General features: G+C 49.9%; 3 protein-coding genes across 9 annotated transcripts; 1 reads left to right on the forward strand and 2 right to left on the reverse strand.

The window, feature by feature from the left end:
* Window positions 1-80,666: 80,666 nt before the first annotated feature.
* Window positions 80,667-670,412, reverse strand: LOC140405340 (centrosomal protein of 128 kDa-like). Of its 5 annotated transcripts, none has more exons than XM_072493651.1 (23): window positions 670,270-670,412; window positions 660,655-660,818; window positions 659,677-659,763; window positions 651,628-651,730; window positions 648,188-648,309; window positions 646,986-647,077; window positions 640,696-640,768; window positions 631,378-631,494; window positions 568,489-568,572; window positions 555,764-555,838; window positions 530,429-530,552; window positions 510,971-511,131; window positions 445,711-446,712; window positions 433,049-433,213; window positions 385,271-385,447; window positions 379,978-380,037; window positions 364,084-364,276; window positions 152,961-153,022; window positions 150,702-150,725; window positions 137,611-137,688; window positions 116,025-116,138; window positions 92,469-92,577; window positions 80,667-84,743 (listed from the first exon to the last, which is right to left on the reverse strand). In XM_072493651.1, the coding sequence occupies exons 2-23, from the start codon at window positions 660,802-660,804 to the stop codon at window positions 84,622-84,624; spliced, it is 3,294 nt and encodes a 1,097-aa protein (XP_072349752.1). In that variant the 5' UTR covers window positions 660,805-660,818; window positions 670,270-670,412; the 3' UTR covers window positions 80,667-84,621. The 5 variants fall into 5 exon arrangements, 4 of the variants coding, with proteins under 4 accessions (XP_072349752.1, XP_072349744.1, XP_072349734.1 ...); XM_072493643.1 differs by having other exon boundaries at window positions 152,973-153,022; window positions 651,613-651,730; XM_072493633.1 differs by having other exon boundaries at window positions 651,613-651,730.
* Window positions 670,413-705,929: 35,517 nt separating this feature from the next.
* Window positions 705,930-819,891, forward strand: tshr (thyroid stimulating hormone receptor). The gene is made up of 10 exons (XM_072495002.1): window positions 705,930-706,096; window positions 752,322-752,393; window positions 762,819-762,893; window positions 769,442-769,516; window positions 774,970-775,044; window positions 786,227-786,304; window positions 798,216-798,284; window positions 809,184-809,261; window positions 816,812-817,000; window positions 818,484-819,891. Exons 1-10 carry the CDS (start codon window positions 705,930-705,932, stop codon window positions 819,889-819,891), a joined length of 2,286 nt encoding a protein of 761 aa, XP_072351103.1.
* A 34,286-nt stretch (window positions 819,892-854,177) lies between these two features.
* gtf2a1 (general transcription factor IIA, 1) lies at window positions 854,178-986,795 on the reverse strand. Of its 3 annotated transcripts, none has more exons than XM_072493742.1 (10): window positions 986,776-986,795; window positions 904,470-904,571; window positions 902,910-903,102; window positions 896,679-896,761; window positions 888,334-888,424; window positions 887,163-887,311; window positions 886,008-886,112; window positions 884,956-885,186; window positions 882,892-882,981; window positions 854,178-856,148 (listed from the first exon to the last, which is right to left on the reverse strand). In XM_072493742.1, exons 1-10 carry the CDS (start codon window positions 986,785-986,787, stop codon window positions 856,041-856,043), a joined length of 1,164 nt encoding a protein of 387 aa, XP_072349843.1. In that variant the 5' UTR covers window positions 986,788-986,795; the 3' UTR covers window positions 854,178-856,040. The 3 variants fall into 3 exon arrangements, with proteins under 3 accessions (XP_072349843.1, XP_072349851.1, XP_072349861.1); XM_072493750.1 differs by lacking the exon at window positions 986,776-986,795 and adding an exon at window positions 955,700-955,950; XM_072493760.1 differs by lacking the exon at window positions 986,776-986,795 and adding an exon at window positions 950,261-950,423.
* Between the last annotated feature and the right edge of the window lie 51,032 nt (window positions 986,796-1,037,827).

Raw genomic sequence — 1,037,827 nt, forward strand, 5'->3', positions numbered from 1 at the left:
CCATATACAGTAAATGCAATTCTGGATCCAGGGCCAATTGGGTCGAAACAGAACCTGTCTAGTTTGTCGAAGCCAGCTCCTGCGTGAATTGGGTGGGGGAGTGGACCTCGGTAGGACGCTCTTTCGGAGGGTGAGTCAAGACTCGATGGGCCAAATGGCCTCCTTCTGCACTGTGGGGATTCTATGACTTCCCAACCTATCACACATCTTCTCAAAGCACCCCCTGCTTGACAGGTCAGGCTGGAGGTTTGGTAATAACGCACAGTTCGAATTGCGGAGCAGTTGGAGGGGACGCAATTCTGGTGCATTTTCTGGTGGCAAGGAGAATTACAGGGGGGCAGCTTCTGACAAGCCGGAGGCCACCCCGGCCATTCTGCGGCCGTATCCGCAGGTAAAGCCGGGGGCTTTACACTGCACGGCTGCTAGCCCCCCCCACCGGATCGGTGCGGGGACGCCGCCGACTTTCTGGTCGTAAGACCAGATGGTTCCTGCGGACATAAAGCCGCACGATCGGAGGATCCAGCCCCTTGTGCTCAGAATGCAGGTTGATGTTTTGTACTGAGGGAGAGCTGCACAGTCAGAGGTGCCGTGTTTCAGAATAGATGACCCTGTCAAAGCCGGACATTAAAGATCCCGTTGCACCAATCAGCAGCAGAGTAGAAGGATTTCCTCTGATGCTCGAACCAACATCACTAAAAACTGGTGATCCCGTCATTACCATGCAGACTGAAGGTCGTGGAGTATTGGTAACGTCTCAGAATTGTTATGCTGCAGCAGGAGGAAATTCAGCCCATTGCCTCGGTGCTAGCTCTCTGAATGGGCATTTCGCCCAGTGCCACTTTCCCACCTTCACCCCGTGACCCTGCACATTGTTTCTTTTGAACTAATCATCTCATGGGGTGTGAAGTTTCAGTTGGGGCGATGGATAGTTACAAGGTAGCGAGGAAGGATCTAAAGAGAGAGCTAAGACGAGCAAGGAGGGGACATGAGAAGTATTTGGCAGGAAGGATCAAGGAAAACCCAAAAGCTTTCTATAGGTATGTCAGGAATAAGCGAATGACTAGGGAAAGAGTAGGACCAGTCAAGGACAGGGATGGGAAGTTGTGTGTGGAGTCTGAAGAGATAGGCGAGATACTAAATGAATATTTTTCGTCAGTGTTCACTCAGGAAAAAGATAATGTTGTGGAGGAGAATGCTGAGACCCAGGCTAATAGAATAGATGGCATTGAGGTACGTAGGGAAGAGGTGTTGGCAATTCTGGACAGGCTGAAAATAGATAAGTCCCCGGGTCCTGATGGGATTTATCCTAGGATTCTCTGGGAGGCCAGGGAAGAGATTGCTGGACCTTTGGCTTTGATTTTTATGTCATCATTGGCTACAGGAATAGTGCCAGAGGACTGGAGCATAGCAAATGTGGTCCCTTTGTTCAAAAAGGGGAGCAGAGACAACCCCGGCAACTAAAGACCGGTGAGCCTCACGTCTGTAGTGGGTAAAGTCTTGGAGGGGATTATAAGAGACAAGATTTATAATCATCTAGATAGGAATAATATGATCAGGGATAGTCAGCATGGCTTTGTGAAGGGTAGGTCATGCCTCACAAACCTTATCGAGTTCTTTGAGAAGGTGACTGAACAGGTAGACGAGGGTAGGGCAGTTGATGTGGTGTATATGGATTTCAGCAAAGCGTTTGATAAGGTTCCCCACGGTAGGCTATTGCAGAAAATACGGAGGCTGGGGATTGAGGGTGATTTAGAGATGTGGATCAGAAATTGGCTAGCTGAAAGAAGACAGAGGGTGGTGGTTGATGGGAAATGTTCAGAATGGAGTTCAGTTACAAGTGGAGTACCACAAGGATCTGTTCTGGGGCCGTTGCTGTTTGTCATTCTTATCAATGACCTAGAGGAAGGCGCAGAAGGGTGGGTGAGTAAATTTGCAGACGATACTAAAGTCGGTGGTGTTGTCGATAGTGTGGAAGGATGTAGCAGGTTACAGAGGGATATAGATAAGCTACAGAGCTGGGCTGAGAGGTGGCAAATGGAGTTTAATGTAGAGAAGTGTGAGGTGATTCACTTTGGAAGGAATAACAGGAATGCGGAATATTTGGCTAATGGTAAAGTTCTTGGAAGTGTGGATGAGCAGAGGGATCTAGGTGTCCATGTACATAGATCCCTGAAAGTTGCCACCCAGGTTGATAGGGTTGTGAAGAAGGCCTATGGAGTGTTGGCCTTTATTGGTAGAGGGATTGAGTTCCGGAGTCAGGAGGTCATGTTGCAGCTGTACAGAACTCTGGTACGGCCGCATTTGGAGTATTGCGTACAGTTCTGGTCACCGCATTATAGGAAGGACATGGAGGCTTTGGAGCGGGTGCAGAGGAGATTTACCAGGATGTTGCCTGGTATGTAGGGAAAATCTTATGAGGAAAGGCTGATGGACTTGAGGTTGTTTTCGTTAGAGAGAAGAAGGTTAAGAGGAGACTTAATAGAGGCATACAAAATGATCAGGGGGTTAGATAGGGTGGACAGTGAGAGCCTTCTCCCGCGGATGGAAATGGCTGGCACGAGGGGACATAGCTTTAAGCTGAGGGGTAATAGATATAGGACAGAGGTCAGAGGTAGGTTCTTTACGCAAAGAGTAGTGAGGCCGTGGAATGCCCTACCTGCAACAGTAGTGAACTCGCCAACATTGAGGGCATTTAAAAGTTTATTGGATAAACATATGGATGATAATGGCATAGTGTAGGTTAGATGGCTTTTGTTTCGGTGCAACATCGTGGGCCGAAGGGCCTGTACTGCGCTGTATCGTTCTATGTTCTATTTCCAAGGAAAGCCTCGATTGAATGTGCCTCGCCGCATTTCCAAGTAGTGCATTACAGACCCAAGCCTTTTGCTTCTTTTTAAAACCAATTGCCTTCAATCTGTCCCCTCTCATTCTCAACCCTTCCACCAACGGGAACCGTTTCTCCCTATCTACGCTGTGCGGAACCCTCATGATTCTGAATACATGTGTCAAATCTTTCTAGTTGTAATACCTAATAGTGGCCCAGAGAGCCAGGCTATTGCTGGAAGTTAATGGCACCGGGAATTGGAAAGCTAGTCTTAGTAATGGTGACCATGGAACCATTGTCGATGGTCGTAAAAACCCATCTGGTTCACTCGTGTCCTTTAGGGAAGGAAATCTGCCGTCCTGACCCGGTCTGGCCTCCATGTGGCTCCAGGCCCACATCAAAGTGGTTGACTCTTAACTGCCCTCTGAAATGGCCCAACAGGGCCCCTCAGTTCAAGGGCAATTAGGGATGGGCAATAAATGTTTGGCCTTGCCAGCGACACCCACATCAAAGAATCACAGAATCTCTGCAGTGCAGAATGAGGCCATTCAGCCCATCTGCACCGGCCCTCTGAAAGAGCAGCCTACCTAGGCCCACCCGCCTGACCTAGCCCCGTAACCTCACTTAACCTGTAGGTTCCTGGACACTGAGGGGTCATTTTTCTTAGCACGGCCAATCCACCTAACCTGAACATCTTTGACAAAGAGGCGTCCAGACTCGAAACATTAGCTCCCTTCCCTCTCCCCAAAGCTGCGATTGTCCCGCATTTTCTGTTTTTACTGCACATCTTCGGACTGTGGGAGGAAACCGGAGCACCCGGAGGAAACCCACGCAGACACGGGGAGAACGTGCAGACTCCGCACAGACAGTGGTCCAAGCCGGGAATCGAACCTGGGACCCTGGAGCTGTAAAGCAACAGTGTTAACCACTGTGCTACCGTGCTTCTTCCTTAGCTGTTCCCAGGTTGCTCCTTGACTTGGTATGGAGAGGAAACTGAAGGCTCCCTCCTTTGGAACCCGCACAGGTAACATTCCTGCCAAGCTGATCTTTGTTTAAACCTCACCACCTTTCCCAATCGGCCAGCACTACGGTGCAGGTAAGCCGATTTACTCTGTGCACCCTGGCAGCTACCTCTTTCTGTGTTGCCTTGGGCACCAGTCCACATTACATGTTGACACAGCGAAATCAAACATATACTTTCCAAGCAACCTGATTATTTATCAGCCGCTGGCGGGTGATGGAGAACAAAGAGAGGTGAAGAAATGCTGCGCAGGGAATGAATACATCCTGCATCCTCTGGGAGGAAACCGGAGCACCCGGAGGAAACCCACGCAGGCACGGGGAGAACGTGCAAACTCCACACAGCCAGTGACCCGAGGCCGGAATTGAACCCTGGCTTTGTGAGGCAGCAGTGCTAACCACTGAGCCACCGGGCCGCCCACCTTAATTATCAGATCGAGGATACAGTGACGGGAATTCTCCGGCTGTTGGAATTCTGTTTTCCCGCTGGCCGTGCACCCAAGCCCGTGGGTGTCCCGGCCGCACGGGGTGGCTTCAATGTGCGAATGGCTCGCCACCGAGAAACACGCAGCAGGGGGTTCTCCACCTGTTCACCCGACCCACGCCCCTAATCATTTTATAAACTTCTATCCAATGCAGAATGCCAACTGTCGCAGTCCAGTGCACAGATATCCTACAGGATGGGGACAATTGGCGGGGCAGGGGGGGGGGTGGAGGTGAGCGCGTCCAGATCGGTGGCATGTGCGTCACAGGGCTGCTTCTGACCGTCACGAAGCTGTTGCCTCTTTTGTAGGACCAGTAGGTGATCTGGGTTGGGAAGGTGTAGGGCTGGAAGTGTTGTCCTCAGGTACCTGTTCATCAGCAGTTGAGCTGGTGACATGCCAGTTGATAAGGGAGTCGCCCGGTACGCTCGTAATGCAAGGTGTATGTCAGAGGCGGAGTCCGAGGCTTTGTGGATGAGTTGCTTGACGATGTGCACCCCCTTTTTCGACTTTGCCGTTGGACTGCGTGTAGTGCGGACTGGAGGTAACGTGAAGTTGTAGCCTTTAGCAAACGTGGTACATTCTCGACTGTGGAAACACGGGCCATTGTCGCTCATGACAGCATTCGGGATGCCATGCCGCGAGAATGTCGCTTTGCACGCTTTGATGACGGTCTTTGAGGTGAGGTCGGACAGCTTCAGCACCTCAGGATGGGTTGAGAAGTAATCAATGAGCAGGATGTTGTCGCGACCATTCACGTGGAATAGATCAATGCCGACTTTGGACCATGGAGAGGTTTACCGTCGTGTTGTTGGAGCGTCTCCTTTCCCTGTGCTGGTTGGAACTTCTGACAGGTTTCGCAGACCAGGACCATGTCCGTGATGTCCTGGTAGATGCCGGGCCAGTAGATGGCTTGTCGGGCCCTGCGTCTACATTTTACTATGCCCAGATGTCCCTCATGAATTTGCCGCAGTACCATGTGCTTGAGACGCAGCAGGATCACTATTCTGTCCATCTTTAGCAGGATTCCGTTGATCAGCGTTAGGTCGTCTTTGACGTTGTAGGATTGAGGGCATTGCCCTTTCGGCCACCCATTGTTGAGGTTGTGGATGACTCGCTGCAGCAGGGGGTCTTTGGCCGTCTCTTCTCTGATGAGAACGAGTTTTTTGCCTGTTGCAGGGAGGTTGCTGGAGCACATTTGTACCTGCGATTCAATGTGCTGGATGATCTCCAGTGGCTCACTCGGTGAGGTGACGGAGCGGGACAATGCATCGGCAATGATGAGCTCTTTGCCAGGCGTGTACACAAGATTGAAATAGTTTGAGCAGAATTCTCTGCAATCGAGGCGTCATGTCGGTCAGGTTCTTTTGGATGATGTGAACCAGAGGCCTGTGATCCGTCTCAACGGTAAATGTTGGCAGTCCGTAAACATAGTCATGGAATTTGAGGATGCCGGTGAGAAGACCTAAACACTCCTTTTCAATCTGCGCGTGCCTGGTCTCAGTCGGTGTCATTGCCCGTGGCGCGTATGCTACTGGGACCCATGATGATGTGTCATTTTTCTGTAGCAGTAGTGCGCCAATGCCATCCTGACTTGCATCGGTCGAGATCTTAGTTTCACGATCTGGGTCAAAGAATGCAAGGACGGGTGCAGTGGTGAGCTTAGCCTTCAGCTCCAACCATTCTGTCTGGTGTTCCGTCTTCCACTCGAAGCGGTTGATTTCCTGATCAGCTTTCTTAGGGACGTTGTGTGTGTGGCCAAATTCGGGATCAATTTGCCTGGGACGTTTACCACTCCAAGGAAGTGCAGCACTGCTTTCTTGTCCTCGGGGACTTTCATGGCTTTTATTTTGTCCGTGTCCGGGCGTACACCGTGTTTCGATATCTGATCACCCAGGAACTTCAGCATGGATGTCCCAAAGCAACACTTGGATTTGTTTAGCTTGAGGCCATGCTCATGAATGCATCGGAATACTCTCTTCAGTCGCGACACATGTTCCTCCGGAGCTGAAGACCAGATTATGACATCGTCAACGTAGACACGAACCCCGTCTATTCCTTCCATCACCTGTTCCATGATGCGGTGGAATATTCCTGATGCCGAGATGATGCCAAATTACATTCGGTTGTAGCAGAATCTGCCAAAAGGCGTGTTGAAGGTGCCTTCTGCTGGATTCTTCAAATTGAATTTGCCAGAATCCTTGGGATGTGTCCAGTTTTGTGAAGAAGCGTGCGTGTGACATTTCGCTGGTGATTTCTTCCCTTTTTGGGATTGGGTAATGTTCCCGCATAATGTTTTTGTTTAGATCCTTGGGGTCGATGCAGATTCATAGGTCCCCCGAAGGCTTCTTGACGCACACCATCGAGCTGACCCAGTCGGTTGGTTCAGTGACCTTAGAGATGATGCCTTTCTTTCGTAGGCTTCTGAGTTCTGCTTTCAGTCGATCCCTCAGTGGAGCAGGGTCTCTCCTTGGTGGGTGGACCACTGGTTTTGCGTCAGGCCGCAGTAGAATCTTGTACTCGTATGGAAGTGTGCCCATTCCGCTGAAGACATCTGGGTATTGGGTCAGTATGTCATCGATGCTGGCCTGAAAATCCTGATGAGATGGCGTCATGGTGTAGACCCTTTGGATGAGGTTCAGTTGTTTGCAGGTTTGCGCATCTACAGGGACGCCCTGTCTGGTTGGACAATCTCGAATCTCAGGCTTGTTTCTATGTGTCAGTTGGACACTGTCAGATGGAATGACCCCAGTGCCGTAATTGCATTGCCATTGTAGTCCTGGAGTTGGCAAGCAGCTGGAAGGATTTTGGGAGCCTTCTTGATTATCGCGAAGTCCAACTTCGAGATCAGGTTGGCGGAGGCACCGGTGTCCAGTTTGAACTGGATTGGGCATCGGTTGACATCCATCACTGCGTTCCATTCGTCCTCGGAATCAACGGCAAGGATTGATTGGACTTGCGAGGTGTCCGGTGTGGCGTATTCGCACTTCATGATGGTGCCTACTTGGAATGTTTTATCCAGATAGTCATCGTCTGGATCTGTTGCACTACCTTGATCAGAGTCATGCGTTTGGTGTGGCACACTTCTGGTGCGGTTCTGTTTGAACTGTGGTCGCTGACCCCTGAATTGTGGTGCAGATCTGCCCAGGGCTGCCTAGTGGTTGAGTTTCCCACAGTGGAGACATTGTTTGCCTTTTGCAGGGCACTTTTTCTTAAAGTGGGCAGTTCCACAGTTTGCACACGTCATGACATCGGCATCATGACGTTCCGTGTGTCGTGGCGCATGCGCGGTTCTCGGCCGTTTGCGCATGCGCAGTGCGGTTCTCGGCCGATTCGTATTCCCTGTCGTACTGCGGAGGCGTTGCGTCCGGGAGATGGCCTGAACACTCTCCACCTCATGGGAGGTTTGTTTATCACTCTCAGCGTTTTTGTATTGTGAGTAGCGATTTTTTTGAATGTTCATTTACAGTGCACGTTTCAATAGCGATCTTTACGGTCATATGTTTAATTTTTAGCAATTGCTCTCTCAGAGCATCAGAGTGGATTCCAAAAACGATTTGGTCTCTGATCATGGAGACAGTTATGTCACCAAAGTTGCAGGATTGCGCGAGCAGTCTAAGGTTAGTGAGATAACTATTGAAGGATTCATCTTTACCTTGCATCCTTTGTTTAAAGATGTAGCGTTCAAATATTTTGCTCGTGTCAACCTTGCAGTGGCTGTCAAATTCTTCCAGGATAGTTTGGTATTTCGTTTTGTCCTGCCCTTCTGTGTATTGAAACGAGTTGAAGATCTCTATCGTGTGGTCACCCGCAGTGGTCAGTCGGAGAGCTATCTTCCGAGCATCGGTCGCGCCGCTCAAGTCGGATGCTTCCGCATATAGTTGGAATTTTTGTTTGAACGAACGCCAGTTAGCACTAAAATTACCGGTGGTCCTGAGTTGACGAGGAGCCTGTATCTTGTCCATCGTGCCTGGATTCGGAAGCTGTTTGTGTTGGCTCTGTTGTCAAAGAGCTGTCTGAGTTTGTCTCTGACCTTACTGAGTTGAACTAGGTAGCTTTAGTAGCCACTCCTGTACCTTGTGTTATTATGTTACTTTGAGTAACATAAGCCGCTACTTGGTGTATGCGTTGCTGAAGGATACTCCAGACCTTGAGGTAAGTTGAACGTATTTATTGAGCGATTAACAAAGCTCCGAAATGAGTTCTACACTCTACTAATCTGACTCTAGTAACACAGTATACTCTACTGACTATATGAACTTGCTCTGGACCACATGCTATGGTGTGACGGTGCTGCTAACCACACACGTCTTGCTCGCTAGGTTTCTGCCTGTGTGCCTTGTCCTTTTTATAGTGGTCATGTGGTGCCCTCTGGTGGTGATGCCACCGCTGGTTGTTCTGATTACCCATTGGTTGTGCCTGTTCTGATGACCCATTGGTTACGTGTCTGCATATCGTTACACCTGAGTGTGAGTCAGTCTGAGGGACTGTACATGAGTGTGAGTCAATCTGAGGGACTGTAGCCAAGTGTGAATCAGTCTGAGGGACAATACCTGAGTGTGAGTCAGTCTGAGGGACTGTACCTGAGTGTGAGTCAGTCTGAGGGACTGTACCTGAGTGTGAGTCAGTCTGAGGGACTGTACCTGAGTGTGAATCAGTCTGAGGGACTGTACCTGAGTGTGAGTCAGTCTGAGGGACTGTACCTGAGTGTGAGTCAGTCTGAGGGACTGTACCTGAGTGTGAGTCAGTCTGAGGGACTGTACCTGAGTGTGAGTCAGTCTGAGGGACTGTACCTGAGTGTGAGTCAGTCTGAGGGACTGTACCTGAGTGTGAGTCAGTCTGAGGGACTGTACCTGAGTGTGAGTCAGTATAAAAAACTAGCTTCAAGAACACCAACGTTGCCCCTCCTCTACGTAACAGGCCCGCCTTTCTTGTCTCCTAACTAGTGCCAAAGTCTAAGCAATACATGGGAACCATCTGGAGAACCACGTTCCGTCCTTGGCATTGTTCCTCAGTAAGAATATATTGGGTTAGTTTTACGAGAACCATACTGGGAATAAAAGAGCTAAATTATGATGACAGGTTACATTGACCAGACTTGTATCCTCTTCATTTTATAAGATTTTAAGGGGTGGTCGAATTAATGTGTTTAAGCTGTTGAATGAAGTTGAGATGAAATTAAGAGAATCTATTTCTTTTGCTGAATGGAGTCCAGAACAAAGGACCATAACCTTCGAACCTGAATATCGTCAGGAAGCATCACTTCACACAGAGAGGAATGGAAACTGCAACTCTCTCTCCCAAACAGCTTGGGGTCAACTGAAAATGTCAAAACGAAGATTGGTACGTTGCAGATTAATGTGGAAAGCTGTCACTCTGCTTTTTCCAACCTTGCGGCCGTTTTCCATAAATTTGCCTTTTAAATATTTGCTTTCTAACTTTTTGCGTTCAAAGTTTGATGACCTTTTATCTGCTGGTAGCACATCCACAAGGTTCGAGCAACTCAGGAGCGAAGCCAACGTCCCTGACACCAGCTCAGTCGGCAAAGAATCCCTTTACCCACCAGTCAGTGGAGTAATGAAAAAAAGAGCGTGTGTGGTAACTCCGCTTCCTGTCACTGCCATCTCAAAGAAACAGGAGGTTCCCTTCATCCCTCTCAAGTCTCTTCCGTCAAGTGACTGGATCCTGGTGGGCCCATCTCCTCACTCTGCCAGCCTCGCATCCACCGCCCCCCCCCCCACGCCCCCCCCCCCCCCTGCAGTTGAGCAAACAAGTTAAAACGGGGATCTCCAAAACACATTGGGTGAGTTTGTAAGCTCTGGAATTCCATCCCTTCTTCCCCCCGCCTCTCTCCCCGCCATTGTGGACACGATCCAAACGGCCACACTGCGCCAGAAAAGCAGCTCGCCGCAGCGCAGTGTGGCCGTTGAAAGCCGGGAGACCCCGCTCCCGGGATCTACCCGGTTCGCAACGCCTCGTCAGGTTCAACGCGGTCTCGCGAGACGTTGCGATGTGAATTCTGCCCCGGCCGCCCATAAGGCCCACCCCCCCCGGTGCTCTATCCCCCCGCTCCCCACCAGGACGGCCGCGGACTGAGTCCGCATCCGCCGGGCGAGCATCCCGACCGGCAATACTATGTTAGTTCCAGGCCGTCGGGAACTCGGCTGGTCGGGAGCGGAGTGTCACTGGGTGGGACTCGTGCAATGGCCCCTCAAGCCGCATGGCGTAATTCGCGGATGCCCGTATATGCCGGGCCCGATTCTGTCGGGAACTTCGATTCTCCGCCCCCCCCGCGCCGAACGCGATTTCGGCGCGGGGCTGTGGACAATCCAGCCCAGGATCTCCATTAGATCCCCCAGCCACACCGAGGCACTGGGGGGAAAAGCTGACCTCTACCCCACCGGTCTGCGAGCGACCAACAAGACGAAGGCTAAAACATCTGCCACCGCACCCACCTGCAACACTGGCGGTTTTGACTCCCTGAATATAGCCTCCAGGGTACCCGGCTCCAAGTCCACATGCAGAACCTCGGTGCTGAAAAAACAACCCACAATATTTCTCCAGTTTCAGGTAGAGCCAGAACAGATTGGGACATGATTGTCCCAATTGACTGATTGACTGGGCACCTCCCAACCATCCACCTCCCGCTCAAACAGCCGGCTCGTCCTTGCCTTTGTTAAGTGCATCCTATACACCACTTTGCACAAAATTAACCCCAGCCTCCCACATGAGGTCGAGGCTTTAACCCTTCGCAGCACTTTGCTCCATAACCCTGCTTCCAGCTCCATCCCCAACTCGTCCTCCCCCTTGGCCTTAATCCGTACCGTAACTCCTTAATCCCTCTCCATAATCCTGCTGCGGGTGGCTGAAACCATCCCACTCTCCAGCCTCCCCCATGGACAGCACCTCCTCCAAGATCGAGGAGGATGGAGCCACTGGGAAGCTTGGGAAAACCTTGCGAAATTCCGTACCTGCATGTACCCAAAGCCCTCCTCATGCTCGAGCTCACTCTTCACCCCCAGCTCCTCCAAATGTGTGAATTTCCCCTCCAGAAACAGATCCCTCAACTCTTTTACCCTTTTCAAGAATGTCACGTTGAGCAACTTTTAAATTTTTGGTATCAAAGTATCACTACCTGCCTCAGCACATTAATAGAATATCCTGTGATTTAGGGGATCACAACTGAACGTAGGAATAAGAGGCCATGAAGGGCTTTGAGGCTGTTCCTCATTGACCTAGATTGTGGACAATATACCTTAACTCTATCTAAACACTCCCCCTCCTCCCCCGTACCACTTGATTCTCTGACCTTGTCCAACAACAACCCATCAACCTCAGTTTTAAAACCTCCGATTAACCCCCAGCCTCTATTCGTGGGGAGGGTTTGCAATTTCCATTACCCTTTGTGTGGAAAACGTGCTTCCTGACATCGTCCCTGAACGCCCTCGCTCTAATTTTAAGGTTACGCCTCCTTGTTCTGGACTTACCCGCAACCCCAAAAGAAACTAGTTTCGTGACAGCTAACCCCACACAACCCTTACATCAGCTTAAATGTCACCATTAGATCTTAATGCACCCCGGTGAAGGGAACGCAAGCTTAGTCTACGGAACCTGTTCTCATAATCTAACCTGTTCAGCTGACACAGCGTTCCAGGATCATTGAGGAACATTCTGTCAGCATTGTATCTGGATAAGAGAGTACACTGATGTGATATAAATCTATATATTCAGGGTGGTGTTTGTATCTGACCCCAACCTACTCACTTTCAGTATCCTCGGTGATAGCTAACTGAGGTGCTGAGAGTAGACTGCACAAGGAGCTCAGAGTGAGAATACAAAAGGGTTTAATGAATTCAGACATATCAAGCTCCGATGGAGGGACATCATCTCCTGTCATCAACTTCACCACTCTTCACAGAAGACTGCAGTACATTAATAACCCTCTGCATCTTCTTAGCTCGTGAAGGCAACTGAAGTCACTGTGCAGGACTAGGGGCAGGATTCCCCGACCCGCCACCGGGTCGGAGAATCGCCGTGGGCCGTCGTGAATCCCGCCCCCGCCGCCCGCCGAATTCTCCGAAGGGAGAAAAGTCGGCGGGGCGTCAATCGCGCCACACGCCTCGGAGAATGGCACGGGCGGGCGCGAGGCAATGGACTTCGGGGCTGCCGCTATTCTCCCGTCCGGATGGGCCGAAGTCCCGCCGACATGACCCGTGGTCACGTCGGCGTAAATCAAAACACCTTTAAATCGGCGTCAACCAGTGCTCAAGGTTGACGCCGACCAGCGTGGAGGTGGGTGGCGGCCTGGGGGGTTGGCCGCTGGAGAGGTGATGGCGTGGCCGCAGTCTGTGTGTGTGGGGGACAGGTGTGTGTAGGGTTGCGTGTGTCTGTGTGCAGCGGGGGGGGGGGGGGGGGGGTTAGAGTGGGGTGGGCTCCGGGGGAGTACCGGGAGGGGGGGTGAGTGCTGGGGGACGGGAGGATGACTGCCGGGGATGGGGACGGGGACGGGGGGTTCCGTGCCAGGGAGGGGGTGGTGCGTGCCGGGGAGGGGGACGGGGACGGGGGGGTGCGTGCCGGGGAGGGAGACGGGGAGGTGCATGCCGAGGAGGCGGACGGGGGGGTGTGTGCCGGGGAGGGGGACGGGGAGGTGCGTGCCGGAGAGGGGAACGGGGTGGGGGTGGTGTGCCGGGGAGGGGGACGGAGAGGTGCGTGCCGGGGAGGGGGGCGGGGAGATGCGTGCCGAGGAGGGGGTCGGGGATATGCGTGCCGGGGAGGGGGGCGTGGAGGTGCGTGCCGTGGAGGGGGATGGGGGGGGGGGGGGGGTCCGTGCCGGGGAGGGGGGCGTGGAGGTGCATGCCGGGGAGGGGGGCGTGGAGGTGCGTGCCGGGGAGGGGGACGGGGAGGTGCGTACCGGGGAGGGGGACGGAGAGGTGCGTGCCGGGGAGGGGGGCGGGGAGATGCGTGCCGGGGAGGGGGGCGTGGAGGTGCGTACCGGGGAGGGGGACGGAGAGGTGCGTGCCGGGGAGGGGGGCGGGGAGATGCGTGCCGGGGAGGGGGGCGTGGAGGTGCGTGCCGTGGAGGGGGACGAGGGGGTGCGTACCGGGGAGGGAGACGGGGAGGTGCGTGCCGGGGAGGGGGATGGGGGGGGGGGGGCGTGGAGGTGCATGCCGGGGAGGGGGACGGGGAGGTGCGTACCGGGGAGGGGGGGTGCGTGCCGGGGAGGGGGGGGGGTGCGTGCCGGGGAGGGGGACGGAGAGGTGCGTGCCAGGGAGGGGGACGGGGAGGTGCATGCCGGGGAGGGGGATGGGGGGGGGGGGTGCGTGCCGGGGAGGGGGATGGGGAGGTGCGTGCCGGGGAGGGGGGGGGGGGATGACTGCCGGGGAGGGAGACGGGGTGGGGGGGTCCGTGCCGGGGAGGGGGGGTGTGAGGGCAAGTGAGTTTGTCCGCCTGGCCAGGTGCCAGCCTCCAACAGTCGCGCCCATGCGGTCCATGCCACCTGGCTGGGGTGAGGAGGGGCAATGATGCCATGTCGTCGTTCCACCCCCCCCCCCCACCTCCCCCGCAGGCCGTCATGTTTTCTGGTCAGCCAACGATGTTGCCCGCCGTGGCGGCAGCCGCTAATGACCATGTTGCCCTGGATGAGGAGGAGGAGTAGGAGCGTGCCAGAGAGGCGGCGCAGGCTGCCGCAGAGGGGCAGGCGGCAGCCGCCCAGGCTGGAGGGACACCCGCCCGACAGGACGAGGAGGGGGAGGAGGGCGTCGCGGCCCCACAGCAACGGAGGCACCCGAGGACGCCCCGTGTGTACCGGCCCCGGCTGTCGTACCAGGACCTCACGGACCGGGAATGCAGGAGACTCCAGATGAACCGGGAAACCGTGGCACACATCTGCCACCTGCTGGCACATCTGGCACCTGCGTGGCACTGGCAGGGGACACCCTCTCCCCGTGTCCGTCAAGGTTACGGTGGCCCTGAACATTTATGCCACAGGGTCACTCCAGGCACCGAGTGGGGTCCTGTCCGGCATATCGCAGACATCGGTGCATCGGTGCATCCAGGCAGTGACAGACACCCTATAAGCCATTGCGCACCGCTACATCCGCTTCCCTGTGGACCGGGACAGCCAAGATGCCCGGGCCGTGGGCTTCTCTGCCGTGGCCGGGTTCCCCATGGTCCAGGGCGCGATTGATGGGATGCACGTCACTGTGCGGCCACCTGCAGATAACAGGGCCGTGTTCACCAATAGGAAGGGGACCTATTCGATGAACATACAGGTGGTCTGTGACCACCGCATGATGATCCTGCACGTCTGCGCCCGTTACCCGGGCAGTGTACACGACTCATACGTGCTGTCGCGGTCATACATCCCCGGCATGTACGAGGGACGCCATCCCCGGCTGAGGGGCTGGTTGCTGGGCGACAGGGGCTACCCATTGCGATCGTGGCTGATGACGCCTATACGGAGGCCACGCCATGAGGCGGAGAACCGCTACAATGATGCCCATGTAGCGACAAGGGGAGTGATCAAGAGGTGCTTTGGGCTGCTGAAGATGCGTTTCAGGTGCCTGGACCTCTCTGGGGGCGCCCTCCAGTATCGGTCAGATAGGGTCGGCCGCATCATTGTGGTGTGCTGCGTCCTGCACAATATAGCCCAGCAGAGGGGCGATGTGCCGCAGGCAGAGGACGGCGGAGTGGAGGAGCAGCAGGAAGAGGCGCAGTCCTCCCCAGATGAGGGGGATGGGGGCAATGGTCAGGGCAGACGGGCTAGACATGGGCGGGTGGCTGTCCACCGTTACCGGCTGGGCCAGCGGGCACGGGACAGGCTGATAGACGCCCGCTTCACTGACTAGATGGGTGTGGGAATCTGGTAGTATGGCCACAGACCGCACACCATGGCAACACCCGACCACCCACACCCCCCACCCATCCACCCACCCAGCACCCTCACCCCCCTCCCCCACCCCACCCACCCCACCCACATGCACACCACCTCCCCATTGCCGATCCACCTGCGGCCGGGCTCACACAGTTGCGGGTGGACGCGTGTCTATTGCAGGCCATGGAGGATGATGACAACCCGCTCTGCGATGAGCTCCTGGCTCCACATCGTTGGACGATGTCTGACCCATGGCCACAGTACCACCATCCACCCGGACCATCCCTGCATGCGGCTGTGACACTGCAGTGCACGGTCCCGTCCTCTGCCCGGGGGGGATGTTGAGGGTGGCCCAGGGGGAAGGGGGCAGACTCACCTGGGGCTGAGGTAAGACCACCCCTCACACACACACTTGTGCTCAACGTACATGACACCCCCGCACGCTTTGGACAGAGCACAAAGGCAGCTTCTGTAGGTGTAACATTGACTTTAATAACCAAAGGAGTTCATGCACGTGCCCTAGCCCCTAAAACTCATCTGTGCCCTGCTCCCGTGCCAACTTACTCAATGTCTAATTGTTTGGCCTTACGGGCCCTTTGACTACACCTAGGTGTTTCCCCAGACGGTACAGCAGAACTGGAGGTGGACTCCTGTGATTCCTGCCCTCTGACACGGGATCCCTTTAGCGGCCGTTTCCTGGGGCGTCCTGGCCTAGATGGGCCAGGCTGCGGCCCGGGCGACTGGGATGGTGAGCTGCCAGCCTGTCCTGCCCGTTGCCCACGGACGGAAGCGGGGGAGCCCGAGGTGTTGTGGTGTGGAGGACCTCCCCTACAATGGGACCCGGAACGGGCCCCAGCACCTCCTCCTCCCTCGGGGTGCCCGATGGCCCCCGGGCCTCTACATGGGTGGGGGATGCTAACGGACTGGCCATCCGACGCCCCCCCCCCCCCCCCCCCCCCCGACATCTGGCGCTGCCAGTCCTGGAGGCCCGTGCTGGTATCGACAAGGGTCTGCAGGTTTGCAGCCATGGAGCTCAGGGAGTTGGCAATCCCTGTCTGTGACAGTGCGACGCCGGCTCGCACATGGGCAATGGCGCCGATGCCCTCAGCGATGGCCTGCAGGGATTGGACCATTGCCTGCTGAGACTGGGCCACGGAGTTGAGCGCCTCTGCCATCTGCCGCTGGCGCTGGCTCATGGCCTCCTGTGAGAGGGAAGCCATGTCCTGGGCCACAGACGCCGCCTGCACGGAAAGCCCCAGGCCTCGCAAACCGCTCCCCATGTCTGACACCATCGCACCCATTGCCTCCACCGCGGACGCCACCCGTGCGGTGTTGGCCTGGGTGGCACGCATGACCGGCACCACTGCCAGCTCCTGGTCGCGGGTGGACTCCTCCAAGCCGGCTGTCACCCTCTTCGCTCGACCCAGGTTCGGTGGTTGCATCGGACCTATGGGTGGGTGTGGAAACTCCAGGAACCCGGGATCCAGATGTTCGCATGCGCCAGGCTGCCCTCCGACCGCCCGGCCCCTCTGCTGCTCCTACCTCCACCTGCTGTACCGGGACGGCTGTGTTGTGCGCACCAGTGAGTGTACCAGACGCCTCATCACTAAAGTGCCCAACCGAGGTGAGCGTCTCTGCGATGGTGGAGGGTGTTAGTGACAGCAGTGGCGTTGTGTCGTGCGCATCGTCCGACTCTGAGTCCATGGCACTTTGGGGTGGCAGTTCGTCTCCGCCCAACCAATCTGTGTCACTGTCCGGTATTTCTGTTTCCTGGGTAGGGGTGTCCTGGGTAGTGGTCTCCTGGGTAGGGGTCTCCTGGGTAAGGGTGTCCTGGGTAGGGGTGTCCTGGGTTGTGGTCTCCTGGGTAGGGGTGTCCTGGGTTGTGGTCTCCTGGGTAGGGGTGTCCTGGGTTGTGGTCTCCTGGGTAGGGGTCTCCTGGGTAGGGGTGTCCTGGGTTGTGGTCTCCTGGGTAGGGGTCTCCTGGGTAGGGGTGTCCTGGGTTGTGGTCTCCTGGGTAGCGGTGTCCTGGGTAGGGGTGTCCTGGGTTGTGGTCTCCTGGGTAGGGGTCTCCTGGGTAGGGATGTCCTGGGTTGTGGTTTCGTGGCTCGGCTGCGACGGGGGCCTGTGGCTGCCCCTCTCATTGCTGGGTGGCACACGCCCGCGTCGCCGCACCCGCATGAGACGGGGTCGTCGTCTCCCTGTTGCTCCAGGTCTCTCCGTCTCCCATGGTCTCCGGGGGGCATCCTGCGGGCGTCGCATGCCAGATGGTCCGGGTCTCTCCGTCTCCCGTGGTCTCCGGGGGGCATCATGCGGGCGTCGCGTGCCAGAGGGTCCAGGTCTCTCCGTCTCCCGTGGTCTTCGCGGTGCATCTTGTGGGCGTCGCGTGCCAGAGGGTCCGGGTCTCTCCATCTCCCGTGGTCTCCACGGAGCATCATGCGGGCGGTCTGCATCTGCGGGGATGGGTGCACGCCATCGGTTGCGCGTGTATTGCAGAGGCTAAGGTTAGGGCTGGATTCACTTGGGGATATGGGGGAGGGGGGGATATGGGGGAGGGGGGATATAGGGAGGGTGATATGGGGAGGGGGGATATGGGGAGGGGGATATGGGGAGTGGAGCTATGTGGATATGGGGAAGGGGGGATATGGGGAGGGGGGATATGGGGGAGGGGGGATATGGGGTGGGGGATATGGGGAGGGGGATATGGGGGAGGGGGATATGGGGGAGGGGGGATATGTCGGAGGGGGGATATGGGGAGGGGGGATATGGGGAGGGGGATATGGGGGAGGGGAATATGGGGGAGGGGGATATGGGGAGGGGGATATGGGGAGGGGGGATATGGGGGATAAGGGGAGGGGGTATATGGGGGAGGGGGATATGGGGAGGCGGGATATGGGGAGGGGGATATGGGGGAGGGGGGATATGGGGGAGGGGGATATGGGGGAGGCGGGATATGGGGAGGCGGGATATTGGATTATGGGGGAGGGGGGGATATGGGGGATATGGATATCGGCCGGGGGGGGGGGGCTCACCCTGCCTGCTCTGACGAGGTCGTTCACCTTTTTGTGGCACTGGGTGCCTGTCCGTGGTGTCAGGGCCACAGCGCTGACAGCCTCTGCCACCTCCCTCCACAGACGCCGGCTGTGGCGTGGGGCGACTCTGCGGCCGTGTCCGGGATACAAGGCCTCCCTCTTCTGCTCCACCGCGTCCAGGAGTGCCTCGATGTCGCGGGACTGGAACCTCGGGGCTGAGCGGCGGGCGGCCATCCGGTTGGGTGTTCCGGTCGGGTGGGGGGAGCAGCGCGTCTTTTGAGCCGTCACGGCGTGAACCACGTGAGCCAGCGCGAATAGCGTCACGCCGCTGCTAGCCCATTCCGGGTGTCGGAGAATTAGCGACATTTGGGGTGGCGCGATGCAGGTGGGATTCGCGCCGTTTTTGGCACCGGTCGGCGGACATCGCGCCGAAATCGGAGAATCCCGCCTTAGATCTGTACAGTCACGTATAACAAGAGAAATAACCATTAAACGCGGGGCAAAAACAAACTTAATTTGCCCTTGTTATGTCGGAGGTTGAAAACGCCGGCAGATGGTAAACATTTAGGGAGAGGCTTGAGAGGAACTGTCCAGTGTTCACAGATTTCTCACCCTTGTGTTCAAACTGTCCGTGACCTCACCTCTCTGTGGCCTCCTCCAGCACCACGACCCTGTGAGAGCTTGTTCCTCCTCCACTGCTGGCCTCTTGCAAATCCCAAATTTCCGTTGCTCTATAATTGGTGGCCAAGCCTTCAGCTGTCCAGGCCCCAAACTCTGGAATTTCCTCCCTAATCCTCCCCGCCTCTCCCTCCTCCTTTATGAACCTCCTTGAAACCTAAATTCGCTGTGTTTAAGGTGCTGTGTCCAAGTTGTTGTTACACTTTTGCAACGTATGAGGATGTGGGTTGGGTAGGTAACGGATTAACAGCCCTGCAGTGAAATGTACTGCTGTGACATTTTTTGTTGTGGGGTGTTGGTAGGTCTTAATGAAGTCTTCGTAGTCTTAAGTAGGTTACCTGTCAGTGTTTAACAAAAATGATGAACATAGGCGTCACAGTAGCACAGTGGTTAGCACTGTTGGTTCACAGCTCCAGGGTCCCGGGTTCGATTCCCGGCTTGGGTCACTATCTGTGTGGAGTCTGCACTCTCTCCCCGTGTCTGCGTGGGTTTCCTCCGGGTGCTCCGGCTTCCTCCCACAGTCCAAAGAAGTGCAGGTTAGGTGAATTGGCCGTGCTAAATTGCCCTTTAGTGCCCACAAGGTTTGGGTGGGGTTACTGGGTTACGGGGATAGGGTGGAGGTGTGGGCTTGGGTGGTGCGCTCTTTCCAAGGGCCGGTGTGGACTCGATGGGCCGAATGGCCTCCTCCTGCACTATAAATACTATGAATATAGAAGTGAAGGGTTCAAGCTGAGAGCTGTCTCCATGCTTGCTTATACACACGCCTCTGTCCAATACTAGACTGGGCCCGAGGTGCGAGCCATGTGTTCTCTTACATCACTATGTGGGCAGTCCTATGTTAATATTATCCCACATGTTAATACTGCACATGTGGGCATGAGGTACTTCCCTAGGAGGAACGAAGACAGCATGGGTAGAACGCTAATGAGGTCGGTTAACACCTGCTATTAACACGTGAAGGTCGAGGATGAGACGGAGGAGAAACTCAGAAAAACATGTCAGAGCGTGAAATGTGGTCTGCTGGGTGAAATTGGTTTGAAACTAAAAGAAGGGCACTGAGCTTTTCCTCAAACCCGATTCAAATTTATGCAACGGACGTTTTTAAAAAGCCTATAATTCTAAAGTATTTCAAGAGCATCTTCAGCAGTCAATATCGTCGCTATTTTATAACACATCAGCTAATGAGATAAACCCTCATAAACAGCACTGAGATAAATAAGCTGGCAATCTGTTTGATTGAGGAATAAACAGAGACCAGGAAACGTGGGGAGGATTTCTCTATTGTTCGTTGAATAATGCCATGGGACATTTCCCATTTATTTGGGCAAACAGATGGGGACTCGTTGGAAAGATGTTAGCGCTGTTGTTGGAGCTGCACTCGTCCAGGCAAGTGGAGAGTATTCCATCAAACTCCCAACTTATGTGCAGAGGCAGGTACTGAATTGAAATGTCAGTCCTACGTATATGATCAGACTTGCTCTGGGACTGGGTTCAACTCAGCTGGGGCCTCCCTCACTTTGCCTCCCGTGAACAGCCTGGAGCTTAGCATCAAGGGCCCACACACGAAAAGCAGGCCCTGGGTGAAGTTGGCAGGTTGAGGAAAGAAAGGTAGCAAAGAGAAAAATAATGTATATTATACCGGATATAAAAAAGAAAGAAATGTTAGAACTTTATAGTGAGGAGGAATTCAAAATGGATTACTGAGCTATAGTGTGAAAAACATAAAGCAGATGTGTTTTTCCCACGGGTGGGGGGTGAGCCGCCTTCTTGAACCGCTGCAGTCCCTGAGGTGTAGGTACACCCACTGTGCTGTTAGGGAGAGTGTTCCAGATTTTGACCCAGCGACATTGAGGGAGCAGCTGATACGTTTCCAAGTCAGAATGGCGTGTGGCTTGGAGGAGAACGTGCAGGTGGTGGTGGGGATTTGTCATTGATTCCTGGCAATTTGGACGTCGCTAGCAAGGCCAGCGTTTATTGGCCATCCCTAATTCATCTTGAGAACACTGCAGAAAGCAGATAAAACTCAACCCACATTGCGGCGAGCCTGGAATTTACATAGAGCTCAGACCGGGTAAGGATGGCAAATTTCCTTCTCGAATGAACTAGATGCAACTTAACAACAATCCAGTTTCATGGTAACCATTACTGACACTGACGATTTAATTTATTTTACAAATGTAAAGTGTCTAATTCTTTTTTTTCCAATTAAGGGATAATTTAGCGTGGCCAATCCACCTATCCTGCACGTCTTTGGGTTGTGGGGGCGAAACCCACGCAAACACAGGGAGAATGTGCAAACTCCACACGGACAGTGATCCGGGGCTGGGATCGAACCTGGGTCCTCAGCGCCAATGGCAGCAGTACTAACCACTGGGCCACCATGCCGCCCTTGACGCTTGCGTTTGAACTCAAAATCTATTTAATTAATTGAATTTAAATTCCCCAGCTGCCATGGTGGGATTTGAACTTATGTCTGTCGATCATTAGCTCAGGCCATCATGTCATTAGCCTCTCTACTCTATCCCATGCACATGCTTACCATGTCCTGCTAGAGGTAGAGATTGTGAGTTTGGAAGGTGTTGTCAAAGGAGTCTTGGTGAGTTCCTGCAGTGCATCTTGGAGATGGTACACAAGGCTGTGACTATGCATCAATGGTGGAGGATGTAGTGGATGGTGTACCAATCAAATGGGCTGCTTTGACCTGGATGGTGTTGAGTTGCTTGAGTATCATTGGAGCTGCACTCATCCAGGCAAATATTCCATCAGACATCTGACTTGTGATATGGGCCAGGGTTTCGAGAACCCCAAAGTGCATCATGGAGTTCACCTGACCCACAACTTTTACTAGATTGTGGTATGGGGAGCACACGGCCCACTCTACAGGTGTGGTACAGCAGAAATGGAAATGTATTTTTTTAAGCAAAACAATGTTTATTCTATGAATTCAAGTTAACCTTTTTAAAACAAACAGTGAACATCTTAGCAACCATCAATTCAAATACAACCCCCAAAGAATACAACACTAAGTAATCCTTTAAGCTTTCCTTTTAACATCCATAAGATTTAAAACACCTTTTACCAGAAGCACACCAGGTTAAAGTCACTACTGTTATTCGTTTTAAATCACCAGGATCGATTTACAGTCTTTAGGTTACAGAGAGAAACTCTAATATACCGTCTGGCTGTGACTGCAGCTATCCAGCTCTGAAAACCAAACTAAAACACACCCTGCAGCAAACAGCCTAAAACGAAAGGAAAAAGCTGACAGACAGCCCAGCTCCACCCACTCTCTGACATCACTGCAGTAATAAACACCCATTTCTTAAACGTACTCTCACTACAGATACTTATATACACACCCATTTATAAACAACAATTTCTTAAAGGTACTCTCACATGACACTTGTGCCTTGTAGATAGCAGACAGGTTTTGGGGTGTTAAGTTAACTTGGGAATTTAAATCTCTCCTCAGGTGGAGTGGGCCATTTAATCGCCGTCATGGCTTTCCTTCATTAAGTTGTGGGGGGGAAGATCGAGGACGGCCTTCACCCCCAGTGATCACTCAAGGTCTATAATTATGCAATAAATAGCCAAAAGGGCCTCAATCTACCACCACTGATATTCTACCAGTGGTGGTGGTGGTTGTTGTGGGCTTGGTGTGTAGGGGGGCCCCACCAGATCAGGCATTCTGTGGCTCACAGAGGGTTCACCCATCAGCAAGGGCTGCCCCCCGTGAAAGAGCCCCAGTGCCCTCATCACCAATCACTCCAGCTGGCGGGGCCTTCTCAACTAGTCCTGGCGAGTCCCACAAATTTACCTTCACTCCAGATCCTCTCCCATGTTGCAGTACGAGCAGTGGCCACCGTTCCCAGTGGCAATGTTGGGTTGATTAGCTGTCAGCCCTCTGATTGGTCGACAGCTCTTGGAGGCCGGACCCTGGAAGCCCCAAAGGCAGGCTGTTAATCACCTGTTTGACATTGAATTTTGTCAGGGTTTCTGAAAACAGCTATTGAAGGATTGGCCGTACCTTTCCAGCTGACTGACAGGGGGGGGCGAGATTCTCCGACCCCCCGCCGGGTCGGAGAATCGCCGGGGGCTGGCGTGAATCCCGCCCACGCCGGTTGCCGAATTCTCCGGCACCGGAGATTCCGCGGGGGCGGGAATAGCGCCGCGCCGGTTGGCGGGCCCCCCCCGCCCGCGATTCTCCGGCCCGGATGGGCCGAAGTCCTGCTGCTAGGATGCCTGTCCCGCCGGCGTGGATTAAACAACCTACCTTACCGGCTGGACAAGGCGGCGCGGGCGGGCTCCGGGGTCCTGAGGGGGGCGGGGGCGATCTGGCCCCGGGGGGTGCCCCCACGGTGGCCTGGCCCGCGATCGGGGCCCACCGGTCCGCGGGTGGGCCTGTGCCGTGGGGGCACTCTTTTCCTTCCGCCTTCGCCACGGTCTCCACCATGGCGGAGGCGGAAGAGACCCCCTCCACTGCGCATGCGCGAGGTGCCATGAGCGGCCGCTAACGCTCCCACGCATGCGCCGTCCGGAGATGTCATTTCCGCGCCAGCTGGCGGGGCACCAAAGGCCTTTTCCGCCAGCTGGCGGGGCGGAAATCAGTCCGGCGCGGGCCTAGCCCCTCAAGGTTGGGGCTCGGCCCCCCAAGATGCGGAGGATTCTGCACCTTTGGGGCAGCGCGATGCCGGACTGATTTGCGCCGTTTTTGGCGCCGGTCGGCGGGCATCGCGCCGATACCGGAGAATTTTGCCCAGGGTCTCTGTTTTGGCTATAAATTAAGGGCATCTGTTGCTTGTGTTAAAATCCTTATGTTTACATGCCAACCCGATTCTCACCAATCAGAATGTTATACACCTGTGCAAGAAATTGAGGTCAGTGGGTAATTTAATAATAATAAAAATTATCTTCTTTTATTGTCACAAATAGGCTTACATTGACACTGCAATGAAGTTACTGTGAAAAGCCCATAGTCACCACATTCTGGCACCTGTTTGGGTACACAGAGGGAGAATTCAGAATGTCCAATTCACCTAACAGCACTTCTTTCGGGATTTGCGGGAGGAAACCGGAGCATCCGGAGGAAACCCACGCAGACACGGGGAGAACGTGCAGACTCCGCACAGACAGTGACCCAAACCGGGAATCGAACCTGGGACCCAGGTGCTGTGAAGCAACAGTGCTAACCACTGTGCTACGTGCCGCTCCACGGTATTTTATAGGATTTCCTGAGCAGCATTGATTGTCTCTTTGCAAAGAAAGTTTCTGAACACATTGACCTCTAAACGATCTTAGTTCAGGCCACCATGTTGATATACCTAAGCTGTTGGATGGTGTTCTTTGCACCCCTCTATCTATGCAATTGTCTGGGCAGGGCCAGGATATGACCCTCAGCATGATGTGAACTAAAAATCTGACCTTGAAAAGGGTGACACACAAGGCGGGCGATAACCATCCTGACATTTTGTGTACCCATGTGGTGTCCATTCGTCAGAATACTTTCAACAGGTGATTGGCATTGGATAATCTACCAGCAACCCCCCTACCCCCCACCCCCGCACACACACAAATACACCCCACCAAAGTTGTATATGGGAAGGTGGTGCGGTAGAGTTGGGGAGGTGGCAGCTGCCTGCTTCAGATGGAAGATAAACCGGAGGAGAAAGAGGGAAATAGAGGGAAGAGTTTCCTAACACTTCAACTGAGATCAACAAACTGCGCCAACGTCTCTGGACTGATTCTATAGGTTGGTTACTTTGTCTGTCCAATTAGTTACCGCATCATATCTAAACTGTTGTTACTTAATAAACCACCTTAAAATTACTTAGAACTTATTGACTACCTGTTTAGCTATCTGTGGCCCCCAAACCCCAGTAGATCTTACACCTGGCATGATATCTATGTGCAAAGTCTTGCAGAACCTCATTTGAACCCTATACAGGAAACTGGAACCTATGTACTTAGACAAAATCTGGGTCCTTGTCTTATTTCAATAGGTCCAATCAAATTGGGTGTTCAAAATTGGGCCTTTATAGTTTATCCTGCTTTTTGAGTACAGTGTCATGTTAGGCACACTGGTCTAACACTGGCTGCAACTGGATGCAGCTTAGATAAGAAAGATACTCCAGACCTTGAAGTTAGTTCAATCAGGTTTATTGAACTAATAGCACAGTTGGCACAGTTCTCTGTGAGTTCGACTCTCTGCTAACTTAAGTGTGGTTACTCTGTCTGACTGAACCAGACTAGCTCTTAGCCATGTGGTGGAGGTGTGAGATTGTAACAACACCCTTGACTGACTCTGTAGATGTTCATCAGTGGAAAGAGGCGGAGTGTGAGTGCCTCGTGTCTTTTATAGTCAGATCCCACCCCTGAGTGTCCTGCCTGCTTATTGGTCATGTCCTGTTCTCTGTGTCCATTAGCTGCTTGTCTGTATATCATTATGTGTGTGTCTGCATATCATGACATACAGGACATACCGGGACAGTTTTTCCCCATCGCCAGGTAGATGCCATGTTGTAGCTGTATTTGAATAGCTTGGCTAAGGGTGCGGCAAATTCCGGAGCACAAGTTCCTGGGACCATTGCCGCAATGTTGTCCGGGCCCGAGGCCTTTGCAGCAGCCGGTGCCTTCAGCCATTTCTTGATATCACGAGGACTGAATTGACTCAAGTGGCTGACGACTGAAGCCTGTGGGCGCAGCAAAACAAAACCGCTCAGATAATGAATTGGACATTGTAGAACTCCATTTCGCCAAAGTCTCAATTCATTTCACCTGGAATGCAACAGGATAATGCGCTTCCTGTGCTAAAACTACTGCCTGCCACAGTGCAAATGTGAATTGCATCCTGCGTTGTTTCGTCCTTAAACTTGGATCATGAGCCACAAAAGGTTCTTCAGAGATAAGTGCGAACCTCGGCCTTTGGTTATAAAGCACCTCATGCCAGACTGCCTGCCGAATGGATCCGCTAATTACGTTTTAATGAGTAACTAATGTTGAAGAATGCAGCAAAGTAGAGTATTCCCACACTGCAGGGTGCCCCAAGGTTTAACAACCATGCTGGAGGGAGGGGGGCGCACCGCAGTTTATTCACACCTGTGACCTGTGTCTTTCTCCACGTTTACCCAGAGGCGGATTTACTATGAAGCACACCATGCTGAGGCATAGGGCTCCGATCAATGGAGCAGCCCCTCGCTGGCCAGTGTCTGCTAACTATGATAACTCTGCATTTCCTGATAGGCTCAGTGACCCTACCCGCAGGCAATACAGTGTGGCATCACGCTCTGATTGGTCGAGTCCCCTTAGAGCGGGAAAACAGACTGGTCTGTTGAGGCGGGCGCGGGAGGACTGAGAGGTCACTAGGTGAGGCAGAGGCAGATGATGCTGTGTTTTACCTTTGTGAGAAAGGGCACAGCCAGCCGGTTCCTCGACCCAGGGCTATGGGTAGGCCACCCAGAGACAGGGAGGCGAGGCGCGAGACATCGGGTGAATACCACGAGCCAAGGTGAGCCATCCGGTCAGCAGCCGTCGAGCAGCGAGGCGAACAGGCAAAGGGTGACTCGACACAGTCAGGGCTGAGGGCAGGCTGGCCAGCAAAAGCCAGGTGTTGATCCAAGCCTTACCAGCACGAGGAAACAGCGAATGAAGTAGGAGGCTGCTCGGCGAGCAAGGTTAGCGAAATTTTGAAAATGGGAGAGTGTGAGGAGAGACTGTGAGGGGGAGGGGTAAGAGTGTGAGGGAGAGGTGTGTGGGAGGGGGAGGGTAGCCAGGGTTGCCGACTTGCAGGGAGGGAGAGTGTGTAAAGGCCAAGTTGCATTTTGGAGGGAAGGGAAGTTCGTGAGGGGGGAATGGACACCGTTTACTTCAAAGAATTAATGCCGTCAATAGAAATGCCATCAGTAAATCACTGAAAAATGTTGATACGACTTTATTGCATGTTGCACAATTGTTAGCCTCAGTTAAAAGTTTTGTTATGGAACTTCGAAATGACTATAGCTCAGAGGAAACAGTGGCACTAACATTCGCAAAAAAATGCCGTTAATGCGAAACGTACAAGATGCAGGAATTTATTTTTCATTGTAACTGGAGACAATGAAATAATTTTCCTTGGGGAAGAGTATCACCGTTGAGACTGTCAGTGTTATTTATGACGCAATAATGGTGCAATTGCAGAGTAGAAGTAAATCTCTGAAGAAAATAGTTGATTTATTTTATGTGCTTTTTGACAGAAGATTTGATGAGAATTCTAAAAGTCACCACAGTGAGAAATTAAGTGAATTCTAGCGGAAGGATATAGACACAAAGGTGAAGTGAAACAATTCATTCATTTCATCGCTAATGATGAGCTCTGTCCTTCAAGATTACCAGCTGATTTATACAGACTTTTACCTGATGGTTGTACCTTTCCAAATGTGGAAATCATTCTGAAAATATTTTTAACAATACCTGTAACAAATTCTTTTAGCGAACATTCTTGTACTGCATTGAAAAGAGTTAAAACTTATTTATGAAGTACAATGAGTCAGGAACAATTAAATTCAGTAATATTGATGATTGAAAGTGTGTCTTTACAAGATTTTACCCACGATGATGCAGTTGATGATTTTGTGAAGAAAAAGTACAGAAATAGGCCATCTAAGTTGCCATATTAACAGGGGAAGGAGCACGAAAATCTTAAAAGTTTGTCCATCTTCTATATTCTCTTGTTTAAATTGCGTCTTTCAAAATGGACCTTTGCTGGTCTGATATGATGGCTGCAGTTGGTCACATGCATCGTTGTCAAGACTGGCCTTCACAAAGTCTCTTCTAGGTCAGTGTTTACCAACTTCTTTTCCCCCAAGACCCACATTTACCCACCGGCTGACCTTCATGACCCACGCCGGCCGACCTTAGTGACCTACACCAGCCGACCTACGTGACACACCATTATTGCTTACCTTTAATGTGTCAGCTGAGCCTGCTTGGTTCTCACACTCTCACTTGCTTTGTCATTCAATGTCGCATTTCTGCTAAGGGCTTCAGCTGATGGTTTAAGTTCTCGCTGCACCTTTTGATAAAAATCAAGAGGCTTTTCCTCAAACGCGCCATGCTTAGTCTTCAAATGCCTTTGAAGTTTTGATGGTTTTAAACTTTCATTTGCCAGTACTTCCCTGCACAAAACACACATGGGCTTTGCACCCTGATTTGCATTGGCATAATTAACAAAGCCAGGCCTCAAGAAATCATCTTTATACTGCTTTGTTCCTGATTTCAGTTTCTTCTTAATTGTTTGCTCACCAGAGGCCCTGGAGCTCTGCATACAGCTCACACCAGCACTGCTTTGTCCTGCCGTGGACTCTCCTGTGAAGCTCTCTCCAGCAGATTCAGTGATGAGATTTTGACCTGTTTTGTGTATCGGGTTCTCTCTTCCTTTATTACAAATGATCCATCCTTAGTTCTTCACACAGTCCTGTTGCTAGCTCACAGCTACAAAACGGAGGAATCTCTCCTTTGTGATTTCACGCCCAGAGCGTGTGGCATCAGTGTACTTGACATCCTCACTGTCTATAGCATATCCCTCACCTGTATATTAATCAGCATGGAGCACAGGAAGATCCCAAGTTTGTTCCCAACTGTTGTGCTATGATTTGGGGGGGGGGGGGGGGTCAGTTAGATTAATTTGCTAGATGTCTAGCATGGGGTTCAGAATAACACCACCAGCCCAGGCTGGATACCCAATCCAAATGAGGGATCTGCTTCCTCAACCTTCCCCCCCCCCCCCCCCGAGTGGAAGTTCGGGGGTGGGTGGGAGGGGAAGGTGAATAAACCAATGTTCCAATTTCAGGTGAGTCCCCAGCGACTCCTGCTGGCCATGAGTGATTGGACTCAGCTGTGAAGGCACCCAAGGTTAAACAGCCGACCAACGCCACCGATGAAGGAGCTGGGACTCAGGTTGGTATCAGAGCTCAGCTGAGACCCACTGAATGCAGCCCATGGAATGTAATCCAAGGATAACGCCGCTGAGAGGGGACGTGGCACAGACCATCGAGAAAAATCATCTTTTCCCCTGCTACCTATCAATATGTGTTTCGTTGCTCCTCATGATGTGGATAAATCGTTACAAACCGACTAATAACCAAGACTAAACCAATCAAATCTGTTCGGTCAATTTGTGTGGTTTGTTACTGTGATAGGAAGGAGCAGGTGGCAAAGTTCTAATGTTCTAAAGACAAATAAACTCTTAAAATTAGGATTTTCAGGCAGCTTTTAAAATACTCAGCTTCACCCTGCTGGAGTCTAAAGCAAGAACCTCAATTTATATTGCGCCTAGATAGAAGCATAGAAAGTAGGAGCATGAGGGGAATATTCGGTCCTTCGAGCCTGCTCTGCCAGTCAATACGATCATCCAACTATGTAACCTGTTTCTGCTTTCCCTCATATCCCTTTAGCCCCAAGACCTATATCTAATTCCTTCTTGAAAACATACAATGTTTTGGCCTCAACTGCTTCCTGTTGTAGCAAATTCCACAGGCTCGCCGCGCTCTGGGTGAAAATATTTCTCCTCAATTCAGTTCTAAATGGCTTACGCAATATCCTTAATCTGTGGCCCCTGGTTCAAGACTCCCCCACCATCGGGACTGTCCTTCCTGCATCTACCCTGCCTAGTTCTGTTAGAATTTTATTGGTTTGTATAAGATCCCCCCTCATTCTTCTGAACTCCAGCGAATATAATCTTAACCAACTCAATCTCTCTTCATATGTCAGCCCCGCCTGTGATAATTGTAGGAAATTGTTATTTATTATATTTTGTTCTGGTAATGTTATTAAAAACCCTGGGTTCAAATATATACAGGCAGTATGTCTGCTAAAGCTGTGATTAAGGAATTGTAAAGGTGAGGTGATGATTGATTTTCGCCATTCATTCATTTACAGAGAGATGGCTAATGGAACATTGTTGATGTTTAGGAGCTTCCCTGGGGTGTAGATAACTTCTGAGGTCATGAGACATCTCAGTGGGAGGAGACTGGAGAATGATACATGCTTGGGATACAAATAGTGTAATTAATGGGAGGAGCCAGGCTTGAAGGTAGTTTTGCAGTTTGCCATAGGACTTTAGTGTGACAAGACAGAAGGATTTTCAGGTTGTTCCTGAAAGGGTCTTTCTGCAAAAGATCTGCAGAGAGAAGTAAGTAACCATGAGTGTTAACTTTATTTATAAGTGGCATTTGAATTGTATTGGGTTGTTTAATTGGAATTTTTGTTGCAGGTGTAGATAGGGAGTTGATTTTTTTTTCCTTTTATTTAAGAAATGTCTGAACTTAATTGGAAAGCTATTACTGTGTTGCTAATGTGATTGATTCTGTCTTTAAATTAAAGTGTGTTTTAACATAAAGGAGACTAATTGGTCAGTGTTATCACTCCTGCGGTTAATAGGCTTACCTCACGGTCACTGTCCGTGTGGAGTTTGCACATTCTTCCCGTGTTTGCGTGGGTTTCGCCCCCACAACCCAAAGATGTGCAGGGCAGGTGGATTGGCTACGCAAAAATTGCCCCTTAATTGGAAGAAATTTGTCTTTTTTAAAATCTTTATTGTTTAAGGCGGGAACAGGAAGTTCGACCCGCGGACTTCTGGGAAGTCCCTCACCAATAAATTCTGGTGGAGAGGAAACCCGAGACACTACACGTGTAGTGTCTCCCACCCGCCCTCCTCCTCTAACCTAATAATAAAACCCATTGGTGTGAGGTAAGTACCATATTATATTATTATTATTATTTTTTTTTTTTAATTTAATTTAGTTGTTAGCCAGATCTTGGTAGAATGTTAGAGGGATGGCAGGGAAGGGAGTGCAATGTTCCTCCTGCAGGATGTTTGAGGTGAGGGATGCCGTTAGTGTCCCTGCTGATTTTACCTGCAGGAAGTGCTGCTATCTCCAGCTCCTCCAAGACCGAGTTAGGGAACTGGAGCTGGAGTTGGAAGAACTTCGGATCATTCGGGAGGCAGAGGGGGTCATAGATAGCAGCTTTAGGGAATTAGTTACACCAAAGATTGGAGATAGATGGGTAACTGTAAGAGGGACTGGGAAGAAGCAGTCAGTGCAGGGATCCCCTGCGGTCGTTCCCCTGAGAAACAAGTATACCGCTTTGGATACTTGTGGGGGGGGGGGGGACTTACCAGGGGTAAGCCATGGGGTATGGGCCTCTGGCACGGAGTCTGTCCCTGTTGCTCAGAAGGGAAGGGGGGAGAAGAGCAGAGCATTAGTAATTGGGGACTCGATAGTCAGGGGCACAGATAGGAGATTTTGTGGGAGCGAGAGAGACTCACGTTTGGTATGTTGCCTCCCAGGTGCAAGGGTACGTGATGTCTCGGATCGTGTTTTCCGGGTCCTTAAGGGGGAGGGGGAGCAGCCCCAAGTCGTGGTCCACATTGGCACTAACGACATAGGTAGGAAAGGGGACAAGGATGTCAGGCAGGCTTTCAGGGAGCTAGGATGGAAGCTCAGAAGTAGAACAAACAGAGTTGTTATCTCTGGGTTGTTGCCCGTGCCACGTGATAGTGAGATGAGGAATAGGGAAAGAGAGCAATTAAACACGTGGCTACAGGGATGGTGCAGGTGGGAGGGATTCAGATTTCTGGATAACTGGGGCTCTTTCTGGGGAAGGTGGGACCTCTACAGACAGGATGGTCTACATCTGAACCTGAGGGGCACAAATATCCTGGGGGGGAGATTTGTTAGTGCTCTTTGGGGGGGTTTAAACTAATGCAGCAGGGGCATGGGAACCTGGATTGTAGTTTTAGGGTAAGGGAGAATGAGAGTATAGAGGTCAGGAGCACAGATTTGACGTCGCAGGAGGGGGCCAGTGTTCAGGTCGGTGGTTTGAAGTGTGTCTACTTCAATGCCAGGAGTATACAAAATAAGGTAGGGGAACTGGCAGCATGGGTTGGTACCTGGGACTTCGATGTTGTGGCCATTTCGGAGACATGGATAGAGCAGGGTCAGGAATGGATGTTGCAGGTTCCGGGGTTTAGGAGTTTTAGTAAGCTCAGAGAGGAGGCAAAAGAGGGGGAGGTGTGGCGCTGCTAGTCAAGAGCAGTATTACGGTGGCGGAGAGGATGCTAGATGGGGACTCATCTACCGAGGTAGTATGGGCTGAGGTTAGAAACAGGAAAGGAGAGGTCACCCTGTTGGGAGTTTTCTATAGGCCTCCAAATAGTTCTAGGGATGTAGAGGAAAGGATGGCGAGGATGATCCTGGATAAGAGCGAAAGTAACAGGGTAGTTATTATGGGAGACTTTAACTTTCCAAATATTGACTGGAAAAGATATAGTTCGAGTACATTAGATGGGTCGTTTTTTGTACAGTGTGTGCAGAAGGGTTTCCTGACACAATATGTAGCCAATCTTGGAGGGGATTATAAGAGACAAGATTTATAATCACCTAGATAGGAATAATATGATCAGGGATAGTCAGCATGGCTTTGTGAAGGGTAGGTCATGCCTCACAAACCTTATCGAGTTCTTCGAGAAGGTGACTGAACGACTTCCGGGTGCGGCTATGCAGAGCTAGGTCGCATATTCGGCAGCTCCTGCTTGGAACGGACTTTTGGGCTCTTTTACAGGGCCCCCACGGCATTTGTTTGACATTTCCCGGTGTGGCAAGAAGGCTGCAATATTCCCCCGACAGTGTCCCCCAGGAAGGGTATGTCTCTGGGTTGCCAGACACGGCAGGAACAGTAAAAGATTTGGCTGCAACTGCAGGATAAACAGGGCCTCTCCCAGCATGCAGGCGGGGGAAGGGCAAGCTTAAAGCTGCAAGCTGACATGAGGGCCTGTATCAAAGGTGAATTCTAGCAGCAGAGGGAACAACTGTGAAAAGACCTCATCAAGGCCACTGAAGGGGCTTCCGGTTGTGGTGATGCCTAGCTAGCCGCACGCTTCGGCGGCTCCAGCTCCGACGGACCTTCGGGCTCTTTTAAGAGCCCCAACGGGGAATTTTTCGACGACGCAACCCGGTGTGGGGCGTGTGAGAAGGGAGTCCCCCCCAAACGAAGGAGGAAAAAACCGGCGGCGGCGGCTGCAGCACGAGGAATCGTCGACCAAAGGGTCAGAAAGAGAGAAGTACAAGATGGCGGCGGAGAAAGCGCAGGCGACATGGGAGCCTGAGCAGGATGAAATTGTGAGATGGTGCGTGGAGCTGCTGAAGAGGGAGGTGCTGACCCCGTTGCTACAGGCAATTGAGGGGCTCAAGGAGACATTAAAGACCCAGGAGACAGAGCTCCGCGTGGTGGAGCAGAAGGTGACAGATATTGAGGACGAGATCCTGGGCTTGGCGGTTAAGACACAGACGCACGAGGCACTTCATAAAAAGTGTACTGGAAGGATCGAACCCCTAGAAAATGGAGCGCGAAGGAAGAACCTTCGGATACTGGGTCTCCCTGAGTGTGTGGAAGGAGTGGACTGTGGAGCGTACGCAAGTACGATGCTGAGCTCACTGATGGGTGCTGAGGCCCCTACAGGGCCCTTGGAGGTGGAGTGGGCAAATCGGAATCCGGCGAGAAGACCAAAAGCGGGAGAACCACCCAGGGCGATAATCGTGCGATTTTACCGCCTTAAGGATAGAGAAGAGGTCCTGAGATGGGCTAAAAAGGTGCGGAGTAGCAGATGGGAGAATGCAGTGGTACGGGTATACCAGGATTGGAGTGCGGAGGTGGCGAGAAGGAGGGCGAGCTTCAACCGAGCCAAAGAGGTGTTGCATAAAAGGAAGGTGAAGTTCGGGATGCTGCAGCCGGCAAGACTATGGGTCACGTATCAGGAGAGACACCATTATTTCGAGACGGCGGAGGAAGCATGGACCTTCATCAAAGAAGAGAAATTGGATCGGAACTGAGGGACTGATGCTGCAGGAAATGTTAATGTTATGGTTGAAGTTAATTGAGAAGTAAATTGGGAAGGGGGGAGACATTGGGGAAATGTGGGCGCCGGTGAGGGGGGAAAGACGGGACATAGTTGGAGAATGGGGAAGGGGAGGGGGAGGGGAAAGGGAGCTGCGCCATAAGAGGCGGGTCAGGTAAAGGGATGTTCCCGCGCCAGAAAGAATAAGGCGGGAAGACAGGCGCAAGGCGGATGGGAGTTCCCCACCCGGGGGGGTCGAGGAGTGAGCAGGAGTAGCCGGGGTCAGTTGAAGTCAGCTGACTTACGGAAGTAATATGGGGGGAGCAATCATGCTAGAAAGAGATCTAGCGGGGAGGGGGGGAGGGAGGGGGGACAACTAGGTTGCTGCTGCGGAAATCCAAAAGGAAATGGCTAAAGAGTGGGTGGGCGGGGATGGTGTGCGACGCTGGGGGAGCGAGCGGGAGCGCGGAGGCGGGATATGGGACTGGCCTAGAGAAGGTAATGGCTAGTCGACACGGGAGGGGGGCAGGTAGCCCCCTAGTGAGGCTGATCACGTGGAACGTGAGAGGCCTGAACGGTCCGATAAAAAGGGCCCGAGCGCTCGCACATTTGAAAGGACTAAGGGCAGACGTGGTTATGCTCCAAGAGACGCACCTAAAGGTGGCGGACCAAGTTAGGCTAAGGAAAGGATGGGTGGGACAGGTGTTCCACTCAGGACTGGACGCAAAGAATAGAGGGGTGGCCATTTTGGTGGGGAAACGGGTAGCATTTGAAGCAAAGAACATCGCAGCAGATAGCGGAGGTAGATATGTAATGGTGAGTGGCAGGCTGGAGGGAATGGAGGTCATGTTGGTTAATGTGTATGCCCCAAACTGGGACGATGCGGGATTTATGAGACGGATGCTGGGGCGTATACCGGACCTGGAGGTAGGAAACTTGATTTTAGGAGGGGACTTTAATACGGTGCTGGACCCGGGGCTAGATAGATCCAGCTCAAGGACCGGAAGAAGGCCGGCAGCGGCCAAGGTACTTAAGGGGTTTATGGACCAAATGGGGGGAGTGGATCCATGGCGATTTCTTAGACCTAGGGCTAGGGAGTTTTCCTTCTTCTCCCATGTCCATAAAGTGTACTCCCGGATAGATTTTTTTGTTTTGGGAAAGTCGTTGATCTCTAGGGTGGAAGAAGCTGAGTACTCAGCCATAGCGGTTTCGGATCATGCCCCACATTGGGTAGACCTGGAATTAGGAGAGGAAAGGGAGCAGAGAACACTCTAGCGATTAGATGTGGGACTGATGGCGGATGAGGGAGTGTGTGCAAGAGTGCGGGGGTGTATTGAGAGATACCTGGAGGTCAATGACGACGGCGAGGTCCCTGTGGGAGTGGTATGGGAAGCACTAAAAGCGGTGGTCAGAGGAGAGCTGATCTCCATTGGGGCCCACAAAAGGAAAACAGAGGCCAAGGAAAGGGAAAGATTACTGGGGGAGATTTTAAGGGTGGATAGGGAATTTGCAGAGACCCCGGAGGAGGAATTGTACAGGGAGAGGAGACGACTCCAGACGGAATTTGACCTTCTGACCACCAGAAAGGCGGAGGTACTGTGGAGGAAGGCACAGGGGAGGAGGTATGAATATGGGGAAAATGCTAGTCGCCTGTTGGCTCATCAATTGCGAAAGAGGGCAGCAGCGAAGGAGATAGGAGGAATTAGAGACGAAAGGGGAGACACGGTGCGAAGGGCAGGAAAGATAAATGAGGTGTTCAAGACCTTCTATGAGGAACTGTATAGGTCTCAACCCCCAGAGGGAGAGGAGGGGATGCGGCAGTTCCTGGACCAATTGAGGTTCCCGAAAGTGGAGGAGCGGGGGGTGGTAGGCCTGGGGGCATCGATTGGGGTGGACGAGGTTATTAAGGGACTGGGAAGCATGCAAACAGGGAAGGCCCCAAGACCAGACGGGTTCCCGGTGGAGTATTACAGAAAATATGTGGACTTGTTGGCCCCGTTGATGGTGAGGACGTTCAATGAGGCCAGGAAAGGGGGGACTCTACCCCCGACGATGTCGGAGGCGACGATATCGTTAATTTTGAAGAGGGATAAAGATCCGTTGCAGTGCGGGTCCTATAGACCCATTTCATTATTGAACGTGGACGCCAAATTGTTGGCAAAGGTACGGGCATCGAGGATAGAGGACTGTGTCCCGGGGGTGGTGCACGAAGACCAGACAGGGTTCGTAAAAGGGAGACAACTGAATGTTAACGTGCGACGACTATTAGGGGTGATAATGATGCCCCCAGTGGAGGGGGAGGCAGAGATAGTGGCGGCAATGGACGCAGAGAAGGCATTTGATAGGGTGGAGTGGGAGTATTTATGGGAAGTGTTAAGGAGGTTTGGGTTTGGGAACGGGTTTATTAGCTGGGTTAGACTTCTTTATGGGGCTCCAACGGCAAGCGTAGTTACAGGTCGACATAGATCGGAGTATTTCCGACTATATAGGGGAACAAGACAGGGATGCCCGCTGTCTCCATTGTTGTTCACGTTGGCAATTGAACCTCTGGCCATGGCGTTGAGAGACTCCAGGAAATGGAGAGGGGTGATTAGAGGGGGAGAAGAACACCGAGTCTCGTTATACGCGGATGACCTATTGTTATACGTGTCGGACCCAGCGGGGGGGATGATAGAGGTTATGCGAATTTTGAGGGGTTTGGGGATTTCTCGGGGTATAGGCTAAACATGGGGAAGAGTGAATTATTTGTGATACATCCAGGGGACCAGAGGAGAGAGATAGAAGGCTTGCCTCTAAGGAAAGTGGAAAGAAACTTCCGATACCTGGGGATTCAGATCGCTAGGAGCTGGGGAACCTTGCACAGACTTAATCTGACACGGTTGGTAGAACAAATGGAGGAGGACTTCAAGAGGTGGGACATGCAGCCTCTATCGCTGGCGGGCAGGGTGCAAGCAATTAAGATGATGGTCCTCCCGAGGTTCTTATTTGTATTTCAATGTCTCCCTATACTAATCACCAAGACCTTTTTTAATAAAATAGACAGGAGCATCACGAGCTTCGTGTGGGCAGGGAAAGTTCCGAGAGTAAGGAGGGGGTTCCTTCAGCGTAGTAGGGACAGAGGAGGATTGGCACTACCGAACTTGGGCGATTACTATTGGGCCGCCAATGTGGCAATGATACGTAAATGGATGATGGAGGGTGAGGGAGCGGCGTGGAAAAGACTGGAAAGTCCTGTAAAGGGACGAGTTAAGAGGCGCTGGTGATGGCGCCGCTACCGATCTCTCCTAAAAGGTTTACCACGAACCCGGTGGTGGCGGCAACATTGAATATCTGGGGACAGTGGAGGCGACAGAGAGGGGTGCGGGGAGACCTGGTGGGGTCCCCAATAGGAACAACCATAGGTTCGCCCCAGGAAGAATGGATGGAGGATTTCAGAGCTGGTACCAGTTGGGAATTAGGAGGGTGGGAGATTTATTTATAGATGGGACTTTTGCGAGCTTGGGAGCATTGGAGGAAAAGTATAAGTTGCCCCGGGGAAATTTCTTGAGATATATGCAGGTGAGGGCGTTTACTAGACAACAGGTGAGGGAATTTCCGTTGCTCCCGACACAGGGGATACAAGACAGGGTGCTTTCAGGGGTGTGGGTCGGAGAGGGCAAGGTGTCAGAGATTTACCGAGAGATGAGGGAAGAGGGGGAGGAGTCGGTGGGCGAACTAAAAGGAAAGTGGGAAGAAGAATTAGGGGAGGAGATAGAGGAGGGTATGTGGGCTGATGCCCTAAGCAGGGTAAATTCCTCTTCCTCATGCGCCAAGCTTAGCCTGATTCAATTTAAGGTGCTACATAGAGCACACATAACGGGAGCAAGATTGAGCAGGTTCTTTGGAGTGGAGGACAAATGTGGGAGGTGTGGCGGGAGCACGGCAAACCACGCACATATGTTTTGGGCGTGCCCGGCACTGGAAGGGTATTGGAAGGGAGTGACGGGAGTGATTTCGCGGGTGGTGAAGGCCCGGGTCAAACCAGGCTGGGGGTTAGCTCTATTTGGAGTTGCGGAAGAGCCGGGAGTGCAGGAGGCGAAAGAGGCCGACGTTGTGGCCTTTGCGTCCCTAGTAGCCCGGCGCAGGATCCTACTCATGTGGAAGGAGGCGAAACCCCCCGGACTGGAGGCCTGGGTAAATGATATGGCTGGGTTCATTAAACTGGAGCAGATAAAGTTTGCCCTGAGAGGATCGGCTCAAGGGTTCACCAGGCGGTGGCAGCCATTTCTCGACTACCTAGGGGAACGTTAGAGGGAAGACAGATGACCAGCAGCAGCAACCCAGGGGGAAGGGGGGGAGGGGGGAGGGGGGGGGTTTAGTTTAGTTTAGGTCAAAGATAAAGGGGTTTTGTTACTTGTGTATTGTTAAAAATTTCTGTATTGTTATTGTTGCGTTTGCTTTTTAAGAGGGGAAAAATTGTTGTTTGGGAAAAATATTTCAATAAAACATATTTTAAAAAAAAAGAGAAGGTGACTGAACAGGTAGACGAGGGTAGAGCAGTTGATGTGGTGTATATGGATTTCAGTAAAGCGTTTGATAAGGTTCCCCACGGTAGGCTATTGCAGAAAATACGGAGGCTGGGGATTGAGGGTTAGAGATGTGGATCAGAAATTGGCTAGCTGAAAGAAGACAGAGGGTGGTGGTTGATGGGAAATGTTCAGAATGGAGTACAGTCACAAGTGGAGTACCACAAGGATCTGTTCTGGGGCCGTTGCTGTTTGTCATTTTTATCAATGACCTAGAGGAAGGCGCAGAATGGTGGGTGAGTAAATTTGCAGACGACACTAAAGTCGGTGGTGTTGTCGACAGTGTGGAAGGATGTAGCAGGTTACAGAGGGATATAGATAAGCTGCAGAGCTGGGCTGAGAGGTGGCAAATGGAGTTTAATGTAGAGAAGTGTGAGGTGATTCACTTTGGAAGGAATAACAGGAATGTGGAATATTTGGCTAATGGTAAAGTTCTTGGAAGTGTGGATGAACAGAGGGATCTAGATGTCCATGTACATAGATCCCTGAAAGTTGCCACCCAGGTTGATAGGGTTGTGAAGAAGGCCTATGGAGTGTTGGCCTTTATTGGTAGAGGGATTGAGTTCCGGAGTCAGGAGGTCATGTTGCAGCTGTACAGAACTCTGGTTCGGCCGCATTTGGAGTATTGCGTACAGTTCTGGTCACCGCATTATAGGAAGGACGTGGAGGCTTTGGAGCGGGTGCAGAGATTTACCAGGATGTTGCCTGGTATGGAGGGAAAATCTTATGAGGAAAGGCTGATGGACTTCAGGTTGTTTTCGTTGGAGAGAAGAAGGTTAAGAGGAGACTTAATAGAGGCATACAAAATGATCAGGGGGTTAGATAGGGTGGACAGTGAGAGCCTTCTCCCGCGGATGGAAATGGCTGGCACGAGGGGGACATAGCTTTAAACTGAGGGGTAATAGATATAGGACAGAGGTCAGAGGTAGGTTCTTTACGCAAAGAGTAGTGAGGCCGTGGAATGCCCTACCTGCAACAGTAGTGAATTCGCCAACATTGAGGGCATTTAAAAGTTTATTGGATAAACATATGGATGATAATGGCATAGTGTAGGTTAGATGGCTTTTGTTTCGGTGCAACATCGTGGGCTGAAGGGCCTGTACTGCGCTGTATCGTTCTATGTTCTATGTTCTATAAATGAGTTGGGTACTCTAAATTTAAAATATATATATATATAGTCTTCCCTCACAGTCTTACAAATTGCAAATTGTTGGGATTCGCGTATGGGAGTCCGAACACACCATCCCAGGAATCAGTCTGCTCAACCGTGCTGCACTCCCTCTGTAGCATCCTTCCTCAAATAAGGTGATCAAATTTGCACACAATATTCCTGTTGTGGTCTCACCAAGGCCCTGTATAATTGCAACGAGACATCCCGGCTCCTGACATCAAACCTCCCATCAGTTCCACTTCAAGAAGATTAGTCTGAAACTGAACTATTCCTGCTCTTTCCACAGGCCGGTATACAATGTACACCCCAGCATTAATGCTAATCTCTCTTTCCAGAGCAATTGGCCCCGTTCTACGAGGCAATTGGAAAATCATTTGAATATTCACCCATCAGAAATCTCAGCAAGGATTTGATGGTGGTGGTTCCTGGGACACTTGCTTCTGCTAAGAGAGTCTAAACACAGCACTCCCACAAAGAATAAATGATCAGATTGTCTGGTTTGGATGCTGATTGAGAGGCAGGGAGGTCTTGTGGCTAGTGTCCCGGCTTCTATGTTAGAAGCTGTGGGTTTGAGTTCCCCTCTGAGACCTTTTGGCCAAGGAAAATGTGCTGAGAAAATGGCCAAACAGATTAACTATCAACCTGTAAATCCTTCCAATCCATCAGTGGTGAGTGAGAGAGTCTCTTGATCAACCAGGAGAATGTGGTCGCTGCAGCACAACCGCCTCCCTGCGTCGAAAGACTCCATGTGCAAGCTCTTGCCACGATCTGTAACCATGAAAAGTGTCCTCATGGCTTCAAGGCTGATGATGATTGGAGAATAAAGATTGGCCAAGACAGAAGAACTCACTGTGGTAGTATGTATTGGGGGTCATGTGGGACTGGAAGCCCTAATGTCATTGGCTGACAGATCCCGGGTCCTGGTTGGCCGTTGACCTCAAGCTCCGCCCTGAAGGCGAAGTATAAGAAGCCGGTGTCTTCCCCCGCATGCCAGTTTACTATCGGGCTGCTGGGGAACAGACACGCTTAATAAAGCCTCATCGACTTCACTCTATTCGTCTCATGGAGTCTTTGTGCGCTACACTCACTAATTCTCTTTGGAAAGGTAGCTGGGGGAGCCAGTGAGGACTGAGCTTAAAATCTCATCTGAAATATAGAACCTCCTTCAGTACTGCTTTGGGAGTGTCAGTCTGAGCAACATGCTCAAGTCCCCAAACCCCCAACCTTTTAACTCTGAGACAAGAGAGCGAACATCTGTCCTCTACCCCCAATTCATCTGAGGATTACAGATGGTCATGTTATCATGTTTCTTGGTCATGTTTTATTCAGTCCGTATTTAACATTATAAGTTGCTATGTCAAATGTCACAATGCAATCTCTGACCATCAGAGAGCTTTGTGGACCGAGTCACTAAAGACACTGCCCTAATGCTATTACTACATTTAAAAGGAACCGACATTCACCGAAGACTCGTTTGTTAGATATTAAGGGATTACGTTCGAACATTGATTCTGATTAAGTTAGTTTATAATGAAAGTCTCAGATCAAAGTAGGCTATTGATGAAGCTATTGATCGATAAGTCCCTCAAAGCAAGGAGCACATCCCCTGGCAAGAACCTGCCTGTGGAGTTTCTCAACGCGGGGAGACTGTTGTCCAGCAGCTACCACACACTTCTGGCTGATCGGGAAACTCTTACCACCTCTAACCCCAGGAAGGGTTTACAGGCCGACACTCAAACCTGTTTGGCCAGATTACGAACGCACCTTCCGTGGCCACCGAATCCTGGAATGGGACTCAAACCCTGAGCTTATGGCTGAGAGGCAGGTAGAAGCACCACTCAACCTCCCTCAGTAAACCATTGCAGCCTCCAGAAGGATTCAATGTTAAGTACGGATAAGAGAATTTCCAATCCCCTCAGCCAACTCGTTCTCTGGATAGCTGCTCCAAATTGATCAGGGCCACTGAACAGTCGATGGCTAGCCAACTCTCAGCAAAAATATCAATGGTGTCAGTGCTATTAGCCTCACCACCACCGATAACCCAGCAGCTCTGTGGTAGCACCTTGGCCACAGGAAATCTCTGCAGGTCACGATGGTGAGGGTGTTACAATCCCAATTGGTGTTATAACTGGATGGAAAGATCCCAGGATGCCTCAAAATGCCGTAACTTTTACTTTTTGCTTTAGGGAACTTGGAAGAACTGAGTCACAGGACCACTAATTAGTTTAGTTTCTTTTAAAAACTTTTTTCCAATTAAGGGGCAATTTAGCGTGGCCAATCCATCTACCCTGCACATCTTTGGGTTGCGGAGGTGAGACCCACACAGACACGGGGAGAATGTGCAAACTCCACGCGGGCTGTGACCCGAGATCAAACCCGGGTCCTCAGCGTCGTGAGGCAGCAGTGCTAACCACTGCGCCGCCTCGCTAATTAGTTTTAACAGGAAAAAAACATTTATTAAACATGAAGAAAGTGATTATGATACGACACTCCCTTACTCCCCTCTTAGCTTAACAATGACACACAGAAACTCCTGTAAAACGCTCCCATGGCGAGCGTACGGACCAACAACACCAACTCCCGATACTTCCAACTGGACAGGGGCACCAGACAAGGATGCCCCCTGTCCCCGCTGCTGTTCGCTCTAGCGATCGAACCACTAGCAATTGCACTCAGAGCAGCAAAAAGCTGGAGGGGGATACAAAGGGGCGACAGAGAGCACAGAGTCTCACTCTATGCAGATGACCTGCTCCTCTACATTTCGGACTCACAAAGCAGCATGGACGGAATCATCGCGCTCCTGAAAGAGTTTGGCGCCTTCTGGGGGGGGGGGGGGGGGGGGTAGAACTCCCAAACCTACAATTCTACCACTGGGCGGCGACGGCCGAGCGATTAAAGGGATGGATCAAGGAGCCAGAAGCCGAGTGGGAGCACGCGGAAGAGGCCTCCTGCATGGGGACCTCCCTCCGGGCCCTCGCCATGGTGGCGCTCCCATCCCCACCCAAAAAACACTCCAGCAGCCCGGTGGTGATAGCCACCGTCCAGTCCTGAAACCAACTACGGCAGCAATTTGGCCTGTCCAAAATGTTGGACAAAGCTCCCATCTGCAACAACCATAGGTTCACATCAGCGCTGACTGACGCTGATGCATTGGGTGTTCTGGATCACATACTGGTCACCAACACTTGAAATAGTGCAACACTATCTTATTGAATCATTAACTGTTTAAACATACTTAGACTGTGGGTTAACACGATATTAGCTTTAACTAAAGACCTCTGCCTTGTCCTAACCAGTCGATGCACTCAGCACATGGTGAATGTCTGTGTTGCAGGCTGTGAGCTCGGTCCTCCTAGCTAGCTGCTACTCGAATGAGCGGGAACTCTGATGCTCCCTGTCTTTATAGTGCGTGTGCTCTCACTGGTGATTGGCTGCGGTGTTGTGTGTGTTGATTGGTCCCACTGTGTGTCCATCATGTGTGTCTGCACCATGATATACTGGTGTATATTATGACAGACGCCACCTTCAAAATGTGGGGACAGGACAGAGGGACATTGACAGTCAGGGATCTATACACAGACGGCAGGATCGCAACATTGGACGAACTGACAGAGGAATTCCAGCAAGCCAGGGGGAACGAGCTAAGGTACCTAAACTAAAAAACTTCCTACAATCGGAGACGGGGACATACCCACAACCACCACGACAGACACTACTGGAAGAGTTACTGGACGCAAGCATACTAGATAAAGGAAACTGTCGTGACATGTATGACCGACTGGTAGAAGGGGCCGACACCGTACTGGACACAACAAGAAAGAAATGGGAGGAGGAATTGGGGATCGAAATAGGGTGGGGACTCACCCGTATGAGTAGGTTCTTCCCGGAGGTGGAGGACAGATGTGAGCGGTGCCAAGGAGGCCCGGCCAACCATGCCCACATGTTCTGGTCCTGCTCCAGACTTGCTGGGTACTGGACAGCCTTCTTCGAGGCAATGTCCAAGGTGGTGGGGATGAGGGTGGAGCCATGCCCGAAAGTGGCAGCCTTCGGCGTATCAGACCAGCCAGATCTATTCCTGGGGAGGAGGGCGGACGCCCTTGCCTTTGCCTCGCTGATCGCCCGCCACAGAATCCTGTTCAGCTGGCGGTCAGCAGCACCACCCAAAGCTGCAGACTGGCTGTCCGACCTCTCAGAATCTCTCCAAATGGAGAAAATCAAATTCACCATCCGAGGGTCAGACGATGGCTTCCACAGAACATGGGAGCCAATTGTTCCGAGACCTGTTTGTGGCCAATGAACAAGCAGAAGAATAGCCAGGTAGCCAAGAATCAGGGGAAAGTAGCCAAGGCATGAGAGGGAGAGATGGACCGGGAAGGGGGGGAGGAAGGGGGGGGGGGCGGAAAAGGGGGACAGCTTTACCGAAGAGGAAAGAAAGGCGAACCACAGGAGTGGGGGGAGGGGGAAGAAGGGGGGAGGGGGGAAGGAGAGGGGGGAGTGAAGAGACAGGGAACAAAAGAGGAGAACCAGGGGTGTGGGGGTGGGGGGAGGCGGGGAAATGATAGCCGGAAGGAGGGCACTGGAAACGATAACAAACTTGGCATCTCCAGGAACAGAGAGCAAGGAAAATCCGGGTGAAAGACGGGACGAACGGCTGAAGCGGAGGTGAGCGTGAGACGACAACGGCAGCGAACCCCATCCGGGAGAAGCAAGCGACAACACCAACACCAGACCCATTCAAGTCTGGCCCTCTGTAATTGTTTCTCCGGCACCCAAATGTATATTTACCTCCCCAGTCTCCCTCCCACTCACGCCACCCCCCCCAACAAACAGATGCCTACTTATGTGTTGTAAATAATATTGCCAATTGTACAGAGTTGCTGCTGTTGAGCTGATGAATAATACCTTACCAGTTACTTTATTTCATTTATTTATTTATTTTTTATTATTACTTTTTTTTGTTTTTTGGAATGTTTGTGTGTGCCCTTCTCTTATATATATATATATATATTATTCTGTGTACATAACGGTAAATATACTTCGTTCAAAAACCCAATAAAAAACATTTATTAAAAAAAACAATTACACACAGATTGTAAGCTTAACGCGGCGTACATAAGAACATAAGAACTAGGAGCAGGAGTAGGCCATCTGGCCCCTCGAGCCTGCTCCACCATTCAATGAGATCGTGGCTGATCTTTTGTGGACTCAGCTCCACTTTCCGGCCCGAACACCATAACCCTTAATCCCTTTATTCTTCAAAAAACTATCTATCTTTATCTTAAAAACATTTAATGAAGGAGCCTCTACTGTTTCACGGGGCAAGGAATTCCATAGATTCACAACCCTTTGGGTGAAGAAGTTCCTCCTAAACTCAGTCCTAAATCTCCTTCCCCTTATTTTGAGGCTATGCCCCCTAGTTCTGCTTTCACCCACCAGTGGAAACAACCTGCCCGCATCTATCCTATCTATTCCCTTCATAATTTTATGTGTTTCTATAAGATCCCCCTTCATCCTTCTAAATACCAACGAGTACAGTCCCAGTCTACTCAACCTCTCCTCGTAATCCAACCCCTTCAGCTCTGGGATTAACCTAGTGAATCTCCTCTGCACGCCCTCCAGTGCCAGTACATCCTTTCTCAAGTAAGAAGACCAAAACTGAACACAATACTCCAGGTGTGGCCTCACTAACAGCTTATACAATTGCAGCATAACCTCCTTAAGCTACAATGGTCTCATTAACAAACAAAGTCCCTTTCAAGCACACAAGATGACTGTGGTAAGACACACTCCTCGCTGAACCCAAGTTAATGTCTGTGAATTTCTCCACGAAATCCCCCCAGATGATTCTTAGACCGTGAGCCACCTTGCCTCACTGAACTCCGGCTTCCACACCTGGGATTTAAAATTCTGCTTTCAAAACTCACACTTTCAAATCTTCTTTTAAATTATGTTTTCCCTCTGTTGCTTCCATCAAAGTTTCGCTTTCAGGTTTTATACTTCTCCCTTCAGATTTCCTTTGCTGTAAAGGCTTTTACACAAACTCCGAGGTCCTGCCACCAATTTCCACAATTAGTTAAAATAATGTCTCCCAAACTGTGGTAATTTATCACAACCCTAATCACTAGTGCAGATAACTTTCTGGCCTCTCACAATCCAATGCCTTTTCAACTCTCTGAGACTTTACTGAACAGTAATCAGTTCTGGTTTCCATTTTCCTTTGTTCTGTTAATTTAAGATTTCTTGGAAACTTCTCCCCCTTTCTCTAGTTTCCTTAACTCGCTGGACTTTAGATGTCCGGCATTTGCTCTCATAATCATTACTCCATAGTATGGCTTTTCTTCTAGCAAGGCTGAGAGAGATGTTCCTTCTTTAGCCTTCTGAAACCAACGGCTTCTAGCAGAGCTGTGAGAGCTGCCTTCTCTCTCACTATCTGTCTCCAACTGCCCTGACGTCCAGTTAAAATTAAGAACAAAGGAAAGCACTTCCCTCTGGAAAATGGTCTCTTGTTGCTAAGCAATGACTTACTTCTTTTTACTCTTCATGCTATAACCCTCTCTAAGCACAACAGAATCACAGTTGGAATTGAAACCATGCCCCACACATACAAATACCTCAATCCAGCATGAATCTAACTATAGGTTTTACCCTTCCAGGAACAGAAGCATTAGATTAAACACACATAAAACTATTTCTTATTTCTAATGTTTACCAATATAAAAATAAATCCCTTAAAACCATCTTTGTTTTCCTAACAGAGGGGCTCACCACCACCTTCTGGATGGTCACTGGGGAATGACAGGTCAGTGACTCCTGAGAATGGGGAAATAATTTCACCAGATTTTACCCTGATCACTATCCATACACTGCATGATGCCCGCAAAGTCAAAACCCCCTGACAAGGCTTACAAATGATTAATTCATTGGAAGGCTGGCTAAGGTGAGATTGGGGGAATTCAGGTTCCTTCTATTTTCAAACAAGAGGGTTTTGATATTAAAGCATGAAAAGTGAATCGCTTGCTCTGTTTTAGAATCTATTTCGTTTGTTGGAAATGCATTTCAACTCACGACAGGTTTTATAACTGAAAGGAAAAATAGGAAGAACTGCTTTTCCCCAGGGTAGAGGGGTCAATTACTAGGGGACATAGGTTTAAGGAGCGAGGGGCAAGGTTTGGAGTAGATGTACGAGGCAGGTTTTTTACGCAGAGGGTAGTGGGTGCCTGGAAGTCGCTGCCGGAGGAGGTGGTGGAAGCAGGGACGATAGTGACGTTTAAGGGGCATCTTGACAAATACACGAATAGGATGGGAATAGAGGGATACGGACCCAGGAAGTGTAGAAGATTTTAGTTTGACGGGCAGCATGGTCGGCATGGGCTTGGAGGGCCGAAGGGCCTGTTCCTGTGCTGTACTTTTCTTTGTTCTTTGTTCTTTGCATTTAGAAAGTGAATTTCACAACCTCCGGCTGTCTTAAAGCATTGTACAGCCAACGAAGTACATTTTGAAGTGCAGTGGCTGTCGCAATGTAGGAAACATGGCAGCCAATTTGTGCGCAGCAAGCTCCCACAAACAGCAATGTGATCATGAGCAAATCATCTGCTTTAGTGACATTGATTGAGGGATATATGTTGGGTAGGCCATAACTCCTCTGCTCTTTGTCAAAATAGTGCCCCTGGATCTTTTCCCTCTATCTGAAAGGGTACATAGAGCCTTGGTTCAACATCGCGACTGAAAGACAGCACCCCCCTCAGTGCCGTCTTTTGTTTCTATTCTCAAGTCCCGGAGTGGGACTTGAACACATTACCTCCCAAATCTGGGGCAGAAGTGTCACCCATTGAGCCCCAAACAGCAGACATTAACAAGCATTCCGCTCTCTGCTATTGCTGTAGGCTTGACCATGGACGCTTAGCGAGAGCTACTTGATGTTACATATAATAAGAGAAGCAGAATCTTTTGGAAGCTGAACACATCCTTCAAAAAGGACAGACATGCATTGACACAACACCTCAAGTCAGGTCTCAAAGCACTCGACACGCAACAAAAAATACTTTGAAATGCACAGGCAGTTAAAGCAGGTAAACGTGACAACCGGTTAACACAGCAACCTGCCAGAAAAACAAGATTAATGAGCCTTTGAAGTTATTTTTTTCCTGCTGGAGTCGTTTTAGAAGAATATTAGCAGGGAAAGTGGGAGGATTCCCTTGCTCTTTTTCAACAAGGCACAGTGAATCCTGTCACGTCCGATTGGAGAGTTGGTGTAGCGTTCCCCCCCCGAACCCATTCCTCACTCAGGTACCAGTGCAGCCTCTGTGCCCGAGTCCTGATGTGGGGCTCAGATCTCGTGGCTCTGCAAGAGGAATGTAAACTACAGGGACCCGGCTGCCACATGACATATTGAGAGGGCTGAAGATTTATTCTTTGCCTGTTCGGTCCGATTTCCCCATGGCTTTCTGCAGGTCTCATTTACATTTAAATTACTTTCAGTGGTGCTTTTAGGCTCCTTTTGTCTGTTTCAAATGAATCATTAGGCAGGACCGGCATGTCTCCGAAGCCAAGTGAACCCCAGGGACCCGAAAACAAACAAATTGCTTCAACCTTTGAGCACATGTTGCTCCGGGAGCTGGGAACGATCGCAGAGAGAAGCCTTAATGGGCCATCCGACATCGCCTGCAAGAGCCACATGTACAGGGGCTCGCGAAACGAGTGGATAGAAACTTTTAGCATAACTCTTGAAGAGAATGGGTTAGAACTTAGAACATTACAGCGCAGTACAGGCCCTTCGGCCCTCGATGTTGCGCCAACCTGTGAAACCACTCTAAAGCCCATCTACACTATTCCCTTATCATCCATATGTCTATCCAATGACCATTTGAATGCCCTTAGTATTGGCGAGTCCACTACTGTTGCAGGCAGGGCATTCCACGCCCTTGCTACACTCTGAGTAAAGAATCTACCTCTGACATCTGTCTTATATCTATCTCCCCTCTACTTAAAGCTATGTCCCACCTTGCTAGACATCACCAACCGAGGAAAAAGGCTCTCACTGTCCACCCTATCCAATCCTCTGATCATCTTGTATGCCTCAATTAAGTCACCTCTTAACCTTCTTCTCTCTAATGAAAACAGCCTCAAGTCCCTCAGCCTTTCCTCATAAGATCTTCCCTCCATACCAGGCAACATTCTGCTAAATCTCCTCTGCACCCTTTCCAATGCTTCCACATCCTTCCTATAATGCGGCGACCAGAATTGTACGCAATACTCCAAATGCGGCCGCACCAGAGCTTTGTACAGCTGCAACATGACCTCATGGCTCCGAAACTCAATCCCTCTACCAATAAAAGCTAACACACCGTACGCCTTCTTAACAACCCTCTCAACCTGGGTGGCAACGTTCAGGGATCTATGTACATGGACACCGAGATCTCTCTGCTCATCCACACTGCCAAGAATCTTACCATTAGCCCAGTACTCTGTCTTCTTGTTATTCCTTCCAAAATGAATCACCTCACACTTTTCTGCATTAAACTCCATTTGCCACCTCTCAGCCCTGCACTGCAGCTTATCTACGTCCCTCTGTAACTTGTAACATCCTTCCGCACCGTCCACAACTCCACCGACTTTAGTGTCGTCTGCAAATTTACTCACCCATCCTTCTACGCCCTCCTCCAGGTCATTTATAAAAGTCCCAAAACAGATCCTTGTGGTACACCACTAGTAACTGGACTCCAGTCTGAACATTTCCCATCAACCACCACCCTTTGTCTTCTTCCAGCTAGCCAATTTCTGATCCAAACTGCTAAATAACCCTGAATCCCATGCCTCTGTATTTTCTGCAGTAGCCTACCGTGGGGAACCTTATCAAACGTTTTACTGAAATCCATATACACCACATCAACTGCTTTACCCTCATCCACCTGTTTGGTCACCTTCTCAAAGAACTCAATAAGGTTTGTGAGGCACGACCTACCCTTCACAAAACCATGTTGACTATCTCTAATCAAATTATTCCTTTCCAGATGATTATACATCCTATCTCTTATAAACCTTTCCAAGATTTTGCCCACAACAGAAGTAAGGCTCACTGGTCTATAGTTACCGGGGTTGTCTCTACTCCCCTTCTTGAACAAGGGGACAACATTTGCTATCCTCCAGTCTTCTGGCATTATTCCTGTAGACAAAGATGACTTAAAGATCAAAGCCAAAGGCTCAGCAATCTCCTCCCTAGCTTCCCAGAGAATCCTAGGGTTGCAGAGTTTTGGTGGCTGGGTGGGTATTCGGGATAGAAACATAGAAAATAGGTGCAGGAGTAGGCTATTCGGCCCTTCAAGCCTGGACCACCGTTCAATATGATCATGCCTGATCGTGAAAATTCAGTATTCCGCTCCCGCTTTCGCTCCATACCCCTTAATCCCTTTAGCCATGAGGGCCACGTCCAGCTCCCTCCTGAATATATCCAACAAACTGGCCCCAACAGCTTTCTGTGGGAGAGAATTCCACAAGTTCACAACTTTCTGAGGGAAGAGGTTCTTCCTCATCTCAGTCCTGAAAGTTATTCCTGTCACAACTTCCAAGACCTGTACGTCACACAGAGACTTTTACATGAACAATGCCACAGAAACCGCCAACAACCTGAAGGAGGCAATCTCCATATCACTTACCACAAATGGACGTGGGAAGCACAAGATTCCTTCCTACAGGATGCCAATCGGCTGGCAAAGTAAAAAGAGGAGCTGGGGCATGCCAATTGATGCATTGTTTTTATTTGTTCTTGGGACTGTAGGAATTGCCGGCAAGGCCAGTATTTATTGCTCATCTCTAATTGCCCCTGAGAAGGTTACGGTGAGCTATCTTCTTGAACCGCAGTAGTCCATGAAGTGTAGGAAGGGAATTCCTGGATTTTGACCCAGCGACAATGAAGGAACGGCGATATGGTTCCAAATAAGAATAGTGGAAGAGTTGGAGGGAACCTGCTGCTCTTGCCCTTCTGGGTGGTCGAGGTTGTGGGTTTGGAAGGTGCTGCCAAGGAGCCTTGATGAGTTGCTGCTGTGCATCTTGTAGAGGGTACACGCGGCTGCCACAGTGCATTGGTGGTAGAGGGAATGAATGCTTATGTGGGCTGCTTTGTTCTTGATGGTGTTGAGCCTCTTGAAGCTGCACTCGTCCAGGAAGTAGAAAGTATTCCATCATATTTCTGACTTGAGCCTCACAGATTAAAAATAAATAAATTTAGAGTATCCAATTCCTTTTTATTCCCAATTAAGGGGCAATATAGCATTGCCAATCCACCTACCCTGCACATCTGTTTTGGGTTGTGGGGGTGAGACCTACGCAGACACAGGGAGAATGTGCAAACACCACGCGGACAGTGATCCGGGGCCAGGATCGAACCTGGGTCCTCGGCGCCGTGAGGCAGCAGTGCTAACCACTGCACCATCGTGCCACCTCTGTGTGTCTCACAGATCAGGTATTGTCAAACTCGGAGGCGCGACCCGTGGGTGGGTCGCGGGCGGGTGTCGGGAGGGTCGCGGAGCCGTCCGTCGCGGCGCTCCCGATCGCGCAAATCTGCGCGCAACAGCCGACTGTTAATAACGCCGGCTGCAAGCGGCCTTCAAAATGGCCACGAATATGTAACAGAAATGCGGCCGCACTGCGCATGCGTGCCAGATCATCGACGCGCATGCGCAGGGAGGCTGCTTTTTTTAAACAAACGGTCACAGCTTTTTGTTTTACAAGTTCAGGGGGGATTTATTCATTTATTTTATTCATTTAATTTTTATTTATTTTATTCATTTTATTTTTTTTACAAGTTCGGGGGATAAACGTTTACAGGAAAAAATTGCAGAACTTTGGACAGATGGAGACTCCATACTTTACGACACCGGAAGGCTTCACCTTCAACCAACAGGTTCCATTGGAGGAGCGTGTACGAGGGCCAAAGGGACCCAAAACCATTTTTGCCTGCAGCAAACAAGGTAAGAGAAAATGGTGGGTCGCGCAGATCGGCCGGCGTGGGTCTCAATGGTCGGCCGGCATGGGTCGCGCAGGTCGGCCGGGTTGGGTCCCAAAGGTTGGCTGGTTGGTAAAACTGGGTCCCCGGAAAAAAAGTTTGAAGAACACTGTCATAGATGGTGGAAAGACTTTGGGGAGTCAGGTGAGTTACTCGCTGCAGAATTCCCAGCCTCTGACTTGCTGTTGTATCCACAAGTCTTGGAGCATATATTTCCAGCATTACAGCTAGGATGTTCGCAAGGTCTATAGCCTTTACAGTATCCAGTACCTTCAGCCATTTCCTGGCATTACTTGGAGTCCCAATCTCCTATCTGGCTGCATCGCAGCCTGGTATAGCAACTGCTCGGCCCAAGACCGTGAGAAACTACAGAGAGTTGTGAATGCACAGGAGTCTTAGCACGTAAACATAGAACATACAGTGCAGAAGGAGGCCATTCGGCCCATCGAGTCTGCACCGACCCACTTAAGCCCTCACTTTCACCCAACCCCCGTAACCCAATAACCCCTCCTAACCGTTTTGGTCACCGTTTTATCATGTCCAATCCACCTAACCTGCACGTCTTTGGACTGCGGGAGGAAACCGGAGTACCGGGAGGAAACCCATGCAGACACAGGGAGAACGTGCAGACTCCGCACAGGCAGTGACCCAGCGGGGAATCGAACCTGGGACCCTGGCGCTGTGAAGCCACAGTGCTATCCACTTGTGCTACCGTGCTGCCCCTAACACAGCCTAGTCCATCACCCGAGCCCGCCTACCATTCATTGTCTCTGTCTACACCTCCCGCTGCCTTGGGAATGCGGGCAGCATAACCAAAGACCCCTCCCACCCGGCTTACTCACTCGTCCAACTTCTTCCATCGGGCAGGAGATACAAAAGTCTGAGAACACGCACTAACAGGTTCAAAAACAGCTTCTTCCCCGCTGTTACCAGACTCCTGAATGACCCTCTTATGGACTGAACTGATCTCTCCACACATCATCTCTACCGAGTAGTACTACACTCTGTATGCTTCACCTGAAGCCTGTGCCTATGTATTTACATTGTGTATGTATCGTATGTCCGATGGTGTTTCATGTATGGAATGATCTGTCTGGACTGTATGCAGAACAATACTTTTTACTGTACCTCGGTACACGTGACAATAAATCTAATCCAGACTCAGATCTGGCATATATATCCTTCAGGCTTTAGCTCACTCAGACAGTAGCCGTGCTGAGCGACTCTGGACATTGATATCCTCACCCAGAGTACATTGTGTTCCCTTGTCACCCTCAGTGCCTCCTCCAAGTGGTGTTCAACATGGAGGAGTACTGATGCACCAGCTGAGTGAAGCGGCAAGTGGGAATCGGCTGTTTTCCTTACTCATGTTTGACCTGACGCCAGGAGATTTTGTAGGGTCCAGAGTCAATGTTGAGGTCTTCCAGGGAAACGCCTTCCCAACTGTACAGCACTGTGGGTGGGTCTGTCCTGCTGGTGGGAATATCCAGGGATAGTAATGGCTTCTGCCTCATCGGAAAACCATGCCGGAGCTGTGCAACACAAATCCAAACACGGGGTGCACCTCTGCTTTAAAAGGTGTACCCCTACTTTCAGGGGACATGTGTGGAGGACAGCGTGTGCCGTGTGGATGGGCTGGATTCACCACGTGACTCAGATTTTAGCATGTCAGTCATATCAAAATACAGCCCAAATGATAAACGTGTCTGGCCTCACACCGATGATGTCACGTGGAGCGTTTTGCCCGTCCAATTTGCCGGAGTTAAAATTGGGAATCGATTTCACCTATTGATCACTGTCGGGGTGAAGAATAACTTCCTAATAGCAGTTCTAAAGTACTTTTTAACTGCTTTCAACCCATGTCCCCTTGTTGTATTCTCACAATCAATGTTGAAGTAAAAACTCTAATAACTTTTTCTATACTGTTAACTACTTATACTTCTCCAGGAATGTTGCCTTTCAGATTGAAATGCTCGCATTTCAATTTTTTGTCTCATTAATGCCAATCGTTGGCATTGGGGATAAGTCTGCACGGCCATCAACATCCCCCCCCCCCCTGCAAATTAGTGGCCAGAACTGGACATTGCATTTAAGCTGGGGTCTGACCAAAATTCTCTGCATGACTTCACTCTTAATGGTTTAACATGAAGGACTTCTGGTGGTGGCCATGAGCTGAGAGGTTGCATGAAAGGTGGTTCTCGTCTGAGAACTTTGACTACGGACCCTCACCCTCGGAGCAGGGAACCGCACGTGGAGGCACAGAACCGGTGAGGGTCGACCCCGCAGACCCAGGCATCGATGGATAAATTGGCCGGCTTCGTCACCTCCGAGATCCAGAGATAAAGGGAAGAGTTGAGAAAGGGTTTCCTGGCAGCCATCGAGGCAGCAGTGGAAGTCATGCTGGCCCCCACGAAGGAGGCAATGGACAATATGGAGCGGAGGCTGGAGGCCCAGGTAAAGGTGGCACGGGACCTCAAATAAGCCGCCATGGACCAAGGGGACCGGGTCACAGCACTCGAGGCCGAGGTAGCGAGTGTGGTCAAGACCCAGAAGGGGTCTGAAGGATAAAGTCGACAACCAGGAGAAGCAATCACATCGGCAAAACCTGAGAATCGTGGGGCTGTTGGAGGGAACAGTGTGGGTGCGGGGCGGGGGGGGGGGGGGGGGGGGGGCAGGGGGACACCACAGAATACGTGGCAGCGATGCCCGGGTAGCTGGTCGGTGAGGAGAGCTTTGCCAAACCCTCGGAGGTTGACCACGCCACGGGTCGCTTCGGGAGCAGCCCAGGGCGGGGGAACCACTGTGGGCGATAACCGTGAGGCTCCACAGGTACCAGGATAAACAGCGAATCCTGGGGTGGGTGAAGAGCGTCAGAGGGTGCAAGTGGGAGAACCATTCCATCCGCCTGTACCAGGACATTGGGGCAGACCTGACCAAGTGCCGAGCAGAATTCAGCGGGGCCAAATCCGCGCTGCACAAAAGTGGGGTGCAGCCCGGCCTGCTCTACCTTGCCAAACTGTGGGTCACGTACCAGGGTAAAGAACACCACTTTGTCGCCCCGGAGGAGGCCAACAAGTTTGTTTAGAGGACTGGACAATGGCCAGAATGCAAGCTGCAAGAATTGGAGAGGGGGCAGGGGCAACCACAGGCAGCTGCATGGAGGGGAGGTGCGGAAGGGGGGAAAGAGGAAGACAGGGGTTAAATAGGGGAATCCGGCTGTCCGGGCAACCGCTGCACTAGCGAGCAGGCTAGTGTACGGGGGTACAGTGAAGGAGGAGGCCGCAGCAAGCCTCCCGGGAGGGAGGGACCGGCTGGCAGAGGGGGAAGGGGAAAATAGAACTTCAGGGGAAACAAAGGGCAAAAAGGAGGGAGGCTGGGGCAGGTGGAGAAGGGGGTAAAGAGGGGCACTGAGAGTGAAGGACATGTACATGGACGCTAGACTAGCATCCCTGGGGGAACTCTGAGAGGCTCCAACTCCCGAAAGGGAAGGAGCTCAGGTACCTGCAGCTGTGTGCCTTCCTCCACAAGGAGACAAAAACATTCCCCCAGAGACCCGGACACATTCCTGAACACCATGGTAGGGCTGGACTGGTTAGGGGACGACAAATGTGGTGATATCTACGGACGAGTCATAGAAAAGGTCAGGACCCCACTGGACGAGACCAGATGGAAATTGGAGGAGGAGCTGGGCATGGAGATAGGGAGCGGACTCTGGATTGAGGCGCTGCGCGTGATCAACTCCACCTCCTCCTGCGCCAGGCTATGCCTGCTGCAGCTCAAGGTGCTGCACAGAGCGTGCCTTACCAAGACATGCATGAGCGGGTCTTCCCGGAGGACATGTGCGAACGGCATCAGGGGGCCCAGCCAATCACACCCACATGTCCTGGTCCTGCCCCAGACTCAGGGAGTTCTAGATGGCCTTTTCCGAGGCCATGTCCAGGGTGGTGGGGGTCGAGATGGAGCCGTGCCTGTCTGTGGTGGTCCTCGGGGTGTCAGAGCACCCAGAGCTCTGGACAGGGAAGGGGGGGCGGATGCCCTGGCCTTCGCCTCTCTGATCACCAGGTAGAGACTTCTGCTGGGATGGAAGTCGGCAGCACCACCCAGGGCCCCGGAGTGGCTCTCAGACCTGTCCGAGTACCTGAAACTCGGATCAATATAAGAAATTCACAAACCTCTTTGCAGACCCGTTTGCAACCAGCTACTGACTAGAGGGGGAGCAGATAGAAATCGGGAGGGGGGAGCATGGTGGCAGCTTTGGATACTTGTGTAGCTGTTGCTATTGTTTCGGTTATTATTATTGTTTATATATTGTTCGGCAAAGTTTTGATATCAAGTGCTAAAATTCCAATTAAAATATATATTTTTTAAATGGTTTAAATTAAGCTTTGCTGCCATATCCTAACTCACACTAAATCCCTTTCACTAATCAGCCCTGTGCTTCCTTCCCTACATTGGCTACCAGCCACCAACAACTCAATTTCAACATTTACATCCGTATTTTCAGCTCTGCAACTTTCTCCAGCCCAACAAACCTCCAAGACCTCTTCATTCCTCTGCTTCTGACATCTGGGACATACCCAGTTTGCATCGCTCCATCGCTGGCTGCCACGCTTTCAAACCCTGGGCCTAAGCTCTGCAAGTCCTTCGCTAAAGTTTTCTGACTCTCCTCCTTCAAAATGCTCTTTAAAATCTATTTCTTTCACCAAAGAGGTCTCCCTACGGCGGCCCGTTGTCAACTTTTGTTTGAAAACACTCCCGAGAAGCGGCTGGGAATGTTTTACACTATTATAGATGCTATGTAAGTGTAGGATGTTATGGCATTGAAAGTCTCGTTGGTCTCTTTCACCTGAATCATTAGTTATTTCCCTTCAGTTTTGTACCAAATAATCATTATCATTTAGGCTTCCAGTGGGAAAAGAAAAGATTCCTCTTCCAGAAAGGAACTAAATCTGCCCTCTGCATATTTGTAATTATCTCAAAGGCTGGTGAAGTTGATGTAACATGACTGAACCATTCATGCATAACTTTGAAGTACTAATAAAGGTGTTTCTTTTCACATTGCTTCTTCTGTTGAAAATCCACTTCCAAGAGTGATGTACAGGCCACGAGGAAGCCTGCAGCAAGGAATTTGCAAAACGTGGGATTAACAAGATAAATCACAATTGACATGCAGATGGAGTCAGGATGCAAGGACTTGGTGAGGCTCAAACTGGTGATATGTAACATACAGTACTGCAGGCCAAGAGTTATTTGATTCATCTTTCTATGGCCCCCTGTAGCTGCAGTGAAGTGAACACTGGTTTCGTGGCAGTTCCAATCACAGCACATAATCATAGACTTTACAAATATATCGGCCGTTCCTTCACTGTCGCTGGGTCAAAATCTTGGAACGCTCTCCCTAACCGCACTCTGGGTGTACCTACACCACATGGACTGTAGCAGTTGAAGAAGGTAGCTCACCACCACCACCTCAAGGGCAATTAGGGATGAGCAATAAATGCTGGTCTGGTCAGCTGCCACCTTCTCAAGGGCAATGGGCAATGACTGCTGACCTAGACAGAGATGCCTACAGCATACCAAGTCCTATTAGTTAATTGTACATTAACTGTTTCTAATTATATTTAGTTTCTGCAGACTGTGAGCACTTACTGGGGACTCACTTTGCCCCTATATATTTTGTTCATCTGCCCTGAAACCTCCTTCTGAGGCTCATTGTCACATTTTCCTTTATAGATCTCCTGTGAAGCTCCTAGGCATGTTTCAGTGCATTAAAATGTGCTATATAAGTACAAGGAGGTCTTGTAGCACAGTGGTAGTGTTCCTAGCTCTGGGTCAAAGTGCCACTCCAGGACTTGATGGCCACTGAATGTTCATCACATGGCCCCAACAAGTTGATTATTAGCCTGATCATCAGGTCATAAGAGTGAGAGAGTTTCTTGGTCAGCCACACTGCACAAGGCATCAGAAACACGGACAAATTCCATGGCCATTCTTAGGGTGTGGTACCAGGAGAAGGAGTATAAACGCACGCTATTGCTGGCAAAAGTTTGAGGGAGTAATGCAAGCCAGGATACTAGATGCAGTTCCTCCTTTTTAATTTAAAATCATGAGACAGGATAATGAATGTCCCACGGGGTTAACCGATTGACAGACCTTGGTTTAATGTTTCATGTAAAGGGCAGTAGTCCCAGTGATGCAAAGTGTCACCCAAGACTTGATGACCAAGTCTCAAAGGGAGTCTGGATCCACAACCTCCTGATTCATTGTGGAGAGTGCAAGCAACTGAGCCAAACTGACAATCAGAACAAAACAAAGCAATTTAAAACTTTTCATTCAAGAATAGCTACAAGAAGTTGCACGTAGACAGCAACCTTAATCAGACTAGATCGACAATATGGGGGTGGGGTGGGGGTGGAGATCTTCAGTTGAAGTTTTGGGCTTTACTTTTGTAGAATACAATCATACAGCACAATACACTTGGAATAGAAATCGGGGCAAGTGTTAGAGAAAAGAGATTGTGCGGAATAATTGAACAAATTGTTGGATACAGCAATAGAAGGTATGTTTCGGATAGATAAATTCAGATGGGCTGAATGTGGCCTCCCTCATCCTTAAGTATCGTGTAATCTTGTAACGTGGCTATTTATGTGTTCTCCCTTTTCCCTTCCAATTTAAATTTATTGTCAGGTGTACCGAGGTACAGTGAAAAGTATTGCTCTGCGTACAGTCCAGGCAGATCGTTCCATACGTGAAAACATATAACGTATGATAAATACACAATGTAAATATATAGACATCGGGTGACGCATATGGAGGGGCAGCACGGAGTCACAGTGGTTAGCACTGCTGCTTCACAGCGCCAGGGACCAGGGTTTGATTCCCGGCTCGAATCACCGTCTGTGCGGAGTCTGCACGTTCTCCCCGTGTCTGCTTGGGTTTCCTCCGGGTGCTCCGGTTTCCTCCCACAAGTCCTCAAAGATGAGCTTGTTAGGTGAATTGGGCATTCTGAATTCTCCCTCCCGTGTACCCGAACAGGCGCCGGAATGTGGTGACTGGGGGATTTCCACGGTAACTTCATTGTAGTGTTAATGTGAGCCTACTTGTGACAATAATAAAGATTATTATTAGTGCTACAACTGTAGAGAAGATGTGTGGGGAGATCAGTTCAGTCCATAAGAGGGCCATTGAGGAGTCTGGTAACAGCGACAAGAAGCTGTTTTTGAATCTGTTCGTGCGTGTTCTCAGACTTTTGTATCTGCTGCCCGCTGGAAGAAGTTGGAAAAGAGAATAACCCGGGTGGGAGAGGGTCTTGATTATGTTGCCTGCTTTCCCAAGTCAGCGGGAGGTGTAGATAAAGTCAATGGATGGAAGGCGGGCTTGCCTGATGGACTGGGCTCTGTTCACGACTCTGTAGTTTTTTACGGTCTTTGCCCGAGCAGTTGCCATACCAGGTAGGATGCTTTCTATGGTGCATCTGTAAAAGTCGGTAAGAGTCAATGTGGACATGCCGAATTTCCTTAGTTTCCTGAGGAAATATAGGCGCTGTTGTGCTTTTGAGAGAGATCAGCTGACTAGGAACAAAAGGATAGAACCACTGACCTTCTTCCTCAGGATGACTCAATTCTTCACTGGATAAACTCCACATGTCAGAGGCGATGCATTTTTCTTCTTTATTTATTTGTTCTTAAGGGCAGCACGGTAGCATTGTGGATAGCACAATTGCTTCACAGCTCCATGGTCCCAGGTTCGATTCCGGCTTGGGTCATTGTCTGTGCGGAGTCTGCACGTCCTCCCCGTGTCTGCGTGGGTTTCCTCCGGGTGCTCCGGTTTCCTCCCACAGTCCAAAGATGTGCGGGTTAGGTGAATTGGCCAATGATAAATTGCCCTTAATGTCCAAATTGCCCTTGGTGTTGGGTGGAGTTGTTGAGTTTGGGTGTGGTGCTCTTTCCAAGAGCCGGTGCAGACTCGGGGGGCCGAATGGCCTCCTTCTGCACTGTGAATTCAATGATAATCTATGATTAATCTAGGACAAAGGTTCGGCACAACATCGTGGGCCGAAGGGCCTGTTCTGTGCTGTATTTTCTATGTTCTATGTTCTCGGCTTAAAAGACATTCCGTTGAGAGAAGACCGAATTGCATTGGGAAAGTTAGGAGGTCTGCCTGTTCTCTGTGATCCTGCCTCCAACCATTTAATAAATGAAACAGGACTGTCATGTCCATCAGATCTTTCAATTTATGTGGAACATGAAAAGAAAACTAAAGTGCATTTGCTAACAGAGAAACTTGTCCCACTGCCAAATAGGAATCTGTTTCCACTTGGACCAAAATACCATGGAGGCAGGGATCAAACAGCTCAATATTAGAAAGACAATCAAATCCAAAACCTTTGGTCGATTGGGAATGCTGTTTTAGTTCCAAAAGCCCCCAGACAGATTTTTTAAGGCTATATACATATAGGAAATAGAATGGTTGAATTGCACACTCAAATTGGAGTCAGTGAACCAGGTTTTTGATTTACACGTATTTAGGTTGCACTCACTTTGTGTCCAATTGCAGTGGAAACTGCACTGTCACATACCATGCCTGGTACTGGTCTATTAAGCTAAAAACTAAGGTTTGAAATATCAGAAAAACAATTATTTTGCAAAGTTCCAGAAAACCTGGGCTGGATTCTCCAAAAATGGGGCTCCCCATTGGCGTAAAAAGGCTGGCGTTTCTCGCCAGACTTTCCATATAAAAATTTACAGTGATTCCCCTGCCTGCAGGGGGCTGGCAGGGTCCCGGAGTGCTTCTCGCAGCTCTGGCTGCGGATACGGGCCCCCCCACTTCCGGTCGGGAGTCCGCGCCGTGCGCCATGACGTACTCGGACCGCAGACCGACATCGACAATGTAGGCCCTCCCGAGATGACGCGCGCCCGCGGATCCGAGCTGCCCGATCACTGCCCCAGCCGCCAACGAAGGTATGATGTGCTGAATGGTCCCCTGTGCTGTATCATTCCTTGATGGAAATTGAGATATTCAAACCAGCAAAGTCAAAGTGGGAAATCCAATGGAAAACAATAAGCAATGAAAATTAATGCTACCAACTACATGTTGATTTGTTGATTCGAAGATCCAATGGGGTCCCATCAAGTATTGTTCTCACCACAATATCATATCATGCAGACGAAACATGACATTGGGCACGATTTAATGGTGTAGCGAGCGGGAACTGTCACAAGCTTCCCTTGCACCCGGCCCAGAGGGACTGTCAGAGCTATAAAACATTAATTGGTCCACTTAACGAGGCCCTACGGGCTTCATGCCAGGAATGACTGTCCCGCCGGCTGATTTGCCGAGACGGTGCTCGCCAGCCCCCTGTCAACGCGGGAGAGCAGCACTTAAACCGTTACTGCAGAGCCAACCCCACAGAGCCCACAGCCATGCCACTGAGCCCCACGATTCGGGGATGCCGACCTGGGAAGACTGTTGGGCGCGATCGAAATCAGACGAGATGCCCTGTTTCCCCGAGGATCTCGGAGGGTCAGCCACAGGCTGGCCAGTGCCACATGGGAGGAAGTGGCAGCAGCCGTTAGGGTCGGGGAGCGTCTCCAGGAGGACTGGAACCCAGTGCGGTAAGGTCAACAATCTCCACCGGGCCTCCCCCACAACGAGCATGCGACTGGTACTGCCCCCAGACAGCACCGTTCTGTGACCCGGTACACCCATGGCTAGCAGTGCTGCCCACGCCAGCCACCCCAAACTCCCCATTCCCCCTCAAACTTCCCAAGCCCCCTATCCCCCCATACTCTCCATCCTCCCCTATTCCCCCATACTCCCCACCCCCCTATACCCCCCAAACTCCCTATCCCCCCCCATACTCCCCCACCCAGCGATGAACGATGTGTGCAGCTCATGATGCCCCCTCTGAGTCCCCGCAGGAGAAGTTGCCCCACATCCACCAGGAGAGGGCTCAGACGGGCAGCGGGGTGCCAGACATCAGAGTCCTCAACCCCTATGAGGAAGGGGCCCTGGAGGTCGGGGAGGTGGCCGCGGCCAGATCTGTCACCGACATAGCGGTTGGCGCACGGGGCAGAGGTGAGGTCCCACGGACCCCAACCCAGATGGCCTGTCACACATGAGTTGTTAATGCCAGAGACGGACCCATTGCAGGATCTCCATCTGATGGTGCCCCCCACCCTGGGTGGTCCCCCCCATCCTGGGTGGTCCCCCCACCCTGCCTCCCATGAGAACACCTCGGAGGGGAGCTCCGAGGAGACCACTGTACTCACGGCACAGCTGTCATCCCCACCCTCCACCAGCGCAGAAACGCACACCTCGGTGCACAACAGTAGTGGGCAGGCTTCTGGGGTACAATCTGGTGAGCACCTCACATTTGCCAATGCACTTCAGGTGGAGGCAGTAATGCCCTGGCGACAGAGCAGTCAGAGATCTGTAGGATCCCAGGACCCAGCTGGGTCCCAGTCAGATGCTGAGCCTGTGGAATAGGTTTACCCGGAGCCGATACAGATGCTCGGGTGTGGCCGCCAGATTCAGTCTCAGGTGGGCATTGTCGAGGCCCTCTAGAGCACACCTTGGTAGCTCGAGGAGGTGTCCCAGTCTCAGATGGGCACGGTAGAGGTGATGTGGAGCTTGTCCCAGTCGCACTGGATGGGCATTGCCGGGACGCACCAGAACATGTCCCAGTCACTGAGGAGCGTCGCAGAGGAGGTCGACACTGTGCTGCAGACATTGGGGAGCCACCAGGGTTGGCAGAGCATTCAGGGGAAGCCGGGGCTCGATCCAGCTGCCCCTCCGTCACGAGGTGAACCCCAGGGCCCTATGGGAACTGACTGAGAGGATGGGATGCTGGGTGCCAACCCAGAGCCACACCAAGGAGTGGCGACAGCGGCCACCAGCTCCCCCGAGGCCCACCCCCCTGACAACAGACTGTGCTGAAGACGGAACAGGGTGACACGACAGGGCATGTGGCACCGGCCACAGGTGTTGAAGGACGTGGTAGGCAATCCTGGGGACACACCTAGGCTCAGTGATAGGGAATGGAATACGAAGCAGGTTGGCAGACACTGAGCGGGCACAGAGGTTCGGCAATTGGGGACACATATGTATGGCATTAAAAAAACATTGCGCTCGAGAAATATGACGCCTCTGGCACTTTCTTCCGCAAGGCAGACTGAGCACCAATCCCCTGCCCCAAGTCCCAGTCCCAGCCCCCCCGGCATGGAGGTCCTGGATACCTCTCCTCCCCCCGCCCACCCCCAGGCACACCACGTGCAGGCGATGGGTGTGAGGGAGCATGTAACGGACAGGCAAGAGTCAAGACTATGGCATAGATTGAGGAGCACCAGCGCACAGCGGGTTATCATCATCCCCCCACCCTCCACAGCGTCCTGCTGACTGCACTGACACAGTCCCATTGCCCTCCCATCACAGACCCTGGGTGGGTGGAACAAGGTTGGGGGTGGGGGGGAGGAATGCGGCGAAAGGGGAGGGGGCGTACGAAGGGTAAGAGGGAAATGATAGACGGGGCCATGTCCTAAATGAAGCGGGTAAGGATGAGACCCTCCCTGGCCCACCGGGCCATTGCCGCTGCCGCCTGTCCTCCAGTTGGTCTTGCGGGTCCTCCCGGGCCCATCCTCCAGCCCTTCCTGGTCCGGCACTTCCCCTTATTATCCAGCAAGGGCAAACCAGCTATCCTTGGGTTGTCCTCGAAGAGGCAATCTCTGACTGCCCCAGGGTGTAGCTCTCATGCACACTCCCTGGAAAGCGTGCACACAAGTGCCTGATCTTCATGTGGTGGTTGCACACGAGCTGGTGGCTCACAGAGTGGACCCCCTTCCTGTTGATGTAGGGCGTTCCCTGACGGCCTGGTGAACGCAAGGCAACATGCGTCACATCCACTATCCCCTGGACCTGGGGTATCCCAGCGATAGCGAAAAATCCTGATGCCCGAGCATCCTGTTGGACGTGGTCCATGTCAAGGTTTATATAGTTCGCTGCCAGGGCACACAGGGCATTCGTGATCTCACCCTCAACCACCTCCCACCGATGGCAGGCCACCCCGACCAGGATTGCCCCCTCCCGCCCCCAGGTGCTCCCCCACCCCTCTCTCCGAGCACTGGGGCAGCAGTACCCCAGGTTCATTGTGCGGGAGCGAAGCTCGCTACTCACCTCCTTGGGACCCCACAGCAGCCCTTCCACCAGCTCCACGTTTTTACAAAGGTGTACTAATCGACGCCCGCGTGACCACTTACTGAGGAGGTGGTTAGATCACAGGAGGCCGTTAGACAGGGGCTCGCTCCCGTTAATTGTCTGGAGATTGGTCCTAAGTGATGATTCTTGTTTCCCGCCACACTACGGCCGGATTCTGATTTCGCCAACGGGAGCGGGCTGGACAGATCACAAACCGATCGGTGCCCGGTGCGATTCTCGTTTTTGGCCTTTCCCGCGATCTAACAGCCTCATCGCGCTCTTGCTTAAGTGCAACGCGGCCATCAAATCGCGCCCATTGATTTTACAGCTAATGAACCAAATGGCACAGGCACAGATATCCAAAACCCAGTACATTTACTTACTTCCCTCTCTAAACCGTGAGACCACCGACATTAATGAAGTGACTGTGTTGAAAGGTTTGCAAGCTATGCTTTGCAATGAACAAAATTAGCTGCCATTTTATTGTAAAGGAATTACAGTGTTTCTAGGCATTGCAGCCACATTTACTTACTTCACCACCTCACTTCAGGGGCTCGGCCTGGACTCCTGGCCACCAGCCTGCTGGATTACTTGATTTGGCCAGTTCCAAGCAAGTGCGGGTGAATGTCACAGAGCTGATCAGCTCTCAGTGAATTCAGCGACACTTGCTTGGTGAAGGGTACAGTAAACAATAAACATCTGTCCCTAAAATAGGCTGCGAAGGGGAGGGGGCTTTGAAAACATCCAGGCTAGGGGCTGAATAGCACACATGCCCCACTCTCAAACTATGGGCTGCCAGCAATTATTAATGTTATCCTTCTTTGCAAGGTTAATCCGTTTATATTATTTTACTGAACATCTGACTTAACTCAATTGAATGTAAAGTCTGAATCAATTATTGAGGGGGACGAGGAAACTTTTGGAGTGAGGTAATGGAGTGGAAAGGGAATGTTTGGGATCAATGCAGCTGGTGTTTTCCAACATATTTTATTCCTGATAGTCTCTTGAGAATGACACCGGCTGGAGTCCCCAAATATTTTTGGGATTGAGGCACGATTAATTGGACAAAAGACGATAGTTGAATCCAACTGAGGCTTTATTGCTATCAGATGTGTGGCCTCCCACAGCAGCTGGCGAAATGGCTGCTGGCTGGAGGACACACATATTTATACCTCGCCTCCTGGGCGGAGCCAGCAGGCAGGGACACCGCGAACCTGTAGTACAGGTCCTACCGTCCATCACCTTATACAGGTGCAACAGTGGTTTACCACATTCACCCCCTGTTAAAAATTGAGTCCGGCGGGGGTGGTGGATAACTATATACAACAATGAGTTAATATTTACAAGATTTGAGCAAGCAAATGGCCTTTGATGTCTGGTGGACCGGTCAGAGGTTTAGCTGGTCCGGGGCCTTGATGTTCTTCTGGGAGCGACGCAGTGGTGTCGGCGATATTGCTGCTGATCTGGTCGATGGTGACTCCGGGAGCGTGCCAAAATTCTCTTCATCGTCCGGCATTGGCAGGGGGGGGACGGATGGTCCTGGAGGGGTTGCTGTTGGGAGCGACGGGGGAGGGGAGGGTGGCGCTGGGGGCGGAGGAGGTGTGGGGGTGGAACCTGCTGGTGCCAGGTCCCTGGGGGAGACAGTATCCTGGCGGCCGTCGGGGAATGCCACATAGGCATACTGGGGGTTTGTGTGGAGCAAGTGCACCCTCTCCACCAACGGGTCCGCCTTGTGGAGCCGGACGTGCTTACGGAGAAGCACGGTTCCCGGAGCTGCGAGCCAAGTCGGGAGCGACACCCCGGATGTGGACTTCCGTATCCGGTTGTATGAAGTTTTCGGCGCTCCCAGAGTCCAGCAGGCAGGAAGTTATGTTACATGTCCGTCGACTTTCACGCTGGTGGATGCATTGGTCAGGTTGTGCGGACGAGACTGGTCGATTGACATGGAGGTGAGTCTTGGTTGGTCGTCGGGTAATGGGGCGGCTGGTGAGCCCGGGTCCTGGAACGCTGGTGGTGCCCATGTGTTGAGGGGTAGACAAGATGGCGGCGCCCGAAGATCTTGAGGGTTACAAAATGGCGGCGCCCGATACACCAGTTAGTAAGTTTCAAAAGCAATGCTCATTTATTTACACAGTCAAATCTACTCATGCATAAACCTCTACAACCTAAACTATCACTATTACTAAAGCCTATACTTAGCTTCGGGTGCCCACTCAGTCAGAGGAACAATGGCCGTTGTTCGGTTCTAAGGCTGCTGGGTTGAGCCGTTTACAGGATAGCAACTAGGAGCGTCTATCTCGTAGCGTGCGTTGACTTGGAACTTACTTGGTCTGGCGTAGCTGCTGGGCTGGTCTCTCTCTTTGCTGAGAGCCAAGGCCAAAGAAGAAAGATTCCCTCTTGGGGAATACTTTTTATACCTAAAAGGGCTTTGCGCGCTTTTAGGCGGGCCTTGAACTTGGCCTCAATTAATTGGGCCTTTCCCATCATTCTTATCGATCTTCCTCCAATAGAGGGGTGGGTTCCCTGGTTGCTGGGCATGGTCCGAGGTGGCCGTTGGTTTGCTTTGTTTGAGTCTCCTCTGGCGCCTGCCTTAACATTGTTTATCTAAATGTTTCCCTTTTGTCCCCGGAGATGGCTCATTAGTATGTAGGTGGCTTAGCAGTTTCTGTCCTGTCTGAGAGCCAAGGCTCTAATCAACAGACAGACCTTGCACCTGCTTGTTTTTCAGTATTGTCCAATTTTTCCTGCATTCTTTGCAAGTGTCCATTTTGTAATCGCGACGTGGCCATCCAAGATGGCTACAGAAATTGCTTGTGTTATATCCGACTCACGGGTACGGACACTTACTGTGCGCCAAAATTAGAAAAATAAGATCATTACCATCCCTAGTATCAACTTCATCTTCCAACTTTAGGGCACAAAATATTCACCTCGCAGGAAATTAAGCACGAGCTCCACAGAGCACAGGGTTTATATTTCCAGCTTTGTAAAGGGATGTATTCAGATCTCCCAGGTGAAAAGCAAACAAGAAGGATACGAAGCTCACTTCTGAGTCCTGCTTTAAAAGGAAGTAAGTTGTTTCAGTAAAGCTTTCCAATGGATTTTAGTGAAGATAATAAGCTTGCTTTAGGCATGGTTTTTTTTGGTCCAGTGTTAAACTGCTATTGTGGGTGTTCTGCTGACACACCAAATCAACACAAATATAAATCCTTAATCAGGTCAACAAACCAGAGTGGTGCTTCATGGGATTAAACAGCAATATCTGAAAGAAACTGGTTTCACATGACTGAGCCGAGCGAAACATAACCCAGGATTCTGCCAACTGCTTGTGATCCAAGGAAGTGCAGTCTCTGCTCACCTAGCCCAGTCTTCAGGCATATAGCTTGCCTTAATCTGAAGTAAATCCCCTGCTCTGCATTACTCGGTGGTGAAGGTGCCCAAAGTGCATTTGTTAAGAGTTGGAAGGCCACCTTGAGCAGTCCAACTTCGCACTGCGCTAGTGCTAAAGGGTGGGTGAAGCAATCAAGTCCGCGGCCTGATGATTTAATGAATCAGGGCACCACTTGGTCCCACATTACGGCAGAGCGACTCCGGTTTCATCCCTGCTCTCTGTTTAACAAATGGAGTCAAGAAATACAGGTACACTGTGAGAAATGGAGTTTAGGTAGGGGGTTGCCATGATACATGGAAGATAGGAGCAGGAGGAGGCCTTTTGGCCCTTCGAGCCTGCTCCGCCATTCATCGCGATCATGGCTGATCATCCCACTCAATAGCCTAATCCTGCTTTCTCCCCATAGCCTTTGATCCCATTCTCCCCAAATGCTATATCTAGCCATCTCTAGAATATATTCAATGTTTTAGCATCAACTACTTCCTGTGGTAATGAATTCCACAGGCTCACCACTCTTTGTGTGAAGAAATGTCTCCTCATCTCTGTCCGAAATGGTTTACCCTGAATCTTCAGACTGTGACCCCTGGTTCTGGACACACCCACCATTGGGAACATCTTCCCTGCATCTACCCTGTCTAGTCCTGTTAGAATTTTATAAATCTCTATGAGATCCCCCCTCATTCTTCTGAACTCCAGCGAGAACAATCCCAACCTAGTCAATGTCTCCTCGTATGGCAGTCCCGCCATCCCTGGAATCAGTCTGGTCAACCTAATGATGCTGTTGAATGGCAGTGCAAGGGTGAGGGGAATTGGAATCAGGCAAAGGAAGTTTCAGCTCTTGGGAAAGAGACTGAAGAACAGGTCATTATTGCCACTGCTGTCACATGATAATTGATGTAGGATTAATAAAATTCATGAGTCACTGCAAGCCAACATGCAGGGGCAGCAAGCAATTAGAAGGGCAAATGATATGTCGGTCTTTCGATCAAGAATATTTGTGTACTGGAGAGAAGAGGTCTTGTTGCAATTGTGTAAAAGCTTGGTGAGACTGCATCTGGGTATTATGTACCGGTTTGGTTCCCTTACCTAACTTGCCATACAGGGAGTGCAACAAGGGTTCACCAGAGTAACCCCTGGGATGGTGGGATTACCCTATGAAGAGAGATTGAGGAGACTGGACCTATATTAAGCCCATAAGACATAGGAGCAGAATTAGGCCACTTGGCCCATCGAGTCTGCTCCGCCATTCAATCATGGCTGATATTTTCTCATCCCCATTCTCCTGCCTTCTCCCCATAACCCCTGATTCCCTTATTAATCAAGAACCTTTCTATCTCTGTCTTAAAGACACTCAGTGATTTGCCCCCCCCCCCCCGTCTTCTGCGGCAAAGAGTTCCACAGATTCACCACCCTACAGCTGAAGAAATTCCTCTTCATCTGTTTTAAAGGATCGCCCCTTTAGTCTGAGATTGTGTCCTTTGCTTCTAGTTTTTCCTACAAGTGGAAACATCCTCTCCACATCCACTCTATCCAGGCCTCGCAGTATCCTGTAAGTTTCAATAAGATCCCCCCATATCCTTCTAAACTCCGACGAGTACAGACCCAGAGTCCTCAACCGTTCCTCATATGACAAGCTCTTCATTCCAGGGATCATTCTTGTGAACCTCCTCTGGACCCTTTCCAAGGCCAGCAATTCCTTCCTTAGATACGGGGCCCAAAATTGCTCACAATACTCGGGGCTGACCCGAGCTTTATATAGCCTCAGGAGTACATCCCTGGTCTTGTATTCTAGCCCTCTCGACATGAATGGTAACATTGCATTTGCCTTCCTAACTGCCGACTGAACCTGCACGTTAACCTTAAGAGAATCATGAACAAGGTCTCCCAAGTCCCTTTGTGCTTCTGATTTCCTCAGCATCTTCCCATTTAGAAAATAGTCTATGCCTCCATTCCCCCTTCCAAAGTGCATAACCTCTCACTTTTCCACTTTGTATTCCATCTGCAATCCTTTAAAACAGAGATGAAGAGGAATTTCTTCAGCCATAGGGTGGTAAATCTGTGGAACTCTTTGCCGCAGAAGGCTGGGGAGGCCAAATCACTGAGTGTCTTTAAGACAGAGGTGGATAGGTTCTTGATTAATAAGTGGCAGATGGAATACAATGTGGAAAAGTGTGAGGTTTGCCCACTCTCCTAGCCTTTCCAAGTCCTTCTGCAGCCCGCCTGCTTCCTTAATACTACCTGCCCCTCTGCATATCTTTGTATTATCTACAAACTTAGCAACAGTGCCCTCAGTTCCTTCTTCCAGATTGTTAATGTATATCGTGGAAAATTGTGGTCCCAGCACCGACCCCTGAGGCACACGACTAGTCACCGGCTGCCATCCTGAAAAAGACCCATTTATTCCCACTCTGCCTTCTGCCAGTCAGCCAATCCTCTATCCATGCCAGGATCTTACCCTGAACACCATGGGCTCTTAACTTATTTAACAGTCACCTATGCGGCACCTTGTCAAAGGTCCCTAGAGTTCCGGAGAATTCGAGGCAATCTCACTAAACTGTACAACATTCTTACAGGGCCTGAAAGGATCGATGCAGGAAGGATGTTTTACCTGTCTGGTAGGTTAGAACCAGGGGACACAGTCTCAGAATAATGGGTAGTCTGTTTAGGATTCAGAAGAGGAATCCCTTTGAAATTCTCTACCCCAGAGGACTGTGGAAGTTCAGTCATTGAGAATATTCAAGACTGAGATTGTTAGATTTCTAGATATTAAGACATTGAGGGATATGGGGATAGTGCAAGGAAATGGCATTGAGGTAGATGATCAGCCAGGATCGAGTTGAATGATGGAGCAGGCTTGAGGACCAAATGGCCTTTTCCTGCTCCTAATTCCTATGTTCCTATAAATGGACAGAGGATACAGGAAGGGAAGTCTTCATGTTTCAAGGACATCGCATGGGCTAGTGTTGGGGGAAGACTGGCCTGTAGAGGGTGAATGGGTTTGACCTGAATGAGGCTGGGAGCAATGCCTTCATTGAAAGAATAACTACTGCTGAGGTGGCAAGTTAAATTTTAATATAGGAAGAGGTAATAAAAAGCAGGGAACCAGAAGAGAGAGCAAGGGAGAATAAATTTCTCCTAAGAGTTCAATGAAACTAAGTACAGCAAAGTAACTCCTGAAGTATAATTTTTGGGCATGAGCACCCAACATTAAACATTGAGACAAAATTCCACACTTGCGTACTCAAACGGCTGCTCAAGTGTCATGATTAAGTGTTTGCTAGTCAGCACAAATTTACACAAGATTATGTACGTAATTGGCCAGGCCAAACATCACAGGAAAATGACCACGAGAGCAGCGAATCATGTCGTGTAGAAGCACTGAAACTGGCCACTGAACCTGATCGCTCAATGTTGGAGATTATGGCCAACACGTTGTGCTTACCATCTATAACGTACGTCAATTAATTAACCGGCTAGTAGGTCAAGATGGCTCAATGTGGAAGCACCAAGTAAATGGGGTACAACAGCTTCTCAATGTCAAACAGCTAAAATTGTGTCTCTTCTTATAAATTTGTTTTACTGCATTTTGAGTTCAATGTGAATATTTCAGCACTCACTCCCCACTCCCTCAGAGACTGAATTACACAGGTTCCTCGTCTTCCACACTGCACTCGCCTCTTGATACTAAATGTACGTTACTCAGTTTAAATTTATACTATTTGATCAATTTTGTTACTCTATACATTAACCGCTGTCTGCAAGGTAAAAGGATCTTAAATAATTTATTATATGACCTCATCTCATGAAGTGTGTCAGTCTGCTTTCCCGTAAATTGGAGAAGCGCAGGACACGTTGGAAAATCAACTCAAATGCCAACAGTCCCGTTGTCACACCCACCGGGTTTCACGTTTCACACTGGTACTGGACAGTATGTGCGCACTCCTAAAAGCTCAAAGAGCCACCGGAACCTCTGTATGTATCTGCGTGAGGACTAAAGTGGGCCTAAAATTTGTATCTGGACCACGGATGAAAGGAAATCGTAGGACAAATGTGAGGCAAACTTCTTGATCCCCAAAAAATAGTCAGCACTTGCGGACTGGAGATGCCAGTCAAGAGTCAAGTGGAATGATGTGATTGGTAACATATATTTTATTCTGATTGATTGCAGTGAGATTGGCCTCCCTCATCTGTATCTAGCCGGTGATCATAACAACATCTGTTTTTATAAAGGTAAACAACCCAAGACCAATTACAGACATCTCCACAGATAGCCAACTTTTTCTAACCTGGTCATTACCCATTGAACCAGCAGCAAGGGAGGCAAATAAATGTGTTTCCGACAGGGCGTTACCCTAAAATAGCCTCCTTCAAATTTGCTTCCCTAATGCTTTCACCGACAATAAGGAAGCATATATATTTCAGAAGAAAATCAACTGGAAATAAAGTGCTTAAGGTCGATAACTCTGATTTATATTTAATAAATGCATTTTATAGCATGGTTACCTTGAAATGTAAATCAGAAAGACAGGGACGTAGAAAAGTGAAGGTATGGTTAGCATTGAGGAGGATTGCAGCAGATTCGAGGTAGGTATTAACAAGCTTGCAGAATGGGCATAAAAGTGGAAAATGAATTTCAACATAGACAAGTGTGATGTATCAATTTTTAGAAAGGAAAATAAGGTTACGTATTACCTGGAAAATAAGAATCTAAACAGGGTAGAGGCACAAAGGAATCTGGAAGTACAAATAGACCAATCACTAAAAGTTGCAACACCGGTTAACAAGGTCATTAAAAAAAGAGCAAAGCAAGCACGGGGCTTTATTTCTGGAGGGATAAAATTGAGAAGTAAGGAACTTATGCTGAAGCTGTATCACATCTTGGTTAGGCCACACTGTGTGCTGTTCTGGTTGCCATATTGTTAAAATGTAGAGAGGCACTGGATGCAGTGCGAAAAATATTGACTAGGCTGATACCAGAAATGAGAGATGAACAGGTTTGATTTCTTGAAGAGAGAAGGCTAAGGGGTGACCTAATATAGGGCTTTAAAATTATAAAGCGCTTTGATAGAGCCGACTCAGTGTGTTTACACTATTGGGGAAGAGCCAAATGAGAGGGTGTCAAGATAAGACAATCATCAAGAAATCAAATAGGGAAATCTGAATGAAGAATTCTGAATGAAGGGAGCGGTGAGAATGTGAACTCGCTGCCACGGGGAGTAGTTGAGACAAGTTGTATAGATGCAATTAAGGGAAGGTTAAATAAGCATGTGTGGGACAAGGGAATAGTTAGAGGAAGAAAAACAAGAGGCTCACGTGAAGCAGGAAAATCAGCATTCAGCAGTTGGGCTGAATGACCTATTCCTGTATTGTAGATTCTATGTCACCAAGTAAAATAATTTATAAATAAAAGTACAAGAATCGTAGCATAGTGGATAGCACAATTGCTTTACAACTCCAGGGTCCCAGGTTTGATTCCCGGCTGGGTCACTGTCTGTGTGGAGTCTGCACGTTCTCCCCGTGTGTGCGTGGGTTTCCTCCAGGAGCTCCGGTTTCCTCCCAGTCCAAAGATGTGCAGGTTAGGTGGATTGGCCAAGCTAAATTGCACTTATTTTCAAAAATTGCCCTTAGTGATGGTTGAATGGGGTTACTGGGTTATGAAGATAGGGTGTTGTGGGCTTGGGTGGGGTGCTCTTTCCTAGAGCCGGTGTAGACTCGATGGGCCGAATGGCTTCCTTCTGCACTGTAAATTCTATGATTCTAATTTTCATCAAAACCTCATGAAGCATTCATACATTCCCTTAAAGGTTACTTCAAACTTTTGACCAACTAACATCGGGTTAGCTACTTCCAGAGAGTAACATTTAAAAAATATTTGTATTAAAACTAAGACACTGTATTCTCCAATATTGCATTGCTTTTTCCAGGAAAGGTGGGTCAAACTGAGGTACTTTCCAAACTCCCAGCAACACTGAGGTGGGAGGGGGGGGAATTCCCAAAGGTTTGGATCCTAAGACTGGAGGCTGAACTGGAATAGACTGGTTGAGGCTCACAGCCATTTTAAACAAAAATATTTGGGCTGGATTCTCTGACCAGCGAAGCCGGAATCGGGAAACGCGATCAGGTGGAAAATCAGGCGTCAGCCAACAATCGAGGTTAGTGCCAGGTGCCCGAAGGAATGCCATTCTGCGGTGTCTCGACAGCAGCGCAAATGCATTCCACACCGCATGCCGGCGTGAAAATTGTACAGTAAACGGCGTTGGCATATTAACGGGCCCGACCCGGCAATTTTCGGGCTCCCGTGGTGCTCCACCTCCGAATCACCGACGACGAGGTTCACTTGTGGTATTTAAAATCGGGAAACAGACTGAGAGAGAAAGGGGACAGAAAGTGTCCAACATCACCATAGATGCTTCTGTCAGGGCCAGGGGGAGTAGCACAGGGCGGCCGGAAGGTGGGCCATCGGGGTGAACGGGCACAGACCACCATTGCTGCAGCCTGCAAGGCAGCCATGCGCATGCTGTTGACTGCCCACTGTGAACTTAGCGGCACAGGCCGTATGGGTGCCTCCGCAGGCCACACCCCTAGGTACCCTCTGGCCCCAGCTGACCCACCAATGGGATGGGTGTGCTCCAGTACCATCCTCTTGGCTCGGATGAGGGCTTGTGGGGAGTGGAGAGCCTATATGCAGCTTCTGCTCGTCAGTGCCAATCCCGGCCCTGCGTATCGCACGCCGGCATGCATTGGAATTGCACTTGTCCCGCGTGATAGTGGCGCTAGTCCATTAGGAGTACCCAAATCGATCCAGGACCGTCGCCACTATCGTGCACGTAGAACACTCGCCATTCAGTCCTGGCATCAGCACTTAGTTTCTCAAACGGAGGATCCAGCCCATTGTTTTTAATTAAAACTTGCTTTCCCAAGTAACAGAATATCTGCTCAAATTGAGGGAGTAAACTTCAAAATCAAATTGTGTGGAATCGTATAAAGACGGAGTAAAAGGTTCCAAAAAAGACTGTGTAACCACCACCCAACCCCCCCAAAAAATGTGTGAAAAACCACTACCCTGCATACTATGAATTCCTCCCTCTGCAAGGTACTTTGTGTTATCAGGATAAGGGCACTTTCATCATGCAAAGTCTAACAAAGATCCCATTTTACTTAGTGGCCAGAGGGCAGGTTTTGATAACTAGGTTATGTCTGCTATGCTAAATTGGTAACTTTGGTTTAATCACAGTAAAAGGAAAATGCTTCTGCTGCTAAAAGTCACTACATATTTATTCACAGGCTGGTTTAACGATCTACTGCTCTTAATTACAATGGTTTCTGTGCAGGACCAAAACTGGATCTGGACTATATAACACAAAGTGTTTAAAAAAAAAAGGAAAGAAAGAGCTTGCAGGATTCCCAGGGAGCTGTGCAGCCAAGTACCGCCCCGGGACGCAAGGATTGCATTCCCCGATGGGACGGACAATTGGCAGTCGGGACAAAATCGGGATCGACGCTGGGCGCCCACCCGATTACGAAGCTCCCGACCCCCGCTAGTGGCAGGATCGAGGTCCACGCCCGTGCGCCAGTGGGAACATTTAAGTTAACGCAAATGGGTCCAATTAGCAGGCCCGGCACCCTATGCTTCGGCCATCCATGATTCTCGGGTTCCCAGGAATCACGAGGGTGCGGATCACTTGTGGTCTCTAGCAGCACAGCCCTGGCATGGTGGACCACATGGTGGGCCAGGGAGGCATCCACCCCAAGGAGTTACTCCCTTGGCCCACAATGCCAGGGCCATGCTGGGAGAGACCATCCGAGCCCAACCAAGGGCCACCATCCCGTCCCCCACCCACAATGTACTGCCCCCGTCTGTAGTAGGGAGAATCCTCCAGACACTTGTAATAGGGAGACCCCCCTCAGTGCTGTACTGAGGGAGTGGTGCATAGACGGACAGGTCATGGCACCATGATCATAACTCATACCATCCTAACTCACCTGTCATAATATACACCAGTATATCATGGTGCAGACACACACAGATGGACACACAGTGGGACCAATCAACACACACAACACCGCAGCCAATCACCAGTTAGAGCACACGCACTATAAAGTCAGGGGGCATCAGAGTTCCCGCTCATTCGAGCTGCAGCCTCCTAGTAGGACAGAGCTTACAGCTTACAGCACAGGTCCTCACCATGTGCTGAGTGTATAGACTGGTTCGGACAGGCATAGGTCTTTAGTTTAATCTAACATCGTGTTAACCCACAGTGAAAGTATGTTCAACAGTTTCTGACTTAATAAAATAGTGTTGCACTATTTTAAGTGTTGGTGGCCTGTATGTGTTCCACGGATCCAGAACACCCAACACATCATGATACCAGGAGTTGAGAGATATTAGAACTTCTTAGACCTACTTGCAAGTGATCTGCCTTCCACCAGCATACAGTCATCCTGCAAAATGGACAGCGTCTGCCCGCCGCCGCCGCTCCGCATCACCGGTAACCTGGGGGCCAACTGGAAGATATTCAAACAACGCTTCCAGCTCTACCTGGAAGCCACAGACCGGGAGGATGCCTCGGACACCAAGAAGATCGGTCTCTTCCTATCCACGGCCGGGGAACATGCCATCCACATTTTCAATTCTCTCACCTTTTCTGATGATGAAGATAAATCAAAATTCAAGACGGTCCTCCTCAAGTTTGACACTCACTGCAGCATAGAGGTGAATGAAAGTTTTGAGCTCTATGTATTCCAACAGCGTTTGCAGGGTAAGGAGGAACCTTTCCAGTCCTTTCTCACCCATCTCCGCCTCCTTGGCAATCCTGTAATTACGGGCCCACCTCCGACTCCATGATACGCGACCAGATCGTTTTCGGTGTTCAGTCGGACCCCCTACGCCAGCAGCTCCTCAAGGTACAGCAGCTCACCCTAGCGACCGCCATCGAGACCGGCGTGCTACACGAACACGCCATTAGTCGGTATTCCTACATCCAAGTGGCTGAAACGGCGCGGCAAGGTCCCCACGAGGCAGAACAGGTCCAAGCAATCGAGCAACTCCAGGGCCTCAGCCGGGATGAGGGCGGCCATTTGGCGCGTTTTCGCGGACTCCTACGCTTATGCGCACCGAACGAGGGGACGGCGACGTCGCCGAACGTACTGCACAGGCTCGCACCACGTACGGCCGAACTGCGCATGCGCGGTGTTGCAGCGAAAGTACTGACGCTACAACGTGCGGCAACTGTGGCTCCGCCTATTTAAAGCGGCAATGCCCTGCCAAATCCCGACAAAGCCTGAATTGTGGCAAACTTGGATACTATGCTGCTTTATGCAGATCAGCTCGGCCTGCCAATTCGCAGGAATGTGTGGCCATTCAACCCACGGTCACCGAGTCCGATGCGGACCTACTACCCGATATTGACACCGAGGACCCGAAGACACCTTATCGAATCGGTATCGTTACAAAAAACAGGGTGTCCCCGAAGCGAACAATCCGGCCTCTATCGGTATACAGCATTGATCCAGACGATGAGTGGTGTGCCACCCTTACGGTCAACCGGTCCCAAATACGATTCCGCCTGGACACTGGTGCCTCCGCCAATCTCATTGCGCGGTCTGACCTCCAAAGCCTGTGTGTCAAACCAGCCATCCTCCCATCAGCCTGCCAGCTATTAGATTATAATGGCAATGCCATTGCTGCCAGCGGCTCGTGTCAGCTCGAAGTGAAGCACAAGTCACGCAAAGCAATCCTTCCCTTTGAAATCATGGGCTCCTCAAAAGCCTCCCTGCTTGGCGCGCAGGCATGCAAGCTGTTGAACCTAGTTCAGAGAGTTCACTCTCTCTCTCCTGCTCTCGCGTCTGCCTTTCAGGACACCGACTTCAGGGCGCAGCTCGACGCCATCATCAACCAGTACCACAAAGTCTACGAGGGCATGGGCACGCTCCCGTACGCCTACAAGATTTTATTAAAACCAAATGCCATGCCTGTGGTGCACGCACCTCGCAGGGTACAGCATCCCTTAAGGACCGCCTCAAGCAGCAGCTGCAGGACCTCCAGAACCAAGGAGTGATTTCCAAAGTCACGCAACCAACCGACTGGGTCAGTTCCATGGTATGTGTAAAAAAGCCTTCCGGCAAATTGAGAATTGGCATTGATCCCAAGGATCTAAATCACAATACCATGAGGGAGCATTATCCAATTCCCAAGCGCGGAGAGCTCACATGTGAGATAGCTCGCGCCAAGCTCTTCACCAAACTCAACGCCTCAAAAGGATTCTGGCAAATCCAGCTCGATAAATCCAGCAGGAAACTTTGCATATTTAATACCCACTTTGGAAGATATTGTTACAACAGGATGCCGTTCGGGATCATATCTGTATCAGAAGTGTTCCATAGGATTATGGAAGGCATTGAAGGTGTTCACGTCTATGTCGATGATATAATCATTTTGTCCACCACCCCGCAGGAGCATGTCAGTCGCCTCCAGCGCGTATTCAAATGTATACATGAGCATGGCCTCCGTCTCAACAGGGCCAAATGCTCTTTTGGTCAGACGGAACTCAAGTTCCTCAGGGACCACATCTCCCAATTGGGTGTGCAGCCGGATGCGGACAAGGTAGCTGCCATCACAGCTATGAACACACCAGAGGACAAGAAGGCGATCCTCCGATTTCTGGGCATGGTCAATTTTTTAGGGAAATTTATCCCTGACCTCGCCTCTCATACCACGGCTCTCAGGAACCAGGTCAGGAAGCCGACAGACTTCCAACAGCTCCCTGCCCACGAGCGCGAATGGAGAGAACTCAAAGCAAAACTGACCATGGCCCCGGTCTTAGCCTTCTTTGATCCAGCAAAGGAGACCAAAATTTCGACCGATGCCAGTCAATCCGGCATTGGGGCAGTGCTCCTGCAACGCGATGAGGCCTCATCATGGGCCCCCGTTGCATATACATCACGTGCGATGACCCCCACGGAGTAGCGCTACGCGCAGATAGAAAAGGAGTGCCTGGGCCTTCCGACCGGTCTGGTTAAGTTTCACGATTATGTCTACGGACCTCCTCAATTCACCGTCGAGACCGACCATCGCCCGCTGGTCAATATAATACAGAAAGACTTGAACGATATGACGCCTCGCCTCCAGCGTATTCTTCTCAAGCTCCGGCGATATGACTTCCAGCTGGTATACACCCTAGGCAAAGACCTCATCATTGCTGACGCTCTCTCCAGGGCAGTCAACACTCCATGCGACCCAACGGGATTTGTCTGCCAGGTTGACGCCCGTGTGGCATTCGTGGCCTCCAATCAACCTGCCACGGATGAACGCCTCGTCCAAATTCGCTGCGAGACGGCGGCTGACCCTTTGCTACAGTGTGTCTTGCGCCACCTAACGGATGGGTGGCTCAAGGGCCAATGCCCTCAGTTCTATAATATCAGAGATGATCTGGCGGTAATAGACGGGGCTCTTCTAAAACTGGACCGCATTGTCATCCCGAATAGCATGCGCCAACTTGTCCTGGAACAACTACACGAGGGCCACCTTGGCGTGGAAAAGCGCTGCCGACGGGCCCGAGAGGCAGTGTACTGTCCCGGCATTAATGAGGACATAGCCAACACAGTGCTCAACTGCCCCACTTGTCAGCACTTCCAGCCGGCCCAACCACGTGAGACCCTGCAGCCCCATGAGTTGGTCACGTCACCATGGACCAAGGTGGGCATCGACCTGTTCCACGTGCTGGGTAGAGACTATGTCCTGATCGTGGGCTACTTTTTGAATTACCCGGAGATGATACGGTTGCATGACATCACCTCGTCTGCCGTCATTCGTGCATGTAAAGAAACATTTGCTCAGCACGGCATCCAGCTCACGGTTATGTCGGACAATGGCCCCTGCTTCGCCAGCCAGGAATGGTCCAACTTTGCCAGGTGGTACAACCTTGCCCATGTGACATCCAATCCCCTGTACCCCCAATCCAACGGCAAAGCGGAGAATACATATAGTCAAACGGCTCCTATGCAAGGCTGCCGATGCTGGGTCCGATTTCCACCTTGCCTTGCTGGCCTATCGCTCCGTCCCGCAGTCCACTGGGCTGTCGCCAGCCCAGTTACTCATGGGTCGTACCCTGAGGACGACGGTGCCGTCCATCCATGTCCCAGACCTCGACCACGTTCCGGTCCTTCGCCGGATGCAGCTGTCTCGTGCACAGCACAAGGCGGCTCATGACTGCCATGCAGCTGATCTCCCTGCTCTGGCTCCAGATGACAACGTCCGCGTCCATCTTCCGGATGGGGGCTGGTCTGCAACCGCTGTTGTCCTTCGGCAGGTGGCCCCCCGCTCGTTCCTGGTTCATCTACCGGATGGCTCTATTCTGCGCTGCAATCGACGCGACCTTCGTCTCGTTCCACGCTCGCCACGTGATCCTCCACTGTCGCCTCGCCCTCCTGCTGACCCTGCCACGGACTATGCAGAGCTCCCTATCATTCTGCCTCCCCCTGACTCTGACGCAGTCCAGCCCGCTCCTGAACCGGCGTCTCTCGACCCACCCTTGAGGCGGTCAACCATAATTCGTCGCCCACGTCAGAGACTTAATTTATGAACTTTGCGGACTTATAGACTCTCTGAATTGTTTTGTTGCTTTGTCTGATCGTTTCCCTGGCTTGCATTTAGTGTTGATCTCGTTATTCTTGTTGCATACTGCTTCTCTGCACCAGGCACCTTCCCATGTAAATAGCTTAGTTCTTATGTACGTAGTCCTGTCTTCGCACCCCACACGTAGTTAGGAACAGTCTCACCATACATTATTTATTGCCACACACATACATTCTTTTATAAAAGGGGGGATGTCATGATATACACCAGTATACCGTGGTGCAGATACACACACACTGATGGACACACAGCGGGACCAATCAACACACACAACACCGCAGCCAATCACCAGTTAGAGCTCACTCACTATAAAGACAGGGGGCATCAGAGTTCCCGCTCCTTCGGGATACAGCCTCCTACAAGGACAGAGTTTACAGCACAGGTCCTCACCATGTCCTGAGTACATAGACTGGTTCGGACAGGCATAGGTCTTTAGTTTAATCTAACATCGTGTTAACCCACAGTGAATGTATGTTCAACAGTTTCTGACTTAATAAAATAGTGTTGCACTATTTTAAGTGTTGGTGGCCTGTACGTGTTCCACGGATCCAGAACACCCAACACATCACTGTCCTTCTCCATCGTTGAGGCAAAATCCTAAATGTCTGACCCAACACCACTAAACTTCTCAGGAAAACTCTAATGGCCGATCAGCACGGCTTCACCCTGAACCCAAGAAACAAAATCAAACCTCGGAGGCTATCGGAGTAGATTATTTGGGGATATGTTCAAACAAAATGAATGAGGGAGGAATGTTTTGAGCCAAGTATTTGGTCCAAAATGATGGGTATTTTACCTGACTTGGGAATTCTGGATCTGGTACTGAGCAACAAAATTGGCCAGAACATTAACAGTCTTCATCTTGACGAGAAGATCACTCCCCTAACCATTATCCATGTGAGATCCTTTAGGAAATAAACACGTTTACGCAGTCAGCAAAAGTTGTAAATATAGCATTTATTAAAATTCTTTTCATCTCAGCCATTTAAAAAAACAAACAGTATTACAGCAATCATTAAATCAATCTGCACAGTGATTTTATTCGAATGGCAAGCCTGTATGCCTAAAAAACCTGAGTGGCATATTCCAGCTCAATCCAAATAATCCGCAAGGAATTACATATTAGGATCAGGATGTCCCGGTCAATTCAGATGAAAGATTAAATATTTATATTTTGTGCACCTGGGCTCTTCAAATTCTGAAACCAAGGCTTAATTTGATTACTTTATTAAGTAAAATGCAGGTTATATGGTAAGTAAATAAATAAACTTGCATGAATATAGTGCCTAATCTCGTTGAGCTACCTCAAAGCACATTCCACAAAGTCATGTGAAGTGCAGGTTCTACAAGTGGGAAGATGCACCAGTCCATCTCTCCCCCAAATAGCCACGATGCACATAACCTGTTGACGTTTTTTAGGAGGTGTTAAATGAAGATGAATTCCGGCCAGGGTCTCGAGAATAATTCCCAACTCTTCTTCAAAAAGTATCAGAGGGATTTTTGACGTCCTACTGCTCAATCAGAATGGGCAGTTCAGACCTCAGATGAACATCTCATCTTGGAGGGTGAGAACACAGCATTTTATCATATGTAATATAAAATTAAAATAGAAAGTGCTGGAACACTCAGCAGGTCTGGCAGCCTCGGGAAATGGACTCAGAACGTTAACTCTGCTTCTCTCTCTCCACAGATGCTGCTAGGCCTGCTGAGCGTTTCCAGCATCCTCGGTTTAGATTTCCAGCAACAGCGGTATTTTGCTTTATTACAGAGCATTTCACATCTGGGCTCTGTACGTATTGTGGTGGAACATGGTGTTGCCATTTGGAGCTTGGTGGTCACATGGGGCAATGTTGGGCAACAACGTGCTCCAGCAAACCCGGAGCAGGATTGCACACAGAATTCGACACCTTGGAGGGTGTTGAAAATGGTGGTCCAGTAAAGAGGAGCTATAATCAATGGAACCGATAATGGCACAGGAGCAGGCCGCATATCTACGGGTTGGATAATCTGTTCTCATGCTTGCACCATCATGACCATATAGAGTGCAGACTCTGACCAGCAGTACAGTTAAAAAATGCTTGGAATAAAGCATCACTGGGGTTTCTGACTGGTGAGCAGTTTCTCACTGAGGCTAGGTATTGCTGGTGAAGTGAAACATTGGAAATGAATCATCTCTCAGGACATTTAGTCTGTAAGGTAATTTAAGCACTATGCAAGTGCTTATAGCACCACAAGGAAGTTAATTAGTGAGTTGGAAGTGAGCCTTAGGCAAATTGGAATTAAGAAACCTGGGAATGCATAGATAATGGTTGGATTACAAATAATGGAAGTGAATAGATACTGGGTTAGTCCACTAGAATCAAATAGAATATCGCAATGTGATGCATTTGCTATATTGAAAGTTTTTGCTGAAATGAGTGACACATTTATTAGAAATCAACTCTAGTTTAAAAAAATTCCGATATGTTAAAAATTACAGTGAAATTTATCAGTTTATTTTCCTCCATCCACCCTTCCAATATTATCTGCCCAGTGAGTAAGGCATTCCAGCTGATTTGGAATAAATTGGGTGATGCTCCTCTTAAACCACATGAGCAAAAATGTCAATGGCACGGAATCCATCTCTAGCTTGCCTGCCTAGGAGATTGTGTAAGGAAGACAGTGACTGTATCAAAAGATGCCCTGACAATCATTCGGATTCAGTATTGTATAAGGGGCATCACTGATGAATAGAAAGCCTAAGTGCGGCCTCTGTCTCTGTAGGCCAGCTTCAGCCATCCCGCTCCCTTATTACCAGGGTAATGAAATTGCTGTTTCACACATGCACAATACTACCTTTATCCTCCAGTTTCTCGGAATCTTTGGTGCATGCACCAGCTGAGCACTCCCCACTGCCGTGTCTCTCAGTATGCTTTCCCATTAGGGCGTTTAAGTGCAAGATTTCTGATGAACCGCATGAGACTCGGGAGACTCTTTATACTCAGTACAGTGTGGCAGCTGCAGTTCCTTCTAAGAAGCTAAATCAACCTAAACGGGTTCTGGAATTACAGCTACTGAGATATATGGGATCTTGTATACATAATGACTTTGGCTCTCTATGAACTGCAATATCATCTTCTAAAATTGGTTACAGTCTCTGTGATTTTCAGCCACCAGTCTGAAGCAGAACAGCTCTCCTTCACTTGCCATCTAAAATCAGGTCCCTCCAGATGACTGATGTGAGGTTCATCCAGGAGGTTAATGAATCCTGACAATAAAAGTAACTAGTAGTTATGGAATTCGCAGCAATGCGCAGACTTGCTGACGCCCATTCACGAAGACTCAGTTTAGCTGGTATATGTTGGCGCAGCCAAACCTGGCGCATGCAGCACATCATTGATCCAACTGGAAACATTGTAGGATGGGAAAAATGAAAGGGATATTACCCCAGCTGAGGACCATATCGATCTTCTCGGACTGAATTTATACAAGGCATAATTCATTTTATTACACAATCCAAATACTGCAGACTTTGGCATCAGGACCACATGAGGGCCACGAGTCCGCTCTTGCCAGTGGCACCACCAATGGGCGCAATCTTCCCAGAGGTTCCCTCAAACGTGTGGGAACAAGTCAAGGAGCAAGAACCCAAAGCCAATCCGTACCTGAAGAGAGGAGAGCGAACTGCCCTGCAGGAATCGTTTGGGCAATGGATTCACAGGTTCCGGTCATTGGAGAATCATAGAATTTACAGTGCACTGGCCCTTGGAAAGAGCACCCCACTTAAGCCCACACCTTCACCCCATCCCCATACCCAGTAACCCCGCCAACCTTTTTGGACACTAAACGGCAATTTAGCATGGCAATCCACCTAACCTGCACAGCTTTAAACTGTGGGAGCAAACTGGAGGAAACCCACGCAGACACGGGGTGAGAGTGCAAACTCTGCACAGTGACCGAAGCCAGAAATCGAACCTGGAACCCTAGAGCTGTGAAGCAACTGTGTTAGCCACTGTGCTACCGTGCTGCCTGGAGAATCGACGCTGCCGCCATTGAGCTGACGGTCTCAGCACATGTTCCAGGAACGAACCACTCGCTGCATAAAAATGTTTTACTTGACATCTCACCTTTGGTTATTTTGCAAATTACTTTCACCTGCTTCTTGACTCTCCCACCAATGGGAACAGTTTCACTCTATCTGTCGAGACCCCTCATGATTTTGAGCATCTCTGCAAATCACTTCTCAAACTATCTTCTCTAAGTAGAACGGCCCCAGCTTCTCCAATCCGTCCACGTGGCTTAAGTCCCTCATCTCCGGAAAAATTCTCCTAAATCTTTTCTTCACCCTCTCCAATGTCTTCACCACTCCCCCCCCCCCCCCCCCCAAAGTGTGGCACCCAGAATGTGGGGGGGGGGGGGGGGGGCAACCAATCAGTTTCCCATCCTACCACCACCTCGCCCCAGTCCTTTATGTTATCTTTAATGAAAGAGCTTAACACCAGAAGCTGAAGAGTAGTTCCTTCTCACACATTATCCGCTGTTACATTGCTTTGAGGGATCATTTTTAAAGCTTACATGTTTGAAGCCGAGAGCCTCTGGCCAATATCCTCCTTGAACTTCGCTGTGTCAAACTGTTAGTTTAGACTTTTTACAGCTTTCAAAAACGGTGGCATCGAGGAGTTGTTTTTTTTTTGCGATGTTAATTTCGGCACACACTTCTTGTGTTGGTAATACAATGGAAATAAATGGAAAAGACTGTGCTTTTAGAAGCACTTAAGTGCCTGCTGCTACCATGCGTATAATGGATGGGAACGTGTTTCAGTAAACGCTCACAGCCATCCTGCTTGATACAAGGCAAGCGTCATCCATTAACGCTGCTGGAAAAACATACAACGTAGCCTGGTCTTTATGGCCTAATACTTGTCTTTTTCTGCAGGAGACCGTCTTCCATTAGCAGCCCTGCTGAGCTCCCGTCCTCGGCTTGCATCTCCCTTTCCGGAAGGCAGTTTTCTGTGCCTGCCGGTGCCATCTGGTGCTGTGAGGAAAGATAATTACAACGCTAAGTGATTTGTCTGGAGAAGAGAGTTGGATTGGATTGGATTTGTTTATTGTCACGTGTACCGAGGTACAGTGAAAAGTATTTTTCTGCGAGCAGCTCAACAGATCATTAAGTACGTGAGAAGAAAAGGGAATAAAAGAAAATACATAATAGGGCAACACAACATATACAATGTAACTACAAAAGCACTGGCATCGGATGAAGCACACAGGGGTGTAGTGTTGATGAGGTCAGTCCATAAGAGGGTCATTTAGGAGTCTGGTGACAGTGGGGAAGAAGCTGTTTTTGAGTCTGTTCGTGCGTGTTCTCAGGCTTCTGTATCTCCTGCCCGATGGAAGAAGTTGGAAGAGTGAGTAAACCGGGTGGGAGGGATCTTTGATTATACTGCCCGCTTTCCCCAGGCAGCGGGAGGTGTAGATGGAGTCAATGGATGGGAGGCAGGTTCGTGTGATGGACTGGGCGGTGTTCACGACTCTCTGAAGTTTCTTGCGGTCCTGGGCCGAGCTGTTGCCATACCAGGCTGTGATGCAGCCTGATAGGATGCTTTCTATGGTGCATCTGTAAAAGTTGGTAAGAGTCAATGTGGACATGCCGAATTTCCTTAGTTTCCTGAGGAAGTATAGGCGCTGTTTAACTTTCTTGGTGGTAGCGTCGACGTGGGTGGACCAGGACAGATTTTTGGAGATGTGCACCCCTAGGAATTTGAAACTGCTAACCATCTTCCCCTCGGCCCCGTTGATGCTGACAGGGGTGTGTACAGTACTTTGCTTCCTGAAGTCAATTACCAGCTCTTTAGTTTTGCTGGCATTGAGGGAGAGATTGTTGTCGCTACACCACTCCACTAGGTTCTCTATCTCCCTCCTGTATTCGGACTCATCGTTATTCGAGATTCGGCCCACTATGGTCGTATCGTCAGCAAACCTGTAGATGGAGTTGGAACCAAGTTTTGCCACGCAGTCATGTGTGTACAGGGAGTAGAGTAAGGGGCTAAGTACGCAGCCTTGCGAGGCGCCGGTGTTGAGGACTATTGTGGAGGAGGTGTTGTTGTTCATTCTTACTGATTGTGGTCTGTTGGTCAGAAAATCGAGGATCCAGTTGCAGAGTGGGGAGCCAAGACCTAGGTTTTGGAGCTTTGATATGAGCTTGGCTGGGATTATGGTGTTGAAGGCGGAGCTGTAGTCAATAAATAGCAGTCTAATGTAGGAGTCCTTGTTTTCGAGATGCTCGAGGGATGAGTGTAGGGCCAGGGAAATGGTGTCTGATGTGGACCGGTTGCAGCGGTATGCGAATTGCAGTGGATCAAGGCGTTCTGGGAGTATGGAGGTGATGCGCTTCATGATCAACCTCTCGAAGCACTTCATTACGACTGAAGTCAGGGCCACTGGTCGGTAGTCATTGAGGCACGTTGCCTGGTTCTTCTTTGGTACCGGTATGATGGTGGTCTTCTTGAAGCAGGTGGGGACCTCGGAGTGGAGTAGGGACAGGTTAAAGATGTCCGTGAATACCTCTGCCAGCTGGTCCGCGCAGGCTCTGAGTGCACGACCAGGGATCCCGTCTGGGCCCGTCGCCTTCCGAGGGTTCACTTTCAGGAAGGCCAATCTGACTTCGGAAGTTGTGATGGTGGGTATGGGTGAATTATGGGCTGCTGGGGCACTCGCCAGCGGACTGTTGGTTACCTGCTCGAACCGAGCATAGAATGCATTGAGTTCATCGGGGAGGGGTGCGCTGCTGCCAGAGATACTGTTCGGCTTTGCCTTGTAGCCCGTTATGTTGTTTAGCCCTTGCCACAACCGCCAAGAGTCTGTCTGTGACTCTAGCTTGGTTTGATATTCTCTCTTGGCATTCCGGATGGCTTTGCGGAGGTCGTACTTGGAGTTCTTGTATAGGTCAGGGTCGTCTGCCTTGAACGCCTCAGATCTGTCCTCCAGTAGGGAGTCAATCTCGCGATTGAGCCATGGTTTCCGGTTGGGGAACGCACGTACTGCTTTCTTTGGCACGCAGTCGTCCACACATTTGCTGATGAAGTCTGTGACGGTGGTGGCATACTCATTTAAGTTGGTCGCTGAGTTCTTAAATATGGACCAGTCCACTGTCTCGAAGCAGTCACGTAAGAGCTCTTCTGTCTCCTCGGACCAGCATTGCACAACCTTCTTAGCTGGATTCTCCCGCTTGAGTTTCTGCTTGTATGCCGGGAGAAGGAGCACCGTCTTATGGTCTGATTTTCCAAAGTGCGGTCGGGGGATGGAACGGTAGGAGCCCTTGATTTTTGAGTAGCAGTGGTCAAGAGTGTTGTCGCCCCTGGTGGGACAGGAGATGTGCTGGTGGAATTTTGGCAGTACACTCTTGAGTTTGGCCTTGTTGAAGTCTCCGGCCACGATGAACAAGGCCTCCAGGTGTTCTGTTTCATAGTTGTTTATTACTGTGTATAGTTCCTCCAGCGCCTTCCTCACTATTGCCTGGGGTGGGATGTAGACCGCTGTGATAATGGCTGAAGTGAACTCACATGGAAGATAATATGGGCGGCACGTCACGGTCAGGTATTCCAGGTCTGGGGAGCAGTAGGTCGCCAGAGTCGCCACATCCAAGCACCAGGAGGAGTTGATGAGGAGGCAAACCCCTCCACCCTTCGCTTTGCCTGATGATGCCGTGCGGTCCGCCCGGTGAATTGAGAAGCCTTCCGGTTGTATGGCACAGTCCGGTGAGGCAGGGGTGAGCCATGTCTCTGTGAAACAGAGCACACAGCAGTCTCTTACTTCCCTCTGAGAGGTAAGTCTGGCGTTAAGTTCATCCAGCTTGTTTTCGATCGCTGGACGTTTGCCAGGAGTATGCTGGGGAGAGGGGGTCTTGAAACCGCGTTGCTTCAGTCTAACCTGCAGACCTCCGCGTTTCCCTCGCTTCCTCGGTCGGCGGCTGCTGCTGGATGATCCTGGGATCCGATGGCCGATGTCAGCTCTTGTGGAAGGTCGGTGGTTGCGTCTGGCGGGGTCCAGGGCGCTGTTTACGTATCTGGGGTCGCATCTGGCAGGGTCCCGTGAGCTGGTTGAGGTAGAGGAGTTGCTAGGGGGGCATGTTTGCGATCTGGATGGGTCCTGGCGTTCTGTGGGCGCGGGAATACCTTGCAGCACGTTCGGGTCCTCGCGCGGGGTCTCCGCCGTTTTGGGGGTCCTGGGTCGTGGGCAGGGGCATCCTGAGGCAGGTTGGGCTGGGTCCCGTGGTCTGTTCCCTCCCTGGGCGCTCCTGGGGTCGGATCTTGAAGTAGGTTAATGACACTGATACCCTTCCCTCCTAGGGATGCACATCTCCAAAAATCTGTCCTGGTCCGCCCACGTCGACGCTATCACCAAGAAAGCACAACAGCGCCTATACTTCCTCAGAAAACTACGGAAATTCGGCATGTCCACATTAACCCTTACCAACTTTTACAGATGCACCATAGAAAGCATCCTATCGGGCTGCATCGCAGCCTGGTATGGCAACTGCTCGGCCCAGGACCGCAAGAAACTTCAGAGAGTCGTGAACACCGCCCAGTCCATCACACAAACCTGCTTCCCATCCATTGACTCCATCTACACCTCCCGCTGCCTGGGGAAAGAGGGCAGCATAATCAAAGACCCTTCCCACCCGGCTTACTCACTCTTCCAACTTCTTCCATCGGGCAGGAGATACAGAAGTCTGAGAATACGCACGAACAGACGCAAAAACAGTTTTTTCCCGCTGTTACCAGACTCCTAAATGACCCTCTTATGGACTGACCTCATTAACACCACACCCTGTGTGCTTCATCCGATGCTGGTGCTTATGTAGTTACATTGTATACCTTATGTTGCCCTATTATGTATTTTCTTTTCTTCCCTTTTCTTCCCAAGTACTTAATGATCTGTTGAGCTGCTCGCAGAAAAATACTTTTCACTGTACCTCGGTACACGTGACAATAAACAAATCCAATCTACCTTCCAACCAATGCTTTTTTTTAAGCTGCACATGGTCACCTTGAATGTATCATTCAGTGCATCAAACAAGCTGCACACGTTCATCGTACACGTGAATTTAAGACATGCACGGCCATTCAGCATTCTGGAGTTTGTCAGCACAGTGCAGTAGAGGAGTCACACACAACAAAGAAAAGTTAGAGGGCACAGTGGCATTGTGACAACATTACTGGACTTTTAATTCAGAGGCCTGGACTAATACTCCAGAGACAGGAGTTCAAATCCCACTATGCCAGTCCCGGGGGGGGGGATTTCAATTCAAGTAATTAATAAATCTGCAATCAACTGCTAGTCTCATTAACCATGATCAGATTAACTGCTCGACTGTTGTTCAAATGCACTTGCTTCACTAATGCCCTTGAGGGCTCAATTTGCCATTCTTACCAGGGGTGACCAACATGTGGCTCCAGACCCACAACAATGCAGTTAACTCTTTAGTAACTTCTGAAAAGGCCTAGCAAGGCAATCAGTTGCACCAAACTGCAACAGAAAAAGAGCTGTGGGTTACCTGCACTGCAGCAGTTTAAGAAGCAGATCACCTTCTCAAGGGCAATAAATGTTGGCCTTGCCTGTGACACACACATCCCAAGTTTAAATAAAGGCATTGTGAACCTCCTACAATTCAAACAGCAGCTAGCTGTGTCCCTCGCCTCCTCCTTGAGAGAGCATCCACACTGGGAGGCATACTAGCGGGCAGAAAGGGTATCTAGTAAATATTTGAGCGAGATAAACGATGGCCAAATCTCTCAAGTTGAATTCTTTTCCGAAATCCCTTCAAAAAGGTTACAGTTTCTTTCTGCCCTCCAGCACCCTCCGAATTTCTCTCCTCTTGGTTTACAAGCTTTTGGCGAATGCCTTCCATAACCTGGTCATTCCTCATATGTGAACCAGCAAAGCAAGTCCAGTTGGACTATTCCACCACAGGAGCATCACAGCCAATCCCAATTCTGCCCTCTTACCCTATGTCGACTAGGGGATCAGAGGGTTGCAAATCGAGAGCGGGGTCCGAGGCAAACATGCCATCACTAGCACAGTGCTGCTGAAGCCAACTGTACGCCTTCTACTGTCAGCATTGGCAGCTAACTTAACACCAAGTGAACGCTGAAGAGGGGAGCAGGTTGAAATTTTGCCTGTGCCTTCGCTCTGAGATGGATGTGAATGTCAACTGTGGTAAAACAGAGCAACTGGACACAAACTGAACCAAAAACAAACAATGGCAAATTTCAGGTTAAACATCGAACGGCTGAAGAATCCTTTCACAAATCCTTGGCTCTCCAGTGCCACGTTCTGTGCAATGTTTCACAATCTCAGTGGGAATTCTCATTTATCCTCCTACTTCACCCTGTCATGTCCAATTTTTTTCTGTACAGAAGACTTTTAGAGTAAAAACAATTTCCCATATTTAAATGCTCTCAGTTTTCTCTCATTCATTCTGTCTCCACTTGGCAGTGATGTGGAAGCTTTGCGACACACACCACAATGAAAAAGGCAAGTTAACAAGCCCATTAAAATGCAAACAAAGCGCTGGGAACGATTTCTAAATGGATAGTATTGAAAAGTAGGGAAGTTACATTAAACTTTTATAGGGCCTTGGTTAGGCCATATGGTAAGTCATTGGTTAATGTTACAGCTTTGTTTCTGAAAAATGCAACTTTAAGTGAATCAAGGTGAAGCAAATTAGATTTTCCCAATTACAACCAATGTAAAAACTGGAATTAGGTTCTCTAGGGAATTTCTCCTCTAAAAGATCAAACTATTATATCTTGTAAGTTGAAATACTGTAATTGATAAATTTCTACACTTGTAAATGAAATAACTTTCGAATAAACTACATTTAAAATTATAAAATAAATAGGCTAACTCTTTGTGCTCACTTCCAACGTACCAACTCTCCCTGATCAGCCTGGTTGCTGCCGATCTTGCTTGCCAAACCTCCCACTCACTGCTCATCATGGTCATCGAACTTCCCAGTTCCTGGCCAACCTTCCCCCAATTGCCACTTTGCTCTCTCAAACCCCTGCTGCTGTGAGTGAGGACTTGGGAGGCGAGTGGTAAGAGGCAGGAACAGCAGCTTTGCAGCGAGAGCAGCTTTGAATTGTAGGTCACGGCGGTAAGCCGTAAAAGGGAAGGTTAGCGAGAGAATGGCTCGGCCAGAGGTCAGAAGGGTGCGGGGCAGGGCGGGGGGAGGGGTTGCCAAGAGTAAAGGCGGGCGAGTTGGGGACTGTGATGGTCGGGGAACGGGATGGTCAGGGAGCTGGAGAAGCTGCTCCAAAATAGCACCAACTGGATCACACAACCAATGTCACACCTGCCATGAAACAATGTTAAAACACAACTCCCAACGCTAAATGTGAATTCCCCCCCTCATTAACTGACCCCATTAACTGACCCATGTTAAATGAAAAAAAACTTAAAACAGTGCAACTTAAAGGGAGGATTTAATGTACTTGGGTGTGCTCTAACCAGCTCTGGTCTCCTCAAAAGGCTGTGGTGAAGGTGCAAAAAAGATATGCCACAATGACATTAGAACGTAGAAGCTAGAACTATCAGGGAAGATTGAACAGGCTGGATTCTTTTCTTTTGAAAAGAGAGACTGACGGGTGATGAAATGGAGGTTTTTAAATTAGGAAAGGGTTCGACGGTGGACATAGAAAAAATGTTTCCATCTGTGGGGAATCCAAAACCATCTTAAATTTATGCCCCCTAGTTAGCAATAAGTTCAATGAAGAATTCAGGATTTAACTCTTTCCTAGGAAGTGGTTCAAATACTAATAGAAGGAACAATACAGATACAATTAAGAGGAAGCTGGGTCAGTTCACAAGGGAGAAAAATAGGATAATCCAGGGCCAGGTGGGGTAGGATGACAGGAGGCACATCATAGAATTTACAGTTCAGAAGGAGGCCATTCGGCCCATCGAGTCTGCACCGGCTCTTGGAATGTGCACCCTACCTGAGCCCACATCTCAACCCCATCCCCATAACCCAGAACACTACCTAACCTTTTTTGGACACCAAGGACAATTTAGCATGGCCAATCCACCAAACCTGCACATCTTTGGTCTGTGGGGGGAAACCGGAGCACCCGGAGGAAACCCACGCAGACACGGGGAGAATGTGCAGACTCCTCTGCACAGACAGAGACCCAAGCCAAAGATGCTCGCACCCAATTTTGGTCTCACACCACTGGTCATGCTTTATATTAGACCTTCAGGAAGTTGCAGGGCCGATACAGGGATGGCAGTCCATGCCAACACCTGCCGTGGCAAAATTTTTACCTGCATCACCACAGTTTCCTGTGCATTGGCAGGGCTGACGTCTCTACAGATACATTACGTGCCACATCCCCCTCACATCTGCCAGTGAATTAAAAATGGCAGCCCCTCCATTTCATGTAACCATTCAATCTGCTGCAATCATGACATGTGTGCAGAAATAAAGGAAACATTTTCATTGGGGTACGTCACAGAAGGCAAAATATAGATAAATCTATCCCCTGTAATGAACGCACAAGTGTTTTGCAAAGGTTACGGTGGGATTGGCACCATGGGTATCGTGCAATAAAACCAAACTTTTAGACAGCTTTGTAAATGGGGACGTTCATCAATACCAGAATGCTTGCCAGAATCCAGACCCTATATTTACTGTATCACCCTGTCAATGCTACAATTAACACAACAGCCTGCGAGTAGGGACGACCCATTGTATACTCACAGCCTGTGTCTGTAGTGAAGCAGCTGGAAGGGGAACCGTTTTGATCACGCAGTGTAACAGGCAGACCGTCCAACCTCTCATTCGGCAAGCTAGTGTCAGAGTCTTCTGCCTGATTGCCAGAATTTAAAAAAAACTTTAAGAAACGCATCAGAACCTTAAGTTTAGGAAGCTTTGATTCAATACTTGAATGAGCACTGCCTCACATTGGTGGTAAATTGACAACGTCGTTCAGAGATTGCGGGAGGTGGTGGCACGATGGTAATGTCACTGGATGAGTAATCGAGAGGCCCAGACTAATGCTCTGAGGACTCAGGTTCAAATCTCACACAGCAGCAAAAATGTAATTAATGAAGCTGTAATCGAAAGCTAGCCTCAGTAATAGTGACCATGAAACAATCATCAATTGTTGTAAAAACCCATCTGATTCACTCATCCCTTAAGGGGAGGAAATCTGCCATCCTTACCTGGTCTGGCCTACATGTGACTCCAGACCCACTGCAATGCGGTTGACTCTGAAATGGTCTCAAAAACCAATTTGTACCAAACACTTTCTCGAGGGAAATTAGGGCTAGGCAATACTGGCCTTGCCAGTGAAGCCCACACGCCCATGCAAGAATTAAAGAAAAGATGTGATACATTGGCTGGAGGAGCAAACGGAAAAATGCCCCACTGATTTAGTCGGAATTGCTCTTCTGAACTGTTGGATAAAGGTACATGGTGTAAATTACAGCATTGTCTCAACCTGGTTTGGGTGTGAGCTTGCAAGCCTTTAGTGTCCAAATGGACAAGTGCCTGTATCTAACGTAGGCCCTCAATGAGCACAACATTAACAAAAATTAAATAGACACTCAATACAGATTTTTGAAAAATCCTTTCTTTTAAACAACCAAACCATCAGTCGCTGTTTTGCCCCAACATCTGATCATTGGAACTATTTGTGAATATGCATATTCATGTTTCTATTAAGTTATTTTTATTTTGATTAATGGGATGCGAGGAGGGTCACTGGTAAGACCAGCATACATAGCCTGTCCCCAGCTGCCCTGCGGTGGTGGGAGTGGGCCTTCATCCCGAACCTCTGATGTGGGCATTCGATACAACTGAGTGGCTTGCTAGATCGCTTCAGAGGACAACCTCATTGGTGTGTGACTGGAGTCGCATATAGGTCAGGCCAGGTAAGAACCTTGAGTTTCTTTCCCTGAATGAAGATTAGTGAACCCAGCTGTGTGTTTCATAGTCACTTTTACTAAAAACCAACTTTGTTTCTATTTCTAGATTTTTTTAAAAACGAGATATCATTCTCAGGGTCCCATGGTAGGATTTGAACTTCGATTCACTGGATTATTATAACCATTGCACTGCAATACCCACCTCACGCGACTATTTAGTATATAAAACCAACAATTTAAAAACCGTCAAAAGAAAAAATTGTACCAAAAATAACCTTGGAGTAGAAAACAGCCTTTTATGTTACAATTGTGATTGTTTCATATTGCATAACAGCACGTACAATGTGATAGTCACATTAACTAGACTTTAGGAATAACACAATCAGGAGATGTGAACTTGCAACAGTGACATTTAGAATAAAGATGTTGTACATGTTACAGGTTTTTGTGGTAATGGACATACTTTAAAGAGTTGCCTTGTAATTGATACCTAAATCAAGTCTGTCTCAGGTAATATATATGTAAAGAGAATAAAATAAGTCTTCCACAGCCTTTCCATAACAGTGGAAAAAGTAACTATTTTTCTTGGTCCTGCACTTTTCCTCTACCTATGAGTGAGTTAGTGCATATTAATGGGTATCTGCTTACACCCATTCAGTAACTCAATGCACACATTAATTTTTCCTCCCTGTCACTTGGTTACAATTAGCAGGAGAGTTGAATTCTTGCAGGACTGTTGAATTCAGGGCAGAGAGAATACAATGCGAGTCACTTTCATTGTCCTCCTCCTCCTTCAGGAATATTAGGGAGCAGATCATTCAGCCCTTTGGCTCCATTTACCTGTCTTTTCTCCAAATCCCTTGATCCCCTTACCCAATAGCAACCCCCCCCCCGTCCCCCCACGTCCCCCCGACTCAAAAGAAAATCCAAATTAAACTGGAAGTCTGAAGAGGTATGACAAGTGATCTCACAAACGCCCTGCTTCATGGCTGATGAAAACTGATGGAATTACACAGCCATTTGGAAAGATGGCACATCACCTTGGATTGAAGAGCTGGGGGAAAGAGGGTGGAACTGCAAGCTGACAACATTAGAAAATTTTCAACCAAGCTCTTTTGTTAGCTTCCCAATTCTGTTGTGACGTTGAACTATAAAGATCAGTAAGCCCTAAATCTATCCCCGTTCTGTTCTGAGTTTTCTGATCTCTGCAGAGATGGCCATTGCAATTGGCTTCAATGGGGGATATTTTATGCCCTCCCCTGAGGTGAATTTGGAGGCGGGCAATGTCATGTTCTACAGAACATGTAATCTAAAATAATTTTATAGAATCATAGAATTTATCATAGAACAAACTGTGTGGTAAGATAACTAGGATAAATTAACGAACAAACAACTAATATTAAACAACTCTCGTGGAACTACTGCAAATATGTCTATCTCCCAGCACAACCAACCCCTGGATCACATTGTCATGTGAGTGTACTTTTAAGAAATGGGTGTTTATCAAATAACTGCGGTGATGTCAGAGTGTGGGTGGAGCTGGGTTTTGGTCTGTGGCTTTTTACTTTCGCTTTGAGCAAAAAGCTGGTGTGTGTCTGTGTTTTAGTTTCGTTTTCGGAGTTGGGGCTGCAGCCAGCCAAACAAGGTGTAATTTTGATCTCTCTCTTCATGAAAAAGAATATCTTCAGATCACTTGCTAATTTAAAAGTGATAACTTGCTCCCAGTAGAGAATTTAAACCTGCTGTCTTTGTTAAAGAGGGTATTATCTTATGGATGTTGCTAGGAAAGATTAAGGGTTACTTATAGAGTACTGTATTTTGTGGGGGAGTATTTGAGTTGATAGTTGCTAAAATGTTTACTGTGTGTTTATAAAATGTTAACTGGATTCATAAAATGAACATTGTTTTGTTTTAAAAGTACTTTGATCTCTGTTGCATCACACCTGTAGAGTGGGTCCTGTGCTCTGCATAACCAAAATCTATTAAAAGTTGTGTAAGGTGAACTCCATCATACTCTTTGATGTTCTCTAAACCCTGGCCCGTAACAAATTGGGGGCTCGAGGGATAAAAGTCTATCTTTCGTGATTGGATTGGCTTAGTGAACTTAAAGACAGTGAGGGGTGAGCATAGTTGTGGTTGCTTTTCAGGTGTGGTATTTCCGTTTAAGTAGGGAATATGTTGTGGACAATGGTTCTTTCAGTGGCTCGGAAGTTTTTGGGGGTGGAGAAGGTCACACGCAGTACCTTACGGACAGAAACTAAAACACAGTCACACACCAGCTTTTTGCTCAAAGCGAAAGTAAAAAGCCACAGACCAAAACCCAGCTCCACCCATACTCTGACATCACTGCAGCTATTTGATGAACACCCATTTCTTAAAGGTACACTCACATGACAACATGGTGATGTGATGGGTTTACAATGCCACCTAGTAGTCGGAGGTTGTGCATAATATAATGTACAACTTACATTATGGATATCATCAAAGGCATGACATTTAATCAAGAAGGAAGGTGGCGGATGGTGGCACTGCCAGCTTCCCACTTCCACCCAATTAAATCTGTGGCAAGAAGGATGGTCTCCCTGCCCTGCCACCAACTAGGGGCCTCATCCTGCCTCTGATACAGATACATGGAAGATAGGAGCAGGAGGAAGCCTTTTGGCCCTTCGAGCCTACTTCGCCATTTATAATGACCATGGTTGACTATCCAACTCCATAGCCTAATCCTGCTTTCTCCCCATAGCCTTTGATCCCATTCTCCCTAAGTACTATAGATGATGGTAGTAACTCAGAGAACATGACAAGCAAAACCATGAGGGTTGCTTGTGGTCTCCTGGGCAGTTTCTTGTTCTAAGGTATGCAGTGCCTGATCAAAGGACCTGGTATCAGGAAGAGGGCACTGAGAGCCGCCCCTCCCCTTGCTGTCAATCCCCTATGTTACATATATATATAGAGTTACTGTAGATGTGTGCAATGTCTCTTTAAGAATGTGACATGTGTGACATGATCAGCTACTTCATGGGCTTTAGCCCTTAGTCTAGTACCAGCTTTTGTACCGTGAAGGCCTATTTAATAAACTTCTGCAAATGTTGCATTCAACCCACTTGCAACAGCAACCTATTTATTTTGTGCCGTTAGTCTGAAGTACAATACGCTGCACCTACGCCCCCCACAAATCTCCATCCCTGCTGTCATCACTTACCAGGATTGCTCCGTGATCCTGGGCCTACTCTGATTGGCCAGCATTTCTCAGTGGGTAGGACTGCTCACCGCCAGGAAAGTGATCCCATGTTGCATGAATGGTGAGTGTTTGGCGCCGCCCTCCTGAGTGTTGGCGGGGAATGCACCCCTCGCGGCTCAGACAGGCCCACTGCCATTTTACGCTCAATTGTGCATTGATTGCCAGCAGGCGGGACCTTGGCCTGCTCTTGGACAGAAGTCCCGCCTTGGAAATCTGTTGGCAATCTGGAGCTCGCAGATCCCTGAGGGGGAAATCTGAAGAGGCCTTCAAATTGAGGCACCGCCTCACCCCTTCTTCTTGCCGGAGATCGAGATTGCAAACTTTTTCTGTTTCACACCCTGTTCCAGTTGGCACACACCAGCCTAAAAATTGAGGGTGGGTGGGAAAATCGCCTTAAGTGGCATTGCGTCTGGGTCAGGGTAGGCTGGATCCTGGAGGAAGCCCATCAATGCAACTTTACACTTCCCCCATGTCTCAGAACCTGCGCGGGAGGGGGGTGAACGTATGGGGTGAGATTCTCCACTCCCGCGCCGGTTGGGAGAATTGGCTGGGCCGCCGAAATTTCCCGCGACGCCGGTCCGACGCCCTCCCGCGGGAACGACCCCGTCGAGTTCCGCGGGTCGCAGGCCGGAGAATCGCCGGAGACACCCAAAATGGCGATTCTCCGGCACCCCCGCTATTCTCAGGCCCGGATGGGCGGAGTGTCCAGGCCAAAATGGCGGGTTCCCCCCGGCGCCGTCCACACCTGGTCGCTGCCGTCGGGAACAGCGCGGGAACGCTGGGGGGGGGGGGGGAGACGGCCTGCTTGGGGGGGGGGATCCTGCACTGGGAGGTACCTCAAATATGGGATGGCCCGCGATCGGTGCCCACCGATCGTCGGGCCGTCCTCTCTGAAGGAGGATCTCCTTCCTTCCGCGGCCCCGCAAGATCCGTCTGCCATCTTCTTGCGGGGCGGACTCGGAGAGGACAGCAACCACGCATGCGCGGGTGACGCCAGTTATGCGGCACCGGCCACGTCATGTATGTGGCGACGCCTTTACGCGGCGACAAGGCCTGCCCTGTGTAGATGACGCGGCCCCGCTCCTAGCCCATTATCGGGGCCTGAATCGGTCGGGATCGGGGTCGTTTCGCGCCGTCGTGAACCTCGACGGCGTTCACGACGGCATTGGCACTTCGGCGCGGGAGTGGAGAATCCCGCCCAAGGTTCTGGCCATGGAAATCCCAGCGAGACCCTCACCACCTGAATAAAATCCCCCCCATGTAACTGGACTGAAAAAAATGTCACTCAGCATTCCCACTTCTGAAAGCTATCAAGTGAATATTGTACATAGGCAACAAGTGAGGACAGGATGCATAGAAGACGGGCTTTGGCCCAACTCTTTGAAAAAACTATCTAATTTTACCACTTTGCAATTATATATCAAATTGCCTTTTGTAAAGTGCCAATTGAATCTGCTTCCAGCATGCTTTCACACAGTATATTCCAGATCATTATACCTCACACTAAACAAATGGTCCCTTGGCTCTTTAGTCAATTATCTTAAATTTGTGTTGTCTGTTTACCTACCCTGTCATCAGTGGAGAATTAGGCTCAGTGATTAGTCTGACAACACTCACTGAAATACCCCGATACAAACTACCAGCATTCTGTGGGATGGAGCAGCCATATAGATACTGTGGCTACCAGAGCTGGTCAGTGGCTTGGAATTCTGCAGAACTCGTCTCCTGACTTCCCAAATCCTGTCCATCATCCATCTATAAGGCTCAAGTCAGGAGTGTGGTGGAATACTGTCTACTTGCCTGGATAAGTGCAACTCCAACAATACTCAAGAAGCTCGACACCACCCAAGTGAAAGAAGATTGGCACCCCACCCACCACCGTAAACATTCACTCCCTCCATCACCAGCACATAGTGACAGAAGTGTGTACCATCTACAAGATGCACTACAGCCTCTTGCCAAGGCTCCTTCAACAGCACCCTCCAAACTTGTAACACCTGCAAATTTCCCTCCAAGCCACACTGTCCCAAATTGGAACTATATCACCATTCCTTCCCTGTCGCTGAGTGAAAATCCTGGTACTCCCATCCTAACAGCACTGTGGGTGTACCTACAGCGGTTCAAGAACCAGCACCTTCTCAAAGGTAGTTAGGGATGGGCAATAAATGCTGACTATGCTGGAATCATCCATATCCAAAAACAAATATAATTTAACATCTTCATGACAGGTTGGAAGGGGAGGCCTTGTTGCAATACAGCGATCAGCTCACCTCGATGGGTGTGGAGGCCAACAAAGGTGGAAGACCTTAAAAATAGATCGAGACGGTAAAATTCGAGAATCGTGGGCCTGCCTGACGGAGTGGAGGGCCCGAAGCCGACGGAGTACTTTGTCAAGATGTTGGCGTTGCTGTTGGGAGAGGGGGTAAGACCCCTCCGGGTATGAACTGGATCGGGCTCATCGGTCGTTGAGGCCTAAATTGAAAGCGAATGAGCCGCCAAGAGGGGTAATTGTGTGTTTTCACAGGTACCATGTGAAGGAGAAGGTCCTGAGTGAATGGGAGTGTGGTGGGGGGAGGGGCCGTGGTCATTGGAGCCTGGTCAAACAGGTTTCGATGGGCCTAGGAGATGTGAAAAGTGGGGGGAGGGGGCCGATACTGGGTGAGGTGTTTTCGAGAGGAATTGGATGGGCGGGGGGGGATTGTGGGAATGGAGGAGGGGTTCAATGGCAACAAAGGCAACTATTCTGACCGGGAGTAGAACCCCCTCCCCACCCCGGTCAGAATAGTTACGTGGAGCATGAGGGGTTTAAGGGGGAGGGGTGAAGAGGTTGAGGGTGTCTACACACCTGAAATGCTTAAATGTTGTTATGCTACAAGAGACTCACTTGAAGGTGAAAGACCAGGAAAGTCTTGGGAAAGGCTGGATGAGCCAAGTATTTAACTCGGGGATCGACAGTAGGACCCGGGGGGGGGGGGGGGGGTAGCGGTTTTGGTGAGCAAGAGTGAGGTTCCAGCATGGTACCACAGTGGTTAGCACTGTTGCTTCATAGCTCCAGGGTCCCAGGTGCAATTCCTCCCAGGGTCACTGTCTGTGTGGAGTCTGCACGTTCTCCCCGTGTCTGTGTGGGTTTCCAGCGGGTGCTCTGGTTTCCTTCTACAAGTCCCGAAAGACGTGCTGTTAGGTAATTTGGACATTCTGAATTCTCCCTCAGTGTACCCGAACAGGCGCCGGCGCGGTGTGGCGACTAGGGACTTTTCACAGTAACTTCATTGCAGTGACCATGTAAGCCAACTTGTGACAGTAAAGATTATTATAGTTGGAGAATGTGGGGCTGGATGGGGGTGTAGATATGTAATAGTAACGGGGACGTTGGAGTCTTTGGCAAGTGTGTATGGCCCTAACTGGGATGGTGCAGGGTTTGTGAGGAAGGTGCTTGGGGCCATTCCGGACTTGGATTCGCACAAGCTAATAGTGGGAAGGGACTGGAATCTGGTACAAGAGCCAAGGATGGATAGGTCGCAGCCGCGCTCGCTTGCCCAGTCGGGGGGGGGGGGGGGGTTAACTGGACCTTTGGGCGGGGTGGACACGTGGAGGTTCTTGCACCCGAGAGAGCTGGAGTATTCGTTTTTCTTATCGGTGCACAAGGTCTATTCGAGGATAGACTTTTACGGAGTTGGGAAGGCATTGTTGGCTGGGGTTAGGGGATCAGAGTATTCAGCAATAGCATTGGGTGGACATGGTTCTGGACAAGGGGTTAGGTCAGAGGCCGGGGTGGAGAATGGATGCAGGGTTGCTGGAGGACCAAGGTTTTTGTAAGAAGATCAGGAAAGTTATTGAGGAGTACGTGGGCTTTAACTGTACAGGGGAAGTATCGTAGGCGGTGGTATGGGAGGCCCTGAAGGCGGTAGTGAGGGTAGGGGATGATATCGTTTAAGGCCAAGATGGATAAAGAGAAGAGGGAAGAGCATCAAAGGCTTATAGAAGAGATGTTGAAGGTGGACAGGGTGTATAGATCCGGCCCTTTTGGACAAAAGGAGGGAGCTACAGGCTAGTTTTAATCGGTTATCCACGGGGAAGGCGGTGCGCCGACTGAGGCGGGTGAGTGGAACAATTTACGAATATAATAATAATAGGGAGAAGGCGGGCGCATGCTCGCAAGCCAACTTTGGAGACAGGCTGTGGCGAGGGCAATTGTCCAGGTGCTGGATAGGACAGGGAAATTGGTGATGGCTCCGGACCAGATTAATAAGTGTTTGATGAGTTTTATGAAACATTGTATAGATCGGAGCCACCGGGGGAGAATCAGGGGATGGGGGAGGTCCTGGACAGATTGGAGTATCCAAGGTTGGAGGAGGAAGACAGGGCCAGATTGGTGGGGGAACAGGAGGGGAAGGTGGTAGGGCTGGATGGGTTCGCTGTGGATTATTTCAAGAAATGTAAAGACAAATTGGCTCCGCTGATGGTGGGGATGTTCGAGGAGACAATAGGGAACGAGGTGCTACACAAACATTGGAGTATGCCTTCATCTCCCTGCTGTTAAAGAAAGATAAGGACCCGGCGGAGTGGGTCGTATAGGCCTATAACGCTACTGAATATAGACTCCAAGATACTTGTGAAGGTGCTGCTGGCTAAGTTGGAGGGGTGCCTCCCGAAGGTTATAGGGGAAGACCAGACGGGGTTTATGAATGGACAGCAGTTATTTTCAAATATTAGGCGATTAAATGTAATCATAACGCCGGCTGAGGGGGAAGGAGACATATATGGTGGTTGCGCTAGACGCGGAAAAGGCATTTGATCAAGTAAACTTGGGGTATTTGTTGCCGGTTTTTGAGAAGTTTGGGATCGGGCCGAGATTTACGGAGTGGGTAAGGCTATTATGTAAGGAACCGAGAGCGAGCGTCTGCACAAACAACATGAGGTCGGGGTACTTTGCTCTACACAGGGGGACCAGGCAGGGGTGTCCTATGTCCCCTCTGCATTCGTGATCACTTTGCATTAGTGATAGAGCCTTTTGCCATCGCTTTAAGGAGTTCGGGACTGTGGAAGGGAATAATACTGGGGGCACGGAACTTAGGGGGCACGATTCCCCGTTTCTTAGACCAAGTGTTGACGTCAATGCAGAATTGATGGACTTTCACGACAACAAAACTGGCGCCGCACCTGGAGCGATTCTATTACTGTTCAAGGGCGAGCACCGTCGCCAAGTGGAACACAATCGATTGCAATGAAAAACGGTGTGGGATTTGGGAGCCCGTGATTGACACTCGGGAGGCTGACAAGCTGCAGCCACACATACACATTACAATCTCCACACACACTCATCCCAGCCAACAAGGTGGCACCGATTATGCTAGAGCGCGTCCATACAGCTGATGGGCCTACTGGGGCCAGAGGTCAACTAGGGGGTGGCTCGGGACTGACACCTATACAACCCGTGGCACTAAGTTCACAGTGGGCAGTCATCGGCATGCGCAGCTGCTGTGCCGGCTACAGCAATGGTGTTCCATGTCCGTCCACGTCAACCCCACAGTCCACCTCCTGGCCACCCCCTGCTACTCCCCCGGCCCTTGCAGAAGCCCCCTGGCCCACGGCACAACTGTCAGCAAACTATGGTGATATTGGACACTTTCTATACCTCCTCTCTCTCCCTCAACAGGCACCACGCCGGTTTCACGATTTTTAAACGCACACGTGAACCACACCGTCGGGAACTCGGCACATCAGAGGAGGAGAATCACGGAGGCCCCGGAGAATACCGGGTCGGGCCCGCTAATGATGTGCAAACGATGTTTACCGTACGTGCGTTCAGGAACGTATTGGCGTCGCTGTTGAGGTGACAAAGAATCGCGATTTGGCGTAAAATCGTCACCTGCCGCGATTTCGGCATGGGAAACGATTCTCCGCCCAATTGCGATTTCGGCGTCGGCCAACGGAGAATCCCGCCCAGGATGTCTTTGTTCGCGGACGACTTATTGTTTTATATATATTTATATATATTGGCGCCGAGTGCGTTGGTGGGGAACATAATGGGACTCTTCCAAACATTTTTCAGGATATAAATTAAACCTGGAGAAGAGTGAATATTTTGTGGGGTCCCAGCCGGGAGTGGGGGGGCTGCCATTTCGCAGGGCAGCAACCCACTTCAGGTACTTGGGGGTGCAGGTAGCACGGGATGGGGGGGGTGTGGGGGGTGTAGGTACAATTTCACTAGCTTGATGGGGAGGGTGGCAAGCGGACTTGGCAAGGTGGGACAACCTCCCTCTGTCATTGGCAGGTTGGGAACAGGTGATTAAAATGATAGTGCTGCCACGATTTCTTTTTTTATTTCAGTGCCTGCCGGTCTTTTGGCCAAAGGCATTCTTTAGGGAAATAGACAAGTTGGTGACCTCATTAATTTGAGGGGGGGGGGGGGCGGGTAGCCTGGGTCAGGAAGGTGGTCCTACAGAGGATGGCTAGCGGAGTGGTTGGGCCTCCCGAACCTATTATATTATTGGGCAGCAAATGTGGAAAAGGTGAGGAGTTGGGTTGGAGGGAGATGGAGGCTTAGGATGGAGGAGAGCCTGTGTACGGGGTTGGGGCTGAGGGCCCCGGGCAAATACTCTGGGAGTTCGGTAGTGGTGACAACACTGAAGATTTGGAAGCAGTTGAGGCAGCACTTTCAGCTTGGTCAGGGGAGATGCCAATCAGGGGAATCATAGGTTTGAGCCGGGAGGCTGGGTGGGAGGTTTCGGAGATGAGAGGAGAGGGGGATTAGGGTTTTAAAAGACCTGTTCCTGGGGGGATGTTTTGCGAGGCCGAAGATCTGGGGGAGAAATATGGACTGAGGCAAGGGGAAGGATTCAGGCACCTGCAGATTTGCTAGGAAAGAGGTTCTGAGCTTCCTGTTGGCGCCGACCCCTTCACTGTTGGCAGAGGTAGTATTGACGGCAGGGGTAATGGAGAAGGGAGTGGCAGCGGCGATTTATGGGAAGATTCTGGAGGAGGACGGTGCGTCCATGGAGGGGAATAAAGCCAAGTGGGTGGAAGAGTTGGGGGAGGTCATGGAAGACGGTGTGTGGTATGAGGTGCTCCGGACAGTGAATGCCTCAACCTCAAATGCGAGGCTGGGGCTGATACAGCTGAAGGTCGTGTATAGGCCGCACCTCACGAGGGCGACAATGTGCTGACTCTTTGAGGGAGTGGAGGACGTATGTGAGCGTTGTGGGAGGAGCCCTGCAAACCATGTACATATGTTTTGTTCCTGTCCGAAGCTGGAGAGGTACTGGAGGGAGGTTTTCAGTATCATCTCAGGGGCGGTGCACATGAATTTGGAACCAGGTCCCCTAGAAGCCATTTTCCGGATGTCGGATCGGCCAGGGCTGCAGGCGGGTGCGGGGGGCAGATGTTTTAGCCTTTGCCTCGCTGATTGCCCGGAGGCGGGTCCTGTTGGGAGTGGAAGTCAGCTTCTCCATCCTGTGCCTTGAATTTCTGACCCTCGAGAAGGTGAAATTTGAGCTGAGGGGGATGAAGGGATTCCACAATTCATGGGGACTATTTATTTTGCACTTTCGGCAACCGGTTGCCATTGAATTATTATTGTCTCGTTCACTGTTTGAATGTTAACTTTTACCGGGAATGCACAAATGGACGTACTGGATTGTATATTGAGGGGGGTGTTATTTCTGGGGGATCGTTATTGTGGATGCTCTTTTTTGTTTGTTTTTCTTTTGTTGTTTATTTTTTTCTTTTAATGTTTTTTATTGGATTTTTGCACGGACTATATTTTGCCGTTATGTACACAGGATATGATATATCTATATATATGTAAGTAGGCATCCGTTCGTGCCGGCGAGGCACTTCCGGAGGGCAATCCTTGAGTGGGTCTGGTGCCGGTGTTGACCCTCGCTTCTCCCGGTCGGATTTTGCCGCCGTTGTCTTCTCGTGCACGCTGCCGCTTCATCCGGCCCTCCCATCCTCCGCCTGTGTTCTCCTTTTTCTCTGTTCCTGTGGATGTCAGGTTGGTTAACGTTTCCTGGCCCACCCCCCTCCCCTCTATTGTTCCCTGTCTCTTCCATTTGATGAAAATGTTGAAAATGTGGCGAATAAAAAGAATTTTTTTGAAAAAGAGGACAGGTTGGGAGGATAGCGGGCAAAACGAGAAAGAGCAGGGAATGTTTAAATATATTTCCAGTCAGCAGCTCCACCTGACTGTCCAGTGTATGCAGACAGCATGCAGGCAGCCATTCGTAACCATCCTGCAAGGATTAGCAGACAGAATTCATTGATGGGGAGGAAGCGGATCTTATCAACTGTTTTTATTCAAAAACGTTACCAATTTTTTGTTGTGTTGGACTTGGAAAACATATTGGTAATTTCTCCCTCCCAATAGAGCCTTTGTTACATGTGGTATGCAACTAAGTGGCCAGAAAACCAATGTGACATGGGGCACCTTCAGCATGGGCCAAACTGTGAGGCGTAATCAATAAGCTGGATTTATTTCCAGCAGAGAATGCAGTGAATTGTTTTTTTGTGGATAATCTGCCACAAAAATTTTTTTTAGACCATTCAGATTTTCCCACAAACAAAAACAACATTGATTGTCTCGCACCTAGCAGCACTGTACAAAGTAGGCCGATTATTGTACAATGGAACTTTAGTTCCCTGACACTGGGTGAATCAAGTCCGCAGTTTTATAGGCAAAGGTTGACGGACGGAAATAAAAAAACAAGTATATCCCATCACTGAGATGTGCAGGGTTACCAGAGACAGCTAAATTATAGGAATAAAATGAGGAGCTGTTCTCAGTTATTTACTTGTCAGCCCTGGTAACGCTCTGAATCGGGAGGTCGCCGGCTGAAGCCCTACTCTACGCATATAATTTTGTGGACTGGCCGACGTGCTATCATTTAGTTGAGATATTAAACCCCAGTCCTGCCTGTCCTTCTAAGTGAATGTCAAGATTCCAGGGCATGGGAGTTCTCGGCAGTGTCCTGGCCAACATTTATCCCTCAATCACCATTGTTAAAAACAGATTATTTGAAAAGAAAGACGTATACAAATGCCTCAAGGTGTTCCAAGATGCCTTACAGTCAATGAAGTGCTGTTTGAAGTGCAGTCCCTGTTGTAATATGGGAAATGCAGCAGCCAACTTGCACACAGAAAGCTCGCACAAAACAGTGACGTTTGTTGAGGGACAATTATTAGCCATTTGGCTCATTGCCATTTGTGAAATCTTCTGTGCTTCAATTGGCTGCCACACTTCCCTACAATTCAAAAGCATATCACTGTAAAGCCCTACAGGATGCCCTGAAGACATGAAAAGTGCTAGATAAATGCAATATCTTTTCTTTATTATATCACATTTGTGTCAACATCAGATCACTAAAGGAGCAAAAGATCTCCTCCTACTGTATCATGGTAATGATATTGATAGGATATAATGATAATAATCGCTTATTGTCACAAGTAGGCTTCAAATGAAGTTACTGTGAAACGCCCCTAGTCGCCACATTCCGGCGCCTGTCGGGGAGGCTGGTACGGGAATTGAACCCGAGCTGCTGGTCTTGTTCTGCATTACAAGCCAGCTGTTTAGCCCACTGTGCTAACCAGCCCCATATATATCGACTAGGGGCGCGATCTTCCGGCCTCGTTACGCTATCGCTCAAACAAAATGAGGCTGGAGAATAGCTGGAGAGGCAAAAAACGAGAACCGCGCCAGGCATTCAAACAGTTTGCAATGCACCCATTCTGCTCTCGTAGGCGAAATCGAGATCTCGGCGTAGCGAGGCGAGGCAATTATCACCACTTAAACCCAATTTCATAAAATTAACAGGAGCCACCCCATATCCAACAGCCTCCGGTTATTCAGCAGCCTTCCCAGCAAGTGGTCACGCTGGCACCAATTAGTACTCCATTGAAGGGCTTATGTGGGAGCTAAGGAGGGAAGTAGCCATCTTTGCTCACAGGCAAAGAGCCCGGGGGTGCTGGGCTTGCCACCTCAGTGCTCGGCGGAGGGCGAGGGACCCTTGGCTGAGGGTGTGGGACCCTCCGCAGAGGTGGGCCGGGGGGGCGCTAGTGGACAACCGCTCAAGGAGCCACCATGCCAACCCCTGGATCGTTCACCCGTTCTAGGGGCAGCCCTTGTCCCTGCCCGTCTGCTGCGACGACCACCCATAACCCCCACCGACTGCCAAGGTCTCTGGCCGTGCGACTGACGGCTATTGCGAATAGGGAATTGGCAACCATGGTTAAGTGAGCACTTCACACATCCCAGGTGGATTCCAATGGATGGGCGGGCCATGTGGCATGTGGGAGTCATTGCCTAGCCTGTGAGTGACATTGCCTAGTGTCCCAATCAAACCTTGATGCCTGGACACGGTGCGAGGCAACACCACATACGCAGCAGTCAACATCCCAACACCCAGGGATGGGATGCGACACAGCTCCGGGACATTTCCATGGCCGGAGGGTGGTTGGGTGCCACAGGGAGGGGGGAGCCTGGAGAGACGGGTCAAAGGTTCAAAGGTCAGCTCGCACTGCGGAAGAAAGTGGACAGTGGCGTCATACTGGTTGTGCACAAAGGTGTTTATTGTTTTTACAAACCCCCCTCTCCCGATGGTGCCACACCCCAACCTCCCCCCCACCCACCCCACCACCTACCATCCCCCCCCACCCCATACGCCCTCAGTGATCCTCAACGTGCTTGGCCCCCTTACCTATATCACTACGTCTAGGTGTGTCCCCAAGATGCACATCTGAGGTGGAGGCAGCCAGCTGCTTACCTCATCCTGTGGCCTTCGATGTCCCTGGTGAGCATCCTCTGGGGGCTTTGAGGCTGGAGGGCCCTGGCTCGCTTGTCGGCAGCATATGTACAGCCCTGTCCCGTGTGCTGACTTTGAGATGCGGCCTCATTAGAGAGACGGAACTCGGGGGAGCTGGTGGCCACTGTCGCCACTCCAAAGGACGGGTCCGGGTTGGTGCCCATAGGGCCCTGGGTTCACCTTGGGTCGGAGGAGCAGCCGGTTTGAACCCCTGCATCATCTGGGCCTGCCAGCCCTGGCGGCTCCTCATGGTCTGCACCATCGTGTCAACGCCCTGGGCGATTCTCCTCAGTGACTGGGACATGCTCTGCAGTGCCTTGGCAGTGCCCACCTGTGACTAGGGCAAGCTCCGCAGCACCTCGGCCATGCTCTTGTAGAGCGGGACATGTCCTGTAGAACCTCATCATGGTCACCCCGGTACTGGGTGACATCTCCCAGCGAGTATGGCATTCTGCCGAGGCTTTCAGCCATGGCCGTCACCGACTGCGCGACGCCTTGGACACCTTCACTAATGGTGCCGGCGTCGTGCACCAGGTTTTCTACTGTGGTCGCCACTCCAGCAGTGTTGGCTGCGGTGTCACGCATTGCTGGCGTCAGCTCCTGCGCCCATAGCCTGTGGGACTCCACCAAGCGGCTTGGATCTGCTGGTGTCACTGACATCTCCCTCTGAATGTCCCGGCTGCATCCTATCGTCTCCATCAGCTCTGGGTAACCCTGTACCAGAGGCTCGGCATCAGGCTTAGACCCAGCTGGGTCCTGGGATCCAGCAGACCTCCGACTGCTGTCTCGCCTGGGCGTTCCTGCCTCCACCAGATGTGCATCATCAGCGCTGTGGTGCTCACCAGATTGTGCCCCAGAAGCCTGTCCACTAACATGTCCCATTGAGGTGCATGTATCTGCGCTGGTGGAGGGTGGGGATGACAGCTGTGCTCCAACTATGGTGGCATCCTCGAGGTGTTATCCTCGGAGTCAGGAGAAGGGGCCGCCCGGGATGGGCCGGCGCGGTCGGCTGGAGGACCTGCAGGTGAATGGACATGTGGTCAATGGGAGGGTCGAGTCAGTCAGTAAGGTAATAACAACTCATGTTTGACAGATCCTCCTGGTGGCGCCTGGTGGTTCCTCACGTCTGCGGCGTCCGCCAGGCTCCGCATGGGTGATTGTCCTGTCCTCGGCCACCCCAGTCACCTCCAGGGCAAGTTCCTCGAAGGAGGTGAGGATTCTAGAGTCCTGCACCCCTCTGCCAGTCTGGGCTCTCCCCCAATGTTTTGGGGAGAGCTTTTCCAGAGGAGACACCGAGAGGGCATCGTTAGCCACACGCCTGGTTCACAGTGGTGGGAGGGGATGATGTGAAGGGAGGGTTGGGAGGTTAAAGGGGGAGGGGGTACAGGGAGGATGGGGGGGGGGGGGTGGTGGGGGTGTTCGTGTCTACTCACTCGTGCTGCCCGGTGTAGGTCATTGACCTTCTGAAGGCACTAGAGGCCATTCCCCCTGGTCACACTCCCCAAACACACAGCTGCTGCCACCTCATCCCTGTCAGCACTCGCTGCCTTGTGGCTGACTCTCCAGGACCCTCGAGGGAACAGGACGCCTCCACGGCGTCGAGCAGACTTCCCAGATCTGCATCCCCAAATCTTGGGACCAGTCTCCTCGGTGCCATTATTGCGAGTTGGCTGGGGTTGGCTGAGCAAGCGCAGCTTAAGTGCTGCTTGACCTTGTTAGCAGGGGACTGGCGAGTGCAGTTGTGGCAAATTGGCTGGCGAGCCTTCATTTGCACCCAGGTGCCCGTGGGGCCTCGTTAAGTGGACCAATTAATGTTGAATTGTGTTGCCGGCCTCACTGGGTCGAGCGCCGGGAAGAACAAAATGTAACATCTCAAAGTTTGCAGATGATACCAAATTAGGTGGGAGGGTGAATTGTAACGAGGATGCAGGGATCCCATAGCAAGATCTGGACAGGTTGGGTGAGTGGGCAAACCAATGGCAAATGCAGTATAATTTGGATAAGTGTGAGGTTATTCATTTTGGAAGCAAAAACAGGAAGGCAGATTACTACCTGAATGGTTGTAAATTGGGAGAGGGGAGTGTGCAGCAGGACCTGGGTGTCCTTGTGCACCATTCGCTGAAGGTAAGCATGCAGGTGCAGCAGGCGGTAAAGAAGGCTAATGGTATGTTGGCCTTCATTGCGAGAGGTATCGAGTACAGAAGCAGGGATGTGTTGCTGCAATTGTACGGGGCCTTGGTGAGGCCACACTTGGAATATTGTGTGCAGTTTTGGTCTCCTTCTCTGAGGAAGGATGTTCTTGCTCTCGAGGGAGTGCAGCGAAGGTTTACCAGACTTATTCCAGGGATGGTGGGACTGTCATTTGAGGAGAGATTGACTAGGTTGGGACTATTCTCGCTGGAGTTCAGAAGAATGAGGGGGGATCCCATAGAGACTTATAAAATTCAAACAGGACTAGACAGGGTAGATGCAGGGAAGATGTTACCAATGATAGGTGTGTCCAGAACCAGGGGCGTCATTCTCCGACCCCCCGCCGGGTCGGAGAATCGCCGGGGGCTGCCGTGAATCCCGCCCCCGCCGGTTGCCGAAGTCTCCGGTACCGGATATTCGGCGGGGGCGGGAATCGGGCCGCGCCGGTTGGCGGGCCCCCCCGCTGGATTCTCCGGCCCGATTGGGCCAAAGTCCCGCCGATAAATTGCCTGTCCCGCCGGCGTGGATTAAACCACCTTTTGAACGGCGGGACAAGGCGGCGTGGGCGGGCTCCGGGGTCCTGGGGGGGGCACGGGGCGATCTGACCACGGGGGGTGCCCCCACGGTGGCCTGGCCCGCGATCGGGGCCCACCGATCCGCGGGCGGGCCTGTGCCGTGGGGGCACTCTTTCCCTTCCGCCTCCGCCACGGTCTCCACCATGGCGGAGGCGGAAGAGACTCCCTCCACTGCGCATGCACGGGAAACTTTCAGCGGCCGCTGACGCTCCCGCGCATGCGCCGCCCCGACATGTCATTTCCGCGCCAGCTGGCGGGGCAACAAAGGCCGTTTCCGCCAGCTGGCGGGGCGGAAATTCCTCCGGCGTCAGCCTAGCCCCTCAATGTTGGGGCCCGGCCCCCAAAGATGCGGAGCATTCCGCACCTTTGGGGTGGTGCGATGCCCGGCTGATTGGCGCCGTTTTGGGCGCCAGTCGGCGGACATCACGCCGTTTCGGGAGAATTTCGCCCCAGGGGTCACAGCCTGAGGATTCAGGGTAAACCATTTCGGACAGATATAAGGAGACATTTCTTCACACAAAGAGTGGTGAGTTTGTGGAATTCATTACCACAGGAAGTAGTTGATGCTAAAACATTGAATATATTCAAGAGGCGGCTGGATATAGCGCTTGGGGAGAATGGGATCAAAGGCTATGGGGAGAAACCAGGATTAGACTATTGAGTTGGATGATCAGGCATGGTCGTGATGAATGGCGGAACAGGCTCGAAGGGCCAAAAGGCCTCCTCCTACTCCTATCTTCCATGAATCTATGTATGTAATTCTCGCGCACTACCACAATTCGACATTTTTCCGGAGAATCACGCCCTGTACATAGTTTTTGATCAATTCTTACTACTTGAAGTTGGGATGGGGTGAAATGGTTCTACTCCTCCAGGTTCCCCAAGATGGGGCTCGGGGCACAAGAAGATACGCGTGCGCAACAGCACATCTTCTCTGTATCAATCTCTTCACCTTCACCCTACTCCCTCCTCAAGCATCCCGACTAAACCCTCCCCTCAACTTCCTTAAATTTATACCGCAGAGAATGGGACTGAGTAAAGAGATATCCTCAAGTTATGTAGCCCTGCCTCTCTCTTAGTCTGATGACTATGTTACTGTAAGGCAGTAACATTTCAGTAACAGACTCGAGTGATAAAGAGAAAAATATGCAAACGTTGGAGAGACACAGCAGATCACTCAGCACCTGAAAATAGAAAATATAGGTCGATGCTTTGAGCGTAGATCCTTTTGCAGGATTGCAAACTGACAGATGAGCGAGATATTTTATCGGACATGGACAAACGAGGGGAAGTAACGGTCGAGTGCCACTCACGAAGAAAGAGGCAACATGTTCAACAGGCTGTGAGCAGGGTTTGAGGAAAGCCGAAGCCTCTCCAACTTCTTGCAAATCAAATATAAAAACCTTGTCCATTGACTATGAAATTACTGCAGCCTCAAGAATTAATAGAAACATAAAAATTTACAATGCAAAAGGAGGTCATCATGCCCATACTGTCTGCGCCAGCCAAATAAATCCAGTTTAATTCCCCTTTCCAGCCCGAGGTCTGTAGTCTAGTAGGTTAATGCTCTCCAAGTTCATATCCACTTTTCAGACAACAACTTATATTGATATGGTGCCTTTAACATAGTAAAGACACTTCACAGGAGCAATTTAAATGTGACACCGAACCTCATTGGGAGATATCAGGTCAGCCAAAAACTTGGTAAAAGAGGTAGGATTAAAGAGCACTGTAAAGAGGGAAAGTGAGGTGGAGAGGTGTAGGGAGAGTATTCCCGAGCTTGGAGCCGAGCCCTGAAGAGGGAGGGAAGCTCATCTGGAGATTGAGGCACCCTTTCAAAATGGCTCGGAGTTCAGCTCCCCAGTGCTGAAACAAATTCTAAGTGTGGGCTAAACCGGTGAGAAACTCCCCAGGACCCAATCAAGTGACTAAATGTCATTGAATAGGGATGGGGGAACTCGCCTGCAGCAAACCCCGCCACAAATGAACGTAGAATTTGTTCCGTTAAATTCTGCACCATGTATTGCATACCTTGGCTAATATAGGAAAGTATTCTGTCTGCTTTTGTAACCATTTTATCTAACTGCTACCTTCAGGGATCTGTGGATATGCACTCCAAGATTGCCCTGTTCCTCTGCATTTCTCAGCATACTACAACTGATTGTGTATTCCTTTCCCTGGTTTGTTCTTCACAGGCGCATTATCCTGCATTTCTCGAGATTGAACTCCATTTGCCACTTTTTTCTGCTCTTCTGACCGGTCCATTGATACCTTGCTGTAATCTACAGCCTTCTTCGCTATAAACCAAATCTGCATCATCTTCAAACTTTCATAATCATGTCCCCCGAATCTAAGTCCAAATCACTGATACCACAAACAAAATACAAGAGGCTGAGCCCTTTGGAACCCGACTGAATATACCCTTCCAGTCACAAGAACACATCGACCCTTTGCTTTGCCTTGGATCCCTTGGGTTTTTACTTTTCTGACCAATTTGCCAGATGGGGTCTTGTCAAAAGCCTCGCTAAAGTCCCTGTAGGCCAAATCAAACCCACCATCTTCACTGACTTTGTTAACACTTCAAAAAAAAAATCAATCAAGTTTGTCAAACATGATCTTCCCCCAACAAATCCATGCTAAATCTCCTTGTTTAATTTGTACCGTATTAAATTATGACGAATACTCTCCCTCAGATGTTTTTCTAATAATTTGCCCACACCAAGGTTAGGCTGACTGGCCTGTAATTATTTGGTCGACCGGTTTCTCCCTTTTTAAGCAACAGTGCAATGTTAAGAGGTCTCCAGTCCTCCAGCACCATGTCTGTAGGCAGGGTGGATTGGAAAACGACCAGAGCCTTCACTATTTCCTCCCTTGCTTCTCCTTACACCTTGGGATTCTGTCCAATCAACTTTCAAAGATGCTAAAACCATTCATCCTTCTCTTTAACTACGATGTCTGCGACACCTCCCGCTTTTGTGATGTACCAGACGCTTTGGCCTGGATTTTCATTCCTCAGTCAGGTAGTGGGAGTCAGGAAATTTCCTGCCTTGGGTGAAACCTGCCCGAATAGTGGGATCTTTGCCCTGCTATCAGGCACAAACCAGAGGCGGCCACAGGGACAGCCGAGTGTCAAGGTGGGTTCGTTAAAAGGCTTACTTCAGTTCTCTGAGAACAGTTGTTTTGTTAAATATTAGACCATAAGACCATAAGACATAGGAGCAGAAATAGGCCACTCGGCCCATTGAATCTGCTCCGCCATTCAATCATGGCTGATATTTTTCTCATCCCCATTCTCCTGCCTTCTCCCCATAACCTCGATCCCCTTATTAATCAAGAATCTATCTATCTTTGTCTTAAAGACACTCAGTGATTTGGCCTCCACAGCCTTCTGCAGCAAAGAGTTCCAAAGATTCACCATCCTCTGGCTGAAGAAATTCCTCCTCATCTCTGTTTTAAAGGATTGTCCCTTTAGTCTGAGATGTTGTCCTCTGGTTCTAGTTTTTCCTACAATAGGTAACATCCTCGCCATGTCCACTCTATCCAGGCCTTGCAGTATCCTGTAAGTTTCAATAAGATCCCCCCCTCATCCTTCTAAACTCCAATGAGGACAGACCCAGAGTCCTCAACCGTTCCTCATACGACAAGCTGTTCATTCCAGGGTTCATTCTTGTGAACCTCCTCTGGACCCAGGGCTCCAAGGCCAGCACATCCTTCCTTAGATACGGGCCCAAAACTGCTCACAATACTCCAAATGGGGTCTGACTAGAGCCTTATACAGCCTCAGAAATACATCCCTGGTCCTGTATTCTAGCCCTCTTGACATGAATGCTAGCATTGCATTTGCCTTCTTAACTGCTGACTGAACCTGCACGTTAACCTTAAGAGAATCGTGAACAAGGATTCCCAAGTCCCTTTGTGCTTCTGATTTCCGAAGCATTTCCCCATTTAGAAAATAGTCTATGTCTAAATTCCTCCTTCCAAAGTGCATAACCTCACACTTTTCCATATTGTATTTCATTTGTCACTTCATTGCCCACTCTCCGAGCCTGTCCAAATCCTTCTGAAGCCCGTCTGCTTCCTCAATACTACCTGATCTACAGATCTTTGTATCATCTGCAAACTTAGCAACAGTGCCTTCAGTTCCTTCTTCCAGGTCATTAATGTATATTGTGAAAAGTTGTGGTCCCAGCACAGACCCCTGAGGCACATCACTAGTCATTGGCTGCCATCCTGAAAAATACCCCTTTATCCCCACTCTCTGTCTTCTGCCAGTCAGCCAATCCTCTATCCATGCCAAAATCTTACCCTTAACACCATGGGCTCTTAATGTATTTAACAGTCTCCTATGCAGCACCTTATCAAAGGCCTTCTGGAAATCTAAATAAATCACATCCACTGGTTCTCCGTTGTCTAACTTCCTTGTTACCTCCTCAAAGAACTCTCACAGGTTTGTCAGACATGACCTCCCTTTGCAAAGCCGTGCTGACTCAGTCCTATTTTACCATGCACTTCCAAGTACTTTGCGATTTCATCTTTAATAACGGCCTCTTACCAATGACCAAAGTCAGGCTAACTGGCTTATAATTTCCCGTCTTCTACCTCCCTCCCTTCTTAAACAGTGGTGTTACATTAGCCACTTTCCAGTCCTCTGGAACCTTTCCTGCCTCCAGTGATTCCTTCCTTGTCAACTTAACAGCCCCCATGCCATGTCTCACTGACACAGGCAGGTTGTTTTTTAAAATATTTGTAAAGGGCTGGCAATTGACAGTTCTCCGATCTTACTCACCCTTCGAGAGCATTGATGACTACTCTAAAAATTTGGAGCTCCCACATTGCAGGTTAAGGCCCTTGTTACCGCAAAAATGGGGTCTGTTTGAACTCACACTCAGTTCGGACATCCCGGAGTGTGAGTCATGTCCCGACCCAGCGCAAATGGGATGTCAGAAATGTGGGCAGAATTTTCAGATCCAGGTCCCGTATGCCATTTTTAGAGGTCTGTGGATTCTCCACGACTTTGGGAAAATTCCGGCCGTTATCTTCTATTTGCCTGGGAGGGTGGTCGAGGCGGGTTGCCTCACATCCTTTAAAAAGTATCTGGATGAGCACTTGGCGCGTCTTAACATTCAAGGCTGTGGGCCAAGTGCTGGCAAATGCGATTAGGTAGGCAGCTCAGGTGTTTTTCATGCGTTGGAGCGGACTCGATGTGCTGAAGAGCCTCTTCTGCACTATTATTCCGTGGCACTGTAATGTGGCGATTGGGGGATTTTCACAGAAACTTCACTGCAGAGTTAATGTAAGCTGACTTGCGACACTAATAAAGATTATTACTTCCTTTATTTGTTCAGTCTCAGTTTCTTGTTCTGACACCTGAAATATTAACCTATCTTTTCTTTTTGCATTACCTCACAAGCCTATTTTCAGCATTTGCTTCTTTTATTTTAGGTACTGACCTCAACTTAGCTGGCAAGGTGACTTCACGTTGGAAAGATTTCCTCGGGAGTAAAATTTTTGCACCAGGTGTTCTTGAGCTAAATTAGACTGAAAGTCACATCGCTATGAAAGAAAAGCTGTTCCTTTCTTACCCGGTATTCCTGAATCCTCTTTGTTGAGTCTCTCAGCTGCTGTTGCAGTGAACTCACTATCTCTTTGTACTTGGAGTATCTCTCTTCTATCATCTCTCGGTGATGCTGGGAATCCTGAAAATGCAGAATATTTTAGTGCGGGGCACGAACATCATTAAGGTGCAGAAATATCCCAGCCAAAGTACAAGAAGAATTCTGTGTTAATCCTTTAATTTTATTTAAAATGGCGCATGTTAAGGTGAGGAAGCAGTTTTGAAAAGCAGACAGTTTTGTATGTGCGAAACGTTCTCAGTTCAGGCATGGTCAGCAGAAGGTACAACATGGCACTAAAAATTAAAAATACTTAAGTACACATCAGATCTGTCAGAGACCGTGTAAAGGTGGGCTAAGGTTTCAGGTCGAGCCCGTGGCTGAAACTCCGATGAGACTGGCAGCTTTGGTGACCCCCAGAGCTCACCCCCATCGAGGTTTGCACGGCTGAGGGCATTTAATTAGCATGTGGCAGGCGGGTGGGTGCTTCCATGGTGTCCATTTGCCATGCTGGGAGTGAGGAAGGGATAGGAACAGTTGATCCACTTCCACCGAGGCAGAGAGTTCCAAAGTCACACAACCCTCCGAGAGAAAAGGATTCGCCTCATCTCTGTCCTAATGGCATCCCCCAAAACAGTGCCTCCTAATTCTGGACATCTACAAGAGGAAACATCCTTTCAAAGTCCTCCTTGACAAGACCATTCAGGATCTTATATACTTCAATCGAGTCAGCCCTCACTCTTCTGAACTCCAGTGGAAACAGGACCAGCCTGTCCAACCTTTCCTCGTAAGACAACGTGCTGATTTCAGGTATCAATCTAGCAAGCCTCCTCTGAACCACCTCCAATGAGTTTACATCCTTCCTTAAATAAGGAGACCAACGGCCACCCTGCGCCGTAAAAGCAGCTCGCTGCAGCGCACCGGGTGGAAGCCGAGAGACCCTGCCCCAGGATCTACCCGGCTCGCAACGCCTCACGAAGTCCAACGCAATTGCGTGAGACGTTGTAATGTAAATTCCGCCCATTACAGTAAGCCTCACTTTAATGTGCAGATTCCCGAATTACCTGAGACTTTGGGATTCATCCCCTTTGCCTCAGAGACCTCAGGTGAGCGCTGTTCAGCACAGGTCCCCACAAACAGGAACCAGACGGTGGGGGTCTCCCTCAGGGATCAGAGACACCCAGCTGCATGGTTTTTGGGCAGTGTGGTGCCCTGGCACTGCTAGTGCCACCTGGGCACCCTGGCTGTGCCAGGCTTGGCATCCAGGTGGCACTGTCAGCTAGCATGAGCTGGCCAAGATGCGAAGCTGGCATTTTTTTGTGTGCACGCAGGCCAGGTTTTCCCACCATGGGTGTTGGGGGGAGGGGGGAGAGAGAGAAGGTCAGGGATTGTTTCAGGGGTGTCCCGATCTATCGCTGCAATGGAGAATTCCAGTGAACAGAACTCCCCACTGTACAAAATGGGTCATGTGTGGCCTTCGCCGGGCGTTCCCCGTGCAGGCCACTTTTTCAAAGTGAGTCATGTTGAATAGCCATGTGTTTCTCAGCACTGAGAGTGTCCGGAAACACGTGGCTAAAAGCACTTGCTCGGGGTCTCTGTTCCCTTTTGGGAGAATCGCACCCCAAAATTGCACCGAGTGTTCGAGGTGTGGTTGCACCAGTGACCTGTATAACTGAAGCATAACAATCTTACTTTTCTGCTCAGCTCCTCTTGCAATAATAGACAGCATTCCATTAGCCTTCTGGACTGCATACTGTGCCAGTTGTTGTGTTTGGTCCTTTATACCTTACGAAGGAATCCACCAAACACTTCGACTTGTCCAAACCAGTCTTGTGTGGTAAGATAACAATCTGATACAGAGCACATTTTCATGCAGTCTGCTTATTACTCCTCTGTAATCTGCACCTAGCACTGATCATTCACATGTACGTCTTATTACCCTCCCAATCTTCTTTTCAAGATGGCCGGATGTATCTCCCTTTATATGGGAGTCACTGGTCACCTGACCTTGGTCTAGGGGACGCATAGTGTGTCAGCACCGCCACCTGCTGGTTGGAGGCCGCGCACCATCCATCCATGATATAGCCCATAGGCATATCACCACACCTGTATACTAACATTTTGTGACTCATGCACAAGAACACCTAAATCCCTCTGCACCTCAGCATTCTGCTGTCAGTCCCCATTTAATACTCTGCTTTTTTATTCTTCCTGCCAAAGTGAACAACTTCACACTTTCCTCCATTATAGTCCATCTGCAGTTTTTTGCCCACTCACTCAACCTATTGCTATCAACCTGCAAACTCTGTGGCCGACCCGGCGGGGGGTCGGAGAATCCCCGGGGGAAGGCGCGAATCCCGCCCCGCCGCCGGCTGACCTATTCTCCGGCGCTATTTGGGCGACGACGGGATTCCCGCCACGCTGGTCGGGGGCCGTTGTCAGCGGTCCCCCCCCGGCGATTCTCCGGGCCCCGGTGGGCCGAGCAGCTGTCCAGTTTTGGCCAGTCCCACCGACGTGAATTACACACCTCACGCACAGCGGGATGTGGCAGGTGAGTGTGCGGGGGCGGTCCTCGGGGGGGGGGGAGGGGATCCAACCCCAGGGGGAGGGGCCCACGGTGACCTGGCCCACGATCGGGGCCTACCAATCTGCGGGCGAGCTTGTTCTGTGGGGGGACTTCTTTCCTCCGCGCCGGGCCCCTGTAGGGCTCCGCCATATTGCCCGGTGGCCGGCGCGGAGAAGAGAACCCCCACGCATGCGCGGAAATACGCCAGCCGTTCCGTGTATGCGCAAACTCGCACCGGCCCTTCGGCGCCGGCTGGAGCTGCGGGGACGACTCCGGTGGCAACCTAGCTCCCTAGAAAGGTGAGAATTCCTCATCTTGGGGGGCCGTTGACGTCGGAGTCATTGGCGCCGGTTTTCCCACCGGCGTGGGGACATACCCCCATTTTCAGAGAATCCCGCCCTGTATGTCTTTGTATTCTCTCCACCTCTCCGTCCTCCTTTAAGGGTGTCTTTCAAACCCACTCCTTTGGCCAAGCTTTTGTTCTGCCTCTCAATATCTCTTTCTTTGAATCAGCACTATTATCCTTCCGTGAAGCGCCTTGAGACATTGTTCTGTGTTAAAGGTGCTAGCGATTTGATACCTGTGCTCAAAACTGGAGTGTCAGTATTGGATAATGTTCTCAAGTATCTGCAGTAGGAGTTGAACCCATAACCACCTGACTGAGAGGCAACTCTCCTACTCACTGAGCCACAAAAATAGCAATATTCGGAGAGGCAGAGTTTTCTGCAACAGCAGCTTCGAGGCTCAACAAGGAGAATTTAGGAACAGCAGATCAAGGATCTTCTTTCCTTCCAGAGTGATGTGAATTTCTGTATACTTGGCCAATTCTTGTTGAACCATCTTAAACACTGAAATGTTAAGGTAGAAGGCTGGCAGGTTAAACTAATTTGTAATATGGACACATTGCGAGTCCGTATTTTTCATCATGGTGCCCAAGTGGCCCCTCGTCGGTTTTAAATCACAATGCCGGGAATGTTTGATCATTGCACAGATTTACGTTTCTCAGGTATCTTTTAAATTATCTCCCATTTAATTTTTGCGTTCCCCCACTAAAGCTGTGTGAAACAACACCCAGGCAGCACTGGCCTAAAACTGAAAATTTACCTGAAATTAATATAGTCCATCATCTGCGTGACATTTCAGGATCTTGATCACCATAAAACTGATGTGGTTCAACAAATGTGTCCAGAACAGAAACATATACGTTCAAGCAACAAGTTAGTCTCACAGGAGAGTATGGTGTGACCTGCCCTGTGGGTCCTCTTTAATCTTCATGTTGTACAACATCCTGCAATAAATCTCCTCCTCCTAATTTCATATAATTTCTCTTGGGTATTTTTCTTCTCCCAGGTCTTCTCTTTCTGTTTCGTCTGCCTCTTTAGTCTAATGAAGATGAAGATCTGTGGGTCCTTGCTATAGTATCACACCCAACAGACCTACTGAGAACCCAGTTACGACAGTGCTTCATGTATAAATTTGATGGGACTCAAAATCAAGGCCCCTGTCTGCCTCATCTTGTGGGTGCAAGGAATCCTGCGGCAATACTTGCAGACCAACATTCCACAGTCCTTCGAGAATCCTGGGCGTCATTCTCCGCCGGCGGGAGTCTCCGTTTTGCCGGCGCCCGGGGGTTTCCCGACGGCGTGGGGCTGCCCCACAATGGGAAACCCCATTGACCGGCCGGTGTTACGGAGACTCCCGCCGGCCGGTCGGGGCAGAAATGTGGCAGGGCGGGTAGGAGAATTTCGCCCCCTGTATCTATACATCAGAGAACTGTGGGGGCTGAATCGAGAGGAGGAAAATCAGGTGGAGGCCAAGATCAGATCATCCAGATTCTCACTGAATGGTGGAGCAGGTTCAGGAAGGAGTGGGGGGCAATGGCCTATTCCTATTTCTTATCTTTTTACAAGGTGCCCACTTAGGTGTCCTGAACCTGTATTAAAAAAGTATTAAAATGTGGCGGAGGGGCACTCTTGACAAGAATCCACAACCTCATCACCCTTGTCCGGAAGGAAGAGAGCCATGCCGGGTGATCGCAGAGACACCTTAATTGTGACCATCCTCAAAAAAGGAGACAGGTCCGACGGCGGAAATTACAGGGGGATTTCCCTCCTCTCCGCCACGGAAAAGGTCATTATGAGAATACTCCTCAATCGCCTCCTCTCAGTGGCTGAAGAGCCCCCCACGAGTCTCAGTGCGGCTTCCACCCAACAAGAGGCCAATGGACATGATCTTCAGCACACAACAAATCCGGGAAAAGTGCAGGGAGTAGCATCAACCTCTGAACGTGGCCTTCTTCGATCTCGCAAAGACCTTAAATATGTCACTCGTGAGGGACTGTGGAGCATCCTCCTCAAATTCAGCTGCCCGTAGAAATTTGTCACCATTCTCCGCCTGCTCCACGATGACATGCAAGCCATGATCCTCACCAACGGAACCACGACAGACCCAATGAGTGTGCAAACTGAGTTCAAACAGGGCTGCGCCATCGCACCAATGCTCTTCTCCATCTTCCTTGCAGCAACCCTCCACCCCGTCATCCTGAACTCCTCACTGGAGTGGTGCTAACGTACTGGACAAGCGGGAAACCGTACAACCTCGGACACCTCCAGACCAGCATCAAGACCAGCCTAACCTCTGTCAGCGAGCTGCAGTATGCAGACAATGCTCGTTTGCGCACACTCAGAGGCTGGGCTACAAACCCCTGTCAACGTATTCACTGCCGAGGCATAGAAGAGAATAGGCCTCAGACTAAACATCCAGAAAACAAAGATTCTCTACCAGCCCACTCGTGCCAGACAAAACTGCCCCCCGACCATCAAGGTCCACGGTGAGCCCCTGGACAATGTGGATCATTTCCCAAACCTCAGGAGCCTCCTCTTGGTACGAGCAGACATTGACGATGAAATCCAACATCGACTCCAATGCACCAGTGCAGTCTTCAGATGCCTGTGGAACAGAGTGTTCGAGGACCGAGACCTCAAACCGAGCACCAAGCTCATGGTCTTCAGAGCAGCCGTGGTCTCCGCCCGCCTGTATGCATCAGGAAATTGGACAATGTACAGCAGACACCTCAAATCCTGGAGCGATAAAGCCAATGGTGCCTCTGCAAAATCCCCAAAATCCACTGGCAGGACAGTCGTACCATCGTGAGCATCCTCTCCAAGGCCAATATCTCCAGTATCGAGGCACTGGTCACGCTCGGCCAGCTGCGATAGGCAGGCCACATTTGCCGCATGCCCGACACAAGACTCCTAAAACAAGTGCTCTACTCCGACCGCCGCAATGGCAAGCGATCACTAGGAGGGCAGAGGAAACGCTACAAGGGCACTCTGAAAGCTTCCCTAAATAAATGTAGCAACCCTATTGACAAGTGGGAATCTCTTGCCTTAGAACGCACAAACTGGAGAAGAAGCATCCGTGAAGGCGTCAAGCACCTCGAGCATCGCAGGGTGGCTCACGCGGAGGCGAAGCATAAACAGCGGAAGGAGGGCGCAGAATCCAGAGCGTCCCACCCACCCACCTCATCAAACACCACTGACCAAACCTGTGGCAGAGTCTGTGAATCCAGGATTGGACTAGGCAGCCACTGCGGAACCCACCTCCCCCGAGTGGAAGCAAGTCATCCACGACCCTGAGCGACTGCCCAAGAGAGAGAGAGAGAGAATATTTCAAATATAGACTGGATAGTGGGGCTAGTTGTCGATTGCACAATGTTCAGTTCCATTCACAACTACTCAGATACTGAAGCAGTCTGCACACCAGAGGATCTGGACAACATTCAGGTGTGGCATGAAAAGTGGCAAATGATATTCATGGCACACAAGTGCCAGGCAATGATCATCTCCAACAAGAGATAATTTAACAATCTCGAATTGACATTACAATCACTAAATTCTCTACCATCAACAGCTGGGCTGGTTTAGCACAGTGGGCTAAACAGCTGGCTTGTAATGCAGAATAGGACAGCAGTGCGGGTTCAATTCCCGTACTGGCATCCCCAAACAGGCGCCGGAATGTGGCGACTAAGGGTTGTTCACAGTAACTTAATTGAAGCCTACTTGTGACAATAAGCGATTATCATATTATTATTATTATGGGTGGTTACCACTCACCAAATACTTAACTACACCAGTCACATAAATACCACAGGTACAAGAGGGGGGGGGATTCTCCGACCCCCGCCGGGTCGGAGAATCGGCAAGGGCTGGCGTGAATCCCGCCCTCGCCAGTTGCCGAATTCTCCGGCAACGGAGATTCGGCGGGGGCGGGAATCGCGCCGTGCCAGTTGGCGGGACCCCCCCGGCAATTTCCGGCCTGGATAGGCCGAAGTCCCGCTGCTGGAATGCCTGTCTCGCAGGCGTGGATTAAACCACGTCTCTTACCGGCGGGGCAAGGTGGCGCGGGCGGGCTCCGGGGTCCTGGGGGGGGGGGGGCGCGGGGCGATTTGGCCCCGGGGGGGTGCCCCCACGGTGGCCTGGCCCGCGATCGGGGCCCACCGATCCGCGGGAGGGCCTGTGCCGTGGGGGCACTCTTTTCCTTCCGCCTTCGCCATGGTCTCCACCATGGCGGAGGCAGAAGAGACCCCCTCCACTGCGCATGCGCGGGGATGCCGTGAACGGCCGCTGACGCCCCCGCGCATGCGCCGCCCGGCAATGTCATTTCCGCCCCAGCTGGCGGGGCACCAAAGGCCTTTCCCACCAGCTGGCGGGGCGGAAATCAGTCCGGCGCGGGCCTAGCCCCTCAAGTTTAAGGCTCGGCCGCTCAAGATGCGGAGGATTCCGCACCTTTGGGGCGGCGCGATGCCGGACCGATTTGCACCGTTTTTGGCGCCGGTCGGCGGACATCGCGCCGATTACGGAGAATTTCACCGTTGGTCAGAGACTGGGAATTTTGCGATGAATATCTCACCCCTTAGCCCCATCTGTGTCCACTCTCTGAAATCAGGGGTCCAATGGATATTCCTCACTTTCCCGAATGCGGCTCCAAAAAAGGTGCTCAAATCCTCCAGGACAAATCAGGCCAAGCTTTTGGCACCCTTGCCATCACCATAAACATGAATTCCCTCCACCACCGACGCTCAGTTGCAGCAGTGTTTACCTTCTACAATGTGCACTGCAGTAACTCGCCATGGCTCCTTTGACAGTACATTCTAAACATGAAACTGCGTTCACCTAGAAAAACAAGGGCAGCAGATGTGTGTAGACATCAACATCTGGAAGTTCCCCTCCATGTCACTCACCATCCTGACTGGGTCGCTGGGTCCAAACTCTGGAACTCCCTTCTGAACAGCACTGTGGGTGTACCTACACAACATGGACTACAGCAGTTCAAGGAGGCAGCTCACCACCACCTCAAGGGATATGAGAGATGGGTAATAAATGCTGGCCGTGGCAGCAACAACTATGATGAAAAATACTTTTATAAAAACCCTATTGAACATTTCCAAGTGCTGAAGAAATATTCTTGAATGGAGAAAGCCAGTCTCAAGAGCAACAATGAAAGCTCCTAAAAGCCAATGTTTTTCCATAGATTTTAGCATGGGTAGGAATACCGAGCCTGAAAGGGCTGCATTCTTCTAGGTTCCAAGTTCAAGTCCCACTCGAGGGCTTGAGCATCAGAACTCAAGTCTGATATTCCAGTGCTGCACTCTCAGAAGTGCCATATGGGCGGCACGGTCGTTAGCACTGCTGCTTGACAGCGCCAGGGTCCCAGGTTCGATACCCAGATGGGGGTCACTGTCTGTGCGGAGTCTGCACGTTCTCCCGTGTCTGTGTGGGTTTCCTCCGGGTGCTCCGGTTTCCTCCCACAAGTCCCGAAAGACGTGCTTTTAGGTGAATTGCACATTCTGAATTCTCCCTCTGTGTACCCGAACAGGCGCCGGAGTGTGGCGACTCGGGGATTTTCACAGTAACTTCATTGCAGCGTTAATGTGAGCCTACTTGTGACACTATTAAAGATTATTATCTTTCAAAGAGTCTTTCTTTCTATCTATCTGCTTTATGGTCCACTGAAATGTTTTAATCCTGGCGAAGGCCAAATAGTTAACGAGGATAACGCAAATTGATTCTGAGATTAAACTGCAGCTGCTACTTTGATTGTTTCCTGAATCTTATCTGTACTATGATCCATTATCCTTTGAGACATTGTGCCACCCATCTCGCCTCTTAACTCGTATTAATGTATTGTGAGGGGATGACAACCATTTTTCCTTCCATTACAATTGTTTCCTCCAGTCAACAATCAGTGTTTACGGCAAGCTTTGAATTTCTTTTCAATTCACAAAGGAGACAAACCCCAGAATACTACTTCAATGCAAAATCAATAAATTAAATTTCAATCGATCCAGCAGCTCTGAAACTATATTGTTTTTAAAAGTTCTTTCCGTGTTGATGAATAAAATTGGTGTGTGCAGAGAAGAGTGTTATCAGTCAACGTCAAAGCAGGAAAACATTAGCCTTTCAATTATATGGCAAATCTCAATAATCTTACAAGTAATGTGTAAAATGTTCTCTCGTGGTAAGGAGTGCAATCGTGATGGTCTAAAATTGGTCCCAGAAAGCTTCAATGCAAACGGCATTATTTTGTCTGTTGGGCATATGCAATTGCGTAGAATTGGAAACAACTTAACAGATGTGGAAATTGTGTTGCTGACAAAACATATCTATGAATTTATGAGCAATTTGGAACAAGCAGCTACACATCAAATTATACGGAGCGGTGAGCCAGCCACAGCATAACTTTGCACACCGCCGTGTTGGCAGTGTTGTCTGGTATACCAGGCAGTGACTCACCGCTGGGACGGAGTGCAGAGCATGTCCCCACAAAAGGTGAGTGAAAACTAGGGCAAAACATTACGTAACTTTGACACACCTACACCAGTGTCTGATCGCAGAGCAGCATGAACGGAGGCCTGAGAGCAGGGAATCTGCCTTTTTAAAAAAAAAATAATTCACGGCACTGCTGGCTGGGCCAGCATGTATCGGCCAGCCCAAATTGTCCTTGAGCTGAGTAGCTTGCTAGGCCATTTCAGAGGGCAGTTCCACGTTGCTGCAGGTCTGGAGTCAGGTGTAGGCCAGACCAGGTAAGGGCGGCAGATTTCCTTCCCTAAAGGACATTAGTTTGGATGGTAATTCTAAGGGAGCATGGGATGGCATGGTGGTTGATAAGTTTGGGGGCCTTTGAATGATGTTGATATCTAAGCTGTTGTGCTGGACAATCAAGACATGCCTTCTAATCGTCCTGCCTCCGCACCCAAACTCCTCACGAACTCCATAGTAGCTCACAAAATGCATTGCAAATCTGACCGCTGTATGAAAAGACAGACGTCCTGGGCAAAGTTACACATGGGTTGTGTGTGCATTTCTGATGCCATAAAGTATTCAAGATCAGGTTTCCTGATCCCACGGGAGAATCCTGTTCTTGACCTCTAAGAATTGTGCTTTCCCTTTTATTGTGTGTCAGTTGCAGAGTCAACATCTGCTCATGAGCTCCACTGAATGTTGGATCCCAGGTGTCCCAGAGGCACAGAGTTTGACTTCCTTATAATGACAGAGGTATTGTGCATCCACCACTAACAATGCACCATCAATATAAGAGTGTCTTCTAATGCTGAGTTACATTTTACTGAGCCCCAGGTCATTGTCAACTCATTCTTCGAAGCATATTAAAAACTGAGTCTTTCACTAAACGCTGGGAAAATGAAGGTCCTCTTCCAACCAGTTCCAACAGCACAACACGCCCTCCGCCAGCGATTAAGATCAATAGCAAGATCCTGGAAAATGTGGACCATTTTCCATCTCTTGGAAACCTCCTCTCGTTGAAGGCAGACTTCGATGACAAAATTCATCATCACCTCCAATGTGCCAGTTCAGCCTTTGGCCAGCTAAGGAAAAGATTATTTGAGGACCAGGATCACAAATCCAAGGTTGAGGTCATGTTTACTGGGTAGCAGTGATCCCCATGCTCCTGTATGTTTCAGAGACTTGGAAAACCTACAGCAGGCCCCTCAAAACACCGGAGAAGCCACAATAGCGATGCCTTCACAAGATACTCCAAATCTGGGGCGAAATTCTCCGTAATCGGCGCGACATCCGCCGACCGGTGCCAAAAATGGCGCAAATCAGTCCGGCATCGCGCCGCCCCAAAGGTGCGGAATCCTCCACGTCTTGAGCGGCCGAGCCCTAACCTTGAGGGGCTAGGCCCGCGCCGGACTGATTTCCGCCCCGCCAGCTGGCGGGAAAGGCATTTGGTGCCCCGCCAGCTGGGGCGGAAATGACATTGCCGGGCGGCGCATGCGCAGGAGCGTCAGCTCACGGCATCCCCGCGCATGCGCAGTGGAGGGGGTCTCTTCTGCCTCCGCCATGGTGGAGACCGTGGCGAAGGCGGAAGGAAAAGAGTGCCCCCACTGCACAGGCCCGCCCGCGGATCGGTGGGCCCCGATCGCGGGCCAGGCCACCGTGGGGGCACCCCCCGGGGCCAAATCGCACCGCGCCCCCCCCCCCAGGACCCCGGAGCCCGCCCGCGCCACCTTGTCCCGCCGGTAAGAGACGTGGTTTAATCCACGCCAGCGGGACAGGCATTCCAGCAGCGGGACTTCGGCCCATCTGAGCCACCCATTATTTTAAAACAGTGATCCCAAGTTCTAGATTCTCCCACAAGAGGAAACATCCCTCCATTCACCCGGTCATGACCCCTTAAGATTGTGAAGGTTTCGATCAAGTCGCCTCTTACTCTTCTAAATTCCAGTGGATAAAAGACAACCTGCCCATTCCTGGTATTAATCTAATGAACCTTCTCTGAACCGCTTACATTTACATCTTTAACAATACTGTACACAATACTCCAGATGCAATCTCATCAATGCCCTGTACACCTGAAGCATAACCTCCCTACTTTTGTAATCAATTCCTCTCACGATAAGCAATAACATTCTATCAGCTTTCCTAATTACGTGCTATACCTGTATACTAGGGCAGGATTTTCTGCACCATTACCCCCCCCCCCCCCGCGGTATGGTGCGCAGGCAGCCCACCATTGGCCAGGTCTTCTGATACCGCCACTGTCAATGGGTTTTCCCATTGTTCACACCATCCACAGCCAGTGAACGCATGGCAAGGGGTTGCCATCAGCTGGACAGGAAGATCCCGCTGGCACGAGTAGCCGGAGGATTTCATCCCTAGCCTTTTGTGAATCATGTACTACGGCACCCAGACCACTAAATCTCAAAGCCTGCAATCTCTCACCATTTGGATAACAAGCTTCTTTTTCATTCTTCCTGACAAAATGGACAATGGTCACATTTTCCCACATTATACTCCAAATGCCAGATCCCACTCACTTAACCGATCCTTGTCCCTTATGTCCTCTTCACAATTTACTTTCCTACCTGTCTTTGTATCGTCGGAAAATATAGCAACCATACCTTTAGTCCCTTCATCCAAGTAATTTGTCTTAATTGTAAAAACGTGAGGTCCCAGCAGTTATATTATTACCTTTTTAAGTTACAGAGCAAGCCACTGGCACTCTGTGTGCACTGTCTTTGGATTTGGAGTAGGGGCAGGTCCGCTTGGCCCTTGAAACCTGCTTTGACATTTGATAAGATCGTGGCTAATCTGTTTGTGTCCTCAAGTGCATTTTTCTGTCTATCCTCTGTACCCTTTGACTCCTTTCTCAATCAAGAATCTTTCTAACTTGGCCTATTCTGCGCTATTCAGTTCTATGATTCCATTAAGATTATCCATTCTTGTAAACAGTCTGGCTATCTTCTAAAAATAGTAAGTTTTCAACAAAACATGCTTCCAACAAATTAGAAGGAATAAGTGACAACCAATTAAAAATAACAGATTCTCAAATGTGCAAAGAACATTTTCCAGCATTCTCAGGGAGTTTTAATGAATATAGTAATAATAATATGAAAATATTTCTAAAAGTGAGGGCAGCACGGTAGCATTGTGGATAGCACAATTGCTTCACAGCTCCAGGGTCCCAGGTTCGATTCCGGCTTGGGTCACTGTCTGTGCAGAGTCTGCACATCCTCCCCGTGTGTGCGTGGGTTTCCTCCAGGTGCTCCGGTTTCCTCCCACAATCCAAAGATGTGCAGGTTAGGTGGATTGGCCATGATAAATTGCCCTTCGTGTCCAAAATTGCCCTTAGTGTTGGGTGGAGTTACTGGGTTATGGGGACAGGGTGGAGGTGTTGACCTTGGGTAGGGTGCTCTTTCCAAGAGCCGGTGCAGACTCGATGGGCCGAATGGCCTCCTTCTGCACTGTAAATTCTATGATAATCTATGAAACCATCATTACAATTTTCATGCTGGTTTGAAGCACCTTATTAATGGAACATTATGACCACTTATTTTCTCTCCTATGTCATGGATTCTATGTATTATAAGACCAGGTATGATCTGACACTTTGTGAACCGTTTGCTCATGCACTCTGGATTTTCGTGGAATGTCTAGTTCATCTTACCCTCTTGCTATAATGTGATTTAGATTCCGTTCTTCTATAGAAGAGGAATGAACGAGGCTTGTTTGGTGCAAAGGAGAAGAATGCGTTTCTCATTGAAATGAGTCAACTCAAATTAACTACCTGGCTAGCTATATGGTCAAGAAGGAATAACCTTTATTTATCTCAATAGCTTTAGCTTCATCCCTCAGAATATTAAGTTAACACTATGTTTTGTTGCACATGTATATCTAAGCAAGGTAGGAGACTGACAGTCTGCTTAAGCACCCAACCTGTTGGAGGATCCTCTTGTACTGGAACAGTTGGATAAGGCTGAAGTGCCTATAAACTATATCACAAACAACCATGACAAGTTCGGGGCAGGTGTCAAAATGGGATAAGCATTCAGATCCACGTTTGGACAGTCAGCATAAAGAAATATGTTCGCCGTTAGCAAAAACTAACCAAGCTTTAAAGTAGTGGAGGCGGATTCCATAGAGGGTTTCAAAAGAGAGCTGGATATATATGTGAAAGTGATGAATTTAGACAGCTACGGAGATAGGGCCGGGGAAAGGGATTAGCTCTTTGCCGGTGTGGACACAATGGACCGAATGGCCTCCTTTTGTGCTGTAAAAGTCTATGATTCTAACTAAATGGAGTTTGCATTCATTTCGCAGGTTAAGGATCACAAAGGGCAATTTGTCTGAATAGTTTCTGTTGTGACAGGATCAACGTTGCTCTTTACCCAGCTGTAAGCACCACCAGCTTTTGAAAGAGGTGGCAATTGCGGCTGAAACATCAAGGGAGACTCAGTCGTGCAGTCTGGACCATGTCGGTCTAGTTATCAGACTTCATGCGCCCACAACATCAGAGTGCACAGATTGGCAATCGCACCACAAACACTCCATGTGCAAAAGCAAGTTCACACTGCTACATTAGAAGATGTTCATAGGGGTTGTTGTGCAAGGCATATTTTATGCTGGGCAGAGTAATGGGAGCTTTGCTCTGTGGATGGTTGCACCACACCTGACCTTTGTATGCCCAAGTGCTGCCTGCCAAAGTAATTCACATGTGTTCCACTGCTGGCACAGTTTGATAGTTTTAAACCTGATGAACACAAGTTCACACAGAAGTTAAAGGGAAAAATTGAAATGAAACAACCAAGAGAATGCAACCAAATGGGTTATTAATGAAAGCTCCTGGGGTGAATTCTAAGTAGAACCTATCTCATAAAAAGTAATGACAGATGTAACCTTTTCCATTTTAAACAGCACTAAACAGCTGCTAGTTCTTTAATAGGTCAAAGCGCACTGCAGATTTATTTTGGTGCATTACCGGGAATCTGGCGACCGAGATTGGGTTATGTTTTAGGTTGCTGCAATTCTTAACTTAAAATAAAGACTGTTTTCATAGATTTCATAGAATTTACAGTGCAGAAGGAGGCCATTCGGCCCATCGAGTCTGCACCAGCTCTTGGAAAGAGCGCCCTACCCAAGGTCAACACCTCCACCCTATCCCCATAACCCAATAACCCCACCCAACACTAAGGGCAATTTTGGACACGAAGGGCAATTTATCATGGCCAATCCACCTAACCTGCACAGCTTTGGACTGTGGAAGGAAACCGGAGCACCCGGAGGAAACCCACGCACACACGGGGAGGATGTGCAGACTCCGCACAGGCAGAGACCCAAGCCGGAATCGAACCTGGGACCCTGGAGCTGTGAAGCAATTGTGCTATCTACAATGCTACCGTGCTGCAAGTGTTGTTGGAACACTTTGCTGGTGGCATCTTGCGTTTAACAGTAAGGGCAGCACGGTAGCATAGTGGTTAGCACAACTGCTTCACAGCTCCAGGGTCCCAGGTTCGATTCCCGGCTTGGGTCACTGTCTGTGCGGAGTCTGCACGTTCTCTCCGTGGGTTTCCTCCGGGTGCTCCGGTTTCCTCCCACAATCCAAAGATGTGCTGGGTTAGGTGCATTGGCCATGCTAAATTGCCCTTAGTTAGGTGGGGTTACTGGGTTACGGGGATAGGATGGAGGTGTGGGCTTGAATGGGGTGCTCTTTCCATGAGCCAGGGCAGACTTCTGCACTGTAAATTCTATGAAATCTATGAAAAGTAAGTGCATCATTCAGCAGCAAACAGCAGTAACTTTGTGCATCATATGATAGATCCCAAAACTTCTACTGAGCAACTATTATACCAGTAGTGAAATAAATGGATGAGAATGTCCAGAAATTATAATAGCTATTCCCCCAACGCTATCTATGAAAAGGCTGACCTTTAAAACTTCCCGAGGAAATAGAAACATCCATCAACAACAGTTGCGGATGGTAATTGTCCATCTTGCCAATTTAACTGTAGGCTTGACATTTGAAAAAAACAAATAGTTAGAGAGTCAGTCGTTCTGCAATCCATTGCCTTGTTAAACCTGTTAGTTTTGGACTTGGGTGAGCTTCCCCCCACACTCTCAATGTTTCAGTTTTGCTGTATTCACCATTTTCCTTCCCCATCCCTCTCCTCTACCAAAACATAATTCTCCCCAGTATGTTCGACGTTTGAGGAAATGTGTTGCCTGAATTGCTTATTTGTTCAACAAAAATTGCATTAAAAGGGAGAAAAATATCACACGAAAGCTAACCTGTAATTCAAACAACAAACAGGCAGAGTTGCTCATTTCAGAATTTTCTACTCCCTCTCGGGTCCTGTGCCCGAAGGCAGGTCTGGTCCACAGTGTCATGACCTCCACCATGAGTTAGAATAGGGAGACAGGTCCCAAATTCACCCCAGCTAAATAGGAAGCAAGCCTCACGTTGTTGACACCAATCTGAACCATACTAGCTCTCTCCCCCTCCCCCACCCCCGCCACCTCCAAGTCCAGGCTGCTGTGGCAACATATGCTTTTACATGTATGTTGTAGCCTGGAGCTATGAATTTGTTTCCATCTCGTGGAATCTCTCCCACTCATTCCGCCTGCCATTGATGAGTACTGAAAGGATTTACAAGTTGATACTCAAGACTGTTTGGCTGTATTATGAACACAATTTCCGTGGCCATCAAGTCCTGGGGTGGGTCTTGAGCTCCGAGGCAAGGCTGCTATCCACTGCACCACCAGACCTCCCATTTAAACATTTAACGTTTTGAAAGAAAATTCCCTTTTTTTTTTAAGGAACATTCATGACGCAGTTCAGCAGGTTGATAATACGCCTGCTAATCGTTCCTAAACTTTAGTTGCACTGCTGCTCCGACATGGCCAGGAAGCTAACCCACGGCCTATAAATCCTGTGTACAGGATTGCGCCTTCTGGTTGCAGCCCTACGACCATTCCCTCTGCCCTGTCCAGATGCCTGACCTGTTGACCAAGTTCCTTTTGCTGAAAATTATTTAATGTATTTACGTAACGGAGATACTCTTGTCAGCTCTAGCCTTTGCCTGAAGTTGACTTATTGCCTATTGTATTCCATTTTATACTACTGAAACCACGCCAATTTCAGTCCTTGAGGACTTCCCACTGTGCACCTGGGGGAGAAGGTGGGTAGAGGTAATGTGATTGGAATAGTAATCCAGAGGCCCAGGCTCATGCTCTGGGGACATGGGTTCAATTCCCACCGCGGTGGCTGGCGGAATTTAAAATGTAATTAATACATTTGAATCAAAGGCTAGTCTCGGTAAAGTGGACGATGAAACTATGATAATAATAATCTTTATTAGTGTCACAAGTGGGCTTACATTAACATAGCAATGAAGTTACTGTGAAAATAGCCACACTCCGGCACCTGTTCAGGTACACTGAGAGAGAATTCAGAATGTCCAATTCACCTAACAGCACGTCTTTCGGGACTTGTGGGAAGAAACCGGAGCACCCGGAGAAAACCCACGCAGACACGGGGAGAACGTGCAGACTCCGCACAGACAGTGACCCAAGCCAGGAATCGAACCTGGGTCCCTGGCGCTGTGAAGCAACAGTGCTAACCACTGTGCTACCGTGCCGCCCATCGATTGTTGTTAAAAGCCCATCTGATTCATTGATGCCCCTTAGGGAAGGAAATCTGTCATCCTTATCCAGCCTGGCCCACATGTGACTTCAGGCACACACTTAATGTGGTCGACTTTTAAAAAAAAAAAAATGTTATTCAAGTTTTCACAAAATATCAACAAAATACAGAAAGAAAAGAACAACCCCCCCCCCCCATATATAAATAATAAATTAACAGCCTTCATCAACACAAAGGTAAATATACACGCCCCCTCAAGAAAAAACAAACCAACCCCCCCTGAGCCACCCCCCGTTCTGCCAGGAAGTCTAGGAACGGTGCACCAATCCCCTTGAGGCAAATTTCACCCTCTCCAATTTAATAAACCCCGCCATATCGTTGATCCAGGATTCCACGCTTGGGGGCCTCGCATCCTTCCGCTGAATAAGAATCCTTCGCCGGGCTACCAGGGACGCAAAGGCCAGAATACCGGCCTCTTTCGCCTCCTGCACTCCCGGCTCCCCTGCAACCCCAAATATTGCGAGCCCCCAGCCCGGTTTGACCCTGGAACCTACCACCCTCGACACTGTCCTCACGACACCCTTCCAAAAGTCCTCCAGCACTGGGCACGCCCAGAACATGTGGGTGTGATTTGCTGGGCTCCCTGAGCACCTAACACACCTGCCCTCGCACCCAAAGAACCGGCTTATCCTTGCCCTGGTCATGTGAGCCTTATGCAGCACCTTAAATTGTATGAGGCTGAGCCTCACGCAAGAGGAGGAAGAGTTCACTCTCCCCAGGGCATCCACCCAAATCCCCTCGTCAATCTCCTCACCCAACTCCTCCTCCCACTTACCCTTTAGCTCCTCCACCGAGGCCTCCTCCTCCTCCTGCATCACCTGATACGATGCCGAGATCCTCCCCTCTCCAACCCACACCCCCAACAGCACCCTGTCCTGGACCCTGCGTGGCGGCAGCAGTGGGGACTCCACTACCTGCCGCCAAACAAATGCCCTTACCTGCATATATCTGAAGTTGTTCCCCGAGGGTAGCCCGAACTTCTCCTCCAGCTCACCCAGGCTCGCGAACTTCCCGTCCACAAACAGGTCCCCCATCCTTCTAATACCTGCCCTGTGACAGCTCAGGAACCATCCGTCCATCCTCCCCGGGATAAACCGGTGGTTCCCCCGAATCGGGGACCTCACCTCCCCCCTGCGACGTCTCCAATGCCCCCATATTTTGAGGGTTGCCGCCACCACCGGGCTCGTGGTATACCTCGTTGGAGGAAGCGGCAGCGGCGCCGTCACCAGCGCCTCCAGGCTCGTGCCCACACAGGACGCCATCTCCAGCCTCTTCCATGCCGCCTCATCCTCCTCCATCACCCACTTACGCACCATCGCCACGTTGGCGGCTCAATAATACCCACAGAGGTTAGGTAGCGCCAAGCCCCCCCCTATCCCTGCACCGCTCCAGGAACACGCTTCTCACTAAGAACACCCTTCTCAAATGTGGTTGACTCTTAACTGCCCTTTGAAATGACCCAGCATGACACTCAGTTGAAGGGAAATTAGGGATGGGCAACAAATATTGGCCTTGGCAGTGAGACCGTATCCCACGAAAGAAAGCAGAACTAGGGGGCATAGCCTCAAAATAAGGGGAAGTAGATTTAGGACTGAGCTTAGGAGGAATGTCTTCACCCAAAAGGTTGTGAATCTATGGAATTCCTTGCCCAGTGAAGCAGTAGAGGCTCCTTCATTAAATGTTTTCAAGATAAAGATAGATAGTTTTTTGAAGAATAAAGGAATAAAAGGTTACGGTGTTCAGGCGGGAAAGTGGTGCTGAGTCCACAAAAGATCAGCCATGATCTCACTGAATGGCGGAGCAGGCTCGTAGGGCCAGATGGCCTACTCCTGCTCCTAGTTCTTATGTTCTAATACATTTTTAAAAGCTGCCTTCACTAACCCATTGAGCTGCCAACATAGCGGGTGACCCATACGTCCGTTTGAATTGCTTCAACTATCTGCCCTCACCAGAGGGGTTCCTGATTTCACTGCCAACTTGCCCCTGGGAAAGCTGAAGGGAGGCAGGAAGAAGTCGGGTCTGACAGCATCTTTCAAAATGTCCCCAGACCCCTCCCACCAACCTGGAAAAATCCCACCCACTGGTTCAGATTGCACATTTTTGTGAGTAGACACATAGGCACGAGTTAGAATAGTAAACTGGAATCAATACAAACCATCAAAATGTCCATCAGCTTTTCTATCACCAACTGAACTAATCTTCAACATTGAAATACGTTTAGAAAAAAAAACTTGTGCTATATGGTGACTGAAACCTTTCAGAAATCTCTCAAAGCACTTAACATACGATCAATTACTTTGGATTGCAGTGACTGTAATGTAGGTAGGCTGAAGAAACAATGAAAGATAGGTAGATAACTCTTATGGTACTTGAGAAAGAGCTTTCCTCCTCTCAATGAATGCAATGAGAATGCAGGATCAGGCGGACTGCACTGTGCTCCTGTGCACCAACTCAACATTCAAATTAAGGCCATTCTTCAGCCGTGTAGATAGCTCAAATGCACAGCCACCGGTGCTCGTACATGGCTGATCCCCAGAAAAACACCAATGAGGATCCAACAATGGCTACATCATTCTTCCTGGGCGTCAAGAAACAAGGTGCTAGAGTGAAGCCCTTTACACATTTCAGTTGTGCACTTTTTAAGGCGTCAGTCAGGCGGCTTCCTCCACCGAGGGAACTCCATCCTAAGAGTCAGCGCCTTCAGAAGCGATGGGAAGGTGAGAAGGAACAAACATAAGGAAAGTCCGCCCCTCTTCACAGCCGCGTGTTTCTCCGCAGCGGGAGGCGGCGCGCTGTTCGTTGGTGCCAGAATTCCCAGATCCCGCCGCTGTCAATGGGATTTCCCACGGAAACCACCCCTATTCACAGTATATATTCAGGATTTAGATGAGGGAACAAAATGTCATATCTCAAAATTTGCAGATGACACCAAGTTGGGTGGAAGGGTGAGCTGTGCGGAGGATGCAGAGCTCCTTCAGTGTGATTTGGATAAGTTGTGTCTTGGGCAAATGAATGGCAGATGCAGTATAATTTGGATAAAGGCGAGGTTATCCACTTTGGTAGCAAAAACAAGGCGGCCGTCTATTATCTAAATGGCCAATAATTAGTAGAGGGGAACGTGCAACGAGACCAGGCTGTCCTGGTACACCAGTCACTGAACGTAAGCATACAGGTACAGCAGGGGGTAAAAAAGGCAAAATGGTATGCTGGCCTTCATTGCGAGTACAGGAGCGGGGATGTCTTGCTGGAATTATACAGGGCTTTGGTGAGGCCACACCTGGAATATTGTGTGCAGTTTTGTCTCCTTATCTGAGGAAGGATGTTCTAGCTATAGAGAGAGTGCAGTGAAGGTTTACCAGACTAATTCCTCGGATGGCAGGACTGACGTACAAGGAGAGATTGAATCGGCTAAGATGGTATTAGCTGGAGTTCAGAAGAAACCTATAAAATTCTGACTGGACTGGACAGGGTTGATGATGCAGGAAGGATGTTCCCGATGGTGGGTGTGTCCAGAATCAGGGATCACCGTCTGAGGATATGGGGTGGGCCATTTAGGACAGAGATGAGGAGAAATTTCTTCACCTAGAGAGTGGTGAGCCTGTGAAATTCGTTACCACAGGGAATGGTAAAGTCCAAAATGTTGTATGTTTTCAAGAAGCATTTAGATATAGCACTTGGAGCGAAGGGGAGCAAAGGATATGGGGGAAAAAGGGATTAGGCTATTGAGTTGGATGATCTGCCATGATCATAATGAATGGCGGAGCGGTCTTGAAGGGCTTATTGGTCTCCTCCTGCTCCTATTTTTCCTATGTTTCTCTGCCACCGGGAAACCAGTGGGAGGAATCAGATAATCCTGCCACCAGTGAACAACCGGAAAGCTCCGGCCATTAATTCTGTTTCACTCCTCAGACGCTGCCTGATCTGCTGAGTAATCTCAGGATTTTAATTATCGTTCAGGTATGGGAAACATTAATCTATCTTTTTATTTTTCAGCTGTTGATTTGCTTCCAATGTATTTATGAGATTTTCTGCATTTATTTCTGGTTATAATTTGTCAAATTATTTTTCTTTTGATTCATACTATACAATTCCAAATGCACCAATTGTAGTCATTCCCATTAAAGGGAAGGTCTAATTAACTGATACAATATTTTAGCAAATTCACAATCCATTGATCAAGATTGAGTTGTCCTCCATAAACCAATGCTAAATCTTCACTAGCAACATCTAGAGTTTGAGGTATAGGGCGAGTACAAAGCACAACATTTTTGACCTACAGGTCGAATACATTTATTTTTTCTAAACAGTCTATTCCTGGAGATAAATGAGTTCCAAATACTTTCAAAATATGTCTTAAACTTTCACTGTAAGATTTAGTGCTTTAAGCTTTATAACATCACCATAAAATGTCATCAAATTTCAACTCAATGCTTCCACGTTTTGTCTCACGAAAATGGGCCATGAAAACAACCATTGAAATGTCTTTACCTCCAGATCTCGGATGCCGTCTAGGATACTCAACCTCTCTGGCACTGATTCAAGATGGTCCAAAGCCATCCGGGTGCTCTAAATTCAAAAACAAAAGTTCAAACATGTTTATACTCTATCCCGATTTGTTGAAATCGATCACAGGACTGAAAACAACATGAATTTGGTCTAACAGCACAAGCGGGTCAATTTTCTCATGAGCAGCACACAAGGTCAAAATCGTCCTTAATAATAGAACACGCGAGTCAACTTTCTCATTAGTAACAAAACACATATGCCAGTGTTCTCCTTCATAACAATACATGTTTCAATGTTCTTTTTTGCTGATGCTGGAGGTGATCGAAAGCACTAAACATTCCACAAGCATTCTAACTGGTTATTTTGATAAATCAGCCTTTCGTTTTGTTGGACACTTTTGTGTTGAAGAGCGAGGGTTGGCCAGGGGGGAGCTGTGGCAGGGAACAAGATGCAAAAGGCTACTGAGATTACACTGCAAACAATTTTACAACAGTCTTTCCTATTCATTCCCCTCCTTTCCAGAATGGGTTGATTCTTGCTGGGCAAAGGTGCCACGGCCATACTCTGGTATCTTAGCAGGGCTACCCCCATCCCTGACAAATCCTATCAGTATGCTTGCATTTTCTAAACCAGGCTCACTGAACAAACGGAAAGGAATAGGCGCTTAACTCATTTGTCCCTCACCAGTCCAAAAGAACTGATGGACGCAGGATTATACTCTTTCGCCCTCGTTAACTGTGCACAGGCGGGGGAACAAATCTGAGGCCTTTTCTTTGAATCACTCATTTCCAGGACCGGTGTGCGTAACACCTGAAGTATCACAATTGCAGAACATTACAAAATGGCAGCGACCTGAGTCTCTGAAGATCATGACAACATCACTTGCTGCTGATGGCGTGACACTTTGGCCACTGAATTAGGAGAATTGTACACCTGTAATTGCTAGGATTTTATATTTCGCCTGCACAGATACTGCACTTTAGTTCCTAAACATACGTGGGCGGAATTCTCCCAAAATTATTCTCAGTGTTATCCCCAACTGGAAAATCAGTGAGTTCCTGCTAGGTGGTTTGGGGCGAATCAGTTCGCAATTCGACCACACTTTAGAATTTTTGAGGGGGCATGGGGAGATTCTCACCGAACTTTCCCACGCTGAAGAGATTCTTTTTAACGAGTGGAACCTAAAAGAGCTGGCAAGACCGGCTCCTCAGAAATCGCCTCTTTAGGGGGCGACCAAATCTCAAACTTAAGTTGAACGTCCCCTCACGCAGCACCCCCCCCCATCACTAATTGTTCGGATCGCCACACAGGCATGAGGGTGATCCGCCAACACATCACACCCCCATCCATCCTCACTGGCATCGGGGCATCACCAATTCCCACTGATGTGTTGGGTACTCTGGATCTGTGGAGACTGCGTTTACCTTAGCGGTAACATAGACAGGCTACCAGTACTTGTAATAGTACAACTCTATTTTATTTAATTAAGAGCTGTTAAACATACTTGCACTGTGGGTCGACACTATGTTAGATTGACTGAAGACCTATGCCTAACCTGACCAGCCTATACTGCTAGCACATGGTAGATGTTTGTGCTACTGACTGCGGGCACTGTCTGTCTCAGAGGCTGCATCCCGAATGAGCGGGAAAACTTGTGCCCTCTGTCTTTATAGTGACCGTGCCCTAACTGGTGATTGGCTGCTGTCTTGTGTGTGTTGATTGGTCTTGCAGTGTGTCAGTCAGTGTGTGTTTCTGCACCATCATATACTGATGTGTATATTATGACACCCACCTCCACCCCCCGCTTAAGTGAGCGATGCTCCACTATGAGGTCACGCAAGGCCTGGGCCTCCCCTTCAGGTTCTGCCCCTTGCCAGGTAGTCCCAACCATGTTGTCATAGGCAGGTTGCCACTGCTAGGATGTCAAGGGACAGTACCAGGGCACTATACAGCCATTTCCCCCACCACCTGGGGGCTTCAACGACTTCTGAGCCCCCCCCCCCCCCCCCCCCCCCCGCCCCCCACCCCCCCTCCGCCCCGGCACGGCCATCACGACTGGTTTCTGTTTCTGGAAACCTGTAGTGATTCTCACTGGGTTCCTGCTGCCCCTGAGGGTCGGAGAATTTGGGAACAGGGAGAATCCGGCTTAAAACTGGCCAGAGTGGCCGATAATCATGCTAGCATGAGTGTACGGATCCCAGAACCGCCCAGGAAACCCGAACATCTCCCTGTCACACCCTTAAACACAGGCTCTACATCACACTGCAGCCAAGCTCCCAGCAAAGGTACATATCCCTCAGTGTCCCCCATCTGTAGGACATGCCCACAGACCAATCCCTTCACATAAAGCCGTATGCCTGCTCAGTAGATACGTCTCCACCACACAAATAGCTGCCACCATTCTAGCAGGAAGGCACAAGGTTCACTCAATGAGGACACCCATAGTGGACCCCACTGGGAGAACCAGGACAGGGGCTACAGAGCCCATCGCTAACACCTATTGTGGCAGCTACTAGTACCCCATTTGGCACAGAGGAGTGGTGAGGACAGAGGGGTTGTACTCAAGGGCCAGGTGCAAGTCACTGATGGGGACTGGACTGCAGTGTCAAGTACATAGAATCACAGAATCCCTACAATGCAGAAGGAGGTCATTCAGCCCATAGAGTCTGGACCGACCCTCTGAAAGGGTACCCTATCTACCCTCACTCCCCATCCTATCCCTGTAACCCCTCTGATCATGGCCAATCCACCTAACCTACATATCTTTGGACTGTGGCAGGGAACCGGAGCACCCGGAGGAAACCCATGCAGACATAAGGAGCAAGTGCAAACGCCACACAGAGTCACCCAAGAACATAAGAACTAGGAGCAGGAGTAGGCCATCTGGCCCCTCGAGCCTGCTCCGCCATTCAATGAGATCATGGCTGATCTTTTGTGGACTCAGCTCCACTTTCCGGCCCGAACACCATAACCCTTAGTCCCTTTATTCTTCAAAAAACTATCTATCTTTATCTTAAAAACATTTAATGAAGGAGCCTCAACTGCTTCACTGGGCAAGGAATTCCAGATATTCACAACCCTTTGGGTGAAGAAGTTCCTCCTAAACTCAGTCCTAAATCTACTTCCTCTTATTTTGAGGCTATGCCCCCGAGTTCTGCTTTCACCTGCCAGTGGAAACAACCTGCCCGCATCTATCCTATCTATTCCCTTCATAATTTTATATGTTTCTATAAGATCCCCCCCTCATCCTTCTAAATTCCAACGAGTACAGTCCCAGTCAACTCAACCTCTCCTCGTAATCCAACCCCTTCAGCTCTGGGATTAACCTAGTGAATCTCCTCTGCACACCCTCCAGTGCCAGTACGTCCTTTCTCAAGTAAAGGAGACCAAAACTGAACACAATACTCCAGGTGTGACCTCACTAACACCTTATACAATTGCAGCATGACCTTCCTAGTCTTAAACTCCATCCCTCTAGCAATGAAGGACAAAATTCCATTCGCCTTCTTAATCCCGTTGCACCTGTAAACCAATTTTTTGCGACTCATGCACTAGCACACCCAGGTCTCTCTGCACAGCAGCATGTTTTAATAGTTTATCATTTAAATAATAATCCCTTTTGCTGTTATTCCTACCAAAACAGATAATCTCACATTTGTCAACATTGTATTCCATCTGCCAGACCCTAGCCCACTCACTTAGCCTACCAAATCCCTCTGCAGACTTCCAGTATCCTCTGCACTTTTTGCTTTACCACTTATCTTAGTGTCGTCTGCAAACTTGGACACATTGCCCTTGGTCCCCAACTCCAAATCATCTATGTAAATTGTGAACAATTGTGGGCCATTGTGGGCCCAACACTGATCCCTGAGGGACACCACTAGCTACTGATTGCCAACCAGAGAAACAAGGCCGGTATTGAACCCGGGTTTCTGGCACTGTGAGTCAGCAGTGCTAACCACCGTGCCACCGTTCGGCCCACATGATCTAGAACGGGCCTGGGGGCGTGAGGAATGTTGAAGTTAGCTGAACAGTCAAACTCAGGATGACCATTTAAGTTGGGAGGTTCGGATGGTCAAGGGAAGCATCACCTTGCTTCTGTCTCTCTCCCCTGTTCCGCACAGGAATGGAATTTGAAACTCAGCCGGCTATGCTAGCTATATACCTGACTGTGCTGCCATAGCTGATGCACACCAGCCCAGGGAAGAGCTGCACGACAGGAGCCTGCCCCAGAACAGTAGGGGCCAGCCGGTCAGGCTCAAGTGCCGGACGAGCACCAGGCCAAGGAAGGGGTACGCAGGCGCCGCCACATCAGACCATGTTTCTACCATCAGTGCTCGCCCTTCGAGGAGCTGCCAGACCGAGTGTGCTGCCGTCGACTCTGCCTCACCAAGGAGACCGTGCACTACCTGAACTAAATGGTGGCGGACCTGGTACCACGAGGGCTAGGAGGAGGACATCAGTTCCCGGCGACAGTCAAGTTTTTAAAAATTAATTTACAGGATGTGGGCGTCACTGGTTCAGCCAGCTTTTATTGCCCATCCCGAGTTGCTCTTCAGAAAATGATGGCGAGTTGCCTTCTTGAAGCGCTGTAGTTCCTGAGGTGTAGGTACATCGACAGTGCTGTTAGGGAGGGAGGGAGTTCCAGGATTTTGACTCACTAACAGTGAAGGAACTTCGATATAATTCCAAGCCGGGGTGGCGAGTGACTTGGAGTGGGCTATTCTGATATGCTTTTTTTGTTCCTTGCTTATGGCGGTGTTATTTTGTAACTTTGTCGTGTCATTCTCCAAAATGTAAAATCTTAATAAATATACTTTAAAAAAAATAATACATGCTAATCTTGTTCACACTCTTGCTGGGCGTGAACCAGATCACGTTGGGGCTGGGAAAATCCCAGGGGGGCTCTCCCCAGCGCGATTCTCCGGCCCCAGTGTGATCTGTGCGGAGACCCAAGCCCCCCCCCCCCCCATGTAACTGGTCTTCCAGATCCATGGAATACAAAAGCTGCTATTGTTGGGGCACAGGAGGTAAGCTTCACTATGGGTCTAATCGGTCCATACCTGACCTTGCTCGATCGTGACAAAGTTCCTGAAACGGAAAGTGTGCCAGCTCTCAGTATTCTGATGAGAACATAAAATCAGGTTAATAAGGCTATAAAAAAGTTTTAAAAAGCAAACAAACCACTAGCAATTCATCTCTCGAGGGATGGAACTGAAAAAGCTGTATGTTAAACCTGCACAGAACTTTGGATAGACAACACTTAAAATACTGTTAACAGTTCTGGCCTATTTAGCATAAAAAGGATGTAGAGGCACTGGAGCAAATGTAGAACAAACTTACTAGTATGATAACAGAATAGACTATCAGGAAAGACCGAACAGGCTGGGGCTGTTTTCGCAAGAAATGTTAAGATTGAGGGGTGAAATGAGAGGCTTTTTACATTATGACGGTTTGACGGGGTAAATATAGATGTTTCCACTTGCATTTGCGACCAGAACTAGAGGCCGTTAAGATAAGACAGTCATTTATAAGTCTGATGGAAATTCAGGACAAAGCTTTTTAACCCCAAGAGTAGTTTGAAAGTGGAGCCCACAGGGGATAACTGCGGTGAATAGCATACATAGATCCATTTTAGGGGAGGCTAAACAAACAGGAGAGAAAGGAATAGAAACTATGTTTATGTGATTAGGTGATTAAGAGTGGGAGGAGGTTCATGTGGAGAATAAACACTGGTGTGGACCTGTTGTGCTGTAAATACTAAGCAGCACTATGTATGTAGCATTCAGTTAATAATCTCATGCAACTCTTTTACGTTGGCCACCTCCTTTGTTTCAGCAAATAGTTGCAGGACAAATTTAGAGGTCTCTGTACACAATGCAGGAAATCTGGAACAAAACCAAAAAATATCACAACTACTCAATGGGCGAGACAGCATCTGTGGGGAGAACGCTGGGCCAATTGATGTTTTAGGTTGGACCTTTCGTTAGAATCAACACGATCAGCTTGTCAATAAGTGTTTCTCGCATTTTCTCTTTTTGTTTGGGGAGTTTCACCATTTACAGACAGCACACCTGGGTTCCCCCTCAGATGCTTGGTGCGTGCCCAGAATATCGTCTGGTGCAAAATTCAGAGTAATGCCACCTCATTCCACAAACTCAGGGGCCGGGAGGGGGAAAGAGGGCCACTGTGGCATATATAATTGGCATGGTATAACACCACTGAAATAAGACCGTTCCAATTGGCTCCTCGCCTTTCAGAGATTATTTGCGAGGAAAATACACAACTCAAACTCAGATATAAGACGACATCAAGAAAAGGCCAGTTTTGCCAAGAAAGCAGACAGCACACACAAAGGTTATGAAAGGATACATAGCACACTCAAGGAAAGTGCTAGCACCGTCTTGTTTGCAGGGCAAGAAAACACCTATTAAAGCTTTTCAAGCTATATTTACATCGATACCACATTACAAATACCAGACTTAATTAAATTAACCTGTTTGAATGGCTCATGTCCGAGCATGAATTTCCGACATAGTTGTGGTGATTTTCTTTTTAAAGATGTTTTAATAATAATAAAAGCAAATGACTGCGGATGCTGGAATCTGAAACCAAAAAGAAAGTGCTGGAAAATCTCAGCAGGTCTGGCAGCATCTGTAGGGAAAGAAAAGAGCGAACGTTTTGAGTCCAGATGACCCTTTTCTCGCCCTACAGATGCTGCTAGACCTGCTGAGATTTTCCAGCATTTTCTTTTTGGTTTTAATAATAATAATCTTTTTAATAATCTTTATTAGTTAACACTGCAATTAAGTTACTGTGAAAAGCCCCTAGTCGCCACATTCCGGCACCTGTTCGGGTACACTGAGGGAGAATTCAGAATGTCCAATTCACCTAACAGCACGTCTTTCGGGACTTGTGGCAGGAAACCGGAGCACACGGAGGAAACCCACGCAGACAGGGGGATAACGTGCAGACTCCGCACAGACAGTGACCCAAGACGGGAATCAAACCTAGGACCCTGGAGCTGTGAAGCAACTGTGCTAACCACTGTGCTCCCGTGCTTCACTTCCTGGAGCTGTGAAGCAACAGTGCGAACCACTGTGCTCCCGTGCTTCACTTCCTGGAGCTGTGAAGCAACAGTGCTAACCACTGTGCTCCCGTGCTTCACTTCCTGGAGCTGTGAAGCAACAGTGCTAACCACTGTGCTCCCGTGCTTCACTTCCTGGAGCTGTGAAGCAACAGCGCTAACCACTGTGCTCCTGTGCTTCACTACCTTCAGCCGGGTCTGATAGCCAGTGGACATGCCAGTCCAGGGGAGAAAGTCTACTCTTACACTTTTCGCTCCACCTTTCTACTGAGTCCACCAAATACACAGGTGAAAAAAGCCAAAACCAACGCCTCTGAGCCAGAGCTATTGTGTGTGTGAGACCACTCACTCCATGGCCACCACCGGAAGGCCAGTTGGGGTGATTATCATCCTCACTCTCGCTTCAATGGTAAACCAACATGGCACAAGGTACATTTTATAGACACACCTTGGAATTTATGGTAAGACATGTGTGACAATGCCAGGCATTCTGCACTGTACCACAAAAAGGAGCAACTTAAGAGTCATAGAGTCATAGATGTTTACAGCATGGAAACAGGCCCTTCGACCAAGCTTGTCCATGCCACCCAGTTTCCATCACTAAGCTAGTCCCACTTGCCCGCAATGGCCCATATCCCTCTATACACCTGCCCACGTAACTATCTAACTGCATTTTAAATGACAAAATCGTGCCCTCTTAAAAATTTGAACCTGATTGGTTGCTGAAAGAATAGAATAACTTAAGAGAAACTGCTGTTACAATCTCCGTGGAGACTGCTAACTTTTGAAGAGATTTAAACTTCCAAGTTAGGAACGGAAAGAATGACACAAAATGTCACATTTTTAAAGCTTTTACTTAATAAAAACTGAACAAAAACACTATTGACTGAACTCTTTTGTTTTTGTAGGGAGCTTATACTTTAAACTACAGAGAGGAACATTCCGCTTTTCTTTTTATCGCCCATCTCACTCTCCACTGATTTACACTCCTTTTAGGAATCAGTCCACCGTTGCTCCTAGCTGCCAATAGGTTCCTATGAGCCACTTCACCGAGTAGTAACTTCAAGCAAACATCTCCAGATGCTTCCCTCAGTTTCTAAGAGTTTTTTAATTCACCACCAGCAGTAAAGCCTGTTCCAATAGTTCTCCTTCCCCCCAGCCATGTCAGAATGAATCTCCCAGAATCCGTAGATGTTTTCAGGATTTGTCTCTTCAACTAGAACCCGCCTACCTCCCATATCTGGCTTAGGTAGCTCGCAAAGTCAAACAGCTTCTTCTCTTGGCTGAACTCACAGAACTGTTGTCTTTCTGTTATACTCATTTTGTAGGAATCCTGTAGCCTGATATTATAAATGGCTTCCTCTGAGCTTTTCTTCATGGCAATGTGAAATATGCTAGCCTTGCATCCAGGTAGAAATGCAAATTGGCTATGCTTGATTCCAACTCACTTGCACCCTAGAAATAGTGGTGGCATGGTGGTCAGCACTGCTGCCTCTCAGCGCCAGGGATCAGGGTTCAATTCCGGTCTCGGGTGACTGTGCGGAGTCTGCACGTTCTCCCCGTGTCTGCGTGGGTTTCCTCGGGTGCTCCGGTTTCCTCCCACAGTCCAAAGATATGCAGGTTAGGTGGATTGGCCATGCTAAAGTGCTGCTTAATGTCCAAAAGTGGGGTTATGGGGATAGGGTGAAGGCATGTAGGGATTCTATTCTATTCTAATAAATGGGTAGTTTACAGCACAGCTGTTTACAGCCTGATACCTACAACACCTTTCCAGGACTTTGGGGAGTCAAAGTTTACTCATTGTAAACTCAAAGACTGTTGCCATTGTCTCCAAGTGTGTATTTCACCATCCCCTCAGCAGAACAATCTAAGCCTTCCTTTGATTTGTACCAATCAAATCACCCAGGCTGTTAGGCAGACTTCAGAACAGGCAACATGATCCCCTTTATTTAACCTAAATTTATAATAATCTTTATTGTCACAAGTAGGCTTGCAATGAAGTTACTGCGAAAAGCCCCTGGTCGCCACATTCCGGTGCCTGTTCGGGTACACTAAGGGAGAATTTAGAATGCCCAAATTACCTAACAGTACATCTTTCGGGACTTGTGGGAGGAAACCGGAGCACTCGGAGGAAACCCACGCAGACACAGGGAGAACATGCAGACTCCGCACAGACAGTGACCCGATCCGGGAATCGAACCTGGGACCCTGAAACGGTGAAGCCACAGTGCTAACCACTGTGCTGCCCAGATATATTTAAAGGTACTTAAAGATATATATTTAAAGATAGTCCCAAAACATTATAATCTCATAAATCTCACAATTGCAACACCTGGAATACAATAGGCACAGGATTCCCATTTCAAAATCAAAAGCTTACTTCAACGGCCCTCTCAGGTTAGTGCGGAAGAGTTTAACACTGCACCTACTGGTTCAAGCTGAGCTGGGAGCTGGGGAAGCTGTTAAGAGCAGAGCTGCAGGCGGGCAGGTGTTGGCATGAACTGAAGGGGCTGAGTTTCATTTGGCTGACATTAAGCTAAAGATTTATTTATTTTCGCTAATTGTGAGATGTGAGTTTGAGAAAATTGTCAGACTAGGTGATAATAGCTTGGAGTCATGGGTGTTGGCAAAGAAACAAAACAAGGTCGGGGCCATCAGCACAAATATGAAAATTCTTGCATTGATGGATAATCTAGTCAAAAGAACAGCTTTAAATGACAACAATTCGTACTTCTAATCAATATTTCAGCATAGCAAACCTCCTTAGACAGATCATGGATGCAAAGATTGAATCACAACTATAGATCACGGATTAAAGTGGTCAAAGGCAATGATAGGTTTGAGGTGGCTTCAGGAGATGAGGGGAGAAGTAATGAGGCAGAAGGATCGATAGAATTGTAGAGTGAATAGCCAACATGGCTAAAGGTTTTGCCACTGATGGCAGATTGGGGACAGGGGCATTGATAAGAAGGTCAGAGTTGGAATAGCAGAGGGCTGGACAAGACTGCAATGATACATTGGTGTGGGTTATGCAAATAAGGCCAAGAATTTTGCATTTAACATATTAGGGACATGGACCTTATGTGAGGGTTGGATCGGTAGCTAAAGGAGCAGTAGGACTGTGTGGGGAGCGGAACACAGGTAGTGTTGTTTTGGACAAGTTTCTGCTTACGTAGAGTGAAATATAGGCTGGGGCAAAGGCAAGCAAAGATTTGTAGAAATCGTGGCTGGAAGTTGGATGAATAGTGTTGGGGTTGAGCCTGTAGTGGAGGTGGGTATTGTTCTACAGGTGGACATAGGATTTAAAGCTTAGCTCAGGATGAAGCAGGACTCTAAGGTTGCACAGTACCAGATTTACCCTGAATGGGCACCCAGGAGGATGAACAAGGTATAAAGTGTGCAGATTCAAGTTTGCACAGGTTCTTTTACTTGTTGTTTGAGGCAAGGGTGGAGAGCAGGTGTTGAAGGAGTTTATGAGCTTCCAGGATGATCCTGAAGTTGTTCTGTCAGAGGGTTGCAAAGTCCAAAAATGTTCAAAGTGGCTTAGCCAGATTCGATGACAGATGGAAAAAACAGATGTCCACCACATACACTCATAAGTCCCCCCATATAGTTGAAAATGGGAGCAGCACCAGGTGGAAAAACCCGCGTGGGTTTTACAAGATGCTGCTGTAGAAATATTGTGGTGAATGGAAGGCCAAAGGCCGATAGTTAAAAGTTAAAAAAGTTAATCTTTCATTAAGTTTCTTTCAGGTATCGATGCAGAAGAAAATGCCGTCGGAAGGGGAAAGGAACATGTGAGTGGAAGTTCAGAGTTGGCCTTATCTGTGATTGCAACGGTAGGAGTAGAAAGATTAGGATTGAGGGTGTAGTTGTGAATATTGATCGGGCAGCTTTAATGAAAGAAAGGCAGGGTCAGGAGAGAAGTTCCTGAAAATTAATAGTGAGGAACTGCAAGGACAAAGTCTTCAGTGATGCCTATAATGTTTTTAGTAAGAAGTCTTACAACCCTAGGTTAAAGTCCAGCAGGTTTGTTTCAAATCACTAGCTTTCGGAGCACTGCTCCTTCCTCAGGTGAAAGTTTTATAATGATTTTAAGAGGACATCCAAAGATGTGCAGGTTAGGTGGATTGGCCATGATACATTGCCCTTAGTGTGTCCAAAAAAGGTTAGGTGGGGTTATTGGGTTACGGGGATAGGGTGGAGGCATGGGTTTAAGTGTGGTGCTCTTTCCAAGGGTCGGTGCAGACTCGATGGGCCAAATGGCCTCCTTCTGCACTGTAAATTCTATGATTATTGATCTTCGCAGTCTCTTCTAAAGGACAATTCCACTCAAAGGTGCCTGCATTTCCATGCAGTGTTCCCCTGGGCAAGCTGCAGACTGCCATCATTCTTCAGGATCAATGCAGCTCCAGATGGTTGAAAAGGAAGAATGTGTTGAGACTCACTGCATTATATTTTCTTCTGGGTTAGGCTGATGGTTTCAGATAGCAAATTTCTTAGCGGTGCTTTGCAAATTCCATTTGGTGCCAAGCTGAAGCAAGTTACTGAAAAAAATTACTAAACTATCACCCACTGTTCTCCAGCAATCTGCATTAACTGCACACCTGGACTAGCCCTCTGACACACTGCGGTGCTAATATGATTAATTTTGTATCAGAAACAGTTGAACTCAAACTTTAATGCCATATAATGGCCACGTGTACTACAAGCTCGTGGTTACTAATTTATTATAATTATGAGATGTTTGGACAGAGTGAAACCATTCAGCCCAGTCAGTAAAGGGAGGATTTAAGGTAATTGGCAAAAATAAAAATAGGCAGATGGGTGGATGAGATTTTGTTTTGCTTCAGTGTGTTGTGATGATCTGGAATGCGTTGCCTGAAAGAGTGGCGAAAAGAGATTGATTGGTAACTTTCAAAGAGGAATTGGGTGTATATTTCAAAGATTTGCAGGGCCATGGGGAACAGTGAAAAATAAGTGGATAGCTCTTTTCAAAGAGCCAGCACAGGCACAGTGGGGCTGAATGGTCTCTTCCTATGCTGTAAGATTCCATGATGCGGGAGAGAGATTTCATGCAATACTGGATAAGTTCCGATTTCGGCTCATCATAAAAGACATTGCTCAGTTCCACCAGCCAGCTTTGCTAGTCCTCAAATGATCTGTTCAGTCATTGTTGACTTCATTCAGGTTGAGAGGGTTGTTAAGAAGGCGACGGTGTGTTAGTTTTTATTGGTAGAGGGAATGAGTTTCGGAGCCATAAGGTCATGTTGCAGCTGTACAAAACTCTGGTGCGGCCGCATTTGGATAATTGCGTGCAATTCTGGTCGCCGCATTATAGGAAGGATGTGGAAGCATTGGAAAGGGTGCAGAGGAGATTTACCAGAATGTTGCCTGGTATGGAGGGAAGATCTTATGAGGGAAGGCTGAGGGACTTGAGGCTGTTTTCGTTCGAGAGAAGAAGGTTAAGAGGTGACTTAATTGAGGCATACAAGATGATCAGAGAATTGGATAGGGTGGACAGTGAGAGCCTTTTTCCCCGGATGGTGATGTCTAGCACGAGGGGACATAGCTTTAAATTGAGGGGAGATAGATATAGGACAGATGTCAGAGGTAGGTTCTTAGAGAGTAGTAAGGGCGTGGAATGCCCTGCCTGCAACAATAGTGGACTCGCCAATACTAAGGGCATTCAAATGGTCATTGGATAGACATATGGACGATAAGGGAATAGTGTAGATGGGCTTTAGCGTGGTTTCACAGGTCGGCGCAACATTGAGGGCCGAAGGGCCTGTACTGCGATGTAATGTTCTATGTTTCACGGCCCTTCTACAATTCGGAACAGTTGTATGAGTGGTGTTAAATTACATGGCTGACTCTATTGAGGATTATTGTACATGAAACAGTCAATCCTAAACATAGGTACACCAAAAGAAAAGCTCTATGTACGTACGCCACGCCAAAAGATTTTCCACAAAGAATTACTCACACTTTCCAAGTCCGCAATCCGATCCTGCATAAAATGAAATAAAGATGCAAATCAGCCTACAAACTCTTCAATAATTGTCGGGCACTAACACGTATCCATCAGGTGAACCTTTACAACTCAAATTAAAACAAGCGCAGTGGAAACTCACAGCAGTTCTGTCAGCATCTTTAAAAGAGAAAACACAAGAGAATGTTTCAGATGTATATGGATGGAGTTGCTGTGATCAGGAACACACTGCCTGAAAGGGTGACAGAACAGGAGGTTCAAATGTTACTTTCAAAGGAGAATTGGAAAAACTCATCTGAAAAGTATAACTTTACAGGGTTATGGTGAAATGTCATACTAAATGGATAGCACAATAAGCCGAGTGGCTTCTTTCTATGCTGTATGATTCTACCTAGGGCCTTCCTACTGGGAACTTAGTCGCGGCAGGAAATTCCCAGGAGGATAGAGGAAGTGCTTTAGGGATGCTCAAGGCCAAATATGTCTCCTGACTCATGGGAGACTCTGGCTTCTGACTGACCAAAATGGAGAAGGCTCAGCTAGGAATGCAGCAAACACACAGGGCGCTATTCTCTCCCCCCCCCGCCGGTGGGCGAAACGCTGGGGCGCCGCGTGAATCGCACCACGCCGCCCCGACCCCCGCACGGGTTTCTCCCACTCCCCTGGAAACCAGCGGCGCGCGATTCGCACCGGGCCGCTCGGAGAACCAGCGAGCGGTGATTCTCCGGACGCATGGGCCGAGCGGCCGCTACGACACGAAAGGTTCCCGCAGGCGCCGTCCACCCCTGGTCACTGCCGGCGGGAACTCTCGGGAACGCTGGGGGGGGGGGGGGGGCTCCTTCACCGGGCTGGCCTCCGATGGGGTCTGGCCCGCGATCGGGCCTATTAGGATTAGGGATGGAACGATGGCCTCGCCAACGACGCACACAACCCGTGAAGGAATGAAAAACACATCGACCATTTCGAATTGGCACTACCTGGCATATAGTTTGAAAGTAAACCCACTTCAGTGTTTTTCTTCCAAGATTCGTTGACATAAAATTTTCACCATGGTCTGAGGAACATAGGAGTAAATATATATATAATTTTTATAGAACCCGACAGTGCAGAAGGAGGCCATTTCGCCCATCGAGTCTGCACTAACTACGTGCCACTTTTAGCATTGCTGCCTTACAGTGCCAGGGACCAGTGTTCGATTCCAACCTCGGGTGGTTGTCTGTGTGAAGGTTGCACATTCTCCCCGTGTCTACATGGGTTTCCTCCGGGTGCTCAGGTTTCCTCCCACAGTCCCAAGATGTGCAGGTTAGGTGGACCGGCCATGCTAAAAATTGTCCCTTATTGTCCAAGGGTCTGTAGGTTAGGTTGGATTACGGGGGTAGGTCGGGGGAGTGGGCCTAGGTAGGGTGCTCTTTCAGAGGGTCGGTGCAGACCCGATGGGCCGAATGGCCTCCTTCTGCACTGTGGCACTCTATGGTGCATATTTATATGATGTAAGAAAATCAAAGACCTTCTGATACTTTGATCACATTTACACAGTTTATGAAGAATAATTCCTGACTTTCCTCTCACTGGCAACTTATTTTGTGTTTTTTATTGTTGATGGGATGTTGGCATCACTAGCAAGACCAGCATTTATTAACCATCCCTACTTGTTCTTGAGAATATAGTGATGAACTGCTTCAGTACACGTAGTGTGGGTACACCCAAAGTGCTGTGTTAAGGTGGTGGTGTTTCCATGGATCTGCTGCACTTGTCCTTTTAGGCAGTAGGGGTTGTGGGTTTCAAGAGTGCAGTCGAAGGAGCCTTGACAAGTTGGTGCAGTTCATCTTGTAGAAGGTACATACTGCTTCCACAGTGGAGGTGGTGGTGTTTAAGGGCTTTTCCAGTGGTCTGCTTTGTCTTACAGATCATTTTTTGACTGCTTAGGTTAAGAGTTCAGTACATACAAAATTAAAAGAAAAAGGACTGAAATGGATAATTTCCATGACCTATTATTTAAATTAAACAATTACTGTTGCCTTCAATATGTTTTCCCCCTCCACCACAAGAGAGCAAGAATTATGATAGTAAAAATCAGTTTTGCTGATGTTACTGAAATGGTCCATAAAGTCTCTATTGATTTACAACATGAATGGAAGCTCCCCAGGTGGAAGCGTACGTCTCCTAACAGACATGCATTGTGCAACCGCTTTGCCACACTACCTTCCCAGTTATACAAAATGTCGCTTCCGGATCACTAAAAAAAGTTATACTCACATCATATCGTACCTGCAAAGCTCTCATCTCTTCATCCTTCCGACACATCTTTTGCAGCAAATCTGTTAAAGAACAATACACAAACCAATATTCATTTAGGACATCAAGGAGATACAAACCTTTTATTATCACTCAGAATGAATCTGTCATGACTTTGGTAATCGTTAAATTTGAGCTCATCCAAAATTCTGCGATCCATACCCGAACTCACACCAAGGGTTGGTTTTCACTGGTCACAGTTCATCCCTGCCCTCTCACCAGCTAAATGGTCAGGGTGGGGGTGAAGCGTGCCCAGGATCCCAATGGCCGCAACAATTTAATGCTGGGAGTAGTGGTCCATCTACGGTCTCATTCCTCTCTATCTCTGTAACTTCCGACAACCTTGGAAGATCTCTGCACTCCTCCAATTCTAGCCCCGTGCATGTAGTTGATTTTAATCACTGTGCCACTGGTGGCTGTGCCATCAGCTGCTTAGCTCTTGAGCTCCGGCATTCATTTAACCTCTCTGCCTCGACACCTCGCTCTCCTTCTTTAAGACACTCCTTAAAACCTATCTCAGTGACCAAACATTTGATCACCCACAATATCGACTGAAGCAACAAAGTCCATATGGATGGGCTTCTGATGCATTGATCCTGACGGGCTGGGCTGGACTGGCTTTATCCTGCTCTGGGCACTACACAAAATGACTACCACATGGCTGGGTTTTTTTTAACTTGGAAGTGGGTGTAACATAAATGGTCAGCTGAAGAGTCTCATTGCACACTAATAAAATGAATGCTCAGGGTGCATTGTGAAGACAATGGGGCAGAATTCAAGAGCCAGCACTCCAATCAAAGATCCTCCACCAAGCAGGAGTACCCATTGGGAATTCTTGTGCAGAAGTCAGAGTGGTAGGCTCACAACCGACATCATTTTATACCCTTAATGAATAGAAAATCCAGCGGGTCGCAAACCAGGCATACTGACTTCACACTCAAGTTCCAAATATGCCCATGAGGGGCAGGAAATGATCCGTTCGTCTATCGCACCTCCCCAATACCATAATAGCCGTGGTATTTATGAAATGAAAATGAAATGAAAATCGCTTATTGTCACAAGTAGGCTTCAAATGAAGTTACTATGAAAAGCCCCTAGTCGCCACATTCCGGCGCCTGTTCGGGGAGGCTGTTACGGGAATGTAACTAGGCATTTCCACCCTCTCCGTTACCCCAACTCCACTCCATCACATATCGTTTTGACACATATAGCCCATAGCCAATTTTGTCTTTCCCCATCTTTTCTTCCTTTGTCACTATTTATAATTCTCAATCCTGCAACCTTTATCGAACTATTTTGTAATTGGAATGGATTGTGGTACAAAACCAGGCCAGGCTTTTATGGGACTGAATCTCATGTCTCTGTCTGCTGTTAGATTCTGGCAATAATTTGACTTTGGGAACTGCCCAACAAGTCTATTAAAATTCCAGAGTATAAACGTGGTCATAACTGGCACTCTTTTGGCAACTTCATTTCAGCTAAATGATGATAAATAGAAAAGTGTGACTGGCGAGTGGACGGTGTGAGGTGACAGTGAAGCACAATACTACAAGTAAGCACATAAGAAATAGGAGCAGGCCATTTGGCCCCTCGAGCCTGCTTTGCTATTCAATAAGATCATGGTTGATCTGATTGAGGCCTTAATACCACTTACCTGCCCCCCCCCAGCTCCCATATCCTTTAACCCTTGTCAATCAAAGATCTAACTCCGCCTTGAATAAATTCAATACTCCAGCTTCCACTGCTCACTGAGGGAGAAAATTCTAAACATTAGCAACCCTCCAAGAGAAGAAACTCCTCCTCACCTCCATCTTAAATGGGATACCGCTTATTTTGAAACTGTGACCCTAGTTCTAGATTACCCTGCCGAGACCTCTGAGAATCTTAGATGTTTTAATAAGGTCACCTCTCATTCTTTTGAACTCCAGTGGGTACTGGCTCAACCTTTCCTCATAAGGCAAGCCATTCATCCCAGGAATCTGCCTAGTGCACCTTCTCTGAACTGCTCCCAATGCATGAGAGAAGGAACTTCAATTTACACAGCAGCTTATTATGTCCTCAGGACACTCAATGTGCTGCTCAACCAATAAATTACTTTTGAACTACAGTCAGTGTTTATACAGGCAAGTGCAGCAGCCAAGAGTAAAGCAGTGAATGAGCAATTAATCTGTTATTAATGCTGGAGATTGAAGGGTGGATGTTGGTCAGGACACAGGGAAAACTTTGAATGGTGCCGTGGGAGCTTCAGCACTCAAGCAGACAAGACTTCACTTTAATATCTTGCACAAAAGACAATACCTTTGACAATGCAGAACTGAAATATCCGTGCATGCATTCACATACCTGCGCGCACACATGCACACGCCTATTGATTTAAAGCTGGCAAATTGCCACTGGTTTCTGATATGCCAGTCTTCATCACCCAACATCACCAAAGTTAACTACCAGGTTCCCTGAGGCTGCAGCCATGGGAGACTACTTTTCTTTTTGCAATCGACTGTTGCAAATCCTACCTTGAAGTTGCCACCTGCCACATGGGTCCCGCATGTTAGGATCCAGTAGCACCAGCAAGGCACTACATCAGTAGAATAGCAACCACAGACACACTAGCAGCCCTCTCTGAGTCAGCCATGAATCAGTTGGTAGCACTCTCACCTCTGAGTCAGAAGGCTGATCCGATTAGAACCCCATATTTCCACCTACCCCTGATAACCTTTCACCCCCTTGTTTATCAAGAACCTATGTGCCTCTGCTTTTAAAAGACGCTGCTTCTACTGCCTTTGATGTGGAGATGCCGGCGTTGGACTGGGGTGAGCACAGTAAGAAGTCTTACAACACCAGGTTAAAGTCCAACAGGTTTGTTTTGATGTCACTAGCTTTCGGAGCGCTGCAACGCTCCGAAAGCTAGTGACATCGAAACAAACCTGTTGGACTTTAACCTGATGTTGTAAGACTTTCTACTGCCGTTTGAGGAAGTGAGTTCCAAAGACTCACAGCCCTCCGAGAAAACATTTCTACTCATCTGTCTCAAATGAACAACCCTTTAGAATCTCCCACAAGAGGGAACATCCTCTCCACAACCACCCTGTCAAGTTCCCTCTCGATCTTAAAAGTTTCACTCAAGTCGCCTCTTACTCTTCTAAACTCTAGTTAAAACGAGCCTAACCTGTCCAACCTTTCCTCACAAGACAACTAAATCCGAGTTGTGATTATGCCTCACACTAACCATCTCCCACTTTACTTCATCTCATCTGAAATGCAGACGCTTCTAATCCCTTCTCTCTCATACACTTGTCCACCTGCCCCTTAAATACATCTATGGTATTCAACTAAACAGTCCGCGTGATTATGAGTTCCACTTACTGGCTAAAGAGGTTTTTGCTGAATTCCTTATTGGAATTATCAGTGACTATTTTATATTTATGGCTAAGAGCGATGGACTTCCCCACAAGTGAAAAAATCTCCTTTATTTGTACCCTCTCAACCTCTACTTAATTTTAAAGCCCACTATTAGATCTCCCCCTCAAAGGCTTCTCTTTTCTAGAGGAAAATATCCCCAGCCTGTTCTGCGTTTCACGATAGTTTTAATCCCTCGGTTCTGGAATCATTTAAAATTCATTATACAGCTTAAGTGGAAGGATACAATTTTGCCTAAAATCCCATTACCACATGCATTCACTTTCGTGCAGCAAAGAAAATCTTTTGATTGTCATCCTGCGTAGCTTATTTTTACGGTCTACTGAACAAGGTAATCTCCCAGCAGGGCCTTGTGCACTATTTCATTCTTAATCTCTCTCTCTCTCTCTCTCTCTCTCTCTTCCCCCCCCCCCCCCCCCCCCCGCCCACCACCACCGATCTGCTAGGTTAACCTGCATCTCAGCAATCAAAGTTATCTGCTAGCCTGTATTTTTAGCATAACACAAAAACCATCGCTTTGGTCTGTAAAGCCCCAGCTTTATGTGCAACTCGTGTCCATCACTATGAACGAGACAAATTTAAATACCTTATAGATTAATATCTTTCCATTAATATGGGCCATGTTATATGCAACATTTGTCACATACCCAATACCAATGAGTGCTTTTCAAGTTTCTCAAGTTTATAAATCAGGATTTTATGGCACGCTCAGATTGCTGCTCTGACACTGTGTCCCGTGTTCCAGGGTAGCTCTCAGGGACCACCATCAAGTGTGAACGATTCAGCACACACTATCCCGGAGTTTGAAAGCTCCCTTCAGAAGCACTTGGAACCTGGTCCAATTTGATCCCCCCACCCAACAATGCACTTAATCTGGCTTGACACTTTGAGGAACCGGTGTGTTGTGAAGTGGCTATTTAGTAGGCAGATGAAGCAGCCATTTTATACACATCAACAGCGTGACCAGTTAATTTGTTTTGATTCGGCTCGGTGGCACAGTGGTTAGCACTGCTGCCTCACAGCTCCAGGGACCTGGGTTCAATTCCAGCCTCGGGTGACTGTGTGGAGTTTGCACTTTCTCCCCGTGTGTGCGTGGGTTTCCTCCGGGTGCTCCAGTTTCCTCCCACAGTCCAAAGGTGTGCAGGTTAGGTGGATTGACCATGCTAAATTGCCCCTTAGTGTCCAAAACGTTAAGTGGGGTTACTGGGTTACAGTATAGGGTGGAGGCCTGGGCTTAAGTAGAGTGCTCTTTCAGTGGGTCGGTGCAGACCCGATGGCTGAATGGTCTCCTTCTGCACTGCAAATTCTATTCTACAATTCTAAGAGAATGTCAGTCAAGGCACTTGTAGATGTCTTTGCTCTTTTTTAATCGTACCAATAATTTTTTTATTCCACCTTAACTGACAGATAAGACCTCAGTTTCACATCCCATTCAACAGGAAATATGGCTGGCAACACACCGGTTCCTCAAAGTGTCAAGCCAGATTAAGTGCTCAAGTAGGATTTGAAGTGCTCCTAGCTGAGCCAAGCATTCTGGACTGTATTGAAAATGTGTTTCGATTGAAAGGTGAATGCTAGTCAAGACACCAGGGAGAACATTCCCTGTTCTAAAGTTGTGCCAAGACTACGATTTAACATGTTGTTTGAAAGACGACATCTCCAATACTACAGCACATGGTTCTGTGATGAAGTGTCAGCCTGGGTTAGGTGCTGCACTTTCTGGAATTGAGCTTAAACCTCCAGCTTTCTAACCCAGAGGCAACAATGCTACCCACTGAGCCACGACTGACACCTTAGTGAAAGCCAACAGTGCAGTTTAGGCTCTCTTCCCGTAAAGAACCTGCTGTGATACCAGGGAAGATCCAAAACCAGAACGAGCAGGCCAAGCAGCACTTATACACCCGATCATTCTGGTGCGGCTGGTTCAGCACAGACCAAGTAAATTTCTCATCAAAAAAGCCAGCAGGCAGGGACTGGGTATTTAACTAATCTGATATATAAGCAGCAGAAAATGCTACAATCAATTAGCAGGTCAGGAGAAAAAAGCGGCGAGAGAAACAGTTCATGTTTCAGGTCGATGACCTTTCATCAGAATCCTACATCTTTCCAGCATTTATTTTTATTTCAGATTTCCAATTTTTTTTTGTTAACGTACTCTCCTGGCTGAGCAAAACGAAATTAGAAACTGCAGACTTGGCTGACTGGTGATCTTCAGCTGAGTGTCTGGGTGAGTAGGTTTTCACCTGTAATTTGTTGTATTAATAAATCTGTTTTGCACATAATTAAACGGACCATACTTCTGCCCCAAAAGTAATTATTGCAGAATTGCCACACAAATTCTGCACTCAACCTCTCCAGGCCTGTTGATCGAAGGGTTTTTGTCCCATGTGCAATAACCTCCTCCAGAGATTCGGCTTTGTTGACCGAGAGCGGAACTCTACCTGCGCTTCCCACTGCTCTCCCTGGTTTAAGATGTAGCTTGAGGTTCCAAGTCATAGGGGCTAGGCAAGAGGCATGTGTGGTCTCAAACAGTTAACCGTGCCAATCTCCGGCACCTTCAACCTAGCATCCTACAAAACCTCTAATCTATTTAAGTAAGGTGGAGTGGCACGGCAAGTCTTCAGAGCCCAGTCTATCACGTGGGTAACAGGCCTTTAAATCTTGCAGCCATGGTCACAGGCAGTGGCAAAAAAACATTCTTCTTCTTTGTCCGCCTGGAGCTTTTTCTTTTCACCACTTTTATTCAGTCCTGCTGCAGATTGGGAATAACAACCCCCGAGGTCTGTGGATGGTGATGGCATCATCTCATGCTGACCTAGTTGGAGGTTTAGCCTTCCCCACCTCTTATTGAATTCGAACAGCGTGCGAGAGAATTTATTTGCTTCAGGCCACAATTGCAGTCAGCATATGTTATCATATTACAACCTTGAATATAACGCATATTGGTTTGCTTTCCATTTCCCCCCCTGTTCCACTGACTGCCACCCCTGCCCCCCTCTAACACTTTACACCCATCAATACTACCCCCACCCCCACAGTGTTTAAAATCAACAATTAAAATAAAAATAGTAAATAAGCAGATTGCCATGTTTTAAGAGGCATGGCAGCACAGTGGTTAGCACTGTTGCTTCACAGCCCTAGGGTCCCAGGTTCAATTCTCGGCTCGGGTGACTGACTGTGCGGAGTCTGCACGTTCTCCCCGTGTCTGTGTGGGTTTCCTCCGGGTGCTCCGGTTTCCTCCCACAGTCCAAAGATGTGCAGGTTAGGTGGATTGGCCATGCAAAATTGCCCTTTGTGTCCAAAAAGGTTAGGTGGGATTACGGGGATCGGGTGCTCTTTCCAAGGGCTGGTGCAGACTCGATGGGCCGAATGGCCTTCTTCTGCACTGTAAATCCTATGATTTTTTGCTCCATCCCAGGTGCTTTTCTCCACGTTTCCCAAAGCCTTTTACAACTTGGTTATCTCTTACTATTTGATCAGAATTGTGAAAGTGTTTCATTTTAAAAACTGTCCCAAATGCTTCTGCAGTCCTGACCCCATTTCCTAAGCTATGACCCCCACCCGCCCCCCGCCACATCAACAAAATGTTAGACTAGCCAAAGAAAAACTGTGGGTTTTCTTCTCTTAAAGTCTCTTAAAAATTGACCTTGTTGGAACATTGAACTCAGCAAATCAATCCCGTTTCCAGTACTACGTCAAGTCCTTGAAACACAATCTAGTGATGACACCTTCAAATGTCACTAACCCAAAATTGACGGCCCTCCTTACGGCCCTTATTTAAATGTTTCCCACTATCTTTATTATTTATCAAATACACGGTGTTCAACTGGATAAACCGCTCGGCTCGCCAACAACTGTGTCAGTATTTCTTCCTTGGTCTTTTCCATAGAAATGTGCTTGTAGAATACAGCTGATTTTGGAAGCAATAATAATCTGTATTATTGTCACAAGTAGGCTTACATTTACACTGCAATGAATTTACTGTGAAAAGCCACATTCCGGCGCCTGTTCGGGGACACAGAGGGAGAATTCAGAATGTCCAATTCACCTAACAAGCCCGTCTTTCACGACTTGTGGGAGGAAACCGGAGCGCCCGGAGGAAACCCACTCAGACACAGGGAGAATGTGCAGACTCCGCACAGACAGTGACACAAGCCGGGAATCGAACACTGGTCCCTGGCGCTGTGAAGCAACTGTGTTAACCACTGTGCTACCGTGCCGACATTGCCAGCATCATGCGTGTTAGAAGTGTTGGTTCAGTCGGCAGCACTTCGTGCTGGACTGACTGTGGATTCAATGCCACAATATAACATGATGCTGCATTGTTGTAGGGCATTCTGGTTCCATTGAACATTAAACAGAGGTCTTCTTTGTGAGATCTAGTGGTTCAAGATTACCGTCCGAGGGTCACCTCTACCTCAACCGAAACTACCAAACAAACAAAATTAATTGGTTATCATTGCAGTTTGTGGTATCCACATCTGCACAAAGCAACTGCTACATTTGCACACATCATGGAAGCTGCACTTACTCACTAAATGGGAAATACCACACAACATTTCTGAGGTGTTGTGGGTGCTTTATGAATACGTATATTAAGCATTGCAGAAGAATATGGATGGGGTTTTCTGGCCATTCACATCGGTGAAGTTGAACCCTGCGGTGAGTTCCTGCGGGGCAGGCAAGACATGTAAATACCTATACACTTTGGCGGAACAGGAAGACACTAATGGTGGCCAATGACTTGCTGCACCCGCCATGGGAAAACCTGCCAAGGGAGGCCAGTAAATCTTGGCCCACAAGTTTATTATCAATGAAGTCCACCAACATCTTGATTTTACAATGTTCTTCCTTTAGTTGAAATCCCTCCCCATCTCTTACCCTTCAACCGCCTGAGTATCTGCACTCCTTCAATCTTGGTCCCACTTGCTTCTCCCATTTCTTCGCTCCACTACTGGCTTCATTGTTTAGGCCCTGGGCAATGCAATCCCTTCCCTAAAACTCCCTGCTCCTCTGTTCTTCATTAAGATCCTCCCTTAGCACTCTCTTTGTCAAGCTATCAGTCCTCTTTCTGAATATGTACTCATGTGACTGTGTCAGATTTTGCCCTTTAAAACTCCTGTGAAGGATCTTGGCATGAATGGCCACTTTAAAAAGTGCTCCATAACTGCAAGCTGTTCTTAATCAGTTTGAACTGAAGCACGCAACGGTTCCTAAAGCAACCTCTAACTGAAGTAAAAAATATCAGCATAGCCAACGAAGAACGTTTCAAAGGAGTACGAGATAACAGACACGAAAGGGAGATTCACAAGAAATAAAACCCTTAAATCAACCAATACAGATGCACTGAAAATGTTGGATCAGAGAGATACTGCAGCTGCTGTTCATCTGAACAGGTTTATAAAGGATATACACAGCAAACCTGAAGTGATATGAAAAGCAAACTATAGCTAGGACGGCGGATATCCTGAGACAGATCTTGCGAGTCTTGCAACTTTTACTTATTTGTTCAAGGGGTGCAAGCATTGCTGGCAACGTCAGCATTTATTGCCCATCCCTAGTTGACATTGAGACAGTGGTGGTGAGCTGCTGAATTGGACCATTGCAGACAATGTGGTGTAGCTACATTCCCTGTCCTGTTAGCAAAGGGGGTTCCAGGATTTTGACCCAGTGACAGGGAATAAATGGCAAAATGGTTCTAAGTCAGGATAATAAGTGACTTGGAGGGGAACTTTCAGGAGGTGGGTGTCCCCATCTGTCTGCTGGCCTTGTCCTTCTAGGTGACAGAGGTCATGGGTTTTGTAGGTGTTGAAGCTGCGGTGAGGTACTGCAGTGCATCACGTCAATGGTGCACACTGCTGCCACTATGCACTTGTGGTGCAGGGAGTGAATGTTTAAAGTTGTGGATGGGGTGCTAATCAAGTGAGGCAATTTGTCCTGGATAGCATCGAGCTTCTTGAGTGTTGTTGGAGCTGTACTCATCCAGGCAAGGACTCCAGACTTGCGCAAATTGTGTCAAGCCTAGTTTTCCTCGTCAACACTTCTTTTGGTTAGTAAAAGTCTGGATTCGATTAGGAATAATGGCATGTTGTAATCTTTCTGCCACAGCTCTATCGTTCTCTGCTGGGCAATGGCTGCTTGCTAAAGCAAATAGGTGCTGGGTGCTCTTGGTTACCTTGCAGAAGCGGTCTTTCTTCAAATGCAAGCTTCAGCAACCATAGGCAAACCACTTGATTGTAGGAGACATCACAGGCATCAGGATACTCTTTGGTTGCGTTGCTTAGTGACACTTACACAATCACACTGTTCCCAAGAGCAGCAACCCTGACCAATTTTCCTTTCCCTAACTCAAACAAAAGTACATGAGGGTCTCAGATTTAATATCTGTTGTGAGAATGAAAGCGGGTTCAAAGGCAGATATTTATGCTGATGGGAGATTTGAGCCATTAAATCTTTCCTGGATATACTGAAGCAATAAGAAAAAGTTCGCTAGAGAGCAGGCACATGAGAAAAACTTGAGGAATCAAGTCAAATCTGGTGATAACAGACCAACCGTCCAGATATCACACGTGCTCCAAAGAGTCTTGAGAAAATGCAGGTGGCTTTATATGTAATCTGCTCATATCATGTGGGCAACGTTGGCAAGGTGAGCTATTGTCCATCCTTAGTTGTCCTTGAGAGGGTGATGATGAGCCACATTCTTGAAACAATGCAGTCCATGTGGTGTAGGTATAGCCACAGTGCTGTTAGGGAGGAATTGAGCCAACAAGTGAAGGAACAGCGAAAAAATTCCAAGTCAGGATTATGTGCGACTTGGAGGGGAACTATCAAGAAATGAATCGGCAGAATGAATACAGCAAAGGCTAAGCAACCCAACAACCTTTTGACCATAGTTCTGAAGACTTGTGCTCCAGAACCTGTCATGCTTCTAACCATAACTGTTCCAATACAGTTATTGGCACCTACCCAACAGTGTGGAAAACTGAATGGCTATGTCCTATTCCCAAAAAGCAGGACAAACCCAATCCAGCCAATTACTGACCCTGTCTACTCTCAATCATCTGCAAAATGATGGAAGGGTGTTGTTAAATGTGTTATTCAGCAGCACTTAATCAGCAATAACTTGCTCACTGATGCTCATTTTCGGTCCTGTCAGGACAACTTGGCTCTGACCTCGTACCAGCCTTTCTGCAAATATGGGCAAAAGAGCTGAATTCAAGAGGTGAGTTCAGAGTGACTGCCCTTGACATCAAGGTGTTTGACTGAGTGCGGTATCAAGCAACCCCAGCAAAACTGAAGTCAATGGGAATCAGGAGGAATACGCTCACTGGCTGGAGTTAGGTTGTGGTTATCGGAGGTCAATCATCTCAGATGTAGAAGACCACTGCAGGAGTTCCTCAGGCCAGTGTCCTCGGTTCAACCATCACCAGCTGCTTCTTCATAAAGTTTCTGCAGTGCATAAGGAGGCCATTCGGCCCATCGTGACTGTGCCAGTCCTACGAAAGAGCATCCTACCTAAGCCCATCCCCCAGTCCTATACCCGTAACCTCACCCAACCTGCATATCTCTGGACACTTAAGGGGCAATTTAACATGGCCAATCCACTGAACCTACACATCTTTGGATTGTGGGACAAAACCGGAGCACCCGGAGGAATCCCACGCAGACACAGGGAGAACATGCAGTCACTAAAGCCCAGAATTGAATCCGGGTCCCTGTGCTGTGAGGCAGCAGTGCTAACTACTGTGCCGCCTTCTTCGATGACCTTGCCTCCATTATAGTAGAAGTAGAAAGTGTTTAGTCCCATTCATAACTCCTCAGATACTGAAGCATTCCGTGCCTAAGTGCAATAAGATCTTGATGACTTTCAGGCTTGAGTTGATAAGTGGCAAGTAACACGCGTGCGACACAAGTCTCAGTGAATGACCATCTCCTTTAAGGAGAGAATTTAACCATCTTCCCTTAATATTCAATAGCACTACCATCACGGAATCCCCCTTCCAACAACATCCTGGGGATTATCATTGACAAGAAACTGAACAGGACCAGCCATATAAATATGGTGGCTACAAGAGCAGGTCAGAGGCTGAAATTTCTGTAGCGAGAAACTCACTTAGTGACTCCCCAAAGACTGACCAAATAATATCAGCACAAATGTTACAATCCCCATAGACACTTGTAACTTTTAAAAAGAAATTTGCATGCCCAGAGACCAATGAAAAGAATCGCTCAATAAGATTTCACATTTTAAGACTTATACTGAAACAGAAGAACTAAAATCAACATCAACTCAACATCACTTAGTGCGCAATCGCACACAAAAGGTATACCAGAAGGCACAACACAGGGCTGGCTAATTTCAAAATCATTTGCATTTTGTTCCTGTCTTAAATAATGTGATACGTGCACCCCATGTGCTCATTGAAACTTCCAGGTTTTCCTACCTCACTGCTGATGAATGCGAATATAGTACTAGTATGGCATTATTCCAGAAATACATGACTGTCGTTCTGAAGACTTGTGCACTTTAAACTTCAGATCATTTCTGAGAATCAGCAGGACATCAACCACAGTTCCTAGATATATAGTTTCACAGCGGTATTTCTGACATGGTTATCGAGTTCATATCTTGGGCAATTCATTTATAGCATCCTTCACTGACACTGTCACGGACAACCTCCAGTGACCAGTTCCCCATTTGGTTGCTCGCAAAATGGCCAAAGACGCCTCGTTTCCTTGTGCTGTTTGCAGGTGATTACAAAAAGCAGCACAGTGATAAAACGCAGAGATGCCCTAGGAAGATGTGTCAATGTCAACATGTAGCCGACTGTGAAAGGATGAGGGAAAAGGAGAGTCTTCCCTTTGACAGTCTCATCCATCAAAGAGCCTGCAAGGTGTAAAATGGCTCCAGTGTTTGATTTTAGACTGCCAGCGAGCTAAATTGCAGAGTACAGCAAGATGCCTGAAGCAGAATTTGCTCTCATTATGCAGTCTCTGTGCTGAGAATGCTTGTTTATCAGAACTCAAACTTCAGGAATAGAAGGGGTAGGGTGGGGGTGGGGGGTGGAAAAGGCCGCAAAAGGAAAAAAAGTACATCTTTTATTATTAGAGCAAAAAGACCTACTCGTGTATGCTTACCTCTGATTAACACTGTTGTGTTATCGAGTAACATAAGCTGCTGCTTGATGTAGGCTTTGCTGGATGCGCCAGACTCTGAGATACGTGCAACGTGTTTATTGAGCGATTAATAATGCTCCTGAATGAGTTTGATGCTCTGCTAATCTGACTTTAGTATCTCAGTCTACTCTGCTAATGATACAAGCTTGCTCTAGACCACATGCTAGGGTGTGATGTTGCTGTTCATCAACCCTGTCTTGCTCTCTAGGTTCCTGCCGGTGGAAGAGGCAGAGCCTGTGTGCCTTGTCCTTTTTATAGTGGTCGTGTAGTGCCCCCTTGTGGTAATGCCACCTCTGGGTGTCCTGATTACCCATTGGTTGTGTGCTGTTCTGATGACCCATTGGTTGCGTGTCTGCATATCATGACAAACACCACAACCTTTTTAGGTCTTTCATTGAAATCTCAGTTCTCTGGACCATCAGGCTAATTAATCCTAAATCCAATAAACATCAAATAAATGGCCAGTAAGGGCAAGTTCCAGACACATGAACAAATAGAGGTTGGTGGTGTGCCACTGGCATTAAGGGTGGATTTCCTGGTGTTCAAACTAAGAACCAAGAATGGGTCCCTTTTAACTTACTGACTGACCCGTAGCTATTCTGTAAAACACATTTATAAAATCCTCAGAAAAACTGAGACCCGGGAAATGTTAACAGCAATACAGATGTTAGAAGTACATTGGGTCAGTTGTGCTGTTTCACTTAATTGGCTACAAAGTGCTTTGAGAGTATGAAAGGTACTATATAAATGCAAGTCTTCTATTCCCTCCCAAATCCACTTCTCACTTGCCCGGCTGTGCTTTTGTGTCCATTCCTTGATCTCTCATCTCTTGCTTTTCCGACTGTCCTCACCCTTCTCTTGTTCCTCCATCCCCCACAACAGGTATTTTTCTACAGGAGGGGTATTACACGCTACTATTTCCAAAATAACATCAATCATTATCCTTCAAAAGCGCTCCACTGATTGTAAATTGCATTGAGCTGCTCTGAGATTGCTATATTCATTTTTCTATATATCGATGAATGCAATGTATTCCACAAAAATTAATGGGGGAACAACGTGTGCCATTTATGTATTACACAGTACTGATATGCAACATTCTGCAAAACTTGTACTTACCAAACTCCTTAGAAAGAGGTTGTAAACCATGATGAAATATTTTTTTTAAATAAATTTAGATTACCCAATTCATTTTTTCCAATTAAGGGACAATTTAGCGCGGCCAATCCACCTACCCTGCACATCTTTGGGTTGTGGGGGTGAAACCCACGCAAACACGGGGAGAATGTGCAAACTCCACATGGACAGTGACCCAAAGCCGGGATTGAACCTGGGACCTCGGCACCGTGAGGCAGCAATGCTAACCACTGTGCCACCGTGCTGCCCGAGCCATGATGAAATCTACGCCTTACTGCATACCTATCACCTCTGAGCTTGCTAAACTACACTACCAACATGTGTCCCGGCCAACTGACTTCAATATTCTGTCTTCAAGCGTGTCTTCCATCCTGACTGACCTTCTCCAGCCCTACATACATTTCCCATTCCCGATATTGAATCATTGCTGTTCCTTTTGTCCCAGCTCTCGGAAATCCAGATCCCATAGTCCCTGAAAGCCTCCTATATATTCCCTTCTCTTAATGTACCTTTACCTCTCCCTCCATCGACCCGCCAGTTATTCTTTTCCTGCTCATGTCCACCTTCTCTTACTGAGGGTCCACGGCAGGCTTCTTTCACAGGAGGGAATTCTATATAAAGGCAAGCCCTTACTTACAATAAATAGTGAGCAGCATCAAATAATTATGAAACGCATCTGAAAGTTGGTTCCAGGAAGTGACTGGGAATGCATGATGTGACCTAGAAGTTCTTGGTAAGGTTGGGACTGAGGGCCTGATGTGAGTTGACTGGGAGTCAGCAGCCATTTCTCACTATGTGGGATGCTGACTGAGCCATGGTACATTATCAACTTCTTTTCTGTCCTTTCCTTTCCTCATAAAATATGATAATAAAGTTTGAGAATTCTACCCAGACGCTCAGAGCATTTTACTCCTTAAATATGTCCCCATTAGCTTATTCTCTAACGCATTACTTACATTTTATGCACAGTAAAATAAAGTATTTATTTCATTAATGATTTGAAGTTTTGTGATCTACCGCAAGCAATTCCTTTTTGCCCACACTCATTTTAACCAAAGAATATGAAGGAAAAAAAAGACTTGTGTTTCTTTGAGTTTTTCACAAGCCCAGTCCTAGAAATGCGTTACAGCCAATGGAATAATCTTTCTGAGGTGTGGTCATTGTTGTAACATAGGAAACACAGCAGCATACAAGTGCCCATAAACCATAACGCGACGGATGTTTTTAGTATGCCGGTTGAACAATAAATGTTACCCAGGGCTACTCCTCATCTCTTCATCAAACCAGTGTTATGGGCGAGGCATTTTCAGAACCCCAAAATGTATCATGGAGTTCAACCTTTAACGCTATTGTTGCTTTTCCGAGCACACGGCTTGTTCTCCAGGTGTGGGATTACAATTATGGACACGTGGGCTTTTAAACACAAAACAATATTTATTCCATGAACTCAACTTAACCTCTTAAATAAACATTGGATCTCTTAACACCCCTTACTTCAAAGATGACCCCGAAAATATTACAACACTAAATAATCCTTCAGTTATTCCTTTCAACATCAATGAGACTTAACACCTTTAAACAGAAACACATCAGGTTAAAGGCATTACTATTATGAGTTTAAATCACCTAAATGATCCAGAGATAGTCTTTCATGGCAGAGATCACAGCAGATCCAGCTCACTGCAAACACAGACGCACACTCAAGCTCTTTTCAAACTGAAACTAAACACTGCAAAATGGCTGATCTAAAGCGCAGCTCCACCCACACTCTTGACATCACTGCATTTCTTAAAGGTACATTGCTTAAACATCCATTTCTTAAAGGCACTCTCACATGACACCTCCCCCCAAGAAAAAAAAACACCATCAACTTCAAGATGGTTTCATTTTTGCACCATCCACTAAGAAATGCACACAGTAAATAGACATTTTCATTTTTTTTTAAAAACACACGCAAACAGGTATAATAATATAGTCCATTTTTCTTTGTTCTTCTTCCTCCAACCGAAATCCTTCTCGATTGACAGTCTCTTGGAACAAGGTCTCTGCACGATACATCGGCATTTCTCTTTAGAATCAGATACTTTAGTTCAATCTGACCACAGAGTCCCTTGCAATTCTCCAATACAAGAGTATTGGTGATCACAGCTTTCCAGCAGTCAAATGCCTGTTGAAAGTCCGCTGTCCACTGAATTTTTAAAAGTTTCTTCAGCAATTCCATCAGGGGAGTAATCACGCCACAAAACTGTTGCACAAATGTTCGATCAAATCCACTCATGCTAAGAAATCGCATTATTTCCCTTTGTCTTGAGGGTATCGGAAACTCCGCAAGGAAAGTGATTCAGGCTTCTCCAAATTCACTTTCGGCTAGGTTCATCGCCAAACCCGCCTCCTGAAGTCGATCGAAGAACGCCAGACGATGTTTTAAATGTTCCTGCCATGTCTGGAAGTTGGAAATAAAAGCAGATTGTCCCACTTTCTCAATGCAATCCTCCAAACGTGGGATAGAATAAGAGTCCGTTCTTGTAACTGCATTCAACTTTCGATAGTCCACACACAACCGTTGGGTACCATCTGGTTTACTCTCACATGACACCAGTGCCATGGGATCTTTTACGCCCACCTGAGAAGGCAGTCAGTTTAGTATCTCATTCAAAAGACGGCACCTCTTGACAGTGCAGCACTCCCTTCAGCACTGCACCGGGAGTGTCACCTACAATTTTGCTGTCAAGTCTCTGGACCAAAACTTAAACATCTAACTCAGGGGCATCAGTGAGAGCAACTGAGCCACGGCCAACACCAACAAGGCCCATCCCAGTTTCCAAATATGGTTTTACACTGCATGACGACAATCTGCTCCTCTTTGCAAAATGGTGCCAGTCTATATATTAAGGATAAAATTGTGGCTTGAAAAACACTTGTTGAAGAAACAGGCATGCTCTCTTACTGCTCCAGACGTCCCAAATGTAATCTACCATTTTAGTACCACTGATGCGTGTTGAATCCTGTGATGCAAAGGTTCGAATTCAAAATATCATAACTAAATTCGAAGTAAAATCGTGAAGAGTTCTGGATTTTCTGCTATACTCATCAACTGCAAATCAAAATTGCAGGAGTTTCACAAATCGTAGCTGAAATTGACACTATTCAAAGACAAAATAGCAATTTTTTTAAAAGTCAAGATTTAAATTCACTGCACTTAAAAAATCAAATGGAAAAGTTTGCCAAACTCATTTAAAGCTCCTGGCCATCTGGTTTATCATTAAATGGCAGATTGAAGGATTAAAGCCACCAGGTGCAGATTGAAAAACAAAGTCCATGTCATAATATTCTCAATTACTTCCTGAAAGCTTATATGGGGACTGGGGATGAGGTAGCTCTACTTCAGAAAAAAAAGAGCACTGGATGGTGGATGGTACTGACAGCTGGCATCTCAACATACTATCCTCCCCTTTACTATCTGCAAGATCGGCAGCTCTCGTGACAAGCCAGTGCTTGGATTTAATGAATGGCAAGATGTAATGAGTGACAGGAATCAGTGCTGGGGTCTCAACTTTTTACAACTTTTACAATTTACATAAATTACATGGATGCGGGGACCTAAGGTATGGGGCGGAATTCTCCATTATAGTGGTTACGTGCAGGCACCAAGGGAGAATCCACAGGTGGTTCACAACAGGAAAATCGGCACGGACCCCTCACCGATCCCGGTACCGGTGAGGGGCTAGCACCAGCGCCGCGTGAACAATCCTCAGATTGCACCGAAAACGGCCGGAGAAAGGGCTGACGGCCTGCACCGGTCACTGGCGATGTCAGTGCTCGAACCCTAACCCTCCCACCCTCACCCCACAGCCCATCCCCTTGGCCACCCCTGGTCACACCCCACCAGTCCCCCCAGCCCTAGCAGAAGCCCCCACGGCCAGTGGCACGGATCCTGGATGAGTGTGAGGCGCTGGACATGGTCCGCAGCCAGCATGGCGGACCATGCCGTCGGAAACCCGGCCCATCGGGGCGGAACACCGATGAATCGCCAACGGCCTTGCAACTGCATGCGCCGCGCATCCCGATGACGCCTGTTTGCAGAGGGCTGATCATCGCAAACGGCTGCCTGCCCCAGATCCGCCATCGGACTCCATTCTCCACCTGATCGCCGATCCTGATTTCAGTGTCGGGCTATGGAGAATCCTGCACATGGTTGCTAAATTTGCTGATGACACAACGATAGGTAGGAAAGTAAGTTGTGAAGAGGGGTTTGATGGACTACTCTCCACTTGCCTGGATGAGTACAGCTCTGACAATCACGCAAAGCTTGACACCATCCAGGCCAAAGAAGCCCATCTACAAAAATTCACTCCTTCCACCACTGACCCACGGTGGCAGCCGTGTGTGCCATCTACAAGATGCACTGCAGGAACTCACTAAGGCTCCTTAGACAGCACCTTCCAACCCCACATCCTCTACCATTTATAAGGAAAGGACAACTGACACATGGGAACACCACCATTTGGAAGTTCCCCTCTAAGCCACTCACCATCCTGATTTGGAAATATATCCCTATTCCTTCTCTGAGTCAAAATATTGGAATTCCCTCCGTAACCGGGTGTACCTGCACCACATGGACTGCAGCGGTTCAAGAACACAGCTCACCACCATCTTCTTGAGGGAAGTTAGGGATGGGCAATAAATGCTGGTCTAGCCGGCAAAGCCCATATCCACAATGAATATAAAAATAAGGGGCTACAAAGGGGTATGGATATGTTAAGCAAGTGGGCATGGACTGGAAAATGGAGCATGATGTGGGAAAATGTGAAATTTTGGCAGGGAGAAACAAAAGAAGCACATCATCCCAATGATGAGAGATTGTACAGCTCTCAGATGCAAAAAGATCTGGGTGTCCCGTGTGCATGGACCACAAAAGGTTAGAATGCAAGTCATGAGAAAAGCTAATGGAATGTTATTGTTTATTGTGAGGGGAATTGAATAAAAAGTAGAGAGGTTATGCTTCAGTTATTCAGGGCACTGGTGAGTGTTATGGGCCAGGGTTTAGAGAACCTCAAAGTGTATCATGGAGTTCACCTGACCCTCAACTTTTAATAGATTGTGGTATGGGGAGCACAAGGCCTACTCTACAGGTGTGGTACATCAGAAATGGAAAAGTATTTTTTAAAGCAAAACAATGTTTATTCTATGAACTCAAGTTGACCTTTTTAAAACATACAGTGAACACCTTAGCAACCATCAATTCAAATACAACCCCCAAAGAATACAACACTAAGTAATGCGTACACTGTCTTTTTAACATCCAGAAGACTTACAAAAAACATAACCTTTAACAGGGCAGCATGGTAGCACAAGTGAATAGCACTGTGGCTTCACAGCGCCAGGGTCCCAGGTTCGATTCCCTGCTGGGTCACTGTCTGTGAGGAGTCTGCACGTTCTCCCCGTGTCTGCGTGGGTTTCCTCCGGGTGCTCCGATTTCCTCCCACAGTCCAAAGACGTGCAGATTAGGTGGATTGGCCATGATAAAATGCCCTTAGTGACCAAAAAGGCTAGGAGGGGTTATTGGGTTACGGGGATAGGGTGGAAGTGAGGGCTTAACTGGGTCGGTGCAGACTCGATGGGCCGAATGGCCTCCTGCTGTATGTTCTATGTTCTAAGAAGCACGTTAGGTTAAAGTCAATACTCAGAACATTTATAATTCTGAATTCACCAAATGATTAAGAGACAGTCTTTTCATGGCAGAGAGAACAGCAGTATACCTGCTCTGCCTGGCTTCAGCTCCAACACTGAAAACAAAACTAAAACACACCCTGCAGCAAACAGCCTGAAACGAAAGTAAAAAGCTGACAGACAGCCCAGCTCCACCCACACTCTGACATCACTAATAAACACCCATTTCTAAAAGGTACATTACTTAAACACCCATTTCTTAAAGGTGCTCTCACATGACAGTGAGACCCCATCTGGAGTACTGTGTACAGTATTGGACTCCTTATTTAAGGAAGGATGTAAATGCATTGGAAGCTGTTCAGAGGTTTGCCTGGCTAATAGCTGGAATGAAAGCAGAGGGTGCTGGAAAAAGTCAGTAGGTCTTCCAGCATCTATCAGGCGGGAAACAGAGTTAATGTTTTCAGGATTCTGTACTGATAGATGCAGGCAGACTTGCTGAGCTTTCCCAGCATCTGCCGTTCTTGTTTCAGATTCCAGCATTCACAGTATTTTGCTTAATGGGGAAAATTGGGACAGGTTAGGCTTGTATCCGCTGGAGTTCAGAAAAGTAAGAGGCAGCTTGATTGAAACCTACAAAATCCTGACAGGGTGAATGTGGGGAGGATTGTTTCCTCTTGTGGGAGAATCTAGAACTAGGGGGTCATTGTTTAAAAATAAGGGGTCTTTAAGACAGGGGAAGTCTTGTGGTGCAGTAGATTAGCGACCCTGCCTCTGAGGCAGAAGCATTGTGTTTGAGTCCCAACTCAGGACTTGGACCAAGAAAGATCCGTTAGTAACACAGCCAACAGGTTGAGTATCAACTTGCAAAATCCTTCTAACGTGCCCATGGCAGGTGATCAGAGTGGGGGAGAGTCCTGATCAGACATGCTGGATGCGAAGAGACATCCTTCAAGTTAAAAGCCTCTGGCATGGAAAACCGTGCCATGGGAACAGATGAAAGTCTGCCTTGTGAACCACTAAGTGCGGGAAGGGAAACAAACAACATTTAAGACAGAGATGAAGAGAAACCTTTTCTCTCAGACGGCTGTGAGCTCTTGGAACTCTCTTCCTCAAAAGGTGGTGGAAAGAGTCTTTGAATATTTTCAAGGATAGATTCTTGATAAGAAAGAGGGTGAAAAGTTATTCAGGGTAGATGGGAATGTGGGGCTGAGGTTACAATCAGATCAGCCATGATCGTATTAAATGGCAGAGCAGGCTAGCAGGGCCGAGAGGCCTACTCCTGCTCGTAATTTGTGTGTCGTAATTACGTGCTCAAGTTTCATACTTTGCACAAAGCAGTTGTACAGTACTACACATCATGGGGCATTATCCGTTCAACTCCCAGTTTGTGGAGAGCTAGCAGATTGAACCCAGACCGTTACAATTCGGCTAACTGGCTTGTGAACTACCTCAGGGCACAAGGAAGGGGATGAAGAAAGACAGCAGTGTTAAAGGTTTCTAGTACTGGAAATTATCCAATGGGATTTGCAGTAAGGGAAAGATGCATGTGATAAGGCAATCTTGACCTTCAGGGTCAAACGGCCTGCCAATAATCCTTAAATTCCTACAGAGGACAATGGCTGTTTGGACATGGAAACGTATCTCAATGAGAGCCAAAAAACATGTCTAGAGAAAATGAAGTTAAATGAAATACAAAGCAATGTGGGCTGGGAATTTCGTACTACAGTGCGAAAGAGTTTCACTACCCCCTGCTTCTCGATGTTTGGAAGGCCAGCATTCATTGCCCAGCCTTATTTGCCCTTGAGAGCTGTCTTCTTAAACTGCAGGGGAGAGTATTCCGTGACATTCCTGACTTGTGGCCGGCAGATTGTGGACAGGCTCTGGGGAGTCAGGTGAGAGGTACCCTCCCCAAAATTCCCAGCCTCTGACCTGCTCTTGAAGCCACAGTTCTAACATTGCTAGTCCACTTGAGGTTCTGGTCAATGATAACCCCCAGAATGTTGATAGAGGCGGATACAGCGATGGTCATGCCATTGAATGTCAAAAGCTGATGCTTGGATTCACTCTTGCAGGAGGTTGTGATTGCTTGGCACTTGTGTGGTATGAATGTCTCTACATTTATCATTCTCTTTTCTGTTCTTTTATTCCTCATATAAACACTCAAGAATTCTACTCCAACACACCCTTGAATACATCTCCATCGACCAGTTTTCTTAACATATTGCCTCCATTTTATACACAGTAAAATAAAAAATTTATTCCTTAAGTGACGTTTTCCATTCACGATTTGCATTTGTCACCTACTGGAGGCAATTTCACTTTCCGCACTCATTACAACCAGTGATTATGAAAAGAAAGACTTGCATCTCTGTGGCGCCTTTCACAATTTCAGGATATCTCAAAGCACCTCTAGCATCAAGTACGCTTATTTATTTTTTTAAGCGTAGTCGCAGTTTGTAATGTAGGAAAGATGGTGATCAATTCTAAATAATGATATCCTCCCGCCCAACAATTTCAACAACCAACCTGCGAATATGAAAACTGCCATCCAACTCACAATCGGGGAGGAGCACAAAACTGGAATGTATTGTTATGAATAGTGACAGGAGGCTGACACAGCCTCGTTCAAATTATTCGTCATATATTCTGCGTTGACTCATTGTTGCCAGGGTATGAATAGGTTACTGTACCCGTGGTCCAAATCTCAGCTCGCTCAAATGGAACTTGCTCCTGACAGATTTCAGTTTAGGGAACGTGTGCTCCAGCAGGAGCTTTGCTTGCCTTCTCAAAATGGAAGCCTCTGCCAAACACGGCCTGATTAGCCAGCCATTCCCGACACATGTCTGGTCAGGTATTATCTGCTGATGATTAAATCAGCATGTCAGATTATATTCCGGTTTTCATAAGCTACCCAAGTTCATTAGGCCACTTTAAGTATTAAGATATAAGCATCGGGCAGCACTGTAGCACATGGGATTAGCACTGTGGCTTCACAGCGCCAGGGTCCCAGGTTTGATTCCCTGCTGGGTCACTGTCTGCACGTTCTCCCCGTGTTTGCGTGGGTTTCCTCCCACAGTCCAAAGACATGCAGGTTAGGTGGATTGGCCATGATAAATTGCCCTTAGTGACCAAAAAAGGTTAGGAGGGGTTATTTGGTTAAGGGGATAGGGTGGAAGTGAGGGCTTAAGTGGGTCGGTGCTGACTCGATGGGACGCATGGCCTCCTTCTGCACTGTATGTTCTCTATGTTCTATATCTCTTCTCAAAGAGTCAAAAACTAGAGGCAATAGATATAAAGTAGTCACTAATTAACAGAACCAGGAAGAAACATAGGAAATGCGGAAAATATGTAACAGGTCTGGCAGCATTTGGGAGAGAAAAATAGAGTTAACATTTCAGGACTGTTATCTCTCATCAGAACTGGCGGAAGTTAGAAGTATAACATAATGAGCAACTGGAATATGATTGAATTTACCCTGCAGTTTGAGAGGGAGAAGCTGGAATCAGATATAACGGTATTACAATTAATAAAGGTAAGTACAAAGACCAGAGGGAGGGGCTGGCCAGAGATGATTGGAGAAGGAGCCTAGCAGGGAAGACAGTGGAACAGCAATGGCAGGGCTTTTAGGGGGTTATTCAGGAGGCACAACAGAAATTCATCCCAAGGTGGGGGAAACATGCTAAGGGAAGGACAAGGCATCCATGGCTGACGAGGGAAGTCAAGGACAGCATAAAAGCAAAAGAAAACACATACAAGGTGGCGAGGATTAGTGAGAAGCTAGAGGATTGGGAAGCCTTTAAAAGCGAGCAGAGGACAAATAAAAAAGCAATGGTGGGGAGAAGATGAAGTATGAGTGCAAGCTAGCTAGTAATATAAAAGAAGAGAGCAAGAGTTTTTTTCAACATATAAAAGGTAAGAGAGAGGCAAAGATAAACATCGGACACTGGAAAATGAGGCTGGAGAAGTAGAAATAGGAAACAAAGAAATGACAGAGGAACTCAATAGTTAATTTGCATCAGTCTTCATGGTGGAAAGACACCAGTGGGATACCAGAACTTCTAGAGAATCAGGAGGCAGAGGTGAGTGCAGTGATCATCACTAAGGAGAAGGCTCTGGGGAAACGAAAGGTCTGAAGGTGGATAAATCACTTGGACTGGATGGACTGCACCCCTGGGTTCTCAAAGAGATAGCTGAGGAGATTGTGGAGGCTTTGGTGATGATCTTTCAGGAATCACTGGAGGCAGGAAGGGTCCCAGAGGACTGGAAAATGTCTAATGTAACACCCCTGTTCAAGAAGGATGGGAGGCAGAAGCCAGGAAATTATAGGCCAGTTAGCCTGACTTCGATCATTGGTAAGATTTTAGAGTCCATTATTACAAATGAGATTGCGGAGTATTTGGAAGTGAGTCAGCACGGCTTCGTCAAGGGGAAGCCATGTCTAATAAATCAGTTAGAATTCTTGAGGAGGGAACAAGGAAGTTAGACAAAGGAGAACCAATGGATGTGCTCGATTCAGCTTTCCAGAAAGGCTTTGACAAGGTACCGCATAGGAGAATATTAAATAAGTTAAGAGCCCATGGTGTTAAGGGTAAGATCCTGGCATGGATAGAGGATTGGTTGACTGGCAGAAGGCAAAGAATGGGGATAAAGGGGTCTTTTTCAGGATGGCAGCCGGTGACTAGTGGTGTGCCTCAGGGATCTGTGCTGGGACCACAACTTTTCACACTATACATTAACGATCTGGAAGAAGGAACTGAGGACAGGCACTGTTGCTAAGTTTGTAGATTATACAAAGATATGCAGAGGGACAGGTAGTATTGAGGATGCAAGGGGGCTGCAGAAGGACTTGGACAGGCTAGGAGAGTGGGCAAAGAAGTGGCAGATGGAATACAACGTGGAAAAGTATGAGGTTATGAACTTTGGCAGGAAGAATGGAGGCATAAACTATTTTCTAAATGGGAAAAGACTTAGAAAATCAGAAGCACAAAGGGACTTAGGAGTCCTAGCTCAAGATTCTCTTAAGGTTAACGTGCAGGTGAAGTCAACAGTTAGGAAGGCAAATGCAATGTTAGCATGCATGTCGAGAGGGCTAGAATACAAGAGCAGGGATGTACTCCTGAGGCTGTATAAGTCTCTGGTCAGACCCCATTTGGAGTATTGTGAGCAGTTTTGGGTCCCGTTTCTAAGGCAGGATGTGCTGGCCTTGGAAAGGGCCCAGAGGAGGTTCACAAGAATGGTCCCTGGAATAAAGAGCTTGTCGTATGAGGAACGGTTGAGGACTCTGGGCCTGTACTTGTTGGAGCTTAGAAGGATGAGAGATTATCTTATTGAAACTTACAGGATACTAAGAGGCCTGGGTAGAGTGGACGTGGAGAGGATGTTTCCACCAGTAGGAAAAACTAGAACCAGGTGATGGAAAGTATAAAAGGGATCAAGCTGAGAAAAGCCCTGGGGCCGGACGGTTACCCGGCTGAGTTCTATAAGGAGTTCACAACAGAGTTGGCACCACATTTGCTGTAGATGTTTAGCGAGATGCTGGAGAAGGAGGAGCTACTGGGAACCACTGACCTGGGCGTCGATCACACTCATCCTGAAGAACAGGAAGGACCTGCTGGAGTGTGGATCATACTGGTCGAGATCACTGTTGAACACGGATGTGAACTTGTTGGTTAAGTTAATGGCAGGGAGGATGGAAGGGTGCGTCCCGGGATGGTTAGAGAGGACCAAACGGGTTTTGTAAAGGGAAGACAATTTTCCAGTAACATTAGGCAATTATTAAACGTGATCATGACCCCGAAGGGACAGGTACTGGAGATAGGGGTCTCTATGCGCGCGGAGAAGGCTTTCGAACGGGTGGACTGGAGGTACCTATTTGAGATTATGGGTCGAAGTTTGTGGCATGGGTGCATCTGCTGTACGTGGTTCCAGTGGCGAGTGTACAGACAAACAAGATGAGTTCACGGAGTTTCGGGTTGCACAGGGGAACTAGGCAGGGCATCCGCTGTCACCGCTGCTATTCCCGCTGGTGGTAGAGCCCTTGGTGATGGCCCTTAGGGGGTCAGCAGAGTGGCAGAGAATTGTGTGGGGTAGTAGGGAACACTGGGTGCTGCTGTACGCATACGACCTGTTGCTGTTTGTGGTCGGACCTTTTGGAGAGTATGGGGAGAATTATGGATATACTGGAGAGGTTCGGGGCCGTCTTGGGCTATAAGCTGAATTTTGGAACCGTGCTGCTCCCGGATGTGGAAGGGGAGGGGAGGATTGGGTGGCTGGGGGAATAGGTGGTAAGGATTATGGAGAAATCGGAGGAGGAGCTGGGGGGTGGGGAGATAGGAGGGGGGGCGTGGAGAGAGGCGATTGTGAGTGTAGAGGCCGGGTCATACTCTCTGGTGCCGATTTTTGGGGTGTCGGAAATGCTGGAATCAAGGGGATCAGTGGAGGGCTTGGAGGTACGTTGGGGACTGTTCATGACCATATTTGAGGAATTATTCATCCTGCTGGGGGAGGGAGGTCAAAAGGGGGAAATACTTTCAAAAACTGAGAACTGTGAGGTATGGAGAACGTCTTCTGATTTATCGATGCTTTTGTACTTTTGAATATGTTTGGAATAAAATACATTTTTAAAAATGGAAAAACTAGAACCAGAGGGCACGGCCTCAGACTAAAGGGCCAGTCATTTAAAACAGAGATGAGGAGGAATTTCTTCAGCCAGAGGGTGGTGAATCTGTGGAACTCTTTGCCGCAGAAGGCTGCAGAGGCCAAATAACTGAGTGTCTTTAAGACAGAGATAGACAGGTTCTTGATTAATAAGGGGATCAGGGGTTATGGGAAGAAGGCAGGTGAATGGGGGTGAGAAAAATGATGGAATGGCGGAGCCGACTCGATGGGCCGAGTGGCCTAATTTTGCTCCTGTGCCTTATGGTTTTGGAAAGGGGCAGGAACATAGAACATAGAACATTACATCGCAGTACAGGCCCTTCGGCCCTCGATGTTGCGCCGACCTGTGAAACCACTCTAAAGCCCATCTACACTATTCCCTTATCGTCCATATGTCTATCCAATGACCATTTGAATACCCTTAGTGTTGGCGAGTCCACTACTGTTGCAGGCAGGGCATTCCAAGTCCTTACTACTCTCTGAGTAAAGAACTTACCTCTGACATCTGTCTTATATCTATCACCCCTCAATTTAAAGCTATGTCCCCTCGTGCTAGACATCACCATCCGAGGAAAAAGGCTCTCACTGTCCACCCTATCCAATCCTCTGATCATCTTGTATGCCTCAATTAAGTCACCTCTTAACCTTCTTCTCTCTAACGAAAACAGCCTCAAGTCCCTCAGCCTTTCCTCATAAGATCTTCCCTCCATACCATAAGATCTTCCCTCCATACCTTTCCAATGTTTCCCCCCACTTTCATGATGGCATGACAGGGTGGTGGTGCCATGTTCATCGGCATCCCACCTCCACTGGTATTTTACCAGCAGTGTTCAGATTCACGGTCCACCACCCTTAGGCTAATTGAGACCCTGAAGTGTCGAAGTAATGTCCACTTAACGACCTCTTCCTGCCACTGCTGGTATTTTACCACCAGCGGACGGGCACTTTGCCACCTGGTGGCCTCTCAGGGGGCTCAGGGACAGGTACGGATGGTGCAATCTGATGGGGCACCATGGAGGGCCCCTTCAGTGGGCACAGGAGCATCCCGCTTGTCTTCCCCACCCCCCATCCCCCAATCTCGCCAGAGTCTGCCTGACTGGCATCGGCATTCTCATGTCCCATTTACTCACGCTCTGGGTCTCCTCCATTGTGGCTGCTCTGGGCCCTGCAGGCACAGCAGTGGATGGGAAACCAATATACATTGAAACTTCTTATCTGAATCCACACTGAAGGTCACTGGCTTGGACCGTCTGGGCACAGACCCGCCCCATTATGAAAACATGCACTCACTGGCTTCTAATCATGGGCTGGATACACATTTATGCTGCCTTGTTTCTACTACAGAGAACCATCAAATAAACAGCACAGAAAGAGGCCACTCAGCTTCTCATTCCGCTGTTGGCTGGTAGTGTGGGTTCTATTCCCGTACTGGCAGAGATTGTTCAAGAAGGCCCGGCCCCCTCAACCTTGTCCCTCGCCTGAGGTGTGGTGACCCTCAAGTTAAATCACCACGAGTCAGCTCCCTCCCTCAAAGGGGAGAGCAGCACTATGGCCCTCTGAGAGTGTGACGACTTTTATTTCGGTTCTAGCCTATAGTCCCACGCACTCCACTCCCTTTTCCCATTGCCCTGCAATTGTTTTCCTTTTCAAGTATATGATCCACTTCGCTTTTGTAAGTTACTATCCAATCTGCTACCGCCATCCTTTCAGGCAGTGTGTTCCAGGCAATATGATGAAGTAAATTTGCTCAAATTTAAACAGCATTGAAACAAAAGGGAGATACGATCACTCAGCTCTGTTAACATATTGATGAGACCAGAAAAACATAGCTTCTATTGAAATCTGTGCATAAGTACAAAGGCCCTGAAAAATATTGACGGGCGCGTTAACGGAAACATCTCGAGTGTCATTTTGGGCTGGATTGGCGGGGTTTTCATGACGGCTGCACTGGCGAGATCGCAGCCCATATTTAATGGCACTTGGTGCCGCAACTGAGCCCCCACGAGTCTCTCGCCGTGTGATTCGCTGGACTCGCGCCGCAGCTTCTCGCTGTGTACAAGAGGGAGCTGTTTTTAAACGCTCCCTCACCACTCACTCCCAATCAACACACAGGCACGGCAACGCTCAGACCTGCTCCTTCCCTGGGCGATGCCGATCTAGCCAGGTTTCGAAACTCTAATGCGAGATGGGACATCCTGTTCCCCTGAGGGGGTCGGAGGGGCAGCAGCAGGTTCACCAATACCAGCTGGGAGGTAGTGGTAGCGGCTGTCCGTGCGGGCAGCATGACCAGGTGGACCACTGTTCAATGTTGGAGGACGACCAAAAACCTCTAACAAGCTGCAAGGCTAAGTTACCACCTCTCTCCTGGCATCAGTTCCGCCTGCCACCCCAAATTCCCAGACCCCCCACCGCACGCCGGCTGACACCTCGCACTCTCCCATCTTCGTGCTTGTTCCTCAGAACCCCTTGGCACTCACCAGCACAATCCCTTCATGTCCAGGTGTGGTGCCCACACATGCCACCTGCTTATAGACAACCCTGACCCATCAAGCGTGCGGCTCACAATGCCCTCTCTTTGACCCCACAGGAGAAAATAGCCCATAATAAACGGGAAAGAGCCAAGACAAGGGGGAAGGGGGGGGGGGGGCAGAGTCTCAGAGATCAGAGTCCTCACCCTTTATGAGGAATGTGCCCTGGAAATGATGGGGTTGACCAAGGAGAGAGCAGTCACCGACAGCCAGGTTGGCCTGTGCCAGAGAGGTGAGGATCCACAGACCCTTCACCCAGATGCCATGTCTCAAGTGAGTTGTTCATGTCAGACAAAATGATCCTCCTCTCTCACTGACCACATGTCCATTGTCTCGCAGGATCTCCATCTGATGAGGTTCGTATCTCCCCTGCCACCCAATGGACTACCTCGGGGGAAAGGACAAAGAACAATACAGCACAGGAACAGGCCCTTTGGCCCTCCAATCCTGTACCGGTCATTATGTCAACCTCGGCCAAAACTCTCAACACTTCCTTGTGCCTTATCCCTCTATACCCATCCTATCCAGGTGTTTGTTGAGATGCCTTTTGAACTCCGTTAATGTATCTACTTCCACAACCTCCTCTGGCAACGCGTTCCAGGCACTCACCACCCTCTGCGTAAAACGGCTACCTTGCAGATCTCCGCTAAACGTCTTTGGTTGTGGGGGTGAGACCCACGCAGACATGGGGAGAATGTGCAAACTCCACAGGGACAGCGACCCGGGGCCGGGATCGAACCCAGGTCCTCGACAGCATGAGGCAGCAGTGCTAACCACTGCACCACCATGTCGCCCAAGGAAATGTCAAATATTCATTATCAAAACACGTCACACCTCATACAAGTGATGCCTCCGTCACGTTAATCTTCATAGTGAGCATGCCTACACGGCCACCCACTGTTGCCCTTCGCCCCCCAACCACACAAATTGGATGGGGAAGGAGGGATAGGGGTAGGGATGGGGGGAGGAGGGGGGAAATGAGCTGACGGACAGACAGCATCATTCTATAAGAATATGGTGAGGTTGAGGGCCTCCCAGGACCTCTGGGCGTGTCGGATTCTTCACGCCTATCCCCCTTCCTCAGACTCCTCTGTGGCTCCCCCCCGGCTCGTCCTCCAGCCCTTCCTGGTCCACTTTCTCCTCAAACGAGGCCGCATATCCCTGCTTCACCATGTCACCCCGCTGCTGTACCAGGCTGTGGAAGGCACAGTAAACCATCACAAAGTGGTAGAATCTCTGGGAGGTGTACTGCAGGGCACCATTAGAGTGGTCCACAGCACAGAGAGACCAACTTCTGCCTGCTTTGATCTTCAGGACTTCTCCTGTGCCCCCATTACTTCAAGTCTGCCAACCTCAGTCCTCTTTCTGCTTGGAGCTCTTTTGCTGTTCCCCACTTGCTCTTCGTAACTGGAAACTCTCCTTGTTCCCCTCTTTTCCTCCCGGCTGGGACTTCCTTTGGGACCCCACCCTGTCCAGGACTCTTCTCTGAGTATGACGCCCCGCTCCTCAGTCACTTAATCCGGTTTTCCCACCATTTTCTTTTCAGGCAGGTGCATTGGGGATCTCGGCCTGAAGAACTATAAAAGCCGGACTGCACAGGCACACCTGCTCCTGACTCCCGTGGCATGCCAGGACCTATAGTTACCAGCCTCCGCTCCACAATCAGGTAAGCCAGGATTCCTTGACAAGGAAAAAACCAGCATGGTGTAGCTGTAATTTCCATGTGGTTCTATGTAAGAGCCAACAATCCATACACACTAGTAGCCTGGCGAAGGATCTTGCTAATGTAGAAGGAGGCGAAGCCCCCCAGCCTGGAGGCCTGGATAAATGATATGGCTGGGTTCATAAAGTTGGAGAGGATTAAGTTCGCCTTGAGAGGGTCTGCGTAGGGGTTCTACAGGCGGTGGCAACCGTTCCCAGACTATCTCGCGGAGCGTTAGAGGAAGGTCGGTCAGCAGCAGCAGCAACCTTGGGGGGGGGGGGGGGGGGCGTCCTGGGAGGGGGGGAGGGGGGGGGGAAGGGGGGACTGCCTGGGAGGGTGGATGAGCAAGAGATAACATGAAGGGTTGGGGAAACTGGCATGTACGGGTGAGGGCCAGTGTACAAAGCTGTGTAAATATATCATTTTGCCATGTATATATCTTGCTCTGCGCGATTTCTCGGTTTTTTTTTTTGTTACGGGGGGGGGGGGGGTTATTGTTTGTAAGGGAGAAAAATTGTGTTAAAAAACTTTAATAAATATATTTTAAAAAACAAAAACAATCCATACACACATTTTGTGCATTATTATTGCACATACTTAAGAACACTTTTCAGGTACTAATTGTGCTGGTCATTTTAGCTCACTGAAGTACAATAATTGTATTAGCAAATTATGTACATGTATTGTATTTCATCAGCAAACAGCCTTGTACGATCAGAGGTTTTTGTAAAGAACAAGCTGCCGTGTGCAGCATTTTTACAGAAAGAATGTGTTGAATTTACAAATGTTTTGGCTACTTAATGCAAATAACATTTTACACAGCAAATGTGCTGCTGCCATATGTTACCCAGAAATCACAGAAATGCATTTAAAATAAAACAGCGCCTACATCTCCAAAGGGATTGCTGGTACAGCACTGCAGCTACAAAAGCTGCTAGATATAATTCCCCTTCCTCTGGCCTAAATGACAAAATAGCAATGCAAGCTCAATATAATTTTTTTGCCCTTTCCAAATTGAAATTGCATTCAATGAAAACCAATTTACAACAATACTTTGCGCAATCGTCAACTGAATACATAGACATAGAATCTACAGTGCAGAAGAAGGCCATTCGGCCCATCGAGTCTGCACCGGCCCTTGGAAAGAGCACCCTACCTAAGCCCACACCTCCACCCTATCCCCGTAACCCACCTAACCTCTTTTTTTTCGACACTAAGGGCAATTCAGCATGGCCAATCCACCTAACCTGAACATCTTTGTACTATGGGAGAAACCGGAGCACCTGGACGAAACCCGTGCAGACACAGGGAGAACGTGCAGACTCCGCAGACAGTAACCCAAGCCGAGAATCAAACCTGGGACCCTGGACCTGTGAAGCAACTGTGCTAACCATTGTGCTAATGTGTCGCCCTGGATTATTAGCTGAGCCTGGTGAAAATTGACATAGAGTAAATAAAATTAAAGAGATGAATGCGTGGTTCAAAGGTTGGTGTGGGTGAAGTGGGTTCCAGTTCATAGGGCACTGGCTCTGAGGAAAGTTGTACAGTTCTGATGGTCTTCACCTGAACAGTGCTGGAAGCATTGTTCTAGCAAGTCGAATAACTAGTGAAGACGAGAGGTTTTTAAAACTAAATACTGGGGGGAAAGGATTATTGGCAGCATGGTAGCATAGTGGTTAGCACTGTTGCTTCACAGCGCCAAGGTCCTGGGTTCGATTCCCGCTTGGGGGGTTTGCACGTTCTCCCCGTGTCTGCGTGGGTTTCCTCCAGGTGCTCCGGTTTCCTCCCACAAGTCCCAAAAGACGTGCTGTTATGTGAATTGGACATTCTGAACTCTCCCTCTGTGTACCCGGATCGGCGCCAGAGACTAGGGGATTTTCATGGTAACTTAATTGCAGTGTTAATGTAAGCCTACTTGTGACACTAATAAAGATTATTATTAAGGGAAAATAAAGCAAATTAAGGAGAAACGATCAAGGTTGCAATAAAGGTAACGGAAGTCAGAGTATGGCAGGAAGGGACACGGATTGCAAACCAGTGTGTGCCAGCAGGTAGGGCCAGACTTTACAAAAGACAATTTTAAAAAAACAGGCGGCACAGTGGCTAGCACTGCTGCCTCACGCACCGAGATCTGGGTTCGATCTCGGCTCTTGGTCACTGTCCTTGTGGAGTTTGCACATTCTTCCCATGTCTACATCCCAAAAGATGTGCAGAATAGGTGGATTGGCCATGCTAAATTGCCCCTTTATTGAGAAAAAAAAAGAATTGGGTGCTCTAAAACTATTTAAAGAAAACAATAAATAAATTGAATTAAGTGCTCTATCACAGTGCCCACAGCATTCACAACAGAACACATGAATTGTTAGCTCAAATAGAAATGAATTTGTATGACTTGATAGTCATCACAGAGATATGGCAATCCATAGCTGAATATCCAAACCTATATGACAGTCAGGAAGGACAGAAACCGGGAAAAGGTGGTGGGGTAGCTCTGTGAATTAAAGTGGGCATTGTATTGTCGTGAGAGATAACCTTAGTTCTATAGGTCAAGATGTAGACTCAGTTTGGGTGGAACTAAGAAACAGCAAGGGGCAAGAAAATACGGTGGGAATAGTTTAGAGGCCACCAAACAGCAGTGATAATGTAAATCACAGTCTAAAATAAGGAAATTAGACAAGTGTAACGAGGGTAATCAGTAATTATGGGGATTTCGATCTGCATATAGGCTGGTTAAACCTAATTAGTCCAAATGTTGTGGAGAACAAATTCATGGAATGTATGCAAGATGGTTTTCTCCAGCAGTATATTGAAGACCCATGGGACAGGTTATTTTAGATTTGGTATCGTGCAATGAAAAATGGCTAAATAATAATCTTGTTGCAAAGGAGGCTTGTAATTTATGACTATAATGTGATAGAATTTTACATTAAGTTTGAAAGTGATGTCGCTCAATCGGAAACTAGGGTCTTAAAAAAGAAAGGAAACTATGAAGGTATGAGGAGCAAATTGGATTGGGAAACTACATTAAATGTTATGACGGCAGTCAGGCGATGGCTAACATTTGAAGAACTAATAAATAGTTCAAACAATAAATTTACAACAATAACAGTAAATACATTCCTTTAATACACAAAAACCCAGCAAAGGAAGTGTTCTAACCATAGCTAATGAAATAAATCAAAAATTGTGTCAGATCAAAAGAAGAGGGACATAAAGTTGCCAAAAAAATGCTACGCCTGAGGATTGGGGACATTTAGAATTCTGCAATGGAAGACCAAGAAAAAAATTAAGAAAGGGAAAGTAGAATATGAGAGTAAACTATCAAGAAACAAAAAACGACCTACAGTTTTTATTGGTATCGGGTCCATCACAAGCACAGGCAGGATGATTTATAATGGGGAATAAGGAAATGGCAGAGAAACGAAACAAATACCTCCTGTCTGTCTTCACAGAGGAAATACTTAAAAAACTCCCAGAAATAATGGGGAATCAAGAGACTAGCGTCCTTGGATGGAGTGATGGAAAATGCACCAGTTTTAGTCAGAAAGAATACGTTCACACATTGCGCCTCTTTCAGCTAAACAAAATAAGTGATAGCCATTTGCTGGTTCATTCCTCAGGGCAAAGTCTTGACCAGGCTCAAGCTGCCTGGTTTAAATTTTCAAACAATACTTGGCAGTTAACTGGTGCATTCTCCATGGTACATGTCTCTACCAGTCATAGTCCACTTGCCAACCAATCAGCGCTCACTTCTCATATAGTATAAATTTGTTCTTTCCCCTGACTTTGGTATTATTGCAATTGTCCTGATGAGTGCAAAACAAAAAGCTTTGACAAAATGTATTTTTTCAACAATACTCAAGGAACAGTGTAAACAAGGAAGTGCAAGATATTATTAGCGCAAAATAGTACTAGAGAAATTAATGGGACTTAAAAGTAGATAAATCCCCTGGGCCAGATTAATCTACATTCCAGAACATTGAAAGAGGTGGCAGTAGAGATAATGGATGCATCGGTGGTCATCTTTCAAAATTCTATAAACTCTGGAAAGGTTCCTGCAGATTAGAAGGTAGCAAATGTAATACGTCATTTAGGAAAAGAGGGAGAGAAAAATAGGGAACTGCAGACCTGTTAGGCTAACATCAGTCGTAGGGAAAATGCAAGAATCTAAATTGAGGTATGTGATAACAGGACACTTGGGAAATATTGATAGGACTGAGCAGAGTCAATATGGATTTATGAAAGGGAAATCATGTTTAACAAACCTGTTGGGAGTTTCCTGAGGATGTAACTAACAGAGTAGATAAGGGGGAACCAGTAGATGTTGTATATTTAGACTTTCAGAAAGCTTTTGATAAGGTCCTACACACAAGGTTAGTAAACAGAATTCAAGAACATGGGGCGGGATTCTCCACTCCCGCGCCAAAGTGCCCACGCCGTCGTGAACGGCGTCGAGATTCACGACGGCGCAAAACGGCCCCTATCCCGACCGATTCAAGGCCCGATAATGGGTTAGGAGCGGGGCCGCGTCATCTACACGCACCAGGCCTTGTCGCCGCGCAAAGGCGGCGCCGCATACATGACGCGGCCGGCGCCGCATAACTGGCGTCACCCGCGCATGCGTGGTTGCTGTCCTCTCTGAGTCCGCCCCGCAAGAAGATGGCAGACGGATCTTGCGGGGCTGCGGAAGGAAGGAGGTCCTCCTTCAGAGAGAACGGCCCGACGATCGGTGGTTACCCCCGGTGCAGGTTCCCCTTCACCCCCCCCCCCCCCCCGCGTTTTGGGCCGGCCGCTCTGCCCACCCGGGCCTGAGAATAGCAGGGCAGCTGGAGAGTCGCCATTTTGGGTGTCTCGGGCAATTCTACAGCCTGCGGCCCGCGGAACTCGACGGGGCTGTTCCCGCCGCTTGGGAGAATCGCGGGAGGGCGTCGGACCAGCGTCCCGGGAAATTTTAGCGGCCCAGGCGATTCTCCCAACCGGCACGGGAGTGGAGAATCGCGCCCATGGGGTTAGGGAAAATATACTGGCATGAATTGAAAACTGATTCATAGACAGAAAACAGAGAACAGGTATAAACAGATTATTTTCAGGTCAGCATGCCATTACAAGTGGGGTACACCAAGGATCAGTGCTTCATCCCCAGCTTTTCACAGTCTATAGCAATGTTTTGGATGTGAGGATTGCAGTATTTAAGTATAGGAGTAAAGATGTCTTACTGCAATTGTATAGGACGCCCACAATGGGCAGGACCCAGAATTGCAGAGTTAAGCGAGTTTAAAAACTCACTTAACTCTGCAGACGCCAGATCGAACCTGCACCCGGGATCTATTGGCCTCGCCAATTGGACCCCAGCCAGGTCCCCACAAACGAGAACCAGGCGGAATGGACCCTGGGGGGGGGGGGGTCTTCCTGGTGATCGGAGGCCCCCGGATGGTAGGCTACTGGGCAGGGTGGCACCCTAACACTGAGGATGTCACCCAGGCACCTTGGCACTGCCAGTTTGACACTGCCAAGGGCGGTACGGTAGCACAGATGTTAGCACTGTTGTTTCACAGCGCCAGGGACCAGGGTTCGATTCCCGGCTTGTGTCACTGTCTGTGCGGAGTCTGCTTGTTCTCCCAGTGTCTGCTTGGGTTTCCTCCGGGTGCTCCGGTTTCCTCCCACAAGTCGTGAAAGACGTGCTTGTTAGGTGAATTGGACATTCTGAATTCTCCCTTCGTGTACCCGAGCAGGCGCCGGAGTGTGGCTACTAGGGGCTTTTCACAGTAACTTCATTGCAGTGTTGATGTAAGCCCACTTATGACACTAATAAAGATTATTACATTACAAGTTGGCAATGCCATGTTAGCAAGGTGCCCACACCGTAAATTGGGCCCGGGGGTGCCCTGCCCATATGAAATGGGATGCGGGGGGCTCAAGTACCCCCCCCCCCAACAGGTGTGTTGGGGGGTCTGGATGTTACGTCGGGGGGGTATCAATGGCACCCTGGTCACTTGCTGCACTGAGGAGCTCCAATGCGACTGACCGAGGCCTCGTTGGGGCGTTCCCCGTCGAGGCCCGGGGAAAAAGAAAACAGTACCATTAAATAGCGGGATCATTCCTGGCATTTAACCCCTCTAATCTCCACCCAGAACGGATTTTGTTTTCTCGTTAGAATCTTGATGGGACCACACCTTGGGTTGTGTGTACAGTTTTGATCTCTTTACCCAAGGAAACATATACTTGGCATGTAGTGAGTGTAACAAAGGTTCACCAAACTAGTTCCTGTTTGGAAAGACTGTCATTTGTGAGGAAAGATTAAATAAACTGGACCTTTATTCTCTGGAATTTTGCAGAAAGAGCGGAGATCTCATTCAAACGTACAAAATTCTTACAGTGCTCAACAAGGTCGGCGCCAGAAGGATGTTTCCCCTGGCTGGGGCAACTGGAACCAGGGAACAGTCTCAGAATAAGAGGCAGCCAGTGGCTGGGGAGGCTGTGGCGTTGTGGTATTGTCACAAGTAGGAATCCAGAGACCCAGGGCAATGCCCTGGGACACAGGCTAATCTCACCATGGCAGGTGGTGAAATCTGACTTCAATAAAAATCTGAAATTAAAAGTCTAATGATGACCATTGTCGACTGCCGGAAAAGCACATCTAGTTCACTATATCCTTTAGGGAAGGAAATCTGCCACCCCTTAACTGTCTGGCCTACATGTGACTCCAGATCCGCAGCATGTAGTTGACTCTTAAATGCCCTCTGAAATGGCAATTAGGGATGGGCAATAAATGTTGGCTCACATCCCTTGAACGAACAAAAAATTAAGGACTGAGACAAGGAAGAATTTCATCACTGGAGGAATATTCTACCCCAGAGGGGAGACCAGCAGATTTCTACATAATAAAAACACCAAGAAATACGGGGACAGTGCAGCAACATGATGTTGAAGTAAAAGATCTCAGTAATTGGTGATGCAGGCGCAAAGGGCTGAATGGCCTACTTCTGCTCCTTAATCTTATGTTCTTATATTATGAATACATTAAAATTAAACACTAAACAACAAGACAGATAATAAAACTACACAGATAACAGAAAGCAAGCATGTGTACCCTGAGGTACTTTTTCAAAAGAAATATGCATATTCCTTGTAGTCGGGTCACTCCTGAATTTAGGGTGTGTTTGACAACAGAAGTGAAATATCGTCACAGTCCATCAAGTATAGTTCCTTGGCTAGCTTACAATAACCATCGAGTATTCTTTGATTGAAACTCAACGATTTCCTTTTAATTATCTGCCGGTACATAAAGCCGATGAAACCATTTAAGCGAATTTGCTGAGGTTGTAATTACAGAGGGAGCTTTCAGCCAGCAAATTGATAATGCCGTTTTACATATGGCATGCAGGGCATTAAAATCAGGCTTGATGTGGTCAACATATCATGTTGCTTTACATCAAGTGAATGTGCTTGCTAAAAGAAGCCAAAATTCAAACTTCATCTTTTTATTTTTCAGCAGAGAATTTCTTTGATTAAATGATGGGGAGATTGAAACCATTGTCCTCAGCCCCCAAACAGAAATGTCTTTTCTGAACCAGTGTCTAAGACGAAGTCAATCCCACATCCCTTTCACCTCCAAGACTGCCCACCTTCAATACTGCAATAACACCTGCCCTGACCCACACTATCTCCTGGTCGGGCAAAAGGTTTACAATCCTCAGCCTGCGTTCAAATCCTTCCCCTCGCTGCTCTGCAACCTCCTCCAGCCTGACAACCCTGCGAGGCCTCTGCACTTTTCCAGTCATGACTTCCTGCGCATCTTCGATTTTCTTTTCCCCACTATTATTCGCAGCTGTAGCTTCACCTGTTTATGAGCCAAGCTTTGGAAATCTCTCCTGAAAATTTCTACCTCTCACTTTTCATTAAAGCGTTCCTTAAAGCCTGTGACTTTGACCAGGATGTTGTTTCCTAATTTTTATTTTACTCGTTAATGGGACGTGGGGGTCGCAGGCTGGGTTCAGTGGCAAACCTTTCTGATAACGCTCTTGTGAAGTACCTTGGGACACTTTGAAATGTAAAAAAGCTGCAACATAAATGTAAGTTGATGATGTTACTATAACTCCAGGAAAGAAAAGTTAAGCTTTTAAATCATGAAACAAGCGGCCTTCAATTGAACTTATTTCAAAGTCTAACAACAAGCTCTTACTTGAGAAGAAATCCAAAAGTAATAATGTCGGGTGTGTATTGTTTTAAGCATTTTTGTTAAAAACCGTATTAGTCAGAAGAGTTTGTCTCATCTCAATAATGCTGCTTATAGAATGGTCAATGTTACTGCACAATAAACTGGCGGTCTTTTCATCAAACAGCCCAGAAGTGGGGTGAAGAAAAAATTCACTGGACAAATACATAAAGCACGCATCAGCCAACAAAAACTGGGAAATAAAACTATCCAAGACAACATTGGCATCAAAAACAAAAATAAATAATAGGGGCAGCACGGTAGCACAGTTGCTTCACAGCTCCAGGGTCCCAGGTTCGATTCCCGGCTAGGTCACTGTCTGTGCGGAGTCTGCACGTTCTCCCCGTGTCTGCGTGGGTTTCCTCCGGGTGCTCCGGTTTCCTCCCACAGTCCAAAGGTGTGTGGGTTAGGTGGATTGGCCATGCTAAATTGCCCTTAGTGTCCAAAAAATGTTAAGTGGGGGTTACTGGGTTACGGGGATAGAGTAGATACGTGGGCTTCAGTAGGGTGCTCTTTGTAAGGGCCGGTGCAGACTCGATGGGCCAAATGGCCTCCTTCTGCACTGTAGATTCTATGAATCCTATGAATCCATGATCTATAATCAGACTTTAGTTATTCATCAATTTCCTTTTTGGGAACAGCAATTGATAATATGACCCTGGAAAATACATTTTAATTAAACATCTGTCTTGATGTGTCAATAAGCAATTACTTTCACGGATTCGAACTGAACTCTTTCATAAAGATCTGAGTTTATTTAAAAAGAGCATTATGCCTTAAGCAAGGTCTATTAGCCATTGAACAGCACATACAATGGCTCTATTTCAAACTTCACTCTGCCTTGCTCGAACAGGATAGATTCCAATGAGAAAAATACACAGCAGGCTGGTCAGCAGTCGAGGGAGAACGATAAGCACTTCTCAGAAGGGCCACTTCACAGTTGTAATTGCTTGCATTGCAGGATTTGTAGAGGCGTAGAAACTGCTGCCACATTCACCATTCTTCTGAATCATAACTCAGTTCAGTCAGTAGTGTGACCAATGAAGAGAGGTACCCATGTCCTCAAAATAGGAAAGGCTGTCATTTTCATTGAATCTACCTTATGTGGAATCCCAAAGATCTTCGCATACAGTGCCTTGAAGTTCAGTGACTTGTATAAAATGCAGCAGTCGCCTTGGATGTAGCAAGATTCCACAACACAAATTAGATAAATGACCAATTGAAATCTGTTTGGGTACTGCGAGAAATTCCTTCCCCTTTCGAAATAGTGACATGCGTCAGAAAAATTAGTGTCTTAATATTTTATCTTTTATAATATCACCGTCAGGCTCTCATGTGCACTGGGCAGCGTGGTAGCGCAGTGGTTAGCACTGCTGCCTCACGGCTCCGACGACCCGGGTTCGATCCCGGCCCTGGGTCACTGTCCATGTGGAGTTTGCACATTCACCCCGTGTCTGCGTGGGGGCTGGTTTAGCACAGTGGGCTAAACAGCTGGCTTGTAATGCAGAACAATGCCAGAAGCGCAGGTTCAATTCCCGTACCGGCCTCCCCGAACAGGCGCCGGAATGTGGCGACTAGGGGCTTTTCACAGTAACTGTATTGAAGCCTACTTGTGACAATAAGCAATTATTATTATTAGTATTTCACCCCGACAACCCAAAGATGTGCAAGGTAGGTGGATTGGCCACACTAAACTGCCCCTTAATTGGGAAAAAAAGAAGTCGGTACTCTAAATTTTAAAAATGTATATATCTTCATGTACTGAAAAAAAGTATGCTAGGGTGCGACTGGTTTGATTGGGTTAGAGACAGAAAGATTGCAACGGTCAAACATCAATAAGGAAGGTGTGAAGACAGCTGGTTTGATATGGTGATGGGCAGAGGTAACCAGAACACCTTGAATAAAAATTTACAAAAGGCAACGGAAGAAGCGCTTGGAAATAGGCTGTTGTATTTCAAGGGAAACACGTACCATTTGGAGGATTGTAAATTGATGAAGAAAGATAGTAGAGGTTTACTTTTAAAATATAGGAGCCATATGTGCTGATATGCATCACTGTAAGTACACAAGGGGTTAATGTAAATACACGTGGACTAGCTAGACACTAGAGGGAGTACCAGAGACATGACACACAGACAGTCAACCAATAGGTCAGAAAGATAGGACACGACCAATGGGCATTCAAGATACACACAGAGGTGACACTACCACAGGAGGGCATTATACCAACCCATATAAAAGGACACGGCACACATGATCTTCCTCTTTCCAGTGGAGACACTCAGTGAGTACAGACACAGGGTTGATTGAACATCACACCCACCACGTGGATTGTAGCAGACTGGTTTGTCAGTCTGAGTAGCTATAGAAGGATTAACAGTAGCGTTTAATCCAAGTAGGAGAATCGTTAACAGTAATAAATGTGTTAAAGCTATCTCCAAGTCTGAACCTTCCTTTGTCAGAGTGCACATCAAGGAAGCAGCTTATGCTACGTCAAGAGCATAACAAAACATTGTAAACTATAAAAAGGAGTGATCATATCTGGGAAAAGGAAAATTCTAAAGGATTGTAGGAAACAATCGAGGGCAAGATAAAGTGCAAAAACAGTTTTAAGAAAATATTGGAGTCAGTGTGTGTTTGGTAGCTGGTGACATCTCAATGAAGACAGAGATGTGGCAAAGCCAGACCTTTTTTTTTAACAGATACTTTATTCTAAACAAACACAACAGAATACACAGTCCATCAAAGCATAGTCAACAGTTTGTACAGTTTTTTGTCCTCTCTTAACCAACCCCCTTTCCTCCACCTGCCCCCACCACACACAACACACAGCTCCTGAAATAAGGAAATGAACACCCTCCACCCCACCTCAAAACCCTCTTCAGACCGCCTCAACTCGAACTTGATCTTCTCCAGCCAGAGAAAGTCGTACAAGTCCCCCAGCCAGGCTACCGCTCCCAATGGCGTTTCCGACCTCCAATTCAACAGGATCCTTCGCCAGGCAATCAGAGAGGCGAAGGACATGACCTCGGTCCCTTTTCCCCCCAGCAGCCCCGGCTCCTCCGAAACCCCAAAGGTCGCCACCATAGGGTCCGGCCTGACCTCAGCCCCCACTATCCTAGATAACCTCACAAACTCCCAAAAGCTCTCCAGCGTCTCGCAGCCCCAGAACATGGGAACATGATTTGCCGGCTCTGCCCATATTTCTCACATCTGTCGGTCAGCCACCGGAAGAACCCACTCAACCCCGCCCCAGTCATGTGTACCTGTGCAACACCTTGAACTGAATCAAACTCATCTCGCGCAGGAGGAGATTGAGTTCACCCACCGCATTGCCTCACTCCAGAGTCCCCAACTCATCTCCCTCCCCAACTCCTCCGCCCAATTACGCTTTATCCTCACCACCTGTGCCTTGCCCTGCTCTCCCATCCACCCATTTATATTCCCAATCCTACCCTCCCCCAAATCGTCAGGGAGCACCAGTTGCTCCAACAACATGTACTCCGCTAACTGGGGGGAACATCTGCCACTCCATTTTTAAAAAATAAATTTAGAGTACCCAATTTATTTTTTCCAACTAAGGGGCAATTTAGCGTGGCCAATCCACCTACCCTGCACATCTTTGGGTTGTGGGGTGTGAAACCCACGCAGACACAGGGAGAATGTGCAAACTCCACACGGACAGTGACCCAGGGCCGGGATTCGAAACCCGGTCCTCAGCGCCGTGGACAGCACTACTAACCACTGTGCCACGTGCCGCCCCAACATCTGCCACTCCTTTCGAGTGAAGTCCCTCACCTACATGTACCTAAACTCACTGCCTCTCGGCAGCTCAAACCTATCCCGCAGCTCATCCAGCCCCACAAACATCCCCTTCGCAAACATATCCTTAACCCGCTCCAACCCCGCCTCCCTCCACTTCCCACACATCCCATTCATCCAGAATTACACCCCCGAGGTCATGTCTCTACCTCTGCAACAGAGCCCTCTTCGCCCGCGGTACCTTCCCTGCACATATAAACTCAGAGATCAGTGCCTCCACCATCTGGAAGAAGGCCTGAGGGAGAAAGGTCAGGAGGGTCTGAAAGACAAACAGATACCGTGGCAGTACATTTATCTTTACCACCTGCAGCGTCCTTCCCAATGACAAGTGCATAGTGTCACACCTCTTGAGACCCCCCCCCTTAACCTCCTCCACTATCGCTGTCAAGTTCCACCTATGCATCGCAGCCCACTCATGCATTACCCGAATCTCAAAATATCTAAACCGTTCTCTTACCACCTTAAATGGTAGTGCCCCCAAACTGGCCCCCTGCATTCACCAGAAAACCTTGCTCTTTCATATGTTCAGCTTGTACCGGGAGAAGGCCCCAAACTTCTCCAACAGGCCCATAATTCTGCCCATACTCTCCAGTAGATCGGACACAAACAACAACAGGTCGTCTGCGTACAATAACACCCGGTGTTCTTGTCCCCCCCCTCACAATCCAGGGTTCCTGAATCTCCACGGATCCACCATTGCCATGCTCTCCCTAAACCCTCCCAGCTCCTCACCATCCTTGACCTTCCCATCGACTTGGGACTCGACCTGTCCACCTTTGGCTCCAATACACAGTTAAAATTCCCTCCCATGAACAGCTGGTGTGAATCCAACTCACTTTGAATCCAAAACTTTGTTTTCTTGCTCAACAAAATGGCCCCTACGAATCAAATCCCGAGTGAAATACTTGTCTCACCCATCACTTCCTCAGCCCAACCGGACCCTTCACCTGGAGATGTGTCTCCTGCAAGAAAATCACCTCTGCTCTCAAACCCCTCAGGTGTGCAAAAACCCAGGACCACTTGACCGGTCCGTTTACCCCACGGACGTTCCACATCACAACTCTTACCGAAGACTTGTGCTTCCGGCCCCGTCTATCGTCTACAATCGTCCCCCTTCGGTTCTGCCTTGCCCAATCTCATTCTGAACCGGGCCCATCCAAGATGGCCGCCCTCCCCGGCCATGATCACACTCATCCTCCAAACCTGTCATGTCACTTTCTCCCCTTCCCCTCCCCTCATCCCCCACACTGCCTTCCTCCCCCACACCCCTTCCCTCTCCTCCCCGACCCCTTCCCTTCCATCCCTCCGACCCCTGCCTTCTTCCACCTGGCCATCTCTTGTGACCTCGTCCCCCACCACACATCTGCTCACTAACACTGCTTGCTAGCGTGGCAACTCCGAGTCGAAGGCCCCCTTACAGACCCTCCTACCTCTCCCCCCACCAGCCCCACCTTAGCCTGCGTAACTGGCTCCCAAACCCCTGAATAATGACCAAACCATCAACGCCACCCAAAGGGCCCCATCCAACTTACCCCTTACACGGAAAAACACCAAAATTCACAAATAACCTCCTCCAAAAGAAAAGGTGGGAGGTGGGAAAGACCGCCCCCCCCTTACAAACTTACAGCATCTGTAAATCCCTCCCTTTCAGCAAAACAAAACAGCAGGAGCTCCCAGCTTATGCGCACTTAACTCCTCCATTGCATACCACCCCTCAATTCTCCCCCAACTTATGGTCCTTTATAAAGTCATTTGTCTCCTCCGGCGTCGCAAAATAAAACTCCCAGCCGTCATACGTCACCCAGAGTCTGGCTGGGTACAGAACCCGAACTGAATCGGACATCTGTACAACGCCACCTTGGCCTTGTTGAAACCTGCACGCCTTTTTGCCAGCTCCGCGCCAATGTCCTGGTAAGTCCAGACTCGATTACTCTCCCATCCACAGACTTGCTTCGCCCTGGCCCACTCCAGGGTCTTCTCCTTGTCCAAGAACACGTGCATCTGCACAATCACTGCTCTTGGCTTCTGCCTCAAGGTCCTATGGACCCAATCCAACTATGGGGCCATGACCAACACCTTCTCCTCCACCAACCTGACCAACATCCTCAAAGCGTACTTTGTGGCGCTCGTTCCCTCCACACGCTCCAGCAGACCCACAATCCACAAATTCTGTCGTCTACACCTGTCCTCCTGCTCCTCTACCTTCGACCGCAGCAATTTGCATAGAACCCCCAGGATCCCCACCTCTGCCTCAGAGATACAATACAGTCATTCTGGTTGGACACCAACTTTTCCACCTCACAGGTCCTCGCCCGTTGCGCTTCAAATCACTTTTCCACTTGAACCAGCGATCCGCGAAGTGGTGCCACTGCTTCCTCAATCGCCTTCGACCAGTTACTGAGCATCTCCTTCCTCTGCTGTCGAAATTCCTCCTTGATGAAGGTCACCAATTGCTCCATCTGAGGCTCGCCCACCGACGACGACCCTTCCCCTCCACCATTCGCACAATTGGTGCTGCTCCACAGATCTCCTCTAACCCCTTAGCCAGTGCCTTCACGGCCGTCTGCTGGGTCTGATAGGCAGTAGACTTGCCAATCCAGGGGAGAACTTCTTCTCTTACACTTTCCGCTCCACATTCCGCCCAAAACTACCCAGCTAATGCGTAAAAAATCCCAAAACCAATGCCTTCGAGCCAGACCTGCCCTGTGTGCAGCCACTCACTCCGTGGCCGCAACTGGAAGTGCTCGTGGCAAAGGCAGACTTGAAGAACCAGTTTGCTGTCAATCTCAGAGAACACCCTAAGAGCAGCAAGGCATTGTGTGGTAAAGTTACTGGAATTTAATAGGTTAGAAAATCTATAATGACTGTTGTCATCCAAAGGTGGTGGAGGGGGGAGTTTAGTTCGGAGCCATTTAAGTCAAGTTCTGCTCAGAAAGGTTTAAAAAAAACTGTTAACTGTGTCAAGGTAATCTTGTGTTTTATGGGTAATTTTCTTTTCTTTATTTTTAATAAATGTTTTCACTTCATTGCAAGACGGGGCGGCACAGTGGCACTTCTGCCTTACCCGTGCCTGCCTGGGTCTCACCCCCACAAACCCAAGATGCGCAGGGTAGATGGATTAGCCATGTTAAATTGTCCCTTAATTGGGAAAAATAAATTGGGCACTTTAAATTTTTTAAAAATAAGATGATTACAACTGGTCCGAGAAGTAACTTCCAGATTTCAGGAAATCGCCTCTTAATACATAAATTGCAAAACCGTTCAGGCAGCTTTTTCAATTTCTCCTTTGGGATTGGGGCAGTTTAGCACTTACCATCACACATGATGGTTGACACCTATTTGAATCATTAAAATAGCTACCTAGTGGGGTTATGACCCATGTGGACTTCTCCAGTACCAAAAATCCAGAGTCCAGACAACGAGAAATAGCCTGCCCATACCACAGCCTCATGATGAGAGTAGAAAATTATCCAATAAAGGATTTAAGTTGAGGCAGAGCAAGCTCACTCTCGCCACTAACTCATATCTACCCCGAAATGTTGGTTACTTTCAACAGAGCGCAAAAGGTTATTTCACTTTTAATTCCAATTTTGAGCCAGCCTGGAGCACTAGTGCTGCTCTGTATGCTGAGGGTTAGTGATTAACACATCCAGGCACTCATCATAAACAGATGAGATAGTGAGCTCAAGGATAGCTCGGTGAGATTCCTCATGTTATTAAATTCCATATATTATACAATACAGGCACAAATCTGCTTTGACTGAAATTGCTGATGGATATGGCATGGATTAAACCCACCTCTCAGGCCAGGAACTGAAGTCTGGTACACAGAAGGAGATTTGCAAATACATCAATGTAAATTCCAAACAGAAGCTGTCACTTGCCATCACTGTTGCAAGCAAATCCAATGCACGGACCCAAGTTGGTAAATTACTGCCACCCACCACTTCATCTGAATCAGAGGCAGTATGTAAATGCTTCAAAGATGCACAATGCTTTGAAATCCACCTGTTCAGCAGGAAGTATTACATTATAGTGGTCCCAACACATTGTTGGTCAGTCTTCCTAAGAGGTAATCAAGTGAAGACTTCAACATTGATTTCTTCAACCTGCCACACGTAATTAGACGTATAGGTACAAAGTCAAGTTCATTCTGCTTTTCCATTGCATTTGTGCCTCTTCAATTCAAAAAAAAATTAACACTTGTCTACCAGTAATTTAACAGGATTTGCTGGTTGCCTGTGAATCTATTACATTCCTAACAATTAACTACCTTCAGTGGATTTTAAGAATATCTTTGACAAAGTAAGGGCGGCACGGTAGCACAGTGGTTAGCACAGTAGCGTCACAGTGCCAGGGTCCCGGGTTCGATTCCCGGCTTGGGTCACTGTCTGAGTGGAGTCTGCACGTTCTCCCCATGTCGCGTGAGTTTCCTCCGGGCGCTCCGGTTTCCTCCCACAAGTCCCGAAAGACGTTGTGTTAGGTGAACGGGACATACTGAATTCTCCCTCTGTGTACCCGAACAGGCTCCGGAGTGTGGTGTCTAGTGGCTTTTCACATTAACTTCATTACAGTGTTAATGTAAGCCTACCTGCGACAATAAAGATTATTGTATTATAAACGGTTGAATTCAAACGAGTTCAAACCTCGATTCTTTTAAACAGGACTGCAGCAGTCGAACACTAATCCAGGCTTTTAGCCCTCACCTGAACCAAACACCTGTAATATAATACATTTGTCACACTGGAAATCAACCTGACATGAAAAACCACCAGCAGGTCATCTGGAATCACGTCTGTGCTCAACCAACAAGGACAGAGGCAAGTGCAGCTAATCCTCCTTCCACCAAGTCAAGAAACAGAGCAGCACTGCCCCCACCCACCTGGAGTAATGTAGTAATCATCATATCACTTGCTTTAATGATGGTGGTCGAGGAGTAAATATTGAGTTTCCTCCGGGCGCTCCGGTTTCCTCCCACAAGTCCCGAAAGACGTTCTGTTAGGTGAATTGGACATTCTGAATTCTCCCTCAGTGTACCCGAACAGGCGCCGGAATATGGCGACTAGGGGCTTTTCACAGTAACTTCATTGCAGTGTTAATGTGAGCCTGCTTGTGACACGAATAAAAATTATTATTACCTCGTAAAAGGCTGGCTAATAACATTGAAGCTCCTGGAATAGGAGGGTCGTGCTCAGCTTGGATAAAGAAATTGGCGGAGGGCAGAAAACAGCAAGTTGTGGTAAATGGTTGTTTTTCAGATGGGAGGACACTCGGCAGCGTTGCTCCAAGTGCCAGGAATTCTCCTATTCTTGATATAAATAAATGATTTGGATATTGAAATCCAGAGTAAAATTTCAAAATTTGCCAGTAATGCCAGACTTGGAGGTGTGGCAAACAGTGAGGATGACACCAATCGACTGCAACAGGATACAGATAGGCTAGCAGAATTGGTAGACAAGTGGAAGATTTAATTTAACAGAGATGTGATGTATTTTGGCAGAAGGGAGAAGGAGAGGCAACATATACTAATGGCACAGTTCGAAAGAGAGTGCTTCGACAGAGGGGCCTGGGAATTCATGAGTGTAGATCTTTGTAAGTGGCGGGATATCCTGGGAGAGTAGATAGCAAACCACGTAGATTACATAAATTAAAGTATTGAGTAAAAAGCGGGGGAGTCATGCTGAACCTTTATTAAGTTCTAGTTATGCCACAACTAGAGTATTGTGTTCAGTTTTAAACACAATACTCTAGTTGTAGCGTAACCAGAACTTTAGGAAGGATATGAAGATGCTTGAGAGGGTAGAGAGGGGATTTACCAGAATGGTTTCAGGGATGAGATTTTAGCAACAAGGTTAGGTTGCAGAAGCTAGGGTTGTTATCTGTGGCGCAAAGGAGGTTAAGAGGAGATCTAAAATAGGTGTCCAAGGTTATGACAAGTTTAGATAAGATCGACAAAGAAAAAGCTGTTGCCATTGGCTGATGGTACAAGGATTAAGGGGAACAGATTCAGGCAAGAGATACAGCGAGGACGTGAGGGAGAATGTTTTTACCCAGCGAGTCGTTATCACCTAGCATTCACTGCCCACAAGGGTTGTCGAAGCAGAGATGATCAATAATTTCAAAAGGAAAGTGGATAGGGAAATAAACCTGCAGAGCTGCGGAGAATGTGATTGACTGGGCTGCTCCACAGGGAACCAGCATGGAATCGACGGGCTGAATGGCGTTCTTCTGTGTCATAATGACTCTCTCCCCTGCTCTAGTGAAGCCCAACTCCCTGGATACACTGAATAACATTATCTGCCCCAGAACCAGCCACGTTATGCTGGCTACAGTAATAATATCAATATCAGGCAGTAATATCAGGCAGAGCAGCTTCAGCCAAGCTATCCCACCCATGTCCTTGTTGCAATTCTAATAACCTTGAATCCCACTTTCTTTTGACAAGAACCTGTTTATTTCCTCAAGCTTAAGGTTTCTAGTTCCAACACCCAGGCCAATGAATCTATTCCACCTTTCTAGTTGTGCAAATAGCTCCTCTCTGCTTTCATCTTGCTGTCCATTATATGTTTAAATTCTACATGACAGAAAAGGTTACTTTGGATCCAGGTTATCTGAGCCCTTCATAACCTCTGAATGAAGAAGCATGATACATTAACAGACAAATGTGCCGCAGCTCGCAAATGGTGTTGAATAAACAGCAGCAGCATTAAATGGATGTCACACCGCAAGTATATTTCCTTCAAGTCCGCGATGCTGAAGGCGACATTGGGATGGAACACACTGACAAACCTCTGCATCCCGCAATCCTAGCACTTACACACCAGTGTTCTCCAATGCTTACAGATAGATTTTCTCAGCTGAAATTTCCCAAGCAAGTTAGGGGTCAGACTATCTTGGTCCCCCCAACTCAGCATTTGGTTGGACTTCCACTGGAGTTGCAGCAGCCATCCGGTCTAACGTCCACAGAAATCATGGTCCATTGGGCCAGTTCTGGCTCGACTGGTTGCTGACAGGACACCACCGCCAGGACCCGTCTCTGTACTTGAAGTTTCAACCACATTTACATCATCAGATGTAGATATTACACAAAAAAACTTCTCCACAATGATTTCCCTATTATGTATTTTCTTTTATTTCCTTTTCTTTTCATGTACTTAATGATCTGTTGAGCTGCTCGCAGAAAAATACATTTTACTCTACCTCGGTACACGTGACAATAAACAAAATCCAATCCAGATGCCCAGTGGCAACTCACCAATGCGCCTTCAATAGCATCTTCAGCAGTCAAGGGCATTCAGCCTCTGATCTCCGGGTAAACGTTCTCCAAGGCGGCCTTCAGGACGCGCGTCAACGCAGAATCGCCGAGCAGAAGCTTATAGCCAAGTTCCGCACACATGAGTGCGGCCTCAACCGGGACCTGGGATTCATGTCGCACTACATTCATCCCCCACCATCTGGCCTGCAAAATCCTACCAACTGTCCTGGCTTGACACAATTCACACCTCTTTAACCTGGGGTTATCCCATCTCTGGATCTGTAAAGATTTAATCACCTGCTAATGCTCGCATTCCAAGCATTAACATAGAATTTTTTTGCATCTTTGAATCTGTCTATATATATGTTTCTGGAACATACCTCTGCATTCACCTGAGGAAGGAGCAGCGCTCCGAAAGCTAGCGACATCGAAACAAACCTGTTGGACTTTAACCTGGTGTTGTAAGACTTCTTACTGTGCTCACCCCAGGCCAACGCCGGCATCTCCACATCATCTTCCAAACAAGCAGCATCTACCACTGGGACCTGGAAGGACAAGGGCAGCACTCTATATTCACATGGGAATGCCACTACTTGCATGCTTCCCTCCGAGCCACTCGCCAACCTGACTTGGCAATACTGGGCGGGATTTTCCGACCCCCCGCCGGGTCGGAGAATCGCCGGGGGCTGGGGTCAATCCCGCCCCCGCCGGTTGCCGAATTCTCCGGCACCGGAGATTCGGTGGGGGCGGGAATCGTGCCGCGCCGGTTGGCGGGCCCCCCCGGCGATTCTCCGGCCTGGATGGGCCGAAGTCCCGCTGCTGGAATGCCTGTCCCGCCGGCGTGGATTAAATCACCTCTCTTACCAGCGGGACAAGGCGGCACGGGTGGGCTCCGGGGTCCTGGGGGGAGGGGGGGGGCGCGGGGCGATCTGGCCCCGGGGGGTGCCACCACGGTGGCCTGGCCCGCGATCGGGGCCCACCGATCCACGGGCGGGCCTGTGCCGTGGGGGCACTCTTTTCCTTCTGTCTTCGCCAAGGTCTCCACCATGGCGGAGGCGGAAGAGACTCCCTCCACTGCGCATGCGCGGGGATGCCGTGAGCGGCCGCTGACGCTCCCGCGCATGCGCCGCCCGGCAATGTCATTTCCGCGCCAGCTGGCGGGGCACCAAAGGCCTTGCCCGCCAGCTGGCGGGGCGGAAATCAGTCCGGCGCGGGCCTAGCCCCTCAAGGTTAGGGCTTGGCCGCTCAAGATGCGGCGGATTCCGCACCTTTGGGGCGGCGCGATGCCGGTCTGATTTGCGCCGTTTTTGGCGCTGGTCGGCGGACATCGCGCCGATTACGGAGAATTTCGCCCACTGTCACCGAATCAAAATCGTGAAACTCCCTCCCCAAACAACACTGTGGGCGAACCGACTGTGAAATGCAGCAGTTCAAGAGGCTAGCTCACTGTCATGTTCTGTACTCTGGGATAACACAGGCTGCAACTGGATGCAGCTTTAACCAAAATATACTCCAGACCTTGAAGTTAGTTCAATCTGATTTATTGAACCTGTAGCACAGTTAGCACAGTTCTCTATGAGTTCGACTCTCTGCTAACCTAAGTGTGGTTACTCTGTCTGACTGAACCAGACTAGTTCTCAGCCACGTGCTGGAGGTGTGATACTGTACATACACCCTGCCTCATTATGTAGATATTCGTCAGTGGAAAGAGGCGGAGTGCGAGTGCCTCGTGCCTTTTATAGTGAGATACCACCCCTGAGTGTCCTGCCTTCTCATTTGTCATGTCCTGTTCTCTGTGTTCATTAGCTGCCTGTCTGTATATCATTATCTGCATGTCTGCATATCATGACATCTCCCTTTTTTAAAAATGTTTTGTTGGCACATGGGAACATACTTACATGTGGTGGCAGATATTAACATATCTACAAGCGGTGGCATATGTGAACCTATTTACATGTGAAGACAGCTGTCTAATGTGAGAAAACAGAACACAGCAAACAAAACAAATGTTCATAAGTCCAGTCTCTGGGGCTTGCGGCTGATCCTTGTCGACCGCCGGAGAGGGACGACGGCGCCTTGACAGGCGGGATGGAAGCCTGACTGGTGGCCTCGTAGTTCGAGGTATCAGGAGGTGGCAAAACAATGGATGGAAACGGAGAAGAAAGCGGTTGCGGGCAGGCAACTTTGAGCAGTGCCCGTCTGTTTCGGCGCATAACAGAACCATCAGCTATACGTACAACATACGAGCAGGGCGCAGCCTGTCGAACAACGACAACTGGAACAGACCAGCCACCATCCGGTATCTTGATCCTCACAGTGTCTGCCGGGGATAACACGGGCAAATCGATGGCATGAGCATCATAGCCCTGCTTTTGCTGGTTTCAGAGCTGCTGCACCTTCTGCAGCACCGGGAGGTGATCCAGGTTGGGCAAGTGTATGGCTGGAAGTGTCGTCCGCAGGTCCCTGTTCATCAGGAGTTCAGCCGGCGACATGCCACTGGACAGTGGGGTCGCCCTGTACACAAGCAGCGCGAGGTAGATGTCAGAAGCAGAATCCGCGGCCTTGCAGATGAGCTGTTTCACAATGTGCACCCCTTTTTTCCACCTTCCCATTGGACTGCGGATCGTGTGGACTGGAAGTGACATGTTTGAAATGGTATGACTTGGCAAACATAGACCACTCGTGGCTGTTGAAGCACGGGCCATTGTCACTCATGACAGTGAATGGGATACCATGCCTGGAGAACGTCTCCTTATAGGCCTTGATGACAGTCCGAGATGTGAGGTCTGAGAGCTTCACGACTTCAGGGAAATTGGAGAAATAGTCAATAATCACCACGTAGTCACGACCATTCGCACGAAAGAGGTCAATGCCAACCTTGGACCACAGGGAGGTCTTGGTTTCATGCTGCTGGAGCGTCTCCTTGCTCTGCGCTGACTGGAAGCGTTGACAGGTCGCACAGTTGAGGACCATGTTCAAGATGTCCTGGCTAATACTGGGCCAGTAGACAGCCTGCCTGGCTCTGCATCTGCACTTCTCGACGCCCAGGTATCCCTCATGGATTTGGCAGAGCACCAAGCTCTGGAGACTGAATGGAATGACAATCCGGTTCAGCTTGAGGAGGATATTATCAATCACCATCAGGTCGTCCTTTACATTGTAAAATTGAGGGCACTGCCCTTTCTGCCAGCCATTGGCGAGGTGGTGCATGACACTCTGCAAGAGGGGATCTTTGGCTGTCTCCTCGCGGATATGAAACACCTTCTCATGGTGCTAGCACACAGCTGCACCTGTGATTCAATCTGCCAGATGATTTCCAGCGGTTCACTAGGCAATGTGACGGAGCGGGACAATGCAACAGCGATGATGAGCTCCTTGCCAGGCGTGTACACTAAGTCGTACCTTCTGAGTTTGAGGAGGATGCGCTGCAACCGAGGCGTCATTTCGTTCAGGTCCTTGTGGATAATGTAGACCAGAGGCCTATGATCCGTCTCGACAGTGAATGTCGGCAGGCCGTAGACATAGTCGTGAAACTTGAGAATGCCAGTGAGACGACCCAGGCATTCCTTCTCTATTTGTGCATACCTTGTTTCGGTGGGCGTCATGGCCCTCGATGCGTAGGCTACCGGTGCCCACGATGAAGTGCCATCGCGTTGAAGCAGCACCGCACCAATGCCATCCTGTCGAGATCTTCGTCTCCCTGTCTGGGTCGAAAAATGCCAAGACGGGTGCAGTGGTGAGCTTAGCTTTCAGCTCCAACCACTCTGCCTGATGTGCTGCCTTCCACTCAAAGGCAGTGGACTTTTTTACCAGATTTCGTAGGGCCATGGTGCGTGAGGCCAGGTTTGGGATGAACTTGCCCAGAAAATTGACCCTGCCCAGGAAGCGCAGCAATGCCTTCTTGTCTTCGATGGCCTTGTCTGTGTCCGGACGCACGCCCTGCTGAGAGATGTGGTCACCTAGGAACTTGAGTGTTGACATGCCAAAGCAACATTTGGACCTGTTCAGCTTCAGGCCATTGGCATGGACACGGTGGAATACCTGCTGGAGATGAGAAACATGCTCTTCAGAGGTCGTGGACCATATGATGATGTCGTCCACGTACACAAGAACCCCTTCAATGCCCTCCATCATCTGCTCCATGATGTGATGGAAGATCTCCGATGCCGGGACAGTGCCAAAAGGCATGCGATTATAGCAGTATCTGCCAAACGGTGTGTTGCAGGTGCAGAGCCTTCTGCTGGACTCATCCAGCTGAATTTGCAAAAATGTGACGTATCTAACTTGGTGAAAAAACGTGCGTGTGCCATCTCACTGGTATGTTCCTCCCGCTTCGGGATGGGGTAGTTTTCACGCATTATATTCTTATTGAGATCCTTGGGATCAATGCAGATGCGCAGGTCTTCCGAAGGCTTTCTAACACATACCATCAAGCTGACCCAGTCAGTCGGTTTGGTTACCTTGGAAATGATGCCCTGTTGCTGAAGATCCTTGAGCTGTGCCTTCGGGCGCTCCCTCAGCGGAGCCGGGACCCGGCGTGGTGCGTGGACCACTGGCTTGGCATCAGGTCGTAGCAGAATCTTGTATCGATATGACAGCGTGCCCATCCCGTCGAACAGATCCGGATACTGAGCGAGGATGTCGTCAATGCCGGCCTGAAGATCCACATTGGAGGATGTCGTTGTGTAAACCCGTTGCACGAGGTTCAGCTGCTTGTAGTTCTGCGCGCCAAGTAGGGATGCCCTGTCTGGCTTGACAATTTCAAAACGTAACCGTGCATGGGTGCTCCGGTTGGAGACGAGTAGATGGCAGGAATCCAGTGCCGTGATGGCATTTCCGTTGTAGTCCAGGAGCCTGCAGGCTGCTGGAAGGACCTTGGGGGGCTTCTTGATGCGTTTGAAGTCTGCCTGTGAGAGGAGGTTGGCAGAAGCACCTGTGTGCCGATTGAACTGGATGGAGCAGTGGTTGACATGCATCACCGCATGCCATTCGTCCGCAGAATCCACAATGAGGATGGATTGATTTTGTGATGAGTTGGATGTGGCATATTCACATTTGGTAATGATGCCCACACAGTAGGCGGAGTCCAGGCATTCTTCCTCTGGATCCATTGTGTTGCCAGGATCAGAATCGTGTAATCGTTGTTGCACACTCTGAACGCGCCGTCATCGGAATTGGGAGCGCTGGCCTCTGACTGGTGCTGCAGACCTGCTCAAGGCTGCATAATGTCCAGGCTGCCCGCAATTTAAACATCGCCTGCGTCTTGCAGGGCAGTGGTTCTTTAAGTGGCCGTTGCCGCAGTTTGAGTACGTCATGACGTCAGTGGCCTGACGCTCCGCGCGTCGTCGCACATGCGCAATGCGGGTGTCGGACGCTTCGTTATCCCGTTCGCATGCGTGGGGTCCCAGGAAAACCGTGTGAAATGGCCGCTTTCATCAATACTGAGGCGCTGCATCCGGGAGATGGCCTGCACACTCTCTGCCTCGTGGGAGGCACGTTTCTCATTTGCAGTCGATTTGTACTGGGCATAGCAATGTTTGGTGTGCTCATGCACTGTGCATGTTTCTATCGCGACTGGCAGAATCATATGCTTGATTTTCAGTAGCTGCTCTCTCAGAGGATCAGAGTGAACTCCAAAAGTGATTTGGTCTCTGATCATGGAGTCAGCAATATCACCAAAGTTGCAGGACAGCGCTAGCAGGCGGAGGTTAGTTAAGAAGGAGTTGAAAGATTCATCTTTACCTTGTAGACGCTGTTTGAATATATAGCGCTCGAAGATTTCATTGGTGTCCACTTCACAGTGACTGTCAAACTTGTCCAGGATGGTCTGAAATTTTGTCTTGTCCTGGCCTTCGGTGAAGTGAAAAGAGTTGAAGAGTTCGATGACTTGATCACCTGCTGTTGAGAGGAGAAGCGCGATCTTCCTTGCATCAGACGCACCCACGAGGTCTGAAGCTTCGATGTACAGCAGAAACTTTTGCTTGAATGTCCGCCAGTTGGCACTGAGATTGCCGAAGGTCCTGAGCTGGTGAGGAGCCTGAATCTTCTCCATGGTGCCGGGCTACATTTGCTGGTCGGAACGGAACGGACGGACGTAAACCATCTAGATTAAGCAGTCTCCTGGTTACATGTGTACTCTGGGATAACACAGGCTGCAACTGGATGCAGCTTTAACCAAAAGATACGCCAGACCTTGAAGTTAGTTCAATCTGATTTATTGAACCAGTAGCACAGTTCTCTATGAGTTCGACTCTCTGCTAACCTAAGTGTGGTTACTCTGTCTGGCTGAACCAGACTAGCTCTTAGCCACGTGCTGGAGGTGTGATACTGTACATACACCCTGACTCACTCTGTAGATATTCATCAGTGGAAAGAGGTGGAGTGTGAGTGCCTCGTGCCTTTTATAGTGAGATACCACCCCTGAGTGTCCTGCCTGCTCATTAGTCATGTCCTGTTCTCTGTGTTCATTAGCTGCCTGTCTGTGCCTGTCTGTATATCATTATCTGCATGTCTGCATATCATGACACTCACAACCACCTTCTCAATGGCAATTAGAGATGGACAATCACTGCCAGTCCTGTAGCAATGCCCGCATCCCATGGTTTCATTCATTACTTTTTTGATTTTACAATAACAATGCAGAAAGATGCAGCTAAAAGAAAACGGACTTTACTTAAGCCAGGCAACTTTGCAATCATAATTCTTTTTTTATGCTCACTCATCATCTAGAAAGAATGAAAACAAACTAGGTGGCTGATAGAATTGTGCGAGTTAATTGCAACCTTTAAAGAACAGATTTAAGATGACTCTAACCTGTGACAGCTGCAAATAATTGATCCATCAGGTGGAAATATGAAAGATCACTAGACCAGTGCTTCACATAAAATTCCTGGGTGAATGGCATACTTCAAGTCTGACAGTGACTAGGTGCTCAATTAAAACCCATAAATCAAAAGTATTTTCAAAATTAATTCACAGGGGGTTGGTGTCACTGGCAATCGTTTATTGCACAACCCTAGTTGTCCTTGAGAAAATGGTCTTCGACTTGAACCGCTGCAGTCCGTGTAGTAAAGTTCTTCCTATAGTGCTGTCAGGTTGGCAGTTCCATGATTTGACCCTGCAATTGAGGATGGAATATGACTTGGAAGAGAACCTGAACAGGGCTCCCATGCTCCTGCTGTCCTTCTCTTTCTAACTGATCAAAGTTGCAGTTTAGGAGGGCTGCTATCAAGTAGCCCTTGGCGAATCGCTGCAGTGCATCCTGCGAATCGTGTAAACTGCAGCCTTGGTGTGTGGGTGGTGAAACGGGTGGATGTTTAAAGGGACATTTGGGCAGCTGATCAAACAGAGCGCCTTGCTCGAATACTGTCGAGCTTAAGTGTTGCTGCACGGTGGTTAGCACTGTTGCTTCACAGCTCCAGGGTCCCCGGTTCGATTCCCGGCTTGGGTCATTGTCTGTATGGAGTCTGCACGTACTCCCAGTGTCTGCGTGAGTTTCCTCCGGGTGCTCCGGTTTCCTCCCACAAGTCCCGAAAGATGTGCTGTTATGTGAATTGTACATTCTGAATTCTCCCTCCGTGTATCCAAACAGGCGCCGGAATGTGGCAACTAGGGGCTTTTCACAGTAACTTCATTGCAGCGTTGATGTAAGCCTACTTGTGGCAATAAACATCATTATTATTATAGTTGCACCCATCCAGGCAAGCGGAGAGTTTTCCATCACACGCCTGACTTTGATCTTGTAGGTGTTGGAGAGGCTTTGGTGAGTCACTTGTCACAAAATACCCATCCTCTGACCTTCCCTAGTAGCCACCACAGCAGTAATAGGCTGATCCAGTTAAGCTGTGGTCAATGATGATACCCCCCACAACCCCCCCCCCCCCCCGGAGGACATTGATGGTGAAGGTGCCTGCTATGGTAATGTCATTACAAGTGATTATGAAGGTGCTTATGCTTCCTCTTGTTGGAGATGGTTAATGCCTGACACTTTTGTTACTTTCCACTTAGTAACCGAACACGGAATGTTGAGCAGATCTTGCTGTGTGCAGACATCAGCTTTCTTATTATCTGAGGAATTGCAAATGCAGCTTAAATTTCTTACTGTTCAAATTAAGATGCTTCCACTGATCCCCATTTGTTAAAAAAAAAACATTATTACCAATTAATGCAAGGGTGCATTGTGAAATTGTCACCTCACTGAAAACAAGAACAGATGCACCAATCTAAAAACAGATACACCACTCTAACATAGCCAAGAGCACATCGTCAAAAATCTATCACCTGCCAGGATTTTAATAATTTTGGGTGAAAATGAAATACTTTCAAGCTGAATCAATTACAATTTGTTTCACCTTATTTAAAAAGTCTCACTGCTTGCGAAAGAATTTCTGAAAACCTGGAGATTCCGGAATTCTCCACCTGACCGCACACCCATCTCAAGCCAGAGAGGCTTGAAGAAGGTTATTTCTGATCCTCCGACTGCAGTCCGACTTCCCGGGACTAGTTTTCGCCACTGGCTCGCTTTTCCTGAAGCTGCTGGATGCATTGATACAGCTGTTCAATGGTCCATGGGGATGATCCTGGAATAGCCTATTTAATATCCCCTAGCTCTGTACTACTTAAAAACTGTTCATCCTGACCATCCTCCAGTTCTGATGAAAGCCGATTGACCCGAAATATCAATTCGGTTTCCCTTTCCATAGATATTGAAGGTTTTCCTACATTTTGTTTTCAGTTTGCATTTCCAGAATCCATAGTTTTTTACTTCTGCAATGCTGCTGCATTACATTGTGGGGAGGGGGGGGGGGAATCTACCCCCTGCATCAGCATTGTCTCCTGTGCACGTCCCGATACCCCTGGAGAATAGAGGAGGCACGGAGTCTCCGCCGTGAATCAGTAGTGGTTTCCAAAAACAGAAAACCAGTCTTGATGGCCACTGCGGGGGACTCAGAGGCCATTAAAGCACCCGGGTGATTGGGGCAGATTGGCGTTGCCCAGGTGCCAAGCGACACTGCCGAAGGGCAGGTCCTGAGAGGGCCATGACCATGAGAGGGAGAGGGTGAAATGGGGCATGAATGGAGTGCATGGGGGGGCTGAAAAGAGTGGGGGCTTAAAGGGGATGATGTGTTGGGTGCTTTGGATCCGTGGAACACATACAGGCTACCAACACTTAAAATAGAACAACACTATTTTACAGTAAGAAGTTTTACAACACCAGGTTAAAGTCCAACAGGTTTGTTTCGATGTCACTAGCTTTCGGAGCGCTGCGCCTTCCTCAGGTGAATGCAGAGGTATGCTCCAGAAACATGTATATAGACAGATTCAAAGACGCCAGACAATGCTTGGAATGCGAGCATTAGCAGGTGATTAAATCTTTACAGATCCAGAGATGGGGTAACCCCAGGTTAAAGAGGTGTGAATTGTGTCAAGCCAGGACAGTTGGTAGGATTTCGCAGGCCAGATGGTGGGGGATGAATGTAATGCGACATGAATCCCAGGTCCCGGTTGAGGCCGCACTCATGTGTGCGGAACTTGGCTATAAGCTTCTGCTCGGCGATTCTGCGTTGTCGCGCGTCCTGAAGGCCGCCTTGTAGAACGCTTACCCGGAGATCAGAGGCTGAATGCCCTTGACTGCTGAAGTGTTCCCCGACTGGAAGGGAACATTCCTGCCTGGTGATTGTCGCACGATGTCCGTTCATTCGTTGTCGCAGCGTCTGCATGGTCTCGCCAATGTACCACGCTTCGGGACATCCTTTCCTGCAGCGTATGAGGTAGACAACATTGGCCGAGTCGCACGAGTATGTACCGCGTACCTGGTGGGTGGTGTTCTCACGTGTAATGGTGGTATCCATGTCGATGATCTGGCACTTCTTGCAGAGATTGCTATGGCAGGGTTGTGTGGTGTCGTGGTCACTGTTCTGAAGGCTGAGTAGTTTGCTGCAAACAATGGTTTGTTTGAGGTTGCACGGTTGTTTGAAGGCAAGTAGTGGGGGTGTGGGGATGACCTTGGCAAGATGTTCATCTTCATCGATGACGTGTTGAAGGCTGTGAAGAAGATGTCGTAGTTTCTCCGCTCCGGGAAAGTACTGGACGACGAAGGGTATTCTGTCGGTTGTGTCCCATGTTTGTCTTCTGAGGAGGTCGGTGCGGTTTTTTGCTGTGGCGCGTTGGAACTGTCGATCGATGAGTATATATATATATATGTTTCTGGAGCATACCTCTTCATTCACCTGAGGAAGGAGCAGCGCTCCGAAAGCTAGTGACATCGAAACAAACCTGTTGGACTTTAACCTGGTGTTGTAAGACTTCTTACTGTGCTCACCCCAGCCCAACGCCGGCATCTCCACATCAACATTTTATTAAGCTAGAAACTATTGAACATACTTTCACTGTGGGTTAACACGATGTTAGATTAAACTAAAGACCTATGCCTATCCTAACCAGTCTATGTACTCAGCACATGGTGAAGATCTGTGCTGTATGCTCTATCCTTCTGAGAGGCTGCATCCCGAATGAGCAGGAAAACCGATGCCCTCTGTCTTTATAGTGAGTGTGCTCTAACTGGTAATTGGCTGCGGTGTTGTGTGTATTGATTGGTCTTGCTGTGTGTCCATCAGTGTGTGCGTCTGCACCATGATATACTGGTGTATATTATGACATCCCTCTTTTTATAAAAAAATGGATGTGTGTGGCAATAAATAATGTCTGGTGATAATGTTCCGAACTACGTGTGTGGTGCGAAGACATATTTACAGGACTATGTACGCGAGAACTAAGCTATTTACATGGGAAGGTGTCTGGTGCAGAGAAGCAGTATGCAACAAGAGTAACGAGATCAACATTATACACAAACCAGGGAAACGATCAAACAAAGCAACAAAACAAATCAGAGAGTCCATAAATTCGAAAAGTTCATAAATTTAGTCTCTGAGGTGGGCGACGAATTCTGGTTGACCGCCTCAAGGGTGGGTTGAGACTCGCCGGTTCAGGAGCGGGCTGGACGGCGTCAAAGTCAGGGGGAGGCAGAGTGATAGGGAGCTCTGCATAGTCCGTGGCAGGGTCAGCAGGAGGGCGAGGTGACACTGGTGGATCACGTGGCGAGCGTGGAACGAGACGAAGGGCGCGTCGATTGTGGCGCAGAATAGAGCCATCCGGCAGACGAACCAGGAACGAGGGGGGGGCCACCTGCCGAAGGACAACAGCGATTGCAGACCAGCCACCATCCGGAAGATGGACGTGGACGTTGCCATCTGGAGCCAGAGCAGGGCGATCAGCTGCACGGGAGTCATGAGCCGCCTTGTGCTGTGCACAAGACAGCTGCATCCGGCGAGGACCGGAACGTGGTCGAGGTCTGGGACATGGATGGACGGCACCGTCGTCCTCAGGGTGCGACTCATGAGTAATTGGGCTGGCGACAGGCCAGTGGACAGTGGGGCGGAACGATAGGCCAGCAAGGCAAGGTAGAAATCAGACCCAGCATCGGCAGTCTTGCATAGGAGCCGTTTGACAATATGAAATCCCTTCTCTGCTTTGCCGTTGGATTGGGGGTACAGGGGACTGGACGTCACATGGGCAAAATTGTACCGCCTGGCAAAGTTGGACCATTCTTGGCTGGCGAAGCAGGGGCCATTGTCCAACATAACCGTGAGCGGGATGCCGTGCCGAGCAAAGGTTTCTTTATATGCAGGAATGACTGCAGACGAGGTGAGGTCGTGCAACCATATCACCTCCGGGTAGTCCACGATCAGGACATAGTCTCTACCCAGCGCGTGGAACAAGTCGATGCCCACCTTGGTCCATGGTGGCGTGACCAACTCATGGGGCTGCAGGGTCTCACGTGGTTGGGCCGGCTGGAAGCGCTGACAAGTGGGGCAGTTGAGCACTGTGTTGGCTATGTCCTCATTAATGCCGGGCCAGTACACTGCCCCTCAGGCCCGTCGGCGGCACTTTTCCACGCCAAGGTGCCCCTCGTGTAGTTGTTCCAGGATAGGCTGGCGCATGCTATGCGGGATGACAATGCGGTCCAGTTTTAGAAGAACCCCGTCTACTACCGCCAGATCATCTCTGACATTATAGAACTGAGGGCATTGGCCCTTGAGCCACCCGTCCGTTAGGTGGCGCAAGACACGCTGTAGCAAAGGGTCAGCCGCCGTCTCGCGACGAATTTGGACGAGGCATTCATCCGAGGCAGGTAAATTGGAGGCCACGAATGCCACATGGGCGTCAACCTGGCAGACAAATCCCACTGGGTCACATGGAGTGTTGACTGCCCTGGAGAGAGCCTCAGCAATGATGAGGTCTTTGCCTGGGGTGTATACCAGCTGGAAGTCGTATCGCCGGAGCTTGAGAAGAATACGCTGGAGGTGAGGCGTCATATCGATCAAGTCTTTCTGTGTAATATTGACCAGCAGGCAATGGTCGGTCTCGACGGTGAATTGAGGAAGTCCATAGACATAATCGTGAAACTTAACCACACCGGTCAACAGGCCCAGTCACTCCTTTTCTATCTGCGCATAGCACTGCTCCGTGGGGTCATCGCACACGACGCATATGCAACGGGGGCCCATGATGAGGCCTCATCACGTTGAAGGAGCACTGTCCCAATGCCTGATTGACTGGCATCGGTCAAAATTTTGGTCTCCTTTGCTGGATCAAAGAAGGCTAAGACCGGGGCCGTGGTCAGTTTTGCCTTAAGTTCCATCCATTCGCGGTCGTGGGCGGGGAGCCATTGGAAGTCTGTCGTCTTCCTGACCAGGTTCCTGAGAGCCTTGGTATGCGAGGCAAGGTGAGGGATGAATTCCCCTAAAAAATTGACCATGTCCAGAAATCGGAGGATCGCCTTCTTGTCCTCTGGTGTGTTCATAGCTGTGATGGCAGCTACCTTGTCCGCGTCCGGCTGCACGCCCAATTGGGAGATGTGGTCCCCGAGGAACTTAATTTCTGCCTGACCAAAAGAGCATTTGGCCCTGTTGAGGCAGAGGCCATGCTCATGTATACGTCTGAATATGTGCTGGAGGTGACTAACATGCTCCTGCGGGGTGGTGGACCAAATGATTATGTCATCGACATTGACGCGAACACCTTCAATACCTTCCATCATTTGTTCCATAATCCTATGGAAAACTTCTGATGCAGAGATGATCCCAAACGGCATCCTGTTGTAACAATATTTTCAAAGGGGGTGTTAAACGTGCAGAGTTTCCTGCTGGATTTATCGAGCTGGATCTCCCAGAAACCTTTTGAGGCGTCGGGTTTGGTAAAGAGCTTGGCGCGAGCCATCTCACATGTGAGCTCTTCGCACTTGGGAATTGGATAGTGCTCTCTCATAATATTGCGATTCAGATCCTTGGGATCAATGCAAATTCTCAATTCGCCGGAAGGCTTTTTTTACACATACCATGGAACTGACCCAGTCGGTCGGTTCCTTGACTTTGGAAATCACTCCTTGGTTCTGGAGGTCCTGCAGCTGCTGCTTGACGCGGTCCTTAAGTGGTGCTGGGACCCTACGAGGTGCGTGCACCACAGGCGTGGCATTCGGTTTTAATAAAATCTTGTGGGTGTACGGGAGCATGCCCATGCCCTCGAAGACGTCGTGGTACTGGTTGATAATGGCGTCGAGCTGCGCCCTGAAGTCAGTGTCCTGAAGTCAGTGTCCTGAAAGGCAGACCCGTCAGCAGGAGAGAGTGAACTCTCTGAACTAGGTTCAACAGCTTGCATGCCTGCGCGCCAAGCAGGGAGGCTTTCGAGGAGCCCATGATTTCAAAGGGAAGGATGGCTTTGCGTGACTTGTGCATCACTTCAAGTTGGCATGAGCCGCTGGCAGCGATGGCATTGCCATTATAATCTAATAGCTGGCAGGCTGATGGCAGGATGGCTGGTTTGACCCGAAGGCTTTGGAGGTCAGACCGTGCAATGAGATTGGCGGAGGCACCGGTGCCCAGGCGCAATCGTATTTGGGACCGGTTGGCCATCAGGGTGGCACACCACTCATCGTCCGGATCGATGCTGTATACCGATAGAGGCTGGATTCTTTGCATCGGGCACACCCTGTTTTTTGTAATGATACCGACTGGAAAAGGCGCCTTCGGGTCCTTGGTGTCAATATCGGGTAGCAGGCCCGGATCGGGCTCGGTGACCGTGGGTTGAATGGCCCGCACATTCCTGCGAGGCAGGCTGGAGCGACGAGAGTTGGCAGGCTGAGCTGATCTGCGTAAAGCAGCATAGTTTGCCACATCGCAGGCATCGTCGGGATTTGGCAGGACATTGCCGCTTTAAGTGGGCGCAGCCACAGTTGCCTCACGTTGTAGCGTTAGTACATTCGCTGCGCCACCACGCATGCACGGTGCGGTCATACGTGGTGCGAGCCTGCGCAGTACGTTCGTCGACGTCGCCGTCCCCTCGTTCGGTGCGCACCAGCGCGGGCGTCCGCAAAAAGCGTGCAAAATGGCCGCCCTCATCCAGGCTGAGGCCCTGGAGTTGCTCGATTGCTTGGACCCGTTCTGCCTCGTGGGGACATTGCCGCGCCGTTTCGGCCGCTTGGATGTGGGAATACCGACTAATGGCGTTTTCGTGTAGCACGCAGGTCTCGATGGCAATCGCTAGGGTGAGCTGCTTTACCTTGAGGAGCTGCTGGCGTCGGAGGTCCAACTGAACACCAAAAACAATCTGGTCGCGTATCATGGAGTCGGAGGTGGGCCCGTAATTACAGGACTGCGCAAGGATGCGGAGATGGGTGAGAAAGGACTGGAAAGGTTCATCCTTACCCTGCAAACGCTGTTGGAATACATCGCGCTCGAAACTTTCATTCACCTCGATGTCGCAGTGACTGTCAAACTTAAGGAGGACCGTCTTGAATTTTGATTTATCTTCACCATCAGCAAAGGTGAGAGAATTGAAAATGTTGATGGCATGGTCCCCGGCCGTGGATAGGAAGAGAGCGATCTTCCTGGTGTCTGAGGCAGCTTCCCAGTCTGTGGCTTCAAGGTAGAGCTGGAAGTGTTGTTTGAATATCTTCCAGTGGCCCCTAGGTTACCGGTGATGCGGAGCGGCGGCGGCGGGCGGACGCTGTCCATTTTTCTAGGATGGATGTATGCTAGTGGAAGGCAGATCACTTGCAGGTAGGTCTAAGAAGTTCTAACATCCCTCAACTACTGGTACCATGATGTGTTGGGTGCTTTGGATCCGTGGAACACATACAGGCTACCAACGCTTAAAACAGAACACTATTTTATTAAGCTAGAAACTGTTGAACATACTTTCACTGTGGGTTAACACGATGTTAGATTAAACTAAAGACCTATGCCTATCCTAACCAGTCTATGCACTCAGCACATGGTGAAGATCTTGACGAATGTGATATAAAATAGTTACTTTAGAGGTATTAGTTACTGTAATGTAGAGATAGGCCAGTCTCATTCTGGTGAGTTCACAGACAAAGGATTTCAGACCGCATGGCAAAGCAAGGAGGAGGTGTGTCCACCAAAGGAGGAGAAAAGGATGCTGGGTAATAAGGGGGCCAGAGGAAGGGATGAGAAGTGAGCCAATCAGAATGTCTGGCCAGGTCAGGAGGGGTATAGGATGACCTATGGGAATCGTGTATGTGAAACTTGATACCATTTGAATTGATTTGCAGAGATCCCTTTGTCTCTTTGTTCATTCGCTTTCCGGGGTGTAGGAGACTAGATGTGTCTTATGCCTTTGTGAAATGAATCAGGCTTGCAAGCCAAATAAAATAACTAATGCTGTACCTGCAAATCCATCTCGACTTTTATTGAGGCCAGACTGACGGGTAAAGAAATTTGGGATTTGTCAATCTGTGCTGTAAGCGCTATCCTTCTGAGAGGCTGCATCCCGAATGAGCAGGAACACTGATGCCCTTTGTCTTTATAGTGAGTGTGCTCTAACTGGTAATTGGCTGCAGTGTTGTGTGTGTTGATTGGTCCCACTGTGTGTCCATCAGTGTGTGTATATTATGACAGGGGGAGGGTTAAAATGGGGGGCTGAAAGGAGGAGGGTTAGAAGGGGATGGCTGAGAGGGGATGGCAGAAGGGGGGGGGAGGAGGGCTGATGTGGAAAGGTTGAAAGAGCACGGTTGAACGAGAGGGGGGGGAATGGCTGAAAGGGGTTGGGAGGGCTGAGGGAGGAGGGTTAAAAGGGGGGAGGGCTGAAAGGGGGGGGAGAAGGGTTGAAGGGGTGAGGGGGCTCTGAAAGGGGAGGGGTGGGCTGAAAGGAGGGGAGATGGCTGAAAGGGTGGGGGTGGGGGAAGAGCCTGAAAGGGGGGGCGAAAAGAGGAGGGCTGAAAGGGGGGTTCGAGATGGGGAGGGGGAGGAAAGAGGGCTGAAAGGGGGGGCAGAAATGGGGGGGAGGGGGAGGGCTGAAGTGGGGAAGAGGGCTGAAAGGGGGGGCAGAAATTGGGGGGGGGGGGCTGAAGTGGGGAGAGGGCTGAAAGGGGGGCAGAAATGGGACCGGTCTCCTCGACGCCATTGTTGCGAGCCAACTGGGGTTGGCTGAGCAAGTGCAGTTTGAGTGCTGCTCGACCTGGTTAGTGGGGGGCTGGCAAGGGCGCTGCCGGTGAATCTGCCGTTGAGCCTTCATTTGTGGCTAGAGGCCCGTGGGGTCTCCTTCAGTGGACCATTTAACTGTGAATAGCCTTCCCGGCCTTGCCGGGTGAGCACCGGGAAGCTTACGGCAGTTTCCGCTCGCTACCACACTTAAAAATCTTTCCAGAGAATCGCGCCCATTGTCACTAGAGTAGTAATCCAGAGACCCAGCGTTATGCTCTGGGGTCCCGGGTTCGAATCGCGCCACGGCAGATGGTGAAATTTGAATTCAATAAAAAAATTGGAATTAAGTCTCTTGATGGCCATGAGACAATTGCAGATTGTCGTTAAAAACCCATCTGGTTCACTAATGTCCTTCAGGGAAGGAGATCTGCCGTCCTAACCTGGTCTGGCCTACATGTGACTCTAGACCCACACAGCAATGCATCTGACTCTTAACTGCTCCTCTCTGAAATGGCCTAGCAAGCCACTCAGTTCAAGGGCAATTAGGGATGGACAACAAATGCTCGCCAGAGTTAAGAAGCCATAACAGGATTTGCATCTGTGATGGGCGGGGCCAGAAACACCCCCCCTCCCCCCCACTGAAGCAGTCAATATCCAAATGCAGCAAGACCTGGAAAATACCCAGGCTTGGGCTGACAAGTGGCAAGTTACATTCGCGCCACACACGTGTCAGGCAATGACTATCTCTTCCAAGGGAGAATCTAACCATCTAACCTTGACATTCAATGGGATTACCATCGCGTAATCTGCTTATACACTGATGGTGATCAGCAGATATCAGAGTGTTGCTACCCTATGCATTTAGTGACTTTCTAGCTTCTGATTGATCTGGTTAAGGACATAGGTTCAATGGAGAAAGTACAAAAAGATTTACACGGATAGCACCACAGACGTTAGAACTGACAGAAAGACTGAATGCACAGAAAAAATAAAGGCTATGGGGGGGGGGGGGTTGACCAGTCGGAGACTTTAAAATAATGGCGGGGTTAAATAGGTTAGACATTCCTACATGTGAGGTTTTCAAAGACTTGGACTCATACATATAGGATACTCACTCAAAAATCAAAAAAAGGAATTCAGGAGAAACATCTTCACCCAGATCGATGAGAGTGTGGCACCTTCTACCATGTGGAGTAATTGAGGTGAACAGTGTTGATGCATTTAAGGGCTGGTAGTTAGATGAAAAGAGTGGCTTTATTGGAGCATGACGCTTGAACAGACCAGTTGAGTTGCTGCGTTGTAAATTCTATGTATTCTATGTAAATTATTTAATCAAGGTTCCAACAGAAGATGATCAGAAGAGGTATTTTCCAATTCAGAAGTAAGATACATTCTCCCAAAAAAGAAAATTGCTACCAGTCCAAGTTCCACTGAATCAAGCCAACGATGACCTAAAATTAAATGTCAAAAGCTGCAGGGATGGTAAATTCCACCGAGTACTGGATATCCAAATAACAACTATTTAACCAATAGATCAAGAATCCAGGACGTGAAAAATCAATTTAAAACAGTCAATTGCTTCTTAGCTGGTTTATGCAAAATAAAAGCCAAACTTCTGTGAAACGTTTTGCAGATAATTACAAGCCTAAATAGGTGAGGTTCCATCGTACTCCGGAAAGCTACAATGCTGGAATGCTGCCCTGCTAAATGGAAAGTTAGGATTGGAGATTCAAAGGGGACATGGCAATATTGCTGCCAATTATACTTTGAGATATGATGCAAATATACCAAGAAATGTAAAAACTAGTATTCATGTATCAACCTACACTTTTTGTTTTACACATATTTGTATGTGCATATAGAGGATTCACACACATACATACATCTATGGGTGTGTATGTACATATTGCATGCTTTACATTATTCAAAACCTGTTTAAGTGACTCACACATTCTTTATTTCACGCCCCCATTACAATGTCCTAAGAGTCTTCAAGAATTTGCTAGATTAATTCCTGCACATTGCTGTAAGCCAGCGCTATTCAAACGTTTTTACCCAGGACCCATTTTTACCAGCCGGCCATCCTTTGGGACCTATATTGGCCAACCTTCGCAACACACATCGGCTGACCTTTGTGGCTCACACCGGCTGACCTTCGCGACCCACCATTTTCACTTACCTTTAATGTGACAGGTGAGCCTGCTTGGTCCTCACGATCCCATTTGCTTTGTCATTCAATGTTACGGGCGGGATTCTCTCAGCCCGGGGCCGGGCCGGAGAATCCTGCGACTGGCACGAATCGCGCCACGCCGCCCCAACGCCGGCACGCGATTCTCTGCAGAGCGGATAATCGGCGCCATTGGTGCCGGCGTGATTGGCGCGGCGCTGGTCGGGGGCCGCTCTACGCGGCCGGCCCGCCAATTCTCGGCCCGATCGGCCGTTGTAAAAACGCCGAGTACCGCCAGCGCCGTCCACACCTGCTCTCAGCCGGTGGGAACTCGGCGTGGAAGGGTCGGGGGGCAGCCTGTGGGGGAGCCAGGGGGGGTCCGACCCCAGGGGGGGGCCTCCGATGTGGCCTGGCTCGTGATCGGGGCCCACCGATCGGTGGGCCGGCCTCTCTGGCTGGGGGGCTCGTTTCTTTCGCGCTGGCCCCTATAGTCCTGCGCCATGTTGCGTCGGGGCCGGCGCGTTGAAGGAAGGCCACTGCGCATGCGCGGATCCCACGGCGCCCAGTTCACGCCGGGATCAGCAGCTGGAGCAGTTCACCGTGCTGGCCCCTTTTGCAGGCCAGAATTTGTCGTCGGGTCGGCCCGTTCATGCCACTGCAGAACGCAACGGCGTTTACGATGGCGTGGACACTCTGCCGCGGGATTAGAGAACCCCGCCCTACATTTCTGATAATGACCAGCTGATGATTTAAGATCTCACTGCTTCCGTTGAAAAAAAAAAAGGATTGTCCTCAAACTCGCCATGTTTAATCTTCAAATGTCTTTGAAGTTTTGAGGGTTTTAAACTTTCATTTGTCAATGCTTCCCTGCAAATAGCTGACATGAACATTGAATCCTGACTTGCATTGGTACAATTAATAAACCCAGACCTTTATGCTGCTTTGTTCCATTTCAGCTTCTTCATCATGGTTTGTTCACCAGAGGCCTTGGAATTCACACCAGCACTGCTGGAGGAAGCTCTCCGCGTGCCCAGAACACGTGACGTCAGCTCTATGCAGTGTTGCTGCATCTATACAAGGTGATGCACGATCAATGACCACTAAAGCGAGGTTGTAGTCCAACTGAAGGCTTTAATAAGCTAGATGTTTCCCCCAGCAGCTCAGGTACAGAATGAAGGCTGCTGGAGCGGCACGGGCTCTTATACCCCGCCTAGCAGGACAGAGCTACCATACAGCTTGACCAATAGGAATCCTACAATATCTACCAATGGTGTTCCAGCATTACCAGGTACCGTAATACCTGTTGCGTCGGTGGGTGGGGGGGCCTAGACGAGGCCGGCGGGAGGACCGATCCTCCTGTAAGGTGCACTGGTGGAAGGGAGGGTGGGACTGGTGGCTGGGGTGTGCGTGGGGCTCCGGCGGGCGCCATGTCTCGTAGGGAGACCGTACCTTGTCAGCCGTCGGGGTTCGCCACCTAGGCGTACTGGGGGTTAGCGTGGAGAAGATGGACCCTCTCGACCAACGGGTCCGACTTGTGCGCCCGCACGTGTTTTCGGAGCGGGATGGGTCCGGGAGCTGCCAGCCAGGTCGGGAGCGAGGTCCCAGAGGAGGATCTCCTGGGGAAGACAAGGAGATGTTCGTGAGGTGTCTGGTTGGTTGTGGTACACAGCAGTGACCGGACGGAGTGGAGGGGATCTGGAAGAATTTCCTGCCAGCGGGAGACTGAGAGATTCCTGAACCGTAGGGCCAGTAGGACAATCTTCCAGACCGTTCCGTTCTCCCTCTCTACCTGTCCGTTACCCCGGGGATGTAACTGGTCGTCCTGCTCGAGGCGATGCCCTTGTTGAGCAGGTATTGACGCAGTTTGTCGCTCATAAAGGAGGACCCCCTATCACTATGTATGTAAGTGGGGAACCCGAACAGTGTAAAGATGCTATGGAGGGCCTTGATGACGGTGGTTGCGGTCATGTCGGGGCAGGGGATGGCGAATGGGAACCGGGAGTACTCATCAATCACGTTCAGGAAATACGTGTTGCGGTCGGTGGAGGGGTGGGGGCCTTTGAAGTCCATGCTGAGGCATTCAAAGGGACGGGAAGCCTTTGTCAGGTGTGCTTACTCTGGCCGGTAGAAGTGCGGTTTGCACTCCGCGCCGATTTGGCAGTCCCTGGTGGCTGTCCTGACCTCCTCGATGGAGTAGGGCAGGTTGCGGGTCTTGATAAAGTGGAAAAAGCGGGTGATCCTCGGGTGGCAGAGGTCCTCGTGGGGGGCTTGGAGGCGGTTCACTTGTGCGGTGGCACATGTGCCGCGGGACAGGGCATCAGGAGGCTCATTTAGCTTCCCGGGACGATACAAGATCTCGTAGTTGTAGGTGGAGAGTTTGATCCTCCACCGCAAGATCTTATCGTTTTTTATCTTGTCCCGCTGTGCATTATCGAACATGAAAGCAACCGACCGTTGGTCAGTGAGGAGAGTGAATCTCCTGCCAGCCAATTAATGCCTCCAATGTCGCACAGCTTCTACTATGGCCTGGGCCTCCTTTTCGACTGAGGAGTGGCGGATTTCAGAAGCATGGAGGGTACGTGAGAAGAAGGCCACGGGTCTGCCCGCTTGGTTGAGGGTGGCCGCCAGAGCTACGTCAGACGCGTCACTCTCGAACTGGAAGGGGAGGGACTCGTTGATGGCGTGCATCGTGGCCTTTGCAATATCTGTTTTGATGCGACTGAAGGCCTGGCGGGCCTCTATCGACGGGGGAAAAGCTGTGGATTGGATCAGGGGACGGGCCTTGTCCGCATAGCGCATAGTTGGGGACCCACTGGGCATAGTAACTGAAAAACCCTAGGCAGCGCTTCAGGGCCTTGGAGCAGTGAGGGAGGGGGAACTTCATAAGGGGGCACGTGCGCTCAGGGTCGGGGCCTATAACTCCATTTCGCACTACGTAGCCGAGGATGGCTCGGCGGTCGGTGATAAACACGCATTTGTCCTTGTTGTATGGATGGTTAAGGATCTTTGCGATCTGGAGGAATTTTCAGAGGTTGGTGCCGTGGTCCTGCTGGTCGTGGCCGCAGATGGTGACATTATCGAGATACGGGAATGTTGCACGTAAACCGTACTGGTCAACCATTCGGTCCATCTCGCGCTGGAAGACCGAGACCCCGAAGGAAACCCTTAAGAAGTGATAGAGTCGCCTATCTGCCTCGAAGGCAATGTATTTGCGGTCACTAGTGCGGATGGGGAGCTGGTGGTAGGCGGACTTAAGATCCACCGTGGAGAAGACCTTGTAATGCGCGATCCTGTTTACCAGGTTGGCTATGCGGGGGAGAGGGTACTCGTTCAGCTGCGTAAACCTGTTGATGGTCTGACTGTAGTCGATGACCATCCTGTGCTTTTCCCTGGTCTTTACCACCACTACTTGAGCTCTCCAGGGACTGTTGCTAGCTTCAATGACTCCTTCCCTCAGTAGCCTTTGGACCTCTGTCCTAATATAGATCCGATCCTGGGCACTGTACCGTCTGCTCCTGGTGGCGACGGGTTTGCAATCCGGGGTGAGGTTCGCAAACAGGGAAGGCGGATCGACCTTGAGGGTCGCGAGGCCGCAGACAGTGAGGGGGGTATAGGGCCGCCGAATTTGAAAGTTATACTTGGAGATTACACTGGAAGTCTAAACCTAGGAGTGTGGCTGCGCAGAGGTGGGGAAGGAGGTAGAGCCGGTAATTTTTAAACTCCCTTCCCTGGATTGTGAGGTTTGCTACACAAAACCCCTTTATCTCTACTGAGTGGGAACCCGAGGCCAGGGAGATTTTTTGATTAACGGGGTGGACGAGGAGAGAACAGCGCCTCATCGTGTCAGGGTGTATGAAGCTCTCCGTGCTCCCAGAGTCGATTAAGCAGGACGTCTCGTGCCCGTTGATTAGTACTGTCGTTGTAGCAGTTGAGAGTGTTCGAAGCCGGGACTGATCCAGAGTCACCGAGGCTAATCTCAGCAGTTGAGTGTTCTCTTCGGGCGGTGTGTGGTCAGCCGAGCTGGGGTCCTGGGAGTCCATCCAAGATGGCGGCACCCATTGGTCGCACATGGCTGGGGGTGCACAAAATGGCGGCGCCCATCCATCGAACGTGGCGTCCGCGGGACAAGATGGCAGTGCCCGTGGGCTGCACGTGGCCCTGAAGTAGGAAGATGACGGCGCCCGCTGGCCGCACGGGGACCGTGGAGAGGTTTGTGGTCGCGGTCTGCATTCGCCGCCGGAGACCGCGGCGACCGCACGGGCCTGGCATACCACCACGAAATGGCCCTTTTTACCACATCCCTTGCAGGTGGATGCGCGGGCCGGGCAACGCTGGCGGGGGTGCTTGGCCTGCCCGCAAAACTCGCAGCGGGGCCCCCCGGGTTTGCCAGGCCGCCTTGCAGCACAAGCTTGTGGGGGGATGGGGGATGTCTCGGGGTCGGCTGCGGAGGGGTTCCACGCTGCCCAGGGGGCTGCTGCGTGGTCGGGAACGTAAGCGCGGGCGTTTCTGGAGGCCACGTCCAGGGAGCCGGCAAGGGCCCGTGCCTCCTTGAGGCCTAGGGTGTCTTTTTACAGCAATCGCTGGCGGATCTGGGAGGACAGTATACTTGCCACGAAAGCGACCCGGATCAAGAATTCTGTGTGGTAGCTCGCCGAAACTTGCAGGTAGCTGCAGTTTCTCCCCAACACCAGGAGTGCACAGTAGAATTCTTCCAGCGATCCTCCAGGGATTTGTCGCCTCGTTGCTAGCAGATGTCGGGTGTAGACCTGGTTTACTGGACGGATATAATGTCCTTTTAGCGGCTCTATTGCCGCATCGAAGTCCTCCGCGTCCTCGATGAGGGTGTAAATTTCCGGGCTCACCCTCGAGTGCAGGACTTGCATTTTCTGTTCTCCTGTGGGTGTGTTTTCGGCCGATCCGAGATATCCTTTAAAACACGCCAGCCAGTGCTTGAAGATTGCCGCAGAGTTCGCCGCGTGGGGGCTGAGTTGCAGACACTCGGGCTTGATTCGGAGCTCCATCCTTTTAAATCTAGCTTATTAAATTGATGCACGATCAATGACCACTAAAGCGAGATTGTAGTCCAACTGAAGGCTTTAATAAGCTAGATGTTTACCCCAGCAGCTCAGGGACAGGATGAAGGCTGCTGGGGCGGCACGGGCTCTTATACCCCGCCTAGCAGGGCGGAGCTACCATACAGCTTGACCAATAGGAAGCCTATAATATCTACCAATGGTGTTCCAGCATTAACAGGCACCGTAATACCTCTACATAAACTACCACACAAGGCATTGGTGAGACCACACCTGGAGTGTTGTACACAGTTTGGATCCTCTTATTTGAGGGACTGGCATTGGGGGCAGTTCAGAGGAGGTTCAGTAGATTGATTCCAAAGATGAGGGGCGGGATTCTCCGTAATCGGATGTCCGCCAACCGGCGCCAAAAACGGTACGAATCAGTCCGGCATCGCGCCGCCCCAAAGGTGCGGAATTCTACACATCTTAAGGGGCCGAGCCCTTACCTTGAGGGGCTAGGCCCGGCCGGACTGATTTCCGCCCCGCCAGCTGGCGGGAAAGGCCTTTGGTGCCCCGCCAGCCGGCGCGGAAATGACTTTGCCGGGCGGCGCATGCGCGGGAGCGTCAGCGGCCGCTCACGGCATCCTCGCGCATGAGCAGTGGAGGGGGTCTCTTCCGCCTCCGCCATAGTGGAGACCATGGCGAAGGCGGAAGGAAAAGAGTGCCCCCACGGCACAGGCCTGCCCGCGGATCGGTGGGCCCCGATCGCGGGCCAGACCACCGTGGGGGCACCCCCCGGGGCCAGATCGCCCCGCGCCCCCCCCCCAGGACCCCGGAGCCCGCCCGCGCCGCCGTGTCCCGCCGTCCCAAAGTTGGTTCAATCACCGTCGGCTGGCGTGGGTTGACAGCAGCGGGACTTCAGCCCATCGCGGACCGGAGAATCGCCGGGGAATTCCCGCCGACCGGCGTGGCGCAATTCCCGCCTCCGCCGAATCACCGGTGGCGGAGAATTCACGACACGGCGGGGGCGGGATTCACGCCGGCCCCCAGCGACCGGGTCGGAGAATCGCGCCCGAGGTGTTTGTCGTATGAAGAGAGATTGAACAGTTTAGGCCTATACTCTCTGGAGTTTAGAAGAATGAGGGGAGATCAAATTGAGGTATACAAGATGATAAAAAGTATGGATAAAGTAGACGTGAAGCGGATGCTTCCTCGTGTGTGGCATTCTAAAACGAGAGGCCATAATCTGAGGATAAAAGGTAGCAAATTTAAAACGGAGTTGAGGAGTTGTGAATCTGTGGAATTCACTACCCCAGAGTCCGGTGGATGCTGGGACAGTGAGTAAATTTAAGGAGGAGTATGCAGATTCTTAATTGGTAATGGGCTGAAGGGTTATGGAGAATGGTAGGACGGTGGAGTTAAGGCCAGGATGAGGTCAGCCATGATCGAATGGCGAAGCAGACTCGATGGGCCAAATGGCCTAATTCTGCTCCCATATCTTTTGAACTTATATTTGACATTGAAGGCAGATGCCTCTCTCCTCTGGGAATACATCTGTTGTAAACAGCTGGGAACAGGACATATGTGGTACTAATTACAGGAGCATATCAGCAGGTTGCGGATGAGAATTGCCAGCAATCCTTATGTTTGTACACTGCTCGTGGTAGAACTGCTTTATTTGCACTTCTGCCAATAATGAAGAACTTATCCTTCCTACATCCTTCCAGTGACAGTACTAGCACAATTTAAAGAGGCAGATTCGCCCACATCTCTCACACCTTTGCTCTCAAGTTTCTACTCAACAATTACTTGAACTTCTGCTTGCAAGATTACGAAGATGTGTGAATTATTCTGAACAAGGAGAAAAGAACTGTTACAATTATAAATTTATGTTTGACTAACATAATTAATTTTAACAAAAATGTCCTTTTTTAGGAAAAGTTTTCTTTATTATTAAATTAATTGATTTAGACTTCCGGTGGTGGTGATGTGGTGAGCAGTGGAACAGGCGGTGGCTCCCGCCAGGATACTTGGTTTTTGGCCCTTGCTGCCCAGTTTTTGGACGCTTTTGGAAATTGATGTTAATTTGATGCCATAAGGCCCTCTCGTTCGAGTAATAATAATCTTTATTAGTGTCACAAGTAGGCTCACACTGCAATGAAGTTACTGTGAAAATCCCCCAGTCGCCACATTCCAGCACCTGTTCGGGTACACTGAGAGAGAATTCAGAATGTCCAATTCACCTAACAGCACGTCTTTCGGGACTTGTAGGAGGAAACCGGTGCACCCAGAGGAAATGCACGCAGACACGGGGAGAACGTGCAGAAGCCCAAGCCGCGAATCGAACCTGGGTCCCTGGCGCTGTGAAGCAACAGTGCTAACCACTTGATTCCGTGGGTCCGGCAGCAGTTGTTCAAAGCAGAATTCGGGCAAGGGAGCGTTGACAAAATCAAAAGTTCCTCGATCCCCAGCAGGGGGAACATGGGGGCAGTTGCTGTTTGAGTTTGAGGCCCCTCAATGGACGACTGAGAAGTTGGTTAGCTTCCTGACCGACAAGTTTAGGAAGCTGCAACAGGCGGTCACTGAGAATCTGGAGGAGGCAATGGAGGGGGCTTTGGCTCCAATTCAGGTGACCATGGACAAGATGGACCGGCATATTGAGGTACATGGGGCGACAATGCACAAGGTTGAGGTGGCGTTGTCTGACCACAGCCATTGGATTGCCTCCTTGATTTGGGTGGTTGGAGATTTTATGTTTCACTGTTGAGTTATATTTGGGGGTGGGGTGGGGGAGAAAGACTGGGTGTTGTTTTTCCGTGTTAAATTTTGGTTAGGGCGGGTGATGGGGGGTGGGGGGCTGCGGTTGTTGATCATTTATATTGTTGTATTGACTTAGATTTTTACCTTGTGTGGGGGTCACCCTGCTAGCAACATAGCTACTTAACGGGAGCGGAAGGGGGGGGGGGGGGGGGGGAATGTCTGCAGCTTGTTACCATTGGGGTGTTTTTTTTCTTTTCTGAAGATAATGAGCTCAGGCTTTTTGTTTCTGTTTTGTTTGAGCCTGGGGAAAGGGGGGGGGGGAGAAAGAGAGGCTTTTGCTCTTCTTTTGGTTGTTTTGTTGGTCTTCAGGACGGGGTGGAGTTGGAGGGGGAGGGGACCGGGTAGCGTTTCCTTTGTCTTGGGACTGGCTTTATGGGGGGGGGGGGGGGGGGTGGCAGCCATCTTGGAGCTGGTGCAGGTTGAGGCACTGCCGGATTGCCTCACACGGTGGTTATGGTTAATCCTGGAATGGGATGGCATGGGGCCGGAGGCCCCCAAAACAGTTGATAACCTGGAATATGAGGGGGTTAAGTGGCCCAGTAAAAAAGTCCTGGGTGTTTGAACACTTGAGAAGTTTTCAGGCGGATGTGTTTTATTTTTTTTACAAGAGGCACATTTAAGAATGAAGGGTCAAACGAGGTTGTGGAAAGGACGGGTGGGGCGGGCGTACCACCAGGGTGTTGATTAATAAGAGAGTGGCTTTTTCTAGGAGCAATATATTGGTGGACTCAGGTGGGAGGTACGCAAGAGTCAGTGGGTTTCTGGTGGGCACGCGGTGGTACTGATCATTGTCTATCCAACGAACTGGGATAACATTCATTAACCAGGTGCTGAGGGCCCTGGTTACAGTGCCACTTTGAGGATTTGGAATCAGTTTAGGCAGCATTTTAAGCTGGGTTCCATGTCTCTGTTGGCTCTGATCTGCAGAAGCCATGGGTTTGTGCTGCCTAGCTTAGATGCGTCGTTTGGGGCATGGGAGGGGAAGGGTTTGGAGAGGTTTAGAGGCATGTTTCTGGGGATAGGTGCGTCGGCCTGGGAGTTGTTAGAAAAGTTCAGCTTCTGAGGGAGAGTGTATTTAGGTACTTTCAGGTGTGTGATTTTTTACGCAAGGAACTACCTTCATTTCCTCCGGTTCCGTTGCCTTCACTTATGGGCAGGGTTCTATCCATGGCCGAAGTGGGGGAGCGCAAGATTGCGGAGGTTTATGGTCAGATGTTGGCGACTGAGCAGGCTTTCAAGAGGTAAAGAGGAAATGAGAGGGCGAGCGGGGCTTGGTCTTTGCGGGGGAGTGTGGGTCTTCACAGGGTCAACTTCACATCCCCATGTGCGAGGTTAAGCCTGACCAAAGTGGTTCACAGGACGTACCTGACCAGGGCACGAATCAGTGAGTTCTTCTCGGGGGTGGAGGATAGGTATGAGCAGTGCACTAGGGGACCAGCAAATCACATGTACATGTTTGGTCAAGATAGTTAGGTTCTGGGTCTGCTTTTTTGATACAATGTCGGGGATTTGGGGCATTGAGGTGGAACCGTGCCCGTTGGTGGCCATTGAAGGAGTATCGGACTCGCCGGTGCTGCAGACGGGGTTGAAGGCGGATGTTCTTGTCTTCGTCTTCGCCCTGCTAATAACCCGAAGTTCTGCTTGGATGGAGGTCCCCGGTGCCGCTTAAGGCCTCGTCTTGGTTGGGGGACCTTATGGAATTTTTGCACCTAGAAAGAGTTTGAGTGGAAGAGTTCTACTCGAGGTGACAGCCTTTCATCTCCTTTTTCAGGGAACTGGTGACCGTCAGCTGTTGGGTGGGGGCGGGTTGTCTTTTTAGCTGAGTTTAGGGTTTGTTGGTGTTTTGTTTTCTTAATGGGGGGGTGAGAGGGGAGGGGTGGGTGCATTTTGCGAATAGGATGGGGTTGAGGTTGGTTGTATTGTTGTGTTTGTTATAATGAAGATTTTGTTGGACTAAAAATCAATTGGTTCTTTAAAAATGGCATCGTACCATCCCACTGAAGCAAATACTTAGTAAACTGAAAGGGATTCACTAGAATAATAGATAAAACTACATTTATACTGGCAACTTTCCCTGTACCATAACACAGACTTTGACTGCTATGTCACAGTACAGTGACCCTGGCATTTCCAATGAATAGGATCCATTTATCATACTGCACACTTATGAATCTAAGCTGCAGAGTGGATTCCTGGAACAGGGTTCAATACAATCAGACAGATCACATTGTGCATTATTGTCTGGAGATCAAGCCAGTTATCGATCATCCACTTCCCCCAGTGTTCTTTAACAGTAAAATACATGTTGTAAATCTTATATAGAAAGGACGATCATAATTCTTGGACATAAACTAATTACTACAAATAATCAGCTGTTTTTGCAACTTCTGGATAATTAGTCACTGTTGATGATTTTAGATGTTGAAAGTGCAACAATCCAGGCTCGGTCTTTTATTAATCTTTTTTTGGTAATAGAACAGAATGTATTGCATAAAATTATCACACACCAAATCTGATCATGGTGTACTCCTCAGAAAATGATAGAATATCCAATTTATTACAACTCATTCACTAACACGAGAGCATCAGATTAATGGCCTCCACCGAATCAGTCAGAACAGCTTGACTGCTTTGGCGTACGAAGCTATTCCAGGGTTATCACAAAAACAGCAAAAAGAGCAAGATTGCCTTTCGTGATATCATGATATCCCAAACTGTTTCAAAGCCAACTGAGTACTTTTGAAGTGTCGCCCACTGTTGTATTTTAGGAAAAAAGACAAGTAATTTATATATATATATATATATACATATCAACACCAGTTGATTTTTATAAACTCCTCTGGCACGTAACTTAAATAATTACAAGGAAAAAACAGACATCTTTACCAGGTCATACTAAATCTTGTGTTGACACAATCAGCTACGTTTGATGTGATCTTGACAATTGCCCATCTGAAATGTTAACTTGTCCAATCTTATTGCTACTTCTTGAATTACCCATCTTTCTCTGCTTTTCTAGATGATGCACTGCTCAACAGGTCATGGTTCTCACTATTTTCAATCAGTAGACTAAATAGCAATCAAAATAATTTTGAAGAAATAAGAGATCCTTGTATCCGGTATCAGAAATGAATAAAAATCTCCTGTAAATACCAGGAGATGCCAATTAAGAACCACAGTTCGGCAACAGTTTACAATAGAGGCTGCGATTTTCTGATTCCTCCGCAGCGTGTTTTCCAGTGGGGGAGGCAAGTTGCTGTTAGCCACCAGCGGGATCTTCCCGTTCCGCTAATTTCAATGGCCGGTTGTGTTCCTCACCGGGGAATCTGCCGCGGGGGGTAACCTTTGACTGGACCAGAAAGTCCAGCCAGCGGGAAGGGCCGGGAAATCCCAGCCAGAAGGTGATTTGGCCCCATGTCTAAATTCTTTACTTATGAAATCCAAAATGAATGCCATTGCCTAGATCCCTCCCAATTACCCCACATCTTCCTCTACTCTTGCTATAAAAGATGAAACCTTAAATACTTGTGGCAAGGCATTCCATGCCCTACAAACCCTACATCTACAGAAATTCCTCCTGGCCTATCCTTACTTTCTTGACTTTAATTCCTTTTCACAAACTCCTCCACCCAGACAGAAGACTTTCTGAATTAATCCCGTTGAAACCCGTGAGAACATCGAAACTCGCTATTAAATTTCCTTTTAGCCGCTTCTGCTCCAGCGGAAATAGTCCCAGTTACCTCAACAGTCTTCACATAACGATGGTATCATGTTGGTGTATTCCAAATGCTTTCTGTAGCTTAAATGCCCTTTCTATAATGGGGCATTAAAACTGCAGAGTAGCCACTGGCTTGACAGACACGACGTTTAAATCAAAACATAAATTACAACTTGTAATTCCACACAGGGGCTGGTTTAGCACACTGGGCTAAATCGCTGGCTTTTAAAGCAGACCAAGGCAGGCCAGCAGCATGGTTTGATTCCCGTACCAGCCTCCCCGAACAGGCGCTGGAATGTGGCGACTAGGGGCTTTTCACAGTAACTTCATTGAAGCCTACTTGTGACAATAAGCGATTTTCATATCCATATTTATGACATTACTGAGTTCTCTGGTTTTATTTACCCGTGCTTTCAGTAAATTATGTACGTACAACCTTCAGTGTCTGATCCTTCACACCCTTGAACATCTTTCAGGTAAGTGCAAGCTCCCATTTCTGGCTTTTCCTTAGTTAATGCAATAATTTGGCAGAGTTCTGTGTTTTGTTCTAAACTACTTCAGATGGGCAGTTAGCAGCATTTTAAGAATAATTTTCACCAGCTGGAGCTGTAAAGGAGTCCCCATGTCCACTTGACAGGAAAGTAGTCAAAACGCAAAGCTGACTAGACTCACCCACATATTCAATCAGAAATTGATAATCTTTTCTGTCAGTGAGACTCTGTACCCAGAACCATTAGGCCAAAGTTTGGCTTGTGGCTGGGCTGTCTCTCTTTGAGCTGTTTGTGTATGCAAGTTCACAGGCTGGGGAAAGCAGACAAATTATCTCCAACAGCCAACTCATCAAGGCACAAGTTTGCTAAGACGATTGTTGATGTCTCTGCATTAGCAGCTGTCACACGATAGACTTCTCTTGGCTTAGACACAGTCCCCTGGCTGCTCAACTTCGGAAATCAACCGATACAGTAAATCATTTGGTTCATTTGCGTCACATCGAGAAGTACGTGTCTATCCTTTTCGAAAATTCTAAAGTGCACATTTTAAGTCCTTGTGGGCTTACTCTGGTTTTTGTTTTCTAAGTATCTGTAGCAATAGTAATGTGCCTTACTGCTTCTACATATTACCAGACTTAAGTAAATTTGAAGTTTGGATGGAGAATTTCAGAACGTAGGACCTTGACAACAGAGCCAGCAATGGCGGAGGGGTGAAAATTGGGATTGCAAAAGTGTTGGGAGAAATTCTGAACGGAACATTATGTTAATTTGTAAATCTGGAGTGCTTGTGAAAATCAATTGGAGGCCTTCTCAGTCATTTATAGGTGCGGAGTATTCCATAAATGTTGAGGTTGGAGATGGGGAATAGTGATAGAGTCACAGCACATAGTTAACGTAAAACTAGGAACAAGCAACGGCAGAATGATTATCGTGGGACAGAGTTTATTGTGAAAGGGACTGAAATGGAAAAATAGTTCATTCTCCATTTACAATACCAATACCATCTAAAGGTGTATTAGTATACTGAATGCATTGTCAATGAAAAGTAGAGCAAGACTATTAATAGTCATAGAACAAGGCTATAGACTACATGTCTGCACCTAAAACATTTAAACAATTTGACATATTAATAAAGATTCCATGATACAAGTTGTTTGACATTGTAACGTTGATCGAGAGTTAAAGGATATTCCAGGAGGCTGTGTTAAGACAGGATGTATATGGATGGAGATTAAAAAGTATGAACAAGTACTAGTTCATTTACTAGGTACCTGATAAACTGACCAACAAGCTGTCCTACATTCAGCAAAGGATTCAGAATTACTTCTCTAGATCAAAGCAACTGAGATGAGTTTGGAATTTTCATTACTGCTGCCTTTCTGCTATTCACACAGGGAACCTGTATATGAATTTGATTTTTGCAAAGGCAGTAAAGTACAATACTGCAATTTCCTAAAAGAGAGGGGAGGACCAGGGAAACAAGGCGAGTAAGAGAAAGGAAAGGTACAGGTCTCTCACTGGCATAAATTAATTAACTTAAGAGAAGCTGAAGAGAAATATATTTGATAGACACCTGAACTGTCTTGAGGGATGAAGCATTCGTGTAGTAATCAGTTTAAGATTAGAACCTTTACGAACAGGATTAATAAACCGCTCTTTTTCAAAGTTCAACATAACTTTTGTCGTTACTCAACAAATTGCTTTTGTACAGAATCTGTATCGTAGCAAAGCATCCCAAGGTTGTCCACTGGGGTGGAGGTGGCCTAATCCTAGCTCACTAATTATTATTCTATTATTCAGCCCAGAGTGTACAATTTCACAGAGTGTATTGCTCACCTGGCTGGACAACTTGTTCGTGATGCAGAGCAAGGCCAGCAGCGCAGGTTCAATTCCCATACCGGCTGAGGTTATTCATAAAGGCCACACCTACTCAACCTTGCCCTTGCCTGAGGTGTGGTCACCCTCAGGTTAAATCACCATCAGTCAGCTCCCTCACTCAAAGGGGAAAGCAGCCTATGGTCATCTGGGACTATGGTGACTTTACCTTACCTTTATTGTATCAATTCCAATCATCATTTAGACTATGGCAATGCTTTCTCTGCTCTTCATAACTTACATTCAGGTTTAGCGGAAATCTTCTGACACTGACCTCAATATGTTCTGGAAGGGCAATACCTTTTCTATGACTGGGCCACCAAAATTGCAGCCAGTACACACAGAGTTCACGATCTTCAGGAAGCAAAGTATTGTACACACCCCTGTCGGCATAAATGGTGCCGAGGTGGAGATGGTTGACAGCTTCCGAGGTGTGCACATACCAACAATCTGTCCTAGTCCACCCACATCGACACCACAACCAAGAAAGCACAACAGTGCCTATACTTTCTCAGGAAACTAAGGAAATTAGGCATGTCCACGTTGACTCTTACCAATTTTTACAGATGCACCATAGAAAGCATCCTCTGTGGCTGTATCACAGCCTGGTATGGCAACTGCTTGGCCCAAGACTACAGAGTCGTGAGCACAGCCCAGTCCATCATGCGAACCCGCCTCCCATCCATTGATTCTGTCTACACCTCCCCCTGCCTTGTGAAAGTGGGCAGCATAATCAAAGACCCCTCCCACCCAGGGTATTCTCTCTTCCAACTTCTTCCATCGGGCAGGAGATACAAGAGTCTGAGAACACGCACCACCAGGTTTAAAAATTGCTTCTTTCCTGCTGTTATCAGACTCCTCAACAACGCTCATATGGACTGATCTGATCTCTTGACACATCTTCTCTATTGATAGTACTGCACTCCTGTATGCTTCACCCGAGGTCGGTGTCTATGTATTTACACTGAGTATTTATGGACGTCCTATGTTTTTTTTTCATGTATGGGCTGATCTGTCTGGGCTGTACTCAGTTATCTAAAAAGATCTGAGAATTTGGTTGTGCTATTCCTTTTACTCTTAATTCTGTTTTGGCATTATCTGTTTGTCGTATTAACCACACCCCTGGTCATTAATATAAATTAAAAAACAGTAAGGATCCAAAGATTTCGCCCGAGATACACTTGGTCATAACCTCTTTCCAACCTGAAAGCTTCCATTTACGGGCACCCTTTGGCTTAAAAACAAGAAACAATATTCTACCCAGCTGCAAACTTCACTTGCTATTCCAAGATTCTTAATCTTTAGCCATTAATCAACGCTGTGAGTGCTTGGCAAAAGCTATCTGAAATAAAAATCAATTACATGTCTCTCAGTTGATAGGTTAGAATGGACCTATCAAAGAGCTTAAAAGTAAGTAATATATATTTCAGAAAGCTTTAGCTATTAATCACCAGTTTAGAATCTTGGCAAAGGATTAAGAGCTTGGAATAGCATGTGAAATTTGCAGCTGGGTAGAATATTGGCTGAAAAACAAGGAGCAGAGGGTATCCATAATAATCTTTATTATTAGTGTCACAAGTAGGCTTACATTAACACTACAATGAAGTTACTGTGAAAATCCCCTAGTCGCTTGTTCAGATACACTGAGAGAGAATACAGAATGTCCAATTCACCTACCAAGCAGGTCTTTCGGGACTTGTGGGAGGAAACCGGAGCACCCGGAGGAAACCCACACAGACACAGGGAGAACGTGCAGATTCCGCACAGACGGTGACCCAAGCCGGGAATCGAACGTGGGACCCGGCCGCTGTGCAGCAACAGTGCTAACCACTGTGCTACCGTGAGCTATTAGCTAACAAAGAGCTTATGAACAGGGTATCTCCAAAGTAAATCTCAAGAGCCTTACCTGGTCTCAGAGGGTAGCACTCTCACCTCTGAGTCAGAAGGTCGGGGGTTCAAATCCTTGACTTGAGCACAAAGATCAAGACTAACACTTCAGTGCAGTACTAAGGGAGGGCTGCAGGGTTGGAGGTGCTGTCTTTTGGGTGGGACGTTAAACTATGGACCCTCCTGCCCTTCAGGTGTATGTACAAGATCCCTGGCATTATTTCAAAGAGGAGCAGGGAAGTTATCCCTGCCAGCCTGGCCAATGGTTTTGCCCTCAAACAGTGTCATTATCACACTTCGAGGAGCCAGCTCTGCATAAATATGGTTGCCTCATTTCCTATATACATGTTATAACTGCCTGCTTACCACTGGCTGGGGACTAATGGCAGTCCCACAATCCTTTGGGAGTATGAGCTTCCCCAATGAGGGGGGGGCGGAGAAATCATTAGCAGATTCCCTGCATAAATAAAGTTGGTCAGTTTGGAACCGGCTAGAGGAGAGTGAGCAGTAAGGCGTTGCTGCTGCTGTTGTATATATATATGTTATTGTAAATAAATGTTATTTCTTTCTATCCTTCAACTCGTGCTGGATTCTTCGTGGCCCTCAGAAAAATACAACAATGACCACACTTCAAAAGTACTCCATTGTCTGGAAAGCACTTGGCGATGTCTGGTTGTGATGATATGCAAGACTTTGTTTCTTTAATGATCTCGGTGAGGGTATGTTAAATATTACTCAGGATGTCCTAATGTGTTTTACAGCCAACAAAATGCTTTTGAAGCGAAAGGCAGCAACACATTTGCACATATCAAGGTCCCAGAAACATTGGGATGAAGAGGTCATGAAAGGTGCAATGTAAATGCAAGTCTTTCTTTCTTTCAAATTCTACCGTGACTTGATGCCATGATAATTAAGTCCCGGGACAGTGCAGTGCCAAACTAATAACAGTAAGAAGTCTCGCTTTGATCCAGTGGATCTTGCCTTACAGCAGGTGAAGGCTATCATGAGGAAACCTAACAGTCTCTACATACAACCAGTGGCTATAACACACACAAATCCCCTCCTTTTATTTTGTTCAAATCCAGACTAAACAATCTCTAGATGAAAAGAGGTTTTTCTCCTCTGAAGTTTACCTGTGAACAACAACAAAGGTCTACTTGCAGCTACCTTGCTCATCATTTTGACGTGGGCAGGCAGGTGGATAGGATCACCACTTTAATCCCCCTTTACCATGTGGGAAAGGGAATTAGAGGGACAAAGAAAGGTTAACGCACAGGATCAAACTGCAAAGCTTCCTATAGTTAATTAAACTAAGGAAGCTTAAGGAAGCAGCAAACAACTGCAGTTCAACAGCTGATTTCATAACCAGGGGCTGGGTGAAATAAGTGTCAACTAGTCATCAAACTACGGAAATCTCTTGAATAGGTTTTTATATTTCACAAGTAGTCATATTGCAGCTGTTTCATGATTGGTGAAGCAAAATTTGAAAAATGAAATTATTTCATTTACTTGAAGATCGGAATGCAGCTGATCAGGAGATTGAAGTCAGGCACTGGGTTTTTTTAAGCAGCTGCAGCTTTCGTTTGGCTAAGAAGAACTGACTTGTCCATTGTCAACATCAATTCATTCACACAGACTTAAGGAAAGTATTCATACCTTCCTGGGTATTTGCCATTCGATTTGTGGCATGTGATTAAAAGCAGGGACGTGGAAGAGACCGGAACTGGAGGAGTACAGAGACTCGCGGAGGGTTGTAGAGCTGTAGAAAATTGAAAATGAAAATCGCTCATTGTCACAAGTAGGCTTCAAATGAAGTTACTGTGAAAAGCCCCTAGTCGCCACATTCCGGCGCCTGTTCGGGGAGGCTGGTACGGGAATTGAACCGTGCTGCTGGCCTGCCTTGGTTTGCTTTCAAAGCCAGCGATTTAGCCCTGTGCTAAACAGCCCCTGCAGTTATGGGGATAGGGAGGGGCGAGACCATGGAGGGATTTGAAAACAAGGATCATAATTTTAAAACGGAGGCACTGCCAGACCAGGAGTCTATGTAGGTCAGCAAGCACAGAGGTAAATGGGTGAACAAAACATGGTGCGAAGTGGGATAGGGCAGGGTGAGCTCGAGTTCATGGCAGGTAAAGATAGGAGACCAGCCAGGAGGAACATTCAAGTTTAAAGGTGAGAAAGGTATGGAGGAGCGTTTCATTAGCAGATGAAGTGAGACAGTGGAAGAGTCGGGTGATGTCATGGAAGAGATCTTACCGAAGGAGCAAATATGTTGTCAGAAGCTCACCTCAAAACATCGAATGCAAGGGGCGCAATTCTCCCATCGGGAGACTAAGTCCCGACGCCGGAGTGAAAACCGGAGTGTTTCACTCCGGCGTCGGAGGCCGCTCCCAGCCCCCTATTCACCCGCCCCCGGGGGCTAGGAGCGGCGTCGCGTCATTTACGCGCGCCGGGCCTTGGCGCCGCGTAAATAACGTCAACCGCGCATGCGTGGTTGCCGTCCTCCCCGAGGCCACCCCGCAAGAAGATGTCGGATGGATCTTGCGGGGCGGCGGAGGAAAGGAGGTCCTCCTTCAGAGAGGCCGGCCCGCCGATCGGTGGGCACCAATCGCGGGCCAGACCCCTTTTGAGGCCCCCCCGGTGCAGGAACCCCCTTCCGCCCCCCCACCACAGGCCGCCCCCCCAGCGTTCCCACGTTGTTCCCGCCAGCAGCGACCAGGTGTCGACGGCGCCGGTGGGAAGCCGTCGTGTTGGGCAGGCTGCTCGGCCCATCCGGGCCGGAGAATCGCCGCTCGCCCGTTACAAACGGCGAGCGGCGATTCTCCCAGCGGCCAGCCGTGATTCTCGCCGCGCCGGTTTGGGGGGGGGGGGTGGGAGAATCGCCCCTCTCACCGTAAACCTATGCCCCCTAGTAATTGACCCCTCTACCCTGGGGAAAAGCCTTTGACTATCCACTCTGCCTATGCCTTTTGTAGACCTCTATCAGGTCGCCCCTCAACTTCCGTTGTTCCAGTGAGAACAAACCGAGTTTATTCAACCGCTCCTCATAGCTAATGCCCTCCATACCAGGCAATATTCTGGTAAATCTCTTCTGCACCCTCTCTAAAGCCTCCACATCCTTCTGGTAATGTGGCGACCAGAATTGAACACTATACTCCAAGTATGGCCCAACTAAGGTTCTATACAGCTGCAACATGACTTGCCAATTCTTATACTCAATGCCCCGGCCAATGAAGGCAAGCATGCCGTATGCCTTCTTGACTACCTTCTCCACCTGTGTTCCCCCTTTCAGTGACCTGTGGACCTGTACTCCTAGATCTCTTTGACTTTCAATAATCTTGAGGGTTCTACCATTCACTGTATATTCCCTACCTGCATTAGACCTTCCAAAATGCATTACCTCACATTTGTCCGGATTAAACTCCATCTGCCATCTCTCCGCCCAAGTCTCCAAACAATCTAAATCCTGCTGTATCCTCTGACAGTCCTCATCGCTATCCGCAATTCCACCAACCTTTGTGTCGTCTGCAAACTTACTAATCAGACCAGTTACATTTTCCTCCAAATCATTTATATATACTACAAACAGCAAAGGTCCCAGCACTGATCCCTGTGGAACACCACTGGTCACAGCCCTCCAATTAGAAAAGCATCCTTCCATTGCTACTCTCTGCCTTCTATGACCTAGCCAGTTCTGTATCCACCTTGCCAGCTCACCCCTGATCCCGTGTGACTTCACCTTTTGTACTAGTCTACCACGAGGGACCTTGTCAAAGGCCTTACTGAAGTCCATATAGACAACATCCACTGCCCTACCTGCATCAATCATCTTAGTGACCTCCTCGAAAAACTCTATCAAATTAGTGAGACACGCCCTCCCCTTCACAAAACCATGCTGCCTCTCACTAATACGTCCATTTGCTTCCAAATGGGAGTAGATCCTGTCTCGAAGAATTCTCTCCAGTAATTTCCCTACCACTGAAGTAAAGCTCACCAGCCTGTAGTTCCCTGGATTATCCTAGCTACCCTTCTTAAACAGAGGAACAACATTGTCTATTCTCCAGTCCTCTGGGACATCCCCTGAAGACAGTGAGGATCCAAAGATTTCTGTCAAGGCCTCAGCAATTTCCTCTCCAGCCTCCTTCAGTATTCTGGGGTAGATCCCATCAGGCCCTGGGGACTTATCTACCTTAATATTTTTTAAGACACCCAACACCTCGTCTTTTTGGATCTCAATGTGACCCAGGCTATCTACACACCCTTCTCCAGACTCAACATCTACCAATTTCTTCTCTTTGGTGAATACTGGTTCAAAGTATTCATTTAGTACCTCGCCCATTTCCTCTGGCTCCACACATAGATTCCCTTGCCTATCCTTCAGTGGGCCAACCCTTTCCCTGGCTACCCTCTTGCTTTTTATGTACGTGTAAAAAGCCTTGGGATTTTCCTTAACCCTATTTGCCAATGACTTTTCGTGACCCCTTCTAGCCCTCCTGACTCCTTGCTTAAGTTCCTTCCTAATTTCCTTATATTCCACGCAGGCTTCGTCTGTTCCCAGCCTTTTAGCCCTGACAAATGCCTCCTTTTTCTTTTTGACGAAGCCTACAATATCTCTCGTTATCCAAGGTTCCCGAAAATTGCCGTATTTATCCTTCTTCCTCACAGGAACATGCCGGTCCTGAATTCCTTTCAACTGACACTTGAAAGCCTCCCACATGTCAGATGTTGCCCAGCTGGGTATCGCGGGGTGGGCCTCAGGCCATTGCCTGTGGCAGTGGACAATCGGAGGGCCTTACTCCTAGAATACGCCGCTTTTCAGGGGGCGGAGAATTCAGAAACTGGTGTCGCTCCTGATTTTGCCGCCAAAACAGATTCTCCGCCCCGTTGCTGAACACAATTCGGGCGTCGGGAGGCGGAGAATCCAGCCCCAGAACTGTGCTCAGAAAAAATAAATTGCAAGCAGCCCAGACATTTAGTAAGGGTAACAACCCTAATATAAAGTTTCCCATTCTATTATGTGCATTATAATATTTATATATGCTGATTATCAATACCACTCAGTGCTGAATAAACATATCACTTGCTATAAATGATTAAGGAGCACAGACGGTCGTCGGGGGTTGAGGCTTGAGGCCCGGCCAGCCGTGCAAGAGCCAAGAGGTTGAGCAGAGCAGCAGTCGGGAGGTGTGAAGAAGACCAAGCAAGTGCCGGGAAATCGGGGAGCAGCGGCCAGCAAGAGAGGGTCGACTCAACCATAGCCAGAGGCCAGCCCGCAGAGCTGAGAGGGCTAGAGTGGGCAGAAAGCGGACCGGACACCAAGGGCGAGAGAGAGCACAGAGGTCAGGCCAGATAGCCGCCAGCAGCAGTCAGCCAGGAGCATACGCAGTCACAGAGGGTCGAGGTTCGAGACCTGCCCACCCAAGCGAGCGGGGCAACCCAACCAGAGCCAGAAGCCAGCCAGGCAGCAGAGCTGAGAGTGGGTGGGTTGGGCTGGGCCGCAACTGGACTGGGCAATGAGGGCGAGGTTTTGGGTTTCTGTGCCTTGCATTGTGTGAGCTGAAGGTGGGTAGGGTCAGGGCGGCATTGCTGTCATTCAGGGTGGGACTTGACATCATTGTGGGCAGGGCTCAATGTCATGGGGACAGGCGCTCAATGTCATGGGGGACAGGCTGCCATGTCACCAGAGTGCGGGACGTGACGTGAGAGCCCCCCCCCCCCTCCCCCCTCCCCCCCCCCCCCCCCCCCCCCCCCCCCCCACACTAAAGTGTAAGTCGGCCTCTGAAGACAGCCTATTTCTACCTCCATATTATTGCCTGACTTCACCCCGGTCTTAGCTCTTATGCTGCTGAAACCCTCATTCATGCCTTTTGTCACCTCTAGACTTGACCAATGCACTCCTGGTCGTTCTCCCACATTCTGCCCTCCAGAGCTTAGAGGTCATCCAAAACTCAACTGCTGGTGTCTCAACTCGCAGGAAGTCCCATTAACTAACAGCCTTGTGTTCACGGACCTACAATGGCTCCTTCCTGGCCAAGCAACATCTTGATTTTAAAATTCTCATCCTTGTTTTCTAGTCCCTCCATGGCCTTGCCCCCCCCCCCCCCCCCCCCCCATCTCTCCAGCCTCCAAGAGATATGCATTCTTCTAACTCTGGCCTATTATGCATTCCCAATTCTGATATCTCCACCATCGCTGGCCATGCCTTCGGGTGCCCAGGTTTTGGAATATCCTCCCTACACCTCTCTGCCTCTCTACCTTGTGATTTTCTTTTCATTTAAGACACCCCTGAAAACCTCTTTCACCAAGTTTTTGGACATCTAACGTAATATCTCCATAATGTGGTTGAGTATCATAGTCGATTTTGTAATCTCCTGTGAAACGCCTTGGGACCTTTCATTACACTAAAGGTGCTATATAAACGTAAGTAGTTGTTCTTGTTGCTTCAAGACAGTAAGTATACTTACAAAGACTGTTGAGGTATGTTTCCACAAACTCAGAACTTAACGTACGTAAAACATATCCCAGGAGGGACCAATAACCTAGAATTAATATTTTGTTGTGACAACAGTACGACAGTGTTTGCAACCATATATCTCAATTGATTCTGGCAGAAAATTGCTAATTTACTACACAGATTTGAAAAATGATAATTTGTAGAAAACAGTTTAACAAATGTGAGTCGATAATATAAGCTTGTCCACTCAAAGGAAAATGCTAATTAAGCATTACTGCTTCGACAATGCACTAAATCTAAATTTGTCATATGTGAAAACTTGAAAACCCAATTTCCATGGAAACTTCCATTTTGTGAAATGAGGTCACGAAAACATACCATCACCATCCGCAATATCCAAATTGGGAAAAAACCTTATTACATTCACTTTACTGAACCGCTCTGCATTAGTAAGTGATGCAATTCTTCAGCATTGCTGTCAGGTAACTACAACTTTCAAGTGTGACATCTTTATAGATGTGGTAAATTTATCCAGGAATATAGCTTTTAAGAAATAGTAGGTTGACGTTTGAAAAATAGGCTTTTTAAAAAAAATAGAAGAATGTATGTAATTGAGGAATTCAAAATTTCAAAGGGCCCGTAACTTCCTGGCTCCCTAGCGCACGATTTGGGAGCTACCCAAAGATGCACTGGGAAATCTCAAGTTCCTAGGTAAGGATTTATTCATCAATTGTCCAAAAAGGGTAACTTCCACTGGACAACTGCACTGCGCTGGGAACCATCTAACAAAGCGATTTAAGGGGGTCAAAGGCAAAGGGAGAGAGCTGGCTTTCAGCAGCCAATCCTTTCCTGATGCCTGATCCCTCAATCAGGCAGAGAGCGCCTGGTAGCAGGGATTCACTACCCACCACAGCAGCTAGGAGGTCACTGGAAAACCCACTAGGTTTTGGTGGATGGCCTTCCGAGGGTGCAGGAGATCCATGCAGCCTCCATTTAATCCCTGAGCCACCACCAAATGTGCAGTGGGCCTCAGGGATAATGGGTAGCAAGAGGCTCATTAGTGAACTGAATTAACATCCCACCATTGCTGGTCAGAAATCCTGCAGGAGTCCCTTCCAGCCTCTGACTTTATTGGGGGAGGCTTTGCTTGCAGCCAGGAGACTGACGTGGGTCCTCTCTTACTGTTAATCATGAAGGCTCGGCCTTCTCAACCTCGCCCCTCGCCTGAGGTGTGGTGATCCTCAGGTTAAATCAGTCAGCTCTCCCCCTCAAAGGGGAAAGCAGCCTATGGTCATCTGGGACTATGACAACTTTATTTACCTTACCCATGGTTGAGTGGACTGTGCCTCTGTCGTTCACCATGAAGAGCAGCATTAAATCCAGCCCATTAGATAGAATAACTAACGGTCAAAATGCAGATTTTAAGAGGTCATAAAAGGAGAAACAGTGGGAGAACACCAGGAGACAGTTCCCGAGTTTAGGCCTAGATGCCTGCAGGCATAGCCACTAGCAACAGGGTGAAGGGAATAGGGGATGTGCAAGAGGTGAAAGTTGGAGGAATATAATTCTTGGAACATTCACTTTTACAATTGGTGTCAACCAATTCAAAATCAACTCCATTTGCATTGTGAACTTAACTACCGTTTAATATAAAAGTATTTTACATTCATAAGCACTTGCAAAGCCCTGGTTGCTGCCTGTAACTTTTCAATGTATTGACAGCATGGGCGGGATTCTCCGACCCCCCGCCGGGTGGGAGAATCCCCGGGGGGCAGCGTGAATCCCGCCCCCGCCCCCCCCCCCCCCCCTCCGGCAATTCTCCAGGCCCCAATGGGCCGAGTGCCAATCGTTTCCTGGCCAGTCCCGCCGGCGTGAAATGGACATGGTCCATTAAGATGGGACATGGTTTGTAGGCCGGCTAGGTAAGTCCTCAGGGTGGGTGTGGGGGGTTCGGCCCCAGGGGGGCCCCCCACGGTGGCCTGGCCTGTGATCGGGGCCTACCGATCTGTGGGCGGGCCTGTGCCGTGGGGACACTCTTTCCTTCCGCACTGGCCTCTGTAGGGCTCCGCCATGGCCGGTGCAGAGAAGAAACCCCTGCGCATGCGCAGGAACATGTCAGCCGGTCTGCGCATGTGCGGAACCACGCCGGTGGTTCTGTGCATGCGCCAACTCGCACCGACCTTTTGGCACCGGTTGGTGCAGCCCCAACCCCTCCGGCGCCAGCCTAGCCCCCGGAGGTGCAAAGGATTCCACACCAGCCTCCCCGAACAGGCACCGGAATGTGGCAACTAGGGGCTTTTCACAGTATCTTCATTTGAAGCCTACTTGTGACAAGAAGCGATTTTCATTTCATTTCATTTTTTTCACCTTCCAGTCGGCCTGACGCCGGAGTGGTTCGCGCCGCTCTTGGCGCCGGGTCATCCGGCCAGTTGCGGGAGAATCCCGCCCCATGTATCCACATGCTCAGAACATTGAAAATCCTATGCCTCAGTTTATGAAGTGCCCAGGGAACCACAACATTCCACCCAACTATGCAATTACCAAGCTTGGCTCAGCATCACACTGGAGTTATACACTGTGCTACAAAAGGAAGACTTGTATTTATATAGTGCCTATCGCCACCCCAGGAAGCCCCAAAGAATTTTACAGTCAATGGAGTACTTTTGAAGTGTTTTAATGTCGGAAACAAAGCATCCAATTTGCACACAGCAAGATGTCAAAAACAGCAATGAGGTAATCTGCAGGTAATCTGTGTAACCGATGTTTAATTGAGGGCTAAATATTGCCCAGAACAAATATTGAACAAAAGTGGTTTGAGATGGCTTCTCCTGGGAACTCTCACCATTTCATTCTGCAACTAGTTTGGGAATCACACTGCAATGGCTCAATGTGACAGCATTACTGCGTCCTTAAATTACTTTGCTCTAACTGGCTTAATTTACATAGAAGAGAGCTGAAAATCCCTTTCTCCTGTTTCCCGCTCAGTACTGTTATACCTGCACTTTCTACTAAGCACTAATAGCTTTTCTTGAAAGGTTAATAATTGAACAGATTCATGTACAAGAAATATTACTTCCCCCACTCAGAGTTCAACAGGATCCAAGGGACATAATTAGTTCTTGCAGGCAATTTTATAAAACATGTAACAATTCTAAAGATATCATGTTTAGATGTTAACCCAATTGCTGCTCAATTCAACCTCTCTGACAAAGAAGGGCAAGAGATGTGTTACAGCTCTGGATTTTCATCCATCACTTTTCTCATTCACACCACCTCACAACACTTTCCGTAAGCAGGCCATGTCTTCAACAAACTCAAACCTCTGCCTTTTTGCCTTCTGGCATAATGTAGTAAAGGTCTAACAATTAACCCCCAATTGTGGTAACTTGCTTGAGTTTATGTAGCAATCTCACTTTGGTTTTAGTGAATCTGATGACAAGAAACGCTGCTTGCTAATAGTCACTGTTTCCAAGTATGTGGCCATCACTCACAAGGCCAACATATTGTCCTTGGGAAGGTAGGCAAGTCTTCTTTCTGAGCCCCGGCAATCCACCTAACAAAGATATTCCAGAGTACTATTAGTCTGGGAGTCCAAACCTTTCACCCAGTGATGAAGGAACTGTGATATATTTCTAAATCAGGATGCTGTGTGATATGGAGAGGAACTTGGAGGCATTGAGTTGCCTGCTGCCTTTGTCTTTCCAGGTGTTGTCAAAGAGGCCGTGGCAAGTTGTTGCTGTGCATCTTGGAGATGGTACATGGTTCAAAGTACAGACAAAGTAGGCCAGTGCTGGCGGAGGTGGATATTCAAAGTGGTGGATAGCCTGCCAATCAAGCAGGTGGCTTTGCCTTGGATGGTGTCGGGCTTCGAATATTGGTGAAGCTGCAGTCATCCAGGCATGTGAAGAGCATCCTTTTCCACTCCTGACTTGTGCCTTGTAGGTGATGGAGAGGCTTTGGGAAATCAGGAGGTGACACACAACACCCAGCCTCTGAGGACGAATGTCTATTGATTTATCGCAAGAAAATCATTAAGCATAGAATACAGCACAGGGAGTACTAGTAAATAAAAACACATACGACTGGAATACCTACTAAAAATGCTGTTTCAGCTTTCCTTCTAGGCCTAAACTCTGGAATTGTCTCCTGGTGTTCTCCCACTGTTTCTCCTTTTACAGCCTCTTAAAATCTGCATTTTGACCGTTAGTTATTCTATCTAATGGGCTGGATTTAATGCTGCTCTTCAATCAAGGAATGTCCAAAGTGCAGGTTAGGTGGATTGGCCATGCTAAACTGCTCCTTAGAGTCAAAATATGTGCAGGTTAGATGTGGTTATGGGGATACAGGGATAGGGCGGGGGAGTGGGCCTGGGTAGGGTAGTCTTTTGGAGAGTAGGTGCAGATTTGATGGGCCGAATGACCTCCTTCTACACTGTAGAAATTAAATGGAATGCCTACTAAAAATGCTGCTTCAGCTTTCCTTCTGCCTCTTAAAACAAACTACTTCTTGCCATAGATGGCAAGCAGGTCATCCATTTGAAAAGTGCAAATCAAATTCTGAAGAAGATTCCTGTGTAAATACTAGCAATCCATAAGGAACTGAGCATAAAAAGATTCACTAATTTTAATTCCCCTAATATCTTTCCACAATAGGGCTCTCAACCATGACCAAAGGAACAATACTATTTTGACACACACTGCAGATTCTCTTAATTATTCTACAAAACTGCTTCACAATTTCATGAAAACAGGCCTGTGGAATGCCAAGATTATAAACACATACTGTTTGCACTTCTGTTGTTTTCACACTTTAATGCTGATAGCCACAGGGAGCACTCGCTGGCATGCTCAACTATTGAGCTCAAAAACTAAAATTCACCATTATAAATGCAAGTCTTTCTTTTTAATTGAGTAGACACCTGGATCCACCAGTTAAGTGATTCTAAGGCAAAAATTTCCAAGCATGTTGTTAGATTTAATAAAGCTTGTGGAATCCACTATCGATTTGGACTAAATGGCTGATTTTCCTACCCTTTGAACTATGACCATTTTCCAAACTGTCAAGATACTAATTTGCTGGATGTTTTCAGGATGTAAGATTTCACAATACCAAGCAAAATTCATTACCTTCAAAGAATTAATTAACTGAGCTGCTTTGAAGCATCGCTAATTAGTGCGACAAATAGTAACCTGGAACAAACCAATCATAGAATTTACAGTGCAGTGGAACAAACCAATCCTCTTAACTTGCCACCACTTTTGTTTTTACAATATACAAATACAGCACCAATTTCACAATAAAAACCCATTCCACATTTTATGAACTATTCCAATTTCAAGAGACGCTCCTTTCTCTCCCCCCCCCCCCCCCTCCACCCCCCAACACCCCCCCCCCCCCCATCACTAATCTATCAAATTTCTTACTGATGTAAATTTGCTGACTGAAGGTTACCAGGAAATGCAGTCACCCAGTTAAAGCCAAAATTCCAAGTAGAATTTGGGACAAAAACATTTGATGTCCCATATCACGAAAATTGCTAATACTCTGATTGTCTAGACTGGTATCTGGTCTGGAAGGGTATAAATTGCACCAGGCATTGCACTACATTCCAGGAGGCTCTCAGCTGGAAGATATGAAGCCAAGGCCACAGAGAACCAACAAAAGGTTAATAATTTATTCACAACACCAGCCAATAATAAACTCATCTGATCTGGAGAAAAAAAATGATTTTTAATTTAAATTGTTTAAAAACTGCACGAGAATGAGGAGAGTGAAACGCTCCTTTTAGGTTTCTTACAACTGGCACTGAAGTTTGGGATCTGGATCGTGTTGCCTGAAAGGAAGCAGGTTCAATAATAACTTGCAAAAGAGAGTTGGATATATACTTGAAGGAGGAAAATGGCAGGGCAATGGGGAAAGGGCATGGAGGATGTGACTAATTGGATAGTTCTTTGAAAAAGCTGGCAGACTCAAATCGCTTAAACGGCCCCTGCCGTGTGTCATGATATGCAGACACACACATAATGATATACAGACAAGCAGCTAATGGACACAGAGAACAGGACATGACCAATAAGCAGGCAGGACACTCAGGGGTGGGATCTGACTATAAAAGACATGAGGCACTCACACTCCGCCTCTTCCCACTGATGAACATCTAGAGAGTCAGTCAAGGGTGTTGTTACAATCTCACACCTCCACCACGTGGCTAAGAGCTAGTCTGGTTCAGTCAGACAGAGTAACCACACTTAAGTTAGCAGAGAGTCGAACTCACAGAGAACTGTGCCAACTGTGCTATTAGTTCAATAAACCTGATTGAACTAACTTCAAGGTCTGGAGTATCTTTCTGATCTAAGCGAAATCCAGTTGCAGCCAGTGTTAGACCAGTGTACCTAACACGACATGATACCAGGAGACTACTAATTTAACGTGGCTTACCTCAATCCATTCCGTGACGACCAGAAAATGTATCCCGGCACCATGGAGACGATTCAGGCTCCTCACCAGCTCAGGACCTCCGGCAATCTCAGTGCCAACTGGCGGATATTCAAGTAAAGGTTCTGCTTTACATTGAAGCCTCAGACCTCAAAGGTGCGTCTGATGCAAGAAAGATCACGCTTCTCCACTCAACAGCGGGTGATCAAGCCATCAAACTCTTCAACTCGTTTAACTTCACCGAAGGCCAGGACAAGACAAAGTTTCAGACCACCCTGGACATGTTCGATAGTCACGGTGAAGTGGACACCAATGAAATCTTCGAGCGCTACATATTCAAACAACGTCTTCAAGGTAAAGATGAATCTTTCAATGCCTTCTAAACTAGCCCCCGCCTGCTAGCGCTGTCCTACAACTTTGGTGATATTGCTGACTCCATGATCAGAGACCAAATCGTGTTTAGAGTTCACTCTGATCCTCGGAGGGAGCAGCTCTTAAAAATCAAGCATATGACCCTGCCAGTCGCGATTGAAACATGTACAGTGCATGAGCACGCAAAAAATCGATATTCCCAAGACAAATCGGCTGCAAATGAGAAACGTGCCTCCCACGAGGCAGTGAGTGTGCAGGCCATCTCCCGGATGCAGCGCCTCAGCATTGAAGACAGCGGCCATCTCGCGCGCTTTTCCCAGAGCTCCACGCATGCGCGATGCGAACGGGATAATGAAGCGGCCGACACCCACACTGCGCAGGTGCAGACGTCTGCCGACCGAACTGCGCATGTGCAACGACGTACACCGCGTCACGATGCCGACGTCATGGCGTGCCCGAACTGTGGCGACGCCCACTTAAAGGGACACTGCCCTGCAAGAGGCAGGTGATGTTTAAACTGCGGGAAGCTTGGACACTATGCAGCCTTGTGCAGGTCTGCACCACCAGTCAGAGGCCAGCGCTCCCAATTCCGACGACGGCGCGTCCAGAATGTGCAACAACGATTACAGGATTCTGATCCTGGCAGTTCAACGGATCCAGAGGACGAGTGCCTGGAGTCCGCCTACCGAGTGGGCATCATTACCACACGTGAACATGCCACACCTAACTCATCTCACATTCAGTCCATCCTCTCTGTGGATTCGGAGGACGAATGGCATGCGGTGATGCAGGTCAACTGCTGCTCCATCCAGTTCAAGCTGGACACAGGTGCTTCTGCCAACCTCCTCTCACAGGCAGACTTCAAACGCATCAAGAAGCCCCCAAAGGTCCTTCCAGCAGGCTGCCAGCTCCTGGACTATAACGGTAATGCCATTAAGGCACTGGGGTCCTGCCATCTACTCGTCTCCAACCGGAGCACCCATGCATGGCTAAGGTTTGAAATTGTCAAGCCGGACAGGGTATCCCTACTGGGCGCGCATGCCTGCAAAAAGCTAAACCTGGTGCAGCGGGTTTATTCAATTACATCCTCAAACGTGGATCTTCAAGCTGGCATTGACGACATCCTCGCTCAGTATCCAGATGTGTTTGACGGGATGGGCACTTTGCCATATCGGTACAAGATCTTACTGCGACCTGATGCCAAGCCAGTGGTCCATGCACCACGCCGAGTCCCAGCTCCGCTGATGGAGCGCCTGAAGGAACAGCTCAAGGAGCTGCAGCAGCAGGGGATCATTTCCAGGATAACCGAACCGACTGACTGGGTCAGCACAATGGTGGTGGTTAAAAAACCCTCTGGAGACCTGCGCATCTGCATTGATCCCAAGGATCTCAACCAGAATATAATGCGTGAACACTACCCCATCCCGAAGCGGGAGGAACTCACCAGTGAGATGGCACATGCACGGTTTTTGACGAAGTTAGATGCGTTACATGGATTCTGGCAAATCCAGCTGGATGAGTCCAGCAGAAGGCTCTGCACTTTCAACACACCGTTTGGCAGGTACTGCTATAACCGTATGCCGTTCGGCATTGTCTCGGCATCGGAGATATTTCATCACTCATGGAGCAGATGATGGAGGGCATCAAAGGGGTTCGTGTGTACGTGGACGACGTCGTCCACGACCCCCGAGGAGCATGTTTCCCATCTCCAGCAGGTATTCCACCGTGTCCACGGCAAGGGCCTGATGCTGAACAGGGCAAAATGTTGCTTTGGCATGTCGACACTCAAATTCCTAAGAGACCAGATCTCTCAGCAGGGCGTGTGCCTGGACACAGACAAGGTCAAGGCCATCGCAGCCATGAAGGTCCCGGAAGACAAGAAGGTGGTCTTGCGCTTCCTGGGCATGGTCAATTTTCTGGGCAATTTCATCCCAAACATGGCCTCACACACCACGGCCCTACAAAACCTAGTGAAGAAGTCCACTGCCTTCGAGTGGAAGGCGGCCCATCAGGCTGAGTGGTTGGAGCTGAAAGCCAAGCCCACCACTGCACCCGTATTGGCATTTTTCAACCCAGACAGGGAAACGAAAATCTCGACAGATGCGAGCCAGGATGGCATCAGTGCGACCCTGCTGCAATGCGATGACACTTCATCCTGGGCACCGGTTGCCTACGCATCAAGGGCAATGACGCCCACTGAACAAAGGTATGCACAAATCGAGAAGGAATGCCTGGGCCTTCTCACTGGCATTCTCAAGTTTCACGACTATGTCTACGGCCTGCCGACATTCACAGTCGAGACGGATCACAGGCCCCTGGTCCACATTATCCACAAGGACCTTAATGACATGACGTCTCGGTTGCAGTGCATCCTCCACAAACTCGGAAGGTACGCCTTTGACCTGGTCTACACGCCTGGTAAGGAGCTCATCATTGTCGATACACTGTCCCACTCCATCACCGTACCTAGTGAACCACTGACCGTCATCCGGCAAATTGAGTCACTGGTTGAGTCACATGTGCTGCTGTGTGCTAGCACCCTCCCGGCATCTGATGAGAAGGTGATTCGTATCCGTGAGGAGACAGCCAAAGACCCCCTTTTGCAGCGTGTTATGCAACACCTAGCCAATGGCTGGCAAAAAGGGCAGTGCCCTCAATTTTTCAATGTACAGGACGACCTGACGGTGGTTGACGGTATCCTCCTCAAACTGGACCGGATTGTAATTCCACACAGTCTCCAGAGCTTGGTGCTCCGTCAAATCCATGGGGGCCACCTGGGCGTGGAAAAGTGGAGACGCAGAACCAGGCAGGTTGTCTACTGGCACGGGATCAGCCTGGACATCGCTAACATGGTTCTTAACTGTGCGACCTGTCAACGCTTCCAGCCAGCGCAGAGTAAGGAGACACTTCAGCAGCATGAAATCGAAACCGCTCCGTGGTCCAAGGTTGGCATCGACCTCTTTCATGCAAATGGTCGTGATTACGTGTTAATCATTGATTACTTTTCCAATTACCCTGAAGTCGTGAAGCTCTCACACCTCACATCTCGGACCGTCATCAAGGCCTGTAAGGAGACTTTCTCCAGGCATGGAATCCCACTCACTGTCATGAGTGACAATGGCCCGTGCTTCAGCAGCCAAGAATGGTCTCTGTTTGCCCAGGCGTATCAGTTCAAACACGTCACTTCCAGCCCACACTATCCGCAGTCAAACGGAAAAGTTGAGAAAGGGTTGCACAGAGTGAAGCAGCTCATTTGCAAGGCCGTGGATTCTGCGCCTGACATTCACCTTGCGCTGTTTGCGTACAGGGCGACCCCACTGTCCACTGGCATGTTGCCGGCTCAACTCCTGATGAACAGGGACCTGCGAACGACACTTCCAGCCATACACTTGCCCAACCTGGATCACCTCCCGGTGCTGCAGAAGGTGCAACAACTCAGAGACCAGCAAAAACAGGTCTATGATGCTCATGCCACCGATTTGCTCAGGTAGACTGGGAGCAAAGACTTAATGGTGAAACAGTTGAGGAACAGTGGAGAACCTTCCAAGTGATTTTTCACAGTGCTCAGCAAAGGTTTATACCAACAAAAAGGAAAGACGGTAGAAAGAGGGAAAATCGACCGTGGATATCTAAGGAAATAAGGGAGAGTATCAAATTGAAGGAAAAAGCATACAAAGTGGCAAAGATTAGAGGACTGAGAAATCTTTAGGGGGCAACAGAAAGCTACTAAAAAAGCTATAAAGAAGAGTAAGATAGATTATGAGAGTAAACTTGCTCAGAATATAAAAACAAATAGTAAAAGTTTCTACAAATATAGAAAACAAAAAAGAGTGACTAAGGTAAATATTGGTCCTTTAGAGGATGAGAAGGGAGATTTAATAATGGGAGATGAGGAAATGGCTGAGGAACTAAACAGGCTTTTTGGGTCGGTCTTCACAGTGGAAGATACAAATAACATGCCAGTGACTGATATAAATGAGGCTATGACAGGTGAGGATCTTGAGAGGATTTTTATCACTAAGGAGGTAGTGATGGGCAAGCTAATGGGGCTAAAGGTAGACAAGTCTCCTGGCCCTGATGGAATGCACCCCAGAGTGCTAAAAGAGATGGCTAGAGATTGCAAGTGCACGAGGGATAATTTAACAAAATTCACTAGACTCTGGGGTGGTCCTGGCGGATTGGAAATTAGCAAACGTGACACCGCTGTTTAAAAAAGGAGGTAGGCAGAAAGCGGGTAATTATAGGCCAGTGAGCTTAACTTCGGTAGTAGGGAAGATGCTAGAATCTATCATCAAGGAAGAAATAGCAAGGCATCTGGATGGAAATTGTCCCATTGGGCAGATGCAGCATGGGTTCATAAAGGGCAGGTCGTGCCTAACTAATTTAGTGGAATTTTTTGAGGACATTACCAGTGCGGTAGATAACAGGGAGCCAATGGATGTGGTATATCTGGATTTCCAGAAAGCCTTTGACAAGGTGCCACACAAAAGGTTGCTGCATAAGATAAAGATGCATGGCATTAAGGGGAAAGTAGTAGCATGGATAGAGGATTGGTTAATTAATAGAAAGCAAAGAGTGGGGATTAATGGGTGGTTCTCTGGTTGGCAATCAGTAGCTAGTGGTGTCCCTCAGGGATCAGTGTTGGGCCCACAATTGTTCACAATTTACATAGATGATTTGGAGTTGGGGACCAAGGGCAATGTGTCCAAGTTTGCAAACGACACTAAGATGAGTGGTAAAGCAAAAAGTGCAGAGGATACTGGAAGTCTGCAGAGGGATTTGGATAGGCTAAGTGAATGGGCTAGGGTTTGGCAGATGGCATACAATGTTGACAAATGTGAGGTTATCCATTTTGGTAGGAATAACAACGAAAGGGATTATTATTTAAAGGATAAAATATTAAAACATGTGGCCGTGCAGAGAGACCTGGGTGTGCTAGTGCATGAGTTGCAAAAAGTTGGTTTACAGGTGCAACAGGTGATTAAGAAGGCAAATGGAATTTTGTCCTTCATTGCTAGAGGGATGGAGTTTAAGACTAGGGAGGTTATGCTGCAATTGTATAAGGTGTTAGTGAGGCTACACCTGGAGTATTGTGTTCAGTTTTGGTCTCCTTACTTGAGAAAGGACGTACTGGCACTGGAGGGTGTGCAGAGGCGATTCACTAGGTTAATCCCAGAGCTGAAGGGGTTGGATTACGAGGAGAGTTTGAGTAGACTGGGACTGTACTTGTTGAAATTTAGAAGGATTAGGGGTGATCTTATAGAAACATATAAAATTATGAAGGGAATGGATAGGATAGCGATGCTGAGGAAGTTGTGGAAAGCACATTCAGTGAGTTGGTCACACCGCAGATTAAAATTACTGAGGCAGATAGGGAAAGGGTGACCAACAGACAGAGGAAGAGTAGGAAGGCAGTGCAGGGATCCCCTGCGGTCATCTCCCTCCAAAACAGATTTACCGTTTTGGAAACTGTTGGGGGAGATGGCTCACCAGGGGAAGGTGGCAGCAGCCAGGTTCATGGCACCGTGGCTGGCTCTGCTGCACAGAAGGGCGGGAAAAAGAGTGGCAGAGCTATAGTGATAGGGGATTCAATCGTAAGGGGAATAGACAGGCGTTTCTGCGGACGCAAACGAGAATCCAGGTTGGTATGTTGCCTCCCTGGTGCAAGGGTCAAGGATGTCTCGGAGCGGCTGCAGGGCATTCTGGAGGGGGAGGGTGAACAGCCAGCTGTCGTGGTGCATATAGGCACCAACGATATAGGTAAAAAACGGGATGAGGTCCTACAAGCTGAATTTAGGGAGTTAGGAGTTAAACTAAAAAGTAGGACCTCAAAGGTAGTAATCTCAGGATTGCTACCAGTGCCACGTGATAGTCAGAGTAGGAATGACAGGATAGCTAGGATGAGTACGTGGCTTGAGAGATGGTGCAAGAGGGAGGGTTTCAAATTCCTGGGACATTGGGACCGATTCTGGGGGAGGTGGGACCTGTACAAATCGGACGGTCTGCATCTGGGTGGGACCGGAACCAATGTTCTCGGGGGGGTGTTTGCTAGTGCAGTTGGGGAGGGTTTAAACTAATGTGCCAGGGGGATGGGAACCGATGTAGGAAGTCAGTGGGGACAGAAACAAAAGGCAGGAAGGGAGAGTGTGTAAAGCATGACCAGAGAAAGCAGGGCAGAGAGCAAGGAAGGTCTACATTAAACTGCATTTATTTCAATGCAAGGGGCCTGACGGGCAAAGCGGATGAACTCAGGGCATGGACGGGCACATGGGACTGGGATATTATAGCTATGACTGAAACATGGCTAAGGGAGGGGCAGGACTGGCAGCTCAATGTTCCGGGCTACAGATGCTATAGAAAGGATAGAACAGGAGGTAAGAGAGGAGGGGGAGTGGCGTTTTTGATTAGGGAGAACATCACGGCAGTACTTGGAGGGGATATATCCGAGGGTTCGCCCACTGAGTCTATATGGGTGGAACTGAAAAATAAGAAGGGAGAGATCACCTTGGTAGGACTGTACTACAGGCCCCCAAATAGTCAGCGGGAAATTGAGGAGCAAATATGTAAGGAGATTACAGATAGCTGCAAGAATAATAGGGTGGTAGTAGTAGGGGACTTTAACTTTCCCAACATTGACTGGGACAGTCATAGCATTAGGGGCTTGGATGGAGGGAAATTTGTTGAGTGTATTCAGGAGGAATTTCTCATTCAGTATGTGGATGGACCGACTAGAGAGGGGGCAAAACTTGACCTCGTCTTGGGAAATAAGGAAGGGCAAGTGATAGAAGTGCTAGTGAGGGATCACTTTGGGACAAGTGACCATAATTCCATTAGTTTTAAGATAGCTATGGAGAATGATAGGTCTGGCCCAAGAGTTAAAATTCTTAATTGGGGCAAGGCCAATTTTGATGGTATCAGACAGGAACTTGCAGAGGTAGATTGGGGGAGACTATTGGCAGACAAAGGGACGGCTGGTAAATGGGAGGCTTTTAAAAATGTGTTAACCAGGGTGCAGGGTAAGCACATTCCCTTTAGAGTGAAGGGCAAGGCTGGTAGAAGTAGGGAACCCTGGATGACTCGAGATATTGAGACTCTGGTCAAAAAGAAGAAGGAGGCATATGACGTACATAAGCAACTGGGATCAAGTAGATCCCTTGAAGAGTGTAGAGATTGTCGAAATAGAGTTAAGAGGGAAATCAGGAGGGCAAAAAGGGGACATGAAATTGCTTTGGCAAATAATGCAAGGGAGAATCCAAAGAGATTCTACAGATACATAAAGGGGAAAAGAGTAACTAGGGACAGAGTAGGGCCTCTTAAGGATCAACAAGGGCATTTATGTGCAGAGCCACAAGAGTTGGGTGAGATCCTGAATGAATATTTCTCATCGGTATTCACGGTGGAGAAAGGCATGGATGTTAGGAAACTAAGGGAAATAAATAGTGATGTCTTGAGAAGTGTGCATATTACAGAGGAGGAGGTGCTGGAAGTCTTAAAGCGCATCAAGGTAGATAAATCCCCGGGACCTGATGAAATGTATCCCAGGATGTTGTGGGAGGCTAGGGAGGAAATTGCGGGTCCCCTAACCGAGATATTTGAATCATCGGCAGCCACAGGTGAGGTGCCTGAAGATTGGAGAGTGGCGAATGTTGTGCCCTTGTTTAAGAAGGGCAGCAGGGAAAAGCCTGGGAACTACAGACCGGTGAGCCTAACGTCTGTAGTAGGTAAGTTGCTAGAAGGTATTCTGAGAGACAGGATCTACAAGCATTTAGAGAGGCAAGGACTGATTCGGGGCAGTCAGCATGGCTTTGTGCGTGGTAAATCATGTCTCACAAATTTGATTGAGTTTTTTGAGGGAGTGACCAAGAAGGTAGATGAGGGTAGTGCAGTAGACGTTGTCTACATGGACTTTAGCAAAGCCTTTGACAAGGTACCGCATGGTAGGTTGTTGCAGAAGGTTAAAGCTCACGGGATCCAGGGTGAGGTTGCCAATTGGATTCAAAATTGGCTGGACGACAGAAGGCAGAGGGTGGTTGTAGAGGGTTGTTTTTCAAACTGGAGGCCTGTGACCAGTGGTGTGCCTCAGGGATCGGTGCTGGGTCCACTGTTATTTGTGATTTATATTAATGATTTGGATGAGAATTTAGGAGGCATGGTTAGTAAGTTTGCAGATGACACCAAGATTGGTGGCACAGTGGATAGTGAAGAAGGTTATCTAGGATTGCAACGGGATCTTGATCAATTAGGCCAGTGGGCCGACGAATGGCAGATGGAGTTTAATTTAGATAAATGTGAGGTGATGCATTTTGGCAGATCGAATCAGGCCAGGACCTACTCAGTTAATGGTATGGCGTTGGGGAGAGTTATAGAACAAAGAGATCTAGGAGTACAGGTTCATAGCTCCTTGAAGGTGGAGTCGCAGGTGGACAGGGTGGTGAAGAAGGCATTCGGCATGCTTGGTTTCATTGGTCAGAACATTGAATATAGGAGTTGGGACGTCTTGTTGAAGTTGTACAAGACATTGGTACGGCCACACTTGGAATACTGTGTGCAGTTCTGGTCACCCTATTATAGAAAGGATATTATTAAACTAGAAAGAGTGCAGAAAAGATTTACTAGGATGTTGCCGGGACTTGATGGTTTGAGTTATAAGGAGAGGCTGGATAGACTGGGACTTTTTTCCCTGGAGCGTAGGAGGCTTAGGGGTGATCTTATAGAGGTCTATAAAATAATGAGGGGCATAGATAAGGTAGATAGTCAACATCTTTTCCCAAAGGTAGGGGAGTCTAAAACTAGAGGGCATAGGTTTAAGGTGAGAGGGGAGAGATTCAGAAGGGCCCAGAGGGGCAATTTCTTCACTCAGAGGGTAGTGAGTGTCTGGAATGGGCTGCCAGAGGTAGTAGTAGAAGCGGGTACAATTGTGTCTTTCAAAAAGCATTTAGATGGTTACATGGGTAAGATGGGTATAGAGGGTTATGGGCCAAGTGCGGGCAACTGGGACTAGCTTAATGGTAAAAAACTGGGCGGCATGGACTGGTTGGGCCGAAGGGCCTGTTTCCATGCTGTAAACTTCTATGATTCTATGATTCTATGATAGATGCGGGCAGGTGATTTCCACTGGCGGGTGAAAGCAGAACTAGGGGGCATAGCCTCAAAATAAGGGGAAGTAGATTTAGGACTGAGTTTAGGAGGAATTTCTTCACCCAAAGGGGTGTGAATCTATGGAATTCCTTGCCCAGTGAAGCAGTAGAGGCTTCTTCATTAAATGTTTTTAAGATAAAGATAGATAGTTTTTTGAAGAATAAAGGGATTAAGGGTTCTGGTGTTCGGGTCGGAAAGTGGAGCTGAGTCCACAAAAGATCAGCCATGATCTCATTGAATGGCAGAGCAGGCTTGAGGGGCCAGATGGCCTACTCCTGCTCCTAATTCTTATGTTCTTATGTTTTTATGATCAGTTTCTTGCCAGAGAAACGCCTGCAGTACTACGTTGTGGACAAATTGGTTCGCTTCCAAGCATTTATTTTTGCAGTCACTGGAGGGTTTCCCTGTGAACCCCATTGACCTCGATTTTGCATGGGGTCTTTAATCCTTTGCTCAGTCAAATGCTTCCTTCATGTTGAGAACTAGTCTCACCTTTCAAACTCTATCTCAACGACAGCAGGCTTCAGTAGATAATCCAAGAGGATCTAGGTTTGAGAGGCCTTGTAAGATAGCGGCTGTGGGTTTCTCGTAAAGATAGGCTCCAGTAGACCAAACAAAACCTGCCAATGGATGGTCATGCACCTCTCTTTGGTTGAAGCAAGCTTCTTGAAATACATTAGCTGACCTCTTCACTGGAGAGGTGTGGTTATGTCAAACGATGTGAACAGCTATCCACGGACCGAGTACTTGGTCGGAGGGGGGGGTGCAAACAAAACTTTAAAAACCTCTTCACTTCAACTGCAGAAATGAACGGTGATAGTCCAATTATAGATCCATTTCAGGTTCCATTTGTGCTGAATTTAAAATATTCTAAGTTCAGCAAAATGTTTAAATATTGAAAATTATTCTGTTCCACTCGCTACTGAATAAACTGGATGATCTGATAGACTTTGGAAACCTATTCCAAAGCACAGAAAGTGCTTTAATCAACCTTCTGTAATTTGATTTGCCAATATTAACAGGTCACAGATGTATTGGGAAATTAATTTCACATTGTCTCATGCATACAGTCTAAAATAGATCAGAGTTAATTAAATATCACCTATATGCCTAATTTTAACCTTCATTTAAATCTGGTGATGAATGGAGGGTAGCCTTACTATAATTGACTATTAAAAGTAATTGAAAGGTGGTTTGTTTAGCAGTTGGATCCTTAGCTCATTTTCCTAATAAATTGTCTTAATGATTTTCATTTATACTTTTATCCCACATTAACAGAAATGATAGAAACCAGAGGCTCAACTAACCATGCATCAAATGAAAGGAACAGGGATAATAGTTTGTAAATTGAATTATTTGTACCCATGATCATGAGGCCAATTTTTAAATTAAAAGAGATAGAGATAAGGCCAGAGAATTAAAAAGGGAAGACAACATCCGCAGAAACCGAGAAGGAAAGAGGAAATAGAGACAACACAGGGTCAGTTAAGGCAGAGACTGGAGAAAGAGAAGGGCAATGATGACATGAAAATGGAAAGGATGAGAGACGGCAAGGAGGGGGTGGTAGGGAGATGGGCAGAGACGGCAAATGGGAGGGGGTGGAGGTGGCAAGTGGGGGGGTGGAGGACGGAGGTGGCAAGTGGGGGGGGGGTGGAGGACGGAGGTGGCAAGTGGGGGGGTGGAGGACGGAGGCAGAAAGTGGGGGAGTGGAGGGCAGAGGTGGCAAGTGGGGGGTGGAGGATGGAGGCAGAAAGTGGGGGGGTGGAGGGTGGAGGCGGCAAGTTGGGGGGTGGAGGGCAGAGGTGGCAAGTGGGGGGTGGAGGGCGGAGGTGGCAAGTGGGGGGGTGGAAGTGGCAAGGGGGGGTGGAGGACAGAGGCAGTAAGTGGGGGGTTGGAAGGCAGAGACAGCCGGGGTTGGGGGGGGGGGGGAGCCGGCCGGCCGGAGGGCGGAGACAGCTCGGTGGTTGGGAGGGGGGGCCGAGACGGCCAGAGGAGAGGAGTGCGGAGACGGCCAGAGGAGAGGAGGGCGGAGACAGCCAGGGGAGAGGAGGGCGGAGACGTTCAGGGGAAAGGAAGGCGAAGACGGCCAGGGGAGAGGAGGGCGGACACGTTCAGGGGAGAGGAGGGCGGAGACGGCCAGGGGAGAGGAGGGCGGCGACGGCCAGGGGAGAGGAGGGCGGAGACGTTCAGGGGAAAGGAAGGCGAAGACGGCCAGGGGAGAGGAGGGCGGAGACGGCCAGGGGAGAGGAGGGCGGAGACAGCCAGGGGAGAGGAGGGCGGAGACGGCCAGGGGAGAGGAGGGCGGAGACGTTCAGGGGAGAGGAGGGCGGAGACGTTCAGGGGAGAGGAGGGCGGAGACGGCCAGGGGAGAGGAGGGCGGAGACGTTCAGGGGAAAGGAAGGCGAAGACGGCCAGGGGAGAGGAGGGCGGAGACGGCCAGGGGAGAGGAGGGCGGAGGCGGTCAGAGGAAAGGAGGGCGGAGACGGCCAGGGGAGACGAGGGCGGAGACGGCCAGGGGAGAGGAGGGCGGAGACGGCCAGGGGAGAGGAGGGCGGAGACGTTCAGGGGAGAGGAGGGCGGCGACGGCCAGAGGAGAGGAGGGCGGAGACGGCCAGGGGAGAGGAGGGCGGAGACGGCCAGAGGAGAGGAGGGCGGAGACGGCCAGGGGAGACGAGGGCGGAGACGGCCTTGGAGAGGAAGGCGGAGACAGCCAGGGGAGAGGAGGGCGGAGATGGCCAGAGGAGAGGAGGGCGGAGACGGCCAGGGGAGAGGAGGGCGGAGACGGCCAGAGGAGAGGAGGGCGGAGACGGCCAGAGGAGAGGAGGGCGGAGACGGCCTTGGAGAGGAAGGCGGAGACAGCCAGGGGAGAGGAGGGCGGAGACGGCCTTGGAGAGGAAGGCGGAGACAGCCAGGGGAGAGGAGGGCGGAGACTTTCAGGGGAGAGGAAGGCGAAGACGGCCAGGGGAGAGGAGGGCGGAGACGGCCAGGGGAGAGGAGGGCGGAGACGGCCAGAGGAGCGGAGGGCGGAGACGGCCAGAGGAGAGGAGGGCGGAGACAGCCAGAGGAGAGGAGGGCGGAGACGGCCAGGGGAGAGGAGTGCGGAGACGGCCAGGGGAGAGGAGGGCGGAGACTGACAGGGGAGAGGAGGGCGGAGGCGGCCAGAGGAAAGGAGGGCGGAGACGGCCAGGGGAGAGGAGGGCGGAGACGGCCAGGGGAGAGGAGGGCGGAGACGGCCAGAGGAGAGGAGGGCGGAGACGGCCAGAGGAGAGGAGGGCGGAGACAGCCAGAGGAGAGGAGGGCGGAGACGGCCAGGGGAGAGGAGTGCGGAGACGGACAGGGGAGAGGAGGGCGGAGACGGCCAGGGGAGAGGAGGGCGGAGGCGGCCAGAGGAAAGGAGGGCGGAGACGGCCAGGGGAGAGGAGGGCGGAGACGGCCAGAGGAGAGGAGGGCGGAGACGGCCAGAGGAGAGGAGGGCGGAGACGGCCTTGGAGAGGAAGGCGGAGACAGCCAGGGGAGAGGAGGGCGGAGACGGCCTTGGAGAGGAAGGCGGAGACAGCCAGGGGAGAGGAGGGCGGAGACTTTCAGGGGAGAGGAAGGCGAAGACGGCCAGGGGAGAGGAGGGCGGAGACGGCCAGGGGAGAGGAGGGCGGAGACGGCCAGAGGAGCGGAGGGCGGAGACGGCCAGAGGAGAGGAGGGCGGAGACAGCCAGAGGAGAGGAGGGCGGAGACGGCCAGGGGAGAGGAGTGCGGAGACGGCCAGGGGAGAGGAGGGCGGAGACTGACAGGGGAGAGGAGGGCGGAGGCGGCCAGAGGAAAGGAGGGCGGAGACGGCCAGGGGAGAGGAGGGCGGAGACGGCCAGGGGAGAGGAGGGCGGAGACGGCCAGAGGAGAGGAGGGCGGAGACGGCCAGAGGAGAGGAGGGCGGAGACAGCCAGAGGAGAGGAGGGCGGAGACGGCCAGGGGAGAGGAGTGCGGAGACGGACAGGGGAGAGGAGGGCGGAGACGGCCAGGGGAGAGGAGGGCGGAGGCGGCCAGAGGAAAGGAGGGCGGAGACGGCCAGGGGAGAGGAGGGCGGAGACGGCCAGGGGAGAGGAGGGCGGAGACAGCCAGGGGAGAGGAGGGCGGAGACGTTCAGGGGAGAGGAGGGCGGCGACGGCCAGAGGAGAGGAGGGCGGAGGCGGCCAGAGGAGAGGAGGGCGGAGACGGCCAGGGGAGTGGAGGGCGGAGACGGCCTTGGAGAGGAAGGCGGAGACAGCCAGGGGAGAGGAGGGCGGAGACGTTCAGGGGAGAGGAGGGCGGAGACGTTCAGGGGAGAGGAGGGCGGAGACGTTCAGGGGAAAGGAAGGCGAAGACGGCCAGGGGAGAGGAGGGCGGAGACGGCCAGGGGAGAGGAGGACGGAGACGGCCAGAGGAGCGGAGGGCGGAGACGGCCAGAGGAGAGGAGGGCGGAGACAGCCAGAGGAGAGGAGGGCGGAGACGGCCAGGGGAGAGGAGTGCGGAGACTGACAGGGGAGAGGAGGGCGGAGACGGCCAGGGGAGAGGAGGGCGGAGGCGGCCAGAGGAAAGGAGGGCGGAGACGGCCAGGGGAGAGGAGGGCGGAGACGGCCAGGGGAGAGGAGGGCGGAGACGGCCAGGGGAGAGGAGGGCGGAGACGTTCAGGGGAGAGGAGGGCGGCGACGGCCAGAGGAGAGGAGGGCGGAGACGGCCAGGGGAGAGGAGGGCGGAGACGGCCAGAGGAGAGGAGGGCGGAGACGGCCAGGGGAGAGGAGGGCGGAGACGGCCTTGGAGAGGAAGGCGGAGACAGCCAGGGGAGAGGAGGGCGGAGACGTTCAGGGGAGAGGAGGGCGGAGACGTTCAGGGGAGAGGAGGGCGGAGACGGCCAGGGGAGAGGAGGGCGGAGACGTTCAGGGGAAAGGAAGGCGAAGACGGCCAGGGGTGAGAAGGGCGGAGACGTTCAGGGGAAAGGAGGGCGGAGACGGACAGGGGAGAGGAGGGCGGAGACAGCCAGGGGAGAGGAGGGCGGAGACGGCCAGAGGAGAGGAGGGCGGAGACGGCCAGGGGAGAGGAGGGCGGAGACGGCCTTGGAGAGGAAGGCGGAGACAGCCAGGGGAGAGGAGGGCGGAGACGGCCAGAGGTGAGGAGGGCGGAGCCGGCCAGGGGAGAGGAGGGCGGAGACGGCCAGGGGAGAGGAGGGCGGAGACGGCCAGAGGAGAGGAGGGCGGAGACGGACAGGGGAGAGAAGGGCGGAGACGTTCAGGGGAAAGGAGGGCGGAGACGGACAGGGGAGAGGAGGGCGGAGACAGCCAGGGGAGAGGAGGGCGGAGACGGCCAGAGGAGAGGAGGGTGGAGACGGCCAGAGGAGAGGAGGGCCGAGGCGTTCAGGAGAGAGGAGGGAGGAGATGTTCAGGGGAGACGAGGGCGGAGACGGCCTTGGAGAGGAAGGCGGAGACAGCCAGGGGAGAGGAGGGCGGAGATGGCCAGAGGAGAGGAGGGCGGAGACGGCCAGGGGAGAGGAGGGCGGAGACGGCCAGAGGAGAGGAGGGCGGAGACGGCCAGAGGAGAGGAGGGCGGAGACGGCCTTGGAGAGGAAGGCGGAGACAGCCAGGGGAGAGGAGGGCGGAGACGGCCTTGGAGAGGAAGGCGGAGACAGCCAGGGGAGAGGAGGGCGGAGACTTTCAGGGGAGAGGAAGGCGAAGACGGCCAGGGGAGAGGAGGGCGGAGACGGCCAGGGGAGAGGAGGGCGGAGACGGCCAGAGGAGCGGAGGGCGGAGACGGCCAGAGGAGAGGAGGGCGGAGACAGCCAGAGGAGAGGAGGGCGGAGACGGCCAGGGGAGAGGAGTGCGGAGACGGCCAGGGGAGAGGAGGGCGGAGACTGACAGGGGAGAGGAGGGCGGAGGCGGCCAGAGGAAAGGAGGGCGGAGACGGCCAGGGGAGAGGAGGGCGGAGACGGCCAGGGGAGAGGAGGGCGGAGACGGCCAGAGGAGAGGAGGGCGGAGACGGCCAGAGGAGAGGAGGGCGGAGACAGCCAGAGGAGAGGAGGGCGGAGACGGCCAGGGGAGAGGAGTGCGGAGACGGACAGGGGAGAGGAGGGCGGAGACGGCCAGGGGAGAGGAGGGCGGAGGCGGCCAGAGGAAAGGAGGGCGGAGACGGCCAGGGGAGAGGAGGGCGGAGACGGCCAGGGGAGAGGAGGGCGGAGACAGCCAGGGGAGAGGAGGGCGGAGACGTTCAGGGGAGAGGAGGGCGGCGACGGCCAGAGGAGAGGAGGGCGGAGACGGCCAGAGGAGAGGAGGGCGGAGACGGCCAGGGGAGTGGAGGGCGGAGACGGCCTTGGAGAGGAAGGCGGAGACAGCCAGGGGAGAGGAGGGCGGAGACGTTCAGGGGAGAGGAGGGCGGAGACGTTCAGGGGAGAGGAGGGCGGAGACGTTCAGGGGAAAGGAAGGCGAAGACGGCCAGGGGAGAGGAGGGCGGAGACGTTCAGGGGAGAGGAGGGCGGAGACGGCCAGGGGAGAGGAGGGCGGAGACGTTCAGGGGAAAGGAAGGCGAAGACGGCCAGGGGTGAGAAGGGCGGAGACGTTCAGGGGAAAGGAGGGCGGAGACGGACAGGGGAGAGGAGGGCGGAGACAGCCAGGGGAGAGGAGGGCGGAGACGGCCAGAGGAGAGGAGGGCGGAGACGGCCAGGGGAGAGGAGGGCGGAGACGGCCTTGGAGAGGAAGGCGGAGACAGCCAGGGGAGAGGAGGGCGGAGACGGCCAGAGGTGAGGAGGGCGGAGCCGGCCAGGGGAGAGGAGGGCGGAGACGGCCAGGGGAGAGGAGGGCGGAGACGGCCAGAGGAGAGGAGGGCGGAGACGGACAGGGGAGAGAAGGGCGGAGACGTTCAGGGGAAAGGAGGGCGGAGACGGACAGGGGAGAGGAGGGCGGAGACAGCCAGGGGAGAGGAGGGCGGAGACGGCCAGAGGAGAGGAGGGTGGAGACGGCCAGAGGAGAGGAGGGCCGAGGCGTTCAGGGGAGAGGAGGGAGGAGATGTTCAGGGGAGACGAGGGCGGAGACGGCCTTGGAGAGGAAGGCGGAGACAGCCAGGGGAGAGGAGGGCGGAGATGGCCAGAGGAGAGGAGGGCGGAGACGGCCAGGGGAGAGGAGGGCGGAGACGGCCAGAGGAGAGGAGGGCGGAGACGGCCAGAGGAGAGGAGGGCGGAGACGGCCTTGGAGAGGAAGGCGGAGACAGCCAGGGGAGAGGAGGGCGGAGACGGCCTTGGAGAGGAAGGCGGAGACAGCCAGGGGAGAGGAGGGCGGAGACTTTCAGGGGAGAGGAAGGCGAAGACGGCCAGGGGAGAGGAGGGCGGAGACGGCCAGGGGAGAGGAGGGCGGAGACGGCCAGAGGAGCGGAGGGCGGAGACGGCCAGAGGAGAGGAGGGCGGAGACAGCCAGAGGAGAGGAGGGCGGAGACGGCCAGGGGAGAGGAGTGCGGAGACGGCCAGGGGAGAGGAGGGCGGAGACTGACAGGGGAGAGGAGGGCGGAGGCGGCCAGAGGAAAGGAGGGCGGAGACGGCCAGGGGAGAGGAGGGCGGAGACGGCCAGGGGAGAGGAGGGCGGAGACGGCCAGAGGAGAGGAGGGCGGAGACGGCCAGAGGAGAGGAGGGCGGAGACAGCCAGAGGAGAGGAGGGCGGAGACGGCCAGGGGAGAGGAGTGCGGAGACGGACAGGGGAGAGGAGGGCGGAGACGGCCAGGGGAGAGGAGGGCGGAGGCGGCCAGAGGAAAGGAGGGCGGAGACGGCCAGGGGAGAGGAGGGCGGAGACGGCCAGGGGAGAGGAGGGCGGAGACAGCCAGGGGAGAGGAGGGCGGAGACGTTCAGGGGAGAGGAGGGCGGCGACGGCCAGAGGAGAGGAGGGCGGAGACGGCCAGAGGAGAGGAGGGCGGAGACGGCCAGGGGAGTGGAGGGCGGAGACGGCCTTGGAGAGGAAGGCGGAGACAGCCAGGGGAGAGGAGGGCGGAGACGTTCAGGGGAGAGGAGGGCGGAGACGTTCAGGGGAAAGGAAGGCGAAGACGGCCAGGGGAGAGGAGGGCGGAGACGGCCAGGGGAGAGGAGGACGGAGACGGCCAGAGGAGCGGAGGGCGGAGACGGCCAGAGGAGAGGAGGGCGGAGACAGCCAGAGGAGAGGAGGGCGGAGACGGCCAGGGGAGAGGAGTGCGGAGACTGACAGGGGAGAGGAGGGCGGAGACGGCCAGGGGAGAGGAGGGCGGAGGCGGCCAGAGGAAAGGAGGGCGGAGACGGCCAGGGGAGAGGAGGGCGGAGACGGCCAGGGGAGAGGAGGGCGGAGACGGCCAGGGGAGAGGAGGGCGGAGACGTTCAGGGGAGAGGAGGGCTGCGACGGCCAGAGGAGAGGAGGGCGGAGACGGCCAGGGGAGAGGAGGGCGGAGACGGCCAGAGGAGAGGAGGGCGGAGACGGCCAGGGGAGAGGAGGGCGGAGACGGCCTTGGAGAGGAAGGCGGAGACAGCCAGGGGAGAGGAGGGCGGAGACGTTCAGGGGAGAGGAGGGCGGAGACGTTCAGGGCAGAGGAGGGCGGAGACGGCCAGGGGAGAGGAGGGCGGAGACGTTCAGGGGAAAGGAAGGCGAAGACGGCCAGGGGTGAGAAGGGCGGAGACGTTCAGGGGAAAGGAGGGCGGAGACGGACAGGGGAGAGGAGGGCGGAGACAGCCAGGGGAGAGGAGGGCGGAGACGGCCAGAGGAGAGGAGGGCGGAGACGGCCAGGGGAGAGGAGGGCGGAGACGGCCTTGGAGAGGAAGGCGGAGACAGCCAGGGGAGAGGAGGGCGGAGACGGCCAGAGGTGAGGAGGGCGGAGCCGGCCAGGGGAGAGGAGGGCGGAGACGGCCAGTGGAGAGGAGGGCGGAGACGGCCAGAGGAGAGGAGGGCGGAGACGGACAGGGGAGAGAAGGGCGGAGACGTTCAGGGGAAAGGAGGGCGGAGACGGACAGGGGAGAGGAGGGCGGAGGCAGCCAGGGGAGAGGAGGGCGGTGACGGCCAGAGGAGAGGAGGGCGGAGACGGCCAGAGGAGAGGAGGGCGGAGACGGACAGGGGAGAGAAGGGCGGAGACGTTCAGGGGAAAGGAGGGCGGAGACGGACGGGGAGAGAAGGGCGGAGACAGCCAGGGGAGAGGAGGGCGGAGACGGCCAGAGGAGAGGAGGGTGGAGACGGCCAGAGGAGAGGAGGGTCGAGGCGTTCAGGGGCGAGGAGGGAGGAGATGTTCAGGGGAGAGGAGGGCGGAGACGGCCAGGGGAGAGGAGGGCGGAGACGGACAGAGGAGAGGAGGGAGGAGACGGCCAGGGGAGAGGAGGGCGGAGACGGCCAGGGGAGAGGAGGGCGGAGACGGCCAGGGGAAAGGAGGGCGGAGACGGACAGGGGAGAGGAGGGCGGAGACAGCCAGAGGAGAGGAGGGCGGAGACGGCCAGGGGAGAGGAGAGCGGAGATGTTCAGGGGAAAGGAGGGCGGAGACGGCCAGGGGAGAGGAGGGCGGAGACGGCCAGAGGAGAGGAGGGCGGAGACGGCCAGGGGAGAGGAGGGCGGAGACGGCCAGGGGAGAGGAGGGCGGAGACGGCCAGAGGAGAGGAGGGCGGAGACGGACAGGGGAGAGAAGGGCGGAGACGTTCAGGGGAAAGGACGGCGGAGACGGACGGGGAGAGAAGGGCGGAGACAGCCAGGGGAGAGGAGGGCGGAGACGGCCAGGGGAGAGGAGGGCGGAGACGGACAGAGGAGAGGAGGGCGGAGACGTTCAGGGGCCAGGAGGGCGGAGACGGACAGGGGAGAGGAGGGTGGAGACGGCCAGAGGAGAGGAGGGTGGAGACGGCCAGAGGAGAGGAGGGCCGAGGCGTTCAGTGGAGAGGAGGGAGGAGACGGCCAGGGGAGAGGAGGGCGGAGACGGCAAGAGGAGAGGAGTGCGGAGACGGACAGGGGAGAGGAGGGCGGAGACGGCCAGGGGAGAGGAGGGCGGAGGCGGCCAGAGGAAAGGAGGGCGGAGATGGCCAGGGGAGAGGAGGGCGGAGACGGCCAGGGGAGAGGAGGGCGGAGACGGCCAGAGGAGAGGAGGGTGGAGACGGCCAGAGGAGAGGAGGGCGGAGACGGCCAGGGGAGAGGAGGGCGGAGACGGCAAGAGGAGAGAAGTGCGGAGACGGCCAGGGGAGAGGAGGGCGGAGACGGCCAGGGGAGAGGAGGGCGGAGACGGCAAGAGGAGAGGAGTGCGGAGACGGACAGGGGAGAGGAGGGCGGAGACGGCCAGGGGAGAGGAGGGCGGAGGCGGCCAGAGGAAAGGAGGGCGGAGACGGCCAGGGGAGAGGAGGGCGGAGACGGCCAGGGGAGAGGAGGGCGGAGACGGCCAGAGGAGACGAGGGTGGAGACGGCCAGAGGAGAGGAGGGCCGAGGCATTCAGTGGAGAGGAGGGCGGAGACGGCCAGGGGAGAGGAGGGCGGAGACGGCCAGGGGAGAGGAGGGCGGAGACGGCCAGGGGAGAGGAGGGCGGAGACGGCAAGAGGAGAGGAGTGCGGTGACGGACAGGGGAGAGGAGGGCGGAGACGGCCAGGGGAGAGGAGGGTGGAGACGGCCTGGGGAGAGGAGGGCGGAGACGGCCAGGGGAGTGGAGGGCGGAGACGGCCAGGGGAGAGGAGGGCGGAGACTGCCAGGTGAGAGGAGGGCAGAGATGGCCAGGGGAAAGGAGGGCGGAGACGTTCAGGGGAAAGGAGGGCGGAGACGGCCAGAGGAGAGGAGGGCGGAGGCGGCCGGAGGAAAGGAGGGCGGAGACGGCCAGGGGAGAGGAGGGCGGAGACGGCCAGAGGAGAGGAGGGTGGAGACGGCCAGAGGAGAGGAGGGACGAGGCGTTCAGTGGAGAGGAGGGAGGAGACGGCCAGAGGTGAGGAGGGCGGAGCCGGCCAGGGGAGAGGAGGGCGGAGACGGCCAGGGGAGAGGAGGGCGGAGACGGCCAGAGGAGAGGAGGGCGGAGACGGACAGGGGAGAGAAGGGCGGAGACGTTCAGGGGAAAGGAGGGCGGAGACGGACAGGGGAGAGGAGGGCGGAGACAGCCAGGGGAGAGGAGGGCGGAGACGGCCAGAGGAGAGGAGGGTGGAGACGGCCAGAGGAGAGGAGGGCCGAGGCGTTCAGGGGAGAGGAGGGAGGAGATGTTCAGGGGAGAGGAGGGCGGAGACGGCCATGGGAGAGGAGGGCGGAGACGGCCAGAGGAGAGGAGGGCGGAGACGTTCAGGGGAGAGGAGGGCGGAGACGGACAGGGGAGAGGAGGGCGGAGACGGACAGGGGAGAGGAGGGCGGAGGCGGCCAGAGGAAAGGAGGGCGGAGATGGCCAGGGGAGAGGAGGGCGGAGACGGCCAGGGGAGACGAGGGTGGAGACGGCCAGAGGAGAGGAGGGCCGAGGCATTCAGTGGAGAGGAGGGCGGAGACGGCCAGGGGAGAGGAGGGCGGAGACGGCCAGGGGAGAGGAGGGCGGAGACGGCCAGGGGAGAGGAGGGCGGAGACGGCAAGAGGAGAGGAGTGCGGTGACGGACAGGGGAGAGGAGGGCGGAGACGGCCAGGGGAGAGGAGGGTGGAGACGGCCTGGGGAGAGGAGGGCGGAGACGGCCAGGGGAGTGGAGGGCGGAGACGGCCAGGGGAGAGGAGGGCGGAGACTGCCAGGTGAGAGGAGGGCAGAGATGGCCAGGGGAAAGGAGGGCGGAGACGTTCAGGGGAAAGGAGGGCGGAGACGGCCAGAGGAGAGGAGGGCGGAGGCGGCCGGAGGAAAGGAGGGCGGAGACGGCCAGGGGAGAGGAGGGCGGAGACGGCCAGAGGAGAGGAGGGTGGAGACGGCCAGAGGAGAGGAGGGACGAGGCGTTCAGTGGAGAGGAGGGAGGAGACGGCCAGGGGAGAGGTGGGCGGAGACGGCCAGGGGAGAGGAGGGCGGAGACGGCCAGGGGAGAGGAGGGCGGAGACGGCCAGGGGAAATGGAGGGCGGAGACGGCAAGAGGAGAGGAGTGCAGAGACGGACAGGGGAGAGGAGGGCGGAGACGGCCAGGGGAGAGGAGGGTGGAGACGGCCAGGGGAGAGGAGGGCGGAGACAGCCAGGGGAGTGGAGGGCGGAGACGGCCAGGGGAGAGGAGGGCGGAGACTGCCAGGTGAGAGGAGGGCAGAGACGGCCAGGGGAATGGAGGGCGGAGACGTTCAGGGGAAAGGAGGGCGGAGACGGCCAGAGGAGAGGAGGGCGGAGACGGCCAGAGGAGAGGAGGGCGGAGACGGCCAGGGGAGAGGAGGGCGGAGACGGCCAGGGGAGAGGAGGGCGGAGACGGCCAGGGGAGAGGAGTGCGGAGATGTTCAGGGGAAAGGAGGGCGGAGACGGCCAGGGGAGAGGGGGGCGGAGACGTTCAGGGGAAAGGAGGGCGGAGACGGACAGGGGAGAGGAGGGCGGAGACGGCCAGGGGAGAGGAGTGCGGAGATGTTCAGGGGAGAGGAGGGCGGAGACGGCCAGGGGAGAGGAGGGCGGAGACGGCCAGAGGAGAGGAGGGCAGAGACGGCCAGGGGAGAGGAGGGCGGAGACGGCCAGGGGCGAGGAGGGCGGAGACGGCCAGAGGAGAGGAGGGCGGAGACGGCCAGAGGAGAGGAGGGACGAGGCGTTCAGTGGAGAGGAGGGAGGAGACGGCCAGGGGAGAGGTGGGCGGAGACGGCCAGGGGAGAGGAGGGCGGAGACGGCCAGGGGAGAGGAGGGCGGAGACGGCCAGGGGAGAGGAGGGCGGAGACGGCAAGAGGAGAGGAGTGCGGAGACGGACAGGGGAGAGGAGGGCGGAGACTGCCAGGTGAGAGGAGGGCAGAGACGGCCAGGGGAATGGAGGGCGGAGACGTTCAGGGGAAAGGAGGGCGGAGACGGCCAGAGGAGAGGAGGGCGGAGACGGCCAGAGGAGAGGAGGGCGGAGACGGCCAGGGGAGAGGAGGGCGGAGACGGCCAGGGGAGAGGAGGGCGGAGACGGCCAGGGGAGAGGAGTGCGGAGATGTTCAGGGGAAAGGAGGGCGGAGACGGCCAGGGGAGAGGGGGGCGGAGACGTTCAGGGGAAAGGAGGGCGGAGACGGACAGGGGAGAGGAGGGCGGAGACGGCCAGGGGAGAGGAGTGCGGAGATGTTCAGGGGAGAGGAGGGCGGAGACGGCCAGGGGAGAGGAGGGCGGAGACGGCCAGAGGAGAGGAGGGCAGAGACGGCCAGGGGAGAGGAGGGCGGAGACGGCCAGGGGCGAGGAGGGCGGAGACGGCCAGAGGAGAGGAGGGCGGAGACGGACAGGGGAGAGAAGGGCGGAGACGTTCACGGGAAAGGAGGGCGGAGACGGACAGGGAAGAGGAGGGCGGAGACGGACAGGGGAGAGGAGGGCGGAGACAGCCAGGGGAGAGGAGGGCGGAGACGGCCAGAGGAGAGGAGGGTGGAGACGGCCAGAGGAGAGGAGGGTCGAGGCGTTCAGGGGAGAGGAGGGAGGAGATGTTCAGGGGAGAGGAGGGCGGAGACGGCCAGGGGAAAGGAGGGCGGAGACGGCCAGAGGAGAGGAGGGCGGAGACGTTCAGGGGCCAGGAGGGCGGAGACGGACAGGGGAGAGGAGGGTGGAGACGGCCAGAGGAGAGGAGGGTGGAGACGGCCAGAGGAGAGGAGGGCCGAGGCGTTCAGTGGAGAGGAGGGAGGAGACGGCCAGGGGAGAGGAGGGCGGAGACGGCCAGGGGAGAGGAGGTCGGAGACGGCAAGAGGAAAGGAGGGCGGAGACGGCCAGGGGAGAGGAGGGCGGAGACGGCCAGGGGAGAGGAGGGCGGAGACGGCCAGGGGAGAGGAGGGCGGAGACGTTCAGGGGAGAGGAGGGCGGCGACGGCCAGAGGAGAGGAGGGCGGAGACGGCCAGGGGAGAGGAGGGCGGAGACGGCCAGAGGAGAGGAGGGCGGAGACGGCCAGGGGAGAGGAGGGCGGAGACGGCCTTGTAGAGGAAGGCGGAGACAGCCAGGGGAGAGGAGGGCGGAGACGTTCAGGGGAGAGGAGGGCGGAGACGTTAAGGGGAGAGGAGGGCGGAGACGGCCAGGGGAGAGGAGGGCGGAGACGTTCAGGGGAAAGGAAGGCGAAGGCGGCCAGGGGAGAGGACGGCGGAGACGGCCAGGGGAGAGGAGGGCGGAGACGGCCAGGGGAGAGGAGGGCGGAGACAGCCAGAGGGGAGGAGGGCGGAGACAGCCAGAGGAGGAGGGCGTAGACGGCCAGGGGAGAGGAGTGCGGAGACGGACAGGGGAGAGGAGGGCGGAGAGGGCCAGGGGAGAGGAGGGCGGAGACGGCCAGGGGAGAGGAGGGCGGAGACGGCCAGGTGAGTGGAGGGCGGAGACAGCCAGGGGAGAGGAGGGCGGAGAATGCCAGGGAGAGGAGGGCGGAGACGGCCAGGGGAAAGGAGGGCGCAGACGTTCAGGGGAAAGGAGGGCGGAGATGGCCAGGGGAGAGGAGGGCGGAGACGGCCAGAGGAAGGGAGGGCGGAGACGGCCAGGGGAGAGGAGGGCGGAGACGGCCAGGGGAGAGGAGGGCGGAGACGGCCAGGGGAGAGGAGGGCGGAGACAGCCAGGTGAGAGGAGGGCGGAGACGTTCAGGGGAAAGGAGGGCGGAGACGGACAGGTGAGAGGAGGGCGGAGACGGCCAGAGGAGAGGAGGGCGGAGACGGCCAGGGGAGAGGAGGGCGGAGACGGCCAGGGGAGAGGAGGGCGGAGACGGCCAGGGGAGAGGAGGGCGGAGACGGCCAGGGGAGAGGAGGGCGGAGACGGCCAGGGGAGAGGAGGGCGGAGACGGCCAGAGGAGAGGAGGGCGGAGACGGACAGGGGAGAGAAGGGCGGAGACAGCCAGGGGAGAGGAGGGCGGAGACGGCCAGAGGAGAGGAGGGTGGAGACGGCCAGAGGAGAGGAGGGCCGAGGCGTTCAGGGGAGAGGAGGGAGGAGACGGCCAGGGGAGAGGAGGGCGGAGACAGCCAGGGGAGTGGAGGCCGGAGACGGCCAGGGGAGAGGAGGGCGGAGACTGCCAGGTGAGAGGAGGGCAGAGACGGCCAGGGGAATGGAGGGCGGAGACGTTCAGGGGAAAGGAGGGCGGAGACGGCCAGAGGAGAGGAGGGCGGAGACGGCCAGAGGAGAGGAGGGCGGAGACGGCCAGGGGAGAGGAGGGCGGAGACGGCCAGGGGAGAGGAGGGCGGAGACGGCCAGGGGAGAGGAGTGCGGAGATGTTCAGGGGAAAGGAGGGCGGAGACGGCCAGGGGAGAGGGGGGCGGAGACGTTCAGGGGAAAGGAGGGCGGAGACGGACAGGGGAGAGGAGGGCGGAGACGGCCAGGGGAGAGGAGTGCGGAGATGTTCAGGGGAGAGGAGGGCGGAGACGGCCAGGGGAGAGGAGGGCGGAGACGGCCAGAGGAGAGGAGGGCAGAGACGGCCAGGGGAGAGGAGGGCGGAGACGGCCAGGGGAGAGGAGGGCGGAGACGGCCAGAGGAGAGGAGGGCGGAGACGGACAGGGGAGAGAAGGGCGGAGACGTTCAGGGGAAAGGAGGGCGGAGACGGACAGGGAAGAGGAGGGCGGAGACGGACAGGGGAGAGGAGGGCGGAGACAGCCAGGGGAGAGGAGGGCGGAGACGGCCAGAGGAGAGGAGGGTGGAGACGGCCAGAGGAGAGGAGGGCGGAGACGGACAGGGGAGAGAAGGGCGGAGACGTTCAGGGGAAAGGAGGGCGGAGACGGACAGGGAAGAGGAGGGCGGAGACGGACAGGGGAGAGGAGGGCGGAGACAGCCAGGGGAGAGGAGGACGGAGACGGCCAGAGGAGAGGAGGGTGGAGACGGCCAGAGGAGAGGAGGGTCGAGGCGTTCAGGGGAGAGGAGGGAGGAGATGTTCAGGGGAGAGGAGGGCGGAGACGGCCAGGGGAAAGGAGGGCGGAGACGGCCAGAGGAGAGGAGGGCGGAGACGTTCAGGGGCCAGGAGGGCGGAGACGGACAGGGGAGAGGAGGGTGGAGACGGCCAGAGGAGAGGAGGGTGGAGACGGCCAGAGGAGAGGAGGGCCGAGGCGTTCAGTGGAGAGGAGGGAGGAGACGGCCAGGGGAGAGGAGGGCGGAGACGGCCAGGGGAGAGGAGGTCGGAGACGGCAAGAGGAGAGGAGTGCGGAGACGGACAGGGGAGAGGAGGGCGGAGACGGCCAGGGGAGAGGAGGGCGGAGGCGGCCAGAGGAAAGGAGGGCGGAGACGGCCAGGGGAGAGGAGGGCGGAGACGGCCAGGGGAGAGGAGGGCGGAGACGGCCAGGGGAGAGGAGGGCGGAGACGTTCAGGGGAGAGGAGGGCGGCGACGGCCAGAGGAGAGGAGGGCGGAGACGGCCAGGGGAGAGGAGGGCGGAGACGGCCAGAGGAGAGGAGGGCGGAGACGGCCAGGGGAGAGGAGGGCGGAGACGGCCTTGTAGAGGAAGGCGGAGACAGCCAGGGGAGAGGAGGGCGGAGACGTTCAGGGGAGAGGAGGGCGGAGACGTTAAGGGGAGAGGAGGGCGGAGACGGCCAGGGGAGAGGAGGGCGGAGACGTTCAGGGGAAAGGAAGGCGAAGGCGGCCAGGGGAGAGGACGGCGGAGACGGCCAGGGGAGAGGAGGGCGGAGACGGCCAGGGGAGAGGAGGGCGGAGACAGCCAGAGGAGAGGAGGGCGGAGACAGCCAGAGGAGGAGGGCGTAGACGGCCAGGGGAGAGGAGTGCGGAGACGGACAGGGGAGAGGAGGGCGGAGAGGGCCAGGGGAGAGGAGGGCGGAGACGGCCAGGGGAGAGGAGGGCGGAGACGGCCAGGTGAGTGGAGGGCGGAGACAGCCAGGGGAGAGGAGGGCGGAGACTGCCAGGGAGAGGAGGGCGGAGACGGCCAGGGGAAAGGAGGGCGCAGACGTTCAGGGGAAAGGAGGGCGGAGATGGCCAGGGGAGAGGAGGGCGGAGACGGCCAGAGGAAGGGAGGGCGGAGACGGCCAGGGGAGAGGAGGGCGGAGACGGCCAGGGGAGAGGAGGGCGGAGACGGCCAGGGGAGAGGAGGGCGGAGACAGCCAGGTGAGAGGAGGGCGGAGACGTTCAGGGGAAAGGAGGGCGGAGACGGACAGGTGAGAGGAGGGCGGAGACGGCCAGAGGAGAGGAGGGCGGAGACGGCCAGGGGAGAGGAGGGCGGAGACGGCCAGGGGAGAGGAGGGCGGAGACGGCCAGGGGAGAGGAGGGCGGAGACGGCCAGGGGAGAGGAGGGCGGAGACGGCCAGGGGAGAGGAGGGCGGAGACGGCCAGAGGAGAGGAGGGCGGAGACGGACAGGGGAGAGAAGGGCGGAGACGGCCAGAGGAGAGGAGGGTGGAGACGGCCAGAGGAGAGGAGGGCCGAGGCGTTCAGGGGAGAGGAGGGAGGAGATGTTCAGGGGAGAGGAGGGCGGAGACGGCCAGGGGAGAGGAGGGCGCAGACGGCCAGAGGAGAGGAGGGCGGAGACGTTCAGGGGAGAGGAGGGCGGAGACAGACAGGGGCGAGGAGGGCGGAGACAGCCAGGGGAGAGGAGGGCGGAGACGGCCAGAGGAGAGGAGGGTGGAGACGGCCAGAGGAGAGGAGGGCCGAGGCGTTCAGGGGAGAGGAGGGAGGAGACGGCCAGGGGAGAGGAGGGCGGAGACAGCCAGGGGAGTGGAGGGCGGAGACGGCCAGGGGAGAGGAGGGCGGAGACTGCCAGGTGAGAGGAGGGCAGAGACGGCCAGGGGAATGGAGGGCGGAGACGTTCAGGGGAAAGGAGGGCGGAGACGGCCAGAGGAGAGGAGGGCGGAGACGGCCAGAGGAGAGGAGGGCGGAGACGGCCAGGGGAGAGGAGGGCGGAGACGGCCAGGGGAGAGGAGGGCGGAGACGGCCAGGGGAGAGGAGTGCGGAGATGTTCAGGGGAAAGGAGGGCGGAGACGGCCAGGGGAGAGGGGGGCGGAGACGTTCAGGGGAAAGGAGGGCGGAGACGGACAGGGGAGAGGAGGGCGGAGACGGCCAGGGGAGAGGAGTGCGGAGATGTTCAGGGGAGAGGAGGGCGGAGACGGCCAGGGGAGAGGAGGGCGGAGACGGCCAGAGGAGAGGAGGGCAGAGACGGCCAGGGGAGAGGAGGGCGGAGACGGCCAGGGGAGAGGAGGGCGGAGACGGCCAGAGGAGAGGAGGGCGGAGACGGACAGGGGAGAGAAGGGCGGAGACGTTCAGGGGAAAGGAGGGCGGAGACGGACAGGGAAGAGGAGGGCGGAGACGGACAGGGGAGAGGAGGGCGGAGACAGCCAGGGGAGAGGAGGGCGGAGACGGCCAGAGGAGAGGAGGGTGGAGACGGCCAGAGGAGAGGAGGGTCGAGGCGTTCAGGGGAGAGGAGGGAGGAGATGTTCAGGGGAGAGGAGGGCGGAGACGGCCAGGGGAAAGGAGGGCGGAGACGGCCAGAGGAGAGGAGGGCGGAGACGTTCAGGGGCCAGGAGGGCGGAGACGGACAGGGGAGAGGAGGGTGGAGACGGCCAGAGGAGAGGAGGGTGGAGACGGCCAGAGGAGAGGAGGGCCGAGGCGTTCAGTGGAGAGGAGGGAGGAGACGGCCAGGGGAGAGGAGGGCGGAGACGGCCAGGGGAGAGGAGGTCGGAGACGGCAAGAGGAGAGGAGTGCGGAGACGGACAGGGGAGAGGAGGGCGGAGACGGCCAGGGGAGAGGAGGGCGGAGGCGGCCAGAGGAAAGGAGGGCGGAGACGGCCAGGGGAGAGGAGGGCGGAGACGGCCAGGGGAGAGGAGGGCGGAGACGGCCAGGGGAATGGAGGGCGGAGACGTTCAGGGGAAAGGAGGGCGGAGACGGCCAGAGGAGAGGAGGGCGGAGACGGCCAGAGGAGAGGAGGGCGGAGACGGCCAGGGGAGAGGAGGGCGGAGACGGCCAGGGGAGAGGAGGGCGGAGACGGCCAGGGGAGAGGAGTGCGGAGATGTTCAGGGGAAAGGAGGGCGGAGACGGCCAGGGGAGAGGGGGGCGGAGACGTTCAGGGGAAAGGAGGGCGGAGACGGACAGGGGAGAGGAGGGCGGAGACGGCCAGGGGAGAGGAGTGCGGAGATGTTCAGGGGAGAGGAGGGCGGAGACGGCCAGGGGAGAGGAGGGCGGAGACGGCCAGAGGAGAGGAGGGCAGAGACGGCCAGGGGAGAGGAGGGCGGAGACGGCCAGGGGAGAGGAGGGCGGAGACGGCCAGAGGAGAGGAGGGCGGAGACGGACAGGGGAGAGAAGGGCGGAGACGTTCAGGGGAAAGGAGGGCGGAGACGGACAGGGAAGAGGAGGGCGGAGACGGACAGGGGAGAGGAGGGCGGAGACAGCCAGGGGAGAGGAGGGCGGAGACGGCCAGAGGAGAGGAGGGTGGAGACGGCCAGAGGAGAGGAGGGTCGAGGCGTTCAGGGGAGAGGAGGGAGGAGATGTTCAGGGGAGAGGAGGGCGGAGACGGCCAGGGGAAAGGAGGGCGGAGACGGCCAGAGGAGAGGAGGGCGGAGACGTTCAGGGGCCAGGAGGGCGGAGACGGACAGGGGAGAGGAGGGTGGAGACGGCCAGAGGAGAGGAGGGTGGAGACGGCCAGAGGAGAGGAGGGCCGAGGCGTTCAGTGGAGAGGAGGGAGGAGACGGCCAGGGGAGAGGAGGGCGGAGACGGCCAGGGGAGAGGAGGTCGGAGACGGCAAGAGGAGAGGAGTGCGGAGACGGACAGGGGAGAGGAGGGCGGAGACGGCCAGGGGAGAGGAGGGCGGAGGCGGCCAGAGGAAAGGAGGGCGGAGACGGCCAGGGGAGAGGAGGGCGGAGACGGCCAGGGGAGAGGAGGGCGGAGACGGCCAGGGGAGAGGAGGGCGGAGACGTTCAGGGGAGAGGAGGACGGCGACGGCCAGAGGAGAGGAGGGCGGAGACGGCCAGGGGAGAGGAGGGCGGAGACGGCCAGAGGAGAGGAGGGCGGAGACGGCCAGTGGAGAGGAGGGCGGAGACGGCCTTGTAGAGGAAGGCGGAGACAGCCAGGGGAGAGGAGGGCGGAGACGTTCAGGGGAGAGGAGGGCGGAGACGTTAAGGGGAGAGGAGGGCGGAGACGGCCAGGGGAGAGGAGGGCGGAGACGTTCAGGGGAAAGGAAGGCGAAGGCGGCCAGGGGAGAGGAGGGCGGAGACGGCCAGGGGAGAGGAGGGCGGAGACGGCCAGGGGAGAGGAGGGCGGAGACAGCCAGAGGAGAGGAGGGCGGAGACAGCCAGAGGAGGAGGGCGTAGACGGCCAGGGGAGAGGAGTGCGGAGACGGACAGGGGAGAGGAGGGCGGAGAGGGCCAGGGGAGAGGAGGGCGGAGACGGCCAGGGGAGAGGAGGGCGGAGACGGCCAGGTGAGTGGAGGGCGGAGACAGCCAGGGGAGAGGAGGGCGGAGACTGCCAGGGAGAGGAGGGCGGAGACGGCCAGGGGAAAGGAGGGCGCAGACGTTCAGGGGAAAGGAGGGCGGAGATGGCCAGGGGAGAGGAGGGCGGAGACGGCCAGAGGAAGGGAGGGCGGAGACGGCCAGGGGAGAGGAGGGCGGAGACGGCCAGGGGAGAGGAGGGCGGAGACGGCCAGGGGAGAGGAGGGCGGAGACAGCCAGGTGAGAGGAGGGCGGAGACGTTCAGGGGAAAGGAGGGCGGAGACGGACAGGTGAGAGGAGGGCGGAGACGGCCAGAGGAGAGGAGGGCGGAGACGGCCAGGGGAGAGGAGGGCGGAGACGGCCAGGGGAGAGGAGGGCGGAGACGGCCAGGGGAGAGGAGGGCGGAGACGGCCAGGGGAGAGGAGGGCGGAGACGGCCAGGGGAGAGGAGGGCGGAGACGGCCAGAGTAGAGGAGGGCGGAGACGGACAGGGGAGAGAAGGGCGGAGACGGCCAGAGGAGAGGAGGGTGGAGACGGCCAGAGGAGAGGAGGGCCGAGGCGTTCAGGGGAGAGGAGGGAGGAGATGTTCAGGGGAGAGGAGGGCGGAGACGGCCAGGGGAGAGGAGGGCGCAGACGGCCAGAGGAGAGGAGGGCGGAGACGTTCAGGGGAGAGGAGGGCGGAGACAGACAGGGGCGAGGAGGGCGGAGACAGCCAGGGGAGAGGAGGGCGGAGACGGCCAGAGGAGAGGAGGGTGGAGACGGCCAGAGGAGAGGAGGGCCGAGGCGTTCAGGGGAGAGGAGGGAGGAGACGGCCAGGGGAGAGGAGGGCGGAGACAGCCAGGGGAGTGGAGGGCGGAGACGGCCAGGGGAGAGGAGGGCGGAGACTGCCAGGTGAGAGGAGGGCAGAGACGGCCAGGTGAGTGGAGGGCGGAGACAGCCAGGGGAGAGGAGGGCGGAGACTGCCAGGGAGAGGAGGGCGGAGACGGCCAGGGGAAAGGAGGGCGCAGACGTTCAGGGGAAAGGAGGGCGGAGATGGCCAGGGGAGAGGAGGGCGGAGACGGCCAGAGGAAGGGAGGGCGGAGACGGCCAGGGGAGAGGAGGGCGGAGACGGCCAGGGGAGAGGAGGGCGGAGACGGCCAGGGGAGAGGAGGGCGGAGACAGCCAGGTGAGAGGAGGGCGGAGACGTTCAGGGGAAAGGAGGGCGGAGACGGACAGGTGAGAGGAGGGCGGAGACGGCCAGAGGAGAGGAGGGCGGAGACGGCCAGGGGAGAGGAGGGCGGAGACGGCCAGGGGAGAGGAGGGCGGAGACGGCCAGGGGAGAGGAGGGCGGAGACGGCCAGGGGAGAGGAGGGCGGAGACGGCCAGGGGAGAGGAGGGCGGAGACGGCCAGAGTAGAGGAGGGCGGAGACGGACAGGGGAGAGAAGGGCGGAGACGGCCAGAGGAGAGGAGGGTGGAGACGGCCAGAGGAGAGGAGGGCCGAGGCGTTCAGGGGAGAGGAGGGAGGAGATGTTCAGGGGAGAGGAGGGCGGAGACGGCCAGGGGAGAGGAGGGCGCAGACGGCCAGAGGAGAGGAGGGCGGAGACGTTCAGGGGAGAGGAGGGCGGAGACAGATAGGGGCGAGGAGGGCGGAGACAGCCAGGGGAGAGGAGGGCGGAGACGGCCAGAGGAGAGGAGGGCCGAGGCGTTCAGGGGAGAGGAGGGAGGAGACGGCCAGGGGAGAGGAGGGCGGAGACAGCCAGGGGAGTGGAGGGCGGAGACGGCCAGGGGAGAGGAGGGCGGAGACTGCCAGGTGAGAGGAGGGCAGAGACGGCCAGGGGAATGGAGGGCGGAGACGTTCAGGGGAAAGGAGGGCGGAGACGGCCAGGGGAGAGGAGGGCGGAGACGGCCAGGGGAGAGGAGTGCGGAGATGTTCAGGGGAAAGGAGGGCGGAGACGGCCAGGGGAGAGGGGGGCGGAGACGTTCAGGGGAAAGGAGGGCGGAGACGGCCAGGGGAGAGGAGGGCGGAGACGGCCAGGGGAGAGGAGGGCGGAGACGGCCAGGGGAGAGGAGTGCGGAGATGTTCAGGGGAAAGGAGGGCGGAGACGGCCAGGGGAGAGGGGGGCGGAGACGTTCAGGGGAAAGGAGGGCGGAGACGGACAGGGGAGAGGAGGGCGGAGACGGCCAGGGGAGAGGAGTGCGGAGATGTTCAGGGGAGAGGAGGGCGGAGACGGCCAGGGGAGAGGAGGGCGGAGACGGCCAGAGGAGAGGAGGGCAGAGACGGCCAGGGGAGAGGAGGGCGGAGACGGCCAGGGGAGAGGAGGGCGGAGACGGCCAGAGGAGAGGAGGGCGGAGACGGACAGGGGAGAGAAGGGCGGAGACGTTCAGGGGAAAGGAGGGCGGAGACGGACAGGGAAGAGGAGGGCGGAGACGGACAGGGGAGAGGAGGGCGGAGACAGCCAGGGGAGAGGAGGGCGGAGACGGCCAGAGGAGAGGAGGGTGGAGACGGCCAGAGGAGAGGAGGGTCGAGGCGTTCAGGGGAGAGGAGGGAGGAGATGTTCAGGGGAGAGGAGGGCGGAGACGGCCAGGGGAAAGGAGGGCGGAGACGGCCAGAGGAGAGGAGGGCGGAGACGTTCAGGGGCCAGGAGGGCGGAGACGGACAGGGGAGAGGAGGGTGGAGACGGCCAGAGGAGAGGAGGGTGGAGACGGCCAGAGGAGAGGAGGGCCGAGGCGTTCAGTGGAGAGGAGGGAGGAGACGGCCAGGGGAGAGGAGGGCGGAGACGGCCAGGGGAGAGGAGGTCGGAGACGGCAAGAGGAGAGGAGTGCGGAGACGGACAGGGGAGAGGAGGGCGGAGACGGCCAGGGGAGAGGAGGGCGGAGGCGGCCAGAGGAAAGGAGGGCGGAGACGGCCAGGGGAGAGGAGGGCGGAGACGGCCAGGGGAGAGGAGGGCGGAGACGGCCAGGGGAGAGGAGGGCGGAGACGTTCAGGGGAGAGGAGGGCGGCGACGGCCAGAGGAGAGGAGGGCGGAGACGGCCAGGGGAGAGGAGGGCGGAGACGGCCAGAGGAGAGGAGGGCGGAGACGGCCAGGGGAGAGGAGGGCGGAGACGGCCTTGTAGAGGAAGGCGGAGACAGCCAGGGGAGAGGAGGGCGGAGACGTTCAGGGGAGAGGAGGGCGGAGACGTTAAGGGGAGAGGAGGGCGGAGACGGCCAGGGGAGAGGAGGGCGGAGACGTTCAGGGGAAAGGAAGGCGAAGGCGGCCAGGGGAGAGGACGGCGGAGACGGCCAGGGGAGAGGAGGGCGGAGACGGCCAGGGGAGAGGAGGGCGGAGACAGCCAGAGGAGAGGAGGGCGGAGACAGCCAGAGGAGGAGGGCGTAGACGGCCAGGGGAGAGGAGTGCGGAGACGGACAGGGGAGAGGAGGGCGGAGAGGGCCAGGGGAGAGGAGGGCGGAGACGGCCAGGGGAGAGGAGGGCGGAGACGGCCAGGTGAGTGGAGGGCGGAGACAGCCAGGGGAGAGGAGGGCGGAGACTGCCAGGGAGAGGAGGGCGGAGACGGCCAGGGGAAAGGAGGGCGCAGACGTTCAGGGGAAAGGAGGGCGGAGATGGCCAGGGGAGAGGAGGGCGGAGACGGCCAGAGGAAGGGAGGGCGGAGACGGCCAGGGGAGAGGAGGGCGGAGACGGCCAGGGGAGAGGAGGGCGGAGACGGCCAGGGGAGAGGAGGGCGGAGACAGCCAGGTGAGAGGAGGGCGGAGACGTTCAGGGGAAAGGAGGGCGGAGACGGACAGGGGAGAGGAGGGCGGAGACGGCCAGAGGAGAGGAGGGCGGAGACGGCCAGGGGAGAGGAGGGCGGAGACGGCCAGGGGACAGGAGGGCGGAGACGGCCAGGGGAGAGGAGGGCGGAGACGGCCAGGGGAGAGGAGGGCGGAGACGGCCAGGGGAGAGGAGGGCGGAGACGGCCAGAGGAGAGGAGGGCGGAGACGGACAGGGGAGAGAAGGGCGGAGACGTTCAGGGGAAAGGAGGGCGGAGACGGACAGGGGAGAGGAGGGCGGAGACGGCCAGAGGAGAGGAGGGTGGAGACGGCCAGAGGAGAGGAGGGCCGAGGCGTTCAGGGGAGAGGAGGGAGGAGACAGCCAGGGGAGTGGAGGGCGGAGACGGCCAGGGGAGAGGAGGGCGGAGACTGCCAGGTGAGAGGAGGGCAGAGACGGCCAGGGGAATGGAGGGCGGAGACGTTCAGGGGAAAGGAGGGCGGAGACGGCCAGGGGAGAGGAGGGCGGAGACGGCCAGGGGAGAGGAGTGCGGAGATGTTCAGGGGAAAGGAGGGCGGAGACGGCCAGGGGAGAGGGGGGCGGAGACGTTCAGGGGAAAGGAGGGCGGAGACGGCCAGGGGAGAGGAGGGCGGAGACGGCCAGGGGAGAGGAGGGCGGAGACGGCCAGGGGAGAGGAGTGCGGAGATGTTCAGGGGAAAGGAGGGCGGAGACGGCCAGGGGAGAGGGGGGCGGAGACGTTCAGGGGAAAGGAGGGCGGAGACGGACAGGGGAGAGGAGGGCGGAGACGGCCAGGGGAGAGGAGTGCGGAGATGTTCAGGGGAGAGGAGGGCGGAGACGGCCAGGGGAGAGGAGGGCGGAGACGGCCAGAGGAGAGGAGGGCAGAGACGGCCAGGGGAGAGGAGGGCGGAGACGGCCAGGGGAGAGGAGGGCGGAGACGGCCAGAGGAGAGGAGGGCGGAGACGGACAGGGGAGAGAAGGGCGGAGACGTTCAGGGGAAAGGAGGGCGGAGACGGACAGGGAAGAGGAGGGCGGAGACGGACAGGGGAGAGGAGGGCGGAGACAGCCAGGGGAGAGGAGGGCGGAGACGGCCAGAGGAGAGGAGGGTGGAGACGGCCAGAGGAGAGGAGGGTCGAGGCGTTCAGGGGAGAGGAGGGAGGAGATGTTCAGGGGAGAGGAGGGCGGAGACGGCCAGGGGAAAGGAGGGCGGAGACGGCCAGAGGAGAGGAGGGCGGAGACGTTCAGGGGCCAGGAGGGCGGAGACGGACAGGGGAGAGGAGGGTGGAGACGGCCAGAGGAGAGGAGGGTGGAGACGGCCAGAGGAGAGGAGGGCCGAGGCGTTCAGTGGAGAGGAGGGAGGAGACGGCCAGGGGAGAGGAGGGCGGAGACGGCCAGGGGAGAGGAGGTCGGAGACGGCAAGAGGAGAGGAGTGCGGAGACGGACAGGGGAGAGGAGGGCGGAGACGGCCAGGGGAGAGGAGGGCGGAGGCGGCCAGAGGAAAGGAGGGCGGAGACGGCCAGGGGAGAGGAGGGCGGAGACGGCCAGGGGAGAGGAGGGCGGAGACGGCCAGGGGAGAGGAGGGCGGAGACGTTCAGGGGAGAGGAGGGCGGCGACGGCCAGAGGAGAGGAGGGCGGAGACGGCCAGGGGAGAGGAGGGCGGAGACGGCCAGAGGAGAGGAGGGCGGAGACGGCCAGGGGAGAGGAGGGCGGAGACGGCCTTGTAGAGGAAGGCGGAGACAGCCAGGGGAGAGGAGGGCGGAGACGTTCAGGGGAGAGGAGGGCGGAGACGTTAAGGGGAGAGGAGGGCGGAGACGGCCAGGGGAGAGGAGGGCGGAGACGTTCAGGGGAAAGGAAGGCGAAGGCGGCCAGGGGAGAGGACGGCGGAGACGGCCAGGGGAGAGGAGGGCGGAGACGGCCAGGGGAGAGGAGGGCGGAGACAGCCAGAGGAGAGGAGGGCGGAGACAGCCAGAGGAGGAGGGCGTAGACGGCCAGGGGAGAGGAGTGCGGAGACGGACAGGGGAGAGGAGGGCGGAGAGGGCCAGGGGAGAGGAGGGCGGAGACGGCCAGGGGAGAGGAGGGCGGAGACGGCCAGGTGAGTGGAGGGCGGAGACAGCCAGGGGAGAGGAGGGCGGAGACTGCCAGGGAGAGGAGGGCGGAGACGGCCAGGGGAAAGGAGGGCGCAGACGTTCAGGGGAAAGGAGGGCGGAGATGGCCAGGGGAGAGGAGGGCGGAGACGGCCAGAGGAAGGGAGGGCGGAGACGGCCAGGGGAGAGGAGGGCGGAGACGGCCAGGGGAGAGGAGGGCGGAGACGGCCAGGGGAGAGGAGGGCGGAGACAGCCAGGTGAGAGGAGGGCGGAGACGTTCAGGGGAAAGGAGGGCGGAGACGGACAGGGGAGAGGAGGGCGGAGACGGCCAGAGGAGAGGAGGGCGGAGACGGCCAGGGGAGAGGAGGGCGGAGACGGCCAGGGGAGAGGAGGGCGGAGACGGCCAGGGGAGAGGAGGGCGGAGACGGCCAGGGGAGAGGAGGGCGGAGACGGCCAGGGGAGAGGAGGGCGGAGACGGCCAGAGGAGAGGAGGGCGGAGACGGACAGGGGAGAGAAGGGCGGAGACGTTCAGGGGAAAGGAGGGCGGAGACGGACAGGGGAGAGGAGGGCGGAGACGGCCAGAGGAGAGGAGGGTGGAGACGGCCAGAGGAGAGGAGGGCCGAGGCGTTCAGGGGAGAGGAGGGAGGAGATGTTCAGGGGAGAGGAGGGCGGAGACGGCCAGGGGAGAGGAGGGCGGAGACGTTCAGGGGAAAGGAGGGCGGAGACGGACAGGGGAGAGGAGGGCGGAGACGGCCAGGGGAGAGGAGTGCGGAGATGTTCAGGGGAGAGGAGGGCGGAGACGGCCAGGGGAGAGGAGGGCGGAGACGGCCAGAGGAGAGGAGGGCAGAGACGGCCAGGGGAGAGGAGGGCGGAGACGGCCAGGGGAGAGGAGGGCGGAGACGGCCAGAGGAGAGGAGGGCGGAGACGGACAGGGGAGAGAAGGGCGGAGACGTTCAGGGGAAAGGAGGGCGGAGACGGACAGGGAAGAGGAGGGCGGAGACGGACAGGGGAGAGGAGGGCGGAGACGGCCAGAGGAGAGGAGGGCAGAGACGGCCAGGGGAGAGGAGGGCGGAGACGGCCAGGGGAGAGGAGGGCGGAGACGGCCAGAGGAGAGGAGGGCGGAGACGGACAGGGGAGAGAAGGGCGGAGACGTTCAGGGGAAAGGAGGGCGGAGACGGACAGGGAAGAGGAGGGCGGAGACGGACAGGGGAGAGGAGGGCGGAGACAGCCAGGGGAGAGGAGGGCGGAGACGGCCAGAGGAGAGGAGGGTGGAGACGGCCAGAGGAGAGGAGGGTCGAGGCGTTCAGGGGCGAGGAGGGAGGAGATGTTCAGGGGAGAGGAGGGCGGAGACGGCCAGGGGAAAGGAGGGCGGAGACGGCCAGAGGAGAGGAGGGCGGAGACGTTCAGGGGCCAGGAGGGCGGAGACGGACAGGGGAGAGGAGGGTGGAGACGGCCAGAGGAGAGGAGGGTGGAGACGGCCAGAGGAGAGGAGGGCCGAGGCGTTCAGTGGAGAGGAGGGAGGAGACGGCCAGGGGAGAGGAGGGCGGAGACGGCCAGGGGAGAGGAGGTCGGAGACGGCAAGAGGAGAGGAGTGCGGAGACGGACAGGGGAGAGGAGGGCGGAGACGGCCAGGGGAGAGGAGGGCGGAGGCGGCCAGAGGAAAGGAGGGCGGAGACGGCCAGGGGAGAGGAGGGCGGAGACGGCCAGGGGAGAGGAGGGCGGAGACGGCCAGGGGAGAGGAGGGCGGAGACGTTCAGGGGAGAGGAGGACGGCGACGGCCAGAGGAGAGGAGGGCGGAGACGGCCAGGGGAGAGGAGGGCGGAGACGGCCAGAGGAGAGGAGGGCGGAGACGGCCAGTGGAGAGGAGGGCGGAGACGGCCTTGTAGAGGAAGGCGGAGACAGCCAGGGGAGAGGAGGGCGGAGACGTTCAGGGGAGAGGAGGGCGGAGACGTTAAGGGGAGAGGAGGGCGGAGACGGCCAGGGGAGAGGAGGGCGGAGACGTTCAGGGGAAAGGAAGGCGAAGGCGGCCAGGGGAGAGGACGGCGGAGACGGCCAGGGGAGAGGAGGGCGGAGACGGCCAGGGGAGAGGAGGGCGGAGACAGCCAGAGGAGAGGAGGGCGGAGACAGCCAGAGGAGGAGGGCGTAGACGGCCAGGGGAGAGGAGCGCGGAGACGGACAGGGGAGAGGAGGGCGGAGAGGGCCAGGGGAGAGGAGGGCGGAGACGGCCAGGGGAGAGGAGGGCGGAGACGGCCAGGTGAGTGGAGGGCGGAGACAGCCAGGGGAGAGGAGGGCGGAGACTGCCAGGGAGAGGAGGGCGGAGACGGCCAGGGGAAAGGAGGGCGCAGACGTTCAGGGGAAAGGAGGGCGGAGATGGCCAGGGGAGAGGAGGGCGGAGACGGCCAGAGGAAGGGAGGGCGGAGACGGCCAGGGGAGAGGAGGGCGGAGACGGCCAGGGGAGAGGAGGGCGGAGACGGCCAGGGGAGAGGAGGGCGGAGACAGCCAGGTGAGAGGAGGGCGGAGACGTTCAGGGGAAAGGAGGGCGGAGACGGACAGGTGAGAGGAGGGCGGAGACGGCCAGAGGAGAGGAGGGCGGAGACGGCCAGGGGAGAGGAGGGCGGAGACGGCCAGGGGAGAGGAGGGCGGAGACGGCCAGGGGAGAGGAGGGCGGAGACGGCCAGGGGAGAGGAGGGCGGAGACGGCCAGGGGAGAGGAGGGCGGAGACGGCCAGAGTAGAGGAGGGCGGAGACGGACAGGGGAGAGAAGGGCGGAGACGGCCAGAGGAGAGGAGGGTGGAGACGGCCAGAGGAGAGGAGGGCCGAGGCGTTCAGGGGAGAGGAGGGAGGAGATGTTCAGGGGAGAGGAGGGCGGAGACGGCCAGGGGAGAGGAGGGCGCAGACGGCCAGAGGAGAGGAGGGCGGAGACGTTCAGGGGAGAGGAGGGCGGAGACAGACAGGGGCGAGGAGGGCGGAGACAGCCAGGGGAGAGGAGGGCGGAGACGGCCAGAGGAGAGGAGGGTGGAGACGGCCAGAGGAGAGGAGGGCCGAGGCGTTCAGGGGAGAGGAGGGAGGAGACGGCCAGGGGAGAGGAGGGCGGAGACAGCCAGGGGAGTGGAGGGCGGAGACGGCCAGGGGAGAGGAGGGCGGAGACTGCCAGGTGAGAGGAGGGCAGAGACGGCCAGGTGAGTGGAGGGCGGAGACAGCCAGGGGAGAGGAGGGCGGAGACTGCCAGGGAGAGGAGGGCGGAGACGGCCAGGGGAAAGGAGGGCGCAGACGTTCAGGGGAAAGGAGGGCGGAGATGGCCAGGGGAGAGGAGGGCGGAGACGGCCAGAGGAAGGGAGGGCGGAGACGGCCAGGGGAGAGGAGGGCGGAGACGGCCAGGGGAGAGGAGGGCGGAGACGGCCAGGGGAGAGGAGGGCGGAGACAGCCAGGTGAGAGGAGGGCGGAGACGTTCAGGGGAAAGGAGGGCGGAGACGGACAGGTGAGAGGAGGGCGGAGACGGCCAGAGGAGAGGAGGGCGGAGACGGCCAGGGGAGAGGAGGGCGGAGACGGCCAGGGGAGAGGAGGGCGGAGACGGCCAGGGGAGAGGAGGGCGGAGACGGCCAGGGGAGAGGAGGGCGGAGACGGCCAGGGGAGAGGAGGGCGGAGACGGCCAGAGTAGAGGAGGGCGGAGACGGACAGGGGAGAGAAGGGCGGAGACGGCCAGAGGAGAGGAGGGTGGAGACGGCCAGAGGAGAGGAGGGCCGAGGCGTTCAGGGGAGAGGAGGGAGGAGATGTTCAGGGGAGAGGAGGGCGGAGACGGCCAGGGGAGAGGAGGGCGCAGACGGCCAGAGGAGAGGAGGGCGGAGACGTTCAGGGGAGAGGAGGGCGGAGACAGACAGGGGCGAGGAGGGCGGAGACAGCCAGGGGAGAGGAGGGCGGAGACGGCCAGAGGAGAGGAGGGTGGAGACGGCCAGAGGAGAGGAGGGCCGAGGCGTTCAGGGGAGAGGAGGGAGGAGACGGCCAGGGGAGAGGAGGGCGGAGACAGCCAGGGGAGTGGAGGGCGGAGACGGCCAGGGGAGAGGAGGGCGGAGACTGCCAGGTGAGAGGAGGGCAGAGACGGCCAGAGGAATGGAGGGCGGAGACGTTCAGGGGAAAGGAGGGCGGAGACGGCCAGAGGAGAGGAGGGCGGAGACGGCCAGAGGAGAGGAGGGCGGAGACGGCCAGGGGAGAGGAGGGCGGAGACGGCCAGGGGAGAGGAGGGCGGAGACGGCCAGGGGAGAGGAGTGCGGAGATGTTCAGGGGAAAGGAGGGCGGAGACGGCCAGGGGAGAGGGGGGCGGAGACGTTCAGGGGAAAGGAGGGCGGAGACGGACAGGGGAGAGGAGGGCGGAGACGGCCAGGGGAGAGGAGTGCGGAGATGTTCAGGGGAGAGGAGGGCGGAGACGGCCAGGGGAGAGGAGGGCGGAGACGGCCAGAGAGGAGGGCAGAGACGGCCAGGGGAGAGGAGGGCGGAGACGGCCAGGGGAGAGGAGGGCGGAGACGGCCAGAGGAGAGGAGGGCGGAGACGGACAGGGGAGAGAAGGGCGGAGACGTTCAGGGGAAAGGAGGGCGGAGACGGACAGGGAAGAGGAGGGCGGAGACGGACAGGGGAGAGGAGGGCGGAGACAGCCAGGGGAGAGGAGGGCGGAGACGGCCAGAGGAGAGGAGGGTGGAGACGGCCAGAGGAGAGGAGGGTCGAGGCGTTCAGGGGAGAGGAGGGAGGAGATGTTCAGGGGAGAGGAGGGCGGAGACGGCCAGGGGAAAGGAGGGCGGAGACGGCCAGAGGAGAGGAGGGCGGAGACGTTCAGGGGCCAGGAGGGCGGAGACGGACAGGGGAGAGGAGGGTGGAGACGGCCAGAGGAGAGGAGGGTGGAGACGGCCAGAGGAGAGGAGGGCCGAGGCGTTCAGTGGAGAGGAGGGAGGAGACGGCCAGGGGAGAGGAGGGCGGAGACGGCCAGGGGAGAGGAGGTCGGAGACGGCAAGAGGAGAGGAGTGCGGAGACGGACAGGGGAGAGGAGGGCGGAGACGGCCAGGGGAGAGGAGGGCGGAGGCGGCCAGAGGAAAGGAGGGCGGAGACGGCCAGGGGAGAGGAGGGCGGAGACGGCCAGGGGAGAGGAGGGCGGAGACGGCCAGGGGAGAGGAGGGCGGAGACGTTCAGGGGAGAGGAGGGCGGCGACGGCCAGAGGAGAGGAGGGCGGAGACGGCCAGGGGAGAGGAGGGCGGAGACGGCCAGAGGAGAGGAGGGCGGAGACGGCCAGGGGAGAGGAGGGCGGAGACGGCCTTGTAGAGGAAGGCGGAGACAGCCAGGGGAGAGGAGGGCGGAGACGTTCAGGGGAGAGGAGGGCGGAGACGTTAAGGGGAGAGGAGGGCGGAGACGGCCAGGGGAGAGGAGGGCGGAGACGTTCAGGGGAAAGGAAGGCGAAGGCGGCCAGGGGAGAGGACGGCGGAGACGGCCAGGGGAGAGGAGGGCGGAGACGGCCAGGGGAGAGGAGGGCGGAGACAGCCAGAGGAGAGGAGGGCGGAGACAGCCAGAGGAGGAGGGCGTAGACGGCCAGGGGAGAGGAGTGCGGAGACGGACAGGGGAGAGGAGGGCGGAGAGGGCCAGGGGAGAGGAGGGCGGAGACGGCCAGGGGAGAGGAGGGCGGAGACGGCCAGGTGAGTGGAGGGCGGAGACAGCCAGGGGAGAGGAGGGCGGAGACTGCCAGGGAGAGGAGGGCGGAGACGGCCAGGGGAAAGGAGGGCGCAGACGTTCAGGGGAAAGGAGGGCGGAGATGGCCAGGGGAGAGGAGGGCGGAGACGGCCAGAGGAAGGGAGGGCGGAGACGGCCAGGGGAGAGGAGGGCGGAGACGGCCAGGGGAGAGGAGGGCGGAGACGGCCAGGGGAGAGGAGGGCGGAGACAGCCAGGTGAGAGGAGGGCGGAGACGTTCAGGGGAAAGGAGGGCGGAGACGGACAGGGGAGAGGAGGGCGGAGACGGCCAGAGGAGAGGAGGGCGGAGACGGCCAGGGGAGAGGAGGGCGGAGACGGCCAGGGGAGAGGAGGGCGGAGACGGCCAGGGGAGAGGAGGGCGGAGACGGCCAGAGGAGAGGAGGGCGGAGACGGACAGGGGAGAGAAGGGCGGAGACGTTCAGGGGAAAGGAGGGCGGAGACGGACAGGGGAGAGGAGGGCGGAGACGGCCAGAGGAGAGGAGGGTGGAGACGGCCAGAGGAGAGGAGGGCCGAGGCGTTCAGGGGAGAGGAGGGAGGAGATGTTCAGGGGAGAGGAGGGCGGAGACGGCCAGGGGAGAGGAGGGCGCAGACGGCCAGAGGAGAGGAGGGCGGAGACGTTCAGGGGAGAGGAGGGCGGAGACAGACAGGGGCGAGGAGGGCGGAGACAGCCAGGGGAGAGGAGGGCGGAGACGGCCAGAGGAGAGGAGGGTGGAGACGGCCAGAGGAGAGGAGGGCCGAGGCGTTCAGGGGAGAGGAGGGAGGAGACGGCCAGGGGAGAGGAGGGCGGAAAAGGCCAGGGGAGAGGAGGGCGGAGACGGCCAGAGGAGAGGAGGGCGGAGACGGCCAGAGGAGAGGAGGGCAGAGACGGCCAGAGGAGAGGAGGGCGGCGACGGCCAGAGGAGAGGAGGGCGGAGACGGCCCGAGGAGAGGAGTGCGGAGACGGCCAGAGGAGAGGAGGGCGGAGACAGCCAGGGGAGAGGAGGGCGGAGACGGCCAGGGGAGAGGAGGGCGGAGACGGCCAGGGGAGAGGAGGGCGGAGACGTTCAGGGGAAAGGAAGGCGAAGACGGCCAGGGGAGAGGAGGGCGGAGACGGCCAGGGGAGAGGAGGGCGGAGACGTTCAGGGGAGAGGAGGGCGGAGACGGCCAGAGGAGAGGAGGGTGGAGACGGCCAGGGGATAGGAGGGCGGAGACGGCCAGAGGAGAGGGCGGAGACGGCCAGAGGAGAGGAGGGCAGAGACGGCCAGAGGAGAGGAGGGCGGCGACGGCCAGAGGAGAGGAGGGCGGAGACGCCCAGAGGAGAGGAGTGCGGAGACGGCCAGAGGAGAGGAGGGCGGAGACAGCCAGGGGAGAGGAGGGCGGAGACGGCCAGGGGAGAGGAGGGCGGAGACGGCCAGGGGAGAGGAGGGCGGAGACGTTCAGGGGAAAGGAAGGCGAAGACGGCCAGGGGAGAGGAGGGCGGAGACGGCCAGGGGAGAGGAGGGCGGAGACGGCCAGAGGAGCGGAGGGCGGAGACGGCCAGAGGAGCGGAGGGCGGAGACAGCCAGAGGAGAGGAGGGCGGAGACAGCCAGAGGAGAGGAGGGCGGAGACGGCCAGGGGAGAGGAGTGCGGAGACGGACAGGGGAGAGGAGGGCGGAGACGGCCAGGGGAGAGGAGGGCGGAGGCGGCCAGGGGAGAGGAGGGCGGAGACGGCCAGGGGAGAGGAGGGCGGAGACGGCCAGGGGAGAGGAGGGCGGAGACGGCCAGGGGAGAGGAGGGCGGAGACGTTCAGGGGAGAGGAGGGCGGCGACGGCCAGAGGAGAGGAGGGCGGAGACGGCCAGGGGAGAGGAGGGCGGAGGCGGCCAGAGGAGAGGAGGGCGGAGACGGCCAGGGGAGAGGAGGGCGGAGGCGGCCAGGGGAGAGGAGGGCGGAGACGGCCAGGGGAGAGGAGGGCGGAGACGGCCAGGGGAGAGGAGGGCGGAGACGGCCAGGGGAGAGGAGGGCGGAGACGGCCAGGGGAGAGGAGGGCGGAGACGTTCAGGGGAGAGGAGGGCGGCGACGGCCAGAGGAGAGGAGGGCGGAGACGGCCAGGGGAGAGGAGGGCGGCAACGGCCAGAGGAGAGGAGGGCGGAGACGGCCAGGGGAGACGAGGGCGGAGACGGCCTTGGAGAGGAAGGCGGAGACAGCCAGGGGAGAGGAGGGCGGAGACGTTCAGGGGAGAGGAGGGCGGAGACGGCCAGGGGAGAGGAGGGCGGAGACGGCCAGGGGAGAGGAGGGCGGAGGCGGCCAGGGGAGAGGAGGGCGGAGACGGCCAGGGGAGAGGAGGGCGGAGACGTTCAGGGGAGAGGAGGGCGGAGACGTTCAGGGGAGAGGAGGGCGGCGACGGCCAGAGGAGAGGAGGGCGGAGACGGCGAGGGGAGAGGAGGGCGGAGAAGGCCAGAGGAGAGGAGGGCGGAGACGGCCAGGGGAGAGGAGGGCGGAGACGGCCTTGTAGAGGAAGGCGGAGACAGCCAGGGGAGAGGAGGGCGGAGACGTTCAGGGGAGAGGAGGGCGGAGACGTTAAGGGGAGAGGAGGGCGGAGACGGCCAGGGGAGAGGAGGGCGGAGACGTTCAGGGGAAAGGAAGGCGAAGGCGGCCAGGGGAGAGGACGGCGGAGACGGCCAGGGGAGAGGAGGGCGGAGACGGCCAGGGGAGAGGAGGGCGGAGACAGCCAGAGGAGAGGAGGGCGGAGACAGCCAGAGGAGGAGGGCGTAGACGGCCAGGGGAGAGGAGTGCGGAGACGGACAGGGGAGAGGAGGGCGGAGAGGGCCAGGGGAGAGGAGGGCGGAGACGGCCAGGGGAGAGGAGGGCGGAGACGGCCAGGTGAGTGGAGGGCGGAGACAGCCAGGGGAGAGGAGGGCGGAGACTGCCAGGGAGAGGAGGGCGGAGACGGCCAGGGGAAAGGAGGGCGCAGACGTTCAGGGGAAAGGAGGGCGGAGATGGCCAGGGGAGAGGAGGGCGGAGACGGCCAGAGGAAGGGAGGGCGGAGACGGCCAGGGGAGAGGAGGGCGGAGACGGCCAGGGGAGAGGAGGGCGGAGACGGCCAGGGGAGAGGAGGGCGGAGACAGCCAGGTGAGAGGAGGGCGGAGACGTTCAGGGGAAAGGAGGGCGGAGACGGACAGGGGAGAGGAGGGCGGAGACGGCCAGAGGAGAGGAGGGCGGAGACGGCCAGGGGAGAGGAGGGCGGAGACGGCCAGGGGAGAGGAGGGCGGAGACGGCCAGGGGAGAGGAGGGCGGAGACGGCCAGGGGAGAGGAGGGCGGAGACGGCCAGGGGAGAGGAGGGCGGAGACGGCCAGAGGAGAGGAGGGCGGAGACGGACAGGGGAGAGAAGGGCGGAGACGTTCAGGGGAAAGGAGGGCGGAGACGGACAGGGGAGAGGAGGGCGGAGACGGCCAGAGGAGAGGAGGGTGGAGACGGCCAGAGGAGAGGAGGGCCGAGGCGTTCAGGGGAGAGGAGGGAGGAGATGTTCAGGGGAGAGGAGGGCGGAGACGGCCAGGGGAGAGGAGGGCGCAGACGGCCAGAGGAGAGGAGGGCGGAGACGTTCAGGGGAGAGGAGGGCGGAGACAGACAGGGGCGAGGAGGGCGGAGACAGCCAGGGGAGAGGAGGGCGGAGACGGCCAGAGGAGAGGAGGGTGGAGACGGCCAGAGGAGAGGAGGGCCGAGGCGTTCAGGGGAGAGGAGGGAGGAGACGGCCAGGGGAGAGGAGGGTGGAAAAGGCCAGGGGAGAGGAGGGCGGAGACGGCCAGAGGAGAGGAGGGCGGAGACGGCCAGAGGAGAGGAGGGCAGAGACGGCCAGAGGAGAGGAGGGCGGCGACGGCCAGAGGAGAGGAGGGCGGAGACGGCCCGAGGAGAGGAGTGCGGAGACGGCCAGAGGAGAGGAGGGCGGAGACAGCCAGGGGAGAGGAGGGCGGAGACGGCCAGGGGAGAGGAGGGCGGAGACGGCCAGGGGAGAGGAGGGCGGAGACGTTCAGGGGAAAGGAAGGCGAAGACGGCCAGAGGAAGGGAGGGCGGAGACGGCCAGGGGAGAGGAGGGCGGAGACGGCCAGGGGAGAGGAGGGCGGAGACGGCCAGGGGAGAGGAGGGCGGAGACAGCCAGGTGAGAGGAGGGCGGAGACGTTCAGGGGAAAGGAGGGCGGAGACGGACAGGGGAGAGGAGGGCGGAGACGGCCAGAGGAGAGGAGGGCGGAGACGGCCAGGGGAGAGGAGGGCGGAGACGGCCAGGGGAGAGGAGGGCGGAGACGGCCAGGGGAGAGGAGGGCGGAGACGGCCAGGGGAGAGGAGGGCGGAGACGGCCAGGGGAGAGGAGGGCGGAGACGGCCAGAGGAGAGGAGGGCGGAGACGGACAGGGGAGAGAAGGGCGGAGACGTTCAGGGGAAAGGAGGGCGGAGACGGACAGGGGAGAGGAGGGCGGAGACGGCCAGAGGAGAGGAGGGTGGAGACGGCCAGAGGAGAGGAGGGCCGAGGCGTTCAGGGGAGAGGAGGGAGGAGATGTTCAGGGGAGAGGAGGGCGGAGACGGCCAGGGGAGAGGAGGGTGCAGACGGCCAGAGGAGAGGAGGGCGGAGACGTTCAGGGGAGAGGAGGGCGGAGACAGACAGGGGCGAGGAGGGCGGAGACAGCCAGGGGAGAGGAGGGCGGAGACGGCCAGAGGAGAGGAGGGTGGAGACGGCCAGAGGAGAGGAGGGCCGAGGCGTTCAGGGGAGAGGAGGGAGGAGACGGCCAGGGGAGAGGAGGGTGGAAAAGGCCAGGGGAGAGGAGGGCGGAGACGGCCAGAGGAGAGGAGGGCGGAGACGGCCAGAGGAGAGGAGGGCAGAGACGGCCAGAGGAGAGGAGGGCGGCGACGGCCAGAGGAGAGGAGGGCGGAGACGGCCCGAGGAGAGGAGTGCGGAGACGGCCAGAGGAGAGGAGGGCGGAGACAGCCAGGGGAGAGGAGGGCGGAGACGGCCAGGGGAGAGGAGGGCGGAGACGGCCAGGGGAGAGGAGGGCGGAGACGTTCAGGGGAAAGGAAGGCGAAGACGGCCAGGGGAGAGGAGGGCGGAGACGGCCAGGGGAGAGGAGGGCGGAGACGTTCAGGGGAGAGGAGGGCGGAGACGGACAGGGGAGAGGAGGGCGGAGAGGGCCAGGGGAGAGGAGGGCGGAGACGGCCAGGGGAGAGGAGGGCGGAGACGGCCAGGTGAGTGGAGGGCGGAGACAGCCAGGGGAGAGGAGGGCGGAGACTGCCAGGGAGAGGAGGGCGGAGACGGCCAGGGGAAAGGAGGGCGCAGACGTTCAGGGGAAAGGAGGGCGGAGATGGCCAGGGGAGAGGAGGGCGGAGACGGCCAGAGGAAGGGAGGGCGGAGACGGCCAGGGGAGAGGAGGGCGGAGACGGCCAGGGGAGAGGAGGGCGGAGACGGCCAGGGGAGAGGAGGGCGGAGACAGCCAGGTGAGAGGAGGGCGGAGACGTTCAGGGGAAAGGAGGGCGGAGACGGACAGGGGAGAGGAGGGCGGAGACGGCCAGAGGAGAGGAGGGCGGAGACGGCCAGGGGAGAGGAGGGCGGAGACGGCCAGGGGAGAGGAGGGCGGAGACGGCCAGGGGAGAGGAGGGCGGAGACGGCCAGGGGAGAGGAGGGCGGAGACGGCCAGGGGAGAGGAGGGCGGAGACGGCCAGAGGAGAGGAGGGCGGAGACGGACAGGGGAGAGAAGGGCGGAGACGTTCAGGGGAAAGGAGGGCGGAGACGGACAGGGGAGAGGAGGGCGGAGACGGCCAGAGGAGAGGAGGGTGGAGACGGCCAGAGGAGAGGAGGGCCGAGGCGTTCAGGGGAGAGGAGGGAGGAGATGTTCAGGGGAGAGGAGGGCGGAGACGGCCAGGGGAGAGGAGGGCGCAGACGGCCAGAGGAGAGGAGGGCGGAGACGTTCAGGGGAGAGGAGGGCGGAGACAGACAGGGGCGAGGAGGGCGGAGACAGCCAGGGGAGAGGAGGGCGGAGACGGCCAGAGGAGAGGAGGGTGGAGACGGCCAGAGGAGAGGAGGGCCGAGGCGTTCAGGGGAGAGGAGGGAGGAGACGGCCAGGGGAGAGGAGGGTGGAAAAGGCCAGGGGAGAGGAGGGCGGAGACGGCCAGAGGAGAGGAGGGCGGAGACGGCCAGAGGAGAGGAGGGCAGAGACGGCCAGAGGAGAGGAGGGCGGCGACGGCCAGAGGAGAGGAGGGCGGAGACGGCCCGAGGAGAGGAGTGCGGAGACGGCCAGAGGAGAGGAGGGCGGAGACAGCCAGGGGAGAGGAGGGCGGAGACGGCCAGGGGAGAGGAGGGCGGAGACGGCCAGGGGAGAGGAGGGCGGAGACGTTCAGGGGAAAGGAAGGCGAAGACGGCCAGGGGAGAGGAGGGCGGAGACGGCCAGGGGAGAGGAGGGCGGAGACGTTCAGGGGAGAGGAGGGCGGAGACGGCCAGAGGAGAGGAGGGTGGAGACGGCCAGGGGATAGGAGGGCGGAGACGGCCAGAGGAGAGGGCGGAGACGGCCAGAGGAGAGGAGGGCAGAGACGGCCAGAGGAGAGGAGGGCGGCGACGGCCAGAGGAGAGGAGGGCGGAGACGCCCAGAGGAGAGGAGTGCGGAGACGGCCAGAGGAGAGGAGGGCGGAGACAGCCAGGGGAGAGGAGGGCGGAGACGGCCAGGGGAGAGGAGGGCGGAGACGGCCAGGGGAGAGGAGGGCGGAGACGTTCAGGGGAAAGGAAGGCGAAGACGGCCAGGGGAGAGGAGGGCGGAGACGGCCAGGGGAGAGGAGGGCGGAGACGGCCAGAGGAGCGGAGGGCGGAGACGGCCAGAGGAGCGGAGGGCGGAGACAGCCAGAGGAGAGGAGGGCGGAGACAGCCAGAGGAGAGGAGGGCGGAGACGGCCAGGGGAGAGGAGTGCGGAGACGGACAGGGGAGAGGAGGGCGGAGACGGCCAGGGGAGAGGAGGGCGGAGGCGGCCAGGGGAGAGGAGGGCGGAGACGGCCAGGGGAGAGGAGGGCGGAGACGGCCAGGGGAGAGGAGGGCGGAGACGGCCAGGGGAGAGGAGGGCGGAGACGTTCAGGGGAGAGGAGGGCGGCGACGGCCAGAGGAGAGGAGGGCGGAGACGGCCAGGGGAGAGGAGGGCGGAGGCGGCCAGAGGAGAGGAGGGCGGAGACGGCCAGGGGAGAGGAGGGCGGAGGCGGCCAGGGGAGAGGAGGGCGGAGACGGCCAGGGGAGAGGAGGGCGGAGACGGCCAGGGGAGAGGAGGGCGGAGACGGCCAGGGGAGAGGAGGGCGGAGACGGCCAGGGGAGAGGAGGGCGGAGACGTTCAGGGGAGAGGAGGGCGGCGACGGCCAGAGGAGAGGAGGGCGGAGACGGCCAGGGGAGAGGAGGGCGGCAACGGCCAGAGGAGAGGAGGGCGGAGACGGCCAGGGGAGACGAGGGCGGAGACGGCCTTGGAGAGGAAGGCGGAGACAGCCAGGGGAGAGGAGGGCGGAGACGTTCAGGGGAGAGGAGGGCGGAGACGGCCAGGGGAGAGGAGGGCGGAGACGGCCAGGGGAGAGGAGGGCGGAGGCGGCCAGGGGAGAGGAGGGCGGAGACGGCCAGGGGAGAGGAGGGCGGAGACGGCCAGGGGAGAGGAGGGCGGAGACGGCCAGGGGAGAGGAGGGCGGAGACGTTCAGGGGAGAGGAGGGCGGCGACGGCCAGAGGAGAGGAGGGCGGAGACGGCCAGGGGAGAGGAGGGCGGAGGCGGCCAGAGGAGAGGAGGGCGGAGACGGCCAGGGGAGAGGAGGGCGGAGGCGGCCAGGGGAGAGGAGGGCGGAGACGGCCAGGGGAGAGGAGGGCGGAGACGGCCAGGGGAGAGGAGGGCGGAGACGGCCAGGGGAGAGGAGGGCGGAGACGGCCAGGGGAGAGGAGGGCGGAGACGTTCAGGGGAGAGGAGGGCGGCGACGGCCAGAGGAGAGGAGGGCGGAGACGGCCAGGGGAGAGGAGGGCGGCGACGGCCAGAGGAGAGGAGGGCGGAGACGGCCAGGGGAGACGAGGGCGGAGACGGCCTTGGAGAGGAAGGCGGAGACAGCCAGGGGAGAGGAGGGCGGAGACGTTCAGGGGAGAGGAGGGCGGAGACGGCCAGGGGAGAGGAGGGCGGAGACGTTCAGGGGAAAGGAAGGCGAAGACGGCCAGGGGAGAGGAGGGCGGAGACGGCCAGGGGAGAGGAGGGCGGAGACGGCCAGGGGAGAGGAGGGCGGAGACGGCCAGGGGAGAGGAGGGCGGAGACAGCCAGGGAAGAGGAGGGCGGAGACGGCCAGGGGAGAGGAGGGCGGAGACAGCCAGGGGAGAGGGGGGCGGAGACGTTCAGGGGAAAGGAGGGCGGAGACGGACAGGGGAGAGGAGGGCGGAGATGTTCAAGGGAAAGGAGGGCGGAGACGGCCAGGGGAGAGGAGGGCGGATACGGCCAGGGGAGAGGAGGGTGGAGACGGCCAGGGGAGAGGAGGGCGAAGACGGCCAGGGGAGTGGAGGGCGGAGACGGCCAGGGGAGAGGAGGGCGGAGACTGCCAGGTGAGAGGAAGGCAGAGACGGCCAGGGGAAAGGAGGGCGGAGACGTTCAGGGGAAAGGAGGGCGGAGACGGCCAGAGGAGAGGAGGGCGGAGACGGCCAGAGGAGAGGAGGGCGGAGACGGCCAGGGGAGAGGAGGGCGGAGACGGCCAGGGGAGAGGAGGGCGGAGACGGCCAGGTGAGAGGAGGGCGGAGACGTTCAGATGAAAGGAGGGCGGAGACGGACAGGGGAGAGGAGGGCGGAGACGGCCAGAGGAGAGGAGGGCGGAGATGGCCAGGGGAGAGGAGGGCGGAGACGGCCAGGGGAGAGGAGGGCGGAGACGGCCAGGGGAGAGGAGGGCGGAGACGGCCAGGGGAGAGGAGGGCGGAGACGGCCAGGGGAGAGGAGGGCGGAGACGGCCAGAGGAGAGGAGGGCGGAGACGGACAGGGGAGAGAAGGGCGGAGACGTTCAGGGGAAAGGAGGGCGGAGACGGACAGGGGAGAGGAGGGCGGAGACAGCCAGGGGAGAGGAGGGCGGAGACGGCCAGAGGAGAGGAGGGTGGAGACGGCCAGAGGAGAGGAGGGCCGAGGCGTTCAGGGGAGAGGAGGGAGGAGATGTTCAGGGGAGAGGAGGGCGGAGACGGCCAGGGGAGAGGAGGGCGCAGACGGCCAGAGGAGAGGAGGGCGGAGACGTTCAGGGGAGAGGAGGGAGGAGACGGCCAGGGGAGAGGAGGGCGGAGCCGGCCAGGGGAGAGGAGGGCGGAGACGGCCAGAGGAGAGGAGGGCGGAGACGGCCAGAGGAGAGGAGGGCAGAGACGGCCAGAGGAGAGGAGGGCGGCGACGGCCAGAGGAGACGAGGGCGGAGGCGGCCTTGGAGAGGAAGGCGGAGACAGCCAGGGGAGAGGAGGGCGGAGACGTTCAGGGGAGAGGAGGGCGGAGACGGCCAGGGGAGAGGAGGGCGGAGACGTTCAGGGGAAAGGAAGGCGAAGACGGCCAGGGGAGAGGAGGGCGGAGACGGCCAGGGGAGAGGAGGGCGGAGACGGCCAGGGGAGAGGAGGGCGGAGACGGCCAGGGGAGAGGAGGGCGGAGACAGCCAGGGAAGAGGAGGGCGGAGACGGCCAGGGGAGAGGAGGGCGGAGACGGCCAGGGGAGAGGAGGGCGGAGACGTTCAGGGGAAAGGAAGGCGAAGACGGCCAGGGGAGATGAGGGCGGAGACGGCCAGGGGAGAGGAGGGCGGAGACGGCCAGGGGAGAGGAGGGCGGAGACAGCCAGGGAAGAGGAGGGCGGAGACGGCCAGGGGAGAGGAGGGCGGAGACAGCCAGGGGAGAGGGGGGCGGAGACGTTCAGGGGAAAGGAGGGCGGAGACGGACAGGGGAGAGGAGGGCGGAGATGTTCAAGGGAAAGGAGGGCGGAGACGGCCAGGGGAGAGGAGGGCGGATACGGCCAGGGGAGAGGAGGGTGGAGACGGCCAGGGGAGAGGAGGGCGAAGACGGCCAGGGGAGTGGAGGGCGGAGACGGCCAGGGGAGAGGAGGGCGGAGACTGCCAGGTGAGAGGAAGGCAGAGACGGCCAGGGGAAAGGAGGGCGGAGACGTTCAGGGGAAAGGAGGGCGGAGACGGCCAGAGGAGAGGAGGGCGGAGACGGCCAGAGGAGAGGAGGGCGGAGACGGCCAGGGGAGAGGAGGGCGGAGACGGCCAGGGGAGAGGAGGGCGGAGACGGCCAGGTGAGAGGAGGGCGGAGACGTTCAGATGAAAGGAGGGCGGAGACGGACAGGGGAGAGGAGGGCGGAGACGGCCAGAGGAGAGGAGGGCGGAGATGGCCAGGGGAGAGGAGGGCGGAGACGGCCAGGGGAGAGGAGGGCGGAGACGGCCAGGGGAGAGGAGGGCGGAGACGGCCAGGGGAGAGGAGGGCGGAGACGGCCAGGGGACAGGAGGGCGGAGACGGCCAGAGGAGAGGAGGGCGGAGACGGACAGGGGAGAGAAGGGCGGAGACGTTCAGGGGAAAGGAGGGCGGAGACGGACAGGGGAGAGGAGGGCGGAGACAGCCAGGGGAGAGGAGGGCGGAGACGGCCAGAGGAGAGGAGGGTGGAGACGGCCAGAGGAGAGGAGGGCCGAGGCGTTCAGGGGAGAGGAGGGAGGAGATGTTCAGGGGAGAGGAGGGCGGAGACGGCCAGGGGAGAGGAGGGCGCAGACGGCCAGAGGAGAGGAGGGCGGAGACGTTCAGGGGAGAGGAGGGAGGAGACGGCCAGGGGAGAGGAGGGCGGAGCCGGCCAGGGGAGAGGAGGGCGGAGACGGCCAGAGGAGAGGAGGGCGGAGACGGCCAGAGGAGAGGAGGGCAGAGACGGCCAGAGGAGAGGAGGGCGGCGACGGCCAGAGGAGAGGAGGGCGGAGACGGCCCGAGGAGAGGAGTGCGGAGACGGCCAGAGGAGAGGAGGGCGGAGACAGCCAGGGGAGAGGAGGGCGGAGACGGCCAGGGGAGAGGAGGGCGGAGACGGCCAGGGGAGAGGAGGGCGGAGACGTTCAGGGGAGAGGAGGGCGGAGACTGCCAGGTGAGAGGAAGGCAGAGACGGCCAGGGGAAAGGAGGGCGGAGACGTTCAGGGGAAAGGAGGGCGGAGACGGCCAGAGGAGAGGAGGGCGGAGACGGCCAGAGGAGAGGAGGGCGGAGACGGCCAGGGGAGAGGAGGGCGGAGACGGCCAGGGGAGAGGAGGGCGGAGACGGCCAGGGGAGAGGAGGGCGGAGACAGCCAGGGGAGAGGAGGGCGGAGACGGCCAGGGGAGAGGAGGGCGGAGACAGCCAGGGGAGAGGGGGGCGGAGACGTTCAGGGGAAAGGAGGGCGGAGACGAACAGGGGAGAGGAGGGCGGAGATGTTCAAGGGAAAGGAGGGCGGAGACGGCCAGGGGAGAGGAGGGCGGATACGGCCAGGGGAGAGGAGGGTGGAGACGGCCAGGGGAGAGGAGGGCGAAGACGGCCAGGGGAGTGGAGGGCGGAGACGGCCAGGGGAGAGGAGGGCGGAGACTGCCAGGTGAGAGGAAGGCAGAGACGGCCAGGGGAAAGGAGGGCGGAGACGTTCAGGGGAAAGGAGGGCGGAGACGGCCAGAGGAGAGGAGGGCGGAGACGGTCAGAGGAGAGGAGGGCGGAGACGGCCAGGGGAGAGGAGGGCGGAGACGGCCAGGGGAGAGGAGGGCGGAGACAGCCAGGGGAGAGGAGGGCGGAGACGGCCAGGGGAGAGGAGGGCGGAGACAGCCAGGGGAGAGGGGGGCGGAGACGTTCTGGGGAAAGGAGGGCGGAGACGGACAGGGGAGAGGAGGGCGGAGATGTTCAAGGGAAAGGAGGGCGGAGACGGACAGGGGAGAGGAGGGCGGAGACAGCCAGGGGAGAGGAGGGCGGAGACGGCCAGAGGAGAGGAGGGTGGAGACGGCCAGAGGAGAGGAGGGCCGAGGCGTTCAGGGGAGAGGAGGGAGGAGATGTTCAGGGGAGAGGAGGGCGGAGACGGCCAGGGGAGAGGAGGGCGCAGACGGCCAGAGGAGAGGAGGGCGGAGACGTTCAGGGGAGAGGAGGGAGGAGACGGCCAGGGGAGAGGAGGGCGGAGCCGGCCAGGGGAGAGGAGGGCGGAGACGGCCAGAGGAGAGGAGGGCGGAGACGGCCAGAGGAGAGGAGGGCAGAGACGGCCAGAGGAGAGGAGGGCGGCGACGGCCAGAGGAGAGGAGGGCGGAGACGGCCCGAGGAGAGGAGTGCGGAGACGGCCAGAGGAGAGGAGGGCGGAGACAGCCAGGGGAGAGGAGGGCGGAGACGGCCAGGGGAGAGGAGGGCGGAGACGGCCAGGGGAGAGGAGGGCGGAGACGTTCAGGGGAGAGGAGGGCGGAGACTGCCAGGTGAGAGGAAGGCAGAGACGGCCAGGGGAAAGGAGGGCGGAGACGTTCAGGGGAAAGGAGGGCGGAGACGGCCAGAGGAGAGGAGGGCGGAGACGGCCAGAGGAGAGGAGGGCGGAGACGGCCAGGGGAGAGGAGGGCGGAGACGGCCAGGGGAGAGGAGGGCGGAGACAGCCAGGGGAGAGGAGGGCGGAGACGGCCAGGGGAGAGGAGGGCGGAGACAGCCAGGGGAGAGGGGGGCGGAGACGTTCAGGGGAAAGGAGGGCGGAGACGGACAGGGGAGAGGAGGGCGGAGATGTTCAAGGGAAAGGAGGGCGGAGACGGCCAGGGGAGAGGAGGGCGGATACGGCCAGGGGAGAGGAGGGTGGAGACGGCCAGGGGAGAGGAGGGCGAAGACGGCCAGGGGAGTGGAGGGCGGAGACGGCCAGGGGAGAGGAGGGCGGAGACTGCCAGGTGAGAGGAAGGCAGAGACGGCCAGGGGAAAGGAGGGCGGAGACGTTCAGGGGAAAGGAGGGCGGAGACGGCCAGAGGAGAGGAGGGCGGAGACGGTCAGAGGAGAGGAGGGCGGAGACGGCCAGGGGAGAGGAGGGCGGAGACGGCCAGGGGAGAGGAGGGCGGAGACAGCCAGGGGAGAGGAGGGCGGAGACGGCCAGGGGAGAGGAGGGCGGAGACAGCCAGGGGAGAGGGGGGCGGAGACGTTCTGGGGAAAGGAGGGCGGAGACGGACAGGGGAGAGGAGGGCGGAGATGTTCAAGGGAAAGGAGGGCGGAGACGGCCAGGGGAGAGGAGGGCGGAGACAGCCAGGGAAGAGGAGGGCGGAGACGGCCAGGGGAGAGGAGGGCGGAGACGGCCAGGGGAGAGGAGGGCGGAGACAGCCAGGGAAGAGGAGGGCGGAGACGGCCAGGGGAGACGAGGGCGGAGACGGCCTTGGAGAGGAAGGCGGAGACAGCCAGGGGAGAGGAGGGCGGAGACGTTCAGGGGAGAGGAGGGCGGAGACGGCCAGGGGAGAGGAGGGCGGAGACGTTCAGGGGAAAGGAAGGCGAAGACGGCCAGGGGAGATGAGGGCGGAGACGGCCAGGGGAGAGGAGGGCGGAGACGGCCAGGGGAGAGGAGGGCGGAGACGGCCAGGGGAGAGGAGGGCGGAGACAGCCAGGGAAGAGGAGGGCGGAGACGGCCAGGGGAGAGGAGGGCGGAGACAGCCAGGGGAGAGGGGGGCGGAGACGTTCAGGGGAAAGGAGGGCGGAGACGGCCAGGGGAGAGGAGGGCGGAGATGTTCAAGGGAAAGGAGGGCGGAGACGGCCAGGGGAGAGGAGGGCGGATACGGCCAGGGGAGAGGAGGGTGGAGACGGCCAGGGGAGAGGAGGGCGAAGACGGCCAGGGGAGTGGAGGGCGGAGACGGCCAGGGGAGAGGAGGGCGGAGACTGCCAGGTGAGAGGAAGGCAGAGACGGCCAGGGGAAAGGAGGGCGGAGACGTTCAGGGGAAAGGAGGGCGGAGACGGCCAGAGGAGAGGAGGGCGGAGACGGCCAGAGGAGAGGAGGGCGGAGACGGCCAGGGGAGAGGAGGGCGGAGACGGCCAGGGGAGAGGAGGGCGGAGACGGCCAGGTGAGAGGAGGGCGGAGACGTTCAGATGAAAGGAGGGCGGAGACGGACAGGGGAGAGGAGGGCGGAGACGGCCAGAGGAGAGGAGGGCGGAGATGGCCAGGGGAGAGGAGGGCGGAGACGGCCAGGGGAGAGGAGGGCGGAGACGGCCAGGGGAGAGGAGTGCGGAGACGGACAGGGGAGAGGAGGGCGGAGAGGGCCAGGGGAGAGGAGGGCGGAGACGGCCAGGGGAGAGGAGGGCGGAGACGGCCAGGTGAGTGGAGGGCGGAGACAGCCAGGGGAGAGGAGGGCGGAGACTGCCAGGGAGAGGAGGGCGGAGACGGCCAGAGGAGAGGAGGGTGGAGACGGCCAGAGGAGAGGAGGGCCGAGGCGTTCAGGGGAGAGGAGGGAGGAGATGTTCAGGGGAGAGGAGGGCGGAGACGGCCAGGGGAGAGGAGGGCGCAGACGGCCAGAGGAGAGGAGGGCGGAGACGTTCAGGGGAGAGGAGGGAGGAGACGGCCAGGGGAGAGGAGGGCGGAGCCGGCCAGGGGAGAGGAGGGCGGAGACGGCCAGAGGAGAGGAGGGCGGAGACGGCCAGAGGAGAGGAGGGCAGAGACGGCCAGAGGAGAGGAGGGCGGCGACGGCCAGAGGAGAGGAGGGCGGAGACGGCCCGAGGAGAGGAGTGCGGAGACGGCCAGAGGAGAGGAGGGCGGAGACAGCCAGGGGAGAGGAGGGCGGAGACGGCCAGGGGAGAGGAGGGCGGAGACGGCCAGGGGAGAGGAGGGCGGAGACGTTCAGGGGAGAGGAGGGCGGAGACTGCCAGGTGAGAGGAAGGCAGAGACGGCCAGGGGAAAGGAGGGCGGAGACGTTCAGGGGAAAGGAGGGCGGAGACGGCCAGAGGAGAGGAGGGCGGAGACGGCCAGAGGAGAGGAGGGCGGAGACGGCCAGGGGAGAGGAGGGCGGAGACGGCCAGGGGAGAGGAGGGCGGAGACGGCCAGGGGAGAGGAGGGCGGAGACAGCCAGGGGAGAGGAGGGCGGAGACGGCCAGGGGAGAGGAGGGCGGAGACAGCCAGGGGAGAGGGGGGCGGAGACGTTCAGGGGAAAGGAGGGCGGAGACGGCCAGGGGAGAGGAGGGCGGAGACGTTCAGGGGAGAGGAGGGCGGAGACTGCCAGGTGAGAGGAAGGCAGAGACGGCCAGGGGAAAGGAGGGCGGAGACGTTCAGGGGAAAGGAGGGCGGAGACGGCCAGAGGAGAGGAGGGCGGAGACGGCCAGAGGAGAGGAGGGCGGAGACGGCCAGGGGAGAGGAGGGCGGAGACGGCCAGGGGAGAGGAGGGCGGAGACAGCCAGGGGAGAGGAGGGCGGAGACGGCCAGGGGAGAGGAGGGCGGAGACAGCCAGGGGAGAGGGGGGCGGAGACGTTCAGGGGAAAGGAGGGCGGAGACGGACAGGGGAGAGGAGGGCGGAGATGTTCAAGGGAAAGGAGGGCGGAGACGGCCAGGGGAGAGGAGGGCGGATACGGCCAGGGGAGAGGAGGGTGGAGACGGCCAGGGGAGAGGAGGGCGAAGACGGCCAGGGGAGTGGAGGGCGGAGACGGCCAGGGGAGAGGAGGGCGGAGACTGCCAGGTGAGAGGAAGGCAGAGACGGCCAGGGGAAAGGAGGGCGGAGACGTTCAGGGGAAAGGAGGGCGGAGACGGCCAGAGGAGAGGAGGGCGGAGACGGTCAGAGGAGAGGAGGGCGGAGACGGCCAGGGGAGAGGAGGGCGGAGACGGCCAGGGGAGAGGAGGGCGGAGACAGCCAGGGGAGAGGAGGGCGGAGACGGCCAGGGGAGAGGAGGGCGGAGACAGCCAGGGGAGAGGGGGGCGGAGACGTTCTGGGGAAAGGAGGGCGGAGACGGACAGGGGAGAGGAGGGCGGAGATGTTCAAGGGAAAGGAGGGCGGAGACGGCCAGGGGAGAGGAGGGCGGATACGGCCAGAGGAGAGGAGGGCGGAGACGGCCAGGGGAGAGGAGGGCGGAGACGGCCAGGGGAGAGGAGGGCGGAGACGGCCAGAGGAGAGGAGGGCGGAGACGGACAGGGGAGAGAAGGGCGGAGACGTTCAGGGGAAAGGAGGGCGGAGACGGACAGGGGAGAGGAGGGCGGAGACGGCCAGGGGAGAGGAGGGCGGAGACGGCCAGAGGAGAGGAGGGTTGAGGCGTTCAGGGGAGAGGAGGGAGGAGATGTTCAGGGGAGAGGAGGGCGGAGACGGCCAGGGGAGAGGAGGGCGGAGACGGCCAGAGGAGAGGAGGGCGGAGACGTTCAGGGGACAGGAGGGCGGAGACGGACAGGGTAGAGGAGGGTGGAGACGGCCAGAGGAGAGGAGGGTGGAGACGGCCAGAGGAGAGGAGGGCCGAGGCGTTCAGTGGAGAGGAGGGCGGAGACGGCCAGAGGAGAGGAGGGCGGAGACGGCCAGAGGAGAGGAGGGCGGAGACGGCCAGGGGAGAGGAGGGCGGAGACGGCCAGGGGAGAGGAGGGCGGAGACAGCCAGGGGAGAGGGGGCGGAGACGTTCAGGGGAAAGGAGGGCGGAGACGGACAGGGGAGAGGAGGGCGGAGACGGCCAGAGGAGAGGAGGGCGGAGACGGCCAGGGGAGAGGAGAGCGGAGATGTTCAGGGGAAAGGAGGGCGGAGACGGCCAGGGGAGAGGAGGGCGGAGACGGCCAGAGGAGAGGAGGGCGGAGACGGCCAGGGGAGAGGAGGGCGGAGACGGCCAGGGGAGAGGAGGGCGGAGACGGCCAGGGGAGAGGAGGGCGGAGACGGCCAGAGGAGAGGAGGGCGGAGACGGACAGGGGAGAGAAGGGCGGAGTAGTTCAGGGGAAAGGAGGGCGGAGACGGACAGGGGAGAGGAGGGCGGAGACAGCCAGGGGAGAGGTGGGCGGAGACGGCCAGAGGAGAGGAGGGTTGAGACGGCCAGAGGAGAGGAGTGTCGAGGCGTTCAGGGGAGAGGAGGGAGGAGATGTTCAGGGGAGAGGAGGGCGGAGACGGCCAGGGGAGAGGAGGGCGGAGACGGCCAGAGGAGAGGAGGGCGGAGACGGCCAGGGGAGAGGAGGGCGGAGACGGCCAGGGGAGAGGAGGGCGGAGACGGCCAGGGGAGAGGAGGGCGGAGACAGCCAGGGAAGAGGAGGGCGGAGACGGCCAGGGGAGAGGAGGGCGGAGACAGCCAGGGGAGAGGGGGGCGGAGACGTTCAGGGGAAAGGAGGGCGGAGACGGACAGGGGAGAGGAGGGCGGAGATGTTCAAGGGAAAGGAGGGCGGAGACGGCCAGGGGAGAGGAGGGCGGATACGGCCAGGGGAGAGGAGGGTGGAGACGGCCAGGGGAGAGGAGGGCGAAGACGGCCAGGGGAGTGGAGGGCGGAGACGGCCAGGGGAGAGGAGGGCGGAGACTGCCAGGTGAGAGGAAGGCAGAGACGGCCAGGGGAAAGGAGGGCGGAGACGTTCAGGGGAAAGGAGGGCGGAGACGGCCAGAGGAGAGGAGGGCGGAGACGGCCAGAGGAGAGGAGGGCGGAGACGGCCAGGGGAGAGGAGGGCGGAGACGGCCAGGGGAGAGGAGGGCGGAGACGGCCAGGTGAGAGGAGGGCGGAGACGTTCAGATGAAAGGAGGGCGGAGACGGACAGGGGAGAGGAGGGCGGAGACGGCCAGAGGAGAGGAGGGCGGAGATGGCCAGGGGAGAGGAGGGCGGAGACGGCCAGGGGAGAGGAGGGCGGAGACGGCCAGGGGAGAGGAGGGCGGAGACGGCCAGGGGAGAGGAGTGCGGAGACGGACAGGGGAGAGGAGGGCGGAGAGGGCCAGGGGAGAGGAGGGCGGAGACGGCCAGGGGAGAGGAGGGCGGAGACGGCCAGGTGAGTGGAGGGCGGAGACAGCCAGGGGAGAGGAGGGCGGAGACTGCCAGGGAGAGGAGGGCGGAGACGGCCAGAGGAGAGGAGGGTGGAGACGGCCAGAGGAGAGGAGGGCCGAGGCGTTCAGGGGAGAGGAGGGAGGAGATGTTCAGGGGAGAGGAGGGCGGAGACGGCCAGGGGAGAGGAGGGCGCAGACGGCCAGAGGAGAGGAGGGCGGAGACGTTCAGGGGAGAGGAGGGAGGAGACGGCCAGGGGAGAGGAGGGCGGAGCCGGCCAGGGGAGAGGAGGGCGGAGACGGCCAGAGGAGAGGAGGGCGGAGACGGCCAGAGGAGAGGAGGGCAGAGACGGCCAGAGGAGAGGAGGGCGGCGACGGCCAGAGGAGAGGAGGGCGGAGACGGCCCGAGGAGAGGAGTGCGGAGACGGCCAGAGGAGAGGAGGGCGGAGACAGCCAGGGGAGAGGAGGGCGGAGACGGCCAGGGGAGAGGAGGGCGGAGACGGCCAGGGGAGAGGAGGGCGGAGACGTTCAGGGGAGAGGAGGGCGGAGACTGCCAGGTGAGAGGAAGGCAGAGACGGCCAGGGGAAAGGAGGGCGGAGACGTTCAGGGGAAAGGAGGGCGGAGACGGCCAGAGGAGAGGAGGGCGGAGACGGCCAGAGGAGAGGAGGGCGGAGACGGCCAGGGGAGAGGAGGGCGGAGACGGCCAGGGGAGAGGAGGGCGGAGACGGCCAGGGGAGAGGAGGGCGGAGACAGCCAGGGGAGAGGAGGGCGGAGACGGCCAGGGGAGAGGAGGGCGGAGACAGCCAGGGGAGAGGGGGGCGGAGACGTTCAGGGGAAAGGAGGGCGGAGACGAACAGGGGAGAGGAGGGCGGAGATGTTCAAGGGAAAGGAGGGCGGAGACGGCCAGGGGAGAGGAGGGCGGATACGGCCAGGGGAGAGGAGGGTGGAGACGGCCAGGGGAGAGGAGGGCGAAGACGGCCAGGGGAGTGGAGGGCGGAGACGGCCAGGGGAGAGGAGGGCGGAGACTGCCAGGTGAGAGGAAGGCAGAGACGGCCAGGGGAAAGGAGGGCGGAGACGTTCAGGGGAAAGGAGGGCGGAGACGGCCAGAGGAGAGGAGGGCGGAGACGGTCAGAGGAGAGGAGGGCGGAGACGGCCAGGGGAGAGGAGGGCGGAGACGGCCAGGGGAGAGGAGGGCGGAGACAGCCAGGGGAGAGGAGGGCGGAGACGGCCAGGGGAGAGGAGGGCGGAGACAGCCAGGGGAGAGGGGGGCGGAGACGTTCTGGGGAAAGGAGGGCGGAGACGGACAGGGGAGAGGAGGGCGGAGATGTTCAAGGGAAAGGAGGGCGGAGACGGACAGGGGAGAGGAGGGCGGAGACAGCCAGGGGAGAGGAGGGCGGAGACGGCCAGAGGAGAGGAGGGTGGAGACGGCCAGAGGAGAGGAGGGCCGAGGCGTTCAGGGGAGAGGAGGGAGGAGATGTTCAGGGGAGAGGAGGGCGGAGACGGCCAGGGGAGAGGAGGGCGCAGACGGCCAGAGGAGAGGAGGGCGGAGACGTTCAGGGGAGAGGAGGGAGGAGACGGCCAGGGGAGAGGAGGGCGGAGCCGGCCAGGGGAGAGGAGGGCGGAGACGGCCAGAGGAGAGGAGGGCGGAGACGGCCAGAGGAGAGGAGGGCAGAGACGGCCAGAGGAGAGGAGGGCGGCGACGGCCAGAGGAGAGGAGGGCGGAGACGGCCCGAGGAGAGGAGTGCGGAGACGGCCAGAGGAGAGGAGGGCGGAGACAGCCAGGGGAGAGGAGGGCGGAGACGGCCAGGGGAGAGGAGGGCGGAGACGGCCAGGGGAGAGGAGGGCGGAGACGTTCAGGGGAGAGGAGGGCGGAGACGGCCAGGTGAGTGGAGGGCGGAGACAGCCAGGGGAGAGGAGGGCGGAGACTGCCAGGGAGAGGAGGGCGGAGACGGCCAGAGGAGAGGAGGGTGGAGACGGCCAGAGGAGAGGAGGGCCGAGGCGTTCAGGGGAGAGGAGGGAGGAGATGTTCAGGGGAGAGGAGGGCGGAGACGGCCAGGGGAGAGGAGGGCGCAGACGGCCAGAGGAGAGGAGGGCGGAGACGTTCAGGGGAGAGGAGGGAGGAGACGGCCAGGGGAGAGGAGGGCGGAGCCGGCCAGGGGAGAGGAGGGCGGAGACGGCCAGAGGAGAGGAGGGCGGAGACGGCCAGAGGAGAGGAGGGCAGAGACGGCCAGAGGAGAGGAGGGCGGCGACGGCCAGAGGAGAGGAGGGCGGAGACGGCCCGAGGAGAGGAGTGCGGAGACGGCCAGAGGAGAGGAGGGCGGAGACAGCCAGGGGAGAGGAGGGCGGAGACGGCCAGGGGAGAGGAGGGCGGAGACGGCCAGGGGAGAGGAGGGCGGAGACGTTCAGGGGAGAGGAGGGCGGAGACTGCCAGGTGAGAGGAAGGCAGAGACGGCCAGGGGAAAGGAGGGCGGAGACGTTCAGGGGAAAGGAGGGCGGAGACGGCCAGAGGAGAGGAGGGCGGAGACGGCCAGAGGAGAGGAGGGCGGAGACGGCCAGGGGAGAGGAGGGCGGAGACGGCCAGGGGAGAGGAGGGCGGAGACGGCCAGGGGAGAGGAGGGCGGAGACAGCCAGGGGAGAGGAGGGCGGAGACGGCCAGGGGAGAGGAGGGCGGAGACAGCCAGGGGAGAGGGGGGCGGAGACGTTCAGGGGAAAGGAGGGCGGAGACGAACAGGGGAGAGGAGGGCGGAGATGTTCAAGGGAAAAGAGGGCGGAGACGGCCAGGGGAGAGGAGGGCGGATACGGCCAGGGGAGAGGAGGGTGGAGACGGCCAGGGGAGAGGAGGGCGAAGACGGCCAGGGGAGTGGAGGGCGGAGACGGCCAGGGGAGAGGAGGGCGGAGACTGCCAGGTGAGAGGAAGGCAGAGACGGCCAGGGGAAAGGAGGGCGGAGACGTTCAGGGGAAAGGAGGGCGGAGACGGCCAGAGGAGAGGAGGGCGGAGACGGTCAGAGGAGAGGAGGGCGGAGACGGCCAGGGGAGAGGAGGGCGGAGACGGCCAGGGGAGAGGAGGGCGGAGACAGCCAGGGGAGAGGAGGGCGGAGACGGCCAGGGGAGAGGAGGGCGGAGACAGCCAGGGGAGAGGGGGGCGGAGACGTTCTGGGGAAAGGAGGGCGGAGACGGACAGGGGAGAGGAGGGCGGAGATGTTCAAGGGAAAGGAGGGCGGAGACGGACAGGGGAGAGGAGGGCGGAGACAGCCAGGGGAGAGGAGGGCGGAGACGGCCAGAGGAGAGGAGGGTGGAGACGGCCAGAGGAGAGGAGGGCCGAGGCGTTCAGGGGAGAGGAGGGAGGAGATGTTCAGGGGAGAGGAGGGAGGAGACGGCCAGGGGAGAGGAGGGCGGAGCCGGCCAGGGGAGAGGAGGGCGGAGACGGCCAGAGGAGAGGAGGGCGGAGACGGCCAGAGGAGAGGAGGGCAGAGACGGCCAGAGGAGAGGAGGGCGGCGACGGCCAGAGGAGAGGAGGGCGGAGACGGCCCGAGGAGAGGAGTGCGGAGACGGCCAGAGGAGAGGAGGGCGGAGACAGCCAGGGGAGAGGAGGGCGGAGACGGCCAGGGGAGAGGAGGGCGGAGACGGCCAGGGGAGAGGAGGGCGGAGACGTTCAGGGGAGAGGAGGGCGGAGACTGCCAGGTGAGAGGAAGGCAGAGACGGCCAGGGGAAAGGAGGGCGGAGACGTTCAGGGGAAAGGAGGGCGGAGACGGCCAGAGGAGAGGAGGGCGGAGACGGCCAGAGGAGAGGAGGGCGGAGACGGCCAGGGGAGAGGAGGGCGGAGACGGCCAGGGGAGAGGAGGGCGGAGACAGCCAGGGGAGAGGAGGGCGGAGACGGCCAGGGGAGAGGAGGGCGGAGACAGCCAGGGGAGAGGGGGGCGGAGACGTTCAGGGGAAAGGAGGGCGGAGACGGACAGGGGAGAGGAGGGCGGAGATGTTCAAGGGAAAGGAGGGCGGAGACGGCCAGGGGAGAGGAGGGCGGATACGGCCAGGGGAGAGGAGGGTGGAGACGGCCAGGGGAGAGGAGGGCGAAGACGGCCAGGGGAGTGGAGGGCGGAGACGGCCAGGGGAGAGGAGGGCGGAGACTGCCAGGTGAGAGGAAGGCAGAGACGGCCAGGGGAAAGGAGGGCGGAGACGTTCAGGGGAAAGGAGGGCGGAGACGGCCAGAGGAGAGGAGGGCGGAGACGGTCAGAGGAGAGGAGGGCGGAGACGGCCAGGGGAGAGGAGGGCGGAGACGGCCAGGGGAGAGGAGGGCGGAGACAGCCAGGGGAGAGGAGGGCGGAGACGGCCAGGGGAGAGGAGGGCGGAGACAGCCAGGGGAGAGGGGGGCGGAGACGTTCTGGGGAAAGGAGGGCGGAGACGGACAGGGGAGAGGAGGGCGGAGATGTTCAAGGGAAAGGAGGGCGGAGACGGCCAGGGGAGAGGAGGGCGGATACGGCCAGAGGAGAGGAGGGCGGAGACGGCCAGGGGAGAGGAGGGCGGAGACGGCCAGGGGAGAGGAGGGCGGAGACGGCCAGAGGAGAGGAGGGCGGAGACGGACAGGGGAGAGAAGGGCGGAGACGTTCAGGGGAAAGGAGGGCGGAGACGGACAGGGGAGAGGAGGGCGGAGACGGCCAGGGGAGAGGAGGGCGGAGACGGCCAGAGGAGAGGAGGGTTGAGGCGTTCAGGGGAGAGGAGGGAGGAGATGTTCAGGGGAGAGGAGGGCGGAGACGGCCAGGGGAGAGGAGGGCGGAGACGGCCAGAGGAGAGGAGGGCGGAGACGTTCAGGGGACAGGAGGGCGGAGACGGACAGGGTAGAGGAGGGTGGAGACGGCCAGAGGAGAGGAGGGTGGAGACGGCCAGAGGAGAGGAGGGCCGAGGCGTTCAGTGGAGAGGAGGGCGGAGACGGCCAGAGGAGAGGAGGGCGGAGACGGCCAGAGGAGAGGAGGGCGGAGACGGCCAGGGGAGAGGAGGGCGGAGACGGCCAGGGGAGAGGAGGGCGGAGACAGCCAGGGGAGAGGGGGCGGAGACGTTCAGGGGAAAGGAGGGCGGAGACGGACAGGGGAGAGGAGGGCGGAGACGGCCAGAGGAGAGGAGGGCGGAGACGGCCAGGGGAGAGGAGAGCGGAGATGTTCAGGGGAAAGGAGGGCGGAGACGGCCAGGGGAGAGGAGGGCGGAGACGGCCAGAGGAGAGGAGGGCGGAGACGGCCAGGGGAGAGGAGGGCGGAGACGGCCAGGGGAGAGGAGGGCGGAGACGGCCAGGGGAGAGGAGGGCGGAGACGGCCAGAGGAGAGGAGGGCGGAGACGGACAGGGGAGAGAAGGGCGGAGTAGTTCAGGGGAAAGGAGGGCGGAGACGGACAGGGGAGAGGAGGGCGGAGACAGCCAGGGGAGAGGTGGGCGGAGACGGCCAGAGGAGAGGAGGGTTGAGACGGCCAGAGGAGAGGAGTGTCGAGGCGTTCAGGGGAGAGGAGGGAGGAGATGTTCAGGGGAGAGGAGGGCGGAGACGGCCAGGGGAGAGGAGGGCGGAGACGGCCAGAGGAGAGGAGGGCGGAGACGGCCAGGGGAGAGGAGGGCGGAGACGGCCAGGGGAGAGGAGGGCGGAGACGGCCAGGGGAGAGGAGGGCGGAGACAGCCAGGGAAGAGGAGGGCGGAGACGGCCAGGGGAGAGGAGGGCGGAGACAGCCAGGGGAGAGGGGGGCGGAGACGTTCAGGGGAAAGGAGGGCGGAGACGGACAGGGGAGAGGAGGGCGGAGATGTTCAAGGGAAAGGAGGGCGGAGACGGCCAGGGGAGAGGAGGGCGGATACGGCCAGGGGAGAGGAGGGTGGAGACGGCCAGGGGAGAGGAGGGTGGAGACGGCCAGGGGAGAGGAGGGCGAAGACGGCCAGGGGAGTGGAGGGCGGAGACGGCCAGGGGAGAGGAGGGCGAAGACGGCCAGGGGAGAGGAGGGTGGAGACGGCCAGAGGAGAGGAGGGCCGAGGCGTTCAGGGGAGAGGAGGGAGGAGATGTTCAGGGGAGAGGAGGGCGGAGACGGCCAGGGGAGAGGAGGGCGCAGACGGCCAGAGGAGAGGAGGGCGGAGACGTTCAGGGGAGAGGAGGGAGGAGACGGCCAGGGGAGAGGAGGGCGGAGCCGGCCAGGGGAGAGGAGGGCGGAGACGGCCAGAGGAGAGGAGGGCGGAGACGGCCAGAGGAGAGGAGGGCAGAGACGGCCAGAGGAGAGGAGGGCGGCGACGGCCAGAGGAGAGGAGGGCGGAGACGGCCCGAGGAGAGGAGTGCGGAGACGGCCAGAGGAGAGGAGGGCGGAGACAGCCAGGGGAGAGGAGGGCGGAGACGGCCAGGGGAGAGGAGGGCGGAGACGGCCAGGGGAGAGGAGGGCGGAGACGTTCAGGGGAGAGGAGGGCGGAGACTGCCAGGTGAGAGGAAGGCAGAGACGGCCAGGGGAAAGGAGGGCGGAGACGTTCAGGGGAAAGGAGGGCGGAGACGGCCAGAGGAGAGGAGGGCGGAGACGGCCAGAGGAGAGGAGGGCGGAGACGGCCAGGGGAGAGGAGGGCGGAGACGGCCAGGGGAGAGGAGGGCGGAGACAGCCAGGGGAGAGGAGGGCGGAGACGGCCAGGGGAGAGGAGGGCGGAGACAGCCAGGGGAGAGGGGGGCGGAGACGTTCAGGGGAAAGGAGGGCGGAGACGGACAGGGGAGAGGAGGGCGGAGATGTTCAAGGGAAAGGAGGGCGGAGACGGCCAGGGGAGAGGAGGGCGGATACGGCCAGGGGAGAGGAGGGTGGAGACGGCCAGGGGAGAGGAGGGCGAAGACGGCCAGGGGAGTGGAGGGCGGAGACGGCCAGGGGAGAGGAGGGCGGAGACTGCCAGGTGAGAGGAAGGCAGAGACGGCCAGGGGAAAGGAGGGCGGAGACGTTCAGGGGAAAGGAGGGCGGAGACGGCCAGAGGAGAGGAGGGCGGAGACGGTCAGAGGAGAGGAGGGCGGAGACGGCCAGGGGAGAGGAGGGCGGAGACGGCCAGGGGAGAGGAGGGCGGAGACAGCCAGGGGAGAGGAGGGCGGAGACGGCCAGGGGAGAGGAGGGCGGAGACAGCCAGGGGAGAGGGGGGCGGAGACGTTCTGGGGAAAGGAGGGCGGAGACGGACAGGGGAGAGGAGGGCGGAGATGTTCAAGGGAAAGGAGGGCGGAGACGGCCAGGGGAGAGGAGGGCGGATACGGCCAGAGGAGAGGAGGGCGGAGACGGCCAGGGGAGAGGAGGGCGGAGACGGCCAGGGGAGAGGAGGGCGGAGACGGCCAGAGGAGAGGAGGGCGGAGACGGACAGGGGAGAGAAGGGCGGAGACGTTCAGGGGAAAGGAGGGCGGAGACGGACAGGGGAGAGGAGGGCGGAGACGGCCAGGGGAGAGGAGGGCGGAGACGGCCAGAGGAGAGGAGGGTTGAGGCGTTCAGGGGAGAGGAGGGAGGAGATGTTCAGGGGAGAGGAGGGCGGAGACGGCCAGGGGAGAGGAGGGCGGAGACGGCCAGAGGAGAGGAGGGCGGAGACGTTCAGGGGACAGGAGGGCGGAGACGGACAGGGTAGAGGAGGGTGGAGACGGCCAGAGGAGAGGAGGGTGGAGACGGCCAGAGGAGAGGAGGGCCGAGGCGTTCAGTGGAGAGGAGGGCGGAGACGGCCAGAGGAGAGGAGGGCGGAGACGGCCAGAGGAGAGGAGGGCGGAGACGGCCAGGGGAGAGGAGGGCGGAGACGGCCAGGGGAGAGGAGGGCGGAGACAGCCAGGGGAGAGGGGGCGGAGACGTTCAGGGGAAAGGAGGGCGGAGACGGACAGGGGAGAGGAGGGCGGAGACGGCCAGAGGAGAGGAGGGCGGAGACGGCCAGGGGAGAGGAGAGCGGAGATGTTCAGGGGAAAGGAGGGCGGAGACGGCCAGGGGAGAGGAGGGCGGAGACGGCCAGAGGAGAGGAGGGCGGAGACGGCCAGGGGAGAGGAGGGCGGAGACGGCCAGGGGAGAGGAGGGCGGAGACGGCCAGGGGAGAGGAGGGCGGAGACGGCCAGAGGAGAGGAGGGCGGAGACGGACAGGGGAGAGAAGGGCGGAGTAGTTCAGGGGAAAGGAGGGCGGAGACGGACAGGGGAGAGGAGGGCGGAGACAGCCAGGGGAGAGGTGGGCGGAGACGGCCAGAGGAGAGGAGGGTTGAGACGGCCAGAGGAGAGGAGTGTCGAGGCGTTCAGGGGAGAGGAGGGAGGAGATGTTCAGGGGAGAGGAGGGCGGAGACGGCCAGGGGAGAGGAGGGCGGAGACGGCCAGAGGAGAGGAGGGCGGAGACGGCCAGGGGAGAGGAGGGCGGAGACGGCCAGGGGAGAGGAGGGCGGAGACGGCCAGGGGAGAGGAGGGCGGAGACAGCCAGGGAAGAGGAGGGCGGAGACGGCCAGGGGAGAGGAGGGCGGAGACAGCCAGGGGAGAGGGGGGCGGAGACGTTCAGGGGAAAGGAGGGCGGAGACGGACAGGGGAGAGGAGGGCGGAGATGTTCAAGGGAAAGGAGGGCGGAGACGGCCAGGGGAGAGGAGGGCGGATACGGCCAGGGGAGAGGAGGGTGGAGACGGCCAGGGGAGAGGAGGGTGGAGACGGCCAGGGGAGAGGAGGGCGAAGACGGCCAGGGGAGTGGAGGGCGGAGACGGCCAGGGGAGAGGAGGGCGAAGACGGCCAGGGGAGAGGAGGGTGGAGACGGCCAGAGGAGAGGAGGGCCGAGGCGTTCAGGGGAGAGGAGGGAGGAGATGTTCAGGGGAGAGGAGGGCGGAGACGGCCAGGGGAGAGGAGGGCGCAGACGGCCAGAGGAGAGGAGGGCGGAGACGTTCAGGGGAGAGGAGGGAGGAGACGGCCAGGGGAGAGGAGGGCGGAGCCGGCCAGGGGAGAGGAGGGCGGAGACGGCCAGAGGAGAGGAGGGCGGAGACGGCCAGAGGAGAGGAGGGCAGAGACGGCCAGAGGAGAGGAGGGCGGCGACGGCCAGAGGAGAGGAGGGCGGAGACGGCCCGAGGAGAGGAGTGCGGAGACGGCCAGAGGAGAGGAGGGCGGAGACAGCCAGGGGAGAGGAGGGCGGAGACGGCCAGGGGAGAGGAGGGCGGAGACGGCCAGGGGAGAGGAGGGCGGAGACGTTCAGGGGAGAGGAGGGCGGAGACTGCCAGGTGAGAGGAAGGCAGAGACGGCCAGGGGAAAGGAGGGCGGAGACGTTCAGGGGAAAGGAGGGCGGAGACGGCCAGAGGAGAGGAGGGCGGAGACGGCCAGAGGAGAGGAGGGCGGAGACGGCCAGGGGAGAGGAGGGCGGAGACGGCCAGGGGAGAGGAGGGCGGAGACGGCCAGGGGAGAGGAGGGCGGAGACAGCCAGGGGAGAGGAGGGCGGAGACGGCCAGGGGAGAGGAGGGCGGAGACAGCCAGGGGAGAGGGGGGCGGAGACGTTCAGGGGAAAGGAGGGCGGAGACGAACAGGGGAGAGGAGGGCGGAGATGTTCAAGGGAAAGGAGGGCGGAGACGGCCAGGGGAGAGGAGGGCGGATACGGCCAGGGGAGAGGAGGGTGGAGACGGCCAGGGGAGAGGAGGGCGAAGACGGCCAGGGGAGTGGAGGGCGGAGACGGCCAGGGGAGAGGAGGGCGGAGACTGCCAGGTGAGAGGAAGGCAGAGACGGCCAGGGGAAAGGAGGGCGGAGACGTTCAGGGGAAAGGAGGGCGGAGACGGCCAGAGGAGAGGAGGGCGGAGACGGTCAGAGGAGAGGAGGGCGGAGACGGCCAGGGGAGAGGAGGGCGGAGACGGCCAGGGGAGAGGAGGGCGGAGACAGCCAGGGGAGAGGAGGGCGGAGACGGCCAGGGGAGAGGAGGGCGGAGACAGCCAGGGGAGAGGGGGGCGGAGACGTTCTGGGGAAAGGAGGGCGGAGACGGACAGGGGAGAGGAGGGCGGAGATGTTCAAGGGAAAGGAGGGCGGAGACGGACAGGGGAGAGGAGGGCGGAGACAGCCAGGGGAGAGGAGGGCGGAGACGGCCAGAGGAGAGGAGGGTGGAGACGGCCAGAGGAGAGGAGGGCCGAGGCGTTCAGGGGAGAGGAGGGAGGAGATGTTCAGGGGAGAGGAGGGCGGAGACGGCCAGGGGAGAGGAGGGCGCAGACGGCCAGAGGAGAGGAGGGCGGAGACGTTCAGGGGAGAGGAGGGAGGAGACGGCCAGGGGAGAGGAGGGCGGAGCCGGCCAGGGGAGAGGAGGGCGGAGACGGCCAGAGGAGAGGAGGGCGGAGACGGCCAGAGGAGAGGAGGGCAGAGACGGCCAGAGGAGAGGAGGGCGGCGACGGCCAGAGGAGAGGAGGGCGGAGACGGCCCGAGGAGAGGAGTGCGGAGACGGCCAGAGGAGAGGAGGGCGGAGACGGCCAGGGGAGAGGAGGGCGGAGACGGCCAGGGGAGAGGAGGGCGGAGACGGCCAGGGGAGAGGAGGGCGGAGACGTTCAGGGGAGAGGAGGGCGGAGACTGCCAGGTGAGAGGAAGGCAGAGACGGCCAGGGGAAAGGAGGGCGGAGACGTTCAGGGGAAAGGAGGGCGGAGACGGCCAGAGGAGAGGAGGGCGGAGACGGCCAGAGGAGAGGAGGGCGGAGACGGCCAGGGGAGAGGAGGGCGGAGACGGCCAGGGGAGAGGAGGGCGGAGACAGCCAGGGGAGAGGAGGGCGGAGACGGCCAGGGGAGAGGAGGGCGGAGACAGCCAGGGGAGAGGGGGGCGGAGACGTTCAGGGGAAAGGAGGGCGGAGACGGACAGGGGAGAGGAGGGCGGAGATGTTCAAGGGAAAGGAGGGCGGAGACGGCCAGGGGAGAGGAGGGCGGATACGGCCAGGGGAGAGGAGGGTGGAGACGGCCAGGGGAGAGGAGGGCGAAGACGGCCAGGGGAGTGGAGGGCGGAGACGGCCAGGGGAGAGGAGGGCGGAGACTGCCAGGTGAGAGGAAGGCAGAGACGGCCAGGGGAAAGGAGGGCGGAGACGTTCAGGGGAAAGGAGGGCGGAGACGGCCAGAGGAGAGGAGGGCGGAGACGGTCAGAGGAGAGGAGGGCGGAGACGGCCAGGGGAGAGGAGGGCGGAGACGGCCAGGGGAGAGGAGGGCGGAGACAGCCAGGGGAGAGGAGGGCGGAGACGGCCAGGGGAGAGGAGGGCGGAGACAGCCAGGGGAGAGGGGGGCGGAGACGTTCTGGGGAAAGGAGGGCGGAGACGGACAGGGGAGAGGAGGGCGGAGATGTTCAAGGGAAAGGAGGGCGGAGACGGCCAGGGGAGAGGAGGGCGGATACGGCCAGAGGAGAGGAGGGCGGAGACGGCCAGGGGAGAGGAGGGCGGAGACGGCCAGGGGAGAGGAGGGCGGAGACGGCCAGAGGAGAGGAGGGCGGAGACGGACAGGGGAGAGAAGGGCGGAGACGTTCAGGGGAAAGGAGGGCGGAGACGGACAGGGGAGAGGAGGGCGGAGACGGCCAGGGGAGAGGAGGGCGGAGACGGCCAGAGGAGAGGAGGGTTGAGGCGTTCAGGGGAGAGGAGGGAGGAGATGTTCAGGGGAGAGGAGGGCGGAGACGGCCAGGGGAGAGGAGGGCGGAGACGGCCAGAGGAGAGGAGGGCGGAGACGTTCAGGGGACAGGAGGGCGGAGACGGACAGGGTAGAGGAGGGTGGAGACGGCCAGAGGAGAGGAGGGTGGAGACGGCCAGAGGAGAGGAGGGCCGAGGCGTTCAGTGGAGAGGAGGGCGGAGACGGCCAGAGGAGAGGAGGGCGGAGACGGCCAGGGGAGAGGAGGGCGGAGACGGCCAGGGGAGAGGAGGGCGGAGACAGCCAGGGGAGAGGGGGCGGAGACGTTCAGGGGAAAGGAGGGCGGAGACGGACAGGGGAGAGGAGGGCGGAGACGGCCAGAGGAGAGGAGGGCGGAGACGGCCAGGGGAGAGGAGAGCGGAGATGTTCAGGGGAAAGGAGGGCGGAGACGGCCAGGGGAGAGGAGGGCGGAGACGGCCAGAGGAGAGGAGGGCGGAGACGGCCAGGGGAGAGGAGGGCGGAGACGGCCAGGGGAGAGGAGGGCGGAGACGGCCAGGGGAGAGGAGGGCGGAGACGGCCAGAGGAGAGGAGGGCGGAGACGGACAGGGGAGAGAAGGGCGGAGTAGTTCAGGGGAAAGGAGGGCGGAGACGGACAGGGGAGAGGAGGGCGGAGACAGCCAGGGGAGAGGTGGGCGGAGACGGCCAGAGGAGAGGAGGGTTGAGACGGCCAGAGGAGAGGAGTGTCGAGGCGTTCAGGGGAGAGGAGGGAGGAGATGTTCAGGGGAGAGGAGGGCGGAGACGGCCAGGGGAGAGGAGGGCGGAGACGGCCAGAGGAGAGGAGGGCGGAGACGTTCAGGGGACAGGAGGGCGGAGACGGACAGGGGAGAGGAGGGCGGAGACGTTCAGGGGAGAGGAGGGCGGAGACGTTCAGGGGAGAGGAGGGCGGAGACGGCCAGAGGAGAGGAGGGCGGAGACGTTCAGGGGACAGGAGGGCGGAGACGGACAGGGGAGAGGAGGGCGGAGACGTTCAGGGGAGAGGAGGGCGGAGACGTTCAGGGGAGAGGAGGGTGGAGACATTCAGGGGAAAAGAGGGCAGAGATGACCAGGGGGAGGAGGTCAGGCGGGAGGAGGCCCAGACGGCCAGAGGACAGGGATGGTCAGGGGTGAGGAGTGTGGAGGCAGCCCAAGGGGCAGGAGGGAACAGATGGCATTGGCGGTTTAGAGAAAGGTACATGAATACTAGATTTTAATAGCTAGAACTCTTCCTTAAGGTCCTTGGTTGCATCACAACCATGGAAACAGAACGTCTGTGCACATACAGTTTGAGCTAAATCTGTAAAGTGGTTAAAGGAGGCTCACGTCGTGTGTCTGGACACAAAGCTGATCAGATCCATGATTGGATATAATGGCAGTTATGGAAGATACACGGTTCACACAGTCCCAGGTTTTATATCCTTGTGGATTTGGGGCATTCACAATGGAATAGTGCCAAGAAAGACATCAGACAGATGTAGATGAATATGGTGAGTAGAATCAAAGGGAAGTGGCTCTGTCTACTTACTCAAGGACGAGAACAAGTAATACAATTCTCAATTGTTCTTTGCAAAATGCTGCTCGTATACAACACTGTACTAAGTCTCAATTATGCTTAAATACAGTCAGAATTTCGACCAACATAGAGACAGCTTCAAACCATTGAACAAACAGTCCTACAGAGACTTTTCTAACCAGAAAGGTTGGATTCTTCTAACCAGAAAGGATCTTGCTGGAGCAGATCTAGAAAAAACAGAGCTACTGCACCGAAAATACGCTACACAACTTGTTTCACTTTGTTTCCCTGTACACCAAGATCAGGGCAAACAATCCAGGTATACCAACATGACCCTGTTATATTTTGCCAAGAGGAAACATGGTGCAGTGGCTGCCGGTGACAGGCCAGAACCCAATTTCCCATAACCGCCACTTGCACATTAAACCCCTTATGTTAAATGATACAACCTCGATAATGCCTGCTTACATCCGCTGACATATTCTCTCATCTTTGTTTCACTCAAAATTATAAATGTCCCACTTGTATATCATCAAAACCTGACAGCTGCTTATTAATAGGATAGCAGGATGCAATTTACCTCACTTTTGCAGCCCTATAGGATTGTCAGCTATCCTAGTCTGTCCAAGATTAGCTCTTCCTATGGAACACAGAAATTCTCAGATGAGCGCATACTGATTACATTAACAGCATGAATCCCATTGGAAAGGGAAAGATAAGTTGAGGATTTTGCATGTTGTGTGCTCTTCCTCAATGAATCAAAATGGTTACAAGGGGCTTTTCACAGTAACTTCATTGTAGTGTTAATGTAAGCCTACTTGTGACACTAATAAAGATTATTATTAAATTACACCTCATGAATACTGCCACCTAAATACTCGACACATAAGAGCATAAGAAATAGGAGCTGAAGTCGGCAGCTTCACCCTTCGTGCTTGCTTCGTCATTCGACATGGCTAATCTTCTTCCTCAACTCCACCTTCCTGTTCTCTTCCCATGTCCCTTAATATCCTAAAAATCTATCAACCTCTATCTCCAGTGTACTCACTGACTGAGCGTCCACAACATTCTGTCATGCAAACTGGTGGAGTGAGCTGAAATAGGATGGGATGAGGCCGTGGCGTAACGGTATTGTCACTGGACTAGAAATCCAGAGACCCAGAGTAATGCTCAGGGGACCCGGTTTCAAATCGCACCATGGCAGATAGAAATCTGGAATTGAAGGAGCCGAAGATGATTGATCAACCATTGTTGGCTGCTGCAAAAACCTACCTGGTTCACTAATGAAGTTTAGGGAAGGAAACCATTGCCTGGTCTGCCTTTCATGTGACTCCAGATTCAGAGCAATGTGGTTGACTCTTAAATGCCCGGTGAAATGACCGTAGGGATGGGCAACAAATGCTTGCCTAGTCAGCGATGCTCACGTCCCCTGAATGAATTTGAAGAAACGGAAGCTAACATGGAATATAAACACTGATAAAGACCTGCTGGGTTGAATGGCCTATATTTGTGCTGTAATTCACTTGTTTGCCAGTTGATATTTGCCTACTAGAAAATGTCCAACACTTGTCCAACAGGAATGATGGGCGGAATTCTCCCCCCCCCCCACGCCGGATGGGAGAATCGCCCGGGCGCTGCACGAGTCCCTCCATGCCGCCCCAACGCGATTCTCCCACCCTCCCCCAAACCGGCACGGCGAGAATCACGGCTGGCCGCTGGGAGAATCGCCGCTTGCCGTTGGTAATGGGCGAGCGGCGATTCTCCGGCCCAGATGGGCCAAGCGGCCTGCCCAACACGACAGGTTCCCGCCGGTGCCATCCACACCTGGTCGCTGCCGGCAGCAACAGTGCGGGAACATTGGGGGGGGCTCAAAAGGGGTCTGGCCCGCAATCGGTGCCCACCGATCGGCGGTCTGGCCTCTCTGAAGGAGGACCTCCTTTCCTCCGCTGGCCCGCAAGATCCATCCGACATCTTCTTGCGGGGCGGCCGCGGGGAGGACGGCAACCGCGCATGCGCGGGTGATGTCATTTACGCGGCGCCGGTCGCGTCATTTATGCGGCACCGCTTTTACGCGGCGCCAAGGCCCGGCGCACGTAAATGACGTGGCTCTGCTCCTAGCCCCCCGGGGGTGGGAGAATAGGGGGCTGGGAACGGCCTCCGTCGCCAAAGTGAAACACTCTGGTTTTCACTCCGGCGTCGGGACTTAGTCTCCCGATGGGAAAATTGCGCCCGATGCCTTCAGAATGTCTCAGGCCAGTGAATTACCTATTGAAGTTTAGCTGCTGTCACTGTACAAGGAAACACAGCAACCAATTTGAGCACAGCAAGTACCCACAAATATTAATGAGCATTAATGGGGTGCCAATATGGTGAAGCCTCAGCTTGCTAATCAGCAGAAACAGCATTCTATAGACAACCCAAGAATCAGGTCAAAGCTCTGCTGTGCTGCCGCATCCATGAATGGTGGACATAACTAAAGAATCAACCAGGGCAGCACGGTGGCACAGTGGTTAGCATTGCTGCTTCACGGCGCCGAGGTCCCAGGTTTGATCACGACCATGGATCACTGTCTGTGTGGAGTTTGCACATTCTCCCCGTGTATGCGTGGGTTTCGCCCCCACAATCCAAAGATGTGCAGGTGGATTGGCCACGCTAAATTGCCCCTTAATTGGAAAAATGAATTGGGTACTCTAAAAAAAATTTTTAAACTAAAGAATCAACCAGAGGAGGGCACTCCAAAATGTCCCCACCCTCAATGATAGACAAGTCCACCATGTGAGCACAAACGACAAGGCTGCAGCATTCGCAACCATCTTCAGCCAGAAGTGCCGAGTGGCACATCCATTTCAGCATCCTCCTGAAGGCTCCGACCTGCAAACAATTCGATTAACACCGTGTGACATCAGCAAGTGGCTGAAGACAGTGGATAGAGCAACGACTAGGGAACCTGACAATATCCCGATTATAGCATAGAAAACACTTCCAGAACTAGATGAATCCTTAGCCAAGCTACAATATCTACCCCACAATGTAGAAAACTGACCATGTATGTCCTTTCCACAAAAAGCAGGAGAAATCCAATCCAGCCAATTTACGTCGCCATCAGTCCACTCTAAATCATCAGCAAAACGATGAAAGAGGTCATCAACACTGCTATCAAGCTGCACTTACACAGCAATAACATGCTCATCAATGGTCAGTTTGAGATCCTGGAACTCCCTCCCTAACATGCACTGTGTTGGTTCAAGGCGGCGGGCGGCTCACCACCACATTCTCAAGAGCAATTATGGATGGACAGCACATGGTGGCCTTACCATTGCTACTCATATCCCAAGATATAAGCAAAAATAGTGACCAGTTAATTTGTTTGGTTCTGTTGGTTGAGGGGCAAGTCTTGGTGACATTAAAATCGTGACCTCAAAATGATTGGCTGAAATATGCTTTGGGACATCCGAAGGTTACAAAAGGAATGATGTAAATACAAGTTTTTTCTTTCAAGTGGCATCAGGTAAACTCCCCATGCTCGTCCTCAAATAGCAGCACGGGATCCTTAACATGCACCTGCACAGACAGGTGGGGTCTCATTTAATGACTCCTCTGAAGAACAGTGGAGAACTCACTGTTCCATTCGGAAGGAATCGCATGTGAACATATACAGATGTCAATCTTTGCACAGAATGATTTCAAGACCCAACGTCAATGGCATTGAATTCATGCGTTGCTATAAATAGATGTACAGCTGCAAACTAGCACGAACCAAGGAGACAGAATCATCACGTAACGAACAGCAGGTATTTGGGTGAACTCTTCAGAAGGTTAAAGAAATTAAACATGTTCCCAGATGGCTCATTGAATGTGTACATTATGTGTTTTTGAACTGAATTTGAACATGTGTAATGTTCAGCCCTGGTTTGTGTCGAGTTTGGAGTTTTCTGCTGAGGCATTGATGAGAGGGCTGCAATCAACGTCTGTGTCTGTGAGCAAGGACGGGTGACAGGGAGAATAGAAACGAAGCAGGGCTCCACTTTCTCATTATTGCCCAGAGACCTGCGCCAGAATATGTACCAATTGACAACATGACTGATGGCGAATAAATCTGCTAATGTTCACACTCCACATTGCTGCACAACATCTGGCTAGAAATAGACAACAGGGCAGTCAGCATCTATTAAAGATCGATCATGGTGCTTTGGGCACGTGCTGATGTTTCTGATTTTTACAGGTTTCCAGCATTTGCAGCTTTTCCCTTTCATACTGCAGAGCTGCAAGAACTGGTGCACGTTCACCTCAACACATGCCATCATGAGATGAGAGGAACCCTGGAACAGGGAAGCAAAGAAGGCAGAAGAAAAATGAAGCCACCAACCGTCTGAAACCTTATTGAAAGTGGGTACATTTCCTGAAGTAAATACAAATGCACACAATGATGATTAGGAGGTTATGGTAAGATCAAAATTAAATCTAAATCTATTCATCGCATCCTGCCTGCAAAACCGAGCCACAGCATTACACAAATCTACAGAATAATTGGTGTTATTACAGCTAAGCTCCCATCTCTGAATAAAAAACCCTTCAGCAAATCCATGGTGTAATCCACAGGTTAACTACTGAATTGCAAGCTGAACAAATTCAATCCCCTACAGAATGCTTCATTCCATGTACCCATTTGACAACAAAAGTCCCAGTATGCTGGCAGCAATGACATTCAACCACAATATGCTATTATTCAGCATCCTCCACGTTTAACCCCTCGGAAGCCTGACGGCCAAGGGTACTGCAAGGACCGAACACAAGCTGCAAGACATTCCCCAATAATGAGAAATTTATTTTTGGTCTCTTTGTTGAAGAAAATATGTAACAAACTAAAAGTGACTTTCCAATAAAATTCCAAGGATGAAACAGCTCTAAAAAAAAAACCTAAACCGTTTTTTTCCCTCCCAAGACACAAATTTCACTCACAGCCTATTTCTCGAAGAATTATAAACTAAAGTGTTGAGACACAGATAGTTCGATCTTTAGTTTCAGCATATTGCTGCTCAAAGCATAAATGAGTTCATTGGTGCCGTTCGAACATGTCATAATATGCACCCATGCACATCATGAGTTAAAAACAGGCAGTGACAGACGCCCAGGTTAGCCCATCAACATACAGGAAAGAACACAACCAATCACCAGACAGAACACCAGAGGGGGGCTTCCAACTATAAAACACACGAGGCATCAGCAGTCCGCCTCTTTCCACTGGTGACAACTGTAGTGACAGTCACGGTGTATATATCAGTCAGCACCTTCTACACGTCAGAGCTAGCCTGGTCTAGTAAGTTAGAGTTAGCACACTTAGAGTAGTAGAGTGTCAACCCACAGCCAGCTGTGTGCATTGTTACAGAAGTTCAATAAATCGTATTTAACCAACGCCTACGTTTGGTGTATGCTTTACCGTTCATCTGCATCCTGTTGCAGTCCGTGTTACCCCAGTGTGAATAACAAGACATGATACCAGGAATCTACTTTATCTAAGTAATTTACCTTGAATAATTCAGTGACGACCAGCAAGTGCCTTCCAAGCGGCATGGAGAAGATCCAGGCCCCTCCACAGCTCCGGATCTCCGGAAATCCCGGCGCCAACTGGCGGGTCTTCAAGCAGAAATTTAGTCTATACATTTAGGCCTCGGGCCTCAAGGATGTGTCCGGTGCCAGAAAAATCGCGCTGCACCTATCGACTGCGGGGGACCAGGCCATCCAAATCTTCAATTCGCTCACTTTTGCCGACGGCGAGGACAAGACCAAGTTCCAGACCGTGTTAGCCAAATTCGACAGTCACTGTGAAGTCGAAACGAACAAGAGCTTTGAGCGCTATGTCTTCCAGCAACGCCTTCAGGGTAAGGATGAGCCGTTCCAATCCTTTCTAACTCATCTCCGCGTAGTAGCGCAATCCTGCAACTACGGTGACACCGCTGATTCCCTCATCAGGGATCAGATCATGTTTGGGGTCCACTCCGATGCCCTGCGCAAGCAGCTCCTAAAAATAAAAAACATGACCCTGCCAGTAGCCATCGAGGCATGTAAAGTGCATGAACAGGCGAAACGTTACTACTCCCGCCCTAAATCGGCAGAACAGGACCAACTTGCCTCCCACGAGGTAGAGTGTGTGCAGGCCATCGCCCGAATGCGGCGCCTTAGCATCGGTGAAGGCGGCCATTTTGCGCGCTTTCCCCCGGGTCCCACGCATGTGCACCGCGGACGGGAGAATGAAGCGGCCGAAGACCACACTGTGCAGGTGTGAGTGGCGGCTGACCGCGCTGCGCATGTGCGACGACACACGGAGCGTTACGACGTCAATGTCATGACGTGCCCGAACTGCGGCACCGCCCACTTAAAGCGGCAATGCCCTGCAAGAGGCAGGAGATGTTTAAGTTGTGGGAAGCCTGGCCATTATGCAGCCTTGTGCAGGTCTGCACCTCCGATCGTGGGCCAGTGATCCCAGTTCCAACGAAAACGAGTCCGAAGTGTGCAGCAAGAGCCGGATTCGGAACCTAGTAACACCACGGATCCAGAGGACGACTGTTCCGGCCGTTCATTTACCTGCCCTGGATCACCTCCCAGTGCTGCAAAAGGTGCAGCAACTCAGAAACCGGCAAAAGCTGACATACGATGCTCATGCTACTGATTTGTCTGTGCTCCCTCCGGAAGATGCTGTTCGCATCAAGTTGCCTGGTGGAGGCTGGTCAGCTCCAGCTGTTGTTGGTAGACAGGCTGCTCCCAGGTCGTTCGTGGTTCGCATGGCTGATGGATCCATTGTCAGGCGCAACAGACGGGCACTACGCAAACTTGCCTGCCCACCACGGGATCTCACGTTCCCAGCTGTCGTTATGCCTTTTCCGGACACCTCGCTCCATGAGGCCACCAATCTGGCTGCAATCCCGCCTGTCAAGGCGCCATCGTCCCCACCTCCAGGCGGTCGACAAGGATCCAACGCCAGCCCCAGAGACTGGACTTATAAATATTTCCTTTGTACATATTGTTCTGTATCTGCACGCTAGACACCTTACATGTACATATGCCTTCACTCGCCATTTGCTGTAAATAGTTATATCTGTAAATATGTTGTTTATACTCTAAGAAACCGACAAACTTTTTTTTAAAAGGGGGGATGTCATAATATGCAACCATGCAGATCATGAGGTAAAAACAGGCAGTGACAGACACCCAAGTTAGCCAATCAACATTCAGGAAAGAACATAACCAATCACCAGACAGAACACCAGAGGGGGGCTTCCAACTATAAAACACACGAGGCATCAGCAGTCCGCCTCTTTCCACTGGTGACAACTGTAGTGACAGTCAGGGTGTATATATCAGTCAGCACCTTCTACACGTGGATCAGAGCTAGCCTGGTCTAGTAAGTTAGAGTTAGTACACTTACAGAGTAGTAGAGTGTCAACTCACAGCCAGCTTTGTGCATTGTTACAGAAGTTCAATAAATCGTATTGAGCCAACGCCTACGTTTGGTGTATGCTTTACCGTTCATCTACATCCTGTTGCAGTCCGTGTTACCCCAGGGTGAATAACACGACAGAACAGACATGTGCCTTACATAAATAATTCTAAATTGTTTGCTCTGCAAAGTTCAATCGTCTTCTATTTGAGCTGCAGGTACCAGGTGCTGGATTCTCCGCACCCCGGCCGAAACCGCGTTCAGCGACGGGGCGGAGAATCTGTTTTCATGCATGAAATCGTGACCGCAGCCGGTTTCGCTATTCTCCGCCCCCCCCGAAAATCGGCGTACTCGGGGAGTATGCCGTGCTGAGTATCCACCGCCTCAGGCCATTGCCTGAGGCCCGTCCCGCTATTCTCCGTCCCCGTCCGGCCGAATTCCCGACGGCATGGATCTAACATGGTCCTGCCGTTGCCGATCGGGAACCTCACGTGGCGCTGTGGACTCATCCCGGGGTCACCACAGTCAGGGGAGTGCCGATCGGAGACAGGGGTGCTTCATCTGGGGCTGGGGGTCGTGTGCGCGGGCGGTTCCGGGCGTGCGAGCGGCCGATGCAGGGCACCATTTCTGTGGTCCAGGTCCGCGGGCGGAGTCTGCCATGGAGCATGCCGCGGCCTCTGGAGGCCGACGCCGTGCGCATGCGCGGCCTCTGACCCGGAAGTGCGGGGTGCCGTATCGGCAGCTGCAAGCTCTGTGACAGCTTACTGCTAGCCCCCTGCAGGACGGTGAATCTGTGGTCTTTTGACGCCAGTTTTCCTCGCATAAAAGACAAGTTTTCACGACAGCGCGAGGACATAATCCCAAAAAACAGAGAATCCGGTCCCAGAACTCTCTCCTCCTCAAAATGTTTTATCCGATTTATTTTCGACAGAAACATCCAAAGCGTCCAAGCCATGGAAAGGAAACGATCACCTGGTCCAATCAAGCCTCCTATACTCATCATGCCAAGAACAGGAGCAGACACTTGGCACCCTAACAGATGCCACGTGATGTCCAGGGAGGGTCAAAGAAAACAGAAGACAGCAACAATTGTCTGCTTCTGCGCTCTATGTTTAATCACGAGTGCGAGGGCTCAACAACCAACAAAGACCAAGTAGTGATCACAAGTAGCACATGCAGTCCAAAGCCGCCCACAATGACTACTCTACATTTCCTCAAAGTCTCAATTAATAAAAGCCACCAGGTAATTATTTTAAAACAAAAACATGAAAAGACTTGGAGAGGATTAGGTAGACCACAATGTTCCTCAACATTAGTTGCTGTCAGATTACAAGGAGTGCATTTATAATCTGTGCAATGGAGCAAAAAAATAACAGCTGGAATTATCTGATTTTACAAATTGGACCGTAAATACTCTGATTCAAAAATGTAGATATTCTTCTGCCAAACACCAACTCCCAGCCATTAGGTCCAGATTTCTCCTCTCAATCATATGGCTCATATTTTCTCTTGCTTCTGTAGATAACTGCCCAACTTTTCCTTGCCCCATCCCTATAATGGCAGGATCAAGATTTCAGGTGAATCACAGGGCATCAACCATGCATTCCTTATTCAAAAAAATAATGGGCTGGATTCTCCGTTTGAACAAAGAACAATACAGCACAGGAACAGGACCTTCGGCCCTCCAAGCCTGCGCCGATCCCGTGTCCTATCTAGACCAACCACCTGTATCCTTCTATATCCCATCTGTTCATGTGCCTACCCAGATAAGTCTTAAAGGTCGCCAACGTATCTGCCTCAACCACCTCACTTGGCAGTGCATTCCAGGCCACCACCACCACCACCCTCATGTAAAAAGCTTTCCCCGCACATCTCCACTGAACCTGTCACCCCTCACCTTGAACTTGTGCGACCTTGTAATTTCCAATTCCGCCCTGGAAAAAAGCCTCCAACTGTTCACCCTATCTATACCCCGAATAATTTTATAAACTTCTATCAGGTCGCCCCTCAGCCTCCGTCTCTCTAGGGAGAACAATCCCAGTTTATTCAATCTCTCCTCATAGCTCTCTCCAAAGCCTCCACGTCCTGCTGGTAGTGTGGTGACCAGAATTGGACACAGTATTCCAAATGTAGCCAACATTCTGTATAACTGTAACATAATTTTCGAGCATTTATACTCGATACCCCGTCCTATGAAGGCAAGCATGCCATATGCTTTCTTTACCACCATTTCCACCTGTGCTGTCTGCCAGTTTTAAGGATCTGTGGACCTGCACACCCAGATATCTCTGTGTCTCTATGCTTCTGATGGTTCTGCCATTGATTTTATAGCTCCCACCTGAATTAGATCTACCAAAATGCATCACCTCACATCTGTCCGGGTTAAATTCCACCTGCCATTTCTCCGCCCAATTTTACAGCCTATCTATATCCTGTTGTATTCTGACAATCTTCATCACTATCCACAACTCCTGCAATCTTAGTATCATCTGCAAACATGCTAATCAGACTTGCTATGTTTTCTTCCAAGTCACTTATATATATTACAAAGAACAGAGGAATACGGAACACCACTAGTTACAGACCTCCATTCGGAATAACATCCTTCCATTGCTACCCTCTGTCTTCTATGGCCAAGCCAGTTCTGAATCGATCTAGCTAGTTCACCCCTGGCCACATGTGATTTAATCTTTTGCACCAGCCTGTCATGAGGGACTTTATCAACTGCTTTACGAAAGTCCATGTAGAAAACACCGACAACCCTTCCCTCGTCAATCATTTTTGTCACCTCCTCAAAAAACTCAATTAAACTGGTGAGACATTGACCTCCCTCATACAAAACCATGTTGTCTGTTTGGGAGACTAAGTGTTCTCGCCGGGACTCAATAACGTGCAATTTGCGTTTCCGTTGAGGAGGGGGAGGGGGGGCGCTATTGATTTCGCGAACAGGACATGCAAATTGGCCATCACCCTGCCGCTACAAAGACCCAGGAATCCAAACAGTAAGGTGAACGTTGATTCATTTATGGTCACAAATCGTCTGCCCACGGCAGCGAATATATTTACAGAGTACAGTCCCGTTAGGACAAACAACATGCTGGTCCCTGTCCGGGCCGCCTTTATACTAAGTTCTTCCGAGCCCCAGCTGGGCGGGCTTCTACCCACTAGTGGGGAAGGTCATACTCCACCAGTCCCACAGGGCGATCAATCAATATATTATATCTATATCCCCATGGGTCTTGTGGGTGTGCAAAGGTTCCCCCTCTGCATCAAACTGAGGAGGTCTTCTGCGCCACTTTGCTTCAGCCAGTGGCAGGTTTGGGTCAGGGGGCATCTGGCGGTTTGTAGACAGCCTTTTTCAAAACTATCTGCAGAGGGATACTGTTCCAGACACAACATCGTTTGTGAGTGCGCACCCTTCGGTGTCCATCTCAGAGCCGGAGTCTTCGTCACCTTGACGGTCCGGGCTTTGAGCCACGGCGGGTTGCACGCCTTGGCTAAGGAGTGGTCCATGACATGGTGGAGGTACTGACCTCCCTGGCCAGGCGTCCTCTCAGACTAACTCTCATCTCTTAAGATGGTCTATGTGTTTATGCAGGATCTTCCCTTGGGTCTTGACCTTATAAGATACAGACCCTGTATTCTCCAACACAATTCCTGGGAGCCAAAGAGCACCACCTCCAAAGTTCCGGACATAAATAGTGGCCCCCAGTTGTAGCTTTCTCTCCAGCGTCCTGCGGTCATTATACTTTATTTGCATGTCTTGTTGCAGCTTGATTATTCTGCCCAAACATGGGAAAGTCAGACTTAAGCAGGTTCGGAGGTGCAGGCCCATCAGTAGCGCAGCCAGTGCTACCCCTGTCATAATATGCGGCATGGTTCTATAATGAAAGTGGAATCTCGCCAGTCACGTGTCCAGGGAGCCCCTTGTTTGTTTCCGCACGCCCCACGTGAATGTTTGCACCGCCCATTCAGCCAATCCATTTGAGGACGGATGGTACGGGGAGGGTCGATGTGTCTTATTTCATTTGTGGCGAACTCCCCATTTGTAAATAGGGTTCCGGTCTGAATGACCTGCACCTCTGCAATCCCTTGGTTGCTAAACGATAACTTCAATTTCTCAACAGTGGCTCTCGATGTGGTGGAGCTCATCCTACGTATATTCAGTCACTTGGAATGGGCGTCCACCAGAATTGAGAACATCGACTCCATGAAAAGCCCAGCGAAGTCAGTGTGCAGCCTTACCCAGGGGCATCTTGGCCATTCCCAAGGGCGAAGGAGGGAGTATCTGGTGTTTTTGACACACCGGACATCTTTTCACTATCTGCTCGATGTCACCATCGATCCCTGGCCACCACACATAACTCCTAGCCAACATCATTATCTTTGAAACCCTTGGGTTATACAGATCCTGTAGGATCAATTCCTGGCCTGGGTGTGGGATAACCACACGAGCTCCCCACGGGCGGACGCTGTTCTCGACGCTCAGCTACTGTTATTTCAAAACATAGGGCTGTGGGGCTGCCGGGGGTGGGAGGGCACCCCTATAATCCACCATGTGGTAAAATGTGGTGAAGCTTCACCAATGTGGGATCTCTTTGCGTCCATTTGCATATCTGTGCGGCTGTTACCGGTAAAGATTCCGTGAAGTTTAAAGTCACCACGACTCTGCGTCCCACTGGGGGCTCACAGGCAGCAGAAGACGGCTGAGGGCGTCGGCATGTTCTATCTGGACCCCTGGGCTGTGCTGAAATGTGTATGCAAACGTCTCCAGCAATAGAGCCCAGTTCTGAATCCGAGCTGAGGCTGTGGGGGGGGGGGGGGAAATACCCTTGTCCTTCTTAAAGGGCCCAGTCGTGGCTGGTGAGAACAAAAAGGTTCCGCCCACAAACATACAGATGGAATTTTTTTTACTACGTATATTCTTTTTTGATCTGGACAGGGTGGCGTTCCGCATCTGCCAGGGTTCTGGAAGTGTATGCAATGGGGCACTCTGTACCATCGTCCCATCTATGGGATAGCCGTGTGGAGAGCCATCACAGGTGAGAACGAGCAGCCGGGATGGATCATAGTGGGCCAGCAACTGGGAGGATCACAGCTGTTTTTCACGCCAGCTCTTGGGGAGCTCCCCAAACTTACTTCTGGTTCTATTCCAAGAAAAACGTTTTATCCTCATCTATCCAGTCTGGATATAAAGCTTCCAGAAGCAAAAGGGCTGGTGTACAATCCCTTATCTCACCAAGGCCCTTGACAAGCGACAAAAAATTATAATAATAGAACATTTATTTAAACACTATAGCCTCCATATTTTATACAGGATTATTGCGTCACTGGAAAAGGTGAAAACAAGATTTACTAGAATGAGACCAGAGGAGAGTGGAATGAGTCAACAGGCTGAAGTTATTTTTATCTAGAAAAGGCCTAAGAGTGACTTGATAGGAGGTCTTTATGATTCGAAAAAGGTCCAATAGGGTGAATGTAGAGGTATTGGGTTGGATTTTATGTGAAGGCATTGGTTCCACAGATTGGCTGAAAAGTTGAGGAAGGAAGGAGTTCACCTCTGCTGGCCCCGATACCCAGGCACGTAACTGCCTACGGTCGTGGCTTCTGTTCTCGCGTATGACGATGTCCCACCTTCATGATTTGCCGGTGACTGGGGTAGGTGGAGTGGCCTCACCGGGGACAGCAGGCAAGTCCGGCGAGGGAATGGGCTGCAATTGTGAGACTGAAAGGCTAGGGGTTAGATTGGGGAGGGGGTGAAAGAATTTGGTCAAGTAGGTGCAGCAGGTTCCATTGGGGGGTTGGATTCCTCTAGGCTGCCATTAATTGGCCACTTTAAGACCTCATTACCCCAAAAGCAGGCAGACGATCAACACCGAACCCAACACTGGCAAAATACCAATGGAGGCATGTAGGCAGAGGGCATGGCATCACCTGCCAAACCTCCTGATTTACCCCACCCAACCCCCACCACAATGCCCATTCCACCTGTCAGCCAATTCCAAAGTGGAAGGGGTTGGGGTGCAAACTTCCTGTATATAGAACATAGAACTTAGATGTTTCCATATGTGGGGGAAGTCCATAAATATGAGTCACCAACATATTCAATACAGAATCCAGAAGAAATTTCTTTACCGGGGAGTCGTTAGAATGGGCAGCACGGTAGCACAGTGGGTAGCACTGTTGCTTCACAGCTCCAGGTCCCAGGTTCGATTCCCGGCTTGGGTCACAGTCTGTGTGGAGTCTGCACATTCTCCCTGGGTCTGCGTGGGTTTCCTCCGAGTGCTCCAGCTTCCTCCCACAAGTCCCTAAAGACACGCTGTTAGGTGGATTGGACATTCTGAATTCTCCCTCAGTGTATCCGAACAGACACCGGAATGTGGTGACGAGGGGCTTTTCACAGTAACTTCATTGCAGTGTTAATGTAATCCCACTGTGGCAGTAAAGATTATTAAAATTAATTATTATTGTAGAGGTTATTCATGCCTTCTCAACCTTGCCCCTTGCCTGAGGTGTGGTGATCCTCAGGTTAAACCACCACCAGTCAGCTCTTCCCCTCAAAAGGGGAAAGCAGCCTATGGTCATCTGGGGCTATGGTGATGTTACCGTACCTAGAATGTAGAACACCCTAGCACAAGTAGTTGAGAGGCGTCTAGTTAAGCATGAGGGAGACAGGAATGGAAACGTATGCTGATGGAGTTGGATGAAAAACTGGAAGAAGACATGTTTAGGGCAAAAATATCAGGATGGACTTTTTCAGCCAAATGGCCCGTATTTGTGCTGGAAACATTTTGTAATAAATATCAAGCATAAAGGATGTACTCATCAAAATGCCCATTAATATGAAGTGTTATTTTTTCAATAATAATGGGCATTAAATTTATGGACTGACTTAAAACTGCTGAGTTTTAAGTGGGACAAAGTGGAAACCACAATCCTGATGCTAATGACCCCACATATCGATCACTACTATGTCACTTGCTGGCACACACTGCTATTGCACTGTGCTCCTCACTACGTGTAATCTGCCTGCGTGTACACCACAGATACATAGGGCGCAATCGTCCTTTCTGAAAATTAAATGTGGCGACGAGTGCGGAGGTGAGAGTGATTGCCGCTAAGAGGCGGGATGGCTGACCACTAGCAATCTTGAGCTGTTCAGCTCATTGCCTTTGCAGCTGTGCAGAGACTGCCGAATCTCATGATGCGGACAGGCCATCAACCATGCCGTTACCTCATGGGGTGAATGGTTCGGGCCCCATATTTAAAGGGCACCTTAACACCCATTTACCCAGGCCAGGAGCTCCAGATTATGCCGAGACCAGGATGTCCCAGAAAAGAATGCAGTGTGCGGCCTTGAGGTTCAGCGAAGCCTCCCTGGAGGCTCTCTTCCAGGCCGCCAAGGCAAGGCAGGAAGTGCTGTTTCCCAGGGATGGCAGCAGACGGCCCTACCATCTGGCCATGGCGGGCTGAACGAATGACACAGAGGAAGTTAGCACCCATTAGGTGCAGCACAGAAATGTCCAGCAGCGTCACAGGAAGATGAAAGATCTATTGCACCATCTACCCACTGCAAACTGACACACGAGGGCCTCAGGCCGTCTAATTCTGCGGGTGTGTATAGGGATGTCTCACAGGCATTTGGTTGCAGCACCCACCAACAGGTGGGACATCTGCACTAAATGTGTGCTAGTCATATCATACTCAATCTTATATCAGTTACAGGACATCCTGCTGCTTACTCATGCACTGGGGAAAGCTCAGCACCTCTGATAGGCATGCATGCTCTCCAATGGCTCGTGCAGCCACTGGGATGACAATTAATCCTGTGTTTCTGCAGGAGATGAGCACCCACAAGCGGAAGCGCTCACAGACTGAAGGCAGAGTTCTGCATATTCAAGTCCTCACTCTATATGAGGAGTAAGCCATAGAGATAGCGGGAGAGGAGGACTGTGCTGAAGGCAAGTTACGACACACCCCTCCACCCAAATGGAAGCCAGTAAGTATGCCTCCAGTCTATTTTGTCAGCTGCGCCCATAGGACAAGACATTTATTTAATTAAAGAGCCTGCTTGGTCAATCACTACATTTTTCTTTTCTCTGTTCCAGGAATGAATAAGAAAATGGAGAGGCTATCACCCTAGACAAGCCATAGTTCCATGTTCAACACCAGCTCTGAAGAAGATGCTTTAGCAGCCTCAGAAGATGCACTGTCGCACCATCAAGCTGCATCCTCCATCAGCGCGTACAGTCACCTGGGCAGGTTCACATTCTAGAGTGGGTTCAGGGTCACAGTCTGGTGTGCAGATCACTGACACGGGTGCACAGCTGGCGGAGAAAGTGACAACCAAGGTTTCTGACACTCTGTGGAGACCAAGTTCCTGTTCAGTCCCATGCAAATGATGGGCCTCTGGATTCGGCCCAAAGAGACGTGTAGGAGATTCAGAGACAGGCAGGGGAATATCAGAGAGAATCATAGAATCCCTATAGTGGAGAAGGAAGCAATTTGGCTCATTGAGTCTGCACCGACTCTTCAAAAGACCACCCTACCTAGACCCAATCTCCTGCAGTGTCCCTGCATCCCCACCCAACATTTGGACACTTGGGGGCAATTTATCATGGCCATTCCACCTAACCTGCACATCTTTGGACCGTGGGAGGAAACCAGAGCACCCGGAGGAAGCCCACGCAGACACGGGGAGAATGTACAAACTCCACAAAGGCAGCCACCCAAGGTCAGGCCTGAACCTGGGTCCCTGGCGCTAAGAGGCAACCTTACTAACCACTGTTGCCAGAGACCATTCGTAGACTGGACCAAAGGCTGTAGGAGTCCTTCCATGTTCTGTCTGATGTCATGGCTCCACCATGCGAATGCTTGGCTGCCTCCATCAAATGGGTGGGAGCATCGTGGAGATCCAGGTCCGGAGAATGTGCAGTGGCTGCTAGATTTGTACTCGCAGCCACACTCTGTCGCTCTAGCCATGGGTGCATGCAGCAATAGATGGGTGAGAGGAAGTACCCCTCCTCCTCAAGGAATCCAGGAGGCCCCTTTGGAGGAGAGCACCAGCCAAGACCCAGGATGGAGCTTCAGCCTGGGACTCTCCAAGGGTGCCCAGGTATCCACCTTGCCTCTGCCCCATCACCTCCCGCAGGTGAGGCAGAGGCAGATGCTCCTGCACCTGAGCAGGAGACCTCTGGGCCTCGGGCCATCCGAGGACACCCACCAATGTCATCGCGGTCAACAGGGCATAGCAGTCATCAGGTTGCGTCCACATCAGCTGTGGATGTCAGGGCTGCATCTAGACATAGCAGTAGGCAAAGAAAGTTTCCTGTCGCACCTGGCAATGGATCAGAATGTAGACATTTGAGAACTTCCTGGGTACAGAAACGTGCAGGGTTTGCCTTCTGTGATCACATATGAGCCGCACGTGCAAACAGTGGAATATTTTCCTAATGGTGAAGGTAACTGGCTGTTGGGAGGGAGCTCTCAGGGCCATAGATGTACAGTCAATTCAATTGAGCACAACCCAGTCTTCCCTCTGACTGTGACTGTTCCTTCCGATGCCCAGTGTCCTCAGTTCAACCCCCAGGATCACACTGCCAACAGCATCGACACCACCCTCGAAGCTCATCTCTCTCCCATCAGCCTTGTCCATAATCCCCCTTTTCCACCCTGCCACAGAGCCAACACAAAAGGCCTTTTCCTCCAACCCATATCGCTGCACCCCCACCCCTTGCCAGTCTCTCCTCCCACTTTTCTGGGCACACTCTTCCTTCCCCAGATGCTCTTCGCTCCTTCCAGCCATCTCCTGCCTCCCATGTCCAACTTCCCCTCCACCCTATCGCCCACTTACAACCTTCATCTGTCTTCCATGTCCAGCCTGTTCCGCCCCATCCCCCACTTCCACAATCAGTCTGCCTTCCATGTCCAGTCTTTGCACAGCTTGTCCTATGAGCACCTGATGTGCGTCAAGTTGAGTGGGTCCTCAGAAGGTGAAAGCAGCTTCTATTCACGTCAAAGCCATGGAAGACGTGAAGCTCGCCCCGTGCATGCCACTTATATATAGTCGGAAAAGTGTACTTTATAATTTCTCACTGGCGGGGAGCTTAATTTGGAGGGAAAACTTAATTCCGGCGAGGTGGCCTTTTCATAAGTATACATGAGATGCTAACATATGTAAAAGGGCTTCTTGATGTTGTTCATTGGGAAGCTCGACCCACCTTTAATGTTGAGAGAATAGATATTCTGCAATTTATCCCGCCGTCAGGAAATTGATTTTTGGCCTCATGCCAAATTAAGTTCTCCTGCCCGCCAAGCTTCCCGCTGCTGGTTTGCCTGAAAGATTCCACCCAAACATACATCACAGCTCAGCAGTTTCAGAGTCAGTGGGTATATCTGCTGGCCGTTAACTTTCTTTAAGAACAGGAACTAACTATGCCAAGCTCAATGAGGTTGAAAGAATCTCATAAGGACATACTCATTTTGAGAGATTCGGCATCAGGAGAAAATGAGTCATAGCTAAGCTCACGGTGTGATTTTGTGTTCAATAAAAATTAAATAAAAGGGATTTGGATGTAAACTTGAAAGGTAAATATTTGCAGGACTATGGAAAAATAGGAGAGTGGTACAAATTGGACAGCTCTTTCAAAGAGCCAGCGCAGTTAAAATGGGCCAGGTGGTCTCCGTTTGTGTACCATGATTCTAAAAAAAAGCAATTCACATTACTAATTAAGAGTTATCAATTACTTAACAGTTACTAACTTAGGAATGCAAAATGAAGAAAAATAACTCAGACAGACAGTAAACTGCTCAATCTACCACCAACACAAAGTATTGTGAACCTTTTATCAGGTTAAACATGCTCCTGGAATACGTAGAATAAACATACAAAGATAATATATGGCAATCACCTAAGCTCACAAATAAACTTTGCCAAAGATGATGAAACTACTTTGCTGAAGTGAACCCAAGCAGATAAAAGATTGCAGAATAGGGAGATCAAGGAGGTTGGGATTTCTATAACACCACAACTATAGCATCTGCAAGGTATGTGCTTCGAGTTACCATTGATCCATTACCACCGATCACAAAGCTCTGGGAAAAAAAATCTAATTTTGCCCTAATCTGGCACAATGAAAAGAATGACGGCCAGTGATGGGCCCTCACTGCTAATGGTTCTGTTTAGTATACACCATTGTATTAGGGTTAGGGTTAGGGTGACGCCACAGTTGCAGCCTTTGATTCACTGTAAGGACAATGTTCTGCAAAAAAGCAAGATAACACTTCACAGTATTGTGGCGAGATGGGAAACTTGCTTGGGCCTTGTTCATTTCATGACAAGTATGTTTTATTGGCTACTAATCCAGGATTCCGAATTGCCCAAAGAACTGATGTTTTTGTATTATGGGTTGGAGGACATTTTGGCTATTACTGAGATCATAAAGATGAGCACCAATTAGAAAGGGCGTTCTACCTCAACTACCTTAGACCATAACATAGGAGCAGAAGTAGGCCACTCGGCCCACTGAGTCTGCTCCGCCATTCAATGCTCCGCCATGGCTGATCTGATATAATCCTCAATTCCACTTTCCCACCTTATCCCCATAACCCTTGATTCCCTCACTGATCAAAAATCGGTCTATCTTAGCCTTGAACATACTTAACGACCCAGTCCCCACTCTGCAGCAAAGAATTCCGCAGATTTTTGATTTTATATATTTATTTTATTTATTTATTGTCACGCGTACCTAGGTACAATAAAAAGCACTGTTCTACTGACAGTCCAGGCCGATCGCTCCAAACATGAATACATAGAACATACTATAAATAAACAATGTAAATACATAAACATAAGACATCAGGTTCAGCATATGGAGTATAGCGCTACAACTGTAGCGAAGATGAGTAGAAAGACCAGTTCAGTCCATAAGAGGGCCATTGAGGAGTCTGGTAATGGCAATTCACTACTCTCAAAGAAGAATCTCTTGTTCACCTCTTTCTTAAATGGGTGACTCCTTACATTTTGATTATGCCCTCTGGTCGTAGTGTCCCTAATTCCCTCCGTGCTGCAGTTTTATGGACTCTTTTACCATTTAAATAATTTTCAGCTCCTTTATTCTTTCTACTCAAGTGCATAATTTCACATTTTCGTACATTACCTTCCATCTGCCCACTCACCTAACCTGGCTGTATCCCTCTTTAGACTGTATCATCCTCACCACTTTCCTTCCCACCTATTTTTTTGTAATCCGGAAACTTGGCAATAGTACATTCACTTCCTTCCTCCAAGTCATTTATATTGTGAGTGGTCCCATCATGGATCCCTGTGGCACCTCACTAGTTACAGGTGGCCATCCTGCAAATGCACCTCTTATCCCAACTCTCTATCTTCTATCAGTTAGTCAATCCTCTATCCATGCTAATTTACTACCACCAACACCTTGGGCTCTCACCTTATTAAGTAGCTTTTGGGTATCGAACGCTATCGAACGGGTTAAGACCCAGGAAGCCAGGCGGTAAAGTGAACTTTGGTCACACAAGTCTGCCAATGGCAGCAAATTATTTACATGGCATAATCCTGGTGGGACAACCAAGATACTGGTGCCTGTCCGGGCCAGCCTTTATACAGGTTTCCAACAAGCCCCAGCTGGGCGGGCCTCCGCCCATTCAGCAGGAAAGCACATATTGCACGGGTGCCATGAGGAGATCAATGTATCCTTGTGGGGGTTATTACACCGTTCCTCCAAAGTCCGAAAGTTCCCGTTCTGCCACCATCTGCGGGACCTTCTGTGCCGCTTTGTATACAGCTGTGCCAGTGGCGGGTCTGGGTCGGGTGGCATGTAGCGGTTTGTAGATCGCCCTGACTGAAATGATCTCCTGAGGGCTATGGCCGGGGGGGGCTCGGTCCCAGACACGATGTCATCTGTCAGTGCAGACATCTCGGTGTTCGTCTCTGAGCCGGAGTCGTTCTCATCTTGCTGAACCGGGATTCGGGCCATTGTAGGTTGCCCCCCTTGGCGAAGGAGGTACCGACGTCACTGACCAGGTGTCCTCTGCTGCGGGGTCTTGTCTCTTACGGTGGTCAATCTATTTGCAGCCAGTCATCCCTTGGGTCTTGACCATGTAGGATATGGGCCCTGTTTTCTCCACCACAATCCCTGGGAGCCAAAGAGCACCATCCTCAAAGTTGCAGACTTAACAACGTCCCCCAGTTGAAAATTCCTCTCTTGCGTCCTTTGGCCATGATGCTTCCCCTGCAAGCCTTGTTGCAGCTCAAGGTTTCTTGCCCAAGGTTGGGAAAGTCAGGCTTAATCGGTTTCTGTTTTTAAAATAATTTTTATTGAGGTTTTCACAAAATATCAACAACAAAATGAAAAAGGAACCCAATAGAATTAAATACAGAACAAAATTTTTTTAAAACCATGCCCCCCTCCTCCCTATACATAAATAATAAATTAACACCCCGAATTAACACATAGCAAACATATACACCCCCTCAGATCCCCCAGTGTAAACAAACAAAAATAAAATAGAACCCCCCCCCCCCCCCCCCGGGTTGCTGCTGCTGACCATTGTCTACCGTTCTGCCAGGAAGTCCAAGAACGGTTGCCACCGCCTGAAAAACACTTCCACCGATCCCCTTAAGGCAAATTTCACCCTCTCCAATTTAATAAACCCCGCCATATCGTTGATCCAGGATTCCACGCTTGGGTGCCTCGCATCCTTCCACTGAAGAAGAATCCTTCGCCGGGCTACCAGGGACGCAAAGGCCAGAATATCGGCCTCTTTCGCCTCCTGCACTCTCGGCTCCCCTGCAACCCCAAATATTGCGAGCCCCCAGACCGGTTTGACCCTGGATCCTACCACCCTTGACACCGTCCTCGCTACACCCTTCCAAAATTCCTCCAGCGCTGGGCATGCCCAGAATATATGGGTGTGATTTGCTGGGCTCCCTGAGCACCTAACACACCTGTCCTCACCCCCAAAGTACCGGCTCATCCTTGTCCCGGTCATGTGTGCCCTGTGCAGCACCTTAAACTGTATGAGGCGCACGAAGAGGAAGAGTTCACCCTCCCAAGGGAATCTGCCCACGTCCCCTCCTCGATCTCCTCCCTCAACTCCTCCTCCCACTTACCTTTCAACTCCACCACCGAGGCCTCCTCCACCTCCTGCATCACCTTGTAAGTTGCCGAGATCTTCCCCACTCCCACCCACCCCCCCGAGAGCACCCTGTCCTGTACTGTGCATGGCAGGAGCCGTCGGAATTCCACCACTTGCCGCCTGGCAAACGCCCTTACCTGTAAATACCTAAAGGTGTTCCCTGGGGCGAAGCCCATACTTCTCCTCCAGCTCACCCAGGCTCGCGAACTTCCCATCCACAAACAGGTCCCCCAACCTTCTTATCCCTGCCCTGTGCCACCCCGAAAACCCTCCATCGATTCTCCCTGGGACAAACCGGTGGTTTCCCCCGTATTGGGGTCCACACCGAGGCCCCCACTTCCCCCCTGTGCTGCCTCCACTGCCCCCAAATTTTGAGGGTAGCCGCCACCACCGGGCTCGTGGTATGCCTCATTGGAGGGAGTGGCAGCGGCGCCGTTGCCAGCGCCTCCAGACTTGTACCCTCACAAGACGCCGTCTCCAGCCTCTTCCATGCAGCGCCCTCCACCTCCATCACCCACATGCGCACCATCGCCACATTGGCGGCCCAGTAGTACCTACAGAGGTTGGGCAGTGCCAGATCCCCCCCCATCCCTCCTCCGCTCCAGGAACACCCTTCTCACCCTTGGAGTCCCTCGCGCCCACACAAACCCCGTTATGCTCCTGTTGACCCGCCTAAAGAAGGCCTTTGGGATAAGAATGGGGAGGCACTGGAACAGGAACAAAAACCTTGGGAGCACCGTCATCTTGACTGACTGCACCCTACCCACCAGGGACAGCAGCAACTAGTCCCACCTCTTGAACTCCTCCTCCATTTGCTCCACTAGCCTCGTGAAATTAAGTCTATGCAGGGCCCCCCAGCTCCTGGCCACCTGGACCCCCAAATACCTGAAGCTCCTCTCCGCCCTTTTTAGTGGGAGCTCGTCAATACCTCTCTCCTGGTCCCCTGAGTGAACCACGAACAACTCGCTCTTCCCCATGTTGAGCTTGTACCCTGAGGAATCCCCAAACTCCCTGAGGATCCTCATTACCTCCGCCATTCCCCCCACCGGGTCCGCCACATTTAGCAGCAAATCGTCTGCATAGAGCGACACCCAATGCTCCTCCCCACCCTGCACCAACCCCCTCCTGCTCCTCGACTCCCTCAGTGCCATAGCCAGGGGTTCAATCGCCAGTGCGAAGAGCAGGGGGGACAGGGGACACCCCTGTCTTGTCCCTCGATGCAACCAAAAGTACTCAGACCTCCTCTTGTTCGTGGCCACACTCGCCATCGGGACCTCGTACAACAGCCTAACCCACCTGACAAACCCCTCCCCAAACCCGAACCTCTTCAGCACCTCCCACAAGTACCCCCACTCTACCCTGTCAAAGGCCTTCTCAGCGTCCAATGCACCACTATCTCCGCCTCCCCGTCCCTCGCCGGCATCATAATAACATTCAGGAGCCTCCGCACATTCGTGTTCAACTGCCTCCCCTTCACGAACCCCGTCTGGTCTTCGTGGATCACCTGCGGCACACAATCCTCAATTCTCGTGGCTAAGACCTTCGCCAGCACCTTGGCATCTACATTTAACAACAAAATCGGCCTGTAAGACCCACACTGCAGGGGAGCCTTGTCCCGCTTCAGGATCAAGGAGATCAGTGCCCGGGACATCATCGGGGGCAACGCCCCCCACTCCCCTTGCCTCATTTAAGGTCCTAACTAGCAACGGGCCCAACAGGTCCACATATTGTTTGTAGAATTCGACTGGGAAACCGTCCGGCCCCGGTGCCTTCCCCGCCTGCATGCTCCCTATCCCTTTGGCCAGCTCCTCCAGCCCAATCGGGGCCCCCAATCCCGCCACCAGTCCCTCCTCCACCTTCGGAAACCTCAATTGGTCCAGAAAGCGGCCCACCCCTCCCTCCTCCAGTGGGGGCTCGGACCGATATAGTTCCTCATAAAAGTCCCTGAAGACCCCATTGATGCCAACCCCACTCCGCACCACACTCCCTCACCTATCCTCAACTCCCCCGTTCTCCCTAGCTGCGTCCCCCTTCCGAAGCTGATGCGCCAGCATCCGACTTGCCTTTTCCCCATACTCATAAATCGCCCCCTGGGCCTTCCTCCACTGCACCTCCGCCTTCCTGGTGGTCAACAGGTCAAATTCGGCCTGGAGGCTACGCCTCTCCCTCAACAGTCCCTCCTCTGGCACCTCCGCGTACCTCCTGTCTACCCTCACCATCTCCCCCAGCAGCCTCTCCCTCTGCTCTCTCATCTCCTTGTGGGCCCTAATGGAGATCAGCTCTCCCCTAACCACCGCCTTCAGCACCTCCCAGACCCGCCCCACTCGGACCTCCCCGTTATCGTTGGCCTCCAGGTATCTCTCTATGCTTCCTTGGACCCGCTCACTCACCTCCTCGTCCGCCAACAGCCCCACCTCCAAGCGCCACAACGGGCGCTGGTCCCTCTCCTTCCCCAGCTCTAGGTCTACCCAATGCGGGCCGTGATCCGAAATGGCTATCGCCGAGTACTCAGTATCCTCTACTCTCGCTACCAGCGCCCTATTCATAATAAAAAAGTCGATCCGGGAATAAGCCTTATGAACCTGCGAGAAGAATGAAAATTCCCTAGCCCCCGGCCTTGCAATTCTCCAAGGTTCCACCTCTCCCATCTGGTCCATAAACTCCCTCAGCACTTTAGCCACCGCCGGCTTCCTACCCGTCCTGGAGCGATCCAGTGCCGGATCCAACACCGTGTTAAAGTCCCCCCCCCCATTATCAGGCCCCCCACTTCCAAGTCCGGGATCTGACCCAACATGCGCCGCATAAAACCCGCATCGTCCCAGTTCGGGGCATACACGTTGACCAGCATCACCCTCTCCCCTTGCAGCTTACCACTTACCATTACGTACCTGCCGCCATTGTCTGTCATAATGCTCGACGCCTCGAACGACACCCTCCGATTTTTGGCATCTAGCCCCGAGTGAAACACCTGACCTACTCACCCCTTCCTCAATCTTACCTGGTCTGGCACCTTCAGGTGTGTCTCCTGGAGCATGACCACATCTGCCTTCAGCCCCTTCAGGTGCGCGAACACCCGGGCCCGCTTGACCGGCCCGTTCAGTCCCCTTACATTCCATGTTAACAGCCGGATCAGGGGGCTATCCGCCCCCCTCGCCGCCGACTAGCCATAACCCCTCCTCGGCCAGCCACACGCCCGCACCCCACGCCCGGCCCGTTCCCCACGGCGGCAGACACCCCGTCCCAGCCCCCTCTACTCGCTCCAGCTCCCCCTTGACCAGACCAGCAGCAACCCGGTGTGTCCCCCCCCCCCACGTCCCGTCCCGTCCCCCCAGCTAGGACCCCTCCTCGCTGATTTGCTCCGCCATTGCACTCCCGCAAGTTAGCTGACTCCGGCCACTCCCGACATACCCTCCTCCTCCATTACCCATCCACAGGCTCTCCGCCTCCCCCTTCCATCCCACGCGCGGGAAACAACCCTCGCTTCCCCGCCCTGGCCCCGCCCCCTCCAGCTTTCAGCGCGGGAAAAAGCCCGCGCTTTCCACCTGACCCGCCACCTCTGTCGCCGCTCCTTTTGCAGGCCCAGTCCCCTCACCCCCGACTCGGGCCTCGCCCTCCCCCGCGGGGCCCCATCCCCCCTACCGGCCATCCACCCCTACTCCATTTACTTACCCCCCTCCAAGAGCCCACCCGACAGACTTACCCAAAACAGTGCCCAACCCACCCTAACCACCCACATCGAACCAAAATGAAATGAAAATCGCTTATTGTCACAAGTAGGCTTCAAATGAAGTTACTGTGAAAAGCCCCTAGTCGCCACGACATTCCGGCGCCTGTTCGGGGAGGCTGGTACGGGAATTGAACCATGCTGCTGGACTGCCTTGGTCTTCTTTAAAAGCCAGCGATTTAGCCCAGTGTGCTAAACCAGCCCCAAAAAGAAACAAGAGGAAAGAACCCCCCCTCAAAATGTAACACACCAACAGCAATCCCCGACCACCCATCCCGACCCTCAGTTTGTGTCGCTTCTCGACCTGAACAAAGGCCCACGCCTCCTCCGGGGACTCAAAATAATGGTGCCGGTCCTTGTAGGTAACCCACAGTCGCGCCGGCTGCAACATGCCAAACTTCACCCCCTTCCTGTGCAACACCGCCTTCGCCCGGTTGTACACGGCCCTCTTCTTCGCCACCTCCGCACTCCAGTCCTGATATATTCGAACCTCTGCATTCTCCCACGTGCTGTTCCTCGCTTTCTTGGCCCACCTGATCACGCACTCCCGATCAGCGAACCGATGAAACCGCACCAGCACCGCCCGCGGCAGCTGGTTAGCCTTGGGCCTCCTCGCCAGCACTCTATCGGCCCCTTCCAGCTCCATGGGCCCCTGGAAGGACCCCGCTCCCATCAGCGAGTTTAACATGGTGACCACATAGGCCCCCACGTCCGACCCCTCCAGCCCCTCCGGGAGGCCCAGGATCTGCAAATTCTTCTGCCTCGACCAATTCTCCATCTCCTCGAACCGTTCCTGCCATTTCTTGTGGAGCGCCTCGTGCGCCTCCACCTTTACCGCAAGGCCTAAGATCTCGTCCTCGTTCTCGGAGATCTTTTGTCGGACCTCGCGGATCGCCACCCCCTGGGCCGTCTGGGTCTCCAGCAGCTTATCCATAGAAGCCTTCATCACGCTCCTGCAGGTCCGCTTTGAGCTCCCTGAAGCAGCACTGGATAACTTCCTGCTTCTCCTGTGCCCACTACATCCATGCTGCCTGGTCCCCAACCGCCGCCTTCTTGCTCTTCTTCCCTCGCACTTTCTTTGGGTTCACCACCACTTTTTTTACTCGTCCCGCTCCTGGTCCAAGCCGTACACTGTCGGGGGAGTGTTACAATCTTCTTCCCACACCGGGAAATGTCGAAAAAATTCTGTTGGGTGCCCTGAAAAGAGCCCAAAAGTCCGTTCCAAGTGGGAGCTGCCGAACGTGCGACTTAGCTCTGCGTAGCCGCAACCGGAAGTCGCTTAATCGGTTTCTGAGGCGCTGGCCCATCAGCAGCCCCACCTGTGCTACCCCAGTCGTGACATGCGACATGGTGCTATAGCATAAAAGGAATCTCACCGGTCGCATGTCCAGGGAGCCGGTGGTTTGCTTCCACAGGCCCCGCTTGAACGTTTGTACCGTCCATTCGGCCAAGACATTGACTGGTGGTACGGGGTGGTCCAGATCTACCTTATTCCGTTCATATGTGGGAGTGTGGAGAACTCCTCGCTCGTGATCGGGGCCCCGATATCTGTGACCAGCGTGTCAGGCAGCTTAATTTTTCAATGGTGGCTTTCGATGTAGTGGAGGTCATTCTACGTGCATCTAGAGCCATTGGGAGTGGGCATCCTCGGTAGCACAGTGGGAGCAGCACGGTAGTTAGCACAGTTGCTTCGAAGCTCCAGGGTCCCAGGTTCGATTCCCGGCTTGGGTTACTGTCTGTGTGGAGTCTGCATGTTCTTCCTGTCTGCGTGGGTTTCCTTCGGGTGCTCCGGTTTTCTCCCACAGTCCAAAGATGTGCAGGTTAGGTAGATTGGCTGTGCTAAATGGCCCTTAAATGTCCAAAAAAGAAATTACTTGGGTTACGGGGATAGGGTGGAGGTGTGGGAATGGAGTGAAGGTGTGGGCTTGGGTGGGGTCCTCTTTCCAAGGGCCGATGCAGACACGATATGCCGAATGGCCTCCTTCTGCACTGTAAATTCTATGATTCTATGATTAAACACGTGGACCCCATGAAAGATCCAGCAAAATCTGTGTGTAGCCTTACCCACTGGCGCCCTGGCCATTCCCAGGTAGAGAGAGGGAGAAGGAGGGATCTCTGGTGCTCTTGACATGCCGGGCATCTTCTTACCACCCGCTCTATGTCCCCATGGGTCCCTGGCCACCAGACATAACTGCGTGCCAGCATCTGGGTGACCACCCTGCAAGTCCTGCTGGATCAATTGCTGGCCTGGCTGCGGGATGACCACACAAACTCCCCACAGGAGAATGCAGTTTTTGACATTCAGTTCCTGTTGCTTCAGGACATATAGAAGCAGGACCGCTGGAGGGGGATGTGGGGGGGGGGGGGGGGGGGGGGGCGCGTCCCCCTGTAATCCGCCATGTAGTAAAATGTGACAGAGCTTCGCCAATGTGGAATCTCTCTGCGTCCACATCCGTATCTGTGCAGCTGATACCAGCAGACTGTTCATGAAGTTGAAAGTCGCAATTTGTTCAGCACTCGTGAAGACAGGAGGCTCACAGGCAGCGAGAAACGGCTGAGGGCATCGGAATGGGCTTTCTGGATCCCTGGGCAATGCTGAAAAATGTATTCATATGCCGCCAGTAATAGAACCCAGCGTTCAATCCGCGCCGAGGCTATGGGCGGAATCCCCTTGTCCTCCTTAAAGAGACGTAGCAGTGGCTTATGTACGGTGATAATAAAGTGCCACCCGTAAATATATTGACGGAATTTATTCACGCCGAATATTACCGCCAAGCCTTCTGTTTCATCCGGGTATAGCGGCGTTCCGCATCCGCTAGGGTTCTGGAAGCGAATACGATGAGGCACTCTGTGCCATCGTTCGATTAGGTGATAGCACCGCTCTAATGGCGTACATGGGGCCAGGATGGATTGTAATAGGCCAACACCTGGGTGTATGACAACCGTCTCTCCACTCCTGTGAATGCTTCCTCGTGTGGAACTCCCAAAGCCCACTTCTGGATCTTTTTCAGCAGGCCGTGAAGAGGTGCCAGTAGGGTTACCAAGTTTGGGATAAACGCTCTGTAATAATTCATAAATGATCGCAATTCTGTGACATTTTGTGGAGTTGGGGCCCCTTTTATGGAATGGACTTTCTCCTCCACCAGGTGCAAGCTGTCCTTATCCACCCTATAGCCCAAGTATGACACCGCCTTTGCTTGGAAGACACAATTGCTTCTCTTCAGGTAGATACTTGGGAAAAGGCCTTAGGACTTCCTCCAGGTTGTCTATGTGCTCTTTTTCAGTGGCCCCTGTGATAATCACATCATTTAAATATACCACCACTTTGGGTAGCCCCTGGAGGATGCCTTCCATCATCCTTTGAAACCTCGCACAAACAGAGTAGATGCCAAAGGGAAGGCGAGTGTACTTGGATGGACCCCTATTGGTATTTATAGTCACAAAGTTCTTCGATGCAGTATCCAATTCTAACTGAAGATATCATGGTTCATGTCCAGTTTGATGAATGAGCATCCACCAGCCAGTTTCGCATACAAATCCTCTACGCGAGGCATAAGGTAACAGTCCAGGAGGAATGTACTGCTTATCATCAGTTTATAATCCCCTCAGAGGCGAACTGGTTTCATCACTGGGACCACAGGTGTAGCCCATTCCGTAAATCGCATGGGGCACATAATGCCCAAACTCTCCAGGTGCAGCAATTTGGCATCCACTTTTGTACGTAAGACGTATGGGACTGGTCGTAGCTGGAAGTACCTGGGCTGGGCCTCTGGATTCATGTAAATGAGTGTCTTGGATTCTTTTATTTTGTCCAGGTCCTCCTGTAATATCTCCGGATGCTTCCCAAGGGCCTCATACAGGTTCCCGGTATCCATTCGGAAAATCTGCTGCCAATCGAAGCAGAGTACTTGCGGCCAATCACAACCCAAAAAGTTAGGTCCCGATCCTTGGACCACAACCAGAGGTAGCCTGACCATTTGTTGTCCATGGGTCACTGGGGTTACAGTGGCACCCCAGTGTACATCACCAATCTGGCCCTAGTGTTGCACAGATACAATGGCAGGATGCAAAGCCGACAGAAGGTCTACTGACTGATGATGGAGACGGCCTCCCCTGTTTCTATCTCCATCTTTCTGGTTGTCCATTCACCTGTAGTGTGACTTGGAATCGGTGCACCCTTCAGGGCTGTGATGCATCAGATGGGGCCATGTGCAAAGCCCTGGCATGAGGCAACCTCAGTTCATACAGGGCAGCGGGCTCTCTGCTAATTCTGACGGCCTTGGTCGCCGAGTGTTCTAGGCCCACATGCCTGGCAATGTTGCCGGAACTCCCCCTCTTCCTCAGGGAAGATAGCTCTGTGGCAGCCCCTGAATACTGAGCCTGGACGCAGTGTTGTACCCTTGGTTGTCGTTATGGATGGGACCTGGTTATTTGAACATTAACCACTGGAGTCCAATATGGAGGTTGATTGCAGTCCATGGGAGTGCCTGAACTCCTTTTTCTGCATTTTTGCAGAACAGTGCCAGCTCAATGGCAATTAAATCCAGCATAGGCTCTGCCAAAAGCTTCCTCTGTGCGGCCCCGTTGTTAATTCTGCAGACCAGCCAATCCCTCAGCATTTCGGAAAGGGACGGCACAAGCTCCAATGCTCAGCCAGCCGTTGGAGTCGAGTCAAGAAATTCGTAACTAACTCCCCTAGAATCCACACAGCAGTGTTGAACGGTAACGTTGCATGATTGCTGTCGGTTTTGGATCATAATGGTTGGACACCAGCTCTACCAATTCATCGAATGAGTTTGAATCCAGAGCAACTGGGTGCGTGGGGCTTTTTAGAATGTCGAAGGTTGGGTCAAACAGGTGGTCTGGAGTATTACCTTGTGTCGCTCCCTTTCAAGGCTGCCATTGGCCTGGAAAAGGTGCCTGCTCTGCTGTGCGTACTGAGCCTAATCCTCCAGGCCCATCAAAAGCCTCCAGTTTTCCAAAAAGCAGCATTTTTAAATGTCAGTTCCACATGTTGCTGTACAGCAATCTTCCGGAATAGCTTGGGACGTCCAGAATTGGAGCAGGATTTCTTTAACCTCATCACCAGTATTAAGGCCCAGGAAGCCAGTCGGTAAGGTAAACGCTCATACTATAAGACCATAAGACATAGGAGCAGAATTAGGCCACTCGGCCCATCGAGTCTGTTCCGCCATTCAATCATGGCTGATGGTTTTCTCATCCCCATTCTCCCCATAACCCCTGATCCCCTTATCAAGACCCTATCTATCTCTGTCTTAAAGACACTCAATGATTTGGCCTCCACAGCCTTCTGCGGCAAAGCGTTCCACAGATTCACCACCTTCAGGCTGAAGAAATTCCTCCTCATCTCTGTTTTACAGGATCGTCCCTTCAGTCTGAGATTGTGTCCTCTGGTTCTAGTTTTTCCTACAAGTGGAAACAGCTTCTCCACGTCCATTCTATCCAGGCCTCGCAGTACCTTGTAAGTTTTAATAAGATCCTCCCTCATCCTCCTAAACTCCAACGAGTACAGACCCAGAGTCCTCAACCACTCCTCATATGACAAGCTCTCTGTTCCAAGGATCGTTCTTGTGAACCTCCTCTGGACCCTTTCCAAGGCACATCCCTGCTCTTGTATTCTAGCCCTCTAAACATAAATGCTAACATTGCATTTGCCTTTGTTACTGCCAACTGAACCTGCACGTTAACTTTAAGAGAATCTTGAACTAGGACTCCTAAGTCCCTTTGTGCTTCTGATTTCCTAACTATTTAGAAAATAGTCTATGCCTCCATTCTTCCTACCAAAGTTCATAACCTCACACTTTTCCACATTGTTTTCCATCTGCCACTTCTTTTCCCACTCTGTGAGCTGTCCAAGTCCTTCTGCTGCCCTCCTGCTTTCTCAATGCTACCTGTCCTTCTGCATATCTTTGTGTCATCTGCAAATTTAGCAACAGTGCCTTCAGTTCCTTCTTCCCTTCATTGCAGTTGTAATGTAAGCTCACTTATGACACTCATAAGATTATTAACATTGTTAAAAGTTGTGGTCCCAATACCGACCCCTGAGGCACACCACTAGTCACCGACTGCCTGAAAAAGACCCCTTTATCCCCACTCTCCACCTTCTGCCAGTCAGCCAATCCTCTATTCATGCCAGTATCTTACCCTCAACACCATGAGCTCTTAACTTATTCAACAGCCTCCAAAAGGCCCCTTGTCAAAGTCCTTCTGGAGATCGAAATAGATCACATCCACACGTTCTCCTTTGTCTAACTTCCTTGTTACCTCCTCAAAGAATTCTATCAGATTTGTCAGACATGACCTCCCCTTGATGAAGCTGTGCTGACTCAGTTCCATTTTATCATGCACTTCCAAGTACTCCGCAATCTCATCTTTAATAATGTACTCCAAAATCTTACCAATGACCGAAGTCAGGCTAACCGGCCTATAATTTCCCGTCTTCTGCCTCTCTCCCTTCTTAAACAGGGGTGTTACATTAGCCATTCTCCAGTCCTCTGGGACCCTCCCTGCCTCCGGTGATTCCTGAATTTAAAAAAAATAAATTGAAATACTTTTTCAGAGTTACAAAGCCAGGGCTCAGAGTGTGGTCAGGGCGAACCCCTAATCCAGCTCCTTGCCTGCTCCATAAACCAATTCAAATTGAATCCAATTCATGGTCCCCACAAGAGAGACATACCAGATCTGAGCCAAAAGGCTCAATCTACACTACACTTCATCTTAGCCAAAAGGCCGAGAAGCGATCAATGATTCCTGAATGATCACCACCAATGCCTCCACAATCCCTCAGCTATCTCCTATAGAACCCTGGGGGTGTAGTTTATCCGGTCCAGGTGATTTATCCACCTTCAGACCTTTCAGTTTCCCCAGAGCTTTCTCCTTAGTGATGATCACTACACTCACCTCTGCCCGCTGATTCTCCTGGAGTTCTGGTATCCCACTGGTGTCTTCCACCATGAAGACTGATGCAAAGTAACTATTCAGTTCCTCTACCATTTCTTTGATCCTATTACTACTTCTCCAGCCTCATTTTCCAGTGGTCCAATGTTTATTCTTGCCTCTCTCTTACCTTTCATATATTGAAAAAAAACTCTTGCTATCTTCTTTTATATTATTTTATAACACTATCTTCTCCACTCCTATTGCTTTTTCACTGAGTCCCATGGGGCGATCAGGCAATGTATCCCAGTGGGGGTTATTACAGAACGCTTTTTCGAAATCCAAGTATATTACATCTACTGGTTCCCCTTCATCGATCCTGCTTGTTACCATCTCAAGGAATTATAATAAATTTGTTAGGCACGATTTCCTCTTCATGAAGCCATGCTGACTCTGCTTGATTATATTACGCCTTTCTGTATGGTCTGCCATTATATCCTTCATAATGGACTGTAACATTTTCTCCATGGCAGAAGTTAAGCCAACTAGTCTTTAGTTACTTGTTTTTGTCTCCCTCCTTTTTTGAATAAACATGTTACATTGGTAGTTATCCAAACATCAGGCACGTTTTCAGAATTTAAGAATTCTTGGAAGATTACTACCAGTGCATCCACTATCTCTGCAGCTACTTCTTTAATATCCTGCGATGCAACCCATCAAGGAATTTATCAGCCATTGGCCCCATTAGTTTCCCTAGTACTTTACTCTGGTGCTAGTTATTGTATTTATTTCCTCCCCACCCTCCTTCTGCTTGATTATTTACTTTTTGAACCATGAAGACTGACGCAAAGTATTTGTTCAACTCCTCAGCCAATTCCTAGTTCCCCATTATTGATTCCCCAGTCTCATTCGCTAAGGGGCCTATGTTCAGTATGTTTAGTGCCTCAAAACAGGTGCTTTGTAGGGCAGCACCGTGGCGCAGTGGGTTAGCACTGCGGCCTCACGGCGCCGAGGTCCCAGGTTCGATCCTGGCTCTGGGTCACTGTCCATGTGGAGTTTGCACATTCTCCCCGTGTTAGCGTGGGTTTCGCCCCCACAACCCAAAGATGTGCAGAGTAGGTGGATTGGCCACGCTAAATTACCCCTTAATTAGAAAAAATGAATTGGGTACTCTAAATTTATGTGTAGAAGATTGTAGTTTAGTCGGGCAGTATGGTCGGCACGGGCTTGGAGGGCCGAAGGACCTGTTCCTGTGCTGTACATTTCTTTGTTTGTTCTTTGTTCACATTGGTCCTCTTCTCCTTTCTATGTATTTAAAGAACTCTTGCTGTCTATTTTTATATTGTGCTATCTTCTTCCTCTTTTTTTTTTGGTCATCTTTTGTTGGTTTTTAACACTTCCCAATCCTCTGGCTTGCCACTAATCCTTGCCACATTATATGCTTTTTCTTTCAATTTAATAGCTTCTTTGGCTAACCATTCCTAGAATCTTTCTTCCTCACTGTTTGTTGCGAGTCAAGTTCTACTTTCAGAAAGGTCTGCCATCGATGATCAACCACTTTTCCTGCTAAATTTCTTTCCCAGGCCATTCCAACCAACTTTGCCCTCATTCCTATCTAATTATCCTTTCTGATCCAAGTTTTTCACTCTCAAATTGAATGTTAAATTCTATAGTTATGGTTGCTGCGTCCGAGAGGATCTTCAATAATCCTGCCTCATTACACATTACCAAACCTAAAATAGCCTGATCTCTGGTTGGATTCACAACATATCGTTCTGCAATATTGTCCCGAATACACTCGATGAATTCTTCCGCATGCCTACCTCTTTTGAGAATTTGATATTCCCAATCTGCACGAAGATTGAAGTCACCTATGATTAAAGTACACCTTTTTACATGCCATTATTGATTTAATCCGCATCCTACAGAATAGATACTGTTTGGGAGCCTATAAACTACTCCCACCAGTGTCTTGTTCCCCTTACTATTTCTTACCTCCACCCATGTGGATTTTACATCTTCCGATCCAAGATCATTTCTTGCTATTAATTTATTCCATCTCGTACTACAAAGCTAACCCCACCGTTCCTTCCTTCCTCCCTGTCCATACGAAAAGTCACATATCCCATAATATTTAGTTCCCAGTTTTGATTTCGCTGTAACAGCTGTAAGATCATACCCATCAACCTCAATTTGTGCTGTTAATTAATTTATTTTGTGCCTAATGCACAATATTGACATTAAATAAAGAACCAGTAATTTTGCCTTGTTACCATTTTTTCTCTTTTTGACATTATATGTTGCGACATTTTTCTGTTTGTACCCTTTCTGTCACACTCTGGGCATCATTATCTCAATCACTGCCTTGTAATGCTGCCGTTTGTTCTGTAAGCTAAAAAAACATCCCATCTATAGAACCCTATATTTAGCCTAACGCCCTCTCTATCTCCTAGTTATGTGGTTTGCCAGGACACTGGTCCCAGCACAGTTCATATGCTGGCTGTCACACGGTATAAACCCCACTTTCCCCAGTACTGATGCCAGTGTCCCACAAACCGAACCCCACTTCTCCCACACCAGTATTATCTCTCACCTTTTATGTACCCTATGCCACATTTGCACACTCCTCAGGTAATAATCCAGTATTATAACCTTGGAGGTGCTGTTATTTAATTTTGTGCCCAGCTCCTCAAACTATGCAGAACAAATTTTCTTTGTTCTACCTGTGGGTGGCACGGTAGCACAGTGGTTAGCACTGGTGCTGCACAGCACCAGGTTGCAGGTTCGATTCCCGGCTTGAGTCACTGACTGTGCACCGTCTGCATGTTCTCCCCGTGTCTCTGTGGGTTTCCTCCGGGTGCTCCGGTTTCCTCTCACAAGTCATGAAAGAAGAGCTGTTAGATGAATGGGACATTCTAAATTCTCCCTCAGTGTACCCAAACAGGCGCCGGAGTGTGGCGACGAGGGGAGTTTCACAGTAACTTCATTGCAGTGTTAATATAAGCCAATTTGTGACACTAATAAAGATCTTCAATCTTCTACCTATGTCGTTGGTACCCTCATGGACAACGGGATCCTCCCCCTCCCACAGCAAGTTTCTCTCCAGCCCGCATCAAATGTCCTGAACCCTGGCGCCAGGCAGACAATACAACAGTCGGGACTCTCGACCCCGGCTACAGAGAACATGTCTATTCCCCCAACTATACTATCCTGTAGAAACCTACGGTGCTTCCATCAAGGGATCAAACTATTTATAGAAAGAGTCTGCAGTTTTGGTCTCCATTACCCTACTCAGATTATTCTTCTACAATCTATGATTCTTCTGTAGTTCTTTGTCCAACTATTACAACAGTTGAATCTTTCCAATCCTATTCCTCAGCTCGATGCCATTTGCGAATTTGTACAATTTGCACCTTGTTCCTGAATCCTGGCCTCACTCTGCTGATCAATGCCAGCTCCTCTCCTTCTGACAATTTGTCACCCAGCTTCTGGGTTTTAACATCAATACTCTCACTGCCCTTCATGAAGAATTTTATCAAAAGGAGGATTATCTGTCCACGACAGACACCTGACAAAGCAAGAACAAAAATTGACAAGAATACAATTTTATTACTTCCATTTCTTGTACAGAATGTGGGAATATGGTAATTTTAAAACATTTTTTCTTCCTGGTTTTTGCTATTCATATCTTTCTGACTTCTTGCATAAAATTTTAATCTTGCGTTACATAATCTGGGGTCATCACTCTGGAACAAGTTATTTCCTTGTATATGAAGCAACTGCATTGACAGGGATACCTGGTTTTCAGACCACTACCTGCCAAGTGCGATTGCAGTTGATGTCTCAATCAATTTATGTGAACTTTAGAGTTGTTCCCATCGCACTAGGGGTCAACACTCTACGCAGATGGAAATGCAAATAAAGCCTTGTGCACTTTTCACTGCATTTTAACACTTACATTTCCTCTGCAGTCTTAACAGTTTTAAAATGCTGCACTCAAATAAAAAAATATCCTGCAGGTTGGTTAAACAATGTTCAGAAAACACTAAGAAACACAATATACAGAAGGTAGGTTAGTTCCCAGTGACATTTTAATGTTTGTGTCACAGTATCTTTAACATCAAATGTATCTTTCCCAGCTGATGGACAGAAGCATAATCAGAGAGAATGGATGCTAAGCCAAAGTAGGACAGGTTCAGGAGGTGAGTTTTCCGGGTGAGGGGTCGGAAAGCAGGAGAAAGAAGCAGAGAGGTTTCAGGAGGGAATTTTGGAGCTGTAAGGCACCTTGGTCGTTTATACATTTTTTGTATTCATTCACGGATGTGAGTGTCATTGAATAGGCCAGATTTATTGCCCCCACTCCTATTTTTAAAAAAATATACTTCAGTTATAAAATTTGTATCGTACATCATAAAACATTTCAACTTGAAAATTACAGAAAGTGCCATAAAATCTGACTGGTCTCCCTACAGTATGGTCTGCTCTAAACAATCGTAATTCTCTTGATATTTTCCTGGGGAGGAAAACATTTCAAATTCAGGAATTAGAAAAAGTGTAATCGAATTCAACTCTCCTTCATACAGCAAGTTCTTCTTGGAGGTACCTCAATACAACTTCAATACTCGTATGCGGAAAATACATTCAATGTCAGTCATACAGATCAAGGCGTTTTACAAATTTCCCACCCTCTCCCTCGCTGTACTCTGGCTGAAAGACAGACAGTGACCTTTCCCCATGGTACCTCTGGGCCGGTGCCCCAAGCTTTAGTGCATCCCTCAGCACACAGTTCTGGACTTTGGAATGTGCCGGTCCACAACATTCAGTTGAGGACAGCTCTTTGCACGAGAAGACCAGCAGGCTTCGAACAAACAAAAGAGTATCTTTCACCCAGTTGATGGTCCTCTAGCTGCAGTTGATGCTTATCTTGGACTGCAACCCTGGCAACAATGAATCAATCTTGCAAATTTTAGTAGGTGTAAGTTATCAGAATCCTACAATGAACCACTATTGCAAGCAATATTGGCATTGGAAAAATGGATCTTTGTCTTTTCCAGACAATGCTCCAGTCACAGTTTTACATCCGGGTATAGCTAATAACCACTTGTCCCTCTCCTACCATGCCTCTACAGCCCAGTCCCTCAGGATCGTCACCCAAAGCAGGACTTTAACAAAGGAACAAAATGCTGTAGCTTATGTGCTTGAGTATTAAAGTGGCAATTGGATTTCTACCAGATTGTAGTTCCTTTGAGATCCACAATTACCCAATTCACTGATCGCACCACGAGCTTTTTAAAGCTGCAGTATTCCAAACTAATTGGTATAATGCAATTCCAATGCCCTCCAGAATTCTAATACTGCATAATCTCCATTTTAAATGCTATTCACTACACTGACAGCAATAGGAAGGCATGTGAATCTGAGTAACACATTTGCAAATGACTTGCATAATTTGTATTGCACATTTAAGAACATGACAATACTATTCCATCATTCACTAATGGCGCAGTCACTATGGGCAGGATTTCACAGCCATGTTATCAGGTATTATCCCCTCCACGAATATAAAATAGGGTGCGCTGAGGTTGGGTGGGCAATATAAGGTCCTCATGACAGTTTCCAAAATTATGGAAGGTGAGTGGGTGTGGAAATCTGCAGCCCAGCCATCCCAACAGACTACATCCTTCTGTTACCCGCTGCATTTTTTGGGCATCCAAAGTTTAGGAGTGTTTTACAGTAGCTCTGATGAGGCAGCTTTAGGGCAGAGAAAAAGGCCTGTCACTCGGGCCATGGCAGAATGTACCAGCAGAGCCTGTTGGTGAAAGTGGCAGGGTCAGCATGGTTTTCTTTTTTAAATCTCATTTTTGTGCTTTTCTGAGTCTTCAATAAAAATAAACAAACATTCAGAGACCAGGGGGCCTTTAAACTTGCAGCTGTGGCCACCTTCCTGTTCACATTGCCCCTCTGTCACTCGCCGTCCCGGCCTACAATCCTGATTGTGTGCAGGCTGGCTTTGCATCTCTAATTGGCCTGCTGCCTGCCAAATGGCCACCAACTGGCCATCCAACACTTGATTAGATGAGCTGAGATGGTGAGGGGGGGGGGGTGGGGGCAAGCGGACCACTCGGGTTCCATTCCAACTCCCTCACCTTGCCGAAAAACTTAAAATCCAGCTCTAAATTCTACTTAAGAGCTTAAAGTGGTCTTATTATGTATACCCTACATAAGTACACAGGGAATGGAAAATGCAGAAATAAATGACAAATAGTTCATTGACCTTAAAGCCACACATTGGTATTAATACTCTTTGTGGTGATATACATCACTGTAAGTACACAAAGGGTTAATGTACATACACTACACCTAGCTAGACACTAAAGGGAACCCCAGAGACATGACACACAGACAGTCAGTAAGATAGGACTCGACCAATGGGCTAGTAAGATAGGACTCGACCAATGGGCAGTCATGATACACACAGAGGTGACACTACCACAGGGGGACATTACACCAACCCATATATATGGACACTGCACACATGATCTTCCTCTTTCCAGTGGAGACTCTCAGTGAGTACAGACACAGGGTTGATTGAGCATCACTCCCACCACGTGAATTGTAGCAGACTGGTTAGTCAGTCTGAGTAGCTATAGCAGGATTAACAGTAGCATCGAATCCAAGTAGGAGAATTGTTAATAGTTTAATAAATGTGTTAAAGCTATCTCCAAGTCTGAACCTTCCTTTGTCAGAGTGCACATCAAGGAAGCAGCTTATGCCACGTCAAGAGCATAACAAAAGACTCTTGATATGGAGCAACTATTATGGATGTCTAATGTAACCACTGACCCTCCATACAGTGACTCGTCCAAAGCCAAAACTGCAGCTGTCATGGGAGTGGACTTGCAGCCAACAGACATCATTCTTATCACTTCTACCTTGCTACAACATCCAGTTGCTCCAGCTTCCAAGAAGTGCAGCACGGAGTCTGTGACTGTGGGACTGAATTCTGCAGCGGTGCTTCCCTGGGAATGGGATAAATTACAAGCTGAAAGTTCAATCTGCAGAGGACTCAGGATAATAGCGTGTTCCTCGTGGGCATTTATGGGGGACAAAAAACTGTTAAGAGATGATCCGTTGCAAAAAAGGCTTTTTCATCCGTGTCCCCTATGGGGCTCGTAAATCTGAGTGTGCTGCATCAATAGTACAAACTACAAGCTGCTGAGACAGGGATTATTTAACTTCTATTGCAGACTTCATCAGTATAAAAGAATTTATTGGACTCTCCCTCAGGATGTACAGTGCTAAGATTACGAATAATTAAATAAAGTAAAATAGTTAATGCCTGAGGGAGGTACAGTGATTAAAGTATTAAATGTATCCAATTTACGTATCCACAGTGTCAGTCATGTCTCAGTGAACAGTACTCTCTCCCTTTGGGTCAGAAGGCCGTGGGTTCAAGCTTTCACTGCAAAGACATGGGGTTCGAACTAACGGTTGCGGCGTGCCCGACTCGGGAGGCAACGCGGCAGGTAAATCTAGCGGGTTCGTGATCTGGATTCTGCCCACAATGGGCAGGGCCCAGATTGGCATATTCAAATGTGCAGTCAAGTATTGCCAGGGTGCCAGTGCAGAGATGCCTAGGTGGCATCTTGGCCGCGCCAGGGATCGGGCCCGGGGGTGTCCTGCCGTTATAAGGTGGAGTGCGGGGGGCTTCCAGACCCCCTTCATTGGTAGGTCGGGGCACTGGGAGGCCAGAGGCCATGGTGGGGTGTTCAGAGATCGGGGCGCCCTCTGAACCTCCCCACCGTGGTTCTACACCCAACCTCCTCCTCCGCCCCCCCTCCCCCTTCCCCCAAACTCTCTTCCTGCACTGATCAGCGGAGTTCGGTAGTGCAGGAAAATGGGACTAAGTGCGGCTTCGGCGGGGCGCGCATTCCTCGCTAAGGCCCAGAAATGAAGCAGAGTCCCATTTAATAGCGGGGTCGTTCTCGGCACTGCGAGAGCTGGCAAATACCCAGCTGAACCCACTCGACTTGGGACTCTCTTTAATTTCCATTAAATCCCACCCTTGAACACAGAATGCAGGCTAACACTCCCAGTGCAGAACTGAGGCAGCACTCATAATTCTAATGGATGAAACATTAAACCAACCATCTATTCTACCCTCTCAGGTTGGTGGCACGGTGGCGCAGTAGTTAGCACTGCTGCCTCTGGCGGCGAGGACCCTGGTCGATCCCGGCTCTGGGTCACTGCATGTGTGGAGTTTGCACATTCTCCCCGTGTCTGCGTTGGTCTCACCCCAACACAAAGATATGCAGGTTAGGTGGTTTGGCCTCGCTAAATTGCCCCAGAATTGGAAAAAACATAATTGGATACTCTAAACTCATAATTTAAAAAAATACCCTCTTAGTTGAATATAAAAGATCACATGGAACTGTGGAAGAAGAACAGGGGAACTCTCCCCAGTGTTCTGGTCGATATTAATCCCTCAGCCAAAAAAACTAAAAAAAGATTATCTGATCATTATCTCACTGCTCTTTGTGGGACTTGGCTGTGTGCCAATTGGCTGCCATGTTTCCTACATTCCCCCAACAGCATCTTCCAAACCTGCGGCCTGTACCACCTAGATGGACAAAGGCAGCAGATGCATGGAAACGCCACCATTTGCAAGTCCCCCTCCAAGTCACTAACCATCCTGGCTTGGAACTAACAATTTCATCGTTCCTTCACTGTCACTGGTTCAAAATTCTGGAGCACCCTAACAGTGCTGAGGGTTGCAACAGTGTTGCATGTACAACAGTTTGAGAACTGAGATCTGAAGGGCATTATGGAACGGTTTGGCTTTCTTTATGGAAAGGACCTGTAAAAACTATTCCTCACAACAAACCTGACATGATTTTTAGATTGCCCATCAACCATTCTGCTTCTTCCCCGCTAAGTCCCTCTCCTTGTGCTTGTGCAGATCTAGTACTCCCCATTAGATACGAGAGTAGAGTTTAATCGAGGCTTTATTATGCAGAGATGTGTAGCCTCCTGCAGCTGCTGCCGAAATGGCTGCAGCTCGGAGAGCCCACACATTTATACTCTGCCTACTGGGCGGAGCCAGCAGGCAGGAATCTATTCACGTACCTGTAGTACAGAGGCCTTACCCCTCGTATGCGGTATATACAATACAACAGTGGTGACTACCACAGGTACTTTCAGCATAAGACCTCTTCCAACTCAATAGATTTGCTTTCTTCTAAACCGCAGGTATAGCCAACAAAGTCTGACTTATGATGTACTCCTATTCAGCACTGGCAACAGTGGGAGGTCAAAGCCATTACAATCATTCTAACCTCACATTCGAACCACAGCTGGAATTCCACACTGTGTCATACCTGGTCAGCTTTCCTTTTACTGCTCGTTTTGTGCAGGTACCTCAAAACAGACCGGCAGCTGTGTTCAGTATAGCTCAATTCATACACAGACCATCATTGATATTAATTGAAAACACTGAACGCTTAATCCCGTGCCAACCCGAGAAAGTGAACTGGTGCTGGTCAGAAATATCTTACTGTGGCTCCCAGCTGTATGCCCCATCTCAGCAACGAAAGAGTTTCCGACTAACCTCTTTTTTCCCTGTGAATTTCCTCCAGAAGGTGTTCTTGTTTTGTGATTTGCTCCAGGAAAAGCTGGCTCTCTGAATCCTTGTCCTGGAGGAGTTCCTTCAGCTGCCCTCGACACTGTCGGAGATGGTATCGCAGTTTGAGCTCTCGTCCGTCTCGTTCCTTCACTTCCTCGCATAGCCACTGTAGCTTGGTCTAAAGAGTAATATGGTGGGTCAGTTTCAAAGTACCACTTGTGTCAAAGACTGATCCAAATCAATCTGAACTTTTGAGTTGGGAGGAAAGAACAGGGAATTAAAATCATGCTAACGTTCACAGGTAGCATTGAATTGTGCCAGTGTCCCCAGCATCCCACTGTATTAGAGTAGAGTCTTTTTGAATGCGAGAATTCCGCTAACATCTTGGGCAGGATTCTCCGTCCCGCCTGCCCCGTTTACTGGCATGACGCGCCCCCAGTCGCCGGCAGGATTCTCTGTTCCCGCAGTCGGCCAATGGGCTTTCCCATTGTGGCCACCCCCACGCTGTTGGGAAAACGGCGGGCGTGTGGGTGCGCTACTGGCGAAGCGGAGGATCCCGCTGACGGAGAATCCCACAGCTTGATTTACACTCCCAGAAGGCAAATAAATGTGTTGACCAAAGTTTTGTAAAAAAAAAGGTTTGTTAAGGCAAATGTGATGTGACCAAAAAGGAGCTTAAGGTCTGCAACATACCAGCGGTCACAAATGTAATCCAAAGTTGCTTACATTCAGGAGCTCGGCAAAAGTTAATTCAATTTCAAGAGTGGGATAGCTTTGAAAAAGGAGTTATCCCACACCCAGTGAAGCAGTCTGCATCTTTGACTGCCTTTGTCTTCCAATTTTAGCTTCGCCCAAGCACAATGATTTTTGCTGTTAACATAAGAATTAGGAACAGGAGTAGGCCATCTGGCCCCTCGAGCCTGCTCCGCCATTTAATGAAATCATGGCTGATCTTTGTGGACTCAGCTCCACTCTCCGGCCCGTAAACCATATCCCCGAATCCCTTTATTCTTTAGAAAGGCATCTAGACAGTGAACTCGGAGAAACTGAACCCGAAGAGACAGTGAAACCGGAGAGACAGTGAGAACGGAGAGACAGTGAACCCGGAGAGACAGTGAGCCCAGAGAGACAGTGAACCCGGAGAGACAGTGAACCCGGAGAGACAGTGAACCCGGAGAGACAGTGAGCCCAGAGAGACAGTGAACCCAGAGAGACAGTGAGCCCAGAGAGACAGTGAGCCCAGAGAGACAGTGAGCCCAGAGAGACAGTGAGCCCAGAGAGACAGTGAACCCAGAGAGACAGTGAACCCAGAGAGACAGTGAGCCCAGAGAGACAGTGAACCCAGAGAGACAGTGAACCCGGAGAGACAGTGAACCCGGAGAGACAGTGAACCCGGAGAGAGACAGTGAACTTCCAGAGAGACAGTGAACCCGGAGAGACAGTGAACTTCCAGAGAGACAGTGAGCCCAGAGAGACAGTGAACCCGGAGAGACAGTGAACCCGGAGAGACAGTGAACCCAGAGAGACAGTGAACCCAGAGAGACAGTGAACCCAGAGAGACAGTGAACCCAGAGAGACAGTGAACCCAGAGAGACAGAGAACCCGGAGAGACAGAGAACCCGGAGAGACAGAGAACCCGGAGAGACAGTTAACCCAGAGTGACAGTGAACCCGGAGAGACAGTGAACCCAGAGAGACAATGAACCCGGCGAGACAGTGAACCCGGAGAGAGACAGTGAACTTCCAGAGAGACAGTGAACCCGGAGAGACAGTGAACTTCCAGAGAGACAGTGAGCCCAGAGAGACAGTGAACCCGGAGAGACAGAGAACCCGGAGAGACAGAGAACCCGGAGAGACAGAGAACCCGGAGAGACAGTTAGCCCAGAGTGACAGTGAACCCGGAGAGACAGTGAACCCGGAGAGACAGTGAACCCGGAGAGACAGTGAACCCAGAGAGACAGTGAACCCAGAGAGACAGAGAACCCGGAGAGACAGTGAACCCAGAGAGACAGTGAACCGGAGAGACAGTGAGCCCAGAGAGACAGTGAGCCCAGAGTGACAGTGAGCCCAGAGAGACAGTGAGCCCAGAGAGACAGTGAGCCCGGAGAGACAGAGAACCCGGAGAGACAGTGAACCCAGAGAGACAGTGAACCCAGAGAGACAGTGAACCCAGAGAGACAGTGAACCGGAGAGACAGTGAGCCCAGAGAGACAGTGAGCCCAGAGAGACAGTGAGCCCAGAGAGACAGTGAACCCAGAGAGACAGTGAGCCCAGAGAGACAGTGAGCCCAGAGAGACAGTGAACCCAGAGAGACAGTGAACCCAGAGAGAGGGAACCCAGAGAGACAGTGAGCCCAGAGAGACAATGAACCCGGAGAGACAGTGAACCCAGAGAGAGACAGTGAACTTCCAGAGAGACAGTGAACCCAGAGAGACAGAGAACCCGGAGATACAGTTAACCCAGAGTGACAGTGAACCCGGAGAGACAGTGAACCCGGAGAGACAGTGAACCCAGAGAGACAGTGAACCCAGAGAGACAGTGAACCCAGAGAGACAGTGAACCCAGAGAGACAGTGAGCCCAGAGAGACAGTGAGCCCAGAGAGACAGTGAGCCCAGAGAGACAGTGAACCCAGAGAGGCAGTGAACCCAGAGAGACAGTGAACCCGGAGAGACAGTGAAACTGGAGAGACAGTGAAACCGGAGAGACAGTGAACCCAGAGAGAAAGTGAACCCAGAGAGACAGTGAGCCCAGAGAGTCAGTGAACCCAGAGAGACAGTGAGCCGAGAGAGACAGTGAGCCCAGAGAGACAGTGAACCCAGAGAGACAGTGAGCCCAGAGAGACAGTGAGCCCAGAGAGACAGAGAGCCCAGAGAGACAGAGAGCCCAGAGAGACAGTGAGCCCAGAGAGACAGTGAACCCAGAGAGACAGTGAACCCAGAGAGACAGTGAACCCAGAGAGACAGTGAGCCCAGAGAGACAGTGAACCCAGAGAGACAGTGAGCCCAGAGAGACAGTGAGCCCAGAGAGACAGTGAGCCCAGAGAGACAGTGAGCCCCGAGAGACAGTGAGAATGGATAGACAGTGAACCCGTAGAGACAGTGAAACCGGAGAGACAGTGAACCAATAATGGTTTTCTTTCAATTGTATTTACCATAACCATAGGGGCAGGCAATAAATGCTGGCCCAGCCAGCGACATTCACGTCTCATAAAATGAATTTTAAAAAACCAAACAGGGAGCATCAGTTGACTGTAGAACCACTACATCCACAAGCTAAAAGCTTCCTGCGTTAATATTCGCATGTTTGGACCATCAAAGGGGCTTAGAAGCATTTAGTTTCACCCAGAAGATTATTGAGGCAGCTACACCACCATTGGAATCTAGGGAGCACTTCCTCAGTGTTTGCTAATGGTGTCATTTCAGAAAGAGGTGAAAATGTTTTCCTACTGAATGGACAGCGATGATGATCTAGACTGTCTCATTAGCCGTCCTGTGATCAGCTGTAACATGCTCTGCACTGGAAAAAAAATGTAACGACCTGAAGCATTTCAGCTTATTTGCTCTCATGTTTACATTTGGTCTACTTTCAAAGAACGATTCCTGGCAAGAGATGGTGCATCATGTGAAGCTAACCTATTGATTTCTGGTGCTTTAGGGTATTTGGAAGCAAACAGCAAAGCATTTTTTTTTTTACTTTGAGCAAGAAAATGGCCCATAATGATATAAAGGAGCTTTTGACAAAACTTTGATTCAAAATAAGTGTGAAAAGCAAAGCTTAAAATCCACCTACAGCTAACAGTTGCGGACAGGAGAAAATAAATAACTGGGTCTATTAGTGTTGGGTGGGGTTACTGTGTTATGGGGATAGGGTGGAGGTGTTGACCTTGGGTAGGGTGCTCTTTCCAAGAGCCGGTGCAGGCTCGATGGGCCGAATGGCCTCCTTCTGCACTGTAAATTCTATGATAATCTATGAGCAGTGCTCTTGTACAATATGGGGAGTTGGAAGGGGAAAGAACATATAACAATCTTTATTAGTGTCACAAGTAGGCTTACATTAACACTGCAATGAAGTTACTGTGAAAAGCTCCTAGTCGCCATACTCCAGTGCCTGTTCGGGTACACGAGGGAGAATTCAGAATGTCCAATTCACCGAACAGCACGTCTTTCGGGGCTTGTGGGAGGAAACCGGAGCACCCGGAGGAAACCCACGCAGACACACGGAGAACGCACAGACTCCGCACAGAGTGACCCAAACCGGAATCGAAGATGGGACCCCGGCGCTGTGAAGCAACTGTGCTAACCACGTGCTACCGTCCGCCCTACACACTGAAGGTTTGAAAGCAATATAATTCCCCTGGCGAGATGTCACCCACAACACCACCACCTGCCCAACCCCCCTCACCCCCAAATACAATAGGGTTTTGATTTGATTTTTGGGATTCTCGCCTATCACTGGTTGAATTCCAGCACTGGTGGAATGGGGCTCCCTGTGGATATTAGTTGTTCACTGAAGGGCCTCAATTGGGATGGGAAAACTGCCATCGGTCTTCCTTCACAGAACGTAACTGAGCAGAGACAAGGAGGAGACGGGGTCGCTACCCGCCACCCTCCTGCTGAATTAAATGCCCTCTGCCTCCAAACCTGCCTCAAGGGAGGGCATTAAATTCTGTCTCCATGACTTCATTTCTTTACCCGAGAGCGAGGGCCATCTATGTTTATCCTCAACACACCTTCTCCACTGGGTGGTTCCTTTAACGAAAGTATCATCACACAACTTCCTAATACAAGTTTACAAACCAAATGTAACAGCAATTTAACACACAAATTAAACATATCTAATATGTGACTAATGAGTACAAAAACATCTTTGCAAGAAAACAGAATAGCCACATAAATAACAATCAGGGTTTTTCCAAAAACCTTTGCTGACTGGAGTTAGTCCAGCCCAACTGCTACTTATCTAAAGCAGCACATTTAGCCCAAGCATAATTTCTAAAGAACATCACAAAAGGATGAAGGAGAATGGACATTAAGGCCGAGGTGAAAACTATGAGGGGTTGCTTAACGTTTAGGCAGACAGGTGGGTTTTGATGACGTTTGCAATGATGACGAGAGCAGCGGAGAGGTTTAGAGAAGATAATGAAGCGGCCGCATACTGTCACCAATGATGGGGCAAAGGGGGCAGAAAATGCACAGAAGTCCCCAGTCAGGTGAACAGACCACTCAGCGGGGAGACAATATTCCACAGATATTGTAGGGAAAGGCGATGAAAGGGGTTGCAGACACCATGGCCGGGATTTTCCACACCCCTTCCTGTCGGGCTCGACGGACGGGAGTGGAAAATAACACGAGAGAATGGCAAGATTGTCACCTACTCCTGTCAGTGACCTCCAGACGTTCAATGTTGGAAACCTCATTTGAATAAACTAACTTGTAATTTGAATAAACATCCCCCCCAACTCCATCAAAAAAATCGAGCGGTGTGATGCCCGAACGGTGGGGGGGGTGGGGGCTCAGAGTTAATCGGTGTGGTTGCTATGCGCTGCGGCAGCCTTTAAAAATGGCACCCCAATCCTTTGGTTGCTGGCGGGGCAAGCGAATCAGAGGCCGCCCCCGCCTGCGATAAGCTGTGCGACCCGTCTCTTGGAAGTTTTTTTTCTAAGTCCCAGACTACGTGGCGGAGGAGGCTACCGACTGCTGTCTGCAGCTTCATCGCCGCTTTACCCGTCCAACATCGGCCTTTGCCGATATCCAGGAAAATCTCAGACGAAGAATTTCAAATGCATTATGCGGGGTGCCATAAACAATGTTGATCAGCAAGGACAATGGTTAGAGGGAACTGCAAGAGTGGATCTGTACAGTAGTGCTATGAACAAGATAGAGTGGCGAATGGAAGGCCAGCCAAAAAAACAATCTTTAGTTGATCTGTCATGGCATTATGGATGAAGGCATCGATGAAGATTTTGGAAGCGTGAGGCAGAGGTGGAAATAAGCCACCTTGGTGATGTGTAAGATATAGGTTTAAGGTTAAGATAACAGGATTAAACTGGTAACGAGATCACAGATGTTCTGATTTTACCTAGCGGCTGGGAAAAAGGGTACTAAGTCAGAATAGTGCAATCCAAACACTTGATACATTCAAATGTAAATAAAGACGAGACCAATAGCATAAAACATAAGAAATGCAGAAGTTTACAGAAAATGCATACCAGGTTGCACTGTAATGCTGAGTGATCTATAAGTTCAGTATGAATTGAGCGGGAAAACAATTTAAAAAGACTCCAACACAAAACTGATGATTATATTTTATTCTAAAGAACCCAGACAGGTTTAATGTTAATAAAAACAGCCACATTGCAAAAAAAATTAGGCTGTATTCATGGCCCCATTTAAAACATAAAATATTAAAGACAAGCTTTTGTTAAAGGGTGCAAAAATTCTACGGATGTTTTTCCACGGACATCAGTTCACCATCAGGAGGTCTGCAGATTCGTCAAATCTACACATAGGGGTAGATTGGCATCCATGAACTCTGGTAATGTTTAGCTCTTATTTATATTGGCCCTGTGAGAGCCAATATTGGCATTAGGGCTGGCTGAAATGCAGTTTTCTATTTCTGTATAAAGTACTGGTCAGGCCTCATCTGCAGCGCTATGCACTGTTGCAGTGACTGCCACAGACAGCTTCTTACTGTGCTTGAGAGGATCCAGGAAGGGCAATAAATATGATATTAGGTATAGTTAAGAGATGAAGGAAGGAAAGCTTGCTTTCTTAGGATAGGTGACACTATGGAGGTGACCTAATGGAAGTTTGAAGATTTTGAAGGGAGCAGGGTCAGGTAAATTGGCCACGATTGTAAAGACCCCGTCACACCAGGGGACAACTAGTTACAAGAAATCAAGTCAGCCAGAATGCTTTCCTTCGAGACTAAGGGAAAGAATTGAAGAAGTTAGCCGAGAAGATCATTGAAGTAGATAACAAAGTTGGGGCATTGAGGAATAAATCTAGACAAAGATAGCATTGTGGAAGAGAGTACAAAGTAGACTGGTAGAGTCAATATAGGAAAATGGTGCAGGAATTATTGGGCCGAAAGACCATTTCCTGGTCCTAAAGATTCTTCTTTTAGTTTACGGTCAATGATGTTGCTTCCAGCAAGAATTTCCCGAATAACTAGACCTCCCTCTTGACACGAAGAAGTCGTCTCTCCCCCTCCAAGGGATCACGAGATGTGCCAATAACTACGGAAAGAAGAAACATATCTGGCTTAATTGACATTGGATTATGTCAACCTAAGTATAACACAACAAAACTTTGCAAGAATTTCGATTAAGGGTGCATCAGCTTCATGCATGCACCCCCCCCCAAAAAAAATTAGCTCATTTAGTTCTAAAGTGCTCATGGTTAAATGATTACAAAGCACATTACATAATCTGCATTCATAATTGCTGAGCTATCCATAAACAATAGGAACATGGAATAAAGCTATGACGCACTCACCAGAATCAGTGGACTCAGGTTCCCCACAGGTTGGAGCATTTCTTGGGGTCTGTGGTATTTGTAGCCTTTTGACACATCAGCTTCTTGTACTGTTGTTTTTGTTTTATCAAAGGTCATTTTGTGGACCATCCATCAGAGCTGATCAATGCATTTCTGAGTGCCCTCAGGAATACATCCAATCTTTCATTCATTCTCTTTTAAAAGGCAACATAAAACAAAAAGAGATAATTTTTCCACCATTCTGGAGTGCAGAATTAATCTTTTACCGTAAATATTGTTTCAGCCCGATTTTCTCAGTTTATCTGCGAGGAGTAAGGGAAAGGCATTTGTGCAAGTCGGAATGGTTTATTTTAAGGGGCACGAGTGTATTTAAACAAATGACATCTGATGAGGTTTCTTTCTCTTCCTGCTGGAAGAATTATTAGTCTCACCATGCTGGATGAGACAGATTTAAAAAATCCTCTTTAAAATTAATCTGCTAATCACAAAACCTGCATAATACCACATTTATTATGAGAATGAAAGCATAAGTGTATTTTCCAGCTGGGGGGTGGGCAGGGCAATTCTGAGACTTACGGCCTAGTATTCTATCATCCAGTATCGTTTCCAGTCAACGTGGGGTTCTAAAAATGCATGAAAGTTTTCCCACTGCATTTAAAATAAACTTTTACATGCAAGTTTAAATTTAGGATTTGGCCTTGGGCTCATTAATCTTTTTTAAGATGAACCACTGGATGGTCTACTGTTTTATGATGCACTCCAAAGGAAAACTAAAGTAATCTAAATACTACTTAAGTAACTTGCAACAGACTCTTGACAACAAGGTATTTTTTAGGAAAAGGACTAGGTTACAGCACGATAGCACAGTGGCACAGTTGCTTCACAGGTCCAGGTCCCACATTTGATTCCGGCCTTGAGTGTCTGTGCGGAATCTGCACGTTCTCTCCTTGTCTGCGTGGGTTTCCTCCGGGTGCTCCAGTTTCCTCCACAGTCCAAAGATGTGCAGGTTAGCTGGATTGGCCATGATAAAATTGCCCTTAAGGTCCAAAAAGATTAGGTGGGTTTTGTGAGGGCCACGAAGAATCCAGCACGAGTTTGAAGGATACAAAGTAAAAACATTTATTTACAATAACATATATATATATAACAGCGGCAGCAACTTCCCTTGCTGCGCACTCCTTGCTGCACAGTTTGGTTCCAAACTGGCCAGCTTTATTTATACTTGTAGTTTACTAATGGTTTCTCCGCCCCCCTCATTGGGGAAGCTCATACTCCCACAGGATTGTGGGATTGTCATTAGTCCCCAGCCAATGGTAAGCAGGCAGGTTATAACATCCCTCCCCCCCAAAGTCCAAGGAATCCACCAAAGATCCTGGCGAAGGAGGGCGTCGGACTCGTTTTGCTGCAGGCCGGTCACCATTTGCACGCGGCGATGGATCAGGCGGCGTGTAACGAGATGGAGACCGGCGCTTCCGTGATGAATGGCGCAACGGTTGTACGTCCACGGCCCATGGACCCGAGGATTCCCCCTCTGATGCGTCCTGTGTCTCCATCTCGGAGTCAGAGTCTGCTGCCTCCGTCAGGTCAGCGTCTCTATCTCCATTCGGTTCTGTAACGACCTGCGCAGGCTTCGAGTGAGGCACCAGTGGAAGATTGTGAGGACTACATTCCCTTGTCTCTGGTCTCTGCGGCTGTAGAAATGAGCTCCGGGGGCGGGGAATCTTTTGAGGGGATAGTCTTCTGGACCGAACGTGGTCTACATGTTTGCGCTGGAGACGACCCTGGCCTTGCACCTGGTAAGATATAGGGCCCGTTTGGTGAAAGATTACACCAGGAACTCACTGGGCACCACTAGCAAAATTCTGAACGAACACTGGGTCACCGGGCGCAAACTGCCGAATCGGCCGATGCCGAGAAAATCCCTGTCCCTGCCGTTCTTGTGTGCGGCGTACGTTTGCGCCAATGTCCGGGAAAACCATACTAAGGTGGGTGCGAAGTCTCCGGCCCATTAGGAGTTCTGCGGGAGCTACCCCAGTCACCGCATGGGGGGTGGTCCTATACGTAAACAAAAAGTGAGCCAGTCTCGTGTCCATTGATCCGGAAGACTGCTTCTTTAGGCCTCTTTTGAATGTCTGCACTGCGCGCTCTGCCAACCCATTTGAAGCCGGGTGGTAAGAGGCAGTGCGGATATGGCGTATGCCGTTCATCTTCGTGAACCTCGCAAACTCCTCACTCGTGAATGGAGTGCCATTATCCGTGACCAGCACCTCGGGGAGGCCATGCGTACTAAAAGACAAACTCATCTTCTCAATTGTTGCGCAGGACGTTGTCCCCTGCATCTTATGCCCCTCTAGCCATTTAGACTGGGCGTCAATTAATAGAAGGAACATGGATCCTTGAAATGGCCTGCAAAATCTGCATGCAAGCGTGCCCAAGGCCGCCCTGGCCATTCCCAGTGATGTAGGGGCGCGGCCGGCGGAAGCTTCTGATGCTCCTGGCAAATGGAGCAGTTTTGGGCCACCTTCTCAATGTCGGTGTCGAGGCCTAGCCACCAGACATAACTCCGGGCCAACATTTTCAATTTGGTCACACCTGCTAATCCATTGTGCTTCGCACACGTGGGTTCAAATCCCATCCTCGTCGCCAGTTTTGTGAGGGCCACGAAGAATCCAGCACGAGTTTTAAGGATACAAAGTAATAACATTTATTTACAATAACATATATATATATATATAACAGCGGCAGCAACTTCCCTTGCTGCACACTCATAGAACATAGAACATAGAAAATACAGCACAGAACAGGCCCTTCGGCCCACGATGTTGTGCCGAACCTTTGTCCTAGATTAATCATAGATTATCATTGAATTTACAGTGCAGAAGGAGGCCATTCGGCCCTTTGAGTCTGCACCGGCTCTTGGAAAGAGCACCATACCCAAACTCAACACCTCCACCCAACACCAAGGGCAATTTGGACATTAAGGGCAATTTATCATTGGCCAATTCACCTAACCCGCACATCTTTGGACTGTGGGAGGAAACCGGAGCACCCGGAGGAAACCCACGCAGACACGGGGAGGACGTGCAGACTCCGCACAGACAATGACCCAAGCCGGAATCGAACCTGGGACCATGGAGCTGTGAAGCAATTGTGCTATCCACAATGCTACCGTGCTGCCCTTAAGAACAAATAAATCTACACTATATCATTTTACCGTCATCCATGTACCTATCCAATAGCTGCTTGAAGGTCCCTAATGTTTCCGACTCAACTACTTCCACAGGCAGTGCATTCCATGCCCCCACTACTCTCTGGGTAAAGAACCTACCTCTGATATCCCTCCTATATCTTCCACCTTTCACCTTAAATTTATGTCCCCTTGTAATGGTGTGTTCCACCCGGGGAAAAAGTCTCTGACTGTCTACTCTATCTATTCCCCTGATCATCTTATAAACCTCTATCAAGTCGCCCCTCATCCTTCTCCATTCTAATGAGAAAAGGCCTAGCACCCTCAACATTTCCTCGTAAGACCTACTCTCCATTCCAGGCAACATCCTGGTAAATCTTCTTTGCACCTTTTCCAAAGCTTCCACATCCTTCCTAAAATGAGGCGACCAGAACTGTACACAGTACTCCAAATGTGGCCTTACCAAAGTTTTGTACAGCTGCATCATCACCTCACGGCTCTTAAATTCAATCCCTCTGTTAATGAACGCGAGCACACCATAGGCCTTCTTCACAGCTCTATCCACTTGAGTGGCAACTTTCAAAGATGTATGAACATAGACCCCAAGATCTCTCTGCTCCTCCACATTGCCAAGAACTCTACCGTTAACCCTATATTCCGCATTCATATTTGTCCTTCCAAAATGGACAACCTCACACTTTTCAGGGTTAAACTCCATCTGCCACTTCTCAGCCCAGCTCTGCATCCTATCTATGTCTCTTTGCAGCCGACAACAGCCCTCCTTACTATCCAAAACTCCACCAATCTTCGTATCGTCTGCAAATTTACTGACCCACCCTTCAACTCCCTCATCCAAGTCATTAATGAAAATCACAAACAGCAGAGGACCCAGAACTGATCTCTGCGGTACGCCACTGGTAACTGGGATCCAGGCTGAATATTTGCCATCCACCACCACTCTCTGACTTCTATCGGTTAGCCAGTTCGTTATCCAACTGGCCAAATTTCCCACTATCCCATGCCTCCTTACTTTCTGCATAAGCCTACCATGGGGAACTTTATCAAATGCCTTACTAAAATCCATGTACACTACATCCACTGCTTTACCTTCATCCACATGCTTGGTCACCTCCTCAAAGAATTCAATAAGATTTGTAAGGCAAGACCTACCCCTCACAAATCCGTGCTGACTATCCCTAATCAAGCAGTGTCTTTCCAGATGCTCAGAAATCCTATCCTTCAGTACCCTTTCCATTACTTTGCCTACCACCGAATTAGACTAACTGGCCTGTAATTCCCAGGGTTATCCCTAGTTCCTTTTTTGAACAGGGACACGACATTCGCCACTCTCCAATCCCCTGGTACCACCCCTGTTGACAGTGAGGACGAAAAGATCATTGCCAACGGCTCTGTAATTTCATCTCTTGCTTCCCATAGAATCCTTGGATATATCCCGTCAGGCCCGGGGGACTTGTCTATCCTCAAGTTTTTCAAAATGCCCAACACATCTTCCTTCCTAACAAGTATTTCCTCGAGCTTACCAATCTGTTTCACACTGTCCTCTCCAACAATATCGCCCCTCTCATTTGTAAATACAGAAGAAAAATACTCATTCAAGACCTCTCCTATCTCTTCAGACTCAATACACAATCTCCCGCTACTGTCCTTGATCGGACCTACCCTCGCTCTAGTCATTCTCATATTTCTCACATATGTGTAAAAGGCCTTGGGGTTTTCCTTGATCCTACCCGCCAAAGATTGTTCATGCCCTCTCTTAGCTCTCCTAATCCCTTTCTTCAGTTCCCTCCTGGCTATCTTGTATCCCTCCAATGCCCTGTCTGAACCTTGTTTCCTCAGCCTTACATAAGTCACCTTTTTCCTCTTAACAAGACATTCAACCTCTCTTGTCAACCATGGTTCCCTCACTCGACCATCTCTTCCCTGCCTGACAGGGACATACATATCAAGGACACGTAGCACCTGTTCCTTGAACAAGTTCCACATTTCACTTGTGTCCTTCCCTGCCAGCCTATGTTCCCAACTTATGCACTTCAATTCATGTCTGACAACATCGTATTTACCCTTCCCCCAATTGTACCTATCCCTCTCCATTACTAAAGTGAAAGTCACAGAATTGTGGTCACTATCTCCAAAATGCTCCCCCACTAACAAATCTATCACTTGCTCTGGTTCATTACCCAGTACTAAATCCAATATTGCCCCTCCTCTGGTCGGACAATCTACATACTGTGTTAGAAAAGCTTCCTGGACACACTGCACAAACACCACCCCATCCAAACTATTTGATCTAAAGAGTTTCCACTCAATATTTGGGAAGTTAAAGTCGCCCATGACTACTCCCCTATGACTTCTGCACCTTTCCAAAATCTGTTTCCCAATCTGTTCCTCCACATCTCTGTTACTATTGGGGGGCCTATAGAAAACTCCTAACAAGGTGACTTCCTGCTGGTTCCAAACTGACCAGCTTTATTTATACTTGGAGTTTACTAATGGTTTCTCCGCCCCCCTCATTGGGGAAGCTCATACTCCCACAGGATTGTGGGATTGTCATTAGTCCCCAGCCAATGGTAAGCAGGCAGGTTATAACATCAGGGTGACGGGGTTACTGGGTGAAGGCGTGGGCTTAAGTGGGGTGCTCTTTCCAAGGGCTGGTGCAGACCCGATGGGCCGAATGGCCTCCTCCTGCAAGGTAAATTCTATTTATTAGGCGGGACCCTTCTGATCAAATCTGCCCAACTATTCCTAAAATTGCACTGAACTGACAGCTTAGAAATAGGCCCTTTGACCTAATTGGTCTATGCCAGTGTTGGTGCTTCATAGAAGCTTCATCTTACTCTCAAATCCTCTAACCCTATTTGCAGATCCTTCTATTCTGTTGTCCTTCATGAAAATTATGCAAGGGTTCCCCCCAAGAGTCAGTATGAGAACCAAGAAAAGCAATGGTCCTAACACCAAATGTAAGGAGTACAATTTCAAAGTTTGGAGTTGACATAAAAACTTGGCAACGCAGCAGGATAGCAAGCAGTGTAGTAGCAGACTTCAGGAGGACAGACAGACTCACAACATGGGCAGGAACATGGCAGATGGAATTTACATGGAAAAGCGTGAAGTAATGCATTTCGGGAAGAACGGAGCAGGAATATAAAATAAATGGTACAATTTTAAGAGGTGATGCAACAACAGAAAGAACATTCACAAATCTTTGAAGCGGGCAAATTAAGTTGATAAGGCGTTTAAAACACAATCGTGGGTTACTTAACTTCGTAAATGGGAGAACCGAATATGAAAACAAGCAAGCTATGCTAAATCTTTGCAAATAACTGGCTAGTACTCAGCTGAAGTCCTATGTACAATTTTGGATGCCACATTTTAGAAAGAACGTCAAAGACCATGGTGAGGCACAGAGGGCGGTTTACAGAATGATAGCAGGATTTAGATTGTCTGGAGACTTGGGCGGAGAGATGGCAGATGGAGTTTAATCCGGACAAATGTGAGGTAATCCATTTTGGAAGGTCTAATGCAGGTAGGGAATATACAGTGAATGGTAGAACCCTCAAGAGTATTGAAAGTCAAAGAGATCTAGGAGTACAGGTCCACAGGTCATTGAAAGGGGCAACACAGGTGGAGAAGGTAGTCAAGAAGGCATACGGCATGCTTGCCTTCATTGGCCGGGGCATTGAGTATAAGAATTGGCAAGTCATGTTGCAGCTGTATAGAACCTTAGTTAGGCCACACTTGGAGTATAGTGTTCAATTCTGGTCGCCACACTACCAGAAGGATGTGGAGGCTTTAGAGAGGGTGCAGAAGAGATTTACCAGAATGTTGCCTGGTATGGAGGGCATTAGCTATGAGGAGCGATTGAATAAACTCGGTTTGTTCTCACTGGAACGAAGGAGGTTGAGGGGAGACCTGATAGAGGTATACAAAATTATGAGGGGCATAGACAGAGTGGATAGTCAGAGGCTTTTCCCCAGGGTAGAGGGGTCAATTACTAGGGGGCATAGGTTTAAGGTGAGAGGGGCAAGGTTTAGAGTAGATGTACGAGGCAAGTTTTTTACGCAGAGGGTAGTGGGTGCCTGGAACTCGCTACCGGAGGAGGTAGTGGAAGCAGGGACGATAGGGACATTTAAGGGGCATCTTGACAAATATATGAATAGGATGGGAATAGAAGGATACGGACCCAGGAAGTGTAGAAGATTGTAGTTTAGTCGGGCAGCATGGTCGGCACGGCTTGGAGGGCCGAAGGGCCTGTTCCTGTGCTGTACATTTCTTTGTTCTTTGATAACAGGTGAGGGTGGCACGGTGGCATAGTGGTTAGCACTGCTGCCTCACAGTGACAGGGACCCGGGTTCAATCCCGGCTCGGGTAACTGTCTGTGTGGCGTTTTCAATTTCTCCCTGTGTCTGCGTGGGTTTCCTCCAAGTCCAAGGAGCTGCAGGTTAGCTGGATTGGCCATGATAAATTTCCCCTTAGTGTCCAAAGGGTTAGGTGTGGTTACTGGGTTACAGGGATAGGGTGGGTGCAGACTCAACGGGCTGAATGGCCTCCTTCTGCACCGTAGGGATTCTATGAATAACCTCTATGAATGAGGTAATTCAGTTATGTGGAGAGATTGGTCCAGCTGGAATTGTTCTTCTTCAAGCAAAGAAGATTATTCAGGGGGGGGGGGAATCAAATTCAAAACGAACAAAACTCATTTGCAGGGTTATGGGGAAATAAATTGGTCCGTTTTTTCAAACAGTGGGCCAAATGGCCTCCTCCGTGTTATTAGAAGATATACTATTTCGCTTCCCCACAAATGGATCGCTGCTATGCTCCTGAAATACTCCATGTTGAATTGTACATTCTACCAACTCTCTGGTTAAAGAAGTGTCTCCCGAGTTCCTTTTTTGAATTTATTAGCGATTATCTGACAGTGGCTTTGGATTCTGCACATGGAGATATCTTCTCTATGCTTACCCTCCAAAATTTTAAACCTTCATTCGGTCTTCTGGTATTATCTCATCACAAATCCATAACTCCTTCCTTTAAAATATTTCCACTGAACTGATTCATACCGTTGTCCTCCGTGACCCTGGGAGCATTGCTGCCAGTGTGCCAAAGGCCTTTTTTGCAAATTTACCATCACTTTAGAGGCCCTGAAGCAGTTAATCAGACCATTGCCCTGATACGTACTTTCATTTCAGCCAGCCAGCGATGAGGATCATTTTCTAATCCAGGTGTAAGTGTTATTGCCTGCAAAGAAAATTAGATTGTGGTTGGTTTGTTAACAGAAGAGATTGCATATGGAAAGAATGATTGCTCAAAAAAAACAACTACTTTCCAGATGGCAGTTTCATGCAATTTATAAAGGAAATTAATTAGGCCCATGATTCCAAAGCATGAACCTTGATTGATTTCCTGCCGAAGCCCTGAAACACAATCTCTGGGAAGCTTGTACACAGAAGAGCAGTTAGGAAGTCACCAGCACTCAACCTCTTACCAACTCCAGTTAGTCACCAGTCATCTTTCATCATTTGCACATTTCTTTATGCAGAAAACTAATGCGATTTGCAAGTAAGCCTGTCACAAGTTATTTCTGCACTCCAAGGTCTTATTTGCATCTTATAAAAGACATTTAGCTCCGTTTGCACCACAACAGCTGTGTGCCTGTCCTCAAAAACATACAGTACTGCGCACTGGCTAAAGGCAGGGAGCTCCGGGAGGGGAGTCCAGAGATTCTCATGGAACCACAAAATCAAGAAAAACATTAAACGCGCATGTTACCGCATCTCTCAAACACCTTCAAATTCAGCGATTAACTTTTGAAATGCAACTGTCTGGTGGACAGACGGCAGTAATTTCACGCACAGCAAGATCACGCATCAGCAAGAAGACGAATAAGCAGCCGAGGTTTGGCCAAAAGCAGCCGGTTGGAGCTGTCCATGAACGGCAACTGAAATCCAAGGTAGTCATTGCCTGGAGATCAGTTAACCAATTGTTTTATCCTCCATGACACATGTTGGGAATTCATCAGAAGTATTTTTTACCCCCTCACATAGATGCACTTAGATAGGAGCAAGATATGGAGTGGTGCTGGGTGCAGGTTCATTACTCTAGGCAACTGGCATCGCAGTAGGATTTGAATGAGAAAATTGCAGGGAAATCTGTTTCGGAAACTGGCAGAATTGTAAATAGTTAAGGATCCTACCAATGTAAATACTTAACTGAAATTATCCATTCCTCAATGCCAGTATAATGATAGCAAGGTGTCAGCCGCTAAAATTATACGGTGACTGTTTCTGTGCTTCAAGCAATAAATTACTTTTGGGTAGGATTTAGGACTGCTGTGTTGCATTAGTCCTGTAGTTGTAGTTAAGATTGCTAATAATGACAGTGCTTAAGCAAAGTTAGAGACTGAATATTGTAATAAGAGATAATTTAGCACCCTCTTCTGGAAAGGACTGATGAAGCATCAATGCAGAGACAATTCTACAGGAGCTCAAAGAGAAACACTTGTATTTAAATAGCACGCACAGAGCAGGTCTGACAGCAGCTGTGGAGAGATTGAAACAGAGTAAACATGCAGCCTAATACGACTCTCAGTTCCACAGTCATAGTGGCCTTGAAACTTTGGGCCTAATAGTGGCCTAACGAAAGCAAGGGGGGGCAATGTGGAAGGAGGGCTATGCAAGAAGTGGGGGGGGGGGCTCACGATGGCATGCAAGGTGGTGAATGAGGATGATGAACAATGAAAGAGGAAAGACCAAGGGGAGGGAAGCTGGACCTGCATGAAAAGCTCACAAACGAGGGGTCTATAGAATCCCTACAGTGCAGAAGGAGGCCGTTCAGCCCATCAATCTGCACCAATCCTCTGAAAGAACACCCTACTTAGGCCTACTCCCTCACCCTATCCCCGTAACCCCACCTAACCTGCACACTTTTGGACTGTGGGATGAAGCCCACAGGAACCCAGAGGAAACCCACGCTGACACGGGGAGAATGCGCAAATGCCACACAGACAGTCATCTAAGGCTGGAATTGAACTCGGGTCACTGGCGCTGAGACGCAGCAGTGCTAATCACTGTGCCACCGTGCCAGGTCAAAGGGATACACACTGTTTATTGGAAGGGGATTTACGACAACCAACTGCGTATGGGTGAGCAGGGTAGACGTCCAAGCGAGGTATGGGTATTTCACAGTAGATGAGCTTGGGAACGAAGGCAGTTGAATCAAGGAATAGACTTCCTCTTGAAGTGGCTCACGGTGGAAAAAAAAGGCTAAGAGGAGATTTGATAGAAATGTTTAAAATCACAAGGGGGCTGGACAGAGTAGACAGGGAGGAACTGTTCCCACTCCTAAAAGGATCGAGACTGAGAGCACAGATTTAAAGGGATCGATTCTCCAAGCCCCGCGCTGGGCCGGAGAATCGGCGCAACTGCACCACGACGCCCCGACGCTGGTGCGCGATTCTCCGAGGTGCGGAGAATCGGCGCCATTTGCGCCGGCGCGTTTGACGCGGCATCGGCCACGGGCCGCTGGAATCGGTGGGGACGCCGATTCTCCGGCACTGATGGGCCGAGCGGCCGCGCGGATAGGACAGAGTCCCGCAGGCGCCATTCACCCCTGGTCGCTGCCGGCGGGAACTCTGCACGAAGGGTCAGGGGGCGGCCTGTGGGCGGGAAAAAGCACTCCTTCAACGGGGGGGGGGGGGGGTCTGATGGGTTCTGGCCATCGATCGGTGCCCACCGATCGGCGAGCCGGCCTTTTCCCCCCCCCCCCAGGCCAACCTTGTTGCGCGGCCGGCCCCTGAACCCCCATGCCATGTCGCGTAGGGGCCGGCGCGCTGAAGAAGTCCCCCGAGCATGTGCGGGTTGGCGCGGGGCCCATTTGGCGCCGGGAAGGGAGGCTGGAGCGGCGTGAACCACTCCAGCGCCGTGCTGGCCCCCTATGGGGGACAGAATCGGTCATCCCCGTGCCCGTTTCGCGCCGTCGTGAAACGCGACGGCGTTCACGACGGCGCGAACACTTTGTCTCCATTTTGGAGAATCGCCCCCAAAGTGTTGTGAGAAAAAACCTTTTCATAAGACGAGTGGTTTGGGTCTGGAATGCACTGCCTGTAAGTGTGTGGTGAAGGCAGGTTTGTCAGTCATTCAAGAGATGATTTTTTTGAGTAGAAACCATGTGCAGGGTTGCGGGATATAGGCAGGAGATTGGCATCAAGTCATAACGCTCAGTCGGAGTGCCGGTGCAGACACGACGGGCCAGGTGGCCTCCTTCTGCACTGAACAATTCTGTGAAATTTGAGAGGGCAGAGCTGGCCTTGGTTTAAAGCCTCATCAGAAAGAGAGAGCCCAGTTTTGCACTGGAGTGGCAGCCTCGATTTTTGTGCTCAATTCCTGGAGCGGGACCTGAACACACAACCGAGTGATTGAGGCAAGGGAACCACCCACTGAGTCGTGGCCAATCAACAGGAAAGATTGCATAGTAGAGGGATCAATTGAATGCAATTTATCTGCCTATAGAATTCAGATTCACAGAATTCACAGTTCACGTTGAATAAAAGCAGCAATATAAAAATCTTTTACTTCAATTGTCATTCACGATACTTCAATGTCTCTTAACTCACTCATGGTGCAGTGCTGGGATTGAAAAAAAACATTCAAAAAATAGATACATAAGGGCAATGTATTGTTCAAAGAATGAAAGCAGCAAGAATTATCATCTGCACTTGAGTCAAATGGAGTTGAAATAAATGGTCAAAATGGTGAGACAGACAGAAAGGAGGACGATAAACAGGAGTTCATTTTCCATATGAATCTGTACCCTCATTCTTCAAACACGTTCTCTGAAATTGAACTTACTATGAGAAATATGATAAAGGAAATATATTCTGAGGAAGTGTTTTTGTATGAAATCGTTCTATTGATGACCAGTGACATTATTGGCTAGTGTCAGCTGGGCCCAGTAACAGGGCTCTTGCCTCTTGGAAGTTACGAGCTCAAGCCTCACTCCAGGGAGTTGGGCATATAGACTGCACTTCAGTGCACTGCTGAGGAAGTGCTGCATTATTGGAAGCACCTCCTGTTGGTTGAGATATTTTTCCAAGGCCTTGTCTGCTCTCTCATGTATTCAAAAAGAAACGCAGGGTGAGTACATCACCTGGTATACTGGCAATACCACACAAATAAAGGCTGATAGGTCTCACTGCTGGATTTGGCACCTTGCTATGTGCAAATTGGCTTGCTTGCAAAACAATAGTGCCTACATTTCAAAAGCATTTCACTGTGCAGGAGAGGCATTGTTTGAATAAAAGTTTTTTTTCCCCTCTGCAACAACTTGCATTTATAGAGCACATTTAAAGTATCATGAAGGCCCGAGGAGATCTATAAAAGCGACATCAAATAAAACTCGACACAGACGCTATTGGGAGAGGTGAATGACAAGAGGTAAAGTTTTAACCAGTTTCTCAAAGGATAGGGAGTGGTGGCAGAAGGTTGGATAGTGGCAAATGTGACTCCCTTATTCAAGATAGGGTATAAGGAATTGTCATGTGAGAGTACCTTTAAAAAAATGGGTGTTAAGCAAATAGCTGTAGTGGATGTACCTTTAAGAAATGGGTGTTTGTCAAATGGCTGCAATGTCAGAGAGTGGGTGGAGCTGGGCTGTCTGTCTGCTTTTACTTACGCTTTGGGCTGTCTGCTACAGGATGTGTTTTAGTTTTGTTTTGAGAGCTGGATAGCTGCAGGCAAAGCAAGAAGCTGTATAAGGATTTCTCTCTGCAACCTAAAGAATGTCTCCAGATCATTTGAAGATTTCAAAGTGCTGACTGCTCTCAGGAGAGAATTTGAATCTGATCTCTGTGTAAAAAGGGTTTTTTGTCTTATGGATGTTGCAAGGCAAAATTAAGGGTTACTGAGAGAATATTGCATCTGTGGGGATGATTGGTGTTGATAGTTGTTAAGATGTTTACTGTGGGTTTATAAAGTGTTAACTGGATTTCATAGAATAAACACTGTTTTTGTTTAAACATACTCTTAGTTCTCTGTTGCACCATACCTGTAAACTAGGCCTGTGTGCTCCCCATAACCACAATCTATTCAAAGTTATGGGTCAGGTGAACTCCATGATACACTTTGGGGTTCTCTAAACCCTGGCCCGTAATAGAATTCAGTGGTGGGTAAAGTTTTAGAAACCACAATCAGGGAAATAATATTGTTTCAGTATGGTTTGGGAGTTGCAAATCCAAATGAGCAGGGAGAAGGGGACTGGTGAAAATCTCAGTGAGTCAAACCAAGCTGCTCTCGCACATCGCCACCCGTTCTCGTCAGCAGTGCATCATCAACAAAGACTTAAATACAGGTCACCTGCCTGTGGTCTTTGCTGAAAAGTGAAACACAGATGACAGAGATCAACACAGCAGGTGGTGGGAGGGAGAAAACAAACTGAAGTTAGTCGCGTAAAGTCAATAAGAGTTCACATTGATTACTTTGAACTTGTCGCCAGGATCCCTGGAGAGGAAATCACACGCAGCATCAATTTCTTTTCCGACAGCACAAAGGATCGTCTCTTGCTCTGTTTGGACTCTTCTAATCTGATCTTTAAGCTGAAATGTCATTTGCTCCAGTTGCCTCGCACATTCTTCACCGTTAACTGCCAGTTTACCCTGCAAAAGCAACAGAAATGATCATTGTTGCGAGCTTCTGAACTCACACTGTATTTAATGCTTCAGTGCACAAAGACAAAGGGAGAAAAAAGCAACTTGGATTCATATTGTGCCAAGACATTCACAAAACATTTCATATCTAAAGAACTTGCGAAGTGTGGTCAGTTTTGTAATGTAGGTAAACACAGCCAATATGTACGCAGCAGGATGCAACAAATTGTGGTCGATCGAGAATTAGACAAAGGATTAGATCATTTGTTCAAATTTCCAATGTCCACAGTCTTTTGCTTTTCTTTCAGGTTTAAGCAGCAATTTGACAGAGCTGTTCAAAATTACCAATGGGCTTTGATAGAGGAAGCAGCGAGAAACTATTTTCTCTGACAAGCGGTTTGATGTGCAGTGTTATACGCCTGATGGCCAGATGGTGAAGGAAGAATCCAAAGCTAGTCTTTACTTGGGATAAATGTATTTGCAGAGTACGTTTCACATAGATATATCTCCCAACTCCACTCAACTTTGGTGTCACTATGTGTCTCTTTATGTTATTTTGGGGAATCAGTAAACCTAAATTAACAAATGATGCATCTCTTTATAGTGTTCAGTAGCCATTCAATCAATGCCCTCCACCAACACGTACTTAATTCAATGTACTTAATTGTCGACAAAATTATCAACCAGAGGCTATAGATTTAAAATAATTGGTAAGAGAACCAGAGGGGAAGCAAGGGAGAATGTCTTCACATAAAAGTTTGTTAAGATCTGGCACACACTACCTGAAGGGCTGATGGAATCAGATCCCATAGGAGTTTCGAAAAATACGTTAGCCATGTACTTGAAGAATCATTGCATTATAGAATAGTACAGCATTGAAGGGGGCCATTTCATAGAATAGAATTTACAGTGCAGAAGGAGGCCATTCAGCCCATCAAGTCTGCACCGGCGCTTGGAAAGAGCACCCTACCCAAGGTCAACACCGCCACCCTATCCCCATAACCCAGCAACCCAACCCAACACTACACTAAGGGCAATTTGGTCCATCAGGCTTGTGCCAGCTCTTCAGTAGAGTCATTTCTCATTGCACTAATTTTTCTAGCATCACATATTTCTCAAATTATCTTTTGTATGTTGTTATCAAGTCCAAAGAGGATTAATATGAAGGGTTATGCGGCAAAAGATGGGATAGAGTGTTGACCGTCACCACACTGATTTTTCTCTTTTCCCAGTGCTGCAATTCACTTACCACAAACACATTACTCTGACTGTATTCGGTGTTTGCAACACTCCTGGTTTCCCTCAACTTTTACTTCAATCATCTCCATGAGCCAAGATGTAGAAATGGTGGCCTTGGACTGGGGTGGGCACAGTAAGAAGTCTTACAACACCAGGTTAAAGTCCAACAGGTTTATTTGGAATCACTAGCTTTCGAAGCACAGCTCCTTCATCATGTGAGTAGCTGAGGAAGAAGCTGCGCTCCGAAAGCTAGTGATTCCAAATAAACCTGTTGGACTTTAACCTGGTGTTGTAAGACATCTTACTGTATCTCTATGGGCAGCATTTATTCCAGTTTAGGATGCCAAACTAAAGCTTCATACACATGATTAATTCTTTGCACAACCTCTGAGCACAAGATGAAGCAGATTATCTCAATTTGCGCAATACAATAACCACGATAAACGGTGTTGCTCATACTAATTCTGAAACAATATTTTGCTATGAGTGTTCCTTTTAAATGGCTACTACGCATTTGTGTACACAAGAAGATGAAGTTAATGCGGATGCGGGGGGGGGGGGGGGGAGTAGAAGGAGTAGATAGCATGAAAAAGAAAAAGAAAACCACTACAGATGCTGGAATTCTCAAAAAAAAACAGAAAATGTTGGAACAACTCAGCAGGTCTGGCACCATCTGTGTAGAGAGAAAGAGGTTTTTTTGAGTCTGTACGACTCTGGTTTAGCACAGGGCTAATGAGCTGGCTTTTAAAGCAGACCAAGGCAGGCCAGCAGCACGGTTCAATTCCCGCACCAGCCTCCCCGAACGCCGGAATGTGGCGACTAGGGGCTTTTCGCAGTAACTTCATTTGAAGCCTACTTGTGACAATAAGTGATTTTCATTTTCATTTCTTCTTTCAAGCTCTGCTGAGAAAGGAAACCTGCCATTGTTACACCTCACCTGGCCTATATGTGACGCCAGACCCACTGCAATTTGGTGGATTCTCAAATGCCATCTGAAATAGCCTAGCCAACGTCTCAATTGTATCAAGCTGCCACAAAGCCAACAAAAAAAGAATGAAACCGGACAGAACAACCGCCATTGACCGAGACACCGGAAATGACAACGGCACACCCAGCTCTGTCAACTGTGCAAAGTCCTTCTGAAGGCTTGTGGGAGAGCTGTCCCTCAGACTAGTCACCCAACAGCCTGACATTGTCATGCTCACAAAATTATACCTTACAGACAATGTCCCAAACACCATCATCACCACCCCTGGTGACTGGGGTACAGCACGGTAGCAGTGATTAGCACCGTTGCTTCACAGCGCCAGGAATCCGGGTTCGATTCCCGGCTTGGGTCACTGTCTGTGCAGAGTCTGCACGTTCTCCCCGGGACTGCGTGGGTTCCTTCCGGGTGCTCCGGTTTCCTCCCACAGGTCCCGAAAGACGTACTGTTAGGTGAATTGGACATTCTGAATTCTCCCTCTGTGTACCCGAACAGGCGCCGGAGTATGCAGGCGAGGGGGCTTTTCACAGTAACTTCATTGCAATGTTAATGTAAGCCTACTTGTGACACTAATGAAGATTATTATTATTATTGCTTTGGGCGGAGGGCTTAAATGGCCATCACCAAGTGGCCCAGCAGTACCGCTGCTGACTGAGATTTCTGAGTCCTAACAGACATGGCTGCGAGACTGGATCTGCGGCAGGGGTGAAGGAGCCAACAAGAGAGAAAAACCTACTCAACGTTGTCCTCACTAATCTACCTGTCGCAGGTGCATCTGTTCATGACAGTATTCGTAGGGGTGACCACTGCACAGTCCTGGTGGAGACAAAGTCCCTTCTTTGCATTGAGGATACCTTCCATCGTGTTGCGTGGCACAACCACTGTGCTAAATGGGATAGATTTTGAACAGATCTATCAACGCAAAACTGGGCATCCATGAGACGCTGTAAACCAGCAGCAGCAGCAGAACTGTCTTAAATGGCTACCACGCATTTGTCTTCACAAGAAGATGAAGTTAATGCGGATGGGGTTGGGGGGGGGGGGGGGGGGAGTAGAAGGAGTAGATAGCATGAAAAAGAAAAGGAAAACCACGATAGATGTTGGAATTCTCAACAAAAAAACAGAAAATGTCAGCAGGTCTGGCACCACCTGTGTAGAGAGAGAAAGAGGATTTTTTTGAGTCTGTACGACTCCGGTTCTACTTCTACAACCATAATCTGTAACCTCATAGCCCGGAATATCCTTCACTCTCCCATTACCATCAAGCCTGGGGATCAAAGAAGAATGCAGGATGGCATGTCAGGGACAACACCGGTCATACCTAAGAATGAGGTGTCAAGCTGGTGCATGCCAAACAGCGAAAGCAACAAGTGATAGACAGAGCCAAGCAATCCCACAACTAACAGATGAGATCTAAGCTCTAAAGTCCTGTCACAGCCAGTCATGAATGGTGGTGGACAGTTAAACAACTAAATGGAGGACGCTAAACAAATATCCCCATTCTCAATGATGGGGAAGCCCAACCACATCAGTGCAAAAGATAAAGCTCAAGGATTTGCAGCCATCTTCAGCCAGAAGTGAAGGGTGGATGATTCATCTCAACATCCTCCTGGGGTCCCCAACATCAGAAGTGCCAGTCTACAACTGAAGGAATTCACTCCATGTAATATCAGGAAACGTCCGAAGGCACCGAATACTGCAAATGCTTATGCTCCAGAATTCACCGTGCCCTAGTCAAGCTGATCCAACGCAGCTGCAACACTAGCATCTACCCAGCAATGTGGAAAATTGCTCAGGTACATCCTGTACAAAAAAAGCAGAACAAATTCAAGCCAGCCAATTACTGCCCCATCAGTCTCCTCTCGATCATCAGCAAATTAATGGGGGGGGGGGTCATCGGCATCAAGCGGCACTTGCTCAGCAATAACCTGGCTCAATGACACGCAGTTTGAGATCCATCAGGGTCACTCAGCTCCCAATTACATTTCAGCCTTGGTCTAAACGTGGATGAAAGAGCTGAATGCCAGAGGTGAGAGTGACTACCCTTGACATCAAGGCCACATTTGACTGAGTATGGCATCAAGAGGCCTTAACTAAACTGGAGTCAATGGGAATCAGGGGGGAAACTCTCCACTGGTTGGAGTCATACCCGGCGCAAAGGAAGATGGTTGTGGTGGTTGGAGATCAATCATCTTAGTCCCAAAATATCACTGCAGGGCTTCCTCAGGGTACTGTCCTAGACCCAACCATCTTCAGTTGCTTCTTCAATGACCTTCCCTTCATCATAAGGTCAGAAGTAGGGATGTTCGTTGCTGCATGCATAATGTTCAAAACCTTTCGCGACTCCTCAGGCATTGAAGCAGCCCATGTCCATATGCAGCAGGAACTGGACAACATTCAGACTTGGGTTGACTAGTGGCAAGTAACATTAAAACCATACAAGTGCCAGGCAATGACCATCTCCAACAAGAGAAAATCTAACCATCACCCCTTAACATTCAATGGTGTTACCATCACTAAATCCCCTACCACAGGGGCTGATAGAGTCTAGTTTTATTTCATGTAGGGGCTAGTTGAATGCATATAACTAATAAGCAAAATATTAAAAGTGTCTTGACTGTGGGAACGCAGTCATTTTCTCATATAATGAATTAATGAATTGTATTCCACTATATTCAATACTGAGAACAGAATGTTCCCTGTGTAATCAATTAATCAATTTTAGTTCGGTCTCCATCAAGCTATGAAAAATGGCAAAGCGGGAGAAAACATACCCAGTATTTTTCTGAAGACTGCGCACTTAAACGCTAAGCTAGTTTTCATAGACACCAGTCAATCTCATGTAATGTCCAATGTTTGATTCACAAGTTATCTAAGTAACAGACATTCATTTGAACAAACCGGGAGATCCCAGCGAAGACTTAGAAACCAATGAACGCAAGTGAGGGGTTGAACCAGATATAAGAATTCCCCTAAAAATAGGACCTTGTGGTTGAGGTTCTTTGTTCCTGAATTCTTCATTCATCTATCTGTTTGTTTGTGTTTAGTGATTTATTTTGTGCTTATGCTTTCGCCATGTGCTAGACTTTTTCTGTATTGTTTGATATTTCCTTTCTAAGTTTTATTCAGTTCTTATTCAAGTGTATACCAGTGAGTAACTAACAATAAAGTCGTATTTTTGACACCTCCGTCAACCGGACTACCGATTCATATTAGAAGAGAAAAACATGAGTCCCCACAGGGGCTTACCATTGACCAGAAACAAAACTGAAATCAACCATATAAATGCTGTGGCTAAAAGAGCTGGTCAGAGGGAGGTCTGCTCATCTCCTGACTCCCCAAAGCCTGTCCATTATCTACAATGCACAAGTCAGGAGTGTGATGGAATACCCCCCCCCCCCCCCCCGGGCCTGGATGAGTGCAGCTCCAACAACACTCAAGAAGCTGGGCACCATCCAGGACAAAGCAGCCTGCTTGATTGGAACCCCATCCACCACATTAAATATCCACTCCGTCTATCACTGACCTACAGTGGCAGCAATGTGCACCATTTATACGATGCACTGCAACAACTCAGCAAAGCTTCATCAACAGCACCCACAAACTCTACCACTTACAAGGACAAGGATATCAGGTGCATGGGAACACCATCTGAATGTTCCCCTCCAAGTTACACACTATCCTAACTTGGAGGGGAACATTCCTTCACTGTCGCTGGGTGAAAATGTAGGATCTCCCTCCCTAATAGCACCGTGGGTGTTCCTACACCACAGGGGCTGCAGCGGTTCAAGAAGGCAGCTCACCACCACCTTCTCAAGGGCAGTTAGGGGTAGGCAACATCCTGCAAAAGAATTGAAAAAGTTAATGTGTCAGCCAGCCCAAGGGGATACTGAAGGAATCTAGGGCAGAGATGCCAGAGGTTCTGACTACAATCATGCAACCCACCCTGATTTTTTTTCTTTTATGGGATGTGGGTCTTGCTGACAAGACCAAGTATTTATTGCCCATCTCAATTGCCCTCAAGAAGGTGGTAGTGAGCTGACCTCTTGAACCCCTGCATTGGATGTGGTGTAGGTACACTCATAGTGTCATTAGGAAGTGAATTCCAGGATTTTAACCATGTGACAGTGAAGGAATGCAGATATAGTTCCAAGTTAAGTTTGACTTGTTAGAGACCTTGGGTTTAGAAGGTGCTGTCGAATAAGTCTTGCTGAGTTGTTGCAGTGCGAGGTATAGATGTTATACGCTGCTTCGGTGATGGAGGATGCCAATCCAACAGGCTGCTTTATCCTGGATAGTGTCAAGCGTCTCGAGAGTTGTTGGAGCTGTACTCATCCAGACAAGTGGAGAGCATTCCATCACACTCCTGACGTGTGCCTTGTAGAGATGGTGGACAGGCTTTGGGGAGTCGGAGGGGGGGGGTTACTTTTTGAAGAATTCCCAGGCTCTGATCTGCCCTTTTCACCACAGCATTTATATTGCTAGTGCACTTCAGGTTCAGATCAATAGTAACCCTTGAGATGTTGAGAGTGGAGTATTCAGTCATGGCAATGCCATTGAATGTCATGGGGAAATGGTTGGATTCTCCCTTGATGGAGGTGGTCATTGCCTGGCACTTGTGTGGCATAAATGGTACTTGCTGCTTATCAGCTCAATATTGATATGGTTACAGAAGACTGGAGAATTGTAAATGTGCACTGCTGTTCAAAAAAGGGGAGAAGGATAAACCTAGTAACTCCAGGCCAATCAGACGAGTGTCAGCGTGGGGAAACTGCTAAACATCACAAGCAAGGACAAAGTAATTCTCACTTGGAGATGCAGGAGTTAATAAATTGAGACAGCCAGCATGGATTTGTTGAAAGCAAATAAATGTCTGACGAACCTGACTGATCGCTTTGAAGAAGGCTTGATGATGGCAGCAAAGTACATTTTCACTTTCGTCCACTCCCCACCTTTTTCCACTTTACTCTGCAAATTAGTTCTCCATTACTTCATCAAAGAATTTAATCAGGTTACTCAAACACATTTTGCCTTTTAAGAAATCCGTGCCCTTACATTTCCAGTACTTGAACACTGCCACAGAATTCTGGACATAAACGCGACTACTAAAAAACAGAAAGCAAGTTCTGCATGAAGTATATCAGTCACTTCAATTATTATTAAAAAGACCACTTGGAGATCAGTTCAGATCAAACCTATTTCAAGAGGACGCTCCATCAGTACGCCTTTTTTCCAGATCAAACCTTTGCAAAAGGCCTGCACAGGATCACAATTAATTTCTTTCGATTCTGCTATTCACTTGGTTGAAACCATTGGGCAGACGCAGCATGGGTTCATAAAGGGCAGGTCGTGCCTAACTAATTTAGTGGAATTTTTTGAGGGCATTACCAGTGCGGTTGATAACGGGGAGCCAATGGATATGGTACATCTGGATTTCCAGAAAGCTTTTGACAAAGCCACACAAAAGGTTGCTGCATAAGATAAAGATGCATGGCATTAAGGGGAAAGTAGTAGCATGGATAGAGGATTGATTAATTAATAGAAAGCAAAGAGTGGGGATTAATGGGTGTTTCTCTGGTTGGCAATCAGTAGCTAGTGGTGTCCCTCAGGGATCAGTGTTGGGCCCACAATTTACATAGATGATTTGGAGTTGGGGACCAAGTGCAATGTGTTCAAGTTTGCAGATGACACAAAAATGAGTGGTAAAGCAAAAAGTGCAGAGGATACTGGAAGTCTGCAGAGGGATTTGGATAGGTTAAGTGAATGGGCTAGGGTCTGGCAGATGGAATACAATGTTGACAAATGTGAGGTTATCCATTTTGGTAGGAATAATAGCAAACGGGATTATTATTTAAATAATAAAATATTAAAGCATGCTGCTGTGCAGAGAGACCTGGGTGTGCTAGTGCATGAGTCGCAAAAAGTTTACAGGTGCAACAGGTAATTAAGGCGGCAAATAGAATTTTGTCCTTCATTGCTCGAGGGATGGAGTTTAAGACTACGGACGTTATGCTGCAATTGTATAAGGTGTTAGTGAGGCCACATCTGGAGTATTGTGTTCAGTTTTGGTCTCCTTACCTGAGAAAGGACATACTGGCGCTGGAGGGTGTGCAGAGGAGATTCACTAGGTTAATCCCAGAGCTGAAGGGGTTGGATTACGAGGAGCGGTTGAGTAGACTGGGACTGTACTCGTTGGAATTTAGAAGGATGAGGGGGGATCTTATAGAAACATATAAAATTATGAAGGGAATAGATAGGATAGATGTGGACAGGTTGTTTCCACTGGCGGGTGAAAGCAGAACTAGGGGCATAGCCTCAAAATAAGGAGAAGTAGATTTAGGACTGAGTTTAGGAGGAACTTCTTCACCCAAAGGGTTGTAAATCTATGGAATTCCTTGCCCAGTGAAGCAGTTGAGGCTCCTTCATTAAATGTTTTTAAGATAAAGATAGATAGTTTTTTGAAGAATAAAGGGATTCAGGGTTATGGTGTTCCGGCCGGAAAGTGGAGCTGAGTCCACAAAAGATCAGCCATGATCTCATTGAATGGCGGAGCAGGCTCGAGGGGCCAGATGGCCTATTCCTGCTTCTAGTTCTTATGAAACGGGGAATGGTGATGGCATAATCAAGGAATCGACTTTAGAGGAGCTAAGCTGCTCCACAGTGTGGGAACTGAATCAATGCCATTCGTTAGTTGCTAACCTTGGGGTACTTCATCTATCATGTCACTCCACCAGCGCGTGTTAATTTGCATCCCTCACCATCAGCTGCAGTACCTCGCACTGCTTTTGCAGAGGCACAAGAGGAACCAAACACAAGCATCCTTTACTCCTGTGCCACACTATTTCCTTTAAATAAAGCCAATCAAAGCTATATTCTCAAACAAGAAGGCCTTGTGCCTCTTTAAAGTTTCCTCACTATACACGCATGCACATGCGGCAGAGGCTGCTCTATGCTCCCCAGGTTCAACATAGAGAAAGCCCAATGTCAGGAAATTGGCCCATCTCATTTTGAGTAAAGCCACTGTTAACTATCTGCCGTTAACTGGGAAAATCCAAAGGTAAACTCTGAGATCAAGCAACTTCAACTTTTCAAATTTTTAAACAGAATTTAGGAAATGATTTAATAGCATATTAGTCACAAAATGCTAAAAGGTTAACCTATCGACAAGGATCTCTAACCCTGCAGCTCTTCAACAAAGATGTCATACGGTATATTACAAAACCATAGAATTGTGCAGCACAGGAGGCCATTCATCCAAACATGCCTCTGCCAGCTCTCTGAAAAAGTTATCCAATTAGTCCCAATTCCCATAACCCTGTAAACGCTTCCCCTCCAGGGATTCATCAATTTCCTTTGAAAAGTTACTATTCAATCTGTTTCCCTCATCCTCTCAAACACAGCATCTAACTCATAACTTGCTGTGTAAAATAATTTGTTACCTCCCCCACCAGCTTTTTTGCTAATTACCTTGAAACCAGTGTATGCTGGCTACCAACCCTCTGCCAGCGCAAACAGCGCCACCATTTTTACTCTTCAAAAAAAAACCTTCATGATTTTCAACATAGCCATTCAATCTAACATTTAACAGTCTAAATGCTAAGCAGAATAATCCTAACTTCTCCAGTCTTTATAATTAAAGTTCCTCATCCTTGGTATCCTTCGAGTAAATCTCGTCACAGCATCACCCCCCCCCCCCCCCCCCCCCCCCCACACAAGGCTTTGCCATACTTCCGAAAGTAATATGTCCACTTCTTTGTATCATAATCCAGGTAAGTGATTTATAAAGATTAAGCATAACTTTCTTGCCTTTGGACTTTATGGCGATTGATTAAGACCAAAGTGACATAATTCACAAAAATTCAAGCACGCAAGAAATGATATGATCTCAGACCAAACACATTACAGCAGCATCTAGAAGGAATGCTGGACGAGAATCATATTACTTAATGTTCTTGCCAGTAATAAGCTGCAATGATCCTCCATGTTATTCTCTCTGCAAACTTCAGAATACACGTATTTCTAATTCCGGTTAATGATTGCAATAGCCCCCAAAAAACATTTCTGTGCATTTAAAAAAACGTAGAATTCAAACAAAAATTTGGATTTTAATAAATAACTCCAAAAATAGAAGTGGCTTTCCTTAGTTACATAGTTACATAGATACATAGATGATAGGAGCAGGAGGAGGCCTTTTGGCCCTTCGAGCCTGCTCCGCCATTCATCACCATAAGACCATTAGACCATAAGACATAGGAGCGGAAGTAAGGCCATTCGGCCCATCGAGTCCACTCCACCATTCAATCATGGCTGATTTCAACTCCATTTACCCGCTCTCTCTCCATAGCCCTTAATTCCTCGAGAAATCAAGAATTTATCAACTTCTGTCTTAAAGACACTCAACGTCCCGGCCTCCACCGCACTCTGTGGCAATGAATTCCACAGACCCACCACTCTCTGGCTGAAGAAATTTCTCCTCATCTCTGTTCTAAAGTGACCCCCTTTTATTCTAAGGCTGTGCCCGCCCAGGTCCTAGTCTCCCCGCTAATGGAAACAACTTCCCTACGTCCACCCTACCTTGTAAGTTTCTATTAGATCTCCTCTCAACCTCCTAAACTCCAATGAATATAATCCCAGGATCCTCAGACGTTCATCGTATGTTAGGCCTACCATTCCTGGGATCATCCGTGTGAATCTCCGCTGGACCCGCTCCAGTGACAGTATGTCCTTCCTGAGGTGTGGGGCCCAAAATTGCTCACAGTATTTTAAATGGGGCCTAACTAATGCTTTATAAAGCTTCAGAAGTACCTCCCAGCTTTTATATTCCAAGCCTCTTGAGATAAATGACAACATTGCATTTGCTTTCTTAATTACGGACTCAACCTGCAAGTTTACCTTTAGAGAATCCTGGACTAGGACTCCCAAGTCCCTTTCCACTTCAGCATTATGAATTTGGTCACCGTTTAGAAAATAGTCCATGCCTCTATTCTTTTTTTCAAAGTGCAAGCCCTCGCACTTGCCCACGTTGAATTTCATCAGCCATTTCTTGGACCACTCTCCTAAACTGTCTAAATCTTTCTGCAGCCTCCCCACCTCCTCCATACTACCTGCCCCTCCACCTATCTTTGTATCATCGGCAAACTTAGCCAGAATGCCCCCAGTCCCGTCATCTAGATCGTTAATATATAAAGAGAACAGCTGTGGCCCCAACACTGAACCCTGCGGGACACCACTCGTCACCGGTTGCCATTCCGAAAAAGAACCTTTTATCACAACTCTCTGCCTTCTGCCTGACAGCCAATCGTCAATCCATGTTAGTACCTTGCCTCGAATACCATGGGCCCTTATTTTACTCAGCAGTCTCCCGTGAGGCACCTTATCAAAGGCCTTTTGGAAGTCAAGATAGATAACATCCATTGGCTCTCCTTGGTCTAACCTATTTGTTATCTCTTCAAAGAAATCTAACAGGTTTGTCAGGCATGACCTCCCCTTACTAAATCCATGCTGACTTGTCCTAATCCGACCCTGCACTTCCAAGAATTTAGAAATCTCATCCTTAACAATGGATTCTAGAATCTTGCCAACAACCGAGGTTAGGCTAATTGGCCTATAATTTTCCATATTTTTCCTTGTTCCCTTCTTGAACAGGGGGGTTACAACAGCGATTTTCCAATCCTTTGGGACTTTCCCTGACTCCAGTGACTTTTGAAAGATCATAACTAACGCCTCCACTATTTCTTCAGCTATCTCCTTTAGAACTCTAGGATGTAGCCCATCTGGGCCCAGAGATTTATCAATTTTTAGACCTCTTAGTTTCTCTAGCACTTTCTCCTTTGTGATGGCTACCATATTCAACTCTGCCCCCTGACTCTCCGGAATTGTTGGGATATTACTCATGTCTTCTACTGTGAAGACTGACGCAAAGTACTTATTTAGTTCCTCAGCTATTTCCTTGTCTCCCATCACTAGATTACCAGCGTCATTTTGGAGCGGCCCAATGTCTACTTTTGCCTCCCGTTTGTTTTTAATGTATTTAAAGAAACTTTTACTATCATTCCTAATGTTACTGGCTAGCCTACCTTCATAATTGATCCTCTCTTTCCTTATTTCTCTCTTTGTTATCCTCTGTTTGTTTCTGTAGCCTTCCCAATCTTCTGACTTCGCACTACTCTTTGCCACATTATAGGCTTTCTCTTTTGCTTTGATGCATTCCCTAACTTCCTTTGTCAGCCATGGGTGCCTAATCCCCCCTCTGATAACCTTTCTTTTCTTTGGGATGAACCTCTGTACTGTGTCCTCAATTACTCCCAGAAACTCCTGCCATTGCTGTTCTACTGTCTTTCCCACTAGGCTCTGCTCCCAGTCGATTTTCGTCAGTTCCTCCCTCATGCCCCTGTAGTTACCTTTATTTAACTGTAACACCTTTACATCTGATTCTACCTTCTTTCTTTCAAATTGGAGACTGAATTCTACCATATTATGATCACTGCCTCCTAAGTGTTCCCTTACTTTAAGATCTTTAATCAAGTCTGGCTCATTACATAACACTAAGTCCAGAATGGCCTGTCCCCTCATGGGCTCCATCACAAGCTGTTCCAAAAAGCCCTCCTGTAAACATTGAATGAATTCCCTTTCCTTGGGTCCACTGGCAGCATTATTTACCCAGTCCACCTGCAGATTGAAGTCCCCCATGATCACTGTGACCTTGCCTTTCTGACATGCACTTTCTATTTCGTGGTGCATTTTGTGCCCCTGGTCCTGACCACTGTTAGGAGGCCTGTACATAACTCCCATTATGGTTTTTTTGCCTTTGTGGTTCCTCAACTCTACCCACACAGACTCCACATCATCTGACCCCATGTCGTTTAGTGCTATTGATTTAATTTCATTCCTAATTAACAAAGCAACCCCGCCCCCTCTGCCCACCTCTCTTGTCTTTTCGATAGGTTGTGAATCCCTGGATGTTTAAATGCCAGCCCTGAACTCCCTGCAACCACATCTCTGTGATGCCTACCACATCATACCTGCCAGTCACAATCTGGGCCACAAGCTCATCTACCTTGTTCCGTACACTGCGTGCATTTAAATATAGCACCTTTAATTCTCTATTGACCATCCCTTTTTGTTTTCTTTGTGTGGTGGACCTTGGTTTACTGAGCCTTTCCATACACTGTGTCATATTTTGTGGGATGGGGACTATCGTAACCTCTCCTGAGTTCTGTCTTTTCGTGCTTTTTTGTATTCCTAAGCAGCTACGCTTCCCACTAATTACTTCACCTCTTGGTTCCCTGACTTTCCCTCCTCCCCCAATCTCTAGTTTAAAGTCCTATTGACCACCCTATTTACTCTTTTCGCCAGAACACTGGTCCCAGCTCGGTTCAGGTGGAGACCATCCCAACGGTATAGGTCCCCACTGTCCCAAAACTGATGCCAGTGTCCCATGAAAAGGAACCCCTCTTTCCCACACCACTCTTTCAGCCACGTGTTAATTTACCTTATTCTTGCCTCCCTATGCCAATTTGCACGTGGCTCGGGCAGTAATCCGGAGATTATGACCCTTGAGGACCTGTTTTTCAATTTGAATCCTAGCTCTTTATAATCTCTAAACAGGTCCTCTTTTCTAGACTTGCCTATGTTGTTGGTACCGACATGGACCACAACAACTAGATCCTCCCCCTCCCTCTCCAGTATCCTTTCAAGCCGGTCAGAGATGTCCCGCACCCTAGCACCGGGCAGGCAACATACCATGCGGGACTCTTTATCCTGCTCACAAAGGATACTATCTATCCCCCTGATAATAGAATCCCCTACAACTACAACTTGCCTATTTACTCCCTCCCCTTGAATGGCCTGCTGAACCATGGTGCCTTGGTCAGCTGACTCATCCTTCCTGCAGCCCTGTTCGCCATTCACACAGGGAGCAAGTGCCTCATACCTGTTGGACAGGGTCAAGTGCTGAGGCTCCTGAGTTCCTGACTGCTGGTTCCCTTTACCTGCCTGACTTGCAGTCACACCCTGCTGTCCCTGGCCACTGGCAGGATTTAAACTACTTACTCTGACAGGTGTGACTGCCTCCTGAAACACAGTGTCCAGGTAAGTCTCCCCCTCCCGGATGTGCCTCAGTATTTGAAGCTCAGACTCCAGCTCATCAACTCTGAGCCGGAGCTCTTCGAGCAGCCAACACTTACTGCAGATGTGGTCGCTGCAGCTCGCAATGGGATCTGCCAGCTCCCACATCAAGCAGCTCAAGCACATCACCTGACCAGCCATCACTAATTAATTAATTAGTTTAATTTAAGTTTACGAGTTTAGCTGTGTTTAAAATTTGGGGCAGATTTGCTAACAACCAATCAGATCACAGCTTCCCTCTGACGTCACTTTTGGGGGGGAAAACTGGAAAACAGGAAGTTACCGTTAGGTTTTTTATACTCACGGAGACTGCTCCGCCTCCTCCGAACGGCTCCCAAAATTAGGCCCGAAGAAAGAGGGAGAACAAAACAGTCGGGAAAAGCACCTTCTCCCACTCTTCACCAAATTACCTCACTGCACCAAATTACCAAATTCTCACTCTGTCTGTGTCTCACTCACTCAGGCTGTGTCTCCTTGACCAGCGCAATGCTTACGAAATGCGCTTTCTGTCTGTCTTTTATACAGACTTTAGGATGACTTACACTAAAACCTCAAAGAGAAGAATACAATGTGTACCTTTGTGCCCCTTAACAGGCCTCAGGTGACTGCCAGATAACTGCCTCTCAGCAATTAGGGTGGGGGCAGCTTCAGCCAATCAGACACTAATCTACACTGCACTTTTAACTGAAAAACAGCACAATTAGATTAACCACTTACCTTTCCTGGTTACCTCACTACACCAAATTACCAAATTCTCACTCTGTCTGTGTCTCCTTGACCAGCGCATGATCACGATCATGATCATCCAACTCAATAGCCTAATCCTGCTTTCTCCCCATAGCCTTTGATCCCATTCTCCCCATGTGCTATATCCAGCAGCCTCTTGAATATATTCAAAGTTTTAGCATCAACTACTTCCTGTGGTAATGAATTCCACAAACTCACCACTCTTTGTGGGAAGAAGTGTCTCCTTATCTCTGTCCGAAATGGTTTACCCTGAATTCTCAGACTGTGACCCCCTGGTTCTGGACACACCCACCATTGGTAACATCTTCCCTGCATCTACCCTATCTAGTCCTGTTTGAATTTTATAAGTCTCTATGAGATCCCCCCTCATTCTTCTGAACTCCAGCGAGAATAGTCCCAACCTAGTCAATCTCTCCTCATCCTCATATGACAGTCCCGCCATCCCTGGAATCAGTCTGGTAAACCTTCGCTGCACTCCCTCGAGAGCAAGAACATCCTTCCTCAGAGAAGGAGACCAAAACTGCACACAATACTCCAAGTGTGGCCTCACCAAGGCCCTATATAATTGCAGCAACACATCCCTGCTTCTGTACTCGAAACCTCTCGCAATGAAGGCCAACATACCATTAGCCTTCTTTACCGCCTGCTGCACCTGCATGCTTACCTTCAGCGACTGGTGCATAAGGACACCCAGGTCCCGCTGCACACTCCCCTCTCCCAATTTACAACCATTCAGGTAGTAATCTGCCTTCCTGTTTTTGCTTCCAAAGTGAATAACCTCACACTTATCCAAATTATACTGCATCTGCCATTGGTTTGCCCACTCGCCCAACCTGCCCAGATCTTGCTGTAGGATCCCTGCATCCTCGTCACAATTCACCCTCCCACCTAATTTGGTATCATCTGCAAACTTTGAGATGTTACATTTTGTTCCCTCATCCAAATCATTAATATATATTGTGAATAGCTGGGGTCCCAGCACCGATCCCTGTGGTACCCCACTGGTTACTGCCTGCCAATTTGAAAAGGAACCATTAATCCCTACTAATCCCTACTAGTTCTAATCTGAAGGTTGCTAATGTGTGTCAGATTTGTGCAGACATTGAGAAAGGACATGGGTGGGGTGGGGGTTTGGGAAGAGAGGACTTCTACTCTACTTCCTTGGAATAATTTCATGATGGATAGATTTGAATTGCTGTCTCCGTGAACAAGACGTATTTCTCTTGCAATTAGACGAAAGATAGTTCTGGTATTTGCACGATTGCAAAATGAGGTGTTAAATTTTATACACCTGAAAGTGAGAATTTTAAATTTCAGAGTTGCCAATTAAGCTTCAGCTCGAGGAAAAGAATTCAACAGAAGGAAGAGGGGTTGTCAATAATAATAACAATCTTTATTGTCACAAGTAGGCTTACATTAATACTGCAATGAAGTTACTGCAAAAAGTCCCTAGTCGCCACATTCTGAAGCCTGTTCGGGTACACAGAGGGAGAATTCAGAATGTCCAAATGACCTAACAACACGTCTTTCAGGACTTGTGGGAGGAATATGGAACAAATGTAGAGCTAGGAACAAGCCAGATGTCAAGGTGGGCCAATGCATGGAGATACGCAAAGAAAAAATTTGCATCTCAACATGCTGAGACATTTGTGCTCTTCACAGTTAATTACATGTTTTTTGCTGGCATGGGCAAGCACTGTTGTTATTTGAGCTAACATGGCAGCCAATTTGTTCGGAAGCAGGTTCCACAATCAGAAATTGGATAAATGAGCAGTTAATCTGTCTGTGGGGGGTTGGGTGGAAGGATAAATATTGGCCAGCATGCTAGGGAGAACTCCCCTGCTCTTCTTCAAGTGCAGTCATTAGATTCTTTGCATCTACCTGAACAGGCAGATAGGGCTTCAATTTAACGTCTCATCAAAGGATAGCACTTGCAACAATGCAACACACCCTCAGAAGCAAGAGCACTACAGCTGACTCAAACTGACACTGAATAAAAAATTGGAAGATGGATGCAAAAACTTATAAGCGTGAGTAAACACGACAAATTTGTTGGGAAATTGACATTTCCAGTCCAAGCCTAAGCAACTAAACTCGCATTGCAGAATCTTCAACATTCATCACATCAAACTGCAATACAGGTACCTAGTACACACTATCTCTTGAGTGTTAGCATGTTAACTAGGAAAATTAAATTAGCTGCTTTGAGTAACTAGTCTGACAATTCTGGGAAATTCAACTTAGAAAGAGAGAAGACCATTTTGTGCCTCAGACAAAGGGAGTGGCAGAGAAGTTTAATAAGTAATTTGCATCATTTCTATTATATAGAGAACCATGAAAGTGCGGCGATAGGAGTAGATGAACAGGTTGTGGAAAAGGCACCACTGGAGATATTCATAAACGTTAGTGAGACTAAAAATCACCAGGCCCAGATGGTGTGCATCCAAAAGTATTGAAGGAATGTGGAGAGGGCGTAATTTGCCAAAATTCTTTGTGGAACTAGTGTTTCGACTGTCACGCTACGGTTCAAGAAAGTCTTACGGTAGAAGACAGGAAATTAAAGGCCAATCAATCTTAGCTTGATTGTGGATTAACTTCGAGAGATAACACAGATTTGTCAGAAGCAGCCCAAGCTTGACTAGTTTAATTGATTATTTTTGCAGAAATCACAGTTTATTAAAGTTGAACGTTGAATAAATTGATTTTCAGCAGAAGTTTGAAATGATGAGAGACATTACAAAAATTGAGGTACATGGTGTTACAGTGGATATAAAAGCATGACTATTGAAATAGCTAGGGGACAGAACATAGAGTAGGAATGAATAAAGTTGTTAGCCAATGTGCCAGCTCTGTGATGGGATGTCTTTTGATTTCTATTTATCTACAACGTACCAGGTTTAAGCAATTATAGGTACAAAGGACGATAGAAACATTTTTCACTGAAACAGAGGTTACGAATTAATTAAACAGAGTTTTTCAGCATTAGAAAGATTAAATATTGAAAGGTAGTTTCTGCTGCTTGACACATCAGTAACAAAAATATATAAATTCAGGATTATCACTACTAGAATGAAAAGGGCAGTTCGGAGATTTTCATTCCACACAAAGATTTTTAGAAAACAGAGTTCTCTATCACAAGTGTTTGCAGTATTAGCTAAAGGAAATTAGATAAGTATTTGAAAAGCAAGAATATAAGTTGTTGCAGGCAAGAGACAGAAAAATAGATAGTTCCAGTTGAGCAATGGGGTGAGCAGCTGCCCTCAATACTATAATTTTGATAATTCGTTCCTGGACATTTTTGGTCTTTTAATCTCACCCACCCTCTAACCAATCCCTGAATTTCCCTTTTATTCTACCTGATCCTCCCCTCATTCCCAGCAGCATCAAACTCATCACATTTCTCCCTCTCTTTAGATCTGAAGTAGTTACATTGGACGTGAAACATTATCTGTTTCTCTCCCCACAGATGCTGCCAGACTGTGTTTTTCCAGTTCTTTCTGTATTTATTTTATATCTGTCTTTATCCTTCTAGAAATAGCGCCATAAGCTGCAATGGGTGCACCATGAACCATTAGAAAAGCAACTGCCTGCCAAGAGCAGTGTATTTTAGTTTTAAAGATCAGAACATTTATTGCTGTCAGTTCATCTGAATTTGTCCTGTTTAATATTGATCTTGTTTACTTAGTGCCTGTAAATAAATCTAGTTCACTCACTCAGAATTTGAACTCTGGTAGCTTGTTGCGAGTGTTCACAATAGTTCGCTTGGAGAGGAGTAAATTTGGAGTAACAATCTAGGATTGAGAGCGCCCGTACGGGTACAAGGTCTTGTTTAAAAATGTGTTCATGGGGTACAAGAGTCACTGGAAAGATCAACAAATATTACACATCCCGAACTGTCCTTCAGAAGGTGGTGGTGAACCTGGTGATTCCAGGATTTTGACCCTTGACAGTGAAGGAACGACAATGGGCTGGATTCTCCGTTCCTGAGCCTAAGTGCTGACGCCAACGGAGGATCTGTGGAGTTCCACGGCAGAAAAATCTTCGCCACACCGGCACCAATTCCGCTACCAGTGAGAGGCTAGCACTAGCGTCGCGTGGAACACCCTCAGAACACGCGGAAAATGGTGGAGGAATCGCCGGGACCGTGATGGACACACGCAGTGCAAAGTTGCAGCCGCATGTGCGTTACATACCCCTCACACTCGCCCTAAAAGATGGCACGGGTTGTGTTGGACCGTGTGCCCATCCACCCTGACCCCACAGCCCACCTCCTGACCACCCCCCACTCCTCCCTCCAGCCCTGGCAGAAGCCCCCCCGGCCAATGGCATGACTATCGCCGAAGTATGGCGCAGTTGAACCTTGTCCATCCCTCCCTCTGTTTCTCTCTCCACAGCTACCATGCCAGGTTCACGACTGTTGAGACCACACGTGGTGGTCATTGGGAACTCGGCCCATCGGAGGCAGAACATTGCGGGTGGGCCCGATAACGTGATGTGAACGCAGTTGCAACAACGCTTATCACAATGACATGAGTTTGGAGGGGGCGGAGCATCGCGACCCAGCGCCAAACCAGCACCTGCCGCGATTTTGGCGTTGGGAGTTATTCGCCACCCATTCTCCGTTTCCGATTTCGGCATCGGGCAACGGAGAATCCCTGCCAATATATTTCCAAGTCAGGCTGCTGTGTGGTTTGGAGGGGAAATTGTAGGCAGCAGTGTTCCTATGCATCAGCTGTCCTTATCCTTCCAGATGGTCGAGGTCAAGAGTATGGAAGATACTGTCAAAGGAGCCTTGATGAGTTGCTGCAGTGTATCCTGTAGAAGGTACACATTGCTGCTACTGTGTGTTGGTGAAGGGAGTGAATGTCGAAGGTGATGAATGGGAAATAAGCAGCTTTTATTTGTCCTGGCTGGTGTTGAGTTTCTTGAGTGTTGTTGGAGCTGCATTTATCCAGGGAAGTAGGCAGTATTCCATCACTCTCCTGACCTGTGCCTTCTAGTGGACAGGTTTTGGGATGTCAGGTGGTGATATGCTCTTGTAGCTACAGCATTTATATGGTTGGCTAGTTAAATTTCTGGTCAATAGTAACACCCAGATGTTGATAAGTAGGGACTTCAGCGATGGTAATGCCACTGAATGTCATGGGGAGGTGGATGGATTCTCTTTTGCCTGGCATTTAAATGGCAAGTGATCCTTGCACCACTTATCAGCTCAAGCCTGAACATAGCCCAGGTCTTGCTGCCTGTGACTTTCATCTGCTTCAGTATCCGAGGAGTTTTGGATGGTACGGAACACTGTGCAATCAACAGCACACATTCCCACTTATGGCCTTATGATAGAGTAATGATCTTTGGGCATAATACACGATACTGAGGAACTCCTGCAACAATGCCACGTAGGTGAGATGATTGGCCTCCAACAGCCACAACTATCTTTCTTTGTGTTAAGTATGACGGCAAACGATGCAGAGAGCTTTTCCCCTGATTTTAATAGGGCTCCTTGATGCCACACCCATTCAAATGCAGCCTTACTGTCAAGGACAGCCACTCACACCTCACCTCTGGAATGTCATGATATTCAAACACACACATCATGATAGACACACCAACAGACAAATCAGAACACACAACACCACAACCAATGACAGAAAGATATAAAAGCACAGACACGACCCCCGGTGGTCAGTATTAGCTGCAGAGGAGAACCAGGACACATCTGTTACCAAACACACTCAGGGAGACAGCACGTGCAGAGTATCCAGAACGAACTGTATTATAAGAGTTATAATAAAATAGAGTTGTACCACATACAACTGTGTTGGCTCATCTGTACACCAGAGCACCCAACACCACATGGTACAGGAGTGGATCAATACCTGCCGGCATACCTCAGTGTACAGAGACAACCAGCAGTGCCCAGGCAAAATGATAGAGCTCCCGGTTCCGCAGCCGCTCCAGTGCTACGGCGATCTCCGCGAAAACTGGCGGCGATTCCGGCAAATGTTCGAATTGTTCCTGGTGGCAGCTGAACTCCAAGACCTGGATGATAGCGAAAAAATTGAATTTCTCCTCACCATCGCCGGTGCAAGGGCAAGAGAAATATTCACAAGGTTCAGGTTCTTCAGGAGGCAGCAAAGGTACGATTACCAGGCAGTCCTGGACAAATTCTCCAAGTACTGTGAAGAAAACGCAATCCAATCGGCAAATAAAGGTAAGAAAAGCTGCAGTACTCACCTCGTGGCTGGGATCCCGGAGCCCGAATTCCCAGAAGCCAAAATCCCGGGCCTGAGAGAAGGCTGGGTCGAGGTCGGCGGCCATCTTGCTAAAGGTATAACGCTAGCACAGTTGCGCGAGCAGTGCGCAGAACCGGAAGTTTCGTTTGCGCATGCGCGAGATGCTGCGCATGCGCAGTCAAGAAAACGGCCATCGGTAAAGGAACAGCGATCTGAGCATGCGCAGTCGCTTCCTACGTGCTACATACCGAGCGTCAGGATGTCAGAGGCCCCAGACTGCACCAATTTAAAAGGGAAATGTCCCAAATCCAATTTAAAAGGGAAACGTCCCAAATCAAAAAAACAAAAATCTGTTAAAGCTGTAAAACAACCTTCCCTCACCTGGAATGACAGCACAGTGCCGCAAATTGACCCAGGAGATGAATTTGACCTCCGAAGAACCCTCCGACAAGCAGTTACCTACGCACAAGCCGATGATTCCGACCTTGAATACTTCGATGACGATCTTTACAGTGTTTCCGGACCTCGCGAGCCCAATGATAGCTCCGTGGTCCTATATGACTATGACTCGGACAAACCTTTCGTGTTGCACATTGGCGGCCCCCACATTGAATCCGACGCAGATGCGGATTCATTTTTCGGATTTGAGGATCTTCAATCCAGCAGATATGACGTTCCAACTTATCAGTACCGGATGATGCTGCAGCCTGACATTAACAGACAGGGAGCGGTGCAAGCACACGGAGAGTGCCCTGCTGCCACACAGAGCGTGGTCCACGTCCCGCTCAACGTTCCCGACTCTATGAAAGAAGACATGCAAGACTCCAGAGTGCAGTCCTCGCATGAACCAGAAGTGACTCCAGTGTCACAAGCTTCCACAGCAAGCTCGTGGACAGACTCCACAATTGCAGAAATGCAAGACTCCAGAGCGCAGTCCTTGCACGGACAAGAAGTGACTCCAGTGTCACAAGCCTCCACAGAGAGCTCGTGGACAGCCTCCACGATAGAGGCAACGCAAGACTCCAGAGCGCAGTCCTTGCACGAACAAGAAGTGACTCCAGTGTCACAAGCCTCCACAGAGAGCTCGTGGACAGCCTCCACGATAGAAGCAACGCAAGACTCCAGAGCGCAGTCCTTGCACGAACAAGAAGTGACTCCAGTGTCACAAGCCTCCACAGAGAGCTCGTGGACAGCCTCCACGATAGAAGCAACGCAAGACTCCAGAGCGCAGTCCTTGCACGAACAAGAAGTGACTCCAGTGTCACAAGCCTCCACAGAGAGCTCGTGGACGGACTCCACGATGGAAGGAACGCAAGACTCCAGAGCGCAGTCCTTGCAGGAACAAGACCATGAGGGTCTAGCAACCTCTCCTGACCAACCAGCGGCAGACGATGCAAGTCTGCCATGCTCACGTGAACAGCAAGAAGGCTATAACAGCCTACCATGCTCCACTACACAGCAGCATGAACATGACGGTCTCTCATGCTACAATGAAGGGCACAGCGCTGAAGACTGTTCAAGCCCAACTGAACACAAGCCAAAGGAATCGCCTCGTCCAAGCCCGAAGAAAAAAGGTTTATGCGCTGACCTTCAGGATCATTATAGCCGAACAGAGATTAATAATGCTGCACGGCCACAGAAGGATGCTGAGGATTTGCTAACAAAATTAATTGAATGTTTAACTTGCAAGGAGCAGACTGAGAATTGCCAGTGTTTTAGTACGGATCGAAAAAATGGACAAGACATTGATCCTCAGGTAATGGAAATAACACAACCTGAATCATATCTACAGCAGGGACAAATGTCTCCCTTCAACACAACACCGCAAAATCCCAACTTCGGAGACCAGCAGTTAGTCAGTAATGACTCTTCAAACCTTGAGGGGAACATTAATTGCATTGAACCTATACACGCTCCACTGATTATTGAGCAGAACATTGGAGCAAGAATCCTGAGGACACCGACATCGAGTAGCCAGATAACGAATTTAAAACCCACAGCAGTTTCAAGTGAACCAAGTGTGCTTTCCACTAATGGTGAAGATGCAGATAAGGTCGACCCGATTATCCATTGTACCACACTAACCCCAGTGATTAAGCAGTTATGTATGGGGAGTATAATGTGGGCAATTGAGAACAGTAAAAGAGAGACTGTGACCATGCCAGTCCCAGCAAAATCAGACCCAGAGACCATGAAGGCATGTACATTAGACAAAGATACATATGAGGCACCTGAGAAGAAAAGTGAAACGGAATGTTCTTTGGAAAATAGTACAATGTCGATAGAAACATTGGATCCTATATTCGAGACCATACCTATGGGAGAATTTGGGGGTAATAAACAAGGTTCTGCAATGTCTGGGGGAAGATTTAAAATTCCAAAGAAGAAAAGCCCAAATGAAGGACAACGGCAAGACAATGACAGTCCACCGACATGGTGTGCACCACCAGATGAAAACTCTGACAATTTACCCAACCCTAGTGAACAGCACGCTGCTAATGAGGATCTATCCACGGGATGTGAGACGAGTGACGACAGCATCCCACTTCCCATGCAAAAGGTGCAAGGTGACAGACCTCGCCTAGTGCGTACCGAGGCACTCGACGATCACGGTGGGACCACTGACGACTGCGGTGGCAGCGCACCGCTTCCACCCTCGATGGCTCGACCCTCTCCACTGGTTGGTGCATTCCTGCATGTTCCGACTCCAGAAGTGCAGCTTCAGGGAATCTCGGCTGCCTCCAGTGAACCTGTTGGGACTCCGGACGGGGGGCATCGACGGAAGGCAGACCGGACTCCAGATGGGGAGCAGCCAAGCGCCGACTCTGATTCGCGCACGCCAGACCTTGCTCCGGACGGGCGGTGTCGCGGCCTCGGTGATGGCACGCTCAGGGTGACGGCGGATGCCACGGCGACAGGGAATGGATCGCGTGGCAGTCCCACTGGGTCGGCAGTGGCAACCAGCACCGGCGGTCCAAGATGGACACACCCATTCGCGCCATCGCCAGACGTTGATGCGAGCAACAATTCTCTCTCCAAGGCGACATGCTTCGACGTTTCTCTGCGGAGTCGCCCTTCCGGCACAGCAGGTGGCCGGAACCAGCGTACACGGTCTCGGCCAACTTCCACATCTGGCACAGTCATCGCCTTGCATGATATTAGTGATGGTGCTACTTCGATGGCAACGACCCATCGGCTACAAGATGCCGTCCACCACAAACATAAAAAGAAAAAGACTCCACCTTGTTCCTGGCATGCAGGGCGGATGGATTGGTGCGTAGGCGCAATCAGCGAGCTTTGCGCCGCCTTCCACGCTCGCAACTGAACCGTACGCACACGCCGGATCCTCCACTGGTTCCCAAGGATCACTTCGTGGAGATGCCACGGATCATGCCCCTTCCATCGCCACCAGAACCAAACCACAGCCAAGGCACCACTAACAAAGATGTTGAATGTTATATTTGCACGAATGAAAAAACCAAGCACTGCACGAAGTACAACAAATGGTAAAGTAGAGACTTCGGCAACAGCATCACCTCCAACAGTCCAAGGTGAACCAGTGTGACCCCAAATCTCCACAGCTGAACCGGCTTGAGGACCAGCCCATTCTTGAGGCGGTCACCCATTAGACTGGACTTATAACGCTGTTCATACGTTCAAAAAGTCAAACACTTCTGTATTATAACCTGTTGTTGTTTATTGTTCCAGATATCGTCTGACCAGACCAATGTTCAAGTTTTTTTTTTTTTTTTTCTCTCGCATCCAAGTTTTGTTATGGTACAACCTTGTTAGTGTGACGCACCCGACATCGCCCCATGTAAATAGTTACGTCATATACACACGCTGTACATAACACACACACACACTCTTCGATGCACTCACGACACAATTATATTTATAACCACGTAGGCACATATCTTTGTAAAAAGGGGGGATGTCATGATATTCAAACACACACATCATGATAGACACACCAACAGGCAAATCAGAACACACAACACCACAACCAATGACAGAAAGATATAAAAGCACAGACACGACCCCCAGTGGTCAGTATTAGCTGCAGAGGAGAACCAGGACACATCTGTTACCAAACACACTCAGGGAGACAGCACGTGCAGAGTATCCAGAACGAACTGTATTATAAGAGTTATAATAAAATAGAGTTGTACCACATACAACTGTGTTGGCTCATCTGTACACCAGAGCACCCAACACCACATGGAATTCAACTCTTCTTTCCATATTTGCACCAAGCTGTAATGAGGTCAAGAACTACGTGGTCCTGGAGGAACCGAAACTGAGCATCAGTGAATAGGTTATTGCTGAGTAAACGTTGCTTGATAGCACTTTTGCAGACACCTTCTATCACTTTGCTGATGATTGAGAGCAGACTGATGTAGTGGTAATTGGCCAGGAATTTGTTCATTTTTTTCGTGTACAGGACATAACTGGGCAATTTCCCACATTGTCGGATAGATGGCAGTGTTATAACTATACTGGAACTGCTTGGTTCGGGCACAGCTAGTTCTGAAGCACATCTTCAATAATATAGCTGGCATCAAGTCAGGCCCATAAGCCTGTAACTGTGCCCAGTGCACTCAGCCATTCAATGATGTCACATGGAATGAATCAAATTGGCTGAAAACTGTCATCTGTTTTGCTGGGGACCTCAGGAAGAGGTCAAGATGGGTCATCCAATCTGCACTTCTGGTTGAAGATGGTTCAAGGTGATTTCTGTTGGAATTTCTGTTACAGGGCTACAACTACTGGCCTACTGATTAATAATAATAATCTTTATTAGTATCACAAATAGGCTTACATTAACACTGCAATGAAGTTACTGTGAAAAGCCCCTAGTCGCTACACTCCGGCGCCTGTTTGGATACACTGAGGGAGAATTCAGAATGCCCAAAATACCTAACAGCACGTCTTTCGGGACTTGTGGGAGGAAACCGGAGCACCCGGCGGAAACCCATGGAGTCATGGGGAGAATGTGCAGACTCCGCACAGACAGTGACCCAAGCCGGGAATTGAAGCCGGTTCCCTGGCGTTGTGAAGCAAAAGTGCTAACCACTGTGGTATTATAAAACAACAAAAAATTACAAAGGCTTTTAGTATCAGTGATTTGAAAGAAATACGTATCCTGTCACACCACTGGAAACGTCCAATTCAGGCCCCTTGAGTATCCCCAATGTTCATTGCTCCGCAATTGGTGGCTGTGTCTTCAATTGCCCTGGTCCTAAACTCTGCAATTCCCCCCCTAAACCTCTCTGCCTCTTGACCTCTGCTTTCCCCTTTAAGACTCCTCTTAACGGATACCCATTTGACCAAGCTATGGGAGCGATCCTACGGCCACGTTGCGCCAGAAAAGCAGACAGAGCGGCACTCGTGGGGTCTCCAAGGGGATTGGAGGCCTCCCGCTGCATGGCCTTTGGGCATGGTGCCCTGGCACTGCTGGTGCCACCTGGGTACCGTGGCATGCCAACCTGGCAGTGCCACTTGGGTACCAGCCTGGCACATCCAAGGTGCCCAGGTGGCACTGCCAGCGTGGGAGGTCAGGGATTCTTTTGGAGGCTTCGGAGATCGGGATGCCATATGATGCCCTGATCTCTCGCTACAATGGGGAGTTCCAGCAAGCGGAGCTCCCCATTGAAAAAAAGGGGGCTATGTGCGGTCTCAGCCGTTCCCCGTTCAGGCCCTTTATTCAGCACGAGTCACGTTGAATCGCCATTTGTTTCTTGGCACTGCAATGTGCCGGGAAACAAGCAGCTAAACGCACTCGCTCGGGACTTTGTTCCCTTTTGGGAAGATTAAGCCCTATATCTTGTGGCTAAATGTCAATTTTTTGTTTAATCACTCTCCTGTGATGAGCTCGGGACACTTTATTAGATTAAACAGAAACAAGTTGGTTGTTGGACTGTGATGTGTTAGAATTTTTGGTTTTAGAATTTTCTGATTTGCAAAACACTGAACAGATAATTGAAGAAAAAGAGATGGTCACTTCAGGCCATTTGGAAATTACTGAAATACTGAAACAGCAGGCCCCTTGATAGCTTTGCTAATTATTGCCCATTAACAGCTTCAAGCAGATGCACGCACAGCCCTGCATAACCCTGAAATTGCTAATTAGTTAAGCAAGTTTGAATTCTCACTTTAACAAAATTAACTACAAGCGATACAACCTTACGACATTTGTGCGAACAACCCAAGCCACGTGATTAAAACTGTTCCAGTCTTTGAGCTGGGGAAGGTTTTGAAAGAAAAATATATTTTTCCATTTCAGCCAATTTGTGCACAATTGGGAAAAACATACAAAAGAACAAAAAATAAATAGGAATTGATCGCAGGAACTGCGAAACTGATTCCAAAGCCGAGCATTACGCTGCAAAGACAAAAATAAACAGGTTTAGGACTGGTGTCGGTGGAATAAAAAGAGTAAATGAACTGTGATATGTTTATGGAAACAGGAATGATTAATTTTTGACTGCTTATTCAGTTCCTTCACACAGTTCAGCTCAATAGCCTTTGCTGAACCAACCTGGTCAGTCATCCTTGATCCTGGGTCCCCCCCAAAAAAGGAGCAAATGCCGGAACAAATGAAATTATTTAAACATTGCTGGAAATGAGCAGCAAGTCACTCAGTGTCGGAATGAAAATAGGGAACAACTTGTATTTATATAGCATCTTTTACCGTGATAAAACGTCACAGCTTTGCAAAATAACGTTTCACGGGAGTATTATGAAACAAAATCTGACACCAAAATCTGGGCAGCGCGGTAGCACAGAGGTTAGCACTGTTGCTTCACAGCTCCAGAGTCCCAGGTTCGATTCCCCGCTGGGTCACTATCTGTGCGGAGTCTGCACGTTCTCCCCGTGTCTGCGTGGGTTTCTTCCGGGTGCTCCGGTTTCCTCCCACAGTCCAAAGATGTGCAGGTTAGGTGGATCGGCCATGCTAAATTGCCCTTAGTGTCCCCCAAAAAAAGGTTGGTTGAGGTTACTGGGTTACAGGGATAGGGTGGAGGGTGGGCTTAGTTAGGGTGCTCTTTCCAAAGGCCAGTGCAGATTCGATGGGCTGAATGGTCTCCTTCTGCACGGTGAATTCTGTGATCTATGAAGCCACAGAGGACAACATTAAGGTGGATGATCAAAAGCTTGGTCAAAGTGGTATGACCACTTTAAAGGAGAAAAGCAAAATTGAAACTCAGATTTATACATGGAAGTCCAGAGCTGAGGGCCAGGAAAGATAAAGGCATGGCCACCAATGGTGCAGCAGTTCAGGGGTACTCAAGAGGCCAAAATTAGATGAGTGCAGAGATCTCAAAGGGTTGCAGCTAGATGAGATTACAGAGCTAGGGAAGGGCAAGGTAACAAAGAGATTTGAAAACAATGGTGAGAATATTCAAATCAAGGTGTTGCTTAACTGGCAGCCTTTGTAGGTCTGCGAGCAAGGAGGTGAGGGGTGAGCAGGTGCAAGGCAGGCGATGGGCAGTCGAGCTTCAGATGACTTCAAGTTTATGGAGGGTAGAATGTGGGAGGTCAGTCAAAATGTGCTTGAATAGTCAAGACTGGAGTTGATATACGGAAGAGGTGGGCAATGTTAAAGGGACGGAAATAATCAATCCTAGTGAGGTCATTGGGAGAAAAACTGAAAGCACATCGCAGCAGCAATCAAAGAAGCACGCTGGAAGAGCACCAACCACCATTTTATAATGTCCCTGCTGTCACGAGAAGAAAGAATGTAGGCACAAAGAATGTGAGGTTTTGGCGGGACATGGTAAGATTCTTGGTTGTGTGGGTGAGCAGAGAGATCTCGGTGTCCATGTACATAGATCACTGAAAGTTGCCACCCAGGTTGAGAGGGTTGTTAAGAAGGCGTACGGTGTGTTAGCTTTCATTGGTAGAGGGATTGAGTTTCGGAGCCATGAGGTCATGTTGCAGCTGTACAAAACTCTGGTGTGGCCGCATTTGCAGTATTGCGTGCAATTCTGGTCGCCGCATTATAGGAAGGATGTGGAAGCATTGGAAAGGGTGCAGAGGAGATTTACCAGAATGTTGCCTGGTATGGAGGGAAGATCTTATGAGGGAAGGCTGAGGGTCTTGAGGGTGTTTTCGTTAGAGAGAAGAAAGTTAAGAGGTGACTTAATAGAGGCATACAAGATGAGCAGAGGATTAGATAGTGTGGACAGTGAGCGCCTTTTTCCTCGGATGGTGATGGCTAGCACAAGGGGACACAGCTTTAAATTGAGGGGAGATAGATATAGGACAGATGTCAGAGGTAGGTTCTTTACTCAGAGAGTAGTAAGGGTGTGGAATGCCCTGCCTGCAACAGTAGTGGACTCGCCAACATTAAGGGCATTTAAATGGTCAGTGGATAAACATATGGATGATAATGGAATACTGTCGATGGGCTTTAGAGTGGTTTCACAGGTTGGCGCAACATCGAGGGCCGAAGGGCCTGTACTGCGCTGTAATGTTCTATTGTAATGTCATGAATGTGGCACAGTCAGTCACTTTTAAAAGAGTAGAGTGGGATTTTCTGCTCCCACCATGACATGTTGTGCAGTCGAAGACCCGTCATTGGCCGGCAGTGGGATCTTTCAGTCCCACCATTGTCGATGGTTTCTTTCTCCATGTCCTGCACCCTCCACTGCCGGGTTACCAGCCACCGGGGTCACCCTCGACGGGACCAGAAAATCCCGTCGAGTGAAAGGGCTGGACAAATCTGGCCTGTATGTCATTCAAAGAAGCCTGTATTTTGCTAAACAAAAAGAAAAATCTTTTAAAGGAAGCTCTTATGCAGATGTACAGGAACCAGATAGCCAGGGAGTCACCTTTCTCCGAGAAATCAAAGAGAATGTAAACCAGTACTAGAGCACTAACATTGAAGTCAATGCCATCATATGAATTGAAATTGAGTGCAGATACTGGAGGCTCATTCTGTCTGATAGAGTTAAGTGGTTGCAAATAGTTACTCTCCAACCTTCATTAAACCTTCCCACACTTGGATGGGGAGAGATCGGGTGGATTAGGGACCAGTAGTGAGAAGGTACTCTAAAGAAGAAGTTGCAAGAAACAAGGTCATATCTTGTCCAGGCAAAACCAATAACATCCGAAGAAGCAGGAGTGCCTTGATTTCAAAGCAGGAGTGCCTTGATTCGATAAACAGAACGGGCTGCATACCCACAAAATACCGTGACGTCACAGCCAGCAGGTAAGTGGTTGGTTGGTGACTGCTGAGGTGTTTGTTTTTTTTATTTTCTATTTTCTTTTCTCTTGGCATTGTTGTAAAGTTAACTTAAGGGTTAAGTCATGGCAGGAGATCCGAGACCTGTGTCATGCTCCTCCTGTGCGATGTGGGAATTCAGGGACCCTTCCAGTGCCCCTGACTCCTTCATGTGCAGGAAGTGTGCCCAACTGCAGCTCCTCTCAGACAGCTTGACAGCTCTGGAGCTGAAGGGTGGATTCACTTCAGAGCATCCGTGATGTTGAGGAAATCATGGATAGCACGTTCAGTAAGTTAGTCACAGCACAGATAAAAATAACTGAGGAAGATAGGGAATGGGTGACCACCAGACAGAGCAAGAGTAGGAAGGCAGTGCAGGGGTCCCCTACGGTCATCTCCCTCCAAAACAGATGTATCATTTTGGATACTGTTCGGGGAGATGGCTAGCCAGGGGAAGGCAGCTGCAGCCAGGTTCATGGCACTGTGGCTGGCTCTGCTGTGCAGGAGGGCAGGAAAAAGGATGGCAGAGCTTCAGAGCTGCAGGGGATTCTGCAGGGGAAGGGTGAACAGCCAGCAGTCGTGGTGCAGAGAGGCACCAACGATACAGGTAAAAAAAATGGGATGAGATCGTACAGACTGAATTTAGGGAGTTAGGAGTTAAACTAAAAAGCAGGACCTCAAAGGTAGTAATCTCAGGATTTCTACCAGTGCCATGTGCTAGTCAGAGTAGGACTGGTAGGACAGCTAAGTTGAATACGTGGCTTGAAGGATGGTGCAAGAGGGGGGGAATTCAAATTCCTGGAACATTGAAACCAGTTCTGGGGGAGATGGGACCTGTACAAACTGAATAGTCTGCACCTGGGGGGCGGAGGATTGCAAGTGCTGTTGGGGAGGGTTCAAACTAAAATGGCAGGGGATGGGAACTGATGCAGGAAGTCGGAGGGAAGTAAGGTGCTAGTTGCTAGTATAGTAAGGAAGGACATTAATAATAATAATAATCACTTATTGTCACAAGTAGGCTTCAATGAAGTTACTGTGAAAAGCCCCTAGTCGCCACATTCCGGCGCCTGTTCAGGGAGGCTGGTACTGGAATTGAACCCGCGCTGCTGGCCTTGTTCTGCATTACAAGCCAGCTGTTTAGCCTGGACGATGTGGAATCTGTATGGGTGGAGCTGCGGAACACCAAAGGGCAAAAAAAGTTAGTGGGAGTTGTGAACAGACCACCAAATGGTAGTTGTGAAGTTGGCGGTAGCACGAACAGGAAATTGGAGATGCGTGCAGTAAGGGTACAGCAGTTATTATGGGTGACTTCAATCTGCATATTGATTGGGCTAATCAAACTGGAATGTATAAGGGATGGTTTTCTTGACCAATATGTTGAGGAAACAACTAGAGAGCAGGCCATCCTAGGCTGTGTGCAATGCGAGAGGATTAATTAGCAACATTGTGGTGCAAGATCCTTTAGGGAACATAATATGGTAGCATTCTTCATTAAGATGGAGAGTGGCATAGTTAAGTCTGAGACTAGGATCCTGAACTTAACTTTGATGGTATGAGATGTTCTTTGGCTAGGATAAGCTGGCAAAGCATACTTAAGTGGTTGACGGTGGATAAGCAATGGCTGACTTTTAAACATGTGGATGAGCTTCATTAATTGTACATAACCTGTATGGCGCAAGAATAAGATGGGGAAGGTGGCTCAACCATGGCTAACAAGGGAAATTAGGAGGAGGCATATAAATTGGCAATTACACGTGACCTCTAGCAAGATCCCCACCAAGTCATACATTATCTTGCCTTGTGCCAAAATCCTGGAATTCCCTTCCTTACAGCACTGTGGCTGTAACTAGCACAAGAGTGGCAACGACATAAAAAGATGGCTCACCACCATCTTCTCAAGGGCAATCAGAGATGGGCAAATGCTGGCTGTTATAATCCCTGTAGAGACTGATAACTTATAAAAAGAAATTTTCAGTGACCTACGTAAAGAATTGCCCAAAAGGTTTGACATTCTAAGACTTTTACTGTAACAAACAAACTAAAATCCACTTCGACTAAACATCACTTAGTAGGTAGCTAATATACTAAAATGCAGAAAAGATATTCCCTATTAAATACTTAACACAACTAAAAACCCCGTATTTATACATACAGTCTCTGATGAAATGTAGACTTGTGTATAAAGCTCCGCCCAGCCTTAAGACTAGATCGCTTCTCCCTGCTCTTCCAAGACAAATCTTCCAGTGTCCTTTTAATGCACAGTCTCTTCGCTCAATCTTGAGTACAATTAAATTGATTTCTAGGGATTCCTTGTTTGTTCAGATAGGGGTTCTGTCCTCAGTGCTCTCCTTGATAGTTAACCCAAAAGCAGTCTTTTTCTTCTAAATGACATAGGAGCAACTGTTTTGGGTCCTCTTCCCCAAATCTCTTCGGCTGTCTGGCTCAGAGTCTGGGAGCAAATCCAGCTGTCTCCTCCTTTGTCCAGATAGTAAAATTTGCGCCTTACTTACAATAAGTTTCGATCTGGGTTTCACAGGTCACAAGGTTTTATCTCTCGACAGATTTAGTATGTGGTCATATGAACTTGTGTCCGGGCAGATGGCGTAGGAGGTCGTATTTCATTCTCCAAACTACTTCATTTTCCCTTGAATTAAGGAGATAGTTTAAAACATGACCATATTTTAAAGTAGAGTGTTCATAACATGGTCTTGCATGAGGCACTCACATCCTATGAATCAATTTGAAATATTAAGGCCATTAATTATAACATGGAGCAGAATCATGTGCCCACCCCATGGCAAGTTTGGAGATGAGGGCATTTAATTGGGCAAGAGGGTATTGCCACTTTCCTGCCTCCGCCCCCATTAAGTCTGTGACAGGGATGCCCACTTAAGGGCCTCATTATGCCACCTTTGGCATTAAACCAGTGGTGAGCAAAGGCTCGCAATGCGGGGAACTGACCCGCAATTTCTGGGCTGTTTTCTTGCAGGCTTCCAGGAGGGTCCCTCATTCAGAACACTCAGGAGGGACTCAGCTTCGGGAAGCAGTGGTGTGTGTGTGGAGGGGGGGCATAGTTTAAAACTACCCCATCACCTCCGCAACCACCTCCCCACCTTCCAAACTCCACTCACCTGTTCCTAGGTCCCTCCTCAGTCTGAGGCCTTGGAGCTGTGGTACCGGCAGCAGCCACCACCTCCCCTGTGCCACTGCTGAGTACAGAAGAGCTGTCAGCCTCCAATTGGCCAGCAACTCTCAGTGGACAGAACATCGGTCCCCAGCATCCTTGATCCCGGGGGACGGCCAGCTCCTGAGTGGAACTCCTTAGATACAGCATGCCTTCCCGAAAGAGATGGCAATAGGGTTTTTGCCAGCTCTCCAGCCGAGATCCCCATCACTTCCACAATATTCCACCTATGGATGGTACTGCCTGAAATCAAGTGGGATGCACTGTTTCTCACAGAACTCAATTTTCTGAAGTAAACTCAATTGGAATGATGAAATGTCTGCTTTCAATTCCCCTTCAATATTGGTCCCCTAGTAGGCTACGTTTTTACATTAGGCTGTTCACCATATTGAATAAGTAGCAAATGAAACGCACGATTGCAACCATAGATTTTAAAGTTCCTTCCTTTTATTGCTGTTTTTCTCCGATGTGAATTATTTTTTTAAAATCAGATTTAAAGAGGGTCAAAACAATACTGCAACAGTGATTCACCCAAGGCATTAATTTCCCATCAAAGTAAATCAATTAGGGCTACAGATTTTCAAATTAAAAGTGTGCCTAGAGCCAAACATTTTTAGTGGCTTTAAGCCATTTGCCCCAAATACCAATAATCTGGCACTATTTGCACATGGGTGCATCAGCCATCTGTTAAAAGGTAATTAAAACCTAAAGTAGACTAAACTTAGACCCGACTTGAGGCAACTTAGTACAGGCTATCCAGAGTGGTGCAGGAATTCTGCTTCAATTATGACAGAATCCAAAGAATGAGGTTCAATTCCCTCTGCTCCTAATAATTTCCTCTGCTAACCACTGTGCTACCGTGGCACCCAATAGCCACTGTAGCTTCACAGCTCCAGGGTCCCAGGTTCAATTCCGGCTTGGGTCACTGTCTGTGCGGAGTCTGCACGTTCTCCCCGTGTTTGCGTGGGTTTCCTCCCACAAGTCCCGAAAAACGTGTTGTTAGGTAATTTGGACATTCTGAATTCTGTGTACCTGAACAGGCGCTGGAATGTGGTGACTAGGGGCCGTTCGCAGTATCTTCATTGCAGTGTTAATGTAAGCGTACTTGTGACAATAAAGATTATTAACGTGTCTCTGAATGCTACCATATCCAATATACAAAATGTTCACTTACAGACCTGGGTGACAAAACAATGTCCACTGTGATATATTTCTAGTTCCATATTTTCCTCCGACTTCAAGCTGCAGAGACACTTCAGGTGCCTAGGCCAATCTGGAGGTGGCAGCTAGGATGTCAGGGTGGCTCTGCAGTGTTGAATTTTACACAACATTGTCCAGCAATGGAGCTGCAGAGGACCAAGAGGCAGAGCACACACCGTCTGCAGATGATTCCAAGGTGGAGGAACATTATCAAGAGGAAGGTGATTCAGGCAATGTAGCATCAGCTGCACCACTTGACCCATATCAGAACCACATGCAATTGACACTCTGCCCACCTTTCCCCAACCCCAACCATGCCACTAACACAAAGTAATCCTGCAAACAACCAAGCACATCTCCCCATCGGTCCACATCAATTCAGGCCTCCCAACTCATCATCAAGAAAGTTAAAAGGCAACTTGCCACCTACCAATCTAACATGGATAAAACAGGAAAGTGGTACAAAGTAACTTCATTGCAGTGTTGATGTAAGCCTACTTGTGACAATAAAGATTATCAAAAAAATAATCAAATTTATGCAATTCAACTATGGAACAAAACTTCACAACGTAATATTTTCTCGTAAGAGAAAAGCAAAAGGGAGGTGCGCAGCCTTGAGCAATTACAAAGCTTTAGTCTTCCTTTCCTTACTGCTCTCATATGGTGCAACGTCTATGGCTTGCAAGCAGCTCATCCCAGTTATGCTTTCTGGAATACCCTTGGTCAATAACGTCTGGGTTTTGGAGCTTGTAAGAATCCTGCCAAAATGGCTGGAGGCGGCACGGCAGCACAGTGGTAGCACTGTTGCTTTACAGCGCAAGCGACCCGGGTTCGATTCCCGGCTTGGGTCACTGTCTGTGCTGAGTCTGCACATTCTCCCTGTGTGTGTGTGTGTGTGTGTGTGTGTGTGTGTGTGTGTTTCCTCCCACAAGTCCCGAAAGACCTGCTTGTTAGGTGAATTGGACATATCTCAGCAGGTCTGACAGCATCTGTGGAGGGAGAACAAAGCTAACGTTTTGAGTCTGGATGACTCTTCGTCAGAGTTAGAGAGAACTGGAAATAGGGTGAGATTTATTCTATAGTAGGAGGGGGATGGAGCAGTAAGGGCTGTAGAGAAGGTCAGTGATAGGTGGGAGCAGAGCAGCCCTGTTTAAAGTCAAATATAGGCATATTTGGCATATGGACGATAAGGGAATAGAGTAGATGGGCTTTAGAGTGGTTTCACAGGTCGGCGCAACATTGAGGGCCGAAGGGCCTGTACTGCACTGTAATGTTCTATGTTCTATGTTCTAGGCAAGAATATCTCCTGCTGATTACTACCTGCCACCCCCACCTCAGCTGATGACTCATTACTCCTCCATGTTGAACACCAACTGGAAGAAGTACTGTGGGCGGCTAGGGCACAGAACGTACTCTTGGTGGGGGACGTCATTGTCCATCACCAAGAGAGGCACAGTGGCCAGCACTGATGTCGCAGAGCCTTGGGTGATGGTGTGGAGTTTGCCCTTTCTCCCCGTGTCTTGCACTGGGTGCTCCAGGTTCCTCCCACAGTCTAAATAAGTGCAGGTTAGATGGATTGGCCATCCCCAACACCACACCACCTTCTTTCGGCACCTTCCCATTCGATCACAAAACTGCTTATCTTTGCCCCTTAGTGTCCAAAGATGTGCATGTACAGGTTAGTTGGGGTTATGGGGTTAGGGTGGGGTGGTGGGCCTAGGTAGGGTGGTCTTTCAGAGGGTCGGTGCAGACTTAATGGCCTGAATGACCTCCTTCTGGACTGTAGGAAATCTATGCTTCTATGGTCGCAGCACCACAGGCCAAGCTGGAGGAGCTGGACATAGCCGTTAATCTATGTCTGTAGCAGATGGTCAGGGAACCAACAAAACCTGCTTGAACTTGACCTCACTAATTTAGCTGTCACAGATGCAGCTATCCATGGCAATATTAGTAGGAGTGACCTTCTAAGTCCTGCCTTCTAATTGAGGGTACCCTCCATTGTGTTGTGTTAGAGGGGATAGATTCTGAACAGATCTAGTAACTCAAACCTGGCCATCCAATACGCACTGTGGGTCATCAGCAACAGCAGAATTGTACTCAACCACAATCTGTAACCTCATGGCCCGGCATATCCCCCACTCTACCATTGCCATTCAGATGTGGGATTAATCCTGGTTCAATGAAGCGTGCAGGAGGGCATGTTAGCAGCAGCACCAGACATAACTAAAAATGAAGTGTCAAGCTGGTGAAGCTACAGCATAGGACTATTTGCAGCGAAAGCAGCTTACGATAGGCAGAACTAAGTGATCCCACAACCAACAGATGAGATCTAAGCTCAAAGTCCTGTCACAGCCAGTCATGAATGGTGGACGACAAGTAAACAACTAAATGGAGGAGGAGGCTAAACGAATATCCCCATCCTCAATGATGGGGAAGCCCAACCACATCAATGCAAAAGATAAAGCTGAAGGATTTGCAGCTGCCTTCAGCCCTAAGAGTCAGGTGGATGATCCATTGCAGCCTCCTCCTGGGGTTCCCAGCATCACAGATGCCAGTCTTCAGCCAATTCAATTCACTCCACGTGATATCAAGACACAGTTGATGGCATTGGATGCTGCAGTGGCTATGGGCCGTGACAATATTAAGGTAATTGTACTGATGACTTGTGAGCCAAAACGAGCCGTGCCTCCAGCCAAGCTGTTCCAGTACAGTTACTACATTGGCATCTACCTAACAATGTGGAAAATTGCCCAGGTATGTCCTGTACCCAAAAAGCAGGATAAATCCAACCCAGCCAATTACCGCCCTTAAATCTACTATGAATCACCAGCAAAGTGATGGATGGAGTTATCAATAGTGCTATCAAATGGCACACAGTCAACAATAATCTGCTCACACATACTCAGTTTGGGTTATGTCAGGGGCACTTTGCTCTTCGCCTCAATACCAGCCGTGGTTCAAACATGGACAAAAGAGCTAAACTCCAGAGGGTGAGAGTGACTGCCCTTGACATTAAGGCAGCATTTGACCGAGTATGACATCAAGGAGCCCTAGCAAAACTGAAGTCAATGGGAATTATGGGGAAAGCTCTCCACTGGCTGGACAAATGAAAATGCTTGCGGTTGTTGGATGTCAATCACCTCAGTCCCAGGGCTTCACTGCAGGAGTTCCTCAGGGGAGTGTTCCGGGCTCAACCATCTAGTCAATTGATTCTAGTCAACATCTCCATCATCGTGGTACCAGGATGGTAGAAGGCCTTGATAGTCCGTGATAGTTCCTCATTTGGAAATGAATTTATATTTCTGTGGCTGGGGCAGAGGGGTGGGGAGGAGGAAAGTGAAATATGGTCCATTTGGAGATCAATATTCTGGAAACACGAAAATGTACAGATTAAGTCACCAGCAGACAGCATGAGATGAGAAATAGGAGATGGTCTGGGATAGAACCTTGGGGAAACCAGATGCTACGGTGCCGAAGTAGGAAGAGAAGCCATTGAAGGTGATTGTCTGGCAGTGATTATATATTAGAATTCTCTGGCTCTGCTCGTGTCCAGCACCTGATACCAAACGAAACAAAGAGTGCAACACACAGTTTGGTATTGTGCCAATCCCTGAATCCAGTTTTGGAATATAATATTTCCCCACTTACTGGAAATGTGCAGTATATGATAAAATAGCAATTGAGCTTATGATCAGTCAATAAGTCAAGACATCCAACAAGATTCAAACATGGACAAAAGAGCTGAATGCCAGAGGTGAGGTGAGAGAGACTGCCCTTCGCATCAAGGCAGCATTGACCGAGAATCTAATCAAGGAGCCCTAGCAAAACTGGAGTCAATGGGGATCAGGGGTAAAACGCTCTGCTGGGTGGAGTCATACCTGGCACAAAGGATGATGGTTGTGGTGGTTGGAGGTCAATCATCTCAGCTCCAAGACATTACTGCAGGAGTTCCTCAGGATAGTGTCCAAGGCCCAACATCTTCAGCTGCTTCATCAATGATCTCCCTTCCATCATTAGGTCAGAAGTGGGGATGCTCACAGATGACTGCAGAATGTTCAGCACCATTTGCTGAACATGGTGACGCCTCGGATAATGAAACAGTCCAAGTCCAAATGCAGCAAGACCTGGACAATATCCAGGCTTGGCCTGACAAGTGGCATGTTATATTCGAGCAACACAAGTGCCAGGCAATGACCATCTCCTACAAGAGAGGATCTAACCATCATCCCTTGACATTCAATGGCATTACCGTCGCTGAATCCTGGGGGTTATCATTGATCAGAAACTGATCTGGACCAGCCATATAAATACTGCGGCTATCAGAGCAGGTCAGAGGCTAGGAATCCTAAGGCGAGTAATTCACCTCTTGATCCCCCAAAACCTGGCCACCATCAACAAGGCACAAGTCAGGAGTGTAATGGAGTATTCCCCACTTGCCTGGATGAGGGCATCCAACATTCAAGAAGCTCGACACCATCCAGGATAAAGCAGACCACTTGATTACTACCCCTACCATACCGCCGTTCCTTCACTGTCGCTGGGTCAAAATCCTGGAACTCCCTAACAGCACTGTGGGTGTACTTACACCTCAGGGACTGCAGTGGTTCAAGAAGGCACCACCTTCTGAAGGGCAACTACGGATGGGTAATAAATGCTGGCTTAACCAGTGACGCCCACATCCTGTAAATTAATTTTAAAAATAAATAAATAAATTAGTTGGAATTATTCAAAAAGCACAATAAGTCATTTTTTGGCAAGCTCCTCCCACTTAAAATAAATTAAATGTCATTTGCGGATGATTGGACAGTATGGCGACCTCTCACCATTTCCCAGTTTTATTGCAAAAAGAACAAATGATCCTACCCAATGAAATCACTGGCTTGTCTTCGCTACAAAATGTACAGAGAATAACGGATACGGGAACCACACATAACCACGATATGATCAGCCAACTGAAAATCGTTCCGCATTTTATAGAAATAACAGTAATACAACAATGTTACAATTTAAACACATTAAACAACACGGACACCGCAAACTGTCAACACTCAAACAAAGCCGCAATGAAGAACCATTAAAAAAAATAATTGAAGAGAATATTGGCTGCTGGCTTGAAATGTCAGCATCTCTGCAAGGGAGCTGAACAAAATTGCAATTGGTCCAGGATTCATTCATTATGTCAAGTACAAGGGCTCAGCATGTAGTCTTAATTTTGTGGTGCAAGAGTCTATAGGGCTGACTGAAGTGATAAATGACCAGAGGCAATGTGGCAGCTTGATCCCAGTATAAATCAGGAATGCTGATCACATTGAGAGTTTACTTCCCCGTCGAGTGCAAACTTTACATCACTAATTTGTAAATTAAATACCTTGACAAAGATGGGGTTGTTGCCAATTTAATGGAATACTATCCCACCAGCATCACCAATAATGTTGCTCTTTAGAGTCGCCAATATGATACTGAGGCTCTTTTTATGATATGATGTTATGTCCCAAGAGCGTCGCCAATATTGTGGGTGTTTCTATTTCTCTTACTGAATCACAAGGCTTTCCCGTATATCGGTCAAATGACCACACAACCAGTTAGTCAGTTCAAGATCAAAGATGGTTTATTTACACACAAGGGTTACTTCGACATGCAAGCACAATATACCACAAGTTAAACTACACCTATCAGCTACAATAACCTATACTTAACTTTAGGCGACCGACACTGTGCAACTGGATAAGGCCTTTGTCTTGATCTCACGTAGCTGGTTTGAAGAAGTGGCTCTGTCTCTGCTGGGCTTATCCGTCAGGTAGCGATCGTTGGTCTTGAACTTGGCTGTCTGGTCGTTATGCTTCAGTTGGGCGGGGCTCTCAGGCACCTATGAGGAGGACGACCAGCAGCTGGACACCCCGGATCATCCACCCAGATGATTCCGGGACTCTCCAGCCAACCCTATCCTCTCCAGCTACACACGCCAAGGAGGATGGATCTGTACCACAGCAGGAAACCCAAAGCAGGCCAGGATCTTCCTGGTCTTGGCCTCCCAGAGGATGCCTACTTGCACCTCCGCTATGGATGTCGAGGAAGCACCAAGACATTGCGGTCAGGTAAAAGATTTAGTAATGGTGGCACTGGTGGTGACAACATGTAGATAAGGTACACAAATGTAAATAGAATCACACCAATTTCACATCTCCGCTTGGAGTTGTGTTTCTGTCAATCAGGTGTGATACCATGGCTTTTCTCCCTATTTGTCGCAGATGTCACATAGAAAATAGCAGCTGGACGAGGCTATTCGTTCCTTCGAGCCTGCTCTGCCATTCATTATAATCATGGCTGATCATCCAACTCAATAGTCTAATCCCGCTTCCCCCTCCACATCCTTCGGCCCAAGTGCTATATCTAACTGCTTCTCGAAAACATAATGTTTTGACCTCAACTACCTCCTGTGATAACGGATTCCACAGGCTCCCTATTCTCTGGGTGAAGAAATTTCTCCTCATCGCTGTCTTAATAGTCTACCCCGTATCTACAGACTGTGACCTCTGGTCTGGACAACCCCACCATCGGGAACATCCTTTATGCATCTACGCTGTTTATCCCGGTTAGAATTTTATCGGTTTATATGAGATCCCCCCTCATTCTTCTGAACTCCAGCAAATACGATCCTAACCGACTCAATCTCTCCTCATACATTAGGCCCGTCATCCCAGGAATCAGTCTGGAAAATCTTCGCTGCACTCCCTCTATAGCAAAGACATCCCTCCTCAGATAAGGAGACCAAAACTGCACACAATATTCCAGGTGAGGCCTCACCAAGACCCTGTTTAATTGCAGCAAGACATCCCTGCTCCTGTACTCGAATCCTCTCGGAATGAAGGCCAGCATACCAGCATCACAATCATGGGCCTTTTATCCATGATGTGTGCTTCCATATCTTCAGAGTGTGTGACCCTTTTCCAGATCATTCTTGACATCAGTGATGCCTCGACCTATGTGTGGTTAAGCAATGAATCACGTTCACATGCTTTACAGGGTGGTGTCATTTTCATTCTTGACTGTGCAAGATGTAGGCAAAGTTGTTCTTGTCTATTCTTAAAAGGTGAAGGTGTACTGTAGAAGGAGAGATGTGTTCATGCAAGGTGGGTCATATATCTGTAACTCCATGTTCCTACTGTCTCTTGGCAGGGTTTTCATGCCAGAAGCCCATACATCAGAGCTTGTGCACTGCTATCAACCAGCCATGTTTTCAGCTTTCAGAGCGTACATCTGCTAAACCCAGCAATAAGTGGGAGCACCTTGCCACCTGAAGGTGACAAAGCTCTGCCTCTCTAAACCAACTGGGGCTGCTTTAGCACAGTGGGCTAAACAGCTAGCTTGTGAGGCGATGCCTTGAGAGTTTCATGGTGTCTGAGCATTTTGAAAGCTTTACCAGGGTCAAGCCTGGCCATGAGAGTAGATGGAATACTATGTAGAAAGGTGTGAGGTTACGCACTTTGGTAGGAATAGAGGCATAAACTATTTTCTAAATGGGAAACGGCTTCGGAAATCAGAAGCGCAAAGGGACTTAGGAGTCCTAGTTCAGGATTCTCTTAAGGTTAACATGCAGGTTCAATTGGCAGTTAGGACGGCAAATGCAATGTTAGCATTCATGTCAAGAGGGCTAGAATATAAGAGCAGGGATGTACCATTGAAGCTCTATAAGGCTCTGGTCAGACCCCATGTGGAATATTGTGAGTAGATTTGGGTCCTGTATTTAAGGAAGGATGTGCTGGCCTTGGAGAGGGTCCAGAAGAGGTTCACAAGAATGATCCAGGGAATGAAGGACTAGTCATATGAGGAGCTGTTGAGGACTCTGGGTCTGTACTCGTTGGAGCTTAGAAGGATGAGGGGGGAGTTCTCATTGAAGCTGAAAGGCCTAGAAAGAGTGAACGTGGAGAGGATGTTTCCACTAGAAGGAGAAACTAGAACCTGAGGGCACAGCCTCAGAGAGACTGAGATGAGGAGGAATTTCTTCAGCCAGACGGTGGTGAATCTGTGGAACTCTTTGCCGTAGACAACTTTGGAGGCCAAGTCATTGAGTGTCTTTAAGACAGAGATAAGTAGGTTAATAAGGGGATCAGGGGTTATGGGGAGAAGGCAGGAGAATGGGGATGAGATATATATCAGCCATGATTGAATGGCGGAGCAGACCTTATGGGCCAAACAGCCTAATTCTGCTCATAAGTCTTATGGTCTTAAACTGGATGCATTTTATTGTCTGGCAGGCGTGTTCGACGTTGTGATGCTCAGATGGTCCACATCCATACTAAGGTGAAGGTAAATGCAACCACGGATCTCTAACTAAGAGTTCAGGATGTCAGGGTGATTTGGAAGATGGCACCACAGGTGACTGAATCATCTCTAACTGGATTCACAGCAGTGAAACGTCATTAGCTGTGTTGTCTAAAATCAAAATATCTGATTCACCAGCGACGTTACAAAGAGGTGTTGTTCCATTGATTGAGGTGCATCTCCTTGAGGAGCTTGGTCAGATTGAAGGCATACAGACACAAGCCCCCTGAGAATCGTGCAACAGCCTCTGCCTCTTGTAGGTACTGTAGTGGCTGGTATGCTGGAGAGACGCTTGAAGAGGCAGCACCTTCTAACGCCTGATGCCAGAGCATCCTACTCCAGTTAGCACCTCACCTCAGCAAGGACACATGCTCCAGAGGTCTCTTCATCTTTCAAAGGATCAGGACAAATTCATTCTCATGTTGAAGTGCATGGGTGAATTGAGGAGAATAACAACACCAGTGTTCATGCTAGCTCATGATGGAGGGCACTCATTAACCTCCTGGAACCTGGTGAGAATAAGGACCCCACACGCACATGTCTGCCTCGTCTGGACCGTGTTATGGCCTGTTCCCCGCAGTCTCGGCGTTCCTCCAACTCAACGATTTCATTGCCTTCAAGGTTCTTCTCATTGGAGACAACAGTCAACTCTCCCATCTCGTCACCAGCCGATTCCTCCCCATTTTGCAGTGCCAGATTGTGCATCATGCAGCACTGTGGTTAGCACTGCTGCCTCACAACTCCAGGGACCCCGGTTCAATTCCAGCCTCGGGTGACTGTCTGTGCGGAGTCCGCACGTTCTCCCCCTGTCTGTGTGGGTTTCCTCCGGGAGCTACGGTTTCCTCCCACAGTCCAACAATGTGCAGGTTAGGTGGATTGGCCAGGTTAAATTGTCTCTTAGTGTCCAAAAGGTTAGGTGAGATTACTGGGTTGCGGGGATAGGGTGGAGGAGTAGGCTTTACTAGGGTGCTCTTTCCAAGGGCTGGTGCAGACTCGATGGGCCGAATGGTCTCCTTCTGCACTGTAAATTCTATGATTCTAAGCAATGGTGAATCCAGAGACCCTCCTTCTTCAACGGCTTTGGCAGGAAATACGTCCCACCATTGACAGCTGGAGCACACAATCAACGCCTGATTTTATGACAACATAAAACCGATTTTTTTTGGCCTTCTCAAGATATTTCCCCCTCTTGCCCACCATGATGCCAGCCACGAACTGGAGCGGAAAGTCTCGGCCCCAGATTCCACAAATTCTTTTGGAAATAGTTGCAAAGGACATTTATCTTCAGCATCACATTTTCTGAAGGTACTGAAAATATAAGATGTTATTTAAAAATTATTTTTACTCTGCATATAAGTAGGCACTAGGATCACGATATAATTGCACAGGAACTCATTACAAGGGCCTTATAAGAGGTAGGCGGCAAGAGACTTTCTGTCAAGTGTCACGGATATCCAGCAAATTTTAATAAAACAAGTCTCTAAGGTTTCAGGAAAATGTATCACTTACTCTATTGTGCCTTGTGTTACTCCACATTTAATTGGTAAAAATAGTAGACTTTCAGCCACCGAGGAAGAGCAATTTGCTCATATTTAATATTCAGTTTTGAACTGCAATTTCTTTTTCATTAAAAAAAAGGATAGCTTGCTTGCAATATTCAAGAACAACCTAAAAATTCCTGCACAAATGCAGAATTCCAGATGCAATTTGCACAAGAGAGAGATAATCCAATCTCACCTTTCTCTTCGTGCTTCAACATAATTTCAAATAGTTAAATATTCTTGATAATTTTGAAGTGAGGTGTTCCAGCTGAATAAATTTACCTTTCACACAGCACGTGAAAGGCAATAAGTGAATGGTTACTGTTTTACCAAAGCTTGTATGACCAACAGAAATCAAGACAGGGCGGCACAGTGGCGCAGTAGTTAGCATTGCTGCCTCACGCCGCCGAGGACCTAGCCAGTTTCGATCCCGGCCCTGGGTCACTGTCCGTGTGGAGTTTGCACATTCGCCCCGCATCTGCGTGGGCCTCACCCCATAAGATGCGCAGGGTAGGTGGATTGGCCACGCTAAATTGCCCCTGAATTGGGAAAAAAATAATTGGGTACTCGAAAAAAAAAATTTTTTAATCAACTCAATAAGGGGCTGGTTTAGCACAGTGGGCTAAACAGCTGGCTTGTAATGTCGAACAAGGCCAGCAGCACGGGTTCAATTCACGTACCGGCCTCCCCGAACAGGCACCAGAATGTGGCGACTAGGGGCTTTTCACAGTAACGTCATTGAAGCCTACTTGTGACAATAAGCGATTATTATTATTATTATTAACAGGGATCTTTGGCGCAATTCCTTTCAGACTGAACAGCAAGTGCTGATCCTGGAGTTATGCAACAACCACCAAAAAATACATATATATACAATATATTGACAGCATGATACTTGGGGGGAATAAAAACAGTCAAACGGGTAATGCTCTATCAGAGTGTTTCTGTAATAAAGTGAAAAGCAAAGATCCAGGGGCGTCATTCTCCGACCCCCCGCCGGGTCGGAGAATGGCCGTTGGCCGCCGTGAATCCCGCCCCCGCCGAAGTCTCCGGTACCGGAGATTGGGCGGGGGCGGGAATCGGGCCGCGCCGGTTCCCCCGCTCAATTCTCCGGCCCGGATAGGCCGAAGTCCCGCCCAGAAATTGCCTGTCCCGCCGGCGTAAATTAAACCTGGTATTTACCGGCGGGACAAGGCGGCGCGGGCGGGCTCCGGGGTCCTGGGGGGGGGCACGGGGCGATCTGACCCCGGGGGGTGCCCCCACGGTGGCCTGGCCCGCGATCGCGGCCCACCGATCCGCGGGCGGGCCTGTGCCGCGGGGGCACTCTTTCCCTTCCGCCTCCGCCACGGCCTCCACCATGGCAGAGGCGGAAGTGACTCTCCCCACTGCGCATGCGCGGGAAACTTTCAGCGGCCGCTGACGCTCCCGCGGATGCGCCGCATTTCCGCGCCAGCTGGCGGGGCAACAAACGCCATTTCCGCCAGCTGGCGGGGTGGAAATCCCTCCGGCGCCGGCCTAGCCCCTCAATGTTGGGGCTAGGCCACCAAAGATGCGGAGCATTCCGCACCTTTGGGGCGGCGCGATGCCCGTCTGATTGGCGCCGATTTGGGCGCCAGTCGGCGGACATCGCGCCGTTGGGGGAGAATTTCGCCCCAGATCTTTCAAGGTAAAAAACAGGAAGACTTGCATTTGCAAAGTGCTTTTCATGACCATCGGACTTCTCAAAGTGCTTTCCAACAATGAAATGCCTTTGAAGTGCAGTCACTCTGTCTCGTAGTGAAGGCAGCAACCAATTTTTACACAGCAAGCACCCACAAACAGCAGCTAATATTCCTGCAGCTGATACCAACCCACCATAGAGATGGATGGAATTGGGGGACAAATGCAGCACACAAAACTAACACCTCATCTCTGACCCAGAGCTCCCTGTCTTCAAGCCACTAAATCCGAATTCACATAGGGAATGGACAATATGGCCACCAGCTGTATAAGGAAAGGTGAGTGATGACGTGAGCTGCAATTGTTGCCATCAGTCCCAGATCTCGGAACACATCACATCAACCTACGTACTAAAATGTACTGCGGGAGGCACCTCACAAATCCATCATGCATCTAAAGAGGTCATTGCATGGATAGCCAAACTAAAAACATTGCATAATAAGCTTTTCTTCTCACACAAAAGTAGTGGCACCATACAATGAAGAGAAGGGATGTTATCCCAGTGTACTGGCCAAATATCCTCCCTCAACTAACGTCACCAGAAAACAGATTACCTGGTCATTTATCTCCTTACTGTTTAAAGGATATTGCAGTGCACAGATTGGCTGCTGTTGTCATCTGTTGATAATAATAATCTTTATTGTCACAAGTAGGCTTACATTAATACTGCAATGAAGTTACTGTGAAAATCCCCGAGTCGCCACATTCCGGCGACTGTTCGGGTACACGGAGGGAGAATTCCGAATGTCCAATTCACCTAACACCACGTCTTTCGGGGCTTGTGGGAGGAAGCCGGAACGCACGGAGGAAACCCACGCAGACACGGGGAGAACGTGCAGACTCTGCACAGACAGTAACCCAAGCCGGTAATCGAGCCCGGGTCCCTGGCGCTGTGAAGCAACAGTGCTGACCACAGTGCTACTTTCACAATAATTGATTAGCTGCAAGGTCCTTTGGGATGTCGTGCAGATTTGCAGGATCATGCAACTACACTTCAAAATCATCTCATTGGCTGTAAACAACATTGGTTGGGAGAAGGTTATAATGACATTTCAGCTGCTGTTTTCCCACCCAGGGACCCCTCTTACCTTTTCTTCCAGTTCTTGCTTCAGTAAATGGTACTTCCTCCTGAGCTTTGCATTTTCTGCCTCACCCTGAATGAGCTCTTCGGTCAACTTGTGACATTCTGTTTTGACCTTTTCCACCTGGCGTCGCTGTGTTTTAGCCAAATTCTTGTCATCCGCTAGCTCAGCCTAAGGAGCACAAAAAGCAGCAGAGCAATGATCAACATTTCCAAACGCACTGACTGCATCTCAAGCTTATGAATGGCAGGCTTGTCATAAAGTGACATTAAATAGTGCATACTGTACTGAGCTTTTTACAAAAAGGTAGTTGAAGAAAAAATTGAGGAGTCAAGAACACGTCAAGTCCAAATTGGCAGCTGCATTTTGTACATCACAACAGTAACTACACATCAAAAGTAATTCAATGGGTGAAAGTAGAGGAGATAGGTGACTTCAAACTGACCAGAGATTTGTGATGTTGGCAAAACAGTTTCCTATGGTGCAAATGGGCGGCACAGTGGTTAGCACTGCTGCCTCACAGCGCCAGGGACCAGGGTTCAATTCCGGTCTTGGGTGACTGTCTGTGTGGAGTCTGCACGTTATCCCCGTGACTGCGTGGGTTTCCTCCGGGTGCTCCGGTTTCCTCCCATAGTCCAAAGATGTGCAGGTTAGGTGGATTGGCCCTTAGGCAGGTTAGGTGGGTTACGGGGGGGGAGTGGGCCTAGGTAGGGAACACTTTCAGAGGTTCGGTACAGACTCAATAGGCCGTATGGCCTCCTTCTGCACTGAATAGATTCTGTTTAAAGATACAGGGAATACTAAAGGTAGTTTCTGCTGAGTTCCAAAATGTCTTTTTTTTGGGGGGGGTGGAGAGAGAGGTGGACAATATTTTTAATCTAGAATCAAACAGACGCCACAGTGTAGCTCAAACAATAATATCAAACTTTAGATTTGGGATATAATCAGGTCGCGAGAGGCACTAGATAAATATAAGTCTTTCTTGCTTTACTCCCGAGTATCTCTGCAGTAATGCTGTCATGTCATCAAATTAACACCAATGGGAATCGGAGAAATATTATTCAACTTGCAATTCACAAAGTGCAAGAGTCTGAATGATGCACATGATAAAGAGAAATAGGACCTTCCAGTATTGTTTTGGTAATAATAGAGGGCCTCAACCAATAAACCTCACAATGCAACAAGTGCAGTTGTATTCTAATATAGAAAGCAGGTTATTCCTTGAATCAGATGAAGTTTGATATCATTGTTTGAACCACAGTGTGCCACCATTTCAGTTTGACTCCAGGTTTGCCAATGAAAGCTGGACAATCAGAAAATTATTGCTTAAGGGGCAATCTGTGTGTGGAGCCAGAGGACATGGATGAGGTCTCACGTGAATATTTTTCATCTGTATTCACGAAGGAGAAATACATGGTGGCTTCACATTTTAAGTGGGACGGTGAAGTTCTGGAGATTAATAATAACAAAAATAATAATAATCGCTTATTGTCGTAAGTATGCTTCAATAAAGTTACTGTGAAAAGCTCCTAGTTGCCACATTCCAAGCGCCTGTTTGGGGAGACCGGTACGGGAATTGAACCCGCGCTGTTGGCCTTGTTCTGCATTATAAGCCAGCTGTTTAGCCCACTGTGCTAAATCCTGGTTAATAAGGATGAGGTGTTGGATGTTTTAGTGGGTTTAAGGGTGCATAAATCCCCAGGGCCTGATGAGATATATCATTAGCTACTTTGGGAGGCAAGGGAAGAGATTGTGAGGGTCCTGACATAGATACTTCAATCTTCGCTACCCACAGGTGAAGTGCCAGATGACTGGAGGATAATGTGGTACCTTCATTTAAGAAGGGCAGCAGGGATAAGCCAGGCAATTACAGGCCACTTAGTCTAATGTCATTGGTAGGGAAATTGTTGGGAAAAACTCTGAGGGACAGGATTCATCAACACTTGGAAAGGCAGGCATTGATCAGGGATAGCCAACATGGATTTGTTGGTGGGAGATCCTGCCTAACTAATTTTTTGAAAAGTTAACTAAATATATTGATGAGGGTAGCGCAGCTGGGGAGGTTTACATGGACTTTGGTAAGGCCTTTGACAAAGTCCAACAAGAAAAGCTGGTCAAAAAGATTGGAGACCATGGGATACAAGGTAGGTTGGCAAATTGGATCCAAAATTGGCTTGTTAATAGGAGGAAAAGGGTGATGGTGGAGGATTGCTTTTCTGTTTGGAAGCCTGTGACCAGCAGTGTACCATAGGGATCGATGCTGGAACCCTCGCTGTTTCTTTTGACGATTAATTTTCCGCAAAGAAGTCGACGAACAGTTGCCACCTCCGGGTGAACCCTAACATTGACCCTCTCAAGGCGAACTTGATTTTCTCCAAACAGAGGAAGCTAGCCATGTCCGACAGCCAGGTCTCTGACTTCGGGGGCTTTGAGTCCCTCCAAGCTAATAGTATCTGTCTCCAGGCTACCAGGGAAGCAAAGGCCAGCACGTCTGCCTCTTTCTACTCCTGGATTCCCGGGTCTTCTGACACCCCGAAAATCGCCACCTCTGGACTCAGCGCCACCCTTGTTTTTAACACCGTGGACAGGACGTCCGCAAACCCTTGCCAAAATCCCCTAAGCTTTGGACATGTCCAGAACATGTGGACATGGTTCGCTGGTCCTCCCGCACATTTTCGCACCTGTCCTCAACCCCAAAGAATCTGCTCATCCGGGCCACTGTCATGTGAACCCGGTGAACAATCTTAAATTGTATCAGGCTGAACCTGGCACATGTTGCGGACGCGTTGACTCTACTCAACGTGTCCGCCCATAGACCATCCTCTATCTCACCTCCCAGCTCCTCCTCCCACTTGCGCTTCAGCTCCTCGGTCTGCGTCTCCTCCGACTCCATAAGCTCCTTATAAATGTCCGAGACACTCCCTTCTCCTACCCACCCTCTGGAAACTTACCCTGTCCTGAATCCCCCTTAGCGGTAGGAGCGGGAAGGTTGACACCTGTTTACGAAGGAAGTCCCGCACCTGCAGATACCTTAATTCATTTCCCTTCGCCAACCCAAACTTTTCCTCCAAAATCCTCAAACTCGGAAAGCTCCCCTCTACGAACATTTCCCCCAGCCTCTCAATCCCCGCTCTCCGCCATAACCGGAACCCCCCGTCCATATTCCCCGGGGCAAACCAGTGATTATCACAAATTGGGGCCCAGATCGATGCTCCCACTGCTCCCACATGCCTCCTCCATTAGCCCCAAACTCTCAGGGCCACCACCACCACTGGACTGGTGGAGTACCGTGCCGGCGGGAACGGCAGAGGCGCAGTTACCAACGCCCCCAGACTGGTGCCCTTATATGAAGCCGCCTCCAGACGCACCCCTCCTCCACCACCCACTTCCTGATCATGGCTATATTAGCCGCCCAGTAATAGTTGCTAAAATTTGGCAGCGCCAGCCCGCCCTCTCCCCGACTCCGCTCAAGCATTACCTTCCTTACTCGCGGGGTTTTGCCTGCCCAGACGAAGCGCGTGATCACTCTGTTGACCCGCTTAAAAAAAGGGCCGCAGAATAAAGATGGGGAGACACTGAAATATAAATAGGAATCTCGGGGGGACCGTCATCTTCACCGTTTGCACCCTCCCAGCCAGAAACAACGGAAGCGCGACCCATCTCCGGAAATCGTCCTTCATTTGGTCCACCAGCCGGACCAGATTCAATTTATGCAGCCGGTCCCATTCCCGCACCACTTGGATGCCTAGGTACCTAAAGCTTCCCTGTACTAACCTAAACGGCAGCTCGCCCAATCGCCTCTCCTGTCCCCTCGCCTGAACCACAACTCACTCTTTCCCATATTAAGCTTATACCCCGAAAACCGGCCAAATTCCCCTAGAATCCTCATGATTTCTTCCATCCCTCTATTGTTGGGTCAGAAACGTACAGAAGCAGGTCGTCCGCATAGAGGAAAACCTTGGGCGCCCCCCCCCCCCCCCCCCCCCAACCACCACCCCCCCCACCAGTCCTCTCCAGCCCCTCGAGGCTCTCAGATCAATTGCCAATGGCTCTAGAGCCAGCGCAAACAACAGTGGGGAGAGGGGGCATCCCTGTCTCGTCCCCCGGTGCAGTCTAAAATAGTCCGATGTTGTCCTATTCGTCCGTACACTTGCCACTGGAGCCTGACACAGTAACCTGACCCAGTCAATAAAGCCCCGCCCAAATCCGAACCATCCCAGAATCTCCCACAGATAATCCCATTCTACCCGATCAAAAGCCTTTTCTGCATCCATTGCGATCACTACCTCCACCTCCCTACCTTCCGGGGGCATCATGATCACATTTAACAGCCTTCTTACATTGGCCACCAACTGCCTGCCCTTAACAAACCCCGTCTGGTCCTCCCCAATAACGTCCGGAACACAACCCTCGATAACCTTGCTGTTTCTTATATACATTAACGACTTGGATGTGAACTTAGAAGGTAAATTATCTAGTTTGCAGATGACACAAAAATAGTGAGGAGGCTAGTCTTAGGCTACAGACTAGATATTAATCAGCTGATAAGTTGGGCAGAGCAATGACAGATAGAATTTAATAAGTGTGAGGTGATGTATTTTGGGATGACGAATAAGGGTAGGATATACACAATGAACGCTGGTCCCTAGAAAGTATTGAGGAACAAAGACACCTTGCTGTACAAGTCCATAGATCCTTGAAGGTGGCAGCACAGGTAGATAGGGTCGTAAAGGCAGCATACGGAATGCTTGTTTCATTAACCGGGGAATAAAAAGAGGAGGAGGGAGGCCTTGGTACAATTTCATAAAACATTGGATAGGCCACAGATGGAATACTGTGTGCAGTTCTGGGCGCCACACCACTGGAAGGAGGTGATTGCACTGGAGGGGTTGCAGAGGAGATTCACCAGAATGTCGCCTGGTATGGAAAGTCTCAGATATGAGGAGAGACTGGATCGGCTGGACTTGTTTTCACTGGAGCAGAGGAGGCGGAGGAGGGACCTGATAGAGCAGTCATTTTCAAACTCAGGGTCACGATGCATGGGCGGGTGTCGGGAGGGTCGCCAAGCGATCGGTCGCAGCAAGAAGTGCCCAATGGCTGCGACCAGCTTTTAAAACTGCAGACCACGATTGGCTTTCAAGAATGCCTGCCGGCCCTCGCATGCGTGCCTCCTCAGCCGGATGCAGCAGTGCGTAGGCCTAGAGCCCCGCGGGGCAGACCGCCTCTTCCTGACGTCAACGTCTGTCCCAGGAGCAGATTTTTTTAAAATTGATGGAGCCTTCCTGCCAGAAGTGGCTGCAGAGAGCAGGTCACGTGCCCCGTACAGTGACGTCACGTGATCTGGCCGCAAAATCACTGAAGAGAGATTCTGCCATTTTGTTGGCAGCAAGCAAGGAACAAGACTGAAGAATTTAAAATGGACCGTTCCATAATAAGGAAGAGAGGGCCAGAGACACAAACAGGCCAGGATCTCACAACTAAATCTGCTAGAGATAGCTGGTCAGGAGAATCCACAGCAGGACAAAGCAATGGTAGTGTGAGCTGCTCAGGAGAATCCATAGCAGGACAAAGCAAAGGTAGTGTGAGCTGCTCAGGAGAGTCCACAGCAGGACAAAGCAAAGGTGGTGTGTGCTGGCCAGGAGAGTCCACAGCAGGACAAAGCAAAGGTGGCGTGTGCTGCGCAGGAGAGTCCACAGCAGGACAAAGCAATGGCGGTGTGTGCTGCCTAGGAGAGTCCACAGCAGGACAAAGCAATGGTGGTGTGAGCTGCCTAGGAGAGTCCACAGCAGGACAAAGCAGTGCTGATGTGAGCTCCAGGGTCTCTGGTGAACAGCCCATTAAGAAGAAACTGAAAGCAGGAACAAAGCAGTGTAGATGATTTCTTGAGGAATGCCAATGCAAATAAGGATGCAAAGCCCATGTGTGTTTTATGCAGGGAAGTACTGGCAAATTTTGGGCAGCACGGTAGCACAGTAGTTAGCACTGTTGCTTCACAGCTCCAGGGTCCCAGGTTCGATTCCCGACTTGGGTCACTGTCCGTGCGGAGTCTGCACGTTCTCCCAGTGTCTGCGTGGGTTTCCTCCGGGTGCTCCGGTTTCCTCCTACAGTCCAAAGATGTGCAGGTTAGGTGGATTGGCCATGATAAATTGCCCTTTGTGTCCACAAAAGGTTAGGTGGGGTTACTTGGTTACAGGGAGATGGGGAGGCATGGGCTTGAATAGGGTGCTCTTTCCAAGAGCTGGTGCAGACTCGATGAGCCGAATGGCCTCCTTCTGCACTGTAACTTCTATGATTCTATGAAAAGTTTAAAACCCTCAAAACTTCCAAAGTCTAAGCGAGTAAGAGGACAAACCTCTAAGGATGCAGCGAGAACTTAAATCGTCAGCTGAAGCCCTTAGCAGAAATGTATCATTGAATGTCAAAGCAAGTGAGATTGTGAAGACCAAGCAGGCTCATCTGTCGCATTATAGGTAAGAGAACATGGTGGGTCGCCAAAGCCAGCTGGCGTGGGTCGCGAAGGTCGGCCAGATGGTAAAAGATGGTCCCGGGAAAGAAAATTTTAAAAACACTGTGATCGACTTATACGAAATCATGAGAAGTACAGATAGGGTAGATCGTATGAATTTTTTTCCCATGGCAGACGTTTCTAAACCCAGAGGGCATAGGTTTAAGGTGAGGAGTAAATGATTTAGAGGGGACCTGAGGAAACAGTTTTTCATCCAGATGGTGGTGGAAATATGGAACTCGCTGCCTGTGAGGATGGTGGAGGCAGCTACTCTTGCAACATATAAGAAGCATCTGAAAGAGCACTTAAATTGGCAAGGCATAGTAGGCTATGGACCCAAATGTTGGTAAATGGGATTACTGTAGATTGGTATTTGATGGTCAGCATAGACATGGAGGGCCAAAGGGCCTGTTTATGTGCTGTATGATTCTATGACTCTATGATGTCCATTTTTGATCCCAACCCCATTTTGGAGCTCAGGGGAAACCGCCTCTGGTGTTCTCTGTGTTACAATCCCAGTTGATGTTATAACTGGACAGGAAGATATCAGAATGAAACACTGGCTCAAAAGATCATGGGTGGGATTCTCCGACCCCCCCGCCGCGTCAGAGAATCGCCAGGGGGGGGGCGGCGTGAATCCCGCCCCCGCCGGCCGCCGAATTCTCCGGCACCGGAGATTCGGTGGGGGCGGGAATCACGCCGGTCGGCGGGCCCGCCCCCGGCGATCCTCTGGCACGCGATGGGCCGAAATCCCGCTGCTGTAATGCCGGTCGCGTCGGCGTGAATTAAACCACCTCCCTTACCGGCGGCGTGAGCGGGCTCCGGGGTCCTGGGGGGGAGGGAGGCGGGGCGATTTGGCCCCGGTGGGGTGCCCCCATGGTGGCCTGGCCCGCAATCGGGGCCCACCGATCCGCGTGTTGGCCTGTGCCGTGGGGGCACTCTTTCCCCTCCGCGTCGGCCATGTAGGTCTCCGCGATGGCCAATACGTGAGACCCCCCCCACCCCGCGCATGCGCGGGGATGATGTCAGCAGCCGCTGAGGCTCCCGCGCATGCGCGGACTTCCGCCGGCCGGTGGAGTCCCTTCGGCCCCAGCTGGCATTGCGCCGAAGGACTTCCACGCCAGCCGGCGGGACGGCAACCACTCCGGCGTGGTCCTAGCCCCTAAAGGTGAGGGCTTGGCCCCTAAAGGTGCAGAGAAATCCACACCTTTGGGGCGGCCCGATGCCGGAGTGGTTCATGCCACTCCATCCCGCCAAGACCCCCCGCCCCGCCAGGTAGGAGAAAATCCCGCCCCATACCTTTTTTTTGTAATACAACATGGAGGAACAGAGTCAGAGGCCCGGAAATTAGTTTTAGCAACAAGGAAAAAAACATTATTAGACATGAAAAGTATTATTAATATACAATACTCCTTTACACCTCCTTAGCTTAACAAATGTACACAGATATTAAGATCAAATTACGAAGTATATCTTAAGCTACAACGGTCTCAGAACACAATGTTCCTTTAAACACACAAAATGCTGTCAAATACACTCTGAACCTCAAATGACTGTCTGTGGATTTCTCCTCAGAATCCCTCCAGATGATTGCCATGTGAAAGTTTCCAAATGCCACTCTCAAAAACAGGCTTTAAAATCCTCTCACAATAATGATGTCTCTTAACAGTTTGTGTTCCGAAATCCAGTCCAGGTTTTCCAAATAACACTTTTGAACATTTTGAACAGTGAATCCTGTCCAGGAATTTATGCTGACCCCTTTAGGATTTCTTTGTCTTGACTGCTGTGCAAACTGCTCGATTGCTTTAACTCTCGATTCCAAGACTGCATTAAAATGGCATCAGAAGTATAATTTACCTTTGCTGATGTCCGGCTTTACATCTGGTTAGTCATAGGGGTGTACAGAACAGAAAAGACCCTTCAGCCCATCGTGTCTGCGCCAGTCAAAAACAACCACCCAAGTATTCTAATCCCATTTTCAAGCACTTAGCCCATAGCCTTGTTTGCCTTGGCATCGCAAGTGCACATCTAAATACTTATTAATCTTATAAGGATCTCTATTCTACCACCCTCTCAGGCAGGATTCCAGACTCTTCTGGGTGAAAAGGTTTTCCTCACATCCCCTCTAAACCACCTGCCCCTTACCTTAAATCTATGCCCCCTGGTTACTGATCCCTCCACTAAGGGGAAAAGGTTCTTCCTGTCTACTCTATCTGTGCTCCCCATAATTGTATACATCTCAATCATGTCTCCCCTCAGTCTCCTCTGCTCAAAGAGTTAAAAAAATCAATCTATCCAATCTCTCTTCATAACTAAAACTCTCCAGCCCAGACAACATCCTGGTAAATCTCCTCTGCACCCTTTCAAGAGCTATCACATGCCTCCTATAATGTGGATTCCAGAACTGCACACAATACTCCAGCTGTGGCCTAACCAATGTTTTATGCAGTTCCAGCATAATCCCTGCTCTTAAACTCTTTGCCTCGGCTAATAAAGGCAAGTATACCATATGCCTTCTTAACCACTGTATCTACATGCCCTGCTACCTTAAGGGACCAGTGTACAGGCACACCAAGGTCACTCTGATCTTCGGTGCTTACCAGGGTCCTGCCATTTATCATGTATTCTCTTGCCTTGTTTGTCCTGCCCAAGTGCATCACCTCACACTTATCCGGATTGAATTCCATTCCAAAGTTCAGGACAAGAGTAGCTGGGTTACAATCAGGGGAAGGAAAGGGAACAGGCAGACAATGCAGGGATCCCCTGTGGCCTTTCCCCTTCAAAACAAGTATACCGCTTTGGATGCTGTTGGGGAGAGGGACCTACCAGGGGAAGGCCATAGCTGCCAAGTCTCTGGCGCCGAGTCTGGCTCTGTGGCTCAGAAGGGATGGGGGGAGAATAGAAAAGCGATAGTGATAGGAGACTCAATGGTTAGGGGAACGGATAGATTCAGTGGTCGTGAACGAGACTCCCGGAAGGTATGTTGCCTGCCGGGTGCCAGGGTCAGGGATGTCTCGGATTGAGTCTGCAGAATTCTTATGGTGGAGGGGGAGCAACCAGAAGTCGTGGTTCACATTGGCTAAGAAAAAAAGTAAAGGATCTAAAAAATGATTTTAGGGAGTTAGGTTGGAAGCTAAAGAGCAGGACGAGCAGAGTAGTAATCTCAGGATTGCTACCAGTGCCACATGCTAGTGAGGCAAGGAACAGAGAGCGAGTGCAGCTGAACACGTGGCTACAGGACTGGTGTAGGAGGGGAGGCTTCAGATATGTAGATCATTGGGATGCCTTCTAGGGAAGGTGGGACCTGTACATGAGGGACGGGATGCACCTAAACAGGAAAGGCACCAGTATCCTGGGCGAGAGGTTTGCTAGAGCTCTTTGGGAGGGTTTAAACTAATTTGGCAGAGGGATGGAAACCAGAGCTATGGATCAGAGGATAGGGTAGCTGTTGAACGGGCAAAAATAGTACACAGCGAGTCTATGAGGAAGGATAGACAGTTGATAGGGCAAAGTTGCACTCAGTGGGATGGTTAAAGTGTGTCTGTTTCAATGCAAGGAGTATCAGGAATAAGGGCGATGAATTTAGAGCATGGATCAGTACTTGGAACTACGATGTTGTGGCCATTACGGAGACATGGATTTCTCAGGGGCAGGAATGTTTGTTAGATGTTCCAGGGTTTAGATGTTTTCAGAAGAATAGGGAGGGAGGTTAAAGGGGAGGGGGAGTGGCACTGTTAATTAGGGAGTGCATCACAGCTGCAGAAAAGGAGGTAGTTGAGGAGGGTTTGTCTACTGAGTCAGTATAGGTGGAAGTCAGAAACAAGAAAGGAGCAGTCACTTTATTGGGAGTTTTGTATACACCCCCCAATAGCAGCAGAGAGATAGAGGAACAGATTGGATGGCAGATCTTGGAAATGTGCAGAAGTAATAGAATTGTTGTCATGGGTGACTTCAACTTCCCTAATATTGACTGGAACCTCCTTAGTGCAAATGGTTTAGATGGAGCAGATTTTGTCAGGTGTGTACAGGAAGGATTCCTGACTCAATATGTAGATAGGCCGACAAGTGGGGGAGGCCATATTGGATTTGGTGCTTGGCAACGAATCAGGCCAGATGTCTAGTTGGGAGAGCATTTTGGTGACAGTGACCACAACTCCTTGACCTTTACCATAGTTATGGAGAGGGATAGGACCAGACAGTATGGGAAGGTATTTAATTGGGAGAGGGGAAATTATACTGCTATTAGACAGGAGCTGGGGAGCATAAATTGGGAACAGATGGTCTCAGGAAAATGCACAACAGTAATGTGGGGGTTGTTTAAGGGGCACTTGCTGCGAGTGCTGGATAGTTTTGTCCCACTGAGACGAGGAAGGAATGGTAGGGTGAAGGAGCCTTGGATGACAAGAGAAGTGGAGCTTCTAGTCAAGAAGAAGAAGGAAGCTTACGTAAGGTTGAGGAAGGAAGGATCTGTCACGGCTCTAGAGGGTTACAAGGTAGCCAGGAAGGAACTCAAAAATGGACTTACGAGAGCTAGAAGGGGGCATGAAAAAGCCCTAGCTTGAAGGATTAGGGAAAACCCCAAGTCATTCTCCATTTATTTGAGAAATAAGAGGATGATCAGAGTGAGAGTAGGGCCGATCAGGGATAGTGGAGGGAACTTGTGCCTAGAGTCTGAGGACGTAGGGGAGGCCCTAAATGTATATTTTGCTTCAGTATTCACTAGAGAGAGGGACCTTGTTGCTCATGAGAACAGCATGAACCAGGTTAATAGGCACGAACAGGTTGATATTAAAAGGAGGATGTGCTGGAAATTTTGAAAAGCATCAGGATAGATAAGTCCCCTGGGCCTGACGGGACATACCCAAGGTTACTACGGGAAGCAAGGGAGGAGATTGCTGTGCCGTTGGCGATGATCTTTGCGCCCTCACTCACCACTGGAGTAGTACCGGATGATTGGAGGTTTACCAGGGTGCTGCCTGGACTGGAGGGCATGTCTTATGAAGAAAGGTCGAGGGAGCCAAGACTTTTCTCATTGAAGAGAGGTGACTTGATAGAGGTGTACAAGGTGATGAGAGGCATGGATAGAGTGGATAGCCAAGGTGATAAGAGGCATGGATAGAGAGGATAGCCAGAGACTTTTCCCCAGGGTGGAAATGGCTGTCACAAGGGACATAATTTTAAGGTGATTGAAGGAAGGTATAGGGGAGATGTCAGATGTTGGTTCTTTACACAGAGAGTGGTGGGTGCGTGGAATGCACTGCCAGAGGAGGTGGGGAATCAGAGTCATTAGGGACATTTAAGCGACTCTTGGACAGGCACATGGACAGCAGTAAATTGAAGGGGTGGAGGTTAGGTTGATCTTAAATTAGGATAAATGGTCGGCACAACATCGTGGGCCGAAGGGCCTGTACTGTTCTATGTTCTATTAATATTATCTATTGCAACAGCCCATTACAATATCTATCTCATTACAATAACTATCCAATTAAATTGTCAGGCAGAGGTTGGATATTAACCAGTAATAATAATTTTGAGTTATCAGCCTTGGCTCAGTGTTAAAAATGTTGCCTCTGTTTAAGAGGATCGTGGGCTCACATCTTGCTCCAGAGACCAGTACACGCAACGGCCAAATGCTGCACTGTTGAAAGTGGCCTTTTTTGGATTAAATGTTACACTCCCTGCCTTCCCTCTCAGGTGGATTTAAAAGGTCCCATAGCCCTATCTGACGACAAGCAGGATGTTCTTCCAGGGTCCTGGCTCATAGAAAACCCTCAACTGACATGATTAAAACAGTTTATCTGGTCATGTATCTCAGTACTAGTTCTTAGTCTTAAATGCGCACAGATTGAGTTATATTTGCCTCCAATAGTGACCGCACTTCTGAACTCAGTGACACACTCGGTTGTTAATCAGAAAGCTTCTGCTCAACAAGGGTCAAAACGTTCATTTGAGTAGCACGGCTCAAAGTGTTGAATGGTTTACTCTGTTCCTCTGTTCAAAAATGTTTAATAGGCTGTGAAGCGCTTTGAGATGCCCTGAGGACGCATTATAAATGAGAGATTTGCTTCTTTCTTTCAACATCAAAACCAAATGAGAAATACATTTAATACTTTTAAAACCGTACCTTAATAAGAAAAATCTTTCTCTTGCCAACTACCCTTACCTGTAGCTCACGTACTTTATTCTCCAATTTGTCCCGTTCTTGTTGAAATTCTCTAAGCACTTCCTGCATATTCTTTTCATGTTTAGTTCTTAATGTTTGCATCTCTGATCTGATGCCAGCAAGTTCTTGTTGGTGTGCATCTCGCTCCAGCTTCAATTGGCTGTTAATGGAAGCAAGCTCGTCTTGGGCAAAAGCCTGCTTTGCCTGGGCTTCCAAGATGCTCTTTCTAATCTCCTTGTTGGATGTCTCTTCCTCAGCTAGTTTAGTACTGAGCTCAGAACGAATGGCGGTTAGCTCAGAGATCATTCGCTGCATTTCCAAGAGCTTCTCCTGATCGTTTTCATTCTGCCTGCTCAAGGTCACCAACTCGTCCTCCAGCTGCTGCTTCCCTTCTTTGGTCTGCATGTGCAACATGCACTGCTTGCACAAGTCATCCTCCAGTTTGCTCAAAGACTCCTTCGAATCTCGCAGCTTTCCATCCAGGTCCAGCAGCCCCGACTTCAACTCATTGAGCTCCACATCCTTCCGCCGCATTTCTTCCTCCTGCTGCACCCGTTTGAGTATGACATCGTTGAGTTCCTTACGGAGGTTCTCTATCTGACGCAAGGCCACCGTTTGTTGACCCTGGAGTGCTTCTTTCTCTTTATTTGCTTGGTTGTATTGCTCCGTCCATTGCTCAGTGATCTCCTTCTGCTTTTCCGTATCACGCTCCAACTTCTTGCATTTAATTTTCCACTGTCTGATAGACTCCTGAGCTTTTGTTTTCAATTCTTCTTTCTTCTTTTCGCTCTCCAGTCGAAGCACTTCTACTTCTTTCAACTGGGCCCTGCATCTGTCAGTTACCCTGCTAGACTCTTGCAGCTGACGGGCTAGATCTACAATCTCCAAACCTGCAGATTTACGATTCTGCATGCAGTCATCATAACGGTTCTGGATTTCCTGGAGTTGGCTCAACATCCTCAATTGCTGCTTCTCTCTCTTCTCTAGGTCTGAACTGAGAGCCTTTAAAAGCAACAAAAGAATGCCATCAGTTTATAGTCTATAAACAATGCCCACCGATTCAAGCAATTAGAATTTCAAGGACTGCTTTTCACTTGTGCATTATCTGCAGGTATTGTATCTGCAGGTATTAATTACTAGATAACAATGGTGATAACATGTCATTACTTTAGCTTAGAAATATTTGCCTTAAAGCCTTTCCAGATATCCTAATTGTTTCTTTTGGCCATATTGTATAATGCCTGACATGTTAACTCTAATTGATGAACGGAAAGAGTTTGGACCCCAAACTTGATTGATGTCGAAGTTTAATTAATATCTAATTGAATCAATCCCTCATCCTGCACCTTATGTTCTTATGTCTTAAACCATGCAGGTTTGGAAAGTCTTCAGGTCTATGCTTTGTTAGTCAATCCCACCCAAGGCAGTGATGAACACATTATATTTGGTGTCAATACTCTTGTAAAAGGATGAATTCAAAAGAAAAATTCAGCCAGTTCTTCCGCTTCTAATCTGCACGTAATTATTTGGAAGGGGCAGGGTTAGGGCCACTGTGATCTCCAAGGAGAACTTCATGTAATCTACCTACCATCTCAGTTGATGCAACTAGAAAAAACAATACACACCATTCAATTTTCAAAACTCATTTTGTATTCCTACCAAGTACTAGGTTGTCAGTGACTCACTGGGCTTTCTACACCAGGAATGCACTGCTAAAGCTATCTTCAAAGAGACAATAAAGAAGTTGGGTGGTTAATCACCATTTGACCATGTTGCATATTTAATCAATAGTATTTTAAAATACATTGACTCGGATTTTGCAGTGGTATAGAATGCAAAACTCTGGCTCACCATCATTACTCCAAAGCAACTTCTGGAATCCGTGCATGGGCTGAATAACGCGGACATCCAGAAGTTACAGTCAGTGACTCTACACTAGACATAACTCCAGGCTGCAATCATGGAAATCAAAGGAAGTTATGAGAACATCCATTCTAATGTGGTTAATCTCACAGTAATACCCTCGATAAAGTTACACTTTATTGTTTTTAACGGCATACTAATTTTATAATTACTGCCAAACACCCTCAAGGGCAGCACGGTAGCACAGTGGATAGCATTGTGGCTTCACAGCGCCAGGGTCCCAGGTTCAATTCCCCACTGGGTCACTGTCTGTGCGGAGTCTGCATGTTCTCCCCGTGTCTGCGTGGGTTTCCTCCGGGTGCTCCGGTTTCCTCCCACAGTCCAAAGACGTGCAGGTTAGGTGGTTTGGCCATGCTAAATTGCCCTTAGTATCCAAAACGTTTAGGAGGGGTTATTGGGTTATGGGGATAGGGTGGAAGTGAGGGCTTAAGTGGGTCGGTGCAGACTCGATGGGCCGAATTTTAAATGGCCTGAAAAGCTAATTCTGTATTTGCAGAATGTCAAATTATAAGAATTTCTACTTATTTTATTATCTCCATTTCAGTTTCTATCTTTTTTTATTTTAAGTGCTCAATTCCTTTTTTCCCCCAATTAAGGAACAATTTAGTGTGGACAATCCACCTACCCTGCCACATTCCAGTGCCTGTGCGGGTACACAGAGGGAGAATTCAGAATGTCCAATTCACCTAACAGCACATCTTTCAGGACTTGTGGGAGGAAACCGGAGCACCCGGAGGAAACCCACGCAGACACGGGGAGGATGTGCAGACTCCGCACAGACAGTGACTCGAGCCGGGAATCGAACCTGGGACCCTGACGCTGTGAAGCAACAGTGCTAACTACTGTGTTACCAACGTGACTGATTGCTTAGCCTGCCTGCTATCATCACTACTGCTGAGAGAGCCAAGAGATCCCCTTGATCTGGTACCAGATTTAAAATACCATCGGGAAAGGAGAAAACTAAGCCACAGAGATCACTAGATTGTTCTGCAGTTTAATTCAAGCTCAGTCACATGTGCCATTGATTGCAGGATGGACCAGGAAGTAATTTCCAGATATAACTTTCCATCCTACGCTCACATTGCTTTGGCAATCAGCAGATCACCAAACCCCAGAATATGGCAATTGATTTGATTTCTGTTTTGCCACTTGCAACCATAGCCAAGAATGAGATTTATAATACTAAATTTAACAATGCCATGTAGGTCACCTACTGAAGTAACAGTCAGTCATTTCATAAGCGATTAGATGTTATCTGTTCACGATGATAGCAGCTTAGACCTATTTTCCTACTTGAGGGGGGATATTTCCAGCAGATGTCAAGGAGGTTTGGAGCAGGGCAGAAATTCTGTCTGTCCATGGATGTACCCCTCATCCTATCCAATTTTATGGGTCAGAGTATTTGTGTACTGTCCATAGGCATCTGCACCATTTGTGGTGAAAAAGAGACGCCCACCTCAAGAGCAACTACGGGTCGAGTTCAACGGAGCACAAGTAGGCTGCCTTTGGACATATACATATACTTTTTTAAATGTTTTTATTGGCATTTTCAATTTTACAGAGTAAAACTTTTGTGTCCGATATTTACAATTTATACAGTTTCTTATTTACATACATCTTTCTTGGTATATCTTCTCCCCCTCACCGTCCCCCTCGCTGTCCCCTCCTTGGTATCCCCCTCTTCCGACCTCGGTGTTCTATTACTGAGCTCCTGTTCTTTTTTCTTCTTTTTTCCCCCATTCTGTGTTTTGTGTTGCTGGCCTTGTGGGTTTGCTGGGGGAGGGGCCTTACTGCCCCCTCTCATATACATATACAACCATAAGCCGTGGTCCATGGTCTGTGCTTCTAGCAAACCTTGCAACTGACTGCAGTAAGAAAAAAAAAAGTGTTTCCACTTTTGAATTTTCTTTTATTAATTTACAAGATGTGAGCGTCGCTGGCTGGGGCAGCATTTATTGTCTGTCCCCAACTGCCCTCCATTTCAGAGGGCACTTGAGAGTCAAACACATTGCTGTGGACCTGGAGTCACCTGTAGGCCAGGCCAGTTAAAGATGGAGATAAATGAAGAAGGACCGAGCAGAATGAGGTCCCATCTCTCACCCACTCAGGATACAGCAGCATGACTTCCGGGTGCGGCGATGACCAGCTAGGTCGCACGTTTCGGCAGCTCCCGGTGGAACGGACTTTTGGGCTCTTAATAAGAGCCCCAACGGCAATTTTAACGGCTAAAAGCACTGTGCGGTAAACCCCCTGGATACGGATGGAAAAAGGAGAGGAAAGTGGCCGGATTGCGGTGGATCCTTTAGAGCAGCGGCAAGGAAGGCAAGCAAAAACCAAGATGGCGTCGGAAGGTGGCAGTTTAATATGGGGCCCTGAACAACACGAGTTTTTGAAACGCTGCGTGGAAGAGCTTAAAAAGGAGATGAAGAAGGAGCTGTTGGCCCCGATATTACAGGCGATTGAAGGGCTAAAAGATGAGCAAAAGACCCAGGAGCGGGAGCTTCGGGTCGTGAAGGCAAAGGCTGCCGAGAACGAGGACGATATACAGGGCCTGGTGATGAAGACGGAGATCCACGAGGCACACCATAAACGATGTGTGGAAAGGCTGGAGGTGCTGGAGAATAATGCGAGGAGGAAGAATTTAAGGATTCTTGGTCTTCCTGAAGGTGCAGAAGGGGCGGACGTCGGGGCATATGTGAGCACAATGCTGCACTCGTTGATGGGAGCGGAGGCCCCGACGGGTCCGTTGGAGGTGGAGGGAGCATACCGAGTGATGGTGCGAGGACCGAGAGCAGGAGAAATTCCCAGAGCCATAGTGGTGAGATTCCTCCGTTTTAAGGACAGAGAGATGGTCCTCAGATGGGCAAAGAAAACTCGGAGCAGTAGGTGGGAGAACGCGGTGATCCGCGTGTATCAAGACTGGAGTGCGGAGGTGGCGAGAAGGAGGGCGAGCTTTAATCGGGCCAAGGCGGTGCTTCATAAAAAGATTAAATTTGGAATGCTGCAGCCGGCAAGACTGTGGGTCACATATCAAGGGAAGCACCACTACTTTGAAACGGCGGATGAGGCGTGGACATTTATTGTTGAAGAGAAATTGGAATAAGCGGGTTATTAAAAAAGAACGTTTGAGACTAAGTGGTGGGGCGAATATGGGGGGCGAAGAGGGGGAAAAAAGGGGGGAGAGATGATTTTTATGTTGTTAATCCTGCGACCCGGTAACTTCTCTCTCTTCCACAGGTTGTGGGGGAGGGAGGAAGGGAGGTGGAGGAGCTGGGGGCGTTGGCCATTGGGGGTAGGGCCAAAAGGGAAGCACGGGCTTTGTTCCCGCGCTATGATAACTATGGCGGGAATAGGGAAGCAGGAAGGAGGGGGCGTCGCACGGTGCGAGCCGAGGTCACGGGGGGAAGCCGAGGTCGGCCAGAGTTTGCTGACTTCTGGGAGCAACATGGGGGGTGTAACTACGCTAGTGGGGGATCTAGCGAGGGGGGTGGGAGGGGGGATTTACTGGGTTGCTGCTGCTGGGGAGAAGGGGGAGCTGGTATGGGGTGGGGTGGGCGGGAGGGCACCGCCTGGGGGGGACACAGCTGCGTGGGAACCGGGTGAGGAGCTGGATAAAAGGGGATGGCTAATCGACAAAGGGGGGGGCGGGGGGGGTAAAGAGCCCCCCAACCCGGCTGATCACGTGGAATGTGAGAGGCTGAACGGGCCGATAAAGAGGGCACGGGTACTCGCACACCTTAAGAAACTTAAAGCAGATGTGGTTATGTTACAGGAGACGCATTTGAAACTGATAGACCAGGTTAGACTACGCAAAGGATGGGTGGGGCAGGTGTTTCATTCGGGGCTAGATGCGAAAAAGAGGGGGGTGGCTATACTAGTGGGGAAGCGGGTAATGTTTGAGACAAAGACCATAGTGGCGGATAGTGGGGGCAGATACGTGATGGTGAGTGGCAAATTACAGGGGAAGGCGGTGGTCTTAGTGAACGTATATGCCCCGAACTGGGATGATGCCAACTTTATGAGGCGCATGTTAGGACGTATCCCGGACCTAGAGGTGGGAAAGTTGGTAATGGGTGGAGATTTTAACACGGTGCTGGAACCAGGGCTGGGCAGATCGAGGTCCAGGACTGGAAGGAGGCCGGCAGCAGCCAAGGTGCTTAAAGACTTTATGGAGCAGATGGGAGGAGTAGACCCATGGAGATTTAGCAGACCTAGGAGTAAGGAGTTTTCGTTTTTCTCCAATGTCCACAAAGTTTATTCGCGAATAGACTTTTTTGATTTGGGAAGGGCGTTGATCCCGAAGGTGAGGGGGACGGAGTATACGGCTATAGCTATTTCGGATCACGCTCCACACTGGGTGGACTTGGAGATAGGGGAGGAAAAAGAACGGCGTCCACCCTGGAGAATGGACATGGGACTTATGGCGGATGAGGGGGTGTGTCTAAGGGTGAGGGGGTGTATTGAAAAGTACTTGGAACTCAATGATAATGGGGAGGTCCAGGTGGGAGTGGTCTGGGAGGCGCTGAAGGCAGTGGTTAGAGGGGAGCTGATATCAATCAGGGCACATAAAGGAACGCAGGAGAGTAGGGAACGGGAGTGGTTGCTGCAAGAACTTTTGAGGGTGGACAGGCAATATGCGGAGGCACCGGAGGAGGGACTGTACAGGGAAAGGCAAAGGCTACACGTAGAATTTGATTTGCTGACAACGGGTACTGCAGAGGCACAGTGGAGGAAGGCACAGGGTGTACAGTACGAAAATGGGGAGAAGCGAGCAGGTTGCTTGCCCACCAATTGAGGAAAAGGGGAGCAGCGAGGGAAATAGGGGGAGTGAGGGATGAGGAGGGAGAGATGGAGCGGGGAGCGGAGAGAGTGAATGGAGTGTTCAAGGCATTCTATGAAAGATTATATGAAGCTCGGCCCCCGGATGGGAAGGAGAGAATGATGTGTTTTCTGGACCAGCTGGAATTTCCTAAGGTGGAGGAGCAGGAGAAGGTGGGACTGGGAGCGCAGATCGAAATGGAGGAAGTAGTGAAAGGAATTAGGAGCATGCAGGCGGGGAAGGCCCCGGGACCGGATGGATTCCCAGTTGAATTTTACAGGAAATATGTGGACTTACTCGCCCCGCTACTGATGAGAACCTTTAACGAGGCGAGGGAAAGGGGACAGCTGCCCCCGACTATGTCAGAGGCAACGATATCGCTTCTCCTAAAGAAGGAAAAAGACCCGCTGCAATGCAGGTCCTATAGGCCTATTTCCCTCCTGAACGTAGACGCTAAGATTCTGGCCAAGATAATGGCAATGAGGATAGAGGATTGTGTCCCGGGGGTGGTCCATGAGGACCAAACTGGGTTTGTGAAGGGGAGACAGCTGAATACAAATATACGGAGGCTGCTAGGGGTAATGATGATGCCCCCACCAGAGGGGGAAGCGGAGATAGTGGTGGCGATGGATGCCGAGAAAGCATTTGATAGAGTGGAGTGGGATTATTTGTGGGAGGTGTTGAGGAGATTTGGCTTTGGAGATGAGTATATTAGATGGGTACAGCTGCTGTATAGGGCCCCGATGGCGAGCGTGGTCACGAATGAACGGGGGTCTGCGTATTTTCGGCTCCATAGAGGGACGAGGCAGGGATGTCCTCTGTCCCCATTATTGTTTGCACTGGCGATTGAGCCCCTGGCAATAGCATTGAGGGGTTCCAGGAAGTGGAGGGGAGTACTCAGGGGAGGAGAAGAACACCGGGTATCTCTGTATGCGGACGATTTGTTGTTGTATGTGGCGGACCCGGCGGAGGGGATGCCAGAGATAATGCGGATACTTGGGGAGTTTGGAGAATTTTCAGGATACAATCTGAACATGGGGAAAAGTGAGTTGTTTGTGGTGCATCCAGGGGAGCAGAGCAGAGAAATAGAGGACTTACCGCTGAGGAAGGTAACAAGGGACTTTCGCTACTTGGGGATCCAGATAGCCAAGAATTGGGGTACATTGCATAGGTTAAATTTAACGCGGTTGGTGGAACAGATGGAGGAGGACTTCAAGAGATGGGACATCGTATCCCTGTCATTGGCAGGGAGGGTGCAGGCGGTTAAAATGGTGGTCCTCCCAAGATTCCTCTTTGTGTTTCAGTGCCTCCCGGTGGTGATCACGAAGGCTTTTTTCAAAAGGATTGAGAAGAGTATCATGGGTTTTGTGTGGGCCGGGAAGACCCGAGAGTGAGGAAGGGATTTTTGCAGCGTAGTAGGGATAGGGGGGGGGCTGGCACTACGGAGCCTAAGTGAGTATTACTGGGCCGCCAATATCTCAATGGTATGTAAGTGGATGGGAGAAGAGGAGGGAGCGGATGGAAGAGATTGGAGAGGGCGTCCTGCAGGGGGACTAGCCTACAAGCTATGGCGACGGTGCCGTTGCCGTTCTCGCCGAAGAAATACACCACAAGTCCGGTGGTGGTGGCTACTCTGAAAATTTGGAGGCAGTGGAGACGGCATAGGGGAAAGACGGGAGCCTCGGTGTGGTCCCCAATAAGAAATAACCATAGGTTTGCTCCGGGGAGAATGGATGGGGGATTTGGAACATGGCAAAGAGCAGGAGTAACACAATTGAGAGATCTGTTTGTAGATGGGACGTTTGCAAGTCTGGGAGCGCTGACCGAAAAATATGGGTTGCCCCAAGGGAATGCATTCCGGTATATGCAACTGAGGGCTTTTGCGAGGCAACAGGTGAGGGAATTCCCGCAGCTCCCGACGCAGGAGGTGCAGGACAGAGTGATCTCAAAGACATGGGTGGGGGACGGTAAGGTATCAGACATATATAGGGAAATGAGGGACGAGGGGGAGATTATGGTAGATGAGCTGAAAGGGAAATGGGAAGAAGAGCTGGGGGAGGAGATTGAGGAGGGGCTGTGGGCTGATGACCTAAGTAGGGTAAACTCATCGTCCTCGTGTGCCAGGCTAAGCCTGATACAATTTAAAGTGTTACACAGGTCGCATATGACTGGAGCACGGCTCAGTAAATTTTTTGGAGTAGAGGATAGGTGTGCGAGATGCTTGAGAAGCCCAGCGAATCACACCCACATGTTCTGGTCATGTCCGGCACTACAGGGGTTTTGGGTGGGGGTGACAAAGGTGCTTTCGAAGGTGGTGGGGGTCCAGGTCGAACCAAGCTGGGGGGTTGGCTATATTCGGGGTTGCAGAAGAGCCGGGAGTGCAGGAGGCGAAAGAGGCTGATGTTTTGGCCTTTGCGTCCCTAGTAGCCCGGCGCAGGATACTGTTGATGTGGAAGGAAGCCAAGCCCCCGGGTGTGGAGACCTGGATAAATCACATGGCAGGGTTTATAAAGCTGGAACGGATTAAGTTCGTCCTAAGGGGATCGGCTCAAGGGTTCACCAGGCGGTGATAACCGTTCGTCAAATACCTCACAGAAAGATAGAGGGAATGGAAAAGAAGAAGACAGCAGCAGCAACCCGGGGGGGAGGGGGGGGGGAGGGGGGGAGGAACCAGAAGGACTCTCAGGGATGTTAGTGTATAAGTATAATATGTATAGGTTGTTGTTATAGGTAATTGTATACTGGACTGTTGAATTGTATTTTTGGAGAGTATTTATTTGGGACAAGGCAGTTGCCATTTAGTTTTTTTTTAAATTTTGATGTTTATATATTATTTATTTATTGTTTAAAAAACTGGCCATTGTTATTTATATTGTTATATTACTGTGTAAAAGATACACAATGTACTGTTATGGTTGGCCAAAAATTTTGAATAAAATATATATTTTTTTTAAAAAAGAATACAGCAGCATACCATGAAATATTTGGGCAGATTTGTTGAAAACAGAAAATGCAATGACGAAAACAAATAAAAGGCACTTCTATTATTATTAAGTAATATTAAACGGTAGCTGGCTACAAAATAACAGTCCTCTTAAACCTTCCATTTGTGCGTGGAAAAATATGAAATGGAAATTGCTTATTGTCACAAGTAGGCTTCAAATGAAGTTACTGTGAAAAGCCCCTAGTCGCCACATTCCGTCGCCTGTTCGGGGAGGCTGTTACGGGATGCTGAGGAGAAACGTTAAATATAAAAATGTATAATAGAATTAAATTAAACAAGCATACACGTGTTTTTTTAAACAACATAATACACACTCCTATGAAATATTAGTTTGATGACAAAGAAGTGAAAAGAAATAGACTCCTGCTGGAACATGTTGGGAGGATTAGTGGCCAATTACTTATCTGCATTCAGCAGACTTGTTCAAACAAAAAACAAAACAAACTGAGAAAATGGATCGCTGGATAATTCTATTGATCTTTCTACACTCAACCTGGTCCTGCATTACTTGGGACTCCGCTGTTTTAAATTATCGCTGCGCATGATCTATTCCCTTAGAATGAAAAATTGCTTTCATACAAAATGCATGCTGGATGGAAGCTGTACTATTCAGTCGCATGCCTGCTGCTCCCTCGGATTATGAAAGCTCTAAACTGGGTAAGGCAATCACATACCATAGTACACTAGTCCATTTAGGAGGGGAAACACTATTAGGACAGTGTGCATCGATTTACCCTGCACCTTAGAGATGTGTTGTGTACAGCTGCTATACAAAAGCAGGACGGCGCTTATTCAAATGGCATGCAGCCGAATGTAATAGGCAGACAGAGTTAGAAGGGTAAAATGATGAAATCTATTATCACGGGTTCACTTGAAGATTACCTATAAAAAAACCAACAAGAAAATTGTATTCAACGTGGATTCAGAAGTGGAAGATTCTGTCTGACCCACATTTTTGAGTAAATTACATCCCAAGTGGATAACAGTCAGCTCTATGATTTGTTGTGTCTAGACTCTTAGCTTTTAACAAAGTTCCATCTTAAAGGTTCTTAATTAAGCTCAAAGTTGGAGGAAGTAGGACATATCTTGAGATAAGAATAAAACATTGGCTAAAGAATAAGAAACAATGGCGCTTGTTTTGAGACATTGTTAAGAGTGGGTGGGGATGCAAAATACAGATGGGGTGCTCCAGTGATCAGTGTTGACACCATTACCGCTCCTAGTTTACAGCAAAGGTTTTGGCCCTGACAATATCCTATCTGTGGTGTTCAAAATGTATGGCCTGGAACTAGTTGTGTCCCTAATGAGCTGATCCACAATAGCTACAACACTGGCATCCACCCAACAGTGTTGAAAATTGCTGAGGTACGCCCAGTCTATAAAAAGCAGGTCAAATCAAAACCAACCAATTACCAGCCTATTGGTATACTCCCAATCATCAGCCAAGTGGTGGAAGGTGCAGTTGACAATGCTATCAAGCTACACTCACTCACCAATAACCTACTCACTTTGGCTCCTACCAGGATCATTCAGCTCCAGACCTCATTATAGTCTTGGTCCAAACTTGGATTAGAGAGCAGAATAGTGAGATAAGACTGACTCCCTTGACATTAAGGCAACAGCAAGAAGCCCAATTAGAATTTAAGTCAGTGGGAATCAGGGGAAAAAGCCTCTGCTGGTTCGAGTAATCGCTAGTACAAGCAACCATGGTTGTTGTTGTTGGAGGCCAATGATCTCAGCCAGAGGACATCACTGCTGGAGCTTCTCAGCATAGTGTCCTAGCCCCAGCCATCTTCAGCTGCTTCATCAATGACCTTTCCTACAACATAAGTGCAAATGTTCACAGATTACTATGCTTGCATACAGCAAGACCAGGACAATATTCAGGCATGGCCTGATCAGTGACAAATAATGTTCCCATTGCATAAGTGCAAGTAGTGACCATCTCCGACTAGAGAAAGGCAAACCACCTCCCTGACATCCATTGTCAAATAGTCCACCAACGTTCTGGGAGTCATCATTGACTGGGAACTGGACTGGACCAGCCACTCAATACCATGGCTACAGGAGCAGGCCAAAGATCGGGTATTCTGGAGTGAGTTGCTCTTGACCAATGTTCCCTCTAATTATGTTTTTCAAGTGCACAAGTGATTTCTTTAAGTGTGCAGGTTTGACCTGTCCATGCGCAGTAATTTAAGGGGGCTGATTTGTGCATGGCTGGCGTGGCAACCTTTGATTTGCGACCGCAAAGCTTAAAAGGATTTTCATTACTGACCCCCAAAGTCATCGACACCATCCACCATTTACAAGGCACAACTCCAAAACGTAGAGCATTCCCCACTTGCCTGGACGAGTGCAGCTCCAACATCACTCAAGAAGGTCAATACCATCCGGAACAAAGTATTCCACATGATTGGCTGATCATTCACCACCTTAAACATTAACTCCCTCCACCACTAGCACATCTTGTATGAAGAACATACCATGCAACAACTCACTGCCTTCTTCGACAGCAACTCCCAAACACTTGTTCTCTACTAACCAGAAGGTCAAGGGCAGCAGATGCATGGGAAAACCACCATCTCCACGTTCCCCTTCAAGTCACACAAAATCCTGAATTGGTAACATATTGCTGTTCCTTCATCAGTGTTGGGTCAAAACCTTGAAATTCCCCCATCTGATTGCACTCTGGAAGCACACTGACCACATGCACTGTAACAGGACATGATGGCACACCACCACCTTCTCAAGGACAATTAGAGGTTGGCCTTGCTATTGGGCCCACATCCCATAAATTAATTTAAAAATAATAATGAGTTACACTCAGACAGAGCAAACTGGTCAAATTTGACACTCCGATTAGAAAAGGCAACTTGATTTAGAGGAGGCAGCTCAGATATTACTTAACGAGGTTAAATATGCAATATGAACAGATGAAATTTTATGCAGACAAGCATAAATGAATAAAGCACACCAGAAAAGGTTAAAAAAATCACATGCATTCCATGAATGACATTGAAATGGCGAAGGATGGAGTTGAGAGATCTTGAACTTGTAACAGACACTACTTTCAACACATCCAACTGATGCACAACAACAATCAATAAAGCCAACAGAAAATGGAATGATATAACCAAAACAGTGAGATACAAGTTCAAAGAAGTCACGATCATGTTATAATAATGCTTCGGTAGGTGATAGGTGAAGATCAGACGGGTTTCGTGAGAGGGAGGCAGTTCTTTTCAAACGTTAGAAGGGTATTGAACGTGGCACCGGCAGAGGGGAAGGAAACAGGTTGTGTCATTGGACGCTGAGAAGGTGTTTGACCAGGTAGAATGGGGGTACTTGATGGCAGTTCTGGAGCGGTTTGGGATTGGACCAAGATTTGTGGACTGGGTAAAGCTACTATATAAGGAGCCGAGGGCGAGTGTCCGCACAAACAACATCAGCTCAAGATACTTTTCTCTCCACCGTGGGACTATGTCCCCCCCTGCTGTTTGCACTCGCGATTGAGCCGTTGGCCATCGCATTAAGACGTTTGGGGGTATGGAAACGAATAGTGTGGGGGGGGGACAGAGCATAGCGTGTCCTTATATGCCGATGACTTGTTGTTATACGTGTCGGAACCGAGTGCGTCGATAGGGGAGATATTGGAGCTGCTGCGGGTGTTTGGGTCTTTCTCGGGGTACAAATTAAATCTAGACAAGAGTGAGTATTTTGTGCTGTCTCGGCCGGGGGTGGGGGTAGGGGTGGGGGGGCTGCCATTCCGTAGGGCAGGGACTCACTTTAGATACCTGGGGGTGCAGGTACCCCCTTCTCCAGTCCCCCTGTCATCAGCACCTTCTCCAGCAGGTGTTGGGGGGAGGGGGGGGCTCCACTGGTACAACTTTTCTAGTTTGGTGGGGAGAGTGAAAGCTGATCTGGCAAGGTGGGATGGTCTCCCTCTCTCACTGACAGGTCGGGTACAGGTGGTTAAAATGAACGTGTTGCCGCGATTTCTGTTTCTTTTTCCGATGCCTGCCTATTATCCTGCCAAAGGCATTTTTCAGAGAGATTGAAGGAATGATTACTTTGTTCATATGGGGAGGGTAGGTGGCCAGAGTTAGAAAGGTGCTGCTACAGAGGGGAAGGCAGGCAGGGGGTTTAGGTCTTCCAAACCTGATGTATTATTACTGGACGGCGAATGTGGAGAAGATGCGAAGCTGGGTTAGAGGGGTTGATTCCCACTGGGTCAGAATTCAGGAGAGTTTGTGCAGGGGGTCGGGATTGAAAGCACTAGCAACAGGGCCGCTCCCGATGGCCCCGGGGAAATACTCAGGGAGTCCGGTAATAATAGCTTCATTGAGAATTTGGAGGCAGTTTCGTCAACACTTCGGGTTGGGGGCAGAGTCAAGGGAAATGCCGATTCGGGGGTACCACAGATTTGAGCCAGGGAAGTGGGATGGAATTTTTGGAAATGGGAGGAGAAGGGGATTAAGACACTAAAAGATTTCTTTCTTGGGGGTCGGTTTGCAGGATTGAGGGAGCTGGAAGCGAAGTATGGGAAGCGAAGAGGGGGAAATGTTTACATACATGCAGGTTTGAGATTTTGCCAGAAAGGAGATACTGGGCTTCCTGGTGGAGCCGGCCTCCACATTGGGTGTTGTGGGCAGCACGGTAGCATTGTGGATAGCACAATTGCTTCACAGCTCCAGGGTCCCAGGTTCGATTCCGGCTTGGGTCACTGTCTGTGCGGAGTCTGCACATCCTCCCCGTGTGTGCGTGGGTTTCCTCCGGGTGCTCCGGTTTCCTCCCACAGTCCAAAGATGTGCAGGTTAGGTGGATTGGCCATGACAAATTGCCCTTAGTGTCCAAAATTGCTCTTAGTGTTGGGTGGGGTTGGTGGGTTGTGGGGATGGGGTGGAGGTGTTGACCTTGGGTCGGGTGCTCTTTCCAAGAGCTGGTGCGGACTCGATGGGCTGAATGGCCTCCTTCTGCACTGTAAATTCTATGTCTATGTCTATGTCTATTGCTGGAGGAGGCGCTGACGACAGGGGGACTGGAGAAGGGGGTAGTGTCAGCGGTTTACGGAGCTATTTTGGAAGAGGAGAAACCACGTTCATTTGGTCCTGTCCAAAACTGGAGAATTACTGGAAGGAGGTTTTTAGGGCAATTTCTAAAGTGGTGCACATGAAACTGGACCCGGGTCCCCGAGAGGCCATATTCGGTGTGTTGGACCAGCCAGGGATGGAAACCGGTGCGGAGGCAGATGTTGTACGCACGAAGGCGGATCCTGATGGGATACATAGACATACATAGAACATACAGTGCATAAGGAGGCCATTCGGCCCATTGAGTCTGCACCGACCCACTTAAGCACTCACTTCCACCCTATCCCCGTAACCCAATAACCCCTAACTTTTTTGGTCACTCAGGGCAATTTATCATGGCCAATCCACCTAACCTGCACGTCTTTGGACTGTGGGAGGAAACCGGAGCACCCGGAGGAAACCCACGCAGACACAGGGAGAAGGTGCAGACTCCGCACAGACAGTGGCCCAGCGGGGAATCGAACCTGGGACCCCGGCACTGTGAAGCCACAGTGCTAACCACTTGTGCTACCGTGCTGCCCTCTCCACCCTGTGCCCTGCGTGGCGGGGGGACCTGTTGGAATTCTTGACTCTTGAAAAGGTTAAGTTAAGTTTGAACTGAGGGGAAGGATGGAGCGGTTCTACAATTCATGGGCATTATTCATTATGGACTTTCAAGAACTGGATTACATCGAACATTAGTTGCGGGGGTGGTTGGGAGTGGGGGGCGGTGTGTGTTAATGGTGACAATGGGTGATTCCTGATTGTCATTTGTTTATGTGAACATGCGGGCTAATGTTTGGGGTTTGGTGGGAGGATGGGATTGTTGTTATTGATATGGGGATTGACATATTTGTTACTGATTATTGTTTATTGTTGGTGGGTGTTGTAGCCATCTGGGATGGCCACTTACAACTAGGTACAGAGAAACTCGCAAAGCCTAGCGGGTAAAATGGACAAGCCAAGGCTCAGGCAGTCTCAGAGCCTGAAATGCATATTTGCAAGCAAGAAGTCCAGACGGTATCGAAACTCCGACCAATTAGCATTTTAATGGGGCCGATTAGCATTTGATGGCCCATCTTCACCAAAACAAAGGACTGGTACTCGAGCGACCGATACACTGCCTGACATTTCGGCGCCACTCCCTGTTCAAGGGAAGCGTAAACAACGGGGTCAGTGACCGCTTGGGACACGCCCAGCCATCCAGATCCCCGCCCACTTATTGGTTAGGAATCGAACGGAGCGATCAGGGATCACCCAATTAGTGGGGCCCAAACTGAAGGACCGCCCAAAAGAGCGCGAAAACCCCCAAGTATAAGAAGAAGAGTTCGCCACATGTTCGTCCTCTCTTGGACCTGGTACCCCGGTCACGGCCATCTCCAATTGCAGCAACACCAGCAGAAAGTCCAAGTTCAACGCCCGCTACCAGACGGATGAGCCTAGCTGAGCAGCAGTCACTCCTTCGAACCCGATAGATCCAGAATTGAACAGCGGCCACTGTTTCTTTGACCTAACTCGGGTGCCCGAAGTTAAGTGCAGGTTGTCTTAGTCGATAGGTGTAGTTAACTAGTAGTGATAATGTTGCATTACTAATTGGGTGTAATTAAAGTACCCCTGACCTTGAACTAACTAACTGGTGTTTGGCTCTTTGATCGATAGCCGGTTGAACCTTGTGGTGGTATCATTTGATACCTGCCGACTCTAAGCATCAGAATATAGATAACATAGCAAGAAGGGCAAACTCACTGATTGCCATAATTGGAACAGAGCCACAAAAAGGACAGAGCAAAAGAGTAAAAGAAGAAAACGCAATAGTTATTGGCGACATCTGACGGGACTCTACCCAGAAGTGACCGTGTCACTCCGAGAGAACCACAAAAGTGTTTGAATTGGAATACAAATTTGGCAAAGTAAAAGAAACCACAAGCGAAAGCAGTATCGATCAAACCTCCAAAATTCAGAAGTGTGTAATTTGCATGTGTACTAACAAAGGGATATAAGGTAAACTCGATAGGTTTTATTGCGTGAAACTTTCGGGAGTTGCGTAAACCGGAAAATAGTTTGCGCCGTACCCGTGTTGGCACCACCGCTTTATTGCCCCTTGTTCCAAATTTCCGGTAGACAGAGGTAATTGTAGCGATGGCCATGAAGGCAATGGAACGCCTTATGCATCCACAAGAGCTCGAGGTCGCAGCGACCAATAGATCAGAACAGTGTCCCGTACGGGAAGAAGAGCTTAGGAGATACCGAAAGGGGAAAGGATGGTCGGAATTTTGCGCAAATGAAGAAACAGGTCCTGGCAGCATAGGACAGACTTGGTGGGACAGCCTGACCTAGATTCATAAGAAAAGTTTAAGCAAGGTTCGTAAGCCGATGGCAATCGTGTCCTGTCTGGCACAATTGCGAGGCACAGAGGAGGTCGTGACGATGCTCCGTAAGCAGCTTGAGGAGAAGGAGAGAAGTAGAGAGGGAGATATTAGTGAAAGCGAGAGATTAAATGTGCAGCTCCGGGAGCAGTTAGCGGCGAAGGACAAGGAAATGGATGATGTCAAGAGGGCATATCAATCCTGTCTCGCCCACCTTAGCAGGTTCCTAATTCAGTATGATAAGGCCTACCAGGACACACAACGTGCTGTAATGGTAAGAGAAGAAACAGAGAACCAGGTACAACTGTTAAGGAAACAGTGCGATGATTTGAAGACAGCTCTCCGAGCACTCCACAGTTGCACCAGCGAACAGAGGCAGAGTTCAGTGGATTATGCCAAGTGCAGGCAGCAAATTGCAAAGTTGCAATCCCTGCTATCTGTTCAAAATGGGTTCAGAGACATCTTTGGCCCACAGTTAGATCAGGAAGATTGCCCCGATTGGCAGGAACTCAGTGAAACGGCCCAACGGTACGTAAGTGAGACCGAGGATCAAAATAGAGCCCCCCAGGCCCCGAAAAGAAAAGCACCCGTACCACCGACTGCACAGGCAGCACCCAACCCAATGAACCCCATCACCACGCAGCGCAGGGTCACCACGGAAGACCAACCTGATTTTGTGTACACCACCCCGTTAACCATCACCCAGTTAAGAGATGCCCGCGAGAAGATAGAGACTTTCCACCCCGCATCAGACCCACACCACTTCTTCGAAATAGTAAAGCAACAGACCCTCATGTACGGTTTAGACGAGCAGGAAGAGGTAAAGCCTAGACCCGTCAGTTAGTTCAGCCCTTCCCGACCCACAAAATGTAGGAGGGTGGTAGCCTCCAAGAGATGAAAACAGCCATTTTAGACGCCATTGGCTATAATAGAGGAGATCCGGTAGAAGGACTCAACCGGTGCCGACAGAAAAAGGGAGAGCATCCAACAGCGTTCGCTAGACACCTTTGGATCAATTTTACTGCGGCATTTGGCGAGTTAGCACGCACCCAGTTATCGGTAGACAATACGGCCAAATGGACCCGTACGCTAGTATCCCATGCCACAAAAGCAGGACAGAAGGCATGTGCCAGTTACGACCCCTCAGACCCAGCACACAATGAAGTTTGGGTTCTGAAGCTTATCGAGAGCTTGGGAACAGTCCGTACATAGAAAGACAGAGCAGGAGAGAGTAGATGCCACGATGAATCCAGTAAGGGCCAATAAAAAGGAAGGACGGTAGAAAGAGGGAAAATCGACCGTGGATATCTAAGGAAATAAGGGTGAGTATCAAATTGAAGGAAAAAGCATACAAAGTAGCAAAGATTAGTGGGAGACTAGAGGACTGGGAAATCTTTATGGGGCAACAGAAAGCTACTAAAAAAGCTATAAAGAAAAGTAAGATAGATTATGAGAGTAAATTTGCTCAGAATATAAAAACAGAAAGTAAAAGTTTCTACAAATATATAAAACAAAAAAGAGTGGCTAAGGTAAATATTGGTCCTTTAGAGGATGAGAAGGGAGATTTAATAATGGGAGATGAGGAAATGGCTGAGGAACAGAACAGGTTTTTTGGGTCGGTCTTCACAGTGGAAGACACAAATAACATGCCAGTGACTGATGGAAATGAGGCTATGACAGGTGAGGACCTTGAGAGGATTGTTATGACCAAGGAGGTAGTGATGGGCAGGCTAATGGGGCTAAAGGTAGACAAGTCTCCTGGCCCTGATGGAATGCATCCCAGAGTGCTAAAAGAGATGGCCAGGGAAATTGCAAATGCACTAGTGATAATTTACCAAAATTCACTAGACTCTGGGGTGGTCCCGGCCGATTGGAAATTAGCAAACGTGACACCACTGTTTAAAAAAGGAGGTAGGCAGAAAGCGGGTAATTATAGGCCAGTGAGCTTAACTTCGGTAGTAGGGAAGATGCTGGAATCTATCATCAAGGAAGAAATAGCAAGGCATCTGGATGGAAATTGTCCCATTGGGCAGACGCAGCATGGGTTCATAAAGGGCAGGTAATTTAGATGGAATTTTTTGAGGACATTACCAGTGCGGTAGATAATGGGGAGCCAATGGATGTGGTATATCTGGATTTCCAGAAAGCCTTTGACAAGGTGCCACACAAAAGGTTGCTGCATAAGATAAAGATGCATGGCATTAAGGGGAAAGTAGTAGCATGGATAATGGATTGGTTAATTAATAGAAAGCAAAGAGTGGGGATTAATGGGTGTGTCTCTGGTTGGCAATCAGTAGCTAGTGGTGTCCCTCAGGGATCAGTGTTGCGCCCACAACTGTTCACAATTTACATAGATGATTTGGAGTTGGGGACCAAGGGCAATATGTCCAAGTTTGCAGACGACACTAAGATAAGTGGTAAAGCAAAAAGTGCAGAGGATACTGGAAGTCTGCAGAGGGATTTGGATAGGCTAAGTGAATGGGCTAGGGTCGGGCAGATGGAATACAATGTTGACAAATGTGAGGTTATCCATTTTGGTAGGAATAACAGCAAAAGGGATTATTATTTAAATGATAAAATATTAAAACATGCTGCTGTGCAGAGAGACCTGGGTGTGCTAGTGCATGAGTTGCAAAAAGTTGGTTTACAGGGGCAACAGGTGATTAAGAAGGCAAATGGAATTTTGTCCTTCATTGCTAGAGGGATGGAGTTTAAGACTAGGGAGGTTATGCTGCAATTGTATAAGGTGTTAGTGAGGCCACACCTGGAGTATTGTGTTCAGTTCTGGTCCCCTTACTTGAGAAAGGATGTACTGGCACTGGAGGGTGTGCCGAGGAGATTCACTGGGTTAATCCCAGAGCTGATGGGGTTGGATTACAAGGAGAGGTTGAGTAGACTGGGACTGTACTCATTGGAATTTAGAAGGATGAGGGGGGGATCTTATAGAAACATATAAAATTATGAAGGGAATAGATAGAATAGATGCGGGCAGGTTGTTTCCACTGGCGGGTGAAAGCAGAACTAGGGGGCATAGCCTCAAAATAAGGGGAAGTAGATTCAGGACTGAGTTTAGGAGGAGCTTCTTCACCCAAAGGGTTGTGAATCTATGGAATTCCTTGCCCAGTGAAGCAGTAGAGGCTCCTTCATTAAATGTTTTTAAGATAAAGATAGATAGTTTTTTGAAGAATAAAGGGATTAAGGGTTATGGTGTTCGGGCCGGAAAGTGGAGCTGAGTCCACAAAATATCAGCCATGATCTCATTGAATGGTGGAGCAGGCTTGAGGGGCCAGATGGCCTACTCCTGCTTCTAGTTCTTATGTTCTTATGGCACACTAAGACCCCGCATGGGTTAATGAAGGCAGAGGTACAGCACAGCACTCCAAGACACAAGAATGTTATAATTGTGGACACGAAGGACACTATGCCCGAGAATACAATGCCCCCCCCAAAGCAGCAAAGGAATCAGCACACAAACACCCCCCACCCACCATAAACAATGCCAGACCCATCCACACTGTTAGCACTTGAGCAGACAATTCGGCCATGAATGGCACCGATTGATGGTATTCGGGCTCCCCAACTTGGGTCTGCGATACACTTTGGGATAAGTCCGGAATACTAGTAGTTTCAGGCACAGCCCGGGGACACCCAGTAGAGTTCCTTTGGGACACAGGAGGGTCCCTAACCACGTTAAACTCCTCCATCATGTACCAGAAAGAGATATGGCCCACTTTGGACACCATTGCCCTTAGTGGCTTTACAGGTTACCTCCAGCAGGGACACATCACAGCCCCTGTGGACGTACAGATTGGCAATATTAAAACAAAACACTCGGTCATTTTAGTAGATTTACCCCAGGCAGCAGAACACATCCTAGACAGATTTCATGAGTACACACAACCTTTCATTCGACCCGATGTATATGGAAAATGGCTAGAGCAGCATGAGCCCCCGCCACGCTCACAGTAGGAGATTATGCCCATAGAATCAGCTCAGTAGGAGAGTACTGGTTTGATCCACAAAGCATTACCACAGACAAAGTGGTTAGAGAGGTCTTGAAAAGACATAAAGCAGCGTTTGCCCAGCACAAGCACGACTGCGGCAAAATCCCAGGAGTAGTAAACAATACAGGTTCCGATCCTAAACACCAGAAACAGTATGGCTTCCCCCAGCAAGCCGAGGGAGAGATAGCCAAGGTAAACCAAAGTTTATTGAATCAAGGAGTGATTCGACCTGTAGCATCGACGAACAATGCCCCGATTTGGCCAGTAAGAAAACCTGATAGTTCATGGCGACTGACCATCGACGACAGAGAATTGAACAAAGTGACTCCCCTAGCAGCCCCCACCGTTGCCACGAGTCATGAAACCATGTTGAGACAGGGACTCCAGTCGAAATTCTTTACGGTACTGGACATCAGCAATGGCTTTTGGTCCATACCACTGGACAAAGCATGCCAGTATAAATTTGCGTTCACTTTCCAGGGATTGCAGTACACGTGGATGTGCCTTCCACAAGGCTTCCACAACTCCCCCTCCATCTTTCACAGACAATTGGCAAACGGCTTATCTAAACTTTCCCGTCCTGAATGCCTTGTTCAGTATGTGGACGACTTGCTCCTGCAGACTGACACCAAGGAAGAGCACATTTCGCTTCTTTCAGAATTATTAGAACTACTCACAACAATTGGATGCAAAATTAATCTCAAGAAAGCCCAAACCCTCCAGGAAAAAGCCACATATTTAGGAACGGTCATCACGCATGGGAAGCGTGAGATAGAACACAAACGCATAGATTCCATTGTCAAATTGCCCTTGCCCCAAAACGTCACAGCACTCCGGTTTTTAGGACTGGTTGGATATTGTAGAAACCACATAGACGGATTCGCCACAAAAGCAGCCCCACTTTCCAAGCTCCTAAAGAAACAGGCCTCATGGAAATGGCTTCCACAGCACACAGATGCCATTGATGCAGTGAAACGCGCCCTGAGCACAGCCTCCGCTCTGCAAGCCCCAGATCCACACTCCCCTTACTAGATAGAGGTAGCGACCACCGACCGAACCCTTTCGGCTGCACTCCTGCAGGAAAGGCACGATCGTCTAGGACCCGTAGCCTATGCCTCGCGGGTCTTAGATCCAGTGGAACAGGGATTTTCAGCCTGCGAAAGGCACCTGTTAGCAGTTTTCTGGGCGGTACAATACTTCTCGTACATAACCGGACTCAACCCAGTGACCATTTTGACCGAGCACACCCCGACACAGCTTTTATTGGACGGCAGACTAAAAGACGGCACAGGAAGCCAAATTCGAGCAGCGCAATGGACCCTACTCCTACAAGGACGCAACATTACTGTAAAACGGACAAAAATGCACACGTTTCTGGCTGATAATTTGCACTATGCAGGAACCCCACATGAGTGCGAGATCATAGCCCCCAAGCACAGTACAGGCCCCTTTGTTCCCAAGTCAGCACCAAAAAAGACAGGTATCCGACCATAGACGACCCAGCCCACAGACAAAGCACTGAGGATTTATGTAGATGGCTCCTCCACAGCCCATGATGGAAAATGGATAACAGGATGTGGTATTTATGTAGAGGACGCGCAAGGACGCGCTATAGAACAAATTGCTTTAAAGTTGCCTGGGCACTTAGGTTCGCAGGCAGCCGAGTTAGCAGCCATCGTTACATTGTCCAGCACCCCGATTTGTTCCCGACCCTAGCAGACATATATTCAGACAGTTTGTACATCTGTAACAGCCTAACAGAATTCCTACCCCAGTGGGAATCTAGAGGATTTATTTCCGCCGACGGAAAACCTCTACCCTCAGCCCCACTGCTCAAACATATCCTTCAGACAGCGAAAGGCAGGAAATATGGCATAGTCAAAGTAAGAAGTCACCACAGTTCCTCTCCATCCCCCCCCCCCCCCCCCCCCCCCGGTAACGTGAAAGCTGACGCCCTAGCGTAGGCAGGCTCACGACATGGCCACTTTTGGCAACCCCCCGACCCCCCGAGAGTGCCCCAGTACACGCAGTTCAGGTCCCCCAGACCAACATCCAAGACATAGCCCAGGCACAGAAGGAAGACGAGGCATTAAGGGAGATTTTAAAAGGAAACTTCCCAGCTCCCTACGAAAAGTTTAAAAATTCCTTAACGATCCATGAGGGAATCGTTTTAAAAGACGGCATTTATGTCGTCCCCACCCAGGACAGGAATGAGATAATTTGTAAGTTCCATGACGGACATGGACACCAAGGGATTGAATCCACCCTTGCCCACCTCAGACCCCTCTGCTGGTGGCCTGATTTGAAAACCGACGTATCTCATTACGTTGAAAACTGCTTAATTTGTGCACAAAACAACCCAGAAAGGTACGTGAAAAAAGCCCAGCTACGCCACCCCCCCCCCCACACACACACACCCCCTGCAGAAATGGATACAAGTATGTGTTGGTAGTAATCGATATATTTATGAAATGAGTCGAAGCTTTCCCCTCAAGCATAAATACAGCCAAGGCCAGGGCAAATTTTTACGAGATGGGGACACCCCCGTAGTATTGAGTTGGACCAAGGTTCGCACTTTTGCCTATCACCCGCAGTCCAGCGGCATTGTGGAACGCATGAATCGGACACTAAAAGCCACACTTAGAAAAATGGTGCAGCAGTACAACACGACATGGGACACAGTGCTCCCATTCGCACTGATGTTTATTAGGAACACAGTGTCGAGCTCAACAGATATACCCCCATACCCTCATGACCGGACGGCTCATGAAGGGTACGGAATACTTATTTGGACTTGATGTGGCCAGCCCCGAAATCACCGCCCTGACCCATGAGAAAGCAGTCCAGCACATGGTAGAAAATATTAAAGCAGCACAGCTCACTGCAGCTGTTCGACAAGGTGCTAAACGAAAGCAGAGTAAGGCATGCTTTGATAAGACAGTACACCCGCTTTGATAAGACAGTACACCCGACAGAGTATACAGTCGGACAGCAAGTAACGATCACCTTATACAACCCCAGCTCATTCCTCTCCCCTAAATTTTCAGGACCCTATTCAATCTCGGACAAAGTAAGCCCCTCAGTTTATAAAATCACGTATCCGAATGGAAAATCAGGATGGGTCCATGTAAACCAGCTTAAGGTTTACGGAACGCAGTGCAGCCACTCGCACCACCTCTCATTGGCGATGGCAAACAATGAGGACCCGCCCACTGACAACCCAATTCCACCCCCTCCCCCAGCATCGACAGCACGTCCACAGACACAACCTTGACCCCGCCCCTTGAATCAAATTTCACCCTGACGCTTGATTCGGCTGCTAGCGACAGCACAACTGAAGCCCCTGAGAATATCGAACAATGGATACACAGACCAGGCTCCAGTCACTGCAGCCCCAGGGACACCAACCAGGATATGTTCGGCCCCTTTGAGACGATTTATTTGCCCACACTGGAACCTGACCCGCCACCCGACGATAGCGACAGCACCCTTGCCCGACAGTCCTACGGATCATGAAACACTGGCACCGTGATAATTCCTGGCGTCTGACAAGGAATGATGAAATGGACCCCACAGGCATTGGGAACTGTGGAGCAATTTAATAACCAAATGGATCCTACGTAAGGAGGCTTCAGGGTCATTCTGCATGGATGAATGAAGATGGGCCATTCATAATAATACTGCGTTGTGCTATGTACAAGTAGAGTCGGCATTTGCCTGCATAACAATTAGATTACAATGTATTTTTTGCATTTCGAGATACTTCTGAAAGACGCTACATCAAGACAAACCTTTTTACAAATCTGATTTTGTAACTTTGGATTTCAGAAGTGTTAGCGGTTTCTTTTTTTAACGAAAGAAAGTGATAAGAAAAGGCGGGGGTGGTGGTGGGGGGGGGCAGTGTACTGGTATGATGGGGATAGAAAAATAAATTACAGTAATTATTTAACGCAGGAAACTACTTGCCAACGCGTAAAATGAACAGCGAAGCTTTGGAAAAATAAATCTTCAGCTGCTGGAGCCTTCTATATATTGACTGGTGTCAGCACTTGCAAACACACATTGTAAGGGTGATTAGACTACTGCTGTCACCATAGTAACCTCGATTTTTCCAGTCATTGAAAACTCCAGAAGGATCATAAAGGCACAGCAGTCCCAGATAACTGCAAATGTTTTATAAACAATTTTATCCTCTTAATATATATTCAAAAAATATTGTGAGGTTTTTTCTCAACGTAAAAAAAACAAATAAATTTCAATTACTTTAAGCTGATGTATGGTGGTTAGTGCCTATTGCCTAGAAAGTAACAGTTTTATGTAAAGCAATTATTTGCTCTCAAAGCATAGGGACAATCAGAAAGAAAAGTAAAATAGCCAGCTAAATCTTAAATTGGCACGGTAACGAGAAACAGGATTTCATGACCAATTAATTTCACATGTTCTTAACAACCCTACTCCCCACATCATTCATTTTACTGCAAAGCATCAAAATGCTGCCTACACCACAATGAAGAAAATGAGGCAAAACACAATGAAGAAAACCCATTTGCTTACGACCGTAAATTTATTTACCTTCCGAGAGGACCTGGTGCTGCTGCTTTTGAGAAAACAAAACAGTCAGGGTATTTTAATCCGACAACATTCATGAAAAGTGCCATTTGTCTTCTCAACCACATTACCTGTGACAAATGTATTGACAAATAAGAAACAGCAAGTTGGCCGCAACGAAAAATGGTTATGAATTCAAACACCAACATTTATTGTACAATACTTTTTTGTATTTGTGACAGTAATGGAAATCATTAATAATGGAGATAAAATACTGTTGTGAAGTTATCAATAGTATTCAACAAGTTTGAAATTGTTTAAGGTGATATCCTTTTGTCACCTTATAAAAACTGTGCCCTATGAACATCATGTTAACCAGCTCAGCTACATAGCAGATTAACTTCTTGCCTAATGAAACTCTAAGAATTATTCTGGCCAGTGTTATGAGCCAGGGTTTAGAGAACACCAAAGTATATCATGGAGTTCACCTGACCCATGACTTTTAATAGATTGTAGCTATAGGGAGCCTACTTTACAGGTGTGATGCAACAGAGATCTAAAGTACTTTTAAAACAAAACCATGTTTATTTATGAATCCAGGGAACACTTTATAAACCCACGGTATACATCTTAACAACTATCACCATCACTAATCCCCACAGATACAATATTCTATAAGTAACCCTTCATAACTTTCCTAACAACATCCATAAGACTAAAAGACCCTTTTTACAGAAAGACAGCAGGTTTAAATTCTCTACAGAAACAGGTATTACTTTGAAATCCTCAAATGATCTGGAGACAGTCTTTAGATTGCAGAGAGATTAATGCACCTTCTTGCTGTGACTGCAGCTTCTTCAACTCCAAAACGAAACTAAAACACACAGACACACACCAGCCTTTTTGCTCAAAGTGAAAGTAAAAGCAGAGTCACAGCTCAGCTCCACCCACACACTGACATCACTGCAGCAATTTGTTAAACACCCATTTCTTAAAGGTACATCCACTACAGCTATTTGATGAACATTCATTTCTTAAAGGTACTCTCACATGACACCAGGTGAAGCTGGGATTTGCTATTTTAAGTGCTGGCAAAAGAATGTATCCAGTTAACCCATAAGGGTTGCACTGACAAGTGAGCTACATCAGTCAATCGTACATGTAGAACATAGAACATAGAACAATACAGTGCAGTACAGGCCCTTCGGCCCTCGATGTTGCGCCGACCTGTGAAACCACTCTAAAGCCCATCTACACTATTCCCTTATCGTCCATATGTCTATCCAATGACCATTTGAATGCCCTTTGTGTTGGCGAGTCCACTACTGTTGCAGGCAGGGCATTCCACGCCCTTACTACACTCTGAGTAAAGAACTTACCTCTGACATCTGTCTTATATCTATCTCCCCTCAATTTAAAGCTATGTCCCCTCGTGCTAGACATCACCAGCTGAGGAAAAAGGCTCTCACTGTCCACCCTATCCAATCCTCTGATCATCTTGTATGCCTCAATTAAGTCACCTCTTAACCTTCTTCTAACGAAAACACCCTCAAGACCCTCAGCCTTTCCTCATAAGATCTTCCCTCCATACCAGGCAACATTTTGGTAAATCTCCTCTGCACCCTTTCCAATGCTTCCACATCCTTCCTATAATGCAGTGACCAGAATTGCACGCAATACTCCAAATGCGGCCGCACCAGAGTTTTGTACAGCTGGAACATGACCTCATGGCTCCGAAACTCAATCCCTCTACCAATAAAAGCTAACACACCGTACGCCTTCTTAACAACCCTCTCAGCCTGGGTGGCAACTTTCAGGGATCTATGTACATGGACACCGAGTTCTCTCTGCTCATCCACACTTTCAAGAATCTTACCATTAGCCCAGTACTCTGTCTTCTTGTTATTCCTTCCAAAATGAATCACCTCACACTTTTCTGCATTAAACTCCACTTGCCACCTCTCAGCCCAGCGCAGCAGCTTATCTATGTCCCTCTGTAACTTGTAACATCCTTCCGCACTGTCCACAACTCCACCGACTTTAGTGTCATCTGCAAATTTACTCACCCATCCTTCTACGCCCTCCTCCAGGTCATTTATAAAAATGACAAACAGCAGTGGCCCCAAAACAGATCCTTGTGGTACACCACTAGTAACTGGACTCCAGTCTGAACATTTCCCATCAACCACCACCCTTTGTCTTCTTCCAGCTAGCCAATTTCTGATCCAAACTGCTAAATCACCCTGAATCCCATGCCTCCGTATTTTCTGCAGTAGCCTACTGTGGGGAACCTTGTCAAACACTTTACAAAAATCCATATGCACCACATCAACTGCTTTACCCTCATCCACCTGTTTAGTACCTTCTCAAAGAACTCAATAAGGTTTGTGAGGCACGACCTACCCTTCACAAAACCGTGTTGACTATCTCTAATCAAATTATTCCTTTCAAGATGTGGGAAAGATTCCATGCATCGGAATGCTCTAGGTGCACCACGAGTCCATCAAATATAAACTCGAAAGAACGATGTAGGGTTACTTTAATAAGGACTATTTCATACAGTTTATTCCACTGTCATTCAGTTATCTCAAAAATACTTGCACTAAGCTTCCAAATATCAAACACAGTTCCTAAAATAGTGTTATTCATAGAATTTACAGTGCAGAAGGAGGCCAGTCGGCCCATCGAGTCTGCACCGGCACTTAGAAAGAGCACCCTATCCAAAGTCAACACCTCCATCCTATCCCCATAACCCAGTAACCCCAACCAACACTAAAGGCTATTTTGGACACTAAGGGCAATTTATCATGGCCAATCCACCTAACTTGCACATCTTTGGACTGTGGGAGGAAACCGGAGCACCTGGAGGAAACCCACGCACACACGGGGAGGATGTGCAGACTCCGCACAGACAGTGACCCAAGCCGGAATCGAACCTGGGACCCTGGAGCTGTGAAGCAATTGTGCTATCCACAATGCTACCATGCTGCCCTATTTAGTAATTACAGAGTTGTAGTTCTGGTTGATGGTTTATTGGGAGCTTCAGCATTTTTGAACACACTGATGTTAGCGCTGGATGGAACGCTCCCAGTTTAACAAAGTGCATTGTAAAACTTCTTCCGTACTGCTCCATATGCTTTAAATCCTACCTCTGAGAAACATCAATGCAGTATTTCTAATTTCCTTAACAGCAATCCTGAGGGCTTCAGTAAGATTGGCAAGTGTAATTCTATTTGTAAATTGTAGGTGGTTCTGTACTAGGTGCATCAACAAGAAACAAGTTAAAACTCTCCTAAATTCATTTCACTCAGGCTCCTTGAAGCCTTCAGGCAAGATTTTCTAATCTGAATCTAACAGGCTGATTTGAATCCAAGAAGTATTGATCCATTAAGTCCACAAAGAAGAATGAATCCCTCAAGGATGGGGGTTCCAGGAGGACACACTGAGGGGTCTCTTTAAAACAGAGTCCTAGATCCTTGCTCCGGTGGAAGTAAACAATGGTTTGTCACTATTGGAAAAGCATGGAGCTCTCCCAATGTTCTCCCCTAAGCCAACACCACATTTTAAAAATCAGCTAGTCATTCATTCCAAAGGAATTCATGGGATCTTTTTGTGGCCGCAGTTGAAAACTTAACATGCACTGCATTGCATAGCAGTTAATTGTACTCAAAGAGATTTCAAAGGGGTGTGATAAGCTGCGACATAAATACACTCCTTTGTCTCTTTAAGCAGCACCTGTGCAGTAACATTTCAACACACACATTTTTGGACTATTTTATTTCAAACTGGTTAATTTTTGAAAGTTGTTCAGATACACATCATACTGGAGGGAATTCCAGTTATTTGGGACAATTTTGCGGCCGCGTTGCGCCTGGTGCAAATCCAGCCATGTCGGAAAAATTCCGGAAGAGGTGTGAAGCAGGATTTGCACCGGGTGAAAAACCGTGCTCTCGGGCCATCCCAGCAGACGTAATGGGTGTAAACGGTTGGGCAGCGCGGTAGCACTGTTGCTTCACAGCTCCAGGGTCCCAGGTTTGATTCCCGGCTTGGGTCTCTCTGTCTGTGTGGAGTCTGCACGTTCTCCCCGTGTCTGCGTGGGTTTCCCCCGGGTGCTTCGATTTCCTCCCACAGTCCAAAGATGTGCAGGTTCGGTGGAATGGCCATGCTAAATTACCCTTTGCCTGCTTCAAGAGCCTGCTTGGAGGCGGCTTCAAGAAGATCACCATTATACCGGTGCCAAAGAAGAACCAGGCAACGTGTCTCAATGACTACCATCCGGTGGCCCTGACTTCAGTCGTAATGAAGTGCTTCGAGAGGCTGATCATGAAGCGCATCACCTCCATACTCCCAGAACACCTTGATCCACTGCCATTCGCATACCGTCGCAACCGGTCCACAGCTGACGCCATTTCCCTGGCCCTACACTCATCCACAGAGCATCTCGACAACAACGACTCCTAAACAGACTCCTATTTATTGACTACAGCTCCGCCTTCAATACCATAATCCCAGCCAAGCTCATATCAAAGCTCCAAAACCTAGGACTTGGCTCCCCACTCTGCAACTGGATCCTCGATTTTCTGACCAACAGACCACAATCAGTAAGAATGAACAACAACACCTCCTCCACAATAGTCCTCAATACCGGGGCCCCGCAAGGCAGCATACTTAGCCCCCTACTCTATTCCCTGTACACACACACGACTGCGTGGCAAAATTTGGTTCCAATTCCCTCTACAAGTTTGCCGACGATACGACCATTGTGGGCCGGATCTCGAATAACAACGAGTCAGAATACAGGAGGGAGATAGAGAACATTGACTTAAGGAAGCAAAAAACTGTACACACCCCTGTCAGCATCAACAGGGTCGAGGTGGAGATGGTTAGCAGTTTCAAATTCCTAGGGGTGCACATCTCCAAAAATCTGTCCTGGTCAACCCATGTCGACGCTACCACCAAGAAAGCACAACAGCGCCTATACTTCCTCAGGAAACTAAGGAAATTCGGCATGTCCACATTAATCCTTACCAACTTTTACAGATGCAGCATAGAAAGCATCCTATCGGGCTGCATCACAGACTGGTATGGCAACTGCTCGGCCCAGGACCGCAAGAAACTGCAGAAAGTCATGAACACCGCCCAGTTCATCACACAAACCTGCCTCCCATCCATTGACTCCATCTACACCTCCCGCTGCCTGGGGAAAGCGGGCAACATAATCAAAGACCCCTCCCACCCGGCTTACTCACTCTTCCAACTTCTTCCATCGGGCAGGAGATACAGAAGTCTGAGAACACACACGAACAGACTCAAAAACAGCTTCTTCCTCGCTGTTACCAGGGGCGTCATTCTCCGACCCCCCACCGGGTGGGAGAATGGCCGTTGGCCGCCGTGAATCCCGCCCCCGCCGAAGTCTCCGGTACCGGAGATTGGGCGGGGGCGGGAATGGGGCCGCGCCGGTTGGCGGGACCCCCCACTCAATTCTCCGGCCCGGATGGGCCGAAGTCCCGCCCAGAAATTGCCTGTCCCGCCGGCGTAAATTAAACCTGGTATTTACCGGCGGGACCAGGCGGCGTGGGCGGGCTCCGGGGTCCTGGGGGGGACGCGGGGCGATCCGGCCCCGGGGGGTGCCCCCACGGTGGCCTGGCCCACCATCGGGGCCCACCGATCCGCGGGCGGGCCTGTGCCGTGGGGGCACTCTTTCCCTTCCGCCTCCGCCACGGCCTCCACCATGGCGGAGGCGGAAGTGACTCTCCCCACTGCGCATGCGCGGGAAACTTTCAGCGGCCGCTGACGCTCCCGCGCATGCACCGGGAAACTGTCAGCTGCCGCTGACGCTCCCGCGCATGCGCCGCATTTCCGCGCCAGCTGGCGGGGCAACAAACACCATTTCTGCCAGCTGGCGGGGCGGAAATCCCTCCGGCGTCGGCCTAGCCCCTCAATGTTGGGGCTCGGCCCCCAAAGATGCGAAGCTTTCCGCACCTTTGGGCCGGCGCGATGCCCGTCTGATTTGGCGCCAGTCGGCGGACATCGCGCCGTTCGGGGAGAATTTCGCCCCAGACTCCTAAATGACCCTCTTATGGACTGACCTCATTAACACCACACCCTGTATGCTTCATCTGATGCCAGTGCTTATGTAGTTACATTGTATGTGTTGTGTTGCCCTATTATGTATTTTCTTTTATTCCCTTTTCTTCCCATGTACTTAATGATCTGTTGAGCTGCTCGCAGAAAAATACTTTTTGCTGTACCTCGGTACACGTGACAATAAACAAATCCAATCCAATCTACTCCAATCCAATCCAATCCCTTTACGTCCAAAAGGGTTGGGTGGGGCTGTTGGGTTACGGGGATAGGGAGCTGGATTCTCAGAGCCTCCGCGCCAAAATCGCGATTAGCGCAGTGGCGGAGAATGGGTGTCAAATCCGACATCGGGTCCGACGCCGTTCCCACAATTCTCCAGTTCCTGGAGAATCGCCGCCAATCACGCGCGCGGTGAATGTGGCGCCGGTTGGGGGACATTAAAAGAGGCTCCCACGGCGATTCACCGAGTGCAGCTGGTCGAAATCCCGACGGAGTGGTTCTCTTATGGTTCCACCCATCGGGAACTCGGCGTGGCGGCTGTGGACTCAGTCCGCGGCTGCCCTGGTGGGGTGCGGGGGGATAATTCGCGAAGGGGGCCTCCAGGATGGCCAGGCTACCGATCGGGGGCCACTGATCCACGGGCACATTCAATCTGGGGGGGGGCCTATGTTTTCAGTGCCGGTCCGCGGTGTGGGTCGGCCATGTCGCGCGGGGCGGCCGCCACCTTGCGCATGCGTGGATCCCTGACCGGAAGTGCAGGGCCCCCTATCGGCAGCCAGAGCTGCGAGGACTACTCCGGGCCCTGCTAGCCCCCTGCAAATCGGGGAAATCATCCTGGACATTCCAGGTAAGTCCAGAGTGGTTCGCGCGCATTTGTTCGCGGGCGTGGTGGGGGCATAGCCCCATTATCGGAGAATCCCGCCCAGGGTGTGGGCTTGGGTAGGGTGCTTTTTCTGGGAGCCGGTGCAGACTCAATGGGCCAGGTGGCCTCCTTCTGTAAAATCTATGATCTATGAACCTGATTACCATTCCTTTAAATATTTTTGAATACTCAAAATCAGCTTAATCTTCTGGGAGCGAGTGTGTTCCCAACTGTCGGCATGATGTGGCGCCGGCGGAAATCACTGCTGGTCCCCACAAACGGAGACCAGGCATGGTGACCACGTCGGAGGGGTGGGAGGCCATTAGAGCCCCCGAGTGGTCAGGGAAATGGTAGGCCAGTGCCAGGGGATGGGGCAGTGACCCATTGGGCGGGCCCCGATTTCGTGATCTATGTTCGGGGGTTCATGCCAGTGATCAATGTTTGGCGCGGGCTGGAGGGATGGGTCTTTAATTTCACTTTGCGTTCAGGGCGCCCCGATCTCTGTGAAACCGGGTTTGCCAGCGTGTTTAGGCCCTGCCCCTTCAAACAAATAATGGCAAAGTGTGGGAAGATCTCGTCAGGAAACCTGCCCAACACATTGCTTTTCTGACTGAATCTGACACTTTCCCATTTTTTGTAAAAGTTTCGTCCATTGTACTCTTTTGGGAAAGTATTGACAAGTGAACTGCACTCCTGAACACATCTAACAAATCTGCCATGTAATTTTATACAAGTCAGCCCTTTGCACCTGAACCTACACAGTCCTTACTTTACACTCAAACTTATAGCCTTTCTATAATTATATTGATTTGATAAATAAGGCACATTCAACAGAGAATTCATAGCATTCCTTGACTTTGGAATATCAAAATGATAGAAATAAATGCTTTTGTCGGGCAGGCCTAATGAGCCCTGCTTTATTAAAGCATTTTTAGTATTTCTTTCAGAACTTCTATTTATCCTTCATGAAACAGCCTAGATACAACATGTGCTGGAGGAGACCCTCTCCCACCCTTTTTCCCCCCCAGGTTATGGGGGTGAATTTGTGCATTCTTAACTGTAGTGCTGTATTTCAAGGAAGGAAATACATTTGTAGTTGCTACAAATCGACATTATTCGCCTATGTCTAGTGCCATGTGCCTCCCAGCTCTGTTGCTATAGCTCGTGTGGCCAATCCCTCTTAATCAAGTCTCCACAGTGTCAAAATGGCACAAAGCAGCATCATCAGCAATCTTTCCTGTAAGTTTGACCAGATGTTCTAGTCCTCCTCAAATGCTCAGCAGCCTTCAATACAGTAGACTACAGCGCCCCCCCCTCTAACATCACTCCTCCATTAGTCTTGTTCTATGCGACTGCGCTCTCGTCAGTTCCACTCTTCTGAATGCATGCGCAGTGTGGTACAGCAACACCTTCCATAGCTCCTTTTCATGTCAAAGCATCTGCAAATGCTCACACCATTACCTTTGCGAGTGCAGTGAATTACACAAGTAGAAGCAGGCGTTCTGCTCCAGCAATTTCCTGCAAACAACCACGTTTGCTTCTGCAGAAGCCGTTCAATTCTGCTGAAAAGCTGAGGAGCTGTTGAAATGACAGACCATCTGCAGAAAGTGAGCAGCGCTTTCAAAAGGATTTCAAGGACTACAAAAGGTCACAAGAATGGAGTGGAAAATATACTGCACTTCTGTGTGATACAGTTGGCCAATTGCCGAGAAAAGGTCAGTGATCATCAGCTTCCAGTGTTTGAAAAACAATCAAGGCATGAGGAAGGAAGACATCTGGAGAAAAGATTTCTAGAGTAACTGAAATGGGAAGTATCAAACTCAGCAAGACAATTTTAATCATATAACCTTATTCAAAAATATATAGCATTAAACTAGCTCTTTCCTATGTGTAGAGAAATATTCAACATTGCCGTCAGCAACAGGAGAAAATAAAGTTAGCCTTTAGTCCTCCATGTACTGCGATACATCTGCAGACATGGATCTACTCAAACACTCCCTGCATGCTTTGATGGCCCTGTCCCCGTTACTCTCTCTCATCCCAGCTATTCTCGCTAGTAAGGCCACTGTCTTTACATCCTCAAGTCTAAGGTAAGCAGACTTGAATATATTCAGCACACCTGTGGCTTTGTCGTCCAACACTCGGTCTGGGGCTGCATCACAATAAGCACTAATCTTTCCTTTGAAAAGCACCACTGCCAACCACTTATTAGAGAAAAATAACTCCCTCTCCTTCCTTGCAAGCAAATATTCTATCTCTAATATTCTTTCCTTTACAATTTATAACAAAGATGTACCGGTTAGGTGGATTGGCCACAATTAATGCTTGGGGTTGCAGAAATAGGGAGGAGGAATGGGCCTGGGTAGAGTGCTCCTTCAGAGGGTCGGTGCATACTTGATGGCCGAATGGCCTCCTTCAGCACTGTAGGAATTCTATGGATTCTGTAAACATAGGCCTTGAACAAGGTATTTCCTCCCAAATACACGTCGATCTTTCCAACAACTCCATTTGAATCTCTTCAAACAGGTTTTTTGCTATCACTCAGTAGGTTACAAATAACACCCATCCCCTCTCGCCCTCTCTTGACGTCCCTGAAATGCATAATAATAATAATATTTATTATTGTCACAAGTAGGCTTACATTAACACCGCGTTACTGTGAATATCGCCACACTCCGGCGCCGCATGTTCACGTACATTGAGGGAGAATTCGGAATGTCCACCTAACAAGCACATCTTTCAGGACTTGTGGGAGGAAACCGGAGCACCCGCAGGAAACCCAAGCAGACACGGGGAGAATGTGCAGACTCCGCACAGACAGTGACCCAAGCCGGGATTCGAACCCAGGTCCCTGGTGCTGTGAAGCAACTGTGCTAACCACTGTACTACCATGCCACCCGTGGAGATTGTGCGCTGATTCTAGGGAACAGTAGGATATGGAAAATAATCCAAAATAAGACATCAAACGACACAAGAGCCCATTCATTCTTTAGCTCCCATTTGAATATCCTTCGCCCACCATGTACCCAATTCAATTTGATTCGATATTGGGGATGGAATGTGGTATGACAGAGAAGATACAAAATTAAATATTTTTATTCATAGTTTCCAATATCTTGCCTTTTCAATTTCCACGCTTTACATGATGTGAGGAATCAAAGGGAAAGATTCTGTAAGAGAAATACACTAAAGTAATTGACAAAGAATTGAAAAAAACCAAGTTAATCAACCAAGGCAGTTGGGGGTCGGTTGCACTTTCAGATTTGCCTGACACAGACCACCAGTTTGATCCAATATTTGACCGAAACGTTCCAACACAAAATACACCCATAAACAAATCTCAAGCTTCAACTGTGTCTTAAATCTGTCACTAAATATTAGCTAAATAGAACAAATTGTAATGGTAGCATAAAAAGATCCAATCTGTGCAAAAATGTTAAACAGCTGGCAACTATTAATAGGTAGGAGTTCAATTTTCACCTTTTAAATGTATCCACAAAATTGTGCTATTTCATACGCTCCCTGATACTGCAGCAAAAATATGAATTGTAAATTGTTCCAACACTTCTCACAAAGCCAAAAATCTTTTTCATAATATAATCATCATTCCCTCTTTTGGGAAAATAATACTCAATGGAGTAGTAGAAGCAGGGTCAATAGTGCATTTCAAAAGGGAATTAGATATACATTAGGCTTGCAGGACTATGCAGCTAATTGGATGGCGATTGCTCTTTCAGAGAACCAGCACAGGCTTGATGGGCCAAATAGCCCCTTCTATGCAGTAAGATTCTGTGGTTCACTTTAGTCAAGCAATGTTGCTTTACTCACTACACGTGTAATTGATCCTCCAAGTAAAAACAGAATCCTCAGTACAAAAGAAGAGCATACACAGAAATATTTTTAAAAGTTATAACACAGCGTCAAGCAAAAGCGAAACACTGCAGAAGCTGGAAATCGGAAATAAAAACAGAAAATTCTGGAATTACTCAGGTCTCGCAGCATTTGGAGGAAGAAACAGAGTAAATGGGCGCAATCTAATGGCCGCGCTAGCTGCAATGTGCGAAGCCCGTAAAGGCCGCTAAGAGGATCAAAAGTGGGATTGCGCCGGCGAGACCTCAGTTTGAGATCTTCCCCGCCCTCGGCCTTGGCGGCCACACCTTATCCTCCCACCCAGTCAGCGGGACATCAGGCCACCGCGAATCACTCCTGATTTTCGAAAATGAAAACCATGATGACCATGCCGAGGGCGCGGAGGAAAGTATAGCCCCCTGGGTGGTGTGGAACATGGCAGAGCAGAGCAGAGGGCCCTCTGGAGAGCATCATGGAGGGGAGGGGGTTCCTCCTTTTGTGCGGAGGGGCTGGGGAAAGGAGGAGCCCCGATGCATTCGGGAGGGGGGGGTGCGGCAGGCGCGAAGAGCCCCAATACCTGCGAGAGGGGGGGGTGGGAGAGAGTGATGTTACCTTTGCGGTGGGTGGGTCCTGATTCTTGGGGGTTGGTGGGATCCTGATTACTTGGGGGAGGGGAGGAGGTGCTTTATTTCAGTCGTACATCAGGGCTCTTTAAAATAGGTGCCCCAATCTCGCGATTCCCGTAACAGCCTCCCCGAACAGGCGCCGGAATGTGGCGACTCGGGGCTTTTCACAGTAACTTCATTTGAAGCCTACTTGTGACAATAAGCGATTTTCATTTTCATTCTGGCCCTGCAGGCATCTTTACACCCACACCACCAGCTGAGGGTGAACCTTGCTACCCCTTTGAAATTGCACGGTGTTGTGTTTAGTTTTCACACCTGTAGCCACGTAAATTGGCCAACTCCCGATTTAAAATGGCGAACGGCAAAGGCTGATGGGAAAGTCAGCCAACATAGACAAAACCAGCAGCTGCAAGTTTGCTGTGTATTTACCTCTGAAAAGGCCAGTCAACATCGATACCAGCGACCATCAGCATAACAAAGTAGCAGCCATCTGCATACTGATGAGCAATCCCCAGGAACAATAAGTAACATTTTGGACACACAAAGCAAAGCCAAACTCCTCGGCGCCAGCAGGAGCCAACACAAAGGAGGTGAACGAGCACCTCAAGACCGCCCATCGATCAGGGAACCACTCCAGTATTGGAGAAAATCGAACCAAGCGATTGGGACAAAGTCCAATCACTTGGGACCAGGTACAGGGTCCGCCCCGAAAGGCAGGAAGCCCCTGGGGACTATAAGAGTAAGCCCCAAGCTCTCTTCACCTCTCTTCACTCTCTTCTTCCTGCTCGGGTCACCCAGCAACACGAACCAACACTGACCGTGACCGGTGCAGTGATCGTCGACTGACGTAAGTCTTAATTCAACGCTCGCTACGAGATAGGCGTTCCTAGCTACCAATCCGTACCAACTTCGAATTCCACATACTCAGAACCCGAACGAAAGGCCATTTGTTCCCCTGACCTGGTGGGCCAGTCCGAAGTTAAGTATAGGCCTGTTAGTTATAGAAGTAGCTTAGAAGTAGAATTTGTGCATGAGTAGCGATTACTGTGTATAATAAATGTGCTTTGATTTGAATCTGACTAATCGGTGTATTGGGTTATTAATCATTACTCGGACTTGAACCTCGTGGCAGTATCATAAAGATACCTGGCGACTCAAGAGCAAAGGTAATAAAACAGAGCAATTGAACCAAGGAGAAAATCAGCAACATTATTTGGCGACATCTGACGGGACCCGATCTAGAAGTGGAAAACCACTCCGGGAGAACTCAGAATTTGAATTAGAGATCCAATTGGAAACAGAAAACCACAAGTGTTCAAGCAGTACTGATCAATACTCATAACTTCTGCACTGTAAATTCTATGATTAATTCAATGATAATTCGGAAGTGTGTGTATGCATGCGTAACTAACAGGGCGATGAGGTAAAACTGATAGATTTTTTTGTTGCGACAAAACTGTCGGAAGTTTGTACTTCGGAAAGTAGCGAAAGCCGTACCCGTATTTACAGCACCGCCTTGATACCCCTGTCCCAAATTTGAAGAGCAGCATTCGGATAGGAAAGATGGCAATGCAACGCCTCATGAACCCCGAGGAATTTGCGATCGCAGCGACCAGCAGCAGTCGAGTGGGACAATGTCCCATTTGGGAGGAAGAGATCAGGAAATATCTCAAAGAGAAAGGATGGCCCCTTTGGAATGAAATCTGTGACAACAAGGAATCAGGCCCCGGGAGTATAGGACATACTTGGTGGGAGAACCTGAGCGAGATCCACAAAAAGAGCTTAGGTAAAGCTCGCAAGCCGATGGCAATCATGTCCTGCTTGGCACAATTGCGGTGCACAGAGGAGGTCGTTAGGACGCTCCGGAAAGAAGTAGAAGGCATACATCGAATGAGTAAGGTCGATGTAAGCGAGGTAGAGCGAGAGAATTTAGTATTGAGGAGGAAATTGGCAGCAAAAGATGGAGAGGTGGAGGATGCCAAAAGGGCTCACCAGTCTTGTCTGGCGCACTTAAGCAGCTTCCAGTCTCAAAATGAAAAGGCCCATCAGGACACGCAACGGGCAGTCCTGGTACGTGAAGAAACAGAAAAGCAGGTAGAAGCATTGCAGAGACAGTGCAGCGACCTAAAGGCAGCATTAAGAGCACTCCATGCTGCCACCACAGAGCAAAGACAAAACACGCTAAATCACGCAAAGTGCCGGAAGCAGATTGCAGAGCTGCAATCGCTGCTTTCAGTTCAGAAAGGATTCCAGGAAACCTTTGGAGCAAAGTTAGATGAGGAAGACGGCCCTGATTGGGAAGAATTGAATGAAACAGCGCAGAGATATGTTCAGGGAACATGTGCGCAGGGAAAGCCACAAAAGAGGAAAGCGCCCCAACCCCCCACACAGCAGATAGTTCAGGCTCCAATGAACCCAGTAACCACCCACCGCACAGCCACAGCAGACGACACGGAATTTCTATACTCCACCCCCTTAACAGTGACCCAATTACGGGACGCGTGCGATAAGATCACACTGTTCCTCCCCACCTCAGACCCCCACCATTTCTTTGCCACAGTAAAGCATCAGGCGACCATGTACGGCCTGGATGAGCGAGAGCATGTAAAGCTCACAGTTTTAAGTTTAGACCCTTCAGTAGCAGCAGCCCTTCCCGACCCACAGAATGTAGGAGGAGGCACCCTTGCAGAAATACATACCGCGATCCTGGATGTGATCGGGTATAACCGGGGTGACCCCGCAGATGGCCTCAACAAATGCAGGCAAAAGAAGACCGAGCACCCCACAGCGTTCGCTGGATGCCTGTGGATCCACTTTGCAGCAGTCTTTGGAGACGTAGACCGTGCCCATTTGTCCCCAGACAACATGGCCAAATGGACCCGCACCCTTATCTCCCATGCCACAGAAACAGGACAAAAAGCGTGCGCCAATTATGATCCCTCAGAGGAGGCTCATAACGAGAAGTGGGTAGTAAAAAGATTGTCCCGCTCCTGGGAGCAGTCTGTACAAAGCAAACCCACAGTTAAAATTCCTGAAGAAAAGCAGGCCGACGCAGATATACAGGCAGTTACAACACACCAGAACCCCGCATGAGTAAATGAAGGAAAGAACAGCCCCCCACCCAAGTCACAGGAGTGTTACAACTGTGGACAGTTGGGACACTTTGCAAGAGAGTGCAATGCCCCTAGAAAGCCACAGAGAGCCCAGCAGACGGGCACTCTGAGTAAGAAGAAGACAGGGCCCATTCATAGTGTTAGCGCCCGTTCAGATCAGATGGACCTGACCGGAACGGACTGACGGTGTTCGGGCTCCCCCAGTTGGGTCTGCGACACCCTTTGGGATAGGTCCGGACGACCGGTAGTTGCAGCGAAAATTCGGGGACAGCCCATCGAGTTTCTCTGGGACACAGGAGGGTCCCGCACCACAATAAATTCCTCCACCCTGTTTCAAAAAGACACGTGGCCCACTACAGCCACCATCACCCTCAGCGGCTTTACAGGCCACTCACAGCAGGGACACATCACAGCCCCTGTATCCATTCAAATCGGCACCATCACCACCAAGCACCCCGTAGTCTTCGTCGATCTGCCCCACACAGCAGAACACATTCTAGGAATCGATTTTACGAATTCCCACAACTTATCATTTGATCCAGTCAACCAGTGTGTCTGGAAAATGGCAAAGTCTGCAAGAGCCCCCGCAACGCTCAACATAGGAGAATACGCGAACAAAATTAGCACAGTAGGCAAATTTTGGTTCAACACGACCACGCTTAGCACGGACAAGCAGGTTAGGGCAGTTCTGCAAAAGAACAGGGCAGCATTCGCGACCCACAAGCACGACTGTGGACGGATGACTGGCTCCATACAAATAACAGGACCTGACCCTAGACCCCCAAAACAGTATGGATTTCCCCAAGAGGCAGAGGGAGAAATCTCAAAGGTAATAGAAAGCTTATTAGAGCAGGGCGTACTTAGATCAGCAGCCTCCACTAATAATGCCCCGATTTGGCCAGTGAGAAACCCCGATGGATCATGGCGACTGACCATCGATTACCGGGAACTCAACAAAATCACCCCTGTAGCAACAAGTCCCAAGACCATGCTCAAGCAGGGACTCAATTCCCGATTCTTTACGGTTTTGGATGTCAGTAATGGATTCTGGTCCATTATATTGGCAAAGGCGTGCCAGTACAAATTTGCCTTCACCTTTAAAAATCAGCAGTACACGTGGACATGCCTGCCACAAGGATTCCACAACTCCCCCTCCATTTTCCACTGACAGCTGGCAAATGGTTTAGCCAAATTCTCTCGCCCAGAATGTCTGGTCCAGGACGTAGACGACCTACTACTGCAGACAGACACCAAGGAAGAGCACATTGAGCTTCTGTCCGAACTCCTGGAACTCTTACACTCAATTGGTTGTAAAGTCAACCCCAAAAAGGCCCAGATTTTGGAAGATAAGGTGATATATTTGGGAACAATTATCACACATGGTAAACGCGAGATCGAGCATAAAAGGATTGACTCGATTGCTAAATTGCCCCTTCCCCAGAACGTTTCAGCCCTCCTGTCGTTTTTAGGACTGGTTGGCTACTGCCGAAACCACATTGACGGTTTCACCAGCAAGGCAGCACCCCTCTCAGACCTCCTAAAGAAAGGAACCCCCTGGGAATGGCTTCCGCAGCATACAGATGCTGTGGATGCGTTGAAGCAATCACTCATAGCAGCTCCCGCACTACAAGTTCCAGACCCGCTTTCCCCTTACGCTATAGAGGTAGCAACCACAGACCGCACCCTTTCGGCTGTGCTCCTCCAGGAACGGCATGCCCGTAGCTTACGCCTCCAGAATTTTAGATGCTGTGGAGCAGGAATTTTCAGCCTGTGAGAGGCACCTGCTCGCAGTATTTTGGGCAGTTCAGTATTTTTCGTACATTACCGGACTGAACCCCATCACGATCCTCATAGAACACACCCAACAGTTAAGGCCCATAGCTTACGCCTCCAGAATTTTAGATGCTGTGGAGCAGGAATTTTCAGCCTGTGAGAGGCACCTGCTCGCAGTATTTTGGGCAGTTCAGTATTTTTCGTACATTACCGGACTGAACCCCATCACGATCCTCACAGAACACACCCCCACCCAACCTTTACTGGACGGACGACTCAAGGACGGTACAGTCAGTCAAATAAGAGCAGCCAGGTGGACCCTTGTTTTGCAGGGACGGGACAGCACTGTGAAAAGGACAAAGACCCACACTTTTTTAGCCGACAACCAACAGTACCCCGGAACCCCTCATGAATGTACAATTATCTCTCCACACCACAACACAGGCCCCTTTATTGCTAAAACAACCCCCAGAAAGATAGGTAGTTCAACCCAGAACCCCCAGCACACAGACACGTGTGAGCCCATAAGGATATATGTGGATGGATCTTCCACCGTCTTGGATGGGAAGCGCATAACAGGTTGCGGCATTTATGTCGAGGATGCGCAGGGACGCGCCCACGAAAGAAATCGCAATAAAACTTCCAGGCCACTTAGGCGCACAGGCATCAGAACTTGCGGCCATCGCATATATAGTGGAACACCCAGATTCCTTCCCCAGCCCAGCAGACATATACTCGGACAGCCTCTATGTCTGCAACAGCCTCACGGAATTCCTGCCCCTGTGGAAAGCAAGAGGATTTGTTTCCGCAGACGGGAAACCCCTCCCCTCAGCCCCATTGCTCCGTCACATTCTCGAAAGAGCACAGAACAGGACTTTTGGGATAGTCAAAGTTCGTAGTCACCATCGTTCCTCCCCCCCTGGAAATGTAAAAGCCGACGCACTGGCCAAAGCAGGTTCCAGACATGGATACTTTTGGTCATCCCCCGAAAGCGCACCAGTGAGTGAAGTTCAGGTTTCACAAAGATCGAGGATCGAGTGGAGGCCCAGAAGCAGGACAGCAATCGCAGGGAGATTGAAAAGAAAAATATCCAGCACCCTACGAGAGATTTAAAAATGCTCTGACCACACATGACGGTGTGGTGTTAAAAGACACCCTTTATGTGGTTCCTGAACAGGACAGGAATCAACTGATTTGTTTATTCCATGACGGTCATGGACATCAGGGAATCGATCCCACTACAGCCCACCTCAAGCAGCTTTGTTGGTGGCTGAATACGAAATGGGTGGAAGCATTCCCATCCAGAACAAACACTGCAAAAACCACAGCCAAGATTTTGACCCACCACATCTTTACAAGATGGGGACTCCCCCGCAGCATTGAATCCGACCAAGGTTCCCATTTTAATCGACGTGTCATGCAGAACGTCCTCACGATATTTGGCATCACCCAAAAATTCCACATAGCATACCACCCACAGTCGAGTGGTATCGTGGAGCGCATGAATCGGACCCTAAAATCCACCCTCAGAAAAATGGTCCAACAAAACAACACCACTTGGGACTCAGTCCTCCCTTTTGCGCTGATGTTTTTGCGTAATACAATTTCAACTTCCACAGGTTACACCCCACACACTCTCATGACCGGACGCCCCATGAAAGGCACAGAATTTTTATTAGGTTTAGACTTGACCAGCCCCTAAGTGACGGCCCTCACACACGAGAAAGCAGTAGAGCAATTAGTGGAAAATGTTAAAACGGCTCAGCTAGCAGCCGCAGTGAAATTGTGCACAAGGAAGAAACAGAGTAAGGCTTTAAAACATCATCTGGACACCTCAGTTATCGGTTGCGAACAGGGTCGCAAAGACAGTGCATGCGACTGAGTACAGTGTAGGACAGCAAGTCATGCTCTCCGTATACAACCCCAGCACATTTCTGTCACCGAAGTACTCGGGTCCGTACTCCATTGCGGACAAAGTAAGCCCTTCCGTATACAAGATAAAGTATCCCAACGGTAAGACTGCGTGGTTCAATATCAACCAGCTGAAGGCATATGGAACACAGTCTAACCACGCACATCACGTCATGCTCGACGCAGCACACCACACCCCGCCTAGAGCCAATGTAACCCTACCATCCCCCAACACGTCCAGCCCAGCCACGGACTCAACCTCGACTCCACCCCCGAACTATAGACTCCGCCCCAGAACACCCACAGACTGCAGCAGCAGAGACAGTGACTGTGACTCGGACGATAGCTACAGCACGCCTCCCTACTATCCCCATGCAACAGGACCCACACCCAGCGAATCCGACTACGATCTGAGTGATCCCTTCATGATCACTTTCCTAAACAAACCCCACCACCGACCACCGACCCACCATGACGACCCCGATTCCGTCCCCACACAACTAGATACCACATATTGACACAGAGACAACTCATACAGACTCGTCCGAAACGACGAGAGCGACCCCAAATCACACCATGCAGCCCTTTCAGCCCTGATACACTCAAGAGTTTGGTACCCGGGAGAAGATGACGACCTTGAGTCTGACTCCCAGAACGAGAACCCCTTTGCGACCCTGTTCGCAACCGATAACTGAGGTGTCCAGATGATGTTTTAAAGGAACCGCTCGGGAAAAACAGTGTCCTTTCTTTTTTTTTTAAAATATATTTTATTCAAATTTTTTTTCGGCCAAACAAAACAGTACAAAAATGTTTCCCTTTTACAACAATAAAACAATATAAATAATAGTGACCGTTTTTAACAAATAAATAAATAATATATAAACTAAATGGCAACTGCCATAACAAAATATTAACTCTCCCAAATAATAAAGTCAAACAAGCCAATATACATTTCCAAGTAAAAATATCCATACAAAAACACCCCTGAGGACCCACCCGAGCCCTCCCCCCCCCCCCTCCCCCCCCTGGGTTGCTGCTGCTACTTTCCCAGTTCCTTTATCATTCTGCGAGATAGTCAATGTACGGTTGCCACCGCCTGGTGAACCCTTGAGCCGAACCTCTTAGTGCAAACTTTATCCGTTCCAGTTTTATAAACCCTGCCATGTCGTTTATCCAGGCCTCCACGCCCGGGGGTTTAGCTTCCTTCCACATTAACAATATCCTTCGCCGGGCTACTAGGGACGCAAAGGCCAAAACATCAGCCTCTCTCGCCTCCTGCACTCCCGGCTCTTCTGCAACCCCAAATATAGCCAACCCCCAGCTTGGCTCGACCCGGACCCCCACCACCTTCGAAAGCACATTTGCCACCCCCACCCAGAACCCATGCAGTGCTGAGCATGACCAAAACATGTGGGTGTGGTTCGCTGGGCTTCTCGCGCATCTCCCGCACCTATCCTCTACCCCAAAAAATTTACTGAGCCTTGCTCCGGTCATGTGCGCCCTGTGCAAGACCTTGAATTGTATCAGGCTAAGCCTGGCACACGAGGACGAAGAGTTTACCCTGCGTAGGGCATCTGCCCACAGCCCCTCTTTGATCTCTTCCCCCAGCTCTTCTTCCCATTTTCCCTTCAGCTCATCCACCATGATCTCCCCCTCATCTCTCATTTCCCTGTATATATCTGACACCCTACCATCCCCCACCCATGCCCCCAAAATCACTCTATCCTGAATCTCCTGCGTCGGGAGCTGCGGAAATTCCCTCACCTGTTGCCTCACAAAAGCCCTCAATTGCATATACCGAAATGCATTCCCCTGGGGCAACCCGAATTTTTCCGTCAGCGCTCCCAGACTCGCAAACGTCCCGTCTAGGAACAGATCCCTCAGTTGCACAATCCCTGCTCTCTGCCATGTTTTAAATCCCCCATCTATTCTCCCCGGGACAAACCTATGATTATTCCTTATCGGGGACCGCACCGAGGCACCCGTCATTCCCTTATGCCGTCTCCACTGCCCCCAAATTTTCAGCGTTGCCACCACCACTGGACTTGTGGTGTATTTCTTCGGGGAGAACGGCAACGGCGCCGTCGCCAATGCTTGTAGGCTGGTTCCTTTACAGGACGCCATTTCCAGTCTCTTCCACGCCGCTCCCTCCCCTTCTCCCATCCACTTACACACCATTGAGATATTGGCGGCCCAATAATAATCACTTAAGCTCGGCAGTGCCAGTCCCCCCCTATCCCTGCTACGCTGCAAAAACCCCACCTCACTCTCGGGGTCTTCCCAGCCCACACAAAGCTCATAACACTCTTCTCAATTTTTTTGAAAAAGGCCCTCGTAACCATCACCGGGAGGCACTGGAACACAAAAAGAAATCTCGGGAGGACTACCATTTTGACCGCCTGCACCCTGCCCACCAGTGACAGGGACACCATGTCCCATCTCTTAAAATCCTTCTCCATCTGTTCCACCAATCGTGTTAAATAAGCCTATGTAGGGTTCCCCAGTTCCTGGCTATCTGGATCCCTAAGTACCGGAAATCTCTTGTTACCCTCCTCAGCGGTAAATCATCTATTCCCCTGCTCTGCTCCCCCGGATGCACCACAAACAACTCACTCTTCCCCATATTCAATTTGTACCCCGAAAATTCCCCAAACTCCCTGAGTGTCCACATTATCTCAGGCATCCCCTCCACTGGGTCCGCAACATACAGCAATAGATCATCTGCATACAATGATACCCGGTGTTCTTCTCCTCCCCTGAGTACTCCCCTCCACTTCCTAGAGCCCCTCAGTGCTATGGCCAGCGGCTCAATTGCCAATGCAAACAGTAACGGAGACAGGGGACACCCCTGTCTTGTCCCTCTATAAAGACGGAAGTAGTCGGACCTCTGCCTGTTCGTGATCACACTTGCCACCGGGGCCCTATATAGCAGCTGTACCCATCCAATAAACCCCTCTCCAAAGCCAAATCTCTTCAACACCTCCCATAGGTATTCCCACTCCACTCTGTCAAATGCTTTCTCAGCGTCCATCGCCACCACTATCTCCGCCTCCCCCTCCGGCGGGGGCATCATCATCACCCCTAGCAGCCTCAGTATATTCGTGTTCAACTGTCTCCCCTTAATAAACCCAGTTTGATCCTCGTGGACCACCCCCGGGACACAATCCTCTATCCTTGTCGCCATCACCTTGGCCAGGAGCTTAGCATCCACGTTCAGGAGGGAAATAGGCCTGTAAGACCCGCACTGCAGCGGGTCTTTTTCCTTCTTTAAGAGTAACGATATTGTCGCCTCCGACATAGTCGGGGGCAACTTCCCCCTTTCCCTGGCCTCATTAAAGGTTCTCGTCAAAAGCGGGGCCAGTAGGTCCATGTATTTCCTATAAAATTCCACCGGGAACCCATCCGGTCCCGGGGCCTTCCCCGCCTGCATGCTCCCAATCCCCTTTACCACCTCCTCCACCTCAATCCGTGCTCCCAGTCCCGCCCTCTCCTGCTCCTCCACCTTCGGGAATTCCAGCCGATCTAGGAAATGCATCATTCCCTCCTTCCCTTCCGGGGGCTGAGCCTTATACAGCCTCTCGTAGAATGCCTTAAACACCCCGTTCACCCTCTCCGCTCCCCGTTCCATCTCACCTTCCTCATCCCTCACCCCACCTATCTCCCTCGCCGCTCCCCTCTTCCTCAGTTGTTGGGCCAGTAACTGGCTCGCCTTCTCTCCATACTCATACTGTACTCCATGTGCCCTCCTCCACTGTGCTTCTGCCTTGCCCGTGGTCAGCAGGTCAAATTCCATATGTAGCCTTTGTCTTTCCCTGTACAGTCCCTCCTCCGGAGCCTCTGCATATTGCCTGTCTACCCTCAGAAGTTCTCTCAACAGTCGCTCCCTTTCTTTGCTCTCTTGCTTCCCTTTATGGGCCCTTATGGATATCAGTTCCCCTCTGACCACCGCCTTCAGCGCCTCCCAGACCACTCCCACCTGGACCTCTCCGTTATCATTAAGCTCCAGGTACCTTTTGATACACCCCCTCACCCTTAGACATACCCCCTCGTCCGCCAACAACCCCACATCCAATCTCCAGAGTGGGTGCTGCTCCTTTTCCTCTCCTACCTCCAGATCTACCCAGTGTGGAGCGTGGTCCGAAATGGCTATGGCCATGTATTCCGTCCCTGCCACCTTCGGAATCAGTGCCCTTCCCAGGACAAAAAAGTCTATCCGTGAATACACCTTGTGAACATGGGAGAAAAATGAAAACTCCTTACTCCTAGGCCTAATAAATCTCCAGGGGTCTACTCCTCCCATCTGCTCCATGAAGTCCTTAAGCACCTTGGACGCTGCCGGCCTCCTCCCGGTCTTAGACCTAGACCGGTCCAGCCCTGGATCAAGCACCGTATTGAAGTCTCCCCCCATTACCAGCTTTCCCGCCTCCAGGTCCGGGATACGCCCCAGAATACGCTTCATGAAGTTTGCATCATCCAAGTTCGGGGCGTATACGTTCACCAGAACCACCGCCTCCCCTTGCAATCTGCCACTCACCATCACGTATCTACCCCCACTGTCCGCCACTGTGGTCTTTGCCTCAAACAGTACCCGTTTCCCCACTAAAATAGCCACCCCCCTATTCGTTGCATCTAAGCCCGAATGGAACACCTGCCCCACCCATCCTTTTCGTAGTCTGACCTGATCTGCCAGTTTCAGGTGCGTCTCCTGCAATATGACCACATCTGCCTTTAAGTTCTTTAGGTGTGCGAGTACCCGTGCCCTTTTAATCGGCCCATTCAGCCCTCTCACGTTCCACGTGATCAGCCGGGTTGGGGGGCTCTTTCTCCCCCCCATGTCGACTAGCCCTTTTCTAACCCAGCTCCTCACCCGGTTCCCACGTACCCGTATATCCCACCGACGGTGCTCTCCCGTCCCGACCACCCCGCCCCATAACAGCTCCCCCTTCCCCTTAGCAGCAGCAACCCAGTTAACTCCACCCCCTCCCCCCTCCGCTAGATCCCTTCCTAGAGTAGTTGCACCCCCCATGTTGCTCCCAGAAGTCAGCAAACTCTGGCTGACCTCAGCTTCCCCCGTTTGTCCTCGGCCCCTCATTGTGCGAGGCCCCCTCCTTCCTGCGTCCCCGTTCCCGTTACAATTACCATAGCGCGGGAGCAAAGCCCGCGTTTCCCATTCGGCCCTGCCCCTGATGGCGCAGTTCCCTTCTCCTTCCCCTTTCCTTCCCACCGGCGCCCAGTTCCCCATACTCCCCCCCCCCCCCCCCCCCACAAGGGGAAAAGAGTAAAGTTACAAAATTGAAAAATTGAAAAGATTCCCCCCCCCTTCCCCTTCCTCATCCCACATAATCACCCCACCACTTTATTACAGAAGCTTTTTCTCTCGCCAGACTATTCCAGCTTCTCGTCCACAATGAATATCCACGCCTCTTCTGCCGTCTCAAAGTAGTGGTGCTTCCCTTGGTGTGTGACCCACAGTCTCGCCGGCTGCAACATTCCAAATTTAACCTTCTTTTTGTGGAGCACCGCCTTGGCCCGGTTAAAACTTGCCCTCCTTCTCGCCACCTCCGCACTCCAATCCTGGTACACGCGGATCACCGCGTTCTCCCACCTGCAGCTCCGAGTTTTCTTCGCCCATCTTAGAACCATCTCTCTGTCATTGTAGGGGTGAAATCTCACCACTATGGCTCGAGGTATTTCTCCTGCCTTTGGTCTTCGCGCCAGAACTCGGTGAGCTCCCTCCACCTCCAAAGGGCCTGTCGGGGCCTCCGATCCCATTAGCGAGTGAAGCATCGTGCTCACATATGCCCCGACGTCCGCCCCCTCTGTGCCTTCAGGAAGACCCAAGACTCTTAAATTCTTCCTCCTCGAGTTATTCTCCAGGGCTTCCAACCTCTCCACACACCTTTTGTGCTGTGCCTCGTGCGTCTCTGTCCTTACCACCAGGCCCTGTATTTCATCCTCATTCTCCGCAGCCTTTGCCGTCACGACCCGAAGCTCCAACTCCTGGGTCCTCTGCGCCTCCTTTAGCGCTTCAATCGCCTGTAGCATCGGGGCCAACACCTCCTTCTTCAGCTCTTCCACACAGCGCCGCAGGAACTCTTGGTGCTCCGAGCCCCATACCAAACAGCCACCTTCCAACGCCATCTGGCTTCGAGCTTCCCTTCCTTGCCGCTGCTCCAGTGGATCTACTGCAATCCGGCCGCTATCCTCTCCTTTATCCATATTTATCCGGGGGGATTCCCTCCTATTTCACCGCACAATGATTTTGGCCGTTAAAAATTGCCGTTGGGGCTCCTAATAAGAGCCCAAAAGTCTGTTTCAACGGGAGGTGCCGAAACGTGCGACTTACCTGGTCATCACCGCACCTGGAAGTCAACGGTATCCTTTCTAATGGAACCTGCAGCATGTTTTACGTTGTTTGTAAGTTTGTTAAATGTTCTTTGTCAGACCGCAACATTTTTTTTTCACCGTCCTACGCCTTTTCAGCAGAAACCTCAGAGGACTTGCCCACAGAGACTCGCTATTGGCCAGACGCTAGTTCAGAGGAACTAGTTTGTCTGCAGAGACTTGTTAAGGTACCAGACGCCCGTTCATAACTGCCCTTCTGGTTCGAGGGAAGAACCACTACGGCAGCCCCACCACGATGACTACATTTCTTGCCCGTTCTTGTCGGTTGCTCAGGCAGTGGAGAAACGGCTTGGGACCCGCCCTGCCGGAGAACCCCCCCCTCTGGTCAACTTCGCTCGGGTAGGAAAGACACGGCATTGGTAGCCGTCCTACCCGGGGACTCCATCCAACTCTTACCCGTCGCGGCCCATACGCACCTCATTTTGGAAATTTTAGTTCAAAAAGTTTTGTTTTGTTTCAGGTAACCCTTAGGTTGCCAACCACATGCTATTTACATCCTGGAACATTTGGATGGTAAACCGCACAGTCTGCGAGTCGGCTCGCACTGGTTCATTAGTTGAAAGTGTGTCTTGTCCTAAAATTCAGTTTTTGAAAAAAAAATTGAGGGAGTCACACATAGCGACCAATTATAAAGGGAGTAATTGGCACTAAAGGACAGACAGGCTACCATACGAGATGTTAAACCAAGATAGTTACAGACACTATGCTTGATTCCACAGAACTCCAGAGGCTCCAAGACCGGAGAAGAGAAGAGAAGAGAAGGGAAAGAAGAAGCACCATGAGGACTTCCTTCGGATGGTTCATCATCACAATGGACATTTGGTTGCGAGTGAACGCGAACCCCATGACCTCAAGCCCCCCAGCCGTTAATGATTCACTTCGCCACAGTACCCAGAGCCCAGTCACCAGCGACACCGCACCATCTTGGTGTGCCAAGTTTATAACCTGGTACTCCCTGTCCTATGTAATAGAAACCTTACTGGTATTGGCGATACTCTGCTGCATCGTGTAGACTATGCGTCTGAGAAATGGAGAAGGAGAGCCTACTGCGCTCGAACCCCGGTATATAGGATCAGATCCCCTATTTTCGGATACGACCTGACCCCCGACCCCTGCGATCTATAATAAAGAGCATTCATTTGCGTTTTATTGTAAATAAAGAAATGTAAAGAAATGTTCAATTGTACAATCCTGAGCTTTACTGCCAAGCCAGGAAAACTGTGTATAAACTGCTATGATTTTGTTTGTATGGTTGAGGAAGTTAGCGTGATTAAATGTTTAAGTGAGAGTAGTGTATTAAGGATAGTTAGAGGTTCCCAATTTTTTTGTTTTGTAATGCATGTCGCTGTTTGACATAGCGCCCCTTAGAATTGTCAGTTAAAAAATTTTTGCATAGTTATGGTCAGTGTAGAGGCCATGAAAGAAGTGCTCCCCAGGTCAGGGAATAGAAAGTAACGTAGTTATGTGATCCTTCACGCTTCGCGTTCGGATCAAAAGGAGGGTGTGTAGCCACCTAAATTGGCCAACTCCCGATTTAAAATGGCGAACGGCAAAGGCTGATGGGAAAGTTAGCCAACATAGACAGAAACCAGCAGCTGCAGGTTTGCTGTGTATTTACCTCTGAAAAGGCCAGACAACATCGATACCAGCGACCATCAGCATAACAAAGTAGCAGCCATCTGCATACTGATGAGCAATCCCCGGGAACAATAAGTAACATTTTGGACACTCAAAGCAAAGCCAGACTCCTCGGCGCCAGCAGGAGCCAACACAAAGGAGGTGAACGAGCACCTCAAGACCGCCCATCGATCAGGGAACCACTCCAGTATTGGAGAAAATCGAACCAAGCGATTGGGACAAAGTCCAATCACTTGGGACCAGGTACAGGGTCCGCCCCGAAAGGCGGGAAGCCCCTGGGGACTATAAGAGTAAGCCCCAAGCTCTCTTCACCTCTCTTCACTCTCTTCTTCCTGCTCGGGTCACCCAGCAACACGAACCAACATTGACCATGACCGGTGCAGTGATCGTCGACTGACGTAAGTCTTAATTCAACGCTCGCTACGAGATAGGCGCTCCTAGCTACCAATCCGTACCAACTTCGAATCCCGCAGACTCAGAAAAGGCCATTTGTTCCCCTGACCTGGTGGGCCAGTCCGAAGTTAAGTATAGGCCTGTTAGTTATAGAAGTAGCTTAGAAGTAGAATTTGTGCATGAGTAGCGATGTGTATTATACTGTGTATAATAAATGTGCTTTGATTTGAATCTTAATAATCGGTGTATTGTGTTATTGATCTGAGGGCAGCACGGTAGCATTGTGGATAGCACAATTGCTTCACAGCTCCAGGGTCCCAGGTTCGATTCCGGCTTGGGTCACTGTCAGTGCGGAGTCTGCACATCCTCCCCGTGTGTGCGTGGGTTTCCTCCGGGTGCTCCGGTTTCCTCCCACAGTCCAAAGATGTGCAGGTTAGGTGGATTGGCCATGATAAATTGCCCTTAGTGTCCAAAATTGCCCTTAGTGTTGGGTGGGGTTACTGGGTTATGGGGATAGGGTGGAGGTGTTAACCTTGGGTAGGGTGCTCTTTCCAAGAGCCGGTGCAGACTCGATAGGCCGAATGGCCTCCTTCTGCACTGTAAATTCTATGATCTTCTGTGATCTATGATCATTACTGGGACTTGAACCTCGTGGCGGTATCATAAAGATACCTGGCGACTCGAGAGCAAAGGTAATAAAACAGAGCAATTGAACCAAGGAGAAAATCAGCAACACACCTGAGATTTTTTGGGACGATTCCATCCAACGTTTCAGGTCAATGACCTTCCAAAAAAACAATTCTAATGCAAGGTAAACGATTGTAAAATTCTCAATCACTTCAGGATTCATATCCTCTCTGATATTCTAACCTAGGTCCAATATTTAATAAAGATTAGTTGCTAGTACTTATTGTATACTTCCTCCATTGCTGATCATCTGCAAATTGATTGTCCACTCTTCCCAGTGGCCTAGCTCACATTTGTAATAATAATCTTTAATGAAAAAAATGAAAAATGAAAATCGTTTATTGTCACAAGTAGGATTCAAATGAAGTTACTGTGAAAAGCCCCTAGTCGCCACATTCCGGCGCCTGTTCGGGGAGGCTGGTACGGGAATTGAACCATGGTGTTGGCCTGCCTTGGTCTGCTTTCAAAGCCAGCGATTTAGCCCTGTGCTAAACAGCCCCTTATTGTCACAAGTAGGCTTACGTTAACCTGTTCGGGTACATGGAGGGAACATTCAGAATGTCCGAATTACCCAACAGCACATATTTTGTGACTTGTGGGAGGAAACCGGAGCACCCAGAGGAAACCCAGGCAGACACTGGGAGAACGTGCAGACTCTGTACAGACAGTGACCCAAGCCGGGAATCGAACCCGGGACCCTGATGCTGTGAAGCAGCACTGCTAACCACTGTGATACCTTTCCATCCTCATGGAAGCCTCATCCTTTCTGCAATCTGGATATGTAGTCTCATCCTGGAACAAAGCCTCACACTACTTTTCTCTTTACACTGGCCAAATATATATTGCTGAGGTCAGTTTGCTCAACCAGCAGAACAAATACAAAATTGTTGGTGCTAATGGCCAAAGGAAGAAAATTACACAGAAGCCAGCCACCTCAAGGATGATTCTGAAAAATCATGATTGTATAATTGATTCTGCCCATGTTTGTGGAAAAAAAATTAAATCTATACCAAGATTCGCAGGTTGACCACACTTGGCTTTCATTTTGTAACGGCAGACTATTTTGTATCTGTGGCGCACAAAGACTCCGTGAGACAAACAGAGTGAAGTCGATGAGGCTTTATTAAGCGTGTCTGTTCCCCCGCATGCCAGTTTACTATCGGGCTGCTGGGGAACAGACACGCTTAATAAATTGTGGCGCACAAAGACTCCGTGAGACAAACAGAGTGAAGTCGATGAGGCTTTATTAAGCGTGTCTGTTCCCCAGCAGCCCGATAGTAAACTGGCATGCGGGGGAAGGCACCGGCTTCTTATACTTCGCCTTCAGGGCGGAGTATGAGGTCAACGGCCAACCAGGACCCGGGATCTGTCAGCCAATGACATTAGGGCTTCCAGTCCCACATGACCCCCAATACATACTACCACAGTATCTATATTAGAATATTAATTGCTACACAAATTCTACCTGCTACATTTACCTTCCATTATCCAGTTAGTGTCAAATATCACTAGATCCCTTTCCTGTCCCAATATTCTATGAATTTCAAAGATATGATTAATATATATATTTCCAGCAAAATACAATGATCCATAAAAACAATTAGTCTTACTATTGGCAGTCTGTTCTGTTTATTGTTACGGAACGATTGCTGGAGTCTGGACAGAGTGGGAGAAAAGAAGAGCTACTTCGGATTACTGAGCCAAAGCATACTGGCACTCACCAAGGGCATTTCAGCAATGGGTTATTTTAATAGTGTATGTAAATTCAGCTCAGCCACACTGCCTGACTCAGTAATTCATTCAAGTCAGGTTTCGTAATGAGGCCATCAGCATTCAATGTTTTGAGAAATATTCAACCCCAATTTTAAAAACGAAGTGTTAAAATGAATTAGAACTCTATATAATTGTCAATATGTTATGGCATTGTAACTAGGTATATATAGCATGTTGGTATTAATATGCGATAGAAAATGGGACATAAGCCCGCGGCACTTTAATGTTGTTCTTACTCTTTGTGCAGTTTCATAATTCATCACAAATTGGTTTTGCTACGAGAGAGGTACCAGAACTTCATCCCAGTGTTACACAGTTCAAAATTCCTCCTCAAAACAAATCCAAATCTTGGAAGGACAAAAATACAATTTTTGAGCGTTGCAGGTTTTCTCAGTGCAAATGGAAATAACCTGAAAACCCCCTGACTCTCCAGCAAGATCCCAGGAACATCAAGTTGTCGCTCAGAAAGCACCAGTCCCACTAAGCTTCCATCTGGTGAATGCCCTACCTCCATCCAACCAATCAACTAACATTAATGGGGTATCTCTACGGCTAAAAGAAGACCTTAGTTTTCCGGGTATTTACTGAAAGGCCCATTTTCTCATATGCTTCAGAGGAGTCAACAACAAAGACCTAAGAGCTGAGTTTCTGAGTGCGCACACAAGCTAGTTTCATCTGTGTACTGAAGTTCAATGACTGAGGTTGCAGTGGCTTTGGTTTCTTTTTAAAATATTTTTATTAAGATATTTGACATTTTTTATAAAAATAACATAGACAATGACATCAACATGGTATAATAAACATTCCCCCCCCCATCTCAATCTTCACACACCCAAACCATACAACAACAATCCCCCCCCCGCCCCCCCACCTGGAATACAGCATCTGCTGACATTTTAATTTTCCCCGAGAAAACCGAGGAACGACTGCCACCTCCGGGTGAACCCGACCATTGTCCCTCTTAAGGCAAACTTTATTTTCTCGAGACTGGGAAACCCAGCCATGTCACTAACCCAGATCTCTACACTCAGGGGGCTTCGGGTCCCTCCACATTAACAAGATCCGTCTCTGGGCTACTAGGGAGGCAAAGGCCAAGGCATCAGCCTCTTTCGCCCCCTGAACTTCCGGCTCTTCCGAAACTCCAAAGATCGCTACCTCCGGACTCGGCACCACCCATGTTTTTAGCACCGTGGACATTGCCTTAGCAAAACCCTGCCAAAACCCTCTAAGCTTCGGGCATGTCCAAAACATATGGACATGATTTTCTGGGCTTCCCGCGCACCTCGCACACCTATCTTCTACCCCGAAAAACCTGCTCACCCTAGCCACTGGCATGTGGGCCCGGTGGACTACCTTAAATTGTATCAGGCTAAGCCTGGCGCATGATGAGGATGTATTAACCCTGCTTAGGGCATCCGCCCATAGACCCGCCTCCATCCGCTCCCATGCCAACCTTTCCCCCACTATCCACTTCCTAATCATGGCTATATTAGCCGCCCAGTAGTAATTGCAGATGTTCGGCAGTGCAACCCACCCTCCCCCCGACAGCGCTCGAGCAACACTTTCTTCACTCGCGGGGTTTTACCCGCCCACACAAAGCCCGAGATAATCTTATTCACCCGCTTGAAAAAGGCCTTTGGGATGAAGATGGGGAGGCACTGAAAAACAAACAGAAATCTGGGGAGGACCGTCACTTTCACGGTCTGTACCCTCCCCGCCAGTGATAGCGGGAGCATGTCCCATCTCTTAAAGCCCCCTTCCATTTGTTCTACCAACCAGGATAGGTTTAACTTTTGCAGTGCCTCCCATTCCCAGGCCACCTGGATTCCCAGATATCGAAAGCTCTTCCCTACCATTCTAAGCGGCAGCTCTCCCAGTCTCTTCTCCTGTCCTCTTGCCTGGATCGCGAATATCTCACTTTTCCCCATGTTCAATTTATAACCCGAAAAATTGCCAAATTCCTCCAAGATTTGCATTACTTCCCCCATCCCCATCAACGCTTCTGAAATATACAAGAGCAGGTCATCTGCGTAAAGCGAGACCCGGTGCTTCCCTCCCCTCCCCCGAACCAGCCCTTTCCAGTTCCTGGAGGCTCTTAACGCCATGGCCAATGGTTCTATGGCCAGAGCAAACAGTAACGGGGAGAGGGGGCACCCTTGCCTCGTCCCTCGGTGTAGTTTAAAGTATCCCAACCTCAGCCGGTTCGTACGCACACTCGCTACTGGTGCCTGAAAGAGCAACCGCACCCAGTCAGTAAAGCCCCCACCGAACCCAAACCTTCCCAGCGCCTCCCACAGGTAATTCCATTCCACCCGATCAAAAGCCTTCTCCGCGTCCGTCGCTCCCACCACCTCCACCTCCTCTCCTTCTGAGGGGATCATAAGAACATTTAGAAGCCTTCGAACATTGGCCTTGAGTTGCCTGCCCTTAACAAATCCCGTCTGGTCTTCCCCTATTAGCCCCGGAACACAGTCCTCTATCCTTGTGGCCAGTATCTTAGCCAGCAGTTTGGCATCCACATTCTGTGGAGAAATAGGCCTGTATGACCCGCATTGTTCCGGATCCTTCTCCCGTTTCAGGATCAAGGAAATCGACGCCAGCAGCATTGTTGGGGGGAGGACTCCCTTCTCTCTTGCTTCATTAAATGTCCTCACCAGCAGTGGGCTCAATATCTCTGAAAACTTCTTATAGAATTCCACCGAATTCCATCAGGCCCCGGGGCCTTGCCTGACTGCATGCCCACCAGCCCCTTGATCATTTCCTCAATCTCAATTGGGACCCCCAGCCCTTCCACCAGACCCTCATCTACCCTCGGGAACCTCAACTGATCATAAACTGCTTCATCCCCTCCACCACATATAATGGTGGTCCAACTCATATAATTTACTATAGAAGTCCTTAAACACCTCGTTCACCCCCGCTGGGTCCAGGACAGTATTCCCGCCTCTACTCTTTACTTTACCTATCTCCCTGGCCGCCTCCCTTTTCCTGAGCTGGTGCGCCAAAATTCTACTTGCCTTTTCCCCGTACTTATAAATCGCCCCCCCTTGCCTTCCTCAACTGTTCCACTGCTTTCCCTGTGGTCAACAGCCGAAACTCTGCCTGTAACCTCCGCCACTCCCTCAGTAGCCCCGCGTCCGGGGCCTCCGAGTATCTCCTGTCCACCTGAGGTATCTCCTCCACTAATCTATCCCTCTCAGCCCGTTCCGCCTTTTCACTGTGGGCCCATATCGAGATTAATTCCCCTCTGACCACTGCCTTCAGAGCTTCTCAAACCGTCGCTGCAGAGACCTCCCCCGTATCATTTATTTCCAGCTAGTTCTGGATGGACTAGTTAACCCGCCCACAGATCGCTTTGTTCGCTCGCAACCCCACATCAAGTCTCTACAGCGGGTGTTGCCCTCTCTCCATAGATCCACCCAATGCGGGACATGATCTGACACTATGATTGCCGAGTACTCAGTATCCACCACTTCCGTATAAGCACCCTGCTCAGAACAAAAAAGTCAATGTGAGAGTATACCTTGTGGACATGTGAAAAAAAGGAAAACTCCTTCGCCCTTGACCGTGCAAACCTCCATGGGTCTACTCCCCCCATCTGTTCCATAAACCCCTTCAATCCCTTTGCCGCAGCCGGCCTCCTTCCTGTCCTGGTTTTTGACCGGTCCAATTCCGGATCAATGACTGTGTTAAAGTCTCCTCCCATGATCAGGTTATGTGACTCTAAGTGTGGGATCTTACTTAAAACCCGCCTCATAAATTCCACATGGTCCCAATTCAGAGCCTATATATTCACGAGTACCACCCCCACCCCTCCAGCTTCCCACTCACCATTATGTACCTACCCCTCTTGTCTGACACGATTCTCCCTGCCTCGAATGCCACTCGTTTGCTGATCAAGATCGCTACCCCCCTGGTCTTTGAGTCCAGCCCTGAGTGGAATACTTGGCTGACCCACCCCTTTCTCAATCTGATCTGGTCTGTAACCTTTAGGTGTGTCTCTTGTAGCATTACCACGTCTGCCTTCAGCCCCCTCAAATGCGCAAACATGCGAGCCCCCTTTACCTGCCCCTTCAGCCCTCTGACGTTCCATATAATCAGCCTGGTCGGGGGGGGCTTCCAGCACCCCACCCTCTTCCTCCCTGCCGACTAGCCATCTCCCTTTTTAGGCCAGCCTCTAGCCTCCTCCAGCCCCCCCTCGGGCAGTCGCCATTCCCGACCTCCCATTTGTCCCCTAGTAACAGTTCCTCCCATCAGCAAAGCAGCTCCCGCCCCCACTCCTTCCCCCCTAGCAACAACACTGGAAACCCAACCCCCCAAGTCAAGCTCCAGCTTAACACCTGCTCACCCCCCACTGCGCTTCCGAGAGTCAGCTGACCCATGCTGACTTGATAGCGCCCGCCCCTGGCACTAAGCAGTCTGTCTCCCCATTGTTCTCTCCCCTCTCCCCCCACATGGACAAACATTTTAAAAGCATCACATTCCCCAGTAAACAAACATCAGAAAAAACTGTGAAGAAACAGCCACTTTAGAAAAATAATCACCCAAAAAGCAGAACCAACCCCAAAGCCCATCCCCTCTAACCAGCTCCCTGCAAGACAAAGTTACCTTTAGCCATCCAAACAGCCCCTTATTACACATAGCACTACTTATATTTATACAACCCAGCACAACAAATCGCCACCACAGTACTTCTCCAAGGCTTCAGTGTCTTTTAATTCGCCTCCAGCCTCTTTTCTTTAATAAAAGTCCATACTTCGTCTGGTGTTTCAAAGTAAAAGTCCCGTTCCTCATGCGTGACCCACAGACAGGCTGGGTACTGCATCCCAAACTTCACCCCCTTCTTAAAGAGGGCTATTTTTGCCCGATTAAATCCAGCTCGCCTCGTGACCAGATCCGCGCCCAGGTCCTGATAAATGCGCAGCTCACAATTCTCCCATTTGCTGCTCCGTTCCTTCTTGGCCCACCGCAGAACGTGTTCCTTGTCCAGTAAACGGTGAAAGCATACCTCCATGGCCCTCGATGACTCGTTCGCTCAGGGCTTCTTTGCGAGGGCTCTGTGCGCTCTATCCACTTCCAGGGGCCGAGGGAACGCCTCAGCCCCCATAAACTTCTCCAGCATGTCCGTCACATAAGTCCTCGCATCCAATCCCTCACTGCCTTCAGGGAGGCTGACAATTCTAAGATTCTGCCTCCTGGACCTGTTCTCCGGGTCCTCCAGCTTCTCCTGCATTCTTTTCTGGCGGTCGTTCAACATCTCAATCTTAGTCTCCAGCACGGTTATGTACTCTTCGTGCTCGGACACCTTTTTCTCCACCTCCTGGATCGCTCTCCCATGGGTCTCTTGATTCTGCACAACTTGATCAATCGAAGCCTTAATCAGGTTCAGCGTATCCTTTTTCAGCTTGGCGCAGCAATCTTCGAAAAACTTCACCAACTGCTCCGTCGACCACTGTGCCATCTCCCCGCGGCCCTGCTTCTGCTCGTGTCTTCCTTATAGGACTTTGTCTTCTCACACGGCCACTTCTGGTCCAATTCCCCATACACCGGAGAGGGATTGCTCCGTAGTGTCTCAGTCTTCACCGATTTATCCCATAAAATCCAGAAAAAAAAGGGGGGAAAAGGTCCAAAAGTCCGTCACAGGCGGGAGCTATCAAATTATAGGGGCTGGTTTAGCACAGGGCTAAATAGCTGGCTTTTAAAGCAGACCAAGGCAGGCCAGCAGCACGGTTCAATTCCCGTACCAGCCTCCCCAAACAGGCGCCGGAATGTGGCGACTAGGGGCTTTTCACAGTAACTTCATTTGAAGCCTACTTGTGACAATAAGTGATTTTCATTTCATTTCATTGCATTTTCAATTTCATGTGCAACCTACTCTTCCATGGACGCCACCGGAGGTTCTTGCAGTGGCTTTGGTTTTAGCAACTGTGCTACTATGATGCATTTTATTTTAGAACCAACAGCTGAAGATGTTCAAAGAAAGATGAAAAAAAACTGCCTTTAGCACTCTTACAATGTTTCTTCAATGTTGCTGGAAGCAGTGGCCAGATGATTAATCCTTCATTTTCGGAGAGTACGGGACAACAATTAAGATTTGGCAAGCCTATTTCAACCCTCAGCTCTCCCCAACTCCCATTACCTCTCTCCACATGTATGCAATCTTCTGGTTAAAAAAAATAACTGGATACTTTAATACAGCAAAAAAACATTGCTGCCAATGAAGAATAATTTAGTCCGAATACAATGGTATGTGCCAGTCTCTCCCTCCTCCTCTCTCTCGCGATCACAGTTTAATTTATTGTCTGCTCTTTGCTGTCCCAAATGATAAAAATATTACCAAGTTAGATTGCCAAAAACAAAGGGTAGCTATGCTGCAAAGTACTGTAGTTATTCAGTGACTAATACTGTACATTTAGATAAAATGTCCCTAAGTGCCTTATAACTCAGTCACTTCCTACTAATTATAATAATTAATTCTACATTGGTTTACATTTTTTTTTCAGATATTGTGCACGCTCAGCAATACATTCTTAGTTCAGCAACACGACTCGTAGGAGGGAGAAAACGCATATAACAATTTGAGCACTGTTTACACATCATTAACAAAGCTTTTAATGCACCATTTTACAAAGGTTAAATGAGTGACGCTGAGTACAAGTGGTGGTGAACTATGCATTTGACTAAAAATTAGTCTATCAAATTCATGCATTTTGGTTCAATTATTTTTAAATGTGAGGTGAAAAATGTAACTGCTAGGGGCAAATGTAAAACACTTCAGTTTAAGCACCAAACTCTTGTTAGTAGAGATTAAAAAGCATTTCAGTTTGTGCAATGTGGATTAGGCCCACCCTCACAGCAGATTGTATGCACTCCTTTTTAGTATTAGGCATAATATAAGTGCCAATTTCCGAGTACCTATTCATGGGTTATGAAGTGAAGAAATTATTTTAGTTGAAGGTTGTTATCCTTAATGACCAGAAGGTCAGAGTGGTGCTGTTATTTAACACATAATTTGCCGGGTTCGAGATTTTAGCTTTCAATTCAGTCAGGCCATTGTCACAAAACTCATCTCTGGTAGGCTCCTAACGCTCCATCTTTTGGATGGGACATTAAACTGAGGCCCCTCAGCCCTCAGATATAATAATCTTTATTATCACAAGTAGGCTTACATTCTCACTGCAATGAAGTTACTGTGAAAAGCCCCTAGTCACCACACTCCGGCGCCTGTTCGGGTACACAGAGGGAGAATTCAGCATGTCCAAATGACCTAACAGCAGGTCTTTCGGGACTTGTGGGCAATATTTGTTCCTCAATCAACAACACCAACATTGCTGCAATTTGTAGGGACTTGCTGTGTGAAAATGGACGGCAGTGACTATGCTTTAACAGTATTTAAAGCAATGCTTTAGTATATCTTGAGGCATGTTTCTATACAAATGCAAGGTTCTTTTTCTTTAAGTTCAAATATTCTCACGCGGCCCAATGTGCCCTCAGCACAAGTAGGTTCTACAGTTTGGCACCAATGGGTAAATCTTGTTCTGAAGCCATTAGAAAAGGTGGCGCTGAAGATGCAGAAAATTCACAATGTAACAAAGTTTCTCCTGATTTCCCTAATGGATTTATTAGTAAACTTTTGCATTTATGGTCCCCCAATATTAGATTCTTCCAAAGGTAGACATTCTCTCCACTTCTCTACTCGGTGTATCCCATTCATAGTTTTAAAGACCTCTGTCAGATCACCTCCAAGTCTTACTTCTTCTGAAGAAAAATGCCCCACACAATTCAACCTTTTCTAATAGCCGTAATCTCTGAGTTCTGGTATCATCACTGTAAAACTTTTTTTTAACATTATGTCCCTTTTGGAGACCGTTCCTGAAGAAGGTCCAGCTCAAGTTCAAAGTAACTTGGTTATTTTTGAATTCAATGGAAATAAATCCCTTTGTTAATTGTTTTGTTAACCTGCAGTGCTACTTTAAATAAAAACAAAACAATGCTGGATGATGTCAGGTCTGGCAGCATCTGTGGAGAGAAAAACAGAGTTTACTTTTCAAATCTAAATAAGCCTTCTATAGAACAGTTCTGTAGAAGTGTCATTTAGATTTGAAATATTCAGACGCTGCCAGACCTGCTGAGTTTATCCAGCATTTTCGGTTTTTATTTCAGATTTACAGCAGCTGCAGTATTTTGCTTTTCGCTTGTGCTACACTTAATGACATGTTCACCTGTACTTTTTGCTCTTCTACCTATTCAGTTTCATATTTTCTCTGGTGCACATGTCGTTTTTATTTTTTCCACCAAAGTGTATCATCTCGCACTTATATTAAAGATTATTTGCCACTTAGATCACCAGTCTCAGTCTGCAGGTTTACTGTCCTGTTTTTACTTCTGTTCATGGCACTCCATATTATCTATGACTGAACCAAATTCTATCCAGTATCCTAACCCCTTAGCCCACTATTTTAGTATTACTCAGATACAAGCTTAAGGAGTGTTTCTCACACCTACTGCTGCAGGTCCTGATTACATCTGATTTGGTTCACATAAGGCACTCAAAGCAGAAATGCTTTGAGTTCAATGGAATTACTGATTTGGGGGGGAAAATTACAATTACTCAAAGTGCATGCAGTTTGTTTGTTTTTTCACGTGCTATATTTCCTAAATATTACCCACCATCTACCCACCGAGCTCCAATTTTGTGCGGACGGGAAGGCTTGTGGATCACTTTGCTGCCCTACTGCTAATTTAGGCCCTCGAGTGGGAAATTAATGCCCACTTTCTGCGGGTGGGGAAGTCACCATGCAAAAAAGCTGGAAAGCAAACTCCTGCTGCCTCCCAGGCAGGAGGTGATTTCCCCCACCCTGCGACCCCATCCCGCCCTCACTCACCAGTGATCTATATCCCTCAATAATCTCAAGTGCCTAGTGAGATTATTAAGGGCAGCAACCACCGCTCCACCACTGGCGTTGCCAGCAATAAAGACCTGTCAAGTGCTGATGGACCGGCACCTCTTGGGAGTGATTCCACCCCTCACAAGGGTCCTTGATCCTGGGGAAGACCCGCTGCTGGCCATTTAAGGCACCAAATGCAGCAGGCTCTTTCCAAATGAGGTGTCACAGGCTCTCGCCGGTGGGCAAGACCCAATGACTAGTATTACCGAGAATGTTAATTTCTGCCTCCACAATGCAATACTTGGCGTGTATTGTACCAGAATGTAATAAACTTAATTATTCCTATATTACAGCAGTGACTACACTTCAAAAATATTTCATTAACCGCAAAGTGCTCTGAGACAGCCGATGGTCATGAAAGGCACTATATAAATGCAAGTCTTTCTTTGTTTCTTTTTGGTGCTACAATCAGAAAACCTACTGACTACGTGTAGCTGTAAGAATTAGATGTACCCGCATGGACGCATTACCGATACATGTTGCAGAATACAAGTTAAAAACCTTTTCCTTGCTAGATTCCGAATAACATCAGTGTCAGGTTCACAGCAGGCTAACATTTTGATATCTTTTCTTTCTTGAAATGTTCACAAAGTCTGGAGACACAAATAATAACCTGCAGCAGCGGAGATTGATAACCTCAAGTCTAGGTTGTACCATAAATGTAATGACAGGATGCTATGCTTGAGCAAAGTGTTCAGTATGGTCAAGTGGCAAATTAAGTTCTTTCCCAGGTCTTATTAACACTTGGTCTAATGGGTACACAGAAAAGTTAAAATGTTTTTCCACCAGATGGTTCAAAAATACATGAAGTATCAGTGGCCTAAGCTGGGACATTTGACAAAGTTTAGCAAAGTTAACTCAACAAATAGATTTCAACTATTCTTTTTATTTGAAAGGAAGAGTCGCGACTTGTCATTGAGGAGTGACAAGTATCACCCCTCAGGACAATGCGCTGACAATTGCATTGCCCCATTGTAACTTTCAATCATCTCTAGAGGTGCATAGGCGGCTCCAGCAACAATAGCAGAAAGTAACACTCATCTCGCATTGCACCGGAGAGCATCTGGGAACGGGACCGAGCATGAATGTGAGAGAAGAGAGCGCAAGCAGGAGCAAGTGAAAATGTGTGTGCAATAAGAGAACAAAGGTCAAAATAACATCCATTCTGGTCCAAAGTTATCATCTAAAAATGGAACTGAATAATTAGGTTCTGCTTTGCAAAAAACCTAAATTCCCAGAATGATTGTCTTCTCGTGCTTTTCCTATAATTCAGTTGGCAAACTGTGCCTCAAAGCAGAACAGAACCATACTTCCATACTTCCATATTATTTCATATTTAACAACAACTATCCAAGCACTAAAGAGGAATTCATACCAACTGATTAAAATTCTGAAATGCGTTTCTAACAATACAAAGACTTACAAAATATCTCCCCATCACTCATATTCAGCCTAACGGAGATACCTCTATCTGTGCGGAAAGTTGAGATTTCTCCTTCTCCTTTCTCTCAAGCGACCGTTTAAGCGCTTCCATCTCGGAAAGGGCAGTGTTATGGCTTAGCTGTGCACGGAGCTCCAAAATCTGTTTCTCCAGCAATTGCTTCTCATGGTCGGACCTGCCAGCCGCTGCAACACAAGAAACTTGATCATAGTAAGGGGGAATAGCAATGACGGAACAGGGAAGACCTAATAGACACTGATTGTCCAGCTTTCTATACAGCAATGGAAATCCAAACTGGTTTTAATGTATATCGGTTTTAAGTTCTATTTTGGGCATTTTTGGAACGACCTATACTTTAAAACAGAATTTGAAAACTAGAGGAATTGAGTGATGCAACTTAGGATACCCTCTCAAAATGCCATTGGAACATCTCAATACGGTCAGATCCCCAGACCCTTACCCAGCGCTCCCGGATTCCAAACTTGTGAACAACACAGGTTACAAGAAAATCTTTAACCAATCATGAAGAATGTCATGGGAGATCTGTGCATAATACATAAACAACTCAATTGTGATGATTTTAGGAAAGGAGTTCTTCAAGATCTGACATTATGGATTAATAATAAGCAAACTAACAATATCATACAATTGGCAAATAGTGCACAACACAGAAGGGAGCTATTCAGCCCACCATGCCTGGACTAGTTCTTTCAAAGGCCAATCCAACTAATCCCAGCGTCATGCCCAGTACAGAATTTTCTGGAACTGCCTTTGCCTTTTTAAAAATGGACATTAAATGGCTGCCACGGGTCAGGTGACTTTCGGGGCAATGTGAGAATAAATAATCCTCTTTATTTAAACCCACAAAAGCTTGCTGATGGTTATTTTGTTTTTATTCGTTCATGGGGTGCGGGCAACGCAGGCTGTGCCAGCTTTTATTGCCCATCACTAATTGTTAAGCGTCAACCACATTGCTGTGGGTCTGGAGTCACATGTAGGCCAGACCAGGTAAGGACAGCAGCTTTCCTTCCCGAAAGGACATTAATTAAATAAATAAATAATCTTTTTATTGTCACAAATAGGCTTACATTAACACTGCAATGAAGTTACTGTGAAAAGCCCCTAGTCGCCACATTCCGGCGCCTGTTCTGGTACACAGAGGGAGAATTCAGAATTCACAGCAGGTACGGGAATTGAACCCGCGCGACTGGCCTTGTTCTGCATCACAAACCAGCTGTCTTGCCACTGAGCTAAACCAGCCCTCCAGTGAACTAGGTGGGTTTTTAATGACAAACAACAATGGTTTCATGGTCATCATTCGGCTTTTAATTCCAGATTTATTTTATTGAATTCAAATTTTATCATCTGCAGTGGCGAGATTCGAACCGGGGTCCACAGAGCATTACCCTGGGTTTCTAGTTTACGAGTCCATTGACAATACCATTACGGCATCCCCTCCCCATGGACCCAATGGGCTCAGGGCTAAGAGACACACACACACCTGTTCCTTTTCAAATATAAACTGATTGTGAACAGTAAGGGGGGGGGAACTTGGGTTTCACTTCTCTCTCATTCTTTCTGGTGACACTGGTCTTCCAGAAATACAATTAGTATCACTTTCAAGATGGCCATTAATGAATCCAACAGAAAATTCAGGTGAAACCTCTTTACACAATTAAGAAAGCGGAGCGTGCTGCCACAAGTAATTGAGGTGAATTTCATAAATGGATTTTAACTAGATAAGCTTGTAAGGGAGAAAGGAACTGTCTATGTCCTAATATAGTTAGGTGATGAGGGTTTGGAGGAAGTTTATGTGGAATATAAATTCCAGCATAGACTTGTTGGGCGAATGGCGTGTTTCGGTGCTGCAAATATTTTGGAATATTTCATATTCTGAAAGACATGATGAACATGAGGAGATTGTTTTGAGTGGTGGGAAACAGAAGGTGTATTGAATGTGATACACTCATTCCTGCTGCTAGAGAAGTCATTGAACCTCTTTCTACACTGAAACCAGGTTCTAGGGGTGATGCTGTTGACAATGCCCCTTGTCAGCCTGCTAATTATTGGCCCTAAGGTTGTTCCTTTGAGTGTTGGCCAACAGGCCTTCTCTCCAGGGCCTGACCTTCTCCACTGAGACATCCAGGAAGGCTTAAAATAATCTAGGGAGAAGCCTGCTTTCGCCAGTTTGACAACAACTGCATGGTGTTCCAGTTTCCTCCCACAGTCCAAAGATGTGCAGGTTACGTGGATTGGCCATGCTAAATTGTCCTTTAGTGTCAAAAAGGTTCGTTGAAGGGCAGCACGGTGGCGCAGTGGTTAGCATTGCTGCCTCACGGCGCCAAGGTCCCAGGTTCGATCCCGGCTCTGGGTCACTGTCCGTGTGGAGTCTGCACATTCTCCCCGTGTTTGCGTGGGTTTCGCCCCCACAATCCAAAGATGTGCAGGGTAGGTTGATTGGCCACACTAAATTGCCCCTTATTGGAAAAATGAATTGAGTACTCTAAATTTAATTTTAAAAAAGGATCGTTGGGTTAGTGGGTTACGGGGATAGGGTGGAGGTGTGGGATTAAGTAGGGTGCTCTTTCTAAGGGCCAGTGCAGAGTCGATGGCCGAATGGCCTCCTTCTGCACTCTAAATTCTACGATAGTCTGCTGGTTGCATGAAGAAAGCAGATGGGGCTGCCCACTTTCCAAAGTGATCGGACGGGCAACTTCTCAATCACATTAATCTGAGGTTACATTACACACATATCCAAAAATCACCCAGACCTTATGCTGGGCACAGTATGTGGTCTTTCCACTCTCCCTCTCCTCCCCCTGCAATTCTCCCATTCCTACTCTCACATGTTCCACGTACTTATCTGAGACTTTCCGCTCGCTCTCCCTCCCATTCCTATCCTGGCAACTGTATGAAACTTCACACTCATCCTGCTCTCCCATTTTGATGGTAACATGGGGGCTTCCTGCTCATTATTCCAACATTCCCAGTTTTCCGCCAGTGCAGGAGAGCCCCATTCGTCCTGCTCACTCCTTCTCCCAACCATTCAGAGTTATAATCGGGGCTCGAGGTTCTTACAGATTTCCATAGCTGCTGCCCAGTACATTTTCTCCTTACCTATTATTTATTCATTAAAATCCAAAGTAAAATAATAAAAAAATACACAGCAAGTCAGAAAACAATGTATTCTTATTTACTGTGCATTATAAATATGAATCACAAGATCATAAGACATAGGAGCAGAATTAGGCCACTCGGCCCATCGAGTCTGCTCCGCCATTCAATCATGACTGATATTTTCTCATCCCCATTCTCCTGCCTTCTCCCCATAACCCCTGATCCCCTTATTAATCAAGAACCTATCTATCTCTGTCTTAAAGACACTCAGTGATTTGGCCTCCACAGCCTTCTGCGGCAAAGAGTTCCACAGATTCACCACCCTCTGGCTGAAAACATTCCTCCTCATCTCTGTTTTAAAGGATCGTCCCTTTAATCTGAGATGGTGTCCTCTGGTTCTAGTTTTTCCTACAAGTGGAAACATCCTCTCCACGTCCACTCTATCCAGGCCTCGCAGTATCTTGTAAGTTTCAATAAGATCGCCTCTCATCCTTCTAAACTCCAAGTACAGTCCTCAAACGTTCCTCATACGACAAGTTCTTCATTCCAGGGATCATTCTTGTTAACCTCCTCTGGACCCTTTCCAAGGCCAGCACATCCTTCCTTAGATATGGGGCCCAAAACCACTCACAATACCCCAAATGGGGTCTGACCAGAGCCTTATACAGCCTCAGAAATATATCCTTGATCTTGTTTTCTAGCCCTCTTGACATGAATGCTAACATTGCATTTGCCTTCTGAACTGCCGACTGAACCTGCACATTAACCTTAAGAGAACCGTGAACAAGGACTCCCAAATCCCATCGTGCTTCTGCTTTCCGAAGCATTTCCCCATTTAGAAAATAGTCTATGCCGAGAATTCCTCCTTCCAAAGTGCATAACCTCACACTTTTCCACATTGTATTTCATTTGCCACTTCATTGTCCACTCTCCTAGCTTGTCCAAATCCTTCTGCAGCCCCCTTGCTTCCTCAATACTACCTGTCCCTCTACAGATCTTTGTATCATCTGCAAACTTAGCAACAGTGCCTTCAGTTCCTTCTTCCAGATCATTAATGTATATTGTAAAACGTTGTGGTCCCAGTACAGACCCCTGAGGCACACCACTAGTCATCGGCTGCCATCCTGAAAAAGACCCCTTTATCACCACTCTTTGCCTTCTGCCAATCAGCCAATCCTCTATCCATGCCAGGATCTTACCCTTAACACCATGGGCTTTTAACTTATTTAACAGTCTTCTATGCGGCACCTTGTCAAAGGCCTTCTGGAAATCTAAATAAATCACGTCCACTGATTCTCCTTTGTTTAACTTGCTTGTTAGCTCCTCAAAGAACTCTAACAGATTTGTCAGACACGACCTCTCTTTGACAAAGCTGTGATGACTCAGCCCTATTTTACCATGCACTTCCAAGTGCTTTGCGATCTCATCTTTAATAAGACTCTAAAATCTTACCAATGACTGAAGTCAGGCTAACCGGCCTATAATTTCCCGTCTTCTGCCTCCCTCCTTTCTTAAACAGTGGCGTTACATTAGCCACTTTCCAGTCCTCTGGGACCGTTTCTGCCTCCAGTCATTCCTGAAAGATCATCACTAATGCCTCCACAATTTCCTCAGCTATCTCTTTTAGGACCCTGGGTGTAGTCCATCTGGTCCAGGTGACTTATCCACCTTCAGACCTTTCAGTTTCCCCAGAACCTTCTCCTTAGTAATGATCATTGCACTCACCTCTGCCCCCTGGTTCTCCTGGAGCTCTGGCATTCCCCTGGTGTCTTCCACCATGTAGGCTGATGCAAAGTAACTATTCAGTTTGTCTGCCATTTCTTTCTTTCCTATTGTTACTTCTCCAGCCACATTTTCTTGTGGTCCAATGTCTATTTTTGCCTCGCTCTTACCTTTTATCGATTGAAAAAAATCTCTTCCCATCTTCCTTTATATTACTAGCTAGCTTGCACTCGTACTTCATCTTCTCCCCCTTATTGCATTTTTAGTTGTCCTCTGCTCGCTTTTAAAGGCTTCCCAATCCTCTCGTTTCCCACTAATTCTCGCCACTTTGTATGCTTTTTCTTTAGCCTTTATGCTGTACTTGACATCCCTCGTCAGTCATGGATGCCTTGTCCTCCCCTTAGCATGTTTCCTCCTCCTTGGGATGAATTTCTGTTGTGCCTCCCTAATAACCCCCAAAAACTCCTGCCATTGCTGTTCCACTGTCTACCCTGCTAGGCTCCTTCTCCAATCAACTCTGGTCAGCTCCTCCCTCATGTCTTTGTAGTTACCCTTATTTAATTGTAACACTGTTACATCTGATTGCAGCTTCTCCCTCTCAAACTGCAGGGTAAATTCTATCATATTGTGGTCACTGCTCCCTAATTGCTCACCTTAATTTCCCTAATCAGAACACATCCATGTCAGATTTTTAAAACCCCACATCACCAATTCAGAGCTCTAATGTCTCTTCCTGGTCTTCACCTCTGCTCTATCAATGCCATGTTAATGAGCCAACAAAGTCTGACATTCCAAGCAGAGTTCCTCCTTCTAACCGTCAGCAAACCTACCCAGCTACACCGGATAAAAGAGTGCTTCAAAGTGTTCAATCGGTGCTGCAGAAGCAAATATTTTCAAAACTAATCAAGCAAAGCATGGGATTCCTTCTCCCTCCCATGCCATTCAGGTAAACTGCGACAGCAGGACCCCGTCTATTGGCCAACGGAATGCCCACTTTGCTGTGAGCTCCGTAACTATTTATTTTTAAAAAATTAATTTAAAGTACCCAACTCAAACTTTTTTCCAATTAAGGGGCAATTTAGCGCAGCCAATCCACCCATCCTGCACATCTTCGGGTAGTGGGGGGGGGGGGGGGGGGGGGGACCCATGCAGACACGGGGAGAATGTGCAAACACCACACGGACGGTGACCCGGGGCCGGGATCGAACCTGGGTCCTCAGCGCCGTGAGACAGCAGTGCTAACCACTGTGCCACCGTGCCGGCCTATAACTATTGTTTTAAACCAAGCAGTCAATCAGCAAAATCAAACCAGGAAAATTTCGCCCAGGCACGGACGAATAAAACAGAAGCCTGGCAATATCTCGAAAGATGTCCTGTGACTAAAACCACTTTTACACCACTCCATCATAGAGGACTTCCTAACCCCAACATCTCACCTCTTCTCTACATCAGTTGAAACCTGATGAAATCAAATGGTAGCTGTCAGCAGGATGATGAGTTTCCTGTTACCCTAATAACTTTGAAACCATCCTTGAAACTAGATAGATATGAAGGCAGGAGGGAGAGAGGCCAAGACTTCAAATTTAGATTAGCAGAGCTTTCAGGTAGGTTAAGAGTGTGAAACGAAGTAAAACAATAAATTCAGGTCGAGTAGCAAACACCAGAAACGTTGAACAATAGGAGGAAAAAGCAGAGGCCGCAACTAAGTACCTACACCGGAATGCTAAAAAATCATCCCAAATAATTATGTAAGAATTCTACATAGCAGCATTAAATTATGATTTTACAGGAATACAGAAATACAGTTCATTCCAATGGTGGGAATGAATTTGCTGTACGGAACTGTTAGATATTCCTACAAGGAAGAAGCCCAAGTGAGCAGGGTATTTCTAGAGACTCAGGAACTAAGTTGTGAAATGTTAAGAAAGACTAAAGTAACTAAACTTATTTTAAAGTAGGGAGTGGGGAGGATGGAGGGCTTGATATAGTTCTTCAAATTAACAGATAATGTAGCTGTGGTCGAGGTAAATAATATATACAAGCTTATATCATGAGCACGACGCGATGGCAAGTGTACAATTTCCATGGCCTAATCATTAATATGACACGTTTCCCCCACAGGGTGGTGGACAAGTGGAGTAACGCCCTGCAGGTCAACTGGCATTAATATCTCTTTTTAAAAATTAAATTTTTTTTAGAGTACCCAATTCATTTTTCCCAATTAAGGAGCAACGCGATGTGGCCAATTCACCTACCCTGCACATCTTTAGGTTGTGGGGGGCATTGATATCTCTTGTAAAGGGGGAACTTGCAAATTGCAAGAGGAGTAACAAATTTATTTTTCAAAAAATCAGTGAGAAACACAATGATCCCCAAGAGAGAGCATCAAACAGAGCTCGGGTCAGAAAAGAAGAACAGAATAATTATTTGATTCTGGGTGGAAGATGCTTGATAATGAAATGATGTTTATGAGCCCTGGATCTCAAAGGTTTAAACTCCAGGCACAACACAGAGTGCCTGCTGATGAGACATTAACCAAGGTGCTGTCTGCCCTCCACACAGGTGGTCTGATATTGTCCCATGGCATTATTTTTTTAAAAAACAGGAATTTCTTCCCTGTGTCTTGGCCAATATTTATCCCTCAGTCAACATTAGGAATACAGATTACCTGTTTATTATCTCATATCTTTGTTTCCTACATTACAGCAATGCCCACCTTTCAAAAGTATTTAAACACCTTTGAACATTCGAAGGTTGTGAAAGGTGTTATAGAATTGAAAATTCTTTACTTCTTTGCATTGAAACTAAGGAATGAGTTGATACTTCTGGATGTGACGGAATGATGTTCTTTTATTTTATTTGTTCAGGGGATGTGGGTATTGCTGGCTGGGCCAGCATCCCTAATTGCCCTTGAACTAATTGGCCTGCGAGGCCATTTCAGAGGACATTTTTAATAGTCAACCACGTTGACATTGTGCATCTGGAGTCACATGTAGGCCAGACCAGGCGAGGGTGAAAGATTTCCTTCCCTAAAGGACATAGTGAACCAGTTGGATTTTGACGAGTCAACAATGGTTTAATGGTCATCATTAGACTTTTAATTCCAGTTTTTTTTTATTGAATTCAAATTTCATCATCTGCCCGTGGTGGGATTCGAACCTGGGCCCCCCGAGCATTGCCATGGGTCTCTGGATTACTAGTCCAGTGACAATACCACTGATCTGGCTGAAAGTTGAGCTGTGGTGAATAATTAAGACGTCTGTTTCTTTGGGCAAAAAATGAACCAGAGATTCCTCTAAGGAGTCACCCCACAAGTCAGACACAGAATAACACCCAGGTATTCTTCCAATCGGAATAGAATTTTGTTAATGGGATGTGGCTATCTTGTCACGGCCAGCATTTATTGTCAATCCCTAATTGCTCTTGAGAATATGGTGAGTGGCCTTCTTGAACCACTGTAGTCCATCTTGCAAATGTACACCTAGAGAGTTATTAGGAACAGAGTTTCAGGATTTTGACCCAGCGACAGTGAAGGAACGACAATATAGATTCATACAAACATACAAATTCAGTGCTGGAGTAGGCCAATCAGCCCCTCGAGCCTCCTCCGCCATTCAATAAGATCATGATTTTAACCTCAATTCCATATTCAAGTCAGAATGGAGCATGGCTTCGAGGAAAACCTGCAGGTGGCGGTCTTCACATGTGCCTGCTGCCCTTGTCCTTCTAGATGGTAGAGGTTATGGGTTTGGAAGGTGCTGCTGAAGGAACTTGGCTAGTTGTTGCATTGCATCTTGTAGATGGTACACTCTGCTGCCACTGTGCTTTGGTGTGGAAAGAGCAACGGTTGTTTAAAACGGATCTGGTGACAATCAAGCAGGCTGCTTTGTCCTGGATGGTACTGAGCTTCTAGAAGGTTGTTGGAACTCATCCAGGCAAGTGGGATCTATTTAATTCTGATTTGTGCTTTGTGGATGGTGGGCAGGCTTTGGAAAGTTAGGTGGTGAGCTACATCCTGCAAAAAATCCCAGCCTCCAACCACATTCTTGGAGCCACCGTACTTACGTGGCCGATCCAAATCAGTCTCTGATCATTGGTAACCCCAGGAAGTTGATAGGGGGATTCAGCGATGGTAATGCTGTTGAATGTCAGGGCTGGGGAAAAAGATGGTTCAAATCTCTCTTGCTGCAGATGGTCACTGCCTGAGCCCTGTTATGGTGTGAATGCTACTGGCCAATTATCAAACCCAAAACTAAACTTGCTGCACATGGGCATGGACTGCTTCAATATCTGAGCAGTTTCAAGATGTATTGGACACTGTGCAATAATTAGCGAACATGTCCCCTAACATTAAGATAGAGGTAAAAGGTAATTGACGAAGCAACTGAAGCTGATTGGGCCTAGAACTCTGCCCTATGTAACTCCTGCAGCGATGTCCTGTGGCTGAGATGATTGGTCTCCCAACCACAACCATCTTCCTTTAATACTCGGCATAACTCCAACTATTGTAAAGATTTCTCCACCCACACCCATGATTCTAACTGACTTTGATTATGCTGAGGCTCCTTGACAGTCACTGTCATCTTCAATTTAAAATGGGTAGAAAAATGATTCGACTCATAACAGTATATGACTTCTTTAAGAATGCAGTGAAAGTTGCAACATATTCCAGCATCATTCATTTACATTAGGCATAGCAAGAGTTAAGAACCTGCTTTCAAGAAAGCCTTTCAATTCATAATAAAAGAACAAAGAAAAGTACAGCACAGGAACAGGCCCTTCGGCCCTCCAAGCCTGCACCGACCATGCTGCCCGTCTAAACTAAATTCTTCTACACTTCCGGGGTCCGTATCCGTCTATTCCCATCCTATTCATGTATTTGTCAAGATGTACTAAAATATTACTATCGTCCATGCTTCCACCACCTCCTCCGGCAGCGAGTTCCAAGAACCCACTACCCTCTGTGTAAAAAACTTACCTCGTACATCTCCTGTAAACCTTGCCCCGTGCATCTTAAACCTATGCCCCCCAGTAATTGACCTCTCTACCCTGGGAAAAAGTCTCTGACTATCCACTCTGTCGATGCTCCTCATAATTTTGTACAAACCAAGTTTATTTAGCCTCTCCTCATAGCTAATGCCCTCCATACCAGGCAACATCCTGGTAAATCTCTTCTGCACCCTCTCTAAAGCCTCCACATCCTTCTGGTAGTGTGGCGACCAGAACTGAACACTATACTCCAAGTGTGGCCTAACTAAGGTTCTATACAGCTGCAACATGACTTGCCAATTTTTATACTCAATGCCCTGGCAATGAAGGCAAGCATGCCGTATGCCTTCTTGACTACCTTCTCCACCTGTCTTGCCCCTTTCAGTGACCTGTGGACCTGTACACCAAGATTTCTCTTGACTGTCAATACTCCTGAGAGTTCTACCATTCATTGTATATTCCCTACCTGTATTAGACCTTCCAAAATGCATTACCTCACATTTGTCCGGATTAAACTCCATCTGCCATCTCGCGGCCCAAGTCTCCAAACGATCTAAATCCTGCTGTATCCTCTGACAGTCCTCATCATTATCCGCAATTCCACCAACCTTTGTGTCGTCCGCAAACTTACTAATCAGACCAGTTACATTTTCCTCCAAATCATTTATATATACTACGAACAGCAAAGGTCCCAGCACTGATCCCTGCGGAACACCAATAGTCACAGCCCTCCAATCAGAAAAGCACCCGTCCATTGCTACTCTCTGCCTTCTATGACCTAGCCAGTTCTGTATCCATCTTGCTAGCTCACCCCTGATCCCATGTGACTTCACCTTTTGTACCAGTCTGCCATGAGGGACCTTGTCAAAGGCCTTACTGAAGTCCATATAAACAACATCCACTGCCCTACCTGCATCGATCATCTTTGTGACCTCCTCAAAAAACTTATCAAGTTAGTGAGACACAACCTCCCCTTCACAAAACCATGCTGCCTCTCGCTAATACGTCTATTTGCTTCCAAATGGGAGTAGATCCTGTCTCAAAGAATTCTCTCCAGTAATTTCCCTACCACTGACTTAAGGCTCACCGGCCTGTAGTTCCCTGGATTATCCTTGCTACCCTTCATAAACAAAGGAACAACATTGGCTATTCTCCAGTCCTCCGGGACATCACCTGAAGACAGTGAGGATCCAAAGATTTCTGTCAAGGCCTCAGCAATTTCCTCTCTTGCTTCCTTCAGTATTCTGGGGTAGATCCCATCAGGCCCTGGGGACTTATCCACCTTAATATTTTTCAAGATGCCCAACACCTCGTATTTTTGGATCTCAATGTGACCCAGACTATCTATACACCCTTCTCCAGACTCAACATTCACCAATTCCTTCTCTTTGGTAAATACTGATGCAAAGTATTAATTTAGTACCTCGCCCATTTCTTCTGGCTCCACACATAGATCCCTCCCCTGTCCTTCAGTGGGCCAACCCTCTCCATGACTACCCTCTTGCTTTTTATATACGTGCAAAAAGCCTTGGGATTTTCCTTAACCCTATTTGCCAATGGGTTTTCGTGACCCCTTTTAGCCCTCCTGACTCCTTGCTTAAGTTCCTTCCTACTTTCCTTATATTCCACACAGGCTTCGTCTGTTCCCAGCCTTCTAGCCCTGACAAATGCCTCCTTTTTCTTTTTGACGAGGCCTACAATATCTCTCGTCATCCAAGGATAGCGTAATTTGCCATATTTATCCTTCTTCCTCACAGGAATATGCCAGTCCTGAATTCCTTTCAACTGACATTTGAAAGCCTCCCACATGTCAGATGTTGATTTACCCTCAAACATCCGCCCCCAATCTGTGTTCCACAGCTCCCGCCTAATATTGTTATAATTAGCCTTCCCCCAATTTAGCACATTCACCCTAGGACCACTTTTATCCTTGTCCACCAGCACTTTAAAACTTACTGAATTGTGGTCACTGTTCCCAAAATGCTCCCCTACTGAAACGTCTACCACTTGGCCTTGCTCATTCCCCAATACCAGGTCCAGTACAGCCCCTTCCCTAGTTGGACTATCTACATATTGTTTTAAGAAGCCCTCCTGGACGCTTCTTACAAACTCTGCCCAGTCCAAGCCCCTATCACTAAGTGAGTCCCAGTTAATATTGGGGAATTTAAAGTCTCCCATCACAACAACCCGGTTGCTTTTACTCCTTTCCAAAATCTGTCTACCTATCTGCTCCTCTATCTACCGCTGGCTGTTGGGAGACCTGTAGTAAACCCCCAACATTGTGACTGCACCCTTCTTATTCCTGATCTCTACCCAAATAGCCTCGCTGTCGTCTGAGGTGTCCTCCCACAGTACAGCTGTGATATTCTCAATGTGACACTTTTTGCCATGGAAATGCATTAAAAGAAACAGAATAAACGGTGGCGCAGTGGTTAGCACTGCTGCCTCATGGCGCCAAGGACCTGGATTCGATCCCAGCCCCGGGTCACTGTCTGTGTGGAGTTTGCATTTTCTCTCCATGTCTGCGTGGGTCTCAGTCCCAGAACCCAAAGATCTGCAGGGTAGGTGTATTGGCCACGCTAAATTGCCCCTCAATTAGATTTTTTTTTTAAATAAAAGAAACAGAATATACGGAGCAGGTCTCAATGAGGAATAATGCTTTCAAAAATCTCAATAAGGCCACTAGGAAGAATGGTTTTCTTTCCCTTAAACTAACAGCGAGGATGAGGGCAGGGTTCAAATGAAGGGAGATAAATCCAAAGAGAAAAGTCAAGGTATCGGAACAGAATAGTCATGTGGTTTGGAAATACTTTATAAACCAGCAAAGGGCCACCAAAAAGTTGATTTTTAAAGAAAGGAAAAAAATTAAATGACAGTAAACTAGCCAGATGTATAAAAAAAAGATTGTAAGAACTTTTTATATAAAAAGGAAGAGAGTAGCTAAAGTAAATGTTGGTTCATAAGAGACAGGCAAAATTCCAGACAGGAACAAGGGAATGGCAGAGGCGTTGAACAAATATTTTGTGTCTGTCTTCATAGTTGAAGGCACAAGCTCCATACAAGAATAGACAATAACTTACGGATAAGTCAACATGGTTTTACTAAAGGGAAATCCTGTTTGAAAATGTTTTTGTTTTTGTTTGAGGATGTAACTGGTGTGGTAGATAAAGGGGAACCATTTGATGTAGTATACCTGGATTTCCAAAAGGTATTCAATAAAATGCTACAGAAAAGGTTTATAGGCAAAATAAGGGCTCACGAAGTTGGGTGTAATACATTAGCATGGATAGAGGATTGGTTAATGGATAGAAAACCAAAAGTAGGCTTTTAAAATTCATTTACAGGAAGTGGGCGTTGCTGGTTAGGCCAGCATTTATTGCCCATCCCTAGTTGCCCTTCAGAACGTGGTGATGTGTTGCCTTCTTGAACTGCTTCAGTCCTCGAGGTGTAGGTACATCCACTGTGCTGTTAGAGAGGAAGTGCCAGGATGTTGCCCTTGGGACAGCGAAGGAGCGGCGATATATTCCCAAGTCAGGGTGGTGAGTGACTTGGAGGAGAACCTTGGTCCAGCCAGCGACGCCCACATCCCGTGAATTAATTTTTATTTAAATGAAAGCAGAGTGACCTACAGTGAACTGGCAATAAATGTGCTCAAGGGATAGATCAATCGAGGTTCAGTAGCAGACACTTAAAGAATACACAGAATAGACACATTCCAATGAGAAAGAGAAATTCCAAAGGGAGGGCCCATCATCCATGGTTAACCAAAAAGGTCAAAGACAGTATTAAACTCGCTTTAAATTGTTAAAAAAAGCATACATTTCATAGAATCAGAGAATTTAGTGCAGAAGGAGGCCATTCAGCCCATTGAGTCTGCACCAGCCCTTGAAAAGAGCACTCTACTTAAGCCAACACTTCCACTCTATCCCCGTAACCCCACCTACCCTTTTTGGACACTAAGGGACAATTTAGCATGGCCAATCCACCTAACCTGCACATCTTTGGACTGTGGGAGGAAACCGGAGCACCCGGAGGAAACCCAAGCAGACACGGGGAGAACGTGCAGACTCCGCACAGACAGTGACCCAAGCCAGAATCGAAGCTGTAAAGCAACAGTGATAACCACTGTGTTACAGTGCCACACAAAGACAATCAGAAGATTGGAAAGAATATAAAGAACAGCAAAGAATGACAATAATATCGAGAAGGAGGGGGAAAATGGAGTACGAGAGAAAGCTAGCCAGTAATATAAAGACGGATGGCAAGAGTTTCTTAGTTAGATAGTTAAGAAAAGAGCGAACAAAGTGAGGGAGGGAGGAACTCAGGAAAATTACAATCACCAGGGAAGTGGTATTGATCAAATGGTTTGGTCTGCGGGCTGACAAATCCCTGGATCCGGATGGACTTCACTCGAAGGTCTTGAAGGAAGTGGCTAGTGAGATGGTTGATGCATTGGGTTTAATTTTCCAATATTCCCCAGATTCGGGGAAGGTTCCATTAGATTGGAAGAAAGAAAATGTAACTCATTTATTCTAAACGGAAGGGAGACAGAAAGCAGGAAACTACAGGCCAGTTGGCGTAACATCTGTCACAGGGAAAATGTTAGAAGTCATTAATAAAGCTGTTAGAGCAGGTCACTTGGGAAAATTCAAGGCAATCAGGCAAGGGTCAATATGGTTTTATGAAAGAGAAATCATGCTTCACCAATTTATTGACGTTCATTGAAGGAGATACATATGTGGTGGATAAAGGGGAACCAGTGGATGTCCTGTACTTTGACTTCAAGAAGGCATTTGATAAAGTGCCATGTCTCATGGCTGACAAGGGAAGTTAGGGACAGCGTAAAAGCAAAAGAAAAAGTATACAACGTGGCGAAGATTAGTGGGATGCCAGAGGACTGGGGAGCCTTTAAAAGTAATATTACGATCCCAGAGCAGGCCCCAACAGTGGCTCAGGTACTGGACCGAAACCCCAATATTTTAGTTTATTTGGCAGACTGTGGGGAAAGAATGATCCCTCCAGGAGTGATTGCATGAAGAAATAAGGCTTGGTTATTATTAAAACAAAACTTTATTATGAATACAGTATTAAACTTTTTAAGTTCACAGCTGAAAGGAACAGCTTACAATTACCTCTGAAACACTACTACTCAATTTCCCATTAAACAAGAAAAGAAACAGCAGCTCTCAATCTATCTTACTGTCAGAGAACTGTGGACTCAGCGTCAGGCAGATCAGAATTCAACTCCTCGCTCCAAATATCTCCCCAAAAACGATCTCTGTAAAACTTCTCAAAATGTCTCTGAGCATTCCTTGGCTCCACCCAACAATGACCTCATCTCCACAAGCTGAAAAACAAATGATCTCTGTAGGCTGCAAAGCACATTAACTTCCCAGTCAAACCACAATCCATTAGTCCAGAGAGAAAAACACATTCCTTTCGCAATTTCACCTTCTAGCTGCTAAAAGCACCCAGACCCTGCAAAACAGAATTATGTTTTTAAAAAAACATGACCATTGGTTTAGCATAGGGGATGGTTTAGCACAGGGCTAAATCGCTTGCTTCGAAAGCAGACCAAGGCAGGCCAGCAGCACGGTTCAATTCCCATACCAGCCTCCCTGAACAGGTGCCAGAATGTGGCGACTAGGGGCTTTTCACAGTAACTTCATTTGAAGCCTACTTGTGACAATAAGCGATTTTCATTTCATTTTTCATTTTTCATCACTGCAGTCAAACACACTCTAACTCCAGGCTTTAAACCCTTAAATCGCCCAATACTTAGAAAGTCCAATATCCTTAAAGTCTTCCAGTCATCACAGCAAGCAGAGGACAACTAAAAAAAGCAATAAAAGGAGAGAAGATGAAAAATGAATGTAAGCTAGCTAGTAATATGAAAGAAGATTGCAATAGTTCTTTTCTCATATATGAAAGGTAAGAGAGAGGCAAGAATGGATATTGTACCACTGGAAAACAAGGCTGGAGAAGTAGTAACAGGGAACAAAGAAATGGCAGAGGAACTGAATAGGTACTTTGCATTAGTCTTCATGGCAGAAGATAGCAGTGGCAGAACAGAACTTCAAGAGAGTCAGGCGTCAGAGGTGAGTGTAGTGGACATCACTAAGGAGAAGGTGCTGGGGAAGCTGAAAGATCGGAGGGTGGATAAAACACCCGGACCGGATGGACTACACCCAAGGGTTCTGAAGGAGACAGCTGAGGAGATTGTGGAGGCATTGGGGATGACCTTTCAGGAATCACTGGAGTCAGGGAGGGTCCCAGAGGACTGGAAAGTGGCTAATGTAACAACCCTGTTTAAGAAGGGAGGGAGGCAGAAGGCAGGACATTATAGGTTGGTTAGCCTGACTTCAGTCATTGGTAAAAATTTAGAGTCCATTTTGTTTTCTTTTTCTTTATTTTTTTCTCTTTTTTTCTTTCTTTTTCCCCAACCCATATTATTCCAGAAGTACACCCACCCAGTCCCCCCAATCCCTTCCCCCCCACACCCGCACAAAGAAAAACCCTAATCAGACTATTAAAAAAGGCAACCCCTCCCCCCAACAGTGGACGGTAAGCAGTTCCCGAATGAAGATGAAGGGCCACCACCTCGAGTAGATTCCTTCTGCCAACCCCCTCATGGTATAATACCAGGTGCAAAAATTCCATCAGGTCACCCAACCAAGCTGAGGCCTTAGGCGGCACCGGAGAACTCCACTCAAGCAGCACTTGCTTCCGGGCTATTGGCAAGGTGAAGGTTAGGACATCTGCCCTCGTCCCCGTACTCCAAAAATGGCCACCAACAGGCAGCTCCAACTGAGCGCCCAATACAGCTGATCCCTGACATTGTATCAAAAAAGGAGACCCCGAAACTAACAAGCTTGGGGGTCAAGACAAAAACATATGAGTGTGATTCGTCGGTCCCCTAGAGTACCGCTCACACCTATCGTCCGCCTCCGAGAAAAGCCCACTCATACGCGTCCTGGTCAGGTGCACCCTGTGCGGCACATTGAACTGGATCAGGCTTAACCTCGCATATGAAGATGTGAAATTGATCCTGTAAAGAGCCTCACTCCACAACACCCTTCAAAGACCAAACCCAGCTCACCCTCTCACTTCCTCCTTATTTCATCCTCCAACTGCTCCGTCGCGAACATCTGTCCATAGACATCCAAAACCTTACCCTCAACCAAGGACAGAGCCCTGTCCATAAATGAAGGTGACAGTACCAGGGGAAATAATGGAATCTACTTACGTAAAGAATCGCGCACCTGAAAGTACCCGAATACATTCCCTCTCGGGAGCTGGAACATCTCTAACAACTCGTCCAGACCGGCGAACCTACCTCCAGAAACATGTCTCGAAACCTCTCCAATTCCTCCCTCTCCCATGGCCTAAATGTTGAATCTAAGCCAGAAGGTATAAACCTATGGTTCCTGCAGATTGGAGCCATAAGATCATAAGACATCAGAGCAGAATTAGGCCACTCGGCCCATCAGATCTGCTCTGTATTCAATCAGGGCTGATATGTTTCTCATCCCCATTCTCCCCATAACCCCTGATCCCTTATTAATCTCTGCCTTGAAGACGCTCAATAATTTGGCCTGCACAGTCTTCTGCGACAAACAGTTACACAGAGAGCCAACAGCGACATGGAGCCCAGCTTAAAATGCTGCCCAAACTGATCCCAAATGCTGAAAGTGCCCATCACCACCGGGCTTCAAAGAGAACCTGGCAGGGGTAAAATGGGAGTTGTGCTGTAGCCAGGGCACTCAGACTTGACCCTATGCACAAAACCTCCTCCATCCGCCTCCATATAGAGTCCGGATCCTTGAACCACCCGCGCACCTTATCAATATTTGCCACCCAGTAATAGTAGAACAAATTAGGTAATGCCAACACCCCTGACTGCCAATCCCGTTGCAAAAACGTGCTGCACACCTGAGGAGTTTTATCAGCCCAAACAAAAGTAGATATCAATTTGTTAACCCTGCAAAAGAAAGCTCTGGGAACAAAGGTTGGGAGACACGGGAACAAAAACAAAAACCTTCGAGAATATTCATCTTCACCGTCTGTCCCCTTCCCGCTGAGGTCAGAGGGATGGCATCCTACCTTTTCAAATCGGCCTTCACCGCATCTGCCAGACTCGAAAAATTAAGTTTAAACAACATAGACAAATTAAGTTAGCCAAAATAGGACCAATGGGAGATCAAACTTAAATAGGCAAATTAAAAAATTTGTAAGAATTTCTTTACTCAAAACACAAGCTCCTCGGCAGATGGAAGTGTGAAGGAAATAAAAAGATAACTTGTGAAGGAGCAAGTGGACTTTTCTTGATTAATCTTTCTGTCCTGTGAGTTAAATTATTATACCATATCTTCCCAAAATGTTTTTTTTTTAATGAGAATGTTTTATAAATTTCTGAAAGTATTGCTTTGATCAGTCAAAACAGCCCTTATAAATTCAACAGGTTAAAAGCACCACATTAAAAAGAGACAAAATAACAAAATGTGTCTTTGACACAAAACAAGTCAGACCACAAAAAGCCTTATTTTTTAATTGACAAGCCAGCATTTATTACCAGTCTTCTACAAGTTGGTGGTGAGCTGCCTACTTGAACCACTGTAATCCTTGTTTTTTTTTGTTCATAGGATATGTACATTGCTGGCTGGGCCAGCATTTATTACCCACCACTAATTGCCTGAGGGTATTTTAAGAGTCAACCCATTGCTGTGGATCTGGAGTCACAGGCAGGCCAGAACCGGCAAGGATGAAAGGGCTCCTTCCCTAAGGGACATTAGTGAATCAGGTGGCTTGTTACGACAATCATCAAGGAATTCAAATTTCACCATCTGGCGTGGTGGAATTCGAACCCGGGTCACTGGATTGCTAGCCCAGCACATTACCATCTCCCCACAGCTTCTTCCCCACTATCACCAGACTCCTAAATGACCCTCTTATGGACTGACCTCATTAACACTACACCCTGTATGCTTCACCCGATGCCGGTGTTTATGTAGTTACATTGTATATGTTGTGTTGCCCTATTATGTATTTTCTTTTATTCCCTTTTCTTCCCAGGTATTTAATGATCTGTTGAGCTGCTCGCAGAAAAATACTTTTCACTGTACCTCGGTACACGTGACAATAAACAAATCCAATCCAATAATGCTGTTAGTGAGGAAGCTCCATGATTTTGACCCAGTGACAATGAAAGAACAGTGATATATTTTGAAGTGTGAATGGTGTATGGAGGGGAATTAGCAGGTGGTGGTGTTCCCATGTCCCTCTAGACAGTGGAGACTGTGGGTCTGGGAGTTGCCGCTGAAGCAGCCTTGGCGTGTTTATAGAATCACAGTGGTTACAGCACAGGAGGAGGACATTCAGTCTGTCTTATTCATGCTTGTAAATGGTACACAGTGTAAGCCATGCTGTGTAAGTGGTTGAGTGAGTGAATGTTTATGGTGGTGGGTAAAAGCTATCCCTCTGCTGAAGGTTATCATGGGCGCAGATTCTTCATCATTAAAATAAAGTTACAAAATGATCTTTAAACTCATGTTTGACTCAGCCCCCTTTCTGAAAAATCTGCAATGTATTTTGATGCAGAACCAGCCAAGATACTGAAGAAGAAAATGCGGTAGATGGGGCTTGCTTATCACTAACCTGCTTGGTTCAGTCGGTCATCCTCTACTCCACGATAACTTTTCTGCGGTGATTGTGAAATCCTGTGTTGCAAGGTTGCTCGTTCCTGTTCAGACTTCAACAGTTGAGAGCGTAAATCATCTATCTAAATTCACAGATAAGACTCAATGAATCAGTGGAGCATTACCATTTTTGCATTTCAAATCTTTTCAAAATGCAAGTGTTTTCTGTGTTCAGCAGCAGACGTGTCCAGCACGTCTAAATAGGAGACTTTAAGAAAAGTTTAATAACATGAGGGATGTATAATGGGGAAACAAAAAAAAAATATCTGGCACTCTCAGTCAGAATTAGTTCGGAATGTGCTTCATCAGTGCAGAAACAAAGTGTGACGGACACCAGATAATGGCCCAATCAAAGTAAACAAGGATATCTGGCCAGCATCCGTGCAGCAAGCACAGCTGGAAATGAGCTGCATTTAAAAGTCTCCCAGTCATCTGGTGTGCGAGACAGGAGGAGAGAGGGGACACTAACAAAAATAAAGGTGCTTTAAGATTAATGCGTTCTAGTTATGGTCTGAAATAAAAAGCAAAAAAGGCTGCAAGTCTGAAATAAACAAAAACATTGGATATACATCAGGGATACAAAGAACAAAGAAGAATACAGCACAGGAACAGGCCCTTTGGCCCTCCAAGCCTGTACCGGTCATGATACCAACCTCGGCCAAAACTCTCAGCACTTCCTTGTGCCTTATCCCTCTACACCCATCCTATCCATGTGTTTGTCAAGATACCTTTTGAACGCTGTTAATTTACCAGCTTACACAACCTCCCCTGCAACGCGTTCCAGGCACTCACCACCCTCTGCGTAAAAAACCTGCCTCGCACATCTCCTCTAAACTTTGCCCCACGGACCTTAAACCGATGCCCCTGGCGAATGACCCCTCCATCCTGGGAAAGAGTGCCTGCCCATTCACTCTATCCATGCCCCTCATAATCTTGTAGACCTCTATCACGTCACCCCTCAACCTCAGTTTTTCTAATGAAAACAGTCCGAGTCTATTCAGCCTCTCCACATAACTAACACCCTCCAGACCAGGCAACATCCTGGTAAACCTCCTCTGCACCCTCTCCAAAGCCTCCAGATCCTTCTGATCGTGTGGCGACCAGAATTGTGCGCAATATTCCAAGTGCGGCCTTGCCAAGATTCTATATGACTGTAGCATGACTTGCCAGTTTTTATACTCAATGCCCCGTCCAATGAAGGCAAGCATTCTGTATGCTTTCTTGACCACCTTGTCCACTTGTGTTGCCACCTTCAAAGATCTGTGGACCTGCACGTTCAGATCTCTCTGACTTTCATTAGACTGCCTCATTCTACTTAACAACTCACAGTTTACATTTATGCAGCACTTTTAACATTGTGAAACTTCCCACAAGTATTATCAGAAAACAACCGACACAAAGGCACATAAGGAGATATTAGGATGATACCAAAAGTTTGGTCAAATGGGTGGATTTTAAGGAGCTTCTTAAAAGAGAGGGAAAGCAGTTGAGTGAGACAGGGGTTCAGGGAGGTAATTTCAGAGCTTAGGCCCTTGGCTTCTCAAGGCACAGCTGCTAATAATGAGGTGAAGGAATGTAGAGTGTACAAGAAGACAGAGGTCCAGACTTTCATCCCAGGTCAGGTTTGTCCAGTCAGGAGGTTTTCCGGCTTGGCAAATCCAACCTTTAAAAATGCCCATCATGAATCCAGACTGCTGAATGCGGAGTCAGGCTGGGCTCAAGGCCTGCATCTGTGCATCAGCACTGTGCCAAAATAAATCCAACTAAAGCATCCTTCTAGCCCTCACTCCCCTCACCCCCCCCAAAAGACTCCCTATGCCCCCGTCCATGACAACATAGCCTACACATGCCCCACCCATCCTCCATGGTCCTCACACCCCTATGTCAACATAGTCACCCTCTACCCACCCTCTTGGTCCCCAAACCCCGTGCCAACTTAGTGTCCCTCTACCCACACCCCATGTCCTGCACACTGTTATGCCAACTTGGTGCCAACTCTTGTCAACCCATCAGCCCCAGTCACTACCCTTTGCCCTTACCCCCCTCCATGCCAACTCACCTAGTATTCTTCGATAGCTCCTTGACTGCTTTGACATTTCCTGGGTAGTTTTGTCAGCTGTGACAGGTTTGACCCTTCCTGGATTGTTCTGATAGATTTGACAGCTGGACAGTTTGACATTTCCTTGACAACCGAACAGTTCCATGACAGCTGGACAATTCCTCGACAGCTGGACATTTGCTTGACAATTATTTTACAGCCTGACAGTTGCAATGCATTTGTACATAAAAAGTGCATAATCATGTTCACAATCCCAAAGGGTGCCTTAACTCTCCAAAAGATGTTCCAAAGGGGTATCTTATTTCTCCAAAGGCATACCCTGGCTATCCACAAGAATCCATCAATTCAGAGCTCCTCATACCTGTTCTACGCAGCACACTCCAGATTCCCCAGGATCTTCCAAAATCCCACTTCAGTGGCGGTGATTTAAATAGTCAGGTGCATCTGCAAACATGCAGGTGTGAACCCTGATCCGCCTTCAGTACTGCCCCTGTGAAGATAGGCAGTGCTGGATTTGGGAGCGAGACTTTGAAATTTCTCAGCCATTTGGGGAATTTTTGCAACGACTGAGGTGCACAAATCCAGGCCCGAATTGGAGAAATGCAAATATCTTGGAAGGTTGTAGGACTGAAGGAAATTAGGAACCTGAACAAGAATATTAAATCCCAGGACCAGGATGTCAACCAGCACAGATAAGTACCTGCAGTCAGTAGCAGCTAATATACTCCTGATCCGTGCCATATGAATGCTTTAATCCAACAAGGTGGTGCACAACCTCAGTGCTTGAGAAATCTCCTGTTTTATTTCCCTTTCCCCAAGATTTGGAGTTTGTCATGTGGTGAATCATAATAAAGTCGAGAGATAAATACCGCAAACTGATCTGGCAATTTGCTTTGCAGATGCTTAGAAAAACCTACCTCAAGGTCATACATTAGTTACTCACTCCATCGCTCTCCCTGGCCACAGAGAGACTGAACCAGTTTTCTTCGAGAAATATTTGACTTCGAGATTATTTTCAGACTACATACTCATGCCATCTCAACGACTGCATATTCCCACCTCATTACATCACCCGTTTCACCCCGGCCTCAGCTTTTGGGTTGAAACCCTCAATCATGCCTCTCTTACTTTGAGATTTGACTATTCCAACATAATCCTGGTTAGTCTCCAGCATTCTACCCATCGTAACTTGAGATCATCCGAAACTCTGCTGCCCATGTCTTAACAGGGACCAAGTCCCGTTCCTCAATCATGCCTGTGCTTGCGAACGTACATGGTTCCCAGTCAAAGAACATCTTGATTTTAAAATTTCGATCCTTGTTTTCAAATCCCTAATGGCCCCACACCACCCTATCTCTGTAATATCCTCTACCCCCACAACTTGCCAAGATATCAGAACTCATCTAATTCCGGTTTCTTGGATCATCCCAATTTTAATTCTCCACCTTTTTTTTAAATTCATTCAGGGGATGTGCCAGCATGTATTGCCCATCCCTAACTCCCCTTGAACTCAATGGTTTGCTGGGTCATTTCAGAGGACATTTTAAAGAGTCAACCACATGGGTGTGACGATAGCAGAGTGGTTAGCACTGTCACTTCACCGTTCCAGGGTCCCAGGTTCGATTCCCCGCTGGGTCACTGTCTGTGCGGAGTCTGCACGTTCTCCCCGTGTGTGCGTGGGTTTCCTCCGGATGCTCCGGTTTCCTCCCACAGTCCAAAGATGCGCAGGTTAGGTGGATTGGCCCTGCTAAATTGCCCTTAGTGTCAAAAAAAAAGGTTAGGTAGGGTTTTTGGGTTACGGGATAGGGTGGAGTGTGGGCTGAGGCAGGGTGCTCTTTCCAAGGGCCGATGCAGATTCGATGGGCCGAATGGCCTTTTGCACTGTAAATTCTATGATTCTATGATTCACTTGCTGTGGGTCTGGAGTCACATTTGGGCCAGACCAGGTGTGGATGGCAGATTTCCTTCCCTAAAGGGCATTAGTGAATTAGATAGATTTTTACGACCATCAACAATAGTTTCATGGTCATCAATTAATTTCAGATTTTTATTGAATGTAAAATCCGCTATCTGCTGTGGTGGGATTCAAACCTGTATCTCCAAAGCTGGGTCTCTGGATTACTCGTCCAGCGACAATGTCACTACACCACTGCCTCCCCAACCTTTCAAGATATCTGAACTCACCTAATTCTGGCTTTTTGAGCATCCCCGATTTTAATTGTGTTACGGCACTCTGGGCTAGTGTGCAGTCAATTCCAGCCCCATGTACCCCGGAGTCATAACACAAGTGAATTAACCAATAATTCTTATAAAAATACCCAATGTCTTTGGCCCTTGGCTGCCCAATAATCAGTCACCAGGTTTGTAAATGTAAACACAATTACTGTTTATTTATAACAAGATCTATATGTTATATGCAGTAAATACCACTGGTTAACGACAAGCTAATACCCAATGCCCACTTTAACTCGCCCCCACATGCATGACAGACAAACACAGGGAGGTGGAAAGGGGTAAAAATCATAAGTGGAGGGAAGGAAGAGTCTTTTGTTCCAAATGATGGTTTTAACACACTTTTCATCACTGCAAGCTTGCAGATTAAATTTTTGGTTTTGCAGCCTCCAATGATCTTCTTTGGAGATTGATTCATTCAGATACTCTGTAGTTTAGAAATGCATTACTCACAGCTTTTCCTGGACAGGCACCTTATTTCTCATCAAACTATGCTTTCAGTTCCTGGTTTGTCTTCAGGCCGCTTTGCAGTTCCAGGAAAACAGCTCCCAGAGGCTTTCTGTAGAGAGAATCAGCCCTCACTGTGGTCTCCTGGAGAGTCAGCTGGATCTTTCCGAAGAGAGTCAGCTGGATAATTCTGAAGAGAGTCAGTGGGATCTTTCTGAAGAGAGTTAGCTGGATCTTTCCGAAGAGAGTTAGCTGGATCTTTCTGAAGAGACTTAGCTGGATCTTTCTGGCGAGAGTTAGCTGGATCTTTCTGACGAGAGTTAGCTGGATCTTTCCGAAGAGAGTTAGCTGGATCTTTCTGAAGAGAGTTAGCTGGATCTTTCGGACGAGTGTTAACTGGATCTTTCCGAAGAGAGTTAGCTGGATATTTCGGACGAGAGTTAGCTGGATCTTTCTGAAGAGAGTTAGCTGGATCTTTCTGATGAGTTAGCTGGATCTTTCTGAAGAGAGTTAGCTGGATCTTTCTGATGAGTTTGCTGGATCTTTCTGACGAGAGTTAGCAGGATCATTCTGCAGAGAGTTAGCTGGATCTTTCTGAAGAGACTTGGCTGGATCTTTCTGACGAGAGTTAGCTGGATCTTTCTGAAGAGAGTTAGCTTGATCTTTCTGACGAGAGTTAGCTGGATTTTCCGAAGAGAGTTAGCTGGATCTTTCTGAAGAGAGTTAGCTGGATCTTTCGGACGAGTGTTAACTGGATCTTTCCGAAGAGAGTTAGCTGGATATTTCGGACGAGAGTTAGCTGGATCTTTCTGAAGAGGCAGCTGGATCTTTCTGAAGAGAGTTAGCTGGATCTTTCTGAAGAGAGTTAGCTGGATCTTTCTGAAGAGAGTTAACTGGATCTTTCTGAAGAGAGTTAGCTGGATCTTTCTGAAGAGAGTTAGCTGGATCTTTCTGATGAGAGTTAGCTGGATCTTTCCGAAGAGAGTTAGCTGGATCTTTCTGACGAGAGTTAGTTGGATCTTTCTGAAGAGAGTTAGCTGGATCTTTCTGAAGAGAGTTAGCTGAATCTTTCTGGCGAGAGTTAGCTGGATCTTTCTGAAGAGAGTTAGCTGGATCTTTCTGAAGAGAGTTAGCTGGATTTTTCGGACGAGTGTTAACTGGATCTTTCCGAAGAGAGTTAGCTGGATATTTTGGACGAGAGTTAGCTGGATCTTTCTGAAGAGAGTTAGCTGGATCTTTCTGATGAGTTTGCTGGATCTTTCTGAAGAGAGTTAGTTGGATCTTTCTGACGAGAGTTAGCTGGATCATTCTGAAGAGAGTTAGCTGGATCTTTCTGAAGAGACTTGGCTGGATCTTTCTGACGAGGGTTAGCTGGATCTTTCTGAAGAGAGTTAGCTGGATCTTTCTGACGAGAGTTGGCTGGATCTTTCCGAAGAGAGTTAGCTGGATCTTTCTGATGAGTTTGCTGGATCTTTCTGAAGAGAGTTAGTTGGATCTTTCTGACGAGAGTTAGCTGGATCATTCTGAAGAGAGTTAGCTGGATCTTTCTGAAGAGACTTGGCTGGATCTTTCTGACGAGGGTTAGCTGGATCTTTCTGAAGAGAGTTAGCTGGATCTTTCTGACGAGAGTTGGCTGGATCTTTCCGAAGAGAGTTAGCTGGATCTTTCTGAAGAGAGTTAGCTGGATCTTTCTGAAGAGAGTTAGCTGGATCATTCTGAAGAGAGTTAACTGGATCTTTCTGACGAGAGTTAGCTGGATCTTTCTGACGAGAGTTAGCTGGATCATTCTGAAGAGAGTTAGCTGGATCTTTCTGAAGAGACTTGGCTGGATCTTTCTGACGAGGGTTAGCTGGATCTTTCTGAAGAGAGTTAGCTGGATCTTTCTGACGAGAGTTGGCTGGATCTTTCCGAAGAGAGTTAGCTGGATCTTTCTGAAGAGAGTTAGCTGGATCTTTCGGACGAGTGTTAACTGGATCTTTCCGAAGAGAGTTAGCTGGATATTTCGGACGAGAGTTAGCTGCATCTTTCTGAAGAGAGTTAACTGGATCTTTCCAAAGAGAGTTAGCTGGATCTTTCTGAAGAGAGTTAGCTGGATCTTTCTGAAGAGTTAGCTGGATCTTTCTGACGAGAGTTAGCTGGATCTTTCTGAAGAGTTAGCTGGATCTTTCTGACGAGAGTTAGCTGGATCTTTCTGAAGAGAGTTAACTGGATCTTTCCGAAGAGAGTTAGCTGGATCTTTCTGAAGAGAGTTAGCTGGATCTTTCGGACGAGTGTTAACTGGATCTTTCCGAAGAGAGTTAGCTGGATATTTCGGACGAGAGTTAGCTGGATCTTTCTGAAGAGAGTTAGCTGGATCTTTCTGAAGAGTCAGCTGGATCTTTCTGAAGAGAGTTAGCTGGATCTTTCTGACGAGAGTTAGCTGGATCTTTCAGAAGAGAGTTAGCTGGATCTTTCTGAAGAGAGTTAGCTGGATCTTTCTGAAGAGGCAGCTGGATCTTTCTGATGAGAGTTAGCTGGATCTTTCTGATGAGAGTTAGCTGGATCTTTCTGAAGAGAATTAGCTGGATCTTTCTGAAGAGAGTTAGCTGGATCTTTCTGAAGAGAGTTAGCTGGATCTTTCTGAAGAGAGTTAGCTGGATCTTTCTGAAGAGGTAGCTGGATCTTTCTGAAGAGAGTTAGCTGGATCTTTCTGAAGAGGCAGCTGGATCTTTCTGAAGAGAGTTAGCTGGATCTTTCTGAAGAGAGTTAGCTGGATCTTTCTGATGAGTTAGCTGGATCTTTCTGAAGAGGGTTAGCTGGATCTTTCTGAAGAGAATTAGCTGGATCTTTCTGAAGAGAGTTAGATGGATCTTTCTGAAGAGAGTTAGCTGGATCTTTCTGAAGAGAGTTAGCTGGATCTTTCGGACGAGTGTTAACTGGATCTTTCCGAAGAGAGTTAGCTGGATATTTTGGACGAGAGTTAGCTGGATCTTTCTGAAGACACTTAGCTGGATCTTTCTGAAGAGTCAGCTGGATCTTTCTGATGAGAGTTAGCTGGATCTTTCTGAAGAGAGTTAGCTGGATCTTTCCGAAGAGAGTTAGCTGGATCTTTCTGACGAGAGTTAGCTGGATCTTTCAGAAGAGAGTTAGCTGGATCTTTCTGAAGAGAGTTAGCTGGATCTTTCTGAAGAGGCAGCTGGATCTTTCTGATGAGAGTTAGCTGGATCTTTCTGATGAGAGTTAGCTGGATCTTTCTGAAGAGGCAGCTGGATCTTTCTGATGAGAGTTAGCTGGATCTTTCTGAAGAGAGTTAGCTGGATCTTTCTGAAGAGGCAGCTGGATCTTTCTGATGAGAGTTAGCTGGATCTTTCTGATGAGAGTTAGCTGGATCTTTCTGATGAGAGTTAGCTGGATCTTTCTGAAGAGAGTTAGCTGGATCTTATTGAAGAGAGTTAGCTGGATCTTTCCGAAGAGAGTTAGCTGGATCTTTCTGAAGAGAGTTAGCTGGATCTTTCTGAAGAGAGTTAGCTGGATCTTTCTGACGAGAGTTAGCTGGATCTTTCTGACGAGAGTTAGCTGGATCTTTCTGAAGAGAGTTAGCTGGATCTTTCTGAAGAGAGTTAGCTGGATCTTTCTGACGAGAGTTAGCTGGATCTTTCTGACGAGAGTTAGCTGGATCTTTCTGACGAGAGTTAGCTGGATCTTTCTGAAGAGAGTTAGCTGGATCTTTCTGGCGAGAGTTAGCTGGATCTTTCTGAAGAGAGTTAGCTGGATCTTTCTGAAGAGAGTTAGCTGGATCTTTCTGACGAGAGTTAGCTGGATCTTTCTGAAGAGAGTTAGCTGGATCTTTCTGATGAGTTAGCTGGATCTTTCTGAAGAGGGTTAGCTGGATCTTTCTGATGAGTTAGCTGGATCTTTCTGAAGAGAGTTAGCTGGATCTTTCTGAAGAGAGTTAGCTGGATCATTCTGATGAGTTAGCTGGATCTTTCTGAAGAGAGTTAGCTGGGTCTTTCTGACGAGAGTTAGCTGGATCATCCTGAAGAGAGTTAGCTGGATCTTTCTGAAGAGACTTTGCTGGATCTTTCTGACGAGAGTTAGCTGGATCTTTCTGAAGAGAGTTAGCTGGATCTTTCTGAAGAGAGTTAGCTGGATCTTTCTGATGAGTTAGCTGGATCTTTCTGAAGAGAGTTAGGTGGATCTTTCTGAAGAGAGTTAGCTGGATCTTTCTGAAGAGAGTTAGCTGGATCTTTCTGATGAGTTAGCTGGATCTTTCTGAAGAGAGTTAGCTGGGTCTTTCTGACGAGAGTTAGCTGGATCATCCTGAAGAGAGTTAGCTGGATCTTTCTGAAGAGACTTTGCTGGATCTTTCTGACGAGAGTTAGCTGGATCTTTCTGAAGAGAGTTAGCTGGATCTTTCTGAAGAGAGTTAGCTGGACCTTTCTGATGAGTTAGCTGGATCTTTCTGAAGAGAGTTAGCTGGATCTTTCTGACGAGAGTTAGCTGGATCATCCTGAAGAGAGTTAGCTGGATCTTTCTGAAGAGACTTTGCTGGATCTTTCTGACGAGAGTTAGCTGGATCTTTCTGAAGAGAGTTAGCTGGATCTTTCTGAAGAGAGTTAGCTGGATCTTTCGGACGAGTGTTAACTGGATCTTTCCGAAGAGAGTTAGCTGGATCTTTCTGAAGAGAGTTAGTTGGATCTTTCTGACGAGAGTTAGCTGGATCATCCTGAAGAGAGTTAGCTGGATCTTTCTGAAGAGACTTTGCTGGATCTTTCTGACGAGAGTTAGCTGGATCTTTCTGAAGAGAGTTAACTGGATCTTTCCGAAGAGAGTTAGCTGGATCTTTCTGAAGAGAGTTAGCTGGATCTTTCCGAAGAGAGTTAGCTGGATCTTTCTGACGAGAGTTAGCTGGATCTTTCTGAAGAGAGTTAGCTGGATCTTTCTGAAGAGAGTTAACTGGATCTTTCCGAAGAGAGTTAGCTGGATCTTTCTGACGAGAGTTAGCTGGATCATCCTGAAGAGAGTTAGCTGGATCTTTCTGAAGAGACTTTGCTGGATCTTTCTGACGAGAGTTAGCTGGATCTTTCTGAAGAGAGTTAGCTGGATCTTTCGGACGAGTGTTAACTGGATCTTTCCGAAGAGAGTTAGCTGGATCTTTCTGATGAGAGTTAGCTGGATCTTTCTGAAGAGAGTTAGCTGGATCTTTCCGAAGAGAGTTAGCTGGATCTTTCTGACGAGAGTTAGCTGGATCTTTCTGAAGAGAGTTAGCTGGATCTTTCTGAAGAGAGTTAGCTGGATCTTTCTGACGAGAGTTAGCTGGATCTTTCTGACGAGAGTTAGCTGGATCTTTCTGAAGAGAGTTAACTGGATCTTTCCGAAGAGAGTTAGCTGGATCTATCTGAAGAGAGTTAGCTGGATGTTTCTGAAGAGTTAGCTGGATCTTTCTGACGAGAGTTAGCTGGATCTTTCGGACGAGTGTTAACTGGATCTTTCCGAAGAGAGTTAGCTGGATATTTCGGACGAGAGTTAGCTGGATCTTTCTGAAGAGAGTTAACTGGATCTTTCCGAAGAGAGTTAGCTGGATCTTTCTGAAGAGAGTTAGCTGGATCTTTCTGAAGAGTTAGCTGGATCTTTCTGACGAGAGTTAGCTGGATCTTTCTGAAGAGAGTTAACTGGATCTTTCCGAAGAGAGTTAGCTGGATCTTTCTGAAGAGAGTTAGCTGGATCTTTCGGACGAGTGTTAACTGGATCTTTCCGAAGAGAGTTAGCTGGATATTTCGGACGAGAGTTAGCTGGATCTTTCTGAAGAGAGTTAGCTGGATCTTTCTGAAGAGTCAGCTGGATCTTTCTGAAGAGAGTTAGCTGGATCTTTCTGACGAGAGTTAGCTGGATCTTTCAGAAGAGAGTTAGCTGGATCTTTCTGAAGAGAGTTAGCTGGATCTTTCTGAAGAGGCAGCTGGATCTTTCTGATGAGAGTTAGCTGGATCTTTCTGAAGAGGCAGCTGGATCTTTCTGAAGAGAGTTAGCTGGATCTTTCTGAAGAGAGTTAGCTGGATCTTTCTGATGAGTTAGCTGGATCTTTCTGAAGAGGGTTAGCTGGATCTTTCTGAAGAGAATTAGCTGGATCTTTCTGAAGAGAGTTAGCTGGATCTTTCTGAAGAGAGTTAGCTGGATCTTTCTGAAGAGAGTTAGCTGGATCTTTCGGACGAGTGTTAACTGGATCTTTCCGAAGAGAGTTAGCTGGATATTTCGGACGAGAGTTAGCTGGATCTTTCTGAAGACACTTAGCTGGATCTTTCTGAAGAGTCAGCTGGATCTTTCTGATGAGAGTTAGCTGGATCTTTCTGAAGAGAGTTAGCTGGATCTTTCCGAAGAGAGTTAGCTGGATCTTTCTGACGAGAGTTAGCTGGATCTTTCAGAAGAGAGTTAGCTGGATCTTTCTGAAGAGAGTTAGCTGGATCTTTCTGAAGAGGCAGCTGGATCTTTCTGACGAGAGTTAGCTGGATCTTTCTGAAGAGAGTTAGCTGGATCTTTCTGACGAGAGTTAGCTGGATCTTTCTGACGAGAGTTAGCTGGATCTTTCTGAAGAGAGTTAGCTGGATCTTTCTGAAGAGAGTTAGCTGGATCTTTCTGACGAGAGTTAGCTGGATCTTTCCAAAGAGAGTTAGCTGGATCTTTCTGAAGAGAGTTAGCTGGATCTTTCTGACGAGAGTTAGCTGGATCTTTCTGAAGAGAGTTAGCTGGATCTTTCTGACGAGAGTTAGCTGGATCTTTCTGACGAGAGTTAGCTGGATCTTTCTGAAGAGAGTTAGCTGGATCTTTCTGACGAGAGTTAGCTGGATCTTTCTGACGAGAGTTAGCTGGATCTTTCTGACGAGAGTTAGCTGGATCTTTCAGATGAGTTAGCTGGATCTTTCTGAAGAGAGTTAGCTGGATCTTTCTGAAGAGAGTTAGCTGGATCTTTCTGATGAGTTAGCTGGATCTTTCTGAAGAGAGTTAGTTGGATCTTTCTGACGAGAGTTAGCTGGATCATCCTGAAGAGAGTTAGCTGGATCTTTCTGAAGAGACTTTGCTGGATCTTTCTGACGAGAGTTAGCTGGATCTTTCTGAAGAGAGTTAGCTGGATCTTTCTGAAGAGAGTTAGCTGGATCTTTCGGACGAGTGTTAACTGGATCTTTCCGAAGAGAGTTAGCTGGATCTTTCTGATGAGAGTTAGCTGGATCTTTCTGAAGAGAGTTAGCTGGATCTTTCCGAAGAGAGTTAGCTGGATCTTTCTGACGAGAGTTAGCTGGATCTTTCTGAAGAGAGTTAGCTGGATCTTTCTGAAGAGAGTTAGCTGGATCTTTCTGACGAGAGTTAGCTGGATCTTTCTGACGAGAGTTAGCTGGATCTTTCTGACGAGAGTTAGCTGGATCTTTCCGAAGAGAGTTAGCTGGATATTTCTGAAGAGAGTTAGCTGGATCTTTCTGAAGAGAGTTAGCTGGATCTTTCTGAAGAGAGTTAGCTGGATCTTTCTGACGAGAGTTAGCTGGATCTTTCTGACGAGAGTTAGCTGGATCTTTCTGACGAGAGTTAGCTGGATCTTTCTGAAGAGAGTTAGCTGGATCTTTCTGAAGAGTCAGCTGGATCTTTCTGAAGAGAGTTAGCTGGATCTTTCTGAAGAGACTTTGCTGGATCTTTCTGAAGAGAGTTAGCTGGATCTTTCTGAAGAGAGTTAGCTGGATCTTTCTGAAGAGAGTTAGCTGGATCTTTCTGACGAGAGTTAGCTGGATCTTTCTGAAGAGAGTTAGCTGGATCTTTCTGAAGAGAGTTAGCTGGATCTTTCTGACGAGAGTTAGCTGGATCTTTCTGAAGAGAGTTAGCTGGATCTTTCTGAAGAGAGTTAGCTGGATCTTTCTGACGAGAGTTAGCTGGATCTTTCTGAAGAGAATTAGCTGGATCTTTCTGACGAGAGTTAGCTGGATCTTTCTGACGAGAGTTAGCTGGATCTTTCTGACGAGAGTTAGCTGGATCTTTCTGAAGAGAGTTAGCTGGATCTTTCTGAAGAGAGTTAGCTGGATGTTTCTGAAGAGAGTTAGCTGGATCTTTCTGAAGAGAGTTAGCTGGATCTTTCTGAAGAGAGTTAGCTGGATCTTTCTGACGAGAGTTAGCTGGATCTTTCTGAAGAGAGTTAGCTGGATCTTTCTGAAGAGAGTTAGCTGGATCTTTCTGAAGAGAGTTAGCTGGATCTTTCTGACGAGAGTTAGCTGGATCGTTCTGACGAGAGTTAGCTGAATCTTTCTGACGAGAGTTAGCTGGATCTTTCTGATGAGTTAGCTGGATCTTTCTGAAGAGAGTTAGCTGGATCTTTCTGAAGAGAGTTAGCTGGATCTTTCCGAAGAGAGTTAGCTGGATCTTTCTGAAGAGAGTTAGCTGGATCTTTCTGACGAGAGTTAGCTGGATCTTTCTGACGAGAGTTAGCTGGATCTTTCTGAAGAGAGTTAGCTGGATCTTTCTGAAGAGACTTGGCTGGATCTTTCTGACGAGGGTTAGCTGGATCTTTCTGAAGAGAGTTAGCTGGATCTTTCTGACGAGAGTTGGCTGGATCTTTCCGAAGAGAGTTAGCTGGATCTTTCTGATGAGTTTGCTGGATCTTTCTGAAGAGAGTTAGTTGGATCTTTCTGACGAGAGTTAGCTGGATCATTCTGAAGAGAGTTAGCTGGATCTTTCTGAAGAGACTTGGCTGGATCTTTCTGACGAGGGTTAGCTGGATCTTTCTGAAGAGAGTTAGCTGGATCTTTCTGACGAGAGTTGGCTGGATCTTTCCGAAGAGAGTTAGCTGGATCTTTCTGAAGAGAGTTAGCTGGATCTTTCTGAAGAGAGTTAGCTGGATCATTCTGAAGAGAGTTAACTGGATCTTTCTGACGAGAGTTAGCTGGATCTTTCTGACGAGAGTTAGCTGGATCATTCTGAAGAGAGTTAGCTGGATCTTTCTGAAGAGACTTGGCTGGATCTTTCTGACGAGGGTTAGCTGGATCTTTCTGAAGAGAGTTAGCTGGATCTTTCTGACGAGAGTTGGCTGGATCTTTCCGAAGAGAGTTAGCTGGATCTTTCTGAAGAGAGTTAGCTGGATCTTTCGGACGAGTGTTAACTGGATCTTTCCGAAGAGAGTTAGCTGGATATTTCGGACGAGAGTTAGCTGCATCTTTCTGAAGAGAGTTAACTGGATCTTTCCAAAGAGAGTTAGCTGGATCTTTCTGAAGAGAGTTAGCTGGATCTTTCTGAAGAGTTAGCTGGATCTTTCTGACGAGAGTTAGCTGGATCTTTCTGAAGAGTTAGCTGGATCTTTCTGACGAGAGTTAGCTGGATCTTTCTGAAGAGAGTTAACTGGATCTTTCCGAAGAGAGTTAGCTGGATCTTTCTGAAGAGAGTTAGCTGGATCTTTCGGACGAGTGTTAACTGGATCTTTCCGAAGAGAGTTAGCTGGATATTTCGGACGAGAGTTAGCTGGATCTTTCTGAAGAGAGTTAGCTGGATCTTTCTGAAGAGTCAGCTGGATCTTTCTGAAGAGAGTTAGCTGGATCTTTCTGACGAGAGTTAGCTGGATCTTTCAGAAGAGAGTTAGCTGGATCTTTCTGAAGAGAGTTAGCTGGATCTTTCTGAAGAGGCAGCTGGATCTTTCTGATGAGAGTTAGCTGGATCTTTCTGATGAGAGTTAGCTGGATCTTTCTGAAGAGAATTAGCTGGATCTTTCTGAAGAGAGTTAGCTGGATCTTTCTGAAGAGAGTTAGCTGGATCTTTCTGAAGAGAGTTAGCTGGATCTTTCTGAAGAGGTAGCTGGATCTTTCTGAAGAGAGTTAGCTGGATCTTTCTGAAGAGGCAGCTGGATCTTTCTGAAGAGAGTTAGCTGGATCTTTCTGAAGAGAGTTAGCTGGATCTTTCTGATGAGTTAGCTGGATCTTTCTGAAGAGGGTTAGCTGGATCTTTCTGAAGAGAATTAGCTGGATCTTTCTGAAGAGAGTTAGATGGATCTTTCTGAAGAGAGTTAGCTGGATCTTTCTGAAGAGAGTTAGCTGGATCTTTCGGACGAGTGTTAACTGGATCTTTCCGAAGAGAGTTAGCTGGATATTTTGGACGAGAGTTAGCTGGATCTTTCTGAAGACACTTAGCTGGATCTTTCTGAAGAGTCAGCTGGATCTTTCTGATGAGAGTTAGCTGGATCTTTCTGAAGAGAGTTAGCTGGATCTTTCCGAAGAGAGTTAGCTGGATCTTTCTGACGAGAGTTAGCTGGATCTTTCAGAAGAGAGTTAGCTGGATCTTTCTGAAGAGAGTTAGCTGGATCTTTCTGAAGAGGCAGCTGGATCTTTCTGATGAGAGTTAGCTGGATCTTTCTGATGAGAGTTAGCTGGATCTTTCTGAAGAGGCAGCTGGATCTTTCTGATGAGAGTTAGCTGGATCTTTCTGAAGAGAGTTAGCTGGATCTTTCTGAAGAGGCAGCTGGATCTTTCTGATGAGAGTTAGCTGGATCTTTCTGATGAGAGTTAGCTGGATCTTTCTGATGAGAGTTAGCTGGATCTTTCTGAAGAGAGTTAGCTGGATCTTATTGAAGAGAGTTAGCTGGATCTTTCCGAAGAGAGTTAGCTGGATCTTTCTGAAGAGAGTTAGCTGGATCTTTCTGAAGAGAGTTAGCTGGATCTTTCTGACGAGAGTTAGCTGGATCTTTCTGACGAGAGTTAGCTGGATCTTTCTGAAGAGAGTTAGCTGGATCTTTCTGAAGAGAGTTAGCTGGATCTTTCTGACGAGAGTTAGCTGGATCTTTCTGACGAGAGTTAGCTGGATCTTTCTGACGAGAGTTAGCTGGATCTTTCTGAAGAGAGTTAGCTGGATCTTTCTGGCGAGAGTTAGCTGGATCTTTCTGAAGAGAGTTAGCTGGATCTTTCTGAAGAGAGTTAGCTGGATCTTTCTGACGAGAGTTAGCTGGATCTTTCTGAAGAGAGTTAGCTGGATCTTTCTGATGAGTTAGCTGGATCTTTCTGAAGAGGGTTAGCTGGATCTTTCTGATGAGTTAGCTGGATCTTTCTGAAGAGAGTTAGCTGGATCTTTCTGAAGAGAGTTAGCTGGATCATTCTGATGAGTTAGCTGGATCTTTCTGAAGAGAGTTAGCTGGGTCTTTCTGACGAGAGTTAGCTGGATCATCCTGAAGAGAGTTAGCTGGATCTTTCTGAAGAGACTTTGCTGGATCTTTCTGACGAGAGTTAGCTGGATCTTTCTGAAGAGAGTTAGCTGGATCTTTCTGAAGAGAGTTAGCTGGATCTTTCTGATGAGTTAGCTGGATCTTTCTGAAGAGAGTTAGGTGGATCTTTCTGAAGAGAGTTAGCTGGATCTTTCTGAAGAGAGTTAGCTGGATCTTTCTGATGAGTTAGCTGGATCTTTCTGAAGAGAGTTAGCTGGGTCTTTCTGACGAGAGTTAGCTGGATCATCCTGAAGAGAGTTAGCTGGATCTTTCTGAAGAGACTTTGCTGGATCTTTCTGACGAGAGTTAGCTGGATCTTTCTGAAGAGAGTTAGCTGGATCTTTCTGAAGAGAGTTAGCTGGACCTTTCTGATGAGTTAGCTGGATCTTTCTGAAGAGAGTTAGCTGGATCTTTCTGACGAGAGTTAGCTGGATCATCCTGAAGAGAGTTAGCTGGATCTTTCTGAAGAGACTTTGCTGGATCTTTCTGACGAGAGTTAGCTGGATCTTTCTGAAGAGAGTTAGCTGGATCTTTCTGAAGAGAGTTAGCTGGATCTTTCGGACGAGTGTTAACTGGATCTTTCCGAAGAGAGTTAGCTGGATCTTTCTGAAGAGAGTTAGTTGGATCTTTCTGACGAGAGTTAGCTGGATCATCCTGAAGAGAGTTAGCTGGATCTTTCTGAAGAGACTTTGCTGGATCTTTCTGACGAGAGTTAGCTGGATCTTTCTGAAGAGAGTTAACTGGATCTTTCCGAAGAGAGTTAGCTGGATCTTTCTGAAGAGAGTTAGCTGGATCTTTCCGAAGAGAGTTAGCTGGATCTTTCTGACGAGAGTTAGCTGGATCTTTCTGAAGAGAGTTAGCTGGATCTTTCTGAAGAGAGTTAACTGGATCTTTCCGAAGAGAGTTAGCTGGATCTTTCTGACGAGAGTTAGCTGGATCATCCTGAAGAGAGTTAGCTGGATCTTTCTGAAGAGACTTTGCTGGATCTTTCTGACGAGAGTTAGCTGGATCTTTCTGAAGAGAGTTAGCTGGATCTTTCGGACGAGTGTTAACTGGATCTTTCCGAAGAGAGTTAGCTGGATCTTTCTGATGAGAGTTAGCTGGATCTTTCTGAAGAGAGTTAGCTGGATCTTTCCGAAGAGAGTTAGCTGGATCTTTCTGACGAGAGTTAGCTGGATCTTTCTGAAGAGAGTTAGCTGGATCTTTCTGAAGAGAGTTAGCTGGATCTTTCTGACGAGAGTTAGCTGGATCTTTCTGACGAGAGTTAGCTGGATCTTTCTGAAGAGAGTTAACTGGATCTTTCCGAAGAGAGTTAGCTGGATCTATCTGAAGAGAGTTAGCTGGATGTTTCTGAAGAGTTAGCTGGATCTTTCTGACGAGAGTTAGCTGGATCTTTCGGACGAGTGTTAACTGGATCTTTCCGAAGAGAGTTAGCTGGATATTTCGGACGAGAGTTAGCTGGATCTTTCTGAAGAGAGTTAACTGGATCTTTCCGAAGAGAGTTAGCTGGATCTTTCTGAAGAGAGTTAGCTGGATCTTTCTGAAGAGTTAGCTGGATCTTTCTGACGAGAGTTAGCTGGATCTTTCTGAAGAGAGTTAACTGGATCTTTCCGAAGAGAGTTAGCTGGATCTTTCTGAAGAGAGTTAGCTGGATCTTTCGGACGAGTGTTAACTGGATCTTTCCGAAGAGAGTTAGCTGGATATTTCGGACGAGAGTTAGCTGGATCTTTCTGAAGAGAGTTAGCTGGATCTTTCTGAAGAGTCAGCTGGATCTTTCTGAAGAGAGTTAGCTGGATCTTTCTGACGAGAGTTAGCTGGATCTTTCAGAAGAGAGTTAGCTGGATCTTTCTGAAGAGAGTTAGCTGGATCTTTCTGAAGAGGCAGCTGGATCTTTCTGATGAGAGTTAGCTGGATCTTTCTGAAGAGGCAGCTGGATCTTTCTGAAGAGAGTTAGCTGGATCTTTCTGAAGAGAGTTAGCTGGATCTTTCTGATGAGTTAGCTGGATCTTTCTGAAGAGGGTTAGCTGGATCTTTCTGAAGAGAATTAGCTGGATCTTTCTGAAGAGAGTTAGCTGGATCTTTCTGAAGAGAGTTAGCTGGATCTTTCTGAAGAGAGTTAGCTGGATCTTTCGGACGAGTGTTAACTGGATCTTTCCGAAGAGAGTTAGCTGGATATTTCGGACGAGAGTTAGCTGGATCTTTCTGAAGACACTTAGCTGGATCTTTCTGAAGAGTCAGCTGGATCTTTCTGATGAGAGTTAGCTGGATATTTCTGAAGAGAGTTAGCTGGATCTTTCCGAAGAGAGTTAGCTGGATCTTTCTGACGAGAGTTAGCTGGATCTTTCAGAAGAGAGTTAGCTGGATCTTTCTGAAGAGAGTTAGCTGGATCTTTCTGAAGAGGCAGCTGGATCTTTCTGACGAGAGTTAGCTGGATCTTTCTGAAGAGAGTTAGCTGGATCTTTCTGACGAGAGTTAGCTGGATCTTTCTGACGAGAGTTAGCTGGATCTTTCTGAAGAGAGTTAGCTGGATCTTTCTGAAGAGAGTTAGCTGGATCTTTCTGACGAGAGTTAGCTGGATCTTTCCAAAGAGAGTTAGCTGGATCTTTCTGAAGAGAGTTAGCTGGATCTTTCTGACGAGAGTTAGCTGGATCTTTCTGAAGAGAGTTAGCTGGATCTTTCTGACGAGAGTTAGCTGGATCTTTCTGACGAGAGTTAGCTGGATCTTTCTGAAGAGAGTTAGCTGGATCTTTCTGACGAGAGTTAGCTGGATCTTTCTGACGAGAGTTAGCTGGATCTTTCTGACGAGAGTTAGCTGGATCTTTCAGATGAGTTAGCTGGATCTTTCTGAAGAGAGTTAGCTGGATCTTTCTGAAGAGAGTTAGCTGGATCTTTCTGATGAGTTAGCTGGATCTTTCTGAAGAGAGTTAGTTGGATCTTTCTGACGAGAGTTAGCTGGATCATCCTGAAGAGAGTTAGCTGGATCTTTCTGAAGAGACTTTGCTGGATCTTTCTGACGAGAGTTAGCTGGATCTTTCTGAAGAGAGTTAGCTGGATCTTTCTGAAGAGAGTTAGCTGGATCTTTCGGACGAGTGTTAACTGGATCTTTCCGAAGAGAGTTAGCTGGATCTTTCTGATGAGAGTTAGCTGGATCTTTCTGAAGAGAGTTAGCTGGATCTTTCCGAAGAGAGTTAGCTGGATCTTTCTGACGAGAGTTAGCTGGATCTTTCTGAAGAGAGTTAGCTGGATCTTTCTGAAGAGAGTTAGCTGGATCTTTCTGACGAGAGTTAGCTGGATCTTTCTGACGAGAGTTAGCTGGATCTTTCTGACGAGAGTTAGCTGGATCTTTCCGAAGAGAGTTAGCTGGATATTTCTGAAGAGAGTTAGCTGGATCTTTCTGAAGAGAGTTAGCTGGATCTTTCTGAAGAGAGTTAGCTGGATCTTTCTGACGAGAGTTAGCTGGATCTTTCTGACGAGAGTTAGCTGGATCTTTCTGACGAGAGTTAGCTGGATCTTTCTGAAGAGAGTTAGCTGGATCTTTCTGAAGAGTCAGCTGGATCTTTCTGAAGAGAGTTAGCTGGATCTTTCTGAAGAGACTTTGCTGGATCTTTCTGAAGAGAGTTAGCTGGATCTTTCTGAAGAGAGTTAGCTGGATCTTTCTGAAGAGAGTTAGCTGGATCTTTCTGACGAGAGTTAGCTGGATCTTTCTGAAGAGAGTTAGCTGGATCTTTCTGAAGAGAGTTAGCTGGATCTTTCTGACGAGAGTTAGCTGGATCTTTCTGAAGAGAGTTAGCTGGATCTTTCTGAAGAGAGTTAGCTGGATCTTTCTGACGAGAGTTAGCTGGATCTTTCTGAAGAGAATTAGCTGGATCTTTCTGACGAGAGTTAGCTGGATCTTTCTGACGAGAGTTAGCTGGATCTTTCTGACGAGAGTTAGCTGGATCTTTCTGAAGAGAGTTAGCTGGATCTTTCTGAAGAGAGTTAGCTGGATGTTTCTGAAGAGAGTTAGCTGGATCTTTCTGAAGAGAGTTAGCTGGATCTTTCTGAAGAGAGTTAGCTGGATCTTTCTGACGAGAGTTAGCTGGATCTTTCTGAAGAGAGTTAGCTGGATCTTTCTGAAGAGAGTTAGCTGGATCTTTCTGAAGAGAGTTAGCTGGATCTTTCTGACGAGAGTTAGCTGGATCGTTCTGACGAGAGTTAGCTGAATCTTTCTGACGAGAGTTAGCTGGATCTTTCTGATGAGTTAGCTGGATCTTTCTGAAGAGAGTTAGCTGGATCTTTCTGAAGAGAGTTAGCTGGATCTTTCCGAAGAGAGTTAGCTGGATCTTTCTGAAGAGAGTTAGCTGGATCTTTCTGACGAGAGTTAGCTGGATCTTTCTGACGAGAGTTAGCTGGATCTTTCTGATGAGTTAGCTGGATCTTTCTGAAGAGAGTTAGCTGGATCTTTCTCAAGAGAGTTAGCTGGATCTTTCTGAAGAGAGTTAGCTGGATCTTTCTGACGAGTGTTAGCTGGATCTTTCTGACGAGAGTTAGCTGGATCTTTCTGAAGAGAGTTAGCTGGATCTTTCTCAAGAGAGTTAGCTGGATCTTTCTCAAGAGAGTTAGCTGGATCTTTCTGACGAGAGTTAGCTGGATCTTTCTGGCGAGAGTTAGCTGGATCTTTCTGACGAGAGTTAGCTGGATCTTTCTGAAGAGAGTTAGCTGGATCTTTCTGACGAGTGTTAGCTGGATCTTTCTGACGAGAGTTAGCTGGATCTTCCTGAAGAGAGTTAGCTGGATCTTTCTGAAGAGAGTTAGCTGGATCTTTCTCAAGAGAGTTAGCTGGATCTTTCTGACGAGAGTTAGCTGGATCTTTCTGACGAGAGTTAGCTGGATCTTTCTGAAGAGAGTTAGCTGGATCTTTCTGACGAGAGTTAGCTGGATCTTTCCGAAGAGAGTTAGCTGGATCTTTCCGAAGAGAGTTAGCTGGATCTTTCTGAAGAGAGTTAGCTGGATCTTTCCGAAGAGAGTTAGCTGGATCTTTCTGAAGAGAGTTAGCTGGATCTTTCGGACGAGAGTTAAGTGGATCTTTCCGAAGAGAGTTAGCTGGATATTTCGGACAAGAGTTAGCTGGATATTTCGGACAAGAGTTAGCTGGATATTTCTGAAGAGAGTTAGATGGATCGTTCTGAAGAGAGTCTGTGGAATCTTTCTGAAGAGTTAGCTGGATCTTTCAGAAGAGAGTTAGCTGGATATTTCTGAAGAGAGTTAGCTGGATCTTTCAGAAGAGAGTTAGCTGGATATTTCTGAAGAGAGTTAGCTGGATCTTTCTGACGAGAGTTAGCTGGATGTTTCTGAAGAGAGTTAGCTGGATCTTTCTGAAGAGAGTTAGCTGGATCTTTCTGATGAGAGTTAGCTGGATCTTTCTGAAGAGAGTTAGCTGGATCTTTCTGACGAGAATTAGCTGGATCTTTCCGAAGAGAGTTAGCTAGATCTTTCTGATGAGAGCTAGCTGGATCTTTCTGAAGAGAGTTAGCTGGATCTTTCCGTAGAGAGTTAGCTGGATCTTTCTGAAGAGAGTTAGCTGGATCTTTCAGACGAGAGTTAAGTGGATCTTTCCGAAGAGAGTTAGCTGGATCGTTCTGAAGAGAGTCTGTGGAATCTTTCTGAAGAGTTAGCTGGATCTTTCAGAAGAGAGTTAGCTGGATCTTTCTGACGAGAGTTAGCTGGATCTTTCTGAAGAGAGTTAGCTGGATCTTTCTGATGAGAGTTAGCTGGATCTTTCTGAAGAGAGTTAGCTGAATCTTTCTGACGAGAGTTAGCTGGATCTTTCTGAAGAGAGTTAGCTGGATCTTTCTGACGAGAGTTAGCTGGATCTTTCTGAAGAGAGTTAGCTGGATCTTCGTGACGAGAGTTAGCTGGATCTTTCTGAAGAGAGTTAGCTGGATCTTTCCGAAGAGAGTTAGCTGGATCTTTCTGACGAGAGTTAGCTGGATCTTTCTGAAGCGAGTTAGCTGGATCTTTCTGAAGAGAGTTAGCTGGATCTTTCTGAAGAGAGTTAGCTGGATCTTTCTGACGAGAGTTAGCTGGATCTTTCTGACGAGAGTTAGCTGGATCTTTCCGAAGAGAGTTAGCTGGATCTTTCTGACGAGAGTTAGCTGGACCTTTCTGACGAGAGTTAGCTGGATCTTTCCGAAGAGAGTTAGCTGGATCTTTCTGAAGAGACTTAGCTGGATCTTTCCGAAGAGAGTTAGCTGGATCTTTCTGAAGCGAGTTAGCTGGATCTTTCTGAAGAGACTTAGCTGGATCTTTCCGAAGAGAGTTAGCTGGATCTTTCTGAAGAGAGTTAGCTGGATCTTTCTGAAGAGAGTTAGCTGTATTCCTTCACCGTGCTGCCAGATTCAAAACTGACACCAAACTCAAACCCTGGGTCTATGAAAAATGTCCCAGTGGAATAGGATCCAATTACCACTTGTTGCAGGGCAGAGTACACCCTTTTAGGCCAATTCAGTGGCCACCAGCCAAATCAATCAAACCATCTTCCGCTTTGGATCCAGCAGGTCTTCAGCTTCTGTTTAAACCAGCATAACCTTCTAGATTCTTCCTGCTTGAATTAAAGACACAAGCTGCTTTCCTTAAAGTGAGATGCCCATTAACCATCCATGGATCAAAAATGTAATGGCAAAAGTAAAAGGGGAAACAGGAAGGACCCGTACAATTGCTCCTCCATTTGTCTTTAAATTTGTTCAGGGGGTGCAGGCATCAGTGGCTGGGCCAGCTTTCATTGCCTATCCCAAATAGCCCGTAAGAAGGTGGTGGTGAACTGCATTCTTTAAATGCAGCAGTTCATGTGGTGCAGTGCTGTTAGGGAGGGAGCTCCAGGATTTTGACCCAGCGACAGTGAAGGAATGGCGATTTATTTCCAAGTCACGATATTGTGTAACTTGGAGGAAAACTAGGATATGGTGGTGTTCCCATGTTTCTGCTGCTCTTGTCCTTTTAGATGACAGTGGTCATGGGTTTGGAAGGTGTCGTCCAAGGGGTTTTGGTGAGTTTCTGGAGAGCACCTTGTTGGATGATACACACTGCTACCACTGTGCGCCTGTGGTGAAGGGGGTGAATATTTGTGGAAGTGGTGCCAATCAAGTGAGCTGCTTTTGTCCTGGATGTGGTTAAGTTTATTGCATATTATCGGAGCAGCATTCATTCAGGCAAAGGGAGAGTATTCCATGACACTCCTGACTTGCGCCTTGCAGATGGTGGATAGGTTTGGGGTGGGGTGTGAGTGTGGTCAGGAAGTGAGTTACTAATTGCAGGACCTCATCTCTGACCTGCCCTTATAGCCACAGTATGGCTACTCGGTTGAGTTTCTGGTCAATGGTAACCTCCAGGATGTTGACAGTGGGGGGATTCAGTGCTTTGAGCTGCCTCAGTCCTAAACTCTGGAATCCCCCCACTACACCTCTCTGCCGGTTTACCTAGCTTTCCTCCTTTAAGAAATTCCTTAAGACCTACCCTTTCGGCCAAGTTTTTGGTCAACTAATATTATGTAGCTTAGTATTCTATTTTGGTTTGTAATGTTCTTGCGGAGATTGCTTCTTGCGACATTTTATTGCATTAATGATACAATATAAATATACGTTACTGTTGTAAGTGTGAGAAGTGCTGTTGGAAACGTGACATTTAAAGAAGTCCAAGGATGACTAGTGGCCTTTGAAAAGATGGTCCTAAGTCAGGCTGTCTGTGGAATTTCACAAATGAACCATATTCTCTTTATGCCAATGCAGGTGGCTATTAGGCAACACTCAACTGAATGAATGAGCCAGAAAATCAGATGCAATTATCACCAGCTCTGAACCAGGAGAGAATCACCTATTAGTTGCCCAGTGCACATCCCATCCCATTAACCAGCATGGTAAATTATATCCATACTGAATCAAGCTTATGTAGTTATAGCCCTCAGTTCCAATCAGCGTGTGGCAGAGACTTGTACCTTACAGCAATGTTAGATTACACGTTTCTGCACAATATCATTCAGCAGCTGCAATCAAGTTTACCACCGCATATCTGTGCACAAGTTTATTAGCGATGCCAGGCAAACACAAGAATCAGGGAGTACGTTGTTGGGGGGGGGGGGAGAAAAACAAAACGGAAGATCAAACAAAATAAAGTTACAGAAGGAAATGGTTCAAGATAAAAGGTGGACTCATCTGTGAACAGGAGGATGCAGCTGCTGTGACAAAGGCAGAATCTCACAACATTGACCTCCATTTCTAATGGGGACAGAATAAACCTGGGGAACATCACTGTCGTAGTTATAGGCCCAGACAAACAAGGCAGAGGTTGGAAGTTCAAATCCTAACATGGTCGTGAAGCTGAATTCAATTAATCCAGTGACTTGGGAGTGCAGTGATGGGTATCATGGAGGTAATGATGCAGCCCTTCTGTCAGTAATGTCTCTCACAGCGGCTAATTGGTGAACAACAATATCCTGCAAGCAGCAAGAGAATGAATGGCCACTTCATCTATTTTAATGATGTTGGTTGAAGGCTAAATGTTGGCCAAGGCACCAAACCTTTTTGAAAGGTGCCACGGCATCTCTTAGAACCAACGGAACAAGCAGACAAAGCCTCGGTTTAATGTCTCACCCAAAATAGATCCCCCTCAACAGGGTAGCATTTCCTAGGCACTGCACTAAGTTGCCAGCCAAAATTACATGTTCAAGTTCTGCAGTGGGGTTTAAACCTTAGTATTTGAGATTCATTATCCGCAATATATGGGGATGGGATCTTCCCGAATAAAGTTTGCAGCTGAAATAGTTTAGGTACCCTGTTTAGACATAATAATAATCTTTATTGTCACAAGTAGGCTTACATTAACACTGCAATGAAGTTACTGTGAAAGGCCCCTAGTCGCCACATTCCGCGCCTGTTCGGGTACACAGAGGGAGAATTCAGAATGTCCAAATTACCTAAAAAGCACGTCTTTCGGGACTTGTGGGAGGAAACCGGAGCACCCGGAGAAAACCCACGCAGACACGGGGAGAACGTGCAGACTCAGCACAGGCAGTGATCCAAGCCGGGAAGAGAACCTGGGACCGTGGAGCTGTGAAGCAACAGTGCTACCCACTGTGCTACCGTGCTGCCCATGGAGGTCCAACTTATGATCGAACAATTTTGTGCTGCTGCTTAAAGATGACTAACAGCCTCTTGTCAGTACTCTAAGTTTTTTAAAATGTGAGCCACAGTACCAGGAGAGGTTTTATGCATAGATCGAAGACAACTTTGACCGCATAGCCCACCCAAGGATAAAACAGAACAATAAAAAACTTTCTTTTCAGCCACTGCTTAATAGGAACCCCTGAACATTCGGCAATTTCTTCAGTCTACCTGACTGGTCAGTGTTTCCCGACTTCCTTCTGACTGATCCAACCTTCGGCGTGTGCAGCCAAGCTCTTGTTCAATCTGAACATGTAATAAAAAAGAAAAGATGAGAAAACACGGCAATTAGATGTCGTTAATGTACCATAAACCTCCTGGAAAGTTTGCTCACAGGTAGTCTGTGGGTCGGGGCACTGCTGATCTTTCCTACTAACCGGTCCCCCTGTATGCCATCTACTCTTAACAGGAAAAATCCAGGTCATTGTGGCTCCTCAAAGAGGCCAGAGTACAACATTAATGGCTTATGCATTTCAGACTCCAGGCCCGTTATCACTTTCTTTCTTTTGAAATAAACATTTGCTGTCAAAGTAAGGAAGGCAGTCGGCCTTTCCAAATACAAATTCCAGAGAAAATTCCAGCAAAGCCAGATATGAGGTTAAGAATGTCCAAAAGTCACTGGGCAGGATTCACTGGTTTCAAAACTAAGCGCTTCCACCAGCGGAGAATCAGAACTAGGAGCGCCACAGAGGTGGTGTTCACATACCTTCACTACGCAAAATTGTGCATAACGTCGAGCACGCTGTTCTACCTGTGTTTACCAGTCTCAGGCTGCATTTTGAACAGGCGCCCCAATCCCAGTGTCTCGAGACAAGCCCCTCCCCACAATGCACCTCCCCCCCACCCCCCAAACGCTGACAGAGGGAGCACCCCCAATCCATCAAGAGAGGCATCCACCCGCCCACCAAGGGAATAACAGGTCACCCTGCACATGCATTTGGGTGCCCCAACGCCCAAATCCCCCCTCCCCTCAGCCATCCTCACTCAGGTCCTATCCACTGGCATTGCCAATGGTGCACCATGGCACTGATACCCTGGCAGTGACACTCTAGCCTGACATGTTGGACTTCAAGGGGGGTCAAGGAGGTTAGTCCATTGCTCAAGTGCCCCTCTGCTGTTGCCAGACTGCAGAGGAGGGGTCCTTCAAAGATCCTGGGGGTTGGATGGGCTCGGGCTGTGGGCAATAGGTTGACTCCGGGACCTTCCCCTGGAATGGGGGTTCCATGTCTGGTCTGCCCTTTCCAGCCCTGGTCAATCTGAAGATCACTCTTGTCACATTGATCTCAGGCAGCCCTCTGTTCAAAATCATCATCCTTGTCCAACCTGTTTAAACATTGAAGTGGCCTTCTCATCCTGAATTGCTCTGCCTGGTAGCTGATCCTAACAGCATTGTTTATAAACACCCTTGTTCTGATTGACAGATGCTGGCCACTTCTACAATGCTTTCTGCGGTCAGAAAAGAGGAAGTGAAAGAAGTGGCCAGCAACTGTCAATAAGAACAAGGATGTTTATCAACATTGCGGTTAGGATCAATGGAGAGTACTTGAGATGCATTCAAGCGTGAAGGGAAAGATGATTAAACTAACCTCCTGCCTGCTGTGTTCAAACCATTAAGCTGTCAATCAAAGGCTAGTTAAAGGTACTGCACTGTGAAATTGAATGGATGCAAAGCATTTCAAAGGATCGCAGGGGATTTCAAAGCTTTTCAAGTGTTGTCGGCTTTCTGGAAGACTCTGACATTTCAAAAACAGCAGATTTAAAAGCATAGAGCTGAGGAAGCAGCTGTGAGGACAGGGAAAATCTTCCAGCCGTGAATCTTTAATGAATGGTCTGATCTGTCCATCACCTGTCAGGCTGAGCAATTCAGAACGAGAAGGCCGTTTCAATGTTTAAACAGGTCAAGATGATGATTTTGAACAAAGGTTGCCTGAGGTCATCATGCCATGAGTGATCTTCAGGTTGCCCAGGGCTGGAAGGGGCAGTCCAGAATGGGACCCCATTCAGTGGAAGGTCCCGGGGTCAGCCCTTACCCACTCAACCCCAGGACCATTAGGGAACCTTACCTCTGCAGCCTGGCAGCAGCAGAGGGACACATGAGCAATGGGGTAACCTCCTTGACCCCCCCCCTCAAAGACCATCGTGCTAGGACAGTGCTTGTCCATACTTCCACCAAAGCCCAGTGGAGTTCCCGCTGAGGGAGAGTGGGTCAGTGCATAACAGCAGCCGGAGAAGATTCGGGCTTCCAATGCGTTAATCGCAATCAGATGATTGCACATGAGCTGTTTGCATGTTCCCGCTGGCATAGGGTGGGAAACCCCTATGGTCGACAGGGCAGGGCAAGATACAGCGGACGGGTCTGCCGTCCGTGCCAAACCTGCTTTTGGGCAAGCGCAGGAATCGCCGTCCGATTGGGATTCCCAATGTTAGCACCAGGACAGGAAGCGAAGAATTCTGCCCACTGTCTGAAACACACCACTCCACCGTTAGCTTCACGAAAACAGCATTTCACCAACTATCTCTGTATTAGAGTAGATACAAACCGAATGCACACAGAAAGTTGCCATCCATTTCAGGTGAAATACTCTTAACAAGATCATAAGTGTTAAATACTGCCACTCAACCTCTCACTATAAATTGACTCTTACACGGGTGCAGTCAGATTCCTTCAAGTTTTTATTGCTGTTGGAGAGATTTAAAAATTACTTGGGCAGAATGAGGGGGTGGGTGGCGATGGTGGCAGATAACTCAAAGAGCAAAATTTTTATGGAGTCGACCCAATGCGGGGACTAGACAGCACTGCTGATGGTTAAACACGGGCTGAGTGGAACTTCTGCCGCTGAGTAGGATTGTAGCCCCAGCCTCAGGAGCTGCTGGCCAATCCAATTGGCTGGCAGCTCCATCAGTCCAGGTAGCAGCAAGAGCACAGTTTAGTAGACGCTGCTGGGACTGCAACGGTGAACAAAAAGGAGCAATGTACTCCTGGAAACAGGTCAGTCGGGGTCTTCGTCAGGGAGGGTTTGGGAAGGCTCGAAAGGGGAGCAGAGGGTTTACGGCTGCAGGCAAGCAGGAAGGGCCGATTCTTGGGCCGGGGCTGCTCCAATTCACAACGGCAGCTCCCCAAAGAGAGAAACCCCCATTTTGAAGAACTTACTTTTAAAAAACGGGCCGTCTACACCCACCAGACTGCCCAAGTCAGATGTTTTGTGGTACAGGCAGTGCCTTATCGGGGTCAATGGACTTGTTAATAAATCCAACTGACCCTTCATACGAACAGACAACATATTTGCAGAAGTAGGCCATTCAGCCTCTCGACCCTGCTCCACCATTCAATAAGCTCATGGTTGCTCTGATGGTGTTCAGTTCCACATTTCCATCTACTCCCGATAATTCCTGATTCCCTTGCCCAACAAGAATCTACCCCCCCCCCCCCCCCCCTTCTGAGGCAGAGAGTGCAAAAGTTACACAACCCTCTGAGAAAAAGAATTCCCTAATTTAAAAACAGTGCCCCTAATTCTGGACTCACCCACAAGAGGATCATCCTTTCCACATACATCTTGTCGAGACCACTCAGGATCTTATATACTTCAATCAGGACACCCTCTTCTAAACTCCAGTGAGAACAAGCCCAGCCTGACTGACCTATCCTTAGAAGACAACTGAGGTATCAGTCTAGTAAACCTCCTCTGAACTGCCTCCAATGAGTTTACATCCTTCTCTAAAGAGGCAGACCAAAACTGCACACACTGTTTGAGATGCAGTCTCACCAATGCCCTGTCTAATTGAAGCAGAACATTCTTACTTTGATGTTGAATTCCTTTCGTAAGAGGATAGCATTCCATTAACCTTCTTAATTACATGCTGTACCTGCATGGTAATTTTCTGTGATTCATGTACTAGAACACCTAGATCCCTCTGCACCTTGGAATTCTGCAATCATTCTCCTTTTAAGTAATAATCTGATTTTTTATTCTCCATGCCAAAGTGAACAACTTCATATTTTCCCACATGAAATTCCATCTGCCAGATTTTCATCTACTCACTCAGCCTATATATGTAGGTCTGCAAATTACTCTTTCTTCACAACAAACTTTCCATCCTATCTTTGTGTCATCTGCAAAGTTAGCTATTGTGCCTTCGCTCCCTTCATCTAAGTCAGTGACTTAAATTATAAATAGTTGCGGCTCCAGCACAGACGCCTGCTCATCACATTCTGCCAATCAGACAAAGACCCATTTATGCATACTCTATGTTTTCTGTCAGGCAACCAACCTTTTATCCATGCTAATGTATTACCCCCTACACCATGAGCTTTTATTTTCCACAATAGCCTTCGATGTGGTACATTATCAAATGCCTTCTGGACAACCCAAATACAGTGCATCTACAGGTTCCCTTTAAAGAACTCTAATGAATTGGTTAAACATGATTTTCCTTTCACAAAACCACGCTGAGTCTTCCCGATTACCTTGAGCTTTTCCAATTGCCCAACTATAACCTCTTTTAATGATTGATTCTAACACCTTCCCCACAACAGACATGAAGCCAGCAGGCCTATAGTTTCATGTTTTCTGCCTCCCTCCCTTCTTGATTAGAGGAGTCACATTTGCTATTGTCCAGTCTGATGGAACCTTTCCCTACTCCACGGGAGTTTGGGGAAATACCGGCCAATGCATCTACTACCTCATTAGCCACCTCTTTTAAGACCCTTGGATGGAGTCTTCATTACCTGCTTAAATATGGTGATAGGCTGCTGATTTTGGTGCCCACCCACCCCATATTATGGGGATGAGCTTAAGCATGGGTGGGATGAGCACCAGCCCTATTTTACGTGCCTCCCTGGGGAAAACACACCTGGCAGGAGCACGTAGAATGCTGCCCAATGTTTATAAAATTGTCTTTCCTGTCTATCTTTTTGCAAACTCTCATTGTCTCGTCATTTCTCTTCCTGTATCTGATTTGGCATTGAATTTACTGATTTTAATTTATATTTCCTTCTCAGTCCTCAGGCAATTCATTTATAATCCTTTAGCCCGATTGGTTTTGGAGGTACACAGTTGCTTGCCCCATTCATTCAGGTCCTAGATGTCTGATTACCAACCCACATTTTCGACAAATCACCACACAAAACACTTTATAACACTAAACACGCAAGCACAGGTCTAAGTAACAGTCAATGTCATTAGATTCACTCCCACTGCAAATTATAGAGCAATGAGTTCCATTTGGCAATTATTTCAAACTTCAGTCGAAACAATTGCCATAAAAGTATAATCCCTCCAGTGATTTTACATTATTGCGATTTGTTCACTTGTGAAAGAAAAGCAATAGCACGTGGTCATTGCTTTAATAGTCTACATACATTTACAACTTGAGGAAGCTTTAAAACTTGAAAGCTCCATTAGCACAGAAAACAACTTTTTTACTTTAGCATAATGCCAGTGTACTACAGTTCCCACAATAATTCTGCAATTGTAAGCTAATTGTCTGTATTTGCAAAGCATCCATTGTTCACAATCTATATATAAAATGATGCATACATGTGCCTAAGTACAGTAATTATACCAATGATTGCAATGTGTACAATGTGTTCTTTAGAAACAGAATTACATTAGAATTGTAGAATTATTGGATGAATCATTGGTGACTCACAAGTGAATGACAATGCATTTATGTCATATCCATTACAAAACCTATGGAATGGTCTCATGTTTTCACTTTCATTCCAAATTTACAGCAATTGGTCATCGTTTAACAAGTAAAAGAGAAGTCACTCCTATCTTTCTTATGCTCTTATTTTCACTCGGAGGGTTTTGAATGTTTGAAATTTCTACTCCAGGGAGCTGTTGAGTGTTTCCAAGGCCGAGACCAATAGATTTCTGGACTCTAGGGAATCGAGGGATATGGGGCTTGGGAGGGAAAGTGGAGTCGAGGACAGGGATCGTGATGTTATTAAATGGCAGAGCAGGCTCGTGGTAACGTATGGTGCCCCAATCTTGTTTCTTATGTATTACATGACTAATATTTCCAAAATAGTCTTGGATTTTACATTACACTGTGAAAGCAACTCGATGTGCTATTTGTTCTGAATTCTTACTTCAGCTCGCAGAGGCTGCCTATGCATCAGAGTTTGAAAAGTTCACTTCTGGTAAATCCCACATGCCTATTTAATATTTTTAGCACGAATTAATAAATCAAGCGTCAATCAAAGCATGATTGACTCGAGGGAAAGTTCCAGCATCAGAAATTGTCAATGAGAGGCTGCCAAGTTTGAGAGTGTTAGATATTCAGCATCCTTTCGTAATGTCAGGGTGACCAACAGTGTCAAAAAGATAACACACAGCCATGATTTTTTTACTTTTGCAGCAAGAATCCTCCCCAAATACCATCGAAAGGTAACATTTTGTGGGCTTATTTTTACCCGTGTCTAAAAATTACAGGGAAAATGTCACAAAGCACTTCATTGCCTTCAAGTGGAAGGTAATTATCACTTCAAAGGGAACTCAGGAGAGGAAATTTCAAAGATAGATATCGTCTCTAAAATCAATATCTCAAAGTTTTCTCTATTTTGATTAGAAAATGAAACCCCCAAATCATTGGTAAAAATAAAAACTTTTAAACTATTTAACCAAATTTTAAAAAGGGGGAGGCGGGGGGGAGAGACACCACAATGTGGAGCCATTATAGTCTTTTTAAGACAGGTGAGAAGATTTTTTTTTCTATGAGAAGGTGTTTAGCATCTGGAATTCTCTTCCCCAGAATCCTCTTCCCCAGAGGCCGTCACTGAATTTATTCAAGAACGAGTCAGATTTCCGATACACAAAGCAGTCGAGAGCTATAGGGACAGGCAGGAAGTTAGAGTTGAGCCCACAACCTTAATCAGCCATGATCTTATCAAGTGGCAGAGCAGGTTCGGACAGGTAGAGTGGCCTACTCCTGCTCCTAAGTGCTTTGTTGCTATGTAATGTTGCACTCTCAGCTCTCCTTTAAATCTTCATTTTCTACCATCTTCCCAAGCCCCAATCCGAGTCTCTCCCCAATATATTCTCACTTCTCCCTCTGTCTCTGCACAGGGTGACTTCAAGCCCTCAGTGGCTTTTACCTCCACCTTGATTTACCTTTCCATCTTTAAACTGATTTCACTGCACTCTCAATCTCCCCTAATCCCTCACCTCCATGCTAATCCTCTTACCCATATTCACATTCCATCTCCATCATCTCTTGACTCCTAGCATCTTAATCACAAACACGGTTATCTCCTATAATTTCCTTGCATCCCTCACCACTATGTCCTCATTGCCCTTCCCAATCTCACTTCCTTCTGCATCTGTCCTGGGAAAAAATACTTGCCCCTGTCAGGACACTTTCAGGCTCCTAGTTATCTAACAATTGATGCTCTATTTGCCACAGTATTCTTAAGGCTGTTAATCTGCTCGATCGCTTGATATATTTTTAATATACTACATACTATATTTGTATATCCCATAACATTTTCTTCCCCTTTAGGTGAATTGCTGAAACAATAAATGTAGCACATATTGTTTTTGGAATATTTTGCAATGTAAAGAAGTTCCCACAAACCAAACATGCCACATTATTCACAAAGCTTTTTAAGATCTGGATAAAGACCATTTGGGACTTCTGACACTCAATATCCAAGGTGAGAAAACATCTAGAATACACATCAAAAAGTGAAGAATCCTACTTATCTACTCCACAAATTACAATATTTAATTTAAAAAATATCTTTTTTTTTAAACTGTAATTTTCATTATCCCTCTGAAAGCTTAAAAAATGTATAATTGATTAAAGATTGGCCATTTTTGGGGTCACAGTTGTCCATTAATGTTGGTACAAAATCTCACAATATCAGCAGTCAACAAAATTAAGTTGAGTATTTACTTTGGAACATCAAATCAGAATACTCTTAATACAAATCAAGTGATGATTCAAGGTTAAGCACCTAAATCCAACTTTGCTGAATGAATTACATTACCTAATTGAAACCATTTATAATTCAGATTTATTCAGCACAAACCAACTGTGAATTATCAAGAGTAGTTCATTTCTTTCATTGTAGACTTCCAGTGGTGGCATGTAATGAGTAGTCGTGACACAGGTCACTTTGCTGACAATCAAGATGCTTACTGGCATCTTGGCAGCGGAGTTTAAGAAACAGCGGTAGGCTATTTCCGAGGACCTCCACAAATCAATAGAGGCAGCCCTAGCTCAAATTTGTTCGGCACTGGCAAAGACGAATGAAACGGTAAAGGTGCATGGCGCATTGCTACTGGGTGTGGAGGCGGCTCTTTTGAACCAGAGTGATGGAATTGTCTCATTGCAGGCTGAGATGGCAACGTTGGCCAGTGATAATGGAACACTGCATGCCTAGGTGGAGATTTGGAGAATCGCTCCAGGAGGCAGAACCTTAGAATCGCAGGGCTGCCGGAGACAGTAGAGGAACCAAATCCGACTGATTATTTGTCGGAGATGTTTGGGACGATGGTGGGGAGGGTGGATCACCGTCACCTCCCGAGCTGGATCAGGCCCACCGGTCACTCCGGAAGAAGCCCCGCTCAGGCAAACCACCAGGGGCAATCATCCTCAGGTTCCACAGCTACCAGAAGGAACCAGTCCTGAGGTGCGCAAAGGATCACTTGGACAACAAATGGGGCTCTATCAAGATGTGGGAGCGAAATTGGTTAAAAGGCAGGCGGCATTTAACAAAGCCGCGCCTGCGTTATATAAAAGTGGAATGCTGTTTGGGGTGGTGCACCCTGCATGCCGCCGAGTGACTTTTGACTCAAAAGACCATTATTTTGATGCGTCGGAAGAGCCTGATGTTTTTGTGAGGAAGCAACAGCTGGGGGAGTGAGTTAATTGTTATTTATAAGGAGCTTGTTGTTATTGGGGAGGACATGTGTTATGGGGATTTGTTGGTGTTTCTTGTTCCAGTTTGTTTGTTTTTTAACTGTTCTTATGTGGGATGGGAGTTATTTTTTGTATGTTTATTAAAGTTGGATGTGGGGGGGGTGGTTCTTGAGGCTTTTTATTTATCTTTACTCCGAGCAGAGGCTGCCCTTATACCTGAAACGTTAGCTAACAGGAGCATAGTGGTGGGGTAACTTCAGCTCATTATTTTAGGGTAGATTTAGATAATTAGCTCAGGGTTTTTGTTTTGTTTGGGGTTCGGGATAGTTTGGGACGATGGTGGGGAGGGTGGAGGTTTGATTGGTTATTTGGGTGTGGTGCTGTTGGGAGCCGGGGTTGTGGGTGGCAGGGAGAGTTTTCTGACATTGACTATAGATTATTCTTTGTTCTTCCTTGATGGGAGTTTGGCAGCCACCTTGGGTGGGCTCGATGCCTGAACTTTTTACGGTGTTGGAATATCTCTCTTGGTGGAAATAGCTGACTCAGACAAGGGGCAGGGGCGGTGGTAGAGGGCCCCAATACGGCTGCTCACTTGGAATGTAAGAGGGTTGAGGCCTATATCTCCCTGATGTTGAAGAAAGACCAGGACCCTGCAGAATGTGGGTCGTATCAGTCTATCTCGTTGCTGAATATTGATGCTAAGTTGTTAGAGGGTAGGTGGAAGGGTTCTACTCGAGATGGCAGCGATTTGTTTCCTTTTAGTCAGCTCTACAAGAGCTGGGGTTTGTTCATTGGTTCCCGTCAACTGTTTGGGGGGGGGGTTTAATGTGTGGGGGGGGGGTTTATTTTGTTGTAAACTATAAAATTTTGAAAATTGGAATTAAAATACTTTTCAAAAAATAGGAGGAAATTGAAAAGATGCGTACTTAAAATTAATTTTGCAGACCAGGGTGGAAGCGACAAAGGGGAGTTGATGTAGAGACAAAGTTGGAAAGGATAGGACTCTTGCGACGGAAGGATTTTAATCAGAAAAAGGTTAGAAACCTTAAGCCAAGAGAGGTTGCATGTTTGGACATATGTTTGGAGTATGTCAGAAAGGATGAAGCCATGGCAGGATTTGAAAATTAGTAGAAGAAGATTGAAACTAATGCTTGGGGAGTGGGTAACTTATAGAACAGGACAAGACAGGGATCGTGGAGTTGCACAATCAGCTTTCTAAAAGAACGCAGTCTGCGGCAATCTTTATTGTCACAAATAGGCTTACATTAACACTGCAATGAAGTTACTGTGAAAAGTCCCTGGTCGCTATATTCCGGCGCCTGTTCGGGTACACGGAGGGAGAATTCAGAATGTCCAAATGACCTAACAGCACGTCTTTTGGGATTTGTGGGAGGAAACCAGAGCACCCGGAAGAATTTCACGCAGATATGGGGAGAACGTGCAGACTCCGCACAGATAGTGCCCCAAGCCAGGAATTGAACCTGGGACCCTGGCGCTATGAAGCAACAGTGCTAACCACTGTGCTACCGTGCCACCTAATGTATCTCCTGTAACTGTAACATGTACCCTTCTTTCAGAGACTTGGTAAATTCTTTCAAAGGACTCCAGGCGAATCCGCAGCCACCATCTCACCTGACTGCTTTTGGCATGCAGTTATTTGAAGTTTTTGGGAGGTCTTGTGGCACAGTAGATAGCACTCTTGCCTCTGGGTCAGAAGCTCCAGGTTCAAGTCTCACTCCAGGATTTGTTGGCCAATGAAGGAGCATTCATGATGCAGTTCAAAAGGCTGATAATCAGAATCCTTCGAACAGTTCACCACTATTCCCCAAAGGGATATAAAAGTGTGTGAAGGTACAAAACTATTTATGTTTGCAAAGGCAGCAACCAAGCTGTACACTGACATGTCCGAGAACAGCAAATAAGGTGACTTGGTTTTCTTTGATGCTGCAGTTGAGACAAAAGTTGCAGAACACCCCCACCCCTCGCCCAATAGTATCATCATCTGGGGCCCTGGTTTATCATCTGATCTAAAAGATTGCACCTAAAACAGTGCAGAGTTCACCATGTTGACTGAATATTGATTATGATTACTTATGTGCAGGTGGTAGGCATTAACTGGGCATTCAGTTGAGCCCCTGAGAAATAGACATAAACTAAAACTGGTTGTTGGGTTCGGAGGTGCATGTTTGTAACTCTGTAAATAAAAACGTGTAAAGGTTGGCTCTGGTTCTATCCTTCACCAATGCACAATACTGTGCTGAAGGGTTAGGTTACATTATCTGTAAAATGGCTTAACCCCATGACCTTTAACAGAGAGATATGTGCACTATCTTTATTCCGCTGTTCATTTTCCTTCCATACAGCGGATACCTAATGATCCATACAGAGCATTTCACCATTTTCATTAATGTTCAAATATATGAGATGAATCTAAAACTAGGGGAAATAAATAATAGAGTCTTCGAGGTCTGCAGCACAAAAAATGCCCTCTGGTCCATCCTGTCTGCACCCAAGTATTCTCAACCCATTTCCCAGCCCTTAGCCCATAGCCTTGTATGCCTTGGCATCACAAGTGCACATCTAAATACTTCTTAAATGTTATGAGGGTCTCTCTCTGCCTCCACCGCCCTTTCAGGCAGTCAGTTCCAGACTCCCACCACCCTCTGGGTGAAAAAGATTTTCCTCACATCCCCTCTAAACCTCCTGCCCCTTACCTTAAATCTATGTCCCCGGTCATTGATCCCTCCACCAAGGGGAAACGTTTCTTCCTGTCTACTCTATCTGTGCCTCTCATAATTTTACACATCTCAATCCCGTCCCCCCTCAGTCTCCTCTGCTCCAAGGAAAACAATCCAAGTCTACCCAATCTCTCTTCATAACTAAAACTCTCCAGCCCAGGCAGCATCCTGGTAAATCTCCTCTGCACCCTTTCCAGTGCTATCACACCTCTTCTATAATGTGGATTCCAGAACTGCACATAACACTCTAGCTGTGGCCTAACCAATGTTTTTTGCAGTTACAGCATAACCTTCCTGCTCTTAAACTCTTTGCCTCGGCTAATAAAGGTAGGTATACCATCTGCCTTCTTAACCACTATATCCACCTGTTCTGCTACTTTAAGGGACCAGTGTCCATACACACCAAGGTCCCTCTGATCCTCGGTGCTTCCCAGGGTCCTGCCGTTTATCATGTATTCCCGTGCCTTGTTTGTCCTGCCCAAGTGCATCATTTCACACTTATCCGGATTGAATTCCATTTACCACTGGTCAGCCCATCTGACCAGCCCGTCTATATCCTCCTGTAATCTAAAGCTATCCTCCTCACAATTACCACCTCACCCATTTTCTTATCCTCCGCGAACTTACTGATCAACCCTCCTACATTCATGTCCAAATGATTTATATAAACCACAAACAACAATGGCCCCAACACTGATCCAACACGAGACCCCACTGGGCACAGTCAGAAAAACACCACTCCACCATCACACTCTGCTTCCTGCCACTCAGTCAATTCTGGATCCTCAGCCAATTCTGGATCCAATTTGCCAAATTTCCTTGGATCCCATGGGATCTTACCTTTGTTATCAGTCTCCCATGTGGGAGCTTATCAAAAGCCTTGCAGAAGACCAAGCAGACTACATCAGATGCATATTGATAAATCCAGCATGGAGTTCAAGAGTCTTCTGTCTCAGAATGGTGCGAATGTGGAACTCCATTATAGAGCGCTCGAGGAAAATAGCATCATGTATTAAAGGAGAAGATAGAGAAGTATGTGAGGGAGAAAGGAATAGAAGGATATGTTAGTCAGATGATAATTAGACGGGGTGGAGGCTCACACATAAACACTGGCATGGACTTGTTTGACTAAAGTCAAACTCTTGTGCTGTAAAATTCTATGCAGTTCTATTTATGTGACGTACAACCTGTTCTTCAGACAATCTTATCTGCCGTTCAAAATCCTTCAACAATTGAAACTGGGACTGTTCCTTGGTCAAGACAACATAATAAATCAAAACATTAACTTACCAGGGACTTCTCATCTTCGGATCTTGAAAGTTTACTTTTCATCTCTTCCGCTTCATTAATTTTACCACTGTGTTTCTTCAATTCCTTTATAAAAAGGCAAAAAATTATATTTCAAATGTTGAAAGTTGCAAAGTTCAAGTAGAATATGAATCTTAAAAGGAAAAAAAAGGTTTGGAAGACAGGGTACCTTCTTTTCCAAGAAATCTAACAGCTATGTGGAAACATATACAAATATTAGTCCTACAGGTTTCCATAAGGACGATGGAAGTCACACTAATTTTTAATGACGGGGAGTTATTTTGTAATTCACTTATGGGATGCTAGGCCAGCCTTTAGTGCCCCTGCCTCTGTCCCCTTGAGAAGTGGGTTGCCTTCCTGAACTACTGCCGCCCACGTGGTGAAGGTGCTCTCACAGTGTTGTTAGGGAGAGAGATGCAGGATTTCGACCCAGCGACAGTGAAGGAACGGCAATATAATTCCATGTTCGGATTGTGTATAACTTGGAGGGTGGTGTTCCCCTGTGTCTGCTACCCTTGTTCTTCTAAATGGTAGAAATTTCAGGTTTGGTGCATGCTGATGAAGAAGCCTTGGTGATTTGCTGTGATGCGGCTGGAGACGAAGGGAACTAATGTTTAAAGGGCAGGTTGCTTTGCCCTGGATGCCGTTGAGCTTAGAGTGTTGATGGGGATACACTCAATCAGACAAATGGAGAAATTCGACCACATTCTTGATTTGTAGACGCTGTAGATCACATTGTAGATGGAGGAAAGGCTTTGGAGTCATAAGGCAAGTCAGGACTGCTCTTATAGCTCCAATATTTATAACAATGGTCAGATTGTAGTCAATTGCAACTCTTCAGGGGCAGCACGGTGGCGCAGTGGGTTAGCCCTGCTGCCTCACGACGCTGAGGTCTCAGGTTCGATCCCGGCTCTGGGTCACTGTCCGTGTGGTGTTTGCACATTCTCCCCGTGTTTGCGTGGGCTTCGCCCCCACAACCCAAAGATGTGCAGGCTAGGTGGAGTGGCCACGCTAAATTGCCCCTTAATTGGAAAAAATGAATTGGGTACTCTAAATTTGTAAAAAGAAAAATTGTTACTCTTCAGGATGTTGAAGATGGGAGAATCCTGAGATTTTAATCCTGTTAAATGACAAAGGAAGTTGGTAGGAATTTCTCTTCTAGATGATAGTCTTTGCTCAGCATTTAAATGACAAGTAACTTTTGCAGCATTTATCAGCCCAAGCCTGAATGTTGTCTCGGTCTTGCTGCACGTGGGTAATGACTAATGGAGCAGTAACTGGCTGGACTGAATTTATCCTGCTTTTTGTGGGCAGTACACATATGGGCAACATTCTACATTATCAGGTAGATGTCAGTGTTGAAGCACTGGAACAGCTTGATTAGTTCTGGAGCACAAGTCTTCAGTTCTGCAGATGGAACGTTACAAGGCTCATACCCAGTGCCTGCAGCCGTTTCTCGATATCACGGAGAGTGAATTGAATTGGTTGAAGTCTAACAGTTATGATGGTGAGAAACTGAAGAGGCAGAGATGGATCATCCACTTGGCACCTCTAGCTGAAGATGTCCGCAAAGACTTCAGTCTTGTCTTTTGCACTCACATGCTGAGCTCCGCCACAAATGGTGGAGATATTTTGTTCAGTCAGCGGGGCAGTTGAAAGTGAGTCAGACTGTAAGGGTCCAATTACCATCTGTGTGAACAGAACATTTCTTTCACATCCTGGGCTGCTGGTCTTCAGCCGCACTTTTGATTTGTTACTAAGAGAATCATAGAACTTACAGTGCAGAAGGAGGCCATTTGGCGAGCTCCCCACTCAAGCGCACACCTCCACCCTATCCCCATAACCCAGTAACCCCATCTAACCTTTTTGGACACTAAGGGCAATTTTAGCACGGCCAATACTCCTAACCTGCACATCTTTGGACTGTGGGAGGAAACCGGAGGAAACCCACGCAGACATGGAGAGAACGTGCAGACTCCACAGACAGTGACCCAAGCCAGGAATCGAACCTGGGACGCTGGAGCTGTGAAGCAACAGTGCTAACCACTGTGCTACCATCCCGCCCCTGGATGCCAGTCTCCCTCAAGGCCCTGGGAGGAGTTGCATTGAAATCGAATGGGCCCAAACCAGACTGATCCCTCAACAACAGAGGGAAGGCAGAGAGGAGCAACAAGCTAGCCCGAGTTTGTTTACAATTAAGTGCAACATGTTTCCGTTCTATTTGTCTGCCCACAATTTCGAAGAGAGAGAGGGAGGAAATAATCAACCAAAGGCGGAGTCTTCCTAGGCAAGTTTAAATTCCACAGAATTAGCCACTGCATGTTTTAATGGGGATGCAGGTGAGGTGAAATGCAAAAGAATTACATAGACGCTCTGAGCCTATTGCTCTACATCAATGAGTTGCATTTTGCTTTCACAACAGAGTATGAGAAAGGCAGAGTGTTGGGCAGAACGTGACTTTGCGTTCAATCGGAGGAGTTCTGCCAGTGGGGACAGCGCTCAGGAAAGATTTTGTTTGTACAGTATTGATGCACTATCAATTACCACAAAGACGAGAGTAGTGGAATAATCGAGGCTTTATTGAGCAAAGATGTTGTGCCTCCTGTAGCTGGAACCAGAATGGCTGCAACACCGGCGAGCACACACATTTATACGCCGCTTACTGGACGGAGCCAGCAGACAGGGATTTACCCATGTACCTCTACTATACGGGCCTTACCGTAAACATGTAATACTGCTAGTGGTGACTACCACAAGTATTTTATTAGATAGGGCCCGGGGAGTGGAGAAATAGACATTGCAGATATTCAGCTAAGTGTGTGTGGGGGCGGCTCTAAACCGTGATACACGCTGGGGATCATTTTTGCCGACCCAATTTTCAACATCCCGCAACCCACTCGAGGATCGCAGCCCCCACTAGCATCATGCTTCCACAGTTTAGTATGCAAGTAGTCCTGTGTTGCAGCTTCACGGGTTTGAACCTCAATTTTAGGTATGCCGGGGACTGCTTCTAGCATGGTTTCCTTATCTCTTGAACCAGGGTAGATTCCCAGGCTTATTTCAATGGCTGATACAGGGATATGGGGCGGGATTCTCCGACCCCCCGCCGGGTCGGAGAATCGCCGGGGGCTGGCGTGAATCCCGCCCCCGCCGTGTGCCGAAGTCTCTACCACCAGGGATTCGGCTGGGGGCGGGAATCGCGCCACGCCGGTCGGCGGGGGCGGGAATCGCGCCAGTCGGCGGGCCCACCCCCGCCGATTCTCCAGCCCGCGATGGGCCGAAGTCCCGCTGCTGGAATGCCTGTCCCGTCAGCGTGGATTAAATCACCTTTTGAACGGCGGGACAAGGCGGCGCGGGCGGGCTCCAGGGTCCTGGGGGGGGGGGGGGGGGGCGCGGGGCGATCTGGCCCCGGGGGTTGGCCCCACAGTGGCCTGGCTTGCGATCTTGGCCCACCGATCTGCGGGCAGGCCTGTGCCGTGGGAGCACTCTTTTTCTTCCGCCTTCGCCATGTTCTTCACTATGGCGGAGGCGGAAGAGATCCCCTCCCCTGCGCATGCGCGGGGATGACATCAGCAGCCGCTGACGCTCCCGCGCATGCACGCTCCCGCGCATTCGCGCACCCGTGTCGCCCAGCGAAGACCTTTTGGCCCCGGCTGGCATGGCGCCAAAGGCCTTTCCCGCCAGCCGGTGGAGCGGAAACCGCTCCGGCGCGGGCCTAGCCCCTCAAGGTGAGGGTTTGGCCCCTAAAGGTGCGGAGACTTACGCACCTTTGGGGCGGCCGAAGCCGGAGTGATTCCCGCCACTCCTTCACGCCGGGACCCCCCGCCCCGCCGGGTAGCGGAGAATCCCGCCCATGCTGTGCCATGAGGTTAAAAACTGTTGAAGACAATCTGTTACTGATGATGGCCCATAACATCTCATGGATGCCTAGTATTGAGCTGCTACAGCTGTTCTCAATCTATCCAGTTTAGCTCAGTGGTAGTAAAGTTGCCACAGTCCCAGATGACCACAAGATGCTTTCCCCGTTGAGGGGGAGAGCTGGCTGGTGGTGACTTAACCTGAGGATCACCACACCTCAGGCGAGGGGCAAGATTGAGAAGGCGGGGCCTTCATGAATAACCTCAGCCAGTAGTGGAATTGGAACCTGCGCTGCTGGCCTCGAGCCAGCTGGCTAGTCAAGTGAGCTAAATTGGCCAGAGTAAGCTTACTAGAGTTTAAGAAAACTGTAATTCAGCTGACTGAGACTTTGCAGCACTATGGCGAAAGATCCATGAGTTTAGGAAAACTGTTAAGTGGCACATGAGTTTTACCTCGATGGTGATTTCCTTGCATCGGTCAAATGTGAAATGAGGGAAAAGGCAAGACTCAATGCGCAATGGGGAAACCGCCAGGCCTAATGGAGCCGATTTGTACCACTTGGAGAAATATTTTCAAATGTTAAATGCTGCATTTACGGTCAAAAATAGGCCATTCAGTCCATGTAACCTGCTGCTTTATTTCCACAAGATCATAGTTTTATTTATCTATCCATATATGTATGTCCCTGTCAGGCAGGGAAGAGATGGTTGAGTGAGGGAACCATGGTTGACAAGAGAGGTTGAATGCCTTGTTAAGAGGAAAAAGGAGACTTATGTAAGGCTAAGGAAACAAGGTTCAGACAGGGCGTTGGAGGGATACAAGATAGCCAGGAGGGAACTGAAGAAAGGGATTAGGAGAGCTAAGAGAGGGCATGAACAATCTTTGGCGGGTAGGATCAAGGAAAACCCCAAGGCCTTTTACACATATGTGAGAAATATGAGAATGACTAGAGCGAGGGTAGGTCCGATCAAGGACAGTAGCGGGAGATTGTGTATTGAGTCTGAAGAGATAGGAGAGGTCTTGAACGAGTACTTTTCTTCTGTATTTACAAATGAGAGGGGCCATATTGTTGGAGAGGACAGTGTGAAACAGACTGGAAAGCTTGAGGAAATACTTGTTAGGAAGGAAGATGTGTTGGGCATTTTGAAAAACTTGAGGATAGACAAGTCCCCCGGGCCTGACGGGATATATCCAAGGATTCTATGGGAATCAAGAGATGAAATTGCAGAGCCGTTGGCAATGATCTCTTCGTCCTCACTGTCAACAGGGGTGGTACCAGGGGATTGGAGAGTGGCGAATGTCGTGCCCCTGTTCAAAAAAGGGAATAGGGATAACCCTGGGAATTACAGGCCAGTTAGTCTTACTTCGGTGGTAGGCAAAGTCATGGAAAGGGTACTGAAGGATAGGATTTCTGAGCATCTGGAAAGACACTGCTTGATTAGGGATAGTCAGCACGGATTTGTGAGGGGTAGGTCTTGCCTTACAAGTCTTATTGAATTCTTTGAGGAGGTGACCAAGCATGTGGATAAAGGTAAAGCAGTGGATGTAGTGTACTTAGATTTTAGTAAGGCATTTGATAAGGTTCCCCATGGTAGGCTTCTGCAGAAAGTAAGGAGGCATGGGATAGTGGGAAATTTGGCCAGTTGGATAACGAACTGGCTAACCGATAGAAGTCAGAGAGTGGTGGTGGATGGCAAATATTCAGCCTGGATCCCAGTTACCAGTGGCGTACCGCAGGGATCAGTTCTGGGTCCTCTGCTGTTTGTGATTTTCATTAATGACTTGGATGAGGGAGTTGAAGGGTGGGTCAGTAAATTTGCAGACGATACGAAGATTGGTGGAGTTGTGGATAGTGAGGAGGGCTGTTGTCGGATGCAAAGAGACATAGATAGGATGCAGAGCTGGGCTGAGAAGTGGCAGATGGAGTTTAACCCTGAAAAGTGTGAGGTTGTCAATTTTGGAAGGACAAATATGAATGCGGAATACAGGGTTAACGGTAGAGTTCTTGGCAATGTGGAGAAGCAGAGAGATCTTGGGGTCTATGTTCATACATCTTTGAAAGTTGCCACTCAAATGGATAGAGCTGTGAAGAAGGCCTATGGTGTGCTAGCGTTCATTAACAGAGGGATTGAATTTAAGAGCCGTGAGGTGATGATGCAGCTGTACAAAACTTTGGTAAGGCCACATTTGGAGTACTGTGTACAGTTCTGGTCGCCTCATTTTAGGAAGGATGTGGAAGCTTTGGAAAAGGTGCAAAGGAGATTTACCAGGATGTTGCCTGGAATGGAGAGTAGGTCTTACGAGGAAAGGTTGAGGGTGCTAGGCCTTTTCTCATTAGAACGGAGAAGGATGAGGGGCGACTTGATAGATGTTTATAAGATGATCAGGGGAATAGATAGAGTAGACAGAGACTTTTTCCCCAGGTGGAACAAACCATTACAAGGGGACATAAATTTAAGGTGAATGGTGGAAGATATAGGGGGGGTGTCAGAGGTAGGTTCTTTACCCAGAGAGTAGTGGGGGCATGGAATGCACTGCCTGTGGAAGTAGGTGAGTCGGAAACATTAGGGACCTTCAAGCAGCTATTGGATAGGTACATGGATTACGGTAAAATGATATAGTGTAGATTTATTTGTTCTTAAGGGCAACACGGTAGCATTGTGGATAGCACAATTGTTTCACAGCTCCAGGGTCCCAGGTTCGATTCCGGCTTGGGTCACTGTCTGTGCGGAGTCTGCACATCCTGCCCGTGTCTGTGTGGGTTTCCTCCGGGTGCTCCGGTTTCCTCCCACAGTCCAAAGATGTGCAGGTTAGGTGGACTGGCCATGATAAATTGCCCTTAGTGTCCAAAATTGCCCTTAGTGTTGGGTGGAGGTGTTGACTTTGGGTAGGGTGCTCTTTCCAAGAGCCGGTGCAGACTCAATGGGCCGAATGGCCTCCTTCTGCACTGTAAATTCAATGATAATCTATGATTAATCTAGGACAAAGGTTCGGCACAACATCGTGGGCCGAAGGGCCTGTTCTGTGCTGTATTTTTCTATGTTCTATGTTCTAACTCAATCCACCAAGCTTAATAAGAATAATCGCTTACTGTCACAAGTAGGCTTCAATGAAGTTACTGTGAAAAGCCCCTAGTCGCCACATTCCGACGCCTGTTCAGGGAGGCCGGTACAGGAATTGAACCCGCGCTGCTGGCCTTGTTCTGCATTACAAGACAGCTGTTTGACTCCCTATCCCTCAATAACCTTGGCTAACAAAAATCTACTGACTGCTATGAATGGTTTCTGGACGTGAATCGTAGGGCAGGATTTACCGGCCGTTCACGCTGGCGGGATGAAACGCGCAGCGGGGTGGTCGGTAAATCCCGGCAGTAGTCTTTGCATCTCTCTGCATCTTACAAGTATCAGTAATCAAAATGCTTACAGGTTCTGAAGATAAAAACACAACATATTACGAGTCTTTGCTGGCTTTCAAAACTCACCTCATGTTTAAAAAATAGGATAAGGTGATGATCTCCTATCTCAGTTTAGTATGTTTTTTTGAAGTGTATACTTATTTATAATTTGCACATAAAGTTACAAAATGAAGGCGATGAGTAATCTTTCACATTTTCCCTCACACTGCCATGCATTTCACTGGCAGTCTCGAGTCACACTTTTATCAAATTAAATCTCCCTTAAACATGTCAAACAGTTTTTGTTCAAGACGGGGAACAAAAGCAAATCACCAGGCCCAATTTTTCTAGATAACAGTTCTCATTACAGTTGCCAAGCTACCACAGCTTTTTTTTTTAAATAGTTTAACATCCACTCTTTAGACACTGGAGACAACTTTTCAAAATAAATTCACCATGCTGCTGCTGATCAACAGAATATTAATTAATCCGAAACATGCACACGTATTATTAACATTAAAATCCTTGTTTTATCTAAATTGCAAATAACCGATGAGAAATAACAAATACCCTGAAGGTTTTTCACCTTTACCAATTATGGACCTAGCAATAGGAGAATAACAATCACAGCTAGCTGAACAAGACTTGTATCATGGACAGAACTGGGGCTGTTTAGCACAGGGCTAAATCGCTGGCTTTGAAAGCAGACCAAGGCAGGCCAGCAGCACGGCTCAATTCCCGTAACAGCCTCCCCGAACAGGCGCCGGAATGTGGCGACTAGGGGCTTTTCACAGTAACTTCATTGAAGCCGACTTGTGACAATAAGCGATTTTCATTTTCATTCTTTCATTTTCATTCAATGAGGACTAAAGTTCTCTGCAGGTCTGTAAACCTCAAATATGGTTTAAACAAGTTGGGCGGTACGGTAGCACAGTGGTTAGCACTGTCGCTTCACAGCGCCAGGGTCCCAGGTTCAATTCCCGCTTGGGCCAGAGTCTGAACATTCTCCCCGTGTCTGCGCGGGTTTCCTCTGGGTGCTCCGGTTTCCTCCCACAGGCCAAAGATGTGCAGGTTAGGTGGATTGGCCATGCTAAATTGTCCTTAGTGTCCCAAAAAGGTTAGGTGGGGTTACTGGGTTTTGGGGGTAGGGTGGAGGCGTGGGCTTAGGTAGGATGCCCTTTCCAAGGGCCGGTGCAAACTCGATAAGCCAAATGGCCTCCTTCTGCACTGTAAATTCTATGAAATCTATGAAATCCAAGTTTAATCACGTTCATTTCTACCTAATTGCTAATAGCATTTTAATAACATTGCCATCATTGATCAATGTCAGTAGAAGAGGAAAAGTCTGGCAGGTAGGAATTAAATTATGGACAGAACTGATCTCTTCACACATCTTCTCTACTGGGTAGTACTACAATCCGTATGCTTCACCCAATGCCTGTGTCTATGTATTTACATTGTATATTTATGCATGTCCTGTGTTTTTTCATGTATGGAACGATCGGTCTGAACTGTACGCAGATCAATACTTTTCACTGTACCTCGGTACATGTGACAATAAATCAAATCAATCAATCAAATTGGAATATTTTTCAGGTTAAATTCACAAGCAAAATGATCAGTGACAAGATTACATTAGGTGGAGTACAAAGCATCATGGAAGTTATTTAGCGTCTAGACTCAGGACAAAGATATTTACAGCAATAGTGATAGGATTAATGGCACTCTGAGACACACAGCAATGATTGCTAATATATCATGGCACTTAATGATTCCATCAGCGAAAAGCATTTTGGATGTCAGTATTGATATGGATCATTTACCACATCAAAAAATCTCCATGGACCTCAAAGACGACAATTTTTGGTCCAACATTTTTAATTGCATCATTGCATACCAGCAAATAAAAGCTCCAGTTATAACTTTAGGAAGAACGTCAAGACCTTAAAGAAGGTTCAAAGGCAATTTACTAGAATGGTAGTAAGAATGGGGGCCCAAGTTACAAGGTGAGACTTTTTATTATTCGTTCATGACGCGGATGTTGCTGACATTTATTGCCCATCCCTAATTTCCCTCGAGAAGGTGGTGGAGAGTCATCACCATGTGGTGCAGTCAACATCCACTGTGTTGTTGGTGGAGGCAGTTCCAGAATTTTAAGTCAGCCACAACGAAGGAGCGGTGATAGAATTCCAAGTAGGATGGTCCATGACTTGGAGGGAAATTTGCATGACGTGTTCTTTCCATTGGTCTGCTGCCCTCGTCCTTCTGGATGGCAGAGGTCGTCAGGAGTGTGATGGAATATTCTTCACTTACCTGGATGATGTCAGTGTTGCTGGAGCTGCATTCATCCTGGCAAGTGAAGAATATTCCATCACACTCCTGGCTTGTTCCTTGTAGGGGGTGAACAGGCTTTTGGAGTCAGAAGATTACTCACTGAAGAATTCCCAGCCTCTGTTATATGGCTGGGTCCAGTTCAGTATCTGGTCAATGGTAACCCCCAGAATGTTGATGGTGGCGGATTCAGCGATGGTAATGCCACTGAATAGCAAACATGGCTAGATTCTCCCTCGTGTAAGATGCAGATTGCCCAGCCTTTGCCTCACACAAATATTACTTGCCACTTATCAGCCCACGCCTGAATTTTGTCCAGATCCTACTGCTTGCGGGAACAGACTCATTGAATAATTGAGGAGTTGCAAACGGTGCTGAACATTTTGCAATCAGTGAACATCCCCACTTCTGACCATATATGGTCAGATAATTTATAAAACAGCTGATGTTGGTAGGTCCTAGGACACAACCCTGAAAAACTCCAGCAGCCATATCCTGGGACTAAGATGATTGACTTCCAACCACCTCAACCAATCAGCTTTAACAAAGAGTCATCCAGCTCTGCGCAGGTCAAGGAGACACAGCCTGAGTGAGACACGTCCAGAGTGGGAATTCGAACTTGGTAATTTGGTGTAGTGAGGTAATTCGGTGCAGAGTGGGAGAAGGTGCTTTTTCCCTACTGTTTTGTTCTCTCTCTTTCTTCTGGCCTGTAACTTTTAATCTGCAGGGAAAGAACCAGAGAGCATCTGAGAACCTGGGAATGTAAGTGATTTTTATTACCTTTACAAATTGTGTGTGTGTGGGGGGGGGGGGGTAACTGAAGTGACATCACAGTAAAGCTGTGACCTGATTGGCTGGTTGGGAATCTACACTAAATTTTAAAAATTAAGCATTGTTAAACTAATTAAACATAATTACTTAATTATAATTTAGAGGGGTATCTAAGCCAGAGATTAGAGAGTACTGTATTTAGCTTTCACATTTATAGTAGAAATCTAGTGCTTGGAAACATATAGTTAACCGTAACTTTTTTTTTTAATGTTTAAATTTAATTTACTAATTAATTGGCGCAATGTTAATTAGAGGGGTGCAGTGCTCTGACTGTGAGATGTGGCAGGTCCGGGAGGCTTCCAGCGTCCCGGATGGCTTCATCTGCAGAAAGTGCACCCAACTGGAGCTCCTCACAGACCGCATGGTTCGGTTGGATGCACTTAGGAGCATGCAGGTGGCAGAAAGCGTCATAGATAACAGTTATAAAAATGTGGTCACACCCAAGGTGCAGGCAGAGAAATGGGTGACCACCAGAAAGGGCAGGCAGTCAGTGCAGGAATCCCCTGTGGTTGTCCCCTTCTCGAACAGGTATACCCCTTTGGATACTGTCTGCCTATCAGGGGAAAACAGCAGCAGCCAGAGCAGTGGCACCACGGCTGGCTCTGATGTTCAGCAGGGAGGGTCAAAGAACAGAAGAGCAAATGTCATAGGGGACTCTATAGTCAGGGGCACAGATAGGCGCTTCTGTGGATGTGAAAGAGACTCTAGGATGGTATGTTGCCTCCCTGGTGCCAGGGTCCAGGATGTCTCAGAACGGGTAGTGAGCACCCTGAAGGGGGAGGGCAAACAGGCAGAGGTCGTTGTACATATTGGTACTAACGACATAGGCAGGAAGGGGCATGAGGCCCTGCAGCAGGAGTTCAGGGAGCTAGGTAGAAAGTTAAAAGACAGGACCTCTAGGGTTGTAATCTCGGGATTACTCCCTGTGCCACGTGCCAGTCAGGCTAGAAATAGGAAGATACAGCTGCTAAACACGTGGCTAAACAGCTGGTGTAGGAGGGAGGGTTTCCGTTATCTGGACCACTGGGAGCTCTTCTGGGGCAGGTGTGACCTGTATAAGAAGGACGGGTTGCATCTAAACTGGAGAGGCATAAATATCCTGGCCGCGAGGTTTGCTAGTGTCACGCGGGAGGGTTTAAACTAGTATGGCAGGGGGGTGAGTACCGGAGCAATAGGTCAGAAGGTGAAAGCATTGAGGGAGAACTAGGGAATAGGGCCAGCATGGCTCTGAGGAAGAGCAGACGGGGAGATGTTGCTGAACACAGTGGGTCTGGTGGCCTGAAGTGCATATGTTTTAATGCAAGAAGTATTATGGGTAAGGCAGATGAACTTAGAGCTCGGATTAGTACTTGGAACTATGATGTTGCCATTACAGAGACCTGGTGAGAGAAGGACAGGATTGGCAGCTAAACATTCCAGGATTTAGATGTTTCAGGCGGGATAGAGGGGGATGTAAAAGGGGTGGCGGAGTTGCGCTACTGGTTAGGGAAAATATCACAACTGTCCTACGGAAGGACACCTCAGAGGGCAGCGAGGCTATATGGGTCGAGATCAGGAATAAGAAGGGTGCAGTCACAATGTTGGGGGTTTACTACAGGCCTCCCAACAGCCAGCAGGAGATAGAGGAGCAGATAGGTAGACAGATTTTGGAAACAAGTAAAAACAACCAGGGTTGTTGTGATGGGAGACTTCAACTTCCCCAATATTGACTGGGACTCACTTAGTGCTAGGGGCTTAAACGGGGCAGAGTTTGTAAGGAGCATCCAGGAGGGCTTCTTAAAACAATATGTAGACAGTCCAACTAGAGAAGGGGCTGTACTGGACCTGGTATTGGGGAATGAGCCCAGCCAGGTGGTAGATGTTTCAGTAGGAGAGCATTTCGGGAACAGTGACCACAATTCAGTAACTTTTAAAGTGCTGGTGGACAAGAATAATAGTGGTCCTAGGGTGAATGTGCTAAATTGGGGGAAGGCTAATTATAACAATATTAGGCGGGAACTGAAGAACCTAGATTGGGGGCGGATGTTTGAGGGTAAATCAACATCTGACATGTGGGAGGCTTTCAAATGTCAGTTGAAAGGAATTCAGGACCGGCATGTTCCTGTGCGGAAAAGGATAAATACGGTAAATTTCGGGAACCTTGGATAACGAGAGATATTGTAGGCCTCGTCAAAAAGAAAAAGGAGACATTTGTCAGGGCTAGAAGACTGGGAACAGACGAAGCCTGTGTGGAATATAAGGAAAGTAGGAAGGAACTTAAGCAAGGAGTCAGGAGGGCAAGAAGGGGTCATGAAAAGTCATTGGCAAATAGGGTTAAGGAAAATCCCAAGGCTTTTTACACGTACATAAAAAGCAAGGGGATAGCCAGGGGAAGGGTTGGTCCACTGAAGGATAGGCAAGGGAATCTATGTGTGGAGCCAGAGGAAATGGGTGAGGTACTAAATGAATACTTTGCATCAGTATTCACCAAAGAGAAGGAGTTGGTGGATGTTGAGTCTGGAGAAGGGTGTGTAGATCGCCTGGGTCACATTGAGATCCAAAAAGACGAGGTGTTGGGCGTCATGAAAAATATTAAGGTAGATAAGTCCCCAGGGCCTGATGGGATCTACCTCAGAATACTGAAGGAGGCTAGAGAGGAAATTGCTGAGGCCTTGACAGAAATCTTTGGACCCTCACTGTCTTCAGGTGATGTCCCGGAGGACTGGAGAATAGCCAATGTTGTTCCTCTGTTTAAGAAGGGTAGCAAGGATAATCCAGGGAACTACAGGCCGGTGAGCCTTACGTCAGTGGTAGGGAAATTACTGGAGAGAATTCTTCCGAGACAGGATCTACTCCCATTTGGAAGCAAATGGACGTATTAGCGAGAGGCAGCATGGTTTTGTAAAGGGGAGGTCGTGTCTCACTAACTTGATCAAGTTTTTCGAAGAGGTCACAAAGATGATTGATTCAGGTCGGGCAGTGGATGTTGTCTATATTGATTTCAGTAAGGCCTTTGACAAGGTCCCTCATGGTAGACTAGTACAAAAGGTGAAGTCACACGGGATCAGGGATGAGCTGGCAAGGTGGATACAGAACTGGCTAGGTCATAGAAGGCAGAGAGTAGCAATGGAGGGGTGCTTTTCTAATTGGAGGGCTGTGACTAGCAGTGTTCCGCAGGGATCAGTGCTGGGACCTTTGCTGTTCGTACTACATATAAATGATTTGGAGGAAAATGTAACTGGTCTGATTAGTAAGTTTGCAGATTACACAAAGGTTGGTGGAATTGCGGATAGCGATGAGGACTGTCAGAGGATACAGCAGGATTTATATTGTTTGGAGACTTGGGCGGAGAGATGCCAGATGGAGTTTAATCCGGACAAATGTGAGGTAATGCATTTTGGAAGGTCTAATGCAGGTAGGGAATATACAGTGAATGGTAGAACCCTCAAGAGTATTGAAAGTCAGAGAGATCTAGGTGTACAGGTCCACAGGTCACTGAAAGGGGCAAGACAGGTGGAGAAGGTAGTCAAGAAGGCATACGGCATGCTTGCCTTCATTGGCTGGGGCATTGAGTATAAGAATTGGCAAGTCACGTTGCAGCTGTATAGAACCTTAGTTGGGCCATACTTGGAGTATAGTGTTCAATTCTGGTCGCCACACTACCAGAAGGATGTGGAGGCTTTAGAGAGGGTGCTGAAGAGATTTACCAGGGATGTTGCCTGGTATGGAGGGCATTAGCTATCAGGAGCGGTTGAATAAACTTGCTTTGTTCTCACTGGAACGACGGAGGTTGAGGGGTGACCTGATAGAGGTCTGCAAAATTATGAGGGGCATAGATAGAGTGGATAGTCAGAGGCTTTTCCCCAGGGTAGAGGGGTCAATTACTAGGGGGCATAGGTTTAAGGTGCGAGGGGCAAGGTTTAGAGGAGATGTACGCAGAGGGTAGTGGGTGCCTGGAACGCGCTGCTGGAAGTGGTGGTGGAAGCAGGGACGATAGTGACATTTAAGGGGCATCTTGACAAATACATGAGTAGGATGGGAATAGAGGGATACAGACCCAGGAAGTGTAGAAGATTTTAGGCAGCATGGTCGGCACGGGCTTGGAGGGCCAAAGGGCCTGTTCCTGTGCTGTACTTTTCTTTGTTCTTTGTTTGTTCTTCCTTTGTGCTATTTTTGGCTCCAATCAGTGAAAAGAGTTTCCCCGATTCCCAATGACTCCAGATTTGCTAGGTCTCCTTGATCCCACTCTCAGCCAGGTTCTGCCTGGATGTCATGGGCAGTCATTCTCAACTCATCTCTGGAATTCAGCACTTTGGTCCACATTTGGACCAAGGCTTTACTGAAGTCTTGAGCCAAGTGTCCCTGACAAATCTCAAACTAAGCATCAATGAGGTTATTGCTGAGCAAGTGCCACTTAATAGCACTGTTGACAACAACTTCCAACACTTTACTGATTACCAAGAGTAGAATGGTGGTGTGATAATTTAGAGATTGCATTCGTCCAGCGTTCTGTGGACAGGACATATCTGGGCAATTTTCCATATCGTCAGGTAGATGTCAATTGTGACTATACTGGGACAGCTTGGTTAGTTCAAGAGCACAAATCTCGAGCACTACAGGCAGGACTTGTCCATTCCTACAGCCTTTGCGGCATCCAGTACCTTCAGCTGTTTACTGATGCCATGTGGAGTGAATTGAATTGGCTGAAGTCTGGTAACTGTGATGCCGGGGACTTCAGGAAGAGGCCAAAATGGATCACCTACACGGCACTTGTGGCTGAAGATAGTTGCAAATGCTTCAGCCATACCTTTTGCACAGAAGCTGGGATTGTTCTCCTTGGGGCAGGAAAGGTTAAGTGAAAATTTAATAGAGAATTTCACAATGATTTTGATAGCAAGTAAGGCGAAATCAATACTTCGGTAAGTGGAGGACAGAGATTTGAGGTAATTGGCAAGGACCGGAGAATAAATGAGGAGAACCTATTTTTAATAAATGCAACGAGTTATGATCTGGAATTGTCTGAAAGGGTGGTGGAAACAGATTCACTAGTTACTTTCAAAAGATAACTGGATTGCAGCATGAGCAGGGGAATGGAATTAACTGGACAGCTCTTCCAAAAAGTTTTACTGCAATTTGTTTTTACATTTATTTGTTCACGGGATGTGTGCATCGCCGTCAAGATCAACATTTATGGCCCATTCCTAGATGACCTTGAGAAGGTGATAAGCTGCTTCTTGAACCGCTGCAGTCCACGTGGTGTAGGTACACACGGTGCTGTTAGGCAGGGAGTTCCAAGATTTGAGCCCAGCAACAATGAAAAACTAGCAATATATTTCCAATCAGGATGCTGTGCGAGGAACCGTTTATTTGAGCCGGCGAAATTGGATGTTACATTCGGGGGTGGAAAGGTGGGGGGCTGGAGAGGGTGAAGGATCTGTTTTTGGATGGGCGGTTTGCAAGTTGGGAGGAACTGAATGAGAAAGCAGGTCTTGGGGGACCGGACATGTTCAGATATTTCCAGGTACAGGACTTTGTCTGGCGGGCATTTCCGACTTTCCCAGAGGCACCGCCGAGTACCTTGCTGGAAAGGATACCCTCGTGTACAGGGTTGCAGGAGGGCAGCACATCTGGAATATATGGGCGGATCATGGAGGAAGAGCAGGTTTAAGTGGTTGAGGTGAAGGCCAGGTAGGAGGAGGTGGTGTTAAGTGAGTCCCTTCGTAGGGTGAATGATAAGTCAGCCTGCGCGAGGTTGAGCTTGATACAGCTAAAGGTGGTGTTTAGGACGCACCTCACCAGGGCCAGGATGAGTCGATTTTTTGATGTGGGCGAGGATATGTGTAAGCGGTATTCAAGGAAGATAAGTGTAAGCGGTACTTGAGGAGGATAAGTGTAAGCGGTATTCGAGGAAGATAAGTGTAAGTGGTACTCGAGGAGGATAAGTGTAAGCGGTACTCGAGGAGGATAAGTGTAAGCGGTACTCGAGGAGGATAAGTGTAAGCGGTACTCGAGGAGGATAAGTGTAAGCGGTACTCGAGGAGGATAAGTGTAAGCGGTACTCGAGGAGGATAAGTGTAAGCGGTACTCGAGGAGGCTTGCTCACTATATGCACATGTTCTGGTCCTATCCCAAATTGGTGAGTTTTTGGGGGTTCTTTTTCAGCACCATATTGGCAATCCTGAATGTTGACTTGGAGCCTTGTCCGTTAGTTGGCGTATTTGGATTGTTGGGGAGCTGAGGCGGATGCATTGGCATTCGCAGTTATTGGCCCGGCAACGGATATTGCTGAGCTGGAGGCAGGCGACACCACCCACTGCAGCAGCATGGCTGCGTGATTTGATGGAATTCTCTCGAGATGGTCCAGTTCCAGGTGAGGGGGTCAATCGATGGGTTCTATCATCAATGGCAGCCATTTATCTTGCACTGTAAAGATTTGGTCACTGTTAGCTTTTTTGGGGGGGGGGTTGTTTGGGTTGTATGTTTGGGTTGTATTTCTGTTCTTGGGGATCCTGTTACTGGTGTTGCTTTTAATTTTTGATACATGTGTTGGTGCAGTTTTGTTTTGTAATTTTAATATAAAATGTTAAAAGTTTTAATAAAAATATTTTTTTAAAGGATGGTGTGTGAACCATAAAGAGACGAAAAGAATCACAATTCTTCCTGCTACCGTACGCAAAGCATAGAAAGCAACAAAGGGGCACCAATGCTGTGTCCATCCTCCAACAGTTTATCGATGATAAAATCCGATCCCCAAAACAGGCAAAATACCAAACAAAATCTAAATGATCTAGTTACCAAAAGCTGGTGGCTCTGTCCATGTCCAATCCGATGCATAAATTGTGACAATAAAGATTATTATTATGTACAGACAATGGGCAGAGTTTTCTGATATTTTGGCAGTGTCAAGTCCAGCGGGAAAACTGGGACGTTGCTCACCGGCGGTGATGGAGGTTTGGGAGGTTTTCCCGGCTGTCTCTTTAGCCACTTAGACAAGAACAAACCTCTCAGGTTTCACACCAGCTCACTGGCGGACGGAACCCGATTCACCCGGCCCAACACCAGGCTTAGCGCTTCGATTACTGGGGAGCTCGGCACCTGTTCCAAGTCCAAAGCAGAGGATAGCTGCCAGGAGGAGTACGTCAAAGTTTCCCATCCAAGACCTAACCAGAATACTGGACGTGGTGGGGGGAAAGAGTCTGGATCCCTTACGCGTGGGCAGGGAGGAGACCCTCCAGCAAGGTCACCAACCCAGCATGGGGGCGGTGGCAGCACCGGTAAGCACCAACATCCTATACAGGAGGCCAGAAGTCCCAGTGCAGGAAGAAAACAAATGACCTCCTCCTAGGGTAAGTCACTATTCTTACCCATTCGCACTTGCTGCACAGCCTGCTTACACTCTCCCCATCTGTTCCCTTTCGAAAAGGTCTCTCACAACTGCCGGGAGAGAGCACAGTCGGGCTGAAGAATGATCGGGTTGGGGAGAGCCGTTCTCCTTGCGGGGGAGGGACAGGACCACCACTGCGCCGTTGGGGAGGCAGGCGCGAGAAATAAAAGTGAGGACCCAAATTCCAATCGTCCACCTCACGAAACTCACGAGTTCCATCTCTTATATTCCCATGCCGCTTCCATACACTCATGCCATGTGGTAAACCACTGCTAGTGTATTATATGTATTGTGGTAAACTGTTACTGTACGACATGTATTGTGGTAAACCGCTGCCTGATGGCTCCGCCTGTGGCTCCTCCCCTTGAGCTCGGTATAAAGGTGGTTGACCTCTGGCCCTGCCCCAGTTCGGGATCAGTGGCCAGGAGGCTTTCTGTTTAGCTTATTAAAGCCACAGTTTCGTTCACTACTCATCTTGTGTTATTTGATGGCACATCAATTTAATAAGCTAAACTTTTAAGATGAATTCATCACTCAAGCCTGATCACTGGAGCTGGACTCACAAGCAGTCGACGCCACTGCGACATTCGAACACTGGCTAAGCTGCTTCGAAGCTTACCTCGGATCCTCCACCGACGACGTCACGGACCTCCAAAAGCTTCAAATACTCAACGCATGGGTGAGCCCGCAGGTTTTCCTTCTCAGAGACGCCCCCTCGTATACGGAGGCGATAATGCTGCTGAAGGGACAGTACGTAAAGGCAGTAAACGAGGTGTACGCCAGGCACCTCCTTGCCACGAGGCGACAACGCCCCGGAGAATCACAAGCCGAATTCCTGCGTGCCTTGCGGGTACTCGGCAGGAACTGTGCTGGCCAGGCGGTATCGGCTGTCCAACGCATGGAGCTGCTGATCAGGGACGCCTATGTCGCGGGCATTGAATCCAATTACATCCGCCAGCGCTTGCTAGAAGGGGGTACACTTGGCCTCCCAGAGACAGTGCAGCTCTTGAACTCGCTGGAAGTGGCTTTCCAGAACGTGGAGGCCTGCACCTCCGACCACGCGGCACCCTCGTGGACGTCGTGGGCGCCGCCATCACCCGACTTGAGTGCGGCAGAAGCCTGTGCCGCGCAACAGCCCACCAACTCCGGAAGCCCGGAATGCTACATTTGCGGCCAGGGTAAGCACCCCAGACAACGCTGCCCTGCATGGAACGCGATTTGCAACGGGTGTGGGAGGAAGGGCCACTTCGCCAAAGTCTGCCAGGCCCGACCTGTCCCTAAAGTTCCTAGGCCCAGCAGCGCTGCCTGTTGCCGGTGGGGACCGCCCCCATCTGCCACGCCACCCGCCATGTGCGACCCATGGGCGCCGCCATCTTCGCTGCCACCCACCATGTGCGACCCGTGGGGGCCGCCATCTTTGACACCACCTTCGATGCCACACGCGACCCATGGGGGCCACCACCTTGGAACCACTCCGCCGCCTCCCGGGCCCCCGGCTCACACGGTCATACGCTGGCCACCACTACCTCCGAATGGCCCACCCACCACCTTACGAAGCTCGCCTCCATCACACTCGACCAGTCTCGACCTCATCATCTCACAAAATCTACGATGACCGTCCGGATCAATGGGCACGAGACAGCCTGCCTCTTCGACTCCGGGAGCACAGACAGCTTTATCCACCCAGATACGGTAAGGCGCTGCTCCCTCCCAATTTTACCCGCGACCCAGAAAATCTCCCTGGCTTCCGGATCACATTCTGTAGAAATCCGGGGGTACTGTGTCGCGACCCTTTCGGTACAGGGCGCAGAGCACACTAACTTTAAGCTCTACGTCCTCCCCCATCTCTGCGTGCCCTATTACTGGGGCTCGACTTTCAGTGCCACCTCCAAAGCCTTACCTTAAAGTTCGGTGGACCCCTACCCCCCCCTCACCGTCATAGCCTCGCGACCCTTAAGGTCGCCCCACCCTCTTCGCTAACCTCACCCCGGACTGTAAGTCCGTCGCCACTAGGAGCAGACGATATAGGACAAGGCCTTTATCAGGTCGGAGGTCCAGCGACTCCTACGAGAGGGGATCATTGAGGCCAGTACCAGCCCCTGGAGAGTCCAAGTGGTGGTCGTCAAGACTGGGGAGAAGAACCGGATGGTCATCGACTACGGTCAGACGATCAACCGGTACCCCCTGCCCCACATATCTGACATGGTCAATCAGATTGCACAGTATCGAGTCTTCTCCACAGTTGACTTGAAGTCCGCGTACCACCAGCTCCCTATCCGCCCGGAGGACCGCCGATACACTGCCTTCGAGGCACATGGCCGCGTCTACCACTTCCTCAGGGTTCCCTTCGGCGTCACCAATGGGGTCTCGGTCTTCCAGCGAGAAATGGATCGAATGGTTGACCAGTACGGGCTGCAGGCCACGTTCCGGGACCTAGATAATGTCACCATCTGCGGCCATGACCAGCAGGGCCATGACGCAAACCTCCGGCACTTCCTCCACACCGCTAAACTCCTGAACCTCACCTACAATAAGGAGAAATGCGTTTTCCGCACAACCCGCCGAGCCATCTTTTGCTACCTTGTGGAAAATGGAGTCCTAGGGCCCGACCCCGACCGCATGCACCCCCTCCTGGAACGTCCCGTCCCCCACTGCCCCAAGGCTCTGAAGAAATGCCTGGGGTTCTTCTCTTATTACGCCCAGTGGGTCCCCAATTATGCGGACAAGGCCCGTCCACTCATTAAATCCACCATTTTTCCCCTGACGGCTGAAGCCAGCCTGGCCTTCGACATCAAGGCAGATACTGCCAAAGCCGCGATGCATGCTGAGAGTCCATTCCGTTCCAGGTGGAGAGCGATGCGTCGGACTTTGCCCTGGCCGCTACCCTCAACCAGGCGGGCAGGCCCGTGGCTTTCTTCTCCCGTACGCTCCATGCCTCCGAAATTCGGCATTCCTCTGTCGAAAAGGAAGCCCAGCCATTGTGGAAGTTGTACGCCATTGGCGGCATTACCTGGCCGGCAGACGATTCACTCTCCTCACTGACCAACGGTCGGTTGCCTTCATGTTTAATAATGCACAGCGGGGCAAGACCAAGAACGACAAGATTCTGAGGTGGAGGATCGAACTCTCCACCTACAACTACGATACCTTGTACCGACCTGGGAAGCTCTATGAGCCCCCAGATGCCCTATCCCGCGGTACATGTGCCAGCACACAAGCAGACCGACTTCGGGCCCTCCACAATGACCTCTGTCTCCCGGGGGTCACCCGATTTTTTCATTTTATCAAGGCTCGCAACCTGCCTTACTCCATCAAGGAGGTCAGGACCATGACCAGGGACTGCCAGGTCTGCGCGGAGTGCAAACCGCACTTTTATCAGCCCGACAGAGCACACCTGGTAAAGGCCTCCCGCCCCTTTGAGCATCTCAGCATCGACTTCAAAGGGCCCCTCCCCTCCACTGAATGTAACGCGTACTTCCTCAACGTTGTTGAGTACTCACGATTCCCCTTTGCCATCCCATGCCCTGACATGACCTCTGCCACCGTCATCAAGGCCCTGCACGGCCTCTTCACCTTGTTCGGTTTCCCCACCTACATCCATAGCGATCGGGGTTCCTCCTTCATGAGCGACGAGTTGCGTCAGTTCCTGCTTAGCAAGGGCATCGCCTCAAGCAGGACGACCAGCTACAACCCCCGGGGAAACCAACAGGTGGAGAGGGAGAATGCGACTGTCTGGGAGGCCGTCCTTCTGGCCCTACGGTCTAGAGGTCTCCCAGTCTCCCGCTGGCAGGAGGTCCTTCTCGATGCGCTCCACTCCATCCGGTCGCTCCTGTGCACTGCCACCAATGAGACCCCTCATGAACGTATGTTTGCCTTCCCTAGGAAGTCCACCTCAGGGGTCTCACTCCCATCCTGGCTGACAGTCCCAGGGCCCGTCCTCCTCCGGAAGCATGCGAGGAGCCATAAATCGGATCCACTCATCAAGAAGGTCCTGCTCCTCCATGCCAACCCACAATATGCCTACGTGGCACATCAGGACGGGCGGCAGGACACAGTCTCCATCCGGGATTTGGCACCTGCAGGTTCCCCAGTGACCATCGCCACCACCCCCGACCCTACATCGTCTCCCTCCACCACTACCCGGTTACTTCGAGATTTGATACCCGCAGGCCCACCGGCGACCATCACCACCACCCCCCCCACCCCCCCCTCCACCGACTCAACTACTGGGCGAAGATGACAACACACTCCCGGACACAGCACAGCCGGGACTGAGGCGATCACGGCGGAAGGTCAAAGCCCCCGACAGACTCGACCTTTAAGTCCACTTCACCCCCGCTGGACTCTTTTTTAACAGGGGCTGAATGTGGGAAACCACTGTTAGTGTATTATATGTATTGTGGTAACTGTTATTGTACTACATGTATTGTGGTAAACCACTGCCTGATGGCTCCGCCTGTGGCTCCTCCCCTCGGGCTCGGTATAAAGGTGGTTGACCTCCGGTCCTGCCCCAGTTCGGGATCAGTGGCCATGAGGCTTTCTGTTTAGCTTATTAAAGCCACAGTTTTGTTCACTACTCGTCTTGTTAATTGATGGCACATCATGCCATCCCCCTTCTCTTGCAGGCACAGCAAGAAAGCAGCTAGAGCCACCTTCAGGCAGGGCGGATGAGGGCAGCTCTGAGGAATTTTCGGATATGGACATGGAAGATGCATCACATGGGGCAGCACGGTAGCATTGTGGATACCACAATTGCTTCACAGCTCCAGGGTCCCAGGTTCGATTCCGGCTTGGGACACTGTCTGTGCGGAGTCTGCACATCCTCCCCGTGTGTGCGTGGGTTTCCTCCGGGTGCTCCGGTTTCCTCCCACAGTCCAAAGATGTGCAGGTTAGATGGATTGGCTATGATAAATTGCCCTTAGTGTCCAAAATTTCCCTTCGTGTTGGGTGGGGTTACTGGGTTATGGGGATAGGGTGGAGGTGTTGACCTTGGGTAGGATGCTCTTTCCAAGAGCCGGTGCAGACTCGATGGGCCGAATGGCCTCCTTCTGCACTGTAAATTCTATGATAATCTATGATGATAATCACAGCTTTCAGCCACACTCTCCACCAGCCCAAAGGCACACACCTCGATGGGACTTAGTAGCAGAAAGGCTTCGGGGACACGTGAGCACCTCACTTTCTCTGGTCCACAGCAGGCAGAGGCAGGGACGTCTCAGGGATCCGTCGCCAGGACTCTGATGAGCCCCAGTCAGATGGGGTGCCTCTGCGCTCGGCTGCCCTGCAGTTACTGGAGCTCCAAAGGCAGCGCAGGAAACATCAGGAAGGGATGTCTGCAGCACTTCTCGGATTGAAAGTTCGACTGTAGGATTCTCAACGCCTTCTGTCTGAGGAGATCTTGCTGGCACTCCAAGGCAGACAGGTCAGCACAGCGATGATGGCGGCCACAGAGGAGACTACTGTGCAGGACGTCTGCCCTGTCTGGTGCGTGGTCATAGAATTTACAGTGCAGAAGGAGGCCATTCGGCCCATCGGGTCTGCACCGGCTCTTGGAAAGAGCACCCTACCCAAGGTCAACACCGCCACCCTATCCCTGTAACCCAGTAACCCCACCCAACACTAAGGGCAATTTTGGACACTAAGGGCAATTTAGCATGGCCAATCCACCTAACCCTGCACATCTTTGGACTGTGGGAGGAAACCGGAGCACCAGGAAGAAACCCACGCACACACGGGGAGGATGTGCAGACTCCACACAGACAGTGACCCAAGCCGGAATCGAACCTGGGACCCTGGAGCTGTGAAGCAATTGTGCTATCCACAAGGCTACCGTGCTGCCCCTGTGGTGGGGCGTCCATGAGGGCACCCACATGCCAGCGTCAGAGGACAGCACCTCACTCCAGCTGCCCCTCTATTCCAAAGAAGGAAGCCAGTGTCCCTCGAGCACCCTTAGTGAGGAGGAGAGTCTGCTACATAGCTGGAGGCCTTCATCTCGGGAGGCTCTGGGAGTGCCTGGCCCATCCGACTCCCTCCCTTCTCTGACCATTCTACCTCCAGCCTCATACACCAAAGAGGGTAACAGTGCTACACTATGGCACCCCGAAAGCACGCCAGTGCCCTCTAGGCCACGGCACCCCAGAGGATTCTCACCAAAGACATCACGGACAACAGGGAGCGGCAAACAGAAGACTGCCTCTCCACCTCTGCTCTGGATTCCAGGTAGACACAGAAGTAGACGTGAATTTAGGAAGGCGACGAATGTTTAGTTGCACCGAGTGGGCACTGGTGTGTTGTACATAGCAATTGTACATAGCGAGCACTTGTGTAACAATCAAACCACTTTTGACAACGTATCAAACCTCACTTGTTGCACCCTATTTGTGCCTGCCTGCTCTCATTAGACCTCCACGGATCCACTGCCCGAGCACCCAGGCCGCTTACCTCTGAACTCCCCTTCGAAAGTGAGGCTGCCAGATTGCTGTTTTTAGAAAGCTGTTGTAAAACACCCCCCCAGCTTGATGTCACGACACTGAGGGGCAGATTGTCACGTGTCGAGGAAGGTTACAGTGGTCCAGCCCGCGAATTATATTCAAATGGGACTCCCCCCACCTTTTCCGGCAGGAACCGCATCATGCCATTGGAGGGGGCTGAGGGCATTGGCTGCTGGAAACCTCAATGTTATTAATCCCCTTTTCTTGGCCCCCGTGGTATTTTGCCGCTGAAAGCATTGCCTCCCGCTGCAAACAGCGGTGCAAGGTTCCACCCATAGAAACGCACTTGCACTTGCTGTATAGCACTTGAAATGACTGATTACACTTGACCCACTGTGGATTGCACACAATCCCTCTGCCTACTGATACACACCTCCATACACACACCCCCACCCCCACCCCCGTCCCCCCCCCCACACACACACAGTTTCCTTACCCTACAAGTTTGTTTCAAAACACAGTGCATATTTGACATCCAGCACAGATGTCCTTGTCCAACTTAGTCTTCTCAGCACTATATCCATTAACGATAAAATGTGATCTAACAACAGCCGACAGTTCTTATGTTTAAACTTTAATGGCTTTCAACTGCAGCTAACATACTTTCCGACCACTGATCAATACTTAACAGCTAGGACCAGCAGTGTTACTGTAAGCACCTGTCAAGGCAGAGAGACTTCTTAATATATCAAGCATTGCAAAAAACAGATTTATTGGCTCAAAGGTTACCTTTATTACATTTTGGCATTGCTTTAATAATGAAACTCTGAATTTATAAAATTTGAACCATACCCTCAGCCCAAAGATGAAAAGCTGGAAGGAGATAGCTAAATGTTTAACTCCCGAGCATGAAGCTTGATTGGAAATACCTTGCTGTTGTCATGACACTAGATTGGTTCCCCATCTGTGCACAGCGCAATGGCCTTTGACAGCCAAGATTTAAATCTGAGAATGAAGGAAGATGCTGACATTCCTTTGCACAAGGTCCTGTTATGGAGGCGAGATGGTCCACAACACCAACTGCGTACACAGCGCCAGGGTGCCAGGTTCGATTCCCGGCTTAGGTCACTGTCTGTGTGGAGTCTGCACGTTCTCCCAGTGTCTGCGTGGGTTTCCCCCGGGTGCTCTGGTTTCTTCCCACAAGTCCCGGAAGACGTGCTTGTTAGGTAATTTTGACATTCTGAATTCTCCCTCCGCGTACCCGAACAGGCGCTGGAGTGTGGCAACTCGGGGATTTTCACAGTAACTTCATTGCAGTGTTAATGTAAGCCTACTTGTGACAATAAAGATTATTATTAAAAAATTAGATATCCCACTTGTACCATTCAAAGACAGAAGAATGAGTCATTCATCTCACTTTTATTTGACTGATGGTGCACGCACAGAATGGATGCATGCTACTAAATAGTTACTGCACTCCAAATAAATCAATTGCATGGAGATGATTTCACAATATGATGAGGCTTTCTTTGAATATAAAAATTCTATTTTCTCACCGACCGTAAAGCATTATTTTAATGGCCAGTTTGTCCTACACAGCTGAAGGATGATTGACAATTGGAAAATACATTACATGGAGAAGCAAATCCCTTTAAGATGGACAAGATCATTGATAAGAAAGAGGCGACAGTGAATTTCCTCTCGTAGCTTCCAAGCTCAAAACAAGGTCACCAGGTGGTCCACTGTATATCTGCATCTTCACTTGTCATAATCAAGATCCAGTACATTAACTCATCAAATGAATTCTCTCTCAAAATCTCAAAACTATTAAATTTCTTACCACCTTCATCTGCCATTCCTCCACTTATCAACAGACTTTCATTCATGACACGCAAATTTCATTCAACTCCAACCCCCTCACATGTCAGTCTCAAAATTAAGGCAGAAAAGTGGGTGGCAAGAGAATCGGGATTCCCATCTTAAATTTGAGCTCATCTAAACCCCTGCTGCCCAAATCCTAACTCACTCAATCAACCATCTCCCTTGAACTCAATTTAAGCTTATTGGCTTGTAGTGGGTCCGAGGTCCTGTGGATCAGTGGGACGAAACTCAGGACGGGATTCTCCATTTCTGAGACTAAGTCTTTGACGCCAACGCAGAATCCGTGGACATTTACGACAGAAAAACCGGTGCCGCAACTGGACCGATTCAGTGACCGTGGAGGGGCTACCACCGGTGCCGGTAGAACACAATAGATTCCAATGAAAAACAGTGCGGAATTCGCCGGGTCCATGAATGACACTCGGGAGGCTGACAGGCTGCAGCCGCACAAATACACTTCGCTCCGCACACACACACACATACCAGCCAACAAGGTGGCACAGATTGCGCTGAAGGGTGCCCATTCAGCTGATGGGTTGGCTGGGGCCAGAGGGCACCCGGGGGCGGGCCTGGGGGGGTCACCTATTCAACCTGTGGCACTAGGTTCAAAGTGTGCTGTTAGCGGTGTGCGCAGCTGCATGGTTGCCTTGCCGGCTGCGGCAATGGTGTTCCATGTCCGTCCACCCCGACCCCAAAGGCCACCTCCTGGCCACCTCCACTACTCTCCCCGGCCCTGGCAGAAGCCCCCCCCCCCCCCCCCCCCCCAGCAAGCAGCACAACTGTCAGCACACTATGGCGATGTTGGACACCTTCCGTACGCCCTCTCTCTCTCCCCCTCAGCAGCTGCCACGTCAGTTTCACGATTTTTTAAAGCACAAGCGAACCCGCCGTCGGGGACTCGGCAAATCAGAGGCGGAAAATCGCGGAGGCCCCGGAAAATACTGGAATACTAATGATATGCAAACGGTGTCTACCGTACGTGCGTTCCAGAATGCATTGATGCTGCTGTCGAGGTGCATTGCGAATTGACGTCAAATCAAAGCAAATGGTTTCCCCAGTAATTTCATTTTGAGTGATCAAAGATAGCTCCTTCTTAGCCTTGTCAGTCCTTGACGGAGCATAGGTCATGGACAAATTCTCTCCAGCTAACCCTGCCTTGGGCCAAACTCTCCAATTGCTGCCATGTCTAGCCCTCGGCCCTCATCTCCTTTTCTGTAAAGATAGCATAACCTCTACAATCAATGCCAATCTCAATTCTTAAGTACACATATTTGCTTGGCTCCAGATCTACCACTGCATCATAAATTCTCATTTTCAGTCAATCACATCGCTAGTTTCTATTCTGTGTTTTGAAATAATGAGAAGTGAGGAAAACAACGATTTCTCATCACTCTAATTGCAGAGATCATAAAGAAGAGAAGAGATGCCTCTACACCAAGCCCAACAATTATTCAGCACAGTTGGGAATACCATAATCAGAAAGGTCACCAACCCAAACAGTCAGTGAAGTACAATAGCATCTGCTGACTTGAGGCCAAGATTTATTCAGTTCGCGTCTGCTAACCTTTGGGTATGAAGTTTTTCAACAGCATATTGTAGTAAACACTGCGGGCAGCCAGCTCCGTCTCTTTTCATCATGTACTACTTGTACAGATAATGAGAAATCCTCTTTCCCTTCTCTGCTGTTTGTCCATTTGTGAAGCTATGCACCAACTACTCCAGGGAATATTAAACATCTACCTACGATTGCAATCTCAGTCAGGATTGCATATCACGATTAAGCAAATAAATGGTTTTGCTCCCACTCAACAACCGATCGGGATTATAGCTCCTCTGTGGTTACTGACCTGAGCAAACTGCTTATTTATTTCATCCTCACAGATTCTCTCTCTTCTGCTTCTACAGATACTATTCATGCTGAAGTACTGTCCCACAGGTGCTAGGCATCATTCAGTACCTCGTTCAAGCCGTTATTTTCCATGTGCGAGCTTTAGAAACATTGATCGCTGCTGAACAAGTAGGGGCTCTATAGATAGGAATTCTATGCATGTCTTGCAATCAGGTGTAGATATCTATCAGGGGTCATTGGATATCAGCAAGGACCCCTACTATTTTCCATCCCCCCCTCCCCCCACCGTGACAACATGGTATGTTGAGGCTATCTCACCCTCACCGCCATCTCGGCTATCTCGGCAGATACTGGTGTTGGCTGGAGTTCTACCTGGAAAGCCTAACTATTCATCAGAAGAGATAACGGGTTAGATGTATCCCCAAATCCGCGTCGGGCCGGCAGAAAGAAGAGGATGCATGCAAAATTCCCACCCTTGTCCGCATCACTTAGAACATCTTGGGAAAGAAGGTGGATCACAAGCCCACATGCGACAGTCCCAATCTTGCAAGCTCCATCACAGGTGTATTTTAGACACCCCACAATTTTGATGGAGTCAGGTCAGCCTCTGAAGGTGACCTAGTTCACACCTCAGAGGTGTCATAAACCATGTGGGAGCCTTTTGATAGGCAGGTTTACTGGACTGCTTCATACTGTTGGAAAAGGAAATGTATCAGTATGCCTGCTATCAACGGACAGAAAACTAGAAAAGTGTACCATTTTTTACAAAGATGTGCTATACAGAGCATTAATTTGTAATTTCATCAGCTGGTCATATAGAGACTTGTTTCAAGAAAAGGAAAAGGATATTTTTGCTAAACAAACTACATGGGTGGGTTTGGCACTGTGGGCTAAACAGCTGGCTTGTAATGCAGAATGTGGCGACTTTTCACAGTAACTTCATTGAAGCCTACTTGTGACAATAAGCGATTATTATTAATACACAGCCTTGAAGTAGCTGCTAATATTCACCTGTGAAGTCACATTTAATTCCACAGAGATGCAAAGTCTACAAAGACCCCAGTACCTCTGGGGGTGTAAACAGTTCTATCCGGTCTCATCAAGTTAGATCACTCTGGCTGGGACATTTGAAAAATTTACCAATTCGGCTATGAAACAACAGCTAAACGGAAGCTATGCTATACGTGAGCTCGTCTTCTGTATTCTTTGAATATACTAACAATATGGAGAGCAATCACGTGATACCTTAATGCGAATGCTGGAATTGGGATCTAAGCAGAGAACACACAGGAAGTGTGTTTCTCCCACAGAAGAAAGGGCCTCCCTCTCTCTGCAACATGTCAGCTAAGTCTGCACTCTGTTTTGCTGAGGGAAGTGTCTACATCAATGCAGCAAACAGAAACTGCAAAAGCCACACCGATTTAAAAAATATATATATTTTTTTACAAGTGTTTCCAGGAGCAAAGAGATATACCAGCCACGAGTGAAGAATCAACGTCTCCGGATACAATCAGTGAATTTTTATTGAATTTCCTGTTTTTAAATATTCACTTTACCTTCGCTTTACCTATTGAAAAATATTTTTACTGGTGTTTTGAGTTACAGATACAGAAAAAAAACACAATAGGAAACTGAGTTTTGCATGGAACAGGCAATGCAACAACAGTAATCATAACCAACAAGAACATGATTTGAGCCCCTCACCGTCACCATAATGGTGACGGGGTTCAGCCGGGGCTCCTGCCACTTGGCGATAGGGGTCGCGCCCAGCTTTTGTTCAGGTCTTTCCACTCGCTTGTCAATACGTTCTCGAGGGGGGGGGGGGGGCATCACGCTCCTACCATGAGCTTGAGTTTTCGAGGGAGAGCAGGTCCGTTAGTTACCCTTGTTTTTCCCCGTATGGGGGAGGCCTGTGATCACTCCAGTGCATGGCCCTCCATTCTTACCCTGTCCGTCTCAAGCTCCCTCCCTCTGGACGTCTCCTCAGGAATTCAGCCATATCTGAGAGCCATTCCGAGGCCCGGGGTGTCACTGCCGACTTCCACTCTCGCAGAAGTCTCCGCCTGGCGATCAGTGAGGTGAAGGCCAGGGCGTCCGCCCCTTTCCCTGTCCAGAGCTCTGGGTGCTCTGACACCCCGAAGGCTGCCACAGACAGGCACGGTTCCATCTCAACCCCCACCACCTTGCATATAGCCTCAAAGAAGGACATGCAGGATTACCCAAGTCTGGGGCAGGACCAGAACAAGTGGATGTGGTTGGCCCGACCCCCGACACTGCTCGCACTGTGTTCTCCACCTGCGGGAAGAACCCGCTCAAACGTGTCTTGGTAAGGTGTGCTCTTGCACCACCTTGAGCTACATCAGGCATAGCCCAGCACAGGAGGAAGTAGAGGTGACTCTGTGCAGCGCCTCGATCCAGAGACCTCCCACTACCTCCATGCCCAGTTCCTTCCCCCACTTCCATCTGGTCTCATCCAATGGAGTCCTGACTCTTTCTAGAAGTCGTCTATATATGTCGTTTCGCATTTGTCGTTTCCTAACCAGTCCGACCCTATCAGTGTCCAGGAATGTGCGCGTGGGTCTCTGGAGGAACATTTTTGTCTCCTTGCGGAGAAAGTTATGCAGCTGCAGATATCGAAGCTCACTCCCTTTCCGGCGTTGGATTTTCTCTGCAAGTTCCCCCAGGGTATAGATGTGAACGGTGCCAAGGAGGCCCGGCCAACCATGCCCACATGTTCTGGTCCTGCCCCAGACTTGCTGGGTACTGGACAGCCTTCGTCGAGGCAATGTCCAAGGTGGTGGGGGTGAGGGTGGAGCCATGCCCGAAAGTGGCGGTCTTCGGGGTTTCAGACCAGCCAGATCTATTCCTGGGGAGTAGGGCGGACGCCCTTGCCTTTGCCTCCCTGATTGCCCGCTGTGGAATCCTGTTCGGCTGGCGGTCAGCAGCTCCGCCCAAAGCTGCAGACTGGCTCTCCGACCTCTCGGAATCTCTCCAAATGGAGAAAATCACATTCGCCATCCGAGGGTCAGACGACGGATTCCACAGAACGTGGGAGCCATTCACGCAATTGTTCCGGGACTTGTTTGTGGCCAAGGAACGAGAGGGAGAATAGCCAGGTAGCCAAGAATCAGGAGGGAGTAACCGGGGCATGGAGGGGGGGGGTGACACCTAAGCCTACGGGGAAAGAAAGGCGAACCACGGGAGGGGGGGGGGGGGGGGGGGGAAGAGACTGGGAACAAGAGAGAAGAATCGGGGGGGGGGGGGAAGAGGCAGGGAAATGAGAGCCGGAAGGAAGGCACAGGATACAATAACGAACTTGGCATCACCAGGAGTAGGGAACGAGGAGAATGAAGGCGAAAGACGGGAGGAACGGCAGAAGTGGAGGTGAGCACGAGACGGCAGCGAGATCCATCCGGGGGAAGCGACAACACCAAACCCATTCGAGTATTGCCCACTGTAATTGTCTCTCTGGCACCCGAATGTATATTTACCTCCCCGGTGTTGTAAATAATTTTGCCAGTTGTGCAGAGTTGCTGCTGTTGAGCTGGTGCACAATACCCTACCAGTTATCCCATTTCATTTTTTTATTGCATTTTTTTTTACCATTTATTATTTTCTTTTCTTTGGTATGTTTGGGTGTGCCCTTCTCTTCTATATATGTTTCTTATCCTGTGTACATAACAGTAAATATGCTTTGTTCAAAAACCCCCCAAAAAACAATTTATAAAAACAAAAAGTTCCCCCAGGGTCACCAGTCTGTCGTTCACATACATGTCCTCTACTGTCAGCGTCCCACTGTCTCCCCCTAGATGTGGCGTCTATCCTCACCTGTGCAAACCTATGGTTGTTGCAGGGTACTGGACAGCCTTCTTCGAGGCAATGTCCAAAGTGGTGGGGATGAGGGTGGAGCCATGCCCGAAAGTGGCGGTCTTAGGGGTTTCAGACCAGCCAGATCTATTCCTGGGGAGTAGGGCGGACGCCCTTGCCTTTGCCCCCCTGATTGCCCGCTGTAGAATCCTATTCATGGACATCTCGCCCAGTTCAAAATGGCACCTAAACTGGTTCCACATCCTTTTGGTAGCTACTACCACTGGGTTCCTGGAAGAGGCCTCCTCCATCGGATCCAGTCCGTCTCCGGCTTACTTAGCCATCTGCTCACCCACTCCTCGTTGGCTACCCAGTGATACAACAGAAGATTTGGTAGTGCCAGGCCTCCCAGGTGCCGCCCCCATTGTAAAATGGACCCGCCTCCCGGGGGGTGGGCCATTTGGATCCTCGGAAAGATTTTGCTTTTCCCAAGGTTGAGTTTGTAACCCGAGAAGGTTATCTTTCCTATGCTGGCTAGGGATGTGGGGGGATTGGGGGGGGGATTGGGGGGGGGATTGGGGGGGGGGGATGGGGGGGGGGGGGGGGGAGAGCAACACTTAAAGGAGCAGGTCATCCGCATAGAATGACTCGGGTGGCATGGTGGCACAGTGGTTTGCACTGCTGCCTCACGGCACAAGGGACATGGGTTTGATCCCGCCACGCCCAGGTGTTTGTCCATCAGCGCTTGGGTTTGCGCTGAGAACTCTGTGGAGTCAGCCCTTCCTGGTTCCGTGCCATCTCTTGTTATGATTTGATTTATTGTCACATGTACCGAAGTAGTGAGAAGTATTTTCCTGCGACCAAGAGAACGTGCTCAGTTCGTACATATTAGACAAAAAGGAATAATCGACAGAGTACATTGACGAATGGTACATTGACAAACCGTGGCTGGTTACAGTGCGGAGCGGTGATAAGGGATAAAAGAAAAGGGTCTGGGCGAGAGAGCTCGCAGAGAGTCGCCATGCACTGGCTCCATCTTCAGTATCGGTGGCTGCCGGCTTGGAGGTTGATGTTTCCTTCCCTTCGTCCTTGCTGGGCAGTTGGCTCTTTCCCACTCTTTTTTTCCATTTCTCATTGATGCGGTTTGCGGGGGAAGGGGGGGGGAAATATGTGGTGCCTATTTAATGGGGTTAAAAGATCGTATTCGAGGATTTCGTACAAGAGCCACCTGGAAGCCAACTTGGCCAAATTTTACTTTCATAGGTTTTACTTCTTTCTGCATACTTGGAGATTTGAATGCGTGTTTGTGCGCATCGGTGGGAAGTAGGGCATATTTCTAAACTTTTAACAGGGTGGGTGTTGGTACACTAAAACAAACCCCTTATAATATGTTCAATTCAAGAATAACTGACCGACGTTTAACTTACAAGACTGTGCAACGTCAATACGGAATTGGCAATATTACATTCTTTTTAAATTCAAACCTCAAACGAGTAGTAAATGAGTTACTGCAGCTCTCCTCACCTGGTCATAACACAGAAAGAAGGATTTAGGAGGGAAAAGAAAGAGAGAATAAACACGAGGAGGCAAATTTTCCATACAAATGCATTGAACATATAATTCAAATCATGATAGTTTAACACAGTGGCTTTGCTGTAATCAAATGGAGGTGGAAGAGAATCGAGATGAAACTGAATCCTGCTAACAGTCTAGACTAAGAAAAAAAAGGAAGCCCCATTGTTTCAGCAAGAGATTGAGCAAGAGATTAATAACCCTCCATCTGAGTTATCCTTAAAAGAGACAGATATACAAGTATATGCAAAAAAAGTTAGATTATGAGAGTTTACAGAGACTACAAAGTTGTACTCCCTTGAGAAAAGGCGATCTAAGGCGTTTAATCAGAATTGATTGGGCAGATAGCGGAAAATTATTTCTGGGGGGGGGGGGGGGGGTGCTGTGGAAGAGTCCAATACTAGGGGGATACAACCTGAATATTCAAGAATCACGTTTTTACACAATAGTAATAGAAACCTAGAACTCTCGCTCTCAAAGAACTGCTGCGGTTCAGTGGAGGGGTGGGTGGTTCTGAAATGATCTGTTCAAAACTGAGATTCGTGGTTCCATGCTCAGCAAGTGGACTGAGGATCAAAGAACCAAGACAGGTAGATAAGAGTTAAATGTGGATCAGCCATCATCTAAATGAATGGCAAAACAGGCCTCAAGGGGCTAACTAAACTCCTCCTGCCTCTATGTTTCCGCAATCAACATTATCCGAGAGGACTTTGCCACTGGCTGGAGAAGGTGTACGCAAAGCTGGCCAGAATAATCCCTCAGATGTTTTGTATATACACGTTAATCTAATTCAAGGACATCGTGGAGCACAGACAAGGCCCCGAGGAAAAAGAGGTGGTTTGCATCTCCATAACTGAAAAAGAAATCACTCATCCTGGCCCTTTATTGGTCTTAAGCGTGAATTAATGAAAGCTAAGAGATAACATTTTCCAACCAAAGAGAATTTCTGCTTACAATCTTGGCATTTGCAGTCAATGGGTTCATTATTCTGCAGACTTTTAAGCTGTTTGCGGAATTCATTTTTTTCAAACCCATCTTTCCAGCTGAGAAATTGTTTTTTTTTTTTTTTAAAGATAATTATTCAAATTTTCAACAAATTTTCAACAAACCCCACCCCCCCCAACAAAAAGAAAAAAACAAGAACACAACAATCAGAAATTATACATTGGATTTCCCCCATATACAATAACCCCCCCCCATATAACATTTAAAAACACAAAATAGGGAAAGCACCCCCCACCTTCACCTCGCCCCTGTCATATGTGCTCTGTGAGTAACTTTGCACTGTATTAGGCTGAGCCTGGCGCAAGAGGAGGGAGAATTAACCCTACTCATGGCATCAGCCCGCAGACCCTCATCTATCTCCTCCCCAAGCTCCTCCTCCCACTTGCCCTTTAACTCCTCCACCTAGGCCTCCCTCCCCTTCCTTCAGCTCCTGGTAAATCTCCGAAACCTTGCCTTCTCCAACCCATACACCCAAAATCACCATATCCCGAATCCCACGTGCAGGAAGCAGCGGGAATTCCCTCACCTGCCGCCTCACAAACGCCCTCACTTGCATGTACCTGAAAGCGTTTCCCGGGGGTAGCCCAAACTTCTCCTCCAGCGCCCCTAAGCTCGCAAACGTCCCATCGATGAACAGGTCCCCCATTCTTCTAATCCCTGCCCGATGCCAGCTCCGAAACCCCCATCCATCCTTCCCGGGACGAACCGATGGTTCTCCCGAATCGGGGAACAAACCGAGGCCCCCACCTCGCCCCTGTGTCAGCTCCACTGCCCCCAGATCTTCAGCGTCGCCGCCACCACCGGACTCGTGGTGTACCTTGTCGGCGAGAGCGGCAGCGGTACCATCACCAGCGCCCTCAGGCTCGTGCCCACACAGGACGCCATCTCTAGCCTCTTCCACGCTGCCCCCTCACCCTCCATTACCCACTTACGGATCATCGCCACATTGGATGCCCAATAATAGCCACACAAATTCGGCAGCGCCAGCCCCCCCCCTGTCCCTGCTATGCTCCAGAAACACTCTTCACCCTCGGGGTCTTATTCGCCCACACAAATCCCATTTGTAAGCTCCTGCTTACCCGTTTGAAGAAGGCCTTGGGGATCAGAATGGGAAGGCACTGGAACACAAAGAGAAACCTCTGGAGGACCGTCATTTTGACCGACTGCACCCTACCCGCTTGTGAGAGTGGCAGCATATCCCAACTTTTAAAATCCTCCTCCATCTGCTCCACCAACCGCGTCACATTGAGCTTGTGCAGGGCCCCCCAACTCCTAGCTACTTGGATCCCTAGGTACCGAAAGCTCCTTTCCGCCCTCTTCAGCGGTAGCTCGTCTATCCCCTTCCCTGGTCCCCTGAATGCACCACAAAGAGTTCACTCTTCCCTACGTTGAGTTTATACCCCGAAAAGTCCCCAAACTCCCTAAGGATCCGCATGATCTCCACCATTCCCTCCACTGGATCCGTCACATACAACAACAGGTCGTTGGCATACAACAACACCCGGTGTTCCTCTCCCCCCCGGACCAGTCCCCTCCATTTCCTGAACTCCCTCAGTGCCATGGCCAGCGGCTCAATTGCCAGTGCAAACAACAAGGGGGATAAGGGGCACCCCAGCCGAAAGTACTCCGATTCGTAGCCACACTCGCCACTGGGGCTCTATATAGCAGCCTGACCCAACTGATGAACCCCTCCCCGAACCCAAACCGCCGCAATACTTCCAAAGATACTCCCACTCCACCCGATCAAAGGCCTTCTCCGCGTCCATAGCTGCCACTACCTCCGCTTCCCCCTCCACCGAGGGCATCATAATCACATTGAGGAGCCTCCGCACATTTGTGTTTAGATGCCTACCCTTCACAAATCCCGTCTGGTCCTCATGAATCACCCCCGGGACACAGTCCTCAATTCTCGTAGCCAGCACCTTCGCCAGCAACTTAGCGTCAACATTGAGGAGCGAGATTGGTCAATACGACCCACATTGCAATGGATCCTTGTCCCGCTTCAAGATCAAAGAAATCAGCGCCCTGGACATTGTCGGGGGCAAGATCCCCCCCCCCCCCCCGCCTCATTATAAGTCCTCACTAGCAACGGGACCAGCAGGGTCCACGTATTTCCTGTAGAATTCAACCAGGAACCCACCCGGCCCCGGGGCCTTCCCCGCCTGCATGCTCCCCAATCCTTTAACCAGCTCCTCCAGCCCAATCGGTGCCCCCAAACCAGCCACCTCCTCCTCCTCCACCCTCGGGAACCTCAGCTGATCTCGGAATCGTCGCATCCCCTCCTCCCCCGCTGGGGGCTCAGACCTGTACAGATCCCCATAGAAGTCCCTAAATACCTTGTTTATTCTCACCGCACTCCGCACCATATTCCCCCCATATCCTTAACTCCACCAGGTCGAATTCCGTCTGGAGGTTCCGTCGCTCCCTAAGTAGCCCCTCCTCGGGGGCCTCTGCATACCACCCTTAAAATCTCCCCTACCAACCTCTCCCTCGCCCATCTCCTCTCTCTTCTCCCTGTGGGCCCGAATGGAGATTAGCTCTCCCCTGACCACCGCCTTCAACGCCTCCCAGACTACCCCCACCTGCACCTCCCCATTGTCGTTGGCCTCCAAGTATCTTTCAATACACCCCCGCACCCGCCCGCACACCCCCTCATCAGCCAACAGTCCCACATCAAAGAGCCACAGCGGGCGCTGGTCCCTCTCCTCCCCCAACTCCAGCTCCACCCAATGCGGGGCGTGATCCGAGATGGCTACGGCCGAATATTCCGTTCCCTCCACTTTCAGGATTAGCGCCCTACTCAAAATGAAAAAATCTATCCGGGAGTAGGCTTTATGGACGTGGGAAAAGATGGAAGTCCGACCCAGCAAGCGTTTCATAAATCCATCATCATCCCAATTCGGGGCATATACGTTCACCAGTACCACCCGCACCCCCTGCAACCTACCACTCACCATCACATATCGACCTCCATTATCCACTACAATATTCAGTGCCTCGACCGACACCCGCTTCCCCACCAGTATTGCAACCCCTCTGTTCTTCGCATCCAGCCTGAATGAAAGACCTGCCCTCCCCATCCCTTTCTCAGCCTAACCTGATCTGCCACCGTCAGATGTGTCTCCTGGAGCATAACCACGTCTGCCTTCAGAACCACGTCTGTCCCTTTAAGTGCGCGAACACCTGGGTCCTCTTGACCGTCCCGTTCAGGCCCCTCACATTCCAAGTTATCAGCCAGATCGGGGGGCTACTCTACTCTACTCCACTCTTCACTCTTCCCCCCCCGCCCCTGGCAACTAGCCATCTCCTCTTCTAGGCCAGCCACGTGCCCGCGCCTCCCGCACCCTCCAGTCCCACAGGCGGCGGACCCCAACCACCTCTCCTACTTCCAGCTCCCTTTTGGCCAATGCAGCAGCAACTCAGTTTCCCCCCCACCCCCTCTCCCCCTCCCCCGCTAGATCCTCATCTAGCAATTTTGCTCCCCCCATGACACTCCCGTAAGTCAGCTGACCCCGGCCTCTCCCGCCATTCCATCGACCCCCCAGGGTGAGAATCCCCCCACCCCTTGGCAGTCAGTGTGCGCTCCTGTCCAGCACCGCCCTTCCCCTCCAGCACTGCCCTCCCCCCCCCCCCCCCGGCCCCGCCCCCATCCTTCCCTAACGCGGGAAAAAGCCCGCGCTTTCCTGAGCTGGCCTCGCCCCCTCTGGCACAGCTCCTTTTTGTGGCCTTACCCCAACACCCCATCCCCGGGCCTCCACCCCCCCTCTTCCTCGGTGGGGCCCTGCCCCTCCAACACCGACCCCCACACTCTCCCACAGCCCCCACATCAAATCCATTCAGACATCCCACCCAGCACTCAAACAAAAAGACCATTCCCCAAACGCGGTAAACACAGTAAACATCCCCCCACGACAAACCCTCAATTTGAGTCCAACTTTTCAGTCTGTATAAAGTTCCATGCCTCATCAGGCGTTTCAAAATAGTGGTGCCGATCTTGGAACGTGACCCACTATCGCGCTGGCTGCTGCATCCCGAACTTCACCCCCTTCGGATGGAGCACCACCTTAGCCTGGTTGAAACCAGCCCTCTTCTTAGCCACCTCCGCACTCCAGTCCTGATAAATTCGGATCTCCGTGTTCTCCCACCTGCTGCTCCGCTCTTTTTTGGCCCATCTCAGGACACACTCGGTCCACAAAGCGGTAGAACCTCACCACTACAGCCCTTGGCGGCTCGTTGGCTTTGGGTCTCTTTGCCAGGACCTGATGAGCCCCATCCAGCTCCAGGGGCCTCGGGAAAGCTCCCGCGCCCATCAGCGAATTGAGCATCGTGCTCATATATGCCCTGGCATCGGGCCCCTCCACTCCTTCAGGGAGACCCAGAATCCGAAGATTCTTCCTCCTCGACCTATTCTCTAGGTCCTCAAATTGTTCCGCTCACCTCTTGTACAGCACCTCGTGCGCCTCCACCTTCACTGCCAGGCCCAAGATCTCGTCCTCGTTCTCCGAAGCTTTTTGCCGCACCTCCCGGATCGCCACCCCTTGGGCCTTCTGGGTCTCCACAAGCTTCTCAATCGCCACCTTCATTGCCGCCAGCATTTCTGTCCTCAGCTCCTCAAAGCAGCGTTTAAGAAACTCCTGCTGCTCCTGCAACCACTGCGCCCACACTGCTTGGTCTCCACCCGCCGCCATCTTGCTTTTCCTCCCTCGCACGTTTCGCTGCACCAGGATCACTTTTTTTAACCGCTCCACCCCTGGTCCAATCCATATAATGTCGGGGGGACCTTGCTATCACCTTCCCACACTGGAAGCCGTCGAACAATTGCCGTTGGGACCCCTCTGAAGAGCCCAAAAGTCCGTTCCCGGAGGGAACTGCCGAACATGCGACCTACCTAGTGTAGCCATGTAAAATGGCTGCGTTCCGATTAATCTGGCCAAAACCCAGTTTAAAATGGCTAACCCGAAAGACTGCTGGGAAAAGCAGCTAAGAAGACACAGGCAGGCAGCTGCAGACAGGTTTGCATATTCAGCTCTGGGAACGTAGCCCAGATCGATACTCAGGGCTATCAACAGCCCTTCAACCCAGGTATCCGCAGTTTCATTCAGGACTGTTTACACCTAATCAACTCAGACATCCACAGTTAAATCGGCTATCTCCGGGAACAATTGCAACATATTAGCAATTGAATACCTTGCCAGACCTGTCGGCGCCTGCAGTGGCCGAAACAAAGACAGGTGAGCGACCAACCCCCGATCGAGGAATCGTCTCACCATTGGACACATCGACCCCAGAGACTGGGGACAGAATCCAATCACTTGGGACTCAGGGTCAAGGGCCGCCCCGGGAGGCGGGAAGCCCCTGGGCCCTATAAAAGTAAAGGTCCAAGTTCAGATCTCTCTCTCTCTCTCATCTTCGCCTGCTCGAGACCTTCGGAAGACCAGCCACCGGTAGCAGTAAGTGTGAATCCAACGATCGCTATCCGGTAGAGACACCTAGCCACCGACCTGTAGCAGCCTTTTGAATCCCGCGGGCCAGATTTGATTGGACAAGCCATTCGTTTCCCTGACCTGGTGGGCTCTTCCTAAGTTAAGTATTGACCAGTAGTGATAGGTTTGTTATATAGAAAGTAGTATTAGGGTATTAATATTGCTTGTTGTATATAATAAATGACCGTTGTTTTAATCCTTACTAAGCGGTGTGCTGTGTTATTAATCATAACCTAAACTTGAACCACGTGGCGGTATCATAAAGATACCTGGCGACTCATGAGCAAAGGTGACCTAAACAGAGCAAATAGAATAAAGCTAGAAAGAGCAACACTAGGCATAGCCGCAACTGGAAGTCCCTGAGAAATTGGTTGACCATTACTCAGCTTACCAATTCAAAATCACAGACTGCCATAACTATATTCAGTAATCTTTCTCAAGAGAGTTTGTGAATCAAGTTTACATTACCTACTGTAACACTGGCCCTTCCTCGTTCTTCACAAGGTCAATCTCTGTGTAATAGGAATTACCGTCAACCCAAAGGGCAAGTCGCCCATGACACTTTCTCTTTAAGGGCAGCTTCGCTTCTGCTATTCCATTTTTTACACACCCAGTTCTCGAACTTCTGTGAAGCAGCTTTATCAACCCAAAGCAACATCGAGGGGAACAGAAACGTCTGGAAAATAAGGCCATGGGTTGGGAAAGAAAGTTACATATGTCTGGAATAAAAGCAAATAATGAAGCTATAAAAAGAAAATATTGAAACTCTTCTTCAGGAATGTTCTGACAAAGCGTTAACTCCCTCCAAGTGTAGATTTTTAAAATTCATTAATGGGACGTGGGCATCGCTGGCTCGGCCAGCATTTATTGCCCATTCCCCAATTGCTCTTGAGATGCCTTCTTGAACTGTTGCAGTCCCTGTGATGTCGGGACACCCACAGTACTGGTAGGGAGGGAATTACAGGAGTCTGTCCTAGTGACAGTGAAGGAACAGCGATATATTTCTAAATCAGGATGGTGAGTGATTGGAGAGGAAGATCCAGGTGGTGGTGTTCCCATGTGTCAGCTGCTCAAGACTTTCTAGATGTTAGTGGTCATGGGCTTGGAAAGTGCTGCCTAAGGAGCTTCTGAGTTCCACCTTGCAGATGGCCACACAGTTGCTACTGGAGGGAGTGAATAATTGTGGTAGAGGTGCCAAACAAGGTCCTGGATGGTGTCGAGCTTCTTCAGTGGTGTTGGAACTGCGCTCATAAGTAAAGAGTATTCCATCGGACTCCTGACTTGTGCCTTGGTAGATGGTGGATAGTCTTTGGCTAGTCAGGAGGCGAGTTACCCATCGCTGGATTCCTAGCCTCTGACCTGCTCTTGCAAACATAGTATTTATATGGCTAGTCCAGTTCAGTTTCTGGTGAATGTTAAGCCCCAGGATGTTGATAGTGGATGCCATTGAATTTCAAGGGATGATGGTTAGATCATCTCTTCTTGGAGATGGTCATTGCCTGATACTTCCTTATGGCCACTCATCAGCCCAAGCATGGATATTGTCCAGATCTTGCTGCATTTGGACATGGGCAGCTTCAGTACCCGAGTTGTCATAAATGCTGCTGAACATTGTGCAGTCATCAGCGAACGTCCCCACTTCTGAACTTATGATGGAAGGAAGTTCATTGATGAAGCACCTAAAGGCGATTGAGCCTAGGACACTACCCTAAGACACTCGTGCAGTGATATCCTGAAACTAGGATTGGCTTCCAACCATCTTCATTTGTTCCAGGCCCAATTCCAACCAGCGGAGGATTTTTCCCCCGATTCCCACTGACCCCAGATTTGCTAGGGCTCTTTGATGCAACACTCAGTCAACTGCTGCCCTGACATCAAGGGCCGTCACTCGCACCTCACCTCTGGAATTCATCGCTTTGGTCCCATGTTTGAAACAAGGCTGGAATGAGGTCAGAAGCTAAATGGCCCTGGCAGAACACAAACTGAGAGACAGTGAGCAGGTTATTGCTGAGCAATTGCTGCTTGATAGCATTGTACATGATCCCTTCCATCACTTTACTGATGATCAAGTGTAGACTGGTGAGGCAGTAATTGGTCGGGCTGGAATAGTACTGCCGCACGTACACAGGGCATATCTGGACAATTTTCATTGCCGGGTTAGATCCCAGTTTTGTAGCTTTACTGAAACAGCTGGAATATTGTCAGGGCCCAAAGCCTTTGCAGGATCCAGTGTCATCAGCTGTTTCTTGACATCACGTGGAGTGAATAGAATTGGCTGAAGACTGGCATCTAAATGTGGGGGAACCTCAGGAGGAAGCCGAGATGGATCATCCACTCGGCCCTTCTGTATGAAGATTGTTGCGAATGCTTCAGCCTGGTCTTCTGTAATGATGTGCTGGGCTCCCCCATCATTGAGCAGGGTTGATTCTCTGGCTTGGTGGTAATGGTAGAGTGGGGGATATGCTGGGCCATGAGATTACAGATTGTGGTCGAGTACAATTCTGCTGCTTGCTTCTGGTGGCCCACAGTATATCATAAGCTGTCCCATATTGAGTTGTTAGATCTGGTCAAAGTCGATCCTATTTAGCATGGTGGTAGAACCGCACAACATAATTGAGGGTATCCTCAATGTGAAGTTGGGACTTGGTCTCCATAAGGACTGTGCAATGGTCACTTCTATCGATGCTGTCATGGAGAGATGCATCTGTGGCAGGCAGGTTGGCGAGAAGGAGGTCAAGTATGTTTTTCCTTCTTGTTGGTTCCCTCGCCACCTGCCGCAGACCCGTCCAGCAGCTAAGTCGTTTAGGACTCGGCCGGTTTGATCTGTGGTGGTGCTACCAAGCTATTCTTGGTGATGGACAGTGAAGTCGCCCACCCAGAGCACATTTTGCACTGTTGCCACCCTCATTGCTTCCTCCAAGTGCTGTGCAACATGGCGTACTGATGAATCAGCAGAGGAAGGTGCGGTACATGGAAATCAAGAGGAGATTCCCGTACCAACCTCCCCGAACAGGCGCCGGAATGTGGCGACTAGGGGCTTTTCACAGTAACTTCATTTGAAGCCTACTTGTGGCAATAAGCGATTTTCATTTCATTCATTTTCAGATTCCCTTGTCCATATCTGACCTGGTGTCACGTGACTTCATAGGGTCCAGGTCAAATAGCCATAGTGAGCTTTTCTTATAAAATATTTACACACACACATATATATACACATATTCAAGGCTCATTTGCAGTAGCTGCAAAATACACAACGGAACCTTGACTAAAGTATATGTTATGTCATTCATCAATCACAGGAAGAGTTAAAAGCTATAGTAGGCATTCAGGAAAAGTCAGGAAAATGTGGGGAGGCAACAGGACAAATAGTATCTAACTATTATTTAGTAGTATAGAACTTTATATTGCTGAAAAAAAAAAAAGAGACATGTATTACAATTCCAGCCGATGTTACTACTGGACAGGTCTAGGGTGAAACCCAGTTTGATGGAATCTAACTTTCATTTTTTGTTTAGAAACATGAAGGGCAGCTACTGAACAGAGTCATAGAGGCTGCTGATTGTTTCAACCCGCCCCAGGTTGCGTTCCCCAAAAGTTGATGATCCGGGCAAGACACCCCAGGTTGTGTTCCCCAAAAGTTGGTGATCTGGGCAAGACCCCCTCGGTTTGTCACCGTCCAGCTGGGGTACCCCCAAGTTATCAACCTTGGTGAGGAGGGATGATTGGCTCCATATGTTTGTTCAGCCCACCCTCTGCTGGCAGCAATAAATGTTTAATCTGACAAGATTCCCTTTCCCAGACTCAATTGTGATGTTTGAAAAGGATCCAATTCAACCAGGCTTTCTTGAGTTAAGGTAGAGTAAATTTATGAACTACAAAAAAAGGCAAAGAAAAATGGTTACACACATGCATCTACATTGGTATGGATTAGAAACAAATAAATATAAATGTTATACGGAAGTTCTTGAATCGTGAGGAACGGATGATGACAAGTTGTGGTTGATGCAGTTCTTTTCTGTATAGTTGACCTCTGACAAAGTTGCTTCTTTGATTCAAATGTCCTGTAGTTCGGTTGAAATTTCAGTTTTGTCCAGCTGCAACCTTGCAGACCCTGTCCTGGATTGCTGTATTATCTTCAGTGTGTGGCAATGTCCGGTTGCTATTTTGCAGCACACATACAGACTGACCGACAGAAAAGGTGTTAGGATACAGAACCAAACCCCAATTGTTGTCAGGATGCCAGACGAGAAACCCCAAACAATTTTCAAATTTTTAAAACTGAGGAAAGGGTACTTCACCCCAGGAGTAACGACTCTGACCAAAACAACTTTAATTTAAATGCAGAATTAACCACATGAACATCAAAGAAATAGCTTCACAGTAACAGTTAAACAATTTTTAAATAAAATGAAAAACTTTAACTCACTATCTACACCTGCCACTATATATATTCCAACAACGCAACCCAATGCAGTTCAAAATCCACTCATAAATAAATTAGCAACCAAGATTATCTGGTGTGCTCTGTGCAGATCTTTGGAGAGAGAGACCCCTTTCAGGAACGCCCAGAAAATCCTTCTTCAGGCTCAAACCCTATGGCAAACTGCTGTTCAACATAAAATCTTCAGCAGCCTGCAAAAACACAGACAGGCCTGGCTCCTCCCATTAATCACATGACTTGTATGCCACCAAGATGTCCCATGACCTGCTTAGTTAGGACTAAACACCACTCCCTTAAAAATTGTCTACACCATAAACAACATTCCATTAACCTTTTAAATGTAAACAAGTAAATCGTTAGAAGCAATCATTACCTCACTTTTACGGCTCCTTAATTATAGCTTTAGCAGACATACTATATATATTTCAACCCATGGATTTTAATAATATTACTACAATAAATCAAATATGACATATAATCTACAACAATTCCCTACATTCATCACAAGAGACAATTCCAGAAAAATGCCTGCTTGGCAGGCAAGCAGCCTAGTTTTTAAACACCCAGATGTGTATTCCAAGGGGTATTTGTCTGACGAGATCATTATAGCCATGGACCATGAGACAAGATAATGTTATCTCCCTTTGTTTTCCAGTGATGGTAAGCGGCCTTAAAATATGTTTTACAAGTACCTTGAATTATCTAAACCCACAGGAAAGGTGTTCCATAGAGATGCCCTGCAGCCATTCCTGTCAGTGGCTAATCATGCATTCATCAGCCATCTTCGGTGTCTCATCCATTTGAAAAAAAATACAATTCAGGTCCTTTTAAAGTTCAACATTTTCATGTATGACCCGAAGTTGCTGCTCCATCGTCGTAATAAAGACAGATTTGTGAGGATAACACAAATTACAAAATTTATCTTGTATTCTACGTCGATATGAGCACACAGTCTATGTAAACCAATAGGCAATTGGTGGTCTGACACACCCAAAAGAACTTCTACGGATTTCTCATCAAATCTCCCCAGACGCTCGTCACACTGTAATCCAACTGGTCTCACTGGAACTCTGTCTCTCCCACAAGGATTTCCGATCTCTGTTCTCGGAGGGCACACCATGGAATCTTCTCCCTGACGCTCTTTCTGTTGGATGTCTTCACCAAGGATCCACCCTTCAGGGTTGGAACTTCTACTTCCGATGTTCCCCTGCCCTAGAATGCCATGTGCATTCGAGCCTCGCCTTCCACAATCTCTGATACCCTGCTGTGCCAACAGAACACCACTGTTTCCATAGGCCTGGAGTTGAGGGGCTTTCTTGGATCTATATGGCTTCTCGCAAGCCTATAATGCTTTACATCTGTTTCCTGCAGCTTTGTCTTTTGAGTAAGAGTTTTCCTCTGCTTCTCACTCTCAACTTCACCGAACAGGACCTGTTCAAGATTCCTGTTCCTGGACTTAAGTATCATCCTTTAGGACCTGCTCCCTGCAGTTTCCTCTCCCAGTAGTCTGTTGACAATTTTGTATATCCCTAGAGATCCAGAACTCGCTCAACATTCACTACTGCCTCAACTTTAGAGAGACACGTCTAAGAAGACTTATTTTCCTCAGCAATCAGTTAGAAAGAGACTTAAATTGCTCCCTGCAACTCAAGAGCATAATCACCAACTGAACTGAAATTGCTTTTGCTCTCTGTGGACCCACTGGTTGCTGGTGGTAAAAGGTCGAATGAAAAGAGAGCTCAGAGAGGTCAGGTAGCATTGTGAACTATAATTCAGCAACAGTTAAAGTACAATGAAGCAAGAACCGAAAGCAGGCCAGATGACTTACTGAAGGTAGGACTTAAATTCCCTTCACATCATTAGAAAATAACTTGGCTCCTGCTGAAACACTCATCCATGACTTTGTTACGTCTAGATTCAACTATACAAATGCTCTCCCACCTTCTTTGAATTTGTGTTCATCCAGGACTGCTGTCTATATATCCTAACTCACATAAATCCTGTTTATGTAGCCAGATCCGATAAACACTCGATTTTGAAATTATGTTATAATCTTTGTTGTCACAGTAGGCTTACATTAACACTGCAATGAAGTTACTGTGAAAAGCCCCTAGTCGCCAAATTCCGGCGCCTGTTCGGGTACACAGACAGAATTCAGAATGTCCAATTCACCTAGCAGCACCTCTTTTGGGACTAGTGGGAGGAATCCAGAGCACCCGGAGGAAACCTTACGCAGATACAGGGAGAACGAATAGACTCCACACAGACAGTGACCAAAGCCGGGAATCGAACCTGGGACCCTGGAACTGTGAAGTAACAGTGCTAGCCACTGTGCTGCCCATCCTTGTTTTCAAGTCCCTCCATGGCCTCGGCCCTTGTCATCAGTAATCTCCTGCAGCACTACGGCTGGCCAAGATTTCGGCACTCCTTCAATTGTGGCCCCTTGTGCATCCTTGGACTTTCATTAGTTCACACAGAGACATTTCCATATGTGGCATTTTTAAAATCCTACCTCAAAATGAAATGAGTTTTCTGTTGGATTTTTTTTAAACTTCATAACAGAATACCCCATCATTACGGCTGTAAAGTTATTGTAATTTCATTATATAAGACCATAAATCCTATTCCAACTAAAGATAAAAAAAGCACTTAATAGAATATACTGCACCTGGAGATTTTTATATTGTGCGGCTGTGCTAAAGCTTTTTAATGGATTAATATTCCATTCTATGCAGCTATAAACATTAAATACGCTATTGAGCAAGTCTCCATCGAATAGTTAATGCTCTGCAATTGCATTCAAAACTGCATAATGGTGAATAACAGCACATTTTAATAAACTACACACCATTGTAAAAATTTTACCACAACAGCTTTGGGGATTTGGTTCAGTACTTAAAAAGAATTTTGCAATTTTCTTTAGGAGGCATTGTATTTAATGTCACACGTATTTGATGCGCATTCTGTATCATCACAAGCTCTCCGTGAGGTTTTTTTTTGTTGCAAGAAGTCAGTTTATAAGGTATTCCCACTGTTGCTTAAAAACTGATTAACTGAAAAATATGAGATAATTTCTTTTTTGGGGCATTAAAAGTGTTGGAATAAATCAGCAGAAACCAAAAGGAAGCATATCTCTCAGCAATGAAGATAAACTGACCCCTGGTGGTTACTTACTGCTGAAGCACAGGACACAGCAGAAATTGTGTTCAGCAGAATTGCAAACTCACTTGTTTTTGCACAATATCCTTAATTTTTTAAAATAAAAAACATAAATGGGGACACAATTTAATAAAAACTGACGGGTGAACTAGTCAGGAAATATCCTCCGCACATCCTCCATTAGCTATGTCTATTCAAATAAAGCTGTTTTATTTTTCATTGCCATGCTCAAAGACTGTAACCAATTATGCTCTATTGCTGGTGTTCCTTATAGAGTGTCAGCATGAAGGAAAGCAAGAAAGAGAAAGGAGGGAGGGGGAAGAGAAGAAAAAGGCGAGTATTTAGATGACACCATTTACACCCCTGGTCATCCCAAAATGCTTTACCAGCCAGTGAAGCACTTTCATGAAGTGCAGTCACAGTTGCAATATAGGAAAAGACAGCATCAATTTTCAAAAATTAAGCTCTTATAAACAGCAATGAAATAAATGACCAGCTTTTTTTCTTAAGATGTTAACTGAGGGATAAATGTTGGCCAGGATACTGGGGAGAATTCCCTGCCCTACGTTGAAATAGTGCCCTTGAATCTTTTACATCCTTCCAAGATGGTAGACGGTACCGTCTGTTGTAAGGTATGCTCCAGGCAATGCAGCGCTCTCTCAGCACTGTACTGGAAAGCAACAGCCGAGACCTTGGGCGGCACAGTAGCACAGTGGTTAGCACTGGTTGCTTCACAGCGCCAGGGTCCCGGGTTCGATTCCCAGCTTGGGTCACTGTCTGTGCGGAGTCTGCAAGTTCTCCCTGTGTCTGCGTGGGTTTCCTCCGGCTGCTCTGGTTTCCTCCCACAAGTCCCGAAAGACGTGCTGTTCGGTAATTTAGACATTCTAAATTCTCCCTCTGTGTACCCGAACAGGCGCCGGAACATGGCGACTAGGGGCTTTTCACAGTAACTTCACTGCAGTGTTAATGTAAGTCTACTTGTGACAATAATAAAGATTATTATTAGTGCGCTCAAGGCTTTGGAGTGGGACTTGAACCCGCCAGGTTTTGGGTTAGAAGTGAGCATGCAACCCACCTGAGCCACAGTGACATGTGAAAACAGACCTATTGCCAGACTTTGTGTGTTCCACATTGTGAGACTGGAACATGCAGAACACTAATGTCTGAACTCATAACCCCGATGAACACTCAATTCTTCCTCAGCAAGGAAGCTGCATTTTTGGAGCCCCAAGCTCTACCTTTCATAAACTGTAAACCATGGAACATTCCATTACCTCAATCCTAGCTCACACTAATGCCTTTCACTACGTTAGGACATCCTAAAACACTCTAGTCAATTAAACATTTTGGAAATTCACCTACTGCAGTCATGTAGAAAACACACAAGCTAATTTGCATAATCTTGTTCTTTTAAAAAAAAAAAAAATTTAAAGTACCCAATTTTCTTTTTTCCAATTAAGGGGCAATTTAGCGTGGCCAATCCACCTGCCCTGCACATCTTAGGGTTGGAGGAGTGAGACCCACGCAGACACGGGGAGAATGTGCAAACTCCGCACGGGCAGTGACCTGGGGCCGGGATCGAACCCGGGTCCTCAGCGCCGTGAGGAAGCAGTGCTAACCACTGCATACATAAGGTCCCATTAACATCAACGAGATAACAACCAGATAAGCTGTTGTAATGATCCTGGCTGAGGGATTGGGCATAATGTCCCTACTCTCCTTCCAACAGTGCGGTAATAAATGTTACCTTTACCTGGGAAAGCAAACAGGGTTCATCGTTTCATCCAAAAGATGGCACCTCAGACAGTGCAGCATCTCGTCAGTACTGCCCTGGGGTGTTAGCCTAGATTATAAATGAACATATGAAAGAGGAGCAGAAGTGGCTCCTTAGACTTCTCAACCATTCAATAAAATCATGAATGATCTGTTTGTGTTTCAAGTTCCACATTTCCAACTACACCGGATAGCCTTTGCCTAACAAAATAATCTTACCTTTTGCTGCCTTAAAAATATTCAATGACCTCCAACACTTCTGAGGCCGAGTTCCAAAGTCGTACAACCCTCAAAGAAATTCTCCTCATCTGCCCCAAAAGGGCGACTCCTAATTGTAAAAACAGTGCCCCCCTATTTCTAGACTGTGGTAGTCGTATTAGAGGTATTACGGTACCCTGTAATGCTGTAAGACCACTGGTGTAGGAGGTACTGTTTTCATTGGTTAAGCCTGCCTGCTGGTTCTGCCCAGTAAGGCGGAGTATAAGAGCCCGTGTCTCCCCAGCAGTTGCCTTCTGTACCTGTGCTGCTGGGGGAAACATCTACTGTAATAAAGCCTTCAATTGTCTCCAATCTTGCTTCTGGAGTTATTGATCGAGCATCAATGTATGACACTAGATTTTAAAGAATGGAGCTCCGAATCAAGCCGGAGTGTCTGAAACTCAGCCCCCACGTGGCAAACTCAGCGGCAACCTTCAAGCACTGGCTGGCGTGTTTCAATGGATATCTCAGGATGGCCACAATTACACCCACAGAGGACCAGAAAATGTAAGTTCTGCACTCAAGGGCGAGCCCAGAGATCGACTCTCTCATCGAAGACGCGGACGATTTTGAGGCCGCAATGAATCTGCTGAAAGGACACTATATTCGCCCTGTAAACCAGGTCGATGCCTGACATCTACTAGCGACGAGGCGACAAATCCCTGGGGAATCGCTGGAGGAGTTCTACCGTGCGCTCCTGGTGTTGTGGAGGGACTGTAACTGCCCGCAAGTTTCGGCCAGCAACCACACAGAACTTTTGATCCGGCACGCATTTGCTGCAGGTATGCGGTCCTCCCAAATCCGCCAGCGATTGCTGGACAAAGAGACACTAGGCCTCAAGGAGGCACGGGCCCTTGCTTGCTCCCTGGATGTGACCTCCCGAAACCTCCGCGCTTATGTCCCCGACCATGCGGCAGCCCCTTGGGCAGCGTGGACCCCCCCCCCCCCCCCCCGCCCCGCGACCGACTCCAATGCATCCCCCATCCCCCCACAAGCTTGTGCTGCGAGACTGCCAGGCAACCCTGGGGGGCCCCGCTGCTATTTCTGCAGGCAAGCCAAGCAACCCCGACAGCGCTGTCCGGCCCGCTCATCCCTCTGCAATGGATGCGGCAAAAAGGGCCACTTCGTGGCAGTATGCCAGGCCCGGGCGGGCGCTGCGGTCTCCGGAGGCGAATCGGGACCGCCACCACAACCCTCTCCGCGAGCCACGTGCGGCCAGCTGGCGCCGCCATCTTCCTCCTTCAGGGCCACATGTGGCCTCCGGGCGCCGCCATCTTGTCTGTCAGACACCAAATGTGATGGATGGGCGCCGCCATCTTGTGCACCCCCAGCCATGTGCGACCAGTGGGTGCCGCCATCTTGGTTGGACTCTCTGGACCCTGACTCGGATGGCCACACACCGCCCGAGGAGAACATCCATCTTCTGCCACGACTAGCCTCGGTGACCCTGGACCAAACACTCAACTGCAACGACGACCATGCTCATCAATGGGCATGAAACATCCTGTCTGATCGACTCTGGGAGCACGGAGAGCTTCATACACCCCAACACGGTAAGGCGCTGTTCTCTCCCCGTTCACCCAGTTAACCAAAAAATCTCCCTGGCCTCCGTGTCTCATTCAGTGGAGATCTGGAGGTTCTGCATAGCAAACCTCACGGTCCAGGGAAGGGAGTTTAAAAATTACCGGCTCTACGTCCTTCCCCACCTCTGTGCTGCCACACTCCTAGGGTTAGATTTTCAATGCAACCTCCAAAGCTTAACCTTTAAATTCGGCGGCCCTATACCCCCCCTCACTGTCAGCAGCCTAGTGAGCCTCAAGGTCGATCCACCTTCCCTGTTTGCGAACCTCACTCCGAATTGCAAACCCATCGCCACCAGGAGCAGTGCCCAGCGGACCTTTATTAGGTCGGAGGTCCAGCGATTACGGAGGGAAGGTGTCATTGAGGCTAGCAACAGTCCCTGGAGAGCTCAAGTAGTGGCTGTAAAGACCAAGGAGATGCACAGGAAGGTCATCGATTATAGCCAGACCATCAACAGGTATACACAGCTTGACGCGTGCCCTCTCCCCCGCATATCCGATCTGGTCAACAGGATCACACAATACAAGGTCTTTTCCACGCTGGATCTAAAGTCGGCCTACCACCAGCTCCCCATCCACCCTAGCGACCGTAAATACACAGCTTTCGAAGCAGATGGGCGGCTCTACCACTTCCTTAGGGTTCCCTTCGGTGTCACTAATGGAGTCTCGGTCTTCCAACGAGAGATGGGCCGAATCGTTGACCGGTACGGTTTGCAGGCCACGTTTCCGTACCTCGATAATGTCACCATCTGCGGCCACGACCAGCAGGACCACGACACCAACCACCGAACATTCCTCCATACCACAAAAATCCTTAACCTCACATATAACAAGGATAAATGAGTGTTTAGCCCCGACCGTCTAGCCATTCCCGGCTACGCAGTGCCTGATAGGCCCAGACCCTGAACGCATGCGCCCCCTTATGGAGTTCCCCCTCCCTCACTGCTCCAAGGCCCTGAAACGCTTACTGGGATTTTTTTCTTATTATGCCCAGTGGGTCCCCAACTATGCAGACAAGGCCCGTCCGCTAATCCAATCCACGGTTTTTCCCCTGTTGACAGAGGCCCGCCAGGCCGTCAGCCGCATCAAAGCGAACATTGCAAAGGCCACGATGCACGCCATCGACGACTCTTCCCCCCTCCCCTTCCAGTTCAAGAGCGACGCGTCCGACGTAGCTCTGGCGGCCACCCTCAACCAAGTGGGCAGACCCGCCTTCTTCTCACGCACCCGCCACGCTTCAGAAATCCACCATTCCTCAGTTGAAAAGGGGGCCCAGGCCATAATAGAAGCTGTGCGGCATTGGAGGCATTACCTGGCCAGCAGGAGGTTCACTCTCCTCACTGACCAACGGTCGGTGACCTTTATGTTTGATAATGCACAGCGGGGAAAGATAAAGAACAAGATCTTACGGTGGAGGATCGAACTCTCCACCTACAACTATGATATCTTATATCGTCCCGGGAAGCTGAACATGCCTCCTGATGCCCTATCCCACGGCACATGTGCCAACGCACAAGTGGACCGCCTCCGAGCCCTCCACGAGGATCTCTGCCACCCGGGGGTCACTCGATTCTTCCATTTCATTAAAACCCGCAACCTGCCTTATTCCATCGAGGTGGTCAGGACAGCCACCAGGAACTGCCAAATCTGCGCGGAGTGCAAGCCGCACTTCTACAGGCCAGAGAAAGCGCACCTGATAAAGGCTTCCCGTCCTTTGAACGCCTCAGTATGGACTTCAAAGGGCCCCTCCCCTCCACCAACCGCAACACGTACTTCCTGAACGTGATTGACGAGTACTCCCGGTTCCCGTTCGCCATTCCCTGCCCCGACATGACTGCAGCCGCCGTCATAAAAGCCCTCCACAGTATCTTTACGCTGTTCGGTTTCCCCGCCTACATACACAGCGATAGGGGGTCCTCCTTTATGAGCGACGAACTGCTCAGTCAATTCCTGCTCAGCAAAGGCATTGCCTCGAGCAGGACGATCAGTTACAACCCCCGGGGAAACGGACAGGTAGAGAGGGAGAACGGAACGGTCTGGAAGATCGTCCTACTGGCCCTACGGTCCAGGAATCTCCCAGTCTCCCGCTGGCAGGAGGTCCTCCCGGATGCCCTCCACTCCATCCAGTCACTGCTGTGTACCACGATCAACCAAACACCTCACGAACGTCTCCGTGTCTTCCCTAGGAAGTCCTCCTCTGGGACCTCGCTCCCAACCTGGCTGGCTGCTCCTGGACCCATCCTGTTCCGCAAACACGTGCAGACACACAAGTCGGACCCATTGGTCGAGAGGGTCCATCTCCTCCACGCTAACCCTCAGTACGCCTACGTGGCATACCCCGACGGCCGACAGGATACGGTCTCCCTAAGGGACCTGGCGCCCGCTGGATCCCCACACACACCCCCACCACCAATCCCACCCTCCCTCTCACCGGCGCACCCCACAGCAGCCCCTTTCCCAGGTGGATCGGTCCACCCACCGGTCCCGTCTAGGGGTGATGAAGCTGCCGAAGCCATGCTCCCGGAGCCACAGATGCCCGAGCCGGCGCCTGCATCACCACCGAAGCTACGATGATCGCAGAGGACGACCAGGGCCCCCGATCAACTAATTGCTTCATTCGGAACAGTAAATAAAGTTTGTAAATAGTTGCGAAGCAACAAGGCAAAACCACTGTACTGATGTATACCGGGTACCTCCATAACCTTAACCTCTACCACTGTGTAATGCGAGGCCACCAGCCCCGCCGGACTCTTTTTTTAACAGGGGGTGAATGTGGTAGTCGGTATTAGAGGTATTACGGTACCCTGTAATGCTGTAAGACCATTGGTGTAGGAGGTACTGTTTTCATTGGTTAAGCCTGCCTGCTGGTTCCGCCCTGTAAGGCGGAGTATAAGAGCCCGTGTCTCCCCAGCAGCTGCCTTCTGTACCTGCACTGCTGGGGGAAACAGCTAGTGTAATAAAGCCTGCAATTGTCTCCAATCTCGCTTCTGGAGTTATTGATCGAGCATCATAGACTAATGCACAAAAGGAAACATCCTTTCCATGTCCACCTTATCAAAACTATTCAGGATCTTATATATTTCAATCAAGTCAGCCCTCACTCTTCTAAACTCCAGTGGAAACAAGCCCAGTCAGTCTACCCTTTCCTCATAAGATAACTGGTTTGTTCCAGGTATCAATCCAGTAAACCTCTTCTGAATCTCCTCCAATCCACTTGCATCCTTCCTTAAATAAGATAACCAAATTGCACATAATATTCGAGATGTGGTCTCATCAATGCCCTCTGTAATTGAAGCATAACATCCTTAGTTGTATGTTTAATTCCTTTCACAATGAAGGATAGCATTCAGTTAGCCTTCTTAATTACTTGCTGCACTTGCACACTAACCTTTGTGACTCATGCAGTAAGATGCCTAGACCCTCTGAACCTCCCTATTTTTGTGTCATCTGCAAATTTAGCTACCATGCCTTCACACCCTCATCCGAGTCATTGAGGTAAATTGTAAAAAGTTGAGGCCCCAGCACAGACCCATGTGGGACTACACTCATCACATCTCATCACATTTTGCTTTGTGTGTCTAAATATTGCTTATTGTTCCCGGGGATTGTTCATTAGTATGCAGATGGCTGTTGTTTTATTATGCTGATGGTTACTGGTATCGATATTGTCTGGCCTTTCCAGAGGTAAATACACAGCCAACCTGCAGCTGCTGGTTTTTGTCCTGTTGGCTGACTTTCCCATCAGCCTTTGCCATTCGCCATTTTGAATCGGGAGTTGGCCATTTTAAGTGGCTACAGGCTGAAGTCCATCAGGGACATGAGAGCAGTCAACGCAGCTCCATCAATGTTCTCAGTTCAGCTTCCCTAGTGATTGCCGTTTCTCCCAAGTTCCTGTTTCCCTTCCACTTCTTGACTTACAGCTATTACGAGTGGAATAGAACATAGAACATAGAATTTGTATCCACGCTAGTGAAAACAGAAGCAAAATACTTGTTAATTTCATCTGCCATTATCACTCTGTAGAGGACCAACACTTACTCTTTTCCTTTTTACCTACCTGCAGAGACTCTGGTTATCCGGTAAACTACTGTACGTTTAAGTCTCTGGAGTGGGAAATTAGCCCATGATCATCGGAGTCAGAGCTGAGTGTGCTAATGTTGAGCGAAAACTGACAATAAACCTCTCACCTTTACTACTTGCTCTCACCCCTTTCAAAGCCTCATCAAAATCTATTGCTTTTAGACGTTGGCATGTAGGGGAATGCCCTTGGGTTGGAGGAACAATTAAGTGTACGGTGCTCACAACTTTGATGATGTTTCGAGAGATATGTTACAGATTGGAGGTTTAACATTGCATGCTTGTCTCTTTAAATGTTTTCTCAATCTAGCTGGTCAGGTCTTCTATCTGTACATTGAGTCACATCTTCAAAAGGAACTAATATTTCATGAACCCCTTTGTGCCACCCACCCCTTGCAACCCCTCCACTTATTTCAACCACTTGATGCACACAGCTAATACATTAGAGAAATGTTTTGAAACCACTTGCAATTTCTCCTGAGCAATCACATGTGCCATTTATTTTGAGTATCAAGAGGCCTGTGCACCTCAAAAATTATCACAACCAGTTTGGGGGCGAGATTCTCCACTCCCGCACCGGTTGGGAGAATCGCCTGGGCCGCCAAAATTTCCCGGGATGCCGGTCCGACGCCCTCCCACGATTCTCCCAAGCGGCGGGAACGGCTGCAGGCCGGAGAATCGCCGGAGACACCCAAAATGGCGATTCTCCGGCACCCCCGCTATTCTCAGGCCCGGATGGGCCGAGCGGCCAGGCCAAAACGGCGGGTTCCCCCCGGCGCCGTCCACACCTGGCCGCTGCCGTCGGGAACAGCGCGGGAATGCTGGGGGGGGGGGGGGGGGGGGATCCTGCACTGGGGGGCACCTCAAATGTGGCTCGGCCCACGATCGGTGCCCACCGATCGTCGGGCCGTCCTCTCTGAAGGAGGACCTCCTTCCTTTCGCGGCCCCGCAAGATCCGTCCGCCATCCTCTTGCGGGGCAGACTCAAGAGAGGACGGCAACCACGCATGCGCGGGTTGGCACCGGCCAACCCGCGCATGCGCGGGTGACGCCAGTTATGCGGCGCCAGCCGCGGCATCAATGCGGCGCCGCCTTTACGCGGCGACAAGGCCTGGCGTGTGTAGATGATGCAGCCCCGATCCTAGCCCATTGTCGGGGCCTGAATCGGTCGGGATTGGGGCCGTTTCGCGCCGTCGTGAACCTCGACGGCGTTCACGACGGCGTGGGCACTTCGGCGCGGGAGTGGAGAATCCCGCCCAGGGTGCCTGCAGGGAGTAATTAGTGACATAATACCAAGAGTTTGACACAAGCCATTGTTGCCTCCAGAAAATCTGTACACTTCAGCCAATTTATAAACAAATCTAGATCACATGAAGTGTAGAAAGCTGTGCTGGAGCATAAATTCACCTCACAGGTCGGAACTGTAAAGATGCAGCTGATTTAACAGAGCTATGAATATCAGATTGGCCCAGGAATTCAAACTGCCAGAGTAATTCCAAAGTGTTTTTTTTAAAAAGCCACAATGAGAAATTTGAACGCAGGCAAGCGTACAATAGCTTGCTTTAAACCTGTCCACCTACCCAAAGATCTGGAATGTAAACACACCAGTACGTTTTAATAGATTTACAGTCAGACGGTCGGGCAGAGAGTTAGAGGGGTCTGTTGTATAGTTACCTGGGTGCAAGACATGTAATAATAATAATCTTTATTATTAGCATAAGTAGGCTTACATTAACACTGCAATGAAGACAGCACGGTGGCGCAATGGGTTTGTCCTGCTGCCTCACAGCGCCTAGGTCCCAGGTTCGATCCCGGCTCTGGGTCACTGTCCGTGTGGAGTTTGCACATGTTTGTGTGGGTTTCGCCCCCACAACCCAAAGATGTGCAGGGTAGGTGGACTGGCCACGTTAAATTGCCCCTTAATTGGAAAAAAAATGAATCGGGTACTCTAAATTTATTTTTAAAAAGAAAAAAAACACTGCAATGAAGATACTGTGAAAATCCCCTAGTCGCCACATTCCGGCGCCTGTTCGGGTACACAGAGGGAGAATTCAGAATGTCCAATTCACCTAACAGCACATCTTTTGAGATTTGTGGGAGAGGAAATCCACGCAGACACGGGGAGAACGTGCAGACTCCCCACACAGTCAGTGACCCAAGCCAGGAATCGAACCTGGGACTCTGGCACGGTGAAGCAACAGTGCTACCCACTGCGTTACCGTGCCACCCTCCTCTCTCTAACATTTCCTGGACAACTATGCAGACAATGGGCAGCACGGTAGCATTGTGGATAGCACAATTGCTTCACAGCTCCAGGGTCCCAGGTTCGAGTCCGGCTTGGGTCACTGTCTGTGCGTCTGCACATCCTCCCCGTGTATGCGCGGGTTTCCTCCGGGTGCTCCGGTTTCCTCCCAAAGATGTGCAGGTTAGGTGGATTGGCCATGATAAATTGCCCTTAGTGTCCAAAATTGCCCTTAGTGTTGGGTGGGTTTGCTGGGTTATGGGGATAGGGTGGGGGTGTGTGCTTGGGTAGGGTGCTCTTTCCAAGGGCCGGTGCAGACTCGATGGGCCGAACGGCCTCCTTCTGCACTGTAAATTCTATGACATCTATGACAACTATGATGAAGTTGGAAGACTCCGAGGTCTCCGAACTAACTTAGAGTTGGAGACTTTTCAGAGAGTTACAGATAAGGGGAATTACCCACTGGAAGTTGAAACTTCCCCAAAAAATTCCTATGGAGTCCTTGCACTGCTCCCCCAGTGGATGTTCTGGGAGTACCTCTGGGTTATGACCTTCCAGAGACCAGGAATCCGGGTCAATGCGTTTGATGCACCCTTATAGATTTTTATATTTAAATTGAATTTAAGTTCACTGTTCTTTCTAGGATTGCACTATAGGTTTTATCTCTGCTGGGAAGCGAGTTCTCAATGTTGGGAAGGGACCTGGTACCACTAACCATTCAAACCTACTCATGACACCAGTGCCATATTACATACTTGAAACCTATTGCCATCTCAGCAACTAGGGCATGACCTAAATCCCAAGGATATTTATATTAATTAGATATATCCCTGTTTTTCACCTGCATTTGGACAGCAGCCTTATGTTTTCAATAAAGTTTTTTTTTTTTTTTAAAAAGGGTGCCTAGCATTCAAGCGGGATAAATCCTGTAGTATCATCTGGGAAAACAAGAACATCTATTTTTTTTTTAAATAAATTGAAAATCAAAAATTCAGAATTTATGCAGATGTCAAAGTATCCATGATCTGCTCTTCTTAAGGCATGACCACAAGATTATCAGCGACAATGGTCCCCTGCTCAGACAAATGTAATACATTGGATGACACGTCCCTAAAGGCTGAGGGGCTTTCATGGTGATCAAATTCTTCCCTCAACTTTGATTAACTCTTCATTCATCACAATGTTGTTTGTGGGACCACAGTGCGCACAAACTGATGGCTGATTTTGTCTCCAGAACAACAGAGACTGCGCCCCACGGCTTTGGGGTATCCGGAGGCCATGAAAGCCACTATGGAAAAGGACGCACTGATTTTCTTTACTAGAAATGGAGGTTTTCAAATATTTATTACCACAAAATGGGGATTTAAAAGGCTAATGATGGCCATGAAACTATTGTTGATTGTTGTTCAAACCCATCTGCTTCACTCGTGTCCTTTAGGGAAGGAAATCTGGTTTCCTTATCTGTCTGGCCTACATGTGACTCCAGACCCACATCAACGTGGTCGACTCTTAACCGTGCTCTGAACTGGGCTCATAAGGGCTGCACGGTGGCACAGTGGTTAGCACTGCTGCCATCCAGCTTCAGGGTCCCGGGTTCAATTCTTGCCTCGCTGACTGTCAGTGTAAAATTTGTACTTTCTCCGTGTTTGCCTGGGTTTCCTCCGGGTGCTCCGGTTTCCTCCCACAGTCCAAAGATGTGCAGGTTAGGTGGATTAGCCATGATAAATTGCCCCTTAAGTGTCCAAAAGGTTAGATAAGGTTACTGGGTTATAGAGATTGGGTGGAGATGTGGGATTAAGTAAGATGCTCTTTCCAAGGGTTAGTGCAGACTCGATGGCCCGAATGGCCTCTTTCTACACTGTAAATTCTATGATTCTAAATGACTGAATAAGCCACTCAGTTCAAGGGTGATTAGGGATGGGCAACAAATGCTGAACTTGCCAGAGACACCCACTTCCCATGAAAGAATCTTTAAAAAAAACAACCAATGCCATCTTAATTTTCAATATTCAGCACGATGCAATGGCAGCATTACCCAAGTAAGAAGTCTTACAACACCAGTTAAAGTCCAACAGGTTTGTTTCAAACACTAGCTTTCGGAGCACTGCTCCTTCCTCAGGTGAATGAAGAGGTATGTTCCAGAAACTTATATATATAGACAAATTCAAAGATGCAAGACCATGTTTAGAATGCGAGCATTTGCAGGTTACTAAGTCTTTACAGATCCAGAGACAGGGGTAACCCCAGGCTAAAGAGGAGTGAATTGTCTCAAGCCAGGACAGTTGGTAGGATTTCGCAAGCCCAGGCCAGATGGTGGGGGATGAATATAATGCGACATGAATCCCAGGTCCCGGTTGATGCCATACTCATGTGTGCGGAACTTGGCTATAAGCTTCTGCTCGGTGATTCTGCGTTGTCGCGCTTCCTGAAGGCCGCCTTGGAGAACGCTTACCCAGAGATCAGAGGCTGAATGCCCTTGACTGCTGAAGTGTTCCCCGACTGGAAGGGAACATTCCTGCCTGGTGATTGTCGCGCGATGTCCGTTCATTCGTTGTCGCAGCGTCTGCATGGTCTCGCCAATGTACCACGCTTCGGGACATCCTTTCCTGCAGAATATGAGGTAGACAACATTGGCCGAGTCGCACGAGTATGTACCGCGTACCTGGTGGGTGGTGTTCTCACGTGTAATGGTGGTATCCATGTCAATGATCTGGCACGTCTTGCAGATTGCCATGGCAGAGTTGTGTGGTGTCGTTGTCGTTGTCGCTGTTCTGAAGACTGGGTAGTTTGCTGCAAACAATGGTTTGTTTGAGGATGCGCGGTTGTTTGAAGGCAAGTAGTGGGGGTGTGGGGATGACCTTGGCAAGATGTTCATCTTCATCGATGACGTGTTGAAGGCTGCGAAGATGATGTCGTAGTTTCTCCGCTCCAGTAAAGCAGAGTACTCGGTCGGTTGTGTCCCATGTTTGTCTTCTGAGGAGGTCGGTGCGGTTTTTCGCTGTGGCGCGTTGGATCTGTCGATTGATGAGTCGAGCGCCATATCCCGTTCGTACGAAGGCATCTTTCAGCGCCTGTTGATGTCTGTTACGCTCCTCCTCGTCTGAGCAGATCCTGTGTATACGGAGGGCTTGTCCATAGGGGATGGCTTCTTTAATGTGTTTAGGGTGGAAGCTGGAGAAGTTGAGCATCGTGAGGTTATCCGTGGGCTTGCGGTAAAGCGAAGTGCTGAGGTGACCGTCCTTGATGGAGACGAGTGTGTCCAAGAATGCAAATGATTTTGGAGAGTAGTCCATGGTGAGTCTGATGGTTGGATGGAACTTATTAATGTCATCGTGCAGTCGTTTCAGTGATTCTTCGCCGTGGGTCCAAAGGAAAAAAATGTCATCAATGTATCTGGTGTATAACGTCGGTTGAAGGTCCTGTGCGGTGAGTAAGTCTTGTTCAAACTTGTGCATGAAGATGTTGGCCTATTGGGGTGCAAATCTGGCCCCATGGCTGTTCCGTGCGTCTGGATGAAGAACTTGTTGTCGAAGGTGAAGACGTAGTGATCCAGAATGAAGCGGATGAGTTGCAGAATGCGACTGGAGATTGGCAGTTGTCGGTGTTGAGTACGGAGGCTGTTGCAGCAATGCCATCGTCATGGGGGATGCTGGTGTAGAGTGCCGAGACGTCCATTGTGAAGAGGAATGTTCCTGGTTCAACTGGTCCATGGGTGCTGAGTTTCTGTAGGAAGTCCGTTGTGTCGCGACAGAAGTTGGGCGTACCTTGTACGATGGGTTTCAAGATGCTGTTGATGTAGCCAGAAAGGTTCTCACACAGGGTCCCATTGCCTGAAACAATAGGACGTCCTAGTGTGTTCGCCTTTTGTATTTTCGGGAAGCAGTAGAGATCTCCAATGCGGGGAGTACGTGGGATGAGAGCACGTAGGGTGCTCTGAAGGTCTGGATCCAAGGTCTTGATCAGTCTGTTGAGTTGGCGGATGTGTTCCTTGGTCGGATCTGCGGGTAACTGTTTGTAGTGTTCCTGGTTGTTGAGTTGTCGGTATACTTCTTTGCAGTAGTCCGTTCTGTTCAGTGTGACAGTGGCCCCTCCTTTGTCTGCTGGTTTGATGACGATGCTGCGGTTGGTCGAGAGCGCGGATGGCGTTGCGTTGTGCTTGGGTGACGTTCGGGGCGGTCTTGTGAATGCGACTGATGAATCTGGCATTGACGCGACTCCTGACGGCTTGAGCATACATGTCGAGTCTAGGGCAGCGGCATTCCGGAGGGGTCCAATTCCACTCTTTCCTCTTCGGTTGCCGCACCGCAGATCTCTCGGTCTGCTGTTCCGGTTCATTGGTAGTCTCCTTGGGTTCGCTGTCGGCCTCTTGGGGTCTGTGGAAGAATTCCCGGAGCCTCATTCGCCTGATGAATTCCTCCGTGTCTGCCGCGAGACTGATGGGGTCCATTTGGGTGGTGGTGCAGAAATTGAGCCCTCTGCTGAGGACTTTGATTTCGTCTGGTTGAAGGGTGCAGTCCAACAAGTTGACAATAGATTTCCCTGTATTGTTTTCTACTGTGGCACCGGGGGTGGCTTGGTTGCTGCCGGTGGTGATGCCGAGTTTCTCAAGCTTCCTGTTCTTGGTGTGCATATAGGTGGCATAGTATTGTTGTCTCATCTGTTTGGCAGTGTCCCGCAGCTGGTCTGCTGCGTCCTGAGCGCAAGTTGAGAATATGGCCAATATCTTGGTTTCCAGGTTGCGCCGTCTGCTGTAGAGCTGGCGTGCGAGGTAGTTGAGTAGTGTGAGAGAGGTGCGACGGCAGAGTCTCTCAGCGCAGTCTATATATATGTTTCTGGAACATACCTCTTCATTCACCTGAGGAAGGAGCAGTGCTCCGAAAGCTAGTGTTTGAAACAAACCTGTTGGACTTTAACCTGGTGTTGCAAGACTTCTTATTGTACTCACCCCAGTCCAACGCCTGCATCTCCACATCACAGCATTACCCAAGACAGAAGAAAGTAGACATAATGGAAAGTAAAAAGCAAATCTTTTCAAAAAGATAAAGCAGCTTCAGTTATCAAGAAAGCAGAAGTTTGGAACTATTCACTACAACTGACAATAATGCCTCTGGAACCCCCTTTTAGGGCAGGATCGTCAACGTGGTGAGAACAGCAGGCTGACTCTCCATTTTACACATCACCCAACCTTCCCGTCCATGAAGGTGATAGGAAGGGATGTCAGGTGGGGTGTGTGACACAGACAGCCTATCAGTTACCACCAGTTTTTACAGCCCATAAATATCCTTCCCTGATGTCTTCTTTCATGAAATTTCTTAGTAACTTATTTCACTTGTTCTCCTTTGGAGTGAAGAGGTTAGACTTTATTTCCTAGTTTTCGCACTCGTGGTCCTTGGCGTCTGATCCCTTTCCCAAAGTTTTGCCTGGAGATTCCCAAGTTTACTTGAAATTAAAATTACTGGAACTTGCTGTTACTCTTACGGAAGACCCAGTGACTAATGTTTCACGTCACCTATAACATGTTGGAGAAGTTGTCTCACCTCCTTCAGCTGTACAGCTATATGTCCTAGCTGGTCCTGCCGACGTTCAGCAAATTCGCGTTCAGTTCTCATTTCTTTCTCAATTTCTTGCAGGCGTCTTTCAACTCTTTCTGAAACCTTTGTGCAGAGAGGGCAGAGCACGTTAGGTAAGGGACCAGGAAAATTTCAGTTTGCATTTAATGCTGGCAAAAGGCCGCTTATTAGTGCCAGAAAATTAAACCCACCAGAAGTGATTCTCATTTGGTACCAATACTTGTAGACCCCAATGCTCGCTCCTCGGTTGCCAACGAGTCCGACTGATAGAATGAAGATCTTTGCTGTCTGCAGCCTGACCGCAAGGGTGGGGCAGGCAGGAGATGGGACAAAAGTGCAGGATGCTTTTTCAGATGGGTGAAACGGAGGACAAGACACGCGCTGCAGAAGAGATCAATTATTGTGATGGTAAGGGAAACAGCAAAAGCAATGTAGGTGGAAATTTGTAGCGACCCAAGGGCAGACACTACTGACTGCCATCGCAAGGTCGTTCAGAGGAGCTATTTCAGCAAGAAATACCATGAGAAACCACAATTGTATCATGAAAGTTTCAGCATCCAAGTGAAATAGGCAGCCCAAGGTCATAAAGGGAAGCGTGAACATGCAGTTCCATAAAGCTAATTTTCCTTCTGCAGTACATGTCTTGTCCCCGACTAAATGAGATTCCTCCTCCCTCTGCGTGTCACCCATCTGAAAACATCCTGCACCTTTGTCCTGTCTCCTGCCTGCCCCACCCTTGCGGTCAGGTTGCAGACTGCAAAGATCTTCATTCTATCAGTCTGTGGACTCGATGGCAACTGAGGAGCGAGCATTGGGGTCTACAAGTATCGGTACCAAATGAGGTGGATTTGTTCCACCTGTTTCTGGTACTGTTGGTTTCCAAATAATATTTAAAGTAAAGTACCAAATTGCATACTGTACCAAATTTTACAATCAGCAATCAACTAACCAGGAAAAGAGCAACTAGTTGGGCTCTGTTCACTGTTGTAACATTTGATTTGGTAACATCACACAAGGGCAGCACAGTAACATTGTGGATAGCACAATTGCTTCACAGCCCCAGGGTCCCAGGTTCGATTCCGGCTTGGATCACGGTCTGTGCGGAGTCTGCACATCCTCCCCGTGTGTGCGCGGGTTTCCTCCTGGTGCTCCGGTTTCCTCGCACAGTCCAAAGATGTGCAGGTTAGGTGGATTGGCCATGATCAATTGCCCTTAGTGTCCAAAATTGCCGTTAGTATTGGGTGGGGTTACTGGGTTGTGGGGATAGGGTGGAGGTGTGGGCTTGGGTAGGGTGCTCTTTCCAAGAGCCGGTGCAGACTCGATGGGCCAAATGGCCTCCTGCACTGTAAATTCTATGAAAAAAATTCTATGAAGAGAATTTATTGCCCATCCGAAATTGCCCTTGAGGGGGCAGTTAAGAGTCAACCACATTGCTGTGGGTCTGGAGTCACATGTAGGCCAGACCAGGTAAGGACATCAGTGAACCAAATTGGTTTTTACGACATGGTCATCATTAGACTTTTAATTCCAGATTTTTATTGAATTAAAATTTCACCATCTGCGACGGCGGGATTTGAACCTGTGTCGTCCAGAGCAGAACTCGGAGTCTCTGGATCACTTGTCCAGTGATAATACCACTACTCCACCACCTCCCCATTAATAAGGTACAAGATTTAGAAGAGCAAACTTAGGAAGTTGGATGACGTCCACAGCGGAATTGGTGGAAAGTAAAACAGAAAATAAAATGACCAAAACAGATCATTAGTTAAAAAAAAAGTGCAGATATACAGAAGAGAGAACAAATTCACATCAGCAGTTCTAGTTCTCCAGGTGAACTTTTTGTCATCTACTTCTTTCAGAAGATAAACACAAGTCAGTCAGTCTTGTACGTCCCCTCACGCACTGACACATTCTTACATGCAGTGATTATGGAGATATAGATTCTTTTTTTTATCTCCCACGTGATCAACTACACAAACTATGTCATTAAACCGCTAAATAATTTTGCACAGAACTGACCCTGGAAAAAACATCATAAAATGCTCACATATTCCACAAGTGTGAATTAATGCAACACCGCAGTACTTTGTTTCTCTCACTTGATGGTGGCAGAGAGCTTTGCAAAATGGTTACAGCGCAGGAGGCCATTCGGTCCACTGTATCCATGCCAGCTCTACAAAGGCAACTCAGCTAGCCCTTCCCCACGGTTCTGCACATTTTCTTTCTCTCCAGATAATTATCCAATTATCTCTTACACACACCACTTGCTGCATAAATAACTAAAATAAGTATTTCTTCGTGAAGCCTTTGGTTCCATTGACATTCACCTCAAGTCAGTGTATTTTGATGCTCAATTTTTCCATGAAAGAAGATTTAATTGAGGTGTTCATGATCTTTAACACCTCCACTAAATCTCTTAATGCTTTCACATCCTCCCTTTAGCAAAGTACGGTAATTAGCCAAGGGTCACAAGGTACCTAGACCTCTCTCTTCCCATTAGAGAGACAAATTAGCTATATACCTTGAGCGGCACCACTCCACAAGTGAGGGGCACCACTCCACAAGCTTGGAGCAAGGCAAGGAGGCAGACCTCCGTGAACTACCACAGCCAGTAGAGACGTTGAACCCATGGCGTTGATGTTATTCTGCATTACACTCCAGCTAACCAAACCCCATACCCGAACCTGTGATGCCCAGAATTGGACACAGTACTACAAGTACGGCACGATAGCACAGTGGTTAGCACTGTTTCTTCACATCGCCAGGGACCCAGGTTCGATTCCCGCTTGGGTCACTACCTGCGTGGAGTCTGCACGTTCTCCACATGTCTGCGTGGGTTTCCTCCGGTACTCCGGTTTCCTCCCACAAGTCCCGAAAGACGTGCTTGTTAGGTGAATTGGGCATTCTGAATTCTCCCTCTGTGTACCTGAACAAGCAGCAGTGTGGCGCGACTGGGGGATTTTCACAGTAACATCACTGCAGTGTTAATGTAAGCCTACTTGTGACAATAAAGATTCTTCTTCTTCTTAAGTAAGGTCGAACTACTCTTTTCCAAAGATTCACCACAACTTTCTTGCTTTTGTACACTACACATCGATTGATAAAACCCAGGATGTATTAATCACTTTCACAACTTGCCCTGCCACCTTCAACAACTTGTACACATATATCCCCCCCGCATTCCTTTAGAAGCGTATCCTCTATTCTTGTTCTTCCAACCAAAATGTATCACTTCACACGTCTCTACATTAACTTTCATCATCACACAAGAATATCAATATTAATAGATACAAGATTTAGAAGAGTAAATTTGACATGTGTCGGCCCATTCCATCAGCTTGTCTATCTCCTCTTGAAGTCTATCATCTCCGTTTCACAATTAATTATACCTCCACGTTGTGGGTCATCAGCGAATTTGTTAATGTCCTGCATGCCCAAGCTATTCACCACTTCTCTGTTTGATGTAACTCAGCCAACTTTGCATTCATGTTGCCACTGTCCTTTTTGTCCCATGGGCTTTAACTTTGCTGACAAGCCTGTTGTATGGCTCTTTGCATCAAACACCTTTCGAAAGTTCATGCACACCACATAACCCTCATCAAACCCTCGGTTAGCCCATCCAAAAAAATTAAGCAACCACATTATTTAAGCTTGATTTGCCTTTAATAAATCGGTGTTGGATTTCTTAATTAATCAACATTTATCCAAATGGCTGTTAATTTTGTCTTGATTATGGCTTCAAAAAAGCACCAAAATTAAACTGACTGCCCTGTAGTTGAACAAGTGTGTGACGTTTGAAATTCTCTAGTCCTCTGGTAAAACCTCCATCCGAGAAGGATTCGAAGATTGTGGCCAAGTGTCTCAGCAACCCCCAACACCCCCCCCCTCCCCAAAATCAGCAGGGCCATTTGAATTTAGTGCCGAGTTTTTTTTTTAGAAAAAACAATTTTCACATAGCAAGAACTTAGTCATGAATTTACAGAATGGAGGTAAACAGAAGGGCGAGTGTGGTCTGCTGTAAGTGTCATGATGTGATCTTATTTAATTCACATATTCTACATAGGTGTGTATATTTATATACACACCTATGTAGAAACACCCATTTCTTAAAGATACTCTCACATGACACAGGTGTATAGTGAAAGTGCGGCAAGTACACTAATTGGTTGTCTCTGTTAAAGAGCCTGCACAGTCACCAGAGATGGAGAAACTAGTTCCTCTAGTGGTGGAGTTCAGAACAAGGGAACACAATTTTGAAATGTAACACGACCATTAAAGGGTGACGTAACTCTTTCTCCAAAAAACTGGAGATCAACAGAAAATGTTAAAACTGAGAAAGATAAATTTTGTTAGTCAAAGGTATAAAGAGCAAAGGAAGCAAGGCCAGCAGATGGAGGTAAGATACAGATCAATCATTAGCTAAGTGAATAGTGGGAACAGGTTTGAGGAGTTGAATGGCTTCCTCTCGTTCATGGGTTCCTTCTATGGGCAGAGTTTGATGTTCCTCCGCTGGCAGAATTGCAGGTGGGAGGGCTGGCATAAAATTATTTAAGTAGCATTCCATTGGGCTCTCGCCTGCCCCAATCTCTCAACTTTACCGGGGGGGGGGGGGGGGGGGAGGCAAGGCCTAGGCCAGCCACCCGCATACCAGTCGAGGCCCTTAAGTAGCCAATTAATGACTAGGGCCGTTTCCTGCACAACCAAAATCTTCAGGCTGACAGGAGAAGTTCAGGTCCAGAAAAGACCCCTGCTCAGGTGAGATTGGGGGGGGGGGGGGGGGGGGGGCACTGCCCACATGGTCGCCCCCCCAATGGGTGCTCCGGTACCACCAAACCCCCACCCCACCCCGCAGGGCAGATGCAAAACCCCATCATCCAAAAAATCCTGCCCTATGATTCTATCAAGGAGAGCATTGCAAAATTTGGGAAAGAGATAAAGAACTACCAATCATCTAGAATACTGAAATTGCAAACTTAATTTCCTTTTACAACAAGCTACATGTCCATACGTAGTACCAACAGTTTGGAGTGGCTTCAGCCTCCCTCAAGTTTGCAATGGACTTGAATTCAATCTTGCAATATCCTTCAAAGTTCAAATACCTTCTCAATCAGAATCAATTTATTTCTTGCCTTAATTAGGTGTTTCAACAGCAAGCAATAAACACACTTCATTTTAGATTTAATTAAGCATCATTAAAGGAAGAAAGACAGGCTGACATTCATTGTGCCGGCATCCTGGAAACAAATCCGAGAATCCCCGGAGGGAAGCCAGTCAAAGTGCTCAAGAAGAGAACCGGCCATCACCCTACTCTTAGCACTAGGACAGGCAAATTAAATGAAATGAAAATGAAATGAAATGAAATGAAAATCGCTTATTGTCACGAGTAGGCTTCAATTAAGTTACTGTGAAAAGCCCCTAGTCGCCACATTCCGGCGCCTGTGGTACGGGAATTGAACCATGCTGCTGGCCTGCCTTGGTCTGCTTTAAAAGCCAGCGATTTAGCCCAGTGAGCTAAACCAGCCCCTGATAATAATGCCAGCCTTACCAGCAATCCATGGATGCTTAATGGACATGTGTCAAGCAGCAGAGACAATGAGGAATTCAAAAAGTTGCAACATAGTGTACGGTGAGAGTTTTCAAGCAACAGAATTCAGACTCTGTGGAACCCGAGAGATGAGGTGGGACTCAGTTGGCCAAAAGGCCGTATTCTGCCTGGGAACAGGCGGCGATTGGATCCTGCCTGAGTGGGATTGATTTCCAAAGACCCAAGGAAAGCAGAACACCAAGGAAGGAGCTGCGAGTGCCTGCTTTCCCCTCTTCTCCCTCGCTCACCAAAAACGCTGTGAACTGCTGTCTCTTTTAACCGACAGAGAATCTGAATGAATGAATCTACAGGGACCACCTTGAACTGAAAGCCTAAATTTAAGGAAGGTGCGCTATCTGACTGAAACAAAGACTTTTATCCTATTATTTTTACACCCTTCTTCTTCCCTCTGTGTTTGTCTGTCTTGCGCGCGCGTGTGTGTGTATATGTGTGTGTGTGTGTGTGTGTGTGTGTATGATATATATATATTTATATATATAATATATATAAGGGTGGGGCAAGTTAAAATGGGGGATTAGGAATTAAATAATAGTTAGCCGGTTGTATTTGCTGCATATTTTGTTATAGTTCTCATTATAAATAAAAAGTAATTGTGTTTAACTTTACAAACCTGCTGCCTATAATTATTGGGCAGCCAAAGGTCAAAGACTTTGGGTGTTTTTCTAAGAATTACTGGTTAATTCAACTATGTTGCGACTCCGGGTCAAGGGGGGCTGGAATTGACCGCGCCCTAGCCCACAGTGTCATAGCGATATCGTGCAAATAAAGAAATGACAGCTGACGATTTTCTAGGTTGACTTTCTCAGACACTCGGCAAGTGGTTAAGGTGTTCAATCAGCAATTTATATGGGGGCCTGGTAGAGGTTACATTGATATAACTTAGATTGTTCAAGCATGTCAAATTGAGGCATCTAGCATTTCCTCAGATAGGAAGGTGGAACATTTCCAATAGTTATTTGATGAGGAATTAAAGTTAATTAGGATTAAAGATTATCTGGTATCTTTTGACTCATAGTCCTTGAGGTTTATCGGTGCACGAATCCATGTAGTCCGACAAAAGCAACTACTAAAATAGCATAATGATGGTGAGGCAATATCTAACAGACTACACAAAAGTGGTTCTTGAAGTTTTGCATGTGGCAAACAAGAGAGAGGGCAAAGACTTTATGGTGAAACAGTTGAGGAACAGTGGAGAACCTTCCAAGCGGTTTTTCAGTGCTCAGCAAAGGTTTATACCAACAAAAAGGAAGGACGATAGAAAGAGGGAAAATCGACCGTGGATATCTAAGGAAATAAGGGAGAGTATCAAATTGATGGAAAAAGCATACAAAGGAGCAAAGATTAGTGGGAGACTAGAGGACTGGGAAATCTTTAGGGGGCAACAGAAAGCTACTAAAAAAGTTTTAAAGAAGAGTAAGATAGATTACGAGAGTAAACTTCCTCAGAATATAAAAACAGAAAGTAAAAGTTTCTACAAATATATAAAACAAAAAAGAGTGGCTAAGGTAAATATTGGTCCTTTAGAGGATGAGAAGGGAGATTTAATAACGGGAGATGAGGAAATGGCTGAGGAACTGAACAGGTTTTTTTGGGGTCGGTCTTCACAGTGGAAGACACAAATAACATGCCAGTGACTGATGGAAATGAGGCTATGACAGGTGAGGACCTTGAGAGGATTGTTATCACCAAGGAGGTAGTGATGGGCAAGCTAATGGGGCTAAAGGTAGACAAGTCTCCTGGCCCTGATGGAATGCATCTCAGAATGCTAAAAGAGATGGCTAGGGAAATTGCAAACGCACTAGTGATAATTTACCAAAATTCACTAGACTCTGGGGTGGTCCCGACGGATTGGAAATTAGCAAACATGACACCACTGTTTAAAAAAGGAGGTAGGCAGAAAGCAGGTAATTATAGGCCAGTGAGCTTAACTTCGGTAGTAGGGAAGATGCTAGAATCTATCATCAAGGAAGAAATAGCAATGGCATCTGGATGGAAATTGTCCCATTGGACAGACACAGCATGGGTTCATAAAGGGCAGGTCGTGCCTAACTAATTTAGTGGAATTTTTTGAGGACATTACCAGTGCGGTAGATAACGGGGAGCCAATGGATGTGGTATATCTGGATTTCCAGAAAGCCTTTAACAAGGTGCCACACAAAAGGTTGCTGCATAAGATAAAGATGCATGGCATTAAGGGGAAAGTAGTAGCATGGATAGAACATTGGTTAATTAATAGAAAGCAAAGAGTGGGGATTAGTGGGTGTTTCTCTGGTTGGCAATCAGTAGCTAGTGGTGTCCCTCAGGGATCAGTGTTGGGCCCACAATTGTTCACAATTTACATAGATGATTTGGAGTTGGGGACCAACGGCAATGTGTCCAAGTTTGCAGATGACACTAAGATGAGTGGTAAAGCAAAAAGTGCAGAGGATACTGGAAGTCTGCAGAGGGATTTGGATAGGCTAAGTGAATGGGCTAGGGTCTGGCAGATGGAATACAATGTTGACAAATGGGAAGTTATCCTTTTGGTAGGAATAACAGCAAAAGGGATTATTATTTAAATGATAAAATATTAAAACATGCTGCTGTGCAGAGAGACCTGGGTGTGCTAGTGCATGAGTCGCAAAAAGTTGGTTTACAGGGGCAACAGGTGATTAAGAAGGCAAATGGAATTTTGTCCTTCATTGCTAGAGGGATGGAGTTTAAGACTAGGGAGGTTATTCTGCAATTATATACGGTGTTAGTGAGGCCACACCTGGAGTATTGTGTTCAGTTTTGGTGTCCTTACTGGAGAAAGGATGTACTGGCACTGGAGGGTGTGCAGAGGAGATTCACTAGGTTAATCCCAGAGCTGAAGGGGTTGGATTATGAGGAGAGGTTGAGTAGACTGGGACTGTACTCGTTGGAATTTAGAAGGATGAGGGGGGGATCTTATAGAAACATATAGAATTATGAAGGGGATAGGATAGATGCGGGCAGGTTGTTTCCACTGGCGGGTGAAAGCAGAACTAGGGGGCATAGCCTCAAAGGGGAAGTAGATTAAGGATTGAGTTTAGGAGGAACTTCTTCACCCAAAGGGTTGTGAATCTATGGAATTCCTTGCCCAGTGAAGCAGTAGAGGCTCCTTCATTAAATGTTTTTAAGATAAAGATAGATAGTTTTTTGAAGAATAAAGGGATTAAGGGTTGTGGTGTTTGGGCCGGAAAGTGGAGCTGAGTCCACAAAAGATCAGCCATGATCTCATTAAATGGTGGAGCAGGTTTGAGGGGCCAGATGGCCTACTCCTGCTCCTAGTTCTTATGCTCTTATGTTTAGGTTCCCATCATTCTCTCTAAAATATAATTCAAGGCAGAATATTTGTCATTCCACCAAGGTACTTTTGTCCTGTACAGACTGTTGGAATTCCAGCCTCCAGCTGCCTTCCACTCAATCAATCTTCACCCTTGAAAATTTTTGTTGCGAAATCTGTCCGTTACACTACCCCAATAGCTAGCTGGCTTATATTTGATTTCAAAACATTCAAAGTAATAATATTGGGATGAATGAAAGGGCATTTACTTATTTCAGTTAAATAAGTACAGAAAAATCACTTCCACTTACACAACACAGCTTGATCGCTTGCTCTGCTATTCTCCAACCTAAGAAAAGCTACATTTTTGCCAAAATTACATTAAGAAAGTTACCGTTTCTGTTCTGGACATGGCTCGGAGTTTCTCTGATAAAGAATTCACAGCTTTTCGAGTCTCCACATCAGTCCTGTTTTTGAAAACAGATTTACGTTTCAGCTATGTTGAAGGCAAACCTGACAAGAAACCCAAAACCCACCCCCCCTCCTTCACCCCAAACCACCTGCCCGCAGGATTTGAATTTTAGTATTGCAAATCCAACTATCATTCCTCAGGCTTGGGAGAATAGATTGATTCGGTTGAGGGACTCACCAGGGCTGAACCAACAGGAAGAAACAGCGAGGCTGCTCATCAAGAAAACAACTGATTTATTCAATGCAGTCAACTCGCCCGGCTCCACAGCTGATTAAATTGGGCTGAGTTTTCCCAGCTTCACAGAGACCGGGAAATTCGGATTGTTGCATGTCGGGTCGGCTCCCCGGTGCTGTCCCACCTCCAGGTGACTTACCCAAGGGGCACGCCGTCACAGAAAGAGGCAGCCCGACGGTGGCAGGAAGCCAAATAAAAAAACTAGGATCCCACTCCAAGAATTAAACAGTAAGCTTCAGATTATTGCTGTGGGCGTCCAGGTAGAGCGTATTAAACAATTTGTGTGCTTTAATCATCTTTGTTTATTAATTAAGAAAATATTGAAGATAGGGATAAAAGGTTGATTAGATGGATGGTCAAAAATCATCCAATTGACTTCCAGGTGCGGCGATGACCAGCTGAGTCGCACGTTTCGGCAGCTCCCTGTGAAACGGACTTTTGGGCTCTTGATAGGAGCCCCAACGGCAATTTTGACGGCTAAAAACACTGTGCGGTAAACCAGAAGGGAATCCCCCCTGGATACGGATGGAAAAAGGAGGAGAGAGTGGCCAGATTGCAGTGGATCCTTTAGAACAGCGGCAAGGAAGGCAAGCAAAAACCAAGATGGCGTCGGAAGGTGGCAGTTTAACATGGGGCCCTGAACAACAAGAGTTCTTGAAATGCTGTGTGGAAGAGATCAAAAAGGAAATGAAGAAAGAGCTGTTGGCCCCTATACTACAGGCGATCGAAGGGCTAAAGGAGGAACAAAAGACCCAGGAGCGGGAGCTTCGGGTCGTGAAGGCAAAGGCAGCCGAGAATGAGGACGATATACAGGGCCTGGTGGTGAAGACGGAGACGCAGGAGGCACATCAGAAACGATGTGTGGAAAGGTTGGAGGCACTGGAAAACAACGCAAGGAGGAACAACCTGAGGATTCTTGGTCTTCCTGAAGGTGTGGAGGGAGCGGACGTCGGGGCATATGTGAGCACGATGCTGCACTCGTTAATGGGAGCGGAGGCCCTGGCGGGTCCATTGGAGGTGGAGGGAGCATACCGAGTGATGGCGCGAGGACCGAGAGCAGGAGAAATTCCCAGAGCCATAGTGGTGAGATTCCTCCGTTTTAAGGATAGAGAAATGGTCCTCAGATGGGCGAAGAAAACTCGGAGCAGTAAATGGGAGAACGCGGTGATCCGCGTTTATCAAGACTGGTGAGAAGGAGGGCGAGCTTTAATCGGGCCAAGGCGGTGCTTCATAAAAAGAAGATAAAATTTGGAATGCTGCAACCGGCAAGACTGTGGGTCACATATCGAGGGAGGCACCACTACTTTGAGACGGCGGATGAAGCGTGGACTTTTATTGTGGAAGAAAAACTGGAATGAGCGGGTTATTAAAAAGAACGTTCGAACAAAGTGGTGGGGCGAATGTGGGGGGCAAAGAGGGGTTTTATGTACTAATCCTGCGATGTGGTAACTTTTCTCTCTCCCACAGGTGGTGATGGGGGGAGGAGGGGAGGTGGAGGAGATGGGGCGTTGGCCATTGGGGGCGGGGCCAAGGGAGAAGCGCGGGCTTGGTTCCCGCGCTATGATAATCATGGCGGGAATAGAGAAGCAGGAAGGAGGGGGCGTCGCACGGTGCGAGCCGAGGTCACGGGGGGAAGCCGAGGTCAGCCAGAGTTTGCTGACTTCTGGGAGCAACATGGGGGGAGTAATTACGCTAGCGGGGGATCTAGCGGGGGGGGTGGGAGGGGGGAATTACTGGGTTGCTGCTGCTGGGGAGAGGGGGGAGCTGGTATGGGAGAGGATGGGCGGGGGGGCACCGCCTGGGGGAGATACAGCTGCGTGGGAACCGGGTGAGGAGCTGGAAAAAGGTGATGGCTAATCGACAAGGGGGGGGGGGGGTAGGAAGCCCCCCAACTCGGCTGATCACGTGGAACGTGAGAGGGCTGAACGGGCCGATAAAGAGGGCACGGGTACTCGCACACCTTAAGAAACTTAAGGCAGATGTGGTTATGTTACAGGAAACGCACCTGAAACTGATAGACCAGGTTAGGCTACGCAAAGGATGGGTGGGGCAGGTGTTCCATTCGGGGCTAGATGCGAAAAACAGGGGGGTGGCTATATTAGTGGGGAAGCGGGTAATGTTCGAGGCAAAGACTATAGTGGCGGATAACGGGGGCAGATACGTGATGGTGAGTGGCAAACTACAGGGGGAGACGGTGGTTTTGGTAAACGTATATGCCCCGAACTGGGATGATGCCAATTTTATGAGGCGGATGCTAGGACGCATTCCGGACCTAGAGATGGGAAAGCTGATAATGGGGGGAGATTTTAATACGGTGTTGGAACCAGGGCTGGATAGGTCGAAGTCCAGGACTGGAAGGAGGCCGGCAGCAGCCAAGGTACTTAAAGATTTTATGGAGCAGATGGGAGGTGTAGACCCGTGGAGATTTAGCAGACCTAGGAGTAAGGAGTTCTCGTTTTTCTCCTATGTCCATAAAGTCTACTCGCGAATAGACTTTTTTGTGCTGGGTAGGGCATTGATCCCAAAGGTGAGGGGAACGGAGTATACGGCTATAGCCATATCGGATCACGCTCCACACTGGGTGGACTTGGAGATAGGGGAGGAAACAGGAGGGCGCCCACCCTGGAGAATGGACATGGGACTAATGGCAGATGAGGGGGTGTGTCTAAGGGTGAGGGGGTGCACTGAAAAGTACTTGGAACTCAATGATAATGGGGAGGTCCAGGTGGGAGTGGTCTGGGAGGCGTTGAAGGCGGTGGTTAGAGGGGAGCTGATATCAATAAGGGCACATAAAGGGAAGCAGGAGAGTAAGGAACGGGAGCGGTTGCTGCAAGAACTTTTGAGGGTGGACAGACAATATGCGGAAGCACCGGAGGAGGGACTGTACAGGGAAAGGCAAAGGCTACATGTAGAATTTGACTTGCTGACTACAGGCACTGCAGAGGGACAATGGAGGAAGGCACAGGGTGTACAGTACGAATATGGGGAGAAGGCGAGCAGGTTGCTGGCACACCAATTGAGGAAAAGGGGAGCAGCGAGGGAAATAGGGGGAGTGAGGGATGAGGAAGGAGAGATGGAGCGGGGAGCGGAGAGAGTGAATGGAGTGTTCAAGACATTTTATAAAAAATTATATGAAGCTCAACCCCCGGATGGGAGGGAGAGAATGATGGGCTTCTTGGATCGGCTGGAATTTCCCAAGGTGGAAGAGCAGGAAAGAGTGGGACTGGGAGCACAGATCGAGGTAGAAGAAGTGGTGAAAGGAATTAGGAGCATGCAGGCGGGAAAGGCCCCGGGACCGGATGGATTCCCAGTCGAATTCTATAGAAAATATGTGGACTTGCTCGCCCCGGTACTGACGAGGACCTTTAATGAGGCAAAGGAAAGGGGACAACTGCCCCCGACTATGTCTGAAGCAACGATATCGCTTCTCTTAAAGAAGGAAAAGGACCCACTACAATGCGGGTCCTATAGACCTATTTCCCTCCTAAATGTAGATGCCAAGGTCCTGGCCAAGGTAATGGCAATGAGAATAGAGGAATGTGTCCCGGGGGTGGTCCACGAGGACCAAACTGGGTTTGTGAAGGGGAGACAGCTGAACACGAATATACGGAGGTTGTTAGGGGTAATGATGATGGCCCCACCAGAGGGAGAAACGGAGATAGTAGTGGCGATGGATGCCGAGAAAGCATTTGATAGAGTGGAGTGGGATTATTTGTGGGAGGTGTTGAGGAGATTTGGTTTTGGAGAGGGGTATGTTAGATCGGTGCAGCTGTTGTATAGGGCCCCAGTGGCGAGCGTGGTCACGAATGGACGGGGATCTGCATATTTTCGGCCCATAGAGGGACAAGGCAGGGATGCCCTCTGTCCCCATTATTGTTTGCACTGGCGATTGAGCCCCTGGCGATAGCGTTGAGGGGTTCCAAGAAGTGGAGGGGAGTACTTAGGGGAGGAGAAGAGCACCGGGTATCTTTGTATGCGGACGATTTGCTACTATACGTGGCGGACCCGGCGGAGGGGATGCCAGAAATAATGCGGATACTTGGGGAGTTTGGGGATTTTTCAGGGTATAAATTGAACATGGGGAAAAGTGAGTTGTTTGTGGTGCATCCAGGGGAGCAGAGTAGAGAAATAGAGGACCTACCGTTGAGGAAGGTAACAAGGGACTTTCGTTACCTGGGGATCCAGATAGCTAAGAATTGGGGCACATTGCATAGGTTAAATTTAACGCGGTTGGTGGAACAGATGGAGGAGGATTTCAAGAGATGGGATATGGTATCCCTGTCAATGGCAGGGAGGGTGCAGGCGGTTAAGATGGTGGTCCTCCCGAGATTCCTCTTTGTGTTTCAGTGCCTCCCGGTGGTGATCACGAAGGCTTTTTTTAAAAGGATTGAAAAGAGCATCATGGGTTTTGTGTGGGCCGGGAAGACCCCGAGAGTGAGGAAGGGATTCTTACAGCGTAGCAGGGATAGGGGGGGGCTGGCACTACCGAGCCTAAGTGAGTATTATTGGGCCGCTAATATTTCAATGGTGAGTAAGTGGATGGGAGAGGAGGAGGGAGCGGCGTGGAAGAGATTAGAGAGGGCGTCCTGTAGGGGGACTAGCCTACAGGCTATGGTGACAGCCCCATTGCCGTTCTCACCGAGGAACTACACCACAAGCCCGGTGGTGGTGGCTACACTGAAGATTTGGGGACAGTGGAGACGGCATAGGGGAAAGACTGGAGCCTTGGGGGGGTCCCCGATAAGAAACAACCATAGGTTTGCCCCGGGGGGAATGGATGGGGGATATGGAATGTGGCAAAGAGCAGGAATAACGCAATGAAAGATCTGTTTGTGGATGGGAAGTTCGCGAGTCTGGGAGCGCTGACCGAGAAATATGGGTTGCCCCAAGGGAATGCATTCAGGTATATGCAACTGAGGGCTTTTGCGAGGCAACAGGTGAGGGAATTCCCGCAGCTCCCGACACAAGAGGTGCAGGACAGAGTGATCTCAAAGACATGGGTGGGGGATGGTAAGGTGTCAGATATATATAGGGGAATGAGGGACGAAGGGGAGACTATGGTAGATGAACTAAAAGGGAAATGGGAAGAAGAGCTGGGGGAGGAGATCGAGGAGGGGCTGTGGGCAGATGCCCTAAGCAGGGTAAACTCGTCGTCCTCGTGTGCCAGGCTAAGCCTGATTCAGTTTAAGGTATTACACAGGGCACATATGACTGGAGCACGGCTCAGTAAATTTTTTGGGGTGGAGGATAGGTGTGCGAGGTGCTCGAGAAGCCCAGCGAATCATACCCATATGTTTTGGTCATGCCCGGCACTACAGGGGTTTTGGATGGGGGTGACAAAGGTGCTTTCAAAAGTAGTAGGAGTCCGGGTCGAACCAAGCTGGGGGTTGGCTATATTTGGGGTTGCACAAGAGCCGGGAGTGCAGGAGGCGAGAGAGGCCGATGTTTTGGCCTTTGCGTCCCTAGTAGCCCGGCGCAGGATATTGCTAATGTGGAAAGAAGCCAAGCCCCCGGGGGTGGAGACCTGGATAAATGACATGGCGGGGTTCATTAAGCTAGAGCGGATTAAGTTCGTCCTAAGGGGGTCGGCTCAAGGGTTCACCAGGCGGTGGCAACCGTTCGTCGAATACCTCGCAGAAAGATAGACGGAATGGGAAAAAGAAGGCAGCAGCAGCAGCCCAGGATCGGGGGGGGGGGGGGGGGGAATTTTCAATAAAATATTTAATAAAAAAAAAAAAAATCATCCAATTGGTTTTCCAACTGGTGTTGGGAGGCAGTGCACCTTAAGGATGGACATGATGGGTGGCCAATGGTGGAAAGGAGGCCATAGGATGAAATACATGCGCTCAAAGTTGCAATTCAAATGCACCATGGTTTGGGTAAGTCAATAATTGTATAGAGATTGCCAACTCTAGTTTCTCAAGCAAGCATGCTGCTAAAGGGTATCCCAAGGGGGAAAATAATAAAACAATCCATACCTATTCCGCTTTACTATTTCGTCATCAAATTCATCTCCGAGGTGCAACTGGTCACTCCTTAGATCTCTTAGTGACTGATGCAATGTGTGTACCTGCAGGAAAAGACAAATGTCTTAACTGGATTGCAATTAGACACTGCCAATTACAGAATTATTTCTGTATTAATACAAGATCAGTTGTTCTTTCATCACTGCTTTTTTTTTTTAAACCTTATCTGCCCTCCCCCTTGTCCCCTGCCACCTGCGTCCCCCAGCTTTCTATTTTGACCCCCGGAGATGCGCTGCAGGCCTATAGCCGACATAAGGTCCTCTTTTATTGAATCACTGTGTTTCTGGAGTTCTATCGAGAGAAGCTCCATCGACCGGCGCCTGAGAGGTTGGGATCTTCCTTTCTCAGCTTTTACTATTTTTACAGCTCCCCGGCTGGTTCGATGCCATTTCGGTCAGTTGGTTGTCAGTTGCTCAGCTCATGGCTGCCGCCTGAAGTCCCTCAATCTGTATTCTGTCTTCCCAAAGTAGAGCATGCCACATTGTGAGTAGTTTAATGTACTGAATTGAAAGAAGTGCACATAAATCACAGTTTAACTTGGACAAAACGTTTGGGGCCTTGGATGCCGAGGTAGAGGAAGTAAAAGGGCAGGTGTTGCATCTCCTGCACTTGCATTGAAAGATGCCGAAGGAAAGAGAGGGTGTTGTGTGGACAATGATTGAGGTGTGGACCAGGGTGCTGTAGAGGGAACAGTTCCTTCAAAATGCTGAAAGGAAAAGGGAGGGGAAACCTCGTTTGGTGGTGGCAGGACTGGTGGGGATGATCCATTGAATGTGGAGGCTGGAAGGGGAGGACAAGGAGAACCCAATCGTGGACCTGGAAGGCGAGAGCCGAAGTATTAAGAATGGAACGCACTCACTCGAAGGCCTTGTCAACCACACTGGAAAAATCCACAGGTGACGAAAAAGTAGGATTTATCAGAAGCATTGGAATGCTTCTGATAATATTAGACAGACAGATTGCTGTGAGAACTCAAAGGAAAAATTAACAAGTTAGGGACTTTGAAGTAGACAATTACCAAGTTGAAGTAAATTAAAAACAAGGAATCAAGAAAAAGACAACGCAAAGAGCTGCTGAGATCAGGGATCCACAGAAAGATGATTTAGATGGACCAAATGGCATCAGTGTTTAATCTATTCTACATTTTAACATACTTGACTGAGTGGCTCCAAGTCATCTACAAATCTCACAGTCGCAGATCTGGATCTTCTACGGTCTGTCCCTAGGTACCCTCCATGGTCCCTCAGGGGTGAGGTAGGACGGTATCGACGACTTTCTGAAAAAATAAAATCAGGCTAAATTTAATTCATTGCACACACTCAACCAGCAGCCAGAAATATAAGAACGTTGTAAACCACTTGCGGATAAATAGGACTGCTTAAAAAAAAAAGGGCTTGAAATTAGTAAAAGGGGAAAAAGGGCTCATAGAACATAGAACAGTATAGCACAGTACAGGCCCTTCAGCCCACAACGTTGTGCCGACCATTTATCCTAATCTAACATCAACCTAACCTACACCCCTTCAATTTTACTGCTGTCCATGTGCCTGTCCAAGAGTCGCTTAAATGTCCCTAATGACTCTGACTCCACCACCTCTGCTGGCAGTGCATTCCACACACCCACCACTCTCTGTGTAAAGAACCGACCTCTGACATCTCCCCTATACCTTCCTCCAATCACCTTAAAATTATGTCCCCTCGTGACAGCCATTTCCACCCTGGGGAAAAGTCTCCGGTTATCCACTCTATCCATGCCTCTCATCACCTTGTGCACCTCTATCAAGTCACCTCTCTGCCTTCTTCGCTCCAGTGAGAAAAACCCTAGCTCCCTCAACCTTTTTTCATAAGACAGGACCTCCAGTTCAGGCAGCATCCTGGTAAACCTCCTCTGTACCCTCTCCAAAGCATCCACATCCATGGATGATTAATGGGCATGTATCTTTAAGTCAAACAGCACAGAGTTAGGAATTCAGAAGTTACAGGAGAGAACACTCTGCTATTCTCTGCTAATTCGAACAGGAGACCTCAGACTTTTCAGTACGAGAGAGATGGGGTGGTCTCGGTTCGATTGATTGGCTGGTGGCCAATGAATTGGCCAAAAGGCCGTATTCTGCCCGGTAACAGGTGGTGATTGGATCCTATGTCAGTGGGATGGGCTCTCAGAGACCTCAGGGAGCAGTTGAGTCCTGGACACACAAAGACAAGGAGCTCCGTGTTTTCTCCAGAATGGCTGAGAGTACTGTATTTCAGAAGTTGCAGAGAACCAGAATTAATGAATCTACAGGGAAACCAATACGGGCTGCAAACAAAGACCAGGACCTGCTCTCTCTATCCATCTCTCCAGGAAGGCTGGGAGTGCTGTATTTCTGAAACTACAGAGACCTGAATGAATCTACGGTAAAAACAGAAGAGGGATAAAGTGCTGGAAACAACCATCTGAAACAAAGGCTCTTTTTTTCCTACTAATGATTTTCACCCCTCTCATCCACTCTTGTGTTTGTCTATCTTGTGTGTGCGTGTGTCGAGGGTGGGGTGGGCAAGTTAAAGTGGAAATTAGATAATAAGTTAACCAGTTGTTTTTGCTGCATATTTCATCACAGTTGGCTTGTTATTAATTAAGAGTAATTGTGTTTACAGGGAGAAGCAGTGACAAAGTGGTATTGTTGCTAGACGAGTAATCCAGAGACCCAGAGTTATGTTCTGGGGACCCGGGTTTGAAACCCGCCATCGCAGATGGTGAAATTTGGATTCAATAAGAAAATCTGGAATTAAATGTCTGACGATGACCATGAAACCATTGCCCTTTTTGTCCATGACATCTTTGTCAATCTCCACCTATCCCTGGATCTCTATCCAGCCTCATTGCCCAACGCCACCCCCACAACAGTATCAATCTAACCATATTTACAGTTCTCTCGAGCTTTGACAAAGTGTCATCCAGACTTGAAACGTTACCTCCCTTCTCTCTCTCCACAGACGCTGTCAGACCTGCTATGATTGTCCAGTATTTTCTGCTTTTGTTTCATGAAACCATTGTCGATTGCTGTAAAAACCCATCTGATTCACTTTACCTTTAGGGGAGGAAATCTGTCGTCCTTACCCGGTCTGGCCTACATGTGACTCCAGATCCACAGCAATGTGGTTGACTCTGAAATGCCCTCGGGGATGGGCAACAAATGCTGCCACATCCCACGAACGAATAAAAAACAAACCTGATGACTGTAATTATTGGGCAGCCAAGGGTCAAAGGGTACTTTTCTAAGAATTATTGTTTATTTCACTTGTGTTGCGACTCCAGGTCAAGTGGGGCTGAAATTGACCGTGTACTAACCTAGGGTGTCGTAACACTATGGATAACTAAAGATGGATGGATGCAACTGAATCTAAAGGAAAAGACTAATGCAAATAGCATAAATAAGCATGAGGGTGAAAAAGACATCTAGGAAAACAAAAGTGAAATACAAAACAAAAAGCACAGACAAAGGTAATACAGTGCGTGTATGGTATATGCAGACTTTCAAAGGGCTTCTGATAAGATGTTTAGACTTCGATGTTTAGCCCAAAATCCTGCAATTTGATGGATTCCACATGAGTTAATTCACCACCACCAAAGAGCTATACCGTAGTTGGACAGGCGGCACTTTATGAAATTAGAACTGGTCATTGATCCAAAAGGAAAAAACAGCCAGGGTTCCCAATTTCATTGGCTGGACAATGAATAGTGCACATAGATGAAGGCAAGGACATTATTAGACTTATGTCTATTATTAGATGTCTCAAATTATTCACTGTCCTGACAACACATGCTATCTAGAATTATCTCTCCGAATAACTTACCCAAGTACATGCAACCAACCAACCTCACCAAACCACATCCCAGTGAGGCTCAACAGTTTTTTAAAACATTAATTCATGGGACATTCGCAAGACCAGCATTTATTGCCTGAGAAGGTGGTGGGTGATCTGTATTTTGAACCGCTGCGCTCCATTTGGTGTAGGAACACCCACAGTGCCGTCAGTAAGGAAGTTCCAGGGTCTTGACCCAGTGACAATGAAGGAACAGCGATATAGTTCCAAGTCATGATGGTGTGCGGCTTGGAGGAAAACTTAAGAGATGGTGGTGTTTCCATGCATCTGCTGCACTTTTCCTACTAGGTGATAAAGGCCGCGAATTTGCATTGTCGGTCAAAAGATCCTCAGTGAATTCCTGCAGTGCATCTTGTAGCTGGTACACACTGCTGTCACTATGCATCAATGATGGAGGACGTGAATATTCAAGATAGTGGATACGGTGTCAATCAAGTGAGCTGCTTTGTCCTGGACAGTATCGAGCTTTGAATGTACTTGGAGCTGCACTCATCCTTGCTTCAGGAGAATACTGGTGCAGAGGAAAATAAATTATAAAATTGGAGCAACTTCATCAGATTTGCTAGCATTTATTCTAGAATCATCCCCCGCCTTTGCAAAGAAGATCAGAGGAGCAACAGCTGCACTACGGCGTTTTGCATCCAATGTCTGCATAGAAATGAAATTGACAGCAGATTATACTCCCCAAAACATAGCATCTTATGCTTCTTTACCTGTTGCTGAGTTACCTTGAAGGTCACTTGTATGAAGGGAAGGAATGGAATGTCCAGAGTTCCTGCTCAACCGCTGACTTCGCAGCTCATCAATAGACTGTTCCAAATCATCTCGTAGCTTCAAATTTCCAAAAAGCAAAACAAAAACTTTAGGTAGAATTTCAGTGGCCTTGGTAACCTTTCAATAGTCTTTGGTAGCCTTATTCAAAATACAATTTCCCCAATTACGACAAAATAAGGTTAAGAGGTATTATATGTCACTTCGGGACCAATTAATTTATTTCATAGCTTAAGAATTTCTAGCAGATCAGCTATGCTGTGTGACGGCACAACGCAGACAATATCATTAAGGAATAAAAGTTACCAGAATATCCATCAAAACAGGGTATAAGGGATTCAGAAGACATTTGATTCAGCAAAATTCCTGGTATTAGTCCAGTAAACATTCTTTGAACTACTTCTAATTCCCTCGAATGCCGCAGTGGAACTCAATCAACCACACTCATGCAGAGCATTCCAGATTTTAACCACTCGCTGCATGAAAATGTTTTTCTCATTTCTCTTCTACTTCTTTTGCAAATTACCTTAAATATGTAGCCTATTGTTGAGGGAAGGAACAGCTTCTCCTTACATACTGTGTCCAGACCGTTCATCATTTGGTATACCAATATCTGCCTTCTTTTCTCCAACGGAAACAGTCCTAACTTCTCCAATCTATCTTCAAAGCTGAAGTTCTTCTTCCCTGGAACCAGTCTCATGAATCGTTTCTGCACTCTCTCCAATGCCATCACATGTTTCCTAATGTGAAACACCCAGACATAATACTCCAGCTGAGGCTGAACTACTGTCTTATACAAGTTCAACATAACCATCTTATTCTTGTACTCTATGCCCCTAATATTACAGACGAGGCATAAGCATGCTTTTTAACCGCTTTCTTGACCTGTCCTGACACCTTCAATGACTTATGCACATGTACACCCAGGTCCCTCTGCACCGACACTCTCTTCCCTTTAGAGTTGCACCCTTTGTTTTACATTGTCTCTCCACGATCTTCCTCCCAAAATTAATCATTTCACATTTCTCCACATTGAACTTCATCTGCCACCTGTCTGCCCATTACACAAACTTGTCTCTGTCCTTTTGAAGTTCCACACTATCCTCCTCACGTTTTATATCTGCAAACTTGTATCTGCTTCCAAGTTTTATATCTGCTAACTTTGAAATTATTCCTTTTACATCAGGGTCTAGGTCATTAATATATAATCAGGAAAAGCATGGATCCAAACACTGATCCCTGGGGACTCCCCTACAAACCTTCCTCTAGCTCAAAAAGCACCATTAACCATCACAGTTCCCTGTCAATCAGCCAATTTTGTGTCCATGTTGCTACTCCCACTTTTATTCTATGAGCTATAGCTTTTCTCACAAGTCTGTCATGCAATACTGTATCAATCAACCTTGTCAAGATCAAACAACCCTCCTTTAAACAATATTTCCACTGATTGGACAATAATTTAAATTATTCATTCTGCAAATTCCCATAAATAAATATTAAACAAGAATCTTTTTTTTTTTTTTTTTAAATAATTTTTATTAAAGTTTTCACTAAATATCAACAACAAAATGTAAAAGGAACCCAGTAGAATCAAGTACAAAACCAAACAAAACCACCCCGTACCCCCCCCCCCCCCGAAGGTTGCTGCTGCTGACCATTGTCTACTGTTCTGCCAGGAAGTCCAAGAACGGTTGCCACCGTCTGAAAAACCCTTGCACCGATCCCCTTAAGGCAAATTTCACCCTCTCCAATTTAATAAACCCCGCCATATCGTTGATCCAGGATTCCACGCTTGGGGGCCGCGCATCCTTCCACTGGAGAAGAATCCTTCGCCGGGCTACCAGGGACGCAAATGCCAGAATACCGGCCTCTTTCACCTCCTGTACGCCCGGCTCCCCTGCAACCCCGAATATTGCGAGCCCCCAGCCCAGTTTGACCCTGGATCCTACCACCCTCGAAACCATCCTCGCTACGCCCTTCCAAAATTTCTCCAGCGCTGGGCATGCCCAGAACATATGGGTGTGGTTTGCTGGGCTCCCTGAGCACCTAACACACCTGTCCTCACGCCCAAAAAAACAGCTCATCCTTGTCCCAGTCATGTGTGCCCTGTGCAGCATCTTAAACTGTATGAGGCTGAGCCTCGCGCACAAAGAGGAAGAGGTCACCCTCCTAAGGGCATCAGCCCACGTCCCCTCCTCGATCTCCTCCCCCAACTCCTCCTCCCACTTACCTTTCAGCTCCTCCACCGAGGCCTCCTCCTCCTCCTGCATCACCTGGTATGTTGCCAAGATCTTCCCCTCTCCAACCCACACCCCCTAGAACACCCTGTCCTGTACCGTGCATGGCAGCAGCAGCGGGAATTCCACCACTTGCCGTCTGGCAAATGCCCTTACCTGTAGATACCGAAAGGTGTTCCCAGGGGGGAGCGCGTACTTCTCCTCCAGCTCACCCAGGCTCGCGAACTTCCCGTCCACAAACAGGTCCCCCAACCTTCTTATCCCTGCCCTGTGCCACCCCGAAAACCCTCCATCTATTTTCCCTGGGACAAACCGGTGGTTCCCCCGTATCGGGGTCCACACCGAGGCCCCGACTTCCCCACTATGCCGCCTCCACTGGCCCCAGATTTTGAGGGTAGCCACCACCACCGGGCTCGTGGTATACCTCATTGGAGGGAGCGGCAGCGTTGCCAGTGCCTCCGGACTCGTACCCTCACAGGACGCCGTCTCCAGCCTCTTCCATGCAGCCCCCTCCATCACCCACATGCGCACCATCGCCGCATTGGCGGCCCAGTAGTACCCACAGAGGTTGGGCAGCGCCAGCCCCGCCCCATCCCTACTCCGCTCCAGGAACACTCTTCTCACCCTCCGAGTCCCTCGCACCCACACAAACCCCGTTATGCTCCTGTTGACCCGGCTAAAGACGACCTTCGGGATAAGAATGGGGAGGCACTTGAACAGGAACAAAAACCTTGGGAGCAACGTCATCTTGACTGACTGTACCCTACCTGCCAGGGACAGCGGCAACGCATCCCACTTCTTAAACTCCTCCTCCATTTGCTCCACCAGCCTCGTGAAATTAAGTCTATGCAGGGCCCCCCAGCTCCTGGCCACCTGGACCCCCAAATACCTGAAGCTCCTCTCCGCCCTTTTTAGTGGGAGCTCACCAATCTCCCTCTCCTGGTCCCCTGGGTGAACCACGAACAACTCGCTCTTCCCCATGTTGAGCTTGTACCCTGAGAAATCCCCGAACTCCGAGGATCCTCATTACCTCCGGCATTCCCCCCACCGGGTCCGCCACATATAGTAGCAAGTCGTCTGCGTAGAGCGACACCCTATGCTCCTCCCCACCCCGCATCAACCCCCTCCAGTTCCTCGACACCCTCAGTGCCATAGCCAGGGGTTCAATCGCCAGTGCGAAAAGCAGGGGGACAGGGGACACCCCTGCCTCGTCCCTCGATGCAACCGTAAGTACTCAGACCTCCTCTTGTTCGTGGCCACACTCGCCATCGGGACCTTGTACAGCAGCTTAACCCACCTGACGAACCCCTCCCCAAACCTCTTCTGCACCTCCCACAAGTACCCCCATTCTACCCTATCGAAGGCCTTCTCAGCGTCCATCGCCACCACTATCTCCGCCTCCCCCTCCCTCACCGGCATCATAATAACGTTCAGGAGCCTCCACGCATTCGCGTTCAACTGCCTCCCCTTCACGAACCCCGTCTGTTCTTCGTGGATAACCTGCGGCACCCAATCCTCAATTCTCGTGGCTAAGACCTTCGCCAGCACCTTGGCATCTATATCTAACAACAAAATCGGCGTGTAAGACCGACATTGCAGGGGATCCTTGTCCCGCTTCATGATCAAGGAGATCAGTGCCCAGGACATCGTCGGGGGCAAGGCCCCCCCCTCCCTTGCCTCATTGAAGGTCCTAACCGGCAACGGGCCCACCAAGTCCACAGATTTTTTGTAGAATTCGACCGGGAAACCGTCCGGCCCCAGTGCCTTCCCCGCCTGCAAGCTCCCTATCCCTTTGGCCAGCTCCTCCAGCCCAATGGGGGCCCCTAATCTCGCCACCAGTCCCTCCTCCACCTTCGGGAACCTCAATTGGTCCAGAAAGCAGCCCATCCCTCCCTCCTCCAGTGGGGGCTCGGACCGATACAGTTCCTCATAAAAGTCCCTGAAGACCCCATTGATGCCAACCCCACTCCGCACCACACTCCCTCCCCTATCCTCAACTCCCCGATCTCCCTAGCTGCATTCCGCTTCCGAAGTTGATGCGCCAGCATCCAGCTTGCCTTTTCCCCATATTCATAAACCGCCCCCTGGGCCTTCCTCCACTGCGCCTCCGCCTTCCTGGTGGTCAACAGGTCGAATTCGGCCTGGAGGCTACGCCTCTCCCTCAACAGACCCTCCTCCGGCACCTCCGCGTACCTCCTGTCTACCCTCACCATCTCCCCCACCAGTCTCTCCCTCTGCTCTCTCCTCTCCTTGTGGCCCTAATGGAGATCAGCTCTCCCCTAACCACTGCCTTCACCTCCTCCCAGACCATCCCCACTCGGACCTCCCAGTTATCGTTGGCCTCCAGGTATCTCTCTCTCTGCTTCCTCGGACCCGTTCGCTCACCACCTCGTCCGCCAACAGCCCCATCTCCAAGCGCCACAACGGGCACTGGTCCGTCTCCTGCCCCAGCTCTACCCAATGCGGGGCGTGATCCGAAATGGCTATCGCCGAGTACTCGGTACCCTCTACTCTTGCTATCAGCGCCCTGCTCAGAACAGAAAAGTCGATCCAGGAGTAGGCCTTATGAACGTGCGAGAAGAATTAAAATTCCCTAGCCCCCGGCCTTGCAAATCTCCAAGGGTCCACCCCTCCCATCTGGTCCATAAGCCCCCCCAGCACTTTGCCGACGCCGGCCTCCTACCCGTCCTAGACCTGGAGCGGTCCAGTGCCGGATCCTGCACCATGTTAAAGTCCCCTCTCATTATCAGGCCCCCCACTTCCAAGTCCGGGATCCGACCCAACATGCGCCGCATAAAACCCGCATCGTCCCAGTTCGGGGCGGACACGTTGACCAGCACCACCCTCTCCCCTTGCAGCTTACCACTTACCGTTATGTACCTGCCGCCATTGTCTGTCACAATGCTCGACGCCTCGAACGACACCCTCTTTCCCACCAAGATCGCCACCCCCCGATTTTTGGCATCCAGCCCCGAATGAAACACCTGACCTACCCACCCCTTCCTCAATCTTACCTGGTCTGCCACCTTCAGGTGTGTCTCCTGGAGCATGACCACATCCGCCTTTAGCCCCTTCAGGTGCGCAAACACCTGGGCCCGCTTAACCAGCCCGTTCAGCCCCCTTACATTCCAGGTTATCAGCCGGATCAGGGGGCTACCCGCCCCCCTCCCCGACTCGCCATAACCCCTCCTCGGCCAGCCACACGCCCGCAACCCATGCCCGGCCCGTTCCCCACAGCGGAAGACCCCCGTCCCAACCCCCTCTACTCGCTCCAGCTCCCCCTTAACCATACCAGCAGCAACCCGGTTCCCCCCCACCCCCCCCTCCAGCTAGGACCCCTCCCTAGCTGCTTTGCTCCCCCCATTGCACTCCCGCAAGTCAACTGACTCCAACTGACCCTGGCCACTCCCGCCTCTCCTTCGATTCCTCCCATTGTGGGACATATCATCCTCCTCCTCCATTACCCATCAGCAGGCGCTCTGCCTCCCCCTTCCATCCCAAGCGCAGGAAACAACCCTCACTTCCCCGCCCCGGCCCCGCCCCCTCCAGCGCGGGAAAAAGCTCGCGCTTTCCACCTGCCCGGCCCCACCTCCTCTGGCGCAGCTCCTTTTACAGGCGCGGGGCCCCACCTTCCCGCGCGGGGCCCCATCCCCCCTAGCGGCCATCCACCCTACCGGCCATCCACCCCCTACTCCGTTTATTTGCCCCCCCCCTCCAAGAGCCAACCCGACAGACCCAACCAAACCAGTGCCCAACACATCCAAACCACCCACACCGAACCAAAAAGAAACAAGAACAAAAAACCCCCCCTCAAAATGTAACACAGCAACAACAAGCCCCGACATCCCCACGCCCGACCCTCAGTTTGTGTCCAGCTTCTCAGCCTGAACAAAGACCCACGCCTCCTCCGGGGACACAAAATAATGGTGCCGGTCCTTGTAGGTGGCCCACAGTCGCACCGGCTGCAGCATGCCAAACTTCACCCCCTTCCTGTGCAGCACCGCCTTCGCCCGGTTGTACCCTGCCCTCTTCTTCGCTACCTCCGCGCTCCAGTCCTGATATATTCGAACCTCCGCGTTCTCCCACCTGCTGCTCCTCTCTTTCTTGGCCCACCTGAGTACGCACTCCCGATCAGCGAACCGATGAAACCGCACCAGCACCGCCCGCGGCAGCTCGTTTTCCTTGGGCCTCCTCGCCAACACTCCCTGCGCCCCTTCCAGCTCCAGGGACCCCTGGAAGGACCCCGCTCCCATCTGTGAGTTTAACATGGTGACCACATAGGCCCCCACGTCCGACCCCTCCAGCCCCTCCGGGAGGCTCAGGATCCGCAGATTCTTCCGCCTCGACCGGTTCTCCATCTCCTCGAACCGTTCCTGCCATTTCTTGTGGAGCGCCTCGTGCGCCTCCACCTTTACCGCTAGGCCCAAGATCTCGTTATCGTTATCAGAGATCTTTTGTCGGACCTCGCAGATCGCCACCCCCTGGGCCGTCTGGGTCTCCAGCAGCTTATCAATAGAAGCCTTCATCGGCTCCAGCAGGTCCGCTTTGAGCTCCCTGAAGCAGCGCTGGATAACCTCCTACTGCTCCTGCATCCACGCTGCATGGTCCCCGCCCGCCGCCATCTTGCTCTTCTTCCCTCGCACTTTCTTTGGGTTCACCACCACTTTTTTTAGTCGCCCCGCTCCTGGTCCAAGCCATACACTGTCAAGGGAATGCTGCAGTCTTCTTCCCACACCGGGAAAATTCATAAAAATGCCATTGGGGGCCCTGAAAAGAGCCCAAAAGTCTGTTCCAAGCGGGAGCTGCCGAACGTGCAACTTAGCTCTGCATAGTCACAACCAGAAGTCTTAAATAAGAATCTTTACAATTCAAAAGACAGATCTGTCAAATCCTTGAATTTGCTCCCAAAAATCCTCTCAATGCCTTCAATCCAAATTGGGACTATCCCAAATTTTACTTTGTTAAAACAAAAGTTATTGGAGAACAGTGTTGTACCAGCTTTGACAAAGAGTCATCAGACTCGAAACGTTAGCTCTTTTCACTCCCTACAGATGCTGCCAGACTTGCTGAGATTTTCCAGCATTTCCTCTTTCGTTTCAGATTCCAGCATCCGCAGTAATTTGCTTTTATCCAGTGTCGTACCAGCCACTGCTCTCCCGGTTTACTACAATACAGCACCCCTCTGTAGATCAACACAAAACTAAACGCAACTCCAGATTCCAGCTTTCTCCACAAACATGCAATGTTGATCATCATAGATCAGTATCAACCTAATTGGCTAGCCTTTGGTACGATTGATTGATTAATTAATTATCAGCACACATTCTCTCCTGGGGTAGACCCAACGTGAAGCCAGTACATCAGGCAGCAGCTAACAAGTCACAATAAAAGAAACACCCCATCCTCCACCACATGCCTCCCTCCCCACTTCCCACATGGGCCCCACTAGAACAATCAAGATCAGGATTTTTGCTGCAGTAAGCATGTATTTGCCTTCAGCTCCATCATGCTAATATAAAAGTACCTCAGAGGATGTAGTAAATAAGGGATTAACCACCGAGGGGGGTGAGATAATTAAAGACAATATGAAATGCCCTTCCCATGCAAGTGTGGTCTTCTCGCTACCAGAACTGCAGAACTTTCAGACCAGATTGCTCACCCACTCTCACTGTTGCCGAATATTTGGCACTGGCTTACAGAAAGGAACAGGGGTAGGAGAAGCCAGAGCGACCACTCTTATAAGATTACTTATCTCTCGCAAGAACATACCTGTGCCACTGTGTCCATTTGTTCATTGGTATAGCCTCTATACCGCCCCAGCATTCGATCAACACTCGTGAGGTCTCGACTGGTATCCTGAAACGTATTCAACGTCAAACATCAAAAAGCCCTCGAGCAGAAATGGAGTAACTGCTAAGGCTGATTTCAATCGTTTAAAATGGACAAAGAAATCCACTTAAAATAAAAAAATCACAATCTCTTTATCAGTATCATTGGAGAATACTCCCCAAGTTAGACATAACTCCAAATCTGCCGCAGCGAATTCCGCACAATCTCAGTCGGGCTGTCTCAGAGGCATTGAAATTAATTAGCTGAAATTCTTCTCAAGATTTTAAACGGGATAATCATGTAATAGTTGCTTATTAGAGCAGAGTCAATTGTACAGAGATGTATTAAAAAGGCAATTATAAAAGTATTGACATAAATGAGGAATTAGATTCCTAACAACATCGCAAGCTCTCAATAACACTCTCAAAACCTCTTAGCACAAATCTCACTAGTCTCACCTAGCACTCAATCTCTCCAGATAACTGATCATTCAAAGGGAACAGCTCCACTCAACAGATCTATTGGGAGCATGCAGACACCATTTGACATCCCTATCTTAATTTCTGAAAATTCATACTAATCCATTTTTAAAAAAATTTCCATTAACTCTAAATGGTCCTGTATTTCAATTAATATATGTTTGATTTACATTTTTTTGCAATTTTAGGGGGTCACAGACATTTCACTGAAAGGTCTTGCTGTTGTCGTCACTCATCCAGCACACTAACAGTTGCAGTCATGTCCGTGAATTGGCAACACACCCATTTCCCTCATTTAAATTTATATAACTCACCGCCGCCACTCCCCCAAGTGTTTCCTTTGCATTTTTAATTTTCGGGCAAACACTGCAGAAAATGCAACATCAGGTGCCAAGTATAATGAATCAAGATTAGGAAGTTTTGAAATCCAACACAATACCTGCAAAGTGCTTGCTAATGTGTCTATTTTTTCAGACACATCACCAACATTGTGCATTCTGCTCCTTCCCTTAGCTGTTGCCTTCAGTGGACTTTGCCGCCTAGAAAAACTCCGAAGGCGCGTGTCCGAGTCACTCGATGAGTCCGCCATAAGTACACTGCAGCCTGCAAACAAAATGGGTAAAATGAGATGGGAGTTTTCTAACCCGATTGAACAAGATGCAAGGAAGGTCTTCATGCCCAGAAGAGAAAACTGCTTGCACAAATGGGGAAAGGAAAAGAAAATTGAAAATCTGCTATTACGACTAAGTAAGTTAGTGCATTTTGACCTTTCAAGGCCATGTGCATCCTTTAGGCGAGAAGGGACTGCAGGCCAGGGGAAGATTGGACTGGGACATGTAGACATAATTCAGCCCTGGTGTGAAGCCAGACTTTCTCTCCTTGGTTTTGTATTTCTAATATAAATCCCCATGTCCACATTTATAATGGCAACTGTCAATCTCAACATCCTGTGATCATAGCCTCCCATCACTGATGATACTGCAGCGTCCCATTGGACAGGATGGAATTACATCATTGAAGATTTACATAGACAAGTTCCCATTATAAATGTGGACACTGTTATTTGTAATGGGACAAGTAGGTAGTTAAGGGCTGTTCTATACTGCAGGTACAAGGCACACCAACCTTCTCAAAGGCAATTATGGATGACCAACAAATGCTGACCTTGTCAGTAATACTCACACCCCACGAAAGAAAACAAAATAACTTTATAGTTCATCTACTGTGGCAATACTCATAAGTAGTCCATGTTTTTAATGTTGCAACCCTGTCACAATGAAGTGCAAGTTCCAGTTATAACTGAGAGAAGCTGTTATTAGTTGAAGAAAGTTAGGGCATTAATTTTAGGTATATATTAGAATTGGTTTCGGGGAGAGGGTTGGTGCAGGGTTGGCAGGGAAGGAAAGGGAGCTCATGCTCTCTGCGTTTTGAGAATAAACCTTTGTTAAGGAAGGACTGGTTCCAGATTCCTCCTTTGCTCAGTAAACGAGCCGTGAGTTTTAACACCGGTCACAGTTGTAAAGTATAACCATCTGCACCACGTGGTGAGCGGTCAAAGCCTCATTAGTTGCCACTGATAAAAAGGACCAAAGTTTTGGGGGAAAAGCTTTGAAGGAGGCAACGGGTGCAAGTACGCTCCTCTCTCCACAAAAGTTCTAGGGCTCGCATTTGAACGCCTCCACATTCCCCCATGCCTAACTAGTTCAGCAGTGCAGTATTTCTCACCCTACAACCAATGAACAGCAGTGGCCAGCTCTCGATTTCCAACAGCCAAATCTCAAGGCATAGAGTATGCAGATATGGAGTCAACCTTGTCACTGCAATACATTTTAAGAAATCGACGAGGTGGCATTTGTCTCTCCTGTGCAAAAACTGAACTAATTAGTCAGTGAGTTTGAGCTGCTACCAAGAGATAGACATGGCAATTTGTTTCAATTCACTCTGATCTAGAGCATAGAACATGAAACATAGAACATACAGTGCAGAAGGAGGCCATTCGGCCCATCGAGTCTGCACTGACCCACATTAAGCCCTCACTTCCACCCTATCCCTGTAACCCAATAACCCCTCCTAACCTTTTTGGACACTAAGGGCAATTTAGCATGGCCAATCCACCTAACCTGCATGTCTTTGGACTGTGGGAGGAAACCGGAGGATACCCACGCAGACACAGGGAGAACGTGCAGACTCCGCACAGACAGTGACCCAGCGGGGAATCGAACCTGGGACCCTGGTGCTGTGAAGCCACAGTGCTATATACTTGTGCTACCGTGCTGCCCAAACTAATCACCGCTATTCAAAATAAGCATGCCAAATTCATCTTCCACAATAAGTGCATCAGATGCTGAAATAGGTAGATGCACATGTGCACACAACACGCACACACACAAACCATTACACAAAATTCTCGGTTAAAACATAATTCATAGAATCCCTACAGTGCAGAAGGCGGCCATTCTGCCCATCGAGGCTGCACCAACCCTCTGAAACAGCGCCCTACCTAGGCCCACTCCCCCACCTAACCTTTGGAAGCAAAGTGGCAATTTAGCATGGCAAATCCACCTAACCTGCACATCTTCGGCATGGAACATTTTCTCATTCACAGCTAAACAACATAGTAGGGGCTGGTTTAGCACAGTGGGCAGAGAGAGAGAGAGAGAAGGAAGAGAGAGAGAGAAATTATACTTTTTTTCTCAATGCCATATGTTATGATCGGAAAAGCACCACCTTAAAAGGTGGTTGAAGCAGATTTAATAGTAACTTCCAACGGGGAAATTGGAGAAATATTCAAAAAAGAAATAATTGCAGGGAAGTGAATAGACCTTTCAAAGAGTCAGCATAGGCACAATGGACTAAATGGCCTCTTTCTACGCTGTACAATTCTATGACTCTAACCTGGAGAGATCGGTGTTGGTCTGATGAATGGCACTCATTGCTTAATGTGCACAAATGCAATGGAAAAGGATAATAAATAGTGCCGATATAAACGGTATTATTCAACACAACACAAGAGATGGATTTCGATATACCAAGGATAAAACATTGCAGCAACAATGTGCAGCAGCTATAAAAGCACCCATCAAGATGTTGGACTGCCTAGCCAGAGGAAAAATGAACAAAATTCAGGAAGCAGTTCTGAACTGGTGCAGAGAATTGCTCTAGCCCTCAAACGGAGTATTCTTAATGTCAATGACATCTAGCCATGGGAGAGGTTACAACAACAAAATGGACAACAGGAATTAGGCCACAACACGATTTAGGAGCAGAGAGCTGCCAGGAATATTTACACTGAAGATAAGGCTCAAGGATGATGTTGACACAAAACTGACAGCACGGAAACAGGTCACCTGGCCCAACTGATCCTTGCCAGTGTTTACTTTCCACACGGGCCTCGTCCCACCCCCCCCCTTTTCAACATAACCTTCTATGTGGAAGCATTAGAAAGGGTGCAGAGATTTACCAGGATGTTGCCTGGTATGGAGGGAAGATCTTATGAGGAAAGGCTGAGGGACTTGAGGCTGTTTTCGTTAGAGAGAAGGTCAAGAGGTGACTTAATAGAGGCATACAAGATGATCAGAGGATTAGATAGGGTGGACAGTGTGAGCCTTTTTCCACGGATGGTGATGGCTAGCACGAGGGGACATAGCTTTAAATTGAGGGGAAATAGATATAGAAGATGTCAGAGGTATGTTCTTTACTCAGAGTAGTACGGGAGTAGTACGGGCATGGAATGCCCTGCCAGCAACAGTAGTGGACTCGCCAACATTAAGGGCATGTAAATGGTCATTAGATAAACATATGGATGAGAATGGAATAGTGTAGATGGGCTTTAGATTGGTTTCACAGGTCGGCGCAACATCGAGGGCCGAAGGGCCTGTACTGCGCTGTAATGTTCTATTGTTCTATTCCTTTCTCCCTCATATGTTTATCTAGCCTCCCTTTGAATGCATCAATGTGATTTGCCTGAACCAGTTATTGGACTAGTGAGTTCCAAGATTTTTCTCCTACACTTCCCATTGACTTTATTGGTGACTATTTTGTAGAGGTTTTCTCATAAAGACCATCCAAATGGACCTTAAATGAGTATTTGCACCTTCCAATGGTGCTGTTAAATCCACCTCGAATAAAATGCACATACCAAGCAAAGCAATACTACAGAAAAACTAGTTTTGATTATGCAAACTTTGCTATCAACTATTTTATGGTAATGCTTAAGTATCCAGTCTGCTCCACAAGTAAGGGAGATCTGCATCACTCACTCAGAACAATTACTTCAGATTTATTAAGCCATCATCATTCAAGGGATAAAATGCTGCCATTCCCATTTTTGATATAGAAATTCACAGAGATATTAAGAGGTTAAATGGACTTTAATGTCTTATGTTCGAAATGTCCTTATCTGGCCGAGTAAGACAGAAGCACAAGAATTATAGAACAAAAGTAGGCCATTCAACCCAGGACATCAATGCTAGCCCTTCAAACTGAAACAACCTTCTTGAATGCCTTTTCCACTGCTTTCTTTACTTGCTTGCTTTTTTAAAAAAATACTGACATTTAATTCTCTGCCTCAATAACTTCTAAACCTACCTTGACAAATGTCACCGTGACAAGACACTACATGCTGCTAATCTTGTGCAAGGGAAAAAATGTTTAACGTGTTCTCCCATTCTCGAGCTCATGCTATCCTGGTATTTGTTTCCAGTTGTTGAGGAATTATTTTTTTAAAATCACTTATCCTGTCAAAACCTTAAATTTTACAGGTTCCTGTTAGATTTCCCCTTAATTTTGTTCCTTTCAGTATAAAAAGACTCAAATGTTCATGACTTGCTTCATAACTGTAGCCCTTTAGCCATGGACAATCTTCACTGTAACCTGTACAGGGCTCCAAAATATTCCTAAATAAACCCTTAACCTTTTTCATTCATTCAAGGGATGTGGGCCTCACTGGCTAAGTCAGCATTTATTGCCCATCCCCAATTGGACTGCTGCAGTCCAAGTTGTGCAGGAACACCCACATTGCTGTTAGGGAGGGAGTTCCAGGATTTTGACCCAGTGACATTGAAGGAACGACAATACATTTCCAAGTCATGCCGGTAAATGACATGGAGGGGAACTTCCAGGTGGTGGTGTTCCCATGTATCTGCTGTTTTTATCCTTCTGGATGGCAGCAGTCATGCATTTGGAAGGTGCTGTCTAAGGAACCTTGGTGAGTTCCTGAAGTGCATCCTATAGACGGTACACACAACTGCTACTATTCATGGTGGTGGAGGGAGTGAATGTTTATATGGGTTGGGTGCCAATCAAACATACTGCTTTGTCCTAAATGGTGTTGAGCTTTGAGTGTCATTGGAACTGCACTCATCCAGGCAAGTGGAGAGTATTCCATTACACTCCTGACTTGTGCCTTGTAGATGGTGAACAGGAGTTGGGAGTCAGGAGGGGAGTTACTTGCTACAGGACTTCTAGCCTCTTGTAGCCACAGTATTTATATGGCTTGTCAAGTTCAGTTCCTGGTCGATGTAACGCCCAGGATGTTGATGGTGGGGTATTCAGCTATGGTTAGATTTTCTCTTGTTGGAGATGGTCATTGCCTGGCACTTGTGTGGCATGAATGTTACTTTCCACTTGTCAGCCAATGCCTGGATATTGTCTGCTACTATTGGACATGGACTGCTACAGTATCTGAGGAGTCACGAATGGTGCTGAACATTGTGCAGTCATCTGCAAACATTCCAACTTCTGACCTTCTGATGGAAGGAAAGTCATTAATGAAGCATCTGAAGATGGACCTAGGACACTACCCTGAGGAACTCCTGCAATGATGCCCTGGAGTGGAGACGACAGACCTCCTACAGCCAAAACCATCTTCCTTTGTGGCTGGTATAACTTCAATCAGTGGAGTGTTTCCCCCCCCCGATTCAGCCACCTGCTATTCTGAGGACATCCAGAGAAGGCCAAGATGGATCACCCACTTGCTACTTCTGGCTGAAGATTGTATATATGAACATACAAAACAGGAGCAGAAGTAGGCCATTCAACCCCTCAAGCCTGCTTCACCATTCAGTAAGATCACGGCTGATCTATCTATGTTGAGTTCCATACACTGAAAATGTTTGATTCCCTTTTCAAACAAGAATCTATCTACCCCTGCCCTAAAAATATTTAGTGATCCCGTTTCCACTGCCTTCTGAGGCAGAGAGTACCAATGTCGCACAGAGAACAAATTCTCCTCATCTCTGTCCAAAAAGGGCATCCCCTAATTTTAAAAGAGTGTACCCTAGTTCTGGACTCACCCACAAGAGGGAAACATCCTTTCAATGTCCACCCTGTCAAGACCATTCAGGATCTTATATACTTCAATGAAGTCACCCTCCACTCTTCTAAACTCCAGTGGAAACAAGACCAGTCTGTCCAACACTTCCTCGTAAGACAACCGGCTCATTCCAGGTATCAATCTAGCAAGCCTCCTCTGAGCCACCTCCAATGAATTTATATCCTTCTTTAAATAAGGAGACCAATAATGCACAGTGTTCGAGATAAGGTCTCAACAAGCCCAGTATAACTGAAGCATAACATCCTTATTTTTGTGTTCAATTCCTCTCATAATAAAGGATAGCATTCCAATAGCCTTCCGGCTGCACCTGTATAGTAAACTTTTGTGACTCATGCATGATAACACCTGGGATCCCCCTGTACCTCAGCATTCTGCAGTTGTTCTCCATTTAAGTCACTGGTTTTTTTTAATTCTTCCTGCCAAAGTGAACAAAACAGCAAATGCTTCAGCCCGATCTTTTGCACTGACGTGCTGGGCTCTCCCAGCATTGAGGATGAGAATATTTGTGGAGCCTCCTCCTCCAATGAGTTGTTGAATTGTCCAGCCACTGCATGGCTGGATGTGGCAGGACGAATCACTTCACTCTGCCTATCACTTGCTTCTTGTGTTATTTGGCATGTTAGTCCTGTGTTGCAGCTTCACCAGGTTGACACCTCATTTTTAGGTATGCCTGGTAGTGATTGCTCCTCGTTTGCCATCCAGAACTCTTCATTGAACCAGAGTTACCGTCGGCTTGGTTTTAATGGTAAAGTGAAGGATATGGCAGGCTATGAGGTTAGATTGGAGTGCAATTGGGCAGCATGGTGGTGCAGTGGATAGCACTGGGACTACGGCGCTGAGGACGCGGGTTCAAATCCCAGCCCTGGGTCACTGCCCGTTTGGAGTTTCCACATTCTCCCCGTGTCTGCATGGGTTTCACCCCACAACCCAAAGATGTGCAGGTTAGGTGGATTGGCCATGCCAAATTGCCCCTTAATTGGAAAAAAATAATAACTGGGTACTCTAAATTATATATATATATTTTTTAATTTTTAAAGATTGGAGTACAATTCTGCTACTGATGACCCACAGCATCTCCTGGTTGCCTAGTCTTGAGTTTAGCACCTTGATAGTGCCACACAACATGAGGGAGGGAAGCTTTGATGTGAGGACAAGACTGTCTCCACAAGGGCTGCACAGTGGTCGCTCCTACTGAAACTGTCATGGACAGATGTTTCTGTGGCAGGCAGGTTGATTAGGGAGAGGTCAAATATGTTTTTCTCTCATCACCTGCTACATACCCATTCTAGCAGCCTGATCATCTACCAGCTCGGTCAGCATTGGTGCTACCGAGTCACTCTTGGTGATGGACGTTGAAGTCCCCCAGCCAGCATATATTCTGTGCCAGCCACCCTCAGTGCTTCCTCCAAGTGGTGCTCAACATAGAGTATTGATTCATCAGCTGAGGAGGGGGTATGTGGCAATCAGGAGGCCTCCTTGCCCACATTTAACCTGAAGCCATGAGACTTCATGAAGTCTGGAGTCGGTGTTGAGGACTCCCAAGGCAACCCCCTCCTGATTGTATTGCACTATGCTGGGTCTGTCCTGTCAGTGGGATGGTGATGGTGGTGTCTGATTCCATAAAGTAAAGTATGATTCCATGAGTATGCCCATGTCAGGCTGTTGCTTGGCTCGTCTGTGGGACAGCTCTTCTAACTTTGGCACAAGCTGCCAGATGGTAGACAGGAGGACTTTACAGGGTAAACTGGGTTGAGTTTGTAGTTGTCATTTCAGGTAACTATGTCGATACTGGGTGGCCCATCTCATTTCCTCCCTTTGAGACTCTAGCAGTTTGGTACAACGGAGTGGTTTGTGAAGCCATTTCAGGAGGCAGTTAAAAGGCAACCACACGACCGTGGATCTGGAGGCACACGCAGGCCAGGCTGGGTAAGGACAGATTTCCTTCCCTAAATACATTAGTGAACCAGATAGGTTTTACAACAATCAACAATGATTTCATGGTCATCATTAGACTTTTAATTCAAGATTTTTTTCATTGCATTCAAATTACACCACCTCGTGGTGGGATGTGAACCCAAGTCCGCAGAGTATTACACCGGGTCTCTGGATTACTCCACTACCGCTAATACGCCACCAATAAGAGCTGGCTGACTGATCAGGACCACGCTTTGCTCTGCAGAGGTATTTGGGGCTCAACCCACACCTATCCTCTTCATCACTCTTAAAAATATCACGGCCGAGAATATCTTAGTTTCCAGACAAACATCAAGTCAAGCCAAACTGTGATCAAGGCTACAACATATCCTTCCACGCTAATTTGTGAATTGATGCAAATTTTGTTCTAATAACTGGAATCTCCGCTGTGGCTGGGTGGGTAGCACTCTTGCCTGAGTCACAAGGTTCTAGGTTCAAATTCCACTCCAAGGCCTGAGCACAATAATCAAGCCCGTCACTCCAGTGCAGCGTTGAAGAGGTGCTGCACCATCAGAGGTGTCATGTCTCAGATGAGACAATAAATTGAGGCTGCATCTCCAAAACAGATTATCTGGTCTTTAGCAGCAGTTTGGGGAAATTCACTAAGTGCAAATTAGCTGCTGCACTTCCTACACTTGTGTGAAAAGCTCAATATCCATTAGAGTCTTCCCTTCTTTCATCAACATTTTAATTTAGGGGCAGGTTTACAATAGCAGAGATGGGAGGAGTGTATGCCAAAGTAATTGAATTTTAAAAAGATTTATAACGCCATTCACAACTGCAGGATGTCCTGAAGTGCTTTAAAGCCAATAAGTACTTTTTTGAAGTTGAGATATATTACAAAGTAGGAAACACATCAATTAATAAGCACATGGAAAATCCCAATGTGATGATGTCCCAAAAATGCATCTTTTGTGATGTTGATTGCAGGTTAGATATTGGCCTGCCACCAGGGACAACTCCCCTGCTCTTCTTAGAAATAGTGTCAGAGGAGCTTTTACACGACCCAAAGAAGCAAAAGGGGGCAGTTTAAAGTCTTGATCATTCCACCCAGGAAAGCAGACAAGGCCTCAGTTTAATGTCTCACTCAAAAGACAAAACCACTCCCTCAGTACCAGTATTTGGGAGTGTCGGCATTGGGAGTGTCAGCCTTGACTTGCTGAGAATCATTACACCTCAGACCATTCAGCCCACCATGTCTGTGCCAGCCCTCTGAATAAAAAATGCACCCAGTGCCATTTCCCTACCTTCTCCCCACATTCTTCCTTTGCAGGTAACAATCCAATTTCCTCCTAAACACCTCAGTTGAACCTTGCCTCCACCACACTCTCTGGCAGCGCATTCCAGATCTTAAACACTCAGAATCACACAAAAGTACAGTGCAGATAAGTACAGTCTTTCAGCCCATCGGGTCTGCACCAACACATGCGCCTCGGTTTCCCCTGTCTCCACAACCTCTTTTGCCAATGATGCCGGCACTGGGCTGGGGTGGGCACAGTAAGAAGTCTTACAACACCAGGTTGAAGTGCAACAGGTTTATTTGGAATCACGAGCTATTGGAGAGCAGCTCCTTCCTCAGGTCAGTTTCTAAACACAGGCAGAAAGCAGAGACAAGACTGCTTTCCACTCACTCACTCAGGTGACTACTCCAGGCCTGGCTCTGCCCTGACAGGCAATGGGAACACCGAGACCCTCTTATTTATTGACATTAACTGTCGGAGGGGCGTTCGTTGGAGGAGCCGTTACCTTTAACTCGCCGCAAGGAGCCATCCCGCCCGCGCTCGCCCGTCCTCGGCCACCAGCATCCTGGGCCAACCGGCCGCCCTCACAGCCCCAGCCGCCGCCAGGGGAGAAGCGTCTATGGCAACTTGAAATGTCCGCCTTCGGGCCGGCCGGGGACCCGCCGCGCGGCCCGCTGGGAAGTGTAGTCCCCGCGGCCGCGGCCGAGGGAGCAGGAGGAGGGAGGAGAGACTACAAATCCCAGAGGGCACCGCGGGCCGGCCGGCAGGTGTCCCGCTTCAATGCCTGCTCAGAAATTGCGCCAAACGTCCCGCCTCCTGCCCCTGCCCCCATCCAGAGAGAGGCGCCAGAGTGCAGCTTCAGAGCGCTAACTCTATCTCACTCCCTAGCTGGCAAGCTGCACACCACAACTTTCATGATTCATATTTGTTCACTTAAAATTTCTTCTGTGACAATGTTTTTAAAAAAATATTGCACATAGTTCATCCGACTTAAACTTTCATAACAAATTCCGCATCTTTGCACAGTGCAAAAGTTTTAATCAACCCTATTTGAGCCACATCAGTTTCACCCAATTTCAAGTTTAAATTGAACAGCTCCAGGGTCCCGGGTTCGATTCCCGGCTTGGGTCACTGTCTGTGCGGAGTCTGCACTTTCTCCCCGCGCCTGCGTGGGTTTCCTCCCACAGTCCAAAGATGTGCAGGTTAGGTGGATTGGCCATGTCCCTTAGTAAATTGTCCCTTAGTGTAGTAAAAGGTTAGGTGGGGTTACGGGGCTGGGGTGGAGGTGTGGGCTTAAGTAGGCTGCTCTTTACAAGGGCTGGTGCAGACTCAATGGGCTGAATGGCCTCCTTCGGCACTGTAAATTCCACGATTAAACAACAAATTTAGGTTTTACGCAGAAATTGTAATGAGCCCACCGAGCCACAAAATTAGTTTCTTCCAATTTCAAGTTTAAACAACGATTCTATTTTTTATGCACGATGCACAATTTTTAAATAACACATTTAAATATAGATTTTTTAAAATCCGCGCATTGTCTTTAAACGACAAATTTAGTTTTTACGTATCGCAAATTTTTACGGTGCGGAAAGAGGCCATTTGGCCCATCGTGACTACGCCAGCTCTCCAAGCGAGCACCATGACTTAGGGCCTTTTTCCCGTACCCCTGCACATTGGTTCCAGTCAACATCTAATGCCCTGTTGAATGTCTCAATTGGACCTACCTCCTCCACACCTCCAGGCATTGCATTCCAGACCCCAAATCGTTGTGTAAAAAATGTGTTTTTCTCATTATCATATTTGCTTCTTTTGCAAATCACTTTAAATCTGCGCTCTCTCGTTCTTGATTCTTTTACGAGCAGGAACAGTTTCTACCCGTCTACTCTGTCCAGCCCTTTTTTGAACATCTCTATCAAATCTCCCCTTAGCCTTCTTGCCTCTGAGGAAAACAATCCCAACCTCTCCAATCCACCCCCATAACTAAAGTTTCTCATTCCTGGAACCGTTCTTGTAAACCTCTTCCTCACTCTCTCCAGTGTGTTCACATACTTCCTATAGCTCCCAGAATTGTGCACAGTATTCCAGCTGAGGTCTAACTAGTGTCTTGTATAAATTCAGCATAACCAAGGGAAGGCGCTGAAGGAAGTGGAGGAGACATTATTGCAGCACGGTGATCAACTTACCTCGATGGGGAAGGAGATGCGGAAAGTGATGGACATTAACAAGGATCTGCGGGGAAAAATGAAAGACCTGGAAAACAGATCCAGGCGACAGAATTTGAGGATCGTGGGTCTGCCCGAAGGAGTTGAAGGACCGAGGCCGACTGAGTATTTTGCCGCGATGCTGGCGAATCTATTGGGGGAGGGGGAGGATCCCTCCCGATATGAACTGGATCGGGCTCATCGGTCGTGGAGGCCTGTACCAAAGGCAAGTGAGCCGCCAAGGGCAGTGACTCTGTGCTTCCGTAGGTACAGTGTGAAGGCGAAGGTTCTGAGCTGGGCCAAGCAGAAGCGGGTGGTGCAGTGGGCTGGAGCTGGTATACGTGTATATCAGGACTTTACGGGGGAGCTGGCGAGGAGGCGGGCTGCCTTCAACTGGGTGAAGAGGGCACTGTACATTAGCAAGGTGCGGTGCGGCATTGTATATCCAACGAAGCTGAGGGTGACTTACAAGCTCAAGGACTTTTATTTTGGAACGGCGGAAGCAGCGGAGGAGTTTGCGAAGGCAGAAGGACTGTAGCAGAACTGAGAAATTGAAAAATGGCCATGTGCCGATGTAACCTCATGACTGTATTTTCTTCTTTTTTGTTTCACTGTGTGCGGGTGTATGGGCTAAAGGAGCCAATGTTGTATATATTTGGACAAGGGAAGTGATGGGACTTTCACTCGAAATGAGGGCTCTTTGGGGTGTAGGTGGATATGTGGGGTTTGTGTGCTAAAAGGGGATTTCTGGGCTTTCCTAGGGCCGGGCAAGGGGGAAAGGGAGCCGGGTGGGGTCCTCCACGCGGGCTGGTTTAAGCCGGCCAGTGAACGGGAGTGAGGTGGGGGGAGGGGCTGCGGCCATCTAAGCCTGGCAGAACAGGGTCCGAGTGGTCTAGCCGGGGTGGAAAGTTGGGGGGAAGGAACCGAGGTTGTGGGGGAGGAGTTTTACAAGAGGCAGTGGACGGGAGGAGTTGGAGAGGGGTGGGGGGTGTTTACAACTCTTGGGTATCGTGTACGGTACTCTTTCAGAGGTTGGATGGCGTTGAGTGTAAGGGGGGGGGAGGGAGAGTGGCCTCTATAGGTTAATGGTGACCATGGGCCATGGGCGGTCCCGGACTCCTTTTTCTTTTTCTCCTTTGTTTTTTGTGTCCACCGTGGGAGGGTTTGTTTTATTAGACGCATATATTGACAGGTGGTCCGTTGTTTGGGGTGGTGGGAGGATGGGATCGTTGTTATTGTTAAGGGGATTGATGTTGTATTTGTTACCGTTTACTGTCTGTGGGTGGGTGTAAATTTTGAAGGAAAATGTGAAAATGGAGAATAAAAACATTTTTTTTTTAATTCAGCATAACCTCCTTGCTCTTGTACTCTCTAATCCTATTAATAAAGCCGAGAAAGCTATAGGCTTTATTAACTGCTCTCCACCTGTCCTGCCACCTTTAATGACTTATGTGCATACATACCCAAGTCCCTCTGCTCCTGCACACTCTTAAGAATTTTATCCCTTATTTTATATTGTCTTTCCATGTTCTTCCTGCCAAAATGCATTACATCACACACCTCCGCAATGAACTTCATCCGCCACCTAACTGCCCACTCCATCAACTTGTCTATGTCCTTTTCAAGTTCTACATTGTCCTCTTCACAGTTTACAATTTTTCCAAGTTTTGTCTCATGTGTATTCTTCGAAATTCTCCCCAGCACACCAAGATCTAGATCTTTAATATATATCAGGAAAAGCAAGGGTCCTAATACAGATCCCTGGGGAACTCCACTACAAACCTTCCTCCAGTCCAAAAAGTACCCATTGACCATTACTCTCTACTGCCTATTATTCAGCCAATTTTGTATCCATATTGCTGCCATCTGTTTTATTCCATGTGCTACAACTTTTCTTACAGGTCTGTCGTGTGGCATTGTATCGAATGCCGTCTGAAAGTCCATGTACACCACATCAACAGCATTACCCTCATCGGCCCTTTCTGTTACCTCTTCAAAAAACTCCAGAAAGTTAGTTAAACGCAATTTCTTCTTTAGAAATCCATGCTGGCTCTTCCTAATCAACCCATAATTTTCCATGTGAATACCAATTCTACCCTGAATAATTGTGTCGAGAAGCTTACCCACTACCGATGTTAAACTATCAGGCCTGTAATTGCTGGGGCTAGCTTTACAAACTTTTTTGAACAATGGTGTAACATTTTCAATTCTCCAGTCCTCTGGCACATCCCCTGAGTCTAGAGAAGACTGGAAGATTATGGCCAGCGCCCCTGCAATTTCCACTCTCGCTTCCTCCAATATCCTTGGGTGCATCTCATTCGGTCCCGGTGCCTTGTCGACTTTCAGTACCAACAGTCTATTCAACACTTCCTCCTTATAAAGTTTGAACCCTTCTGGGGACAAAGTTTCCTCATCTGTTTTCCATGACCTGGGCTGCATCTGCCTCCTTGGTAAAGATGGGTGCAAATTATTCGCTTAATATCCCAGCCATGCCCCCAAACTCTAAGTGTCCTCCCCAGGGCCCAGCCTGGGAAAACCTTATAGAGATCCTGGGCTGCCCAAATATCAGGGCAGCCCTCGATCTCGCCAATTAAATGCAAAGCACTATGTTTGGCACCAGCTTGCTTGTGGGAGTTTCTGTAAAATGTGGACATCAGTCTGTCTTTGAGTTCCACTCCAGATTTCTTGTCAGGGTTTACTCTATTAGCCTTCAACTCTCCTGAGATAACCGCAAAACAGCCAAGCTATTCGCCCGTAGCTGGGAGTTTTGTTCATGGGCGCCAGGGTGTGACCATGAGTTGGTGGGTCTGCACATTACATGTCTGTGTTCAAACCCTCACCAGGTTCCTCTGAAGCTTTAGCCTGGGGCCGTAAGGGACCCAGTTTCTGCGTTCCATCACAAAGGACAGCAGCTAAGAACTTCCCACCGGGGGAGGCTGTGCATTGAGAGGGAGAGACTTACACATTTGACTCTCTTTATCAAATTGCTGCTAGCCAGCGATGTGGACTGAAAATGAGAAATAAACTAGCACACAGAAACAGAAAGCATGCTGACTCACTTCACTTGTCAGATTATTATCAATGGCCTATTAAGAGGCAGTGTATTTAGATTCACACAGATGACTAACAATTTTCTGAATTAAAATGTTATTTGAGTATCTGTGAATCTATGTACCTTTCTAAATTAATCAATATTAGTGCAATTATCAAAGGATCCTCGTGATCCAAACACATAGCAACCGATATTTACATAGCACCCTTAATGTATCAAAACGGCCCAAAGTGCTTTGCAGGCGCAGTATCATGCAAAGTTTAACACAAGCCACATAATGAATGAAAATCGCTTATTGTCACAAGTAGGCTCCAAATGAAGTTACTCTGAAAAGCCCCTAGTCGCCACATTCCGGCGCCTGTTCGGGGAGGCTGGTACGGGAATTGAACCGTGCTGCTGGCCTGCTTTAAAAACCAGCGATTTAGCCCTGTGCTAAACCAGCCCCTGGAGGTGGTTCATCTTCCCAAATAAGGAGGTATTTGGGAAGATGACCAACAACTCAGTGAAAGAGGTAGCTTTGAAGGAGTGTCCTGAAGGAGGAAAGGGAAGTAGAGATGGAGTGGTGCAGGGAGGGAATTCCAGAACCTTGGGCCGAGGCAGCTACCAATGATGTGCTAATTAAAATTGCGAGTGTTCAAGAGGCCAGAATGAGAAAAACGTGGATATCTTGGAGGGTTGTTGGGCTGGAGGAGATTACAGAGCTAGAGGCCATGGAGGGATTTGAAAACAAGACTGGGAATTTTAAAATCTAAGCAAAGACAAAAGTATGCTTAAATTATTAAATGTGGATGGGTCAGAATGGAGGAGAGTTTGTGCAGGGGGTCGGGATTAAAAGCACTAGCAACAGCGCCGCTCCCGATAGCCCGGGGAAATACTCAGGGAGTCCGGTAATAATAGCTTCATTGAGAATTTGGAGGCAGTTTCGCCAACACTTCGGGTTGGGGGCAGGGTCAAAGGAAACGTTGATTCGGGGGAACCACAGATTTGAGCCAGGGGAGGTGGGATGGAAATTTTTGGAATTGGGAGGACAAGGGGATTAAGACACTAAAAGATTTGTTTCTTAGGGGTCGGTTTGCAGGACTGAAGGAGCTGGAAGCGAAGTATGGGCTGGAGCAGGGGGAAATGTTTAGATATATGCAGGCTCGAGATTTTGCCAGAAAGGAGATACAGAGCTTCCCAGGTGAGCCGGCCTCCACATTGCTGGAGGAGGTACTGACGACAGAGGGACTGGAGAAGGGGGTAGTGTCGGCGGTTTACGGAGCTATTTTGGAAGAGGAGAAGGCACCACTGGAAGGGATCAAAGCAAAGTGGGAGGAAGAGTTGGGAGAGGATATGGAGGAGGGGTCCTGGTGTGAGGTGCTCCGGAGAGTGAATGCCTCCACCTCGTGCGCGAGGTTGGGGCTGATACAGCTGAAGGTGATATATAGAGCACACCTCACGAGGGCGAGGATGAGCCGATTCTTTGAGGGAGTGGAAGATGTGTGTGAACGTTGTGGGGAGGGGGGCCGCTAATCACGTTCATATGTTTTGGTCCTGTCCAAAGCTAAAGGATTACTGGAAGGAGGTTTTTAGGGTAATTGCTAAAGTGGTGCACGTGAAACTGGACCCAAGCCCCCAGGTGGCCATATTCGGGGTGTCAGACCAGCCAGAGTTGGAAACGGGTGCGGAGGCAGATGTTGTAGCCTTCGCCTCGTTGATCACCTGAAGGCGGATCCTGATGGGTTGGAGAGCAACCTCTCCACCCTGTGCCCTGACATGGGGGGGGGGGGGGTACTTGTTGGAATTCTTGACTCTTGAGAAGGTTAAGTTTGAACTGAGGGGAAGGATGGAGGGGTTCTACAATTCATGGGCATTATTCATTATGCACTTTCAAGAATTGGATAACATTGAACATTAGTTGGGGGGGGGTTTGGGAGGGAGGGTTGGGGGGGGGGGCGGTGTTTGTTAATGGTGATTATGGGTGATTCCTGATTCCGTTTTGTCATTTGTTTATGCTAACATGCGGGCTAATGTTTGGAGGTTTGGTGGGAGGATGGGATCGTTGTTATTGTTATGGGGATTGACATATTTGTTACTGATTATTGTTTATTGTTGGTGGGTGTAAATTTGGGAGAAAATGTGAAAAAGGAGGAGAAAAAGAATAAAAAATATATATATTTTTTTAAATTATTAAACGTGGAAAACCAACCCAATAAAACAGCAAACTGGAACAAAGCAGTGCGATACAAATTTATAAATTTGCAAGCATCAGAATTAAGTTCCTTCATACATTTCGAAATGGTTATCAATAATTTACCGATAAAGGCATTTGCAAGAATTCGATATTATTTCAGATTCTGCACATTAATTATAATTACCCTCTGTTAATTTAATCAAATTGCTGTTGAATTTGTCTGTTCATAAATTTATCATAGGCGATATAGGCCAGATACTTCTGCAAAGATGGAACTGCATAGGAGATGGGGGTAAATAGACAAGTTGCCCACCCTTCCCAATTTTTTGACATGGGTTTTATTCCCTCTCTCCAAGTATCAGAATTTCCTGGCAGCCCAGACCACATGGCTACAGGAATCTGCTCAGCTGGGTCGGTACCAATGCAATTGTTCTGATGTCACCACATCCCTCCTCTCACCCAATGGGATGTATTTTGTAATATGCATCTGGTGTAAAATGTAAATCTAAGAATCTTCTCTTTCGTGTATCCTGTTTACAACCACAACCACTTTTATTTATATGCTACGGTATGGCATGGTGGCACAGTGGTTAGCATTGTTGCTTCACAGCTCTAGGGTCCTAGGTTCGATTCCCAGCTTGGGTCACTGTCTGTGCGGAGTCTGCAATTTCTCCCTGTGTCTGCGTGGGTTTCCTCTGGGTGCTCCGGTTTCCTCCCACAAGTCCCAAAAGACGTGCTGTTAGGTCATTTGGACATTCCCTGTGTGTACCTGAACAGGTGCCGGAATGTGGCGACTAGGGGCTTTTCACAGTAACCTCATTGCAGTGTTTATGTAAGCCTACTTGTGACAATAAAGATTATTATTATTGTTATTACATATAGTCTCTTTAATATAATGACATTCCCCGATGATTCACAGGAGCATTATGAAACAAATAGACACATGAGGAGATATTAGATCAAGTGACCAAAAGCTTGATCAAAGAGTTAGATTTTAAGGAGTGTCTTAAAGGAGCAAAATGAGGCAGAGAGGCAGAGAGATGAGGGAGGGAATTCCAGAACTTGGGGCTGGGGCATGGCCACTAATCTTGGAGCAATAATAATTACATACAAACAGTCACTTGAATAGTGTTGAAAAGAGAGGCAGGCTGTTGAATCATTGCATCTTGCACTCATCAGAACAAATTCAAGAATGCCAAATTTCAAATGTAAATTGGCTTGCATTTGTCCTGATGACTGCGAGACACAAAGCTTCGGCAGTAAGTTTCTCTTTTCACCAATACTATAACTTGCATGTGCTGTATTATCTGATTTGTTACCCAATTCTCACTTTAGGTTAGTGACTCATTTGTCACATTGTTTATCATTTTCAGCTCATCAAGGCCTTAAAATAGGAGATGGTGAAAATAAATCTTTGCATGGAAACATACATGACTTGCAGGGCAAAACCTGCAATCAGCACAGTAGGGTGAAGGCAGTAAATTGTCTCAATGCTGTTTTCCAGTTTGAATTGGTCTTTGAAAAAAAGCCCTTTAAGAATGCAAGTAGTGAATAAATAAAATCAGTGAACAAATTCATTAAGTACAAGAAAAGTTTCCAAGATAAAAAACAGTACACCATGTTCAATGCTGTGTATATATATACCCCTCTTGTGATTTCATAGTGACGAGATCGAGCACCAGAACAATGAAATAATTAAACTTGTACATCCTGGGTTACAGGTTCAGCTTCAGGAGAATGACCTCGACCCTGGAAAGGGTACAGTGTAACCAGGGTCGAGAGACAGGAAATTGAAACATAATTGAAAGATGTTAATAGGGAAAGGTTGTTCCCTCTGGTGAGCGGGTCAATAACCAGAGACCATGGGTGGAATTTTGCGGCACTGCCCGCCGGCGGGTATCTTCCAGTCCCGCCAAAGTCAGTGGACATTTGAACGACTCGCCACATTTTCCGGCCCCGCCCCTGCCAAGACGGGGCTGTAAAATCCCCCCCCCCCCATGAATCCAAAATCATTGGCAAAAGATCTAGAGGGAAAATGAGGAGACATGTTTCACCCACAGAGTTTATCAGGATGTGGAACGCTCTACCTGAACAGGCAATGTGATTTGATCCCATAAATGATTTGAAAAGGATTTGGACAGGCACTTGAGGCTTTGGAACTTGCAGGGTTGTGGACAAAGCTTCAGTGGGCGTAAGACAAACCAAGACTGCTCTTTCAAAGAGGAAGCGGAGGCACAATGGGCTGAATAGTGTTACTCAGATCCAAAGAACAAAGAATAGTACAGCCCAGGAACAGGCCCCTCGGCTCTCCAAGCCTGTGCCGATCACGATGCCCACGTCAGACGGTGAAGTTACATCTAAGACGCAGCTGCTCTCTGTGCTGGAGAGAGTTTATTGGCTTTGTTCACGGTCAACACTACTTCATGCCCCCGGTGTCCCAGCTATCCCCATTTATAGGTGTGCAAATACCAATCAACTGTTTAACAAAGCAATTGCCATTACACCTTAACAATCCCATTAATAAGACATTGACAATTGGCTCCTTCTATGCTACAAAATTCTATGATTTAGACTTCCCTTCTCTCCCGTTCCAAACTATCTTCACAGCGTGGCACAGTGGTTAGCACTGCTGCATCACAGCGCCAGGGAGCCGCCAGGGACCCGGCTTCAATTCAAGCCTTGGGTGACTCTCGGTGTGGGGTTTGTACTTTCTCCCAGAGACGGGGGCTGGGGGAGGGGGCTTCCTCCAAGCACTCCAGTTTCCCCCCACCGTCCAAAGATGTGCAGGTTAGGTGGATTGGCCATGTTAAATTGCCCCTTAGTGTCCAGGGATGTGCGGATTAAGTGTGGTTGCGGGGTTGCAGCGATAGGGTGGGAGCCTGATTAGGGTGCTCTTTCAGAGGATCAGTGCAGGCTCGGTGGGCAAAATGACCTCCTTCTGCATTGTAGGGATTCCACGAGGAATGATAAATAGGCCTATCTGAATCCTTGTAAACCTGCTTTATTTGTCCAATATACTTCCAGTGTTCTCAAGTTACAGTGGCACTATTTCATTGTCAATAATGGAACCATATATGAACAACAAGGGATGGGGGAACATAAAATGGTCGACTCTAACAACACTGAATCAGGTCATTCATTCAGTGTCAGTTCTTTAAAGGGGCTGTCAAATGTATCCAGTGCTTTATCCTGAAAATTCACCCCCTTCAAGCACATGTCCAATTTAATTTTCAATGTTACAATGGAAACTGACTCGCAACCTTTTCGGGTAATACATTCCAGATCTCAACACCTCTTTGTTGGAAGAAATTTCTCTCCATTTCCCCTCTAGTTCATTTGCCAATAGTTTTAAATCTATGGCCTCTGCTTTTTAACCTACTGACCAGAGGAAACCGTTTCTCCTTTCTCGCTCTATCAAAAGCATAATCATAATTTTGAACGCCTCTATTAGGTCTCCCTTCTCTGCTTTAAAGAGAACAATCTCTCCACCTAATCACAGTCCCTCATCCCGAGTATCATAAAGTAGACCTGCTGTGTACCCTCGCCAAGGCCTTGTGGTGAGGGGCCCAAAATTGTAAACACGACTCAAGATAAGGCCTAACCAGAGTTATGTATTCGTTAAACATGACTTCCTTGTTTTTCTATTCAATTCTCTTATTTACAAAGCAAGCATCCTGTAAGCTTCCTAACCACCTTCTCAAGTGCCTGTCACCTTCGAGGATTAGTGAATATGTGCCTCAGTCCTCACCCCCACCCCCAAAACGGTTCCATTTAGACCATACTGCCTCTCCATCTTGTTCCTCCAAAAATGCATCACTTCATACTTATCTGTATTATATTGCATCTGCCATCTGCCTGCCCATTTCACCAGTCTGTCTACCGCCACCTGGAGTCTGCTCCTATCCTGCCCACTATTTACTCTATTGCCACATTTTGTGAGCAGTAATTAAGAAGTTGGAATGGAAATAACTCATTCGATAAGGTATTGGTTTGAGTTCACATCCATCTCCCATCTCCTTCCTCCCTCCCGCAACCAACTCCACCCCCCCCCCTCCTCGGTGGTTGCACCTTGGCCTAAAACTACAATCAATGCCACTGTTGCAGTTTGAGTTTCAGCTCAATGACCATCTGGAGCTGGATTCTCCCAAAATGGGACTGTGTCCCCATGCTGGCGTAAAAACGCTGGAGTTTTATTCCAGAGATTCTTGTAAAAAAGGTGAACTAATTCAATGCCCTGCAGGGGGCTAGCAGGGACCTGGAGTAAATCTCACAGCTTTAGTTGCGGATACGGGCCCCTGCACTTCTGGTTTGGAGTCCGTGCATGCGCCCAGCAGCGGCCTCGCCGAGCTCCATGACAGATACAGACTGCGGAGCCAGACACAAAAATTAGACCCCCCCGATTGGCCGGGGCCTGAGCATCTAATCGCGCGGATCTACCTCCCCAGCCGCCTACAAGGCACCCGCTCGGTGTCCGACACCCCGCCACCCACCAGACTGAGTCCGCAGCCGCCACTCCAGCATCCCGACTGGCAATAGGTGGTTAGTTCCACGCCATCGGGAACTCGGCCGGTCGGGAGCGGAGGTTCGCTGGGCTGTCGTCTGTCAATGGGCGCGCAGTGTACTCCGCGATCACGCCGATTTTCGAGAATTGCCGGACCAGCGCCCGGCCCAATTTCGCCGTGAAAGTGGATTCTCCGCCCCCTCGCTGAACGAGATTTCGGCGCAGGGCCTGCGGGGAATCCAACCCCTCATGTTTAAAGTTAAACCACAACTTTCACAAGTGCTGGACCATTAACTTGGACATGGAATTGAAGTCTGAATCGAGCTTACAGATGAGAGTTGGGGAGGTGTAGTGGGAGAAGGCAAAGAATATGCTGACGTTTGCTGCAGCATGTACCAATGGTGTACTAATTATGCCCCCTTTCCATTTTTGGGATCTGAGGGTGTTGTCAGCATCACTCAAAAACAACCATTATCACCTTGCTTTTTGTGGGATCTTCCTGAGCACAAATGAGCTGCCACATTTCCTACATGCCAACAGTGAGTACACTTCAAAAGTACTTCATTGGCTGTGAATCACTTCAAGATATCCTGAAATCGTGAACGGAATGGCATCGCATTAATGCAATTCTCTGTTTTCTTTGTCTCTTGGGTCTGAGAGTACTCAAGGTCTGGGTATCTGCTGACAAAGCTTGTATAGTTCGGTGCCAGTTGTGGCAATTGTTATTTGGGGTTTCATGCTATAAAAGTATCAGTGCTTCACTTAGAGATCAGAAGTTCAGAATTTACTGCTGGAAATATTAGTGAATAAATGTTTATTGTCTTCATATAAAATTGTCTGCAGTGGTAACTGAGGAGCTACCTGTTCATGGTAAATGTGTTCATACTGCTGGTAAAGGACTGGACAGAGGAACACAATCAAACCTCAAACAGTAGTTCCTTGGCCAACAAAAAATACAATGTAGGAAACAAGTGAATTAACACAATATCACAACACGCATGCTTGTGTAAATAATAACCAATCTTTAAATAGTGCTTGACATGTTAATGCAACACTCGCCACAAACTTTTACATTTTGCGAGTCAATTTAAAGCATTATTGGTAAAACGATACTTTCTCCGCTTCTCATTGGTGCCTTTCGTTGTTTGTGTACCCGAGTGACCACTGCCATAACAACGCAATACCAAACAAAGCCAAACATGAGGTGCGTTCAGGAAATAACTTTGACAAAGCTGAGGAGAAACAAAAGCCATTAATCCAACGGTTAATATTGCAATCAAAAGCATAGCAACCGAAGCTTCTGCTACCTGCGCAACGATGGAAAATAAGCTTCAGTGCATAACTGGGAAAACAATTTATTCCTTCATTTGCATTTAGAGTGTATAATACATTAAAATAACTCGAGGTGGATCTGCACGGGACAAGAGAGGTGGCTGGTATTTTCAACTTCTGCCTCTTTCTCTTTGCAGCGTCCATTTCCTACTGGGGACTTTCCTGTATTTCTTTTTACTATAGATTTCCAAGCCAGGGTGAGGTGTGACTTTGAGGGGAACTTTCAGATGCTGTTCCCACGTGCCTGCTGAATTTGTCCTTCTAGGAGCCTTGGCAAGTTGCTGCAGTGCATCTTGTAGATATAACCATATAATCACTGCAGCCACTGTGATGGAGGGAGCGATTGTTTAAGGTGGTGGACAGGATGCAGATCAAGTGCGCTGCTTTGTCCCCAATGGTGTCGACCTTCTTGAATGTTGTTAGAGCTCCAATCGTTCAGTGTATTTCAGATCAAAACAACTGGGTGTAAAAAATAAAATGTCCTCATCTCACAGTCTGGTTCTTTTGCCAATTGTGCCTTTCAGTATCTAAAAATAAGATCATATTCTGGGTGAATAATCTTTTGGTCAGAAGTGTGTCAAGTCTTACTATGGGTCTGATCGGAAACAACCCAGTTTCTTCTCTTTCAACATGTATATTTTTAAAAAATTATTGTCTTTACTCCCATCTAAAACTCTCTTCCCACTCCATGGGCGCAATTCTCCCATCGTAAGACTAAGTCCCGACTCCGGAGTGAAAACCGGAGTGTTTCAATCCGGCGTCGGAGGCCGTTCCCAGCCGCCTATTCTCCCGCCCCCGGGGGGCTAGGAGCGGCGCCGCGTCATTTACGTGACTGGCGCTGCGTAAATGATGTCACCCGCACATGCATCGGCCGGCGCCATCCCGTGCATGTGCGGTTTGCCATCCGGGCCTTGGAGCCGCGTAAAAGCGGCACCGCGTAAATGGCGCGACCGGCGCCGCGTAAATGACGTCACCCACGCATGCATTGGCCGGCGCCATCCCGCGCATGTGCGGTTGCCGTCCTCCACACAGCCGCCCCGCAAGAAGATGGCGGATCGGTCTTGCGGGGCGGCGGAGGAAAGGAGGTCCTCCTTCAGGGAGGCCGGCCCGCCAATCGTTGGGCACCGATCGTGGGCCAGACCCCTTTTGAGCCCCCTCCCCCCCCGGTGCAGGAACCCCCCTAGCGCCCCCCCCCCCCACAGGCCGCTCCCCCAGCGTTCCCGCGCTGTTCCCGCCGGCAGCGACCAGGTGTGGATGGCGCCGGCGGGAACCTGTCGTGTTGGGCAGGCCGCTCGGCCCATCCGGGCTGGAGAATCGGCGCTCACCCATTACCAACGGCAAGTGACGATTTTCCCAGCGGCCAGCTGTGATTCGCGCCGCGCCGGTTTGGGGGGGGTGGGAGAATCGCGTGCGGGCGTCGGGACGGCGTGGCGGGACTCGCGCGGCGCCCGGGCGATTTTCCCACCCGGCGTGGGGGGGGAGAATTCCGCCCCATGTAGTCTCTTCAATGATGTGTCTGAATTCCCTTCTTATTGCAAACTTGTAAAACAAAGGTAGTTTTAAGGGATTTATATTTGTATTGGTAAATATTAGAAATAAGGTATAGTTTTAAGTGGGTTTAATATAGTGTTTCTGTTAAGGAAAGGTGAAACCTATAGTTAAATTCATGCTGGACAAAGGTATCTGTATGTGTGGAGTTTGGTTTCAGTTCCAACTGTGCATCTGTTGTGCTTCGAGAGGGTTATGGCGTGAAAAGTAAATACGTTTGCAGAAGCATAAGTCATTTCTTAGCAACTCATGTCCCTTTTAAGGTAGAAAAGTTTATTGAATTTAGTTTTAGCTGAAATTGTTTGCAGTTGGAGCTAGGACGCCTGGCAGTGAACACCTCTCAATTCTGCCAGAAGACAAGCTGGATAGGACAAGGGGGCTGAAGAAAGCAGACTTCCCAAAGAATCAGATACAGTCCAGACAACCAGGGAATTGGGACAGAAAGAATGTCAAGACTGAAGATAAGGGAATAGAAACTAAGAGTCTGAACAAGGCATTGTTCAGGGAAATTAAAGAGAATAGCAAATAAAGTGTTCTGAATTGAAGAGACAGCTACAGTAACGAGAGTTAAAGTGGGAAAGCAGACTTCAGAGGTAAATCAAAAGTTTGAAGTTATCATCATACTGTCTGGGAATCGATAGGTAAAGCAATTGTGAAGGATTGGTGCAAGAGTCAAGATAAAGAAATCCTGAATGGGGAGATGTAAAACCTGTATGCTGGATTCCTTGTCAAAAGTGGAATAGAAGCTTTGTTTGAAAGAGCAGTTTGGAAAACCTGGGTGGATTTTTTAATACAAACAACTGGGAGTGAGAACTGTTGAAAAGAAGATCTGAAAGTGTGTCTTTTTGAAAACGGAATTTGAATTCACTTATCATAGAATCGTAGAATTTACAGTGCAGAAGGAGGCCATTCGGCCCATCAAGTCTGCACCGGCCCTTGGAAAGAGCACCCTACCAAAGCCCACCTCCAGCCTATCCCTGTAACCCCAACTAACCTTTTTTGGACAATAAGGGCCATTTAACATAGCCAATCCACCTAAGCTGCAAATCTTTGGATTGTGGGAGGAAACCGGAGCACCCGGAGGAAACCCACGCACACACGGGGAGAAGGTGCAGACTCCGCACAGACAGCGACCCAAGCCGGGAAACAAATCTGTGTGGACTTCTATATTTTGATGTGAACCACAAGCTGTTTCTTATATTGACCGAATGACCACACAGCTAGTGTATTAGTTCAAAGATAGTTTATTAATAACACAAGACTTATTACTATATGCAATAATACACGCGACTACGCACTAAACTAGACCCTAACTAAGATGACCTTTACTTAACTTTGGGGTGACTGGCTCTGTGCGAGATAAGGCCTTTATCTGTGTCCACTTGGCTCGGTTGGAAGTCTTCAGGTTCATCTCGGCTGGGCTCGTCCTTCAGGTAGCGATCGCGGGTCCTTGAGCTTGGCTGGTTGATATGCTGTAATTGGCCGCACACAGGCCGGTCCAAAAGAGGCCGTTCCTTCGGTTTGCAGTTCTTATTCTCCTGGGCCTTCGCGCCTTTGGGGCGGTACTAACTCCAGATCCAAAAGATCGATAGGGTTTTGATCACCCTCATTGATCCTGGCCAATTAGGGGGCGGATACCTCAGTGGCTGGGCGGGTCCTAGCTACCACTGTCATATGCACGTAGGCCTTTCCAAATAAGGGGAAGTGGCGCCAGTTAGTCTGCTACTGTTGTAACTCCTTGATTCAAACTCTATTGTCCTGGGGGAAATGATGATTGACTCTTAATGGATACAAGTTTCAGTCAAGACTGGCTTCTTTGCACAATACACAGAGACTGTGTACTTGGCTGTGTCCAAGCTGACCACAATTCCCATGATCCTTTGCAGGTGGCCATTTTAGATGGCTACACCTGAGACCCTGGAGCTGTGAAGCAACTGTGCTAAACACTGTGCTACCGTGCCGCCCACTTGTGTGAAAACCAGAGTTCAGTGAGACAAGGTAGCTCACGGTCCAAAATCATCTGGGGGGGATTTTGGGGACAAATCCACAGACAATCAATTGGGTTCAGAGTGGAGGGTGTGCCATACCACAGCCAGTCTGTGTGTTTAAAGGGACTGTGTGTTACTTAGATCATTATAGCTGAAGATAGAGTTTGTAACCCATGTTAACCTTAAATTTTGTGTATATTTTTGAACCGAAAGGGGTTTTGCATCATAATCAAACTTTTAAGGTTTAACATTTTTTATCTTATTGTTAAAATTAATTGGCGGTCCTGTGACTATGTTCCTCCATGTTTTCTAAATAAAAGGTAAAAGTTACGGTCTTTTAAGCCAGGTTCCTTTCTGGATTTTCTCGTCCAGTTATAGCACCAATTGGTATTGTAACAAACTTCTTTTTTTTTTTAACAAACAATTTTATTGAGGTATTTTTTGGCATTGTAAACAGTTACAGATAACAGAAATGTGCAAACATCAATATAAAACCAATACTTCAATCAAACCATACTGCACATGCCCGCTCCTCTCCCCTAGACACTACCTGCCTATTTATCCCTCCTACTCTACTCTAATCTCCCCCCTCCCCCCCCCTTCCTCCCCACCCCCCGCTGACGTTCACTCTCCCGCGAAGAAGTCGATGAATGGTTGCCACCTTCGGGCGAACCCCAGTACAGATTCCCTCAAGGCGAACTTAATTTTTTCCATACCCAGAAAACTTGACATGTCCGAAAGCCATAGTTCGGTCTTCGGGGGTTTTGAGTCCCTCCATGCCAGCAGTATTCGCCGCCGGGCTATTAGGGAAGCAAAGGCCAGAACATCTGCCTCTTTCTCCCCCTGGACCCTGAAAATTGCCACCCCTGGACTCATCACCACCCTTGTTGTAACAAACTTCTTAATATTTATTTTTTAAAATCTTTTTATTGGCTTTTCTCATATTTATAAACAGTTATATACATTACATTTTTCTTGCCCGTGGCAATTTACTTTATTTTACAGAGCCAAACTTCTTAATATTAGCATGAGTCCATAGTAAAAAATATTGCTGAGGACCACTATGTCAATCCTTTTCATAAGGAGCATAACAATAAAATCAGTAACTTTCATAGCTTTGTTGCACCTTTACCACAGAAAAATGAGCCTTCATGGAGTTGTAAACAATGCAAAGAAATGTTATAGGCTAAGTATTATGACCCAGGAAATATAACCATCACTGACAGCAGAGGTTTAAGAAGATAGTTCACCACCAAGGTCACAGGGAAATTATGGATGGACAGATAATGCTGGCCATGCCGCATCCCATGAATGAAGTAAAAAAAAATCATCACATGTCTTTGTTTCTGGCGTCTGCTCTTGCAGTTTCCTCCGAGGCCCCAGAATCACAGTAGGGCTCCCCTTTTCCTCACCTTCCACCATGCCAGCTTCCACAATCAACGGATCATCCTTCACCATTTCTGTCACTTCCAGCATGGTGTCCTTATGCACCAGTCGCTGAAGGTAAGCATGCAGGTGCAGCAGGCGGTAAAGAAGGCTAATGGTATGTTGGCCTTCATTGCGAGAGGTTTCGAGTACAGAAGCAGGGATGTGTTGCTGCAATTGTACGGGGCCTTGGTGAGGCCACACTTGGAATATTGTGTGCAGTTCTGGTCTCCTTCTCTGAGGAAGGATGTTCTTGCTCTCGAGGGAGTGCAGCGAAGGTTTACCAGACTGATTCCAGGGATGGCGGGACTGTCATACGAGGAGAGATTGACTAGGTTGGGATTGTTCTCGCTGGAGTTCAGAAGAATGAGGGGGGATCTCATAGAGACTTATAAAATTCAAACAGGACTAGACAGGGTAGATGCAGGGAAGATGTTACCAATGATGGGTGTGTCCAGAACCAGGGGGTCACAGTCTGAGAATTCAGGGTAAACCATTTCGGACAGAGATGAGGAGGCTTTTCTTCACCCAAAGAATGGTGAGCCTGTGGAATTCATTACCACAGAAAGTAGTTGATGTTAAAACATTGAATATATTCAAGAGGTGACTAGATATAACACTTGGGGAGAATGGGGTCAAAGGTTATGGTGACAAATGTTGAATTTTTTACCCGTCAGTCTGGCCTCAATAAAACTCGAGATGGATTTGTAGGCATAGTATATTATTTATTTTTACCCGACTTGCAAGCCTGACTCGCTTCACAAAAACCCAGAACACAAGCAGCCTCCTGGGTCTTCAAAATCGAGTGCTATTGGAGACAAAGGAATCTCTGCAAATACATTCAAATGGCATCGTTTCACACACACGATTCCCATAGGTCATCCTATACCTCTCCTGACCTGGCCATACATCCTAATTGGCTCACTTCTCATTCCTTCCCTGGCCTCTTGTTACCCAGCATCCTTTTCTCCTCCTCTACCAGACACCCCTCCCCCTTCCTTGCCATGCTCTCTGAAATCCTTTGTCTGTGACTCCCTAGAATTAGACCGGCCTACATCTACATTACTGTAACTAATATATTTAACCTATTTTATATCACATTCGTCAATGGGGAGAAAGCAGGATTAGGCTATTGAGTTGGATGATCAGCCATGATCATGATGAATGACGGAGCAGACTCGAAGGGCCAAAAGGCCTCCTGCTCCTATCTTCGATGTAGCTATGAGGCCGTTGATTTGGCAATCTCCTGCTCACCTTCTCAATGGTCAAGCTGCCTCCCATCAACTTTGGCTTGACACGGCCACCCAAGCAAACGTTTGCTGCAGCAGTTGATGGTAAAGGTCAGCAGGTAGAACCGGCAAGGTTAAGGTGGTTACCTGGAGGTGGATTTTTCCGGCCCCGCCAGTAGCGCACCCCCACCCACGGGTTTCCCAGCAACACGGGGTGGTTTCAATGGGAAATCCCATTGACAAGTGGTGGGAATAGGGGATCCCACCGCCAGCGTACGGCGCGCCCCCTCCCGCTACCGGGAAACACGCGGCTGAGAAACCGGAGAATCCAGCCCCGAGGTGTCAGTAAAAATGGCAACTATTGAAAATCCAAAGATCCCCAGATGTCTCAGATGTGAAGTTTGCACACATCCGCAAGAAAGATCTGGGGTTATAGTAATCTTTATTATTGTCACAAGTAGGCTTACATTAACACTGCAATGAAGTTACTGTGAAAATACCCTAGTCGCCACATTCCCGCCTGTTCGGGTACACTGAGGGAGAATTCAGAATGTCCAATTCACCTAACAAGCACGTCTTTCGGGACTTGTGGGAGGAAACCGGAGCACCCGGAGGAAACCCACGCAGACACAGGGAGAACGTGCAGACTCCGCACAGACAGTGACCCAAGCGGGAATCGAACCTGGGACCCTGGCGCTGTGAGGGAACAGACTGACAAGGTTTCATGTTTTGTTATCATCAGCTTCCTGTCCTCTGCATTAACACTTCTAGACGGCTTTAGACAAAATCCCGAATAAGAGATTAGTGTGTAAAATTAGAGTGCATGGGATTGGGGTAGTGTATTGAAATGGTGCCACGTAGAACTCATGCAATTCCAATACATGCCGACCCTCATCCCAGCCAAGATGGCACTGGTTGCGCTGGACCATCCCCATTCCGTTGATGGGTCGGCTGGGGCCAGAGGTACCTAGTGGGGTGGCCTTGGGGAAGACCCATACGGCCCGTGGTGCTACCTTCCCAGTGGTAAGTCAGCGGCATGCGTAGCCGGATGGCTGTCTTGCCAACTTCGGTAATGGTAGTCCCTGCCCAACCACCACGACCCCACGGCCCACCGCCTGGCTACCACCACCGGTGCGAACCTGTGGCTGCCGCAGATGGGGGCCATGGTGGACATTTTGGTTAAACCGAAGTGCTGCCTCATCTGGTTCCAGGTTCTGAGGGTAGCTACCACCACCGAGCTGGTTGAGTGTTTTGTTGGCGGGGATGGGAGCGCTGCCGTGGCGAGAGCCCGGAAGGTCATTCCTGTGCAGGAGGTCTCCTCCATCCTGACCCTTCCGTATCTGGTTATTGCACCCATCACCTCACTCTTTCTCAGTGGTAGTACTGTAGGTTCGGGAAGGCCCTCCATATTTCTCCCCCCCCCCCCCCCCCCCCCACCCCCCACCCCCCGCCACAAACACCACAATCCTCTTGTCTATCACGTTGAAAAAGACTTTGGGGACGAAGGTCTGAATAGACCTGAAGAGGAAGAGGAACCTGAGCGGTACATTCTTCTTGATCGTCTGCACTCTCCCCGCCAGGGAGAGTGGGAGTGAGCCCCACCTCTGTAGGTCCTTTTTTACTTCCTCCACCAGGCTGGCCAGATTCCACTTGTGGGTCTGTGTCCAAACATGAGCAATCTGGATCCCCAGGTGGCGGAATTTGTTTTGGGCTAAACGTAAATGGTAGTCCCTCCAGCTCTGCCCCTCCCCCTCTCAGGTTCACAGGGCAGAGTTCACTCGTGCTCATGTTGGGTTTGAAGCCGGAAAAGGCTACAAACTCTCTCAGGAGCTTCATGATTCCTTCCATGCCGCTTTGCGGGTCCGCGATGTAGAGGAGCAGGCCGTCCGCATGGAGTGAGACTCTGTGTTCTCTGTCGCCTCTTCGGATTCCCTTCCATCTTCTCGCCACTGAGGGTGATCGCCAGCAGCCCAATTGTCAGGGTGAATAAGAGCGTGTGCCTCTGTGCAGCTGGAAGTGTTCAGAACTGTGTGATCCGCATTCCCTTGAGTCTCTGTCCTTTTTGGCATCAGCAGCATGGTGGCCTGTGTCGGCGTTGGAGGCAGGGTGCCCCTCGTTAGCGAGTCTACGAACATCTCCCGCAGGTCCGTGTGGTAGAAGGTCCCCCATGTCTGGCAGAGTTGGTGAACTGCCTTCCTGGTGGATACCAGGTTAAAGTCCATACGTCCTCTCGGGGTATCTGCTGTCGACCTCCAGAATGGAGTTGATCAGTTGCTGCCTGGCCGCCCTCTCTTCCATGTCTCTGTGGGCCTTACAGGCGATAATCGCTCCCCTAACCACAGCCTTCAGTGCTTCCCAGAACGTGGAGGGTGAGACGTCCCCGTTCCGGTTTAGGACTCGCCTATGGCCTGTGATGTTTTGTGGCAGAAAACCTTGTCGATCAAGAGGGTCGTGTCCAACCTCCATGTGAGACACGGCCCATCTCCAACCTCACATCCATGTAATGTGGAGCCTGCTCGGAGATGGCAATCGCAGAGTTTTCCGCTCTTATTATCCCTGGAAGCACCGATTTCCCCACTACAAAGGAGTCAATGCGGGTGTAGACCCTGTGTATTGGCGAAAAAAACAAGAATTCCTTCTCACCTGGGTGCAGGAACCGCCATGGGTCCACTGCCCCCATCTGTTCCATAAACATTCCCATTTCTCTAGCCATACCTGTCTTTTTCCCCGTTCTGGGGTTTGACCTGTCCATCAGTGGGTCCTGTACACAGTTAAAATCTACCCCCATGATCAGTCGGTGCGTGTCTATGTCGGGGATTTCCGCCATGGTCTTCTTTACAAATTCTGTGTCATCCCAGTTGGGAGTGTACACATTAACCAGAACTACCGGTACCTCGTCCACCGCTGACCATGACGTACCGTCCCCCTGGGTCCATAACCGTCCTCATCGCAGTAAACATTGTCCTCTTATTTATCAATATAGCGACCCCCCCTAGCCCTCGTCCCTTGGCATGAATGGTAGGTCTGTCCCATCCAGTCCTTCCTTACCCGCACTTGGTCCTTCTCGCTCAGGTTTGTGTCTTGGAGGAAGATTATGTCAGCTCCAGGGTTTCCCTTTGTTCAGGGACTCTCCAAAGTGGCTTCTTGCGATGCCACCTTGTTCCACATTTCCGAAGGTGACCTGCCAAAGCCAGTTTGGAATTTCCCCCCCCCCCCCCCCCCACCCCCCCACCCCCACTTGTCGCTTTGTTCCCCCCGTGGTTTTATTTACCCCCCTCTCGCTGCCCTCCCTACCGCCCCTGGGTTCACGCCCTCTTCTGTCTATCTTGCTGCCTTCCCCCCAGTGTCGCTGCACCGCACCCCCCCCCCCCCCCACCCCCACCCCCACCCCCTTGCCCACACCAGAAGCTCTCTCCCCGGTGAGAGATGTGCCGTGGCCCCACTCTCCCTCATACCTCCTGGCACTAGCTTTCCTGTTAGTGTGGTGGCCCCCTTCCCAGGGTCGATCTGACCCCCTCCTACGCCCACTCTGCTGGTGCCCCTACCTTCTCCTCCTCGTCCTCTCCTACACTCTGCTGCATTCACCCTCTCGCTCCTATGAGCTGGCTCCTCTGTCCATAGTGAGGCGATGCAGTCCGGCACAAAATTGTCCATTGATTTCCATCGCCTCCTCTGTACCTTGCTTACTGCTGCCTCCCTTGCTGCCTGGCAAAGCTGCAGGGGCAGTGAAATAATGTTCCTTGCCCTGATATGTTACCCAGAGCCTGGCTGGGAATAGCATCCCGAATCGGACTTTGTTTTTATTTTATTTTTTAAAATATTTTTTATTCTCCTCCTTTTTCACATTTTCTCCCAAATTTACACCCACCAACAATAAACAATAATCAGTAACAAATATGTCAATCCCCATATCAATAACAACGGTCCCATCCTCCCACCAAACCCCCAGACATTGTCCCGCATGTTCACATAAACAAATGACAAAAAGGAATCAGGAATCACCCATAGTCACCATTAACACACACCGCCCCCCCTCCCCCCAACCCTCCCACCCACTTCCCCCAACTTATGTTTGATGTTATCCAGTTCTTGAAAGTGCATAATGAATAATGCCCATGAATTGTAGAACCTCCCCATCCTTCCCCTCAGTTCAAACTTAACCTTCTCAAGAGTCAAGAATTCCAACAGGTCCCCCCGCCCCCGCCATGTCAGGGCACAGGGTGGAGAGGCTGCTCTCCAACCCATCAGGATCCGCCTTCGGGCAATCAATGAGGCGAAGGCTACAACATCTGCCTCCGCACCCGTTTCCAACCCTGGCTGGTCTGACACCCCGAATATGGCCTCCCGGGGGATCGGGTCCAGTTTCATGTGCACCACCTTAGAAATTAGCCTAAACACCTGCTTCCAGTACTCCCCTAGCTTTGGACAGGACCAAAACATATGAACGTGATTAGCCCCCCCCCCCCCCCTCCCCCGCAACGTTCACACACATCTTCCACTCCTTCAAAGAATCGGCTCATCCTCGCCCTCGTGAGGTGTGCTCTGTTTACCACCTTCCGCTGTATCAGCCCCAACTTCACGCATGAGGTGGAGGCATTCACTCTCCGGAGCACCTCACACCAGAACCCCTCCTCCATACCCTCTCCCAACTCTTCCTCCCACTTTGCTTTGATCCCTTCCAGTGGTGCCTTCTCCTCTTCCAAAATAGCCCCGTAAACCGCTGACACTGCCCCCTTCTCCAGTCCCCCCTGTCGTCAGCACCTCCCCCAGCAATGTGGAGGCCGGCTCCACCGGGAAGCCCAGGATCTCCCTTCTGGGAAAATTCCGAACCTGCATGTATCTAAACACTTCCCCCTCTTCGCTTCCCATACTTCGCTTCCAGCTCCTTCAGTCCTGCAAACCGACCCCTGAGAAACAAATCTTTTAGTGTCTTAATCCCCTTCTCCTCCCATTTCTGAAAATTTCCATCCCACCTCACTGGCTCAGATCTGTGGTTCCCCCGAATCGGCATTAGACTTTGTTTTTATATAGAGTCGACTTTGCCTGGTGAAATTCGGCCCTGCGCTTTGCCAGGTCCCCCCCAATGTCCTGGTAGGCTCTGATTTTGTGTACCTCCCAGTTGCAAGCCTTTGCCTGACGAGCCCAGCAAAGGATCCTTTCCTGGTCCTAATACTTGTGCAGCTTGGCTATTCCCACTCTCATGCCTTGGGCTTTGGACAGAGTGAGCTGTCAGCCCCGTTGATCTCTGGCGGCTTAGGTCACGTAGTCGGTCGGGTCCCAGTCCTCGATTCCCTCTGGCAGGCCCACTATTCGGATGTGCTGCCGCCTCGACAGAACAAGGGGAAAGAATTGCCGAGCGAAATAAAACCAGCCTTGGATTGGCACGGATTCTGTGTGACCATCCTCATTATCCCCCACCCTTGTGTTAAAGCTCTACTGCAGCACTGAAAACGATTTTATACCTCCAAGGTATTTTAGTTCACACATTCCTCACGATCGGAATAAACCTCGAGAGGAACAAAATGAAATAAAAGTGACACAGACTTTAATATTTCAGGATCCATCACCTTGGCTCTTTGTCGAATCTACCATGATAAGGTGACCCAATAGGATGCTGAAGGAATCACAACACCCGAGTGGCGATGAGGAAACAATTTACTGGAGAGGAAAACGATCATCCCTGAGTAATATTCAATACTTTCTTCAGAGTAATGAATAGCTAAGGGATAGGCATGAATTGTGTTCACTACTGCAGTTTTGTACACAATATTAGCCATGCTGTTAGCCTATTATTAGGCTCTACGCAGCCAGAAAATGTACAAACGTTTTTTTTAATTCTTTCATGGGATGTGGGTATTGCAGGCTGGCCCAACAGTTATTGCCCATCCCTAATTGCCCTTGAACTGAATAGCTCGGCCATTTCACAGTTAACCACATTGCTGTGGGTCTGGAGTCACATGTAGGCCAGACCAGGTAAGGTCGGCAGATTTCCTTCCCTAAAGGACATCAGTGAACCCGGCAATTGACAATGGGTTCATGGTTATCATTAGACTTTTCATTCCAGATTTTTTAAAAATTGAATTCAAATTTAACTTTCTGCGGTAGAATCATGGAATCCCTGCCATGCAGAGGGAGGCCATTCGGTCCATCAAGTCTGCACCGACCCTCTGAAAGGGCACTCTATCTAGGCCCATGCCACTGCCCTATCCCCGTAACCCCATCTAAACTTTGAACACTAAGGGGCAATTTATCTTGGCCAATCCACCTACGTTGCACATCTTTGGACTGTGGGAGGAAACTGGAGATCTGGAGGAAACCCACGCAGACACGGGGAGAGCGTGCAGACTCTACACAATCGCCCAATGCCGGAATCGAACCCGGGTCCCTGGCGCCTTGAGGCAGCGGTGCTAACCACTGTTCCACCGTGCATTAGCCGAAGCTGCCGGATGACTGACCCAGTAACATCACAATTATGCACCATCTCCCGAATGAATGTGATTCAAAACCAGGTCCCCACAGAATTACCCTGGGACTCTATATTACCAAAATAAATAAAGTAAAGTCAACATAGTCCAAGGTGACCATAGGCTGCTTTCCACCTTGAGGGGTAGGACTGACTGGTGGTGATTTAACCTGAGGGTCACCACACCTCAGGCGAGGTTAGGAAGGCGGGGCCTTCACGAATAACCTCAGCCGGTACGGGAATTTAACCCGCGCTGCTGGCCTCGCTCTGCGTCACGAACCAGCAATCCAGCCCACTCTATTACTCGTCCAGTGGCAACACCACTACACCACCATCTCCTCAAAGGAATGTTGGAATCAACCTGCATCTTACATCTCTGATTGGATTTATTTTCTCGATAAATTACCCCTTATTAATGGAACTGTCTGTGTTATGAACTCCGCTGATGTTAAATTCCAGGGTACCCCAAAACCCAGAAGGGTAACATCCGGTTCTTAGTGGTGTATATATGCAATTAGGTATAATGTGAGAAAAGATACGCTAATCAGGGAGGAATCGACCAGTCATTTTGTGACCAATTAATAAAGACTATTTATCAACTCAAAAGACAAACACACAACAGGAATGTCTATAATGCACTACAACAGTACACTTATCTACACCGATGACTACACACATAGTATTACCTGACGTTACCCCTGTCTTTTCAACTACCTATGTTTCCTGAACTGATTTGCATCCATTTTGGTGATTTGCATCTATTTTCATTTGATTAACGACTGGAAGCCCGGTCTCTACAACCCCCCCACCCGTCCATGCACCGACCCCCACAGTGGGAGGTCCTCCGGGTGGGCTTTGGTGCAAGTTTGCAGAATCGTGGTCCTCACACGGTGGACCCCGCAGTCAAGGGGGTCAGTGCATAACTGAGGTGCCCCACCAAATCCATTGGAAGGTCCCCCTCCCCACACAATACAAACCCTCCCCCCGCACCACAGGAATAAACCCTTCACAGTATACACGCATGAGGGTGACCCAGTCCCCCAGTGACCCCCCCTACAGACTGCCCATCAGAGACCCCCATCAGACCCCCATTGAGACCTCCTACAGACACCACCAAAAGAGACAACCTACAGAGACCCCCAACAGAGACCCCCCCATCAGAGACTCCCCAATCAGAGACCTCCATCAATTAGCCCTGCCTAAAAGCAGTCGTGAAAATTCACCTTATTTTCACTTACCCTTCCCTGTCATCTGCTGCCTCAGAGAAAAGTGTTGAAAGCAGCAGCTATTACAAATGTCAGAGGCTTTCTTGAAAGTCAAGTACACTTCAAAGGGCTTCAAGACCCTTGACAACCTTTGAAAATGCTAATCCTCCATTCAATTTCACACAGCAGTACATTGCATTAGCCAGTAATTAACAATTTTATTACTCCAGAGAAAGGTGCTTGTTGGATTGTTGATCTATATTTCCCTTCATGCTTGAATGCATATCAAGTACCCTGGTTTGATGCTATCCATAATGTTTATAAACACTCTTTCTGTGATTGACAGTTCCCCACCAAATCAAAAGCAGCTAAGTGCTTTCTGCTGTGAAGAAGAGGAAATAAAAGCATGTCTAGGAGCACTGACTTGGCTCAACTGAAGTAAGTGTCCAGGCTTGAATACCACACTTTAGGAAGGATGTGAAGAAAGAGTACAGAAATTATTCACAAGAATGGTTCCAGAGATGAGGAACTACAATTAGGGCAGCAGGGTAGCATAGTGGGTAGCACTGTTGCTTCACAGCGCCAGGGACCCAGGTTCGATTCCCAGCTTGGGTCACTGTCTGTGCGGAGTCTGCACGTTCTCCCCGTGTCTGCGTGGGTTTCCTCCGGGTGCTCCGGCTTCCTCCCACAGGTCCCGAAAGACGTGCTGTTCGGTAATTTGGGTATTCTGAATTCTCCCTCTGTGAACATAGAACATAGAACATAGAACAATACAGCGCAGTACAGGCCCTTCGGCCCACGATGTTGCACCGAAACAAAAGCCATCTAACCTACACTATGCCATTATCATCCATATGTTTATCCAATAAACTTTTAAATGCCCTCAATGTTGGCGAGTTCACTACTGTAGCAGGTAGGGCATTCCACGGCCTCACTACTCTTTGCGTAAAGAACCTACCTCTGACCTCTGTCCTATATCTATTACCCCTCAGTTTAAAGTTATGTCCCCTCGTGCCAGCCATCTCCATCCGCGGGAGAAGGCTCTCACTGTCCACCCTATCCAACCCCCTGATCATTTTGTATGCCTCTATTAAGTCTCCTCTTAACCTTCTTCTCTCCAACGAAAACAACCTCAAGTCCATCAGCCTTTCCTCATAAGATTTTCCCTCCATACCAGGCAACATCCTGGTAAATCTCCTCTGCACCCGCTCCAAAGCCTCCACGTCCTTCCTATAATGCGGTGACCAGAACTGTACGCAATACTCCAAATGCGGCCGTACCAGAGTTCTGTACAGCTGCAACATGACCTCCCGACTCCGGAACTCAATCCCTCTACCAATAAAGGCCAACACTCCATAGGCCTTCTTCATAACCCTATCAACCTGGGTGGCAACTTTCAGGGATCTATGTACATGGACACCTAGATCCCTCTGCTCATCCACACTTTCAAGAACTTTACCATTAGCCAAATATTCCGCATTCCTGTTATTCCTTCCAAAGTGAATCACCTCACACTTCTCTACAATAAACTCCATTTGCCACCTCTCAGCCCAGCTCTGCAGCTTATCTATATCCCTCTGTAACCTGCTACATCCTTCCACACTATCGACAACACCACCGACTTTAGTATCGTCTGCAAATTTACTCACCCACCCTTCTGCGCCTTCCTCTAGATCATTGATAAAAATGGCAAACAGCAACGGCCCCAGAACAGATCCTTGTGGTACTCCACTTGTGACTGTACTCCATTCTGAACATTTCCCATCAACCACCACCCTCTGTCTTCTTTCAGCTAGCCAATTTCTGATCCACATCTCTAAATCACCCTCAATCCCCAGCCTCCGTATTTTTTGCAATATCCTACCGTGGGGAACCTTATCAAACGCTTTGCTGAAATCCATATACACCACATCAACTGCTCTACCCTCGTCTACCTGTTCAGTCACCTTCTCAAAGAACTCAATAAGGTTTGTGAGGCATGACCTACCCTTCACAAAGCCATGCTGACTATCCCTGATCATATTATTCCTATCTAGATGATTATAAATCTTGTCTCTTATAATCCCCTCCAAGACTTTACCCACTACAGACGTGAGGCTCACCGGTCTATAGTTGCCGGGGTTGTCTCTGCTCCCCTTTTTGAACAAAGGGACCACATTTGCTGTCCTCCAGTCCTCTGGCACTATTCCTGTAGCCAATGATGACATAAAAATCAAAGCCAAAGGTCCAGCAATCTCTTCCCTGGCCTCCCAGAGAATCCTAGGATAAATCCCATCAGGTCCCGGGGACTTATCTATTTTCAGCCTGTCCAGAATTGCCAACACCTCTTCCCTACGTACCTCAATGCCATCTATTCTATTAGCCTGGGGCTCAGCATTCTCCTCCACAACATTATCTTTTTCCTGAGTGAATACTGACGAAAAATATTCATTTAGTATCTCGCCTATCTCTTCAGACTCCACACACAATTTCCCATCCCTGTCCTTGACTGGTCCTACTCTTTCCCTAGTCATTCGCTTATTCCTGACATACCTATAGAAAGCTTTTGGGTTTTCCTTGATCCTTCCTGCCAAATACTTCTCATGTCCCCTCCTTGCTCGTCTTAGCTCTCTCTTTAGATCCTTCCTCGCTACCTTGTAACTATCCATCGCCCCAACCGAAACTTCACACTTCATCTTCACATAGGCCTCCTTCTTCCTCTTAACAAGAGATTCCACTTCCTTGGTAAACCACGGTTCCCTCGCTCGACGCCTTCCTCCCTGTCTGACCGGTACATACTTATCAAGAACACGCAGTAGCTGATCCTTGAACAAGCCCCACTTATCCAGTTTGCCCAACACTTGCAGCCTACTTCTCCACCTTATCCCCCCCAAGTCACGTCTAATGGCATCATAATTGCCCTTCCCCCAGCTATAACTCTTGCCCTGCGGTGTATACTTATCCCTTTCCATCATTAACGTAAACGTCACCGAATTGTGGTCACTGTCCCCAAAGTGCTCTCCTACCTCCAAATCCAACACCTGGCCTGGTTCATTACCCAAAACCAAATCCAACGTGGCCTCGCCTCTTGTTGGCCTGTCAACATATTGTTTCAGGAAACCCTCCTGCACACACTGTACAAAAAACGCCCCATCTATTGTACTCGAACTATATCTTTTCCAGTCAATATTTGGAAAGTTAAAGTCTCCCATAATAACTACCCTGTTACTTTCGCTCATATCCAGAATCATCTTCGCCATCCTTTCCTCTACATCCCTAGAACTATTAGGAGGCCTATAAAAAACTCCCAACAGGGTGACCTCTCCTTTCCTGTTTCTAACTTCAGCCCATACTACCTCGGAAGAAGAGTCCCCATCTAGCATCCTCTCCGCCACCGTAATACTGCTCTTGACTAGCAGCGCCACACCTCCCCCTCTTTTGCCTCCTTCTCTGAGCTTACTAAAACACCTAAACCCCGGAACCTGCAACATCCATTCCTGTCCCTGCTCTATCCATGTCTCTGAAGAACCCGAATAGGCGCTGGAATGTGGCGACTGGGGGCTTTTCACAGTAACGTCATTGCAGTGTTAATGTAAGCCGACTTGTAACGGTAATAAAGATTATTATTATTATAGATGGCGAATTTGGGATTGTTTTCCTTGGAGTAGAGAAGGTCGAGAGGAGATTTGATAGAGGTGTTCAAAATCACGAGGCGCCTGGACAGAGTAGATAGGGAGTCTGCACATTCTCCCCGTCTGTGCATGGGTTTCCTCCGGGTACTCTGGTTTCCGCCCACAGTCCAAAGATGTGCAGGTTAGGTGGATTGGCCATGCTAAATTGCCTTAAGTGTCCAAAATTGCCCTGAGTGTTGGGTGGGGTTGCAGGGATATGGGGATAGGGTGGAGGCGTTGACCTTGGATAGTGTGCTCTTTCCAAGAGCCGGTGCAGACTCGATGGGCCGAATGGCCTCCTTCTGCACTGTAAATTCTATGATTTCTATGATTAACTTCTTCCCATTCATGGAAGAATCAGGAATGAGAGAACACAGGTGTAAGGTAATTGGGAAAAGATACTTTTTCACGCTGCGAGTGGTTGGGATCTGGAGTGCACTGCCAGAGAGTGTGGTGGACGGGCATGCAAGGTGGATTTGGATAGCTATCTGAAAAGGAAGAATGTGCACAGTTATGGGGAGAAGGCGGGAGAGTGGCACTAGATAATGTGTTCTTCAGGACAGCTGATGGAGACACCATGGACCGAATGGCTTTCTCCTGTATTGTGGAACTATGATTCTGTGAAGTACGATGGGAGGAAGTGCATGTGCAGTAGATATCCTGCCATGGATCAATAGGGATAAATGGTCCGTACCTGTGCTATAAATTATATAAATTGTATTTCAGTACAACCAAAAAATGCTTCGTTGGTCATGAATTACTTCTTGAAGCACAGCCAATGTAGTGATATAGGGAAACACAGCAGCAATGTGTACTGTAGATCAAACTGCTTTTCAAACTTTTTTTCCGGGGACCCATTTTTACCAACCGGCCGACCTTCGCGACCCACGCCGGCAAACTTCGCGATCCACCATTTTCTCTTACCTTTAATGCGACAGGTGAGCCTGCTTGGCCCTCACGATCTCACTCCAATCAGGTTCACAGGAGGAGAGGTAAGACATAGTTAGCATCCAAGTTTCATCAGCAAACGAATCAGCCAGAGAGGACAATTTCTCGAGGAGGAAAGCGTGGATTTTGTACCTCAGTTGTTAAACTCTGAGCAGCTCCCCTGTTGACTGATCACTACAGTAACTCTTCAATTGGAGGAAGTCCACTGTCATTGGGATTGACTGGTCACTGTTTCGATTCAATGCTTTAATGTAGTCGAAAAGGTCAGCAAAATACTTATAGCCACCCTTCAGTACACAGAGGGCGATGATGTGATGATTTACCATGGCTTTCATTATATCCCTTGCCAAAGGTTCAGTTCTGTCCATGATTAAACCATGAGCAATATATACTCTCTCCAGATCATTTGGGTAATGTTTAGGGATGCAAAACAGACCAAGGTCATAGCCTTGTTCATCATCCGTGATCACCATGCAGTCAGCCGCCACCAGGCCGCTATCGCACTTTGACTCGGGGTTCAGGTCCCAACACCCCCAGGCCGCAGGCGCACTGATGAGCGGGCACGCTTGCGCGGTATGTCCGCATTTATTTAGCTGGTTGCGGCCATCATTTTCAAAGCCACTTGCAGCTGGCATTGTTAAATGCCGGCTGCTGTGGCTGTTGCGCGTGAATTCCCGCGATCGGGAACACCGCTATGGACAGCTCCGTGACCCTCCCGACATCCGCCCACGACCCACTCGCGGGTCGTGACCCGACTTTGAAAATGCCTGCCACGAATACATCTGTCAGTGAACTAAATAAATTCCTATTTCTGCTGAATGGACGTCCCCAAAGCGTTAACTTCCCTTTTGCTTGCAGACCTCGACAGGCCTTTCCAAAACTTTATTACGTATTGCAAAGATACCTTGCTTCGCTCTGCCTCAGTACCTGTATGAGTTCACCAATCTCTGTCCAAGTATCTGCTTCTGCCTAATCCAAGGCAAACTCATGACATATCACCTTAGCAGAACTGGTTCTCAGATTTTCCAGAGAAATAAAACCCTTTAAAATTTATTTCTGAATTGCATGCAACAGTCTGCGTTTGCCTTGCCCACGTGGTGGCACACGCTGAGTCAGAACGTCCTCGTTTGAAGTCCCACTCTCAGAAACGTGAGCACACAATCCAGGCTGACTCTGGACGCAGTACTGAGAGAGTGCAGCACTGTCAGAGGTGCCATGTTTGGGATGAGCTGTTAAACAAAGACTCCACCTATTTTCTGAGATCACAAGGCTCTGTTTCCGAGGAAACCAAGGCACATCTCCCCGGTGTCCTGGTCAATATTTATTCCTCGGGCAAGACTCCCCGGGTAGCCTGGTACAGAAGGTGAAGTCACACGGGATCAGGGGTGAGCTGGCAAGGTGGATACAGAACTGGCTAGGTCATAGAAGGCAGAGAGTAGCAATGGAAGGATGCTTTTCTAATTGGAGGGCTGTGACTAGTGGTGTTCCACAGGGATCAGTGCTCGGACCTTTGCTGTTTGTAGTATATATAAATGATTTGGAGGAAAATGTAACTGGTCTGATTAGTAAGTTTGCAGACGACACAAAGGTTGGTGGAATTGCGGATAGCGATGAGGACTGTCAGAGGATACAGCAGGATTTAGATTGTTTGGAGACTTGGGCGGAGAGATGGCAGATGGGAGTTTAATCCGGACAAATGTGAGGTAATGCATTTTGGAAGGTCTAATACAGGTAGGGAATATATAGTGAATGGTAGAACCCTCAAGAGTATTGAATGTCAGAGAGATCTAGGTGTACAGGTCCACAGGTCACTGAAAGGGGCAATACAGGTGGAGAAGGTAGTCAAGAAGGCATACGGCATGCTTGCCTTCATTGGCCGGGGTTTTGAGTATAAGAATTGGCAAGTCATGTTGCAACTGTATAGAACCTTAGTTAGGCCACACTTGGAGTATAGTGTTCAATTCTGGTCACAAACTACCAGAAGGATGTGGAGGCTTTAGAGAGGGTGCAGAAGAGATTTACCAGAATGTTGCCTGGTATGGAGGGCATTAGCTATGAGGAGCGGTTGAATAAACTCGGTTTGTTCTCACTGGAACGACGGAGGTTGAGGGGCGACCTGATAGAGGTCTACAAAATTATGAGGGGCATAGACAGAGTGGATAGTCAGAGGCTTTTCCCCAGGGTAGAGGGGTCAATTACTAGGGGGCATAGGTTTAAGGTGCAAGGGGCAAGGTTTAGAGTCGATGTATGAGGCAAGTTTTTTACACAGAGGGTAGTGGGTGCCTGGAACTCGCTACCGGAGGAGGTGGTGGAAGCAGGGAGGATAGTGACATTTAAGGGGCATCTTGACAAATACATGAATAGGATGGGAATAGAGGGATATGGACCCAGGAAGTGTAGAAGATTGTAGTTTAGTCGGGCAGCATGGTCGGCACGGGCTTGGCTAGCCGAAGGGCCTGTTCCTGTGCTGTACATTTCTTTGTTCTTTGTTCGGCACTGTAGACTCTATGGTTCTATGGTTCTATTCTATTCTATGATTCTATGGTTAGCTAGTCTAGCTGCAGAATGATTAATGAGACATCTACATTGCCGAAGCCACGGCCAGCCTCCTTTTCAGATTCTTAGTCATGTGTCCTCATCTTGCGGTCGTGCCTCCAGTGTGCACAGGGGACACGATGATGTGCCTCCCCCCCCCACTTCCTTCATGCCTTTACAAGACTTTGAACTTCTTCCACTCCTCCCTGCTACTCCCCCCCCACCCCCTCCACTCTCCTCCGTGACTGTACACGGGAAGTGTAGAAGATTGGAGTTTAGTCAGGCAGCATGGTCGGCACGGGCTTGGAGGGCCGAAGGGCCTGTGCCTGTGCTGTACTTTTCTTTGTTCTTTGTTCTAAAGAAACGATTATCGTATTGCTGTTTGTGACGAGCTTGTTGTGTGCAAATTGGTTGCCATTTTTGTTACAAATTACAATTATATTTATAATTATAATTATATTTACAATTATAAGTCCAAATACAGGAGGGAGATAGAGAATCTAGTGGAGTGGTGTAGTGACAACAATCTCTCCCTCAATGCCAGCAAAACTAAAGAGCTGGTAATTGACTTCAGGAAGCAAAGTACTGTACACACCCCTGTCAGCCAAGGTGGAGATGGTTAGCAGTTTCAAATTCCTAGGGGTGCACATCTCCAAAAATCTGTCCTGTCCACCCACGTCGACGTTACCACCAAGAAAGCACAACAGCGCCTATACTTCCTCAGGAAACTAAGGAAATTTGGCATGTCCACATTAACCCTTACCAACTTTTACAGATGCACCATAGAAAGCATCCTATCGGGCTGCATCGCAGCCTGGTATGGCAACTGCTCGGCCCAGGACCGCAAGAAACTTCAGAGAGTCGTGAACACTGCCCAGTCCATCACACGATCTGCCTCCCATCCATTGACTCCATCTACACCTCCCGCTGCCTGGGGAAAGCGGGCAGCATAATCAAAGATCCCTCCCACCCGGTTTACTCACTCTTCCAACTTCTTCCATCGGGCAGGAGATACGGAAGTCTGAGAACACGCACGAACAGACTCAAAAACAGCTTCTTCCCCACTGTTACCAGACTCCTAAATGACCCTCTTATGGACTGACCTCATTAACACTACCCTGTATGCTTCATCCGATGCCGGTGCTTATGTAGTTACATTGTATATGTTGTGTTGCCCGATTATGTATTTTCTTTTATTCCCTTTTCTTCTCATGTACTTAATGATCTGTTGAGCTGCTCGCAGAAAAATACTTTTCACTGTACCTCGGTACACGTGACAATAAACAAATCCAATCCAATCCAATTATATTTCAAAAGTGTGCCATGGGGTCTAAAATGCTTTGGGACAATCTGAGGTGATGAAAGACCCTATAATTCATTTACCGGATGAGGTCGTCGCTGGCTGGGCCAGCATTTATTGCCCATTCTTAATTGCCCTTGAGAAGGTTGCCTCCCTGAGCATATGGATGCCTGTTATTTTTTTTTCTTTGCGTGTTAAAAACACGCTTGATCATAAATCCAGTCTTGCGCTTTTTAATCAGCCAGCAAGCTTTTTATAATTGTTTTTTAGAAACTGCGTTCTCTTAAAGATGTCCCTGTTCCTTACCAATTGTCGTTGGCTGAAAGGTGGCGGGGGGAACATCATCTGTCAATCAATCTGCAGGACCCGGAGTGTGCTGGAAGTGTCAATGCTGACAACGCAAAGGCTGTCTGAGGGCTCCTGGCGGCCAGAAGTGGAGCCAGCAACTTCCAATTCGATCGTCAGGGGAAATGGACCGCTGCAGATTTCTTTGACAAGGAGAAGAAAAAAACCCAAATGAGAAAGGGGTGGGTGGGCTAGCAGAGAGGGAAAAAAAAATTGCAGGTTTTGGAGCGGTTTTAGTCAGCAAGGAGTGAATTTGGAAGCTGGTTTAAGATGCTCCTGCTCATCTTGTATGGGGCTGCTTTGACAACTGTGTCCCGGGCTGCAGAATTGGTGGATCGGTGTCCGAGTGTGTGTGAGTGCTCAGACTGGGGCACTTTCCAGATAACGTGTAAATCCATCGATCACATCCCGACCTTTCCCCAGGACACCGAGAGAATGTGAGTACATCGAGTTCCAACTACACCCTCGCCTTCTTCTCAGCTGCTGTCCCCCCCCCCTCTCTTCTTCATCCCACATTGAGAAGTTGAGTCATGCAATGTGCCGGGTGCCCTCTTTTAAACCAGTGCCCAGAACCCCAGCAAACTGTCTACCATCACGGAGCTTTTTAACTTCATCTCAGACTCTGCATTCTCTGCACTGCTAAAAAAAAACGACAGCCCAACTCCAGAGGGGAGGGATGTGAGACCCCCGAGGTGGGTGGGGGGACGCAGTCACATTTATCCACCTTACACTGGTAGCAAAAATAGGAAGGCAGATTGTTATTTGCATGGGACAGAGCCTTCAGGTTCTCCAGGGACATCTGAGCAGTTTTTATTTTATTTTAACCACCACTTTTGTGTGCAGCTCCCTCATAATGTACCTGGGGAGAGGGGGGGGGGGGGGGTGTAACATGCTCAGGAATCTCTTTACTTTAACTAGGGCTCATTGAAACTGCATTTCTCAAGCATGCTCTCACAGCACTTAGCGTTGCAATGCCAGGGAGTGGGGCACTGTGTGTGTAACTATGTACAGCAACTTGCTCCTGAGCAGAAGTGCAATAGATAGAAGGTCCAGAGCAAGATAAAGGGGCCAGGCAGACACTAAAGCTGGGGCTTCTAATGCTGCCTTCGCTCAGGGTAATGCTACTCAAGCTATTTTGCTTGCAATTTATATCGCACTTTACACAATGTCTGGATTTACCAACATACTTTGCAGACAATTATACATCTTTGAAGTCAGAGAGTCATAATGATACAGATAGAAGGAGGCCATTCGGCCCATCAAGCCCATGCCCCCCCCCCCCTGTGGAACAACGGAAGACATGGATAATGTACCAGAAGTCCTGAGAAACACATGTTTTAGTGAGGAACTGAAGTAAATTAGTATTATTAAATAATTTGTTTCAGGGAAATTAATGGGATTGAAGGCAGATAAATCTCCAGGGCCTGATAATCTTCATCCCCGAGTATTTAAGGGAGTGGCCCTAGAAATAGATCCATTGATGGTCATTTTCCAAAATTCTTTGGACTCTGGAATGATTCCCACAGATTGAACGGTAGAGAATGTAACCCCGCTATTCAAAAAGGGAGGTAGAGAGAAAACAGGGAACTATAGACCAGTGAGCCTAACGTCGATGGTAGGGAAGTTGCTGGAGTCCATTATCAAGTATTCCGTAGCACAGCATTTGGAAAGCAGTGGTGTAATCAGACAAAGTCAGCAAGGATTTACAAAAGGGAAATCATGTGTGACAAATCTACTAGAATTCTTTGAAGATGTAACTAGTAGAGTTGACCAGGGAGAACCCGTGGATGTACCATAGCATCATAGAATTTGCAATGCAGAACGAGGCCATTCGGCCCATCGATTCTGCACCGGCCCTTGGAAAGAGCACCTCACCCAAGCCCACACCTCCACCCTATCCCCACACCTCAACCCTATCCCCGTAATCCCACCTAACCTTTTTTTGGACACTATGGGCAATTTAGCATGGCCAATCCACCTAACCTGAACATCTTTGGACTGTGGGAGGAAACCGGAGAACCCGGAGGGAACCCACGCACACACGGGGAGAACGTGCAGACTCCGCACAGACAGTGACCCAAGCCGGGAATTGAACCTGGAGCTGTGAAGCACCTGTGCTAACCACTGTGCTACCGTGCAGCCCTTCCTTTATTTAGACTTTCAGAAGGCTTTCGACAAGGTTTCACATAACAGATTACTATGTAAAGTTAAAGCGCATGGGATTGTGGATAGTGCCTTGAGATGGTTAGAAAGCTGGTTAGTAGACAGGAAGCAAAAAGTTGGAATATATGGGTCTTTTTCCAATTGGCAGGCAGTGACTAGTGGGATACCGCAGAGATCTGTGCTAGGACCGCAACTGTTGGCATTATATATTAATGGTTTGGATGAGGGAACTAAATGTATTATCTTCAAATTTGCAAATGATGCAAAGTTGTGTGGGAGGGCGAGCTGTGAGGAGGATGCAGAGATGCTTCAGTGGGATTTGGGCAGTCTGAGTGAGTGGGTGTGTGCATGGCAGATGCAGTATAATGTGGATAAATGTGAGATTACCCACTTCGGTAGCAAAAATCGGAAGGCAGATTATTATTTGAATGGGTATAAATTGAGACAGGTGGATACTCAGCGAGACCTTGGTGTCCTCGGGCATCAGTCACTGAAAGTAAACGTGGAGGTACAGCAGGCAGTAAAGAAGGCAAATGGAATATTGGCCTTCATAGTGAGAGGGTTTGAGTATCGGGATAGAGATGTTTTACTGCAATTGTACAGGGCACTGGTGAGGCCACACCTGGAGTATTGTGGGCAGTTTTGGTGTCCTTATCTGAGGAAGGATGTTCTTGCTATGGAGGGAGTGCAGCGAAGGTTTACCAGACTGATTCCCGAGATGGCGGGACTGTCGTATGAGGAGAGACTAAGTCGGTAAGGATTACACTCATTGGAGTTTAAAAGAGTCAGAGGGGATCTCACAGAAACATATAAAATTCTAACAGGAATAACAGGGTAGATTGAGAAAGAATGTTCCCTCTCGATGGTGAGGGAGTGCAGAACTAGGGGTCATAGTTTGAGGATAAAGGGTAAACCTTTTAGGACTGAGGCGAAGAGAAATTTCCTCACCAAGAGAGTGGTGAATCTGTGGAATTCGCTACCACAAAAAGTAGTTGAGGCCAAAATGTTGTGTAATTTCGAGAAGGAATTAGATATAGCTCTTGGGGCTAAAGGGATCGAGGGATATGGGGGGAAGGCGGGATCATGGTTGAACTTGATGATCAGCCATGATCATAATGAATGGTGGAGCAGGCTCGAAGGGCCGAATGGCCTCCTCCTGCTTCTATTTTCTATGTGTGTTTCGATGTAATCCAGTCTATCCCATTCTTCTGCTCTATCCCCATTGCCCTGCACATTTTCCTCGAGTGCTCATTTTTTGAAACCATTTGTGTCTTTACCTCTACCATCCTCATAGGCAGTGAGTTCCAGGTCATTACCACTCGCTGCGTAAAAAGGTCCTTCCTCTCGCTTTGCCTTTCTGTCTTGCCCTTAAATCTGTGTCCCCTTGCCCTTGTACCATCAGCTAATGGAAAGAGTATTCCTTGCCGACCTTCTCCAAAACTGTCAATAACCTTGTCCATCTCTAACAAATCTCCCCTCAATCTCCTTCGTTCCAAGAACAACCCCAGCATCTTTAACCGGACCTTGTAACCAAAATCTCTCGCCTCGTGAACCATTCTGGTAAATCTCTTCTACACTCTCTCACAGATCTTCACGTCCTTCCTGAAGTACGGTGACCAGAACTGGATGCGGAATACTCTAGTTCTAACTGAACCAGGGCTTTGTACTTAATCTTTTTATTAATGAATTCAAGATCCCATTGCTTACCTTCCTACTCTCTCGATATGCCCTGTCACCTTCAAAAATCAATGTACATAGACCCCCCAGGACCCCTGTCCCTGCACACACTTTAGAACTGTGCCTCTCCCGAGGACAGCACGATGGCGCAGTGGGTTAGCATTGCATCCTCACGGCGCCGAGGTCCCAGGTTCAATCCCGGCTCTGGGTCACTGTCCATGTGAAGTTTGCACATTCTCCCCGTGTTTTCGTGGGTTTCGCCCCCACAACCCAAAGATGTGCAGGGTAGGTGTATTGGCCACGCTAAATTGCCCCTTAATTGGAAAAAATGAATTGGGTACTCTAAATTAACAAAAGAAAACTGTGCCTCTCCCTATCTCTTTTGTCAAAAATACATCACCGTACATTTTTCTGTTTTAAATTCCATCTGCCACTGGTTTGCGCAGACTATGTCCTGTTGCAGTTGATTTGCACAATCTTCACTGTTTCCCACATCTCCAGGTTTGCCAATCAGCAGATTTTGACATTTTACTGTGTATTCCAATTCTAAATCATTTATAAATATTAAAAAATTACAATAATCCTAACACTGACCCTTGAGGAGCACCACTGTCTCTCCTCCTCCAGTCTGAAAACAATAATTTACCACAATTCACTGATTTCTGTTCTTTGACCTTTATTCTCTTATCCAAGCTGACACTGACCCAGCTATTCCATGAACCTTAATTTTGTTGACCAGACGTTCTGTAGTACGTGGTCAAACACTTTCTTAGAATCCACATAGACAACATCCACCCCGTTCCCGCCATTAACCTTCTCTGTTACTTCATCAAAAACTTAAATTAGATGCATCAAGCATGGTCTGCCAAATCTGTGCTGGCTCTCCTTAATTAACTCAAACCTCTCAAAGTAACTGTTGATCTTTTTCCGTGATTATTGTCTCTTAAACTTTACCCGCCACTAGTGTTTAAACGGGCTGGTCTGTAGTTAGTAGGAATGCCCTTCTATCCATTCTTGAACATGGCTGATACATTTCCAATTCTCCAATCCTCTGGTATCTCCCAGCTCATATCTCAGGAAAATTGGAAGATTGTGGCAAGCCCTTCCGTTATCTCCACCTCCATTTTCCTTAGCAACCTGGGATACAAATCCATTCTAAGCAAAGCCAGCCTTTCCAGTACATTCCACCTATCAATTTTCACCACTTCTGTCACCTCTACAATCTCAACTTCTATCAATATTTTGTCAGTATCCTCTTCCTTAGTAAACACTGATGCAAAGTACTCATTAATTATTCCAGTCTTCTCCTGTGCCTCTAAGCCTTCGTAATCCCTCATAGACATCACTCCATCTCTTAAAAGGCTGACAACTTCCATGCCAGTGGAAGATTTTTGGATTACCTTCCCTTATTCACTCTTTTCCAAACACATTTTCTGCTTCATTACTTCTTTCAACTTATATTTGGTCCGGTTCTTGCTTGAAGAATTCACTTGATGTGCGCTATATGGCCTCTTTTTTTGTTCCATCATATTTTCTATCTCCTTTGATCTCCAAGGAGCCCTGGGGTTAGTTCTCCTTAATTTCCCCCTCATTGGAATATCTTGAGCCTGTACCTGAAACACCTCTTCCTTAAAGATCGCCATTGTTTTGTTTTACTCTTGCTAGATTTCCTCTCATCCAATTGAGGCTAGCTCTCTTCAAATTTATACGTTCTAGTTTAGATGGTTCCTAGTTCTTCTGCATTACTCATCTAAACATTATGATAAGATGATCACTCTTACCCAAATGTTCTCTCACCAGACACTTGATTCACTTTTCCCAGCACTAGATCCAGTAATGCTACCGTCTTATTTGAACTGAGAACAAAACTGGTCAAGGAAGTTCTCCTGAATACATTTCAGAAATCCTTCCCTCTTCTTTCCATGTATCTAACATTATCCCAATTGATATTTAGGGAATATCCCCATTATCATAATAATCGCTTATTGTCACAAGTAGGCTTCAGTGAAGTTGCTGTGAAAAGCTCCTCGTCGCCACATTCCGGTGCCTGTTCGGGGAGGCCGGTACGGGTAATTTTGCTGAAGATTTGCTCCTCTCGCTCTATCTCTCACTATTTGGAAGCCTATAGAATACCCCCAGTCGTGTGATCAGTTTTGCTTCTCAACTCCTACCATATAGATTTGTTCCCTAAAGGATATCCTCGCTTTCCAACACTGCTATGATGGCAGGGGGTTGGTGGCATAGTGGTATCATCCCTGGACTAGTAACCTAGAGCCCCAGGCTAATGCTCTGGGGAACCAGGTTCAAATCCCACCACAGCAGATGGTGCAATTTGAATTCAATGAAAATTAAAAGTCTAATGACGACCATGAAACCATTGTCGATTGTCTGGTTCACGAAGGTCCCTTAGGGAAATCAATTTGCCGTCCTTACCCAGTCTGGCCTCATGCATCTCCCGATCTTACCAAGCCACTCAGTTCAAGGGCAATTAGGGAAGGGCAATGACAGCGACGCCCACATCCTATGAATGAATTTTAAAAAATGTCTTCCCTAATCAGTACTGTCACTGCGCCTTTCATTTTCTCCTCTCCCGAACATTTTATATCATTGAATATTAAACACTCTGGGGTCGGTTAGCTCAGTTGGCTGGGCAGCTGGTTCGTGATGCGGAGCGACGCCAACAGTACTGACTGAGCTTAAGGTTCTCAACCTTGTCCCTCGCCTGAGGTGTGGCGATCCTCAAAGGGGAGAGTAGCTTATGGTCCTCTGGAACTGTGATGACGTTTACATTTTACTCACTATTTTTAAGCCACATTTCCATTGCGACCATATCATATTTCTACAGCGTTATTTGTGCTTGTCGCTCATCAACCTCATTCACCGCACATTGTGAATTTACAGACATGCAGTCAAATCTTTGTATTCCTTGTAGCCCTTTGTATTATGCTCCTATCTAATAAGGTACCACTGCCACCTTATCTGACACTCACCTTATGAACCATATTCCACTTTTCTGTTACTATGTAATGATGCCAATAATCTTAAACCCTCACCAACCACACTAGTGAACCACCCCGTAAGGACTTTGGTCCCAGTCCTGTAGAAGAACGGCCCATCCCTCTCGAATAGCTGCTTAATTCCCTCGAACTGGTTCCAATACCCCAAGATTCTGAAGCCCTCTCTCCTGCGCCATGCCCAAAGCCATGCATTGACATTCCCTATCATCTTATCTCTACTCCTGTTGGCCCGTAGCACTGGTGGCAATTCAGAGATTATTACCTTGGAGGTGCAGATTTTTAATTTCCTCCCTAGCTCCTGAAAGCCTGACCCTGTAGTTACTGCTGTGTTGTAGAATGCTGAGTTCCCAATCTGCATACAGCAAGTTCGCACAAGCAGCAAAGTGATATGGCCAGATCATCCATTTTACCATTATTCCTTGAGAGGCAATTATTAGCCACAACACCGGGGCAAACGTATTAAACATGGTGCTATGAGTATGTCCATCTGAAAGGGCAAATGGGGTCTCACTTTAAAAGTGACAGTGACAGTATTGCACTCCCTCAGTACTGCAGTGGGTGGTCAGCTTAGATTATGTGCCTAAGTCTCTGGAAGGGAAGTAAGAACCCAAAACTACAACTGATACTTAAAACGTTAGCCGTATAATATCTCACTATTGGAGAACTAAACAGTCTCCCATACCCTGTTTATCTGTACCAGTGCTCCCTTAGACAGAGCAAACTACTACTTTTTAAAAATTCATTGGATTTGGCCATCGCTGGGCTGGGCCTGCATTTATTGCCATCCCTCACGGCCCTTGAACTGAGTGGCTTGCTGAGCCATTTCGGAAGGCATTGAAGAGTGAACAACATTGCTGTGGATCTGGAATCACATGTGGGCCAGACTCAGTAAGGGCAGCGCATTTAGCAAGACATTAGTGAACCAGGTGGGTTTTTACAACATTCGGCATGGTCATCGTTAGACGTTTTCTAACATTTCCAGATTTCTGACTTCAACATCTGCCATGGTGGGATTTGGATCCAGACCCCAGAGCATTTGTGTCTCTTGATCATTAGTCCAGTGTTAATACCACTACTAAAGATGTCTCTGTAACTACAGATCGCTGGGGGGGGGGTTCTACTGATCCATATTTATAGGGAAGATCCACGATACTTGCATTTACCAATATTTTTTTACATTCCAAAGCACTTTACAGTCCATTGAATTATTTTTGAGATATAGTCACAGTTGTAATGTAGCCAAACAGAAGGCAATGTTCGACTGCAAGTTCCCCAAATGATAGATCAATAACCAGGTAATTTATCTAAAGTTAATATCCCAAAGAGGGAATCTAAAGCTGTTACATTCAACACACGCACCTTAGCTATTGCACCACAAAACAGCGAATCAGCATTTAAAACACATGCATTTTATATCAATTCTGAAAACAAAAGGCATTTCACAGCCGCCAAAGTACTTTTCAAGTTCAGTCATGGTGGCGATGTGGGATATACAGCAGTCAATTCCCGATCAGTAACCACCCACAAAGCCCAATGAAATAAACGGCTGGATAATCTGCTTCAGTAGTATTGGTGGAGGGATAAGTATTAACCAAGGGGAGAATTCTGCTGCTCTTCTTCGAAATAGCGCCAATAAACGTTGCACATTCTCCTGAAGGGAGCCTTGTTTATGAAAAAAAAACCCGACTGTTCAGCTGAGATACTGTGGTCGGCCGTAGTGGCACTGAAACGGTAATGTTCGTGGGAGCAGCAGAGAGAGTAGGCAACGGTCATAATAATGATGATGGTGTTTTATTCAGCAAACATGTTCCCAACCTGAAGGCTGAATTACAGTGTGGCTTACATCGACTAAGTAATCAGATTGAAAAAATGCAAACAAGTAACAATTGCAGTAACAAAATTAGAGGGCGCAATTTATCGGAAAAAAACTGTCCCGTTGTGGGTGGGTTTAGCGTGGTGTCACGCCGGATCGACCCCGCTATCGAACGGGACCCTGGTATTTTTTTCAGGCATCGGTGGAGACAGCCCCGCCGAGGCTGCACTTACCTTCATTACCTGCATCGAGGAGCTCCACATCACTGGGGCAGGCGGTGGCGTAGTGGTATTGTTGCTGGACTAGCAATGGGCCAGGATAATGATCTGGGGACCCGGGTTCGAATCCCACCACCGCAGGTGATGGAATTTAGACTCAATAAAATATCTGGAATTAGAAAAGTCTAACGATGACCATGAATTGATTGTCGGAAGACCCATCTGGTTCACTAATGTTCTTTAGGGAAGGAAATCTGCCGTCCTTGCCTGGTTTGTGAGTCCAGACCCACAGCAATGCGGTTGACTCCCCTCAGGGCAATTAGAGATGGGCAATAAGTGCTGGGACATACATGACAGTATGTTAGCACATAGGGGCAACATGGTAGCACAGTTGCTTCACAGCTCCAGGGTCCCAGGTTCGATTCCCGGCTTGGGTCACTGTCTGTGCGGAATCTGCACGTTCTCCCCGTGTCTGCGTGGGTTTCCTCCGGGTGCTCCGGTTTCCTCCCACAGTCCAAAGATGTGCAGGTTAGGTGGATTGGCCATGCTAAATTGCCCCTTAGTGTCCAAAAAGGTTAGATGGGGTTTCAGGGATAGGGTGGAGGTGTGGGTATAAGTAGGGTGCTCTTTCCAAGGGCCGGTGCAGACACGATGGGCCGAATGGCTGCCATCTGCACTGTAAATTCTATGATTGTTATCTATGATCTTTATATATATGAATGATCATTCAGAATAGTGTGTAATTGCAGCATCCAGCCACTAGATTCCGGGACTGGTTAGCTCTGGCAGAGACATATTTAAGTGTGCCTTAAACATGCAAATTTAGGCCCCGCCCCTCCAGATTGTGACGTCTTGCGAGATCCCTTTAAAGGCTTGGCGAGCCGGATAAATCTAGCGAGAAGCCACTCGCGAGATTTACCGGCTGGGTTGTGTCCGCGATCGTGTGCAATGCGACCGTTAGATTGTGCCCAGAATGACAAGTTCAGAAGTTGCAGGTGGACGGGAGATTAAAAGGAGGGTAATGTTGAATTGAAATTACAACCCAAAACAACATTCCTACTTTACAGCTATGAAAGCACAAATAAATTACACAATTGAAGTACTTAATTGAGGATCCAGGCCATGTGAAGTAAAGGGCTACTGTTACGACTGGTCCCCTGGTGAGGCCCCCCCAAATTGTTATGTTCCTGGGTGAGGAGGGTGATCTGGCTCCCCGTCTTTATCAACCCTTCAGTTGGTCACAACCTGGTTAATTTAAAAAGGGATCCCTCTCCTTGTGGACACCTTTTCCCAGTCCGAACGTATGCATATTTTACAAGGAGCCAATTTAACCAGGTTTTCTTGAGTTAAAGGGAGAGTGAGTTTATCAGTTACTAAAATTCAAGAAGAAAATAAGAAAAATGCAACATTCATACACAGATTAGAAATAGGAAGTGAGTTTAAAATAAAAGTTGAGCATTGAGTTTGGACAACCTTGGTTCTGCAGCTCGGCCGAATGACTGGCCCTGTTTACTTTCAACTCTGGCTTTGCTAACTTGCAATCAGAGAGAGATTTTTTTACCTGCAAGCGAAGGGGTGCCGAGGTTCTCTTCACCCATGACCCCCACACGAGCACAGTACAGCTAGAGCACCAGGGGCGTCATTCTCCGACCCCCCGCCGGGTCGGAGAATGGCCGTTGGCCGCCGTGAATCCCGCCCCCGCCGAAGTCTCCGCTCCCGGAGATTGGGCGGGGGCGGGAATCCGGCCACGCCGGTTGGCGGGACCCCCCGCTGGATTCTCCGGCCCGGATGGGCCGAAGTCCCGCCCAGGAATTGCCTGTCCCGCCGACGTAAATCAAACCTGGTATTTACCGGCGGGACCAGGCGGCGTGGGCGGGCTCCGGGGTCCTGGGGGGGCGCGGGGAGATCTGACCCTGGGGGGTGCCCCCACGGTGGCCTGGCCCGCGATCGGGGCCCACCAATCCGCGAGCGGGCCTGTGCCGTGGGGGCACTCTTTCCCTTCCGCCTCCGCTACGCCCTCCACCATGGCGGAGGCGGAAGAGACTCTCCCCACTGCGCATGCGCGGGAAACTGACAGCGGCCGCTGACGCTCCCGCGCATGTGCTGGGAAACTGACAGCGGCCGCTGACGCTCCCGCGCATGCGCCGCATTTCCGCGCCAGCTGGCGGGGAAACAAACGCCATTTCCGCCAGCTGGCGGGGCGGAAATCCCTCCGGCGTCGGCCTAGCCCCTCAATGTTGGGGCTAGGCCGCCAAAGATGCGGAGCCTTCCGCACCTTTGGGCCGGCGCGATGCCCGTCTGATTGGCTCCGGCTTTGGCGCCAGTCGGCGGACATCCCGCCGTTGGGGGAGAATTTTGCCCCAGAGCTGCAGTTGGTTTTATTCCTGAAAGGGGAAAGACACAAACATGTCTGGGATATAACTCACAGGAGACGGTTTCAGCTGAGATGGTAAACAGCTTCCATTGTCTCTGCAGGAGAATGCAGTTCAGTTTTTTGCATTTTCTTTGAAGTGTCTCTGTCTAAAAAGTGTGCGGCGTGTCTAATTAAAAAATTCAATATGTCCGATCGCAATTGGGGGGTGTGAGCCATTGACATGACACTAGGTCGGTATTTTGCCATCCTACCCCTCACAGGGTTAAATTTAGCTGAACCTCTGAGTTGTCTGTTGTACCCAGAACTCAGCCCAGTGGCTCTGGCAATGGGATTAATCAGGGGATCAGGGGTTATGGGGATATGGGGAGAAGGCAGGAGAATGGAGATGAGGAGGTGGTGGTGAGGCACCTTCTTGTAACGCTGCCGTCCATGACTGAATGGCGGAGCAGACTCGATGGGACGAATGGCCTAATTCTGCTCCTATGTCTTATGGTCTTATGGGATCGCGCTGGAATCCCAAACCAGGCGGTTACAAATTCAAACGCCAGCCTAACCTTCCAAACCCATGACCTCTACCACCTTGGCAGGGCAGCAAACGGGCAGCGGATGCCTGGGAACACCACTTCCTGCAAGTTCTCCCCCAAGCCACATACCAAACTGACTTGGAATCATCATTCCTTGACTGTCGATTGGTTAAAAACCCTGGAGCTCCCTTCCTGACAGCACTGAGGGTGTACCTACATCACATGGACGGCAGCGATACAAGAAGGTGCGTCACCACCACCTACTCAAGATTAATTAGGGATGGGCAATAAACGCTGGGCTAGCCAGTGGGGTGGGGTGGAAGCAGTGATGGTTAGGGGGCAGGAGAAAATGTGTCTGGTAAACAAACAACTAGGATGGTTGTGGCAGCCCGTGGCAGACTTGACAGTTCAGTCTGTCATGGAGAGAAGCAGCAAATCCAAAACACAGCCGGTCGCCCCACTGCAACTGGGCTGGTAAGTGACACACTTTTTCTAAGGGCCCAGATTAATTTGTTTGAGGTAAAACAGGGTGATACCCCTCATATAAAATATATGAAGAAGAAGAGTTACGAAAAAGAGTCCTATTCGGCTCAAGCAAGAAGCCTCCGCAGGTGCTGCCACCCTGCTGTGTTTTTCCAGCCCTTTCTGGTTTTACTTCAGGTTTCCAGCGCCTGCGGTATTTTTGATTTTCTGATAACTCTCTTCGGTGGATCTGACAATTTCACTTTAGTTCACCTGCATGTTGTTCGCCATCCTCTTGTGTTTGAAGTCACCATTGTTCTAATGAAAGGTCACCGACCCGAAGCGTTAACTCTTGTTTCTTGTCACAGGTGCTGCCTGAACTACATTTTGTGTTGTTCTATTTCAGATTTTCAGAATCTGCAGTAGCTTGCTTTGTGTTGATATTGGTGCAACGGCCGCCAATGTGGCTAAAATTGCCCAGTGTCTGGGGCTGGTGGGATGTTGTACGTTGGAGGTTACTTACCTAGCCCATAGACAGTGGCTCAAAAATTATACTGCCCCTTTAGAAAGTCAGAAAGCATGTTATTTACCTTGGCGAGCATACAGGTGAAGCTTGCTGAATGAATGAAAACCCAAAAATGCAAGAAATGCTGCTAGCTCAATGGCAAAGACAGAAGATAAGAATGTTCTTTATGTCTATCATCTTTAACTCTTAGGGGTTCCAGGAATAAGAACATAAGAACAGTGATGCTCGATCAATAACTCCAGAAGGGAGATTGGATGACAATTGAAGGCTTTATTGGACTAGATGTGTCCCCCAGCAGCGCAGGTACAGAATGCAGCTGCTAGGGAGACACAGGCTCTTATACTCCGCCTTACTGGGCGGAACCAGCAGGCAGGCTATACCAATGATACTGCTGTCTCAGGTACCTCCCACACCAATGGTCTTACAACATCGACCTGGGTACCGTAATACCCCTAATACCGACTACCACATTCACCCCCTGTTAAAAAAAAGAGTCCGGCGAGGGTGGTGGTCTCGCGTAATACAGTGGTAGAGGTTGAGGTTATGGTGGTACCCGGTATACATTAGTACAGTGTTTTGCCTCGTTACATGTCGCAACTATTTACAGTATTTATTTACATTCAAAATGAAGCAATTAGTCGGTCGGGGGCCCTGGTCGTCCTCTGCGATCATCGCAGTTTCGGCAGTGATGCAGGAGCCGGCTCGGGCATCCGTGGCTCCGGGAGTGTGGCTTTGGCTTCTTCGGCAGCTTCATTGCCCCTAGATGGGACCAGTGCGAGAACTGACCCACCTGGGAAAGGGGCGGCTGTGGGGTGCGCCGCTGGGTGGGAGGGTGGGGTTGGTGGTGGGGGGGTGGGTGGAGACTCAGTGGGCACCAGGTCCCGTAGGGAGACCGTATCCTGTCAGCCGTCGGGGTATGCCACGTAGGCGTATTGAGGGTTAGCGTGAAGGAGGTGGGCCCTCTCGACCAATGGGTCCGACTTGTGCGCTCGCCTGTGTTTGCGGAGCAAGATGGGTCCAGGAGCTGCCAGCCAGGTTGGGGGCGAGGTCCCAGAGGAGGACTTCCTAGGGAAGACAAGGAAACGTTCGTGAGATGTCTGGTTGGTCGTGGTACATAGCAGTGATCGGATGGAGTGGAGAGCATCCGGGAGGTCCTCCTGCCAGCGGGAGACTGGGAGATTCCTGAACCGTAGGGCCAGTAGGACGGTCTTCCAGACCGTTCCGTTCTCCCTTGCTACCTGTCCTTTTCCCCGGGGGTTGTAATATGTCGTCCTGCTCGAGGCAATGCCCTTGCTGAGCAGGAATTGACGCAGTTCGTCCTCATAAAGGAGGACCCCCTATCGCTGTGTATGTAGGCGGGGAAACCGAACAGGGAAGATACTGTGGAGGGCTTTTATGACGGTGGCTGCAGTCATGTCGGGGCAGGGAATGGCGAATGGGAACCGGGAGTACTCGTCAATCACGTTCAGAAAGTACGTGTTGCAGTCGGTGGAGGGGAGGGGCCCTTTGAAGTCCATACTGAGACGTTCAAAGGGACGGGAAGCCTTTATCAGGTGCGCTTTCACTGGCCTGTAGAAGTGAGGCTTGCACTCCGCGCAGGTTTGGCAGTTCCTGGTGGTGGTCCTGACCTCCTCGATGGAGTAGAGCAGGTTGCGGGTCTTAATGAAATGGAAGAATCGAGTGACCCTCAGGTGGCAGAAGTCCTTGTGGAGGGCCCGGAGTTGGTCCACTTGTGCGGTGGCACGGGATAGGGCATCAGGAGGCTCGTTTAGCTTCCCGGGACGATACAAGATCTCATAGTTGTAGGTGGAGAGCTCGATCCTCCACCGTAAGATCTTATCGTTCTTTATCTTGCCCCCCTGTGCATTATCGAACACGAAAGCAACTGAACGTTGGTCAGTGAGGAGAGTGAATCTCCTGCCGGCCAGGTGAATCTCCTGCCGGCCAGGTAATGCCTCCAGTGCCGCACAGCTTCTACTATGGCCTGGGCCTCCTTTTCAACTGAGGAGTGGCGGATTTCTGAAGCGTGGCGGGTGCGTGAGAAGAAGGCCACGGGTCTGCCAGCTTGGTTGAGGGTGGCCAGCAGAGCTACGTCGAACGTGTCGCTCTCGACTTGGAAGGGAAGGGATTCATCGATTGCGTGCATCGTGGCCTTTGCAATGTCCGCTTTGATGCGGCTGAAGGCCTGGCGGGCCTCTGCCGACAGGGGAAAAACCGTGGATTGAATTAGTGGGCGGGCTTATCCGCATATTGGGGACCCACTGGGCGTAATATGAAATAAAATCCCAGTAAGCGTTTCAGGGCTTGGAGCAGTGAGGGAGGGGGAACTCCATGAGGGTGCGCGTGCGTTCAGGATCTGGGTCTATAATTCCATCATGCACTACGTAGCCGAGGATGGCTAGACGGTCGGTGCTGAACACGCATTTGTTAATGTTGTAGGTTAGATTAAGGATTTTTGCGGTATGGAGGAATTTTCGGAGGTTGGTGTCGTGGTCCTGCTGGTCGTGGCCGCAGATGGTGACGTTATCGAGGTACGGAAACGTGGCCCGCAAACCGTACCGGTCACCCATTTGGTCCATCTCCCGTTGGAAGACCGAGACTCCATTTGTGACACCGAAGGGAACCCTTAGGAACTGGTAGAGCCGCCCATCTGCTTCGAATGCAGTGTATTTGCGGTCGCTAGGGCGGATGGGGAGCTGGTGGTAGGCGGATTTTAGATCCACCGTAGAAAAGACCTTGTATTGTGCAATCTGATTGACCAGATCAGATATGTGGGGGAGAGGGTACGCGTTGAGCTGCGTCTACCTGTTGCTGGTCTGACTATAATCGATAACCATCCTATATTTCTCTCTGGTCTTTACAACCACTACTTGAGCTCTCCAGGGACTGTTGCTAGCCTCAATAAAACCTTCCTTCAGTAACCGCTGGACTTCCGAACTAACGAAGCTCCAGTCCTGGGCACTGTACCGTCTGCTCCTGGTGGCAACGGGTTTGCAATCCAGGGTGAGGTTCGCAAAAAGGGAAGGCGGATCGACCTTGAGGGTCGCGAGGCTGCAGACAGTGAGGGGGGGAATAGGGCCGCTGAATTTAAAAGTTAAACTCTGGAGGTTACATTGGAAATCTAACCCCAGGAGCGTGGCAGCGCAGAGGTGAGGGAGGACGTAGAGGCGGAAATTTTTTAATTCCATTCCCTGGACCGTGAGGTTCGCTACGCAGAACTCCGTGATCTCTGCAGAGTGAGACCCGGAGGCCAGGGAGATTTTTTGATTAACTGGGTGGATGGGAAGAGAACAGCGCCTTCCCGTGTTGGGGTGTATGAAGCTCTCTGTGCTCCTGGAGTCGATCAGGCAGGATGTTTCGTGCCCATTGATGAGCACGGTCGTCGTCGCGGTCGAGAGCGTTCGGGGCCGAGATTGGTCCAGGGTCACCCAGGCAAGTCATGGCAGAAGTTGAAGGTTTTCTTCGGGAGGTGTGTGGTCATCTGAACTGGGGTCCTGAGACTCCAGCCAAGATGGCGGCGCCCACTGGTCGCACATGGCTGGGGGGGTGCAAGATGGCGGCGTCCATCCATCGCACGTGGTCCCCGGGGAACAAGATGGCGGCGCCCGGGGCCCGCAAGTGGCTCTGGAACAGGAAGATGGCAGCGCCCACTGGCCGCACATGGCTCGTGGGGTGGCGGTCCCGGTTCGCCCCCGGAGACCACTGCGACGGCCCGGGCCTGGCATACCGCCACGAAATGGCCCTTTTTGCCGCACCCTTTGCAGGTGGAGGAGTGGGCCGGGCAGCACTGCCGGGGGTGCTTGGCTTGCCCGCAAAAATAGCAGCGGGGCCCCCCGGGGTTGCCTGGTAGTTGCGCAGCACAAGCTTGTGGGGGATACATTGGAGTTGGCCGCAGGGGGTGGGTTCCACGCTGCCCAAGGGGCCACCGCGCGGTCGGATACGTAAGCGCGGGCGTTTCGGGAGGCCACATCCAGGGAGCTAGCAAGGGCCCGTGCTTCCTTGAAGCCTAGTGTCTCTTTTTCTAGCAGCCGCTGGCGGATTTGGGAGGACAGCATACCTGCAACGAATGCGTCCCAAATCAAAAGTTCTGTGTGGTCGCTGGCTGAAACTTGCAGACAGTCACAGTTCCGACCTAACACCAGGAGCGCACGGTAGAATTCCTCCGGTGATTCCCCGGGGATTTGTCGCCTCCATGGTGCACAGGGGACACGATGATGTGCCTCCCCCCCCAGTTCCTTCATGCCTTTACAAAAATGTTTTAGAAAACTGTCCTGTTCGCTTGTCTGCCCGTCTGAGACATATTATGGCACGGCAGCATATTATTATACAGGTCGGCTGAGTTGTTATTAAGCTCAGTTGATCCTTAACTATTTATTTAAATATAACGAGTGGACTGTCAATTTTGCCGCCCTACTTATTGTGGGCACCAGGTCAGAGATGCGCAGGAAAGTGCTGAGCTTGCCACTCATTGTATTTTTAGTGCCCCCCCTCCCCCCAACCCCTCCAAAGGCATGCCCAGCTCAGTGTGTAAAATCTGTTCTGATGAAATATGCTATGCATGAAGCAATTCTGTACATGATGTTATACACGACCTCCGACCACCAGGGGCAGTGTAAACCCACCATGTCACCCTGTGGCCGGGGAGTTGGGAATAGGTTGTGTTGGAGGATAGACGTATTTTGCAGTAGCTCTATCATAGTTAGTTAGTGTTAGTAGTTTGTTATTTTATTTATTCTAGTTACCTTTCTCACGCAGTTGTTTCATAATAAATTATTTAAATTAGATGTTCTGTAGTTCATCATTCACTTCAGCCAGTCTACAGAACATGGCGGTATGCTAGCACATAGGGGCAGCATGGTAGCACAGTGGTTAGCACAGTTGCTTCACAGCTCCAGGGTCGCAGGTTCAATTCCCGGCTTGGGTCACTGTCTGTGTGGAATCTGCACGTTCTCCCCGTGTGTGCGTGGGTTTCCTCCAGGTGCTCTGGTTTACTCCCACAGTCCTAAGATGTGCAGGTTAGGTGGATTGGCCATGATAAATTGCCCTTAGTGTCCAAAAAAGGTTAGCTGGGGTTACGGGGATAGGGTAGAGGTGTGGGCTCCAGTAGGGTGCTCTTTCCAAGAGCCGGTGCAGACTCGATGGGCTTAATGGCAGTGAATGGTAGAACCCTCAAGAGTATTGAAAGTCAGAGAGATCTAGGAGTACAGGTCCACAGGTCACTGAAAGGGGCAACATAGGTGGAGAAGGTAGTCAAGACGGCATACGGCATGCTTGCCTTCATTGGCCGGGGCATTGAGTATAAGAATTGGCAAGTCATGTTGCAGCTGTATAGAACCTTAGTTAGGCCACACTTGGAGTATAGTGTTCAATTCTGGTCGCCACACTACCAGAAGGATGTGGAGGCTTTAGAGAGGGTGCAGGAGAGATTTACCAGAATGTTGCCTGGTATGGAGGGCATTCGCTATGAGGAGAGTTTGAATAAACTCGGTTTGTTCTCACTGGAACGACGGAGGTTGAGGGGCGACCTGATAGAGGTCTACAAAATTATGAGGGGCATAGACAGAGTGGATAGTCAGAGGCTTTTCCCCAGGGTAGAGGGGTCAATTACTAGGGGGCATAGGTTTAAGGTGCAATGGGGAAAGGTTTAGAGTAGATGTATGAGGCAAGTTTTTTACACAGAGGGTAGTGGGTGCCTGGAACTCGCTACCGGAGGAGGTGGTGGAAGCAGGGAGGATAGTGACATTTAAGGGGCATCTTGACAAATACATGAATAGGATGGGAATAGAGGGATATGGACCCAGGAAGTGTAGAAGATTGGAGTTTAGTCGGGCAGCATGGTCGGCACGGGCTTGGATAGCCGAAGGGCCTGTTCCTGTGCTGTACATTTCTGTGTTCTTTGTTCGGCACTGTAGAGTCTATGGTTCTATGGTTCTATTCTATTCTATGATTCTATGGTTAGCTAGTCTAGCTGCAGAATGATTAATGAGACATCTACATTGCCGAAGCCACGGCCAGCCTCCTTTTCAGATTCTTAGTCATGTGTCCTCATCTTGGGGTCGTGCCTCCAGTGTGCACAGGGGACACGATGATGTGCCTCCCCCCCCCCCCCCACTTCCTTCATGCCTTTACAAGACTTTGAACTTCTTCCACTCCTCCCTGCTACTCCCCCCCCCACCCCCTCCACTCTCCTCCATGACTGTACACAGCAACGGTGGTGAAGGTTAAATGTTCCATCCGTGGGTTGGACTCCCCTACTTGTGAAAGCACACCACACGCCAAAAGAACTGGTGTGGCCAGCAGTAGGGCACGGAACGGTCAATGCACAGAGTGGTATTCAAAAACACCGGGACACTATAAATAGAGAATTCAGACTTTACTGACATGAAGACTCTATTCACATGGTCGGTTCCTTCATTGCTCAGTTACTGCGGTTCAGAAGAGGACATGAGGAGATTTGATCTTCTGATCACTGTTTACACTATTAAGCACTACACAGATGTGTTTGAGGCAGGTTTGTTTTGAAAACTCCCACCCTAACTGTGCCACACCTCCCCGCCCAGTCTCCAATCTCCCACAAGACCAGCACAGTGAGCCTGCTTAGAACTGACTCGGGAGGTCCATAATATTAAGTTACCAACCTCATTGGCACGCTCATATTTTGACCCTTTTCTCCCCCCATGTCCACTCCGGCCCTTCTTCCGAAACAAAATCCACACTTTACAAGCATTTGTACAAGTTCGTAGTGGTCTCCCTGCTTTACAAGTCGCATGTAAAATGGGAGCATTGTTCAGTCGCTACAGGAGCCAAGTTAAACCTCAACTTTGGTATCTTGTGAAGTTAATTTGCCCTGTGCGCAGCTGCGCGTTAAGTCAGTGGCAGCCTTGTCCCTGAATCAGAAGGCTGTGGATTCAAAACCCACCCCAAAGGGCAGCACGGTAGCACAGTGGTTAGCACAGTTGCTTCACAGCTCCAGGGTCCCAGGTTCGATTCCCGGCTTGGGTCACTGTCTGCGCGGAGACTGCACGTTCTCCCCGTGTGTGCGTGGGTTTCCTCTGGGTGCCCCGGTTTCCTCCCACAGTCCAAAGATATGCAGGTTAGGTGGAATGGCCATGCTCAATTGCCCCTCTGTGTTCAAAAAGGTTAGGTGGGGGTTACTGGGTTATGGGGAGAGGGTAGATACGTGGGCTTGAGTAGGGTGCTCTTTGTAAGGGCCGGTGCAGACTCGATGGGACGAATGGCCTCCTTCTGCACTGTAAATTCTCTGACTCCAGAGAAATGAGGGGAAAATAAACTAGTTGACACCTCACTATCAATGGTGTTGTCTTTAGCTTCGCACTGGGGGCAAACCGGTTAGCGAACCGGTGAATGAGCGAACGGGCAGAGTTGTTGGGTGGTTAGGGGTGAGGTAAATGAGTAAGAGGGGCAAGGTGGTTAAGTGGGTAGGAGTAGGTGCGTGAGGTGGTTAAGTTGGTACAGGTAGATGGGTGCGAGGTGGGTAGGAGGACAGGTGGGTGAGATGACAGTTGGGAGATGGCAGGTGGGCAAGGTGGTACGTGGGTGATATGGGCAGGTGGGTAAGTGGATGGGGGTGAGGTGGGTAGGGTGGGCGGGGGGATAGGTGGGTGAGGTGGTAGTCGGGTTGGGTGGGTAGTTGGGTCAGGTTGGGTGATAGGGGGGGTCAGTTCAGGGTGTAGTCAGGTGGTCAGGGATAATCAGGTAGTCCGAGAGGTGATGGGGAGAACTCAGGGGTATCGGAGGGAGACGTTGGTTCAGGCCTGGTTGGGGTGGGGGGGGGGTGGAGTTGGAGGGGGCGTCAATGTGAGGGATTGGGGATCAGTTGTGTAGTTACCCAGATGTTAGATTGAGCTTTCCCTGTTTAAAATATCCTGGGTAATTGTTGAGGTGAGTACCATGGAACTATCTATTGTCTCTGACTCTAACTCAGATATTGATGGAGGACCCCAGGGAGCTGGGGAATTGCCAATCAGAAATTTAAACTGGGTTTTGCTTGATTGGAGATAAAAGATGTCAGTTTAGGAGTTAAAGTGTTTAATTTTATTTTAAGCACGGTTTAACTAGTAATTGTAAGCTATTTCTTGTAAAAGTTAAAGTTAATGCTGTCTTATTAATAGTTTGTTTTAATATACCATGATCCTATTTGTTGTGGAGTCACTCTGGAGTGAAGTATCCTTTTTTCACAGTGTTACAAATGAAATAAAATATTTGGGTTGAAATCTTTCAATCAGCAACGATAATGCAAATGCAAGGCCACCTTGATCTCAAAACTCTGAAAGCTGAGATTTGAAGGATAGGGTTGCCAACCCTCCAGATTTTGCCAGGAGTCTCCTGGACCTGAAGAGTCTAAGGACACTTGTATGCAATCCTGGAGAGAAAACATCGGAACATTAAAAACAATTGTTTCTTTTTGCTATTTTCTTTGAGCATTTCCCTTGACTAGATATAAACATGTTGCAAATGGGGCAAAAAAAGGCTGTTGGTGAAAGCCAAGCATCATCCTATAGGGTAATGAAACTTTTTGCTTTCCAATTGGCGTCGGAAGGCCGTGCGTCGCAAGGAAGGGTGTGTTGGCCGACCAGTGGCTGGGGCGTGGAGGGGCAAAGGCATGTGACGAAACCTCCAGGAATACATTTAATTGCGGTTGGCAACTCTATGAAAGGGTGAATTTCATGTGGTCACCAGGGCCTGAATTCTCCCACAATTGGCGGGACGGCCCGGCGCCAAGAGCGGCGCGAACCACTCCGGTGTCGGGCTGCCCGGAAGTTGCCGAATCCTCTGCACTAGGCCGGCGGCGGAGGGGTTGGTGCCGTGCCAACCGGCGGCAAAGGGCCGCCATGGGCCGGCGCGAGTTGCCGCATGCACAGAACCGCCGGCGTGAACCCCCGGGACAAGATCCCCCGATCCCCCCCCCCCCCCCCCCCGAGGACTCCGCTAGCCGCCCTCAAAGCCAGGTCCCGCCGGGCTGGAGCATGTCCATTTCACGGCGGCGGGACTGGCCATAAACGGGCGGCCACTCGGCCCATCGGGGCCGGGAGGGCCGCTGCCAACAGCCCCTGACCGGCGCGGCGCGATCCCCGACCCCGCCCAAAAACCGGCGCCAGAGATTTCGGCAGCCGGTGTCGGAGCGGCGGGGCGGGATTCACCCCCCCCCCCCCCCCCCCCGGCCATTCTCCGACCCGGCGGGGGGTCGGAGAATCCCGCCCCAGATATCCCATAATCCCATTGGCATTTGCCAGGTGTCTACCCATTTGCCCAACTTGTCAATGTCCCTCTGAAGTCACCCAGCGTCATCCTCACAATTCTCTATTCGCCCTAGCTTAGGATCATCTGCAAATTTAGAGGTTTTTCCCTCAACGCCCATCTCTGAATCGATTATATAAATCAGAAAAAGCAACAGTCCCAACACTGAGCCCTGGGGAACACCACTTTCAACTCGTCTCCCTCTGAGAAATGCCCATCTACACCTACCCTCTGTTTCCTATCTCTTAGCCAACTTCTAATCCATGCTGCCAAGGACCCAGCAATCCCAAACATTTTTAATTTGCTGATCAACCTGCCATGTGGCACCATATCAAATGCTTTCTGAATGTCCAAATATACAATATCCACGGCACTATCTCCATTCACTGCCTGTGTCACCTCATCAAAGAACTCAATTAAATTGTCAGGCATGACCTGCCCTTGACAAAGCCATGTTGACTGTCTAGTATTAACTTATTTTTCAGTTAGTGTAGATTTTATGGTTTTGTAGATCAGGTTTTATGGCCTCCATCACTTTTCCCACTATTGATGTCAAGTTGACAGGCCCATTTCTTAATCAACGGTGTCACATTTGTAATTCTCCAGTCCCTCGGGAATAATCCTGTATTCAGAGAGACCTGGAAAATTTCTGTGACTCCACAATTTGCCCCCTTACCTGTCTCAGCAATCTCGGATGCATCCCATCCGGGCCTGGTGACTTCTCTACCTGGAGTGTTGCCAGCCTTTTAGCCCCTTTTCTTTATCTATCATTATACTGCTCAGTTGTGATGTGTTAGGCAGGTAGGTTCGGTGTTGACTGCACTCGATGCAGGAAAGCTAGACACAGACGTCTAACACTGGAGAAGATCCAACACTGTTTTATTCAACGATAGAACTGATATACATATTCAGCTGTGGGTCGACACTTTACTGAACTGACTGGAGACCTTTTAGTAGCCTGACCAGACTTACTAGCTACCACATGGTGTTTGCACTTGCTAGCTCGTGGACTCTGACTGTCTCAGTGGCTGGGTCCCGAGAGAGCGGGAAACCTGGTGCCCTCTGGCTTTATAGTGGTAGTGTCCTGTCTGGTGATAGGCTGCACTGTGCTGTGTGCTTACTGGTCATCCTGTGTGTCAATCACTGCCTGTTTGCATCTCATTATATACATGAGTGGATATTATGACATCTCTCCCCTTTATATTTAGATAAATAAATACTAAGGTGTGCGTGTGTATATATATATGCATGTGCCTGACTTTATACAAAGGTGTCTAAATGAACGTATATATATATAGAGGAAGGTGTCGATGGTGCAGATAAATGGCAAACAAAACAATATTTACAGAGGTTAAATCGATGAAGTCACAAAATGTACAAAAGTTCAGTCTACAGATTCAGTCTTTGTGGTGGGCGACGAATTCTTGTCGATCGCTGCAGAGGTGGATCAGGAGCCGCCTGCACGTGGATAGGTGGGATCGCTGCCATCGCGGTGGTCGCATGGGCCGGCAGGATTGCTGGTAGATCAGTGGTCTCGTGGCAGGGTACGTCCGGAGGAAGCATCGTAGGCGGCGGGGCACGCCGGTCAGGTAGCGGGCGTGGAACTCTTCGCAGTGCCCGTCTGTTGCACCGTAGCAGGGAGCCATCAGCCATGCAGACAAGGAATAATCTTGGGGCCACTTGTTTGATCACAACAGCTGTGGCTGACCAGCCGCCCTCAGGCAACTGGACACGAACATGATCAGTTGGGGCCAGCTCGGGCAGATACGTGGCATGGGCATCGCATGTGGCCTTCTGTTGGGCCCGTGATTGCTGCATTTTCCGTAAGACCGTGAGGTGGTCAAGGTCTGGAACATGGATGGCTGGAACTGTGGTCCTCAGAGTGCGATTCATGAGCATCTGCGCTGGAGACAACCCAGTGGACAGTGGGGTTGCCCTGTACGCTAGCATCGCCAGGTTGAAGTCTGAGCCTGAGTCTGCAGCTTTGCACAGCAACCGCTTTACAATATGGACCCCTTTCTCGGCCTTCCCGTTTGACTGCGGGTAGTGGGGACTGGAGGTTACGTGACGGAAGCTGTAGGACTGCAAAATCAGACCATTCCTGGCTGTAAAAGCAAGGACCGTTGTCGCTCATTACGGTGAGCGGAATCCCGTGCCTGGCGAACGTTTCTTTGCAGGCTTTGATTACCGCCTTCGACGTGAGGTCGGACAGTTTCACCACTTCTGGGTAACTGGAGAAGTAGTCGACCAGGAGTACGTAGTCACGCCTCTTGGCGTGGAAAAGGTCTACACCTACTTTGGACCACGGAGAGGCCATGATCTTGTGCTGTTGCAGCGTTTCCTTGGGTTGAGCTGGTTGAAACTTCTGACAGGTAGGGAAGTTGAGGACTGTGTCGGCAATGTCCTGGCTGATGCCCGGCCAATAGACCGCCTCCTGAGCTCTACGTTGGCATTTCTCGACCCCAAGGTGACACTCATGGAGTTGGCCCAGCACCATAGCACGCATACTCTGAGGAATTATGATCCTGTTGAGTTTCAGAAGGATTCCCTCCACCACCGTCAGGTCGTCTTTTACGTTATAGAACTGAGAAGGCATTTTACGTTATAGAACTGAGACTGCCAGCCATTGGTAAGGTGCTGCATCACACGCTGTAGCATAGGATCCTTGGCCGTCTCCTCACTAATTTGGACCACCCATTCGTCAGAGGCCGGAAGGTTGGTGGCACACAACTGCACTTGCGCTTCTATGTGGCAGATGAATTCACTTTGTTCACACGGTGTGATGATGGACCTGGAGAGGGCATCTGCAATGATCAGCTCTTTGCCGGGTGTGTAGACAAGTTCAAAGTCGTAGCGGCGTAGCTTTAGAAGAATTCGCTGTAACCAAGGTGTCATGTCATTTAAATCCTTTTGGATTTTATGGACTAGAGGCCTGTGGTCCGTTTCTACTGTGAATTTTGGCAGGCCGTAAACGTAGTCGTGAAACTTGACTATCCCTGTCAGGAAGCCCAGACACACCGTCTCAATCTGAGGGTACCGTTGCTCAGTGGGCGTCATGGCCCTGGAGGCATACGCCACTGGAACCCAGGACGAGGAGTCATCTCGCTGAAGGAGCACCGCCCCAATGCCGTCCTGGCTTGCATCAGTCAATATCTTGGTTTCCTTGGTTGGGTCGAAGAACGCTAGAACCGGGGCTGTGGTGAGCTTTGCCTTCAGCTCACGCCATTCCTCTTCATGTGTGGGCAGCCACTGGAATTCCGTCGACTTCTTGCCAAGATGGCAGAGGGCCGTGGTGTGGGATGCCATATTGGGAATGAATTTCCCGAGGAAATTGAATATCCCGAGGAAGCGGAGGACCGCCTTCTTGTCCTCCGGGGTCTTCATGCCGTTGATCACCGAGACCTTGTCGGCATCTGGCAGCATGCCCTGCTGCGAGATGTGGTCACCCAGGAACTCAATATCCGATTGACCAAATGAGCACTTGGCCCTGTTGAGCTGGAGACCATGTTCATGAATTCTCTGGAATACCTTCTTGAGGCGAGCAATGTGTTCCTGGGGCATTGTGGACCAGATAATTACGTCGTCAACGTATACTCGCACCCCCTCGATGCCCTCCATCATCTGCTCCATGATGCGGTGAAGTACTTCGGAGGCAGATATGATCCCAAAAGGCATCCGGTTGCAGCAGTAGCGACTGAACGGGGTGTTGAATGTGCACAGCTTGCGACTGGACGCGTCCAGCTGTATTTGCCAAAAACCCTTGGAGGCGTCCAGCTTAGTAAAGAATTTGGCATGAGCCATCTCACTGGTCAACTCTTCATGTTTTGGTATTGGGTAATGCTCCCGCATGATGTTGTGGTTTAGATCCTTAGGGTCAATGCAAATGCGAAGCTCCCCTGACGGCTTCTTTACGCAGACCATGGAGCTGACCCAGTCTGTTGGCTCTGTGACCTTCGATATGATGCCCTGGTCTTGGTGGTCCTGTAATTGCTTCTTCAGACGATCCTCGAGGGGTGCCGGCACCCGGCGAGGTGCATGAATTACAGGGGTGGCGTTCGGCTTGAGCAGGATTTTATATCGGTATGGGAGCGTGTCCATCCCATCGAATACGCTGTGGCACTGCGTGATAATGTCATCTCTGTCGGCTTGCAAGTTTCCATCAGGCGAGGCCGTCGCCGGTGATGATGACATGGTGTGGACTCGCTGAACCAGGTTCAGGAGCTTGCAGGCTCGAGAACCGAGCAGGGACACTCTGTCAGGTCCGACGATTTCAAACCGCAGTGTTGCCTTGATCGCCTTGTTGGATATCCCTAGTTGACAGGAGCCACTGGCAGCTATGGCATTGCCATTGTAGTCAAGGAGCTGGCAGGCTGGTGGAAGAATGCTTGGTCTGGCGCGGATGGTGTCGAGGTCGGATTTTGAGATGAGGTTCGCTGATGCGCCGGTGTCCAGTTTAAATCGGATGCGAGCCTTGTTAACTGTGAGGACAGCACACCACTCGTCGTCAGGATCCACACGGAGGATCGAGAGGCGTTTTGCCGTTGTGGTGGAAGGCAGCGCATGTGTAGTTATGATGCCCACCCCGTATGGGGACTTGAGGCACTCAGCATCAGTGTCTGTTGGGCTGTCGGGATCGGAATCTGGGATGCCTTGTTGTATTGAGCGGACACTTCTGCGCCGCAGCTGGGATCGCTGGCTGCTGAGCAGTGGAGCAGATCTGCAAAGGGCTGCGTAGTGGCCAAGCTTGCCACACTGTAGACACCAGCGTCCTTTTGCCGGACATTGCCGCTTTAAATGGGCGGAGCCACAATTCAGACACGTCATGACACCGACGTCAGCGCGTTCCGTGCACCATCGCGCATGCGCAGTGCGGTCGGTCGACGTACGCACCTGCGCAGTCAGGTTGTCGGGCTCGTCGTCCACTCGGTCGTGGCGCGCATGCGCAGGGACCCGGGAAAAGCGCGCGAAACAGCCACTCTCCTCGATGCTCAGGCCCTGCATTTGTGCAATGGCCTGCACCCGTTCCGCCTCGTGGGAGGCCAGCTTTGCAGTTTCTGCTGCCCTGATTTGGGAGTAACGATTCTTAGCATGCTCATGGACAATGCACGTCTCGATAGCGACAGAGAGCGTCAACTGTTTGACTTTCAGGAGCTGCTGCCGCAGGGAGTCGGAGTGGACCCCGAAAACGATCTAATCCCGGATCATGGAATCAGCCGTCGAGTCATAGTTACATGACTGCGCTAGAATGCGGAGGTGGGTCATGAAGGACTGAAAAGGTTCATCCTTACCCTGAAGCCTCTGCTGGAAAACGTACCGTTCAAAGCTCTCATTCACCTCAATGTCGCAGTGGCTGTCAAACTTCAGCAGGACTGTTTTGAATTTTGTTTTGTCTTCGCCGGCAGCGAACGTAAGGGAGTTGCAGATGTGGATGTCGTGGTTCCCCCGTGGTGGAGAGAAATAGCGCGATCTTCCTGGCATCCGATGCTGCTTCGAGGTCGGAGGCCTCGATGTACCAGAGGAACTTTTGCTTGAAGATTTTCCAATTGGCGCTGAGGTTGCCGGAGCTGCGGAGGAGGCTGGATGTTTTCCATTTCACTGGACAGCTGCTTGCTGGTCAATGCTGATTCACTCGAGGTAGGTCCGTCAAGATCAATATCACTCTGGTACCATGATGTGTTAGGCAGGTAGGTTCGATGTGGACTGCACTCGATGCAGGGAAGCTAGAGACAGACGTCTAAGACTGGAGAAGATCCAACACTGTTTTATTCAACGATAGAACTGCTGTACATATTCAGCTGTGGGTCGACACTATACTGAACTGACTGGAGACCTTTTAGTAGCCTGACCAGACTTACTAGCTACCGCATGGTGTTTGCACTGGCTAGCTCGTGGACTCTGACTGTCTCAGTGGCTGGGTCCCGAGAGAGTGGGAAACCTAGTGCCCTCTGGCTTTATAGTGGTGGTGTCCTGTCTGGTGATTGGCTGCACTGTGTTGTGTGCTTACTGGACATCCTGTGTGTCAATCACTGCCTGTCTGCATCTCATTATACACATGAGTGGATATCATGACAAGTTTCTCAGCACCCACATTTTTAACTGGGCCATTGTCACCATCTTCTATTTTGGTAAAGACAGAAGCAAAGTACTCATTTAGTACCAGTGCCATGCCCTCCACTTCAGTGAGCAGTTTACCCTGCTTGTCCCTTATGGGCCCCACTCTATCCCTCACTAATCTTTTACCATTAATATGCTTGAAGAACATTTTGCTATTTAGCACAGCCTGCAAACCTTTCCTCGCGCTTCCTCTTGGCTTTCCTCATTCCAGCCTTAGCCCTCTCCTACATTTGAGATACTCTTCCTGATTTCTATTGCTATTATTATTCCGGCATGCATCATATGCCTCTTTTTTTCCCTTATTTTATCATCAATATCCTTAGTCAAAGGTTGGCACGGGGGTGCAGTGGTTAGCACTGATGCCTAATGACACTGAGGTCCCAGGTGCGATCAGAGCCCTGGGTCACTGTCCGTGTGGAGTTTGCACATTCTCCCCGTGCCTGATGGGGTCTCACCCCCACAACGCAAAGATGTGCAGAGTAGGTGGATTGGCCACGCTATATTGCTCCTTAACTGGAAAAATGTTTTTTAAAATAATTTTTTTTAAATATCAATAGCTAACCAGACTACTCATATTTATTTCTCATGGATACATACTAGTTTGCACCCTATTCATCTCTCCTTTGAAAGTCTCCCATTTTTCATTGACTGTTTTATCCTCCAAAATACGTTTCCAATCCACCTGCTCCCGTTCAATTTTTAGAATCCTCAAATTTGCCCCCACGCTCACCCGAGGACTCCGCAGGTCGCCCGCAGAGCCAGGTCCCGCCGGTACGGCCCTGGTCTATCCACGCGGGCAGGACTGGCCAAAAATGGGCGGGCACTCGGGCCACTGCGGTGCGGAGAATCGCCGGGGGGGGGGCGCTGCCAACAGCCCCCGACCGGCGTGGCGCGATTCCCGCCCCCGCCAAAAAAACGGCGCCGGCGAATTCGGCAGCCAGCGGCGGGGCGGCGGGGCAGGATTCACACCAGCCCCCGGCAATTCTCTGACCCGGCGGGGGTTTGGAGAATCCCGCCCAAAGAATATGGGGCGAGATTCTCTGACCCCCCGCCGGGTCGGAGAATCGCCGGGGGCTGGCGTGAATCCCGCCCCCGCTGGTTGCCGAATTCTCCAGCACCGGATATTCGGTGGGGGCGGGAATCACGCCACGCCGGTTGGCGGGCCCCCCCCACCGCGATTCTCCGGCCTGGATGGGCCGAAGTCCCGCTGCTAAAATGCCTGTCCCGCCGGCGTAGATTAATCCACCTACCTTACCGGCGGGACAAGGCGGTGCGGGCGGGCTCTGGGGTCCTGGGGGGTGCGCGGGGCGAACTGGCCCCGGGGAGTGCCCCCACGGTTGCCTGGCCCGCGATCGGGGCCCACCGATCCGCGGGCGGGCCTGTGCCATGGGGGCACTCTTTTCCTTCCGACTTCGCCACGGTCTCCACCATGGCGGAGGCGGAAGAGACTCCCTCCACAGCGCATGCGTGGGAAACTGTCAGCGGCCTCTGACGCTCCCGCGCATGCGCCGCCTGGAGTTGTCATTTCCGCGCCAGCTGGCGGGGCACCAAAGGCCTTTTCCACCAGCTGGCGGGGCGGAAATCAGTCTGGCGCGGGCCTAGCCCCTTAAGGTTGGGGCTCGGCCCCCCCAAGATGCGGAGCATTCCGCACCTTTGGGGTGGCGCGATACCCAACTTTGATTTGCGCCATTTTGGGCGCCAGTCGGCGGACATTGCGCCGATACCGGAGAATTTCGCCCATGAATCTCAACAAAGTCTTGTTTGGGGGAGACTGTGAAGTCAAAGTAAGGGAGGGAGAGATGTTCCCAAACAAAGATGAGGCTGTGAGGTGCAGACCAGGAGATATTGGCAAGCGACAAGACAGATATCTGTTTTGATTCAAAAGTTGGCGACACCTTAATACAGCCTGTGAAGCAGTGGTGTTCTGTTGGCATGGCTATGACGAAGCTTGAATTCACGTGGTGATCCAGGGCAGAGGAATGCCGAAAGGAGAGGATGAAATTCTGGAGGTGGATCCATGGTGAAGGCATAAGAGAGAAAGCCCTGTTTCAGAGGAGATTCCAAGGCAAGTTGTTCAAGAATAGAGTTTGGAAAACCTCGTTTGAAACGCACAATGTGACAAGCATCTGGGGGTGTTATGGTGATGGAGGGAAAAAAACATGAAAAAAAGCACAGAAACATTGGACTTTATATTTTAAATGGTGTGGAGATGCCGGCGTTGGACTGGGGTGAGCACAGTAAGAAGTCTTACAACACCAGGTTAAAGTCCAACAGGTTTGCTTCGAATCACTAGCTTTCGGAGCGCTGCTCCGTCCTCAGGTGAATGAAGAGGTAGGTTCCAGAAACATATAGATAGACAAAGTCAAAGATGCAAGACGATACTTGGAATGCGAGCATTAGCAGGTGATTAAGTCTTTCCAGATCCAGAGATAGGGGTAACCCCAGGTTAAAGAGGTGTGAACTGTGTCAAGCCAGGACAGTTGGTAGGATTTCGCAGGCCAGATGGTGGGGGATGAATGTAATGTGACATGAATCCCAGGTCCCGGTTGAGGCCGCACTCATGTGTGCGGAACCTGGCTATACGTTCCTGCTCGGCGATTCTGCGCTGTCGCGCATCCTGAAGGCCGCCTTGGAGAACGCTTACCCGGAGATCAGAGGCTGAATGCCCTTGACTGCTGAAGTGTTCTCCGACTGGAAGGGAACATTCTGCCTGGTGATTGTCGCGCGATGTCCGTTCATTCGTTGGCGCAGCGTCTGCATGGTCTCGCCAATGTACCACGCTTCGGGACATCCTTTCCTGCAGCGTATGAGGTAGACAACGTTGGCCGAGTCGCACGAGTATGTACCACGTACCTGGTGGGTGGTGTTCTCACGTGTAATGGTGGTATCCATGTCGATGATCTGCCACGTCTTGCAGAGATTGCCATGGCAGGGTTGTGTGGTGTCGTGGTCACTGTTCTGAAGGCTGGGTAGTTTGCTGCAAACAATGGTTTGTTTGAGGTTGCGCGGTTGTTTGAAGGCAAGTAGTGAGTTTGTGGGGATGACCTTGGCAAGATGTTCATCTTCATCGATGACGTGTTGAAGGCTGTGAAGAAGATGTCGTAGTTTCTCCGCTCCGGGAAAGTACTGGACGACGAAGAATATTCTGTTGTTTGTGTCCCGTGTTTGTCTTCTGAGGAGGTCAGTGCGGTTTTTTGCTGTGGCGCGTTGGAACTGTCGATCGATGAGTCGAGCGCCATATCCCGTTCGTACGAGGGCATCTTTTAACGTCTGTAGATGTCTGTTACGCTCCTCCACGTCTGAGCAGATCCTGTGTACGCGGAGAGCTTGTCCATAAGGGATGGCTTCTTTAATGTGTTTAGGGTGGAATCTGGAGAAGTGGAGCATCGTGAGGTTATCCGTGGGTTTGCGGTAAAGCGAAGTGCTGAGGTGACCGTCCTTGATGGAGACGAGTGTGTCCAAGAATGCAACTGATTTTGGAGAGTAGCCCATGGTGAGTCTGATGGTTGGATGGAACTTATTGATGTAATCGTGTAGTCGTTTCAGTGATTCTACGCCGTGGGTCCAAAGGAAAAAAATGTCATTGATGTATCTGGTGTATAACGTCGGTTGAAGGTCATGAAATGAAATGAAAATCGCTTATTGTCACAAGTAGGCTTCAAATGAAGTTACTGTGAAAAGCCCTTAGTCGCCACATTCCGGCGCCTGTTCGGGGAGGCTGGTACGGGAATTGAACCATGCTGCCGGCCTGCCTTGGTCTGTTTTCAAAGCCAGCGATTTAGCCGTGTGCTAAACCAGCCCCTGTGCGGTGAGTAAGTCTTGTTCAAACTTGTGCATGAAGATGTTGTTTATTGGGGTGCGAATTTGGTCCCCAAGGCTGTTCCGTGCGTCTGGATGAAGAACTTGTTGTCGAAGGTAAAGACGTTGTGATCCAGAATGAAGCGGATGAGTTGCAGAATTGCATCTGGAGATTGGCAGTTGTCGGTGTTGAGTACTGAGGCTGTTGCAGCAATGCCGTCGTCATGGGGGATGCTGGTGTAGAGTGCCGAGACGTCCATTGTGACGGGGAATGTTCCTGGTTCAACTGGTCCATGGGTGCTGAGTTTCTGTAGGAAGTCCGTTGTGTCGCGACAGAAGCTGAGCGTACCTTGTACGATGGGTTTCAAGATGCCCTCGATGTAGCCAGAGAGGTTTTCACACAGGGTCCCATTGCCTGAAACGATAGGACGGCCTGGTGTGTTGGCCTTGTGTATTTTCGGGAGGCAGTAGAGATCTCCAATGCGGGGGAGTGCGTGGGATGAGAGCACGTAGGGTGCTCTGAACATCTGGATCCAAGGTCTTGATCAGTCTGTTAAGTTGGCGGATGTGTTCCTTGGTTGGATCTGCGGGTAACTGTCTGTAGTGTTCCTGGTTGTTGAGTTGTTGGTATACTTCTTTGCAGTAGTCCGTTCTGTTCAGTACGACAGTGGCCCCTCCTTTGTCTGCTGGTTTGATGACGATGCTGCGGTTGGTCTTGAGAGCGCAAATTTAAATTTATATTTAAAATTTATATTTTAAGACGGACACAAATCCCGAAGGTGGCTGAGAATGTGCAGTTAGCCACTGACAGGAATGGATGCAGGGTGTTTCTCTAAGGGGCAATGGGACCCCTTCCTGTTTCCAGACAAGCTACTTCTGAAAGCATCCAAAGAATGATTGTCATCTCCAGTGAAGACAAAGGAACATTACGACTGTAATAGATGGACATATACAAAGGGAGGATTAGAAGCCAGCCGTTTGCCAAAAAAGGAATAGAAAAATCTAACTCGACGGTTTCAAATCGATTGGTCTCGCCTGGATCAACAACTTTTGGTAAACCTCACCTGGGACAGGTCACAACAGGGGATTTGATTAGAGACCTTGCTCTGGGTGACATCTGTCACGTGGTTTCAGAGTGTGGGGTGTCTGACCACACTTCCCCTGTTGGTTTACATGGACTCTGTACTTACTGAGAATATTAGAGTATAAGGTAGATTTTGTCCCTACCTTACAGATCCGTGTATAACTTTAAAGGTATAGCTGGGGTGAAAGAGTAGTGTATCGTAGTTAATCTTTTCTTGTTTAATGAGTGCTTTATTCTTTTGTTAGAGGCTCATTGGCAGTCCTGTGACTCTGTTCCTCCACATAATTGAACCAAAAATTAAAGTAGGGATCTATCAAGTCAGGTTCCACTCTGGGAGCTGACTAGTGACATCTGCTGGGAAGGTAGGCACGGAAGTAGATTTGGGGCCACAATCAGGTCTTCTGAAATGGCAGAGTAGGCTCGACGGGCTGAATGGCCTACTCCAGCTCCTAATTCATTGCATGTATGTAGATTAGCCGTGATCTCATTGAAGGGCAGAACAGGCTTGAGGGGCTGAATGGCCTCCTCATCCTATGTTCCTCACCACCTGTCTCAGAGGTGGGAATGCCACCCACTGAGCTACAGTTGCCATGGTTAGAATAGGATGTGTCGGGGTCTTGTTTGCCCTGTAGGCGAGGAATAGATGGAGGTGTGTTTAGAGCAATATAATTTTAACGATGGGTTAGCACTGCTGCCTCACAGTGCCAGGGACCCGGGTTTGATTCCAACCTCCGGTGACTGTGCGGAGTCTGCACGTCCTCCCCGTGTCTGCGCAGGTTTCCTCCGGGTGCTCTGGTTCCCTCCCAAACTCCAAAGATGTGCAGGTTAGGTGAATTGGCCATGATAAATTGCCCCTTAGGGTGGGGTTACAGGAACAGGGGCGGGGAATTGGGCCTAGGTAGGTTGGTCTTTTAAAGGGCCGGTGCAGACTTGATGGGCCGAATGGCCTTCTTCGACAAGGTAGGGATTCTATGACACATGAAATCCGCTAGCAGAAGGATAACATTAAATACACCTGGTGGGAGATTTCACGAAAATTTTAAAAGATAATCTTAAAATCACCTGGAATCCGTCATCAGTAGTAAAGTTAAACCTTGTCAGAACTGATGTTTGAGATGATGTGGAGATGCCGGCGTTGGACTGGGGTGAGCACAGTAAGAAGTCTTACAACACCAGGTTAAAGTCCAACAGGTTTGTTTCAAACACTAGCTTTCGGAGCGCTGCTCCTTCCTCAGGCGCATTATAGGAAGGACGTGGAGGCTTTGGAGCGGGTGCAGAGGGGATTTACCAGGATGTTACCTGGTATGGAGGGAAAATCTTATGAGGAAAGGCTGATGGACTTGAGGTTGTTTTCGTTGGAGAGAAGAAGGTTAAGAGGAGACTTAATAGAGGCATACAAAATGATCAGGGGGTTGGATAGGGTGGACAGTGAGAGCCTTCTCCCGCGGATGGATATGGCTGGCATGAGGGGACATAACTTTAAACTGAGGGGTAATAGATATAGGACAGAGGTCAGAGGTAGGTTCTTTACGCAAAGAGTAGTGAGGCCGTGGAATGCCCTACCTGCTACAGTAGTGAACTCGCCAACATTGAGGGCATTTAAAAGTTTATTGGATAAACATATGGATGATAATGGCATAGTGTAGGTTAGATGGCTTTTGTTTCGTTGCAACATCGTGGGCCGAAGTGCCTGTACTGCGCTGTATTGTTCTATGTTCTATGTTCAGGTGTATGGGGGAGGAAGTGCTCCGAAAGCTAGTGTTTGAGACAAACCTGTTGGACTTTAACCTGGTGTTGTAAGACTTCTTACGATGTTTGAGATGTTCAAGAATCCACTGTTGGTCTCCTTTAAGTTTGATATCACGTCAGAAAACGTAACAACTGTGAACATTAAAAAGGTATCCTTTTTAAATGTGTTCCTTCACGGGATGCGGGCGTTGCTGGGCTGGGCCAGCATTTGTTCCCATCCCTAATTGCCCTTTAACTGAGCGGTTTACTAGGCCATTTCTGAGGGAGGGCAGTTAAAAGTCAACCCAATCACATTGCTGTGGGTCTGGAGTCACATGTAGGCCAGACCTATTAAAGGTGGCAGATTTCCTTCCCTTTAGTGACATTAGTGAAGCAGGTGGGTTTTAACAACAAATTATGATAATTCCATGGTCACCATTACTGAGACAGGCTTTATAATTCCAGGGGGAGGCAGTGGCGGGGGAATTGGTATTGTCACTGAAATCCAGAGACAGGGACCCAGGTTCGAATCCCACCATGGCTAATGGTGAAATTTTAATTCAATAGAAAATCTGGAAATGTCTAACCACAAAATCATTGTCGATTGTCATAAAAACCCATCTGGTTCACTTGTGTCCTTTAGGGAAGGAAATCTGCCGTCCTTACCTGGTCTGGCCTACATGTGACTCCAGACCCACAGCAATGCGGTTGCCTCTCAAATGCCCCTCTGAAATGGAGGGCAGTTAGGGATCAGCAATAAATGCTGGCTCAGCCAGCCACACCCACATCCTGTAAATATTTTTCTTTAAATTATTAATTGAATTGCATTAGCCTGGGTCTCAAGGTGACTAGCCTGGTGACTTTACCACCACATGGCCATCGCTCCAGGTACCATGTGCTATGGGTCCTAGTGCCTTAGCGCCAGAGCAAAGTGTTGCCAATTGAGCTTGACCGCCCGTGGACAAATATGAAGAATAGCCATCTTCGGAACAGCTGGAACTATCCCCCGGAAAAAGTCAGCTCGCTTAGAAGAGAAAGAAAGAACAAAAACAAATTGGAAGTTAAAAGAAAGACAATGGAAAATAATTCCTTTTGGTAAAGCATGATTTCTGAAGCATCCGTTAGTGATTTCAGATGTGTGAAATTCACAGGATCCTGTTAACTGACACGGTGCTCTTCTTATACACTCATTCCAGATCCGTGAACAACAGTTTATAATCACACGCTAATTGGCCGTGGAGAAATTGGCATTCCCACTGGCATACATTTTCCTTTACACAACAATCACTCTGTCTCATTGGTTACAGATTTGAACAATTATGTCATCAAACTTGCAGCTGGTACAGGTTTTCTAGCTTGTACTTTACTGCAGTCGTTCTCCCTGAAATATTCAATTAGAAAACTGTCCTTTCCATTTTCATAATGATAAAATGAAGGGAGAAGACGAGAATTTATTTTTGGGAAAATTGCTGATAAGATAGACAAAGTTGCTGATGCTTTTCATCTCCCATACATCAGGACAAATACAGGAATACCAAATTTCAAACGATCACTACCATTCATACCACAGGAGGAAAGGGCGAAAGGGAGAAACGGTTTTACGCAGGAAGTTGTGATGATCTAGAACGCACTGCCTGAAAGGGCAGTGGAAGGAGATTCAATAATAACTTGCAAAAGGCAACTGGATAAATTATTGAAAAGGAGAAAATGATGGGAAAGAGTAGAGGAGTGAGACCAATTGGTTTGCTCTTTCAAAGAGCAAGATGTCCTGTGCTCAGAAGAGACGTACCTAATCTGTAACCTATCTTGGGCGGCACGGTAGCACAAGTGGATAGCACTGTGGCTTCACAGCGCCAGGGTCCCAGGTTCAATTCCCCGCTGGGTCACTGTCTGTGTCCCCGTGTCTGCGTGGGTTTCCTCCAGGTGCTCCGGTTTCCTCCCACACTCGAAAGACGTGCAGGTTAGGTGGATTGGCCATGATAAATTGCCCTTACTGACCAAAAATGTTAGGAGGGGCGATTGGGTTATGGGGATAGGGTGAAGTGAGGGCTTAACTGGGTCGGTGCAGACTCGATGGGCCGAATGGCCTCCTACTGCACTGTATGTTCTATGTTCTTACATAGTGTTAATAAACTGGTTTGAAGCCAGTACCAGAGTAAGACAACCCTATCTCTAGATAAGATAGGTGAGTCAAACCTGGGGCTAGCAACCACCCCACCAGCAAGTGTAACATGGTAGCAGCGGTAATGGTATCAATCTAACCAAAGGTTGCAGTCAACAATGGGACCATGGCAAGAAAGCACAGAAAAGCCTGGTAGAAGGAATAATCTGAATGAAATGAAATGAAAATCGCTTATTGTCACAAGTAGGCTTCAAATGAAGTTACTGTGAAAAGCCCCTAGTCGCCACATTCCGGCACCTGTTCGGGGAGGCTGTTACGGGAATTGAACCGTGCTGCTGGCCTGCCTTGGTCGTCTTTAAAAGCCAGCGATTTAGCCCAGTGAGCTAAACCAGCCCCAGATTACCGAAGAAAGGTACAAACTAGGAGCTGGCAGCGATGCCTGCACCAGTCGAGTAGTTACTGCCCTTTCCACAGCAGTTCAAAGACTGACCCATAGAGGGGCCAGGGTTGGGAGTTTTAGAATAAAACCTTTCTCAGTTTCAGAGCAGCTTCGGGATTGCATGCGGAAGAGCAACAGCATCAGATTGGTTATTCTAGGGGAGGCGGCGACATAATGGTATTGTCACGAAACTAGTAATCCAGAGATCCAGGGTAATGGTCTGGGGGTCCCGGGTTCAAATCCCACCAGGGCAGATGAATTCAATTTTAAAAATCTGGAATTTAAAAAAGTCTAATGATGACTGATTGTTGTAAAAACCCCATCTGGGTCACTAATGTCCTTCAGGGAAGGAAATCTGCCGTCCTTACCCGGTCTGGCCTACATGTGGCTCCAGGCCCACGCGGTGAGATGTGGTTGACTCTTATCTGCCCCCTCTGAAAATGGCCTAGAAAAGTCACTTAGTTCAAGGGGCAACAAGTGCTGACCCCGCCAGCGATGCCCACTTCCCAAGAACGAATAAATCCTCTCTGCCGTAGGACCAGTCGCCAATGATGTTCTCTTGAGTCAGGGGCACCTCAAAACCGGTTGACACATATTTTAATATGCCACGCAGTCCCATAATCACTCAAGCAGTTAAACACAGGAGGCCGACCAAATGCCAAGAGGTAAATGGGCTACAATCCGTTGGGACGCTGAAGCTCGAGATGACTCCAGTAACTCGGAGTGGCACCACCCTCTAAGAAGCCCGCCGGAAACGGGCCAAAGGGCAGGAAACCTCACGGCAGCCATTTTGAGGTGTTTTATGTTGTGGTGCGAAGGAACTACACAGATGCCAAGGTTGGCCAGCAGAGGGCTCAGAATGCTTCCAGTGTGGGGAGGCTGGACATTCAAGCATTTCTGCAAGTTCGACAACTTTAATAAGAGGAGGACGACGAGAGAATACTTATGATGCACACTCTAGCCAAGATATTGGAAAACCAGGCAAAGGCAACATCACAGAGTTTCGAGAGGAAATAAATGTTCTTAAACCAGACTATTGGCCAGTTACAGTGCAAGTAAAAGACTTGGACACAAACTTTAAAATTGATACTGGAGCTGGCTATTAACACACTCGCTGATCAATGGACTGGCTTCAGCCCACGCCCCTTCATCCATCAGATATTAAATTGTAAGGTCCAGGCGGCACAGACCTTCTCATAAAAGGCAGGCCAATCGCTCCTCGTTTCAATGGGCAACAGATGAATGCCGCTATATTGTTCACAATCAACACACATCCTTATTGAGTGGAGAGGTTGGCATAACCACTAGAATTCTGGATGAACTGGGTGATGACCTGCATTTAGACAAAGAGCGAGCCTTTCAGGGTGGCGCATGGTTAGCACTGCTGCCCGAGGGCAGCACGGTGGCACAGCGGTTAGCACTGGGACTACGGCGCTAAGGACCCGGGTTCGAATCCCGGCCCTGGGTCACTGCCTGTGTGGAGTCTGCACGTTCTCCCCGTGTCTGCGTGGGTTTCTTCCGGGTGCTCCGGTTTCCTCCCACAGTCCAAAGATTTTCAGGTCAGGCGGATTGGCCGTGATCAATGCGTGGGGTTATGGAGAAAGGGAAGGGGGTGGGCCTAATTAGAGTACTCTTTCGGAGGGTCAGTAAATACGTGATGGGCCGAGCGGCCTCCTTCTGCACTGTAGTGGTTCTATGATCCCACTGTCTTAGAGATTGATCTCATTGTGAAAAATGATCTTGTCTTATCTTCGTATCTTCAAAGGTTCCTCCCATCGCTCGCAGTGGAGCAGCCTCACACACCGGAAGGTGACTGCCGAAAGGGTGTGGCCTTTCCCAAAATATCATCGGGACACCATTGTGAATGTCTACTGGAGTTTTGTTGTCACCAAGATTCATTGGATTCTCAGATCTCCAATGCAGCAGTGAATGATATGGAGAGTCTTCATTGGGGTTGAAGATCATTCATCATCTCAGGTCTTTCCCCAGTGTACTTTACTGGGGCAGAAGATTCCTGGAAGGGTCCTGGGCCGCGATCGAACGGCCACGTTGCACCTGAAAAGCAGAAAGAAGCTCGCCGCAGTGCAGCACGGCCTATTGTAACCGGGAGACCCCGCTCCCGGATCTAGCCGGCTCGCAATGCCTCACGAGACCTAAAGTGATCTCGCGTGATGGTGGGATGTAAATCCCGCCCATTGTGGGCGGATAACTTTTAGGCAAATCTGCATATTAAAGCGAGACAGCTAGTCTCACACACCGGAAAGTTACCTGAGGCATAGGATTGATCTCCCTTGCTTTGGCGACTTTGAGTGAGTGTTGTTCAATTCTAGTTTCCACAAATGGAACTGCACTTATGGGGGTCTCCCAGGTGATTGGAGCGCCCCCCCCCTTGCCCCCCTCCCCAGGTGTATTGCCTTTTGGCAAAGTGGTACCTTGGTGGTGCCCAGGTGGCACAGCCAGCTAGCAGGGGAACTGCCAGGGTGCCAGGCTGGTGGTGCCAAACTGGCATTTTCTGCACGGTGGTGATTGGGCTGGGGGTGCCCTGTGAGGGTGTTGGGGGGTGTGGGGGCTGCTGACCCTCCCAAAGTGGTTGGGGGGAGGGGGTAAGAGGTAGCATTGGGGGTGCCAGAGATTGTATCTCTTGCTACACTGAGGTGTTCTGACGAGAACTCTGCTTGTCAGAACGCCTCAGTGTAGCAAGCGATACAATCTCTGGTGCAGTAAGGATTACTGGGCTATGTGCGGGCATTCCCCGCTGAGCCCCCCCCCCCCCCCCCCCGGAGTGCCATTCAATAGCGTGTTTTTCAGCGCTGTGAGCAGCGGGAAAGACGTGACCAAACGCGCCCACTCTGGGACTTTGTTCCCATTTACTTAAACCGCGGCCCCAATTTCTTCTCTTCTAGTTCAGGAGAGTTGAGGTGTTTGTGTTCTTCAGCCTTCTCTCTTGAATTAGTCTTGCATCGAAAAGGTCCTTACAGGTCAGCAGTCCTAAGCTCTACACTCTGACTGCCAGCTGTACTGGAAAGTGGCTATCCCAGTCTGCTGCTGATAATGCCCTCCGAGGTACAAGTGTCATGTGAGAATACCTTTAAGAAATGGCTGTTTATAAATGGGTGTATATAGAAATATCTGTAGTGAGAGTACCTTTAAGAAATGGGTGTTTACTACTGCAGTGATGTCAGAGAGTGGGTGGAGCTGGGCTGCCTGTCAGCTTTTTACTTTCGTTTTTGAGCAGGCTGCAAGGTGTGTTTTAGTTTCGTTTTCAGTGTTGGAGCTGAAGCCAGACAGAGCAGGTGTACTGTTGATCTCTCTGCCATGAAAAGACTATCTCTTGATCATTTGGTGAATTCAGAATTATAAGTGTTTTCAGTAGTGACTTTAACCTGATGTGCTTCTGTTTTTAAGTCGTATGGATGTTAAAAAGGAAAGCTTAAAGGATTACTTGGTGTTGTATTCTTTGGGGGTTGTATTTGGGGGTGGCGGCCTGGCTGGAGGACCTGTATGACTTACCCTGGCTGGAGAAGATTAGGTTTGAGTTGAGGGGGTCAGCGGTGGACAGTGAGATGCGGTGGGGGTTGTTCATGACGCTGTTTGAGGAATTGTTGTAGGATATTGGAGGGGATAAAAGGGTTAAAATTTGAACAAACTGGGTTGTGAGGAGTGTGTATTTTATTTGTTGCTGTTTTGCACATGTTTGGAATAAAATACATTTAATAAAAAAGAAGTTGATGGAATACTTGGGGAGAGTGTAATGGATGAATATATTAGATATGGTAATGAGTAATGCAGACCATGATGTATCAGTGACATCAGCAGTCATATGCCAGACTCTTGGAGAGAGGATGAAACACTGTACTCAGGAGAGATGGACCTACTCTGTAACTCATCTTATTTAGTGTAAATAAACCAGTGTAAAGCCAACACCAGAGTAAGACTACAGTCTCTCTAGATAAGATAGGCCACACATACCAGAAGTCAGCAACCACCCTCCCAGCAAATGAACCATCCACTTCATCTGAAGCCAACGCTTGAACATCATTTCTCACGTGTGGTGTCGAGGAAATCGATCAGACCTTCCTTTTTCACAATGTTGTGTTGACATTTGTAATGGAAACTTGCTATGCAAACTCGATACACATTCCCAGCAGGGTTAGCACTGCAGCATCTCCCTAATGATCCACTAAGAGAATCCCAATCTCAGGAATTCTATCCTGCTTCTGGGTTGTTAATTATTCCGAAAAACATTTTCACCATTTTCAGCTCAAAGGGGATTTTTTTAAACAAATGCATCGGGTACGTCAGATGACTTGTAGCAGCACAGGTTCCTGTTTGGTTAAAAGGTCATGGTGGCAGATAATAGTGAGTGAGTTAGGATATAATCACTGTGCTCACACTCTCAATGTGTACTATTGCACATGCGGGGTGAACTGTTACATGCTCAGCGTGAACTGTTACACACTCAATGTGAACAATTACACACTCGGGGTGAACTGCAGTCCATGTGGGTGTAGGTACACCCACTGTGCTGTTAGAGAGGGAGTTGGCCAGCAACAGTGAAGGAACGGACGATATATATTTCCAAGTCAGGATGGTGTGGGTGTCGGAGGGGAGCCTGCAGATGGGGGCGTTTTCCTGCGTCTCTGCCCTTGTCCTTCTAGATGTAACGGTTGTGGGTTTGGATGGTGTGCCAAATAATTGTTGGGTGAGTTGTCCGATTGACTTCATTGTACTATACTGAATAAGTTCATTGTAACGTGCCAGGAGAGATTTAAAAAATTGATGCTAAATGAAAGCTTGATCAATTTTTCATTTAAACAAGTACACAATTGGCTATACAGTACTACAGTCGTGAAAGTCACGGCAAATCATGGAATAATACAGCACGGATTCAATCCATCAAGCATGTGCTGCTTTTTGGAAAAAACTCTTTCACCCTTCCTAATTTCTTTTCACCTCACCTCACTTACTCTCTGTACCTATCTGAATATTCAGGTGAATTTAACACCCATGGAGGTAAATCACAATAATAATAATCACTTATTGTCACAAGTAGGCTTCAATGACGTTACTGTGAAAAGCCCCTAGTCGCCACATTCCGGCGCCTGTTCGGGGAGGCCGGTACGGGAATTGAACCCGCGCTGCTGGCCTTGTTCTGCATGACAAGCCAGCTGTTTAGCCCACTGTGCTAAACCGACCCCTGCAATGGGAGTACAGGCTAGAGATTGGCTCTAATTCCCTGACCTCTGCTCATGTTCAATTTGGCTCCCCTCTGGGAATTAACCCTTTGCCAGCATATGAACAGCAACCTGTCTTTGTGCAGGGCATTTAACATAGTGGAATGTCCCAATGAGGAGACCTTCCAGAAACAGTTAGTACCCGACAGCAAAGCACCAATTGAAATATCAGGACAGGTGACCATACCCTTGGCCAAAGGAGCTTCTTAAAGGGAGAGAGTCAGGCGGCAGAGCAACAATTCCAGTGTTTAGTGCCTAGGGACTGGGACGGGATCGCCTGTGGTGGGGCAAAGGAAATCAAGATGAATCAGAAGAGCGTAGATATCTGGGAGGGTTATGGGGCTTGAGGAGATTACAGAGATAGGGACGGTCATAATCTTTAAAACGAAGGTGAGAATTTTTAAAATGAGGAGTTGTTTGACTGGGAGCCAATGTAGCCCAGCGAGCACCGGGGGCGATGTGTGTGTGTGTGTGTGTGTGTGTGTGTGTGTGTGTGTGGGGATGGGGGGGGGGGGTGCTTTAGATAGGGCTTTAGATAAATAGGCACGAGAGAAGAGAGGTGATGGTGGTGTGGTGATAATTTCACTGGGCTACAATTCACCGGGGACATGTGTTCAAAACCCACAATGACAGCCAATGGAATTTAAATTCAATGAATAAATCTGGGAAATAACACTAGCCTCAGTTATGGTTAACATGAAACAATCAGCGTTTGTCATTAAAAAATAACCTTCTGGTTCACTAATGCCTGTGACGGAAGGAAATTTGCCATCCTTACCTGATGAAAGGAAAATCGCTTATTGTCACAAGTAGGCTTCAAATGAAGTTACTGTGAAAAGCCCCTAGTCGCCACATTGCGGCGCCTGTTCGGGGAGGCTGTTACGGGAATTGAACCGTGCTGCTGGCCTGCCTTGGTCTACTTTCAAAGCCAGCGATTTAGCCCTGTGTGCTAAACGATCTGGCCCACCATAGCAATGTGGTTGGCCATCCTCTGCTAACTGACATTTTGCGGGCAGCACGGTAGCAAAGTGCTTAGCACTGTTGCTTCACAGCGCCAGGGCCCCAGGTTCGATTCCCGGCTTGGGCCACTGTCTGTGCGGAGTCAGCACGTTGTCCCCGTGTCTGCGCGGGGTTTCCTCCGGCTGCTCCGGTTTCCTCCCACAAGTCCCGAAAGACGTGCAGTTAGGCAATATGGACATTCTGAATTCTCCCTCAGTGTACCCGAACAGGCGACGGAATGTGGCGACTAGGGGGATTTTCACAGTAGCTTCATTGCAAGCCTACTTGTGACGATAAAGATTATTATTAACTGGTCTCTGAAATGGCCATTCAATTCAAGGGCAATTCAGGATGTGCTGCAAATGCTGACCTTACCAGCAGCACACATATCTCGAGAAAGAATAATAAAAAATGCATATGGGGTCAAGTTTATGGAGGAGGGGGGGATATTTGGACGGTATTGGAATAGTATTATTTTCATTCCAGAGAGAAAAGTGTCGAATCCAGTCCAAAGGACAATTTTCCACATGTTGCCAAATTTGATCGGATCAGCCAGGGTTAGAAACGGGTGCGGAGGCAGATATTGTAGCCTTTCCCTCGTTGATCGCCCGAAGGCGGATCCTGCTGGGATGGAGAGCAGCCTCTCCACCCACTGGTCTGACTTGGGAGGCACAGTAGCACAGCGGTCAGCACTGTTGCTTCACCGTGCTAGTGCCCCAGGTTGGATTCCCGGCTTGGGTGGAGCCTGCACATTCTCCCCGTGTCTGCGTGGGTTTCCTCCGGGCGCTCCGGTTTCCTCCCACAAGTCCTGAAAGGCATGCTTGTTAGGTGAATTGGACATTCTGAATTCTCCCCCTCTGTGTACCCGAACAGGCGGGAATGTGGCGACGAGGGGCTTTTCACAGTAACTTCATTGCAGTGTTAATGTAAGCCCACTTGTGACACTAATAAAGATTATTATTATTATTTTCCATGGCATGCTTGAATGGAAAATATCCTTGGTGTAATCCTCAACACAAAAAGAATGAAGAACCAATCACCTTTTTTAAAATATATATTTTTATTCTCCTTTTTCACATTTTCTCCAAAATTTACACCCACCAACAATAAACAATAATCAGTAACAAATATGTCAATCCCCATATCAATAACAACGATCACATCCTCCCACCAAACCCCAAACATTAGCCCGCATGTTCACATAAACAAATGACAAAAAGGAATCAGGGATTACCCATAGTCACCCTTAACACACACAGCCCCCCTCCCCCCAACCCTCCCACCCATCCCCCCCAACTAATGTTTGATGTTATCCAGTTCTTGAAAGTGCATAATGAATAATGCCCATGACTTGTCGAACCACTCTGTCCTTCCCCTTGGTTCAAACTTAACCTTCTCAAGAGTCAAGAATTCCAACAGGTCCCCCCGCCACGCCAGGGCACTGGGTGGAGAGGCTGCTCTCCATCCCAGCAGGATCCGCCTTCGGGCGATCAACGAGGGAAAGGCTACAATATCTGCCTCCGCACCCGTTTCTAACCCTGGCTGATCCGACAGAACCAATCACCTTTTAACAAGCGATGTTTCCCGAGAGAATGTCAATTTTAGTCAGGCCTCTGATTGACTGGCAGCTCTCGGGGGGGGTTGTGGAGATGGTTGGGGCGCACAGGATCTCCACCCTTGGGAGAAGGCCCAACACTGGCCACTTTATTGCCTACGGGCACTTCATAACAGCAAGTATTCACCATCAAGAGGTGGTGCGGGTGCTTTCACTGGTCCTCCAGCCAGCAGCAAGACGCCATCACAGCCATTAAATTCTGCCCACTGTGTGTTCCCATGTGTCCTCTTTAACCGTTTCTTCCTTTACTGTGAAATGTAAGCTTCTTTCCCACTCTAATCATCCTCTTTACATCAACAAGTTGCATTTGTCTGGCACGTAAGGTGTCCCAAGGTGCCTCTTAAGGAGACAGTAGGGCAAGTGAACAGAAACCTGGGAAAAGAGGTGTATTTTAAAGAGACTACAAAATTAATTCCACTTTCAACAACCATCTAGAAGGACAAGGGCAGCAGACACATGGGAACACCACCAATTGCAATTTCCCCTCCAAGTCATTCACCACCTTGACTTGGAAATAATATATCGGCATTCCTTCACTATCACTGGGTCAAAATCCTGGAACTCCCTTCCTAACAGCACAGTGGGTGTACCTACACCACATGGACTGCAGCGGTTTAAGAAGGCAGCTCACCACCACCTTCTCAAGGGCAATTAGGGATGGGCAAGAAACACTGTGCTAGCCAGCGAAGCCCACATCATGCGAATGGATTTTTTTAAAAAGTAGGTTTTGAGGAGCATCTTAAAGGAGAGCGAGGGAGTGATGCCTAGACCCTGAAGGCACAATATTGGAATGAGAAATATCAGGGATATGCGGGAGGCCAGAATTGGAGGAGAGCAGGTATCTTGGAGGGTAGTAGGGCTGGAGGAGGTTGCAGAAATAGGGAAGGGGCAAGACATGGAGTGGTTTAAAAACAAGTATATGGTACGTGACTCTCCGTTCCCCCCTTTTTCTGGTGTGGCGCGCCCCTGTCGGCAACGGGATCCGCCGTCCCGGCAGCCGGCCAATGCGGTTTCCCATCGTAGCTACCCCAACTCCGGCGGGAAATCCGCGGGTGTGGGCGCGTTGCTGGCGAAGGGAGGATCCCACCGACAGAGAATCCCGCCCATGAACTTTCAATTTGAGGTTTAGGTGCTGTTCTTGTAACTTTAACAAGTATATCTTCGATGTCATGGCAACCAGGTGCGGCTAAGATATTCTAAATACAGCTTGACTATTGCATTGAAACACATTCTAGAACTTTGGTAAATCAGTGCTCTGTTAACTGGCACAAAGGCCACCTCCAACCCACACTGTCTGCTGATCTCAGCCAGCTCCATGGTGAAGGCTGTTGTGATGGACCCATGGACGTCTCAACACCAAACTCTTCCAACAGGCGAAGGCCAATAAAATTCACGAAGGGAGGACTTACGATGGGCGGAACATTCGCTTTTGAAGTTGCTATCAATGTTGTGACCAGGTATTTGTTGCCAATGACACTTAATTTTTTTTTTTGGCAGCCGCTTCATGGAAACCCAACTCAAGACCATTCCCACAGAAGCTTTTACAAAGCTCCCAAACATTTCAAGGATGTAAGTATTTGTGATTCCAACCAGTCCATTTAATACTCTCGTTATCCTAGATTATCTTACATTCAGGAGTGGGAACCAGGATTAACTGCAGGGTAGAGGGAGGGGGGTGGGGGGGGGGGTAGAATTTTCTAGAATGGCGGTGATATCCACTCAGCTCCCCATTGCGCATCTCTCCGTGTTTTCCACTCCCACCTCCGATCTGCAAGAGTTTCTCACGGGCACATGCCAAGCGGGTGGAATTTCCTGTCAGGACAAACATTCACTGTTGATCTTTCACTTAACCATTTTTCTTTTCTTTTCGCTGTCTCCTGAAGTGTTGGAGTAAATAAAGGAAGTCCTCGCAAGATTCTTTAGTGTCTTCCAACGTCTTCACATTTCACACAGTCAATGGACTACATTCAAAGTCTTGTCGCCGTGGCAATGAATGGCAGCCAGTATGTGCGCAGCAAGCCCGCACAAACAGCAATGGGATAGCCAATCACTAAACCTGCTTTCGTAACGCTGGAAGGAGGAATAAGCTTTGACCAGGACGCTGGGGGGGGGGGGGGGGAACGTGCACCCTATTCTTCAAATAGTGTTCGTGAGAAATTTGCAAATCAGAGGTGGGATTGAAAAGCATGGAGAGAGGCGCAATGGGGAGATGAATGGATATCACCCCCATTCTAGAAAACTCAATCCCCCCCCGCCCCACCCCACTCTGCAGTAATCCTGGTTCCCACTCTTGTACGTAAGATAGTCAGCAATAGACCTAACAGGGAATTCAGGAGAAACTTCAGGGAGTGGTGAGAATCTAGAACTCGCTACCACAAAAAATATCTGAGGCAAATAGTACAGGTTTAAATAAGAGGGGAGCCAGATAGGTGTGTGAGGGAGACAGGAGTGGAGGGGTATGCTGATAGGTTTCAGTGAAGAGGGGTAGAAGGAGACTCAATCAGCCATTGGGCCAAATGGCTTGATTCTGTGCTTCAGATTCCTGGGAGGCAAGAAGAATCTTGCAACAATTGGCAGCCTTGGTCGCTAGATTCAATTTTAACTTTATAAATCAGTAGGCCAAAGATGTAGCTTCATTGCACAGTTTAGGAACAAGAATAAAGTTCCAGGGAACACTGGTTTTAACGGATGCAATGAGAAGAGAGCGAGAGAGGCTGCAACAGAAAGCTTTTGAAACATCGATGGATCACTCAATCTGTCTTCTCAGCATTATACTGTTTGAAAGCCCTCTCCATGTGCTAGAGATAAACATGTCACAATTAGCCTTGCGACTTGATGAATGGTTACACTAGAGAAACCAAGTGTGACCGTTATTCGCAAAGTAGCTGGGGATATAGATCGTGAGCTGTGGTAGGTCCTGATGTGTCCATTAGCGCTGTGTACAAGACAGTCTGTGACTCTCTTTTACCCCTGCCGTCTGAAGATTTAACTTTTCATTGAATCAACAAGGGAGGGTTCCCCCTGGCTGGTGAAATTGTCTTTTCTGCATCCCTCATCTGAAGAATTGCACCTCAGACAGAGCAGCGCTCCGACAGTACTGAACTGTGTCAGCCTCTGTGCTCAAGTATCTGTAGTGGGACTTCAATTCGCAATAATTACTGACTGATAGGTGGCAGCGTTTACCACTGAGCCATTGACTGCCAGGTTCCCCTGTCCTTTATTTTCTATTTGCCTGTCACATGATACGAGTGCCGCTGGCAAGGCCAGCATTTATTGGCCATCCTTAATTGCCCTTGGGAAGGTGGTGAACTGTCGGAGTCCACGTGGTGTAGGTATGCCCACAGTGCTGTTCGGGAGGGAGTTCCGGGACTTTATGCAGGAGCAGTGAAGGAACGGCCAATTTCAAAGTCGGGATGGTGGGTGCCTGCGAGAGGAACTTGGAAACGCTGATGTTCCCGTGCAAAAGCTGCCCGTATTCTGCGCCCTGGAGACAGCCAGTCTTTGCGACCTGCTCAGTCACAGCTTGGGCTGCAGCCAGGGCTAGAATAGACTTCAGCCCCACTTGGTCCAGTGGTGAGATGGGAGGACATTGTCAGCTAACAGCTCTGATCTCATTCACATGCTAGAAAATACACTCATTGGCTGGAATTTTGGGTGGCACGGTAGCACAGTGGTTAGCACTGTTGCTTCACAGGGCCAGGGTCCTGGGTTCGATTCCCGGCTTGGGTCACTGGCTGTGCGGAGTCTGCACGTTCTCCCCGTGTCTGCGAGGGTTTCCTCCGGGCGCGCCGGTTTCCTCCCACAAGTCCCGAAAGATGTGCTGTTAGGCGAATTGGACATTCTGAACTCTCCCCCTGTGTACCCGAACCAGCGCCGGAATGTGGCGACTAGGGGCTTTTCACAGAAACTTCATTGCAGTGTTAATGTAAGCCTACTTGTGACACTAATAAAGATTATTATTATTATTATTGTGGCGAGGGTCGGGCTGACCGGGCCAAAAGAGGGGGTACGATCCTGCTTCAGGGTTTTGTGAGACCTGGGGCGGCATCCGGGCAGAAGCCAATTAATTGGTTGCCGATGTGTGTGCCATCTCTATTGAGGACGGTCCCTAGGAGCAGGTGACCAGTCATGGGGGGGAGGGGCAGGGTGTGGGTGTGGCAGCTCTGCTGTGCCAGCGGGAATGGTGGCCACTGCTTGGCCCTCTCAGCATCGACCCTGTCGAGCCCCCTGAGAATCCGATATGTCTCAATAAGGCCGCCTCTCATTCTTCTAAACTCCAATGAGCACAGGCCCAACCTACTCAACCTCTCCTCATTAGAAAATCCCTCCCTACCCGGGATCGACCGAGTGAACCTTCTCTGGACTGCCTCCAATTCCAGTATATCTTTCCTTAGATAAGGTGACCAGAACTGTTCACAATATTCAGGGTGTGGAATTAGGAAACAGTTCAACACTTAAAAGGTGATAGCAGTTTGGAACTCTCTTCCTCTATGGCAAATGATGCTCGGTCAATTGTTAATCTTAAATCTGAGATCGATCGACTTCCGGTTGCGGCGATGACCAGCTAAGCCGCACGTTTCGGCGGCTCCAGCTCGAACGGACCTTCGGGCTCTTTTAAGAGCCCCAACGGGGAATTTTTTCGGGACGAAACCCGGTGTGGGGTGAGGCAACGGGGAGTCCCCCCCCCAACGAAAAAGAAAAATAGCAGCGGCGGCGGCTAGATCTCGAAGAATCCTCGAGGACAGGGGCAGAAGGAAAAAGGAGCAAGATGGCGGCGGAGAAAGCCCAGGCGACATGGGGGCCGGACCAAGACGAATTTTTGAGACGGTGTGTGGAGCTGCTTAAGAAGGAGGTGCTGGCCCCGATGCTACAAGCAATTGAGGGGCTTAAGGAGGCACAAAAGACCCAGGAGATGGAGCTCCGCGTGGTGGAGCAGAAGGTGACGGACAACGAGGACGAGATCCTGGGCCTGGCGGTCAAAACGCAGACGTACGAGGCGCTCCACAAAAAGTGCATTGAAAGGATTGAAATCCTAGAAAACAGATCACGGAGAAAGAACCTTCGGATCCTGGGTCTCCCCGAGGGAGTGGAAGGAGCGGACGGCGGGGCTTACGTGAGCACGATGCTACGCTCGCTAATGGGAGCTGAGGCCTCCTCGGAAGTGGAAGGGGCTCATCGGGTCCCTGCGAGGAGACCAAAGGCTGGAGAACCACCTAGGGCGACGATCATGTGATTTCATCGCTTCAATGACAGAGAGGTGGTTCTGAGATGGGCCAAAAAGGTACGAAGTAGTAGATGGGAGAATGCGGTGGTTAGGGTGTACCAGGATTGGAGTGCGGAGGTGGCGAGAAGGAGGGCGAGTTTTAATCGAGCCAAGGAGGTGCTACACAAGAAGAAGGTGAAGTTCGGGATGTTGCAGCCGGCGCGACTGTGGGTCACGCACCAGGAGAGGCATCACTACTTCGAAACGGCGGAAGAAGCATGGACCTTCATTAAAAACGAGAAACTGGATCAGAACTGAGGGACTGATGGTGGAGGGGTAACGACAATGTTGATGTGTATAGAGATGTAAATTGGGAAGGGGGGGACACTAAGAAATGTGGGCGCCGGTGGGGGGGAAGAAGAGACATAGGCGGGGGATGGGGAATGGGAGTGGGGCGGCAAAGGGAGCTGCGCCACGGGGGGCGGGACGGCTCTAGAGAACACGGGGCTTATTGTTCTTGTTCCCGCGCCAGAAAGATGATGGCGGGAAGATAGGCGCAAGGTAGATGGGAGTTCCCCACACGAGGGGGGTCAAGGAGAGAGCGGGAGAAGCCGGGGTCAAAGAACAAAGAACAAAGAAATGTACAGCACAGGAACAGGCCCTTCGGCCCTCCAAGCCCGTGACGACCATACTGCCCGACTAAACTACAATCTTCTACACTTCCTGGGTCCGTATCCTTCTATTCCCATCCTATTCATATATTTGTCAAGATGCCCCTTAAATGTCCCTATCGTCCCTGCTTCCACTACCTCCTCCGGTAGTGAGTTCCAGGCACCCACTACCCTCTGCGTAAAAAGCTTGCCTCGTACATCTACTCTAAACCTTGCCCCTCTCACCTTAAACCTATGCCCCCTAGTAATTGACCCCTCTACCCTGGGGAAAAGCCTCTGTCTATCCACTCTGTCTATACCCCTCATAATTTTGTATACCTCTATCAGGTCACCCCTCAACCTCCTTCGTTCCAGTGAGAACAAACCGAGTTTATTCAATCGCTCCTCATAGCTTATGCCCTCCATACCAGGCAACATTCTGGTAAATCTCTTCTGCACCCTCGCTAAAGCCTCCACATCCTTCTGGTAATGTGGCGACCAGAATTGAACACTATACTCCAAGTGTGGCCTGACTAAGGTTCTATACAGCTGCAACATGACTTGCCAATTCTTATACTCAATGCCCCGGCCAATGAAGGCAAGCATGCCGTATGCTTTCTTGACTACCTTCTCCACCTGTGTTGCCCCTTTCAATGACCTGTGGACCTGTACTCCTAGATCTCTTTGACTTTCAATACTCTTGAGGGTTCTACCATTCACTGTATATTCCCTACCTGCATTAGCCCTTCCAAAATGCATTACCTCACATTTGTCCGGATTAAACTCCATCTGCCATCTCTCCGCCCAAGTCTCCAGACAATCTAAATCCTGCTGTATCCTCAGACAGTCCTCATCGCTATCCGCAATTCCACCAACCTTTGTGTCGTCTGCAAACTTACTAATCAGACCAGTTACATTTTCCTCCAAATCATTTATATATACTACAAACAGCAAAGGTCCCAGCACTGATCCCTGTGGAACACCACTGGTCACAGCCCTTCAATTAGAAAAGCATCCCTCCATTGCTACCCTCTGCCTTCTATGGCCTAGCCAGTTCTGTATCCACCTTGCCAGCTCACCCCTGATCCCGTGTGACTTCACCTTTTGTACTAGTCTACCATGAGGGACCTTGTCAAAGGCCTTACTGTAGTCCATATAGACAACATCTACTGCCCTACCAGCATCAATCATCTTAGTGACCTCCTCGAAAAACTCTATCAAATTAGTGAGACACGACCTCCCCTTCACAAAACCATGCTGCCTCTCACTAATACGTCCATTTGCTTCCAAATGGGAGTAGATCCTGTCTCGAAGAATTCTCTCCAGTAATTTCCCTACCACTGAAGTAAGGCTCACCGGCCTGTAGTTCCCGGGATTATCCTTGCTACCCTTCTTAAACAGAGGAACAACATTGGCTATTCTCCAGTCCTCCGGGACATCCCCTGAAGACAGCGAGGATCCAAAGATTTCTGTCAATCCAAAGATTTCTGTCAATCCAAAGATTTCTGTCAGTTGAAGTCAGCTGACTTTCGGAAGCAATATGGGGGGAGTAATCATGCTAGATGGGGATCTAGCGGGGGTGGGGGGGGGGGGGGGGTGGGGGGGGGGGTGGGGAGGACAACTGGGTTGCTGCTGCAGAGATCGAAGAGGAACTGGTAAAAGAAAAGGTGGTCGGGTCGGGAATGCGCCGCCTGGGGAACGGGTGGGTGCGCGGAACCGGGACGTGGGACTGGCCGAGAGAGGGTGATGGCTAGTTGACAGGGGAGGGGGGCAGGCAGCCCCCCAGTTCGGCTGATCACGTGGAACGTGAGAGGCCTAAATGGGCCGATTAAAAGGGCCCGAGTGTTCGCGCACTTGAAAGGACTGAGGGCAGACGTGGCCATGCTTCAGGAGACGCACCTGAAGGTGGCGGACCAAGTTAAGTTAAGGAAAGGATGGGTGGGACAGGTGTTCCACTCAGGGTTGGATGCAAAGAACAAGGGGGGTGGCCATACTGGTGGGGAAACGGGTGTCATTCGAAGCTAGGAACATTGTAGCAGACAGCAGAGGCAGATATGTGATGGTGAGTGGCAGACTGAAGGGAATGGAGGTCGTGTTGGTTAACGTATATGCCCCGAATTGGGATGATGCGGGATTTATGAAGCGGATGCTGGGACGTATCCCGGACCTGGAGGTAGGAAACCTGATAATGCGGGGGGACTTCAACACCGTGTTGGACCCAGGGTTAGATAGATCTAGATCTAGGACCGGAAGAAGGCCGGCAGCGGCCAACGTGCTTAGGGGGTTTATGGACCAAATGGGGGGAGTGGATCCGTGGCGATTTGTTAAGCCGATGGCCAAAGAGTTCTCCTTCTTCTCCCATGTTCACAAGGTGTACTCCCGGATAGATTTCTTTGTTTTGGGAAGGTCACTGATCTCGAGGGTGGAAGGAACTGAGTACTCAGCCATAGCTGTTTCAGATCATGCCCCACACTGGGTGGACCTGGAACTAGGAGAGGAGAGGGAGCAGCGTTCACTCTGGCGACTGGATGTGGGATTACTGGCGGATGAGGGAGTCTGCGGAAGGGTGCGGGGATGTATCGAAAGGTACCTGGAGGCCAATGACGACGGGGAGGTCCGAGTGGGAGTAGTATGGGAAGCACTAAAGGCGGTGGTCAGAGGAGAGCTGATCTCCATCAGGGCCCACAAGGGGAAAATAGAGGCCAAGGAAAGGGAAAGACTACTGGGGGAGATCTTGAAGGTAGATAAAGAATACGCGGAGGCCCCGGATGAAGGACTATACAGGGAGAGGCGACGACTCCAGACGGAGTTCGACCTGTTGACCACAAGGAGGGCGGAGGCACAGTGGAGGAAGGCACAGGGGATGAGATATGAATATGGGGAAAAGGCGAGTCGCCTGTTGGCCCATCAGCTGCGAAAGAGGACAGCGGCGAGGGAGATAGGGGGAATTAGGGATGAAATGGGAGCTACGGTGCGGAGAGCAGGGAAGATAAACGAGGTGTTTAAGACCTTTTATGAGAGACTATATAGGTCCCAACCCCCGGAGGGAAAAGAGGAGATGCGGCAGTTTTTGGACCAATTAAGGTTCCCGAGGGTGGAGGAGCAGGAGGTGGAAGGCCTGGGGGCGCCGATTGGGGTGGACGAGGTTACCAAGGGGCTGGGGAACATGCAGGCAGGGAAGGCCCCGGGACCAGATGGGTTCCCGGTTGAATTCTATAGAAAATATGTGGACTTGTTGGCCCCGCTGCTGGTAAGGACCTTTAACGAGGCCAGAGAAGGGGGGGACCCTACCCCCGACAATGTCGGAGGCGACGATATCGCTAATCTTGAAGCGGGATAAAGATCCGCTGCAGTGCGGGTCCTATAGGCCTATCTCACTGCTAAATGTGGACACCAAGTTGCTAGCAAAGGTGCTGGCAACGAGGATAGAGGATTGTGTCCCGGGGGTGGTGCACGAAGACCAGACAGGGTTCGTAAAGGGGAGACAACTAAATGTCAACGTGCGACGGCTATTAGGGGTGATAATGATGCCCCCAGCAGAGGGGGAGGCAGAGATAGTGGCGGCAATGGATGCAGAGAAGGCATTTGATAGGGTGGAGTGGGAGTATCTATGGGAGGTGCTGAGGAGGTTCGGGTTCGGGGACGGGTTTGTCAGCTGGGTTAAACTCCTCTATGGGGCCCCATAGTGTGGTCACAGGTCGGCAAAGGTCGGAGTATTTTCGACTACACAGGGGAACAAGACAGGGATGCCCGTTGTCCCCATTACTGTTCGCGTTGGCAATTGAACCTCTGGCCATAGCGTTGAGAGACTCCAGAAAATGGAGAGGGGTGATTAGAGGGGGAGAGGAACACCGAGTGTCACTCTACGCGGATGACCTACTGTTGTATCTGACGGACCCAGTGGGGGGGATGACAGAGGTCATGCAGATATTGAGGGAGTTTGGAAATTTCTCGGGATATAGGCTTAACATGGGAAAGAGTGAGCTTTTTGTGATACACCCTGGGGACCAGAGTAGAGGGATAGATGGCCTACCGCTAAGGAGAGTGGAAAGAAACTTCCGATACCTGGGGATTCAGATAGCCAGGAGCTGGGGACCCTTACACAGACTCAATCTGACATGGCTGGTGGAACAAATGGAAGAGGATTTCAAAAGGTGGGACATGCAGCCGCTGTCACTGGCGGGCAGAGTGCAGACAATTAAGATGATGGTTCTCCCGAGGTTCCTATTTCTGTTCCAATGTCTCCCTATACTGATCACTAAGGCCTTCTTTAAAAAAATAGATAGGAGCATCACGAGCTTCGTGTGGGCAGGGAAGGCCCCGAGGGTAAGGAGGGGGTTCCTACAACGTAGCAGAGACAGAGGGGGACTGGCGTTGCCGAATTTGGGCGACTACTACTGGGCCGCCAATGTGGCGATGATTCGTAAATGGATGATAGAGGGAGAGGGAGCGGCGTGGAAAAGGTTGGAGATGAAGTCCTGCAAAGGGACGAGTTTAAAAGCGCTGGTGACGGCGCCACTACCGCTCTCCCCAAAAAAATTTACCACGAACCCAGTGGTGGCGGCAACATTAAGTATCTGCGGGCAATGGAGATGACAGAGGTGTGTGCTGGGAGCCTCGGTGTGGTCCCCGATCAGGAACAACCATAGGTTTGCCCCAGGGAGGCTGGACGGAGGATTCCTGAGCTGGCACCGGGTAGGAATCAGGAGAGTGGGAGATTTATTTATAGACGGGACGCTTCAGAGCTTGGGAGCGCTTGAGGAAAAGTATAAGCTGCCCCGGGGAAATTTCTTTAGATATATGCAGGTGAGAGCGTTCACGAAACAACTGGTGAGGGAATTTCCGCTGCTCCCGACACAAGGGATCCAGGACAGGGTGCTTTCGGGGGTGTGGGTCGGGGAGGGCAAAGTGTCAGAGATGTACCGGGAGATGAGAGAAGAGGGGAAGGAGTTGGTGGGCGAACTGAAGGGAAAATGGGAAGAAGAGCTCGGGGAGGAGATTGAGGAGGGTTTGTGGGCTGATGCCCTAAGCAGGGTAAATTCCTCTTCCTCGTGTGCCAGGCTTAGCCTGATCCAATTTAAGGTGCTGCATAGAGCACACATAACGGGAGCAAGGTAGAGCAGGTTCTTCGGAGTGGAGGACAAGTGTGGGAAGTGCGGGGGAAGCCCGGCGAACCACACACATATGTTTTGGTTGTGTCCGGCACTGGAGGGGTATTGGAGGGGAGTGACGGGAGTGATCTCGAAGGTGGTGAAGGTCCGGGTCAAGCCGGGCTGGGGGTTAGCTCTATTTGGAGTTGCGGATGAGCCGGGAGTGCAGGAGGCGAAAGAGGCTGATGTCGTGGCCTTTGCGTCCCTAGTACCCCGGCGTAGGATTTTACTCATGTGGAAGGAAGCGAAACCCCCCGGACTGGAGGCCTGGGTAAACGATATGGCGGGGTTCATAAAACTAGAGCAGATGAAGTTTGCGCTGAGAGGATTGGCTCAAGGGTTCACCAGACGGTGGCAATCGTTCCTCTACTACCTAGCGGAACGTTAGAGGGAAGATAGATGGCTAGCAGCAGCAACCCGGGGGGGGGGGGCGGGGCGGCGGGGGGGGGGGGGGGGTAAATTGTTTGGGTTTTTGGAGGGGGAGAGGGCGCGGGGGGAGTATTACTTTGTGTTATTTGGTTAGTTTACCATGTTAGCTACACAATGTTGTGTTGCAGTTATCATGTTACCTTTATTTTGATTTTTTTGATTTGTAAAGGAAAAAATTGTGTTTGAAAACTCGAAGAAAATATATTTTTTAAAAAAATAAAAAATCTGAGATTGATGATTTTTTTGTTAATCAAAGGCATTAAGGGATATTGGACAAAGGTGGGAACATGAAAAGCTATGTTGCAGACCAGGCATGATCCATTTCCTATTGCCTAAGCAACAGAGGGATTTGAAAATACAGATGAGAATTTTGGGGGAGGCGAGAAAAGCAGAGAAAGAAAGAAACGTCAATATCAAGGCGATGTGTAAAATTACTGTGTAGGAACATGAATAAACAAATAGGTATTTGCCTAAATATGGTAATTGAGAAAAATGCATATCCCTCCTGTTTAAAAAGTCTTATCCCACTTCTCACCCCAGCCTTTCTCCATTTCCCTTCCAGATACATTTCTATCGATGCGACACTTCAAAAGGTGGACGCACATGCATTCTTCAATCTAGAAAAAGTCACACACATGTGAGTATCTGTTCACTAAGGCTGCACCCTCCCCAACCCCTGTCCACCCCCCACCTCCCTGGCACCCAAAATTGGCGGGCCGAATAGAAAATGTCAGAGGAGCGTTTTATGAACTGCAGAGCCAAGACTGGTCTATGGAGTTGCGACACAGAACAACCATGGTCCACTTCAGCACGCAACAGGCTGGAGGGGCCCAATAGCCCCCTCCTGGTCTGAGTACAAGCTATCATACTCGGCACCAACTTCTCAAAGGCAACAAGATTTGGGCATTAAATGTTGGCCTTTCCAGCGATGCCCACACCCCATTGACCAATTAAAAAAGAGTTGTGAGAGGCAGTGCAGGATTCCAAATCTGAGGCACCTACCCACCCTCCTTGGCAATCTTGTTGCAGAGAGTGAGGCAGCTACCTATGGATCCAATCCTTCCATGTTTTGTATGTCTTCTTGATATTGAGTCACATGCAGTCTTGAAGTTGCTTCAATTCCCATATGGTTCTAGTAGGATTGCCAACTGTGATTTTGTGTGTTCCTGGAGGTTTTTCCACACACTTTGCCCCCACACTCCAGCCTTTAATCGGCCAACACATCCATCCTTGTGATGCACGACTTTCCAACACCAATTGGAAAGCAAATAGGCTCAAACAGGTCCCCGGAATGAAGAGCTTGTCATATGAGGAGCAGTTGAGGACTCTGGGTCTGTACTTGTTGGAGTTTAGAAAGATGGGGGGGGGGGGGATCTCATTGAAACTTACAGGATACTGCGAGGCCTGGATAGAGTGGACGTGGAGAGGATGTTTCCACTAGTCGGAGAAACTAGAAGCAGAGGAACACATCCTCAGACCGAAGGGACGATCCTTTAGAACAGAGATGAGGAGGAATTTCTTCCGCCAGAGGGTGGTGAATCTGTGGAACTCTTTGCCGCAGACGGCTGTGGAGGCCAAATCCCTGAGTGTCTTTAAGACAGGGATAGATAGGTTCTTGATTAATAAGAGATCAAGAGTTATGGGGAGAAGGCAGGAGAATGGGGATGAGAAACGTATCAGTCATGATTGAATGGCGGAGCAGATGCGATGGACAGAGTAGTCTAATTCCGCTCCTATGTCTTATGGTCTTATGGATGAAGCTTGACTGTCAACCGAATAGCCTTCCCCCCCCCCCATTTTCAATATTTTTACATCTACTAAAGAGAAATATTCAAAGAAAATGACAAAAAAAACCAATACATTTAATGCCCCATGATTTTTCTCCAGGGTTTCACACAGCAGTGTCCTGGAGATAGATCACCCATTACTGGGGAGTCCAGGTCAATGCCGGAGATAACCCCAAGGACTGAGTCAAATATGGAAAGCAATGTAGAAAGATTTATAATTATTTTGCATGATCACATTGGTCAGAAACATTGCCAAGTGCTTCACACCTTCTGTTCCTTTTACATTTCTGTGCTCAGCAAGATGCCACAAAAAACAATGAAATGAAGGCCGAGTTAATCTGTTTGATTCGCAATGTTGATTGATGGGGTGGCGTGGTGGCGCAGTGGTTAGCACTGCTGCCTCATGACGCCGAGGACCCGGGATCGATCGCAGCTCTGGGTCACTGTCCGTGTGGAGTTTGCACATTCTCCCCGTGTCTGCGTGGGTTTCACCCCCACAACCCAAAGATGCGCAGGCTAGGTGGATTGGCCACGCCCAAATTGCCCCTTCACAAAAATAAAATGAATTTCACAAAAGCAATGTCGATTGTGCAACAAAGTTGGCCAGGACACCAGGGAGAAATTCCTACTCTTCTTCAAATGATCCGATGGGATCTGCCTCAGTCACTGGAATAGGTGGGCAGGAACTCCGCTTATCCCTGAAACCCAGCTCCTCTGATACTGCAGCAGTGCATCACCACAGAATTGAAGAGTCAACAAGATCAATGTTCTCATGTTCTGGAGGAAGCTTTGAACCCACAACTTTCGAGTTTGCAGCTGTTAGTCTGTTAGCCTCACCTTTGGTAGCCGTGTCTTCAGCTGCCTCACGTGTACGGAACAAGGTAGATGAGCTTGTGGCCCAGATTGTGACTGGCAGGTATGATGTGGTAGGCATCACAGAGACATGGTTGCAGGGGGTTCAGGACTGGCATTTAAACATCCAGGGATTCACAACCTATCGAAAAGACAGGGAGGTGGGCAGAGGGGGCGGGGTTGCCTTGTTAATTAGGAATGAAATTAAATCAATAGCACTAAACGACATGGGGTCGGATGATGTAGAGTCTGTGTGGGTAGAGTTGAGGAACCACAAAGGCAAAAAAACCATAATGGGAGTTATGTACAGGCCTCCTAACAGTGGCCAGGACCGGGGCACAAAATGCACCACGGAATAGAAAGTGCATGTCAGAAAGGCAAGGTCACAGTGATCATGGGGGACTTCAATATGCAGGTGGACTGGGTAAATAATGCTGCCAGTGGACCCAAGGAAAGGGAATTCATTGAATGTTTACAGGAGGGCTTTTTGGAACAGCTTGTGATGGAGCCCACGAGGGAACAGGCCATTCTGGACTTAGTGTTATGTAATGAGCCAGACTTGATTAAAGATCTTAAAGTAAGGGAGCACTTAGGAGGCAGTGATCATAATATGGTAGAATTCAATCTCCAATTTGAAAGAAAGAAGGTAGAATCAGATGTAAAGGTGTTACGGTTAAATAAAGGTAACTACAGGGGCATGAGGGAAGAACTGATGAAAATCGACTGGGAGCAGAGCCTAGTGGGAAAGACAGTAGAACAGCAATGGCAGGAGTTTCTGGGAGTAATTGAGGACACAGTACAGAGGTTCATCCCAAAGAAAAGAAAGGTTATCAGAGGGGGAATTAGGCAGCCATGGCCGACAAAGGAAGTTAGGGAATGCATCAAAGCAAAAGAGAAAGCCTATAATGTGGCAAAGAGTAGTGGGAAGTCAGAAGATTGGGAAGGCTACAAAAACAAACAGAGGATAACAAAGAGAGAAATAAGGGAAGAGAGGATCAAATATGAAGGTAGGCTAGCCAGTAACATTAGGAATGATGGTAAAAGTTTCTTTAAATACATTAAAAACAAACGGGAGGCAAAAGTTGACATTGGGCCGCTCCAAAATGACGCTGGTAATTTTGTGATGGGAGACAAGGAAATAGCTGAGGAACTAAATAAGTACTTTGCGTCAGTCTTCACAGTAGAAGACATGAGTAATATCCCAACAATTCCGGAGAGTCAGGGGGCAGAGTTGAATATGGTAGCCATCACAAAGGAGAAAGTGCTAGAGAAACTAAGAGGTCTAAAAATTGATAAATCTCCGGGCCCAGATGGACTACATCCTAGAGTTCTAAAGGAGATAGCTGAAGAAATAGTGGAGGCGTTAGTTATGATCTTTCAAAAGTCACTGGAGTCAGGGAAAGTCCCAGAGGATTGGAAAATTGCTGTTGTAACCCCCCTGTTCAAGAAGGGAACAAGAAAAAAGATGGAAAATTATAGGCCAATTAGCCTAACCTCGGTTGTTGGCAAGATTCTAGAATCCATTGTTGAGGATGAGATTTCTAAATTCTTGGAAGCGCAGGGTCAGATTAGGACAAGTCAGCATGGATTTAGTAAGGGGAGGTCGTGCCTGACAAACCTGTTAGAGTTCTTTGAAGAGATAACAAATAGGTTAGACCAAGGAGAGCCAATGGATGTTATCTATCTTGACTTCCAAAAGGCCTTTGATAAGGTGCCTCACGGGAGACAGCTGAGTAAAATAAGGGCCCATGGTATTCGAGGCAAGGTACTAACATGGATTGACGATTGGCTGTCAGGCAGAAGGCAGAGAGTTGGGATAAAAGGTTCTTTTTCGGAATGACAACCGGTGACGAGTGGTGTCCCGCAGGGTTCAGTGTTGGGGCCACAGCTGTTCTCTTTATATATTAACGATCTAGATGACGGGACTGGGGGCATTCTGGCTAAGTTTGCCGATGATACAAAGATAGGTGGAGGGGCAGGTAGTATGGAGGAGGTGGGGAGGCTGCAGAAAGATTTAGACAGTTTAGGAGAGTGGTCCAAGAAATGGCTGATGAAATTCAACGTGGGCAAGTGCGAGGTCTTGCACTTTGGAAAAAAGAATAGAGGCATGGACTATTTTCTAAACGGTGACAAAATTCATAATGCTGAAGTGCAAAGGGACTTGGGAGTCCTAGTCCAGGATTCTCTAAAGGTAAACTTATAGGTTGAGTCCGTAATTAAGAAAGCAAATGCAATGTTGTCATTCATCTCAAGAGGCTTGGAATATAAAAGCAGGGATGTACTTCTGAAGCTTTATAAAGCATTAGTTAGGCCCCATTTAGAATACTGTGAGCAATTTTGGGCCCCACACCTCAGGAAGGACATACTGGCACTGGAGCAGGTCCAGCGGAGATTCACACGGATGATCCCAGGAATGGTTGGCCTAACATACGATGAACGTCTGAGGATCCTGGGATTATATTCATTGGAGTTTAGGAGGTTGAGGGGAGATCTAATAGAAACTTACAAGATAATGAATGGCTTAGATAGGGTGGATGTAGGGAAGTTGTTTCCATTAGCAGGGGAGACTAGGACCCGGGGGCACAGCCTTAGAATAAAAGGGAGTCACTTTAGAACAGAGATGAGGAGAAATTTCTTCAGCCAGAGAGTGGTGGGTCTGTGGAATTCATTGCCACAGAGGGCGGTGGAGGCCGGGACGTTGAGTGTCTTTAAGACAGAAGTTGATAAATTCTTGGTTTCTCGAGGAATTAAGGGCTATGGAGAGAGAGCGGGTAAATGGAGTTGAAATCAGCCATGATTGAATGGTGGAGTGGACTCGATGGGCCGAATGGCCTTACTTCCGCTCCTATGTCTTATGTCTTATGCCTCGGCCCTCAGCTCAGGAACTCCCTCCCTGAACCTCTCCATCTCTCGACCTCTTTGCCCACCTTTAAGGTGATTTTCAAGCCCTACCTCTCCTACCTGACCAAGATTTCGATCAAGGGTCCCACTATCTCCTTCTGTGGCTTGGCGTTAGTTTTTTTTCTGATCGCTCTCCTGCAAAGCGTTTTGGGTTGTTTTATCATGTCATAAGCACTACATAAATATCTAACTATCGAAGGGTCTTACGGACTCAAAATGTTAATTCTGTTTCTCACTCCACAGATACTGCTAGACCTGTTGGCCGGATTTTTCCGGCCATTCCCGCCAAGCGGGATCTTCCAGTTCCGCGTCTGCCACTGCAAAACATGCAGGGGGGGGGGGGGGGGGGGGGGGGGGGTCATGGACAATCCCACCTACTGAGTTTATCCAGCATTTTCTGTTTTTATTCATTGTTGTTGAATAAACAGTTTACAGCCAATGAAATACGCTTTCAAGTGTAGTCACTGTTATAATGTAAGAAACAGGGCAGCCAACTTGCGCACAGGAAACTCCCACAGTTGGCCTTGGCCAGACAATCTGGGACATTGATTGAGGGACCGTTTTTGGCGAGGGCAGCTCCCGCACTCTTCTTCAAAACAGTGCCCCGGGATCTTTTCCAAAATCACAGAATTGTTGCAGCAAAGAGAGAGGCCGTTTGTCCCATTGTGTCTGTGCTGGCCCTTTGAAGAAGCCGTTTACCTGGTGCCACTCCTCATAGCCCGCGTAGTCTTCCTTTTCAGACAATAATCCAATTCCGTCTTTGACGCCTCTATCGAATCTGCCTCCACCGCACTCTGTGGCAGCACCTTCCAGATCCCAAACACTCACTCCGTGAAAAGATTTTTCCTCATGTCTTCATTGCTTCTTTATCCAAATTCCCTGAAATTTGTGCTCCCTGGGTTTTGACCTTTCCACCAATGGGAAGAGTTTCTCTCCATCTGCTCCGTCCAGCCCCCTCCTCCATCAAATCTCCTCTGCATCGTCTCTTCAAGGAAACCCGTCCCGACCTCTCCAATCCATCTACGTAACTGAAGTTCTTCATCCCTGGAACCATTCTCATAAACCTTCTCTGCACTCTGTCTAATGCCTTCACATCTTTCCCAAAGTGTGACTCCCAGAACTGGCCATCCACGCGAGCAGGCAACTGAAAGCTCAGTTTAACATTTCATCAAAAGACAGCACCTTCGGCAGTGCGGAATTCCCTCAGTGCTACACTGGAGATTTTCATGCTGAGTTCCTGAAATGAGACTTGACCCCAAAACTTTCCAATTCAGAGGCAAGTGTGCTACCAGCTGAGCTACAAATTAACCATGGCTCCCCACTCCTGATCACTATTCGCTGATCCCTGCTGAAAGGTTTATCTGTCGGGAGGTCAGGTGGGTCCAGGATTGGAGTTGGATGTGATGCTGTTCATGGCCTGCTAACAGTTACAGTCTCGGCTAACACATGGATACTTGGCTGAGGTATTAAAGAATGAACAGTGCCTCTCACTGCCTCTTAATGATCAGAGCCATGTGGGGATCATGAAAGCTCCAAGCTTAGATCCCCAATCTGTACTATCCCTTCGGAGGAGAAGGAATTAAGATGGAGAAATTACAATAACAGAGAGACACCAATAATATGTTGTGTTTTTGTTTTGAAACAGAGAGATACGGAACGCAAAGAATTTGAGTCACATTGACATAGATGCTTTCAAGAATCTCCCAATTCTTAAATACCTGTGAGTACAGCAAAACAGAGATGAATGCCTGTCGAGGCTCTGTGTTATTATTAATAGATAATTGGGTGGCACTGTAGATATAAAGGGTGCAGGAGGTGCACAAGGGAAACCAACATATGGGCAGCACGGTAGCATTGTGGATAGCACAATTGCTTCACAGCTCCAGAGTCCCAGGTTTGTTTCCCGGCTTGGGTCGCTGTCCGTGCGGAGTCTGCACGTTCTCCCCGTGTGTGCGTGGGTTTCCTCCGGGTGCTCCGGTTTCCTCCCACAGTCCAAAAATGTGCAGGTTAGGTGGATTGGCCATGCTAAATTGCCCTTAGTGTCCAAAATTGCCCTTAGTGTTGGGTGGGGTTACCGGGTTATGGGGACAGGGTGGAGGTGTGGGCTTGGGCAGGGTGCTCTTTCCAAGAGCCGGTGCAGACTCGATGGGTCGAATGGCCTCCTTCTGCACTGTAAATTCTATGATTCTATGAGGTGTCAACCTGGTGAAGCTACAACACAGGACTAGTTGTCTGCCGAACAGCATAAGCAGCAAGTGATGGGCAAAGCTAAGCGATTCTGTAGCCAATGGATAAGATCTATGTTCTGCAGTCCTGCCACATCCAGTCGTGAATGGTGGTGGACAATTAACTCGCTGGAGGAGGAGGCTCAACAAATATCTCCACCCTCAGTGATGAAGGAGCCCAGCACATCTGCGCAAAAGACAAGGCTGAGGCATTCGCAATCATTTTCAGCCAGATGTGTCGAGTGGATGAACCATCTCGGTCTCCTCCAGAGGCCCCCAGCATCACAGATGTCAGTCTTCAGCCAACTCGATTCTCCCCACGTGATATCAAGAAATGGCTGAAGGCATTGGATACTGCAAAGGCTCTGGGCCCTGAAAATATTCCGGCAATAGTACTGAAGACTTGTGCTCCAGAACTTGCCGCACCCCTAGCCAAGCTGTTCCAGTACAGCTACAACACTGGATTCCTTTCTACCTGGCAATGTGGAAAATTGCCCAGGTGTGTCCTGTATACTAAAAGTACCTATTATCACCCCAACAACCTACTCAATCATCAGTAAAGTGATGGAAGGGTCATCAACAATGCTATCAAGCAGCACTTACTCAGCAATAACCTGCTCACTGATGCTCAATTTGGGTTCTGCCAGGGTCACTCAGCTCCTGACCTCATTATAGCCTGAACTCCAGAGGTGAGGTGAGAGTGACTGTCCTTGACATCAGGGCAGCATTTAATCGAGTATAGCTAAACTGGAGTCAATGAAAATTGAGGAGAAAGCTCTCCACTGGTAGGAGTCATACCTGGTACAAAGGAAGATGGTTGTGTTGTTGGAGGTCAATCATCTCAGTCTGGGGACATCATTGCAGGGGTTCCTCAGGGTAGTTGATGTACCATCAATGACCACAAGACGAATGGTGAACTATTGTGCTTTATTGTGCTAGCTGTAAAGCCTCCGGCAGCTGGTCCCAAGAATGGGGGCAGTGCAGGAGAGCATACACTTTTATACAGAGCCTGCTGGGTGGAGCCAGCAGGCCGGATTTACTGTAATGACTGGAGTACACTGGCAGTGTACCGTAATACATGTAATGTATGTTCAGTGGTTTACCACATTCACCCCCTGTTTAAAAAAGAGTCCAGCGGGGATGAAGCGAAGTTACAGGTTGAGTCTGTCGGGGCCTTGGACCTTCCGCCGCGATCGCTTCAGCTCCGGCTGTGGTGTAGGCGCCGACGTGGGTACCTGCGACTCCGGGAGCGTGTTGTCCTCTCCTTCTTCACCCAGTAGTTGAGCCGATGGGGGGGGGCGGGCGCCGCCGGGGCGGGGGGTGGCGGTGATAGGCATTGGTGGGGGGGGGAAACGGTGCAGGGGCGGGGGTGGCGGTGGTTGCCACCGGAGGGGGGGGGGGGGGAGACGGTACCAGATCGGGGATGGTGGTGATGGTGGATGGGGAACCAGCGGGTGCCAGGTCCCGGAGGGAGACTTTGTCCTGCCACCCGTCATGGTGTGCCACGTAGGCATACTGCGGGTTCGCATGGAGGAGGAGGACTTTTTTGACGAGGGGGGTCTGATTTATGGCTCCTCGCATGCTTCCTGAGGAGGACGGGCCCAGGAACTGTCAGCCAGGTCAGAAGCGAGACCCCGGAGGTGGACCTCCTGGGGAAGGCAAACACATGACCAACTCTTGAGCTCTCCAGGGGCTGTTACTGGCCTTAATGACCCCCTCCCGCAGAAGTCGTTGGACCTCCGACCTGATAAAGGCACTGTACCGTCTGCTCCTCGTGGCGACGGGCTTACAGTCCGGGGTGAAGTTTGCGACGAGCGAGGGTGGATCGACCTTAAGGGTCGTGAGGCCACAGACGGTGAGGGGGGGGGCAGGGGTCCGATGAACTTTAGGGTGAGGCTCTGGAGGTGGCACTGGAAATCGAGACCCAGTATTAAGGCAGCGCAGAGATGGGGGAGGACGTAGAGTCTGAAGTGACTGTACTCTATGCCCTGTACCGAGAGGGTCGCGACGCAGTACCCCCGGATCTGTACGGAATGGGATCCGGAGGCCAGGGAGATTTTCTGGGTCATGGGGAGATCCGGGAGGGAGCAGCGCCTTACCGTAGCTGGGTGTATGAAACTCTCCGTGATCCCGGAATCGAAGAGGCAGGTCGTCTCGTGCCCGTTGATCCGTACGGTCATTGTAGCGGTCGCGAGGTTGCGAGGCCGCGACTGGTCGAGGGTGATGGAGGTGAGCTGCGGAAGATGGTGAGAGGGCTGGTCGGAGGTGGCAGGGGTCCTGGGGTACGTTCCAAGATGACGCCAAAGATGGCGGTGTCCACGGGGCGCACATGGCGGGCGACGTCCAAGATGGCGGCGCTCATGAGTCGCACGAAGCGGGCGGCGGCGAAGATGGCGGCGCCCCTGGATCGCACATGGGGTATGTAGCGGTAGCAATGCTGGGCCTAGAAACGGCAGCGACTGATCGAGCCTGGCAAACGGTGACGAAGTGGCCCTTCTTACCACACCCGTTGCAGGTCGCGCTCCGTGCTGGGCAGTGTTGTCTGGGGTGCTTGCTCTGGCCACAAAGGTAGCATTTGGGGCCTCCGGAGTTAGCTGGCTGCCGCGCGGCACAGGCGTGCGGTGCACCCGGGTCGGATAATGGCGGGGCTCATGACGGCCACGAGGGTGCCGCGCGATCGGAGGTGTAGGACTCCAGGTTGCGGGAGGCCACCTCTAAGGAGTGTGCGAGCTGTACAGTCTCTGTGAGGCCGAGTGTACCCCCTTCTAATAAGCGCTGGTGGATGTAGTTGGACTTAATGCCGGTGACATAGGCGTCCCTGATCAGCAGCTCCATGTGTTGGACTGCCGACACCACCTGGCAAGCGCCGTTTCTGCCAAGTAGCCGCAAGGCACGCAGGAAATCGGCCTGAGACTCCCCGGGGAGTTGCCGTCTCGTGGCCAGGAGGTGCCTTGCGAACACCTGGTTTACAGTCCTGATATACTGTCCTTTCAGTAGTTCTATAGCCTTCGTGTAGGTGGTAGTGTCCCGAATGAGGAGGAAGAATCGTGGGCTCACCCGTGCGTAGACTAGTTGGAGCTTCTGTGGGTTTAAGATTACTTCAGTGGATGCTCTGAGATGTCCTTCGAAGCAGGCTAGCCAGTGCTCGAAAGTCGCTGTGGCGTCGGCTGCGTGTGGGTTCAGCTCCAGGCGATCCGGCTTGAGTAAGATGTTCATCTTCAAAATTCTAGCACAATAAATTGATGCACCATCAATGACCACGAGACGAATGGTGAACTATTGTGGCTTTATTGTGCTAGCTGTAAAGCCTCCGGCAGCTGGGCCCAAGAATGGGGGCAGTGCAGGAGAGCGTACACTTTTATACAGAGCCTGCTGGGTGGAGTCAGCAGGCCGAGACTTACTGTAATGACTGGAGTACCTCTTCATTCGCCTGAGGAAGGAGCAGCGCTCCGAAAGCTAGTGACATCGAAACAAACCTGTTGGACTTTAACCTGGTGTTGTAAAACTTCTTACTGTGCCCAAAGAGTGGTAATGGAAGGTGGAACTTGGCTAAATTTAGATTTAGATTTATTGTCACGTGTACCGAGGTACAGTGAAAAGTATTGTCCTGCGTACAGTCCAGGCAGATCGTTCTATACATGAAAAACTTTGGACAAATGATAAATACACAATGTAAATACATAGACACAGGCATCGGGTGAAGCTTACGGAGTGCAGTACTACTCAGTCGGGAAGATGTGCCCATAAGAGAGTCATCCAGGAATCTGGTAACAGCGAGAAGAAGCTCTTTTTGAATCTGTTCTCAGACTTTTGTATCTCCTGCCCGATGGAAGAGGTTGGAATAGAGAATAACCCGGCTGGAAGGGGTCTTTGATTACGCTGCCTGTTTTCTTAAGGCTGCGGGAGGTGTAGATGGAGTCAATGGATGGGAGGGGGGTTCGCATGATGGACTGGGCAGTGTTCACGACTCTCTGAAGTTTCTTGCGGTCCTGGTCCGAGCAGTTGCCATACCAGGCTGTGATGCAGCCAGATAGGATTTCATAGATTTCATAGAATTTACAGTGCAGATGGAGGCCATTCGGCCCATCGAGTCTGCACCGGCTCTTGGAAAGAGAAACCTACCTAAGGTCCACACCTCCACCCTAGCCCCATAACCCAGTAACCCCACCCAACACTATGGGCAATTTTGGACACTAAGGGCAATTTGGCATGGCCAATCCACCTAACATGCACATCTTTGGACTGTGAGAGGAAACCGGAGCACCCGGAGGAAACCCACGCACACACGGGGAGGATGTGCAGACTCCGCACAGACAGTGATCCAAGCCGGAATCGAACCTGGGACCCTGGAGCTGTGAAGCAATTGTGCTATCCACAAGGCTACCGTGCTTTCTATGGGGCATCTGTAAAAATTGGTAAAAGTCGGTGTGGACATGCTGAATTTCCTTAATTCCCTGAGGAGCTATAGGCGCTGTTGTGCTTTCTTGGTGGTAGCGTCGACGTGGGTGGACTAGGACAGATTGTTGGTGATGTGCACCCCTCGGAATTTGAAGCTGTCAACCATCTCCACCTCGGCCCCGTTGATGCCGACAGGGGTGCGTACGACACTTTGCTTCCTGAAGTCAATGACCAGCTCTTTAGTTTTGCTAACGTTGCGGGAGAGATTGTTGTCGTTGCACCACGTCACTAGATTCTTTATCTCCCTCCTGTACTCTGACTCATTGTTGGTCAAGATCCGACCCACTACGGTCGTGTCATCAGCAAACTTGTAGATGGAGTTGGAGTTGAATCTTGCCTCACAATGACTAGACTGAACTGGTTGGGTGTTGAATGAACTGTTCCTGTACTGTATATTCCATACAATTCTATGTAAATTGTGTTTGCAGATAGGAAATTGAGTTGAAAAACTAGGCTCCATTAAAAAGTTTAATGTCTGCTCTGATTTCAGGGGCATTTTCAACACTGGGTTGAACATATTTCCTGACCTGACGAAAATCCATTCCAATGATGTAAACTTCTTGTTGTGAGTAGTTCCACGTCGATAGTTGCGGATACTAAACTAACCAACACAGCTCTAGGATGAGGGACTTAAGACACGTCGGGCCTTCAGAGTCTTTACGAAAGAGTGATCCACTCCACATGGTTGACAAAATGTCTGTGTTTGAGGATTTTTAATTTACCTGGGTACTCTGAAATACAAGGCTCTTTCACTCCATTATCAATGACTTTAAAATACATGAAGCAGTCACAAATGCAATGGTGGGGGTGAGGTGAGAAAGGGCAACTTTGACCTAATCTGCCTAGTGGGAACTCGACAGTCCTCGACAGGGGCATCACGGTAGCACAAGTGGATAGCACCGTTGCTTCACAGCGCCAGGGTCCCAGGTTCGATTCCCCACTGGGTCACTGTCTGTGCGGAGTCTGCACGTTCTCCCCGCATCTGCGTGGGTTTCCTCCGGGTGCTCCGGTTTCCTCCCACAGTCCAAATACGTGCAGGTTAGGTGGATTGGCCATGATAAATTGCCCTTAGTGACCAAAAAGGTTAGGAGGGGCTATTGGGTTACGGGAACAGGGTGGAAGTGAGGGCTTAAGTGGGTCGGTGCAGACTCGATGGGCCGAATGGCCTCCTTCTGCACTGTACGTTCTATGCTCTATGTCCTTCAGTGGGGTTTAAGGTTTGGGCTGGGTGTAGAACAATTGCCAAAATCACAACACCAGGTTTTATTTTCCATTGACTTGGAAAATAATGCCAAGATTCTATTTTCAAGACAAGGAATTTGACATTGAGACGAGGAAACATGTCTTCAAAACAAGTTTGAACCATTGTGCTCTCTGAACTTCAATGTAAAGATTGAGCGCAGTGAAAAACTGTCTGCCAATTCACCCCTAACCTGGTTCACACTGCTGGTGGAGACTAGTTTCACCCCCTGCACAGTGTCCAGTTTGGACGGATTTGGTCAGAAGTATCCACTTAGTCCTCTGCATTACTGGTGGAGTCTCCCCCTCTTGGTGGTCTTCTAATCTGTTGGCTCAATGCCTTCGTTATCGATCAGCCGTGATTTAATTGTATAGCGTACCAGGCTCAAGGGGCCGAATGGCCTACTCCTGCTCCTATGTTCCGACTGATGATCACTTGGGGACTTTAGATATTGGTGGTTGATATGGAATGCAAAGTATTGACACAAAGTGGGCACGCCAACACACATGATCAACTCTGTCGGAATCCTGGTATTAGTCATGGCAAACACGTATGTACAAAGCAGGAAATGCAACAGTGCTAACATGTCATGAACCACACATTCTAGTCCCTCATGGGCAATGGCATCACTGACAATCTAAACACAGGGCAGTTGCACATGTTGGTCAATTCATGGTCACTGCCCCAGCACTGAAAGGTTAATGCCCTTCTACATCACTCAGGCATCACTGTGGCAAAGGCAGGGATGTGGAGTTAGATCACAGGTCAGCCATGATCTCATTGAATGGTGGAACAGGCTCGAGTGTTAAGTGACCTCCTCCTGCCCCATCGAGGTCTGAATGAAATTCACTCCATACCGTCATTTAGTGAAATGTGGCAAATTCAGCACTGTTTGAAATAAAAAGAGGTCGATACCAGTGGAATGGAATTTGCACAGGGACTTCCCCCAACCTTGGAGAAGTGATGCAGAGGCCTGTTTTTTCTGGATTCCCGCCGATCTTGCTCCAGAGTTACACCAGGAAGCAGGAGATCCCACAACCTCCCCCATCCTGTGGGAATTTTATACAACTTCTTGTCAATTACAAAATCTTCGCGGTTAATTTTCTTTGGAGTCCTTCGCAGAGCGAAAGTAAGGGAAAAGAGGCCACTCCAAACTCCCAATAAAATCATTAATATATCGATATATTTATATCCTTTAAAATGTTTCTAATATAAAAGAATTATGTGTGAGTATATCAGTCCAGACACTGTTCATGCCAAGTTTTGCATTGCACTTGGAAAGGGTTCAAAGTAAAGAATTGCAAATGCCACAGCCACAATCTACAATCTCTTACCTGACTTGTGTATGAACTCATCCAGTGTTAACGTAACACCAGCACGAGGGCTAACCTTAGCAGCAGGATTTCCACTCATGTGAATCCAGAGAAGGTGTGGACTGTGATTAGAGCCCAAGCAGTTTGAGGTGAGTTAATCCTGTGGTAGTCTGTGTTAGGAGGATTACGGTACCTAGTAATGCCGGAATACCATTGGTGGAGAATGTACCTGTTCCCATTAGATAAGCTTGCATGTTAGCTCCGCCTTGCAAGGCGGGTTATAAGAGCCCGTGCTGCCCCAGCAGCTTCCTTCTGTACCTGCGCTGCTGGGGGAAACATCTAGCGTATTAAAGCCTTCAATTGTCTCCAATCTCGTTTCTGAGGTTATTGATTGTGCATCAATTTAATACGCTAGATTTGAAAGGATGGAGCTCCGAATCAAGCCAGAGTGTCTGCAAATCAGCTACCACGCGGCAAACTCAGCGGCAACCTTCAAGCACTGGCTGGCGTGTTTTAACGGATATCTCGGAACGGCCGAAAACACACCCACGGGAGAACAGAAACTGCAAGTCCTGCACTCGAGGGTGAGCCCAGAAATTTACACCCTCATCGAGGACGCGGACGACTTCGATGCAGCAATGGAGTTGCTGAAAGGACATTATATTCAGACGGTAAACCAGGTCTACGCCTGACATCTGCTAGCGACGAGGCGACAAATCCCTGGGGAATCGCTGGAAGAATTCTACCGTGCGCTCCTGGTGTTGGGGAGAAACTGCAGCTGCCCGCAAGTTTTGGCGAGCGACCACACAGACCTTTTGATCCGGGACGCTTTCGTTGCAGGTATGCTGTCCTCCCAAATCCGCCAGCGATGGCTGGAGAAAGACGCCCTAGGCCTCAAGGAGGCACGGCCCCTTGCCGGCTCCCTGGATGTGGCCTCCCGAAATGCCCGCGCTTACGTCCCCCACCGCGCGGCAGCCCCCTGGGCAGCGTGGAACCCCCCCCCGCCCCCCCCCCCGGGGCCGACCGAGACATCTCCCATCCCCCCACAAGCTTGTGCTGCAAGACAGCCTGGCCACCCCGGGGGCCCTGCTGCTATTTTTGCGGGCAGGCCAAGCACCCCCGGCAGCGCTGTCCGGCCCACTCATCCACCTGCAAGGGATCCGGTAGAAAGGGCCACTTTGCGCCGGTATGCCAGGCCCGGGTGGTCACTGCGGTCTCCGGTGGCGAATGCGGACCGCCACCACAATCCTCTCCACGGTCCCCGTGCGGCCAGCGGATGCCGCCATCTTCCTCCTCCAGGGCCACGTGCAGCCTCTGGGCGCCACCATCTTGTCCCGCGGACGCCACGTGCGATGGATGGGCGCCGCCATTCTGTGCACCCCCAGCCCATGTGCGACCAATGGGCGCCGCCATCTTGGATGGACTCCCAAGACCCCAGCTCGGCTGACCACACACTGCCCGAAGAGAACATTCAACTGCTGCCACGAGTAGCCTCGGTGACCCTGGACCAGTCTCGGCCCCGAGCACTATCGACTGCTACGACGACGATGCTTATCAATGAGCTTGAAACGTCCTGCCTAATCGACTCTGGGAGCACGGAGAGCTTCATACACCCCGAAACGGTAAGACGCTGTTTTCTCCCCGTCCACCACGTTAATCAAAAAAGCGCCCTGGCCTCCGGATCTCACTCAGTAGAGATCAAGGAGTTTTGTATAGCTAACCTCACAGTCCAAGGAAGGGAGTTCAAAAACTACCGACTCTACGTCCTTCCCCACCTCTGCGCGGCCACACTCCTGGGATTGGATTTTCAGTGTAACCTCCAAAGTCTAACGTTCAAATTCGGCGGCCCTATACCCCCCTCACTGTCTGCAGCCTCGCAACCCACAAGGTCGATCCGCCCTCCCTGTTTGCGAACCTCACCCCGGATTGCAAACCTGTCGCCACCAGGAGAAGACGGTACAGTGCCCAGGACCGGATCTTTATTAGGTCAGAGGTCCAACGGTAACTGAAGGAAGGTGTCATTGAAGCTAGCAACAGTCCCTGGAGAGCTCAAGTAGTGGTGGTAAAGACCGGGGAGAAGCATAGGATGGTCATCGACTCCAGTCAGACCATCAACAGGTTTACGCAGCTGGACGCGTACCCTCTCCCCCGCATATCCGACCTGGTCAACAGGATCGCGCATTACAAGGTCTTCTCCATGGTGGATCTTAAGTCCGCCTACCACCAGCTCCCCATCTGCACTAGTGACCGCAAATATACTGCCTTCGAAGCAGATGGGCGGCTCTACCACTTCTTAAGGGTTCCCTTCGGTATCACTAACGGGGTCTCGGTCTTCCAGCGAGAGATGGAACGAATGGTTGACTGGTACGGTTTACGGGCCACATTCCCGTACCTCGATAACGTCACCATCTGTGGCCATGACCAGCAGGACCACGACATCAACCTCCGAAAATTCCTCCAAACCGCAAAAATCCTTAACCTTACATATAACAAGGATAACTGTGTGTTTAGCACCGATCGCCTAGCCATCGTCGGCTACGTAGTGCGAAATGGAGTTATAGGCCCCAACACTGAACGCATGCACCCCCTTATGGAGTTCCCCCTCCCTCACTGCTCCAAGGCCCTGAAGCGCTGCCTAGGCTTTTTTTCTTACTATGCCCAGTGAGTCCCCAACTATGCGGACAAGGTCCGTCCCCTAATCCAATCCACAGTTTTTCCCCTGTCGATAGAGGTCCGTCAGGCCTTCAGCCGCATCAAAGCAGACATTGCAAAGGCCACGATGCACGCCATCGACGAGTCCCTCCCCTTCCAGGTCAAGAGCGACGCATCCGACGTAGCTCTGGCCGCCACCCTCAATCAAGCGGGCCCGTGGCCTTCTTCTCACGCACCCTCCACACCTCCGATATCCGCCATTTCTCAGTCGAAAAGGAGGCCCAGGCCATAGTAGAAACTGTGCGACATTGGAGGCATTACCTGGCCGGCAGGAGATTCACTCTCCTCACTGACCAACGGTTGGTTGCTTTCATGTTCGATAATGCACAGAGGGGCAAGATAAAAAACGACAAGATCTTACGGTGGAGGATCGAACTCTCCACCTACAACTATGAGATCTTGTATCGTCCCGGGAAGCTAACCAAGCCTCCTGATGCCCTATCCCGTGGCACATGTGCCAATGCACAAGTGGACCGCCTCCGAGCTCTCCATGAGGACCTCTGCCACCCAGGGGTTGTCATGATATCCACAACAGCATATCACGGTGCAATCACACACACACTGATGGGCAGGCAGTTGGACCAACCAGCACACACATAACATCGCAGCCAATCACCAGTGAGAGCACACACACTATAAAACAGGGAACACCACAGTTCCCGCTCATTCTACCAGGAGATAGCTCAGAGCACAGAGCTCCCAGCGTGCCACTCAGACATAGTCCATGTGCTGAGTGCCTCACTAAGATAGTGATAGGTCTGGGTCCACAGGTTAGCTGGTGAAGCACGTACCCAAGCCAGCAGTTAGTTGTTACCGTTGTTTATACAATAAAACAGAGTTGTACCATCTACAGCCGTGTTGGATCATTTGTGCATCGGAACACGCAACACGACAGGGATCACTCGATTTTTCCACTTCATCAAGACCCGCAATCTGCCCTACTCCATCGAGGAGGTCAGGACAGCCACCAGGAATTGCCAAATCTGCACGGAGTGCAAGCCGCACTTCTACAGGTCAGAGAAAGCGCACCTGATAAAGGCTTCCCGTCCCTTTGAACGCCTCAGTCTGGATTTCAAAGGCCCACTCCCCTCCACCGACCGCAACACGTACTTCCTGAACGTGATTGACGAGTACTCCCGGTTCCCTTTCGCCATCCCCTGCCCCGACATGACCGCAACCACCATCATAAAAGCCCACCACAGTATCTTTACCCTGTTCGATTTCCCCGTCTACATACACAGCGATAGGGGGTCCTCCTTTATGAGCGACGAACTGCGTCAATTCCTGCTCAGCAAGGGCATTGCCTCGAGCAGGACGACCAGTTACAACCCCCGGGGAAATGGACAGGTAGAGAGGGAGAACGGAACGGTCTGGAAGACCGTCCTACTGGCCCTGCGGTCCAGGAATCTCCCAGTCTTCCGCTGACAGGAAGTCCTCCCGGATGCCCTCCACTCCATCCGGTCACTGCTGTGTACCACGACCAACCAAACACCTCACGAATATCTCCTTGTCTTCCCTCGGAAGTCCTCCTCTGGGACCTCGCTCCCAACCTGGCTGGCAGCTATGGGACCCGTCCTGCTCCAAAAACACGTGCGGGTGCACAAATCGGACCCATTGGTCGAGAGGGTCCATCTCCTCCACGCTAACCCTCAGTACGCTTACGTGGCGTACTCCGACGGCCAACAGGATACGGTCTCCCTACGGGACCTGGCGCCTGCTGGATCCCCACACACACACCCGCCACCAGCCCCACCCTCCCTCCCACCGGCGCACCCCACAGCCGCCCCCTTCCCAGGTGGATCGGTTCTTTCACCTGCCCCATCTAGGCCCTGCCCACCGGCGCACCCCACAGCTGCCCCCTTCCCAGGCCAGTCGGCCCTTCCACCGGCCACGACTTGGGGTGATGAAGCTGCCACAGAAGCCAAAACCACGCTCCCTGAGTCACAGACGCCTGAACCTCCACTGACATCACCACCAAAGCTACGACGATCGCAGAGAACAACCAGGGCCCCTGATCGACTAATTGCTTCCTTTTGAAATGTACATTACTGTTATAAATAGTTATAAGTTGTAATGAGGCAAAAAGCTGTACGGTACCTTCATAACTATAACTTCTACCACTTCTACCATGTTGTAATACAAAGCCACAACCCTTGCCGGACTCTTTAACAGGGGGTGAATGTGGTAGTCTGTGTGAGGAGGATTATGGTACCTAGTAATGCCGGAATACCATTGGTGGAGAATGTACTTGTTCCCATTGGATAAGCTTGCATGTTAGCTCCGCCTTGCAAGGCGGGGTATAAGAGCCCGTGCTGCCCCAGCAGCTTCCTTCTGTACCTGCGCTGCTGGGGGAAACATCTAGCGTATTAAAGCCTTCAATTGTCTCCAATCTCGTTTCTGAGGTTATTGATCGTGCATCAAACCCCAACTGGTGTTAACAGTCAACCTAATTTGAATATCCAAGATCAATTGTAAGGACGGATATCACCACTCATTGGCCATTGAGGTTGGTGGTGCAGGATTAAAAGGTTGTTTATAATAATCTTTATTAGTGTCACAAGTACGTTAACACTGCAATGAAGTTACTGTGACAATCTCCTAGTCGCCACATTCCGGCACCTGTTCGGGTACACAGAGGGAGAAATCAGAATGTCCAATTCACCTAACAGCACGTCTTTCGGGATTTGTGGGAGGAAACCGGAGCAGCCGGAGGAAACCCACGCAGACACGGGGAGAAGGTGCAGACTCCGCACAGACAGTGACTCAAGCCGGGAATCGAACCTGGGACCCTGGAGCTGTGAAGCAACAGTGCTGACCACTGTGCTACCGTGCCGCCCTTGGGTCACTGTCATTGGGGCAGCACAGTAGCACAAGTAGCTAGCACTGTGGCTTCACAGCGCCAGGGTCCCAGGTTCGATTCCCGGCTTGGGTTACTCTCTGTGCGGAGTCTGCACGTTCTCCCCGTGTGTGCGTGGGTTTCCTCTGGGTGCTCCGGTTTCCTCCCACAGTCCAAAGATGAGCAGGTTAGGTGAATTGGCCATAATAAATTGCTCTTAGTGTCCAAAACAGTCAGGAGGATTTATTGGGTTACGGGGATAGGGTGGACGTGATGGCTTAAGTGCAGACTCGATGGGCCGAATGGCCTCCTTCTGCACTGTATGTTCTAAAGGGGCAGCCATCAAGCTAAGGATCAATAAAGATGGCTGAGGGCGCAAGTGTCCGAGATTTCCCGAGGAGCAGTGCTGTCAAATCCAGTCCAGCAGAGCAATGAGGATCAATGTGCGTGGGGCAGAGTCGACAAAGGGCCCCCCTTTGGTTTGCCAGTGTGACTCTCGTCTCTCGGACCCAGACCACATCGACTAACGGTGAAACTGGACAGCTTCCAAATCTCTTGGACCTCACGCCAGGTATTAATTTATTCAGCAGGTCAGTAGCAATGGAAAAAGAAACTGAAACATTGAACAAAGATCTAGCTTGTCCAGAGCAGTCAGCCTGCTAAAACACAGCCCCGTACAATGACTGAAACCTGGCAGTGGGTTTAACTTAATTTCGTTAGCAAAACAGGAGAGTTGAAAAGGATTAAGACCTCTGCTTAGAACAGCATTGTATACTTAAATGTTTTGCTTGGATTAGGGTTACTATACAATAGGATTGAAAGGAAGTGTTGGGAGCCGGAGTTCTATGCCGACTATAGAATAATAACTGGATGGAATCTGTGTTTATCCAACTCTATAATTTCACTCAAAATTCCTTACTATCAAAATAAAGTTAAAATCAAGCTTTTGGGAGCCCTTCAAACTCGGCATGGATGTCATTTCATTATACACTCCTCCGAATATACTGGTAGATGTTTGACTATCGGAGGGCTTGAGTAATTAATGCTGTCTTAAAACCAAGATATCTCCCTCCATCATTAAAAACTGAAAATTTCAGGGCTTCATCCACAATATGAGGAGGGGTGAACCAAGAAAGGTCTTTAAATTAATGCAACTTTTTGATGAGTCCTAATAATTTTTATTGTCACAGATAGGCTTACATTAACGCTGCAATGGTTACTGTGAAAATCCCCTGGTCGCCATGTTCCGGCTCCTGTTCGGGTACACGGGGGGAGAATTCAGAATGTCCAATTCACCCAACAGCCCGTCTTTCGGGACTTGTGGGAGGAAACCGGAGCACCCGGAGGAAACCCACGCAGGCACCGGGAGAACGTGCAGACTCCGCACAGACAGTGACCCAAGCCGGGAATCGAACCTGGGACCCTGGCGCTGTGAAGCAACAGTCCTAGCCACTGTGCTAACGTCTGCCCCAGTAGATAAGTAGACTAAAGTCGCCACAGTCCCACAAAGGACCACTTTCCCTTTTGAGGGGGAGAGCTGACTGGTGTTGCTTTAACCTGAGGGTCACCACGCCGCAGGTGAGGGCGAGAATGCCGGCGGGGCCTTCATGAATAACCTCAGCCGGGGAGGGAATTGAACCCGCGCTGTTGGCCTCGCTGCATCAGAGGTCAGCTGTCCAGCCACCTGAGCCCTGTTTGAGGAAGACGGATTAGAAGTGGGATTTAAAGGAAGGTAAATGTGAATCTTCTTGTATTTCCAGTGTTAACACACTGGTACTATTTCTTTGGTTTCCCATGTTTAATGACTTTAAAACAAATCTTTTTTGCTGGCTTCTCTTAAAACATACTTTAAGCTATGTGAATGTGCACTTACAAAATAATACAACATAGAAGGAGACCATTTAGCTCATTGCATCTGCAGTGGCCTTTTAAACAAGTTATCCAATTCGTCCTACGCTCCCTGTTCTTCCCCCACTGCGCTACAAAATGTTCAACTTCTAAAGTATAACCAATTCCTTCTGCAAGTAGACATCATTGTTTTTCTCTGGAAGCATTGTTCCCTTGAACCATAGTGTTTTCCCTGAGGTTTAAAATTCACGATTGACTATTTGCCTTCATTCATTCCCGATCACCGGCCTGTGGACAAACCAGGGGATTAACCGGGAAACTGGTGGGTTTGGGATGAAGAATCCCAAATATTGAATAAGATTATTGTCTGATTTTAACCTCACATTCCCGGCTAGCCCTGCCAACCCATTGTTAGTCAAGAATCTATCCACCTCTGCCTTAAAAGTATTCAAAGACTCTACTTCTATCGCCTTTTGAGGAAGAGTGTTCCAAAGACTCCCAGCCCTCAGAGAGAAAGAATTTCCACTCATCTCTGTTTCAAACGGGCCACCCCTTATTTTTAAACAGTGGCTCCTTGAACTCGATTCACCCACAAGAGGAAACATCCTTTCCACATTGACCCTGTCAGGGTCTTATTTTAAAGACACGCTAAAGGCAGCACGGTAGCATAGTGGGTAGCACAATTGCTTCACAGCCCCAGGGTCCCAGGTTCGATTCCCAGCTTGGGTCACTGTCTGTGCGGAGTCTGCACGTCCTCCCCGTGTCTGCGTGGGTTTCCTCCGGGTGCTCCGGTTTCCTCCCACAGTCCAAAGATGTGCAGGTTAGGTTGACTGGCCGTGATAAATTACCCGCAGTGTCCAAAAAATAGGTTAGATGGGGTTACGGGGATAGGCTTAGGTAGGGTGCCTTTTACAAGGGACGGCGCAGACTCGATGGGCTGAATGGCCTCTTGTGCACTGTATTATTCTGTGAACATCCCTTAATACCCTCACTCAACAAAAAAATCTCTCAACTTCAGTCTTAGAATTTTCAATGTATTTCAAGACCTTTATGAGATCGTGAGTTCCACATTTTCCCCTGCTCTTTGTGTGAAGAAGCAATTCTTCATGTCACCCCTGTACACCTCTAGTTTTTAAGGACCCTTGTTTGGGATCAGAGAAAATAGTTTCTCTCGCAGAGTCAGTGGGCCTCCCGATGAGTGATTCGATCGCCCTACCCTATCAAATCTTTTAATCATTTCAACACCTCAGTTGGATCGCCCTTGATCATCCACGTCAGAAATCCCACTAGAATTCCGGACTCCAAACTTTCTCCATGACTGTGCTACCTGATTCTTGATTTCACTATTAAATCCAATCGGAATTCAAGAGAAACTACGTTGCACAGAGGGTGGTTGGAATGTGGGACTCGCGCCCACAGGGAGCAGTTGAGGTGAATAAAAACAAGGATCTGTTTGAGGGGAAGCTAGATATTGACAGGATGGAGAAAGGAAAGAGGGATATACTGATAGGATGAGACAAAAATGGCTGGGAAGAGGCTTGTGTGGAGAGTAAATACCAGCATGGGCTATTTGCCCTGAATTTCCTGATTCTGTGCCGCATATTCTGCGTAACGTTCTCATCCCTGAATCTGTGACGGTTCCGAATCTTCCTAAAGGACACAGTGAATGATCAGCTCATTCCAAACTCACATTCATTTTCTGCCGTTAAGGATTCAAACTCGATCTGATGGTTTGCTTATTTTGGATCTGCTCTGGGCAGCTTTGAGTGAGCACTGTTTACGTTATTCTCTTTTACAGAGAGATCGCTGACAATCCTTTCATTTCAACCATCCCTGCAAATGCCTTTGGTGGGTTATCCAATGAATCACTAACTCTGTAAGTAGAGCATCGTGTGGTTGAAGAATCACTTTACTGCTGGGGGTGTAGGGGGGGTGGGGGAGGGGGGGTGATACATAACCAGGACAGATAGTTTACGAGCATCAAATAGGAAGGGTCCTGTGCCCTAGGCTGGGGATCTCTGTATAGAACAGGCTGTATTGGTCGTGCAGGTTAGATGAAATTCTGCAAGGTGAGGGCAGAAGTCTCTCATCGGTCGTTTGAAGTTTGAGAATTAGCAGAACACTCGCAATGTCAGATTTACAGCCTGTCATACACCCCTCCTGACTTGGGGAGATCCCGATATTCCAAAATGAAGGACGGGGCCAATGGACCCAGTAGTCCAAGCCCCCCCTCTCCTCCCCTCTCCCCACCGCAATGGGCGGATCGTCACTGATAAATCACATCAACAGTCACAGCCGGGTTTTACACCGTCGTCTCAAGTCAAAGTTCCGCCCTTTGAAATTTACCTAACTCCAGGAGGTTAAGTGAAGAATTTATAGCATTTCCTGTTACTTTATAGACTTTCATGCTCCAAGTGCAGCCCCCAATAAACATTGGCCCTATTTGTGAGTGTTTCAGATGCAAGGTGAAGGGAGGATGATAATGAGGGAACTCATGGTGAATATCCTTGTGGGATTGTTTGCTCGTGATTGGAGAGGGTTTAAATTGTGCAGACAAAGAAATATTACCAAAGATAAAACAAGTTGGCAAAGAACTGGGAGAGACAGATCGCGCCAGAGTAAGAAATAGTATATTAGATGGGGTCAGAGTAGGAATGAATTAAAAAAGGTCGAAATTAAATTATATGTGAAAGTGTAGAGTGCGGTAAATAAGGTTAGTGAGCTGCACGCAAAGAAGGGCAGTCCGGTGGCACAGTGGTTAGCACTGCTGCCTCACAGCACCAAGGACACAGGCCTCGGGTGACTGTGTGGAGTTTGCACGTTCTTCCCGTGTCTGCGTGGGTTTCCTCCGGGTGCTCCGGTTTCCTCCCACAGTCCAAAGATGTGCAGGTTAGGTGGATTGGCCATGATCAATTGCCCTTTAGTGTCCAATGATGTGCTGGTTCGGTTGTGGGATTACGGGGATAAGGCGGAGTGGGAGGGAGAGTGGACATGGGTAGAGTGCTCTTTCGAATGGTTGGTGCAGCCCAATGGGCTGAATGGCCTCCTTCTGCACTGTAGGGAGTCTATGGTTCTATGATAACAGTCGTCAACTCCAAGTGGTAAAAACAAAATAAACATTTACACTTTGGATGCAGAGGGAGCGCATGGCTCTCACATTCAATGTTGTGAGAAATCAGCACGCACCTCTCCATGTATCCCTGCTTTACCTGTGCATCACTTCACCCTTCTGGGAGGAAAAAAGCTACATGGATGGAAACCAGCAGAATGTAGCAACTCTGCATGTTGGCAACAGTCAACAAAATGTTTCATAGGCTGGATTCAGAACCTCGATGTGCCACATGTGGTCCCCGGGCCCACCACTGAATTATAGAGGACTTGTCATGGGGAACTAAATATTCTAATGAAGAGTGGGGTAGTGACAATATAAAGGTCAGAAAGGGGGAAAGTCTATGAAGTGTGTTCAGGAGAATGTTCCAGATCAGTATATTTCTGACCCAATGAGAAAGAAGGCAAACACCAACACAAACAAGACGTTGTTTGTGTTTTAATCTCTTGCCATTCAAGAAGGTGTTGAGTTCCCTTTTGGTGCTGGAGGTGGAATATAGTTCTGGGGTATGAGGTAGTTCAAGTGTATCACGTGTCAGGAGGCTAAAATTTTATTTTCGCTGGTGCAGTAATCACCAAGCCAGGCAGCGGCTAAATGGAGCTCCCTGAGCCCTCTGCTGAATTCTTGCCAGGCGACAGTCCTCAATGATGTTAATCTCTGATTGGGGTGGATCACAGCTGCCGTCTGGGTTTCCTACAAGACCCCACTTGTGCTGATTTGCTGCAGATAGGCCTTGGCCAGTGGGGAAATAGTTGAGGAATGCTCAACGTTGGTGTGGCAGGTTGAAGCCAGTTGGGCGGGCTGTGGTTTTTTATGGTGGCATGTTAGTTCCATTCGTCCTGTCATAGGGCCTCTTATTATTGCTTGGCACGGTGGTCTTAGCCACACAGGCTGGCATAATAGGAGGTGAGCCGGTGGATTGGTAAGGTCCTTGTGTAGCGGCAGCCTTGGGTTGATGTAAATCTTCTTCAGGGGCTTTCCTGTTGCAATCTCTCTCCTAACGTGAGGGGTTGGGTTTTTGCTCAGGACTGGGAACCGGGTGAGTTGGGTTGATCGGGGGATACCTGAGATGATACGCACTGTCATGTAGACTGGTGTAGGATGAGTTGTACCAGACGGGACTCTGCATTTAAATAGATGGCAAGAGCTGAGGTCCTGCAGGTTTGAGCATCTGCACCCCATGATGAGCGAGCAAGTTTGCTGAGGAGGCTGTTTTGCGTTTTGATCTTTGTCTCTGTCTTGTTCAGATGTTTTTCATATATGTTAGTACTCAATCAAGGGTAACACCAAGATAAACAAGACGTTGTTCGTGCTTTAGTCTCTTGCCATTCAGGGAGGTGTTGAGTTCCCTCTTGGTGCTGGGGGTGGAATATACTGGAGACTGTTTTGTTGTTGCTGGGCTGAAGGCTCCAGGTTTTTCAGAAACTGGCCAGCTTTGCAACATCATTGTTTAATGTTGTCTCTGATTTAGAAACTGTCCCAGTCCATGAGGCACTGCAGATATCGCCAGCATAGATGAATTTCCGAGACAGGGCTGGAGGCAGATCGTTGATATTGAGTTGTATAAGACTTTGGTTTAGCCACATTTGGAATACTGCGTACAGTTCTGGTCGCCACATTACCAAAAGGATGTGGATGCTTTGGAGAAGGTGCAGAGGAGGTTCACCAGGATGTTGCCTGATATGGAGGGCGCTAGCTATGAAGAGAGGTTGAGTAGATTAGGATTATTTTCATTAGAAAGACGGAGGTTGAGGGGGGACCTCATTGAGGTCTACAAAATCATGAGAGGTATAGACAGGGTGGATAGCAAGAAGCTTTTTCCCAGAGTGGGGGACTCAATTACTAAGGGTCACGAATTCAAGGTGAGAGGGGAAACGTTTAAGGGAGATATGCGTGGAAAGTTCTTTACGCAGAGGGTGGTGGGTGCCTGGAATGCATTGCCGGCGGAGGTGGTAGAGACGGGCACGATAGCGTCATTTAAGATGCATCTAGACAGATACATGAATGGGCAGGGAGCAGAGGGATACAGATCCTTAGAAAATAGGCAACAGTTTTAGATAGAGGATCTGGATCGGCGCAGGCTTGGAGGGCCGAAGGGTCTGTTCCTGTGCTGTAATTTTTCTTTGTTCTTTGTTCTTTGAGATTGAAAAGTGTTGGGGTAGAACTGATCCCTAGGGAAGCCCAGAGGGTGGTTCCTCTGGACATTTGTCTCATGTCCCAAGAACCCCTGAATTGTCTGTCTCAGAGTAATAGTTCAATGGTGTCAGTAACCCATGGGAGGACTCTTGAGATTTTGACAAGGAGAACAGTGGGCCAGACCATGAGATCAAGAAAGATGGCGCCTGACTTGAGGTTATTTCCAAAGCCAGTTTCAATGAAGGGGGTGAGGGTAAGGACCCAGCCACATGTGCTTTGCCCCCTGCCAAAAGCCAGCTTAATCGGCTTTTGAGATCTTCTCCACCTCTGGCTCTTTCCACTGTAATTGAGGACAATGATTGTTATATCATACGTTTAGGTTATTTATGGAAAAGGTGAAGCAGCAAACTGGGGCCAAAATTAATTGCAGGAGGATCAATTTCAATGGGGTGAGAACAGTCTGTCCCAGATAAATTGAAATCAAAGATTGTCAGGTAGAACTGTAACTGGCTTCCTGGAGAGGAAATACTGTAGTCATGATACATTCCCAAGAGGGAGGAAAGTAAGAGAAACAAATCTAGACATCCCAGGTTGACGATAGAAATTAAAATTAAGGAGAAAAAGTATGCATTTGATAGATGTCAAGTGGATAATACAATTGAGAATCAGGCTGAATATAGAAAGTTCAGACGGGAAGTGAACAAAGAAAAAAGAGCAGCAAAGAGACAGTGGATTAATTAAGGGAAGCCACAGTGAAGGTCACGAGGAAATTTGAGGGAAGCTTTCAAGATCACGAAGGGTCTGGACAGGAAGTTAAGGAGGTCCATGTGGTGAAGGAGCTCCCATTGTCGTCTTCTTCGGCAGTCCCTCTGGGGCGAGGAAGACCTGCTTCCACTCCAGGGGACGGGTACTGCGGTGGCTGAATAGACCAATCCTGGAGCCGCACACTCTGCCACAGGTGGGGCAGGCGCTGATTGTTGAGGCGGGTGGGTGGGACGCTCTGGATTTTATGCGCGCGCTCTGTCCGCTGCTTACCCTTGGCCTCCACGCCACTTGGTGACCCTCGAAGGGGTTGGCACCTTCACGGATGTTTCTCCTCCAGCTTGTGCGTTCTAAGGCAAGCGATTCCCATGTGTCGGTGCGGATGTTGCATTTATTTAGGGAGTCTCTTAGAGTGTCATTGTAGCATTTCCTCTTCCTTCTTAGGGATCGGTTGCCACTGCGGAGCTCGGAGTAGAGGACTTCTTTAGGGAGTCTTGAGTCGCACATGCAGACAATGTGGCTGGGCCATCGCAGCTGGTCACATGTGACCAGTGCCTCGATACTGGGGATATTGGTCTGGGAGAGTGCGCTCACGTTGGTACGCTTATCAGTACAGGTAGAATGCGTGAGGTCCCTGTGGCAGAGGAGCTCCCACAGGACAGTTACAATGCCAGCATTTTGACTTCTCAATGATGAAGTGACTGATAGATATCAGTGAGAAATCTGTAGTTCCAAAGAAGGGTTGGTGTATTTATAAATCATATCCCTGTTTTGATATCCGAGTTATCCCCATTGCGGGTACACAGGATAGTCTGAAAGTGATAAAAGTGCAAATTAATGGGCAATTGAACTGTGTTGGCACAGTAAAAAACTTGTATTTATATAGCGCCATTTACAAAGTAAAGTATTCTAAGGCATTGCACAGAAACAGTCATTCATTATCATTGCCTTATTGGGGCTGTTGGCATCATCTTTACTCTTCCTTAGTTTCTGCCTTGTTCAAGCCTCCCTTGTTTCACATGTCATTGTTCTCCGCCCGTCTGATTTATCTTCTACCTCTTCTGTTTTGTACCCTCAACTTCTCCTTCAATTGTTGCCACGACCACTCTATCTTGCCGATCTTTCTCCGTCTAACTGTGCTCAGCAAGCCCTTTCATTCCTTAACTTCTCCAAATGTGTTCGGTGGATTGGCCATGATAGATGCGCGGGATTAGAGGGATAGGGTGGGGGAGTGGGCCTGGGTAGAATGCTCTTTTGGAGGGTTGGTGCAGACTCAATGGGCCGAATGGCCTCCTTCCACACTGGAGAGATTCTATGGATTCTCCTCCTGATCTAACCCACTCATTAGTCTTCCAGTCCGACCAGCAGCAAATTAATATTGAACCAAATAAGGAGCTATTAGGAGAAGAGGGGGGGAGGGGTGTCATTTGAAGACATGGTGGTGTGGTGTTAATGTGGTGGCAAGTAATCCAGAGGCCCAGATTAATGTTCTGGGGACACAGATTCCAGTCCCACCACGGCAGCTGGTGAATTTAAATTCAATGAACAAAGTATCTGGAATTGCAAAACTAGTCTCAGGAATGGTGGCCATGAAACTATCTTCAATTGTCCTAAAAACCGATCTGGTTCACTGATGTCCTTCAGAGGAGGAAATCTGCCGTCCTTACCCGGTCTGGCCTACATGTGACTCCAGACCCACAGCAATGTGGTTGACTCTGAAATGTCCTCTGAAATAGTCGAGCAAGCCCCTCAGTTCAAGGGCAATTAGGGATGGGCAACAGATGTTGGCCTTGCCAGTGACACCCAGATCCCGTGAGACAAATAACAGGAAAAGAGTGACCAGAACCTTGGTCAACAAGGTAGATTTAAAGGAGCGTCTTAAAGAAGGAAGAGGTGGACAGGTTTAGGGAGGGAATTCCAGAGTTTAGGGTTAGATGACTGAAAGCTTGGCAGCCTACGGAGGGGGCGAAGGAAATCAGCGATGGGCAGGGGGGCCAGAATTGGAGGAGGGCCGAGATGCCAGAGATGACAGTCAGGGGCACGATGGTGGATTAAAAATGGTGTATTTGTGGAAAGGTTGAGCAGGCCATTCTGTCTGAGTGGATTGTTTCAGTCTGTTTCCACCTCAGCTGACTCTAGTTCATCCAACTGGCATCCAACTCCAAACCACTGAGAAGAATTGGCAGGCCAAAGTCAGCATGGCAGCGCCCAAGCCTGACTGGGCACTCAACTGCTTCTGAAACAGAGAAACCGACCCTTCTTCCAGGAAACCCAATCCATGTCTTTTTCAGCTCATTTGCAACTTTGCCAAGTTATTTTCTGTTCCGGCTCCATAACCTGATGAGCCTTGAGTGTGCTGCAGCATTAGTCAGGAAAGGCCATGGAGTCTACTTGCTGATGGAGCACAGAACATTTTGCCAAGTTTAAGGTGAGGTAATGTCAGGAGAAGTGGCACTGACGGGTTAGGAGGGGGATCAGTTCTAGGTCAGGATAGGATTCAGGAAAGGGACCAGGAAAGAGCTCAATGCAGTGCCAGGATAGGGTCAAAATGATATCAGGATATGCATCAGGATAGGGGTCAACATATGGTCAGTATAGAATCAGGACAGTGGCTCGGATAATGGCCAGTACAGTGTCAAGATGGGCTCTGAATTAGGGGCCAGTGCAGTGTCAGGATAGGAGTCAGGGTGGGGGCTGGGCAAGGGGGTCAGTGCAGGATCAGGGTAGGGGTCAGTGCAGCATAAGTTGGGGTCAATGCAGGTCCAGTATAGGGGTCAGATGGGGTTAGGGTGAGGGGCCGGTGCAGGGTCAGGATGGGGTCAGAGTGACAGGTTAGTGCAGGGTCAGGATGGGGTCAGGGTGAGGGGCCAGTGCAGGGTCAGATGGGGTCAGGGTGAGGGGCCGGTGCAGGGTCAGGATGGGGTCAGAGTGACAGGTCAGTGCAGGGTCAGGATGGGGTCAGGGTGAGGGGCCAGTGCAGGGTCAGATGGGGTCAGGGTGAGGGGCCGGTGCAGGGTCAGGGTGGGGTCAGAGTGACAGGTCAGTGCAGGGTCAGGATGGGGTCAGAGTGACAGGTCAGTGCAGGGTCAGGATGGGATCAGAGTGATAGGTTAGTGCAGGGTCAGTATGGGGTCAGAGTGACAGGTTAGTGCAGGGTCAGGATGGGGTCAGAGTGACAGGTTAGTGCAGGGTCAGGATGGGGTCAGAGTGACAAGTTAGTGCAGGGTCAGGATGGGGTCAGAGTAACAGGTCAGTGCAGGGTCAGGATGGGGTCGGAGTGACAGGTCAGTGCAGGGTCAGGATGGGGTCAGAGTGACAGGTTAGTGCAGGGTCAGGATGGGGTCAGAGTGACAGGTTAGTGCAGGGTCAGGATGGGGTCAGAGTGACAGGTTAGTGCAAGGTCAGGGTGGGGTCAGAGTGACTGGTTAGTGCAGGGTCAGGATGGGGTCAGAGTGACAGGTTAGTGCAAGGTCAGGGTGGGGTCAGAGTGACAGGTCAGTGCAGGGTCAGGATGGGGTCAGAGTGACAGGTCAGTGCAGGGTCAGGATGGGGTCAGAGTGACAGGTCGGTGCAGGGTCAGGATGGGGTCAGAGTGACAGGTTAGTGCAAGGTCAGGATGGGGTCAGAGTGACAGGTCAGTGCAGGGTCAGGATGGGGTCAGAGTGACAGGTTAGTGCAAGGTCAGCATGGGGTCAGAGTGACAGGTTAGTGTAGTGTCAGGAAGGGGTCAGGGTGAGGGGTCAGTGCAAGGTCAGCATGGGGTCAGAGTGACAGGTTAGTGCAGGGTCAGGATGGGGTCAGAGTGACGGGTCAGTGCAGGGTCAGGATGGGGTCAGAGTGACAGGTTAGTGCAAGGTCAGCATGGGGTCAGAGTGACAGGTTAGTGCAGGGTCAGGATGGGGTCAGAGTGACAGGTCAGTGCAGGGTCAGGATGGGGTCAGAGTGACAGGTTAGTGCAAGGTCAGCATGGGGTCAGAGTGACAGGTTAGTGCAGGGTCAGGATGGGGTCAGGGTGAGGGGTCAGTGCAGGGTCAGGAAGGGGTCAGGGTGAGGGGTCAGTGCAGGGTCAGCATGGGGTCAGAGTGACAGGTTAGTGCAGGGTCAGGATGGGGTCATGGTGAGGGGTCAGTGCAGGGTCAGGACGGGGTCATGGTGACAGGTTAGTGCAGGGTCAGGATGGGGTCAGAGTGACAGGTCAGTGCAGGGTCAGGCTGGGGTCAGCGTGACAGGTTAGTGCAGGGTCAGGGTGGGGTCAGAGTGACAGGTCAGTGCAGGGTCAGGATGGGGTCAGAGTGAATGGTTAGTGCAGGGTCAGGATGAGGTCAGAGTGACGGGTCAGTGCAAGGTCAGGATGGGGTCAGAGTGACAGGTTAGTCCAGGGTCAGGATGGGGTCAGAGTGACAGGTTAGTGCAGGGTCAGGATGGGGTCAGGGCGACGGGTTAGTGCAGGGTCAGCATGGGGTCAGAGTGAATGGTTAGTGCAGGGTCAGGATGAGGTCAGAGTGACGGGTCAGTGCAAGGTCAGGATGGGGTCAGAGTGACAGGTTAGTCCAGGGTCAGGATGGGGTCAGAGTGACAGGTTAGTGCAGGGTCAGGATGGGGTCAGGGCGACGGGTTAGTGCAGGGTCAGCATGGGGTCAGAGTGACAGGTTAGTGCAGGGTCAGGATGAGGTCAGAGTGACGGGTCAGTGCAAGGTCAGGATGGGGTCAGAGTGACAGGTTAGTCCAGGGTCAGGATGGGGTCAGAGTGACAGGTTAGTCCAGGGTCAGGATGGGGTCAGAGTGACAGGTCAGTGCAGGGTCAGGATGGGGTCAGAGTGACAGGTTAGTGCAAGGTCAGGGTGGGGTCAGAATGACAGGTCAGTGCAGGGTCAGGATGGGGCCAGAGTGACAGGTCAGTGCAGGGTCAGGATGGGGTCAGAGTGACAGGTTAGTGCAAGGTCAGGGTGGGGTCAGAGTGACAGGTCAGTGCAGGGTCAGGATGGGGTCAGAGTGAGAGGTCAGTGCAGGGTCAGGATGGGGTCAGTGTGACAGGTCAGTGTAGGGTAAGGATGGGGTCAGTGTGACGGGTCAATGCAGGGTCAGGATGGGGTCAGAGTGACAGGTCAGTGCAGGGTCAGGATGGGGTCAGAGTGACAGGTCAGTGCAGGGTCAGGATGGGGTCAGAGTGACAGGTTAGTGCAAGGTCAGGATGGGGTCAGAGTGACAGGTCAGTGCAGGGTCAGGATGGGGTCAGAGTGACAGGTTAGTGCAGGGTCAGCATGGGGTCAGAGTGACAGGTTAGTGCAGGGTCAGGATGGGATCAGAGTGAGAGGTCAGTGCAGGGTCAGGATGGGGTCAGAGTGACAGGTCAGTGTAGGGTCAGGATGGGGTCAGAGTGACGGGTCAGTGCAGGGTCAGGTTGGGGTCAGAGTGGCAGGTCAGTGCAGGGTCAGGATGGGGTCAGAGTGACAGGTTAGTGCAAGGACAGCATGGGGTCAGAGTGACAGGTTAGTGCAGTGTCAGGATGGGGTCAGGGTGAGGGGTCAGTGCAAGGTCAGCATGGGGTCAGAGTGACAGGTTAGTGCAGGGTCAGGATGGGGTCAGAGTGACGGGTCAGTGCAGGGTCAGGATGGGGTCAGAGTGACAGGTCAGTGCAGGGTCAGGATGGGGTCAGAGTGACTGGTTAGTGCAGGGTCAGGATGGGGTCAGAGTGACAGGATAGTGCAGGGTCAGGATGGGATCAGAGTGAGAGGTCAGTGCAGGTTCAGGATGGGGTCAGAGTGACAGGTCAGTGTAGGGTCAGGATGGGGTCAGAGTGACGGGTCAGTGCAGGGTCAGGATGGGGTCAGAGTGACAGGTTAGTGCAGGGTCAGGATGGGGTCAGAGTGACAGGTCAGTGCAGGGTCAGGATGGGGTCAGAGTGACAGGTCAGTGCAGGGTCAGGATGGGGTCAGAGTGACAGGTTAGTGCAAGGTCAGCATGGGGTCAGAGTGACAGGTTAGTGCAGGGTCAGGATGGGGTCAGGGTGAGGGGTCAGTGCAGGGTCAGGAAGGGGTCAGGGTGAGGGGTCAGTGCAGGGTCAGCATGGGGTCAGAGTGACAGGTTAGTGCAGGGTCAGGATGGGGTCAGGGTGAGGGGTCAGTGCAGGGTCAGGACGGGGTCATGGTGACAGGTTAGTGCAGGGTCAGGATGGGGTGAGATTGACAGGTCAGTGCAGGGTCATGATGGGGTCAGAGTGACAGGTCAGTGTAGGGTCAGGATGGGGTCAGAGTGACAGGTCAGTGCAGGGTCAGGATGGGGTCAGAGTAACAGGTCAGTGCAGGGTCAGGTTGTGGTCAGGGTGTCGGGTCAGTGCAGGGTCAGGATGGGTTCAGAGTGACAGGTTAGTGCAGCGTCAGGGTGAGATCAGATTGGGAACCAGTGCAGCGTCAAGTTAAGTGGGGTCAGTGTAGGGTCAGGCTGAGCGACCAGTGTAGAGGCAGTCCGTATATTAGGTGGAATCTGGATTTTTCCACCAGTGATCAAATAACTAAAATCCTTAATGATCCTCCACATCATCATCGAACCACTACAGTGCAGAAGGAGGTCATTTGGCCCAACCCTCTGGAAGAGCACCCCATCCAGGCTCCCGCCCTATCCCTGTAACCCCCCCACATAGCCCCACCTAACCTGCCCATCCCTGAACACTATGGGGCAATTTATCATGGCCAATCCACCGGCACATCTTTGGACTGTGGGAGGAAATCAGAGCACCCGGAGAAAATCCACGCACACACGGGGAGAAAGTGCAAACCTTTGCACTGTCACCCAAGGCTGGAATTGAAACTGGGTCCCAGGAGCTGTGAGGCAGCAGTGCTAACCACTGTGCCGTTGTGCGGTCATGAGGGATGTGCTTGGTGCAATAAGTGTATACTAAAATAGAGGGGCCAACAATGATAACTTTGATTCATTGAATTATTAATCCTGCTTGCGTCTCTATTTCTCAGATTCCCTTTCAGTCTGTTCTACCTTATTCATTCATTCCTTTCGATGTATTTTTTGAGGCAGCGCGGTGGCGCAGTGGGTTAGCCCTGTTGCCTCACTGCGCCGAGGTCCCAGGTTCGATCCCGGCTCTGGGTCACTGTCTGTGTGGAGTTTGCACATTCTCCCCGTGTTTGTGTGGGTTTCGCCCCCACAACCCAAAGATGTGCAGGGTAGGTGAATTGGCCATGCTAAATTGCCCCTTCATTGGAAAAAATGTATTGGGTACTCTAAATTTAAAAGAAAAAATTGGAGTTTCTATTCATTTTTACTGGTCACGACTTCCCTCTGTGTTGTAACGTTTCTATAGCCCAGACTTCAGGTCCCCAGACGGTCAGAAACAATATATTCACCCACACATTTCCCCATTCTCTCATACACTCATGAAATAACCTACTGAAAACCTGTTCAAATGTCCTAGGTTTTCAATGTGGAACATACCGGTGCCGTAAATGGGGGGTCTTGGCTTGTCTTACCCTGATGATCCGACGCTACGACAAGGGTACATTCTGAATTTCCGAGGAAGCCGAATTGGAAGTCCCAGACATAACTGTGGAGTTCTAGTGTGGCATGGAAAAGTGGTAGCGTGGCAGTCTGACCTAAAGAGTGATGGTCACTCTTCAGCAGGTTCGGGCCTCAGATTCTATGATATTCCCCCACCTCAGTAATCAGAACTGAGCCAAGCGCGCAGAGCTCATGTTTCACGAAACAGGATTGCAAATATTTTAAAAGTTTTACTGCTGAATGATCACTTTCACTTGTACTTTCCTCCCTGCAGAAAACTCTACAACAACGGGTTCACTAAAGTCCAGGCTTACGCATTCAATGGAACTAAACTGGATGCTGTGTAGGTATTATGCTCATTGAACAACTGTTCAAACATTTTCTAAGCACAGCGCTGCAAAGCCTGGAGATTGAAGGCTAAAGGTGGCTCTTAAGATCTGGCACTTTGCAGATGATTCGGTCACTGGTTCCTCTAAACCAGGGTCCGGTTTAGCTCACTTGGCTGGACAGCTGGTTCGTGACGCAGAGAGAGGCCGACAGCACAAGCTCAGTTCCCGTTCTGCCTGAGGTTAGTCATGAAGGCCCTCCCGCCTTCTCAACCTTGTCCCTCGCCTGAGGTGTGGTGATCCTCAGGTTAATCCACCACCAGTCAGCTCTCCCCCTCAAAGGGGAAAACAGCTTATGGGCATCATAAGGGCAGCGCGGTAGCATTGTGGCTAGCACAGTTGCTTCACAGCTCCAGGGACCCAGGTTCGATTCCTGGCTTGGGTCACTGCCTGTGTGGAGTCTGCACGTTCTCCCCGTGTGTGCGTGGGTTTCCTCCGGGTGCTCCGGTTTCCTCCCACAGTCCAAAGATGTGCAGGTTAGGTGGATTGGCCATTTTAAATTGCCCTTAGTGTCCATAAAGGTTAGGTGGGGTTGCTCGGTTATGGGAATAAAGGGGATAGGGTGGAAGCATGGGGCTTAAGTAGGCTGCTCTTTCCAGACTCGATGGGCTGAATGGCCTCCTTCTGCACTGTAAATTCTATGATCTGGGACTGTGTCGCCTTTACCCTACCTGTCATTGGTATATCTGATTGATATTACCTTCCCTCAACAGACTTCTGTTTGAATTTGAAATTTAGAAATATTTGCCATTATTTGTGTTTCCGCTCTGTCTTAATGGTTGAGTTTCTGGAAGCGAGTGGATACTCCCACTTATTACAACCTGCTTGAGGGCTAACAGAGATGGGCCTCAATGGTCCAAGAGATCTATTGGTGAGCAGGTGGGTGTTGAGTGAAGAGTTGGGATGTCTTTCCAATTGTCATCAACACAGATAGAAGCACTGTCATTTTGTGTGTGTAAGTATGGGGTTGGGGGGGGAAATCAAATTTTGTTTCTTTGTTCTTTTCCTGGCTGTTATAACCTGCCTACTTACCATTGGCTGGGTCTAATGACAATCCCACAATCCTGTGGGAGTATGAGCTTCCCCAATGAGGGGGGCGGAGAAACCATTAGTAAACTCCTAGTATAAATAAAGCTGGCCAGTTTAGGAACCAGCAGGAAGGAGTGTGCAGCAAGGGAAGTTGCTGCTGCTGTTATATATATATATATATATATGTTATTGTAAATAAATGTTATTACTTTGTATCCTTAAAACTCGTGCTGGATTCTTCGTGGCCCTCACAAAACTGGCGACGAGGGTTAAAGTGAATAGCTGTCTACACTGCTGAAGCCACCTCCCTGGATTTTTGTTGGATACAGGTTGGAAGTTGTTTTCTATTATACCATGCCTCTGTACGGACGTTTGGATGTTTTTGATGCTGCGCTGGAAAGCTGGAACCAGTACACACAACGGATGCGTTACTATTTCCGGGCAAACAATATCACCGAAAACGAGCGCCAGGTGGTCATATTGCTCACCGCCTGCGGCCCGCATACGTTTGGGGTGATTAGGAGCCTTACGACACCAAAATGTTTGATGAACTTGTGAATATAGTGGGGCAACATTTTAACCCAACCCCGTCCACGATAGTCCAGCGTTACCGGTTTAATACCGCTGAGAGGACCCCTGGAGAATCCCTTGCCGATTTTCTATCCAGGTTACGCAGGATTGCAGAGTACTGTGACTATGGTGAGACCTTGTCAGAAATGTTACGCAACCGTTTGGTTTGCGGTATTAACATTGCGGCCACCCAGAGAAAGTTGTTAGCTGAGCCAACATTGACTTTTCAACAGGCCATTCAAATAGTATTGTCCCGAGAGAGCGCAGAACGAGGAGTGCAGGAGCTACAGGGAATGGAAGTGCATGCCTTGGGGCACAACCCCTTCCGTCCGAAAACGTCCCCCCGCACTCCTGCGGTACCTTGGGTGAGGCAACATCCGGACCGACGCCAGTGGCCGTCGGACATTCCTCCCCGAAGGGAGCCTTCTCCAGAACCAATGGATGAGGAGCCATGTCCGTGTCAGACTTGTAGGCGCCGACCCCGTCACGGATGGCGGTCCTGGGGGCGCCAGGCCGTTGTTCCGACCGAAACTGGGACCAGCCCAGGGGCCGTAACTGGGACCAGCCATGGGGCCATACCTTCCATGTGGATGAACCTGCGGCGACTACTCCTGAGGATGTGGAGACGGAGGACGACTGCCTGCAGCTGCATTGTGTGGCAGCTCCCCGTGTGGCCCCCATTAAGGTGACAGTACGGGTCAATGGCCACCCGCTTGAGATGGAGTTGGACACTGGTGCAGCGGTCTCCGTGATCGCCCAGAGGACATTCGACAGCATCAAGCAGGGTATACAGACCCTTACATTAACCGACTCACAGGCCAGGTTGGCCACCTACACGGGGGAACCACTGGACATTGCAGGAACTACAATGACCCTTGTTGTTTATGGACGCCAGGAGGGGTGTTTCCCACTTATCGTGGTGCGCGGCCATGGGCCCCGCCTGTTGGGTCGGGACTGGTTGCGCCATTTGTGGTTGCAATGGCAGCACATCCTCCAAACAGTTTCTGAAGGGTTGACTGAGGTGCTAGGACGATACCCAGATGTATTCCAGCCTGGTTTGGGGAAAATAAAAGGGGCCGTAGCCCATATCCAAGTCGAACCAGGAGCCACGCCGCGCTATTTCCGGAAGCGCCCAGTGCCTTACGCCTTGCTCGAGAAGGTAGAAGGGGAGCTCACTCGTTTGGAGAGTTTGGGTATTATCAGGCCCGTCCGTTTTGCTGACTGGGCAGCACCAATTGTACCTGTAATGAAGCCAGATGCCACAGTTCGCTTGTGTGGCGACTATAAACTTACAGTGAATACGGCTTCCCGACTCGACCGAAATCCAATGCCTCGCATAAAGGATCTCTACGCGAAGCTTGCAGGTGGACTCTCGTTCACAAAATTAGATATGAGTCACGCCTACCTGCAGTTGGAGCTGGATCCTGCCTCCCGACCATATGTAACGATTAACACACACCGGGGCCTGTATGAATATACACGGTTGCCCTTTGGCGTATCCTCTGCCTGCGTAATTTTTCAACGTGTTATGGAGGGCATCCAGGTGTGACCAAAATGAAAATGTTGGCCCGGAGTTATGTCTGGTGGCCAGGCCTCGACACCGACATTGAGAAGGTGGCCCAAAACTGCTCCATTTGCCAGGAGCATCAGAAGCTTCCGCCGGCCGCGCCCCGACATAACTGGGAATGGCCAGGGCGGCCTTGGGCACGCTTGCATGCAGATTTTGCAGGCCCTTTTCAAGGATCCATGTTCCTTCTATTAATTGACGCCCAGTCTAAATGTCTAGAGGTGTATAAGATGCAGGGGACAACGTCCTGCGCAACAATTGAAAAGATGCGTTTGTCGTTTAGTACGCATGGCCTCCCCGAGGTGCTGGTCACGGATGACGGCACTCCATTCACGAGTGAGGAGTTTGCGAAGTTCACGAAGATGAACGGCATACGCCATATCCGCACTGCCCCTTACCACCCGGCTTCAAATGGGTTGGCAGAGCGCGCAGTGCAGACATTCAAAAGAGGCCTAAAGAAGCAGTCTTCCGGATCAATGGACACGAGACTGGCTCGCTTTTTGTTTACGTATAGGACCACCCCCCATGCGGTGACTGGGGTAGCTCCCGCAGAACTCCTAATGGGCCGGAGACTTCGCACCCGCCTTAGTATGGTTTTCCCGGACATTGGTGCAAAAGTACGCCGTACACAAGAACGGCAGGGACAGGGATTTTCTCGGCATCGGCCGATTCGGCAGTTTGCGCCTGGTGACCCAGGGTTCGTTTGGAATTTTGCTGGTGGTGCCCAGTGGGTTCCTGGTGTAATCTTTTGCCGAACGGGCCCTATATCTTACCAGGTGCAAGCCCAGGGTCGTCTCCAGCGCAAACATGTAGACCACGTTCGGTCCAGAAGACTATCCCCTCAAAAGATTCCCCGCCCCCGGAGCTCATTTCTACAGCCGCAGAGACCAGAGACAAGGGAAGGTAGTCCTCACAATCTTCCACTGGTGCCTCACTCGAAGCCTGCGCAGGTCGTTACAGAACCGAATGGAGATAGAGACGCTGACATGACGGAGGCAGCAGACTCTGACTCCGAGATGGAGACACAGGATGCATCAGAGGGGGAAAAAACCTGCTTCACGGACCTTAAACCTATGCCCCCTGGTGATTGACCCCTCCACCCTGGGAATCATCAGCCTGCCCATCTACTCTATCCATGTCCCTTATAATCTTGTAGACCTCCATCACGTCACCCCTCAACCTCCGTTGTTCTAATGAAAACAGACCGAGTCTATTCAGCCTCTCTGCATAGCTAACAGCCTCCAGACCAGGCAACATCCTGGTAAACCTCCTCATTCTAGAATGAGAGGCCATTGTTTTAGATTTAAAACAGAAATGAGGAGAAATCACTTCACACAAAGGGTCGTGAATCGGTGGAATTCTCGGCCCCAGAGTGCAGTGGACGCCGGAAGACTAAAATTTAAGGAGAAGGTAGATCAGTTTTTAATTAGTAGCGGGGTGAAGGGTTATGGGGAGCGGGCAGGAAGATGGAGATAAGACCGAGATGAGATCAGCCATGTTCGTACCGAATGGCGGAGTAGGCTGGAGGGGCTGAATGGCCTAATGTTCTGATGATAGAATGGCCGAGCACAGAAGGAAGTAATTTGACCCATCGTGTCTGTTTAGGCTCTATCCAGTTAATCCCACTCCACCTGCCCTTTCCCCGTTGCCCAGTGCATTCTGTCCCCGTTGAATATTTGAATTCCCTCTGCAAGACAATTCTCTTCTGAATGTTGCCGTTGAATTGACTTTGACCACACTGTCGGGCAGTAGGTTCCCGACCACGGCTATGGGTGGTATAGACTGGCTGAGTGAGTGGCTGGAGAACTGATACTCAAAGAGATGCACCACTGAGCACTGCGATGGGCATGTGGCAAAGATCGGGGGTGAGGTTGTAGTTGACAATGGATTCAACAAATTGACAAATCTTCAAATTATGTGCGACAGCAGAACCAAAGGTTCTCTGGGGAGCAGGGCTGGGTGCTGTGGAGGTCATGGATGACAAATTGTTCAAATATAAGTTAACAAATTTGAAACAGATGGTAAACAGCAGATGTTGATATAGTGTGTCAGCTGTGGCTCTCTTGGTAGAGTTGGGGCGGAATTCGCCGACACCCCGCCGGGTCGGAGAATTCTCCGGCACCGGAGGTTCGGCGGGGGCGGGAATCGCGCCGCGCCAGTCGGCGGGCCCCCCCCCCCCCCCCCCGGCGATTCTCCGGCCCGCGATGGGCCAAAGTCACGCTGCTGTAATGCTGGTCCCGTCGGCGTGAATTAAACCATCTCTCTTACCAGCGGGACCAGGCGGCACGAGCAGGCTCCGGGGTCCTGGGAGGGGCACGGGGCGATCTGGCCCCGCGGGGGGGGGGGGTGCCCCCACGGTGGCCTGGCCCGCGATCGGAGCCCACCGATCCGCGGGCGGGCCTGCGCCGTGGGGGCACTCTTTCCCCTCCGCGTCGGCCATAGCCTCCGCGATGGCCGACGCAGAGGTGACCACCCCCCCTGCGCATGCGCGGGGATGACGTCAGCAGCCGCTGACGCTCCCGCGCATGCGCGGACATCCGCCGGCCGGCAAAGGTCTTCCACGCCAGCCGGCAGGGCGGCAGCCACTCCGGCGCGGGCCTAGCCCCTAAAGGTGAGGCCTTGGCCCCTAAAGGTGCGGATTTGGGAGGCCCGACGCCGGAGTGGTTCCCGCCACTCCATCTCACCGGGACCCCCCGCCCCGCCAGGTAGGGGAGAATCCCGCCGTCTCTGAGTCAGAAGATCAGGTGGACTCAGGCCCCACCCCAGCACTTGCATCCCCAAACAAGACTAACCTTCCGCGTGGTCTTACTGATGATGTATTAAAAGCCCGGGCCCCGGCTGCCCTCTGAGATAGGCGTGAAAGATCCCTTGGTACCATTTGGAAGAAGAGCAGAGGAATTATTTCCAATGAGACAGTCCATATTTATCTCTCAACCTTCAAGGTGATAACACATGGCCTGATATTGCTGTTTGTGGGAGCTTGCTGTGCGCCATTTGGCTGCTGCGTTTCCGAATTCACGGCAGTGTCGAGATTTCAAGAACTATTTTGTGAAATGCTCTGGGACATCCTGAAGTGGTAAACGACACAGTCTAAATGCAAGTTCATTCCTGAGTACAGCAGCCTAACCTTAGCCTGAAGTAAGGCCTGGCGCGAATTCAGGATGAAATGTAACCCGACTGCTCAAATTGTGGTCAATACTAAAGCAATAGTGATCAATCCAGTGAAGCTGAGAAGGAAAGCATAACCTGCCAGGAACTGTCGAAGCCTTTAAAATAGCAACAGAAAGCAACGAGAAATCTAAAAAGGGGTGAAGGCCCGCTTATTTACCATGGCACCTGTCTCCCCCTCAGCCTCCAGCAACAACCAAGATGCTCAGAACCTGACCCATGTTCAAACAGGCAATCCGCACACCACTTTGAACCTGTAGCCGTGCAGAGCTGAACTTTGAAATCCGCCACCCTGACTTTGATCCTCCAGTGCTTCGCAAAATCGCTTGCCCTGTTCCTTGAAGGTCTGTTGCTAGACTTCCCATGGTGCACAATTCAGCTGATGACTCACCCCCGTGTCCACTCCGTTCCCATGTCCGCCTCCTTTCGCCCCGCCAATGGGCCTTTTCACAGGGGGTCTGGTGACGCCGTCTATCTGAGGCATAAAATCTGTGGCTCCTTGTGAGATACTGTCACCTTACCTCTGGTGAAATGTGTGCTGCCACGTGACGGGGGTTAGGGGATGGGGACCAATCACACTCTCTCCCAATGGCAGCCCTGATCCGAGTCTGCAGGATCACGAGGACTGGACCTCCAAACTCACCTGCAAATTCGAGTGGGAGTGATCCTCAGTTAAATTCTATGTTGGTGGGGGCTGATTAGCAGGTTAGGCCGGAGAAGGGTGAGGATGGGTGTGGGGAAGTGTCTGACCACCAGGACTGTGGAATCAGGGGGAGTTCTATTTGTCTGGAGGCATTAAATTGGGGGAGAATAAGGGAGGGCGGGGGGGGGGGTCCGTTCAGAGGCAGAGTTGATCTAGGAGTTTGGAGGAGGCCGTCGGCCATCGAAGATTAGGAGGGCAGGTTGGGGGCATGGGGGTGATATGACAGGTTGGACACTTGGATGGGGGCCGGAGGATGACAAGCCTGGGGTTTAGTGGGGGGAGGGGGGGATGGAATCAGAGTCTTTGTTTCGGTGAGAGGTGGAGGATCGAGGGCCTGGTAGTGAAGGTGGAGGATCGAGGGCCTGGTGGTGGAGGTGGGAGATTGAGGGCCTGGTGGTGGAGATGGGCGATCGAGGGCCTGGTGGTACAGTTGAGAGATCAAAAGCCGAGATGGAGACGGGAGATCAAGGGCCTGGTGGTGGAGGTGGGAGATCGAGGGCCTGATGGTGGAGGTGGGCGATCGAGGGCTTGTGGTGGAGGTGGAAGACTTAGGGCCTGTGGTGGATGTGGGAGATCAAGGGCCTGATGGTGGAGGTCGCGATCGAGGGCCTGGTGGTAGAGTTGAGAGATCAAAGGCCTAGGTGGAGATGGGAGATCGAGGCCCTGGTGGTGGAGGTGGGAGATCGAGGGCTTGTGGTGAAGGTGGGAGACTTAGGGCCTATAGCGGAGGTGGGAGATCAAGGGCCTGGTGGTGGAGGTGGGAGATCGAGGGCTTGTGGTGAAGGTGGGAGACTTAGGGCCTATAGCGGAGGTGGGAGATCAAGGGCCTGGCGGTGGAGGTGGGAGATCGAAAGCTTGCGGTGTAGGTGGGAGATTGAGGGCTAGTGGTGAAGGTGGGGGTTCAAGATCTGATGGTGGGGCTGGGAGATTGAGGACCTAGTGGTAGAGGTAGGGTATCAAGGCCTGAAGCTGAGGGTAGGAGATCACGGGCCTGGTGGCGGGGGTGGGAGTATGAAAGGCACAAGGGAAGGTCATGGCAGGGGTGTGGAGATGCACAATCGTGCAGGTTTTGTCAGGCTGGCACTGGGATGCTGGAGGTAGATAGGAATTTCCTCCTGAATCTCCCAAGTCCCTGCCTTAACAGTAAACTGCAACTAAAGTTGAAAATCTGATTGACAATGAGGTTCACAGCCTTATTATCATATTTAGAGTTCCTAGTCATCTTCTTGGAATACGTTTTTATTCCATTGTGCAGCTGGCCATCACTGGCAATATTTTTATCCATCATTGATTACCTCTGGATTGAGTGGCTCCTTAGACCATATCAAAGGCCCATTAAGAGTCAACCGCATTACTATAGGTCTGGGGTCACATGTAGGTCAGATTTAGAGTCATAGAGACCTACAGCACAGAAAATGTCCTTTTGCCCATCCTGCCTGCACAGGTCAAAAACAATCACCTAACTATTCTAATCCTATTTCCCAGCATTGGGCCATAGCCTTGTGTGCCCTGGCATCGCAAGTGCACATCTAAATACTTCTTAAACGTTATAAGGGTCTCTGCCTCCACCACCCTCTCAGGCAGCGAGTTCCAGACTCCCACCACCCTCTGGGTGAAAAGGATTTTCCCCACATCCCCTCTAAACCTCCTGACCCTTGCCTTAAATCTCTGCCCCCTGGTCATTGATCCCTCCACCAAGGGGAAACGTTTTTTCTTGTCTACTCCATCTATGCCTCTCATAATTTTATACATCTCAATCCCGTCCCCCCTCAGTCTCCTCTGCTCCAAGGAAAACAATCCAAGTCTACCCAATCTCTCTTCATAACTAAAACTCTCCAGCCCAGACAGCATCCTGGTAAATCTCCTCTGCACCCTTTCCAGTGCTATCACACCTCTTCTATAATGTGGATTCCAGAACTGCATATAACACTCTAGCTGTGGCCTAACCAATGTTTTTTGCAGTTACAGCATAACCTTCCTGCTCTTAAACTTGGGTAATAAAGGCAAATGTACCAAATGCCTTCTTAACCACTGTATCTATCTGCCCTGCTACCTTAAGGGACCAGTGTACATGCACACCAAGGTCCCTCTGTTCCTCAGTGTTCCCCAGGGTCCTGCCATTCGTCATGTACTCCCGTGCCTTGTTTGTCCTGCCCAAGTGCAGCACTTCACACTTATCCAGATTGAATTCCATTTGCCATCTGACCAGCCCATCTATATTCTCCTGTAATGTAGGCCTATCCTCCTCACTATTTACCACCTCATCAATTTTCATATCATCCATGAACATACTGATCAACCCTCCTACATTCATGTCTAAATCATTTATATAAACCACAAACAGCAAGGGCCCCAAAGCTGATCTCTGCGGGACCCCACTGGACACAGGCTTTCAGTCAGAAAAACACCCCTCGACCATCACCCTCTGCTTCCTGCATCTCAGCCAATTCTGGATCCAATTTGCCAAATTTCCTTGGATCCCATTAACTTTTACCTTCGCTATCAGTCTCTCATATGGGACCTTATCAAAAGCCTTGCTAAAGTCCAAGTAGACTACGTCAAACGCATTTCCCTGGTCTACACACCTGGTCACCTCTTCGAAAGATTCAATCAAGTTGGTCAGACATGACCTCCCCTTAACAAAACCAAACTGACAGTTCTTGATTAATCCCTGCCTCTCCAAATGCAGATTAATTCTGACTCTCAGAATTGCTTCCAATAGTTTCCCCACCACTGATTGGCTTGTAGTTTCCTGGTTTATCCCTTCCTCCCTTCTTGAATAATGGTACCACATTGGCTGTCCTCCAGTCCTCTGGCACCTCTCCTGTAGCCAGAGAGGAATTGAAAATTATTGCCAGCGCCCCTGCTATTTCCTCCCTAGCCTCACTCATCAGCCTGGGATACATTCCATCTGGCCCTGGAGATTTATCTACTTTCAAACCTGCCAGACCACACAGAACCTCCGAAAATGTATTTAATTTTATCACAATCTTTCCCCCTGATTTCTATACCCACATTGTCCCTCTCATGAGTGAACACCGACACAAAGTATTCACTTAGAATCCTACCTACATCCTCCGGCTCCACACACTAATTATCACTGTGGTCCTTAATGGACCCTACTCTTGCCCCAGTTATCCTTTTACTCTTAATGTGCTTGTGAAACAATTTAGGATTTCCTTTATTCTACCAGCCAGTATCCTTTCATATCCCCTTTTTGTTCTCCTAATTTCCTTTCTAAGTTCCCTTTTGCACATTCTATACGGCCCTCGGGCTCCCTTCCCTTAAGGAGCAGATGGGTCTTTATGACGATCGATGATGGGTTCATGGTCACCTTTACTGAGACTTGCTTTATATTCCGCAATTTATTCACTGAATTTTATGAATTGGTTGCCGCCATGATGGGATTTGAACCCGTGTGTCCGAGGCTTTAGCCTCTGAATTACTAGCCCAATATTCATTACAACGACGCTATTGTCCCCCAGAAAATTAGGCACTCGCCAAACTTCCAGCTACAGTTAATGGCAGAAATGGGAAAGTTGGAGGTAGTTTGGGACAACAAACAGATTTTTCTGACTTAAACCTCCCACTCGACATTAGAGACCTCACAATAATTCTCCTCCTGCTGGTGGCGAGTTCCTGGAAATTAATGTCCGATTCAGGACATTCCTGGACGGACACATACGCCTCAATATCGAAAACTCAAACCCAGATTTTGCCAACAGGGCCGGCATCTACATTGTCTTTGTAACAGAGTCTGAAGTTTGAACAGTGCCAGGATAAAGAGGTGCTTGAACCCCCTTTTGTTTTTTTTAACAGTTACCTGCACAAGAATAAACTCCTGTCATCCTTCAGTGAGGATGTCTTCGCAGGAGCTCTGAGTGGACCCACTCTGCTGTAAGTGATTTCCAGTCAGTACTTCCACCAGAACCTATTAAAAGTGACGTTTAAGGTTGATGTAGTCTGAGGAAGGCTTCTAGAAGTCAAAAGCTGAATGTACGATACACAAACAATCATTGCAAACAGCTGGACAAACGGTGCCAGTAGTTCGTGTTCGGGTATTCAAATGATTGGTTGGCATCTGGCAGTGGGGAGGGGGGGTGGGGGAGGGGAGTGGCGGTGGGATGGGTGGGGGGGGAGGGGAGTGGCGGTGGGATGGGTGGGGGGGGGGATGGGCGGTGGGATGGGTGTGGGGGAGGGGAGTGGCGGTGGGATGGGGGGGGAGGGGAGAGGCGTTGGGATGGGTGTGGGGGAGGGGAGTGGCGGTGGGATGGGGGGGAGGGGAGTGGCGGTGGGGTGGGGGGGGGGAGTGGCGGTGGGATGGGCGGTGGGATGGGTGTGGGGGAGGGGAGTGGCGGTGGGATGGGTGGGGGAGGGGAGTGGCGGTGGGATGGGGAGGGGAGTGGCGGTGGGGGGGTGGGGGAGGGGAGTGGCGGTGGGATGGGGGGGAGGGGAGTGGCGGTGGGGTGGGTGGGGGGGGGAGTGGCGGTGGGATGGGCGGTGGGATGGGTGTGGGGGAGGGGAGTGGCGGTGGGATGGGGTGGGGGGGGAGTGGCGGTGGGATGGGCGGTGGGATGGGTGTGGGGAGGGGAGTGGCGGTGGGATGGGTGGGGGAGGGGAGTGGCGGTGGGATGGGTGGGGGAGGGGAGTGGCGGTGGGATGGGGGAGGGGAGTGGCGGTGGGGGGGTGGGGGAGGGGAGTGGCGGTGGAATGGGGGGGAGGGGAGTGGCGGTGGGATGGGTGGGGGGGGAGTGGCGGTGGGATGGGTGGGGGAGAGGAGTGGCGGTGGGGGTGTGGGGGAGGGGAGTGGCGGTGGGATGGGTGGGGGAGGGGAGTGGCGGTGGGGGTGTGGGGGAGGGGAGTGGCGGTGGGATGGGGAGGGGAGGGGCGGTGGGATGGGGGGAGGGGAGTGGCGGTGGGATGGGGGGGGAGTGGCGGTGGGATGGGTGGGGGAGGGGAGTGGCGGTGGGATGGGTGGGGGAGGGGAGTGGCGGTGGGGGTGTGGGGGAGGGGAGTGGCGGTGGGATGGGGGGGAGGGGAGGGGCGGTGGGATGGGGAGGGGAGTGGCGGTGGGATGGGGGGGGAGTGGCGGTGGGATGGGGGGAGGGGAGGGGCGGTGGGATGGGTGGGGGAGAGGAGTGGCGGTGGGGGTGTGGGGGAGGGGAGTGGCGGTGGGATGGGGGGGAGTGGCGGTGGGATGGGTGGGGGAGGGGAGTGGCGGTGGGATGGGTGGGGGAGGGGAGTGGCGGTGGGGGTGTGGGGGAGGGGAGTGGCGGTGGGATGGGGGGGAGGGGAGGGGCGGTGGGATGGGGGGAGGGGAGTGGCGGTGGGATGGGGGGGGAGTGGCGGTGGGATGGGTGGGGGAGGGGAGTGGCGGTGGGATGGGTGGGGGAGGGGAGTGGCGGTGGGGGTGTGGGGGAGGGGAGTGGCGGTGGGATGGGGGGGAGGGGAGGGGCGGTGGGATGGGGGGAGGGGAGTGGCGGTGGGATGGGGGGGGAGTGGCGGTGGGATGGGTGGGGGAGGGGAGTGGCGGTGGGATGGGTGGGGGAGGGGAGTGGCGGTGGGGGTGTGGGGGAGGGGAGTGGCGGTGGGATGGGGGGAGGGGAGTGGCGGTGGGATGGGGAGGGGAGGGGCGGTGGGATGGGGAGGGGAGTGGCGGTGGGATGGGGAGGGGAGTGGCGGTGGGATGGGGGGGGGGAGTGGCGGTGGGCTGGGTGGGGGGGGAGTGGCGGTGGGATGGGGAGGGGAGTGGCGGTGGGATGGGGGGGGGAGTGGCGGTGGGATGGGGGGGGAGTGGCGGTGGGATGGGGGGAGGGGAGTGGCGGTGGGATGGGGGGGGAGTGGCGGTGGGATGGGGGGGGAGTGGCGGTGGGGTGGGTGGGGGGGGGAGTGGCGGTGGGATGGGGGGGAGGGGAGTGGCGGTGGGATGGGGGGGGAGTGGCGGTGGGATGGGGGAGGGGAGGGGCGGTGGGATGGGTGGGGGAGAGGAGTGGCGGTGGGATGGGGGGGAGTGGCGGTGGGATGGGGGGGAGGGGAGTGGCGGTGGGATGGGGGGGGAGTGGCGGTGGGATGGGGGGGAGGGGAGTGGCGGTGGGATTGGGGAGGGGAGTGGCGGTGGGATGGGGGGGAGGGGAGGGGCGGTGGGATGGGGGAGGGGAGTGGCGGTGGGATGGGTGGGGGAGAGGAGTGGCGGTGGGATGGGGGGGGAGTGGCGGTGGGATGGGGGGGGAGTGGCGGTGGGATGGGGGGGAGTGGCGGTGGGATGGGGGGGAGGGGAGTGGCGGTGGGATGGGGAGGGGAGTGGCGGTGGGATGGGGGGGAGGGGAGGGGCGGTGGGATGGGGGAGGGGAGTGGCGGTGGGATGGGTGGGGGAGAGGAGTGGCGGTGGGATGGGGGGGGAGTGGCGGTGGGATGGGGGGGAGTGGCGGTGGGATGGGGGGGAGGGGAGTGGCGGTGGGATGGGGGAGGGGAGTGGCGGTGGGATGGGGGGGAGGGGAGGGGCGGTGGGATGGGGGGAGGGGAGTGGCGGTGGGATGGGGGGGAGTGGCGGTGGGATGGGGGAGGGGAGTGGCGGTGGGATGGGGGAGGGGAGTGGCGGTGGGATGGGGGGGAGGGGAGGGGCGGTGGGATGGGGGGGGAGTGGCGGTGGGATGGGGGGGAGGGGAGTGGCGGTGGGATGGGTCGGAGTGGCGGTGGGATGGGGGGGAGGGGAGTGGCGGTGGGATGGGGGGGGGAGTGGCGGTGGGATGGGGGGGAGGGGAGTGGCGGTGGGATGGGGGGGGAGTGGCGGTGGGATGGGGGGGAGGGGAGTGGCGGTGGGATGGGGGGGAGGGGAGGGGCGGTGGGATGGGGGGGGAGTGGCGGTGGGATGGGGGGGGAGTGGCGGTGGGATGGAGGGGGAGTGGCGGTGGGATGGGGGGGAGTGGCGGTGGGATGGGGGGGAGGGGAGTGGCGGTGGGATGGGGAGAGGAGTGGCGGTGGGATGGGGGGGGAGTGGCGGTGGGATGGGGGGAGGGGAGTGGCGGTGGGATGGGGAGGGGAGTGGCGGTGGGATGGGGGGGAGGGGAGGGGCGGTGGGATGGAGGGGAGGGGAGTGGCGGTGGGATGGGGGGGAGTGGCGGTGGGATGGGGGGGAGGGGAGTGGCGGTGGGATGGGGGAGGGGACTGGCGGTGGGATGGGGAGGGGAGTGGCGGTGGGATGGGGGGGGAGTGGCGGTGGGATGGGGAGGGGAGTGGCGGTGGGATGGGGGGGGAGTGGCGGTGGGATGGGGGGGAGGGGAGGGGCGGTGGGATGGGGAGGGGAGTGGCGGTGGGATGGGGGGGGAGTGGCGGTGGGATGGGGGGGAGGGGAGGGGCGGTGGGATGGGGGGAGGGGAGGGGCGGTGGGATGGGGGAGGGGAGTGGCGGTGGGATGGGGGGGGAGTGGCGGTGGGATGGGGGGGAGGGGAGTGGCGGTGGGATGGGGGGGGAGTGGCGGTGGGATGGGGGGGTGGGGAGTGGCGGTGGGATGGGGGGGAGGGGAGGGGCGGTGGGATGGGGGGGAGTGGCGGTGGGATGGGGGGGGGAGTGGCGGTGGGATGGGGGGGAGGGGAGTGGCGGTGGGATGGGGAGGGGAGGGGCGGTGGGATGGGGGGGAGGGGAGTGGCGGTGGGATGGGGGAGGGGAGGGGCGGTGGGATGGGGGGGAGGGGAGTGGCGGTGGGATGGGTGGGGGGGGAGTGGCGGTGGGATGGGTGGGGGAGAGGAGTGGCGGTGGGATGGGGGGGGAGTGGCGGTGGGATGGGGGGGAGTGGCGGTGGGATGGGTGGGGGAGAGGAGTGGCGGTGGGATGGGGGGGGAGTGGCGGTGGGATGGGGGGGGGGGGAGTGGCGGTGGGATGGGGGAGGGGAGGGGCGGTGGGATGGGGGAGGGGAGTGGCGGTGGGATGGGGGAGGGGAGGGGCGGTGGGATGGGGGGGGAGTGGCGGTGGGATGGGGGGGGAGTGGCGGTGGGATGGGGGGAGGGGAGGGGCGGTGGGATGGGGGGAGTGGCGGTGGGATGGGGGGGAGGGGAGTGGCGGTGGGATGGGTGGGGGAGGGGAGTGGCGGTGGGGTGGGGGGAGGGGAGTGACGGTTGGGGCGGTGGGGGAGGGGAGTGGCGGTGGAATGGGGGGAGGGGAGTGGCGGTGGGATGGGTGGGGGGGGAGTGGCGGTGGGATGGGTGGGGGAGAGGAGTGGCGGTGGGGGTGTGGGGGAGGGGAGTGGCGGTGGGATGGGTGGGGGAGGGGAGTGGCGGTGGGGGTGTGGGGGAGGGGAGTGGCGGTGGGATGGGTGGGGGAGGGGAGTGGCGGTGGGGGTGTGGGGGAGGGGAGTGGCGGTGGGATGGGTGGGGAGGGGAGTGGCGGTGGGGGGGTGGGGGAGGGGAGTGGTGGTGGAATGGGGGGGAGGGGAGTGGCGGTGGGGGGGTGGGGGAGGGGAGTGGCGGTGGGATGGGGGGGAGGGGAGTGGCGGTGGGGGGGTGGGGGAGGGGAGTGGCGGTGGAATGGGTGGGGGAGAGGAGTGGCGGTGGGATGGGGGGGGAGGGGAGTGGCGGTGGGATGGGGAGGGGAGGGGCGGTGGGATGGGGGGGGAGTGGCGGTGGGATGGGGGGGAGTGGCGGTGGGATGGGGGGGGGAGTGGCGGTGGGATGGGGGGGGAGTGGCGGTGGGATGGGGGGGAGTGGCGGTGGGATGGGGGGGGAGGGGAGTGGCGGTGGGATGGGGAGGGGAGGGGCGGTGGGATGGGGGGGAGGGGAGTGGCGGTGGGATGGGGGAGGGGAGGGGCGGTGGGATGGGGGGGAGGGGAGTGGCGGTGGGATGGGTGGGGGGGGAGTGGCGGTGGGATGGGTGGGGGAGAGGAGTGGCGGTGGGATGGGGGGGGAGTGGCGGTGGGATGGGGGGGGAGTGGCGGTGGGATGGGTGGGGGAGAGGAGTGGCGGTGGGATGGGGGGGGAGTGGCGGTGGGATGGGGGGGGGAGTGGCGGTGGGATGGGGAGGGGAGGGGCGGTGGGATGGGGGAGGGGAGTGGCGGTGGGATGGGGGAGGGGAGGGGCGGTGGGATGGGGGGGGAGTGGCGGTGGGATGGGGGGGGAGTGGCGGTGGGATGGGGGGGAGGGGAGGGGCGGTGGGATGGGGGGAGTGGCGGTGGGATGGGGGGGGAGGGGAGTGGCGGTGGGATGGGTGGGGGAGGGGAGTGGCGGTGGGATGGGGGAGGGGAGTGGCGGTGGGGGGGTGGGGGAGGGGAGTGGCGGTGGAATGGGGGGAGGGGAGTGGCGGTGGGATGGGTGGGGGGGGAGTGGCGGTGGGATGGGTGGGGGAGAGGAGTGGCGGTGGGGGTGTGGGGGAGGGGAGTGGCGGTGGGATGGGTGGGGGAGGGGAGTGGCGGTGGGGGTGTGGGGGAGGGGAGTGGCGGTGGGATGGGTGGGGGAGGGGAGTGGCGGTGGGGGTGTGGGGGAGGGGAGTGGCGGTGGGATGGGTGGGGAGGGGAGTGGCGGTGGGGGGGTGGGGGAGGGGAGTGGTGGTGGAATGGGGGGGAGGGGAGTGGCGGTGGGGGGGTGGGGGAGGGGAGTGGCGGTGGGATGGGGGGGAGGGGAGTGGCGGTGGGGGGGTGGGGGAGGGGAGTGGCGGTGGAATGGGTGGGGGAGAGGAGTGGCGGTGGGATGGGGGGGAGGGGAGTGGCGGTGGGATGGGGAGGGGAGGGGCGGTGGGATGGGGGGGGAGTGGCGGTGGGATGGGGGGGAGTGGCGGTGGGATGGGGGGGGAGTGGCGGTGGGATGGGGGGGGAGTGGCGGTGGGATGGGGGGGAGTGGCGGTGGGATGGGGGGGAGGGGAGTGGCGGTGGGATGGGGGAGGGGAGGGGCGGTGGGATGGGGGAGGGGAGGGGCGGTGGGATGGGGGAGGGGAGTGGCGGTGGGATGGGGAGGGGAGTGGCGGTGGGATGGGGAGGGGAGGGGCGGTGGGATGGGGGGGAGGGGAGTGGCGGTGGGATGGGGGGGGAGTGGCGGTGGGATGGGGGGGAGGGGAGTGGCGGTGGGATGGGGAGGGGAGGGGCGGTGGGATGGGGGGGAGGGGAGTGGCGGTGGGATGGGGAGGGGAGGGGCGGTGGGATGGGGGAGGGGAGGGGCGGTGGGATGGGGGAGGGGAGTGGCGGTGGGATGGGGAGGGGAGGGGCGGTGGGATGGGGGGGAGGGGAGGGGCGGTGGGATGGGGGGGGAGTGGCGGTGGGATGGGGGGGGAGTGGCGGTGGGATGGGGGGGGAGGGGAGTGGCGGTGGGATGGGGAGGGGAGGGGCGGTGGGATGGGGGGGAGGGGAGTGGCGGTGGGATGGGGGGGGAGTGGCGGTGGGATGGGGGGGAGGGGAGGGGCGGTGGGATGGGGGGGGGAGGGGAGGGGCGGTGGGATGGGGGGAGGGGAGTGGCGGTGGGATGGGGGGGGGAGGGGATTGGTGGGGGGGGGGGTTGTGCCCTCAGGAGACGTTAGGCAGTCCCTAGGGTGTTGGAGATCTGCGCCGATTGGCTGACCAGTAAATTATTCCTGTTTCGGAATGCGCTCGTCCAATAGAATCCTTTCTGTAATGACAGCACTGTCTTCACTTGGCAATCTGACGTAGCCCTTCGTTGCTACGGAGATTAATATTGGGAGAGAACGGGTGTGGTTGGCTCAATGTCATCAGTTTTACCCCTTGAGGGCAAATTCAGAGCGGCCACCCCCAGATTGGGCTGTGAAACTGGGTCAATTTCCCGGGAGTAATGGTGATGATTGTTTGGGGCATTTGATGCAGGTGCGAGTGGGATTTGGGGTAGGATGTTGTTACATTGAATTTGTGCTGCATATTGGGGGTTGCCCTGGGGAAGTGGGGTAGTGATGGAGGGGGTATAGGATGGGCAGTGGCAGTGTCCACCTGCTTTACCCATTGGCATCTCAAAGGGAGGCAGGTCCGACGGGATGACTCAACCTCCAGAATTTTCCATCAATTCTGTACACATTAACAACATAGGAGGGAAGATCTTTGGAAAGATGGGATAGGAATAGACTCCTCCAGATACCTCAGGATAGCGGGGACCCACCGTAGCTGTGATTTCAGTGCCTTCCCTGACCCACCTCTCCCATTTCGCACCCGAGTGGGCAGCTCCAGCTGTTCCCCGAATGGTGCGAGGATCCCATGGAAATGTTTCTGATCCGGGAACACGGATTTGTTTGGGAGTAGAGAGGGGTGGGGGGAGGTTTTTACTTAAAGTGGTGGTTGGGGGGTTTTGGGTGGGGGAGGGTTGCAGTCAGCGAGCACAAGTTCTGCATTGCCATGGTCACAAGGATCGAGAGCTCACCCCCCTCATCGAACAGTTTGATTTAATCTGGAGAGTAACCTGCCAATTCAGCTGACTTGGAGCTGGCCTTAGAAACGCAATGTCAATATCGGTCTCTCCTTCTCGCAGTGACGTGTCCCAGTCCAGTGTCCACTCACTTCCCAGCAAAGGGCTGGAACCGCTGAAGGAATTGATGGCAAAGAACACATGGACGCTGAAGAAGCTCCCTCCTCTGAAGACTTTCCTTCACCTAATGAGAGCTGACCTCACGTATCCAAGCCACTGCTGTGCGTTCAAGAACTGGAAGAAAAACCAAGGGTAAGTCAGTGCCCATGAAGATAGCCAAGACAAATTGGGTGATGTTCTTTCCCTGGGACACTGGGTACTGAAACCCATCAGTGATATTTTACAAAGGTTTTTCAGTGCACCTCTGAGTCAATGTTTCATAGTGTGGGGACGCCTACCGACTTTAAACAGCGGTGAATGAACGAGGCTGAGACTGTTAATCACTGTTTCCCTGGTGTGCAGAAGTTAACCATAGTGTCTGACGTGGTGCCTAGTTAATAGAACAATAACTTACCCTTAAGACAGTGAAACATCAAAGGAGTGTTACCAAACAAGATTTGACACGTAACCACATAAGGAGGTATTAGAACAGATGAAGAGTTGGGTCAAAGAGATAGGTTTTAAGGATGTCTTAAATGAGGAGAGGGCGGACGAGCGGAGGAGAGATTTCGGGAGGGAATTCCAGAACTTAGGGCAGTAGTTTACAACCTTTTCTCGATTAAGGAAAACTGTAATATATTGTGTAATTCCGTGGAATCCTGACCCCTCTCTCCCCCTCCCCCCCCCCCCCCCCACTCCCATCATATATATATTATAAAACAAAAGTGAAAACAAAAGTACAATACTATTGAATGAATGAACGATTATTTTCCATTAAATGGAAGAACGATATATCTTGTGAAATTTGGTACAATTTTCAAATGACATAAAAATTGTGCAGAACCCTTTTAAGGGAAGCTGTGGGTTCCTGGGAATCCTTTTTATTAAAATGTATTTTATTACAAACATATATCAAAACAGGTTACAGCAAATAAACACTCCGGGAAATATACTTCCCAGCAATCAATTATACAGTCAGTACAGATTTTCCCCAATTTTCACCCCCCCCCCACCCCGAACAGCCCCTCAAACACGGTCACAGACATCCCCCACCTTTTCTCAAACCCCCCTGCAGAGCCCCTTAACTCACACTTTATCTTCTCTAACCGCAGGAAGTCGTACAGGTCACCCAACCAAGCCGCTATCCCCGGTGGCGATGCCGACCGCCACTCCAGTACAATCCGCCGCCGTGCAATCAGAGAGGTGAAGGCCTGGGTTCCAGGGAATCCTGGTCGAAAAACATTGGCTTCAAGTGTGGACACAGCGGCCAACGGCGGAGGGGATTAAAATCAGGGGTGCATGAGGCCTGATGTGGACGGATGCAGATATCTCGGAGGGTTGTACGGTTGGAGGAGGTCACAGAGATAGAGAGAGCCAAGGCAATGGAGGGATTAGAAAACAAGAGGATGAGAATGTTAAAATTGAGACGGGTGGAAGGTAAGACTGAGGAAGGTGAGAGGGAACTCGGGTTTTCACCCATTGCAGAAGGGTTTCAGTTGAGGAAACCATGCTGTGATCTGAATTCAGCACAGTGACGCTGAATAAGTGAAGCACTCATCGTAATTATTTCACTAAATATTGCCCCAATGTTTTCTGCTCTATAATGTGTCTTTTCGATCTTCAGTTTGCCTTACAGGCTTTTGGAGTCAATAATGTGCAATCAAACCGGAGGTCATGGGCTCAGGCAGAAAAGATCCTTCAGTTTATACAATGGGCCTTTTTACCATAGCTACGCTGACGATAACGCAGGTCAAACCTCTGACCAGGGTTCAAAGCACCGAGATTTCCACAGCAACTCCCACTATTATGTCTTCTTTGAGGAACAAGGAGATGAAGATGTTGGGTTTGGCCAGGAGCTGAAGAACCCGCAGGAGGACCACGTACAAGCTTTCGACAATCATTATGATTACATGGTGTGCGGGGGCAACGAGGAGATTGTATGCAAGCCAGAGCCGGATGAATTCAACCCTTGCGAGGACATTATGGGTTACGACTCTCTGAGAATTATCGTATGGTTTGTTAACCTGTTGGCCATTCTGGGCAATATATTTGTACTCCTGGTTCTACTGACTAGTCACTACAAGCTCACTGTCCCTCGCTTTCTGATGTGCAACCTGGCAGTGGCAGATTTCTGCATGGGCATTTACTTACTGCTGATTGCCTCAGTGGACCTCTACACCAGAACCGAGTATTACAATTATGCCATAGTCTGGCAGACGGGGCCTGGCTGCAACACTGCCGGATTCTTCACCGTCTTTGCCAGCGAGTTCTCCGTCTACACGCTTACCGTGATCACGCTGGAGCGCTGGTACGCTATCAACTTTGCCATGCGTTTAGACAGGAAGCTGAGGCTGCGACACGCTGCCATGGTCATGGCAGGAGGCTGGGTGCTCTGCTTCACCTTGGCCCTTCTCCCCATTGTAGGAGTAAGCAGCTACATTAAGGTCAGCATCTGCCTGCCCATGGATACAGAGTCCCAGCTGGCACAGGGCTACATCGTTTTGGTTCTGTTGGGCAACATCTTGGCGTTCATCATAATCTGCGCCTGCTACGTCAAGATCTACGTGACGGTAAAGAACCCACATTACAAACCAGGCAGCAAAGACACCAAAATCGCCAAACGGATGGCGGTGTTGATCTTCACCGACTTCACCTGCATGGCCCCCATCTCTTTCTATGCGCTGTCCGCCATCTTGAACAAGCCACTGATAACCGTGACCAACTCCAAGATATTGCTGGTCCTCTTCTACCCGCTCAATTCCTGCGCCAACCCTTTCCTTTATGTCATCTTCACCAAGGCCTTCCGCCGTGACGTCTTCATCTTACTGAGCAAGGTGGGCCTCTGCCAGCGGCGGGCCCAGCTCTACCGGGGTCAGACCGTCCCTGTCAAGAACGGCAATGTTTTCTCCGGGATCCGGGGTGGCAGGGGGGCAACGCTGGACCTCGCCAACACGAACCACCTCTCTTGCAGCCCTCACCAACACCACAGTAACTGCCAGAAAACAGTGACAATTGGCAGAGGTTGCAAAGTGAGTGAACTGTAACTGTGGAATGGAGGAGGGGGGGACAGGGAGGTAGCTTTAGATTTGAAGGTTAACTCGTGACCAGAAGTGCAGTAGTAGTTAGCAATGAAAAACATAATAGGTATGTTTGTATTATTACCCATGATTTCGTTGACATAATGTGGCGCTTGGTTCAAAGAAGCCATTTAAATGATTCCGGCACGTTAGCACTGCTGCCTCACGGCGCCAGGGACCCGGGTTCAATTCTGGCCTCGGGTCACCGTCTGTGTGGAGTTTGCACGTTCTCCCCGTCTGCGTGGGTTTCCTCCGGTGTCCTCCCACAGTTCAAAGATGTGCGGGTTGGGTGGATTTGTCCCTTAGTGTCCAGGGATGTGCAGGCTAGATTGCGGGGATAGGACAGCGTGGACGTGGGTATGGTGCTCATTCAAAGGGTCGGTGCAGACCCGATGGGCTGAATGGCCTCCTTCTGCATTGTAGGGATTCTAACGTTAGCTGTAGGGAAAGGTAAAGAGGGAGGTCTAGTTTAAATTAGCTCGAGTGATTCCAATCTAGGCACGAGGGTAGTAGAGTCCACAGAATAACAATAAAGATGCTCCCAATTGGAATCATGACATGCAGAACGAAGCCGTTCTGTTCATTGCTGCAATTTGTTTTATGCACTGATGGGATGTGGATGTCACAAACAAGACCAAGCATACCCCTAATTGCTCTTGAGGTGGTGGGGGTGAGCCGCCTTCTTGATCCGCTGCAGCCCATGTGGTGTAGGTACATCCACGGTGCTGTTAGGCGTTTGACCCAGTGACAGTGAAGGAACGGCCGATATATTTCCAAGTCAGGATGGTGAGTGACTTGGAGGGGCATGTACGGGCGATGACGTTCCCATGGGTCTGCTGCCTTTGTGCTTCTAGGTGGTAGAGATCATGGGCGGGATTCTCCAATAATGGGGCGATGTCCCCGCGCCAGCGTCAAAACGCGGATGTTTCACTCTGGACTTTTCAGAGTGTTTCTCCTACCTGCAAGAGGCTGGCAGGGCCCCGGAGTGCTTCTCGCAGCTGTGGCTGCCGATACGGGGTCCCGCACGTCCGGTCGGGAGTCCGCGCATGCGCAAGGCGGCGGCCGCGCCATTCGCGATGGTGGTCTTGAACTGTGGAGTGTCACAAAAAATGTAGCCCCATCACGAGATCGCGCGTACCTGCGGATCGGTGCCGCCCGATCGCCCCCCTTGGTCATCTGTGAGGCCCGCCCCGGTGAAGGATCCCCCTCCGCCCCCCCACCAGGACAGCCGCGGACAGAGCCCGCATCCGCCACCAGCCGTTCCCGACCACGCCCTCGGGAACTCGGCCAGTTGTCCCTGGAGAATCACCGCGAGGGCCTCTGTCAATGGCCCCCTACCTGCGGCGGGTAGACCGCATGTACGAGATTCACGGCGATTCTCCGGGGACCAGAGAACCGCGGGAGCGGCGTCACGCCAGATTTTGGTGTCAATGCCCATTGCCACGCGCCAATCGCGATTTCGGTGCAGACGCTCAGAATCCCACCCCATTTGAAATGTGCCGCAAAAGAACCCGAGTGAGTTGCTGCTGTGAATATTGTAGATGGTACATTAGGCTGCCACTGGGATGGAAGGAATGAATACTTGAGGTGGGAAGAATAAACACTTAAGGCGATGGATGGGGTGCAGATCAGGCGGGCTGCTTTGTCCTGGATGGTGTCGAGCTTCCTGAGTATTGTTGGAGCTGCACCCTTCCAGGCAAGTGGAGAGTATTCCATTAAATTTCTCATCTTGCTCAGAGATGCCACTCAGCAGCTAGTGTGAAACATGGAAACATTATTTCATTAGCGATCAGGACTGAACGTATGGCATCAGCAATCAACCTCTGTACAAGGATACTCACAGGTTTGTTGGGGCAGACCCCACCAGTTACAACACCCATATTAAATAGGCAGTCACTTGCCATAGGATTTACAACACAGAAGGAGGGTACACAGCCCATTATATTCTTACTGACTGAAAATGAGTTATCCGGCCTAATTCCACCTTCCTGACCTTGTCACACAGGTTACCCCCAACTCAGGTGGATATCCAAGTGTGTTTTCAAATGCGAGGAGGGTTTCTGCGTCTTCCACCCATTTCAGACAGTGAGTTTCAACCCCCTCACTATGTCCTGGGTCATAAAAGTTTCACTTCAACATCATCGCCCCCCCACCCCCCCCCCAACCACCACCACCACCACTGCTAATCCTTCTACCTACGCTAATCCTTCTACCACCGCTAATCCTTCTACCACCGCTAATCCTTCTACCACCGCTAATCCTTCAACCACCGCTAATCCTTCAACCACCGCTAATCCTTCAACCACCGCTAATCCTTCAACCACCGCTAATCCTTCTGCCACCGCTAATCCTTCAACCACCGCTAATCCTTCAACCACCGCTAATCCTTCTAACGCCGCTAATCCTTCTACCAATTACTTTATGCCCACTGTTTACTCACCTTGCAGCATATCCACTCTATCTAGGCCCCTTGTATAAAAGCAATAAGCAGCTTAGTGTAAATGCTGAGCGTCTATTCTCAGGGTCAGAGACAGGCCGTTCTCGCTCACTAGCTCCTGTCTCCTTCTGGTGCATCAAATGCAAGAACAAACAAGAGGCATAACTCCTTGTGTGCTTCAATCCTTCTAACCCCCTCAAACTGGTGTGGGATTAGTCTGTACTAAACACACCAACAGCAGTTGAAACAAAGATCACTACATTGCATAGACATTTAACCTACCACACTCTTGCTTTATGGGCGAGTATTATAACAGCACCACCACGTTAAGCCTGCACTTGGCCTGCTTCAGGTGGTAAAATTGCAATTTAATTCCAATTGCCGAGACAGAATGCAGGGGAGCACCATCTACATGGGGCCACACTCGCGTGCTTGGTGACAACATTGTGGAGTACATCATCCCCTAGCTTTTCACTCTGATGAATAGACGAACAAATTGATTTCGGGGTCTCCAGTTAAACTCCAGTTTAGCACAGGGCTGAATCTCTGGTTTTGAAAGCAGACCAAGGCAGGCCAGCAGCACGGTTCGATTCCTGTACCAACCTCCCCGAACAGGCGCCGGAATGTGGCGACTAGGGGCTTTTCACAGTAACTTCATTTGAAGCCTACTTGTGACATTAAGCGATTTTCATTTCATTTTTCATTAAACCGTTCCTTGAAGTGTGAACATTCATTCAGAATCCACGAGAGTAGAATCGCAAATATTTGTGAACAATTCCATTGAGTACAAGATGAATTGAATTGCTGATGATTTGATATTTTACACACTGCCCCACTTGTGTTTTCTTGCTTGATAGTGGAAACATCTGTTGATAAATATTTGGACGTTAAGCTCTGCCTAATTTATTGAGTGTTTTATAGCACTGTTTGCATATTGACTGCTGGTTGTTTTTGGGTTCTGTGTGATTTAGTTTTGAGCTAGTTTGTTTCTGTGTTAAAGGGATGAGTTTCTCATCGAAATCTTCTGTTTTAAAGAAGAAACAGAAACATGGAGATCCTCCTTAATTTGTTCATGTGATGTGGCCTCGCTGGCAAGGCCAGCATTTATTGCCCATCCCTAGTTGCCCTTGGGAAGGTGGTGGTGAGTTGCCTTCTTGAACCGCTGCAGTCCATGTGGCGTAGGTACACCCACAGTGCTGTTAGGGAGGGAGTTCCAGGATTTTGACCCAGCGACAGTGAAGGAACGGCTGATATATTTCCAGGTCAGGGTGGTGAGTGATTTCAAGGGGAGCCTTCAGGTGGTGGGGTTCCCAGGTATCTGCTGTCCCCATCCATCAAGGTGATAGAGGTCACGTTCTTGGGAGGTGCTGTCGAAGGAGCCTTGGGCGGGTTGCTGCAGTGCATCTTGTAGAGGGTGCACACGGCTGCCATGTGTGTCAGTGGTGGAGGGAGTGAATGTTGGAGGTGGTTGGTGGGGTGCCGATCGAGCGACTGTTTTTTCCTGGATGGTGTTGAGCTTGGTGAGTGTTGTTGGGGCTGCACTCATCCTAGCAAGTGGAGAGTATTCCATTACACTCCTGGCCTGAGCCTTGAACATGGTAGATATGGGGCGGGATTCTCCGATGCCCACCGGGTCGGAGAATCGCCGGGGGTGCGGCGTGAATCCCACCCCCGCCGGCCGCCGAATTCTCCGGCACCGGTGGCCCCCCCCCCAGCGATTCTCCAGCCCGCGATGGGCCAAAGTCCTGCTGCTTCTATGCCAGTCCCGCCTGCGCAAATTGAACCAGGTCCCTTACCGGCGGGACCTGGCGGCGCGGGTGGGCTCCAGGGTCCTGGGGGGGTGGGGGCGGGGGGGGGGCGCGGGGGGATCTGGCACGGGGGGTGCCCGCACGGTGGCCTGGTCCGCGATCGGGGCCCACCGATCCGTGGGCGGGCCTGTGCCTTGGGAGCACTCTTTTCCTATGCGCCGATCATCAGCCTCCGCGATGGCCGACGCGGAGGTGAACCCCCCCTGCGCATGCGCGGGGATGACATCAGCAGCCGCTGATGCTCCCGCGCATGCGCGGACTCGCGCCGGCTGGCGGAGTCTCTTCGGCCCCGGCTGGCGTGGCTCCAAAGGCCTTCCACGCCAGCCGGCCTGGCGCCAACCACTCCGGGGCGGGCCTAGCCCCTAAAGGTGAGGAGGATTCCGCACCTTTGGGGCGGCCCGACGCCAGAGTGGTTCACGCCACTCCATCCCGCCGGGACCCCCCCCGCCCCGCTGGGTAGGGGAGAATGCCGCCCATGGTTTGGGAAGTCAGGACATAGTCAATTACCACAAAATTCCCAGTCACAAGCTTGTTCTTGTAGACACAATATTTATATGGCTAGTCCAGTTCAGTTTCTGGTCAATAATAACCCCCAGGATGTTGATATCAGGGGATTTATCCAATTATTTATCCAATTCCCTTTAAAAAGTTAATATTGACACTTGATTTAGCTACCAGAGGCTGTTGGCTGAGGCATCAGCTTGCTGTGATCCTGTTCGTGAAAACAAATGTTTCAATGGAAAACCCAAAGACATTTTACCAGTACAGTTCCATGAAGGTGGCAAAGCAGATGGATAAGGTGGTCAAGAAGGCATACGGCATGCTTACCTTCATCGGCCGGGGCATTGAGTACAAGAGTTGTCAGGTCATGTCAAAGTTGTGTAAAACTTTAGTCAGGCCACATTTGGAATATTGGGTGCAGTTCTGATTGCCACACTACCAGAAGGACGTGGATGCTTTGGAGAGAGTGCAAAGAAGGTTTACCAGAATGTTGCCTGGTCTGGAGTGTGTTTGCGATGAGGAGAGGTTGAATAAACTCGGAATGTTTTTGTTGGAAAAGCGGAGGCTGAGGGGAGACATGATTGAGAATTGCAAAATTATGACAGGTATAGACAGAGTGAATATTCAGAAGCTTTGTGGAAGACTCAATTATGAGGGGGTACAGGTTCAAGGTGAGAGGGGAACGTTTTGGGGTGATGTGCGGGGAAAGTTTTTCATGCAGAGGGTGATGGGTGTCTGGAACGCGTTGCCAGTGAAGGTGGTGGAGACAGGCATGATTGCAATTTTTAAGATGTATCTTGCTAGACAGATGAACGGGTGGGGAATGGAGGGATACGGATCATTTGGGCAATAGGTAATAGGTCTCTATGTGGAATCTGAATTGGCGCAGGCTTGGTAGGCTGAAGGGCCTATTCCTGTGCTGTAATGTTCTTTGTTTTCCATTAAGAGAAAGAAGATAACTATGGAAAAGGTACGACCATCAGGGATATGCATGGTAACTTACGCGTTGATACAAAAGATGCGGGCAGAGTTTGCAATGTGTACTTTGACTTCACTAAGGAGAGGGATGATGCTAACATTCTAGTTAAAGAGCAGGAGTTTGAAATATTAGACAGAATGGCCGGGATTCTCCCGCAATTGGCGGGACGGCCCGACGCCGGCCCCAAGAGCAGCGCGAACCACTCCGGCGTCGGGTCGCCCAGAATCCTCCGCACTTCCGGGGTTAGGCCGGCGCCGGTGGGGTTGGCACCGCGCCAACCGGCGCCAAAGGGCCGGCACAAGTTGCCGCTTGCCCAGAACCGCTGGCATGTTATGGCGCATGCGCAGAACCGCCGTCGTGTTTCCTGCGCATGCGCAGGGGGTTTCTTCTCCGCGCCAGCCATGGCGGAGCCTTACAGAGGCCGGAGGGAAAGAGTGCCCCCCACGGCACAGGCCCGCCCGCAGATTGGTGGGCCTCAATCACGGGCCAGGCCACCGTGGAGGACCCCCCAGGGCCGGATCCTCCCCCCCCCCCCCCCCCCCCCCCCCCATGTCCATCTGACGCCGGCAGGACTGGCTGAAAACGGGCGGCCGCTCGGCCCATCGGGGCCTGGAGAATTACTGGGGAGGCCGCCGACCGTCGTGGCGTGATCCCCGCCCGAAAACTGGCGCCGGAGAATTCAGCAGCTGGAGGTCGGAGCGGCGAGGCGGGATTCACACCGCCCCCCCCCCCGGCGATTCTCCGACCCAGTGGGGGGGTCAGAGAGCCCCGTCCATTAAGTATAATAAGAGAGGAAATACTACAGCAATTGACATCCTTGGAGCTGGATAAATTACCAGGGCCGGGTGGATTTTGGCCCAGGCTGTTATAGGAAGCTGGGGAAGAAATAGCGGGAGCTCGGAGGATCATTTTCCAATCCTCACTAGATATAGGCATGGTACCAGAGGACGGAGGATTGCCAACCTTATACCATTGTTTCAAAAGGGTGCGAGGGACAGGATAAGTAATTATAGACTGGTGAGTCTGACTTTGGTGATGGGCAAATTATCAGCATGGTTTTGTTAGGGGAAAGTCAAGCCGCTGTAACTTTATAGTATGTTTAGAGGAAGTAAGCAAGAGGATACATAGATACATAGAAGATAGGAGCAGGAGGCTTTTTGGCCTTTCGAGCCTGCTCCGCTATTCATCACGATCATGGCTGATCATCCAACTCAATAGCCCAATCCTGCTTTCTCCCCATAACGTTTGATCCCATTCTCCCCAAGTGCTATCTCCAGCCGCCTCTTGAATATATCGATGAGGGTAGAGCAGTGGATGTTGTCTACATAGATTTTAGGAAGGCATTTGACAAGATCCCATGTGGCAAATAAGAGCCCGTAGGATACATGGGGATGTGATGTGTTGGAACCAAAATTGGCTCAGTGACAGGAAACAGAGGGTAATGGTCGATCGACAGTGGTTTCCCGTGTTGTTCCACAAGGCTCAATTTTGGATCCCCTACTTTTTGTGTTATATATCAATAATTTGGACTTAATTAGGGGAGGCATGATTGGTAAGTTTGTAGATAACACAAAAATCAGCTGTGTAGTTGATAGTGAAGAGGATAGCCATTGTCTCCAGAATGGTATCAATGGTTTGGTTGACTGAGCAGAGAAGTGGCAAATGGAATTCAATCCAGACAAGTGTGGGGAAATGTATTTGTTGAGGGCAAACAAAGCAAGAGAATACTCAATAAACGATTGTGAGAATTGAGAAGTGAGCGACGGGCAACACGGTGGCGGTGGTTAGCACTGCTGCCTCACGGCGCCCGGGACCTGGGTTCGATCCCGGCCCCAGTCACTGTCCGTGTGGAGTTTGCACATTCTTCCCGTGTTTGCGTGGGTTTCACCCCCACAACCCAAAGCTGTGCAGGGTAGGTGCATTGGCCACGCTAAATTGCCCCTTAATTGGAAAAAGTACAAAAAAAAGTGAGAGACTTTAGATCACTGGAGGTGGCAGGACAGTTATATAAGGTGGTGAAGGAAGCATATGGAATGATCTGTTGTGAGGTATTGAATAAAAAACCAGGATGTAATGCTGGAACTGTATAAAATGTTGATCAGGCCACAGCTCGTGTTTTGCGTACCGTTCTGGTCACCACATTACAGGAAGGACGTAATTCCTCTGGAGAGAGTGCAGAGATTTACAAGAGTGTTGCTGGGGCTGCAGCTGTGAGGAAAGATTAGGTAGGCTAGGGCTGTCTTCCTTAGAACAGAGGAAGCTGAGGACTGACTTGATTGAGGTATACCAGATTATGAGGAGTCTAGATAGACAGGGAGGCCTTGTTTCCCCGAACGGAGAGGTCAGTTAGCTGGGCACAGATTTCAGGTGATTGGTAAAAGGTTTAGAGGCGATATTAGGAAAAGCGTTTTCACCCAGAGGGTGGCAGATACCTGGAAATCTCTGCTCTGATTATTGTTTGAGGCAGAATCCCTCAAACTCATTGACAAGGGCCGGGATTCTCCGGTCCCGCGGCCAAGTTCTGACGCCATCGTCAAAAGCGGCGCGAGCAACTCCGGCATCAAAGAGCCTCCAGGCCCAAGCATTCACCTCTTCCGAGGGAGCTAGTACGTCACCAGAGTGGTGTCCGCTGCTCCGGGGCTCGATAGCCGGCGTGCCACAGGCGGCGTGGGTCCGCGCATGCGCGTGGCTTTCCCTCTCCGTGCCAGTCCCCGGGCAATATGGCGGAGCCCTACAGGGGTACAGCGGGGAGGAACATAGGCCCCCCACGGAATTAGCCCGCCCACCGATCGGTAGGCCCCGATCGCAGGCCTGGCCACCATGGAGGCCCCCCCCCTCCCCGGAGTCGGAATCCCCCCCCCCACCAGGACAGCCCCCGCAGCCACAGCTCCGAGGTCCCGCCGGGTAGGACCATATGTAACCCACGCTGGCGGGGTTCGGCCGAACTCGGCGGGCACTCGGCCGTCGAGGTGCAGAGAATTGCGGGGGGTGGGGGTCGCTTTCAATGGCCCACGGCCGGCGCGGCGGCGACCCCACATTGGCGCCGATTCTCTGGTCGGCGGAGAATCGACGGCCCGCCGCTACAGCGACGTGGCGCGATTCTCGCACCCCCCCCCCCCCCCCCGCCGATTCTCCGACCCGACGCAGGATCGGAGAATCCCGGCCAAGGTGTCTGGATCCATACCTGAAGTTCTGTATCCTGCTGGAAGGAGGGATTAGCATCGTTTTTTTTATCATCCGATGCAGACACAATGAACTAAATGGCCTATTTCTGTGCCAGTAAACTTCTATCAATGTCCTTGGCCGCAGAGTCTGGAGTCAATTGAAATAACCATCAGTTAAATAGAAAGATTCTTTATTGACACGTTGACCCTGAAAGCTTAATGTTATATTACCGAATCATCAACTCTCACAATTACACACACCCACACTCATAGACTCAAGGAAAGTAAAGTTAAGGAGAGTAGACCACTTTTACGAATTACAAACAAAGGAACAGTTTGTATTTCATGTGATTGGTTGATCTTAGGAAGGGCGCACAAGTTGTGAGCCTGTTGAAGAAGGTGTTTTCACTCCTGCAGTGTAGTCCAGGTGGGTTCAACGTATATCTGATTATTGTATCCTGGCTGTTTGAGGGAGCTTGCAGTTTTCTAAATTGGCAACTGTGCTTTCTACTTTGCAACTTTAAAAAAAAGCGATTTGGGACATCCGAAAGGTGCCAGGATAATGCAGGATCTTTCTGATGTCTTCACTCTTTTATAGAAATAGAACAACATTTTGCAGCAGGTGGAGTCAGTGATTTAATGATCACATCCAGAGTGACAAATCCCTGACATGTCAAACACTCAGAATTTACCAACCACTCGAGATACCAATGTTGTGGACACAGGGGGCGGGATTCTCCACTCCCGCGCCGGTTGGGAGAATCGGCTGGGTCGCCGAATTTTCCCGCGACGCCGGTCCGACGCCCTCCCACGATTCTCCCAAGCGGCGAGAACGGCCCCATCGGGTTCTGCGCGGCGCAGGCCGGAGAATCGCCCGAGACACCCAAAGTGGTGATTCTCCGGCACCCCTGCTATTCTCAGGCCCGGATGGGCCGAGCGGCCAGGCCAAAACGGCGGGTTCCCCCTGGCGCCGTCCACACCTGGTCGCTGCCGGCGGGAACAGCGCAGGAACGCTGGGGGGGCGGCCTGCGGGGGGGGGGGAGGGGGGATCCCACACCGGGGGGGCCTCAAATGGGGTGCCACCCGCGATCAGTGCCCACCGATCGTCGGGCTGTCCTCTCTGAAGGAGGACCTCCTTTCTTCCGCAGCCCCGCAAGATCCGTCTGACACCTTCTTGCGGGGCGTACCCGGAGAGGACGGCAACCACGTATGCGTGGGCCGCGTCATGTATGCGGCGCCACCTTTACGCGGCGACAAGGCCTGGCGCGTGTAAATTACGCGGCCCCGCTCCTAGCCCATTATCGGGCCCTGAATCGGTCTGGATAGGGAACGTTTCGCGCCGTCGTGAACCTCGACGGCGTTCACGAGTGGAGAATCCCGCCCAGGATCTTTGCCGTTTTGAGTTAAGTATTACTAATAGACCGATCCCAAGCCAGTTTGAAACTAGACACTAGAATTTTTATTGATAATGGGTCTGTTCGAGACTTCCGGTTGCGGCTATGCCTAGGTAGGTCGCACGTTCGGCAGCTCCCGCCGGGAAGGGACTTTTGGGCTCTTCAGAGGGGGCCCAACGGCAAATGTTCAACGGCTTCCAGTGTGGGATGGTGACAGCAAGGTCCCCCCGACATTATATGGATTGGACCAGGAGTGGAGCGGTTAAAAAAGTGATCCTGGTGCAGCGGAAAGTGCGAGGGAGGAAAAGCAAGATGGCGGTGGGTGGAGACCAAGCAGCGTGGGCGCAGTGGTCGCAGGAGCAGCTGGAGTTTCTTAAATGCTGCTTTGAGGAGCTGAGGACAGAAATGCTGGCGCCAATGAAGGCGGCGATTGAGAAGTTTGTGGAGACCCAGAAGGCCCAAGGGGCGGCGATCCGGGAGGTGCGGCAAAAAGCCTCGGAGAACGAGGACGAGATCTTGGGCCTGGCGGTGAAGGTGGAGGCGCACGAGGCGCTGCACAAGAGGTGGCAGGAAAAATTTGATGACCTGGAGAATAGGTCGAGGACGAAGAATCTTCAGATTCTGGGTCTCCCTGAAGGAATGGAGGGGCCCGATGCCGGGGCATATATGAGCACGATGCTCAATTTGCTGATGGGCGCGGGAGCTTTCCCGAGGCCCCTGGAGCTGGATGGGGCTCATCGGGTCCTGGCAAGGAGACTCAAAGCCAACGAGCCGCCAAGGGCTGTAGTGGTGAGGTTCCACCGCTTTATGGACAGAGAGTGTGTCCTGAGATGGGCCAAAAAAGAACGGAGCAGCAGGTGGGAGAACACGGAGATCCGTATTTACCAGGACTGGAGTGCGGAGGTGGCTAAGAAGAGAGCTGGTTTTAACCGGGCTAAGGCGGTGCTCCATCGGAAGGGGGTGAAGTTCGGGATGCTGCAGCCAGCGCGATTGTGTGTCACGATCCAAGATCGGCCGGGGGGAAAGGGCGGTGCTGAAGAGGAGCGCACACTGACTGCCAAGGGGTCGGGGGATTCTCACACTGGGGGGTCGATGGAATGGCGGGAGAGGCTGGGGTCAGCAGGAGTCAGCTGACTTACGGGAGTGTCATGGGGGGAGCAAAATGGCTAGATGAGGATCTAGCGGGGGTTGGGGGGGAGAGGGGGAGGGGGGGGAAATGGGTTGCTGCTGCACTGGCCAAAGGGGAGCTGGAAAGCTGGAAGTAGGAGAGGTAGTCGCGGCGGGAGTCCGCCGCCTGGGGGACTGGAGGGTGCGAGAGGCGCGGGCACGTGGCTGGACTAGAAAAGGAGATGGCTAGTCGGCAAGGGGGGTGGGGGTGGTGAGTAGCCCCCTGATCCGGCTGATAACTTGGAATGTGAGGGGCCTGAACGGGCCGGTCAAGGGGGCCCGTGTGTTCGCGCACTTAAAGGGACTGAAGGCAGACGTGGTTATGCTCCAGGAGACACATCTGAAGGTGGCAGATCAGGTTAGGCTGAGAAAGGGATGGGGAGGGCAGGTCTTTCATTCAGGGCTGGATGCGAAGAACAGAGGGGTTGCAATACTGGTGGGAAGCGGGTGTCGTTCGAGGCACTGAATGTTGTAGTGGATAATGGAGGTTGATATGTGATGGTGAGCGGTAGGTTGCAGGGGGTGCGGGTGGTACTGATGAACGTATATGCCCCGAATTGGGATGATGCCGGATTTATGAAATACATGCTGGGTCGGATTCCGGATCTGGAGGTAGGAAGCTTGATAATGGCGGAGGGGGGGGGACTTCAACACGGTGCTGGACCCAGCACTGGACCGTTCTAGGTCCAGGACGGGTAAGAGGCCGGCTGCGGCCAAGGTGCTCAGGGTGTTTATGGACCAGATGGGGGAAGTGGATCCATGGAGGTTTGCCAGGCCACTGGCCAGGGAATTTTCCTTCTTTTCCCATGTACATAGAGCCTACTCCCGGATAGACTTTTTCATTTTGAGTAGGGCGCTAATCCCGAAAGTGGAGGGAACGGAATATTCGTCCATAGCCATCTCGGACCACGCCCCGCATTGGGTGGAGCTGGAGTTGGGGGAGGAGAGGGACCAGCGCCTGCTGTGGCGCTTCGATGTGGGACTGTTGGCGGATGAAGGGGTCTGCGGGCGGGTGCGGGGGTGTATTGAAAGATACTTGGAGGCCAACGACAATGGGGAGGTGCAGGTGGGGGTAGTCTGGGAGGCGTTGAAGGCGGTGGTCAGGGGAGAGCTAATCTCCATTAGGGCCCACAGGGAGAAGAGAGAGGGGAGGGAGAGGTTGGTGGGGGAGATTTTAAGGGTGGACAGGAGATATGCAGAGGCCCCCGAGGAGGGGCTACTTAGGGAGCGACGGAACCTCCAGACGGAATTCGACCTGTTGACCACGGGGAAAACAGAGGCACAGTGGAGGAAAGTGCAGGGGGCGGCGTATGAGTATGGGGAGAAGGCGAGTCGGATGCTGGCACATCAGCTTCGTAAGAGGGAGGCAGCGAGGGAGATTGGTGGAGTCAAGGATAGAGGAGGGAATACGGTGCGGAGTGCGGTGAGAATAAATGGGGGAGGAGGGGATGCGACGATTCCTGGATCAGCTGAGGTTCCCGAGGGTGGAGGAGGAGGAGGTGGCTGGTTTGGGGGCGCCGATTGGGCTGGAGGATCTAGTTAAAGGATTGGGGAGCATGCAGGCGGGGAAGGCCCCAGGGCCGGATGGGTTCCCGGTTGAATTTTACAGGAAATACGTGGACCTGCTGGCCCGTTGCTAGTGAGGACGTTTAATAAGGCGAGGGAGGGGGGGGACCTTGCCCCCGACAATGTCCAGGGCGCGGATTTCTTTGATCTTGAAGCGGGACAAGGATCGATTGCAATGTGGGTCGTATAGACCGATCTCACTCCTCAATGTTGACGCTAAGTTGCTGGCGAAGGTGCTGGCTACAAGAATTGAGGACTGTGTCCCGGGGGTGATTCATGAGGACCAGACGGGATTTGTGAAGGGTAGGCATCTAAACACAAATGTGCGGAGGCTCCTCAATGTGATTATGGTGCCCTTGGTGGAGGGGGAAGCGGAGGTAGTGGCAGCTATGGACGCGGAGAAGGCCTCTGATCGGGTGGAGTGGGAGTATCTTTGGGAAGTGTTGCGGAGGTTTGGGTTCGGGGAGGGGTTCATCAGTTGGGTCAGGCTGCCATATAAAGCCCCGGTGGAGAGTGTGGCTACGAACCGGCAGAGGTCGGAGTACTTACGGCTGTACCGGGGGATGAGGCAGGGGTGCCCCTTATCCCCCTTGTTGTTTGCACTGGCAATTGAGCTGCTGGCCATGGCACTGAGGGAATCTAGGAAATGGAGGGGATTGGTCCGGGAGGGAGAGGAACACCGGGTGTCGTTGTATGCCGATGACCTGTTGTTGTATGTTGCGGATCCAGTGGAGGGGATGGCGGAGGTCATGCGGATCCTTAGGGAGTTTGGGGACTTTTCGGGGTATAAACTCAACGTAGGGAAGAGTGAACTCTTTGTGGTGCATTCAGGGGACCAGGGAAGGGGGATAGACGAGCTACCGTTGAAGAGGGTGGAAAGGAGCTTTTGGTACTTAGGGATCCAAGTAGCTAGGAGCTGGGGGGCCCTGCACAGGCTCAATTTGACATGGTTGGTGGAGCAGATGGAGGAGGATTTTAAAAGTTGGGATATGCTGCCACTCTCACTAGCAGGTAGGGTGCAGTCGGTCAAAATGATGGTCCTCCCGAGGTTTCTCTTTGTGTTCCAGTGCCTTCCCATTCTGATCCCTAAGGCCTTTTTCAAATGGGTAAGCAGGAGCATCATGGGATTTGTGTGGGCGAATAAGACCCCGAGGGTGAAGAGAGTGTTTCTGGAGCGTAGCAGGGACAGGGGGGGGCTGGCGTTGCCGAATTTGTGTAGCTATTATTGGGCAGCTAATGTGGCGATGATCCGTAAGTGGGTAATGGAGGGAGAGGAGGTGGCGTGGAAGAGGCTAGAGATGGCGTCCTGTGTGGGCACGAGCCTGAGGGCGCTGGTGATGGCACCGCTGCCGCTCTCGCCGACAAGGTACACCACGAGTCCGGTGGTGGCGGCGACGCTGAAGATCTGGGGGCAGTGGAGGTGACACAGGGGCGAGGTGGGGGCCTCGGTTTGTTCCCCGATTCGGGAGAACCATCGGTTCGTCCCGGGAAGGATGGATGGGGGGTTTCGGAGCTGGCATCGGGCAGGGATTAGAAGAATGGGGGCCTGTTCATCGATGGGACGTTTGCGAGCCTAGGGGCGCTGGAGGAGAAGTTTGGGCTACCCCCGGGAAACGCTTTCAGGTACATGCAAGTGAGGGCGTTTGTGAGGCGGCAGGTGAAGGAATTCCCGCTGCTTCCGGCACGTGGGATTCAGGACAGGGTGATTTCGGGTGTATGGGTTGGAGAAGGCAAGGTTTCGGCGATTTACCAGGAGCTGAAGGAAGAGGAGGAGGCCTCGGTGGAGGAGTTAAAGGGCAAGTGGGAGGAGGAGCTTGTGGAGGAGATAGATGAGGGTCTGTGGGCTGATGCCCTGAGTAGGGTTAATTTTTCCTCCTCTTGCGCCAGGCTCAGCCTAATACAGTTCAAAGTTACTCACAGAGCGCATATGACAGGGGCGAGGTTGAGTAGGTTCTTTGGGGTGGAGGACAGATGTGGGAGGTGCTCTGGGAGCCCGGCAAATCACGTCCATATGTTCTGGTCGTGCCCGGCGCTGGATGGGTTTTAGAGGGGTTTTGCGAGGACTATGTCCAAGGTGGTGAACGCCCGGGTCAAGCCGAGCTGGGGATTGGCATTATTTGGGGTATCGGACTTGGATCAATGACATGGCAGGGCTCATTAAGCTGGAGAGGATAAAGTTTGCCTTGCGAGGGTCTGTGCAGGGGTTCCTCAGGCGGTGGCAACCGTTCTTAGACTATCTCACGGAGCGTTAGGAGGAGGTCAGCAGCAGCAGCAGCCGAGGGGCGGGGGGGGGGGGGGGGGGTGGGGGGGAGGGAGGGGGGTTTCTTTTGGGGTGGCGTTTGGGTGAAGGTGTTTTTTTTCCCCTATTTGTGCTTTTAAATGTTATATGGGGGGTTATTGTATATGGGGGAAATCCAATGTATAATTTCTGATTGTTGCGTTTTTGTTTCTTCTTGTTGGGGGGGGGGGGTTTGTTGAAAATTTGTTGAAAAATTGGAATAAATATATATTTTTATTGATAATGGGTCTGTTCACGGAATGGAGATTATATATGTGTGCGAATCCAGTGATGCCACAGTCTCTCTTTATAACTGCTCTAAGTCAGGCTTTTTCAAAGTGCGGGTGGCAGGCGGGTGGGTCGTGGGCGGGTGTCGGGAGGGTCGTCGAATTGATCGGTTGCGCGTTCCGAAGGTTGTCCAGATTGAGGGAGAAGCGTCCAACAGCCGCTATGGGCTTTGAGGTTGAGAATGACGGGCGGCCGCTTCGGGTTTTTAAATGAGAACCTCCGGCCAGAAGTGGCAGCAGTGAGCAGGTCACGCACCCTGCACGTACTCTTGACGTTGAGCGCTCTGTGTGTATGTGCTTTTGGCGCCAAATTTTCCTTGGTGTCAAGGTGTTCGAGTGTTGATTGTACAGCCAGGAAGATAGCATCTGCTGTAGACCGGTTGCGGAGATAGCCGAACTGCAAATGCTCGAGACCGTCAGGGAGGCTGGCGTTGATCCGCCTCTGACTAGCCGCTCGAAGCATTTCATGATAACAGACGTCAGGGCCACTGGTCGGTAGTCGTTGAGGCAGGCTACCTTGTTCTTCTTTGGTACTGGTATTATGGTGGTCTTCTGGAAGGAGGTGGGGACCTCAAAGCGGAGGAGTGAGGTGATAAAGATATCTGCGAATACACGCACCAGCTGGTCTGCGCAGGCTCTGAGTGCTCGCCCAGGGACTCCGTCGGGACCCATCGTTTTCCGTGGGTTCACTTTCAAGAAGGCAGCTCTTACCTCCAAGGCTGTAATAGTGGGCATGGGCGTGTCCAGGGCTGTTGGGGCAGGAGGCACTGATGTATTGGCTGACTGTTCAAAGAGGGCATAGTTCATCGGGGAGGGATGCTCCAGCCCCAGATATTCCGCCTAGCCTTGCTTTGTAGCCTATGATCTTGTGTAAGCCCTGCCATAGAATAGACGCCGTGCATTTGTGTCATTGGTCTGGGACTCTAGTTTGATGCGGTATTGTCTTTTTGCATCCCTGATGGCTTTCCGTACGTCGTACCCGGATTTCTTATATAGGTCAGGGTCGACAGACTTGAACGCCTCCGTCCGGAACGTCAGCAGGGATTGAACCCTTTGGTTGAGCCAGGATTTCCGATTGGGGAATACCCGAATTGTCTTCTTTGGTACAGAGTCCTCGACACACTTACTGATGAAGACTGTGAAGATGAATCATTTTCTTATAAGAAAGAGAAGGCCAGAGACACAAATAGGCAGTATACCTACTGGACAGGATCTCACATCTGAATCTGCTGGAGAGAGTGGCTCAGGAAAGAGCAGGACGGAGCAGTGCTGCTGTTTGCTCTGTACAGAGCTCCAGTGCCTCTGGTTAACAGCGTACAAAACACAAACCTAACTCAGGAACAAACAATGTAAAGATGATTTCTTGAGGTATGGTTTTGTCAATTGTGCCAATGCAAATAATGAAGCAAAGCCCATACGTGTTCTATGCAGAGAAGTACTGGCAAATGATAGAAGTTTCAGATTTTGAAAGAGAAGTGGTGGGTGAAAAATTCCCTTTGAGGTTGCGACCTCAGAGTCAGTTTTTAACTTCCAGCTGCTCCAAATATAAAGACTACACTGCTGTATCTGATCTGTGAAAGCACATTAAAAACACGGCAATACCTCATGAGGCTGTCAGCATTCGGGAATAACATCTCCCAGGAGTATCCAGCACTGAGTAAAATGCACAATTCATTGCTATTGCCCTTCACGACGACCAGCATGTGCGAGGTTGGATTTTTTGTTCTCATAAAGATGAAGACGGCACAAAGAAACTGGCTGAAGTCTGCACCTGATATGCACATTGCCCTATCCTCCTTTGAACCAGATTCAAATGAGATCGTGAGGACAAAGCATGCCTTTTTGTATTAAAGTTGTGCGAACAATGGCGTGTATCGTGAAGGTCAGCGTGTGCCGTAAAAGTCGGTGAGTGTGGGTCACGAACGTCGGTGTGTGTCGCGAAGTTGGCTGGTCGCCAGAAGTGGGTTCTGGGAAAAAAAAGTTTGAAAAACACTGCCCGACACCACAACCTGCAAGCTATTAGGTTACTAACAACCTTGTTATTACCGTCATGAGTACCTATGATGTGGAGATCCCGGCGTTGGACTGGGGTGGGCACAGTAAGAAGTCTTACAACACCAGGTTAAAGTCCAACAGGTTTGTTTCAAATCACTAGCTTTCGGAGCGCAGCTCCTTCATCAGGTAATTGAAGTGGTGGGTTCCACAACCACATATTTAGACAAAGTCAATGATGCAAGATGATACTTTGAGGTGATACTAGAGATATGAATTGTCTCAAGCCAGGACAGTTGGTAGGATTTTGCAAGGCCAGGCCAGATGGGTTGTGAATGGAATGAGATATGAATCCGGTTGAGGCTGTACTCATGTGTGCGGAACCTGGCTATCAGTTTCTGCTCGGCGATTCTGCATTCTCGCGCGTCCTGAAGGCCGCCTTGGAGAACGCTTACCCGAAGATTATAGGTTGAATGCCCTTGACTGCTGAAGTGTTCCCCGACTGGAAGGGAACATTCCTGCCCGGCGATTGTCGCACGATGTCCGTTCATTAGTTGTCACAGCATCTGCATGGTCTCGTCAATGTACCACGCTTCGGGACATCCTTTCCTGCAGCGTATGAGGTAGACAACGTTGGCCGAGTCACACGAGTATGTACCGCGTACCTGGTGGGTGGTGTTCTCACGTGTAATGGTGGTACCCATGTCGATGATCTGGCACGTCTTGCAGAGATTGCCATGATGGTTGTGTGGTGTCGTGGTCACTGTTCTGAAGGCTGGGTAGTTTGCTGCCAACAATGGTCGGTTTGAGGTTGCCCGGTTGTTTGAAGGCAAGTAGTGGGGGTGTGGGGATGGCCTTGGCAAGATGTTCATCTTCATCGATGACATGTTGAAGGCTCTGTAGAAGATGTCGTAGCTTCTCCGTTCCAGGGAAGTACTGGATGACGAAGGGTATTCTGTCGGCTATGTCTTGTGTTTGTCTTCTGATAAAACAAAGTGTTGAGATGACCGTCCTTGATGGAGATGCGTGTGTCCAAGAATGCAACCGATTCTGGAGAGTAGTCCATGGTGAGTCTGATGGTGGGATGGAACTTATTGGGTACCTATGTCCAGGTTGAACCAATTATCTGCCGGTACAAACAAAAACAAGGACAGATTACTGCAAGCATCACTTTCAGTCCTTTATTATATTGGAACAGTTTCTGTTTTCTCAATATTTACAATAAATACCAACTTGAACAAACTATTCTGACCACAAAATGATTTTTGTTACTACAGGAGCCTTCTTTACTGATTTTAGACAAAGTTCATATTGTACCATAGAGAGAGGGATGATTACCACACAAGAGGTCCACATCTTGGAGGCAGCAATCAGTGCCATTTGTCTGGGAACTGGTCGCCCTCCCAGCTTCTCAGATAATGGGGCTCTCAAACTAAGTACCACAGCCTCAGAACGAGGGGGGTATCCATTTAGAATTGCGGTCGGGAGAAATTTCTTAGCTCGAAGGGTTGTAGGCCTGTGATTCTCTACAGTAGAGGGATGTGGAATCTCAGTCGTATTAAACCATTTGGAATATGGTGAGCAGTTTTGGGCCCCGTATCTAAGGAAATATGTGCTGGCCTTGGCGAGGGTCCAGAGGAAGTTCACAAGAATGATCCCGGGAATGAAGGGCTTGTCATATGATGAGTTGAGGATTCTGGGTCGGTACTCGATGGATTGTGAGGGGGGGATCTCATTGAAACTTACAGAATACTAAGAGGCCTAGATAGAGTGGATGTGGAGAAGATGTTTCCACTAGTAGGAGAGACTAGAACCAGAGGGCACAGCCTCAGACTTGGTGCTTTTGAAATTGAGATAGGGAGGAATTTCTTCAGCCAGAAGGTGGCAAATCTGTGGAGCTCTTTGCCGCAGAAGACTGTGGAGGCCAAATTAGTGTCTTTAAGACAGAGATAGATAGGTTCTTGATTAATAAGGGGATCAGGGGTTATGAGGAGAAGGCAGGAGATTGGGGATGAGAAACATATCAGCCAAGATTGAATGGCGGAGCAGACTCGATGGGCCGAGTGGCCTAATTCTGCTCCTATATGTCTAAAAACAGATGTCGATAGATTTTTACACCCTCAGAGAATTAAAGGACATGGGGATGGTGTGGAGTTGAGGTAGATGTTCAGCGATGATTTTATTGATTGGTGGGGCGGGTTCGAAGGGCCAAATGCACTATTCTTGCTGCTATTTCTTATGTTCTCAGCATAATTTGCTTGCTTTTGTGTTCCATTTTACTGTTGACAAAGTGCAGTATTCCACATGCCTATTTAATGCCTTCTACCTCTTCCCACCACCCTCAAAGATTTATGTCCATGTACCCCAATGGTGTTCCGTTCTTGCATCCGTTTACAGTTGCACCCTTTAAGTTATGTTGCCTCCCCCTCCCATTCTCCCTATCAAAGTGAATCACTCCCTATTCCTTTACATTAAATTTAATCTGCGGTGCGTCTGCTAATGTCTTCCTGGAGTCTGATACTATCCTGCCCCATGTATGCCACATTTCTGGGTTTCGTGTTATTTTTTCCAAATATTGGAATTGTGCCCTGTACATTCAGACCCAGGTGATAAACATCCTGGCCCCATGGAGAACACCGATCTGAAAAATTAACATTCAGCTCTGCACCCTGCTGTCTGTTCCTCAGCCAATAGCATATCCGTGCAACCACTGCCTCTTTCGTTCCACGGGCATCGGCTTTGCTGTCAAGTCAAACACCTTTCGAAATGCTATGTGCATTACGTCAACCGCACTACCCTCATCAGCCCGCTCCATTACTTCATCAGATGACTCAAGTTAGTCAGACTGAAGTTGCCTTTAATGGATCCATTTGGTTTTCATTGACCGACCCATATTTTTCCAAGTGAGAATTAGTTTTGTCACGGAATGTTGTCTCCAAAGGGTTCCCCATCAGTGCCGACGGAGTGACTGCCCTGTAATTCCCATGCTGATCTCTGTCCCCATTTTGAGCATGAGTGTAACATTTGGAATTCTCCCGTCCTCTGGCATCCCTCGCGCATCTAAGGAGAGTTGGACAGTTGTTGCCAGGGCCTCAATTTCCGTCTTTACTTGAAATGAAATGAAAATGAAAATCGCTTATTGTCACAAGTAGGCTTCAAATGAAGTTACTGTGAAAAGCCCCTCGTCGCCACATTCCGGCGCCTGTTCGGGAAGACTGGTACGGGAAAAACTTCTCTCGGCAAACCCAGATGCATCAGCCGGATGGGGTGATCTTTCTCCTTCGAGCGCTGCCAATAATTTAACGACCTGACCTTTACATATTTTTATCCTGTCTGATTTCTCTACCATCTCCTTTACTGTGGCATTAGCCACAGTGAAGACAAATGCCAAATGCTCATTCAGTACCTCAGCCATGTCTTCTGCCTTTAATCGGTTCCACACTTTCTTTGACTATTCATATGTTAACGTAAGATCTTTGGTTCATTTTTATGTTCACAATTTTCTATTTAAGTCCCCTCCCTTTGCCCCACTTAATTCCTTTTTTTAGTTCTCACGCGTACCTTTTTTTATTCAGCTTCATTTCCGATCAAATTGTGAACCTGATATTTATCGTTTGCTTCATTTTCTAATCATTTTAAACTTTATATCATGACAGCCAGGGACCAAATTGAAGTAAGTTTTGCAATCCATCATTTTTCCAACTAAGATACAAGTATACAAAAAAGGATCAATGGGGCAGATTAAAAAGAATGTATTGATTATTAGATTAAAGTCATTGCGTGAGATATGACACTAAACTCTTCCTAAGTCTTGTTCTGTTCCGTGTTAATTCGGTTAGCTGTTTGGTGTCCGGTAGTCACCATGAGAGCTGTCGGCAGGCGGCGAGTGGTGAACTTTGGAGTTGGGCCGTTATTTTGCAAAAGAACAGCAGAATTAATAACAGGAACAGAGAATGCTGGACAAGCTCAGCGGGTCTGGCAGTATTCATAGGGAGAGGAAACAGAGTTAACGTTTCCAGTCTGAAGATTCAATGGACTCGATACGTTCCCTCCAGCACTCTCTGTTTTTATTTCAGGTTCTAGCACCCGCAGTATTTTGCCTTGTTCTGTTCTCAAGTGACTGCAAACGTGTAAAGCATTTGTTAGGGAGGCGCTTCAGGTGGCCCCCGTATGTGCCCTTGTTGGACATCGGGCACGATTTAAAGAAGAAAAGAGAGTCCTGTTGTGGGTGGGTTTAGTGGGGTGTCTCCTGACGCTTGTAGCCTCTGGAACGACCCCGCAATCGAACAGGACTTCGTTATTTTTTTCCGGGGCTCAGCGGGGAAGGTCGCACTTGCCTTAATGTCCTGCACTGAGGAGCTCCACTCGTCAGCGCAGCAAGAGACTGGGGCCCCATTTTTAAAAGGCGCCCCAATCTCTCGATCCTGCCAAGCGATCCCCAGACTCCCTCCCAATGCCCCATGTTGTGGGGTCCTCGAGCCCCCCCCGCACCCCAACTCATAAGGGCGGGGCACCCCCAGGCCAGATTTCCTGGCGGGGGGAAAAATGCCACCTTGGTTCGATCCTGAGTCACTGTCCATGTGGAGTTTGCACATTCTGCCCATGTGGGTCTCACTCCCACAACCCAGAGGATAGGCGGATTGGCCACTCTAAATTGCCCCTTAATTGGAATTAAAAAAAAAAAAATAATCACTGATATTAAACTCAGCAGCTACTGTGGTAGGATTTGAACTCATGTCGCTGGATCATCTCAGTCCAGGCCTCTAGATTACCAGTCTAACAACATGACCGCTGTGCTGCCATACTTTACTTACTTTACTGGCATTTGCAGTAGGGAGGTAGGCATTGCACACAGAAATATCACACTGTAAATTACAGCCCTCAGGAAAATATTTAACTTGAAAGCGTTGATTGAGATCTGCAGGGCCATATTTGATGCCCCATAAAGACTTCCTATTGGACGTCTCATGACTAGCATCACTGCCTCTGAGCCAGAGCCTCTGGGTTTGAGTCCCGCCCCAGGACCTGATGGACAAGGAAAGTGCGCCCATAACGCGGCCAAACAGGTTAATCTCAGTTAGGTGGAGAGGTTGGGGCTGCTCTCCTCGGGGAGAAGAAGGCTAAGAGGAGATTTGATAGAGATGTTCAAAATCATGAGGGGGCTGGACAGAGTAGACGGGGAGAAACTGCCCTTGCACGTGAATGGATCGAGAACGAGAGGGCACAGATAGATTTAAAGTGATTTGCAAAAGAAGCGAATGTGATGTGAGAAAAATCTCTTTCAAGTGGTTTGGGTCTAGACTGCTCTGCCTGGAAGCGTGGTGGAGGTGGGTTCAATCGAGGCATTCAGAAGGGCGTCAGGTGATTGTTTGAATTGAAACTAGGTGCAGGGGTACGGAGAAAAGGCCGGGGAATGGCACTCGGTCATGATCATCTTTTGGAGAGCTGATGCAGACACGATGGGCCGAACAGCCTCATTCTGAGCTGTAACAATTCCGTGATTTTTGTGACCACCAACCTGCAAATCCGTCCAACACCCACCAGTGACTCACAGTAAGGGTGGGAGAGATTCCTGGTCAGCCAACCCATGTGACAGAAAAATTGTTGGGCTACCACCACCCACAGCTCTGGACTGCAACATGAAGTGCTTGTTGCCACAGCAACCCCCCCCCCCCCCCCCCAGTGAACTGCAACATACCACAACCAAAAGACCTTTGAGTGTAAAGGTAATGGGCCTGCAGCTCTGCAGCAATTGTTTGCACAATTGAATGGCTCAATGAAGCAATAAGAATCAACCACAGTGTGCCTGAAATCACGCGTAAGCCAGACTGAGTTGGGGGGGTGTAGCACAATCAATCACTCACGAGACGAGATGAGAAGGAGTCGAACGATGGCTTTATTATGCAGACTTGTTCCCCAGCAGCAGTTACAGAGTGCGGCTGCTGGGAGAACCCAGGCTCTTATACTCTGCCTTACTGGGTGGAGCCAGTAGGCGGCTGATCCAATCGGGACCCAGCGTCTATCCACCAATAGCCTCTCGGCATCACAGGGTACCTTAATACCCCTAATACATACCACCACAGGGTGGGGGGGGAGGTGACAGAATGACTTCACGTTAAATAAACCGAAGCCCCAGCCCCCTGAGGATGATGTAAAAGTTCCTGGGACACAGTTTCGAAGACGATCAGGGGAGCTCTACTGGGTATCCTGTCCAATAGTTGTCCCTGGACCAACATCACTTAGATCACCTGGTGATTATCACATTGCTGGTTGTGGGATCTTGCTCTGCGCAGAATTGGCTGCCACCCTTCTGCCATCACAACCGCAAAGGTGCCTCCGTGACTGCCAAGTGCTGGATAAAATGCAAATACCTTCTTTCTTTAGTGAACTATTTGCTTCTGTAGCTTTCTAATGTCAGCCAAGGCATACTAAATCCATGGCATTCAATGTCAAAATTAGCCCTACCCATTCCTTTACTGTACTCATCGCCACTGTACTTCCTACTGTTTAACTTTGTTAAACAAAGAGATTATATTCCCAATTCTAAACACCAGAAGAGTTGGACTGCAAAACCAAGAAAATATTTGCTGAAGTGTTTGAATTTAATAGGCATGCTCCAGTGGTGTGTTCTGTCTCAAAGTGTATTTCAGTCCTCTGTTATTGTAACGCAGGATTAAATAAACAGCGGACACTTGCTCAGTCGTCAGTCTGGGGACTAAAGATCGGTCTGATCCAACACACTCTGGCTTTGAACCAGAACAAATGGATATTGGGCATGATCCAAAGGAACTAAGAAGCAGCAAATTTAAAAATGCCCTTTAGAATATGCTCGCTTCCTTAAAATGTGGTCACAGTTTGACAATGCCGTTGTTCAGTGTTCAAGGGGCGCAGCAGGCGGTCGGAATTGTGCAATGTGATGTCCCAATCACTGACAAAGCATTTCAGAAAACTCTATCGTAATAAAAGCATGATTTCACTCAAATCAATCACCCTAAACTGGCAAGTCCCAATGATACAGTAAGCAGCAATATGCAATCTTGGAACAAGGCTGCACATTGAAAGGGAATTTAACTTGGATTTATTTGATCACCGTAAATCACTGGAGATTTGACCAATTTTCTTCTTTAAAAAGCATCCTTGTGACTTAATTTTGGGTCCAGCCCCGGTGACCTAAGCAGAAGAGCTCAGGTTGACATCCCAGTGCAATACTGCTTCTGCAACTACTGCCGGGTTGGAGAATCGCCGGGGGCTGCCGTGAATCCCGCCCCCACCGGTTGCCGAAGTCTCCGGCACCGGATATTCGGCGGAGGCGGGAATCGGGCCGCCCCGCTCGATTCTCCGGCCCGGATGGGCCGAAGTCCCGCCGATAAATTGCCTGTCCCGCCGGCGTGGATTAAACCACCTTTTGAACGGCGGGACAAGGCGGCGTGGGCGGGCTCCGGGGTCCTGGGGGGGGCGCGGGGCGATCTGGCCCCGGGGGTGCCCCCACGGTGGCCTGGCCCGCGATCGGGGCCCACCGATCCGCGGGCGGGCCTGTGCCGTGGGGGCACTCTTTCCCTTCCGCCTACGCCACGGTCTCCACCATGGCGGAGGCGGAAGAGACTCCCTCCACTGCGCATGCGTGGGAAACTGTCAGCGGCCGCTGACGCTCCCACGCATGAGCCGCCCGGAGATGTCATTTCCGCGCCAGCTGGCGGGGCAACAAAGGCCGTTTCCGCCAGCTGGCGGGGCGGAAATTCCTCCGGCGTCGGCCTAGCCCCTCAATGTTGGGGCTCGGCCCCCAAAGATGCGGAGCATTCCGCACCTTTGGGGCGGCGCGATGCCCGTCTGATTGCCGCCGTTTTGGGCGCCAGTCGGCGGTCATCGCACCGTTTCGGGAGAATTTCGCCCCAGATGTCAAACCAAGACTCATTCTCCCCTCGGGTGAATATAAAAGTTCCCATGGCACTATTCAGTAGGGCACGGGGGTTCTCTTTGGTATTCTGGCCAATATTCACATCTCAAACAACTTTGCAAAGATAGATTATCTGGTCGTTGTCACATTTTTGCGTTTGACAAGTTTACATGGCTGCCATGTCTCCTCACACTGCAACAGTTCAGAAATGCTTTATTGGCATTAAGTGCTTTCGGACATCCTGAGGTAGCGAAAGGCGCTATAAAAGTGATGTACGATCAATTATTGCGAAAGCGAGATTAGAGAATAATCAAAGGCTTTATTAGACAAGATGTGTTCCCCAGCAGCTCGTAACAGAAAATGTCTGCAGCCGGGGATGAACACCTCTTTATACCGTCCACTGGGCGGAGCCAGCAGACAGGGATTTACCCACGTATCTCTAATACAGTAGTACCTCCAACACAGGTAACATAACACATATACTATGGTCTACCACATTCACCCCCTGTTGAAAAAAAGTCCAGCGGGGGTGGTGGCAAAGCTTTTAACAATAACAATAACAACCACAGTAACAATTACAATGAAGAAATCAATCGATCGGGGCCTTGATGGTCCTCTGCGACCGTCGCAGTCTCGGTGGTGATGCAGGCGCCGACTCAGGCATTTTCGACTCCGGGAGCGTGCAGTCCTCTGCTTCGTTACCTCCGGGTGGAACCAGTGGGAGGACGGATCCTCCTGGGGCAGGGGCTGCGGTGAGGTGCGCTGGTGGGGAAGTGGGTGGAGCAGAGAAGAATGATTCGGGTGGAGGGGTTGGTGAGGGGGCCGTGGGTGGGGATTCAGCGGGTGCCAGATCCTGGAGGGAGACCGTGTCCTGGCGTCCTTCGGGGCGTGCCACGTTGGCGTACTGCGGATTAGCATGAAGAAGGTAGACCCTCTCGACCAATGGGTCAGACTTATGAGTCCGCGCATATCTCCGGAGCAGGACGGGTCCAGGAGCTGCCAGCCATGTTGGGAGCGATGTCCCGGAGGTGGACTTCCTGGGAAAAACAAGAAGACGTTTATGGAGGGTTTCATTAGTTGCGGTACACAGGAGTGACCATATGGAATGGAATGCATCGGGCAGGACCTCCGGCCAGCGGGAGACCGGGAGATTTCTAGATTGTGGGGCCAGCACAACTGCCTTCCAGACCGTCCCATTCTCCCTCTCCACCTACCCATTTCCCCAGGGGTTGTAGCTGGTCGTCCGGCTTGAGGCAATGCCCTTGCTGAGCAGGAATTGACGCAGCTCGTCACTCATAAAGAAGGACCCCCTATCGCTGTGTACGTAGGTGGGGAAACCGAACAGTGTGAATATACTGTGGATGGCTTTAATGACAGTGGCAGCAGCCATGTCGGGACAGGGGATGGCGAAGGGGAACTGGGAGAACTCATCGACCACATTCAGGAAATAAGTGTTGCGGTCGGTGGAGGGGAGGGGCCCTTTGAAGTCCATACTGAGGCGCTCATAGGGGCAGGAGGCCTTCACCAGGTATGCTTTATCTGGCTGGTAGAAGTGCGGCTTGCACTCTGCGCAGATTTGGCAGTTTCAGGTGACGGTCCTGACCTCCTCTATGGAGTAGGTCAGGTTGTGGGTTTTGATGAAGTAGGAAAATTTCGGGACTCACCCTCGAGTAGAGGATCTGTAACTTTTGGTCCTCCGTGGGTGGGTCTGTGGACGTCCTGATGTAGTTCTGGAAGCAAGCCGGCCAGTGATCAAAGGTGGCCAAAGCGTTTGCCGCGTGGGGGTTCAGTTGCAGGCGGTCCGGCTCGTTGAGGAGCTCCATCTTTCAATATCTTGTCTAATAAATTGATGCACGATCAATTATTGCGAAAGCGAGATTAGAGAATAATCAAAGGCTTTATTAGACAAGATGTGTTCCCCAGCAGCTCAGAACAGAAAATGGCTGCAGCCGGGGGTGAACACCTCTTTATACCGTCCACTGGGCGGAGCCAGCAGACAGGGATTTACCCACGTATCTCTAATACAGTAGTACCTCCAACACAGGTACCGTAATACGTATAATATGGTCTACCACAAAAAGTTTATTATATTTTCTAAAAGAACTGAAAGCTTTCACAAATGTGTGTGTAAATCTACTCCTGCCCCCACAAGTGACTGTTCTGTGGAAAAGGTACCAGATCTGGTTCCCAATCTCTGCAGAGTCAGTTGACTCCAAGGCAAGTAGACGGAGGTGTAACCTTAATGTCCCTAGATTAGTTTTGTGATTGGATAGTTTACGAGTCATGCGTGTGAAGAGGAGCGACTTGATAAATTACCTCTACCCATATTCAACAGCAGAGGCAGGAAAGAAGAAAAAGGATTTAGTTACTGGGTATTTTTGCAAGCTACAAATCTGATCCCATACAATTGTATGTCAGTAGTGAGTGATCAGCTTGTATGGCCAAAGATGGCTTTCTATGATTGTTGTTGAAAAGCAACTCCCAAAAATAAGCGCACTGAATGATCCCAGTTCCCAAACCCAACATTATTGTGTCTCTGAAAGCTCCCACAGCCGCCTTTCTCTTCAATCTCATAAATGTGGCAAAATTCATCTTCCAGGCAAAAAGAACACACTGTGAAAGTAGTCAGGACTGGAATTTGAACCGGAGTATTTCCAGGTTTATTAATGTGCGATAATTAAAATCCCCTCCATGGGGAATGTACTTTGCAACGAGGACCCCAGTGAAATAGTTTAGGGAATCAAACTAATTTAGAAACTGAACTGAATCTATATAATGGTCGTGAATAAAGTCACAAGGGAGGAGGTTGGTAGCAGGAGTGAAAATTGTCACACTGGGTGTTGCAGAGTGCCTGTGGTTAAACCAAGTTAGATTATTTGAGCAGAATAGGATTTAAATCTTTGCAATATCTAACATAAGACCATAAGACATAGGAGCAGAAGTAGGCCATTCAGCCCATCGTGTCTGCTGCACCCATTCAATGTGATCATGAATGATTTATTACTGTCATGTGAGTGTTCCTTGAAGAAACATCTGGGGCGGGATTCTCCCAGCCCTGGGCCGGGCCTGAGAATCCCCGTGATCGGGCCATGCCGCCCCGAGATCCTCCGCAGAGTGGAGAATCAGCGCCATTATGGTTGGTGCAGCGCTGGTCGCGGGCCACTCTACGCGGCCGGCCGATTCTCCGGCCCTGATGGGCCGAGCTGCCGCAGTTAAAACGCTGAGTCCTGCCGGCGCCGTCTTCACCTGCTTGCAGCCAGCGGGAACTCTGTGTGCAAGAGTGGGGTGACAGCCTGTGGGGGAGGGGCCTCCGGTGTGGCCTGGCCCGCGATCGGGGCCCACAGATCGGCGGGCTGGCCTCGGTGGCTGGGGGCCTCCTTTCCTACGCGCCAGCCCCTGTAACCCAGCGCCAGGCTGCGTCAGGGCTGGCGCATTGAAGGAGGCCACCGCGCATGTGCGCGTTGGCGCCAACACCACTGCGCATGCGCGGATCCCGCAGCGTACTTTGCGCTGGGATCGGCAGCTGGAGCGGCGTGAACCGCTGCAGCGCCATGCTGGCCCCATTAGATGTGGGAGTGGCCTGTTCACGCCGTCGTAAAACGCGACGGCGTTTAAGACAGCATGGACACTATGCCGCGGGAAGGGAGAATCCCGCCCTCTGTCTTACCACATGACCTGTAGCACAGCTGCAGTAATGTCATTTGTGGGTGGAGCTGGGCTGTGGCTGTCAGGTGAGAGGGGTTTAGTGTTTTGGGTTTCAGTTTCGGTTTGTTGCTTTGGACTGCAGAAGAGAAGCACTGTTTCCCTGTATGCATTTTAAAGCTGTTCCAGAGAACTGGAAGCACATTGGGTGTGGCAAACAGGATATATATTAATGACTTAAACTTGGATATACGGGGCACAATTTCAAAATTTACAGATAACGCAATACTTGGAAACATTGCGAAGTGAGAATTCTAGACTTCAAGAGGACATAGACAGGCTAGTGGACAGGCGGTGGTTAGCACTGTTGCTTCACCGCTCCAGACACCCGGGTTCAATTACGACCTTGGGTGACTGTGGAGTTTGCATTCTCCCAGTGTCCGGATGCTCCGGTTTCCTCCCACAGTCCCAAGATGTGCAGGTTAGGCAGATTGGCCATGGTAAAATTGTCCTTCAGTGTCCAAAAGGTTCGGCGAGGTTACGGGGATAGGACGGGGTCATGGGTGGAGTGCTCTTTGGGGGAGGGGGGGGGGGTGCTGGGGCAGACTCGATGGGCTGAACGGCCTCCTTCTGCACTGGAGGGATTCTATGAGTGGACAGCCATCCAGAGAAGTGTGAAGTAAAAAGCAAGACATGCATTGCGACCACTAATCTCAAAGCATTTTAGAACCAATGAAGTACCTTTTGAAGTGTATTTACTGCTGTAATGTAAGAAACAGTCTCCAAAAATTTTCAGCTGCTTCATCAATGACCTCCCTTCAATAAGGTCAGAAGTGGGGATGTTTACAGATGACTGCACAATGTTCAACACCATTCGCAACTCCTCAGATAATGAAGCAGTTCATGCCCAAATGCATCAAGACCTGGACAATATCCAGGCTTGGACTGACAAGTGGCAAGTAACATTCGCGCCACACAAGTGCCAGGCAATGACCATCTCCTACAAGAGAGGATCTAACCATAGTCCCTTGACATTCAATGGTATTACCATCGCTGAATTCCCCACAATCAACATCCTGCGGGTTACCATTGATCAGAAACTGAACTAACAACATTAATACTGTGGCTACCAGGACATGCCAAAGGCTAGGAATCCTACGGCGAGTAACTCACCTTCTGACTCCCCCAAAGCCCGCTCACCATCTACAAGGCACAAGTCAGGAGTGTAATGGAATACTCTCCACTTGCCTGGATGAGTACAGCACCAACAACACCATCCAGGACAAAGCAGCCCACTTTATTGCTCCCCCCTTCCAAACATTCAAACCCTCCACCACCAATGAATAGTAGCAGCCGTGTGTACCATCTACAAGATGCACTCCAAGGTTCCTTCGACAACACCTTTCAAACCGTCAAACACTACCATCTAAAAAGACAAGAGCAGCAGATACCTGGGAACCCCACCACCTGGAGGTTCCCCTCTAAGTCACTCACCATCCTGACTTGGAAATATATCGCCACTCATTCATTGTCACTGGGTCAACGTCTTGGAACTCCCCCCTCCTAACAGCACAGTGGGTGTACCTACACCTTAAGGACTGCAGCAGTTCAAAAAGGTAATGCACTACCACCTTCTGAAGGGCAACTAGGGATGGGCAATCAATGCTGGCCTAACCAGCCACATCCCGTAAATTAATTTTTAAAAATTGCACTCAGCAACGTCCAACAAATAGCAATGCCATCGCCACCAGCGAATGTTTTTTTTGGTGCACTGCGGATGACTCCTCTTCCAAAGAATGTCTCGTGAATTTTCGTATCCACCCGAACAGGCAGAAGGGGTCTCGGTTTGACATCTCAACCTAAAGTACTTCCTTAATAGCGCAGCAGAACGTCAGCCCTCGAATGGGACTTGAAACCAGAATCTTGTGATTCAGAGACAAGACCACGGACCAAGCGCTGGAAAAGGGGATTAGAATAGACAGCTACTTGATGGCCGGCACAGATACGATGGGCTGACGGGCCTTATTCTGTGCTGCAAAATTCCATATCAAATGAGCCCACAGCTGACACTGAAGTGATAAATATAAACGAGTGTGTCATTCTAAAGGTACCTGGGGGTTTACGTGCACAATTAATTGAGGCGGCAGATTGAAAAAAATGATTAAAAAGGCATATGGAGTCCTGGGCCTTATAATTAGAGGCATAGAATACAGGTCAGGAAGCTGTGATAAACCTTTATAAAACGCTGATTTGGCTTCAATGCGACATTGTATGTTAAGAATTAAAGCTTTAGAAATGAAATGAAAATCGCTTGTCACAAGTAGGCTTTAAATGAAGTTACTGCTCGGGGAGGCTGGAACGGGAATTGAACCGTGCTGCTGGGCTGCCTTTGTCTGCTTTAAAAGCCAGCTCTTTAGCTCTGTGCTAAACCAGCCCCTGGAGAGGGTGCAAAAATAATCTACAGAATGGTTCCAGGGACAAAGTCATCAGTTACGTGGACAGATTGGAGTAGAAGCTAGAGTTGTTCTCCAGACGGTTGAGGGGAGGTTTGATTGAGGTGTTCAAAATCACAAGGGGTCTAGGTAGTAGAGAGAAATTTCTTCTTGAAGCATTGAGAATCAGGGGACACAACTTGTCAAAAGAATAAAAAAACAGTAGTGAGGTCTTTTCAGCATACGATCTGGAATACACGGCCGTAAAGGTGGCCTTTCAAAAGGGAATTGGATAAGCATGGAAGGGGAAATAAAATTCAGGTGTCGGGGCAGCATGGCGGCGCAGTGGTTAGCACTGCTGTCTCACCACGCCGAGGACCCGGGTTCGATCCCAGCCCGGGTCACTGTCTCTCAATGTCATTCTCTCAGTGTCGCACCCCCACCACCCAAAGATGTGCAGGTAGGTGGATTGGCCACGGTAAATTGCCCCTAATTGGGAAAGATAATAATTGGGTACTCTAATTTATTTAAAAAAAGAATAATGGTATAATTCAGAAGCAGTGTTTCTCTGCATGACGCATTAAATCCCAGGTTTTAGTTTAGCCTGAAACCTCCCAACACAACCTGAACTAAATTCAATGTTCAATTTTTGTCACAAAGTAGCTTTCAAAGCAAAGTTCTCCAATGCATAGTTATTTTAGACTTTCAATGGGCCAATGTTTCATTTGGTCTACACTGATAAACCAGAGCATGATTGTTTTTTAACATACATAACCAGCTGTGATCATGGATGTTACTTTTAACATACTTTTAGGATTATGGTGGTATTTTGTAAAGAAAGATGTGTATGTTCCATGATTAATTAAAGTGGGGAAGGCTGTGAGAAAGGAGATAAAAGGGCCAAGGTGCTAGGTTCATGCATGAGAGGTTATGGCGAGTTGCATTTACAAGTATACAGGTTGAATTTAAAATTCGCATGACAAGGTAAATAGGGTTTAGCATTTTGGTTATCAAATTTCAATGGGGTGTTTCGAAGTGACAAGCAACTTTGCTGGAGTTTAAAAGAATGAGATGGGATCTGATCGAGGTAAACAAAATACTAAGAGGAATTGATAAAGTAAACATAGACCAAATGTTCCCCTTTGTGGGGCAATCTAGAACGAGAGGTCACAGATATCGGTTGAGAGGCGGTAGATTTGTAACCGAGATGAGGAGGAACTACTTCTGGCAGGTGATGAATTTGTGGAACTCGCTGCCCTATAGTGCGGTGAAGTCTGAATCATTAAATGGTTTCAAGAAGGTGATAGATATATTTCTGATTTTAAAAATGGGTTAAAGGAATATGGAAAACAGGCACGGAGATGGATTTGAGACCAGGAAGAGATCAGCCATGATCTGATTGAATGGCGGAGCAGGCTCGAAGGGCTGATTTGTCTACTTCTATGCCTAATTCCTGTTCTACAACTTTAAACAGAGGAAGATATATTAAATTTTATAGACCAAAAGTAGGGATAAAATAGCAAAACGTGCAAGATTCTAATACTTGGAAAAGTGGAGTTCAGAGAGGTGTTTGAGGACATCTGGAATCTGAGATGAAAGGAAAAAAGATATTTAAGGAAAAATGTTTTGAGTTTGGTGTCTATGTAGGTAAATGCCCTAAGACTCAAATCTATGTGGGGACAAAGTGTGAAATTTTTGAATTGGAAGCAGCCATAGTTTCAAGTCAGAAGTCTTTGTTTTTCAGAAAGTAATTCGTTTCTGAACCTTTTATTTGGATTTTCAGATGAGTAGAATTGTTTTGAGGGGTCGGGTGGCATATCTTTATTAAAGTGAAAGCAACCAAAATTATTTTCTTTCGATATTACAAGCTTTTACAGTTAATATCTAAGAGTTGTTGCCAAGAAGTTAGTTTACTTGTGTGTTTGGCCAAGTGGGTTTTTTGGGGGGTTGTTCTGTAAGACTGTTTTAACTGTGTAACTTTAATCTTATGTGCTTAAGTTTTCTTCTTGTTAATAAATCATTTATTTTTTAAATCCTAATGGTGTTATTGGAATTCTTTGCTTTTAGGGTCAGTAGTTCTTCCTCCTCATTTTCAAAATACAACTTATTCAAATACAAAAAAAAGATTACTTTTCAGAAAGACAGGTTTCCTGGAATCTGGCTTGTTCATGAAATACACATCTGCTGTGGTCACAACACCAGCTGAGTGTGGAAGTTTGATATAATTCATTTTCACGGAAGTTGAGATTATATACGCCTTTTTCTCCAGTTGGAAAATTTGCTGGAGACAGAAGCAGAATTTAGAAACAGCAAAGAACGATAAGGTAAAACAAGTGCCTTCCTTTTTTTTCCAGATATCAGCCTCACCTACCCATCTTCACGCTATGTTCATTAATTTTCTCCTATGGATCTAATAATCCTTTGGCAATGTGTTTCACTTTCTCCTTATGGATCCAATAATCCTTTGGCAATGTGTTTCACTACCTGTTGACTGAAAAAGCTTCACCCAACCTCACTGCTAGCAATCTCTGTTTTTGTGTTATTTGAAGACTCCACCAGGGAACAATTTGGCAAAATCATTGCATTAAATACAATCCTTCAGCCATCTCAGAGTTGGCATCTTGGTTAGCCACCAATATGTAGGATTAATAAAATATAGAGAGAGTAATTTTGGTAACATTTTCTCAATGAAAGTTGAAATACTCTATTGCAAAGCATTACAAATAGTGAACTTTTAATTTTTGTACAATGAATTGTCCAATTTGAGCGATTCACAATATATTTGAAATGAAAAATATAAATTATAACAAAGCATTCATTCTCACTCAGTTTAAAATGTTGAAGCTGGGGTTAATTATATACATATATACACACACCCACCCACCCAACATCAATCTGAATTGAAACCTACAATGACCAGAGTCAAACAAGAGCCACATCTTGTGTTTGCAACTCATTTTCCCAGGCAAAATTACATGAAATCTAGTAAATTAAAGCAATGAACACAAACTTTAAGGGCGTTTTTAATTAAATTTTTTGCAAAGGCAAAATACTTTTAAGTAACTTAAAATAGATCTTAGTACAACAAAATACTAAGTTCTCTAATTGTCTTACAAGCAGGGCCTTAAACGAAGATGACTATTTTATTAAGAACCTTGATTTAAATGGTACAAGATGAATTATACAAACATAATAAATAGATTTCCCTCTTACACGTATGTACAACACCAGGTGACTAAGTAGCTGCGGGTAGTAGTAAACAGATCAGCTAATGAAAATTGATTTTATTTTTCCCCTTCCAAATTGCCATGTGGCTTCTGTTTAATTTTTAAAAAGCAAAACTTGTAAGTTGGCTTTGTATTTTTCTTTTAAAAGGCGCTCAATTTCTTTCCTCAAATTTCACCGCTCCATGTGCAAACTTTGCCATTTCTGTCCCCTCATATTCAAGAATCATTTCAGTAATCGCATAATACTGTCTCCATTGAAAACACAGCTAAAAGTGATGTCACTCTCGTCATTTTAAAAAGGCAAATTCCCTCAACTTGTTGTTTTAAATTCCAAAGTCTTTCACAAGATTAGAAAATCATTACATTAAATCGATGGGGATAAGAAAATAAAATAAAACAAAACAGGCATGATGATTTCTATCAAAACCTAATATAATGGTCTGTTACAGTCAAAAGTAAAAATCGTCAATTAAAATTAAACTGAGCACTGATCTACAGTATAGTGTGATGTGCCACATTGGTGAAACGGAGAAAAATTAAAACTATGAAACATGTCTGCAAAAGGAACACTTGATAACAGCACTATATATAAGAGCACAGTTTGGTATGTTCAGCCTCTGGGATCTGGCCGATTTTCAAAATTATCACACGTATGGTGTGAAGACAATAGTTTTGAAGTCCGTCTCAACTATATTGCATACCGTAATAAAATCACAGCGTAAAAAACGTAAACTGAATACGTATCTAGGTTATCAAACCGAATGCAATTCAAAGTCATCTATCAACTTTGTTGTATTTTAATTTTAAAATATATCAGCCATTGTTACACCCGAAGAATGTGTTGGTCCTGGGTCAGGAAGTTATTCAATCACTACACGAATGTGAAGGAACTTGAATTTACCAGGTCTTTCATCCCCAGCTATAAACCTCCCCCTAAAAAAGAACCTTTTTTAAAAAAACTTTGAATTATTTCAGTTTCTTTGCAGTTCAAATTACAGCACTTAGCACAAAGCACAGTGACTGGGTCCTCTAAACGCTTTTTCCTCGGAAGAGTCTTGCTTGATGGTTTGTAAACCCGCTAGCTCTGTAGATGGAAATTCATCAATCAGCAAGCAGTGACTGTATTATGGTATGACTGATAGTTAAGCATATTGTTTTCTTTTTCTCTCTGTAAAATGTTAGCCATTTCAGTGGCAAGGCTTTTCCCCACGTAACGTAGTGTTGTACAACTCAGTAGCTTGGGTTCCAGTAGTTCTGTATTCTTTTCACTTGCAGGCTTCGTGCTTCAGTTTGAGCGCACATTAGTCCAGTCCGATGAGCCTGTCCTTTCTCCAAAGGATCTCAATTCTTACCACTCTGCATCTCCGATGGCTTTGGAAAACACATAATCTCTCCCATTCAGGTTCATGATCCCATCCTTCAGGTGGAACTTCCACTTATTCTTACTCCGGTGGATCTAAACATACAACAAACACCATTAAGGCAGACGAACAGTGCTACAAAGGTAATATATACAGCTGCTTTGTTCTTCCAATTGTCTCACCTTCTAAAAGTGCTGACTCCTGCTGGCAGAGAAATAACAACTCCCTTCCTGCAGCTCCTACTACTGACAAAAGTCTAGAAAAACAATGCTGCATGATCATCTCCAAGTTACACATATCTGACCTGGGACATACACTGCCTGTTGGGTCAACATTCTGGAACTTCCAACTCAGCATCATTGTTAAAGCATCGCGACCAGCCACAGCACAACCATCACCAGGACTGACGCTGTTCAATGAGAAAGTTCACTCCTGCCTTCTCAAAGCAACTAAGAATAGACAATAAATGTGCTTCGCCAGCATCATCTACATTTTGAATTCAGTTGCAAAGGGCACTGACTGCCCTCAAAATTCTCCCCATTTTCCCCTTTCAGTATATGCTCATTTGATTTGTTATATGGCAGCAAAGTTCTGACATTGGAAGGCTGAGATCAATGATTTCTGCTTCTCCTGGACTTTTCCATATCCCCGTGTATGAACTTCATCATTGAATGTCAGGGAGCTATTCACCTATGGTTGGAATCACATCCAGGACTGCTCCCGACATCAGTTTGAGATTTTCACAAGCAGCTGGAAAGTCAACAAGAGCAATAACTGTTACCTATTTATCCACTTGTTAACAAAAGGTCCCAGTGCACCATCAAACCGTCTCTCTGGCTAATACCAGCGAACTCAACAGAGACCAGAAATCAAATTTGGTCCATCCTTATCTATAGCTCACTACACCTTGTGTTGGAGCTAGAGGAAAGAGAACATGATATATGTGGATGCTAGGTAAGTTAGAGCAGTCACATCCAACCCCAATCCCACAACCCAGGCCCCAAAGCCTCTGTATCCAGCCCACAGACTCACTTTCATATCACGGATTCAATGAAGGCTCTGCTTGTGCAATTAAAAAGTGATACTCCGCCATGTTTGAGGCTGATAGGCAGGCTGGCCAGCTTCTCAATGGCAAATTCAGGAGGAGAGTCTGTCTCTGATTGGATGAGCAGTGAGTATTTTGAAGGCATTTGGCTGCTCCTTTGTTTTCAGAGCACATGATCACTCACCCTCTCTGGGCCTAGCTGGCCGCCACCGGGCCTAGCCGGCCTCTAGCCGCTCCCGGGCCTAGCCGGCCTCTAGCCGCTCCCAAGCCTAGCCGGCCTCTAGCCGCTCCCGAGCCTAGCTGGCCTCTAGCCGCTCCCGAGCCTAGCTGGCCTCTAGCCGCTCCCGAGCCTAGCCGGCCTCTAGCCGCTCCCGAGCCTAGCCGGCCTCGAGCCGCTCCCGGGCCTAGCCGGCCTCTGAACAAGCTATTGCCAACAAGAAAGAATCTAACCATTTCTCCTGGACATTCAATAGCATGACCATAACTAAATTGCCCACCATCAACACAGTCGGCCAGTCTGCAGCAAGTGACTCACCTCCAGACTGCCCAACGTCTATCCACAGTCTACATGTCAGAAGTGTGATGGAATACTCCACTTGCCTGGGTGAGCTCCAACAGCATTAAAAAATACACACTCCAAGACAAAACTGCGTGCTTGATTGGACACCATCCATCATGTAAAACTGTTACTCTCTTCAGCACACAGTGACAGCAGCGTGCACCACCTATAAACTACAGCAATTCACCAAATGCTCCTTTGACAGTACCTTCCAAACCCGTGATGTCTACCATCTAGACAAGGGCAGTAGAAACAAGGGAACATCACCCCCTGCAAATCCCCCCTCCAATCATACACAAGGTGGTTTGGAACTACATCACGGTTCCTTCACTTTTGAGTCAAAATCCTACAACCCCGTCCCTAACAGCACCAACGGACTGCAGTGATTGAAGGCAGCAGCTCACCATCCACGGGGCGGCACGGTAGCACACTGGTTAGCACTGTTACTTCACAGCGCCAGGGACCCAAGTTTGATTCCCGGCTTGGGTCACTGTCTGTGCGGAGTCTGCACATTCTCCCTGTGTCTGTGTGGGTTTCCTCCGGGCGCTCCGGTTTCCTCCCACAGTCCCAAAAAACGTGCTTAAGTGAATTGGACATTCTGAATTCTCCCTCAGTGTACTCGAACAGCCGCCGGAGTGTGGCGACTGGGGGATTTTCACAGTAACTTGGGGAAATTAAGAATAAGCAATGCCCTCGCTAGCAACACTTACATCCCCAAAATGAATTTTTTAAACTCCATACTATTACTGACGGACTAAATGATGGACATTTACTCACGACTTTTAAACTTTCTAAGTTTAAAAAAAAGAAATATTAGATGTTAAGAAGGAATCCACTGCTTTATAGATCAAGTATGAATTGGAGTGTTGTACTACTACAGGGCGGCGAATGTGGAGAAGGTGCGGAGCTGGGTCAGAGGGTTTGATTCTCAGTGGGTCAGAATGGAGGAGAGTTTGTGCAGGGGGTTGGGGCTGAAGGCACTTGCAACAGCACCGCTCCCGATAGCTCCGGGGAAATATTCAGGGAGTCCGGTAATAATAGCTTCATTGAAAATCTGGAGGCAGTTTCGCCAACACTTCAGGTTGGATTTAGGGTCAAGGGAAATGGTGATTCGGGGGAACCACAGATTTGAGCCAGGGAGGTGGGATGGAAGTTTTCGGAAATGGGAAGAGAAGGGGATTAAGACGCTAAAGGATTTGTTTCTTCGGGGTCGGTTTGCAGGATTGAGGGAGCTGGAAGTGAAGTATGGGCTAGAGCAGGGAGAAGTGTTTAGGTAACTTCCGGGTGCGGCGATGACCAGCTGAGTCGCACGTTTCGGCAGCTCCCTGTGAAACGGACTTTTGGGCTCTTGATAGGAGCCCCAACGGCAATTTTAACGGCTGAAAACACCGTGCGGTAAACCAGAAGGGTGTTCCCCCTGGACACGGATGGAAAAAGGAGAGGAAAGTGGCCGGATTGCAGCGGATCCTTTGGAACAACGGCAAGGAAGGCAAGCAGAAACCAAGATGGCGTCGGAAGGTGGCAGTTTCATATGGGGCCCTGAACAACAAGAGTTTTTGAAACGCTGCGTGGAGGAGATAAAAAAGGAAATGAAGAAAGAGTTGTTGGCCCCGATATTACAGGCGATTGAAGGGCTGAAAGAGGAACAAAAGACCCAGGAGCAGGAGCTTCGGGTCGTGAAGGCGAAAGCAGCTGAGAATGAAAACGATATACAGGGCCTGGTGGTGAAGTCGGAGATACAGGAGGCACACCAGAAACGATCTGTGGAGAGGTTGGAGGCACTGGAAAATAACGCAAGGAGGAACAACTTGAGGATTCTTGGCCTTCCTGAAGGTGTGGAGGGGGCGGACGTCGGGGCATATGTGAGCACGATGCTGCACTCGTTAATGGGAGTGGAGGCCCCGACGGGTCCGTTGGAGGTGGAGGGAGCATACCGAGTTATGGTGCGAGGACCGAGAGCAGGAGAAGCTCCCAGAGCCATAGTGGTGAGATTTCTCCGTTTTAAGGATAGAGAAATGGTCCTTAGATGGGCGAAGAAAACTCGGTGTAGTAAATGGGAGAACGCGGTGATCCGCGTCTATCAAGATTGGAGTGCGGAGGTGGCGAGAAGGAGGGCGAGCTTTAATCGGGCCAAAGCGGTACTTCACAAAAAAAAGATAAAGTTTGGAATGCTGCAACCGGCAAGACTGTGGGTCACATATCAAGGGAGGCACCACTACTTTGAGACGGCGGATGAAGCGTGGACTTTTATTGTAGAAGAAAAATTGGAATGATTGGACTACGAAAATGAACGTTTGGACAAAGTGGTGGGACGAGTGGGGGGGGGGGGGGCGAAGAGGGATTGTATTGTATGATTAATCCTGCGGTATGGTAACTTTTCTTTCTCCCACAGGTGGTGATGGGGGGAGGTGGGGAGGGAGAGGAGATGGGGCGTTGGCCATGGGAGGCGGGGCCGAGGGAGAGGCGCGGGCTTGGTTCCCGCGCTATGATAATTATGGCGGGAATAGAGAAGCAGGAAGGAGGGGGCACCGCACGGGGCGAGCCGTGATCACGGGGGGAAGCCGAGGTCAGCCAGAGTTTGCTGACTTCTGGGAGCAACATGGGGGGAGTAATTACGCTAGCGGGGGGTCTAGCGGGGGGGGGGGGGGGGGGGAGGGGGGAATTACTGGGTTGCTGCTGCTGGGGAAAGGGGGGAGTGGGTGCGGGAAAGGATGGGCGGGGGGGCACCGTCTGGGAGAAATACAGCCGCGTGGGAACTGGGCGAGAAGCTGGAAAAAGATGATGGCTAACCGGCAAGGGGGGGGGGGGGGGAAGCCCCCCAACTCGGCTGATCACGTGGAACGTGAGGGGGCTTAACGGGCCGATAAAGAGGGCACGAGTACTCGCACACCTTAAGAAACTTAAAGCAGATGTGGTCATGTTACAGGAAACGCACCTGAAACTGATAGATCAGGTTAGGTTGCGCAAAGGATGGGTAGGGCAGGTGTTCCATTCGGGGCTGGATGCGAAAAACAGGGGGGTGGCTATATTAGTGGGGAAGCGGGTAATGTTCGAGGCAAAGACTATAGTGGCGGATAACGGGGGCAGATACGTGATGGTGAGTGGCAAATTACAGGGAGAGATGGTGGTGTTGGTAAACGTGTATGCCCCGAATTGGGACGATGCCAATTTTATGAGGCGAATGCTAGGACGCATCCCAGACCTAGAGACCAGAAAGCTGATAATGGGGGGAGACTTTAACACGGTGTTGGAACCAAGGCTGGATAGGTCGAAGTCCAGGACTGGTAGGAGGCCGGCAGCAGCCAAGGTGCTTAAGGATTTTATGGAGCAGATGGGAGGGGTGGACCCGTGGAGATTCAGTAGACCTAGGAGTAAGGAGTTCTCGTTTTTCTCCTATGTCCATAAAGTCTATTCACGCATAGACTTTTTTGTGTTGGGTAGGGCATTGATCCCGAGGGTGAGGGGAACGGAATATACGGCTATAGCCATTTCGGATCATGCCCCACACTGGGTAGACTTGGAGATAGGGGAGGAAACAAGAGGGCGTCCACCCTGGAGAATGGATATGGGACTAATGGCGGATGAGGGGGTGTGCTTAAGGGTGAGGGGATGCATTGAAAAGTACTTGGAACTCAATGACAATGGGGAGGTTCAGGTGGGAGTGGTCTGGGAGGCGTTGAAGGCGGTGGTTAGGGGGGAGCTGATATCAATAAGGACACATAAAGGGAAGCAGGAGAGTAAGGAACGGGAGCGGTTGTTGCAAGAACTTTTGAGGGTGGACAGACAGTATGCGGAAGCACCGGAGGAGGGACTGTATAGGGAAAGGCAAAGGCTGCATGTGGAATTTGACTTGCTGACCACAGGCACTGCAGAGGCACAATGGAGGAAGGCGCAGGGTGTACAGTATGAATATGGAGAGAAGGCGAGCAGATTGCTGGCACACCAATTGAGGAAAAGGGGAGCAGCGAGGGAAATAGGGGGGGTGAGAGACGAAGATGGAGAGACGGAGCGGGGAGCGGAGAGAGTGAATGAAGTGTTCAAGACATTTTATAAAAAATTGTATGAAGCTCAACCCCCGGATGGGAGGGAGAGAATGATGGAGTTTTTGGATCGGCTGGAAATTCCCAAGGTGGAAGAGCAGGAAAGGATGGGATTGGGAGCACAGATCACGGTAGAAGAAGTGGTGAAAGGAATTAGGAACATGCAGACGGGAAAGGCCCCGGGACCGGACGGATTCCCAGTTGAATTTTACAGAAAATATTTGGACTTGCTCGCCCCGCTACTGACGAGGACCTTCAACGAGGCAAAGGGGACAACTGCCCCCGACTATGTCAGAAGCAACGATATCGCTTCTTTTAAAGAAGGAAAAGGATCCGCTACAATGCGGGTCCTACAGACCAATCTCCCTCCTCAATGTAGATGCCAAGGTCTTGGCCAAGGTAATGGCAATGAGAATAGAGGAATGTGTCCCGGGGGTGGTTCATGAAGACCAAACTGGGTTTGTGAAGGGGAGACAGCTGAACACGAACATACGGAGGTTGTTAGGCGTAATGATGATGGCCCCACCAGAGGGTGAAACGGAGATAGTAGTGGCGATGGATGCCGAGAAAGCATTTGATAGAGTGGAGTGGGATTATCTGTGGGAGGTGTTGAGGAGATTTGGGTTCGGAGAGGGGTATGTTAGATGGGTGCAGCTGTTGTATAGGGCCCCAGTGGCGAGTGTGGTCACGAATGGACGGGGATCGGCATATTTTCGGCTCCACAGAGGGACAAGGCAGGGATGTCCTCTGTCCCCATTACTGTTTGCACTGGCGATTGAGCCCCTGGCGATAGCGCTGAGAGGTTCCAAGGGATGGAGGGGAATACTTAGGGGAGGAGAAGAACACCGGGTATCTTTATATGCGGATGATCTGCTACTATATGTGGCGGATCCAGCGGAGGGGATGCCAGAAATAATGCGGATACTTGGGGAGTTTGGGGATTTTTCAGGGTATAAATTGAACATGGGAAAGAGTGAGCTGTTTGTGGTGCATCCAGGGGAGCAGAGTAGAGAAATAGAAGACCTACCGTTGAGGAAGGTAACAAGAGACTTTCGTTACCTGGGGATCCAGATAGCTAAGAATTGGGGCACATTGCACAGGCTAAATTTGACGCGGTTGGTGGAACAGATGGAGGAAGATTTCAAGAGATGGGACATGGTAGCATTGTCAATGGCAGGGAGGGTGCAGGCAGTTAAGATGGTGGTCCTCCCGAGATTCCTTTTTGTGTTTCAGTGTCTCCCGGTGGTGATCACGAAGGCTTTTTTCAAAAGGATAGAAAAGTATTATGGGTTTTGTTTGGGCCGGGAAGACTCCGAGAGTGAGGAAGGGATTCTTACAGCGTAGTAGGGATAGGGGGGGGCTGGCACTACCGAGCCTAAGTGAGTATTATTGGGCCGCTAATATTTCAATGGTGAGTAAGTGGATGGGAGAGGAGGAAGGAGCGGCGTGGAAGAGATTAGAGAGGGCGTCCTGTAGGGGGACCAGCCTGCAGGCTATGGTGACAGCCCCATTGCCGTTCTCACCAAGGAACTATACCACGAGTCCGGTGGTGGTAGCTACACTGAAGATTTGGGGACAGTGGAGACGACATAGGGGAAAGACCGGAGCACTGGGGGGGTCCCCGATAAGAAACAACCATAGGTTTGCCCCGGGGGGAATGGATGGGGGATATGGAATGTGGCAAAGAGCAGGTATAACGCAATTGAAAGATCTATTTGTGGATGGGAAGTTTGCGAGTCTGGGAGCGCTGACCGAGAAATATGGGTTGCCCCAAGGGAATGCATTCAGGTACATGCAATTGAGGGCTTTTGCGAGGCAGCAGGTGAGGGAATTCCCGCAGCTCCCGACACAAGAGGTGCAGGACAGAGTCATCTCAAAGAAATGGGTGGGGGACGGTAAGGTGTCGGATATATATAGGGAATTGAGAGACGAAGGGGAGACTATGATGGACGAACTAAAAGGGAAATGGGAAGAAGAGCTAGGGGAGGAGATTGAGGAGGGGATGTGGGCAGATGCCCTAAACAGGGTAAACTCGTCGTCCTCGTGCGCCAGGCTAAGCCTGATTCAGTTTAAGGTATTACACAGGGCACATATGACTGGAACACGGCTCAGTAAATTTTTTGGGGTGGAGGATAGGTGTGCGAGGTGCTCGAGAAGCCCAGCGAATCATACCCATATGTTTTGGTCATGCCCGGCACTACAGGGGTTTTGGATGGGGGTGACAAAGGTGCTTTCGAAAGTAGTAGGAGTCCGGGTCGAACCAAGCTGGGGGTTGGCTATATTTGGGGTTGCACAAGAGCCGGGAGTGCAGGAGGCGAAAGAGGCCGATGTTCTGGCCTTTGCGTCCCTAGTAGCCCGGCGCAGAATATTGCTAATGTGGAAAGAAGCCAAGCCCCCGGGGGTGGAGACCTGGATAAATGATATGGCGGGGTTCATAAAGTTAGAGCGGATTAAGTTCGTCCTAAGGGGGTCGGCTCAAGGGTTTACAAGGCGGTGGCAACCGTTCGTCGAATATCTTGCGGAAAGATAGATAGGGGAGAACAAAGAAGGCAGCAGCAGCAGCCCAGAACTTGGGGGGTGGGGGGTGGGGGGGGTGTGTGTGGCCTGAGACAAGGCAGTTGCCAATTAGGGCTAGTTTTTATTTTTGTTATTTAATATTTATTTATTTGTTGTTGTTTTCTTTTGTTCTTGTTTAAATAAAAAAGGTCATTATTATCTGTATTGTTATAATGTTGTGTAAAGGATGCACAATGTACTGTGTTGGTTGACCAAAAATTTTCAATAAAATATTATTTTAAAAAAAAAAAGAAGTGTTTAGGTACATGCAGGTTCGGGATTTTGCCAGGAAGGAGATACAGACCTTCCCAGAGGAACCGGCCTCCACATTGCTGGAGGAGGTGTTGACGACAAGGGGACTGGAGAAGGGGGCAGTGTCAGTGGTGTACGGAGCTATTTTGGAAGAGGATAAGTCACCACTGGAAGGGATCAAAGCAAAGTGGGAGGAAGAGCTGGGAGAGGTTATAGAGGAGGGGGTCTGGTGTGAGGTGCTCCGGAGATGAATGCCTCCACCTCATGTGCGAGGTTGGGGCTGATACAGCTGAAGGTGGTATATAGAGCGCACCTCACGAGGGTGAGGATGAGCCATTTTTTGAAGGAGTAGAGGATTTGTGTGAGCTTTGCCGGGGGTGGCGGGGGGGGGGGGGGGGGGGGGGGCGCTAATCACGTTCATATGTTTTGGTCCTGTCCAAAGGCTAGGGGAGTACTGGAAGGAGGTGTTTAGGGTAATCTCCAAGGTGGTGCGTGTGAAACTGGACCCGGGTCCCCAGGAGGCCATATTCGGGGTGTTGGACCAGCCAGGGTTGGAAACGGGTGCGGAGGCAGATATCATAGCCTTCGCCTCGTTGATCGCCCGAAGGCGGATCCTGCTGGGATGGAGAGCAGCCTCTCCACCCAGTGCCCAGGCATGGCGGGGGGACATGTTGGAATACTTGAACCTTGAGAAGGTTAAGTTCGAACTGAGGGGAAGCTCGGAGGGGTTCTACAAGCCATGGGCACTATTTATTATGCACTTTCAAGGACTGGATAACATTGAACATTAGTTGGGGGGGGGGGCTGTGTAGATTAAGGGTGACTCTGGGCAATCCCTGATTCCTTTTTGTCATTTGTTTATGTAAACATGCGGGCTGATGTTTGGGGGTTGGTGGGCGGATGGGATCGTTATTATGGGGATTGACATATCTTGCTGATTATTGTTTATTGTTGATGGGTGTAAATGCGGGAGAAAATTTGAAAAAGGAGGAGAAAAAAAGTATGAATTGGAGCTCAGTAGATTAAAATAGACTCAAAAATAAAATTTAAAATTTGTTTAGCTTTCAATGATTAGCTCAGTAGCTTCATGCCATGTGGCAGGAATCAAGAGGGCAAACTACAAATTATTTTCCAAAGAGAAGTTAAGAAAATTAGTACAATACAAAGATGATTAAGTACATGCCAAGATTTTGGACAGTCACGGAAGCTGCTGAAGAAGCCAACAAAAAGGATATTGTCTCCTTTTTCTTCAAATACCTAAAATAAATAAATGTGCCGAATGGAATGGCATGTCAAATCTCATGACTATTCATTCAGCATAACATCTGCCAAAATAAACCACAGGCCCTATTTTAGCCATACATACTTCAGAAAAATGTCCTTTGCTTTCTTCTTTCACTATATGTTGGTTTATCGTCAGGGTACAGTGATAATCTCAATGTAATAAAATCTGTGAAAAACAACTGCACAAATACATTTTTATTCCTTCCTGAGTTACAAAGCCAATGTGCAGAGAGGACAGGCCAAGCCTTAATCCATCCTTCGATTGCTCCAAAAACCAACTCAAATTGAATCTGAATCACAGGGCGGGATCCTCCGAGCCAGGCCAGAGAATCGCCGCAACTGCGCCACGCCGCCGGCACGCGATTCTCCGAGGAGCGGAGAATCAGCGCCATTTGCGCTGGCGCGTTTGGCGCGGCGCGTTTGCCGTCCACGACCGGGCCGCCGAATCTCCGCCCTTGATGGGCCGAGCGGCAACGGCAGAGTCCCACCGGCGCCGTCCACACCTGCTCGCAGCCGGCGGGAACTCTGAGCGCAGGGTCGGGGGGGCGGCCTGTTTGGAGCGGGGGGGGGGGGGGAAAGAGGGGGGCTCCATCCCCTGGGGGGGCTCCAATGGAGCGTGGCCTGTGATCGGGGCCCACCAATCGGTGGGCCGGCCTCTCCAGCCCCGGCCATATCTTGTTACGCCATCGGCCCCTGAACTCCCGCGCCATGTTGCCGTCGGGGCCGGCGCGTTGATGAAGTCCCCCGCGCATGCTCGGGTTGGCGCGGCGCCCAGTTGGTGCCGGGATGGGAGGCTGGAACCGCTCCAGCGCCGTGCAGGGGGCCAGAATTGGGAGTGCCCGCGCCTGTTTCGCGCCGTCGCTCTGCCTCCATTTCGGAGAATCGCGCCCACGGTCTCCACAAGAGGGACTTACAAGATCCAAGCTGACAAGAACAGACATTACACCTGGTTTATTAAATGAATTTAACTGTCATGGTGCTCCACCCACAAGACACAAACAGCGTTGCAGGACAAATGATATTTAACATTTTTGTGCAACCGTGATTCTTAATTCAAAACTCTTATCTCTTAAAAAGTAGATTTTATTTTTCTTGTGCGTGTTACCTATTTGAAAATAACGGTTTTGATCCCTCTTACTTTCTTGAAGCGATTAGATTTGAAATAATTGCCACCTTGAACCTAATTTTTTTAAATTCATTTACGGGATGTGGGTGTCGCTGGTTAGGCCAGCATTTATTGCCCATCCCTAGAGCCCTTCTTCAACCACTGCAGTCCCTGAGGTGTAGGTACACCCAGAGTACTGTTAGGGAGGGAGTTCCAGGATTTTGACCCAGCAACTGTGAAGGAACGGTGATATATTTCCAAGTCAGGGTGGTGAGTGGTTTAGAGGGGAACCTCCAGGTGGTGGGTGATCCCAGGTATCTGCTGCTCGTGTCCTTCTCGATGGTAGAGGTCGTGGGTTTGGAAAGTGCTGCCTAAAGAACTTTAGTGAGCTCGTGCAGTGCATCTTGTAGATGGCCCACACGGATGCTACTATTTGTCGGTGGTGGAGGGACTGAATATTTGTGGAAGGGGTAGCAATCATGCAGACTGCTTTGTCCAAGGACAACTAGAAGCTTAGGAGATCTGCAGCAAAAGCCACCATCAGTGTGTAATGGAGTAAGATGGCTGCATCAAAAACAATGCACAAAACCCCTGTTCAGTTTGGCATGTACAACAAGCATGAAGTTATGAAAACTTAAAAGGGTCACGAAACCACTTTGTTCAGACTTACTAACGTATTAAGTGCAACTGAAGTACAGGCACCATCCATATCCAGGTATTAAGACCCTGTGTATTTCTGTTTGTATAATGACAACTTCAGAATTCAGTGAAGCATTTTCCTCAACTGGAACCAGCAAATTGTTTGAACGGCCAGAGAAAAAACCCAAAGAGGATAGGATTTTCCACTTGGTTAAGCTGGTTCTCAAGGCACAGCCTGCCTGAAATTATTGGTAACCCGCATAAAAGATCACAGCAAGTTTTACCACGTCACCCAGCTCAGATTCATGATCATTGCGAGTTATACTCGACTCGTTTGCAGGTTTCAAGGGGGCTCTAAAATTTATGTTGATTCATTGGGCACAGGGACACTAATCAGCACACTTTAAAAGCATGTGAATACTATTTCTTTTTACATTAATCAGAAACTGAATAGTGTTCAGTTTCAGCACACATGAACCGATGCTGCTTGATGTGGTCCAGCCAGATATGGTTGTGAACAGTTAAAAACAATTCAAGTCTGTGTCCTCGGACTTGAGGGAGATCAGATCAGAGCTGTTCCAGGGGGCCAGCCAGAGTGAAAATAAGGGTTTTACTGGGGATTTTATTGGGGACTCGGGCATCTACGATGGAGGTCTCTTTAAAATTCTTTCAGGAGCGTGGGTGTCATTGTCTAAACTAGCTTTTTTATTGCCCATCATTAATTGCCCTTGACAAGATGGTGTTGGGCTGCCTTTTTGAATTCCATGTGCTGACCCAGCGACAGTGGAGGAACGGCCATATAGTTCCAGGTCAGGATGGTGTGTGACTTGGAGGAAAACCTGCAGGTGGTGGTGTTCCTCTGCATCTGCAGCCTGTTGTGCATTCATAGCTTTTTTAGTATTTCCTCACAAGCAGCTTTGTAGCTGAACAGGGGCACTTTAAGAGAACAATTATGAGACATTATTGGTCGTTTGAGTGGGCAAATGGCAGTCTAACATCGCAGCCTGCAGTGTTAATATCTTCTAAATAAAGCTATACGTTTTGGTTGAACTTCCAATCGATCTGGAATCCACCACACTGTCCTTGCCCTTCCAGGTGGTAGAGATCACATGTTTAGAAGGTACGGTTGAAGGAGACTGCGCGGTTCAGCAGATCAGTAGCTGCAAAAACGTTGTAATGCATGGAGGGCCAAAAGCGAGACAGTTAGGATTTTTGAAGTGCACTGTGCAGTTGTAAGAGAATTGGGGTATAGTCTTTTTCCGTGGCGTGCACAGGAGGTAGGGTTGGCATGTGGATTGGGGTTGTGATGAGTGATACAAGGAAGAGATCAGAGATGGCCTTATGTGTTGTTGATACAACGGGAATAGCAGGTTTACATGAGATGGCAAGGTCAAGGGAATGAGCATGAATGATTTGAGGAGTTTACATGAAGGGCTAATTAAGAGGGGAGTGGATTCAGATGAGAGGGAGCACAAACGGGGACAGAAATCACACAGAGGACGAGAAGTCATTCGATACAGAGGCAGGAAAGCAGTGGAGATACCCCAGTGAGAACATTTTTATTGGGGGAGTTGGAGACAACGAATATACATGAGCACACAATATAGGTTAATAAATCAGTGCAGGGGGCTGCACGTGGCGCAGCGGTTAGCACTGGGACTACGGCGCTGAGGACCTGGGTACGAATCCTGGTCCTGGGTCACTGTCCGTGTGGAGTTTGCACATTCTCCCCGTGTCTGCATGGGTTTCACCCCCCACAACCCAAAGCTGTGCAGGTTAGATGGATTGGCCACACTAAATTGCCACTTAATTGGAAAAAAAAAAATAATTGGGTACTATAAATTTATATTTTAAAAAAATCAGTGCAGCACTTGGGAGTTGTGGTGTCTTTTCGTTGAGACATTAAACCTTGTGTACAAAAAAGGAGGTTGAGGACAAATTTGATCGATGAGTTTACAATGTTAAAAGGAGTTGATAGGGTAGGCATGGAGGAACTATTTCTGCCAATGGAGGAAATCAAAGACAAGTGGATATGATGTTAAAATTAAGAACTAGGCCTTTCACAACTTCTTCCTCAATTTTGCACTCCAAGATGGAGGTAAAGACCTAGGTTACTGACCAGAATTGTAAAGTAGCTGTTGAGAAATTAAATTTTTGTGTTTTCAACCAATTAGCTTTGGAGCCAATAAGAAATTTCACAGGGGTTATTCATAAATTTCCTTGTGGGGCTGGTTTAGCTCAGTGGCTAGACAGCTGGTTTGTGATGCGGAACAAGGCCAGCAGCGGGGATTCAATTCCCGTACCAGCTGAGAATTCTGAATTCTCCCTGTGTACCAGAACAGGCGCCGGAATGTGCGACTAGTACACAGTAAGTTCATTGCAGTGTTAATGTAAGTCTACTTGTGACAATAAAAAGATTATGTAGTTGGTCAGCGCTATCGGCACTTCAGCAAATGAGTCATGACGGGAAAATAGATACTTATGACCTTGTATAGGAACAGATTTACTGAACTCAAAGGCCTTTTTAAAAAAAAAAAATCACTTTGTCATCCTTACCAAATTTAAGGTGTGTTATAATCCATAGCCACATGCATCCTTTCAAATGCTAATATTGTGTGTGCAAATCAAGACAATCTGATCAAGTACAAAATTTAAACTGTGTGCGTTTGTTTAATGACTACTCAATTTTCCAGTTGGTTTACATTTCACACAGTTTTGTAAAAGAAAACAGGGAAGAATGCCAGGCATAACGTGCAAAAAGCTGCAACCACAAGCCAGTCAGGAGCAGACCACAAACAAGCTTAATGTAGTCAATTCTGATTTGAATCAGGCACCAGCAAACCCTAGAGCTCAGCACTTGCCTTCAAAAGCAAACCACTCACAAATCAACAGAATAACTTTGCCGATACCCAGAAAATGGGTAACGTTTCAAAATTCTGGATTCCACAAACCCCCAAATCAGATTTTCTCCAGAACGTTAAAATAAACCATCTCCTCTCAAGTTTTAAAAAGCATGATTAATGACAGCCTGCAAGTATTTTTCATTCATTTTCTGTTAATCTCAGTGTGAGCCATCGATATTATTAGCACATAGTGACTGAAACTATAGCCTGTGATGAGTTGAAATTCTGCCTGCCAGATGTGTCTGTTTGTTTTACTTGGTATAAGTTTCTGTTTTAAGTTTCCCTGTGCTGATATAAGTGTAATAAATCAGTATAAATATAATAAATTAAACAAGACGCACAGCCCTAAATGCTCAACAGTCAAATGTGAAACATAGACATCAAACTCCAAGAGGTGGAACTACCCACAGTGAATATTCAACTGAAAAGACATTTATACCAACAAACATTACTTGGTTATTGCTGAACAGAGACATGTTGTCGAAGCTTTTCATCTTGCAGTCATCAGGACAGACACTAGAATACCAAACTTCAAAAGAAGCAACAATTTATACTGCATTGAAAAGGGTGCTGATTGTTTGGCCAGTCAGCTCAGATCGGTCAAGGCATTGCCGAGGAAAATACTCCTGGTAGCTATTATTCTCCCAGACCCTTGTCGAAATTAAAAAGGCGCAGTGGCTGGACATGCCCATTCTTGCTCGCAGAGGGGATGTGACAATGCACCACCGTGTCACACAAGTGTTCTAACTAGGGAGGAATATTTTTGGTGGGGAGTCATATCAGGGACGACCCAATAAAAGTGAGAAAATAGGTAGAGTGAAGCCATTCCCATTGGCGGAAGCTCGAGAACCAGTGTGCACAGATTCAAAGGTAATTAGCAAAAGCACGGGTAACATGAAGGAAAACATTTTTCGGACAGCCAGCGGTTAGGATCCAAAATTCACGCCCGAGTGTGGCGGAGGCAGGTTCAATTGAAGCATTCAAGAGGAAATCGGATTAATATCTGAAGAGAAAAATCGGCGGACCTACACGGAAAAGGCAGGGGAATGGGATAAGTGGAATTGCTCTTGCAGAGGACCGGCACAGTCAAGACGAGCCAAATGGCTTCCTTCTGTGTTGAAACCATTCTTTGGTTCTATGAAAACAAAGCACTCCACAAATCATACAATAACCGCCAGTAAAATAATGTTGTGACATCACACAGAACGTATAAACCAAATTAAAAAGATAAGCGTTTTGTGCAATATTGAAGGAGGCCCATTGGCCCACCAGGCCTATGGAGGCTCTTTGAAAGAGTTATCAATTAGTCCCTCACCCTAGCTTCCCCCACCCCACCCCCTTGGCGTTGCACATTCTTTCCCTTCAAGTTTATATTACATTCCCTTTTGGAAGTTACTTTTAATGTTTCAGGCAGCATATTCCAGATTACAAAACACCTGTGTATAAAAATATTGGCAAAACATTGTGTTCAACTGAACACTTGCTAATTTACATTAGATAACTGTTTTTGTATCACCACTGTACTTTGAATAACATTCAATCTTCACCTTTTCCTTATATTTTTTAAATGTATACATTTCTAGAATTATGGCTTATCTTTGGATTTTGGGAGCAACAAAGTCAAGAGTGCACCAGATTGTTGAAATATTACTGTCACTGTCAGGAATGGTTTCTTCCAGGATCATTGAGCCTTTCAGGAACAAAACAGCCTTTTGTTGTTTGAGGTTTTGTTTTTTCTAAGTATGAGTAAGGATATTACCAAATGTTGGCTCTGTAATTCAATGATGCAGATTGCATACCTACTTCAGGCACTGCCAATGTCCTACTCCCAACTTGGCACATCTGAGCCAACTTATGTTTCCCACACACACCCTCAAAACGCTGTTCTCCCATCCTCATTGCCTGAGGGAATAATGAGACTAGTCGCATCGCCCACCGCTGCTATTCACTTTTGAAAACTTTGTTATTGAATTAAGGGCAAACCCACACACCTAATATTACCATGCAAGGGATCACTTGTAAAGTGTGTTTGTAGATGTCACCTTGCTAACAGGGGACCTGGAATCTCGCTTTTGTTTCCATAATGAGATGTGAACAGAGACCGTGGTGCTCCAGCCAGTTAACCATTTACTTGGGATAAAATAAAGGTTCTTCACCAAGATTCTGGTTAACAAAACTGACCTCAAGAACAAAGATCAGGGGGATTAGGATAAACTTTCCACTCAGAATTGTTAGAATCTGGAATGCTCGACATGAATAGACAGAAAAGGAGACGTCCGGTTGCGGCGATGCCCTGCTAGCCGCACGTTTCGGCGGCTCCAGCTCCAATGGACCTTCGGGCTCTTTTAAGAGCCCCAACGGGAAATTTTTGGGCGACGCAACCCGGTGTGGGGTGAGTGAATAGGGAGTTCCCCCCCCCCCCCCCCCCCAACGAAAGAGGAAAATATCGGCGGCTGCAGCGCGAGGAATCGTCGACGAAAGGGACAGAAAGGGAGAAGACACAAGATGGTGGCGGAGAAAGCCCAGGCGACATGGGGGCCCGAGCAAGACGAATTTCTGAGACGGTGTGTGGAGCTACTAAAGAGGGAGGTGCTGACCCCGATGCTACAGGCAATTGAGGGGCTCAAGGAGGCACAAAGGACCCAGGAGACAGAGCTCCGCGTGGTGGAGCAGAAGGTGACGGATAATGAGGACGAGATCCTGGGCCTGGCGGTCAAAACACAGACGCACGAGGCACTCCATAAAAAGTGTATTGAAAGGATTGAGGCCCTAGAAAACAGAGCGCGAAGGAAGAACCTTCGGATACTGGGTCTCCCTGAGGGAGTGGAAGGAGCGGACTGTGGAGCTTATGTAAGTACGATGCTAAGCTCATTGATGGGAGCTGAGGCCCCTGCGGGCCCCTTGGAGGTGGAATGGGCACATCGGATCCCGGCGAGAAGACCAAAAGCGGGAGAACCACCCAGGGCGACAATCGTGCGATTTCACCGCCTTAAAGATAGAGAAGAGGTCCTGAGATGGGCTAAAAAGGTGCGGAGTAGCAGATGGGAGAATGCAGTGGTATGGGTGTACCAGGATTGGAGTGCGGAGGTGGCGAGAAGAACGCGAGTTTTAACCAAGCCAAGGAGGTGTTCCACAAAAAGGTGAAGTTCGGGATGCTGCAGCTGGCACGACTATGGGTCACGTACCAGGAGAGACACCATTATTTCGATACGGCGGAAGAAGCATGGACCTTTATTAAAGAGGAGAAATTGGATCGGAACTGAGGGACTGATACTGTAGGGAATGTTATTGTTATGGTTGATGTAAATAGAGAAGTAAATTGGGATGGGGGGAGACACTAGGAAATGTGGGCGCCGGTGAGGGGGAAAGAAGGGACATAGGCGGAGAATGAGGAATGGGAGGGGGAGAGGAAAGGGAGCTGCGCCACAAGAGGCGGGTCGGATAAAGGGATGTTCCCGCACCAGAAAGATTATGGCGGGAAGACAGGCGCAAGGCGGATGGGAGTTCCCCACACGGGGGGGTCAAGGAGTGAGCAGGAGTAGCCGGGGTCAGTTGAAGTCAGCTGACTCGCGGAAGTAATATGCGGGGAGCAATCACGCTAGAAAGGGATCTAGCGGGGGGGGGGGGGGGGGGACCACAACTGGGTTGCTGCTGCGGAAATCAAAAAGGAAATGGCTAAAGAGTGGGTGGACGGGGATGGACTGCGACGCCTGGGGAGCGAGTGGGAGCGCGGAGGAGGGATATGGGACTGGCCTAGAGAAGGTGATGGCTAGTCGACACGGGAGGGGGGCAGGTAGCCCCCTAGTGAGGCTGATCACGTGGAACATGAGAGGCCTGAACGGACCGATTAAAAGGGCCCGAGTGCTCGCGCACTCGAAAGGACTAAGGGCAGACGTGGCTATGCTCCAAGAGACGCACCTGAAGGTGGCGGACCAAGTTAGGTTAAGGAAAGGATGGGTGGGACAGGTGTTCCACTCAGGACTAGATGCAAAGAATAGAGGGGTGGCCATATTGGTGGGGAAACGGGTAGCATTTGAAGCAAAGAACATCGTAGCAGATAGCGGAGGTAGATATGTAATGGTGAGTGGCAGGCTGGAGGGAATGGAGGTCGTGTTGGTTAATGTATATGCCCCGAATTGGGACGATGCGGGATTTATGAGACGGATGCTGGGTCGTATACCGGACCTGGAGGTAGGAAACTTGATATTGGGAGGGGACTTCAATACCGTGCTGGACCCAGGGCTAGATAGATCCAGATCAAAGACCGGAAGAAGGCCGGCAGCGGCCAAGGTGCTCAAGGGGTTTATGGACCAAATGGGGGGAGTGGATCCATGGCGATTTCTTAGACCGAGGGCCAGGGAGTTCTCCTTCTTCTCCCATGTCCATAAAGTGTACTCCCGGATAGATTTTTTTGTTCTGGGAAGGTCGTTGATCTCAAGGGTGGAAGAAGCTGAGTATTCAGCCATAGCGGTTTCGGACCATGCCCCACACTGGGTGGACCTGGAACTAGGAGAGGAAAGGGAGCAGAGAGCACTCTGGCGATTAGATGTGGGATTGATGGCGGACAAGGGAGTGTGTGGAAGAGTGCGGGGGTGTATTGAGAGATACCTGGTGATCAATGACGCGGGGAGGTCCGTGTGGGAGTGGTGTGGGAAGCACTAAAGGCGGTGGTCAGAGGACAGCTGATCGCCATTGGGGCCCACAAAGGGAAAACAGAGGCCAAGGAAAGGGAAAGATTACTGGGGGAGATTTTAAGGGTGGACAGGGAATTTGCAGATACCCCAGAGGAGGGACTGTACAGGGAAAGGAGACGACTCCAGGCGGAGTTTGACCTCCTGACCACCAGAAAGGCGGAAGTGCTGTGGAGGAAGGCAAAGGGGAGGAGGTATGAATATGGGGAAAAGGCTAGTCGCCTGCTGGCTCATCAGTTGCGAAAGAGGACAGCGGCGAGGGAGATAGGGGGAATTAGAGACGAAAAGGGAGCCACGGTGCGAAGAGCAGGGAAGATAAACGAGGTGTTCAAGACCTTTTATGAGGGACTGTATAGGTCCCAACCCCCAGAGGGAGAGGAGGGGATGCGGAAATTCCTGGATCAATTGAGGTTCCCAAGGGTGGAGGAGCAGGAGGTGGAAGGCCTGGGGGCACCAATTGGGGTGGACGAGGTTATTAAGGAGCTGGGGAACATGCAAGCAGGGAAGGCTCCGGGGCCAGACGGGTTCCCGGTGGAATTTTATAGAAAATACGTGGACTTGTTGGCCCCGCTGTTGGTGAGGACGTTCAATGAGGCCAGGGAAGGAGGGACTTTACCCCCGACAATGTCGGAGGCGACGATATCGCTAATTCTGAAGAGGGGTAAAGATCCGTTGCAGTGCGGGTCCTATAGACCTATTTCATTATTGAATGTGGACGCCAAATTGCTGGCAAAGGTACTGGCATCGAGGATAGAGGACTGTGTCCCGGGAGTGGTGCACGAAGACCAGACAGGGTTCGTAAAGGGGAGACAACTGAATGTCAACGTGCAACGACTATTAGGGGTGATAATGATGCCCCCAGTGGAGGGGGAGGCAGAGATAGTGGCGGTAATGGATGCAGAGAAGGCATTTGATAGGGTGGAGTGGGAGTATTTATGGGAGGTGTTAAGGAGGTTTGGGTTCGGGAACGGGTTTATTAGCTGGGTCAAACTTCTTTATGGGGCCCCAACGGCAAGTGTAGTCACGGGTCGGCAAAGATCGGAGTATTTCCGATTATATAGGGGAACAAGACAGGGATGCCCGCTATCTCCACTGTTGTTCGCGTTGGCAATTGAACCTCTGGCCATGGTGTTGAGAGACTCCAGGAAATGGAGAGGGGTGATTAGAGGGGGAGAAGAACACCGAGTCTCGCTATACGCGGATGACCTACTGTTGTATGTGTCGGACCCAGCGGGGGGGGATGACCCAGCGGGGGGGATGATGCAGCTGTTGAGGGAGTTCGGAGATTTCTCTGGATATGGGCTTAACATGGGGAAGAGTGAACTATTCGTGATACACCCAGGGGACCAGAGTAGAGAGATAGAAGGCCTGCCTCTAAGGAAAGTGGAAAGAAACTTCCGATACCTGGGGATTCAGATCGCTAGGAGCTGGGGAACCTTGCACAGACTTAATCTGACACGATTGGTAGAACAAATGGAGGAGGACTTCAAGAGGGGGGACATGCAGCCTCTGTCGTTGGCGGGCAGAGTGCAGGCAATTAAGATGATGGCCCCCCCGAGGTTCTTATTTGTATTTCAATGTCTCCCTATACTAATCACTAAGACCTTTTTTTAAAAAATAGACAGGAGCATCACGAGCTTCGTGTGGGCAGGGAAAGTCCCGAGGGTAAGGAGGGGGTTCCTACAACGTAGCAGGGACAGAGGAGGATTGGCGCTACCGAATTTGGGCGACTACTATTGGGCCGCCAATGTGGCGATGATTCGTAAATGGATGATGGAGGGAGAGGGAGCGGCGTGGAAAAGACTGGAGAGAAAGTCCTGTAAAGGAACGAGCTTAGAGGCGCTGGTGACGGCGCCGCTACCGCTCTCACCAAAAAGGTTTACCACGAACCCGGTGGTGGCGGCAACATTGAATATCTGGGGACAATGGAGGCGACAGAGAGGTGTGCGGGGAGCCCTGGTGGGGCCCCCAATCAGGAACAACCATAGGTTTGCCCCAGGAAGAATGGATGGAGGATTTCAGAGCTGGCACCAGTTGGGAATTAGGAGGGTGGGAGATTTATTTATAGATGGGACGTTTGCGAGCTTGGGAGCATTGGAGGAAAAGTATAAGTTGCCCCGGGGAAACTTCCTTAGATATATGCAGGTGAGGGCGTTCACAAGACAACAGGTGAGGGAATTTCCGCTGCTCCAGGTACAGGGGATTCAGGACAGAGTGCTTTCGGGGGTGTGGGTCGGAGAGGGCAAGGTGTCAGAGATATACCGAGAGATGAGGGAAGAGGGGGAGGAGTTGGTGGGCGAATTAAAAGGAAAGTGGGAAGAAGAGCTAGGGGAGGAGATAGGGGAGGGTATGTGGGCTGATGCCCTAAGCAGGGTAAATTCCTCTTCCTCGTGCGCCAGGCTTAGCCTGATTCAATTCAAGGTGCTACATAGAGCACACATAACGGGAGAAAGACTGAGCAGGTCCTTTGGAGTGGAGGACAAGTGTGGGAGGTGCGGCGGAAGCCCGGCAAACCACGCACATATGTTTTGGTCGTGCCCGGCACTGGAGGGGTATTGGAAGGGAGTGACGGGAGTGATTTCCAAGGTGGTGAAGGCCCGGGTCAAACCAGGCTGGGGGCTAGCTCTATTTGGAGTTGTGGATGAGCCGGGAGTGCAGGAGGCGAAAGAGGCCGACGTTGTGGCCTTTGCGTCCCTAGTAGCCCGGCGTAGGATTCTACTCATGTGGAAGGAGGAGAAACCCCCCGGACTGGAGGCCTGGGTAAACGATATGGCGGGGTTTATAAAACTGGAGCGGATAAAGTTTGCCCTGAGAGGATCGGCTCAAGGGTTCACCAGGCGGTGGCAGCCATTCCTCGACTACCTAGGGGAACGTTAGAGGGAAGACAGATGACCAGCAGCAGCAACCCGGAGGGGGGGGGGGGGGCGCGGGGTGGAAGTTTTAGTTTATGTTAAACGATTAGATTACCATGTTGATTAGCCATTTGTTTATTGTTAAACTTTCTTTACTATTATGTTTGATCTGTAAAGGGAAAAAATTTTCAATAAAACATATTTAAAAAAAATAAAAAATGAATAGACAGAAAAGCTGATCCCCTGAATAATTTTAAAAGGGAATTTGGACAGGTATTTGAAGATGAGGAACTTACAAGGTTGCAGACACAAATAGGGTATAGGACCGAAGCATGACTGCTCTTCCAGAGAACCAGCACAGGCCTCCGTTGATACTGAAAATTTCTAACATTCTGAATCTCAGTTAAGAGATCGAAAATACCTAATTTCCAGGCATGGGTAGAAGGCTCCAGATTGCTAGAAGCTACCACAATGCTAGCCAGAGGCACACCTAGCCCACTTTTAACGTTTTATGCAGGTAAGACAAAAGACACAGTGCAGAAATCATAGTGAAGCAAAGAGAAACCTCTGCAGACACGATTAAGGAGCTCTGCCTGAATTATAGATCCTGCTCCTTTTTGAAGAAAGAGCGTGGTCAGATCTCCTCTGATCCACGTGGACCTGGCTGGTAGGTAGAAAGACCCAGATTCTCTTCAATAGGCAATGACCAGAAAAACTCAGAGGATAAGATGAGGACAAAAATGTAGGTTGGTTTTTCAATTCCCATTCATCATCATCAAGTGAGAAAAACAGACCACGGGCGTGGTCGAACAGCCGTGTCACGCCCAATGAGGCCGTTAAATCTTGCGAGAGGCCTCTCGCAGGATTTGCAATGCTCGGTAAACCTCACAAGATCCCACAAGACGGCAAGATCCATATATATATATATTTAAATGAGCCATTTGGCCCATTTTAATATGTCAGTACCCGGGAACGAATGCCTGCGCCTGGGAGACCACGCCATGGCGCCATTTAGCACTGGTCTACACAAACACGGATCAGGCGTAATCGCACTTGGCGGGGGGGGGGGGGGGGGGGGCATTGGAGACCCCTAGGCGGTCGGAGAAGGGGCCAGGGCCTGAGGGGGGCCATGCCCATGAAAAGGGCGATGAGGGGGGGGGACATGAAGCGTGGTGGGGTGAAGGGCAGGTATGAAGGGGCCTCATAAAGGTTTTTTGGGGGTGAAGGGTGGGTGTTCTGAAAGGTGGGGGTGGTAGGTTTGAAAGATGTAGGGTGCGGGACCATCAGCAACCCCATAGCGGGATGCCCTCACTTGGATGGGGGGGGGGGGGACAGGAAGTTGTTAGGTTAGCAAAGATACTAGGCGCGATTTCACTGGAAAGTTTCGAAGTCTGATAGAGCAGAAACTGCTGCGAGCTTCCCGACGTACGATCCGGTAAGGCCATCACCGGTATCAAATGGTAATTGGTCCACTTTACGAGGCCCCACAGGTTTCACGCCACAAATGATGGTCCCGCTGGCTGATTCGCCGGGACAACCCCACCAGTCCCATGCTAACAAGGGGGAGCAGCACTTAGTCCAATTCCGCAGAGCAAACCCCACACAGTACATAGCCATGCCAAGGAGATCTGTCCCATGATTCGAGGATGCCGACATGGCCAGAATGCTGGACGCGATTGAGTCCAGACAGGATGTCCTGCTCGCCAGACGGGCTGGAGGGTCAGCCACAGGGCAGCCAGTGCCATAAGATGATCAACGACCTCACTGGGCTGCACAGGCGAGTTGGCACGGGCCCCTGCTGCACCCCCCCAACCCCCGGAAGACAATGCGCTTGGCATCGCCTGGTCCAGGACTATACCATTCCCCAGTCCACCTATGACCAGCAGTGTTGCCCATGCCTGCAGCCCCCCCCCCCCCCCCCCCCCCCCATTCCCCCCGCGATGAACTAAGTATGCGGCTCACGATGCCTCTGTGCCCCCACAGGAGAAATTGGCCCAAAACAGATGGGAGAGGACCCAGGCGGGTGGCGGGGTGCCGAAGAGGCCTTACCGCCCTGACGAGGAACAGTCCCTGGTAGTTGCGGGGTGGCCAAGGACAGATCGGTCACCGACATAGAGGCTGGCATATGGCGCAGAGGTGAGGATCCACCGGCCCCCACCAAGATGATCTGTCACACGCGAGTTGTTAATGCCAGGCAGAATTATCCATCCCTCTCACTGACCACATGTTCATTCTCACACAAGATCTCCATCCGATGGTGCCGGCCCATCACACAGTTGCTGATGCACATCAGGTGGAGGCAGGAACGTCCAGGAGTGGTCCTCGAAGAGGGCAGGTGTGTCTGATTGTCCCAGGATGTAGCTGCCGTGCATAGTCTCGATGATGCATGCACACACGTGCATGATCTTCATGTGGTGGTGGCACACAAGTTGGATGCTCAGAGAGTAGAACCCCTTCCTGTTAATGGAGGGCATACCCTGACATGTGTGGCATCTATTACCCCCTGGACTTGGGGCATCCCATCGATGGTGGAGAACCCTGCTGCCCAGGTATCTTGTTGGGTCTGGTCCAGGTCAAAGTTCATATAGTTAGCTGCCCAGGCAAACAGGGTACCCGCGCCCCTGGCGCCTGGAATGATCCTGAGGCGTAAAAGATCAAGCTGCGGCCACCGGGAGCGGGTAGCCTCCTCCTCCACGTGGTGCAGGACGTGGCACAGGTGCTGCACTGTCCTCTTGTTGAGGCGGAGCCTCCTGCGGCACACGCTGTCCGTCAATTGTTCGAAGGATCAGCGACGCCTGTACAACCTGGGCCGTCGCCGGCCTCTCACTCTAGGTCCCTCCAGATAGATTGAATCTATCCCTGAATGCCAGCAAAACTAAAGAGCTGGTCATTGGCTTCAGGAAGCAAAGTACTGTACACACCCCTGTCAGCATCAACGGGGTCGAGGTGGAGATGGTTAGCAGTTTCGAATTCTTAATAGTACACATCTCCAAAAATCTGTCCTGGTCCCCCACGTCGACGCTACCACCAAGAAAGCACAACAGCGCCTATACTTCCTCAGGAAACTAAGGAAATTCCGCATGTCCACATTAACTCTTACCAACTTTTACAGATGCACCATAGAAAGCATCCTATCTGGCTGCGTCACAGCCTGGTATGGCAACTGCTCGGCCCAAGACTGCAGGAAACTTCAGAGAGTCGTTAACACAACCCAGTCCATCATGCAAACCTGCCTTCCATCCATTGACTCCATCTACACCTCCCGCTGCCTGGGGAAAGGGGGCAGCATAATCAAAGCCCCTTCTCACCCAGTTTACTCACTCTTCCATCGGGCAGGAGATACAAAAGTCTGAGAACACACACAAACAGACTCAAAAACAGTTTCTTCCCCGCTGTTACCAGACTCCTAAACGACCCTCTTATGGACTGACCTCATTAACACTACACCCTGTATGCTTCATCCATTCACCCGATGTTTATGTAGTTACATTGTGTACCTTGTGTTGCCCTATTATGTATCTTCTTTTATTTCCTTTTCTTTTCATGTATTAATGATCTGTTGAGCTGCCCGCAAAAAAATACTTTCCACTGTACCTCGGTACACGTGACAATAAACAAAATCCCAGGCCTGGTCCCGGTCGCAGCGGAGGAACCTGGTCACCGGGCCCCAGATCCCCGCTCATAACTTTACCTGGACTGGGCACTGGTTCCCTCCCCGGTGCACTTACCCACCCCCTGGTCGTGGAAATATCTCTGGTGCTAAGGCGCAACTCCTGGTTGTTCGGATGTTGGCTGCTGCGCCCATGGTGTTTATTCCTCCAGGCTTGTGATGCCGGGCAATAACTCCCACCTGCGACATGGCATGCCTATCTACGGGAATCCACTTGGGAGCTGAGAAGTGCTCACTTTACTATGATTGCCAACTCCCTATCAGCAATAGCCTTCAGCCACACGGCCAGAGGCCGTCACGGTCAGTGGGAGTTATGGGGTGTCATTATCCAGGGGGGTGACATGATGGACCAGCAGGTGCTGAGCTACCTATCACCCGCCCACCGATGGGGCACCCCGCCCAACCCCCTACCGATGGGAATGAGCTGGGTGTCTTAGTGTATGCAATGCAAAAGGCTAGAATACAGATACAGCAAGTAATTAGGAAAGCTAATCAAATGTTATCATTTATTGCAAGGGGAATGGAAAACAAAAGTAGGGAGGTTATGCTTCAGTTATAGAGAGCACTAGTGAGATGACGTCTGGAGTACTGCGCACAGTATTGGCCACCTTATTCAAGGAAAGATATAAATGCGTTCGATGCAAATCAGAGAAGGTTTACCAGACTAAAACCTGGAATGGGGCTGTCTTATGAGGAAAGCTTGGACAGGCTAGGCTTGTATCCACCATAGGTTAGTAGAGTAAAGAGGTGATTTGATTAAAATATGCAAGATCTAAGGCATCTTGACAGAATGGATGTGGAGAGGATATTACCTTTTGTGGGAGAATCTAGAACCAGAGGCTGCTGTTTAAAAATAAGAGGTCTCCCATTTAAATCAGGAGATGAGGCAAAACATTTTCTCTGAGGGTTGTTAGTCTTTGGAACTCTCTTCCTGAAAAGGCAGTGGAAACAGAGTCTTTGAATATTTTTAAGGCAGAGGTGGATAGATTCTTGTAAGGGGATGATAGGTTATCAGGTGTAGGCATGATGTAGATTTGAGATTACGATCAGATCAGCCATGGCCTTATTAAATGGCGGAGCAGGCTCAAAGGGTTGAATGGCCTACTCCTGTTCCTTGTATGTTCATAAATGTTTGCATAGGAATTTTTAATGAAGTACACAACACTGATGAAGATTTTAACCTAGATAAGACCCATACCCTGGGACAAGTGCAAGGCTTTGTTCTATTGTTTAGGTTCTCACCTTATCATACTGGCATACAACAACATTTTCGGTGTCAAAGAGTTCTTGGCCCTCTTCATCACTGACATCATCTTCACTATTCAGTGGTTCCTAGGAGAGTCAGCAAAAGCAATTAACGTACAATTTAAACAAATGTACAACAGCTGGAGAGATTAGTCAAGCTAAGCCTGGTGATGTGTGCAACGGCACACATGCACATGCTTTTGGCCTACACACAATCCCGATAATTTTCAGAGAATTCCACATTCCTCCAATTCTGGCCTCTTGGGCATCCTTTTACACCTCCACTTGTCATCAGCTCCCAAGTCCCTGGGTTTTGAAATTCACATTTTAACTTTCTCTGCCTTGTCATCTCCCTCTCCTCCTCTAAAACCTTCCTTAAAACTCCCCTTTGGCACGGTTTTATGCCTAACCCTCCAAATATCTCCTTTGATTGGGTGCTAGATTTTGTTCAAATACACATCAATGAAGCATCACAAGGCAGTGCTTTCTAATTTAAAGCTGTGACATTAATGCAGTTTTCCACTGTTATATTCATATGAGCATGAAACCAGACTTTTGCATAGCAACTTTCATGACAAAGCACTTTGCAGCCAATATAGCCACTGTGAGGTCTGGTCAGGTTGTAATGTACGAGCAAGCCGTTTAGCTTGACACGGTTAGCCTGAAGGAGTGTTTGTTAGTAGGGAATGACTCTTGTCATTGAAACATTTCATAGTGACCTAAGAAACAAGAGAAAGAGTAGGTTCATTTAGTGTACTCCATCAGTAAATAAGATCATGGCTGATCTTGTACGTCCAGGCCACCTTCCCCCACTATCCCTTGATATCCTTTTTATCCAAAAATCCTATCTATCCAAATATCTTACAATGAAGAAATATCTCATCTCAATCTTGAATAGCTGGCCCCTTATTGTGAGACGGTGACCCCTAGTTCTAGTCTTCCCAATCAGAAAAACATATTTTCCAACATCTATTCTGTTAAACCCCTGTAGAATTTTATGACTTCAATTTTATATCATCTCTCAATCTTCTGAACATTGTGGAATAGAGCCATGTCTACTGAATCGCTCTGAATAGGACAATTCCTTCATCCCAGGAACTTGTGATCCTTCATTGCACTCCCTCTGGGGTAAGTAAGTTCTTCCTTAGGTAAGGAAACCAAAACTGCACACAATACTCCAAGTGTGGCTTCATCAACGCCCTTTACAGCTGTAGTTTATTCCCATGTGTGGGTGAGGGTTTCTCTGGATACTTTTAATTCCACAAGAACTTTTAAGGTCTCTTAATTCCACAAGAACTGTAATTCAGGTGGTTCTGGGCCAGATATTACCTCTTCACTGTTAACAGGTAACTGAATCCCTTTAAAAAGATTTGCATTTATGTAGCGCCTTTCAAGACCATTAGATGTCACAAAGTGCTTTACAGTCAATTAATCACTTTTTGAAATGTAATCACTGTTGTAATGTAGGAAACACAACAGTCAATTTGCACACAACAAACTTCCCCAATAGCAATGTGATAATGCTGAGAATAATCTGTTTTGTGATGATGATTGCGTGATACACACTATCCAAGAACACCAGGAAGAACTCCCTACTCTTTTTCAAAATAGTGACATGGAAGCCTTTACAACCACACGAACAAGCAAATGCGGCCTTGGTTTAACATCATATCCCAAAGACAACAACTCTCAGCACAGCCCAGCAATTCATAGTGTGTGTTTTGCTCATATTTGATTATTAATTTATTTTTTAAATTTTAGGTTTACTAAAGGCTTATTAAATAACCTTGATCCCCAAGGTGAACTTAATTGGCACGTCAATCATTGATATATAACGAGCATTGCATACATTTTTTTTAATATGAAAAGTCTCTTGTGAATTAATATGCTGTCCTAACTCAGTATGAGGAACATAGTCAATGACAATGAAATCAAAACATTACAGCTTCAGTGAACTTTTTTGAAGACGATTTCAAGTGGTAAATGAAGGGATTTCTGGGATAACCAGTATTTGGAATATTAACTTCAGTATAAACCTGTTTTAAACACAAGTTATATTACCTCTTCAACTTGTCCATCTTCCCCAACCTCCTCCTTGTCCTTCTCTTCCTCCTCCTCATCATACTCATCCTCTTCATCATCTTCATCTTCCTCTGAAGAAGTGTCCCCAGACCCATCTACTTGCATCACTAAAGGCTGCTGCTGTTGTTGCTGCTGCTGAACAGGAGCGGAGCTGTTTGTCTGACCAACCTGTGTTGAAGGGGTTGCTGTTACAGTGGTCGCTTGCATAACCTGAAAAGTTTTATTTTAAAAATTGCCATTTTTAAAAACAATTAGGTAGACTAGCATTATTATACTCTTCCTCATTCTGAACATACTTCATATTGAAAAACAGCCAATTTGGACAGATTTCTCATGCTGCATATTGTCTAAGCTCATGTAAGCAACCTAAGCAATGAAATACAATTTTCTACTAACCATGATGAGCCTGATGATGGAGCTGCGGTCCGAAAGCTCGTGATTCAAAACAAACCTGTTGGACTTTAACCTGGTGTTGTAAGACTTTTTACTTATCTAGTAACCACGATAACCATCAAATTAATACATGGCCCCTCTGGCTACCAGCAAATGTTGAAATAATCTTTCTTGTATTCGATGGGAAATACTGGCACCAATTGGCATAAGTCTGGGACTTGATGCAAGGTTGGGAGGTCAGCCTGCAGTTAGGGGCACTGGAGTCAGACTCCATAAAGTGCCATGACCAAGGGGTGTCAGATGAGTTCCTCAATCAGGTTTCAGCGCATCCCAGTTATAATGCCACTTTTGCATTTATGAAATAACTCCAGTAAATAACATTGATTCACACTATCCCATCTACTCATTTTTTTAAAAATAAATTTAAAGTACCCAAATATTTCCCCCCCCAATTTAGCGTGGCCAATTCAACTACCCTGCACATCTTTGCTTTGTGGGGGTTGAGACCCACGCAAAAACGGGCAGAATGTGCAAACTCCACACAGACAGTGACCCGCGCCCTCAGCACCATGAGGCAGCAGCGCTAACCACTCCGCCACCGGGCCACCTATCTACTCCTTTTTTAATGAACAGCTTACCTGTGTGTTTGAAGGAACTTTGTTCCCAGCAACAAGAATTTGCTGTGGTTGAATAATCACTCCAGTCTGCTGAGGGATAGTTCCGGGTGGCAATGGAGCCAGCATCTACAAGAAGAAAGTTAAATCCAGCTTGATAACTACTCTCAGCAGGATTTCCAGTTACAAGCTTTATATCTCTCCTGTGTAAACACTTTTGTGACAAAAGACCAAATAAGGTTATCTTTCTGTATTCATAGAAGATTTGCTTTTTTATTTATTTGAGTTGTATCTGTAGATTGCTGACTGCTGAGGCAGTTTAACAGACACCATTAAATAAACCACGGCAAAAGCATACTGTACTTAAAAACATCAAAAGTACGCTACTTAAAAAAATATTGGGCAGCATTCTAATGCAGAAAAATCATGTGAATACCACAATTAGCAGCACTGACAGGAATTTGCTTAAGAGTTGACTTTTTTCACTTACGGTACAGCATTATTCATTGAGAAAACTCATCCATGAAATTTTATACGCAGATGCTTAGATGTGTAAGCATCTAATTCTAGCAAGATGCTAGAATTAGATGCTTACACAGCACTAGCGTACAGTGGTGTTAAGAAACATATTGAAAAATTAAAACCTAAAAACTGAAATGGAACTTCAGGCTGACTATCTTTGAAGTCTACTGAAAAGTTATGATTCCTCTTGATAAGGAACAAAATGCAATTACGTTTATTGACCTTCCTCTACCTATTCCTCCCTTGTCTACAATTCCGAGAAGTTTTAGTCCACTTCATTGTGTGTATAGTTTTTACAATTTCCATTTGTAAAGCATAAGGATTTTACCCTTCCTGATTTTTTTTTTTTTTTTTTAAAAGAGCTAGAACCATAAAACCAAGTTTGCACAGCAAAAGGAAACTATTTCACTACTGTTTATGTGCTGAAGCAATCCAAAATTACTCCATCTGCCCTGGTGCGCCTCCACAGCTCTCATCTGCCTCTGCTTAGAATATTTACCACCTTCTTTATTTACAGCAGGTAGTGGTCTGACATGGCGTGGACACAAATTCAGGAAAAGCATTCTTCGCTTAGTAGGCTGAATATAAATATTATCCACTTTATTGCCAACATAAACTGGTACTTAGTCTAGATGTGAACTAATCAGTTGTACGCACCTGCTGTATGACAGGTGCCTGCACACCACCGGACTGCATCTGTTGAATAACCTGCTGCTGTGTCACTGATTGTGCCAGTACAACTTGCTGGTGTGGCTGGATAAAGTAGTGGGCCCCATTAGGAGCTCGTACAAACTGCAGCAGTTGCCCTGTGAAAAAATAAGCAGTGTCTCACAGGTTACATGCGAACGAACAACATTGGTTAGGCTTCTGCTCAGGATAGATTCTAAAGATCACAAATATGTAACAGCAGTAACTGATATTTATAGAGCACATTTAGCAAAATAAAATGTTCCAAGGTGCATGTTCCAAAATAAAATTAAATATTAGGGTGGATGTTCAAAAGGTTGGTCACCAAGGGGTAGGGTTTAAAGAGAATCTTAAGAAAAAAGGAGGGATTGGGCCATTTAAAAAATAAATTTAAGAGTTTAGGTGCATGGCACCTGAAGGTACAGCCACTAATGGCGATGTGTAAAATCAGGTGTGAAAAAAATGCCCAAATTGGAGACTGTGAATATCACATAATTGTAGGAAGGATGAAATAGGGCAGGATGAGGCCAGGGAGGGATTTAAAAGTAAGGGTGATGAAAATGTCAAAAATTAAAATGTAACCAAATACAATGGAAACAAGAAATGAGTTTTTAAAATCAGTGCACAGAAAGACTGTATTCAAACCATCGTGCTTTGAAAGAGCTATATAATTTGACCTCTTTTTTGCTCTTCCTCAATAGCCCTGAATGTGTTTCTTTTCATATTCCCTTTTGAAAGTGACAATTGAATCAGTTTTCATCACCCTATCAGGTAGTGTCTTCCAGATATGTTGGGATAGCTATCCATCTTGACTACAGATATTTCTCCACAAAATATATCTCCTCAACCTGACCCAAGCCACTTATGCCCCTGCTCGTTAGATTCTTGCCAGAGTTGGAAGTCTGATCATATAACATTCAATTAAATTGCAAAGTTGAAACGGAATTACAAAATATAGAATGACGGTCGAAGAAGAAAAGCAAAGGGAAAAAACTGACTCCAACGTGGCCATCAAGCATGAACCAAGTAGGAACAGTACAAACGTAAAGCACAACTACAGGGGTTGTTGTATAATGGCATTTGTGGCCCTCCTTGAACCCTAGTGACAACATGAAGGCTGTACATTAAGACGTGCTTTTACCTGTATTTGTTAATATTGGTCCATTAGAAAGCTGGTAGGGAGCTGGAACACCTGCTGGTAATGCCAGAGTTGCGGCAGTGGCAGCTGCACTCTGCAGAAGAAACAGAAGGAATGTTATTTGACTGATGAAAAACAATTACAACAGAAATATTTATTCTGCCCTGTGGTGCAAGCACAGGTATCGCCTTTCAATTTGGTTGCAGGTTAATGTGATGACATGCACACTTGTAAAATGGTGGTAGAGCCACATTCAGTTTTGAAGGCAAGCAACATTTTGTTTTCAGATTAATACTGCAGTGTATGAGAGGTTAGAAGGCCTTTTTCTCATGGCAAAGGGAAATTTGAATACAGTTTGTAATACCTGATGTCATGTGAATTATGTGACTTGAAGAAAAATCTACTGAAATTATTATTTTAATAATAAAAAGCACCAGTACAAGACAGTAAACATGAATTGCATCTTTTATCATTGTGAAGGTTAAGCTGCATACAATGAGCTTCTGTAATTCTAATAAGGACCAAGCCACTCACTGAACAAAATAAATCTAGAACCTATACCTTTCCCCTTCCAACCTCTATATCGACAATTAAAAAATTGCAATTTTTCAGAACTAAATAACGAACAATACTATATGAGGCGGCACAGTGGCTATCACTGCTGCCTCACAGCGCCTGGGATCCGGATTCAATTCCAGTCTTTGGTGACTTTCCTCCCACAGTCCAAAGATGAGTAAGTTAGATTGCCCATGATAAATTGCCCGTTGTGCCCCAAGATGTGCAGGTTCGGTAGGGGTTATGGGGTTACTTGGATTGGGGGGGACCTAGGTAGGGTACAGTATCAGAGTGTCGGTGTAGACTCGATGGGCCAAATGGCCTCCTTCAGCACTATAGGAATTCTATGGAAATTTGTACCCCAGATATTCAGAAACTGCAGGGGACAAGCCCTACAGGATTCAAATCCACACATTAAACAAAAGGGAATGTCTCCCAAGACAGAGGAAGATTTGAGGCATGACAACCCCCGCTGTTGCACACCTCCTGGAAGATGATTCCCAAGCAGACCCAGCCCTGGAGCAAATCACCACCCCACACTCTTAAAGTTGTGGAATGAGAAGGTTGACGGTGCCTCGGCGGGATGGACGACTTCTTGGGAGGGCCCATCGGAGGGAAGGTGGACTCGGGGATGATCATGGAGCAAGTGAAACTGCAAATCGCCGTAGCGAACGCCCAGGAACTCTTACAGAGAATGACTGATAAATGTTTCAGGAAGTGTGTTGGGAAACCAGGAAGTTCACTGGACAACTCTGAACAGAAATGTATAGCTATGTGCATGGATCGATACATGGATGCCTGGAACACAGTATCTCGAACATACAACTCCCGACTACAGCGAGAGCGTGCACAAATGTAACTGCACAGCAAACGAACAAGTCTTACTGCATTTGTACCGATCTGAGAGAGAGAAGAACTCAAGCAAAGGAAGGATGTATAATATAGAACAGTGTACGTTTCAGGAAAGTTGCTAACTTGTCTACGTTATAAAACAATTGTGTCAGCCTGTATTCTGTGGATTTAATTATGGCTGTAATAAAAGTACATGATATTGAAAAAAAAAAAAAAAAAAAAAAAAAAATGTTGTGGAATGGGATGGAGATCTAAAAATGGGAGGGAGAGCAGTGGCAGAGCAGACCCAAGTTCAATTCTGGCCTAGGGTGGCTGTTTATGTGGAGTCTGCACGTTCTCCCCGTGCCTACGTGGGTTTCCTCCGGTTGTTCTGGTTTCCACTCACAGCCCAAAGATGTGAAGGTTAGGTGGATTGGCCATGTTAAATTGCCCCTTAGTGTCCAAAGATATGAAGGTTAGGTGGAGTGACCATAATCAATGTGTGGGGTTGCAGGGTAAGGGTGAAGGAGTGGGCCCAGGTAGAGTGGAGGGTCGGTGCAGACCCGATGGGCCGAATGGTCTCCTTCTGCACATAGGGATTGTATAGTTCTATGGCATAATTTGAACTGACATCTGAAACAAATCATTAAGAAGTTCAGTGCTGACTTCCGGGTGCGGCTATGCGGAGCTGAGCCGCACGATTCGGCAGCTCCCGCTACCACGGACTTTCGGGCTCGCTAGAAGAGCCCCAACGGAACTTTTTTTCGAGACTAAACCGTGGGGAAGGTAAGAGGGAGGTCCCCCTCCAACTTTTATGAAACGGACTCGAAGCGTAACGGCCACAAAAGTGGCATTGGAGCAACGGGAAAAAACGGGGAAAAAAGACAAAATGGCGGCGGCCAGAGACAAAGTGGAGCTGCAGGAGCTGGAGCAACGGGAAAAACCGGGGAAAAAAGACAAAATGGCGGCAGCCAGAGACAAAGTGGAGCTGCAGGAGTTTATTAAGCACTGCTTCGAGGAGCAGCGCGAGGAGATGCGTAAGGAAATGCTGGCGCCTATGCTTTCGGCAATCGAAGGACGAGGGATCACCCAGAAGGCCCACGAGGTTCAGATCCAGGAGGTACAAAAAAGAGTTGGTCAGAACGAGGACGAGATCTCGGGCCTGGTGGTGAGAGTGGAGCAGAACGAGGCGCTACACAGGAGGTGGGCGGGAAGAGTCGAAGACCTGGAGAACAGGTCGAGGAGAAAGAATCTGCGGATCCTGGGTCTCCCTGAAGGAGCGGAGGGGGCTGATGCCGGGGCATACGCGAGCACGATGCTCGGGGCGATGATGGGCAAGGAGGCCCCTTCGAGGCTGCTGGAGTTGGACGGGGCACACCGGGTGCTGGCGAGGAGGCCCCGGGCAAATGAGCCGCCAAGGGCGATGGTGGTGAGGTTCCACCAGTTCACGGACAGAGAGTGGGTCCTGAAATAGGCCAAGAAGGAACGGAGCAGTAAGTGGGACAATGCAGAGATCCGAATATACCCGGACTGGAGCACAGAGGTTGCAAAGCGGAGAGCGGGTTTCAACCGGGCCAAAGCGGTGTTGCACCGGAAAGAAGTGAAATGCGGAATGCTGCAGCCAGCGCGACTGTGGGTCACATACAAGGGCCAACACTACTACCTTGAAACGCCTGAAGAGGCGTGGACATTTATACAAACCGAAAAGTTGGACTCTAACTGAGGGTTTGTGAGGGTGGGGGGGATATTTGAGGTTTGATGTGTGATGGTTGTTGTATATAGGGGGTCAATCACAATCACGCGCAGGAAATGTTACATGGGCTGGGGGAGAGAGACAAGGCCGCGACAGGAGCTGCGCCAGAGGGGGCGGAGCGGGCTTTGGAAAGCGCGGGGTTTTTTGTTTTTCCCGCGTGCGGGAAGAAAGGTGGGAGAGGAAACTCCCACACGGGGAGGTCAATGGGATAGCGGGGGTAGCCGGGGTCAGCTGACTTACGGGGGTGACATGGGGGGAGCACAAAAGCTAGACAGGGGTCTAGCGGGGGGGGGGGGGAGGTGGGTAGAAAGGGTTGCTGCTGCACTGGCCGAAAGGGAATGGGACATAGAAGAGGTGGTCGGGACCGGGGTCCCCCGTCTGGGGGACTGGAGGGTGAGGGAGGCGTGGACACGGGACTGGCCCAGAAAAGGAGATGGCTAGTCGGCGGGGGGGGGAGAAAGAGAGGAGCCCCTCCAATCCGGCTGATAGCGTGGAACGTCAGGGGGCTGAATGGGCCAGTGAAGAGGGCGAGTGTTCGCGCACTTAAAGGGACTGAAGGCGGACGTGGTCATGCTCCAAGAGACTCACCTGAAGGTGGCGGACCAGGTCAGGTTAAGAAAGGGATGGGTAGGACAGGTATTCCACTCGGGACTGGACGCGAAGAATAGAGGGGTGGCAATATTAGTGGGAAAGCGGGTGTCATTTCAGGCCAAGACTATTGAGGTGGTCAATGGAGGGCGATATGTAATGGTGAGCGGTAGGCTGCAAGGGATGTGGGTGGTGTTGGTAAACGTATATACCCCAAACTGGGATGATGCAGGATTCATGAAGCGCATGTTGGGGAGCATTCCGGACTTGGAGAAAGGAGGCCTGATAATGGGAGGGGACTTCAATACAATGTTGGATCCAGCACTGGACCGCTCCACATCAAGGACTGGAAAGAGGCCGGCGGCGGCCAAGGTACTTAGGGGGTTTATGGATCAGATGGGGGGAGTGGACCCATGGTGGTTTGCAAGGCCGCAGTCCAGGGAATTTTCTTTCTTTTCCCATGTACACAAAGCCTACTCCCGGATAGATTTTTTTGTTCTGGGCAGGGCGCTCATCCCGAGGGTGGAGGGGACGGAATATTCGGCCATAGCCGTTTCGGACCATGCCCCGCACTGGGTGGAACTGGAGCTGGGAGAGGAGAGGGACCAACGCCCGCTGTGGCGGCTGGATGTGGGACTGCTGGCGGACAAGGTGGTGTGTGGGAAGGTGAGGGGGTGTATCGAAAGGTACTTGGAGGCCAACGACAACGGGGAGGTGCGGGTAGGGGTGGTATGGGAGGCGTTGAAGGCGGTGATCAGGGGAGAGCTAATCTCCATTAGGGCTCATGGGGAGAAGACAGAGGGCATGGAAAGGGAGAGGTTAGTGGGGGAGATTTTGAGAGTGGACAGGAGATACGCAGAGGCCCCGGAGGAAAGATTACTTGGGGAAAGACGACGGCTCCAGACGGAGTTTGACCTGTTGACCACAGGGAAGGCAGAGACACAGTGGAGGAAAGCGCAGGGGGCGACCTATGAGTATGGGGAAAAGGCTAGTCGGATGCTGGCACACCAGCTCCGTAAAAGGATGGCAGCGAGGGAAATAGGGGGAGTCAAAGATGGAAGGGGAGCCACGGTTCGGAGTGCGATGAAAATAAACAAGGTATTTAAGGCCTTTTATGAAGAGCTGTACAGATCTCAGCCCCTAGCGGGGGAAGAGGGTATGAGACGATTCCTAGACCAACTGAGATTCCCGAGGGTGGAGGAGCAAGAGGTGGCTGGTCTGGGGGCACCAATTGGGTTGGAGGAGCTGAGCAAGGGTTTGGGGAGCATGCAGGCGGGGAAGGCCCCGGGACCGGACGGATTCCCGGTGGAGTTCTACAGGAAGTACGTCGACCTGTTGGCCCCGCTACTAGTGAGGACCTTTAATGAGGCAAGAGAGGAGGGGACACTACCTCCGACAATGTCGGAAGCGACAATTTCTTTGATCCCAAAGCGGGACAAGGACCCACTGCAATGTGGATCGTTCAGGCCGATCTCTCTCCTTAATGTGGATGCAAAGTTGCTGGCAAAAGTGCTGGCCACGAGGATCGAGGACTGTGTCCCGGGGGTGCTTCACGAGAACCAGACAGGATTTGTAAAGGGTAGGCAGCTAAACACCAATGTGCGGCGGCTCTTAAACGTGATAATGATGCCATCGGTGGAGGGAGAAGCGGAGATAATGGCAGCTATGGACGCGGAGAAGGCCTTTGACCGAGTAGAGTGGGAGTACCTCTGGGAGGTGCGGCGTAGGTTTGGGTTCGGGGGAGGGTTTATCAGTTGGGTTAAGCTCCTTTACAGAGCCCCGGTGGCGAGGGAAGTGACGAACCGGCGGAGGTCGGAGTACTTTCGACTGTACCAAGGGACGAGGCAGGGGTGCCCCCTGTCCCCCCTGTTGTTCGCATTGGCGATCAAACCATTGGCCATGTCATTGAGGGAGTCTAATAAATGGAGGGGGGTGGTCCGAGGGGGAGAAGAGCATCGGGTGTCGCTATATGCAGATGACCTGTTGCTGTACGTGGCGGATCCAATGGAGGGGATGGTGGAGGTCATGCAGACTCTAAGGGAGTTTGGGGAGAAAGAGGGATAGGGGACCTACTGCTGAGGAGGGCGGAGGGGAGCTTTTGGTATCTGGGGATCCAGATAGCCAGGAGTTGGGGGACCCTACATAAACTGAATCTGACGAGGTTAGTGGAGCAAATGGAGGAGGATTTTAAAAGATGGGACATGCTACAGCTCTCGCTGGCGGGTAGAGTACAATCGGTCAAAATGGTGGTCCTTCCGAGGTTTTTGTTTGTGTTTCAGTGCCTTCCCATCGTGATCACCAAGGCCTTTTTTAAGAGAGTAGGCAGGAGTATTATGGGGTTTGTGTGGGCGAGGGTAAGGAGAGGGTTCCTGGAACGCAGTAGGGACAGAGGAGGGTTGGCGCTGCCAAACCTGGGGAGCTACTACTGGGCAGCAAATGTGGCGATGATCCGCAAGTGGGTTATGGAGGGAGAGGGGGCGGCATGGAAGAGGATGGAGATGGCGTCCTGCAAAGGAACGAGCCTGGGGGCGTTGGGGACGGCACCGCTGCCGCTCTCACCGACAAAGTATACCACGAGCCCGGTGGTGGCGGCAACGCTAAGGATCTGGGGCCAGTGGAGACGGCACAGGGGTGCAATGGGAGCATCGGTGTGGTCCCCGATCAGGGGTAACCATCGGTTTGTCCCGGGGAAGATGGACGGGGGGTTCCAGAGCTGGCATCGGGTGGGGATCAGAAGAATGGGGGACCTGTTCATTGACGGAACGTTTGCGAGCCTAGGGGCACTGGAGGAGAAGTTTGAGTTACTTCCGGGAAATGCTTTCAGATACATGCAGGTGAGGGCTTTTGTGAAGCGACAGGTGAGGGAATTCCCGCTGCTCCCGGCACAAGAAATTCAAGACAGGGTGATCTCGGGTGCATGGGTCGGGGAGGGCAAGGTGTCGGCAATACACCAGGAGATGAGAGAAGAGGGGGAAGCTTAAGTAGAAGAGTTGAAGGGTAAATGGGAGGAGGAGCTGGGGGAGGAGATCGAGGAAGGTCTGTGGGCTGATGCCTTGGGTAGGGTTAATTCCTCCTCCTCGTGTGCCAGGCTCAGCCTGATACAATTTAAGGTGGTTCACAGAGCTCACTTGACGGGGGCGAGGTTGAGCAGGTTCTTCGGGGTAGAGGACAGATGTGGAAGGTGCTCAGGGAGCCCGGCGAACCATGTCCATATGTTTTGGTCATGCCCGGCACTGGAGGGGTTCTGGAGAGGAGTGGCGGGAGCAATATCTCAGGTGGTGAAAGTCCAGGTCAAGCAAAGCTGGGGGCTAGCAATATTCGGAGTAGTGGATGAACCGGGAGTGCAGGAGGCGAAAGAGGCCGGTATTCTGGCCTTTGCGTCCCTCGTAGCCCGGCGAAGGATCTTGCTAATGTGGAAGGAGGCGTAGTCCCCCAGCGTGGAGGCCTGGATAAACAATATGTCCGGGGAGGGGGGGGGGAAAGAGATGCCTGGGGGGGTGGATGAGCAAGAGATAACATGAAGAGTCGGGGAAACTGGCACGTACGGGAGAGAGCCAGTGTACAAAGCTATGTAAATATACTATTTTGCCATGTATATATCTTGCTCCGCGCGATTTCTCGTTTCCTTTTTTTTTTGTTACGGGGGGGGGGGGGTTATTGTTTGTAAGGGAGAAAAATTTTGTTAAAAACTTTAATAAATATATTATTTTTAAAAAAGAAGTTCAGTGCTCACACAAATAAACTGGAAAACCAGATTCAATTAACCAACTGATGAGTTTTTTTTTACGTTCACATTCAAAGGCTAAAAAACAGCAAAGGTGGATAACGAGTGTCAAATGCCCTTTCCTTAACACAGCATGGAATACAGAATATCCTGAAGTACAAGAAGATGTTTATGAAACTGACAGCATTTCTGGCATTAGAATACAAACTCAATCTAAACCAGCCAGAGATAGACTGATAGGGGCAGCTTTATACAACTGCCAACACTCAATAATTCCCACCTTATTACTCGTACAAATTGAAGCTAACAAACCTTTTCAATTAATTTAAATCGAACATGTACGGGAAAGGCCTGGCTGCAAAATAGCCTGACAATGTTTATTTTTGAGGTCAATACGAATAATGGTCACTTGAGTGGTCAGTGTCTGCCCTGTGAATATGTACCACAGCAACAAGGACAGCATGGTAACATAAGTGGCTAGCACCGTGACTTCACAGCGCCAGGGTTCCAGGTTTGATTCCCTGCTGGGTCACTGTCTGTGAGGAGCATGCACGTTCTCCCCGTGTCTGCGTGGGTTTCCTCCCACAGTCCAAAGACGTGTAGGTTAGGTAGATTGGCCATGCTAAATTGCCCTTAGTGTCCAAAAAGGTTAGGAGGGGTTATTGGGTTACAGGGATAGGGTGGAAGTGAGGTCTTAAGTGGGTCAGTGCAGACTCGATGGGCCGAATGGCCTCCTTCTGCACTGTATGTTCTACGTTCAACACAAACCTCCAGGAGAGGATGGAAGAGAAAAGTGGCAAGAAATAAGTATATCTTTATATCGGTGTAGGTGTGTGTGTGTGTATTTCTGTATTTATATATTATATATATATATATATATTTATTATATACCCTTACCATGCCAGTTGGATTCATATGCTGTATTAGCTTCCCATCTTGCATAATAACTTGCGGTCCTGATTTATGAGAAGATGAGAAAACTATGGGATAAATTAAGTAAAGTGAAATATTGTCATTAGTATTTTGAATATATTAACTAAGCAGAGTTAAACTTAATAGTTTTCATGCTTTAAATGTTTCACATAGCATATCACCAGAGTCAACAAAGAGCCAACTGAGCCAGAACTGTTTAAGGAATAATTACCCAAAGATAAAACAGAAAGTGTCTTCGGGGTTCGTTCTGCTTCCTCAGGTCTTTTTATTTCCCTTCCATTCTCCTTAGATTAGATATGACACCAGTCCACAGACCTGGTACAGTTGGTACATTACCTTTGTGGTGACTCCGACATATTAACCAGGGCTCAACAGTCGCAAGTGCCACAGATAAAAGTGCAATTCTAATTTCAAAATAACATAGAATTATAACCTATTACTAATTACAAGTTTTACAATATCTGGTATCCTAAAGAAAGCAAATAACATTGGCTAAGCTTTCATTATTTTTCTGCATTAATTGGTGCCTTTTAAAACATTTATATTTATCAGGTAGTTGCTTGGATTTCTTCCTGTACAGTCACTTGTGCAAATAATGGATCAGAATATGGAATCGGGCATTGAGGTCTGCGTGTCGGGGGTGATAGGGGAGGATCAGACGGGTTTTGTGAAGGGGAGGCAGTTGTCGGCGAACGTGTGGAGGTTACTTAGTATGATTATGATGCCCTCGGAGGGCAGGATGTTGAGGTCATGGTAGTGATGGATGTGGAGAAAACTTTTGATCAGGTGGGGTGGGCGTATCTGAGTTGTTGGGGCGGTTCGGGTTCAGAGGAGTTTATGGATTGGGTCCAGCTGGTGCACAAAGAGTGTGTGTGCGGATGAACCAAATGAGTTCAGGATACTTTGGGCTTCACCACGGGCAAGGGTGCCTGCTCTCCCCTATGTTGTTTGCCTTGGCGATAGAGCCGTTGGCAATGACACTTGGGCATTAAGGGATTGGAGAGGGATGGCGATGGGGATGGGAGACATAGGGTTTTGTTACATGCGGATGCCTTATTATATATTTCAGACCCACTGGGCAGCAAGAACAAGAACAAAGAACAAAGAAATGTACAGCACAGGAACAGGCCCTTCGGCCCTCCAAGCCCGTGCCGACCATGCTGCCCGACTAAACTACAATCTTCTGCACTTCCTGGGTCCGTATCCCTCTATTCCCATCCTATTCATGTATTTGTCAAGATGCCCCTTAAATGTCACTATCGTCCCTGCTTCCACCACCTCCTCCGGTAGCGGGTTCCAGGCACCCACTACCCTCTGTGTAAAAAACTTGCCTCATACATCTACTCTAAACCTTGCCCCTCTCACCTTAAACCTATGCCCCCTAGTAATTGACCCCTCTACCCTGGGGAAAAGCCTCTGACTATCCACTTTGTCTATGCCCCTCATAATTTTGTAGACCTCTATCAGGTCTCCCCTCAACCTCCTTCGTTCCAGTGAGAACAAACCGAGTTTATTCAACCGCTCCTCATAGCTAATGCCCTCCATACCAGGCAACATTCTGGTAAATCTCTTCTGCACCCTCTCTAAAGCCTCCACATCCTTCTGGTAGTGTGGTGGCCAGAATTGAACACTATACTCCAAGTGCGGCCTAACTAAGGTTCTATACAGCTGCAACATGACTTGCCAATTCTTATACTCAATGCCCCGGCCAATGAAGGCAAGCATGCCGTATGCCTTCTTGACTACCTTCTCCACCTGTGTTGCCCCTTTCAATGACCTGTGGACCTGTACTCCTAGATCTCTTTGACTTTCAATACTCTTGAGGGTTCTACCATTCACTGTATATTCCCTACCTGCATTAGACCTTCCAAAATGCATTACCTCACATTTGTGCGGATGAAACTCCATCTGCCATCTCTCCGCTCAAGTCTCCAAACAATCTAAATCCTGCTGTATCCTCTGACAGTCCTCATCGCTATCTGCAATTCCACCAGGATCCAAAGATTTCTGTCAAGGCCTCAGCAATTTCCTCTCCAGCCTCCTTCAGTATTATGGGGTAGATCCCATCAGGCCCTGGGGACTTATCTACCTTAATATTTTTTAAGACACCCAACACCTCGTCTTTTTGGATCTCAATGTGACCCTGGCTATCTACACACCCTTCTCCAGACTCAACATCTACCAATTTCTTCTCTTTGGTGAATACTGATGCAAAGTATTCATTTAGTACCTCACCCATTTCCTTAATATCTACCTTAATATTTTTTAAGACACCCAACACCTCGTCTTTTTGGATCTCAATGTGACCCAGGCTATCTACACACCCTTCTCCAGACTCAACATCTACCAATTTCTTCTCTTTGGTGAATACTGATGCAAAGTATTCATTTAGTACCTCGCCCATTTCCTCTGGCTCCACACATAGATTCCCTTGCCTATCCTTCAGTGGGTCAACCCTTTCCCTTGCTACCCTCTTGCTTTTTATGTACGTGTAAAAAGTCTTGGGATTTTCCTTAACCCTAAGCACTGGGAGGATTATGAAGATCTTGGGAGAGTTTGGTCTGTTTTGGGGAAATAAATTGAACATGGGAAAGAGTGAAGTATTCCCACATCAATGCCAGAGGGCAGGAAAGGAAATTATTAGGGGAGCTATCATTTAGGGTGGTGGGGGTGAGATTTCGGTATCGAAACATTCAGGTGGCATGGAGCTGGGCCCAGCTGCATAGATTGAACTTGGTTCGATTGGTGGAGGGGATGAAGGTGTGCAGGTTAGGTGGATTGGCCACGCTAAATTGCCCCTTAATTGGAAAAAAAATTGTTTTTTAATTTTGAAGGTGGATTTTAAGAGGTGGGACGTTTTGCCGCTATCGCTGGCTGAGCAGGTGCATATAGTGAAAATGACAGTGCTGCGTAGATTTCTGTATGCGTTTCAGAACCTCTCAAGTCTTTTTTCAGGAAAGTCAATGAGCTGATCCTGGGGTTTGTGTGAGCGGGGAAGGTCCCAGGAGTGCAGCGGGATTTACTGGAATGGGTATGGAAATGGGCGATAGAAAGGTCGGTCAGGGGGCAGGTGGAAGAGGCATTGTGTAGGCAAACGGGTTTGAGCGCTTTCTTATTGGCGCCTTTGCCGTTCTCGCCGGCCAGGTACTCCGCAAGCCTATTGGTGGTGTCGGCTTTAAGGGCGTGGGAACAGTGTAGGTGTCACTTGGGGTTGGAGGGTATGTCGTTGTTGACGCCCATTTGAGACAACCATAGATTTGTACCCAATTATTTTCTTATTTTTTATTTTCCAATTAAGGGGCAATTTAGCGTGGCCAATCCACCTACCCTGCACATCTTTGGGTTGTGGGGGTGAAACCCAAGCAGACATGGGGAGAATGTGCAAACTCCATGCGGACAGTGACCCAGGGCCAGGATTCGAACCCAGGTCCTCAACGTCGCAGTCCCAGTGCTATCCACTGCGCCACATGCCTCCCCTCATAGGTTTGTGCCGGCGAGGCTGGATGTGGGATTCCGGGGATGTTGGCATTTGGGGATTGAGTACTTCAGGAACTTGTTTATAGGGGACAAATTTGCGGGCCTGGAGGAGTTGGAGGAATTGCATGAGTTGCTCAAGAGGAATGGCTTTCAGTACCTGCAGGTTCCGGATTTCGTGAGTAGAGAGGTGCCAACTTCCCGAGGCTGCCACCTCCGGTGTTGCAAAGCTGTTGTCGGAGAACAAAATAGGGGAGGGAAAGGTGCCGGATATTTATAAGGAACTGATGGAGAGTGATAGTGCCCCGGGGGAGGATGTTAAGCGCAAGTGGGAGGAGGGGCTGGGAGGAGGGGCTGGGAGGGTTGGTGGGGGCCGGGACATGGCCTGAGGCCTTGTGGAGGTTGAACGCGTCCTCGTCGTGTGCAAGGTTAAACCTCATTCGGTTTATAGTGGTGCATAGGGCCCACATGACGATGGGAAGTTCTTTACGGGAGTGGAGGATAGGTGTATGCAGTGCATGGGGGCCCGCGAAACATGGCCACATACTCTAGATATGTCCAAGATTGAAGGGGTTCTGGCAGGGATTCTCAGACGTGATGTCCGAGATGCTGGGTGTGGAGATGGTTCTGAGCCCAGAGATGCTGATATTTGGTGTGTCGAGTGACCTGGCAGGATTCCGGAGGTTGGGGAAGATCAAGTTCGCTCTGCGGGGGCCGGTAGAGGGGTTCTCCCGGAGGTGGAAACCGTTCATCGATTTCTTCAAGAAGAATGAGAGGTCAGCAAGGGGGGGGGGCGTTAAAATGGGGAAGGCGGGACATGGCGGAGTTTTGTGGTTGTTTATTTGGTTGATGTGTTGTTCTTCTGATATTCTGTGTATATTTGTTAAATGCCTTGAATATAAATAGTTTTAATAAAAAAATGTTATTGAAAAAAACACCTTTCCCAAATGAGGATGTCCAAAACTACTTTACAACCAGAAGTACTTTTGAAGTGTAAGTCACTGTTGCAATGCAGGAAATGTGGCAGCCAATTTATGCACAGCAAGCTCCCACAAACAGCAATGTGACATACTGCTGCAGGATAAATATTGGCCTGGACTACAGGTAGAACTCCCCTACTCTTCTTCAAAATAATGGCCAGGGGGCAGATATTGCCTCGATTTCACAGCACATCTAAACAATGGCACCTCCAACGTTTCACCACTCTCTCTGTGCTGCTCTGAAGTCATTAGCTGGGATAATATGCTCAGGCCTCTGGAACAGGACATGAACTCACAACCTCCTGACTCAAAAGACGAGAGCCACATCTGAGCAGCAGCTGACGTTGGTGTAACCCAAGTAAAATAAAGGAGAAAATGGGTGAGTGAACCCATTTCCCTCATACAACTCACATAATAAATGTGGCCACCTAAAATGGTGTACAGTAAGGGATGCTGAGTCAAGGGTATGGACAAGCAAGCTACAGGCAGATCAAATAAAACTACAGGAAAAGGCTTTGCAGACTTCAAACAAATTCACAGCTTGATGCGAATAACATAAGTAAAGGGCTATCTCCAGGCCACCAACCAGATCAATAGAGCAGTCTTGTTGATCACAATTATTTACCAGACACAGCGGCACCCAATTCGTTTTTTGGAAGGGCATACATGTTTCCAACACTTTCAAGTATGGCCACTAGGTGCCCACCGCAAAACTGATGTGTCAGCCCCTGATTGGATTTCATCAATCAGGCTGATTGAGCCCTGATCAATTGATTGACAAATGGGGGCAGCACGGTGGCGCAGTGGATAGCACTGCTGCCTCACGGCACCGAGGTCCCAGGTTCGATCCCGGCTCTGGGTCACTGTCCGTGTGGAGTTTGCACATTCTCCCCGTGTTGCGTGGGTTTCGCCCTCACAACCCAAAGATCTGCAGGGTAGGTGGATTGGCCATGCTAAATTGCCCCTTCATTGGAAAAAATGAATTGGGTACTCTAAATTTTTTTAAAAATCAAATTGATTGACAAATGACCCAGAGACCGCCCACCAAAAGAGTCACGAAATTCAAACAGCGTAAGTTACTGCACAGATTCATTCTCTCTCTGGAGCAGCAGCAATTAACAAAGGTGACTTCCACCGGCCGACGAAGGAGACCATCACACTACGAACTGAAGGAAGACCAGTGCCTGAAGAGAACCAGATTGATAACCAACTAACAAAGGACTAAAAGACTGGAACTACAGATAACAGGCCTGTATCTGCTCAGTACTTGTCAGTCACTGCCAAGTTAAGATCTTGGAGCTATTGGGGTATAGTGTAACCTATGACTGGGAATGTGTGATTGAATAACCATAACCATTATCTGCGCGTGAATAAATATTGTCCTGTTTTATAAACTGAGTCTCATAGTCATTTGTCCACCGTATACGAGTTAAGACACACTGTGGTTTAGAACGGGCAACATAATAATAATCACTTATTGTCATGAGTAGGCTTCAATGAAGTTACTGTGAAAAGCCCCTAGTCGCCACATTCCGGCGCCTGTTCGGGAGGCCGGTACGGGAATTGAACTTGCGCTGCTGGCCTTGCTCTGCATCACAAGCCAGCTATTTAGCCCACTGTGCTAAACCAGCCCCCAACATCATTCGCCCTTCGTAATTATGCGCTCTGCTGTGCCCCCACAAACTCAATTTGTAACCTCCCTAACTGAGCGGCAGTTTCTAAAGGCGGCACCGTAACTGACCTGAATTAGCAGGGATGGTGAGCACTTGCTGTGTCTGTTGCTGCTGAGCCTGATGTTGCTGCTGAGCCTGATGTTGCTGCTGCTGTTGCTGCTGGTGGTGGTGCTGCTGCTGCTGTGCCTGAATTAAAATCTGTTGCTCCTCAGAGTGGAAACCATCAACAGCTTTTGACTGCATTAATTTGTTCTCCCACAGCTGACAGTTCAGGAGGAAAAATAAAATCTAGCGTTAATTTATCCATGAGGAACTTGGCTCAGAGATTCTACTTTGGAGGATCTGACTCAGAAAAGATGCCTTCCATAAGGCCAGTTCAACAATCCCACCCAAAAACATTGCTCGAGGCTCAGTGCAAAAGCACAAATTTTGATGGCAACTCTGAACAAAACCTTTCTTACTCAAGAATAGCAACAGAAAACTATAACGGGAAAACTGACAAAAATATGCGCACTGTAAATGCCGGTAAATCTCTAGTTTCGGGGGGGGGGGGGGGGGGGCACTTGGAGAGAATGCCACATAGAAGATGAGGTAGGTGTTGAATAATTAAATCACCCTTTCCTCAGCTTGGAAGAAAAGCGTGCAAACCATGAAGTTGTGTCAGCAAATCAGTATATACCTAAGGGACTGGGACACAGAAATTTAATTTTAAATCTTCCCGATTTGCAGGGGCGACACGGCAGCGCAGTGTATTAGCACTGCTGCCTCAAGGCGCCGAGGACCCGGGTTCGATCCCAGCCCCGGGTCACTGTCTGTGTGGAGTTTGTACATTCTCCCCGTGTCTGCATGGGTCTCGCCATTACCAACCAAAGGTGTATGCTAGGTGGATTGGCCACGCTAATTTACCCTTAATTGGAAAAAAAAATGGGTACTCTACATTTATTTTTTTAAATCTCGATTTGAAAGAAAGTTATGCATCATTCACACTCATTTGGATAGATCCAATGTTTCATATAGATATAAAGTTGAGGCGAAGAAATTGAAGCTAAGATTTGATTACAGCAGGAGGTGCATTTACAATCCTCACTGGAACTACAATGATGCCACTTAACATATCAGAGTCATCATGCAAGCTTGTGATTAGGATACATCAAAAGTGACCGTTGACATCTTGAGTGCTTTAAATCTGGGAAATAATAGTGAACCCAATGTTTATTTTAGCACAAAAGAATATCTTCTGAAGCCTTTTATAATGTTAAAATAGCCATTGAAACAAATTTGGTAATTGCCAGAAAATCGTACTGTAGCTGCATTCTAGCAGTCACTTTGAATTGCTAAAATAGGATTTAAATTGCTTTGCAGTAGTAATTTGCTGCCATAAAATATATAACCACCAAACAGAAGGCAAAATATAGGGAATCAATTTCACATGTTAGGATTCTGGTGGGGAGTGTTTTGTTCGCCAACATCTAACATGTCAACACACAGTGCTGCCAAGCTGTGAGAACAGATCATCATTAGAATGTAAACTGTGACTAAGTGCAAACAGAGGAGGGTTTTCATTACACATTCATTTTACTGCTTAATTTTTGCTTGAAAATTAGGATTGGGTTTTTAAAAAAACATACCGTTTTTAATTCTATAAGAACTTGTTCATCCACTCCATCATCGAGGAACTGCTCTCGTACGTCATTAATTACATCTTCAATCACTGATCTGTAGAGTTTAGGCTAGAGAAACAAAGAAAAATTAAAGAATTAGAGGTTTAAAATGTGAGAACCAAGATAATTGCCCCCACATTATGCCCTAGTTTACATTTATCATTAATTGCCAGTGAGTGAATTCCATTTTTAATTGTTCCTTTATACAAGGTTTATTTTTAAAGATACCTGTGTACAACAGACCAGCAGGAATGAATTACAATATATAATCTTTATTATTGTCACAAGTGGGCTTACATTAACACTGCAATGAAGTTACTGTGAAAATTCTTTAGTCGCCACACTCCGGCGCCTGCTCAGGTACACTGAGGGAGAATTCATAATGTCCAATTCACCTAACAAGTACGTCTTTCGGGACTTGTGGGAAGAAACCGGAGCCTCCAGAGGAAATCCATGCAGAGAAAGGGAGAACGTGCAGACTTTGCAGCGACCCAAGTGGGAATCGAACCCAGAACCCTGGTACTGTGAAGCAACAGTGCTAACCACTGTGTTACTGTGTCGCAGGGATAGGTTCCCTGCTTGAGTATCATAGAATTTACAGTGCAGAAGGAGACCAGTCAGCCCATCAAGTCTGCACCGGCCCTTGGAAAGAGCACCCTACTCAAGCTCACACCTCCCGCTATCCCCGCAACCCAGTAACCCCACCTAACATTTTTGGACACTAAGGGCAATTAAGCATGGCCGATCCACCTAACCTGCACATCTTTGGACTGTGGGAGGAAACCCACGCAGACACGAGGAGAAAATGCAAACTCCACACAGAGTTATCCAAACTGTACCCGGGTCCCTGGAGCTGTGAGGGAGCAGTGCTAATCAATGGCTTACCCCTTATTCTTAGGCTGTGACCCCTAGTCTGGACATCCCTAACATCGGGAACATTCTTCTCGTATCTAGCCTGTCCAGTCCCATCAGGATTTTATCTGTTTCTATGAGATCCCCTCTCATTCTTCTAAACTCCAGTGAGCACAAGCCCAGTCGATTCAGTCTTTCTTCATATGTCTGTCAGTCCTGCTATCACGAGAATTAGTCTGGTGAACCTTCGCTGGATAGCCTCAATATCATGAATGACCTTCCTCAAACTAGGAGACAAAACTGCCCACAATACTCAAGGTGTGGCCTTACCATGGCCTTATACAACTGCAGCAAGACATCCTTACTCCTATACTCAAATCCTCTTGCTATGGGAGCCAGTATGCCATTAGCTTCCCTCACCGCCTGCTGCACCTGCTTGCCAACCTTCAGCGACTGGTCATTGCACTTCCCCTTTTTCTAAACTGCCACCATTCAGATAATAATCGGCCTTCCTGTTTTTGCCATCAAAGTGGATAACCTCACATTTACCCACATTACCGCATTTGGCAAGTATTTGCCCACTCAGCCAGCCTGTCCAAGTCACCCTGCAGCCTATTTGCATCCCCCTCAAAGCACACACTACTACCCAGCTGGGTGTTGTCTGCAAATTTGGAGGTATTGCATGCAATTCCTTTGTCCAAATCATTAATGTATATTGTGAACAGTTGGGGTCCCAGCGCTGAACTCTGCAGTACCCCACTAGTCATTGCCAGCCACTCTGAAAAAGGCCAGTTTATTCCCACTCTGTTTTCTGTCTGCCAACCAGTTCTCTATCCATGTCAATACATTACACCCAATACCATGAGCTTTAATTTTGCTCACTAAGGTCTTGTGTGGGGCTTTGTCAAAATACTTTTGAAAGTCCAGATACACAACATCCACTGGTTCACCCTTGTCCTCTCTACTGGTCACATCCTCAAAAAATTCCAGAAGATTTGTTAAGCATGATCATGATTTCCCTGTAGTGAGTCCATGCTGACTTGGACCAATCCTGTCCCCACTTTCAAAATGTTGTTATTTCATCCTTAATAATTGACTCCAGCATTTTCCCCACCACCGATGTCAGGCTAGCCGGTTGATAATTCCCTGTTTTCTCTCTCCCTACTTTTTTAAGAAGTGGGGTTGCATTAGCTACCCTCGAATCCCTTGGAACTCTTCCAGACTCCATAGAATACTGGAAAATGATCACCACTATGTCCACTATTTCTGAGGCCCATTCCTTAAGTACTCTGGGATGCAGAGCATCTGGCCCTGAGGACTTATCGGGTTTTAATCCCATTAATTTCCCCAATTCAATTTCCTGACTAATAAGGATTTCCTTCAGTTTCTCCTTCATGCTAGACCCTCTGTCCTCTAGTATTTCCGGATGGTTATTAGTGTCCTCCTTCGTGAAGACACATCCAAAGTATGGACTGCCATCTCTTTGCTGCCCATTGTGAATTCATGGATTCTAACTGTTAAGAAACCTACGTTTGTCTTCAACAGTCTTTTTCTCTTCGCATATCTATAGAAACTTTTGTAGTCAGTTTTTATGTTTTCTGCAAGCGTAGTCTCATATTCTACTTTCCCCTTCCGAATTAAACCCTTTTGTCCTCCTCTGCTGAATTTTAAATTTTTTTCCAGTCCCCAGGCTTGCTGCTTTCTCTGGCCAATTTATATGCAGGGAAGCACTGGAAAATGAGACAAGAAGTTTCAGATTTTGGAAGAAATGGTGGACGAAAAATTCCTTTTGAGCTCGAGACCAGAGTCAGTTACTAACTTATAGCTGACTCCAAATTTTTTATTTTGTAATTTAAATTTAGAGTACCCAATTATTTATTTTTTACCAATTAAGGGGCAATTTAGCGTGGCCAATCCACCTCCCCTGCACATCTTTGAAACCCACGCAGACACGGGGAGAATGTGCAAACTCCACACGGACAGTGACCCAGGGCTGGGATTCGAACCCGGGTCCTCGGCGCTTTAGGCAGCAATGCTAACCACTGTGCCACCCTAGCTGACTCCAAATTAAAAGACTATGCTGCTGTAACTATGATACCACACTAAAATATATATCGAAAGTCCACGAGGCTGTTGTCAGCATTCTGGATTGGATTGGATTGGATTTGTTTATTGTCACGTGTACCGAGGTACAGTGAAAAGTATTTTTCTGCGAGCAGCTCAACAGATCATTAAGTACATGCGAAGAAAAAGGAATAAAAGAAGATACATAATAGGGCAACACAAGGTATACAATGTAACTACATAAGCACCGGCATCGGATGAAGCATACAGGGTGTAGTGTTAATGAGGTCAGTCCATAAGAGGGTAATTTAGGAGTCCGGTAACAGCAGGGAAGAAGCTGTTTTTGAGTCTGTTCTCAGACTTCTGTATCTCCTGCCCGATGGAAGAAGTTGGAAGAGTGAGTAAGCCGGGTGGGAAGGGTCTTTGATTATGCTGCCTGCTTTCCCTAGGCAGCGGGAGGTGTAAATGGAGTCAATGGATGGGAGGCAGGTTCGTGTGATGGACTGGGCGGTGTTCACAACTCTCTGAAGTTCCTTGCGGTCCTGGGCCAAGCAGCTGCCATACCAGGCTGTGAGGCAGCTAGATAGGATGCTTTCTATGGTGTATCTGCAAAGTTGGTAAGAGTTAATATGGACATGCGGAATTTCCTTAGTTTCCTGAGGAAGTATAGGCACTGTTGTGCTTTCTTGGTGGTAGCGTTGATGTGGGTGGACCAGGACAGATTTTTGGAGATGTGCACTCCTAGGAATTTGAAACTGCTAACCATCTCCACCTCAACCCGTTGATGCTGACAGGGGTGTGTACAGTACTTTGCTTCCTGAAGTCAATGACCAGCTCTTCAGCTTTGCTGGCATTGAGGGAGAGATTGTTGTCGCCGCACCACTCCACTAGGTTCTCTATCTCCCTCCTGTATTCTGACTCGTCGTTATTTGAGATCCGGCCCACTATTGTCGTGTCGTCAGCAAACTTGTAGATGGAGTTGGAATCAAATTTTGCCACGCAGTCGTATGTGTACAGGGAGTAGAGTAAAGGGCTAAGTACGCAGGCTTGCAGGCCCAGGTATTGAGGACTATTGTGGAGGAGGTGTTGTTGTTCATTCTTACTGATTGTGGTCTGTTGGTCAGAAAATCGAGGATCCAGTTGCAGAATGGGGAGCCAAGCCCTGGGTTTTGGAGCTTTGATATGAGCTTGGCTGGGATTATTGTGTTGAAGGCGGAACTGTAGTCAATAAATAGGAGTCTGATGTTGGAGTCCTTGTTGTCGAGATGCTCTAGGGATGGGTGTAGGGCCAGGGAAATGGCATCTGCTGTGGACCGGCTGCAACGGTATGCGAACTGCAGTGGATCAAGGCGTTCTGGAAGTATGGAGGTGATGCGCTTCATGATAAACCTCTCGAAGCACTTCATTACGACTGAAGTCAGGGCCACCGAACGGTAGTCATTGAGGCACATTGCCTGGTTCTTCTTTGGCACCGGTATGATGGTGGTCTTCTTGAAGCAGGTGGGAACCTCGGAGTGGAGTAGGGACAGGTTAAAGATGTCCGCGAACACCTCTGCCAGCTGGTACGCGCAGGCTCTGAGTGCACGACCGGGCCCGTCGCCTTCCGAAGATTCACTTTCAGGAAGGCCGATCTGACTTCGGAAGCTGTGATGGTGGGTATGGGTGAATTATGGGCTGCTGGAGCACTCGACAGCAGATTGTTGGTTACCTGCTTGAACTGAGCATAGAATGCATTGAGTTCATCGGGGAGGGGTGCACTGCTGCCGGAGATACTGCTCAGCTTCGCTTTGTAGCCCGTTATGTTGTTTAGTCCTTGCCACAACTGCTGAGAGTCTGTCTGTGACTCTAGCTTGGTTTGATATTCTCTCTTGGCATCTCGGATGGCTTTGCGAAGGTCGTACCTGGATTTCTTGTGTAGGTCAGGGTCGTCTGACTTTAATGCCTCAGGCAGCACGGCTGCATAGTGGTTAGCACAATTGCTTCACAGCTCCAGGGTCCCAGGTTCGATTCCCGGCTTGGTCACTGTCTGTGCGGAGTCTGCACGTTCTCCCCGTGTGCGCGTGGGTTTCCTCCGGGTGCTCCGGTTTCCTCCCACAGTCCAAAGATGTGCAGGTTAGGTGGATTGGCCATGCTAAATTGCCCTTAGTGTCCAAAATTGCCCTTAGTGTTGGTTGAGTGGGGTTACTGGGTTATGGGGATAGGGTGGTGTGGGCTTGGGTAGGGTGCTCTTTCCAAGAGCCGGTGCAGACTCGACGGGCCGAATGGCCTCCTTCTGCACTGTAAATTCTATGATCCATCCTTCAGTAGGGAGTCAACCTCGCGATTGAGTCATGGTTTCTGGTTGGGGAACATACGTGCTGCCTTCTTTGGCATGCAGTCGTCCACACATTTGCTGATGAAGTCTGTGACGGTGATGGCATACTCATTTAAGTTGGCCGCTGAGCTCTTAAATATGGACCAGTCCACTGTCTCTAAGCAGTCGAGTAAGAGCTCTTCAGTTTCCTCGGACCAGCACTGCACGACCTTCTTAGCTGGATTCTCCCGCTTGAGTTTCTGCTTGTATGCCGGGAGAAGGAGCACCGTCTTATGGTCTGATTTCCCAAAGTGCGGTCGGGGAATGGAACGGTAGATGCCCTTGATTTTTGAGTAGCCGTGTTGTCGCCCCTGGTGGGACAGGAGATGTGCTGGCGGAATTTTGGCAGTGCACTCTTGAGGTTGGCCTTGTTGAAGTCTCCGGCCACAATGAACAAGGCCTCCGGGTGTTCTGTTTCGTAGTTGTTTATAACTGTGTACAGTTCGTCCAGCGCCTTCCTCACTTCTGCCAGGGGTGGGATGTAGACCGCTGTGATAATGGCTGAAGTGAACTCACATGGAAAATAGTATGGACGGCACTTCACGGTCAGGTATTCCAGGTCCGGGGAGCAGTAGGTCGCCAGGGTCGCCACATCCAAGCACCAGGCGGAGTTGATGAGGAGGCACACCCCTCCACCCTTTGCTTTGCCTGCATCTCCCAGGAGTATCCAGTACTGAGTAAAACAAACATTTAGTTGCTAATGCCCTTCGCAACGACCTACATGAGAGAGGTTGGATTTTCCATTTTCACACAGATGAAGACGGCACAAAGGAACTGGCCTAATAGGGGCATTGCCCTCTCCTCCTATCAACCTGATTGGTGTGAGATTGTGAGGACGAAACAACGAACAAAGAACAAAGAAATGTACAGCACAGGAACAGACCCTTCGGCCCTCCAAGCCTGTGCCCGTTTGAACTAAAATCTTCTACACTTCCTGGGTCCATATCCCTCTATTCCCATCATATTCATGTATTTGTCAAGATGCCCCTTAAATGTCACTATCGCCCCTGCTTCCACCACCTCCTCCGGCAGCGAGTTCCAGGCACTCACTACCCTCTGTGTAAAAAAACTTGCCTCGTACATCTTCTCTAAACCTATGCCCCCTAGTAATTGACCCCTCTACCCTGGAAAAAGCCTCTGACCCACTCTGTCTATGCCCCTCATAATTTTGTAGACCTCTATCAGGTCGCCCCTCAACCTCCGTTGTTCCAGGCTCCCCTTTCACATTAAAGGTAAGTGAACGCGGCATGGGCCGCGAAGGCCGGCCGGCATGGGCCGCGAAGGCTGGCCGGCATGTGCCGCGAAGGCTGGCAAAAATGGGTCCGGGGGGGGGGGGGGGGGGGGGGGGGGAGAGACTTTTGAAAACACTGCCATAGGTCATCTTCATGAAGGGCATGGCATATGCATTGGCTTTCTTCACTGTACAGGTTCCACCACAAACAGATTTCTCTCCCCTCCTGCGGGTGCAAGTGTTTGCTTCCTTAAATTCCAGACTCTCCACTATAACCCTATATATAGGAGGCTAGGCTCGGAATGCCAAAAGGCCATTTGACCACCTGAGACTGCACTCAAACTTATTCACAGCTAATTCACATGCTGTCATCTTCCAGCAGGATACTCTGTATAGCACTGTATCTACAATAAAGTGGAGCAGAAGTCTAACTCTTTTATTCGTTCCCTGGCCCAGGGATACTGAAACCAAATGTATACCCCTCCCCCACATCCTAGCTCAGATTTGCCAAGATTGATGTGTGACTGAAGATGTACTTTGCCAAGAACCCACAACTCTGAAGTAACTCTGGGGTTGCACTGAATTAATAGTTACCACTGTTTTCTAGAGTGATAAAGGACCAACTTCTAACAGGAGCATTGTCTGCAAATAGTTGAAGAGAGGATGAATTGTCTGCAGCAAGTGAGTGGAGTTTATAATACTGATTTCCGTTTTCTCAAAGTTCAACTGAAAGAAACTTTGCTTCATCCATAATTTATCAGGATGATGTGGCCTACTATTGAGTGGTCAGGAAGAACAAGGAGGAATAATTTATCAGTCACAGAGGACAGCCTAAAGAGCAGCAAGTGCACTGGCGAGATTCAAACAAGGAATCTGAATGAAGATGAGCATAGAGCTAAGTGGCAACAATGCATTTAGGGCCATCAAGCGAGGCAAAAGAGGTTAGGCATAGAGTAGTGAACAGAAACTACAGATGGGTCAAGGATGGTTTTTAATGAAGACATGGGGAAGTAAAATAATTTGAAGAAAAAGTATAGCAGCCAGAAGTAGGAAGGCATTAAGGTTTGCATGTGGGCCAGAGGTCCTTGAACGGTCAAGACTTTGGTGGGTTTGGAGAAGAAGGGAGAGCAAACAAATTAAACCCAGGATTCCCAATGTGTATGACAATTGTATTAGTAACACTTCTATTCTGGTTTTGAGTGACTGGATCTGGTTTGTTTTAATTGCCTCGATACATTGACTAGACATTGACGTGACATTTGTAATATTATTCTCTGATGTCTCTGTGCTAAATGGATTTCATTCATCCCATATTTTTCAGTCCTACAATTTTACAATTTAACTGTAACATTTATCAGTGTTAAATCTAACTTGCTGTGCAATTAGATGAGCATTGATTGTATCCCATAAGATATTTTATTTTTCCCCACAGAGCTGTTCAGACCAACGTCTTAAAAAATACTCAATGTCATTCCATTGCTAAATATCAGAATAATATGTGCCATCCTTAGGACCTCAAATATAACTCCTGGATTAACTCAACTCCAAGATTAACTATCTCCATTGCCATTTCCTGAAGAGTTATATCGGGGCTCTGTTATTTGAATTACTGAAACTACTTTTCAACAGATTATGCTAATCTTTTGGAGCAGCACGGTGGCACAGTGGTTAGCACTGCTACCTCACAACGCCAGGGACCCAGGTTCGATTCCGACCTCGAGCGACTGTCTGTGTGGAGTTTGCACATTCTCCCTGCGTCTACGTGGGTTTCCTCCGGGTGCTCCGGTTTCCTCCCACAGTCCAAAGATGTGCAGGTTAAGTGGATTTCCCTGTTGGGTGGGGTTGCAGGAATAGGACTGGGGATTGGGCCTAGGTAGGGTAGTCCTTTGAAGGGTCGGTACAGACTCATTGTGCCGAATGGCCCCCTTCTGCACTGTATTCTATGATGAGGATTCACAGATTTTAAAATAATCTGACTACATCTGGGCTTTTGTCTACTGCCTTCATCCATGAAGAATTAATTCAGTATCTATTTAACACTACCTAACACATTTCGAACCATAGAATGCCTATAGTGCAGACGAAGGCCAATCAGCCCATTGAGTCTGCACTGGCACTCTTGAAAGAGCACCCGACTAGTCCCATCCTATCTTCGTAACCCCATCTAACCTGCACATCTTTGGATACAAATGGGCAATTTAGAATGGCCAATCCACCTAACCTGCACATCTTTGGACTGTGGGAGGAAACCGGAGCACCCGGAGGAAACCCATACAGACACGGGGAGATTGTGCAAAAGCCACACAGATGGTCACCCAAGGCCGGGAATTGAACCCTGGTCCCTGGCAATGTGAGGCAACACTGCTAACCACTGTGTCACCCTCTCCTGTTAACACTCCAGCTTCTTCCTGTTATCTGCAAGCTGCCTTAATCCTATCCTCTTGCTTCTTTGAATTATCCTGAACTCTCTTTCCTAATCACTTTCTTCACCGCAGTTTTGCTGCACCTATTAAAACAGATCCCTTTGATACTGACAGAAATCTACTTTTCTTATAGGTAATAAAAGTTCAAAGGAAGAAATGATTTAATGACATTATACTATTAAAAGTCATATATTAACCATGACAGCATGGGAGAGCATGGGAAAAGATCAGATAAAGAAGTCAGTTTGAAAACTGACCAAACACTACAAGGCCACGTTGCAGAGTAAACTCACTGTTATTACTGGGCAAAGATCCCACTTCTAGAAAACATGGTGGGAAACAGGTGGTTTGATCACTCCATATTATGGAAACATATAGAAATTCTCTCATGCCACATTACCTCTTAAAACTTGATAGACAGACATTTCGGTCAAATTAGATGAATTATAATTATTTTAACCCAATCACAGTCACAAAGGGGACAGAACCTTAAACATTATGATTTCCTTATGAGACCGGGAGAGAACCTTTCTCGCTCTCTCTCCGAAATCTTTGACCTAACCTTTGAAACTATTCTTTACTTTGCTTTGCAAACAGCTATTTCCTTTCGTTTCATTTGTATTGTGCATTTTGATCTGAAGAAATTACCACAAACTGAATTGTATTTTGAATTCAACTCAATCATCTGTATTTGCATTGGACAAACAAACTTTCTAGATTCTGTACTCGCATAAAAATTGACTTCATCAGTAGACTTTAAAACTGACACAAATAAAGCTATACTTTACTTCACCCAAGAAGCTCAGTCTCAAGTTCTGTCACTTAATATATAGTGCGGCAACACATAAATATATTAACAAAGTACAGATCCATCAGATACCCACAATGGCTCATTATCCAGCATGTAACTGAGTTATACGGTAGCACAGTGGTTAGCACAGTTGCTTCACAGCTCCAGGGTTCCAGAATCTATTCCCGGCTTGGATCACTGTCTGTACGTTATCCCTGTGTCTGAGTGGGTTTCCTCCGGGTGCTCTGGTTTCCTCCCACAGTCCAAAGATGTGCAGGTTAGGTGGATTGGCCATGATAAATTGCCCTTTGTGTCCAATAAGGGGTAGGTGGGGTTACTGGGATAGGGTGGAGGCGTGGACTTAAGTAGGATGCTCTTTCCAAGAGACTCGATGGGTCGAATGGCCTCCTTCTGCACTGTAGATTCTATACAGGTCAGGAAGTTCTACGATTCATGCTGAACTTTACGAATGTTGGATGTGCTACAATTGACCTCAACATACCTGGGAGTAACAGGGTTTCTATTGATTGAAATCCAGTAAGCCCTGCTGAAAGGAGATTAGTGGACAGGATTCTCTTTTGCTGCACCACCCTGGACAATCAACTAGCCAGCCAACATGCATCCAAACTTAGTATGACCAGGAGAGATACTAGAGGAATGAGATCAAGGAAGTATACGTCACCAGAACAAATTCAGCAGGAGAAGAGGCTGAAAACTGGGTAGAGAGGGGTAATATATCTATAAATCATTTAAAAAAAAGATTGGATTGCATAACAAAAGCTTTTTCATCCATTGTGAGCCAGAAATGCAACTAAAGCTCAAGTCACATTCAGTGTAATCACCTCAGGTAGCTCAGCATTTACCCATCTTGTCTGCCAAAGACAAAGCAATTCCCCTAGCTTGTAACATGCTGTCTGTCACATGCAGCACCAACTCGCCTCACAGAAAGTATTGGCAAATCTAGCAAACCAGTGCTTCACAATTAATATTCAGCATGTAAATTGGTGCAAATCTTGATGTGCTGCTCCCATCTAGTGACAGAAAGTCAGCATTGCAACTGGCTAAAACAATAACCACACTGACCAATCCAATATCCAGATGGGAAATTGTTCAAATAGCCAATGAGCAGTGACAGGTATCCAACCGTCCCACACAATTGAGATACCTTATCACAATATACACAGAGGTGATGCTCTCTCCATTTTACAGCAGTCTAGACTTTTCTTCTTTCAGACTATGTTTGCTGCAAGATAACTGTATTCCCAAACAGACTGGAACTCATCATGTTATCACCTGCAATAGCATGTATTTAATTTATGTTAATCAAGGTGTAGATCATTAGTGCTGGGAAATGAAATATTTTAGTCAGCACATATCAGCATGTTCTCCCTACTCTGCCCCAAGCCAAAAAACACTTACAAATATGCAATGGATATTCTGCTCCATGTAGAAACTCCAGAACACTCGAGTCCTTCACAACCACATGTGCAGGACTTGTTGCGAGCTGGGAGCTTTGGGGTTTGAGCAGCAGCTGGTGTCACTGCGGTGCATTTGAGGGGCTGAGAGCTACATGGGAATGGGTGACCGTCAAGACAGTCAAACAGGACCAGGATAGGTAGTGCAGGAGCCCCTTAACTGAATCGATATTCAGTGAGGGTGGTGATTCTTCCAGGAAGTACAGACATAGCACGTCAATGGCACCACAGGTGGCTCAGGAGAAAAGTTGGGAAAGTAAGTAATTTGGGATTCCATAGTTAGGGTACAAGGCATGTGCTGCCTTGTTTCCACTCCAACTTTTGTGCTTGGCTTGCTGCAGCGATGCAATAAAATTCAACCCTGATTGTTCAAATTGACCCTTTAGTTTACAGCTTTCCGAACTCCACACAGAATCAACAATTTTAGGTTGCAACCTCTGCCCCTATTCTGTTCCCCATCTTTGCTGGAAATTTTTCACATTTCGCTCATTTCTTTCTCTGCTTTCAGGCAGCAGATATTCATGATCCTGCCATTCACACTCCGTCGAGACATATTGTTTGTTTCTATACAAGTCCTATTACCTCTATTTACCAATGCACCACAAAACCTTCAACGATTTAATTGCTTTTTCCCTCCACTCCATCACAGACCTCCCCCTCTGTCCATTTTCCCACCCTTCCCTCTCACTCGCTCAAAACCTATTACGTTTCTAACTTTGCCCAGTTTCTACGAGTGATAGTAGGCCTGAAACATAAACTCTAGTTTCTCTCTTCACAGATGCTGCAAGATGTAATGAGCATTTTCTGTTTTATTGGAGATCCTCTGTACCTACATTATTTTACTTTTGTATTGCAGTGGTGGTTAATGGTTCCTTATTAGACTAGAGGAAGACATACAGTGGGTTCCACAGGAATCAGAACTAGGACCCACTGCTTTTCTTAATATATATTTATGGCCTAGACTTGAGCGTGCAGGCCACAATTTCACAATTTCCAGATGATACAAAACTTGTGAACCGTGAGAAGGATAGTTATAGATTGCAAGCAGACATAACCAATCTGTTGGCATGGTCGCCACATGGTAGATGAAATTTAATGCAGGAGTTGTGGAGACCTGGGGGTATATGTGCACAAATCAATGGAAGGTGACAGGGAAAGTTGAGTCAGGGTTAAAAAGACATATGGGATTCTGGGCCTTATAAATTGAGGCATAGAGTACAAAAACAAGGGAGTTATGATGAACCTTTATAAAATACTGGTTCAGCCTCAACTGGAGTGTCCAGTTCTGCGCACCGCACTTTGGGAAAGGTGTAAAGGCTTTAGAGAGAGTACAGAAAATATTCATAAGATTGGTTTCAAAGACGAGGAACTTCAGTTAAATGGACAGATTGCAGAAGCTGCGGCCATAGGTTTGATACAGTTGTTCAAAATCATCAAGGGTCTAGACAGAGTGGATTAAGAGATACTGATTCCATTGGCCGAAAGATCTAGAGCCAGAAGATGAATAGCAAAAGAATCAAATATGAGACAAGTGAAAACCTTAATTCACAACGAGCGATTAGGATTTAGAGTGCATTGTGAGTGTGGCAGAGGCAGGTTCATTTGTAGTTTTCAAAAGAGAAATGGCCAATTTTCCAAAGAAAAGAAATTGCAAGACTATGGGGAGAAGACCGGGCAGTGGGGTGAGCCGAGTTGCTCTTACAGAGAGCTGGCATGATCACAACGAGCAGAATCAATCTCTTTCTGTGCTGTAACTATTTTATGATTTTATAAAACTCAACAGGTCTGGCAGCACCTATGGAAATGAAAAAGAGTTAACATTTGATGCTGTTGACCTTATAATTCCAACATTTATAGTTCTGATAGAACAGGTTTTAAGCAAGAAAAAGGGAGAAGAAAAGAACAACGGCGATAGGTTGGAATATGGGGGAAAAGATGACGCAAGGAAAACTGAGGTGGTAATGGGACACCTCTTCTCTAGCCTCACGCAGTGTCTGGAGGAGGGGGCATTAATGGGTAACTGTAGAATAATTCCCAAATGCTGCCTGTTAATGGTACTGTATTTATATTATTACAGTACACAGATGATGGCCATTGTTTAATTAAGTACTTATAGCACTTATAGAGAGAGACTGCCCCCAAGAGCTGTCAACTTGTTTAATTAAGTACTTGTTTTATTAATGTGGTTAATTCCACAGGTGCTCAAAAAGAGTATAAACAGAAACTACTGGTTGGATGTTAAATACATGGCTTTAAATCAACCCATGCCCCTTTAAGAGGCTATCACTTTAATAAGTTCATCGCGTTTGAATGCTTTCCCAAAAGAATATAAAGAGAGACTGGCTAGAGGGTTTCCTCCCTCCACAAATTACATCGTGATGCAGTTAGGTACGTTTCTGGTACAGTGCCTTTTTAAGAGGTGATTGTTTTGATTTGTGTTAAGATCCCAGTTGATGTTGTAACTGGACGGAAATATCAGAACCCTGGCTCAAAAGACTGTAACTTTTAAAAACATGGAGGAACAGTGTCACGAGACTGCTAAAAGGAGGCGTAGCTCAGGTATAAGCAGTCGGAATCTAGGGATTACCTGGAGGTGTACATGGGGTACACTCAAGAAGGAAATTAGTCGGGCAAATAAGGGTGCATGAGGTAGCTTCGGCTGAGAGAATTAAGGTGAATCCAAAGGTATTCTTTAAGTATATTAAAAGGAAAAAGAACGAGAGAGAGAGAATAAGATCCCTCACGTATCAAAGTGGACAGATATGTGTGTAACCGCAGGAGATGGGTGAGATTCTCAATTAATATTTCTCCTGTCTCTACTGTGGAGAAAGACATGAAGACCTGGGAACTGGGAAGATTAGTGGCAATGTATTGGGGACCTTTCGCATTACATAAAGGTGATGGACGTATTAAAATGTATGAAGGTAGATAAATCTCCTGGCCCTGACCAGGGGCGAAATTCTCCCGAAACGGCGCGATGTCCGCAGACTGGCGCCCAAAACGGCGCCAATCAGACGGGCATCGCGCCACCCCAAAGGTGCGGAATGCTCCGCATCTTTGGGGGCCGAGCCCCAACATTGAGGGGCTAGGCCAGCGCTGGAGGAATTTCCGCCCCGCCAGCTGGCGTAAACGGCCTTTGTTGCCCCGCCAGCTGGCGCGGAAATGACATCTCCGGGCGGCGCATGCGCGGGAGCGTCAGCGGCCGCTGACAGTTTCCCACGCATGCGCAGTGGAGGGAGTCTCTTCTGCCTCCGCCATGGTGGAGACCATGGCGGAGGCGGAGGGGAAAGAGTGCCCCCACGGCACAGGCCCGCCCGCGGATCGGTGGGCCCCGATCGCGGGCCAGGCCACCGTGGGGGCACCCCCCGGGGCCAGATCGCCCCGCGCCCCCCCAGGACCCCGGAGCCCGCCCACGCCGCCTTGTCCCGCCGTTCAAAAGGTGGTTTAATCCACGCTGGCGGGACAGGCAATTTATCGGCGGGACTTCGGCCCATCCGGGCCGGAGAATCCAGCGGGGGGGCCCTCCAACCGGCGCGGCCCGTTCCCGCCCCCGCTGAATATCCGGTGCCAGAGACTTCGGCAACCGGCGGGGGCGGGATTCACGCCAGTCCCCGGCGATTCTCCGGACGCCCCAGGTATATCCAAGGACACTGCGTGAGGCTAGAGAAGAAATTGCAGGAACCCTGGCTGAGATATTTGCATCATCATTAGCCAGGAGTGAGGTACCGGAAGATTGGAGGGTAGCAAATGTTATGCCCTTATTTAAGAAGGTTTGCAAAGTAAAACCTGAGATTTTGAGCCTAACATCTGTGGTGGGTAAGTTACTAGAGAGGATTCTGAGGGATAAGATATATAGGCATTTGGAAAGTCAGGGTTTGATTAGGAGTAGTCAGCATGGCTTTGTGCATAGCAGATCATGCCATACAAATGTTAGACTTATTTGATGAAGTGACCAGGAAGGTTGATAAGGGCAGGGCGGTAGATGTAGACTATATGGACTTCAGTAAGGCTCAAGTTCCACATGGTAGGCTGTTCTCGAACGTTAGATCACATGGAATCAAGGAAGAGCTGGCAAATGAAAAAGAGTTAACATTTGATGCTGTTGACCTTATAATTCCAACATTTATAGTTCTGATCAAACAGGTTTTAAGCAAGAAAAAGGGAGAAGAAAAGAACAAAGGCGATAGGTTGAAATATGGGGAAAAAGATGACGCAAGGAAAACTGAGGTGGTAATCACCTGATAACCTGTATTGCTATTTTCACAGATCTAAGGGCTGGTTTAGCACAGGGCTAAAGAGCTGGCTTTGAAAGCAGACCAAGGCAGACCAGCAGCACGGTTCAATTCCCGTACCAGCCTCCCCGAACATGCACCAGAATGTGGCGACTACGGGCTTTTCACAGTAACTTCATTTGAAGCCTACTTGTGACAATAAGCGATTTTCATTTTCATTTCAATTGGATATACAATTGGCTTGATGGTAGGAAGCAGAGGGTAATGGTGGAAGGATGCTTGTTGGACGAGAGGCTTGTGATCAGTGGTGTGCCTCAGGGGTCAGTGCTACGCCCATTGCAGTTTGTTATCTATATCAACGATTTGGATGAGAATGTATAAGGCATGATCAGTAAGTTTGCAGATGACACTAAAATGGGTGGTATTGTAGACAGTGAGGAAGATTATCAAAAATTGCAGCAGGATCTTGATCAGCTGGGGAAATGGGCCGAGAAATGGCAAATGGAGTTCAATACAGATAAGTATGAGGTGTTGCATTTTGGAAAGTCAAATCAAGGTAGGACTTTCCTGGTGAATGGTAGGACCTTAGGGAGTATCATGGAACAGAGCGACCTTGGGATTCAGGTGCACGGTTCTCTAAAGGTGGAGTCACAGGTAGATAGGGCCGTGAAGGTGGCTTTTGGCATGCTGGCCTTCATCAGTCAGGGCATTGAGTATATAGAAGTTGGGAAGTTATATTGAAGTTGTACAGGACATTGATACGGTCGCACCTGGAGTATTGTGTTCAGGTTTGGTTGCCTTGCTATATGTAATTAAACTGTCTTACAACACCAGGTTAAAGTTCAACAGGTTTGTTTCAAACACTAGCTTTCGGAGCACTGCTCCTTCCTCAGGTCCTCTTCATTCAGCTGAGGAAGGAGCAGTGCTCTGAAAGCTAGTGTTTGAAACAAACCTGTCGGACTTTAACCTGGTGTTGTAAGACTTCTTACTGTAATTAAACTGGAGAGAGTGCAGAAGAGATTTACAAGGATGTCGCCAGGACTCTAGGGACTGAGTTATAGGAGGAGATTGTTCAGGCTGGGACTTTTTCCTTTGGAGTGTAGGAGACTGAGGGGGTGATCTTATACAGGTGTACAAGATCATCAGAGGCATAGATAGGGTGAATGCACTCTGTCTTTTTCCCAGGGTTGGGAATCAAGAACTAGAGGGCATAGGTTTAAGTTAAGAGGGGAAAGAATTAATGGGAACCGAGGAGCAACTTTTTTTTTTCTTTTTACACAGAGGGTGGTACGTATGTGGAATGAGATTCCAGAGGAAGTAGCGGAGGTAGGACATTGACAATATTTAAAGGCCATTTGGACACATTCATGGATAGGAAAGGTTTACAGGGATATGGGCCAAATGCAATGGGGTTAGATTAGATCGGTTTTTTCGTTGGCATGCACCAGTTTGGGCCGAAGGGCCTGTCTCCGTGCCGTAGATTCTATGATTCGATATCCTAGTCATTGTTGGGGTCTGGCCTGGGATCATAACAAAATTGGTGGCTCGTCCGGGATGTTAAGAATAATTCCTGGTTTGGCTTGGGGTTATTGAACTTAAAGATGTGGAACGATTGCATTCTTTCAGGTTTTGAAATTTAAATAGGGAGTAAAAGTAGATGGCTCTTTCAGTTGCAAAAGCTTTCCTGGATATGAAATCGATTACTCAGTATGGTTTACAAAGGGAGAGTAAATCAAAACATCTGGATTTGACAAGAGTAGCTGCCGTTAACCTTCTCAAAAGGGATGAGAAAGGTAGAAAAAAATAAAATCATAGCTCAATATTTAAATTTGCCAGAGACACAGGCTGAATTGTTAGAATTCAATTACAAATAGAAATTAAGAAATTAGAAATGAAGGAAAATGAGAGACTGGCAAAGGCAGAAGAAAAAGTAAATGAGAGACTGGCAAAGGCAGAAGAAAAAGTAAAGGAGAAAGTGGCAATGACAGAAGAAAAAGTAAAGGAGAGACTGGCAAAGGCAGAAGAAAACGTAAAGGAGAAAGTGGCAATGACAGAAGAAAAAGTAAAGGAGAGATTGGCAATGACAGAAGAGAAGCAAAAAGAGGGGGCAGCAAAAGAAAAAGAGAGGGCCTTTGAATAAGAATTGGAAAGGATGGATATTGATGTAGAAATGGAAATATTAGCAAAGGAAGAAAGAGATAAGGAAGAGAGAATTTGAACTTCAGAAACAGACACTGCAAGGAGATCGACTTAAAAGGTTGGAGTTAAAGGAAAAGCTGAGGAAAGTCTAGGGGAAGAAGAAATACTTCCTAGTCAAAACCTTATGTTTAAGTAAATTCAATTATTGCCAAGATTTGAGGAGAAAGATGTGGAAGCCATTTTCATTTCATTTGAGAAAGTGTCTAAACAATTGAATTGGCCAAAGACCATGTGGGTAGTGTTGGTTCAAACAACGTTGGTAGGTAGAGCTCGTGAAATGTTTGCATCACTATCAGAGGAGGTTTCTAGGGATTATGGTGAGGTGAAGAAAACCATATTGAGTGAATATGAACTAGTGCCAGAAGCCTACAGAGAGAAGATTAGAAATCTAAGGAAAGAAACAGGCCAGACATATATAGAATTTGAAAGAATTAAACAAAATAATTTTGATTGGTGGATAAGAGCATTGAAAATAGGCCAAACATATGGCGATCTCAAGGAAATAATTATTTTCGGTGAATTTAAAGATTCACTTCCCACAGTAGTGAGAATTCATGTGGAAGAACAAAGTATTAACACTGCTAGACAGGTGGCAGAAATGGCCAATGATTTTGAATTGGTCCATAAAACAAAGTTTGGTTTTCAACATCAATTTCAATCTGCGAAGGAATGAAACTGGGAGATAATGCGCCGGGTTTAGGCCGGGATCGTCAGCTGGAGCGGCATGGGCCGCTCCAGCGCCGCCCTAGCCCCCTGTGGGCCACAGAATGGGGTCCCAGAATGGGTGCCGACGCTGGAGTAAAACACTACCGATTTTACTCCGGCGTCAGCACTTAGCCGCCCGTTCAGAGAATTCCGCCCAATGAGTTTGTATAAGCTTTGGGAGATAGAAGCTGAGTTCTGATTTGCCCGACTACCAGTCCACAATTCTTTCAAGTAGGATAGAAAAGAAAAGTAATAACACTTTAAAGCAGAGCAATCTTGTCTGATGACAAGGAAGAGGCTGAAACAACCGAGAAGCAGCAACTATTTGAAGACATTCAGCCAGAGTCTAAAGGGGTTCCAAAGGAATCCAAATCGGTTTTATAAAACAAGGATTAGTCTATACACTGCAAATTTTAAGGTGGTAAGAGCTGTATATTTCTTTTCTTTTTGTTTAATGGGAAATGGTATAGTTGTGCTAAGGGGTAATTACAAGCTGTTTTATTTGGTGTTAAGTCAAAATGTTTAATACTGTATTCATAATAAAATTTTGTTTTAGAAATGCAAAAGTCCTAATCTCTAAAGTGGTGCACGTGAAACTGGACCTGGGCCCTCGGGAGGCCATATTCGGGGTGTCGGACCAGCCGGGGTTGGAAACGGGCGCAGAGGCAGGTGTTGTAGCCTTTGCTTCGTTGATCGCCCGAAGGCGGATCCTGGTAGGATGGAGATCAACCTCTCCATCCTGTGCCCTGGTGTGGCGGGGGGACCTGCTGGAATTCTTGACGCTTGAAAAAGTCAAATTTGAACTGAGAGGAAGGATGGAGGGGTTCTACAATTCATGGGCATTATTCATTATGCGCTTTGGAGAATTGGATTATATTCAAACATTGGGGGGGGGGGGGGGGCTGTGTTAATGGCGACTATGGGTGATTCATTTTTGTCATTTGTTTATGTTAACATGCGGGCTTATGTTTGGGGTTTGGTGGGAGGATGGGATCGTTGTTATTGATATGGGGATTGACATTACATTCGTTACTGATTAGTGTTTATTGTTAGGTGTAAATTTGGGGGGAAATGTCAAAAGGGAGGAGAATAAAAATATATTTTTTAAAAGAAATACAAAAGTCCTATTTATTCCATGCATTTACCCCTGCAGCAAATCATTCTTTCCACATAGTCTTAAGATAAAGTAAAATATTGGGTTTCGGTCCAGTATCCTAGCCACTGTTAGGGTCTGGTCTGGGATCGTTATACCAGACTTGGTCACCCAAGTGGTATTGTGTGGTAACTATTAACTTGATTTGACCTATAGAGTTACTAAAATTTGATACTGTTCGGGAATGGGGTGCCTCAGTTAGTTCAGGGAACGTGGCTATAATTTTGAGAACAAGAGGCAACTTCAGATAAAACGGTGTGTTTAGTTATTCACATACTTAAGTGTATATTAGTCTTTTGTCTTATGTTTTCTTTTATTTTACATTAATAAATGATTATTCATTGTTTACACAACATCTGGTTCCTCACTGGGTTACACATAGCTCCTCATATTATTCCAAACAAAAATACACCAATAAGTACCAGTGTTTCACGTTATCCTTCGGGGTTTTGAGATACTCTCGTCAGTAACATCAGCAGGGTTCTTAAGATGATGTGGATGAGGATGTACATTTTTGGATGCAGAATGGTGAAGGATTCAGTCAAGATGTTACAAATAGGGCTCAACTACAAAACAATACTTCTTATTTTCTGCTTGATGAAGTAATCAGCTTTCAATTAACCAAAACTTTGTGTACCAGTTAAATGGTAGAAACATGATTAGCAGGAGTCGAGAGGCATTGAGGTGCAAATAACCATATCAAAAACATTGTTTACAGGCGGCATGATGGTGCAGTGGTTAGCACTGCTGCTCACACCACCGAAGACCCATGTTTGATCCCAGCCCCGGGTCACTGTTCAAAGAACAAAGAACAAAGAAAAGTACAGCACAGGAACAGGCCCTTTGGCCCTCCAAACCTCTGCTGACCATGCTGCCCGTCTAAACTAAAATCTTCTACACTTCCAGGGTCCGTGTCCCTCTATTTCCATCTTATTCATGTATTTGTCAAGATGCCCCTTAAACGTCACTATCGCCCCTGCTTCCACCACCTCCTCCGGCAGCGAGTTCCAGGCACCCACTACCTGGAGTTAAAAAAACTTGTTCGTGTGGAGTTTGCACATTCTGTGTTTGCATGGGTCTCAGCCCCACAACCCAAAGATATGCAGGGTTGGTGGATTGGCCACGCTAAACTGCCCCTCAATTGGAAATTTATTATTTATTTTTTTCAAACAGTATTTACGGAGATTTCTGGTGGCAGGCGAGGTGCGCACAGGGTGGCTTCCACTTGGAGACTTGGTTTTTGGCCTTTTTACCTGGTAAACAGGTGTCATGGTGGGAAGAAAGCTGAAATAATTGAAGCTTGCTGGTTTCTCCTCTGGTATGGGATGTCTGCTGGATATAACACGAGACAAAAATCAAATAAAAACCCCCACTCCAGATTCAGACGGCCCTCATGACAGGGTGAAAGAGAACATGACGGACCTCGCTGTGGTGTCAACGCCCTCCCAATTGCCGACAGAGAAGCTAATGGAATTCATCATGGGAGAATTCCAGAAGCATAGACAGGCAATGAGGGAAGACCTGCCCAAGGTGATTGAGGCTGTAGCTCCCCCTCACATGACGATGGAAAGGATGGAACGGCGATTGGAGTCACATGGCACGACAATTCGAGAGGGAGAGATGGCGGTCTCAGATCACAGCGGCCTGATTGTCTCTTCAGAGGCAGAAGTACCGATATTGGCAGAGGCCCGCAAAGTCTTGGGCCAGGGTGGATGACCAGGAGAACCAGGCCAGGTGTCAGAACCTGGGGACAGTCAGGCTGCAGGAGGGAATTGAAGATATGAGCACCAGCAAGTATGTGGCAATGATGATGGGGGTGGGAGATTGTGGGGTTAAAAAATAGAGGCAGGGTGGGTGGAGGGGAACGGTGGAGAGCATGGGGCGGTGGAGTTTAAGTTATTTATTTGTTAAGCAATTTCCTGTTTGTTCTCTTTTTGGTTGTGTTTGATGCACTTATATAAATGCCTTAATAAAAACATTTGTACAAAAAAAGAATTTCTGGTCGGAGATGGGGTTGACATGAAATCCCTCCCGGGATGGATCACTGATCACTGCGCAAGAAGCCGAGATCCGGCGATCCACTGGAGGCAGTAATCGTCTATCTAGACAAGTATTTGGTCAAGGAGCAAATTTTAAAATGGGTGAAGGCCACGCAAGAGCGTACCTGAGAAGGGCACTCCATTTGAATTTATCAGGATATTGGGGCCGATCTGGCTAAACATCGAGCTGGTTTAACAAGGTCAAGACGGCGTTCTCCAAATCTAATGTTCTATTACTGGATGGCGAACATTAAGAAGGGACGAATGTGGTTTGGGGAGCTGAGGCCGGGGTGGGGGCAGATGGAAAAGGCCTCCTGTGCAGAGTCATGTTTATGGACACTGGTTACTACCCCTCTCCTGTTCTCCCTGGCCATATTCACAACAAGCCGAGTAATGGTGGTAATGGCTTCTCTAAGAATCTGGAATCAATTTAGACAGCATTTTAGATTGGGAGGCAAGTCAATATTGTTGCCAATTTGCAGGAACCATAGGTTTGCATCATCAGGATGGATGCAAACGTAAAAGATTTGGAAGAGGGAGGCGGTTGAGGGGTTCAGTAATGTATTTGCGGAAGGAAGGTTTGTGGGGCTGGAGATGATGGAAAAATTTCACCTCCCATGGGGGGGGGGGGGGGGGGGGGGGCACATTTAGGCATCTACAGGTGCAAAACTTTGTTTGTTCCCTCAGTTACCCAGATCTACACTGATGGAAAGGATGCTATCTCGTAATGAGTTGGGAGAACAAAGAAAAGTACAGGACAGGAACAGGCCCTTCGGCCCTCCAAGCCTGCGCCGACCATGCTACCCGTCTAAACTAAACTCGTCTACACTTCTTAAGATATCTGATATATATCGGTGGCGGCTAGAAATAGGGAAGGCTCCGTTAGATGAAATAAAGGGAAAGTGGAAAGAGGAATTGGGCCCGAGGCTGGAGGGAGGGGTCTGGAGTGAGATTTTATATAGGGTGAACTCCACCTCCTCTTGTGCTAGGCTGAGTCAGATACAATTTAAAATAAGCCATAGGGCGCACCTGACTAGAGCATGCATGAGTGGGTTCTTCACTGGCGTAGGGGACAAGTGTGAACGGTGTCTGAGGGGGCCGGCGAACCACACACACATGTTTCTGGTCCTGCCCAAAATTGGCTGAGTTCTGGGTTTCATTCTTTGAGACCATGTCACAGATCGTGGAGGTGAGGCTAAAGCAATGTTGACTGGTGGCGGCGATTTTTGGGGTGTCGGATTTGCCGGAGTCTCTTGAGGGGAAGTGGGCCAACGTCTTGGCCTTCACCTCTGATAGCCCGGCGACAAGCCCTGCTTGGATGGGGATCGGCGGTGCCACCTAGGGCCTCTGCATGGTTAAGGGACTTGACAGACTTTTTGAGATTGGAAAACATTAAGTATACTATCAGAGAATTGGAGGAAGGGGTCTACTCCAGGTGGAAGCCATTCACCACCCTCTTCCAGGATCTGTTGGTGGCCAGCAGCTGGCAGAGGAGTGGGGTGGTGGAAGAGTCTAAGGGGTCTGGGGATTTTGGGGTTATTACTGTTAGTTTGTTACAACAATAAGTGACAAACTGTTTGTATTATATTGGAGTGTTTTTATGTGTATGTGAGATTTTTGCAATGTTCAGAATAAAAATATATTTTTTAAAGGCATTGTTTACGAGAGAGCAGTGGAGATATACAAATGATAACGGCAAGAAATTTGAGCAAGGTAGACAGCAGAATCCACAGAGAGGAATATCAAAGAGATTGAACTATATAACTGCTAGCACTGATCTCCAAGTAAATAAGCCTTCTACCATTGGAATATGTAAATAGTATTGGATACCACCCTACTATCCTATGAAATGTACAACCGACAGACAGTGAAAGCTTCAAATCTAATTACTGTAAATACAAAATACAGAAAGAAAAAAGATTACAACACTTCATTTAATTTTAGTGTATGTTGTAACACAATAAAATTGCATGTCCCAACAATTCTTCTCATTTGCCTCTGACTTGAGTAACAGCAGTTATTTATCCCCAGCTTCAAATAGCTTCTGGCTCCAAAACGGTCAACCAAAATTAGCATCAAAAGCACCTGCAACATGGCAACAGCTGAACTGAATACCGCTCCGCACAGTGTCCTGGTGCCCAATGAATGCAGTGACAAGACATAAACATGTAAACCTAGAGCTAGCTCGCTGACAGTCAACAAATCATGGTGTAGACTGTTGTGTTATGCTTCTTCATATAGCATAAGCTGCTTCCTTGATGTATACTCTGACAAAGGAAGTTACAGATTTGGAGATAGGTTTAACACATTTATTGAACAGTTAACAATTCTCCTACTGGAGTTCGACTCTCCTGCTGATCTTACTATAGTAAGTCAATCTAACTAACCAGTCTGCTCTAATCCATGCGGTGGGTGTGATGCTTCCTGATTTGCCACTGTCTCCCTGAGTGTCGCCTATGGAAAGAGAAAGAGCATGTGTGCCCTGTCCTTTTATATGGGTAGCCACCTTGTGGTAGTGTCACCTCTGGATGTGTCTTGACTGCCCACTGGTTGTGTCCTATCTTACTGACCTATTGGTTGAATGTCTGTGTGTCATGATGTCTCTGGTGCTCCCTCTAGTGTTTACTCAGTCCTAGTGTAGCTACATTAACCCCGTGTATTTACAGTGATGCATATCACCACATAGACAATGGGGGGAAAAATATATTATTTCTGCTTATGCACTTGTTATTCGATTATTTTCCCTACTCATTTTAAATGGAAGACAGAAGTTGCATGCTTAATGAGGACAATATCCCTTAATGCCTTTATTAAAAAATCTACCAATCTGAGTTTTGACATATTCCAATGACACTACCCCCAGCCTCCCAACTTTTTGGGAGAGTGTTCCAGATTTTCACTACCCTGTGTGAAGGTGCGTTTCCCGATATCGCCCCTGAAGAGCCTAGCACAAATTTTAAAGATTGTTTCCTTGATCTGAACTCGTACCACTGGAGGAAAGTGTTTCCACCTACCCCATCCAATGCATTAATTGTCTTAAACACCTTATTTAAATCAACTCTTAATCTTCTATGTTTAAAGGATTACAAGCCTTGTCTAATGTAACCATCCTAAAGAGCAGTTTCCAGATCTGAATTCAATAATCCAAATATGGTCTAATTAGGTTATATACAACTCGAGATTTTTACTGTGCCCAGATAACATGTAGTGCTTTGAACATTCTGAGATTGTAAAATGCACTATGGATTGGATGGTCACGTGTACCGACGTAAAAAGTAGTTTGTTTACACTACTGTAAATGATTTGCACACTTTACGAAATAATAGCTAATAAAGACCAGTACTAAATCTATGCGACATAAATTTACAATATCTCTCTAATACAACTAAAATTCTATCTCAACCTTTAACTAACCTTCTCTGACGCCTTCTCTCTCAGAACTCTGGGTTACATAAGATATATATCTGTGACTACGCTATGGTGCCATCTAGTGTTGAGATATATGAGCATCATCTTGTTAACCCTTTACACTCCTTACACTATACATATCATTACAGTCCATACATCCATCAGACCATAAGAGTTTAGGAGTCTGGTAACAGCGGGGAAGAAATGTTTTTGAATCTGTTTGTGCGTGTTCTCAGACTTTTGTATCTCCTGTCTGATGGAAGAAGTTGGAAGAGTGAGTAAGCCACGTGGGAGGGGTCTTGATTATGCTGCCCGCTTTCCCAAGGCAGCGGGAGGTGTAGACAGAGTTAATGGATGGGAGGCAGGTTCGTGTGATGGACTGGGCAGTGTTCACGACTCTGTAGTTTCTTCCGGTCTTGAGCTGAGCAGTTGCCATACCAGGCTGTGATGCAGGCAGACAGGATGCTTTTGATGGTGCACCTGTAAAAGGTGGTAAGAGTCAGTGTGGACATGCCGAATTTCCTTAGTTTCCTGAGGAAGTATAGGTGCTGTTTTGCTTTTGTGGTCATAGTGTCGACGTGGGTGGACCAGGACAGATTTTTGGTGATGTGCGCACTTAAGAATTTGAAGCAGTCAACCATCTCCACCCCGTTAATGCAGACAGGGGTGTGTACAATACTTTGCTTCCTGAAGTCAATGACCAGCTCTTTAGTTTTGCTGACATTGAGGGAGAGATTGTTATCGTTACACCACTCCACTAGGTTCTTTATCTCCCTCCTGTATTCTGACTCATCGGTGTTCGAGATCCGACCCACTACGGTCGTGTCATCAGCAAACTTGTAGATGGAGTTGGAGACAAATTTTGCCATGCAGTCGTGTGGGTATAGGGAGTATAGTAGGGAGCTAAGTACGCAGCCTTGCAGAGCCCCGGTATTGAGAACAATTGTGGAGGATGGGTTGTTGTTTATTCTTACTGATTGTGCTCTATGGGTCAGGAAGTCAAGGATCCAGTTGCAGAGTGAGGATTTAAGTCCTAGGTTTTGGAGCTTTGATATGAGCTTGGCTGGGATTATGATGTTGAAGGCGGAGCTGTAGTCAATAAAAGGAGTCTGATGTAGGAGCCCTTGTTGTTGAGATGCTCCAGTGGAGAATGTGAGGCCAGGGAGATGTCGTCTGCTGTCGACCGGTTGCGGCGGTATGCGAATTGCAGTGCATCTAGGAATTCTGAGAGTATGGAGTTGATGTGTCTCATGACCAATCTCTCAAAGCACTTCACTGTGATCAATGTCAAGACTACCGGACGGTAGTCATTGAGGCATGTTGCCTGATTCTGCTTTGGCACTGGTATGATGGTGGTTTCTTGAAGCAGGTGGCGACCTCGGAACGGAGTAGGGAGAGGTTGAAGATGTCCGCGAACACAACTGCCAGCTGGTCCGCGCAGGATCTGAGTGCACGACCAGGGACCCCGTCCAGGTCCGTCACCTTCCTAGGGTTCACTTTCAAGAAGGCTGATCTGACTTCGGAAGCTGTGACGGTTAGTGTATCCGGGGCTGTCGAGGCAGTGGACAGTGGTTTGATGGTTTCCTGCTCGAACTGAGCATAGAATGCATTGAGTTCATTGGCGAGGGGTGCGCTGCTGCCGGAGATTCTGCTCGGCTTCACTTTGTAGCCCGTTATGTTGTTTAAGCCTTGCCACAACCAACGAGAGTCTAAAACGCTAGTCCGCGATTCTAGCTTGCAACTATGTACATAATAGTTCTTTATTCCGATTCAAGTAGTACATAAGAGCATAAATAGGAGCAGACTGTCATTCAGCCTGTCAAGTCTGTTCCACCATTCAATCAGATTAAGGCCCATCATCTACCTCATTTACATCTTTCCACTCTATCCCCCATATCCCTTAATTCCCCTTGTATCCACAGATCTGCCAATCTGACTTGAATATACTCAACTGATTATGCACAACCTTCTGGAATACAGAATGTCAAAGATCGACAATCCTTTGAATGGACAAGGTTCTCATCTCAATCTCAGACCCCTTATTTTGAAATTGTGATCCTACTTCTCGATTCCCCAGTCAGGAGAAACATCCTCTCAGCATCAACCCTGTCAATCCTCTTGTTTCAATGTTTCATCTCTCAACTTTCTAAATCCTAGGGAATATGGACCTAGTCTGCTCGATCCCTCCTCACAGGAATCAATATGGTCTTCTGGGTTTCACCATGCTCGCTGGCAGAGATCAATGGCATTAGGATCAGTGGTACAAAGACATTTTCAAGAATAGAGGGGATGGCTTGAGTTTTAACAAAGAACAAAGAAAAGTACTCCATGGGAACAGGCCCTTCGACCCTCCAAGCCCATGCCGACTATGCTGCCCGTCTGAACTAAAATCTTCTACATTTCCTGGGTCCGTATCCCTCTATTCCCATCCTAGTCATGTAATGTTGTCCACAATTAGCAGAACTTACAGCTTGATCAGGGGTGGAGGGGGACCGGAGCATACCGTGCGTTATAATTTTTTACATTAGAAGGGTAAATATAACAAGACACTGGAAAAATAGAATTACCTGTAAAGTGCTCAAGTGAAAGATAGATCATGGTTAGAAATGATAATGAGGCAATAGAAGATATGATGAGTAAATCAAAGAAATAAAAGATACAGACGCAAGACACAGAAAGGAAACACTGAAGTCTGGCAAAGTAGTGCCAATTCCAGCAGCTCAAGATAGAACTAGAATTGATACCCAAAACAATCTCACAGATTGGGCACTGGAGTAAAGTCACAAAAGGAATTGTTTTGGTACTGTGATTTGTTAAATTAAATTTTAGTGTACCCAATTCATTTTTTTCCAATTAAGGGGCAATTTAGTGTGTTCAATCCAACTACCCTGCACACCTTTGGGTTGTGGGGGCGAAACCCATGCAGACACGGGGAGCATGTGCAAACTCCACACTGACAGTGGCCCAGAGCCGTGATCGAACCTGGGACCTCGGCGCCGTGAGGCTGCAGTGCTAACCCACTGCACCACCGTGCTGCCCTCTGGTACTGTGATGACCACAAGTTTAATGAAAGCGTAGTCCGATAAGCTAAAGTGCCTCCCACAGCAACACATGCCTGTGATAGCCATAAGAATCTTACCATTAAATTTGTAAAACATGGGACCTCCGGTGGTGATCATGGAGTGAGTGGTAGCACACAGGGTGACTCCCGTCTGGAGGGGTTAGTTCTGGTCCGTTTTACTAGAATTTCGGGGAATTTTGGCAGAAACGTTGTACGGAAAGTGGCGGGGGATCGGTCCTCCCCTGGATGGGCATGTCTACACAGTATCAAACTCGACAGAAGACAGTGCGAGCCCTGGCTAATGAGTTGGAGGAACTCATGGCACAGCCTCAATTGGAAAAATGGGGGGTTGGGGGAGAGAGCGCGAAAGAGGGGAGAGAAAAAGAGTGTCGTCGTTGACTGGAAAGCTGCCGATGGAGTAATTGATGAGCTTCATTAAGGACAAATTTCAGCAGCAGCGCAAAGAAATGCAGTGGCTAGCCGAAGGCGATTGAGGGGGTAGTAGCATCTCTTTGCGGGACATTAAAACAGGTGGAGAAACGCCTGGAGGCGCAGGATGATCCAAGAGGCGGAGAAGGCAGTGTCCAACCAGAGTAACTGAATTGTGTTGCTGGAAGCAGAGATGGCGAACCTGGGTTACATCTGCAAAGTGCTATGAGCAAAGGTGGAGGACCAGGAGAGCAGGTCCAGGCAGCAAAATCTTCCGATTGTGGGCCTACCGGAGGGAGTGGACAGAAAGAATGCAACGGGCTAAGCCGAGAGAATGCTACCGAGGCTGGTGGATCAGAAGGTTGAGGTGGATCGGGCCCATAGGTCCACAAGGCAGAAGACAAGGCGGGGGAGTCGCCACAGGCGGCGATTGTGCGTATGCACAAGTTCCAAGACAAGGAAAAGATCCTGAGGAGAGCCAGAGCACAGCGGGATTGCGGTTGGGAAGAAAACCAAATCCAAATTTATCAGGACATTGTTGCAGAGCTGGCCAAGTGATGGGTGATGTTCAACAAGGCCACGGCAGTATTGTACAAGCCCTAGATTCGGTTTGTAGCGTTTTACCTGACCAAACTTTGGGTCACTTTCAAGTGCCGGGAATATTACTTTCGGACACCGGCGGATGTGAATGACTTTATTAAGGAGCATAAGCCGGGGAGAGCTGAAAGAGGAACATGGGTGGAAGCTGTCTCTATTAAAAGTTATCATAGAATCAGAGAATCTTCAGTGCAGAAGGAGGCCATTCAGCTGATCGAGTCTGCACCGGCCCTTGGAAAGAGCACCCTACCCAAGTCCACACCTCCGCCCTCTCTCTCTGTAACCCAGTAACCCACCCAACCATTTTGGACACTGCGGGCAATTTAGCATGCCCAATCCACCTAACCTGCACATCTTTGGACTGTAGGAGGAAACCGGAGCACCCAGAGGAAACCCACGCAGACACGGGGAGAGCGTGCAGACTCCGCACGGACAGTGACCCAAGCCGGGAATAGAATCTGGGACCCTGGATGTGAAGCAACTGGGGCTAACCACTGTGCTACCGTGCCGCCATCAAAGTTATCCACATGTTTCTGTTTGCCGATTGGGAAAGAGTATTATGGGGGTGGTTGCACCCCCCTTTTCTGTATTTTTGTATTGAAGTTGAATTGCTGCTTTTTTAGGAATTTTGGTGCTAGGGATATAATGTTTAATTGTATTGCACTCTTTTGTTATGTTTTGTGCACTGCATGAAGGGCTGTAGTGAGACAGGTGCGGTGGTGGGATGGTTCGAGAATGCTCTATATGTGGGCCATTTTGGGGTGATGTTTCTTGCGTTCGGTTGGGTGCAGGGTACTGGGGGAGGGGAAAGTGTTCCACTCAGGATTCGACTCGAAGTTGAGGGGGGCCGCCATACTACTGAATATGAAAACGGGGTTTACTGGGCTAGGGAGGTGCAGGACGGTGGGGGTGGGGGTGGGGGTGGGGGGGGTTGTGATACTGAATGGTGTGGTCGTGGGGACTCCGATAGTATTTGTGAGGGTGCATGCGCCTAATTGGGATGACGCCAGATTCATGAAGTGACTGTTAGGACCAATTCCGGACTTGGACTGATTATGGAGGGTGATTTTAATTGTATGCTGGAGCCGAGGATGGATAGGCCGATGGGGAGGTTGAGAATGGCGCGAGAGCTGGGAGGGTTTATGGCGAGAGTGGACATGATGGATACATGGAGGCTTGGGCACCCGGGAGAGAGGGAGTACTCCTTCTCGCATGTATAAAGGGTATATTTCTGGATTGACTTTTTTGTGGTGAGCCAGGCGGTGCTGATGCGGGTGGAAGGAGCGAGAAATGCTCCGCACTATCTAGATGTGAGACTTTGTTCGGGTCAAGCGCAGAGGCTGGGGTAGAGGTAGATTCGGGCCTTTTGGCAAACGAAGAGTTCTGTGGGAAAGTGGCTGTGACGATTAAGAATTATATTGAGCTCAATCAGAATGGGGAGGTGTCGGCAGGCACGTTCTGGAAGGCTTCGAAAGCGGTAGTCCGGGAGCAAATTATCTCGTTCAGGGCCCATAAGGATAGGATGGGGATGGAGAAGCGGCGGCGATTGTTGGACGAGATAGTTGAGGTGGAAACGAGATACTGGAATTACTGGCGGAAAGAAAGAGGTTGCAGGGGAAGTTTGACCAGTTGACGGCAGGATTGGATTGGATTTGTTTACTGTCACATGTACCGAGGTACAGTGAAAAGTATTTTTCTGCGAGCAGCTCAAACAGATCATTAAGTACATGAAAATAAAATAAAAGAAAATACATAATAGGGAAGCATAAGGTACACAATGAAAATACATAGATACCGGGTGAAGCATCAGGTCAGTCCATAAGAGGGTCGTTTAGGAGTCCAGTAACAGTGGGGAAGCAGCTGTGGGCACCGCAGGATGGATGGTACAGGATGAGTATGGAGAGAAGATGAGCTGTATGTTGGCCCACCAACTCCAGCAACAGGCAACGTTGAGGGAAATCCGGTAGGTGAGGGCGGAAGGGGGTGGGGAGAGTGATGTTGGATTCAGAGAGGATAAATGAGGCGGCACCAATTCCAGAAAAGGGGAAGGATCCACTAGAGTAAGGGTCCTACAGACCCATTTTGCTGCTGAGCCTGGACATGAAAATCCTGGCAAAGGTATTGGCGATAAGGTTGGAGGGGTGTGTACTGGAGGTGGTCTCAGAGGATCAAACAGGATTTGTGAAGGGGAGGCAGCTTACTAGTAATATTAGGTTGCTAAACGTAATTATGGCGCCTTTAGAGGGCGAGTGCCGGAGGTGATTGTGTCAATGGACGTAGAGAAGGCCTTTGACCGGGTAAAGTGATGGTATTTGTTGGAAATCCTGGGGCGGTCCGGGTTTGGGCCGAGATTTGTGGTATGGGGTCGGTTGTTGTATGCGTGGCAAGTGCAAATGAATGAGACAAACCCGGGATATTTTGGGCTGCATAGGAGAATGAGGCAGGGGTGTCCGTTGTCCCCGCTGCAGTTCACACTGGTTATTGAGCCCTTAGCAATGGCACGGTGGGCCTCGGCTGAATGGCGTGGGATTGAGAGGGTGGGCAAATGTCGTTGTATGCCGATAATCTGTTGCTGTTCGTGATGGACCGGTTAGAAAGCCTGGGCGCACTGGAGAAATTTGGGGCCTCCTCGGGCTATATATTGAATGTTGGAAAAAGCAAGGGCATCCCGGTAAACGCTTTGGGCGGGGGTCAAATCTGGAGGCTCTGCTGTTTAAGGTGGCAAGGGAAAGGTTCCGGTGTTTGGGGATCCAGTTAACACACGAGTGGGCCACGATGCATAGGTAGAACCTGACAGGGTTGGTGGAGGAGATCAATGGAGACCATAAATGATGGGATACTCGGGCAGCACAGTGGCGCACTGGTAGGCACTGTTGCCCCACGGCACCGATGTCCCAGGTTCGATTCCGGCTCTGTGTCACTGTCCGTGTGAAGTTTGCACATTCTCCCAGTGTTTGCGTGTGTTCCGCCCCCACAACCCAAAGATGTGCAGGGTAGGTGGATTGGCCACGCTAAATTGCCCCTGAATTGGAAAAACTGAATTGGGTACTCTAAATTTATTTTTTTTAAACGGTGAGATACTCTGCATTTAACATTGGCGGGGAGGATACAGGTGGTACGGATGAACATACTGCCAAGATTCCAGGGTTTTTTTCAGTCCCTCCCGATTTTCCGCCCCACGGCCTTTTTTTTGGAAGGTAGATGCATTAGTTTCGGAATTTGTGGGGCCAGGTAGGGGGCCCAGAGTTAGTAGGACTCTGCTGCAAAGGCAGAGGCGGGAAGGGGAACTGGCACTCGCGAATTGCTGCATTACTATTGGGCAACGAATGTGGAGAAGGTGGTGGCGGGCGGGAGGCAGTCTGCGTCAGGCTAGAGTCGTCACGCAAGAGAATGAGCCTGAGGGCCCTTGTGACAGCCCTGATGTAGTTCACCCCGAGGACATACACGAGTAGTTCTGTGGAGTTGTCTATAAAAATTCGGAACCAGCTGAGGAGGCATTTTAAACTGGACACATATCAGTGATGGCTCCACTCTGTGGGAATCATAGGTTTGCGCCAGATGGGGTGGTGTATGGGATGTACAGATGATGATGGGGGTGGGGAAGGGCTAGTGCGGATCAAGGACATGTTTGTGAGGGCTAGCTTGTTAGGCTAGAGGAACTGCGGGAGAAGTTCTACCACGGTGGAATGAGTTCAGATACTGGGAGGTGCGGGACTTTGCACGTAAGGAGCAGCCCTCATTCCCTCAGGTACCGGAATATATGCTTTTGGAGAAAATGTTGCTCCCGGGTGAAGGGGGAATGGTAGGATTGGGGACATATATGGGTGGTTGGGAGAACAGGGCACAACCTTAGTGGAAAGAATCAAGTGGAAGTGGGAGGAGGAGTTGGAGATGAAGATAGGATGGGGACTTTTGTGCAAAGTAATGCACCGAGCGAACTGGGAGGAGTCTTATACAGTTTAAGGTGGTACATAGGGTCCACATGACTTGGGGCCCAGATGAGTGTCTTTTTCCCCCAGAGGTGGTGGATGGTTGCGAGAGGTTTGTGAGGGGGCCAGCGAACCATGCCCCTATGTTCTGGGGTGTGTGGAGTTGGAGAACCTTTGGAAGGCGGTGTTTAGGAACCAATCGGATTGTGGGGTTTGAGGTGAAGCCGGACCCTATGATGGCGATCTTTGGAGTGTCGGAGCTGCTGGAAGGGGGCCGATGTTGTGGCCTTCGCCTCTCTGATTGCCCTGCGACTGATACTTTTGAATTGGAGGTTGGCTATGCCACTGGGGTTGCAGCATGGTTGGGAGACTTCTACGAGTTTTTCAGGTTGGAGAAAATCAAATTTGCCCAAAGTGGGTCAGAGGTGGGCTTTGAGATACGGTGGACACCATTTATGACTATATTTGGGGAGCTGTTTGTCGCGGGAGGGGCAGTAAATGGGAGAAAATGTACAAACTGTACACTCTGTTGGTGGTTAAGGTTGTGTTACTATGTTGAATATGTTTGAAATAAAATACCTTTACATAAAATAAATTTGTAAAACATAAAATCTATTTCATTCAAACATAAAATGGTTTCAAATTAAGTGAAACTATTGTACACGTGTAAAGAAAATGTTTTTAAAAAGCCATTTGTCTGTACACCAGTCTGCTGCAGGTTTGTAACTGATGTTAAGAGCATAGATAAGTCATTAAACTACTTACTACTTTTCTCTCCACAGCAGGACTTGATGTTATAAAATATAAACAGAAAATGCTGGACAAGCACAACAGTCGTAGGTCTGATATAATTAAGCCAAAACAATAATCAGTCTTTTCAGACTGTTTTGAAGAAGCATTTACCATAATGAAGCAGCGACACAAATTGAAATGGAACATTAATTTCTGGGTTCTCAACGTACAGTATTGATCACCTAAAAATTAAATGAAGATGTGTTAACAGTGAATGGTCTCAACAGTCCAATAGTAAAGCATTGGTAGTTGGCACTCTCCGAGCATGGTATTGCTACAGGGCACAGTGGGACTCCTAATGATACATGACAGGTTTTAATTGGTTAATACTGTCCCTATTATTTCACCAAGGAATCTTTTAAACAACTTCCACAGTCTATCTTTTTTGCTTTGCCCAGTTATTTCTGCCCTATCCAAAACACAGGAATACACTTTTCTGGGTACACAGGGACAGTAATTAGGCATTTAAGTAGCAGTTTAAGTCAGCGAATCTATGCTCCCAAAGCCAAATGTCCAGCTCAAGCCCACTCCATAATAGCCATAAAAGAGGATGTTTTTGCATAGAACGAGATCCATCTCACCAATCTTGAACTCAACGACTCTGACCATCAGAAGACAATCAATCTGTCAGTAACTGACTCTCTCAACTTTCCAAGCTGGCTAATACTCAACCAGTTATTTCCTTCTATATTCCATCTCACGAGGCAATGGTTTAGGTATTTGTGGTTAACTCCGAAAACGCATCATCTGTTGTGATTCAAGAGTTCCACAGGCATGGCAATATCTGATGCACTTGCTGTAGATACTCAAGAACATAAGGAGTAGATCATACAGCCTGGCGAGCCTGCTCTACCATTCAATACAATCACAGTTGATCTAGACTCCCACATCCCTTGATTGCCCTGAGCTTCCATCCCAACCTTAAATATAGGCCAACAATGGAACATTCGCCGGGAGTGCATTGAAAGATACCTAGAGGTTAACGATAATGGGGAGGTGCAGGTAGGGGTGGTCTGGGAGGCGCTGAAGGCAGTGATTAGGGGAGAGCTAATCTCCACTAGGGCCCACAAGGAGGGGAAGGAGAGGAGAGGGAGAGGTTGGTGGGGGAGATTTTAAGGGTAGATAGGAGGTATGCAGAGGTCCCCGAGGAGGGACTACTCAAGGAGCGACGAAGCCTCCAGGCCGAGTTCGACCTGTTGACTATCAAGAAGGCAGAGGTGCAGTGGAGGAAGGCGCAAGGGACGGTGTATGAATACGGGGAGAAGGTTAGCCGGATGCTGGCACACCAGCTTCGGAGGCGGGAGGCAGCGAGGGAGATTGGGGGAGTTAGGGATAAAGGGGGGAACACGGTGCGGAGTGAATAAATGGGGATAGGTCTGAGCCCCCGACAGGGGGGGGGGGGGGGTGCATTGTTTTCTGGACCGGCTGAGGTTCCCGAGGGTGGAGGAGGGGCAGTTGGCGGGGCTTGGGGCACTGGTAGGGCTGGAGGAGCTAAGGGGCTGGGGAGTATGCAGGTGGGGAAGGCACCGGGGCCAGATGGGTCCCTGGTGGAATTTTACAGGAAGTATATGGACCTGTTGGGCCCACTACTAGTGAGGACTTTCAATGAGGCGAGGGAGGGGGGGTCCTACCCCCGACGATGTCCAGGACGCTGATCTTGAAGTGGGACAAGGACCCTTTACAGTGTGGGTCATATAGGCCAATCTCGCTCCTCAATGTGGATGCGAAGCTGTTAGCGACGGTGTTGGCTACCAGAATTGAGGATTGTGTCTCGGGGGTGATCCATGAGGACCAGACGGGTTACGTGAAGGGAAGGCCGCTAAACACCAATGTGCGGAGACTCCTAAATGTAATCATGATGCCTGCAGTGGAGGGGGAAGTGGAGATACTGGCGGCTATGGATGCGGAGGCCTTCGATAGGGTGGAGTGGGGGTATCTGTGGGAAGTGTTGAGGAGGTTTGGGTTCGGGGAGGGGTTCGTTAGTTGGGTTAGGTTACTGTACGAAGCCCCAGTGGCGAGTGTGGCCACAAATCAGAGGAGGTCAGAATACTTTCGGCGGTACCGTGGATGAGGCAGGGGTGCCCCCTATCCCCCCTGCTATTTGCATTGGCAATTGAGCCTTTGGAGATGGCTTTGAGGGAGTCCAGGAACTGGAGGGGGCTGGTGCGGGGCAGGGGGGGGGGGGGGGGGGGGAGACGACACACCGGGTATCGCTGTATGCCGACGACCTGTTACTGTATGTGGCGGACCTGGTGGGGGGATGCCGGAGGTGATGCGGATCCTCAGGGAGTTTGAAGACTTTTCCGGGAATAAGCTCAACATGGGGAAGAGTGAGCTATTCGTGATACACCCAGGGGACCAGGGAAGGGGGATAGATGAGCTTCCACTGAAGAGGGCGGAAAGGAGTTTTCGGTACCTAGGGATCCAGGTGGCCAGGAGCTGGGGGGCCCTACATAAGCTCAACTTGACAGGGCTGGTGGAGCAGGAGTTTAAAAGGTGGGATATGCTGCCGCTCTCCCTGGCAGGTAGGGTACAGTCGGTGAAGATGACGGTGCTCCCGAGGTTCCTCTTTATATTCCGGTGCCTCCCCATCCTGATCCCCAAGGCCTTTTTTAAGCGGGTCAGCAGGAGCATCATGGGGTTTGTATGGGCAAAAAAGACCCCAAGGGTGAGAAGGGTGTTTCTGGAACGGAGCAGGGACAGAGGAGGGCTAGCGCTGCCTAATCTGTGTGGGTACTACTGGGCTGCCAATGCGGCAATGATACGCAAGTGGGTAATGGAGGGGGAGGGGGCAGCGTGGAAGAGGCTGGAGATGGCGTCCTGTGTGGACACGAGCCTGAGAGCGCTGTTGACGGCGCCGCTGCCGCCAAGGTACACCACGAGTCCAGTGGTGGCGGCGACCCTCAAAATTTGAGGGCAGTGGAGACGCCACAGGGGGGAGGCAGAGGCTTCGGTGTGGTCCCAGATCCGAGAGAACCATCGGTTTGTCCCGGGGAGAATGGATGGGGGGTTCCTGAGCTTGCACAGGGCATGTATTAGAAGGATGGGGGACCTGTTTATAGATGGGACGTTTGCGAGCCTTGGGGCGTTGGAGGAAAAATTTGGTCTGCCCCCTGGAAATGCCTTCAGGTACATGCAGGTAAGGGCATTTGTAAGACGGCAGGTGAGGGAATTCCCGCTGCTGCCAGCACGTAGGATCCAGGATAGGGTGCTCTCGGGGGTGTGGGTTGGAGAAGGCAAGGTCTCGGCGATCTACCAGGAGATGCAGGAGGAGGAGGAGGAGGCCTCGGTGGAGGAGCTGAAAGGTAAATGGGAGGAGGAGCTGGGGGAGGAGATAGATGAGGGTACATGGGCAGACGCCCTGGGTACGGTAAATTCTTCCTCTTGTGCCAGGCTTAGCCTGATACAATTTAAGGTTCTGCACAGACGCACATGACTGGGGCAAGGCTGAGTCGTTTTTTTGGAGCAGAGGACAGGTATGTGAGGTGTTCGGGGAGCCCAGCAAATCACACCCACATGTTCTGGGCGTGCCCAGCGCTGGAGGGATTCTGGAGGGGCATTGCGAGGACGGTGTCTCAAGTGGTAAACACCCGGGTTAAGCCGAGTTGGGGGCTCGCACTATTTGGGGTATCGGACAGGCCGGGAGTGCAGGAGGCGAAAGAGGCCAGTATTCTGGCCTTTGCGTCCCTGGTAGCCCGGCGGAGGATTCTGCTACAGTGGAAGGATGGGAGGCCCCCAAGCGTGGAAGCCTGGATCAACGACATGGCAGGGTTTATTAAATTGGATTGGAGAGGGTAAAATTTGCCTTAAGAGGATCTGTACAAGGGTTCTTCAGACGGTGGCAACCGTTCCTAGACTTTCTAACGGAGCGTTAGGAGGTGGACAGTAGCAATCCGGGGGGGGGGGGTACATGGGGTTTACTACTGTGTTTATTATCGTTTAATGGGGGGCTTGTATATTGGGGGAATACGTGACAGAGCTATAAGATGTTTATTTATGTGTTCTTTGTTTTTTTTCTTATTTCTGTAAGTGGGGGGAGTTTTGTTGAAAAAATGTAAAAATTTGAATTAAAATATATATTTTGTAAAAACAATGGAACATTCGCAACCCTCTGTGGTAGAGAATTCCAGAGATTCAGAGTGGACAGTGGACGGAGAAGGTTTAGAATTTGCTAGCCTCTGTTTTCTCTCGGCCCTCTTCTCAGCCAGCTGAGCTTTCCGTTACTCTCACCTCTTCCGATGCCACTCCAAACAGTCAGCCTCTCGGGGCCCCAACTGTCAGCAGCCCTGTCCCAGTTGTCTGCGTCAATCTTCAACGTCTTTGTGTCTTGCTGATAGGTAGCCTTGTAGCAGAGTTAAGGACACCCAGCAGAGCATGACCCAGTGGCCAGTTCATTGACAGATGGTCTTTGGGTAGGCCGTAGGCATTCACCCAATGAATGTGACTGAATCAGCAGACATTGTTGGATTAGTAATGAGTGCTTACTTGCAAGATTGATTTCAGTATGGGAATCACAGATTGCTAGAGTCAAGAACATAAGCGATTTTAAAGTAGTTTATTAAGAAGCAACTCTTTTAAAATGACGCACAAACTAGATAGGAAGGCGACACAGTGATGCAGTGGTTAGCACTGCTGCCTTACGGCGCCAAGGACCCAGGTTCGATCCCGGGTCACTGTGTGTGGAGTTTCCACATTCTCCCCGTGTCTGCGTGGGTCTCACTCCCACAATGCAAAGATGTGCAGAGTAGGTGGATTGACCATGCTAAATTGCCCCTTAATTGGAAAAAAATAATTGGGTACTCTAAATTTTTTTTTTTAAACCAGATAGGAAAAGCACATTATCCATGACAGGTGAGAATGGTTTACCAACCCTGGAGCAGAAACAACGGGATGGCACAGAGGCTGTGTTGATCTGTGTAGCTGGTGGTGGCAGCCTTCTACTGTCCAAAGTGTTGAGATGCTCTTCCCTCCCCCTGGTTTTCCTCACTCTTCGGTTGTCGACCTCCATCAGAAGAAGGCTGCTGTCTTCCTTCAGAGCACCCATTTATATGCTCTATTTCTAGGGTCTGGTAGTTGATCTGAGGTCAATCACTTGATCGATCCCATCTGGCCATCAACCAGAGGACAGGTACCCAAGGAGTCTCCTCCCCCAGCCATCACTTTACCTCAAGGTCATTTTTCAGTTCATCTCATGCTAGGTGCCATTTGTTAACTCCAGCCAGAAACTTGTCTTGGTAAAAGGCTACAAGACCACAGCTCGTCAGCTCGGGAATGTCAACATCAAAGCTTGCATCAGGAAACTGACACAAAATTCCTGTGAGCACCATCCCCCTTGGCTTTTATCTCTGTGCCTGGCTGCTAAGGACTGTTTCTTTTCCAAAGAGAGAAAGAAAAGAAACAACTTTCTGTCAGGCAATCACAATGCTATGCCTGCCAATTCTCAAAAGGTGCCATTTCTTACAGCTCCCCTCTTTATTGACTTTTCATAACTGATTTTTAGTTAATTCCAAACTGCGAGATTGTTTCCCTAATTTCTTGATTACATATCATAGATAAAGTACTAAAGCTACTTAAACGACGTGGTCACAGATTACGGGAGGCGATCACACTGAGCAGCTTTGGTGGGCAGCCAGATTTCTTCAGCAGCTTAAATGAACCAACTCTGCTCACATGATCGAGGACCTTGATGAGGTTAATGATTTCCTTAGCCACAGCAGTTCTCTTGGAGCTGTTGGACTGAAGATCTTGTTGATTGTGAATTTTCTGGTTCTGAAACCACACTAGGACACGGGATAAATGTGTTCAGCCAGGATCTGCAATCCAACAAACGCAACTACCTTTCCAACCGTGCTCAGCAGAAAGATGCTGCGACAGTTGTTCCAATCACTGCGATTGCCCTTATTCTTGTACAGAAGAGGGAAGTTTTTGCAGCTGCTGATTCTGTGTTTGGCGAGTTCAGGCAGTATATAGCATCAGTAATTGCCTTCCCTACTCTTGATTCAATATTAACCAAGCCCATCACTTTAAGCCCATTTATCTATTTTACCAATACCAAGAAAGGAAAGGAGGCTCTGGGCATTCCAGCGATTTCCCCTGCTTTGCTATATTGAAGGCCTTGGGAGTCCTCTACGTTCCACCAAAAGTAAAATCCCACTCTGTGCTGCTCAATGCATGTCGCCCCTCACAAAGTAAAATCCAACAAAGCCACACTGAAATCACCATTTTGCCATAAACCACCAGAAGAAAAATTCAAAGAACAGCTCATAACTCATTCCATTAGTGCAGGAAATCGGAACCTGGACAGGAAAAAAGAGAGATGATCCTTTTCCCCTGCCTGATGGAGAAGGAAGTCGCCCCCAATCCACACTCAGGCTGAAGTAAAAGCCTGTGCCTAATGAAATGGAAGAGAGCATTGCCAGTAGAAGAACTCAGTTTGCTTCGCCATCCCTCTTCTCATTCACATTTCATTTCCCTGCCAATCTCCCTCCTCTCCTCCATCATGCCTTACTCTCATCACCCACTCTCTCCTTTACCATCAAAATTTTCATTTTGCATGGAAGTTTTAAATGGAGGGCACATTTATCTGCAGCAAGATACAATGAGGAAATGGGTACGTGAGTAAAACTCCCCAGTCTTGTCGTAGGCGTTTGACGACAATCAATTTGCCAACATTTCTAATTACATAATGACTAACACCCTAAGATCCTAAGGACCTACTCCAACATTTTACACCAACTTCAGGAATATGAATAATGTTCCAGTAATATTTCAGCAATTTTAACACCACTTTGCATTTACTTATCGGACCACTTCAAACAACACAATCATTTTGATGATGATGCAACTAAATTAAGGCACAGCAGATTGCAAACTGCACTCTACAGGCATAAGACAAAAATACTATTCTGTAACATCCAGTGAACAATGCATATGAATTAACACTTTCACAAATCAGATTTTCACAAAAGCATAAAATGTAAATCTCCTTTCACATATTAGCATGTTTTAAATGGAAAGATTAGATATTGCTGAAAATGTATTCACACAGAAGACCAGAGGCTGTTTTAGCACACTGGGCTAAATCGCTGGCTTATAAAGCAGACCAAGGCAGGCCAGCAGCACGGTTCGATTCCCGTACCAGCCTCCCCGAACAGGCGCCAGAATGTGGCGACTAGGGGCTTTTCACAGTAACTTCATTGAAGCCTACTCGTGACAATAAGCGATTTTCATTTCATGAAACGTTAAACCGAGGCCTCAGGTGGACACAAAAGATCCTGTGGCACTATTTCCAAGAGGAGCAAGGGGTTTTCCTGGGTGTCCTGGGCAATATTTATCCCTCAATTAACAACACAAAAATGCATTCTCCCCGTGTCTGCGTGGGTCTCACCCCTACAACCAACAAAGATGTGCAAGGAGGTGAATTGGCCACGCTAAACTGACCTTTAATTGGAAAAAAATAATTGGGTACTCAATTTTTTTTTAAACCATCACAAACATGGGTGATCTGGTCATTATCAATTGCTATTTGTGAGGGCTTACTGTGTGCAAATTTCCTGCTGCATAGAAAGGATTGAAAAATGTAGGTTTAAACCTCACCAATTCTCCCATTAGTGGCGCAGGATCTCATGCAGGCCTGGTGAATTATTCACTTTTAAGGATAAGCTTCTACAAAAGATGTCCCTTTTTTCAGCAATACTCAAGTTATGTGCTACCAAATGACTATTTATAGGTTTTCTATAATATTCAGCACTTTGCATCTGACCCCAGCTTTTTTTGTCCTTTGTTAGAAAAATAAAGATAGTTTTAAGTGATTCATATTTGTATTAGTAAACATTAGAAATAAGGTATAGTTTTAAGTGGGTTTAAACTAATGTTTCTGCACCCAGAAGGATAAAACCTGTAGTTAGATTTAGGTTGGACAAAGGTGTTTGCATGTGTGGGGGTTGGTTAAGTTCCAACTGTGTTTAAAGGCATAAACATGTGGATGTTGCTTAGCAATTAGAACCTTGTGCGGAGAGAAAGTTTTAGTTTTAGCTGAATTTGTGGGCAGTTGGACAGGATCTAACGGAGTGAACATCTCTCAACTCTGCCAGAAGAAAGACTGGACAGGGCGGGAGCTGCAAAGAGGCAGGCTTCCTAAAGTATACAAGTTACAGTCCAGATAACCAGGGAATTAGGACAGAAAGATTTTCTTAAGACACCTGAAGTTAAGAGAATAATTCAAGGAGTAGTAAACAAAGTGCTCAGAGGTAGAGACAATGATAATAACTAGATTTAAAGTGGGACTTAGAGATGAATGGAACATTTTGATGTCATTTTAATATAGTCTGGGAATCGAGAGTTAAAGCAATAGTGAGCAGTTAGCACAGTCGTCAAGACAAAGGGCAGCACGGTGGCTAGTACTGCTGCCTCACAGCTCCAGGGACCTGGGCTCAATTCCGACCTCAGGTGCCTGTTTGTGTGGAGTTTGCACTTTCTCCTTGTGACTGCGTGCGTTTCCTCCGGGTGCTCCTGTTTCCTCCCAGTCCAAAGATGTGCAGGTTAGGTGGATTAGCCATGCTAAATTGCCCCTCGTGTCCAAAAGGTTAGGACAGGTTACTGGGATAGGGTGAAGGTGTAGGGTTAAATAGGGTGAGCTTTCCATGGGCCGGTGCAGGCTCGATGGGCCGAATGGCCTCCTTCTGCACTGTAGGGATTCTATGATTCAAATCCTAATGAATCATAGAATTTACAGTGCAGGTGGCCATTCGGCCCATCGCTTCTGCACCCGGCCCTTATAAAGAGCACCTTACTTAAACCCATGCCTCCACCCTAGCTCCATAACCCAGCAAACCCACTCAATCTTTTTGGACACTAGGGCAATTTAGCATGGCCAATCTATCTAATCTGCACATCTTTGGACTGTGGGAGGAAACCGGAGCACCCGGAGGAAACCCACGCAGACACAGGGAGAACATGCAGACTCCGCACAGACAGTAACCCAAACTGGGAATCGAAACTGGGACCCTGGAGCTGTGAAGCAACTGTGCTAACCACCGTACTGCCAACACATTCCTTTATGTGTTGAAGGCAGTTAACACAGGCACATGGTAGCTGTTGTTACTACCAGAGCAATTAAAAGAGCATGAATAAATTGTTAAACCTCAGAAAACAGGGATGATGGAAACAGGCTAAATCTACTAAGCAGATCAATATCATCCTGCCTCTTCCTCCACAACCACCTCCCTCCCTCCCTCTTCCCTCCAGTGAATCATTGAACCCCTACAGTACAGGAGGCGGCCATTTGGCCCATCGGGTCCGCACCGACGCCAGGGTCGAGCAACCTACCTAGGTAGACCCCTAACCCCACTTAACCTTTTGGACGCTAAGGGGCAATTTTGCATTGCTAATCCACCTAACCTGCACATCCGTGGACTGTGGGAGGAAATCGGACACCACGCAGACACGGGGAGAAAGTACAAACTCCACACAGAGTCACCTAAGGCAGGAATTGAACCAGAGTCCCTGACGCTGTGAGGCAGCAATGCTAACCACTGTGCTAAATAAAGGAAAAGAGGTTTTTCACCTCAAGATGCAAGAACTCAGTCGGAGGAAAATCTACTTCCAATAGGATGGCAGAATAAAATTATCCAGCATGACATACAGGTTTATATGTAAAAAGTGAAAAATGCATTCTCAGTGGCAGCTTAGAAGCAAGAGAATTGGCACTACGGCACCTAAAAACCTCTAATTTGACAAATATGTCGAGGAAGGATGCTCTTGCTATCGAGCGAATGTTTACCAGACTGATTCCTGGGATGGCAGACTGACGTATGAGGAGATATTGAATCGGTTAGGATTGTATTCGCTGGAGTTCTGCAGGGGGATCTAAGACACCTGCAAAATCCTAACAGGACTAGGCAGGGTAGATGCAGAAAGAACGTTCCTTGTTGGGCGTGTCCAGAACCAGAGGTCACAGTCTGAGCATACAGGATAGGGCATTCAAAATGGAGATTAAGAGAAATTTCATCACCCAGAGAGTGGCAACTATGGAATTCGCTAACACCAAAAAAGTTGAGGCCAAAACAAGGCAGATTCGGCTATTGAGTTGGTTGATCAGCCATGATCATAATGAATGGCGAAGCTGGCTCGAAGGGTGGTTTGGTCTCCTCCTGCTCCTATTTTCTATGTTTCTATAGTGGAATCACATTGGTTGTGCTTTATCCTCATTGAATTCTATACTTGATGGACATGGAGATTCAAAATGACTGGTTTGATATGCAAGTAGCAATGTGGAAATATCGAACTAATCTTGTTGATTTTTTGATGGCATTACTAAGAAACTAATTGAGTATCTATGGATACCAATAAGGGCATCTTGAAGACATTCCATAATGTTCCTACCTACCTCTAATTCAGTGCCCTCTGATAGGGTTGGCCATTAGTTAGGAGGTAGAAGACAGTAGGAATAAAGGGTTCTTTGGGTCGTTAAGTGGCAATTCCCAGGGACCTTTTGGAGTCTCAGCTTTTCACTGTAATAGCTGAAGCAATATACAGCTGTGTAACCAGAGTTTCTGGTGACACTTGGCACCAAGTTTTGTAGATGGAAATAGATGCTTCAAAGGAACATAGGTAGGTTGAGTGGGCAGAACCATGACCAGTGGAGTCAACATGGCAGCGTGAGGCCATCCACTTTAGATCAGAGAAAGACAAAATTCAATATTTTATTAACGGGATAGATTAAGAAATGTTGAGCATGGGGACTGTGTCCATATACGTAAATAACAACCTAGGGCATAACAACTTTGTTTTATATAACGTCTTTAATTAAAATGTCCCAAAGTGCATCACAGCAGTGTTATCATACAAAGTGTGTGTGTGTGGAGTTTGCATGTTCTTAGTGGCTGCGTGGGTTTCCTCCGGGTGCTCCGGTTTCCTCCCACAATCCAAAGATGTGCAGGTTAGGTGGATTGCCATGCTAAATTGGCCCTTAGTCTCCAAAGATGTGCAGATTAGGTTGGGTTATGGGTTACAGGGATAGGGTGGGTGAGTGGACCTAGGTAGGATGCCCTTTCAGAGGGCAAGTGCAGACTTGATGAGCTGATGGCATCCTCTGCACTGTAGTAATTCTATGGTTTGAAGTATGACAACGGACTACATAAGGAGATAATAGGTCAGGTGGCAAAAGCCTGGCCAAAGAGGTAAGTTTTGAGCAATGTCTTAGGGTAGAAAGAAAGAGGTGGAGAGATGCAAGAGACCCAAAGCTTTGGCCTGGACAACGGAAGATACAGCCACAACTGTGGAATGGTTAAAATTGGGAATGCACAGAATAGCACAGATATTTCAGAGAGTTGTGGGGCTCAAGGTGATTGCAGAGATAGTGAAGGCAAGGCCATGGAGGAATTTGAAAAGAAGAATGAGAATTTTAAAGTCAAGGCATTGCTTTATCGGGAAGCAAGGAAGGTCAACAAGGATTGGGGCGATAGAAGAGCAAGACTTGCTGCGAGTTAGGACATGAAGAGCAAACAATACTGGAAATCTGGAGCTGCCTGCCACACCTAGAAGGTTGCAGACGCTAGGCCAATTCAAATTTATGATACGGAAATCAATAGAGTTTTGTTAGGCAAGGGTGTCAAGGGACGTGGAGTAAAGGCAGGCAGGCGGATTGTGTCAAGGGACGTGGAGCAAAGGCAGGCAGGCGGATTGGAGTACAAATCCTGCATGATCTAATTAAGTGGAAGAACAGACCAAGGGACTAAATGATCCACTTGCGTTCCTGCTCCTTCCAGTTCTGACAAAGGGTTATACTTCTAAATTAACTTACTCATCTCTTCATAAATGCTGCCCAAGCATTTCTAGAATTTGTGTTTAAAATTACAAAACAGGTTTTATTCTTCTGAAAGTGCCAAGAATTTAAAGCAGCACAAGGGTGGCATTAAAAGTTCAACCACTGAAACTGGCAAGGTGTTAGGAAAATGACAATAAATGTGACAACTATCTTTCTCAATGCTACATCGGCTTGTGTAAATTAAGATAACGATTCTCACCTGCCAGAGAGCTCTGGATATTCACTAATAGTAGAATTCCATAACTTGCCAGTATCATGTCAATCACACAAAACAAGGAAGGCATTTGGCCCATTGTGCTTAAAACTAAAGAACCCCTACAGTGCAGGAGGCCATTCGGCTCATCGAGTCTGCACTGACCCTCCAAAAGAGCACCCTACCTCACCCCACTGCCCTATCCCCACAACCCCACCTAACCTTTGGACACTATGGGGCAATTGATCATGGCCAATCCACCTAACCTGCACAATTATGGACTGCGGGAGACTGAAGGGGGGGGGAAAGAGACGGAAGGGGGGGGGGGGGAGAAAAGAGACGGAAGGGGGGGGGGAAGAGACGGAAGGGGGGGGGGGGGGAAGAGACGGAAGGGGGGGCGACGGGGGGAAGAGACGGAAGGGGGGGGGAAGAGACGGAAGGGGGGGGGAAGAGACGGAAGGGGGGGGGAAGAGACGGAAGGGGGGGGGAAAGAGACGGAAGGGGGGGGGAAAGAGACGGAAGGGGGGGGGAAAGAGACGGAAGGGGGGGGGAAAGAGACGGAAGGGGGGGGGAAAGAGACGGAAGGGGGGGGGAAAGAGACGGAAGGGGGGGGAAAGAGACGGAAGGGGGGGGGAAAGAGACGGAAGGGGGGGGAAAGAGACGGAAGGGGGGGGGAAAGAGACGGAAGGGGGGGGGAAAGAGACGGAAGGGGGGGGGGAAAGAGACGGAAGGGGGGGGGAAGAGACGGAAGGGGGGGGGAAGAGACGGAAGGGGGGGGGAAAGAGACGGAAGGGGGGGGAAAGAGACGGAAGGGGGGGGAAAGAGACGGAAGGGGGGGGGGAAAGAGACGGAAGGGGGGGGGGGAAAGAGACGGAAGGGGGGGGGAAAGAGACGGAAGGGGGGGGGAAAGAGACGGAAGGGGGGGGGGAAAGAGACGGAAGGGGGGGGGAAAGAGACGGAAGGGGGGGAAAGAGACGGAAGGGGGGGGGAGAAAAGAGACGGAAGGGGGGGGGAAAAGAGACGGAAGGGGGGGGGGAAAGAGACGGAAGGGGGGGGGAAAGAGACGGAAGGGGGGGGGGAAAGAGACGGAAGGGGGGGGGGGGGAAAGAGACGGAAGGGGGGGGGGGGAAAGAGACGGAAGGGGGGGAAAGAGACGGAAGGGGGGGAAAGAGACGGAAGGGGGGGAAAGAGACGGAAGGGGGGAGAAAGAGACGGAAGGGGGGGAGAAAGAGACGGAAGGGGGGGGAAAGAGACGGAAGGGGGGGGAAAGAGACGGAAGGGGGGGGAAAGAGACGGAAGGGGGGGGAAGAGACGGAAGGGGGGGGAAAGAGACGGAAGGGGGGGAAAAGAGACGGAAGGGGGGGAAAAGAGACGGAAGGGGGGGAAAAGAGACGGAAGGGGGGGAAAAGAGACGGAAGGGGGGGAAAAGAGACGGAAGGGGGGGAAAAGAGACGGAAGGGGGGGAAAAGAGATGGAAGGGGGGGAAAAGAGACGGAAGGGGGGGAAAAGAGACGGAAGGGGGGGAAAAGAGACGGAAGGGGGGGAAAAGAGACGGAAGGGGGGGGAAAAGAGACGGAAGGGGGGGGGAAAAGAGACGGAAGGGGGGGGAAAAGAGACGGAAGGGGGGGAAAAGAGACGGAAGGGGGGGAAAAGAGACGGAAGGGGGGGAAAAGAGACGGAAGGGGGGGGAAAAGAGACGGAAGGGGGGGAAAAGAGACGGAAGGGGGGGAAAAGAGACGGAAGGGGGGGAAAAGAGACGGAAGGGGGGGAAAAGAGACGGAAGGGGGGGAAAAGAGACGGAAGGGGGGGAAAAGAGACGGAAGGGGGGGGGGAAAGAGACGGAAGGGGGGGAAAAGAGACGGAAGGGGGGAAAAGAGACGGAAGGGGGGGAAAAGAGACGGAAGGGGGGAAAAGAGACGGAAGGGGGGAAAAGAGACGGAAGGGGGGAAAAGAGACGGAAGGGGGGGAAAAGAGACGGAAGGGGGGGAAAAGAGACGGAGGGGGGGACGGAAGGGGGGGAAAAGAGACGGAGGGGGGGAAAAGAGACGGAAGGGGGGGAAAAGAGACGGAAGGGGGGGAAAAGAGACGGAAGGGGGGGAAAAGAGACGGAAGGGGGGGAAAAGAGACGGGAGGGGGGGGGGAGAGACGGGAGGGGGGGGAGAGACGGGAGGGGGGGGAGAGACGGGAGGGGGGGGAGAGACGGGAGGGGGGGGAGAGACGGGAGGGGGGGGGAGAGACGGGAGGGGGGGGGGAGAAGACGGGAGGGGGGGGGGGAGAAGACGGGAGGGGGGGGAGAAGACGGGAGGGGGGGGGAGAAGACGGGAGGGGGGGGAGAAGACGGGAGGGGGGGGGGGAGAAGACGGGAGGGGGGGGGAGAAGACGGGAGGGGGGGGGGAGAAGACGGGAGGGGGGGGGGAGAAGACGGGAGGGGGGGGGAGAAGACGGGAGGGGGGGGGAGAAGACGGGAGGGGGGGGGGAGAAGACGGGAGGGGGGGGGGAGAAGACGGGAGGGGGGGGGGAGAAGACGGGAGGGGGGGGAGAAGACGGGAGGGGGGGGAGAAGACGGGAGGGGGGGGGAGAAGACGGGAGGGGGGGGAGAAGAGACAGGGGGGGGGAGAAGAGACGGGGGGGGAGAAGAGACGGGAGGGGGGGGAGAAGAGACGGGAGGGGGGGAGAAGAGACGGGAGGGGGGGAGAAGAGACGGGAGGGGGGGAGAAGAGGCGGGAGGGGGGGAGAAGAGGCGGGAGGGGGGGAGAAGAGGCGGGAGGGGGGGAGAAGAGGCGGGAGGGGGGGAGAAGAGACGGGAGGGGGGGAGAAGAGACGGGAGGGGGGGAGAGAGGGGGGGGGGGGGAGAAGAGACGGGAGGGGGGGGAGAAGAGACGGGAGGGGGGGGAGAAGAGACGGGAGGGGGGGAGAAGAGACGGGAGGGGGGGAGAAGAGACGGGATGGGGGGGAGAAGAGACGGGAGGGGGGGAGAAGAGACGGGAGGGGGGGAGAAGAGACGGGAGGGGGGGAGAAGAGACGGGGGGGGGGGAGAAGAGACGGGGGGGGGGGAGAAGAGACGGGGGGGGGGGAGAAGAGACGGGAGGGGGGGAGAAGAGACGGAGAAAAGAGACGGAGGGGGGGGGGGAGAAGAGACGGAGGGGGGGGAGAAGAGACGGGGGGGGGGAGAAGAGACGGGAGGGGGGGAGAAGAGACGGAGAAAAGAGACGGAGGGGGGGGGGGGAGAAGAGACGGAGGGGGGGGAGAAGAGACGGGGGGGGGGAGAAGAGACGGGAGGGGGGGGAGAAGAGACGGAGAAAAGAGACGGAGGGGGGGGGAGAAGAGACGGAGGGGGGGGGAGAAGAGACGGAGGGGGGGGGAGAAGAGACGGAGGGGGGGGGGGAGAGAAGAGACGGGGGGGGGGGAGAAGAGACGGGAGGGGGGGAGAAGAGACGGAGAAAAGAGACGGAGGGGGGGGGGAGAAGAGACGGAGGGGGGGGAGAAGAGACGGAGGGGGGGGGAGAAGAGACGGAGGGGGGGGGGGGAGAAGAGACGGGGGGGGGGAGAAGAGACGGGAGGGGGGGAGAAGAGACGGAGAAAAGAGACGGAGGGGGGGGGGGAGAAGAGACGGAGGGGGGGGAGAAGAGACGGGGGGGGGGGAGAAGAGACGGGAGGGGGGGAGAAGAGACGGAGAAAAGAGACGGAGGGGGGGGGGGAGAAGAGACGGAGGGGGGGGGAGAAGAGACGGGGGGGGGAGAAGAGACGGGAGGGGGGGAGAAGAGACGGAGAAAAGAGACGGAGGGGGGGGGGAGAAGAGACGGAGGGGGGGGGAGAAGAGACGGAGGGGGGGGGAGAAGAGACGGAGGGGGGGGGGGAGAGAAGAGACGGAGGGGGGGGAGAAGAGACGGAGGGGGGGGGGACGAGAAGAGACGGGGGGGGGGGGGACTGAAGAGACGGGGGGGGGGGGGAGACTGAAGAGACGGGGGGGGGGGGGGGGGGGGGGACTGAAGCGAGGTTGTTTAGATTGGGCCTGGCCGCTGTTTGTGGAGCCTCCCTCCCTCTCCCTCCTCCTGCCCCCGCCTCGCTTGCTGACGTAGGGCTGGCAAGCACATCCCCCGTCAGGCGGCCGAGATTATAATAGAGGCAGGCCGGGCAGCCGAGGACGAGAGCGAGGGAGAGAAGGCAGGCCGACCGGCCGGCCACCGCCTTCCCCCGTGCAGGAGCTTACGGAACAGAAACTAGGCACGGCCTCTCTCCCCTCCCCCCCCAAACAACAAAACAAAATCTGCCCGCGATGGGGCGAGTGGGGGCCCAGGAGAAGGAGAAAGCCTCCCTCACTCCTTCCACCAGACCAGCGACACACACACACACCCAGATAACAAAATGGTTCATCAGCCTCCATCTCCCAGTGTTCCTCTGGGGGATCCCAGTGTGTGTGTTGGTGCCAGGGCTTTACTCCCTTTTCCAGTTGGATTTTAGAAACAAAAACGATATATTAATCTTCAAAGATTAATTTTTGAAAGAACTGGAGGGTCAGAAACAGGTTGAAATCTTCCCCCCCCCCCCCCCCCAAAAAAAAAACCTTGTTGGAGAGGGGGGGGGGTTGATTTCCTCGGCTTCAAACTTCCAATCGGCTCGTGAATTTAGTCATCTTCAGATTAAATCACCTGGCGGATTTAGAGTTTTCTTTTTATTATCAAGTACACAAACACACCAGGAGCCTCTCAGCTGAATAATCCCTCCCGCCCCCCCCCCCCCCAAACACCACACCACCACCACCACAATTTCTCCCCCTCTTCTTTCTCAGGCCACTTTTAGCAAGCACCAGAAGTTAATGTAGAGAGAAGGGAGATTTGGAGTGAGGGGGAAGAGTGATGAATGTTTGTTTCCTCCCCCCCCCCCCCCCTCCCCCCGAACCCAATTAAAAGAAACAGTCAAACTCCCAACTCCACAACCCTGTGGGGAGGCATTTGTTTTTCTTTGCTTGCTTGAGTCCAGTTAAATTAAATAAAAACTACAGGGGTAGGAGAGGGGGGGGGGGGGGAGAGAAAGAGAGACTGGGGGGGGGGGGGGGGGGTCTTATTTTTCTTCTTCGAAACAAAAAAAAAAATAAGACGACCGACATCATTTTAATTTCGTCTCTTTCCAATTCCAACCACGTCCTGCTGAAGTTTTTTTTGTGTGTGGCCGATTTCTTTTCCCTCCCTCCCCCCCTCCAGGAAGACGAAAAGGATTGTTTTTTCACCTTTTTTTTTTAAAAATAAAGATGTTTATTTTAAAAGCAACGCTCCCCTTGCAGCCTGGGAGTGAGGGGCCGGGGGGGGGGGGGGGGAGAAAGAGAAGGAAACACCAGGTTTTACTTCTTCATAAATTATATAAAATGGATCCCATCTTAAAGTCGCTTTTATTTCGGAGGATAGAAAAAAAAACAACCGCACTCAAACACACAAAAAAAAATCTTACCACCGGGTTTGAGTTGGCCGAACTCGCCATGTGGATACAGAGGAGAATTTAAATGAAATATCCCGATCGGTTGGGGATTTTTTTTTTTTTTTTTTTTTTGTCAAGGAAAAAGGTTATTTTCTTTTTTTTTAAAAAATAAATAAAAGACGGTAATTAATTATTGTTATTTTGGTGAGGGGGTTGTTTTGGCGGTGCTGCCGGGAGCGGGCTTGGGAAAGCCGTCCGTCCTCTTCCAACGAGCGCTTATATACTGCCGAATGGAGCTTCAATTGCCGCTATAGGGAGGGTCGCGCAAATGAGGCGTCGCGTCAGCGCTCCCCTCCCCCGCGGCCGCGCGCACACCACATCCAACCCGCGAGACGCAGGGAAGGAAGGTGGGCAAGAGACAGGGAGCATCCGGGTCTCTGGGCCCCGCAGAGGCCGCCGGGAGTTGTAGTCTGTCACCGCTCTCGCCTGGCGCGCGCACAGCCGGGAAACCCCTGTTCCTGGCGCAGCAAGGGCAGAAACTGCTGGCAAAATAGAATAGAATGCCGACAGTTCCTCCACTCCTGAAAGACGCGCTTGTAATAGTCATGATAGGCACTCATGCACATAATGAGATACAGACAGGCAGTCACAGACACCCAGTATAGCCAATCAACACACAGGACAGAACGCAACCAATCACCAGGCAGAACACTAGAGGGGGGTTCCCCCACAATAAAACACATGAGGCATCAGCACTCTGCCTCTTTCCACTGGTGACAACTGTAGTGACAGTCAAGGTGTATATATCAGTCAGCACCTTCTACACGTGGCTCAGAGCTAGTCTGGTCTAGTTAGTTATTGTTAGCACATTTAGATTAGTAGAGTGTCAACCCACAGCAAGCTGTGTGCACTGCTACAGAAGTTCAATAAAACGTATTGAACTAACGTCTAAGTTTGGTGTCTACTTTCCAGTACAACTGCATCCAGTTGCAGTCCGTGTTACCCCAGGGTGAATAATGCGACGGTCCCGGAGGCCGCCCACAGAGCTGGGTCCCGCCGGTAGGGACCTACCTTGATTTACGCCGGCAGGACCCGGCAAAAACAGGCGGGAACTCGGCCCATCGCAGGCCGGAGAATCCGGGCGGCCCCGGGACCCGTCGAGTCACGCCAGTCCCCGACATTCTCCGAGGTGGGGGTCGGAGAATCCAGCCCTTTCTATATCTGTGGTTTTCTGATATTTCTATGTATATATGCCTTTAATAAAAATATTTCTAAAGAAAGGTAACCCCCTCCAGGATGTTGATGGGGAATTCAGCAATGGCAATGCAATTGAATGTCATGGGGAGATAATCAGTCTTCTTGTTGGAGAAGACTATTGCCTGACACTTGTGTGGTGTGGGTGTTACTTGCCATGAATCAGCCCAAGACTGACTCGACTAGGCCTCGCTCTATGCAGGTCTGGACAGCTTCATTATCTGTGACGTTACAAATGACATTGAACACCATGTGAACATCCAACTTCTGACCTTACGTTAGAGGGAAGGTCATTGACAAAGCAGCTGAAAATGGTTAGGCCGAGGACACTACCCCAGGAGACTACTGTAGCGATGCCCTGGGGCTGAGATGATCGGCCTCCAACAAACACAAGCATCTTCCTCTATGATAGGCATAGGCCCAGCCAAGTGGAGAGTTAGCACCCAGATTCACTTTGGCTTCAGCTCTTGATGTCACATGTGGTCAAATGGTGCCTTGGCGTCAAAGGGCAGTCACATCTTACCTCAGGATTACCTAAAGCACTTTCCAGCCAATTACCTTTGAAGCATAGCAAGAAGTCTTACAACACCAGGTTAAAGTCCAACTGGTTTATTTGGAATCACTAGCTTTCGGAGTGCAGCTCCTTCATCAGGTGAGTCAAATAAACCTGTTGGACTTTAACCTGGTGTTGTAAGACAGAAGTCTTGAAGCATAGTCACTGGTCACTGTGGAATGTAAGAAACACATTTTGTAGGCCGCACAGACAGCAATTTGAGAATGATGTTTTCATGATGTTGCTTGAGGGATAGATATTGGCCAATACACCAGGGATAACTCCCCTATTCTTCTTTCAAACAATGCGATGGGATCTTGCATGTCCACCTCAAAGATGACAGAGAGTGGTCTCATGTTACCAGCTGATTTAAAAGGGAATACCTCCAACAGTGCAGCACTGCATTCAACACAATAATGGAGAGTTAGCCTGGATTTTTTTGTACTCAAATTTCTGGGAGTGGGACTTGAACCTACAACCTTGGGATTCAACAGGAAGTACGCTACCAACTGAGCCACAGCTAACTTAGCATAGCAATGCCTAAAAGCAGATCCTGTATTCCTTTTGACTTTATGTGGTTCTATAACGTCTTTAATAAGTTCAGGATAGCGTTCCACACACAGCATGGCTCAATGAAAGATAGGGGGGGGGGGGGCAAAATCCCAGCAGGCGCCTTTCGACATTTTTCACTGATAATGCTTCACTGATATATTAATTTCTTTTTGTATATAAATTTAAGTACCCAATTCAATTTCTTTTTCCAATCAAGGGGCAATTTAGCGTGGCCAATCCACCTACCCTGCACATCTTTGGGTTGTGGGGGTGAGACCCATGCAGATACGGGGAGAATGTGCAAACTCCACACCGACAGCGACCTGGGGAAGGGATCGAACCCGGGTCCTCGGCGCCGTGAGGCAGCAGCACTAACCACTGCCTCACCGTGCCACCCGGATATATTAATTTCTTCTCTCCACTCCCACCCCGTGCTGACAATGCTTACAGGGCTTGTTGGCTTCATCACATGGTGGCATTTCGCTGCTTCCTACTATCCACATCTGTCAGGAGAACTAACAATCGGTAACCGACGACTTCAAAAAAAAATCTGACATGTTCCCTAAAGCCCCAGTCAAGCCTTGGGATGGGGTGCAGACGGGATTTACCGGAATGAGAGACATTGGGTGAGATTTTCCAGCCCGGCCCGCCACCGGGATCGTGTGGTCCTGCTAAAAGCAAATAGACCTCTGGCTGGGCTGCCGAATCTCCCATGGCAGGTCCCACCACAGAGGGCCTGGAAAATCCAGACCATTGATGTGGAAAGATTAGGAAAGCTGGATTCTTCTTCTTGGAGCAGAAGAGTAAGCAGACGTTTCATAGAGGTGTTCAAAATCACCAAGGGTTTTGGTATGACAAGAAACTGTTCCCAATGGTGAGAGGGGCAGTCACCGAAGGAGACATGGATCGCGATCTATCGGCCCCACCGTGTCCGACACGGGACGCGACGAGGCCAGTAAATATCGCAAGAGTTCAGGGTGGGACTGACCGGGTGACAGTGCCAAGGTGGCAACATGCCGGGGATGCCCTGCCCTCATGAGGTGGGGGTGCACGCGGCTCTATGACCCTTTATTGGTAAGTTGGGTCATTGAGGGGGTCCGCAGGCCGCGGTGGGGGGGTCCAGAGAAATGCCCCCCCCCACCCCCCCCCCCCCGATCTTGGACTCAGGGGGCCCTTCGCCAGGCTACCTCACCGAGGCCCAGAAATGAAGTAGAGTCCTGTTTAATAGCGGGGTCATTCTCGACGCTGCCAACCTTGGGAAACACCTGGCTAAATGCGCCCGACGCAGGACTCTGTTTCGTTTCGCGCCCATAGATTTGAAACCAAAAACTGCACAGGCTGGCAGCCTGAAATTAAAAAAATAGGGAATACGTAGCAGCAACAATATCAAAAACAGAAAATATTGAAAATGCTAAGCCGGTCTGGCAGCATCTGTGGAGAGAGAAACAGAACAGTTCTGATGAAAGCTCATCAACCCAACCTCTGCTACTCCCTCTCTCTGCATAGATGCTGCCTGACTTGCTGGCTATTTCCAGCACTTTCTGCTTTGAATACCAAGCGGCATCTGTGGAGAGTGAATCAGTTAATATTTCAGGTTGATGACGCTTTATCAGCTTTTTGAAACATTTTGGAGAATCAAGTTATCAGCAAAGAGCAGGCTAATGATCTGGGTGTTATTGTTCACAAATGAACCTTTGGAAATGAATCTACTCCAAAGAGCAGTGAAGACTCGGCATTGAAAAAATGCAAGGCTGATTTAGACAGATTGCTGCACTATAGGGGGGGTGTCAAGGTTTATAGCGGGGGGTGGAGAGGGTAGACAGGAAGCTGGTTTGGAGGGCCAAATGGCTTACTCTTGCTCATATTTTCTAATGTTCTTTTTAGTTTAATGCAGGATCTCATGCTTGTGGGGCGAGAGGGCTGCAAATTTGTTAATGCCCAGGTAAATGTTTGTGTTCATTGAGCCCAAAGATGAAATAAAAACCAAACAAATGACAGGAAACACTCAGCAGGTGAGACAGATTGCTAAAAGAGAGACAGAGTTAATGTCTCAGGACAATGGCCTTTCTCTAGAACTCAAGATGATTCAACACCAAAGATGATAGTCATGAAAGAGCACTCACTTTCAGCGAACACTTACAGGTCAAGTATAAAATTAAGTCCACACTGAGTCCAAGGAGGTAATTTGAACATCCCCAAATTGTTAGGTTTGAATGAGAAGTTTAAATGGTTTATATTACAAATCCAAATCCAATTTGCCTTGAATTTACCTCCTTCCAGAGTTAATGGAGATGGGCTGGCCAATCCACTCCCGGGGGGTGGGTGGAAGTGGGGAATAACAGTTTGCCAGGAGCCTGTGCGGGCTTCCATTCAAGCAAACTCTCTATTTTATCTCATGTTGATCGGCCTCAGGAATCCCAGCAAGTGAAAGGAGCGAGAAAGGCGATATATGGCTTTACAGCACTGCATGTGGGTTGGTGGGGCAGGTGTGCTTCCTCTTGGCTCCAAAAACTATCTTGTAAACCACCACACCCCACACCCCCATCCCCATAGTCTGCCCAACAGCCACTGCAAACTGTCCGATCACCCTCACGATCTCACCCCAACCACGGTTTGTCCCAACGCCATCCCTTCTCTTCCCCCCAACACTCAACCTCCTAAGCGTTGCCCAGCCAATGCGGCCTTGCGTTATAGGCTGACAGGGTGGCAGCCTTTCAATGAGCCCGGCTCCCGGGATTAAAGCTGGGGGGGAAACCTTGGGTTTCCCATCCATAAATCTTTCCCATGTTCCAACCGTGCAGCCTCAGTGTCAGCTTAGCTCAAGTGCTAGCACGCTAAACCTTTTGTGGATTCAAGTCTGACCACAAGATTTAAATCTTCAAAACTGTCAGGACAGGTTCGCAAAGTGGTTAGACCATAAGACCATAAGACATAGGAGCAGAATTAGGCCACTCGGGCCATCAAGTCTGCTCCGCCATTCAATCATGGCTGATATTTTCTCATCCCCATTCTCCTGCCTTCTCCCCATAACCCCTGATCCCCTTATTAATCAAGAACCTATCAATCTCTGTCTTAAAGACACTCAGTGATTTGGCCTCCACAGTCTTCTGCGGCAAAGAGTTCCACAGATTCACCACCCTCTGGCTGAAGAAATGCCTCCTCACCTCTGTTTTAAAGGATCGTCCCTTTAGTTTAAGATGGTGTCCTCTGGTTCTAGTTTTTCCTACAAGTGGAAACATCCTCTCCACGTCCACTCCATCCAGGCCTCACAGTATCCTGTAAGTTTCAATAAGATCCCCCCTCATCCTTCTGAACTCTAACAAGTACAGACCCAGAGTCCTCAACCGTTCCTCATACGACAAGTTCTTCATTCCAGGGATCATTCTTGTGAACCTCCTCTGGACCCTTTCCAAGGCCAGCACATCCTTCCTTAGATACGGGGCCCAAAACTGCTCACAATACTCCAAATGGGGTCTGACCAGAGCCTTATATAGCCTCAGAAGTACATCCCTGGTCTTGTATTCTAGCCCTCTCAACGTGAATAAGACATAGGAGCAGAATTAACATTGCATTTGCCTTCTTAACTGCCAACTGAACCTACACGTTAACCTTAAGAGTATCGTGAACAAGGACTCCCAAGTCCCTTTGTGCTTCTGATTTCCTAAACATTTCCCCATTTAGAAAATAGTCTATGCCTAAATTCCTCCTTCCAAGGTTCCTCACACTTTTCCACATTGTATTTCATTTGCCACTTCACTGCCCACTCTCCTAGCTTGTCCAAATCCTTCTGCAGCCCCCTTGCTTCCTCAATACTTCCTGTCCCTCTACATAGTTTAGAAAGCTGATGTTTTCCTTGGCTTTATGAATAGAGGCGAGAAGTAGAAAAGCAAGGAAGTTATGCTGAATGTGTATGAAACACTAGATTGGCCGCACCTAGTGTCTTGCGTTCAGTTCTGGGCACCATACTTTAGGAAGGATGGAAAGAGCCTTTCCAGATACGAAGGGACTTCCGCATGGACAGGCTGGAGAAACTGGTGTTGTTCTGCTCAGAGCAGAGCAGAGGAAGAGGAAATTTAATAGAGGAATTTAAATACATTGAGGTGTTAAATCGAGTTAATAAAGAGTACCTTTTCCCAATGGGTGGAGGATCATTAACCAAGGCGCTCAGAGTTAAAGGGCGCGATTCTCCACTCCCACGCCGGTTGAGAGAATTGCCTGGGTCGCCAAAATTTCCGGGGACGCCGGTCCGACGCCCTCCCGCGATTCTCCCAAGCGGCGGGAACGGCCCGGTCGAGTTCCGCGGGCCGCAGGCCGGAGAATCGCCGGAGACACCCAAAATGGCGATTCTCCGGCACCCCCGCTATTCTCAGGCCCAGATGGGCCGAGCGGCCAGGCCAAAACGGCGGGTTCCCCCCGGCGCCGTCCACACCTGGTCGCTGCAGTCGTGGGCGGTGCGTGAACGCTGGGGGGGGGGCGGCCTGTGGGGGGGGCGAGGGGGGATCCTGCACCGGGCTTCACCTGGAATGTGGGGTGGCCCGCGATCGGTGCCCACCGATCGTCGGGCCGTCCTCTCTGAAGGAGGACCGCCTTCCTTCCGCGGCCCCGCAAGATCCGTCCCCCATCTTCTGGCGGGGCGGACTTAGAGAGGACGGCAACCATGCATGCGCGGATGACGTCCGTTATGCGGCGCCAGCCGCGTCATCTATGCGGCGCCGTTTTTACGCGGGCAACAAGGCCTGGCGCGTGTAGATGACGCGGCCCCGATACTGGCCCATTGTCAGGGCCTGAATCGGTCGGGATCGGGGCCGTTCTGCGCCGTCACGAACCTCGACGGCGTCCACGACGGCGCGGTCACTTCGGCGTGGGAGTGGAGAATCCCGCCCAAAGTGTTTGGCAAAAGAACCAAAATTAAAAGCACGTGAGGAAAACAGCGAGTGGTCAGGATTTGGAATGTGCTGCCTAATAGGGTGACAGAAACAGATTTAATAGCAGCCTTCGAAAAGGAATTGGGTAAATACTTCAAGGAGTAAAATAATTGTAGAGACATGGGGAAAGAGCGATAGAGTGAGGCTAACTGGAAAGGGTTAGTACAGACTCGATGCTCCAAATGGCCTCCTGTGTTGTTCTGTTCTATGATTAAAAGGAGTGTTACAATTAAGGTTTTGGATACTGCACTAGTAATCCATCAGTTAGAAGGTCTTTTGGGATATTCCAAGGATATGGTAGGTAGGTAATTAGCCAGCCTCCCAGAGGGACGGTGGGCATCTCTCACTATTAATTGGTTATATAACTTGAAGGGCACTACTCCACATCAAGAGTGGGGCAGTCAAGGAGGCAGGTCCAAAGTTTACCTTAGCTGAGACGGGAATTGGACCAATGACGTTGGGGGTTCCCAAGCTACTATCTAGCCAATTACGCTATCTGTCCCCCTCCAAGGATATGATAAATACGTAAATTTCAGTCCTTTTCTTCTGAAGGTTCTTTCAATTTTTGCCCAATAGTAATCCATTACTTGTATGAAAAGGATCTTTTAGCCCCAAATGGAGCCCAGAGCAGTGGCGGGCTGGGATTTTCCAATTGGCCTTTAGGTTCCGTGTTTCAGTGAGTTTTGTTAGGTTGTCTCTACCTGTGGTGTGTACCGCTTAGACCCATTAAACAGCCTTGTAGTAGTTACCAGGACGTCGTTATTAAATTTCCTGATCTACGTACACATTTACAGTAGAATGTCAAGGTATGGCGAGGACTCCATGACATGTCCTTACATGTTGCTACCTAGCTCTACTCTGCAGACCTGAGCTCTAGGCCAAGTGCCTTCTTACCTCACCTGCCTCCAGCTGCAGGGGGATTCCACTGGCCACCCCCTTCTGAGGGCTTTTTTATTTTAGGTCTCAAAAGTTGGAGAGGTGGGCGGCACAGTGGTTAGCACTGCTGCCTCACAGCTCCAGAGACCCGGGTTCCATTCCAGCCACGGGTAACTGTCTGCGTGGAGTTTCCATGTTCTCCCCGTGTCTGCGAGGGTTTCTTCCGGGTGCTCCGGTTTCCTCCCACAGTCCAAAGACGTGCAGGTTAAGTGGATTGGTCAAGCTAAATGCCCCTTCGGGTGGGGTTGCAGGAATAGGGCAAGAGATTGGACCTAGGTAGGGTGGTCTTTCAAAGGGTCAGGGGCAGACTCAATGGGCCGAATGGCCTCCTTCTGCACTGGAGGGATTCTATGGATAAGGTGCCTCCATCTTGGAACGTCAACTCCCTATTGCTGCTGCTTGCAAACTGGAGATTCTCCTATTGGCCTTCCTGCTTTGAGAGCCTGCTCGCTGCCTTTAATTGGATGGCCAGCCTATGCTCTGGCCATTAATTGGCTAATTTGGAGAAAATGACAAAGCGTGACTGCTTTCCGCAATTATAAGCTATTGACCTCCATTCAAGACTGACAGTGAAATTCAGAAGCCCCAGGGAAAATCCTGACCGTCTTTTGGAATGTCCCAAGCATGTGATACAGTGCTGTATAAATTCAAGTTCCTTTCTTCCTGAACTTCGTTCGACTTTGCCCAACATTGGAAAATGGGATTTGATTGAATAGCTCTTTTTTGGCCGATAAAGACCAGATGAACCAAATTGCCTCTTTCTGTGCCACAGATTTTCTATGTTGCTCCTTCGGCTTCTCTGTCTCTTTATCTCTCTCTCTCGTGCGTTAAGCTGCTATTTAAGACTGAGCTGGATTGACCAAGCGTTCAATTACAGTCCTAATATCGCCACCTGTGGTTCAGTGTCTAATGACTCTCCCATGAAGCAACTTGGGATAGTTTGCTGTCTTAAAGGTGCTACTTAAATACAAAAGTTGTTGCTGTTACTTGGCTTATGGCCCCCGAGCCTGCTTCTCCATTCAATAAAAGCACGGCCGATCAACTGTCTTAGCAAATTTCTTCAACCTTACCCCATATTCCTTGATTCCCTGAGTGCCCGGGAATCTATTGATCCTTGTTTCGAACACACCTATTGACTGAACGTCCTCAGCTCTCTGGTGTACAGACAGTCTTAGACTGTGCAACCTTCATTGATTACATTCACAAACAGCCACCTACCCTGCCTTTAATTTGAGCCTTATTTACAATTCACCCAAACACCCACATGATCCTGTTGGGTAGGCGGCTGAAAACAGCTGGCAGTTTCAAGTGTATCTGTTGATGATACTGCACCTGTGGCACCAGCGGGCAGAGGGCTGCTTTGTGAAACGCTGACACAACTGCAAATTTAATGCAAACCAACCTCAGTCGGCAGAATTAATTCACAACACTGCAAAGGAGCTGTTTACAATATCAACTGCAGAATATACAACGATTCACGGAAGTCGCCCACCTTTACAGTCCAGCTAACAAGACTGTGGATAGGAAAGCAAAAATTTGCAATTATGAAGTGCCTTTCGCAATCTCAGGATGTCCCAACGTGCTGTCCAGTCAGTGAAGAACTTTTGAAAGGGTGGAAAGTTTGCAAAAAGCAGAGAAACAGGCAGCTTTTCACTCCAGACCTTCTGACATTTTGTCAAAAAACAGTACAGGGGCATGTTTTGCCCTGTCACTCTGGCAGGACGGGGCCTGACCACCCAGGGGCTGCAATGGCCACTGTGCCCCCAGCATAGTTATTTATTCATTTGTTTTGTCCAGCATTTAATGCCTAATTGCACTCGAGGGGGAAGTTAAGAGTCACCCACATTGCTGTAGGTCTGGAGTCACGTGTAGGCCAGACCAGGTAAGGATGGCAGATTTCCTTCCCTAAAGGGACATTAGTGAATCAGATGGGTTTTTATGACAATCGATAATGGTTCCATGGCCATCATTAGACTTTTAAGTCCAGATTTTTATGGAATTCAAATTTCACCATCTGCAGTAGTGGGATTTGAACCCGGGTCCCCAGTGAATTACTCTGGTCGCTGTTTACTAGTCCAGTGACAATATCACTAGACCATTGCCTCCCGAGTTATCTCAACCCAAAACGGCGGGTTCACCCCGGAGCCGTCCACACCTGGTCGCTGCCGGCGGGTACAGCGCGGGAACGCTGGGGGGGGCGGCCTGCCGGGGGGGGGATCTTGCACCAAGGGGGGCCTCAAATGGGGTGTGGCCCGCGATCGGTGTCCACTGATCGTCGGGCCGTCCTCTCTGAAGGAGGACCGCCTTTCTTCCGCAGCCCCGCAAGATCCGTCTGACATCTTCTCGGAGAGGACAGCAACCACGCATGCGCGTGAGAGGACTCCAGTTATGCGGCGACGGCCGCGTCATGTATGCGGCGCCGCCTTTACGCGGCGCCAAGGCCTGGCGCGCGTAAATGACGCGGCGCCGCTCCTAGCCCATTATCGGGCCCTGAATCGGTCGGGATAGGGGCCGTTTCGCGCCGTCGTGAACCTCGACGGCGTTCACGACGGCGCGAACACTCTGCCTCCATTTCGGAGAATCCCGCCCTTAGTGTCCAGAGACGTGTAGGTTAGGTTAAGGGGTTATTAGGATAGGGCCACGAAGCGTGCTTGGGTGGGATGCTCTTTCAGATGGCCAGTGCAGACTCGATGTGCCGAATGGCCTCCTTCTGCATGTAGGGATTCTATGAGCCTATAAAATCCAGAAGAAGCGGAGTCTTTGAATATCCTTAAGGCAGAGCTAGGTGGGTTCTTGTTGAGCAAGGGGGTGAAAGGTTATGGGTGTAGGTGGGGTGTTGAGGTGACGATCAGATCAGCCACAATCTAATTAAATTCAAGTTCGAGGGGCCAAGTGGCCTCCTCCAGCTCCTAATTTGTACGTTTGTAAGATCCGTTTATTGCTGCATGAGGAATTTCTCAGGCCCCAGATACTGCACTGCGTGTCAGCCTGGACACAAGATTATAGGAAGGATATCATCACAATGAGAGGGTGTGGAGAAAAGCAATGATGATGATTCTGGGTATCAATCATTGAAGTTCTGGGGAACCTTGATGAAGAATAGCTGCTTGGCCCCAGGTGAAGTATCGCTTCCAATCTGGGCTTCAGGGAGAATGCGAAGGCTTCCGAGAAGATGGAGAAAAGATTTACAATAATGGTTCCAGGGGAGAAGAAGTTCAGTTCCGTGGATAGATTGGAGAAGCTGGGGTTGTCCCCCTTAGAAAGGAGCAGGTTGAGAGGAGTTACCATTCAGTCAAATCAGAGGAAGAAGGCATCAGGCAACAGTCAAAGGTAATAGTTAGAATATGTTGCCAAGGACAATCCTTAAAATGGACCATAAAATGTGCAGATTCTATAGCGTGATTTTATTCAGCAAGCGCCATTCTGTGCCTCAATGCAATAACAACAGATTGCATTCAGACAGACTTTCAAAATAATGGAGGATCCTAAGGTGTACCCCTAAGCTCTGGAATTCGCTCCCTAAACCACCCTGTCTCTCTCTCTCTCTCTTCTCCCATGGGATGCTCCTTAATGTCTACCTATTTGACCAGCTTTTGACCATATCTCTTAATAGGAACATATGAACATAAGAAATAGTAGCAGGAGAAAGCCATTCGGCCCCTCGAACCTACTCTATTATTCAACTAGATCATGGCTGATCTTCTAGAACAATGCCGTTTCCCCATGTTATCCCCTATGTGGGCAGCACGGTAGCACAAGTGGATAGCACTGTGACTTCACAGAGCCAGGGTCCCAGGTTCAATTCCCCGCTGGGTCACTGTCTGTGTGAACTCCGCCCAGTCCATCACACGAACCTGCCTCCCATCCATTGCCTCCATCAACACATCCCGCTGCCGGGGGAAAGCGGGCAGCACAATCAAAGATCCCTCCCACCCAGCTTACTCACTCTTCCAACTTCTTCCATCGGGCAGGAGATACAGAAGTCTGAGAACACGCACGAACAGACTCAAAAACAGCTTCTTCCCCACTGTCACCAGACTCCTAAATGACCCTCTTATGGACTGACCTCATTAATACTGCACCCTGTATGCTTCATCCGATGCCAGTGCTTATGTAGTTACATTATATATGTTGTGTTGCCCTATTATGTATTTTCTTTTATTCCCTTTTCTTCTCATGTATTTAATGATCTGTTGAGCTGCTCACAGAAAAATACTTTTCACTGTATTTCAATCCAATAATCGTTGGGGACTTCTACTACCCTAATATCAATTGGGATAGGAACAATGTGAAGGACACAGAGGGCACAACATTCTTGAACTGCATTTAAGAGAATTTGTTGCGCCAGCTCGTAACAAGCCCAATGAGAGGGCATGCAATTCTAGATTCAGTCTTAGGAAATGAAGCTGGGCAAGTGGATGAAGTCGCAGTGGGTGACCATTTTGGAGATAGCGACCATAATATATTTAGATTTAGCATAATTATGGGAGAGGACAAAGATAGAACAGGAGTAAAAGTCCCAATTTGGGGAAAGACTAATTTTATGAAGTTGAGCGATCTGGCGAAAGTGGACTGGATGCAGCTACTTGAAGGGAAAATAGTGTCAAATCAGTAAATTAAAGTTACCATAGTCCCAGATGACCATTGGCTGCTTTTCCCTTTGAGGGGGAAAGCTGACTGGTGGTGATTTAGCCTGAGGATCACCACATCTTAGGCAAGGGGTGAGGTTGAGAACGGAGGGCTTTTGGAATATTGGATTCTAAGTATTGGACAATTTAAGGGTTAAAGGCCTCGGGTTATAGTGTGTTTAACTGCAGTGGTCATGTGTTTTTTGTTTTTAAATTCTGTTTTGCAGGGCCTGGGTGCTTTTAGGAGCCAGAAGGTGAAATGTGGTTTTCAGTCTGGGCTAATGCATTGTGGTTTGGCTGGGGAAAGTCCATGGGGGGGTAATTTGCTTTTGGTTCCTGGAAAGTTCATTTGCTTTTCAGCTTGGGGAGATGATGTAATTGGTGTGTGGAGTTAAGAGTTTCAGAGAGAGATTTTTGAGAAAGCGTTTGGGAGAAGAGTTGAAGTCTGAAATGGCAACCTTGGGGTTTTCTTTGACGCCAAGTAAAGGCAGTTTTCACTTCCAGTTGGACAGTTTTAAAGAAAGAGTAATAATATTTTAACCCAGGGCATTATTGGCTGAAGACAAGGAAGAGGCTGAAACAACCTAGTGGAAGCAGCAATTTGAAGACATTCAGCCAGAGTCTGAAGGGATTTTAACAGGAGCCAAACATCTGTTCTGTAAACCAAGCATTACTCTACATCATGCTGGATTGAGAGCTGTATGTTTCTTTTCTTGTTGCCTCATAGGGAATTGAGAAGTAGTATTAAGGGGTAATTGTAAGCTGTTCTTTTTTATGGGGCTGGTTTAGCACAGTGGGCTAAATAATTGGCTTTTAAAGCAGACCAAGGCAGGCCAGCAGCGCGGGTTCAATTCCCGTACCAGCCTCCCCGAACAGGCGCCGGAATGTGGCACTCGGGGCTTTTCACAGTAATTCCATTAAGTAGGGGCTGGTATAGCACGGTGGGCTAAATAGCTGGCTTGTAATGCAGAACAATGCCAGCAGCGCGGGTTCAATTCCCCTGCCGGCCTCCCCGAACAGGCGCCGGAATGTGGCGACTAGGGGCTTTTCACAGTAACTTCATTGAAGCCTACTTGTGACAATAAGCGATTATTATTATTGGGTGTGAAGTTAAAAGATTTAATATTGTGTTCATAATAAAGTCTTGTTTTAGAAATTCCAAAGCCCTATTTTTTTCGTGCAATCAGTCCTGGACAAAATCATTCTTTCCGTACAGTCTTAAAATAAACTAAAATATTGGGGTTTTGGTCCAGTAACCTAGCCATTTGGGGTGTGGTCTGGGATCGCAATATCGGGTCTTCATGAATAACCTCAGCCGGTACGGGGGTTAAACCTGCGCTGTTAGCTTCACTCGGCATCACAAACCAGCTATCCAGCAGACTCGACTCAGTGGGAGGCATTCAAAAGTGAGATCCTGCAGGCCCACTGTAAACATATCCCCATAAAAGAAAAGGGTGGTCCTGCCAAATCTGGACCCTTCTGGTTATCCTGAAAAAGTACAGGGTAAGACAAAGCAAAATAGAAAGCTTATGACAGTCACAAAGGTTTAATACTGTTGAAAGCACACTCGATGGGCCGGGTGGCCTAATTCTGCTCCCGTGTCTTATGGAAAGCCCAGGGAAGTATAGAAAGTACAGGAACGAGGTAAAAAAGGAAATCAGGAAAGCAAAGAGAAAAGATATTGGCAGATAAAATCAAAGGAAACCCATAGATGCTTTACCAGTGCAGTAAGAGCAAGAGGATAACTAGGGGTAGGGTGGGCCTATCAGAGATGCACAAGTCAACTTATGTGTTGATGCAAAAGATGACGGCAGGATTCTCAATGAGAACTTTGTCATTGTCTTCACTAAGGAAAGGGATAATGCAGACATTCTTGCTAAAGAAAGTGAGTGTAGACTATTAGACACAATAAGCATAGTGAGAGAGGAAATACTGGAGGGACTAACATCCTTGAAGGTGGATAAATCCCCAGGGCCAGATGAATTGTACTGGCTGTTAAAAGATCTGCATCTGAAGTGTTGTAACCTGTATCCCTATGGTACAGGTGTTGGAAAGTGGGACAAAAATGAGTGGCTAGTTTCTTTCTTTCTCATTTTTTGGGCTAGCATAGGCACAATGGACGGAATGGCCTCTTTCTGCATCATATATTTTTCCATAGTTTCATCGCTCAAACAATCCAATTCTCTCCACGTGAGAATTTTTTTCCCATTTATGCTACCATTCTGCTGATTCTAAGGGATAAAGAATATTCTCCAAAGGGTAAGGGCAGTCGGAAAGAGCACTGATGCGGAGACAGGAACAACGATATATCAGCCTGAATCAAAGAGGATACAATTTTTGACATTGAGAAAATTAAGGTCTCAATGAAATCTGATCCAATCAGTCCTTTCACTCAAGGAATGAGTCATGTTATTTTAGTCCCGCTCTCTCCTAGTGTCAATACTTAATGCACTTAACATTTATACATAATTAATCACAGCTTAAGTCATTGAGGCAGTAAATATTGACCTCTAGTTATAAGCAATGGGAATGTAACCATCATATCTTTGCTGCAGGACATAACTCCATCTCTACATCTTTGTAATCAGACCCAAAACTGGGCTCATCACTCTAACATGTCGCTCAATAAACCCATTAATGAATTCAGGAGAAACGTCTTTACTCGGAGAGTGGTGAGAATGTGGGAATTGCTACCACAGGACGTGATAGAAGCGAATAGGATAGGTGCCTCTGGAATGCACTGGAAAACCCTTGAAGGGGAATAAACTACAGGGCTAAAGGCCAAGAGCAGGAGAGCAGGAATAATTGGACAGCTTGTTCACAATTCCGGCATAGGCACAATGGCCTCCCGTCCCCCCACCGTGTTGTATTATTCCAGGAAACGTAGGGTTGGATTTGCTTCCTGCTAGAGCTGGGATTGGAGACATTCCACAGCTACACGATAGGCTGAGTAAATTGGGTGTATAGTCTCTCTGGAATTCAGAAAGATGAGAGGCGATCTCATTGCGACGTACAAGATTGCGAAAGAGTTTGATAAGGTGGACGCTGAGGTCGTTTCTGCGGGCCAGGAATCTAAAACCCCAGGGGCACAGTTTCGGGGTAAGGGATCGATCACTTAGGACTGAGATGAGGAGCAGTTACTTCACTCAAAGGGTTGGGAATCTTTTAAATTCTCTATGTGGATGCTGCATTGCTGAATACATCTCAGGCTGTGGGATAGATTGAGGTTTGAGGAAAAGAAATTCCAGGAATCAGGAAATATGAGGAGTGGGCTTGAAGTCGAAGATCAGCTATGATCATATTGAATGGTGGAGCAGGCTCGAAGGGCTGAATGGTCCACTCCCGCTCCTATCCCTTGTGTTTTTGTGCTCTGAGATGAGGGTGAGGGGGCGGTGGCAGGGCTACCCACTCAGGGTGGTCTCATTAGAGCCAAATTGAGGCCAATTAAAGGGGATGGTGGGAGGAGGGGATGGTGGGCAGTTTAGGTGCCTAGTGGCGGACATCCAGCAACAGGTTGGTAGGGAAGAAGGGTCCTGTTCTCCTGCAGTCTGGTCCGCTATTGCAGTCTGCTGCTCCTTTCGGCCTGGACGGCCTCTGTTTGAGTTTGGCAGCCCAGCATTAATTGGAAGTTACGCTGATTTTTCTTCTCAGTAAAGCACTGGTTAGGTCACAACTAGAGGATCATTGTCCAGTTCTGCTGACCAGGGAGATGTGAGGACCCTCGAGAGGGGGCAGACACGATTTACCATAATGGTTCCAGAATGAGAAAGGTTACAGACAAGTTTAGGTTGGAGAAGTCGGGGTTGTTTTCTTCAGAGCAGACAATTTGGAGGGGAGATTTGATAGAGGTGCACAAAATTATGACAGCTCGGACTTGGAGTGAGTGGTCGCACACAGCGCAACCCCGGCTCGAAGGCGTTAATTTGAGCTCTCTTTACCCGAGAACGGGGGAATTTTGACGGGAATGTGTAGCTGAAGGTGTGGAGGAGAAGTTACCCTCCGGGAGTGGCATGTCTGCTGGCTATCAGACCCGGCAGAAGAAAGTTAAAGACCTGGCTAAGGAACTGGAAGAGACCTGTGGCACAGCAACAGAGGGGGAAGGGTTGTCGCATGCTGGAAAACCCCAGGTGGAGCAGTTGATGGCGTTCATCAGAGAGGGGTTCCAGCAGCAACGAAAGGAGATGCAGGAAGGCCGAAAGAAGGCCATCGAAGGAGCAGTATTTCACTTGAAAGGCTCGATGGAGAGAGTTGATAAGTGCTTGGAGGCACAGGGCTCGCAGATCCTGGAGATGGAGAGGGTGATGTCTGACCAGAGTGATCGGGTGGCTATATTGGACGCAGAGGTGACTCCAATGAATGATTATTGGATGAGATAGTCAAGGTCGACAGGGAATATTCGAGGGTCCCCAGCCTGGAGTTTGTGAAGGGATTGCAGGGAGCGATTCCAGACCAGGAAACAAATCAGTTGATTCTGGGAGGGGACTTTAATGGTGTGCTGGAACTGAGGGTGGGCAGGTCAAGCCCCAAGTCGATGGGAAGGCTGAGGATGGTGAAGTAGCTGGGAGGGTTTATGGAAAGGATAGGTATGATGGACCCATGGAGGTTTAAGAACTTGGGGGAGAGGGAGTACTCCTTCTTCTCGTATGTGTACAAGCAAATTCCAGATTTGATGTTTTTGTGATAAGTCGAGAGGTGTTGGTGGGGGTGGTGGGGGCAGAGTCTGCGGGAAACCTGATTTCTGACCACGCACTGCGCTGGTTGGAGGTTCGACTTAGCTTGAGGCAGGAACAGAGGCCGGGGCGGAGGCTAGACCCGGGGTTTTAGTGGACAGGGGGTTTTGCGATAAGGTGCGGACGCTGAGACTTTGTGAAGCTGAATCAAAGTAGGGAGGTATTGGCGACCACATTCCGGGAGGCATTGAAGGCGGTGGTTCGGGGGGAGATTATCTCGCTCAAGGCGCACGGAGATAAGAGGAGGAGGGAGGAGTATGGAGGATTATTGGATGAGATAGTCGAGGTTAACGGGGAATATTCGAGGGCGGCCACTATGGAGGGATTGGTGAAGAGAAAGAAGTTACAGGTGCAGTTCGAAAGACTGACAACGGGGAAGGCTGTTGGGCAGCTGCGGAGAGCAAGGGGGTGCAGTATGAATATTGGGAGAAAGCGAGCCGCATGCTAGGCCATCAGCTATGGAGGCAGGCTACGTCCAGTGAATTCCTGAGAGTACGGACAGGGAAGGCGACGTAGTGACGGAGCCAGGGAAGATAAATCAGGGAGTACTATGAGAAATTGTAGGGCTGATCCGGTGGGTGAGGAAGGGGATATGGGCGGTTTCTGGATGGGCTGGAATTTCCACGGCTGCATGAGATAGGAGGCAGGCGCTTGAGGAGCCAATAGAGTTGATAGAGGTGGTGGAGAGCATAAAAGGGGTGAAGTCGGGGAAGGCCCCAGGACAGGACGGTTACCCGGCGGCGTTCTATAAGGGGTTTGTGACGGATTTGGCACCGCATTTATTGGGGGAGTTTAGCGAGGCACTGGATAAGAGGGAGCTCCGGAGACACTGACACAGGTGACGATCACGCTAATTCCTAAGAAAGGAAAGGATTCGCTAGAGTGTGGGTCATACAGTCCCATATCACAGATGTGAAGGTATTGGCTAACTTAGTGGCGGGGAGGATAGAAGGGTGTGTTCCGGGGGTGGTTGCAGAGGACCAAATGGGCTCCGTGAAGAGTAGGTAACTTTCCAGTAATATTAGTCGATTACTAAATGTGATCAGGACCCCGTCAAGGGTAGTGGTATCTATGGACGCAGAGAAGGCCTTTGAGCGGGTGGAGTGGCGGTACCTGTTTGAGGTCCTGGGAAGGTTTGGGTTTGGGCCGAGGTTTGTGGTGTGGGGGCGTCTGCTGTACGTGGCCCGGGTGGCGAGTGTACAGACGAACGAGATGAGTTCATGGAGCTTCGGGTTGCGTAGAGGAACGAGGCAGGGGTGTCCACTGTCACCGCTGCTTTCGGGCTGGTGATGGTCCTTAGGGGGTCAGCGGAGTGGTGGGAGGGGGAGCAGGGAACACTGTGTCGCTGTACGTAGACAACCTGTTGCTGTTCATCTCAGACCCGTTGGGGAGAATCAGCGAATTATGGGCTTACTGGAGAGATTTGGGCCTTCTCGGGCTATAATTTGAATGTGTGATAAAGTGAGGCGTTTCCAGTGAACAAGGTGGGTTGGAAGCCAATTTAGGGGTGTTGCCATTTAGGGTAGCCAGGGATAGGTTTACATATCTGAGGGTCCAGGTGATGGGGGAGTTTGCGACGGTGCACAAATGGAACTTAACAAAGTGGGTGGAGGAGATAAAGGAGGACTTTTGGTGATGCGATACGCTACACCTGACACTGGAATGGTGAAAATGAAAGTTCTGCCAAGGTTCCTGTTCGTATTCAAGACCCTCCCGATCTTCATTCCAAAGGCCTTTTTCCGGACGCTGGACCCAGCGATCACTGGAGTTTTTATGGCGGGAAGGTACCTAGGGTAAAGAGCGCCCTGCTACAGAGGCAGAGGCAGAAAAGGGAGTTGGCATTACTGAATCTGTTGCACTCTGAATTCTCCCTCTGTGTACCCGAACATGCGCCGGAGTGTGGCGACTAGGGGATTTTCACAGTAACTTCATTGCAGTGTTAATGTAAGCCTACTTGTAACACTAATAAAGATTATTATTATTACTGGGCGGCGAATGTGGGGAAAGTGAGGCGGTGGTGGGAAGTAGAGGGGTTAGAATATAAAATCAATCCCATCCGACAGGCCCACAATCCTTACATTCTGCCTGCACGATCAGTTCTCCAGGTCTCCAACCTTCTCCTGGAGCCGCCTCCGGTGGTCCCACATCAGCCCCGTCTCCGCTACCATCGAGGTGAACTGCTCCTCGTGTTCCCCCGCCACCTCCTCCATCTTCTGGATCGCCTGACCCTGGGCCTCCAGCTACATCTCAACGCAATCAACCACCTCCTTGATCAAATCCACCGCCCGGGCCAGGTCCTCCAGACTCTCCCGACGTTTCTTGGTGAACTTCTCCTTCAAGAAGCTCACCAGCTGGTCCGTCAACCACTGAGCCGGCAGGGCCGCTTCCTGCCCCTCCGTCATCTCCATGGGCGTCGCAGGCGCCGCACCAGCTCCACCGGACTGATTCCCTCTTTGTCGACCGCTTCTGGCCCTCAGCTCCATACACCAGAGGGTCAATCTCTTCCACTCACTCCCCTGCACCTATATTCCGCCTACATTCACCTGTTACCCGGGGAAAAGGTCCAAAAAAAACGCCACGAGCGGGAGCCACCAAATGTTGGATCACTCACTCCATGACCGCCACCGGAAGTCGCTCTCAAAGATTATTAAAGAGTGGACTGTACTACTTGAAATAAATGGCTCAGAAATTCCATTTAAGATAGATACAGGAGAACACGCAAATTTAATATCCGAGAAGAATTTGAGACAAGCATACAGTACACCGCAAATACAGAACTCTACGTGTCGGCTGACCGACTATATTGGAAATACCATAGCCACGAGAGGGTCCTGCTGTCTCATTGTTAGGAATGGCGACATCAAAATGCCAATCGACTTTGAGATAGTGGAAGATGATAAATCGTCATTACTTTGGGTGGATGCTTGCGATAAATTAAACCTAGTAAAGCAGATGCACACAACCAGTGTGTTGAAAGACATGCTACAGAATGAAATTGGGCAACATTTGGAAAAGTTTGCACATATTTTCCCAGGAATGGACACCCTACCCTTTACATACTCAATCAAACTTAAAAAGGATGCTAAATTGGTGATACATGCGCCAAGAAGAGTGCCAGCTCCATTGAGAGATCGTCTCAAAACCGAGCTTGACCGAATGCAACAACAAGATGTAACCTCCAAGGTCACCCAACATACGGACTGGGTCAGTTCAATGGTATGCGTACATTAACCTGACAGAGACTTAAGGATCTGCATCGATCCAAAAGACCTGAACAACAACATTATGAGGGAACACTACCAAATACCCAAGAGGAAGAATTCACATCCGAAATGGCTAATGCCAAGCTGTTCACCAAGTTATAGAATCATAGAGTCATGGATGTTTACAGCATGGAAACAGGCCCTTCGGCCCAGCTTGTCAATGCTGTCCAGTTTCTATCACTAAGCTAGTCCCACTTGCCCACATTTGGCCCATATTCCTTTGTACCCACCCTGCCCATGTAACTGTCTAACTGTTTATTAAAGGAAAAATTGGGACTTCCGGTTGCAGCTATGCGGAGCTAAGCCGCACGATTCGGCAGCTCCCGCGAACACGGACTTTCGGGCTCGATAGAAGAGCCCCAACTGAATTTCTTTTACAGCCAACCCGTGGGGAAGAGAGGAGAGAGGTCCCCTACTAACTTGCATGGACCGGACCCGCAGCGAAACAGCCAAAAAAGTGGCATTGGAGCAGCGGGAGAAGAGAGGGAAAACAAGCAAAATGGCGGCGGCCGGGGACAAAGAGGAGATGCAGGAATTCATCAAGCGCTGCTTCGAGGAGCTGCGTAAGGAGATGGTGGCGCCTATGTTGGCAATAATTGAAGGACTTGGGGCAACCCAGAAAGCCCAGGAGGTGAAGATCCAGGAGATCCAGGAAAAAGTGAGTGAGAATGAGGACGAGCTCTTGGGCCTGGCGGTGAAGGTGGAGCGGCACGAGGCGCGACACAAGACGTAGGCGGGAAGACTAGAAGACCTGGAGAACAGGTCGAGGAGAAATAATCTGAGGATCCTGGGTCTCCCAGAAGGAGTGGAGGGGGCCGACGCCGCGGCATATGTGGGCACAATGATCGGGGCGCTGATGGGCGCGGAGGCCCCCCCCGGGGTTGCTGGTGCTGGACGGGGCACACCGGGTGCTGGCGAGGAAGCCCAAAGCAAATGAGCCACCAAGGGCGATGGTGGTGAGATTTCACCGGTTCACAGACAGAGAGAGGGTCCAGAAATGGGCCAAGAAGGAGCGGAGCAGCAAGTGGGACAACGCTGAGATTAGAATATACCCGGACTGGAGCACAGAGGTCGATAAGCGGAGAGCGGGTTTCAACCGGGCCAAAGCGGTGCTGCAACGGAAAGGAGTGAAATTTGGAATGTTGCAGCCAGCGCGACTGTGGGTTACACATAATGGCCAACACCACTACTTTGAAACGCCCGAAGAGACGTGGACCTTTATACTAACTGAAAAGTTGGACTCCAATTGAGGGTTTGTGAGGGTGGGGGGTGTTTGAGGGTTGAAGTATGATGGTTGTTGTATATAGGGGGGCAATCACGCGCAGGGAATGTTATATGGGCTGGGGGAGAGAGACAGGAGCTGCGCCAGAGGGGGCAGGGCAGGCTTTGGAAAGCGCCATTTTTTTCCCCCGCGCGCGGAAAGAAAGACGGGAAGGGGAACGAAGGAACGTATATTGATGGGGAGACTCCCACACGGGGGGGGTCAAAGGGATGGCGGGGGAAGCCGGGGTCAGCAGGTGTCAGCTGACTTATGGGGGAGCAAAAAAGCTAGACAGGGATCTAGCGGGGGGTGGGGGGGGGGGGGGGTGGGGGGGGAGCCCCTCCAATCCGGCTGATAACGTGGAACGTGAGGGGCCTGAATGGGCCGGTGAAGAGGGCTCGAGTGTTCGCGCACTTGAAGGGACTGAAGGCAGACATGGCTGTGCTCCAAGAGACACACCTGAAGGTGGCGGACCAGGTTAGGTTAAGAAGGGGATGGGTAGGACAGGTATTTCACTCGGGACTGGACGTGAAAAATAGAGGGGTGGCAATTCTGGTGGGAAAACATGTGTCATTTGAGGCCAAGACTATCGTAGCGGACAATGGAGGGCGATATGTGATGGTGAGTGGTAGGCTGCAAGGGACGTGGGTGGTGTTGGTAAACGTATACGCCCCAAACTGGGATGATGCTGGATTCATGAAGCGCATGTTGGGGCGCATTCCGGACCTGGAGATAGGAGGCCTGATAATGGGAGGGGACTTCAATACAGTGTTGGATCCAGCACTGGACCGCTCCAGATCAAGGACGGGGAAGAGGCCGGCGGCGGCCAGGGTGCTCAGGGGGTTTATAGATCAGATGGGGGAAGTGGACCCATGGAGGTTTGCAAGACCGCAGGCCAGGGAATTTTCTTTCTTTTCCCACGTGCACAAGGCATACTCCCGGATAGATTTCTTTGTTCTGGGCAGGGCACTCATCCCGAGGGTGGAGGGGACGGAGTATTCGGCCATAGCCGTTTCGGACCATGCCCCTGCACTGGGTGGAAATGGGGCTGGGAGAGGAGAGGGACCAACGCCCGCTGTGGCGGCTGGACGTGGGACTGCTGGCAGATGAGGTGGTGTGCGGGAAGGTGAGGATGTGTATCGAAAGGTACTTGGAGGCCAACGACAACGGGGAGGTGCGGGTGGGGGTGGTATGGAGGCGTTAAAGGCGGTGATCAGGGGAGAGCTAATCTCCATCAGGGCTCATAGGGAGAAGACAGAGGGCATGGAAAGGGAGAGGTTAGTGGGGGAGATATTGAGAGTGGACAGGAGATACGCAGAGGCCCCAGAGGAAAGATTACTTGGGGAAAGGCGACGGCTCCAGATGGAGTTTGACCTGTTGACCACGGGGAAGGCAGAGGCACAGTGGAGGAAGGCGCAGGGGGTGACCTACGAGTACGGGGAAAAGGCCGGTCGGATGCTGGCACACCAGCTCCGTAAGAGGACGGCAGCGAGGGAAATAGGGGGAATCAAAGGTGGAGGGGGAGCCACGGTTCACAGTGCAACGAAAATAAACAAGGTATTCAAGGCCTTCTATGAAGAGCTGTACAGATCCCAGCCCCCAGGGGGGGAAGAGGGGATGAGACGATTCCTAGACCAACTGCGGTTCCCGAGGGTGGAGGAGCAAGAGGTGGCTGGTTTGGGGGCACCAATCGGGTTGGAGGAGCTGAGTAAGGGTTTGGGGAGCAGGCAGGCGGGGAAGGCCCCGGGGCCGGACGGGTTCCCGGTGGAGTTCTACAGAAAGTATGTGGACCTGTTGGCCCCGCTACTAGTGAGGACCTTTAACGAGGCAAGAGAGGAGGGGACCCTGCCCCCGACAATGTCGGAGGCGACAATTTCCTTGATTCTGAAGCGAGACAAGGACCCACTGCAATGTGGATCGTACAGGCCGATTTCGCTCCTTAATGTGGAGCTAAGTTATTGGCAAAAGTGCTGGCCACGAGGATTGAGGACTGTGTCCCGGGGGTGATTCATGAGGAGCAGACGGGATTCGTAAAGGGCAGGCAATTAAATACCAATGTGCGGCGGCTCTTAAACGTGATAATGATGACATCGGAGGAGGGAGAGGCGGCGATAGTGGCAACTATGGACGCGGAAAAGGCCTTTGACCGAGTAGAGTGGGAGTACCTCTGGGAGGTGTTGCGTAGGTTTGGGTTCGGGGGAGGGTTTATGAGCTGGGTTAAGCTCCTTTACAGCGCCCCGGTGGCGAGTGTGGTGACGAACCGGCGGAGGTCGGAGTACTTTCGGCTGTACCGAGGAACGAGGCAGGGGTGCCCCCTGTCCCCCCCTGTTGTTTGCATTGGCGATCGAACCCTTGGCCATATCACTGAGGGAATCTAATAAATGGAGGGGAGTGGTCAGCGGGGGAGAAGAGCATCGGGTGTCGCTATACACGGATGACCTGCTGCTGTACGTGGCGGACCCAATGGGGGGGATGGTGGAGGTCATGCAGACTCTGAGGGAGTTTGGGGAGTTCTCGGGCTATAAGCTCAATGTAGGGAAGAGTGAGCTTTTTGTACTACAGGCAGGGGACCAAGAAAGAGGGATAGGGGACCTACCGCTGAGGAGGGCGGAGGGGAGCTTTCGGTATCTGGGGATCCAGATAGCCAGGAGTTGGGGGGCCCTACACAAATTGAATCTGACGAGGTTGGTGGACCAAATGGAGGAGGATTTTAAAAGATGGGACATGCTGCCGCTCTCGTTGGCGGGTAGAGTGCAGTCGGTCAAAATGGTGGTCCTTCCGAGGTTTTTGTTTGTGTTTCAGTGCCTTCCCATCGTGATCACCAAGGGCTTTTTCAAGAGAGTAGGTAGGAGTATTATGGGGTTTGTGTGGGCGAATAAGACCCCGAGGGTAAGGAGAGGGTTCCTGGAACGCAGTAGGGACCGAGGAGGGCTGGCGCTGCCAAACCTAGGGAGCTACTACTGGGCAGCAAATGTGGCGATGATCCACAAGTGGGTTATGGAGGGAGAGGGGGCGGCATGGAAGAGGATGGGGATGGCGTCCTGTAAAGAAACGAGCTTGGGGGCGTTGGTGACAGCACCGCTGCCGCTCTCGCCATCAAAGTATACCACGAGCCCGGTGGTGGCGGCAACGTTAAGGATCTGGGGCCAGTGGAGATGGCATAGGGGTGCAGTGGGAGCCTTGGTGTGGTCCCCGATCAGGGGTAACCACCGGTTTGTCCCGGGGAAGATGGACGGGGGGTTCCAGGGCTGGCATCGGGCGAAGATTAGAAAAATGGGGGACCTGTTAATTGACGGGCATTTGCGAGCCTAGGGGCACTGGAGGAGAAGTTTGATTTACCCCCGGGAAATGCATTTAGATATATGCAGGTGAGGGCTTTTGTGAGGCGACAGGTCAGGGAATTCCCACTGCTCCCGACACAGGAAATTCAAGACAGGGTGATCTCGGGTGTATGAGTCGGTGAGGGCGAAGTTTCGGCAATACACCAAGAGATGAAAGAAGAGGGGGAAGCCCTAGCAGAAGAGTTGAAGGGTAAATGGGAGGAGGAGTTGGGGGAGGAGATCGAGGAAGGTTTGTGGGCTCATGCCCTGGGTAGGGTTAATTCCTCCTCCTCATGTGCCAGGCTCAGCCTGATACAATTTAAGGTGGTTCACAGAGCGCACTTGACGGGGGCGAGGTTGAGTAGGTTCTTTGGGGTAGAGGACAGATGTGGAAGGTGTTCAGGGAGTCCGGCGAACCATGTCCACATGTTTTGATCATGCCCGGCACTGGAGGGGTTCTGGAGAGGAGTGGCGGGAGCAATTTCTCAGGTGGTGAAAGTCCGGATCAAGCCAAGCTGGGGGCTAGCAATATTTGGAGTAGTGGACGAACCGGGAGTGCAGGAGGCGAAAGAGGCCGGCATTCTGGCCTTTGCGTCCCTAGTAGCCCGGCGAAGGATCTTGCTAATGTGGAAGGAGGCGAAGCCCCCCAGCGTGGAGGCCTGGATAAACGTCATGGCTGGGTTCATAAAGCTGGAGAGGATTAAGTTTGCCTTGAGAGGGTCTGCGCAGGGGTTCTACAGGCGGTGGCAACCGTTCCTAGACTACCTTGCGGAGCGTTAGAGGAAGGTCGGTCAGCAGCAGCAGCAACCTTTGGGGGGGGGGGGGTAGGGGAGGGGGGAACGAGAGATTGTTTGAGGGGATGGATGAGCGGGGATAACATGGAGGGTGGGGGAAACTGGCACGTGCGGGCGAGAGCCAGTGTATAAAGCTATGTAAATAAACCATTTTGCCATGTATATATCTTGCTCAGTGCGATTTTGTGTTATTTTGTTACGGGGGCGGGGTTATTGTTTGTAAGGGGAAAAAATTGTGTTGTTAAAAAACTTTAATAAATATATCTTTTTTTAAAAATTAAAGGAAAAATTGTACTCGTCTCTACCACTGCCCCTGGCAGCTTGTTCCAGATGCTCACCACCCTCTGTGTGAAGAAATTTCCCCTCTGGTCTCTTTTGTATCACTCCGCTCTCACCATAAAACTATGCCCTTGAGTTCGAGACTACTCTACCTTTGGATTGGAGCTCAACAGATCATTTAGTACATGAAAAGAGAGGAAAAAGAAAATACATAATAGGGCAACACAAGGTTCACAATGTAACTACATAAACACCGGCATCGGGTGAAGCGTACAGGAGTGTAGTATTAATCGGGTCTGTCCGATTAATTAGAAGGTCATTTAGAGTCTGGTGACAGTGGGGAAGAAGCTGTTTTTGAGTCTGTTCGTGCGTGTTCTCAGACATTTGTATCTCCTGCCCGATGGAAGAAGTTGGAAGAGTGAGTGAGCCGGGTGGGAAGGGTCTTTGATTACATTGCCCACTTTCCACAGGCAGCGGGAGGTGTAGACAGAGTTAAAAAAATATACTTTATCTTTCTCCTCCTTTTTCACATTTTCTCCCAAATTTACACCCAACAATAAACACTAATCAGTAACGAATGTAATGTCAATCCCCATATCAATAACAACGATCCCATCTCCCCCAACAAACCCCAGATATTGGCCCGCATGTTAACATAAACAAATGACAAAAAGGAATCAGGAATCACCCCTAGTCACCATTAACACACACCGTCCCCCTCCCCCCAACCCTCCCAGCCCCCAACCCCCCAATGTTCGATGTGATCCAATTCTCGAAAGTGCATAATGAATAACGCCCACGAATTGTAGAACCCTCCATCATTCCCCTCAGTTCAAATTTGACTTTTACTTTTTTTAAAATAAATTTAGAGTACCCAATTCAATTTTTCCAATTAAGGGGCAATTTAGCGAGGCCAATCCCCCTACCCTGCACATCTTTGGGTTGTGGGGGCGAAACCCACGCAAACACGGGGAAAATGTGCAAACCCCACACGGACAGTGACCCAGAGCCGGTATCGAACCTGGGACCTCGGCGCCGTGAAGCAGCAATGCTAACCACTGCGCCACTGTGCTGCCAAATTTGACCTTTTCAAGAGTCAAGAATTCCAGCAGGCCTCCCCGCCACGCTAGGGCACAGGGTAGAGAGGTTGATCTCCACCCTAACAGGATCCGCCTTCGGGCGATCAACGAGGCGAAGGCTACAACATCTGCCTCCGCACCCGTTTCCAACTCCGGCTGGTCTGACACCCCGAATATGGCCTCCCGAGGGCCCGGGTCCAGTTTCACGTGCACCACTTTAGAATTACCCTAAACACCTCCTTCCAGTAATCCTCCAGCTTTGGACAGGACCAAAACATATGAACGCGTGCCCGCAACGTTCACACACATCTTCTACCCCATCAAAGAGCCGGCTCATCCTCGCCCTTGTAAGGTGTGCTCTCTACACCACCTTCAGCTGTATTAGCCCCAACCTCGCACATGAGGTGGAGTCGTTCATCCTCCGGGGCACCTCACGCCAGAACAGCTCCTCCAAACCCACTCCCATCTCTTCCTCGATCCCTTATAGTGGCGCCTTGTCCTCCTCCAAAATAGCCCCGTAAACTGCCGATATTCTCCAGTCCCCCTGTCTTCAGCACCTCCTCCAGCAATGTGTAAACCGGCTCTACTGGGAAGCTCTGTATCTCCTTCCTGGCAAAGTCTCGAACCTGCATGTATCTAAATATTTCCCCCTGCTCCATCCTATACATCGCTCCCAGCTCCTTCAATCCCGCAAACCGACCCCCAAGAAATAAATCAAATTCTTTTCTCCTCCCATGTCCGAAAATTTCCATCCCACGTCCCTGGCTCAAATCTATGGTACCCCCGAATCGACATTTCCCTTGACCCTGCCCCCAACCCGAAGTACTGTCGAAACTGCCTCCAAATTCTCAATAAAGCTACTACTACCGGACTCCCTGAGTATTTCCCTGGGGCATCAGGAGCGGCGATGTTGCAAGCACCTTCAGTCCCGACCCCTACCCAAACTCTCCTTCATTCTGACCCACTGGGAATCAACCCCTCTGACCCAGCTCCGCACCTTCTCCACACTCGCCGCCCAGTAATAATACATCAGGCTCAGAAGACCCAAACCCCCTGCCTGCCTTCCTCTCTGTAGCAGCACCTTTCTAATTCTGGCCACCTTCCCTCCCCATATGAATGAGGTAATCATCCCTTCAATCTCTCTAAAAATTGCCTTTGGCAGGAAAATCAGCAGGCAATGAAAAATAAACAGAAATCGCGGCAACATGTTCATGTTCATAGGGGCTGGTTTAGCACAGGGCTAAATCGCTGGCTTTGAAAGCAGACAAAGGTAGGCCAGCAACACGGTTCAATTCCCGTTCCAGCCTCCCCGAACAGGCGCCGGAATGTGGCGACTAGGGGCTTTTCACAGTAACTTCATTTGAAGCCTACTTGTGACAATAAGCGATTTTCATTTTGTTTCATATCAGTAACAATGATCCCATCCTCCCATCAAACCCCAGACATTGTCCCGCATGTTAACATAAACAAATGACAAAAAGGAATCAGGAATCACCCCTAGTCACCATTAACACACACCGTCCCCCTCCCCCCAACCCTCCCAGCCCCCAACCCCCCAATGTTCGATGTGATCCAATTCTCGAAAGTGCATAATGAATAACACCCATGAATTGTAGAACCCTCCATCATTCCCCTCAGTTCAAATTTGACCTATTCAAGCGTCAAGAATTCCAGCAGGTCCCCCCGCCATGCCAGGGCACAACTGCCATTCAATCATGGCTGATATTTTCTCACCCCCATTCTCCTGCCTTCTCCCCATAACCCCTGATCCCCTTATTAATCAAGAACCTATCTATCTCTGTCTTAAAGACACTCAAGTGATTTGGCCTCCCCAGCCTTCTGCGGCAAAGAGTTCCACAGATTCACCACCCTCTGGCTGAAGAAATTCCTCCTCATCTCAACCGTGACAAAGGTCAGTTTGGCATCCACAAATTGAAATTTCTAGACCATTTCATATTGCAGGAAGGAATTCGACCAGATCCAGCCAAAACCAATCCATAGGGGAAATGCTGGCCCCAATTGACAAGAAAGCGAATGTTCTGTGTGGCAAAGTTCTATCCCAATTGAACAATGCCTCTATGCAACCTCATAAAAAAGAATGTCGAATAAAGAACAAAGAATGATTACAGCACAGGAACGGGCCCTTCGGCCCCCCAAGCCTGCGCCGATCCAGATCCTCTATCTAAAACTGTTGCCTATTTTCTAAGGATCTGTATCCCTCTGCTCCCTGCCCATTCATGTATCTGTCTAGATACATCTTAAATGACGCTACCTTGCCCGTCTCTACCACCTCCGCCAGCAATACGTTCCAGGCACCCGCCACCCTCTGCGTAAAGAACTTTCCACGCATATCTCCCTGAAATCTTTCCCCTCTCAACTTGAACTCGTGACTCCTAGAAATTGAGTCTTCCGCTTGACCTTCTATGGACACCTGAACACGCAGCTGAGTGGCAAGACATGATAACAGCTCTGACAACTGCTCCAGTGTTAATGTTCTATGACTCGACAAGGGAGATGAATATCTCCATTGTTGCCAGAAAACAGGGCAAAGGCGCAGTCCTACTTCAGAAAGATGATCAGGATATGTGGAAACCTATTGCGTCTGCTTAGAGCTCGATGACTCCTACAGAGCAACAGTATGCGCAAATAGGAAAAGAGTGCCTTGGTTTCTTAACCGGCATCACCAAATTTCACAATTATGTTTATGGTTTGCTACACTTTATCGTGAGCCCCGATCGCGGGCCAGACCCCATCGGAGCCCCCCCCCCCCCCCCACCCCCCGGGAACGGAGCCCCCCACCCCACAGGCCGCCCTCCGACCCTTCACGCAGAGTTCCCGCCGGCAGCGACCAGGGGTGAACGGTGCCGGCGGGACTCTGCGGTTTCCGCGCGGCCGCTCGGCCCATCCGAGCCATAGTATTGGCGGCCCGGCCGCGGGCAGCTGCCCACGACCGGCGGCCGCAACAAATGAGCCGGCGCAAACGGCGGCGATTCTCTGCACCTCGGAGAATCGCGCGCAGGCGTCGGCGCGGCGCGGTTGCGGGGATTCCCCGGCCTGGCGCGGGGCTGGGAGAATCGCGCCCGTGATGTTTGAAGGTTTGTGTGCTCCCTCCGATGCCTCGACATCACCCCTTCGTGCTTCTGTCGAGGTCTCTCAATGGGCAGGAATCTCTAACCTCCCCCAATCCCCCCGCCCCCGGAATCGTCCGGTCCCCTCTGAAAGTCAGCCGCCATCTCTCCCGCGGTGGGGCGCACCACAACAATGTCGTAAAATCCCAGCTAAAGTGTTTCGTGCCTCCCCGAATAAACCTTCTATATTTCGCTCGGTCGCAAGCCAAGGTTCTCTCATGAGGCACCTCTTCAGGAACGCCTTGAGGGCGCCCTGAAAGTTTTCCCACTATCCTGCAGGAAATGTCCCGAGTAGAGCAGTTGCTTGGGGAGTGTGGTGCCAGGGAGCGACATCCCGCGCCCGGCGGAGCTGGTTTTGGCTGCCTCATTGCTGGGTGCGTCGGGGAACAAGGCTGCTGTCGGCCTACCTTTCTTTGCATCAGACTTGGAGAAATCCACAAGGACATAGCTGGTGATATTCCTCCAGTGCTTTGAGGTGCCGGCTGTAGGTTGTCCACGTCTCGGTAACATGGTCTAGAATACGTGCTCAGGCCTCCGGAGCGGGGATTTGAAACCACAACCTTCTGAGGCGGAGGCCAGTATGCCATGACAGGCACAAGAAAAGGCTGCAATGAAGCAATTTTTAAAGAAAAACATTCGCTGCAGATTGCATCATTTGGTTCTGAAATCTGCCGGCTCCACCAGAGACCAGATCAAAATATAAATAAATGCCCCAAGGACAAGGTAGTTCCAGGTCACATGTCGCCCACAAAGGCTGGCATGGAGCTCCTCACAATCTCTGTCAGCAGGAGGTTCACAACGCATTCCCTCAGGACTCACTTATCAGCAGTCAACAAGCAGATGGCAATTAGTGCCAGTGGGAGAGAGTGTCGGTAAACCAGCGCTCGAGCTGCAAATCTCTTTCACTGATAAATAGGTGATGCGGAGCTCCAAAAACGACACAGCGTCTGTCGAAACATAAAGCGAGCCCTTGGGGAAGCTGCACAGTTGGATGTGTCACCTTTTGGCGGAGACATTAAACTGAGGCCCTGATTTGAAGCCGGTGCAGGATCATAGTGATAATGTAACCCAGAGCCCTGGACTCATCATCGAAGGAGAGTTGAGTCCAAACCCCACAACGACGGTTGGGGAATTGAATGACAATTAATTGATAAATCTGGAATTAAAAGCTAGCAATCAGAATGTTTCTTTTAATTCATTTACGGGATGTGTGTGTCGTTGACTAGACCAGCTGCTCTTGTCCTTCTAGATGGTAGTGGTTGTGGTTTAGAAGGTGCTGCCTAAGGAGACTTGATGAGTTATTGCAGTGCATCTTGTAGACGGTACACACGGCTGCCACTGTTCGCCCCCTGGTGGAGGCATTGAATGTTTGTTTTTCTCACTATTTCACACATCCATGTCAGCATCAGCATATCCTACCATAGTTCCTCACTTCTTGAGGTTGCCCAGGTTTCTGCACACGATATAACAAGGTCGGTCTCACAAAGGCCTCTTCGATTCTTCTATTGTGAGCAGTTTGGGGCCCCGGATCTAAGGAAGGATGTGCTGGCCTTGGAAAGGCTCCAGAGGAGGTTCACAAGAATGATCCTTGGAATGAAGAACTTGTCATATGAGGAGCGGTTGATGACTCTGGGTCTGTACTCGTTGGAGTTTAGAAGGATGAGGGGGGATGTTATTGAAACTTACAGGATACTGCGAGGCCTGGATAGAGTGAACATGGAGAGGATGTTTCCACTTGGAAGAAAAACTAGAATCTGAGGACACCATCTCAGACTAAAGGGACGATCCTTTAAAACAGAGATGAGGAGGAATTTCTTCAGCCAGAGGGTGGTGAATCTGTGGAACTCTTTGCCACAAAAGGCTGTGGAGGCCAAATCACTGAGTGTCTTTAAGACAGAGATAGATAGGTTCTTGATTAATAAGGGGATCAGGGGTTATGGGGAGAAGGCAGGAGAATGGGGATGAGAAAAATATCAGCCATGATTGAATGGCAGTTGTGCCCTGGCATGGTGGGGGGACCTGCTGGAATTCTTGACGCTTGAATAGGTCAAATTTGAACTGAGGGGAAGGATGGAGGGGTTCTACAATTCGTGGGCGTTATTCATTATGCACTTTCGAGAATTGGATCACATCGAACATTGGGGGGTTGGGGGCTGAGAGGGTTGGGGGGAGGGGGACGGTGTGTGTTAATGGTGACTAGGGGTGATTCCTGATTCCTTTTTGTCATTTGTTTATGTTAACATGCGGGACAATGTCTGGGGTTTGATGGGAGGATGGGAGTGTTGTTATTGATATGAAATGAAATGAAAATCGCTTATTGTCACAAGTAGGCTTCAAATGAAGTTACTGTGAAAAGCCCCTAGTCGCCACATTCCGGTGCCTGTTCGGGGAGGCTGGTACGGGAATTGAACCGTGCTGCTGGCCTGCCTTGGTCTGCTTTCAAAGCCAGCGATTTAGCCCTGTGCTAAACAGCGGGGATTGACATTACCTTCGTTACTGATTATTGTTTATTGTTGGGTGTAAATTTGGGAGAAAATGTGAAAAAGGAGGAGAATAAAAAATATATATTTTTAAAAACTGATTGAATGGCGGAGCAGACTCGATAGACCGAGTGGCCTAATTCTGCTCCTATATCTTATGGTCTTCCTATCAGTTTCAATGATAGTTTTCTATCAAATAACACTCCATTGCACCTCTTCCAATTAATCCTACCAGAGTTAATCAGTTTTATTTGTACCACTTTTCATTCTTCAACGTTGATCTCTCCCAAGCCTACCTGTAAAAGAAGGTTGAATCTCAACCATTACTGACCATAAGGGTCCGGTTTGGTATGGGAGGCTTCTGTTCAGGATAAAGCCAGCACCGGCTCTCTTCCAAGGATCTATGGATCAGATCTTGGGCGAAATTCTCCCCCAACGGCGCGAAGTCCGCCGACTGGCGCCAAAAACGGCGCCAATCAGACGGGCATCGCGCCGGCCCAAAGGCACGGAATGCTCCGCATCTTTGGGGGCCGAGCCCCAACATTGAGGGGCTAGGCCGGCGCTGGAGGGATTTCCGCCCTGCCAGCTGGCGGAAATGGCGCTTGTTGCCCCGCCAGCTGGCGCGGAAATGCGGCGCATGCGCGGGAGCGTCAGCGGCCGCCGACAGTTTCCCGCGCATGCGCAGTGGGGAGAGTCTCTTCCGCCTCCGCCATGGTGGAGGCCGTGGCGGAGGCGGAAGGGAAAGAGTGCCCCCACGGCACAGGCCCGCCCGCGGATCGGTGGGCCCCGATCGCGGGCCAGGCCGCCGTGGGAGCACCCCCCGGGGTCAGATCGCCCCGCACCCCCCCCAGGACCCCGCAGCCCGCCCACGCCGCCTGGTCCCGCCGGTAAATACCAGCTTTGATTTACGCCGGCGGGACAGGCAATTTCTGGGCGGGACTTCGGCCCATCCGGGCCGGAGAATTGAGCGGGGGGTCCCGCCAACCGGCGCGGCCCGATTCCCGCCCCCGCCCAATCTCCGGTACCGGAGACTTCGGCGGGGGCGGGATTCACGGCGGCCAACGGCCATTCTCCGACCCGGCGGGGGGTTGGAGAATGACCCCCCTTGAGTGGGATGACGGGTGTGCAATGCTACCTGTCATAATATGTACCAGTATATCATGGTGCAGACAAACACACTGATGGACACACAGCAAGACCAATCAACACACACAACACCGCAGCCAATCACCAGTTAGAGCACACTCACTATAAAGACAAAGGGCATCAGTTTTCCCGCTCATTCGGGATGCAGCCTCTCAGAAGGACAGAGCTTACAGCTTACAGCACAGATCTTCACCATGTGCTGAGTGCATAGACTGGTTAGGATAGGCATAGGTCTTTAGTTTAATCTAACATCGTATTAACCCACAGCGAAAGTATGTTCAACAGTTTCTAGCTTAATAAAATAGTGTTGTACTATTTTAAGTGTTGGTGGCCTGTATGTGTTCCACGGATCAAGAGCACCCAACACATCACTACCTGGACGACATTTTGATCACACGATGTAGAGCCTGTAAAGATCCTAGAAGCTGCTCTTGCAAGGCTGCAACTACATAATCCCAAGGTCAAGAAAGCGAAATATGAATTTTTAAACCTTCACTATCTTGGACACATCATCGGCCAAGATGGTCTTCACAAAGAACCCAAGAAGATGTCAGCGATTCTGGATGCTTCACGACGGCAGAACGAGACTCAGTTAAGGTCATTTCTAGGATGATTACATTTGTACCCCACTTAGCAACAAGGCTGAAGTCCTTACACACGTTGTTTTGTAACAAATAAGCTTTGCCTTGGGTGAAGGATTGTGAGGATGCTTACCAAATGTCCAAACAAATGACAGGGCTCAGAGTTATTGGTCCATTGGAACTGAAACTGAAGCTTCAGCTTTCTTGCGATGCATCACCCTATGGGGTTGCACCAGTTGCCTCGCATATGATGTCTTCAGGTGAAGGTCGACCAATACTATTTGCTTCCAGGATGCTGGCTGACGCTGAGTCCAACTATGCTCAACTTGAGAAAGTAGCTCTTAGCATTATTTTTGTATTGGAAGGATCCTCCATTATTCATTTGGCTGTCAATATACTCTATTGGCTGCCCGTCGTCCCTTAACAACAATATTTGGGCCCCGTAAGAGGGTCCCTTCGCTCGCTGCTAGTCAACTACAACATTGGGCGTTAAACTTGTCAACACAGAATTATGTCATCAAATATCATGGGTCAAATATCAGCACCCAAACCCGGATGCTTTGTCTAGACTGTCGCTGTCAGATAAGCATGAATCTGATGAACACTTCAACAACATATTCTATCTTTGTCATGTGGAAAATGTTCCAGTAACGTCTTCTTAGGTGAGCAAATTTACCCAAACAGATCTGGTGATGGGGAAGATGTTGAACATGATTCAAAAAGGCACAAGAGCACAGAAAGAATCCAGACTTTAAACCCTATCTGACCAGACATCTTGAGTTGACAGTAGAAAATGGAGTATTGTTATGGGTATTAGAGTAATCATTCCGCCGTGTCTATGAAGTAGAATCCTGGTACAGCTGCAAATCGGCCAACCCCGTGTAGTTAGAATGAAAGAGCTGATGGGAAACTACTTCTGGTGGCCTGGGTTGGATGTCCAAAAAGAGGAGAAGGTGAGGTTATGCCAATCCTGTGCTGCATTGACAAATGCCCGTCCACTACAACCTCGATAGCCATGGGAATCGCCAACTAGGCCAGTGTTCTTCAAACCTTTTTTCCGGGGACCAATTTCTACCAGCCGGCCAACCTTCGGGACCCAACCCGGCCGACCTTCACGACCCACGCCGGCCGACCTTCACGACCCACGCCGGCCGACCTTCACGATCCACGCCGACCGACCTTCGTGACCCACGCCGGCCGATCTTCGCGATCCAAGCCCGCCGACCTGCGCGACCCACCATTTTCTCTTACTTTGTTTGCTGCTGACAAAAATGGAGAAAATGGTTTTGGGTCCCTTTGGCCCTCGTACACGTTCCTCCTAATGGAACCTGTTGGACGAAGGTGAAACCTTCTGGTGTCGGAAAGTATGGAGTCTCCATCTGTCCAAAGTTCTGCATTTTTCTCCGGTACAATTTTATCAAATAAACCGCCCCCCCCCCGAACTTGTAAAAAAAAAAGCTGCGACTGTTTAAAAACAAATCGACCGCACTGAGCTTGCTTGCCCGAACATCGGTGTGCATGCGCATAGTTTTGCCCATACGCGCCGATGATCTGGCACGCATGCGCAGTGCGGCCGCATGTCTTTTACATGTCCGTGGCCATTTTGAAGGCCGCTTGCCGCCAGCGTTTTTAACAGCTGGTTGCTGCGGCCGTTGCGCGCAGATTTGCGCGATCGGGAGCGCTGCGACGGACGGCTCCGCGACCCTCCCGACACCGGCCTGCGACCCACCCGCGCCCCTGAGTTTGACAATGCCTGAACTAGGCCATGGTAGATAATCCATGTCGATTATGCGGCACCAGTCGAAGGACACATGTTTCCGGTCATCGCTGACGCACAAAGTGGCCAGAGGTTGGCATTGTAAAATCAATTTGGGCGACCTGAACAATTTGTGAGTGCTAATGGTGCACCGTTCACATCAGACGAATTTGAGGACTACCTGAAGGGGTGAGGCAACCGCCATATCAAATCTACCACTATCCAGCTACCAATGGCTTAGCTGAACGATTTATACAATTGCTGAAGCCTGCAGTGGAGGTTTCGAGTGATAAAACTCTCCACCTAAATGTGTCAATAGCTTTCTAATGACATACAGAAACACTGCGCATTCAACAACACAAAGCTCACTGGCTATGCTGATGTTCAAAAGAAAAACTATGCACACGGTTTGACCTTAAGTCTCCCCCTTAAACTTCAGAGATAGTCAGGCAACAAGATCAGACGCAAGTGGCTAGAAAGCAAAACATTCCAAAAACAGACCTGGGAATGTATTCTTGCGGGAAATTACAACTCAAAAGCGAAAAACGGACTCCAGCAATTGTATCAGCTAAAACAGATCCGAGTTTGGCATCGGCACGCTGACCAATTATTGTCTGCAAGTTGTGAGAGTCCAGAAACAGCACCGGGATGTTTTCACCACAGAGCGTACCGAATGTGAGAGGCTTGACCTGGGGATTACAACTGCTGAAATTCCAAAATCTCTTAAAACAGAATCACCCACAACCAGAGACAGGTCCTGAGTTGGTTTTGCCAGATGTAACACTGAACAGTGTAGAGGAAGACACACTTGGTACCTCTAAAGAACCAAGTTCCTGAACATCGTGATCTGCCAAAATGAGACAGATGTCCACTAAGACTGTTTCACTAATTGACTTATCTACCCAGAACATAACAATGTTTTTTAAAAAATATAAATTTAGAGTACCCAATTATTTTTTCCAATGAAGGGGCAATTTAGCGTGGCCAATCCACCTCCTACCCTGCACATCTTTGGGTTGTGGGGGGCGAAACCCACGCAGTCACGGGGAGAATGTGCAAACTCCACACGGACAGTGAGTCAGGGCCGGGATCGAACCCCAGGAACTCGGCGCCGTGAGGTAGCAGTGCTAACCACTGCGCCACCGTTCTCCCACCATAACATAACAACGTTAATTGCGGCACAATGTATTGGATCTGTCTTAAAGTGTTTTATTTTAAGGGCACGATCTAACGAGATTTGTGACGCTCGTTATGTCTCGCGATCTGGATCTCACCCTCACTGGGTATGAACCAGATTTGCATATCCAGGCTCATTTGAATATTTCTGCGCTGGAGTTTCCCAAGGCATGGGATCGGACGGCCTCGCATCGGAGACCTCCACTGGGTGCCGTTTCGCACTGGTCTCCACAAACGTGGGCCAGGCATAATGGCACTCTGGAGGAGGGGTGGGATCTCCCAGGCGATCGGGGCCCCTGGGTGGTCGGGCTCTGGTCAGGGTGGTACCCTGACACCCGCGTGTCACCTGGGCATTCTCTCGGGCAGCCTGGCAGTGCCACCCATGTGCCACCACAATGCCAGGGTGATCCAGGTGGCACTGCCAGGCTGGCCAGGCTGGCATCATGTCCGTGCCGGAGATCGGGCCCAGGGATACTCTGCTCTTATGAAGTGGGATGTGGGGTGCTCGAGGACCCCCTCATTGGTAAGTTGCAGGGGGGGGGGTCTGGAGGCCGCGGTGGGGGCCCTTAAGAAATGGAGCTCCGATCTCGTCCTGCACTGCCGAGCTGAGCTTGTTAGAGCAGGAATCATAGAATCACAGCATTTACAATGCAGAAGGAGGCCATTCAGCCCATCGGGTCTGCACCGGAAAGAGCAACCCACTCAAGGCCACACTTCCACCCTCACCCTCAATTACGACTCAGGAGAGGAGTTTGATAATACAAAGGCTTTAATTACCAGAGAACCAGACAGCTGCCGAGAAATGTGCTCACTGCACGCTGCCTACTGAACGTAACCTTACATACAGCTTCCTGGGGGCGGAGCCGGAGGCGGAGTCCCCCAGGGTTCCAGAACCGGTCTTAAAGGGGCCTACGCATTAAAGGTACATGTGTATACAGATATCATTCATCACATTCACCCCGTGTTTAAAAAAAACGCATAGTCCGTTGGGGGTGAAGTGGAATTACAAATTCAGTCTTTCAGGTGATCTGATTGTCCGTGTCGACCTTCTCAGATCCGGCGGTGGTGTGGTGGATACGGTCGTCCTCGGTGGTGGTATATCCGGGAGCGCGGTTGTCTGAGCCTTTGCCCGCGTTGGAGCGGGGGGGGTATCCGGGGTGACTAGGATGATTGGTGCCAGCGCCGGCTGAGGGGCACTATGGGGGAGGGCGCTGTCGGAGTCGACAGCCGGTGCGGGGAGGGGAGCGTCGGTGGGCGAGCCAGCAGGTGCCACATCTCGCAGGGAAACGGTGTCCTGCCTGCCGTCGGGGTGCTCGACGTAGGAATATTGAGGGTTTGCGTGTAATAGTTGGACCTTCTCGACCAGTGGATCTGTCTTATGGCTCCTCACGTGCCTCCGGAGTAGAACTGGTCCCGGAGTCGTCAGCCAGCGTGGAAGTGAGACCCCAGAGGTGGACTTCCTGGGGAAGACAAACAAACGGTTGTTAGGCGTCTCGTTCGTGGCCGTACAGAGGAGCGACCTAATGGAGTGTAGGGCATCGGGTAGGACCTCCTGCCAGCAGGCGATTGGGAGACTTCTTGACCGTAGGGCTAGAAGAACAGCCTTCCAAACTGTTGCGTTCTCCCTCTCCACCTGCCCGTTTCCCCGCGGGTTACAGCTGGTTGTTCTGTTCGAGGCGATGCCCTTGTTGAGCAGATATCGACGCAGCTCATCGCTCTTGAACGATGTACCCCGGTCGCTGTGGATATAAGCGGGGAAACCAAACAGCTTGAAGATGCTGTGCAATGCCTTTATCACGGAGGCCGAGGTCATATCGGGGCAGGGGGCAGCGAAGGGGAAGCGGGAGAATTCATCGATGACAGTGAGAAAGTAACTGTTGCGGTTGGTGGATGGGAGGGGCCCTTTGATGTCCACACTTAGTCGCTCAAAGGGCCCAGAGGCCTTGTCTGGTTGATAGAAGTGCGGTTTGCACTCCGCACAGACCTGGCAAGCCTTGGTCATGGCCTTGACCTCCTCGGTGGAGTAAGATAGGTTGCGGGACTTGATGAAATGGTCGAGCCGGGTGACCCCCGGGTGGCAGAGGTCATCGTAGATGGCCCGCAGACGGTCTTTCTGCGCGTTGGCGCACGTGCCGCGGGACAGGGCATCTGGGGACTCGTTGAGCTTTCCCGGACGATATGTAATATTGTACGTGTAGGTGGAGAGTTCGATCCTCCACCTCAGAATTTTATCATTCTTTATTTTGCCCCGTTGTGCGTTATCGAACATAAAGGCGACCGACCGTTGGTCGGTGACGAGGGCGAACCTCCTACCGGCTAGGTAGTGCCTCCAGTGCCGCACGGCCTCCACTGTGGCTTGTGCCTCCTTCTCGACTGCAGAGTGTTGAATTTCCGAGGCGGTGAGGGTTCGGGAGAAGAACGCTACCGATCCGCCCGCCTGGTTGAGGGTAGCAGCCAGGGCGATGTCTGATGCGTCGCTTTCTACCTGGAAGGGAATGGTTTCGTCCACCGCGTGCATGGCAGCCTTGATGATATTGGCCTTGATACGACTGAAGGCCGACTGGGCCTCAGCCGTCAGGGGAAAACCCGTGGTCTTAATGAGTGGACGGGCTTTGTCCACATATCTGGGGACCCACTGGGCATAATTGGAAAAGAGCCCCAGGCACCGTTTGAGTGCCTTGAGGCTACGGGGGAGGGGAAGTTCCTTAAGGGGGCATGTGGTCGTGGTCTGGGCCCAGGACCCTGTTTTCCACGGCGTAGCCGAGGATGGCTAGCCGGGTTGTGTGGAACACGCATTTCTCTTTATTGTATGTCAGATTGAGGGCCCAGGCAGTCTGGAGGAACTTCCTCAGGTTTTCATCATGTTCCTGCTGGTCATGGCCGCAGATGGTGACGTTGTCCAAGTACGGGTATGTAGGCCGCAAACCGTACTGGTCCACCATTTGATCCATCGCCCTTTGGAAAACGGAGACTCCGTTTGTGACACCAAAAGGGACCCTGAGGAAGTGGAAGAGCCAGCCGGCTGCTTCGAAGGCCGTATAGGGGCGGTCCTCTGGGCGGACAGGGAGCTGATGATAGGCCGATTTTAGGTCGACCATGGAGAATATTCGATACTGGGCGATTTGGTTCACCATTTCTGCTATGCGGGGAAGTGGGTACGCATCGAGTTGCGTAAAGTGGTTTATGGTCTGATTATAGTCCACCAGCATACGTTATTTTTCTCCGGAGCAGACTACCAGTACTTGTGCTCTCCAAGGGCTGTTGCTAGCCTCTGTGACCCCTTCTTTTAGTAGCCGCTGAACCTCTGACTTGATGAAAGTCATGTCTTGGGCTCTGTCCCGCCGACTCCTGGTGGCAACGGGCTTACAGTCGGGGGTGAGGTTCGCGAAGAGGGGGGGGTTGTGCAACTTTGTGTGTCGCCAGGCTACATACCGTGAGCGGGGGCAGGGGTCCGCCTAACTTCAGGGTCAGGCTTCGGTGGCTGCACTGAAAGTCCAGACCGAGCAGCAGGGGGGGCGCAGAGGTGAGGGAGGACATAAAGTTTAAAACGGACGTATTTGGCGCCTTGGATAGCAAGGTTCGCGACGCAATACCCTGTGATTTGGACCGAATGAGACCCAGATGCGGGGGCGATAGTTTGGGAGGCAGGATAGGTGCGCAGGGAGCAGCGACTTACCGTGTCTGGATGGATAACACTCTCCGTGCTCCGGGAGTCAGAAAGGCAGGGGGGTCGCGGCCGTTGATTTGAACCTGCATCATTGAGTTTCGCAGGTACTTCGGCCGAGATTGATCGAGCGTGATCGCTCCTAGTCGCGGGCAGATTGACCGAGCGTGATCGCTCCTAGTTGCGGGCAGTCAGAGTCCTCGGTTCAATCAGACTCGAAAATGGCCACCGCCATCGGTCGCACGTTTTAGAACATAGAACATAGAAAATACAGCACAGAACAGGGCCTTCGGCCCACGATGTTGTGCCGAACGTTTGTCCTAGATTAATCATAGATTATCATTGAATTTACAGTGCAGAAGGAGGCCATTCGGCCCTTTGAGTCTGCACCAGCTCTTGGAAAGAGCACCCTACCCAAACTCAACACCTCCACCCAACACCAAGGGCAATTTGGACATTCAGGGCAATTTATCATTGGCCAATTCACCTAACCCGCACATCTTTGGACTGTGGGAGGAAACCGGAGCACCTGGAGGAAACCCACGCAGACACGGGGAGGACGTGCAGACTCCGCACAGACAGTGACCCAAGCCGGAATTGAACCTGGGACCCTGGAGCTGTGAAGCAATTGTGCTAGCCACAATGCTACCGTGCTGCCCTTGAGAACAAATAAATCTACACTATATCATTTTACCATAATCCATGTACCTATCCAATAGCTGCTTGAAGGTCCCTAATGTTTCCGACTCAACTACTTCCACAGGCAGTGCATTCCATGCCCCCACTACTCTCTGGGTAAAGAACCTACCTCTGATATCCCTCCTATATCTTCCACCTTTCACCTTAAATTTATGTCCCCTTGTAATGGTTTGTTCCACCCGGGGAAAAAGTCTCTGACTGTCTACTCTATCTATTCCCCTGATCATCTTATAAACCTCTATCAAGTCGCCCCTCATCCTTCTCCGTTCTAATGAGAAAAGGCCTAGCACCCTCAACCTTTCCTCGTAAGACCTACTCTCCATTCCAGGCAACATCCTGGTAAATCTTCTTTGCACCTTTTCCAAAGCTTCCACATCCTTCCTAAAATGAGGCGACCAGAACTGTACACAGTACTCCAAATGTGGCCTTACCAAAGTTTTGTACAGCTGCATCATCACCTCACGGCTCTTAAATTCAATCCCTCTGTTAATGAACGGGAGCACACCATAGGCCTTCTTCACAGCTCTGTCCACTTGAGTGGCAACTTTCAAAGATGTATGAACATAGACCCCAAGATCTCTCTGCTCCTCCACATTGCCAAGAACTCTACCGTTAACCCTATATTCCGCATTCATATTTATCCTTCCAAAATGGACAACCTCACACTTTTCAGGGTTAAACTCCATCTGCCACTTCTCAGCCCAGCTCTGCATCCTATCTATGTCTCTTTGCAGCCGACAACAGCCCTCCTTACTATCCACAACTCCACCAATCTTCATATCGTCTGCAAATTTACTGACCCACCCTTCAACTCCCTCATCCAAGTCATTAATGAAAATCACAAACAGCAGAGGAGCCAGAACTGATCCCTGCGGTACGCCACTGGTAACTGGGATCCAGGCTGAATATTTGCCATCCACCACCACTCTCTGACTTCTATCGGTTAGCCAGTTCGTTATCCAACTGGCCAAATTTCCCACTATCCCATGCCTCCTTACTTTCTGCATAAGCCTACCATGGGGAACTTTATCAAATGCCTTACTAAAATCCATGTACAGTACATCCACTGCTTTACCTTCATCCACATGCTTGGTCACCTCCTCAAAGAATTCAATAAGATTTGTAAGGCAAGACCTACCCCTCACAAATCCGTGCTGACTATCCCTAATCAAGCAGTGGCTTTCCAGATGCTCAGAAATCCTATCCCTCAGTACCCTTTCCATTACTTTGCCTACCACCGAAGTAAGACTAACTGGCCTGTAATTCCCAGGGTTATCCCTAGTCCCTTTTTTGAACAGGGGCACGACATTCGCCACTCTCCAATCCCCTGGTACCACCCCTGTTGACAGTGAGGACGAAAAGATCATTGCCAACGGCTCTGCAATTTCATCTCTTGCTTCCCATAGAATCCTTGGATATATCCCGTCAGGCCCGGGGGACTTGTCTATCCTCAAGTTTTTCAAAATGCCCAACACATCTTCCTTCCTAACAAGTATTTCCTCGAGCTTACCAATCTGTTTCACACTGTCCTCTCCAACAATATCGCCATCTCATTTGTAAATACAGAAGAAAAGTACTCGTTCAAGACCTCTCCTATCTCTTCAGACTCAATACACAATCTCCCGCTACTGTCCTTGATCGGACCTACCCTCGCTCTAGTCATTCTCATATTCCTCACATATGTGTAAAAGGCCTTGGGGTTTTCCTTGATCCTACCCGCCAAAGATTGTTCATGCCCTCTCTTAGCTCTCCTAATCCCTTTCTTCAGTTCCCTCCTGGCTATCTTGTATCCCTCCAATGCCCTGTCTGAACCTTGTTTCCTCAGCCTTACATAAGTCACCTTTTTCCTCTTAACAAGACATTCAACCTCTCTTGTCAACCATGGTTCCCTCACTCGACCATCTCTTCCCTGCCTGACAGGGACATACATATCAAAGACTCGTAGCACCTGTTCCTTGAACAAGTTCCACATTTCACTTGTATCCTTCCCTGCCAGCCTATGTTCCCAACTTATGCACTTCAATTCTTGTCTGACAACATCGTATTTACCCTTCCCCCAATTGTAAACCTTGCCCTGTTGCATGTACCTATCCCTCTCCATTACTAAAGTGAAAGTCACAGAATTGTGGTCACTATCTCCAAAATGCTCCCCCACTAACAAATCTATCACTTGCCCTGGTTCATTACCCAGTACTAAATCCAATATTTCCCCTCCTCTGGTCGGACAATCTACATACTGTGTTAGAAAAGCTTCCTGGACACACTGCACAAACACCACCCCATCCAAACTATTTGATCTAAAGAGTTTCCACTCAATATTTGGGAAGTTAAAGTCGCCCATGACTACTACCCTATGACTTCTGCACCTTTCCAAAATCTGTTTCCCAATCTGTTCCTCCACATCTCTGCTACTATTGGGGGGCCTAGAGAAAACTCCTAACAAGGTGACTGCTCCTTTCCTATTTCTGACTTCAACCCATACTACCTCAATAGGGTGATACTCCTCGAACTGCCTTTCTGCAGCTGTTATACTATCTCTAATTAATAATGCCACCCCCCCCCCCCCCCACCTCTTTTACCACCCTCCCTAATCTTATTGAAACATCTATAACCAGGGACCTCCAACAACCATTTCTGCCCCTCTTCTATCCAAGTTTCCGTGATGGCCACCACATCGTAGTCCCAAGTACCGATCCATGCCTTAAGTTCACCCACCTTATTCCTGATGCTTCTTGCGTTGAAGTATACACACTTCAACCCATCTCCGTGCCTGCAAGTACTCTCCTTTGTCAGTGTTCCCTTCCCCACTGCCTCATTACACGCTTTGGCGTCCTGAATATCAGCTACATTAGTTGCTGGACTACAAATCCGGTTCCCATTCCCCTGCCAAATTAGTTTAAACCCTCCCGAAGAGTACTAGAAAACCTCCCTCCCAGGATATTGGTGCCCCTCTGGTTCAGATGCAACCCGTCCTGCTTGTACAGGTCCCACCTTCCCCAGAATGCGCTCCAATTATCCAAATACCTGAAGCCCTCCCTCCTACACCATTCCTGCAGCCACGTGTTCAACTGCACTCTCTCCCTATTCCTAGCCTCGCTATCACGTGGCACCGGCAACAAACCAGAGATGACAACTCTGTCTGTCCTGGCTTTTAACTTCCAGCCTAACTCCCTAAACTTGTTTATTACCTCCACACCCCTTTTCCTACCTATGTCGTTGGTACCAATGTGCACCAGGACTTCTGGCTGCTCACCCTCCCCCTTAAGGATCCTGAAGACACGATCCGAGACATCCCTGGCCCTGGCACCCGGGAGGCAACATACCTTCCGGGAGTCTCGCTCGCGACCACAGAATCTCCTATCTATTCCCCTAACCATTGAATCTCCTACAACTATTGCTTTTCTATTCTCCCCCCCTCCCTTCTGAGCCCCAGAGCCAGACTCCGTGCCAGAGACCTGGCCGCTAGGGCCTTCCCCCGGTAGGTCATCCCCCCAACAGCATCCAAAACAGTATACTTGTTTTGAAGGGGAACGGCCACGAGGGATCCCTGCACTTCCTGCCTGTTTGTTTTTTTCCCCCTGACTGTAACCCAGCTATTCTTGTCCTGTACCTTGGGTGTGGTTACCTCCTTGTAACTCTTCTCAATCACCCCCTCTGCCTCCCGGATGATCCGAAGTTCATCCAGCTTCAGCTCCAGTTCCCTAACACGGTCTTTGAGGAGCTGAAGTTGGGTGCACTTCCCGCAGGTATAGTCAGTGGGGACACCGGTGGTATCCCTCACCACCCACATCCTACAGGAGGAGCATGTAACTGGCCTAGCCTCCATCCCCTCTTACCTGACAGAATATAGCTGCCCTGTGGACTAACTAGATCTCCGCCCTCCGACCCTGCTCCCAGTCAGCTACACTTTCTGTAAACTCCTGGCTCTCTTCGCACTCTTTGCGGAAATGTCGGAAACAAAATGAAAGGAGCACCTTACTCCCTCCTCACCTAACTCCCTCGGTCACCAAACTCTCACTATCGCACTCAAATGCACCAAATTCAGCACTCCCTCGGTCACCAAACTCTCACTATCGCACTCAAATGCACCAAATTCAGCACTCCCTCAGTCACCAAACTCTCACTATCGCACTCAAATGCACCAAATTCAGCACTCCCTCGGTCACCAAACTCTCACTATCGCACTCAAATGCACCAAATTCAGCACTCAGTGCAAACAAAGTCTGCACTGTAGGGGATCACTTTTATACTGTGAATCTAGCCTCTGAAAACTGGCCTAATCCAATTCACTAATTAACAAGCTCCAGCTGCAAGTGCCTACAAGTAGAAGCCTGTTTAAAGCTTATTGAAAATTCACCTTCTTCTAAACCAAACAGCAACTTTTAAGTTAATTAACTAAATAAAAGAAAGACTAAACTTTAGATAAAAATGAAGCCTTATACTCCCTCGGTCACCAAACTCTCACTATCGCACTCAAATGCACCAAATTCTGTTTGAGTTTTGAAGATGGCCGCCGTCAAGATGGCCGCCCCCACGACTCGCACGAGGCCGATGACACGTCGGAAGTAGGCGTGTCCGGTCGCCATGCGGCCGCGTTGCGGGGCCTGTGGTCCCGGGAGTTCGATTTCTGGGCCCGATGAGACTTTTGTTTCTGGCATTTGGGCCCAGCCAGGCAGACCTTCGCGAAGTGCCCCTTCTTTCTGCATTCGCCCAGATAGCGGAGCGGGCCGGGCAACCCTGGCGTGAGTGCTGGCCTTGGCCACAGAAATAGCATTGGGGGCCCCCGGTGTGAGCGGGTCGCCACGCGGCGCAGGCCTGTAGCGTGGCCGAGTCTGGAGGGGATCGAGAGGGGTTCGCAAGGTCCGCGGGGTACGTGCGGAGATTATGGTGGGCCGCTTCCAGGGACGAGGCGAGCGTTACCGTGCCTTGGAGGTCCTTCGCTCCGTCTTCTAGGAGCCGCTGCCGGATGTACGTGGATCTGATACCGGACACGAAAGCATCACGAATATGTAAGTTCATGTGGACTTCTGCCGTCACCTCTTTATGGTCACAGTTCCTGGCGAGCGCGGTGAGTCTCTCCAAGTATTCATCTAGCGTTTCCCCGGAGCGCTGGCGGCAGGTCGAGAGCAAATGTCTGGCGTGTACCTCGTTTATCGGCTTAACGAAGCGCTTCTGTAGGATTTCGACCGCCGTTTCGTACGTCGTATCTTTCTCGATCACGGAGGATAGTCGGTGGCCCACCCGGGCATGTCGTAAGCTCAGCTTGCGAGGTCCGTCAACTTCAGTCTCTGAGGAATTCAGATAGGCCTCAAAGCACCGGAGCCAGTATTTAAAAATTTCAGTGGCTTCCGGCGACCGAGCGTCCAAATTGAGCTTCTCCGGCTTTAGACTGCTGTCCATCCTGATATAGTCTGGTTATTAAATTAAGATACCCTCAATTACGACTCAGGAGAGGAGTTTGATAATACAAAGGCTTTAATTACCAAAGAACCAGACAGCTGCCGAGAAGTGTGCTCACTGCACGCTGCCTATTGAACGTAACAGCTTCCTGGGGGCGGAGTCCCCCAGGGTTCCAAACCCGGTCTTAAAGGGGCCTACGCATTAAAGGTACACGTCTGTACAGATATCATTCATCACACACCCTATCCCACTCAAGCCCACACTTCCACCCTAGCCCCGAAACCTAGCAACCCCACCTATCCTTTTTGGACACTAAGGGCAATTTAACGTGGCCAATCCACCTAACCTGCACATCTCTGGACTGTGGGAGGAAACCGGAGCACCCGGAGGGAACCCACGCACACGGGGTGAATGTGCAGACTCCGCACAGACAGTGACCCAAGCCGGGAATTGAACCTGGGACCATGGAGCTGTGAAGCAACTGTGCTAACCACTATGTACCGTGCTGCCCACAGAAATGGGTCTAAGCGCTGCCTCGATGGGGCGTTACTGACCGAGGCCCTGAAAAGAAGCAGATTCCCGTTTAGAAGCGTGGTCGTTCTCGGCGCGACGACCGCCTGGAGACACCCTGCTAAACCCGCCCACAACGGGAATCTCTGTTAATCCATTGAATCGCACCCTCAGTAAAAATGCTGGGACACTGAAGCAGTAAAGAGGGAGGGATGTTGTGTACCATTGGCTGGTGTCCTGTCACATGTGACACAATGAAATTATCGTCGCGTTTCACGGGGTTTGGGGGAGTTCACCATTATGCGCTGTTTGAGCAACATCTTGTAAATGAACCTCCAGCACTGTGCTGTACAAACACGACCCGAGCCACCTCTGATTCGATCTCTTTGCGGCTACAACAAAGAATATAACACCTTTCAGCTGGGACCTCGACGTAAGCCTTTTGGAAATCCAAACCGCTACATTTACTGGTTACCCTGTAATCCACTCTGCCTGTTACATTCCCAAAGAACTCTTTCGGAAAACCATGCTGACGGCCTGTTTTGTATTTCAATTTCCGGGATTTTCTGTTCCTGTTCGCATTTGGCAACGGGAGCAGAACACATCGCGAGAACTGCAAAACCACATCGTACTTTGGGCGTAAACGTGCAACGTGATTGTCCCAACCCCCCCCCCACACACAGTCAGTATACATTGTGAACCACCCCCCCCACCCCCCCCCCCCCCCCCCCCCCCCGCCCCCGGCCAGTGACACATCGTGAAACCCGTGACTGCAGGTTTTTTATGGGTTGCACTGTGCAGTGTAGAAAGCTACCATTGCCCATCGGCAGCTCCTACGGCATTTTGGTCTTTTCCCCATATTGGTCTTTACCAATATTGGGGAAAATCCCGGCCTAAATGTCCTGGTGCCCTTAGTAACGGATTCTAGCATTCTCCCGATGACAGATGTTAGACCAACTGGCCTATAGTTTCCTGGTTCCCATTTCCCTCTGTGGTGGTATGTATTAGGGGTAGTACGGTACCTGTGAAGCCGAGAGGCTATTGGCTGACAGGCACTGGGTCCTGGTTGGATCTGCCACCTGCTGGCTCCACCCAGCAAGGCGGAGTATAAGAGCCCGGGTTCTCCCAGCAGCCTCATTCTGTAACTGAACTGCTGGGGAATAAGTCTTGCTTAATAAAGCCTTGATTGACTTCATCACTTCTCGACTTGAGTGAGTAATTGTTGCGCTACACCCTCATTCTTTGAACAGTGGCGTCACATTTGCCTTTTTTCCAATCCACGTTTCCAGAATGTAGGGAATTTTGGAAGATTATAACCAACGCATCCACTCTCCCTGCAGCCACTTCCTTTTAGCCCAGGAGGCAGGCCGTCAGTTCAGGGTACTTGCCTTTAATCCAGTAGGTTAAGAGTACACATGATATGTCAGATTCAGATGGGGTATCAGGAACAGATGACTCATTGTACGCACAGCGAGCTGTTTACCAACAAACAGATGGCAGTTTGATCATTGGCTTTCATTCAGAATAGATTCCCTCCCAGGCTGTGTCGCAAATACATCACCAGGGACATGGAGAAGCCTTTGTCCTAGTACACTAATAAGTTATCGTTCATGAATTGCTGTATATCAAAGAACCCAGGTAACGTTGTTAAGAGATGTAGCATTAAGGCAGGTAGATGGAGTTAAGATCAGAGCAACTGTGATCCATCTGAATGGTGGAAGAGGCTCGAGATCATGAATGGCCTCGGCTTTTAACATGCTCCTATCTGGCCCTCTGTAGGAAGCCACCTGATAGTAGACGTCCTGTTTACATTGCAGTGCTGTCATAGGCCATGGCCTCCCCATCTGACCATTCCCATAATGCTGTTCCTGACTGGTGCTGCCTCTCTACAAGTGTTGAGACTCACCCCAAAACAAGGCTGTTGACATCAGGAGAGAAGGCAAGGCAAGAGGAGAACATTAGCTCTCAAAGGGAGCGACCTGGGGTATTTTCTGCAGAGTTTTTTCTACTCTGAGTGAGTAGATTTGCCAGGATTGTCCCGGAGTATTCAGGGACGAATGATTGATCTGGGTATTAGCTGTGAGGAGAGGGGCAATGCTTTATTCTCCTTGAAAACCTTTGTTTATTAATTATCAAAAGATTATCGGGGGAGCTAACGGACAAGTTCCAGGTCCCGAAAGGGAATGAGTTCTGGTACATGCAATAAGGAACTTCTTCCACAAGGAAGCAGCAACGTACACCTAGCAGCCCAGACGCACCCTACTGGACAGATTTCTAACATTGGATAAACTAGGGTATAGTACCTGCCCCGACACGTACGGGACGGCTGCAAGAGGGGGTCAGGGCACCGCTGGATGAGATGCCAGGAAAGTGGGAGGAGGAGCTGGGCATGGAGATAGGGCGAGGACTCTATATCATAGAATCATACAATTTACAGTGCAGAAGGAGGCCATTCGGCCCATCGAGTCAGCACCGGCTCTTTGGGAAGAGCACCCTATCGAAGCCCACACCTCCACCCTATCCCCATAACCCAGTAACCCCACCCGGCAATTTTGGACACTAAGGGCAATTTAGCACGGCCAATCCACCTAACCTGCACATCTTTGGACTGTGGGAGGAAACCGGAGCACCCGGAGGAAACCCACGCACACACGGGGAGAACGTGCAGACTCCACACAGACAGTGACCCAAGCCGGGAATCGAACCTGGGACCCTGGAGCTGTGAAGCAATTATGCTAACCACAATGCTACCGTGCTGCCCTGTATAGGGCGAACTCCACCAACTCGTGCTCAAGGCTGAGCCTAACGCAGCTAAAGGTAGTGCACAGGGCGCACCTGACCAGAACACACATGAACAATGCCAGGAAGGCCCGGCCAACCTCACCCACATGTTCCGTCCTGTCCCAGACATGTTGGGTACTAGACTGCCTTTTTCCAGGCCATTCCCAAAGTTGTGTGGGTGAAGACTCGTGGCGGTCTCCGGGGTATCCGAACAGCCAGAGCTTTTTACGGGGAGAGGGGCGGAAGCTCTGGCCTTTGTCTCGCTGATCGCTCGCCGGAGACTCCTGCGCAGCTGAAGATCGGCACTGCCACCCGAGACTGCGTGCAATTCTTCAGATTGGAACAGATCAAACTCAGCAGAGGATCGGTTTCCTCAACACATGGAAACACCGTACCAGCCTGTTTGAGGACCTGTTAGTGACCAGCAACCAATAAGGGGGAAGGGAGAGCAGGGACCAAAACTGACAAAGGAAGAAGGGAAGGGGGTGGGGGATGATAGGAGAGGAGGGAAGACACCCCCCAGGTGACTGGGTGGGCCAGGTCGAGACAGGTGGTCATGTGATGAAACCTTCAGGAATACACCCAAAGAGAGTTGGCAATCTGGCTGGGACGATGACTATGGCACTATGACCAAAAACGTCTGGATTTGTTTCTGAATAATTTGTCTTTGAACTCCTTTTGAACGGGGCTGCCATGCGCATTGCAGGGAAACCTTTGTGGGAGGACTGGTGCCCCCCCGCCTGAATAAGGCACTCCAGCCAAACCTTCTGGCTGCACCTTCTGCACATTGCCAAGAGGTGCCATATCGGCCTCCCATTGCCATCCGAATCGCGTAGCTCCTCTGGGCTGAGTCAGTCACCCAGGGTCTCTGCACTCAGACTGAAATATGATCCCCTACTGATTTTCAGGGCCTCCATCAGCTTGATAGTTTGTCCATTTTGCTCACCAAGGACTTGCAGTAGCATTACCTGGCAGAAGGGGGCAGTATAGGCACTATAATAAAAATACCTGATACAAAAGGATATCAGGTGACTCTCACTTAATTGTCCCACAGAATATCAGAGAACTTCCAGCCCAACGGCTCCACACAAGCATCCTCACACATGATCCTGTTGAGGATATCGTCTATTCCTCTCCAACTTCTCCTTAAATGTATCTATTCGGGTAAGTGGGTGATGGAGGGAGAGGGGGCAGCGTGGAAGAGGTTGGAGATGGCGTCCTGCAAAGGAACGAGCCTGGGGGCGCTGGTGACGGCACCGCTGCCGCTCTCGCCGACAAGGTAGACCACGAGCCCGGTGGTGGCGGCAACGCTAAAGATCTGGGGGCAGTGGAGACGGCACAGGGGTGCGACGGGAGCCTCGGTGTGGTCCCCGATTAGAGACAACCATCGGTTTGTCCCAGGAAAGATGGACGGGGGGGTTTCAGAGCTGGCATCGGGCAGGGATCAGAAGAATGGGGGACCTGTTCATTGACGGGACGTTTGCGAGCTTAAGGGCGCTGGAGGAGAAATTTGGGCTACCCCCGGGAAACGCTTTCAGATACATGCAAGTGAGGGCGACAGGTGAGGGAATTTCCGCTACTCCCAGCACAGGGGGTTCAAGAGAGGGTGATTTTGGGCGTATGGGTCAGGGAGGGCAAGGTGTCGGCGATATACCAGGAGATGAAAGAAGAGGGGGAGGCTTTGGTAGAGGAGCTGAAGGGTAAATGGGAAGAGGAGTTGGGGGAGGAGATTGAGGAGGGGCTGTGGGCTGATGCCCTAAGTGGGGTTAATTCCTCTTCCTCGTGTGCCAGGCTTAGCCTGATACAATTTAAGGTAGTTCACAGAGCGCATATGATGGGGGCGAGGCTGAGCAGGTTCTTTGGGGTGGAGGAAAGGTGCGGGAGGTGCTCAGGAAGTCCGGCGAACCATGTCCATATATTTTGGTCATGCCCGGCACTGGAGGGGTTCTGGAGGGGAGTTGCGGGAATAGTATCTAAGGTGGTGAAAGTCCGGGTCAAGCCAAGCTGGGGGCTAGCACTATTTGGAGTAGTGGACGAGCTGGGAGTGCAGGAGGCGAAAGAGGCCGGCATACTGGCCTTTGCGTCCCTAGTAGCCCGGCGAAGGATCTTGTTAATGTGGAAGGAGGCGAAGCCCCCCAGCGTGGAGGCCTGGATAAACGATATGGCTGAGTTTATCAAGTTGGAGAGGATAAAGTTTGCCCTGAGAGGGTCTGCGCAGGGGTTCTACAGGCGGTGGCAACCGTTCCAAGACCATCTCGCGGAGCGTTAGATGAGGGTCGGACAGCAGCAGCAACCCAGGGGGGGGGAGAGGGGGAGGGGGGGGACATCGTTCGTGGGGGGGGGGGGGGGGGGGGGAGGAGGGAGGGGGGGGGAAGGGGGGTGTTTCTCTGAGGGGCATTTGAGCAAGAAAATACATGAATGATCCGGAAACTGACATGTACGGGAAGAATCCTATGTACAAAGTTATGTATCGTATTGACTGGCCATGTTCATGTCTTGCCACACAAGCTTTATTTCTTTTCTTTGTTACAGGGGGGGGGGGGGTTGTTTATATGGTCGAAAATATTGTTGAAAAATTCTTAATAAAAACATTTTTTTTTTTTTAAATGTATCTATTCCCCTCAATTCCTCTTCGAGCAAGTTCCACACGCTCACTACTCTGTGTTTGAAAGTGTTGCTCCTGAATATCTTCTGAGACTTGTTAGTGACTATTTTATATTCATGGTCCTTGGTTGTGGAACCTGCCCCTCAAGAGGAAACATCTTATCTATGTCTATCCTACCGAATCCCTCCATAATATGAATGCTCTCCATCAGCTCTTCGATATCTTCTCTACGTAAAGAGCTCCAGTCTATTCAATCTTTCCTGATATTAAGGTCGTGTTGGCTTATTATATTTATTACAGCTGATGACTTATCAAAAATAGTTCTGCAGCTCAATGTCAAGGCATCAGGTTCCATTCAGTTTATCAGTTAGCCAGATGGTTCATCTGGAAGCTGTCATGTCCACTGCGGAATTGAGTGAGGCGTAATACCAGACAAAGGTCCCAGATGAATTCCTGGTCTTTGCTGAGTTTTCTGATCACAACTGTCATGTGAGAGTACCTTTAAGAAATGGGTGTTTACTACTGCAGTGATGTCAGAGAGTGGGTGGAGCTGGGCTGTCTGTCAGCTTTTTACTTTCATTTTAGGCTGTTTGCTGCAGGACGTGTTTTAGTTTCGTTTTCAGTGTTGGAGCTGAAGCCAGACAGAGCAGGTGTACTGCTGTTCTCTCTGCCATCAAAAGACCATCTCTTGATCATTTGGTGAATTCAGAATTATAAATGTTTTCAGTAGTGACTTTAACCTGATGTGCTTCTGTTAAAGGTTTTGTTTTTTTGTAAGTCTTCTGGATGTTAAACGGACAGCTTACAGATTACTTAGTGTTGTATTCTTTGGGGGTTGTGTTTGAATTGATGGTTGCTAAGATGTTCACTGTATGTTTTAAAAAGGTTAACTTGAGTTCATTGAATAAACTTGTTTTGCTTTTAAAAAATACTTTTCCATTTCTGCTGTACCACACCTGTAGAGTGGGCCGTGTGCTCCCCATACCACAATCTATTAAAAGTTGTGGGTCAGGTGAACTCCATGATACACTTTGGGGTTCTCTAAACCCTGGCCCATAACACAACCAACACAGCAGTAATTGGGTCAACAATTGGACTGGGTGTCCCTGAATTCGCAGACTCTCTTGGAATACAAAGAAAGACAGTACAGCGCCTTTCAAAATATCAGTTCTTTCCGATGTGCTTTCCAGCCCATGAAACACTTTTGAAGTGTAGTCACTGTTCTAACGTTGGATACACAGCAGCCAATTTGTGCACAGCAAGCTCCCACAAACAGCAATGAGATAAATGACAAAATAATTTGCTTTTTAGGGAGGTTGGTTGAGGGATACTTCTTGGCCCATACACCAAGGAGAACAAATAATGTCATGGCACCTTTCATACCAACTGAAAGGTCATACAGGCCTCAGTTTAACATCTCATCCAAAATATGCACCTCCAACGGTGCAGCAGTCCCTCAAAACTGGGCTGGAGCACCGGGTTAGATTTTGTGTTCAAGTTTCCAGAGTGGAGCCTGTTGTGTTCTGCTTCTTCATGTAGCATAAGCTGCTTCCTTGGTGTATACTCTGACAAAGGAAGTTACAGACTTGGAGATAGGTTTAACACATTTATTGAACAGTTAACAATTATCCTACTTGAGTTCGACTCTCCTGCTAATCTTGCTATAGTAACTCAGTCTAACTAACCAGTTTGTTCTAATCCATGCGGTGGGTGTGATGCTTCCTGATCTGCCCCTGTCTCTCTGAGTGGCGCCTATGGAAAGAGACTGAGCATGTGTGCTCTGTCCTTATATATGGTTATGTGTAATGCCCCCTCTCGGTGTCTTGACTCGCCATTGGTTGTGTCCTGTCTTACTGTCCTATTGGTTGTATGTCTGTGTGTCATGATATCTCTGATGCTCCCTCTAGTGTCTAGCTAGGTGTAGTGTATTTGCATTAACCCCTTGTGTATTTACAGTGATGCACATAACCACAGGGCCAAAAGGCACAAATTTCTGCCTTGGAGGCAGGTGTGCGACCAACTAAGACACAGCTGACCACCCGTAAGTGCCTTCACCTACAGGTGAGCTAGGATGTATCCAATCTACAAGGTTTCCCTGTAAAGCACCTGTTATTGAATAGTGAAATGAGATGAGCTGAAGGGACCTTAGCCAGGTCAATTCCCAGCTTCTTATCCCAGTGGGAATACCGACACAGTGAGCACTCAGTCACTGGACAGCTGCAAAGCTGGCTCCCAGATCGGGAACAATTCCGGGGGCTGTTTTGTTGACATTGCTGGGCTGTGGCCCGAGGGGCCAGCATTCGATGACAGTAAACAGTTTTCAGCATTGATTTCATAGATCATAGAATTTACAGTGCAGAAGGAGGCCATTCGGCCCATTGAATCTGCACCGGCCCTTGGAAAGAGCACCCTACCCAAGCCCACACCTCCACCCTACCCCATAACCCAGTAACCCCATCCAACAGTAAGGGCAATTTTGGACACTGAGGGCAATTTAGCATGGCCAATCCACCTAACCTGCACATCTTTGGACTGTGGGAGGAAACCGGAGCACCCGGAGAAAACCCACGCACACACGGGGAGAATGTGCAAACTCCACACAGGCAGTGACCCAAGCTGGGAATCGAACCTGGGACCCTGGAGCTGTGAAGCAATTGTGCTAACCAGCATGCTACCATGCTGCCTTTGAGAATCAAGCATGTGGGATTAGAGTCACACTTAAGCCAAACTGGGTAAGGACCTAACTTCCCTCCGTGAAAATTTCAAGGCCTCTCCCTGATGGGAAATGAGGAACGCAGCATTTCAGCATGAAGCGTCTCAGAAACAGATAATAATAATCTTTATTGTCACAAGTAGGCTTACATTAACACTGCAATGAAGTTACTGTGAAAAGCCCCTAGTCGCCACACTCCAGCGCCTGTTCGGGTACACTGAGGGAGAATTCAGAATGTCCAAATTACCTAGCAGCACGTCTTTCGTGACTTGTGGGAGGAAACCGGAGCGCCCGGAGGAAACTCACGCAGACACGGGGAGAACGTGCAGACTCTGCACAGACAGTGACCCAAGCTGGGAATCGAACCTGGGACCATGGCGCTGTGAAGCAGCAGTGCTAACCACTACGCTACTGTGCTGCCCCCAATTATGAGGGACAAGCAAAGCCATACATGCTGCGTTCCTCATTTCCCATCAAGGAGAGGCCTTGACGTTTTCACGGAGGGAAGTTAGGTCCTTACCCAGTTTGGCTTAAGTGTGACACTAATCCCACATTCTTGATTCACAACCTCATCCACATCCCGATAATGAATTCCCGCCAAATTTTGGAAAAAAGATTCATTTTCCCTCTGCATTATCTAAAATTATTCCAGATAAAGCAGAATTGTAAGAGGATTTATCTAATCATTTATGATGGAAGAAATTAGCCTTGTGGGTAAGTGTGCTGATTTTCTCTGGTGGGCAGCATGGTAGCATATTGGTTAGCACTGTGGCTTCACAGGCCGGGGTCCCAGGTTCGATTCCTCGCTGGGTCACTGCCTGTGCGGAGTCTGCACGTTCTCCCCGTGTCTGCGCAGGTTTCCTCCGGGTGCTCCGGTTTCCTCCCGCAGTCCAAAGAACATAGAACATAGAACATTACAGTGCAGTACAGGCCCTTCGGCCCTCGATGTTGCGCCGACCTGTGAAACCACTCTAAAGCCCATCTACACTATTCCCTTAGCGTCCATATGTCTATCCAATGACCAGTTGAATGCCCTTAATGGCGAGTCCACGCCTTTACTACTCTCTGAGTAAAGAACCTACCTCTGACATCTGTCTTATATCTATCTCCCCTCAATTTAAAGCTATGTCCCCTCGTGCTAGACATCACCATCCGAGGAAAAGGGCTCTCACTGTCCACCCTATCCAATCCTCCGATCATCTTGTATGCCTCAATTAAGTCACCTCTTAATCTTCTTCTCTCTAACAAAACCAGCCTCAAGTCCCTCAGCCGTTCCTCATAAGATCTTCCCTCCATACCAGGCAACATTCTGGTAAATCTCCTCTGCACCCTTTCCAATGCTTCCACATCCTTCCTATAATGCGGCCAACAGAATTGCACGCAATACTCCAAATGCGGCCGCACCAGAGTTTTGTACAGCTACGACATGACCTCATGGCTCCGAAACTCAATCCCTCTACCAATAAAAGCTAACACACCGTACGCCTTCTTAACAACCCTCTCAACCTGGGTGGCAACTTTCAGGGACCTATGTACATGGACACCGAGATCTCTCTGCTCATCCACACTGCCAAGAATCTTACCATTAGCCCAGTACTCTGTCTTCCTGTTATTCCTTCCAAAATGAATCACCTCACACTTTTCTGCATTAAACTCCATTTGCCACCTCTCAGCCCAGCTCTGCAGCTTATCTATGTCCCTCTGTAACTTGTAACATCCTTCCACACTGTCCACAACTCCACCGACTTTAGTGTCATCTGCAAATTTACTCACCCATCCTTCTACGCCCTCCTCCAGGTCATTTATAAAAATGACAAACAGCAGTGGCCCCAAAACAGATCCTTGTGGTACACCACGAGTAACTGGACTCCAGTCTGAACACTCCCCATCAACCACCACCCTTTGTCTTCTTCCAGCTAGCCAATTTCTGATCCAAACTGCTAAATCACCATGAATCCCATGCCTCCGTATTTTCTGCAGTAGCCTACCGTGGGGAACCTTATCAAACGCTTTACTGAAATCCATATACACCACATCAACTGCTTTACCCTCATCCACCTGTTTGGTCACCTTCTCAAAGAACTCAATAAGGTTTGTGAGGCACGACCTACCCTTCACAAAACCGTGTTGACTATCTCTAGTCAAAAGACGTTCAGGTTAGGTGGATTGGCCATGCTAAATTGCCCTTAGTGTCAGCTAGGAGGGGTTATTGGGTTCAGGGGATAAGGTTGAAGTGAAGGCTTAAGTGGGTCGGTGCAGACTCAATGGGCCGAATGGCTTCCTTCTGCACTGTATGTTCTATGTTCTACGTTCTCAGCCATTAGTGGCACTGATAAACAGACGTCTCCTACTGCATCAGCTGTTTGGAAAGGGGGAAAGAAACGGTAAACAAGCCTCTGCCACTTTGTACTGGTACCCCCAACAGCACTGCAGGACCACTGCACAATAATGGCACATCTCGCTACAAACTCTTGAGTTAGTTGCCTGCCCAATGTGGCACGCATCAACAAGGTTAGAATTGCCACATAATGCTAATTCATCACCGGATGCAAAATCCAAGACACAATTCCTAGTGCTCATCAGGAAAAAGAAACATTGGCACGGTAGATGGGCTTTGAAAGGATGGGTGGGCGATTGAGCAATCTATCTTGCTCCAGTGCAATAATGTTCCTGGAGTTCAGTTTGGCCACTTCATAACTATTGGCATGTTTAGTAAAACATACTGATTGGCTGTAATTAAGCTTTACAATTACAATAATTAATGGATTTTTCACTTATGGGACTTGGCACTAAAAATAAATATATCATTTAGCCAAACTCATCTGCCAATAATCTGGGGAAGGTGATGATGTGGCAATGTCACTGGATTAGTAATCCAGAGGCCCCAGACTAATGCTATAGGGACATGGGTTCAAATCCCACCAACACAGTTAGAATTTGAATTCAGTTAATAAATCTGGAATTGAAAGCTCCTCTCAGGAATGGTGGCCATGAAACTATCATTGATTGTCGTAAAAGCCCACCTGGTTCACTGATGTCCTTTAGGGAAGGAAATCTGCCGTCCTCACCCTGTCTGGCCGACATGTGACTCCAGGCCCACAGCAATGTGGTTGACTCTGAACTGCCCTCTGAAATGGCCGAGCGAGCCACTCCGAGCAATTAGAGATGGGGGAAACCATATTGACCTTGTCAGCGATGCCACATCCATGAAAGGTGCTTCTTGTTTTGTTCAGCCCTGTGCCACCACTCTGATTAGAGACCCCTACCTGTTTGACACATCGAAGATTCAGGGCGTGACCTTCTGGCCAAGCTGCTCCGGAAAAGCAGCTCGCGCAGCGTGGCCGGTGAAAGCCGGGAGACCCCGCTCCCGGGATCCACCCAGCTTGCAACGCGAAATTCAACGCAATCTCGCGCGACGGTGCAAGAGATGGGCGGGATCAGTTTTTTTGGTAAATCTGCATATTAGAGCGAGGCAGTAAGCTTTACTCCAATGTGCAGATTCCCGAGGTAGCTGAGATTTTTGGATTCAATCCCTTCGCCTCGGGGACCTTGGGCGAGTGCCGTTGGTATTGGTCCGCACAAACAGGGACCAGATGGAACAGCACTTGTGGGGGGTCTCCAATGGGATCGGAGGCCCCCAGTTGCATGTCCTTTGGGCAGGGTGCTGCCCTGGCAGTGTTACCCCCCCCCCCCCGGGTTGCTGCTGCTGCCGACCATTGTCTACTGTTCTGCCAGGAAGTCCAAGAACGGTTGCCTCCGCTTGAAGAACCCTTGCACCGATCCCCTTAAGGCAAATTTCACCCTCGCCAATTTAATAAACCCCTCCATATCGTTGAACCAGGATTCCACGCTTGGGGGCCTTGCGTCCTTCCACTGAAGAAGAATCCTCTGCCGGGCTACCAGGGACGCAAAGGCCAGAATACCGGCCTCTTTCGCCTCCTGCACTCCCGGCTCCTCTGCAACCCCAAATATTGCGAGCCCCCAGCCCGGTTTGACCCTGGATCCTACCACCCTCGACACCGCCCTCGCTACGCCCTTCCAAAATTCCTCCAGCACTGGGCATGCCCAGAACATATGGGTGTGATTTGCTGGGCTCCCTGAGCACCTAACACATCTGTCCTCACCCCCAAAAAACCGGCTCATCCTTTTCCCGGTCATGTGTGCCCTGTGCAGCACCTTAAACTGTATGAGGCTGAGCCTCGCGCACGAAGAGGAAGAGTTCACCCTCCCTAAAGCAGCGGCCCACGTCCCTTCCTCGATCTCCTCTCCCAACTCCTCCTCCTACTTACCTTTCAGCTCCTCCACCGAGGCCTCCTCCTCCTCCTGCATCACCTGGTATGTTGCCAAGATCTTCCCCACTCCCACCCACACCCCCAAGAACACCCTGTCCTGTACCGTGCGTGGTGGCAGCAGCGGGAATTCCACCACTTGCCGCCTGGCAAACGCCCTTACCTGTAGATACCTAAAGGCGTTCCCCAGGGGGAGCCCATACTTCTCCTCCAGCTCACCCAGGCTCGCGAACTTCCCATCCACAAACAGGTCCCCCAACCTTCTTATCCCTGCCCTGTGCCACCCCGAAAACCCTCCATCTATTCTCCCTGGGACAAACCGGTGGTTCCCCCGTATCGGGGTCCACACCGAGGCCCCCACTTCCCCCCTGTGTCGCCTCCATTGCCCCCAGATTTTGAGGGCAGCCGCCACCACCTGGCTCGTGGTATATCTCATTGGAGGGAGCGGCAGCAGCGCCGTTGCCAGCACCCCCAGACTCGTACCCTCACAAGACACCGTCTCCAGCCTCTTCCATGCCGCCCCCTCCCCCTCCATCACCCACTTGCGCACCATCGCCGCATTGGCGGCCCAGTAGTACCCACAGAGCTTGGGCAGCGCCAGCCCCCCCCCCGCCCCCCATCACTACTCCGCTCCAGGAACACCCTTCTCACCCTCGGAGTCCCTCGCGCCCACACAAACCCCGTTATGCTCCTGTTGACCCGCCTAAAGACGACCTTCGGGATAAGAATGGGGAGGCACTTGAACAGGAACAAAAACCTTGGGAGCACCGTCATCTTGACTGACTGCACCCTACCCGCCAGGGACAGCGGCAACACGTCCCACCTCTTAAACTCCTCCTCCATTTGCTCCACCAGCCTTGTAAAGTTAAGCCTATGCAGGGCCCCCCAGCTCCTGGCCACCTGGACCCCCAAATACCTGAAGCTCCTCTCCATCCTTTTTAGTGGGAGCTCACCAATCTCCCTCTCCTGGTCCCCTGGATGAACCACAAACAACTCGCTCTTCCCCATGTTGAGCTTGTACCCTGAGAAATCCCCAAACTCCCTGAGGATCCTCATTACCTCCGGCATTCCCCCCACCGGGTCCGCCACATTTAGCAGCAAGTCGTCTGCATAAAGCGACACCCTATGCTCCTCCCCACCCTGCACCAACCCCCTCCAGTTCCTCGACTCTCTCAGTGCCAGAGCCAGGGATTCAAATGCCAGCGCGAAGAGCAGGGGGGACAAGGGACACCCCTGCCTCGTCCCTCAATGCAACCAAAAGTACTCAGACCTCCTCTTGTTCGTGGCCGCACTCGCCATCGGGATCTCGTACAACGGCCTAACCCACCTGACGAACCACTCCCCAAACCCGAACCTGTTCAGCACCTCCCACAGGTACCCCCACTCTACCCTATCGAAGGGCTTCTCAGCGTCCATCGCCACCACTATCTCCGCCTCCCCTTCCCTCGCTGGCATCATGATAACGTTCAAAAGCCTCCGCACATTCGCGTTCAACTGCCTCCCCTTCACGAACCCCGTCTGGTCTTCATGGATGATCTGCGGCACACAATCCTCAATCCTCGTGGCTAAGACCTTCGCCAGCACCTTGGCATCTACATTTAACAATAAAATCGGCCTGTAAGACCCACACTGCAGGGTATCCTTGTCCCGCTTCAGGATCAAGGAGATTAGTGCATCGTCGGGGGGCAAAACCCCCCCCTCCCTTGCCTCATTGAAGGTCCTAACCAGCAACGGGCCCAACAGGACCACATATTTTTTGTCAAATTCAACCGGGAAACCGTCCGGCCCCGGTGCCTTCCCCGCCTGCATGCTCCCTATCCCTTTGGCCAGCTCCTCCAACCCAACCGGGGCCCCTAACCCCGCCACCAGTCCCTCCTCCACCTTCGGGAACTTCAGTTGGCCCAGAAAGCAGCCCATCCCTCCCTCCTCCAGTGGGGGCTCGGACCGATACAGTTCCTCATAAAAGTCCCTGAAGACCCCATTGATGCCAACCCCACTCCGCACCACACTCCCTCCCCTGTCTTTAACTCCCCCGATCTCCCTAGCTGCGTCCCGCTTCCGAAGCTGATGCGCCAGCATCCGGCTTGCCTTTACCCCATATTCATAAATCGCCCCCTGGGCCTTCCCCCACTGCGCCTCCGCCTTCCTGGTGGTCACCAGGTCGAATTCGGCCTGGCGGCTACGCCTTTCCCTCAACAATCCCTCCTCCGGCACCTCCGCATACCTCCTGTCTACCCTCACCATCTCCCCCACCAGCCTCTCGTTCTCCCTCTGCTCTCTCCTCTCCTTGTGGGCCCTAATGAAGATCAGCTCTCCCCTAACCACCGCCTTCAGCGCCTCCCAGACCATCCCCACTCGGACCTCCCCGTTATCTCTCTATGCTTCCTCGGACCCGCTCGCTCACCTCCTCGTCCACCAACAGCCCCATCTCCAAGCGCCACAACGGGCGCTGGTCCCTCTCCTCCTCCAGCTCTAGGTCTACCCAATGCGGGGCGTGATCCGAAATGGCTATCGCCGAGTACTCGGTATCCTCTACTCTCGCTATCAGCGCCCTGCTCATAATAAAAAAGTCGATCCGGGAATAGGCCTTATGAACGTGCGAGAAGAATGAAAATTCCCCAGCCCCCGGCTACAAGGGTCCACCCCTCCCATCTGGTCCATAAGCCCCCTCAGCACTCTAGCCGCCGCCGGCTTCCTACCCGTCCTAGACCTGGAGCGATCCAGTGCCGGATCCAGCACCGTGTTAAAGTCCCCCCCCACATTATCAGGCCCCCCACTTCCAAATCCGGGATCCGACCCAACATGCGCCGCATAAAACCCGCATCGTCCCAGTTCGGGGCGGACACGTTGACCAGCACCACCCTCTCCCCTTGCAGCTCACCACTTACCGTTATGTACCTGCCGCCATTGTCTGTCACAATGCTCGACGCCTCGAACGACACCCTCTTTCCCACCAAGATCGCCACCCCCCGATTTTTGGCATCCAGCCCCGAATGAAACACTTGACCTACCCACCCCTTCCTCAATCTTACCTGGTCTGCCACCTTCAGGTGTGTCTCCTGGAGCATGACCATATCCGCCTTCTGCCCCTTCAGGTGCGCGAACACCTGGGCCCGCTTAACCAGCCCGTTCAGTCCCCTTACGTTCCAGGTTATCAGCCGGATTAGGGAGCTACCCGCCCCCCTCCCCCGACTAGCCACAACCACTCCTCGGCCAGCCACCGCCCGCACCCCACTCCCGGCCCGTTCCCCACGGCGGCAGACCCCCCGTCCCAACCCCCTCTACTCGCTCCAGATCCCCCTTGACCATACCAGCAGCAACCCGCCCCCCCCCCCCCCCCCCCCACCCCGCAGCTCGGACCCCTCCTCGCTGATTTGCTCCCCCATTGCACTCCCGCAAGTCAGCTGACTCCTGCTGACCCCAGCCGCTCCCGATTCTCCTTTGACTGCTCCCATTGTGGGACTTCCCCTCCCCCTCCATTACCCACCAGCAGGCTCTCCGCCTCCCCCTTCCAAAAAACCCGCGCTTCCCCGCCCCGGCCCCGCCCCCTCCAGCCTTCAGCGCGGGAAAAAGCCCGCACTTTCCACCTGCCCGGTTCTGCCTCCTCTGTCGCAGCTCCTTTTACAGGCCCAGTCCCCTCACCCCCGACTCGGGCCTCCCCCTCCCCCGCGGGGCCCCATCCCCCCTACCGGCCATCCACCCCCCACTCCGTTTACTTGCTCCCCTCCAAGAGCCCACCCGACAGACCCAACCAAAACAGTGCCCAACCCACCCAAACCACCCACACCGAACCAAAACTGAACAAGAACAAAGAACCCCACCTCAAAATGTAACACAACAACAACAATCCCCGACCATCCCCACGCCCGACCCCCCCCATCCCGACCCTCAGTTTGTGTCGCTTCTCGGCCTGAACAAAGGCCCACGCCTCCTCCGGAGACTCAAAATAATGGTGCCGGTCCTTGTAGGTGACCCACAGACGCGCCGGCTGCAACATACCAAACTTCACCCCTTCCTGTGCAGCACCGCCTTCGCCCGGTTGTACCCGGCCCTCTTCTTCGCCACCTCCGCACTCCAGTCCTGATATATCCTAACCTCCGCGTTCTCCCACCTGCTGCTCCTCTCCTTCTTGGCCCACCTGAGTACGCACTCCCGATCAGCGGACCGATGAAACCGCACCAACACCGCCCACGGCGGCTCGTTAGCCTTGGGCCTCCTCGCCAGCACTCTATGGGCCCCTTCCAGCTCCAGGGGCCCCTGGAAGGACCCCGCTCCCATCAGCGAGTTTAACATGGTGACCACATAGGCCCCCACGTCCGACACCTCCAGTCCCTCCGGGAGGCCCAGAATCCACAGATTCTTCCGCCTCGACCGATTCTCCATCTCCTCTAACCATTCCTGCCATTTCTTGTGGAGCGCCTCGTGCGCTAGGCCCAAGATCTCGTCCTCGTTATCTGAGATCTTTTGTCGGACCTCGCGGATCGCCGCCCCCTGGGCTGTCTGGGTCTCCTGCAGCTTATCAATGGAAGCCTTCATCGGCTCCAGCAGGTCCGCTTTGAGCTCCCTGAAGCAGCGCTGGATAACCTCCTGCTGCTCCTGCACCCACTGCATCCACGCTGCCTGGTCCCCGCCCGCCGCCATCTTGCCTTCTTCCCTCGCACTTTCTTTGGCTTCACCACCACCTTTTTAGTCGCCCCGCTCCTGGTCCAAGCCATACACTGTCGGGGGAATGTTGCAGTCTTCTTCCCACACCGGGAAATGTCGAAAAAATGCCGTTGGGGGCCATGAAAAGAGCCCAAAAGTCAGTTCCAAGCGGGAGCTGCCGAACGTGCGACTTAGCTCCGCATAGCCGCAACCAGAAGTCCCTGCCACACTAAATCAAATGTTGCCTTGGTGTCACCTCAATCACTTTGAGTATTCAGTCTTATTGGCCATATTTGAACCAAGGCTGTAATGAGATCTGGAGCTGAGTGGGCAGATCGCAAACTGACACTCTGTGAATCAGAGCCAGTTGATGGCACTTTTAGTTACTTATTTGCGCATTCCAGATTAATCAAGTTAGGTCTCGTCAAGGCATGAGCCGGGCATGCAAAGTCTGTACAAGCTGCTACACGGCAGAAGTGACTTCAATGCTAACTTTGATCAATAGTTTCACACTTGAAAGACCACCTTGAAACCTTTAAAATCGTTTTTTTTTAATCAGTTCGCAAGGAAACCTTCACTTGGAACAGTTTTAAACATGAGTAAAAAGAAGAGATCAAAAGAGAGACAAGAAAGAAGTTAACCCTAACTTGTAGCTTGTATTTTTTTTTCCAGATTCTCTATTTGGAGTTAAATGAAGGATTTATAGAATCATGTCGCACGAAAGGTGGCCAATTCATATGCTTCTATAGGCCCTTTGAAAGAATCAAGCAATTAGGCCCACTAGCCTTTTTCCTCCCTGTGACCCAGGTTTTCCCAGTCCCATTTGAAAGTTAGCACTGAATCTGCAGCTTTCATACAGTTCATTCCAGTTCACAAGCCACGACTTAAAAACAAAAAAGGTCTCCTCATTTTCTCCCCAGTTCTTTTGGCAATTATCTGTATCCTCTGGTTATCCCAGTTTGCGGAAACGAGACTGAACGAGAAGAGGGACCAGAGGAAGCTCGGGCCAGCGAATCGTGCATCTTCTCGGGCCAGCGCCTTCCTCTGCGGCAAAAGAGACGGCCGTGCCAGGAGGGGGGCTCCTGTGCCACACCAGGCGTTGTTCAACGCAGAATCGACCGCCACGGTGCAAGCCATCATCCTACGAGCGATGGAAGGCTGCCACTGATGCGCAATCAATTACTCTCGAGACGAAGGTAGTAAGTAAATGAGGCTTTAATGCACTAGAACTTTACCCCAGCAGCTTCGGTACAGAAAGTGAAGGCTGCTGGGACGGCACCATCTCTTATACCCCGCCTTCGGGGCGGAGCTACGTCATACAGCCAATGGTAGACTCCAGGGTCTTAACCAATGGCGTCGGCCTCTCAGGTACCGCAATACCTGGTACTACCACAGCCACTATAACGGCTTCCCAACCCTCCTCCCTGTGGAAACCTTATTTTCTCCTTATTTACTGACAAAACTCTTTGTGAGAGTCCACTGTTTAATTTTTCACCAGAGGCTTTTTAATGATTGGCTGATAATTGAAGGTTCCCTTGTATTCACACGTGGCAGGTACTCAACTCAAGCAGATGAGGTTCTCCAATATCAACAACATGTTTGGGCTTCTTAAAGCACATAGTGGGTAAATTGTATAATTTTGGGTATACATTCCAGCAATAGAAGTGTTCTTTGTTTGGCCTGTGTTAACATTAACCCAGATATTTAGCACACAAGTATGCATTTCAGTTCTTAGGAAATGTGATATGAAGGCTGGCTTTTGAATTGAGCATAGGTCAAAAATATTGAGAATCCCAGATAACCAAATACTCTGGTTTCTTCCACCAACTCAAAGATGTGCAGGCTTGGTGGATTGGGCGCGCAAAGTTACCCCTTAGTGTCCAAAAGGTTAGGTGGGGTTGCGGGGATGGTTCGGGGAAGTGGACCTAGGTAGGGTGCTCTTTCGGGGGGGGGGGGGGGGGGGGGGGGGAGGGGGGGGGGACGGACGGACGGTGCAGACTCAATGGGCCGAATGGCCTCCTTCTGCATTCTAGGGATTCTGTGATAACACCTGATGTTCCTGCCTTCAAGATGGACGACCTCACCTTTAATTGTTCTGACACCAAATCAAAGAGGACCTGAAACAATTTGCCTAGAAATGGCCATTTCATATTATTCAATTGTTCTATATTAACTTAGATTCTACAATGAGCTAAAGCTGATAGGTTACCGTTCATCAGAATTTGGTCTGACAGAAGAGCCTGATGCTTCCGGCCTGCAGAGTATTGCTAGGATTTTCTGTCTATATAGAATCATACAAACCCTACAGTGCAGGAGGCTACTCAGCCCATCGGTCCTGCACCGACCCTCTGAAAGAGCACCCAAACCTAGGCCCAAACCCCACCTAGGGCCAATTTAGCACAACCAATCCACCTAACCTGCACATCTTTGGACTTTGGGAGGAAACCGGAGCGCCCGGAGGAAGCCCACGCACACACGGGGAGAAAGTGCAAACTCCACCCAGTCACCCAAGGTCAGAACCGAACCTGGGCCCCTGGCGCTGAGAGGCAGCAGTGCTCACGAGTGTGCCACCGTGCTGCCCTACTTAAGAATGTATATTGTCCTCTGTCAAACGTTCTAACGGCCGAAGGGAGCATTCTTTTGAGAAACAATTGATCTTTGTTCTTTAATGAGAGAGTTGGCATCCTTCCCAACAACCAAAACCCCAGCAGTATATACATTACCTTTTACATACTCTTGATGCACCACAAATCAAAGTTGACGACTGTTTTGTCTTGTACCAAACACAACAAGGCCATCGCCTTACTCATGTCCTCCTTACAAAGGCTTTTTTCACTGTACTATCTACTAAAGAAAAATCTGCTGTAAGTGAAGAATGCATTCTGAAGCCAAAATACGCCAGAACCCCAAACATTTAATTAAAAATAGCAACCAGCACGATATGTGAAAGTTTCAATATGAAACACTTTGAGCAGACGAAAGTGCAGATGTGTGAGGGCACATATTGTTATTGGATCGCCTAACTTTGAAACCGTCCCGATTTACAGAGGCCAAACCCTGTCAACAATTATTTTTAGGAACACTGCTACAGGACAGCACGGTAGCACAGTGGTTAGCACTGTTGCTTCACAGCTCCAGGGTCCCAGGTTCGATTCCCGGCTTGGGTCACTGTCTGTGCGGAGTCTGCACGTTCTCCCCGTGTCTGCGTGGGTTTCCTCCGGGTGCTCCGGTTTCCTCCCACAGTCCAAAGATGTCCAGGTTAGATGGATCGACCATGCTAAATTGCCCGTAGTGTCCAAAAAGGTGGGGTGGGGTTCTGGGGGTAGGGTGGAGGTGTGGGCTTGAGTAGGGTGCTCTTTTCAAGGGCTGGTGCAGACTCGATGGGCCGAATGGCCTCCTTCTGCACTGCAAATTCTATGAACTTTGATCATTTTCTGTTTCTAAAAAATTAAGGTGAGCAAACAACATCTCGTAGACAGCACCCTTAATTAGTTAAACATCCAAAGTGCTTCAGGAGGGTTAACAGTCAAAATTTGAAACCGAGACATGCAAGGAGATATTAGACCAAGTGATATGTTGGTTTTAATGAGTGGCTTAAACAGGGACAGAGAGAGGGGTGGAGGGAAATTAGGGAAGGAATTCCAGAGTTTAGAGCCCAGATGGCTGAACACACGGCCGTGAATCATGGAATCCCCAAAGTGCAGAAGGAGGCTGGTTAATGATTGCGCAATGGAATTTGTGGATGTCCGGAAGGCGAGGATTGGCGGGATAGAGATATAGAAGACTACTAGGAATGGAGTGAAGTGAATAATTTGAAATGGGTTTCGAAAATTCTAAATCAAATGTGGGGAAGTCGGAAGGCATGGTGGGGGTGCAAATTATTTTTCATACCATCAGAAAGACTTTTGCTGCCAGTGCAGGTAGCTCTCATGCTCAGGAAGAACAGGATTCTTCCATTAGATGTAAAGATTCAACATGTTTAACTGTTAAAACTTTTTTAATAGATAATCAATTCATTCACAATGATGAGCAGCCATGGGGGTTTTTGTCATCAACAAACTGCAATAAGATTTCAGCAGGAGACAGACTCTTCTTTTAGAATGGATTCAACTGTTTGAATCATACAAGCTCTTCAGTGCAGAAGGAGGCCATTCGGCCCATCGGGCCTGCACCAACCCTTGGAAAGAGTACCCCACCTAAGCCCACGTTTCGACCCTATCCCCGTAACTCAGTAACCCCACCTAGCCTTCTGGTCAGACCACCTAACATGCACGTCTTTGGACTGTGGGAGGAAACCCACGCGGACAGGGGGAGAACGTGCAGACTCACTTGAGGCCGGAATTGAACCCGGTCCCTGGAGCTGTGAGGCAGCAGTGCTAACCACTGTGTCACCGTTTGCTGTAACTGTTCTTCATATTTCAGTCCCTTTTAATCTTGTTTCCTTTCACTGTTGCAGAAAAGTCTAAAAATGGATTCCCCTAACCTCCAAAGACATTAGTGGGCTGAGGCAGCAGTGTGCGACACAGAGCATTCCTTTAAATGGCGATTTGGTTGAATGAACACCTCCCCTCGGATTAAGACAGATAATAAAAAGACAACTAAGCCATGTTGGAAATCTGAAATGAAATTTTGAATACACCAAAGTAGTTAAGGCACATTTGAAATTCGGGCAATAGGTTCATGTAAGAATCCTCACGAGACCCACGGGGACACTCCGATTGATCCCCCCAGGGACTTGTGGAATATGAGCTCCCCCACTCGTGGGAGAAGATCCATGAGCTGGGACTCGTAAAAATCGCCTCATAAAGGCCGTCCTGCACTGTGGCCAGCATGATCAGTATCCCAATTGGGACCTTTGAACTGGGAGCCGCATTGCAGAATTTACTTTTGTCATCAAATTAAACTTTGTTTGAATTTACCTTCTTGGTCCTCCTGAGCTTTTATACTGGCTATGAGGATTAAAACGGCTGCGATCCTGGACACTGTCATGATATTTCGATCAGCATATCATGGTGCAATCACACACACGCTGACGGACATGCAGTAGGACCAACCAGCACACACACAACATCACAGCCAATCACCAGTGAGAGCACACGCACTATAAAAACAGGGGACACTACAGTTCCCGCTCATTCCAGCAGCAGCCAGCTCAGAGCACCGAGCTCAGAGCCTGCCACTCAGACATTCACCATGTGCTGAGTGCCTCACCCAGATAGTGATAGGACAGGGTCCGCAGATTAGCTGGTAATGCACGTACCCAAGTTAGCAGTGAGCTGTTACAGTTGAGTAGTAAATAAAATTGAGTTACACCATCTCCAGCCGTGTTGGATCGTTTGTACATCAGAACACCCAACACGACATGATACCAGAAGTGGACGCAAGCCAGCGCCTGTGAGACCTACCTGCGACGTATCAGCAATCCGCCGTCCTGCACCATGGAGAACATCAACCCGCCGCCGCCGCTCCGAATCGCTGGCAATCTCGGGGTCAATAGGAAACTGTTCAAACAGCGCTTCCAACTCTTCCTCGAGGCCACAGACAGGGAGAATGCATCGGACACCAGGAAGATTGTCCTTCTTCTCTCCACGGCGGGGCAACACGCCATCCACATCTTTAACTCCCTTACATTTACGGACGGCGAGGACAAAACCAAATACAAGACGGTGCTCCTGAAGTTCGACAAACACTTCAGCATTGAAGTAAACGAGAGCTTGGAGAGGTACCTGTTCCAGCAGCGCCTGCAAGGTAAGGACGAACCTTCCCAGTCTTACTTAACACACCTCCGCATCCTCGCGCAGTCCTGTGGCTATGGGACCACCTCTGACTCCATGATACGCGACCAGATAGTTTTCGGAGTCATGTCGGACACCCTGCGTCAGCAGCTCCTTCGGGTCATGCAACTTACCCTGGCGACTGCCATCGAGACCTGCGTCCTGCATGAGAACGCCACCAGCTGGTACTCGCACATCCAGGCGGCCGAAACGGCGCGGCACGGGCCCCACGAGGCGGAGCGGGTCCAGACGATCGAGTACCTCCCGGGCCGCGGCCTGGAGGAGGCCGGCCATTTTGTGTGCTTTCCGAGGCCTCCCGCGCTTGTACGCCCCAAAAGAGGGGAAGCTGACGCAGAGGAACGCGATGCGCAGGCGCGCACTACGTAAGACCGCACCGCGCATGCGCGGTGGTGCAACGAACGCACTGACGTCACGATGTGCGGCAACTGTGGCTCCGCCCATTTAAAGCGGCAATGTCCTGCCAAAGCGCGACAATGCCTTCGCTGTGGCAGGTTGGGCGCTATGCTGCCTGCTGTCGAGCTGCTCACCCTGCCAACTCGTACCCGTTTAACCAACCTCACAGAAACGTTCGGGCAATTCAACCCACGTTCACCGAGTCCGATCCCGCGTCACACAGACCAGTGCCACTGAGGACAGGGAGCCCTTCCGCGTTTCTGTCATCAACAAGAACAAGCTGTCCCCAAGTCGAAAGCACCAGCCGCTGTCAGTGGACAACATTGATCCGGACAACGAGTGATGTGCCACCCTGACGGTCAACCGCTCCCAGATCAGATTCCGCCTGGACACTGGTGCCTCCGCCAATCTCCTCGCATGGTCAGCATTCCAGACCCTGAAGGTTAAACCACCTATTCTGCCATCCAACTGTCAACTCGTTGACTATAATGGCAACGTCATCCCCGTCACGGGGTCGTGCCAGCTCAAAGTGACACACAACTCACGTAAAGCCACACTACCATTTGAAATCGTGGGCTCCTCAAAGGCCTCTCTGCTAGGCGCGCAGGCGTGCAAAATCCTCCACCTCGTTCGGTGTGTACACTCTCTCCAGAAGGCACGTCCGATTTCCCAGATGCAGACTTTAGGGCGCAGCTCAACTCAATCCTCACGCACAACCAGGATGTTTTCGAGGGCATGGGCACACTGCCCTACACATACACAATCCGGCTTAAACAGGATGCCACCCCGGTAGTTCATGCACCTCGCAGGGTCCCAGCACCCCTCAAGGACCGCCTCAAGCAGCAGCTGCAGGACCTTCAGGACCAAGGAGTGCTTTCCCTGGTAACGGAGCCGACTCCATGGGTCAGCTCCATGGTGTGCGTCAAGAAGCCTTCCGGCGAGCTCCGGATCTGTATTGACCCGAAAGACTTAAATCACAACACAATGAGGGAACACTACCCCATACCCAAACGTGAGGAGATCACGTGCGAGATGGCTCGGGCAAAAATATTCACCAAGCTTGATGCCTCAAAGGGCTTCTGGCAGATTCAATTGGATCAGTCCAGCAGGAAGCTGTGCACCTTCAACACTCCATTTGGCAGATACTGCTACAAGAGGATGCCATTTGGAATCATATAAGCCTCTGAAGTGTTCCATCGCATCATGGAACAGATGCTGGAGGGCATCGAAGGGGTGCGCGTCTATGTAGACAACATCATTATTTGGTCCACCACACCGCAGGAGCACATCAGTCGCCTTCAGTGCGTCTTTTTTTTTTTAAATTTAGAGTACCCAATTATTTTTTCCAATTAAGGGGCAATTTAGCGCGGCCAATCCACCTAACCTGCACACCTTTGGGCTGTGGGGGCGAAACACACGCAAACACGGGGAGAATGTGCAAACTCCACACGGACAGTGACCCAGGGCCGGGATTTGAACCCGGGTCCTCAGCGCCGTAGGCAGCAATGCTAACCACTGCGCCACCGTGCTGCCCCTTCAGTGCGTCTTTCAACGGATACGGGACTAGGGCCTGCGTCTTAACCGAGCCAAATGCTCTTTTGGACAAACCGAGCTGAAGTTCCTGGGGGACCACACCTCCCAGTTGGGGGTGCGGCCGGATGCCGACAAGGTGGCAGCCATCACGGCCATGCAGAAGCCCACAGACAAGAAGGCGGTGCTACGCTTCCTAGGAATGGTCAACTTCCTGGGAAAATTCATCCCTAACCTCGCTTCCCACACTACAGCTCTCCGGCACCTTGTCAGGAAGACAACTGAATTCCAGTGGCTTCCCACCCACCAGCGTGACTGGGAGGAGCTCAAGGTCAAGCTCACCACCGCCCCGGTACTGGCGTTTATCGATCCTGCAAGGGAGACGAAGATCTCGACTGACGCCAGCCAGTCCGGCATTGGGGCGGTCCTCCTACAACGGGATGACGCCTCATCATGGGCCCCAGTCGCCGTGCGTCACGGGCCATGATCCCCACAGAGCAGCGCTATGCGCAGATTGAAAAGGAGTGCCTAGGCCTATTGACTGGCGTTGACAAGTTCCACGACTATGTATATGGCCTTCCCCAGTTCACCGTGGAGACCGACCATCACCCGCTGGTTGGCATCATTCAAAAGGACCTCAATGATATGACCCCCTCGCCTCCAGCGCATTCTGCTCAAACTCCGGAGGTACGACTTTCAACTTGTCTACATCCCGGGTAAGGACCTGATCATAGCAGACGCTCTGTCCAGGGCAGTCAACACGCCATCCGACCCTGAGGGGTTCGTTTGCCAAGATGACACACATGTAGCCTTCACTTCTGCCAATCTGCCGGCCACTGATGCACGCCTGGCCCACATTCGACGTGAGATTGCGGCCGACCCCCTTCTGCAACGTGTGATGTGCCACATGACGGACGGGTGGCTCAAGGGACAATGCCCACAGTTTTACAATGTTTGGGACGACTTGGCAGTCGTTGATGGTGTCCTCCTGAAGCTGGACCGCATCGTGATCCCACACAGCATGCACTGGCTTGTCTTAGAACAACTGCACAAAGGCCATCTCGGCGTTGAGAAGGGCCGGCGGAGGGCCCGAGAGGCTGTGTACTGGCCGGGAATAAGTGAGGACATTGCCAACACTGTGCTCAATTGCCCCACCTGTCAGCGGTTCCAGCCGGCACAACCCCGTGAGACCCTTCAGCCCCATGAGTTGGTCACGTCCCCCTGGTCGAAGGTGGGCGTGGACCTGTTCCATGCGCTCAGCAGGGACTACATCATCATCATCGACTACTTTTTAGCTACCCAGAGGTCATACGCCTGCACGACACCATGTCATCGGCTGTTATCCGGGCCTGCAAAGAGACCTTTGCTCGCCATGGCATTCCGCTCACCGTGATGTCAGACAATGGCCCCTGCTTCGCGAGTCAGGAATGGTTTTCCTTCTCCAGCTCATACAACTTCGCACACATGACGTCCAGTCCTCTGCATCCTCAGTCGAATGGCAAAGCAGAAAAGGGCGTCCACATCGTTAAAAGGCTCCTCTGCAAGGCTGCTGATGCAGGATCTGACTTCTGCCTCGCCTTGCTGGCCTATCGCTCGGCCCCACTGTCCATGGGCCTATCGCCGGCCCAGCTGCTTATGGGTCGCACCCTCAGGACCACTGTGCCATCCATTCACGTCCCAGACCTCAACCATGCTCCGTTACTTTGGCGGATGCAGCAACAGCGTGAGCAACAAAAGGCGACACATGATGCTCGGGCGACTGATCTCGCTGCCCTGGCGCCAGGAGATAATGTCCGCATACACATTCCGGAGGGCAGCTGGTCGGCAACCACTGAGGTTCTCTGACAGGTAGCTCCCCGCTCGTTCCTGGTTCGTCTGCCTGATGGCTCTATTCGCCGCCGCAATCGACGTGCTCTTCATCTGGTTCCGCGCTCGCTATGTGATCCTGCACCGGTGCCACACCCTCCTGTTGTCCCTGCAATGGACTTTGTTGACCTTCCGGACACCCTGCATCCTCCTCACTCGACCGTGGCCCGGCCCGTTCCTCAGCCGGTGGATCCTGACCCACCCTTGAGACGGTCAACCCGAATTCGTCGCCCACCTGAGAGACTTAATTTATGAACCTTTTCATATTGGACTCACTAACTTGTTCTGACATACTGTTTCAGACATATTGCTATACTGTTTAAGATTTTGTTATTGTTTGTTAATGACATTGGTTTCGTTCTTGGTGTAACATAGTTAGTTTCTGCACCGGTCACCTTCCTGTGTATATAGTATAGCCACATGTACATATTGTTGTAAATATTGCACACACATGATTAGATGCACTCGCCACACTTCTTTATTTATTATCATGTAGGCCCATATTCTTTGCGAAAAGGGGGGATGTCATGATATTTAGATCAGCATATCATGGTGCAATCAAACACACGCTGATGGACATGCAGTAGGACCAACCAACACACACACAACATCGCAGCCAATCACCAGTGAGAGCACACACTATAAAAACAGGGGACACTACAGTTCCCGCTCATTCCAGCAGCAGCCAGCTCAGAGCACCGAGCTCAGAGCCTGCCACTCAGACATTCACCATGTGCTGAGTGCCTCACCCAGATAGAGATAGGACAGGGCCCACAGATTAGCTGGTAATGCACGTACCCAAGTTAGCAGTGTGCTGTTACAGTTAAGTAGTTAATAAAATTGAGTTACACCATCTCCAGCCGTGTTGGATCATTTGTACATGAGAACACCCAACATGACAGACACCTGCTCGAGGGGCCCCGTACTCGAGATCCTTTAGCGAAGCCGTGGAACTTTCACAAACCATTCCGAACCTAAGCCATCGGTAATAATGCAGAGACATAGCTTCAATAAGGCCTGGTGAACCCCTGGGGAATCGGTTATGGAATTTCTCCACAAATTGGCTGAGCATTGTGATTTCAGCCCATCCCTCCCTGAGATGTTGAGATGTTGAGAGATCATTTGGTGTGCGGCATAAACAATGTGACAACCCAAAGGAAGCTGTTAGTGGAACCAGCCTTGGATCTAAAAAGGGCCATGGACCGATGCTGTCCCACGAGAACACAGAAAAGGGGGTTCAGGAACTCCAGGGATCCATGGACTCCGATGTACACAGTATTGGCCAGACCCCCTTCCGACGAGGGACGTCCCCAAGCATCAGGCCTGTGACCCACTCATCACCAAAAGAATGTCGTGGCCAGACCTGCTGGCCAAGGGCCACCACAGCCCAATGGGACATCTCCCCCGAGGACAATGAGGGGTACCCACAACAGTGCTGTATTTGTGGCTGCAGGAACCAGAACGGTCGAGGCTACCAGAATCAGAATGAGAGCATCACCCTGGCATGGTGACAGAAGCACCTCGAGCCTGGGCTTTACTTATTGCCCCACACAAAGAAGACAACTTCAGGCAATTAAGCTGTATCACGGCCTCCAAAGTAACTGCAAAAGGAACAATTCTCCAACTTAACCTTGGACCACCCCTTAGACATGGAAATCCATACGGGAGCTGCTGTTTCATTATCGGACATGAGCTCTGCTTGGAGATCCAGCACCTGGGCTTGAAGGATACCAAGGCCTCGGCTGGCAACATATAACGGAGAACCATTGACCTTCACACGGTAACCCCGTTTACCCATGGACAGCAGTCGGTCCGGCTGCCACTGGTAGTGTTGCAGGGGCCCGGATCCAGCCACTGTAGCTGTGACTGGTTACAAAGGGTCCACCTGAACTGGTAACAAATCTTCAGGATGGGTATGGGCAGTTTGTACGGAGTCCTTGGGAAGTATCTGAGGTTTCTCAGGAGGGCCTGGGAAAAATAAAGAGGGTCACAGCTAAAATTTAAATTGATCCTGAGGCCCAACCCTAATAGTTTAGGGCCTGTCCAGTCCCAAAAGCCCTGCTGTTGAAGGCGGATGACGAACTGAACCAGCTGGGAACTTTGGGCATTTCTTGATTAATCCGATTGATCAGGGGTAATGGGGATGAGAAAAATATCAGCCAAGATTGAATGGCGGAGCAGACGCAATAGGCCGAGTGGCCAATTCTGCTTCTGTGCCTTATGGTCTTATGACATGTCCCGTCCAGGTCGCAGAGCGGGTAGCGCCAGTGCCCCTGGTGTTGACGAGTCCGTTCGCCTGGGGACGTCAGGTGATGGGGATGTGCTGAGTCGTCACACATCAGGTGGCTCTCCTCCATAAGGCAACAAAATAGGCTCTTTTGGCCGAATTTAGCCCGGAAAATCGGATTTAAACATCCTCTCACCCTCAACAATAACACGGATGACAAAAGTGCCAAGAACCAGCAGCTCGAGAGGCTGCAGGGACACCTGGAATTGCAGCAAAGGACAGGAGCGGCAAGCAAACGGGTCAGCGGACCCACATGGTGAGGGGGTCCCACATGAAGTGCATATGTTTTAATGCAAGGAGCATTACGGGTAAGGCAGATGAACTTAGAACTTGGATTACTACTTGGAACTATGATGTTGTTGCCATTACAGAGACCTGGTTGAGGGAAGGGCAGGATTGGCAGCTAAACGTTCCAGGATTTAGATGTTTCAGGCGGGATAGAGGGGGATGTAAAAGGGGAGGCGGAGTTGCGCTACTTGTTCGGGAGAATATCACAGCTATACTGCGAGAGGACACCTCAGAGGGCAGTGAGGCTATATGGGTAGAGATCAGGAATAAGAAGGGTGCAGTCACAATGTTGGGGGTATACTACAGGCCTCCCAACAGCCAGCGGGAGATAGAGGAGCAGATAGGTAGAAAGATTTTGGAAAAGAGTAAAAACAACAGGGTTGTGGTGATGGGAGACTTCAACTTCCCCAATATTGACTGGGACTCACTTAGTGCCAGGGGCTTAGACGGGGCGGAGTTTGTAAGGAGCATCCAGGAGGGCTTCTTAAAACAATATGTAAACAGTCCAACTAGGGAAGGGGCGGTACTGGACCTGGTATTGGGGAATGAGCCCGGCCAGGTGGTAGATGTTTCAGTAGGGGAGCATTTTGGTAACAGTGACCACAATTCAGTAAGTTTTAAAGTACTGGTGGACAAGGATAAGAGTGGTCCGAGGATGAATGTGCTAAATTGGGGGAAGGCTAATTATAACAATATTAGGCGAGAACTGAAGAACATAGATTGGGGGCGGATGTTTGAGGGCAAATCAACATCTGACATGTGGGAGGCTTTCAAGTGTCAGTTGAAAGGAATACAGGGCAGGCATGTTCCTGTGAGGAAGAAAGATAAATACGGCAATTTTCGGGAACCTTGGATGACGAGTGATATTGTAGGCCTCGTCAAAAAGAAAAAGGAGGCATTTGTCAGGGCTAAAAGGCTGGGAACAGACAAAGCCTGTGTGGCATATAAGGAAAGTAGGAAGGAACTTAAGCAAGGAGTCAGGAGGGCTAGAAGGGGTCATGAAAAGTCATTGGCAAATAGGGTTAAGGAAAATCCCAAGGCTTTTTACATGTACATAAAAAGCAAGAGGGTAGCCAGGGAAAGGGTTGGCCCACTGAAGGATAGGCAAGGGAATCTATGTGCGGAGCCAGAGGAAATGGGCGAGGTACTAAATGAATACTTTGCATCAGTATTCACCAAAGAGAAGGAATTGGTAGATGTTGAGTCTGGAGAAGGGGGTGTAGATAGCCTGGGTCACATTGTGATCCAAAAAGACGAGGTGTTGGGTGTCTTAAAAAATATTAAGGTAGATAAGTCCCCAGGGCCTGATGGGATCTACCCCAGAATACTGAAGGAGGCTGGAGAGGAAATTGCTGTGGCCTTGACAGAAATCTTTGGATCCTCGCTGTCTTCAGGGGATGTCCCGGAGGACTGGAGAATAGCCAATGTTGTTCCTCTGTTTAAGAAGGGTAGCAAGGATAATCCCGGGAACTACAGGCCGGTGAGCCTTACTTCAGTGGTAGGGAAATTACTGGAGAGAATTCTTCGAGACAGGATCTACTCCCATTTGGAAGCAAATGGACGTATTAGTGAGAGGCAGCACGGTTTTGTGAAGGGGAGGTCGTGTCTCACTAACTTGATAGAGTTTTTCGAGGAGGTCACTAAGATGATTGATGCAGGTAGGGCAGTAGATGTTGTCTATATGGACTTCAGTAAGGCCTTTGACAAGGTCCCTCATGGTAGACTAGTACAAAAGGTGAAGTCACACGGGATCAGGGGTGAACTGGCAAGGTGGATACAGAACTGGCTAGGCCATAGAAGGCAGAGGGTAGCAATGGAGGGATGCTTTTCTAATTGGAGGGCTGTGACCAGTGGTGTTCCACAGGGATCAGTGTTGGGACCTTTGCTGTTTGTAGTATATATAAATGATTTGGAAGAAAATGTAACTGGTCTGATTAGTAAGTTTGCAGACGACACAAAGGTTGGTGGAATTGCGGATAGCGATGAGGACTGTCTGAGGATACAGCAGGATTTAGATTGTCTGGAGACTTGGGCGGAGAGATGGCAGATGGAGTTTAATCCGGACAAATGTGAGGTAATGCATTTTGGAAGGTCTAATGCAGTTAGGGAATATACAGTGAATGGTAGAACCCTCAAGAGTATTGAAAGTCAAAGAGATCTAGGAGTACAGGTCCACAGGTCATTGAAAGGGGCAACACAGGTGGAGAAGGTAGTCAAGAAGGCATACGGCATGCTTGCCTTCATTGGCCGGGGCATTGAGTATAAGAATTGGCAAGTCATGTTGCAGCTGTATAGAACCTTAGTTAGGCCACACTTGGAGTATAGTGTTCAATTCTGGTCGCCACACTACCAGAAGGATGTGGAGGCTTTAGAGAGGGTGCAGAAGAGATTTACCAGAATGTTGCCTGGTATGGAGGGCATAAGCTATGAGGAGCGATTGAATAAACTCGGTTTGTTCTCACTGGAACGAAGGAGGTTGAGGGGCGACCTGATAGAGGTCTACAAAATTATGAGGGGCATAGACAGAGTGGATAGTCAGAGGCTTTTCCCCAGGGTAGAGGGGTCAATTACTAGGGGGCATAGGTTTAAGGTGAGAGGGGCAAGGTTTAGAGTAGATGTACGAGGCAGGTTTTTTACGCAGAGGGTAGTGGGTGCCTGGAACTCGCTACCGGAGGAGGTAGTGGAAGCAGGGACGATAGGGACATTTAAGGGGCATCTTGACAAATATATGAATAGGATGGGAATAGAAGGATACGGACCCAGGAAGTGTAGAAGATTGTAGTTTAGTCGGGCAGTATGGTCGGCACGGGCTTGGAGGGCCGAAGGGCCTGTTCCTGTGCTGTACATTTCTTTGTTCTTTGTTCTTTGTTCTATCCCGAGAGGGGAGACCGGCGCCCCGGAAAGCGAGCTCCCCCCACCACACCCCCGCCAGGCGATGGATGGAAGACGTTCCTAACCAGGGAACCAAAAGTGATGAAGGGCGATATTAAGACTGAGATAAAGGCGGCAGTCAAAGTGGTGGTGACCTTAGCCGCCATGTAGACAGTGCTCGATGCCATGAGAAAGAAGCTGGAAGCCCAGGGGAGCACGATACAGAAGCTGGAAATAGCATCAAGGGACCAGGGCGACCAAATCATCGCTCTGGAGGCCGGGATCAAGAGGTTGGTGGCGACCCAGTGGAGCCTGAAGAGGACGGTCGAGGGCCAGGCGGCAGAACATTTGAATAGTGGGCCTGCTGGAAGAGTTCCAGGGCCGGGACCCGACCGACCACGTGGCCCCAAACTGCCGGAGACCAAAACCCAGGGCCGGGGAGAAGCCGAGAGCGATAATAGCCAAGCTGCACAAATATCAGGACCGGGAAATGATCCTTCGCTGGGCCAGACAGACGGAGGCAACTGGGAGGGACTCAAAACCAGAGCCTACCAGGACATTGGGGGGGACCTGGCAAAGCACAGGCCGAATTTCACCAGGCAAAGTCAGCTCTATATAAAAACAAAGTCCAATTCGGGATGCTATTCCCAGCAAGGCTCTGGGTAACATATCAGGGCAAAAAACATTTTTTTACTGACTCCGCAGAGTTGGACGAGTTTGTCCGTGAGAACGGTCTGGACACGAAGCAAGAGGGGCAGCGGTGAGGAAGACACAGAGGAGGCGAAGGAAAGAAATGGACAATTTTGGGCGGGTCTGCGTCGCCTCGCTATGAACAGGGGAACCAGCTCAAAGGAGGGAGGGGGCAAGGGTAGGAGAGGGTGAGGAGGAGGCAGAAGGGACACCAGCAGAGCGGGTACAGGAGGGGGTCAGATCGACCCTGGGAGGGGGGCCAGCACACTAGCGGGAAAGCTAGTGCCAGGAGGTCTGAGGGAGAGGAGGACCACGGCGCACCTCCCACCGCAGATTGAAAAGTCACATAATCTGGGCGTGGTTTTACTGAGGAGAGCTTTCTCCATTTTGTAGCTGCCAGCAAGCAACAGGACTGTGTGAAGAACTGAAGATGGAGCTTTTTGGACTAAGGAAGAGAAGGTCAGAGACACAAACAGGCCAGGATCTCACAACTGACACTGCTGGAGAGAGCTTCCCAGGACAACGCAGTCAGTGCTGGTGTGAGCTCCAGCATCTCTGATGAACAACCCGCACAGAAATGTAACATTGAATGACAAGGCAACTGTCTCATTAAAGGTAAGCGAAAATGGTGGGTCGTGAAGTTTGGGCGGCCTAGGTCGCAAAGGTTGGCTGGCATGGGTCCCGAAGGTCGGCCGGTTTGTAAAAATGGGTTCCCAGAAAAAATGTTTGAAAAACACTGCAGTAGCGGACAAATCCGTTTTGGTATAAAATTTTATGGACACATTACCCATCACGGTCGTACAAATCCACACATGGACCCATACGACCCAAACTTGGCAAAACTGCGCCATGTCGTTTACATGGCAGATTGCAGAGGAAACCCCCAGAGGAATTACAGGTCTACGTGACAAAACAGAGGAACTCAGCATGGAGGACGGCATCATCCTGTGAGGGGGCGCGGGGGCCTCCCATGAGCAGATCAGCGAATCATCTTGCAGGATTTGCATTGCGGACACCCGGGGCTTTCCAAGATGGAGATACTCGTATAGGAGTTGTGTGGTGGCCAGGGCTCAATGCGACATCGAACAAATGGTGCAGCAATGTGTGGCTTGCCAGGAAGACCAAACGTTCCCTCCATCAGACTCACTCCACTCTTGGGCGAGACCGTGACGCCCATGGGTGCATTTGCACGCCAACTTCGCTGGTCCCTTCTTGGGGGTCAATGTTTTTGCTCCTGACCGACGCCCACTCAAAGTGGATAGATGTGCACCGAATCTCTTCCACCACCCAGTGGG

This window comes from Scyliorhinus torazame, chromosome 2 (assembly GCF_047496885.1).
Source record: "Scyliorhinus torazame isolate Kashiwa2021f chromosome 2, sScyTor2.1, whole genome shotgun sequence".
Classification (NCBI taxonomy): domain Eukaryota; kingdom Metazoa; phylum Chordata; class Chondrichthyes; order Carcharhiniformes; family Scyliorhinidae; genus Scyliorhinus; species Scyliorhinus torazame.

Coding starts and splice junctions, on each gene's coding strand:
- LOC140405340 (XM_072493633.1), bottom strand. CDS start 660,804: ATGGCGGACTCATCGAGTGACTCGGACACGCGCCTTCGGAGTTTTTCT. Junction 568,573..631,377: donor TAGCTGTACAGCTGAAGGAG/GTGAGACAACTT, acceptor CTTTTTATAAAG/GAATTGAAGAAACACAGTGG. Junction 364,277..379,977: donor GCTGGCTGGCTGAAATGAAA/GTACGTATCAGG, acceptor ATTACTCTTTAG/ACCAAGCTACAGTGGCTATG.
- tshr (XM_072495002.1), top strand. CDS start 705,930: ATGCTCCTGCTCATCTTGTATGGGGCTGCTTTGACAACTGTGTCCCGG. Junction 798,285..809,183: donor GGAACTAAACTGGATGCTGT/GTAGGTATTATG, acceptor TTTTTTTAACAG/TTACCTGCACAAGAATAAAC. Junction 809,262..816,811: donor CTGAGTGGACCCACTCTGCT/GTAAGTGATTTC, acceptor TCCTTCTCGCAG/TGACGTGTCCCAGTCCAGTG.
- gtf2a1 (XM_072493750.1), bottom strand. CDS start 955,729: ATGGCGAGTTCGGCCAACTCAAACCCGGTG. Junction 904,572..955,699: donor CGGCCAACTCAAACCCGGTG/GTAAGATTTTTT, acceptor TTGTTTCTCTAG/CCTAAACTCTACAGATCAGT. Junction 887,312..888,333: donor ACCAATATTAACAAATACAG/GTAAAAGCACGT, acceptor ATTTTTTCACAG/GGCAACTGCTGCAGTTTGTA.